This window comes from Crocodylus siamensis, chromosome 2 (assembly GCF_052110815.1).
Source record: "Crocodylus siamensis isolate JL-2025a chromosome 2, ASM5211081v1, whole genome shotgun sequence".
Classification (NCBI taxonomy): domain Eukaryota; kingdom Metazoa; phylum Chordata; order Crocodylia; family Crocodylidae; genus Crocodylus; species Crocodylus siamensis.
This window is the reverse complement of record NC_143396.1, coordinates 292,113,217-293,266,649: the sequence shown is the minus strand read 5'-3', so window position 1 is coordinate 293,266,649 and position 1,153,433 is coordinate 292,113,217. Positions and strand designations below refer to the sequence as shown.

At 46.1% G+C, this 1,153,433-nt stretch overlaps 1 protein-coding gene and 1 long non-coding RNA gene across 3 annotated transcripts; both read left to right on the top strand.

The window, feature by feature from the left end:
• Positions 1–270,920: 270,920 nt before the first annotated feature.
• MDGA2 (MAM domain containing glycosylphosphatidylinositol anchor 2) lies at positions 270,921–966,737 on the top strand. 2 transcript variants are annotated; one of them, XM_090034430.1, is made up of 17 exons: positions 270,921–271,371; positions 500,934–501,073; positions 567,737–567,911; positions 630,532–630,740; positions 638,132–638,264; positions 651,512–651,781; positions 696,606–696,935; positions 719,589–719,882; positions 791,809–792,078; positions 869,642–869,790; positions 917,393–917,570; positions 926,539–926,559; positions 933,598–933,753; positions 934,968–935,126; positions 944,887–945,017; positions 963,874–963,979; positions 965,133–966,737. In XM_090034430.1, the coding sequence occupies exons 1-17, from the start codon at positions 271,263–271,265 to the stop codon at positions 965,219–965,221; spliced, it is 2,919 nt and encodes a 972-aa protein (XP_089890556.1). In that variant the 5' UTR covers positions 270,921–271,262; the 3' UTR covers positions 965,222–966,737. The 2 variants fall into 2 exon arrangements, with proteins under 2 accessions (XP_089890556.1, XP_089890557.1); XM_090034431.1 differs by having other exon boundaries at positions 270,922–271,371; positions 630,532–630,728.
• A 75,928-nt stretch (positions 966,738–1,042,665) lies between these two features.
• Positions 1,042,666–1,044,481, top strand: LOC149872420 (uncharacterized). The gene is made up of 3 exons (XR_016440622.1): positions 1,042,666–1,042,742; positions 1,042,849–1,042,955; positions 1,043,038–1,044,481. It is a non-coding gene; the product is annotated as an uncharacterized LOC149872420 (long non-coding RNA).
• Positions 1,044,482–1,153,433: the final 108,952 nt, after the last annotated feature.

Here is a 1,153,433-nt window from a genome sequence, read left to right as displayed (position 1 = left end):
GGGTGTTTGACCAGGGCGGCCTTTAGGGGTCGAATGCTTCTTGGCACCCCGGCCTCCAGACCACTGGATCAGGGCTGCCCTTCTTGGTCAGCTCGTGTAGGGGAGCCGCCGTCGCTCCGAATCCCGGGACAAACCGTCTGTAATATCCGGGCAGGCCCAGGAAGGCTCTGACTTGCTTCTTGGTTTGTGGAGGCGGCCAGTCCTCAATGGCCTCAATCTTGTCCCACAAGGGAGCAGGGAGGGGCTGTAGGGGAGCCTTTCTCTTGTCCCCACTTTTGCCCGTCCGCTGGCATATCTTGCAACATCTGCAATAGTCTGTCACATTTTGGGCAATTCGGGGCCAATAAAAGTTTGCCCGCAGCTGCTGGCGTGTCCGTTCCCTGCCCATGTGACCCGCACACGGTAAATCATGAGCCATGGAGAGCAATCGTTGTCTGTACTTGTGAGGTACTATGATCTGGCGATGGGGTTCCCAGGTCTAGGTGCAGTTCTTGGGCACCCACAACCGGTAGAGAAATCCCTTATCCCAGACCACCTGCTCCCTCTTCTCTGGGGTAAACTCACTCTCCTGCTCCTGAGCCGTCTGCCGGAGGTCCTCCGGGCTGGGGTCCGCCAGAGCCTCCTGCTTGAACTCCTCTCGCCCGGCTAAGCTGTCAGCAGAGAGTTCGAGGGCTCCTGCAGGGAATGCACCTTCACCCTCAGGGACTTCCCTGGACTCCTCCCTGAGAGTCTCTCCTTCCTCTGCCACTGACGAATGAGACACCTCCCTGGGACTGTCACTTAGCCCATCCTCCGGGTTGCTAGTTCCCTCCAAAACTGGTGTGCGTTCACCCTGCACTGGGGCCGCTCCCAGTGCAGCCAGTGGTGTGGGTGTCTCTTGGGGAGTTTCTAACCCTCCTCCTCTAGCCTTTTTGCTCTGCAGACGAGTCACTGCGTTAATGCGGTAGGGCTCTAGCTCTAGGGCCTGGTCCACCTCCCGGTGCAGGAGTTCTAGCTCTATGATATCCTGTCCCACCAGGATGGGGACCAGAGCCCCTTCCGGCACCCCCACTTCTACGCACATCGCACAGTCTCTCCACTCGATGGGCTGACGGGTTACCTGTACCTCAAATGGTGGAAACCCCACCCCTTGAATGGTAAGGGTCCTCCTTGGGATTATGTCTGCAGGTGAAACTAGGCTGGCATTGATTAATGTCACGCTGGACCCCGTGTCCAGTTCCCCAATAAGGGTTCTCCCATTGACCGTTATCTTGGTCCGGTGGGGGGCCATCACCTCCCCTGGGTTTGTGATCCTGTAGCAATAGGCACGCCCCTCAGAGGGGCTCGGGTCTCCCCCCTCATTGCTTACATCTGTTGCATGTCTGATGGGCTTGGGTTTGTTGCTTAACTTTGGGCATTTGGGCTTGATGTGGCCCAACTCCCCGCAGTTATAGCACCCCCTCTTTTCCAAATTGGGATGTTTGGCCTCCTTACGCTCGGTCTGGGATGGCCTCTTTTCCCCTTTTGGACCTGGCCCTCCCTTCCCCCCTCTTTGGACCCCTTTATGTTCCTTCCCAGAGTAGGGAGGCTTCTTGTCTGACCCTTCACGGTTAAGCAACAGCTGATCCGCAATTTCAGCGGCCTCAGGGCCAGTTTTGTGGCCCCTGTCCTTGACTAGGGTTTTAATCTCCCTTGGACATCGGTAGTAGAATTGGTCCAGCACCATGAGATGGATCAGCTTCTCTCTAGTGTCAGCCTTGGCTCCGTCTGCCCATTTAATGAATGCATCCCACAACAGGGCCATAAAATCAGTCATTGACTTCTCGGGCTGTGGGACGAGATTCTGGAATTTTTTCTGAAAATAGTCCGGTCCTAACTTGAACCTTGAAGCCACAGCCTGTTTAAAGGTCTCATAGTCCTCAGCTGCATCTGAGGGCAGGCTGTTCAGGACGACTGCCAGGTCGCCATCTACCAGAGTGGCTATGTGCAGCATGTACTCCTCCTCGGGCACCTTTAACTGTTGGGCTTGCCTTTTGAAGATGCTGAGGAATACGTTGGAGTCATCTCTGGGACGGTAGCGAGTGAAAGCTGAGGAGTTTGGTTTGGGGCGTTCCCCGGGCGCTCGCAGAGGGCCCGCATCCTCTCCGTTGGGCTGCCGCTAAAGTACCTCTAGTTTGTGCTTGCGCTTGGCCTCTGCCTCTCGGGCCTCCGCCTCGCGCTGTGCTGTCTTCTCCGCCAGCTCCATCTGTTTCAGCTCCAGCTCCAACTGTGCCTTCTCACGCTCATGCTCACACTGGGCCTCCATCTCCATCTTTGCCTTCTCCAGCTGTGCCTTCTCACGCTGGGCCTCCATCTCCATCTTTTTCAACTCCAACTCCAACTCCATCTTTTTCAGCTCCAGCTCATACCTGAGCTTGCCCTGTCACTCCTCCATAGGGGTTGATCTCCCTGAGGATGGCAGACTTGGCGTGCCGGGCTGTGATTCTGGGGAGGACTCAGGAGTTGGCGTGTGTGGAGGCTGCTCTGTGGCTGAGTCATTGTTGCACAGGAGTTTAATCAGTTCCTCCTTCTTTAGTCTTTTCTTCACATGAAGGCCTCTCTCTTTCGCCAGCTCTTTCAGTTCAAGCACGGTCTTTTGGGCGTACTGCTCCGCCATCCTGGCTATCTACACTATTCAGTCGACCTGATGCCAAAGTAGAAATTGTTTGCTCAAGGGATTTCAGTGACTCTATTAGTCTTCCCAAATTATACCTGGGTATTCGTATCCCACCGCTACCACCACGTGTGGCGGGCCAGTAGGGGGCACTCCTGCATTGAGCCACCCACCTCCCTGCGCCCGACCCCCTGCCAGGCTCCGGATGCCTCCCTAGGGGCACCTTATTTCCAGCCCGACCCCTTCCTGGAGCACATACACTAGCCTGGGGGTAACGTCACCGCCACCACCCCAAGAATGGACTCACTCCCAGCCCTGTGTCCTTGGGGTAACGCAGGCCTAATGTCCTACAGGTACTCGACCCAGTACAGGCACTTGGGGCACTTCCCCAAGTCAGGGGGCAATAAGTAAAGTCTCCCTTAGTCCACAGACGTAAGGGGTCTCTTAGGCATAATTTAGACCCACCCCTCAATAAGTCTCCCTCACCAGTCACAAAGGAGGACTATATTGGCTACAGGGGGAGGGTGAAAATAGGGTACAAGATTGAGCAATATCCTAAAAATCCTAAAGAGCAAACAGTCTGGCTGAGGTAGCCTTCTGATCCCGCATCTGGGTTACTGCCAGCTAGATATCTATCAGATCTCGAGTAGCGTACTCACACACTTCATCCAGAGGCTGGTGAGATCCTTTGTAGCGTCCGGCTGTTCCTGGGTCATGAGTGTTTGGGGGAGAGGGCCCTTTCAGATGTTTTTGCTCCTCTGAGTCCCCCCCTCATGGCTCCAGCCTCACCTCATGGCCGAAGAGACCGCCTCCTCGCCCGTCCTAACTTATATAGCCCCCGTGACCTCATTCACCTGGTCCAGTGGAGGCCAGCCCCGGTTGGCTGTCAGCCCACCACTTTGAAATACCTCACCTGTCACCGGGCAGATCCCAGCCCCCCAGGTAGATGCCCCTCACCCGGGTACCAGTCCCGTGGGCAGAGGGAGCAGGTCCCCCCTCCCTCAGGACTGCAGCCAGCTCAGGTTACCTAAAGAGACAGGGCGGGGGTGCGGTCCCCTCTGCTGAGCCCACCCGACTCAAATGGTCACAGCCCAGAGATTTTGTCACACTGTCACAGGGCAGAGATTTTGGGGAGAAACCAAGGTGGCTTTCTGCCACAGGACTGTCCTCCACAAGGGTGACAGTCTCTTTAGGCTGAAGAAAGGTGTTTGTACCCAAAAGCTTGCAAAGAAACAAATTCCCGACTATTTTAGTTGGTCTAATGAAAGATATTGGATTTACCCAAAGAACCTTGTCTACCTATGGTCTTAGACGTGGCTACAACCTAGACCCCAGTCATCGCTCCTAGGTGCTGGGCTGTCTCGGTGTTTAAACCAGTTTCTGATCACTTAAACTGGTTTCTGTGTAACTTCTGTCCCCAGCCCTAGAGTTCTGCAACCTTAAAACTGGATATATGGCTGACAATTTTTATTTACTCATTTATTTATTTTGACAAGTCCTGGTACCACTCACAGCAAGTGAGAATATTACTCGGTCTTAATTCCAAGCACCTGCAATACACGTGTTTTAGGGTTTGGGCTTTATGTTTGGGCCCATCTTTAGCAGTAAGTAATTTCTTTTTTATTGTACTGAGTCGGTATTACTGAATAAACATCCATCACATGCTGAGATGCTCTTGGTTGCTAGTTTTACCATGATAAATGATGGTATTGAACTTCCTAAGAACTTTCCTAGTTAATTATCTGATCTCCAACTGTAATGATTCCAGCAGCTGTCAAAATCAAATATAAAGGGTTTTAAAACTACCTTTTTAAAGACTGAAAAGCATTTTCTAGGATTTAAGAGTCCTTCAAACTCAATTATAGAATCAAAATGCAGTCACAGCCACTCTCTCTTCTCCCTAACATCTCTTTGTGAGGATAAAAACACCCATCTACTACGAATCACTCATCAGTTTGCATAGTAAACCCTTTCCAAATGTACTCTCTGTGATAACATGTACAAAACAAATTGTAACTGAGATGGGAATCTTTGCACCCTTCTTGATTACCAAGCACGTTGCCCCACAGCTGCAAAATAACAGGTCCAGATCCCACAAACCATTTGATCTTGTGCAGTCTTTAGGTCTCCTAACTCAGCTGGCACAACTGGGTGCATACGCATACACTTCAATAAATCAGGAGTCCAAGCCCACAGGTAAGGACTGAAGGATGTAAAAAATGCAAATATAGTTTCAAAACCAATCATCCACCCTACAGGAATGATTTCCCGTTCCTTTTTTCACTGCTTTCTGTTCTCAACACCTCTCACGTGGTGACAGGCAGTGATAACTAAATATTTAGTGACACTGGAACCTTATATACCTCTCGTAATGCCTGTAGCTTCTACAAACTCAGGACTGATCACATACTCCCTGCTGGAGTGGCACTGGGGAGTAGCACTGATCTTCCCACTGTAAAAGCATGGTTTTCAGACATTTTAGCAGAGTTCCTTTGCAGCTGAATATAAATTAACTTATATTCATGTCTTCCTCTAATGTGACGACAACATTTTATCATGTTTGATATAAAATTATTCCATACGTTATTGTAGATAGATAGATAGATAGATGCGATTTCACATTTTTTATAGAATATACAAATTGGTAGTGCCTTTACTGGTATAAACTGGCATAGCCTCACTGAAGTCAATGCCCAGGCACATAGAGATTCATAGATTCATAGATGTTAGGGTCAGAAGGGACCTCGGTAGGTCATTGAGTCCGACCCCCTGCCCTGGGCAGGAGAGAGCACTGGTAGTGGAGAGCACCACTTCCCTTGAAAGCCCATTCCAGATTTTGGCATCCCTGACTGTGAAGAAGTTATTTCTAATGTCCAGTCTAAATCTGCTCTCCATCCATTTGTGGCTGTTGTTCCTAGTTACTACAGGGGGTGCCCTAGTAAACAGAGCATCTCCTATTCCTTTCTGCCCTGCCCTGATGAATTTATAGGCAGCCACAAGATTACCTCTCATCATGGGCAACTGGTGCCTCCTGAGTTGGGGGGGCACCAGATTGCCGACTGGGGGGTGGGTGGTCCCCCAGTGGCCAATTGGCCAATGGCAAAACCAGAAGTGCACTTCTACCAGCGTTTATAGTTTCACATCTGGTGCTTCCAGGGGGTGAATGGCCAATCTCTGGGGGTGCCTGTGCACCCACATGCACCCCTTACGCATCATCAATGCTGCTCAGCCTTCTCTTGTGAATGCTAAAGAGATACACGTCCCTCAGTTTCTCCTCATAGGACCTTGCCTCAGGCCTCTGACCATACAAGTGGCCTCCTCTGAACCCTCTTATGATTCTCTGCATCCGTATTGAAGTGCAGTGTCCAAAACTGGACTTCCAACCTGGCCAGTGCCGCATAGAGGGGAAGCATCACCTCCCTGGACCTGTTCGTCATGCATCTACTAATACATGATGAAGTGTGGTTAGCCTTGTTGATCGCTTCATCACATTGACGTCTCGTGCTCATCTTGAAGTCAACTATGACTCCAAGATCCCTTTCCGCAGCTGTGCTGCTAAGAAGATCATCCCCCAGCCTGGAAGTGTATTTGTTGGTGGTTGTTTTTGCCCAGGTGCAGCACTTTGCACTTGGCTTTGTTGAACTACATCCTATTTCATTCTGCACATTTTTCCAACCCGTCCAGATCTGCCTGGCTCCATTCCCTACCCTCTGGTGTGTTAACTTTGCCCCACAATTTGGTATCATTTGCACACTTGGACAGGGGGCTCTCCATGCCCTCATCCAAGGCACTGATGAAGACAATGAATAACACCAGTACAAGTACCAAGCCTTGTGGGACTCCACTGCCCACATCTTTCCAGGCCGGTATTGACCTACCACCGCTGCTTTCTGGGTGCGACCCCTAAGCCGGTTTGCCACCCCCCTTGACCATGTAATCATCTATATCACAGCCTATCAGTTTATTTATGAGAACAGAGTATACATGCTCTTATACCTTGCTGTAATACAGACACACTCACACAGATAGATAGATAGATAGATAGATAGGATTTCATATTTTATACAGAACATATAAACTGGTACAAACTGTCACAGCTTCATTGAAGTCAATGTCTAGACATATATACACACTCTGATACCTTGCTGTAATACAGACACACACACATATTTCATCACATTACAGCACCAGTTCCCAATCTTTTTGGGTCACACCTCTGCTTCCAGGCAAATGACCCAACCTCTATTTGGTGCATGGCTGCTTGCGGCCTTGCTTCCTGTGGCCCCTGAATTCCTATAGGACCCTGCACCCCCATTCATAAGTGCACCCCTCATTTAGGAGCCACGGCAATAGAATACACATCTATGGACTGGATCCCAATGGGTCTTAGGTGAGCTAGCTCTATTAATATATGGCATCAGATTTATTAACAAATACATTTTGATATCCATTCTTTAGATAACCATCAGTTTCAGGATTGGCAGAAGCAGAAAGAACCCAATATATCAAGGATCTGATATTTCAAGCACTTTCCCCCTAAATTTAATGGAACTTGCAAGGGCCATAAATATCTGAGGCTGCTAGATCATTCCCTAAATTATTAGCTATCTTGATTAATGACTTAATGAGTTGCTTATTGTTATTACTTTACATTGCTCTGCAATCCTGCTCAATCCTCATTTAAATTAAACCCAAATAATAAAGCCATGTCTTATCTTATTTTCCATTTTAATTGCTTATGTTCTCAGTTAATAATTCAAGTTCCCACCTATATGCAGTCAGTACGTCGATTTATTTCATACCCCTTCCTTAACACTGCTTCCATCTCATGTTTTTTCTTGTTCATATTTTCGTGCCTCATTCTTGCAGCTGCAGCTAAGAAACTCACACCATCATTTATATGCCTGGACCACTATTGGTACTAAATTTACACACGCACACAAAAAGCCGTATTAAAAGTACAGCAGCTTACTTTTGCTTACCAAAATAAACTGCTCGAAGATCGATAAGAATTAAGCTCTGCACATAAAAATATTATTAAGAGTTTTATAGGGTTGCTTTAAGGCCACTGTTAATTTATAATGTCAGCCTAGTGCATTTTTGGACACACTATAAAAATGAAAAAAAAGTTTAATAAAATGCTTATTAGTAGAGCAAACAGTATTGGAAGGGACATTTCTCTTGATGTACAAAGTACTTTGGCCTGTACTGTGAAATAGCAGGAGGTTAATTGGGGAGAGAAGAGAAAGTACTAAACCGCCCTTATGCCTGAAAAGGTGAAGGCGGTGAGACCAGTGGAAATCAAAGGAGAACTGAGGGTTTTCGATGCAAGGGCCTAAAAATGCAGAATAGACACAATTATCTGGGTTGTGCCAGCATTTCCATGATCTCCGATATTGGGCTAACGGATGTCGGCCCGAGAGAAGGCGTATGTGGGAATCAGCATCTCTTACTTAGACTTCAGTCTTGTGCTCTGGCCCATACTCTTCCAGCATGCTCACCCCTTTCCAGTGCATTGGAAATTACTGCAGGGTGCCCCAAGGATGTCTGGCCAGGTCTCTAAGCTGGTGTTGGGGGTGCAGGGTGTTAATGGAAATCATACCCTGTCTCCCGTCCCGGTAGGGGAGCTGTGTGCTAAACCAGCAGCCGAAGGTGGCTAAGGTTACTGCAACCTTCCTAGGGGCCTGCCACGTTGAAGGATGTCAGAAATAGCCCTTTTTTCACCTTAAAACTGAACATGGAGTGCTGTTAGATCCAGGAAAGCAGAATTATCCCCAAGCCCCATTTAGCAGATGAGTTTATGCTCAGATCCTTCCCCAGCTGAGCCCCTTCCTGCCCTAGTGTCCTGCCAGAGGTTTAAAGATACAACACAAATATGTTCACAGGGTGTAGGGAAATTTGGGGGCTGCTTCTTGGACTTGCCCTCTGATGCAGCTCTGGAGCAGCCTGGCAGATGCTGAGGGGCTCCCTGGCCTGTCTGGGAGGTGGCCTGAATGAGCTTGACCCAAGTGATGAGTGATTAGTTCATGTTGAGAACCAATGTTTCATATAATCCTAAAAAATGAGCATTGAAGGGACCTCAGGAGGTGACAACTAGTCCAACCCCCTGCTCAAAGCAGGACCACCCCCAATGATCTCATCCCAGCCAGGGATTTGTCTACCCGGATCCTAAAATCCTCCAAGGATGAAGACTCCACCACTTCTCTGGGTGACCTGCTCCGGTGCTTCACCACCCTCCTTAGGAGAAAATTATTCCTAATATCCAGCTTCAACTTCCCTTGCTGCAGCTTGAGCCCATTGCTCCTTGTCCTGTCATCTGCCCCCACACAGTTGCATTGAAGGTCTCCTCTGAAACACCACCAAATACATTTTTAAACTGCAGAAGAATCAATTCATTGAGATTTAGGCAATTTGGCACAGGTAGCTCAGTTCTTTTCACTGAGCGCAGCTGAGACATGGATGATTTGCACTGGGGTAAAGTGAGTGTCAGAGCCTTGCAAACACACCTGCAGATTTCCATCCAGAAAGGATGCTCGCACTGTTGTGCTGCGGGGGCAGAAATTGAAAATTAAATTACTCTTTGCTCTGGGTCACCTCAGAGCTGACAAGGTTTAAAGTTCAGAAGGTCCCAGAACTTCAGAAGAGTTAGTCTGTGCACTGCTCAGAAAGCAATGGGTGGAAGAGAGATCAGTCCAGGCCAAGAATATCCTTAACGCTCGGTGGCAAACTCCTTGCCAAGAAAGGAAAAGCAGAGAGACCTTTTCTGGTGTTAGGATTTGATGGTGGAAAGGGACTGGGTTTCATTTCTTATCTCTGACCGTGGGATGCAGAACATGGTGAGGAAAGCTATTCTCTTTCTCTTGCAACCATTGATCCCCATAGCTAAGAGCACAGGAGGCCATCCTGGGTAGCACTGTCCACTCCATTTTGCAACGCCTTTGGCATCGCCGGATCTCCGTTTCTCTCTCCCTCACTAGTTTTCCTTCTCTTTTTCAGGAGCTCAGATTGAGTTATTTCATGACCAGCAGGAAATATGCCCGCAGAAAGATGTCCTTTCTTTTCAAGCAGATGCCCTCATTCAAAGTTCATTTTTCTCCACACCTTTGCTCTTGTGTTTGCAGAGACCCAGCTGATTTTCAACATCCATCTTAAGCACCAAAATTCAAGCACTCTGATCCATCTCAGTGTCCTTTTTTTTTAGTGTGTTCAGCTTTCATAATCATACAGAAAGCTTGACCATATGTATCTTTCAGTCACTTCAGACATGTGTTTAATTTTAACTTCCTACAGTGCCAAAGCCTTTGGAAGTTGTAGAATGATTTTTTTGCAAGAACTATCCTTTTCCCCCCTTCACCACATCTTCAGCATGTTGCCAGCTCTAAGCTTTCCTGAGTTTACTTCGTTTAGATAGGAATGACCCTTATTTGAGCAGAGTATTGGATTAAAGGACCAAATGAGGCCCCTTCCAGCCCTGCTTTCCTATGACTACTTACTGTCATTTCCTTAATTTTCTTAATGTTCATCTTCAGTCCTTAATCCCTGCTGATACTGTTCAAGGAATGAAACATATTCTGAAGTTTTGCATGAGATGAATTTATTGTGACAGGGACATGATCCAGAAGCAGGTTTAGTATCACAGCATAAGGAAATAGTAGGGAAATCTGGATGCCAAGGCTGTACTTCTGAACCACTGGGTACAACCCTCTAGGTGTCATGCTCCTAGGTGTCAAAGTTTTGCTGGTTTGACAAAACCAAAAGTGAGACTAAGTCCTAATTCTTATGCAAAAGCAGAGTTCCCAACATAGGTAAATTATTTCTTCTTGGAAACGGGAAATAACATCCTTCATTTAACCATAATCACCATTACTGTTCTGCTCTGAATGAATCTTTCCTTTCATTTAGTGGCAGAGAAGCCAGTAACGCCATTAATTCCTTTGTGGTGGTGATGCCTGCATCCGGTTACATGTTTTGACATGTTAGGCTATTCATTGGCATAGAAAAGTAACTTCCAGGATGGTCAAATTCTTGCTCTGGGAACCGCATACATTCATAAAGTTTCGGTCTGCCATTCTCCCTGTACCTGCGCGTTCATTTGTCTGTCACATTCATTTGTCTGTCACATAATGTTATAAGCAGTGCAAGAGGCCTGCCTTTGAACTGCCTTCAAATTGCTGCAAGGCTGATATCAAGGGAATGGCCAGGTTTCAAATACATCTACATTAAACCGGCTAATGCCCTTAAACACAACTGAAGAGAGGCCCACACCATCTCATATAACATGACCCCAGGGCTGGGCTCACAGAGTACACCAACGCAGCGCAGAGGTCCCTGGTCATGCTCTGAACAGGATTCTGGATGTTGTACAGCCACTGTACTACCGGCGTGATGCCCTTAAGCATTTAACAGATTGAAGAAAGGACCATGCTAATGAAGCTCTACTGTCTGGTGCCAGAGATAGCCTCTTCAAAGCTAACTTGGGTACCTTTACGCAGCTCTTCATTGTGACCTGCATTGCGGACTCACCTACCAGCACGCAGGGTGATAGGACATAAAACTGGAAAGGACCCCTGAGCCATCAAGTCCATTCCCCGTTAATATAACCACATTAAGTGATCCTATTCACACACTCAGCAAGCTCCTTTCTTAAAAAGGGTGGGAGAGGATTAAGCCGTGTACTGTGTTCGTTTCCTGACGCTACCTGGTCTATGGCATTATCAGTCCTTTTTCACTTGCTTTTAAATCTGGCTGGTAGCTACTGTCTACTCAAAACAGGGCTTAGTTTTTATTAGATTTATAGGGCAAGGTCCTCAGCAGGGAGAAATTGGCACAGCTACACAGAAGCCAATGGGGTACATGGATTTATACCGCTGGGCATCTGGCTCCGATGCTCTACCTGGCTGTGAGACTTCTGTAAACAGTAGTCTGATAATATTTGACAGCTGATAACGAATGGAAAAGCCATTTTTCATTGCAAATCTCTGAATGAGAACTATCTCCTCATTTTCTATGTAATGAAGCTAGATCGGGGAGTGACTTTTCAATCCGAATCTTAATGAGAAACCCAATACCTTGGCTGAGTTAGAGATAAGTTTAGTATTTTGTTCCAAAAACACACACTGTTGGCGTTTGTTTGGAGCAAACACTAGAAGAGAAATTAGTAGACGGAGGGGGAAAGAGGGAAGGAGTTGAAACACATCCTGCCTTTCATATGATAATAAAGCCTATCTGTGCAAGAATGATGGGTTTGCTTCTGATCTCAGTTGTCCTGGGTTTTTTTTTACCACTTTCAATTCCCAATGTCTATTAGTGTGAATAAAACCAGGATCAAGACCCACATCTGATCTTTTTTCCTCTTTTAAAACCTGTAAATTTAACAAAATTTAAACAATTTTTAATCAATACAACAAGTCAAAGGACTGTTGTATTGATGAAGAAAAATATCAACCTAGCATAGCCTGGAGCAACTGAATATTGACTGAGTGCATCTACATGAGACTTTGACTGTGGGACTGCCTAATTAGTTTACTGAGCCCTGCTAGGGCCGTACATGTAGATGCAGAGCCTTTACGGTGTAGCTAATCAACTCCACTGTAGTTTAGTACTTGTAAATACAAGTACCGTCCTATGGGGGTGTGTTTTAGTGCACAGTAATGCATGTGTAGACGCTGATGGGGCTGGCTGGGGCACAAGGGCTCAGTGTGGGGGCTTTCTGCTGGCTATCTCCATGCTGGAGCACCCTCATGCCCCAGCCAGCCCCTCTGCAGTATGTTGAGTTGGGTTGAAGCAGCCCCAGGCTGAAGAGCTGATGCCACAGACCTCCTGCCAGCTGAGTCTGCTCAGACCCAGCTCAATGTGCTGCAGTCCCAGGAGCAGAATAAACTTGTTACCCTGAAACAACACTGTTTATTGCTTCTCATTAATTGCACATGTAGACATGCCCACTGTGTTGCACCCATCTGTCCAGCCAGGCTTGGAAACATGTTGTGCTAGGGCCTGCACATGCACAGAATCAGACAGCCCCTACCTCTCTAGAGCACCAAGGCATGGGAGGGAAAAGCAACATTTATCCTGAGATAAACCATTATATCCTGACAAGGAACAACTGTGCAGATGTCCATGTCCACTGTCCTGGGATAAATCCTAAAAACATTTCTTGGATAAGAGGTAGTAACAGTTTATCCCCAGATGTCACAAATTACGTTTGTAAATTATCCTGGGATTGTGTCATTGCTTCAGTGGCAGAAAAGCAGCACTTATTCAGCCGCTTATAAAACCCTGATTAGAAGGGAGATGTGTGTACCTGCCGATCCCAGGATATTTTTATTCAGCTATAAATACAGGCATAGTTTAAATGGGGAGAAGTTCTACATCTGGCAAGTGGAGTCACAAGTTTTTTCTGTGTTCCAGCTGTTTGCATCATGAGACTGATGGGCCAGACAAGAGCTTAAGGGAAGGGAAAAGCAAAATGTTGTGGTGTTCAGGAGGGACAGCGGAAGCTGGGATGGGGTATGTGTGTCACATGGAGGGCTTGATGAGTATACCATAGATAAAGCACTCTGACCATGTTACAATGCTCTATTGGAGAGGAGAGGAGGATCCGCACAGTCAACCAAAGACTGCGGCGCTGGTGTCATCGGGAAGGCTTTGGCTTCCATGACCACAGCCCGCTCTTTGGCGAGAGAGGCAGCGAGCTGCTGGGAAGAGATGGCCTCCATCTCTCTCCCCTGGGGAGGAGGCTCTTCTCAGCCAGGCCGGCTGATCTGCTCCACCGGGCTTTAAACTAAGCCCGCTGGGGGACGGGGGGACGACTGCCACTGCTGGCCCGCTGAGCGACCCTTGCAAAGCCAGCGGACCAAGGCACTTAAGGGAGCCCACCCCTGCCCCAGCCCTGGCACAACCTGTGGGCAAGGCAAGAGCCCCCAAAGGCACACTTGCCTGCCTGTACACTAATGCCAGGAGCCTGGGCAACAAGCAGGAGGGGCTCATCCTCCTGCTCAGTGCAAAGAAATATGATGTCATTGGGATAACAGAGACCTGGTGGGACTCCACCCACGACTGGACCACGGGGATAGAGGGCTGTACCCTGTACAGGAGGGATCATGTTGACAAAAGGGGCGGGGGTGTAGCTCTCTATGTGAAGGAAAGCTACATGTCCCTGCAAGCTGATGTTGGCGACCGGCATGGACAGCTAGAGACCCTCTGGGTAAAAATTCATGGGGAATACGGCACAGGGGACACAATGGTGGGAGTCTACTACAGACCTCCCACTCAAAGTCCTGAGCTTGACCAGGAGTTCGCCCGGGAACTGACTGAGGCCGCTTGCTCCAGGACTTTGGTTGTCATGGGTGACTTCAATTACCCGGACATCTCCTGGGAAGATCACTCAGCAAAATCCAAGCTGTCGCAAAGCTTTCTCTCGTGCGTGGATGACCTCTACCTGACTCAAGAAGTCTATGGGCCAACGAGAGGCAAAGCACTGCTCAACCTGGTACTGGCTACGGGGGACGACCTAATCGGCAACCTAGTGATTGATGGGAAGTTGGGTGACAGCAACCATGAGCTGATCACCTTCACCATCTGCCGTAAAGCTGGCAAGTCAGTCAGCAACACAGAAGTCCTTGACTTCAGAAAACCTGACTTTGACAAGCTCAAGAGGCTAGTCCGTCAGGCCCTCGGGGACCGTGACCCCAGGGAGATGGGAGTTCAAGAAGAGTGGTTGCTTCTCAAGGAAGCGATCCTCAGTGCACAAGCTAAATCTATTCCAACATGGAGGAAAGGCAGCAAGAAGGCACAGCAGCCCTTCTGGCTCTCCAGAGACCTAGCGGACCTCCTGTGGCTAAAAAGGAAAGCCTACAAAGGATGGAGGACAGGATTCACCTTGAAGGAGGATTACTCCGTGCTGGTCCGGTCCTGCAGGGAGCAAACCAGGAAAGCCAAAGCTGCAACTGAACTCCAACTAGCTTCAGGCATCAAGGACAACAAAAAGTCCTTTTTCAGATATGTGGGGAGCCGGAGGAAAAGCAAGGGCAACGTTGGACCCCTGCTAAACCAGATGGGGCAAATGACAACTGACACCCAGGAAAAAGCCAACCTATTAAATAGGTACTTTGCGTCAGTCTTTCATCAGTCCCATGGGATGCCCATGCCTGTTATGGGACAGGGAGATCCGGGAGATGGGGATCCCCTACCCTCCATCAATGCTGACCTCGTGAAGGAACATCTTGAGAACCTGGATACCTTCAAGTCAGCCGGCCCTGACAATCTGCACCCCAGGGTACTCAAGGAGCTGGCAAGAGTCATAGCCCAGCCCCTGGCACGGATCTTTGAAAACTCCTGGCGCGCTGGTGTAGTGCCCGAAGACTGGAAGAAGGCCAATGTGGTGCCGATCTTCAAGAAAGGGAGGAGAGTGGATCCGGCTAACTACAGGCCCATTAGCCTGACTTCTATCCTGGGGAAGATCTTAGAAAAGTTTATTAAGGAGGCCATCCTTGAGGGACTGGCCCAGGCTAACATCCTAAGGGATAGCCAGCACGGGTTTGTTGCGGGTAGGTCTTGTTTGACCAATCTCATTTCCTTCTCTGACCAGGTGACCTATCACCTGGACAAGGGAGAAGAGATTGATGTCATATATCTTGACTTCAAAAAAGCTTTTGATCTGGTATCCCATGATCACCTCTTGGCCAAACTGCCCAGTTGTGGCCTTGGCTCCACCACGATCCGCTGGCTGGGAAACTGGCTCCGTGGTCAGACCCAGAGGGTTGTGATTGATGGCAGTCACTCATCGTGGTGCCCTGTGACCAGTGGGGTCCCTCAAGGCTCTGTCCTGGGACCCATCCTGTTCAACATCTTCATTAACGATGTGGACATTGGAGTCAGGAGTGGACTGGCCAAGTTCGCCGATGACACCAAACTTTGGGGCAAAGCATCCACGCCAGAAGATAGATGGATGATCCAGGCTGACCTGGACAGGCTCAGCAAACGGGCAGATGAGAACCTCATGGTGTTTAACACCGAAAAATGCAAGGTTCTCCACCTTGGGAGGAAAAACCTGCAGCACCCTTATAGGCTCGGCAGTGCTACATTGGTTAGCACTACAGAAGAAAGAGACTTGGGGGTCATCATTGACCACAAGATGAACATGAGTCTGCAATGCGATGCTGCGGCTAGTAAAGCGACCAAAATGCTGGCGTGCATCCATAGATGCTTCTCGAGCAAATCCCGGGACGTCATTCTCCCCTTGTACTCGGCCTTGGTGAGGCCGCAGCTGGAGTACTGCGTCCAGTTTTGGGCTCCGCAATTCAAAAAGGATGTGGAGAAGCTTGAGAGAGTGCAGAGGAGAGCCACGCGCATGATCAGAGGTCAGGAAAACAGATCTTACGATGACAGGCTGAGACCCATAGGACTCTTTAGCCTGGAAAAGCGCAGGCTCAGGGGTGATCTGATGGCCACCTATAAGTTTATCAGGGGTGACCGCCAGGATCTGGGGGAACGTCTGTTCACCAGAGAGCCCCAAGGGACGACAAGGTCGAACGGTCACAAACTCCTGCACGACCGTTTCAGGCTGGACACAAGGAAGAATTTCTTTCCTGTCCGAGCCCCCAAGGTCTGGAGCAGTCTGCCAGCGGAGGTGGTTCAAGCACCTACATTGAACACCTTCAAGAGTAAATCGGATGCTTATCTTGCTGGGTTCCTATGACCCCAGCTGACTTCCTGCCCTTTGGGCAGGGGGCTGGACTCGATGATCTCCCGAGGTCCCTTCTAGCCCTAATGTCTATGTAATCTATGAAATATTGTCAGTTTTCTCTTGGGGGTGAGGGATCAGAAAGAGAAATAAGAGCACAACACTAGTGAGGAGGGCAGGAGGTAACTACAATGATAGGTGCAGCATCCACTCCAATCGGAGAAGTGAACTTAAACTCAGAGGACAATAAGATGGATTTCTGGCAGGGCATGAGCAGGAGATGGAGAAGTAAAGGGCACCAAATCCCTTGCCGGTATCATAATTATCCAACCATGTCCCTGCCTTCCCTAAAGAATGCTCCCTCAAGTCACCCTGGCTTGCAAGTTGCCAATGAAAAGCTGTGCTTTCCTAAAGCTGCCTTCATCCAGCTTATACAACAAGGGCACAGCAACGAGGAAGAGAACTTTGCAGACTTTCCAAAAAAAACAACTAAGAACGTGATCCTGTGCTACAGCCCAGGTGCACAGAGGTGTGCAGGACATGAACTCCTCTGGATTTTGGCAGAAAATGGTAGCCTTTAAGAATCTGGGCCTAGGAGCTTGAAAACCTCTCTTCTACCTCTGCAGAAGGCATTGTGCATGGGAGAACAAGTATTCAGGACTGCAGGCAGGTACCATACCCCTGCTATTTCTCGCCCTCCTGCATACATGAGCCGTGAGACTGAAATGGGGGAAAGGGGATCATGATATGCTAATGGGAAAGTCCGGCAGCAAGTTACTGCTCTAAGGAAGTAGGGCTGGAGTTGTATATCAGAGGAGTGTCTTTGAGTGGAGGTACAACTCCTGGCCTAGTAGAGTTTGTGTATGGCCTTTGCTCAGAAAGGCACCTCTACGCACAATCAGGCTCATACCTTTATTCTCATTTATGCTGCAACATGTTCCCTCTTCATATTGCACAGCTGCAGTAAAGTCGGCTCCCAGGCTGCTGCTAAGGCATTTTTAACCTAGCTGCCATGAGCCTTGAGCCTGCGGATCAGCTCTCAGGAGATGCATCCTATTCCCCATGGGGATGCACCCTTTCCTATGGTGGCAAGGGGCATGCTGGGAAATCCCTAGAACAGTAGCAGTGGTAGGTGCGGCGGGTCGTCTGGAGACATGGTCTCAAGCCTGCCGCACAAGATGCAGTCTGAGACCCTCCTGGGAGCTCTCTGTGCATGGGGAGGTGAAGGCAACAACCTTTCTCAGAAACAGCTTGGAGAAAGAGGAGCATCTCTGTATGAAGAATCATGGCATCTGCTTGGTTTGCTGAGATGCCATGTGCACAAGAACGCCAGGCAGACCCTCTTCTCCTTGAGATGGCCCCAGTCATATCCCGACTGCCCTGGCTGTGATGGCTGATGGTTGCCTCCAGACCTAACCCTAGAGCTGTCCAAGGGGCTTGCTTTCTGATGAAAGGAGGGTCTTCCCTCTTGCTGCACTCCCAGCTCTGCGAGAAACATCTCTGGTCCTCCCAGTGTGCACCCAGTGTTGCTATGTGCCTGGGAAAGATGGGCTGGCACTGCCAGTGGACAAATCAGGTACCACTGCAGTGAAAGAACATCTGCAGTGAACCATCAGGTTTTACTGGAATTTGTCCTCTTATGGCTACTAAGCCAGGTCCAGTGCATCAACTGCCTGCAAGCATAAAACAGACCCCAGGAGGCTGTACGGATTAGGGGCAGGCAACATGGGTTCATTAGGGGCAGATCCTGTCAGACCAACCTGGTGGCCTTCTATGACCAGGTCACAAAATCCTTGGAAGTAGGTGTTGTGCTGGACATAATCTTTCTGGACTTCAGGAAGGCCTCCGACACTGTCTCTCACCCTGTTCTAATTAAACAAATAGGCAACTGTGGCACTGATGCTTACACAGTCAGTTGGGTTGCAAATTGGCTGGAGGGCCACACCCAGAGAGCGGTGGTGGACAGGACATTTTCAACCTGGAGGGACGTGGACAGTGGGGTCCCCCAGGGCTCAGTCCTCGGGCCCGCATTGTTCAACATCTTCATCAGTGATTTGGACGAGGGGGTAAAAAGCACCTGTTCAAATTTGCTGATGACACTAAGATGTGGAGGGACGTGGGCACGTTAGAAGGAAGGAATAGGCTACGATCAGACCTAGACAGGTTACAGGGGTGGGCGGACGAGAATAGGATGGGATTCAACACCGACAAGTGTAAGGTGCTGCACATGGAGAGGAGCAACCGGCACCATACCTCCAGACTGGGGAACTCCCCTCTCGTCAGTGCAGAGGCAGAAAAGGATCTTGGAGTCATCACTGACGCCAAGATGAACATGGGCCGGCAGTGTGGGGACGCGGTCAGGAAGGCCAACCACACCTTGTTGTGCATCCACAGATGCATCTCGAGCAGGTCCGGGGTGGTGATCCTCCCCCTCTCTGCGGCACTGGTCAGGCCGCAGCTGGAGGACTGCGTCCAGTTCTGGGCACCGCACTTCAGGAGGGATGTGGACAGCATGGAGAGGGTCCAGAGGAGGCCACTCGCATGGTCAGGGGACAGCAGGGCAAGCCCTACAAGGACAGGCAATGGGACCTGAACCTGTTCAGCCTCATAGAGTCATAGACTCAATGAGTCGGGAGGGACCGAGACAGATCATCTAGTCTGACCCCCTGCCATGGGCAGTTAGCAGCAGTGGGGGTGGCAAGGGTCATAAGACCCCAGCCAGGTGCTTATCCAGTCTCCTCTTGAAGATCTCCAGGGAAGGTGAGAGCACCACCTCTCTGGGAAGCCTGTTCCAGGCTCTGGCCACCCTTACCCTTGAAGTAGTTCTTCCTAATATCCTAACCTAAATGTATCCTCCCTCAGCTTGTGGCCATTGTTCCTGGTGACTCCAAGGGGGGCCCTGGTGAACAGACTTTCCCCGAGTCCCTGCTGCTGGCCCCTGATAAGGTTGTAGGCAGCCACAAGAGAAGGCTGAGGGGGGATCTGGTGGCTGCCTATAAACTTGCCAAGGGGGGACCAGCAGGGAATGGGAGAGTCCCTGTTCCCCCAGGCACTACCGGGAGTAACAAGGAATAATGGCCATAAGTTGACAGGGTAGATTCAGCCTAGACATCAGGAGGTGCTACTTCACAGTCAGGGCGGCTAGGAGCTGGAACCAACTTCCAAGGGAAGTGGTGCTTGCCCCAACCCTGGAGGTCTTCAAAAGGAGGCTAGATAATCACCTTGCCGGGGTCATTTGACCCCAGAGCTCTTTCCTGCCCATAGCAGGGGGTCGGATTTGATGATCTGCTCAGATCCCTTCTGGCCCGACCAACTATGTAACCATAAGAACCAGACAAGTGCAGATCCTGCAAGTCATGGTTGGCTAACCTACAGTATGCATACCGCAAGTCACAGCAGATACAAGAGGGAGCAGGGAGCAAGCACAGCAACAAATAAGGTGGGGAACAGAAAGTAGAACAACAGATAAGGCAGGGAGCACAGATCAGAGAGCAGAAAGCAGAGCAGCAGATCAAAAGGATGAAGGGAATTGGAGTGGCACTCGGAGGTGTTGGGCCTTATCTTGTGGCCCCCCACTGCTGTAAGGATAGAATAGAGTCATTCTCAGTGACTTGGATGACCAAAAGTGGTTTTAAGTACCACTTCCGTGGCTAAATGTCAGAAGAGGACTCAGCTCTTAATGTTTTGCAGTGATTTAACTTTGATTCAGGTGCAATCACTCTCATAAAATAATTCTTTTATTTTATTTCTAGCAGTTCCAATGTTGTAAATGTTATCACTTAATTAGACAGATGTCCATATGTGTACATGTTCCATTTGTGGGGAAAGCAACATATGTCCTCAGTTAGATTCATCCAAATCCAGTGGGTACAGAGATGGCATTGTCTGAGCACTAAAACTGTCATATCAAAACAGAATTTATATTTAACAAGTTAGTTCCCATTCTATAGACTGGGGGTTATCAAACTTCGGGCAGCACAGGAGACTGCCTACTATGCAGCTTTGTCATGGGCTGCACTCCCAGCAACCATTAGATGCTGCAAGGGGAATTGTAACAGGACACTAAGGTGCCTGCTACTTTCAGAGCAGAGGCAGGAACCCAGGTGCTGGTTGCTGGGACAAGTGGTTAAGGAGGGAATTGGCCACACCTGCACCTGGACAGCTGACAGGAAGGGGCAGGGCCTGGCTCTCACATAAATCCCTGGCCTGAGGCCAGTTCCCTGCTGGCAGCCAAGGGGAAAGGGAGCTCTGCCAGAGCAAGCAAAGGGGAGAGGCCTGACTGCACAAGCAGCTCCTGATGCTGTTACGGGATGGAGTATTCCCTGGTAGGGTTTGAATGATGTTTTAGCTGGGCAGATTGGATTTTTGTTATAGCCCAGGGGCTTGTGTTTGTGTTTGCTTTTTTAACCGGCAGTTTGGGTGAGGCTATTAGGGGATGGAGGAGGCCTCATAGGGGACCCACAACAGTGTGGGAACCTCAGCCCCAGAAAGAGGGGGCAGAGAGCGCCAGTGAGGCACAGTGCGAGACAGGGCCACGGAGAGCCCGAGCGCCAGTGAAGGTGCAGTGCCAGGCAGGGCTGCGGAGAACCCGAACGCCAGGAAGGCACAGCATGAGACAGAGCGAGATAGGGCTGTGGAAAGCCCAGGGAGGACAAGGGGAGGGCCAAATTACAACAAGGCCCAGATCAAACCACATCAGTATCATCTGCAAGGCTTGGGCTGCGGTGTAGGGGAGGAAAAGAGCCGCAGATAGTGCCCCCTGGCACTGGGACAATAATGGGCAGCCTCCCGCTAATTAACATCCATTCATTAATTAAGATCAAGGCATGGCAAGAGAGAAGGCAAGCGGTTGGCCCATAACAGGAGGGCGGGGTCACTGATAGACTGACTCCAGAAGAATCACTCCTGCCCCAAGAATATATAAAAAAGGCAAGGACTAGGACCCTGGGGGTGCCTTCTCTGTTGCAGGAGTGGATAAACTGAACAGGCAGATAATAGGACGCAGGAGATGCCTCCTCTTCTGCTGCAGGTGAAGCATGCTGTGGATTTCCTGAGTTGCTGTGGGCCAAATCCAGTCTCTTCTTGGGGCAGATCTGCTGACCCCTGCTCTAGACCTTCCACTTCCTACCTCTTATGCCATGACTTGTGGAGAAGAGAGAGAGATAGAGAGACCTTTGCTAACTCTTAGCAAAATCCAAAGGTCTTATTAATTATCATAATAATTGACATGATTTGTGTGTATTACGGTAGCCCTTGGTCCTCATGGAGGGAGTAGCTGTGCATGAATCCAGTGAAATGATGCCTCTCGATGAAGGATTCCAACTCCAACCCTCCAATGGCACGGGAATTGCATAGATTTAACAGATTTCATAGACATTAGGGATGGAAGGGGCCTCACGAAATCATCGACAGGAAGTCAGCTGGGGTACTAATGGGCAAGAAGTCAGCTGGGGTCAAATATTCCCAGCAAGGTAGGCATCCAACTGTTTCTTGAAAGTGTCCAGAATAAGTGTTTGTACCACTTCTGGGCTCCTATTCCAGGTCCTGGGGACTTGGACAGGAAAGAAGTTTTTTTTCATGTCCTGTCTAAAATGGTCTTGCAGGAGTTTGTGTCGATTAGACCTTGACTTCTCTGGGGGTGCTCTGATGAACAGTCCCTGATACATACCCTGGTGTATTTATAGGCAGCCACCAAGTCACCCTTGAGCCTCCGGTTCTCCAGGCTGAAGAGTCCCATGGCTCTCGGCCTCTCCTCATAAGGACTGTTCCCTTGACCGCTGGTCATGCGCGTGGCTCCTCTGGGCTCTCTCAAGCTTCTCCACATCTTTCCTAAATTGCCTAATTGGATGCAGTACTCCAGCTGCGGCCTCACCAAGGCCGAGTACAGTGGGAGGATGACTTTCTGGGTTTTGCTTGTCATGCACTGGGAGATGCACGCCAGAGTTTGTTTGCTTTGCCAGCTGTGGGATCGCATTGGTGGCTCATGTTCATGTGTGGTCAATCATGACCAAGTCTCTTTCAGAGGTCATGCTACTGAGTGTAGCACTGCCAAGCCTATAAGTATGAAGTTGTTTTTTTCTCTTGAGGTGGAGTACCTTGCATTTCTCTGTGTTGAATGGCATCTGATTTCATCTGCCCACTTTGCAAGCCTATCAAGGTCGGCCTGGATCACCAGCCTATCCTCAAGTCTGACTTCACTTCCCATAGTTTCATGTTGTCAGTGAACTTAGCCAATCCGCTTCTGACACCAGAGTCCGGTCATAAATACATTGAAGAATGGAGCCCTGGGGGGCGCTACAGGTCACCGCGCGCCGTGCTGCTTCGGTTTCATTGACCATCACTCTCTGAGTCCGACCGCGGAGCCAGTTCTCCAGGCATTGGACTATAAGTTTGTTGTGGCTTCAGTTCCCCAATTTTGCCATGAGGACATCATGGGACACCAAGTCAAAGGCTTTTTTGAAGTCCAAATATATGATATTAACCTCTTCTCCTTTGTCCAGGTAATATGTCACCTGGTCATAGAAGGAAATGAGGTTGGTCAGGCAAGACTTAGCCGCGATGAAGCCGTGTTGGCTATCTCTCAGGATGTTGTCTTCTGTTAACCTGTTGTTAATGGTTTCCTTGATGATTTTTTTCCAAGATCTTTCCAGGGATTGAGGTCAATCTGATTGATCTGTAGTTCCCTGGATCTTCTTTTCTCTGTTTCTTGAAGATGGGCACCACACTGACCTTCTTCCAGTGTTCAGATACCTCACCCAAATGCTACAAGTTCTCAAATATCCTCACCAGTGGCCGCGCTATGATGCCAGCCAGTTCCTTTAGCACTCTTGGGTGCATCCATCTGGACCAGCTAATTTGTGGATGCCCAGCCTCTCAAGGTGGTCCCTCACAAGATCTATGCCAATGATGGGCATGTGTTTGCCCTTACCCTGGTTCTTCTGCATCTTGCCAGGCAGGGTTATCCCTTTGAGCTGGTGAAAGACCAACTGTGTAGCTGCATCAAGTGACTATTAGCGAGCCTCCTTGCAAGGACAAGTCAACAGACCCGTCAGCAGAGCAAACCAAGAAAACAGAAGGGTTCCCTGTCTGCTGAAAGTAATAATGTATGATGTAGACTGGAAGTTAATGTTGGCTCTGGATTTAGGACCTCTCCTGTGGCCTGGCTAAAAGTTTTGTTTAACTTTTTTATGTAATTTCTTGGTGCAAGAATTATAGTCTGTATTAATAAGACTGGCTGAAGGACTCCCAAAAGAGCAAAGCCAGCCCGCAAGGCTGCAGGAACACCAGTCCACTTACAAGGATCTATTTGAACAAAACCCACTTTGGGAAAGGACAGTAAAAAGTTAGTTTGCATGCTAATAAGAGTCATATGGATATCTTGTGGTTTAATTAGTGTGATAAATATTACTGTGAACTGTAGGATACTTTAATTTCCATGATCTACAGCCTAGATATTCCCAGATATGACAACTGATGTATTTCTTCATAAAATACTCACTGAACCAACAAGAGGTGATGTTATTTTAGCCTCAGTTTTTGTAAGTACTGAGGACATCATATCAGAGGTGGTCAAAAAATAAAAATAAAAACAACCCATGGATCAATTTATTACAATTTGATGCAGTTTAAATTAAATGGGAAGAGAAATGAAAGCAGATCTGTAATTATAACTCCCAATTTCAGAACAGCAAAATTTCATAACTGAATACTGAATCCAACTGGAGAGAGGAGCTCTGAGATTTGAAAGCAGGAAAGGATGGAAACTTCATTTGATTAAAGGGGAAAAAACTATATGGAATTTACTGTCCAAGTAATGGGGAAAACTGAAAAGAAGAAGCTCCAGAATTACCTTCAAGAATTATCACTTGAAAAGGGACATTAGGAACAGGGGATGGAAAAAGGCCCATTAGCAAAGTGCTGAAGATGAAGAAATGTAGGTATAAAATCAGACTTGCAAGAAGTCAGACTAAGCTAGATCTTGTAGAGGAAATTAAAATCAAAGAGTAAATGATTCTTTAGTGGAAAAAATGAGAGAGGGGAAAATAAAAGAACTTAGGTAAATATGCAGCAAAGATTGGCAGAAGTTAAAGGAGTAGCCCCAAGGCTAAACAAATACTAGGACTGAGGGTATGGAAACAAACACTACCACATCTGGGTGGAAGGACATCTCAAAGAGCTTATTGCACTTGAGTCAGGAGAAGGGAAACAACAACCTTTACTTAAGAATAAAGTAGGAAATGGCACACACAATTGTAGGAACAGTAGAATTTTTAATTAATCTGTCAAGTTGGGAGTGATACCATACGACTGAAAAAATAACAACTGTGCCTATGTCTAGGAAGGGGGGAAAGTGAGTCAGACAACTGTAAGCCTGTTAGTCTGACCCTAACATCATGCAAAGCTTTAGAGCAGTTTTTGGAGGACAGAATAACTAGACGTGGTGATAAATGGAAAGGAACTGAAAGATAATGGGAGTTCAGTCATAAGTATATCATACCCAAATGCCTTGGTATCTCATGTTGGTATAATAACTCAGGACATATCTATAGCATCAATGGGCCATGCTATGGAGCATAGAATCATAGATAATAAGGGTTGAAGGGATCTCAGGAGGTCACATCTAATCCAATCCCCTGCTCACAGCAGGACCAGCCCCAACTACATCATCCCAGTCAAGGCTTTGTCTACCCAGGTCTTAAAAACCTCAAAGGATGAAGGTTCCACCATCTCTGGGTAACCTGGTCTAGCACCTCACTATGCTTCCAGTGTTTTTCCTAATATCCAACCTCAACTTCCCTTGCTGCAGCCTGAGCCCATTGCTCCTTGTCCTGTCATCTGCCCCCACGGAGAACAGTCCAGCCCCATCCTCCTTGCAGCCCCCCTGCAGGCAGGTGAAGGCTGCTATCAAATCCCCCCTCGGTCTTCTCTTCTGCAGACTCAATCAACCCAGTTCCCTCAGCCGCTCCTCACCAGTCCTATCCCCCAACCCCACAACCATGTTCATTACCTTTCACTGGACTCTCTCGAATTTGTCCACATCCTTGCTGTAGTGGGGGCCCAAAATGAGACACAGGACTCTGGATGTGGTCTCACCAGTGCAAAACAGAGGGGAAGAATCACTTCCCTCGATCTTCTGCCAATGCTCCTACTAATGCAGCCCAGGATGCCGGTAGCCTTCTTGGCAGCAAGGGAACACTGCTGGCTCCTATTAAGCTTCTTGCCTATGGCACACTCACTCTGAGTGTGCAAACTACACATGGATGTGATATAGCAGCATGCCCAGGAATGAGCCAGTAAACAGCCTTGAGAGCGTGAGTATACTGGACTGCAGCCAATGCTGCACCAAGATCTCTTATTCTCATATTGGGAGTCGGTAGGTGCAGAACACGTGCAGAATGCTTCACTGCAGTGCACCCTAGCACAGCCCTTTGCTAGTGTGCATATGCCCTAATTTTCTTGGCAAAGAAAGTGAGGTTGCACTCATCCAGCTTATAACAGTTTTAGATACAGTGGCACATGGGAAATCACGAGTTGAGGTGGAGAACATGATGCCTAGCAGAAGAACGCCAGAGTGGGCAAGGAATAGATCCACGGAGAGGCAAAACTAGGTAGTCAAAAAGGAAAGTATCAGGTAGAGGGTGGTTACTAGTGGAGTTCTGCGGGGATCAGTCTTGTTTCCTAATTTCATCCATGATCTCAGCACGATAAGTAGGAGCAGGCTGATGAAATCCAGTGATGATGAACACTTGAATGGCACTGACAACACGGAGGAGAGTCAAGAATTCATAGCAGAAGAATGGGGTGGCTTTGAGAACTGCACCACCAGAACTGGATGCAATTCAAAGTGCCATTCAAAAAGGCAAGGCCATGCACTTAGGGCCAATAACAAGGATTTCTGCTGTACGCTGAAGCTCATCAGTTGGAAATGAATGAGTAACGCTTGAATGGGCTAGTTGAGCAAAGGATGACTGTGTGTAGTGTGTCATTGAGGCTCACTTCTCTGCTCCTCCATGCTTTCTCTTTGCTCCTGGATGGTAGGAGCATCAGTAAAGGCCTATCTGCCCCAGCCTGGCTACTCTGCCAGGACTCTGTCTTCTCCAATCCTGTTGTCCACTCCTCTCTTCATACTGCCCTGGGGAGGGAAGACAACAGAGAATAAGGCACCTCAGTCCCTACACTCTTATGCTTTCCTGAACCGACTCTTTCTAGCCCATTGCTAGAGAGATACCTGTAATATCTGCATGCTCTTTAAGCAGACAGGCCATGATTTTCCAAAGGGGCACATTATTATAGGTGCCTGCATAGCAGAGGGACAGCTTAGGAAGGGCTGATTTTAAGAGTGCGCTCTGTATCCACTATGAAAAATGAAGCCCTTCAAGTGTCCCAAGATGAAAAACCACAATCTTTCCTCACTTTTGAAAATCTTGGCGGTTTGTTAAAGCTGATTTTTTTCTTCCTTCTAAGCACTGTAACTTTTCTATAATTTTCTTGTGGGGGAATCTCTGTTTAGAAAACACACGCTTGATATCATGGCTTGAGCCTAAACAGTTGCTATTTCAAGTCCAAGAACACAGGCACAGCTTCGTGTTCCAGTCGCCAGGCATTTCTCCCTTGCATTGCAGACTTCCTCTTGCTGATATTGCAGTCAGCAATTACTGAACAAGTTTCTTACCAAGTCACAAGGGAAACTGTTCATCTACATGTATTAAACTGAAGGGCAATCTAGAAGCTGGGTAGTCAGATTTCACCCAACAAATCTGTGTAAATATGACTCCAAAGGATTTGCCGACAGGCTGGAAAGTTTCCTCTGGGCCACAGAATATTTTTAATTTGTTGACAGCTTTTTAATTTTCTCATGATGAAGAACCTACAAAGGCAACAGCGCTGAAGAGTAAGGAAGGGTCAAGAGGCAATTAAAAAGGAAAAATCTTGCTATTTTTTTTCCTCTAGGAAAAGGAGCTAATTAGACCGAACTAGAGAGAGAGGCATCAATCTTTAATTTACAAACTGTAAAAAGCTTTCTATGAAACAAATTGATTAGCAGACTAATCATAATCAGGACCCTTGGATTAGTAGTTAATTTGTGGAATCAATTAATAGCAGTATGTGTTGAATCGCAGTTGCCTCTGGAGCACAGAGGATCTGCTGCGGCCTGTTTTCGGAGATAACAGATGCTGGATTAGGGCTATGGAGTGAATCCATGTCAAAGGAAAAGCTCTGCTGTCTACTGCTTTCAGGATTTTTCTTGGTAAAAGTGTTGCTGGACACGTTGCTTTAACTTGTTCTCCGTTGTGTTTGTGCTGTCTAGGCATATTTACAGCTAAGAACAAAGTATTCTCCCATTAACGTATTAATGATTTCTGTCCAGCCTTTTGGTTCACGGGCTGTGTGTAATCACATCCCCTCTCTAGGGTTAACAACCATTTTCTAGACAGAAATAATATATGGAAATTTAAAAGTTTGTGAACTTTTGTTGTATCCCTTTGCTTTACTGCCCTGGGATGATGGGTGGGTGTCAGGCCAGGTGGTGGGGCGGCCAGGTATGCCACCCCATGTGGGATCTGAGGGGCCAGCTGGTGTTAGGAGGAAATCCAAATGCCAGGAGGTCAGCCCAAGAAGCCAAGTCAGAGAGCTGGGGGGTCAGGGAAAGCCTGAAGGTGTAGCAAAACCCCCAGGTCTTTCTTTTTTTTTTTTACTTAGAAATATGAAGAAACTAAAAACTATGAAACTATGACATCCCCTTTTCCCCACCATTTCTGCTTTTTTTTCTCCCTTCTTCTATTCCCTATATAAGTAGTTATTCCCTATATAAGTAGTTATCAGTTAAGTTGAAACCCTGTGTACATAAATCTCTTTTTATAGTAACCATGAGCTATTGTAATAGTGTGTGTGTTGGATTACTGTAATGTTTTACACCCTATGGTTAGTGTCTTAAGTGTCTCTATGTTAATATAGTATGATTTAGGCCTGCTATGTGGGTTGGCATGAGTGATGTCAAGTACCCAGTTTTGTGTGTCAGGTTCCCATCCTGTTCCCATCTTGTCCCCATGCCCTGTTGTGTATGTTGCAATGCTGTAACTTCTCCCATGTAAATGGGTTTTCCTTGAATGCCTGAAGCAAAAGAGTGACTGGATGAGTGAGACACAATGATGGCAGGACCCCCTACTAAATCACCCCACCATCAAAACCAATACCTGGACCAAGGACCCCACCACTGGAGCCATCCTCCGCATTCGAGAAACAAAAGACGAGGCAGCCACCGTGTGCCAAGGCTGCACACGCTCAGTATGAACATCTGGAAACCTCTGGAACAGGGCTGGCCTTGCCTGGACAGGCCCTCCCCATAGGAGATCAGAGGTAGTCTGCCCCATAAACGGGGTAGTGAAGACTGACTCCTGGGGACGCCGTCGTCACCTGGACCAGACCTCTCCATGTCACGCTGCCTATCGACCCAGAGGCCCTGCCGGCGAGCCCCTCTGGACAGCGCCTGCTGGAGAAAGACCCCGACTGGCCATCGAGGACCCCCGCCCAGCCTGGACAGGTAGCTAGCACCCCCCCCCCCCCCCCCCCGCTCTTCAGCCAAGGGCTTGGACTCTGCTTCTCTTTCCCCCCTGGACTCCAGCCCTTCCACTGAGTCTCCTTCCCCGGCTGCCATCGCGTGGGGGTGTGGGAGCGCTTGTGTGAGTGTGCGTGGGATCCAAGCTGTACCGTACAGTGTTCATTTAATAAAACCGTCATGCGGGACCCTGAGTTGGGTTTTGCTTTCCTGCGGTCCCGGCCCTGCTCCAGTCTCTGCTCCTCGCCCCTCTGACTTCTGTCTCATTCCTCCCTCTCCTGCTTCTGGCTCGCCGCCACCTCCTACACCTGTCCCGTGCCCCTCTGGCTCCAGCCGTCCCGAGCGCCTCTCTGCCTGCCAACCCCTGGTTCCTTGCTAGTGCCTCGTCCCCACTGCCTTTCCCCTGATCTCTGCCACTTATTGCCTTATCTCCACTGCCTTTTCTCCTGATCTCTGCCACTGCTATTGCCTTGTCCCCACCGCCTTTTCCCCTGACCTCTGCCACTTGCTCTTTAGTTACCAAGCACCCCAAGCAGGGGTACCACAGGCACCGACACACACACACAGTCACCTGAGTCAGTGTGTAACCTGTGTGTATATGGGTATGTATGTGTGTATTGTGCATGATTTCATGTCATTATCATTACAGTGTGTATATGCTTGAATTGGTAATGGGTGTGCCCATGCCTAGGCTGGTAAACTTGGATGTGCATGTGCCTGAGTTGGTAGTGTGTGTGTACACCTAATTGATTTGTGTCCATGTGCACCACACCCTCCTGTCTAATGGCGCAATATTGAGATCCTGAGCATTGGCCTGACCCCACAGGGCAACAGAGGCAGAGGGCAAGGCTGGTCAGGTAGACCAGCGATATGGCAAAGGGTTAGCAGAGGCATGAGGTTGTTTGTTGTAGCTGTGTTGATCTAAGGACACAGGCAGACCAGGTCCTTTGGGTAGATGCGATATCTTTTATTAGACCACCTAAACAGCTGGAAAAATTGTGCTTTGCAAGGTTTTATGCACAAACACCCTTCTTTGTGCATAGGGAGAGTCATGAGACAATCTGGGTAAGTGTTTACCCCTATGACTTTGCCATCTGCCCTCCAGTCACCAGCTGACCCTTCACTCCTTCTCATATAAACCCCTGACCTGGACGAGAAAGTGGCTAAGCTCAGCTGAAGGATCCAGACTGAGTCATCAGCTGGGGAGGCGGTAGGCTGAGCTGAGAGGCTGATAAGGCCCTGGGTTCAAGACTGGGGCCTCTCTTGTCAGAGGTGGTGGGGAGTGCTACACAACCTGAAGCATAAAGTCTCTCTACTGGCTTTGCTTGTGTGTTTCTGTGTTTTGCCACAGCTGAACCACTCTGGGCCTGATCTTCCCCTCCTTGGTCACTGGACTCACACTGAAGCTTGCCTTTGCAGTATTTTTTAGGATCTAACCCCAAATTTCTATGTCCAAACTCAGACATTAGCAGCAAGCTCAATGTCCCTCTCTATCCCCAATGACACATCACAGCTGTACTTGCTTAGTGAGGACTTCATGGGGAAATGAGTAATCATGGCTCAAAGCCTTCTCTCTTGTACACTGACATGCTATATGGAAAGCAAGGGAGCAGCACCAACTGATTTCCAGGGGATGGATCATGCTACAAATGCCCTTCCTCGAAAGCAGCGGTTCTCAACCTTTTGCACTTTATGTCCCACCAACCATTTTGTCAAAAAACCCTCGTCCCACCATGATAAAGGTAAAACCCCACTTTTTCCAAGAAGTGCATTTTTACATTTACATGCATTTTAGTATTGTATTAATCATGAATGGAAACTTTTAAGGACATTAAAAGTGCCACCTACATGACCTCCAAGTCCCACTGATCTCAAGCATCTTCTTGCCGCGGTTGGAGACAGGATAGTGGGCTATCTGGATCATTGTTCTGACCTCGTATGGCCTTATTACACATTCACTTGCAACAGCTGGAAATCATTGGACTGTAGTGCCCTGTTGAAATGAGTCTGTGTTAGGAGATAACCCTGAAAGGGAACAATTTTTAATGCCAGGAGGGTACTTAACGTGTGCTAAATAGCTTTAAGGTGTGTCTACTTGTGTCTTCCTGGCATTCAGTAAGTGTTAAGTTGAGCATGTGACACCACCCCTAGGTTTCTTCTGGTGAGGTTCTGGCCCAAGTGCCAGACATTAAAAATGTCCATACAGATGAGCAGCATTTGGAAGTGATAACAGAGAGGTAGCAACAGACTGTCCCTTCCCCACCGCCCAAACCTTCTGCAGATGGTCCTGCTTTCTCCTAGTATCAAGCCAGCCATCAAATGGGGGCTTTTCTAAGGAGCTGGAAGGAGCTGGACCTCTGTGCAAGGGAACCTCTCGTTTTTGCACTGCAATTTTGACATTTGCTAGGCTGAATAGTTAATTGGAGGCAGACAGCATGGATGGGGGAGGGAGTCTATCCTTTAACTATCCTTTAACTACGTTTGGGTAGGTACAGAAGCAATACCCCGCTTTAATCGCTTGAGCAAGGAAGTGATGTGGCTAGGGTCACATCCTGTCACCTTTGCCTCAGTGACCAAGCGCTCCTGGATAGCTGGGTGAAACAGGGCTAGAGAGACTCGTACCTCCACCTGTAGTCAATCACTGTCGCTGCCTTCCTGCTACACTTCCTCAGTATAATCTGTATAATTATTTAGAGATAATGTATCTCTGCATCATTTTTGCATCTGCCAGCTCCCCTTACTAACTTTTCCCTACCCCTTCAGTGCACTAAACATGCCTTAAAAGTGTTCATTAACATTGAAGGGGGATGTGGAAGGTGGCTATCTACCTAATGCAAGGGGAAAGCTAGAGCTAGCTGGAAGTTTTGCAATGGGGCAGTTTCCTGCTGGAGAAGGCTGATTTGGTGGGATTGATGGTGGGATTGATTTGGCAGAGCTGGCTGGCTTCTCAGCTCCCACAAGGCCTGAGTTTTATCCCTGCCTCCTATCTTGAAGGCTGACGGGCTTGGCTCCTCCGCTGATGAGCCAGTCAGCAGGAAAGCTGGCCACCCCAGATGTCCAGCTACCTCGTTTTCAGGTGAACCGCTCCATTTCCTGGCTTGCCTGACAATGAGACAACAGCGGCGTAAGCCTGCCTGGTGGGCTACCCAGCCCTGTGGCTGCTCACCTGGCCTGCTGGATATCCAGAAAGCCCACAACTACCATGCGCTCCAGCCTCATCCCGCAGTCGGCAGCAGAAGGGCACTGTGTAGATGCCGCAGCACTTGTTGCCTCTCTGCAGAGGCTGCCCAGCTGCACAGTGGAGGTGTTTTTGTACGGCAAATGCTTGTATAGTTTCTAGGTTATGGCCCAAAAGGTTTCACTGGGGCCACTGGGTGGAGGGATGGGGGTGGGACTTCCAAGCTGGCAGGCAGGATGCATATACCATCTACCTCTCCACCTTACTCTCCTTTGCTGCCTAGGTCAACAAGGAAGTACGGTCCTGAAAGCAGAGCCGGTGTGTCTCATCTCAGTGCTTCGGCATTAAATGTCCCATGCAACCACCATTTCAGCCAATGTAAGCTGTCCTATGGATTTCAGTGGGGCGCTCTGACAGACACGGCCAAAAGAAGGAGCAGTCAGGTCCAGATCTGCAGAGGTATTTATGCACCTAACCGCCATTGATATACATGGGAATTAGGTGGCATCTAAATCTCTCTCCATGTTTCAGTGGCTTGGCAGTCACCTTAGCAATGATTCCACTGACAAGTGTAAAACCCCTTTAAGTTAGTCACGATTGCAGTGGAATTAAGTGCCTAAGGGCTTTATTAGACACTACCTTGCTCATTAAATGAGCATCTCAAAGTTACACCTCTTTGGATGAGGATGCTCTCCAGCAGGTGCTAGGCAGCTCATGTTGCAGTAACATCAGTCTGCATCCTTGGAGGTTTTTAAGACCCAGCTAGACAAAGTATTGGCTGGGATGATGTAGGTGGAGCAGGGAGTTGGACTAGATGTGACCTCCTGAGGTCCCTTCAACCCTCGTTTTCTGTGATGCTGTGACTATCAGAGACCCATGCAGAGCCGGCAGCTGTGGGTGAGGGGAGCTGCCCCTGCGGGAGGTGGGGAAGTAGGTGAGTGGAGACACGAGACAGCTGGAGAGCTGGGCAGCCATGGGCACACTTGGCAGGTCCTAGCCATGTGTCTGCTGACCAGTCCTCTAGCAGCAAGTCGCAATGTGCATGTTAGAGAGAATATTAACCCTTAAATGTGAAACTGCTCACTGCACATACTAAATATAACAGTGCCCAACTTTCCTTAGAGTTAGCACATGCAAATTGTAATGTGTAGCAGCACCCTTAATACCTATGGGGATCTGGGTCTCAGTTCCTTGATAAGGATTAGGTTCTTAATCCTTTTAGGGCCCTTTGAAAATCCCAGCTTTGCTGAATCAGGCCTGAGCGATGAAAGTTTCCATATCCCATAACCAGTCTCATAAGCTATCTGATCCCCCTGAATATTCTTTATGTTCGTTGTCGGAAGCACGGCAAGTAGAAGACAAATTCTTTAAAAGAATTTAAAGACATTTGTGAAAATGACAAACTGCATCTTTCTGTCAAATGGCACGGGAGCTCCAGAAATGTCTGAAAGCAGGTTGCATTTCACTTTGATAACTTACTTTGTGAATTTTCCGTGTGTCAGCGCTTGCAACGTTTCAGTCCTAGGAAAGAGAAAAAAAAGGACTCGTGAAGCAACTAGACAACATTTTATGACATTTCAGACCAAAACAAATGAGAAATAAGTGGGTATTTGTCCAAACCCTGTCTTAGTTCTCTTTCTTTATAGTGCTTTAGTTTAAATTGGTTTTTTTTTTTCCATTCATGGTACAAAAGGAATTTTACTGTGCAAACTGCTCAGCCTCATATAGCTTTTTTTGTTTTTTTTCTTTCTTTAGTAATAAACCATATCTAATGGCACCTCTCTTATATCCTTTGGACAAAAAACAACATAAAATCCCATTGCAGTGTCTTTGTTAAACTAAAGATGATGGTTTATGTAGCATCTGTATAATTATTTAGAGATAATGTATCTCTGCGTCATTTTCGCATCTGCCAGCTCCCCTTACTAACTTTTCCCTACCCCTTCAGTGCACTAAACAAGCCCTAAAAATGTTCATTAACATTGATTTTTCTGTCCAACTTTATAACCAATGAAAATGTATAAATTTCATATATATATCTTTGAATAGCTTGTTTGTTTCTACTAGGACAGAATGCCCATAATAATACTGTCTGCAATCATGTAAAAAGATCGGCAAAAATGGCAAGAGGGAGGATCCAGGTACTACAGTCAGCCTAACCTCAATACTAGAAAGCTCGTGCAAAAGGTCCTCAAGGAATCTATAGTGAAGCACCGAAAGGAGAACAAAGCGATCAGGAGCAGCCGGCATGGGTTCACCAAGAACAAGTCATGCCCAACCAACCCAATTGCCTTAGATGATAAGGTGACCGTCTCTGTGGATGAGACAGCAGCAGTGGATGTGATATACCTTGACTTTAGCATGGCATTCTCATTAACAAGCCAAGGAAATGCAGACTAGATAAAAGTACTATAAGGTGAAGGCATAATTGCTTGGATCATTGTACTCAATGTGTAGTCATCAATCACTCAATGTTTAGGTGGGAGGAGGCATCAAGTAGGGTTCCCCAGGGGTCTGTCCTATGTCTGGTATTGTTTAATATTTTCTTTCATGATAGTTTCATAGTTTCTAGGGTCAGAAGAGACCTTAGCAGATCATCTAGTCCGACCCCCTGCCATGGGAGAAAATAATACTGTGTTCATCTACCCTCCTCTTAAAGCCCCCCAGGGTAGGAGCCAGCACCACTTCTCTTGGAAGTTGGTTCCAGACCCTAGCCGCCCTGACCGTGAAGTCGCGCCTCCTGATGTCTAGCCTAAACCTGCCCTCTGCCAGCTTGTGACCATTATTCCTGGTCACTCCTGGCGGTGCTCGGGGGAACAGGGACTCCCCCAGTGCCTGCTGGTCCCCCCTGACTAGTTTGTAACAGGCCACAAGACCCCCCCTCAGCCTTCTCTTGTGGAGGCTGAACAGGTTCAGGTCCCGTCGCCTCTCCTTGTAGGACCTGCCTGCTGCCCCCTGACCATGCGAGTGGCCTCCTCTGGACCCTCTCCATGCTGCCCACATCCCTCCCAAAGTGCAGCGCCCAGACCTGGACGCAGTACTCCCGCTGCGGCCTGACCAGTGCCGCATAGAGGGGGAGGATCACCTCTTTGGACCTGCTCGAGATGCATCTGTGGATGCAGGACAAGCTGCCATTGGGTTTCTTGACTGCCTCCCCACACTGCCGGCCCATGTTCATCTTGGAGTCAATGATGACCCCCAGATCCCTTTCCGCCTCCGTGCTGACAAGAGGGGAGTTCCCCAACCTGTAGGTATGGTGCTGGTTGTTCCTCCCCAGGTGCATCACCTTGCACTTGTCTGTGTTGAAACCCATCCTATTCTTGTCCCCCCACCCTTGTAACCTGTCTAGGTCTGATTGTAGCCTGTTGCATCCTTCCAGTGTGCCCACATCCCCCCACATCTTAGTGTCATCAGCAAATTTGAACAGGTGCTTTTTATCCCCTCGTCCAAATCACTGATGAAGATGTTGAACAGTGCAGGCCCGAGGACCGAGCCCTGGGGACCCCACTGCCCACATCCTTCCAGGCTGAGAAGGACCCATCCACTACCACCCTCTGGGTGCGGCCCTCCACCCAGTTGGCGACACATCTGACTGTGTGGGTGTCTACGCCACAGCCCCCAGTTTCTTAATGAGAATGGGGTGAGAGACAGTGTCTGAAGTCCAGGAAGACGATGTCCACTGCATCTAATGATCTGGTGATCTGATCGTAAAAGGCCACCAGGTTGGTCTGACAGGACCTGCCACTGATGAACCCGTGTTGGTTGCCCCTAAGCATGACCTCCCCTGCTGGCCCCTCCTGGATGTGTGCCAGCATAATTTTCTCAAACAGCTTGCCTAGGATCGAGGTAAGACTGACCGGCCTATAGTTTCCCGGGTCCTCCTTCCTGCCTTTTTTGAAGATGGGAACCACGTTGGCCCTCTTCCAGTCCTCCGGTACCCCACCAGAGCACCACGAGTGCTCGTAAAGCCGTGCCAGGGACTTGCAATGACCTCGGCCAGTTCCTTTAGTACTCTAGGGTGGAGATCATCCGGGCCGGCTGACTTGAATATGTCCAACCCCTCCAGAAGCTCCCTAACTAAATCCTCACTAACCCATGGCCCAGGTGTGCCTCCCCCGGGGCCCGAGGGGGGCCCAGCAGGGAGGTGGCTGTTCTGGTCCCTACTTAGGAAGACAGAGGCAAAGAAATCGTTAAACATGTTAGCCTTGCCGTCTGGTGTGATGACCAAGTTTCCCATGGCGTCCTGCAAGGGCCCCACATTACCCGGGACCTTCTTTTTACCCCCTATGTATTTAAATAGGACTTCTTGTTGTCCTTAATCTGGGAAGACAGTCCCAGTTCCATCTCAGCCTTGGCCTTCCTAACTGCCCCCTACATCCCCGAGCAACTGCAGAATAACCCTCCCTGGTGATGACCCCTTCTTTCCATTGGGTGTGCGCCTCCTTTTTAGCAAGGAGACATTCCTGGATGCTTTTGGTGAGCCACGGAGGCTTGTGTGCTCTCCTGCTCCCTTTGATCCTCATTGGGATTACCTTCCTTTGGGCTTGGAGGATCATCTCCTTAAGGAGCGACCACTTTCCTTGGACACCCGGCTCCCCTCCCCCCCGGGACCTCAGCGCTTCTCCAACTATCCTCCTTAGCTCGTTGAAGTTTGCCCTCCTAAAATCTAGGGCCGCTGCCTTACTGCATGCCTTTGCCACCTTGCGCTGGATGGTGAATCCCAGCAGGTGATGATCGCTGTTGCCCAGGTGGTCGAGCACCGGCAGCCCCCTCACCAGGTCATCACCCATGGCCAGAACTAGGTCCAACAAGGCGTCTCCCCTGCTGGGGCTGTGCACCTCTGGGTTAGATGGAGGTCCTGCACTCTGGCCAAGAACCAACGTGAGCGGTCAGACCTGGCCGACTGCTCTTCCCAGCAGATGTCCGGGAAGTTCAGGTCCCCCATGACTACCACATCCTTAGCCTTCACCACCTCTGTGAGCTGAGCCAAGAATTCCTGGTCAAGCTCTTCTCCCTGGTTGGGAGGTCTGTAGTAGACTCCCACCATTAAGTCTCATGATGTGGATGATGGGATCAAGTGCACACTTAGCACATTTGCTGATGACACCAAGTCAGGTGGAGTTGCAAACACTCTGCAGATGCTCTCTAGAGGGTACAGTCAATCAGATGACATTCAAGAAGGACAAGTGCAAAGTCCTGCACTTGGGATGGGATAATAGCATGAACAAATACATACTGATTGTCTAGGCTTCAGGACTACAAAAAAGTACCTGGGGGGTTACAGTAGATCATAAACTAACAATGTGCTTTTGTTGCAAACCCCCAAACCCAGCATACTAGACACATCTACATGTTTGTTAATGCCCTCTCGTTACTGCACATTAGATTTAGTATTTGTATAACTAAGTACTAAATTAATGCACAGTAACTGGCGCTACTGTGCAGTAGCACCAGTGCATAGTAGTGCCAGTTATTGCGCATTAATTTAGTACTTGGTTATACAAGTACTAAACCTAATGTGCAGTAACTACAGGGTATTAATAAATGTGTAGATGCATCTAGTATGCTGGCTTTTTAGTGACACTAACTGCACACTAACGTAATACTACTGCACAGTAGCATATTAGCACAGGTTTTGCCCTCCACACTACTGCACAGTATAATTAGGCTACTGCACAGGTAACATCTCATGCAGATGTGCCCAGTGGGTTGTATTAATAGGAATGTCTTTTGAAGGCAAGGGCAGAGATTCTTCTATTCTGTCCCACCCTGGTGAGGTCTTTCCTAAAATATTGTGTCCAGTTTTGGGCCCCACACATAAAGGAGGATGTGGACAGATTGGAAAGAGTACAGTAGAGAAAAAAAATTATTAGAGGCCTGGGAATCAAGGCATGTGAGGCAAGGCTGGGCATGTCTACATGTGCATTTACCTTGGTTTTAAATTACTGCACAGTAAATGAGAATAGGCCTGCATCTACATGTGCAGGCATTAAAGTGCATTAACGCTGTGTGTTTACTGACTTGGGACTAAAGTTAGCCCCACATTGGTCCACACACACAGTTACTGTGCAGCAAGGCATCTACATGTGCATTACTGCACAGTAACTCATCAGTCATACATTTGATACCTGCATCATGCAGGTATCAAATTTACACCCAAGTCAGTATAAGTCACCATATTTACTGCACAGTACAGCCATGCACTTGTAGACACATTCTAATACTGTGCAGTAATCTCAAATCATAGTTTCATAGTTTCATCCTTGGTAGGGTTGGAACGGACCTAAGCAGGTCATCAAGTCCGACCCCCTGCCATGGGCAGGAAAGGATGCCAGGTCAAATGACCCCAGCTAGGTGGCTGTCTAGCCTCCTTTTGAACACCCCCAGGGTAGGAGTAAGCACTACTTCCCTTGGAAATTGTGGAGCAGTAAATGTGCATGTGTAGATGTGCCCACTGAGGAGGGATTTGATCACAGTCTTCAAATACCTGAAGCATGATTATAGAAAGGAAGGAAATAACCATTCTTGACAGTGTTTATAGAGAAGATGGAGATGATCATCCAAAACCTGGGCTTTCTGTGGCCACAGGAAACAGGACTAAGAGCAATAAACTCAAGCTATTTAGGTTGGAGATTTAGAAGAAACTTTATGAGTGTGGTTAAGCATTGGAACAGGCTAGCTTGAGAAGTTGTGGCATCTCCATCTTTGCAAGTTTTCAAGAGCAAGTTAGACACTTGGCTGGGATGGTTTAGTCAGGGGTGATCCTACCTTGAGCAGGTCATGGACTAGAAGATCTTGTGAGGTCCCTTCCAGCCCTACTTTCCTCTGATCCTGTGACACTATAAAGGCAGTGCACTAAAATGAAAAAAGACAGAATGCTTCAGTTTTACTACCCTGAAAATAAGTGCAACAAGACAAAGTTGCAGGAAATTGAAGTGGTAAGGAAACACATGCTTTGAAAAGACCGTTAAGTAAAGTCGAAAAAAATACAGACGATAAGTCAGGATAATGGAATGGCCTTTTGGCCTACAGCTTCAGGTAAATGTACGTAGTAAATATAAGAGGAGGGACAGGGCAGATGTTGTTAAAACTGCACAAGAGTTTCCTTTCAAGCAGCCTGTTTAGAGTCAGACATAATGACCCCCACATTCCATCCCTGAAGATAATTTTATCTTTGTTCAGCCTCCCACACACAATCTCCTTTTGTTAAGCATGCCCCACACTCTTACTGAGCAGTTCGAACTCTGGAAGAGGCTGCAGTGGAAACCTGAAATTTGCCATGAAAATGTGCTCCTGGAGAAACGCCTTTTTGCATCCCACTGAAAATAATACATTCCACAGTCTTCTGGTTAAACATTACAATACCTTCTCGTCCCTCCCCTGCTGGTAAATGCATGTTGAGTAACTCTCAACGTTCATAAATATGGAAGGGTCGAGTATCCTGACCTGATGTCAATGGGACAGCTCCTGTTGATTTCAGCCGGTATTGACTCAGCTTGAGAGCACCAAAATTTTGCCAGATTTACAAGAGTTTAACTTATATCATTTTACAAATTGCCACTGACTTTAGCCCAGACTTTTAATACATCGGGGATTAATTATGCTGACATGCTTTGTGAATCATTTAGACTATTTTTAAATTAATGATTTATTTGACAAGAAGACTGTACAAATCAGTGTTGGATAAGGGATTACAAATCCCATTTCAATTCCACAAAGGCAGCCGTCAGAGGTAGGAGGTCAGCATTAAATTGCTAATTACACATGCCAACACAAAGGTTTATTTATTTAAACTGTGTACAGTACTACACTCTTATCCTAATTAGGTAGCTGCAGTTTCTCTTGAGCTATAGAGCCAGGTTTTGCTTAAAACAGAGACAACAGACCTTTTCGGCATAATACTTTTTTCCTGGGGAAAAAAAATGGCAACCTATTTACTTATTTAGAGTTGGAGAGACTTGTGCCAAGTTTTAGCTCAGATTTCCCTGACCACCACCCATTCATAGATGTCAAAGCCAGATAGAGCTGCTACAATCACCTAGCTTGATCTTCATACCAGACTGCACCCAACATCCATTGGTGAATTGCTCCCACAGATGACGACCCTCTGTAATTAGACTATGCCTCTGTTTCCATTTGATTTTGATCTGGTTTCCATTCCCAGGCACCAGATCTTGTTATTGCCTTTCCGTTTCTAATTTAAAGGATCCTGTAATATTAAAATATATGTGCCCTTAAACTTCTGCTTATAACATTGGATTGAAATGAAAGTGCCCATGATACTCATTAAGTAATTATATTGGCATGTGTGTGTTTTTTGTGGCCTCGCTCCCATGTCCCCTTCCTGTGCTATGGAAGGGAATAAAATAATGCAGCCCCCTCTATATTGAACCCAGGCAGCTAGGCAGGGTATTCAGCATGTCCCCTGTGTCACAGGCTGCCTTTCATTTGTCTAAGACCTGCACAGCAGACCAGCCAGGTGCACAAGCACGTGGTCAAGAGCCACAGGAAGCAGCTTCGAGATCTGCGGGAAGTTAATGCTCTTGTAATCCTCATTAACCTTACTGCAGACCCCGCAGTCAATCCTACCTCCCGAGTGGCTTGTGAGCTCAGGAGCTGTTATACAATCTGTCGTGAACTTCTTTCTGTAGGAACTGAAGCATCCACAGCAGGGACAGTGGCCCTAGGGGTTGGGAGAGGAGGAAGAGAGGAATGGGACCACCCTTCCTAAAAAGCCTAAAACAACTCACTAAAACCTTTATGGCACCTTCCTCCTCCTCACCCCCGCTATGCGGCCTGGGAGGAAGACTTCATAGAGAAGTCAGGCAGAGACACAACCGGTAGGAACAGAAGCCAGGTCTAAGGGCAAGAGGTGAAATGGAAACAAACTCCCATTGTTCCAGGTCCTGGAGGCTACTACCAGTGAACCACAACTTTGTAGGAAGGCATTCTAGGGAAGGCAATGCAATTTAATCCTGTGGTCCCATATCTAGGCAAGGCCTCTCCGTTGGGGTCTATGGTCGGACCTACAGAAAGGAAGAAAGGTCAAATGAACAGATACCAATAGAAGTAGAGCCGCTAATCACTTCCCCTCATTTTCCGTTGCCGTTGTTGAGAGCAGGGTTGAGTTCCTACGCTGGACTGCTCTGCAGCATGAACAGATACACTGTCATGGTCTTGACAATCATGATTTATCAATTTGTGTCATTTTCTAATGCCGGTCAGATTACCAGTCAGATTCAGAGGCAGCTGGATCTGAAACAGTCCATGAGTGCATGCCCATAGTCTTCTTCACATTAATGAAGGAACCTGCCTTGGATATTCAGTAGTTTCTTCTACTTTCTCATCCTTGTATTGATATAGGTGTCAAACTCTCCTAAAAAGTAATGCCCCCTCATAATAAAATAGTTAATGGGGCTCTTAGGTGCTAAGAAAATCATAAGAATAATAATTAGAAGAAAAATCCGCTATGTAAAATAATCAGAAAGTAAGATCAAATTTACATTGCATGACTAGATTGGCCTACTTGATTGATAGTATAATTGCCTTTTGGTGGTATATTATACAGTGGTTCTTTCACTGATACTCCCAGAGGGCTTTTAAAATTTGGTTTGGATAAAAGTCCCTTGGCAATTAATCTTTCCATTTAATATTTATCAACAAGTTCCTGATCTCTCATGCTTAATTTAAGTGTTATTTCAGCAAGGTACTTACATGCCACACTTTAAGCACATGAATAGCTTCCCTGGAAACACTCATACACTTAAATTGAAACATAAGTGCACGGCTGGACTACAGCCTTGGTCTCTTGGCTGTGTGACCATATTGAACTTACTGAGCCTTCCTACTTACACATTACTTCTGAATTGCGCCCCAAGCAAAATTAATTCCTAAATAAGATATTCTTCAAAGTTTCCCATGCAGTGTCAGCAGCTCTTTAAATGCACATATTTTAGATATATGCATTCATTTCTTCATTATGAAAAAGTGTTATTAAAAAGTGTAATAAAATATTTATACAGTATGACTTTTAAGTTAAGAATATTAGATCACAAGAGATTTCTCTAATTGAAATTGTCTTTTTGTGTAGCTGAAGCCCAATTTAAATTCACCCCAGCCAAGTTAAAACTTACAACAATAATATGCAGAAAGTTTAAGACTACCTGTATCACCTTTCAAAAATCAGTGATGGTAATGTAATCAATTATTTGTTGCATTCACATTCACAGTTACTTGAACCATTTCTTTGCAATGTATATTAGTGTTCATGTGACCTGATTATTTGTACATTTAATGCCATTGTTATATCTATATTTCTATACAATCATGTCATATATGTATGTGTGTGTATATTTTATATAAATACATATATATATATGTGCTGTTATATATAAGTGGGTATAAACATACATATATAAATACATCTACATGTATATATAATATTGACATATATAGAAAATATTATATCTGTCTAACTATCTAAATAGATAGCTAGATACTATCTAGATAGATAGATAGATAGTAGGGCTGTGTGAAGCTTTGGGTGGTGTTATGATTCAGAGGAGATTTGGCCCGATTCAGTGGCCAAATCTCCAAATCTGAATTGAATCAGGGGACCATTTAAAAGGTCCAAATTGATTCAAAGCTCTCTGAATATTTGGAAAAGATTCGGAGATCATTGATGATTCGGACAGTACCCAGTGGCTGCAGAAGGGAGCTGGGGCCAGACTGAGAGCTGGAAAGTAGGGGCAATGGGGGGCGGAGGGGACCACAGGGGGACCCCTGTCAAGTCCCATCCCTTGACTGCTTCCCCATCCTCCCTGACCCCCATCCAGTCCCCCAGCGCCCCCCACCCCCATGGCTGCCCTGCCCCAGGTCCCGGTGCTTAAAATAAAAGCTCTACTCACCGGGTGGTGCCGGGCAGGGAGGGGTGATCCCCGATGCCCTACACAGCCCCACACTGCATGGGGGGGCCTCTGCACAAGTCCCCTAACCCCCACCCCTACTCCCTCAGTGTCCCCCCCATGGCTGCCCTGCCCACCTCAGCTGTATGTCTGGAAAATGACTTACAAGAAAAATAAAAAGAGTAAAGTCCTTGGACTCACTGCTCCTGCAGTGGCCTTGGAGCTTTGGGGGCTCATGCACAGCCCCTCATGTGGCACGCAGCAGTGGGGGGCAGCAGGGATCACGCCCCCCCCCACACACACACCCAGCAGGAACGGTGAGTCAGGGCTTTTTCTTCCAAAGTGCCAGGAGCTGGGGCAGGTGGGGCAGCCATTGCCGGGCTGGGCGGGGGGTGGGCAGGGATGGGCCTGGTTGATTCAGAGATTCAGAGATTTGGCAGGAGCCAAATCTCTGAATCAGATTTGGCTGAATTGATTTGGGGCAGTGATTCGAATCACCGTCCCCTGAATCAGTAGAATCCAAAGCGAATACAAGCTGCTTTGCACAGTTCTAATAGATAGACAGATATCTCCCCACACACACAAAGGCCAACTTTGCAGACACAGTCCACTGGCAGCTGGCCCAGAGGGGCAGATGCCTATACTGGCTGTGCAGTCCCCATCTGGGTTTGGCAGGTGCGCAGCAGGTCACAGCCAGGCAGCAGCCCCCACTGCCAGACTGCTGCAGTGGGTAGAGGGTGCAGGAAACTCTCAGGGCTGCTTCAGCAGTCCAGTTGGCACAAGGGTAGTGTCCTCAGGTGCCAATAGTCTGGGACCCAGAAGCTCCTGAAAGTGAGTAGCCCTGAGCTGCTTGACAGGGCAGCTTTTTGTACTGATGGGGCCAGGACAGGGCAGCTTTTTATACTTCTGGGGACAGCATAGGTGCTGGCCCCGGTTTCTAGCTCCCCCTGGCTGCAGATTCAGGAGGAGTCAGGCAGGGTTATTTTGCCCCAAGTGGCACAATTTGCCCCACATCAAAATTCATGTCTGGGCATGTGCACCGAGGCAAAAAGCCCCGGCTCAAATTTGCACTGCTATTATTTCAGCTGCTGCAAGTGCACGTGCTTGCATGTGTGGACACGCCCCTAAGTGCTGTTTTCCTTTTATAGGTCCATGGTAAGCTCCTTTTGTCCAGTATCCTCATGCCATTCAGGTTTTATATGCTGCTGCCCGTAGTATTGTTTCCTGAATAGCCTCCTAGTGCCTAAATTACAGGCCAACAAGCAGAAGACATTCAGCAGCCATGAAGGGTTTCCTTGGGAACATTGCAGGGATTAAGTTACGTTTTCTCCCTATAGGTAGTCACAGCATTATTAGCTAGGGTGAGGAAGAAGAATTTAATCTTGTTCCAGTAGATGTTCCTCCTGCAGGTATTTGGAGGGGCAGGTTGGTAACACAAACATTTGCAAAAACACATGAATAAATAGAGGTACAAAACAAATTCTCTAAGCCAAATGCTTGTCTGAGTGGGGTATTTGTAGCATAGTTTCATAGTTTCATAGTTGGTCGGGTCAGAAGGGACTGAGAAGATCATCAAGTCTGACCCCCTGCCATGGCAGGAAAGAGTACTGGGGATTGTCAAGCCTTGTCTTAAAGACCCCCAAAGCAGGAGCCAGCACTACTTCACTTGGAAGTTGGTTCCAGATCCTAGCCACCCTGACTGTGAAGTCGTGCCTCCTGATGTCTAGTCTGCTTTTTACCCCCTTGTCCAAGTTGCTGATGAAGATGTTGAACAGGGTGGGCCCAAGGACCGAGCCCTGGGGGACCCCACGGCCCACAACCCTCCAGGTCGAAAATGACCCATCCCCCACCACTTTCTGGGTGCGACTCTCCAGCCAGTTAGCGACACATTTGACTGTGTGGGTGTTGACACCACAGCCCCCAGTTTCTTAATGAGAGCGGGGTGAGAGACGGTGTCAAAGGCCTTCTGAAAGTTCAGGAAAACTATGTCCACTGCTACCCCTGCATCTAAGGATTTGGTGACCTGATCATAGAAGGCCACCAGGTTGGTCTGACAGGACCTGCCTCGAATGAACCCCTGCTGGTTGCCCCTAAGCATAATCTCCCCGGCTGGCCCCTCATGGACATGTGCCAGGATAATTCTCTCAAAAAGCTTACCCAGGATCGAGGTAAGACTAACTGGCCTGAGGACTCCCTGAGTCCTCCTTCCTCCGTTTTTTGGAGATGGGAACTACATTGGCCTCTTCCAGTCCTCTGGCACTGGAAGTCCATAGTCTATGGAGCTATGCCAATTGTCATCACCTGGAGCTCTGCACCCTGTGCATTTGCTGTTGAAATCATCTCCTACTCTAGAGATACTGTTAGCTCAAACTGAAGTGCAGACTAATTTTACACAACACAATGTGACCCACATGTCCCAGATCAAAAACACTTTAACTTTCAGTTGGTTTAGTCATTAATGGTTATACTTATGTTAGAAGTTGAGCACCAGATCTGGTATCTGAATTAAAGGCACCGTGTAGAGACAGGGTCTGCTGGCTTAAAGTGAGCTGTAAGTCTGAAAAATGCTCCAGACTTTATTTATTTTGCTATTTTTAGTTGATAGGTGGATGGGGTAAGTGTTAGCAGCATCTCTATCTCTGGGAAATGCCTAACAAGAAGCAATCAAATCTGACGTAGCAAACCTTATTCCCACAGTCTGCTTTGCACTGCTTCCAGTTCAGGTCTCAGGTCTCAGCTATGATTTCTCAAAAGTACAGAGATGATGATTCATCTTTTGGATGCATGGAAAGGCTGACTTATAGAAACCAGTAAGAAATGCAGATGTGGTTGGCTGCTGAAGTGACCAAAACCAATGCTTGTCTGGAACACCTGGAAGCAGAGGGTGGAGCAAGAGTCTGGGAGAAACCTAGAAAGTCTGGGAAAAACCCCTCATGTACAGACTTCAGCCTTATTTGCATATTGTGCATATCGCCTCCAAGTGGCAGGAAAACCTTAAAAACTCCAGGGTCATATCTATCTAATAGTAATAACATATTCCACACTACTGATGTAGCTGCACCAAGACCTGCCAAAAATTTCAAGATCTTCACCTGGTTTTTCAACACAAAGAAGCTGACAAGATAAGATGGCGCTGACTAGAACAGACTGCCTATGTTCCCTGTCCGTGCTCCCCATTTCAGCCATTTCATCTGTCTCCAGAAGTATGTTATTCCCAGAACACACTCCCTGAACCCAGGCCAGTGCTGCATCAGACATGCATGTATTAGTTGGTGCTTCAGAGGGGGTTGTTTGGGAGGCAGAGGCATTGGTGTTAGGGATGAAGGTTCATGCTCCACATATGCAGTTGTGCCATGAATATGTCATTCTTCTCTCAACACATTCCCCAGCTCTGCAAGGAAGAAAGAACAGGGTGAATTTAACTAGTAGCCTTGAGGATATGAGCTCCTAGCCCTAAGACTTTCCAAGCATGATGAGCCAGCCCTGGTTTGGAATAGCCACGTGGAACCTGTATAGGAACAACTTCCATTCTGCACATATACCCAGGCCCAGCAAACAATTCCTATTCACAGAACAAAATACTGAGGCAAGGGAAGAACCAGCCTGTCACTGGAGTTAAACCAGCCAATCCAGGTTCTTGAGATAATTTATGGCCCAAGCCTCAAGGAAAACATCTCATATCTGCAACACAGGTGTGTGGACACCAGCACAGCATGTGTCCTTACTTTAACTTAACCATAGTTAAGCTATGAGGTGATTTCAGTTCCTCATGAGGAACTCCATAATAGCTGCCTGGAAGTAGACTTCAGCCTTATTTGCATATTGTGCATATCCCCTCCAAGTGGCAGGAAAATCTTAAAAATCCAAAATGTGTGCTAATCGAAAATGTTGGTATGCTGCCAGACTTTCATCCAGTGACCCCACCCCAGGCTTGAGTATCTCATTGATGACCATGGTCCAGATGAGACCAACAGGACCTACAGGCCAGGTGAGGAGTTCCTATTTATTTTCTGTACTACAAGAGTGCCAGAGTGTCAAAGCAAGAGCCATGTCTGCTGGTATCAGGAGCTGTGCAAATACATGCATGGAGACAGGATAGAGCTCACAAGCTGAACAGAGATGCCTAAAGAAGGGCAGGAACCAGAAGACTGGATTATCCCCATTTGCAAAGAGGAAAACAAGGCACAGATCTACAGAGTACCTCTACATTAATATTTAAGTTTGACCAACAAGTAGCCCTCAACCAGCCCACACCATATGACGGTCCCTTCCCTGTCCCTATCCCTGCTTATAGGAAAGCCCATGTTCTCTTCCTTCAGCATGATACAAAGATGTATCCTGGGTGCATGTGGAGCATGCTGCTAGTCATCAGCCTACAGACTACTGCCTCTTTCTTGGGGTTTGTCTCTGCTAATGGGCAGTAGAGAAAAGGAGCAGCCCATAGAAGAGCTGGCACCCAGGAACAGGGAATTGTGGGATTGCCATTGAAGGTCATACAGAACTAAGGCTGGAAGGGACCTCCGTAGGTCATTTAGCGCAGGGGTTCTCAATCCCTGGGCCATGGTTTGGTGCCAGTCCACACCATGGTTGGCTGACAGACCACAAGTGGCTGCGGACTGGCAAAGCGTGGCCCCCCAGAGCCAGGCGGAGAGACCGTGGGTCCTTCTGCAGGACCCGCAGCAGCACAGGGTTTGGTCCACCCCCCCACCCAGGGGGTAGGTTTATCTTTAGCTGTCTGCTGGTTGTGACTCCTGGGCTGCAGTTTGCCAGGCTGTGGCACAAAAACTTTGGGAACCCCTGATCTAGTGCAACCTCCCACCAGGGGCAGGGTCATCCCTATCCAAAGCATCCTATCCAAATCCATTGTCTAACCCAGCAGTAGGCAAAGTCTGGCCCAGTGGCTGGATCGGGCCCACAGCAGACTGCATTTCCCAGCGGCCCCTGCCTGCATTGCTGCAGCTGATTTCCATGGCAGGTGACAAGGTGGGGCTAGGGTTTCCATGGAGACCAGCCCCAGCAGCACTGGCAGGGCACATGGCTGCGCCAGGGCTGGTACCTGCATTGGTGGCGTGGTCCGGAGCCAGGGGAGCGCAGGCAGCAGATCGCGGCTCTGACCCAGCTCTAGACCATGCTGTCACCACTGCAAGATCCCAGCCCTGGCCCTGGAGTAGCTCCCCGCTCAGCCGCGCACCCTGCCAGCACTGCTTGAGTCAGTCTCCACACAAACCCTGGCCTGGCGCTGTTATGGCACTGCTGTCCTTGGGGTCTTTATGAAAATCAGCCACAACAATGCAGACAGAGGCTGCTGGGAAGTGGAATCCAGCCCATGGCTGGATCTGCCATTTTCCCCACCCCTGGTCTAACCTGTTAGTAAAATTACACAATCAACCCTGACACAACCACAAGACATAGCATCCTAACCTGTCACTGGTAAAGCAGGTGGTAGTAGTGCAAAGGTTGTTAAAATACGCTTGAGAGATCCCATGTAGAGGGTCATGATCCTGGCTACAGAGAAAAGCAAAAACCCCACCGTCTCCCACAGGGTAAAATGTCTTCATGACCCTAATATGGTGCCTGAGTTGTGGGCCAAGACCCACTAGTCAGAAACCTCTGGGTTTAAGTCCCAGCAATAGCACTGGCACCGACCAGTCAAAATGCAGCTAACACCTAAAGCTTTGGGGGAAGATGAAGAAAAGATGTCCAGAGTTCAAGGTCTACATGCCCAGATAACTGTTAAGGCAGTGCAGAAATAGGTGATCTAGGGGAGCAAAATGGAGCAGGGTGGACCTCATATCCAGAACATGAGCGGAAAGGCCAGGCTCCAGCTGGACTTCCAAGGGGGTCGAACATTGGGCTTTCAAGCTACTGAACCCTAAGAGTGTTGTCATAACCTGAGTGACTCCCCCCAAGTCATGCAGGGAATCAAGCCGAGAGCCCCACAACTCCTTATCCATAATATCTTCCTTCCTCTATGGCCAGGATTTGGTCTCCTGTGGTATCCAACAGTCTTTATTACTATATAAGAGCAATGTACCTTTTGGCACTGGCTTAATTTAGCCAGCATAATATGGGATGATTTTGAACCAAGAAAGGGGGCTGACGTAAGAGCACTGACATGTGTCTGAATTTCATGCTGGAATTGAAATTAGGGTTGGATATTTGGTGGGTCAAATACAGTTTGATGAATTAGCCAGACAAATATCAGTAAAAAAATTGTTAAAAAATTGCCAGTAGGTCACATTTTAAGAAATGTGTCAAAAAAGCAATCCAAATGATATTTCCATCAACAAAGTAAAATAAAATGTTAGGGGTTTTTTGTATTCTAGCTTTGTTTGGTTCTAATTTTTGTAAGGGTTTTTGTAAGATTGGTATAATCCTTGACGAGCCAAAAATATGCAGTTGATTGATTAATTGACAGTATTTGACCAGTCAATTGACCAGCTTGCCAACCCTACTCAGAACCCAGGGACTTCAAAATGAAAAGACTCTGCGCTAATGAGCTCTAGTCATTGTTTGGTTAATTAAAAGGGTAGGAACTTGGCACATTTCCTTTGTAATCCCTTTGCTTTTTAGTCTTTGCTTTTGTTTAAGTTCAAGCCTTTGTATATAACCCCTGTAAGGATTTTCATTCAGAGTGGAGCTTTTAACTCAGATTTTATGAGGTTCTTTCTTAAATTGGTAAATAAAATAATTCATTTTTTTTATAGGCTTAAAGAGTGTGGATCAGAGATACGGGCTATGTGCATACCATATTAGTGTTCTGAGGTATTCATATCTTCTCTTATGTTTAAATATTTAGGCATTGTTTGCTCCTGTGTTCGCTGTAGGATATTGAATAATCTATTCCGCATTATCTTTTATGTTGCAATATTCCTGAAGCACAGAAGGCTTTCATCTATCAAATTATATCAATAACTAAGCTTCTTTTCATAAATTATTTTAAATCAAGGCATGCACTGATAGCTTTAATGATTGTGCACAGCTCAGATTAGGTGAGAATTATAGCAAATATGGATCTTTATACTGTCAAATGTAAAAATTCATTCTCCAAAACTAAAGAGCGTCCTAAAAAAAGAGAGAGAGGCGGAGAAACAATGATTGTTGAGGATAAAAAATACTTAGCTGTCTAAGAACAAATTAACCCCCAGTCCTTCAATGGGTTCACATGCATAGACCGGATAGAAGGGCGAGGGCCATTAATGCCTGAAACCTCCCCACAATAATAAAGGTGTGGGAATTGCCATGATTGCCATTGCCCAGGGCTCTGATATCCACTGACCAGCTCCATGTGGGACAGGTACTAAAACAGCCATGGCAGGAAATTGAAAGATCACCTGCCCTTAGGGAGAGCTTCTTCCCAGGCTGCAGCAGGAGGGAGTTGGCTTGGGGCTTGTGATCAGGAGGGTGTACAGCCATGCCCAGAACTGGGCAGGTTTCTAATATTGAATATTTTCTCCCTAGTTGCCTAGACCATTGCAGGGATCCTCCTTCAGGGGAGCACTTGACTGACCGCGACGCACTCGCTGCCTCATCCTGGTCACCTCCTTTTATTCTCCTCCCTCCAGAGCTCACGCTGGTTTGCAGGTGTAGCAAGGTGCAGCTCGCTTGTCCTTATCACACTGCCCAGGCACACATACAGATGTGGACGCAGCTATACAGATAGTTGGAGGAAATGTAACGCTCTTGGGCCAGCCCTGATTTGACTTCGGCTCGCCTCCTGACATCCTTTGGCTACCTCCCTCGTTCGGCATGTGAAGCCTGGTTTGCTGGGGTCATCTCATCCCAGCAGTCTTTTCTGCCCATGTGCACGGGGGCTGGACCCAGCCCTCCAGCCCCTAACAACTAGGAAACTATGACTTCAGCTTGCCCCTGACTATGGATACTGGTAACACCTCTGGCTCTAACCACTAGGCCCAGTGCCTCGGTGACAAGCTCGCCTACAATCTCATTGCTCCAAAGTTTAGAAGTTGACCCTTGTCCAATGTAAATCCTGATTAGCTGCTATATCCCCTTGTGAGATTGCATCCCAGTGGCTAATCACTACCCACCCAAGGTCTTTTCTTCAATGAAAAAAATAGTGCTCCAAAAACTACCAGATTGGATTGGATCATTCCTCCACATGTGTAGTTTTACAGGCCGATCTGATTGTTTCTGTTGCCCGTATCTGCACCTTTCATACCTTTCTGCAGCAGTGCCCCCAGGATGCTCGAGGAAAAAACTTCAGGCCAGGTACACAGCCACTGCTGTATTTGCCTTCGAATCCCTCTCGAGAGAGAGTCAACTCTGCCATGCTCACCACAGAGCTCTGCCTACGGTCAGCAATTAGGAAGGAGGTGAGCCATCGCGGTTTCTTTCTACATCAACATGAATATATCTATTGTATGGCAATAACAATGGTAATAGCAATAATGGTAGCAGTAGTAACTAAATAGGGCCGTTATACAAAAGGAGGAAAACTGCTTCCCTGTGGAGTTTCCTTTTTCTGTTTGAGGTGAATGTTCAATTGATGGTGCAAAAAAAGATTGACAGATATGATCACACTTTTGATAGCAGCCTCTAACTACCTGAAGGGTGTCTCCAAAGAGGATGGAGCTGGACTGTTCTCAGCGGGAGCAGACGACAGGACAAGGAGCAACGGGCTCCAGCTGCAATGCAGCGGCTCAGACTATGCAAGAACTTTCATTGTACATGTGCCCTTGAGCAGCGGGCATTGCAGCGAAGTACAATAAATGAGCACAAGCGTGTGTAACACAATGGTTAAATATGGTGTAGAGAGACAAGAAGAGGAATCACCACAGGACTGTGCAAACTGGGAACTAGCTCTAAAATAAGAGCATGGTTCCCCTGGAAGGGGACACTGGTGGGCATTTCTAAAATGCAGAGGAATTTACTTACTGACATCAACTTCAGAAAGACATAAAATCCTGCATCCGAACACTTCAGCCTTCCTGGACGCACCTTTGCTGAGCTTAGGATTGCTGTGCAGCAATTTAAAAAAACAGTTTGAATGGGAAATTGTGGAACAAGAAATAACCTAAAGGCTGATTATGTGAAGTGTGGTTTAAATAGGGACTATGGATTCTTATCCCATTACTGGGATTAGCTTTTGGACCCCTTTTTGCTACAGGTTCTTTGCTTGTTTGCCTCTCACAGCCCTACCCCTCCTCTATCCCCCTTCCTCTCCCTCCTCTTGTCTCACCTTTTATATTCAGATCACTCACTCCACTTTATACACTTCTCCATGCTGTCATTTCACAGCATCTGATGAAGTGAGCTTGAGTTCTGGGAAAAAGATGACGGTGACCAGTGCACAGGCACACGGGAACATGGGTGTGTTTTTGTAATGGGACTAAGAATGTTACAGCCATAAAAGTTTGTTTTAGACTGTGAAGTGAACCACGGTGGTTACGAGACAGCTTGGTAGAGGTATAGTTATATATGCCAGATATATATTTATTTTGCAAAATAAATATATATATATGAGACATATATAAGCATACCTCTACCAAGCTGTCTTGTGACCGCTATGGTGTGTGTGTGTGTGTGTGTTTGCAAAATAAATAGAAAAGAAAGCTTGTGCTCTCTATGTATCTTATTTAGTTAGTCTACAAGGTGCAAATCTACCTTGCCTTTAGTCCTTACAACAACATTTGATTCAGTCCTTCATCCTGGCTCATTGCCAGGCTCTGGTTATATGGAGAGCATGAATTTAATGGCTGTCCTCGTGCATGGCAGAGACAAGGGGGTTATCCTATTTCACCTTTGTGCACCCTGGCAGTGCTTGTGTGACTGCAGTTCCTGGCCATTCGGCACAGTTCAGGTGATCTACCACCTGCTATGCTCACCTTGTGCTTCTCTGCTGTAGGCTGTACTCCAGCTGTGTAGGTACCTAGGCAGAATAGAGTTACCCATTACAATGTGTCATGCCCAGCAGGTCCCAAAACTATGACTAGTGAGTGAAAGGGAAGCTCCCCACACCTTTTAGATTCATTGCCTGATCCAGGGCATGTCTGAACCTGACTGCCAGGTATGGCTGGGATGAGATATTTGGGGCTGGTCCTGCTCAGAGCAGGGGGTTGGACTGGATGTGACCCCCTGAGCTCCCTTTCAACCCTCATTCTCTATGATGCTATGATTTAATGTTGTCTAATGGTAAGCTATGAGCTCAGCCTTGCTCAGAGTGCTCTCCAGCTCTCCTCTTGACATTGGCCTCATGGGCAACCAGAAGGAAAAGATGTGTCAGCTGGGAAGATGAGTGTAAGCTTTTCCATGAGAGGATGCTGCTTTGGATGCTGTAGGGTCCCTGCCCTCTGCTTTCCATGTGGCAAAATCTATCCTATAGCTCTTTATTCATCCTATTCAATGAAGGGTGAACAGAATCTGGACTAAACTTGCCAAAAAGAGGGTGTGGTCTCCCACCTTGGCAGTTTGCAAGAGGAGACTGCACAAACACCTTGCTGGGATCATCTGATCTCAGCAGTATTCCTGTCCAGAGCGGAGGGGGGGCAGTCTCGATGATCTTTCGAGGGCCCTTCCAGCCCTTCACTTCTATGCTCCTATGAGCATTCAATGCAAGGAGCAGAAAAGCTACCAGGGGCAGAATTCAAGCCCCCTGGCTCTTCGGGGTAGCATCCAGCTCCCCGACCCACCTTCTCTCCAGCTTACTCCTCTCCTCCTGGCCTCACATACCTCCCCTATCCAGTTGCCCAGCATATAGTAGCTGGGCCCTCAGGGTAGTTGTTGTGGACTAGCTTGGAAGCAGCTGAGAGCAGGGCAACCTGCCAGACAACAGGCTCCAATGGTGCTGCCCCTGACCAGCCCTGGAGAGGCAATCAGGTCCCCAGACACCCTGCACCCCACAGCTATGAGAGAAACCTGCCTGCAGCGTGGGCTCTTCAGAACCAGGACATAGCAAAAGGAAGAGTGCAGGGATAGCGACTAGGACTTTTGCCAAAGGGCAATGGGGAAAGCCTTCCTTACTGCTGAGTTATCACTCACCATTTCCGAACGCTCTTTGTTTAAAACTATTTAAACTATTCATGTTTAAAACTATTTGTTTAAAACTATTCATTCACGCTTGCCCTGATCTATAATAAAACTGCTGTAGTTGAACCCTACAGCTCATGGGTGACACTTGGCTGGATGTGGCAGCACTGTGGCGAAGGACTTGGGAGCCTTGATAGACCACAGACTCAATATGTGTGAGTGGCATGATGCAGCTGCTGCAAAAAGTGAATGCACATTTAGGCTGCATCAATACAAGTATTAGGTGCAAGGTATGGGAAGCAGTAGCACCTCTCTACTTAGCACTGGTTAGGCCACATCTGGGTATGGTGTGCACTCTGCAGTTCTGGGCTCCACATTTTAAAAAGGACATGGAGAAGTTAGGGAGGGTTCGGAGGTGGCAACAAAGATAATTGATGGCTTGTAAGGCAAGTCCTATGAGAGGCTGAAGGAGCTGGGCACGTTCAGCTTGCAGAAAGGTGCTTAAGAGGGGATATGATAGAAGCCTTCAAATACCTGAGGGGCTGCCATAACAAAGGAGGAAGGCACTTTCCTCCCTTGCTGCAGAGGGGAGGATACAGACCAAAGGCTTGAAGTGGCAGCACAGTAAGTTTCCATTGGATAGCTGGAAACACTTCTTCACTGCTAGAAAAGTGAGGCAGCGGGATAGACACCTAGGGAGGTGTGGACTCTCCATCACTGGAGGTGTTCAAGGAGAGGTTGGACAGCCACTGGGTGGGGATGATCTAGATGTAGCAATGCCTATGTTCTGCCACGGGTATTGCCCATGCTTCTGGGCTTTGCTGGTTGCCCTCCCCATCTTGCTGCTACATGTGTCATGGTGTTTTTAAGCCTTTCTCAGAGCCAGTTGGTGTTGGCTATAGCCAAGGCTGGGGACTTTGACTGAGCTGTGCCAATGCTCCGGCTGGGACCAAAACCAGAGGTTCCTGGCGAAAAGGTCTTGCCCCTCCACTCAGGGTCAGACCAATGCCGTTTTTGGGGACAAAAAGGAATTTTACTCCACGGTCAGATTGGTGCAGACTCTGGAGGGGGCTGCCTTCCTCCGTAGCAGGGGGCATGGTCTCTATCTGGGATGTCTTAAGTGTATGTTGGCAACACTTAATAGAAGTGGATGTTAGCTGCTTTACCTGTGGCAAGGTTAGGTCTGTGTTGTGTCCAGGTGAACAGTCTTATGTAGAGTTTAGATTCTGGTTATATGGCATGGTTTGGGTAAGGATGATCCCACCTCAGGCAGGGGTTGGACTAGATGAGACCTCTGAAGGCCCCATCTAGCCCAACTCCTCTATGACTAGTTGCCAGGGGGCACTTAGCTCTGCATGGGGTATGTCATCTTTCTAAACCCCGAGAGGCAGAGCCTCACTTTTCCTCCTGTGCTTGTACAGGACCAAGCATAGCACCACCCTGAGTGCTCCTCTTTCCTCAGTGGTCTCTTTACAATATTAGTGCCATGAACAAGCGAGCCAAATGTGCGTGCATGCTTGTAGAGTCCCTGCTCACACCATGATGCTATACGGCTCTTATTCCATTATTATCACCCAGCTTTCAGTCTGAGTGACAGGTCTCGGTCCATGCAAGTTGTCTCTTTAATGCCCATTAGTCCAGAGAGGTAAGGGCTCTTGTCTACTGGGAAACAATGAGCATGAGATTGGAAATCATTAGCATTTAATATCTATCTCTATTCTCTACCAAGCCAGCCTAGATTTGAAAATGGGCTCCACACTTCAACCTGTCACTGGCTTATTATCCATTCACCTTTTGAAACTCTCTCTGTTCTTTCAAGAGCTACTGTTAAACCCAGTCGTAGCAACAATTGCTTTTTCTTTTGATTTTCTTCCCACCTCTTTTCGAGGTAATTTTACAACACAAATGCAACATCATGCAAGGATGAAACAGCTCTATATTTTTCAGACACTCATGCCAAGGAATGAAACCATTCCCATCGTGTTGAAAAGTTTCTTGCTCAAAATCCAAATGAACTCATTTTTATTTATTCAGATATTCAGGCATGCACAACTTAGTACTTAAAGTACAAACACAAAGACTTTTTTTTTTTTAATTTTAATAGCAGTTCTGCAAATTAACATAGTCATGTAGCTTTCAAAATTAAAAACTCAAAAGGATTAAATCCAACTGGCCAACATGGTTTGGAAATCATTTTGTGGCCCAAATCATAAGATACTAAATGCAGATGAAAGAGGCAATTCCAGAAGAAAATTCTGTTCCTTTACGACTAAGGAAGATAAGCTTTAACTATACGTGCATGCAAAAATGTAATATGATTTATTTTCCAGCAGGCAAAACTACTGTATATAGCTCCAGGTCACAGAGCAATGTGACTGAAATATAAATAATTGCTCCAGAGGCTGACACGTTGATGATGTTTGTAATTATTTATTATTTTTTGTGTAAGAGGCCGGACAACAAGTCCATCATGGAACGGACAACGGTGTAATGATGTTGCATTGAATGAAGCTAGAACATTAACCTCATTAGATCTATTTGAGTTTTTCAGACTTGCCAAGGGATAAATGTCATATCTGACGGGGGCGGGGGGGGGGGGGGAATGGAATTAATGCCTTCAACTTTTTGGAGAGAATTTTAATAGAGATGAAACCAAGCTGTTAGAAAACCAAAAAAGCAAGTCCTCTAACCTGAATTCAGCTGTGAAACTCATGCAGCTGAAACACAACCTTCCTTCCTGTTCTGATATTTTTAATATATTGGTATTATCTTGTGTGCATTGCATTCATGTCTAGAGGGCAGGTGCCATTGTGCATGGTGCAGGACAAAAGTGTGCGGGAGATGGTCCCTACCAAAAAAAAATTGTACCATGTATATTTAAGATGAGAGAAGATGAGCTATTCAGTTTAACATGAGCCATTTTTGTCTGAGTCCTCTGCACCTTTTGGCAGGTCCACTGACTTCATAGCGCTCTAACAATTGACTTTCGCTGAGGCATCCGTGTTTTCCCTCTAAACAACTTAGTTACCATATCCACCTTTATGATATTTCATGCTTCATGTCAATAATGTTTGGGTGTGCTGCCATTATTGGTAAGAGCTGAAAAAGACTTTTTAAATTCACTGTTATAGGAAGCATACAATTAATAAGGAAATCCCACCAGCTGCCATGTCTTATGGAGACCAAAGCCTCATCTGTATGTTGTGTAGTATGAACACTTACAAAAAAAACCCAGTGAATAAATGGGGCACTTGGGAATTAGCAAGGGATGCACATAACATTGCACTCCAATGGGGTTCAAATGAAAAATTCTTACTGCCACAAATCATTTTCTCTGGATACTGGCTGGAGTTATCCCAGCTAGTTTCTGAAAGGATGTAACACCACAGGGTATGCAAAGACTTAATAAAAGGCTGGTGTGGTCCGTGGGTCAGTTGTTGGTGTAAGGAAGTAGTTGGACTTTGGCTTCATGTTGGTTAGGGTGTGGGGTTCTGAGAAGCCAGCATTGCTTTATCTTTGGACTTCTTTTCATTTTGAAAGTTGACCTCTGTCCCAAAAAACAAGTTTAAGAGTTGATTTTCAAAATTCACCCACAGAAATGTCTGTGCATGAACAAACTGGGTAATGCCATGTGGGGATTTTCATTTGCACATGGAAGTACCTGCAAGGTTTTTTCTTGGAATCACCCATTTTACTTGCCCAGATCTGAATGTTTTGTGTGTCTACTTATTTTTCATAGAATCCTAGAAAACGAGGGTTGAAGGGACCTCAGGAGGTCACATATAGTCCAACCTCCTGTTCACAGCCCCAACTAGATTATCCCAGCCAAAGCTTTGGTCTTAAAAACCACCAAGGATGGAGAGTCCACCACCTCTCTGGGTAACCTGTTCCAGTGTTTCACTGCCGTACTAGTGAGAACACATTTCAGAATATCCAAATTTTGCAATTTTGTACCCAAGTAAGACAAATAGGTGGTCTGGTTTCCATTGCTGGGGGACTTACAGGTATTCATCACCTCTTAAAAACACATTACTGATCTTTAAAGCCAGTGAATTATCTTTGAACTCCTGGTTTTAGATATCCAATTGGGGTGTAGGGCGATAGCACTGAACCCAACACTAAGGTTCAATTCGTTGCCTTCCTTCCAGCATGACCTTGTGTAAGTCATTGATCTGCCCCGCGTTCCCATCCCTGCCCTCTGAAGGGAGACAAGTTAGTACACAGTTTTGCTCTACATGTGGGGAAAAGAAAGACAAAAAATGATGATTTATATTGTATCATGCTTTCCCTTCATTGCTGGATACTTTCCCTTCCAGCAATAGCACAGGAAGTAGTTAAACAGCAGCCACAAAAATTAGATATTTTAAAATCAGGAGGTCCAGGTAACTTGCACCCAAGAGTTTTAACAGAGCTGGCTGAGGCGCTTCTGGGACGTCAATGCTGGCTTTCAATACAGCTTGGAACAGCAGGGAAATCCCATAGAACAGGAAGAAAACTAATGTTGTACCAATATTTCAAAAGGCCAATTAGCATTGATCCTGGACAAGATAATAGGATATCTGTCCTGTTTAATAAAGAAGTAGAAGATGGTAACATAGTTAACAGAATCAACATGAATTTCTGAAAAATAACTCCAGTCAAACAAACTTTGTAGCATTTTAATGAGATTTGATTTGGTTGATAAAGATAACATGGTAGTACTGATATAATCTATTTAGGCTTCTTTGGGATTTTTTCATAGATTCATAGATGCTAGGGTCGGAAGGGACCTCAATAGATCATCGAGTCCGACCCCCTGCATAAGCAGGAAAGAGTGCTGGGCCTACATTACCCCAGCTAGATACACATCCAACCTTCTCTTGAATACCCCCAGGAGTTGTTATGACACGATGTTGCAACTCAGAGACCAGAACCATGCAAAGTTGACATGGCAGACATTAAATTAATTAAAAACTGGCTAACTGACAAGTCTCAAAATGTAACTGTAAGCAGGCAATCATCAGCCATCACTTCTGTTTCTAACCGGTCCCACAGGAATTAGTTCTTGACTCTGAACTACTTAATATTCTTAGCAATGACCTGAAAGAAAACTTAAAATCATTACTAATAAAATTTACAGATGACAAAAACAAGGGGTTGTGGAGGAAATCATAGTTACTAATGACATTTATATTTGATATGAATCTGGGTAAAAGAGGATGAATGATGAGACAGAGCAGCAACTGTGAGGCAAATAGGATGCTAGCAAAAATCTGAGTTTTAATACAGCCATGAGAACGATTACAGGAAGGGAAAACATGCCCAGTGGTGAGAAATGCCAGGAGCATGACCAAATGAACCTAAAGGGATAGTTTTATCCCTGTATCCCTACACAGGGAACAGAAGATGGGTAATAGAGACTCAATTTCTCCAACAAGCCTTCGTACTCCAGTCGCTGGGACTTGAAACTAGATGATGGCAGGCTAGAAATAAGGTGCAAATGCTTAACAGTGAGGTTACGTATCAATTGCAATAATTTACCCAGGGTTATGGTACATCCTCTGATGCTGGTCATTTTTAAATCAAGATGGGAATGGGTCGCCACCCCACATAAAAGCTATGCTCTAGTTCAGAAACACTTTCACTCGGAGATGCCCTGTGGCTTCTGCAACGCAGGAGGCAGGACTAGATAATCGCAATGCTCCCTGCTGGCTTTATAATTTCAGTCTGTAAAAAGGGAATAATGGCTTCCTGTGCCAGAGGGACCCAGTGAGGTTAGACTTCACTAATGACGGTGAGGCGCTCGATGGGGACCATCCCTGTCTCTAGATGGATTCAATTTTATTTAACCCTTTAGTGGAAGGCACTGAACTGGCTGAATGCTAGTTCTGCAGGGTGAGAGGTGAGAGCCAGCAGGGAGACCTGCAACACGTGCAGCTTTTGCTTTATGGCCAGAAGCAACTGGTCACCCTTAGTTCTGTGAAACAGGTGAAAAGCAGCGATCTAACCCACTCCCACCCCACTGCGCTCCCCTCTGCGGGGAGCTTGGTGCAGCTCAAACACTTGTATACAGCCTTAGGAAAGGGGTTGCCCAAAGCCAGGTTGTGACCATGACTTCTTGGTATAGCAGAGCTACATGGCAGGAAGGAGAAAAAGCTCCTCCCCGATGCTATTTACCCCTCCCTCTGCCAAAAAAAAAAAAAAATAAGGATAGGGGGACCAGGAATGGAGCATCCTTTGGTCCCCTAGTTTCCACATTTGAAAATGGTATGACTGCTGTACCCCTCTTCCCTCAGCCCCCCGGGCTTTGGGCCAGAGACCCGAGCTGGCTGAGAAGCTGCTGAAAGCAGATCTGGCAAATACTGCTGCACTGGTCGGGGGGTGCCCGTCCTGCTCACCTCCCAGGTTGAGAATGAGGTACAGGCAGACCAGGTAAATGTGATATCTTTTATTAGTCCAGCTAAGTAGTTGGGAAAATTGGAACAACTGTTTAGTTAGCATTATAAAAGATATCACGTTTACCCAAAGACTCTGGGCTGCCTGTGTCCCCACACGGCTACAACCAACACCCCTAAAGAATGAGGTCCAGGGCATCGCAGCGCTGGAGCAGCCGGACACGCGGGGTGCCCCTACTCTCCCCAGCCCCGTGGCGCTGGGAAAACAGCTGCAAGCAGAGGCCAGAAAGTGAGTGGCAGAAACAGGAGCTTTTAGCAGGGACCCGGGGCCAGTCACAATGGCAGCAGTGCTTTCACTCCCAGAGCCGTCCTGTTGCTGGAGCTGTCTGGAGAAGGGAGCACAGGGTCCATAACAGACCCCAGCCTCGGGGTCTGGTTTTGCTGCAGCTGACTGTTGTAGCCATTAGCCGTTGTGGGTACAAAAGTCCTGCAACCATAGGAGACTGGACACGACGAGCCAGCGAGTTCCTCTGCGCTGCATTTCTAATGCTCACCTTTCGTGCCTGCAGGACCTGGGGTCATTTCTGCAGGCAGCCCATTTTTTTCCCTTTGAGTTTCTATATTCCCATGATAGTTTGCCATGCTTTGTGGTCTCTGACATCCCGAAATCCTGTAAGGACTGAATGATATTTGCTAGCAGAGATATTTGAAGACTCAGGGGTGTATTTTCAAAGGTTTTGCAACCTAAAAAAGGACTGCTACAACTGCTAACATAGGACAAATGTTTTGTTTTGTGGGGTTTTGTTTTTTTTCAATGTCTGACCATTTCCAAGTGAGGGCTCTGCTCCACAGATAAGTCCCTTTTCCCCTCAAGTACTCCTGAGTCCCTCTGGCACTCCCAAATCCCTTTTCCAAGATGGGTCTAATCACCTCTTTAGATATGTTTTTTCTTGCATGAGTTCCCTCCCAACATCTCAACTCCCCCAACCCTGCAGAGCTGTCTTACTTACCTGGCGTGTTATCTGTTAGCACGGGCAGCGTGTGGACTCTGATCATAAGTATGGACAGAAACATGGCTGAGTGTTTACCAATACCTTCGGCATGCTGATTTGTGCAGAAGTCAAGCCCTGCATCCAAGACACTTCAAGACATGGAGTGGCATGAACTTGGAAAGACAGGAGAAACCAGCACGCTGCAAGGGGATGACGCAGGAACAGGATGGCATTTCTGCCACTTCCCCTGCAGAGCACTGCAAAGCCAGCTGCATTTCCCAAGATCTTAATTAAAGGACAGTGCTGCCACATCAAGCCTAACAACCTTCGCCACCCACATGTTTGATCAGTCATAACCCAAGCTGTATCTTGGGAGAAAGCAGTGCTCTGAGTTAAAGGAGCCCGTGACACCTATTGCTATATGCTCTTAAAACATGAATGTGACAGCTTTCATGCCTCTGACCCGGGCAAGGGTGCTTGCACCCGCTGTGGTCCCTGAATCCGTCCAGGCTGCATGCTGGGTGCCCCTCGGACACCTCTGCGGCCTCCTTATTAGCCATACCTGGTCTTCTGGTATCCAGCCTAAATCCCAATGCAAATACAGGCAGCCGCTTCACAACCAAAACCCTCCCCAGCGCCGAGTCGCTGCCTCACTCCAGACCACAAACCCCGCTTGGCTCTCTCCTGGCAGCGTCACGGAGCAGCTCAGGCGCCTGCCAGAGTGTCTGCTGCAGACCAACTGCAAACTTATTTAAGGAAGGGAATGGCAAAGCAGGTCCCTCAGTCTCTGGCCCTATACCTGTCTCTGTCTCCATCTCTGGCCTGCCAGCTCCCAGGGCCTGGCTTTATGGGCCCCAGGGCTCCATCCCATCTTGTCCATTGGGTCTCCAGCTACTCCCCAGTTTGCTGCTCTGGATACTAATTAGCCTGCCCTGCCTCCTGCACCTTAGCTTAGCTGTCTTTCTTTAATCTCCTGTCCCTAAGCTATTCCCACTCTGTACTCTCCAGGGTCCATAGCAAACCCCAGCCTCGGGGCCTATTTTCTTGCAGCCATTAGCCCCTGCAGGCTGCAAAAGTCCCTCTCCTTCTTTTATCCCAGCTAACAGAGCTGGGGTTCCCTGTTACAATGAACAGCAGACCTCTTGGATCAATTAGCACTAAATCACACTGTGCTTTACGATGCCTGGAAATAATGGGCTAGATCTATGGTAGAGGTCTGCCGGAGGGCTTATGATGATAAAATCAAGATAATTAATTAGTGATTATAGAATGCTTTCCTGACCTCAAAATTGTCCACAGTGCCTTATGCCTTGGATGCAGGCTGATCTGTTTGGTACTTGCTAAATCCAACCCTCCCGCTGTGTTCAGAAGACGCTTGGAGCTGCCTGCCCGGTCACATTTGCTTTCTAGATATGCAGCCCTTCTTGCACAGCTCTATAGTGTCAGCCCATTTCAGGATGCATAACTACAGACAGGATCATCTGCTATGAATGATGTAAAATAATCAGGCCATAGCCATACTGGCCCTATATCTGTTTTAGGAATGAAGCGTTGGCACATACAGGTATTAGACCCTCCCTTCATTCTGTCTCAGCTGGTGGTCATATATTTCTTGAAGCTCATTAAATTATGTATCAAATTGTCCATAAGGTTAATGTCAGTTTTAGTGGTAGATAGTACTGGATTGTGGGGGGAAGCGACTTAACTGAGCCATAGGGAAGTAGGTCCTTCATGGAAGAAGGGCGTCCCCCCTTGCCTGGAGAGGAATGGACAACACATCTGTAACGTAATGAAAATAACAAGCATGGTTTTGATCACAACGGCTTCAGCAATGCTGTGAATCCAGCAGGAAAGCTGGGGCCTTTTCACAGGGCGCCCACCAATCTTGCATGTGCAGAAGATGCGGGTAAGCTGAAGTTCAAACACCCTTAAATACTGAGCAAAATGCATCACTGCAGACAGGTTGTGTGGCCTCCCTGCCCCTGTAGACAAAAATACAAAAAAAATAAAGAGAGAGAGAGAGAGAGAGACCAACTGCAAACTTATGTAAGGAAGTGAATGGCAGAGCAGGTCAGTGAGCCTGGGTCTCTACAGTGACATTGCTTGTGATATATTGGAAGAAAAAAGGGCATTTGAACTATCAGATGGAGATTTCCTTGTGGGTTCGGGGAAGCAAGCAATGGCCAAGGGGATTTGTGCACCTCACTGCTTTAGGAGTCCTTGACAATACCAGCTTCCGGGGCATATTAGGCATGTTGATACCATGGCAGTCACGGTCCTGACCACTTGTGACCCCAACCAAGCCGTGCTCCAGACCTGGCAGCACACAGATGAGGCTGCTCAAGTACACTGAAGACTGACATCTCAGGAGCGGCCACTGAGGGCCATCCCAGACCAGCCCCCTGGTTTATTTCTGGGTCTGAAACGTGCAAGTGGAAGCAGGTAGAGCTCCCACTACCGTGATGTCCACACACCCGCGGTCCGGTGCAGACCTGGAGAACATGTGAAGCCAGGGGTGTAAAAGATATGGCCCATGGGCTAGATCTGGCCCGCTGAACTCTACCATTTGGCTTGCTTCACCTCCTGTGGGACTTTGGACTGGACTCGCATGCGGAGCTGGAAACAGCACCCAGATCCAGCTCACAGCAGCCGCGCTGGACCAGCCCTGCGCACACAATCCGGCACGCAGGGTCGATCCGTTGGCTCAGCTGGCCCTTGCACAGGTCCCATCCCACTCCTCTGGCCCAGTGGCCTTCATGAGCTTGACACCTCGGTGTTCAGCTGAAGGGAAGTTATTGTTCGTAAGTGTGCGGAGACACATACATTATTCACCCTCCTCTACGTCTCTGCAAGGACAGGTCTCCCACCCCTGTACTTACACTAGCATGGCCCCATCTTGTGCCAACTCCTATCCCCCTTTGTCGAGGTGTTCATCTTTACTTGTTTCATTTGCCAGGTTTGCACACCTGTGTTTGTTAGCTCTGTCTCATTAGTAAGTTTTAACTTTTACCTTTGTCCTTCAGTGTTTTACCTGCTGTTTTCATCCCCCCTTTGGTGTCTTTTTGTCTCATTCATATGTTTTTATTATTTTGCTTGCTTCCTGGGTCATCCAGCAGTTAGGAGACCCCTTTCTCTCATGCTGGTTTTCAGGACTATAGCTTAGCATAGCTACAGCCTAGCACAACCAGAATTCATACAGAAGTCAGGCCAAAGCCAGTGATAATCCCCTGGTTACTTCAATTATTGCACATGAAATGGGACACAACATAGCGAGCAGAGCTTTAGATGTGCTGCCCCACACCGCTTTCTGCTTCAAATACCCATGCAACAGATAAAAGCTGCTTGGGCCTGGCTGAGAAGGAGAAGTGCTGAATTAGAGGCACTAGGAACCCATCAGAAATGTACCATTTTGGAAACATGGATCAGTAAAAGGTAAATTGTTAATAAAACAGAAAGCTTCTTTCTAGTATGTCTTTAGGTCTTTCTTTAATGGAAGCTCACACTGTTTTCACTGTCAGTTATACCTGGTTAAGATGCATATTTTCTGTGGCACCAAGGAGTCAATGATTCACACTGAGGATATATGGGACGAGCCTAATTCTTTGCGGCACAAACTGTGTCACGTTTACAGCTTTGGTAAAGAAAGTGGGATCCAACCCTGATATGCACCTTTGGGGATAATAATAATAATACGCTGCTTCACGCAATTTGTTACTCGGCTCTGTCAAAATGTTTCAGGAAAGTGGTTCCACTGAGATTTGGCCCATGCTAGGCCAGCTGGAAGGAGACATAGACAACACCAATTGCAGGGCATGAAGAAAAATGAGGAAAGAGAGGAAGAGGGTCTGGATCTATAAATCACTACACCACAGCAACAGGTGCTTGCCAGAAGGGGAAACTGAGATACAGAGTGGGGATGTGACTGGCCCATGACTACAGAGCAAGCTGGAGGGAGGGCTAGGAACAGAGTAAAACGAGGCTTACATTTCTGACAAATCATTCAACCCTTAAAAAACACTGTTTTGGGGATCCAAAGCTACAGGCAGATTCATGTGGGGGATCAGCAAATGGTTCTGACCAAAGCACAAAATGCCAAGACGGCTGTGCAAGTGTTGACGTGAGTTGTTTTGACGTGCGCTTGCAAAATGAATGCTTGGGGTCCTGCTGCTATATCCACAAGAGGCTTGGGGGGCAGAGAAGTCTCTGTGATCCCCATCTTCCCCCTCCATGCCCAATAACTTAATGCGGGGGGCTCGCCCAGAGTGCGAGGTGCCCTGGTCCACCCTCCACCCCTGCTGAAGCCATTCCCTTTTGTGCAAATAATTCAGTGTGCATCTGCACTGGGACTAGGGCCTCTGCGGTGCAAGTGGCCACAGGGTCGTTCCTACCCTCTCCCCAGCGGGACCGAAAGAAAAGTATCCCAGAGCACCCTGCAGCATCCATCAGGGGAAGGGGTGGAAAGCCTGGTTTGAAATACCTGCTCCAGACCAGGCAAAAAAAGAAGATTTGAAGGCAGGTCTCCCCAAGAGGTCCCTCAGCTCTAGGGTGTAAGGGCAGGAACACCACGCTCTTTGGTGCCAGACAATTAAGTCTCCTTGTAACTCCATTCCTGACTTTCTTTTGCTTTTATGGAAAGAAAAGGGGTTAAAAACATCTGAAAGAAACTTATTTTTCTTCTTATTTACCCCTCCCACGGCTGAGTATCTCAGCTCGGGACAGAATGAATCCTTTTTCCTGCCCTATAACCACCAGAAAACTGGGGTGGGGGGGTCCATTATGCTTATGAATCCCTATCTAACAGCCCGTCTCCTTCTCTGGTGCTTCCCTGAACATAGAGGAAGCATCTTTTCAGAAAATGGGAGCTGGACCCAATGATCTATAAGGTCCCTTCCAGCCCCTAGCAACTATGAACCTATGAAAATGCCTCTTCGCTCGTGCCGGAGGGAGCGGCCAGGGCAGGTAGGTAGGCGTCAGGGAAGGAAGGGGATCGCAGGAGACACTTGTTGCAGGGGGGCTGCAGTGTAATGTGGCAAATGCCCCTGGTGCTTCTCCTCCCCTTGTAATGATGAAGGTAGGTTTGCTCTTGTGCAAGGCGTGGAGAGAGGAGCTCTCTATTTATCGGCTGCCGCTCAGGCTTCCCACTGCACCCAGCACCGCCGGGGGAGACAGGAAAGTAGCTTGTTCTCCGCATCAGGGTCCCTGGCCCCGCAGGGGAGTGGGCTGGTTAGCACACCTGGGTGAGCCCTGGCCTGTTAACTGGCTTTTTACCGTATTCAAACGCAGCGCCTGTCCGTGCTCTTTCCCCCTTGGAAACTCCCTCGGCAATGCTGTCCCTTGCTCCTGAGGGATGAGAAACCCTTTCCCTCTTCTCTTCTTGCCGCAGTATATCATCTCCTTCTCCCTCCGTGTGTGAACAGCTTTTACATCCACCGCTGATTCTGAATGGGAGCTGTGTGAACGGCAGAAATCTCTGGAGAGCTGCAATGTACTTTGTTTCCTAGCTTAATTCCCACCTGCCAAATCAGATGACAGACAGGTAAATACCTACACACAGCAAACTTCTTTTTTGCACGGAAATTTCCCAGGTATTCCTAGCTCAAGAGACGACTATTGTATATAATGTCAACATGCTTGACTTGTTAAGCAGGGCATTAAGGCATTAGTCAAAGGCTCTTAATGCTCAGTTAAATAGCTAAGATGAAGAGTCACCAAAATACAGGATTTCCCAGTAGTTTCCACCAAGCCATCTACTCCACACCTATCAATCTTCCCTCTGTAGTTCTCTCCCTGCCCTCCTGCCATAAAGTAGAGGAAAATATCTTACAGATATGTGACAGAGGACCTCTGTCCTATCATAAACCAGGGCATTCGAGGAGGTAAATATTACCCAGAACTAAAGCAGTCAGCTAAAACTGAAAACCGGCTCCAAATGACTTTGAAGTTAAAAGTGAAATTCATCCTTATGATAAAGGACGAAAACAAGAACCATGCACAAAATACCTTCCAGTCAAGGCCTTGAATCCAGGCCGCACCTGATATTCCTGTTAAATCCAGGGCAGATATCACATAAGCAAACATCTGAGGAGCAGGGCCTTCATATGAGGGGGATTTTTCAGTTTTATGAAGAGTCTCAAGTGTCTGGAGAGTTCCTTAAAGTTTCAGCTGCTGAAATCATGGGATCTCTGCTTTAATTTCTCTAAGAAATAAGCTTCTGAGACTCGTGGCTTCAGAATAAGATGTGAATGAGTGAAATGAGGGCACTCAATGGACTTCAGAACCAAGCAGTAAATAAAAAAGAGTATTTCTTAAAACTCCTGTGATTTTTTGAATGCCAGTTCCCTTGTTTTTGAACACTTGGTGTTGGCAATCCTGGGGATGATGATTACAAACACGGTTCCTACTCTGAGCAGGGGGGCTGCAGCCCCTGGCTATGACTTCAGGGGCCCATTTGTGATCATTCCTTTCATAGTTTCATAGTCAGTGGGGTCGGAGCAGATCATCGAGTCCGACCCCCTGCCATGGCAGGAAAGAGTACCGGGGTCAAATGACCCCAGCAAGGTGCTCATCCAGCCTCCTCTTAAACACCCCCGGGGTAGGGGCCTGCACCACTTCTCTTGGAAGCTGGTTCCCGACCCTAGCCGCCCTGACCGGGAAGTCGCGCCTCCTGATATCTAACCTAAACCTCCCCTCTGCCAGCTTGTGACCGTTATTCCTGGCCACTCCTGGCCGTGCTCAGGGGAACAGTGACTCCCCCAGTGCCTGCTGGTCCCCCCTGACTAGTTTGTAACAGGCCACAAGACCCCCCCTCAGCCTTTTCTTGTGATGGCTGAACAGGTTCAGGTCCCGTCGCCTCTCCTCGTAGGGCCTGCCCTGCTGCCCCGGATCATACAGTGGCCTCCTCTGGACCCTCTCCATGCTGTCCACTTCCCTCCTGAAGTGCGGCACCCAGACCTGGACGCAGTACTCCCGCTGCGGCCTGACCGGTGCCACATAGAGGGGGAGGATCACCTCCCTGGCCCTGCTCGAGATGCATCTGTGGATGCAGGACAAGGTGCGGTTGACCTTCCTGACCGCGTCCCCACACTGCCGGCCCATGTTCATCTTGGAGTCAATAATGACTCCAAGATCCTTTTCTGCCTCTGCCCTGATGAGAGGGGAGTTCCCCAGCCTGTAGGTATGGTGCCGGTTTTTCCTCCCCAGGTGCAGCACCTGGCACTTGTCATTGTTGAATCCCATCCTGTTCTCATCCGCCCACCCCTGTAACCTGTCTAGGTCTGATTGCAGCCTATTCCTCCCTTCTAGCGTGCCCACATCCCCCCACATCTTAGTGTCATCAGCAAATTTGAACAGGTGCTTTTTACCCCCTCATCCAAGTCGCTGATGAAGACGTTGAACAGTGCGGGCCTGAGGACCAAGCCCTGGGGGACCCCACTGCCCACATCCCTCCAGGTCGGACATGACCCATCCACCACCACCCTCTGGGTGCGGCCCTCCAGCCAGTTGGCGACACGTCTGACCGTGTGGGTGTCGACACCACAGCCCCCAGTTTCTTAATGAGAACGGGGTGAGAGACAGTATCGAAGGCCTTCTGAAAGTCCAGAAAGACTATTTCCACTGCTACCCCTGCATCTAAGGATTTGGTGACCTGGTCGGAGAAGGCCACCAGGTTGGCCTGACAGAACCTGCCTCTAATGAGCCCATGTTGGTTGCCCCTAAGCATTTCTCCCCTGCTGGGCCCTCATGGACATGTGCCAGGATAATTCTCTCAAAATCTTACCCAGGATCAAGGTAAGACTAACTGGCCTATAGTTCCCCAGGTCCTGCTTCCTCCCTTTTTTGGAGATGGGAACCATGTTGGCTCTCTTCCAGTCCTCTGGCACCACACCAGAGCATCACGAGTGCTTGTACAGCCATGCCAGGGGTCCCACAATGATCTCAGTTAATTCCCTCAGCACTCGGGGGTGGAGATCGTCCAGACCAGCTGATTTAAATATATCCAGTCCCTCCAGATGTTTCCTAACTAGACCCCACTAACCCTTGCCTAGGTGCGCCTCCCCTGGGGCTTGAGGGGGCCTGGTGGGGGTGCTGACCTGATCTCTGCTCAGGAAAATATGGACCTAAAGCCCATGATAGTGAAAAAAGCCACCACTTAAGGGTGGCAAGAAACAGAAGGGCCACAGTTGAGTGCAGGGGACTACAAAGGATAAAAAGGGAACTTGCAAGTGGGTCAAAGGGTCAAAACTAGTGCACCCTCAGGGGACACCAAGCAGAGCACCCCAGACAGTGCCCACTGACTCTCAAAGGCTGCCAGAGAGCCAACATCTACTGCCCAGTGGTGCTCTGTCCAGAGATGGGACCAGAGAAAACCCAGAAAGATGGCCCCACAGTCCGCAGGGACCCTCCCAGCCTGAGCCTCCTTCATGATGACATAGATATCTAGCTTGGCCAAGGTTGACCAGGAGGTCCTGGGCTGTGGTGTGTCCATGGACGGGATGTGAAAAAATAAACGAGTGTGGAGAAAAGCGCATCCAGGACCTCAATAAGATGTGCTGGTGGAGGAGGTGCCAGGGCTGCAAGCTGGCACACTCAAGAAACATGTGCACCAGGGTTTCCCTCTGCCACAGAATCGGTACATGTTGGGGACTGGCATAAACCATACCAGATAGGGCTGTGTGAAACAGCACTTTCGTTTCAACATTCGTTTCACCATTTCAACAGGACAGTGTTACATTTTGAGTTTCATTTTGTTTAGAAACCGCTGTTCTGCTTTGTTTTGTCGAAACCGTTTCACTGTTTGAACGTTGTTTCGATGTTTTGCCCATGAACTATAATGGAGAACCACAAAACTGCCTGTAACTTCGTACATTCTTGCCTGATTCACAGGGACTTGCAGAGATGGTAGCCTCTTCTGAGGCCATGAAGTCTGCCAAGTTTCAAGGACGTAGATGCAGGGGTTTCTGGGAAACTGCACCTCAAGCTGCTGACAAGCAAAACTCATGTCACGTGTGTATGGGAAGGCACAGCAAGGTGAAAACTGTAGGGGTGGTAGCCCCTGCTGAGGCCATAAAGCCTGCCAGGTTTCAAGGAGGTAGGTGCAGGGCTTCTGGGAAACTGCACCTCAGGCTGCTGACAATCAAAACTCGTGACATTGGTGACAGAAAGCAGGCCAGTTCAAACAATGCTGCCGTTTATGCTGTTTTTCCATCCCTCCCCCAGAGCACTGGGATTGGCAGGGACCTCAGAGAAGAGTCATGGTCACTGCCCAGCTACACAGTCAATATGAGAACAGTCCTTCCCTCCCCTTCCCCCATGTTCCTCCTCCCTCTCCTTACTTTCAGTTTCCCTGCAGGCAACCCCAGCTTGAGTTTCAAAACTCAAAATGTTTCAAAACTTTCAAAACATTTCAACTGCCCTTGTTTTGTTTCGAGGCTGTTTTGAAGCTCTTGGTTTCATTTTGATTTCGCTGTTTCGAGCTCAAAATGAGTCAAAACAGTGTTGAAACAGAGCTACCGGAAAAATTTTGTACAGCCCTAATGCCAGATACACATCCATCACGATGGCTCCATGGAGGAGCCACCAGCCTAGGTTCCCATTGGTGCATGGCCTACAACTTCAGAGGTGTGAGTGTGAGCCTTCCTTGATGCAGCTGTTAATAGACATGTGGTATCAAACTGGGACTCAAAGACAGTAACCAGTGTGTCATAACCATGTGCTGCTCAGCTTGAATGGACTTTTGACTCCTAATAGCTTGCAAAGCCGCTCACCCTATCCCATAAAGCAAACCATGTGCTGTCAGTTTGCAGCTGTGAGTGGGGGGGACCAGGCATGCTGGAGGAGCTGGATATGGAAGCCTACTAGGCCGAATATGGGGAGAGAAGACAGCTGGTGCTGGGCTTCTCACTGAGGAGGTAACTGCAGACCCGCGGCCCAGGCTGGGAATGGAAGTAAGAACAAAAAGGGATTTCAGAGGAGATGCCATAGTGGATAGTGTAGGGCCTGGGGCTAGAGCTCAGGGTAGAGGGAAGGACCCTAAACCCTTACACCTTCACTGTGTGACTAGAAACCCTTCTGGACAATGGGGTGAATAGAAAAGATGGAGAATGGAAACCCTTCTGCACAAGGGGTGACCAGACTCTTTAGCATCAGTATCACTAGGGCTGGGGAAAGGTCTGCTTTTGCTGACTTGAGTTTGCTTTGCTCGTCTCGACACAAAAGGAACTCCTGCTTTTGTCGGGCAGACTCAAAGCACCAGAGTAACTCTGTGGCCTAGGGAAGATTTTTATGGTGAAACTAAAGCAATTATCATGGGACAGCGATGGATCCCTGCACACAGCCACGCTGAACCCACAGATACCATTCTCCTGGCCTGCTTTTCTAGCTGTACAGAACAAGAGCCAAGTCCTACTGAAGGTCCTAGGAAGTTTTCCCACCATGCAATTTGTCCTGTCATGTTTCCTGAGGAAGATTTAAGCCAATTGTCAATTGTCTTCACATGCTCCCCATAATTTAAAGGGGTAAGTATATAAAATGTATGCTGCACATGGCATGAGGAAAAATGAATAAGCATCACCATGCATTTGCAAGGGCCATCCTGGTAAATGCTTGCTCTGAGTGGTTCTGCATTCCTGAGCATCTTTATCAATGAACAGTTATTTCACCTATATGTGTAAAGGGGTATCTGCTCACAGGTCTGGGGGAGGGATTTTATTCTGGGAGACTGAATACCAAAAGTCTTCGCCTGTCCCATACATGCGTAGGGAGGGGGGTAAAGCAGAAATAAAAGTACTAGACACAGGCTGGGTGCAAATCATCCCCAAATGTATGCCAGCCACAGAAACTGGACAGGTGCTGCTGGAAAGCCTGAGTGAGTGAGCATGAGCGAGCTTGCTTGTGCTCCCTTCTCTCTGCCAGGTATGAGAACCAAGAAGCAGCTAATTGATAATGATGAAGAAAAATATTAAGCAGATAAAAATGCTATGTGGGGGCTCACAATGCTTAAATAAATGAGCATATAAAATATTCCATTATCTGTGGTGATATGAATAATTTATCATTCAGTGCTCTTCCCTTTTTTATTGCAATATCTTCCCTTCTGAGGGCCAGAGTCTCTCCCGAAAGGTGAACAGTGCCTTCACCTCCCTGGGTGGGTCTCTGGGGGTCTCAGACAGGGTTGTGAAATCCTGGGTGGAGTGCCCAGGCCCTGAGCAAGGTGAAGGTCACTCTTGTCCTGGAGTAACCCCCTTGGCTTTCTGTCTTAGGGATGTTTAAAAGTCTGTTTTGCTACTTTCCCAAATCTATTGCCGTTCCCTTTTAATGATCTATAAATTGTGGTAGACATTAATGAATGCTTCAGTGTTAATTGTATCCGTAGTATGACTAAGGTGAGCCCTGTCTGCTATTTAATGCTGCTCTGGGCTAGTTACAAGCTAGTTTCTTCATGGCAGCTTTTCAGGAAGTGTTCTTGGTTCCTGCAGATCATGCACCATTTCCTGAATTGTGTTGACCTCGGTGACATTTTTCAGAGCAATATCTGCATACTGCTCACAAGGTGACCACAAATACTCAGTCGTCTTCTCTTTCTTTTTACCTATGAAATGAGCTGCGCAATTTGGGGCTCCTTTCTCAAATGTGACAATTTTCAAACCAAGGGCTGCACTTAGAACATGGCAATGTGTCATTGCTTTGATGTGTGTGAGGTTTCAGAATGGCTTGGAAAACAGTTGTGTGGTGGTTCAAGGTGTTATTGCGAGTCTCAGACAGAAGAGCAGCTCCCCGTTGTAACTTATGGTGCTTTCCAGGAAGCGCCACGAGTAACAACAATCCCCTGAATCCAACAGACATTTGCTGTTGGGTCCCAGGGGCTGGGGAATCCAGCTGCTGTTTAGAGAAGCTGCAATCCTTCAGCTACTCTCCCCTAGCAATTCCCCTACCCCATCCCAGCCCTCTTCTGTTTTCAGAATGGGAGGGGGGAGGGAGCAGGGGGAGCTCATTTTGGGAGTTCCCCAGATGGTGTTAGAGGGTGGGGCTGAAAAAACTTTCCAACAAGGACTGAAGAAAACCCAGACTAAACTCCCTTCACTCCCCTTTCTCCCTCCCATTCTGAAAACAACACCTGGGCTAGAAGGTGGCACAGACAGAAGTTACTGAAGGCCCTCCATTTTGGAGCATCTTCATCTGAACCTGCAAAGCGGGTTCAGATTTTCATGGGATCAGGACCTTTTAAAGCATTTTGTAGCCATACACTTCCGTTTGGTCGTGTCTGTAGAGCACTTTGAGGGGCCAGATTTGGTGACAATTATCACTTCTGTCTGTGCCTATAATAGTACATTTGTACTTGTTGAATTGGGTCCTTTATGTTAATCAACCCTGAGTAAATCCTGCGGTTGATCTATTTGGGGCATACAGTCTCCTTGATCTCCTGTTTGCACTTACTGAAAGAGCTATTTGGTCTTACCTAGTAATGATACTATATAATTCCCTCTTACAGGCTCCTTGCCGGGCAGCACTTAGAAGAAGTATGGGAAATGTATAGTCATGTAAAAATGCAGCCTCTGGAGCAAAGAAACTATTAGCAAATCTGTGCCAAATTCTGGGTGAAAACCATTAGTTTGAAAGAAATTGAACCCTGTGGACATTGTTCTTGTTCCTGTTGAACATGTTCCTGCTGTCATTTTCTAAACAAAAACTCTTTGAGTGATTTTATTTTCCATTTTGAGGATATTTCATTAAAAATTTACTAAGAATTACTCAATAATTGGGGGAAAATACATGAAGTATGTCATTAAGCAAAAAAAACCCAAAACCTTATATTCTTTTCATTTTGGCTGGCGAAGTGAAAATTAATGACTCCCTGTAATCCTCATCTCTCTCCGCTCTTCAAGAGCAGCAATCCAGAAGCAGTCTCTATGCTTTTGGGGGCTGGTCTTGCTTTGTCCTGGCTCAGTTGTGCGGAAGTAAAGGGAGGTGGACTCTCTCCTCTGTACCTTTTATTCTGTATAGGTGTCAAAGCTGGGCAGTTTAATCTTATGGACTTGAAAAAAACCCAGAACAATAATAATTTTGGGCTCAATCCAAAATTTGTTCTGTTTTTTTTTCCAAGTCCATAAAACCAAACTGCCCGTTTGTAATGGGAAAATCATGGTGCCAAGTGGCCGGACGAAGCCGAAGTGTCATCACACCAGTGGATTGGGGGCAGAAGAATTAAAAAACACCCTAAAAAAAGGAAAAAAAAGCTCCAAAGCTCAAGCTATTTTCAAAGCAGGCTTCCACTTACTGCCTGTGGAGTTCAAATAATCCATGAGCCAATGCAGTTTCAACCGTAAAATTGCTAATTGAATAACTGTTTGCTCTTGCATGTTGATATTGCCAACACGGAAAGGTTTAATATACATTTTATCATCATGCAATTTGCATGCGTGGGAAATAACAAAGCTCTGCTCTTATCCAGTACATTTTAATCAGTAGGTCTCAAAACACTTCACAGGGGAGACCTGTGTCATTATCCCTGTATTACAGGCACAAAACTGAGGCACAGTGGTAAGCTACTTTCCAAAGGTCGTCCCCTGAGCCAGTGGCAAGAGCCCAGGCTAGAATGTGGATCAGGGAGGCAGCCATGCTACCCCACGGAATAGCTTTGCACTGAATACATAGATGTCTTCTGTTTGTGTGCACCGCATTTGGGATGTTTTGTGGGATTCAATCCTGGCTTTTACATTTATCCACCCTAAGTGTTTTAAAATGTCACTTGTACCTGTGAACTGTGGTTTTTCACTCAGTGCCTGAGGAGTTCCTGAAGGCAATGGCAAAAGGGTAGACTGTTTTGTACTGGGTGTAAATGTTGTGTGTGCGTGTATGAGGATCATAGAAAATGAAGGTGTGAGGGGACCTCAGGAGGTCACATTTAGTCCAACCCCCTGCTCAAAGCAGGACCAGCCCCAACTACATCATCCGAGCCAAAAGTTTGTCTAGTTGGGTTTTGAAAACCTTCAGATGGCTCTGATTTGGGGGGGGGGGGGGCGTTGAAAATCACCATCACAGAGAACACGGGTGTCCTGGAGACTGGCTCGGGAAGAGTTAAACTGGTCATCTGGCTTAGAGCTACACAGTGAATTATGAAGAGGGATCTGATTGGCCAGAACCTAGGAGAGGAGGGGCTAGGACACTATAAAGCTAGCTGCGTGCCTCAGGCACTTGGTTCTAGCTTGAGGATGGTGGGATGTGGCTTGGCTTGTCTTGGCTTGGCTTATGCAGTTTTCTTCAGTGATTTGGGGATGTTGGTTGTAGCTGTGTTGGTCTAAGGACATAGGCAGGCAACGTTTTTTGGGTAAATGTGATATCTTTTATTGAACCAACAAAACAGATGGAAAAATTGTTCTTTGCAAGCTTTCAGTTGCATCCATGTTTGCACCTGAAAGCTTGCAAAGAGGAATTTTTCCAACTATTTAGTTGATTTAATAAAAGTTATCACATTTACCCAAAGAACCTTGTCTTCCTTCAGTGATGGCTTCAGCCTAGGTTTGAGGACAGCACCAGCAGGTTAGCCTGGGAGCTCAGACTAGCAGCCGTGCAGTTGTTTGGTAGCCCCTGAGCCCTGTTTGAAGAGTTATGGGCTGCTGGTGGGATGTTTTTTACAGGGGTGGGGAAGGATTAGCTTCTCCCTGGCCTCATATTTTCTCTCTGAGAGCTCCAAGCTCAAGTCTTGGGTCACAGCTGCCTTGAGGTGAATCTCCCACCCGCACAAACCTGGGTAATAAGTCCTGCTGGGTAGCTCTGCAAGCCCAGCTGAGGCTTGGGCACCTGGTGCTCTTCCTTCTGCTGGCCTGTGACCAGGCAGCTGTCTTGAATCAGTGCGTGCTCCTAAATAGATAGAGCAAACCACGCAGGGAAGTATGGGGCTGGCAAAAGGATGTTCAAGCATAAAATAACTGGCAGATATGCTACCTCACTGAAAAGCTGGGTGTCCTCTTATGGTGTGCAAGGCAGGCCTGGCTTCTTCAGATATCTCCAACTTCTAGTGTTTTAATTTGCTTGTCATAAGTCAGAGTTTTCTTTTCTCTTCTCAGAAAAGCTGTTTCCCAGAGCCTAACCTTTCATATTAGTCTGGCCTGAGGGGCCACTATGATATAAGTCATAATATACTAAGCCTCTCATTCATTACAGTGGGCCTCAATTCTCTTATCCCATGAGAGTCCCAATTAATTAATCCCCTCATTTCCCAGGAATATGTGCAGGGTGAAGGATGAGAAATTAGGATGACAAGATATGTCAAAATAAGTTGCATTTGAATGGAGAAAGGCAGCTGCCCAGCATTTTTATTTCATAGTTTATGCATGCCCTAATGTCAAATAAAATAGGCAAATGCAATTATATAGACAAATACATTCCCTCAAAATGGGGAAGATACTATTAATTTCCTAATCAGAGACTTGTGATAAATCTGACTAATATTTCAGTGAGTTTAATTTTATCCACTGATTGAAAGGGAAAGGAAGATCAGAATTGCAATAAAATCCCAAATCACTTTTGCTAATGTGTCTTAATTACAGATGGAAGGGTCTAGAGCATTGATATGAATCTATATTAATTAGTTAATTAAATTATTACATATAAAATAAAATGGAAGAAATGAGACCATGGAGAAACCTAAGGGCAGTGCACTAATTCCAAGCAACACATGAAGCCAGCAGAGAAGTCATGCAGATGGGAACTAGTGCGTGTCTTAGATGTACTGAGATGGAGGCAGGGAAAGGTAAATGTGAATAGAAAGTAATTCATTCTACAAGCTTTAGACATGTCATTTTAAACCTCTTTCACTAAATAGCATCTTACTTTGGAAAACTTGGGAAATCAAATTCATGATGAACTCTTTAACTTACAGGATCATTATTTCAAAAGAAGAAAAAAAATCACTGAAACTACTGAAGAGGCCCTTGTAGCTGAACTATGCAGATACCAATTATACTGTCTTACTTTTGTCTTCTCTCCTAAGAACTTGTTCCTACTGATGTCAATACAGAGAAAAACTGAGAAGACTGTTTGAGGTAGTGATGAACATTAACCTTAAAACAGAAGAGTCAGAATGGGTATGGCATCCAGATGGAAACCTCTGCATTTTGCCATGCTGTTCCTATGGATGAATATACCTTGGTTTGCTACATGAAAAAGCCCCAGTACATACGCCCTGGTAATTTCCTCCTTTAGAGAGTCTAATGTGACTCACGGATACCCAGTTTGGGGAAATAAGGGCTCTTCCATCACATGCTTCAATTTTACTTCCTGTTGCCACAGCGAATTCCATGGGGCAACTGGCAACGTAAAGGACTATCCAGCCTGAGCCAGGAGCAGAGCTTTCATGACACATGGCGCTTTTTGCCTTTGGGCCCAGCAGTTACAGTAATTAGTGCAGGCTCATACAGAGACTAGCCAGGCACTATGAACTGCTGCTCAGTGGGTGCCCCTACACATGCAGATATCTTCAGAAGGTAATAAAGGTAATAAAGAAGGTTTATTTACTGCAACTGAATAAACCTTGGCACAGTTTGCACTGTAATTTATTGCCCCTGGGTACTGCATTTGCACATGTGCCCAGGGCTGTAGCAAGTTGAGTCAGATCAGAGCAGCCCCAGCTGGCAGGGGGGCTGGGGGTCAGCTTGTCAGCACAGGGCTGCTTCAACCTGGCTCAACGTGCTGCGGAGGGGCTGACCGGGGCACGAGGGTGCTCCAGTGTGGGACTAGTTGGCAGGCAGCCCCAAACTTAAGTGCCCTCACGCCCCAGCCAGCATCAATATGTGCACTGTGGTGGAGTAAATAACTCCACTGTAAGATAGTACTTGTGTCTGGCAGTACTATCCTACGGTGGAACGAATAAGTTTAGTCCAGCCTAATAGCACTGCATGTATACATGGTGACATTTTACTGCAGAACAAATTAGTCTACTCCACAGTAAACATCTCATGTAAACATGTCCAGTGTGAATGAGTGAGCCATCATACCTTGGAGAGCACTGCCAAAAGAATGGAAATAGCAGATTTGTACAGAAGGACACTTTCAATGACAGCACTTTTATCATGGAAACAATAGTCTGTCCTGCCAGGGAAGTAGGCATGGACTCATCTACAGGGGAATGTCTGGATTCACATATGAATCTGAGTTTTGGTATAACTGCAGGACTAATTACCTTTTGGAGCCAAAGGTCTCTGTTTGGATTCTGGAATCTTTCAAACAGATTTTCACAGCCGTTAAAATTCCCCTTTGCTAACTGGCAGGCAGCACTTCCATATTAAAATTTCATTTGCTGTATTGCAGTACAAAGGTTCTTACTAACACAGCCAAGGATCGTTGAGTTAATTGCTACCTACTCATAATCCAAACAGTGGAGGGGGCCAGCTAGAAATAATTAAATAATTTCCTAATGCAGCACACCTGGAGTCCCCCGCCTATGAGTTTGTCTAGTAATGTGTCATGATGTTATTTATATTGTCACCTCTTTAATTGAGTTTGTGATGTCTGCAGAAGAGACAAGAGAGAAGTTTTACTACCTTGCCTGACAGCTTGTACCCCTCAGACTAGACCCAGAGATGGAAAATGACACTGATCCATGTATCTCAGGTAACTTTCAGCCAAGAGCTTGGATGGAATCTTGGACTTTGACTGGTCTCTTCCCATCTGGCTTTTGATTCTTTGGCTGCAAGCGTGGCTTATTTTGCTTATTTATTATCCCTGCAGTTCATAAATATAGACAGTTGCTACAGCTCAAGCCATTGCAGTCTCACTTCTGAAGTACTATAACTGTATGAGTAAGTTTGTTTTCAGCACATCTGCTGCTGCTTCTTTGTAGCTGGTGCAGAGTTCAACCCTCTCCATTCTGTACTGAGCTTGCACATTACTTTCCAGGGAGTGGCATTCATTGTCTTCTAGGCTTTGCACTCATTCTAAGAGGTTGGTTGTCTTGTTCCACAGTGGTGGACACGTAGCATTTCCATTTTTCCTTACAGCATCCACTCTAGGCCTTTGGGAGTAGCAAGGACTGAGGTCTCTCAGCTGGAGGAAAGGTTCAGCTCTGGTATTCTCCAGAGAATCATGCTCTAGATCAGCAGCTCTGAACCAGGGGTACATGTACCCCTAGGGGGTATGTGAAGCCTCATCAGGGGGTATGTGAGATATATTTAATACATTGTCTAACATAGGTTGAAGGGCCTAAAAAAATTAATTTCCCATTGAAAGTGGGTATGTGAAGTCTCACTCTGAGACCAAGGGGTAAGTCAACTACAAAAGGTTCAGAACCGCTGCTCTAGATGGCTCCTCTTTTAGCTGATGGAAGTTTTCATGTGATAGTTGCCCTGTCACAACTGGTTACAAGACCCTTTTCCCACCAGCAGCATGCCTCAGTGTGAAGGGAGCAGAGTGCTGGGGACATGTCAGGGGCAGCAAACACTGACAGAATATTGGCACCCGTGGGAATTTCTGCTGGAAAATCTACAGACTTGCTGGGGGACAATAGCCTTTGAAGTAGCTATCCTTTAGCTACATAGCGAATGAAGAGAGGCAGGGCCTTCATGAAAGTTTTAAACTAAAAGGCTTCTAAGAAGGAGGAAAGAACAGATAGGAAGTTCCCACTTGCTTTTTCTCTACAGGCATATCTACACATGCGCATTTACTGCACAGTAACCAACATTACAGCATAGTATGGGCACACATCTCCACATGCACACCCATACCGCACTGTATATACAGTGACTTATGCCGACTTGAACATAAAATTGATACCTGCATCATGCAGGTATGAAATTTCCACCCGATTAGTTACTGCACAGTAATGCATGTGCAAATGCCTTACTGCACAGTAACACTAAGTGTGGGGACTGACTCAGGACCAACTTTAGTTCTGAGTCAGTCCACACACAGCACTAATGTACTTTAACACCTGCACATGTAGATGCCAGTCTATTCCCATTTACTGCACAGTAATTTACTGCTCAGTAAATTTAAGCTGGAGTAAATGTATGTGTAGACATGCCCTCTCAGTTTCAGTTCAGTAAACAGAATGCTGTCTCTGGCTTCCTGTACTACAGCTATCACTAATCACACACATCCCTCCCCACCTCAGAAATGGCATCCCTGATTCCATTCTGTATTTCATCCTATTCCTAATACTGCTTATTGTCCCTTTCATTCTAGGTGAGGAGCTCTGAGTGAATGCTAATAACTGCTCTGGTTGCTAGTAGTGACACGAGTACTCACTTTATTTTATTTTTTTAATGTTGTGCTACACTGTGCACAGCTTGATCTGTGCACAGGGAGCAAGAAGAAGGATTGTTACAGTGCTCCTATGGGTTGCGGGGGACAGCGTTGCAACTGGAATGTGAACCAATGACAGAAATAGCAAGCTTGGGCACCATTTCTACTGAAATATCCCCAAACAAGACTTGCATAGAGTTTGCAAAAAGAAATCAAGTGCAGGCAGAAAACTCCAATTTACAGCAGTTTACCAAGAATGTCAGATGGTGACAACTATCGTTTTTCAAAAACCTTTTAATTTGCGAAATCTCCATTCTTGAGGGTTTTTAAGACATGGCTAAACAAAGCCTTGGCTGGGATGATTTAGTTGGGGCTGGTTCTGCTTTGAGCAGGGGGTTGGATTAGATGTGACCTCCTGAGCTGCCTTCCAGCTCTTATTTTCTGTGATTCTGTGATTTATAATTTGAAGGAAAACAGTACTCAAAATGTTAAACACAGAAGCAAGGTCCTAATGTGTTTGACTTCTATAGTGAAACAGTAGCCTTATCTTTGGGAATACATTCTCCAGAACCATTATAGCTTCTGGAGTCTGAAAACTAGGTTGTAGTCCCAAATAATGCATTAAAATATAGGCTGTTTACATAAACAGGTACTTTAATTGTTTTATGCAGTATGGATTTTGTAAGAATGAGAGAAGTTGAGTTTAATTCATCTCAAGGACACTTAAAAACAACTAGTAACCATCCTGCTCTATCATTTTAGGAAATAAAAGTATTTAGAAATATCAAGTAGTGAAAAAGTTAAATTGCAGGAGATTCTGTCAGTGTGAGATTAATTTTGGATTTTGTGCAACAAAATGTCATGGAACTTCAGAAATAGGACTGTAGTGAAGCATAGTATAGGCCTTCAGCTGTGGCAACTGAACATCCTACAGGCAGGTAGAGTACCAAGAAAGGAAGTGACACTGATCCCAGAAAGGTAGATGTCAGCAACCTGAAAAGGCCTTAAAAGTAAAGTAGGTAAGTAAATTCCTTAGAATGGATGGACGCTACTTATAGAAACAATAATCATCTCAGGAGACATGCATCCTTCTGAAAAAAATGGAACCAACTATGGCAGTACTTAACCAGTATGGTTAACCAGCAAAATTTGAGAAGTTATTTTACCCTAACAGAAATTCTTCAAGTTTGAAGAATATGAGCATAGCAGAGTCAGTGCACTGAAGTATAAATTGCAAAGGTGATAAGTGAGAAAGAAATGAAAATGATGAAAACAAGTTTCAAAAATCAAATATCCAAAATGTTGACGACAACCAACCTGAGCTATTTATTTTCTAATTTGATTTATATGCTGCCATTCCCAACAGAGGCTCAGAGTGGCTTACAGCAGGAAAATAGAACAACTTTTAAACCAGGAAGTACACTGAGAAGCAGGGATCTTTGGAAAGGGCCAGGAGTTTTTTGGGATCCATGTGTGGTTGAGTGGAGCAACTGTGGAAGACAGACACCTATCAGCAAATGTTCCTGTCTTCACACTTGTGGATGTTGGGTAGGCTTGTCCCCTGTGCCTGTTTTTTTATAGAACCAAAAATGAGGTACTTTCAGAGACAGAGAGTACAAAGTCACAAGACCAGAAGATCCATCCAAGAAACTGGAAGGAGCTCAAACATGAATTAGCTAAGCTGGCAACCAAAGTTTGTCATGAAAACCAGCCCTGGTTTCAGAGCATTGTAGGGTAGCAAATGTTTTACCCAAATTTAAAAAGAAGACTGCAAAGGTGATTTGGGGAAGTCATAAAGGAGCAAGAGTTTTGAATCTGCGCCTGAGAAACTATTTGATATAGAAATGAAAACCAAACTAAGAAAACACCTCAAAGATGCAATAGGGTCTAAGCAGCACAGATTCATCCAAGGAAAATTGTGGCTCATAAATCTCCATGAATTCTCTGAACAAGCCACTAAAGTGGCAGATAAAGGAGAGAGCAAGTGACAGTGTTTACTAAGACTTCCAAAAGGCCTGTGCCAAGCACCTGTCTATGTGGCTACTGAAGAAGCCCAGCTGCTTTGAGGGAGGAGTTAAATAATTGCAGGTCTAGTTAACAGCAGGTCTTCCAAGTTCTGTATTAGTCATGTGCTATCAACTGTTGAGGTAGCTACTGAGTCGAAATATTGGGTGTGAGCTAGAAAAGGTTGGAGGTTCCTATGGATATCAAGAGTATCCAGAGTGGTTGTAGCTAATAGGGCTGTTCGAAGCTTCAGTCACTGATTTGATTCAGAGGACATTTGGCCAGTTCAGTGGCTGAATCTCCGAATCTAAATCGAATCAGGAGATACATTAATTTCTCCGAATCGGTCCAGAACTCTCCGATTCGATTCAGAAAGATTTCACGATTCAGACATAGACACAGCTTTATATGTTTTTTCTACATACCTTAAGGTACCAGGCGGCTCGTGAATGCTGAGTTGGTGAGAGGGATGAAGCATCCTATGGGAGCATGATGGGGGGGTGCCCAGCACACTCGGTAGTGGACCCAGAAGTGGACCAGAAGCAGAAGCGGAAGTGGTCCACTTCTGGGCCTACCATGGAATATGTGGGCCCCCCCCGCCCTGGCTTGGTAACTGGTGCCTCCTGAGTCGGGGGGGATGCACCAATGCAATGCACAGAGGAACACAGCCCCCCCGCAGCCAATCACTGACCTGGGGTGGGCATGGGGAACCCCCCGCATACTTGCCAGCAGACACTGAAGTGGACTGGAAGTATGTTCAGTCCACTCCTGAGTTTGCCGCTGAACACACTCCTGTGGGATGATCCATCCTCCCCACCATCTCAGTGTTCACGAGCTGCACCTGTTTCCTCAAGGTATGTAGAAAAAATGTATAAAGCTGTGTCTATGGCTGAATCACTGATTCTCCAAATCAGAATCGAATATTCAGATTTGGCCAAATCGAATCGGGACTGTGATCCAAATCAGTGAATAGAATCACTGCCCCCCAAATTGGGCCAAATCCAAATCAGAATTGAATACGGCCTGCTTCGCACAACCCTAATATCTAATGATAAGAAAGAGATATGCCATGGAAGCGGTATTAAATCTGTCCCTTGAGACTCAAGCCACTGTTCACCTATGAGACCCATTAATGGAAGACAGTTGTCCCCACATCAATCTGCTGCAGCACGTCTGCTGAGGTAGCTAGTGCTGGGCCCTCCTGGAGATGGTGTCCTGGACAAGATGGGCCTGGGATCTCTTCTTTTTAGTACTTCCTCTCTTATTAAATGTAAATGATGTAAAGTCTCAAGAGGAGAAAAAGCCAACTGAGTCTCTGTTTGCCCAGTATCCGCTAATCACAGAGACCTTTTTTCTTTATAAGTTACAAACATGAGGCCTGACTTGACTTCACCAATACTTTTTTTATACTTTTTTGTTCATTTCTGAGAAATGCAATGGTTTGGGGGTATAACGGAAGCCTGGAGCAACATAGAGGACCCCCCCACAGCTAGACCCCTTCCCCCATAAATGCGGCATTTATAATATGAGCTATGGATCAGATTCTAAACTGGCCCCTCCTTCCTTCCCATGTCCTTGTAAAAAGTATCTAGAAGAATTAGCAGATTAATTGGGATGTGATAGGGCTATCCCAAGAATGCTTTTGCTATGCCTTCGACTTGTAACCTCTGGGGTGTCAACCATGTGCATCAGAGTCTGCACCACCCCAGCCCCCATTCTAAACTGGTGAAGCGCAGCTGCACGCTAGTGGAGCTGACTTACAAAAGCTGGCTTTCTTTGTGCCTGTTTCAGAGCTTTCCAGGACTGGGCACTTGACATCTTCCTTCTCCCATATAGCTAGAGTTTTACTATATGATGCATTTCCTGCTTCATATGTGTATGCATGAGAAAGAGGATGCCTATATGAAATTTCCTTCTAGGTGTGAAACTCCAGCTTCCTCATTCAAGTTCTCCAGCACTGTTTCAAACATTTCCAGCATCTTGCTAATTGTTTTCCTTCAATTCCTGCTCCCAATTAACCTTGCATAATTCCTTTAATCCAGTAAACTGCACTTTCCACCATTTACATTTTTTATCTTACTAATTGCATTTTTTCATCTCCATCTTTTGATTTCAAATCTAATTATATTGTTATCACTGGCACCTAAATGGTGTAAAATAACCAGGTTATTGATAAATTCTGTTCATTACTAAATTAAAATGTGCCTTATCATTGTTCATTGCTTAACATCCTGATATGGAAAGCAGCCGTTAGTTGTCTATGTAACAGTTCAGAGTTGCCAAAAGCTTGGTTTACTAAATGTCCCATATGAAGACATTCTTTCCAGCCTTCTTTAATTTCTTTAAATGTAAATCAGCCTTAGTCTTGCCCACCGTTTTTTTCAAAGCACATGCGCTGGAAGAAGAGCACAGACAGACATAAAATTCACTTCCATGATGTCAGTGCTTCAAGTGTTCCAGAATAAAATTGCACACGTGGAGGGTGCCTGGAAAACACTTCGGTAAGCATGATCAAGAGCTTGAAGTCAGATATGCTAGCTGAACTGGAGCAAATGCTGGAAATGGCAAAAACAGTTAGTTATTTGATGCACAATTTAGTTTTTTCCTGTAACAGTAAACACTATGGTCTCCCAAACTCTGAATGATAATGCACAGCCTCCCCGCCACCCTTTTGTGCTCTGTGACAGATGAATGAACTGGGTACTAACTTCAATCTGTGTTGGTAGCAGGAGTGACTCAATGGAAGGTCATGCTATGGACTGAGTTTCTGAGATAATGGTAACATAATAGTTTAAAATGACCTTTACTGGCAAAGCCTATTTTTGTGCCAGGGCCTTTTACGCTAGGGAAAAAACACATTATAAGAACCAGAGGTTAGAACCTGAAGCCTGAAACAGTCAAAGCTGAAGAAAGGGACAACTTTCTACCAGCAAGATGTTGGCACTGGATTTGTGACCCAGATACTTTGTTCTGGGTGGACCCAACTCCTCAGACTGACCACAGCTTTTCCATTTGACAGTAGGTGAATTTTATTGATACCCAGTGACAGTAGATAAGAATAATGCAGTCAAAGCAAATGGATTCTATAACCATCAGTCCTAGAGCTGTCACAGAGAGGAGGTATGTCTGGCCAGCATGTGAGATTCACCCTGAGGGTTTTTTTTAAATGTCCGATGTCATCAGCCTGGAAGTCAAAGGCCAAAGCCCACCCCCACAATGGGGTGGGTGAGATGGGCGGGTGGTGTGTCGGGGTGTGCAGAGCAGGTCGTATTCAATTTAGATATGGCCTGAATTGGGACAGTGATTTGGTTCATTGATTTGGACCACTGTCCTCGATTTGATTCAGGCAAATCCAAATCTGAAGATTCAATGCTGATTCGGAGAATCAGTGATTCAACCATAAACACAACTTTAAATGTTTTTTTCTACATACCTTAAAGTACCAGGCATGGTTTTGAATGCTGTGATGTTGGGGAGGATGGAGCATCCCACAGGAACACAGGGGGCCCCCTGCATGCTTGGTGGTGAATCCAGAAGTGAACCAGAAGTACTACTGGTCCAGTTCCAGGTCTGCCAGGAAGCGTGCTGGGGAACCCCCCGTACCATCCCCCAGCTCAGCGATGGGCTGCAGGGGGACACTGGGTGGCCCTCCAGACCCAAGAGGCACCAGGTGCTGAGCCGGGAGGGTATGGGGAGGCCCCCCAGGACATCCCCCAGCAGACCCAGAAGTGCTTCTGTTCCCCTTCCGGGTTTGCTGCCAAACTCTCTGGGGAACCCCCCTGTGCTGCTGTGGGACAATCCATCCGCTCCACCATCACAGCATTCATGAGCCACCTGCTAGCTTAAGGTATGTAGAAAAACCATTTAAAGCTGTGTCTATGTCCAAATCACTGAATCTTTCTGAATCTCTCCAGATTGATTCGGAGGGTTCTGATTTGATTTAGAGAGATTAAAGGGTCTTCTGATTCAATTCAGATTTGGAGATTCGGCCACTGAATCAGGCCAAATCTCCACCAAATCGAATTAGGGACCAAAGCTTCACACTGCCCTAGTGCCCTCTGTCCATGGTGGCTTTGGGGACCCTTTACTGATCTAAAATCCTTCCTTTTGTATCTTTTTTCTCCTCTGATGACTCTTCATTCCTGGGTACCACGGATTGGTTTCCCTGTGGTCATCATACCATCCACGTTTGGTCCTGTCAGCATTTTTCTGTTTCCCAAACCCATCACATACATACTTCTTAATTTGGTTATTTACCAGTCTCCAAATTTGGTCCATCTACCAAAACCAGAAATCCAAAGGCCTCTGTAGTTGAGCACAGTGACTGGGTGCCAAATCTGCAGGCCCTTATCCCTGTTTGGGTACACTGTTCATGTTATGGAGCAGTGTGGTACATGTCTTCAATTTCCCAGCTTGTGTGTTTGCTGGCTTCAGAGGCAGTGGGCCTTGAAGGAAAATTTGTCATAAAGAGGCTTTTATAATCCAATTAAACCTTGCTGTTGCCCTGACATTTCTTATAGAACATAAGACAGGACACTTCTTACAGAGCATAAGAACAAAACAGGAACCATTGTTCTAATGCATATCTATTTTACCAGCAGCCAATTTCCAAAAGCAAATCTCTAAATACCATTTTCCATCTACCAGGTGATTAGACTGCCAAAGGAAGTGCAGGGTTCTGTATCTCTTGATGGCTTTGAATCAAAACTGGAGGCCTTTTGGGAAGCTATGCATTAGCCACACACAAGTACTGGACTCAGTAGCAAAGTATAGTAAAATCTTTGTTATCCGGCATGAATGAGGTAAGGGGGGTGCTGGTTATATAATAATTCCAGTTACCTGAGGGCAGGGGTGTTTTGGCAGGATGCGGAGTTGTATGAAAGAACAACCTTATGCCTGCTGTCAAATCTAGTATTAGTCACTGCATTTTTTGTTCCAAGTTGTGTATCAGGCCACAGCCAGCACTTGGGCTGAACTCTAGACCGGCTACTAACCCTTGAACCACTATAGTTCTCTGACATTGCAACAGTGTCCAACTTCTGTTGTGGATTGGAATGAATCAGAGTGCAAGCTGATTTCTAGCTACAGCAAGGAACAAAACAAGGTTTTTTTAGACCCAGCTAGACGAGGCCTTGGCTGGGAAGATGTAGTTGGAGCCGGACTTGTTCTTAGCAGGGAGTTGGATTAGACATGACCTCCTGAGGTCCCTTCCAGCTCTCATTGTCTATGATTCTATCCTTCTTTGACTACTTCCTCTCTTTCCCTATGTGCAGTTGGATAGGTGCATGATCAGTGTTTCATATTTTCATAGTAGCTAGGGTCAGGAGGGACCTGAACAGATCATCTAGCCTTGTAGCAAAACCCCTTGTTTTTCTTTTTTTAATTTTAAAATGCATTCCCGCCCCTTCCCCAACTATTTCTAACTTTTTTCTCTCCCTCTCTATTCCCTATAGATAAGTATAAGTGAACTCAGACTTAGCATAAGCTTTAAGATTTTTATTTTGGTAGCAAGTTTTCGGTTTTGGATATCCACTGTTCTATATTGTATAATTATTAGGTTTGTATTGATTTTCACTGTTGTATATTGTTTTATTATCATTTTTGTATTGATTTGTATTGTTTCAAATGGATATTGTATGGTTTAGGCCTGTGTTTGTCAGTGAACCAAAGTCATGTCAAGTTTCCATTTTATATATCAAGCCTCCATCTTCTGTCTCCTGTCTGGGCATCCAATGTTACAACTGTAGGAGTCATGTACCCCTCCCATGTAAATTGGTTTCCTGATGAATGGGAATGATTGGGAACGATTGAAATACAATGGTAGCAGGCCTCTATTGAATGGCCTATAACATCTGGGCCATTACCTCGCATTCAATCCAGGAACCACGGACCTCACCCACGAAAGAGACAAGACCAGCATTTGAAAGACAAAAGACTCTGCAGAACCAGCAACTCTCAGCATTACAGACACCCGAAACAGCACATCCTTGCATGCAGCATACTTGCTCAGTACGCCAGGGGCTGACCCTTGCCTGGGTATGCCTCCTGTCACTAGGGTCATACAAGGTCTGGCCCTATAAAAAGTGGCAGTGAAGACAGACCCAGTGGGATGCTCTCTCCATCTGGACCAGCACCATGCCATATCACCTATCCACCCAGAGACCCTGCCGGCGACCCCCTCTGGACAACATGTACTGGACAAGGACCCCTTTCCAGCCTGATTAGGTAGATATTACCTGCACACCTCCTCCTACAATCTGGACTCTCTTTCTCTGCCTCACTCTCTCCCCATGGACTTCAGTGGACTTCAGCCCCTGCACCAAGTCTCTCTAACCCCTGCTGCCATTGTGTGTGTATGTGTGTGTGTGTGGGTGGGTGGGTGCAAGGGAACCAATAAGACATTGTGTCACCATCTCCCCTGTTCAATAAAACCACTGTCATTTGCAACCCTGAGTTGGGTCATGTTTTAATAAATCCCAGTCCCTTCCTCATCTTAAATTCCAGCCTCATTCTCTCTCTCTCTGTGTCCTAGACTGGTTATTTTGAACATGTGTATATCCGAGTTGCTAGTGTGTGTGTGTGTGTGTGTGTATTTGTACTCCAACTGTGGCCTGACCAATGTCACATAAAGGGGGAGTATCACTTCTCTGGACCGGCTTGAGATGCTCCTTTGGATGCATGACAAGGTCTGGCTTTGGTGGCTCATGTTCACCTTGGAGTCAATAATGACTCCAAGATCCCATTCTGCCTGTGTTTTCAAGAGGGGAGCTCCCTAGCCTGTATGGATGCTGTGGATTCCTTCTCCCCAGGTGCAGCACCCTACATTTGTCTACGTTGAACCCCATCCTGTTCTCATCTGCCCACTTTTGTAGTCTGTCTAAATCTGTTTGCAGCCTCTCTCCCCCTTCAAGTGTGTCCACCTCACCCCACATCTTAGTGTCATCAGCAAACTTGGCTTTCTACCCCCTCATCCAAGTCACTGATGAAGATGTTAAACAGTGTGGGCCTGAGGACTGAGCCCTGGGGTACCCCACTGCTCACATCTTGCCAGGTTGAGTACAACCTGTCCACCACTACTCTCTGGGTGCGCCCCATCAGCCAATTTTTTACCCATCCAACTGTGTAGGCATCAATGCCACAGTTGCTTAATTTATTGTGAGGATGGGGTGAGACACAGTGTCAAAGGCCTTCTTAAAGTCTAGAAAGACTATGTCCATGGCAACACCATCATCCAAGGATTTAGTGACCTGGTCATAAAAGGCAATCAGGTTGGTCAGGCAGGACCTGCCTTTGATGAACCCATGCTGGTTGCTCCTGAGCATGGTCTCCTCTGCTGGCCCCACACAGATGTGCTCCTTGATGATTTTCTCCAAGATCCTCCCGAGGACCAAGGTGAGACTTACGGGCCTATAGTTACTTGGGTCCTCCTTCCTCCCTTTCTTAAAAATGGGGACCACATTAACAGTTTCCAACTCTCTGGCACCTGACCAGATGGCCACGAATGCTCATACAGCCAGGCCAAGGGCTCCATGATGACCCCTGCCAGCTCCCTCAACACCCTTGGGTGGAGGGTATCTGGACCTGCAGATTTAAAAATGTCCAGCCCTAACTACATCTGTCCTGTTGTGGGGAACATCATCAAGTTCCCTAACTACATCTGCGCTGACCCAAGGACTGACAGAGCTATCTTCGAGATTGTCCCTACCTCTGGCAGGAGGGATGTCCCGGTCCCTGTTCAAGAAAACAGGCAAAGAAACTGTTGGCTTTCTCATCTGGCATAGCCACAAGGTTACTCTTTGAGTCTTACAGGGGCCCTACATTGCCTGGTGCCCTCTTCTTGCTCCCAATGTACTTGAAAAAGGACTTTTTGTTGTCATTAATCCTGGACGCTAGCCTGAGTTTCATCTCTGCCTTGGCCTTCCTAATAGCCCTCCTACACTCATGGGCTGAGGAGTACTCCTCCTTGGTGATAGCCTATCCCTTCCACTGGTTGTACGCCACCCTTTTAGTCCTCAGGCATTGCTGAATGCCCTTGCTGAGCCAATGGGGTTTCTGAGCACTCTTACCCTCCTTGCTTCTCTCAGGGACTGTTACCCTTTGGGCCTGGAGGATTGCCTGCTTAAGTTACGACCATCCCTCATGGACTCCCATCTGTACCTTCTGGGACCTCAGTGCCTCTCCCACTAGTCTCCAAAGCTCATTGAAGTTGGCCTTTCTGAAGTCAAGGGCTTTAGTCTTGCTATAAGCCCATGACACGCTGCACTCACTGTGTCCATTCCTTTGAAGTGTACTTCCTGGGCCATTACTAGAATAATAGAAAATGACAGCTGGAAGGGACCTCAGGAGGTAACATCTAGTCCAACCCCCTCTTCAAAGCAGGACTAGTTCCAATTATATCATCCCAACCAAGTCTTTGTCTACCCAGGTCTTAAAAACCTCCACGGAGGAAGATTCCCGAACTCTCTGAGTAACCTGCTCCAGTGCTATACTCCTTATGCAAGAGTTTTTCCTACCCCATGCTCTGGATTTGATAGAGTTTTTCAGCTACTGATACAACTTTGCTCCTCTATGATCTTTCATGCAACCTAGTGACCTTCCAAGATGCATATCTCATAACCACCTCATGCCTGAAAATACTAGGAAGACAACTGAAAAAAAGATCAGAAGTCTCCAAGCTACATACTGAGTGTTGAGTTAAAAACTCCTTTGCAACTCCAGCTCAGACATATTCAAGTAAGGTTAATATTGCATAGACTATACAAGCTGATTTAACGAGCCTCACAAATCATTTAAATCCAATTCCAAGTCGCAAAGTTATTCACAATTGCATGCATAAAGCTTTTGACACAAGAGACAAGGCCCTTAGTTTTGAATAAGTGAAAGTTACAGTTAAAAAGTGTCCCAGTTGACTCTGATGGGGTCACCTCAGGTTTACAGTACAGTAAAGAAGAGCTTTAGAAAATGTGGAGACATTTGATTCACTTACGCATAGTAGTAAGACAGTGGGAGTGCGAGGAGAGCTCTTGATGGCAAAATGAGTGGAATGAGAAACAGAGTTACATATCATCTGCATAAGAACGAAATTGAACTGGACACTCATGTTACAGAACAAAACTGACTAATTCAATGAAGAAAAGAGAGGGCAGCTGCCTGGAAAATACATTCAGTGATTGCTATATTAGACAAGACAGGAACATACTCATGATACAGGGACAGAGTCGGGGTTTTGCCAATCTTCAAAGTAAAAATGTTTAGAAGACAAGAAGAGCCAATGTCAATGCGAGCGCCATTCTGTTGAAGTGACTTAAGTTATGCAGGTGATGAATTTAGTCCCGGGAGCCCAAAGCCATCCAGAGTTTAAAATCCTGGCTGAGGCAGAAATGAAGGAAGACAATGCAAACTCTGCAACAACACCGGTCTCTGCCAGTTGAATGGTAACTGATCTCAAGTTTGCAAACAAGACTTCTGAGATAAATCTGGGATGTCTCCAAATGTCATTCCTCTTATGAGATCACACAGTAGGAATAAAGCACATTTCCATGTATCACAGACTTTATGTCATTACCTCCAGTAGAAACCCACTTCACATCATTGTGTGGATTGACTGAACGAAACCCAGGATGCTGAATTGCCTATTCTGGTGGTTTCCAGGCAGATCATGTATTTCAATTACCAGCCATTTCTTTTTTCTTTCTTAATCCTTGCAACAAAAGACCCCTGTCTGATTTTCATATGGCAGGCTTCCGATTTCCTTTCTTTTTCCTTGTGATAGCTGCTTCTCTATTGTGATATATCAAAAGAAAGAGAGCAGAAGCAGCCATGCTTTCTAATGTGACCTTTAGTATGGCACAAAGAGCAGTTCTTTCTTTCTTTTTTTCTTTCTTTTCCTTTCCCCTATCTGTCTAAGACTGGAGCAGAAAGGTTATAGTCCAGATGAACTGAAGTGCCTTTTTTCAGGGCGTAAGGACTTCAGCACTCACTTTGTGGATCCATTGGTTTGAGAGAAATAAGTGAAACGTTATAGAATTAAATATATAGCACAATACAGAGTAGAAATCATGCTGCAGGAATGAAGGGGGAAAAAGGGCTTGGTCTGTCTCTGAGGCAAAAGTCCATGATTATCCTGCTTTCATTGGATGACATCAAATTGCACCCGCTACTTAATAAGGCCTGTTAGGCCACCAAGTTCATTTTAGTCACAGTACAAACTTATATCTGTTAGAGAGATGCCAAGATAATTTAAAAGGTCCTGGACTACATGATTCTCTAATGCAGTGTCATTAAATGCAAAGAAAAAAATCTTAGCAGCAAACGAGCTTAATCTTGACCGAGCAGGGCATCTGAAATCGTTTCACGGCACTGACTCAGCCCGCGTGTGCACAAGTAATGCTATCTGCATCCGAGTTAACACAGACCGTGGAGGGCAGAGAGCATGGCCGCAACATGGCTGAGCCGCGCCAACACTGCAGTAGGAACCATTCACTAGGCCCTTGGCTGGGGTGTCTCCGGCTGACTTCAGCATCGCTACACCACTTTACACCATCTGGCCCTTCAACTTCTAGAATGTCCTGACTTGCAGACAAATGCCAAGGGTTTTTTTTTTCCCTCTCTTTAAAACAGATGAAGGATCCTTTACTTTTTAAATCAGAATATATGATTCTCTGTAGCTGTCCTTAGACTGTCCTGAGAGCCCTAAACTCCCGCAAATCTGGGTGGATTAAGCATGGTTCACAGAGCCTGAAACAATTGCAATAATTCAGCACTACCCAGGCAGCTACCCAGAAGCAGAGTTATGGTATCCATGCCTATTAACCAAAGCTTTGTAGTTTTAAATACAAATGGTGGGATTTTTTTTTCTAGTATTTCCTCTCTGGGTGGTCATTCAGTAGGGCTGGTCAAAGCTTTGATTGCTGATTCAATTCGGTGGAAATTCGGCCCAATTTGGCAGCCAAATCTACAAATTCGAATTGAATCAAAAAACCCTTTAATCTCTCCAAATCAAATCGGAAGCCTCTGAATCAATTTGGAGAGATTCAGAGAGATTTGATGATTTTGGACATAGACACAACTTTAAATGTTTTTTCTACGTACCTCAAGGTACTAGGCGGCTCACGAACACTGAGATGTCGGGGCGGATGGAGCACCCCCCCAGTGCGCTTTAATTGCAAGCTTTCGGGTGCACACTCCCTTCATCAGGCATCTGAGAAAAGATTGTAAAAGTTCTCCCGGGTAGAAATGAAAGTTCATATTTCATAGGAGAGTTGAACTTATGGTAAAATCTCCTGGTTGGAGAAGTTCATTTTATATGCAGATTAGAATTTTTACAATCTTTTCTCAGATGCCTGATGAAGAGTGTTAGTGCCCAAAAGCTTGCAATTAAAGAATATTTTATTTTTTGCAAAAAATCTAGTTGGACTAATAAAAGATACCACCTCTACCACAAGTCCCTATAGCATATACAGGCACAAGACATACCATTATAAGCCTTACACTCTTCACTGTATTCTACAAATCACTGGAAGAGGCTACCCAGAGAGGTGGTGGACTCTCCATCCTTTCAGGTTTTTAATACCCAGGTAGACAAAGCCTTGGCTGGGATGATGTAGCTGGGGATGGTCCTGCTTGGAGCAGGGGGTTGGACTCAATGTGACCTCCCGAAGTCCCTTGTCTATGATCCTATGTTTGTTGTGTCAGCTACTTCCCGTGCCTATTTGGTCTCAGTCCTTTCATCCTAGTGTGAGGCAATCTGGCTCTGTGTTGACATCTGGGAGGGGCTGGGAGGAAGGTTCCTCCTCTACCTTTCTACAGCCACAGTTGCTGCCTGTTTATGGTTGCCTGCCCAGGGAACTGTGGGCCTACCACAGTAATCCTTCACTTGCTTTAAAAAAGAGTCCTTCGAATTTGGTGCACCAGAAATTGTGGGACTGGTAGCATTAACCACCATGCAAGCATGGGAAGCTTCACAATACCATCCTCTTTTCGCCTGGCCAGACATAGCCCTGTATGGCACCAGGGGACTCTCAGTCCTTCCCAGATACTTCAGACTTGGGGCTGGCTTCATGATGGAGACACTCTCTACCCTTAACTAAAATAATCACCCTTGTTTTCACTGGAGCAACCCTTGCACATCCCCACTGAGGCAAGGAGCCAGCAGCAATGAGCCCTGTAGAAATACACCTTCAGAAATGGCCCTGTCTCAAAGAGCTGGCAGTACAACCAGCCTAAGCATCGAAGGAAAGAAGTACCACCATCACTGCCATGCCACCGAGAAAGTCAGCCACAGCAAAAGACACAAGCATGCTGCTTGTGCAGGAGCAGTCCTGTTGACTTCAGGCTACTCACACAAACCAGGTACTTTGCTAAACAAGACGCGACGGGACTTGCTAAAGGCCACACACAGTCTATGGTAAAGACAAGACTTGGCCCAGGTCTTCTGAGACCACATCCTGTATTTAGACAGCTTTTTACTCAAGCTTCATTCCAGTTTGAACTTTACTTTCCCAGAGCTAAAGGAGAAGTGACATAATGTTCTGGGCCATCCTCCTTATCTGCACAATACGAGATGAACAGACTTGCTTCTAACCTCTTGTTGAAGGGGCTTTTCAGTACACCTTTTGCTCCCCATGGAGTATGGCTTACAGTGTGCTTCCAATAAGAGTGGAAAAATGCATTTGCTTTTTATGGCCACTGTATAAAACTTAAAATTTACAATGCTATTGTGAATGGAAATCAGAGTTGGTGACAAAAAGGCATTATGATTCTGTGGAAACTATTACTCTGTTTAGTTAGCTGGGGCATTACCAGGCTGAAAAGGACATTTACAGAAACAGACAAATGGTTTTCCATTGCACCCGCCTGGCACTATTTATGACATACACTTTGCTCGGTCTGGCAGGGCGCCACTTGGGGTGTGTTAAGTTTAGCAGCAAGGACACTAAAGAGCATTCAGATGGTGCTAATATATAGTCTCTCAGGGTCCTTTGTTACTTTTATTTTTCTTTTCACAGTCCTACCCAGCTGTGCCAATGTTCTGCACTGCCCACTTCTTGGTCTTGTCTAGTCTTGTGCTTTCCCCATGTTCCCTCCTTTGCAGACCCCTGAACCCACCAGTAAGACCATGACCCTCTTCACTTTCAACTTGATCTTCAAACCCCACTTCTCCAATACTGCATACAGCAATTTTGCTGCTTATCACACCTATTTCCTTTCCTTTGCCTCAGTTGTTAGACTGTGAGCCCCTCAGAACAAGGACTGTCCCTTCTTTTCCATATGAAATGAGTCGAGCACATTGTGGGTACTACCACACACAAGCAGGGATGGTGGGGAGATGTAAATAATATCTCCCTTCATAAAATGGTTTAATTCTTTAGTTGTTACCTGCTAACAATGATAATTGATCTAATGCATCATAAGCACCAAGAAAACGACAATGATGCCATTACCTAGCCAGAATGCATCTAGTGTCCAAATAAATCTGGTTTTGTTTTCCCTCTGGGGATCCCTTAACCTATGATGTTGCATTGCATTTTTGGGGGTAGAGTGTCTAGCAGTGAATCATAGCAATGGTTGGAAATGGCATGGTCTGGACATTCACAAGATGTTTTGTGACAAAACTACCTTTCTGCCAACTTCTATTTTTTAATGTAGCAGCCTTCAGAACCATTCATTTTAAGAATAGCAGAGCAGGATCAAAGTTTTGAGCATAATGACAATGTCAGTGTAGCTTATGAAACCATAACAATGTAAGAAATGGCATCTGGTAAGGCCATCATGCATGTAATGTATGGTTAGCTTCAATGATTCCTCCAAGTTTTGCTCTCTTTGTAATGTATGGGTGGCAGTATGCCACTCAAAGCAAGTAGAAGCATTCAGCTGCCTTGAATATAAAGTGGAGAATATACCATGCTTCACTGGGCAGACCAGTGGCACGTGAATTTTGATGCAGATGCCCAGAGGAAATCCTACTGATAAACAATGTCAGGTGAACAACCTAAGGAATCCATAAAGCAGGGATTATTCCTGCAGAATATATTTGCATTTATACCAGCAAATCCAAGCAGCTACCCAGAAGCAGACCTACGCTATCCACACCTACTATCCAATAACTTTTTAGTTTTAAATACAAATAGAGTCTTTAAAAAAAAAATCCCCCCTGGGTGATCATTCAGCGTCATATCCAAGGTGGCTGATCGCAGTCTCATATCATCTGACTTCCTCTGGTCCTTTACCTAACGGGACAGCTAATGGAGGAAATACAAAAGGAAGAAATAGAGCATTAGGGTAGAGAGGTCATCATCCAACCTGCTGACTCAAAGAGATGTTTTAAAGGAAGCAAGGTTTATCACACTTGATGTCCTTTTACATGCCCTGCTTGTAAATGCCATTTGGGAGCTGGAAGTCTAACATGTAGACACAAGCCCACTAAACATCACCTCCTTTCTTCTCCCTCCCCCAGAAAGTCCCTCTATGGTTCTGGCTGGGAAACCAGCAGAGCAAGGAACTGAACTGAGGTACTTGGATACCAGACTGATATGACAACTCCTGGACTATCTATTTGCTCTAAATGGTTCAAAAGCTACTTTCCTGTAGCTTTGCCATGTGATGGTTTGGCTGAGTTAGCCAATAAGTGTTCGTGTCAGCCATGTATATATTATTTCTTTAAATATAGCTTCACCATAATATTGTCCTTGCCCCCTTTTGAAGATGACACTTAGGCGTATAAACAGGGTGGGTGAAGAACATGATGTGCTTGGGTGACAGGAAATGTCTCTCTCTACTCTGACACTACTCTCTTCCACTGGAAGAGCGCTGACCTTGGAAAGGCAGGTATAAGGCAATGGGGAACAGAATGATATGACTTCCTGACAGCTATTTTGAATCAGCGGTGCAATCTGGGAGACTGGGGCTGCAGAGATTCCACTGAGGGGTTCATGGTTGGAGGAGAACATACAGGTGTCTTACACGTGCAGTACACCACTTTCAAATTTGGTCCTTAATATGGCAGTCAGAACATGATATATTCCATTCTGTAGGCCTGTAAGATGTCTTGATGTAACCAATGCCATTTTTTTAACAGACACCACAAACTGCCAGCGAAACAAGCACATAGGCAACCAAAGACAACTGTTGTAGGCAAAATGAAATCTAGATAGCTGTAAAATGTGGGAAAACAAGATAGTATAGAGAAGCAAAACAAGCCCAAAGATGGCTCAGTAGGTGAGAAGTAAGTTAAAAAGAAACAGGCTGAGAGTGACGGATTGATGAGGAAATAACTGCTGTGAGAGGTAATTGGTGAGGATCTATAGTGTGGCTATATAGGGAAGGTACAGAAAAGGACTGTAAAAGGGTATAAAAGCTTAAGGAAAAAACTTATTTTGGGGGAGCTGTTACCAAGCAAGAAATGACCATGTCAGACAAAACTGCTATCCCCAGCGTTATGACAATGCCTCGTCAGCTGAGTCATCATGCATCATTTGGAAGGTCTGCATAAGAATAGCTTTGCACAGGTTTGGGGTTTTGCTTGAGTAGTGATATTGCTTAAGTGTTCAACGAATTAGGATCTGAGACTGGAATAATATCACTGATCATTTCATCCCATTCAGCCCACCCCTTAACCAAAATTAAGTGCAAGGCTCCTCCTATGATTCTAGTTCCCACTACCAAACTGGACAGGCCCAGTAAATTCTCTGTGTGCTGCAATCCTCAAACATTTAGCATATGCCCACAGCACATGGTTATAGAGAAGCATTGATCTCTCATTGGGACCTGTAGATATTTGCATAACACAAATAAGTAAATAATAAATGTCACTTTCCCTGCTTTTACTTGAATTTGGGGGGGGGGTTAGTTCACAGTGCCCAAATGTCATGGAAAGAGTACAAAAATGAAGAATATCAAACAATTGTAAAGCCCTTTAAAGTATTCCCATGCCTGATTTTTTATTTATTTTTAATATCTGATGACAGAAAATCTTCCTATACTAAAGCATGATTAGCAAAACACAGCCTAGCTCTCCAAGCAGGGTCTTATTGGTGGGGAAAACTCATTAATGTCATTCAAATAAATTGGTGTGAAATACAATGATCCCAAGCAGCACAATTATTTACAGTTGCAAATCAGAAATAATACAGTGAAGATATATGAGGCGACAATTAGGGAATATGTCTGCAGGTATACGAGGAGATATCTTTCAGCTTTTGCTGCACAAAAAGAATATTTTATTGCTGGTGTATGTGCCTAATTGAATAATGAGAATTGTAACGCTCTTTTACAGGTGCAGCAGCAATGGAGTTTTCAGCTAAATATAGAAGTAATTCCCCAGAAGTAGAGCTGATATAATGAGAGGTTTTGTTTTTGCAAAGTACAGGAGATTCTTTAGTTTGATTGCAAATCTGTGGTGGTGCCCTGTGGATTACACTGATGGTTATCCAATTTTGTTAAGGAGCTTAGTCTTGCATGGCTCAACATGCAAAGAGCCAGCCTTAAAATTGCCAAGTGAAAAAGTGAAGCACAAAATGGGGTGCAGAAGAGCCTGATTCTGTATCAACCTATGCTCTGTGTGGCAGGGTTCTGAGTGATTAATGACTTTTCTCCCTGGGGACTCGCCTGCCATGTCTTGATTTAATGTAATAAAGAAAAAGTAAATTCCCCAGCGAGATGTAGGTTAGTCAATCACTCCACTCAGAAAGTAAAGGTTTTTTGGGTTTTTTTGTGGTGTTCCCTGTAAATCTCTAGCAGCAGCTAGATAACCGACTGGCCGACATCCGTGCTCCCTCCCCATTCCCTTAGGCTCTCTGCCTGCAGGTCAGCTCCCAAATAGCTTTCTTTTCTCCACCGATTGTCCCAAAGTCCTTTCTCCAGGGGTCATCCCAACTGTTGGCCTCTACGAAGGTAAGTACCTCTTTTTTCCTCATCTCTTTCTGAGTGGGTCTCACCATGGCTTTATCCTTATCCACTGAGTCTGACACTGGTGTTTCTCCGTTTGGCAGTTTCCCCACTGTCTCTTTCTTTGCACTGGCTTCCCTCGCCGTTCCTTTCTGTCTCTCATGGTGCCCCAGGGGGCAAGGAACTGCTCCCCTCCTAGTCCTTTTATTTGTCACCAACTGCCAGGTCGATCATGCAGTTCTAATGTTTTCCTGGTGTGCTACAACCTAAGCCAAACCTTGTAAGAAATTTTCCTTGCTCCATCTTTGACCTGTGTTCCCTTTACTGCTTGTCCGCCAAGCCCCTTCAACCTCCCCTTAGGAACAGAGTTAATCTCTGTCACAATCTTCTCTGCCTCACTGCCAGGGTAAATTTAATGGGAGGAGATTAAGGTGACGGTCACAATGGCAGTGATTGAGTTTAACCCCATGTCCTGTAATAGGCATGCATTGTCTACTTAGGGTGACATTGTATTCCTTTCTGGACACCTACATCTTTTTCACTTTGTGCCCTTCAGAATAAGGGCATGGGAGCACAAAGGAGTCGGGGCATATTCCCACCTGGTGCAGATCTCTCCTCCTAGTGCCTGCCCTTCCTTGCTTACATCCACTCATAAATTTCATGCTGAAACAAAGTACTTTGAGCTGTTTGCCAGACACTCTTTCTCCAGCTCAGGATAGGGAAGTCTTTCCACTAACTTCAAAGTTGCAAAATAGGCAGAATCAAGACCATCATTCTGAGTTCTTTGGATAATTCGTCTGGTCTGAAGTGAGTGAGAAAACTGCCTCCTCCTCCTGCTTCAATTCCTTTTCTGCTACCCCTCTCCATGTTTTCTATATAACTCTGCTTCACTGAATCTCGCACCCTCTCCCCTTAGTAAACCTTAAAGGTTTTGCTTTTGCAGAGGTTTTACTTTCCAACACAATAGAATTTAAACTGAGGGATTGGAAGTCCTTCACTCTGGGTGGATGGCAGGGTGAGTTAGAATAGGCTGTCCATTTGAGATTTTCTTTTCCTTGTCAACCATGGATCCCAGAAAAAGGCTAGACAGGACCTTAGGAGATTGCCTAGTCCAAGGCCCTACCTCAAGGTAGGGTCAACTTACCTAAATAATTTCTAATTAGATTTTTGTCTATCCTGCTCTTCAAAACCTTCAGCCATGGAGATGCCACAATCTCACAAAATAATATAGGCCCATGATCTGTTATCCTTACTGTTGGAAAGCATTCCCTAATACCTAGGCTAAATGTCCCTCATTGCAGTTTGTCTGTTACTTCTTGTCCTATCCCTACGGGACATGGAGGGCTGTTTATAACCATTTTTGTAGACATTTTAGAATCCTTAAAACCTTTAGACCTTAAATTAAAATTTGACATGCTCAAGAGACTGAACCAAAAGCTTGCATCATTCTTAAGGAAAATGACCAGCAACAGAGTTTTGATGAATTTGTCATAATGTGATGGGAATAAAACATTTGGCTTTAACAGGGATCTGTACTTGCTTCAAAACTAAACAGCTTTGCTCTGGGTTTACCTATTAGTGTTATAAACTCTTACTGAAGGACAAAATCTTCTATTAATGCTATTGCTTAATTATACCATAAAGCCCCCTGGCAGTACTTTGAACATCAATACCCACTAGTACAGTTTCTGTGAAAGCTAGTTTCATTGAACAACATAGTGTAAGTCTATAGTTACTGTTACATGACAACATTTAGTGCATTTATAGCTAGCATAGTCCAATAAATTGTTCCATCAAATTGTTGGAATCAACCAAGGCTCCATGATCATGAGTACATCTAGGGGGAAAAAAAAACAACTATATCAGGAGGTAATGATTAGTACACATGCCATTGTCATATCAGTCATTTTACAGTCACAATCTAATAAACTGCTGCAAAATTTGTCATTTTAAAGTCAGATGAATTCAGATTGTTGTTGTAATGTTATCATATCTCATAGCTTAGTCATAATGTTCAGGCTTTATCCCTGAAATGAAATACAGTTTTGGATTTGTTTGTTTTCTGACGGGTGGGTTAGCCAAATAGGCTTTCATACCCATCCTGGATATAGGTATCTTTATATGATTTTTAAAAGGCAGTAAGAGAAAGAGCAAGAAAAAAAGTTTCCTTATCTGAATAAAGTAATAGACACTGGATTCATGACATAATTGGTTTTGGAACCTATGGATTTGTAATCCAGCTAATTCCAAAAACTCATTACAAATCAAAGAACGTAATGCATCTGTATATCCTTGTTTGTACACGTAAATACCGAATATGTTAGGAAGTCAACATATGTTAGAGGGCACAGCAATCTGTTACAGCAGTAATTTCACTGCTTGCTGCACTACAGAGGGTTGTGCTACAATATAGCTCATTATGATGGATGTGCTTTATTTTGTTCAAGCAGTCATGGTAAAATATTTGGCTAATGTTTTCATTGCATGCCATCTGTGTGGGCAGCAAGGTTGTCCAACAACACTTGAAATGTCACCATTTCAAATAAGCATTTAATTGAAATTTAATTAGACAGATCTTCCTATTAATTAAATACCAGCTGATTAATTAAGCATATTCTGATCTATAATAGCAATGGTGCAGATTCTGACACGCTTATCCATGATGAATAGCAACCTTGCGCTTGGAGCATTCCCACTGAAAGGGACATGGCTAGGTAGGTTTAGCATGGAGAGAAGGTGGTTAAGGAGAAATATGGTAGCAGGTTTCCAGTATTTAAACAGCTGTCATAAAGAAGATGGAGAAAAAATGTTCTTCCCTGCCACAGGAGAGGACATGAGGCAATGGGTCTGTACTAGAGCAAAGCAGATTTAGCCGAAACTTCAGCTAAATGAAGAACTTCTCCACTCCTAAGACCAGTTTCTATACCAACTGCTTAGGGGAACTGTAGAATCTCCTTCACTGGAGGTTTTCAAGAAGAGGCTGGATGAGCATCCATCTGGGTTGGTTTCAATACAGTGCCTTATGCACCTAGGCAAGGCGCTGGCATAGGTGACTACATAGGTCCCTTCCAAGCTTATGCTATGAATCTATGCCTGAATAAAAAGGCAATGTGCGCCCCTACTCTCCCAAGGCATGAGAAAGATTGAAAAGTTAAAAACTCAAAAGTAAAGAAATGCACTAGCAAGCTTAATTCAGTCCTTTTCTGTGTACATATGATGAAGGTCTTTAACTATCTGCTTACAGACCAGGGTCTCCACAGGACCGTTGCATCATTTACTGTGTGACTCCAAGCACTGTTTAAAGCACGCCATACAAACCTTGCACCGACTGTGCAATTTTTAAGATCCGAAAGGTTTTTCTTTGCTCCCCTTAACTACAATATCGGAGTGTTTCTGGAATGGCAATCTAAAATCTTCTTTGTGTCTCTTTAAAATGAGGAGCTATTAGTGTTCCCATTTTATAGTTAGAAGAACGAAGTGCAGAGAGAGAGAGAGACCAGAATTGTCAGAAATATCCACTAATTTTGGGGTACCCAGTCTGGGTCATCTGAGACTTGATTTTTCAAAATTTATAACATTTGTATGGCACTTTTATAGTGGGGTTAAGGGTCTAGTTAATGCTAGTTAAAGTTAGTTTATTTTAACCTCTGAAAACATCTCAAATATCCATGTGTTTACTTGGGCTGTCTTGGAAAATGTCTCTTTTAGGTATATTTACAATTTATTTTTAAACTCATGCAGCACCCGTACACCAAGCATTCAAGACCTGCCCTTGGTAAGCTTCACGGACCGTGCACTGGGGGTATGACTTGCTCTTTGCTTGCTGTCTCCAGAGGCGCCTGCTAGAAGTTTTGCCCTGAGAGCAAAGCTTCTGATTTAAGAGCCAATATTGGAAAGAGCTCTAAAACCCACATGAAGCCTCAGATTTTACTTTAGAAGTTTTGTCAAGGAAAATAGCATTAATTAAATAGAAGGAAGATGAAAGACTCTAATAAACAGCAGCATTAGGGCACTGCTATCCTGCCGCATGCTCCTTGCCCATTTCCTGAAGAATGAGTGAGTAGGAGAAAAAAAAATAAAGCAAATCACTGCAGTTCTCATCAGTGGCATCAAGATCAAAAGAATTGCTGAGATTCAGGAAATGCCTCCAAGCCAGAGGACCGAGCCAAGCTTGACATTGGTCAAAGTGGCACGAGGACACCACCATCAGAAAAAACAAACAAATAATAACTCATGTTTATTGTGAGGCGTGAAACAGAAAATCAGTGCCCTATTTCTCCAAGTTACCCACTCTGCACAAACAAAGGGAGCACGCTTCCCAGTTAATGCTCTTCCAGTGAGTTTTTGTGGAACTCAAGTGATGTTTTTCACCCGAACTGCTATAGAAAAAAAATTAAGCTGTGTGCAAACTGTAACAGTCTTCTAAGAATGATACTTTAACACACGAATCCCCTGGAAAAATGGAAGTCCAGGTACTTTTGCCCACCCTGGTTAATACTGTGACAAACTAGGGCCCAGACCCACGTTTTGTGGGTCACATTGGAATATTTTGGTCTAGAAGTCCCCCAGGCATAGCCTGCCGCTACGGCATTGATTCCAATGATCAAAATGCCTTAAATCCAGATGGTTTTGGAAGCTGGCATGGCTAAAGTTTAGCGGCATGGCTAAAGTTCCTGGCATTAATTTGGATTCCTTTGATCCTTGGGTTCCTATATTATGGTCCATCACAGTATGAGACCATGTTACTGGCCATAATACTTGGTGTTGTTCCTGGCTATAGAAGCTGATGTGCCTTCATCCCTCTGGACTAAAAGGCTATTAAGCTCAGGCAGACCTTCGACACTGACAATATTAATATTCAACATGCTCTAAAATCCCCATGTAAAATGGACATAAGTAGGGCACAGCAGGTCAGGGTATCCTTCTCTAGTACCTGGGCATCAATTTGTAGTCAAATGGTCCCTACATAACGTCCATGTTTAATTCAATTACTTATACATTTTTATATCATGCTCATCAGGATGGAGTCAGAGCATCTGCCAGTATGGTGGTAAGCAACTTGCCAGTGTTTCTTCTGCCATTCTCTCCCCTCATCTCCTAGTCCCATGACTCAGGGGGGAGTACAACATGAAGATTTTGAAGTATCATACTATCATAGTACTTAGGGTTGGAAGGGACCTAAACAGATCATCAGGTCTGACCCCCTGCTCCGGGGCAGGAATGGGTGCAGGAATCATATCACCCCAGCCAAATATCTGTCCAGCCTCCTCTTGAAGACTCCCAAGGTCTCCCTTGGAGGCCAGTCCAGAGCCTGGTAGCTCTAACCATGAAGTAATGTCTCCTGATGTCCAGCCTGAGCTTTCTCTCTAACAATTTGTTGCCGTTATTCCTAGTAACCCTGGGTGGTGCCCAGGGGAACAGAACCTCCCCCAATTCCCACTTGTCTCCCCTGGTAAGTTTGTAAACGGCCACCATATCCCCCCTCAGCCTTCTCTTGTGGAGGCTGAACAGGTTCAGGTCCCATCGCCTCTCCTCGTAGGGCCTGCCCTGCTGTCCCCTGATCCTGTGAGTGGTCTCCTCTAGACCTTCTCCAAGTTGTCCACATCCCTCCTGAAGTGCGGCACCCAGACCTGGACACAGAACTCCCGCTGCGGCCTGACCAGTGCCTCATGGAGGGGGAGGATCACCTCCTTGGGCCTGCTGGTGATGCATGACAAGGTGTGGTTAGCTTTACTGACTGGTTCCTTGCATTGGTGGTTCATGTTCATCCTGGAGTCAACAATGACTCCAAGATCCCTTTCTGCTACCATGTTGACAAGAAGGGAGTTCCCCAGCCTAAGTGTGTTGCTGGTTCCTTCTCCCAAGATGCAGCACCTTGCACTTGTCTGTGTTGAATTTCATCCTATTCTCATCCACCCACCTCTGTAACCTGTCTAGCTTTAGCTGGATTCTGTCCCTCCCTTCCAGGATGCCCATCTCGCCCCACAACTTGGTGTCATCAGCAAATTTGGACAGCATGCTTTCCATGCCCACCTCCAGATTGCTGTTAAAGATGTTGAACAGTACAGGCCCCAGGGCCGAGCCCTGGGGGACTCCACTGCCCACATCCCTCCAGGTCAAAAATGACCCATCCACCACCACTCTCTGACTGTGACCATCTAGCCAATCTGCCACGCATCTGACTGAGTAGGCATCAATGCCTCAGTCACCAAGTTTTTTTAAGATAATGTGGTAGGAAACCATGTCAAAGGCCTTCTTGAAGTCCAGGAAGATGACATCCACCCCGAAACCCTCATCCAGGGATTTTGTGACCTGATCATAGAAAGAAATCAGGTTAGTCAGGCAGGACCTGCCCTCAATGAACCCATGTTGGTTGCCCCTGAGCATTACCTCCCATGCTGGGCCCTTGCTGTGCTCCTTGATAAATGCTTACATTGTACCATGAAGAGAGGCATGGCAGCATTTTAGGTGCTTAGATGAAAAGTGCAGGCTCAGGGGTGATCTGATGACCACCTATAAGTTTATCGGGGTGACCACCAGGATCTGGGGGAAAGTTTGTTTACCAGAGCGCCCCAAGGGACGACGAGGTCAAACGGTCATAAACTCCTGCAAGACCGTTTCAGGCTGGACATAAGGAAGAATTTCTTTACTGTCCGAGCCCCCAAGGTCTGGAACAGTCTGCCAGCAGAGGTGGTTCAAGCACCTACATTGAACACCTTCAAGAGTAAATTGGATGCTTGTCTTGCTGGGATCCTATGACCCCAGCTGACTTCCTGCCCTTTGGGCAGGGGGCTGGACTCGATGATCTCCTGAGGTCCCTTCCAGCCCTGATGTCTATGAAATCTATGAAATCTATTAAATCTTCCTGCCTCTGGGGCAGGGGGCTGGACTCAATGATTTTCTGAGGTCCCTTCCAGCCCGAATGTCTATGAAAACTATGAAATCCTTCTGGCCAGCCAAACTGATCATCAGATCTGAGCACAGGGGATGCTTATTAGTCTCTGCAGCCCTTCCACCCGCCTGCCTCAGGGTTGAAATCCCTTCTGAGTTCAGCCCCTTCTTGGTGCAGGGCTACAGGTGACTGCAGGGACCTGGTCTCTTCGGGTTATGCCTGGTCATCAGAAGCCCAGGTCCTTCTGGGAAGTCATGTGCCACTATACTTCAACCCTCTGAAAATGAAGAACTAAAGAAGGCAACAGCCTCACTCGCACCTGACTCCTTCCCTAATCAGAGGCAGCTGGCCCATAGCACCAGTAGTGCCATCATGCTAATAATAGAAATAAAGTCAGGCGTCTACCATTTTAAACCAGCTGCACATGTATGTTATGGTATCCTGTAGGGCTCTTTTGCAGACATTTAAAAGAAGTGATAAGAAAGAGAGAGAGTTTCCTTTAAGAAACCTTTCAAGGAGATTCATTCTGTAGGGGTTTCATTTCCCATTCAGGGTGCCTGTGTTCAGGAGCATGATTGAAGAGGACAAAAATATGTAAATTATGGCCCCAAACCCCTTGAAAACAAAGAAAAGGAGATTTTGCAAGTAATTAAAATGTGCACTTCTGACTCTCACAACAAACAGTTCTTAATTGCCCTGATTGTGCTGACTAGGCTTCGTGAGCAAGGGCTTGGCTGGTCAGTACCCAATTAGCACTCAAATAAATCACCGAGCTGTCTAAGTAATGGGAATGAACCGTCCACCCTCACAATCCAGGCCCAGTGAGTCCCAGCCCGGCCCTAGGGACTCTATTCCTTTGCCATCTTTCTCCATTTTGCTGAGGTGTTTGCCAGCAATTCAATAACATTTGACCATGGGGCTCTCATCAACCTTCGCTTTCCGTCACTTTAATGCTTGCCGAGGTCATTAAAGATGAAGTCAGCAAGGCCGAGGGAAACTGAGCCTGAGTTTGTCAGCAGTTAATTAGCACACGCTCTACACAAGGCTACTTGTTAAGCTGGGGAGCTCACTCAAGAGTCTCCTATGCCGTCACTGGCTCTTGTTGCATAGGCTTTGCCCGGATGTACCGTGCACACTAAAATATCTTCGCCGCTGACTTGGCATTTATATTTAGGGGAATATTAGTCTCTTAAACCAGGGGCAAATGTCTGGCAAACTTTAACAAGACCACATATTAAAATAGATCGGAGATAATGTGTGCTGTGCTATTAACTAGAGGATGCTATTATTATATGGCTTCTGGAAGGATTTAGAAGCCCCCAGATAACTGCAGCAGTCGTTGTGCTAGGTGCTGTACAGGCACAGAATGTAATTCTCCCTGGCCTGAAGAGCTTTCAATCTAAACAGCCGTGATGGGCACAAGGCAGGAAGCATCATTAGCTTTCTCGTACAGCTAAGCAGCACCGACAAGTTACTTTGCCAAAATCAGCAGGGAGGTTTGGCGCAGATGGAATTGCACTGGAAGTGCTGAACTTCAGGTCGGATGTTAGCGGCACTGTCCCTTATCCACTGGACAGTGTTTGATCACCTGTCCTTTAATCCAAGGTCTGCTCCTTCCCACCATATACCTTGGGTTTAGCTGCTTTTCCACTCCACCTAATCCTCTAAAGAAGTACCACTAGTTTCAGTAAAAGGCAAACCAAAATAACAAGGGAACAGTAAAGGCACTTGCTTTAAGAATATTGCTCCCCAATCTGGCATAGCTGATACTGGAGATGCTGGGAAAAAAAGTACAATTTTGCAAGGTGCTTTTAGTGAAAGGAAGCAAGAATGACAGAGAGGAAAACAAGCCCCCAAACCATTGTGTGTCCTTTTGAACTGGAGTGGCTATTTCTGAGGCTTTTGGTTTAAACTCTTTAAGAGGAACCAGGAGAGGTACAAATGTCATGCTCCCTTTTATTGCTGATAAAGTGTATGAAGGCTGAACTCTTGAAAGCTCCTCAAAGGCATGAGCTTCAAAGAATGAAAGTAGCAGAAGATATGAGTTGTATGATAGCAGAGTGCTTTTCTATTTAATATAGACATTTATACCACACTCATCACCATAATAGATCGATGCCGCCTAACAGTGCATTAAGGTTCATGGCTACAGGCTGTCCCTATATAGATACTGACGTCTCTGTATACCTTGATTTTTTATTTTTTTTTTAGGGCTGAAAGACGTGGAAGAGAAAATATGGGGCCTTGTTGGCAGCTTTCTTTGAAGAGACGGGAACATGTTTGCTGCTCAGGGTAGGTAGGCTATTTCTGCATAATAACGCCTCCTGTGGGTAAACTTGATGGCTAAAATCCTCCCCTAGTGTAAATGGGGGTAAATCCAGAGAAGAAAATGGAGCCACATCCACTGGTATCTCTGAAGAGCCTGCTGCACATGTCCCTTTAGATTGGTAGTAATTAGTAATTCTCTGTGTTATGCAGCATCACCTTATTTAATTTCCCCTAATGAATTGCCCATCTATTTATGAGCCATTTAAAAAATGAATTCACGTTTATCATTTGACCAGCTGTAAGGCTAGTTAAAAAATAAATGGATAAATAATGCCCCCCTTACTCCCCCCCCAAAAGGTATACTGATGTTTTTCAGTGTGTTCTGAAATATGCAGACTGGCTAATGATACTGTGGTAATGCATTTAAAGTCTGGGACAATTTTGCATGTTGTGACATTCAGGCTTTAGAAAATGAAACAAAAATGAAATTCAGGGTGGGGCAGGGGGTGATCTTGCCTCCTTCCTTCCTTCCTTCCTTCCTTCCTCCCATCTGTCTTTCTCTCTCTCTGTCTTTCCAACAAATGCAACTTGTGCAGAAGAAAAAAGTAAGTGGATGTGACACCACTGGAAATGTCTGCGCCATTAATGAAATACTGGATCTGGCTTCTGCTGCCCATGTGAGTGAATCTTATCCATCAAACAGTGACTGTCACCACTCTATAAAAGCACTACCCTTCAGAAAGCTGTCGGAGATGCTTCTGTCTCTGAGTAATCTAGGTTTCATCCTGTGATAGCGTAATTCACAAATGTTATAGTTTCAGGCAATTCCTATCTTGTTGAATTCCCCACACATCACTCTGAAACAGGATGCTGTATACCATAGGGAAATAACTAAAGATTAAAGATAAGATAAAGCCACAAAGTTCAGAGACAGATTAAGACCCAAATCTTTGATTGCTCAGTCGTGGAGGTATGTGAGTTCTGGTTCAGCTCTTTATTTGGAAAGCTCCTAGCCACAAGGCTGCAGTTGGGCTCAGAAAGGCCCCATATTTCATAGGGAAAGATTCAGATCCAGTATGCTATTTTGGCCTTTGCAGTAGAGTTGGGCTTACAATTTATAATGCATTCCCTTTGCAGTATACTTACTTTGTGGTCATGAATTTTGATTCCTGTAACTACCACTAACATACCTAATGGGAAGGATAGAATAGATTGCAGAGATTTCATAGATTTCATAGACGTTAGGGCTGGAAGGGACCTCGGAAGATCTTTGAGTCCAGCCCCCTCCCCAGGGGCAGGAAGTCAGCTGGGGTCACAGGGTCCCAGCAAAATAAACATGCAAATGTGTCTTGAAGGTGTTCAGAGAACCACCTCCAGTGGCAGTGTACTCTAAACCTTGGGAGCTTGGACAATGAAGTTCTTCCTTATGTCCAGCCTGAAACGGTCATGGAGGAATTTGTGACTGTTCAGCCTCATCATCCCTTGGGGCGCTCTGGTGAACAGACGTTCCCCCAGATCCTGGTGGTCACCCCAATAAACTTATAGGTGGCCATCAGATCACCCCTGAGCCTGCGCTTTTCCAGGCTAAAGAGTCCCATGGCTCTCAGCCTGTCGTCGTAAGGTCTGTTTTCCTGACCTCTGATCATGCGCGTGGCTCTCCTCTGGACTCTCTCAAGCTTCTCCACATCCTTTTTGAATTGTGGAGCCCAAAACTGGACGCAGTACTCCAGCTGCGGCCTCACCAAGGCCGAGTACAAGGGGAGAATGACGTCCCGGGATTTGCTTGAGAACCATCTATGGATGCAAGCCAGCGTTTTGCTCACTTTACTAGCCGCAGCATCGCATTGCAGGCTCATGTTCATCTTGTGGTCAATCATGAACCCCAAGTCCTTTTCGTCCGTAGTGCTAGCCAGTGTAGCACTGCCGAGCCTATAAGCATGGTGTGTGTTTTTCTTCCCATGGTGGAGAACCTTTCATTTTTCAGTGTTAAACACCATCAGGTTCTCATCCACCCATTTCCTGCACCGGTCCAGGTCAGCCTGGATCACTCGCCTGTCCTCAGGTGTGGATGCTTTACCCCAAAGTTTGGTGTCGACAACGAACTTGGCCAGTCCGCTTCTGAGGCCAATGTCCACATCATTAATGAAGAAGTTGAATAGTCTAGGCCCAAGGACAGAGTCTTGGGGGACCCCGCTGGTCACAGGGCACCATGACAATTGACTTCCATCGACCACCACTGTCTGGGTCCAACCATGGAGCTAAATCCCCAGCCAGTGTATCATGATGAGACCACAGTTGGCCATTTTGCTAAGAGGTGATCATGGGATACCAGATCAAGGCTTTTTTAAAGTCAAGATATATGACATCAATCTCTTCTCCCTAGTCCAGGTGATAGGTCACCTGGTTGTAAAAGGAAATATGATTGGTCAAGCAAGACCTACCTGCAACAAACCCGTGCAGGCTATCCCTCAAGATCCTGCCATTGGCCAGTCTGTTGAGAATGGTCTCTTTTATAATCTTTTTGAGGATCTTCCGCAGGATAGAAGTCAGGCTGATGGGCCTGTAGTTTGTCGGATCCACTTTCCTCCCTTTCTTGAAGACTGACACCACATTGGCCTTCTTCTAATCTTCGGGCATTTCACCAGAGCTTCAGGTACTCTCGAAGATCTGTGCCAGAGGCTGGGCTATGATGCTCACCAACTCCTTGAATACTCTTGGGTTCAAGCTGTCGGGGTCAGCTGACATGAAGGTATCCAGCCTCTCAAGATGTTCCTTCACGAGGTCAGCATTGGTGGAGGGTAAGGAATCTCCCTCACCTCAGCCTTCCCCTCCCGTAATGGGCAGGGGCATCCTTTGCAACTGGTGAAAGACCAATGCAAAATACCCATTTGGTTTTTTCCTGAGCATTAGTTGTCAACTGTCCCATCTGGTTCAGCAGGGGTCCAATGTTGCCCTTGCTTTTCCTCTGGCTCCCCACATATTTAAAAAAGGACTTTTTATTGTCTTTGATACTTGTAGCCAGTTGGAGTTCAGTCACAGCCTTGGCTTTCCTGGTTCACTCTCTGCAGGTTCAGACCAGCACAAAATATTCCTCCTTGGAGGTGAATCCAATCCTCCCTCCTTTGTAGGCCTTTCTTTTCAGACACAGGGGGTCCGCTAATTCTCTGCAGAGCCCAGGGAGCTGCTGTGCCTTTTTGCTGCCTTTCCTCCAAGACGGGATAGACTTTGCTTGTGCATCCAGGATCACTCCCTTGAGGAGCGACCGCTCTTCCTGAACTCCCCTCCCCTTTGGGTCGTGGTCCCTTAGGGCCTCACTGACAAGCTTCCTGAGCTTGTCAAAGTCAGCTGTCCTGAAGTCAAAGATTTCTGTATTGCTGACTGACTTGCCAGCTCTATAGCAGATGGTGAAGGTGATCAGCTTGTGGTCACTGTCACCTAGCTTCCCTTTGATTGTTAGGTTCCCTGATAAGGTCGTCCCCAGTTGCCAGTACCAAGTCAAGCAGTGCTTTGCCTCTCATCAGCCCGTAGACTTCTTGCATCAGATAGCGCCCATAGCAGAATGAATGGTCCTGTTTATTTTTATCCGTAATAAATCCAATGTTAATCAGCAGTGAAAAACATTTTGCTACAGATGCCTACTGCAAAGCTAGAAGCAGAAAGCGAATTCTGTAGGTTATATTTCCCAATTACACAGGACTTGCTATGTAATTACAATCAGTGTATTATTAAAAGTAAACAGATCAAATGCATGTGCAAACAAGTCAGCAAATTCAGAACTCTGGATTTTTTCCTAAATAAGGGAGTTAGCCAAATAGTTTTATTAGACAGATTTTTGCCTCTTAGGGACACCTCTAATCTACTTAATGTCTGAAGTCATTCATTAACCAGGATAATTTCTTTAGGAGTCTTTAGCTTGTTGATTGCACAGGAGGATTGCTCAGCAGGTCTTTAATATATGAACCTCAAGCTATGCTGCTGAGGGGCAACTGGACTCATAAATCATGGAAAACCCTGCATTTTCAAGTTCAACATTCAATTCCTGCAAATATTTTTCAATATCCATTTTTACAATTGCCATTCCTCTGAATATGACTGATACTTTTTGTTAGCACATGCACAATGGTCATATTTAAGTGATTATTAGACATTCAACATTCAGATAACATACACTAAGTTTTGAAGAGAGTGCTAGCAGATTTCCGCTGCCACTAACGTATTTTGGGTTATGTGATTTCAAGTGAAAATAGATTGTAGCAGGTTTGGGGTTATTGCTTAGCTTTCACTCCTTAAACACAATACAGTTCTTTGCTCTCAAGGCATGCCTGTCACACAGGCACCTTTCCACATGTCGGTCCTCCAACACCAGCATAAACACAGTCCATAAAGCCTTGACTTACAGGCATGAGAAGATGCCTCCAGCTTGCTGCTGCTTCTTCCTGGCTGCTGTCTTTCCTCTCAGGCTGTCTGGGACTCAGGTCCCTGCCATGGTGCTGTTTCCAATCTCACAGCACCTGGGTCACTTCCCAGACCTGGCAAGTCCCTGTTCTGTGTTAGACCCCAACTCCATGCAGCCCCCAGTGACTAGGGAGAAGACGATCCAATTGCTCACGGATCTAGTTGCTCAGTTGTCAGAGCAAGCAGGGAGCAAACACCAGCACACATTGCTCACAACAGCTTTATGCAGAACAAAGACAGCTTTGGACTAGTTCCCAAAAAACCAACAAAGTGGGGAGCCACCACAAACATTAGTTCTTCCCACATTTATAAACCTTGGTTCATACTCATTAACATTTACTCCACCTCGGTCCTTCCTTTGTTCCACCCATATCTCCTCCTATCTTAAGCTCCGCCTCTGTTTACTGTTTACTTCATTAGCGTGGGATTGCCTATGCACGTAATTCATTTACATGTCTTTTTGCTATGAGAGCGTGCATAAGACCATGAACCTGGCTTCCTCCAGTCATTTGCCATTTCTTGCTGATTCCTTCTTCATCTCCAAGGTCTTGTTTCTGCTTTATCTCCTAACGATAGCTGGTGGGCTGCATCTTGTTCTTCCTACACAATGGGCTCTGTACTTCTTCTGCAAACTAAATCAGCCAGTTCCCCCAGCCCCACAAACATTTTCATTGCTGGCTGCTGGACTCCCTCCAATTTGTTCAAATCCTCTCTGTACTGGGGGTCCTGAAACTGGACACAGGACTCCAGATGTGGCCTCGCCAGTGCTGAATAGAGGGGAGAAATCACTGCCCTTGATCTGCCGGCAGCGCTCCTACCGATGCAGCCCAGGATGCTGTTAGCCTTCTTGGCAATGAGGGCACACTGCTGGCTCCTACCCAGCTTCTTGTCCACTGACAACTTTTGTGCAGAGCTGCTGCCCAGCAGTCAAGAGGGAATAATCCCCTGCACCAGTACAGGCTGGAAGCTAAGTGCAGGACTTTGTACTTTTCCTTGTTGGACTCCTGAGATTTCTTTTGGTCCAGTCCGCCAGTTTGCTTAGGTCACACATCTTCCTTGTAAAGGAGTTGCATCAAAGCCACTGAAGTCAAAAAACTTTTATTGCAAGGGTGGATACAATGCACATTTTTTATTCGTTACTAGTGCAGGGTGTCGAATCCTACACCAATTAAAAAAAAAAAAACTTGCAGCAAAAAGATAAGAGGAAAAATTATGTGCTTTTATTCCTTCCAGCTTTAAATTACCCATAAATTCAGTGTAACAGTCTTGGCACTGATTCAAAGATCAGTTCAGGGATACAGCCATTTGAATCAATGACAACTATTATAAGCATATCCAGCAAAAGGGATTTGCCAAATGGAAATGTACAGGGCACAAAATATTTCTTAATTCCCCTGTATAATATTTTGTTGCTCTTACAGCACTGTCCATCGTGCATAGTAGCCTCTTAAATCATACATAAACTGATTAATATACTGTAGCTCAAAGCCACCCCGAAGCGACAGATGTATCGCACACATTTCACCAATCTGTCATGCGTCAGTCTCCAGACACTGCCTAGTATTAAAACTGTTATACTCTTAATTCGTAAGTTAAGAAATCCAAGGGGGCCCTAAAATGCCTTTTGAAAATCCGATTGACCAAAAATAAGTTTGAGCTTATGATGAGATGAAATTGCTTATATGGACAGGAAATGAAGCATGGCAGCAGATAGGCCTTCCTCTCTTGGCTAGAGTCAAGGAAAAACTGATTGTAGACCCTGAGCAGTTTTGACTGTGTGACAAAAATGGCAAGAGATCAAGTAGCCATAAGAATGAGGTTTGCAGTGTAGGTCTGAAGAAACCATAAGCCAACCCTAAGTACGGACATTATTTAACTGTGCCCCTTAGGAAAAAAGGCTGCATTGATTTTATGCAGTCCTTTATTTTAGTCTGACCGAGATTCCCTTTTATGCACAGCCATGTTTACCTCTCCTCATTATGACATGGTCTGGCATATTGGTCTTCTGGCAAAAATATCAGGAATTCTGCCACTTTGGGCCACTCGTCTAGTCAAATTTTCACTACATGGTCAATGCTTTAAAGTCCACCTGGTTCTTGGAGACATCAAACCAATGGCCTCCCTCGGGGGTCAATACTGGTGCTTCTCCTTTTCAACCTGTACATTAATGACTTACCTGTGACCAGCTCACAAAAATGTGTTTAATCTGATGACAGTGCCTTTGCCACCCAAGCTTGTGATTTTTCAAGTGTGGAAGTCATACTTGATGGAGACATGCGGCTGACGTCAGTGTACTGCCTAAATGGTGCCTCACACCAAATATCTCAAAGACTTTCTCAAGTTTTTTTTTTCCATCTAGATAATGCCATGGCTATTTGTGGACTCACAATCCCTTTAAAAAGTCAACCTCTCATGTTCGAAACCCACCCAGTTTATCTTGGAGTCACACTTGAACAGACTTTGACTTATAAATCACATCACTAGAAAACTGCTTTAAAAATCAAAACAAGGAATAACCTACCTGCCAAACTAGCAGGCTGCACTTGGGGTGCCAGTGCCTCTGTGCTACACTTATCTGCTCTTGCACTGTGCTTTTTGGTTGCAGATACTGTGCCCCTGTATGGGCGCATTTGTTGCACACCAAATCAGTGGGCAACCAAAATGCTTCTTGTGTCAGGCACATTGCACCCCACTTCACTCCCATGGTTATCAGTGCTCAGTAACATTACTCCTCTTCATCTCCAATGCACAAATGCTGATGTAAACTTACTAGCCAGACTCCATGATAATCCTATGCTGCCAGTGCACTGGGACTTATTCCACCCACCAATAGCTCAGCTCCTCTCAACACTTCCGATATGGTCCATCCTTTCAAATTTCTCTGATTTCTCCTGACTTACTCAATGGCACAAAGAATGGTCAGTACAAACACCAGTCAATCACCACACCATCTCTGACCCTACAGTCAATCAACCAGGATTTAAGTGGCAATGCTGTTATTGGATACTTCTCAACAGTGTTCAAACGGGACAGGATCACTGTGCCAGAAACCTATACCAATGGGGCTTTCTCAGTGGCAACAAATGCCCTTACAGACAAGTTCAAACCATGTTCCACATCTTTGGCTCGTGTTCATTTACAGTGCTACCTGGTGCCCTTCAGGGTCTTCACAGTGGTGATGATATCACCTTAAGATGGCTGAAACAATATGCCCAAACTGGATATGCTAAACAAATAAGCAGAATCATAGAACATGAAGGTTGAAGGGAGCTCAGGAGGTCACATCTAGCCCAGCCCCCTGCTCCAAGCAGGACCAGCCCCAACTACATCATCCCAGCCGGGGCTTTGTCAAGCCAGGCCTTAAAAACCTCCGAGGATGGAAAATTGATGAAAGTGATGTAAAGGTGATGGAGTCTGCACACTAGACGGGCAGCACTGGGAGGGACTAGAGATGGGCAAGTGTTGTTATAGTTCAAAAGTTTTTTGTCATGATCCAAGAAATTACAAGCGAGTAGGGAACATGTCTGTACCTGACAAGCTGTTTGAAATGAAAAGCAAATGCTGAACCACCTGAAATCATGTGATATGCTCACGATCTAATCAGTGCAGCTGTATGCAAATCATGCCTTAGCAATTTAATGTCAATAAAAAAGAACCAGTTGACTTTGTTCATTCTGAATCCCAAGGGGCCTTTTCTGGGTTCGGCACAAGGGAGATGCACAAGGACCTTAGCACCCATGAGACAAGAGGCAAAGCATTTGGCATAGATGAAAAGTCACATGTGGCAGTGTAGATGATAGTAAGCCTTAAGCTGTTAAATGTTAAGATAGTACAGTACAGAACTATGTGTATTTGCTTGACTGCAGTTTGGCTAAGAGAAGAACAAACAAAGGAAATGATCTGGTGGGAAAATGTCACAAGGTGAAAACCATTTGAGAAAACTTAAGAAAGAGACATTGGAAACAATAAGGTTGCCTCGAGTACGTCTATTTGTCTGGTGGTAGACAAGGTGAATTTTAGACGAGATATAGCTTATATAAGAAATACGAATAGGCATATAAATATTAATTAGAGTAGCCCCTATTAGAATTTTTTAGTTAGTAAGTCTTTTGATGCTTTAGCCAAGCAAGGGAATATAAAACTGGGCCCACTCTGGGATTTTTGCTTTTCTGTCTTGAACTATGGTTCTTGCTGATTTGCCCACTTGCAAGTATACCTGCTTAGCTTGTCTCCTGCACACATAGGCAATACCCACATAGAAATCACAGAAAATGAGGGCTGGAAGGGAGCTCAGGAGGTCACGTCCAGTCCAACCCCCTGCTCAAAGCAGGACCAGCCCCAACTGGATCATCCCAGCCAAGGCTTTGTCTACCTGGGTCTTAACCACCTACAAGGATGGAGATCCCATCACCTCTCTGGGTAACCTGTTTTAGTGCTTCACCATCCTCCTAATGAGAAAGTTTCCTCTAATATCCAACTTAAACTCCCTTTGCTGCAACTGGAGCCCATTGCTCCTTGTCCTGTCATCTGCCCCCACTGAGAACAGTCCAACTCCATCCTCTTTGCAGACAATGCCGCATCTTCACAGGTCATCTGCCCTGGGAAACAGAGACCCCCTACACAGCAAGGGAGGCTTGCTGTGATTTTTCATTTTGAGATCACAGCAATCACTGCAATACCAGGGAAGTACTGGTCCCTTTTTGCCTGTTTTACAGTGATGGAGTTGCTAGAATACATTTCTGATTTTAATAGCGATCTGGCTTTAAGGAAGAGAGTAGCAGCCGAGAAATATAAAGGGGACATTTTATGAAGAGCACAAGGGAGGGAACAGTGCTATAAAATGGCTCTAGCATGGGAGAAAATTAAATGCACTATGCAGCTTTTGGCTTGTGCTCAGTTCAAAAAGAGCCTGGCTATGCCAGGAGAGGAAGGTGCTGGCATCTGAGTCCTCCCCGAGGAACGCTGCCAACAACTGCCCCTAGGAAGAACGAGATGTGCAAGACGGGGTATGCAGGATTTTACAGATAACAGGATACCTCCATCATTCGCTGCCAGCCACCTCTGCTGGCCAAAGCATTGGGAAGGTGGAGCCAGGACTCTGTCTCTTCTCCAGCTATTCCCCAACTATTTGATCTTGGATAGAAGAACTTGATCTCTACCCCCTGGGACCAAGGTAGGCCCCATAGGTGACCTTTGTCTTCCTTACCTCAACTCCCAGCTGCTTTGAACTAAGGCACCCTCTTGCTTACACCAAGTGTCCCCAAGCTATATGTCCGCAGGCAAAGCTGTTGGCCATGCGAGTTTCTGACTCTGGGGAGTTAATCACTCTGATTCTTTCTAGCTCCCACCAGATAGGCAACCAGTGTCAAATTAGGACAGATATCAACTTCCATAAAGCCAGGCTGGCTTGTGACAAGCAGGCATCTAACCCACTGGCTTAAAAAAACATTGCATTGATTTACACCAGCTGGGAATTTAGCCCATCAACTTCACTCCAAACCTGCTGATTGACACCAGCCGAGATCTGGGCCTGGGTGCTCCCAGTTCATCATTTATTTCGACACCCAAATCGATGGCGACACTTGATACAAACAGCAGGCATATTCCCCTTTCCCTGATGTCACGGCATATTACTCCACTTGTTTTACAGGGCAGAGGAGATCTTCTCAGGCTGCACTAGAGAGGCCCTTTTATGCTGAGCAGGGAAAATTAAACCAGAAAGACGAAGAGATGAAGGGAAAGTCATTTTTGAGGTCACATTTCCAATAAGATAATAAAACAAAGTCTCTTCTGTTCTGTTCTGATCTCAGCAGTGAGGAGACGCCTGTGCTGAAAGCCAGCAGAGAGAAGCAGTTCGGCGCCTCCTTAAATAGACAAGTTCTGCTGTGTGGCTAGAGAGTCAAAAGTGCCTTGTAAAATGGAGATTGTAGGCGGGAGGTGAGATTATCATCAGCCAGAAGGAGGTTGCGAATTGACCGATCTGGAGGTCACGGGGCTAGCCCGAAGGCTGACTGTCCACCCCGCACAGTGCTGCATGCGAAGACTGTGCATTATATACTGGGCACCATGGTGGAAATCCTCTCTCCATGCAGGCCAATGGGATTTTGACCCTTGCCATAAATGGGACCAAATTTTCACCTCTTAAGCCAGGATGCTGGTATGTCATAGCAATTCCGGTGCTATAAACCAGGTCCTCGGATGATGCATTTTGCTAGCACCCTCTTAGTGTCACGGGATAGCTCTCATAGGTCTCTTCCAGCCCTAACATCTATGAATCTATGAATCTATAAATATTTTCCCATGCTCAGACTCACTTGAGAGTCAAAACTCTTCCTTCCAGCAGGAAGGCCCTGATTTAGGTCTTGTGTTATAAGGGCCAGAGCTGTAAACTTTAGACCCCTTGGACACCACCTCTGCTTGGAGCTGTATCAAGCATCAGATCACTTTACAGTGTGATCCACCAGCGTGACAGGGAACAAGGAAAGAAGCTATTTTTTTTGCAAAGTCCTACTGTGTTTCATGAAAGCTCCCCTCCTCCTCAGCTTTTATTTGCAGTCTGCAAGGAGTGGGGAAGAAAGGGAAGGTTGGCTGGGGACTGCTAGGAGAACAAGACACACATGCACACACGAAGCTCATTACTCTTGTTCTTTTACTCTGTCAGCACCTGTCTAGAAATAACCAACCCCACTAGGGAGTTAATAACACGTGAAAAAAGTAGGGCAGCTTCCAGAATTAGCCTCACCCCGAGGATCCATTTAGCAGGAGCTGAAATGGCCCAAGTCAAACGTCTGCTGTGAAATTAGTGGCCAATTGCGTATCCGGGTCCCGCTGTCAGGAATTTGCATGTCACCAACACCGCCACGATGATTCTTCTCACCCGCCTCTGCTGGGAGTCCACGTGGGATGCCAAGGCTGGAATTACCCCAACATCGTACTCTTGGGAAAAGGCTTGTGGATAAAGCTAGAGGTGATGGTCCAAGGAGTCCTAGAAGATGCAGGAGGTTCAGCCTCACTTGCAAAAATGTCGAGGGCTCTCAGGATCTGAAAGTCAAGAGACACCATGAATCTCCAGGCTGCAGCTTTGATTTGCTAAAAGCTCAAGTCACCTTTGCATATCACCTTTCTGAGTCACTTCATCCTTTTTCTGCCCCTTGTCGAAGGTGCTGTTTCCAGTGACTGACAGAATTCTTTACCAAATATTGAGTTTTTGTAACAAACTCATTATAATAAGTTGTTTCTCTTCTTAACTAGGTCTATGCTGAGCAAGCTCGTGCTTGACTTCTCTGGCCTGTGCCCACCGCGCTGCAGCATCCATTGCTTTGCAAGGGTTAAAGAATGATTTGCAAAGAGCTAGAAGGCTCTTCACTCTTCTTTTAACTGCTAAGAGCATTTTCCTGCAAAAGACCTCTGTTTCTCCTCCTCCTCCCTCCATCATCTTCTCTTTGCCAATCGGCAGTGGAAAAGAGCTGCCAAAACTGTCACTTTTTCTGTAACGCTGAACAGGGGTGTTATGTCCAGTGGTGCTATTACAGGTCTCTTTACCAGGTGTGGAGAATAAGACACAGGTGTTCTTAGCTATAAGCAAATTTATTAAACCCCAGCAGCGCAATTCTAAACCAAAAAGCCAAAATAACCTTCGCAGTTACAAATCTATTGCTATAGTTAGTAAAAAGCGATACAATGTGCTCACCACCCCAATTAACGTACACGACATCACTGATTGATCTGGTCACGAGGTCTGGCCATGGTTCCTGGCTTCCATGTCTTGAATCTGTGTTGGGACATTTCAGGAGTCTGTTACAAAGGGTATGCTCTCTCACCTCTCTTTTTATACTAGAAAGCTTGCCTTTTCTAATACATCAAATTAGCTTAAGCCTTCCTCCTAATGCACATTAATAATCTTGCTTTTGTTTGCCAAATATGGCCACCCTTACCTGGAATTTTCTATTCTGAGGCAATCTTTTCATTCTTAGCTAGAGATAGGTTTTCCTCTGACTGGGTGCATCTACACGAGACGTTATGGTGACGTATCAATGCGCTACGGCAACACAACTCATCACTACAGTGATGTTGTGCTGACATGCATAAACAGTGACACCGACACTACGTTGTCACAGTGACAAGCTACATCACCGTAGCTCATCGCTGCAGTGACGTAGCACCTAAGAATAACCATGCACAGTCATTTGGTACTTGCTTTATTTCGAGACGTTACGTCCAGCAACATGGCATTGATGTCACGGTTTGTCCCGCTGATGCTACATCGCCGTAGTGACAAGCTATGTTGCAGTAGCTCATGTCTACAAATTTTAGTCTTGTGTAGAGTGACTGTGCAGTACCAAATGCATGGTCAGGGGCATGGATCAACCTACCCGCTGTTCCTCTTTTGCCCAGACTATATTTATTTCATTTAGTTAGCCAACTGCCTGATTCCTTTTACATCAGGGACAGTATTTTTCCATCTGTTCCTTTTACCAGGTGTATGTCTAGACCACAGCTCAAGTTAAGCACGCGCCTTAAGCCAAGCACAAAGGTCAGACCCAGGCCTGAAGGCCTCTGGGTCCCAGTGAGGGACTTGATTTGAAGGAGAAAGACAGGGTTATCACTAGGGTGATTCTTTCTTCTGTCTGGTGCTGCCACCAAACCGTAGCCCTGTCTACTTGTTTTTCTTCCCTTGGCACCTGTCGATCCTCTGGATCATGGTGTATGCACAAGAGGTCTATTCCCCCATCACACCAGGACCATCAGCGTGTACACCTAGGCAAGTGTATAGAGGAGTAAAGGATGCCTTAGATTTACCATCCCCCCCTTTAGACCATCAAGACTGTGTCTTTGGTCAGACTGAGTCCAGGCGGAGGTTGTAGCTTCTGCCAGAAAGCACCAGCATAGACTACTATGTGTTTAAGAAATAGTACACGTGGCCTCGCAATTTCCACTGCAACTAAATGTCATATCATGAATATAAAATAGCAAGTACCCTGAGGCAAGAAAGGAGTAGTCATCACCAATAAATGCTCAAGCAACAAATACGAGGTTGGATTTGGATCTCACACCACCAGTCCAAGAACAGTGTAATGGTTTGTTTCAATGGAGTTTCTCCTAGTTTATCGTGATGCGAGATTTGAATCAAGTCCATTGTTCTGACATAAATTTACTGAATCATCAAACGGTGGGCAGATAAAAACCCATAACATGGTTGAGCAGCTGATTTTTCCTCTAAGAAATGTTTTTTCAAAGTTTTCATCTGATGTATCGTCTGCTCTTAAATATCACTTTGTGGGAAAACTTCTATGATGCTTTTCTGGATCAGACCAGTCTGGCGTGCTGAACATATGTCCTTTCTAGCAGTCCCTATTGGCAGAAACTCTTTTTTTGATTTGTGCACCTTCCTTGCTTAGCAAAAATCCCTTATCCTTCAAACTACTTAGGAATGCCATGGGTCGTCTTCTTCTATTGACTTTCAGTTCCTTTAAGATTCAAGCTCTTCTGTTGCTGGAGCAGCCTGTTTTTTGTTTATTTGTTTTTTACTAACATCCTAATAAAAGTCAGGCCATGAAGGAGCGGAAGGAAATTTGGAAGCTGCTTGCTGGATGAGTGTTTTGTGGAAGCTTAAGTGCTGGTGGACAATGACCCTGTAAGCTTTAGGATTACTTCAATCACAAAATATGTGCTTAATGCAGGCATTACTGAGAGAGTTTCCCTGGGATCTTTATGCAGGTCAGAGTAGAGGATGGAGGAAGCTAGGACCTTTTGGATGTAAAATCCATGAAAGAATTTGTGCGGGAGTTTGATCCCGCTATCCGGATTAATTATTCTCATGAAAGAAAATATGCTTTTGCTGTGAACTGGCATGGGAAAGTAGGAGGCGAATGATGGAGACTCTAAGCCTCCCGCATACTGTCCGTGGTGGAGTCCTGTCCCAGCCTCCTCCTCTGCCTGGGGGTAGTCTGCCCCTCTCCCCCTCTCGTGTGCCTATCACTCTGGTTGCTAAGCAACCAACTCTGCCTACCTGAGGGATTTCAGGTAAGAGGATGTGGTTTTAACCTCTCTATTGTTCTAAGCACTGACCTCAGGGCAAGGGGGCAGGAGCGTAAGCCATGTCACTCCTTGAGGTGACCAGTGGTGCTTTTCAAATTGATTGGTCAGCATCAAACAACACTGGCCTTGATTGGACCTGGAAGGTGAGGTCAGAAAGGTTATTTAAGGGCCTCTTCTTCCTGGAAGGAGGGGAGGCATATTGGGGAACATGGAGTAAGCACACAGCCTCTGGAGCTCTTCTAGGCTCCTGATGAACGTGTGAGTAACTTACCTGAAACTTATCTAGAAATATAGCTTACTGTAACATAGAAGCATGTCAAAAGGTGAATAAGTTGGTACTGTTTGCTCTGGGCTAGTCTGTGATACTTCTGTAACCTGTACTCTTCTCCAAGCCTACCCTCTTTAACCAATAAAGTTCTCCACTATAAGAAGCTTAGTGAACTGGCTGGGAGAGGGACTGGGGCATGCCTTATGCTCCCTATGTTTGGCTGACTAAGGGAGGATACTTTTTGTGCTTCAGGCTAAAAGAAGCACCTCAAGTTCTCGCTGTGGGTCAAGCGCCCTCAAGGTATGCAAGACCTGTGTACCCTGGGGGGGCATAGGGCCCGAATACAGACCAGACCCCTGGGTGGTGGCAGTGATTACCCCAGGCTTGCAGGTCTGCTCCAGGGGGTGGTCAGCCAAAAGGGAGGTGCCCCAGGGGAGGCATGCGGAGCTTGGTAGGTGGATAGGTGCAGTGAGGTGGGTGGCTCAGTGCAGGAGCACCCCCTACTGGCCTGCCACACTGTCAAAATGCTGCTTTCTTTTCTTCTTCTAGAAAACAAAGATGTTGTCTTTGAAAGGAGTGTGAGGTTTCTTTGAAAAGAGTTATTACCCAAAGATAATAACTGTTGCAATAAAGCCTACCACCTTGAGAAATGGAAACAAGGATTGCCCTAGAGAATTTGTAGAGATTCCACAGTCTTCTGTGGATGGCAATACAGAGGCATACCAAGGGTCTGGCCTACAGGACAATTGCACTGATTATTTTTGTAGATGCCGTCCTGAAAACCCTTGCACATGAGTTTAATGTGGGTCATACAATAAACTCTGCTGATTTCAATGGGACTGCTTACATCATTCACATTAAGACCATTAAATTTCTTGCAGGGTTAGGCCCCTGATCCTCACATTGCAAAGATGCTAGACCCGCTCTCTTCCCATTGTCACCACTGAAATTGATGGAGTTACAACCGTGCAAAACTGGCGTAAGGGAGGGAGGAAATGTTGACTGGTCTCTTTAAGGAGAAGCAGATTAAATGAGTGACTTTTCAAGGATGCAGGATTCATTCATTTCCCCATGCAGCTGAAAATGCTCAGTGATACCACCAAGGACGCCGGTGTCCCAGGGAGGAATTTATAGGAAATTGTGCTATTGCTTCTCTGGTCTATTGTGTTAAATTGAGGGTTCAGATTTGTAGGGAAAAATGCAGGTTCTGATTCTGACAGCTCACAAAAACAGTTGGATGCAAACTCTGCAAGGCAAATGCCTTCTGAGATTGAAAGACACTACTACAGCTTGACGCTCGTGAGCATCAAGGTGTAGCGAATGCTGTGCAACTCCTCCAATGTACAGGTCAATATAATTCTTTTATTCCCGTTTTCTTGCCTCTTACTGCAAGAGCCCCAAAGCCTTTTAGTTAGCTTTTTTTTTTTAATTTACTTTTAAACTTTTTACTTTGCAAATCACTGTCATATGTATTTATCCTCCAGGCTGAAGTGCTACCCAAACACCTGGTCAACCTTTCGGTTAGTTAGCCCTTTTTTCAACTGCTGTTTCCTTTCTAGACTTGAAAACCAGGAAGATACTTATTGCTTTGAATCCTACCTCCTCTCTAGACTGCAGGCATATAAACATGCCAGTTCAAGGAGGGAAAGCGGGCCATGACACAGGACTTATAAGGGAAATTGTTTTCTCTGCATTTCTCTCTGGAGACCAAATTCAGCAACATTGTCATCATGTCTTGTGCACCTCCTGTTGATCCTGAGAAGAGGGGCACTTAGCAGAGACTGGATTACATGCTCATTGTGGGGAACATACCAGCCATAGTGCTAGGGGCTGTACAAAGCCAGAACCCTGATATGGCCTGAAGAGCTCATTTCCTCCCAGATTCTCCATTGGCACAGAGCTTTTCTTTATATGCTTTTTATTTTTAAGTTTTGCAGAGGTAGTTTTAATTCATTCTCTCATTGTTCAGTTACTTTTCATCCCAAAAAGCATGTGCTTGGGAAACAAAAGCCTTTTGAATTCATATATTTTGCCACAATGCTGTCACTGTTTCGTGAGAAGACACCCAGTTGTGGAGGGTGCTCTGATTTAGAGAGGCTTTCAATCACAATGAAACCACTGTATACAAGTGGCCAAATGGAGGGACCTTAAACCACATGCAAGTGCTGACCACAGCATGATAAAGCATCCATGAAGAAAATGAGAATCAGGTCCTTTCTACTTTAACATTACAGGTTTGGATTTCATTGTAATGTAAAATTATATGAGATGTGTTTAAAGCTGCCACTAGGCAACCTGTTGGCCTCCTGTTCCGTCTAACAGCATTCACAGCACTAATAGAGCCATTTCAATTCTCACCTGATGTGAGATAGCTCTGGGTCTGTAGGTCTTTCAAGGCCCAGGTGAGAAAAGTGTTTGCTAAAAATAAAGTACAAGCAGCACCAATCGACACTCAGAAATGTGTGTGTCTGCAAAATTATATTAGGGAGAAGCAGGGCTCCGTCTCCCAGTCAGATCATGGTCACGAGACCTCTGCCACAGCACAGACCGTTTCCTTTCACTGCTGTGTGCTAGCGAAGAGAAAGTTGAGCTCATTTTAGCCTCTTCCTTCCTTCTTTACTGTGCTTCTCCACAGGCCAGTGAAATGCTGACCCCCTCCCCCACATACACACATATTCCAGATCAGAGGAATGGGGTCTTAATCTCACTTTGCCTCTTAGAAGCAGGACTTGTGGTGTTTTAATGGTGAATGCAGTAAAGGTTCTGGACTTGGGTTCTGCGTGAGACCCTTGTACCCCCACCAACGAGGCCTGAGAAGTGAGGTCCTCACCTTTAAGAAAATGCATGTAATCTCTGGTGCTTTTTTGCATCTCCCTCCATTCTGGCCAATGTGGCAGTTTATGAAATACTTACAGTGTAAATTATGTGCCAGAAAACCAGGTCACCCAGACAGCCTCCCATTCCCATGTGCACACCAAGGGCACCTGCATGTTAATAGGTGTTAACGCCAGAAGGGGCTGTGACGATCACCTGTCCTGACCTCTGGCCCATCACAGGCGGGAGAAGCAACCCAGTGTTCCCTTTATGAAGCTCAGGTGATTGCTGTTGACCTGATGCCGTTCTTGTGTAAAGACATCGCATCCTCCTCTGCAGAACCCAGGGGGTGGGGGATTTCCTGCCTCCTCTCATGGGCAGTCCTGTGTGTCTGGTAGGCAGGGTTGGGCATGCACTCTGGACACTCAGGAGCTCTCCAGAGCCATCTCTTCTGCCTAGTTCATGGGCTTGGGAATATGGGGGTGTATGGGTAGGTTTCATCTCGTGATGGCTCTCCTGGGCTCTGTCTGGTGGTTGTAAAGACATAATCTTAAATAGTTTTAAGGTTTGTCTACACCAGTGGACACCAGCCTTTCTGGCAGGGATGCTGTGACGTAAGCCCCAAACACCCCCAAGGGCAACTCCAATCCCTTTCCTCTCCCCGATTTGCTGCTCTGCTTTCTGCTCCATGCCCTGCACTCCATGCCTTATCAACTGTTTTGTTTTCTGCTCCTTGTGCTGTGCTCCCTGCCTGATCAGCTGCTTGGCTATCTGCTCCCTGCCCTATCTGCCATTGTTTTCCCTGCTCCCTTTGTCACGTGTTGGATATAGAGTGAATTGTGGCACATGTCAACCACCCCTCCGCAGCACCATGAGGATAGTGTGTCCTGGCAGGGGTAGTCCCAACTGTACTCTACCCACCCATCCCCCGTCCTATACTCCAGACCCATAAGTACTCCAGGCAGGTTGCTCCGGGGTCTTCCCCAGTGACAGCTTTCAAGGTGGTCAGAGACCAAGGTCTTGAGAGTGACTCTTGGGCGATGCCCCGCCTATGTTTTCAGCATCCTTTCAAAGTATGGAAACTGGACGTGGATGCCATATTCCAATCTTGGCTTCATTCTTGCCATATACACACACAGCCATTAGGGCTGTGCAAAGCTTCGGATCATGATTTGGATTCAGATATGATTCAGATGATTCAGAGGCTGAATCTACAAATCCAAATCAAATCACTGGAAGTTTTAGGCTTTCCAAATCGATTTGGAGCTTCTGAAATGCTTCAGAAAAGATCTGTAGCCAATTCGCCAATTTGGCCATAGAGTGTAATGGGGAATCAATGAAATACCTAGAACTTTGTTGTCATTTGGCTGATTTGGCTGGTAGCCCCTGCAGAGGCCACAAAGCCAGCCAAGTTTCAAAGAGATAGGTGCAGGGGTTTGGGGAAAACTGCACCTCATGCTGCAGACAAGCAAACTCGTGACATGGGTGACACTGTCTGTGTTAAGGTGCAGCAGGGTGAAAGCTGCAGGGTTGGTAGCCTCTGCTGGGGCCACAAAGTCTGCCAGCTTTCAAAGCGGTAGACGCAGGGCTTCTGAGGCCCTTAGCTGCTGACAGGCAAAATTCGTGACATGAGTGCTCGTGTCTGTCTTGGCATGTGGGGTGGGGAGGACTAGTGCAGGCCTGGCTGCTAAGCTACTCTGTTACCAGTTACCAAACAATCTTGATTCAGTCAGGGACCAGCTCAATACACAGTAGCTAGCTAATATAATGAGTTAACGAGCAAATTTTAACACCTACAAAACCACAGACTAAGGAGAGGAAATAATCAATACAGACAATCAACTGACCCAAGACAGACACACTCAGTTGCACAAGCACCCATGGCACGAGTTGCCTGTCAGCAGCTAGGGGTGCAGGGCCCCAGAACCCCCCTGCACCGATCTCCTTAACAGCTGGCAGGCTTTGTGGCCTCAGCAGGGGCTACTACTCCTGCAGTTTTCACCCTGCTGCACCTTAACACACACAGGGGCATCTATGTCACAAGTTTTGCCTGTTACCAACCAGAGGTGCAGGGCCCCAGAAGCCAGATTCCCCCCACACCTATCTCCTTGAAATTTGGCAGACTTTGTGGCCTCAGCAGGGGTGACCATCCCTGCAGTTTTCACCCCACTGTGGCATAACACATACACAACATGAGTTTTGCTTTCAAGAGTTTGGGGTGCAATGTCCCCCAAACCCCTGCACCTATCTCCTTGAAGCTGGGCAGACTTCATGCTCTCAGCAGAGGCTACCGTCTCTGCAAGTTTCATCCAAATCAGACACAAAACAACAAAGTTATAGACATTTCATTGATTCCCCATTATACCCTATGGCCGGATCTCCAAGCAGCTCCGAAGCTTCAGAGCCAATTCAACCGAATCAAAGTGGGAAACTCATCCAGAGCTCCAAACTGGATCACTGGCATCTGAATTGGCTGGATCTGAACCCGAATTAAACAGCTGCCTGCTTGCACAGGCCTTATAACCATGTCAGCACCTCATTGCTGCTCCCTGTTCCTTCTTCATACATCCTTGTGGGACCCACAGTAAGGTCTCGATAATGATCCTGAGTCCTTTCAGGGAACAATGCCTTCACAGATGTAGCCCCATATCTATTCAGCATGATCCACATTTTATTTTCTTCAGTACGAGTCCTTTGGATTGGACTGAGTTAAAACATTGTTAATTTGTGTTCACTGTTACCAAGAGATCCCGATTGCTCTCTTTCAGTGACCTGTCCTGATAATTTTATGGTCAGCCTGTTAGCTGCATTCCCTGGGATGAAGTTTCTGGGAATCCCAATAACCTGTGAAGGCAGAGGACTGGATTCAATGACCTAGGGAACACCTTCCAGTCCTATATTCCAGTGATTCCTTGTTCCTCACCACCAAAATAAGGGCAAATCCTGGCAATTTTCCTGAAGACTTGAATCTGATGAATATGTTTGCTCAGATCTGTAGTACTTCCAGAAATATATTAGATTAGTAATTGCTTAATTTTTTAAACAATTATTATCTCCACTTATCTATTTCCCATGCAACAGATTGAAAAGCACAGATTCAAAGTATGGCTCCTGCTGTCTTTCCACATATTTATTGCTTTTGCCCCTTTCAACATCTCACCATAAAAGTGAATGATGGGAATTGGAAGTGGGGAGATGATAGCTTAATTTCTCAAAATTTAAGTGATCACTCAAGTTTATGTAAATTGAAATGTCCAAAAGTGATGGGGAATAAAAAATGTAAACTTCAAGGGATGATAAGGAGCCTGTTATTTTAATAAATTAGGGGCTGATGCCTTCAGTATTGATCGCCAAGGTGCTTTTTGGGGAAATCATTTTACCTGTTGTGTGCAGCTGAGTGGGTGTGTAGGCCTGTAAGAGTGGGACCATACCTAATCTAACAGAATGGTAAGACTCTAGGAAACATTATTATTATTATCATCACAATAGCACTGAAAGGTTTTTGTTCGTAACAGTCTCCCTTGCTGTGGGCAGTGTTCACTTAAATATTCTCAGGTTCAGTCACTGGCTGCTCTATTTAGCTTAGAGTATCAAGAGACACAATAGGCAGAGAACAAGAGGCAGAGGGCACATCTACACGTGCATTAATGCACTGTAGTTGCTGCACATTAAGTTTAGTACCTGCCATAATAGGTACTAACTAAATGTGCAGTAACCGGTGCTACTGTGCAGTAGCACTAGCACACACCTTTTAAGTGCTGCTAATGCGCATTAGACTAATTCTGCTGCACATTAGCACAACAGCACGGCTTGTGCTGTGACACGTGAATGTGCAGCAGAATTAATCTACTGCACATCCAGTGTCTCAGATAGGCGTGCCCAGGGACTACTAGCAATTCTTGGGGAGAATTCCAGAAATGCAGCTGCCCTGGGATTATCTCCAGTGGCCCATCTTGGGTATGCCAGAAACCTGAAAGCAGGATGTCTGGAGTAGTTTTGCAGGCACAATTCCAGGTTTGAGACATGTGAGCAGGAGTCTGCAGGTGAGAGGTCCTCAGGGGCATCTCTCCTAGGACATGTTGCCTTGTGTCAGCCTGCTGAAGGACTTGCCAAGATTACATGGGGTGTCAGTGGTAGAGCTGAGAACTAGGCCTTTTGGCACGAGTTATAGGATAAGGCCCTAAAACAAAATACCTACTAGCCAGATGTTTGGGGTAACCTCAGGAACCTCAATGACTATCAGCTGAGCTGAGTGGATTAACACCACTCACATATCTGGTCCATTATGGACTGTGTTCATTTCCCTTCCCCTTTTCTGAATCCATGAAACAAAAGCAGTCTGTGATGGATGAGATTCACGTGCCTTATGCTTGCTGCATACTAAGGATCAGAGCTTTTTAAAAAAAGTAAAGATGACTTGGCCAAGGAAGGGTGTTGCATTGTCACAGGGATGCTCTCTCCGGTAAAATTCCCACTCTAATGCCAAACGAGAAATCTCATATTAGATGGAAACATAGGAGCAGCTCACGGCAACCTCTTTGTCATCCTTGTCAGAAGCTGAGAGTTGAACTCCGGGTTTTCAGAGCTCAAGCCGATTTGAAATTTGCAGCTCCTCTCTTCACTGAGTCATTCAATATTCAGAACTCTGTTTGACAAGAATGTGCCAAGAAATATTAGGTTGAGGTGTTTTCAAGGGAAAAAAATATAGATCCAAATGGCAAAGCAGTTCGTTAGGTTGCTGGGTAATAAAATACTGCATAGTTAAGAAAATAGCACGAGTTACCTCCCCCGTGCTCTGTCTGGTCTTAGCTTAGCAACCAATGCCTCTTCAGGAAAGCGCTTAAGTGCGTGCCTAAAATCAAGTACAAGTGTAAGTGCTTGGCTGTATAAGGATGGACTCACATGTTGCTGAGATTTTTCTTTCCTTTTTTTTTTTAAATCCTCCACTGACAGTTTTTAACATGTGTCTTTAGGAACAGACATCTGGAAAACTGAATCACATCTTAGCATAGAACCTGATAAAAATTTGAAATGAATGCAGGCAAATGACTCCTTTCTTTGACTGGATCCCAAAAAGAAAGAGACCCATGAACAAACTAAACCCTCCCCCCCATGTGAATGGACTAGATAAAGGAGTTTATTCTCTTGCAAAGTGCACAGAGATTGCAGGGATGACTATGATCCAAGCCCCAAGACAAAGAGGCAGCTCTGTTACTATTGTTTCCTGGGCCCAATTCACAGTGCCAGCATGGGGATTCTGCCACTTATTCCATGTCTCCCTTTCCTTGTGTGACCGGTGGGAAATGCCCAGCACAATTGTTGTATCCTCATGCATAAAACAAAAAAGTGAAAACCTGGCTGGCCAGTGTAAGCCTGATCACTACAGTCATTATCTATCCTGCACTCATGTGGACTGAAACCCTTGGAGGGGAACAGGAAATGGCAAGTTTAAGGCCAATAGCACTGTTGTTGGAAAGGGAAGCCACCTGACTTCCCTATAGCTCTACCTTGCAGCAAAAGAAGAGACAAAATTGCTTCCCTCTTATCCACTCGCCTGTCTTCAGTCTTCTGTGTGCTTCTCTTGTCCTCACTTCCTCCATGTGAGAATAGTTGAGTGGTAGCTCCAGTGTCATGTTCCCTACCATTTTAGCAAAGAATTAGAGTCACTGTGGGTGCATCAACATGTGCGCTTCACTGAATGTTAGACTAATTTATTGTGCACTGAAGCATCACCGTCTACACATGCACTACAATTAGTGCTCAGTAGATTAATTTACTGTGGCATAGGATAGTCCTGTCAGACACAGATACTGTCCTACGTGGCAGTAAGCAGTGTTCCCTCTAAGCTGGGTGGCATTCGGGGCCATGCAGGTGCGCCTTGCAGTGCAGCATGAGCATGCCTGCATGACTGTGCACACCATGCAGCTTAGAGGGAACGCTGGAGGTAAATGATTGTGCTTAAATGCACGAATAGACAGGGATGTTGGGATTAGTTTACACTGGCTCAAATTGAGCCAGAGTATATTCAGTCATATTAATTGCACGTGTAGACTTGCCCATTGATGATGTCAAGTGGATGCCACTCGCCAGGCTCAAGGAATAGGCCAGTGTTTACAATGGCCTGGCCACAAGCCTGGAGATATTAGCATTTGTACTGTAAAGAATTAATCCTGCTTAACATTACTTCTTTTTTTTTGGTTTTTGTTGTTGTTTTTTACTCGCATGCACTCCCATTTCCCCTCCAAAAAGCCAGAAACAAACCAATAAAAGAGAAGGACTTAAGGAACTTTGATGGCTCAGTAAGGTAATGGGAAATCGGATTTTGCCTATTAGTTTAAATCCATGTAGGGTTAGAAGTTAACATTACCTAATGGCTCCTGTGAAATCAAATGGTTACTTCAGCTGTTGGATTACTGCTTCCGTGGCAATGAGCATCTTGTTGAATGTCTCAGAACAGATGTAGAGGATAACAGTTACAAATATCTTTAATTTAAACAAATACCCATTTATTCTTGTACATAAGCAGGTACTTAACTTTAAACGCTTGGAGTGCATCTACAACTTCAGACACCTGAGGCAAGCCTCATTACACTGCACAGTACTGTGCTGGACAAAAACCATGCTAATATGCTACTGTGCAGTAGTATTAGGCTACTACACTGTAAGCATCACTAAAAACTCATGCGCCGGTCCTACTGCTCAGTACCACAAGTTATTGCACAGTGATTTAATATTTGGTCAACCAAGCATTAAACTTAAAGCACACTAACTACAGCACATGACTGAATGTGTAGACACACCCTTGTTGACTTAAATGCACGCTTGGCTTAAGTACTTGTTTAAATAATTTTTAAGGCAGCCTTTGTTATTATTATTAGCCTTGTTTTTTAACGGTATGGCACTGCCATCTAGACTCCACTGAGTTAGCTGCTATATGGGTTTAAGCATATGCTTAAAGTTCAGCACATTTCCTTAAAAGCATTTTGCAAGAGGAACCTTATCTATAGAGATGAGCCTTGTTCTTTGCCCAAGTTAGCTCTGGCAATTCTTCCACTTCTCTAAAAGAAAATGAAAAAAAATCAAGGTATCTGGCTCTAATGTCAAGCTACACATCCTGTTGGGGTAAATGCTGAGTGTGAGGTGAGACAAGATTCTTTGGGTAAATCTGATATCTTTTATAAGACCATCTCAAATAGTTGGAAAAATTCTTCTTTGCAAGCTTTTGGGAGTGTGAGGTGAGGAGTGAAAGGGACTCTGTCTCCTCTTGTGCCTATGCATCTGGCTGGCCCATAGCAGGGACTGAGACAGCTAACAAAAGAAGGTAAAGTAGATGTTTCCTCTTCCAGAACAGGAGGGGAATCATGTCTCAGAGCCACCCCCGCTTCTCTGTCCTGTCTCTGGGACCCTGCGGCCATACGCCGTCTGTTCCTCCAGGCAGATGGTGCGGTTACAATCTAGCCCTTTGCAAGCAAAAAGGAACAGATTGGTGGTCCTCTGAATTGTGCATAAGGGAACTCAGAGCAAGAAGTCTTATTAGCATCTGAACCTGTCCCAACATGCACTTCATTGCCAATTAAAGGCATGTCCAGCACCATTTTATCCTGGTATTATGTTCACGGTATAAAGCTACTCTTCCATGTACTTCAGCTATGTTCTTGATTTGATAGGCTATATATCTATACTTGATAGGCTATATATTCTAGAATATCTGAATTAGTCTTGGCAGGTTGTTTACAATTGGCCCCTGCCCAAAGCATGGCATAGTCTACCGCAACGTTCCAGACAGCTCAGTTCAGTCAGCCTTTACAGGGAAAGAAATTAAAAACAGCCTTAAAGACTCCAAAGAAATACTCTTTTTAAGGCAGCATGTAATGAGTCTGTGGAATTCACTACAGCAAGATACGGCTGCATAAAAAATGGATAGATTTATAAACACGTTAAAACAGATAGTCATGGGAGGTACAAAGCTTGTAGTCATGCTCACTAGGATACACTAAAATCCTCATGCCTAAACCCCTCACTGGGTTGGACAATGCCCTGCAAGGCTGTGGAGCCAGCTTCACGATGAGGTTTTTGTACCTCTTTCGTACATTTCTGATGCATCAGCTTGGGCCACTGCAGGTGGACGACCAAACTAGATGGACCATTGCCTAGAGTTCCAGCGGGAGCTGAAATGCTAAATAAATCAAATGTGTGTTAGCTAGGAGCTCCTCCCGAGTAAGAATTAAGCTGATATTCAATATGCTTAACTGCCCATAATAAAAAGCAGGGCAGAAGAGCACCTCCCCAGCCAGAGACCCTGGAGATGCAAGGACTCAGCTGGGCAAATCGTTTGCAGAAACCCAAGTGCCAGTCCTCGAGCAACGTGAAGGGCGTTCCCCTTGCCACTGCTAATATCACTGCATATTCCATATCTTGGCATAGAGGGGGGGGGATAAAGGGTAGAGAAAGCAAGGAAGTGGGTGCCTCTGACTACCAGACTACCTGACTACTACTTCTACCTACTATGACAGCAGAGTTATATCAATTAAGTGCTTTCTCTCTTCCAGAGAGGTGAAAACCTGTGGGCAGGGTTAAAATGAACTGAGGAAACAGAATTGCTCCAGGCATTTCCTATGCCAGGCTCACGCAAAAGGATGGGGAAGGATTTCTCAGACCAACCCCATGAGCAACTGAGTTGATTTTCTGCAGCTGTTTTGACCAATGTGTCCACTGACTGACTGAGCAGAAGGATTGGTGATCCCTGGAGGGATTTTCTGTACACCATGAAGGAGCCCAGGGGTGGGTCGTGTGGGATCATGTGATCAAGGAACGGGGGTTCAGGAGAGTGAAAAAGTTGTATAGTAGGGCCTCTGGGTTTTGGTGCCTGGTCTTGGGGTCCCTATTAGGAAGCTCTGTGGCAGCAGCTGCAAGAAGGCAGAATCGCATGGTAATGGCGTATAGTCCTCACATTACCTTGACCCCTGCATCTGGGTTTTTTAGATGAAAAGTCCTGGATAGCCCATAGCTGATGTTCTCTCCCTGGAGCTGGATGCCTTTTAGGTGACCATGCTGCATCTTTTATCTCTGCCTGTTGATTTTGATGCCAGTGGCCAGGAGGTTTTGATGACACTTGTGCTTCCTAGCCAGGACAGATGTTAGCTGCCTGACGGTGACCTTTCTGCTTTTTCCCTAAGTGATCCCATCGGGGCATCCAAGGGGATGTGATGAGCAACAGCAGCTTTCTAATACGCTGAGCACATTTCCATGTCATTGGATGCTTTTCCTACTGGAGAAACCCTTGTAGTACTTAATCCAAAGAAAGGCAAACCTCTGGCACAGGGTGAAAGCATCAGGCTTTAGCATCTGTGTGGACAGTCCTGCTGTCAGGCTACCTTCAGGCAGAAAACCTTGACCATCAGAAAGTAAATGGCAAGTGATGAATAAGCACAGGGGAGGACTGCAATAGGCCTTCGTAAGTGAAAATGGAGATTTCAAAACACAGTGCGAAGGTGAGGAAATGCACCCACAAAGGAGGGAGCGCACAACACTGGTTAGGATTCCTCCAGACCCTAACGTTGTATCCCGAAGCGCTGCTATGATAGTATAGGAGTGTGCGCAGTATGCTGTGCAATCACGGCAAAGCGCTCATTTTCCGTAAAGACAGAAACGCAGTCAGCATCGTGAGAAACAACTGCTCGTCTGAAAGCCTGGCTATTTTGCTATAGCAGGAAAGTTGGTGGTTGCAATAAGGCAGTGACTCTCAACCAGGGTACCAAGCACCCTTGGGCACCTGGAGATGCTTTCCAGGGTGCCTTAGGGTGTCAAACCATATTAGCACGGTTAGGTCTGCAAACCTGATTCATAAAAGATTTTAAATAGGAATACAGAGTGTTACAACCTCTCTGGGGTTTTCTGAGCTCTTTGACTACAGTAAGATATATAGCCATTCCTCTGCGGCAGACTGAAAGCTGACATTTTCTGAGGGACTCAAGGCACCCTTAGTCTAAGTCTAAAAAGGTCGAGAACCACTGGATGAAACTGTAGGATGATAATGGTGCCTTCTTTGTTCCTATACCCGTGTCCCCTGGTGAGCTTTTCTCATCTAACCTACAGAGAACTAGTGATAACAGATCCCCCAAAGGGAACACACAGATATTTGGGGTTGTTAGAGGGAGTTTAGATCAAGTTAAAAATGGCCACCGGATCTAAGGCAAGTTGGGATAGGGGGACTAATGTGAGGACTTAGGTGAGTGCTTGGGGGAATGGAGGGGAGTATGGCTCCCTGGAGGGGCTGGGAGGATTGAGGGGCTAAGCAGGGTCTGTGGGAGGGGGTCCAGGAGGATTTGGCAGGATCAGGAGGCTAGCAGAGTCCAGGGGAGAAGGGTGCTTTGGAGGCTGGAGGGGCTGAATCCCCTCCCCAGACCAAGGATTATTTTTAACACCTTGACCTCCCCCCCCACCAGACAAACAGCCCCCTCTGGTAAACCGGCACCCCAATCCTACCCCCTTTCCCCCACCCTGACTTACTTCCTTGGTTTCTGGCACTGGTAAAACTGGCAGCAGGGGTAGCTTGAAAGATGGGGGTCTAGTGGCTCAGGGGTGGTAGGGCTGGCTGAACCATGGGGCAAAAGAGGGGTATGTGGAGGGCCTGGGGAGCTAAAAATAGCCTGATGCCAGGGGAGGTGGGGTATGGAAGGGCTGGGGCCAGTGGCTGGGCTTTCCCAGCCCTGGGGCTGCCCTGGAAACTGTACAGAAGTTCAGTTGGATTGGTCACACCAGACCTGGTCTAAATTAGACTACCTCAGAGGTACAGTTAAAAAAGACCAGCAATTTTTAGACTGATCCAACCCTCCTGAACTTGTGTATAGTTTGCACTTGGATCCACCTAACTAGGGAACTAAGTGTAAGGTCTGCACCAGAGTGAACTAAGTTAGTTCAGGTGGCCATTTTTAACGCAGTCTAACCTCCCTCTAACTTTCCCAAATGTCTGTATGTAGCCAGTGTCTAGTGCCTTTGCTCAGATTTTGCTCAGAGGCAGAAAATAATTCATGATAGGACTTTATTCATGTCTGAGGCAGGTTATGTATGAAGTTGGAAAGAACCAGAGCACTTTTCCTTTGTCACTAAAGAATGACAAAGGTCCCACATGAGGCACCCAAAAAACCCAAAAGGTTCTTCTGATGACACAAGAGAAATCCATGGCTTGACTAAATCCTTTATCCTTCTGCAATGAATTCCAGTCTGCTCACCTGGCTTCAACCTGCCATGCCATCAGTAGCTTTGCTGAATAGGTTCTGGAGAGGGCAACCTCCACTGTGCATGGCCAACCTCTACCATTGAGGTCTTCCTGACAACCCAGACAGTAGTTGTGGCTAAAAATACACTATGTCACATTGTTAATGACTGCCCGCTGACTAAGTTCAGCAGTGGACTACAGGAACTGTACACGGCCACTGAGGACACTATCGCATGGCTCGGCAGCTATGCACACGCTGCCTGACTGACTGAATGCCATGTGAATGTAGGGATTTGATACTCCCCCACCCTTTCACAGATGGCCCCATGAAGAGGAAACAACCTTGTTCATTGGACTTTCTTTTCTTTAAGACTATGAACTGAAAAAGGAATGTCAAACCGTAGGGTGGTTCTGTCTTGTATGTACAGCTACCATCACCCTTACAAAGACACCAGAGCCCCTTTGAAGTGCATTTCATCCAACGGTAGCTGAGGTTTCCTTTGAGCCCCTGAAAACTTGCACACAGCTTCAGCAAAGTTGGGAATATTGCCTCCTGCTCGCTTTCTCTCTGTTTTATTCTCCTCTTCCCAGCTGTTTACCAGTCTCCATCTGACCTTGAATTCATAAGCAGATTATCATTGGTGACTAGCATAGGGTGGATAAGAAGAGCCTACTGGAATTATGTTCAATTCTATATCCTTACATTGAGGCTGAAGCTAAAGCTACCTTAAATGATTTGTTCTGAAATAGAGAGTTCATGTCCTGAAGTCAGAGGTATCTTTGGCAGTAGGAGGAGCAGGGAGAGAGTGCATTGTTACTGTTTGGAAAGAGTGTGTCTAAATAGGACTGAGTGGAAAAGTTTTGTTCTGTCCTCTGCTGACTTCCATCATTTCAAAAGGTTTCCTTTTCTGCCTTGGGACGAACTCAGGCCTTAGGAGGTTTTCACAAAAAAAAAAAGAGAGAGAGAGACCTGCCCCATCCCTGAAATAGCCAGTAGCTTGCTGATGATGTCCCTTGCCTGGGATGTAGGAGATGTAGAGTTAACTCAAAGGTGTACCTAGGCCTACAAACCCATTTGGCTAGCATGTTTAAGATTACTCCAGAGTCTATAGCCAACAGCGGACTAGGGCATGAAGCAGCTAATACCATATCTGTAACCTTTGTTTTACCATCCAGGAGGGCAAGGGATCTATTAACAGCCAAGCTGACTGAAGACCACCTTTGGAGTGAGTTCATGGCAGGACAGAGCACAAAGTTGTTTCGTCCACATGCCAGGGGAGTACAGGCATACCTCGGAGATATTGCGGGTTCGGTTCCAGACCATCGCAATAAAGCGAGTCACATGAATTTTTTTGTTTCCCAGTGCATATAAAAGTTATGTTTACACTACACTGTAGTCTATTAAGTGTGCAATAGCATTATGTCTAAAAAAAAAATGTACATACCTTAATTGTGAAGTGAGCAAATGCTGTTGAAAAAATGGCGCCGATAGACTTGCTCGACGCAGGGTTGCCACGAACCTTCAATTTGTAAAAAACGCAATATCTGTGAAGCACAATTAAGTGAAGCGCAATAAAACGAGGTATGCCTGTATTCTCACCACTAGGCTGGTAGCTATACTGCTGTCTCTCTTGGACTGGAGAAATGTCTCCAGATTTCCTTTTCTTGTAAAACTGATAAATTCCTGAGAAAATCTTTGTTTTTCGAGAAACGTGTTTCCCACTGAAAAAGCACTTCCTTTGAAAGTGCCAGGCCAGGTCTGCTTGGAAGGTCAGCATCAGACTTCAGCTCCACAAGATACCTATTGACTTAAATGCTGTGAAAATACACAGAAGGTGGATACTGCTGTTTTACAGTAAAGATGGGGTATATATAACTGCTCGACTGGAACACCAGGCAGGTTTTCAAGGAGACGTTTCTGTATGGGTTCAGCTTGGACAGGACTTGGCCAAAATGAGTTCTTGGGACAGGTGTGATGCCACCACTGAGAACGGACAACACCCAACATGACAGTTTCTCGGTGAATAGCAAAAGTTATTGCATACAATGAGTTCAGCAAGGACCTTACTACCCTTGGGGGTACCCCATGGCAATGTTTCAGTCAAGTCCATCCTGGTCAGACACCATTGTTGGCTCTGTTATATCAGTACCGTCTATGTAATCACTCAGAAGCATGCACATCTTTTGTCAGGCTCATCCTGGTGTTCTGCCAAGCAACGTTAAGGCTATCAACCTTTCAAGAATATACAGTAACTACTTAAAAGTAGCCTGAGCAGTAACTAGAGAGCTAGCTAATGGAAAATGACCACCAATGTGGGATTGCCTGTCTGAGGGCACCTCATTCAGATGCTATAAGACTCTATTGTATAAGACCTATTTGGAGCCCTTCAGCCTTGTAAAAGTTCACACTTGTTGCATAACTTCCTAGGAAGGGACCTCATGAGGTCACATCAGGGGCAGCCCCGTGTTCAAGGCAGGACCATCCCTAACTAAACCATCCCAGACAAATATCTGTCTAACTTGCTCTTGAAAATTTCCAGGGATAGAGATTTCACAATCTCTCTAGGCAGCCTGTCCCAATGCTTGAACACCCTCATAGTCAGAAAATTCCTTCCAGCCTATATTTTCTCTGCTGCAGCTTGAGGTCATTGTGAAAGTCAAGGTGTACCACATCTACTACTCCCCCCACCCCCATCCACAGAGCCTGTCACTTTATCATAGAAGGAAATCAGGTTTGTCAGGTAAGATGTGCTCTTGGTGAACCCATGCTGGCTGTTCCTAACCACCTGGTTCTCCTCTAGGTGCTTGAAAATGGATTCCTTGAGGGCCTCCTCCATGATCTTTGCAAGTATCAAGGCCAGAATGACTGAACTGTAATTCCCCAGGCCCTCCTTTTCCCTATCTTAAAGATGGACACTATATTTGCCCTTTTCTAATTATTTGGGACTCACCCAACCTCCACAAGTTCTCAAAGAAGATAACTAATAGCTCTGAAATTACCTCAGCCCATTTCTTCAGTACCCTTGTGTGTATCCTGTCCAGGACCAGACACAGGCATGGGCAAACTGAGTGGCCACCCAGGACCCAGACAGAAAGGGGGCCCGAAAATGGTTAGTATTATTATTATTAACATTATGTCTGGCAAAGGGGAGCCCTGTACTAAAAGTTCACCCAGGGCCACCAGGAGTCTCAGTATGGTGCGGATCCCATTTGGCCCTGATGACTTAAAAGCATCTAGCTTCTCTAATATTCCCTAACCTGTCCTGCCATTACTCTAGGCTGCTTGTCTCCTTCCTTTCCTTTGTTGCCAACAGTACATGTCATCTCGTGCTGGGTGTGTGCAACCTCCTGCACTGGAAGAAGGGCTGTGACTTTAGTACACGAAAGGCTATGTTTCAACAGGTTCTGTCTATTGACTGTTACAGACATACCCTTCCTCGTACAATATGACTTTTCTCCAGATCAGCCTTTATCAGATTCAAGAAAGCGGGGAGTCTCCTCATGTAGGAAATATCACTAGATTCTAATTATTTTTCAATCCTTTGGAGATACAAACATCCTCACAACATGCTTGTACAGCACCCAGTGCAAAGGATACCAACTTTTTAGGCATCAGTGTGATTTTATCATATCGTATCATCATCATTATCATTGCAAGCTGAGCACGCTTTCTCATATGGTCAAATTGTGAGCTGCTGTCCATTGTTTATTGGCCTCAAGCTTGGGTTTTCTGGTGCGGGGTTGGTTTTGGTTTGTGACAAAGAGCATAGGTCCATGCTAAAAGGCCCCAGTGGCCATGCTGCTGTATAAGCCACCACATTTTGCAGTGAAACCAGCTTTCCCAGACCTTACAGTGCAGAAGGCTGCACCTGTCTCAGAAATGATGCAGGCCCCTTTTTTCAGTCTTTGGAAAAGCAAACATGGTGAGCATCTAATTATTATACTTAGAGCAGCAGCGCGTAGGAACCTAGGTGTCCCCTGCTAGGAGCAAAGGCACTCAGCTGGGACCGGAGACTCCTGGGTTGTGGTCCCTGAAGTCCAGATTATTTCTGCTTTAACCCAATGATTATCTAATATAAAACACATTGACAGTCCATGAAGCAGGGGCCAGAACACAGACTTCTTCCCATGCAGCTGAGTGCCTGTAACCATTAAGCTCCAGAAACAGGATCCCTCTTGCTAGTTGTCTCTCCCACCCCAAAACTGTTGTATCTTGACTGCGTGTGGGGTATGCAGCTCCTCCCTCCCCCCAGCCAAGGCTAGGGCCTTGCGTTATGGCTCTCCCCTGGGAGATGAGTGATATGGGTTTGAATCCCATCAGGCTGCTCAGAGCCTGCAACTGTGGCAAGCATCGTCTCACTAGGATTTTATGGAGAAGGTAGCAGCAATATTGTTTGTGCACTGAAGCCGATGTTGTCAGCATGAGCTTGGCATGCTCACAGCACACATCCAGGATGGGGCCCCTCGGGGCCCTTGGGCACCTTTCTTCTGAAAATGGGAGCTCAGTTGTTGGGATGCTTGGATCAGAGTATATCCCGGGTACACACAGGGGTGTGCCCTGCCCGCAAGTGGAAGGCACGGGGTGGTCAGGCAAGTGCTGTGAGAAGGGCCTGGCACCGGGGAGCAGTTCCCTCTTTTTGCTGTAGTGCCAGGCCAGGACAAAGCACTTAATTATATACAAATGTATTGCTATACAAAAATAAATACGAATAAGGGACATTAAATAGTTACAGTAGAATTGGTATGTGACGCCATATACAATAACCTACAATCAACACATTGTACTGCTTTGAGGGACTGCTAAACATAGAATAGGTAACTGGGAACTCAGTACAGGCGATCTGCAGTGCAGGCAATAATTAACCCCCACCCCCACGCACAGATGAACATTAACACCCTGGAACAGGTCAGTCAAGGCATCAACACACTGAACCCATACAAGCATCACTCAGAAAAACCCAGGCAAGCTGAGGTAGCAATGCAATAGACATACCCAGGCAACAATACAGGTAAGTTCTGATAATGGGCAGTAAACAGATATAGGTAATATAAACAGGTAAACCCCTTAAGGACTACCCATAACTATATTAACATCAACAGTAGGAAGCAAACATCAATCACAAAATTGGAGGTGCACTCAGCACCCCCCGGGATGTTCCCTGGAGCCCCTCCCCTTTAGGGCCCCGGGATGCGGACGCGTCCCCCCACAATGGAGGAGGGTGGATGCTGCAGACCCTCCTCTCCCAAACCCGCCTCCCCCGTGGGACCCGCTTCCCCAGCAGCTCTCGCTCCTGCTCTGAAGCAGACAAGGCTCGTCCCATGGAGACCAGTCATGCCTTTCTCCAGTGGCGCCTCTGGCTCCTCCTGATGGCCTTGTGCCCCACGTTGGGCACCCAGGAGCTCCTACAGGAGCCGAGCCCAACTGGCTCCAGTTCGCTGGGGGTCTTTCCCCTTCCCAGGCCCTGCTCTGAGCACTGGGGCTCTTTTAGTTTAATGCTGAGCCACACTGTGGGGCTCCCGTTACCCGGCCGAGAGCTGGGGCTAACTTGAGCGATCTCGAGCTGCTCTCAATATCGACTCTGCGTGCACCGTCCTGCACACCGTGTGGAACCCAGCTGCTCCCAGGGCCGGCTCTCTGTGCGCCGATCCATGCACCGCCCCACCCAGACGCTTGCCACCTCGAGCGCCGAGCGCCAGTCCACACACCGTTGGGACTCAGGTGGGGTCCTGATCACAGTCTTCTCTGGAGCTCCTCTCTCCTCACCGGCCCTCCCCGCATCTGCCCGCCGTGCTGAGCACGTTGGGCTTTTTATTACACTGGAGGCCCCGCCCCAAAGTCTGCCAGACCTGCAAGGCGTAGTCTTCAATCAGGTCCAGGGGCTCCTCAACCCCGCCCCCTCTGAGCAAAGGAGGGCAAGCCCCTGCCAGCTGTTACCTGATTGGTGGAAGTGTTCCACCAATACAAAATGTCCTTTTCCAAGCCTGGCTGGCCAGGCAAAAGCAGCGAGCCTGCCACAAGAGGAGTGGGTCTGAGTAGAGAGCCGAACTTTCTAGACAAAATGGAAAGTATCTGGTAGGGTTAGGGGCCCCTGGGGATAGGTGATGGCTACTGAGGTTTTCTGAACAACAGCTTTGGATTTAGGTGTTCACATTCTGCCTAAGTCCTGGCTGGAGGTGCCCAAAGATTTTATTATTTTTATTTCGGATCTCACTTGCTGCCCCTCTGCTAACACACTCATTTACGTGGACATCAGGTGGAAGGGGAAGCAGAAGCCCAAAGGGGGGAAAAATGACCCACCTGAGGCCTTACAGTGGGCCAGTGGCAGAGTGAGGCACAGACACCACTCTCCTGATTCCTAGGCTAGCCCCCAGGAAGGTGAGACTTATCCCCAACGTCATGCCATGGCATGTAGCTGTCATACCCAGCCACGTATTTCATTCAGCCGCTCAGAGGAAAGCTTTGGCCTGCTGAGAACAGCTGGAGGAGCGAATCTGATCAAAGCCAGCCCCTGTAGCATCAGCATGGAGCAAACTGAGCTGGAGAAGCAGGGCAGATGAAAAGGAAATGGGAGGGGGGGAGGAAAAAAAAATTAAGCCTCATTTGCTTCAAGTTTCAGTGTTAATTAGAACTCGTAATTTTGCCAGTAAAATGCATGTCATGAAACTGAGGCTTTGACTGCTCAGAAGGGTGAGAGGCTTGAATCCCAGGAGTCAGGGCTTCCTGCTGTGAACACAACCCTGAACTTGGATACTTTTAATTATGAATTGCTAACGAGTGCCATTTGAAGGCTAATACTGAACTGGCAAGTACTTGAGTGCGCTTTTTCCCCTTCTATCCCCTCCCCCCCATAAGCCCGGTCCAAGGAAGAAGAAAAAGCTAAAGGGAAAAGAAAATCATTGGTATGTTAGATGCTTAGTTTCTGCCTGGTGTCACACTGGTTATCTTGTTCCATTTCTACTTGGGAAAAAAATGTCCTGCAGTGAGAGGCATGTTGCTTTATAGCCAGATATAAACAGTGTACTGGCGAGAATCACCGGCTCTGGAAGGAGGAAATTTTCTGAGGCTACTTTGCACTGCACAACTCAGGGATGACATGCTGAACTTCTCTTTCAAAAGGAAAGAAATCAATGCCACCAGGTAAAACTCAGAGAGAAAACACTCCAGGAAAAAAAAGGGGTGAAAAAAAAATAAAAACCATGAGTAAGATTCATGAGGGACTTTCTCAGCTCATTTATTACAGGAAGGCCCAGATACACAGCAATGATTAGCATAGGTCCCTGATTTTAAAAAAAAATAAATGAAAGAAGGCAAAAGAAACTCAACTGTTCTGTACTGTATTGAACTGACATCCACATTAAACATGGGCAATGCAAAAAAAAGGCCCCTGTAGAGGACTTCTCAGGGCAGAGGGAAGGGCAGCAAGTAGTCCACGGTTCGACTCCCGGAAGAGAAGGTCCTCTTGGGTACTGCTGCACTGGGAATAGGAAAAGAGCAAGTTACCCAGAGAGTCAGGGTAATCTCCCTCCTTGGAGATGTTTAAGACCCGGGTAGACACAGCCTTGGCTGGGATGATGTAGTTGGGTCTGGTCCTGCTTGGAACAGGGGGTTGGACAAGATGTGACCTCCTCAGCTCCCTTCACCCCTCATTGTCTATGACTCTAAGATTTGGTGATAATCCAACTCCTCCACAAATGTCATGGGTTTCATGCAAGTCACGTGGAAGTGCCTTTTCAGATGCAAGGCCCCTGTGATTGGAACTAGATTTTAAATGAAGTGTCTCCTATTCAGGGCTGCCAATAAGCCGGGCTCTTTAGAAAGAGTGGCCACTTACTTTGGTGGCTATGTGGAAGCTTACCCTAAACCCTGGGTGATGAACAACTTTGAGTTCCCGGCCCTAAAAATGTCTCCTCCTCTGCTCCATGTCATGGAGAGTGAGGTATGGAGATACCACAAGGAGAGGAATTAGGTAAAGGCCTATGGGATAGCTTCAGGGGTGTTGGCTGTAGCTGTGCCGGCCTAAGGACATAGGCTGACAAGTGTTGCTCCCTCTGCCTGAAGAAGGGTGTTCATACCCAAGAGCTTGCAAAGAAGAGTTTTTTCCAACTATTTGAGTTGGTCTAATAAAATATATCAGATTTACCCAAAGAACCTTGTGTGCCTATGGGATAGCTTGACATATTAAAGGCCTGCTTTCCTGAGACCTCCATACAGATAGCCTCTCTGCAGTGGAGAGCGTCCCAGCAGCTCATATTTGACTACTCTATATCTCCTCCCCAATGAGACACAGCTCCCTTTACCTCCCTGTGAAACAGGGAGCTCCTGAAGACTGTACATCACTGCACGGTCACTGTGGGTCAGCGATACTTTGCGGTTATACAACACCTTTCATCCCAGAGTCCCAGCGCACTTTACAAAGCAGGACCCTCCCCCTGCACCTGTTGAACGGAAGCAACGTGATCTACAAGAGCCTTGGAGAGGTTATCTCACCCCACCGCTGCCTCTAGGTTGGGTCAGCTATCCCTACAGAGCCACTAAGCGAGCAGCAGCTACAGCGAGCGGCAAACCTGACCCCCACCAGCACAGCTGGAATTGCAGGACCCTCCCTGCTTCCTTTTAATGGAATATCTTTGTTTTTGACGACCTCTGCTATGAGCACTAGGGTCCTACTGGTAACGAACGGGAAAATACTTTCAGTAGGAGGCAGTTATGTAAGTGGTTGCGTGAACCAAGTAGGCAAAGGAGCTGCTTGCATGTAGGGTGTTGTCTGCAATGCATCCCAGCCCGGTCCTCCACGTGGACGTGTCAGTGACCTCGATAGCCAGCCGACGGCTCCGCGTGGGAGGCAAGAGCCCTCAGGAGGAGTAGGCTGGAGATATTCAGCTTTCTCTTCTTTCCTCTTTGAATAACAATTCAATTATTTTTCACTGTGTTGTGCAGAAAAGAAGGCTGCTAATCCTGTTTAACCCTCTTTGGCTTTTTGAAACAGTTGCCTAAGCTTTTAGTATAATGAAAAGGCGTGACCGTAGCCAGGCACTGTTTCTTTCCGTGCTGCTCTGTGCTTTACTTGACTCCAGCCAGCCTTGCTGTTTGCTAGAATCGGTGCTTGGAGACACAGCTATGAGTCTGGATCCCGCTGTGCTAGGAGCTGTACAAATATAACAAGGAGAAACCCTTCTCCCATGAAATCCAGACTAATTCCTTGCACATGTTATTTCCCATCCTTTGTTATTTTAAGTCAAAACCCAATGAAACCAGAATGTCTGTTGAATTCGCCGGGGCTTGAATCTTCACTGTGCTGAATCCCTGGGGTCCAACGCTCCCAATGGTTTTCCTATGCTCTGTAGGACTATATTAGGTCCTGAGAGGCTTGCTAAGGTGCATTTTGTCTTGAGGGGATTGCTATATGGTTGCAAAGGGCCAGGCCTCCTGTTCCCTCTCTCCCTCACGCATGCAAGGAGCGTCCCTGCTCAGCTCGATGAGCTAGTGCATGCATGATCCAGCGCACTGCAGGTCCCGGGTTCGGTGGGCACTTGGAGTTGCGGGAGGGCTGCCTTGTCAATCAGCTCCCTGTTTCAAGCTGAACTCCAGTGATTTCCTTTTCATTTGCTTGCAGAATAATTGGCTAATAATTGGGCTTTCCCATTCTGCTGCTTTCTTTATTCTCCCCTCATCCCAAGGCTGCCTGCTCTCATTCCATCAAGCAGCATGATGCACTCCCCCCCCTCCCCGAAAGAAAATGTAAAACCAATTTAAATCCAATTTGATGTTGTTTGTTTGAGCACTGGCTGTCTGGTGTGACTGAGTAAATAATGCGCATTGTCAGCAGGAGACATCATTGTATTCCTAATCGATATGCTTGACATGAACTAGCATCCTTTCTTATTAGATGGTTTCCACCTGCTAAATTTTAATCACAGCTCTCTTTTACAAACATAAATCATATACATAGATACTGTCAATACTTCAGCTAGTTGTTGATTGTGTAGCTTGGGTGGGACTGAGGGAGTTAGATATTATTCCCTGTAGAGTGGGACAGACTTTGAATGCCATTATTTTCACATAGCAGTAGCAATTTTTTTTTCTACAAATAGTCCATTGATTCAGTGGGGCTTTTGTGGTGCAAGCTGTTATTCAGGCCAATTGCAAGCGTCATCATTTGGCAACCACCGTGCTGAGATGTACAGACGCGGGCTCCCTACAAGTAGCTCTGGTCAACTAGTGAATGGAAAGACACTTGTGGTATTAAGAATACAAATGGTCATCCAGCTGTTATGGGTAAAACCCCAGGAAAGGGGAAGGTCCTCAGGACTGATATTTCCAGTGCTGCAGACGGTCTGCCTGCGTGCGCGAAAGGGTGGAGACAGTAAACGCACAGACTCTGCTCTGTGGGAAAATCAGAAATTCTCTGAAAATATCTGGTCCAGTCCTGAATGAAATCTGGACATTTCCTGTGGGGAAAATCTAGGGGGTGGGAGAGGACAAGAGAATTTTTTTGGAACAGTCTCAACCATAAGTGTGGTTGCAAAGAGGCTGGAGCTGGACTGGTCTCAGTGGGGGCAGACGACAGGACAAGGAGCAATGGGCTCAAGCTGCAGCAAGAGAAGCTGAGATTGGATATTAGGAACAATTTTCTCACCAGGAGGGTGGTGAAGCCCTGAAACGGGTCACCCAGAGAGACAGTGCAGTCTCCATCCTTGGAGATTTAAGGCCTGGCTAGACAAAGCCTTGGGTGGGATGATGCAGTTGGGACTGGTCCTGGTTTGAGCAGGGGTTGGACTAGATGTGACCTCCTGTCACAACCATTGGTGATGCATAGGCGGTGCACATGGGTGCTCCAGGGAGCCTCAGATCTTGGGAGCAAAGGGTCCCACCTCCACAGCAGGAAGCCTTGAAGTCCAGACAACCCTTTTCCCAGAACAGTCCTTGTGCCAGGATCCCTTGTCAGGAACCTTGCCCGTGTTTTTCCAGAAATATGTAGCTGTCAAATCATTCTGATTGTCAACAAAAGCCTGTTTCATTGGAGAGCTCCCACACAGGGCCAGTGAAGGCCTCAAAATAATATTAATATGACAGGTGGCATATTTCATTCGAAGAAGCTTTTCTTTTAATGGGGATGGACAAATCCATTGATTATCCATAAATCAAAGAGCCCTAGACAGTGGCACACAAGTTCAATTCATTCAGCTATGTCTTTACTGACGTTTGGAAACATGGGAGTCCAAGGCACTCTCTCTCAAGTATTTTATCTTGGGCAGGGCAGCAGAATTTGCTTTGAAATGTCAAGGTTTGTCCTCGCAGCTTCCCCTCTCCTTCTACCTCTCACACGTGTTCAAAAAATGCTGAGGGTGAGATTTCAGCGTCTGGGGGAAACAGGGTCCCAGCACACAGCATTCAATGTTTGTAAAGAAGGATGTTGGCAAAAGGGCATTTGCCCCATAGCAGTTAACTCTGCATGATGGAATAGTTGGTGCTTTTCTATTATGTGCGTGGATGGGGAACAACTGAGAACACGTATTCCTCTTATTGCATTCGAAGCCAGAGGTCTAAGTAACATGCAAGCCATTAAAAGGGAAGACAAAAAAAACCCTAAACTAGATAGAGAGTGCAAACACCAATCTAAATGACACTGCTTACAGAAAACCATATAACTTATATCCATTCGCCTCAGGCTTTTTGAACATCCATACCTAGCCCTAACTTTCAATCTGATACCAACGTAACTCAGGATACTCCAGGGTAAAGTGACCCCTCAGAAAGTGAGGAATAGCTATCTATGAGTGTAAATGGCACTTTCCACTCTCCTTGGTGGTTTTGTCTCAGGGTAGCTGCTTGCTTAAAGCAAACTGAGACCTTCTAGCGAGGCACTGCAATAGCAGCAACTGCAGCAGCTGCCCTGGAAGACCTGATCCTGGGTCTGCTCATTACTACACAGTAAAGTTAATACACTATAAAATGTGGGGTAAACCATAATCATGTCATGTGTTCACATCCAAAACTGGACGCAGAACTCCAGATGTGGCCTCCCCAGTGCTGAATAGAGGGGAAGAATATCTGCCCTCAATCTCCTGGCAATGCTCCTACCGATGCAGCCCAGGGTGCCGGGAGCCCTCTTGGCACCAAGGGCACACTGCTGGCTCCTGCTCAGCTTCTCGTCCCCCGTCCCCCCGGGTCCTTTTCTGCAGAGCTGATGCCCAACCAGTCCCCCACAGCCTGCACCGGTGCATGGGATTGCTCCATCCTCAGTGCAGGACTTTGCACTTGTCCTTCCCGAACCTCATGAGATTTCTTTTGGCCCCATCCTCCAATATGTCAAGGTCTCTCTGAATCCCAGTGCTACCCTCCAGCATATCTACTACTCCCTGCCAGCTTGGTGTCACCCATAAACTTGCTGAGGATGCACTGCATCCCCTCTTCCAGGTCGTCAATGAAGACATTGAACAAAACTGGCCCCAGGACTGACCCTTGTGGCACTCCACTTGATACTGGCTGCCAGCTGGACATTGAGCCATTAACTACTCCCCACTGGGCAGGTCTACACAAGATGCTACATCTCCATAGCGATGAGCTGTGGCAGCGTAGCTCATTGCTATGGCAACATAGCATCAGCGAGCACTAACCTTGGCACTGCCACTACTGCACAGTAGCAATGAGCTACTGTGCAATAGCTCATTGCTACTGCATAGTAGGGTCAGAAATGGGACTGCACAGCATCATAGTTTCATAGTTTCTAGGGTCTGAAGGGACTTGAACAGATCATCAAGTCCAACCCCTGCCCTGGGCAGGAATGAGTGCTGGTTTCCTAAGTGCTAAGGTCAAGGTAGATCACATCCACCGGTCTCCCCACATCCACAGAGCCAGTCGCCTTGTCATAGAAGTCAATCAGGTTAGTCAGCAATGACTTATCAAGTTGGTTAGGTTGGTTATTGTCGCTTACTGTTACCAGTATGACTATTACTGAAATTAGTAATAATGATAATACTTATTACTCTAGTTGCTGCTGCTACCACCCTCACAATATCAACTGAGCATCAGCCTTCCAGCGTACTGGATGCTGTTCAGAGAAACATCCCACAGCATAGTGGAAAACAGAAATGGCATCAATTTAAAGACAGACAAGTCTCTTTGGGTAAATTCAATATCTTTTGATCTAAGGAGAAAAAAAGCCCCATATTATCATAGAAACTCCCTATTGCTGAGCTTAAGGAAGGGTGACCTGCTAATTTGCAGCACATATAATCATTTATGTAGGAGCTGATAAAATAAAACATACAATGATTTTTTTGTTAGAAATGCAATTTAAAAAAAAATACACAACATGAAAGTGTTTTGTTATTTGCATGAATTGAGACCACCTGGCATTTCTGGTTTTGAGTAATTTGTTTTTTCCAAAGAAAAATGGAAAATTGAAAATGGACAAATTTCTCCAAGAAAAGAAGGTGTGGTCGGCTTTTGAGATCTAAATTGTTACCAAAATAATAATAACAACAAAAACTAATGGAAACATTGTGCTTTCATCAAAATGGCATTTTATTTGCTGTGGGGAGGGAGGATCCAATCTGATCTATTTTAATAAAAATTCTCCTCAAGTGTCCACTGCTGAATTCAGGCTTTTGCCTGCTTCTGTGTTTATCTTTATCAATGTTTAGCATCTAATAGAAATATTTTCCACTGTTCTCAGAGCTCATCCCCTTTTAATGGGAATTATCCATAATCTCTCAGCCCAAGTATTAAAATTAGTCTCCTCTTTTATCAAGCGTATCTTTCATGCACTACAAACTGATCAGCGAAATCATCACTATTTTCTAATCTAAACATGTACAATAAGCCTATTTAAAACAAATACTGGTAATCATTAGGAAACGTGTCTTTCAGAAGCTGACTCTATTTAATAGGTAACTGGATTACATTTCCCAACAGCATCTGATCTTGGATCAAAGTTACAGCAATATCACGTATTATGTGGCCCAGTTTCTGTCCCTTCCGACAATGAATTTTAGATGACAGAAAAGGACACTGGAGGTCAAGATAGTGCCCTGGTTGCACTCACCGGGATGCACAGTCCTTTCAAAACTCGATGAAGGACCACATCAGTTCTCCACGTCTATGTAACACGATTTGCAATAGACCAAAGCTGTCTCATCACTAGAAACACAATATTATTAAAAACAAAAACCAGTAGACTTAAGCTTCAACAAGAATAGTGTAGGTACTATCACAGCAGAGTGCCCTTTTCTGGCTTCCCCCATTTCTGTAGTGTGACTACACAGAAAGAAATCTGATTTGATTCACACTGGCGACATCTTGTATCCTCCTGGAACGTCTATATTTGGAGAGAGATCCATTTTTTAAGAATTGCTTTGAACACTGAACTCCAGCCTATTTTGAACTGCGACCAGATCGTGTTTTTCCCCGATGTAGGTAAGCAAACAAATATATTCTTCTGTTGTTAAATATTAATACTGTACCAGGAACAAAACGGATGATTAATGACTTGGAAGCTTCCAGCTGGCAAACCAAATTACTGAGAATATTGGACAGTACAAACTTCGTAGTAAATTGATTTTTTCAACCTTGCTTAAAAGTAGAACGGGGGAAGGCAGGGGGGGAAGTTGGAGGCCTGCGAATGGTCCATTCATGCACGGACTCAGACCTTGCAAGTTGCACTATATTATTTTTATTGACCTGCTTGTCAAACTTGGCTTATTTTGTTACCATCAAATAGCTGAGGCAGAAAAGATGGTAATATAGGACCTGGCCCAGATTCAGATTGGTGACATAGATAGTAGCCACATGGGCAAGACTTCTTGGTGAAGCACCCATTTAGTGAAATGGGGCAAAGATTGCACGCGGCATGTTTAATGTGAAGTACACGATTACCTTAGCTTGTGCAAAGCAGCTGCTAAGAAGGCATAAAGCCACCTCCAATGAATGCTGCTGTTCGAGGTGCCCCGTTGCAGAAGTCCTTGGAAGGCAACGCCTGCTATTCTCCATCGTGACTATGGGTGACTGAGGGTCTGTCGCTGCCCTCTACCCCTCTGCACTAATGCCAGACCCACCGGTGCATGACTAGTTTCTCTGCAGATGCATTACCCCCTCGTCTCTTAGGGCCTCTGGCTAGTTCCTTACCTCGTCTCTCTCCACGCACCTACCTTGCCAGCTGGTGCCACTCCAGCACTTCGATGCACGATGATGATTGTTCTGAAGCCTGATTGGAAAAGTATTCTGCCAGAAATGTCTGATGCCCCTTTAACGTGGCCAAGACGGAGCAAAGGAGAGCTTGAACTCCACGCACCCAACCAGCTAAGAGCATCAACGGGAACAAAAAAAGTCTCCGCTTTTTCTTAGCTCCTTTGGTGTGGCTGTTTCTTAGCTCCTAAGTACCCTCCATCCTTGTGAACATTTGGTTGTTGTTGAGGTTTTGTTTTTTTGTCCACTTATTCTCCATTTGGGGGGTTTTGCTAAAGGATGGTTTAAAAAGCTTTTGAATGGACCGGGAATAAAAACAGCTTTAACTAAATCAATAACAGATTTTCTTCCTTCCTTCTTGCCAGACCTAAACTTTCTCCACTGCTTCCCTAGGGTGCAGGAGATTATAAGGTTCTGATTTGGAAGAGTGACTGCAAAGGGAGATAACAGAGTCAGGGCCTTTTAGTCAGATAAAACAGGGTCACATTTAAAAAAAAAAAGAATGAAGGCCATTTGTACCCATGAGACGCATGTGTGCATAATGGTACCCTCAAATACCATTTGCACTTCAAAGCAGGCTTTGCAGGTGCAAACAAAGCCTGCGTATGCATACATGCAAATGTGACGACTACAGGGCAATTATTTAGCTTTCAAAACTTTGCCCTTTAATGTCTCCTACATTAGTGGCTGATACATGAAAACCTTGCCATCACTGTGCAAAACAAATTGTATTCTATTAATAGAGCGTCACGGGTACTCGTCCCCATCTGAAAGGAAACCTAGCCTAGAAACAATAATAGCCACAGAGAAGTGGTAAATATTGACAGCTATTTTTTTTTAATGACTGAGCCCATTTGTGGCATCTCACAATTAAGTATTCCATGCTAGCATCTGATCTACCCTGCTAGAGTTATTCCAGCAGCAAAAGATATAAGACAAAGGACAAAAAGATGCACCCCAGCTGTTAAGAGATCAAAGGAAAGCATGTAAATGGTCTTTTAAAGAGCAGACTAATATATAGAAAGAGAAGAATCCCCTGGAGAAGGCTTAAAGAGCTTTTTTTTTCCTTATGCAACTTGAAGGTTCAATTGTATTTATTGCTCTCTGCGGTCAGCCCTACAGCACTTTGTGCTATTAAAAAAACAAACTGGCATGTGCCTCCAGCACAGAAGTTTAGCAATCTCTGTTCCCTCCGAGCTACCAATGATTTTTGCCTTTGTAAATATTTATTTCCGTGAACCAAATGAAAATGGCACAGGATTAATGATTAACTGTTCATTTCTGCACAATTCATGAGGGATATCTAGGCTATAACTCGCTGCCAGGCAGACTGTGGTAGGGGGTGAGGTTGAAAAATAAATGAAATTGGTGTAGGGCTTGTGAAACTATTTTCCCCCATGTTGCCTTGGGCTGCTCTGTGCTCAAGCTTTCCCTGCTAAGCTCCTAACTAGAGTAAGTTTTTGCCCCTTTGGGACCTGAAATGGCATTTCATACTTACTCTACACGGTGTCTTGCTTTCTGGCCTCACAAAAGACTTTCTCAGCCTAGGAAATGAAGTTTCAATTCAGCTGCACATCAAATGAGCATGTTGCCTGGCTCTGTTGCAGTTGAACTCCACAGACAGGCAAAATAGCAAGGGGAACATTAAAGAAGTAGGCAAGAACTAAACTGTAAAGTAGGTACGCTCGAGGGTAGGGCTAGGATTCAGCTTGGCCCAAAAGAAAGCTCATGAGGTTCAACAAGGACAAGTGCAACATCCTGCACTTAGGACAGAGCAAGCCCCTGCACCGGTGCAGGCTGGGGGTGACAGGCTGGGCAGCAGCTCTGCAGACAAGGACCTGGGGGGACAGGGGACAAGAAGCTGAGCAGGATCCAGCAGTGTGCCCTCGGTGCCAAGAAAGGTAACGGCATCCTGGGCTGCATTGGTATGAGCATTGCCAGTAGATCGAGGGAAGTGATCCTTCCCCGCTATTCTGCACTTGGTGAGGCCACATCTGGAGTCCTGTGTCCAGCTGTGGACCCCCACTGCAGAAAGGATGTGGACAAGTTGGAGAGAGTCCAGCGGAGGACAACGAAAATGCTTGTGGGGCTGCTGGACAGGACTGGTGAGGAGGGGCCGAGGGAACTGGGCTTATTTAGTCTGCAGAAGGGAAGACCGAGGGGGATTGAAGAGCAGCCTTCACCTCCCTGCAGGGGGGCTGCACAGAGGATGGAGCTGGGCTGGTCTCGGTGGGGGCAGATGGCAGGACAAGGAGCAATGGGCTCCAGCTGCAGCAAGAGAAGTTGAGGTCGGATATTAGGATAAACTTTCTCACCAGAAGGGTAGTAAAACACTGGAACAGCTCCCCAGAGAGGTGGTGGAGTCTCCATCCTGGGAGGTCTTTAAGGTAATGTTAGACAAACCTTGTTGGGGCTGGTCCTTCAGTGAGGAGGCGGTTGAACTAAATGACCTCCTGAGGTCCAGCCCTTATTTTCTATGATTATATGATTTGATGTGAAAACTGGCTGTGAGGGTAATAGAGGTTATGTATTATCACCATTAAATACATCACCCAATATTTTATCATGCCTATAGTCAGGGGCAGGCAGCAAGCAGGGCTTGGGACACACACAAGATGCAGAAGGAGGCAGAGAAAGGCTTCATACCACCTCGTCCTTCAGTGGTGAGAGGGCACAGCCTTTGTCGATGGTCGGGGATGCCCCTGCACACCTGATGTTGGAAATAATCAGTTCTGCTCTGTAGACTCGGAAGTTACCGCTATGCCAAAGGTGCAGGCCACCGCCTCATTCAGTGACCCACGGGCCAATTCTCATGGAAGTGACTGGTTAGACTCTGATTTCCATGGGCCTTGGATCAAGCCCTGAAGTGGAGAAAAGGAAAGCAGCAAGAAAAAGTCAAGCCCCTGCAGCAGCTGCAGCCCCACACGTGAATCCAGAAGAGTACAAAGCAGGTGCTCGAAGCAAACCACTTCGAGGGAACAGCACGGGGGTCACCTGCCCTAATGAGAGGTCCAGATCTGTCAGGAAAAGGTGTTTTCTGCCCCAGATGTATAAAGACCTTAAAGATCCCCCTGTTGGCAAATGACTGTTTCCATGAAAAGCCAGTTAAGTGACATGTCAGATGCAAGGATACAGGCAGAGCTACGGCAAGCGGCGCTCCGCTGAACTGCGACCTCGTCGGCAGCTGAGCCGGACAGAAAGAGGCTGTTTCAGGCTGTGCTCCGAGGCCAGCTGCAAAAGCATCGTCGTTCTCCTGCCTCCCCGACACTGCTCTGCAGTTTTCCAGGGGACGGCAGCAAGCTGGGAGCTCCCATCCCACCACAGAGCCCCAAGCTGACTGTGTTTTCAGACGTCCTACAGAGAGGTGGCTTCTGCTGAGCTGGGAGGGCTGGGGGGCAAGCCCAGGGGAGGGCAGGCTGCAACTGCCCTGCAGAAGGGCCCTCTCAAGCAAGTCTTTCGATGAGCGCTAGAATGGAGCAGTTTTTCAGGAGTGGTAATATAGCACCACCCAAACGGGGTGGCTCAGCAGAGAAAACATGACAGTCTGGTGGTACATATTATTTCTATACCTATTTCTTTGTGTGCCGCCCTTCTACAAAATGAAGGCATGAGGTGGCTTGCAAGAAAAGACAGGATAACACATAGGAAAACAAACAGATACACTATTGAAATTAGAGTTTGCGCAATGTGTGTATATGTGTGTATGCGTGTATGTGTGCGTATCTCAAGGGTGCGTGTGTGTATTGCAAATATGTATTTATATCTATATCTGTATAGCAAGCATATATAGATATGGATATGTATATGTATATCTGTATATATGCTTGCTTTAATTTATATAGATAGATATATATACACATTGTATATATACACACACACATATATAGAGAGAGAGAGAGCCTTGCTTACTATATGTATGTATGTATATATGTATGTATGTATCTATCTATCTAGTTGAGGAGATTGGTAGGAGAGGCACTGGGGTCCTGGAGAGCTGGGGAACTGGGTGTCCAAGACGAGTGGTCGTTCCTTAAGCAAACAATCCTCTGAGCCCAAGGGGTGACAGTCCCAACAAGAATCAAAGGGGGCAAGAGTGGTCTAAAGCCCCCCTCACCAAAGGCATTCAGGAATGCCTAAAAGCCAGAAAGGAGGTGTGCGCCCAGTGGAAGGGAGGAGAGGAGTATACCTCCACCGCTCGGGTCTGTAGGGGGCTGTTAGGAAAGCTAAGGCAGATATGGAACTAGGGCTTGCATCAAGGATCAAGGACAACAAAAGTCCTTTTTTAAATACATAGGGAGTATGAAGAAAGCACCGGGTAACATGGGGCCCCTGCAGGACACACTTGGCAATCTGGTAGTTGCACCAGAGGAAAAGGCAGACCTTTTAAACAATTTCTTTGCCTCCATTTTTCTGAGCAGGGACCAGGACTTCTTCCCCAGCGGGATTCAGGATGGACTCAGGAGAGACTCCTCCAGGCCTAGGATCAGGGAGGACCGAGTTAGGGAACTTCTGGAGGACCTGGACGTGTTTAAATCAGCACGTGATGATCTCCACCCCAGGGTGCTGAGGGGATTGGCAGGGGTTATCACAGGCCCCCTGGCATGGCTTTACAAGCACTCATGTTGCTCTGGCCAGGTGCCAGAGGACTGGAAAAAGGCCAATGTGGTCCCCATTTTCAAAAAAGGGAGGAGGGAGGACCGGGGCAACGATAGGCCCGTTAGTCTTACTTCAGTCCTGGGGAAGCTCTTTGAGAAGATTATCCAGGAGCACATCCATGAGAGAGCAGCAGGGATGATGCTCAGGGGCAACCAACACAGGTTCATTAGAGGCAGGGCCTGTCAGACCAACCTGGGGGCCTTCTACGACCAGGTCACAAAATCCTTGGATGCAGGTGTCATGGTGGATGTAGTCTTTCTGGACTTCAGGAAGGCCTCTAACACTGTCTTTCATCCCTTTCTTATAAAAAAGCTAAGTGACTGTGATGTCGACACCCACACAGTCAGATGGGTCGCAAATTGGCAGGAGGGCCGCACCCACAGAGTGGTGGTGGATGGGTCATTTTTGACCTGGAGGGACGTGGGCAAGGGGGTCCCCCGGGGCTCGGTCCTCGGGCCTGCACTGTTCAACACTTCATCAGTGACTTGGACGAGGGGGTAAAAAGCACCTGTTCAAATTCACTGACAACACCAAGATTTGGGGTGTGATGGGCATGCTAGAAGGTAGGGACAGGATACAACTGGACCTAGACAGGTTACAAATGAGAATAGGATGGGATTCAATACTGACAAGTGCAAGGTGCTGCACCTGGGCAGTAGGAACCAGCACCATACCTACAGGCTGGGGAACTCCTTTCTCAAAAGCACAGTAGCAGAAAGAGATTTTGGAGTCATCATTGATGCCGAGATGAACATGGGCCGGCAGTGTGGGGACGCGGTCAGGAAGGCCAACTGCACCTTGTCCTGCATCCACAGATGCATCTCGAGCAGGGCCAGGGAGGTGATCCTCCCCCTCTGTGTGGCACTGGTCAGGCCGCAGCTGGAGTCCTGCGTCCAGGTCTGGGCGCCGCACTTCAGGAGGGATGTGGACAGCATGGAGAGGGGCCAGAGGAGGCCACTCGCATGATTGGGGACAGCAGGGCAGGCCCTACGAGGACAGGCTGCGGGACCTGAACCTGTTCAGCTGCTGTAAGAGAAGGCTGAGGGGGGACCTGGTGGCCATCTATAAACTTACCAGGGGGGACCAGCAGTGAATGGGAGAGACCCTGTTCCCCCGAGCACCTCCCAGAGTAACAAGGAATAACGGTCACAAGCTGGCAGAGGGGAGATTCAGACTAGACGTCAGGAGGCACGACTTCACGGTCAGGGCGGCTAGGGTCTGGAACCAGCTTCCAAGGGAAGTGGTGCTGGCTCCTACCCTGGGGGTGTTTAAAAGAAGACTTGATAATTACCTAGCTGGGGTCATACGAGCCCAGGATTCACTCCTACCCAGGGCAGGGGGTCAGACTAGATCTACTTAGGTCCCTTCCGACCCTACATCTGTGAATCTATGAATCTAGATAGATAGATACATACATACATACATAGATTTATAGCAAGCAAGACTCTCTCTCTCTCTCTCTCTCTATATATATATATATATATACACGTGCGCACACACATACACACACACATATATATATCCTCTGTGTGTGTGTGTATAAATGGCTCATTGCTTTCTATAGACATATAGATATATCATTGCGTGCTATAGATATCTGTATCTATAGATATAGATATAGATGTATATAGATATAGATGTAGATCTATAGATAGATAGATAGATAAACTGCCCAACCAACACCCAGCCTTATCCTTGCTTGCTAAACCCCTGACCAGATAAAAAGGTCTTGTGATTCACTCCCCTCTCAACCTGGAACTTCAAATCTATGTACAGAGGTTCAAAAAACCCAGGGCAGAATTGATTCGATCTTTGCAGGCTTTTCTAAACTGTGTGGACTGAATCGATAATGAATTGAATTAATGTTCAGTGTTTGGGTGGCCCAGACAGGCAAAAGCCTGCACTGGTCCAGGCCAGGACCCTGGGGATGCTCACATGCAGCTCACCTCATGGCAACACTGGAGGGGACAGCCAGCAGTGTCTTCCCAGCCCCAGCCCCTCCCCAGCTCTTGGGGTGGGTGGTGGTAATGAATCCCCACCCTGGCACTGCCTCCCTGCCCCCCCCCCCCCCCGCAGCCAGTCTGTACTGCTGGGAGGGCCAGTGCTGAGCTGTAGGGTGCATTGCCTTCCCCACCACAGCTCTCAGAAGCAGCCAGCTGGACAGGGTACAGGACTGGGGCGATCCCTGCCCAGGTGGCTGGGCTGTGGAGGGACAAACCCCCCCCCCCACTACAGGAGCTTTCCCTCCCCTCATGCTATGCAGACATAGGGGGGTGGGGAGAGCATTCCTTTGCCCCACATCCTGCTGGGCTGACAGGCACAGGCAGGAAGCAGGCTAGGGAGCAGAGGTTTAGTGCTGGGGGTGGAACAGACAGCACAGCTCAGGGCTGCAAAGCATCCTGGGATGCCGAAGGACTGTGCACTAGCTTGAATCTGGAGGAGAACTGGGATAGGAGTTGCATAAACCGGTTTAACTTAAATCAGTTCAATCTGATCCTATATCCATCCAGGTTTATCTTAAACTAGGTTCATCCATTTTGAAATTGGTTTAGGTACACTAAACTTCTGTTGTGTTACAGGTTTAAACCAGTGTCTGATCACTTAAAGCAGTTTATGTGCTACTTCCTCTAGCCTAAAAAAGGGGAGCACAGGCAATCGAGAGATATTACTTGAAGTTGGTCCTCTACTCAGGTATGAATCTCCTCTGGCGGGGAGGGGAGCTGCCTGCAGGAGCCTTGTTGAGATAAAGGGAAAAGCTGGTGTCCTGAACACAGGCTGGATTGCATCAGGCTTCAGCTGGGTGGGCTGAGCTGAGCTCCAGGGCCTTGTGCTGCCATTTTCTAATGGTCTGTGGTCTTCTGTATATCCTGGTGAGCGAAGAGCAGTTGTGTTCATAACCTCTGTGCAAAACATGTCATGTACTTCTGCAGTTAAGCTGCAGACCAGAGTGATTGCGTTATCTCAAATCGTGGGCATGTCTGAAGCCAGCAGACATCCAGGCAACTCGTGTCCAGTTCAGAGCCACCGAGGTCTTGCTTTCTCAGAGATTAATTTACTGGAGGATGAGCTAATTTTCCAGTGTTCTGCTAAAGTCCCTCAAGGATCTGGTGAATTGTCCACCTAACTCCTTAAGACCAAAAGTGAGCATCCTTTAAAGATGGCAAACATTACACAACGTCTCTGAGAGATTATGGTCTATCTTTAAGTATTTAAGTCTTCCCTCCAGAGCTGCATGGGGATTGCTTTTTCAAGTGTAGAGACCGTGTATTGACCATCTAAGGGCTTTTCATCCATTGTGAGCTAAGCTGGCTTTGAACCCACACGATAAGACACCAAGTATTGAAGGTGCTTCTCCCAGGGTGGGAGATACAATAACTGTTCTCAGTCCCCCCATAAGTTGTTTTTCCCTCCATCCAATCTTCTTTGCCTCCTCAAGGGCTCTGTTACGTACATTTTCCACACCCACCGAATGTCAAGCACTTGCATTCCCCCATGTTTTGCTACCTGCACATGTGGTGAACATGGCTCTCCCTCTGAGATCATTTTTCATATAGTGGTTATGCCACATTTTAAAGCTGGCCATTGTTTCTCGTGTATTTTTTTATTGTATCCAGGGGGTTTTAAAATATCACTCAGGCAAATCCTGCACGAATGGGGTGAGAGCAGATGATTTTGTTCCATCAATCAACATCTAATAAAAATGGACACAAACTCTAATTGCTTTCATATGGATTTTTTTCAAAGCTCTAGTGAATAGCATGACAGTAATGTTGATCCTAAAGTAAACCCAGATTATCACTCATGTTTGGCTGTTATAATAAATGACTCATATGCCATTGGATAATTCCAGCAGCTCAGTAAGACTTCTTGTTTTACTGCACATGCAAGGGGAGATGCAACGTTTGTTTGACTAAATGTCCATTTACAGAAAAAACAAACAAACAATTGTTTTTCCTTCCTCATCTGTTTTGGTAAAAAGTAGTTGGAGGAACAACTTCAGAGTGGCTCCTGTTTCTTACACCTTCACACCCAGTTCAATTAATTTGCTCTCATATGGCTACTAGAGTGGAGATAATTCCAAACAGAAAGCACCTTAAAGGCTTTGGAGTCATTCAGTCTCCTACAGCTCTTCTATAAAAACCATGGCAGTTGCCAGGATGCAGCCAACCCATGGTTTGTTAATGAAAGCTTTTCTTTTTTTTTGCAAGCTTACTTAATTCCATTGTACAAACTAGACATAGCATAGGGTGGTGCCAATAAAGAGTTAAAATACAAAATTCAGTCACTCTCTGGTTTAAGGCATTGCTATAACTAGGCAGACAAGGTTCTTTGGGTAAATGGGATATCTTTTATTAGGCCAACTAAATGGTCGGAAAAAATGTTTTTTACAAGCTTTCAGGCACAAACACCCTCCTTCAGGCATAGGGAGAGTCTGCTGGTGTGTGCGTGCTCTCCTGGGTGGAACAGAAGTGTAAGCCAATGTGCAAAATGCAGGTTTGTGAAAATGTAAATGCATAGCAGGGAAGATTAGAGGGGATGGGAGCTTATAGGTACAAGACAGACAGGTGGAGGGTGGAAAAAGGGGAATATTGACCTATGATATGATGTAGCTGGTAAAATGTACCTGGAGTTATCAGATGGCAGGCAAGTTATAAAGTGCCATAAATCCAAAGTCTGTATTTAGTCCATGATTTATTTTGTGGTTGTGTTGATCTATGATTGGATCAAAGCACTGTTCCAATATCTTCTATGCCTGCCAGTCTTTCCCACATTTGTGGATGGAGTCATTTATTTATGAAGGCCCTGGGACAAACATAACACTGCCCTCCGGTTATTTTGGGGCCGGCCTCATGGAGCAGCCGCTACACAGCAAACCCTGCTTTCTTTTGTCCCATGACAAATTGTATGAAGGCAGAGCTTTCCCCAAAGAGTTTAAAATCAAAGTACAAGACAAGAGACAGCCAATGGGTGCAGAGGGAAAGGGGGTTACAGAGATCCATCGAGACAAATATCAGTCACCAGAACGAATAGCTTCAGCACACCTCCGGCTTAATCACTGACAGATTTTTATTGTGAAAAGATGAGGCATAACCTTCTGTCAAACCCAAACCTCTGGAAAGCAATGATCTTTTATAAATGGAGGCTAAATAAACTCAAGGGCTTACGAAAACCTGTTCCTCCTGCTTGCAAACAGATGGCTGTTCCTATTCACAAGCATGGTGGCATTTGTCTGACAATAGAGGCTGGCGGCCTCTGATATGATCAAGATAACATTGTGCTAGGCACTGCAGAAACATAATAGTAGGAAACTAGTCAGGCAGAAGAAGACATCATCCTCTCTTTTTTTGCAGATGAGAGACCTGTAGATTGAAAGAGCTACCCATGGTTGTGGAGGGAGACTCTGGCTGAGCTGAGAATGGAGCTCACGTCTGACTTCCTGTCTAGCATGACAACCACAAGACATCCCTCCCAACAAACTGACAAAGTGCAGGCTCAGTTCTGCCCATGTTCTTTGTAAGCATTGAGCAAACCCATTCCCCCCAAGAATCGTTCATTTGTATAAAAAATAGCCATAAGATGGCACTGCAAAGATAGGTCTTCCAGCAAGGAACAAGGATATTCAGGGTTCTGCCTATGCTTGCTCTTAGATTCATAGAAGTAGGGTCAAAAGGGACCTTGCAGATCTTCTAGTCTGACCCCCTGCCCTGGGCAGGAGAGAAAGCTGGACTCCTTAAAAATCCCCAAGGTAGGAGCCAGCACTACTTCCCTTTGCTCTTGTGATGCAAAGCAGTGGAGGTATTACTCTGCTTACTCCCTGCTGAATACTGGGCACCCAGAGAGTCATGGTCGGTGGGGTAGGGAGTTGAGGGGGGAAATCATGTAGGTAAATTTAATTTGGTAGAGTTTGAACATCATTAGATCTTCTCTGAAGCTTTCCCCCATGCCCTTCCCCATTGCAGATAGAACAGTAGCCTGGTTATTACCACTATAAACTCAAAGTGAGAAAACAGCACTGCTGTGCAGTGTTTGAAGGGAAAAGTAGTTAAGGTAATTATCCTTGTTTTCACAGCAATTCCACAGGTCCACTGTGATCAGGGAAGTTGCTTAACAGTGCACCACTTATGCTGGAGACTTATCACTGGTATCTGACAGCAACAAGAAGTTGTTCCAGCAGCATTCACTGCTGAAAGAAAAATATAAAACATGAAAAACAGCTTGGGTCTGAAGAGCTGCATAGCAGCTTCTGAAACCTGTATGAGCCACTGCATTGCACGGCTGAGCTGAAGGGAGAAGGTTGTGATAGCATTGCTGTCACTGCTTTTCCTCTGCGAGTAGCGATGTATATGGTGGGGCAGATTCTTCCCAGCACGTTCCCTAAGAGGCCTGGGCAGGATTATGCGAGTCTATATGGAGTGGACATATGGCATGCAGAGCTTCTCATGTGGAAACTATTGGAACCTACTCATGGGCAACGGGTGCCTCCTAAAATTGGGGTGGCATCAGTGGTCGATCGCTGACCGGGGGGGGGTCCTCCAGTGGCTGAACACCAACTGGGGGGGTCCCCCTGTGGCTGATTGCTTCTCTTGGGGGGTTGGAGGCACAGCCAATCTCAGGGGGGTGCACCCATGTGCACCCCCTATGCACTGCCAATGAACCTACTGTAGAATTACCCTGGGGAAAAAAAATCAGAGAGAACTTCCCTGGTGCAAGGGCTAAACAGGAGGAGGCATTGCTCATCGGAGTAGTAGGGCTCTATAACAGTGCCTACTTTGCAAAGCCACCCAGGAATGACTGGGCACTGGTCTGCTCATGGCTCTGGGGTGATTTGCATGAGTTTGCATGTTTGGTTGGGATGGTTTAGTGAGGGATGAACCTGCCTTGAGCAGGTAGCTGGACTACGTGTAACCTCATGAGGTCCCTTCCAGTCCTGCTTTATGATCAGGGCACCGAACTCACGTAATGACACCCATGTAACAGAGTCGTGTGTCCATGACCAAATAATGCTGGAGCAAGGATTGATCCAGCATGAGAAGAGAGCAGTCAGGGCTCCACGCAGTATTACTGCAACAAGCTGTATGTTCCTGAGGGTGGGGGAAGAGGGAAAGAGGTGCTTTTCCCACCACACACGGTGAGAGGGGCATCTCAAGAACAGGGTATGTTCACAGTGTTTGTTGCCCCTTTCAGGGATCCCAGCCTTGGTTTTCATCCTTCTGACAGCAAAATAGCTCATTTTTGGATGCTCATATGGATGGAGTGAATTGTAGGCCTGACTGCAAAGCAGGCTGCAGAGGAGGCACCTTGGAAGAAGCCTGCGCTATGGCTGGGAAGGAAGCCCCTAGGGAAGGCAAAAAATGGGAGAGAGAGTCATATAATCCTAGAAAAGGAGGGTTATAAGGGAGCTCAGGAGGTCACATCTAGTTCAACCCCCTGCTCCAAGAAGGACCAGCCCCAACTATATCATCCCAGTCAACACTTTGTCTAGCCAGGTCCTAAAATCCTCCAGGGATGGAAACTCTACCACCTTACTGGGTAACCTGTTCCAATGCTTTTCTGGATAGATAAAGCATTCATGGCCTGCTAGCAAGCTTCTAGGTCAATTACTTTGCACCAAGCCACAGACCTTCTAGTTTAGGTGAAGACCTGGACCACCCACTCAGCACCAGGAAACCGAGGAAGCAGGTAGACACAATGATGGAAAGGCTCCAGCCAGACAATCACGGGTTTGGGCTCCTGACTGCTCCACTGTCTCGCTGTCAGGGTCTACAGCAGTGTTTTGCCAAGTGGTTAGAGCCAGGGGTGTTTCCAGTGTCCAGAGTTAGGAGCAAACCAAAGTTAAACCAGGGCTCCAAAGTTTAGGGACTGGCTACATGGATAGGAAGGTAGGAACAGGCCCCACAAATGAGAGCTACACAGACCGAGGCCAGTTTGTTGCAGAGAAGGGACCAGGAGCTGCACAAGCTCCTTAAGGACAGCCCTGGAAGCAATTAGAAGACTGAGTCTCAGTTGGCCCTGCTCAGGGGATGAGTGTTGCTGCCTTAGTTGCCTGGCTGTGGTACAGAGGCCTTACACTCACTGTCAGAAACCAATCCACGCAACAAGACAGTCGGCCTTAGGGCGAAGAAAGGGATTGACTGAAGCAAAGGTAATTGTACAGACTTTCTGCAAATTATTCTTCCATCAAATCCTGCTTCATAACTGAACCAGAGGCCTTAACAAGCCAGCTCTAGTTGAGTTGACCAAGCTGGATCCTAAGTACACAAGTCTGTTGCCCTCGCTGGCATGTGAGGAGATCTAACGAAGGCAAGGTAGAAAAGATGCAGTTTCAGTCCTTAAATGAGAAATTTGAAAATTTTTGTAGACAGGCTGTGGGACTGCAGGCCTGTAAATCAAAGCAGAATTTAACTCAATATCTGTTGACTTTCTATGAACAATTAGCCAGCACAAAGCACCGGAAGTTCTACCTAAATAAGGGAATAGAGGTGTTGATAAAAAAAGCTTTAAAAAAAGAACTCCTTCTGCATCTTTTAAAGGCAAAAAGCCAAGACTATGGTGACTAAACAAGATGCCAAGATACTCCTATCCACACCTCTGATGATCTTTTTCTGATGCAAGCAAAGCTAGGCTAAGTTTATGAAGGACATGGATTGGAAAGTCAGTATGCTGTTTTTCAGCAACGTAGATTTGCTGTGAACACATCTAGCAAGTAGAGCTGTCTGAAGCTTCAGTCCCTGATTCAATTTGGCAGAGATTCAGCCTGATTCAGTGGCCAAATTGCCAAATCAAAATTGAATTAGACCTTTTAATCTCTTTCAAATCAAATCGGGACCCTCCGAATCAATTTGGAGAGATTTGGAAAGATTCGGAGATTTGGACATAGACACAACTTCAAATATTTTTTCTACATACCTCTAGGTAGCAGGCAGTTCGTGAATGTTGCAATGATGGGGCAGATGGAGAGTCCCACAGAAGCACAGGGAGGCCCCAGTGCACGTGGTAGCAGACCTGGACGTGGACTAGAAGCACTTCCTGTCCACTTCTCGGTCTGCCGGGGAGCACGCAGGGGTGCCCCCCACCCAGGCTTCCCCAGCTCAGTGGCTGGTGCCTTATGGGTCTGGGGGCAGTCACTTGGGGTCCCCCCATGGCTAATCACCAGGGTGTGGGGGCTGAAGGGGTCCCCAGCATGCTCCCCAGCGGATGAAGTCATTCCAGTCCACCTCCAAGTCCACCACCGAGCCCCACCCCTGCACTTCTGTGGGATGGTCCAAGCGCCCCAGCATTGCAGCAATCGCAAGCTGCACTGGTACCTCAAGGTATGTAGAAAAAAACTTTTAAAGGTGGTGTGTGTTCAAATCACTGATTCTCTGAATCAGCATTGAATCTTCAGATTCGGATATGTCCAAATCGAATCAGGGACAGTGAACTGAATCAATGCATTGAATCACTGTTCCTGATTCAGGCCAAATCTTAATCCAAATCAAATAGGGCCCACTTCACACGCCCCTACTAGAAGCACTTGTAGAATGGATCCCACATTTGCACGCCAGCAATGGAATTGGATATCATGCAAATTCAGGATTTGCTTAGTCTTTGTCTTCCACGAACAGGCTCACTGGCCTTGTTGCACAGTAGAGCCCAGGAGCTGCAAGAGCTCCTTAACAGCAGTCCTGGAACCAATTAGCAGGCTGAGACTCATTTGGCTCTGCTTACAGGGTTGTTATCCCCGATGTTTCATATTTATCTTCAGGTGATACAAACTTGATGAGATTGAAAACGTCACCATTTTTCACACTGACTTCACTAGAAGGATGAGGTTCAGTGGACTGAATTCTATTGACCGGCGCCTTACTTCATCTGTGGTCCTCTTGAAGTTGTGACAACTGCTTGTCCAGGTGGCAATAAACATTTACTCTTATCCTCCTTCCTTGGGAATTGTTCACTTTCAGGAAAAGGTTCAACTTTTGCACTTTTTCATAACTGAACTGAATCTATGAGTTGACGTAGACTAGAGATCGATACATGCTTGTACTGAAAACAGTGAGAAATGGCTTGGGAAGGTAATAAGATTAATTAATAAGCTAAATACCATTACACTTTGAATTGTGGCAAATCATTTGTGCAATGGCCTCCTGATTAACCTTATTACTCAAATTACCACAGATCCATATCTGAATGTTCCTGGACTCATGGATTAACTTTCCCTTCTCCTCTTCTGCTAATTCACTAGGACTGTTCCCTGCACTGGACTGTTAATGGCAAGAACTGCCAGGAAGTTCCACATTAATTTCTATTTGTCAGTAGTGCCATGCTGTGTTAAGAGGTAGAATCCAAAGTCTTTTGTTCTGCAGTTTAACGGGGGGCAGTGCCAACACTTTTTCTGGCTGTCAATGGTTCTTGTGATTCCTTACTTCAATTATAAGGATCCTGTCAGTACCTTGACTACCTTCGGTTTCAGACTGCATTGGAACTATGCCCTCTCTGTGCAGATGAAGCAAATATTATTAAAAAAAATATTTAGCTAAGAAAGGGGAGAGCAGCAGGCAAACATAACGCTTATTAAGGTCAGTCAGATGACTCCAACAGATCTCTCTCAGTTCGAGATCAGTCCCTGTTTTTCCATTGTTTCAGCATAACCAGTAATGATTTCAAAAGAACTTAAGTGGTTTAGGTACCTAGTCCATGCTCAAAGCTGAAAAGCAGCCTCAAAAGCCTATTAAGCTTCTATGTGTCTTGGGTTCTTCAGTCCCAAAGCCATTTTGAAAGCAGGATTTAGGCACATTTAAAATGTTACTTACTGGTTGTTTGCTGCAGCGAGTAGTACAGAGCATGGGCCTGTGAATTGTTTGGCCAAGGTTCAAGGTATCACTATGTATCATACGTAGGGGACAATCCAACCTGAGGTGGGATCTGGTCAATTTTGTGGGCCTAACAGCCACTTCCACAGGCTTATTGTGGTCCCCACCCCCATACACACCTCTGATTGGCTGAGGAGCCCTAGTGGTCCCACCCCAGAGCTGATTTGTGGAAAGGGCAGTTCATCATATTGTCCTGACTCTCACCACTAATTGGGAAACAGGGCTGTGCATCATATAGTCCTGCTTCTCACCAATGATTGGCAGAGAGGGCAAGAGCCACATGACAGGCAGCCCTCTCAACCAATCAGAAGCAAGAGGCAGCTAGCTCACCTGCTCATTTTCGAGCCAACAGCCCCAGCCACACTAGGCTGCGCAGCTGGGAAGACAGCTGGCTTCCAATGGGGAGCCAGGATTTTATTTTTAGTAATTTTTTCCCCCACAGATTTTGTGGAGATTGCCTGATTTTGCAATTTCTGCAAAATCCACAAAATCATGATTTGAGTAGGTGCCTCCATGAGTCGGTAGCTTCCATGTGTCAGGTACTCCATTATAAATATCTGTCTACATGTTCTTACCCTGCAACACACGGAAGCTAAACTGTGGCAGCTTATCCCTTTGAAGGTGAACCTACCTGTGCGCTAAGGGAATGTGTTGAATCTGCATATGTGACTCTAAAGTTACTTTCTGTTGAATTTGGAAATGGCAATCCAGGAATAGTTTTACTTTATGTTTCCTATATCTTCTTTGCCTGCCAATCTTTACCACATTTCTGGATGGAGTCATTTATTTATGAAGGCCCTGGTGTTATACAAATTGCCAATTTCTCAAATCATAAATGAGACATTATGAGGGAGGATAAGGCCAAATGTCACATTTATTGATTAAGCACTTAATACACACACACCACATTTCCTGTGCTGGTATACATTACCAGTCTTATCGGATCAACTTAGTAGCCAGCCAAGTTGATCATGAGTAGGAGCTGGGCACTCCTGATGGTCCATCTTGTCAGCTGAATCAGTGCTCCAGGATGACATGCTGAACAAGACCCAAAATCGATATGTCTCACCCCATCTTTTATAACCTTGCCAATTCACCCAGTGCTCTGGGTTTTTGCTGTGCTATCACTGTTCTTTCTTGAAGGTTGATTGCCATTGTTCTCTCGCTGTTCTGGGCCAGAGTCTTCTTGTTTTGGCCTTTTATCTGTCTGCATTCTTCAGCCAGTCGCCAGCTGATGTTTTCCTTTTCCACAAGCACGCTCTCACCCACACAGCATACAAAAGAGTAAAAGGTTAAGCACTTATGTCAAGTTACAGAACAATACAAAATGGAGTTTCTTAAGGCAATGCAAAACTCAAGAAAATACATAAGATTAAAAACAATAGCCAAAATGTTTATTTATATAACACTAGGACCAACATAATACTACTCTCCACTTATTTGGGGGCAGTTATCGTGCAGCTGCTACCCAACAAACCCTGTTTTCTTTTATGCCATGACCAATTGTTAGTGGTCCATGCCCTCTGAACTCCCTTCACCCTACCTCAGATATAAACTTGGATTATCTTTCTCAGCAGTTTCTCTGCCATTTTCTTCCAGATAGCCAGTCCTCCCCACTTCACTGAATATAGCTACATACTGAACACTTTGATTGGTATTACCAGTCCCACTTCAGTTGGGATTGCCCATTCAAATCCAATAGCAATTGGATTGGTATTGCCCAATATTCAATACCCTTTGGATATTGCCCAAATCCACAAGTCAGAAATTGTGGCTCCTGGCTCTTAGTAACAGCTATCACTAATAGCCTTTATCTATGTGCCAAATGGTACACACACCAATGGCTCTAATACCTTACTAAGCCATTCAGATGGTGAATGCATTTGAGAAAATAGGAGACGAAGCATGATTAATAACTAAGCAGCTAAGCTAGTACGCCATCAGTGATCTCCGATTCCTTAGACCCCGAGCTGACTTCTTCATAAATTCTTCCTAGTGCTTCCCTGTTCCTTAAGCTCACTTTTTGTTAAATTATTCATTTATTCTATTAATCCCCTATCCCATCACCTGAATGCTAGACCTTTGTAAAGCTGTTCACATTCACCAGATTTTATCCCAAACCCCAAGGAGCAGAATTTCAAACTGTATTTCCTCATTCTTATAATTAATGCGTCCTCACTGTGACTTGTTGGTCAACCTAGCATGATGCAAATTGCTGTCCTAATGGCAATTGTGCCATTCTGTAACTCCCTATTTCCCCCCAAAATAGAAACAAAAATGCCTTTTTTAATACAATGTCAAAACAATTTTTGGAGTACTTTATAATTTTCTGCAACTCAATATAATACAGTCCTGGGCATTTCTTAAGATGGCTGATAAGACCAAACCGTTTTGTTTCAACTTTATAAAAACAGTGTTTTGATTTTGCAGAAAGGTGGAGCATTTTGTTCGCATTGGTATATTTCCATTAACAGTTTCGTTTTTGTAAAATTGGCATTTCCTCATGGGGAAAGGAGAATCCCATCACTATATTTGCCTCCAATTCTGACCACAATTATCTTTCCTAGCTGGACTATTCCATGTCAGATAAAGAAGATTGATCCTGTTGTCTATTATAACTATCTTTTTAGAACTGATGAAACTGCATCTTCGGTTTACCTATCCTCAAGATAAGTGTCTGCAAAAAACCTGAAGAAAGCCAATAAATCTTAGGTCAGAATCTTGTAACATGGATACCAAAATTTATTTTTGTAACCCAGTGTTTACAGAAGTATCCTGACTCCTCCAATATATGGACCTGTCACAATGTCCACTGATTTCATTCAGTGGAAGCTACAGTTAAAATTAAATTATTTCATTAGATGCCTAAGTACATGTTTAGATAGTTAAACATAGGTCCTTGTGTTAGGCTTTTTTAAGGAGCTGAAGGGAATAAAGTGATGATCTCACAGAGATTTGGTCCCATAGCACCTGAGGTTTGTTCGAAAATCCGAGCACAGGGTGTGAAAATCTCACACTATCCAATTTGCATCTCTCCAAACCGAACCAAAATCTTATTTCTGGTTTCAAGCAGAGATTCACGAGGTCAGTCACAGCTGCCGACAGCCTTGAAAACAGGCTAGCTTCACATGAGTTCGCGTTTCGCAAAGAAAGCTTTGCCTAGATCTAATGAATGCTCCGCTGGGCAGGAAATGTCTGGGGGTTTGTGTGTATGTGTGTGTGTGTTTTTTTCTTTTGAACAAATGCCATTGTTTAAATGAGTGAAGGCATTTTTTCCCTAGAAGATTTGATTTTAGTGCTGCTTAAATAGAGGATCATCCTCACATTTGAACTTGCTTTCCTGCTCACAAAAGACCTTGGATTGAGGGTTAACAGTATTTTTATATCCTTTCCTTTTATACAATGGCTGGATTATCTCTGAAGCTTTGATTCCATTCTTAAAAACCTAGTCCAGTTAAGAACATAAGAGCATCATTTGTACAGCAAGAACACAAGACCTTGGGAACAGAAAAACAAACTCTTTTTGACTAGCTTGACATTATACAGTTACCTTTGATGCTTAAAATCTCAGGTCTACCTTTCTGTTCTTTCATTTCCATGAGAAACAGAGAAAACTGGAAGGGGAACAGTGCCCCCAGAAAAGAAATAGGTATGATCGTGTGGGGCAATCATCATCTTGTATAGATTTTACATATTGATATATAGAGAACAAGACCTGACTGTGCAGGACATTATTCCTATGTCTAACCAAAAGAGAAGACCCCAAACCCTCCGGGGACTCTTGGTAGCATGTGTCAGGACCCCCCATTGTTAACCAGGCTCAAGAGACTGAGCTATCTGAAGTCTGTTCTCCAATGCATCAGTTTGCTGTGTAGCTGTGTAGCCATATTTTCGGTATAAACAAGTTCACCTATATTTGCATGTTCAAATGGAGAGTTGCATGAATAAAAGGGGATTAGCATGAGCAAGCCCACACTTTCTACATACAAGTAAGCACAGTGTGTACGTGTGTGTGTGTGTGCAGGCTTGGGGTTTTCCTAGTGGGTAACATTCAACCTTTATTTTGGGAAAACTAGGCCCGCAGTGTACTATGTTGACTGAGAGCTTTGTTCTCTCATTTGCACCAGCCAATGTGGAGTATACTGGTCAAGGAAGATACACTGAAATGGAACTGGAAAAAACGACACTAGAACAAGATATGGACATATTTCAGGAAGCACCCTGGTTTCCTTATTTTGATGCACTTCCTTTCCTTACTTTTTGATGAAATATTATGCACCTTTTACAAGTCAAAACTGGTAAGTCTGCTATAGCTTTTTTGGTATTCTTTATTGAAGAAGTTGATTTTTCCACTGTATTTCTGTTCCACAGGTGACAGTTTCAGGCTTTTACATTTTTTAAATGTACTGAATAACATTTTCTGCAAAGTTACCCAGCTGGGATTAGAAAAAGCTATTTCACATGCAGCACCATCTAATGAAGGAACAAGTTGTTCCACAATACTTCTGATGAGCAGTGAACATATTTGTCTGCCATGTGAATCCTTTTAGATTCACCACAGTATTTTGGAAAAGAAATAGGCTCATTGGTTTCACTTAGCAAGACCTGAAGTCAAATAAACATACATTGGCCTCTGAACAACACTATCAAACCTGCAGTCTGAAGGTAGATATGTTGGCTGCAAATTCTCCGATAAAGATATACACGGTGGAGCGCCTAGGATTTTTTTGTCTGTGGGTATTGTCTGAACACCATCAATTTCATGTATGATTGATTTTTGGAAATCTGTTGAATAGAAGCCACTTTCAAGGCCCATTTATTCAGGATGAGGTTTGGGTCACAAAATATAAATAATCCATTTTGAATGATAAAGGCTAACTCTGGCAGGACGAAGACACTTGTTATTCTAGGTAGGACAGAATTGAGCAGTAGTAACTCATTGTGGGGTTTTTTTCCTCCAAAGCATTGTCTTATTCAAATGAAATCATCACTTATACTCCTGAAATGCTCACTGGATATATTAAAAATATTTTATTGGTAGAGTAGCAAAATGTTGGCAGGAAGATCACAATGACTTCCTGGACTGGCCACTTACAGCAAAAAAAAGGTATCTTAAGCAACCTTTCTGGCCATATTTAATTCAACAGAAAGATCTCAGATTTGTTGGCAAATGCCAGTGCTCTGGTGCAACTGCAGTTAAAGTAAAGACAATTAAAGCCACGCCAGACTACATGTGCCTGATCTTGGAAATGAAGGAGTCGTTGACACTTGGGTGGGAGAATACTAGACCACAGAAAAAGAATGAATTTGACACTGATGAGCTGATGGATGTTAATAAGAGGAAGAAAGGAAGGGGTTTGAAACAAGGGTACTTCACACTATCAGCAAAGATTTCTATATTCTCACCCTCTCTATAGGGCTCTGCAGTGCAGCAATGCAGATGCAAAAGGCTGGTGACACTGGTTAGTCCTGTCTTCTGATGTTCCTGCCGTTGTGGATCTGTGGGGGACATGTATTACGTCCAGGTGCTGGTGAGCTCTGCAAAGAGACTTTGTAAGAGCGTCAAGTCACACGGTTCCACGTTCACGGTCTAGCCGTGGTTTCTCAGTCGACCCCTAGATCAAGCCTGTTGAGTTCACAGGTAACACCAGTGCTGTAAGTCGGGCTGTGCTCTTTCTGGCTCTTGCACCCCTAAAAAACTCTCTGCAATGGATACGCACACAGTTAACGTTGCGGGGATTGTGCAGGAGTAAGACTGTAGTCCCGTTTACTTCCTCATAGCAATATTGACCCTACAGGATTATCCAAAGCAAAAAACTTATAATGCATGTCTGACCAGATCCCTTTGTGAAACCAGTTTGGAAATCTCTCATCAAGATAGGAAACTTCAGGACTGCTTTTATATTTTTTAAAATATTCAACTCGAAGCAAACTCAGTTAATTAGATGTTTAGGTATCCAGAGTAAAGGGGAGGGTAGTGGAGGGAAAGAAAAGAAAAAGAGCTTTAAAGACCAAAAATACAATTAACCCTCCTCCCAACACAAAGCAGTGTTGAGGATAAAAAATAAATAATAATAATGACACTTTCAGCTAATATATGTAATATTTTATTACCCTTGTAATCATATTTTCAATGAAAAGTATTGACATGGAAATTCACCATATGCATCATCATAACCTTGATTTAGGAACTACAGCATATAGTCATTAAATCAATCACAATGCATAGCTATTGTATATACATTATGAATTATATTTAGTTTGGAATTTTTATTTTGCACCGATCTTCTCCCAGAAAAAAAAGGAAACCAAACCAAATACAAGTCTCGTTGAGCAGAGAAAGCCCAGATATTACAGAAGGCCCTGGATAAATTTGCCAAGACCATGACGATGCTATCTGGACATGGAAGGAGCAAGCAGCAAGCAGAGGGAAGGCAGCCATAGAGCTCAGGTAGGGCCCGGTGGTTTAGGAGTTACTCTTGCCTGATCCTCTACCGTGCACACACCGTGGAGCTCAAACCGTGATGGGATCATTCCTTAATGACACTACACCAACAGGTCATTTGCTGTGCTAAAAGCAACCCATGCGGTCCCTGCTATGCAGGGGATTTCTGATGACCTTTTTGAATCTACTTTCTGAAGCGAGGGTATAACAGGAGAGAAAACCATAAAAAAATACTGGTCCAAGTACCCAGAGTAAGCTTCTATGTATTAAAGGCTAAAAAAAAGTAATGACATGACCCTGTTACCCACATGATTCATATCTATTAATGGTCATTTTAAACATTTCAGCAGACCATATGACAGACCCCACATATGGGCTTGCTGGACTTTTTAACAGTACATTAAGCATATATAAACCTATCTATTCATTATTTATAAGCCTTTTAAAGCCATTTGCAGTGAAACAGTGACAATGCTAGTGTTTTACTCAGAGAAGACTGAGCAGGGATTTGATAACCGTCTTCAAATACCTGAAGTTGGGAATTATGAAGCCCGTCTCTGATGGAGATGTGCTTATCTCTGTGATTGTAGGAGAGAGGACTAGGAGCAAGGGCCTCAAGCTGCAGCACAGGAAATGTAGGTTGCAGTTTAGGAGGATTTTTCTGGTCAGGCAATGGAGCAGGCTGCCGAGAGAAGCTGGGAATCTCTATTCTTGGGAGTTTTCAAGAGCATATTGGATAGACACTTGGCTGGGATAATTTAGTGAGGGATGGTCCTGCCTTGTGCTGAATTAAATGAACTTGTGAGGTTTATTCTAGCCCGACTTCCCTATGGCCCTATCAGCTGTTACTCGCTCCCCTTCATTACCGTGACTGCACATTTCCATCATAATGCTTGGTCTTTGTGATTGTACTTGTTGTCCTTTTTGGTTGAAGAATAATGTGTTTCAACCTCTAGTTCAGATGGGTCCTGAGGTCTGATAAACCCGATCTTCATGAGCAATGTACAACTGCAAACTGAACCGATGACGGTAAATGTGGTGGGCTGGCGGGGCTAATCGTCATGCTGAAGTTTTGCTGAAGATGCACGTGCTCTACAATCCTGGAGCCTGGTTCCCGAGGTTACCGATGTCATCATGATCCACTTCGCACTTTAATGTTTTGTTCTGAGTGTCAGTGCCATATCGATTCAGTGTCGTTTTCTAACCGTCCTTGTCCCTTGTCTGTTGTTCACCATGTAGTCATGTGCCAGGTCACTTTAAAGTAAAGAATTTTCTTGAGCAGTGGTGATAAGGCATCCTAACTATGTAGCGAGACCATCTCAGTTTTGCCTGTAAAGCCATGGCTCCTATACCTGGTGTATTTGATAGCCATAAGAGTTAAGCATTGAATCCCATCATCCCTTTTATTTTCATTAGATTTCTTAGATCACTTAGATGGAAATAGTTCAGCTTCCTGATGAGATAGCTGGAGGATGCCTGTGATCCACAGGCATAGGGTGAAAGAGGTCAAAGCTATCATCTTGTAGACTTTCAATATTATGGGGAAAATTATGTTACTCCTCTCACAGACACTCGCATCATCTTATAAGTCCAGCAGTCCTGTTGGGAACCTCATCACCAGTTTTAAAAAGTAAATCCATGTACCTAGGTACATGGATTTATTTACAGCTTGATGCACCTCCAGTGGTGGAGACCAGAGGTACACAGACGATGGCTGGTATATAACCATTTTAAGACTAACAGTCCAAAATGAAGGCATGCAGCTGCAAAGAGATCCACAAGAAGCTGCGTATCTTCTTGGCAATGAGTGATAAAGGCACAGTCACTGGCAAACAGAAGTTTATGGACCAGTTCCTTGCAACCCACCTGGGATTAAACAGCTTCTCATCAATCCTGAATATAATCTAAATATCTATAGACAGATAACAGAAAGCAACTATCAGTATAGCAAACAAGGCAAGCAAGGGTGTGTGAATGCAGCCGTGTTTTACACCATTAGTTACTTGGAAAAGATTGCAGGTAGTCTTATTTTCCATCATGCTTGCCATCACCCCATCATGAAATTGTCTCACCATTACTATGATTTTGTCAGGACAGCTGGTCTTAGGTAGAAACTTTCATAAACCTTCTCATCTTTTTGTAAGGTCCACAAACATATGGTCAAAGTCAATACTCTGGTGTCTACACTTTTCTTTGCACTCCCTGTGAAGCAAAAATCATTCCTTCTTTCTCTGAAATTATATGGACTAGCACGCAAAAGATTTTGAGCTTTATGTTGGATAAATCTATAGAGTATGATTCTTTCACGCATTTTGCTAGTAACCACTAATAGGGAGATTTTCCAGTAATTGGCATGTACGAAATGATGACTACTCTCCTCTATATGGACAATATCCTTGTGTTTTGATGGGAATCATGTCCTTATGCCACATCAGTTGAAAGAACTCCATGGGCACATCTACATATGCATTAATGCACCATAATTACAGTGTATTACCAGGTATTAAATGCACCATAATCAGCACTACTGCACAGTAGCACTGGTGCGCATCTTTTACATGATGCTAATGCTCAGTCAACTCATTCTACCGCACATTAGCGCATTAGCATGGCTTTTGTGATGCTAAGTAAAATAGTCCTAACAAGTATTTTGATCTCAACTGTAATGACCTCAGAGCCAGGTGCTTTCCCACTTGAAAGCAATGCAGTTCCCTCTCCAGTGGTAGGTTTGGTGGCAAGAATTTCATAGCATGCTCAAGCAAGTGATTGATAGTCTCATCTGATGCTGAATATCTTGTTGAGCAGCTTGTTAAAGGAGTCGGTCCACCTTTCCAGGGCGGGGATCTTTTTGGCCAGGATGGTATTTGTGCTGGAGCTCATAAAAGGGAATAGCTTGTAAAAGCTGCTGCATGGAGCTACAAGTAAGAGCATGCACGAGCGTGGGCTTCTCAGATCTGCTTTCAGAGAGGATTCCTCTCTCTCTGTAATGCATCCATAAAATGGCACATGCATCACTTGGGCTCTTCAGCACCTGGGAGGAAGGAAGGCATCTTGGCCCTTTCCAGACACCCCAGAACTGTGCAGAAAATAGTCAGCGGTCTCTCTTGCCAGCAGCAATATGGCATTGGGGCATAACTGGGGTTGTTTGACCCCAGCAGTCTTTCCTGTCCAGGGCAGAGGGGTTGGACCCGATGATATTGCAATGATCCAGCCCTAAACCTTCTGTGAATATTTGAACTTTGGAAACTAGTCAGCAGTGGGTGGAAAATTGCATTTGTAGTCTGAATCCATAGTGTCCCAGGGACAGGGACTTGGCCCTACATTTATCAGGTACTGAGTCCACAGGTCAGGTTTTTCTCTCCTATATTTTATACAGCCCTGGGCTCTCAGTGCCCTTATTTTCAAGGTAGGCTGGGTCTGGGAAGACTGTCCACAACCAAGGAGCCCTATAAAGCAACAGAAACAGCTGTGAATCTGGCAGCTATACCATATTCATTTTGCGCCTGGGCTTTTCAAGCTGTAGTGGGCAGTCCCTGACTCCCCCTGTATACCGAGACATGCCATCCAGCTAAAATCTCTGTTGTTTTCCAGTTGGTTCCCTTGCTTGTCTGGACTCAGCCAAGTTCAATGTTGCAGTGAAAGCATGTGGGTGTGGGTCACACCTGCCTCGGTGGCATGGAGGATGGAGTGCCCTCCATGGGGTGCTTGCCTGGAACTACTGTGTCCTTGTCGGGTCTCTGAAGGTCTGCTGGTGCCAGTCCAAAATTGGCTTCTAGAGCTAAAGAGAAGCTTGAGCTCCTTCTTGCTATGAGACCCTGGCCATGACTTCCCCTAGTTCCCAATGGCCCTGATTCAAGGAGCTGGTCCACTTCTAAGAGAGGGACCACACCTCCTCTTGGAGAGACCCAGTGCAACCCACAGCTTCAAGAAGCACAGCAAACAGTGTCTTCAGTAAAGGCATTTATTGGGCAAAGGCCACCCAGGTAGGGGTCCTGGTCCCCCCAGAGAGGTTAAGCAGTCCCTTTGTCCCCAGTCCAGCTCACATAGACCTGAGCATCCCCAAAGATGCTCTGCTGTTGCCTTTGCTGTTCACCAGAGCTCCCTGACTCCTCTCAGAGTGAAGTTGCATATTATTTTTAGACCCTACTAAGGGCACTTAAAATGTGAGTGTCCCCACGTTACAGCTTGTAAACTCGTATGAAGTACCTTATGAACATCTCAAGATTACACCACTTCAGGACAAGGTTAACTCTGGGCTGTGCTACCTAGCTCATGTTAGGGTAACTTCAGTTGGCTGCATGGAGATAAAATGAGCAATTTGCAGTCCTCCAGCATCCCAGGATGCACCACCCCCACACCCCCAGCATCCGTCTCCCAGAGTGGGGTTAAAGCCCAGGTCTCCCCTGGCTCCTAGCTACAGCCCCCCTCATCAGCCCTCTAGTAACAAGTCAGAGCTGTATGGGCACAAGCCAGTATTAAGCCTTAATATGCAACTACTCACAGCATGTTCTAACTTTAACACTGATTAACATTTCCCAGATGGAGTGTGATATGGCAATAAGTAACTTTACCCTCCCTCTCCAGACTTTTCTGGCCAGGAGCTGCCAGGCTTCTTGTTTCCAGTCTGCTTGCCCATTATCATCTTTATCTCCTCTGCACACCTCCTTGCTGGGGCATCAGCATCAACAAAACCATTCAAGGTTCCCCATCTTCTCTGTCCTGGTACCTAACTCTTCATTATCTGCTCATAGACTCATGGGCTAAACTAAGTCACGCAAGGTTATAATACCGTTAGCACCAACATATCAAAATAAAACCCATCAGCCCTCATAGCATAGCTGAAGGAAGTAATGGCCATCCTCAAATGCTGTCATCAAGCAGCACTTGATTGCAGCTGGGAGTTGTACCATGTGTTTTGCTTTGAAAATAGAGCTTCACTTCTCCTCAGTAAACCTGTGCCACCCCCTTCCCAAATCCTCCTGGAGAACAGCCAAGGAAAAAGTGAGACACTGGGGTTCTTGGGGGCATCTTCTGTTTGCTACAGCTGTGCAAGGCACTAAAATTAGCTCTCTGATAAACAGCCCTCAACCAGGGATTTGAAATGTCATTTAGCTACTCCTCTAATCCCTATGCATGCCTGAGTTCTCTATCTAGTGGGGAACAAAGTTATTTAAGCAAATTGGCTTTATCCACCTGTGCAGCAATATTTACTTGTAAATGCCATTAAAGTTCTTAGATTATAAAAAAAAAAGCAGGCCTTGAGCAACCTACCAAACCCTTTGCTATATACAACAGAATTATGCCTGCCTCTTAATTTAATGACATGAAGAATTCACTAGTGAACTGCAGCATCCATGAGAGGTTTAGCAAGCATGACCTGTGAGAAGGGCACCAAACTGGGATTATTTAATCTGAAGATGAGAAGGTTGAGAGAGGACTTAGTAACAGTCTTCATATAAAGGGTGGTGAGAAGGAAGATGATGGTTCATTGTTCCCAAAGTGAAATGGGGACAGGAAAAAAATAACAGGTTTAAACTACAATAAGGGAGATGTGGGTTGAATATTATGAACATGGTTTTGCTTTGTAATTGGCTACCAAGTGAGATAGTGCAAATTCCACCACTGGAGGTGTTTAGAGAAGATTAAACATACATTGAGGTGGGTAATACTGCCTTGACCAGGGAGCTTGGTGACCCCAAGGGACCTTGGTGACCTCAAGGTCCCTTCCAGCCCTATTTCTCGGTGGTTCTATGAGATTGTATTATTCTCCTTTCTAGAGAGGCCCTGAAATCTTTGGATAATCAGCTGGGATAATCAGGGAGGTCATTAGCACAACACTCACTGCCTTCTGAATTTGTTCCCCAATTAAAAAAAAAAAAATTCTCCAAGGGCAACTGATTCAGCAGCAAGAAGACAACACATTTAGGGGGCTGGGGTCCATGACATGAAAAAATGCTGAGGGACCTGGGCTGACTGAGTCTGCAGAAGAGAAGACCGAGGGGGATTGAAGAGCAGCCTTCACCTCCCTGCAGGGGGGCTGCACAGAGGATGGAGCTGGGCTGGTCTCAGTGGGGGCAGATGGCAGAAGCAGCAATGGGCACAAGTTGCAGCAAGGGGAAGCTGAGGGTAAATGTTAGGAAGAATTTTCTCATGAGAAGGGTAATAAAGCACTGGAACAGGTTACCCAGATGTGTTGGGGACTCTCCATCCTTGGAGGTTTTTAAGACCCAACTAGACAAAGCCTTGGCTGGGATGATGTGGTTGGGGCTGGTCCTGCTTGGAGCAGGGGGTTGAGCTAGATGTGACCTCCTGAGGTCCCTCCCAACCCTCATTTTCTATGATATATGTGGGATCTAGAAGCATAGCGATGGCTTTTCATAGCTGGCTAGCTCTGGAGGAATTGGTAATCTTTTGAGGGTGGGTTTGTCAAGGGCAGGCAGCATCGGGCAGTTCTTCTCAGAGATGTGGAGGCCTCTCTTGTTTTTTTCCAGCTTGTGGCATGTAAGCCTGGCCAGGGAAACCAGGGAAGAGTCTCCGTAGACTTGGTGGGAAGTGTCTCCAACATCAGCTGAAGTTCAGCTGTGGTCACTGTGGATGCTGCTGAGCAGAAGCACTGCTCATGGGCTTCTCAAAGACAGAGCTCACCATTTTAAGGCCTTTCTTGGCTGCTTTCGAAGTCTCAAAGCAATATTTTTGGCTGATCCCTAGGTGCAACCAGGGTAGGACAACTTTTATCATGCTCTTCCTTTAATTTGCATGGCTTGCTTCCAAAACCCTGACTAACAGCTGATTACCAGAGCAGCCCAGCAATGATTCCTCGCTTTCAAGCCACTCCGGGGAGATAAACGTAGCGTTACTGGCATGAGAGCGGGAGTGCATTGATAGCCTGAGCAAAGACAAAGAGGCCTTTTAGGGGCTTAGGAGATGCATAGATGGCTTTTTATTACGCCTTTGTTTCAAAGTTTCCTCTGGGTTTTTATGGTCTGAAAAAAGTCACCCCTGCATTTTTCCTTTCATTTAGCAAAGGAAAAAATGTAAGCTTCACAGCTCACTTGTTCCAGCGGCAATGGATAAATGCAGGACTCATATCCCCTCCGCCCAGTCGAACAGAAAGAGTTTAAAAGATAGCTCTTGCTATTGTTTTTTTGTTTCCCACCGCGCCTCCCCCAGCCATGGAGGGAGGCATCTTAGTGACCTTCTCAGCAGGGGTTGACAGTATGTCTTTCATTTGATCATCTGCTCTTCTCCTTTATCGGCAAACACCTTTATTTTTGGTTCAAGTTGGAAAGCTCCACAGAATAAGCTTTTAATACACACTCCCCAACTCCTTTATCCTTAAGCCAGCTCGAAGCACACACTGCTGTGTGCAAAGTGAGCGAGTGGGGTTGTCACAGTGCTCCAAACAACAGCAGCTCAGCAACGGGAAGTCATTTCACTAGTGCAGAGATGCAGACCATTTCCGACTGCATCTCACAATGTACCACGCTGCAATCTGTTCCAGGGACACCAAGCAACAACAACAAAAAAGATATAATCCCCTCCTAAGAAAAATCCAGCATTATAATCTCCTTCCTCATCATTTTTTTATCCCTCGATTTAGGAAAACAAAATAAAATGAACTTATTGGGGGAGGGGAGGAACCAGACCCTTGCCTGAGCTCTAAAGTGAAAACTGCAAAGCTTTAACCAGAATGAAAGAAAAATTAAATTCTCAGGGACCCCAAAGGAGAGGAGATTTAAAGTCATCCTCTCTCAGAGGTACAGCTATAGAGCCAGCTCCCTTCACTTTGAGGTATGGAGGGAACATGCTGGGGTCTTGGCAATATGCACAGGCTTTGATTTGGCTTTTCATAATCACATCCTGAATGCCAGTTCAGAAAAACAAATGCTTATGCAGAGAAATAATGCAGCAGTGCGAAGCCAACCTTCAGCTGGTTGTGAAATGATCACCCTCAGGTAGCAGGAAATTTCAGTGGCATAAAAAGAGCTAATCACGCACATCTGTATACCCCAGCAGCCAGCATAAGGTGGCCTGTAAGGGTCTACAGAAGGATCTGGGACTGTGGAACAAATGGGCAACTAAATGGCAGATGAAATTCAATATGGACAAGTGTAAAGTGATTCAAATAGGCAAAAAATAATCTCAACTCTACCTACAGTACGATGGGCTCTACATTAACTGTTACCCGATCTGGGAGTCGGCACTGGGTGCATCTACATAGACGTTTACTGCACATTGGCGTGTCACAGCATAAAACCATGCTAATAGCCCACTGTGCAGTATTATTAGGCAAATGAGCAGTAAGCATCAATAAATAACTGGCACTACTGTGCATTTAGTTAGCACTTTATTAAGGAAGTAGTAAACTAAATGTGCAGTATTTAAGGCGCGTTCATGAACACGTAGATGTGCCCATTGTGGGCAGCTCTCTAAAAACATCAGCTCTGTGCTCAGCAGTCATCAAAGTGTCCACACCTTGGAAATGGTGTCCAGTCCTCAAAAAGGGTATAGAAGAACTAGAGAAGGCGCAGAGATGGGAAGCAGGGAGGACTAGCGGTATGGATGGGCTTCCACATGAGGAACGACTAACGAGGCCAGGCCTATTCAGTTTAGAAAAAGAGATGCTTGGAGGGGGCACGAGAAGAGTTTACAAAATACTAAATGGCAAAGAGAAAGTCAATAGGGATTTTTTATTTACTCTCACTATACAAGAACAACAGGTCACAAAAAGCAAGCAGTAGTGTGTTTAAAACTAACCAACAAAAAGTTCTTTTTCACACACCCTGTCATTAAAGTTGCCACCAGCTGTGGTAGCAGCTGAAAGTTTAGCCAAATTTTGCAAAGTGGAATGGACAAGTTCTCGGAGGAAAGACGCATCACTAGCAATGAGCACGGGATTGAGGGGCACAGCCTCTGCATCAGAGCTTCATAGTCCTTCGATGTTGGAGGCTGGAGGTGAGAGAAATGGTGGAAAAGACCCTGGCCAGCCCCAGTTCACTCTCCCTTTCCGTCACTGTATGACGCAGGACAGCGGACACAATAGATGTACGGTCTGACCGGTAAATGGCAGCTCTCACGTTCCTATAAAGGCAAGGCGTCCCTTGCAGCTGCAGAAATGCCCATAGCATTTTGGCAGCTGACCTTTATCCTGTTCCAGTTCAGTTTACCTGGTGCCTTTCCCAGACCCCTTCTCTGTGCACTTCTGGCATCAGAGGGTGTGAGCTCAGCCTTCCCGCAGCTCAAGGTGCACTCAGCATTGTTTCATGTGTCCTGCAAACTGGAGATAAAGAAATCCCACTCTGGCTGTTGTCTGTTTTTCTCCCTGATGTTAGCCCAAATGCCACTGTGAACCCTTAGGGCAAAAAAAAGCAAGGCATGAGTTTTTATGTCTGCAACTATGCCCTTAATTTGCTGCTGGGATTATGGTGCATGTATGTTAAAATAATCTAAATGCAGGTGTAAATGGCTGAACAGGCACACATAGCTAAGACTTCCCGGTTTGCACATTCAAGGGCACTAGTGATGTCAGTATTTTGCAGGCATCCTTGTACCCTGTCCTGGTCTAACGCCTCCCCTATACAATGCAGAGCACGTAGGCAGAGGATTGGTGATTTGCAGGCAGAAACTCTATGGCCAGATTCTCATAGCCTCAAGATCCCCGTGTGTAGGAGGGAAGGCTGTCTGGGAGCTGGTGGGGGCTCCCTGATTTGCTCTGCCACAATTTAGGCTGCTTTAATTCTTCCCAGTTGGTTCTGGTCCCTGAGGTATCATACATCTGCTGAGAGGTGGCAAGAGTGGCCCCCCCCCCATGTTATATGTAGGCTGCAATTGATGGGGAGGGGGCAACTACAATGGTAGAGGGGCAAACCCCATGTCAGGACGCAGTGTGGGTATGGAGAACAGGACAGCGATATCTCTGACTCCTGGGGGCATTAGGCTATATGTGCATTATTGCACCAGTCTCCTTGTACTTCAGGTCACTGGGGCTGTACGAACAAAGCCGTCGCCGGCCCTCTGGACAAGCTTCAGCCCAGGCAGCCTCCCTTAGTGGGAGGAGATGCAGGCATTGAGGGTTTTAATAACCATTCCAGAGTGAATCGCCTCATTGCATTCACCCCTCAGCCCCAATGAAAGTCTGTGATAAAATAGCTGCTAGAAGAGACTCAGACCCACATTTTCATAGTTTCATAGTTTCATAGTAGCTAGAGTCGGAAGGGACCTAGGTAGATCATCTAGTCCGACCCCCTGCCTTGGCAGGAAAGAGCACCGGGGTCAGATGACCCCGGCAAGGTGCTCATCTAACTTCCTTTTAAAAATCCCCAGGCTAGGAGCCTGCACCACTTCCCCTGGAAGCCGGTTCCAGGCCCTAGCCGCCCTGACTGTGAAGTAGCGCCTCCTAATATCTAATCTAAACTTACCCTCCGCCAGTTTGTGACCGTTATTCCTGGTCACTCCTGGCAGCGCACGGGGGAACAGGGACTCCCCCAATACCTGCTGATCCCCCCTGACCACTCTGTAGCAGGCCACAAGGTCCCCCCTTAACCTTCTCTTGTGGAGGCTAAACAGGTTCAGGTCCCGTAGCCTCTCCTCATAAGGCCTGCCCTGCTGACCCCTGATCATACGAGTGGCCCTCCTCTGAACTCTTTCCATATCGTCCACGTCCCTCTTGAAGTGCGGCGCCCAGAACTGGACGCAGTACTCCAGCTGCGGCCTGACCAGTGCCGCATAGAGGGGGAGGATCACCTCCCTGGACCTGCTCGAGATGCATCTGTGGATGCATGACAGGGTACGGTTGGCCTTCTTGACTGCCTCCCCACACTGCCGGCCCATGTTCATCGTGGAGTCAATGACGACTCCAAGATCCTTTTCCGTCTCCGTGCTGGCAAGAGGGGAGTTCCCCAACCTGTAAGTGTGGTGCCGGTTCTTCCTCCCCATGTGCAACACCTTGCACTTATCAGTGTTAAACCCCATCCTATTCTCATCCGCCCACCGTTGCAACCTGTCAAGGTCAGCTTGTAGCCTATTGCACCCTTCTAGTGCGCCCACATCCCCCCACATCTTAGTGTCATCAGCAAACTTGAACAGGGTGCTTTCTACCCCGTCATCCAAGTCACTGATGAAGATGTTGAACAGTGTGGGCCCGAGGACCGAGCCCTGCGGCACCCCACTGCCCACGTCCTTCCAGGTCGAGAAGAACCCATCCACCACCACCCTCTGGGTGCGGCCCTCCAACCAGTTGGCGACCCATTTGACCGTGTGGGCATCGACACCACAGTCTCCCAGCTTTTTGATGAGGACAGGGTGAGAGACAGTGTCGAAAGCCTTCCGGAAGTCCAGAAAGACTACATCCACAGCAACCCCTGCGTTTAATGATTTGGTGACCTGATCGTAAAAGGCCACCAGGTTGGTCTGACAAGACCTGCCACTGATGAACCCATGTTGGTTGCCCCTGAGCATGCATTCCCCCGCAAGGCCCTCCTGGATGTGTGCCAGGAGAATTTTTTCAAAGAGCTTACCCGGGATTGAGGTAAGACTAACTGGCCTGTAATTTCCCGGGTCCTCTTTTTTTCCCTTTTTGAAGATAGGGACCACATTGGCCCTCTTCCAGTCCTCCGGCACCTCGCCAGAGCACCACGAGTGCTCATAGAGCCGCGCCAGGGGTCCCGCAATGACCTCGGCCAGTTCCTGTAGAACCCTAGGGTGAAGATCGTCCGGACCAGCGGACTTGAACACGTCCAGCCTCTCCAGAAGTACCCTAACTCCTCGCTAACCCCTGGCCCAGGCGTGTCTCTCCCGGGGCCCGAGGGGGGCCCAGCAGGGAGGTGGCTGAACTGGTCCCTACTTAGGAAGACAGAGGCAAAGAAATCGTTAAATATGTTAGCTTTGTCATCTGGCGTGATGACTAAGTTGCCCATCGTGTCCTGCAGGGGCCCCACATTACCCAGGACCCTCTTTTTACCCCCTATGTATTTGAAGAAGGACTTCTTATTGTCCTTAATCCGGGAAGCTAGTCCTATCTCCATCTCTGCCTTGGCCCTCCTGACTGCCCCCCTACATCCTCGGGCGACTGTAACATAGTCCTTCTTGGTGATGACCCCATCCCTCCATTGGGTATATGCCTCCCTTTTAGCAAGGAGACATTCCCGGATGCTCTTAGTGAGCCATGGGGGTTTATGTGCCCTCCTGCTCCCTTTGACCCTTGTTGGGATTACCTCCCTTTGGGCATGGAGGATCGTCTCCTTAAGGAGCAACCACTCACCTTCGACATCTGATTCCCTTCCCCTCTGGGTCCTCAGTGCTTCCCCAACGATCCTCCTTAGCTTGTTGAAGTCAGCCCTCCTAAAGTCTAGGGCTGTTGCCTTGCTGCAGCCCTTTGCCACCCTACGCTGGATGGTGAATTCCAGCAAGCGATGATCACTGTCTCCCAGGTGGCCCAGCACCCGCAGCCCCCTCACCAGGTCATCACCCGTGGCCAGCGCCAGGTCCAACAAGGCGTCTCCTCTGGTGGGACTGTGCACCTCCTGGGTTAGATGGAGGTCCTGCACTCTGGCTAAGAACCGACGTGAGCGATCAGACTTGGCTGACTGCTCCTCCCAGCAGATGTCTGGGAAGTTCAGGTCCCCCATGATGACCACATCCTTAGCCCTCACTGCCTCTGTGAGCTGACCTAAGAATTCCTGGTCGAGCTCTTCTCCCTGGTTGGGAGGTCTGTAGTAGACTCCCACCGTTAAGTCTCTCTCCCCTGGACTGCCTTTTACTCTAACCCAGAGCACCTCAGAGTGCCCCCCCTCTACCCCCTTGCTAATTAACGAGGAAGTATATTCCTCCTTGATGTAGAGTGCTACTCCTCCACCTTTCCTTCCTATCCTGTCCTTCCTGTATAGCCTATAGCCCTTGACACTCACCGCCCAGTCATGCGATGAGTCCCACCACGTTTCTGTGATCCCTACTATGTCAGGGCTGGTGACAGCTAGGAGGAGGGCGAGTTCCTCCTGCTTCTTCCCCATACTTCGAGCATTCGTGTAGAGGCATTTGAGGCCTCCAACGGTTGTGCCCACTGACCCCCTAGTCTCAGCAATGCCCCGTCCCCCATCGCTTACCTGTTTCTCCCTTTTGACCATTGGTCTGGGCTCGCTGGCTGTTGCTGGGCCTGGTAGCTCATCGTCTCCTCCGCCCTCATCTTCCCCCTCCCCCGACGAGCCTAGTTTAAAGCCCGCCGAAGGAGGTTCACCAACCTGGAAGAGAACACACGCTTACCTTTAGGGGAAAGGTGGAGCCCATCCCATCCCAGCATGTCTCTCATCACGATGTGCCGGTCATGGCTGAGGAAGCCAAAGCCCGCCTCGAAGCACCATTCCTGTAGCCTCCAGTTGGTCTCCACTATGCACATCTCGTGGCGTCTGCCTCGACCGCTCACTGGCAGGATGGAAGAAAAGACCGCCTGAGCGCCCATCTCCCTCAGCACGCCTCCCAGAGCATGGTAGTCCTCCATCAGGCGATCAGGGGCTCTCCTGGCCGCATCGGTAGTACCCACATGGACAAGGACCATGGGGTAATAATCGGTGGGCTGGATGATGGACTGGAGCATCCCCTTCACATCCTGAATCTTCGCTCCGGGCAGGCAGTAGACCTCACGTGCTGAGGGATCCTGGCGACAGATGGGGCCCTCCGTACCTCTCAGGATGGAGTCACCAATCACGATGACGCGACGCTTCCTCCTCTTAGGCCTCTTGACTCCCGCCGCCCGCACAGGACATTGTGTGCACAAAGTCTCCTCCCTGGAATCTTCCACTGCTCCCTCCTCCTCCAGGGCTGCCAGGGCCTCATATCTGTTCTCCAGATGGACAGGAGGAACTGGTGCCGCAACATGGTTAATAGCCCTGGCGCGGGAGACCGTCTGCCACTCAGCAGTGGAGGGCTCATCCCGGGCTGCCCTCTCCTCTGTCGTACCACCCTGCAGAGAAAGAAAATACCTATCAATTTCCTCCTCTGCCTCACGGATTCCCCTCAGCCTGCTAACCTCCTCCAGGAGCTCCTGCACCCGCTCCTCCAGGGTCCTAAGGCGGATACCTGCAGGACAGGTGCAGGAGTCCCCAGGTGCACATTTTGTTGTGCAGGCCTGTAATTAGGCCAGAAGAGGATGTGGGAAGTTCTTCCAAGTCTGAACCCAGCCCCCCACCCCTGTAATTATCGAGGGCTCCAGTTCGGGGCAGTTTGACAAGCCATTAAAAATTCAATAAATGCCACCATTGAAAAGCCCTCTCTTGAAGTGGGACTGCCTTTGGGCTCAGGCGCTGCCAGGATCACTGGTTTGCAAAGCCCTCCGCAATTCAGGCTCTAGGTTTGTCAGCCTAAGCTGTTGCTTGCATTGTGATGGGGACTTTGCAAACAAAGGTGGCATCTTCCAGCCCAGTGGGTATTTTAGGGCATAGATAAACTTCCACACAGAGCTTCAGAGGTGGACGTTACTGTGTCTGATAGCTTGAGGGAAGCCATGAATCCAGATCCAGGCTCAAAAATTCATGTTTCTGTGGCCAGTGCAAGATGCCTTAGCTTCTCTGCCTCTGTGCCTAGCAGGGGAAGGAAGAAGGATGATATATGTTCCTAGCTCCTTGCACAGACAAAATAAGGACTAGGCCATCTTAACCTTCTAGAAAGGCCCTAACGAGTACCTGGCACATGGACCTGACCTCAAGGCCCGTGAACAAATATGCTGCTGTCATCACCATATGTATCCCACTCATCCTGCACTTGCAAGGCTCAGCACAAAGGGACGTTGGACCCCCTGCTCAATCATCCAATCAAAGCTCACGGCTCACAAAGGAGTTGAATTAAAAGAGAATTGAATGGATAAGCCGCTAATGAACAAGTCTCAATAAAAAGACAGAGAATTATGAAGGTTGGGCAGAGAGCTGTTTAATAGCCTGGTATCGCTGTGTCTTTTATAATACGATCTATAGCAACGTAATAGTATCATTACACTTCTCATCATCTGGTTTAAACACCCTACTTTATGGAACAATGAGATTAATTAATCCCATCAATTCTGATTTTCTGGAGGACCCTAATTATTATTTTTTTTTGTTCAGGATTTATGTCAGCCTCCTCTGGTACACCAGTAATAGGATTAGGAATGTGGGGCACTTTGTTCACATTTCCTTGCGATATCTCATGTGGGAGACGGTAGTGTCAGGGAGCAGGTTTGCTGGAACATTTGCCAGCACTGATAGGAGCCAAGCGGCCTCTGGGCTCCCCTCTTCTCTCTCAAGTAACTGGGAAAACAGATAAGGAACCTGTCCAAGGTCTTTTGACTATGTTTCATTGACCTCATTATGGCTTTCTTTGCTAGGTGACCTTTGGACAGAGAGTGTCATCTCCCTTCTTCACCTCCTCCTGCTTTCTGCTATGTATTGGTTTGGACATCACACACCGGCCTGCTAATGCCCAATTGGTGTTGGTGGCTTCACTGGCCCAGGGGCTGGGAGGATGTGCTCATTTCAAACAGGATTTCAGCCTTGGTTTGGAAACCCCCAAGCACCTCGGGCTGGTCTCCTACCAGCGCGTCTTTCTTATTCTTGTCGAGGATTTGGTTTCTCTCTCCCCTCTTAGCTTTTGTCACCAGTTTTCTTCTCCCATCTGGCATGTCAGGGGGTTTATCCTATAGAGGAGCTACTGGAAGCAAGGTGTGTCTGCCCTGCACTGATGCCAAGTTTGCCTGGAAAAGGCTGTATGTAATTATAACTGTGTCGGGCCTGGAGGGATGGGTTTGTCGGGAGGAGAGGGACTAGACCTCTTGGAGTTTTCTCTGAAGCTCCAAAAGTTTGGGGGTTGTTTTCTTTTGATTATTAGTTGTTCATGTAGGAGAGGGACAGAGAAAGAGATACTGTTGCCCTGTTCCTTGCACCTATTGGCTTCTACAGAAACACAGGGCTAAAAGGGACTCCCCAGGGTATCAAGACCCATCCTCTATAGCCACCGGCCACCATTTACCCACACGACCCCGTGAAACCCTCACACACACCTACAAGGCACAGTACTTGACAGGAAAGAAGTTGAGTCACATGCTCAAAGGGGCTGTGCTCCACACTACAGAGGGAGGCGCCAAAGGTGGTGGTTGATGTGCCCCGAGTGCAAGAGCAAGATGCTCCAACCAGGAACCCCCGAATTTTCCAAGTGCTGGCAGGAGCCCCAGTGAGCCATAGCCAGAAACTTCCAGTGTTAGCTGTGGCCAACGTCCTGACGCACAAAAGGAAGCTGCATGCCAATCTCTGACCAGAGCTATTTACAAAGTGGGGTGGGATCCTTCCTCGCCCCTGCACCAACCAGAAAAAGTCCCGAACCACAAGATGACTAGACACCCACATACGACGAGAAAGTTAATTTTGGGCCACGGTATGGAGATTGCTGTACGAGATTCCAAAAACTAACACAGATTCATTGAGCCATGGAGCCTTGTCCTATCACACCATCCCATCCATAAACTTCCAGCTCTGTCTTAAAGAGATTTGGGCACACACTTTGTTCAGAAGACCATCCGAAAACTTTGCTCCCCTGGGTAGTCAGGCACCTCCTTCTAGTTTCCATTCTAAACTCACCCAAAGCTGGTTTGTATCCAGAGGAAATTGCACCAGGGGCTGTTTTTCAGCCTAAGATTAATATTATTCACCCCACAAATCTATTTGTAAAAGGTGACCGTATCCCCTCTGAATTTCTGTTGTGGTAAGCTAAGCAAGACATGCTCCCTTCACCTTCTTTCACAAGAAAAGGTTTTTATTCCCTTCCTCACCCTAATAGCTTGTCTTGTTCATTTCTTTTGAATGCTGGGGACTAGAACTGCCCTTAGTATTATAAATGGGGTCTTACAATGCCTTGTACAATGGTGTCCTTGTCTCCCTTGAATATGTCCCGCTTAATAAGCCCTAGGATTGCCTTCCCCTTCCTCACAGTTGTCGCCAGTCTATGCACCTTTGTTTTATAGATGAAGTCCTTGGTGGTGGTACCTAAGTGCATTTCATACTGTCAAACTTCTTTCCATTCCTAATTCCCAGGGTAACAAATAGTGATGACATGATCTCTGCAACGAGTGAAGAAACGAGTGTGTCAGAAGTGAGAGTGCTCCCTTGGATGGGCTGGCATCTTAGCAGCCAGGAAACAATGGGAAAAGGCACAGAAAGTGCAGCCATGTGGTATTGTACTGGACTGGGGCAAAATGGTTACACGGTGAGAATTTGCTTGAGTGCATCAGCGAGCCATTAACATGCAGATTAGACCCAAGGAAACAAGAAGCAAACACAACCCTCAAGTGCGCTGTCTGAGTACCTGTACGTGCCTGCTGTTCTAATCAGCAGCAGTAATCCCTCGCAGTCGAGGACGATTGTCTTCCATGATTGCCTTATCTGTGGGTTTGAAGATGACCAAGGAGGCTGGTCTGGGTTTGACAGGTTCTGCTGCAACTCGGGCACTTGTTTCTGTGTGGGGTGGGTAGCTCTGCTTTCCTGGTGTTTCTACCACTCCTGCTTGTCCATCTCCTGGTGTTGTCATGACGTTTCAAAGTGCTGAGATCCTTGCAGATGAGGTCTTTTTGGGTGAATTCAACGAATTGGTTTATTAAAAGATATTGGATTTACCCAAAAAACATGGTGTGCCTATGTCCTTAGATGAACACAGCTACAACCAACATGCCTGAGATCCTTGCAGCAGATTCTTCCTCCCTTTGGGGTGGTCCTGGGCAATAGATGGCAGATCTGGCGGCAGATGACAGAACGAGGAGCAATGGTTTAAAGTTGCATCAAGGGAAGTTGAGGTTAAATATTAGGAAGAACTTTCTCACCAGGTGGATGGTGAAGCACTGGAACAGGGTCCCCAGAGAGGTGGTCAACTCTCCATCCTTGGAGGTTTTTAAGACCCAACTAGACAAAGCCTTGGCTGGGATGATGTAGTTGGGGCTGGTTCGGCTGTGAGCAGGGGGTTGGACTCGATGTGACCTCCTAAGCTGCCTTCTACCCTCATTTTCTGTGATTATGTAGTCTCCCATGAGTTGATGTTGATGTTGCTGTTCTGTAGTCTCCCATGAGTTGATGTTGCATTTTTGAAAGATGGCCTTGATGCCTGATGATCATTGCCTTGATGCTCGTGGTGTTTTCTTCCAGCTCTAATCTCTCAGAGCTCTGTATGGTGATGGGGATTTCTACCAGGTAGCCTTGTCTTTTGCACATCTTTTAGGGACTTGCCAACCGCAGAGTTTCTCTTAAGTGAGAGCTACTTCATATGAAAGACAGTGCCCGCTGCTCTCTTTAACTGGCATCCTAAGTGCATGAAGTTTCCACCCATAAAATTCAGTCACCACCATCACACGGCTTCCCAGCACGGAGTCGGGCTATCAGCAAGATGCAGCCTTCTTGGAAGCTGAATCCTACCTGCCAGTCACCGCATTGAAGCCAAGTAGGAAAGAAGACCCTTGATGGATGTAATAGGCAGATGAGTAAAGGGGCCAGAGTGAGCCCCGGGCTTCTGGACATTGCTCTGCATCTCTCCCGGGGGGCACAGAGAGTTTCAGATGGATGCATCTTAAACATTTATCCATAGAAACAATCGATCCCCTTGAAAGTACTGCAAGCTCTTGGCAACTGGATCCTGGCACGTCTGACTTCTTTCTGAAGTTTCCAAGTGCTGCAGCAGTGCTGGAGCAGGCTTCATCTAAGTTTTGACACGTTGTGGTGCCAGCTATAGGACAACGGCGTCTTGTGTAAGCATTTCTAAGGAAATCCATGTGCCTACAGCAGATGAAGGAGAAGGAAAACTTGGGGGGTGGGATTAGATGAGACCTCCTGAGATCCTTCCCAACCCTCATTTTCTATAAGTCTACAATTCAGCAGCCATTGGAACAAAACCGGTATTGATATCTGGCTGGCCGGTGATCCTCATAGTAGGAGTCAGGGGGGAGGGACAGGTTTCTCCAGGGGGGTTTCTACCCACTTCAGGGCCTCTAATGTTTTGGAGCATTTTGTAACTGGCCAGTTGGTCCCAGTGGGATTGGTCCCCAAACATTGGAGGGGACAGAGCAGTCCTTCAACTCTGGTTGGCAAGTTACATTGAAGGGAGGAAAGAAAACGCCTTCTCGGAAAGAGCGGGGCCAGATTTGTCTCCTTGTCACTGGCCCTTCCACTTGGAGAGTGTCAAGACCCAGTGGAGTTAACAATAGCGAATTGATCCCTCAAAGGATTAGTTTAATCCCGCTGTGATAATCAATATAATAAGCACTTATTAGCTTTTCTTCCAGGTGATGCCTCTTTTCAGTACGGCGCTGAGATCTTAAACAACAAAGGAGCCTGCTGAGTTTCAACACCCAGCAGCAGCTGCTCTGTGATGGCAGGAGGAGGGGGCTGTGCCTGGAGAGCGGCAGAGCAGAGGAACGGAGCAGACCAGTGGCCTCTCTGGCCACCTGCCCCAGAGGGAGACTCCCGCGCTCATTCACGAGCCCAGACCCCAGCAACAGCACTGCAGCAAAGTCCCAAATACTATTTGTACAAGAGCACGCGCTGGTCTGGACCTTGCTGAGTGTAAATGGGCATTGCTCCATCCCTGACCTGGTAGGAAGGAACCAGCACAGAAGTCACTGTCCTGCCTGCCCCTCCTAGCCTTGCCCTTGCACAGAAAGTTTTCTCGTGCAGCAAAGAGGGCTTGCAAAGAATGCTTTGCAGCAAAGAGGACTGCTCCTTTGGTGTGAGAGGTGGGCCGCATGTTGGAAGAAGTCATCCCAGATGCTCATGGAAATAATGTGATGCTGATAACTGGCCTATCATGGCGAGGCAGATATTTATGTGGTTTAGGGAAATGGTATAGTGTCCCATTCATTCTTATCCAAACACTGAAACATAACTGAATTCCCTCAAAGCCACCTAGCTGTGCCCCTAGCTGTTTGTCAGTGGCACCACATGGTATCATTATCTGTAGCCTCCTTCACCTAATCACCTCCAGTCATAGAAACATAGAAAACAAGGGCTGGAAGGGACCTCAGGAGGTGACATCTAGTCCAACCCCCTGCTCCCAGCAGGGCCAGCCCCAACTGCATCATCCCAGCCAAGGCTTTGTCTACCTGGGTCTTAAACACCTCCAAGGATGGAGAGTCCACCACCTCTCTGGGTGACCTGTGCCAGCTCTTTACTACTGTCCTAGTGAAAAAGTTTTTCCTAATATCCAACCTCAGCTTCCCTTGCTGCATCTTGAGCCCATTGCTCCTTGTTCTGTCATCTGCCACCAATCCTTAGCTACTCCAACCTGCTCCATCTTGTTTTAAAGAAGATGGCAATCCTTTTAGGCTGCCGCTGACCCTTATAACATGTTTGTAGAGCACCAGGCATAATAGGGCCCGAGACATTCCTGCAATGCAAATAATAACCGTTAATAACACCTCATCTGCAGCAACAGAAAGTGCCATCAAGACTCGGGTTTTTCTATGCCATAACTAACCACCATTGCTTTTCTGGTGTGGATCACTTCAAGCGTGAATCTCATTGGTTACAGCCATGCCTATGCCTGTGATGCTCAACCAAGCTGCTTCAGCACCTGGGGGTGCTGCGAGATACTTTTAAGGGTGCAGTGCAATATTAGCACTGCTAGGTGTGCAAACACGTATACGTGATTCACAAGAGAAACCCAGAGATCTCAAATAGTAATCTGGAATATCTATACCATTCATAGTTTCATAGTTTCTAGGGTCAGAAGGGACCTGAGCAGATCACCTAGTCCGACCCCCTGCCATGGCAGGAAAGAGTACTGGGGTCAAATGACCCCAGCAAGATGTTCATCTAACCTCCTCTTAAACACCTCCAGGGTAGGGGCCAGCACCACTTCTCTTGGAAGCTGGTTCCAGACCCTAGCCGCCCTGACCGTGAAGTCGCGCCTCCTGATATCTAACCTAAACCTGCCCTGTTCTACCCTGCTGTGATTTCTTCGGGTACTTTGCAAGTATAGTATTGCTCTAGTATTTTTCCAAGCTGAGAGCTGGCATTTTCCGAAGTGGGGCTCAGGTCTAACAAGGTTCAGACTCACTTTCCTGTTTGACTGACTCCATGGTGCTAGGCACTATGTACACCCAGATCCCAGGGCAGGGAAGGTGAAGAACACCCCGACCTAGTGAACAACCGTGCAGCAGCAAACGGCATGCTAGTCCCGTGCTTGATTACATGTCTGTGTGTGATTAGGTGGTGAGAAAGGGAAGGAAAGAGGGCAATGTATACTCTTTAGTATAAATACAAGGATTGACATTTGCTGTAATTAATTGCAAATCCTGCATTTAAGCCATTATCCAGCCCTCCTGCTGATGGAACGCCCTGTCCGAGCAACGCAATCAACACGGCCGTTGGTGAAATGCGTCAGAAACGAGACATTAGCTTCAGCAGCTTCCATTATCTACTTAATTGGCCTGATTCTGCTCCCATCAATTGCAAAGCCCCCACTGACTTTGCTGTGCAGTGGGCTCTTTTGCCTGGTGTGCACAATGAAGGGGGTTTTGAATGTCACAGTGCCCTGGGAGAGTCCCCTGTTGCCCTTGTCTCACTGAACGTGAGCAGAGAGGGAGCTTGTCTTGCCCAAGAGAGATTTTGCCATGCCATGGGGTGATACAACTGTGGCCTTTCTCTTTAGATGCCTCATTTTGTGTTTTTATGGAAGCTTGCTGTACCCCAGTTTGCTTTTCTGAGAACAACACATATGCAAGTGTTTTTATTTAGCAGCCCTGCACCATGAACTAAGAAGAGCCAGCCGCACAACCTGGAACTGGCTAAGTAAATACAAGAAAGGGTCCCCATCCTGAACCCAGGCCCACATATAACTGTACTTATGTGCTTCATGCCCCTTGAAGTCAGGAGCTTGCAAGAGTCCATCTTGTAACACCTGCTTGTACATTATGGGGAAGGCAACGGGTTTGGCAAGTGCAAAGATTTTGCTGGCATCAAAGAAACTGGGATAACTGGAAGCAGATGCATGTGTGCAGGGAGTAGGCATGTCTTCATGGGCAGAAAAAGGAATTAGACCTGAAAACAAACCTCCACTTTTTGTTTTTTGTCTTAAAAAGCTCAGCCATGGCACCTTGGCACTGCCCAGGCTCCATCCTACAAAGTGCCTAGTGCTCCTGGCAGAGGCTCAGTGCTCTCAGCTTTCACCCAAGCTGCTGGCATTTCTTTACAATGCTAAGCATCTTGCAGTATGAAGCTCTCCGAGATCTCCCCTCTTCCCAGAGGTAGCAACATTTCAGAGGTGGAAAGTGTTTCTCCTGAAGAGTTTGTAAGGAACATTAGGATCCTTTCCAAAGAAGCACTTCATGACTCCGCCATTCCCCATGGAAGGGGTAGCTTCTTTGACCTTTCTTTATTATTTGTACTGGAGCAGAGCTTAAGAGGTAATGGGGTCTGACCTGGCAGGGAGGAGAGGAAATAACACGGTGGAAAGTGCAGGAAAGAAAGAAAGAATTTAAGGGGCGGTGAAATACAGTCATGGAGGAAGTGGTGGAAAAAAATGCATCACTGAGGATACTAAAACCCTGCTAGATGGAAAACCCATGTATTATCAAGGGCACGGATCAAGTGAAGTAATGGGTGTTTTCTGTCTGCAGCTCCTATGATTCTATGACATCTTAATCAATATTGAGAACAAATAAGTATAAAGTGGCCTGGAAAAATTTTAGACTGGAAATGAGATGAAGATTTCTCACCATCTTAGCAGCCTGGTTCTGAAACAGTCTCTAAATCACAGTAGTAAGAGCAACCCCCCACCCCTCCCCACCACACACACACACACACACCCACACACACACACACACTTTTTTGATGGAGCTTGATTGTTCACTTCAAGGGAATAAAAGAGATGAGGTTACCTGCGATGGCACATACTGGACTTGGTGGCCCTTCCAGTCCTAGGCTGCTATATCCATGAGCCAGTTCTGCGTGCAGCTGCTCGCGCACGTCTGTCGTTCGGTCTGTGGGAGCAGTGGATGCATCCCTCCAGGCAGCACCGGGCTCTTCGTGATTCTCAGAGTCTTATTCTCCTATCATTTTTCTCCTCTCCCTGTTCTCCTACCGCTGCCTTGGCCCTTGCCACATGACTTGCTGCTCCACGGAGGTGTCTTCACATGTGGATGTGCCATGCAGGTCCCCATCATGCACCACCCTCACCCCCCACTATGCAGTGGGAAACTCCCATTTTACCGCACCAGTGCAGTTGCCACATGGGTTCCCCAGATCCCTCTGAGTCCTCCAGCCATGGGCTCCCTCAACCCATCAGCTGCACCACTCTGCCCTTCTTCCGGGTGTGGGAACAGGTAGTAGAAGATGGAGGGAGAAGAAGCCTGGCAGCAGCATCAAAAAGCAAAGCAGGGTCAGTGCCTCGTCCAGGAGCCTGGAGTCCACATTTTAACCCCCCAGGGGCTGCATGCGGGCTTCGGGAAGCAGACAGAGCAGAACACATGAGCTCTCAAGTTCATCCGGCTTTGCAGAAAGCTTTACAGCAACGCTGGCCTGTTCGATCCACAACACTGCCCACTTATGCATGAAACAACACCCATTTTAGCCGATTGTCTGGCTCACATCTGGAGCACGCTCCAGTTCCAAAGATACACAGGCTAGGACCCTGTTTTGGAGTCGCTCACATTGCAAGTAAGCAGGCACTGTCAACTGCAGGGATGTGGCTTCTGCCCTCCATAAAACCCTGTGTACAAGAAAAGAAAATGAAACACCAAGCACTTCTGATGTCCACATCCCTCGCTCTCATTGACTTCAGGGGGAGTTTGGTGCCTACCGGCCATTAAAATCTGGGTCTTCCTGACTTTCAGAGGATAAAGGTGATGGTGGGAAGAATAAATACCTTCACATAATCTCTCCAGGTCCCATCACATTGTTTCCACCATCAATGTTGGGTTGGTGACATGGCAGAGCATCCAGCCTTTCTGGTGGAAAGAAAAGACCAGTAGAAGCAATGGTGTTTGGCCCGTGGGCACCTCCTGCACAGGCTTCCTGCAGCGCTAGCTCTATATGTCTTTGCCTTTGCATCCCGTCGCCTATTTGCAGCCATCCTCTGGGTGCATGTTGATCCAGCTGTGGAGTATGGGGAATGTGGCCCATTTCATCACCTCACATGCTGCTCTGGGGTTGGATTGTGGGACCAAAGACCACTGAAGTCAACGGGAGTCTTTCCATCATATTCAGGGGCCATTGGATGTGGCTTATGATGAGAGTTGTTGTCAGGGACTGATTAAGCTCCCTTAACCCTAATCTCAGATCTTTTCTGGAACTCAGCACCAGCTCCCTGACCCCTGGCTCCTGACCTCAGCCATGTCTCAGACTATGCCTCTTGGATCACTCTTCTCTCCCCTCTAACTTGGTCCCAGGCCCTCCCAGACCCTGACCCAATGCTCCAGTAACCTGTGCCCCTCCTCACTCCCTCCCCACCTGATGACCTCCTTGTTGCCTCCCCCCAGTGCCTATCTGCAGGCCTGGCTGCCTACACCCCAACTGATCCCTTATAGCTGCTTTTTCCCAGGATCCTCCCAGCCGTCCAGAGTGCTGTGACTCCGAGTGCCATTGCATTTTTGAAAGCTTAAAGGATTTTCATTGGCTTCCTACTGGGCTGCCAACCCCTCTTTACATCTGATCCTACCTGCAGCAGAAAAGAGCACTTGGGGTTCTTATATGAAAATGCATGGAAGATGCAAAGAAAGAACAAGTCTGCATGAAGTCTTCAGGAAACAAGACATTTTCAGCCTGCAAGTTGAAAGAGCACCAGAAATGTTCTAAATCTGCATCAGGGAGCTAGTTCCAGCAGTTAATTTTTATGTCAAAAAGGGGGGGAAGCAATAACCCCACTTCATGAGTCATTTGAACTACTACTTCCAAGCTGGCTGAGATAACAGAGCAAGAGCGATAGACAGGGAAGATAACAAAGTTCATCCCCAACATTGCAAGGAGTTACATACATGAGTCACTTTTCTCTTGTCTGGGTTTTATTATTCTATTTCTTGTGATGTGGAAAGCAAACTTCACAAGCCTAGGAAAATGCATCAACAGGTGTCTCGATAGCAATGGCATAATTTGGAAAAGTGAGAATGAGACAAGACGTGAACATATCTGATAAAGATAGCAATAAAAACCAGGATGACGAGAACAATTTTCCCAGGATCAATTTGGACACATGAATTCAATTAGCTTCAGGATGTAGAAGGGATTAAACCCTGGCAGTGTGGTGTACACAAGGACAGTTGGAAGATCCTGAATAAGTCTCTGTCGGATTAGGCTCATTTTCTCAAAGTATAAGAAGAAACTTGATTGAAAAACCAATTACAATCTAATTCAGAGATGGGTATTTGCTCAGATCAACTGTATTACACTACAATTGTGTGCAGCAAATGAACTGCATATTGCAATTGATCCAAAATATTTCACAAGCCAATTAATTCAACACCTTGGGCCACTACAAAAATAACCTGTTTGCATTCCAGCAACGTAGACTTCTGCACTCTTTCGTATGTTTGGAGGCATTTAAAAATATCCCTAAAGCCAAATCAGAAAAGATGTAATTATAATTATAGTGTTGTAGAGGGGCCTGTAAGTCAGTTAGCTGATATTCCTGTTATAACATGTTCATATATTTATCTGTACTTACCTGACTCTGTGCTGGGGAGAAGTTCATACACAACTGTAATAACCAGTAACTAGACATGATCTTTAAGTCCTCCCTGGGCCCCTGGGGTCCAATCCTAAGGTACCAAGGCGTTTTTTCTATCAGCATCAGTAGAGTTTTTGATGTAGTCTGGACTGCCCAGGGTCCAGAGACAGTGTGATTTAATGCACAAAGAATTGTAGAAAATGAGAGTTGAAGGGACCCCAGGAGGTCACATCCAGTCTAACCCCCTGCTCAAAGCAGGACCAGCCCCAACTACATCATCCTAGCCACAACTAACCAGATCTTAAACACCTCCAAGCATGGAAATCCCACCACCTGTCGCAGGCTAGCTGGGCACTCACTGTGAGTATATTAAATTAGCCACTAGGCTGTTTGGTTTGGGATCGAGGAGGCAGAATTGGGAGTAAAGCAATAGCTAGTTTATTATAACACACACACACACAACAGTTAACAGAAAGATAAATGCGATAAGCAGATAATGCAGTATTAAAGAGCTAATAGTAAATAATAACAACAGATAATAACAACAGATAGATAGATTAATCTGTCACAGGCCAGCAGGGCACTGTGGCAGTATCAGCCACTGGCTGTTGAAAACAACAAATAGACAGACATGGGTTGGCAACTTATCGATAGTTTCTCAATGCCAGGTACGTGCCAGGTGATTCCAGAGAAGCCAGGTGTCCCCGATCAAAGCTGTCTGAGGGATTACCGGGGAAGGTCTTTTAATCAGGATCTGATCCTCACTCACACTTGGGAGTCCAGAGTCCGGACTTGGGACAGCAATTACTGTTCTGTTCCCTCCTTCCTACTGGTCACCTGATGCACACATTTTTTATAATTAGTTGTATGCTAATCTGTTGGCTTTAGAGCTATTCAAAATTTTGGTCTATAGCTGTTACCTTATGGGATTAAAAGGTGTTAAAAATTATTATAAAAGGGTACTACCCAGACTTGGGTTTATCTAATAAGCAAATTGCAATGCAGCATCTTCAGGTTTGAAATTAACGTTACTCTGCCTAAATTCAACTCTTTTAGAACTCCCTGACTATGCTTTTTTGAGATGTGCTTTCCTGGAATGCGCTGGGTAGGCCAGGCGGTTGAATCCAGTTTTTATCATCATCAAGGCTAAATTCTGAGCAAGAAAGAACCATTAGGTCAGCTAATTTCACAGCTTTGGCTTTGTTTTTGAGGCTTAGTCAGTTCTACAAATAGTTACAAGTTACATTTGCGAGTTAAAAAAATACAAGCTTTATATTAGACAAAAAATCCAAATGACTCTAAGAAGCACATATTTATTGCTTATTAATTTCTTTGGTTTTGGCCATCACAATCTACTCTTTGCTTCTTTGGAGCATTTGGTAAGGCTTACAAATATGATTTTTGCTAGGTGGCGTATACATGGTTGGCAGAAACAACAACATTTACTTTGGCACGGGTATTAGACTTAATTTTATAATGACAACATTTAAAGATTATATTGAATACTATTAATTTTATAATTAAACTTATTAATAAGCAATAAATTAAGGGAAAGGAGTATTTTTAGTAAAGGTATATATTTGCATAGTACAGACTACTTTATACTTACACAGCGGGGGAATATTAGTAGCACATTTAATAATTTGTCCTCCCTCTTGAGCTATGGGGGCAAGTTGTTTTCCTTTTCGCGCATTTTTGAACACACTTTTAATGTGGACCACTACTTTATTTTGTCTTTTTAGCTGGGGCATGTCTACATCCTTAACCCAGGATTTTGGAAGACTTAGGTTAAGGGTGATGCTTTTTAATTGGATTTTAGGCTACAGTAAAATAGCTTTCTGGCCTTGGACATTTAAAATAGCTGATGTTCTTTGAAAATCTTGAGCTTCTGCACAGCAGTTGGTGCAGGAGGTTCAAAACATACTGTTGGGATAGTACAAGCAGCTAAAACTTTTTTAACAAACTTGCTGAGCTAGGATAACATAGGGAGTTGCTGGTAGGGGTGTTACACAAATTATATCAGGGGGACTATTGGGCTACCCCCTTCATAAAGTTTTTAAGCTTATTACAATGCTATTTACAGGATACACTGGAGATTGAGTTAAATATTTGGGGTTTTGGGGGGTTATAATTTTTTTAATGGGACGATGGAAGTCCCAGCCTTACATGCATCCTCCCCCCAGTCTTGTTGTTAAGAGATGGGCAGTGGACTATGTGCTGTTTGCTACCTTATGTACAACAAAAAAGCATTTTGTCTTGCTACACCTCCCGTCATGTGCTCTACGTGTCTTGGTAAACTAACTGTTGGGTTAAAACTGGGGGTAGTCTATGGCATTCTAAGCCAGCAAGCTATTTTTTGTGTTTGAGATCTCTCATCACCTGGGAGAAGTGAAAGTTAAGTGAAAGCTGCACTTGGGCACACGCAGTGCTCTAAGTTTGATTAGCATCGGCTTGAAAAGCTGCATGCATCAAAAGGTAATTTATTTGTGCTGCTTCCTGGCTAATGGTTGCTACTAATGTATTAGTGTATTTTAGGGCTATGTTATCGATTATATTTTCTTTAGTGAGAAAACTTATGGCTTGTCATATATCTATGATTCCTTGAGTGTTTTTTTGAGATGTATCTATGTTTTCAACTCTTATGGCTGTACTAAGCCTGTTCCACACATGGTCTACGGTATTCCCTTTTTTCTGGGTGATTGGAGGCTGGGCTGCGGGTTGGAAAACAGTTGGCTAGGCCCAGCACAGCATATTTTTTGCTAACTGAGTGCTGGCAGAGCAGTTAGGAAATGCTGTTCTGACAAACTATTGCTTGGGGTTAAATGCGATATGGGTATTGAACAAGAAGGCATTAAGGATAACTGGAGCTCATCTGGGACCTCCACCATGGGGTGACATTAGACAAGTGAGGTAGCGGATACACTTGTGATGGCTCTTTTTGAATTAGCAGCATGCAGTTCTGCTTAATGCAAAAAACAGACAGGGGTTCTCCTGTTTGGGTGCTTAACCATTTCTCTTCTTGTTTCTGGGATTGGTAAAACTTCCCAGTGGGGCTGGTTTATTCTCTGGAGTGAATCTCCATCTGCGTACTTGAACACACACTGTCTAGGTATGACTATGGCATGGGTATCTTGCAAAAATGATTCTGGCATGGTGCCCCCCATGGGTTCGGCTAGTTCTTGTGGGTTGACGAGGGCTGTGCCCTGCAGACTTTCCCAGACTGTTTGGCGATATGCGCCTATGGTGTATTCAATTCCATGAGCATGCCCCCCTTTATCTGTATGGCGGAAACGCACAATACCCAGAACATGGGACGTGTTGGCTTTTTGTTTCATGGACTACTACTTGACAGCATAAGAGCTGTTTTTAAACTACTATAGTACTTGGCTGTACTTGGAAGACTGGTGTATTTGGTGAGCTGCACACCATTGAGCTAAAGTATCACTGGGTAGGGGAACTGCCAGAGTGACTGTTTTTCATGGAGGTGGTGTTGGAGGGTTTGGTCACCTCCGTGGGGTCCGGGTGGTTGTAGAATTTCAAGCTGCAGGTGGAGATGCAGCAGTGGTTACGTCGGGACTCGGGGTGGGCAGCGTACTTGCAGGCAGAATATAACAGCACTATTGGAAGAAACTCTAACAATCTCTCCCTGTTTTACACGTGTTTTTCCTGATTTTAGCATATGGGAGGAAACTAAGTAATTACCTTGTCCTACCGTAACATTGACAGATTCCCCCCCTGCTAGTTCACAATCTATCACTGACGACTGAGAGGCCAGTTTCGCACTTCTTTGATTGCAGCTGGGCGCACCCAGTATCCCGGTGAATCTGAGGCGTTGGCAGTGGGTGCGATCTGGGGTGCGGGATCATGGGAATGCCTCATATTAGTCAAACAACAGCAAACGACTAGCAGTCCTGTCATGACGGCATTCTACTCTTCCATTGTTGGATAAGGGTGGCGGCGCTGCTCTGGAGCAGGATGATGACTCCAGAGCAGCCCAAGGCTGCTACAGCTGTGCTCGCGGATGGACCCAATCTGCAGGAACAAGGAAAATTGGAGTCTGGCTCCCGTTAGATGGATCTGACTTTGACACCTACCATGAGTTATGTATGTCTTGTGCTATTAGCACTTTTTCTTATTTTTTTCCCTGTGGATGCCTAACTACTACTGGCTCTCCCACCTGGAGTTTCCCCTAACCACCCCTTAGTTGTTCCACTGCCGGCTCGCGGGGTCCGCCCTGACTGAAGGCTTGCTGCATGGGGTTTCCTCCAGCGCGGGGCTGATTGTTGGCCCAGTTGACTGAGCGATCCAGGTGCAGGTTCCAGTATTTGAGGGCCGAACCAACGGCTATTTGCAGGTTGCACTTTAAGATACTGTTGGCTCGTTCTACTAGTCCGTTAGATTGCAGGTGATAGGGAATGTGATAGGTCTACAGCACATAATGTTTTGGAAACCTTCAAGAGGAGACTGGACAGGCACTTGGCTGGGGTCTTATGACCCCTCCCACCCCCAGTGCTCCTTCCTGCCCCTGGTAGGGGGTCAGACTAGATGATCTGTCCAGGTCCCTTCCGACTCATTGATTCTACGATTCTATGTTGAGAGTTACTTCCTAAACCCTGGATATGTGTTGGGAGCTCAAGGGGGCATGGTGGAGATAAGTTGCATTCCACCTTTTTGCAATGGCTGGAAATTGCAACAAAGCAGGTTTAGATTGGATATTGGATAGTAGGAAAACAATAATAAAAAAAAATTCTTAACTCTTAGAAGAGCAAGGGGATGGAATAGATGCCTAGGCAGCTTCTGGCATATCCTTCATTGGAGGTTTTAAAGAACATGTTGGGTAACCTTTGTTGGTACACACATGTCATGCATGGGATATGGGAAGAGCTCTGCAGCCCAGAGAAGGTGGGAACTGGAGAGGGCCGTGCTCCGCAGCAGGAGAATAAAGCAGAGCTCCAAAAGCAGCTCAGTTATAAAAGACAATTAAAGGAGGGGGTTTATGGAGGGGGCAGGAGCATGGGAAAGGGAGTGCTGGTTCTCCAGGCAGGGTGTGAGATGCATGGAGAAAGGTCTGTGAAAGGTCTTACAATGTCAAATGCATGGCCTCTCTGGGTTCACTTCCCAGAGATTAAAAAAAAAAACACCTCAGTAACACCTAGTGGGGGGATACCTGGCATTCAGTTTTTCTCATTGAATAATATTTAACCAAAAAAAATTTTCAAAATCATCTTTTTACAGCCGTAACAAATGAGCTACAAGCAACACTTGGAAACCTTAGAAAGAAAAACATCACAATAAATATATAATATATTGCTCTTTGGTAGGAAATACTCTGCTGACCAGCTTCACCATCCCTGATACTTGTACTCTGTATCTGGGTAGCACAAATTGAATCCAGTTCCTTTGAAGACTCTGGGTGGATCCAGCATGCTTGTGTCTATTCTTCTTCCCAGCAGGTGCTCAGAGCAAGACATATGCCTCTCTGGCTTTGAGAAAAGTCATCCCAGTTCTCCCCAGGTCCTGGGATGCTGTACAGATTTGTTATTCTGCTGCCAGCAGGAGCCAGAGTCCCAGTTCATCAGTGCTTTGCATAGAACAGGCCATTAAAGTCTAGCCAACCCTGTCTCCATCCAAACACTCCCATCTGGACCCCACTGCTATATGCTCCCAGCTGGTTGCTAGGATGGAGGGATTTTTTTTCTCTCCTTTATCTCAATAATAGACCCAATTTGGCTGCCAAGCACCACAATACTCCTGTTGAGCATGCTCAAGAGGTTCTCCCTGACCTTCTCCAGTTGGAGGCTCTGTGAAAAGTTCCTTTCTACAGGACAAGGGAGTTACACTTGCAAACTTCTTGCCATTCACTGAGGAGGACAAGGATCAATGGCCATAAACTGTTAGAGGATGGTTTCAGGTTGGACATAAAGAACTTCTTTATGGTAAGGGTGACCAGAACCTGGACTACACTTCTCAAGAAGAGGGTGCAGTCCCCAACCTTGGAAGTCTTCAAGAGGAGACTGGACAGACACCTTGCTGGGATCATTTGATCTCCGTAGTATTCCTGCCCGGAGCAGGGTGTGGGGAGTGGACTCAATGATCTTTCAAGGTCCCTTCCAGCCCTTCATTTCCATGATTCCCCAGATGGGTCCCATTATCCCATGCTTCTGGTCTGGGTAGTTGCTACATAGGGCCAAGAAGGATTTTTCCCCCCCTATGGCTGGTATGGAAGTTGGGAGTTTTTTGGCTTCCTCAGAGCACCATCTGGTGTCATGAGCCCAGGGCTATGTACCTGGCTTTTCCAAACTCATAGGCAAAGACCTGGGCTGTTATAAAAACCTTCCTCCTTCCCCTGGGCTTTTGTCCTGACAACAGTGTTTGTAACCCTTGTTATTTGGGACCCACCTGCTTCAGTCCTGTCTCACGTCTGCTTCAAACCCTCCTACCCTGCTCCAGCCTTGTTCCTGCCTTGCTCCAGCCTTTGACCCCTGTGCCCTGTCCCTGCCTCACCTACCGCCTTGGACACTGGTACCTCACTCCTGCTTCCCCTCTCACGTGTCCTGAATCCTTGGCCAGGCTCTGTCATGACCTCAACCATGGACACATCTGGATCCCTAGCTTGACATTTAGCATGGTGACCCTTGATTTTTGCTCTTGACTAAAACACCCAGAGGTTCCTGGCTAGAGGGTCTTGCCCCAGATCACCTCGTTTGGAACAAGGAAAGAAGATTACCCTTTGGTAAGACTGGCATAGATTGTGGGGCCTTTTTCCTTCCTTTGTGGTGGGTCCCTTTCCTTGGATCTAACAAGCATATTTTAATAACTACTTCTTGTCCTTGATGTAGCAGGACAGACAATGCCCCCTTCCCCTGCTTTGCCATGGCAGTGCCTGGTAGTCATGCAAGAGGATCGTTAGCAAGGTTTTTATGAATAGGCTAGACAATCACTTTTCTAGGATGGTTGACACAGGGATGACCCTGCCTTGAGAATGAGATTGGACTAGATTTGACCTCTGGAAGACCTTGACAATCCCATTTTTCTACAATTCTATGACCCTTGTACAACCCAAGGGCTTGCACTTACTCCCATTACAGCAACTGGAAAAATGGCCAAGTATCCAAGAGGTGCAGGATCAAGTCCCCAGTTTCACAGTTTCATAGTTTAATAGTTGGTTGGGTTGGAAGGGACCTGAGCAGATCATCGAGTCCGACCCCCTGCCATAGCAGGAAAGAGTCCTGGGTTCAAACAACCCTGGCAAGGTGATTGTCCAGCCTTGTCTTAAAGCCCCCAGGGTAGGAGCCTGCACCACTTCTCTTGGAAGTTGGTTCCAGCTCCTAGCCACCCTGACCGTGAAGTTGCGCCTCCTGATATCTAGCCTAAATCTCCCCTCTGCAGCGCCCAGAACTGGACGCAGTACTCCAGCTGCGGCCTGACCAGTGCCGCATAGAGGGGGAGGATCACCTCCCTGGACCTGCTCGAGATGCATCTGTGGATGCAGGACAAGGTGCGGTTGGCCTTCCTGACTACGTCCCCACACTGCCGGCCCATGTTCATCCTGGAGTCAATGATGACCCCCAGATCCTTTTCCGCCTCTGCACCGCCAAGAAGGGAGTTCCCCAGCCTGTACGTATGGTGCCGGTTGTTCCTCCCCAGGTGCATCACCTTGCACTTGTCAGTGTTGAATCCCATCCTGTTCTCATCTGCCCACCCCTGTAACCTGTCTAGGTCTGATTGTAGCCTATTCCTCCCTTCTAGCATGCCCACATCCCCCCACATCTTAGTGTTGTCTGCGAATTTAGACAGGGTGCTTTTTACCCCCTCGTCCAAGTGCAGTCTTGGGTATGGCAAGTATTAAAACCTGGGCCTCACAGGAAGGGGCAACCTCTGGCCATAACACTGAGTCCAACGAGCCTCCTGAGATCACTTTTAACCCAACTTTTCATTGACTATGACATATTTAACCTTCATAGGTGGGATTCATAGTAGGTTCATAGGCTCAGAAAGGACTTCAGGAGGTCACATCTAGCCAGCCTACTGCTCAAGGCAGGATTGTCCCTGATTAAACGATCCCAGTCAAGTCTGTTTATCCTGATCCTAAAAACTTCAGTGGATGGGGATCCCACAGCCTATCTAGATAACCCGTTCCATTGCTGAACCTCCCCCGTGGTGAGAAAGGTCTTCTTCATCTCCGTCCTAAATTCTCTTGCTGCAATTTAAATCCATTTCTCCTAGTCCTGTCACCACATGATAATATTCCATGTCCATCACATAACCACCAATAATATTCCATTTCCATCCTCCTTATAACCCCCTTTAGGTTTTTGAAGTTTGTTGTCAAATCCTGCTACCCCCTCAGCTTTCACCTCTCCAGACTAAATAGTTCCTGTTCTTTCTCAGCACTTTCTCATCAGTCATCGGGCCTCTAGTCATTTTTGTCACTCTCCAACCACTGAATAATTTCTAGAAACTGCTTGAGATATACAGAGGTGAAAAATGGTTGGCTAATTTGAACAGCATCCTCATTGGATGACAAGGAAAATTGGGAAATGTAAGATACGAGGCATATAGACATGCAGGATGGCTAGAAGCCAGTTGCTGGAACAACATGGGACCCTCTATGAAGAGGCATAGCCATGGATTACATGATGGCTGATATAGCTTACCTGTGCCCCAGGACTGACTAACTGGTTGGGATCTGTTTTGGCTCCCATGCTAACTGTTGTCAATTTGGAATTAAAGGGGTGAACTGTTGTCCAAAAATGCTACTAAATAAAATTGTTTTCATTCAACAAGCTTGAAATTTGGAAGTGGACCCTGTCTTTCCCTTAGCAATACACCATCTTAATTTAAAAGGTTAAAGCAGAGATTCCACCCTATCCTTAGATATTAGTTGCTCTGAAGTTTGGTGGGCAGGGGGAAGGAGAAAAGCATGTTTGCTTTATTTATAATCTGTATTTGTCTGGCTTCAGCTTCCAGCCATTGGTTCTTGATCTGCCTTTGTCTGAGAGATTAAAGAGCCCTCCCCTATAATTTTCTCTGCTTGGAGGAATATAGGAACCATGATCAAATCAACTCTTAACCTTCCCTTTGTTAAGCTAAATAGACTGGACATCTGCAGCCATTCACAGAAAGGCGGATTGCAATGCCGTATCAGGACATGTTTGCTTTGAGGCTTTCCGTAGCAATGTGCTTCCTTTGGGATTACAATGTGGGCACCGTCAGTACAGACAGTAACTGTGTGGCATCTCTCTACCTTGACCCATAATTCCTGGCACTATCGACTATATTGCATGAAATGCTTATAAAGTGGGCTGCATATGTAGCATCTCGTTTATGCAAAAGAGACATTCACAGAGGCATGATGTGATTGCACTGGCAATAGTAGTTACCATTGTTAATGAGGGTCTAGAGACAAATTACAGCCAAGTACTAGGAAGATAAAAGCGCTGGTATCTGCATCTTGCCATTTCTAAGGCTGCAGCTGGAACCCCCCGTTGATGTACTAAAATTGCTTCTTTAAGCCGAACGCCTGCCCTTTCTGGCTCCAGCCATGCCGCAGCTCTGAAAGCCCGCAACCGCTGCCAGAAGGCTTCCTTTGCAACCCCGTCCAAAGCACGCTGAAGCCCATGGGAAGCTTTCATCAGCTCCAATGCTCTGTAGCCCAGATGACAGGTCCTTGGCTACTGCACACAGATACACCCACCTGTATTTCTAAGACAGAGCGACAGCTGTGCCTTAAGCCCATGAAAGCCATTCACGGTGGTCACAGGGTTTGTCCTTGTGTTGCCCACTTGGTATGAGTGGGCAGATCCACCTTGGGGCTTTGCTGGGGAAAGAAGATGAGGTATTGTCCCAGCTTTTGTCCTAAAACAGAAAAACATCCATCTATTAGTATAGTGAATTGTGTGAGAATAAAAAGTGCTGGATCCTTGCATGCAGTTGATTGGTCTGTGCTGCCAGGATGACCTGGGCTGTGTTGAAACCCTCCTGTCTTTTAAATATCCCGAGTATGCTTTTCCATCCTAAGTACGGGTGAAAGGTGAGATTTTCAGAGGAGCCAGCCTCAGTCCAACTTGCTTTCTGTTGAAGGCACTAGCCTGGAAATCCCACTAGAACAGGGCAAATTTAATTTCTCTCTTTTTTTTTGTCCTGTAAACTTTTTCTTACCTCTTGGACTGTAGAGGCAAAAAAATAAAATAAAACAAAACATAACTCAATTTGCTACTGATTGAATGTGTAATTCATATCTTACCTTACAAGCAGTGCAAGGAGGGGAAAAAAACATGCCTGAAAACAAACTGGACTAATAATTGGTTGGTCTCTCTGAGAACAAACCCTACCAGGTTCAACAAAGAGAAACGAGCTGGGTCGCTCTAGAACTGTATGCGAACAGTCTTTGTGTGGATTTCGTTTTTGAATGAAAAGCTGTAAAAGAGGAAAAACTGATTTCAGAGTTTTCTTTAAACTAGTGCTAAAATACAAATGTGCTTTACCTGGAATATTGCGGGGGGGGGTTCTTGAAGAAAATAATTCCAAGCATCTTCAGTGGTTATTCCATAGGATTTTTTTTTTCTTCTATAAATAGAGGAATCATTAAAAAGAACAGGGGGAAAATAGTCAAGCACTTGGCAGAATTGTATTTCATGCAGGTGTCACATATACAGTTTTTTAGGCATCCAAATCCCCCAGGGACATTCCCCTTTGCCTCAAGGAGCTGTTCGAATGGGCTTCCACAGCAACATTTTCACCCTTTGTGATTAAGTTTGTGCCTGGGGCACGTGCTCAGAATTGATTCAGTTCTGTCCTGGAAGCATCGAAGTCCATGGCAGCCCTCCAGCTTTGCCATGCATGCACAGACTCCCCAAATGGGGGATGACCAAGCCATGCAGCGCTCCGAACACCTTCCCGTTGAAGCTAGGCCCACTGGGCAATTGAGGAGGAAATTGCCATGGAGGCACAGGGAGCCTGGCTGTGGGGCTCAGGGACGTGGATGCTGCTAGAGGGAATTGGGTGGGTAAGTGGGTGTACTGGGGAGGCCGTTCTGGTTTCCACTGCTGTTAATGTATTTTGCATCACTGAAACATCTCCATGAACGCCAACGAAGCCAAAAGCAGGCTCAGACATGTGGTGCCCCACCTGCTTGAAACCTTCTCCCCAGGGCTGGAAGAGATGCTCCAGCAGCACGGCGAGGGATGCCTTGGAGTGGCAGTCCTCGTGCCAATACTTCAGCCAAAGGAGGCCTCTTGCATGGGATGACCAGAACCCCAAATAGGACGCAGCTTGTCTGGAAGGAGGAAAAGTAGGGCTGGTAGATTGACTGTAACTAACTTTAAGGTTGCTGGCAGATAAAGCCCACATGGGTAAAGTCTTCTTCAGTTCACCCTCATTTCCACCCTGGCTAATGGAGTCTCCACTGAGAAATCTGTCCTAACATGGCACTTATCCCGGGACACCTTCCCCCACACCAACTCACGCAGATGGGTGCAGTGGACACAGTAAGTCCCGCTGATCCATTTCTTTTCTGATCGCGCAGTGCACTGGAAGTCCCCTCTTACTTGCCCTGAAGCAGCTCCATGAGGCCAGATCCTAGCCCCTGACACTATAACATGATCAAGCTTCAAGAGGAGGAGATAAAAAGCTTTCCCAGCCATGTCTGCCCCCATAGCCAGGGGCTGGAGTACCCTACTGGAAGTATAGGCTCAACCCCTTGAGGATGAAGAGGCCTCCCATACCCTGAAGAGGTGCAGTAACCAACAGGTAATTAGGGAGGAACAGGGTCTCTGTGTGGTTAATAGCAGACTCATCCATCTGCTCCAGTCAGAGGCCCTGCTATAACATGCACACCTTAACTCCCAGATGACGGTCTTTAAAACTCCCCTTAGCAGGAACAGAGAGCCATGCATGTCCTGGGTAGCTCCTGAGCCATCTCTGGTGGCAGCTATGGGCTGCCTGGTGCAGTGAACGGGGGTGGGGGGTGCGGGGGCTGCGTGAGTCCGCAGGGCAAAGCGGACTCCACCTTCGGGGACACGTGAGATGCATGCGTTTGCCCGTGGGAACTAGATGAGGTCTATGCAATCCACATTGGCAAAGCAGAATGCAAATGAGCCAGCAGCGCGCCCTCGGTGCCAGGAAGGCCAGTGGCATCCTGGGCTGCACTGGGAGGAGCGTCGCTGGCAGATCGAGGGCAGTGATTGCTCCCCTCTATTCAGCACTGGGGAGGCCACATCTGGAGTCCTGTGTCCAGCTGTGGGCTCCTCACTACAGAAAGGATGTGGACACGTTGGAGAGAGTCCAGCGGAGGGGAACGGAAATGGTTGTGGGGCTGGGGGCCAGGACTGGTGAGGAGACGCTGAGGGAACTGGGCTGATTTAGTCTGGAGAAGAGAAGACCAAGGGGGATATAATAGCAGCTTCAACTACCTGAAGAAGGGAGCAAAAAAGGATGGAGCTGGACTGGTCTCAGTGGGGGCAGATAGCAGGACGAGGAGCAATGGGCTCAAGCTGAAGCAAGGCAAGTTGGGGTTGGAAATTAGGAAAACCTTTCTTTCTAGGAGAGTGGTAAATCCCTGGAACAGGCTCCCAAGAGAGGTGGTGCAGTATCCATCCTTGGAGGTTTTTGAGACCTGGCTAGACAAAGCCTTGGCTGGGATGATGTAGTTGGGGCCGGTCCTGCTTGGAGCAGGGGGTAGGACTAGGTGTGACCTCCTGAGGTCCCTTCCAGCCCTCATTTTCTGTGATTCTGTGATTTTCACGCCTCCCTGACTCTTGTCATGTGAACTGGGACTTTCCCGCAGATCTGCATTACACATCTACTGGGTCCCACAGAACTGAGCCCTTCGTCTGTAATTCTTAGGTTGCTCTTTTGGAAGCTGTCAATCAAAGGCCTGCAATTGGAAAAAAAACCAACAACAAACTATTTTAAAGCATCATCTTCAATTAACATTACTTAATCTGAAATCAATAGGCTGCTTAGAATAAAGAGAATTACCAAGTACTTTACAGTTGCATGATCTCATTTCTCAATAACAAACATTGATCTGTTCTTCTTAGAAATTAAGAATAATAACTGCAGAGGTATCTGTTTTCAGTAACACTTCCAGAAACAGCTTTTCTGAAGTGTATTGAAATGATTAGACTAATCCTCCCCCATAGGCAAAATAATGCTCTGCCTGACACCTGCTATGTATGGATGCCAGGACCCAATTCAGTGGATTAGCACTCGTTGTATTCATCACTTTGCAGAGGAAGGTAGGTGCGGCCTGTTGTGAAGAGTTTGCAATCTATATAGCGGCAAGTCACGTAAATATGTGTCAATCGATAAAGTCAACAGAGCCACATTGATTTATACCAGCCAAGGTGCTGTCCTGTAAAGACTCTGTTTAACTACTGTCTGATCTCTATAACATAGGCTAGAAAATGAAACCTGGTTACCGAAGCACTGAGCCTCTGTCGCTTGTGTTTAAAGCATCTTTGCAGAAAGACATCTCATCTGGATTTGAAGAAGATAAGAAAAGGGAAGAGAACCTGTGACTTTCCCCTGGAGAAATCAGTCCAGTAGTGAATCCCTCTCACTGTGAAAACGTTGTGGCTCCTTTCTAATTTGGGTTTGTCGTACTTTACCTTCCAGCCCTTGGCTTTTCTTCTGCTTTTCTCTGCTAGACTAAGGAGCACATTGGTCCCCTGTTAGGAATTGGGAAGCCTCCCCAGAGGCAAAAGGGGGGTAATTAAAGGGAGGAAGGCCAGACTTGGTTTTCATCTTCACCCGGGTAAATCCTGAGTTGCCAAGTTATAGCTGATGGATCTATGGCTCCATAAAACCCGTTTTGTTTGGCCATTCCTGTCAAGCCATGATCATTCATTTCTAGTGCTGCTGCAGGAGTCACTGCAGGTTATGAAGCAGATTTGTAAAAATAAGGCTGAAATCCAGGAAGAGATGAGCATCCGAACACTGACAGCTGATTCATGATGGAGCAGAGTGTGGCTCTCTTAATCTTGGTGAGAGATGTCTTCCTCCCCAGGTGTTCCCAATGACTTTAGTGACCTTATTTGCAGAAAATGGTAGCGCTGTGCATGAGGGAGGCTGGGAAAAGGCAATGCCTGGTGACTCAGCCTTGACTTTACTCCATTGCTTCCCACCAGAAGTTCAGGTGTAGAGGGCTTAGTTCCTGAATTGCTGCTATAATTTGCAGATAATGTGAACAAGGGGAATATCCCAGGAGCTCTTTTATAAGGGAGGTGAGGGCACCTTTGCAGAGAAAGCATTTGACCAGGCCTCACCCCCATTTGCTCAGCACTGCTCGAAGTAGGCAGAGCTCTGTCGGGGGGCTTGAACCACCTGAGATGGTCGGGGCAGCAGGCATTTGGGATGCTTTTAAATCCAGCTCCGCATGTTGGATACTTCATCAGAGAATATTTTAATAGCAAACTTATGCAGAGACTAGTTGGCTGAAGGAAACCATGTGCACTTGGGTTACTAGTTTAAATCCACCTGGAACCCCAAAACGACATACTGCAAGGCTTTTAGAAACTGCCTTGTTTCAGCAACAGGTGAGATCACCGACATGATTTCTCCAAATGTTGGCGACTCCCTTGATGCTAGTTTCCCATAGGAGAAAAAGATGCAATGATTCATCTCCTGTCTGAATGATCCTTAGCCGGTAACATGCCCTCTTTATAATGGTGGGGATGTTTTGAAGAGTAAGCAGCACAAACTCCTGAGAGCCTCAAACCGCATTTGAAAGTGCCATCCTAATGAGGGACAGGGTCTTGAAAAGCCAAAACACTGGAAAGGATTTGGTGGCTGCAGTACCTACCAGCTGGATGGGCAATGCTGAATGCAGCCCTTGCATGAATTAGCAGGGGGAAATCAAGCAGAATAGGGGAGAGGTTATTACCTCTGAATACAGCCTGAATGAGGCTGCCATTGGATGCTATGTACTCTTTTGCTTTCCACACTTCAGGAAGGATGTTGAAAAACTGGAAAGGGCTCAAAGAAAGATCAGCAAGAATATCTGAGGCCTGGAAAAGCCATTCGTAATGAGACTTGAGAAGCTCAATTTATTTAGAGAAGGTTAAGAGGTGATTGGATCATCATTTACAAGTACCTACGTGGGGAAACAATTTCTGATGATAGAGGGCTCTTCAATCGAGCCGAAAGAGGCAGCAGGAAACAGAATATTTGGAGCCCAAAGTCAGACAAACTTGCCCTAGAAAGAAGATGCACATTTTTAGCGGTGAGCAAAATTAACCATCAGAGCAACACATTTTGGGATGTGATGGGATCTGTAGCACATGGAAACTTGAAATGGAGACTGGCTATCTTTCTAAAAGGTCTTCTCTTGCTCAAAACAAAGTCAAGGGCTCAAAGCAGGAATGCCTCTAGACTTTTTCTTTTTATTAATGAACTTGAACCGTAATCCAGTCTTGCTCAAAGTTTACAAGCTGTCACTACATCGATCCGTAACTGGTGCATCTAGCCTACTGTAAACAACCAGGAGAGAGCTTTACACCATCGTCAATAGCTTCTTACTTAATGAACCACAGTCCATCTATAGCAAGTAAACCTAAGGTCTCAGGAGTGCTTGGGACCCACGTTTCAGCTGCAGAGCACCCACACCCTGTTTGAAAGGGGCTTTGCTTCCAGTTAGGCATCAGAAACACTGCTGGGCATGCAGGGGCAGGCTGGATGCAGAGCAAACCTGGGCTACAGTGCATGCATATGTCTCCTGCTATGTGTTATACGCATGCTGAAAGTCGAGGGACTCAGCTTGAAGTCAGCCAACCTGCACAAACATGCATCTGTGGAGGATCTGCCCCTTAATTTCCCCCCCCACCTTGATATCTTTGAGCTCAGCTTAGACTCACATTTTTACACTCACTGATCTATACCAGGCCCATGCCATTAAAAAGTGTCTCCAAGAGAAAAAAAAATATATCCGTCAGTTTAAATAGGTCATGCATACACTTAGCATATGTTACATTAATTCTCTTCCACTCACCCAATCACACAGACTAATTGAAGAGTTCTGTAGTCTAAACGAAAGAAGGTAGTTTCTCTGATGATTAATAAGCAGGGAGTATTGGAGCATGGAGGAGCACCAAACTTAGCAGGGAGGAGGATCAGGAGGGCAGCTGCATCCAGATGTGAGCGGTGCGTGTGCTGCAGTCACCTGAAGAGCAGCAGCCTGCGATGGGTAGGGACAATCTTCCAGTTCTGTTTCACAGCGAGGCACTGGGGCATTACTGGGCTCTCAGATGCTGCAATAATGCACATATCCTCGTTAGCCCATCCACAAGAGGCTGTCCAGAGGGACTGTCCACCACACATCGTATCTGGCCAATCTTCCAAGACAAAGATCACAAGTAGGAGCACGTGGGCAAGACATGCCCCTCCAAGGATGCAGTGTGGATAATGTGCATAACTGATGAGCCCTTCTGAAATCCTGGGCTTCAAACTATGGGCCACAGTCTGCTCCAAGTCTTGACTCATGTACATAAAAGTGAGGCCATTTTGCGACCAATAGCTCTGCAGAAAATCGGCTTTCTTTTCTGGGGGGGAGGGGTCCTTCTGGACTGTTTTTTAATCCCATGTGCCCTGTACAAGAAGTTCCCCTTCCACTCTGTTCAGAACTGGCGAGGGCCCACCTGGAGTGCTGCGTCCACTTCTGGGCACTGCTCTGCAAGAAAGATATGGGCAGATTGGAAAGAGTCCGGCAGGGAGGGACAAAGAGGCCTGGGAAGCACAACTTAATGAGGCCCGGCTGAACGAGCTAGGTTTCATTAGCCTGGAGAAGAGAAGACTGAGGGGGGATTTATGACACCAAACTTTGGGGCATGGCACCAAACTTTGGAGCAAAGCATCCACGCCAGAAGACAGGCGGGTGATCCAGGCTGGCCTGGACAGGCTCAGCAAATGGGCGGACAAGAACCTGATGGTGTTTAACACTGAAAAATGCATTGTTTAAACACCATGGAAGGAAAAACCTGCAGCACCCTTATAGGCTCAGCAGTGCTATGCTGGCTAGCACTACGGAAGAAAGAGACTTGGGGGTCATCATTGACCACAAGATGAACAGGAGCCTCCAATGCGATGCTGCGGCTAGTAAAGCCACCAAAATGCTGGCGTGCATCCATAGATGCTTCTCGAGCAAATCCCAGGACGTCGTTCTCCCCTTGTACTCGGCCTTGGTGAGGCTGCAGCTGGAGTACTGCGTCCAGTTTTGGGCTCCACAATTCAAAAAGGATGTGGAGAAGCTTGAGAGAGTCCAGAGGAGAGCCACGCGCATGATCAGAGGTCAGGAAAACAGATCTTACGATGACAGGCTGAGAGACATGGGACTCTTTAACCTGGAAAAGCGTAGGCTCAGGGGTGATCTGATGGCCACCTATAAGTTTATCAGGGGTGACCACCAGGATCTGGGGGAACGTTTGTTCACCAGAGCGCCCCAAGGGATGACGAGGTCGAACAGTCACAAATTCCTGCAAGACCGTTTCAGGCTGGACACAAGGAAGAATTTCTTTCCTGTCCGAGCCCCCAAGGTCTGGAGCAGTCTGCCAGCGGAGGTGGTTCAAGCACCTACATTGAACACCTTCAAGAGTAAATTGGATGCTTATCTTGCTGGGATCCTATGACCCCAGCTGACTTCCTGCCCTTTGGGCAGGGGGCTGGACTCGATGATCTCCCGAGATCGCTTCCAGCCTGAATGTCTATGGATTGAATAACAGGCTTCAAATACCCGAAGCGTGGTTTTATAGACTATATGGATGGTGTCAGACAATCCATTGTAATCACAGGGGAAAAGAGAAGATGCAGTGGTCCTAAATTGTAACAGGGGAAACTGAGGTTGGAAGAACTTTCTTACTCTGAGGATGGGTCAGCACTGGAACAGGGAGGGCATGGAAACTCCTTCCTGCGGGTCTTTTCTACTAGGGACAAAAGTTACACATAAACTGCTTTAAGTCACTGGTTTAAACATCCAACAGAACAGACGTTCAGTGCACATAAGCCAGTTTCAAAATGGCTGAAACTGGTTTAAGATAAACCTGGTTGAATGTAACATCAGACTGAACTGATTTGGGTCAAACTGGTTTATGAAACTTCTGTCCCAGCCCCCTTCCTGGTTTAAGTTAAAACACAGTCCCCCAGCATGCTTTCCTGCCTTGGGCTGGATTGTCTGTTCCAACAGAGAAGCGTTGGGGGGCAGCGGGGTGAGGCAGGGACTGCCCCCACCCAGGCAAACCCCGGCTGAGGTCAGGGAGGGGGGTTAAACCTCCTTCCCCCAAGTACATAGCTGCCTTGCCCTGCCCTGCTAAACTTACTGAAAGTTACTGCTGGCTTCAGCTGTGGGCTACAAATCCCAGAGGCACCTAGAAGCAGGAAGGTGAAGTGATGAGCAACCCTGCAGAGTCCTGCTTCTGTGATTCTGGACTGCAAATCCCAGAGACCTCAGGGGCAGCACAAAGAGGAAGTGAATACACAGTCCATGCTGGTTGCATACCAGAGAGCCATGATCTAGCACCCCCGGCTTGTGGCCTGAGCCACTGCAGTTATCTGGGTGCATTTCCCAAATCAAAAGTGAATGTGTTTTGCTGGCAGTTTTGTTTTAACGCTGTTTCACTTCATTTCGAGCCCAAAACAGAGAAATTGAAATGAAACAGAGAGCTTCAAAACAGCCTCAAAATGAAACGGCGCCATTTTGCACAGCCCTGATGTGTATCCAGTTGTTTCTTAGTTTAATCTCTACAGTTTAAACTAACCTGTAAATACTGAATCGATTCAGCCTTGGGCTTTTCGATTGTCTGTCCTTATCCTTCAAGAGCAGGTTAGACAGACGCTTGTCTAAGATTTTTTAGTTAAAGCCTGACTTTGCTTTGACTTGGAGAGCAAGGAAGTGGAAGGAAGATGCTGACAAAGTGCAGTGTGGGAGGTACTCCTTGTTTTGCAAGCAGCACGCCAGGGTACAACTTTCTTTCTCTGTAAAGCAAGCAGGACCAGGACCCAAACAGCAGCTGTCTGAGGTACATTTCAGGCCACCCCCCCCCGGGCAGAAATGTGCTGTCTTCATGTAAGGGAGGTTTGGGGGTATTCACAGCAGACACTTTGAATATGAAAATGAGGCCTTCTAATGGAAACTCTTTTGCCGCCTTAATGCTAGCAACTTCTCCCAAGCATCAAACATAAGCCCCTTAAAGTGCTGGGAATGGAACGATGTTGTTGTTTTTTTTTAATTAGCAGAAAGGAAAAATTAGCAAAACTTTGCAAAAAAACCCCAACCACCCCACCCCCCCACTTTCCAGTTTGTCCTGCACGTATGTAAATTCCTGCTTGAATTTCAACCCTGTTCCCTGCTGAGAGGTTTCCTTGAGAACTACCTGGTAATGAGGAGCCATCAATATCCTTCCTAACAATATCCTTACTTCCTAACAATATCCTCCAGCAGTAAATCATTCCAGCACCAGCTCGATGGAGAGGTTTCGATACGCTCTGACGGTTTTCCCTGTAACGAGGACCTGGGCCAGATGACTCAAGTTTATTTCAAGAAGCCTTTACACGCTGCTGCTTTGTATTTCTATTGCTGACATCTCCCTCTAAAGCTGGCTTTGCTTCAGCTGTGACTTTACTCAGATATTAATTCACCCAGTGTCTTCCTAGCTTCTCCCTTCGTTACCTTAGCCAATATATCGTCTGTGGCAAGGTTTTAATTAATGAAGCCAGCATTGCCCCTCGGTATGTTGTCTGCATTTTCTTGAGCTGATCAAGGTAGAGTCTCTCCTGCCTTGTACAACTTGGAGAGCTCCTCTATTAACTTCAGCCAGAGTCTGCTCTTCATTAAGCATTGATGCCCTCTCCTGAAGTGAAAACCCAGGGGGTGGGGGGAATCTTCCTCAAGTCCTCCTTGGAGACCTGGCAGACCAAGTTTGTTAGGTAATCTTTTATTAGACCAACTAAATAGCTGGGAGAAAACATCCATTACAAGCCTTAAGGACAAACGCCTTTCTGCAGGAATAGGAAGAGACTGCTGGTGTGTGTGCGCTCTCCTGGGTGGGACAGAAAACTTGGAGATTAGCCCTTTTTAAGGTCCGCAGTCGTGTGTAATGATTAGAAAGGGGATACAACCAATCTGGTTGAAATCCTCTCCTCAAACCCCAGAATCCTAGCAGCCCAGTGATCACGGCACTCACCCAATGTAAGCAACACCCAAATTCAAATTTCTGGTCTAAATTAGACAGAGCCATCTCTTAAGCCTGGGATTGCCTCACTTTAGGCACTTACTCCAAACTAAGGGTGTCAAACTGAATCGGAGGGTCGTGTTCCCTGCTTTTCCTGGCCCCACTAGGGCTCTGACTACAAAGCCGGGGCCTCTGCCCATGTTGCCACTGACCTCTGGGATCTGACCTGCAGGCTGCATATGTAATACCCCGGCTCACTGCTGGGTTATTGGCTTTTATTGGGCACCACTGTTCTCAGTGCGAGCAGATGACAGAACAAGGAGCAATGGGCTCAAGTTGCAGCAAGAGAAGTTTAGGTTAGATAATAAGAAGGATTTTCTCACTAACAAGGTAGTAAAACACTGGAACAGGTCACCCAGAGAGGTGGTGCAGTCTCCATCCTTGGAGGTTTTTAAAACCTGGTTAGATTAAGCCGTGGCTGGGACGATGTAGTTGGGGCTGGTCCTGATCTGAGCAGGGGGTTGGACGAGGTGTGACCTCCTGAGGTCCCTTCAACCTGAATTTTCTGTGCTTCTATCTCTGCTGTAAAAAAAAAAAAAGGGAAAAAAAAGGCAAAAGCTCTAATACTCCATTCATCACAGAATGGAAACTGGCTTTGAATCCTCTAAGATGTTTGTGAAGCAGAATTGTGGTTATCTGGCCTTTTTAAACCTTCCTGCTACCGGCCATTGATTCATATATTCATAGATGTCAGGGGCCGGAAGGGACCTTGGAAGATCATCGGGTCCAGCCCCCTGCACCCAGCAGGAAAGATAACTGGGGGTCAGGCGACCCCAGGAGGAGACTGTCTAGTCTCCTCTTGGAGATTTCCAAGGTTGGTGATTGCACCTCTGGAGGGAGCTTATTGCACAGTCTGGGCACCCTGACTGTGAAGAAGTTTTTCCTAATGTTGAGCCTGAATCGGTCTTCCAGGAGTTTGTGGCCATTACTGCTGGTTTTCCCCTGGGGTGCCCTGGTGAACAGTCGCTCACCAAGCCCTTGACGCGCTCCCCTCATGCAGCGGTAAGCTGCTACCAGGACCCCTCTCCTTCTTTTCTTGAGGCTGAAGAGTCCCAGATCTACAGCCTTTCCTCCTATGGCTTGCCGTGTATGACTCTGACCATACGGGTGGCTCTTTGGACTCTCTCAAGCTTGTCCACATCCTTGTTAAAGTGCAGCGCCCAGAACAGGACACAGGACTCCAGCGGCGGTCTCACCAGTGCCGAAGAGTGGGAGAATCGCCTCCTTGGTTTTGCTGGAGTTGCATCGATCGATGCACACCAAAGTATTATAATGAATCAGAATATGAAAAAACTTCCCTTATCAAAGACTTATTCCTAAATTAGCCAGAATGAGGTTTGCTGTGGCTGGTAGTGCACACCAGCAAGCAAGCAGAGGCTTGCCAGTGGTCTTGTCTGGGGTATAGGTTTCTATGTAATGACACACACCCTTCAATGAGCCTTAAGAGAGTTTTGCCTCAAACAGCCCATTTCAGTCCCAGACTGGAGGGTGCGCTCACCTACTACCACTTTTACAGTCCCCGCAGGTAGGAGTAATGAGCCATGCCACCCCAACCGAGATGTTAATCCTAGCACGGCGAAGCGTGTTGGCCACTGATCTGGCTTACCCATAGCTTTGTAGTGCCATTAATAAAAACAGTTGTTTCCAAAGACAGCGACCTCCAGCAGGCACAGATTCCTGTTTCTGAAATGAAAATAATCCGACCAAGTTGTTAGTTTCTAGTCGGGGTTGTTCTGATGGCTACATCCAGCATCTGTTAGAGTGGAGAGGAGAATAAAATGAGATAGCTGCAGCACGTAAGTGATCCGTCCCCTGTGTACCGCCTACAGAGGAGACTGCCCAAAAGAGAATAAATAAAACTTCTGGATCGACAGACTCTTAAAGAACAGCAGCCTGCACCACTGCAGCCTGATAAGACTTGTGAAATGCAGTTATTACAAGGGAATAGATCTGAAGTTTTTTCCCCCTGTCAGTGTGTTAAGAAGCTAGAGTTACAGCTTTACTAATAACACTGCTGTTGAGGCAAAAGGAAGGAAGAGGGAAAGACGTGCCAATGTTAGCCTTTCACGTGTTATGGATGCCGTTTCTGTGAGGGTACAACAAACGGGGTGTGAGACAGAGGTGTGCCACCCTAACCTGCCTCGTTGTTTAACGGTCTTCACACTCAGCTAAGCAAGACGGGTGCAATAAGTCCTGTCCAGTGAGCAGACGGCAGCAGTACTGGTATATTTATGCAGCTGCAAGGACCAGCTGCTAAGAAGCTTCATTACAACATTTGCTTCTGACCTGCTCCAACCATATCTGTAGGCAAGGAACAACAGGCCTACTCAGTTAGAAAACGAGTAGCGTAGGAAGGGACGGTCTGTTCTGCAAGAACTCAACGGGCTCTTGTAGATGTGTTGCGAGGCTGCACCGATGTGCTGTAAATCAGACGGGATCGGATTTGATTAATCGAGCCTGCTGGAGCACGGAAAATTACGGCACTCCAGCAGCCTCCAGCATCATGTGTATCAGCGTCCCTGCACTGAAAAATGGCGGCGGGGCACTTTAAACATTTGACGAGCTTTAGTTCAAAGCACCCTGCCACCAGTTTTCAGCTCAGGGTCACTGATACACATGACACTCAGGTGCTTTTACTTAGTGTGGCTTGCTAATTAAAGCACTTCGATAAACACCCACTGTCATTCAATGAATTCACCTTCCCCAAGGATAGGCCACATTGTGGCTAAAAATCTAATCTGTGCCAGATCTTTTTGGACGATTTGCCGTCTATCCCGCCCCTGGGCCTCATTGTACCAGTTCTTTCACTGCCAATGCAAAGCCCTAAGCATCCTGGAAGCACATTGCTGTGGCCTATGTGATATCCTGTTAAAGGAAGCTGCTTGCGTGCATCCCACATAGCACTGAGAGCTGCTAGTGTGGCCTATGGCAAAGAAGTTGAGAACCACAGATCTCAAGGAAAGGATCGACTCCTTCCCTGCCCCCAGCTCTGCTCCCTCCCCAGGCACATCAAGACATGGAAACTCCTCGTTGCACTTGATGAAGAAGTCGTACTTTTAAACAAGGCAAAATCAGGACAATCTGGTCCCCCTGGAGGGACTTGAAAGCACGGAGGGTCTAACCCCAGACACAGCTGGCCCGTGTTAGCACTTATGCATTTCAAGCAGGTCCAGGGAGGTGATCCTCCCCCTCTGTGCGGCACTGGTCAGGCCACAGCTGGAGGACTGCGTCCAGGTCTGGGCGCCGCACTGCAGGAGGGATGTGGACAGCATGGAGAGGGTCCGGAGGAGGCCACTCGCATGGTCAGGGGGCAGCAGGGCAGGCCCTACGAGGAGAGGCGACGGGACCTGAATCTGTTAAGCCTCCACAAGAGAAGGCCGAGGGGGATCTTGTGGCCTGTTACAAACTAGTCAGGGGGGACCAGCAGGCATTGGGGGAGTCCCTGTTCCCCCGAGCACCGCCAGGAGTGACCAGGAATAACGGTCACGAGCTGGCAGAGGGGAGATTTAGGTTAGATATCAGGAGGCGCGACTTCACGGTCAGGGCGGCTAGGGTCTGGGACCAGCTTCCAAGAGAAGTGGTGCAGGCCCCTACCCTGGGGGTGTTTAAGAGGAGGCTGGATGAACACCTTGCCGGGGTCGTTTGACCCCAGTACTCTTTCCTGCCATGGCAGGGGGGTCGGACTCGGTGATCTGCTCAGGTCCCTTCCGACCCTGGAAACTATGAAACTATTATTACTGCCTCTCTCTGCTAATTGGCTGCTGTGCTGAATTCAGCGGAAAAGGCCCGAAGGACAAGTGCTGCTTGCTGGTTGCATGTGTCCTGGCTTCGGTGCTTTCCTGCCCCTGCGGACAGCCTGGAAGGATTACCTGAGTCGGAGGCTGCGCCGCTTAAACTCAGAGCGGTCTGGGCAGTCCCCAGCCTGGTTCTTCGTAGCTGCTTTTTAAACGATTGCCTTTGTGAATCTAGGATGTCTTTTGCTAAGCAAGCTTGTTCCTTTTATGTTTCTTTCTATACGTGCAGTCTCGACACTGTAATATAATAACCACGTTACTTTATGTCTGCAGTGGGTTAGTAAGAAAACCCTTTAGTCTTTGCCCTTTAAGGGGGCATGCTGACAACAGGAGCAGTGCTCACTGTTTTGTATCTCTATGTGAAAGAGCACCAGCAGACCAGAAAATTATTTTAGGATTTCAAAGGCAGCTTAATTTCTAGAAGGAGGTACCTCTGCGCCTTCCCATCCATAACCACTGATAGGGAACGTTTCTGAATAGCAGTAACAATCTGTTGCTGTGTTCGCTTCCAGAGAGATATAATACAGTGAAAGACATCCCGCTGAAAAAAGTGGTTGAAGAATAGCACACGAAATGCATTCAAGGCAACGAGAGAAGAAATGTGAGCCGATATTTCAACCAGGTTCCTAAATCATCGCATGTTGGCAGTGGAGTCGGCAATACAAAACGAAGAGAAAACACCAAGACCTGAGATCAGTAGCAGCTTTCGGTCATTGCGAGTGATTTAAATAGCCTGCTTTCATCAAATCCCACCTATTTATGCAAGTCGGTATTGTTTAACACAGCAGTTGGGAAGTAACGGCTTCTTCTTTAGGGTCTCGCAATCTTTTTCTTCCAAGAGGGAGAGAGGCAAAGCTGAGCATCCCCTGCTAAAGGCTCCCTTATCTCAGAGCAGCAGCATTTGGGAAAAGAAGCACTCCATCTGTATGTGAGCTCAGATCTCCCCCGATGGATGAGCAGCAGGCGATGGACTCCTCACCTCTAGAGAGTAGGGGCAATGAGACAGGGAAAAGCAAACAACGCTCCACAAATAAACCATCCCTCTCAGAGCCTTCGTCCCTCATCTAGAAGGTCCTGAGCAGTCAGCGACAAATCATACCCCCAACGTAACCCCAATTCTTTTCAAGCCGTCAGAGCAAGACGCTTTGCTAGCAGAAGCATGGTTGGTTTAGACCACTAGTGTTTCAAGAATGTGGTGGCTTTGATGCCTGTTTAATTTCATTACAATGAACATCACTTTTATTAGTTAACCTCCTTGCATTCTGCAGATTTAATGTTGCAAAACACAATTCATCAGTTCTGCAGGAGCATAATATGTCTGAACGCCGTTACAAATGGAAGTAAGAAGGGCTCTGTACTGGCACATCCCCTCTAATTTATCTAGGTACTTACATGGCCTTCGTCACCATAGTTACCTGAGTGCTCTCATTAATGAACTCATTATCATTAATGGATTTAATGCTCATGACACCCCTGTGAGGTTGGGAAATATCAACCCCATTTTACTGAGACAGAACCAAGGCGTAGGGTAGTCAAAGAGACGTGCCCAAGGTCACATAGCCAATCTGTATCAGCTGAGTGCCCATCATGTGTTTCAATTATATGGGCATCCGTTCCTTCCCAGTCTGAAGACTGTTGCAGCACGTTGACTTTGTGTGCCCCTTTACTCTGTGGTGAAGGAAGACGATAACCAATCTATATCTTATATAGGCACCAGGAAAGTAAGAAGGAAATCCATTTTCTTTTCAGCCCTCCCCCACAAAAATATTTGTACCTTGAAAATGAGATTAAAATCATTTAAGCTACATCAGTGTAGCAGCTGATACGTGGCACGTGCAAAATCGCACAAGTCTGTTGAATCTCTCGTGCTCAAGGTGACCCCAAAATACAGTGCTGAAAAGAACGGCCCAGTCATTAACTTCTGTGACATTTCACATCAGATCCCTTTTGTGAGTAGGGATGATGTGGTCACTACTAAAAATGTTTTGGGAACAAATCATTGTGGTGCACGGTGAGCAGTGGAGTCCCTCAGGGCTTGGTACTCGGGCCTAACATCTTCGTTAACCATCTCGATTTGGGAGTCAGATGCAAAATGGCAATAGTTCGCGGATGACACCAAATTATGGGGGAAGGCGATCACACTGCAGGACAGGCTGGGGATACAGGCTGACTTGGACATGCTGTCAAGGTGGGCTGACCAAACCCTGATGGCCTTCAATGTAGAGAAGTGCAAAGTGCTGCACCTCGGTAGGAAGAATCCCTACCATACTTTCAGGCTGGCTCACTAGCACCATGACCAAAAGGGACTTGGGGATCTTGACTGACCACAAGATGAATATGAGCCACCATTGTGATGCAGTGGCTGGCAAAGAGAGCCAAATTCTGGCGTGCATCCACAAATGCATCTCATGCAAAACCAAGGAAGTAATCCTTCCGCTGTACTCAGCCCTGGTGAGACCGCAGCTGGAGTACTGCGTCCAGTTTTGGGGCCCCCACTCCAGCGTAGGTGTGGAGAGGCTTGAGAGGGTCCAGAGGAGAGCCACTCATATGATCCAAGGCCAGGAGGGCGGGCCATACGAGGAGAGGCTGAGAGACTTGGGACTCTTCAGTCTGGAGAAGAGAAGGTCGGGGGGACTTGTGCTCAAGACCGTGCATTATAGTTCCTGGAGAAGTAATAACAAGTGATAATTTAGAGATGCTCCCTAATTTAGAAGAGTTAAGAATTGGGGGCTGGTCCCTGACTTATGGAATAGCCAGTTAGTTTGGAAAAGGCAAAGGACCTGCAGAGGTTTGCCTGCTGCTCCACAATAAAGGTTGTTGCTTAGTTCTTCTCATTCATGCCTGTCTGTCTTTATTGAATGCGGTGATTGAGTTCCACAAGTTCCTCTTTTAAGTCATTCTATGATGACGTTTGCTGTCTTCATGTGTTGACAATTTGCATATAGCTAGATAGTGTGAACTCCTCTAGGACCTATAGCACTGGGGTGCTCTACTGTTTTATTACAGACTCTGTGCTGTCTTTATAAAGACTGAACTACAGTCCCCTTGGTTCTTTCTACACTGAAGGTTAGGGTTGCCCTGACCTGATGGTCATTTATACTGTTAATCCCAGAGCGCCAGTGGTTGTCCTGGTCTATCCTGGAAGACCAGTTGAAGTCCCAGGTCAGTCCCATGACAGCTGGTCTCCTAGGTCATCTCTTTCCCCAGTATATTTGGAACTTACCAAACTGGACAGGTCTTAAGGATAGGAGCTCCTCAAAAAACAACCTCCAAATTGTTTTCTTCTGATTTCTGTACTCCACTCCCTCCATCTACAGCCTGTAAGCAGAGGTCAGCCTGGAAAGACACACAAGCCCCCTGCAAGAGACTTTGGCAAGGTACCTCCCAAAAGATTGCTAAAGAAACTAAACCAAATGGCATGAGTGATAAAGTATTGTTGTGGGTCAAAACCTGCCCAGGAGAAGGGCAGGAATGAATGCTCACATTTCTTTTTGGCAAAAGGTCATTTGCTATTTGCTTGTAGGCTCTGTGTTGGGTCCTATGTAACACATGGTATTTATTCAAATAGAAAAAATTGCAGATGGCAGAAATGCTGTTAGGCTGTCGAGGGCCAGAAAGGACCATGAGGAACTTCAGAGAGACCTAAAACCAGCGAGAGGAATTGGCTTCATGCAGCCAAATTAACTTCAGAGTTGATAAATGTGCTTGTGTTGGAGGGAGAAAAAAAAGTGAGTGAGTCATACACCTTACCAGGCGCTAAATTAACTGTATCCTCTTAGGAAAAGGGAACGATGTCCATGCAGAGTGCAGCAGTGACCTCTGCTTATGTGCAGCTGTAGTCCAAGAAGCAAGCAAAACGTTTGGTCGCCTGAGGGAAGGTATGGAGAATAATGTGGAAAACACAGCATGAACCAACGGCACGGCCTCATCTAGAAGAGTAGATGCTAGCACGCGTCTCCAAAAGATTATAGGAAACTTATAAAGGCAACAAAAAATGAATGAGATCCTAGGAAAACTCTTTTATGAAGCCGAATGGAGAGCCTTGGGATTATATTTCTAATGAAAGATACAAATATGTGGGACTCATGGTCAATGGTTAGAGGAATAACAGATGACTTAGAGCAGTGGCTTTCAACATTTTTTTTCATTTGTGGACCCTTAAAAAACTTTGAATGGAGGTCCAGACCCCTTTGAATTGTAAGTGTGGGTATTCGCATACTTTTGATGGATCATAGTCATCTTTTGTGGACCCCTTAGATATAGCCTGTGGACCCTGCCCATCCCCCACCACACGCAGGGACCACCAGTTGAAAACCACTGGCTTAGAGGAAGTAGGTGATCTGCCCTGTAACAAATCCAAGGATGCAGCAAGGGATCCCTTCACTTTGTCTGCGGTCGTAACACACAGTGAGCTGGGGAGAGCTCCCAGAGCTCCCCATGGGCAGTGAGCTCTCGGCTCACCAACTGGTCAGTAGCTCTGGAGCCTAGAGGGTGAGCATTGCTGCAGGTCACCCTTCGTCTTCTTCGCCCTCCCTGCTAAATTCACCAGCAGTAGAAAGGAGGAGACAAGTGATGATGGCACCCTGTGGTCCCCAGACCTATGTAAAAGACCCTGCATCCAGCATTCAGTGCAACATAGCCAATGCAATGATGCTGCTGCCTCCCCTCTGAATCCACTCCTGCTTCTTCCTGTCCTGCGACACAAGAGCAAGGCGACATTCGGGAAAGTGATTAGGCAGCAGGTTCAACTCTGAGACAAAGCAAAAACCCTTGGACTCGGGGTATTATTGACTGCTGGAACTCTAGGCTGTATGAAGGATACTTTTGAGGCTTGAAGCTCAAACATTGAAACCAGAATTAGGCCTTTGTAAAGACATAGCAAATGTTGAATTGTTATAACTAATTTTGGGAGGTATGGTCATTCTCCTGCTCCCTGGTGGAAGTCAGTCTCCAAGTACTAGGGATCAAGAGGAGAATTAATGTAGGAGGCAGGTTATTCTGCTGCAGGTTGTTCTGAGGTTTGCTGCCCCTTCTTCTGTTACTTCCATTAATGGACACTGTTAGGGATGGGGTACTGGAGTTGATGGACCCAGGTCTGATCTAGTCTAGCATGTCTCCTCTGAGGATAAGTCCCCATCAAGGATTCATAGATTGTAAGGCTGGAAGGGACTTTGGAAGATCATCGGGTCCAGCCCCCTGCACCGAGCCGGAAAGATAACTGGGGGTCAGGTGACCCCAGGAGGTGACTGTCTAGTCTCCTCTTGGAGATTTCCAGGGTAGGTGATTGCACCTCTGGAGGGAGCTTATTGCACAGTCTGGACATCCTAACTATGACGTTTTTCCTAATGTTGAGCCTGAATCGGTCTTCCAGGAGTTTGTGGCCATTACTCCTGATTAACCCCTCCGGTGCCCTGGTGAACAGTTGTTCACCAAGCCCTTGATGTACTCCCCTAGTGTAGTGGTAAGCTGCTACTGGGCTCCCTCTCATCCTTCTTTTCCTCAGGCTGAAGTGCCCCAGATGCCTCAGCCTTTCCTCGTACAGCTTGCCGTGTACGACTGTGATCATATGGGTGGCTCTTCTTTGGACTCTCTCAAGCCTGTCCATGTCCTTGTTAAAGTGCGGTGCCCAGACCTGGACACAGTGCTCCAGCTGCGGTCTCACCAGTGCTGAGTAAGTGGAAAAATCATCTCCTTGGTTTTGCTGGAGATGCATCGATTGATGCATGCCAGAGTATTATTTGCCCTACTAGCTACAGCATCACACTTCTGGCTCATATTTGTACTGTAGTCTATTACTACCCCAGGTCCCTTTTATTTGTGGTGCTAGTCTAGCATTAAAGTTGTTTAGATAATGAAGTGTCAGGAAGTTTATTAGGCACACAGAGACTCCTTCCCAGCTTTCCACGGTGAGGATGCAATAATCAAAATATCCAAATCACAGAGTACATGCATTACTAGAGCTGCCTGATACAGTGGGTGTGTCTACACATGCATTAGATCCGGAGCAGTTCACTTGCAACATAGCCCCCACCTGGGCTCCCACCCTGGTAGCAGGCAGCTCAGGAGGGCAAGGAGCAATCTCCTGCCTCCTGCTGCCTGGCTGTCCAGGAGCAAATCTACACAAGCCCTACTGTGCAGTAACTAATCACAAATGAATTTGCTACTTTCATTTTCAGGTAGCAGATTGACTTGCGATTAGAGCAGTTTACTGTGCAGTAAGTACATGTATGTTGTAAAGGGACCCGGGCCAAGCGGGGTGAGGTCCAAGTCCCACATGCTCAATAGGTCTCTTATTCCCTTATTTTCATATCTTGCCCACCACAACTTGGTGTAACTGAAAAAGATATCAGGAGGAAGTACTTGATCGCATGGCGTTTGTTAAGACCAGTGTGAGTCATGATGTCTGAGAGCCTTCTGGGAGGCTCCTCCTCCTCTACACACCACCCCTTTCCACTCAGGTGTTCTGCTGGTGATTGGACCAGGTCCCTGGTCTCATGAAGTAACTGGCTTCATTTGCTAGGCAGAAGGAAGCCAAGCAGCCCAGGGTCAGTGTACATTGGCTGAACTCAGGGGTCTCAGTAAACTTCCAGGTCAATGGTGTCTGGCCCACATAAGAAAATAAATAAAATAATACAACTTAAATAACAGTGGCTGTGACTGCTTCAGGCATCTCTTTGGCCCAGCAGCATACCTTGGCCACCCTTCTCCAGGCAGTCAGGACTCTTCAGGGTTATCCCCCTGCTATGAGCCCAATCCGAGTGGGTTGGCCCGTCCCAGGCCGAGCCCTTTGGCTAACCTGCGGCCATGGGTATTACCACCCCCTGAAGAGTCCCTAAAGATACCTGAGCTCCAGCGGCTGCATGACAGTCAGGGTTTCATAGGGAAAGCTGATGTCTCCCTGATCCTTTATCCCAGGTCCCTGACTCTGGTGGAGGGACATAGCATGGACCAGTGCCTATGCTGGTGTTCCCCTACCTTCTGGGGCTAGTGCTGTCTTATATAGGAAGTTCTAGGTCAGCCTGGGACAACCCAGACCCCTCCCTGCCCCCATGTGTCTCATGGTCAGTGCCAGGTGTTAAGAGCCCCAGAGGCGCTCATCAGCCTATGCACACATGGTGTCCAGGTATCAGTGTCTGTCAGCTGCCTGCCCTCCTTTCGGGCTGGGCCCCATGTCCACATGGACCCCGGGTTCCAGCACCCACTCCAGCCCTGGGGGTGGGCCCATGGCGAGCATGCTTCCTGCCGGGTACCCATCCCACCCCAAGCAGTGGGAGCGTGCTAACATCCTGTGAGCTCACTGCTGTTCCTTGGGGCTGGCTGGGAGTCCACCACCTGCAGAGACTGGGCCAATACCTAAAGTTTGAAGATTTTGCCCCAAACACTCAGGGTGTGATGACTTGGCTTTGGGACTGGTGTCTGGCATCCATGCCTACATTCAGCCCTACCTCACTCAGGGACTGATTCAGAGATCACCAAAACCAAGAGATGTCTTGTGGGTAGCTCCCTTGCAGTGGAAAACACTGCTGACCAGAAGCCCCCATGAGTCTCTCAGGTGTTGTAGGGATGTCTGACGAGCTGCTGCTGGATTAAGCGATAGTGTGACACCTTTGCCTGGCTGCCCTTCACCCAAGTGCCTGAAAGATGTGGAAGGGGAGCTGGAAAGATGCTAGCAGGCCAGGAGCCTGCCTGACAGCTCAAGTCACCAATGGCATGGCCAAGATAGACAGCATGTTGCTACGTGTTCGAGAGAAAGGAGATATCTGGAGGGGGCAGTATCCAGAAGCTGGAAAAACAGGAACTTGGTAATTCAAGAGCCCTCGAGCTTGTTGTGCCACTCATTGAATAGGGGGCATGGAACGAGCAGACTCTCCTAGTTTTGGGAGGTGACATGAAAACATTAGGACCTGGTCCATGGGGTTGCCAATGTCATGTTGGATCATGGCATTTGTCAGTTTGTATTGCTGAAATGTCTGGATGGAGACGGTTCCAGGAGAGTGTCAATATTCAATGAATTTGCAGCATTTAAGAATACACCTTGATGTCTCTGGGTGCTGTAAGGTCAACGTTGAGATTACTTCTCCCTTTCCTCCGCTTTGATAGACACACAGTCTTAGAGCCAAGAATGGCATCACAGGCAGTTGAAATGTAATGAATCTTGAAAACTTTGAGGATCTTTCTCCTTCAAAAATACTAAACTTGATCTTTCCTTGTAGCAAAGATTTATGCCCTGAGGACACAATCCAGATTCCACAAATGCCAATGGAAAAAATCAGCAGTTTTGGATTAGGGTCTGAGACCTCCCCAACTGTGCTATATTGCATGTGCTATTTCTGCCATGTTGCCATAGCTTGCTGCTAGAGAAGAATGATTGAAACTATCAAAGGAGAAAGATGTCTGTTTTGTTCTCAGAAAACAGCACAGTGCTCAAGATCAGTCATTTTGTGTGCTGATGGGATATTTTTTAAAGAAAAAGGAGAGAGAAGGAAAGGGAAGAAAATTGTAGAAGCGTTGGTCCTTGAAGCACACACAGAGCTTGTTCTTTAATTCATGTTGAACTTAGTGAGGAATTACACAAATCTGGTATAAATGACTTTCCTGCTGATGGGGGATGGCAATTTCACTTTAATGATTATTAAATAGCTGTATTGACAAAATGCATCATTAAAATGCATTATTAAACCGTGCTGTGCAGTCTCAAGCACAACCGGCACTGAGAGTTTCTTTCCTTTTGTATTTCTCTCTTGGGCCAGTGCCCATAATGACAGCCACCTGGGCTGGACAAGCTTCTGCTTAACTATTTTTCTCCATGCAATGGCTTAGTGGATGGAGGATTTCTCAGGTGCCATCCGCTTGGCTTCCCGTTGGCCCCAGGGGATCTATATGCTTGGCTCTCACGGTCCAAGAACAGTGATTCCAACATTAAGCGTCTGAAAGGAAATAGCGTGGACTCAAGTACAATTTCAGAAGCAAGCAAGCTCAGCACGCCAGCATACCTGCAGGCTAATCCATAGAGCCTGGCCTTGAAAAAGTGCCTCCAGTGTGCTAGGGGATTTGTGCTAGCATTTAAATATTATCACCGACTAAATCAATGGAAAAGCCCATAAAAATGCATTTAGCATTGCTGGATAAACATCATCTCCATTTAGTACAGCGCCATCTGTGATAATTAGGGGAGTTATATATCTTCCGTAACTATAAAAAGGTCATTGCATATAAATTTCCTATCTGAATTACAATCGGTGCCGTTAGACTGAAATTTACCACATGGAGCTTAACTTTCCTGAGTTGGAGCTGGGCCAAAAAAAAAAAAAAAAAAAGACTAAGAACCAGATCCAGAAAGGGACTTCAGTAACTGGAGTGGCACTGAAGTGAAGATAAGTCCACAAAGTATTTGCAAATCTTTGCCGAGCGCCCCCTTCCCCTGGGGGTTCCTGGGCTGCACAGGCACAGCATTTGGTGATATCAACAATTTCCAGATGCCCAAAATTCCTCTCCTCTGCCTATGTAAAAGTTGCAGCAAGGGAAGTTAAGGTTAGATATTAGGAAAAACTCTCTCACAAGGAAGGCAGTGAAGCACTGGAATGGGCTACCCAAAGAGGTGGTGGATTCTCCATAAAAATCTCTATTAACTCCATACCCCTCCCCCAGTCTTCTCGTCTCCAGACTAAATCAGCCCCGTTTCCTCGGCCTCTTCCCCCAACCATTTTCGTTGCCCTCCACTGGACTCTTTCCCTTTTGTCCACATGCTTTCTATCAAGGGGGGCCCAAAAATGGACACAGGACTCCAGATGTGGCCTCCCCAGTGCTGAATAGAGGGGAAGAACCACTGCCCTCGACCTGCTGCCAACGCTCCTGCCGATGCAGCCCCGTATGCCGGTCGCCTTCTTGGCACCACAGCACACTGCTGGCTCCTGTTCAGCTTCTTGTCCCCTGTCACCCCCAGGTCCGTATTAACCAGCAAGTCCCCGTATACAATTAGGAGCTGGAATACACTTACCTCAGCTAGAGCGGCCCACATCAGTGGTGCCCACAGCATTCATGCCGGAAGCTAATCAAACCCTTGTCTTCATGCTCTCCTGAATCCATCCCATAGAAAAGTCTTGAGTTGGTTCATTGATCCAAGGCCTGATTTTGCCCAGGAGTCTGTGTCATTAGACACCTTTTCCTGCAGAAGATACCATGAAATTCCAGGTTGCTCTGCAGAGGTACAACGTTCCCTGCAAGTGCATCGGAGTCCAGGATCAGGACCTTGGATTCTTCCAGACTTGGGGACTAAGGAGTTAATTTCGAATTGGCATCATGGAGCCAGTGACCTCTTCTCCCAACAGTGCGAGGTGGCTGTTTGACAGTCACTGAAGGCACGACTGCTGGAGGATTTTTTTTAAAGCTGTGAGCGTCTTCTATTCTCCTGTTGTGATAATGCTGCTCTCTGATCTCATCATATTTGTGTAATTAAAGCAAAAAAAAAAAAAATCTGTTCCAATGGGGAATACACAAAGGCGGAGAAAGCATTTCAAAAATAATTATTTTTCAGTCCTAGAATGAGAATAGCCTTTATGAACATCTTGCATTATCCCTTCAATCAAAGGCAAACAAGGCAAGGCAGCTCTAAAGCAAAATCAAGTTGTCTTTCTAGAGCTCTCTGTAGCCTGCTCTACTTGCACATTCATCTTCAGTGAAATAGCCTATCTATTACATTTTTCAAGGTGGGGGGCAATCTTGCTTCTCTGCCTTCTGGAAGACTGTAGTCACATATGGAAACCAATCATGATTATTCTGCTTGGAAAGCTGATGTGTGACAGACTGGAAGCCATCCCTCCCTTCTGCTAGGTTTGTACCACTGGAACAGTCCAGGCCTGCCTCTGACCTCCATTATACAGGCCAAATCACCCTATTTCCTTTTGCCTTCATTAGGTTGGTCCCACAAATTGTGGCACAAGGGTTCAGCCTAGAACCATATGAATGCATTTTACTGCGTTCATTTTGGGCCTTGCTATGATGGTTCTTTCAGGGGTATCATCCAGATATGAACCCAAGACTTCTCTATCCAAAAGCATGGACCTCGGTGACTTGGTTCAAGAACTCTAAAACTCCTATCCTGGTTTCCGTAGATAGTATAAGCACCTAACACAAGGAAACGAAGACCCACGTTGTATTACTGTGGACTACACTGGAACAAACAAAGTAAGAAGCAGCGATGGCCTTGAGAACAGCATTGTTTACCTGACCTGTAAAATGGTGGTCATAGAATCATAGAATCACAGCAGTCGGGTCAGAGGGACGTTGTAGCTCTTCAAGTCCGACCCCTGGCCTGGGCAGGAGAAAAACTGGGCTCAAATGACTCCAGCCTCTTCCTAAAGCCCCCCAGGGTAGGAGCCAGCACCACTTCCCTTGGAAGTTGGTTCCAGATCCTAGCCGCCCTGACCGTGAAGTCGTTCTTGAGGATGTCTAATCTAAACCTCCTCTCCAACAGCTTGTGGCTGTTATTCCTTGTTATGCCAGGGCGGCAAAGGGGAACAAGGTCTCTCCCAAACTCTTCTGGTCCCCTCTAGTGAGTTTATAGATGGTCACCAGGTCCCCCCTCAGTCTTCTCTTGTGGAGGCTGAACAGGTTCAGGTCCCGCAGTCTCTCCTTGTAGGGGCTGTGCTGTAGTCCCCAGATCATGTGGGTGGCCTCCTCTGGACCCTCTCCATGTTGTCCACGTCCCTCCTGAAGTGCGGCGCACAGACCTGGACGCAGTACTCCAGCTGTGGCCTGACCAGTGTCGCATAGAGACGGAGGATCATCTCCTTGGCCCTGCTTGAGATGCACCTGTGGATTCATGACAAGGTCCGGTTAGCCCTGCCAACCGTGACCTCACATTGTCGGCCCATGTTCATCTTGGAGTCAATAATGACTCCAAGATCCCTTTCTGCCTCCATGCTCTCAAGAAGGGAGTTTCCCATCTTATAAGTGTGCTGCTGGTTACTACTGCCCACGTGCAGCACCCTGCACTTGTCAGTGTTGAAACACATCCTGTTTTTCTTACCCCACCCTGTAACCTGTCCAGGTCTTGCTGCAGTCTTTCCCTCCCTATAAGCATGCTCATCTCACCCCAAATTTTGGTATCATCAGTGAATTTAAACAGGTTGCTTTTCACCCCGTCATCCAAATCGCTGATGAAGAAATTGAACAGTGCGTGCCCAAGGACCGACCCCTGGGGGACTCCCCTGCCCACTTCCCCCCAGGTTGAATATGACCCGTCCACCACCACCCTCTGAGTGTGACCCTTCAGCCAATCTGCAATCCATCTGACCATGTAGGCATCAATGCCACAGTTGCCCAATTTTTTAATGAGGATGGGGTGGGAGACGGTGTCAAAGGCCTTGCTGAAGTCCAGAAAGACTGCGTCCATGGCCACACTTACATCCATTGCCTTTGTGACCTGATCATAAAAGGCAATCAGGTTGGTCCGACATGACCTGCCCCTAATGAAACCGTGCTGGTTGCCCTTGAGCATCATGTCTGAGGCCGGCCCATCACAGATGAGCTCCTTGAGGATCTTCTTAAAGAGTTTCCATAGGATTGAGGTAAGACTGACAGGCCTATAGTTGCCTGGTTCCTCCCTCCTCCCTTTTTTAAAGATGGGGACCACATTAGCTATCTTCCAATCATCTGGCACCTGGCCTGAGCATCACGACTGCTCATAAAGCTGTGCCAAGGGCCCTGCAATAACCCCAGCTAGCTCCCTCAACACCCTGGGGTGGAGGGCATCTGGACCCACTGACTTGAACACATCCAGCCCCTCCAGAAGCTCTCTAACCCGGTCCTCCCCAGCCTGAGGTCTGGAGGCGTTCCCCTCGAGTCTGTCTTGCATCACGGTGGGGAAGTCCCAGTCCCTGCCCAAGAAAACGGAGGTGAAGAATTGGTTAAAGAGGTCTGCTTTCTCCTCTGATGCAACCACCAGATTGCCCAGAGGATCTTGCAGGGGCCCCACATTTCCGGGTGCCTTCTTCATCCTCCCTATATATTTGAAAAAGGACTTTTTATTATCTTTGATCTTGGATGCTAGTCCTAGCTCTATGTCCACCTTAGCTTTCCTGACAGCCCCCTCCAGGCCCGAGCAGAGGAGGTCTACTCCTCTTTGGAGATAGCACCCCCCCTTCCACTGGGTGTACGCTGCCTTTTTGGCAATCAGGCATTCCCGGACGCCCTTGGTGAGCCAGGGGGGCTTTCGTGCACTCCTGCCCCCCTTGCTTCTTGTTGGGATGGTCACCCCTTGGGCCCTGAGTATCATCTCCTTAAGGAACGACCACTCATCTTGGGCACTGAGTTCCCCTGCTCTCGAACCCCAGCGCCTCTCCAACTAATTTCCTCAACTCGTTGAAGTTGGCCCTCTTGAAGTCTAGGGCTACTGCCTTGCTGCAGGCTCTCAACACCCTGCGCTGGATGATAAATTCCAGCAAGCGATGATCGCTGTCACCCGGGTGGTCGAGGACCTGGAGGCCCCTGACCAGGTCGTCCCCTGTGGCTAGGACCAGGTCCAACAGGGTATTTCCTCTGGTGGGACTGTGCACACCTGAATTAAGTGGAGGTCCTGTATCTTGGCCAGAAACCTCCTGGAATGGTCCATCCTGGCTGACTGCTCCTCCCAGCAGATGTCCGGGTAATTTAAATCACCCATGACAACTACATCCCTTGCCTTACGTGCCTCTGCAAGCTAGCCCAAAAATTCCCGGTCCAGCTCCTCCCCTTGGTTGGGGGGTCTGTAGTAGACCCCCACTGTTAGATCCCTCTCCCCATGGCCCCCTTGTATCTTGACCCAAAGCACTTCAGCTTGCCCCTCCTCTGACCCCATTCTGCTGGCAGAGGATGTGTAGTGCTCCTTAATATAGAGCGCCACATCCCCACCTTTCCTTCCTTCTCTATCCCACCTGTAAAGCCTATAGCCCCTAATGCTAATTGCCCAGTCATGGTGACGATACGGGTTTGCTTTTGTAAAATGCCCTGAGATTTCAGAGTGAGAGGCTATAGGTAATGCAAAGAGGCTAGCAATGAGTATGTGCAAAGTGGTATCATTACAGAAAGTGTGCATGTACACATTGGCGTATGGTGATGTAGCAATGTGCTACATTACCATATGGTGCACTATGGTGATGTAGTAATCACATGCATCTACACATGATCACTAGCTATGTCACTATAGTGGCACGCTCCCCTGTGGTAGCACACCGCTACAGTGACATAGCTGGGAAGTTTGCCTGTATACAGCATGCACGGTGCAGTGATAGCCCATACTGCACCATGTTTGAGTACTTCCAAAGGGATTTACTAAAACACGGTGCCATAGCAACATCGCCATATGGTGATGTGTAGACATGTTCACCGAATTAGGTATAAAGCTGGATGGTTTGCTGCCTTATTAGCTGAGGGCATAGCCACGTGTAAAATTCGGGGTCATAACAAGTCAGCAGGTTTTTAAACCATACAGTCAGACATTTTTTCTGGTTTCAGCAGAAAGCTCTGACTTAAATCTGAATTGGAGTTGGAGTTGGACCCAAGGACTGATTTAGATGCACACCCATGGCAGGCTTTGAGCCAGTAATTCGCCTGAAATCCAGTGCTAGTGAAGTCCCTGATAGCTTCACCTTGACTTCAAGGGGTGCTAAACCAGCCCCTCCGTGAGCAGAATGCAGGAAATATTGCTCTTGAGGCCATCCACATGGGAACAGATGGTCTCGGGAGGGCCTGTAAGCATAGAGCACCAGCTCATTTCTCATTCACAAGCTGGGTACTGCATGGTCACCTCCATGCCGCTGCTATAAGGGCATGGTACAGCTTCTTTTGCTCATGTAGAATTACAGGAAGGCAGGTCTGGAGGGGACTTGTGGAGATCATCCAGTCTAACTGCCTGCTGGCGGCAGGGTTATCCCTATTCAAACTATCCCAATACAAATGCTTGTCTAAATTGTTCCCAAAACTTCATGCACAACCACAAGGCACGTAGCCCAAGGACATCCTAACCTACCGTAGGCGAAGCCGGAGGACAAGGATACCGTCAATGTCCTGCAACTATAGGGTTGTTAAATGCAGTCAAAATCCAAAGGAAGGGTCCATGTCCTACCCCTCACCCCTGCAGAGGAATGCAGCACTCTAGTCTGTAGCAATCTGACCATGGGGTAAAAGTCCTTCTTGACCCCAAGTATGAGGCTTGGTCTGACCCTGAGTGCTGGGAAAATAACCCCTACCTAGGAACCTCTGGATTTTAGTCTAGTTGAACACCCCAGTCACATTACACCACAAAAAATGGGTGAGACAGATAACCAGAGCCAGGCACTGCTTCCTGGGAGAAACCATGTCCAATCAGGCCCCCCCAGCACTTATTGCCACATCTTATTCCCCATCAGTGTAAAGCAGAAGGGAATCAAGACAGTTTTAAATAAGGCTGAATACAGGTTACCCTTATTTTATTAAACAGCTCTTTTCCTTTGGGAGCTGGTGCATTCCTGAACAAAACCCTGTTGGAGTAGGGGTGGGAGGTTGTCTGTGCTTCTCTGAGACTTGGGGAAGGCCACTTGATCCTTGAAAAGCTTATCCACCACCTCTCCCAACTATACAGTTGGTCAAGTAAAAGATACCACTGAAAATCCTTGCCTCTTAAACTAATCTCTGTCACCCCAGCAACTACTGTGACATCCCTAAAATCTTCAATCAAGGACCCCACAGCCAAAATGATTAAAAAACACTTTTAGAGAGGAGGGTGGAGCCCTCTGAAATTTGATTGACCGAGGAATATTATTAAAAACATTCAGAAGACCTCATAAAGCTGTTATTTGTCTGTCTTCTACTCCAGCCTGTACTTTTCAATGGAAAACACACTCTTTATTTTGCTGTTTTATTAATAATGGAGCAACACATAAATAATGGATGTGTTATTAATAAAACGGGCAAACGTGTATTCCCACCGAAATAAACGGATTGGAATGAAATGTCACGCAGAAATTATTGGATGAATATTTGATATTAATTTAATGTGCCTTCCAAGAGAGACAATGATTCGGGTTTTCCACTAGGCTGCACGTCCCATATGGACTCCCTGCTTCTGGATCTCACGTCTCACCGGCTCATCCCAGTTTAATGCCACTGACTTCTACTGACCTGGTTCTTAGCCCTGTCATCAGCAGGCAGACTGGGCTCCATTTGCATCTCAGAAAAGGACTCTGTTTGCAAAATTGTAAAAAAAAGCCACTTGATATGCACCTGATACTGAGCTTGTGGAAGACCATCACCTGACTTAGAGCAGCAAATATCTCCCAGAGGTCTGCTCTTGCAGCTGAGGGTAGGTGACAGAGACTGACCCAGGAGTTCAGTGGCCCCAGAAGCATCCCTATAATACCAGTGAGCCTGGCATTGCAGTTGCAGGACCGCCACGCATTTACTAGTCACGATTTCCAGCTGGCTTCCAGCCTTCCCCCCAGGCAGGCTCTTAACCACTGATGACCTCCCTCTGCAAGCTGAGCACCACCTGCGCTCTCCAAATCCAGCACTGCAGAAGGAGCAGTTTAGCCACTGCATTTTTGAATTCACCATAAACTCTCAGTATAGAGATGCAAGGCATCCCCAGGTGGCTACTCAGTGGAGGAGACAGCACTATGTATAGAGGTAGCCATACAAGCATGGGAGATATAAGGGCCTAATTCCCCAATCTTTATTCAGGCGTGCCCCTTGCTCAAGCTGGTTGCCCCTTCAGAACAAAAGGGGCCATTGGCACATGTGATGGTTATCAGCTGTAAACAAGAATGGTGTAGGCCGTACTGTCATGCTAAATGAATGGCCACCTTTACCTTGAGCATTGGGGTCGGTTTTGGTCAGGGTGTGCCCCAAAGAGCATAATAAAAATAGAACCAGAGCTAATAAGAGTAAATAAAACATATTGGAGACTGAGGCAGCAAGCAGACGTTGCATTTATCCTGGAATAAACCACTCTACAAAATGCCAGCATGTAGACAGCCACATCCACTATCCCAGAATAAATCCTATATAAGTATCCCAAATAAGAGGTAATAACCATTTATTCCAGAATATTATGAAGTACATCTGTGCAGTTATTTCAGGATTGCATCATTCAAGCAATAGCAGAAAAGTAACATGGTATTTGTTCAAGAAACCCTGATTAGAAGGGTGATGTACGTGCCAGTCCCAGGATATTTCTGTTCCAGGACAAACACAGGCACAACTTAAGCAGGGATAATAACAGCATCTGTTCCCAGTCTGAGGAAACTCCTACGTAGTTTATTTTTGTTAATCTTCCTGTTTAATAGACCTGGCTGAACTGTTTGTCGTGGTGAAAGATAGATATAAAGATGTAAGCATTTGAAATGTTCTGATATTTCAATCAGGTGAAAAAGTAGATTTGAATAGAATTGAAATTTAGATTTAGTTTGGATTTGGGGTTTTTTCCCCATTTCTATCCCAGCACATCCTTTCTTTCCTCACTCCATATTTTCCACTGGAAAGGAAGATAAAAACTATTAAGAAAACCAAACCAAAGCAATCTGATTTCACCCCCTTGTTTGAATTTAAATGATGTTTTAACCTTGAACCACTTGTTTAAAATGTTGGCGAAATGGGCTGAAAATGTCAAATAAGATGAAAACTTTGCATCCTATTTGAACATTTTCCCAGCAAATGAAAATGGTTTTTGGCCTTTCCTACTAATTAGTTTTCCAAGAAGAAGAAGGTGAGTAGAGAGGTGTGGAAAAGGATGACAGTTTTGGGGAGAGACTCTGATTTACCTGTCACAAAGCAGGAAGAAGAGGGCATTCACTTTTAAAACAGATGAAAGGACATGCTTCCTGTATGCAGAAGGAAATTCATCCGTGGAACTCATTGCTCCAAGTTATTAGAGAGGAGCAAAGAGCTATTAAGTATGTGAAAAGGGACAGGGCAGATAAATGAGACACCTGTTACACTGGTTCGGATAAAAATTAAGGGGCAGGGGACAAAAAAAAGAAAGAAAAAAGCCCAAACCCTCAGTTCTTATTTGCTCCATGCTTCATTAAAACCAGAAAAGTTTTTCCTACTGATTTCAATTACATGAAGCCTCTAAATAAGAAGTAATGCTCTTTTTTTTCTTTTGAAAATATGGCCATTTCATTGTAGTACCTACCTCCACCCCCAGCTGAACATTTATAAAGGCTAGCCCTGATGGCCTATCTCTCCATCCTCATGCTACCTTCAGCCATAGGGATCAGGGAGAAGTTTCTCAAGTGTGATACCATTGCCACCTAGATCATAGGAGCATTGGAAAGTAGGCTGGGAGGGACCTCACAAGTTTATTTATTCCCACCAGCCGCTCAAGGCAGGATCTTCCCTGGCTAAGCCGTCCCATCCAAGTGCCTGCCCAACCTCCTCTTGAAGGAGGTCCAAGGATGGAGATCAGATCATTTCTCTGGGCAGCCTGTTTCAGTGCTTGACCACCCTCACAGTCAGAAAATTACCCCTATTCTCCAATGTAAATCTCCCCTGCTTCATCTTGCAGCTGTTGCTCCTAATCCTATCCCCTACAGCCACATAAAAAAGTCCAGCTCTATCCTTACTATAAGTGCCTTCCAAGTATTTGAAGACCATTACCAAATCCTCCCTCAGTCTTCCCTTTTCCAAGTTAAATAACCCTAGTTATTTCAGTCTTTCCTTCATAAAACTTGCTTCCCAGGCCCTTAATCATATTTGTTGCTCTACACTGCACCCTTTCCAATCTGTCCACAGCCTTCTTGAAATGTGGGGCCCAAAACTGGACATAGTAATTGCAGGCGAGGCCTCATCGGTAGTGAATATAGTGAAATAATCATTCCCCTTGATTTGCAGGTGGCATGCTTGCTAATGCAACCCAGGAGGCTGTTAGCTTTCTTGACAATGAGACTACACTGTCGGTGCATTTTCATCTTATGGTCCACTGTAACCCCCAGGTCCTTCCTTGCAGTATGACAGCCCAGCCAGTGATTCTCCAGTCTGCATTTGTGCATGCAATTATTCTGTCCCAAGTGCAGAACTTGGCACTTGTCCTTGTTGGATCTCATCCAATTGATTATGGACCATTTTTCCAGCCTATTCTGGTCATTCTGGATCCTAACCCTGTTCTCCATTGTATCTGCAACTCTACCTACTTGGTGTCATCCACCAATTTGTTAGGCATGCACTCTATCCCATTGTCTAAATTATTAATGCAGATATTAAATAATAATATGTATATTACTTATTAATGCAAATATTAAACAATAATACTGGACCCAGAGCAAACATCTGGAGAGACCCACTTGATACCTCCTCCCCACTAGACGTTGAGCCATTGATGATTTTTTGTTGAGGATGATGATCCAACCATATATGCATCCATGCCACAGGGAACCCAAACCCTGTTACAAGTGCACAATGGAGGGGGAGGCGAGGGGGAGAGATCCTTTTCAGGATCCAGGCTGTGGGGACTCACAGGGGAAAGATTCAAGTGAGAGATTCAAGGCTGGAGGCCTTGGGGACTGATAAAAACCTGGGGAAAGCTGTGGGGAAGGAAAAGCCAAACAGCATGTTAGCTGAGCAGGAACACTTGGGTTCATTTATTGTAGACTAAAAGTATAATGCCACCCCAAACCCATATTGTTGTGTTTTTCAAGCAGCATCTCCCCAAGGCTTTGGGGGAGATGTGTAACTCATTCATGTTTGTGAAGCCTTGTAGGTCTCTACAGAAACGCACCGACTGACTGGTCTTTGCACAGCACCGACACGGCTGCCGCCCACGCCACAAACTTTTTCAGAAACTGCATTAGAGGTCGCAAAGTTTCATCTGCACCATTTTTAATATCCTCCCTGTGAAGCCATACTATTTTTGTTACTAGAGTCCAGCTGTTCAGGCTTCCAAGAGAGAGGAAGATTACAATGACTATTTAGTAAAGACCTCTGCAAAATTACTAAACAAAGTCTGAACAGTCAGGATTGCAAGGCTCTCAACTTTCTAGGACATGGAGCCTAGATTGTAGGGGTCTGTTCTTTTTAGGGCCTGTTTTATTCCATACGATCAGTGTACAGCTCCTTGTGCCGTTAAACGCCTTTGGGTCCTTTTGGGAATCCTCAACTTTTGAAGACTAAACCATATTTTTTAGCTCCTGCTAGCTTACAAGAGACTAGCCTCTTAATTTATCTTTGGGGCTGATTAATGTGTCTCCAAAATGTTAAGGTAGTGAAATTAGGTTTTCTCAAAGGTTTCATATATTAGGAGTCGTTCCATGGATGATGACTTAGTGCACAAGGAAACTGGACTCATGCATCCTTTATCATATGGTTCTACAACTTGTGATATGGACCAGAAACTTGTCACGTGGACATCATCAGTAGAAGTAGGTCTGTGAAAACACCCCACAGGCAGAGTCAGATTTGCCCTGCTCGTTGTAGCCATCTGTACCAATACCAAGAGGATGTCAAATGCTGCTATTTTGGCCAAGAAGTCATTGCCTTTGCAATGAAGCAGGGCAATATAGAATCAGACCCATAATGTGTGTCCATATATAGTATAAGTGATGTAGCCATGAATGCATTATGTGAAAGGCAAGGATTTCTTTGGGTGTTATCTTTTATTGGACCAACTGCAGAGTTGGGATAGAGTTAGATAAGCTTTCATATGCAAGATATTTTTCTGCGGGTCACATTCTCCTGAAGAATGTCTTGCATTTGAAAGCTTGTCTGACTCAACCCCAACTCTGCAATTAGTCCAATATAGAAATCCTTGCCTCCATGAGTACACTGAATCTACATGCGTATGTGTGTAACATGCTTGTTTTTCACAGACTGTAATCCTGAGGAAATACTATAGGCAGTTTTCCAAAATATGCATACACTTTTTCACTCCCAGACCCTTGTACTTGCAAATCCCCCTTTCTGTGCAAAACTTCAGATCTCTAAAATGAGATATTTATGACGACGATCGTATACATGATGAATGCATGTGTCCTATGTGCACACTGGTTTGCCACTCTTCCTCTCCATATTTTAGGCATGATGCAGACTTGGTTACATGTTAATATAGAGACTGAACGAATCAAAAAATAGGCTAAATGCATTGACTTCAGTAGAATTACGCCACCAATAGACTTGGCTCATTATGTGTTCTGAAGCTGCTAGAGCTGAATAAATACAGGTTCATTTTCCTGCCTTTTTAGAACAGTTCCTTCACTTGCAGACTGACATACGTGACACCTGCATTTGTAAAAAAGCAGTTATGAGATACTGCATCAAAGACCCAGGCAAGGCACTCCAGTATTTGACTGTGCAACTCCTACTAATCACCAGCATTACCTCAGTGGACCAGCAATAGACTTTAGATCCATCAGATGCTCTCATAGCATTCTCTAAAATAAAGCAAATCTTTGTTCATGGATGATCCCAGAAGATTTCCCAGGCTAATAAGGTAAAGTTAAGGTTGAGGCTCCATATAAGTAACTTCAGGGTCAAAAAATTTAGAAAATGCCAGTCTTGGGTTTGTTTGTTTGTTTAATTACAAGGAAAAATGCCGGTGTTGTTTGGGTTTTTTTAATTACAAGGCCAGAGCAAAATTAGTGTATAAAATTATTGAAAGTATGGATACTTGCCACTAAAGTCCCCACATGCCCCTGACTGTTCCCATGAACTCACTCATTTTCATTAAAGGGGACATATCAAAACATATGCACCACAGAGCACTGGTTCCCAGTAGGCTGTTGCCCATGCAAGCTCATATCTCTCTGAACCTGTTCATCTCTAGGGTGCTGCCCTTCCCTGCCTTTCTCCTGATTTTAGATTAAAGAGGCAAACAAACTCCGTTTTAAATTGTGTCATGCCCAAGTGTCTCCATGATACTGCACCACTGCAGTGACCTTTGCTGCTTATATTTAAATGCGTTAATATCATTGCTTTAAAACATCTATATCTTTGCAATGCCCACCCCTGTACTACGCTGATTGCTCCACAAGCATGCAGAGAGGGGCTGTACCCTCCGTGAAAGGCTTATGAATGAAAGGTGAGAAGATGGCAAACAAATGGGAGGAATGCAATACATGAGCCAACGATGATGGTGAAGAGTTGCCCCAGCTTTTGGATTGCATTCATTTTCCTTCCCTAGGGCAGGAGGTTGGTGTAATTATCATGGAATAAAATGGAGATAGCTAACTGGCTATGGGATCCCAAAGCCTGAGCATACCCAACACCCAGTGTCCGAACATGGAGTGATTGCCTTCAGCGGACTCTTTGCGTCATTCAGGACTCACAAGGAGGTTTACAAGTGTGTGCCGTGCAGGGTGCATTACAGTAAAAAAGACCAGAGTTCCTGTATCTGCCGCCATGCCAGAAATCCCAGTCTTTGGGGAATGCACCAGAGACCTCCAGAGTGAAAAGCCTGAGGGTCTACAGCTTGGACTTGAGACCCAGACTCCAAAACGTGGGACTGTAATGAAGTCACCGCTACCCTGGCATGGCCATGGTGCAATTAAGAGAAGAGCTTTCTGGTTCTTGCAGTCATTGTTCAGCTTAAATCCTCAGTGGCTATAGTCACCTGAGTCCCCAGCTCTATCAAGGAAGTCTCCCCACCACCTTGGGGAAGACATCATGTGAGCTGGATGCCTGGAGGGCAAAGCTGCATATGGTCAAAGGTTTGGGGTAACCTCCAAATCTGATCTAGCTTCTGGATGTCCCACCTCCTAGTATTGTTGAAGAGACTCTTGTTGCCCCATGTAAATGGGTACATGCTCTCAGTCCTTACTTCAGTTGGTCTCACCTTTCTTTCCTCTAGAAATCACTTGACCTGGGTCAGAGTTATAAAAGGCAAAGTCCTGACTTTCAAAAGTGATTAGTGATTGTTTGGGCCTTGTTTGAGGAGCTCTAAAGGGTCTGGCTTTTCAGCAAGTGCTCAGCACACAGGCTATCATGACGAGACTCACTTTAGGGTTCACAGGGCAGAAATAGAGGCATTTTTCAAAGCCCAGGACTAATATTGGTCTCACCTGACAGGTCTTCTATCCTTTGATACCAGTGGTATCCTATACTGGCTCGTACGGCATAGCAATATTTATGATGCATTTCAGGGGCAACAAATTTCTCTTCACCCTCTTATAAGGTGTGCTTATCTCCAGCGAGCTACAACTGCAACCACCCAACAAGCCTAAGGGAGGATGCAACACAGCTTGTAATGAAGTCTGAGATGGCCTCTTGACCTGCCTTCAGCCTTAACTATGGAGCGAATAATGCCTGATGGAGATGGTACCAAGAGGGGGACTCAGGAAACCCATGCTCTGTTCCTACCTAGCTAACCTCGGGCGAGTTGCTTTTCCTTCCATGACTGGGTTTCCCTATCTATAAAGTGAGGGCCATGACGCTGACCTCCTTTGCAAAGCACTTGGGGATTTAAAGCTGAAAAGTGCGGCCAGAGAACTATTAGAAATAATATTTCACAATAAGCTCCAGCCCAATGGGGAATTAATAACATTTGTCTGTGGTGACTGCGGTCAAAATCACCAACATACTGTGATGGCCAGAAGCAGCAGATGGAAGTTAAAAGAAGATATTAAAATCCTGTTGAAGGCCCATTAGTTGTCATCTGTTCCAGGATAGTTTTTTCCCCCCACTTCGCATCTCGTCTATTGATTAAAAGTGTGTTCAACACAGGCTGTCCAAGAATACACATTAGAGAGTGCTCTCTTTGGCAGAACGTGCACCTCTGACATCCTTACCCATCACGGGCAGGACATATAGTTCCTTTGATTAGTGGGTTTAAATTTTGTACTACAATTTGACCTATCTATGGACATTTGGATGAAGTTGATGGAATTACACTACAAAGGAAGCAGTTTTCCCTTTCCCTAGTCCCACCTACTTGGTTACTCAGAAACGGCCTTATCTGCCTGTTGTATAGAAGAAATGAGACTCAAAGATTGATGAATACAGTCAGTTCTCGTCATCAAACTCTGGTTCATTGTTCCCATGGCCATACTCAGTCACGTCATTTTGGTTTGGAGAATGACATTTGCCCTTAAAATCCTTTCAATCAATCCCACAAAACTTTTACCCAGTTGCTGGTAACAATCTGTTGCTTCTTCACCAATGACAAAAGCTTTAGACCAGGAGTTAAATATGAGTTTACAGGAAATTTGCTGGGCTCTTGTTTTTATTGCAGTAAATTTGAAGTTAATCTACTGAAGACATCTAGGTTCAGCCAGACAAGTCCAGCATAACTGCAAGGTTGAACTTGCTATTTAATGCCAAAATTAGCTTTTCTTTCAAACACGGGCTAGTTCATTTCAAACTTTGTCAGAGGCGCTGGGCATCTAAGTCACTGGATCAGAGACAAGATAAAAGAGTAAAAATAAGAGATGCTTTGCAGCTAGAGGGTGCATCTACACATGCATTAATGAATTTTAGTTAATGTACATTAAATCTAGTACCTCTGGGCACTTTTACACGTGCTCTGGTGTTGGGGGGGGACTGCCCTTTAATTGAAGCGGCTTTGAGAGCTCCTCTAATTAAAGCACCGCCATGTCTCCTGTATCAGTGTCCCCGCACTTAAAAATGGTGGTGGGGGCACTTGAACTGAAGCTCATTTGATGAGCTTTAGTGCAAGCACCCTGTCACCATTTTTAAGCAGGGGGACGCTGATACACGAGACGCAGGAGGTTGCTTTCTCGATTAATCAAGTCTCCTCTGACATGCTCAAATTCCAGCTCATCGAAGCAGCCTCCATGCTTGTGAATAGTCACCCTCCATTGTGATAAACTAGGAAAATGCACAGTAGCCTGTTTTAATGCACATTAACTAAAGAGCATGATTTTTAAGTGACTCTTAATGTGTATTAGCCTATTTTAATGCGCATTAACTAAATAGCAGGTTTTTTAATGTAGCTTTAATGAACATAAAAATAGGCTAATGCACATTAAAACACAAATGAAGACACATCTAGAGTGAGCCAATGGCTCCTCTTCCTAGAAGGGAATTATCTGAGTGTATCAATGTGCAGAAGAAGTTAACACTTCCATGTTGTTCACAGCAGTTACTAGAAGAAGAAAGGACTGAGGAACTGGATATCTTTTCATTGAGATGTTCTTGTGCCGCTACAAGTCACTGAGAATGACAAGACTTACCGGTGTACATAAGAGGAAAACATAATTCCTTCCACTGAAGCCTGGACTAGAGACGAGTCCATTACCTGTGCTTTACAGACGGCCAGACTAGATCGGGGCTTTGCAACCTATGCTCCACACGCTGGATCCAGCCCACTCAGCCGTCTTAGCTGGCCCATATAGCTGGCTGCAATTCAGCAGCAGGGGAAGAAGTGGTGGCCAACAGGCTACAAGCACCGCGGTGGCATTTGGCAATGGGAGAAAACAGTGACAATGAACTATGGTATTCAGTGGTTGGGTAACCAGGAGTGCCCTGCCTTCAGACTGACCTATCTTAATATTGCTAAATGGTTGCCAGCCGCTGGACTAGATGATCACAGTGACCCCTTAAAATCAGCGAAGGAAAACCTTGTAAGCTTTCTGGGGTAGGAACCATCTTCTTTCTTTGTGTCTCTACAGCACCTGGTGCAGTAGTATCTTGGCCCAGGACCAGGGCGTCTGGGTGTTATAGCAATACAAATAGGAAAAAGTAATAATAATACCTCTTCGTTTCCTCTCGCCAGCTTCCCCACGCACAGTGGCAAAGATGCTCTTCAGAGTTACCAGCATATAGAGGACCCCATCTGTTACTGACAGCTTCACCTTTCGTCATCTCGACATACTGACTTCCACCTGGGCTCCAACCCTCTGCAAACTTCAAAACCTAACTCAGCTTAAAAATCAGCAAACCTCAACAAAAGCGTCTTAGAGAGAAACCTGTGTTTACTTCCAGGCCAGGAAGAGCAGTTTGTTTCTCAGACAACAGAGCACCTCAGGCCATATTTTTCCCCATCATTTTTTTCTTTGTTACATGTCACAAATTAATCAGACACCGGGACACAATTGGAGAGAGAAAACATTGTGTATAGGGGTTGAGGGGTAAAAACAAAGACAAAAAGACAGAAGGGCAAGATGTGACAGATCATCAGGGACCCTGGAAACACAGGCCGAAGCAACACTATTTAGCTTTAAAAAAAAATCAGTGTAATCCTTGAAAAGGAGGTCTGGACCTGATTGCTCTTCTTCTTTATGAATAGCAGTTACCAAGCTTGAGATGTGCAGACTGCCTCCCCTGTTACTGCTTGGTGTGCTGCGGACTGGTGGGAGCTATCATGTGAAAGAAGGTAATATTTGGCTGGACGTCCACACTTCAGGGTTTGTTTTTTTTTCATCCCCTAGGATGCAGAGTGACTTAAAACTTTGGGGAAAAAAACTCTGCTGTATCATACTGCAGGGATGCCTTTATTCCAAAGGGTTTGTGCAGGGGTGCAACCGGACCTTGCACTTCATGCAGCCTCTGCGCTATTCTGGTGCCACTGCAGATGCACCAACAGGCACTACCCTTGCACGGGACAGCAGCAATTGTATCTGGGATCTTTGCACACCACAGCACAGACCTTGGCCCTTGGCCTTCAAAGGCATGATTTTATTAGCCTCTAGCAGAAGTCAGCTCTTATCCCCTAGTGAACAAGATATTTGATCAGCAGCTCCTTGAGCTGGGCCCTATAAACACATGCAGTTACTGGAGTTTGCTGTCTGAAATGCCTGAGATCTGAATACACAAGGCAGGAAAAAGGTGAGGGAATAGATAAGGCAGGTTGGGTGGAGAAACAGAAGATAAGTGGCTTGCAAAAGGCCATGCAGCTGGAGATTGACAGGCCTGGGAATAGGACCTGTGTCCTCTGAGACCCAGTCCAGGGTCTTCTCCAGCGGCCTGCATTGTGCCTCCGTACCAGTTACTTCAGTACATGGCCAGGAAACACAAGGCTGGGGACTCTGACTTGGTTGTGCCAATGCTCCTACTAGGACTAATGCCAGAAGTTCCCAGCTAGAGGGTCTTGTTCTTCTGGGCAGGGTCAAACTGATGCCCTATTTAGGGTCAGAAAGGAAGTTTACCCCATGGTCAGATTGGTATGGCCGTGAAGGTTGGGTTGCCTTCCTCTGTAGCAGGGGCATGGCCTCTCCCTGGGATCTCTTGAGCATATATTACCCAACATTTCAGAGAAGCAGGATGCTGGGGCTCCCCTGCTTTCCCAGTGGCAGGGTAGGTGTGATGTCTTGCGTTAGGTCAGGGTGGAGGATTTAGATTGTGGTTGTATGGCAGGGTTTGCACAGGGCTGATCGTGCTTCAGGCAGCGGGATGGACTAGATGTGACTTCCAGCCTCACTTCTTTATGCCTCTGTATGTCACCGAGGTGTCCCATGACCTCCCAGACCAAACAGAAACAGGCTGAGCTGCTTTAAGTGGGCTGGAGCATCTTTAGCACTGTGTAGACAGGTCCCAGGACTAGACAGAGCAGCTAGAAGTTGGGATGCTTGAAAAGGCAAGCCCTGACCCCAGTCTTCTTCAGGCTGAAATGTAGGATGGGCAGCAATTTCACGCCCACTAGCCTGGTCCGAATTATGTTACCTTTTTTAGAGAGACCAGGCCTATCTGGGCACATTTGCCTACTGCTTTAATATGCCAGTTGACTATAGGAGAAGATCATGGGCTAGCTGTTGTAAACCTATGTAGCTCTAAGGCAATGGTTCTCCACCTTTTTAGACTCAAGACAGCCCTCATTAGACTCATAGCACCTGTCATAAAATGCCAGTGCTTGACTTTCACTTGTGGGGGTTTTTTTGACTATGGAAAAATAACGAAGCAATTCTTCTGTTGCAAAGAACTACAAAAGCTCAGAATGGTTTTTGACACTAGATTCCTAGTTGCAATTTCTGGGTTTCTCTTGTGAATTGTGGGCAGGTGTCTGTACACCGGAACCACACTAATAGTTTGCAGTACCCCTAAAGGACCTCACAGCCCCCCAGGATGCCGGGACACCCTGGGTGGGAAGCACTGCGCTCAGGCAATGGAGCTACACCAGATAAGGACCTGACTTCACGTGACTTAATCTTCTTAAATGTATGTATATTTGTATTTGCACTTGTGCATGTGCGTTTGCCCTGCAGTCATGTTATTAACACTTTGCCGTGTACTAGCAAGACGCTGGCCTGTGGTTATGAATCGATGCTTCTGTGACACTTGCCTCAAAACAGCCCAGCAAACAAACACTGGGTTTGCACAAACCCCCCCCACCACTGGATTTGTTCATCTCCAAGGGGCAGGGAAACATAAGGATTTCTTTGTCAAGTTGTTTGTACAGTCACAATATGATACCTCTCTGTGGATTTCTGTCCCGGAGCAGGGGTTAGATAGAGGAATATGACTAGGCTTGAGCTCGAAGTCCCACCCCTTGGCCATGGTCCCACCTCATTAGTTTAACTAAGTGGGGGCTACCAAGGCATCAGCCCCAGGCATTAATTTAGGGGCAGAAACAAAAATAGCAGCCGCAGTGCTGATGGGCTAGTACTTTCTAGAGTGCAAAACTACCCCTTTATACGGCCTTACTGCTCCAGGTACGATTGCAGAATCAGATCCTAAGCCTAGCAAGCAGCCAGAAGAAAAGTAGGTGATCACTAAAAGCAACCACACCAGTAATGCTTGATGCACCAGAAAATGGGAGAGAGGTGTTTGAATCTTAGTGTTTCTTTTAACAACAGCAAATTAAAAAAAAAAAAAAAAAAAGTAATTCAGCCACAAATGCAATTTGGAGGCAGGGTGGGATCTGTTTCTCTTTCAAGCAGTGAAAAGGGATGGATGGGACCAATGCAAGAAATCACAGCCAGCAAGTAATTTGTTTTTTGAAATGTTGATCCAGGAAAGGAAAGTGATAGCCGAACCCAGCCGGTGTTTTATCACTCAACCCCCTTGGCCAGCAGAGTGCACTCAAACACATCCAAGCAGCTTTTGCAGACAGCGAGCACAGATCTTTCTCTCTAATAAAACAGATCCTGCGTTTAATATGTAGCAGCGGTAGCGCGGAGCTACTGAAACTTAATTGTTTCTCCCTGCATTATGAAGAAGAATAGAGATGTTCCAAAGGGATTTCATTTTATTTGGGGAAATAAACTCGGTCTGATTGTGTTACTTTAAATAATTCCCAGGGCTTATTTCCATAGTGCAACAGGGGCAACTTTACCAGCGAGAGCATTGTACATTAATATTTCTGGATAACTTAACAAGGGATTCACTTTTTTTCCTGCTGATCATGCAGAAGATACTCATTAGGTTTTGAATGTCAGCCGTATTTGAGTTACAGCTGTCCGCTGGTTTGTTTGCAAAATAGCAAAGCAAAAACCAAAGCTGAATTTTTTTTTAATTTTTATTATTGACAGAAGAGAAGCCTTCTCTTGCCTGCGTGTTAAGGCTTGTGGCCGTGTATTAGCCAATATGCTGGTGCATCTTTGTGGAGCAAACCTATTTGTCGCTGTTTAATTAAATGCGATCTGTTTCTTTCATGCCACCCTTCCCTTCCACTCCAAGAAATCGTGGCTCACATGCCGTAGTCAGCGTAGACCTATTAAACCGGCAGTACCAGATACTCTTTTGATTACCTGACACAACGGAGATTCATTCTGGCGCCAAATGTGTCCATATAAATATTTTTAATGCAAGAACATGGGCACCGAATAGGAAGTAGGACAGCGGCAGCAGGGCAGTGGGCTGTGTCTGAACATATGTGATTAAATTGAATTCAGCCAGTGTGGAAATACAAATAGATGAGGAGGGGGATGGGGGGTGACTTTTTAACCTGGCCAAGAGGTAGAAGGGAACTGGACCATTTTCCTCTCCTGCCCAATAAGGGAAGGATCACATGGAGTAGCTGGAGTTGAACCTTTCTGTTCACAAGGCATTTGTGCACTGGAGGCTGAACCCTATTTCCCCTTAACACATCTCTGTGGGGCGTAGGTAGCTGCAGTTTGGGGCACTGAAGTTTGGATTCTTATTGACTTTGCGCTTCCCTCTGGAGCGTGCGAGTAGGATGCCGGGGTTGGTGTCGAATCACATAATAATGCAAATCCCAAACTTCTGGTTATAGAAAATCCACGACAGAATCACAGACAACGGGGGCTGGAAGGATGCTCAGGGGGTCTCATCTAGTCCAACCTGTGCTTCAAGCAGGACCAGCCCCAACTACGTCATCCCAGCCAAGGTTTTATCTAGCCGGGTCTTCAAAACCTCCAAGGATGGAGAGTCCACCACCTCTCTGGGTAACCCATTCCAGTGCTTCACCACCCTCCTCATAAAAGTTTTTCCTAATATCCAACCTCAACTCCCCTTGCTGCAGCTGGAGCCCATTGCTCCTTGTCCTGTCATCTGCCCCCACTGAGACCAGCCCAGCTCCATCCTCTTTGCAGCCCCCCTGCAGGGAGGTGAAGGCTGCTATTCAATCCCCCTCGGTCTTCCTTTCTGCAGACTAAATAAGCCCATTTCCCTCAGCCTGTCCTCACCAGTCCTGTCCCCCAGGTGCAGGGGGGGCAGGAGGAGGGCTGAAGATGCTCTGGGTGCGGTCTGCTCATTAAGAGCAGGATGTCTTTCTGGTTAGCACAAGAACCAGGTTCAAATGTCTTTGAACCTGCGTGTTCAAATGTCTTTGAAGGTGCACATCTTGACTGTAAGCACGAGGTGCAGGTTCACATCCCCTGATGGTGAGAGAGGACCAGGGCCTGGGTCTCTGCCTCCCTGGAGAAGCGCCCCAGCTGTGCGGCTAAAAGCCGAGCGGGCTTCCTTCTCCACTTTACTTCTGGCAATACGTGACCCTATCCCCCCATGTGGGGAACAGAGTCCCCATGGGTCCTTATGAAAAAGTGGATCTATATGGCAAAGTGGCTCTTTCCCTCACGAAAACGTGGCTGGAAAGTGTTTTTTTCGTGCAACAAGCCCTTGCTTCCTAGGAGAGAGATCCTGAGAAACTTCTGCCGCATCACCATGGATCTGGCTGCCCTTGTTGGCTTGACAAGACCTCTCCGAAACAAAATGTCTCGTGGGCCAGGGTTGCTGGAGGCAGGGGGACCAACCCGAGCAGGGAGATCCTGCCAGATCCACAAATCCCCAGGAAGAACCAAATCCACCCTTGCTCCTTGGGGTTCAACAGCACCCAGCACCCGATCACCGAGGGCTCAGGTTGTCCTCTGTACTTGCCTGGGTTGTAAATGTTGAAATCTGCTTTCATCTGAGCCTGACACTCCTCTAGAGCCATGATTCCTGACCCTTTTCGATTTGAGGCACCCCACGTCAGTCTAGGCACCCCCCGGAAAATGCTGGCTCTTCACTTTCGCTCCCTTTATGACTATGACAAAATAATACAGCCGTTTTTCTGTTGCAAAGAACCCAGACAGACCACGAGAAAATGTGTTCGACTCTCTGGATTCTGATTTGAAATCTCTGGGTTTATATTAGGGACGGTGTATAGGTGGCTGCACACCTAATAGTGCTTATACTGTGGGGCGCCCTTAAAGGGATGTCACAGCACCCTACTAGAGAGGCTTTCAAGGCAGGGAGTGTTTCAGGATGTCGTCTCTCTACAAATATCCTCATCATGTAAGTAGACCACAACCTATTCCTGTGAGATCTCTGAAGTCTGGCTTCCAGAGAATCACCTATGTGGTCTTCAAGGAGACACGCTTAGCTCTAACTGCAGTAGGAGTACACCCCGTCACTCCAAAATGCAGACGTGTGAACCAGCAACCTGATCGCATCTGTTTAGAGTTTTACTCTTTGCACAACTAAAACATGAAGAATTCACACGGGTGCTATTGTGCCCCATATAGCCGTATAAATTAAACATGCATAAAGCAATATGTTGCTGCTCTAACTTCATTCCCGGTGATTTCTAAAGCGACGCGAGCACCACTAGAGGGCTCACAAACTATTTAAAGGGTTTCTACCCTGTTCTCATCAACTAGGACAGCACACTGCACAATAATAAGGGTAGGAGAAATTTTGATTAAGGACAATCCTTCTTGTCTGACAGGTACCGATGGATTTTCATGCGTTGTCCAGAACAGATGGTGCTCATTTTTAAAGTACTTCTGAGAGATGAAAACACAGGGCACTGGGGGCTACTTGCTTCGGAAAGATAAAAGGCTGACTAGACATCGCCTGAATTTGTGCTGGTTGTTCCAGGATTTTACACCCAAAGTCAGACTGATCCAGCACCTTCATTCATGGGGGCATTAAATAAACAGTAGCAGTGTTTTGCATGCATGAGACACGCAGGTGTCTGGCACATTTATCTATTGGAGGTTGTCTAGATTTCTCTGATAGACAGTACCACTGCAAGATAACAAACCAGATGGTAACACTGGCTTTTACCCTCATACCCCATCTTGTATCAGACCATGCTGTTGGGAGAGAAGAATAGTTTTTCTTTGAGTGTAAAACACTTTATATTTTATGATTGAATTAACCGCGCTGCCCAGGGCAGAGATGAATTTTGCTACCAAGGCTTTTGTTTCCCAGAAGCTGTGAAACTTTCATCTGACCATAATTATGAGTCTATTGACCCAAAATGATGACTTGTTTATTAATGCATTTTCTTTCCTTCCACTAAAGTGCCGTTTCATACTTGTCATCACTTAAAATAATGGTTCTGCATAAGGATAGGAGAGGAAGATTTATTTTTCTGTCCTTTTTTTATGTCTCTGAGCTCCTACCTATGGTGGGAAGATGCAGTGCTCTCATTACAAAGATCTTTGCATCAAAAGTCTTGTGGGATTCCAGTTTGATGGGATCTCATGCCAACCCTGAGCCCCCGTATACTCTGTTGATGGCTACTCTTCAGGGCTAACTAATTGGGTGATGTGAGATGATTGCAATTTTTGTGTATACTTGCTAATTTATAAAGCACGTGTAATAACAGGAGCATATCTTGGTGTACACAAGAGGTGCCAGCTTAGGAGGGGCACCATTGCGGCACCTCCACCCCTTGCAGAAGCAGGACATTGTGTTGCTACTACAGGAGCAATAACAGAGATGTGGAGACCATGCTGTGGCAGCAGCAGCCGGGGGCTGTTTTTGAGTCCCTGGAGTAGGTAAGACCTTTGCCCTCCTTCCCTGGCACTCATTGGCACCTTCTCCTCCTCCTGTCCACACACACTCTCCCGGAGGGTTAATCCCTGCTTGTTATGCTTCTGTGTAATAATAAAGGCCTTTGAAATGTTAGTGGCCCTGTGTAGTTTGCATGTTCGAGGGCTGGGGATTTAAAAATAGCAGATACACAAAACATTTGTAAACACAATTCTTTTTCATATCCCAAATCACAGCGTAGCATTTTTTAATAATGCTTATTGACCTTTCAGACTTACTGAGTTATTTATTTATGCTTTAACATCAGATCGGTTTTATTTGTAACACAGTTTAAAGAAACCCTGGCATTAATACTTGAAAAGGGATTAAGCCTCTCCAGGAATAGAGAACAGTCTTTCTCAGCGGATGCCATGGCCTTGGCTGGCATGAGGTTCATCTACAGATGCCAGCCTCCTTGGATTGACTTTCCAAGGCCTTCCTGAAATCTTTCTCTGACCAGGCTGTCTGGCTAGTGTCTAAAGAGAGGAAGGGTACATGCCAGTGAGATGAGCAGGAGTGTACAAGGCTTTTCTCGATTTAAGCAACTGCAAGCAGATTCTCAGTTTGAGGATCAGGCCGTAGATCTGCCACTATTGGCACGACAGGAGCAGATGCTTCCCTTTGCACCACCGGCTGCCCTGGGTATAGACCTGCCCTGCCACTCCTCCGAGATTTGACTCTCATCTTGCACCCTAAGTAGCTGGTAACTACATTTAGGGCACCATCCGAGAGTTATAGGATCGTAGGAAAGCAGGGCTGGAAGGGACCTCAGGGAGTCATCTGCTCCAACCTCCTGCTGGAGGCAAGATCATACCTAACTAAACCACCCAAGACAAATTTGCTCTAGAGCAACAAAAGATCCACAACCAAACTAGAATTTGCTGCCTGTCCCATACTCTGTTCATTGCTTACAAAAGACTCCCTCAGACAGCAGTGTGCTTGTTGAATGGATGAAGCATTGCAAGGCCGCATCTTTTGTGACTGCTCCTATTGTTGAATTAGTGTCTTCCGCGCCATGTTCCTCCTGATTCCAGAGCTGTATGATATACCGGGTAATTAATTAAGATGTAGATTATACTGGGTCATAGAATCAAAGAGATAACAAAACCCAGAATTGGCCAAAAATAGTCCTCTACTTAGGGAGAGGAAGCCTAATACACAATACCGTTTATTTAGCATTTGATTGCACTTCCTTCTTATCAAATGACTTCATCCATTTTAATAAATGGATGTCAATGGAGTCATCTTGAATTTATTCTGGTTGTGGGGTACACAATCTAGTCCTAAATTGGGTGGCTAACCAAGCGGCACCTATGGAGAAAATAGGTGTGCCTACAGAGTCTCTCATGCTTAGTTATTTATCTAACAATCCCATCCCTTACAGGTTTGGACCTCAACATTGTCAAATGAACCTGTTTAAATTCTCAGAAGAAGCTATGTCATATCAGCAGGTGCAGAATGAGATGCTAGGATCAAGAAGCAAATATCTGAGGGAAGAGATATCTGAAAACCAGGCCTCATGCTCCCATTTGGGAGAGCTTGGAAGAAAAAAAGAGCATTTAGGCTTCTTCCGCTTCTGGTAGAGGAAGGAAAAATTCAGTTTATTTATTTATGTAGCGTATGCGGTTTTGGTCTATTGTCTGAGCCATCTCAAGGTGATGTCAGCACCAGTGTGAAGAGCCTGAAGGCCACCAGGTTGTACAGTAGATGGACACAAGTCAACAATATGGGTTTGAACTTGTCCATAGACCTTCACAATGGCAACAAATGCCCTTATGGACACGTTCAAACCATGTCCAACATTGTTGACTCGTGTCCACAAGGGCATTTGTTGCCATTGCAAAGGCCCCATTGGTATAGTTTTGTGGCACAGTGGCCCTGTCCAGTTCAAAACTGGTTGAGAAGTGCCCAATAATGGCATGGACAGTTAAATCCTGGTTGACTGACTGCAGGGTCAGAGATGACATTTTGATTGATTGAGCTTGCGCTGGCCATTCTTTGTGCCATTGAGCAAGTAAGGAAAAGGCAACGGATTTTGAAAGCATGGACCATATTGGGTGTCCTGCGGGGAGCTGAGCTATTGGTGGGTGGGATATGTCCCAGTGCACTGGCAGCATAGGATTATCAGGGTCTGGCTAGTAAGTTTACTTCAGCATTTTTGCAGCAGAGACGAGGCACGTTGGCATTTTGCAGCATTTTTGCAAACGTACTGAGGACTGAAAACCATGGGAGTGAAGGAACATTTCGAGTACACAGTCCAGCTTTTTCCCCCGGAGCCATGAGGGCTATGCGACGATGTTGCACGTGCGCATGCATCTGTGTGTGTGTGCACAGTTTTGTTTTAACTGAAACCAGAAGATCTTCCATCATTGCTGCGATTCCAGGAACCGGAGCTTCAAAAAGCACCAAGAGCAGGCAACACAGGTGCCACCTTGGGAAGGCAACTGGATCAAAACAAGAAACAGAATAATTCAAGGGGGGCCTGGCAGGATATCTAGCTGCTATATATACCATGTGAGGTTGAAATCGCATCCTCCCCTTCCAGATCAGGGCTGGCTTAGGCTGGGCTGTGGTGGTGCAGCCCCACAGCTACTCTCTGTCTCCTCTTGCCACTCCACACATACAGTGTCTATCTAGTTTCTCAAGCTTGCAATGTGTCAGGCTTGGTCTGCTCCATTGCTTGACTGAGTGGGTTCAGGGACTGAATTATCCCACATCCACCTGAAGTCTTCCTTGTTGGGGCAAACTGGAAGTTCCTGCCGGGGACATCTCCATGTACCAGGGCATCTCTCTAGAGAACAGCTTTGAAAAACGTTTTTCCAGACCGAGATATATTTTGCATCGCCTCTGACTTCCCACCCGGCCTAAAAATGTGCGACCTGTTAGGCTACATTGCAACGGTTGCTACCATGACTTCAGGGCAGCAGAGACTGTCGATGTACCTAGCTTTAACCAGTCACACACATTGTGCCTTCCTTCCCATTGCAATTTGGGACACCCTACCTGTAATCTTTGCATTGAATTGTTGCTGATCATATACAGCCTGTCCATGCATCATTAATGCTAAAAAAGGCACGAGCAAGAAGACATCCGTCTGAAATACCCCGGCCTAATGGCGACAAATTACATTCCATTGGGCTGGATATGCTTTGTTGGAGGCGAAATCTCGATCCACAGCGGAGAGAAAAAGAGTGGATGCTCAGCGTATTGATGCCGCAGAATATTATTTAATGGAGGTGCTGGTAGAAGAGGTTAATCATATTTAATTGTGGACTTACTCAGAAGAAAGGGAAAGACATGAGTTTCCTTTCATATCTTTCGTGGACGAGATGAAAATGCCATTAGGAGAAGGGCTGATATATTTCTTGCTCAGGAACAAATGACGGTTGGTGGGTAGGAAGCACTGGATTTCCGAAGCTTTTGCCGTTATCACAATTAGATTAATTCATTTTGAAATCTTCTTTATTTCCATCTCTCCTTCCTACATCAGAGTGAGCTGTAACATTCATGCGGCACTACAGAAAACTGTACAAGTCTCTTGATATTGAGAAATGCAAATCAGTGCACAGAGATGAAGTTCCCTGACGGCTCCTTATTTCTGGGGCTACAGAAGTAGAGCGACAATTTGGTTTGAAAGAGGTTACATGGCATCAGCCACTACAGTAATTGTCTCTATAGGGTGTCTTTCTATTGTGCAAGGATGTATGAGATGAATATAAAACCTTTTTTTGTTTATTGCACTGAAAGACAGCTTTCCAAAAATAACTTTACTACTTCCCGTAGCACAATATTGTAATTATTTTGGCGTTCTGTTAGATGGGATGCTCTTTCTTTTGTTCTTTTTTTCCCTCAATATTCTGCTACAAGAAAATTGTTGCTTTGCTCCCCAAGCCAATCTCCGATAAGCATTTCAGCATCTCACTGTATGATTTCTTCTTGTGAAGGCGATGACTGAAAAACTATGAAGTGATTGGTTAAAAATGCCCTTTTCAGGAAAAACCTGCTCCAAGAGAAGCTTTCCCACAGCAAGGTTTGCTTCAGGGGGGGGAAAAAAAAAAAAAGTGCTGTGCCTTTTCTTTAGCAATTAAAACAAATGGTTTTAGGGCTTCATACAAACACTAAGAACACAATTTTTGCAGAGAGCTGGCATTAATTAAATGTTCACCCTCTGACCAGAAGTCCCCCTGAGGCCAAGAGGGGTTTAGAGGCACAGGGAAGGCAGGGCTGGATCTCCAGAGTTAATAAGAGTGGTGTGCAAGCTTTCTGGAGAGCCCTGGGAGACACTGTCCTGCAGAGAAATCTCCCAGACACCGATGCCCTTTTTGCACTATTGGGGATGCATAATGGCCTGAAGCCACAGCACCTCCTGTACCCACCTTGAGCAGTCCTAAAGTGGAGACGGGACTTGTTCTCAAGCAGGTGCATGGGACGAGGAAGGCCTTTTCACCACCCTCCTGCATGGCTACGGGTAGGGCTAGTCACACTCGAGCCCTCCACCAGTTTCTCTTTCTCACTCCCTGGCATTAATAAAGCTCTCCTCACCTTATTAGCTGAGCAATGCACACAAATGCCTGCTGCTCTTGACCTCGGCATCTTATCATTGCAGATTCCCGGAGTGAAATGAAGAGAAAACTGCAGGGAGGGGGAAGAGATTCTTGTGAGGAAGATGGAGGGACTGGAGTGGATAATGTGCGATAAGGGGCCCAGTTAAAAGCATCAAAAATGGTCTTGTACCAGAAGTGCGAGTCTTTGCCTAGACACAATGGCTAAAGAAGAGCAGATCCTATCAGGGTAGCTTTCTGAATAGGAGGCCGGTTTCTTCTTGGCTAGTATAAGGTCACATCACTCGGTGGGAATCAGAGGACCTCTGCCATTATACACCTGTCCTGTGGATCTGGTGATGAGAGGCATTGGATGTTGGTCTCCATCTCTGCGGGGATGCTGTTGCCACAGTGAAAGTCCCATGCTACCTACCTCCTGTCTAGCCCACAAGAGCATGTGCCCTGCTGAATGGCCTCTTCCGGCAACCCCCAGAAACCCCCTTTTAGGGGTTGGTGGGCTCGCTGCAATCCACTTGTTCTCCATCTCTTTGGACAAGGAAGCCACGCGGGGCGGGGGGATGTTTCTAATTACGGAGGACAGAAATGCCGTGCAAGTAGAGCCGCTGGATCCGGCTTGGCAAGGACCGACGGGTCTTCTGACACTTGTCAAGAAACGTTAAGAAAACCTGTACGGCTCTGCAGGCCGAGGGGAGAGGCTGAGAGTGGACCCCAGGGTCCTTATTAATGACAGGACTTTCCTTTACAAAGAAAGCAGGAAGTGCGGGGATGCTGCTTGAGGGGAATTATTTAAATCCTGTCAATTAGCGATGGAGTAGGGGACGGTTGAAAACTGTTCTCGTCCTTGAGACTTTCTGAATGAAACGGAAAAGGTTCACTTCAGGATTTTCCACACAAAAAACAAAAAAACCCCTCAAAAAACATCACTTATTTGTTACAGAAGAGTCCAAATCAAGCAGGAATCTGTCTGATGGGGACAGTGCCCTCATTCCTATCCAGAGGGAATCAGCTCCTCACAACCTCCATTCCCTCTTTTCACCTGTAAGGAAGGAGCGAAACTTTAATTATGATTCAATCTGAATAGAAATTTTCACTCCTCGTCATGAAATTGAAAGAGACATTGTCAAGCAGCCTAAGAACAGGTTCTCCATGAATCCCGGTGTTTGAGAAGTCGTCATTCATCAAACCATCCATCCAACCCTAACTCCCAAGGCCATGAGAAATGTCTTCTACGAAACACCAAGGCTCATTCCAGACCACGTGAGGCTTTTTGTTGGCCTAGGGTTGCTGTATCACATCAGCACTGTGCCTGTCCCATCCAAAACCCACCAGCCGGGCAGAAGATAATGGCCTACTACTGCCACCGGCTCATGGGGTTAGCTGTTCAGCTCACGTCTATGACGTAGGGTTGACGGTCCCAAATCCAAACCCAGGTCTGACGGTTTGGTTACTTTCCCTGTTACTGGCGCGTGTGACCCGCCACCTGCCGATCGCGGAGGGCTGCATTTGGAGGTAGCACACGCTTGCCTTTCAGTTTTGCGGCTGATGATACTCCTCATACCTCGAAGGCATGGAAGAGCAAGACCGAAGCAAGAAATGCAAGCAACAAGGTGTAAGGCCTTGCAGTGAGCTATTTTGGCTAGAGCTGGGCCCCTCAGAGTGCATGAGACCCTTCACATGACAGTGGCATGTAGGTTAGAGCACCACTTGCCACCCCCAAAGGCCATCCTCCTTTCTGGCTTGACTGTGTTGGAGACAGATAATCTGCTCCTCCCTTTCTTGCACGGAGAGGCCCCAGGAGGTGAGCTGTGCATGGTCAGACCCAGGACTGGATGGAAATGAATGTTTTTGGGGGTGTCTGTTTACATCTCCTCCAGAGGCATTGGGTGTTGGCTGAAGCCAGGCCTGGGGATTTTAACTGGACTGTGCCAATGCTGCTGCTGGGACTGAAGCTGGAGGTTCCTGGCTAGAGGGTCTTACCCTTTTGCATCGTCCCAGCCAAGGCTTTGTCCAGTCCAGTCTTAAAAACCACCAAGGGTGGAGACTCCACCACTTCTCTGGGTAACCTGCTCCAGTGCTTCTATGCAGGCAGGGTGGTCTCTTGCACCAGGTTCGCCTAGGAGCATTGGCAAGGTCTCTAACTTGCTAACGTGGAGGTCTCCAATACTAGGGCAGATCATATAGAGCAGCCATGCATTGCTTCTGGAAGGAGATCCTCAGTGTAGGGGACTCTGATGATGCAGAGGCACTGCCTTAGTTCAAGATGATACAGGACAGAGGGGATGAGCACGATCCCACCCCCAACATCTCTTCATCGCTAGACGGCAAGTCCGCCTTGAAGGATGCCACTGCCCCATACCCAGCCACAGAAACAGTTCAGACCCCCACATCCTGCATGTCATACCATTATAAGGTTGGAAGGGACCTCCAGTGCCATCTGGTTCAATCCTCCGCATGCTACTCCTACAATATCCCTATCAAATGTGTATCCATCCTCCTCCTGAAAACCTCCAGGGAAGGAGATCCCACAACTCCCCTGGGCAGTCTATTCCCCTACCATGACGTCCTAACAGCAAGGAAAGTCTTCCTGAGAACTAATGTAGATCTGCTTTGCTTTAGTTTGAAGTCATTGCTTTGCATGTCTCTCCTTAGACTGTCCCTTTAGGCACTCAACTCAGCCATACACAGCTCGGTCCTCGAGGATCTGGTGATAAAACCTCCCTTGCCCCGATCTGAAGCAGTGCGTGAATGAGGGAGGAGTTTCTCGAAGAGGAAGAACCAAGACTTGAGCAAGGACAGAGTCGCATCAAATCGGGGGAAGGAGGAAAAATAGGCAATGGGATAGGAAAGCTATGAGACGGCCGCTCTGGGGAGGGAGAGGTGCAGGAGATAGTGGGATAGCGGCTGGAGCCACCTTCTTGCCACTTCTATCCTCAGGGAAGCTCTCAGAGCAGAAATCTGAGACCTGCTTATTGAGGGCTGAGCTAAACCTTCATGCAGTCGCTGGGAATCTTTGCATCGGAGGCACTGGATTTTGGATGGAGTCCTTAACGACTGCTCAGAAACACTGGGATTATAATCATGGGCTTAATGAAAACAGAAGTGCTGAGGAGGACTTGGAGAGAAGCCGGTGAGGATTAGCTAGACACGCGGCTTGAATTCACTGCCCACTGTGGTCTGCCTCACACCTCACGTTGCATGGCCACCGACCCTGTTTTTTGTTGAGAACGTGTCCACAGGTCTTTCTTACGGTTTTAGACGGTGATGCAGGGAATTCAGAGAACTTGGACGGCCTTCATGTCTGACCTGGCTGATTCTCTCTATTTTAAATTCCTCCTTCCCAGCCTTTTTTCTCCCTCTCTGAGAAAGAGCAAGCTATTGAGAGGACCCCTGAAGTTGTTCAGGTGTGCTTATTCTTTTCCAGCTTTGTTTCTGCAATTGAGCAAAGTTGCACTTGAATGCAAGAAAACACAGCGGCTCGCAGAAATCAGCATTAGATCATCACTTAACAAGTGAGCTTAGCATTTTGCACAAGAGGAAAAACACTGAGTGGCTGATCCTGCCCAAATGGAGAGGGCTGTTTACCTTCCCACGGGCCTCAGTGAGATTGCTCCTGGGCGTGAAGCCATGCAGGTGTCTCAGTCTGGCAGCACTGGGGTCCTAAATCACAGATGGGCCTACATGGACTCACAGGCAAAACGTCGTGTCCCATTATGCTGGTTGCTTCACTACAGAGTAATAGCTGCTGGCTCCTTCAGCTCAAATTGGGGAGGTCTGCACTGCAGGAAGGAGGTAAGCTTGCATTTAACCCCTGCTGATATAACCTCAGAGACACGAGTTCAAGGCAGGTGTCTGATATGCTTAGAGCTCCTCACATGCTGAGAGATGCACCCAGCTGGAAACACTCACTAGGCCATGAGAGCCAAAGGTGGCCAATGTGCACCTGGCACGTAACTCCCAGTCAAGGCACAGAGGGCTGGGCTGGAGGCTTGGGCCCACCTTGGACGCTGCCCTTCCTTGAAGTGGGTGTTTGCTCACTTGTGGCTCACAAGGAACATGCAATAGCAGCCCAGAAGCCTGGTTCCTACTGAAGAGGTCCAGGGAGCAATGGGGATAGGTTAGGCTGGGCTTCATGCTCCTACAGAGCTCGGCGGACTTTGCAGCGGAAGAAGAGTGGCTTTCCCCTTTAAGAAGCCCAAGACTACCTGGTTACCATATTTCATGGTGTATAAGTTGAGTTTTGAAGTCCAATTTTTAACTTTTTAAATTCAACCTTGACTTATACACCATTATCATCGTCCCCGGCTTGGTACTCGGCTGGCACGGCCCATGCCATGCTGCTCGCAGCGGACGGGGCCGTGCCAGCCAAGCACTGAGTCTGGCCCCGTCCCCTGTGAGCGGTGCCAAGGCCCATATCCACCCCCAGGTGCCTAGCCCGCAGCGAGGGCATGCAGGGGCCAGTATCAGTTGGCCTCATATTTCTGATCCAAAAAGTTAGGTTGACTTGTATGCCTGACCTACGCAATGCCTAACTTTTTGGATCAGAAAAACAGGGTCGACTGATCAATACACTGCACTGAGCTATACACCAATACACTGGTGTATCGCTGGGATCAATACACGGCATTGAGCTATATACGTGAAGTATGGTAATTTGCTCTGCCCCCTGCACCTGGTGGAGGCTGGAGCAGGAAAGCAGGGCAGCTCAAGTCTGGCTGGGCTGGAGGGGCAAGTTGCTTCAGAGGAGCAGGTCCCTGTTGCACTGATCATTGCTCCGGGCCTGAAGCATGCAAGGATATGCCTCTCATCAGGAGCATGGAGGAGGAGTTCAGGAGGCCGAGGACGAGCAACCTGGGAGACGGTAGAGAGGAGGCACCATTGGAAAGAGACATGGCAGGGAAGAGCCTGGGAAAGCCCCAGGGACCAGCCAGGCGGCGGGCTGTGCCTGTTGTGCCCAGGGTTTGTGGATGGGCCTCCAGTCACCCCAGCTTCAGGGTTAAGAAAGGCGAGAGCAGGGAACCTCTTGGGCGCTTTCGTGAGAGGGAGAAAATATTGGCAGCCCTGTTTACCTGGGGAACGGCGACGAGGTGCAGAAGGGGAAACTGAGGCTAGTTCACTGCAGACCTTCTGCAAACCAGGGGGGCAGTGGTGGGATCTGAGAGCCCTGTTGGGGTGGGCTGTGAGCCTAATGAAGCTGAAGGTTATCTGTGGGGTGGGGCACTGTTTATTTGGCCTCAGAGAGGGCCCAAGGGGAGGAGGAGAGGTGCAAAGCAAGACACTGGCCCTGCCCAATGGTCGATGAACGGGAGTGTCCGCAGCTCAAGGGTCACGTCCCCACGCTGGAGAAAAGGGAGCCCTCCCCGTCTGGGTGGACGAAGAGCGGAGCCAAAAATATAGCTGCTGTTTCCTAGTCAGCCCTGGAAGTCCTAAGCGTGTCCGTGGCCATTTACTGCCCTCTTCCCACCCTCCTGGTACCACGCAGGACACGAGCAAGCCCTGCCAAATCGAGCCCGCGTACAACATGTGTCCACTGTTGCCTGCCAGCTTACATCCGAGGTTGAGCCTCGCTATGCTCCAGCGCAGCCCGGACACGCCGCGAAGGCGATGCAGCACTCCCCCTGCTCTAGCTCGGTTTAGACCGGTTTGCTTTCAAAAGGCAGTCGTCTGGCAGCCCGAGCATAGCAGCCCTGGGAAACGCACCTGTTTGGGCCCGTGAAGCTGGGATCCAACAGCGAGCAGCCATTTGGGAACAGGCAGCAGCCTGCAGGATACCTGACGCTGCTCCAGCTCTGCTGGGCTGCTGATCAAGGAGCAGCAAGAAGGGTTTTGTTGCATGAATGCCTCAGCGTGCCATGCTGTGCTGTTCTTCACGGACCTCTCGAGCTATTCGGCTTGTGTAGACAGTGGAAAAAAACAGAAGGCTGAATCCCCGAGGCAGCTGAGCTCCTGGTCGTGCAGGACAGGGGAGAGAGGGATGTGGCTGTATATTTTGCACGTGCCGGGGCTCATAGCCTCAGGCTGGGGGGTCCTTTCACTGGGGTTTCTTGGTCAGCCTTACCTGCCAGCGGGCAGCGGTGACACACGGCCGCCTGTGGAAAGGCACGTATTGCAGTCACTGGGATATGCATGCACGGCAGTAACAGAGAGGACCCACTGGGCGCTGGTAGTACGCGGTTCCTGGCACCAGTGGCTTGGCCAACATTAAAGAGCAAGACGGCGAGGAGTCCACGCCTTGTTAACACGGTCAACCTCCTTCCTACCAGCAGTGTCGGTCGGAGATTTTGACAGGCCTGCGGCCTCTTCCAGCATGTGTCACTCCCTGTTGGCCTTGGGCGCTAATCCTTAAATGATAGGTAAAGGAGAGTCAAGCTTAGCTCTGTGTTTATGCATATCTATGCTCTGCTTTGCAATCCGGGATTCTGGCACCACTGATGCTGCTGAATTCACCCCTGGGGAATCACCAGATCATAGACAATGAGGGCTGGAAGGGACCTCGGGAGGTCACATCTAGTCCAACCCCCTGCTCCAAGCAGGACCACTCCCAACTACAACATCCCAGCCAGGGCCTGGTCTAGTTGGGTCTTAAAAACCTCCAAGGATGGAGAGTCCACCACCTCTCTGGGTAACCCATGCCTTACTACCTTCCTAGTGAAAAAGCTTCTCCTAATATCCAACCTCAGCTTCCCTTGCTGCAGCTTGAGCCCATTGCTCCTTGTCCTGTCATCTGCCCCCACTGAGAACGGCCCAGCTCCATCCTCCTTGCAACCACCCTGCGGGGAGATGAAGGCTGCTATTAAATCCCCCTCGGTCTCCCCTTCTGCACTCTAAATCAGCCCATTTCCCTCAGCCGCTCCTCGCCAGTCCTGCCCCCCAGCCCCACAACCATTTTCATTGCCCTCCGCTGTACTCTCTCCAATGTGTCCACATCCTTTCTGCAGTGGGGGCCCACAGCTGGACACAGGACTCCAGATGTGGCCTTCCCAACAGAGGGGAGGAATCGCTGCCCTCAATCTGCCGGCATCGCTCCTACCGATGCAGCCCAGGAGACTGGTGACTACCAAGGGCACACTGCTGGCTCATAATAAAATGGCGCTATTTAAAGTGGAAGGGCCGGACTGTGAAGTTACTAGCACAGGCCCACTCTGGGCAGCTCCAGAAGCCCTGGGGCTGGTGCCACCCTGCCCCGGGGGCGTTGTGTGAGGATGGGAATCGCTCGCTTGGCAGCGGGTCCTTCATTTGTGGAGGAAAATAAAGGCACATCCATCCCTCCCTACTCACGAAGGGAGCCGGACTCTCAAATGTCAAGGCCACATATGTGAGCCGACTGCCTTGCAGGAGCAGCGGTGGGCCTGCGATGTGCCTCTTTGTACTACTGTAGATAATCCCGGGAGAAGAAATAGGATATTCGAAGTTTCTTCCTAAAACAATAATACTCCCATTTTCACTTCCTGCAGGGCAGTTTGCAAACCGCATCGCATCTGGTGATGTGCACCCACTTCAGCTAATAGATTATGTACCCAATGTGGGCACTTGCCGTGTTAATGCGCAGTGACCTGGTCTAGTTTTCACACACCGCTTTAATGTGCAGTAGAGCAGGCTAGTTTTTCACGTGCTGCTTTAATGCGTAGTAGATTAAGCTAGTTTTACATGTGACTCTTTAAAACCTGGTCTAGCTTTTTACTTGCTGCTTTAATATGCAGTCACCTGGTCTCGTTTTTCACGCACTGGTTTAATGCACACTAGATTAGGATATATTTTTATGCACGGCTTGAATGTGCAGTAAACCGGTCTAGATTTTCACACACTGCTTTAATGCGCCGTAGACTCACCTATGCCTAGTTTTATATGTGCCTCTTTAAGGCGCAGCCACCTAGTCTACCTCTTTACTCGCTGCTTTAACGAGCAACAGCCTAGTCTAGTGTTCATGCCCTGCCTTACGGCGCAGTAGACGAGGCTAGTTTTCCGCGCCCGTCTTTAATGCGCAGTCGCCTCGCCTAGCTTTCTACTTGCTGCTTTAATACACTAGCCCAGTTTTCACGTCCCGCACTCACACGCAGTCCCCTGTGCGCCCGCGTCCACGCGCAGCACACCCGTTTTGTTTCCATGCCCCGTTTCCACCTGCGCAGTCCCCTGCGCGCCCGCGTCCACGCGCAGCACACCCGCTTCGTTTCCACCTGCGCAGCCCCCTGCGCGCCCGCGCGCAGCACACCCGCTTCGTTTCCACCTGCGCAGCCCCCTGCGCGCCCGCGTCCACGCGCAGCACACCCGCTTCGTTTCCACCTGCGCAGCCCCCTGCGCGCCCGCGCGCAGCACACCCGCTTCGTTTCCACCTGCGCAGCCCCCTGCGCGCCCGCGTCCACGCGCAGCACACCCGCTTCGTTTCCACCTGCGCAGCCCCCTGCGCGCCCGCGTCCACGCGCAGCACACCCGCTTCGTTTCCACCTGCGCAGCCCCCTGCGCGCCCGCGTCCACGCGCAGCACCCGCGTCCACGCGCAGCACACCCGCTTCGTTTCCACCTGCGCAGCCCCCTGCGCGCCCGCGTCCACGCGCAGCACACCCGTTTCGTTTCCACCTGCGCAACCCCCTGCGCGCCCGCGTCCACGTGCAGCACACGCCGCTTCGTTTCCACGTGCGCAGCCCCCTGCGCGCCCGCGTCCACGCGCAGCACACCCGCTTCGTTTCCACGTGCGCAGCCCCCTGCGCGCCCGCGTCCACGCGCAGCACACCCGCTTCGTTTCCACGTGCGCAGTTTCCACCTGTGCAGCCCCCTGCGCGCCCGCGTCCACGTCCACGCGCAGCACACCCGCTTCGTTTCCACCTGCGCAGCCCCCTGCGCGCCCGCGTCCACGCGCAGCACACCCGCTTCGTTTCCACCTGCGCAGCCCCCTGCGCGCGCGCGCAGCACGCCAGCCCGCCAGCCCGGCCCCCACACACGTGCGGCGCCCGAGCGCAGCCCCCGCCCCGCCTTAGTGCGCATTCCGGCGCACGTGTGGCCGCTCGCGGGGCGTTCCGCGCATGTCCCGCCCCGCCCCCCGCCGCCTGCGCGCGCTGGGACGGGCCCGCTCCCGGCAGGGGGCGGCGGCGGCGGCTGAGGAGAAGGAGGAGGAAGGCGGCGGCGGCGGCGGCAGAGACACGCAGGCTTTGACGTCGCCGGGCTGCGGCTGCCGGGCTCCGGCTCGCCTCACGTAGAGCACAACGTGACCGCCCAGCCCGCCGAGCCGCCGCCTCCGCCTCAGCCTCCGCCTCCCTCCGGCTCCGCTCCGGCCCCCGCACCTGCCGGCCCCGCGCCGCGCCGCTCCGCTCCCGCCGCGCCGCGCCGCGCCGAGGAGCGCGGGGCCATGGGGCTGCGCCGAGCCCGAGCCCGAGCCCGAGCCCGAGCCTGAGCGGGGCGGGCGGCGGGCGCGGGGTCCATGTCCCGCCCTGGATATGTGGATGCCCACGCGAGGATGGATGTCGCGTGCGGGCTGCTCTGGCTGCTCAGCGCGCTGCTGGAGGGCGGCTGCGGACAGGGGGTCTACGGTGAGTGCGGCCCGCCGCCACGCCGTTGCCATGAGCACCGGCCCCGGAGGGGCGTGGGAAGCCCTGGGGAAGGGCAGGCGCGGGAGGGGGGGGGTGTCGGTGCCCCCCACCCCCACCCCGGCAGGGCGCCTGGGGTGCAGGAGCCAGGCTGGGACCCTGGAGCGAGCCTGGGATGTAGGGATCCGCTTGGGGTGTAGGGACCAGCCTGGCACGAATCAGCCTGGGGTGTACCAGCCTGGCACGCAGGGTCAGTTTGGGATGTAGAGAGCCTGGCGTGTAGGGACCAGCCTGAGATGTAAAAAGCCTGAAATGTAGACGCCAGCCTGGGATGCAGGGGTCATCCTGGGCTGCAAAAAGCCTGGGATGCGGGGGTCAGCCTGGGATGTAGGGACCAGCCTGGGATATAGAAAGCCTGGGGTGTGGGAATCAGCTTGGGATGTAGCCCAGGCTATTTATTTTATTTTTAAATGCTACTCCAAAAAAAAGAAAGAGCAAAAAAAAAAAAAAGCCCTTCTGGTAAGGCTCGGGAGCATGTAATGTGCTGGAGGACGGAGCGCGTTCGCATGAGGAGGACGTGGTACACAGAGGATGCAGCCATCATACACAATCAGGCTGTCGCACAGTGAAAGGCAGAGAGCTCGAGGACCGGAGGGATAGCTCAGGGTGTGTTCGGTCCCGGGTGATGAATGAGTGCCTGACCTCAGACCTGTTTCCGCGCGCTGCTCGTTCGCCCCTTTGCTCCACGACGGTGCCAGCGGCGGGTAAGTGACAGCAGCGTTCCCCTTGGGGCCGCGTTCGCGGCACGTCTAAGTTGGCACAGCCCGGTTGACTTCCCCGAGTTGTACCTGCGCGTGGTGCCGGGGCTTGCGCGCTGCATTATGTAAGCGTTCCTCCGGTGGTGTGACATTGCTATCGTGCCTCCCATTTCTGCGGGAGCGGGGAGTCGAGGTGAAGGAATCGGTCGGTTTATTCAGCAAATGCATCTGTTGACACGTTTGAGCCGTGCGGTGATTGTGGTGAGCTGTAATGTTTGCTGCCCGCCGGTGAGCAAACTTGTAGGTAGCCATTGCTTGAAGCCTGATGTAATTCAACACGTTACGAGCCATCGGCTGCATGCCTCAGTGCTGGGATTGCTGACTTGGAGCATTGGACTCTGCGTGTCACCGCTGCGTGCTCGGAGGGCCTCCTCGCCTCTCGAGTGCAGGGGCGCAGGCAGCCGGCGATCTCTGCTGCTGCAGCGTGTGGAGAGAGGGTTTAGGTTTACGATGCCATGCGTGGCACGCGCGGAAAAGGCATCCCGGCTTACGGGAGAGGAGGTTAGACACGCTGACGAAACTTGCAGTGTGCAAGCCGGAGTCAGGCATTGATTTTCCCCACGAGTAAAGTACGGTGCGTTTCGACTCGAATGCACGCGAGACCTGGTCTGCGTTACGGATGAGGGGCTTGCAGATGTCGGTGATGGGGGAAGGAGGGAGCTTGCTTGTTGGTAGGGGAGCGTGCAGTACTCTCAACCTGGATACTCCTCTTTGCTTCTGCTTTTGAAATGGGCTACCTCTCCCGTCCGCCGCGGCTTGCACAAAAGAGGGCTCGTTTTCGCAGTCTGGAGCTGCTCCTGTCCGATTGCACCTCTGTATTAAACTGTTGATTGTAGTGGGAGGGACGAGCCCCTTTCCGAGCCCCTTTCCAAGCCCCACGCAGCAGTGCCAAGGGAGGGGAAAGTTTTCCAAAATCACCCGAGTCTGTTTGCTTCGAGAGACTTGGCTGCAGTTTGGGGCAGAAACCCCTGTCACTTTAGGACTCTGTGAGCCTACCTCTGTGTAAAAAAAAAATGGGACTGGTCAGGTTGTGAACGTGCGCTCAGTCTGTCTTCAGCTGAAGAGCTAGAGAAAAAGATGCACAGGCAGCGTAGGGCCCGGGGTCCAGCCTCAGCTTCAGCTCAGCACCTCCCCTTCCCAAGCCCGCTCTTTCCATCCTTGACCACGGCCCAGCATCACTGATTCCCTGTACCCTGGGCACCCTCTGCAGCTCAGATCGCCCTCAGTCCTCACACCTCTAGTCTCCCAACACGTTCTGCTTTAACACGTCTGCAACCTGGCCTTTGCTATCCACATACGCAGTTCAGCTTCTCCTCCTGTTTCTCATCCTGCACAGATATTGCATCCTCCTTCTCCACGGCCTTCCCTCATTCATGCTCCCCCTCATTCGCTGCTGCAAAGATTATTTTCGAGCCTGTTGCTTTTCAGCCTCCTCTTTGCAGCCCTTCCCTGGCTCCCCCCTTCTCCCATCAAATGCAACCTCTGTGCATTCGCAGCCCGTGCCTTGCTTTACTTAACATCTCTTCCCTGGTACTGAGATGGAGGAGTCCCTGACCTCAGGCCCCATTGTCCCAGTGCATTTTCAGACTAGTGCCTTCATGTCACCGTTTAGGGGTGAGAGGACCTGCCCTTGCTCTCCTTTGCTGTGTGGCCTAGAAGTCCCTTGACCACAGGGAGGCTGAGACCATCGCCTCACTTACTGACCAGTCTCATCTCTGTGCACTCTCCTGTTTGCCTGCTGGGTCTGTCCGCTTTCTCTCATTGTACTGGAAGGCCTTTAAAGAGGGTGAAGCTTTTTTTGTTGTTTTATGGTTAATCTAATGGGAAACTGGCCTAAGAATCGGGCTTTCTGCATGCTGTAGGAATACACATAATACATAATAATATTGAAGTTAGTGGAAATGTCTTCTGATAACTTCATGCACCGTTGTCGTATTGTTGGGCTGGGACTCCCTTTGCATCTCATAAAGGCCCGTGTGTGCACCATCCACTTAAAATGCGAAATGTCATGCAAACTCATCATGCACAATACATGATGCAAGCATGCTTTCCTGTGATCCTATGCACCTGTGTTACTCTTGTCTTTCTTCAGTCTTTAAATAATTTGTTTTCCTTAGAGGTCCTCAGCTGCTCTAAATCAGCATTAACTCTTTGGATTACAGTGGAGCTACAGTGATTTATGTCAGTGGTGGTGGTGGGGGGGTCTAGCCCTTCATATATTATAATGTGAATAGAGCCCAGCAGCATGCAGTTTTACTTGGCTAAGACAGAGCTGGCTGAACCATGTTGTTTGTTCATAAATGTATTTTTAATGCAAACTCATATTGCTTCTTTACAGTAAAGTTGAAATGCAGTCTTGAATGTTCCTATAGGGGTTGGTCGACAGGGGAAAATGAAGTGGGAAGTACAGAAATGAGCTGGATGAGGTCAAACAGTAGGGAAGGGGCAGGGACACATCTCCGGTCTTCCTGCCTGCCTGCTCCATCATGTCCCTCACTGAATGACATTGCTCCTTGATGAGATGAGTGGTTGTGACTGACAGTAAAATGCAGAGATTCCTGTTAGGCCCTGAAGGGTTAGAAAAAAAGGACTTTTCTCTTCCTGCAGCTGCTTAAGTTTAGTCAACTTATTTTCTGCAAATATGCCTAAGGAAATAAAAAAGCAAGTGCTACACAGGCTCCCACCCTGTTTTAAGTAGTGTTTGACACTCAGCAGAAAAGTAAGTACTCAGAACATTTCTGTTCAGTGTTTTTTATTCTGCATTTGGGTTGCAACATCATGGCTCAACGAGACGGTTTAATGTAGACATGTCGTTTGGTATGTGTATCATACAAGACAAGGGAGGGCATAACGGAGATTTGGAGAAGTGAACTCTTAGGTCATTTTTACCAGCCAGCAAGGCTGAGGGCTATCTCATTCGAGCGGGTATAAATGGTCTATATTGTTCCAGACATTCCTAATGCATTGTGTCTTAGGGTCATACCCTCCCCTTGTCTTGTTTGCTGCACAGTGAAGGAAAAGCGTAGCAAATTACTAACAAATCCACCCTGAAAAGTCCAGCTGCTAACCTCAGCCTTCTGCATGGCATCGTGCAAACTGGACTATAATAGGGAAGTGGCAGAATTGGCATGATGGGCCCATACGGAAACATCAGATGCGGGGGAATGGCCTGTGGAAGAATAGGAGGAGTTGCCGAAAATGACTGCCTGTTGCATGGGGGTGGGGAGGGCAAAAGTTTCTGACTCTGGGTTGAATTTTGCAAAACGTGGAAGTCGGCAGAGTGGCTCGAGAGCCGCAGCAGCATGCTTCTTGCTGAGATGAGCTTGTATAACCTACCTGCAGCCTTGGCTTTCTGGTGCCGGAGTAGCTCCGGGTCGGGGGGGGCTTTGTAGCATCTTCCAAGAGGCTCAGCATCCCTTGCAATCACAGATTACAGACATGCCGTACGGATGCTGCAATACATCTTTTTCACACTGTTGCTGGCATACCATCCCCGTCTCCTGTCGATCTTTTCACTTCTCTCTGTTACTTCCATGCTCTCCCTCCAGCCCTGAATGGGAAACACACAGCCCTTAATGATCTGAGGTCAAAATACTGCCAAAGGTTTTTTTGTTTTTTTTTTTCCGTGTGCATGAAAATCAGCTCTCTGGACAGGAAAAGAAGCACGTGCATAGTATTTATCCATCTCTGCAGATGCAGGCGCACACTGTCTTTTATAACAACTTCTGTAATTAAGAGAGAGAAATATCCTACCTGCAGACATGGGTAACAGGAGGCTCGGTATTCAGAAAGCTTATAAGCGACACTTGAACGGGAGCATAACTAGGGGTGCAAAAGCACCAGTTTAGAGGGGAGGAAAGCCTGGGTATGACAAAAGGCTGGTTGCACCTCTGCACCTGAAGGAAAGAGGTCCCAAATGAAAAGACGCGCCATGCTGCTTGAAGGCTGTGAGAAGAGACTAGATGAGATGGCCACATCAAATTAGTACCGCGTGCTGCTGCCGAATACACAAAGGGAAGCCTTCAAAGAGGCGAACCTGTAAGCGAACCATCGTCCCTGTTCATTACTCACACAACCAGTGAGGAAGAACAGGCACGTATTCTCCTAAACATCGGAAAGTTTGTCCCCTGTTTCCGGGCCGGGAAGGTGCATTACCCAATAGGCTTTCATTTTCCATCGTGTTTATGTTTTGCAAAGAGGCATGTTTTAAACCATTCGGTGAAGCTAAAAATAAAGACCTGAATGTTGCATCCCATATGGCGACTGGATTTGGGACCTGATTAAGTATTCTGCGCAGACGACACAGCAGGCCGTTCAAATAGACGGGTGGACATATCTTGTCAGGCAAGAACGTCTCTCTCCTACCTTGCCCCTCTTATCTTTCCTAGCCGCGTGCTAACAGCTAACCAAAGGAAGAGATTAAGGATTGTTGTCTTTGGCGATGCTGTGTCAGAGCTGACCCTGACTTTGCCTAATACTTCCTCTGGCTTGTGAAACAAATGTGGCTGGAAAGTGAGGGGGGAAAACAAAAGAAAAAAACTTCAAGGAGCGGGGGAAAATGCATTTTTCCTGCTAGGAAAAAAAAGCTAATTTAGGCTCCGAAAGAGAGATGGCCAATTGCTTTGCTGTTCACAGGGCAGGCTTTTAATCACCCAACCCCCTAATCTTATGGTTAAGTTTAGGGCTTTTTTGGGTGGGGGGAAGGAAGCTGTGGTCCCCATCGTGGATGTTTTTGAATGCCGTTATTGTATCATATGGTTTAACCCTGTACAATTCTGGATATTGTGTGATAGAAACCAAAGCAGTCTCACCAGAGAACAGGAAAGGTATTATGTTGTGCTGCAGTGCTGTGCATTCCTAAGCAGCTGATGTTCTCTGCAACCACCAACTCCGTGAGCCTTCACAGACACCAACTGAGGCTTCAAAACTTTAACTCTTAACTGAACCCACGTAGCAAAGACGTCCCCCTGTCTCACTGTACTGTCCCGCTAAGACAGCCTTAGTGCTGTGACATGTATTGGCCTTGTTGCAAGGCATTGAACTGTGTCGAGAACAGCGAGACAGAGAGCTAAATGCAGGCCCTCAGCTAGCCCAGCGGCTAATGAACATTTAAAGCAAATATGAAATATGAATTTTCATTTCTACCTAGGAGCAAGCTTTACAGTCCTTGCAATCTCCTAGGCCTGCTGAAAGGTGTTTGTGCCCAAAAGCTTGCAAATAAAAAAGTGTTTTTGCAAATATCGAGTTGGTCTAATTCGAGTTATCACGAGTTTTTTGATTCCATTTAAAGCAGTGGCTTGCAAAGCCTCGTCTTTTCTCAGCGTTACCAGAAGCTACTGTTACATGTCATAGGTAATATGCAAGGCATAGGTAATGCACGGCAGCATGTAACATGTATGAGAAAAGTGCATCTTTTTTTTTTAGATGTGGGATGAGGAAGGTGTCTGCTTGCTTTTCCTACTCAGCTGCATGGATCCTTGTGTGAGCATAGAAGGGACAGCGCTGGGAGCATACAGTGGGTGGACCCAAAGCATTACAATCATCCACAAATGCATAAGCAAGATTTAACCTGAATTCAAGGCATTTTCAGCTTGATTCCAAGTCCATTAGAGAGCCCAAATTCTTGTTGCACGTTGAAGGAAGACGGAAAGATTGTTTCCTAAAAATAGGACATCGACCTTGGCTGATGTGAGTGGTCCCACTGCACGTCTCTGTGCCAGGGCTCGGGATTTGCTCCTGAGTACCTATCCTGTTGTAGTCCGCTCCGTGTCTTGCAAGAAAGGCAAAGATATTGGGAGTGGTGGGGACGTTTGGCAAGCCTGCCAGGGCAGTGGGCATGCAGCGCTTGGCGTTTCTGTAAAGCCTTTGATAAAGTTGGCAATTGAAAGCAGGCTCATGTCTGAGAAGTATTAACGGAGGTGATGGAGCCGAACAAAAAAGCAGGCCGGCCCCTCTGCCTGTGTTGCTTTATGCAGACCTCCAGCGGTTCCTGCAACCGGAGGAGCCAGCCCACTGCCTGCTGCTGGCTCCGCACGAGGAGGTGACCACTCCAAAACGAGCATCCTGACCTTTCAAAAGTTTCCTGGCTACGGTACCGTGCGGCTTATTAGCACATCATTTGCATCTCCATAGAAGGAAACAGTCGATGCTCTTCATACGCCGGGTCAACGTGCTTCCTTTGAATCAGAGCTGGGGGAATTGAGAGGAGGGCTGATGGCGAGGCGAAATAAATGAAGCTCTCTCAGCTCGCAAGACCTAAATCCAGTTTAATTAGAGGCAGTATTGGGAGGGGTGGAAATAGCTGTCTCCAGCGTCTCGCATCTTCCCGTTCTGCGGCAGCTTGTCTGCTGCGAGATGGGGCCTCCAGCTCAGCCCCCCGCCACGCGATGCTCCCATGGGAAGTGTAGGGGGGCGAGAACGGTCCTTGTAAGCAGGTTGGGAGGACTTGGCTTGCTTGGATTTGACTCCCTCGTGAGCTCTTCATCGTAGTTTTCAGCTGAAACGGCCTGTAGGCTGCTGTCATCTGTTGCAACTGTTATCCTCCATACCTATATGTTTCTCTCCAATGCAGCCCCTTAACGTTTTGCCCATCCTCCGCGGCTTAACGGGGCAGGACGGTGAGCCGAGCAACACTTCTGAAGTTTTTCTGGCAGGAAATGCCGGGCTATGATTAATAGAGGTTGTCATAGATGGGGGAAATGGGCTGTTTTCAGGTGCCTTTGTAGATTGGCAACAGGGACCAGTTCCTCAGGGAAGATGCAAAGAGTGGGTGGGTGCAAGGAAACCGATGTACAGGTCTGAACACTGACTTGCTAGCAAGAGCGTGAACAGCTGAGGGACCTACCAGTGCACAGCTCTGGCTGTGTATTTTGGCCGTGCCCTTTTCCATGAGAAGTGGCAGGACTCTGGCCATCGAGTCACAGCCATTGTGAACACCACTTTGGCATTATGGAGAGATCCTACCCGCTTTGCTCCTGGTTTCTGAAAGACCCTCCGCAAGCCCCAGAAACAACGGGAACTCGGCCTGGCATGAAATTCCCGCCCTGCTTAGTGCCTGTCCCTTGGGCACCAACTGCACGAATCCTCGGGCCTCTGCTTCATTTCTGGTCACTTGTGGCACAGTTGCGGTGCATGGGATTTCCTCTTGGTGCATATGTCTCTGGGAATGGGGGGGCTTGGATGCCTCCGCAGGACCAGAGATGGGCTCGAAACGATGCCGTCTCTATTCCTGCACGCACCCTAGGCCCCGTCAGGTGCAGGGAAGGGATGAAGTGCAGAAGAAGCATTTGAATCCTTTTTTCTTTTCAAGGAAGAGGAACCCCTAATGAGGTCCCCTTGTTCCCCTGGGTCTCCAGGCCATTAGCTGTGCCCCTATAAATGTCTTCTCCGCATGGGAAATCTTCAAAAGCACTAATGACAGTAGGTGCCTATTGGCTCCCAGGGACTTCCAGTGGGAGACAGGCACACAAGCGACACTCCTGCTTTTGAAGATTTCCCCCATTGCTGCCCAACGTGGAAAATGCACAAACTGGAACTGCTCTCCTCTGTCTTTTTCAGCTCTCCTTACTCTCTGGCAGTAAAAGTAGCAATTGCAGGTATGTTTTTTTTTTTTTTTCTCAGGGTGTCAATTAAGCTGACGATGTCCTTTTAAAGCCTTATTGTGTTGTAAATGTTGTAATGCCCAGCACTTCCCAGGCCTCGGCGGGGAATATGCAGTAAATGGTCATTAGCGTGCACATTCTCAACGGCCTCGGTGGTTCGCTGGGCACACAGGACTACGTGAACTTTCTCGCCGCGATCTGTATTATTATTGTGACAGGTACAGATTTGAGCATGCCAAGTAACAATTTCCTCTGCCTATCGCCTTTCACGAAGGGCCAGCAGGTGTCTATTTAAAAAATAAAATAAAATGAGGACTTGGAGTGATCGGGAGGTGTTGATGCTGCGAATGAGGCAGCCTTCCCTTCATGCAAAACACCAGCGAGTGCCTTTGTGCTCCCGCTTTAGTCCTCAGCATCCAGGTGCCCACAACCTCACCTCTTTTTTGGTCCTTACCAGTCATACCAAGTGTAGCTAGGGCTCTCCCACCAGCAGAAATCAGTCCCAGGGCTTTGGGGGGCTTCGAATGGGCAGTTTTGGGGAGGTGGTTTGCATTTTCTATTAGTCACAAATGCTTTTTGCGCACACTTATGTTAATGCTTGTGTCCCGCAATAGGTTTCTCTCTCTCCTGCTTCCCATTCAGAGCTGCAGCTACAAAGAGCCGGGCTCCTCCATTCAGTTACTGCAAGGAAGTTTCAGGACCCCTGGCAGGCAGGGGGCCTGCAGGAAGCATTGGTGGGTGGCATTGCCGGACGCTGACCGCCAGTCGCACCTTTTCACTTTGGTCCCCCCTCAGGTGTACTCTTACCGATCTCCTTTTCAAAGATCGCAGGAAGAAGCCTGCATTATTTTGTGCCCTCTCCATAAGCACTATGAATACTAACATGGTCGCAATCGGAGGGAACGGCGAGCATGTGCTGTTTTCAGACTGCGTCGATTTTGATTTTATTTTGGCACTGGGTTTGTACAGCCTTTCGTTGCCCATTCACAGCCTTGGAGGGCCACTTCGGGTGTTGAATCCTGGCAAATGCCTACACGTTTCACGTGGATCTGCATGCAGCAATGAAAAATGCAGCTGCAGCCTAGCATCCAAGTGTCCTATCCCAGTGCCTCTTGCACCACGTGGACAAGGGCGTGCAGGCGAGCCCTGGCATTATATTTTCAAACCAGTGCAAAGCATACACCTTTATTTCTGCAGCTCGCTGTTAACGCAGGCTAACCCAAAGCCTGTGCTAATCAGTGATGAGTAGTGGGCCGTGATGCAGGGCACTGCTCAGTGAACTGAGTGAAGTTGATTTGGCTACAAAAATGATTTGTGGTTTGGAAAATATGCCTTGCAGACAGAGACTGAAGGAGCTCCATCTGTTTAGTTTATCCAAGAGAAGGAAAAATGCTGATAGTATAACTACCTACAGGGGAGTGAAATTTCTGGTCGGATGGGGCTCTTTAGCCTTGCAGTCAGAGGCGCCCGGAGACCCAAGATATGGAATTTGGTCTGTAGAGTTCAAACTGGACATGGGATGGGTCTATGTATAGGTGTATAACTACATATAATATGTGTGTATATATATGTGTGTACACATGTGTGTATATATATGTGTGTACATACGCGTATATGTATCTGTGTGTAGGTATATATGTGTGTGTGTATATATATATATGTGTGCTTATGTGTATATATGTATATGTCCATATATATAACTATACATATAACTGGAACCATGATGGATAGGTAGATGGATGGATGGATGGATAGATATATTTGTTGGGGGTGGTCCTGCTCTGAGCAGGGGGTTGGACTAGATGTGACCTGAGGTCCCTTTCAGCCCTCGTTTTCTGTGATTCTCTGATATACTTAATGGTCCAAGTAATTGGCCATTGGAAGAGCATAGCAAGGGACGTGCCGGGTTCCCCGACACTCTCAGGAAGAACAATTCCACTTTACGTTAGAAGACGCCCGGGCTCACCTGTGAATTGTTAAGCTCACAACAGGCAGGGGTCACTGGGGGAAATCTTTGGCAAGATCCCAGTCACTTCTAGCCATAGAAATAGATTTGCTGCTTCCTGGAGTTGAGTGTTGCTTTAACAAAAGGATCAGAGTAATGTTAGTCACTTAGCAAGTACTCTGGACTTGTTCAGCTGTAACCAGTGTTTTATTCTTAAAACCCTATATGTGAATAGAGAATACAACATTGAATGTGCCTATAGAGAACAATCTCTTTAAGAAAGCACGGATATAATGAGGCTGCCTGTGATAGCAGAGCGCTGGACTCGTACCTAGTGGGTCCTTTTTGGTCCTGTGCTTTGTGTACTGCAGGGGTTTATCCATTCGCTACCTAACACTGTCACTGTGTGGGCAAAATTTCAGGTTTCCTTGAATGCCGAAAGGTTTTTGGGTTGAGGGGACAGTTGGTTTCAGTGTCTTGTTCGGCATATTGTGAATGTTGTAAACCTGTGGCTGCAACCCTAGGAGATGGAAACCAACCAGGAGCAAATGTGTGATCCAAACAGCTGAATTCAGATGCTCCTGTTTTGGCATCGGATCCAGTGTCAGGTTGGTCTATGCAAGCTGGCCAGCCTTTCAAAAGAAATTTTGGGGCCAACTTTTGGGGTGACTCATTGGGGTGAAACGGTCACAGGGAGATGCATGGGTGCCACTCCTGCTGCGTCTTACATCTGGTGCTCCTGGAGTAGTAGAGGTAGTGAAGGCTTGTAAAAGGTTTGCAGTTGTCTGGTTTCCACTGATTTCAACGGGGTCAAGTGCCTAAATATCTTTTGAGGATCCGAGATTGCTGCAGTTATTAGGATGTTTCCATCTGCTCTGAAAGAAAATAATAAAAGGTTGTTAGGGGCTGCAGTTTCATTTTTCTTCTTATTCTCCAGCCTGTTCATCACACACACCTTCGTTCTCTTGGGCCACATATCAGTGGCAAACACAAAGTAAATTGTGTCCTGGACAAGCTTCTTGTAATTATATATAAACCTATTTTCATTGACAAAAGGAAATGCTGGGCTATCTCCTGCCTCTGATGAGATGTTCTCTTGGCGTCTCTCTCTTGCAAAGGCAAATTTGAAAGGAGGAGATGGGGGGCAGGGGAAAAGGTATTGAAGTGGAGGCCTGGCTCAGCCTTAGAAAAAATCCCAAATATTGAAATATGAAGTTGTAGCAGTAGATTCAATTTAAAAGCCAGAGGCAGATTGGAATAAAAATCTGAACAAACACCTAGTGATGGTCAGCCAGAAGGTCCTAGAGATGCACTGTAGGTCCCTGTCAGGATGGGGTCTTAGTTGGAAAACTAAGAGTATGGATGATAGCACGTTCAGTCTTTTGCATGTCTTGCAACCTTGAGGGTTTGTCTGCACGGGAGGCTTGAATCCTCTTGACTGCTCTTAAACCAGACGTTTATGCACGAGCCCCAGACTTCTGCCTCCTTTTTCCCCCTAGGATGTAGATTAGAGAACAACTTTCTTACTCCGATGGGCTCTGACCCATCCACTTAAAGGTAACATGTAGCTAAACCCCAGGTTAGTGTGTTTGGCCTTTGATACTTCCCGGGCATGTCTACATGTCCACATTTACTGCACGTTAATTTAGGTTACTGCGCAGTAACTGGAAATTACTGCTCAATATGGGTGCACATCTACACGCCCAGTATGGGCATGCACAGTAACTATGGCAGCTTATGCCAACTTGGGTGTAAATTTTATACTTGCATTATGCAGGTATCAAATTTATGTGTGATGCTGACTGTGCAGTAGACATTATACTGTGCCTTACTTGACACTGTATCGACTTAGAGTTAGTCCCAGATCAGTCCACACACAGCGTTACAGCACTTTAGTAGCTGCACATGTAGACACCGGCCTAAAAACCATAGTAACTTACTGTGAAGTAAATGAATGTATAGACATGCCTCCCCCCAGTTCCCCAGGTGCACGTATCCCTGCCTGTCTCTTTGCTTTTTAATAGCCTATAGCTATGCTTCACCAGTAACTCACTAGCTGGCAATTTAACTTGCTCCAAAGAAAGGAGGGCGTAGATGCTCAAAGCTGGGATTAGAGGTGTAGCGAACCTCAATGTGCATTTCTCAGCCTAGGCTGCTCTCTCTGGGATGCTGCCACGCCAGCAGACTTCAACTCATGATAACGCTGCAGCATTGCCCTGGACAGCCAGAATGATAAATGACAATCGGAGAGTCCCTTGGGGCCTGCAGCACATCTTCCTGGTAGCACGCTCTCCGGTTGGGCATCCGGGGAGGTTTATTCTGCTCCGGGCAAGCCTCTCTGTCCTAGTTGGCATCCAGTTCACGTTTACCCCAATTCTACCCACTCAGGAGAGGCAGTGTGTTGAGAAGCTTTCATTGGGTAATTATTCATCCTGGTTGCTGGGATTGCTAAGCCAGACCCACGTCCAGCAGCTGTCTCTACCTTGCAAGTCCTCTCCACTTATTAACAGGTTGTTCTGTCTTTGCGTGAGTGGTTGGATGGATACATAAAATCCCACCCTTCACCTGGAAAAGTCCCTGCCTTTTCCTATCAAGGATCCCCAGCAGATTTACTTCTTCTAAAGCTTCCCCTGTATAAAACAGACCCATGACCTGATTGATCTCACACCTTTCCCCCAAGTTTTTTAAATTTATTTTTTTAAACATGCAATACACTTTCTTACCCTTACCTATGTGGCTGGCAAAACAGCCAGGTGCAACTTCTAGGATGGCCTGTGTGTGGAGATAACAGCAGAGTAAGGTGATAAAAGCTTTGCCCTGACATGGAAAAGAAAGTGTGTAGGGAGAGATACTGCCTTTCTCTGTACAGATAGGAAATAACACGTCCTTTCATCTCCTGATGGGGCTGCCCATCTCTGCAGCACCAAAGCATCCACTCCCACCTCTTGGGGACAGGACCTGGGGGAAGAAAAGGCTTAGAGACAAGGACTTGCTATATGAAATGCATGGTGGCTTTGGGCACAGGCCTGGTGGGACTGTTGGAGTGGCTGCTCTTCGGTGGCCCCCAGCTACTGCCCAGGGACTCTCCTTCATGCAGCTGCGTATTGCACCCAGTGTGCACCCTGTAGACAAATCTGGGCTTGGGATGAGTATGAAACCACTTGGATCTGGAAGGGACAGCTGTTTGCAATTCACTCTGTGGCTATGAAAGCTCCTACACCTCCTTTCAGGGCACAAGCAGAATGAGTGAATCTCTCACTGCCATTGCCATAAACAATTCACCATTTTCATTGACAGATTTTGCTTTTTTTGGCCCTTGTTCACTTTGTAACCGCTACTTTTTTTTTTTTTTTTTTTTTTTTTTAAAGTGGCAAGCTGTTCTTAAAACCTTGGCAAATAATTGGATTGGCTGTGCATTATAATGCTGCATGAGTGCTTGGGAGAAAAGGCAGATGCCCAGAGTCTTGTATGTTGAAGAGTCCAACCCTCTTCCCGCACAAGCAGTGGCAGATGAGTATTGTATGCTGCCGCACTGCATACCAATGCATTCCCCTTTGGCCTGTCTCTTTTCAGGGCCAGGCCTGGGTGCACAAAGCATCTTTCGTTTCCTTGGCTCACCTGGGCCCAGCTTGCTGGCACATCGTGCTCAGGTGTTTGTGACCCTGCCTGTGACCAAGGCCAAGACAACAGCAGCATGAGATCTGCTGTGGGCAGTGTTATTCTGCTCCTCATGGCAGGTGAGGCCTGGGCGCACGAGCCATCAGAAGAGCAATTTCAGGAAGCCCATTCTCTGAAAGCCAGCAATGATTGGTCTAGTGGTAAAGGCCTCACAAACCTCCATCTATCACTGCAGGCTTTCCAGCATGCATCTAGTTAGCTGGGGTCCTATCCCAGTGGAAGGCAGCCGGCTTTCCAATGGCAGTAGCCCACTTCTGGATGCCTTATCATGGACATGCCGTAGCAATGGATGTTTGGACTAAGTGCTGCAAAAGTCTACTTTCTCATGCCAAATTTTGGGGGGCACTGCTGGTCCTCCTTGGGCTGCTTGATGGTACTCCTACCCCACCGTGTGAGGTGCTGGAAGAGGTGGGGAGTCTGCAGTGATGGGCAGCTAGAGGTGCCTCTGCCTTGCTAGATCCCCACCAAGCAGTCGGTCCCTTCAGGATGCACTTTGGGACAAGAAGTACTGCTCCAGCATCTGGGTCTTCTTCATGTGTACTGCTGCAGTAATAGCAGAGCTGCAAAAGCAGAAACAACTTCCCCTCTTCCCAGGGCTGAGTGGAGGGCTTCTTGCTGGCTCGATGAGAGCATGCCGATCTGCTGTGCCCCGTGCAGTGTGTTGGCAGGCGAAGAACCCTTTCTGTGTCCCAAGTAAAACCAGACATGCATTTCCTCGGTGCTCCCCAAGAGCCAGGTTTGAAAGCAGGTATGATAATAAGGTACTAGGAACCCTATGATACAACTGCAGAAATCCTAGCATCATGCCTGGGGAGCTGAAACATGAGTGTGGGCAGAGAAATGAGTCATTTGCAAGTCTGCACTGGGGATGCTGGCAGGTGGGGTTGAGAAGCCCAGGAGCCCTGGTCCGGGTGCAGGTGATGGGGTAGGCACACCTTTGCTGGTTGGGTGCATACGTGGAGGCTGGTCGCACTGCTAAGTTCAAATGGGGTACGACAGACCGTGCAGTCCCGTGCTGGCGTACCTTGATGACCCCTGCTTCTCTTGAGCTGGACTCCCTGGAGCCCCCGAGATGGGAAGATGATTCAGTGGAGGTCCATGAAAGGTGGGCGGCTCTAGCCTATTCGTATTTGAGGTTGACTGAGGCCCCACCATTTTGTCCTGACCCAGAAATCACAGTGCTTTTCAGTCCTGATATGGATGGGCTCAGGGTTGACCCCACAGCTGGCGCATCTGAAGATCCTGATGATGTGCTTCTCAGACCGGACGATTCTGTGCGTCTGTGCGCGCACGAGAGGCGGGGAGTGGGGAGGGATGCTCGCAGGCAGATGTGAGACGGCACGTCTGCAGCGCTATGTCATTTGTCCCTGCTTTGAACATTCACGTGGCTCTCGCTCAGCCCTCTGCACGAAGCCTCGATCGTTAGACAGGCCTGTTCGCCTGTGGTCCGGTGCGGAAGAGAGTCATGTGTTCAAAGCCTGTCAGCCTTTGACAGCAACCAGTAATGACAAGGCTTAAAAGTCACTAAGTGAATCAGAATTGTCATCTCATCTCTTCAGACTATTGTGGCCTGGTGTTTGGGTCTCTTTTTGTCCCTAGGCTAAGCCGTGTACTGTACAGGCGCTAGTGCTGTTTGTGGGTTAATACAACAAAGGCCAGATGTGTACGTGTGTGTGTGTGTGTGTGTGTGTATGCGTGTGTGTGTATACATACATACACAGATATGCGTGTGTGTATGTGTGTGTGTATGTATATATATACACACACATATATCTGTGTGTGTGTGTGTGTGTGTGTATACACACACATATATCTGTGTGTGTGTGTGTATACACACACACATATATCTCTGTGTGTGTGTGTATACACACACGTGTGTGTGTGTGTATACACACACGTGTGTGTGTGTGTGTGTGTGTGTGTATGCAGCATATGTATTGCTTATTGAATTTTCAAGGCTACTTTAACTACTGAAAGCTTTTTTTAAATCCTAGACTTTTATTTCTGTCTGCCTAAAGGGAAGGGATGATCAGGGTGGCAGAAACCTTAAGCCAGCTGCTTTGATATGCGGTACCAGCGTCAAGGATGAGGGGTGGAGTTGTAATTTGGCAAGGGTAGAATTGACTCCCCTCCTCGGGAATAATGACACGCAAAAATAGGTGCCCTAAGTCTGCAAGAGGCTTTAAGGGCAGCACCACAAGCGCATGCATGATATCGCTGGGGCTTTTTATTTGTCGTGTGGCTTCACTGACTAATGCTGGCTTGTGGCCAGTGGATTTATGAGATCTGGATCAAAGAGGCAAGGAGATAAAAGTCATCTACTGATTCTATAGACTAATAGTCCTAGAACCATTTTAGGGGTGTGTGCTATGGTGGTTAATTCAAACTTAAAAATCAATAAAACCTGTGTCTACTTCATCTGCATTCAAGGCAGGAAATATTTTACCGCAGAGTGGTTTGCTACATGCTCTTTGCAGATACGCACAGTAACAGTTGCTGTTAATACCTTGTTTCACATGCTAGGTCCTTATCTCATTTCTTAAACTCAAGTTAAACCTTTTGGTCCATGGCAATCCCTCCCTCTCAAGCAGCCAAGGAGGAAGCTTGTAAAATATGTTGATTTAGGGATGTCTTGAAAATTGACTCCTACTTGTCTCTGCCAGCCGTGGGTCAACCCCTTAGCTGGGATCAATTCGTACAGCTCCACGGAGGTCAGTGGAGCTACAAGGAATGGCACCTGCTGGCACTTTGGCCCCATATTTTCATATTAAGCCTTTTTTTTTTTTTTTTTTTTTTTTTTTACTCTGTTCATTTTGGCTATTTAAAATAAAATCTTTTGGAGCAGCGGAGGACTGACAGGCTTCCCGGTTACTTCTGCCATCTGTCAAGTCTCTGCGCTCTGGTACTTGGCTTGTGTTTCCCAGTGGGGATTTGTGCCTGAGCTATTTCCCCCTCTCTTTTTGCATTCATCTTTGCTTACTCTAGATTCGTACCTCTACCTTGGCACACTTATACAATAACCCAGTTCTGGTGAGTCATTAAGCATACATGGCTCTGCAGATCCCTTCAGTACTGCGTGGCCACGGCCACTGCCACCGGCACGGCTCTCCGGGCACGTTTGTGATGGTTTTCGATACCGGGAATCGTTGTCGTTGACTGGTTAAGTGTTTCCATGCGAGTTGTCCTCAAATCTGGCTCTTGCCAGTGACCGGCTGGCTGTGAAGCATCATTAGCATTCAACGGGAATGTGAGGCGCTCGGCCATCTAGAGGAATGCATGGGGAACGTGCATTAATATGCTACAGTGCAATGCGGGGTGGTTCAGTACGCTCGGTCTCTGCCCCGTGGGAAGATGAGGCCCTTTTTCTACCCTCCGATACATGTAGCTGGCGTCAGGTAACACAATTTGGAATAAAAGGGAAGCTCTTTGTGATTTTTTTTTTTTTTTTTTTGCTCCATCCTTGCACCACCCTATTTTGGTGTCTTACTGCCCGCCCCCCGCGAGTGTGGTACAGGTGAGATGAGGACTCGGGCGGCGAAGGAAATTGGCACTTCTCAGAGCAGTCCTTGGGATTGCTTGCATGAATAAGTGCTTACCTGCGTGAATAAGGGAGGCCTGGTGTTGGCTGGGCTGCCGATTCCCTGAAGGCTAGAAAATGAACTTGGCAGGGTCTCTTTTCTGTGGACTGTGGGGCTCCACAAGCAACTGCAGTTCAATTAGGCTGCTTGTGAATGCACTTCAGTATTACGGCTGCCGAAACGAATGCCAGCTATTGAAGTACGGTTGATAGGAGTAAAAGAACGAAGAGAAATGGAATGACTGGCTATCTGTAATTAGATTAACCCCACGGTTTGGGGAAAGATGCGCCGATCGGCTGAACCGATTAAATAAAAAGTCATTTGAGAGGACGTTTATAGCGACAATACATACACATTATGCAACCTCTGCAGCCTTAAAGGTCCCTTATCTTGTAAATCTGACGCCCTTTATTAGCACTTCTGGAGGAAAAATAACCCTCACTGTCAACAATGCTATCTATCTTTAATGAAAATAGGGACTATAGAGCTAATAACTCAAGAATCTCATGTTCGACGGTGGTGACTTCTCGTGCCATTTTCGCCTGGGCTGTTGGGCATTCGTAACAAGGCGCACAACTAAAATGTCCCAGTTTTTTCCCTTATCTAAAACCTTGAAGGTCAATGAAGTTTAGGACCCAAGGGCCCAGATGATGAATTAGAAAGGAAATGAAGTTTTCCCTGTGAAAGAAGCTGAACAAAAAAAAATAGGACTATATTAGAATGAATGCTGAGCTGCCTACTTAATTAATAGCTGTTTATCTGGGGGCGGAGTCGCTGCACTGCCCTTGCTCTTTTTGATGAGACATTGATGAAGTATAATGTGAGCCAGGCAGGGTTGGAAGCGCCATGTCTACCTGGGGTCAAACCTACTGAGAGGGGCAAGTTTTTGCCTGGACTAAAGTTGCGGTCTCGCAATTGTTTGAGCCGTTCTCCGGGCTCTGTGAGCGTTGCGATTCACTCCCACAAGAAGAAAGTGATAAAAGGCAGCGGAAGGGAAATGCCCTGCTCTCACAGGGGCTGCATCCCTGCAGCTGGAGTCCAAAGAGACACTGATTTCAATTGCAACCCAGAGCCGCTCGCCTCCTCCTTTCCCCAATCAGTGGTAAATAGTGCAGAAGAGAACTGGCAAGCCAGTCGCATGCCAGCCACCAGCTTCCCCCAAATCTAGCACAGCCTCATTTGTTCCCTCCCCCACCAACAACACATGACACCTTGGGAAAGAGCCTGCTAATACATCAGTCAATTGTGGAAGCCTTTTGCAAGGAGCACGTTCGCAGGCTGGGCGCCGTAATTTATTCTGAGCCTTACTTAAAGCACAAGCAAGAGCACAGTTCTTCTGCCTTCCCACAGTGGCTGCGAATAGCACAGGGATGAATTGGCAGATCTGGCTCGTTCTAGCTCCAGTCCTCCTGATGAAGCAGTTCCTCTCCTTTCTCCTTTGCAATTACCCATTGAATAGAGAGAGGGATGTAGTTGAAGGGGGAGCAAAAAGCGGGGGACAAGTACTTTATTAAGCAGACAATGCCTGTGAATTAAAACGGAGGATAGGGAAGGGTGCTACCGGAGGGCCCCGCATCCTTCACTTGTTCTGCGAGCTTTTGACAAAGCTCCATCGAGCTGCCAGGTAATAGGCCCATAGGGACGTCGCTAGACTTGTGACCACCGACCTGATTCATCGTGCTGTTACGCCAGTTTTCTGATTGCACTGCTGTGTTGAAATCCAGGGAGAGAAGGAAAAGGAACTGCTACTTTAAGGACAATACAGGGAACAGGTGTGATTTGAAATCGGAGGACTTGGCCCTCATGCTGGGCAAAGTGTGGATGTTATAGTTTACCGGCCATTTCAAAAAGCCGAGAAAGTCATTTTCAGAATGGTTTGACCAAATAAAATGGGTTATTTTTGGACCAATTAAAAAAAAATTAAAGATTTCTTCTCCCCCAAGTCTTTAATTGAAACGTTTCATTTAGAACATGCTGAAGTATTTCCATATTGGGGGCAGTTATTGTTAAACAAAGAATTTGGCTAAGTTGGCACCAATCCAAATCCAAAGTTTTGAAATTGGTGAATCTACCTTTTTTTGTTGCAAAAACCCCACCGAATTACAGTGATTAAACTGATGCAACAGAGCTCAGGGATCACGTCCAGATGAGCGTGGACATTTGATATGCGGCGCCGTAGACCCGTCTGCAGCACCGCACACGCCACACATGCAGGCGTTTCCCACGCTGCTAATTTGCAGCGCGGGAGGTTTTATAAAGCTTGCGTAAGAAGCTTTATGGTGCATCCTGGGAGAGATCCTGGGGTTAAAAACCCCCATGGCTTAAAAAAGTGAGGCAGTGCACGTGGCAGCAGTGTGTGCACCGTAAATTGGAGCCTGGACAGCTGGAGCCACGCTCTGTTTGCCAGCCATGCTCTGTGCTGCCAGACAGCCGTGGTTACAGCCCCCGGAGGCCCTCAGGACCCAAGGTAAGGCTGCCGGGGCTAGTCCAGATGCTGGCCTCAGCCTCCCATACCCCACCCAGGGCAACATGCCACGTGCCAGAACATATGCACGTGGGCAGGTCCCGGGGACAAACAGCAGTGGCACATATTGTGCCGCTGCTCTTTTTCTGTGGGGAAACGCACGCTCCTGCTCATGGGGAGGCCCGGGGGCGCCTCTAATGTGGCTGCTCCAATGTGGTGTAATGTGGTGTCAGGGTGGGCTCAATTAATCGAGTCTGCTGGAACATGGTAATTACCGTGCTCTAGCAGACTCCAGGGTCTTCTTTCATAGATTCATAGTTTCATAGTCGCTGGGGTCAGGAGGGACCTGAACAGATCATCTCGCCGGACCCCCCGCCACAGGCAGGAATGAATGCTGGGTTCACAAGACCCCAGACAGGTGACCATCCAACCTCCTCTTGAATTTGCCCAAGGTAGGGGCGAGGACCACTTCCCTGGGAAGTTGGTTCTAGATTTTGGCCACCTTAACTGTACAATATTGCCTTCTGATCCCTAACCTAAACTTATTCTTCATCAGCTTATTACCACTGTTCCTCATCACCCCGGGTGGTGCTGGGGAGAAAGGCTCGACCTATTTGCTGTTGATCTCCCCTGATGAGTTTGTAGGCAGCCACCAGGTCCCCCCTCTGTCTTCTCTTGCCGAGGCTGAACAGGTTCAGGTCCCTCAGTCTTTCCTCATAGGGCCTGCCCTGATCATGCGAGTGGCCTCCTCTGGACCCTCTCCATGCTGTCCACATCCCTCCTGAAGTGCGGCGCCCAGAATTGGACGCAGTCCTCCAGCTGCGGCCTGACCAGTGCCGCATAGAGGGGGGGATCACCTCCCTGGCCCTGCTCGAGATGCATCTGTGGGTGCACGACAAGGTGTGGTTGGCCTTGCTGGCTCCGGTCTGGCATTGGCAGCTCATATAATGACTCCAAGATCCCTTTCCGCCTCTGTGCTTTCAAGAGGGGAGCTCCCCAGCCTGTATATATGCTGTGGATCCCTTCTCCCAAGGTGCAGCACCCTGCATTTATCTACGTTGATCCCCATCCTGTTCTCATCTGCCCACTTTTGTGGTCTGTCTAAATCTGTTTGCAGCCTCTCTCTCCCTTCAAGTGTGTCCACCTCACCCCACATCTTAGTGTCATCAGCAAACTTGGACAGCGTGCTTTCCACCCCCTCGTCCAAGTTGGTGATGACCAAGGACCGAGCCCTGGGGGACCCCACTGCTCACATCTCGCCAGGTTGAGTACAACCCGTCCACCTTTACTCTCTGGGTGCGCCCCATCAGCCAATTTTTTACCCATTCAACCGTGCAGGCATTAATGCCACAGCCACTTAATTTATTGATGAGGATGGGGTGAGAGACGGTGTCAAAAGCCTTCTTAAAGTCTACAAAGACTATGTCCACGGCAACACCATCATCCAAGGATTTAGTCACCTGGTCATAAAAGGCAACCAGGTTGGTCAGGCAGGACCTGCCTTTGATTAACCTATGCTGATTGTGCATCAGTGCCATGGCACTTAAAAATGGCGGCGGGGATGCTTTAACTAAAGTTTGTCAAACAAGCTTCAGTTAAAGTGCCCCTGCTCCATTTTTAAGTGTGGGGACACTGATACACAAGATGCTCCGGGAGCTTTAATTAGAGTAGCTTATGAAGCCACTCTGATTAAAGCGTCTCCCCACTCCCCGCCTCACCCTTGAGCACAGATTCACAGAAGTTTAGGGCTGGAAGGGACCTTGTGCAATCATCGGGTCCAGCCCCCCTGTTCTGGGCTCAAATTACTTTTTCTTTTTTTAAATCCACTCTATACCCACCCTACAGTTCAACATAGGATGAAATACTCATTTCCAACTTGACAAAACCCTATCCTAACTGGAGACACTCACTCAGAAAATTAGCTCAAAACTTGGAACCCAGGATCTAAAATACAGTAATTAAGTAAAACTTGCACCATAAAATGTTGTGGTTTTTTACTGATACAAGGTGCCAGGTGCCGGCCAATGGGTGCCAATGTAACTTTCTACATGAAATCACTATGAGTGATTCAGCTGTATTGACTCTCAGTTCTCTCTGCCCATTGGTGATAGAAACTGGTGCCAATATGTTGTTTTCCTCCAAGAGCTTGAAGAATACACATGGGCTAAGTACAGACAGGCAAAAAGCCTGAGGATGAATCAATTCAGTTTTTGCAGGTTAGTCTAAACTGCAGAGATTAAACTGAGAAACAACTGGACGCGCATTCACTTTTGATTCAGGAAATGGCACCACGTGTACGCATGGCCAGGACGTCTTTCCCAAATCTGTTTGACAAACGTCCGGAGCACATTGCTAAATCCAATCGGTGCAATAACATAAAAGAACATTAGACTTGCATTTTTCACTGGCAGCTTTTGAGACTGTATTGATGCATGCTTTATGCTTTATGCTTCTTTAAGCGTCAGTGATCTGAAATATATAATTTTGAACAAATTAAATAATCTTCCCTGATTCTCCAGTTCTGTCCCACCAACACCCACTGAAGCCAAAAGGGCCTTATCTGGTTTCTGATTGTACTGTAACAATGTTAATTGATTACCAGTTAATCTGCTAATGTAGATTTTGGATGGAAAAAAAATGAAATGTTTAAGATTATAGTATTCATGAGCTGCAATGGCTGTTCCCCCACCCAGAAACAGGATACGATCAAAAGGGTTACAACATATATAAATGATCCTTTTCCTTATTATAGGTCTGCTTCAAATTAAGCCAGTGGGAAAACTTCTACTGACTGCAGTAAGTGAATTGAAGGGGCCTACATTTTGAACAGCTACTTATTTACATGCAAATCAACTCACGAGTTTATGATCTCTTGTTCATCAGATCAGAGAGGTTTTTTATTTCCCCCCCCGACATAAGCTCAAAACACAGAGATGTCCCTTCAGCTGCTCACATCTAATTAATGTAATTAATGACTTGTATTTTCACTTATAAAAAATGTGCCTATTTTAACCCTGGGCACCTGTACATAAATGACAAATTACAGTTGAGCATAAATGATTTCATAAAAAATACTGTGATGCCTCCAGTCACTCCATGTTAACACAGATCGCCCCATGCGCTTGACAGATCTATCAAAGGTATTAAAACTAATTCCCCACGACGAAGGACGCTGGATGAAATACTAGACCATCTGAAGTCCCAGGGGAGTTCTGCCACTGGTTTTCAATAGGGAATGAATTTTTTTTCCATGCGTCCTTGGAAAAGCTGCTCTCTGGTGAAGCTTTACAAGATGGATTAAAAAAAGAAAAAACTAACGCATTTCTCATGCAAGCTTTAAAAAGGGAAACGGTGTAGAACTGGGGTGGCCAACCTGTGATGCATGCAGAAAGGATCAGGGAGGGGACAGAAAGTACAGCAGCAGATATGCTAGGAGCAGAAAGCAGAGCATCAGATCAGGTTGGGAGCATGGGGCGGGGAGCAGAAAGCCGAGCAGCAGATCGGGCAAGTGACTTGGATCAGAGCGGTGAAAGAGTCTAGAGGAGAGGAATAAAAATGATCAACGGTCTAGAGAGCTTGAAGAAAAATTGGAAGAAGTGGGATTATTTAGTCTCTAAAAGAGAAGACTCGGTGCAGATCGGGTAACAGTCAAATCAAATCTGAAAAGGGTGATTTATCGTGAGGATGGCAGCCAGTTCTGTGTCTACTGGGGACAGACGAGAAGTAATGGACTTGCATGGCAAGAAGTGAGATTAGGTTGGATGCTGGAAGGAACGTTTTCAATACGAGGGTGGAACTGCGCACTGAGAGAGGAATCTCCATCTCTGGAAATCTAAATGCAAATTAGACAGGTTTGGCTGCAGTTTTTGGACAGGGCTGATCCTGCCTTGAGCAGGGGGCTGGACTAGAAGTGACCTCCTGAGGGCCCTTTCAGCCCTGCTTTTGTATGATTTCTATGAGCTCATTTAAACCAGAGAGAGCTAGAGGCAGTGCTTGGCTTCAGGAGTGGAAGCAGAGACCTGTGAAAACGATACTGGGCAGGGACCCAAGACCTAGATTTTAGTTGTAGCTCTGCCATGTCACCTTAGCCAGCTGACTGCCCTTGTGCGAGCTGTTGTGTTGTATACATTGCAGACAAATCCGTTCCTAATTATGGCTTGTGATCTTTTTACTCCTGTGGATTAAAAAATGAACATACCTGCACGTGCTCTTATGGTGTGAAGCTATGCAGGTCCGGCGTGCTGGAGGAAGTATATTGCTTCTGGCCAGGCCGGTGCATTCGGCATTGCTGCCCCCTCCTAACTCCCATCAGCCTTCAGGACAATGGAGACAGGGCATCTCTTTCAAGAGAGCATCCTTTCTCTCTTCCTATGTGGTATCCAGCTAGTGGTATTACTAAAGCAGTTCCTATTTCCGTCGAACAATTGTCTGTCTAGTTCGGAGGTGGGTCATTGAGACCTGTTTTGCTGCGTTGTCTATTGGCCATACGATGAAGTTCCCTATATAGAGGGGCATCATGGTCCTGTGGAGTGAGCACTGGGGGTCTGGGCTTTGTGACTTCCTGCAAGCACCTTGCAATTCTTCCTCTGAGTATTTTGCAGTGTGGTTCAGGAGTCGAGCTTGTCCCCATTGAAACCAATGGCAAAACTCTCCTTGATCGGTTTAAATGGGGCAAGGGGTCCACCCCTGGGTGTGGCTGGGGTCTTTAAGTATTGCTGTAATGCTTAAAAGACATATTAAGACTCCCGCAGGGTTACTCCATGAGGGCCGTAAATGAGATCTCAGTGTTGACTCTAATAAGAGGATGATTAACTGTGTTTTAAAGCGATGAGGCCAAAGACCCCCAGAGGTACGGGACTGCAATAACCTTTCTGAACTGATTCACCTCCCGTGCGATCCTGGACCTTCAGTACTGGCTGGAGTTTGACTCACAGCCCTGACTTCACAGGAGCTGTTTGCCATTAAAACCATCGTGAATGCAGAAATACGGATAACTGCATTTTGGAAATGTGTTCTGCCAATCCCTGAAGCTACCCAGCGTTAATATAAACCGAGGCTTGCCCTCTTATCTTTTATTCCACTTGCTTGATGAAAAGTTGAGAGGTCTGGCTGGAGCTGCGAGCCCGCAGGAAAGCGGTGCCTGCGTCTGCTGGGGTCCTCAAGCTTCTGGTGGCTGGTGTATTTTTAGATAGCGTCTCCTCCTCTTCATAACAGAGTCCCAATATTTCTTTTTACTACAGGTGTGAAGCATGACAGCATTTGGGGCTGCAAATTAATGGTATGACAGCTTAAATGCAGGTGTCAGTGCCACCTAGGAGCACAAGTGAAAGCCAGCGAGTGTTATGAATAGGAGGTGGGTGGTTGGCACGTACCAAATTCATACGCCTTCAACTCGGGCCTTAGCTACCGTGTACCTCCTTTGCTGCTGATATGCTGTCCTGCCCTGCATGCCACGACTGCCTTCACACATGTTTACTGAGTCGACCTTTGCTCTGCTGTTTTATTCATTTATTTTTTTTCCTTGTGATTTCGCGCCGTCCAGAAGCCTCCGACTCCCGCGCTGGCCGCGCGCAGCTGACGTAACCGCGCTTGACCATGCGCTGCATTCGGGCCGAGCAGCCAGCTTTCTCTGACCTCTCGTCCGTCCCTTTTCATTTCTGACACTGGGAGTGGAGATGGAGGCAGATGAAAATAAAGCAGATGGGAGTGCACTGTAATGAGGACAGCGGAAGATTAATCCGTGGGTCAATAGCATGCCACCATTGAGAGTCGTGCAGCCAGAGTTAACGCAGGAATAAATTAAATTTGCAACAGCAGTTCGGGGGAGCGGGGAAAACCCGCTCCAGGAATCGGCTGTGCAGTGAAATGTGTCTGGCCGAGTTCCTGTCTAGGACGGGAGGATACAGTCGCCCCTGTTTGAGACCTAATTTGTCCTTTGTGTTGTACGTTAAACACGGGTAAATGCCTGGTGTTACTTTAGTCCCTGTCAACTGCGCTGCTCAGGCTGAGCCAATACAAGGGAAACCCACCAACAAAATGCTCCCACCCATGTTAAATCTGCTGTGGGCCACAAGGCCGGCGTGCCAAATCTGACTCTACTGTTAATTTTTAGCAAAGCCCATCGAAAAGCAAGTCTTATTGTGACAGCTCCTATGGTTTTTCGCTCTGATTCAGGAGAGCCGAGGTCAGAGGCAGCGGAAGCTATTGAGTAAATCCCCCCCCGGTGTAGATGACCTCTCTTGAGACCCTCATCTAGTTCAACTAAATAACTCCTACTTTAGGGACCCCTTTGCAATACACTCCTACTTTAGGGAAAACGAATGCATTGGGATAGCCACAAGCTCTCTGCTTGAACATGGCTGTACCCACCGTGATGCGCTTTGTACCGGAAGAGCAAGCACGCACTTTACGACCTTAGCAAGCTGTGCCAGTAAGAGTCTTTTCGCTGCAAGCTGCCAGGGACACTGGAGCCCCTCGGAGATCACACCTCTTCACGCCCCTCGTCGCATCCCAATGCTAGCAGACATCTAGTGTAGACACAGCTGCCTTTGACTTGAGCAGCAACAGATGTGGCTGATCAAAGCCTTGGCTTAGCTAGAAGACGTAGGAGATGCGAAGGCCGCCTCGAGCTCTGTGGGAACGTGCTCAGGCCATTCAGCGCTCGGTTCGGGCATTGAGAGAGCAGTGCTGAGTTGGGGTTGGAGAAGCACCCCAGGTGTTGCGTCTCCAAGGGAGGTGTTGTATTTCCAAGGGCTTCTTATCTCTACATTGACCCTTCTCCAGCTTATGGCATAGAGGCCAAGTGGGAATGTTTTTGGGCATCGGAGAGGGCGTGACCTGAAGCCCACTGTGCTATTTGTGCCCGGGCCAGAGCTGCAAACATGCATCCCACCTGCCCTGTGCCTGGCTGAAGGGTTTTTGGTTGTAGCCGTACTGGTTGAAGGACATCGGCAGGCGCGGTCCTTTGGGTAGCAAAGAAGTGATTGGGTAGTGAGGTTCTTGGGATGCCCATGAGCATCTTTTATTAGGTGGGCTAAAAGAGCAGTATCTGAAGGGATCACTCTAATTTACACTTGCATGCGGGAAAGCAGGGCTTGGTCCTGTTGGCTTGCTGCGATTAAAAATTCCCCATCATTTCCCTCCTGTCATTGCTTTTGCTTTGTTGCCTCCAAAGGGAAGGGCTGGAAATGCCATTAATGTTCCTATTGACCAGGCAGGCTAAACTCATGAAAGAGCTCGCTTTGACTATCACTAAACGCTGCCTTCCCCCCGGCTGGAGTCACCCAAATGTTTTGGTGATAGCCGCATGGCGTTGTGCCACGTTTGAGTGACGACTGCAGCTTGAGGACTGAGATGCTGCTGCACGTCTACCTCAAGGACCCCAAGGAAGAGGGTGCTCGATGCAAGCCAGCACTGCTCGTGCAATAGCGACTGCCTCGGCCAACGCATTGGGGGCTGAGCCCAAGATCCCCAGAGCAAAGGCATAAATCTCTACAGCACCCAGGCTTTTGAATGCAGGCTAGAAGAGTCTCACATTGTCTACAGCTCTGACTTAGGCTGGGGCAGGGAGCATGTCATGTGCAAAAGAGTGATTAGAAGAGTTGCGTTTGCACGGCCACTACGGTGCAGGGACCTATCACCTGCTCTGCTTCGGGTCCTGGGCCAGGCCCACTCACTTCACTAGCACTTGATCCAGCCTTTTAAATCCAGTGAATTGGGTCCCCACCTCCCAAGTGTGCCCGTGAGCATCTCTCCCACTGCACCAGTGGCAAGCACCTCTCTCTGCCATCATGGAGCATCTTTGGGGTCTTCCCCGGGAATCCAGTTCACATGCATGGCTGACCCATGACCGTTGTGATTTTGTCAAATTGCAGATAATGTTGATATATTGCTGAGACGGCGTGGCTGCAGCGCATAGGTGGTAGGCTAGGTGAAAATAAAGAGTAGTGGGATAACTCGCATGCACTTGGGAATGAGGGAGTTCATTAGGTCTACTGATCTATAACAGAAAACAACACTAGGAGGGTAGAGGACTCGGTTTACAGCGAGGCTCAGTGAACAATGCGCTGCCGTAAAACATCATGCGTTGCCCTCCTTGCCCGGTGGGTTGTGTCGTGCCAGTGATTGGTGGCTTTGCTCTCGCCATAACGCTCCTCCTTGCTCTGAGACGCCAGGCAGGGCGCTCAGCTGTTTGCGCTGCAATTATTCATTTTATCAAGCAGCATAAAGCGTTGTATATTAAATAAAGCAAGTGCTTTTCTCCGAATGCTGATTGACACTAAACTTTATGAATAGCCCTCGGGAGGGAAGGGAGCGACGCCATGAACTCTGCCGTCCTTCCTGTTGCCGTGTGCAGCCCTTGCCGCCTTCAGCGAGGGTAATGAAGTTTTGAGCCACACCACAGGAGGGAGAACCATCGCTTTATTTAATAAACACGGCGTAGCGCAACTCCGAGGTTAGAAAAGCAACATCTCACCCCGTTTTATGCCACAAAGCATTTAATGCTCCCAAATCAAACGCCGCTGTTAGCAGCGAGGCTTGGACGGCAGCGTAACATCACAGAGAAATGCCCCTTGCCTCTGCAAAGCCAGCGCTGCACCCCCACCTCCCTTACCTGAAAACATCAGGGGCTCATTCAAAACTTGCTCTCACCTGTTTAACACCAGTGCAAGAGCAGTGGCTCCTGGGGAGGCATTTCGCTCTGTGTACCTACGAACCCATCCAGATACCCCAGGTGGATGGACAGTTGCTGTATTTGCCGATGAAAAATAAGCACGTGCCAATGCAAGCCAGGTAGAATTGGTTTTTACATTTATAGTCATATTTTGGCCCTTTGTTTTTTTGGGGAAAATTTGATTTTGTTGGAAAGGTTCTGGGTCTTTGGTTAATTTTTAAAATGCAGGCTAATGTTTCTGGCATTCGAAAGCAAAATGGATCATTTATTACAGAAATCCTTACTTTTTTTTGGCAAGTATTTTCCAACCTGCTTCTTGAGGTGATGGACTAAGCCAGTTTCCCACGGCGCTCTGAAAAGGCTTCTGTCTTCCACTTTAAGGCGTGTCACACGGATATAACAGGGTGGGATACTGGCTTTGTGCTTCTCTGCATGGGCTTACTGTGTTTCCTTACAGTTTGCGATGTGCCAGGAGCGTGTAACCCCAGCGTGCATGATGGCTAATGAACTGCTTTGAGGTGGAGAAGTCTGTGCCCTGTTACAGGGTCTGGGTCTTACGTGCTGTCATGGCCTTGAGTCGTTCCTTGCTCTTCCTTCCCGGTTGCTGGCTGTCATTTCTCTCTTACCTGTTCAGATTGCAGGCTCTCTGGGGGGAAGGCTGTGTCTTACCAGGGTAATATCTGCAACCTGCATTGCCTAGTGCAGATCCACTGGAGCTAGCTTGAAACGGGTTGGTTCCATCCTTACTCCAGTTCATTACCTTGAGCATTTATTCAGCTCATTGGTGTCTTGCAGGCTGCTGATTTCCAATGCCTGCATTAGCTAATTTAAAGCTACCTCTGCTTTGACCACTTCACACTGCAGTCACAGCAGTGGTCGCAAAGTAGGTACACCTGACCTCTATGCACAACACCAAGAAAAATAGGTCTTGCACTTCACTGAGCCCCTAGGAGCTAGCAGTAATAATAATGAGTAATAATAATGAGAAAATAATAAAACATTGAGACTCTTCTCTCTTAACCTGTATATCAGAAGTCGGTGGACTTCCAGCAACTGAAAGTCACTGTGGAAGAAGAGGAAAATTGGGTCTACTGCCAGCGTTCAAAGCGTATTACTTAAATGGAAGTGGCTTGTGTAGCTGGCCATACACTGCCTTGGACTTTGAACTCGCACTGCCTATGGAGTTTGCTGTTTGCATGACCACAAAAGGAAGCATTAATAAAACCCTAAACTTATAAAAGTTACATCCAGGTCGCAGAGCAACGAAATGCCCTGCCTGGCTGAAAGATGCTCATTACAAGCCGCGAGGGCTACGCTTTGGTCTGAAGTTTCTGGCTGAGGTTGAAAGGAGTGTCTAAATCTATTTTATGAAATCACTGCTTAGTAGGAATAAAAGATAATGTGATGAATTAAGAACCCTTTGTGTGTGTGTGTATGTGTGTGTGTGTGTGTGTTTTTTCTCTTCCAATAAAATTTAAGTTTACTGCTGCTCAGTTAGAGCAGGGCGGGTGTTTTACTTCAGAATTTCAAGCTGCAGTGACTCGTTACCCATTAAAACATTAATAAAGCTTACCCAGAGCCTTCGATTTTAGAGGAAAGATCTCAAAGAGTTTCACTAAAAGAGTGCTTGGCTGTTGGCTGTCAGGTAAAGTCTAGACTGGTGTGGAGAGGCCAAGGGAAATGGGCTGATTGAGTCTGCAGAAGAGAAGACCGAGGGGGATTGAATAGCAGCCTTCACCTCCCTGCAGGGGGGCTGCAAAGAAGATGGAGCTGGGCTGGTCTCAGTGGGGGCAGACAAGGAGCAATGGGCTCAGGATGCAGCAGGGGAAGTTGAAATTGGAAATTAGGAAAAGCTTTCTTGCTAGGAGGGTGGTGAAGCACTGGAACAGGTTACACAGGTGGGGCAGTCTCCATCCTTGGAGGTTGTTAAGACCCGGCTACACAAAGCCTTGGCTGGGATGTTGTAGTTGGGGCTGGTCCTGTTTGGAGCAGGAGGTTGGACTGGATGTGACCTCCTCAGGTCCCTTCAACCCTCATTTTCTCTGATCCTGTGATCCTTTTTGCCTGTCTAGAGTGCTCGTGCCTCCTTTCTATGTTCTCCTTATAGCTGAGGAGGCTTTAGGAAGTACATCTTTTTTTCTTCTGTCCCTGCTTGTGTGGATTTATCTCCTCCCGGTGCATTGTACCTCATGGCACAGATATGCTTTGTTGTAGAATAATATAAGGGCCCATGAAGTATTTTTACATTAAGGGCTTGTCTGCGATGCATCAAGTGCTTCTCTTTCTTTTTAAATCCAACCTTGTACTGAGGGGTCTGACCATGACGGCTGTAGCGGGTGGGCACTGAGTTGTGCTCCTTTAAAGAATTTGGGAGCTGTGCATGGGCCTCCTGGTCTTTGCACCTAAAGCTTACCCTCATTGGGGTAGATCTGCAGGCAGGATCAAAGTGAGTCGGGCCAGAGATGTACCTGAGATACTCACCTGAGATATAAGGTGAGTCAGGGCAGCTATTTGAACCCTGATGCACCTTACTCTGTGGCAAGGCCATGGGGCTGTTTTGGAAATCTGGAGGGACTTCAGCAATGTATATAGTCTTGTGCTTGCCTTCTGTAGAGAAGGCATTTTGTCCTCTGTGGGTTGCGGAGGAGGGTGGTTAGGGGACGAATAATTGCACAGCAGTGCAGCTTAAATGAGATTCCCTTGTTCTCAGGATGAAATACTTGATGTGAAACACCTGCACAGCGGTAGTCTGCTACCACCATTCGGGGCTATTAGCAGATTACCCCCATATCCCTTCCCGCCAAGTTGAGACAGATCCTGCTCCAGGGTACTGGCATTAGGTCTGACCTGGTTTGAGACTGGATGGCTTGGACTGCCCAGAGCTGCGCTGTGTTTCGGGGGTCCTCATCCTAGCAGGCGATAGCTGCAGGGAAGGGGAGGGAGAGCGCTGGGCAGCATGAGGAAGAGAAGGAAGCTGCTCAGAAGCGATCCTCTAAAGAGCTTAATTCAGTGATTCCTGGGGTGGGGTTATGGATTGGGGTCAGGAAGAAACACCACTGGAAGCCTCGAGTGAAAACACAAGCCAAGGGTGAGTGTGAAAAGTGGGCATTTGGGTTGATGAAGAACTAAGCGTTCTTGGATGGGAGGCTCTGGACAGTCCTTTAGTCTTATATTTGTACAGCCCCCAGCACAAAGGTGTTTGGCTCTGGGGTTGTTGCTCCTAAACTGTGCTGCAGACTAAATAATAATAGCATTTTCCTTGGGGAATCTACATCTGGCAGCCTTGCTTCTAACCCGCAGCGTGGCCTCCTCTAGCCCCAAAACAGGCCCCTGAAAAACCCTTTAGGTCATCCTTGGAAGAAGGAATGCTAGGACAGGGACAAATGGGCCCCAAGAACTCATAATTAGTGTTTTTTATGACAGAGTTTGACATCTGGGCTTTCAGTGCCACAACACGAACCAGTGCTGCTTGAACTTCAGGAGCTCCATTAGCAGTAGCAGTCATGAACTTGTCCATGAGTGGAGCAGCCATGGGAAAAGGACGTAGCACATTTTTTCCACCGAGTCGGAGAAACTCCAGCGAGTTGCTAGTTCACAAGGCTTCAGACTCCCAGGCATGTCTATCAATCTCTGTTTAAATAAAAACGTAAGACTCAGGTTTGCAGAGAGGAGCACTCGGGCTAGCTGGGAGTGGGTGAGTGTTTTCCCAGGGCCCCTTCATACCATCCAAAATGCAGCTGTAGCTTGAATCAAGCACATACTTCCAATATTTTAAGGGAGTGGGATGAGAGGAAGGAGAGAAAATAGGCCTGTTCCCCGATTCAGCCCCTTGGGTGGTTAATGATGAAAGTCTGTCATAATCAGATTATTGCAGAATATGTCCCCTTCTGCTGTTCCAAAGGGTAATCTGCCCTAGGCATGCTTTCATCACATAATTATATGGAAACTTCCTACAACACCTCTGCCCGTCGTTGCAATGTATCTCATCTGAGCAACTCCCATGACACATTGCCTGAATCCGGGAGCAAGCGGGTGCTCGGGTTGCGCATTAGCTCAATAAATCATTGCAGTGAGGTCCAATGGCAGCACCATCCCTGCCTAGGTTATGGTCCGGGGAGGCAGGATCAATTAAATACACAGAGGCGTTAGAATAGCACGAAGGGTCCGAATTCAAACTGGTGAAGCCCAAATCGTCTTAAAGGAGAGCTGCTCCTTGCATTTCACAAGGTATTACTATGTGATCTGTGCACTTAATACATTAAACCGTGGTCTTGAAGCCAGGAGTTCAGTGGATCGAGCTGGAAGCCCTGTTTGGAAACAGCTCCTCTCGTTTCATAGATTTCATAGACATCAGGGCTGGAAGGGACCTCGGGAGATCATCGAGTCCAGCCCCCTGCCCAAAGGGCAGGAAGTCAGCTGGGGTCATAGGATCCCAGCAAGATAAGCATCCAATTTACTCTTGAGCATCCAATTTACTCTTGAAAATGATGTTTGAAGATGATGTTCATGATCCTTTTCTCTCCTTGCTCCACCGATGCATCTCCTGGTTTTGCTGCCACAGAGGCAGGGCACAGGCGTTAGCGTTGTTAGTTGTATGGCATGGGTTGCTTGAACGTTGTACCTTGGCACAGAGATGCAAGTCCCTGGCTCGTGATGGTTTAAAGCAGAAGCCATTCAATTTTAGTTGTTATGGCCCGGTGGATGAAGCGCAGTCGCAGCTCGGCCAATGTTTTGTGATGGAGAATCATGATGATCTTTCCTGTTTTCTGCGGTGCTTATATTTATTAGAAAGAATTTAAATAGCAAATAGTGAATCCTCTGAGAGGGAAGAAGGAGAGCTTTGCTGGGCCATGGAGACGATACGACGGGTGAGGAGCTGCGAGTAGAACAGCTGGATGCACAACAGATTTGAAAAATGGACAAACACGCCAAGTGACTACCGCGGAGCGTGTATGAAATGCAGGAGGATGCTTCCCTCCAGCATCCAGAACAGAAAAAGTACAGCCTTTTCTTCTATGATACAGTACATTTATTCCCTCCACACCCACCTCCACACACATAGAGCAGAGCATTGCGTTTTGGCCTGAATGAGTTTTATTTTAGTTTAAAAGAGTCAAGAAGGAAGGATCATGCAAGGTGGCCCTACACAGGATAGTATAAAGTATATGGTGTAATATAAAGTGTCTGTAAGAGAGCACAGGGTGAAACGCTCGCTCTGAACCTGCTGCGCTAAAGGACAATATATTTACTCCTATAAATCTAAAGGTGCTGGGTGTAGAGTACAGCTGGGCAATTAAGCACTGCCGCGCACCACACCTTGAAATAGATGCATTGTTGCGTTGCCATGGAACAGAATTGCTTGTCAGACTCAGGCCTGTTTTATTTATGGGTGCAGTTTCTAAACTGTTTGATAGATTTTTCAATTATAAAGATATTTCTGTAGTACAAGTGCCCCAGTTTCCAGTTGTGACACACAATAAGCAGACAGATGACAGAGGTTTGTTTTGTGGTGTTTCTACTCGAGAGTCGGAGAGAGAAAGCGGCTCCGTATCTCCCAGCGGAGTTCCACAGCTATTTACTAACCACCCCCCGCTCAAAGAGAGACAGCCTGGGTCTACATGTGCATTTCAGCCTGCCTAAATTTAATGCGCATTAAGCAGCTTTAGACAGGCATCTACATGTACAGGCATTAAAGTGCATTAATGCTGCGTGTCTGGACTGACTTGGGACTAATGTTAGTCCCAAGTCAGTCCAGACACGCAGCATTAATGCACTTTAACATGTCTACATGTGTGTTAATGTGCCTTAACGATTTACGTCTACATTTCATACCTGCATTTGCAGGTATCAAATTTAGGAGCAATTAGCCCCAAGTTGCTATTTCGAAAGTGCATTAAGGGTGCGCACTTGTAGATGCATGCCCTAATGTGCCTCACATTTAGGCTAATGCTCTTTAAAGCATCTCATGTAGATGTGCCCACCGAGCAGCTGGACGTAGACCCCAAAATGGTGACTTGGATGCCTCCATCTCAAGCCAGACTGGTTGGACAACCTTTGGAAACACAGGGCTAGTAAATTTAGACCCAAACAAAGAAAGTTATTATTTTTAGACTAGCATGACTGAGGGAACCAAAAGAATGGTTTCCTGAATGGAAATCCCCTATGGTTAATGTTTGAAAGATGGATGCACATACTGTTTGGCATGGGCTTTGGCTCACAAGGGTAAGTATCTCCTCAAGCAGCTTCCCAAAGGATATAGTAGATTGTACACTAGTGGGAGGCATTAATTAGGGGTTGGCTCCTTTTCCAAAGAGCATGTTGCAACTTGGGCACATGTTATGGACTTGATGATGACGTAATGAGGCGCAATTCTATGTAGTCTGCAAGGCCAGAGGGCCTAGTTAGCAGCTCAAAACCTGGACTTATGGATGAGGAATGATTCATGTAATGAGATTTACAAAAGCATCAAAGTACCTTGGGAGCAAAGTCCTGGTCTGGTTTGCTGGGAGTAATGCTTCTTAATCACTTAGGCAACTTGCAAATATGCACCTTGAGCCTCTAAACAGGAGATACCCTTACTGAGAGCATTGGGGATCATCACATGTCAGTCATGGCATTAATATGAACCCGATAACTTCCTAGGAAAACAGAGAACTGAGACACTAAGGGAAGCATTTGAAACGGCAGGACATTGTGTCCGTGGCAGTTCTGGCTCATTCCTCAGCCAGGCAAAGTGGATGGGAATGAAAATGAGAGGAGAATCCAATCCTGAGTTTCTGTCTCTCAGCCCAGAGGCAATGCTTTTATAGGGTGATATCTTTTATTTGACATACTATGCATTTGGGATAGAGTTAGACAAGCTTTCCAATGCAGGACATTGTTCCTCAGGTCTCTGATAACAGGGAGCCAGGCACAGCATAGGGAAAACCAGCAGAGGTGAGTTGCCGAGAGAAGTCTCTGAGGTGCGGGACACACAATTAGCAGAAGAAAAGTGGCTAATTAGTGGGAGATCAAGGCCTCTCAGAAGGGGAGCTGGCTCATGCTCACCTATCTTGTGTGGCAAGAATTCAGGAGCAGGGCAAAATACAATGTGCCTTAAAACCAATTATCAGTGTTTAGTCCAGGGCTTCCCAGCCTTTTTCTCAGCATGACCCCATTTAAACATTGGAAATTTTTTGCAACCCCAAAATTATGCTGGCAACAACAAGAAGTCATAAGTATGGCATTACAATATTTATGGTCTTTATGTTTTTAATTTAAAACATTTAAAATAATTTAAACTTCTTTTTAAATTAAAAAAATACATTGAATACAAAATCTAAAAAAGCTACTAAATGCATTTATTTGACATTTATTTCAAGGATTCGTCAAGTTTCCGCTTCCGTGTCTTGCACTCCTTTCGTTTCTCGTTCTCATCCTTGTCATTAGTTTTACTGCAAGGGCTTGAAGCAGAAACTTTGTGGAGAAAAGCATCCCTGTTAGGTTTCTCCGTCGTGTAAAACATATTTCAGCCACCCAGTATCAACATACTGGTTTTACAGCAGCTTCCTGTACCCCGCTTGACATCTGTGGAGCGGTGGAGAGTTTGCTTCTGAGATGAGTTGGGCAGTTTGGGGGCTGTTTGACAGCAGGAATAGAGGGGCTAGGGATATGCCTCTCAATGTCTGATCCTTATCAGGTATAGGCTGTAGTTCGGTGATGCTTCTGATCGTTTCCAGTGTGTTGATCTGGTTCATTTAAAGCCTGTCCATCACCTTCTCTTATGTTCATTACGTTTCTCAATGCGTTATGAAAACACTTTGGGGAAAGCACCATGCATTGGTAAAACTTCAAGGCAAAAAGGTTGTATACTTGTTTCTTTCAAAAATCCCGTTGCACTTTGCTGGAGTGGGGATGTTAGCGTTGGTATCCAAATTAAATTCCAGTTATTCTCCCTTCTTCAATCTCCCTCCTCTTCCATTTGGGAGAGTCACTAAAGTGACTTTCATGTGCATGCTTCAGTCGTCCTGTCCAGTGTGGTGAGGAGTTCGTAATTGTGGGTGGCTTTCTTTCATCCCATCAGCTTCAGTTGTTATAATAATGAATTATTATTATTATTATCAGTCCAGTTATCAGAAAGGCTTGTGTCTAAACCAATGATATTTGATAACCAATGATATTTAAAAAAAACAAACATAGATTGCTATTTAGTCGTTCTGAGAAATATAGTTCACAGTTGTTGTGAGAGAGGTCAATAAATGCCTTTTCAGCTTACAATAGCTGTAACCATCATTTCAGTTCTATCTAATGTCACTAATAGATGTGTACATCATGCTGAAACAGAATCATGGTTTTTTTAAAACTACATCCCAATACATACAAAATGATGGGCAACGCATTTGTATCTGCCTGCTATATATTTTGGGAGTTGGGTTATGCTTTTGGTGACAGTTACTACATTGTGCTCTAGAAACCCAGAAATGCCGCTGAGTAAAAAGGGGAGTATTTATAGACTGCAGTTTAACAAAAAAAAAAATAATAAAAACACCCTGCGTTTGCTAGCAGTTCTCATGTGTTGGTGCCTGCGCTCCAGCACCTTTTTCTGGTACGACGGGTATGTCCCTGCTACAGTTAGGGGTATGACTCCAGCTCCTGTGAACATGCCAGAGCTCACTTTGACCCCCCTCGGATATTTGGGAATCTGAACTCAGTGTGGGCCAGCTGCCCATGTTTTTACTTGCCATCCAAGGCAGGTTTTGCCGTCTATACTGAACTCAGCGGTGCTGTGACTGCATTGCATTGCATTGCATTGCATTGCATTGCATTGCATTGCATTGCATTGCTGCTGGTTTCCAGGTTAGCACAAGTATGACTTCAATGGAGTCAAACTCTTAGATGAAGAAGGAGTAATAGTTCCTCTGTAGCATCTCCTGGCGAAGGTGGATCATTGAGGGACAACATACAAGAGACCAGCACCTTTCTACCGTGTAAGAGTTTGGTACAAGGTGGCAATGAACTGAGGTGTGCTGAGCAAAGCAGAGCAGTTACCAAGCCCTGTAGAAAGTTTTGTTTTCTAAAGGTGCCAATTTTCCCATCCTTTTTTGGCATGGCTATCCTCTGAGGAGTCAATGGGACTATTTATGGCCCTGACTCAGGAAGACACTTAAGCACATACATAATATTAAACATCCTGGAGATGAAGATAATGATGCTGACCTCCTTTTTAAAGTGGCCGTGCAGCTTCCAGGTTTTACTTCTGTGACAGTAGCTGCTTGTATCAGTTACTTTTGTTCCTAGTTTTTCTCCCGAAAACATGAGACAGACATTGGTTTCAAAGGCCAGGTCCACATCCACATGCTTTCTCTTGGCATGCTGGTATTCGTGAAGGAAAGCCAAAGACTTTGAAACTCCAACTTAATGTTAGGAATACCCCTGGTCTCTTCTCTAGTACGTTTTCTCAGTGGAGCAGTAGATTTTCAAAAAGGGTAAGAGTCATTATCCCCATTTCACAGATGGAAAAACTGAGGAACAAAGAGGTAAAATAATTGCTGTAGATTACCAAACGTTCCAGTGCAACCAGCATCCTGTCCACTGGACGGTACTGCCTTGTTTCGGGTGATGGAGGTCTCTCGTGAAATTATCTTTGGGAAATGAATGGCTCTTTGGTCTAATGAAGTCAACTACATGAGCAACCAGTGAATGTACTGTGAGGACAGGAGCTGCACAAATACTTTGAGCTGTGTGCTGTCTCCCACATTTTGTAATGAACTATTCTTTTTAAATGGACTGGACTTATTGCCTCTAACTCTACCTCAGGGTTAGCTATTTTTTTACTGACAATCTCGAACAGCGGTTCCCAAAGCAGTGCCCACAGGTGCCATGGGAGGTCATGAGCAACTTAAAAGGGGTTTTCAAATTCTCTTCCCTCCCTAGAAACAGTGGCATGGGAGACGGGGCCACCCTTGATCTAGAACTTTTTACTAACGACCCAACTTTTTTACTGACACATGTGTTTATAGCTCTACCCACATCTGTTGGCAGTAGGCTCTGTCCCAGGCCTGTTCTGGTGCAACCTTCCTCCCTGCCCCATCTGGTGCCTTGGACTTTCTGGGGCCACATGGCCTTGCCTGCTTTTGAGGTGAGCAGCCATTGCAGGCAAGCAATGGCCAATGAGACACATTAGCAGTATGTGGCTGGGTGGGGACGGGAAGGGGCTACAGAGGCTCTCATGAGCCACAAAGCCCTGATTGAGAGCTGCTGGCTAACCACTGAGCTGTGCTCCTTCTCAGACACAAGGTTGTGCTGGTCTGCTCTATCTCTCCATCAACACCTGCATCCGTCCTCAAGCTGACAACGGAGCTTCAGTTAAGCTCGTGGTTCCTTAGCATTGTACAGACAGCTCATTTTCTAAATAAACTTCACCGATAAGCATTTTTAGCTTTTATTTTATGGACTTTCTGTACATTTATGGGCAGTTGGCAACTCTGGTTCACGTGCAGGTTCTGAAGAAGCAGCGCTTAGTCCTGTACTCATGGATACACTGAGCATAGCCAGGATTTGTGATAGTCAGAAAGGGGCAGGTTTTCCCATGGTACTTGAGCTTCCCTCCATTTGGGTGACTGGGAGTTCACACCACTGTGGAGAACAGTGACCCTACCCCAAATCATTGTGGACAAGGAGATGGTCCCTTAGTTGCTGCCTGAACCTGGGAAGCAGCAAAGAAAACAAAGTGGTGCCACTTCCCTTTTCCTTGTGCTCAAAGGCATAAAGATCCATCAGTTGGGACTCAATTTTAAGACTCTCGTTACAATGCTTAGCTGTAAGAACCACTTATAAAATAGGGGTCCGTGGAAAAAAAATTCGTAAACTTGGGGAGTGTTTTTTTTTTTTCATCTTGTTTTTGATCTATGCAACAGATGCAATTTCAGGCCACGTTTAATCCATGGTCAAGATGAGAGATTAAAATAAGGAGCAGGTGGTGGCTCGGCATGACAGTCAGATTTGTGGCCTGCACTTTTTCTACCCCCTCCTTAGCAAAAGCTTGGACAGGTATTCTTTGCATCAAGGACTCGCACTGATGTGAGTCTCTCCAGGACACAGGTGCTGGCTTTACCCGATAGGTTTCTTTCACTGTTTTCTTTCACTCTCTTCGTGCATTGTGTGTTTAACCTTCTTTCTCTCATCATGTGTTTCTAGTGCACATCCTCTGGCGCAGGGTTAATCTTTAATAATCATTATTACCCATGTATGTGCAGTTCCTAATATGATGGATCTCCAAATGCTGCTGCAACCCAAACACAATCATCACGAGTAATAAAGAGCAGATTGGGTTATATCTACCAAACTAGGGAGTTCCACATTTTTGGTAGGAAGCCCCTCTGCACAAAGTCACTTGCATTCACATTCTGCTGCTTGTTCACACTGTTGTTTTAAGGGGACGTGTCCCAGCCTATGCAAAGCAATTGCAGTTACAGATCACTAAGTAAGAGAGGCTGCTGTCCTTCATTGTTGTGACAGTGGTGAGTTGAGGGAGCTAGCTGGGGTTATTGCAGGGCCCTTGTCATGGCTTTACGAGTGCTTGTGGTGCTCGGGCCAGGTGCCAGATGACTGGAAGATAGCTAAAGTGGTCCCCATCTTTAAAAAAGGGAGGAGGGAGGACCTGGGCAACTATAGGCCCGTCAGTGTTGCCTCAATCCTAGGGAAACTCTTTGAGAGGATCATCATGGAGCACATCTGCGATGGGCTGGCTTCAAGGATGATGCTCAAGGGCCACCGGCACGGTTTCATTACGGGCAGGTCATGTCAGACCAACCTGATTGCCTTCTACGATCTGGTCACAAAAGCACTGGATGCAGGTGTCGCTGTGAATGTAGTCTTTCTGGACTTCAGCAAGGTCTTTGACACCGTCTCCCACCCCATCCTCATTAAGAAATTGGGCAACTGTGACATTGATGCTTACACAGCCAGATGGATTGCAGATTGGCTGAAGGGTCATACTCAGAGGGTGGTGGTGGATGGGTCATATTCAGCCTGGGGGAAGTGGGCAGCGGAGTCCCCCAGGGCTTGGTCCTTGGGCCTTGAGCCTGCGCTGTTCAATCTCTTTATCAGCGATTTGGACGATGGGGTGAAAAGCAACCTGTTTAAATTCACTGATGATACCAAAATTTGGGGTGAGGTGAGCACGCTAGTAGGGAGGGAAAGACTGCAGCAAGACTTGGATAGGTTACAGGGGTGAGCTAGCATAAACAGGATGTGTTTCAATATTGACAAGTGCAGGGTGCTGCACGTGGGCAGTAGTAACCAGCAGGACACTTATAAGATGTGAAACTCCCTTCTTGAGAGCACAGAGGCAGAAAGGGACCTTGGAGTTATTATTGACTCCAAGATGAACATGGGCCGACAATGCGAGGTTACAGTTGGCAGGGCTAACTGGACGTTGTCGTGCATCCACGGATGCATCTCGAGCAGGGCCAGGGAGGTGACCCTCCCCCTCTGTGCAGCACTGGTCAGGCCGCAGCGGGAGGACTGCGTCCAGGTCTGTGCGCCGCACTTCAGGAGGGATGTGGACAGCATGGAGAGGGGCCAGAGGAGGCCACTCGCATGATCTGGGGACAACAGGGCAGGCCCTACGAGGAGAGACTGTGGGACCTGAACCTGTTCAGCCTTCACAAGAGACGGCTGAGGGGGGACCTGGTGACCGTCTATAAACTCAGGGGGGACCAGAAGAGTTTGGGAGAGACCTTGTTTCCCTTTGCCGCCCTGGAATAACAAGGAATAACAGCCACAAGTTGTTGGAGAGGAGGTTTAGATTAGACATCTGTAGGAACAGCTTCACAGTCAGGGCAGCTAGGATCTGGAACCAACCTCCAAGGGAAGTGGTGCTGGCTCCTGCCCTGGGGGCCTTTAAGAGGAGGCCTGATGCCTATCTGGCTGAAGTCATTTGAGCCCAGTTTTTGTCCTGCCCAGGCCGGGGCTCAGACTTGAAGATCTACAAGGTCCCTCCGACTCGACTTTATGATTCTGTGATTCTATGACAGGAGTCCTTAAAGACAGGAATATTATAAAACGTGCTCTCGCATGGGGTCCTTTTCTGTGCTGCCCTCTTATTTGCTAATGGGGCTTAGATGCAGGACTTTGGTCTCACCAACCAGAGATGTCACCCGCAGGTAAAGCAGCATCTGGCAACTTGCAGTAGATTCAGTGAAGTGGTAAGCAGGCGGAGGCTTGATGTGCAGTGTTGTCTGGCTTGTCAATGCATGGCATTGCAGAGATCTCGTGTAGCCCTGCAGCACAGACCAGTTTCCCCTTGACAGGTTTCACTTCATCCAACGGCACTGGAAAGCATCCCCCTCCCTGACAGCTGCACTCATTAGGGTGGTAAACAGCAGAGAAGAAAGAGAGCCCTTGATGCGCCTCTTCCAGTGTGCGACCTGCAGAGAGCACTGCCCTTTGGGGACCCGGGACTTGTTGCCGTGTGCAGGCATCAGGTGCGGTAGTGCAGAGGGTATATTTCATCTAGGATTGCAAACCACTGGCTTAGAAGATCAGCTGCTGGTTCTGATTTAAAGGATCAGGACAAAGAAAGAAAGCTGCATTTGCTTTGAAAGAAAAAGCAAGTTGGAGACGGAGCCTGGGCCTTCCTCTAGGATGCCCTTTGCTGCTGTGCACCTTAGTGCTTCCTCCTTTTCAGCCTTGAGTTGGGTCAACAGACACTTGATCTAAGACCTCCTTGCCTGCATAGAGAAGGGTTTCCGGCACTGTGCTGGAGCAAGCTGGGGCTACTGGACCTGTGGCTCATGGTGTCTGGTTCTCTGGTAATGATGGCATTATTTATGTCATTTGTCAGCCGAGAATAGCTTGTCGGTCAAATGCAACTCGTTCTTCTTTCCTGTCATCCCCCGCGTGTGCGTGAATGAATACACAGCACCAAGGGTGCACCTAGACCTGGGGTCAACATGGAAGCAGTGTTCCTAGGAAACTTCCCTTTTCCCCCAGAAATTTGCTGAATCTGCAGAGACTATAGCAGAGTCAGAATTGTGCATGTAATTTCCCTCCCCCCCACCGCTCAGGTGTTTCCACTTCTCTGGGAGAAATTAAAAGCTGTCTTGACTTCTTAGCTCTCTTGTGCACATCCTTTCCTCCACTTCTACCTAGTTCACCCCCATACCCTAGAACCCAACATGTTCTGGAGCTGTTCCTTGGCTTCATCGTGCTCCCAGGAAGAGCCACTTAATTTCACAAGCCACGGGCCCCTGTGGCACAGTTGCTCGTAGACTTGGCATGAACTAACCCAGATACACTAGGTGCCATTAAGGCAAATGGGATGTAATCCCTCCTTCTTGCTGATGTGCCTCGGATGAATTCTGGATGTCCCTTGGAACATCTGGGCTGGATAGAACAGCTGCACTGATGTGTGTATTTCTGGGATAAAATTCATATGAGCAGGAAATGGGGGGAAGGAGTGCTGTCATTATGTGAAGAGGCATAATTACTGGGAGATTTGGGGTGATTTTTTTTCAGGGGGCAGATGTGTCAGATCCTGGGACTGGGTTGCCATGCTAACGGCATATTCTGTGAAGGAACCTTGTGTGCGACTGCAGTCACAATAAGTGCAGATGAGAGTACGATGCAGCCTAAGAAACAAGAAAAACCATTCTGGGGTTATGATGCCAAGAGTTTATTCCTCCCCCTTCTGCATTCGACATACAAGGACAAGAGGAGAATTTCCTTTTAGGCAGGGATTTTCAAAGGGGTGCAAGCAATGGATGGTGGTAACAAAACCCTTCTTCCCCAGTCTGAGACACTACTTCCTACTCTTACGCCTGTAATAACTACAGGAACTAATCATCTTGCAAGAAGCCAGGCAGTAAGATGTAAGGGGGACTCTAATTTGCACTGAATTAACACCAGTGGAAGCAAGTTGAGGGCACTAGTATCTTCAGAGTGCATTGTCCCAGAGAGGTTTTCTCTGTGCTCGGAGGATGAATTCCTTCTGCACGAAGAACCTGTGCCGTGTTTACATCTCATTAAGTGCTATGTGGGAGGGCTTAGGGGTCCTTCTCTTCCTCAGGAAGGCCTGTTAGTTCAGGGAAAGGATTTGGAAGACTGTGGAGAGATCTAGCATCATTGCGACTCTAATTCACCTTCCTCAGCTGGTGACTGACCAAAATAAACATAACTAAGGACAGCTGCTTTGGGGAGGGGGACCACCACATGGCTTTCAGCAAGGGAGTGAGATGCCCTAACCATTCAACCACTGAGCCCTTCTACCACTGGCCAATAACCCCAGATGGAGTCAGTCCTTCCAAATCCAGAAAGGAGGCCAAGAAGGATGTCCCAGGGACTACTGGAAGCTGATGGAAAAGAGAAGCCGATGTAAATGCAGGAGGGGGAAGTCCATTACCATCCTGTAAGAAAAGACAGGTTGTTGGAGAGAGGGTTGCCTGAGGATTTGGGGGAAGCTGCTAAGATGCATCAAGGTGCCAGATTTGTCTGGGCAAACTAGACGGGAAGGAAGGCATGTCTGATGGTGACTGCATTTGATCTATGAACTGTAGAGCATGGATATTTCGAAGGAAACTCATCCTCCAGCTGGTAGGCCAAGGTTGCTGTTTTAAGCTTCTTGCAAACCTGCTTGTTAACCACAGGAGTCTCAAGGGGAGTGGGGGCAGTGGCAGGAACCAGCCCACCCCCGCCCTGCCGAGGCTGGCAGTCCAATGTCCTCTCTCTTCAAGGCCATCCTCTTCCTCCAGACTCCTGCCTGGCCCCGTGGCACCGCTCCTTGGAGTGTGCTGTTTGCAGGAACGTGGAAGATGCTGATTCAGGTTTCCATGATTTCAGGTTGCTTAGGATGGCAGTTTGTTGCCCTTTCAAACTCAGCACTAACTGGACCGTGTCAACACCGTATTGCTGGCGGCCAGTTCCAGAGCTAACCACGGCTGAAGTGGGGAGTCCCGGGCGTGCATAGTTGGTGGATGCCTCAAGCAAGCGCATGTGTAGTCACAGCCTACTTCGTAGCACAAAGCCATCATTGTACCTACAGCCTCAGTAGCATAAACCCCAATGCTCACACTGCCTTGCCCTCTGCTCTGTGCCTTCGCTTTCAGGCTTCATGGGCAGTCCATCCCCACATTTGCTGCTGTTTTATCTCATCCCACACCCTCTTTATGCTCTTACACACCCACCTGTGGCCAAAGCCCAGCTCCACTGAAGTCAGTGGCATCAGCGTGGTGTGGATTTCCTTTGTGGCCCCACACCTTGTGCATGTGGCAGCTGATCTATGTGCAAACTGCGTCTTCTCCTGTTGCTGTCGTAGAGGCCTGTACCACATGTTGGGATCGGGTGAACTTGCTGAGGCGTGGGACCTTGTCTACGAGGAATTTTGAATGCTTAAGTGGCATTTGGACTGTTCTGGGAATAATCCGTCATGATTAGTGTAAACGTTTAAAAGTATTGGGGTGGTTTGTGCAGACTGAAGAGCTTTGGGCTGGGTGCCCAGCTGGTGGCATTGGCTTCAGGGGACCTGTGCCACTTTGCCCTAGCCAAGGCCCCATGATCTAATTTATCCCCAAACCTCTATGTTTGCCTTGATTGCGATGGCCACGCCACCTTAAAGGGAAAATGGAGAGAGGAGATGAAAGAACAGCGGAAGATCATAGGTGGGGTCTACCTAACTTGATTTCATGGGGAGATCACAGGGCTGGCCACTGTTCTCACAGGCTGATCGTGGCATGCTCCCCCTCCTGCCATGCCTCTTTGGGTGGCCCCAAACCTCGATGCTGATTGGTTTTGAGGGCTGTCTCCTCACCACTGATTGATTATGAAGGTTGTCCATGATGAACTGATTGGCGTGATTGGGGGATAGGCGTGGGGCCACATGACAGGCAGCCCTCTCAGCCAATCAGCGGTGAGGGGTAGGGGTGGCATCCATCTTGGGCTGTCCTTCCTTTAGGCATGCCCTTTTTCCCACTGGTGGGCTGTGCAGTTGGGCTATGGCACCATGAAGACCTTTTTGGTAAGTTTTCTTTTTTTTTCCTTGATGGATTTTGCAGACATTGCCGGCTTTCACGATTTCTACAAAATCGTGATCTCAGTAGGATCCGAATCATAGGTGCTGTTGGACTCCGCCCGCCCCATCATCCATCTCATCCTGTCTCTGGGCTCCGCGGTAGCTGGTTGTGCCTTAGAGGATAGTTAAAAAAAACCCAAAAGAAACCCAGGTAATTTATGGTACACACTGCCCGTAGGGAAGTTTCTTCCCAACCCTCTCCGTTTGAGGTTGGCATTTGCTATGACACTGCTAAAAAATATTCCTCTTAAGCTCTTTGCTTTCTTCACTATTTGTTTTGAGCAGAGCCTGCACATTTACATGCCACAGCATTTATTAAAACTGACCTTCTCAAAAGAGAGGGGCGGTACAATGTAAGAGGGTGGCTGCAATGCTGGCTGTTATAGACTGGAAGGAAGCAGATTACTGTCTCAAGTATGTTGCTGTTTGCTTTGAATTCCCCTGAGAACAATTCTGACCAGCAAGTCTGAAGGCTTTATAAGTTAACAGTGCACTGACATTAACCCTCTTTTAGTTGGGCATTGGAGGATGCCAAAGAATGGTCGTTTGAAAGGCTGACGGAGGCTCAGACCGCAGAAGGAACCAAAGGTTGAATATTACAATTTGTTTTTCTTCCAGCAGACACCAAAAGAGAGAAAAATAAAATAGAAAGCCCCGATCAGTGTTTCTGAATTCTCAAAACAAGCAGGTTCTTTTTAGGACTTAATAACTGTTAGACCTAGTGCTGGCCACGGGTGACGACCTGGTGAGGGGGCTGCGGGTGCTCGACCACCTGGGCGACAGCAATCATCGCCTGCTGGGATTCACCATCCAGCGCAAGGTGGCAAAGGCCTGCAGCAAGGCAGCGGCCCTAGGTTTTAGGAGGGTAAACTTTAACGAGCTAAGGAGGATAGTTGGAGAAGCGCTGAGGTCCGGAGGGGAGGGGAGCCAGGTGTCCAAGGAGGGTGGTCGCTCCTTAAGGAGACGATCCTCCAAGCCCAAAGGAAGCTAATCCCAACGAGGATCAAAGGGAGCAGGAGAGTACACAAGCCTCCGTGGCTCACCAAAAGCATCCGGGAATGTCTCCTTGCTAAAAAGGAGGCTTACACCCAATGGAAAGAAGGGGTCATCACCGGGGGGACTATTCTGTAGTTGCTCGGGGATGTAGGGGGGCAGTTAGGAAGGCCAAGGCGGAGATGGAACTGGGACTGGCTTCCCAGATTAAGGACAACAAGAAGTCCCTTTTTAAATACGTAGGGGGTAAAAAGAAGGTCCCGGGTAATGTGGGGCCCTTGCAGGATGACATGGGTAACTTGGTCGTCACACCAGACGGCAAAGCTAACATGTTTAACGATTTCTTTGCCTCTGTCTTCCTAAGTAGGGACCAGAACGGCCACCTCCCTGCTGGGCCCCCCTCGGGCCCCGGGGGAGGCACACCTGGGCCACGGGTTAGCGAGGATTTAGTTAGGGAGCTTCTGGAGGGGTTGGACGTATTCAAGTCAGCCGGCCCGGATGATATCCACCCTAGAGTACTAAAGGAACTGGCCGAGGTCATTGCAAGTCCCCTGGCACGGCTTTACGAGCACTCGTGGTGCTCTGGTGAGGTACTGGAGGACTGGAAGAGAGCCAAGGTGGTCCCCATCTTCAAAAAAGGCAGGAAGGAAGACCCGGGAAACTATAGGCCGGTTAGTCTCACCTCGATCCCAGGCAAGCTGTTTGAGAAAATTATGCTGGCACACATCCAGGAGGGGCCAGCAGGGGACTGCATGCTTATGGGCATCCAACACGGGTTCATCAGCGGCAGGTCCTGTCAGACCAACCTGGTGGCCTTTTACGATCAGATCACCAGATCATTAGACGCAGGGGTAGCAGTGGACATCGTCTTCCTGGACTTCCGGAAGGCTTTTGATACTCCCTCTCACCCTGTTCTCATTAAGAAACTGGGGGCTGTGGTGTAGACACCCACACAGTCAGATGGGTCGCCAACTGGCTGGAGCGCCGCACCCAGAGGGGGGTGGTGGACGGGTCCTTCTCAACCTGGAAGGACGTGGGCAGTGGGGTCCCCCAGGGCTCGGTCCTCGGGCCTGCGCTGTTCAACATCTTCATCAGTGACTTGGATGAGGGGGTAAAAAGCACCTGTTCAAATTTGCTGATAATACTAAGATGTGGGGGGACGTGGGCACACTGGAGGGATGCAACAGGCTACAATCGGACCTAGACAGGCTACAAGGGTGGGCGGAGGAGAATAGGATGGGTTTCAACACAGACAAGTGCAAGGTGATGCACCTCGGGAGGAACAACCGGCACGATACCTACAGGTTGGGGAACTCCCCTTTTGTCAGCACGGAGGCGGAAAGGGATCTGGGGGTCATCATTGACTCCAAGATGAGCAAGCCAGCAATGTGGGGACGCGGTCAGGAAGGCCAACCGCACCTTGTCGTGCATCCACAGATGCATCTCGAGCAGGTCCAGGGAGGTGATCCTCCCCCTCTATGCGGCACTGGTCAGGCCGCGGCTGGAGTAGTGCGTCCAGGTCTGGGCGCCGCACTTCAGGAGGGATGTGGACAGCATGGAGAGGGTCCAGAGGAGGCCACTCGCATGGTCGGGGGCAGCAGGGCAGGCCCTATGAGGAGAGGCGACGGGACCTGAACCTGATCAGCCTCCAGAAGAGAAGGCCGAGGGGGATCTCGTGGCCTGTTACAAACTAGTCAGGGGGGATCAGCAGGCACTGGGGGGGGGGTCCCTGTTCCCCCGAGCACCGCCAGGGGTGACCAGGAATAATGGTCACAAGCTGGCAGAGGGTAGGTTTAGGCTAGATATCTGGAGGCGCGACTTCACGGTCAGGGCGGCTAGGGTCTGGAACCAACTTCCAAGAGAAGTGGTGCAGGCTCCTACCCTGGGGGTGTTTAAGAGGAGGTTAGATGAACACCTTGCCGGGATCGTTTGACCGCAGTACTATTTCCTGCCACGGCAGGCGGTCGGACTAGATGATCTGCTCAGGTCCCTTCCGACCCTAGAAACTATGAAACTATGAAACCTTGCAAGGAAAAAAAATAAAAATTCACTCCAATGGCGAGCTCCACGTATGTGTATGGCATGGCAGCCTGTGAGTTAGGCCACAACAGCCTGACGCCTGCAAAAAAAAAAAAGGAAGTCTTTTTTTCTTTTGCCTGGGCTGCCTGAATTGTTTAGGCTATTTTTGTGGGATGCCAGGTTGCATTTTCCTTTCATATACGTCATAGTGAGAGGAGTCGGAAGGAGTTGTGCTAATCTGCAAGGACTTTTCCTTCACAACCTGGAGGGCTCCTTTCACCGGGCAGTTACGTAAGTGCATTCGCCAGTAATTCCACGACCTAAACGGCTTATGAAGATGTTTCCCCGAGATGGAGCTCAGTCCTGTATAAAGCTAGCTATGGAGAGGGCAGAAGGCAGGGCATTGAGCGCCTGGCCCACCGCCGCATTTCAGCTTCAGTCCTGAAACATGAAGCTACTTTCCAGTGTTTTAAAAGGTTTTACATAACGCCAAATAATGGGATGGTGGGTTGACCTGGGTGTCTCCCGCAGATGCCTCTCTGAAAAGTGATTTCCAATCAGACAGTCGTATAGAAATAGGCTTTTATTTTAAGACGGGCTTGGCTTCTCTGGTATTCTAGTAGCAGTTTCATCATCATCGCACTTAACGTGACTCAGGCATTTGGTAGGTCTCCCCGGTTTGCCTGTTTCCCAGATTGGCCTCTCTCTTTCCAGCTGGGATCAACAGCTCCCATAAAAGGCCTTGCACTTTCCATTGTGACAGTTCCCTTTATTGCAGCCGAAATATCTTCCATTTCATGTGAATCGAATAAAAAAAAAAAATGTGCAGCATGACATCATGCTTCTTAAGCAAGTGGCACCAGTGAAAGTTGAAACAGTTCAGTGCCTTGGCTTTTTATAGCACATGAATGAAAATGCTCAGCAGAGCAGCTGTGGGTTGAGGAGTTCTTTAACTATACAAATTTCAGGTAAATCGGTTCTGAAAAGTCCTTTTTTTTTAATCTCCGGGGAGAGAGACAGAGAACAAGGAAAAAGAAGTCAAATTGGGGATTATTTTAAGGCATATTGTTCCTTCGTACCGACTGGAGTGCATGACGGCAAAGCTCAGGAGATTTAATGTTAAAATAACTATTCCATTACATAAGCTCTAAATAAAGACTATAATCAAGACTGTGCGGGATAATAGTTTGGACCGCGGAGCCGCAGCTGAGAAAGTTATGCTGAGTTTGGGCAACCAGCTTGGGGGTCTAGCGACACCAGAGGGGTACAGGGCAGCCTGGCTTTCTTTAGGGAGAGCTTTCTCCTCTCCCCTCCTCTCCTCTGGACTCAAGAGAGTGAGACGGGGACAGGTGACATCTCCCTTGGTCATAGCTGCTCTTAAGTGTTGTGCAGATCATTTCAGCCCAGCTGTACTGTTCTTCCGTGTAGGAGACCCAGGTGCTCTTTGAGTTAGGTGTACTCCATTCAGCAAGTTATATGACCCTGCTCTATTTGCTTGTAGGCAGGCTGAAGCTGGGAGGTCCTCAGCTAAGAGCCATAGGCCTATCTGTGTTGACCTACCATGACTTCTACCTTTTAAGGCAACTTCTGGATGCTTGTGCTCCTGCTTCGTTCAATCCCTTGCTAAAAAGCACGATGGCAATGGTTGTACCTGAACTGTCTTCTTATTCTTTGCAAGAATCAAGAGGATGGGGTAGCCAAACCAACTAGGGAGCAAGGTTGGCTGGCAATGGCCATCTTTGCCATCAGTGAAAGGGCACAGGGATGAGACCTGAAGAAGCAGAAAGCATTGGAGAGTGACCATCGGTCTTGTGAATCCCCTCCTATGATCAGACTTTGTATAGCCGTGAGTGGCACCGCGTATGTGGAAGTGAGACTGGATGGCATGCAAACATGTATGTGCTTTAAGGGGACTATGTTTTAGGTTAGGCTAGACCACCCCTCCTGTATAATGGTATGAACACATGGATTCATAGACTTCAAGGCCTGTTGAGATTTCTTGGATTATTTAGTCTGACCTCCTTTATAACACAGGTCATGTCAGTACAAACAGTGGCTGCGATGCAAACACATCGTTATTGAGATTGCACCAGCAAAATACCCTTTTGGGTGAAACAACACCTTGCCTGTACGGTGTGTTTTCTACTACCAATTTCCATTCCATTTTTAAACAAGTCAAGCGATAGACATGCAGCGTTTCCCTTCAGTGGTGATGCAGCCGCCCCAGCTAGATGACGGGGGTGTGGAGATGGGCTCCAAATATGTTATGGTTTTCATACACACTGTGACATGGTTGGCCTTTGCGGTAGCACCTGGGTATGGAGTAAAGCTTCAAATTGTGCTTCTTCCTTCTCTCCCTCCCCAAAGCTCAAGAATCCAACCTTGGATTTACTTGTAAAAGACTCATGAAGTTTAAGCCAAACTCTTGAGTCTGGTTTGCAATCTGGGCTGGCATGCAGTGTGGATATGACCGCTAGGAAGCAGAATGACCTGTGTTTTTTGTTCTTCAACCTACTGCAACCTGCTTCACCTGCAGCTATGAATACTGTACACCACCAGATGGAAGAGCAATAGGGTCTCTTGTATCAGCAGGGATCACTGAATTGGGATTACCGCTTGGGACCGTGCCGTCGGCATGTGCAAATTGGCAGAGCTCTGTTAACCCCCGTGGGATGCGCACTGATTCACTGCAGCCAGCGATCTGTATGTGGCTCTTGTGATCAAGCTTATTGTTCCCAAAGATGTGCTTTGTCATACTTTTGCTAAGCACTTCTTTCCATCCAGTGCTGAGAGCGAGCACCAGGCCTATTCATTACAGCAGTGTGAACAATTGATTTTTATTATTTTTTTTTGCATGGTGACTGGACTGGAAAAAAAATGTTTAAAAAATGAAATACGGTTTTTTTTCTATCCATGGATTATTCTTAACCCCTTTTATTAATTTATTTTTCTGTTCTAAACAAATAAGTCAGTTTTGAAAATATTAGAAATGTGCTTAACTGGCACAATGCCTTGTTTTGGCTTTTCCAGCTGTTTTAGTACTTGGGTCCAAACTATTCTCCAAGTTCAACTTGGGTTTGTAAATAATTTCATGCTGTCCAACCGTATTTCACTCTCCCCACCAAAATGCCCCCCAGTTTTACTCTTCACCATCTTAGTCACATAAGTGGTGTTATTCTCGTTGTCCAGAGTGAATTTCACCCATCAACTTCCCCGCCCCGTCCCCAGCACATAGTTTGCTCCCAGCTAATGCATTTACTTTGCCCTTAACTAGGAAAAAGAGGACTGAACAACATATTCAAACAACCTGGGAGCCAAATAGCAAAACCTGGATCACAGGCTACAGAAAGTAATCTTGCTTGGATCCATTACACAGACCATGTTACTCCTGAGCCTAGTATGGGTGAGTGTTCATGCTTCCCTTCCCACCAGCCAGAGCAAAGGAGGGAGCTATGCTCTGGAGCAGAAAGAAAGGCCAGCTGTTGATCATTCCTGCAAATTAAAAGGATTTCCAAAAGGACCCCAGGAAGTAGAAACTAATGGGGAACTATATGGAGCATAAGTGGCAGCAAAGGCAAACCAGCCAGAGAGGCAATAGTTGCAGAGCATGAGCCACGAATCTCAGCATAAATGCCAGTGAAAAAAAGAGCGGAGAAGCCTTCTGTAGCAGAACTGCAAAAATCATGCAAGGCTCAGAGAGCGGCCCAGAGAGCCGTGATCTTCTCCATTCCCTTGGGAGCTTGCATGACCCCTTAAAGCACCAGAAAACAGGCTTGCACCTCGGGACATGACAGCACACGGGAGAGCTGAGAAAGGGGGCACGATCTCACTGCTGAGCAAACAGCTGGCTCCAGAGCCCTGGGAGCTAGCGCCAAAGCTGTCACGAGGGAAGGAGCACACCTAATCCTGGGGATGGGTGACAGAGCTAGTGTAGGTGTTGCAGACAAAGGAGCTGAGCCACTCCTGTGGGGTAAGGCCCTTCAGGTGACTCCACGCACAGCAGTGAATCAAACCATGCAAGTTGAATGGGGCAGGAATAGCCAGACCCTCCTTGCAGGAGAATGAAAGCCCCAGGACAAGGAAGCTTGTGTAGCCCAAAAGAAGCCTGTATGTACCCGCTCTTTGCTGTCCCTCCCTGGTCTTCAGCCCCTTCAGTCCAACAGTTCCTTGGAGCTGCTGTGTGAGACATCAAGGAAGGGGATGCAGCATCCTTGGTAGGTAAGGACCGTGTGTCCCAGCAGATGGTGGAGGGAGGATTCCCCTCTCCCTGGCAGATCCTGGTGACTTTGCTTTTGAGGGCTGTGTTTCCCTAGCATAGTTTGGCCAATATGTAAAGGGGACGGCTCCACTGGCGTATTGACTGAGTACCTCTCATCAGTCTTAACGTGACGTGGGGAAGTGACGTGGCTGTGACTGAGCTCAGGGCAGCCCATAGGATCATAGGGAATGAGGGTTGAGAGGGAGCTCAGGAGGTCACATCTAGTCTGATCCTCTGCTCGCAACAGGACCAGCCCCAACTACATCATCCCAGTCAAGGCTTTGTGTAGTTGGGTCTTAAACACCTTCAAGGCTGGAGACTGCACCACCTCTCTTGGGAGCCTGGTCCAGTGCTTCACCACCCTCCTAGTGAGAGAGTTTTTCCTACTATCCAACTTAAACTTCCCTTGCTGCAACTTGAGCCCATTGCTCCTTGTCCTGCCATCTGCCCCCACTGAGACCAGCCCAGCTCCATCCTCTTTGCAGCCCCCCCGGCAGGGAGGTGAAGGCTGCTATTCAATCCCCCTCGGTCTTCTCGTCTGCAGACTCAGTGAGCTCAGTTCCCTCGGCCTCTCCTTACCAGGCATGTGCTCCAGCTCCCTCACCATTTTCACTCCAATTCTCTGCATCTTTTCTGTAGTGGGGAGCCCAAAACTGGATCTATTGCTGGGATGAACCCCATGCCTCTACCGCTAACCTAGTGTCTGAAGAGCTGAGCACCTACGCCTGCCTGCCGGCTAGCACAGGGGGTTCCTGACCCAGTGGGGAATCAGCTGCCGCCACCACAGTTTAACTAGACGTGGGGGGAAAAAGCATGCATTGCTGGTGAGGGCCTTATCCCAGCCTCCAAACATGGGCAATCTCCTTCGCCAAATGCAAAGGGGATAAGATGCTCCTTGCTCCCATGGACCAGCAAGACTGTGACTCACGGCAGCTGCTAAGGATGCTCTTTTGGTCAGCCAGGCAGACAGCAACCTCCTAGGGTGTCTGCCCACATGACCCCTCTCTCAGCTGGGTTGTGACCCATCCTTTGTGCCATGACTCAGGATCAGGTCAGCAACTGGGTGCACTGGGGCAGCCAGAGGAGGGCCCTGGCCGGGTGCACTGACGGAGAGCTGAGCGTCATTGGTGGCGTGGTGGAAAGGCAACTCGCACTGTCTTGAAGCATGAAGGAACCAGGTTCAGCTTTCTGCAGCACTTCAGCACCTCTAACTTCACTTCAGATCCCAAATCCAGTCTCAAAGGCTCTTTTAGCTCTGTCAACCGTCACCTGATCCCTTGCAGGTGGCTGAAAGTCTGATATGGGGGAAGTTGCCTTATCATACAAAGTGTTGTCACAAGCTGCCTCTTGTGAATCTAATGTTTTATGGAGCTAAGGCACAGGGAAACTAGCAATAAAGGGACATGTGCAGCTGTCCTTTGTGTATTTACACGCAAGCCCACGAGGCAGGGCAGTTCTGTCGATCCGCTTTTGCAACATATGGAAACTAAGGGATTTGCAAGAGGTCTCGCGGGGAATCGGTGGCAGCAGAGGGAATTGCATACCTCTTCTCCTATGTTTAGGGGAGGGTCTTTACCCACAGGAACTTCTGTTTCTCCAGATGTGTGAATATAAGTCAACATTAACCATCGCCACCCCAGTTTCTAGTGGGTAGGTCTTAGTGCCTGCGTTTCATGGAAATTATACCATCGTGCACCAGTGCAGTGCCTTACAATTAACCCAGCTTTCATTATTAGTCCAGCACATTTTGGCTGGTTTTGGGAAGATGAAAGAAATGCACCATGGGGCCACGATTACAAAATCTGCTGTGGAGCTTGGACACCCTGGCTGAGTTTGGGCCACCGATGCCAAGTGCTTTTCAGGGGCATTTCCTGCCTCTTAGAGTCTTACAATTAAAATGTGCTGGAGGATATCATTCCCCATTTTTACAGACAGGGAACTGAGGCGCAGACTGAGGCAGGGTTTGCTCACTCGAGGTCACAAGGGGAGCTGGGAATTCAGCCCTCCAGGGTTGTGGTTCCATATGGAAACCTCCGATCCTTTCTTACGTCAGCCTCTTCAGAAAATCAAATGATGTGGAAAAAAACTGCAACATAACAGGTTTACTAAAGATTATTGGGCGATGCACCTTTTCCTTTTCTCTGTGCTAACACATGGAAGGAGCTAAGCGCATTCAGCTTGCAGAAAAGGCACTTGGGAGGGGACATGATAGCAGTCCTCAAATACTTGAAGGACTGCATTGAAGAAGAAGGAAAGCACCTTTTCTCTCCTGCTGCAGAGAGGAGGACATGGACCAATGGCTTGACATTGCAGCAAAGTAAATGTAGACTGGGTGCCTGCGGAAAACCCCCCAACAAAAAACAAAAGAAACCCTTCTTCACTGTGAGAAGTGTGAGGCACTGGAATAGACGCCCAGGGAAGGTGTGGACGCTCCATCACTGGAGGTGATCAAGGAGAGGTTGGACAGCCTCTGTTTGGGGATGGTCTAGGCATAGCCATGTTCTGCCAGGGCTATTTCCCCGGGTTCGGGGCTTTGCTGATTGCTTCCACCACCACCTTTTTTCTGCTGCTCGTGTCAAGATGTTTTTAAGTCTCTCCAGAGACATTGGGTGTTGGCTGTAGCTAAGGCTGGGGACTTTGACTGAGCTGTGCCAATGCTCCTACTGGGAACAAAGCCAGAGGTTACTGTTGGAGGGTCTTGCCTTTCTGCTCAGGGTTAAACTCATCACAATATTTGGGGTCAGCAAGGAATTTTACCCCGTGGTCATATTGGTACAGACTGGGGGGTTTTGCCTTCCTCTGTAGTGGGGGGCATGGCCTCTACCTGGGACCTCTTGAATATATTTTATAGAAGTGGGACATTGGCTGCTGTGGTTCCCCTGCTTTACCTGGGACAGCTTCGGGTCTTAGGTCTGTGTTGTTTCAGGGTTGAATTTTAGGTAGAGTTTAGATTATGGTGGTATGGGATGGTTTGGAGAGGGCTGATCCTGCCTCAAGTAGGGGATTGGAGTAGATGTGACCTGTGGAGGTCCCTTCCAGCCCTGCTTCTCTATCACTCTGTGCCCCCTCACTCACCAGTAACAACAGTAGCACACCCTCCATTTAGCATAGTCCCATTGTGATTAACTGTGGTTCACTGCTGAAATGACACCAAGGGTACTAATTATGACATTAAACCACAAGTGACAGAACATAAGCTTTTCCTCCACAAATTCAAATGTCTTTCCAAAGCCACTGCTCTTTCTTGCATCATGCAATGTAAAAGGAGCTTTGGTGTTGTTGTGAAATGCTGGTTTTGACCTCCCTTTTTCATTTTTGAATCATTCCTGTAACTTTCAGGAGGGCGTTCCCTTGGCTATCTGGCGTATGGGATAAATGGAGACATTTTGATAATCACAGGGGGAAAAAAAAACACACCTATTTTCTTGAAATAGGAGTGTTGACACCTTCTTCAGAAAATAAAAAATTGTTCAGCCAAACTCATTAAATGCCCCTTGAGTGCCATGGCAAAATTATAATTGCACATCTCGACTGGCATCCCGGGTTTGCATGCAAAGATCGCTAATTGTTCTGCAATCTTCCCCTCCTAGATGAGTGCCAGGATAATGAATATTTATAAAAAGGCTTCTTGAGTTTTGTTTCTGAAAGACATGTTCAGGACAGTGGCGTGCATCTCGTTTGTAATGCATCATGGGCTGTGAGTTTTGGCTGTGGCACCATCGTGGAGGTTGTGAGCGTTGTACTGCTGGATATGGCTGGTATCAACAGCACGGTCTAGTCTAGCCTGAAGGGAGTTTTTCTTGGTCTTGTTGATCTAGATCATAAAAATCACAGAGAAGTGGGGCTGAAAGGGACCTCGCACCTAGTCCAGCCCTCTGAGTGAGGCAGGATCATCTCTATCCAAACCATCCTACACAATCCATTGTCTAACCGATTAGAAAAACGATACTGTCAACCCCGACATGTCACCAGGCATCACCCCCTCACCTGCCACAGATAAGTAGGGGGACCAGAGAAGTCAACATCCTGCTGCTGTAAAAGTTGTTGATATACTCCAGAGATCCCAGAAAGACCCCCACCATGGAGGAAGGCAACCCCCCAGTCCATACCAGTTTGACCATGGGGTGAAATTCCTTCCTGACCCCAAATTTGCCATCAGTTTGACCCTGAATAGAAGGGCAGGACCCTCTAGCTAGGAACCTCTGAGTTTAAATCCCAGCAGGAGCCTTAGCACAGACCAGTCAACATCCCCAGCATGGGGTGCAGTCAACAACCAAAGCCTCTAAGGAAGGCTTAAGGAAACCTTGATGTGCGTGGGGGAGGGTGGGGAGGTGGGAAATCCTCTTGCGAGAGTAACCCGAAGTAAAAGATCATCTTTGCTTTAGCAAGTGTTTAGTCTAAGGAGGGGATAAATGCAGGAAAAAACACTGTTATTCTCATTTTGCAAATAGAAAGTGAGAAATAGAGGGAGGCTACATTTTTTTTCACAAAAAAATGTTTATTTGCCAAAAATCAATAAGCAAGCTGTAAACAAACAGATTCAGCTGAGAATTTTGTATTTTTTCCTGAAAATAATGGGGAGAAAATTGGAAAGGTTTCATTTAACAGTTTCCTAAAAGATGTATTTGGATCGTTTTTTATTATTATTTTGGAGCGACAGGTTTACGTGAAATTGCCAGAATTATCATTACTACTTTTAGTAGTAGTAACGATAGTAGTAGTAAACACCTGAAAATGAATACCAATGTTTTCTGTTAAACAAAATGTTTCAATCTGATCCAAAATGATATTATTTTCCCCTGAAAAACTGGAAAAAAAAATGCATTTCTGGTTGGCCAGCCATGGATTTTTTTTGCTATTTCAGTTTGGCTGGTGAACCAAGAACTCAGTTATCTGCACAGCTCTCGCACTAAGGCACTGGGAGGTGAAGTGGTTTCCTATCGTCATACATCATCAGGCACAAGGTTAGGAACTGAGTTCAGATCTCCTGAGTCCAGTCGAATGCAAGATCATCCCTCCGCTCATGAATAAGGCAGCCATCAATTTTTGTGTGTATGTACTCATCCCTTAAAATGACTTGGCTTTTAGTTGTCTTCTTTGCAGGTACATTTACCAACGCTTTACAAAAAGCTAGAGACGTGGGGCTGGACTGTGAACTCTGGTCTCATAGATTCATCGATGTTTGGATCGGAAGAGACCTGAGCAGATCATCGAATCTGACCCCTGCCGTGGCAGGAAAGAGCGCTGGGGTCAGATGACCCTACCCAGATGCCTGTCCAGTCTTCTCTTAAAGCCCCCCAAGGTAGGGGAGAGCACCACCTCCCTTGGAAGCCCGTTCCAGATTTTGGTCACCCTTACCGTAAAGAAGTTCTTCCTGATGTCTAACCTGAACCTGCTCTCCATCACTTTGTGGCCTTTGCTCCTAGTTACTGCAGTGGGTGCCTTGGTGAACAGAGCATCTCCTATTCCTTTTTGCCCCTGCCCCCATGAATTTGTAGGCAGCCACAAGATCACCTCTCAGCTTTCTCTTGTGAAGGCTGAAGAGATCAAGGTCCCTCAATCTCTCCTCATGGGGTTTTGCCTCCAAGATCCCTTTCCACTGCCATGCTGCTGAGAAGGTCGTCTCCCTGCCTGGAAGCGTGCTGGTGATTCCTTCTCCCCAGGTGCAGCACTTTGCACTTGTCCTTATTGAACTGCATCCTATTCTGTTCAGCCCACATTTCCAACCTGCCCAGATCTGCCTGGTTTCATCCTCTGGTGTGTTAACTTTACTCCATAATTTGGTATCATCTGCAAATTTGGACTGAGTGCTTTCCAGGCCTTCATCCAAGTCATTGATGAAGACATTGAATATCACTGGGCCAAGGACTGAGCCCTGTGGGACTCCACTGCCCACACCCTTCCAGGTCCATACCGACCCATCCACCACCACTCTCTGGGTGCAACCCCTAAGCCAATTTGCAAATCCACCAACCGTATAATCATCTATGTCACAGTTGCTCAGTCCTTATCTATGAAAATATGAGATGCTGTATTGAAGGGCTTCTTAAAATCCAAGTAGATGACATCCACCTCAACTCCTGCATCTGAGTATTTTGTGATCTGGTCGTAAAAAGAAACAAGGTTAGTCAGGCAGGATCTACCTGCAATGAACCCGTGCTGGTTGCCCTTTAGCAATGCTTTCCCTGCTGGACTCCTACAAATGTGATTATTAATAATTTTTTCAAAGTTTTTCCTGAGAATAGAGGTGAGACTAACTGTTTTATAGTTACCTGGATCCTCCTTCCTCCCCTTCTTTGAAAATTAGGGACCATACTGGCCCTTTTCAAGTCCTCTGGGACCTCACCTGGGCACTGTCAGTGCTTGAACAGCCATGCCAGTGGCTCTGCTATGACACTGGCCAATTTTTTCAGCACTCTTGGATGAAGATCACTCAGGCCTGCTGACTTAAACACATCCAGTCCTTCCAAGTGTCTTTTCACTAAGCTGGTGCTAACAGTTGGTGGGGTGGTTCCCCTTTTATGCCTCTCTGTGATCCAATTGGGAGATTTGTCTTGATCTGAGTTCAGGAATACAGAGGCAAAAAACTCAATGAAGAGCTTTGTCCCCCCCTATGTGTCACTAGTTGCCCTTCCATCTCAATAGATGGTAACTGAAGTGGGCAGTCATGTTACAAACAATGAGAAAACTCAGAAGAGCAAGGGATTCAGTCTCTATCTGAATTTCATTAGCTAAAACTGGCATAAGGCAGGGGTATTTCAAAAAATAATAATAATGCACCCGCAATCTAATCTTTCCATACATGTTTTGGATTAAGTGAAACAATGTTGATATATTAATTTTAAGATGTCATGACTCACTGTAGTAAATTCGAGTCCACCAAGTTATTTGGTGCGAGTGTGCATGTGCAAAGTGTGCGGGCACGTGCGCTCCTTGGAAGTGTGCCGCCCTCGATGTCTCAATTTCATTCTTCCATGAAGTCAGATCATTAATAGACTTGCATCTATTTAAGGAAGAAGCCTTTGTTTTGGTGAATTGCACCTGGCATCCGCATCTGGAAGTGCGGTTACGTGTACAGTAGCTGTATTTTATATCAAGCAGGAGGTGGTAATTAAAAGCAGTTTCTTTATATTTAGGTACAGAACGGGATAAAGGTTCTTCCAAGTTTCAGAGTTAATATAACCGTCAATTTGCTGAAAGCTTTTGTTGTTTCTTTGAAACAAGATGTAGATACAGATGAGGGTTTTCTGAAGAAATAGGGATATGCTCATGGGGCTCCTCTGTTACTTCTCTGTTTAAGGAGATAAAGGTTATTATTTTCTTTCAGAAATAATAACTTGTCGTGTTTTGTTGGGCATTTTGTATAGGTTTTTTCCGTTGAAACACCAGAGATAGGTTAAGTCGATGAAGACAACAAAACCTTTCATAGTCAACCTGCAGCAATATGTTCATAAATTCATCGATTTGAGTCCAGGAATGACTTGGATATTAATATTTTTCCCTGGAATATCCTCCAAATGTGGACAACATGCTTGGACCATGACTATGGCAGCCAGCTTGCATGTTGTGCATTTAAGAATTTCACCTGGTTTTCTGACGTTGAGCCCAACGACCTGTGTTTGAACTGCAGCATGTGCTGATTGTAATGGTGAATTCAGCACGTCTCTTGAAAAGCAGCTTAATCACCGAAACCACTAGCAAGGGTTGAAAATCATTGGCAAGGCTCATATGTTCTCTGCTGAGCTTCTGCTGACCTTCCTTCCAGGGAGAGGCTGAGCAGAATGGAGAAGGAGGTAAAAACTGATTTATTTCCCAGGGAAAGTATCCCATGCAAAGGGTTGTCTGGGGAGACTCACAGCCATGATACCAGCAGGGGATGATGTGAATTCCCATTTAAATGGCAAAAACCCCTTCTACCTCCATCGTCCCTTATTGATCAGCACCCTCTTTATGGTATGAGATTGTCCAGCGCTGTACATTGCAGGGGAAAAAACGAAACAAAACAAAACATTTCTGCAACCTATAGCCTAAAGGCTGGGGCCTAAGGGATTTTTTTTTTTTTGTGGATGTAATACAGGGAGTCTCAAAATATATTTATTGCTCTGTTTGTGACTCTGATGAGTGCCTGGGTATCAGTGGGGTGCAATCAAAACACACACAGTAGTGTACGCTGTGCAGTATGCTTTTGGCTTCCTAAAGAAACAAGAAGCAGCATTGTCGATCAATATGTTTCTGTATTCCTGAGGACCAAAAGGTGTCTATATTTTTGAGACATCCTGTATTGTGGTCACAGCTGGCAGAGATGCCTACACTGAAGCCTGCCTAATTCTTTTCTCTGTCTCATACTCTGTTTTCCAATGCCTGTAACTTTTGTCAACTGTTCAGACTAAAATTTTCCATGCTGGGTGTCTGCCTCAGACGGAGTATTTTTAGAAAGCTTCAGCAGAAACTGGTACAGCTCTTTTTGTGAATGAGGTTGAGAGGAAAGATGCTCTTTTAATCCTGTTGAAAAAGATTCTCACCATCATTTTATTTAGGAAGTCTAGCACATCTATGACTTATACTTGGGATCTGAAATGGGGCCCCAGGGCCAGAGTGGTGTCTTCTGGTATTTCCTCTGAAAATACACCCTCATTTGGCTGAATTCCCAGGTTCTGGAGAGTTGCATTTTTCACATGCTCGGTAGGGGTGTGTCAGAAGCTGGCGTCATTAATCTTTGAAGATGCTTTCTGCATTGAACATGCCCCTGGCCCGCACAGCTCGTACATAACCATCACGGGGCACGTTCCCACCCAAGGCGTAGAGCTGAACAGGCCGGGCTCAGAATGAATGCTGCGAGCTGCTGTGATGAAGGTGACTGTTGCCCCTGTATGCTCAATGCTCCACTTGCTGCCTTTCATGAAGGAAATGGCCTGATTCAGACACAGAGAGGTGAGGAGCGGATGGGGCAGAAAGGAGGAGCTGCCTAGCAGCCAGGTTTCTATCTTCTGCTCCATCAGAGAACAGCTGTGAAAGCTACTGCCAAATATCGTGTGCCCCCTGCCCTGCTACAAGCTGGCAAGCACACCTTCATAGAGGTTAATGCTAGGATGGAACATTATCTTCCTGCTGACCAGGTTCTTGCCTAACCCGAGGCACAAAATCTCCCCACTCAGCCACGGGTGACTGGTGCCTCCTGAGTCTGGGGTGGGGGCAAAATTTGTGGGTGGGATCAGGGGTGGGCCAAAAGCCTCATACCCGCTCCTATACTTCTGGGTTGCGGCTTAGTGCCCTTTGCTGAACGCATTGTCGCCCCGCGTGGCAAAAAACTGCTCTGTCCTGAGCGGTGCCGAGTCAGGGACCAATCTCGGGGGGACATGTGCCCCCCCATGCTCTTCCTACCAGTTGCCTGTGCACTCAGCAATATATGTAACTTCTGTGTGTGAACGTGCCTTTACAAGGCCTTCCAGGCTTGGTATGAGGGGCCATTTGTTCATGCCACAAAATTGGCCTTAATGCCCTTTTATATCACTTTAATGGTGCAGCTGTTTGGATGTGTCGGTGGCATAATGCGCGTTAAATAATGCACAAAATAAAACATCTCCGAGGTGGTTTAGTTTGTCATGGAAGGAAGCACCGGGTCCCATGCATCTTGGGGGCTGTGCAAGCAGCCCAGCGGCAGCCTGTGCAGGCAGGCTTCGCTGAAGGAAAAAAAAGCAATGAGCCTGATCTTTTTTTCTTTTCTCCCCAGAGCCTGCCTGCCTGTGCTATGCAGGGACCCAGTGCCTCCCTCTGCAGCTGTGGTGCCCTCTGGGACTGCTCGGTCTGGGTGGCTGCCTGGGGGTGCTGCCACTGCCACAGAGGGAAGCACCAGCCCCCATCGCAGCTCAGGGACTGCTCGGCTTGCCACCAGCTCATCCTCCTCTCTCTGGCACCAGACAGGCATGTAAGGGCCGGGCCCAACTGTTACATACACGCCATGGGGTTTAGTTTGCCCTAAATTGAAGCAGTGTTTTTAAAGATCCATTGCTTTAATTTAGGGAGAATTAAACCAAAGTAAACGTCTGTGGCGTGTACAAATGCCCAGGATTTCCTATAAGGGTGAATCCACCACATCTGGAATTGTGCCTAGATGTTGATTTAGATGTTGATTTTCCTCATTACTAAGCAAGTGTGCCCAATTTCTCATTTGAAGTTGTCTAGATCTGTGATTCTCAACGTTTTTCAGATTTAAGGCCCACCTTACAAGACTCAAGGCCCCCCTTGAAAAATGCTAGTTCTTAGCTTACACTCATTTTTTGACTATGGAAAAATACTAGAGCAATTTTTTTTCTGTTGCAAAGAGATTAGAAAGATCACAGCAGGTCAGAATGGTTTTGATAATCTGGATTCTTGTGAACCGGGTGTAGGTGATGGTGCACCGAATAGCGCTAATATTGTGTGGCATCCTGCATCACCCTTAAACGCATCTCATGGCACCCCAGGATGGTACAGTGCCCTGCTTGAGAAGCGCTGGTCTAGATTCACCTCCCAGCCTTGGGTTCTCACTAATCCTTTTTCTGCTGGACTGAAGAGCTATCTATTGTCAAAAAATCAATTTCCTGTATAGGAACATGTTGCTCCACAACGTTTTCTTTATTAAGATAAATAGACTGAGTTCTCGAGTCTTCACTGTATGTCATGTTTCCCAGATCTTGGATGAATCTTGTAGCTCTTTTCTGAACATTTCTGGTTTTGCGGCATCCTCTTTGAAGGCTGGGCCCCAGAATAGGACACAGTCTCCAACAATGGTCATGACAATGCCAAATCCCCTACTTCTACTCAATAGTCCCCTTATACATGTAGGCATCACTGTTGCTATCTAAGTGGTGGTTTCATACTGGTCTTTCATGCTTAGGTGGTATTGTCCATGACATCTAAGTCCTTTGCACAAGTGAGGAAAACTGTAATTGTGATTAACATTCTTTGTTCCTCCATGTACAACTTTCTGTTTTAAAAGTACTAAAAACTTTCCGTGTGAAAACATTCATACTGCTGCTATTTGTAGCCGTTTTGTACACGGATATCAATTACACTGCAAAACTCAATGAATGGGTGAATAGTTATTGCCTCCCAATGATGTGATAAGGGCACTCAAGAGTTTGCAAATGCCAAAATTCAGGATCCCCATATAACCGTAATTTGACCCCTTACAGTTTGGCATTATGATACTGTTTTTCATTACAGGATCCCATACAATTTTGTACCATCAAAGCACTTAGTAGCTCCATTTTTTTTCTTCAACTTTTCATTCAGTGTATAGCCACTTTGTAGATTTATAACAATTAAAACATGCCCATCCAGGCTGTCAATGCAGGCACTTATGTATATAGTTCCTCACTTTATTGTCTTTAAATAGTACAAAGGGAAAAAAAATCCCAGAACTATTCAAATGATCATCTCAAGAGGAACTCAACTCAACAGACATCTGCAGGTGTTGCCCACCATTCAGATGCACAACCCAAAAACTGTTCTGGGATGAGAATTAAAAAATTGCTTCTAGGCTTTTGCATGAAGCTTCTTACTGGGCATGTCTACATGTGCATTAATGTGTATTAAGTTTAACAACTGTAATAACAGGTGCTAGCTGAATGTACAGTAACTGGCACTACTGTGTAATATTACCGGTTCATGCCTTTTTAGTGATGCTAATGTACAGTAGAGTCATTCTACCGCTCATTAGCACAAAAGCAGAGCTTTTGCCATGATATGCTAATGCTCAGTAGAATTAGTCTTCTGCGCATTTTGCATCTCATATAGACGTGCCCACTGTGACTCAGTAATACATGTGTTTTCATATTGTCCCTTCAGGGGCAACTGCAGATTTGGGCTTTCCTAAGTTCTGAGTGCTTGACTTACTAACCTCATGGCTCTTTTAATAATTCCCCACCCCCTCCTACTGAATATATCATGTATCTGGCATTTTTCTGCTGATAGATCCATAAAGTCAATGTGCCAAGAAAGATAAAGGTTGAAGAGAACCAGAACTTCAATCCACAGAATAACAAATAAATAAAAATTAATATCAGGCAAAGTAATTGCTAACTTCAAATGCATGAACATTCATCAACAATTCATAAGCATCTGGTACAATCTAATTTTGTTCTTACTTTTTTATAATAATTATTTTATAAATCCTCTTAAAAGGATTTCTGGGAAAATGACGAGCAGTTCGGAAAGAGCCTAGAGAGAGCCTGCGATACAGTGGCCTCAAGAACATTGGAACAGGAGAGGCCACATGGTGTGCTTCCACATCACCCTGTAGATAACCAGGCAGTGGAGGAGTGGAGCAGGTGCAGGTCAGGACTCGGGAAACTTTGGCGCTGTTTTCTGTGCCCCGCTGCTGGGAGCAGAGTGTGGCGGCCCCAGCAGAGCGGGAGAGCTCCCGGCACATGGTGCAGCTTGTCTTTTCTCTGTGGTGCTGCCAGCATTGCCCCTGCAACAGTGGGTATGTCTACATGTTCATTAATACGCTTTAGGTAATGTGCATTAAATCTAGAACCCCCCACCTTGTCTACAAATGCATTTTAATACACATTAGCGTATTTTAATGTGTATTAAAGCATTACAAAAAGTGCTCTTTAGCTAATGTGCATTAAAATAGGCTAATGCCCATTTTTCTAGTACCTCACAATGGAGGTACTAGATTTAATGCACATTACCTAAAGCGTATTAATGAACATGTAGACATACCCACTGTTGCAGGGGCAATTGAACATGTAGATGCACCCTTCTATGAAGTACTAGAAACATGCTCATTAGCCTATTTCAGTGTGCAGTAGCTAAAGAGCATGGGTTGGTTTTTTTTGTGAGACAACACAGATTAAAATAGGCCAATGAGCATTAAAGCACATGTATAGATGTACCCAGTAATAAGTAATATACCTACATGGTATAGGAGCTGTAGAATCAAATGCTATAGTTCGGAGCCGTGTGGTTGAATGCTAGTGTGAGTGTGGTTTGTAAGTCTGTTTTGCTACAAATCCTGCTCTCACTGGGCTGAAATCAAGATTTTGAAGCCCATGATATCTCTTCTGACTTCCATGGGCTTGGGATCAGCTCTGTCTTGTTCAGTTCTTGTGTAGATAGTTTTATCCTGCTTAACTCTCTCACAGGCATCTCTTGCAAGGGCATGTTTGTTTTCACTGAATGCCTGGTTGGAAGCCGGATTCCTCCCTTCACAGCATCCTGGGGGATTTGACGGCGGAAGTTTAACCACGATGAGAGAGGCTAAATGTCATTGATTGACTCCACGTGTTCAGAAGGTTAAGGCCTTGAAGGTGGTTAGTCGTCCTTGTGCATAGCTCTGTCTGTTTCCGCCAAGATTTTGTGATCCTTCCTGGAGGTGTTGTGAGGACACAGACCTTATTTTCTCAGTGACTGAGGCCTGCTCACAAAATAGGCCCTTTTGCTCCCTGGCTTTGCAAATGGATGCTGGTTTTCACATCTGAATGAATAAATGGTCCTGACTAGTTTCACATTATCCCCCCACGCACATGCCCTGCAATCTATTCTGATCTATAAATACAGAGGATGAGCAATTGGACTGCACCATTACAAAGTTGAGACACTTTTTCTCCTTTAAGTAATAATGGATTTTGTTGAGTTTGGGGGCTTGCAGTTGCATACTGGCTTTAGCAAGATGTCTTAAAACTTAGCAATCGGCTTTGGGTGCTCTCTTCCCTGAGCTTTTATGTGCAGGCATTAAAAGCAACCAGTGGTGACTTAAATGTTTTTTGATGTAAAACGTGCCCATCTAGGATTCACAGAGCAGGGTGACGCCAAGTTCTCTTGATAGATGCTGCAGCTGTCCCTCAGTTGCACAGAGCTCTCCCAGTTCTGGGTAGTGGATGCGGTGGAACGATCATTGCAGATGATATGAAACATCTGGAAATAGCTCTAGTGCCCATTAGGAGCTCCCTAGTTTCTTTGGATTAATTGCATGGCCTGAATTGCAAGGCTTGCATTGGTAGGGGTGTTGCCAGCACATCGAGGGCAGTGATTCTTCCCCTGTATTTGGCACTGGGGAGGCCACATCTGGAGTCCTGGGTCCAGTTTTGGGCCCCCCACTATAGAAAGGATGTGGACAAATTGGAGAGAATCCATTGGAGAGCAGTGGAAGTGGTTTGGTTATTGGAGGACATGACTTGCAAGGAGAGGCTGAGGGAAGTGAGCTTATTTAGTCTAGAGAAGAGGAGACTGATGGGGATTTAATAGCAGCATTGAACTTCATGCAGGGGGTTTCGAAGGAGGATGGAGCTGGACTGGTCTCAGTGGGGACAGATGGCAGAACAAGGAGCAATGGGCTCAAGCTGCAGCAAGGGAAGTTGAGGTTGGATATCAGGAAGAATTTTCTCACTAGGAGGGCAGTAAAACGCTGGAGCAGGTTACCCAGAGAGGTGGTGGACTCTCCATCCATGCTGGTTTTCAAGGCCCGGGTAGACAAAACCTTGGCTGGGATGATGTAGTTGGGGATGGTCCTGCTTTGAGCAGGGGGTTGGACTAGATGTGACCTCCTGAGCTCCCTTCAACCCTCATTTTCTGTGATTTCTAGAAGGCAGAGAGTAGCTGGGATGCCAGGTAAAATGATGCCTTCAGACCTGTGTGGCCCTGTTACCTGTGCTGTTTCACCTAATGAGCTGGGTTTAGTTCAAATGCAGAGACAGTGACTGCTTTTGCCCACAGGCACTTCTGAAGAACATCCTGGGGCTTCACGGTTTCGAACCTCTATGCCAACCTTGGTTAACATCTTGATTTCCATCAGGGAGGTGTAAATTGGAGTAATGCCATCCGAATTGGTGGGGTTCCCTTCTTTTGATGCCAGTGTTGCTCTGGTTGCAATGTATCCCCTAAGCTTTTATACTGCTAGGGCCAGAGAGTCTTGGTTGTATCTTGGCCTGATGTTCCTGTGGTGCTCAAGAGCTAGGTTAGCTCAGGGGCAGCTCTGGGGCAGGCAGTGACTCCTAGTGCAAACAGATGTAACACTTACACCTGTCAGACAGTGTGTTGTGGGCTCAGCTTATCCACCGGCTGTAACAGGAGTTACAGCTGGCTGTTCTGTTGTAACTGCTTGGTGTGTCTGCTCAAGTAGAAAGTCATGAGCAGTGACTTATTGGTGGCTTAGAAGGTGTTTCACTCCCATGTCAGCTTCCCTGGATTAACTTCTCTTCTCGCCAGATAGGAACGGGGACACAGCACAGTTGTAATGCGTCAGCTCATGAGCCAAATTTCTGGGGTCCTGCTTCATGTGCCTGCTGCTTCTAGGGTGCACAGCACCTCTGCACAGGTCCCCAGGGGTTATCTCCATGCTTCATCAATATACAGGGCCTTGCACAACAGGGAGCCACCTGGTTGGTCCTCTAGGCGGTACTTTCACCTGAACCGTGAGTCCTAGAGCTGTAATTATCCAGCTCTTTCCTTGGCGTGTCTGGGACTTTTGGTCCCCAAACTGATTTTAAAGGAAACAGGAATCTATACTGAGATCGAACCTGGCACGTCTACACTGCACAGTGTAGGGAGGGCAGAGAATCCCACATTGGCTCTGGGCCTGGGAGCAGTCTAGCCAGGGTGGATAGCATGGTAATGTAGCCTCTGTGATACCATAGCTCACCTATTCCTAATGCATGAGCTACATGCACTCGAGCTGGTTTCAGCATGTCCCAAATGAACATACCTCTTCATAGGCTGATTCTTCCTCCTGTCCAAGGATCATCAACCATCAAGCTGGGACGGGCCTTGGGCAGGACAGCAATCTATCTCACACCCCTCGGGCCCCTGAGATCATGTGCCTGTATCTGTATCCTTGGCAACTCTCAGGAAGGCAAGGCTAGTGAAATACCATCAGATCCCCTTCACAGCCATACCTCACCTTTCCCCCAACTCCTTTCCTATAATTGCTTCTCTTCAGGGCTGCCCAGGTATGAAATGAAACACTCCACATGACTTGTAAGGGTTACCCTTGGCATCATCCCCACTTGGTTCTGAGTTACAGTTTCAGCCATGGTTGATGATGACTGTATTGGTGACGAGCTGGATTGTGGCCAGAGTTCCTGGAAAGCTGAAGGAACATCAACCAGTTCAGCTGTAATCAACCTCTAGCATACCACAACTGCAAGAACACTAATCAGAGGTGCTGGCTGGGGGTTATTAGCTGGGGAAGAGTGTGCTGGAAGTGTCGTGCTTCTATCATAAATGTAGGTGCCTGTTTAATTTTAATAAGGAGATTAAAAATGATATTAATTATTGACGTGGGGAAGGGATGGTGAATCATTTGTGGAGCCCTGATGGCTGCAGGCTGTCATTGCTTGATGGGGAGAGTATTTCTCTGGTGAGATGGAGTGACTTGAAGCACAAGGGCACAAAGCATACAAGGTTACAGAGCGTGCCAGGTTTGAGCTCTAGCATGGCAGCACATGGCTGGCTAACATCGGTCTGCTTCTGGCATCATACTCCCATTACTGCACCCCATAAGAAGCCCAGGCAATTGCACAGTTAGAAACAGCCTGTCCCAAGAACACAGCCCAGCCAAACCAAGCAAAGCTACAAATAAAGCTTGGGATATCAAAACCATTGGATAGGGCATTTTTCTCTAATATGATGCTAATGAATAACATACTGGAAGCTGTATGGGAGAGGAGTAGGGGACAGATCAGTCGGGACAGGCCATGCACATGGGTACCCATCATTTTCCACTGTAAGAAACAAGATAGGGAGGGACCTATGGTCTGATCCAGAATAGCATCCCTTATACTTTTATCTGTTTTATTTTAGAGCAAGATATATCCTATCCACGTGTATGGCTGTGCACAGCATGTGATTGTGATCTTCATGGTTAGGGACAGAAATGTAACAGAAACTGATATAAGTGATCGGAAACTGGTTCAAAGCTGTAACACAACAGAAGTTCAGTGCATATAAACTGCTTTCAAACTGGCCAAAACCAGTTTCAGATCAACCTGGATGGTTGTAGTATCAGACTGAACTGATTTAGGTTAAATCGGTTTATTGAATTTCTGTCCCAGATTCCCACCAGATTCAAGTTAGTTCACAGTCCCCCAGCATCCCAGGATGCTTTGCACCTCCCCTACAACCCCCTCCTGCCCCTTGCAGCATGGGTGAGCTAGCCTTGGCCCAAGCTGTCTGCTCCAGCTCAGGAGGGAGGCATGCTGTAGCGCCCCGCAACTTCTGGCTTGGGCCACTGCAGGCCTGTGGCTGCATTTCCAGAATCAGAAGTGATTTTCTGTTCACTTGCTTATTGGTTCAATCTACACAGCTTAGACTAACATGCAGAGATTGAATCGATTCGGCTTTGGGCTTTTTGACTGTCTGTACTTATCTGATATTATTATGCCCATCTTCCATGAGTCTTTCACCTGCCTTCTGCCTGCTTCCTCATCTTTGCTTGATCTATCCATAACATACCAGCTTTCTGTGCAGCTCCAGAGAGCAACATCTTTTAAAGTGAAAGAACCTGCCAGGGCAATCATCACTCCTTTTTCACTATAAATGTTGCAGTTTCTCTGCAAAAATTACTTTTGCTCAAAGCCCACAAGAGCTCATATTTATTTTTGGAATAATGACAAGCTTGAGATAAAATATCATGAAACCCCTAAGGGCTGGAAATGGGTAGTTTTAAACTGTAAGGAGTCTAGGATTGTGCTCCAGCCAAGAGGGTAAAGGCTAATCCATGCATCTTCACTAGTTGCAGAGAAAGTCTCAACACTGTTTATAAATATTCCTAAACTGGATTCACCGCACTAATACCATGCACAGAGAACTAGGACATTGTATTGCAAAACCCACTCTGCACCAACATTGTTCATTAAACCATTAAAAAAAAGCTGTAAAAATATAGCCCCAATTCTTTAGGTCAGTTGAGTGCTCGTTCATGGCTTAGATGTGATATCCTCACCAAAATTCAGGTTTCTGACGTCTAGTACGTGACACTACTAGAGCTGTCCAAAAATGGTGGAAAGTTTTCTATAAAGAGAAAAGTACATATTTTTTCACAGAAAAAAATCCCCAAACATTTCAGTTCAACCATTTTAGTTCTGGACTTAGTATAAATTTGTCATAGAATCGTAGAAAATGAGGGTGGGAAGGGACCTCAGGAGCTCATATCTGGTTAAACCCCCTGCTCCAAGTAGGACCAGCCCCAACTACATCATCCCAGCCAAGGCTTTGTCTACCCAGGTCTTAAAAACCTTGAAGGATGGAGATTCCACAACTCCATCCACAACTCATCATATTTCTGTCAGAATTGTAAAAAGAGAGGGGAGAGTAAGGAAGAGGAAAAAAAAAAGACAAAAAAATTGCATAAGCCACAACAACAAAAAAAGACCCCTTAGAATGGAAACCGTAGGGTAACCCTATCCATAGGTATTGCTTGCCATGCTGATGTTTACAGTATAGATGTTAATAGAGATACTAAATATGTATCTATAGTCATATTAGATGATATAGCCATCATTCATCTGTATTCATTCTGTAAATTATATAATAGTATTCATGTTTTAAAAGTAATAGACTTTTAAAAATTATAGACTTAAACTCTTTTTATATATGCAAAAATGATACTTTTTTTTACACACGTGAGAACAAGAAAGTCTTCAGTGAGACAGAATGGTAAAATAGTGGCGAGATCAGTCGTTCTAATAAAAACTCCAGCATTACATACAAACTCCCTATGTACTTTTTAATATATTTGCATATATTTTAAAATATGCTATCAAGGCTTCAGGATGTGCTATCAAAGCTTCAGTAACCCTTGTTTATGTCTTGCCTCTTTTAAATAATAAGGATTTGCATAGTTTAATGCTGTCATTTAAATTGCAAATGGCAGTGGCAGAAGCAAAGAGTTAGTTCTGTAATAATCTGCAAAGTATATTTTCAAAAGAATCGGCTTAATGGTATTCTTGCCCTGTCACATTAAACTCCATGGTTGCCCAAGCCATCTTTGTCTGCCAGACCTAGATATCCTTCTCTGTGTTGCCCTTTCCAGTCCTGCTTCTCAGCCTTACATTCACGTGCTCCCATCCACTGTTCCTGCACATGGAAAAGATGCTGAAAACCTAAGGTTATTTCCTCTCGAGACCGATTGTCTCCAGAAATTTATGAAGTAGCACAGCTGAATTAGACACGAGCCATAACTCTCTGGCACCAGACGAATGGATCGGTTCCAGTGTAAACTAAGGCTAGTTTAGTCAAATCAGCCATCTGTCCATGATGAATTTATACACTAATGTGGCACGTTGCCATGCAGTGGCTGTACTCGTCTTGACTCAGAGGTGTCTGTCTGGAGGACGTGCTGTTCAGCTTCAGATTTTCTCCATATCTCGGTTCATTAGCCCTGGGGTTGCATCTCTTCCCCCAGTGCTAGCAACCCTCCTGGAGTGGCGCAACTGTGGTTTCATCATAAGTGTTTATTATTTTTTTATGGTCTCATCTAAAACGCATGAGGATGCCTTGTTCCTAGTCACAGCAATGCAAAGAAGGGATGGTCTCTGCCCCAAGGAGCCTAGAATCTAAACACACAACAGAGACAAAAGCTAGCTGAGAAGGGTCAATGGTGCAAGCATATAAGCTTGTTCAGGCCTGGATTGTTCTGTGCGCCGCGTGTTTCCATCCACTGTCTGCGTTTGTATTGGGAGGTGTGCTGCTCCTCAATGAACTGGGGACTTCCCCTGCCCCCAGTCTCCAAAGATGTTAACAAAAGGCTCCCTGGGAGCTAGTGCTGTCTTGGAGGACACCTGCCTTCAAGAAGGTTCAAGGACTTCAGCCCTCTGCCTTGGGACTGGTTGCTCCAGTGGGCGGATATATGCAGGACAGTCTCTTGCCCTTCGTCCACTCTCACTTTGCCATCAGTTGGGCTGCTGGCAGTATTCACGCAGTCGTACCAAATCAATCCACATCTTAATGTCTTCCTAAGGACGTAACCGCACTGCTCCAGATTGACTGGCGGTGAATTTCTAATCACTGCTGGCAGAGGGCTACCACCCTAGGCACAGATAGCATTAGTTAAAATACCCTTCCGTTTATCATGACGAGCAGGACGACGTTGATGATTCAGTTGAGATTATGAAAAAACCACCCTGTCCTTTCTTCCTCTACATAACTTGGCTCCCAGCTAAAAGTCTTGAGGCTCCTGAAGAGGAAAACGTTTCCTGAAAGGAGCAGGGCAGTGCTTCTGAAGCAGGAAGATGATGGGCAAAATCCTGCGTTGACTCAGAATTATAGCAGTGGGCCTCGTAATCAATCATAATGGCTGAGAAGGCAAAGGCTGTTGTTTGATACATAATCATGCTCCTTCAGCCTTGTAGCTATCCTCTGTTCGTTGCAGGCTGTCAGCAGCAAATTACATTGAACGCTAGCTACCCAGCAACAACCCCTGATGTAGAAGAGGCTGGAGAGAAGCGCGGTTCAGCTCAGGAAGGTCAATTTTACACATTTCCTTGGATCTTCATCATTTGTTTCCACGTCTGAGTTTATTGCATATCGTGTTTTGGGATCGTTTTGCCCCCTCATTGTATAGGCCTCCTCAGCATAGTGCGCAGGGCTCAGAGAGACCCCAGCAAATTGTTCCAGGTAGTGCAATGCACTGCAGACACTGAATGGAGACTCACAGTGATAATTGTTCTCCAGTGCCCTTCTGAGATGCACCAGTTATTTGTTCCATGTGGTTTCCATTTCTTCTTGTGGAACGCCATTTCAGATCAATCTTATCCATGTCCAGATTGGGTCAGGCCTCCTCATCTGAATGAGCATAATTACATCTGTATACTCTTGCAAAGAGGCTGACATCAGTGGCAGAGCTGCTGAGAGCTGGAAACAATGTGCAGTTTGTGATGGGAGGAACTGAAGGGCAAATCATGGCATGTCATTGTGAGTGTGCGCATAGAAATAGGAATAGAGAGGATGTGACATTCATGTTTGGGATGCACCACTCATCCAGAAGTGCTCATCAGTGACAGGGAAGATGAAGGGTTTTTTTTTTCTACTTTCTTCTATGAAAGGCATGTGCAACCATTACAGGAGTCATAAAACCAAGTCAAAGTATGTGATCAAAGGCAGTTTAGGGTAGCAGGAAAAACTTTCTTATTGCCAAAGCAGTGCAGCACTTTCCAGGGGAGTTGTGGGATCTCCTTCACCAGATTAGGATGGCTGGGGAATAGCATCCCTGCATTTGTGAAGGGGGTTGGGACAAATAATGCTTGAATTCCCTTCCAGCTCTGGACACATCTACACATACACTTTAATGCGCAGTAGCCTATAAAGCATCACATTTAAAAAAATGTGATTATGCTAATACACAGTAAAACAGGCTACTGTGCATTAAGCATTACTTACAAACCATGAACATTCATTACTGTGCATTAGGGCAGCCTAACGTGCATTTCTTTAGTACCTTACATTGGAGGTACTAAATTTAATGTGCGTTTAGAAAAAGCACCTTAGTGCATGTGTAGACGTGCCCTATGATTCCAAAAGCCACAGAGAGGTGAAAGTCCCACTTGTACGGCACAGCACCTGCTACTTTTATGCTCTCTTGATAGGACCTCTGTGAGAATAAAGTGGTCTCTCATTTTGTAGTGATTCCTTGAAGGAAGGAGGGGGGTGGGAGATTTTCCCTCCACAAGGATTGGAGGCCTACCCAGAGGGTGGGATATAATGGCAGTAATGTCAAAAAACTACCAAATGTTATCATTGACCTCCTTTTGTATAGGAGACTTAGCTCTACTGTGGTCTCCATCGTCACTTCCATAGTCGCCTCTGGATAATTTAATGGGAACCAGTCTGTGGTTGAGGTATTTGTGAATAATGGGCTTTTTTATTTGGATGTGTGGATAACTCAAGAAATAAAAATATATATTAGCGGAGGCATCCACAAAAGATGAAGACCAAAGTCAAGTAGATCAGTTGGTGGATTTGGCTAGGAATGTGTAGAATAAATGGACAGAGGATGTGTATATATGTGGATTTGTGGTTCACTCTGAAGTCTACCACACCCAGCATTTCAATGAAGTGCCCGGTACAGGGCTACGAAATACTCAGGACCAGCTTGATTGATCTGCATGGATGCCTCCACCCTACCTCTGCTTAATGCATTGGCATTACACTGAATCAAGGTCTGGCTTTTCAAACATGGCCATGGCTAGTGCCCCTGGATGTACACGTGTGTACTGATTGCCCATCAGGAAGCGGACACACGCACACTCAGCTGCCTGAGCTGCTGTAGAAATGCAAACATGTTTTTGCAAGTGCATGTCTTTTTTGTGGGTACTTCAGTTGTACCCAGTCTTAAAAAATGTGACCCTGTGTTCACAGATCCAGCTTCTGGCGATGCGCAGACTCCTGGGATTCTGGATATTAACTATTTTATGTACTTTCTGCTCCACCAAGCTTATGTTATGTAATTATTTTGCCATAAAAATGTTTTCTACAGAGCGTAGGGCTTGTAAACCTTTGATCACATCTTATAATAACCCGGGCTTGGAGTTCTGCATTTGCTCTAGCTTGAAATGATAATAACACGTTTCTTCCTGAACATACTTTGTATACCAGAGATTTTGCAAAGTAGATATTTTACATTTAAAAGTGCTGTTTTTTTCCTGGAGGGGGGAAAAATAATCAAAATACCACCTACTCCACATCTTTTTTTTTTTTTAATCTGTCCTTGATTTGCCCTCAAGTGTTACTGAAAAATATTGCCGGTTCCACTGTATGAAGATTGTTTTCAGGAAAATAAATGTTTCAATTGTGGCATTATGTTCCCATTTGATACACCTTTCACTTTGTAAGCTGCTGAAGGAAGGAAGAAGGACTTTTCATTTTTTGTTTCAGTTCCAAACCAAAGCAAAAGCTTGCTTTTAATATGATGGATAGCCGTACAAAACTGGAGATGTCTCTTTGTGCTGATTGTGTGCTAAAGTCCTGATAAAATCTTCTGGATGGATGAGCTATAGGTGAGCACAAAGGCAAGCTCCACGGTGCTTAGTTCAGTGAACACTTGCATAAAACCTTCAGACCGGAACCTGCAGCCTGAGAAAAGTCAACCATTTATGTGTTATCATTGTTGATGCTGTGCTTATTGTTTCTCTTGGCTCCAGTAACCCAGAGCTCCCTTGACATTAAGTTCATTGACAAAAGGGACAGGGGGAATCCAGTTGCACTTGGAGAAGTCAAAGGGGTGCCACCTTACTAAGCCGTTCTGCTCTGTATGTGTTCAATCAGACCTATTGGTACTGCAGATGTGAATCATAAGTTTTCATTGCTTTTAACGGCTGTCAGCCGGGCAGACCCCACACCATCGAGCTGCACTCTCTTATGTGCATCCCTGAGAGACGTTTGCTATGCCCTGGTCACAGCATTGCTGCTTTACGGATGGGCACGGGGTCAGAGCGTCGATGTTTCATGCTGAAAAGAAGGAACCCAGCTTGACTGGCCTCTGAACTCAGTTTGAGTTTGCAAGAGTGGTAGTTAAGAGGAAACACGTTATTACTGGCCGAGCGAGTGTATTCAATATGGCAATCAGTAACCTGATGATACATGAGATGTTATTAAAGCCACGTTTCCCACTTTTTCGTCACGCAGTGGAACAACTCCCATTGAATTCAGTGGGTTTTGCATCACGTTCTTAATTTATCATTTCCATTGTCTGTTGGATATAAAAAGCGCCGAAGAGTATGGTTTAAAATGAAATATGCCCTCAGTGGTCTAGATATTGAGTTTAAGTGGCCATTTATAAATGTGAGAGTAATCCTAATATCTTGGCTAAATTCCAGCCTGGGGAGTCGCTTTCTGCCCACTTAGGTCCTTACTTTTGCTTTGGTTAGTTGTAGAGACCAAAACCTTCGAAGGAGACTCTTCGCTTCATGTTGCTCAGATCAGTGGGAGAGACACTGAGACTCTTCCAAGGTCTGATTTTCCACATGGAGATGTAGCTTTGCTAAGGCATCTCAAGCCTTGGCCCTTCTTAAAATGCTTGGCCTGAGTTGCCATGTAATCAGAGAATCATAGAAAATGAGGGTTGAAGGGACCTCGGAAGGTCACATTTAGTCCAACCTCCGGCTCCAAGCAGGACCAGCCTCAACTACATCATCCCAGCCACAGCTTTGTCTACCTGGGTCTTAAACACCTCCAAGGATGGAGACTCCTCTACCTCTCTGGGGAGCCTGTTCCAGTGCTTCACCACCCTCCTAGTGAGAAAGTATTTCCTTATATCCAACCTAAACCTTCCTTACTCAACTGGAGCCCATTGCTCCTTATCCTGCCATCTGCCCCCACTGAGAACAGCCCAGCTTCATCTTCTTTGCAGCCCCCCTGCAGGGAGTTGAATCTGCTGCTATTCAATCCCCCTCGGTCTTCTCTTCTGCAGACTAAATAACCCCAAGCCCATTAAAGCATTATAGTTTTAATGTGCTGTTGTATTTGTACTGCATTGTACCCAGGGTATGACTTTGTCTCTGTAATGGTATGAAATGGATGAGATGGTGAAACTGTGGCCCTCAGTTGACTTCAGTGGGGCACCCGCGGTGTTTTGTAATCCTGGCAGGCATGAGATTTCAAAATGATAAGCACAAGGAAGAGACCTTTTTCTTAAAACACATTAATCAACCCCCGTAGTGTTATTTGTATTCAAATGCTGTTTGTGTTGTGGGGTTTAATTTCTCCCGTCCCTCTCAGCCTCATCCAAAGGTCTGTACATGACAGACACACTGATTAAAGTGTGAAAAGCAGGCTGGTGTTTGCGGCTGTTCAGTAGGAGCAGAAATGAGCACAGCAATACTGATCAACCAAATAAAGTGCTTATCTACAGAGCTGTTGCTTTGCAGCTTTGAAAAGTCCCATTGTGCTTTGATGAAATAATAACACAATGTAATGCATAGTTTGATTTTCCTTAATTAGCACCATATCAATTCAATATCCTGATTTTTTTTATTTTTTTTTTTAGGCCTATGATGCTAATCAATTACAACTCACAGCAGATGCAAACACAACCAAACCTTGCTTCCACGGTCTGAAATAATGATAATAATAACAACAATAGTAGTAGTTGTAATAGTGGTATTTGGTGGTTCAATAATTAATTGATTAATGCTTAAAGAATAACATAATAAATAATTAATAAATACAGAACAAGTCTTTCCTGAAAATGGCATGTGATAATGCATCTGATAATGCATTCAGCTTTTGCCCAGAAGAGTTACAAAGCATGTAATAATGTACCTTGATACCATTCCAAACTGAAGTCAAGTTTCATAATCCAAAGGGTATTTTTAATCAACATGCGAGGCCATGAGCACTTGTAAGGTGGTTAACATCCATTTGATTGCATCCCGGTAGTGTTCTGCTGATGTAGTAGCAAATGCCATTGCATCTCTGCTGCTGACAACGAAAACAAAGTGGTTGGCAATGTTATTCCCATTAGCCCATTGCTACCTAAGCTTATTTATAGGACTGGAATGAACTTCCTCATGGTTTACTGTGGAGGGTTTTTTTGGTGGGTTTTCCCCCCGCTTTTTTAGACTGCATGTGAAGGGGAAAGTTATAATGGATGGAAACACATACTGTGCTGAAAGAACAAAGCCAGATATGCCAGACTCTATCAGTCCCATGCACCTATCTGCCTGTCCTCACCATAGTATCTCAGCTCCTCACTGTTAATAAAAGATTTTACCTTCAAAATGCAACGAGCAAGGCAAAATCCCTGTTTCACTGAAGTGGGCAGAACTAAAGTGCACGCATTGACTGTGGTCTTGAACTAGGGCTCCAACTCCGGTCTCCTGAATCAAAGCCGGCATCTTCCCCTCCTCCCCTGGCTTCTCAGCGGTATGATGGGAAGAAGGAGCTGTGGGCTGCTGATGCTTTCTAGCATCTCTGAAATGAGGCCGAGTCATCAGGATTTCCTTCTCTTGCAGAGGGGTTCTCTCTCTCTCTCTGCAAGCTGCCCTGGGAGAGCTGGTTTGCATCTGGCGCTCATCAATACACCTCTGCAAGGCAAATGGTTTCCCTTGGAAACAGGGCAGTTCCCAAATTGCAGGTATTTTCTAAGGCAGGGGACTCCTGGCTCGCTCCTCACACTGCTGAAAGCACTCTGTAGTTTCCAGGAGCAAAGTACAACCCTTTCCAGAAGGGTGCACTGAGCTTGCCTGTTTGCCAAGTGGCAGGGCACCCATCTGTGAGCGTTTTGTACCAAGAAGTGGATTAATTTGTGTTTCCTCCCTCCAAGCACTGGTCCATCGAGCTTATAGCATCGAGCTCCTCATTGTAATGGGGGAAGCATATCAGTCCATTTTTCTCCAACTGTCTGAGGGCAACTGTTACCCATTTGTTTTGGAAAAGGAGGGGATGACTGGCAGGGAGACCTGAGGGGAGTCTAGCGCCTGTGCTCATGCAGCAAAACACATCCGCTGCAAGCTGGCTTGATGTTCCCTTTCATGATATAGGGTCTCTAATGCACAACAGGTGAAAACGTGGCCCCAGCAAAGCCCGTAGAGGTTTTGGCACAGACTTCAGTGGGTCTAGGGTTTCAACCATCAGTTCTACAATTTCAGTGGACCACACAAGTGCTCATATTCCCTCTGGTCAGATATCTCTGATGGCTCGCACTCTTAACCCTGCTGCAACAAGGCAGTTGCTCAACCACAGCAGGACCTTTTCTTTTCTCTTCTCTTCTTTTCTTGCCAGTTTTACTAACTTTCCATTGGCTTAGAGCTCAGGAGTCGTTTTTTAAAAAGCTTCATCTGAGGCTAGAAAATACCCGTGCTCCCTGCTGCGTTGGCTGGCTCCCAGGCTGCCCCACTTCCTCCTCAAACCCAACTGAGTTCTTAAATTAAAATGTTTCTGTTGGTACTCATTTGTTTGCTTGGACACGCTCCCATTTATTTTAATGGAGCTGTTAATAAAATGTCAACTCTCTCATATACTCTGTTCCATTTCTAGTTGACTGCACAGCTATCCTTAGGCCTGCCTGGGAAGGAGAAGGGAGGTTTCTTCGGAGTTAATACTATTGGATCCCTTTGTATATAACATCTGTTTTATCTTTGCAAAGTCCCCCTAAACGTAAATAGTGTGCATTTGTACTGACCCTTGCAGTATCTTCTCTTAGGATGTCCAGCCTAGGAGCCACCACTTATTGTCATGGCACTTGTGTGAGAGAGACGGAAAGAGACCCATCCAACTATAGCCAGTGTCTCAGAGATGCGTTGCGTTCTCTGTTTCCTGCTGGAGCTGGTTTAGCTTATACATGTATAAGCTAAACCAGCTTTCCAGTGAATATATAGATAGATATATATACACGCACACACGCCTATATATCTATATCTATAAAAGCGATCTCTCATGGGATATATGGTATATAATATACCAATGAATACACACACACACACACACACACACACACACACACACACACAGAGCGAGAGAGAGAGAGAGAGAACTATATCTAGATCTATCTATCTATCTATATAGATGGATAGATAGATATTCATTGCTGTGTGTGTATATCTATATATATTCTTTGGTATATTATATACCATATATCCCATGAGAGATCGCTTTTATAGCCAGGTGGATAGAATGGTTACATGGGATGTGGGAACCCCAAGTTCTGAAACGAAGAAATGATTATGAAACAGAAGTGTTGTTCTCCAGTGAGGAAGATGGACCCAAACTTGAGTTAAGCCCACAAAAACTTCAATCAGTTAATCATGAGTAGAATTTATCCTGATACACCATAAAGGCAACTTTCACTTTCAGGTCAAAAGTTGTTAGGGCAAGTTATGGATTTATAGTAGTTCTGCTATTTTCTCATGACGGCGTGCAGAATATCTTTAAAAAAAGAATGCTGAAGGAATTGCCGTGAAATCCCGGCTTGGAGAGAATTTCTTGATTAAGTCAATCAATAATTTTATAAAAGAGGATTTCTGCTTGTGGGCCTTCCTGTTCATCGCCTCCATCAGAAGGTTGACAACAAAACCTTCCCAGCAAAGATCTTTCACACCTCCAGATGTCTTTTTGTCATTCTGAAGGACATCATCTCTGTTCTTAACCACTCTGATTTTGCAAAACCAGAGCTCGTTCAGTGCTGGGACTTTCTATCGTGACCTGTAGCCTATGGATCAGACTATGTTGACTCTCCAGAATGCTTGGTTACCCTTCCCTGGCCATAACACCCCAAAGTAGATCTTGAGGTTAGCAAATGAGACACAGAACCTGTATAAGCAAAGACCACGTGCCATCAACAGCACCTGAAGCTACGGGCCCCCTCTCTTTCCTATAGCATCCAGGGAAAGAAGAAATGAAAGCCCTGAGTCACCAGCAAGGCCGGCCTGACCAGACAGCACCACTGCAAGAACATCTAAATGTGTTACAAGCTCTGACAAAACCTCTGCGGCCTGCTTCCCTGTGAGCTATAGATCCCAAGAAATGAAGCAAGAGAGTTTTGAACACTTTTTAACTTTGATTTTAATGAACGAGCACCTTTCTCTCTCTTTCTCTCTTTTATTAGTATGTGTATGTGTGAATGTGTGTGTGTATGTGTGTAGGAATAGCATCTTTAATAGTTTCCTAAAAATAAACCCCAATCTGTCATGGAATTAGTCAGCTGGTTCTTCTGGGTTAGAAAGCAGTTGCTATTTTGCCTGATTTAGCTGTCACTGCTGCGTTGAGAAGGGGACAGGGCTGTTGGGAACAGCCCCCAGCAACTTGCAATGATAGTACATGTTAAGGAGGTAATGGAAAGCCAACATAGCGATTGGCAGGGCATTGGTCCCCCTACTCTTTGCTTGTGGTATGCTCTCGGGTTTGTGGTTGTTTTTCCCATGGGGCATTTGGTGCTTGTGGTGTGGGGTCAGTGTGGATGAATGTATTGGTTCTTTGGACAAATGTTGCTTGTGACTTTAGGAGACTGGACTTGATGGCATGGGGGGCCACTCTAATCCAGCCCTGGGCTCCTGAAGTTGACTCATTGCAAATACTTACATAAGGGGTTGGCAACATTTTTGGGTAGAGTGACAAAAACGCCAGCAATCTTGACTTGTAAGATGTTGGTGTGCCGGGGTGTATTGTGGGAGAGCCATGAGGGGCCCAATCCTTGTGGCAGCACGGCCTGGGCCTCTTCTTCGCCATTTGCCCCAAGGCACATGTGTCAAGCAGAAAGCCTTCACGTGCCATGCTTTGGCATGCATGCCGGGAGTTGCGTACCCCCAACTTACATAATTGTCCTTCCTCAAGAAAGCCAAATGAACTCTGCCACCTGCAGCAAGTGACTTTTATTGGCATGGGCACATCAGTCCTGGAAGCCACTGCATCCTACAGATACATGTGTCCTTCACCTGCAGTCAACACTACTGGGTAGGACCCTACCAGGGCTCTCAGACTGAAAGGTATCTGTCGCCTATTTAAATTGTCTCAAGATAAAATAAGCATAGACATTCCTAGTCATATTAACCTCATGATTCATTTGATTACTTGGCATATTAATTTGGTGATTTGATCATTTGGATCTATTGATTTATTGCTTCAATCTCAGTTTGATCATTGCACTGCTCCATATTTAATTAGCTTAGCAGTATGGTAGCTGAAGTATGTGTCTACTTGTTCATCCTTTTCCATAAAACCCATCGAAGTAAACACCATGGCTCATTCTTTCATATTGCAACATGCTCACTAACTGGAGGGCACAGTTAGCCACAGGGGAGACGTATGGAACCAATGTGTTCTGTGTGTGAATCATGCCTAATGTTTCTCACCTGAGGCTACTAGGAACCTTCCTCCTATTTACAATGGAGAATTTCTTCTTCAGAAAAAGAGTGCCTGGACTGCTAGTCAGCAATATGGAGCTGAGATTCACCTTTGAGCTTTTTCTGAGCTAGAATATCACATGGAAGGTTGGATGAGACATGTAGAGGAGGAAGGCCAAAATCTGATGGCTAGTTCCAGCCCGATGAAGTAGAAGAGTTTGCATTATGTACTTAAGAACATAAGAACTGCCGTTTACTGGGTCCCAATCCCTTTTTGAGTCTGGGCAAACTCTCAGCTTCCAGCACATCTGGTGGCAATGAGTTCCACACTTTAATTCTGCACTGTGTGTTTGTGTGTGTGTTGGGGGTGGTGGGGGGGAAGACTCCTTTTGTTAGTTTTCAACTGACTACTGACTGGTTTCATTTTGTGATTCCTAGCTCTTGGATTGTGAAAGACAGAAATAATAAATCCCTACTGACTTTGTCTTCACCTTGCAACATTTGTTGTAAAACCTTATCATGCCCCGCCTCAGACATCTCTTTTTTAAACTGAACAGCCTGCTTCTTCTCTCTGTCCTCATATGGAAGCCCCTCCATACCACTAATCAGCCTTGCTGCCCTTCTCTGGACCTTCTCTAGTTCTCCCAAATTATCTTTCAGGTGTGAGGACCAGAACTGGGCACAGTGTCAAGGTGTGCATGCACCATGCATTTATGGAGAGGAATCATGATACAGGAAACTCTTGCTATTCATGGGTTTGCCATTCACGGTTTTCAATATTTGTGGTGCGTCGCGCCAACCCTTGCTCTCTCCCCGTGCAGTGTGATGATACTTTGTTACTGTGCTCTGGTGATACTTTTACATTCAGTACATTGAAGTATCAGCTAAGGGTTTTATTAGAGCAGAGCATAAAATGCTAGTTAGCATTTTATTGGATTTACTGCCTCCAGCCTGTTTATCCTAGCCTGTTATTGGTACAGTACAGTATTCATGGATTTCCCCGTTCGCGGGGATCTCTAGAACGTATCCCCCGTGAATGGCAAGGGTCTCCTGTACTTTCAGTTGTGTTAACAATTTCCTTCCTAACTTTTGGGTTGCCTTTTTGATGCCTGCTGAGCACTGAGCTGATGTTTTTAGCAAACTATCCACAGTGACTCCTATATCTCTTTCCTGTGTGGTAACAGCTCACGTAGAGTCCATGAGAGTGTAGAGATAGTTCGGGGGATGTTTGCCAACGTGCATCACTTTATAGTCATCTGTGTTGAATTTCGTCTCCCATTTAGTTGTCCATTTGCTCAGTAGTGCCACATCCTTCTGTAGTTCCTCACAGTCCATTTTGCCCTTTACCACTTGGAATAATTTTGTGTTACTGGCAGATTTGGCCATCTTGCTACTCGCCCCCTTTTCCAGGTCATCTATGAATAAGTTAAACAGCACTTCATTTATATTAGGGTCTTCTTTAGGCCCAATCCAAGCATTGTGGGATTTAAGCAGTACAGACATGGGGAAAGGTGGGAATTTTGTGCCAAAGCAAAGGATGACCTGAGAATGGGAAATGCTCATGGGGATCACAGTATTCCCTCCTATGCAGTGGCCTTTCACAGTGATGTCTGGTCTGAGCCCTATATTGATGTGCATGTACTACTGTGCAGTAAAGTAATCTCAAGTAAATTTGCTGCTCTCATTTGCAGGTAGCAAACTTACTTACAATTAGAGCCAGTTACTGCGCAGTAAGCAGCTGCATGTGGAGATGCGGATGCTTACTGCGCAGTAATTAGCTCTACTCTTCAGTAAAGAGTCTTGTGTAGACGTGCCCAGTGCCTTGTTTAAGGGTCACTTGGCATACCACCATATCCAGTCCAGTGTTACTTGCTAATGACCATGTTCATTTATTTTTTTTCTTTTAATGGAAAAAAAATGGGCATTTCATTAGCATGTGCACTCAAAGATCCTCTTTATCCAAGTGTTTTATTAATAAATAGCATCATTGGAGGGATAAAATGTAGAAGGTAGAGGGTTAGTGGTGTACAGACCGTGAACCTCAGTGTTGTCTAAAACTAGAAAAATAACTTCTCCTCTTTGGGGGTTTCCTGTTTGCTGTCATAAAGAGGGATTTTGTGCATCTCCCATGTGACTGCACAAAATAGCTAAACCTCTCCATTGTTGCCCCCGAGAACATCACCCATCTTCTTCCTCTGAAAGTTGTGCGTCTGCACCATAATTTTCTTACATATCTGCTGGATGATTTTGACTTCACTTCTCTTGATTTTAATCACTGTTAGACTCCCACACTGCAGTCATATTCTGTTATCTGTAAAACTCAACTGCAGGCATGTTTTCAGCAGGCATGCTTTATTTTTTCCCCCTTTTTATAAATCTATATTATAAAAATATATATTATATGTGTGTGTGTGTGTGTGTATGGATATGAATATATCTATATGTAAATAAATCTATCTATCTATCTATCTATCTATCTGTATAAATATAAACTCTTTCCAGACTTTTTGAATATGCACGCCACATCCTGATCCAAACAAATCGAAATCCTCCTTTGATGTTTCCTCAATCTGCCAGGCAGACAGCTGGCTTGCACTAGGAAAATGTTTGTTGATGTTTGAAGATTATTTGTTGCTATCTGAACTTTGTTGAGGGATCTGCCAGCGTCTCAATTTTGAATTCGCTGTGCTCTCGGTCCTCGTGTTGATTTGTTTCCCTTATGGCGGATGACATTAGCTTTCTTTTTTTTGGCAAAAGGAGAATAAAAATATATTGTCAGTTTGAGAGGGTGAGCAGGAGGAAATTTTCAGAGCTAGTTCTCTGGTTTATATCAGATCGAGTGTACCACGGGGTACAGAGAAACCAAAATGTTCAGACTTTGGTATCTTAAGTTGGCTTCCAGAATCCCTGTTTCGGGACCTAAGTGGAAGTGGCCTCAGGTGAAGAGCTAATGTCTTGCTCAGCTTAACTTTCCCTTTAGGCTATATATTGGTTTAGCCATAATGCATGTCTAGACTACACCAGTGGGAATCTGGCCCAATCTATACATGTGGTACAAGCATTAAACACCATGACGGCTATGGTATAAATCACTCATCAGGGTCGGAGGGGAGCCTTCATTTGTCAGGTTTAAAAACATGGGTAAGAGGAGTGAATCTCTGGGTAATGAGAACGGTAAGTGCCAGACCCTCTCAGCTAGTCACAAGGGGATGAATGGAGGGATGTACTCTGTCGTTCAGCCTCCCTTCCTAGCCCAGGCATAGCATTATAGCTTATCGCCAACAGTATCCAGAATGCAGGGAAGGCTACGGCCTTGACAGTCACATTTAGCCATCTGCCACTGACTGCAGCATTACTGCCCTCTTCTCTTATATTTACAAGCAGGTTGGGATATTTTCAATTTGTGACTTCTGTCTGCCTTTGAAATGGATGGCTACCAGCAGTATGTGCATGTAAGGGAGTGCACGGGGCTCCCTTCCTTAGCATTTCTCGGGTGTACATCCTAGAGGAGCCCGTGTCTTCTGATCTCAAATACCCCTTTATGCCAACAGGCCCTTGGGCTCCATCCTACCCTCTAAATGTTTTTGGTGCCTGCTAGCAGATCCTCTGCTGCAGTTTCTCTGTCTTCAAAACAAAGAAAATGATGTTCATTGTGATAGCATTCAGCCATGATGGGTGCATCCCCATGAGCGGGAACGTGTGTTTCCTTGGGGACAAGGAGCACCAGCACACCTTGCACCACAGCTGCTTGTCCCTGGGAAACACCTGTGCCATGTGCTCTCTGGCATGTGGCATATTGCCCCGCTTGGGGCAAGAGAGGCTGCGGCCAGCAACTGTGCTCATCCTGGCATCCTTACTTGGGGTCCTTCCAGAGCTGCAGCTGTGGTGCTCCTCCAAGCAAGGAGCCTGGCTGGCCAGGCTCCGGTTTCAGGTGGCATGCACTGCAGCCACGTGCACTGCCCCACTTTTTTTAGACATGGGTTTTTCTGACCCCAGGATCTCCCAGGGTTAACCTCCCTCCCCTGCCACACTGCAGAGTAGCAGCATGGGGAACATCTGCACGTGTAGCATGTGCGGTATGTGGCACCGCAGGTGGGTTTGTAGTGCTGCATTGCCACGCTTGTCTGGATGTGCCTGATGCCTCTTTGAGATGGACAGGACTCCCACCAGGGTGCTGTCTGTGGTCAACAAAGGAGGCAAAGGTGGAACTTGAGCTGTGTAGAAATACCGTGTGTCTAATTATAGCTGCATTTTTTTACTGTTTGAGATTGTGGCTCTGTTTATTCATGATTACATAGTCAAAGCTACCTTTGAAACAATACTGCTGTGGTCAGCCTAGGTGTAATTTCTGATAAGCATCTTTCAGCAGCATTTTTATAAAAGACTAATGCAGCTCAAGATTTGGCTTAGAAACATGTGTCCATGAGCAACTGGAATAAAAATCAAAGAGCATGTCAAAAGGAGTGTGAAAAAATGTATCGCACTTCTAGATTTCTTTGCATGATTCAAAGATGGCTGTTTCCTTCACATTTAGAGGAAATGGTGCATTATGCAACCCTGTAGGAAATCTACTGTACAAGAGAGACTGACACCAATGATTTCAGCATTGCTCTGTCATTTCTTAAGGAAACCACTGAACTGTTGAGTTATATTAGCATTTGCAGTTGAAATATTGTTAAATGTAGACCTTGATATGGACAAAGATAGATTTATTATGTCTACGGCACAAGGCAGCTCTTCATAAGTCATTCATATCATTGTAACTTGAAAGATACATAAAGAAAGCAGTTAATGCCATTCGTTTTTCTAGATCTTTTTTTCTCTCTTAATTTTAGATTTCTTTGTGCATATCTGCAAGTGGCATGTACTGGTTGTGGTTGTTAGGAGAATGCAGTGCCAATTAAGGTCATCACCCAAATCCTGTTCAAATCAATGGAAGAACTCCAGATCTTTTTCTCTCTCTTAATTTTAGATTTCTAGATCTTTTTTTCTCTGTTAATTTTAGATTTCTTTGTGCATACCTGCAAGTGGCATGTGCTAGTTGTGGTTGTTAGGAGAATGCAGTGCCAGTTAAGGTCATCACCCAAATCCTAGTCAAATCAATGGAAGGACTCCCATTGCCTTTGGTGGGCTCTGGATTGGTCCTCCAGTGACTGAACATTCACCTGGTCTTTATGTGGCTGTATCCCTGAGCTGTTTGCTATCATAATTACAAAACCTTATCTTGGCTTTATACAAGATGCTTTGGGGCAACTGACACGGGTTCATTAGCAGCAGGTCCTGTCAGACCAACCTGGTGGCCTCTACGACCAGGTCACCAAATCCTTAGACGCAGGGGTGGCAGCGGACTTTGACTTCCTGGACTTCCGGAAGGCCTTTGACACTGTCTCTCACCCCGTTCTCATTAAGAAACTGGGGGCTGCGGTGTCGACACCCACACAGTCAGATGTGTCGCCAGCTGGCTGGAGGGCCGCACCCAGAGGGTGGTGGTGGACAGGTCATGTTCAACCTGGAAGGACGTGGGCAGTGGGGTCCCGCAGGGCTCGGTCCTCGGGTCCGCACTGTTCAACATCTTTATCAGTGACTTGGACGAGGGGGTAAAAAGCACCTGTTCAAATTTTCTGATGACACTAAGATGTGGGGGGATGTGGGCACGCTAGAAGGGAGGAATAGGCTGCAATTGGACCTAGACAGGTTACAGGGGTGGGTGGACGAGAATAGGATGGGATTCAACACCAACAAGTGTGAGGTGCTGCACCTGGGGAGGAAGAGCCTGCACCATACCTACAGGCTGGGGAACTCCCTTCTTGTCAGGGCAGAGGCAGAAAAGGATCTTGGAGTCATCATTGATGCCAAGATGAACACGGGCTGGCAGTGTGGGGACGCGGTCAGGAAGGTCAACCGCACCTTGACGTGCATCCACAGATGCATCTCGAGCAGGTCCAGGGAGGTGATCCTCCCCCTCTATGCAGCACTGGTCAGGCCACAGCTGGAGGACTGCGTCCAGTTCTGGGCGCCGCACTGCAGGAGGGATGTGGACAGCATGGAGAGGGTCCAGAGGAGGCCACTCGCATGGTCAGGGGGCAGCAGGGCAGGCCCTACGAGGAGAGGCTACGGGACCCGAACCTGTTCAGCCTCCACAAGAGACGGCTGAGGGGGATCTAGCGGCCTGTTACAAACTAGTCAGAGGGGACCAGCAGGCTTTGGGGGAGTCCCTGTTCCCCCGAGCACTGCCAGGAGTGACCAGGAATAACGGTCACAAGTTGGCAGAGGGGAGATTCAGACTCGACAACAGGAGGCGCGACTTCACGGTCAGGGCGGCTAGGGTCTGGGACCAACTTCCAAGAGAAGTGGTGCTGGCCCCTACCCTGGGGAGCTTGAAGAGGAGGTTAAATGTACAGCTTGCTGGGGTCGTTTGACCCCAGTACTCTTTCCTGCATGGCAGGGGGTCGGACTCGATGATCTGCTCTGGTCTCTTCCAAACCTAGAAACTATGAAACTATAAGATATGCTCAGTTGCTTAGTCAAAGCCAGTGGATGAGATGCCAACCAAGTCTTGGCCAGAAAAAAAACCAAAACCAAAGCCCTTCCTTGTGAAGAACCATGCCCATTTACCAAGAAGTTGAAATATGTAACTACTGAAAACCACAGGTGCGTGCGGGACCCCTCTGTGGACTGATTGCACTGTGAACTCGCGCTGGGGAAATTGCTGTTTCTTTGGCAATATCAGTCGGACAGTTTATTCACCTTCATAGCTTTCAGAGTATTAGTAGAGTCTCCCTGGAGCTGCACAGCATGACAGCGACGGAGGAGGAGGATACCGGGTTACAAATGAGAATGGCAGGTGTCCTTTGATCTGGCTGAATGCAATCATCCCTCTTTTTTCACATATGGATGGTAATGGATCCCCCGGCCACTTCACATCAGAAGTACTTCCTTCAGGGGTTTAATTGAGAAGATAAGGCCAATTATGGGATTTATTTTTTTTTTGGGGGTGGGGGTGGTGAGAGGTGGGGGAATATCATTTGCTTTCTAGCATGTGACTTTCTGATACCATCTACTGGCGCCTCATTTCCTATAGGATCAAGCTTAAATTTTGGTCCAAATTTTCTCTGCTTCTTGGCTGTTATCAAAGTGCACCCCCCTCCATCAAAAATGCCGACTTAAGGCCTTGCTTTCTCTTCAGCTTTTCTTGCTCGGAGGACGCCCATCCTGAATCAGAGTCTGAATCCCCTCTGCCATCAAATGATTCCTGAAGACTCGATTTTCTTTCTTCTGTCTACAAGAAATCAGCCAATCCAACTGGGCATTTAAGCGTTTAACTTTTAAGCATAGGAGCTGAGGGGAAATGATTTGTTTATGTAGTTACCCTTGGCAAAAAGTGCAGTACTGGAATGGCCAGAGTGGTGAATGAATTTGGCAGATGGCATCATCAGGGGGTAAAAAAGGAACAGCAATAAAAAAACAATTAAAACCTTGCATTTTGGCTTTTTTTTTTAAATGACGCATTTCAACTTCTTTATTTTTATTGGACTAAAATGGTTAAAATGGAAACACTTCGATCAACAGCAGATGGATCGGTTTTCACTTCTTCCGTTGGCCAAGAAAGCCAAAAACAATTTCCAGCAGAGTCAACTGGAAATGATCATTTTTTCCTATTTATTTATTTTTTTTCCAGTTCAGCCAGTGAACTGATAAATAATTATTTGGAGGGGTCTAATAATGCCTCCACTGAAATCAGTGCATATATTATATGTGTGCTTGAGTGCTTTGTGGGATTGGGACCGGTGCATTCAGCACCTTGTGGGAGAGCTTTTCTCTGAAGGCTTTGCAGAGCAGCTACCCTTGCTTTTGCAGCCTTGGAAAAAACGCTGCCCTCCCTGCCCCTGCGCACACAGACAGCGTTTAGGGGATGACAGTGACAGCCACAATTGGGTCAGTGTTATCCTGCTGACAACAAGTGCCACTGAATGCTAGAAAAGAGGGAGAATGCTTTTGTGCATCTCACTCCTTTCTCTCTGCTTTTCCTACAGCTGCCCAGACAAAAATCCCTGTCTCTCATGCTTTTCATCCTCCTTTTTATTTATTTATTTTTCCCTCGCATGGGAAAAAAAAAACCTAGAGCGTCCCACGGATAAGACAGGAAAAGAAAAGCAGGGTTAGGAAGACAAGAAGGTCAAGGGATAAATTGGATGAACAGGATGGTAATGGAGAATGCAGGGAAAGGGCAAGTAGGAGGGTTGGGGTGGGTGTTGCTGGTGAGGACACTGTTGCATATGTGCCAGCAAACCAGAAGTGTTGCTTGCATTTGCAGAACAGGAATGCTATGAAATCAGGAAAAAAGAAAACAGTTTAGAGGGAAGCTTCAAAAGAAGCTGCATGAATGGTGAGACCACCCGGGCGGTCTGGGCTTTGGATCTGAGACCATACAACTTCCCAGAGTGGCTTGATTTCCAAATCTCTCTCTCCAGGACACACAAATGCAAACGCAGAGAGTGAGTGAGTGAGCAAGAGAGACAGGGAAACTGGAAGCTGCCACCATGGGATTGTCCCACTTGAAGCATCAAGAAGGAAAGGAAAAAAACAGTGTGTGACACTGAGGAGGAGAAGCAGGATCCAGGAATGATCAAATGGGCATGAAAACAATGTTGGAGGTTTAACTACAGCAGGCAAAAAGCAAAGCAACCCTGAGTTAAGTCTCCACTCTGCTCAGCCATTGCACTGCCTCTGGGAACTGTAGCAGATGAACTCAGGTGCTGGCTATAATATGCTGCCTGCAGAGCTCAGGTGGATCAGGGGACATAAGGAGAGAGTAGCATCGCTGAAGCAGAATGGCTTTGCTTTGGTCAAATCCTCAATGCGAGTTTGAACAGAGTTTTGTCTTAAATTTCCTTTCTTTGTTGGTAATATATCTGCCTGCCTGTGCGTCTATCTTAATGCATAGCAAGACCCCTTCTGTTGGTCCTGGCATGAGCAGCAATGAGAAGAAATGGCGATGGAAGGGCTATTATAATTGTCAGAAGAGCTCATTTTTATGCAGCTGTATGCATATGAATAATATCGCATTTCTAGTTGTGTCTACCTGCGGCCCCTCACACCGCAGGAGGACAGATGCAGTTCTGATGCACCCAGGCTTGCTCTCATCATCCATGGTATCACATTCATATTTCCTACCAGAACCTTTATAGCACCTCCCTTGATTTGGCTGTTGGAAAGCAAGCAGTCCACCCTTTTTGTTGGTCCTGATAGCTCTGGTGCAGAGTCCTCTCTTGGGCAGGTTACAGCCATTCTCAAATGCACAGACCCAGAAAACTGCCTTACAGACAACAGGACAGTTGCTGTTGCAGGTGGGAGGGAGGATGGCCCAGGGTTGAAAATGCCTGCCTGGCACCTGGGATTCAGTTCCCCACCCCATTGCTGATTCCCTGTGCAGGCTTGAATAGGTCATTTTGTCTTCTTCCATGTCCCTGGAAGAAGTGAACTTGTGGCTGTGGGGTGTTCCAGTTTCCTCGCAGTCGCAATGTCCACGTGGCATTGGCACAGCGGGCATGAAGTGGATGTCGAAAATATAATGGGTCCGTCCGTGTCTGCTGCAGGGAGCTTTTTGGCTGCTGTGTGCAGAAGAGGTTGGGACTGCCACTTTGACATTTTTGGACAAATGTTTATACGATCGGGTTGCCCTGTGGCCACCAGAAACTGGATTTAGTGACTTGAGAAGTCCCTTCCCATCCAATGAAAGCTGCCTGGAAGGAACAGTGCTGCTTTCCACTCATACCTGCCACTATGCCGTTGATCTTACAGCCTTCCTGAGCCAAATGCCAATTATAGAAACAAAGCAGGGTGGTTACATAGGCTCCCCAACTGAGATGCTGCCACCATAGTTTTGCAGTACTGCACAAGGGAGCCTCCCCGAGCTGTCTTCCCATGCTCTCTGGACGGCTAATTGCCCAGCGTCCATGTTGGGTGGGGCCCTTCTATACTTAGCGGCATCAGTGCCGGAGATGAAGAAGGCAGGTGTACGTCTCTGGGAAGACGGCAGAACGCGTGCCTGGCCTTTGGAAATTCCAGGAAAGGCTCCTGCAGTTACTGTGTTGGATCAAGGAAGAGACAGGGGTATAGTTGCTGGTTTCTTCTGTGCCATAAATTGTACCCAGATATACAATCATGAGCTACTCAGAGATTGCCCAAATCTATATAAGAGAAAAAAAAATCCCCTGTCTAGGATATGTGCACAGGGTAAGTAATGAGGAGAGAGGGATTGCATCTGACTCTTAACAAATTCCTTTGAGCTCATCAGGCCACCGAGGCTTGATGTTGTAGGGCTGAGGAGAACCAAGTTTTATTTGCAAATCAGGAGACTCTGCTGCATGTCATTTGATCAGATTTATACTGCCCAAGAAGTTAAGGAAATGTCACAGTTTTTGTTGTTTGACCTTGCAGTTAACATGCAGGACTTCAAATTGTAAGTGCCACCAGCATGTTGTTGTGGAGCTGTCTAAATCAGTAGTTTTCAACCTTTTTCATTTTGCGGACCCTTCGGAAATTTCAAAGGGAGGTGCGGAATAGGGTTGCACAAAGCTTTGGTCCCTGATTCGATTCGGTGGAGATTCGCCTCGATTTGGTGGCTGAATCTCCGAATCTGAATCGAATCAGGAGACCCTTTAATCTCTTCGAATCAAATCGGAACCCTCTGAATTGGTTCGGAAAAATTCGGAAAGATTCGGCGATTCAGATATAGGAAAAGCTTTAAATGTGTTTTCTACATACATACATCAAGTAAGCGAATCACTGTCCCCGATTTGGGCCAAATCTGAATTGAATAGGGCCCCAGATCCCTTTGAATTGTAAATATGGGTATTCGTGCATTTTTGATTGATCATAGTCATCTTTCATGGACGTCTTAGACATAGTCTGCAGACCCCCAGAAACCGATGGACTGCAAGTTAAAAAACACTCATCTAGATCTTATGCCAGAAAGTATTTGAATTTTTTGAAGTGTGCAGTTATTGCATTGGTAGGAGGCATGGAAAAGAAAAGAACATAATCAAGTTAAATCTTCAGGCAGTATGATAGTATCCCCAAGGTGTTAAGCAGGACCTAGATTTTGGTTTCCAATGGGCATATTCCTCAGGAGGAAAAAGAATTGAGGCTAGCACTGATATGTTGTTTAATGGCATGTTTAGCATCCAGTGAATAAGATAGGAAGTAGACTTTTGGTCATGATAATACAGAGGTTCATTTGAACTCTAAGTAAAAAGCAAACATTATGAACCTTTAGTAAGTGACTTTGACACCCAGGTCGGGTATGTGCATGTGCAAGCAGGGGTTTAGAAATCAAAGCTACCATGAAACAGTGCTCCCATAATTTGATCCCACAAGGCTGGATGCCAGGTTACATTGGGGATGAGAAATCTACAGTGCCATGGCCAAATTTGGGAGGAGCAGGTTTGCTTTCACTCATTCCTGCTTTACAGCCATGTGGGCAGTTTTGCTTAAAAGACCACTAAAACACACGCAGTATGTTTATTAACCTCCTGTTCCAATCTGTGCATAACAGCATTTTAAAAGGCTACACAGTCAGTGTATTTTGATTATTCTCTGCCAATTTTTAAGATTGCAAGTAGGCCTGATTGGAGAGAGAATCTAGTTCTAAATAGTGCCTTCAATGGTAATTGCCCTTTAGAAAGGGGTTTTTTTCAGTCGTCTTCTCTTTCTGCCTCCCCCTTTTTTTTTAGAAACGTAGATATAAAGTTCCTGTCGTTAAAATGTACCTTTCCTTTCATCTCAAGGTTAAGATCGTGGGAGGGATTTCCATGCAATTGCTTTGATGAAAATGGATGCCAAGCCACTGAGCAAGCAGATTGTCTAGTTTTGCTAGCGTAAACTGACCCTGATTGAAAAAGAAGATCTATTTGCAAATTCTGGAGTGCAGAATATCTGTTGCTATGGATTGCCCCTTCTCCAGTGATACAACTGCACTCTTCCCGATGTAGTACATATGAAATTTCATCAAAACCTAAAAATCTGGGTACTACTCCTATTTTCCCTTCCATTGTTCTCATTATCTTCTTCTTTATGTCATTCGTGGTCCTAGTATCCCCAGCTATACAATAGCATTCAGACAATGGTGGACTATGGAAACATGCTGTTCTGCATATGATAACCAAGGATCCTGGTTTTCTCTGATCCAGGTTTTCTCTGATACTTTTTTAATCTACTTTTTGGATTAAAAAACTAACCCCAAATCCACATTCTTCCATGATTAAAATGAAACAATATTATCATATAGATGCATATATAGCGGCATTTCATTTTAATCATAGACAAATGTGGATCTGGGCTTTTTTTTTTTTTATCTTAAAATTGGGATTTTTTTTTTTATCAGAGAAAACCAGGATCCTTGATTATAACAGGCTTTCATTGGTTTGGAGTTTCTCAGCCTACTTCTTGCTACTGTCCTGATAGCTAATAAATGCATTCTGCAACAGATTGAGATGATTTATAATGCATCCTTCCCTTGCTGTGTCTGTTGGGAGTTGGAAAAAACCAAACCAGTGAAAAAGAGTGTGATGGAGATACATATTATGTTGTTCTAATGACCAAGAAAGAAGAGGTTGCTAGATAGCACCAACTTCCTGCCTGGTTAGGAAATGCATTTTGTTTTTTATATTTTTACTAAATGAAGATGCCAATTTTTTGTGCCTAGAATTACCATTAGGATGGTTATAGCCAAGAGATGAGCTAGTAAAAGCACTTATTAGCATATATGGAGATTTAGTAATAGGAAAAAAAAAACTTAGTAGTGAATAAATATTTTAAGATTCTGAGAACATTTACGTTAGGGCTGTGCGAAGCTTCAGGTGCTGATTGGATTTGGAGGAGATTTGGCGACCTTATCTCTGAATCTGAATCAAATCAGGAGACCAATAAAAAGGTCTGAATCAATCTGAAGCTCTCCAAATCGATTTGGAAAAGTTTTGCAGGTTAGAGTTTTGGGCAGTGAATCACTGTCCCCCAAATCGGACGAATCTGAATACAAAGCGAATACTAGCTGCTTCGCACAGGCTTAATGTATGTCACAAATTCTCTAAGCATTCTGGTAAATGCTCATCAGCAATATCCTTCCTCTGAAACCACTTCTGGGAGTTTAATATTTTAAACATAACTTTTTAAAGTTTTTCCCTGCAAATTGCTGTACACAGCTGATCGGAATTTAGCTTTATGTGTGTACCGATGCCTCATCCACCCTTTCTCCTTGAGTTATAAAGCAGTTCACCAAGGATTAAAAGTGTGATTGGAGCCAAGGCATGGATGGACTGAAGAGGAAGAAGCAACACACATGCCTTTGGGAGATTTTAAAATATTAAATTTGTGGACCTTGACATTTACTGTAGCACTTCTGAAGGTTGTAGAAGGCTTGATCCCCAATCTTTCTGCACTGGCACATGGGCTCAATATAACTACATTATGTACCATAGTAAAATCTTTTTTTAAACAAGGAAGGAAAAAAAGGTGCCGTCTTTCTCACTTTTCAAATATTTTAATAAGAATAATAAGTGTCTTAAAATTCAGCATCCAAAAAAGCTCTCTTTCGAATAAGTAATGGCATCAAGCAGAACATGTACATTAATCTTTATCCTTAGTTTGATGCCAAAAGCGTATTTTCCTGAGTCTTATTTTTGGAAGATTAAAATAATGTCGTTAGTTCTTTATGCAATGCTAGCAGCTCCTAAATTACCTGAAAGTGATGGAAACTAGGTGAGAGGAACCACTTTATTTATGAGTGTTTTATGAATCTGGTGCCAACCCATCAAAACAATTCTTTCAAAATTAATGTTTTGAAAATAAACACAAGTCAAATGGAGTGCCCCAGGGGGTCATTTTGGGGGGCTGGTTTTGCTCGAGATCTTCATCAAGGACCCGGAAGATGGGCAGAGTGCATCCTCAGCAAGTTTGCCGATGACACCGAGCTGTGGGGAGTAGTAGGTGTGCTGGAGAGCAGGGCTAGGATCCAGAGAGACCTCAACACGTTGGGGGACTGAGCCAAAAGAAATCTCATGAGGTTCAACAAGGACAAGTACAAAGTCCTGCACTTAGGACAGGGCAAGCCCCTGCACTGGGGCAGGCTGGGGCTGACAGGCTGGGCAGCAGCTCTGCAGAAAAGGACCTGGGGGTGACAGGGGACAAGAAGCTGAACAGGACCCAGCAGCGTGCCCCTGGTGCCAAGAAGGGTAACAGCATGCTGGGCTGCATTGGTAGGGGCATTGCCAGCAGGGAAACCAAATACAGGATGTGCATGAATTTGCTGTATGGATTATGCATTAAAAAAACAAGCTAGGCAGAAATAATCAAAAGATGTTGTTTCTGTAGGCATTCAAATTAAACGTACATCTCCTGTTCAGAGTCATAAAACAGAAATCTTTCCTGCTTGAGCGTCTTACACGTGCATCCAGTGGAAAGTTATTTCCATATTTAAGTTAAGGTTTTTTACCAGTGTTGAAAAGAGTCTGGAGTGAAAAAGGACCTACATGACCAGGAACAGCTAACAGAGAGCAGAAATGCAGAAGAAGGAACAGCTTGATTTGTGAAACATCCATATCATTGCAAAGAAGAGGGGGTTGTTAACACCTGTCAAATGAAGAGTTTAGAAGGAATGAATAGATGGGAACCAGGGATCCAAGAGGGGTGCAACTGCACCACTGAGCCCCCACCACCGTGGATCCTCCCCTGGATTTGGGGTCCCTTATATACCCAGAGGGAAAACTGCACAAAGTAGATCACAGACCAGGCTTATAACCTCTTAGTATTTCTATGCCCAGTTGGATACCCTAAATGTTTGGTAATGCAAGGTGACTCCTTCCCCGATCTCTGGCCACTGTAGAGCCGTGTTCATATGCACTTGAATCAAACTAATTTCTGGAAGTGTAGCACTCCCTGCTCTTCCTGATGTGTGGAAAGGTCTTACTGTAAGAAAGCTCAGGCATGCCCAATAAAGTTCCAGTGACTTCCATGGGATTAAATGACCTGTTTTCCATTCATCACTGGTGCAAGTGCCTGTCTGACTTGGCACGGTGCTGAATGCACAGAGCTGGCACAACCCACTTCTCTGGCCTGTCTCTTATCTCCTTCCTTTCCTAGCAGCTCCAATGCATAGGGAGAGGCAGGTCCTGGTCCCATCCTCTTAAAAAAAACCTTTATATCATTGATTCATCCCAAGATTTCCTTATCCGGTGACATCCTTGTTTGTTTTGTGTGCCTCCTTCTTTAATGATGTTCTGTGAAAAAAGGGAGCGTGGGGAAGGGAAGAAAACCTAGAACTAGGGGTCTAAATGGAAAGCAGGCAACGACTTCTGCAGCATGGCATGTACTGGGGAATAACACGTAGGCAAGCCAACCTCAGTGTCATTGCAATGCTGGCTGGTTGCTTATCTCGCCGTAGCAGTATTTCTGAATGTCTTGGTCAATTTTTATTTTGCTTGCAGGTGTAGGTAAAATAACTTGGAGGTAAAGCTCTATTAACCTAAAGGAGTTTTTAGATGTACATCTTGCAGGGCAGATTTCAGTCCTGTCTGATATGCTGTATATCTCGAAACAAGCAGAGAATGGTGTCAATCTACTGTGATGCCTGGGAACGTTTGGAGTTCTTGAGACCTAATACAAAATGCTAGGGGAAACTGCTCTGTTACTAATCTGATTTATTTAGACAATGCACTGGAATTTTAGACTTGGCTTCACTTTCCTCCCTCTACAGCTTTTAATTAAGGGTTTCTAAGAATGGGCTTTGAAGGAAAGAGATCTTCTGGTTGCCAAATATTGCAGAAAGTATATTGTATGTACCCAAAACACAGTTGGCATAATTCTGGCTTACAGGCAAAACTAACCGCATATGAGGATATGGGGAGTCAAGACAATTGGGCTTAAGGCACTTGATGAAAAGTCATGAATGTCGGGCAGGCAATTCTTTGCCTTCTGCTATGCTCACATTGTAGCATGGGGATAGAGAGGGGCAGAGATAGTGCTCCCACATTTGCTTTAACTTCCTAGCATGCTGGGAGGCGAGATGTGGGTTCGATGTATTGTTGATGGGTTGCGGCCAGACCCCTAGCACATACGCTCTGTTGTGCAATGTGCAATGAGGTGGATGCACAGGGAGGGTTTCTTACAGCAGCAGCAAAGTGCACTGCGTTGACAGACCACCTCTCAGGTATTTGCACTGGCCAGTCCTGCTTGTATCCCCGGTGCACAGGCAGAGCATCCTGTCTGTGACATGCTCCAGTGCAAAGTGGTTTTTCATTGGTGCTCCACTGACTCATATAATATAGGTAATGCAGTGCTTCCCCCCACCCCTTGGTACAGTTGGAAAAGCTCGTGCAACTATAAATGATACTTCTCTTTTCACCCTCTCGTCTTAAGGCTAAGATGACACTGGGTACATCTATATGATAATTAATGTACTGTAGTTACTGCGTATTTAGTTTAGTACTAGGATACGAAGTACTAAATCAATGCACAGTAACTGGTACCACTGCACAGCGCCAGTGCACAGGTTTTTACAGATGCTAACTGCACAGTGGCCTAATACTACTGCACTGTGGCATATTAGCACAGGATTTGCTCAGAACCCAACTGCACAGTTATTAAGCTACTGTGCACTACGCATCTTATGTAGACACACCCAGTGTGTTACAAAATGAAATGCGTTCAGTATTTTAGGGACCTGAGCAGGGTGGGAAAGGATTGCACTGAGGAATCTAAGAGGTAGAATAAGATCTGGCCTGAAGAAACCAGCAATTCCCTAGTGATGTGTCATAACTCCTGGGACAACTGGGATACCTGCGTACTGGGAAACCGTATGCACATCTTGGGCTAGGCTTACGATGGCCTGATATCAGTTGTCATCCTTTACAGAATACCAGTGCAAAACAGGTACCGATGTGTACCAGGGCTGAGATTCTTCCATTGGTGCTGGGCAAACAAATCCTAATTGTGTCGTATTGCAATGGTGAACAAGGACAGTGTTTCATGATGTGCATGTGTGTGGATGTGGGCGGGGGTGGGGGATGCACTTGCATGCATGCGCGTGTGATGGAAACTCTTTTCCTGCTTTGCAGAGAGGGTGTTTCAGGGTTTTACCCAGAGAGGCTGCAGAGTCACCATCACTGTGGGTTTTTAAGTGCAGGTTAGGCAAGCATGTATTTGGGATGATTTAGGCAAGGATGTTGCCTTAAATTGGGGGGGAGGGGGTAGGTGGGATCTCCTGGGCTCCTTTCCACTCGTTTTTTTTCTGTCATTCTGTAATTTGAACCATACCTAACATCCAGACTCAACTGAATATTAACTATGTGCCTGAGAGGCTGGGGGAACTGGGCTTATATAGTTTGCAGAAGAGAAGACGGAGGGGGATTGGATAGCAGCCTTCACCTCCCTGCAGGGGGGCTGCGAAGAGGATGGAGCTGGGCTGGTCTCAGTGGGGGCAGATGGCAGGACAAGAGGCAATGGGCTCCAGTTGCAGCAAGGGGGGTTTAGGTTGGAAAAAATGTCTCACAAGGAGGGTAGTAAAGTACTGGAACAGGCTATCCAGAGAGTGGTGGACTCCATCCTTGGAGGTTTTTAAGACCCAGCTAGACAAAGCCTTGTCTGGGATGATGTAGTTGGAGCTGGTCCTGCTTGGAGCAGGGGGTTGGACTAGATGTGGCCTCCTGAGGTCCCTTCAAACCTCATTTTCTATGAGTCTATGATTCAAAATGCAATGAAATATTGAATAAGGATGGACTTTAGTCGATAGCTACTTGCTTCCCTGAATAGGCCCTCAGTAATTTTCTGAATTCCTGTTACAGAAGAAGAAGACATTTTATCTAGCAATAATAATAATAAAAAAGCTGTGAAAGGTCTGAAAAGAGCAGAAAACCATGGCTTGAGAAGCAGGTAGAAGGGCATCATCTGATTTAATCAGATGTGAAAATGGCAATTGCAAGAAAAAAGAATGGAGATATAAAGGGAATTCAGCTCGACTAAGTAGCCTAAAATTTATAAATAAACCCAAGATCTCTCCAGGATGCCAGGACAACATAAAAAACAGATCGTGCCAGAATAGTTGCATCAAATAAGCACTGCATGGTGCTAGGCTGGGTGATGAATCACAGAGCCACTCTGTTGTTTCTAAATGATGCGGGGGTCAGACGCTGCACTTGGGACCTGACACCGGTCATCCATTTGCTGTACATTTCTGCAGAACGAAATGGAAACGCAGGCTAATTCCTGCGAGTGAATTCCCCCTGCCTATTGTAAATGAGCTTTCAGAGCCACTGTCAGGTCCAGCGAGAGATGAGACTTGCGAAAAGGTTAGCAGGATGGGGGTTAGCAATCACCTCACCCGCCTTCGCGCAGCACGGAGCCCCTGAAGGAATACAGCTGCATGCTCTGTTTGCAGAGGTATCGGCTAAATTTAGGTGCAGGAGCTATCAAGTGAGATCACAGCACTGTGTCATGAAACGGGGGACTGAAGCATTGCTCTGCCTCTTTCTTCTTTCCGTTGTCGCTGTGATTGGGAAGTAATGGAGCTCTGCAAAAAAGAGAGTTCAAAGAAGGACTCTTAAAGGCCAGGCCCAAAAGGAAAGTAGTAAATGTGGCAGTGGACACTTGAACATGGCCAGAGCAAAGCCTTGTGTCTTGGGGATAGAGGTCCTGTCGTTCCCCTCTCATGAGGACGGGTGTTTCAGAAACAGATGGCAGAGCCACTTTATACCGACAAATGCTCAGATGATGCATGGGTGCAGGCATCTGCCCTGTAAGCCAGCAGTGGGTCTGCTCCCTTCTGGTGGGCTCCCCTGCAGGCTTGATGCAGATTTTAGGTCCAGTGGGTTTGAAGAGCCATTATGTCCATGCACTGGCTGCAGGGAAAGGGCTGAAGAGGAGCCTCCTGGAGCCCCCGGGGTCCCCCCAGGAGGCTCTTAGCTCCCTGTTAGCTCACAGCAAAGTGCCTTCACTGTTGGATCCACTTGCAAAGGGTCTGCTGTCCTTCCAACACAATCTAAACATTTCATCAGAAAACACGGACAGTACAACGGAGATGTATCGGAGTCTGTGCTTTAGATAACCTGGATAACAGATACTGTTAGTCATGAGTATAAGCATTTACTTGCATATTTTGTGAAAGAGTTGCAAGAGTAGTAACGCTGGCCTTACTCTCAGATAAAAGCATTTTGAAGACTTTCGTTAGCAAAAGTTTGATGTCACAGTCCAGCTACAAGACACGGGTTTGTGTGGTGGCCATTAATGGGACTCCCTAATTGTTGAGCACGTGGCTGTTTGGTTTTTTCCAAGACATGTGCAGAGGTGCTGAATATGTGGGGGCCCCAGGGCCCTGCCCCCCTTCGGGAAGAGGGTTGTCTCCTGAAGTGCGTAAAACTTTGCACATGTCCATCATCTTTCACGATTTATGTGACCGGACGCTGGAACAGACTCCCAGCGGGGTGGTGCAGGCACCTGCCCTGGAGATCTTCCAAAGGAGACTGGATGCAAACCTTGCTGGGGTTATTTGACCCCAAATCTTTCCTGTCCAGAGCAGGGGGACTGGGCCTTCGGCAGCACGTAGGGGGTGCACACGGGTGCATGTGCACCCCCTGAGATTGACCATGCACCCCCTGGAAGGGCCAGCTGCGAAACCAGAAGTGCACTTCCAGTTTCAGTGCTGGTTCAGTGATCAGCTGCTGTGAGACTCCCCCCCCCCGGTCGGTGATCTGGTGACCCCCCCACACTCGGGAGGCTCCAGTCGCCCATGGACTGGACCCAGTGATCTCATGAGGTCTCTTCCAGCCCTAAACTTATGTGAACCTTAGCCCCACTCCACAGCAAAAATAAAAGTCGGTGCCTATCGATGTGCACATCTGCATGCATACTTCTGACAACTAGCTTGTGACACAGTGTCTGCAGGAAACTAAAGGAAGAAAAATTATGGAAGGAAACAGAGAAAGTAAAGACTTGACCCTTCTTCATCCTATGTATTAGAATAGGAACAAAACAGCACCTAGAAGATGTGTTTAGAGATAACCCCTGACGATGGAGCCTAGAGCCTCGTCTCACTTTTTGGAGAGGTTGGTTGGGAAACGGCAGCTTCTCCCTTGGTTGTTACCACAGTACGTTTGAAACTTCCCTGTGGTTTAGTGCAGGCGGTGATTGGCAGAAGTAGTTGGTGGTAGGGGTAAGTAGTAGAACGTGCAAGCTCTGCTTGTGAAGACACGAGAGAAAGGGAGCGAGAGGCCATGCGGGGCGTACCTTGGAAAGGAGAAGACAGAATCTGGGGAAAGAAAAAAGAGGACAAATAAAGAGAAGGAGGTAGAGAAAGCATCAGAAGGAAAACAAAGGAAATCTGGGGAGCTGGGGGAAACCACCATGATATTTAACAGGAAGCAAAGCAAGGGTCAAGATACCAGATAAGAAAAAAAAAGGTTCTGCATGAAAGCCGGGAAAAAAAGTAGGATGTGGGGATAGTTGGCTAGTGCAGTTAGGAGAGAGGAAGCCTGTTTTTCTGATTAAGACACCACCCCTGGGCTCAAGAAACGTGTTCTCCTGCAGAGTCTCCAGTTGACTAGTGATGTACTTTGAACATCTGCTTTCTGTCCCACCCTTCATCTGTCCAGCAAAATCCCAGAGGCAGGGAATGACTCTCTTTGTCTGATACAACAGCAGCATGCTGTCAGCTTGGCCCCCTAGGCATCTCTTTAATATTGCGATGACTAATAATAACGCTCCATGCAAATAGATTATGTAACGGATTTCACCACATATTCCTGGTGGCATGTGACCAGCTCTGCAGTTGGCCAAATACTATCTGGCATATACATTAAAAGAGTAACGCGAGAGGGATTCATTGAATAAAATAGTCAACTGTGTTTGTTTTCTTGTTACCCAGCTAACATTAGTAATAGGCTAAACACGGTAAAACGTATAGGACCATAAGCTGTAACCATATCCCTTTAACGTAGAGTCCCTGCTGTCTGTCTCCTGTGCGTGCTGCATATCTGGTAACCATAATGTCATGGGATTGTCCTTGGGAGAGGGACACTGCCCTCTGCTCTACAGCCCTCATGAGCACCTTTAAGGATGAAAATGGCTTTGCAATGCACTGGTGAAGGTGTAAGGTTAGCTGTGCCTTTCTTTGGACAGAATAACAGACCAGCTTGGGAATGTGGACCTCCTGGTGTTGGGGAGCTGGCCTGCAAAAGATAAAGGCACAATGCCTCGGTATTATTATAGTTATGGGATATCGCAAATGTGAAGAGCTTGTGTTTCAGGGGCTGGAAGTCAGAGGTTCGGTCCCAGCTGATACGGGTCACATCTCAGCAGGTGGAAGGGGAGTCAAAACTGGGGATGAAGTTGCCCACCCTGTTTTAAATGAAAGCTTCAGTAAAACAGAGCTGTTGTCCATCGTATGGCTGAAAAGCAGTGGAGGAATGTAGTGTTCATGTGGCAACTGATCACTGGGGTTTGGGCACCAAGGCAATCCGAAGGATTTTAGACCTGAGGAAATGTGGGGAACAGTTTCTGCCTCATCCTGGCATGTCAAAGACTCCATGGAAAGGCTCTGCTAAAAGGTAGTTAACAGCGCCCCATGCATGTCCCCTTTGCTTTAGCTGGCATGGTGTTTTGTAAGATAAGCAGTGAGTATCCACATACCGCTTTGCATCTCAGCAATTGCCTTTGCATGCAAGTCCCATGTCATGGGAACCGATGCGTGTACCACAAGCGTTCTCACCTAGCATCCTGGCCAGTGAAGGAGGCTGCTGCCAACATAGAGGTTTCCCTTGTTAAAATCAGATACGTAACACAGTCGCACAAGTCGTAGCACAGGCTTGTGTTTTTTGTAGGAGTCAAAAATTCTGTCTCCTCTTCCACCTGCCATTGCTTCAAGCCTCGTCTGCTTGCAGATTTTGCAGTGATCTAACTATCCCAATACTCCAATTCTGGTACAGTCTCTGATTTGGAAGCAGTTATAGTCTATTTATCTTAGCCTAAAAGTGTCTTGTGTCAGAATGCCAGGAATGTTTCTTCCTCTTCCGACAGGAATAAACCATACCACTATGATTAGGGACAGAAATGACACATAAACCAGTATAACTGGTTCAAAGTTGCAGCACAACAGAAGTACAGTGCACATAAACTGCTTTCAAAATGGCCCAAACCAGTTTAAGATCAGCCTGGGTGGGTGTAGTATCAGACTGAACTGATTTAAGTTAAATCTGTTTCTTGAACTTCTGTCCCAGATCCCCTCCAGATTCAAGTTAACACACAGTGCCCCAGCATCCCAGGATGCTCTGTATCTCCCTTGCAAACCTCTCCCTGCACGGTGGGCAGGCTGCCTTGGCTCAAGCTGTCCGCTTCATCTGAGCAGGGAGGCATGCTCTAACACCCCCCAACTTCTGGCCTGAGCCACTGAAGGTAAGTGGCCGCATTTCCAGAATCAAACGTGAATGTCTGTTCACTTGCTTAGTGGTTCAATCTACACAGCTTAGACTAACCTGGGAAAATTGAATCGATTCAGGCTCAGGCTTTTGGACTGTCTGTACTTAGCCTTCAAGTACTTTTATACCAGTAACACTGTGTCCAGACAAGGAGATTATACGGCTTTAATGATACAAGGTTACCCCAGGTCTCAGTGCATGGTATGTGGCAAGTCATTTCTATGCACCTCAGTTCACCCCTCTGTAAAATGGGTATAGCAGTTCAACCAGCTTTCCATGGCATCATGAGGCTTAAATAATCATCTGGTAAGGAAGGCAGGGTGCTAGTCACACAAAAGGTACTGCAAAGATCTTTATTGGTTTTACTTCGTTAGTTTTCAGTGGTACGCTGCATGGTGACTACCGTCATCAGACAGAGCTAATTAGAAATACCTATGCATTCCTCCGGGGTGTAAACCATTTAATCATCCTGGAACTTATAACAGTTTCCACAGTTAGTGTCCTCGTTACTGCTGCTTTCAGAAGTCACATTAATGGCAATCTGGATTTCCCAAGCTCTGTCCTCATCTGTAACATCACTCAATCAGTTGTATGTGGCTAACAGAAACCACTACAGGCACCAAGGGGGTAATTCTGGTAGATTAAGTTTCTTCAGTTTTGTTTTGTCAACTGCAGTTGTTAAATTAACTGCAAATTCATCACATTTTAAGCTATAACTACAGAATGAGACTTATTTTTTTTCTCCTACAGTCTGAACAGCGTAATAACCATCTGAAATCTGTGCTTGCAATAAATGTAGATTAGTTCATTATTTTTAGCCCACTGGGAGTTTTAAAGTTAAGCTGTGGTTGACACAATTTGTATTTTAATGCAATTATGAAATGAAGGAACCTGATAGTTATGGGTTAAAGGAGTTACATGGGTGGGTTAATAGTTAATAACAAATATTAATAACCAAGCAGCCAATCTCTGATTAATTAGAATGAATATTAATTATTTTTGGATTGCTGTTGTTTGACCTTTAGGGTCCAATTTATGGAAATATGATTAGTTTAGAAAGCAATATATTATATGTACAATAATTTATATCACAAAGTGTGGAACCTGCTGTTTCTTCAGAAATTACTTCTTTCCCAGAGCAATTAGTATTTTACAACCCCTTAATTTATCATAGTGGTCTAGTATTTAACCACAAAAGATTAGTTACCTTAGCAACTGCCATGTCTCGAAATATTTAGCTATATGAGCTACATTGCTCTTGCTTTAAGGGAAACATGCAGTGCATAAATAGATCATGGTGCAACTTGAAACACTAGGGTTGGGTATTTGAAGGATCAAATAAAGTTCAGTCAATTGTCCAGTCAAATATCAGCCATAAACTGTAAATAAAACAAACAAAAAAAATTTGTCCAAATAAGACACAGAAAAGCAGAAATGTTCCATTAAGAAGTGCGACAAAAAATAATTAAAAACCATATTTCTGTTAAGAAGACTACAAAAAAATTGGGTTTGGTCGGTCAAAAATCCGCAGTCACTGGACTGGTCCGTTGACAATATTTGACTGGTCAATTGATTGGCTTGTCAACCCTATGAAAAACCTTCTGAAGTTAACCCTATAATTTACCCATTGTACAGATATGGCCAGCACCTAGGATAGGCAGCCAAGCATGGGCTGTGAAAGGACATATAGATGGTTTCTGCCCAGAGGCGATTACAGTTTTAGTAGGATAGACAAAAGTACTATCACCATTTTAGAGCCTGAGATGAAATGGCTCAGCCATGCAGGGAAACTGTGGCAGAAGGTACATTGCATCCAAATCCCTGCAGTGCCTCGGTCCTAAGACCGTCCTTCCTAGTGCATGACTGGTCTTCCTGGCCGAAGAGGGCAGTGTGCTTGGCTTCTCTTGGAGAACTGCGCCATAATAGATAGCTACTACTTAAGTCGCGGTTGTAATTACCAATTTTTACAGGTTGGTCACGACGTAAAGAGCAAATTCCACAGACATTTCACAGATGTGCTCTGGTGGCCCTGCCCCTTGGTGCTGATTGGTGGAGAGGCACTGGGGAGGAGGAGGGACAAAAGGGTGGCTGCCATCTTGACTCCTGATTGCCCCTTGTGCAGCCCTGCCCCCCCAGTGCTGATTGGTGGAGAGGCCCTTGGGTTGGAGGAGGGACGAGGTGGCAGCAGCCATCTTGTCTGTTGTCCTTCATGCCGCTCCGCCAGCTGGTGCCTTCCCATCCTGGGCAGGCTGCGATGCCAGGCCAAAGCAGCAAGGACCGCTGGCTCCCACTGGGGAGACAGCATTTTATTTTTATTGTTTTTTTGTTCTGGTTGATTTCACCGACAATCCCGGATTTTGTCGTTTCCATGAAATCTGCAAAACCATGATTTAAGTAGACCCCGAATAATAGAGCCCCATGGGTTCCCCCCACCAGCGCATATTGCACACTATGGCTCGCTTGCCCTAAATGACAGACCACGTCCTTGGGACCCCTGGGACGCATGCTTTCCTGAGACCAGGCTTATAGTCCTGCCGTGCTGCTTGGTGTAAAGCAGGAGTGGTTTCCTACCTTTTGCCCCCAAGCACACTGAGCCATTGCAGAGCAGGCCTGGGCAGAGAGCAGGCATACTGCGTTGCTTCTCCTGTTTGTTTGGAGTAGTTAGCACATTACTTCCCAATTGCAGGTTGCTTTTAATTCTCTCTGCTTGCTAATGAGCATAATTGACACGTCTACCTGGGCTTGTTATCATCAGGAATGCTTCAAATCAGGTTAGCGTGCAGCAGAACGCAGCAAGCCAAGGCTGTCTTACATTCACCTAGGGCTGTGGGGGGGAACAGGGAAGACCTGCCAAATCTGCTCAGTTCCTCAAGGATCCCTGGGCGAGAAAGCCTGGAAATAAGCAGAAATGTTCAAAGGATTGAGGATGTCGAGAGCTCTCCTGGGTACTTCAAAGGCGGTGTCCTCCCCTCTTCAATGCAGTGGAGCCTTTGTTAATTGGGAAAACTTTCTCCACCGAATCCCCACCTGGCCCCATGCATTTGTTTGCTGCATCCTCTATTAGGGCCGCCTCATTTTGATGATACAGTGCAGAGAGATGCTTTCTTCTTGGGCATATGCCAGTGATGTGTGTGGGCCAGATCCTGAGGTTGTATCCGCTGTTGTATTAGCTGCATCCAAGTCCAAGGAAGCTACTCTTTGAATTGGACCCTCATGCCCGTAGGCTAGTGTTTGGGAAGGCGCAGCACAGGGGGGTTTCAGACAGAGCATCCTTCGCTGTGTGAAGGACTACATACAGGATCACGAAAGGGCTGGGGTGGTGGAAATCAGTGAGAGTGGGGCCAGAGGAGGATTTCAGCATTAAAAAAAGGTATAATTAATTTAGCATGCGGAGAACAAGGTACTTGCTGAGTGAACAGTCAGCAACATCCTTTGAAACCTGTGTATTGCCATTGCTTCCTTGAGAAAAGCTATTTCTAGTAGAGACTAGCTTGAGGCAATATAAAAATACCACAAAAGCTAATCCGGCCTGCACTCTACCCAGAGCACGTGTGTTTCAAGCACTGATTTAAACAATCCTTGCATTTCCTGGTGGGTTTCCCTCATTTAAAGTAGACTACAGATTAGGGCTGGCCTCCCAAACGCTGGGAGGAAATGCACGTCACTGTTGATTTCGATCGAGTCATCAAGGGGCAGGACTAGAAACAGAATTGGGCCCTTTGGCTGCCGTAATGTCTTTTTTTAGGGAATCGATGGGTTAACCGCCACAATCTGAGTAAGTTCTAGGGGAGTCAGATAGGAATTAGGGAGAGAGGGCGTTCATTAATTAAGATGGAATTAAGAAAGGAGATAATCAAGCAAAGAGACTGTTTTCATGTACTGAGTCAGAGAGCAAGGCTCAGAGTGTTGTGTTTCAAAGAAAGAAAATACGTTTTTGTAATACAATGAATCACGGGCATTTTTCACAAGGTCATTTCTGGCACCAATCCTTTTTGTACTTTTTAATTAGAATTGGAGTTTTTCCTTCTGTACCCAGGGCTTGTAGGCAGCACCACTGAATTGTTATTCTTTAGACCAGACTTCAAATAAAATTACTATTTTTATGCAAGTGGGATGAGAACAGGTCTCCAAGTTTGAATGTCAAGTTGCAGAGCTTTTTTTTAATTTTTTGTAATCGAGTTGCAACTCACTAGCCTCTGAAAACAGCATTTTAAAAGAGAAGGCTACCAGATCTCAGATAGAGGAATGGATGCAATATGTAGTACATTTCTTTGTGCCGAAATGCAGCCGCCTTATAAAATCCTCAGTCCTCACCAAGAGATTGATCTTCTCCATAACACAGCTTTGTGCTGCCAGGTAATAAAAGGCAAGAGCCCAGTCCAGAGCCCACGGTGATTGTACTTAGCTTTGAAATGAATGACCCAGATCCCTTTTTGACTTGGATCGCCCTCATTTGACTGTCTGGGGTGGAAGGATGTGTGCTTGCAGCAGCTTGGAGTCTGGAGCACAGCTGGAACTGCAACAGCTGGAATGCAGCAATGGACTTCAGCCTGCCTCAGGGTCACTCAGACCCAGGACCTATATTTTTCCAGGCCCTGAACCTCTAGTGATAAATTTTACTTTGCATTACAGCTAAAGCAAATCTGGATGGATACTCTGTGTAGTTGCCGCTGTTGCTGAGAAGGTGCTGAACAGTGCCATCGGTGTTAGCAGTAAAATCTGTGCCTGGATCACAGGCATCCTATACAGCAATCCTCCTGTTTCAGAACTGTCCCGTTCTTGACTTAACGAGACAAAAAGCGGTAATTGCTGGTGATATCAAAGGGAGCTTTTTAGAAAGTACTTTGACTTAGGTTGGATTCCTAATGTTCCTTTGGCTCTGTGGGTAAAGTGCAAGGCACCCCTGAAGCAATTCAATTTAAGAGGTCAGAAATGAAAATTCTCCTGAACATGTCTGAGGACCTGAGACTGCATTTTTAGCTGATTTATTAAGTATCATTTAGGATTGGATTAATTTTGGCCTAACCTGCCATCCTTCATCAACATCAGAGCTGCTACACGACTCATAAATCTTTTTCCTGAAGAGGACTCAGAAAGAAAAACTACTTATTCCACTCAGCCCTGATTAAGAGCTTTCCAACACACAGGGACAAATAATTGCTGTCAGGCGGCTTGACTTGGATTCCAAGATGAAGGGCAAAGAAACCAACAAGAGAGCCCATCTGCTGTGAAGCCTCCATAATCACATTCGCTCCTAATTCCCATAATGGTATAAATTATTTCATCTTTATTCTGTTCATTCTTGTTGCCTTCTCCTTCGGCAGTTTTCGTTGATGAGCTTTGTTTAAAATGAATAAAATCCCTTTGCCATTAAACCCTCCTGAAGGCGACGGTTCCCAAAAACCAACTACTGCTCTGTAAACTTCCAGACTTAACAGTTCCCTTGCCTGGTGGAGAGAGACACCCTGCCACTTTGTCAAGGGCCTCCGGAAGATGAAAGATGAGATCCTGTTGCTTCGATGTTGCAGCGATGATCCTGCAGTGATGTTGTAGCGATGATACAGTGGGGACTCAACCTAGGTTGACCATGGCTTGCAATACTAAGGAAGTAATGAGCTGCAAGTAACATCAGGCTTTGGTTTTACCTGGCAACCCTGGTTTTTAATTTCCAGGGATGCAAGGAAGAGTCAGGCAGCCAGTGCCTCATATATGCTACTGCCGCACCATGCCATTGGGAGCCAGTGGATATGTCTACACGTGTAATTAATGCTATTTGGCTTTATTTCACAGTAAATTTGCTGTGCAGTAAATTTACTACCTGCATATGCAAGTAATAAACTTACTGCACAATAGACTAGTTACTGCACAGTAAGAGTCTGCATGTGTAGATGGTGATGCTTTACTGTGCAGTAGACTGTATCATTGCTTAATGCTGGCCATGTCTACATGAGATGCTTTACTGTGCGGTAGCCTAATCTACTGCATAGTAAAGCATCTCATGTAGACATGGCCAGTATCAAGCAATGATTTTGATTCCAGTAGAAGAATCCTGTTTATTCACTGATCTTTTGGTCCCGGTGGGACTGTCAGGGTTGGGGCACGAGGGCAGGGTTCTGCAGGATGTCAGCTGCCCCTTTGCACAGCTCTGGGGGATCTCTCCAGATCTTGGCTCCATGCACTTCCAGAAGGGAGGGATGGGCCCAGCCTTTTGCAAACAAGTCCCATGGGACTGTGCTCAAACACCTCCTCCCTGGCATAGGAGGTGAGACAGTGGATTGAGGATGCCGGCATCCAGCATGTATCACAAGCCAAATGTGCGCTTTCTGATATCTCTTGCCAACAGATGGAGGGAAGTAATTATTCCCCTCTATTCAGCACTGGTGAGGCTACTTCTGGAGTCCCGTGACCAGTTTTGAGCCCCCACTACAGAAAGGATGTGGACAACTTGGAGAGAGTCCAGTGAAGAGCACCCAAAATGGCTGAGGGCTGGGGACATGATTCATGAGGAGAGGCGGAGGGAAATGGGCTTATTCAGTATGCAGAAGAGAAGACTGAGGGGGATTGAATAGCAGCCGTCACCTCCCTGCAGGGCGGCTGCAAAGAGGATGGAGCTGGACTGGTCTCAGTGGGGGCAGATGGCAGGAGAAGGAGCAATGGGCTGAAGATGCAGCAAGGAAGGTTTAGATTGGATATTAGGAAAACTGTCTCATGAGGAGGGTTGTAAAGCACTGGAACAGGTTAACCAGAGCGGTGGTGCAGTCTCTATCCTTGGAGGTTTTTAAGGCCTGGCTTGACAAAGCCTTGGCTGGGACGATGTAGTTGGGGATGGTCTGATTTGAGCGGGGGGTTGAACCAGATGTGGCCTCCTCATCTTTCAACTCTCATGTTCTGTGGGTCCGTGATTCTTAAAGAGAAGTTGTGCAGCAAGGCTTCCAGCATCATCTGTGAGCACAGTGCCTCGAAGCCATGTGCTTTTGTCAGGGACCCTACTTCTGACCCTGCTCTACTGTGGCAAGCTGCCTGGTGCTCTCTGGCTTTCCTGGTTGCAGGCCCTGGTTTCACTTCTGTCCCTGGACTCCAGCTTTGCGTTTCCCCATGGATCAGTTCCCTGGTTCCTGACGCTGCTCAGATCTGTTCTTGGACTTTGACCCATGCAGCATCTCTTGGACTTGGCAACTCAGCATCTGATTCCCTGGCCCTGACCCTGGGCTCTGTTATGGACTCTGCTCCTGTATTTCCCTCCGGATCTGGTCATTTGACTCCTGAACACTGACCCATCCCCAGCCCCTCTCACCCCTCAGTGCTCTAACCATTAGACCCTACTGCCTAACACCCAGACCCTTACACACTTCCACCCAGATTGCAGCCTATGCCAAGGCTACAAGTATACCCCTTGGTATGTTAACCTTTGGGACACCCAACCACCTTGTAGTATCAAGCTTTGCTGATCAGATCTACGATTTAAGGCCTGGATCCAGTCCAGCCTTGAGTCATATGCACATCTTTCTGCTTATGACTCATCCCATTGGAGACAAAGGAATTGCAAGACCCCTACGTGCCAGGCTGAACTTAAATCTCTGATATATTTATCAATTAGAAGCCCAGAGGCTTCTAAGTGAAGCTGGGAGCTTTTAGGATGAATGTCAGGAAAATAACATTGTTGTTATTATCACTGCTATTATTTTTACCGCAGCTGGAGGCAGGATACTGGGCCAACTGGACTCTTGGTTTGACCCCATATGGCACTTCTTGTCTTATGTGAAGGTAATGCCCTGGTTGGTGCATGCTATGTGTCTCCATTTTTGCTTGTTCAGCAGGGAGTCTGGACTTGCTCCAGCTCTGGCTTCATAACCTAGCGCTTCAGCTCAGCCTGCAGAAACGCAGGCATTCAGCTTTGGAGGTCCTTAGCAGAGCAGCCAATGTGATGGCCATTCATCCTTGCATGACCTTCCTAAGAGCTATTTAGATAACCTTCCTGCAGAGCAGTGTGGGGCTCCTATCCAGTTATTATCCCTTTTTTGCCCCTTGGAGCAACTGGCCAAAAAGATGATGGGGTAAGCAGAGAGAAGGCAGAACGTGTCCACTTCCTTGGCTAGGACGGATATTCGGGTCCCTTGGAAAGCAGAGTGGCAGGGAGAACTGGTGTGCGTTGGGGAGAACACTTTGCCTCTGATGCAGGATGCTATAATGGGAAGTCTTCTCAAGCCTGGCCAATGGTTTGTGCATCGTGCCTGCAAAGTAGCTTGTGTGCCTTGCAGCTGTCCTGTGCATTTGTCACCATAATGGAAGACAGCACAATAAGGAATGAAAGTCATCGTCCTGCTTTTCAGTGAACCTCTCTGCCTCTTGCTTGTGCTAAGGAAAGACCAGCCAGTTCCCTGCTTGCCTTGGTTTTCTCTGCTTTTGGATCAGCATGAGCCACCCCTAATCGATGCAGGATGCTGATAAACACGTGGAGAGTACAGGGACACCCTTTTCTCCCCATCCAGGAGCTTGGCTTTTCCTTTGCACTGACCTGCTCTGGTGTATAGTAATATTAGCAAATTATTACATTGGACTTGTGGTTGGGTTAGGTGTATAGGCCAGTGAATTGGGTAGAGCAAACAAGTGCCTCTCTACTTTCCATCCACCTTCTTGGGAGGGTGGGGTGGAGTTGAAGGTAGTGGGTATGCAGCTCAGTTTGTGCAGGATCTGGGTACTGGACTCCATGGGTTGAAGTGGACCTCATTTTCCCATTTTCCTTTAATAGCTCTCATTCAGGTTTCTGTCTTGTCTGTTTACTGTCATTAGTGACAGGTGAGTGGGTGCATGGCTGTAACGCACCTGCCGGGGCGACATGAGGCCATGCCAATAACTTAAAATTAGTGTAAATCACGTGACATTTTGGCGGAGATGTACATTCAGAGATGTTGAGGAAAGGAGAATTTATGGATCTCTTGGCCAACATAACTCACTCTCCTTGTGCATTAGCAGCCCGGAGCTGATTCTGCCACGCTGACTCCCATCAGGTTTATCCAACGCTGCAAGTTGTCCTACTGCAATAAAGGGAATGACTTATGGAAGAAAGGAGGTGCTATGCAATGCAAAGAAGGATGGCTCTGCCAGCGCTTTTGCCTTTTCTTTGTACAGATTGTTACGGTTATGGATAAAGCTCAGTGGGACCAGCTAACAGTTGCTCTGGGATCCGTGGTTTCCAAATTTTATGGCTTTCACAAATTTCACTCTCCCAGTGATAACAGTCATTTACCAGGAGGCATTTTGGGTGTATTTGTGGTTTTATCAGAAGAAAAACCAAGGAGAGAGGAGAATCACTTCAGTGATTAGGATCATAGGGAAAGTAGGGCTGGAAGGGACCTGACAAGGCCATCTGGTCTAGCCCCCTCGCTCAAGGCAGGATCAGCCCTGACTAATCATCCCAGCCATGCGTCTATCTAACCTGATCTTGAAAACTGCCCAGGTTGGAGATTCACAATGACCACCTTCATAGTTAGAAAGTTCCTCTTAATTCCCGACTTAAACCAGCCTTGCCTTCCAGGACCCTAATCATTTTTGTTGTTCTGTGCTGGACTCATTCAAAGCTGTTCACATCCTTCTTGAAGTAAGGGACCCCCAAATTGGACACAGTACTGTAGGTGAGGCCTTTGCTTGATTTGCAAGTGACAGTCCTGCTAATGCAACTCAGTATGTTAGTGGCTCTTTTTTTTTTCTCCCCAACAAGAGCACACTGTGGGCACATATTCAACTTACAGTCTACTGTAACCCCAGGTCCTTTTCTGAAGTACTGCTGCCTAGACTGTCATTTCCCAATGTGTATTTATGCATGCACTTATTCCATCCCAAGTACAGGACTTTGCACATGTCCTTGCTGAATTTAATCTTATTCATTACGGATCATGTATCCAGCCTATTCAGGTCAATCTGGATCTTAGTCCCCCTCTTCAGAGTATTCACAACTCCATCCAAGTTTGTAACATTCAAAAATTTGCTAAGCATGCACTCAATCCCATCATCCAAATTATTAACAAAGATGATGTTAAATTATCTTGTTTCTACATGCTCGTTGCAAAAAAAAAAAAAAAATTGGAGTGAGTGGCATTCCAAGTATATTGATAAACCAATGCAAGCCCCAAGAAGGCAGTGGCTAGATGCATTTTCGCCACAATGAACTGCAGACACTGAAAGCAGCTCCAGCCTTAGGTTTTTGCATTGAGTATTTAGATAAATCAAATGAAGAAAATTCACCTGTGCTGTAAAAGGTAGTTAAATTGTCCAGGGTATGTAACTTGGACACAGAAGCGGTATAAATACATGCATGGAATAAAGTGAATCTCTCTTTTCCACCATCTCGACTCATTTTGCAGAGCCGCTGAATGACAATGAGTGCCATTTCTAGTTCTTTGCCCTGCATATCTATTTTGTGATCATTATGTTTTTGATGTGTCTTACATCAGCAGTTGTATCGCTACAGAATATTCCCATAGGTTTATCTGGGAATTGTCCTGGCTTATTCCAAGTTGCCTTGATGTGAATTTCCATATATCTACCTACCACAGAATCACAGAGAAGCAGGGGTGGACTGAACTTCTGGAGGAAAAGCCCAAACCTCTGCTTGAAACAAGATCATCCCTGAACCTGCCACAAGTAAAGCAGGGGGACAAGGATTGTCAGTGTCTTACCACTGCCAAGGGTGTTAACTTGCACTCGAGAGAGCCAAGGAAGAGGCCCAAGGCTATTCTATAGGTTTTGTAGAGGGGTCACATTGCAGTCATGGTGAGTCTGTGTTCTTCAAATACTCCTAGATCCCTCTCTGGAGAGCTGCTATCCTGACAATTGTCACCAATTTTATGTTTGTGTTTTCGATTATTCTTCCTCAGGTATAGCACCTTCCGTTTGTGGGCATTGAGCTCCATCTTCTTGACTTACGTGGAGCTTTTCTATCTATCGAGGTTCTTCTGAATTTTGCTTCTCTCTTCCAGAGAATCCTTCTCCGTTTCATGTCACCTGATTTTTTTTTTCCCTGCATACAAATCATTAATAAACACGTTGAAGAGCAGCAAGTCCAGGGCAGAGCCCTGTGGGCCCCCACTTGAAATGTCCTGGCATTTTGACATAGATCTATATAATTGTCCTTTGACTGTAGCTATTGAGCCAGTTGTCTATCCACCTTGTAGTGGGCAAGGCAGAGATGCACCTTAACTGAATCAGAGATGTTTAAGCTTTTGTGAACAATAGCTAACTTCATCAGATGCTCTCATCTCTTGCTGTTACTCACAAAAGCCTATGCATCTGCCTCTCTGATTCAGTCTCTAAGGTCCCGCTTTTCCCTACCTTCTGCCTGCCCTCAGACTAGCACAGCTAACTCCCTTTCTCTGCACCTTGTAGTAGTTGCATGCCCACCTTGCTCCAGTTCATCAATGTGCCACTGAGCAGAAATAGCACAGTTGTCCTTTTTAACTTAATGTACTGAAGTTTCTAAACCCAGGATCTAAAGTTCTGCTCACTTCATGTTGTCACCATACATTTGGGTAACTCCATTAACTTCAGCTGAGTTCTTCCTATAGACGCCAGTGTCCAGCTCACAGCCCATTTCCAAGTGTAAGAATGTAATCAAGATTCTGAACTCTCATATGCTGGTGTGAAACAGCTGTAACTCTAATGAAGTCAACTGAGTTATGCTGATGTAGAAATAGCAAGCAGGCCCACAGTGATGGGTGAATACAAAATCTTAGGAACTACTATTTTTTTGATTGCAGAGGAAATAAAAATTCAGTATGTTGCTATGGCTGCTCCTTTGCTTTAGGCTAGGTACAGACATTCAAAACCCAAGGTGGAATCAATCTCAGTTATGTGGTTTTCTGGAAGCGGTGTAGTTAGATCGGTAGCAAACAGAACACGTTTGCCCTTTGTTGGGGCGGAAAGGGGGGGATCATAGGCTGGGTCCTGCTGTTTTTAAACTAATCTGTGTGTGTGTGTGTGGCAGGTCCACACCACCGGGCCTGCTGTGATGCCCTCTGGTGCCTACATGGCCCCTGCCTGGCTTGTCTGGTAAATCTCCCTTCATCACTCTCCTGCCATGCCTTGTTTTAATTTAAAGTTTAAATAATAAAGGAGGCTGCCCATGGACCTTAGAGTGAGCCAGTGTTAATACAAATCACCTCTGGGTCCCACTTGGACCCCACTTGTCTCAACTCAGCCCTCAGGCCCAATAGGTGTTCTTGGCCTGCCCGTGCCTCTGTAGAACTATAGCCTTAAGAAATAGTTGTGTGATTCTGCTCCACCCCTACATCATGCCCCGAGTCTCCCAGATGTTATCGTCCCATGGTGTCATGTGATGTGCTTTCTACTTAGGTCCTTTCCAGGCTTCTCACTACTTTCAGCCCTGCTCTTGGACACCCGGTCATCTGCACATCCCACCTCTGGGCTCCAGTGCGCTCAGGTCACACATGCAGCTGCTTCCTGGGCTCTCAGGTTCTCTGTCTTATGCTCGGTCCCCTCTCAGGGCCCTCAGAGCCCCTGGTCCCACACGAAGTCCTTCTCTGGGTTCTCGCACTCTGGTCCCACACTCAGACCCCTCTCTCTGGGCTTGGGGACCCTCTTGTCTGACTCCTACCCCTTCTCTGGGCTCTTGGGCTCTATGGTCTGACTTGTGGACCCTCTGGTCCAACCCTTCTCTGAGCTTATGGATCCACTGGTCCAAGTCTTAGGCCTTCACTGTTCCTGTGGGCCTCCTGCTATGCTACACTTCCTGCTGAGCCTGAGTCTCAGCTCCTCCTGGACTACCAGTTCTCAGCCCTAGCAGGACTCCAGGCTAAACCTCAGATGCACTTAGTAAAAGTATTTCAACACTCTAGTGAACACCCCGACACTCTGAGTTTGGTAACAACCAAAAAAGGTCTCCTTGCTTGTAAAAGCTCAGTGTTTCACTGCCCAGGCAAGCTTCCCCTGCTCCCAGGAGTGCAGAGTGGTTTACCCTGTTCACTGCAACTTCAGGAAACTGCTGCTCTGCTGCCAGGCGCTCCTCACTGCATGGCTCCCAGGGATGACCTGCCTGGCCAGATGAGCCATTGGGCTTATATAGCTCCAGCTGGCCCTCTACTGGCCAGGTGACTCTCCAATCAACCCCCTCTGCATGCAAGCCACCTGTCTGGCTGCGTGTACACTTAAAGGGACAGGCATGCCCCAGTGCTTTGCCACAGCGTGCTCAACATCTGTTCTGTTGTGGGTATAGACCTGTTCTGTGTGCCCAACTTCTGCCCCTCTCTGGTCTCTCGGACCCCTGGTCTCCTCTGCAGCCCACCTCAGCTCTGGGATCCTCAGGTCACATACACAGCCACTTCCTGGGCTGTTGGGCTCTCTGCTATGAATACAACTTCTGTTCTATTATGGGTATAGATTGGTTTCTGATCACTTATACCAGTAAATGTGTCATGTCTGTACCTGGCCTTAATGATGTTTTATTGTTGGGGAAACTATATTCTTCACCTCCGTAACAAACACAAGCTAAGTGTGTTCCAACAAAATTGCTGTCTTTGAAAGCCATTAATGCCATTTAGACCACATGAAAAGCAGCTTGCTGTAGTTCAGACATTGTTCACATTTTTATTTTGAAAGTTTCTGCCGTCACTGTGTTTTCATGACTTATTGTGGTAAAATCTGCACTTCGCAGTCATCTCAGGTGTTCTCAGAACCTGAATGTTTTTGCGTCACGGAGCACAAAGTCTGCTAAAGAGAGAATGATCACAGCTGGAGACCACTTTCCTGAGAACTAAGTGAAAATGTAAATTGCTCCAATTCTTCCTAATGCTATTCTGGTTAGGGGATTTATTTACGCTTTTGTATTTTATTTCTAGGTTTAAATTCTCTCTTTTAAAGAAACTTTGAAGGCTGTGTTGTTTTTAGTTTTGTTTTGAGCTATTTTTTTACCTAGGAGCCTAACCAAATGTCCACATCAGTGTAGCTGGTATATCCCGCTCGGGTTAGCCCTTCCATCTTGTGGTTCCCAGTGTATTTATTAGTTAAAGTGCTCTCTGCTATCTGAGTAGATTAATTGTTTCCTCTTCCCTGTGGCTGGGTTATGAGCTCAGTAGTGGTTTTTCCCACCTATCTTGTGCTCTCCTCTCTATGCTGGTTCTCACATACCTTGATGGGAAAGAGGCTGCAGAGCCAGCTTTACTCTGGAACCAGAGTGGTGTAGGAACAGCTGTATGACTATGTGCCACAAAAGTGCCTGCCTGCATCTTACTTTAGCTGCAGCCATCACTTCTGTGCAAACTGTGGCATCTACAGCTTTTCTCCTGTGATGTTCAAATGAACATAATGAATGTTTGGATGCCCCTGAGTAATCCGAATCCAAACTCTCCGGCCAAAAACAAAACCACATGCTTTCTTGTGGTCTTTGCATTTCTCCTTGCTGAGCTACTGTGCCCCTTTTGTGAGCTTGGAGTAATCCCAAAGTGATCAGGAATGGATCAGGACTCCGCAGCCAGCCTTTTGTGCCAAGGACAATCAACACATTCACAAGGTAGGACCGGTTGGTCTCTAAGAGGCACTGCTGTCTGTGCGCCAGGCCCAGATTGAAAAACCTTCTCCTGCAGGGAAGTGCTCCTGGGTGTGTGATGAGGAGACCTGATAGAGAGGGTCTGTTAGGAGAGCATTTCCACATCCCCCCTTACCTAGAACCTGTTCCCCTCCACATTATTCGATGTAAAATCTCCCCGCCTCCCCTTTTTCGTTCTCTCCAGACTTTCCTCCTTTGTCTTCCCTTTCACAGAATATTCTAAAGGCTTGGAGTAATTACAGGTGGCATAGCCTGATCTTTGCTTTGTCTTCCTCTATCAGCAACAGCACCGCTGGAATAGAAAACCTGTTCCCTTCACTATGCTAATATTTGTTATAGTATACAGCCTCCTTATTGTATAGGGCATCTTCCAGATGTGCAAACTGGGGAGAGCAAATTCCTGCAGTAAACACCTCACAGATTACACTCCAGATATAGGATGAAACACTGTAAAAACAATGGGATTCATTTACAGGTTCTCGAAGAAGGAAAACCTGCACACGGAAAGGGAAATATTGAGTACAGGTAGCTGAAATGTGTTACCAAGTGCTCGTACACACAGCAGCTTTCAAACATCAGTTGTTTCCTGCACAAAGAGATCAGACCTTGTTTTTTCAAATGTATCCCTGCAAATCAGTAAATCCCCCCTACCCACTCCCCTGAAAGTCAACTGAGAAGCACCTGTGTAAATCCTGAGCGGTTCCTTTGAGCTCAGTGGAGTTGCAGCAGGATACAAGGGGTGTAAAACAGCTCAGAAGCCAGCTCGTTATTTTTGCAAATATCTGTGCATTAAAGGGTCTTTTTTAAGGGACTCAAATGTGTGGGATGTCTTATTGCTGGTTCACATCTGGAATTCCAATCTGGAGTACTGGAAAAAGTATACAAAGCAATGAACCTCCTACAAAGGGGGCACATTTATACGAGACATTTATTGGGGAGCTGCCTAATTGTCTTAGTAGCCTACATGCATGGTCCTGTTAGGTCTCAGTAAATGAATAAACCCTGCCGTAGGTTAATACTTGTAAATGCAAGTATGATCCTGCAGCGGCATTATTTATTGAGCAGCAGTGCACATGTAGATGGTGACACAGCTGGTTGGGGTATAGGGGTGCTTCAGTGTGTCAGTGCAGGGGCTGCCTACCAGCTAGCCCCACACTGGAGCCCCCTCGTGCCCCAGCCAGCCCCTCCGCACCACGTTAGACTGGGTTGGAGCCACCCTGGGCTGTCAGGCTGACCCCTTCAGACCTCCAGCCAGCTGGGGCTGCTTCAACGTGGTTCAACGTGCTGTGGTCCCAGATGCGTGTGTGAACGTGGCGCCTGGGAGCAATAAACTGCAGCATTATATGTGCCGGAGTTTATGGCGTCACATTAATTATGCATGTAGATGCACCCAGGGAGGTAAAACGCAGTGGCATGTTTGCAACACAACTTTGCCCCCAAACAACACAGCAATTCATATAGAGGGTGACCATACATCCTGTTTTCTCTAGGACAGACTCCTGCTCTGCTTCCAACCCCCTTCCTACTCTTTTCTGGTACATTCAACTAAGACAAGGGTTTGGAGACAGCTGAGAGCACATAGGGGTGAGGGATGGTTGTCTCATTTTGAGACTCGGGAAATATGGTCACCCTATTTCTGTGCAGCGGAAAGAGCAAGTGCAAAGCGACAATTAAGAATGGCCGAGTCTCAAGTTTCTTTGACTATGGAGCAAATTATCAGGTCTAATTTAGTCATCAGGAGCAAGTCTCCTTGAGCCTCCCAAAGGCAACAGTATCTGTGTGTTAGGTAAACTTTTAAAATGCAAGGAAGAGAGGCATTACCTGCTATGCATGAGGAAACCCAGAGACTTGCAGCTAATCTTATTAGTGTCAGATTCAGTGATTTCCAACCGAATCAGGCACAGAACACCTGCACCGAGTGCTAGCCAGTGTCCCTACCAGATTTGCACAGACCCAGGCCTCTGCTCTCTGTAGACGGTGGAAACAGCTGCCACAAAAGCTGCTTTAACCCAATGTCGCTGAAAAAGTCAGTGATGCACATTCTCAGGGCTTGTGTTTCATTTGTTCGTGCCAAGGGATGCTATTTAAAGAGTGTAATCTTTGTTTAACCCAAGGGCCCCCGTAAGTCGTACCTGGAATGGAGAAGGGCGTACGGCTGCAAGATCAATGTGTTACCACCGAGGATGAAGGAGGGGCAGAGAATAACTTTGTGATCAAGTGTTACAGGGAGGGGAAGAAGGATGGAGGTCTGGAGGACAGAGGAGAAGGTTAAATGGACATCTGTTTTTATCCATTGTCTCTATGCTTGGGAAGTTTTTAAGAGCAGGTGAGACAAACACTTGGATGAGATGGTTTAGACAGGGATGATCCCGTCTGGATGACTTCTTGCAGTCCTTTCCAGACCCGATTCTGTGATTCTATTCCTGTATTTCCGGGACAATAGTAGAGGTCAAGACAATCTGGTTTATAACTCCGGATAACTTCTCTGACTCCTCTTCTACGTTAGCGTATGATTTCACAGCCACTAATGATGACCCCATCTGGCATGTGGCTTAAAACTTAACCCCCCTCGCAGCCATCCTCTGCATCTGGGAGTGGGAAGGGCCAAGTTTATTCCAATAAGCTGCTGGGCCTGTTTTAATGTCCTGAGCTTGAGGTAACTAGCTGCATTTCAGGTCCCTTTGAAAGTCACGTTGAACAACTTGATTGTTTATTTGTGTGCCTTGAACAGCACATGCAAAGAAACCCCTCTCCCTTGCCGCTGCTCTGATGTGGTGCTGATGCATATGGTATAAGAAGGCAGATAACTAGGAGCAAAGCCTGGGAAAGAGAAGCATCAGTCGGGAGCCCTGAGGAGAGAGACGGCAGCTTTGTAGGGGTAGGAAGGCTGGTAGCATTGCCGGGTGCAGAAAGTGGAAAGGGTCCCAATGGCAGAGAAGAGGCAGCGTACACCACGGGTGTGGAATAACATCCCGTTTTGCCACCAAGGTGTGGGCTGGATTGCATTCACATTGATAGAGTCCTTCAGCAGGGTCGTTCATCGTACCAGAGCACAACAGAAGTTCATGGAGCAGGGTTCCTGCCCTAAGGCAAGACAAGGGCATACGGTTGCAGTGTTATATCTTCAGCATCCGCTCTCTCTGCTGCCGATCAGTGTCATTCCTGAGCAGAGTGAGTCTCTGGAGAAAACGATCACAATCTGCCATGTCTGTGCCTCAGTCTGAAGTGCTTTGTACTGCCACCTAGCACTGAACTATCCAAGCCCTTTCTACAGAAAGGGACTGGCTGTAATGAGCTCCCTAGTGCAGACTCGGACTCCTCGTCTTTATTAGGTTGTAGGGAACTGTGCCAGCGGCAGCCTTTGGAGCGGGTGGCGTAGCAGTGGAAGAAGGTAGGAGTGAGTCATGATGTAAATGTTGTTCCTCCTATGATGGGGAAGTTTTCTCACAGATGATTTCCTAAGCATGTTCAGCTTGCAGTCATCTAATCTTCTAGGAAGTTTATTCCACACAGTTTTCTCCAGCGAAATCTATTTTGTCCTTTTGTTTGGTCTTAATCATTCACGTTGTCCAGAGGAGAGTGATACTTGGAAGGAACGTGTGGCATATTACTTACTGCTTTTGATTTGTGGAAGGTAAAAAAAAAGAAAAAAAAAAAAAAAGATAAGCAGTCAGTTAGGAAAGCGTCCCTGGAAAATAACTTGATATTATTGCCACGTACTTAAAAATAGCTGTGCCAAAAATGCCTGCGATGCCTTTGGTTACACTTGAAACTCTCTGCCTGAAAAGTGCTTTTGCTCCGAGCATTTGAAAATGCCAAGAATATTGTTACAGGACTTTGAACATGTCCTAAAAAAAGGGGAAGGGGATACCTTTGCTCAAAGATAGACTGCTGTTTGGAAGTGAACTTCCCTGAAGGTTGAAAAGATGTGAGCTGCTTAGAGCTGAAGTAAAGAGTGCAGAAAAAGAGCCATTTGCAATGTATAACAAGAAGTTTCCTTGGGCCAACAAAAGCCAGGAACTACACCACATATTCCTGAGATCTGTCTATGGGCTCCTTTTCTATCAGCTAACCGGATGGATAGATAGATACAGAGCCTTCCTTTAACAATAGCCTTCTGAGTAGTCATCTGAACATTTAACATTATCGGATACATCTGTACATCAAAGGAAAGATGTGTATAACCCGTGGGGACTGAGAGGCAGCTAAAAGAATAAAGGAAACATGTAGCTATGGACAAATGACTTCCTTTTTGTAGAGATGAATGGAGTGCTGCATGATGGGAGGCAGAGGAGATTCATATCCTTAAAAGAAGATTAAAAAACAGCATCAGTGCCAACACTTTTGTTTTGTGCTCAGCGAAGCTGAGGGTGATGAATAAAAAGAAATATACTTAATAGATGAGTTTGTGAGGGTTTCAAGGGAGGTGCATGAATCGCACAACGAGAACCCGGAACATCATCCCAAGTGATGGACGGAAACTGTGCAGGGAACCGGTGTTTCTCTTTGAATCAGTGGGTGTGTCTACACAAGATGCTTACTGCGCAGTAGCTTGTTCCTACTGCGCAGCGGCATTGCCAGTGATGAAACTGGACCCAACACTGCTGAGCACTAGTAATGAGCTACTACTCAGTAAGCATCTCTGGGCAACCGTGTGGGGACACGAGTGCATAGTAACACTGGCTACTGCACCGATATTTAGTACTTGGTTATGGAAGTACTAAATGACTGTTCAGTAGCAACTCCCCGATGGACAGCTCGAGTAGATGCACCCATTATGTCGGATTGTTGCTCCTCCTTTTCTTTAATATAGATATGAGATTGGGAAATGCAGGCTGATATGCAAAGGGACCTAGAATTTTTGTAAGGATTCAGAATGGATTAAACAAATGGAGAAGGATGAGGCCTTCAGATGATGGCCTGCTCTTATCCCTTCGTAGCATGCCCATAGTTCTGGAAGGAAGTTGGATATCCCCAGTGTGGTAAGTCCCTGGGTGGCATTGAATTACAGCCCTTCTTACCAGGGGCATACAGTGGCTGCTGTCTGGGGTGAGTGGGCATGGCCAGACCATTCAGTCTGCAGTCTGTGCCACCTCTTCTGTCCTTTTTCCCCCCTCCTTTTCCTTGCAATAATCATATCCGTTTGTTCTCCTGAGTGCAGATTTCCCTCCCACAGGCCAGATCCCTTGTTCCTATGGCATGCAAAATTCCCCCTAATGGTGGCGGGAGTTAAATTTCTGTTCAGGACTAAAGGGAAAAGCTGTTGCAATAATTTTCAGTTATGAAGAATGCATTACTCAGTTTGACTAGGCACTGACTCAGGAATTTAGATAATGCTTTTGGATATTTAAGAACTTAATAAGCAGACGATCGGTTGGTACTTGATTTATTGATGTGTTATGTTGAACTATGTTAATTGGACAAGAAACACTTGTTCGTGTCAAAACTGCTATACAAATATTGGGTTAGATTCATCTATCCTACGAGTCCAGGAAATTAAATGGAATTAATTGCACCAGCAAGGAATTGCACAAGGGTCAAGAGTTTGAAAGAAATAAGGTAGTAACAGGAAGCATTTTGCCCTTAAGCTGGTGCAAAACCAACTCATCTGCTTTGCACTAAGCAAAAAACCCCCCAAACCAAAAAAAAACCCCACAGTGTCCATTTTTTAAAGGCATCTCCTATGGGATATGGACATGCAACCTCCAATCCCATATCTATATTAAAGAAAAGGAGGAGCAACAATTCGACATAATGGGTGCATCTACTCAAGCTGTCCATTGGGGAGTTGCTACTGCACAGTCATTTAGTACTTTCATAACCAAGCTGATGTTGGCGACCAGCATGGACAGCTAGAGACCCTCTGGGTAAAAACTCGTGGGGAATACGGCACAGGGGACACAATGGTGGGAGTCTACTACAGACCTCCCACTCAAAGTCCCGAGCTTGACCAGGGGTTCGCCCGGGAACTGACTGAGGCCGCTTGCTCCAGGACCTTGGTTGTCATGGGTGACTTCAATTATCCGGACATCTCGTGGGAAGATCACTCAGCAAAATCTGAGCGGTCGCAAAGCTTTCTCTTGTGCATGGATGACCTCTACCTGACTCAAGAAGTCTATGGGCCAACGACAGGCAAAGCGCTGCTCGACCTGGTACTGGCTATGGGGGGCGACCTAATCGGCGACCTAGTGATCGATGGGACGCTGGGTGACAGCGACCATGAGCTGATCACCTTCACCATCCACCGTAAAGCTGGCAAGTCAGTCAGCAACACAGAAGTCCTTGACTTCAGAAAAGCCGACTTTGACAAGCTCAAGAGGCTTGTCGGTCAGACCCTCAGGGACCATGACCCCAGGGAGAGGGGAGTTCAAGAAGAGTGGTTGCTTCTCAAGGAAGCAATCCTCAATGCACAAGCTAAGTCTATTCCAACACGGAGGAAAGGCAGCAAGAAGGCACAGCAGCCCTCCTGGCTCTCCAGGGACCTAGTGGACCTCCTACGGCTAAAAAGGAAAGCCTACAAAGGATGGAGGACGGGATTCACCTCCAAGGAGGATTATTCTGCGCTGGTCCGGTCCTGCAGGGAGCAAACCAGGAAAGCCAAGGCTGCAACTGAACTCCAACTAGCTTCAGTCATCAAGGACAACAAAAAGTCCTTTTTCAGATATGTGGGGAGCCGGAGGAAAAGCAAGGGCAATGTTGGACCCCTGCTAAACCAGATGGGGCAACTGACAACTGACGCCCAGGAAAAAGCCAACCTATTAAATAGGTACTTTGCGTCAGTCTTTCGTCATTCCCATGGGACGCCCATGCCTGCTATGGGACAGTGAGATCCGGGTGATGGGGATCCCCTACCCTCCATAAATGCTGACCTCGTGAAGGAACACCTTGAGAAGCTGGATACCTTCAAGTCAGCCAGCCCTGACAATCTGCACCCCAGGGTACTCAAGGAGCTGGCGAGCGTCATAGCCCAGCCCCTGGCACGGATCTTTGAAAACTCCTGGCGCTCTGGTGTAGTGCCCGAAGACTGGAAGAAGGCCAATGTGGTGCCGATCTTCAAGAAAGGGAGGAGAGTGGATCCGGCTAACTGCAGGCCCATTAGCCTGACTTCTATCCTGGGGAAGGTCTTGGAAAAGTTTATTAAGGAGGCCATCCTTGATGGACTGGCCCAGGCTAACATCCTAAGGGATAGCCAGCACGGGTTTGTTGCGGGTAGATTTTGTTTGACCAATCTCATTTCCTTCTCTGACCAGGTGACCTCTCACCTGGACGAAGGAGAAGAGATTGATGTCATATATCTTGACTTCAAAAAAGCTTTTGATCTGGTATCCCACGATCACCTCTTGGCCAAACTGGCCGGTTGTGGCCTTGGCTCCACCACGATCCGCTGGCTGGGAAATTGTCTCCATGGTTGGACCCAGAGGGTTGTAATTGATGGCAGTCACTCATCGCGGTGCCCTTTGACCAGTGGGGTCCCTCAAGGCTCTGTCCTTGGACCCATACTGTTCAACATCTTCATTAATGATGTGGACATTGGAGTCAGGAGTGGACTGGCCAAGTTCGCCGATGACACCAAACTTTGGGGCAAAGCATCCACGCCAGAAGATAGGCGGGTGATCCAGGCTGACCTGGACAAGCTCAGCAAATGGGCAGACGAGAACCTGATGTTCTGTAACACCGAAAAATGCAAGGTTCTCCACCTTGGGAGGAAAAACCTGCAGCACCCTTATAGGTTCGGCAGTGCTACGTTGGATAGCACTACAGAAGAAAGAGACTTGGGGGTCATCATTGACCACAAGATGAACATGAGCCTGCAATGCGATGCTGCGGCTAATAAAGCGACCAAAACGTTGGCTTGCATCCATAGATGCTTCTCGAGCAAATCCCGGACGTCATTCTCCCCTTGTACTCGGCCTTGGTGGGGCTGCAGCTGGAGTACTGCATCCAGTTTTGGGCTCTACAATTCAAAAAGGATGTGGAGAAACTTGAGAGAGTCCAGAGGAGAGCCACGCGCATGATCAGAGGTCAGGAAAACAGATCTTACGATGACAGGCTGAGAGCCATGGGACTCTTTAGCCTGGAAAAGCGTAGGCTCAGGGGTGATCTGATGGCCACCTATAAGTTTATCAAGGGTGACCACCAGGATCTGGGGGAACGTCTGTTCACCAGAGCGCCCCGAGGGATGACGAGGTCAAACGGTCACAAACTCCTGCAAGACCGTTTCAGGCTGGACATAAGGAAGAATTTCTTTACTGTCCAAGCCCCCAAGGTGTGGAACAGTCTGCCAACGGAGGTGGTTCAAGCACCTACATTGAACACCTTCAGGAGTAAATTGGATGCTTATCTTGCTGGGATCCTATGACCCCAGCTGACTTCCTGCCCTTTGGGCAGGGGGCTGGACTCGATGATCTCCCGAGGTCCCTTCCAGCCCTAATGTCTATGAAATCTATGATGTCTATGATATATAGTCTTGTTTTGCTCATAAGAAAGCTGTTGTGTTGTTTCATAATGATGCTGTGCTGCTATCTGAATCTGCCACTCAAGCTCATGTTCACTGAGAAACTAGCTGGGCTAAGTGCAAACAGTCAAAAAGCCAGAGGCTGAAATGATTCAATCTTTGCAGGTTAGTCCAAGCTGCATAGATTGAACCAATAAGCAAGTGAATAGACATTCACTTTTGATTCCAGAAATGCAGCCAGCTGCAGGCCTGCAACGGCCAAGGCGAGAAGCTGGAGGGCACTGGAGAACACCTCCCTGCTCAGCTGGAGCAAACAGCTTGGACCAACCCTAACTCGCCCACCCAGTGAGGGCGGGGGGTGGAGTTTGCAGGGGAGGTACAAAGCATCCTGGGATGCTGGGGGACTGTGAGTTATCAGTTAAGTCTGATACTATATCCATCCAAGTTTATCTTAAACCAGTTCCAGGTATTTTGAAAGTGTCTTATGTGCACTGAACTTCTGTAGTGTTACAGATCTGAACTGGATTCTGATCACTTTATATCTGTGTATGTGCACCTTCTGCCCCTAGCCCCAAAGACAGGACAATACACAGGCAACGTGCTCAAGGCCTAATCCTGGGAGGTGCTAAACCCTAGCAGATCCTGCTCACTGTTTTGGGATTATTTTTGTATATATCATATGTAACCCAGAGGATTGTGGGTAATAGTCTGAGCAGTACTGCTTGGTCATGATGTGTCTAGTAATGGGGTAGATCCCTGCTGACTCCTTTGGTAATTCTTACAGCAGTATTGCAAACACAACATAACATCTGCTAAAAAAAAAACAGCAAAAAAACTGAGAACTAACTTGGCCAGGTAATAAAACACATGTGGGTGGAGATGGAGACCCCAAGCAGCCTGCCAGATATGTGGTTTATTCTGTCTTGCAAGACTTCCATCTGTGCTGGTGACTGTGGAGTGCCTCTTGCCGTCAGAGCTTTTCTTTCTGTAGAGACCCCTTTGTTCACTGAGATAGATGCTGTATATCCGTGGTGTCTTCCCTTGCCAGCCACTGGCACCGTCAGTAGCGTTCTGGATGTCCTCAAAAGATAAACAACCCGTGCCTTCCTTGATTATGCCTAGACAACTGTTTGCTCTGTACTGCTGGTGCCCAGGGGTGCTTATCATAGATGACCTTGGGGATGAGACTACAAAAGTTACTATGGTAGAATCACGGTCAGCTTCTATTTGGAGAACAGAAATCTTGGAAGCTGAAACTGCTTTTTCCCTCCTCCTGAAATAAGACTGGAGTAATTCTACTGAAATCAGCAGACTGACAGGTGTGTAAAACTAATTTCTGACAGGGAACAGGCAAAGATGCTTTTTTTATTTTTTCCAAAATGTCACATTCTCAGGATCTTTCCTTCCCTGTGTTCAGTTGAGCATTGCTGTAGATTCGATTTAGATAGTCTGAGTGTCTGGATTTGTGAAAGGCATGTGCATTGTTTGTATGTCTCCATAATGGTCAGTATAATGCAGTTTGGCATCATTAGAAAGCTTGGATCAGTTCCTCTGATAAATGGACAGTAGGGTGGATAGGAAACAGGCTGGATTGTCAGGTTCAGTGCATAGTAATCAATGGATCAATGTCTAGTTGGCAGCTGGTCTCAAGTGGAGTGCCCCAGGCATTGGTCTTGAGGCTGGTTTTGTTCAGTATCTTCATCAGTGACCTGGAAGATGGGATGAGTGCACCTGCAGCAAGGTTATAGATGCCACGAACCTGTGGGGAGTAACAGAGATGCTGGAGGCAGGGCTAGGATTCAGCGTGACCTAGACAAATTGGAGGGTTGGAGCAAAAGAAATCTCATAACGTTCAACAAGGACAAGTGCAAAGTCCTGCACTGAGGAGGGAGCAGTCCCCTGCACCGGTGCAGGCTGGGGGGGATGGGCTGGGCAGCAGCTCTGTACAAAGGACCTGGAGGGACAGGGGACAAGGAGCTAAACAGGAGCCAGCAGTGTGCCCTTGTTATCAAGAAGGCTGCCGGCATCCTGGGCTGCATCGGTAGGAGCGTGGCAGCAGATCAAGGGCAGTGATTCTTTCCCTTTATTCAGCACTGGGGAGGCCACATCTGGAGTCCCGTGTCCAGCTGTGGGCCCCCACTACAGAAGGGTTGTGGACACATTGGAGAGTCCAGCGGACGGCAAGGGAAATGGTTGTGGGGCTGGGGTGCAGGACTGGAGAGGAGAGGCTGAGGAAAATGGGCTGATTTAGTTTGCAGAAGAGAAGACCGAGGGGGACTGAATAGCAGCCGTCACCTCCCTGCAGGGGGGCTGCAAAGAGGATGGAGCTGGACTGGTTTCGGCGGGGGCAGACGACAGGACAAGGAGCAATGGGCTCAAGTTGCAGCAAGGGAGGTTGAGTTTAGATATTAGAAAAACTGTCTCATGAGGAGGGTAATAAGGCACTGGAACAGGTTACCCAGAGAGGTGGTGCAGTCTCCATCCTTGGAGGTGTTTAAGACCCAGGTAGACAAAGCCTTGGCTGGGATGATGCAGTTGGGACTGGTTCTGGTTGGAGCAGGAGGTTGGACTGGATGTGACTCCTGAGCTCCCTTCAACCCTCTTTTTGTATGATTTATGATTCTATGATAGTGCAAACTGGCAGAAGGTTGTTGGTTTTAATGAAACCATGAAGATGGGAAGCCTATATGTCAGGCTTTATATGTGTTAGGCTATAGCAGAGATCCTGTAAGCACACAGGACTGCACTGCGTGTCTGCCTACTCTTTCTTGCAATGTCACATTTCCAAAAGTCTCAGCCATGCTGTGTTTAAATAATTGATATCTCATCTAGTCGGAAGGGACCTTCCACAGGCTGGGATTTGTAAGCATCCAGTGTGAGAGTGGCTTAGGGCAAGATTTGTAAAGGTTTCTAGGCAGCCATTGGGAGGCAGGTGCCTAACTGCCTTTAACAGCCTCGCTGCAGATGATTCAACAGGCTGAGGATACAATATCTATGCATTCCTCGCTGGAAAAGCATTGTGGAAAAAAATAAAAAGGCTTTTCCAGCCCTTGAGGAGTGCTGATAATATATTATATCCTGTTTCATTGCGTTTCCTTTTCTATTCTATTTGTCATGTACCTTCCAGTCGCAGCATCAAGAAATTGAATTTCATTTGTGACTCATTTCTTTGCTGTTCCTATTTGTGTTTGTCAATGGACTGGACACCTACAAGAAACCACTACGGTCTTGAAATCATTCCCTCACCCTCCCCGCTCCCCATCTCCTCCTCTCTCGGGTACATGATGATGAAGCAGCAGGATTATTCATTAACACAAACTAAAGACTGATTATGATTAAGTGCAAGGGAGGTTTAAAATGTCATCGAGGGGAACGAAAGAGACAAAGATGTTTCGAGTTCAAGTGCCTTGTACCGAGGGAGAGTAGCCTGTTGGCTCCGTTCGTTAAGCTGCCAAAGTCGATGCCCGGCTGTTATTATTTATTATTTGCGGAGCATCCGAGCTGTGTGCGCCGCTTTAGAGACCAGCGAAGAGTTGCAGGTTAAGCTGAGGCGAGGCAGACCTAGAGGATATGGGCAGATGAGAGCAAACAGGGAGAAGATGCTGTTTCCCAAGAACAAGAGGGAATGGGTTATTTTTTCCCTCTCCTAAACTGGCACTTCCCAGTAGCTCATGAGACAGAGGAAGGGTAGACTTGATGAGTTTTGAGGAAAAAGGGACAGTTCTGAATGACTGGATGTGATCGTTTGGCACATCATGAATGCATTGCTTTCCTTTGGCTCTGCATGGACCAGCCCCCACTGAACTAGTATGATGTAAAAGTTACATAAAGTATATATTGATCATTATTTTACTAATGTTGCTCCTACTATCACTGTGCCTACCCTGCCTGAGATCGGAAACAATATCAGCATGGATGTACCTTAGACGGGCGTATCAATGAGATTAGACCGTTGCTACTGCTCTCGGTATTTTAGAGGTGCTCATCTCTCTTGCTGTCTGAAGGATACATGGTCTTATAAATGAGCTAATTTTTAACTTTTGCCACAAAGCTGTTTCACCCCTATTTGGTGACCCTGCTTCACCCCAAGCAATGAGTGTTATGCCTCATTATGCCTATGCCACCAGTGTCCTGGCCCCCGACCAAATGGACAACTAAAATCTTCACTATTGATTAAGCTCCCTCTCTCATCCTTCTTTTTTACAGTCATCATACCTGACTTTGTACTATGGACCTTCATGAACAGTAACGACCAAACAGTCCATAGTTGGGGCTGGTCCTGCTTTGAGCAGGGGTTGGACTAGATGTGACCTCCTGAGCTCCCTTCACCCCTCATTTTCTATTATTCTATGACTCTGTCAGTCCACACTTGCAGGAAACCTGGTACACGGTGGTCATGTCTGCACGAGAGCCTGTTGCTACTGCACAGTCATTTAATACTTATATATAGAGAGTTACTGTGCAGTAGTGTTGCCGAATGGCTTTTGGGGATGCTGGCTGCACAGTAGCTCGTTACTACTGCGCAGTAGTGTCACGTCACACTTCGTGCCATGCAACACTACAGTGCGGTCATAACGAGCTGCTGTGCAGTCAGCACCTTGTGGAGATATGGCCAGTACTGCCAAATTTGTCATGCTAGACTTGACAGTCATCTCCAGCTAACTCCGTGTGTCCCTGGCCCCAGTCACCCCTCTCACATTCTGGACTTGCATTTTTTTACCGTCTACCTTTGCTTTATCATACTTTATACAAATCGCCTGTTCCTTGGAGGCTGTAATTAAACTCCAACTTTCTTTTCAATCCTCCTTTGACACCTCATTTATAATTTGCCACCTTCTTTTTATAATTTTTTTTCTATAAAGCCATCTTCATTTAGTCCTTTTATCCATCCGTTTGTGCCTATATGCCTCTTGCTTTCACCCATCTAATGACTTGATCTCAGTAAGAATATATTCCTCATTTAGTTTTTGATTGTTATTCAAGGTCCAGTCAGTCCATTCCTGATTTCTTGCAGTCTGCTGTTATTACATGATCTTGTTCTTCAACTAAACTCAGCCATTTTCCTCCATTCTTCCTCTCCGCGCATATGGTCCCTGGTCATTACCCTGCACAGCAAAAAACTTCCACTGAGTCCTCCTGTCTGAGTCCCTTAGATCAATCTTGCTCAGTTTACTAATGCAGCTAAATAGGCTAGAACTGGAATGGCATGCGTGCTTATTGCATTAATAATGTTATGAGCACTGGACTTTGTTTTTGAGTTTTACTAAAACTCCCAAAATTCAATTCAATATTCAATGTTTGCCTTATTTCTTCATCACAAGCCATTTCCTTGTGAAGACCTCCCAAATCCTTATAACAACCCATTAAATCATTTTAGCAACCAAAACTACTCATGTCCCATGCTCTATTTCTGTCCTCTGCAATGCTGAGGCCATTCCTTTCAGTATCTTTAAATTGCATGTGTTAAAAAGAGTTGGTGTGAAAGCCATGGTAAAACACAGAGCTCTTGTTTTTCTTACTGCAGTGATGCTACATGGATCCAAGGGAGATTGGGGCTGTATAAATACAGTGAGTACATAAGGACACAGTCCCTGCCTCAGGTTGCTGACAGTCAAAGGAGGCATATCAGACACATAGTGGGAGAAAGGAAGGGTTATTCTTCTCATTTTACGCAAAGGGTGCACCTACATGAGACACTTACTGCACAGTAGCCTAATAATACTGCACAGTATCTTGCCAGGCAAAACCCATTTTAATACACTATTGCACAGTGTTATTAGGCAGTAAGCATCACTGAAAAACTGTGCACTGGAGCAGTAGTGCAAGTTACTGTGCTTTGAATTAGTACTTGGTTAACCAAGCACTCAACTTCCTGTGCAGTAACTAGCGTGCATTAATGACTGCGTAGGCACATCCAGAGAGACTGGTCTCTCTGTAGTGCTGTCTTTTCTGGCATCCCTTGAGTCTCCAGCATCCCCTGCCCTCCTGTGTGTGCCTTATATGTGCTGGCCCTGGAAATAAGGTTGTGAAACCACCCTGTGACTACACTCACAATATTTGTGTCCAGAGTGCTCTGGAGGGGTAGCAGGAGGCACCTCCAGACCAGCTTCAATGCCTTGTTCCCAAGCAGGGAAACGCTCGGGCACCGCACTTTTGGGAGCCCCATGAAAGTGCTGTCGACATTCCCCAGGGAGACTAAAGCCTGAGGAGATACACCTGCATAAATACCTGCGGGAGAAGGAGCTTGAGCGTTGCACCCCCAATCACACAGGGAGCATGTGTCAGAGGTAGGAAGAGGGCCAGCGTTTCCTGAGTCGCAGCTCAGCGCTGTCTCTGCCAAGAGCACTTGGCATGAAGCAGGCGGTGGTCCGGATGGGCCGCTCCATTCCTTTTTGGCTAGGCAGCGAGGGAGGCAATGCTTTCCTCCCCTGTTAGCCTCCAGCATGGTTTGAGCCACTGCTGTGCCCCCTGATCTCTTTTGCTATTTTTACCCCCATCCTACCGGATCCTTGTGAAGTTCCACGAGCAACTCCCCTCGTCTTTGAAACAACTTTTATCCCTCCTTTATTAATCAGAAAAGGCTGTTACAGTTCTTGACAGCACTCCAGAGCCAAACAAAAGGGCCTAATTCACTAATAGGGCCTAACGCATAGTTAAATTCTGCAGTGAGTCAGCCTATTTATCAAGACAGCTCGAAAATTAGTCATGTCGAAAGATGGTTGTTGGCGTGTGTGGAGTGGGCAAATCTTCCCCTAAAAAGGGACGTGCACCATGCTGGTTCTTGCTGGAGCAGATCCTGGCTATGTACTTCTTAGGCATACAGCTTTTCTTTACCAGGCCACTACCTGGTAGCAGAGGACCAGAGGGTGCAGAGTATTTCATGGTATGGGGTGGGGGGTTACAAGGCATTAATCATTAATGAATAATTAATGACTGCCAAGGAACAAGGCATTAATACCGCCCGTGCAGTTTATTCCCTGTTTATGCCCTTGATATGGATGATGCTCATCCGTTGCCTTCTGTTAGTCAGACTGCTGGCACTGCGTGGTTAGGATGCTACCCTCATCCGACCCTGACGTGGTTGCTAAGAAACAAGGATTCAGGCTGTATGTTACCTTTAGGCATCTACATGTCCCCTTCTTCCCTGCTCAAATCCCTGAAAAATCATTAGGACCAAAAGTGGGTGATGCACCCTGTCTCTGCTCTTTGTGACTTAGTCTTACAGGCTGCAAAAAGGTGGAAGAGGATCTCATCAAGATGCCTTCGTGCCACTAAGGGTGCATCTACACCACCTGTCTTAGGAAGCAGGAAGCCCCCCAGGCCTGCTGTAGGTCTCACACATCAAACCAGTGTGGTGGTGTGGAGGCTCTGGGGTCGTTCCCAGAGATCGCTCTCACCTGCACTGGTGGCCGAGGTCTTGATAGCAGCAGTGCTATAGGAAACCAGTCCCTTGAGCAGCTTCACTAGCACACACCTGGGTTTGGTGTGTGTAAGTAGGAGTGTGTGTGTTGGGGTGGGGGAGGCACTTGGACCCTGTTTTCCAGGTGATGTTAGGGATGGAGTGTAGCCTTAGGCACCTAATAGGTGGGCCCAGCCTTTGGGGCCAGTGTAGTCTTCTTGCATCCTGCTCAAGTCCATGCAAGACCATTAAATGCACCTAGCTAGGTCACACGATTCCATCTCAGCCTTCAGAGTGATAGGAAGAAGGGAGGGGGACACACACTTTTTGTGTTAACAGTGTTTCAGGGAATCAAGTTGACAAGCATTTAATCATGAATAAACCCTTCAGTGCCCAACAGGTGAAACAGAAACTAACCCAAAGTGCTTGAAATCAGGAAATTGGCCTCAGAGCTGAGAATGGGAGTATGTGGTATTTCCGTATCACAGAATCATAGAAAAAGAGGGTTGGAAGGGATCTCCAGAGGTCACATCTAGTCCAACCCCTGCTCAAAGCAGACCAGGACCAGCTACATCATCCCAGCCAAGGCTTTGTCTGCCCGGGTCTTCAAAACCTCTAAGGATGGAGACTGCATCACTTCTCAGGGTAACCTGCTCCAGTGCTTCACCACCGACCTAGTGAGAAAGTTTTTCCTAATATCCAACCTAAATTTCTCTTGCTGTGTCCTGATCCCATTGCTCCTTCTCCTGTCATCTGCCCCCACTGAGAACATCCAGCTCCATCCTCTTTGCAGCCCCCCTGCAGGGAGGTGAAGGCTGCTATTAAATCCCCTCAGTCTTCTCTTCTGCAGACCCAGTCAGCCCATTGCCCTCAGCCTCTCCTCACCAGTCATGTCCCCCAGCCCCACAACCATTTTCATTGCCCTCCGCTGTACTCTCTCCAATGTGTCCACCTCCTTTCTGCAGTGGGGGGCCCACAGCAGGACACAGGACTCCAGTTGTGGCCTCCCCAGTGCTGAATAGAGGGGAAGAATCACTGCCCTCGATCTGCTGGCACCGCTCCTACCGATGCAGTTCAGTATGTCGTTACCCTTCTTGGCAACAAGGGCACACTGCTGGCTCATATTCAGCATATTGTCCACTGTCCCCACAGGTCCTTTCCTGCAGAGCAGCTGCCCAGTCAGTCACTCCAAGCCTGCACCTGTGCACGGGATTGCTCCGTCCTAAGTGCAGGACTTTGTACTTGAACTTATTGAACCTCATGACAGTCCCTTTGGCCCAGTCCTTCAATTTGTCCAGGTCTCTGAATCCTAGCCGTACCCTCCAGCATATCTACTACTCCCCCCACTTGATGTTGTCTGCAGACTTGCTGAGGATGCAATCCATCCCACCTTGTAACTTGGCAAAGTGTAAAAAATGTAGTTCACCCAGAGTGATCCAAGTAAGCAGAACATTCATTTTGGGTGTTAATAGGTTGCATTATGAAACCCAAGGTTCTCATTATTATAGCACCCAGTAACCCCCAAAATGGACCAGGGCTGGACTGCCATCGTGCTAGACTGTGCAGAGAGGTAGTGCGAAGACAAAACCCACACAGCTTTTGCTGTATATTGTGGGTGACTGTAATGAGGTTTCTTAAAGCATTATCTGGAGATCCAGGTGTCTTCTAGAAAGAAGCACTGGACTGCCATCTTTAAGCATAATGGATTGTGACAGCTCACGTGATGAGATCAGCATTAAAGTGTGCAGATAGCCCTCCATTTCATCTTCATCTAAATCTACAAAATTCTCCTTGTGCAGTAGATTTTAATGAGATTATACATGTGGGGAGGGCTGGGGATTGAAAGAGCAAGATTTACACACATTGTTCTCCAGCTTGGAGTGCTATTTTTGACTACAGACCAGCTGCCCAGCTGGTGCCAGCCCATGTAGTGCCATGAAAACTGGTCACTGGCACGTTTTGGGCTCGTCAGCCTCAGACAGGATGCCCGACGGCACAGGTCGTAGTGCCACAGGCCTGACATTTCCTGTGATACGACTCAAAACGTTTGGGTCTGAAATGTTCTCCTCCCTGAGGCTGATTTTATCTTCTTTTTTTTAAAACAATGTTTCAGCTAAAATGGGTTTTCAGTTTCTGAGAATGATATTAGGAGAAACGCAATGTCCTGCCCCTTTTAAAAAAATACTCTTGATGGCCATTTTGGTCGGCGTCTCCGATCTTTGAAGTAGAAATTTGGCACGATTGGCACCCAGGATGTATCTTTTGGTGTCTTCATGGGAATGGGATTAACTCCACCTCAATGTGGTCAAATAGGGATGTCTGAAAAATCTCTTTGCAGGTACTTGGCAGAGATAATTGTAGTCGGGCACTGAACTCAGGGGGAGCATCCTCCTGTCCCATCCCCTACACCTTCCCCTGGGAAATGGGCTGGACTGGGCTTTCCTTACGCTGTGCCTGAGACTTTCAGACCTGAGCAGGACTTCCCCTGAAATTATTGTTCCTGGCTTCTTTGGTGCTCTTCATTACCAGTTGTCCAGGTCTGGGCACCCTGAAGGGAAAGAAAGAAGCAGCCAAGAGAGAGGGGAAGGGTGGTAGTAGTGGGGAGGTGGTATATCCATGGCTATGAAGTCATGCTTCCTTTTACCCCCTGTTTCAGTGAACCCTCAACTCTTGTGTCATGCACAGACTGCTCCCATGACATGGGACATATGAGTCTGAATCCCCTCGGGCAAACTGGGGGTATCAACCCAGGTCTCCCTAATCCCGGGGCCGTGCCCTGACCATGGAGGTATCTGATAATGAGGGCACTACCTCCTCATCTGGATGTGCTGCAAAAGTCACGATACATCTTGTAAAAGGAAGGACATGGACCCAAGCCTTCAGCACAGAGCTCAGGGCTCGGGTTGCTAGTAGAGAGGGGGGCACCTCAGATTGTAGAGTTGAGCCAGGTGCGTTTCAGGGAGAGGCAACCTTTGGCAAATCCCCTGTTCATGGATTCATAGATGCGTGAGGCCAGAAGGGAGCTCGGAAGATCATCAGGTCCAGCCCCCTGCACCCAGCAGGAAAGATAACTGGGGGTCAGGTGACCCCAGCAAGTGTCTGCCTAGTCTCCTTTTGAAGACGTGATCCCAGCACGACAGCAGTGCCTAATACACAGCCCTGAGTCAGATGAACAAGAGCAGGGGTTCCTGTGCCAGGCATTCCCTGCATTTGTTGCTGGACAGCTGTAGTGAGTTGGCTTGGATGTCTATTAGGAGGTGTCTGTCTGTCTTCTCTGATTGAGGCACCAAGCCCTGCCAAGTTAGAAAAATGGAAACATAGAGGGGACCTCATGAGGCCAATCTAGTCCACCCCCTGCTAGGGTACCATCTCTGTACCACCCCTGGGTCCACCCCCTTCCAGGATACCATCTCGTTCACCCCCTGCTAGGGTACCATGTAGTCCACCCCCTGCTTAGGGTGCCATCCCTGGGTCCACCCCCTGCTAGGGTACCATCCCTGTACCATCCCTGGGTCTACCCCCTGCTAGGATACCATCTAGTTCACCCCCTGCTAGGGTACCATCCCTGGGTCTACCCCCTGCTAGGATACCATCTAGTTCACCCCCTGCTAGGGTACCATCCCTGGGTCTACCCCCTGCTAGGATACCATCTAGTTCACCCCCTGCTAGGGTACCATGTAGTCCACCCCTTGCTTAGGGTACCATCCCTGTTTAGGGTAGCACCATCCCTGTCTCTACCATCCCAGGCAAGTGTCCACCTAACCTGCTCTTAAAAAACTTCTGAGGATGGAGATTCTATCTGTTCCAATGCTGAACTACCCTCATAGTGAACAAATATATATATATTCCTAATATCCAACTTGAATTTCCCTTGCTGCAGTTTAAGATACCATTGCTCCTTGCCCTGTCACCTATGGACACAAAGGACAGTGTATTTCTGTCCTCTTTCTAGAAGCCCTCCATGCATTTGAAGACTGGTATCTAATCCCCCTGCCAGTTTTCCCATCCCTAGACTAAATAACCCCAGGTCTTCCCATATGTGTTACACCCTGGGGGGCAAGGCCTACATTTGGGCACTGTGACAACAAAGTGATGAGTATCTCCCCTTAGGTGTTTCCATACTGAAACACCTCCAAAACTCAGTCCTTATGATACTATCATGAGTTTACCATGGGAACAAGGATGAAAAACATAAGGAAATAGATATTTCTTTATGTGGGAGAGTTGGAAATTAAAGCAGTGAGTAAACAGTGTTTGGAGCACAGACTGAGTGAGGAGAACAGAAAGAAAAATTGAATAACTCCTCATGCACTGGATGAGGCAGGGCTCCCATGGCAAAAGAACCTGTGATCATATAATTAAAGACTACTCCATAGACATGGGCCAACAAGGAGGGCAATGTGAGATTGTGCAAATCACCTTTATTTTGGCATCTCCTAACTTCAGCACTTGGCTTTGCAAACTGAGTCACTTGCAAAGGATATTCTATACTTTATTGGATGTACTATGCTTTGTTGCAAAGGATATAAAGAAGGAAACAAAAATAACACCATATATATTGTTTGAGCACAGTATGTTTTTGAGTTAGCGTATACAGTATATCCCCCAACCAAAGGGTATATATACTTTGGTACTGGAGAGCAAGGGACTGGCGCCTGCCTCACTCAACCCTAGTTCCACTATTTGGCGATGGATATGGGTAGTCGATAGCTATACAGTCCATGCCACAACCAGGCTGGTTCATCTACTCAGAAGCATGGTCTGCATTGCCATTGCCTGCACTAGATTCATGCCAAAAGAAGGAAACAAAAATAACACCATATAACTTCTAAGTGTATATATAATTTGGTTGGGGGGCTATACTATATATCTTAACACAAAAGCATTCTGTGCTCAAAGAAGTTATATGGTGTTATTTTTGTTTCCTTTTGGCATGAATCTAGTGCAGGCAATGCTGACCATGCTGCTGAGTGGGTGAACCAGCCGGGTTGTGGCATGGACTGCATAGCCATCAACTGCCCATATCCATCGCCAAATAGTGGAACTAGGGGTGAGTGAGGCAGGCACCAGTCCCTTGCTCTCCAGTACCTAGGACCCTGTGCCCAGGGTGCAAAACTTGTCATTTATGCCTTTAGACATTTCCACAGATACCTAGGGTGGAGCTCAGTGGCTTGCAATGAAGTCACGGTAAATGAACTATTGACGGCAGTCCAGGCTGCTTCCAGTAGCTGGCACGATATGAGCAATAATATACATGATGCTGTGCAAAATGACTGGCCTTTGTGACTGCCACAGCCCACACCAGGCTTGTCTCTCCCTTGTATAACGATGTTCCTATAAACACCGACCTTTCTGTTATCAATTGACATCCCAGCAGTGGCCGCAAACTCCAGTCTAGGACCGGGGATCCGATGCATTAGATGCTGCACAGACATGCTTTCCCAGAGACCTCTGACACTGCATATTAGCCAGAAAAAACCCAGGTCGACAAAACAAATAGGAGGGGGGTGGATATGTGGCACAAGATTGCAATGAAGCAGAGGTTAGCAGAACAGCCGAGATCCCTGTTTGTCAATGGCAACACCTTGCCCTCCTCTAATTTGTCTAATTACACATTCCAGGTTCTTTTCAATTTTTAAAAAATTATTACTGTTTCTACCAAGCCTCCAAGTAGTTAGGCCCAAACAGTAATTATACAGCAGCCCATTTAGTAAACACTCCAGCATTATCATCCAAGCACTTGTATCATTAGGAAAACTACAATATAGCTGTCTCTTACCTGCAAGAACATTAATACATTAATTAACATCCCTAAAAGACCATTTCACGTCTTCCTCCCCCCAACCCGCCCCACCTTTTGGGTGGTTATTGTTCTCTTTTTTCCCTTTTAGCTCAGTACGGTCTTTTGAAATGAAAAGTGATGCTCTGGGTAATATTTTGGCTGGGATGATGCAGTTGGGGCTGGTCCTGCTTGGAGCAGGGGTTGGACTAGATGTGAGGTCCCTTCCAACCCTCATTTTCTATGAATCTGTGATGTGATTTTGATAAACTTCCAGCCAGGATGGATGGATGTGAGTCTGCCATTAAGCACAGAGGCGGCTTAAAGAAGCCTTTATTCTCCAGTCTCTTCTTCTAGAGCCAAAGCGTTACACTTCCTAGCATCGCCTCATGCAGGTTTTTGCCTAAGGCTAATAATGACAGAACAAACCTGAGAAAAACCTGCTTCTGGTGATTTTTTTTCTTTCTGAGAATGTCAGTGTCTCTATCCATATCTCTGTCCTTCCATATTTTCATGTTGCCCATCACTGACACATCTTGAAGAACGGCATGCTATTTTGCTCCGACATCCTGAAAGGTTTTTTTTAGCTTCGTATCTACGCAGTCATAAAGCCTGATTCATGGGGAATATAATGGTGAACTTCCAGAATGGGTTTTACACTTGGCAGGCCATTTCCCAGGCTTTCATAGGAGTTTTATTTTTATTCTTCATGCCTGTAAATTTTGTGAACCACAAAGTCCATAAGAACCTGGATTCCCTTCCATTATAACTCCTGGTACCCTGTGCATATTTTATACCTTTCTGGCCATAGTTTTTCATGCTGAGTCAATCCACATTAAAAGGACCCTCACTCACAGGAGCGTGCCCTTCCATACAGGAATAAACACCAGGTTGTCTTCTTGCCTGAATAAGGGTTGCAAGAATACTCCGATTCTTTATCTGGAACCATTTTCTATCATGGATTGATGCAAGCTAAAGATTCATGGCTGCAAAATGGAGACTACTGTTGTTCGCTGTTAACTTCGATCAGAGATATAGGCATTCAGGCACATCACAAGGTAAGGGCCTAGTGAGCTCTGTCAAGTAAAACTTAGCTTGGGGGAGAATTTTTAAAATAAAATGAAAACTATTTCAAGCATACATGTTACCCTGGAAATGGGAAGTACTGGAGACTTCATGAAATTGGCTAGAGATCTTTCTTTAGCTGTTGGTCTTACAGAGAGGACACACAGGTATTGGTGTGATGGGCGGCAGTACACAAAACATGTAGATCCATAGTTCGCAACAGGGTGCTGGAGCACCCTTGGGTGCTGTGAGACCCTTTGAAGGGTGCCACAAAGTGTGAGGAGATAAGCAGAGAAGCTCAGGCTCATCCCTACCTGGCCATTTTCTCACCCCCTCACCCTCTCTTCCTGGCCTCTCTTCAAGGAGGTAAGCACTGCAAAAAATATTATGGGGGTGGGGGTGCCTTGAGTTTAAGGAGGAGTGCCTTGAATCTAAAAAGATTAAGAACCACTTGTTCCTAAGAAAGCATCTTGAACATCCAGTTTCTGTTGTTACTCATTAAGAAAAATCTTAATTTAATAAAAAAAGAGTGGGTGAGAAAGGAAGAAGTGGTCTGACCGGTAATCTTTCATTTAAAAGTAAGATTGTGCATGGAAAACATGTCCACAAGATGTTCATTATATATCTAGATATTAAATTTATGAAGTAGGGGAAAAAATAGATGCCATTAAGTATCTGTAAGGTGTGAAAATTCACGACTGCCTCAGTTGGGTTCCTTATGAATCAGTTTGTTCGAACAATTGACAAAATCTCTATGGCAATTTTTATAAATAGAACCATGCATTCATGCTTTTAAAAGAAACACTCATTGCAAATCAATGAGATTGACCTTTTTTCAATTTTAATTAAGCCATTAAGGATCTTCTTTCATGGCGGCATATCAAGACCTCCTACTGCTTGAATTAGTTGCAAAGATGTAGGCTAAAATGCCCACTTTGCCTACTGGAGAACTGATTAAGAATTTTATCCATTGTAGTCTTGCTAGATTGGTGTCAGAAAGGTCCATGTTGCACCATTCCAGAAGGTTTATTTAACATATGCTTTGGAATAAAGTTTAAAGTATTAAGCTTTGTGCCAAAGTTTATAAACTGAGTTAAGCTATTTGACTGGACTCTGAAGGGACTGAGTGAAAGCAAATGCACTTCCACAGGATGTAGGGGAGCAAGCTGGGATGGATACATCCTCGTATGCCATTTGCCCTTGGTACAATGAGCGAGTCTGCTTCCAGGTAAAAGCAAAGTACTACAGGCAAAGTCATCATTATTTAAACTCTGTATATTGAGGCATTGCTTAGGGCCTTCACCATATTGCGTTTCCACTATAGTTCCACTGTGCAAGGTGTAAAAATACATGGTAAATGGCAGCTTCTGTTACCTAGCTGACGTTATTTGAGCTTAAACTTAGTAGGGGCCGTAAGAGCTCTGTATTCATTCCTGCCCAGGGCAGGGGATCAGACTACACGATCTGCACAGGTCCCCTCCGACCCTATTTCTATGAAACTACGAATAGATTCAAATCCCAGTGATGTCAAAAGAGGCCATCCCACTTGTTTCTTTTGGATCAGATCTTTCACTGAAAGGTGTAAGATGAGAAAAGATTTAAAAAGGGTGGAATGGAGAATAGGATATTACTGCTGAGATCATAACGTGGACACTACTAAATAGTTTCATAGTTTCATAGTTTGTAGGGTGAGAAGGGACCTGAGCAGATCATCAAGTCCGACCACCTGCCATGGCAGGAAAGAGTAGTGGGGTCAAATGACCCCAGCAAGATGTTCATCCAGCCTCCTCTTAAGGACCCCCAGGGTAGGACCCTGCACCACTTCTCTTGGAAGTTGGTTCCAAATCCTAGCCGCCCTGACCATGAAGTAGCACCTCCTGACGTCTAATCTGAATCTCCCCTCTGCCAGCTTGTGACCGTTATTCCTGGTCACTCCTGGTAGTGCTCAGGGGAATAGGGACTCCCCCAATGCCTGCTGGTCCCCTATGACTAGTTTGTAACAGGCCACTAGATCCCCCTCGCCTTCTCTTGAGGAGGCTGAACAGGTTCAGATCCCATCGCCTCTCCTCGTAGGGCCTGCCCTGCTGCCCCCTGACCATGCAAGTGGCCTCCTCTGGACCCTCTCCATGCTGTCCACATCCCTCCTGAAGTGCAGTGCCCAGAACTGGATACAGTACTCCAGCTGTGGCCTGACCAGTGTCGCGTAGAGGGGGAGGATCACCTCCTTGAACCTGCTCAAGATGCATCTGTGGATGCAGGACGAGGTGCGGTTGGCCTTCCTGACCACATCCCCACACTGCCGGTCCATGTTCATCTTGGCATCAATGATGAGTCCAAGATCCTTTTCTGCCTCTGCATTGCCGAGAAGGGAGTTCCCCAGCCTGTAGGTATGGTGTAGGCTCTTCCTCCCCAGGTGCATCACTTTGCACTTGTCGGTGTTGAATCCCATCCTATTCTCATCTGCCCACCCCGGTAAGCTGTCTAGGTCCAATTGCAGCCTATTCCTTCCGGTTAGCGTGCCCACATCCCCCCACATCATAGTGTCATCAGCAAATTAGACACGTGCTTTTTACCCCCTCATCCAAGTCACTGAGGGGGCAATCTGCCGCCCCGACCCCTTAGCCTGGGAAGTCTGCTGCTTCCCTGGGGCCTGCATCCGAGACATTGCGGAGAGGATCCCGCAGCTCCTCCGGCCCACAGACCACTACCCCATGCTCTTTATTCACGTGGGCACCAATGACATGGCTCGGAGCACCCCCAGCCAGGTCATGAGGCGCTAGAGGGAGTTGGGAGCGGGGGTTAGGGGTCTGGGAGCTCAGGTGGTGTTTTCGTCGATCCTCCCAGTCTCGGGGTATGGGCTGAGGAGGGAGAGGAGGACCCACGAAGTGAACCAAAGACTGCGGAGCTGGTGTCATCGGGAAGGCTTTGGCTTCCATGACCACAGCCCGCTCTTTGGCGAGAGAGGCAGCGAGCTGCTGGGAAGAGATGGCCTCTACCTCTCTCCCCTGGGGAGGAGGCTCTTCTCAGCCAGGCTGGCTGACCTGCTCCACCGGGCATTAAACTAAGCCCGCTGGGGGATGGGAGGACTACTGCCACTGCTGGCCTGCAGAGCGACCCTTGCAAAGCCAGCAGACCAAGGCACTTAAGGGAGCCCACCCTTGCCCCAGCCCGGGCACAATTGCCTGCCTGTACACTAATGCCAGGAGCCTGGGTAACAAGCAGGAGGAGCTTGTCCTCCTGCTCAGTGCAAAGAATTGACGTCACTGGGATAACGGAGACCTGGTGGGACTCCACCCATGACTGGACCACGGGTATAGAGGGCTATACCCTGTACAGGAGGGATCGTGTTGACAAAAGGGGCGGGGGTGTAGCTCTCTATGTCAAGGAAAGCTACATGTCCCTGCAAGCTGATGTTGGCGACCGGCATGGACAGCTAGAGACCCTCTGGGTAAAAACTCGTGGGAAAAACGGCACAGGGGACACAACGGTGGGAGTCTACTACAGACCTCCCACTCAAAGTCCTGAGCTTGACCAGGAGTTTGCCCGGGAACTGACTGAGGCCGCTTGCTCCAGCACCTTGGTTGTCATGGGTGACTTCAATTACCCGGCCATCTCGTGGGAAGATCACTCAGCAAAATCCGAGTGGTCGCAAAGCTTTCTCTCGTGCGTGGATGACCTCTACCTGACTCAAGAAGTCTATGGGCCAACGAGAGGCAAAGCGCTGCTCGACCTGGTACTGGCTATGGGGGACGACCTAATTGGCAACCTAGTGATTGATGGGAAGCTGGGTGACAGCGACCACAAGCTGATCACCTTCACCATCCGCCGTAAAGCTGGCAAGTCAGTCAGCAACACAGAAGTCCTTGACTTCAGAAAAGCCGACTTTGACAAGCTCAAGGGGCTTGTCGGTCAGGCCCTTAGGGACCATGACCCCAGGGAGATGGGAGTTCAAGAAGAGTGGTTGCTTCTCAAGGGAGCGATCCTCAATGCACAAGCTAAATCTATTCCAACACGGAGGAAAGGCAGCAAGAAGGCACAGCAGCCCCCCTGGCTCTCCAGGGACCTAGCGGACCTCCTGCGGTTAAAAAGGAAAGCCTACAAAGGATGGAGGATGGGATTCACCTCCAAGGAGGATTATTCTGCGCTGGTCCGGTCCTGCAGGTAGCAAACCAGGAAAGCCAAGGCTGCAACTGAACTCCAACTAGCTTCAGGCATCAAGGACAACAAAAAGTCCTTTTTCAGATATGTGGGGAGCCGGAGGAAAAGCAAGGGCAATGTTGGACCCCTGCTAAACCAGATGGGGCAACTGACAACTGACGCCCAGGAAAAAGCCAACCTATTAAATAGGTACTTTGCGTCAGTCTTTCGTCATTCCCATGGGACGCCCATGCCTGCTATGGGACAGGGAGGTCTGGGTGATGGGGATCCCCTACCCTCCATCAATGCTGACCTCGTGAAGGAACATCTTGAGAAGCTGGATACCTTCAAGTCAGCCGGCCCTGACAGTCTGCACCCCAGGGTACTCAAGGAGCTGGCAAGCGTCATAGCCCAGCCCCTGGCATGGATCTTCGAAAACTCCTGGCGCTCTGGTGTAGTGCCCGAAGACTGGAAGAAGGCCAATGTGGTGCCGATCTTCAAGAAAGGGAGGAGAGTGGATCCGGCTAACTACAGGCCCATTAGCCTGACTTCTATCCTGGGGAAGATCTTAGAAAAGTTTATTAAGGAGGCCATCCTTGATGGACTGGCCCAGGCTAACATCCTAAGGGATAGCCAGCACGGGTTTGTTGCGGGTAGGTCTTGTTTGACCAATCTCGTTTCCTTCTCTGACCAGGTGAGCTATCACCTGGACAAGGGAGAAGAGATTGATGTCATATATCTTGACTTCAAAAAAGCTTTTGATCTGGTATCCCATGATCACCTCTTGGCCAAACTGGCCGGTTGTGGCCTTGGCTCCACCACGATCCGCTGGCTGGGAAATTGTCTCCATGGTTGGACCCAGAGGGTTGTAATTGATGGCAGTCACTCATCGTGGTGCCCTGTGACCAGTGGGGTCCCTCAAGGCTGTGTCCTGGGACCCATCCTGTTCAACATCTTCATTAACGATGTGGACATTGGAGTCAGGAGTGGACTGGCCAAGTTCGCCGATGACACCAAACTTTGGGGCAAAGCATCCACGCCAGAAGATAGGCGGGTGATCCAGGCTGACCTGGACAAGCTTAGCAAATGGGCAGACGAGAACCTCATGGTGTTTAACACGGAAAAATGCAAGGTTCTCCACCTTGGGAGGAAAAACCTGCAGCATCCTTATAGGCTCAGCAGTGCTACGTTGGATAGCACTACAGAAGAAAGAGACTTGGGGGTCATCATTGACCACAAGATGAACATGAGCCTCCAATGCGATGCTGCGGCTAGTAAAGCAACCAAAACGCTGGCTTGCATCCATAGATGCTTCTCGAGCAAATCCCGGGACGTCATTCTCCCCTTGTACTCGGCCTTGGTGAGGTCACAGCTGGAGTACTGCGTCCAGTTTTGGGCTCCACAATTCAAAAAGCATGTGGAGAACGTTGAGAGAGTCCAGAGGAGAGCCACGCGCATGATCAGAGGTCAGGAAAACAGATCTTACGATGACAGGCTGAGAGCCACGGGACTCTTTAGCCTGGAAAAGCGCAGGCTCAGGGGTGATCTGATGGCCACCTATAAGTTTATCGGGGTGACCACCAGGATCTGGGGGAACGTTTGTGCACCAGAGCGCCCCAAGGGATGACGAGGTCAAACGGTCACAAACTCCTGCGAGACCGTTTCAGGCTGGACATAAGGGAGAATTTCTTTACTGGCTGAGCCCCCAAGGTCTGGAACAGTCTGCCAGTGGAGGTGGGGGGTTCAAGCACCTACATTGAACACCTTCAAGAGTAAATTGGATGCTTATCTTGCTGGGATCCTATGACCCCAGCTGACTTCCTGCCCTTTTGACAGGGGGCTGGACTCGATCTCCCAAGGTCCCTTCCAGTCCTAATGTCTATGAAAATCTATGAAATCTATGTTAAACAGTGCGGGCCCGAGGACCGAGCCCTGGGGTACCCCACTGGCCACATGCCTTCAGGTTGACAATGACCCGTCCACCACCACTCTATGGGTGTGGCCCACCAGCCAGTTGGTGACAAAGCTGACTGTATGGGTGTCGACACCACAGTCCCCCAGTTTCTTAATGAGAATGGGGTGTGAGGAAGTGTCAAAAGCCTTCCGAAAGTCCAGGAAGACGATGTCCACTGCTACCCCTGCATCTAATGATTTGGTGATCTGATCATAGAAGGCCACCAGGTTGGTCTGACAGGACCTGCTACGGATGAGCCCGTGTTGGTTGCCGCTAAGCATAATCTCCCCCACTGGCCCCTCGTGGACAAGTGCCAGAATAATTCTCTCAAAAAGCTTCCCTAGGATGGAGGTAAGACTAACTGGCCTATAGTTTCCTGGGTCCTCCTTCCTCTCCTTTTGAAGATGGGGACCACATTGGCCCTCTTCTAGTCTTCTGGCACCACACCAGAGCCCCACGAGTGCTCTTACAGCCGTGCCAGGGGTCCCGCAGTGACCTCAGCGAATTCCCTCCAGCACTCCAGGGTGGAGCTCGTCCAGACCAGCTGACTTGAATACATCCAATCCCTCCAGAAATTCCCCGACCAGCTCCTCACTAACCCTTGGCCTAGGTGCACCTCCACTGGGGCCTGAGGGAGGCCCAGAGGGGGTGTGGCTGTTCCAGACCCTGCTCAGGAAAATGGAGGCAAAGAAATTGTTAAATATGTTAGCTTTGTTGTTTGGTGTGATGACAAAATTTCAGAGCATGTCCTGCAGGGGCCCCACATTACCCGAACCTTCTTTTTGCCCCCTATGTGTTTAAAAAAGAACTTCTTGTTCTTAATCCAGAAATATATGCTACTAAAGTAAACCGTAGCCAATTAATCAAAAAAATATAGAAAATGAGGGCTGGGAGGGACATGAGACGGTCACATCTAGTCCAATTCCCTTGGAACAGGACCAGCCCCAGCTACATCCTCCCAGCCAAGCTTTGTCGAGCTGGGCCTTAAAAACTTCAGAGGATGGAGATCCTACCACCTCTCTGGGCAACCTGTTCCCGTGGCTCACCATGCTTCTAGTGAGAGAGTTTTTTTCTAATAACCAACCTCAACTTTCTGTGCTGCAACTTGAGCTCATTGCTCCTTGCCCTGTCATCTGCTGCCACCGAGACGAGTGAAATCCCTGTAGATTTCTTTGTGGTTGCATGTTGAAAATTCTGAGTGATTTTTAACCGATGCAGTGAATCAGGTTAGCAACACCAAGATACTTTTATTCTTCATAACGGAGGCCTGCTTTTGTTATTTATGGACTTCAAGAGTGAGAGTCGCTATTTGGATGTCGGTAGTGTAAGAATGATGCTATAGCCAAGATGGTCCAGAAATTATGCGGGAGGAGATTAGAGGAGACTAGACGGCCACCTTGCTGGGGTCACCTGACCCCGGTTGTCTTTCCTGCTTGGTGCAGGGGGCTGGACCTGATGATTTTCCGGGGTCCCTTCCAGCCCCTGACGATCTATGAATCTATGACAGCCTAAGGATTTCTTGGGGTGATACCTTTGATTAGCCCAGTTATGTTGTTGGGATAAAGCTAGACAGGCTTTTGAATGCAAGGCATTCTTCATCAGGTATGTGGTTTTAGGCATTCAAATGCCTCCTCAGGTATCAAAGACCAACTTCTGGACACTGGTGGCTTTCAAAACAGTCCCACTGAATTGTTTCCTTCAATGAATTGTTGTCTTCAGGCTTATCTATGCCACATCAGTGGTGGCTCTGGGGCTGGACAGGACTGAGCACAATTCCTATTAAGTTCGCTGGCATGTGCCAGAACAGGACGTCACTTCAAGGCTGCAGCAGACTCACTCCCAGGGCCCACTCTAGAGGTCTGCTTCTCTGGCCAGTCTGACATGAAGTGCTGGAGGCAATCCAGGTGCAGCCTTCTGGGCAGATTTCTGGCTCTGGAGCATGTTTGTAGACATGGGTGAGTTGGACATCGTACCAGACTGGTGCTCTAAAACAGAGTCTTCATTTAGATTTCCCTTGTGCATATTATGTCTTTATTTTTTTTTTTAGTTTTTACGTGGGTCTGGAAACAGTAAAAACTGAAGCATCCTTCGTGTGTGTGTGTGTGCGTGCGTGTGCGTGTGTGTGTGTGTGTCTGAGCACAATCAATCAGACTCCTCCCAGTTTAAAATAAAACACAGGTTTAAGCTTGTTGTTGGGTTGAGGCCTTCAGGGTAAACTCTTTGGGAAAAGGGTTGAATCTTTTCTTACTGTGTGGCATGGAGCACACTGCTGGCACGTCACAAATGTCAAATACGTCATCAAAATATGGGTACTTATTCAGGAATGTGGCATTTTGACTGTAAGCCAGCTAGAGCAAGAATAAGGAGATAATCTCCTATCAAGGAAAGCGATTACTAATATTAATGGGGTATAGAATATTTTGTAAGAAACTAATATTCAACTAAATGGAGTTAAAGTTAAATTGATAGAGTTAAAATGCTGCATATTGTTTTTATAGTTGAGGCAAAGTCAGTAGCTGAGGTCATCCTTAAGCTGTGTCATTGCGATGCGTAAGTAACTCAACCAACCATCAGCCCGCCTTTCCAATTAATTTGCATATTACAATTATGATATTTGAAACGAGTCAGTGGAGTTAAGGGAACAGAATGCATGATAGCACATATTGTGGGTGAATTCTTTCATCTTCTGTACTCACACAGAAGGAGACTACAGAGAGCTTTATTGCCTCTGATTGTACGGGAGTGCCTTGTGATTTCTGCATTGCTTTAGTATGTGTGTACTGGTCCATCTTGTCTTAAATGGCACGTAGAAATCTTAAGTGCAATAATGGCATCTTGTTATTTAGTATGTCATGCAGCAAATTATACACACAGTAATAGGAAACATTCATGTAAATCTGTCTGCCTCTTCTATGGTCTATTTTCCACCTAAGTATGATAGCTTCAATTTAGGCCGGCAGGGAAACTAGTTATTGACATGGCAGGTGGCTCTTTTATATTTATGTCTGTTTTGAACAGCCAAAATAGGTTTTTTTGGGTGAAAAAAGATGAAATCCTCAAGGTAATACATTCAATTTGAAAAAGCCATTGAAATAGTTCAATTTTTGGATTTAGCGACTTGGCAGTGCCTTTAAAAATAGGAACCATTGGGTGCATCCACATGCTCATTAATGTGCAGTAGTTATTGGGCATTTAGTTTAGTACTTGCTTAATGAAGTACTAATTAAATGCACAGTAATTATCACTACTACGTAGTAGCGCCGGCGCACAGTTTTTTGTAACACTGTGCAGTAGCCTACTAACACTGTGCAGTAGTGTATTAGCACGGGTTTTGACCAGCACACTCCTGTGCAGTGTTATTAGGATACTGTGCAGTAAGCGTCTCATGTAGACGTGTCCGTCATGTAGCCAAGGACATTCTGTCTTCCAAGAAGATTTTACCTACGTCCTGGTATACTGCAATTCCCAAATACCATACTGAATGAGTGGCCTTAAGAAGCTTGTAGCATCCCTTGCCTCAAAGCTGCTGTGTCAGGAACCCCGGATGCTATGTATATTCATACATGCAGAGTCTCACTGAAGCCAATGAAGTCAAGAGGGATCCTGGCTACAGGGTACAAAAGCAAAACCATGACCTTGGCTGGGAATTTGGTTTGGTGGAGTTGTCTGTCATCCCTCCGCTGTTGAGTTGCAGCATCTTTGCACCTTCAGAGATTATGGTGGATGACCTGGGTGATGGAAAGGGGTTGAAAGGCATTAGCCCATGAATGGAAAGGGTAGGGAGAAGGTCCCAGGGTGAATTTCAGGAAACCATATGCTTACCATAACTAGTCGTATCAGGAAACCAAGTCAGCTCAGGTCTCTGGAAGATCAGGTCAGGTAAGAAACTTATTTCTTCCTGTTGGGAAGGTATCTGTCTATGACTTTGTCCACACTAAGCTTCCAGAAATCATAGCCTACCTCCAAAGACAAGAGAGAAGTCATATATTGCTTTCTCTGTCCTTTAAGGGCCATACTGCTTAAAGAAGCAGTAGAAAGTGAAGGGGGAAAGTAACCTCTAGTTCCCCGTGGAGAAAGGGATTAATTGTGACTACTTGGAGGGTACTTTTTTAGCTCTTCTGTACATCATTCCCAGGCCAGTTGGAACTGAACTCTTGCTTAATTAGAAATAAGTGTCGAAATGTGTGGGGAACAGACAGAACTTGCAACCACGTGTCTGCCATTGTTTTGGGAGGTCTGGCTGTAAACTGGGAATTGCAGCCGGCTGATTTATACAGCAAATATTATCTTTGCAACCAATTTCTAAATGAAAGTTTATATTCTGCATCCCTGAGCACAGCGCAAGTGCCTAGACAGACTTGATACCCATAAAATCGCTGGATTTAGTTTGCCCTGAGTAGAAACAGAGGTGCCCTTTCCGTGCTTCTTCCTAAATTAGATATTACTCCAGAGAAAACAACAGACTAATGTAGCATATCAATAATACTCTCTTTGAACTCTCATCCGTACAGATCACTTAAGGGAGAAGAGAGGGTATTTCTTTATTAGAAATAAAAATCTCAGGCTTGCAATGTCATTTCTCAAGAAAGCATACTTTTGCCTTTTGGAAATAGCTGTTTAATGCCATTACAATGGAGGATTGGAAGTTAGAACTACCTGGGAAGCTAAAGCCAAGGGACAGATTTGGCATTCAGGACTCAGATCTGTTGAGGATTGGAGGTGACACCATCATTTATATTCCTGTTCCATGAAAAACAAATAAGGCCGCAGTCTTGCATCGCAAACATACCGGGGGGTGGGGGAATGAAACCCTCTATTTGTTATTCATATAAGCTTTCTCTGCTTATTTAAGTCTCTTTTCTTTCTGTGCAGCAACCTAATGCATGTACTAATGTAGACCTTTGTTGAAGCTCCAAGCAGCATGAAAAGGGATGCTCTCAACAAAAAGCTTACCAGTTGTTATTAAAGTTTGCCAATAAGGGAGACAACATGATCATCATAGGTATTTCTAGTTATCATATGCCTACCTGCTGGCAGCCCCCCACAAGTCCGTGAGCCATTTGTCAGGTTGATTCAAATGTGGCAGGTCTGGTTCTTCCCTGCTTTGCAACCTGCAGTTATATCTTCATCAGGACAAAGTTAGTGTAAAATGTTGCCTTTGTGATTCGATGGTATTTTATTATCTGGTTTGTGCCAGAAAAAGCTGTTGTTCACAGTGCAAGTGAAGAGGGAACTGGGCCTGATAGATATATAGATATAGATATATAGATATATTTTATCCTAACCCAAATTTATGACAGGCTTCTGAAATGGAGTAGAAAATAAACTGGACATGTCAAAGGGGGGACCACCTTGACAGGATGTGTTCTGCTGAATTTTTTTATCCTTATTCTGGTTACCTCAATACAGTTGACAAATGAGGCTATAGTTATGCCTTCCAGTTGCACAGGCCAAGTTGAAAATATCCAATGAAACTGAAATGTGGGCCACATATCTCATGGTAAATGGCTAACTACCCCAAAATGAAAACAGCTTGTTATTTCAACCGATACCCCATGCTCTCTGAATGTGGATGGTTTCTGTTTTCATCTGCCTTTTCCCTTGACTGAGCTTAGGAAACATAGTGTAGGGCCCTGAAGTATGATTATGTGCATTTCTGAATCACGAGGAGTTTCCTAGAGGATATCTATGACCTGCCAGTTTGTAGGCACTGTGAAGATTGCAAAATGCAGTTCTAGGAAGCATTAGCCACAGTATTTCCAGTAGACATGGAAGTGTCGATACCTTTGTACAAGGCACGGGTATGACATCATGTGGGATATCGGTTACGTATCTGGTTACTTGTAGCCAAGGAAGAGTATTGTAGTGGGTAGGGGGAAGGTTTGGGATGGGAACAGAGAGCCTACGTAATGAGCGGGGAACCCGGTTTTCTCTGATTTAAAAAAAAAAAAAATCCCCAATTTTCAAATTTAAAAAAGTAACCCAAAACCCACATTTTTCCATGATTAAAATGAAACACCACTAAATCACACCACACCTTTTCATTAAAATGAAATCACACCACTATACAGTGAAAAATCATGGGAAAATGTGGATTTTGGGTTCCTTTTTTTAATCTGAAAATAGGGGATTTTTTTTTTTTATCAGAGAAAACCAGAATCCCTGGTAATGAGGGAAATGAAAAGAGCTTTCCTTGTTTGAAGTGCCTTGCAAAAAGAAGACTGAATCAAGACATGATTCCTCTGTAAGTGTATCGTGGGGTTAAATATCAGCAAGGGAAAAGAACTATTTGAACTAAAGGACAATGTGGATACAGGGACAAATGACTCTAAACATCTTTGAATACATTTAGATTAGAAATTTAGAGGTTTCTAACTATCAGAGCAGCAAATTTCCAAAACAGCCTTCCAGTAGGAGTAGTGTGGGGGAAATAATTTTTAGTTTTCTGGGGGGAGATTGCTGGGTTCATGGTGTGTGTGTGGTAGTGATAGCAGAAGACTTGACTTGAAGGCCAGGAGGTGCCTCGATCCTGTCTTCTGTGTTTCTGTCTCCATAGTATCTGGTCACTGTTACATGCATTTTTATAATACATGCAATGCCTCCTGGTGGGAATGCTCTTCTCTCCTGGACATCTTCCCACTGGATGTGTCAGATATCAAGCAAAATTGGCAGGAGTGAATAAATCGAAGTAAAATATAGGTATTAATTATTAATGACAGGTAGGCTATCCATATCATTATTGTTGTTGTTATTAGGAAGAAGAAAGACTCAGAGCAGCTATGATACATAGGGTACACCTTCCTTGCTCCCATAGCAGTTAGCTACTAGTCATGCCCCTGTCTCTAATAGACTGTGCAAGCTTCCCTTTCAGTAGGGGCAAAAACATGTCTAGGGTCTATGTTGTAGCCGTGTTGGTCTAAGGACATAGATGGACAAGGTTCTTTGGGTAAATGCTATATCTTTTATTAGACCAACTCTAATTTGAGTTGGTCTAATAAACCAATTTGAGTTGGTCTAATAAGAGATACCAAGTTTACCCAAAGAACCTTGTCTGTCTAGGGTCTAATTCACCATTGCATTGCTCCAGTTTTACACTGCTGTATTTCCCTTTAAATCAGTTGTATTACTCTGATGTTAAACTAAAAATGATGCAGTTGTGAGAGAGGACTGCATTGTTTTTAAAACCTGGTATAATCTCTGGGTGAAAAAAAAAGGGGGTTATATTACAAGAAAAAAATGAATTCAAACTAATTTTGCAGAATCCCTGAAAGTAAAATATGTACTGAAGTTTGCACAGCGTTGGACTCACTAAGGCTCATCTGTACCTCCTAGTTACCCACTGTCATTGTACCGGTTAGAGTCTATTAGGCTCCAGCTAGTACCTTCTGGTAGATTAGCTTTAATCTCAAGTCTATGGTAGATTTACTTATGTTTGTACTTTTCACAATCTGCTCTAGCTCTGACTGCTTCCATACTTGAATTAGCTCTAAAATTTATCTCATTGCTCTTTCTCTGAGAACAGGATATTAAAGTCAGGAGAAGAGGGGCTGAGGAGATTTAGAGAAAATTGAGATATTGTGGCCTTTTGTGCTATGCGGTATCCTGAAGAACAGGCTTCTGGTCCCCAGTCCTAATTTGGTGCCACTAGATGAGAGCAGTGTATCCAGATGTTTTACAAAACTTCTTTTGACCTCAGAGAAGATTAGGTGCGTGGAAAGGTGGCAGATTAGATATGGCAGACTATGCAATATTGATCCGCAGAGGTGTTCAGAAGAAGGAGGAAGTTTTGGGGAATCTGTCCCCCCAAAATCAAGTACGTGAGAGAATAAGTTTCAATGCATTTTAATACTGAGGTTCATTTTGACATGTGAATGGTCAATGAATGATAACACAACATAGGTAAAGTATTTCAAACCAAATAATACAATGTTTGCTGTATGGAGGATTTTTAATATTTAAACCATAAGAACTGCCATTTACCAGGTCAGGCCATAGGTCTGTCTTGCCCCGTCTTCTGGGTCACACGGTGCCAGAGAAGGGATGCTGAAAGGGAGAGTGAACTTGGTATGACCAGGGATTTTACTCCTTAGAATCATACAATCATAGAAAACGAGGGTGTGAAGGGAGCTCAGGAGGTCGCATCTAGTCCAGCCCCCTGGTCCAAGCAGGATCAGCCCCAACTACGTCATCCCAGCCAAGGCTTTGTCAAGCCAGGTCTTACAAACCTTCACTTGCTGCACTGAAGGTCCAGGAAGGTCTGATTCAGAGGCGGTGCCGCTCACTCCCAAGCAACGAGATCCACACTCTAATTCCAAACTGGGTGAAAAAGTACTTCCTTTGGCTAGTTTTAAACTTACTGCCTCTTAGTTTCATTTTATGACCCCTAGTTCTAGTTTGAATTAGAAAAAGATGAATTTTAAAATATACTGAGTCTTAAAAGCCTGTGAAAGGTGGCCCGGCTGTTAGAGAAAATGGACTTCTTCCCTCGGATGGCGGGGTGATTGTGTTCTAGCCTGCATTTCTTGTGGGGAACTCCCTGATTGTGGGAAACCCATGACTTCTGGGTATTTCAAGGTATTGGGTGAGTGTTGACCCAGATTAATACTAGAGTTTTGTTTCACGTGTGGCTGACCAGGTTGAAGAGAATGGATGAGGCTTTGCCTGCACCCCCACCCCACCTCCCTCGAGGAAGGACCTTTCCCTGCTTCCTAAAAGCTGACCAAGAAGAAAGGGCCCTCAGGGTTGGAGATGCCATGCATCACCAAGGATACCTGGGGCTCGGAAGAGCCAGGTCTCAAAGCCAGAGGCTTGCCCCATGTGAAGCCATGCTAGAGCTGGTTGCAGGCGGGTCCTCTGAGTAGTGGGAGATAGAGTACAGCTGCTTCTTGGGGAGTCCCAAGGCAGAGCTTCCCCTTGAAAACAGCATCAGTCCTGAGACACCTAGGATTAAAACTGAAGTGGCGGAGAAGCACTTTGTCTTGGCTTATCGTAGATGAGCTGTTCAGCGAGAACTGTGGTTCGGGGCTGAAGAGGAACGATTCTGAGGGGAACCCAAATTTGGCTTAACTTCAAAAGCTTCCTAAATAAGGCTAGAAAATGCAAAAATGTACCCAATTGCTTATATCCTGATTAATATTAACAGGCCTATTCTTGTCTCCTATAGAAGTTATGCTGTGTCTTGAACCAGATCTCACTGGTGCAAAGCCGCTAAAAGAACTCTGGCCAAACTTTAGCTAACTTTTTCTGACCCGGCTTTCTTGCATCTTCTCAAATGTTCTTGCTTCTAACATACCTGCTCACTTCCTTTGTCACTTCTTCTTGTGCTCCATCTCTGGTCAAGCAGATTCAAGCAAATGATATACTACATCACTATGAGGCAGCTTAGGGCTTACTACAGTCTATAGTAGGTGTGCCTACGTATGCACTTTAATGCAAATTAGTCTATTTTAATGCACATTAAATCATCACCAAAAAAATGCTCTTTTACTAAATGTGCATTAAAATAGGCTCGTGTATTCTTCTAGTACTTCACAACGGAGGGTGCCTGTACATGAGCGTGGAGGCTGCTCTAATGTGTGTCAGAGCAAAATCGATTAATTGAGTCTGCTGGAGCGTGGCCATTATTGCACTCTAGAAACTTCCTGTGTCTTGTGTATCAGCAGTCACACACTGAAAAATGGTGCCAGGGTACTTGAACTAAAGCTTGAACTCATTTGATGAGCTTTAGTTCAAGCGCCCTGCCACCATTTTTCAGCGTGGACAAGCTGATACCCAAGACACAGCAGTGCTTTGATTAGAGTGGCTCTCAGAGCCTCTCTAATTAAAGCGCTGCCCCCCTCGTCCCCAGAGCACGTGTAAAAGTGCCTAGAGGTACTAGATTTAATGTGCATTACCTAAAGCGCATTAAAGAATGTGTAGACTTGCCCAGTAGCTAACTGGGATTTTTATGTACATCGCAGTTGTATCAATGGATATTTCATGTCAAAGAATGATTATACACCCCTAACAGTTTAAGTATTGATTAGCCAGTTAGGAAGCATCCCTGATATTTTCCTGAAAAAAACACACAGTGCTCCTCCCCTTTGCTGTCCTTTTGCTGTCAGCAATTCTTTGGTTTCTCTTGTTTGGCATCTCCATTTCAGGAGTCGTCTTTTGTTACAAGTTTTGCTGTGCAATAGAGGTCATTTTTTTTAACTCAAATCCCCCTGAAGATTGTGGGACCACACCAATGAGGCCTCTTGAGAGGTGGTCTTATTTTACATAGTGCCCTGCTCCAGTAGAGCCCTGCGTCAAAGATAAAATATATCTGGCTGTCTCACGGAGATGAAAGGAACATAAAGGTCAGCATCGACATTCACATTCCCACTATTGCCTGGTGAGATTCTGCTCACACACACACGCAAAAAAAAAGGCTATAATTTATTGCATTCAGAAAATGCTGAGAACGCTTTGCTGAGGACAAGGCACAGAATATGTAAGTTTAAAGATAAAAATCCCCCCCACAAATTGCTGGCCTAGCAATTTAGCGAGGAAAGGACAGAGGGAAGGTTCCCTGTGTCAGATCCAGTCAGAGGCACCCCGCGTGTTCCTCACAAAGTTCGTCACGATGCTCGGCAGCTTTCAGGAGGGTCAGATGTCTTTTATATTCTGAGTCCAAGGAGCTGCTGAGTCAGAGCATAAAACCACTTTGCCTGAGTCATTTGGAAAAGGTGATGGACCCAGGGACCGAAGGGGGAGAGGAAATCATGTAACAGCCCTGGGTCGAAGGTTCTGGGTGGGCCGGCACGACTCATCTTATAGTCCTCACGGAGACGAAAAGGAAGAGCACTAATTGAAGTCAGTGGGAATTGCAAGTACTCAGCATCTCTGAAACCCAGGCCTTTGTGTAGTGCATGGCTAGGACAGCCAACACCTCATTCTTCTGCTCCCTTATGCATTTATAAGTTGAGAGCTAACCTCCCAGCTATTTCCAGCGTTGGCTTTATGGTGGGAACAAACCGCGAACTGAGTGGCATCCTTTTTTTCTGAAGACCACTGGGGAGGAAGTTCCTCCATTTTTTCTCTGTTGAACAAAACCCTTAGGGTCTGCACAGATCCCAAGCAAATGGGCCGGTACAGACAGTCCCACACTTCGAGGGAGATGGAGTCCACTCCCATGGCTTCTTGGTGCTGTGTCTGCCAAGAGATGGCTGCCAAGTAGATCCCCACCAGCCCCATCACCTCGCTCCTGCCTCACCTCCAGGAGGATAAATCCTCCATGCACTGGGGTTGTGCAGTGGACAGCTAATGTCCTGCCACTCTCTGTGCAGTGGGCTCTCCTCAGGAGGTGGGGCTGCAGGAGGGAGGTGGCTCCTGGACAGGCGAAGGCACTTCCAGCAAGTGAAAGTATGGAAGCAAATGCAAACACAGGAGCTCCCAGAAGGGGAATACCAAGAGGCCATCATCGTTGTGTCTGCAGTCCAGCCTTTCTATATAGTCACCTCCTGCTGTTCTGCACAGGCTACTGCTGGGTTTCAGATGCGAGTACTTGCAGTTTCCACTGACTTCAGTTGGAGCTCTTCCTTTTTGTCTTCTTGAGGTCCATAAGAGGAATCGTGCAAATACTCGGCACCTCCGAAACCCAGGCCACTGCTTCTGGTGTTGATATTGCCAAATCTTGGGCGGGGGGCGCATTATGGTTCTGCAGGTTGATGATCCATGGTTTGCTTCTCCTGATAAACACATGGGTTGGTTGAGGAGAGGCCGCATGCTTTTATGACAAAGTTGCATCTGCAAACTCCAACCAAATTTTTAGAGCCATGTCTGCTGAGAGGTGAGTGAATAGCCAGAGCATAGCAATCCTGCAGTCATGCCCCTCCCTCCTTGTCATGCCCCTATATAGCCCCTATTGCTGGGGCTGTGAGATTTACCATCACAGAGGGCTTATGCCAGAGATATTCCCCCATGGGTGTCTTCACCTGCTTTCCACCTTCTTTTTGGCAGCTGAAGAAGTAGATGGGCCTATATCATGACACAGGCATCATACCCCTGCCTGTGCTTGGAGTTTGCTTTGGGAACTCTTGCCTGGCAGAAAAGAGGAGAAAGAGGAATAGCGCTAGCAACTCTCAGCATCGCACCGGTGACATTTCATTGCAAGTGCAGAGGTGGCGGGACTTGAGTTACACGCTGCAGTTTTTGCTTTGGTGACATAAATGGGTTCAGTGAGTTTTAAGGAAAGAATATGAGAAATAATTTCTGTTTGTGTGTGTGTGTGCCCTCAGTGAAATCTGTTGGAGAAGCTCAAGTCAAGTCAGTCCCAAACCCACACCACCCTTGGGGCATCTTTGATGTTTGCAATCCTTGTACAACCAGTCAATTTTAATCCCATCCTGTCTTTGATGTTGGTAGTCCAACTTGTCCTAGGTCTTCCTCTTCTTTGTGTATCCACAGTACCGGGCAGCATAGTGTTGGTAAGGGTTCTGGGCCTTCTTGTTACGTTTCCAAACCACTGCATTTTTCTTCTTCTAATTTTGAGTAAGGGTTTGTATTTGTTGACTTCTTGTCTGATTTGATCTTTCACACACTCATTTGTTCTACGTGCAGTGTCGGGTGGGCGTAGAAGTCTTCTAAAGTACCGCATTTCAGAGGTCTCAATTTTCGTTTCTATTGCCCTAGTCCATGTCTCGCAGCTGTAGAGAGTTGTTGAAATAACAACAGCATATAGTAGGTGGAGTTTCATTTTTATTCTGATGTTGCCACTAGTCCAGATTTTCTTTAGCTTTGCTAGTTGTCCAATAGCGATGGCTATTCTTGCTTTTACTTCTTTTTTTGATGTAGCATCTTCTGTGATGGTTGCTCCAAGGTACTTAAAGTGTGTTACTTTTTCTAGCTTCTCATTACCAGTGGAGAAGATACTGGTGTGAAAACACAGAGCGTTTCTCCATGCAGGTGTGCTGACCATATTGTATGAGTACAAGAAAAAAAAAAGAATGGTTAAAAAAAACCCCAAACCTGGAAGTTAATGCAAATTAAATTAGGAGATAGGAATATGTAATTAATATAGATAAAAGGACATATACTGCATGCGGACAGCATGTGAGCAAAAATAATACATGAGGAAGGAATCCTGAATGATTTCAAGCCCTTTGGAAAGTGTGAAATCATTACACTTTGCATAATTGATCTTTTGATTTGCCTTGTAAGGCAACAGATTATGAATGGTTGAGCTGGGATATCCTTATTTGCCATGATCCTTAAAAGATGCATATTAGGACAATAGGTTTGACTGGATCCCTGCAGAGCTAGGATGACATTACCATTGCCCAAAAGGGGAAAGGGAGCTGCAACACTGATGTTGAATGGATTGGAATTTAAATGCACCATGTCTCTTCAACCATCCAAAATATTCCAAGCCTGGCCAAACCAACCCGACATGACATATTTTCTGTATATTTTCCCCAGGCAAAAATTGATTTTGTTTGTTTGTTTTGGTTTGGTTTGGTTTGGTTTTTTGGAAAATCTGTTTTGTGTCAACTGTATTTTCTGGCAAGAAATTATTTCAGTGGAAAATTCCCAGCTAGCTGCACTGAGGAATGGCACTAATAAAGCACACACATGCTACACCACTTAAAGGTGTATGTCCATGCAAATGGGAACACTCATTTGTTATAGTCTCCATAGTCCTGATTTGCAATGGTCATGGGAAAAATCTCCTAGGGTCTACATTGAATATAATTTTTAGGCTTTTCCTACAGATCTAGGCATGGCTCCCCTTAAAATTAGCTCTGAGATAAAATCAATTCCTGGGTTTTTGCATGGGCATAATTATTCACTGGGTACTTTGCTCACCGGAGATCAGAAGATTATCTTAATGCCGAATATTGGAAACAGGACGAGCCATCCTATATCAACAAGTAGCCTTGATCAAAGGAGAGAGAGAATATTTCAACACCCAGAGTCAAATTGGCTTTTTACCAAGAACCCACAGGCTGCAGTACATTTACATATATATTTGCATAAATGAACACAAATTTGGTATCAATCTATATTCTCCCATGACAGAATAAATAAAACATGTGTGAATAAATAAAATATATAGTTTATTACCTTTAAAGCTGTGTCATCTGTTGCTTCAGCTCTCTCTTTCTCCACTCTTTTTTTTCCTATCCCTGCACCAGCCACCCTCTTCCATCTTTTTTCAACTCCAACATATTAGGATGTCCTCTCGTGCTATTTCCTTTGGCACCTCACTGTCCCGATTTTTCTTTCTTTCCCTTCTCAAGCCCTTTCACTTTCTTCATCCCTGTCTCCTGTTTTGTGTATTGTGAGGGTTTCTCTGTCCCAATAAGATCAGACAGGGAATGAAATGGCAGCCAGCTTTATTGTACAAACCAACGGGAAAGAAATGCAACATGCAGTAGCTCCTTCAACCAACCAGGGCACATGCAATGAACACACGCGTGCACCTGCATCATGTCCAGTGGAGGGCAATGAAAATTGTTTGGCATCTGGGGCACGTGGCTGATGGGGAGAGGCTGAGGGAATTGGGCTGATTTAAACTGCAAAGGGGAGGCTGAGAGGGGATTGAAAAGCAGCTTTCAATTCCCTGCAGGGGGGTTGCAAAGAGGATGGAGTTGGACTGTTCTCCGTGGGGGCAGATGACAGGACAAGGAGCAATGGGCTCAGGCTGCAGCAAGAGAAGTTGAGGTTAGATAGTAGGAAAAAAATCCTCACTAGGATGCTAGGAAAACACTAGAATGGGTTACCTACATAAGTGGTGAAATCTCCATCCTTGGAGGTTTTAAAGACCCAGCTAGACAAAGCCTTGGCTGGGATGATGTAGTTGGGAGTGGTCCTGCTTGGAGCAGGGGGTTGGACTAGATGTGACCTCCGGAGGTCCCTTCCAACCCTCATTGTCTATGAGTCTATGATCTTCTATAGGTGCTGACCATATGCTGCAAACCCACGTGTAGAAGCTATATTCTTCGCCCCAAGGGTTTATAAATGACAGTCTCAGTCTCTCGGCGGTGTATCCACATACTCAACTGCAGGCACGTGAATAGCCTCATTGATATGGAACACATGTATCGCTCTATCTGTGCATGCATTACAGCAAGGTAGGCCTCATAAATAATAGATCATGTGGGAATAGCCCAGCTCTATGCTTACGGGCATGAATGACGCCTGAAAATTTCCTTAGACTGAATGTCGTTTCTTACCCTTATCTAGGTTACCATCACCTGTAAACCAATGACAATGAGTATCCCACTCCTCTTGGAAGAGCTGCCTTAAAACTTCAAGGCTTAGTTGAGTATTGGCATTCAAAAAACTTGAATCAGGGCCTAAAATATCTGGCATTCTAAAAATTATTATTTCAGTGTGCCTTCTGATACTTCAGCTGTAAGGCTTCATAGTTTAAATTTTTTTCTCCAAAATTAAAAAGGCTAGAAACCTTATCCTTTTTTTTTTTTTTGTAATAAAAGCTGAGATGATCCCTAGGGCATTGGTTCACTAGGTCCCGTGCTCAGTATTGGAAACACATGTGCCCAGGTGTGGAATCAGAGTGAACAACACACCTTGAAGGACCCCTGTTACTAGAACAAGGTACCTAACTGCTCCTTTCACAGGAGAGAGAGGTGAATTGCTCAGAAAAATTTAAAACCAACAGGATCTGCCAGTACATAGAATTGTCTTATAGCCATGATGGATTTTTATTTGTCTTTTTATGTGCAGCGTAATTAAGAGAATTTTTTTTGAAAAATGCCGATAAGAGCATTATGTAAGTTTTTAATGATGCTCTCTCCCTCACTCACCTTTGGCTTTTCTCGACATCTGGTTTATTGCATCTGGGATCCTGCTGGGTTTTTAATGTGTCCATATGAATTTATATCAGGACAGAACTTCATAAAACTTAATAATGGCCAAATGTTTAAAGGTACATGTGTGAATGCATGATTAAGAGAAGCAATTAAAAATAATTCCTGGACAGTAGAGCAGCTTTCAGCAGCACAGTTATTCTGTGAGCAGCATTTAATCTCATCTCCCACTTCCTGATTTCATTTGCTTTCTTAATTATGCCTCGTCTCACTTCATCTCTGTCCTGCCTGTCAGCACGTTCCTTTTCATTTTCAAATGCGGCTGGAGATTTGGGGCCTCTTTCCACCTGAAAGTCTGACTTCCCCAGGCTCTTAGGTGCTTTTAGGTGCTCTACATTGGGCTCCTAACAGTGGCGAGACTGGGTCTGACTTGCCACTTCTTACACTGTGCTGAACCTTACAGCATTTTTGCAGGAATCATCCATGGAGAGATTAAAATGCCCTTGACCATAGGGATGGCAGTAAGGAAGAGTGGCCCAGTGATGGCTGTCCTCAGCCTGGGAAACATGAGCCCCTCCTGTTCCCGGGGCTGTAGATACAGACCTGACGGAGGGGAAGGATGCAGAACTGCAGATCCATGGCAGAAAAGTCATGGTGGCATCTTTGCACCTCTCTGATAGCTGCGCTCTTCTCAGTGAGGCTCCTAGGTTAAAGGGACGACACTAAAAGTGTAAAGCTTGCATGTTGGTGCACGTGCATGAGCCTTCTTGCTAACTCATAGACGGTCTGAACTGTTAAAGCCTCTGCTCTTTAGCTGAAGCACTATCAATTTGTGCTTTCAGTTATGGAGGCTCGTGGTTCTCTGGCCTATAGCTAGGCCATGTGGGACTGATTTAATTAATTAGTCTATAGCATGTGTCTCTACCCTGCCTTCATCACTATACAGGCATTCCTAGGTTGGCCTTTGCCTTCACTCTAATATTCAAAATCTTCTGACAAAGGTTGGGAGGCTCGTATGTTGTCTAAGGGTCAAATGTCTGATGTGGCATTGAGCCTCCGTCCTCCAACTGTTGGGACAGGACAGTCCCTAAGGGTCTTTCTTCTGAAGGCCAGTGCATGCAATGCTAAATATAGTGAATGGGTGGAAAAATCTCTCTGAGAAGAGTTGGGAAAGCGTACTAGAAATATGGAATTTGGCCCATTACAATGAGCTAAAGAATGGCTACTGCATTATAGCCTTGACCTCAGGGAATGAGGAAAGGAGAAATCACCGGCCAGCCCCATTTCAAAGGGCGTAGAACTCACACGGCGAACCATGCACCCACCTTTTTATCCCATTATCATCTAAGTTTATAGCTTTTGTTTAGACCCAGCAATGATCTCCAGGGAGGCCGTGCATAATCCGATCGCGTGCAATTATTTCTATGGGCATGGTGATAGTTAGAGCAGAGTGGCCCAATTTAGTCGAGCGAGTGCTGCCTTGTGAACGCTGGTTGGACTCCATCAGCGGTCCCTTGGCAGGGACTGGCAGAGATCCTGGCTTGGAAACCAACATACGTTTTTCGCTTTCTTCCAGGAGTGACCTGAGCCAGATGCAGATTTGACATCAAGCCATTAGTAGAGAGAGCTGCTTTCAATGTACCCTGAGCAGAGCTGGAGTGACAGGCTATTTCGAGGCATAAGCATTAGGAACACATTTGGTGGCGTTCCATGCTGAGAAAATTAAATTGTCATAAAATCATCCGGGAGGCCAAATGGAGGTCCGAATAGAAACTCAAAGAAAGGACTGTGGCATTCGGTGACTTATATTAATTAGCGATGCGGACGAGGTCTGTTTTTGAGATGTCTGAACCTGAAAGAATAACTCAGAAGGCCACTTCCTCTGGCTCTTATGTGTCATCGCTAGGACCGTACTATGTGACCATTGCTAGGACTAGGATCTGTCAGTTCAAACATTACCTCGGAGGGAAGATGGACCTGTTTTTCATATGCACTTCTTCCCGTGTAAGGTATTTGAAGGGAAACAAGTTTGAGATAAGTGCCCCGTGGGCTCCCTGGCGTGTCACAGCACATAAGCCTTTCTGGAGACCATTATTTTACCTACAGAGGATCACTAAAAATAGAGAAAGCGGTGTGTTGGCTTTCATTACTTTTCCACGAGATGAACATAGCAAAATAGGCAGTGACTTTTTCTCAGAATCATGTGCTATTTACATAGGCCTAAGCAGTTTTATTCCAGTTTATCACCAAAATAAAAAAAATGGGGATAGGATTTGTCAGCGGAAGGGTGTCGTTTCTAGAGCTATATATAGATGCAGTAGGAGATGGAAACATGAAACAACACTCTGGAGTATTACTGATGTATATCATCTTAAAGACCTTGTATTTTATATTGGGAGGAGGCAGCTGCAGCTACCGGGGACCATGCTTGGGCTTCAGAAAGAGAAGCTACAACTCCAGGTAGAGTTGCACCTCGCTGACCTTGTATTTTGTGGGGGCAGAGAGAGAATAAATGAGAGTCACACTGCACTTCACTGAGGAGCTGGAGAATGCCTTTCTATACAGACATGTATTCCTCATTTGCAATGCCCCCGCCCCTTGCAGTACACCTTGGGATTCAAAGGACTGACAGCTCTTATTCTAGAGAATACTATTGAACTAGTCCCTTTAGGGAAGTTAAAGAAGCAGTTCATGTACCTCTCTAAGGGGGCACATATGGAGCTCAATATTGTGTCACTTGCTTGGTGCCAGAAAGAAAAAGGCTGTTTTCATTAAAATATGCACAGCCAAAGGAAGGCTGCTACATGCATTCATAACGCAAATGGACCGAAGTCTTAATTTCATATCCAGAAAGGGATAAGAAACCCCAGTTGCAAAACACAAAGTGCAGGCGGGGGTCTGGCTGGCTTGGGGTTCTCATCAGGTATGTACTGCTGATCTCTATGGCCTGAATCCTTCATCTAGAGATGAGTTATTTTACATGGTGCCCACCACAGCCCTGGGGAAACCTACAGAACTCAGTGGGTCTACATGTGCATTCATGCTGGCTTAAATTTACTGTGCACTAAGCAGTCATAGGCCTGTGTCTACATGTGCGTTAATGCTGTGTGTGGACTGACTTGGGACTAAGGTTAGTCCCAATTCAGTCCATCCACACAGTGTTAATGCACAGTAAGGTGTCTACATGTGTGCTACTGCACAGTAACTAATTAGGCATAAATTTCAGACCTGCATGATGCTGGTATCAAATTTATGCTTAGGTTGGTATGAGTCGCCATATTTGCTGTGCGGTGTGCACATGTAGACATGCCTAGTGAGACTCTGTAAAGGCTTGTAGGACCTGATATAAAAACAGTGCCTGAAGATGCAGAGCCAGGCAATAAACAATAGTGTAAATAAGGCTCCATTGGCTTGAGGAGTAGCAAAGCCCACTGTGGTTTGCGCATCCAGTTAATTCCTTAACCACGCCCAACCCCACCCCTCTTTTACCTCCCCAAACACCATAGCTGATTTAGCACATTTTATAGCTTTTTATTCTTTTTGTTTGTGGGGGAGGGGAGGTGGGCTTTCTGTATCTTTCCAACTTACCAGGGATGAGTGCCTCCAGCTCCAGCTCCAGCTCGGCTTTTCTCCAGCACCTATCACCTGGGTTTCCGTGTAGAGAGGTACCCTTTTGAATGGTTTGGCTGGCCAGATGGAGCCTCTCCTGCCTCTCGTCCAGTGCCCCTACGCTTAAAAATGGCTCGAGACTTGGCAGAACCCCCGGAATACGTGTCACACCAAGGAAGTCTCGTATGTACGCCCCAACCCCTCCCTTGGCTGTCTCCTTTGGCGAGTCAGCCACGTGAACTGGAATCTGTTCAGTCCCCATTTCCTGGAATCCATAGCTGCACTAGATTTCCAGCATTATGAGAAGTCCTACTTAGAAGAAGACACACGAAAACTTGCCCTGAGTGCAAGAGATGCGCCACGTCAGGCAGCGTTTGCGCAGAGCCTAGCACAGCAGGTCTGAGGGAGGCTGCTACGTCTCTGGATTCTGCCTGTGATGGGATAGAAAGGGTGAAGAGAAGCTCATCCTGCCTACTCAGGCCCCTTCACCTTGGCTTCAAGGGTCAGTAATGAAGAGGGAGACCTGCTACCACCCTGGTCCATCCCACCAGTGGTAAAGGTGCCAGGAAGAAGTAGTATAGACATGGCCTTAGGCTCCACTGATCAGACGGGTTCCCCAGTTCCCCTGATCTGCTTGTAGTCCTTCTCTGTGATCTGTTCTGGTTTCATTTCATCCTTGAGACCATGGGGGTCTAGGGCTGGATACAGGATTCCTCGCCAAAGGGCAGCGATGCTCTGCAGCTGGCACTGGGAAGACCTCACCTGTTGCTTCTTAAAACGATGTTGACCTTTGTCATTGTCTCCCTTTCCTCTTCAGTCATTTCCAAATGGTGAGCTCCCACTTTCTGTTGAGATTCTTGTCGTCTGTCTTGGCCGAAGTGCTCAGCTCGAGATCCACATGCCAGCTGGGAAGTGTGGAGCTAGGTCCTGTCGTTTAGCCTTGCAGTCAGGCATAAAGACATTCGGCATCCTTGGTCAGAGAGGGAGTTTTACCAAGGCTGGGCTTGCTCTCAGGGCAATTTGGAGGAGATCATTTGCCGGGAGGAAGAAGGAAATCCTTGCCTGCTTCTTTAAATTAAACATTTCAATGGTCTGAAGATGCTAGGGCTTTGGAAAGATAAAAAAACGAAATAAAAATGTGGTCGTGACAGATACTGGAGTGGAGGACAGCTGAAATGGTCAGAGGTCTCTGCTGATGAATTCCTGAAGGACACGATAAATGTTAGCATCGCATGATTCAGTCGTGAATTGTGCACTTTGAGACTGTGTACATCATAACACCAATCTGCGATGACCTGCATGACCCAAATACACAAGTAGTGCATCCATCCCAGATTTGTCCATGAAAGCTTTATAAGACCCAACACCATGATGTATGGTCTCTCTCTCTCCTCCCTTCCCCGTCAGCCACTTATGTAGGAGTACTAAACTGGATTTCTAGAAGCTGCCAACAAGCTGTGATATAAATGATTTTCCTTCTCCAAACCAGGACTCTAGGATCACGCAAAATAGCAGGCTGATAATTTTCTACAATTACTAATCTACTGAGAGGAAGTATTAATGCTTCAAATCCCCAAATGTTTTGTTTACCCTTTGCTTGCTTACAAATGCTGATTGGAAAAAGATGTTTTCACTTCAGATTTTTTTCTTTTTTTTTTAGAGGACATCATTTGCCTCTGCTGATAATTTAATCCTCGGATTAAATTTGACCCACTTCTCTCAATGTCCTTTTTTTCCATCTCAGGTATTTATAATCGAAAAGTCTCTTCTCTATTGTACTTAGCCTTCAAATGCTTGGAGGATTGTGCATAATTATGTGACAGGCACTTGGGAGGGTGAAATCTAAAGACAGATTTTTTATCTATCAAGGGGTTTTTCACTCTCTCAATGAAGCATTGATGAAAGCCCTCGGATAAGCAGACCCCATACTGCTGAAAGTACACTGGCCATATGGGTGGAGGAAAGCACTGCGGTTTTATTGGGGTGTTACCTGCCATCAGCTCCAAGCATTGGGGCATGTGCTGTTCCTCCCTCTTCAACACTATTCTGCATTGAGCATACGTGCAGAACAAAACATAGTAAATTCTTGAAGTAAGAGATGTGAAAAAATAGCCAAAATTTCTTCCCTAAATTTCATGAAATATCCAGAGCCGGTGCAATATTAGATTTCTTAGGCAAAACATCATTTTAATCAAAATGTATGGGAAACTAATTAATGGAAAGCAAGAAAAGATGAAAATCTGCCTTGTGTTCTGCTTAGTAAGTATTTGCGATCAGATGCAGTACTGAGCAAATTACTATAATTACCTTCCTGGTATGTTAAAATTTCCCCCAAATAGCAAAATATTGGAAAGAGAATGGCTCAGGAAAAGAAACAGAGAGATTCTATCAAATGATTTTGTGAAAATATTTTTCTTTGGCAAATTAATGAACTTTTAGCCTAGAAGGGAACATATGAGATTTTTTTTTTTTAAATATGCATGCTATTAAATCTTTCATTCCACAAAAAAATATGGTTACAAAACTAATAAATCCCTGGCCATTTTGGACAACATACCCCGGATTTAGGGGATTCTGCCAAGAATTTTTTTTTTTTTTTTATATTTATAATTACAGGAAATATTGTTGTAAAGTTTTAGTACTTAGAATATGACTTGAAGGGAGCCACAAGTCGATATAGTTTAGTTTGCTGGGTCTGCATGCAGGTGCGGTCTCTTGGAACGTGTGGTTACATACGCACCTATCCGTTTAAAATAAAACAGAGGGATTATATCTGTGTGGGCATACAAAAAATAAATCTGGTTTCGAACCTTTATTTGCAGTAGCTCTGCTTTTACAGGAGCGTGCAGATAAGATTTTGAAGAGCAGTCTGAGCAGTCTGCTAAAGGGAATGCCTCCAAGCTACTAAAAAAGCAATACCAACTTTTCAAAATGCTGGCAAAGGAGATAGCGCAGGCGTTTGTACTCAGGGATGAGCCTGGCCTGTTGGATGTGTTGGGATATTAGCATGTCTTTGAATTTCTGCTGGTGTCACCATGGGAAAAACATTTGGAGAGAGATGGAAATCCATTGCATGTTGATCACTCAACCACCTGGTGAACCTTTTCACTGTGCATGTACTTTTGTTCTACTGCACTCTCCTGTAACTTCCCAGCGGTGTTGCCTTTTTAACCATATATCCATGAGCTTGCTTTATTGAATATATTTCTGTTCACGCATCCCTTGTACCCATCAGCCTCTACTATTTTTTTCAGGCATCTGTCATAGTATGCCTCTGTTTATCTAGTTTTAACTGGAATATTGTTCTTGTTTGGTGGACTTCATTCTCTGTTTTCTTATACATTAGGGTCCAACATAGGCAAGCGGTAGGGGGTGCACAAGGGTGCATGGGATGGGGCTGGTGCCTCCCCTGATGGCTGACACTGATGCTGTCGGTAGGGCTGGTGCCCCTCCCGACAGGGTCAGTGGCTTCTGTGGGTGCCCTCCCCACCAGATGTGGGAAGCACCAGTCACTCATGGGGTCCAAATTTTCACAAGTGTGCTCACCTTTCCCTAACTATTGATTTGGGCCTGGCTAAAACCCAGGGCATGCCTTTCGTTAGCTTAGCCGTGAAACTTGTAGGCAAAGTATTTTGGTTGCTGCATAGAGAAAAGCAGTCTACTGCTGTTATCAGCTGAAGGGATTTCTCTTTTAGCTTCTTCAGTCTGTACTCTGGCAGCAAAGATTTTAGCTTCGCCACCTGCTGACAGCCTCTCAAAGGGATAATGAGATCCAGTGGCTGGAAGTGGAAGCTGGCTACATCCAGACTAGAAATTAGACACAATTTTTTATCAGCAAGGGTAATTAAATATTGGAACAACTTAACCTGGGTGGAGGTGGTTCTTCAACACAGCAACATTTTAAATCAAGTCTGAATGCTTTGCTAAAGGCTGTTCTCTGGTACAACAGAAGCATGGGCCATGAAGCAGGAATTAATTCAGTGATTTCTTATGGTCTATGTGAGGCAGCAGATCAGACTAGAGCATCACAGTGATCATTCACGATGTATGGCCATATGAACCCCAAGAGGTGCGGCTGTGTGGGGCACTTCGCTAGCTGCCATACACACGAGGTTTTGCATGCGTACAGAAGCACACAGACATTTTGCCTGCGCACTTTTGAAAACAGGCCTAAATATCTATCATAAACCCACTGTAAAACACCATGCGTTTGCTGTGTGATTGGATGACATCCATCCTATCTGTTGCTTTTCACTTACATTGGACTAAACATTTTCTTCATATGCTTTTCAGCACAGCCAGGTTCACAGGGATGTAGCATAAGGGGAAGTTATTCGTGTTTGTTCTTAATTGGAAGAACCCTCCACTTAGTTATTTTTTCCTTACATGGTCAGCATTTATTTTTTAACTTTGTGATTAAAGATGTGTCAGAATTCTTGCTGGAAGGGGCTAGGTGGGAATTTCCCAGAATTTTTTGTCATCAGAAAATACCAATTTGGTGAATCCAGAAGCTTCCCTGTGCTGAATTGGACAAAGGGGTGTGGAGGGGAGAGCACAAATGCAAGAGCCTCACTCATCCCCAAATAACCTGTAGGTGCTCTCCTGGCATACCAGAGGCTGAGTTTTAAGTTTTTACTCCACCTCAGTCAACCAGGGAATCTCCCACATCCCAAGTGAGAACCCAAACCACTAGGCTAGTGATTTTTCTAGGGGTAGGGCAATGGTGTCTCTCTGGTTTATCTACTTTGAAAGATCCCAGTTTATCATGATGAAGAATAGGAACATGTTCAAAATTGCAAAAACCTTGCAGGTTTGGAAAACCATCTTCCACTCAGCTAGTCACCGATTTGTGAAGCAAGTTTTCTGCTACTGAATTTTAGAGGGAAAATCAGAGGATTTTTATTATATTGGGCTCAATGGCTGCTAATTCATATGCTCGTAGGTGGGGGGCACATGTTAATTGAACGGTTCCCAGACAGGCACTCTATAATTCAATCTGCTCATTGTCACATGTATTAAGCTCCCTGTGTTTCAAAATGGCCACAGGCGCACTTTAATTAAAGCTCATTTGATGAGCTTTAGTTAAAGCACCCCTGTGGCCTTTTTGAAATACAGGGATCTTAATACACATGATGCTGAGGCGATGCTGAAGCATTCTAATTAGAATGTAGATCAGACTCAATTAATTGATTGATTAGAATGCTAATAAGCTAATTAGAATGCTAATGAGCACATCCATAGGCACCCAGTATTTTTTTCTGTGGTGTCCCTGCATCATGGCTGCAGTCCTTTCCTCGCCTGCCCTGGCTGGCAGGATGTTGCTAAGTCAGCATCTCATAAGGATAAACAATCTAAAATCACAGGCCCAGGTAACTTGTAGCCTGAAGTCCTAAAATTGTGGTGTGAGAAAATCTCTTGTCCATAACATCTATGTTTTTAATAAATCAGAGATTGCTAGTGAAATACCGGGAGACAGGATGGGCATGCTAATATTTAAAAAGAAATGCTACTATTTAAAAAGAAAATAGGTGAATTGACTAAATCTAGTTCTGGTTAACCAGACAGTTGTCCCAGGCAAAATATGGATAATACTGATGAGAGTCACATGGGGAAGATTTGAAGTATAGGAATATAATTAATGTCAGTAAATTTCAGCTTTAAGGGAAAGTAGGTCATATCCCATAAATATGATCTCATTCTGTAATGAGATTACAAGTTTAGTTGAGAAGAGTAATTGTGGGGAGATAATTAACTTGAACTTTTTTCTGAGGTGTTTCCTGCATTTCATTCTGATTATAAAACTAAGACTACAGAAATACTGATACGGCACTCGATAAATGGATTAAAGACTAGCTTACTGACAGATCTCAAAAAGGTAGTGGCCACTAGGGAAATCAGCGTTCAAATTTGCAACACAATGGAAGTTCAGTGCACATCAGCCACTTTCAAAATGGCCCAAACTGGTTTAAGATGGACCTGGATGGATGTAGTATTAGACTGAACTGATTTAGGTTAAATCAGTTCATTGAACTTCGGTTTTAGATTCAAGTTAATTTTTAGTCCCCCCAGCATCTCAGGATGCTTTGCAGCTCCCCACAAACCAAACCCACCTTGCAGGGTGGGTGGCCTAGCCTTGGCCCAAGCTGTCTGCATCAGCTGAACAGGGAGGAGCGCTGTAGCATCCCCCAGCTTCTGGCCTGGGCAACTGCAGGCAGGTGGCTGCATTTCTGGAATCAGAAGTGAATGTCTGTTCACTTGCTTATTGGTTCAATCTAGGCAATTTAGATTAACCTGTGAAGATTGAATTGATTTAGCCTCGGGCTTGTTGACTGTCCGTACTTAGACCTAGGAGCAATTTTCATAGACTCAGGGACTGTTCTCTGGAGAGCAGTGACTCTGAAAAGGATTTAGGTGTCATCAGTCAGAAGAAAACTGGTGTGAGGTTGTGGGAGCGCCATCCTTGGAGGTTTTGAAGACCCTGCTAGACAAAGCTGTGGCTGGGATCGTCTAGTTGGGGCTGGTATGGCTTTGAGAAGGGCGTTGGACTAGATATGACCTCTGAAGGTCCCCTCCAACCCACATTTTCTATGACTATGTGACTTTCTATGATTGTCAGCCAAGGTGCTGTAGCACATTGGGGTGCCAGGAAATCCTTTTAAGCGTGCTACAGGGTTCCACGTAATACTAGCAGTGTGAAATGTGCAGACACCTACACTCAACTCCCAAGGTACACCCAGAGATTTCTGTTGGGGATTCATGGTATTGAAAATGTTCTGACCTGCCATGATCTCTTCTCAGTTCTTTGCAGTCAAAAAAACCCAAGTGAAAGCAAAGAGCTGACATTTTCTGAAGGAGTGCTTGAGTCTGAAAAGGCTGAGAACCACTCGATTAATACACTGAAGCAGAGATGTGATTTTACTTCTCTGGTGGGAGAACCAGTACTGGGATGCTGCCCACTTTTTGTACTTAGCGGAGGAGTGTCATTTGCTCAACTCAGATTTATGTTCTTGTCCCATCCCCTGCCCCACCCCCCGCCAAACTGTGTTGTTTTTTTTTATGAGAAGGATTTTGCAAGACCTTTTAGCAGAAAAGGTCGAGTGGGCCTCTAATGAGTGTTGTCGGTAGAGTCAACGTGGGTAGGAAGGACGGCGTTTTGGACTGGAAGAGGCCAGTTAGAGTTAAACCATTTGTGCTTTTCATTTAGTGGGCTATACCCAACAAATGGCTAAAGTCCAGAGTTGTAATTCTGCCTTCTGTGACCCCGTCTTGGTGCACAGAGCCATGGAAAACAGTCTGCGGGGTGCACCAGTTTTCAATCAAAAGTTGGATGATAAAGGAGTGCATCGATCCCAGAAAGGGTTGACAACAAAGTGTGGGACTCAAAAGTCTGGTTTAGATAACTATGAGGAAGGGAATGACCTGGCCTTACGGCCCTAGCTCCAAATGTCAGGTAGAGGAAGTGGGCACTTGCATTTCCCTGAGATTTCCGGGAGATCAGGTTAGGGTTTTCTCTGCCTTTAAAGGCTGTGAGAACGATGGAGATGTTCTGATGACTGTCGCCCATCTACCAGCTCTGGGGCTTTGGCTGGCCTCATATGCAGGCTCTTAGGTCTGATTTCCTTCAGCCTCAGCTGCTCAGCACCTCCACCCTTCTGCGCTGTCTTCCATTCAAACAGCATTCGGGGTCGGTGCCTCCTTGGCTTTCCTCAAGCTAGCATAGCTGGCTCCTCTGCCTAGTAGCGACCAAGGAGACCGCAACAGCAACTGCCTTTGATAAAGGAAGACAAGGATAAGAAAAAAATGAAAAGAAGTAAGAATGAAACCGAAGAGGCATAATTTAGCATTTTTAAACTTTATTAATAAATGGAACCTATTACAATTTAACATTTAAATACATATCCTTTCCCCTAAGTTATATATGCAGGGACAAATATTTGTCTTCCCTCAACACTGCTCTCTTAGCCAAGTCACTGTCCACAGAGGAAAGTCGTGTGGTCTTTTCTTCCCTTTCATCTCTGAGAGATCTTTTTCACAGCATTGCCGTCTCCTGCGGTATTCAAAGACGTTTCTCAAACTTCAGGATTCAGAGTCAAGAAAAGATAGTTGTTTCAGCGTATTGCAAAAGCTTCCACAGTATTTCCAAACAACGACTCCCCCTCCCCCACTACTGTAGCACACTGAGTTGAGAGGACACCTTTTCCATTTTATTGTTTTTTCCTCCCTTGTTTCTTTTGTTGTAGTTTGATTTTTAATTTGCATTTTTTCTTTTCTTTTCTTTTTTTCTTTTTCGGATCATCTGCTTGCAGTGCTACATGTCTGCCACAGGATAGTGCTGCATGAGGCTGTAAAAGCCCCAGCCAGGTCTCTTAGCTCAGGTAGTCTGCTTCCAAAATGGTGCTTTGTGGTGGGGAGTGTTTCTGTCTCCTCTTGTATTTGGTTCAGACAGGAGTGCCAAGGTGTTCCCATAATTGGGAAATTGCCCAAGTCTCTTGGTCTGCAGTGTTGTGAGTAGAAGACCAGAGACCACCTCTTTTGTGGGGGCTGTCTTGTAGCATAACTTTTTTTCAGTTAGATTTCAAATAAGATGCTTAGTGTTAAGAGTCATTGTGGGTCCATTGCTCTTTGTACCCCGGCAGTATGTTCTTCTGCTAGGGGTAGGAGGACTGATTTCCAGTACTCGTTTCAGGGATCAGTGCAGTGGGGCTTTGTACTCTGGGCGGTCGGGTTTTGCAGACGCCGACCACTGAGACCTGGGCAGCGAGCTGCAATGCAAAAATCTGAGCTGTTGGGGACTGAACATTTCCAAAGCCTCAACATACAGTCTTTGGATTCCTTTATCTGGCAGGTATTGTTTTAGGTAACCCTTATGTGTCACAAGCCCAGCTTTACGATTCAGTAAGATTTCTGTGAAATATGTCAAGGAACAAAAAATGTGTGAAACACTATCGTGACCCAGGTGTGTCCAGTTTTGGGGGGTGGGGGTGCTTTCCTCTCTGCCTGCATGTATCTCTCTTATTTCCTTGCAATGGTATTTATAAGCCTCATGCCAGCGGAAAGGATTTTATAGAGTTCATGGGAAACCAGGGCTCTGGCAAGTCGAGCTGGCCAGGTAAGGGGGGTCATTTTCATCCTCCAAAAGCTGATGAAAAGAAGGTCTGGGCAGTTGGAGAAGAGGTGTTGGCTGGATGACCTGTGGGATGGGGGAGAGAGAGGAACTGGTTACTGCATATTGCAGCCAACAGCTGAAAGAGTGCAAGGCAAGGTCAAGAAATGGATTGGGATACCAAGCCTGGAGTTGGGGAGGTTGGAAGTAGCCCAAGCAGCGCTGGACTGACTCTGCTATAAGCTCAGCCTCAACCCTGTGGGCTGGGGCTTGGGGGAGAGAAACAGCCTGAGTGCCCCTGTTTCAAGCCCCTTTCTCACAGGAGATTTACTCCTACACAGCAGATGAGTTTCTTATTGCTTTGAGCTGGTAAGCAATGGCTGGGTGCTAGATCTAGGACTTCCCCGCTCCTTGAACCCTGGTAGAAGGGCTGTTACCTCTCAGGACTGTTAGCAAGGGGGAGAAGACAGGCGGACTGAAGGGGCAAGACTCCCATAAGCCCCTCTAGGTAATATAACAAAGCAGGACCAGCCACAACTACATCATCCCAGCCAAGGCTTTGTCTAGGTAGTAAAACAACACATCCAAAGGCAGGGCTGCAGGTAAACACACGCACCTCACCTTGGATACACTTGTGACATATTATATGAACAATAATTTGAGTCTAAAGGAGGAACAAAATACCCATTGCTGCAAGTAACTTTGCAGTTTGTTATAGCAGCAAGTTAAAAATGACATATGCTTCCATATTTTTGCCAGATTATTTGTGAGAAGGCAGCTAAAGATCTGCTGAACAACCAATAGTGGAGGCAGTTCTAGATACAGTGATTGTAGGGGCGCCTACATGCAAGCAGAAAAGACGGCAGTGCTGACCCTCCGCCGGTATATCCCAGCTTGCACTCTCCCTGGGGTGCGATGATTTCCCTTCGTTGTGGTTTTTAGTATGTCCGTGTACATAATCAGGGCTTGCTTTGCATCTCATAATGAGCCGTGCCATCTCCCAGGAACTCATCCGCCTTGTAATTGTTGCTCTCTTATTGCTGTACTCCGTTCACACTTTAAAAAAAAGAGTTGTAGCGACCATTTTATTAAACAACCATCGTGCTGTTCATTGCCATTGGGTAAACCACTCATTATCGATCTCTTTCATGATTTTCCTCTGCTTATTTTCCATCAGCAAACTCAGTTCCTATCTGCCAAGAATATTCCTGGTGTGGCATTCTTAGGGCCAAATCCTATTCCAGCTCCAAGGGCACTCTTCGCAGCTTTTAAGCAACTAAATGATGAACAGTGGTCCTCATCTACCCTTCTTAACAGCCACAAGCCGTCGGGCTGCCTAGCTTGCTCAGCTGTCTCTGTTTCATCTCCCCAGGCATGCTCAGAAGTGGTGTCCACCCCCATTCAAACCCTGTTGCAATCATAAACCAGGTAAGGCCTCAAGTCCTTAGCTGATGGAAACCCATGGATAGGAGATGTGCCAGGCGGAAGAGGGACCCCATTTTAGTGCTACAGCTAATGGACGTTTCCTGAGAAGGATGGGGGACAAGCTCCAGGTGCTGCCCTGGGAAAGGGGAAGTCCTGGCCCCTATTTCTAATGCTGTGTATTCATGTTATATCCAATGGTTATTTATCCTGCTCTGTAGATACCTCCCGCAGAGTGATGTGCATACCTATAGGATGTAGGCACGGCGGCCTTGCTCACTGAAACATAGGGGAGACCCGTGTACTCCTGGGGTGGATTAGGACGTAGGTGAGGGCACGCCATGCTGTCTGCAGAGAGGACTGCTGAGCGATGCATCTCCCTGGGTGGGGTGGGATTGCACTTCTGAGGTGAGGCATGCACGGGTTGGGCTCGCTGTGGGGACAGGGGAACCCACTGACAGCCGGGTTAGCAGTGAATGACCTTTTGCAAGAGTCCAGAGCAGGACATAGAAACTCCCCTTTGGAGGTGACGGGAGGCATCATAGCTGCTCTGTCACCCTACCCCTTAATGCAAAAATAAAGGGGTATAAATTTGTCCCAGGAATAAAACATCAGGGGTTGGTTTCTCTTAAAGATTTGCCCACGCCTGAACTCAAAAAGCCCACATCTTGCATCGTTTCGCCTAGTAGCGACAAGAATAAATTCTGGTCTTGCTGACACTTACCTTTCAGATTTAGCACAGCACGTATGCGGTCCTGCTGATGACAGGTAGCATGTGTGTATGTCAGTAGGACTCAAAGAAATAGGTATTTTTCCCCCTAAGCAAAACAGGATGAATTCTGATCTGGAGCGTTGTGCGCAAGTTGCTGGGATCGTGGGCGTATTTTCTTCTTTGTTCTCTCACTCTTATCTGCACTAGGCAAGAAGAAGTAACATTAATTTTTAATGTTAATATTTGTGCAAAGAGATTATAATCTTGCCCCCACCTTATTCCAATCGGAGCAGAGAGAACCCTTTAAATGCTCACAAAAGAAAAGAGGTGGCATCGTAGAGCTAGCCAAGGGCCTGGAGTTGTGCGCTGTTTTTAAAGCAAATCCTTAAGCAAAAAGCATATCGAGTATAATGGAAATGAGTCAGAGGGGCGTTAGAGAAATGTAAACCATATTTTGTCAAATACGTGCAGTTCGACAATAGGTTGTTCTGTGGGGGGTTTAGTCATTCTGTAGCATTATACCGGAAAGATTTCACATGTTAAATATCATCATATACTTGAGAAAGTCCTTAAATCTGCAGATGGTTATGCTTCCATTTATCTTTACTCCCGTCCCCTGACATCGCCCTGGAGCACTCTTCCACCTTTGGAAACTTCTGTGGGATTTAAAAAAAACACAAAACCCCAAAAAACCCTTCTCCAGTTCCCTTCAAGCATGCTGCATGTTTTGTCTTCTGTAGTTTTCAGTTCAGGTATCGGTTCCCTCACGTCCTGAAATGTTGCATATGGCAGACAGATAAACAATTGGGGGGGAAAAAAAATGTGTGAGAACTGTAAGCAGATAACAAACACACAGCAACACAAGACGCTAATTGTTGTTTTAGTTTATGGGTGTTGGAAAAAATCCACTTGTCTGGCATGCTCTGGCTCACTTGCGTTCAGGATCGCTCTACGCTCTCCTGATAATATCGCTGCTAGCGCTGGCTGCCGTCGGGGGCAGGAAGTCGTGCCGCACCCAGCGGGAAGCTTTGCCGTGGGCTCAGCGTGGGCACCGGGGTTAAATGCCAAGAACCACGGGGTGACAAGAATGTCTTGGCAAGGGACAGACATGGCATGTCTGGCTCTGGCAGCCGCTTCGTTCCCAGGACTGTTAATGAACTCTGCGGAAAACGGTGGAGACAATTCAAATCTGTGCTTTCAGCCACCTGCCCCTTTTTTCCTGGGCCCTGCAGATCACCTGCGCCAGAGTGTTTTGCAACAGACTCTTGCTTTGTGAAAGGGATTGCTGCCACCAGCTCTCTTCCTTGAGCAGGGCCTTCCAGTCCCCGTGCTAACTCCCTGCTCGTGATGGCAGTGGTGTAAAAGAAGGTGGCAAGTTTGAAAACACTGCCTTAAAGGATGAGCCAGCGATGAGGTTTGTTTGCAGGTGCCTAGGTGGTTTGAGTATTGCATCCTGCAAAGGAAATCTGTTGTCTGATGAAGTGTTCACAAGCCGATCTAATATGACCACCACACAGCCAGAGCCTGATCCAAGTCAAAAGAGAGACTCCTATGGCTGTTAATAGGTTTTGGAGGAGACCCTAAATACTTACCAAACACGCATTTGATTTTTGAGTCATTGTAAAATAGGAAAATAGAAACCAGGCGGGCTTTTTAGTGGGTGTGTCGGTGAAGTGGTGGATTTTTAAGGGTGCTTAAACCCCTGTACCATGCACACACCCTGCACTTACTTGCCTCTCTGGTAGCAGGGAGGGAAAGGAAAGCTGCTGGCAGGCAGAGCGGTCCCTGGCCTGCAGGAGGGGATGTGCGGGGGCGGGGGTGCTTCCCTCTATGGCAGTGGTGGCACCCATCCACAGGCACCCAGCTCGGGCGGTCCTGGGGGGCACTGCAGCCGCAGGGGGAAGCACCAGCTCCCTGGCAGCTCAGACAGGGTCCCGGGGTGGAGGGGGTGGAAATCAGGCTTGCCGCTTTTCTTGGGTGGAGTCTACTTTCCAAATTTCCTACAGCAGTTGGAATTACTGCGCAATACCCTGCCAAGGCATGCAAACGCCGACACCTTTAAAGCAGTGCAAAAGCATTTAGCTGGCTTTAAAGTGTGCACATATGCCCCTTGTTTTGTCTACACACAGTGTTAGATTTTTAGTACTGAGGCAAACAGTTTGCAACTTTTGTAGACTCAAGGCTTCCCTCAAGAAAATGCAGGCTTTCCATTTTCAATTCCTCTGTTTCAAAGGACTCTGGAAGACCACAGTCAGTCGGAACAATTTTGGATTCCTATTTGAAACCTCTTGTGGATCATGTTTGCACACTCAGCAGTGCTAACAGTTGCAGCAGCCCGGTTGAGAATCACTGACCTAGGGTTATGTTTGGGGAGTTGTGCCAGGACAAGACAAATGAGCAGCTTCTCCTCAACTCCATATCATTTGAATGCATGTAGGTTTAAAGATCTTCCTCACTAGTTGGCAGTTCGAAATGTTGAGAGGCTTTGGTTCCATTATGTGTAATTGCTTGGACCAGGTGCACCGTGTTGAGCCTCTCTGGTTCTGTCAGAAAAGGTGTGCGCTGAGACTGCTTGCTACTACGGTGGAAACAGCATCTCAGCATCTTTTTCAGTTCAATTATCGATAGTTACCTTGACTCAGCACCTGGGTGGCATGTTTGACTTCAACTCCAGGTATTTCACCTTGTTCTCTTGGGCTGGGGCAGAAGTTATGCATAAACCATTCTCAGCGACCGGAAACTGGTTTAACTTGTAACATAACAGAATTTTGGTGCACATAAATTGCTTTCTAAATGGCCAAAACTGGTTTAAGATAAACCTGGTTGGATGTAGTATCAGACTTAACTGATTTGGGTCAAACAAGTTTATGGGACTTCTGTCCCAAATCACTTCCTGGTTCAAGATAACTCACAGTCCCCCAGTATCCCAGGATACTCTGCAGCCCTGGGCTATGCTGTCTGATCCAGTACAGCAGGGACTGCCTTGCCCCTCTGCTCCCTATCGTGCTTCCTTCCTGCGTCCATGAGCCCATAGGGATGGGGAGAACAAGGGGACAGACTCCCAGACTGTCCTTAGCCAGGGTATACACAGCATGTGGGGGAGGGGAAGCCCCTGTGGTGGGAGCTTTTTGCCCTTGGGCAGCCCACAGGAGGGAGGGAGAAGTTGTCCTCACGGCTGGGTGCCTGCCCATGCCGCGCAGCATGGGGGCACTGTGGAGTGGGCTTCCCCACGCACCAGCCTGTGGTCCCCCCAGCTCCAGGCAGCCCCAGGGAGCTCAGGGGAATTCTCCCCCTCCTGATCCCTAGAGCTGCTTGCCTTACCCCCTTGTCACTTTTAGGCAGCTTCAGGGGGTGGAGGGAAATCCTCCCACTCCTCTGCAGTTGGTTTTGCCTCAGCCACCATGAGTCTGAGATGAAACTTGTTGCAGGGGAGTGGAACAATTTCCCTCCGGTCCCTGAGCCTGCCTGGGGCTATCCCTGAAACTGGCAGCAACCAAGGCAAGCAGCTCTGGGGTTTGGGAGAGGAAGAATTCCCTTGAGCTCCTTGGGGCTGGGGGACCCTGAGTGGGGTGGGGGGAGCCCCCAAGGCAGGGCTCCCCCGTGCCTCCATGCTGGGGGGCACGGGCAGGCACCCAGCCCAGAGGACTCCTTCTCCCTCCTTCCTGGGGCAGCAGCTGGAGCAATCAGCAGCTGGTAAGGGGGAAGGTGGGCTGGGGCCCCCAGGCTAGGGGAAACCCCCTGAAAGGATGGCTCCCCCAAGGTGGGCTGGCACCTGGACAGGGGCTCCTGAATGCCCTGTGGGGGGATGCTTGGCTGGGCTGGCAATGGCCAGCAGGCTGGGAGACATGGCCTTCCCCTGCCTTTCCCAATTGAACCACACCTGAAAGTGTATGGGCAGCTAAGATGACTGGCGAAGAAACTTCCACCCCTCCCTCTGAGATGAATGCATAGCCCCTCATGCTGATCCGTGCATTTGTCATCTCACTGAATATGGAGCAGAAGGGGAAACAAGTGCAAAATTAGCCCCTAGGAGGACGTTGCTTTTATGTTCAATGCCCCCCCTCCACCCCTCCCGGTTGGCTCCTGCCATTTGGTCAGTGACTTGATGCTAATCTTAAAGGCATTAATAGCCAGGGCCCAGTTATGTTTGAGATTGCATCTCTCTCTCTCTCTCTCTTAATTACCGAGTCTGTTGCTTTCCTCTGGGATAACGTAGATCAAAAAGTTCACTAGATGCATAATAGTCTCAGTCTAAGAGAGACTAGAGATCTCTTTGATAATGGTTTTATGCTGCAATCAGAAGATGCTTATAAGAAATGCCTCCATCTGCCCCTGCTCCAAGCTGGGATCCTCCATAAGCAAAGCTGACCACCCATCCCTAACTTGGCAGGGCATTCCCAGAATAGGAACCTCAAGTACTGGGCCCAGGCTGCATGGCTCAGGGACAGCATTTGTCCCAGATTCACAGCGTCATGCAGGGATCAGGAAATGGTGGTTTTCCCTTGTGGGCTGGCAGTGTTCCAGCCTGCAAGGGGCTGCCAGGAGCAGGGCACAGGGGTACCATGCGCATATGCCCACCCATGCACATGAATGTGGCCAGGAATACAGTCAGTCAGTCTGGAGATCAGCTCCCTACAGGTAAGTCTATAGGGGGGAGGGAGAGTAGGGGTGCAAGGAGGCAGATTGAGGCCCTCATAGTGAGAGAGGGAATGGGGTAGGGGCTGCGGGCATTAGAGTGGGATGGAGCTGTGGGTGGCTCATGCAGGGGTTGAGGGGATTGTCCCCCCAGATTTGTGCATGGTGGGGGGCAAACGCAGGCTGCCTGCTGTGGGCTTAGGGCTCCCCGACCTTCTGCCCAGCCCCCAGGAACCCTGCGCTGGTTGCACCACTGTGGCGACATGCCTCCTGCCCACTGGGCAGCAGTGGGGGCAGCGACAGCATGGAGTTGTGTCCCTTGCTGCTGCCAGGTGGGCAGGGGGTGCACGGTTGGTGGTGCGCTCTCAGGAGGAAAGGCAGCAGGGCTGGGAGCCCCAAGCCAGCAGCGGCAGCCCACATGCAACCCTCCTCCGCTCAGCTCTCATCTGGCCCCGCTTTCGAAAAGGTGGTCACCCTACCATATACATGAAAACATCTGAAGAGGCTCCAATAAAGTCTCCTTGGGGGCTTTGCTTTGCTAACCTAATGTATATGAAAGGTGCCCACAGTGCCTTTCAGTACAAAACCCCAGAACGCCTGTCCACACAAGAATAAAAGGTGTTAATTTGCTCTTAAAAAATGTGCTTGTTACCCTGTTTTTATTAATTTATCTTTTAAACCCTGAAGTAGAAAGGGCAATCATTCTTTCAGTTTGTGTTGGTTGCTTAAAGTGAGTTCAAGGGTATTGAAGCCTAGCTAGTACTTGTTCAAAAAATATGGCTAGGTTGGAAAACAATCAAAATATATGACAAGAAACCAGCAGAGCTCTGTCGGTGTTACAAATTTTGGAAACTCTTCAGTGGTCTGTCTTCGCTCTATTTTTTAGAAAGCCCCCCTCCCCCCCCCCCCCACACACACATTGCAGAAACAAGTTTTGAATGATTTGTATGAGAAGCTATTACAATAATATGTTTTACAAATGTTAACATTTTCTTGTACTTTCCTTCAGGCGAAAAAACCCACAGTGCACTTCATTTTCCATCTCATTTTATTTCATTTTATTTATTTATTTTCTGTTGAATGCATGCCCATCGCTATAGTAACTCCGGGACTTTGAAAGGCTGGTTCTATCATTGTACTCTTAAATCCAAGCTGTGAATGGGGGGAAATAGCTATAAACAATAACGTGTTGTATTTGCTAGTCCCTTTCTTTCATATTAAATAGAAGACAGCTCCTTGGGATGATAGAAATCCGTCCATCTTCCCCTTTCCCAGGTCCTTTATTGGACACGGTTAGTTTGACTCTGACTCTTTCTGGTTTGCTGTGCTATAGAGACGCACCAATATAGAGGAACATGTGCAAAGCACTCGCCATTTCAGGAAACTTGAAGATCTCTGTCTTTCTTCTAGTGTTTCCTTGGTCTGCTGAACGTGCGCTGTGGAAATGGCATGTGGCATCACCAATGCAGTCTTTTACTGATGGCAAACATGGCTCTTGCCTGTCACCTGACGTAACTCAGTTGTGGCAAATTTGCAATTTCAAGTTGCAGCAAGGGAGGCTTAGGTTGGATATTAGGAAAAACTTTCTCACTAGGTGGGTGATGAAGCCCTGGAACAGGCTCCCCAGAGAGGTGGTGGACTCTCCATCCTTAGAGGTTTTATGACCCAGGTAGACAGAGCCTTGGCTGGGACGATGTAGTTGGGGTGGCCCTCATCTGAGCAGGGGGTTGGATGAGGTGTGACCTCCTGAGGTCCCTTCCAACCCCCATTTTCTATGATTTGTCTGTGTACAGACCCCCACATACCTTGCACTGAAATCCATCCCTGTGCAGGGAACCACTGCCAGGGTGTGAATTGTGCTCCCTTTGCTTGTTTGGATGAGTTGTCCCTTCAAGGGATAAAGTGAAGTATTACAGAGAAGGGTGAAGTATACCACTAATATAAATAACTGATACAGCAGTGACTGCATCTGTCTTCTGTCTTCTCAAAGCATTTTACGGAGGAGGACAGGACAACCCATAGTAGAGATAGACCATGAGGCAGAAAGCTTAAGTGACTTGCTCTTGGTCATTCAATGGATCAGTGGCAGAACCAGGATTAAAAACCTTAATCCCCTTCCTTTATCTCATCTGTCTAATCATATGCAAAAAAACCCCCAACTTGGAGCAGGGGTTTGAAATTCAGACATAGGTCCAGTTCAGAGTGTGCAAGCGACGGCTGTCTTTTAGAGAGGGTGCTACACTAAAAACCTGAATCCAAACCTCCTTGAGCCCTGAGGGGCTTGAAATGTGGATCCCTTAATTTTGGGCTATTTACATGGGTTTACAATACCTAGTCATGACAAATACCCCTAAATTAATTTTTATGGTTGTTGCTACCTTTGCATACATTATGCAAAATAAAGGAGAAAGCATGGGGTTGTGCTTGTCTGCAATGATTTTTGCTAATCTTTTTCAGAGAGAAGCTTCGAAAATAACTGCAGATAATTTTCTGAATTAAAAAACGTAATGACTTTTTATGAATGAGAGTGTTTTCCATTCTGGGGTAAATCACTATCAGAAGTTTTCAATTTATGAATAAAATAGTTGTAAATAGCACATTAAAACAAGTAAACGCAACCAGTAGATGCCACAAACAGAAATATTCCTCATTTAGTGTTCTCTAAAAAAGATACAATTGCATTTAAGTACTAAATGCAGCCTACTAAATCTACTCTGTTTTAGCAGAATGAATCTAAGTCAATTGAGTTATTCCAAATCCATACAACTGGCTTAGTGAGTGTTTAAAATAAATGAATATACATCACATTTTTTAGTATATAAAGAAGTGTTCTCGTGCTTAATGAATTCAAGGCTTTAGTAGTATATTGTCCAAAGGCCTAGGCATTGGCCCATCTTTATCTTGGTTTAAATAAAAACAGCAAGGGCAGTAAATGCAAAGATAATGCATAGCACAGTTGCTCCACTGAATTTAATGGAACAGGAATCAACTCTTTGGGTTTATATGGGGTATGGGAGGACTCGATCCATAACTAGGGACTGAGGAACCGTAGCAATGCAAATCAATGGTGATTATGGTGCAGGTTGATGGTGGTATTCGCGAGGCAAGCCCGTTCAGTTTATAACAGGCAAAATCAGAATTGTTTTTGTTTTCTTTTCCTTCCCACCCTTTGAATGTGTGTTGCCCATTTGAGATTCCCCTGTCCCCCCTTTTATTTCATTGCCACTTCTCAAGGATGTAAATTATGTCTGTGAACAAGAATTTCCCTTGGAAAGAGCACAGAATACATTTCAGCCTGCCATGATGGATATAAGACCGTTCATGTAAACAGCAGAGAATCTGATTGAGTGCAAGTCGCAGCCAAGTTTGGGGAGTTTCCGGAGCGGCGTCAGCCAAGGGGGTGGGAAAAATAAATCTACGCCAGGAGAGGAAAACTGAATTCCCTGCAGACTGGCTGCCTAGGGCAGAGCCCTGCAGACATCCTTCGGGCGAGGGAATAGCCTGCTTTGGATATCCCACATGCCGTCCGCTGGTCCCTTGGAGTCACTGGTGCTGCTCTTGGCAATGCAGGCCTGGAAGGGACTTGCTGCTTTCTTGAGTCTCATGCCCGCTGTTGCAGGCGTCCGTGTCATAGTCCCCTGCCAATAACCCTCCCTAAGCCTGAAACTTGCCTTTTGCCAATGTCTTGCAATTCATGCATGAATCAAGCTTTCTCCTAAAACTTTCCCACGGGGCCCTATATCAGATGCTTTGCTGAAGTCCCAAGGAGATCAACTCATTTTTCTTTCCTACCAAAGGGGAAATGAAGAAACTAGGAAGAAAAATAAATACTCATGTGCATGAACTTAAGCGCCTGCTCAGGTAGTTGCAGGGTCCTTGCATTGATTGGATGGCTGGAATGATTTGATGTGAAGTTGGCACAGCACTATAAAATATGCCGCTTGCTTAAAAGAGCACTCTAGATACGTTAAGCATTCGTTATATTATTATTTGTGAGCAAGATAGCACCTTTTCAATTCATGTTTATGCAGATGAATCAGTAGCAAGGGGGAAAAAAAAACAGTATTATATTTTGTCATTGTTTTTCTTTCATTTTATTGTAGGCAGAAAAAATTATTTTCATTTTTTTTAATCAAGAATAAGTCTTTTTTCAGTACTATGGGATTCCAATTTATTTTATCGCTACAGGGCAGGGTCACGGCTATGATCATGTTGGCCTCTGGCAAACATTGTGGGTTTACTAAGATTGTGTTTTGTACAAACAATGAACAGGCATGGTTGTGGGTTGTTAAACATTTTTTAAAGGAAGCTGAAACTGCTCTGCAATTGGATTATAATGCCTCTATCCATCAATATTTCATGGCATTTTTGTTAGCTTTAGGTTTATTGAAACCAGGCAACCAAACCTAAAGTAAATTGAGTCAAAAGTAGAATGTGGTTCAGCAAATATGCTGGATTGGGAACTAGATAATGTTGAGCAAGGTATTACTGATTTCAAAAGAAAAAAACATGTTATATTCCTTTTAAACACTCTAAAAGTGTGCTAAAAAAAAAACAAGACCAGAAAAGCTTCTCCTCTTAGAGAAGATGCACAGATTTTTCCCCTCATATGCTAAGTATCAGGTAATTACATTTGCAAGTGGGCATTTCAATGTGCAAATAAACAGAGGGACATTTTGAAGTATTTAGCACCTTTAGCAGTACTGAAGCAACTACAGACTATCACAAAGGGACTCTTGTTGGCAATCATTTGATTCCCTGCCTTGGCCCCACCAATAAAATATAAAATAAAATCCTGTGGAGGGACATCAGCTGTTTTACACATCCTAGCCACAAGTTTAGATGAGAAATGAAGCATTTTAATGTCTGCTTGCAACTATTCAGACGAGCTGGGCCCCCAGAAGAGAGATACCTGGCTATATAGTTGCTAACACAGCAAGCTCATCTCATTCTCTGGAAAGGGATAGGGGTCTTCCATAGAAAAAAACATCAGAAACTGTGTTTAACAGAGGTAGCTCAGCCAGGCAAACTCCCTCTCCACAGCAGGATGTATACTTTTGACCACATAGTCAATGTTTTTATGTTTTGTGAGACTATTCCTATTTGTATCAAATGAGCAAACAATGGATACAGAGTACCAACAGGCAAAAACATATCCAGTTTGTTGAGAGAGGAAATTGCGTGTGTGTGTGTGTGTGAGTATGTACATACGTACATATGTGTGTATGTGTATATACATATCAAACTGGACATGTTTTGACTATTGCTACTCTATATCTAATTTTATATCTAATTAGAGATATATATATATATATATATATATATATATATATATATATGAGAGAGAGAGTTCAACAGGTAAAAAACATGTCCAGTTTGTTAAGAGAGAATATGTATGTGTGTGTGTATACATGTGTATACACACACACACACACACACACACACACACACACACATGCATATTCTCTCACTCTCTATAATCTCTCGTAACAAACTGGACACATTTTTACTTGTTGGTACACCCCCCCATTTATATATAGATATTTATATCTATATATCTATATTTTCCCACTCTTTCAACAAACAACATGTTTTTGCCTGTTTGTACTTCATTGAAAAACGAGAAAACTTTAAGCAAATTAAAAAAACAAAATACCAAGGAAATAAAAACCTACTTAGTTGTGACACCGTTTTTCACTGGGAGAGGGCGAAATTTGGCCGGAGGAATTTTGGCTGGGTCGACTGGGCGCTGGCTTGAAGGGAGAGTGACACCTAGTGGATCATCTGTTCCGGGCTCTCGTCCCTCGTCTGCTGTTGCATGCATCGGTATCAGATTTTGTGAGCAGCTGCGCGGCTCCATTTTCCCCGATACTGAGCCCATGATGTTTTAGTTGTCTTATGATGAAATAAAGTAAGGTTCAGAGAGCTCAGTTACATTTGTATTCTTTAGCTGCATTTTCACGGTAATTGGCTAATAAACTCCAACCGTTTTCTCATTCGCAAATGTCATTCTTTGTCTCAATGGCAGGTGATTTGATGATGGAACACATTTTATTTGTGACAGCTTTAACAGAAAAGATTAAAGGCTCTATTCATTAATCTTATACTCATATAAACTTGATTGCTTTTTTTTTTTTATTCCCATTGAATTACCCGAAGTCAGTAGATGAAAAGCACAGTAGATATAATACACGTCTGGATTTTTACTAAGGCAATTGATACAGTGTCTCATGAAATCTTACCGGGGAAGTTAAGTGTAAATTAGCTTGGTTATAAGTACTGCCTCATAGCTTCAAAACTCTCTGAAGGATCAAAGCAGAGAATAATAATGAATAGCAATCTGTTTAGTGGTGCTGAAGGAAACGGGTCTCACAGTGTTCTTGGAAACTGTGTTTAGCCCCACTCTCGCTCTCACATTTCTAACAATGTGTACGGCTGGGTGCCTAAAAAACATGAGTAGATGTGAGCGAATAATTCTTTCAATTAACTTTGTAAGAATTAACAAATTCAGGCTGGGCCTGATCCAGGGCCTGCTAGCAGTTCCAGTGTCATTCGTAGACTCTCAGGCAGGTCCACAGGGCCCAGGAAACTGCTTTTCTTTCTCCTTGCTAATTGTGGGTGAACAACAGTTGGTTACCTGGAATCTGTTTGGAATTACTTGCAGAGTGGTTCTGGTAAGTCAGTCCTGGAGACGCTCGAACAGTTTGTTACGAGCATTACATTTCCAAAACCGACTGGTTTTACCTGGCCACGGTTTTGGCTGGGGTCACGTGGTGCGTTTCTGGTTCCCAACGCGAGGATTGGAAACCTTAGGCTCAGGGCTGTAGTACGAGCCCTCATCTTTATGAATTCCACGTGCACATACTGCAAGTATTCGTCGGCTTTGGCTTATTTCATTGTTAGTCATGAATATTCCTTAGAAAATAGCAGAGCGCTTTTATGATGAAGAATGAATTACTGCTTTCAATGTGTAGCAACAGTCGCTGCATAGCATACCATGCTATGCCAGCGTTGTGTCATCTGAGTACAGAGCAGGCAGTCTTGTTTCGGGCTTTTTTTCAATTATTCAAGTAGTGAAGTCTTTATTGATATACTCTTCTGCATAATTTAAACGTTATTTTGATATCAAACCATATTTTGTGGCTTTCTCTCTGATGCTCAGAGACGTGTAGTTGAGCATGCAGTGCTGGGGACTTGGCTTTACTCTATGCTAGTAAATATTTTGTGGACAGCCGTCATTTGCAGACTTTCCACATTCCAGTATTTATGTTCGATTACATGTGTGAAAGCAAATGCAAACAGATGGAGCAGAGGGGAAGGTCCCCGGAGCACAGGTAAGATCTGGCCAGTTTTTGATGTTGGCATCATCCGAGGTTTTACTGTTGACTTTAACTCAAAAAATTGCAATATATGTTACAAAGTGTGTGTGTGTGTATGCACACATACGTATGCACACCCCTTCTCTAGCAGCTGACACACCAGGCGTCTAGAAGACATTTTTTTCCCCTTCTGAACAGGTTGACTTCTCACTCCTCAAAGAGAACAGTCATCTAAAACTTTATTACACAACACAGTAAAAATGTGCATCTTGTGGTACTGGCAAATCTTCAAGCAAACCATTGCAGATCTGCTTTTGGTTCAACTAAGCCGTTGAGAGAGTTTATAGTTTAATGTTAAGCCTTCATTCAAAAGGTGTGCTCACTACTGTCCCTAAGCACTGGGACTTCTGAGCCTATCAGTTACCAACAATATGGGCAATAGATCTCAAGTGAAAAATAGCATTTATTCAGGCTCTGGGGAGAAGAAAAGTGCACCTGTCAGTGTCCACAGATGCCACTGTCGAGCTAATAGCAAAACAGCAACCGCAGAGGAGCAACTACTATTTGCAGTACAATAGGAAACTGCAGTGGCTTGTTATGGTGGCCAAGCTATTTCCCAGAAGCAGATAGCGCAGAACCCAGTAGCAAACATGGGGAGAGATCTCAAAGAGTAAGGTAAAGGTGACAGGAGTTTCAGAGCAGGGTGGCAGCTAAGTAAGTGCCTTATAACATGGGACTCTTCATATGTGTTACACCTGTATTAAAGTTAGACCATGTTCAGAGCGGTCCCACGGTAATGTTTAGTGCCATCAGCTGATGGTCAGTCCCAGCCCGGCCCTAGTCCACGACTCCAATCAGCAAGCTGCACTTGTAGTATCTCTGTGGAGTGGTCTGAACGCGCGTTATTTCATACGGCCCCGGCAATATTCCTCCCATGAAACATCATAGCTTTGCGATGATGCATATGTAGCATGTGGTTTCCTGCCTGAATGTGTGTTTGTTTGCATTTAAGTGCAGTGAACACATCCTAAATATATCATGCGGCACGGGCTAAAGTGACACGGCAGCTTTTCTTTTCCAGAGTGAGAGATGAGTAGCTCGAGGACGTCGTCACGAAAGAGTATTAAAAAAGGGAACGTAAATCTGTATTTTTTTTTCATTAAGAGAAAAAGGAAAAAAAAAATAGGATTGCTTATTGTTTTTTTTTCTGTGAGCATATGGTATGAAGTTTAGCTGCACCTGCTTATTAGCAGGTTTCCATTGAAGCACTTAATTCTTTTGGCTCTGATCCTGCGAGGACTCGGAGTCTGCATGGTAGGACAGGCAGGGTGGCTACAATTGCGTGGCTTTGTGAACGGGCTGTGTAGTCTGTCCACACTGCAGTGTGAACCCGGTTGCGTGGCTTCTGGGTGAGAAGGCAGACTGTGTGGAGACCGCTGCTGTTTGAGACGGGAAGGTCGAGTATAGGCTCACTGCAGCGTCTTGCCTGGGTTTTGCATTGGCCCTTCGAAGGAGCGGCGAGATGGCAAAGTGTTTTATTCTATGAAGGTGGAGGTTGGCTGCTGTTGAAAGTCTTACGGCTTTACCTTGGTTTTTTCCTCCCAAATTGTTCTCTGAACTAAGGGCCTAGAGCAGTGATTCTCAGCCGGGGTCTCACAAGATCCTTTAAGGGTGCCGCAGGGTCAGCACTGTTAGATTTGCAAACAAGATAAACCCAGAGGTTTCAAATAGAGATCCCTAGTTCTGGTATTTCTGAGTTCTTTGCAACAGTATTTTTCTGTAGTCAAAAAAGAGTGAAAACTAAAAAACGGCTTTTTCCGAGGGCTGTCTTAAGTCTACCCAAGGGTGTCGCAGATCTTCTGAAGGGCTCTGCAAGTCAAAAAAGGCGGACAACTACTGGCCTAGAGGGAACATTAAGCAGTATGCTCGTCACTATGCACTCACTATTGCAGGTCTTTTGTGCTCGGTGAGAGGACAGTAGTGTCCCCCTTGCACTTCCCCACCCTGCCGTATGCAGAATGGGGCAGCGAACATCTAGACATGAGGAGTGGAGCACAGGCTACATCCTCCTGCCCCACACCTTTGTGTTTTGTGCTGCTGTGTAAGGCTGGTGACAATCTAGCTGTGCAGAGGGTTAACAAAATACAAGGCCAAGTGAGGAAAATCAACAGGCAGGCTTAATAATAGCTGGCTTTTTCAGTCAGGCTGTGTCCTGCTCCATTCAAGTCCACGGCAGACTGACTCTGTTTAGGCGCCACAGTAATTAGCTCAGTGTGTACACGCTCAGATAGCTTTGGCATCAATTTAAACAGGGGTTCAGCCAGACCCCAAATGCTGTCAAATTTCCCTTTTCCACTGCCAGGAACTCTTCCTCCTCTCCTGATGAGCCTGTTGTGTTTGCACATGAAATGTGGGTGAGCTGATTGAGCAGTGGGCAGGAAGACTCCTCGAGAAATAGCCCGATGGGGCAAGGATGAGCCCCTGGAGTTCAATAGATGATGACATCTTCCATAATGACTTCCCAAAGAGCACCTGGATTGGGAATTCAAGGGAAGGTATGCAGGCAAACACATATCGGGATCAAATGTTTTCATCATGTTAAACCGCTCGGCGTTGCCCAGAAAAATCAATACCGCTTTTTAATATAAAAAGCTCCGGTCGAGATGCTTGAGGTGAAAGTCCATCGGCAGAATATTCCTTTAGAGACATTGCTGCTGTACGAATCAATTGTTGTTTGTCTTAATCTCTTTGGCCGAGAAGAGGAATTCGTTTTTAAACAGGCAGTGGTTAGAGTTGTGTGTTAAAGGCTTTCCCGGCAGCAGAGGTGCCTTATGTTGCTCTGGTTTTGCCTCGCAACGTAGGTGGTCCAGAGCTGAATCATTGGGACCAGGGGTGGATCCAGGATGAAAGTAGTGGTGTGGTTGCACCCCAGTTTGTTTCCTGCTGCACCCAAACATTAAAGCCAACTGCATGGCAGTGGCAGTGGCATTTCTATTCAGGCAGTGCCGAGGAAATCAGTCGAGGTGATAGCTCGTTATCATCTCTCTGATTCTTGGCAATCTGTCTCCATTTCATAGGTTGTAATGGTCCTGTCTCCTCTTTTATGTTCTTGATGTTCTGCAGTTCAGTCCTTTCTGTTGCAATGTTGCTGTCTGTTGGCCATTCTTGGTGTTCTTGTAGTTCGCAGACTGTTTTTAGCATCAGCTATAAATCTCAACTTAGGTACAGTAATGACTGACTGTGAAGTATTGGAGGAACTGTTAAGATGCTCAAGGCTAGATTTTGTTTTGTGGATCTGAGTATGAGACATGAATTTAGCTATCATGTCTACAGGACTAATGAGACGCTACCTTTTGACTGTTTTGACTTTTTTCCCCCATGTTTGGTAGGTTGTTGGGGTTTTTTTAACTTTATAGGTAATCTAGCCAATTAGCGCATGTTCCAATGGTTGTGTTTGTTTTTGCTTTGAGTTTAAGCTGAATGATGTAATGTTGCTCCCCTAGCGTATTAGTAAAGCTAGTTAGTTTCTCTTTTACTGGAGAAAAATATGTGTTGTGCTGTGTGGGATGACGTGTTGCGCTCTCTACACCCCCTTCTGAAAAGTCTAGATCTGCCCATGATTGGTACCCAAGCTGCTGGTACACAGAGGTGCCTCTCCCCACACCTGGGACTGAGGGAATGGGGTCTGTGAGTGCTTCAGCCTCTGATATTTGGATAGTTTGGATGTTGATATGGGTCTGGACTTCTCAGGTTGAGCTTTTTTGTACCTGACATATCCCTTTGGGAGAATTTTGCTATGTGCCAGGGTCTTTTTTCCTGCATGAAAAGGTTCCACCTGTTTCATCTTCACCTGTTTGGCTGGCACAGGGCAAACCTTCGTGTGGATACTTTCTTCACCCTAGAAATTAATTCTTTTGGTTTAGCTTGAATTGCTATCTGATTCTGAGGCAGAGGCTGAAAGCTGTAGATATCCAGCACTCAGACCAGTGCATGGTGATGGGGACACAGGTTCTGCAGCACATGGGTGCAACCAAGCGTCCTGTTTCAGCTAGGGATGACTGGCTGAGTTAAGTAACCCAATGTGATGTGACTGATGAGCAGGGCTCCTTGTTCTCTCTGTTTAAAAACTGCAAATTCTCTCATACAAAATCCCCAATTCTATGATGAAAATGCCAAAATCCACGTCTCCATGATTAAAACGAAACACCACAGCATGTGCATGTGCATGTGCATCAGTTGAACACAAAGTTTCACTGATATATTTACAATTTTAAAGCAATTTGGAAGCCTACGAGTGCCTCAATCAATACTTACATATTTTGATGTCTGATTTGGGGTTTTTTATCATAGAAAATAAGAGCTCCTCCTGCGTTCTTTGTTCACTGGGATGAAGGTCCAACTGTGGCTGTGGTTCCCCTCCCGCCGCCCCATCTGCATTTTTCTACTGAAAAAGAGAAAATCCTCATTTTTGCCTTTAAAGGAGAAAAGCCACTTCTTTTTCTGCAGTGAACGGAAAATCAGGGTCCTTGCTCATTGGAAGTGGGGCTTTCTATAAGAATATTCTTGGCTGGTCTACGTGGGAGATGCCGGCCAAGAGGGAGAAGAGCTCTGAGGGGCTCTGCTTGCCAACCCGGTGAAAAGCCTGAATTAAGGTACCTACCACGCAGGACAGAGAAGGGGGTTTTGGAGAGGCTGTGCAGCATAGCTCACTCTTCTCTTGGGCCTCTCACAGAGCATATGCTGGAAGGAGTGAAACCCTTTAGCGCAGAAGAATGGTGCATTTAGGAAGCCTATTTTAATCATGTAGACCACTCATCTTGCTCCCTTTTCTTTCTTACTGGTTTATTTCCATTTTAGGATCCATTAGTGAGGAACCATCTGTGGAGTAGTTAATATTCAGAGCCACTCTGTCAATACGGGGGTCTGGTTTTGCCAAGTCCCAATGCAGCAGCAGTGGGTGGGGGTGTTTGGGGAGGAATTTCCTTCTTTTCCTTTTTCTCTCCATTTACTTTCATCTCAACTAGGGGAACCCAGATTTGCATTGTGGGAAATATTGTGATCAGGAAATATTATATTTGATAGGCCACGCATTTTCTCACTGGTCTGGGAGGTGTGTGCGAGGTAAGCGTGTGCGTGTGTGTGCGCATGAAGCACTTGTGCATAATCAATGCCATTTCGGCAGCTTGGAGAACTTTGCATCTAAATAATCTTTCTCTTGTACAATACCACATTTAAAAATGTACCACACTTCAAGTATAGTAATTGAGGTTTTTATCATCTCTGACGAGAGCCTTTTTGACATTCAGCGGATGACATGAGAATCTGAGCATTTTTTTAAAGGGGGTTGCAGATTGTGGAGACAATGCTTACAATTAATAATTGTAAAACAGGAAAAGGTGCCAGGTTCGCTTGGCGAAAACACTTCAGAGGTTCTTCTGGGAGGTTATTCCTCATTTCTGTAACTTTCTGCCCCTTGAAACCTGCCAGAGCCCCAGGTTGGATATCTTCCAGAAACATTGCAAGATCTTTCTATTTGGGCAGGTGTTTAGCAAGCAGTGCTAAGATGAGGTATTATTTAGGGGGTTTCTGGTTTGTATTTCATTTTAATATTTTGCTTGCCTTTATAGGTTGGTTTGTTCCCCTTGTTTTGTTCTCTTGCTTGCTCTCCTTTTTTAAGAAGTCATTTTGTTTGCTTCCTATCCGCTGCCATGAGCCTTTGTTGGGGAGGGCAGTCTATTAATCAAATAATTAAACAACCAGATGAACAAACATCACAATTCAGCAGGCAAAAAATAGGAAGGATGCAAAAGTTGTATTTCTGAATAAAAATGTTACTGTTCTTTAAGTTTGCGTCACGGCTTTTGAATGCTTGGGATTGGCAATACTGCTCTGTACAGGCACTTCCCAGCTTCCTGTGGTCTGATCCGCCCATGATTGGTACCCAATTGCTGCCCATGATTGGTCTGAAATACAGTGCATAGAAAGATATGAGATACTCTAGCATTTGGTATCTATAGAAGACTCTTCACCTCCACTTTCTCAGATGCGGGAGGTTGACAGGACAAAGGAGGTCTCCTAAGGTCTTGGTACCATGTGGTTAATGCATTACTTTGTCTGTGATCATAGTCCCATCTGAGACCGGGGCTATCTTCTCAAGCACGTTTTGTGGCTTGATGCCAGCACTTGGATAACATGAGGCTGGCTTTGATTTTACTATAAGATAAAATGTGCATTGGCAAGGTGGGTGACCAGTGCAGTCCCAGTGCAGGATCTAGCATCTCATTGCACTTCAGTATTTTCACGAATGCTAGTTCATCTGCACCTCGTTAGGAGGTCTAGACCCTGTTATGGATGGGACATCCCAGATGGATGTTCCTTGCCACATGTCCCCACAGACTCGGAAACACCTGCTGGCTTTGACAGTGACTCATTTCCAGAAGGGACCCCACCCTCTCGGTGCCAAGTCGCCTCTTCATGGAGGGTTCAGGTGAGAAAGGCATGCCACCAGAAACACCCAAGCCCCAACAGCAAACCTCTAAGCTATTGCTCCTGCTTTTCCCCACAAGTGTCTCTGGGGTCCACAGGGCTTATCCCTGAGTCCCTGAAGTGGCAAATAACAAATTTAAGCACTTTTCTTCCATGTACACACCATAGGATCATAGAAAATGAAGGTTGGATGGGACCTCAGGAGGTCACATCAAATCCAACCCCCTGCTCCAAGCAGGACCAGTCCCAACTCCATCATCCCAGACAAGGCTTTGTCTAGTCAAGTCTTAAAACCCTCCAAGGAGGGTCCACCACCTCCCTGTATAGAATGAAACTTTCACACATTGAAGTTTATGCCATGAACTTTGTTCCCTGTGCCGTGGTTGTCTATATGGAGGTTGGGAGGGGGTTCAATCAGCCTGGAAGTTGATGCAGATGTTGCAGGTTCCTTTGTATGCCAGCCCATTGAGGTTATCGGTTGTTAACCTCACCCCACAGACCGGAATCATGCCACTTCGGGGGCATACCTGATGATCTGTTTAGGTCCCTTCTGGCCCTAGGTACTATGATACTATGGTACATTTGAGTGAAGCTTAGTTGCTCGTGTCTGAACCCATCATGGTCATACAGAATAAAGCTGCTCTTTCTTTTGTATATATTTGCTGAGTGGTTTTGGTGGTCATATTTATGTGGGGTGGAATAGTGAACCTTTTAGGTCTTATGTTAGAACCTAAAGGTCTTATTTTAGAACTTTTTAGGTCTTATTTCTATAAAGTCATAGAAAATGAGGGTTGGAAGGGACCTCAGGAGTTCTAACCCAACCCCCTAATGTTTTGAACATTAAAAGCTGTTTACGTAATAAACTGGAGTCTAGGGTGCAACATATCAAATACTTCTACAAACTGTGAGGAGTACAGGTGCCTGGAAGATATTTAGGATGTGTGATTTAAATGCTTCTCCAGGCTTTATTTTTTCCCTTTATACCCCCGTTATTTTTTATAATAATCACTTTAGAGCATATGGGTAGGTAACTGCCTGGGATGCTTTAGGAACAATGGATTCTGTATCTTGGCAGGGGGTTGGACTAGCTGACCCTGGAGGTCCCTTCTAGCTCTGTGATTGTATGTGGATATTCTGATTCTTGAGGACTGTCTTCAGCTGTTTCAATTAATTTAAAATGCAGGGAGCCTAAATTATTTGACAGTGCTTGGCTGCATGGAGAAAAGGCATTAGGCAAAGCTTGTGGTACAATAGTTATTAGTACATTTGAAGAGCCAGTCATCTCCTAATAGGAAATACTGAAAAATATTTTGTTTGGAAGCCATGTGCATATCTATTCCTTATTTTTTATTTTTCATCTCTTCCTCTTAGGGTTTTGTGACTGAGACCATTGCAAGGCAATAAGGGCAAGAGCTCAGATGCTGTAAATCAGAGTGCCTCCAGTGACTTGAGAGGAGCTTTATTGACTAAGCAGTGGTGGAACTGGTGCAAAAAAAATAATGCCTGTGTTGATATTTTTCAGGTGGACAGATATGGTATAAAAGGGACTATCAGTGTGTAACAGAGAGTCTGGGGTGGTGGACCTGCAAGCTAGGCAGAGCAGAGCAGCTGCAGATTGCTGTGGCAGCTGTGCAGTTAGGCTAATTAGCAGGCAGCCCAAGCAGGCAGCTGATCAGAAGTAGGCAGGGCCCTGGAAGGATATAAGCCTGAGCTAGCCTCTCCCTGGCAGTCATAAGGTGAATAGCTCCTGGCAGCAGGGCTCCAAAAGGACCTGTGGTTTTGTACATGGATTCCCCAGTGAGGCCTGGGCTGCTCCCTGGGATATAGCCCAGGGCTGGGGGACTGTCCTAGCTGAGAGGCCAGGGAAAATTTTCCCTTTTAAAGGGGACAGATAGCTGCTTTCCCTTTGGGTATGTATGATATAGCCCAGGGGCATATGGATTATGTTGAAGTTACATTGGAAGTTTGGGTTGGGACTATAAAGGGGTAATATATGGGCTAGAGACAGACATTACACAAAAAACAGTTTAAGTGATAAGAAACTGGTTGAACCTTGTAACAGAACACTTGTTCAGTGCACATAAACCAGTTTGCAAATGGCTGAAACTGGTTTCAGGTAAACCTTTTTGAACGTAGTATCAGACTTAACTGATTTGGGTCAAACCAGTTTGTGCAATGTCTGCCCCTAGCCTCTTGCTTAAGATAAACTAGATACTCCTAGTATCCTGACGTGCTCGCTGGGCTGGCCTGGCCCCTCCCCTCCATTTCCTGGCTGCAGCTTTGGTGGAGACTGCAGACATAGCACAATCTGCCTGGCTTCCCCCTGCCTTACTCTCCCACCACCTGCTTAAGGAAGAATCCCCCTGCCTCCCATCTCCCACAGCACAGACCCCAGCCGCATGAACCCTAGGAATGTGGTATGCCTGCTAATGCTGAGAGGTGTCTCTGTGTGTGCCTCTCTCCAATTTCCCTGGGACAGGCAGACAGAACAGTGGCCCCTTAGGGCTATTTGGAGCTAATCAACAAGTCAGCTGGTAAGCTGTTTTAGAAGCCTTTGAAGTAATAGGGAAAGCCTATTGTTTTGCTAATGAGGTGATAATCACCATTATCAGCCCCCTGCTGGCTTGCTTGCCTGTCAGTTTGCTGCAGACAGTAAAAAGAAGCAGGGAGAGGGAAATTGAAAAGCTCTGTATCATCAACAGATGCATGCACTGCAGCACCCCCCCTTGCCTCGCAGTGCTAGCGGGAGGGGGCCATGGGCAGCTTTTATATTAATCTTATTATTCCATCAAAACGTGGTGGCAGGTGAGAAGCCAAGGCACCTTAGGGGCAGAGCAGGGCACAGTTGTGGTGCCACCAGGGGGCATCACAGCTGCCCCTAGGACCCCAGCATGCTATACAGTGGACTACTGATTCTATGGGGCCAGGGCATAATACCTATTCAAACTGATCAAATCGGGAGGGCAGAGCTGGAGGACAGGTCAGTGCGCTGCAGTGTTGATTGAATTAGTAACATGGGGGATAAGAAAAAGGCTGCTCCTTTTTGCAGTCTTGACCACTTATTGATCCTCACTTGGACTACAGCTGGCAGCATGTTCTGTGCTTGTTAACTTCCCTGGCTGTTATTATCTCCTCTGAAGCTAGGAGACATACCAGCTAGGGTTTCTTCTCTGCTTTATGTAGCCTCCCAAAACCTGGGGTGACAGAAGACGTGCATTTTAGTTCTTCCTTATGCATTTCTGCATGTAAACTTCATTTTAAGTTGTGAGGCTGAAACAGAACTGGAAGCATTGCTAGAAGTGTGTAGCAGAATTTCATGCCATTAAGTCATCCCAAACCAAGGGGGCATCGATCAGATTTTCAGTTTTACTCTCTTCAGTGTTTGCCATGGCTCAGGCTGCAGATCTCAACAGGCAGTGTCACCAGTGGAAAACTCAGTGTGGAAGGAGAAAAAAAACAACTACAACTAATGTATTAAAGTGGGTCCTGGGGTGCAAAGGTGATTTTTTTCTTGGAGTTACCATAATACTGACTCTCTTTTGGACATTCAGTATAATGGTGCAGATACTGGGTCATATAACAGTTCACTTTTAATGGGAGCTTTATATGGTTTTGGGTATAACCGTAAACTGTATCTAACTGGAGGGCCTAATGGCAATGCAATGGGGCTACTGATGGTGGGGTAGCTCCTATAAAGTACCACAATATTGCAACCTCCAGGTGAGTATAAGGTGCCACAAAACCCTACCTCACTGCCTTATGGGTACTCCGTGGCTGGAGAAAGGCTAAGGGACATCGCCCTGACAGAAATGTGCCTTGCTGAGGCATTAGGAAGCTAACAGCAACTCTTCTGTGTTTCTCTGGTAGAAACTACAACCATCGAGACACTGAATATCCGGACTGGCCGTTTGATTGTGTCTCAGTGGTGTAATGGGGGAATGGTGGGTCTTGGGCAGCCTCCCCTCCTCCATACTCTTGCCCAGGCTTACACATTGAAGAGCTTGGTGTGATGGTCATAGACCTCTTATGCACATACCATGATCCAGAGGATCCTGGTGTGCACGTAAGAGGTCTTTGACCATCACACCAAGACCTTTGACATGTACACATAGACAAAGTTATGAAGTTGCATATTTTTCTGACTTAAAAATCTCATGGAAGTGGCAAAGAAACCCAAAACAGAACACAATCTCTGATTTCCTCAGAAATATTCCCAGTCATTTCATGAAAATTGAAGCAAAAATGAGTTACAATCTCACTTGACCGATTTGGGTGTTATTGGGGGGGGTTGTGGGTTTTTTTTTTCTTTTGGATTATCTCACTTTCCTTAGTTGTCCTTTTGTAAGCAATCTAAACCAGCCTGTGGACTGTCTTTGAGACAAATTGTTGCTCCTCGTTTCCTGGTCCCTAGCGTATCAGTTGAAAGTGTTTGTACTTCCGGTATTAGTGAGCGTATGCCGTTTTATCAGTAAAGCGACAGCACTTTTGACTCTCTCTCACATTCCAGGCACTTACGTTATTTTGCCTTACTGCTGCTGAGGTCGCTTTAAGGTGTTAATCTTGCGCTCTAGTGCAAACCCTGATGAACTTGTGTTCGAGAAGGAAATGAAGCCTGACTGGAGTGCTGCTGGTGTGTTGCAGGCGATACAAAACCAAAGGGAAAGCATAAATAACTTATTTCCCTTTGTTTGCTGTTTTCGGTAGATGGGATGTATCCTGATGCTGCAGTTATCACTAAACACAGTCCTTGTTGCTTGCTGAATAACGAACGAAACTCTTTTTCTTGTTTACTATTTTGTGCCATTCATCTGTCCGTAGATCAGCACTCTGCTTGGTGGTAGTTCTGGTCTGTGCGCTCTGCGTGACTGAAGGCCTCTTGAGATTGGGGAGAACTGTTCTGTTGACTAAACCAATAGGCTGGTTTAGATACCATTGGTTGACTAAACCGATAGGCTGGTTTATATCAAACGCACAGTGCTTCCTGCCTCTCTCTTTCTCTGTGTTGCTGAACTGGAGTATTGTATAACATCCTGAAAACTTCACATTAGTGATTAATATTGGTTAGAAGGTGCATCCCTCCCCCCTTTACGCTCTTAATAGACTTACTCAACTCTTTTTCATGATGCAAGCGGCTTCATAATGAAAGTTAATGGGTAATTGCATTCTGTTAATTAAATAGAAAATGTCATAAGCCAATAAAAGGGGATTGGTAAATCATATAGACAATAATAGTAGATCTTAATATTGTATGAACACCAAGTTGGGGGAAGTTATAATTTCCCCCATTTAACTTTATTGATTTGTTGATTGCTCATTGGTGCCTACTACAATAAATCACAGAATCCTGATAGCTAAATTAACTCTGTTTTTTGTTTGGTTTGGGTTTTTTTTTTTAGTTAAAAGCAGGTACTGCTATAGTAGTTATACATCTGAGTTAAGGACCATCTTGTTTTAAAGTAATGTTGATGTATAGAAGGAGAACATCATATAATGATTCATCATCTTCAGTCACATGTGGGAGGTTTGCATACAAGTGTTATCAATGTAAAACAGGATTTGTGTCTTGTATTTAAATCATTCTCATAGAGGAGGCTTCTAAGTTAATAGCTTTTCCTGAGGGTTCAGTGAAGAAAGCAACATGACAAATACGTTCTGATCTATTTTTAAGGCTAAAAGTATGTTTTGACTGGAATTGGCATTCTTGTGGGTTCATGCTATATATTTAGTTGGTATTTTCCTGTATCTTCACTCTGAGGATGGGAGGGGTAGGGGGGAATAACAGCTGCAGGGCGGTTGCAAGTAGATCCATTTCCCAAAAACGGATGAAGGGGACTTGGAACAGTCAAAAAAATAAAAAAAAATCAAACAACAAACTTGTCTATCTGACCTACTGCCTTTAGGTAAAATATGTATTTTCTGGGGAGTCAATGGAGTTTGCTGGTATCAAAATGACTTAAAAGGGTATTGCCAACTTTAATCAGACATTGGCATTTGATTTGTGTAAATCAGTGATTGTCAGTCAGGGTGCCATGAGATCCTTTCGGGGGTGCGACACAACATTAGCACTGTGAGGTGTGCAGACATGATTCACGAGATAAAACCAGAGGGCGCCTATACACGAGCAGCACTGCTGTTCCAGCGCACTGTAATTACAGTGCATCAGAGCAGGCTCGATTCATCTGGGGGTCTCTCAGAGGAGGCTGGATGAACACTTTACCGGGGTCATCTGACCCCAGTGCTCTTTCCTGCCATGGCAGGGGTTGGACTAGATGATCTGCTCAGGTCCCTTCCGACCCTACAAACTGAAACTATGAGTCTGCTGGAGCTTGGTAATTGCCGTGCACCAGCAGCCTCCTCCATCTCGTGCATTAGCATCCCCGCACTTAAAAATGACACGGAGACTCTGACACAGGAGGCGCTCCAGGCACTTTAATTAGAGCGGCTTTCAGAGCTGTTCTAATTAGGGAGCCCCCACTCCCAGAGCACGTGTGTAAATGCCCAGAGATTTCAAACAGGAAACCAGAGTGTCCAAAATTTTCTCACTGGTTGTGGTTTTCTTGAGATCTTTGCAACAGAATTGCTCTATTATTTCCTATAATCAAAAAGCAATGTAAACTAAAAGCTGGGATTTTCTGACGTGTACCCTAAGTCTACAAGGGATGAGAGCCATTGACATAAATGTTAGGTTTTCATTGTATACTGATTAAAATAAAATAAATAAATTGGAAGGGAGAGCAACTTTCAATGAAAAATTGTTATCTATTTTTTTTTCTGATGAAACAGAAACTTTGATTAAAAGTGTGTTTTGTATCACCTGAAAGGAATGGGGACTTTGGGTCTTTTGATTATTTGTTTTTAAACATTTCTAGCAAAATATCACTTCCAAAGAGGGGAAAAAGCAAAACTGTTTAGAAATGGTCAGAACAAAAATATGCCTGCTCTTTCAGCCTTCATGGCCTAGTAAAACAATTCGAATTCAACACAAACGGGAAAGAGCTGTGTTTTGTTTCCAGCCTCCCTGAAAGTTTCCTCTCAAATTTGTCAGCCATAAACCAGGAGTTTTGCCTCCTGGACCCTCACCGGGGTGCATGTTGAGCTGCACCACGCTAGCTTCTTGAGTCTTCACCAGCTCCTGCTCTCTGGATACTGGACATGTCCGGCCAAATCATTTTTAGCTTTAAAAGAAAAGTGCAAACCTAGACAAACCATAACAAAAAAAAAGTCTCATCACCCCTGACTCTTTTCTCCATTTAGCTTTCTTTCCACTCTCTTCTCCCAATGTCTTGGGCTATTTTGTAGGGTTCAAGTGTTGTAGCCATGTTGATACAGGAAACATGTGAGAAGCAAGGCCTTTTATTTATTTATTTTTGGTGATATCTGCTCATGTATCTCTTCAAGGACGTAGCTGGTCCACTAAGAGAGAGCGCCAATCCCAGCCCCCTCCAACAAATTGCTTCCCTTTGCAATTTCGACAGAATAATCTAGGTCCTCCTCCAGCACAAATCCCCACCGAAGCGTTCGTTTTCTCTTTCTAGCCAGCTGCTGCTTTCTTACGCTGCCCCTGGATTATGAAAAGAAAAAGAAAAGATGTGCCCCAGCTATGAAAACTTTCTCTGGATCAAACTTCCTATGTTGCTTTGAGTCTGGGGAAATCCCGTTCCTTTAAATTCCAGCTGTCTTTTCTTCACAGCTTTGCAAGGGTGGGGTGGGGGGGACAGGCTTGCTTTAGGACGAGGCTAGTTTCTGCTCTTTCCAGGGAAATCTCACCCATCACTTGCAGCCTTTTAGCAATTAACTGATTTGCGGATAAGACATCCCAGTATGAGCCCTGCTTCTCCTTAGGGAAAGAGCAGGAGACAAAGCACAGTAAAACCCAGCCATAAGACCTAAAGGTACAGGCAATTCATAAAATCTGGAAAGTATACATGGGCAAATCCTCTGTTGCTCATCAGTCTTAAATGACCTTTATTTTTATTTTACTATATTACACTTGCATTAGTAGAAAAATGTGCTGGGTGGGGAACAACAGAGCTTTGTTTATGCACTTTGGTTCCTCTTTGACTTCAGGAATGAAAATCAGTATAATTGATCCCGTTTTCCAGGGAGGGCTGGAGTTTCAGACGCTATAGGAGCAGGCGCGTACAATAATGATTTTCTTTTCTTTATGCAAAAGCAGGCAGGGTTCCCCGGTCTGTTTGTGTGCAAGGGCGCTCTCTCCGTGTCTGCCGGATGTTAAATTTTAATTGGCATTGTCCTTGCTGGCCATCTGCATTTAAAATGGACTTGTTAAAAGCAGTTGAAAGCTTAATAGAGCCAGTTGTGTTCGCTGTAATCGTCCTGAAGGTGTTTTGCCGCCGTGGTACTCGGGGATGATGGAACAGAATTGAGTCTGAGCTAAGCTCCTGCCATATAATGTGCTCATGAAGCAAGGGGGGGCTTTTCTTGACCGCCGCAGTACAAGATAATGTCTGTGCTCTGATAACATCTTTCATTTTGATAGTGTGTTTTTGCCGGAGCAGCTGGCTTCCCTCTTGAGTGCAGGGGGCTCCAGGTCCTTTTAGAAGAATATATTGATTACACTGAAGCACAAGAACTTTGCAACCTGCAGCAAAGTAAATTGAAGACTTAGTATTTAAGTCAGGCAGCCGGTTTATACAATTCATTTTTCGTAAAATACCCCATGCGGCTCTGGGTTTTTTTTCTTATTGCTTTGTGGGACTGATTTGATGGTTACAAGCTGTAAGAGGCTGTTTGGTTTATCTCGCCTATTGGATAAAGCCCTGGAGGAACGCAAGTTCTAGTTTGCAGTTTAGCTCTGCGTGCGTCTCTCCACTTACTTTTCATTTCGAGAGAGGAGGCGGTTGCGTGTCGTGAGAGATGCTGCCTGGTCCGTAGAGGAGCCTGGGATCCAGAGGCATCGAAACAACATCTCTCAGGAGCCACCACAACAGCATTTCAATGTGAGCAGTTTGAAGTCTTTGGCTGGCGGTTTTCTGCTCTGGGAACTTGCGTGGAGAAGTCAAAATGTCTATGGAAAGCTTAGATGCAGAATGATTGGAAATTTCCAGGGGAATCTCCCATTTCATCTCTCCTCCTGCTCTCTTTTACCAGGGGTAAGAGGGGATTTTTCTGCCAGAGGCCTAGCATGGGTGTCAAATCCTGATATGATAGTCTGCTCCTGCAAGATGGGTCTAGACCAGCAGTTCTCAACCTTTTTAGCCTCAAAGGACGTCTTGTTCAACTTACAGCACCCCCTTGTTAGACCAGAGGCACCTCTCCATAAGTTGTGTGAATTGAGCAGCACCCCATTTAAAAAATGCATTTATATATCACACTGCTTGCCTCCCCACGGGGAAATGAGGCAGCGAGGTCAGGGCAGTGGCTTGGCACGGATGTGCCTTGCCTGAGCCTGCCCTGACCTCCTCAGACCTAGTGGCACCCTTCAGAAGATCTTGTGGCACCGTGGTTGAGAAACTCTCTCGTAGAGTTTGGGAATGTGGAGAAAGCTTTGAATAGCTAGGCTGTAGGAGACTGGAAAGGAGAGGGGAGAATAAAGATGCCAAATGCATTTCGTTTTAAAATCGGCAGATGTTTGTGGGTCCTGGTTCATGACAGAATCATAGAAAATGAGGGTTGGGAGGGAGCTCAGGAGTCACATCAAGTCCAACCTCCTGCCCCAGGCAGGACCAGCCCCAACTACATCATCCCAGCCAGGGTTTTGGGTTTTTTTTTTCTTTTTTGTCTTAAAAACCTCCAAGGATGGAGACTTCACAGTTTCTCTGGGTAACCTGTTCCAGTGTTTTACTACCTCCCTCCCCATGGGAAAATTCTTCCTAATCTCCAACCTCAACTTCCCTTGCTGCAGATTGAGCCCATTGCTCCTTGTCCTGTCATCTGCCCCCACTGAGACCAGCCCAGCTCCATCCTCTTTGCAGCCCCCCTGCAGGGAGGTGACGGCTGCTATTCGGTCCCCCTCGGTCTTCTCTTCTGCAGACTCAATCAGCCCATTTTCCTCAGTCTCTCCTCGCCAGTCCTGTCCCCCAGCCCCACAACCATTTTCACTGCCCTCCACTGGATTCTCTCCAATGTGTCCACATCATTTCTGTAGTGGGGAGCCAAAACTGGACATGGGACTCCAGATGTGGCCTCCCCTCCCCAGTGCCGAATAGAGGGAGGAATCGCTGCCCTCGATCTGCTAGCAATGCTCCTACCGATGCAGCCCACGATGCCGGCAGCCTTCTTGGCATTGAGGGCGCACTGCTGGCTCCTGTTCAGATTACTGTCCACTGTCACCCCCAGGCCCTTTTCTGCAGAGCTGCTGCCCAGCCAGTCGGCCCCCAGCTTGCACCGATGTAGTCCTCAGTCTTGTTTGCTTGCATATTTGGGGTAGGCAATATTTAAGGTATTTATTAGATGGGGCCTCACAGATTAAGTAATCGGGGGCGGGGGGAGATGCACTAGAGCATGAGTGACTTCCTTGCTTCTTGTGTTGTGTTGCAGCTTACTCAGGCTGCAAGAAAGGATATAAATCAGCCTAGTGCTTACAATACAAAAATCTGGTTTAATAGCTTTCTTACGGCTTGCAATGGAACGTTTTCCAGTCACCCAGCGGTTTCTCCTGCTCTGAGTTGCAAGACAAAGATAGGAAAGCTAAATGGGGTAAATTAAAGAACAGCAAACACCATTTTAATTCAAGAAAGCCTATTCTCCCCTCTGAAAGGAGGTTTGCATTCTTGCTAGTCACTACGCGCGGATAGCAGATCCGTGTTTATCTCCCAAGGAATGCAGATTGTACTTTTTTAAGAAGGTGTTTATTCTTGCTTAACATTTTAAAGCAAGCCTCTTTGTTTCCCCCCCTCCTCTGGATTTATGTAGGCTTGTGTGTTATTCAAATCCCCTTTTAAATATGATGCTTTTATTTTCCTGTCAGCTAAAATGAACACCTTTGTGAGGCCCATCCTGTATTTCCCAAACCTTTCATCTGAAAGCACGTACTGAGATATGTAAGAGCAGGTTTTATTTAGAAGAAATGTGCTCCGTGACATTGCAGGTGCTGCGGGAGACGGCACCCCGCGCTTGGCACCTGCAGGACTTCGTTCCTGACTCAGGAAGCTCCTGTTTCAAAGCAGTGTTTTGCAGGGCTTTTTCAGTACCTTTAGGCTGGCTGAAAGCATGGTGCCTGGCCATTTAAAGCTCTGGGTCTCACAGGCATGAGCTATTTAGTGTGCAGCTCTGTGACCGCACCATGAGTGGTCATGGTTTCTGCGTGTCTTTAATATCTCTGCACCGTCATGTACCTGTCTAGAGATTGCAGCTGGCGTGGTTTTTCTGTCTGCTCTTCATTCAGGATCGGTGTGCAGAATTTCTCTTATCCAGCCTGAACCATGTAAGCTGCTTTTCCCCATCTACCTCTCCCCATGTGACCCAGAGAAAAACCGTCTGTGTTGTGCTGCTTGTTCTTTAGGCAGAGCCCTTCGAGGAGTCAGCCTGCCGATCCGATGGGCCTGACTTGGCCCCACCACCTCGGTGCCTCAGTGTGCTTCTTCTGCTTGAAAAGCTATTAATACTAAGAAAAGATGAGAGTGCTGGCGTGTTGCAAACATCGCTGCGTTCGTGTTGAGCAGGGTAGAATAGGATCACATTTAGATGTGAATAGGGTCTGTCTTTGTGCCTGGCTCTAATTATGGACGGTAGAGATGGGAAGTATTTTGCAGAAGCTCTGGAAGTCAAGAGCTGCATCTTGTAGGTTTACTGCTCCCTGGATTCAAAGCCTGTGGACAAGTTTCCTACCATCAAGGGAGAGTGGGACTGGGGGACGAAGGCTGGCGGGCTCGAGGTCTGACCCCGCAGTTCAGCAGAGCTTCCAGATTTGGGTTGGTTGGTCACAGGAGGTTGAATTTAGTATTCGGTTTTAGTGCAGACGCTGTGATGAAGGAGCCCGAACACAAATCCAGATTTGCTAGTGTCAGAAGTCTTACTATTACTGTTGTGTAGGTACCAGAGGGAGCAGGCCGATGAAATATGGGAGATACTTTTTTGGGGGGGTTTCAATTGTATTTTGGGCTGTTGCAAATTCTAGCTTTGTGTCTGCATCTGGACAGAGGAGGGGCATGTTGCGTTGGATGAGAGCCAAAACCGCACGCCTGTTCATCTCTGTTTGCTCTCTGTTAACAAATCCTCCATCCTAAGCGTTGCACCGTGTGATGACTTTAGGCACAGCCTTCAGCAGATGGGGTCTGAATGTGATGCCACCACCCAGACAGATCCAGAGGTTTTTCCGACTCCTCCTAAGCATAGAAGTGAAGCCAGGTGGGTTGGGTCTATAGTATTAGTCTCTGACCATAGTATATTCAGACTGAACAACGCATGCTGAAGGGGCTCGGAGCCAGCCCACTTCAAACTTGCCTATTCCTCTTGCTCCTTAGTGGAGCCAGAGCTGGGTACCCGGCACAAAACTACAGTGCTTCCATATGTGGCTATAAAAATAATAGAAAATGAAGGATGGGAGGGCCCTCGGGAGGTCACATCTAGCCCAAGCCCCTGCTCAAAGGACTGTCCCCAACTAGATCACTTGTCCAAGTTACAACCCATGCCACGTAGTTCTGTAAACATAGGTGTAACCTTTCTGCCAGGTACTGGACGGCAGTAACAAGGGCCAGGCTCAATTAGGGGTTTTACACCAACTTCTCAAATTGATCTTGAGCCCCCACCCAGAGACCTGGGAAAATAAAATTTACCTGGGTGTTCAGCCATGAACAAACTTCCCCACTCATCAGCAAATCGTAGGCAACGAGGGGTGCAAGAGACCTCAGGAGGTCGCATCCAGTCCAACCCCCTGCTCAAAGCAGCCCCAGCCCCAGCCCCAGCTACATCATCCCAGCCAAGGCTTTGTTTACCTGGTCTTAAGCACCTCCAGGGATGGAGACTGCACCACCTCTCTGGGTAGCCTGTTGTAGTGCTTCACCATCCTGCTAGTGAGAGAGTTTTTCCTAATATCCAACCTCAACTTCCCTTGCTGCAGCTTGAACCCATTGCTCCTTGTCCAGTCATCTGCCACCACTGAGGACAGTCCAGCTCCAAATACACAAATGCTGAACTGAAACAGGGTTTATTACACAGAAATGCGCAAGCAAGCCTACACCATAAAGAACAACTTTTAACTGTTAGCCCTTAACTACAGCTCAATCCAGATCTGTCACTAGCAAACCATCCCTGCAAGCTACCAGCTAGCCCAGTCAGTTTGGAAGGGCATTTTACCCAGGGCTGCCGTCTAGGGGCCCCAACACTTGTGTCAACCAAAATGTTGGGTAGCAAGGGGTTGCCGCGCTGCTTCGGAGACTTTACCACCCTCAACAGCCTAGACCCTGCCCTATATCAATGATAGGCTCAGGGATTTTTTCAATTATTTCTATTATAATGAATCATGAAGACCCCCACTAGAGTCCTATGCTCAGAAGCAACTTCATTTTCAAGAGGACCCCTATCTAAGATGTTTCCCTTCTTCCCAAACATGTCCTTTGCTCGAAACTGGGCCACCCCACTGCAAACTTCTGCAATGTTAATATGACGATGGACTTTTGAGCAACCTTTCTATAACGTGGCCTTGACAGCATGAATGTGCCTATACACCTCACAATTTAGAAGGGAGAGCCACTGGACAGAAAATCTGATCTACCTGCCTTTTGCAGCTGGACACTTGAACCTCAAACAGCATAAGCCGTGCCTATATACAGTGAAAACAGGTACGAGCGAGTAGCCCTTCAAACCCCCGTACCAATGAGGCTGCCAAGAGGAGAGATGCACGAAGCTACCATTTGAGAACAGAAGATGCAACACGTAAGCAGGGTTACATAGACAACTCCCTTTGCTGTGATAATATAATAGTGTTTTCCATAAAGGCTTTCTTCAGCGCTGTGTACATATATACTCACCCTTTCTGAACAGTTGCTTGCTTTTTTCTTGAATTACCAAACCCAGCATTTTCATGGAATAACATATTGTCGCAACTGGTATCATTCCACTAATGGGAATGACACTTACACAGCCTGAATTTATTGTTAGCATGAGATACTTAAATCCGCTAAGACTATTTTTGATTCCTGTATATTTATACAGTTTTGGGTGGAGGAAAGTCAGCATATTGGCTGCACTGAGTATACAGTAATAAGAAAGACATATTTACCGCTAGACTATAATACTGTTGAAACAGGTCTGGCAACATCGTCTGTTTTATGATGCCAGGAACAACAAAGTGTTCCCTCAATTAAGCCTGTCACTTGTAGACTGTCTTTTCACTTATTTCAGAAGTTTCATTTTACCCACTGCTTGAAATTGGGGGTTGAAAGCGGTGATCACAAAATACATGAAGAGTCATTTGGGAAGGGAAACGCTTATGCCTGTCATGTCTTTGTGATCTCCTGAGCATCAGTGTGTTGTTTTGGACAGGTGCCGCATGCACAGGATATATTTACTTGGCATGTTGCTGTGTAGCAACAGGCTCTTTCCCAAGTTTGTTTGGTGTATGTGCAAATCCAGAAGGCAAAGACCAGATGAAAGCTGGGAGGGATGAGAGGCATCTGTCTCCTTCAGTGCAGTTGGGAAGGGATGATGGTGGTGACCCTCTGATGGCTGGCACTAGAGAGATTTCAAAGCAGAAGTTTTACAGGTTCAGCTGACTTCCTTTGCAACCGCCACTGGGGGACCGCTCGAGTGAGGTTCCCCTCCCTAAAATTTCAGCTTTATGGAAGTGTCTGTTGTAGTTTGGATGGGTGTCGGTTGTCGCCGTGTTGGTCTAATTGCACAGACAGACACGATTCTTTGGGTAAAAGTGATAACTTTTATTAGACCAACTCAGTAGTTGGAAAAAATTGTCCTTTGCAAGCTTTCGGGTGCAAACACCCTTCCTAAAAACCCCACTGTGGTTTGCTGTACTCCTGATGCCAGCAGCCTGACCCTGATTGAAAGGAGTCTGCCCATGCATGCCCATGTCGAATCCTGGCAGTGATGAAATGTCCCTGGTTCTCTTTAGACTTTGGAGAGAAAGGGATCTTGGCTTCTAACACTGCATTAGCTTGTTCATGTCACAGCAGTAGCAACATACCCTGGAAAAGAGCAGTACATCTCTTCAGACTGAAGTACCAGTAAAAGGTCATTTGATGGGCAGTAAAAATAAATAAAAACAACCCAGAAAAGATCAACAGATGCATCAGGTGGTAATTTCGAAGGAAAGCAGAGAGGCAATTACTTTTAATTCTCCACTGTTGCTGAAGCATGTGATCCTGGCCCTCTGGGATCAATGTTATCACTAGCTCTTTGCTCTGGTGGCAGTGGCACAAGACAGGTATTTAGAAGAATAGCAGCAGCTTTGGGGGGAAACGCGTCTCTTATGTTTGTGATGGTAGGGATGCCTGGCATCTCTTCCGATGGCTGTCCAAGAGGAGCAGAGCTTGCAAAGCTCACCCGGGCGGCGTCTACACGAGACGCCGGCCGCGCAGTGGCTCGTTAGTACCGCACCGTAGTGTCACGTGGCACAAAGCGTGATGCAACGCTACTGCGCAGTACTAACGAGCTAGTCAGCACCCCCGAAAAGCCATTCGGAGGCACTGCTGCACGGTCGTTTAGTACTTGTGTATGAGAGTCGTTACTGTGCAGTCGGCATCTCATGTAGACGCAGCCCCGGAGAAACTGTCCATGGGTCAGTTGTTCCAACGGTGGGTTATAGATGCTGGTTTTCCTTTTTGGGTACCAGGAGACAGACGGACAGTGGACAGGACCTCTTTTCCTAATGCTCTCTCCATGTCGGCGGCTGAACTTTCTTTGCCAGCAGCCGCACTCAACTTGTGGGAGAGGAAGCTAAGATGAGAGCAGTGGAGAGAGCAAAAGGTCTACTGTTTTTTCTCAGTGCTTTTCCTTGAAGACTGTCCTTGCTCTCTACCGAGGGATTGTTTACACCACTGCTTTATGCTTCTGAGCTGCAACAAAAAGATGCCTGCAGAAGGAGTCTGTGGCAAGTACCTGAAGGTTTTGAGCTGAATAGAGATGAGCAGATTCTCTGCCTTTTCAACCGTCTGCGTGGTATGAATGCTATCGACAGCTTTGCCACGTGCTTCTTAAAGAGATGGTGGGAAGGCACCGGATAAAAACCCTAAGGTAATATCAAGTTACTGGTTCAATGTGGAACAGCATTGAAAACAGGCTGAGTTTATGGAGAACCATTGTTTTTTTCTGGAATAAGAAAAGAAATATCGTTTTATTCCTTGCATGTTTTTGAATATTAAGTGCAGGGGCTGGTTAGGACCAAAAACATCAAGATGCAAGCATTTTGTTGTCTGCAGGTCGCACCAAGCTCCTAAGGGACTGGGTGTTCCTTGTTTTTAAGACCGTGGGTACAATGAGTCCTTTCTGTCCAGATATATTTCTTGATATCATTATCAGGGGCCGGTATGGATATATTTCGAGCTATTCTATGGCTCCCTGTGGCATCACGGATGTTATAGGACTTATGAACTGGCCAAATAATAGAAAATTAGGGTTGGATGGGATTCAGGAGGTGACATCTAGTCCAACTCCCTGCTCAAAGCAGGACCAGCCCCAACTACATCATCCCAGGGCTTTGTCTAGCCAAGTCTTGAAACCCCACCAAGCATGGAGAGTCTACCGCCTCTGTAGGTCACCTGTTCCAAATGTCACTCATCCTTTCTGTAAGCAGGTATTTCAGCCAGACGGAAGAGTAAGGGGATAAAAAATGGTGTGGAAAATGTTGAATTGACAATATTTCATGTAAACCAGGCGTGTCTTGCATCCCGAGGGATGTGTTGTCACTGACTTGGTGTGGTTTAGGACGGCGAGATAAAAACCTGATCCCAGAAGGCTGTGTGAAACTCAAATGAATGTGCCATATGAAGAGTCAGAGAGAGATTTGCCCCAAGGATGTCTCTGTGCTGGTTGGAGGAGGTCAAGTTTTTATAATGAAGTGTGGTGGTTGGGTAGCCTGTTATTTGTTTCTAACCACAGCAGTGTATGCCTCGCTTTCATGTTTCAACTGTGAAATGGTTGTGTAGTAGTATGTTCAGCGAGGTCATTTTCCTCTTAACTCCAGGCTGAATCTGAATCGGAGTGTGACTTTTGCAAAGAAACATCCGTGGTAGCAAGGTGAATTGGCAGAGCGGCTCAGACATCTTGCTACCAGTCCAGAGGTGAAGAGTTGGAGCCGCGCTCTGGATGACTTCCCGTAAAAGCTGCTCCTACTTGACCAAGCTGTAAATGAAGACCAGGTCATTGACATTTGAGTCAAGGCACCAGATGTAGTACTAGTTACGTTGCACCCGTATGTACCATTAACTGCAGAAACCGGCATGACTTGACCATGCTAGACTCCACGCTTGCAGATCCAGCTTTCCTGATCGCACGCACATGTTGTACTGTTGCTTGTTGAGCCGTCTGCCTTGACATTGTGGTTAAGCAGAGGGATATCCCAAACACTAGCTATTTTGGCTGAGGTTATCTTTGGTCACAGTTAATTGCTGGCAAAAAAAAATCCCTAACAAAAGCAGCGCCTGGGTTGAACCCCTACTGAGAAGCAGGCCCTCAGCTAAACAGGAACAGTAATGTCTAAGTTTTAAAAACTCTGAAAGACATTAAAACTCAGATCCTTTATTAACCAGCCTTTTAATTATTTCTCTTCATTTAAGCAATGATAAAATCTTCATGGTTTGCTAACCTTGCAGGACTATTTAAAATGCAATTAACGGAAATAATACATGTGAAATAGACTCCTTGTGATTCTGTTCCAAAATATAGAATATATTTGGCACCGTTAATGTGCTTCACAACCTGCAGGCAAATGTTTTGCAACATACAGCCCCAGTCATGCAGTCAGCTCCATAAAAGTAGATACTTACTTTTACATGGAGCTGAAAGTCTCTGAAGCAACCCAAAATCTCCAAAGCAACAAATGCCTGGGCATCAAAATATATTCCCAACATTTGCCTATGTGGTCCTTTCACCCAAGAACATAATGGGTTTGATCTCAATGGTTTCTGTAGCTACAGTCTAATTGTATCTGGTTTATGCTGGCATCCATCACTCTAGTATTTGAACACCTTAATGTAAAACCAGTTAGCAGAAACGAAGCCCCCAAAGGGCTCTCTTAAGTTCTGCAGTGCATAAAAAATAATTGGAGAATAGACTGATTCAGAATGAGAATATTGAAGCCATTGCAGATGTCCCTGCAACTATCAGAATTAAGTTTTGTTATGCACCTATCAATACTTAAGTCAGCTCTTGGCAAATGAAATGAGCTGGAGCCTTTCCAGTTGTATTGAGAGGTATGCTGTCTTATGGCAAGCAGTTCTCATAAATACAGACTTGAGGGCATTTCATTGCAGGTAATCTGTGGGAATTGTAAAGGCCCTTTCCTGCCAAAGATTAGACAAGTACAATAGTCAGTACACAAATACGTTTTTATTATTGGATCAGCTTGTTCTGTTGTTGGGAAGTGTAATCATTTTTATTGGGTTTACATATGCAGGTATGATTAAATAAAATATCCAAGCTATTGATTAAATTCTTCATTGGGGGTTCTGGCTGATGGGAATGCTAAGTGTATATATTGGCAATCCCTTACAGTGGATGATGATTGTTTTGCACGATTGCTTTATCTGTGGGTCAAAGGATGGCTGATGCAGCTGATCTGGGATCAGCAGACTCCGTTGCAACTCATGCATGTATTTCCATGTGGGTTGGGTGGTTCTGGATTCCTGATTCAGTCTGCGGCATGGTATTTCTATCACTCCTGCTTTTTCATCTCTTGCTGCCATCACAGGGTTTCAGAGTACTGAGATCCTTGCAGCAGACTCTTCCTCCATTTGGGGCACTTCTGGGTAGTAGTCTCCCAGGAGTTGATGCTTGATGTTAAATGTTTTCAAGTTGGCCTTGAGGGCATCTATAAAAAGCATTCTCGGCCTTCCTCTTGAGCATATGCCTTGACTGAGCTGGGAGAGTAAAACTTGCTTTGGGCATCTGGAGTTGGACATTCAGATGGCGTGGTCAGTCCAGCCAAGTTGATGTTGGATGGTCATTGCCTGGATGTATATGAAGTTTCCTTGTGAGTTGTGAAAGTACGCTAATGTTGGTTCATCTGTCTTCCCACTGGATTCAAAGGATCTTCTGTAGGTAGGATTGATGTTACTTCTCCTGCGACTTGTGCTGTCTGCTTACATTGTCCATGTCTCAGCTTTATACAGTAAGGTGGGGATCACAAGTGCTTGATAAATCACAAGCTTGGCTTCAGATCTGATGTTATGATCTCTGAACAGCCGTTTCTTCCGGTGTCCGAAGGCTGCAATGACACCAACAAGCTTCTAGTAGGAGTGGAGTTAGGATACTGAATGGATGGTAAGCTGTTTAATCTCGGCCAACTCTGAGCCAAAACCCAAGACCACCCTGACCTCAGTCATCTGACTCAAGTACACTGATGATGCTGTAGTCTGTGCTCATTCAGAAGCAGAGCTTCAGGCAATTGCTGACATCTTTATTGAGGCATATAAGTAAATGGGACTGACACTTGACATGCAGAAGACTATGGTCATCCATCAAGAAGCTCTTAATGAACAATCCCGAGGTCCAGTAATTCAGATTCACAGTGAGCCTCTGGAGAATAGTCAGTATTTCCCGTGCCTTGGAAGCCTTTTCTCGCAAAAGTCCAACATTAGCAAACAAATCCAACATTACCTTAAAAGTGCAAGTATGAATGCCAAGTCCCTATCATCTGAAGTGTGGTATTGGGTTTTTTGGGGGTTTTTTTTGGTTTGTTTTTGTTTTTTATATATTTTCTTAATACAATGCCTGTCTATCCAAGCTGTTTGGACTGTGCAGTGCTATAAGAAAAATAAGTTGTGGTGTTCCCGGTCTGTTAAGTAGCGGGCAAGAGGGTATCACATGCATCATTGTTTCTACCATTGAAGCTGTGGACTGAGCAAACACTGGGTATAGCTACTGTCTGGGATTGACTCTAGGATTTGCTCTCAATCAGTCTAAACCACCCTGAGCCATCTATTATCCCTTGCCACCCACACCACAGAGTAAGAGCTTCTTGTTCCTCAACAATTAGTGGTCTTCTTTCTGTGTGCGTCTAATTGCTGCCTGTAGAACAAGATGTAGAAGACAAAGAACAGAAAGCTGAAGAGTTGCAGCAGGTGGGCTTTCCAGGGTTGGGGCCTACAGCGTAGGTGGGAACGGGCTTGGAAAGGGCCTGGCTTGCACTCTGATGTTGAATACGTCTCTGGAAGTGAGGCTGGGTTGCACCCACAGGGTCAAAATCTCCGAATTGTTTTCAGTACAGATGGCCAGTGGGTTTGTCTTTGAGGACAGCAGTGAGGCTGGCACTCGCTAGCAGTGTAGATGCATTCACAGAATTTCTTGTCATTTGTGATGATGAACTGAGCAGAGTTGAACCATGTTGAAAAGGTGTTGGCAGGAAACAGAATAAACTGTTTGGTGAATAAACAAAGAAACGTATGCCTCAGGCCTATTTCCTCAATACATTCCCAAATATTGAGACTGGATTTTCAGAAGTGGCTGTCCATTTTAAGAGACCTAACTTGAAACATGTTACAGGATCCTCATTTTCAAACCCCCCAAATTTCATGGTGTGTCTACACATGCACTTTAATGTGCATTAGCCTATTTTAATGTGCATTAAGGCATCACTAAAAAGCATACTATTTAGATAATGGCCGTTAAAATAAGCTAAGGTGCACTAAGCATCACTAAAAAAAAAAAGTGCTCTTTAGTTAATGTGCATTAAGACTGGCCAATGCACATTTGCTTAGTACCTCCCAATGGATGTACTAGACTTAATGTGCATTAACTAAAGCATGTTAATTGCACATGTAGATGCGCCCTTAAGTTCTTTAGAAAGAAAACCAAAAAAACCTCTTTCCTTAAAAACATTTACAGCTCTAGAATATTTTTGAGGCACATTGGTCTTTCTTTAGCTGGGCTTAAAATAACGTTGTAGTGACTACAGTTTGCCAACAAATGTTTTGGTAGAAAACGGAGGTGGTGCTGACAGCTCAACTGAAAGGAGAGAGCTTCAGCTTGATGAATAGATCCTCAGATATTTTCACTTATTAGAAATGCCAGGATCTGTTGTGTCAACACTGGTGAGCTCACCCAGAGATGACCTTACAGCAGGGCTTATGAGAGGAGCAGGAAGGCTCCTTTCCCTGTTGACTGGACAGATTTTGCTATGCCGCTTGATGTTTACCCATATTTCTGTGACTTGTGCTGTATTTCCAGAGCTCTGGAAGCTTTCTTGATTGATAGCACTAACATAAAAAAACACAGAGCTAATTAAATCACAGAACTGTTTCCCACCACTACCGTGTGAGGCTGACCTAATTTTGACACCGCACAGCTTATCCGCAGAATATCTATTAAGCTAAAGGAAATGTCGTTCTGTTTCTAGAAACGGTTAGAATTTTTTCCCCTTACAACTCATTACACTGCTGTTTATTGTTCCCCCTGCTGGGTAAGTATTAAAAACTTATGATCTATGACATATGGTTGGTGTCTGTCAGTATCTGGCTCTCGAACAGTGGGAATGCTCCAGTTTGGTAGAGGAATTGCGGGGGGTGTTATTTCTTCAGTCAGAAAAATTCTACTTCTTGAATTGTCATGTTTTAAAGATTTTCTTTCCTTCTCCAGTGATTTGAAATAATAAAAATAATGTCCTCGTTTCAGATCGTGAACAAGCATTGGAGTACGCTGCACTGCTAATTGAAGTGATGCACTTCTGAATATATGACAAATATTCAGTATTAGAGTATTCTAAAGATTTCATAGGATGTCTGTCTTAGTGATAGTACGATGCATTCTGATTAGTTTCATTTGACGCCCTATCATCTGGATACCTGGATAAATTGATATATTGTGGAAAGGGGTACGTGCGTCTGGCTAGCTAAGTTTTTGTTTGTTTGTTTTTTAGAGGTAAAAATTGTTGTCGTTCAACTTGTTGGCCAATGTCAAGGAAACAAGATGGTGCAGGAATCTTCTTGAGTTTATACTAGTTTTATCTCACAGTGAAATGTTATTAACTAAAAAGTATGAAGGGAAAATTTAATGCAAAGAAGCACACCTGTGATCCTCCAGAATATTTTCTGCCTGGGATGATGTAGTTGGGGCTGGTCCTGCTTTGAGCTGCAGGTTGAACTAGAGATGAGCTCCTGAGGTCCCTTCCACCCCTCGTTTTCTATGATTTTGCTGTGTTATTAGAGGTCAGACTGTGAATGACAGTCAGATATGATGCATGCAAGTCAATTGTCATGTAATGGCTTCTTATTAAAAAGGTGCAGTATGACTTCAGTGACCAGATGACTTCATTGGTTGCAACACTCCTGAAATTGGTGGTTGTGAGCAGATACTGTAAGTGAGGACATGGGGATGTCCTTTCTAGGTTCAATGGGTAGAAATGAAAACCTACCATTTTAATATTTTGAATCTGGTTCTGTTGGCACTGAAGACAAAGGGCAGACTTCACTGACAGTGAGGTGATGCCTGATGTGTGCGAGACACAAGTTAGTAGCTTGGTTTAGTTTTGTATCCATTAATGTAAAGACAGGTGGAGAGGATTGTGTCCATTTGGTTTTCCACATCTTTCTGATTTTCATAAGGACTGTTTCTTCAGCCTTTCTCTCGCTTGGTTTCAAGAGGACTATCCCCCATCAAAACTTTAAGTGATCTTTCTGAAAATGTCAGTTCTTTAATTGTCTATCAAAAATTCTGGTTGACCTTGTTGGTGGGTTTTTTATTATTATTATTCAGTGCTAATAAGGCCCTAAAAAAACTGAGATTGGATAAAAAAATCATGATGTTAAAAAAATGGATTCTATTCATTCATCTTTTGATTTAAACCATCAGTTACATGAGTGGGGAGGGGCAAGTGAGATGTTACATTTTTCTTCGTAACTGAAATATGAAAAACAAAACCCATGGATGAAGCATAAAGGTTCCAGCTTTCAGACCTTACACTTTTTTTTTTTTTTTGACCTGCCATATTTGCTGTATGACAGCAGAATATGTGCATGATCAGATACTTCTTTCACTGGTAAATAGAGACTATCTTGGTGCCATTTTGGTTGGTAACAAAAGTCTGGGGGGGAGATATATATATATTTTTTAATTTTCATTTCTGATCTCATCCTTGGTTCTGTTGCACTAGGTATATCTTCTGCCAAGACAAGAAGCATGAAGGGTTTTTTCATGCAATATTTACTATGTATAATCACAAGACAAATTCCTCTAAATGCCACCAAACAAAATAAATGCCAAGTAGTGTATGACTCTAATGTCTCGTCTGGTATTTAATCCTTGGAGGCATGTTTTAGAGGGAGCTGTAATGAATATGCTTAGAGTTGAAAGGGAGGTGACATTTCATAATTATGTAATAATTCTGAACCATAAAAAAAGTTTTTAACGAGAAATTTTTGACATATTCATTTGCTTTTTATTTAAGGCACTGTACACTCCTTCCATGCTTGGATTCAGCAGTTGATTTTTTTTTTTGCTTGCATCTATTGCTTCCCCAGGTCTAATGGATATTAAACAGATATAGTCACAGTAACAGCTGCACGCTAAGCACCATTTAGATGCTTCAGTGTTTGTGTGTGATCCTACTTCACCCTGCTCAAGCCCCTGAAAGATCAGTAATACGAAGCTGGGTGGGCTGTCCTCCTCCTAGTTGCTCTTTGCCCCTTCCTTTCAAGGTTAAGGTGATGGCATGGCACAAAAGTGGGCATGCTAATGTTTTCACAGATTTGAACAGGGTGGAACGGGATCACATTTAAACCAAACCCAAGTGCTACTTAAGCTTAAGAAGTTGAAGAGGATCCAGCTGTAAACTGTAAGACACTTAAAATGTATATGAATTTAAAAGGCTGCAGCAGCGTGTTACCAGCTTTTCTGGATTTACTGGAGTCCTCCTTCCCTTGATGCATTATGACCCCAGTCTAGGAAGATATTTTATTTGTGTTGTGATACTGCTGCAATTATGGATCCTTGTTTCAAACAAAATGGCAACTAACATAATACCCTTTCATCAAGCCATGGTGCATCCACACCTTGAATACGGTATCCCGTTCTCGTTCCCACATCTCAAAAGGGATATAGAAGGACTAGAGAAGGTGAAGAGACGGGCAGCAAGGATGATTAGTGGGATGGATGGTCTTCCATATGAAGAGACTAAAGAGGTTAGGCCTGTTGAGTTTAGAAAAGAGAGGGGACATGAAAAGAGTTTACAAAATACCAGATGATGAGAGAGTCAATAAGGAGTTACTCTTTATTGTCTCTTATCAAACAAGGAGTATCGGCATAATATGAAACTAGGATGTAGTTAGTTTAAAGCTAACAAAAGAAAGGCATTTTTCACACAGTGTGCAAATAAAGTGTGTAACTTGTTGCTACAAAAGTTTGTGCAGGCTGGCAGTGTAACCAGGTTCAAAAAGGGGTTGAGCAAATTCTTGGTGGAAAGGTAAATCAGTAGCTATTGAGCATGGGACATAGGGATGACACTTCAAATCTTCTTAAACCTTAAATACTGGAGACTTCAAGTGGGTGAGGAACAGTGGAAAAAACTCTGGTCACACTCTGTTCACTCTCCCTTTCAGCATCAAGTCTCTGTTACTGTGACATGGACGCTAGGCAGCTACAGTATGACCCAGGAAATGACAGTTCTTATGTCCTTATGTATATCATAGGATCACAGACAAGGAGGGCTGGAAGGGAGCTCAGGAGGTCACATTTAGTCCAACCCCCTGTTCCAAGCAGGACCAGCCCCAACTACATCATCCCGGCCAAGGCTCTGTCAAGCTGGACTTTCAAAACCCCCAAGGATGGAGACTCCACCACCTCTCTGGGTGACCTGTTCCAGTGCTTTACTACCCTTTTTGTGAGTCTTTCTAATATCCAACCTCAACTTCCCTTGCTGCGACTTGAGCCCATTGCTCCTTGTCCTGTCACCTGCCCCCACTGAGGACAGACCAGCTCCATCCTCTTTGCAGCCCCCCTGCAGGGAGTTGAAGGCTGCTATCAAATTCCCCTTGGTCTTTTCTTCTGCAAACAAAATCAGTCCAGTTCCCTCAGCCTCTCCTCACCAGTCATGTGCCCCAGCCACTGAATCATTTCCATTACTGTCTACTGGACTACCTCCAATTTATCCACATCCTTTCTGTAGTGGGGGCCTCAAAACTGGACACAGGACTCCAGATGTGGCTTCACCAGTGCTTAATAGAGGGGAAGAATCACTGCCCTTGATCTGCTGGGACCGCTCCTACTGACGTAGCCCACAATGCCATTAGCCTTCTTGCCAATGAGGGCACACTGCTGCCTTCTGTTCACATTATGGTCCACTGTCACCCCAGGGCCCTGTTCTGCAGAGCTGCTGCCTAGGCAGTCACTCCCAGCCTGCACTGCTTCATGCAGATCGTTCTATCCTAAGTGCAGGACTTTGCAATTGTCCATATTGAAACATCACAAGACTTTTTTTGCCTGATCCTCCTGTTTGTCTAGGTCTCTCTGAATCCTAGCCCTACTCTTCAGCATATCTACTACTCCTCCCAGCTTGGTGTCATCCGCAGACTTGCTGAGGGTGCACTCCATGGCATCTTCCAGGTCATTGATGAAGATATTAGAAAAAAATATGGCCTCAGGACCTACCTCTGGGGCACTTGTCTTGATTCTGCCTGCCAACTATGCATCAACCCATTGATTACTACCCTCTGAGCCTAGTTTTCTTTCCACCCTACAGCCCCATTCATCCAACCTGTACTTCCTTAGCTTGCTTGCAAGAGTGTGGTGGAAGATGGTATCAAAAGCCTCGCTAAAGTCAACGTATATCATGTCCGCTGCTCTCCCTGCATCCACTGAGCCAGTCAACTCATCATAGGAGGTAATCAGGTTGGTCAGGCATGTCTTGCTTGCCCTTGGTGAATTCATGTTCATTGTTCCCAATCGCTTTCTTCTCCTCCAAGTGCTTAGAAATAGATTCCTTGAGGACCTGACCCATGCTTTTTCCATGGACTGAGGTGAGGCTGTCTGGTCTGTAATTCCCTGGGACCCTCCTTTTTCCCCCTTTCTTAAAGATGGGCACTGTTTTTGGCCTTTTCCAATCATCTGGGACCTCTCCCAACTGCCATGAGTTTTTTCGGAGACGATGGCCATTGGCTCTGCAATCATGTCAGCCAACTCCCTCACTGCCCTTTGGTGCATCCCATCCAGCCCCGTGGGCTTGTACACATCCACTTTTTCTAAATAGTCCCTAACCTGTTTTTTCACTACTTGTGGATGCTCATCTCCTCCCCACACTGTGCTGCCCGGTGCGGTAGTCTGGGAGCTGACCTTGCCTGTGAAGACTGAGGTGAAGAAGACCTTGAGTACTTCAGCTTTTTCTGCGTCTTCTATCGCAAGGTTGCTTCCCCCATTCAGTACGGGACCCACACTTTCCCTAATTGTTCTCATGTTCCCGGCACACTTGTAGTAACTACTCTATGCATCCCTTGCTAGCTGCAACTCCAGTTGTGCTGTGTGCTTCTGGATTTCATCCCTGCATGCCTGAGAAATACTCTTATACTTCTCCCTAGTTTTCCGTCCAAGTTTTCACTCCTTATAAGCATCTTTTTTATGATTTAGCTTACTGAGTTGCCTGCTAAACCAAGCTGGTCTTCTGCCACACTTGCTAGTCTTTCTGCACATCGGGATGGTTCGTTCCTGTATTCTCAGTAAGGTTTCTTTGAAATACAACCAGCTCTCCTAGACTCTTTTTCCCCCTCAGACTGGCCTCCCAGAGGATCCTGCCCATCGGGAGCTAGTTGAAGTCTGATTTTCTGAAGTCCGAGGTCCTTATATGAGCTAAGTTTTGTACAAATCGGAACAAAAAGATGGTCCCTGCCTTGGGGGTGGGTGTCTGCAGATGAGTTATAAGATGTACCTAACTTTGAGTCTAGGACTTGTCCTGTGGGATTGAGACTGCTGACATGCTTAAAGTGCAATACCTGCTTAAGTATTGTGCTGTGCTGATTTAACTAGTCAGTTTTTATGACATGCCTTCCACTGTGACGGCAGTGAGTATTTTATATGCTCAAAGGTGGTAATTCTGCACGTGCAGGTGCACTGTATGTAAAGGTCGCTCTGTTGTGAAAATGCAGCAGAAGCTAAGCTAAGAAGAAGTCTGATGTTAAAGGCACAACTCCCAGATACCATGTTCGTGCACATGTATAGCCGTGTGTATAACTGAAGTGCTCTCAAATAATGGTGCTCATTTGACTTCGAAAACTGAAACCAGAAATCTGGAGAGTAAAACACCCCAGAGCAATACCACACCGTGAAATATTTAACATTTGTATTTTAATTTTGCTTTTGAAAAAATGGTGTGTGTGGGGGGGATTTGGGAACCTACCAAAACTGTGACAGATGACAAGGGTAAGCTGCTGGTTTTAAATTAAACTTTATCAAAAGGCTGGGGAAATGGCAGCTTTTAAAAGTAAGGTTTACTTCAAAAACACCCAGCCCGTTTGCTCTGGAATCAAAGCCTCCATCTTCAAAGGTAGCCAGCAGTTTCCACTCCTGGTTTGGTTTCAAAGGCTCCACAGACAGATGTAGAGATCATTTTGGAGTGAGCTGTCACGGCCTTCCTGAGAGCAGCCACACAGTTTAGCATCTAAACACTTCCCAAGGCCTGCCAGACCTTACAATTAAAATCAGAGTGCTGCAAATACTTAATGAATGTATAAATGCTGCATTCGAGCAAAGAAAAACTGGAGGTTCTTTTTTTTCCCGCGTGTCTTTTCCACTGCTCATCGTTCAGCAGTGGTTGGAGGTGTGAGAGAAAGATGTCATTAAATGTGTTTCAAGCCAGGTGGGTCTGCCAGGGTGCAAGTACGTGTGGAAAACTCGGGTAGCAGCAGATGCTCCAGTTCCCAGCCCTGCTGTGCCGGAGGTTGAGAGCCATCATAATCTGATGGCACCCTCTGCTGGCTCAGTGGCACCGTTTTAACTCAGATTGGACCTCTCGTCTCTCTTGCTAGATGTCTGGTGGGTTTTTATTCAGCAGTTCAGAAAATACAGGCTTGCAGATTTGGGTCTTGATTGGAAAACATGGGGCAGAGCTGACTATTGCCAAAGTTTGGGTCCTCCCAGATGTTTGCAATCTGATTTTTTTTTTTTTTTTTTGCTTCACTTGTTTATCAGTCAGGACGAGAAGTTGGCCTTGAGCTCTGGATCCCGAATGAAAACCTTCGAAAATCGAAAGTGGAGTATTTGGTTTGTGCTGTGTGTTCAAGACCACCGCTACTAAAGACCTATGCCTACAGAGATGTATTGTGTTCATGCTGGGGTTTGGGGGATCAATTCCCTTATTTTTTTTTTTATAATGATATTTGCATTTTATTTACTTATCCCATGTGGGTTGTCCTTTTTGTTGCCAGTCATGGATTCATAGGATTTGGTGTTTGGGTGTGTTAAGCGCTATCGTGCATGGGTCGCTCTTTCCCGTCAGCTCTTATGGTTCTGCATCTCTTCGCCTTAGACTCTAAGCATGATGGCTTCACCGCTCAAAACCCACTGCCTTCCTGGGCTTTGTATGGTTGGCGGGGTTGATGTTGTAGGAAGAAACCAAGAAGCATGCTAGATAAAATGCAAGACCTATGGCTTTGCTGTTTCAGCACAGCGGCATAGCGGAGGAGAGCACTGAGGAGTACTGGGGGTTTTTCGTTCTCAGGGTTTGGAGCATGTCCTGAAGGGCTGCTCCTGCCTTTGACAGCACCTTTGCAAAGGTGCAGCTTATTTCCTAGCTGGAGGTGCAGCTTTGGCCCTATTTCCCCCGAATCCTTTGAGGTGCAGAGCAAACGGTGCAGTAGCTCTGGTCCATAGGCAGTGGAGGGACGTGTCCTCTCGCAAGCTGTACAGAAGGGAAGAGCTGCCGTGACACCTTGACAGTCTTCACAGCGCAGGATTGTACAGTCTGGAGGACACCGAGGAAACATTCTTGCATTGCATTTCTGCTTGAGCAAACAGCCTTGTAAGGCTTAATTCAAATGGCAGTGAGATAAAGCTGCTAATTTAGGCTGTAAAATGCACCCACCGGTTAGTGAATGACTAATAGCAAATATTACAAGTCCACATCCTTTCTACTGGGAAAGTTGTACCGTAAATTAATTTTTTTAGTACTTTGTTATCAATAGTTTAGTGATGCTCAGCGTGGGGACAGGGGTGTTTAAGGGTCAGATTGTGGTACTTGGTCACACTGAGCTGTTCCTTGCATTGAAACCCCTGATGTGGAGCTCAGGTGCTTCTGGTGTGAGCATGGGCACGGGGTCCGGTCCTACGTGTATAAGATGCCATGAGTACCTTGCTTGCTTGAGAGAGAAACTAAATGTCATCTTGGTTCTCGGAGGGATCAGTTCAACTTGAATAAACTGAAGGCTCATATTGGGCACAACACTTTTCACGGAGTAACAACAGAGCGGGCGATGCAGAGAGAGACCCTGGTATTCTGCCTGAATACAAAGAGGTGGGCAGGCATGTAGTTTGCGATCTGATCTTTGGAGTGTGCTGGGTATAGTGTGCATATGCAGCCACACTTAAAGGACATGGAAAATGATTCATTTTCCTGGTTGCTACTTCTCTGTAAGCCGGAGCTGCTTCCACCCCCAATAATGGCAAAAGAAAATGCTGGGTGTAATTCACCTCGGAGGGTGTGAGCTAACAGCGTCTGAAGAGCTTTGCTTGCTTTAGGTGTCAAAGCTGGAATCTTGTTGCTACTCCAGTTCAAAGCCTTCAGAATTAGTCTTCGCTGTCTACTGTTTGTATTGTGAGAACCTGATTAAGCCCAGGATCCAGTCCATTGCAAAGAAAGTGTACCCGCCAGGCTGTGCTCTTGGGATCAGTGAGGAATGAGGACAGATTTCGTATATGATTACAGAAAAGGCTGACGTAGGCCAAGCGAACTGAACATTATTTAAATACCCAAGACGGGGATTGTCAGAGGCAGTTCCAGCTGGTGAAGAGCAAGGGAATGAGCCAGGCTGGCCAGATCTAATTATTCTGTTTTTCTTCATTCAGTCCACTGTTGCTCTGCTATCCTGGGTGTCTTTGTTTGACACTCATTCTCATTATCATGGTGTGCCAGGTCTCCCAGGGTCAGATATTTAAAATACAGCTATGAACCGTGCATTTGTAAATGCCCTAATGGCAGGTGCAAATTGGGCGCTTGTATGCAAAGCGCAGGCTCCAGAGCATGGGGCAGACTTGTAATCTGCAATGGTCCCTGCTTAATGCTTTGTCTGTACATGCTGCATGTCACGGTGAGCATGCGTGTGTCTTTGCAGAGTCCTAGGGCTCAGTGTCTTGGAGCTGCTTTGGGCCCAGATTGGGCCACAGGATATCCTTTTGCTGTGCTATCACTTTGCGCAAGTGCTCCTGATTGTAGAGCCTCTCTCTGCCTGGTTAAAAAGCCCATATTCAGTCCTTGCCCAATAAGAGCATGTCTCTTAAGAGCATTGAATAGCACGAAAGAGTATTAAGTTGGACGCTTTTCTTTTCCCCTACATCCGATCTACTCTTTACCGTTTGTGCTGTTTATTTCCTTGTTCCGTTTCATTCAGCAAGGGTATTGAAACTCGGATTCGACCTTGTCTTGCTATTGATCCACTCTCTTGGAATTTTAATGTGCAGGAATTATATGCTTCAGAAATACTGAATGTCTCATAGAAACATAGATATGCTCTATTGAACTATTAAAATATGCCTGTAATTTGTGCATCCAATATTACAACCGAAGTGTCTGCATATGCAAAACATGCTGTGCCTGTAGTGCAGATAAAAGCATTTGACTTTTCCTTAGTACAGGTTAAGTATACAAGGAAATAAAAGAAAATGGGCTCGTTTTAAATCCAAGCTCTGGTTCCAAAACATTTCGGTCCAGTCCAACCCATTGAATGATTTGAATATGCTTTTTACACCGGAGTTGGATTGGTCCCACTGTGCCTATTCCCTAATTTTAATGTTTTAATTAAAGCATCTCATATGCATAATGAATGTGGCAATCCATTTAGGAAGATACGTAATAAAAAGAACAATAATGGGAAATTCATTTGGAAATTAAAGCAAACAAAAAAACCCCAAAACAACAAAACCACAAATGAAACCAGTGCAGAAGAGTCTGGAAAGGGCTTCCTCAGGGGATAGGTAGGTATTGGTTAAATAGCCTGGCAGCCTTTTGTGGTATTGAATGGTAACTAGATACTACACTTGTTGCCAGCTAATGGAGTTAGTCCTTTAGCTCATGCCTGGGGTGGGGAGCAGGCTGTTCTGTAATGCTAAGGGTCAGATGTACCTGGAAGACCCTGAACAAAGCCATGGTATAGTATAGTACTAACTTGCCATTCTTACTGCAATTTAATTTCTCTCACTTTGCACTGTTTTGCCTACAGTACCTGAGATAAGAAAATGGCATCGTCCAGCTCATCCTTTACTCCTACTGACACATGCCCTTAGGTCCAGGAGGGTTGACCCATGACGTTCAAATGTACTGTCTCCTCTTACACAGTCTGTTTCCTTAGCAGACTACACGAATCCTACAGCGTCTATATGCATGGGGATGTCCCTGGTTTCTATGTTCAAAGCAGAGTGAAGTGTTGTTTCTTCAGAGAGCCTTGTTTGAGCCTCATAGGAGCTCAGGAGGTTATATGGGGCCTCTGGGTCTATGGTGAATGCTGTTGACGGAGGGCGGGGGGCAAGGCACTGCATGCACAAATGCTTTACTGATCAGGGTTTTCTCTACTGGTTTGACAGCCCCACCCACGGTGAGGATTGTTCACTCAGGCCTGGCGTGTAACATCGAGGAGGAGCGGTACTCGGAGCGAGTGTACACCATCCGTGAGGGGGAGACTCTGGAGCTGACCTGCTTGGTCACGGGCCATCCTCGGCCACAGGTGAGTCCCGAACCGTGACTGAGCGTCGTGTTGTTGCTGGATGCCCCACGACCATCCTGCTGTTTACCTTCCCAGTCTGTTCAGGTCATCTGCTTTTTTGCGGGGGGGGGGGGGCATTTTGCAGAGGTTTGCTCAGTTGTGTGCCAGGCTCTTCTGAGTGACCAGAAACCATCGAGCCTAGTGATTCTCATCCAGGGAGCCATGAGATCCTTTTAAGAGTACGACACATAATTTTAGCACCGTTGGATGTGCAAACACCTACACGTAATTCACAAGATAAATCCAGAGATTTTGAATAGAAATCCAGCATGATTCAAACCATTCTGACTTGCTGTTGTCATTCTGAGTTCTTTGCAATTGAAGAATTGCTCATGTATTTTTCTGTAGTCAAGAAACAAGTGCAAGCTAAGTGCGGGCATTTTTTGAGGACTGCTTTGACATGGTGACATAGTGCTTAGAGTCGGAAAGGACCTAAACAGATCATGAGGTCCAACCCCCACGCCCCACCCTGGGCAGGAACGGGTGCCGGGGTCATATCACCCCAGCCAAATATATGTCCAGCCTCTTCTTGAAGACCCCCAAGGTAAGGGGGTCTAACAAGAGATGAGTTGAGTCTGAAGAGTTGAAAAGCACCGAGCTAGCCTGGTTGGTGATAGAGAATGTGGTTTCTCTAAAGCATGGTTTCCAAACTTAGGGGAAGCAGGGCACGTTCACAGGGATGTAAGCATCCTTTTGCTTTATGCCTAGAGGGGACCCGGTTCCTAGAACAAATGAGGGAAATCCAGTGACTTGTTTCACCCCCTCTATCTTCACACCAGTTGGAAACGTCTTTCATAGTTGTTAGAGTCTGAAAGGGACCTTACAGATCGTGGGGTCCAGTCCCCCCTGGTCTGGAGAACGACTCGTCTTAACTCTGCTTTCCGGCAGATGTTATGAGCTTAAAAGCAACACAACACATACAGGGCCAGTGGAACAGTAAGCACATAAAATAAAACACCGGAGAAAGCCACTGGTGCAGAAGCCTGCATAAGGTAGAGGGAACTGCTTGTTTCTGGAGCTGGAAGGTGGATCAAAACTACAGATGTGCAGAGAGGTATAGAAGTGAAACTCATGATCCTATTCTTCATTGCACAGATCAGATTTTAAGCAACAGGCCCGGCTGCGTTTTAGTATGGCCGTACCCATTCTTCCATCCCTCCATGGTGTGTCATTTGTGGAATTAAACTTGGGCCTCTCAAACGGCGTGTGTGTCACTTAACTCGTGTGTGTGCGTTTTCTGGGTTTGCTTTCCTTTTGTTGACCCCTGTATTTCTTTATGAACCTGTTTCTGGTCTCCCTTGCCCCCCATTTTGGCAAGGTCTCTTTCTTCTCTATTGACAAGCGTGTTTGTGCAGGAGAGAGTCGGTGGTCCCGGAGGGGAGGGGAGCCAGGTGTCCAAGGAGAGTGGTCGCTCCTTAAGGAGACGATCCTCCAAGCCCAAAGGAAGGTAATCCCAACGAGGATCAAAGGGAGCAGGAGAGCACACAAGCCTCCGTGGCTCACCAAAAGCATCCGGGAATGTCTCCTTGCTAAAAAGGAGGCTTACACCCAGTGGAAAGAAGGGGTCATCACCAGGGAGGACTATTTTGCAGTTGCTCGGGGATGTAGGGGGGCAGTTAGGAAGGCCAAGGCAGAGATGGGACTGGGGCTAGCTTCCCAGATTAAGGACAATAAGAAGTCCTTTTTTAAATATGTAGGGGTAAAAAGAAGGTCCTGGGTAATGTGGGGCCCTTGCAGGACGCGATGGGAAACTTGGTCATCACACCGAATGGCAAAGCTAACATGTTTAATGATTTCTTTGCCTCCGTCTTCCTAAGTAGGGACCAGGACAGCCACCTCCCTGCTGGGCCCCCCTCGGGCCCTGGGGGAGGCACACCTGGGCCATGGGTTAGCGAGGATTTAGTTAGGGAGCTTCTGGAGGGGTTGGAGGTATTCAAGTTGTCGCGAGGAACCCGGCAGAGCTGGCAAGCCAAGCTCGGGGTCGCGGTCACGGTGGATTGGCCGGGTGGTGGCTATTGGCACGGACAGGTGGGATTAGCGGCTTTGGAGTCTGAGAAGTACCCAGGCGTAGTGATTTAACAAAGATGGTTTATTTTACTCACGCTTTGAAGCGGAGGCACACAGTTGCTTTCTCCGGTTACAGTGATAACGTACAGACAACAAAGGGGTCTGTTGGCCCACGAGGTTCAGTCCAAAGACCTAGTCCCAGGGCTGGTCAACAGCTCATAAATGGGTATAACATAAAACAAACTGTAACGCGTAGGTAACGAGTCGCGTGACGCCAGTCCACAGCAATGGACAAATCGGGTGGTCGAATACGAAAAGCCGGGGTCGGTAGCCAGGTGGTGATGCAGCGAAGACGTCAGTTGGAGGGATAAGCAGAGTCGTAGTTAGTGAAGGAAGCCAAGGTCGATGATCCAGAGCCGGGTTAAACAAAATCCAAAGGGTGATCCGAAATCGTAAGCCGTTAGTCAGTTCAAAAGGTAAATCAGGAGCCAGATAAACGTAGTCAAAAACCGCAATGGTAACGAGTGATACGAAATACTAAGTGAAGGAGGCAAAGGAGGAGATCAATAGGCCCTAAAGCCTGACTCAGAGATCAGTCCCTGCAGCAGCAGCCTCTGTCTCTAGTCCACGCGATCTCCACACACACCACCCACGAGGGAGGGGCTCACAGAACTTTTATATCAATTTGGTAGCCAATCAGCGTGCTCTCCGCAGAGAAATTTCTAGTCCGATTACCTCATGTCAGGTTCTGACTGAGCATGCTCCCAGTCAGGAGCTGACACAGTCTGAGCATGCGTCTGTGGGGAAAGTAGGTCAACAATGATTGACAGCTCCGCAGGTCACCCAGGGGGCAAGGACTGGGTGAGCCTTGGAAATTTCCACTCACAGCTTCAAACCGCGCATGTCAGTTTAACCTCTTCTGTACTGGCAGCACATACTCAAAAAATTTCCATGACACAAGTCAGCCGGCCCGGATGATCTCCACCCTAGAGTACTAAAGGAACTGGCCAAGGTCATTGCAAGTCCCTGGCACGGCTTTATGAGCACTCGTGGTGCTCTGGTGAGGTACCGGAGGACTGGAAGAGGGCCAGCGTGGTTCTCATCTTCAAAAAAGGGAGGAAGGAGGACCCGGGAAACTATAGGCCGGTTAGTCTTACCTCGATCCTAGGCAAGCTGTTTGAGAAAATTATGCTGGCACACACCCAGGAGGGGCCAGAAGGGGACTGCATGTTTAGGGGCAACCAACATGGGTTCATCAGTGGCAGGTCCTGTCAGACCAACCTGGTGGCCTTCTATGACCAGGTCACCAGATCCTTAGATGCAGGGGGAGCAGTGGACATCGTCTTCCTGGACTTCCGGAAGACTTTCAACACTGTCTCTCACCCCGTTCTCATTAAGAAACTGGGTGGCTGTGGTGTCGACACCCACACAGTCAAATGGGTCGCCAACTGGCTGGAGGGCCGCGCCCAGAGGGTGGTAGTGGATGGGTCCTTCTCAGCCTGGAAGGACGTGGGTAGTGGGGTCCCACAGGGCTCGGTCCTCGGGCCCGCACTGTTCAACATCTTCATCAGTGATTTGAACGAGGGGGTAAAAAGCACCTGTTCAAATTTGCTGATGACACTAAGATATGGGGGGACGTGGGCACACTGGAAGGATGCAACAGGCTACAATCAGACCTAGACAGGTTACAAGGGTGGATGGACAAGAATAGGATGGATTTCAAGTGCAAAGTGATGCACCTGGGGAGGAACAACCAGCACCATTCCTACAGGTTAGGGAACTCCCCTCTTGTCAGCACGGAGGCGGAAAGGGATCTGGGGGTCATCACTGACTCCAAGATGAACATGGGCTGGCAGTGTGGGGACGCGGTCAGGAAGGCCGACCGCACCTTGTCGTGCATCCACAGATGGATCTCAAGCAGGTCCAAGGAGGTGATCCTCCCCCTCTATGCGGCACTGGTCAGGCCGCAGCTGGAGGACTGCGTCCAGGTCTGGGCGCCGCACTGCAGGAGGGATGTGGACAGCATGGAGAGGGTCCAGAGGAGGCCACTCGCATGATCCGGGGCAGCAGGGCAGGCCCTACGAGGAGAGGCGACGGGACCTGAACCTGTTCAGCCTCCACAAGAGAAGGCTGAGGGGGGATTTTGTGGCCTGTTACAAACCAGTCAGAGGGGACCAGCAGGCACTGGGGGAGTCACTGTTTCCCCGAGCACTGCCAGGAGTGACCAGGAATAACGGTCACAAGCTGGCAGAGGGTAGGTTTAGGTTAGATATCAGGAGGCGACTTCACGGTCAGGGCGGCTAGGGTCTGGAACCAGCTTCCAAGAGAAGTGGTGCTGGCCCCTACCCTGGGGGTGTTTAAGAGGAGGTTAGATGAACATCTTGCTGGGGTCATTTGACCCCAGTGCTCTTTCCGGCCATGGCAGGGGGTCGGACTAGATGATCTGCTCAGGTCGCTTCAGACCCTAGAAACTATGAAGCGAGGGCCAGGTCTCAAAGAGCCTTGGGAGGTTTTCTCTGGAGTCGATTCGCATCGTGTGCTGAGCTGGGTTCCAGTGTCGCTGCTAATGAGGGGCTTCAGCTGCTGCCAGAAGCAGTTGAACAGTTTACTCTGCCTTTTGCTCAGTTTTGTTGTCCGCTCCGCTGGCCACCTCAGGTCTTGCATGTCGCAGTGCTTCTCTAGCCCTTTCTTTTGTGCAAACTCACTTTGTCACGGTGTTATTCTGGACAGCTAGCAATGGACCCTGTTTGAGACATGTGTAACCTTCCCTTCTAGCTGCTGCTCCCATGTCGCAGAGCTGGTAACCCTCTGTGCCGCACTATGGTAGGCCAAGAAATCTCCCTGTAGATGTGTATGTTATTGGTCACATGCAGGCTTGCATAGTACAAGGCACTTCTGGTTGTAGGAAAGGAAAAAAAAAAGTCTTGCTCCTAAGAACTCAGTCCTTCTTGGGGCTTCTTTCCCCTTCTAGTTTCAATAAATAGAGGATCCCAAAGTGATCCTGAAACATGCCCTCATCTTTCTCAGGGTCACACTATCCTGGCAGAAGTGGAGCATGGTGGTCAACAGAGGTGCATTATACAGAGCTCTCAGGTCAGGTATAAACGTGACGTTTTTACCGGCATAAATGATGGGAAACCGGTCTATACCTGTAACAGAAGAGATGTTTGGCACACTTCTGGTTTAAAAACGGTGGAACCTGGTCTGAGATTTACCACCCCACCCCACCAAAGGGCAGATGTCTGTACTGTTTGCTACTGAACTAAATGACACCGCTTGCAGAAAACTTGGATTGATTCTGCCTTGGGCATTTTGAAGTCTGTACCTAGCTGTAGTGACTTTTACTGGGTTTGCCCGGTGTGCCAGTTCCATGCGTAACACGTGTTTGCGGGGAGTCATTTCTTTACTGGCTCTTCGGAGGTCTTTGGAGACTACAAAGAGAGGGAAGGAAGCCCACTAAAAGTCATTCTGTCCCATTTAAAATTTACCTGGAAGCCTATTTTAATCATAATGGCACAACTATTACAGGACCAAACCTGTTTCTGTTCCTTTTGCTCATTCAGAGCTCGTGTTGGTATAGACTAAGTGAGTTTTCTGTTCCCAACCCCTGATTGAGAGTGCACAGCTTGCATGAAAGCTCAGCAGCCTCCTGACTATGCATTAAGGAGTTGAACATTTCTTCTTTATTATGAAAATGAAGTTGTTCTGGTGGGTAATTTTGGCAGCCTGATATGGTTAATTTGCCGTTATTACAAAAAAAGAGAGAGAGAGAGAGCCACATTCTGTGTTGGGAAGACTTTGCATAGAATTGTGAACACAATCTGTATTTGAATTTAATAAAATATTGCAAAAGAGCTTTATGCAGTGATGGTGAATTAAATTTACCTCTTTCACTCTGGGAGCCCAATTTTGCAATCCTGCATGGAGCACACGTTGAAGTCAGCGGGAATTATGTGAAGTGCGTCCAGCTGAGCTAGCAATTGGGGAAACTGCAATCACTAGGGATCTTGAGTCTAAAAACCAGTGTTCTTCTCTTTAAAAAGACTTTTGAACTGTGTTGATGCTTTCGAGGCTTTTTCTCTCTCCCTGTTTAAAATGGGACATTTAAAAAATTGTTTAGTATTAGCTCTAAAAGGCTCTCATTGAAATGTAAGGCCAACATACTGTACCTTTTTTATTATATGGATAAAACTGCCCTACGCATGGTCAAGTAGGGCAAACTGTTAGCTGCAATCAGCAGTCCAAACCCAGGCGCTACGTGCAAAACACCATCTCTTCTAAATTGGAAGCGGCTCGGTACAGCTTGTGCAAGGTGGGAGAGAATGGACGGGGGGGGGCGGCTAGAACAGCTTAACTGTTTTAATTGATTTCCAAGTTCCTCTCTAAGAAAAGATAGGCTTGCAAGCCAGTTCCATTATTATATGCAACATTTTATTCCTCCTGTGCTTGCTGCACCTCCAAAAGGCATGCAGTTAACATTTACTTCTCTGCTGGTTTTATTTTCTTTGGTAATTGTTTCTCTCCCTACTTTCTTTATTGTGGTACCCAAACCCTCAGTTCCTTTTTTTTTTTTTAAACATAAATGGCATCAATGCCATAAATATTGGCATTGGATCTGGGAGAAGGAAAGACTTCAGTGCTTGGTGGCCCCTCTGTTCTCTGATTGTTCATTAACTCTCATTCCCTGGATCCATGAAAACACTAGCTGTGCTTTTCATCTGGAATAACGCTTTTTATATATCAACTTTTGTGTGAAATGCTCAGCACGTGAGGAGAATGGAGTACTATTTAGGGGAGGGAAACAAGCACAGGGCCGTGCTCTGATGCTTTACTTTTGAGGAGGAGAATGTGCCACTTGGGGTGGGACTCACTGACTTGAATGGGGCTAAGACACCGTTCAGTGGAAGTGCCAGAATTTGGCCCATACCAAATAACTTCAATTATTCGACCACCTGTTCTCTGAAGCAGATTCATCTCCCTTAGTGCCTGTTAATTATACTGAATACTCCCTCATTTCTCAGAATTTCAGTATCTCTGTGGCCTCCAGATAATCAGCCTTGAACTGGATATTGCAGTTTACATAAGTATGCATACACTCTCCTCCCTCCCAGACTGCATCAGCTGCTGTGCATAAAAGGTTACAGGAAACTGATGTTAATATATACATTTCCATTTCAAGCAGTCTCCACTCTGTACTTTCCAAAAAGGAAACAGAAAAATATCCAAAAAACACCAAAAGAGGGAGCTAGACATGGGTGGATCTAGGAATTTTTTTTAAAAAAGCAGTGCAGCAGTTGTGGTGCGTCACCCCATATAACATGGCACACATGTTTCTCAAGGTAAAAAGAAACTAGTGCTTTACTCGTATGCTAAGGGCTCAGAGCTAGATTATTCAGTTCAGGAATGAAACAAAACCAAATATCACTATATTGAAATGTGCATGCATTTGCTATATCACGTATTATGGATAAAACACATAAAAAAATGAGCAAAAAAAATCAAGCTATGTTGTGTCATTAGCTCTGTTGCCATTAGAATTAAATGTTCGGGTTTTTAAGACCAGGGTAGACAAAGCCTTGGTTGGGAGGATGTAGTTGGGGCTGGTCCTGCTTGGAGCAGGCCGTTGGACTGGATGTGACTTCCTGAGGTCCCCTCCATTTTCTGTGATTATATGATGCATCTCTTTCTGATCCACAAAGCAAAATATAGCTTTTTTCATCATCTTGACCGTGCAGCCAATGCTTCACTTTTCACACCTGAACTCATGTGTTTAAAAACAGGCTGCAAGTCTGGGAGCTACATTAAGAGGGGCAGCCAGCAGAATTGCAGAAGAAAGGATAGCTGAATTGGTGAAAACTCAAAAACAAAAAAACCCAAAAAAACAAAAAAAAGGGCGGCGGGTGTTAACACCTGTGGAGTGAAGTGTATAGAAGAGATATGGTAGATAATAATGGATGGGTCTACACATGTGCTTTAATGTGCATTAGCCTATTTTGATGTGCATTAAAGTGTCACCAAAAAGCAGGGCTGTTGAAGGAGATTTGCTTTGACGTGCTAATTAGCATGTGTCAGAGCAGATTCCATTAATCGAGTCTACTATGAGTCTGCTGGAGTGTGCTAATTAGCACACACCAGCAGCCTCTGTGTTCCAAGTATTTGGTGTTCCCACATTGCAAAATGGCAGTGGGGGCGCTTTAACTAAAGCTCATTGATCAAGTTTTAGTTAAAGTGCCCCCACCGTCATTATGAAGCATGGGACACTGAATACACATGATGCTGTGAACACTTTAGTTAAAGCGCCTATCAGAGCCACTGTAATTAAAACACCGTCTCTCCACCCAGGAGCACATGTATAGAAACCCACAGTGCTCTTTAGCTAATGCTCATTAAAATATGCTAAAGCACATGTTTCTAATACTTCACAATGGAGGTACTGGATTTAATGCACATTACATAAAGCACATTAAGTGACTGTGTAGATGTTCCCAATGAGCCATGAAGTCAAGTGATCTTATCACTGCTGTCTGAATACAAATACTTCTGCTACTGCCAGGTATTTAGTTTTAAATCTTGGGGTAGAACAGGAACCAAGAGGGTGAGGTGGGAGAGGCCAACCGCACCTTGGCATGCATCCACAGATGGATCTCGAGCAGGTCCAAGGAGGTGATCCTCCCCCTCTATGCGGCACTGGTCAGGCCGCAGGTTGAGTACTGCGTCCAGGTCTGGGTGCCGCACTTCAGGAGGGATGTGGACAACATGGAGAGGGTCCAGAGGAGGCCACTCGTATGATCAGGGGACAGCAGGGCAGGCCCTATGAGGACAGGCTGCGGGACCTGAACCTGTTCAGCCTCCAAAAGAGAAGGCTGAGGGGGGATCTTGTGGCCTGTTATAAACTAGTCAGGGGGGATCAGCAGGCACTGGGGAAGTCACTGTTTCCCCGAGCACCGCCAGGAGTGACCAGGAATAACGGTCACAAGCTGGCAGAGGGGAGATCCAGACTAGCCAACAGGAGGCGCGACTTCACGGTCAGGGCGGCTAGGGTCTGGAACCAACTTCCAAGAGAAGTGGTGCAGGCTCCTACCCTGGGGGTGTTTAAGAGGAGGTTAGATGAACATCTTGCTGGGGTCATTTGACCCCAGTATTCCTTCCTGCCATGGCAGGGGGTTGGACTAGATGATCTGCTCAGGTCCCTTCCTACCCTACAAACTATGAAACTATGAAACTGCACAAGCCCTGGATCCACTTCTGAAGCTAAGGCAATTTATTGCACCCTGTGATGCACTGACTTCTGCATGCTGGGTTGATGAGTCTAGTCCTGCACTGGTGGATTTCATAGATTTCATAGACATTAGGGCTGGAAGGAACCTCGGGAGATCATCGAGTCCAGCCCCCTGCCCAAAGGGCAGGAAGTCAGCTGGGGTCATAGGATCCCATCAAGATAAGCATCCAATTTACTCTTGAAGGTGTTCAATGTAGGTGCTTGAACCACCTCCAATGGCAGACTGTTCCAGACCTTGGGGGCTCGGACAGTAAAGAAATTCTTCCTTATGTCCAGCCTGAAACAGTCTTGCAGGAGTTTGTGACCGTTTGACCTCGTCATCCCTTGGGGCGCTCTGGTGAACAGACGTTCCCCCAGATCCTGGTGGTCACCCCTGATTAACTTATAGGTGGCCATCAGATCACCCCTCAGCCTACGCTTTTCCAGGCTAAAGAGTCCCATGGCTCTCAGCCTGTCATCGTAAGGTCTGCTTTCCTGACCTCTGATCATGCGCGTGGCTCTCCTCTGGACTCTCCCAAGCTTCTCCACATCCTTTTTGAATTGTGGAGCCCAAAACTGGACACAGTACTCCAGCTGCGGCCTCACCAAGGCCGAGTACAAGGGGAGAATGACGTCCCGGGATTTGCTCGAGAAGCATCTATGGATGCAAGCCAGCCTTTTTGGTCACTTTACTAGCTTCAGCATCACATTGCAGGCTCATGTTCATCTTGTGGTCAATGATGACCCCCAAGTCTCTTTCTTCTGTAGTGCTAACCAACGTAGCACTGCCGAGCCTATAAGGGTGCTGCAGGTTTTTCCTCCCAAGGTGGAGAACCTTGCATTTTTTGGTGTTAAACACCATCAGGTTCTCGTCTGCCCATTTGCTGAGCTTGTCCAGGTCAGCCTGGATCACCCGCCTGTCTTCTGGCGTGGTTGCTTTGCCCCAAAGTTTGGTGTAATCAGCGAACTTGACCAGTCCGCTTCTGACTCCAATGTCCACGTCATTAGTGAAGATGTTGAACAGGATGGGTCCCAGGACAGAGCCTTGAGAGACCTCACTGGTCACAGGGCACCACGATGAGTGACTGCCATCGATTACAACCCTTTGTGTCCGACCACAGAGCCAGTTTCCCAGCCAACGGATCGTGGTGGAGCCAAGGCCACAACCGGCCAGTTTGGCCAAGAGGTGATCGTGGGATACCAGATCAAAGGCTTTTTTGAAGTCAAGATATATGACATCAATCTCTTCTCCTTTGTCCAGGTGATAGGTCACCGGGTCATAGAAGGAAATGAGATTGGTCAAACAAGACCTACCTGCAACAAACCCGTGCTGGCTATCCCTTAGGATGTTAGCCTGGGCCAGTCCCTCAAGGATGGCCTCCTTAATAAACTTTTCTAAGATCTTCCCCAGGATAGAAGTCAGGCTAATGGGCCTGTAGTTAGCCGGATCCACTTTCCTCCCTTTCTTGAAGATCGGCACCACATTGGCCTTCTTCCAGTCTTCGGGCACTACACCAGAGCGCCAGGAGTTTTCAAAGACCCGTGCCAGGGGCTGGGCTATGACGCTCGCCAGCTCCTTGAGTACCCTGGGGTGCAGATTGTCAGGGCCGGCTGACTTGAAGGTATGCAGCTTCTCAAGGTGTTCCTTCACGAGGTCAGCATTGATGGAGGGTAGGGGATCTCCCTCACCCAGATTTCCCTGTCCCATAGCAGGCATGGGCAGCCCGTGTGACTGATGAAAGACTGACGCAAAGTACCTATTTAATAGGTTGGCTTTTTCCTGGGCGTCAGTTGTCAGTTGCCCCATCTGGTTTAGCAGGGGTCCAACATTGCCCTTGCTTTTCCTCCGGCTCCCCACATATCTGAAAAGGACTTTTTGTTGTCCTTGATGCCTGAAGCTAGTTGGAGTTCAGTTGCAGCCTTGGCTTTCCTGGTTTGCTCCCTGCAGGACCGGACCAGCGCAGAATAATCCTCCTTGGAGGTGAATCCCGTCCTCCATCCTTTGTAGGCTTTCCTTTTTAGCCACAGGAGGTCCGCTAGGTCTCTGGAGTGCCAGGGGGGCTGCTGTGCCTTCTTGCTGCCTTTCCTCCGTGTTGGAATAGATTTAGCTTGTGCAGTGAGGATCGCTTCCTTGAGAAGCAACCACTCTTCTTGAACTCCCAACTCCCGGGGGTCACGGTCCCTGAGGGCCTGACCGACTAGCCTCTTGAGCTTGTCAAAGTCGGCTTTTCTGAAGTCAAGGACTTCTGTGTTGCTGACTGACTTGCCAGCTTTACGGTGGGTGGTGAAGGTGATCAGCTCATGGTCGCTGTCACCCAGCTTCCCATCGATCACTAGGTCACCGATTAGGTTGTCCCCCATAGCCAGTACCAGGTCGAGCAGCGCTTTGCCTCTCGTTGGCCCATAGACTTCTTGAGTCAGGTAGAGGTCATCCACACATGAGAGAAAGCTTTGCAACCGCTCGGATTTTGCTGAGTGATCTTCCCAGGAGATATCCAGGTAATTGAAGTCACCCATGACAACCAAGGTCCTGGAGCAAGAGGCCTCAGTCAGTTCCTGGGCGAACTCCTGGTCAAGCTCGGGACTTTGAGTGGGAGGTCTGTAGTAGACTCCCACCGTTGTGTCTCCTGTGCCGTATTCCCCACAAATTTTTACCGAGAGGGTCTCTAGCCGTCCATGCCGGTCGCCAACATCAGCTTGCAGGGACATGTAGCTTTCCTTGACATAGAGAGCTACACCCCCGCCCCTTTTGTCAACACGATCCCTCCTGTACAGGGTATAGCCCTCTATACCCGTGGTCCATTCATGGGTGGAGTCCCACCAGGTCTCCGTTATCCCAATGACGTCATAATTCTTTGCACTGAGCAGGAGGACGAGCTCGTCTTGCTTGTTACCCAGGCTCCTGGCATTAGTGTACAGGCAGGCAAGTGTGCCCTTGGGGGCTCTTGCCTTGCCCACAGATTGTGCCAGGGCTGGGGCAGGGGTGGGCTCCCTTAAGTGCCTTGGTCTGCTGGCTTTGCAAGGGTTTAAAGCCTGGTGGAGCAGGTCAGCGAGCCTGGCTGAGAAGAGCCTCCTCCCCAGGGGAGAGAGGTGGAGGCCATCTCTTCCCAGCAGCTCGCTGCCTCTCTCTCGAAAGAGCGGGCTGTGGTCATGGAAGCCAAAGCCTTCCCGGTGACACCAGTGCCGCAGTCTTTGGTTCACCGCGTGGATCCTCCTCTCCCTCTTCAGCCCATAGCCCGAGACTGGGAGGATCGACGAAAACACCACCTGAGCTCCCAGACCCCTAAGCCGTGCTCCCAACTCCCTCTAGCGCCTCATGACCTGGCTGGGGGTGCTCCGAGCCGTGTCATTGGTGCCCACATGAATCAGGAGCATGGGGTAGTGGTCTGTGGGCCGGAGTAGCTGCGGGATCCTCTCCGCAATGTCTCGGTTGCGGGCCCCCGGGAAGCAGCAGACTTCCTGGGCTAAGGGGTGGGGGGCGGCAGATTGCCCCCTCAGCGCCTCGCAGGATGGAGTCTCCCACAAAAAACACCTTTCGCTTTGTCCTGGGGAGAGCGGGGCCAGTAGCTGCGGTCGAGCCTGGGCTGCCTGCGGGAGCCGGCAACTGCGGGGGCTCTGCCAGGGCTGCAAGAGGTGCAAACCTGTTGCTAAGCTCCGGTGAGGGAGAGGCCTTGGTGCGGCGGGCCTTGGGGCCCTTGACCACCTCGGTCCATGCCCCTGACTGGGCAGAGCGGGAGGTCCCGGAGTCCTCCTTAGTCGCGGAGGGAGACGGAGCTCTCCCCTGCGGCTCCCGGGGAGAAGGGCCTGGCAGTAGGAGTCGATCTCCTGCTCGCAGTCCCTGATGGCACGCAGTCTCTGGACTGTGGCCTGGAGCTCCTCCAGCTGGCGCGCCAGAGACCCCAGGAGGGAGCAGACCCCGCACGGGGAGGGGGCATGCTCCCGGGCCCCAGAGCCTGAAAAAGGGACAGGCAGCCCCCGCAGCCAAGAGCCAGGGGCTCCATCCGCGTGGAGCCTGGGACCACGGGCTCCGTCTGGGCGGCTGTCTCTGAGATACCTGATTGGGGGGCCGCAGAGCCCGAGGGGACCCTCGGGGTGCGGCGCGTGTCCATGTGTGTCATGCCTCTGGTAGGCTGGCTGTAGCTGTGGCCGACTACTCTGCGGGGTCGCAGGCAGGGTCTCGTGCCCTCCTTCGCCCTCTCCTTCGCGAACTCCGCGCTAACTCGAGCGCCTGATTACGCAGCCTGTTCGGCGGCTCCGGTCGTGCGGCTCCCTGGGGGGCGGGGCCAAGTGGGGTCCTGGGCGGGGGCTTGACCTGGCCCGGCACCAGGCAGTGGCCTCCTCCCAGCAAGCGAGGAGTTAACCCCTTCCCACCACGAGCCCGCTCACCTCCGGCTGTGCTGGGGGTCGGCAGGGGGCTCGGCGGCTGCTGAGGGGGTGTGTGGGGGGTTTCGGGGGAGCGGGGGCGCAGCGGGCTTCACCCGCGCGTCTCTCACCGCTCCGGATGTGAACGGCCGAACTGTCATTACTTTCATTGGTGCAGATTTGGCTGTAAACCAGGGTGTGGGACTCTGGTAAGAAAGTCCTCACCTACCTGCTGCATTCAGTCTGTAAAGAGACTCTTTGCAAGGAAATACTTGTTACCCAAGGAGCATTGCTGAACACTTTATGGCCACTGTCAACTATAGGAGTCCAGACAGCCTGGGACTCCTGGGAGAGCTTCCAAAATGCACTGCTAAAGTTTGAGAGACCTTGGAAAGGCTGCTTAGCAGTGGGTGTTTACGACCAGCTGTATTCAGAGCCCAGGAATGTTCTTGCCAAAGTTTTTGAGACTTAGATCAGTTTTCAGAGCTCAGACCTGCGTAACATGAGGCCCCCAACAGCTTAAAAGATGGCAGGGCTGTTTATCTGTCACAAATTACTTCAAATGGGCTGTAAAAAGGTACTTCCTTAAGCAGCTAAAAAGTTTATGATGCTGCTGTATCAAAAAGAGCCATTCAGCCAAAATACCTTATCGAGACGGCAACCACGTGCCTGCTTTTTTTCCCCATAAAAATCTCTATTTTCTCATCTTGGATCCAGGACAGAAAATTGATTTCAGTTCATTGCACCTGTGTATGGATTTTTCTCTGTCATCTCACACCTCTAATATCTGTCTCACAGTCCCTCTTTCTCCTGTTACAAGCCACAGCAAAGTAAGAGGTGCATAATATTTTCTGCAGATGAATTGCAAGGACTCGGTGGGGTGGGGCTTGATGGTATCTGACCGATAGCTCTGCTGCAGAATGGAGTTTGAATGTTAGCCCTTTATCACCTTCCTAATCAATTACCACAGAGTTTTAGTGTCCAACAGAGTGGGTGAGGGATGAGAGTCTGGCGCTGGGTAGAATATGACCAGGCAACGGCTAAGATTTTGCATGTATGTCTGCCTGCCGGCGCAGATTCCACCCTACAAAGTGCCACTGGTACATCTACGCGTTCATTTAATGCACTTTAGGTACTGTGAATTAAATCTAGTATGTGCATCTACACATTCAATTAATGCGCTTTTAAGTAATGCACGTTAAATCTATTACCCCTGGGCACCTCTACACGAGCAGTGAGGCTGCTCCAACGTGCTCCAGTTACAGCACGTCGGAGCAGACTTGATTAATCAAGGCTGCTGGACTGTGGTAATTCCTGTACTCCAACAGATGTGTCTCATGCATCAGTGCCCCTGTGCTTAAAAACAGTGGTGGGGTGCTCTCTCTAAAGCCTGTTTCAATTCCGGATAGTGCCCTTACTGCCGTGTTTAAGCATGGGGATCCTGATGCACGATTATGCTGTAATTAAAGTGCCCCCTCCCCCCGATCATGTGTATAAATGCTCTCCATTGTGAGGTACTGAAGTAGGCTCATTGGGCATTTATACACATACCTTTTGGTCCCACGACGTGCCGGAGACGTGGCAGGTTGGAGCAAACTTGATGAATCAAGTCTGCTCCGCATGTGAGCTGCCATGGACTGCACTGAGTCGTGTGCAGTTGTATAAGCGGCGGAATGCATGTCAGTGCACAGAAAATGACGGTGGTGCACTTTTGAACTAACACACCTTCGAGGTGTGTTAGTTCAAAAGTGCACCACGGCCATTTTCTCAGCACCGATGCACATTTTGCCACGTATACACCTCTATGCAATGTAGCACTGGGAGCTTTTAGAAATGCCTGGCCCTGTGGCACAAGCAGGTGTGCAAATGCCAGTTAGCTTAATTTAATTTGCATTAGCTAAAAAGCAGTCTTTTTTTGTGACACTTTAATGTTAATTAAAATAGGTTAATGTGCATTAAACTGCATGTCTAGATGCACCCTAGGGCTTCCTAGGCCTCTGGATGCTGAAAGTTGTAGGGGGACAATTCTGGATAAGCCTTCCTTAAAGACTCTTTCCCCTTAGCATTTATGCTCCCCCACTGTGAGAAACAGGCTATCTGGCTAGCTGGACTAGTGGTCTACCCCGCCATAGCATTTCTTATGCTATTATAGTTCTTGCCCCTGTCTTGAGCCAGAGACTTGGAACAAACCCTGTGTAGCCTCCTGAAATTTGGCCCAGAGAAGAAAAGGCCGAGTTAAGTTAGGCAGATTTCTGTCGGAGGTAAAAGATGAGATGGAGAGTTATTCATGGTAGCTTTGCCCAAGTGTTTTCATGTAACACGCTGAGAGTAGCGTGAGTGGGCAGTGATTACTCTCAAGTGTGTTTTTAAATACATTTCCAAGCGATACAGTGCTCCCCTATAAAAAGAAAGAGGGGTGGGTGGACATAAATGCAATGATGCGCTTGAGGTTTGAAATGTGCAGAAATCTGGTAATTCAGAAGATTGGCTTTTATTTCATCTCTGCCTTGATCATCTTGGATGTGTGTCATAGTTTGTATTAGTGTAGTCAGCTTTTAGCTTTGGCTTTATCCCAGGATCTGTGCTATTCGTCCTCCTCCTGAGTCTGTTGAACTAGCAGGCGGAAGTCCCTAGGGAGTGAAAGCTGCCTTTGTGTGCTTTTAAAAAAAAAATAAAAGGCCTTGCAGTGTCCTGTGTTAATGTTTACGTGTTAATGGGAGCAGTGCTTCAGGACTGGGCTAGCATGCTGGCTCTATTTTATTTATTGATTGATCTGCTTGGTAAGCCACCCTTCCCACAAAGGGCTCAACACAACTTACAGCAAGAGAAAAGAATAAATGATGAAGCAAGATAATGAAGAAATGAACAAAATAACATAAAAGGCAACTTGAATATAATCCCCACCCCCAAAAAAAAAAATAAATAAAATAAAAAATTGAGAACCTCCTATTCACAAGAGATTTCACACAGGAATCCACAGAGATAATATTAGTCAGTAACAATAATGGTAGTGATACCAATAGCAGTATTAATAATTCTGTTGATAGTGATAATAACGATAGATATAATTAGTACTACTATGACTACCATCAATATTGCTGTTATTATTCACAGTAATTAATAGTATTCATACATTAATAATAATTAACCGTATCAGTAATGGGGATGCTAATCATCATCATCATCATAAAGTGGTCAAGTTATAGTGGCTTGTTGGGGGCAGGGTACTAAGGGGGGAAATCTCTATTTTAAAACTCTTCATTTAGTATTCTTCATTTAATGTTAATGTAATAATTTACATAATACTCTTGACAGGATACATTGATAGCACTCTCACTTTCCAAGATCCATAGAATATTTATGTTACATATTTACATAGATCACTTAGATTTACATAAATTAATCTGGATTCATCAAGCAGGAAGCAGATTTGTAGTCTAGCCGAAAGCCGTCTAGCCTAAAGCTGGAGCTGGTTCTTCAAGAGAAAAATAGAGGATATAGAGGACATTTCTAAGCCTTTTCCCCTTGCCTTGGGTGCTCAGCTCCTCAGTTACTCAGGATAAGATGATGCTTTCCCAAATCCTCCGTAGAAGAATGGGTGGGCAGTCACGTCTCCTCAGTAGTCGAATCCACACACCAGTCGCTCTGCAGGAACGATAACCCACGGCGTACTCCCATCAGTGTAGAACAGACACCTCCACGCAAATCGCGCTCTCACTCAGACGCACGATCTCACTCGAAGTCTCCTCACTCTTGAAGTTGTCATGAAATCACCGCCTGAAGACGCACGGTACCTGTTGCTCAGGTAGGCTGGCCATCATAGAGGACAGTCTGGTTGTCCTCTGTCCTCTATTGATGTAAAAACAGGCACCCTTATGTCCTCTATTTTTCTCTTCTATCTTCTGAATGAGATGTGTGCACAGCATGGCGATTGGTGTATGGTTTTGAGTGACAGTGAATGACAGGGAAGTGGTATAAAGTGGACCTGAGCATAGGGTAGCCATCATGGAGGATTTTTCGGGTTTTTGCTACTCTGTCCTCTGTTGATACAAAAACAGATGCCTACATGTCCTCTATTTTTCTCTTCTAGACAAAACCAGAAAAAGTCTTCTAGAGAAAAACAGAGGACATAAAGGTGTCCAGTTTTGTATCAATAGAGGACAGAGTAGCAAAAAGCCAGAATGTCCTCCATGATGGCCACCCTATGCTCAGGTCCACTTTACACCACACCCCTGTCAGTCGCTGCCACTCGAAACCATACACCAATCACAAGGCTGTGCACACATCTTATCCACCCCTGCACTCATCACTCTCACCCTGCACACGGCACTTCATCCATCTCTGAGCGCTTTACCTCGGGCGGTTTTCCTACCCAGAATTATATGCACTGCACAGGTAGGTCAGTGACAGCATCGAGGTGGACATTTCAGATGCTCAGGAGCCCTCACACCTCTCGTCAGAGTGTGCACAGTCAGGAGGGAGTTATGGCCAGGAATCCATCTCTAGCATGTGTCGTACCATGGGTATGTCCCATGATTAATTGAGTCTGCTTCACACGCGAGCAACACGCACTGTGCCACACTGCATGCAGTTGTGTAAGTGGTGAAATGCGCATCCACGTGGAGAAAATGGCATTGGTGCACTTCTGAACTAAAGCATCTCTGAGATGTTGTAGTTCAGAAGTGCACTGATGCCCTTTTTTCAGTGCTGATGTGCATTTTGCTGCTTTTACAATGGCAAGCGCTGCAGCCAGTGCTGGGCACTTTTCAAAGTGCTCGGTGCTGTGGCGCTAGCATGCATAAAAATGCTGGCTGGTTGGTTGTAGCCAAGGTTAGGGTTTTTGACTGGGGTGTGCCAGTGCTCCAGCTGGGACTTAAACATGGAGGTTCCTGGCTAGAAGGTCTTGCCCCTCCACTCAGTGGACCAGTCACAGTATTGGGAGTCAGGAAGGCATTTTACCCCGTGGTCAGATTGGTGTGAATGTGTGGGGCTTCTCTGCCTTCTGTAGCCGGGGTCACATCCCTCATCCTTGGATCTCTTGAATGGGTTTTGACAGCCGTTGGCCACCACAGTCCCCCTGCTTTACTTGTGGCAGATTTGGATGCCATGTCTTGTGTTTGCATCAGGGTTGACTGTTGTTTTGCGAAGAGGGTGGACAATGGGTCAGTATAGGATGGCTGGACTAGATGACCTCTGGAGGTCCCTCCCAGTCCAACTTTTTGATGATTTGATGGTGTCTGATGGTGGCTAGCACCAGCTGCTTCAGGGGAAGATGCAAGAAACCATTTCTCAGGCAGGTAGAAGTGGCTAGCCACGTTAGTCTCCAGTCATGCAGAAAGTCGAGGTAGAGTTGCACCTGACTGATTAACTAAATCAGGAGATGCTTACGAAAGCTTGTGCCTCTCTGATTTAGTCAGTCTACAAGGGGCAACTCTACTCAACCTTAACAGGTGAGTATAAAAATAACAATTTCAGTAACAAGAGAGAATATTATATTAAAGATGGTTGCATATCATATTTTAAAATTTCCCATTATGTTCCATGGAATTCTGCCTGAGTTAGGGCTTCAGGGTCAGAGCATGGATGTATATCAAACCTTTCTTTTTTTCCTTCATTGTCAACCCCGAAGACTGACAATGCATATGATGATTTTACTTCAGTGATTTTAAGATTCATGGCCACACTGGTTTCCAGAATATAATTTAAAGAAGCCTTCTTTAAATGTTAGAACTGTTGAGCTCTATTTGCACATCTCTCGTTGTAGTTAATTATGTCTGCCTGTTTCTCTGTACTGTGTACCAAAGTAAAAGGGCTTCCATTTGCCGATTCACATTTATTCTTCAAGTGTCATTAGGGTGATATTTGACGACTTTCGTTTTTTTACATGTGCTGCTAATAAAGACTTAATGCGATTATGATGTAGAGACTCCAAGGAAATTGTTGAAAATGTGGTTTATATAAAATAGTAAGTTGGTCTTGGATTGAGAATTGTGTTCCGAGAGGCTATCTTTTATTCCTGAAAGTATGTAAAGCAGGCCTGGATATCGTTCTGCACCTGGAGAAATAGATTTATCATAAGCAATTACCTAGTGATGTAAGCTAAGTTAAAGGCATTATACTAACTGGGATGCATAGAATACTCAAAATTGCCTAACTGCATGCGGGTTGGATTTTTTTTTTTTGTTTTTTGATGGAGGTTTTCAGAGAAAAATCTGGTTAATGAATGAGTTGTTTTCCTCATTCGCCATCTTATTTAATTTTGTTTCAGTTTATGCTTTTCCAGGCTGCAATCATTCCTGTTGGTAATCAGAGAGAAAAATAATAAACAACACTTACTTCATTCTTTTAGGGAATGTCTCTCTTTATAAATGGATAACAGCTATTTTTTTTTTTTTAAAGCAAAAAACAAAAAAGAAAAAACATGAATGTGATGAGCCAAGCAGCTGCAGCATGTGAGATCGAGAGAATCCCAAATAGCAGAAAGGTGGTGGCGTAACAATTATTCATTCACAAGTAGGTTTGCATTTGCTCGTTGGGGTACCTTGGAGTAAAGACTCAAAGAACCTCCCCAGCTGTGTGTGATCAGTCTGACTGCAAAAGGTGAGGGGCATATTTTAGAGAGTCCCAGGAAGAATGACAGGCAGCTCTAGCATGTTGTACTTGGCTGCTTGATCCACAAGATGTGTTAAGAGAATAACCAAAGAGTTTGGTTAGATGTACCCAGGGGCACCAAGCACACAGGGGCCCGAGGGCCCTGTCGCCTGAAATGCGTAAAACTTTCCACGTGTCCATCATCTTGCCCCCTGGCCACCCCCCGCAAAAAAAAAGTTGGGGCATATGTTTAACTCACCTGTGCCAGTGGTTCACGTAGAAAGGACTGCAGTGTCCTGAGATGCAGGTCCCAGGGATGCATTGGGCCGCTGAATTCTCTTTGACATAGTTGAGAATAATGGAATATACTTCCTCGTCAATTAGCAAGGGGGTGGGGGGGGGCACTCTGAGGTGCTCTGGGTTAGAGTAAAAGGCAGTCCAGGGGATAGAGACTTAACGGTGGGAGTCTACTATAGACCTCCCAACCAGGGAGAAGAGCTCGACCAGGAATTCTTAGGTCAGCTCACAGAGGCAGTGAGGGCTAAGGATGTGGTGGTCATGGGGGACCTGAACTTCCATCCAGAGGAGGGCCACTCGTATGATCAGGGGTCAGCAGGGCAAGCCTTATGAGGAGAGGCTACGGGACCTGAACCTGTTTAGCCTCCACAAGAGAAGGTTAAGGGGGGACCTTGTGGCCTGCTACAGAGTGGTCAGGGGGGATCAGCAGGTATTGGGGGAGTCCCTGTTCCCCCGTGCGCTGCCAGGAGTGACCAGGAATAACGGTCACAAGCTGGCGGAGGGTAGGTTTAGATTAGATATTAGGAGGCGCTACTTCACAGTCAGGGCGGCTAGGGCCTGGAACCAGCTTCCAGGGGAAGTGGTGCAGGCTCCTAGCCTGGGGATTTTTAAAAGGAAGTTAGATGAGCACCTTGCCGGGGCTACTATGCTACTATGAAACTATGGAAGGTGCCTTTTTCCCCCCGCTCTTTACAATCAGCCTCACAGCAGACTAGCTTTCCAGTAATCCCAGGGGTGATGTCTTCTTCCCCACCTTCACCTCCCTCTGTCTCTTCACTGCATGCCCCGATTGGCCAGTTGTGGCCCGGCAGAAGGAATAATTTCACAATTTGGGAACTGAAGTCCTACTCCAAAGTGCTCTGAAGCAGTCCTTTGTTGGCTGTATCAAGGCCTGGATCTGCTTTTGAATACTGAGAGCCACGGTGGCAGTTGTTAAGTATTGGACCGGGCATGCCAGCATGCCAGCCAATATATCCCAGCTTTTTATCATCTCCTGACTTGTGCAGCTTGGTCAAATGTGTTGCACCACCTCTCTAGGTAAGAAGACACAGGGCAGTCTCCATTCTTGGAGGTGTTTAAGCCCCAGCTAGACAAAGCCCTGTTTGGGATTTCATAGATTTCATAGACGTCAGGGCTGGAAGGGACCTCGGGAGATCATCGAGTCCAGCCCCCCGCCCAAAGGGCAGGAAGTCAGCTGGGGTCATAGGATCCCAGCAAGATAAGCATCCAATTTACTCTTGAAGGTGTTCAATGTAGGTGCTTGAACCACCTCCAATGCCAGGCTGCTCCAGACCTTGGGGGCTCGGACAGTAAAGAAATTCTTCCTTATGTCCAGCCTGAAACGGTCTTGCAGGAGTTTGTGACCGTTCGACCTCGTCATGCCTTGGGTCGCTCTGGTGAACAGACATTCCCCCAGATCCTGGTGGTCACCCCTGAGAAACTTGTAGGTGGCCACCAGATCACCCCTGACGTAGTTGGGGCTGGTCCTGCTTGGAGCAGGGGGTTGGACTAGATGTGGCCTCCTGAGCTCCCTTCCAACCCAAATTTTCTGTGTTTTCTGTCGGCTGCTGCTTTGCAAGCACTTTCTTAAAGGGTGGGATTCAGAAGCCATTTTTTTTTCTGTTCAGCGTCCATTGCAGACACTGAAAGGACATTTGCATCCACAATGCGAGCTCTTTCTCAGCACAATTAAGTTTGCTAGTTGGCCTAAGAGAAAGGTAGTGCTGACTTGGTAATTCTGTTTGTTCTTTCCATACTATTTATCTGATGAGACCTTCACAGGATGCATTCGATGAAGCAGTTCAAAAATAGGTTAAAAAAAAAAAAGGCATGTTACACATAAATAGCCACATTTATGTGTAATATGCCTTTTTTTGCAACCTATTTTTGAACTGCTGAATAGAACGCATCGTGTGAAGGTCTCAGCAGGTCCTTTGATTATTTTGGGTGAAAGAGTGAAGTTTTTCTTTATCACAACTATGATGGCAGTGCCTAAAGGCTTACCTGGAAACAAAGCCCTGTCAAGTGCACTAAGGGAAGGTGAAATTTAATTATGCACCAACTAAATGGGCAGTATAAAGGATTTTGTGAGGGAAGAGCTATTATTCCCACTTTACAGAATTGAGGAATACGGAGGTGAAAGGATTAGGTTGCAGTTAGATGTGTGTTCAACATGGATCTTATGGTTCTGATCTATAACCATGAAATGATCCTTGTATTGGAAAAGCAAATTGTGGAACCAGCGGCCAACAAAGTGGTTCACTGTGAGAGCGAGCTGATGAAGTCAGAGCATTTTCTCCCATTATCAGAGAGAATCTCAATACATTCAGAAGCGCAAATATTTCTCTGTGGCACATCTGTTGAATGGTACCAAGTGAAGCAAAATAACAATGTACTTGAAGGCGCTGTTTCAGGAGGCTGTCAAGTAACGGTTGCAGCCGGCATTTACGTACTTCAGTGTTTAGCCCAATGGAAACCCTCCCGTCTGCTGAGCGGCTTGTGGAAGTTCACGTTCTCTTAATGGAGATGGCTCCAAGCTGTGTTTTCACTTTTCCTGCTGTGGCAGTAATAGCTCGTAATCAAGTCATACTGCAGTAATCGCTGCAGGGTAATACCAGCCGATGTGATGTATAGTGCATTGTTTTATTTCTCCTCCCCTCCACCCCAGAATACATTTTCCCTTGCCTCCATACTTGCTGGGGGAGCTGGTGGAAGGCAGCTACCCGCTATTCACATACACTCATCCTGCATTTTTCCCATCCATCTTGATATCGGATGTATACAGTGCCAGCCCTGCCTAGCTTTTTCATTGTAAAGAAAGGGGAGACTTGAGCTACCCAATCATCCTTGCAGTGTTCACAATAAAAATAAGGATTGGACCAAAAAAATAAAAGAAAAAATCCCACACCAGGGAGAAGAGGGGGTGGGGGAGGAAAATGCCAGAATGTCTTGGCTTGCAAAGTTAATTAAAATTAATGGGAAATGTTAAGGAGAAGATGAGAGCATTAATTAAAGAACTGCAAAAATTAAAAACAAAGGCTGATTTTGTAGGAGGTGGAAGAAAGTGAATATTCTGTCCCAGAGATTGGCCTGAAGAGCTGTCTGAGTGCCCTCATGTGGGCTCCTGTTGCAGTTATTGAGGACAGACTGACGGACTGCATTCATTGCAGCTAGAATCTCTCCGTATAACACACATCTCGAAGACTTGAGTCTTTGCTCTCTGCTAGGAACTGATCCATATGAAAAGTTAGTAGCTCAAATATAAGATATTCCTGTTTTGAAGTATTAGAGTTCCCAGTTTCAAATGCTCGAACGAAGCTGGTTTTAAATGCATTTCACTGAAGACAGAAAAGATTGTGAAGTCTAATTTAAGTATTTGTTGAATCCTGGGGGGAGGATGAAGGGTCTAGGTTCAAGAAAACTTCTAAATCACCTTTGTAGGTCTCTTCCAACCCTACTTTTCTGTGACTCTGTGAACACTGCATGATGTTTAGCAACTGCATATGTTGTCGTGCTGCTGGCACATGGCTTTCCTGATAACATAATGTTTACAATGACTAAATTTGTCCAAAATGGTAGTGGTAGAGTGATGTTAATAGCCATGATGAGCCAGGAAGTAGGCAAGAAGGAAAGATTTCTTAGGGTTATATCTTTTTTATTGGACCAACTGCATAGTTGAGATAGTTCGACAAGCTTTCAAATGCAAGATATTCCTCAGACCTGAAGAAGACTAATTTCTAGTGCAGCATAGTAAAAAAAACAACAAAAAACAAAAAAAAAAACAGCAGGGAGAAAAATTCCCAGCGGTAGCAGACAAACAATCAGCAAAACAGAAGTTGATCAATGGGGAATTGAGGCTTGTCAGAAGGGAGGATGGCCATAGGAAATTTGGGTTGAAAAGGACCTTGGGAGGTCACATCTAATCCAACCTCCTGCTCCAAGCAGGGCCAGCCCCAACTGCATCATCCCAGCCAAGGCTTTGTCTACCTGGGTCTAAAAAACCTCCAAGAATGGAGACTCCACCACCGCCTAGTGAGAAAGTTTTTCCTAATATCCAACCTAAACCTCCCTTGCTGCAACTTGAAGCAAAATGTAGGAGTAAAGCCTTCTGGAAGTGAACCTTGAGTCCGTGGCCTTTGCCTTGGCAGACCTAATGCTTTACCACAGCCCCTGGATTTGGGTGAATTTTCAGGAAGCCCAGAGTAAGATCCGTGTCCAAATTTTGTGACTTGGGGTGAAAATATAGGAAGCTTAAACTAACATCCAGCCATCCATGAAGTGGAAAGTAATCACTCATCTCTGCCTGGTCATTTTAGTGAAGCAAGAAGAATAACAAGGGAAAGTTAATAGGAGCATTTTGCAAAGAGCAGAAATTGAGAGGTCATGAACTGGTGTCTGACCACAGTAAACAGCAGTAAAATATATTACAGTAAATCCCAGTAAACAGCAGTAAAATATATTACAGCACTATCTTAGTAGGACCAGAATGACAGAGCAAAGGCAAAACCAGTGGATTTAAGGGGATAAGCTGAAGCTCTGGGAGAGGAAAAAGGGCAGACTTTGCAGGAAAATTTAGGGCCTATGAAAAGTGTTGAGAATTTCTTGTCTCTGGTCTGGCATCTAGAGCACATCTAGACCAATATGGGGAAAGCCAGAGTGCTGTTACTAATTCATTGGCACCCAGGAAAAGGCCAGGGACTTGTGGGCTTGCTTACCACAGCACAGCCCTGGTACTTTTGGGGGTGCATCAAGGATGTGCTCTGTTTTGCTGAGGGGTGATGAGATAAGGAGATGAATGCATGGAAATGCTCCAGTGGCCGTCAGCATTTGCGGCCCTGGAAGTGAGCTAGAAAGCAATGAATAGGCTGGAGACAGATGGGATGAGGCAGGAAGACAAGGCAAGGGACACAACCACATCCAAAGCAAATGATAGCACTCAGGGCAGAGGGTACACACTCTCGTGGCTGCCTGGGCTCCTTTACCTTGTGGCTGGCACAGACCCAGTACCTTCACAGGGCTGGAGTCAGTGCAGAATTGTGCCCGCAGCATTTGGGTTAGTTTGTCACATTAATCCCATTCCTCTCTGTTTGCTTGTGCTTCTCTGGCATTCAGATACCCCCATGGACTTCCACAGTCACCTGCCTAAAAAAAAGAATAAATCTATATCGTGCCATGATGTGGTCTTTCCTGTGATGTACCAGTTCTTTCAAGCTTAGCTTCTCCTTTGGTGCCTCCTCCCTGCACCCACTGCTGCCCACCTTTTCTTTTTATCTGAATGAACAGGATGGTATACGTCCAGGAGAGGAGATACTCTGCCAGAACTGCAGCAACGTAGGCAGAAGGTGTCCAGTCCCCTTTGGAAGATCTCCAAGGTAGATCTCCTCTCAAATCATGTGCCCCAGCCCCCAAAACTTCATCATGAACAGCCGTGTCAGGCGTAATTTCGTTCAGTCTGTGTCCCTGAGTATCAGGCAAGCCTAAACCCAAGCTGCCACCCATATTTGCATCCTATTGTCTCTGATCTCTGCTAAGTAATAGTACTTGTGCTATCGTGGGAGGCATGGGTGTGAAACAAGCCAAGGCTGCCAAGACGTGTGCACATGGTCCCCTAAGGCCTAGCTGTTCATTTGCAGTTCTGAGCATAGGATCATAGAAAATGAAGGTGGGAAGGGACCTCAGGAAGTTGCATCTAGTCCAACCCCGTGTTCAAAGCAGGAACCTCTGCCTCCCTGTTTGGCGCTGCCCTAGACTCTGAAGCAGCAGGGAAACCTAAAAAGATATCTTGGAGCCTGAGCTGCCACTGATAGGGTTAAATGCTATTGGGGTCCTTTGGGCCAATTATTATTATTTTTTTAAGTGTCTGTTTTAGATCTTTGGTTTGGGAACAACGTTTAATCGTGGGCACACGATGCTGTAATCAATGTGCCCACCTTCCTGCTTTGCAGACCTTGTGTGATAATTAAGTATCTAAATACTGGCTTTTGGCCTGCAGTTAATGACACCTGCAAAATTAGAGACTCGTCGGAGAAAAAAACAACCCTTCACTTTGCTTAATGCAGCTTTTTTCCTGCTGTTGGGGCTAATTAGCTATGTTCACCTGCATCTCCCATTCTGAACCACAGTTGTGTGGTGAAACCACTGCAAAGGCAGACAGTAGGACAGGAATATAAACTGGGCAATCTCTGTGTAAAGGGAATCTCCAAGTAGCTTCCTGAATGGGGATGGTCTTAAGGTTTCCACTGGGTGTTGGGTGTCAGCACTTGTGATGGAGTGGTGTTTTCTGTGGGTGTTGGCACTGTGCAAACTGGGGAGGCTACCTCTTCAGAGCATCCAAAAAATAAATGGAGGAAAACCAGCTGCAGTTCTCATCCAGGCTCTGGACCAGGCACAGGGCAATAGAGACCTTTCTCCATTATTGTTGACACTCAGTCGACAGCCCAGTCCTGATAGCTTGTTCCAGGTGGACCAAAATGCTTGGACTGACCACAGTTTCTTCCATTCAATAATAAGGGAATTTTATTGATACATAGTGATAGCAGACGAGAGTAATGCAGGATAGGCAAACAAAATGCACCTCCACTCTTCTGTTTATTTACCAATTTCAGCCTTCTTGCAGAGGAAGGTACATCTGGCCAGTATGCCAGCACCACCCTGCAGTTCTTTCTTGAATGTCAGACATCAGCAGCCTTGGAGGTTGAGGGCTGAGGCCCACCCCCTGCAATGGGGTGGGTGAGATAGGCCACTGGTCTGTCCTTTGTCCATGGTGGCCTCAGGATCCCCCTTCTGCTCAGAAATCCTCTCTTTTTTATTCTTTCTTCTCTGATGACTGTTCATTTCTGGGTACCATTGGTTGGTTTACCTGGAGCCGTCATGCTGCCTATGTTCTGTTCTTTCAGCATATTCCTTTGTTTCTCAAACATATCACATACATGCATCTTAATTTGGTCGTTTACCAGTGTCTTAATGTGGGTATACCCAGATTCTTAATTTCTTCTGCCCACCAAAACCAGAAATCTCAGGGGCTCTGCAGCTGGGCACTGTGACCCAGTGCCAATGCTGCAGAGTCCCTTATCTTTGTTATAGAACAATGTTTGCATGTTTTTAACTTCCCAGGATGTATATGCCTGCTTGCCTGTTAGCTTCAGACGGTGGGCCTTGACGGCCGAGAATGTGAAACTGTCACGAGCAGGTATTAGAAACCAATTACCCCTTGCTGTTGCGCTGGACCATTCTTTCAGTGCAATATCTACTTTACCTACAAGGTAGTTCCTAAAAGCAAATCTCTAAATATAATTTTCCAGCCATCAAGTAACAGCCATTCCTTTCATGTTTAGTATCATGGGATGGGTGAAGCTTTCCACAGGGCCGGCCCTGGAACCAGTGCTGGATAAGTGAGGTTAGGTTTGACAAAATCTGGGTAAAACTTTGACTGCCCAAGGCCAGGACATTGTCTCTCATTGCAGAGCTAGGTTTTTCCGCCAGTCCAAAGAAGGAGATCACTGACAAGTGCAGTCGTTTAGCAGGGAAGCCAGTGCATTGGGCCAACAGCATGCCCTTGATGCCAAGAAGGCTAATGGTATCATGGGCTGCACTAATAGGACTGTTGCCAGCAGATCAAGGGAAGTGATTATTCCTCTCTATTCAGCACCGATGAGGCCACATCTGGAGTCCGGTGTTCAGTTTTGGGCCCCCCCACTACAGAAAGGATGTGGACAAATGGGGGAAAAATCAGTGGAGGGCAATAAAAAATGTTTTGGGGGCTGGGGCACATGATTTGGGAGGAGATCTCCTACCTTGGAGATCTGCCAAAGGAGACTGGACACACACCTTGCTGGCGCTATTTGACCCCAGTGGTCTTTCCTGCCCGGAGCAGGGGGGCCAGACTCAAAGATCTCACGAGGTCCCTTCCAGCCCTGAACTTCTGTGAATTTGAGTGAGAGGCTGGGGGAACAGGGCATATTTAGTCTGGAGAAGACAGACAGGGGATTTGATAGCAGCCTCAACTCCCTGCAGGGGGGTTGCAAAGAGGATGGAGCTGGGTTGTTCTCAGTGGTGGAAGATGACAAGGAGCAATGGGCTCACAAGACAGCAAAGGAGGTTTAGGTTGAGGTTTAGGGAAAACTTTCCATTAGGAGGGTGGTGAATCCCTGGAACAGGTTCCCTAGAGAGGTAGTGGAGTCTCCATCCTTGGAGATGTGTAAAATCCCTCTCTGCTGCCTCTGAGACGAACAGGGACGGGAAGGGGAGAGAAAGTGAACAAACTACGTGTCAGTCCCCGTATCCTTAGTATCAAGAGCATGGGGAGCTGCTACCTCCTCATCTGTTGTGCCCATAGGAGGCTTCACAGAGCTGCCAGGTTGCGAAATTGCCTGCTGGCTTGTCCTTTCCCCTTCACCAGGGCTATGCTTACGACAGGCTGGTTTTCCTAAGTGGGGTGGCACTCCTCTTTGTTCCCCCTTTGGAAGAATGATTTCCTGGTTCCCAGCTCAGTGCCCTGCCATGCATTTGCATTCTTTTTTTATCTCACCTTTAAAGCTACTTTGACCAGGGTGAGGTCAATTAGCCATGGGGATCTTTGCTCGGTGGGGGAGAGAGACTATGGGTCCAACTTCAGGCGCAGCACTGGGTGCTTGGAAGTTGCCTTGGATGTGTCCAGTGAGAGGAGCAAGCCGGCGATGAGCATTGCTGGCTAGAAAAGATAAGTTGGCCAATGCTTTGCACCTGCTGTGGTCACTTAGGCGCGTGCAAAGTCCAAATTGCTGCTGTTCTGCTTCAGTAGCATTTTACATTTGCTTTATACAGCTGCGAAGGGCTGCACGAGGCAGGAGGTAGCAGAAAATCAGGTGCTTTATCTCACAGGAAACTCGGGGAGGACCAGTATTTTTCTTTCCTCCTGATCTCGAAGTGGGAAAGAAGACACGTAGTTTATAGGTCTCTCCCTCCTCAGAACAATACATGGGGCTTGACATCCTGTTTAAAAGAGAAAAGAAGAGCCGTGCTCGTGCTAGAGTGAATCTGGATATACCCTGTGTGCTGGTATGATGCAGAGCTGCCTTCGGCAGATCTCCTCCTTGATGTCGCTTCTTCTGTCTGCATTACCAAAGTGCCCATTTAAGCCCTTTTCTTTCTTTCTGGCATTGCTTGTAACTTTTCATCTGATTGACGTGGTCCTGAAAGGCACTGGCAAATGGTGGAGGCATCTCATCTGCTTCTGCTCAGAGTTAGGAAGTGACACAGGTCTGCACAGCCTTTGCTTTTGAAAACGCATCCTCCTGATTTAATTTTGCCAGGAACAAAATTATTCCTGTATTTAATTGCAAAACGGCAAATATTACCATTGAGACATCAGAAGTGTGGGCTGGACTTTCAAAAAGGGAACCAGATCCTTGCATGTGTCAAAAAGCAAAGAAAAAGAAGCCATGTCTAAGAGGATCCAGGAAAAAAAAAAGAATAAAAAGCTTATGTTAATTATCCCAAAAGAAAATTAATGCAACCAACTTGTTTTCTAGTTTATCATTCCCTTAACACAGCCTGGCTATTCACTCCATGGAAGGGTTCATACCTCTGAATATTTATATATATTTTTAAAATCTCTGCTGTGTTTCTGTGCACTTCAGTTAATTACTTTTAACTCATATTTTGTACCACTTTCATAAGCAGCACTGGCTCCATGGGCTCTACTAATAACTTAATCCATTAAAAAGCCCATTAGTTGCCATAGAAACTAATTTTTCTTGATTTAGTTTTGAACATATTATTGGTATTCATATTAGAGAGTGCCAGTAGTGACCGGTACAGTGGAGTTGCAAAAGACTTCCCTATTATAGGACCCTGTTTTCAGTGCACTTATAAATTATTGATGCATGGTGATTATTTTATATGAAGTTCATGCAAAAAATGTCGTGTCCCTGAGAGTTACAGGGGTGGAAGACGTCCGCTTTGGTGTGTAGTTATCACTGTAAATGCAGTAGGTATGCACACAGCTAGCCTGGTGCAGAAGTCTTTCCCATGAAGTACTTGCAAAGCTGGCTTTCCATATCTGGAAGATGAGTATCTCCTTGTTTTTTGTTTTTGGTTCTGTTTTTCTTTTTTCTTGTTGTTTTCCCCTTTCCTTGGGGTTCCCCACTCCCCTTTTTTTGTTAAATCATAGTCCAGAACTGAAATGCTGCATTGTCACTGCATAATCAAAACTATAAAAAGACAATGCAAATTAAGGATCTCTGTGCTGCATTGTACACACAGACACTTGCCGTTGTTTGTACTGAAGCTTTGTCCACAGTAGAAAGGGTTTGCTGGGATAGTGATGCTGGTACATTTATACTACCAGACCCTCCTAGTGGAAATGGAGCTTTACAGTGTCCAGAATACTTTGTCTGAGGTGGCTGATCTGTCTTCCCCCACAAAAATAAGCTATATCAGTAAGAGGACTTATAAGCTAGTACCTCTGCATCTACTCTTAAGACTTTTCCAGCAGAGCTGTATTAGTTAAGAGGGGTGACTTCTTTGGGGTCACTGACATAGCTTTGCTGGTAAAACTAGTATAGTGTGCTATTGTGTTATACAGACCTAAAATGCACCTCGTGTGCTGTGGCAGCTGGTGGTGCTGATGAAACCTTGGTTAGCACACTCCTTGAATCGTGTGATTTTTAACAAGGGTTGGACTGTACCATAGACAGGCACTGTAATGGGCCCTATTTAAAGGCTTTCATAATACAAATCACAGAAAATTAGAATAATAGAAAATGAGGGTGTGAAGGGGCCTCGGGAGGTTACATCTAGTCCAAGCTCCTGCTCAAAGCAGGACCAGCCCCAACTACAACATCCCAGCCAGGGCTTTGTCTACCTAGGTCTTCAAAATGTCCAAGGATGGAAACTGCACCACGTTTCTGGGTGACTTGTTCCAGTGTTTCTCTACCTTCCTAGTGATAGTTTTTTTTCCTAATACCTTATCTCAAATTTCCTTGCTGCAACTGGAGCCCATTGCTCCTTGTCCTGCCATCTGCCCCCACTGGGAACAGCCCAGCTCCATCCTCTTTGCAGCCCCCTGCAGGGAGGTGAAGGCTGCTATTCAATCCCCCTCGGTCTTCTCTTCTGCAGACTCAATCAGCCCATTTCCCTTGGCCTCTTCTCAGAGATCATGTCCCCCAGCCCCTCAACTGTTTTCATTGCCCTCTGCTGGACTCTCTCCAATATGTCCACATCCTTTCTGTAGCAGAGGGCCCACAGCTGGACACAGGACTCCAGATGTGGCCTCCCCAGTGCAGATCAGAGGAGAAGAATCACTTCCCTTTGACCTATTGGCAATGGTCCTGCCAATGTAGCCAAGGATGCCGTTCATCTTCTTGGCAAGAAGGGCACACTGTTAACTCATAAAGCTGGATTGAGTCTCAGATAGGTTGAAAATCAGTGGTTGCCTCACTTGCCTATAAATATTTCAACCTGTTCTGATATTTAGGCAGCTGTCAGGAGTGGGTCTGCAATGCAGATACTTGCGGGGGGGGGAATCTTAAATTGACCAACAGTTGGACTTTAAAACCATGAGGTCTGTGCAAGCATAAAGCAGGCATGAAGTTTCTCAGAGAAGAGGTCCTGCAGCAGGGGTTGGACCACAGTGATGGCCCTGTGATGCTTCACTTTTGCTTGTCTGTGTGTTGGAGAAACTTGTATTGCTGACTTTGTGCATCTGTGGACTGACTCATCTAGTTGCCAAATGGGTTCAAAATGGTTTTAAAAAGTCTTATTAAAAAAAAAAATCTAACCCTGAAATTTCATTTTTCTTTCTGCACAAAGCACAGTATCTTTATGCCAACCAGCTGCAACCCAAGATCATTGTCCAAGGAGACAAATGGGAAAGATATGGAGTTGGATACATCCCCCTGCAAGAATAAGGGAGAGCAAGGATCCAGTTTTAAACCCTCACTTTGGCTGTCTGGACCTCTGGGCGTGCAGATGAGAGAGAGGGCCATGTGCCTGCTTTCTGTGTCCCTGGAGCAGGGTGGCAAAGAGTGGGGAGAGTTGAGGTCCATCCCCAAGGTGCCAGTCGGCACAGCTGAGCAGCTGTGACAAGTTAACAAATCCCTGGTGGAATAAGCTGGCAGGAAACATCCATCTCGCCATTCCCAGCCTTCTTGCCTGGAGCAAGCGGGGTATTGTTAGGGTGGAGCCATGCCATCCCCTCTGCAAATACATGCTCAGGCAATCATGCCTTAGTTATTAAGCTTGTTGCAGCCTAAGTCTGTGCTGTGTTGAATGGAGTGAGGGAAGGCTGCTGCAAAAATACCCATCCTGCCACATTTGTGCCGAACGGTGGGTAAATGCCACGTTCAAATAGTGCCCGGCACTGCTCCGTCTCCAGCGCGCTTGTGAGAGACTCCAGAGGATGTTTTTGGCAGAAGTGAGTGCGTTAGGAGCTGTATGCCCAACAGGATGATGCCCACGCTCTCCAGCCACCCTGATGTGTTATGTCGAGGATGTGATGGCATGCCTTGTGTCAGGGTTGATGGTAGTTTTATGAAGAGTTTACATGATGGATTTGTGTGGGCTGGTTTGGAGAGGGCTGATCCTGCCTCAGGCAGGGGGTGGATTAGATGTGAGCTCTTGAGGTCCTTTCCAGCCCCACTTCTTTAGGTTTATCCCTTGTATTTGTAAGTCTGCCTTCTGCGCTCTCCCGGAGCTCTGACCAACTTCGTCCAGCATCCCCGCTGTGCCAGGACTGGAAAATCAACCTTCAAACCTCAAGCAGATGAGCAGCCTCAGGATTCATAGTGACTTGCAGAGAGTTTAGGGTGGGTGGCCATTAGGATAAACTCTCTCACTAGGAGGGTAGCAAAGCACTGGAACAGGTTACCCAGAGAGGTGCTGGAGTCTTCATCCGTGGAGGTTTTTAAGGCCTGGCTCAACGAAGTCTTAGCTGGGATGATCTAGCTGGAAATGGTCCTGCTTTGAGCATAGGGTTGGACTAGATGTGGCCTCCTGAGGCCCCTTCCAACCCCCATTTTCTGTGATTCTGTGAAGGAGCACATCTGCTTTGCCTTCTCCCAGTTGTGTAGCCCAGATGTGGTTCCTGCTCCGGCTGATTCCTGTTTATACTGGGTGTTGGATGAAGAGCGTAGCTCACCCCAGTGGGCACCGGTCCTCCCTTTTGTGCATCTCCTGCTTTGCTGAATATCAGTCACCTTGGACTCAACAGGCTGCCCCACACTATTGCTTGCAGCAGGGAGAGGAGCCGAGCTGGCCCACCCCAGGGAAGTGAAGTCTTCCTCATCCCTGGCCCCTCTTTGCTTCAGCATCTCTCATCTCTGCATGAATGCAATAGGCTTGCTGCTGACAGCCGGTGCTGCCTACAGCAAGATGACACCCGTTCCCTGAACCCAATGCCCACTGCTTTTCCGTGTTCCCTTTTGGCTGCCCCAGTCCAGGAGCAACCTTACAGATGGGGACTATCCTTGGAAAAAGGAGCGGCTCCACCCGGGCTTTCTGGCGCTTGATGTGGGTAACTCCCAACCGTGATGTGCCTGTCGGATGGCTATATGTGTCTGCGAGCCTGAAGAGTCTGCATTGCTGGCTGTGAACGTGACGTGTTATTCTTAACTGCTGCACTAAATATAGCCCGTCTTTTTCAGCTGCTTGCAAGCAGCAAGGAGGCTTAGTCAGCTCACGTTGTGTGCCAGCTCCTTCTCCACAGTCGCAAAGCCCTGAGCACACAGGTTTGTCATAGAGAAGCAGATGAAGCTCCGCAGTGGCCAGTAGAGACTGTTCCCAGAGCATGTTTCGAATGCAGAGATAAGTGTCCAGCAAAGGAGGGCGCAGCATTGCTGTCCATGTCAATAGGAGCTTATAATGAGGGCTGGTTTTGCAGCTGCAGCCACTGGGATCCTGACTACCGGTAGCCTGATAAGGGGTTTTAAATGGCAGGGAAAAGAGGGAGCTGTGTTTGCATTTGATCAGAGACTGCACAGCTTGATGTGGCGGAGACTGTGACTGAGCGGGGTGGGAGCAGGAATCCCGGCGATTAGCAGTGCCATCATTGACCACACTGCCAAATTTTTGGGAAGCACCCCGAGCTAATTGTGGTCACTCCTGCTGTACATTGTAAAATTGCCCTGATTGTCACCAATGAGTCCTTAGAGCATCAGGGATTTATTATCGACCCTCTCCTATAATACAAGGACATGGGGATATTACATGAAACTAGTAGGTAGTAAGTTTAAAATGAACACAAGGAAGTTTTTTTTTGTTTTTTTGTTTTTTTGTTGTTTTTTTTTTTTTACACACGGTGCAGAATTAACATGTGCAACATGAAGGGTTAGCCAGATTCAAAAAGGGATAGTGGCAGACGGTGGCTGCAGCAATGGAGAATAAACTGGGTCTGACTGGGGCTTTTTCCCACTGTTGCTCTCTCATTTGCAGCCTCCAGCATTTAAGGTCTAGGATGTTCTGCTTCAGAGACTCAACAGCTACGAATGCACCTTCTTTCCAAGAACACGTCCAATCCCTTTTTGAATCTGGCTAAACTTCCATGTTGCACACTTTAATTCTGCACTGTGTGTAAAAAAAACAAAAGAAAAGAAAACCCCCCAAAATTCCACACAACAAAAACAAGCAAAACTTCCTTTTGTTCATTTAAACTTTCTACCTACTCGTTTCATGTAATGTCCCCTAGTCGTTGTACTGTTAAGAGAGGGTTGATAATAAATCCCTATTTCCATTCTCTTCACCATTTAGTATCTTGTAAACCTTTATCATGTCCCATCTCAAACCTCCCTTCAGAATCTCTTTTCCCCTTGTTCCCGGGTTCCCAGTGGACCTTGCTGGTCAGCGACACTTTTGTAAGCAAGTCATTTTCGATCGAGGTGCATCATGCGTGCAGCTTTGTACACACTGGGACATGCGAGTGCCCCTTCCCAAATGCAGCACGTGATTCCCAGCAGCTTTTGCTTGGGTTTTTTATTGCTCTGAGACTGCCCCCTCTCAGCAGAGAGGGTGTTTCTTTGCTCTCAGTGTTGTGGGTTTTGTTGGGTTTTTTTTTTTCTTTTCCACCCATGCGTCACTCATTTCTCTTACTAGATGGATCAAAGGAAGTTTGTCACGAGCCATGAATGTACTTAAAGTGTTTCAACCAGTCCTGAATTGGGCTGCTATGGTTTAGGGAGAATACATGCAGTGCACTGTCTATAGCAACAGCAACAAAAACACAGTGTGTAGGTTTTAATCACATATTCCTTTTATTGCTGAAGAACAATGGAGAAACAATGTATTTCATACATAAATGCCAGCTTTATCTAGTAAAACATTTATGAAGTTTTTTTTTTTTCCCCCAGCATATAATTCAGGCTTACTAATTTAGTCATGAGTCAAGTTGCATTTTGTCAGGTGTTCAGTGAACATTTGTAAAGTCTTTCAGGGAGCTGAGTAGTGTCACACTAAATCATCATCAATTTCCTTAACAAGAGTACAATTATATAGTAATAATTATATGCAGAATGTAATAAGGAAGCAGCTGTTTCAGACTAAGCAATCCCTTCCCCCCCAAAAAATTGTTTTCTTCGGCAGTTTTACGGGATAAGAAGAATCCCTTTCAATTAAAACTCAAACTCTAGTATCCACTTGTATCAAAAAAGTCTTTTATGTTTCACTTAAAAGTTCATCAAAGGAAAATGAATGATTTTTTTTTTCTTTCCTTTGGGCAAATGTTGCTTTTTAAGTAGCATTCTTCGATGGAGGGAATAACGGAAAATGTTGCTTATTTATTTATTTATTTTTTTTGCAAACCCAGAGATGAAGGTAGCAACCTGTACTGAAATGTGCTAGAGCAGGTTGCAATCGTCTCTGCATAGAGTAAATGAGACGACACAGGTAAATTAAACGAAGGTGCCTCAGTAATATGCAGAAGTTTTTACTTCTAGAGAATGCCTAATCTGACAGGTAGTCTTGCTGCCTGTCTTGCAGAAGGTTGATTTGTGTGTCATTGCTTGTTGATCGATTTGTTTGCTGAAGTTAATGTTGGAGGTACAATAAGGAGCTAGTCAGTGATTGCATTGTGTGTTGGTATCAGCTGCTGATATAATTAACCATTTGGGGGATTTATTATTGTGATAGTCTACATACCGTGAGTCAGATTGTGTAAATTTGTGTTCAGAAGTATCATCTGCTAGTTTCTAGCTCTTATTTTCTTGTCTATTTTTTCTTTGTATCATCTGAACTTGAAGGTTTCTTTCTGTTTCCCATCTGAGGTTTATTAATAAATTGTCGGGGGGGCGGGTAGGAGGGGGAAGGAGATCTATATGGGCTAAAGGCAAATGGGTGAACATAACATGATTTTTGGACCCATTGAGAAAATGTTGTTTCCAGTGACTACAACAAGTGATAGAGGTGCTTGGTCCTTCTGAAAATGAGCCTCAAGGGAATGCAATTAACACTAATGAGATGCCAGGATATTTTTATTTGCTGCTTTTATTATTTGCTTTCCCTAAGACTATTTATTTACTTTTTCACTTATCAGGTTATGAATTTCTTGTGCTGTAATACAGTTGCAAATCAGAAATGTTGTTGTTAGTGACAAATCATGCCCCATAATTTGCTGACTGATAGGGACCAAGTGGGTAGTTTGCAAATGGATAAAGAAGTTACCTTATCAGGTTGACTGAACTCCTCCACCTGGACAGTTCTCTTGTTTGCAGGAGATTCCCCGCACATGTCAAGAAGTGCTTCTCTGTGATTTTACAAAAGGGGCTTGGAAATGATGGGGGAGAAAAGTCGAGTTAAATAGGAACTGCAACAAAGTCTTTGGTGTCTCAGCTCAGCTTATGGAGCCCAGACTTGCTGAAGTATCAGCAATCACTGAAATGAGGCCAGCCAAGAATCATGCTGGGTGAGGAAATATATAGGGGAGGAATTTGCTGGGCTCACTTAGGGCCTTGCCAGACCTTATGCTGTGAGCTGAACAAATGTTAATCACCTTAGTGTTGTTTGGCTTAGTGGAGCAGGCTTGCAGTAAAGCGAAAAACCTGCTCTGACTGTCCTTCTCCCGCATAGCCGATAAAGGGTGGGTGAGCAAGGCCCACTCGCTGTTCCCATTGGGCAGAGAGCAGGCCCACCACCGTCTCAGTTTCAGCAAGACCAGGATCCCTGGGTGTCTCTGGGCACGCGGAAACCGAGGCAGTGGCTTTGCTCTTGGTGCAGAGCCGCTGCCAGTTTCAGTGAGACCAGATTGCTCCAGGCAGCAGGAGCAGACTGTGGCCACCATGTGCTCCAAGGAGGGGAGTGGCGGGTGGACTTGGGTACCTCAGAGCATTCTGGGATACTGGAGGACTTGGCTGGAGTAGCTGTGGGAAGCGGCCACATGGTAATGGAACAGGAACAAAACTAGGCTGATTAGAGGTAATCCTGATCTGGAGCGGCGCAACTCTAAGCTGAATAATTAGTGCTTTAAGCCACTTAACAGGTGTTTAGCCTGCAGCCAATCCAAGGGTTAAAAGCTCCAGAAGCCATGTGAATTTACTGTTTAACAAGGCCCTGAATCACAAAAGTTGGTGATGTTTGGGTGCTGCAAAGTGATCTCCTGTAGCAAGTATTTGGTGGGGACATAAAGCACAAATCTGCCTTCATCAGAAGGAATCCTTGTAGCTAATGAGGTTGGGACATAAGCATGTCCTCTTTCGGCTGGCTTGCTGTCCTCAGCTCCGCTTTTTCTCCAGATCTTCAGTTCATGCTATATAGATCACTCTTGTATGATAGCCCCAATCTATTGCCCAGTGCCTATCCACACTATAGCCTCCCAATGTCCTTCATTCTCACAGTTAACACTGAGGGAATGAAAATGGAAAAATGGGAATGCTCTGAAGTTTCCTGCATCTGAGAAGGCAGAGGCAGGAGGATAAAATGGATCTAGTGCATGCATAAACAGACAATGCATCAGTCAGGTAATGAGGGGTATATAGTCAGGTAGATGTAATGGTAGATATGTGCCTTATAGACTAATGAAATTAGGGTTGGGTCTTCGACTGGTGAAATGAATGTTGGTCAACTGACCGGTCAAATATCAGTCAAAAATTGTTTAAAAAATTGCCTATGGGTCCAAACAATACACAAAACCCCCACAACTTTTCCAGTAAGAAATGTGTGAAACAAACAAATAAACAAACAAACCAAAAAACAATAAAAAAGTATAAATATGTCAAGAAAATTACCAAAAAAGTAGAGGGGGGTGGTTGTTTGGCTTTTTGTTTGTTTGTTTTTGTAAAATTGCTATAATCTTTGACTTAGTAAAAATAAATAAATAAATAAAAATGCAGTCAATTGACAATATTTGACAAGTCAATTGACCAGCTTACCAACCCTAAATTAAATAAGATACAGAGAGAAAGCATAAGTCCTCATGAACTCAGACTCACTTCATCAGAGTCTGTGCAAGTTAATGTTATACTCAACACAGCTGGAAACTACTTGAGCATAGAAGTTAAAGAATGTTTTTGTGATAACTCAAGGGCAGGGGGAATCAGATCTGTGAGAGTGCTGCTCCTTGAGATGCAGCACTAATCAAGGTATTTCTGCTGAAGAGAGCACTGTGGACTCAGTGCTTCCATCACTGGAGTGACTCATCTGCAGGAGAGAGGGCCACACTGGTGCATTTGGGAATAATATCACAGTGTTGTGAGTGCCTAGCGTGGGTTTCCATGACAGCAAGTGATGCCCATGGATGGAGGAAGCATGCATCTTTAAGCCTCTTGTTGATTGCCACATTTTGCTTTAATATTAGAAGAGAAAACTCATATCAGAACTCCAGGCCCAGACACTTCAGCCTTGGGGAGCCGGGCTCCGACTCCAGACTTTGAAGTGAGGCTCCTTTATATCCAGTATTGGATTCTAAAGTGAAACTGGTTCTGTTGTGGCTTATGTTACATTGAAGGTTGTTGCATTCCCTAGGGCACGAGTATTGGACAGCCATGCACGTGGCCATGTTGGCTTAGAGGTACTTGCCTTGACTGATATGCTCAAGGGAGTCTCATTGCCCTTTCCCAAATGGAAAAGTAGCATTTTCATGAGTCACTAGCAGTCTCTGACAACCCTGGAGCCCTTCTCCTGGGAGGACCATTTCTATCAGATGCCCCTCTATTGTGGAGTTGATTTCTCCATCACAGTCAATCAATGCCTAACCCAATGATGTCTCTTTTTGCCTCTACCTAGGAGGGGAAATTGCCTTCAAGTATACATAACTCATTCCCTTCGATGTTGCATGTTCAAAATTATAATGGTATGCACAGACAGTCTGACATGGCATAATTAGGAGCCTATCGACATCATGATGCCGTGGATTTCACAGAAATCACAAAATCCAGCATTGTCTCAGAAATCAGGCAATGTCTGCAAAATCTGAGGGGGAGGGGAACGTACTGAAAATAAAATGAGAGTGCACCCGCCGGGCCTTGATTACTCGGTCCCTTGCTGCCTTGCCCAGGGGCCTGGTGGTAACCTTCCGCTCTGTCTCTTAAGGGAATAGTCCTCGATCTTCTGGTTCAGGCGGTCTTCCCCTCCTTATCCCGCCTGCCACGACTTCGATGGTATTTCAGTGGTGGAGGGGTCTGATTGCCTGACGCTGGCTACCTCCCCAAGGCCGAAGCGAGGCTCCACCCCCCCTGCACCTCATCCTAGTCCCCGCCTCAGCAGTGTGCTATAGGCGTTGCCGCCGGCTGGCCCTCCGCTGGATGTGGGGTCCCTCTGGGTTCCAGCTAGGCTCACGCCGGGGCCCAGGAAGCCCTGGTTCCTTCTCGGCCAGTCTAACCTGTAGAGGCCTTGGCTCCCTCTAACTCAATAGCCCTGAACAGTAACAATACAGAGAACAATGCCAGCAAAACAAGCCACACTGGTCGTGAAAAGAAAATGCTAGATTAACCACAAGGCTGGAGGGATCACCTCCCACAAAAATAAGCTAAGCTCCCTATCGAGGGAATATTCTGCCCACGAATTTTGGTTGAGGTCCTGTATCCCTGACGTAGGGTCTCAGTCCCTCTTTCTTTTGAGGATCCCCTCTTAACTCCTATGTCCGTTGTCCTCCACCTGCGTTGACGACGCCTTTAGCTTCGGCTCTCCTCGTGCCCCAGGGTTGCATACAGTCGAGACACCTGGGTCTTGTCAGGACTGACGGCAGCGTCTTGCCCTGGGCAGAACTCGGATTCCTCCTGTGAGGCTGCAGCAGCGTTCTCCGGCTCCTCCGCCCTCCTGCTGCGCGCTGGAGCTCTTCTCCCCCCGCTCTCTTGCCGCCTCTGCCCACTCACTCTCCCTTCTTATCCTCCCGCGCTGGTTCTCCTCCCCCGCTTCCCCAGCTGTTTCCCCTTTAAACAAACCGCGGCTAATGAGCCGCGCGGTTCCCGCCACCGCTTTCTGCTCCGCTGCGATTCCTGCCACTGCTTCCAGCCCCGCCGCGATTCCTGCCACCGGTAAGTTGTTTTTGTTTATTCTCTCTTCCCCTTTCCTTTCCCCGTGGTGTGCTGCTCCCCAGGGTCCCCCTTGCACCCTTCGGGGTTCGTGCCTTCGCCACGCCCCGGGACAGAGAGAATCAGCAGTTCTCATGGAGCTACGGTCCAGCTGCACAACTCGACAGGGGGGAGAGGAGACTGGCTGCACAAAGGGGAGCCTAAGGTAGCTGCTATGCCCCCCTCAATACTGATTGGCTGAAGCATGGTCCAACCCTGCCTTACCAATCAGCCGTGAGGGGTGGGGCTGTATGACGGATAAGTCTTGCAACTAATTAGTGGCGAGGGGTGGGGCCACGGTGGCCCCTGAGCCATTCAGAGTCATGGGGGGCTCCCACTGTGATCAGCTCATGAAAATAGTGGCCGGCCCTGAGATCTTCTGACAAAATTGGGCAGCTTCCTTTTTGAGTTGTGTAGACCCCTAGGCGTAATCTACAGAGAGATAAAAGCAACCTAAATGGATACAGCATAACATGGGCTTTCCCATGAGACCACGTATGCCATTCCAGAAACACAAGAAAACTTTCATGACATGGTTTTGTGATGATGTTACTCTACTTTTGGGCACGCCACGCTTTCATGAGCTTAGAGGCAGTACTGTGATGACTGTTGCTGAAAATCTGTCACAGTCCAACATCTCCTATCTACTAGCCTGGATCTCTCAGATGCATTAATGTCTGCTAACGAGGTCGTGGTTGTCTAGAAATCTCAGTGCAGTAGAATAGTCAAAGGTTTCTAAGAAAGTTTTCTCTCAGATGCCACTTGCTGGCTATGGGATAGACTCATAGACAATTAGGGTTAGAACGACCTCAGGAGGTCACATATAGTCCAACCTCCTGCTCAAAGCAGGACCAACCCCTAATAGATCATCCCAGCCAAGGCTTTGTCTAGCTGGGTCTTAAAAACCACCAAGGATGGAGACCCCCCACCTCTCTGGGTAACCTGTTCTGGTACTTCACTACCCTCCTAGTGAGAGAGTTTGCCCTGGTATCCAACCTCAACTTCCCTTGCTGCAACTTGAGCCCATTGCTCTGTGGTCCGTCAGTGTGGTGGTTTGGATTACCCTTTGTTCCCTTGTGTGAATGTCTCTTCAGACTTTTACTGTGTTACTCCAATTCTCTGAATTCACAGAAGGTCTTTTCCGGTGCTAAAATTACTGCATAGACAGAGCTGTACCTCATCTCTGGAAGCAGCCACTTTTAGAAGCACCTGGATTATTTTAAGTGCCGCTCACCCTGTCTATTTGTACCAAGACGTTCTGAAGAGATAGTGGGAGTAAGCTAATGTATTTATGTGGGTCACAGGGAAGATGTGCCTTGTGTTGAAGGGTGCTTTAAAATTGAGCCTTGTTCCCAAGTGCTGTTCAAGAGCTCTTGCTTTGCCAGGCTTTGTTTCTTTTCTTTTTCGCAGTTGGCACAGGTTTTTGCAAACGGCTCTGTTGGTTAGTAGCAGAAGGAAATCTGATCCAGGGGAAAAACGCTAAACTTTAAATAAGCTTAACTAATCTGCGTGCAAATATTTGCCTTTCTAGCAAAAGCAATTTAAGGGAAAAAAAAAAGTCAACTGTCTTTTGCCCTAATTCGTTTTGTATGCACCAGGTATTTGTTCTTGTACTGGAATACAGGATATACACAATGGAACATGGCAGTTATCAGCGTAACAAAGAAAGGAAGTATGAAAAGTGTTGCACTGTTCAGACAGGTACTGCTGGACTGTTTCTCTTAAGAGTGAACCCTGCAAGGACTGGAAAAGAAAGACTTGAATTAGCTTGCTGTTGTGTGGGATATGCAAACTAGTGTGGAACAGAGGCTCTGTGGGTCATTGCATCTCTCGAAGGGGAGGAAATGATGTAGTAAGTAGAGGGAGAAGTGCAACAGCGTTGTGCAAGGCAGTGATGAATATTTGCCCCTTACTGCATTCGTATGCCCAGCGAGGATGTCCGTCCCTCTTTGAGTGCATCTCACCAGGAATACACCTGAGCTCCATTTTGGCCAGGCCAAGAGACGGCGTGAGGTGCATTTTATTTTCATCTGGGCTTTTCTATAATGGCTTGCGCTGCATTTCCCTGCATTTTATTTTTCTCCTCCAGTCCCCTTGCCCTTCCCTCCTAACACTGCTTCCCTTTCCACTCCTTCACCACAGTCATTTCTTCTTTCAGTCTGATTGCAGTTGCTAAATTCTGTGAATGTATTCCCTTGCCTGATGGGAAGAGTTTGGCAAAAGGGAGATTTTGGAGAAGCAATCCCCAGGGCTCATCTTCCTGGCACAGAGCTTGAGATCGCAGCCCCCGAGCCCGCTCCTATTTGAAGTCTCTGTGTACGTCTCATCTTCTCGGGGTTCCCTTAGAGACTTCACATTGAACCGCTGTGCTGTCACTTTGTGCTTTCATTCCTAGTCTTTTTGGTCCTGGGCTGAATGCATCTTCTCATCCTCTCTGTCTTCTCTTCCCATCCGCTTCCATAATGCCTCCCCCCAAATTTCCCAGGAACCTACCAGCTCTTAAGTCAAATCCCTTCTTTAAGGTGTAACCATTTCACACAGCCAGTGAAATGCTGGTGCCGACAGACTTCTTTTTTCTTTGAAAGGGAATACGTTTTAAGATGACACGGTCCCCTGGGAAACGTGGAGCTGCCTGTGTGTTTTGCTACGTGTAATCATCATGCAACAGGGCTGTCATGTTTTCTATAGGATGGATGCAATCCCAAATATGCAGTGAGCAATTGCTTGTTGTTATCTTCTGGGAGATGCTTATTATCTACTCTCTCTTCTACAAGACTCCGTCGTAGCATTTGTTCATCCTTTCCCTGTAGTTTTGATCCTTTCCAGCTTAGGGGCATGTGTCTTGAGTACAGAATCCATAGGGCCTTTAAAGAATTGTAATAGCCGTGTGTCATGTGTTCTTATCCTTGCAAGTCCTGGGATCCAGAAGATAAAAATAACAGAGACGAGAACCCCACCCCCTCCCCACATCAATCAATCAAAATGATAAGGATATTTATGACTTGCACGTTTTAATGGTGTAATTAGGTATAATTACATGTTCAAATGATTACACATATGAACACTAATTACATAATTGAAGACAATTATGCTAACTAGGTAAATACATAATTAACTGAAAATCGCTTCTAAAATCAAGGAAATTCATGCCCCATCCAAAGAAAGTTAGAAATGGCAAAAGAAGCCTGCCAATAATGCAGCTTCCCTTCCCAGCATCCTGTTTTGTCCCCTTGGCCCTTTAGAGACTTCTTTCAGAGGCTTCACATGGTTTGTCTTCAAGAGGAAGGAGGGAGTTGTGGAGAGAATGGGCAACCTAGTGTACACGCATGCATATTTACATACGTTTAGTGGCAGATTCAGTGGCAAATTCCCTTGATTTCTTCTCTGCCCACAGTTTAAAATCAGCTGCCTGGGAAGGGTTGGGGCATTTCTATTCAGGCAGTGTTGAGGGTCAGTTGACTTCGTGGCTCGTTCTCATCTCCCTCATTCTTGTTAATCTCGATGCCACGGGTGTTAATCGCCTTCTCTCGTATATAATGGTGTTGATGTTCCACTATTCAAATAGTCCTTTCTTCTGCAATGCCTCCTTTCTGTTTCACAGCTCTACAGACTCTTTTTAGCTCCAGTACAGTAAGGTTAACTCAGGTGCAGAAATGACTGCCGGTGAGGTATTGGAGGCACTGTCAAAACACTCGAGAAGGCTGGAATTTGTTTTATGAATCTGAATAAAAGAGGCATATTTAGCTATTATGACTACAGGAGTATTGCTACAGTATGTTTTGACTATTTTTGCCTAGTTTGTTGTGCTTTTTTTTTTATACTTTATGTGCAAATTAGTGCACATTCCAATACTTATATTTGTTTTTGCTTTGATCTTAAGCTAAATAATATAGTGCTACTCCGCTAGCATAATAGTAAGGCATCTAGTTTCTCTTTAACTGCAGAAAAATGTGTTGTGTTATACATGAGGATGTATCACACCATCTGTAGCCCTCTTTTCAAAATCCTAGATCTGCTGATGCATACATATGTATTTATACATGTAAGTAAGTGATGCGTCTATATACTACACCCCCCCCACCCCCCCACCGCCGTTGTCTTCAGCTGCTCTGACTTTCTGGCAACAACTGCTAGGGCTATCTGGGATATTGTGTCTTTATACATCTGATGTATTAATAAAAAAGGAAGGAAAGCTCAAAGTCAATTAGTTGGTTTCCATTTTAATGCAGACAATGCAGCTTTAATAACATGGCAATGCACTCTTAATGACATTGGAGCCCTACTGAGGCTGCTAGATGGGGGCTGATTAAAACATTTATCACCAGACCTGGTGATAGGTTCTTTCCCCAGATGTGCTCAGTTCTCCTTGCCCTGCTCATTGTGGAATTAATGGAAATCAGGGCTTGTCTGTGCTTGAAAAAACTTAATGCAATTTCTAGAATAGCTGCTTTCAAGTGTAGACAAGTCCCTTGTGTTGCTGCATTAGCTTATTCTGGATGTCCCTCCAGCAATTTATTGCCTCTAATGCCTTTTCCCTTGTTTTATCAACTTTAAAAGACTCTGATTTGAAGCTGATGCCCTCTTCTTTGGGGAGCTTCCACAGCTTATTTAGGTTCACAGTGGTAAGATGTTCCCCTACTGTTAAAAAAAAAAAAAAAAAAAAAGTCTGTCTTAATTTCATTCATTCATGTCTAGTTTCCTCCTACATCCATGTGTTTGCTGCCTGATTTTGCAATTTATGTATTGTTTCAACATCCCTTCTTTGTGCTCACTAGAAACCATTGACATCTGTGCTAAGGGATTGCAATTTTGATAAAGATACAAGCATTACTGGTGCTTTTGATCCACTTTACTGAACCATTGCCTAAGTGAATGGAAAGTACTGAAGTCCCAGAGTCAGTGGGATTTAAACACATGCCTTTAAGTGCTTTCCAGAATAGAGACCTTGGTGTAGTTTCAAATGACTGCACAAAATTCAACAAAATGAAAAACCAGTCCTTTTACATATTTGTCCAGCAAACTTCTTTAGAGGCTCTTTTCATCCTCTCAGCAGGGGATGTTCCACAATTTCACATTGCGGAGCAAAGGAAGAATCCCTGCATTTCAATTAAAAAAACCCAAAAACCCAAAAAGCTCTCTAATGCAAAACGAGCTCTGTTCCTGTTGAGTGCTTCATGGCTGTGCCTTCCATACACCCCTGAGAAGGTGATCCACAAATGTTACCTACTACAGATTTAGGGGGTAGTTAATGATGACTCTGACTTTCTGCTGTGTGTGCTCCCTGGATGTGTACGTTTAGATATATTACTCTTGGAGCTGCTGGATAGTGGCTTTGCAGGGCTCTCCTGCTTCTGTTTAGGGATTGCTCGTTCATGTTCAGTTATTTTAAAAGCTGGTTGTAACCATCTAACGGTGTTTAACTGTGAAGATAATTAGCCAGGGAAACAATTTACTAGGGATACAGTGGGGTTGCCATTGTGCAAAGTCTTTAAATCAAGACTGAGTATATTTGTAACATCTAAGCTCGAGCTTGGACAGAAGTGATGCATCTGGGACAGTTATATGGCCTGTGTTAAGCAGCAGGCCAGACAAGATGATTTTTTTCTGCCCTTAAAAAAATGTATGAAAAGTCCTTCAGACTGGGATGTCATTTCTACAGCAGTGTTATCATGCCTTTCTTCCTAAAATAAGTTTCACTTGTTCCTTTCTGTTTTCCATCCTTCCATAGGATTGCTGCTTAAATGAACTGTTATCATAGACTCTTTGTCTGTCATGCTGTAACCCACACAACACTGACATTTCTGGCTCGAGGGATTTCTAGGGGTTTGTCAGAAGTAGCAGCCTCACATTGGTTCCTACAATGTAAAAATTAAAATAAATATAACCATTACAGTTTAGTTTAATTATTGGAAAGAAAGCAGATGCTGATCCTTAATCCACTTCATAGTTATATAGTGCTGCAGAGGATGCAAAAAAAGGCCAAACCAAACCAACAAATATCTTCATTGAATGTATCCATGCATTCATATGTACACATAACAAAACAAACAAAAAAACCTCACCAATGAATGCTTGGATACGTGTAAATATAGAGTATTGCAATGTACAGTGTCTATCAGCTTTCTTTTCAATTCTAATATTTAAGACTTCCCTTCCTCGTCAGATGCCCGGGAAGTCCATGTTTTCGGTGTCCTAAAGAACAGAATTTCTTGTCAAAGAAGCATTTGACAAAGTTTTAAAATGGGAACCATTTAAGCAAATAGAGGTGATTTTACACTGCAGGAAATACACCCTCAGTGCTATTGATGGAAGACAAAATAGCGAAAGAGCCATTTAAACCAAGTACTTCATGATGTTCAGTTAACTGGATTGAATGTGAATGTTTAGGATTGCAGAGGGAGGAAGAACACATCTGTTTTCTTGCTAGGACTGCACAAAGGGCGGCCCCACACCTTTTACCTCTGAGGACTTGAGTTCAAATCGTGCCAGGTCAACAAGAAACTCATTTAATGATTTTTGTTGGGCTTGAATGCTTCTTGGATTTCTGTTGGGAAATGGGTGTTATGGGCTCAGGATGTTTTATCCTGAACAGCTACTAACTAAAAGGTCTAATAACGTCCTACTAACCTGTAGTAAAACGACAGAACATTAGTAACTTGTTAGTAGACCTGAACTAAAATCTAAGTGGTCTGGTACCGTGGTATTGCGTAGCTGCTTATGCTGCAGCATGGAAATAAATGTGGCGTCTTTCACTGCTGCTAAGTCTTCGCTTAAAAAAAAAAAAAAAGATTGTCTTTGCTTCACAGCCTTGAACATCTGCGTCTAAATATCTGCCCCAGCCTTTGGGATCTTGCCTCTCCTCCTGTGCAGCTTTACTGGTACTGAAGGGAGTTTTGCATCTGTATGAATAAACAAATACATCCATTGGTGACATCCACTGTCAACTTAGAAATCACACTTCCCTCTGAAAGTGCGTGCGCCTAATTTATTGTTACAGGAAACACCCCGCATTAGTATCACTGAAAGATTAGAGACACAATGCATTTTCTTCAGGCTTATCTGTTTGTTTGTTGTATGCCTTTGATGGCATTTCAGGTCTACTCAGAGTCACTATTTCCCTTACACAGGCGGTTTCTCCTGAGATCTATCAAGGGAGCAAGAAATGAAAAGAGGCAGGAGAAGAGAAGCCTGAATAATACTTAAGATGACTTTTCTTTTCTTTTCTTTTCTTTTCTTTTCTTCTTTCCAACTGGCTGGATTTCAAGATGGCTTTGTAACTTTGCAATGTTGCTCTCTTGGGCAAAGGGTAGAGATCGCCTTCCAGACTAACTGAATCAGGGATGCAAAAGCGTTGTGAGCCCGAGCTCACTTGGGATGCTTCGAAAAGACATGTAGAGCTTGCATAGCATCTGATGGAGTGAGTGCTTGCTCACAAAGGCTTGAGCATCTCTGGTTCAGTTGGTTGAGAAAGTGCATCTCTACCCTACCTTCATTCATGCCAATAAGATGTAAGGAAAGCCCGGCTTGAGTTTCTGATCCTGGGGTAGAGTTTCCCGGATTATCCGAAGAATGCCAAAGCAAAGATTTACTTTATACACCAAACAGTTGTGGCCTGGAGACAATGCAACAATAAATGGAAATATTTTTATGTCCCTTTTCAGGGGACGTCCTGCCATCCTGTAACACCATTTAGCTCCTTTGATTCATGGAAAGGATCATGTAGCTTGATCTTCTAAGTGATGCAGACCATAGGACTTTTCCATGTTCATATTTGTTTTATTAGCTGTGCTTGGACTGGGACCACGTCCTTGAGGGCAGGTTAAAAAAAAAAAAAAGGCAAATGTCAATTTTAAAATGTGTAGTGATAACAAGTCCACCATACCCCTTCATAGGCTATTCCAGTGGATATTTCCACTCTCCTTTTTTTTTAAAAAAAAAAGATGCTCTATTTCTAGTTTCAAATGGCCTGGCTTCAGCTTCTATCCTTTAGTTATGTCTTTGGCATGTCTGAAAATCAGGGTTTTTGTGCTGCAGGACACGGATGGCTTTTCAACATGTCCTGTGGACCAGCAATCATGAGGAAGTTCCCTTTTGGGCGTTCCAGAACAACACGAGCTTCCTGGACTGTGCAGCCACTTGGTGGGTATTTAGCAGATTTCCTCCACAGCCAGGGGTCGAAGTCCGACCAGCTGGATTGTCTCCGGCTGGGAATCCTTTTTTTCCAGGCTCTTCCTGGATTGATATTTCAGGGCATTTCCTGAACTCCAGGGGCTTAGGTTTTTTAAGTTCTCTATGTCCTGGGCAGACTTCCTAGGGGTTGAAAACCTGTGTTTCCAAGATCCTTGACCTCTGCGGTATAGGGCATCATGCCAGCAATCCTAACAGGGTGCTGTGGGATTGCTGCCTTGGTTGAAGTGAATATTGGCCAAGCCCAAGGGGTTTAGCAAGGATGTCCTCAGGTTCACCAAAGCAAAGTTTTTCAGTGGAAACATTTTTTAGTCAAGGAAGAATCCCAGACATCTCTCTTTTCTCATTGTACCTTTCACTGTAGCACTGATGTGCCAGTTGTTACCACATGCCTGTTTCCTGCATAGGTCCTGTAGGCTGACTGCCACCCCTTGACCTTCTCTTTGCTAAGCAAAGCAGGTGGAGCTCTCAAGTCTTTGAGGACAGGGCATGATTCCCCTCCTTCGGTCGTTCTTTGAGCTTTTCTTGGAGCCTGCCCTATTTCTCAGCATCCTGCTTGCAGTGTCAGTGCTGGGATGGGGCTCATTTTCCCAGTAGCGCTTGCATCAGTACCAAGTGCTATGGACCTCCTTGTCCTATCTGCCTCGTTTCTACATCCAAGCGTTAGATTCGTTACTTCAGCCATAGCAGTCAATGGTCAACTCATTGCCCATTGTGATCTCCAGTTCTTTTTTGGCATCACTGCTCCCAGAAGAGAATAACCCATGCTTTCAGTATAAATCTAGAAGTATGGAACTCAGGCCATGATTTTGCCTTTGGCTATATTAAAAAAATGTGTGTTTGCTTCTACCTGGGACACAAAAATGCCCCAGATTTCTCCGTATGTAACCTGGTCTCTGTTATTCGTTACTGTCTGGAGCCATGAATCCCTGCCCTGTTTTTGTCATCTGCAAACTCTTTCTGTAAAAGATTTCTACTTCCTTCCAGATCATTGTGGGGAAAAAAAAAAAAAATCAGTTACCGTAGTGCCAAGGACCCATCCCTACAAGACCCTAGTAGAAACTGCATCTCATTAACGAAGATAATTTTACTGTTTCCCATTACAGTGGTGGCCCATCATTTAAATATTTTAATCCCTTCATTACCTTTATTTGATTTTATTTAATTAAAGTATTGTGCAGCAGCAAGTCAAATCTCTTACTGATGTCTGATTACATAACTCTACTGCAAGTATCAGCCAAATTTGTAATCCCACAAATATCAAATTATTTTGGCAAGACCTATTTGCACAAGCTCGTGTTGGTTCTTATTAACATTATCCTCTTTCAGCTCTTTATTTAGTAAAGTCCCGGATCAGCCATTCCATTGCTTTGCCTGGGATCGCTGAAAAGCTGACAGTGTTGTTATTACCCCGGTTGTCCTATTTGCTTTTATTTATTTTTAATTGGAACAGGGTGTGCGTTCTTGCATTTTTTCTGGAACGACCCTTGTGTTTCAAGACATTTTAACAATCGATATCAAAGTTTCAGAGTTCCTCAGCTAATTCATACGAAGTCCCATACTGAGCCAGACCGATGGTCCATCTAGCCCTGTACCCTCTTTCCTCCAGTGGCAGGAGTAAATGCTTTAGAGTGAGGGCATTGAACTGGGTGAATCGAGAATTATCTATTCCATCATATTCTCTCTGTTTTCCACCTTCATTGGTTTAGAGGTGCCCGAGGATACATACCTGAGTGTTTGTTTAATAACTACAGTGTTGGATTTAGCATCCATGAATTTATCTAGTCACTTTTTGGCTATCCTGTTTCCCCCTACCATGTCCTGTGGCTCTGAGTTCCACAAATTAGCTATGTTCTTAGTCTAAAAAGTTACTTTCTTTTGGCAGCTTTAAGTCTTTTAAAATTTCTGGATGAAAGAGTCCGGGCATGTTTACTTTAAATAACTGTAATAGCACCTGCTTTAACAGAAACCTTAGTTACTATTGATGTGGAAAAGTTCTCCGTCAGCTTGTGATACAAATACATCATTAGGCTTTCCCCTGTGAAATGTAAAACAGAAATATTTATCGAACAGCTCTGTATTTTCTGCCTTATTGACAAGTTTGTCATGTCCAACTAGTAATGGACCCATATTGTTTTGGATACTTTTTCTTCTTGATAAACAAAACTCTATTTAATTATCTTTTATTTTGCTGACCTGAGTTTTTTGTGGCATTTTCAGTCCCTTATGGATTTTCCACACATCCTGGCATCCACCGTCCATTCATTGATATACATTTTTGAACTTTTCCCATTTCTGTGTATATACTTAGAACTGTTCTTTTACTTTAAGCCAAATGGTTAGCATAACTGGGAGAGTTGTCTTTCTCAATTATGGTATTGCAGCATTTTGGTCTTCTAGTGAAATGTTCTCAAACAATTTCCAATTATTATTCACATTTTTCTGTTTTAATTTCTTATTTGTTTGTTTTTATTAAACTCCATAATTGCTTTCAGTTTTCTGAAATTGGCCCCTCCTAAAGCACCAAGTGACACCTATTACTGATTTGGACTTCATTTGCACAGAACAAATGCCATTAACTCGTCACTTGAGCATACACAACCACTAATGCATATTTCTGGGTCGGTTCCTATTTCTCTTTCAAGATGAGGCATAATACAGAGTGCTACAGAGTTAGCTGCGGCACTTTTTGAAATGTTATGAAGTTGTCATCAGTAATTCCAAGGATGTTTTAACATTGGCAGCCTGGAACGGCTCAGATTGAAGTCCTCTGTGACTATAGTTGTTCCCCCCATTTAAAAAAAATAAACAGGCACTTATGCAGTTGTCCTGTTCTTCATTCCTATTTGATTGTCTGCAGTAGGCCCAAGCTATTACCACAGCCAGAGCTTTTTATCAGTTAGAACAATGACCCCTGAGAATTCAAGATCATTACTTCTGAGCTGTCAGTGACTCGGAAATAGATGGTGCCACATTTCATAGAGTCCCTTTCTCACTTATTCCTTCCTTACATAGGTGATGACTAGCAGGTTCACTGTTTTCTATGTGAATTCTGTGATTAGGTTTCACTTGTATGAATTCAGTCAAATTCTTACTACTAAACGAGGAATTTCAGTTTCTCTTGTTTTTCACCAAAACTTTTACCATGAGCTTATATCCAGTTAAAGAGTCTCTCTTCCATGTAAGGAGGGTTTTAAACGAGGAATGGAGACATTAGTGCAGAGGTAAGAAAAGAGTCAGGGGGCTTGGGTGAAAAACTCATTAAGGAGTGGTAGGCTGACCTTAATAATTTGAGGGAAATCTGGGATGTAGAGGTGCCAGGGGGTGCTTGCACTTCCACCCCTCCCCAACCTTGCAGCTCCCAAGGGTGGGGCCAGGCAGGACAGGGCAGCATGCGTGCACACCCCCTATCTCTCCCCCCAATACACAACCCTGTGGCTCTACCGTGCAAGCGCCTCTGCTCCCACCCCAGCAGAGTGTGGACTAGGGAGGAGAAGTCCATTGGCCGGGCTGCTTGGAAAAAAATTAAGCAAAAGTCTCAGATTGGCATGAACTTGTACCCATCTTGGGAGCCAGGCACATGTGGGTGGGTTCTTACCAATCTGGACTTTTTGCTTTAATTTACTCCAAGGGCTGGGACACTGAGAATGGCCTCCAAAATCTGGGATTATCTCAGGCAATCCAGAATATATGGTCATCCTAAAGGGGAGACAATAGCAGAGGCCTTATATGTGTTCGCTGGGAAAAAATAGGACAGGAAGTTAAATATCTAAAATGTTTATATGCCAATGTGAGAATTATAAGGAATAAACAGTGAAAAAAAAAAGATTAAACAGCGAAAAAAAAAGAGCTCTTACTACAGTTGAGGAATTTTGATGTGATATGGAGACATGGTGGGATAGCTCACATGGGTTTCAACACCGACAAGTGCAGGGTGCTGCACCTGAGGAGGAAGAACCAGCACCATACCTACAGGCTGGGGAACTCCCCTCTCATCAGGGCAGAGGCAGGGAAGGATCTTGGAGTCATCACTGATGCCAAGATGAACGTGGGCCGGCAGTGTGGGGAGGCAGTAAGGAAGGCCAACCGCACCTTGACGTGCATCCACAGATGCATCTCGAGCAGGTCCAGGGAGGTGATCCTCCCCCTCTATGTGGCACTGGTCAGGCCGCAGCTGGAGGACTGCGTCCAGTTCTGGGCACCGCACTGCAGGAGGGATGTGGACAGCATGGAGAGGGCCCAGAGGAGGCCACTCGCATGGTCAGGGGCGGCAGGGCAGGCCCTACGAGGAGAGGCGACGGGACCTGAACCTGTTCAGCCTCCACAAGAGAAGGCTGAGGGGGATCTAGTGGCCTGTTACAAACTAGTCAGGGGGGACACCACAAATTGCACCTTGGCCTTCTTATAAAGCCCATGCAATACTTTTAAACTCTTCCCCAGTACTATAACCAAGTTTCCACTTGTTGTAGGATTATTTTTGGAATTACAACTCCTTGAATGTATGGGGTTGGAACATCATTGTCCATGAGTAGTCCTCAATGGCTCAATGTCTAGTTAGGGGGAAGTAACAAGTCAGGGTCCCCAGAGGCCTGTTCTGGGTCTGGTTTTATTTAATATGAATGATTTTCATGATGGGATTGAGTGCACGCATAGCAAATTCACAAATGAAACAAGTTGGGTGAAGTTGTAAACACTCTGAAGGGGGTAGGGTTAGGAACAGGAATGACCTGGACAGACTGGAGAAATAGCCTGAAACTAGTCAGATGAGATTCAGCAAAGACAAATACAAAGTCATGCACTTGGGACTGAATAAATGCAAACTGGGGCAAGACCATCTAGTTCTGAAGAGGAGAAGTTGAGGGCTACACTGGATCATGAGCTGAATGAGCCAACAGTGTGCTCTTGTTCGCCAGAAAAGCTAACAGCAGCCTGGGTTGTACTGCGTGCGAATCGAGGGGAGTGATTCTTCTGCTCTTACCAGAATGGGGGAGGCCTTGCCTAGAGTCCTGCATCCAGTTTTGAAACCTGCACTTCAAGAAGGATGTGGATGGTTTGGAGAGAGTCCAGCAGAGAACAGTAAAATTGACTACAGGCCAGGGAAGCATGATATATGAGGAAAGGCTTTAAAAGATGAATTTAGTTTGGAGAAGGGAAGACTGTTATCAAATGTAATAGCCTTCAGGTACTTGAAGGACAATTACAGAAAGGACAAAGATGGGCTTTTCTGTGTGACTGTCAGTGCCAGGGATAGGAGCAATGGCCTCAAGCTGCAGCAGAAGAAATATAGGTTGGAGATGAGAAGAAACTTCTTGGCTGTGAAGATGGTCAAATATTGGAACAGGGTGCCTGGGCAAGTTGTGGACTCTCTGTCCCAGAAAATGTTCAGGAGCATGTTGGACAAACACTTGACTGGGGTGGTCTAGTTGGGGATGATCCTGCCTTGAGCCGGGGGCTGGATTAGATGACTTTGTGAGGTCCCTTCTAGCCCTGCTTTCCTACAATTCTGCTCTTCTAAGTTCTTTAGTGATTTTAATTTTATTTGTGGTGATTAGAGCAGGTGTAGCCCAGCTGTGGCATGGGAGCTACCAATGGCACAGGCAGTCTCTTTGTGGGGCACAGCGGATTGAAGAGGGAACAGGGAACACAGGGCCGGGAATTACAAAGCAGAGCAGCCGATTAAACAGGATGCAAAAAAAAAAAAAAAAGAACAACAGATTGGGCACCGGTTGAGGATTAGAGTGGCACTCGGGGAGGGTGCGGGGCTTACCTGGTGGCCCATCTGCCAAAACAGTTAGCCCCTGTTGACCTAGGTTCTGTGCTTAAAAATGCTCATCTTTATTCCATCTTGCTTTCCCCTTTATTACTTAATACCTTCCAGAGCAGGATGAGTATTGCATCCACTAGAACAGGACTATTCAGCTGGAGGCCCATGGGCATTAACATGGGTTAACATGCGGCCCCTGGGCTGTCACCTGGCCACCACTGCTCCCATTGCTCCGGCTGCTGCAGACAGGGTCTCTGGAGCAGGACAGCCGAAGCCGAAGCTTGCTGCCTATGTGACAGACCTGATGGGGGGCCAAAATGTGGGGCCGGGGCTTGGATGGGGGGCTCACCCGGCCCACACATAAATAGTAAGGGCTTGAAGCATCTCCCACGTGGTGGAGGTGGTGCTGGGGCTCGTACAGCGGAAGAGGAGGGTGGAGTCTTGCATCGGTTGCAAAGTAGCCTGGTTTGGGGGGACTCGCCTGCACCGTGGTGGCAGCGGGGGGGCTTGTGCTGGTGGACTGCACACAGTAGGGGCTCTGGGCAGTGGCATACAGCCTGTGTTTTGTGCCTCGGGGCCCATGACCTGTGCAGCATTCAGCCCCCGGCTGCTTTGTGGTTGGGCAGGCCTCCAGGTGGGGAGCCACCTGCACTGACACCCAGTGCTCCGCCAAAGCCCTCTCTTGGACATCTCTTCCCTCACCAGAAGTTCACTTCTAGACCGGTCATGTAACTGTCTGGAATATGAAAGAATAAAGCTTAAATTTTTTGGAGCAGGGAGAATCAAAGGCCATTTATCATACAGGTACTGCAATGATCTGAATCATAATTCTGGCACCAACAAGAATGCCTCACAGTCTAGATTTAAGTCAAAATTGGCTCCCAAAGTAAAAAGGTGGTAAGAGGTGAATTTCCTTCTGAGTCATTAAATCATTGCTCTAAGGTGATGTCATTAGTACTGACTTCAGTTCCTGCACTGATCATAATATCCAAAAGTTACAAAATGTCTTGGGTTTATGTTGACCTGTTCAGAAAGACGGCCAGTGAATGCTCATGCTTCTGAATTCACTGCATTTTATTCGTGACCCTGGACGTTGGGCATATTGCCTTGGAAGTTCGTGGCAGAAGAACAGAAGGGGGGAGAAAAAAAAAAAAGGATTACATTTTCAAAACATTGCTCTGCCTGCATTGTACTGACATTAGATTATATCCATTTTTATGGACGTAAAACAAAGCATTTTATTTTAAACAAGGTTGAAGTTGATGAATACTGGAGTGTGTGAATAATAAAAATGTATTATTCACAGATGTTTGAACCTTTTCATGAAATTCATTGAATAATTTAGTTGATGGAGAGTGAATAATTTCCCATTAAGGCGGCTCTGATCATGTGAGGCCTGAGTAATTCCTGCAAGCTATAGAGTGCCTTAGATACCTGTTGACCTCACTTGGAGATGAGATCCTGTGAACTTCACTGCATTAAATTTTGATTAGCTCCTTCTGGAAAAGGGTATTTTGCTGCAATGCAAAGAGGGCGGGGTGGGGGAGGGAATCGAGCTGTATGTGTGATATTTATAGTAAAACCAATATTGATTATTCAGTATAATAGTGCTAAATTTGAAGCGGTGAAACCTTCTAAAGTCAGGAGAGGAATGTTCTAGTGAACTCGCAATACGATGCATTTAATCACTTGGTAGGTTACTCAGATGTTTTTTGCAATGTTCATCTAAGTGTCATTGTGACACTTGTCTTTTCATCGTGACAACATTAGATGATTCATTTAGGAGACCTGTTGTAGAAATGGTCTTAAATTAGCATTGCTTTATTCATTTACATTTCTAACATGTGGGATGGTATATTTTACACAGGATTCACAGATTAATTTGCCCCTAAACCTCTAAGTTATTGGATTTTCAACTTTTCATTTGAGGGTACCTAAAAAAAAAATCAAATGGAGGTGCGGACCCCTTTGGATGGGAAGTGTGGGTATTCACATACCTCTGCTTGATCATAGATATCTTTTGCATACCCCTTAGACATAGTCTGTGGACCCCGGGGGTCCATGGACCAGAGGTAGAAAACAGCTGCTTTAAGCTATTGCTTGCAATTTGTGTACTTTTTATCTGTTTGGTATCCAGATCCTTTTTATCTGTTTGGTATTCAGATGGTATGTATGCACCTAAATGTTGAAGTACAGTCCTATCTGACAGTGGTAGACTCCCTGTCAAATCATGAAAGCAAAGAGGAAGTTGTCATCTTCTTTTTCCTTGACCCTTTTTTAATTGGTTTTAAGCTAAGATGAAGAGTTATTACAAAGCAGAAAAGCTAATATTTTCTTTATAGAGCCATAAAGGGTGGATTAGGATCATACTTGGGTGCTTAAGTGCTATTGTGATGCATAATAGCTGGAACCAAAACTGGTCCCATAGTTTTCAGTATTGCAGTCTTTGAATCCATGAAATGGACCTTTAAAAGCCAGAACAAGTTCCTAATTCCCAACATGCAAATATATTAATATTCGAGTCTCTCTTGTGCCAAGCTTTAAATAATCCTGATGACAATGTGTGCATGGAGGAGTGAAAAACAATTGCGCATCGCCTAATCGATACAGCAGAACAGTTGTTTTTGCTGTGCTGCCATCTTAGATGAGTGTTTATCTAACCTGTTCCTAAACACTTCGTGAAAAACCTGTGCACATGACTAGGCACGTGTCCTGGAGCACCAAAAACGCCCCAAACTTGCCCCAGGTAAAGCAGAAGGATGAGGGCACGGTCTATGTCCTGTCATATTGACTCTTTATTTTTTTTGCCTGTGGGAAGTTGAGCACATGACGGTGATTTAGAGGCCTCCTGGGGCAGCGAGGAGCAGGAGATCAAGAGCCTTTTAGAGGAATTCCATGTGCTGGTGTCCAGCTTCTCAGCACTGAGTTATGCATCCCCAAAGATGAGCTTTAGACAGCCTGGGCTTGGATATGAACTAGATGTTTTCGCAAAGGAAAGGGGGTCCGTTCTGTGGATCCCTAGAGGCGAGGCAACAATCGGTTCAAACACGTTTCCTCGTCGCTGCGCTGTCAAGAGCCGTATTTCTTCTTGTCAATTCCTTGGCTTGTAAGTCGGCGTCACCTTTTGAGAAAAATGAGCCTCGTGTGTAATTCATCAATAGACTCCAGCTAGTTCCTCTTTGTGACAACGCAGCGATGTGCTGATCTGAACTTTGAACACAGTTAAAGTTTTTTTTTTCTCATAACAATCGACTGCCTGTAGCTTTGCTGTCCTGACGCTGACCTCCTGTGTCTTCCTGTGTAGCTTGGTATCAATTACCAGGGTTGCTCGTGTAGTAAAAACATCCCAAAAAAGGGCACTCCCTACTAATAGTGTGATAAACTGGCAAGGGCAGAGTTTTCCCTCCTGCTGCATTCTGGATCAAGTCAGAACATGACTTGCATCCCTTATATTTCCAGTAACAGAGGGGCATCTTATCTAGATGCACAAGGGCTTCAGCTCTGGCGTCTTGCATGTACCTAACTTCAAGGCCACAAGCTGTCTACTGACATTTAAGAGAATATTTCTGGATCAAACCATGGGAGAGGGGAGGGCAAGAGAGAAGCAATTCTAGCTCTGTTGTTTCGCTTAAGTTCGGAGTACCTGTGGCATGTAAGACGAGGACAGCCATGACATCCCTGGGTGAATGCAGACTGACTGCCATAAACTTAAAGGAATCACATTTATGCAAGGAGCCTTGTCTGCCTATGTCCTTAGACCAACACAGATACAATTCTCTCTCTTTCGCGTGACATTTTAGGATTTCAGCATTTGTAGATTAGTGTCTAAATTTGATAGCCATTTGACTACTTCAGGGGTAGCTGCGTGGATTGATTTTTAGATCACCATTAAATAATCGAATTCGGCAATTGTTTGCAATGTGTTGCACTGTCTGTAAAAATCACGGCACAATTGCAACCTGGGCTCTCTTCGATTCTCCATTTATGGAGTAGGTTTTTTCATGAAGTGTCTGGGTGCGATTCAGGGAGGACCAAACCTTTCTCGGTAGGTCAAATCCTGGCTGGGGGATTGTAGGGTTGCTAACAATGTATTTCTGTGGCAGGCTGGTATTTGACTAGGCTTAAAGAAATGCATTTGTAAATCAAAGTCTGTCTCCAGTTTAGCAGCCCAGTTCTTGCTACCGAAGAACCAGGATTAACATTGTTTGTTTTGGGGTTTTTTCATTGTTGTTGGGTTTTTTTAACTTTAAATGGGACTTGCCTTTAATTGGGTTGTTTCATCACTCTTACTCTCCATGAAGCAAGTCTTGAGCACTCATCATTACTTTCTGAACTGAACTGAAGCCAGTTTTAAGCCAGAACAGTTCAGAAACATTACCATGTGAAAAATAAAGGAACACATTTCCATGCCTGACTTGCATATATCCATAGCCTAGACCAGTGTCTTTATCAAATGAAGAAAACCATTCTGTACTCCTAGCTTCTTCAGCCCCCTGCTTTTTGTAACACTTGGTTTGGGAAAAAAGTTTCAAAACTTAAACAGTGTCTTTTGGGTGGGTTTTTTGTTGGTTTTTTGTTTTTTGGGTTTTTTTTTTTTACACATAGGGGGCATTCCTAATCCTGAACTTTTCCCTGGTGGGATAGGAATGGGTTACCCAGCTTTATGTGCGTTTTCCCCATTCACATATGCTAGCTCGAGTGACCTTGTGGGAGACTGGAGGCAACTCTGGATCATTTAAAAAAATTACACGGTAGCAATAAAAATGGAAGGCTGTTGTGCTTTTGGCTCCCATCACCTGAAGCTATCTTGCGAGCGCTGACCAGATACAGCGCACGTAGAGCTACTGCTGTGTTCATTGATCTGGAACCCGGAAAAGACTGGAGCAGGGGAAAAAACAGAATCTATTGCTAATTTTTTTGGAAATACTAAGTGGTTGCCTAAAACCAATGTATGGATGCTGACCAAATAGTCTTTGAATGAAACAAAGACATTAAAACTATCTTTGGGAAGTACGTTTTTTAATAGAGATGTGTGCAGGGTCCTATGGTCTTTTAAACCTCTGTGTTTCTTAGGGTTCTTTATCAGACTATATACAAAAAAATAATTTTCTTGATTTCTTATTTTTCCTTTGAGTCTGTATACATGTCCATAATGCATACTGTGTGCGTATGGTCTTTGATGTTGAACATGGAGGGGAGGGTCTTTTTTCCATTCTGTTTACTGTGACTCGTCCTTTGTTGCGTTGAAATAATTGTCTGCAATCAGTTGTGTTCCCCTTTCAGTTTCTGAGGCAAGCATAAAGAAATCACTCACAATTATCTTTTTGTATAAATGAAACCCTTGTAGAAAGACCTCAAGGTACTAAGGTGATGTGTAGGTGTATCAGGTTAGCTAAATTATGCTGATTCCGTCCATATTAAATAAGGTGAAAATGTATATATTTGAAGGCATCCTAATTAGAACTGTATGATTAATAAACTTTTTAGCTGCTGGCAACTTCGGAGAATAGGTGTGGGGGAGGGGAGTTGGTTTTCCACATTCTTGGTCATTCCATAATATGATAAACATTTTCTTGGTGAAAATTAAAAAGTTTAAAAAATTAAAAAAAAAAAAATATATCTGACTCCCAATTAAATGTTTTATTTCAGACTAAAATATTTGTCCGTGCTTTAAAATGAAATGCAAGGAAATTTCTTTTTTTTTAAATAAAATTATTTGAAATACTTTGTTTTGATATTTTCTAGATTAAACATTTGCTACTTTTTCATTTAAAATCCGCATTCTTGAGATCAAATAATCCAGTCACTTCTCACCATAATCCAGGTTACAGGGCAGATTACTGAGACGGCTGAAATAACACACAGGAAATCATCTGAACTACCGGCAACATCTGCTTAACTCCGTCAAATCTAGCAAAGTCATGACCAAATAGATGGGTGCCCGTAGGTGTGGGGGGAACCTTTCATTAGAATCCATATTCATCATGCACTCAGAGTCCTTTCCTCGGTGAGCCAGTCATTCATACACCTGCCCTGATTTCTGCAGCTGTCTTACTTATTAATAAATGTTCACACAATGGGTTTTTATTGTGAGGTTTTGCTTGCAAATAAAGAGCAGAATAAAACATGTATGGATAAGATCTTCTTGAAGTGTGCAGTTGTGAGCACTCGAGACATTTCCAGTCACAGGCCAGGATTAAGGTTCTAGGGCAGCTGGTTCCCAAAGTTTCCCCCCCAAGAAGGCCGTTTCAAAGGGACAGTCCTAGGTGGGGGGACATCAAAGGGCCTGCATTTGTTCTGAGAGCCACGCTTTGTGAACCCTTGTTCTGGGTGAGCATCTGTGCACAAGCACACATTAATAGTCTGACTTGTGCCAACCAGGATGTGTGGGTGTGATTTGAATAGAGAGTCAGATCATAAAAGACTAATTTGGGTTTATTGCTTGTTCGTGAGGTAAGTTTATTTTTGAGTGCCGTTGGTCATACTAAGTGATTGAGCACAGAGATCACAGAGCATTACTTCTGCACTAGAGGGCAGAGAAATCTGGAAGAGAAGCATAACGAGACCAGGATAACGAATGTACCTCAGGTACTTCTGGATGAAGACATCATTTGAACTAAAAATGGCAACAGTCCTGTGATTACTTCGATGAACATCTTCTTAAAAATATATATTATTTTATATAAAAATAATTATGTACATAAATATTTTATTCTTGTCCTCATCCTCATCTTTCTCCTTGCCTTTGTCCTCCTCATCATTGGTATCTAAAATGCAAAAACTGTTCAAACCTTTTTGCTTAAGAGGTATTTGTGCTAGCCCTGGGGTACCGGTGCACCCAGCTCAGCACCCTGCTCTCTCCCTTGCACTTCCGCGTGGTACCTGGGACAGCTCCCTGGGTTTAGCGAAACCTTCTTCCCTGCCTGAGAAGAGGGATAATGGTCCTCCTTCACTTCACGAGGATGCTGGAAGAATAAAGCCACTAAAAAATAATTGTGAGGACCCAGGTAGTAGGTTAGCAAGGGTGCCTTATGCAGAGTGCTAGAATGGTTGCAGGGCATGGCTTTCTCGCATACCAGGTTGACCCATCCAGTGTCTGTTGGAAGCCAGAGGAAGGTCTTGTATTTAATTTTAAAGGGAAGTGCATGAAACCCCTAATTGCTTCCTGAATGTACTGATTACACCAGGCCAGTCCAAGTGACTATCATGGACGTTTTACCTGGATAAGGCCTCCAAGGCTCAGATGTCTGGTTTCACTGTATTAATTTGCTTTGATTACCACATTAGGATGGTTCCTTGAGTGGTCATATTTTGTGCATTCTTGGTGTTCAGTAAATAACAATGCACTATTGATTGGAATCAGCTCATTTTAGTGTTTGCATTGAATTAAAGCCAAGGTGAATGATGAACTGAGGTTAAATCAGCACTCCAGTTCTCTCTGCTGCACAACATCTCCAAGGGAAGCCAATGCATTTGGCCCATGGGATGTTATTCTCTGAACACAGCACAGCTTCAGAATACATATATCTTGTTAACAGTAACCTCCCAAAAGAGAGACAATTTATTGTCAAGCTAAAATCCAGTTTTATTTTTGTCCCTAAAAGTCAAGCCAGGCTTAAGCAATCCTTGAGCCTGCAGGAGGGGATGGATGGATGGATGAGTCTCTGGTTTGATAATCCATTGTGTAATTCTGTCCATAGCCAAAAAAAAATAGTCTGTATTATTTCAAAAATGAGGTTATAAAAGCAGTGATTTTATTCACACATTTAAAATGAATACTCATGAATATATCACCCTGCTGTGCAACAAGTTCCCACTTTTTAAAGTGTTCAAGGAAAAAAAAAAATTCCCAATGTTCAATTTTTGTCTTTTAAAAAAAAACACAGCAGAATTGTAATAGGACATGACTTGACAATTATGTCCTTGTTTCAATTATGGTTGAACAAGGGGGACTGGGAAGAGATCATGTAAAAGATTCAGTGATTACCTTAAAGCTAAAACAATATTTGTTTTAAAATAAGAGAGATGAGGAAATTGAAATTTTACAAAAAGCTAGAGCTGCCTTCATGTACCAAAATTATGCTGCAGCACATTTTTATGGATGGTTTGAAATGCCCCGAAGCTAGGGGATTATAACAGAAATATAGACAGATTGAGACTGGTAAATATAGCTCAGCTAATGGCCTCACTCTCGCACACAGTATGCTAGATAAGAATTAAGCAAATATGCTAAACTCTTTAAGTGGAGAAACCACACGTGAATTGTGTTGGTCAGCTAGAAAAGGTGCTGTGTGAACCCACACCCTGCACCGTCATGCATTATGAATAACCCATGGACCCTACAGGGGAGAGAGCATTTTGAAAGCTTCTTGACAGTTTTAACAATGTTCTTCCCCTGGCTGTAACTCCAGCATCCCGAGTGTAAACCTGCTGTTTGTCAAGGGACAGGAACCAGCTGATATCAGGCTCCAGCTGGTCAGGACTTTTGTGACTCAGTATTTCCTTCTCACCCAACTCAAGAACAAACTTTCTTGCACCTCCTTGGGCTGAATGTCATTGGGGAAGGCTTCTCTGAACTTTCCCTGGGGAAGGATGCTCAGGTCCAGAACAAAATTTCTGGTTGGAAAGAGATGTCTTCCAGAATAACCAAATGCCTGGCCACTTGCCTGGAGCCAGGGACTTTGAATCAAGTCCCTGGCCTGAATAATGCATGCAGAAAACAGCTTTGAACCTCAGTCTCTTGTGTATTGGTGCCTGTCCCACTCTCAGAAATTTTGGAATAGGTCACCCTTATTTATGAAAACAGCTGCAACGTTTCTCAGGTTCATCTCGATGAGGAGTAGGAACAAATTTGAAACCCCAGGATCACGGAAGGGGAAAACTCTTCTCACCCAATCCAGTGCACAACTGCCCTTTTTGGTCCTGATGTACTGGGAAAATACATGAGTTTATATGCGTATAAATATAATGAATGAGTTTCATACCTGTCCAGCAGTGGATGTCCTTGCCCAGAGCTGGGGATCAGTATCATTTGGAGCGTGACTTTTCAGGAAAGTTCCTTTTTCTTTAAAAGAGAAAAACCTTTCTTGGAAGGAATTCACATATGGCCTCTATCAAACCCACGGGTGCACCCACAACCTAACGTGCTCTGCGCTCTTTCTCATGTCTTTCTCCCACTTTGTCTCAAACCCACACGCTTACAACACTTTCTCCGTGTGTCCGTCCGTCTGCAGAGCACTTTTTTCTGGTCTCAGTCCGGCTCCATCCTCTTTTGAATCCCCCTTCAGGTAGTTGGAGGCTGCTATTCAATCCCCCTCAGTCTCCTCTTCTCTAGACTAAATCCACCCAGTTCCCTCAGCCTCTCCTCACAAGTCCCCCAGCCCCCCAACCATTTTCCTTGCCCTACACTGGACTCTCTCCTATTTGTCCACATCCTTTCTGTTATTAGGGGGCCGACAACTGGACACAGGACTCCAGATGTGGCCTTTCAGTGCCAAACAGAGGGGAATAATCATTCCCTCCATCTGCTGGCACTGCTCCTACCAAGGAGCCCAGGATGCCATTTGCCTTCTTAGCAATAAGGGCACACTGCTGGCTCCTGTCCACTTTATTGTCCCCTGTCCCCCCCCAGGTCCTTTTCTGCAAAGCTGCTGCCCAGCCAGTCCCCCCCAGCCTGCACCGGTGCAGGGGATTGCTCCGTCCTAAGTGCAGGACTTTGCACTTGTCCTTGTTGAACCTCATGAGATTTCTTTTGGCCCAATCCTCCAATTTGTCTAGGTCACGCTGAATCCTAGCCCTACCCTGCAGTGTATCTACTACCCCCCCTTGCTTTTAACATTGACTATAGGTTCATGCTCATCTTTCTCTGTATAGTTTATAAAATCCACACGCCAAGGGCCTGCTAAATCTCCAGTCTTGGTTGACTCTCTGGGCAATAATGTAACACGAATAACAGCAGCAATGTTCTGCTCATACTCAGGATCCTTCAGGGTGCAGACGGGGGCCTTCAGTTTTATGCGGTCAGTACAAGCTGGCCACCATTCCCAGTTTTACCAGCAAACAAACTGTAATCGTATTAGCATTGCTCCCAGCAGGATGTTGTTCTTAGCTGTTTGCAGTGTCTTCATTACCATTGTAAATGCATAAGGATAGTAGGAAAGTAGGTCCCTCTGGAGGTCATCTAGATTCTAGTTAAACCTTGTGCTGAAAATAAAATCATCCCTGTCAAAATCATCCTAGACAGGTGTTTGCCTAACCTATTCTTCAAATCTTTGGGAGCAAACCTTCACATGCAAGTACCAGGCATAATGCCAGAAACATCAAAAACACCCTCTGACTTGCCACAGGTAAAGCATGAGGACAAGGACACTATTGCAAGGACAGTACTTTATTTTTTTTCAGTTTAAGGTTAGTTGAAAAAGGATTCCCTTTAACAGCCACAGACAGGTAACTGGAGACTCAGTGAGGGAGAAAACTATTTGAGGCCTTTTATTTTTCCCCGAAGGGGTTTTTGTTTGAGGTCTGTGTTTAGCAAAAAGCTGCATGTTTCTGTTGGCAATTCCAGCATAGACTTTGCATCTCTGTTGAACATGAGGTGGGAAAGTTATGAACAAGTGTCTGGGGCAGTTCTCAACAGTCCTAGGAGTGAAATATTTCTGTGAAGTTAGTGGAGTCAGGTGGTGACAAACCTGAGTGATGGCATGGGACATGTTTCCAACACTATGTACATTTTTTTCCCTCTAAAGTTTAGCTCTTTCAAGTCGCTTTGATATTTTTCAACACAGCTTTCATCCAATTATATCAATTTTTAACTGAATCATACCATAGTGGCTGCTTATTTCACTACCAGAGCTGCTTCTTTTTTGCACAGCTGTTTCAGAGAATGCCAGTGTTTGTGAGAGAGAGCGTTTTAGACACCCGACTGTATTGTCACTTTTTTTGCTAGAAATGTTCACTCTGGAAAGTTTGCACATTTTTGGAAAACATTTATTGGAGTAAAGGAATTTATAATTATTGTAAAAGAAAAAAAGTGTTAAACCATTAAAGAAAAAAGTACAAAGCTGTTTGAAATTGCAAGAAGCTATGTGGATTATATATAAAAAGAAAGACATGTGCACACACAACTGGTATTAATTTTAAGATGTTTCCTAATAGAAATTTGTGCCATGGCATAATTCTGACTTCAGTATAGGCCATTACATGCTACCACTGTTGGCTCATTGAGATGATTTTGTGTGTAAACCTAGGTAAAACTTTAAAAATAGATTGCTGCCATTTTAAAAGGGAGAGCAAAGAGTGAATCCTGATGTGCTCTGTGTATTTTTGCTCAGAGAGGATTTTTCTTCAGCTATTTAAACTGATGCGTTAGTGATGGTCGGTTGAGTCACTACAGACATACATCCTCACTGCAGACATTTATATGCTTGAGAATTATTTCCATCTCAGGTAATTGGTTACTGCAAATATAGTGTTGCTAAAGGAACATGGTTGCAGTGTACTACGGTTTAGTGTCTGATTATGTGTGGGTACACTTAATTTGATTTAGAAGGAAGTCCCATATCAGTAGTACAACATGTTCTCTCAGGACATGGGCTGGTAGAAGGACTCCCCCTGTATTTAGTTATACTGTGTTCCTCTTTTACAACCAACCGAACTAAAGTAACAACTCTTTTTTGATGCTTGCTCAGATCAGGTGGACGAAAACAGCAGGAAGTGCCTCTGACAGATTTCAAGACTCAAGTGTCTTCAACGAAACTCTGAGGATTACCAATATCCAGCGCCATCAAGGAGGCCGCTACTACTGTAAGGCGGAAAATGGCTTGGGTTCGCCAGCTATAAAGTCAATAAGAGTGGATGTCTACTGTAAGTAATGGCTCTGAAAGCTCTGAGCAGACTTTATTTGCCTCCTCTGCTATGTGGCATGATATGAATGTGGTTAACTAAGAGTTGGGAAGTTGCCAGTCCCGTGCAAATTACAAACACGCGCATTCATGTACAAACTTGCACATTCATGAAAGTTTAGAAGAAAGACACTGAGCCCTTTTTGGCATCATTTAGCTATGCAAGTAATCCCTGCGACTCATCACCCTGAAGGTGACCCAAGGAGCCATTGCAAAATTGGGCAAAGAAATCAAGGGCATTTTGTCACCAGAGATTCGTTAAATTAGGGCCTGCTCCATCTGCCTTTGAGATCAGTGGAAGTTTTGCCATTGACTTTGCTGAGGTTCTTATCTTTCCTTAGCACAGTTTTTAATCCCCCACAAATACTAAATCTCCTGATTTCTTGATACTTTTGACCTATTACAGTGATTACTGCTAAAATGTCAGCATTTGCTAACAAGCACGCTATTCCGGACTCCACCGTGTGGTAATTGCCAGTAAAATTGCCTTTTTAATGACAATCATATTCCCATGTTGAATATGTAACTTTAACAACAGCGATGAAATTTGGGGATTCATCTTTCTCAGATTTTTTTTTTTTGATAAACTCTACTGCATAATGCTGTGCCATGAACTTTTGAGTTTTTCCTTTTTAAAAGCAAAAATGCAATGTACACAGTTTAATATGTCCCCAAACGAGCTAGATCAATGAAGTTAAATACTTGACAGACAAGTGAGCACAGATTAAGAAATCACCACCCCCACCTCCACAAATACAGGGCATCGCAAGCCTCTTTCTACATGAAAGAAGCCAAGAAGGGATCAGAAGAAATGGCCTAGGAGAATGCATTTGTTTGGGGAAGTGCATGGGGTAAGAGTGGGGGATATATGCAGCTTGAGATGCTTGTTTGGGCTTTTGAAATTCTCACCTCTAGCAATCGATCTAGGTTTTACAAGCGAGTAATTTATATTGCATCTCCTGTACTGCCAGTGCTCATAGAAAACTATTGCAAATTAGCATTTGCTTGAGAAGCAGCACCCTTAATGTTGCCAGACAGAGCAACAGAGGACAAGGTTTTCCAAAGCCCCTTGCTGGAACAGTGTAAGGAGGGCAATGAGATGAGAGAGTCCCCCCTTCATCACTAAATGAGAAGTGGTTTCACTAGAAATCTACTGGTCTTTCCCCTGCCTTCAGATAAGTAAGCATGGCCATACCTATTTTGACCAGATGCCAGAGGGTAGAAAAGCAGGACAGCCCATTTTTAAACCACTGCAGAAAAAAGGTGGTATTCTTGCATGTGTTTGGATGATTTTCTGATGCAAGCGGTGCTACGTAAAAGACCAGGAAGCAAGACAGCGGGGTTCCAATGTATCGCTTTTCTTCCCCAAGCCCTTCTCGATTTGACTGTCTCAATAACATTTCTAAGAAGAATGACTCTGCCATAGATTTTATCAGCACTAAATGGTGATAAAAGATTTTTTATCAGTACCGCTATCCTTGTTTGATGAAGGTTAAGATAATGAGCTACATTAGAAGCCCAGACTTCTATTAAATTATATATATTTTAGCTGATTTCCCTCTCCCACACACTTCCAGGACATTTCTTGTTTTGTTTGCTTAGCTTACTGATGAGCCTTATGTAGTGTAGCCACTTAATCATGCTCTGTAGATTAACGGTGAATTTTAAAATAATGTATAAAGAGTTAATAGATGGCTTTAACAAATGATTATTACATTTTTCAATGTCCAAGAGACCAAGAGATTATATTATGCTCAGCTCTAGGAGGTACCTTCAGTTGGCATACATATCATCCAAAGCACATGTGAGCTTACACATTCTGCTGTGATTCTTGTTCTTTCCAAATTGCCTACACATATAGGCCCTGAACAGATATCTCCACCAAGTCAGCTGTACGCTGCTAGCTGTTTCGACCCACAGGCAGTCCCTTGAGTTGCATAATGCTACAGCTACCTATAGTTTCTTATCTCAGTATCAATGTATTGGAATATCATTAATTTCTCAGTTGTAGCATTTTAATGACAGTAACTTTGAAATCAGGGATGATATGAAATGCATAGCTAGTGCTCTGAGAGTGGTTTTTTTGGAAATGGTTGACCAGGTTTGTTGGGCAAATGTGATATCTTTTATTAGATGAACAAAATAGTTGGAAACATTGTTCTTTGCAAGGTTTCAGATACGACATTTCGGAAATGGTTGTAACTGTTTAATGTCTGAATCCTTTCCTGCTAAGATAGATGCTGATTTTTGGAAGAGGTTCTTCATCCTCTTTATATATACCATGTTATATACCACGCTACTTTCTTAGTTTTATACTTGATGTATATTATCTTTATGCAACTTATACCTATTTGTATTATGCTTGAAATGGAGAGCTGCTTCTTGAATATGGAATAATCTTCAGGTTCCAGCTGTGCTTTCCCACTAATTTTCTTTCAAATATTTACACTCAAATGTGTCTAAGCAGCCAGTCATGGTGATGGCCTCAAGATACCCACTGCAGATTGAATCTAGCCAATATAAAACAGGAGGACAAGAAAAGATTCATGGGAAAAGCCCATTTCCTTCAAAAGTGGAGGCTCATTCCAAACACCTAAAAACTAAATATTTGTAATTTTTTAGCAAAAATTAGAAAAAAAAATGTTTCTCCATAAAACCCTAAAACATTGCTGAATGGAATTTTTGCTGTTTAAAAAAAGAAAATTACAATGGGGGAAATGAATTTCCCAAGCACCTACATTTCACTTTGTAGTCTGTCCTTTGAAAGGAGACTGTGTCAACCTGGGTGACATTAATATTGGATCAAGGACTTTATCTAAGGGATAAAGAGAATCTTCAGCTTCAGATTTAAATTTTGAAAAGCCATTGCATTTTTACAGCTTGCAGGTGGATTATTCAAAAAGTGAACCACAGAACATTTTGTTTCCATCTCTCAACTATGGGCTTGCTGGCAACAATACAACTTGTTGGCAAAATGTAATGATGAATTGTGCATGAAAAACTTTTTCCACTGGCTCTCTCCTCTTCCCACCCATGCGTAGGCACACACATTTTACCAGTTCTGGTGTTCATTTACTCTAGGAGCACTGTTTTGAATAATGATGACCAAGTGATAGATAAAAACGGAGGGCTTTATTTATTTATTTATGTTGAAACCTGTTGTTTTGTGACTTTTAAATGAATGGTTTCATTTTGGAAATACCAAGAGTGTTTGACACTAAATGAAAAGAAGCCAAACAAAAATCCTTCCTTGTGTTGCTCCAAAATGGCACTTCCTTGTTGGAAAAAAAATATTTGAACTAAAGGCGAAAATGGAATACATAACATGAAACCACAGCAGCATAGTTTATTTGGGGTAAAGTAAACCCTTTTTTTTTTTTTTTTTGGATTGATTGGAAATAAAATTTGGAGGAGGGGGAGTGGTTAAGTTTAACTGAAACCCCGCCCCCCATACTCAGTTTCAATTCAGCCTTGACCATTCATTCCCTCCCCTCCTCCCCTCCCCTTCTTTTTGTCTTTCGTTTCTTTTTTACTTAGGCATCAACCCGAAGTACCTGTCATTTGTTTTGCTCTAACTATAGCTTTGTATGTTGGGCAGGTCCCCCGATGAGATTAAAGTGACTGCAAGGCAGGGGGCCTTCACGTGCCTTGTAGAGTCCACCCTGTGGGTGAAAGACCTCCTTTGCTGTGCCTCTTGCAGCCTGAAGCGACTCTCTTGCATTCATTGTTCCATTTTCTACTACCTCGATGGCTCCTTCTATCATCCCTTATGCTCCTACTTCATTTCCATTGCACCTCATGCCCTCCTCCTCTCCTGGCCACTCCTCATGCATCCCAACCCTTCCACTGCCCTCTCCCCTGGAAAGACAAAGGAGAGAGATTTCCTTCATTTGACTAGAAGACTCCCATGTTCTTCTCCTCCCTTTGCCAAATGCCAAGCATCTTGCCCAGGAAAACAGGATCATTTGACTGTGGAGGATGCCCCCTTGCAAATGCAATGCCATTTATCAAGGGCACTTGTGTTTTGCAGTAACCCCTCCTTCCTTTTCTCACTGCCAAGCTTTCCTAGTGACTGGGTGGCTTTAGGAAGCAGCTCCAGGCTCAGGGCTGGGTTTTCAGAGCAGTGGGAGCTCCTGAGTGTTGAGCCCCTCCAATAAATTGTCCCCATTGCTGAGGACCTCAATCCTACAACTGGATCTTCCAGATTGGCCTCCAGTCTGCATCAAGTGTCTGTTAAACTGTGGCTTTCCTTAGAGGCTTCAGTTCTGGGCACTTTAATAGAAGCTAGGATCTTATCACAATTTGGCTATTGCTTTCTAGTGAAAGGTCTCCAGATACCATTTAATGCCTTATTTTAAGCCTGTCTGAACCAATGAACCACCCTGATGTTACCACTTAACCTTTAAATAACTTCCATAATTACTTTGAATTCCCATATTTTTGGCCCTGTGCACTGGATCTGTGAGAGAAGGCCACAGAGCTTAAGGGCATATCTACACAGAGATATGGAAAATAAAGGCATGATGATAATACCTGCTAGCAAACATGTGGTCTCTCAGTCTGGCTGTTAGCAAGCCACAAACACAGTGGAGCAGCAGCCTCACAAGGGCTAGCAACCAGGTTATGTACTGTGAGTCCCTATAGTTTGTAATCTGGGGCTAGTATGCACTGCCGATCCTGTATGCTAACTAGCCCTTCATGCCAGTGTGTGTTAGGATCACATCTTCATTTTGCTGCATAGGCAGTCCTGTTGCTTTACAAATCTCTCTTTTTCTTTTGCTTGCTACAAAATTAGGAACACAAGATAATGATTCTTCTGTGTTTTGACCAATACTTTCTGTTAGGACTCATGATTTCATGAGCATCCATCTCCAGTTGCCTTCAAACATGGGATAAAATGTTATGGTCTTAGACTTCTCCTACCAATGCTGGGGGTGTTATTTTTATGCTTGTGTATTTCAGAAGGCCAAAATAAGGATGGTCCTATAAACTTAGTTGCAATCTTAATGAAGAGAGGCTGTTGCTGCTGCATAGTCGCATAGTCCAGTAGTAAAAGGGGAAGAACTCAGGTGCCTGAAATTGTGAAGGACATTTCAGTTTTAGGTTGTTGTTCCTTAATTTTTGTCTTGAGTTTCCTGGCACCAAGGTGTTAATAATCTAATGTAGGACATTACCTATTGCACATAAAATGTTTTAAATATTGCTGCCTTGTAAACTTAACCTCTGGGTAGACCAACCACCCAAATCTCCATGGAACCTCTCTGAAATTTTGGGCCCAAGGGTCCGGTCAAACATCAGGCCCTAAAGATGGTATGCATTTTATGTTTGGCAATAGGTAAAAATAAGGGTAAAAAAACATATGTATTATTCCTGCAACTGCACAAGAAGTCAGAGAAGTCGTTCCCGCCCCCCAACCCAGACTAATGACCACTCTAATTAAATGAAAGTACAGATGCTACTTTCCCCCTGTTTTCCTAGAGGATAAACATTTTTGATGCTTCTAATGCCTTTGCACGACTACAGTAAAAACATCTGGACATCCCCATTAAAAACTGTTTTGCATTCATGTCTTGCAAGTTAAGAAATGCAAAACTACTCCTCAAGTGGCATGTCTACATGAGACCTTTACAGCAGAGTTGCCTAATTAGTAAACACAAATACTGTCCTGTTGCGATGTTTTTTTTCATGCACAGCAATGCATGTCTAGATGCTGATGCGGCTGGCTGGTACATGAGAGTGCTTCAGTGCAGGGGCTGCTTGATGGCTAGTCCCACACTGGGGTACCCTCATGCCCCAGCCATCCCCTCCACAGCACATTGAGCTAGGTTGGAGAAGCCCTGGGCTGGTAGGCCGACCCTCCAGGCCCCCTTCCAGCTGAGGATGTTCTGACTCAGCTCAGTGTGCTACAGTCTGTTGGCACTGGATTTATGACCCAGATCCCTTGGTCTGGGCAGACCCAACCCCTCAGACTGACGATGATCTCTCCATTCAATAATAGGAGAATTTTATTGATACACAGTGATAGCAGATAAGAATAATACAAACAATTTTATATTTACCAGTCCCAGGCCTGTCATGAAAGACAAGCTATGTCTGACCAGTACATGAGCTTCACTCTGGGGTTCTCTCTTAAGTGTCAGATGTCAACAGCCTGGACGTCGAAGGCTGAGGCCCACCCCCACTCCCCAGTGGGGTGGGTGAGATGGGCTGGTGGTATGCCCTCTATCTAAGGTAGCCTTGGGTTCACTGCTTGTGGACACTTTGCAACTCTGAAATCCCTCCTTTTATATTCTTTCTCCCCTTCTGATGACTCTTCATCTCTCGGCACCACTGATTGATCTCCCAGTGGTCGTCATACTGTCCACATTCAGTCCTGTCAGCATATTCCTTTGTTTCACAAACCCATCACATGCATACATCCTAATTTGGGCTTTTCTGGTCTTCTCCTAATTTGGTCTTTTCCCCAAAGCTGGAAAACTCAAGGGCCCTGCATCTGGGCACTATGGCAGAGTCCCTTATCTCTGTTATGGGACAGTGTGGTGCACGTCTTCAGTATCCTAGCCTATGTGTCTGCTTGCTGCTTGCCTGCGTCAGGCACAGTGGGCCTTGAAGGCACAAACAGGCTTTAAAAAAAACAATTAACCCTTGCTGCTGGCCTGAACCATTATTCTAATACATATCTACTTTACCTACAAGAGAATTCCCAAAAAGCAAACCTCTAAATAGAATTTTGTAGCCATTACAGTCCTCACTGCACCCTCAAAAAGTGGACCCAGGAGCAATAAACTCTGCACTGGAGTTTATTGCTTGAAATGGATTGCATATGTAAACACATGCAGTGTAAAGAAACAAGAGGTGAACCTGTGCTGATATCTCTGGGAAGCCAGAAGCTTCTTTCCAAAATCCAGTGTATGCCAATGAGACACCTACCTCACCTCACTCACACTTGTGAGTGGTATGGACTTATTCCTTTGCAGCTATCTGCATGTTCCCTATTCTTGGTGTCTAGCATCTATTGCCTTTAAAGGTGTCTCAAGAGTTTTAGATCAAAGAGCACTCAAGTTGTTTGTCTTCTAGATCTTGGCACCTGCTTCAAATGCTCTCACTGAACCCAGCACTTGAGTTTATAAAAACCCTAACAATAGTAATTGCAGTGTCAAGCCATGGAGATGCACAGAAGCATAAAGAAAGGTGGGCGTGCTTGTGAGAGTGTGCATGTGCATACGTGTGTGTGTGTGTGTGAACTTTACTCCACTGGTATTGGTGCATCTCAGCTACCCTTGGGTGCATCTTACCTAAACTGCATTGAGCTGTGGCAGTTCCCATTCTGGTCCCTTCGGGAACAAGTGTGAACACCTTGATGTCCTTCCAGGACAGATCCATTTGGGGTAGGGTGGGGGGTGATGCTACTCAGACCTTTCATCTTCCTCAGTGCTGGTAGATCTGGGTTAATCTTTCCAAACACTCAGCAGATTCTTTAGTGAAGCAGTTTTTATTTGAATAGTAAGGCACAGGGGGAATAACAGATTAAGGAAAATTAAACACGAGTCTTCCTGTATCTAAATTTCAGCTTTGGTTTCAATTATGAGTACAGGCTGTTAACTCTTAACCTACAAAAAAGAAAAAAAGAAAAAAAAAGGATAATGTATCTGCTATGTTCTTGTGTGTCCTTAGAAAGAAAATGTTTGTCTCTTCCTCTGGTCAGGCAGAGAATTTCCAAGGATTCCCCTGCTGCATCCTTTTCAAAAGAGTTCTTATTTCCAGCTTAGCATAGGTCTCAACTAATTAGCAAACTGATTATGTGATAAAGAGACATTTTCAAGAGAGACAACCTTCTCTCCAAACCTAATTCTCCTAAGATCCAGTTTGTAAAGGCATCCAGAGTCCATCCTGATCTTCTTCCTCTGATGTTCAGTAGAAGCATATTAATTCATTCCCTGTCTGCAGGGTGTCTTTTTGGTAGGGGATCACCTCAATTCCCACTCCCTTTCTCTGCCCTTCTCAACTCCAACTTGCCAATTAGGAACAGAAACCATCTTTTGTCATGCGGGACTTCCATCTAACTGAGGAGGTGCACAGCCCCACTGGGGAGACGCCTTGTTGGACCTAGTGCTGGCCACGGGTGATGACCTGGTGAGGGGGCCGTGGGTGCTCGACCACCTGGGCGACAGCGATCATCGCCTGCTGGGATTCACTACCCAGCGCAAGGTGGCAAAGGCTTGCAGCAAGGCAGTGGCCCTACGTTTTAGGAGGGCAGACTTCAACGAGCTAAGGAGGATAGTTGGAGAAGCGCTGAGGTCCCGGAGGGGAGGGGAGCCAGGTGTCCAAGGAGAGTGGTCGCTCCTTAAGGAGACGATCCTCCAAGCCCAAAGGAAGGTAATCCCAACGAGGATCAAAGGGAGCAGGAGAGCACACAAGCCTCCGTGGCTCACCAAAAGCATCCGGGAATGTCTCCTTGCTAAAAAGGAGGCTTACACCCAATGGAAAGAAGGGGGTCATCACCAGGGAGGACTATTCTGTAGTTGCTCGGGGATGTAGGGGGGTAGTTAGGAAGGCCAAGGCAGAGATGGGACTGGGGCTAGCTTCCCAGATTAAGGACAATAAGAAGTCCTTTTTTAAATACATAGGGGGTAAAAAGAAGGTCCCGGGTAATGTGGGGCCCTTGCAGGACGCAATGGGAAACTTGTTCATCACACCAGATGGCAAAGCTAACATGTTTAACGATTTCTTTGCCTCTGTCTTCCTAAGTAGGGACCAGAACAGCCACCTCCCTGCTGGGCCCCCCTCGGGCCCTGGGGGAGGCACACCTGGGCCACGGGTTAGCGAGGATTTAGTTAGGGAGCTTCTGGAGGGGTTGGAAGTATTCAAGTCAGCTGGCCCGGATGATCTCCACCCTAGAGTTCTAAAGGAACTGGCCGAGGTCATTGCAAGTCCCCTGGCACGGCTTTATGAGCACTCGTGGTGCTCTGGTGAGGTACCGGAGGACTGGAAGAGGGCCAACATGGTCCCCATCTTCAAAAAAGGGAGGAAGGAGGACCCGGGAAACTATAGGCCGGTTAGTCTTACCTCGATTCTAGGCAAGCTGTTTGAGAAAATTATACTGGCACACATCCAGGAGGGGCCAGCAGGGGAGGTCATGCTTAGGGGCAACCAACACAGGTTCGTCAGTGGCAGGTCCTGTCAGACCAACCTGGTGGCCTTTTAGGATCAGATCATCTGGTTATTAGATGCAGGGGTAGCAGTGGATATAGTCTTCCTGGACTTCTGGAAGGTGATGCACCTCGGGAAGAACAACCGGCACCATACCTACAGGTTAGGGAACTCCCCTCTTGTCAGCACGGAGGCGGAAAACGATCTGGGGGTCATCATTAACTCCAAGATGAACATGGGCCGGCAGTGTGGGGACGCGGTCAGGAAGGCCAACCGCACCTTGTCCTGCATCCACAGATGTATCTCGAGCAGGTCCAGGGAGATGATCCTCCCCCTCTATGCGGCGCTGGTCAGGCCACAGCTGGAGGACTGCGTCCAGTTCTGGGCACCGCACTTCAAAAGGGACGTGAACAGCATGGAGAGGGTCCAGAAGAGGCCACTCGTATAATCAGGGGACAACAGGGCAGGCCCTATGAGGAGAGGCGACGGGACCTGAACCTGTTCAGCCTCCACAAGAGAAGGCTGAGGGGGATCTGGTGGCCTGTTATAAACTAGTCAGGGGGGGACCAGCAGGCACTGGGGGAGTCACTGTTCCCCCGAGCATGGCCAGGAGTGACCAGGAATAACGGTCACAAGCTGGCAGAGGGCACGTTTAGGTTAGATATGAGGAGGCGCAACTTCACGGTCAGGGCAGCTAGGGTCTGGAACCAACTTCCAAGAGAAGTGGTGCAGGCTCCCACCCTGGGGGTGTTTAAGAGGAGGTTAGTTGAACATCTTGCTGGGGTTGTTTGACCCCAGTCCTCTTTCCTGCCATGGCAGGGGGTCGGACTAGATGATCTGCTCAGGTCCCTTCCGACCCTAGAAACTATGACTATGACTATGACCTCTATTCCCTTAAGATGCCTTGTTCCTTGCATCTCTTGTTCCCTTCTACTGGAAGAAGCTGTTATACTTTCTCCTGAGAAACTCTGACCAGGTTACAGAGGAGGATCTCCCCTTTGAGAAGGAAAGAAGCTTATGTTTCCAAACAAGGCTTGCAGTTTAAGGAAGCAAAGCTAATCAAAGTTTTACCTTTTGTTCCAGGACAACTCACCCTATTCTGCTCCAAGCCATATGAACTGTTTGATTGAGAGCATATTTATTTAATCCTCTTACTTTGCTGATCTCTATGCACACAAGGCCAGGAGGCATCCTCTGAATAATAGAAGGTAGAATTACAGGTTAGACTCTTGACCAGAAGAGGTTTTTAATTCATTTGGAAATTAGAATGGAAAAACAAATGGGTTTGAGGCCTGTATATATACACACTACTGTGCTTCATGTGAGATGAAATATTTGTGCAAGAACTCTGCTTGTTTGAAAAATCTCTTTTGGACCAGGATTAAATGTCTGATTCTAGCAATACCTCTTTTGTGGGGAAATCTCTGCTTGTGGGTCTCTTTCTGGAACAGTCCCTTTGGGGTATGGAGTTAAGCATGAGGCGGGGCAGTAGGTTTTTGGTAGGGGTGTGCAAAGCGGGCCCTATTCGATTTAGATTTGGCCCGAACTGGGGACAGTGATTCGATTAGTTGATTTGGATCACTGTCCCTGATTCAATTCAGCCAAATCCAAATCGGAAGATTCGATGCTGATTCAGAGAATCAGCGATTTGGGCATGGACACAGCTTTACATGCTTTTTCTACATACCTCAGGGTAGCAGGCATGGCTCATGATCACTGCGATGGAGCATCCCACAGGAGTGCCGGCGTTGTGGGGGAGAGTGCATGCACTGAACAAATGTGGAAGTGTCCACTTCTGCATCTGCTGGGGAGTGCGCGCCACCCCCCGCCCCCATCTCGGGGACCCCCCAGTCCCAGGAGGCACCAGTTTCTGAGCTGGTGGGGGGGCGCACTGTGCTCCCTGGCAGACCCAGGAGCAGACAGGCGGTGCTTCTTGTCCACATCTGGGGGTGCTGCGACGTGCGCTGGGGACCCTCTGCACTTCTGTGGCTCCATCTGCCCCAGCACTGACAAGCCGCCTGCTACCTTTGGTATGTAGAAAAAACCTTTAAAGCGGTGTTTGTGTCCGACTTGCCAAATCTTTCTGAATCTCTCTGAGTCGATTCGGAGGGCTCTGATTAGATTGGGAGAGATTAAAGGGTCCTCTGCTTTGATTTGGATTCAGAGATTTGTTCAGCAAATCGGGGCAAATCTCTGCCAAATCGAATCGGGGACTGAAGCTTCGCACAGCCCTAGTTTCCAGCGTGTGGTGCGTTTCCATTAAACAGGCTCAGTTTAATCAGCGCAGTGTTCACTATTTGCCCCTGTACTGGGTTGTAGCAACTGCTACTTTTGTTCTTTGGGCTCTCTTAACTCGAGAGCCAGGGAGAGGCAAGGGCAGCATGTTGCCAGTTTTATTCATAGCACACCATTTACCCTTTACTGTGGAGATGTACTCTGTGCCGCTCAGTTAAAAATGATAGCTGATGTGTTTTTTGCCCCCACACCTTTCCTTTGAATACATCAACTAATCTTGTGGATCTCTGGGAGAGGTCAGGCATGACAAACAAGCATTTTGGTAGGAAGCCTAAGCCTTAGCTAGATGTTTCCACAACCAGGGCTTTGGGTACAAAAAGAAAAAAACCCGGGCAGATCTTGTGCTGCCATTACTTTCTGGTTGTTGCAGAGTGGGGTGGCCACAGGCAATGTACACGGCTGCTGCTGGTTGCATTTTCCAGGACACGTGTGAATAGATTTCAGGTCCTGAGTCCTGGCTCTGCCTCTGATTTCTTGTCTGACTTTGGCCAACCAACATGCAACCTCTGTGCCTCAGTTTCTGCTTCTGGAAAGTGAAGCTGATGGCATTGATCAGTCTTTGCTGCTGGGAGATTGTGGGTAGAGCTGCATGAACGGGGGCTGGCAAATTGTGTCGTCACCAGAGCGTAGCAGTTTGGGGGCAGCCAAACAGTTTGTTTGGAGCAAAGGACTTTTGCAGGAAAGCTTTTGTACTCGGTTGTAGAAACAGTGCTTCCCCTCCCTCTCCTCTTGATGTACTGTATTTTCTTGTATAGAATATGTGCCTTTTCTCAATATTAGTGCCCCCTGCAAAAAAAAAAATAAAAAGGTTCATATTTTAAAAAGAGGAACTGTTTGTTTTTTTTCCGGTTGTTTGTTGTTTTGGGGGGCACTGGAAAACAAGCAAGTTTGGAAACACTCGGTGGACTGTATAGCTGCCAAGATGGGATACTGTCTGTCTGGCTCAGCAAGCTGGAGGGACAGAGTCCTGTGTTAACCCTCTCACGGCCGTAGCTAGTGGCTGAGCACAGTAGCTTATGCTTGAAGCAGCAAGTGAGCTGTTGGTGGTATCTTGATGAGGCTTGTGATGTAGAAACAGCACTCTATTTACAGGAACTTATATAAAGAGCCAATTAAAGTAAAGAACTGGCAGGCCTGTTACTTAGGGTGACCACGTTTTCAAAATGGAAAGGTGGAGCATATGCCCACCTCCCCACTCTCCCGTCCCCGCTCCCCTTTGCCGGCAGCATGGCTGGGATAGAGCAGAGCGGGGCTGGACGTGGGCTGCGGCTCGGGGCCCCTTGCCTTGCTGCCTTTCCCTGGGGAGCCCTGCACCAGCCCCGCACCCCCTGCCCACCCAGCAGCAGTGGGGACAGCAATGGTCTGGTGTTATGGCCCCCCACTGCTTCTGCACCCCGAGGGGTGCATTGCGATGGTGGCACAGGGCTCCCTAGGGAAAGGCAGCAGGGCAGGGAGCCCCGAGCCCACAGTGGACAGGACGTTCCTGCTGCCTGCTGTCTCGCCCAGACTGTCTTTAGGATGCTACACTTCCTGGGCACCCTCTGCTCTCAGGAGAACTTACTTTATGTTGCACACTAACCACGGCCCTGTAAAAATCCTCCCCCACCTTCCAAAAACAAGGTGAGTGTTATATTTGTGGTTGCGTTGTATGCAAGAAAATATGGTATTCCACATCCATAACCTAGCAAGGGAGATTCATCCCCCAGGCCTAAGTCTGGGTGACATAGCCCGGGCTGTGAGATGAACAAGCCAGGATTTGTGAAAGCAGAGTCAGAAGGCTTCCAGGGGTTGGTTTTAGCACACAGCCCTAGACTTGCGTGGCAGAAACTAGCTTGAATTGTGGCAGATTGGTTGACTTCTAGGGCATGCCCTTTAATTGCACGTGCAATCACTGGTCTGCAAGAGAAGCCTTATAAAGAGGGAGCACTGAGTCTTTAATGTGGAGATCGTAACACTGAGTTTCCTTCTCCGCCTGGAAAAAAAAAAAAAAAAACATGTTGCGGGGGAAATGTTGAGCGCTGCACACTGGGATTTAACTTTGTCTCTTTCTCTCATTAATGTTAATGGGAGTCATATTGCTAAGTCCCCACATGGAGCAGTTTAGATTTACCCCTAATTTTCCACCCGCTGCACAAATCCTAATGTGAGAATGCAGAATCAAATTTGATGTCAATAATTAATTAAATCCCAGGACTGGTTTCACTGGGCGGCTGCAGAATTACTTTGTTAACCTTCCACAGAAATGTAGCCATGTAGCGTTTAAATGCCCAGGCACGTCAGCTTTACCTTAACCTTGTTTTTTTTTAATATATGGCTTGTTTAGATACGCTGCAGTAGTTGTAATTTGCTCATATATCATGTGTGGCATCACAGAGACGTCAGATCTTCACGGGATTGAAATGGAGGAAAAATGGTTTCTCACAGAAAGTCAGAAAAGAATGTAAAAATGTTAAGAAAATGAACAGATTATGTTCAGCTTGTTGTTTAATACACTAGGTTTCCCACCCCCTCTACCCCCTCCAGTATATAACTATTATATAAAGCCAGTGGAAACTTGATTTGAATTTGATAAGGTGGAGAGGAAATGATGTTCTTCTCTCCCTGAATGCTATTTTTGGTTTGGATGAAGATAATGATGTACTCTGCTAGAATGATAAGAAGGCTGGCTCCTGATTTACTTTTACCAGTGTTGGTATGCGACCAAGTCCACCTGGCATGGAGGGGAGTAAAGAATATAGAGGATTTTTTGCGTGGAAAAAAAGATTCATGTTTTAACTGGTTTGTGTTAACTTTATTGCAGTAATTAGTGCAGTGAGTTTACAGTTGGGGATTTATAACAAAGTCCTGTACCTGATATATGCATGCACAATTTGAGATAAAAGCTGTTCTTGACGATGAGGCTTTCAGTGTTTCTAGTCCAGTAAATCTGAAGGTACCTTTTTACATAATCTGACATGTCTTGGTCTTTCAACATCCTGTGTTTTTCAGGTCCCTTTGTCAGGGTATGTTAAAGAATTCCCTTTTAAATTGCATGAGCCGCTTACATTGATATATTCATAATATGCTTACAGAGTTTAAATGATAGACTCTAGCATTCTTTTAAAGAAGTGTGTTATCAGTAATGCTGTGGAGGGGTGAGAGAGGCATGGAGGTGGGATATGTGTCTGTTCATTTTTCAGAGGTTCCCTGGAGCCCTTAAACCATTGTTTTTTCCCCCTTGCATTTTGCAAATAGCAGTGTGACTGCCAGAACTTGAATATTGGTATCCCTGGGTGTATCTACACATGCATTAGATCCAGAAGTAGTTTACTCGTGAGTAAACTACTCATAAGTAAAGGTGCCCAGGTGGGCGTCCACACAGATAGGGGAAGCGAGAGCGGATTTGCCACTAATGGCAGCAAAGTACTCCCGCTTCCTAGGGCCCTGCAATGGGCCCCTGCTGCTCCCCCTCAGTGCTAGCCTGTGGGCTGCCAGGGAGCACTGGGCCATGAGAATGCTATTGCCTGGCCATGGATGGGACTTTGCTCCCTGCACCTGGGGGTGCTGCCTGCTGCTGGGGCAGGGCCACCATCCCCTGGCTCCAGCAGCAGGGAGTTCCTGGCCCTGGCTCACTGATCGGAGGCAGAGAAAGCTGCAGGGGACAGAGGCAGGTCTCAGCCCCCTGCCCAATCCGCCAGTGAGACAGCTGTTGGCTAGCTTGCTGCTAGCTGCCCCACCAGTGGATCAGAGCAAGGGACTGGGATATCCCCTGTGGCAGAAAGCCACCTTGGTTTCTCCCCAAAATCTCTGCCCTGTGACAACGTGATAAAATCTCTGGGCTGTGACCATTTGAGTTGGGTGGGCTCAGCAGAGGGGACCGCACCCTTGCCCTGTCTCTTTAGGTAACTTGAGCTGGCTGCAGTCCTGAGGGAGGGGGAAACCTGCTCCCTCTGCCCACGGGACTGGTACCTGGGTGAGGGGCATCTACCTGGTGGGCTGGGATCTGCCCCGTGACAGGTGAGGGATTTCAAATTGATTGGCTGACAGCCAACCAGAGCTGACCTCCACTGGACCAGGTGAATGAGGTCACAGGGGCTATACAAGTTAGGACGGGTGAGGAGGCGGGCTCTTCTGGCATGAGGTGAGGCTGGAGCCATGAGGGGGGGACTCAGAGGAGCATAAACATCTGAAAGGGCCCTCTCCCCCAAAAACTCATGACCCAGGAACAGCCAGACGCTACAAAGGATCTCACCAGCCTCTGGATGAAGTGTGTGAGTACGCTACTCGAGATCTGATAGATATTTAGCTGGCAGTAACCCAGATGTGAGATCAAAAGGCTACCTCAGCCAGACTGTTTGCTCTTTAGGATTTTTAGGATATTGCTCAATCTTGTACCCTATTTTCACCCTACCCCTGTAACCAATAAAGTCTTCCTTTGTGACTGGTGAGGGATACTTATTGAGGGGTGGGTCTAAATTATGCCTAAGAGACCCCTTAGGTCTGCGGACTAAGGGAGACTGTACTTTTTGCCCCCGGACTTGGGGAAGTGCCCCAAGTGCCTGTACTGGGTTGAGTATCCATAGGACATTAGGCCTGTGTTTCCCCGAGGACACAGGGCTGGGACTGAGTCCATTCTCGGGGTGGTAGCGGTGACGTTACCCCCAGACTAGCAAGTGTGCTCCAGGAAGGGGTCGGGCCGGGCGTGAGATGCCCCTAGGGAGGCCTTCGGAGCCTGGCAGGGGGTCGGGCGCAGGGACGTGGGCAGCTCAATGCAGGAGCCCCCCTACTGGCCCGCCACATCCCCCACCCCTGCAGCTCTTCCCAAGCGCTTTGAACCCCCACTTAAGGCACAGGGTTGGACCTGCCCCTGACAAGGACAGTTCCCAGCCCCCACTTCGCAATCATGGGATGGGGGCTGGAGAGCCTGTTCCCTGCTCAGTTCCTTGATCCTTAGCTCCCAGCACTGCCCCCATAACTGTGGAGCTGGTGCTGGGAGCTCCCTGCTGGTGGGGGCTGGGGAGTCTGTTCTCTCTCCAGCTTTGTGATCACACAGCTCATTAGGGAACAGACTGGGGAGCTTGTTCACCACCCAGTTCTGCAATCACAGAGTGTGGGAACATGCTCTCTAGTCTCCATCCCATGATTGTGATCTTGGAGCAGGGGGGCTTGGAGCTTCCTGCTGCTTGGGCAGGGGGACATAGTCCCTGCCTGGGCTCTGGTGACAAAGCCCAGCTCAGTAGCAGGCAGCTCCCAGGGGCGTGGAGCAACCTCCCACCCCCTGGTGACCAGCTGACTGGGAGCAGATTTGCTCCTGGTTAGGCATCTACATGAGCGCTACTGTGCAGTAAGTAATCAAAAGTAAATTTGCTACTGCATTTGCAGGTAGCAAATTTACTCACAATCAATGAGTTTTACTGCACAGTAAGCATGTGTACTTGTAGACGCACATGCTTACTGCATAGTAAACTATGCCACCTCTCCGTAATGTGTCTTGCTTAGATGCACCCACCGATTACAATCATACCTGGACAATAGTGGCGCTTTCTTTCCCTTTAAGTTTGATAAATAGAAACTATAATATGATCTGTATGTCCCGGTACTGTATCAGCTAGCCCAGGAGAATCTTTCAATGCTTATCTGTGCAGGGTCATGATACATTGTGAAGCAGCATGATTGTGTAAATAAGGGTGGTGGGGAAACAAGGCCAGAAACCAGGAGCAGATGCCTAAAAGGTACATGAAGTTGAAGACAGAAAAAATAATTCCTTACTTTTATGGAGAGGAGTATGTTGAAAATATCATGTGGAAAACTGAGACTGGTCCTAAAGGCCTGGGTTCCTGTAGTTATATGCTGCAGCCTGCCTGATTTTTTTTGGAGCAGACGATCCATCTGGCACACATCCACGATCAATGTCTCCATGGAAAAGAATGCCTCAACAGTGCCCTGCCAAGCTCTGATTATTGGCTCAAAATCATGGCATTTGCAGGTGTTTCTTATATTACACTACTGTACACATCACTGGCAAAGTCCTGTTGGGCATCTTGTGTACAGTTTGGGGCATAGAAGTGCATAGGCTGGATGGAGCTTCCTGGGCAATTGAGTTCAGTCCTTAGTTGTTCTGACCCCCTGTATTAAATGCAGATGAATTTAAAAGGGAACAAGTAGAGGGAAAAGGGTTGCTTGGATGACTATGTGTAATGAGGACCTTGGCTTATATAAGCTTGGCTTGTATAGTTTCCAAAACCAAGTTTGCGGAGAAGACACAATTATGCTTCATAAATGCATTTAATGGGTGAACACTGGAGAAGGACAAGAACTGCATGAGTTAAGAGGCAGTATTGATACAAGATCAAAGGAGTGCAGCCTGGCCATGGACAACTCAAATTGGAAATGAGAAGGTCTCTAAACATGGAGGAAAGAGGACCCAGGAAACTATAGGCTCATTAGTCTTACCTCAGTCCTGGGGAAGCTCTTTAAGAAAATTATCCAGGTGCACATCTGTGAGGGGCCAGCAGGGGAGTGTATGCTCAGGGGCAATCAACACGGGTTCAGTAGGGGCAGGTCCTGTCAGACCAACCTGGTGGCCTTCTACAACCAGGTCACAAAAGCCTTGGACGGAGGTGTCGTGGTGGATGCAGTCTTCCTGGACTTTAGGAAGGTCTTGGACACTGTCTCCCACCCCATCCTCATTAAAAAATCAGGCATCTGTGGTGTGGACACCCACACAGTCAGATGTGTCGCCAACTGGCTGGAGGGCTGCACCCAGAGAGCGGTGGTGGATGGGTCATTTTTGACCTGGAGGGATGTGGGCAGTGGGGTACCCCAGGGCTCGGTCCTCAGGCCCGCACTGTTCAACATCTTCATTGGTGACTTGGATGAGGGGGTAAAAAGCACCCTGTTCAAATTTGCAGATGACACTACACTGTGGGGAGAAGTGGGCACGCTAGAAGAGAGGGACAGGCTACAACTAGACCTCGCCAGGTTACAGGAGTGGGCGGACAAGAATAGGATGGGTTTCAATATAGACAAGTGCAAAGTGCTGCACCTGCGGAAGAAGAACCAGCACCATACCTAAAGGTTGGGGAACTCCCTTCTCATCAGTGCAGAGGCGGAAAAGGATCTTGGAGTCATCATTGATGCCAAGATGAACATGGGCCGGCAGTGTGGGGAGGCTGTCAGGAAGGCCAACCGCACCTTGTCCTGCATCCACAGACGCATCTCGAGCAGGTCCAGGGAGGTGATCCTCCCCCTCTATGTGGCTCTGGTCAGGCCGCAGCTGGAGTTTTGTATCCAGGTCTGGGCGCCGCACTTCAGGAGGGACGTGGACGGCATGGAGAGGGTCCAGAGGAGGCTGCTCGCATTGTCAGGGGACAACAGGGCAGGCCCTATGAGGAGAGGTGATGGGACCTGAACCTGTTCAGCCTCCACAAGAGAAGGCTGAGGGGGGATCTTGTGGCCTGTTACAAACTAGTCAGAGGGGACCAGCAGGCACTGGGGGAGTCCCTGTTCCCCCGAGCGTGACCAGGGGTAATAAGAAACAACAGCCACAAGTTGACAGAGAGTAGATTCAGACTAGACATCAGGAGGCACTTCTTCAGTCAGGGCGGCTAGGATCTGGAACCAACTTCCAAGGGAAGTGGTGCTTGCCCCGACCCTGGGGGTCTTTAAAAGGAGGCTAGACAGTCATTTGACCCCAGCATCCTTTCCTGCCCACGGCAGGGGTTAGGAATAGATGATCTGCTGAGGTCCCTTCTGACCTAACCAACTATGAAACTATGTAGAGGAATGAAGCTCTGGAATACAGGAAGGACCATGAATTCATTTTTAAGATGGAGCTTGTATGTTTAAAGAAAGCATGTGGAAGACAGGAAAGGCGTGGTTTTTGGAGCAGTTACCAGAACAGGAAGCATGTGAGGGTTGGAAGGAAACTTGATTCCTGTAGGTTGCTTGCATGGATGGGAGGAAACTGGTAATCTCATGCTTCAGGGTTTCTGTTGGTCACCTTCTAGGGTCAGGAAGAAATGCCCCTTTCCCCCTTCCACTCTAGTTCATTCTTCTGGACTCTTTTTTCCGACAAACTATTGGATGTTTGCTGCAGCTGGGGCTTGGGAGACAGACTTGGGTGAGCCCATGCTCCTCCATGGTACTAAGAAACCTGTCAGGTACCTGGTGGGATGGGTTTGCTTATGTGCTTAGTTAAATCAGTCCTCAGATTTATGATTAGAAAGGGATTTTTTTCCCAGTGACCTGCTATATGGAGAGAACTTAGAGTTCAGGGCGTCGGGAAGACTTTTATTTCCTTCAGGTTGAACCTGGGAATGACCTTGGATTCTGTAGGGAGAGAAAGGTGATGAATGGCAATCTATTTAGCGACCTAGCTTAGGTGCCAATTTGATGTCCTCTTCTAGGAAACAAATCTGTAGTGAATCCAAAAATCCCAAATGTTGTTTTAGTATGGTACATCAAGCATTTGGTGAGCAACTGTTCACCAGGGCACCCAAGGGGAAAACCAGGAGCAATGGCCACAAACTCCTAGAAGCTTTATTCAAGTTCAATATTAGGAAAAACTTCTTCACAGTCAGGGTGTCCAGACTGTGGAATAAGCTCCCTCCAGAGGTGCAATCACCAACCTTGGAAATCTCCAAGAGGAGACTAGACAGTCACCTCCTGGGGTCGCCTGACCCCCAGTTATCTTTCCTGCTAGGTGCAGGGGGCTGGACCCGATGATCTTCCAAGGTCCCTTCTGGTCTTACAATCTATGAATCAATGAATCTAGTCTCTGGTTTGTGTCAGCTGAGTCCCACACTTTTTTGTGGCATAATGCAAAGCATATTGTCCACCCACTTCCTTGCACATGTTGGTGTCAGTCTTCTGGCCACAGTAACTGAGACATAATTCAGGGACTGAAAATACAGTTCAGCAGCTTCATTATTTTCTGTGCTGCCTCTTTGACTTGCGTTTGCTTGGCTTTGTCTACAGCAAATCTTGCATGCCAATTGCACTGGCATTTTTAATTTCCATCCAAAATACCTGGCAATATTCGACGAGCCGTTATTTGATCATCATTTTTTTTGACCTTTCATTTATTAGAACCCCCATTGGTGTGATTAAATTTTGATGTGTATTTTTTGGACTGAAGGCCGAAGTAATGAATGTGAATAAAGAAATTAATATAAGGCAACGGTGCAAGTGTTAGCATAGAAGGAAACAAAATGTATTCCTTCTTTATCACTTTCCCTTGCATGGTATAATAAAATGAGTCTTCAGAATATGCTTTAAAATTAATGAGATATTATGGGAATGGAAAGCATTTAAAGACCTTCCCATATTGATAATTTTATTCTCTCAATATGATGGAAATAGACATGCAACTAGGTCTTGTGATTATCTCATGCTTGAGGTCGGCTCTTGTCCCCCTACTCTATCTGTGGCAGGTTTGGGTACTTTTGCAGTCTTTGGGCAATATGGCTCTGAACTGAGGGTTGATTGTGCAGATTATGTTGCATTGATTGTGTAGTTCTAGGAATAGGTTAGACAGGTACTTGAATTAGATGGTTTGGGATGCTCCTGTCTATAGCCGGGGGTGGACATGATGACCCGGGCAATCCTGTGACGACTCTTGCTGTGGCTGCTTCTGGGAGCGAGCGCTGTCCGATGACTGCAGCCAATCCCAAAAGCGGCCACAGCCACGGCCACTCCTGGAAGTGGCTGCAGGGATCACAGTGATTGGCTGGTACTAGCAGGTGGGGCACCTGCGCTCCCACCTGCCCATTGCCCAAGAGGCAAGTGTGGCTGGTTAGGGGATGCACATGCACCCCCTACGCGTCCACTACCTTCCCCCCTCCCACACATGCTTCCTCCCCTCCCCTAATTCTCTTCCTAATTTGCAGATATTTCCTTTTAAACAGACAGCCTCTTTTCAACCTTGAATTACTAGGACTGTAGAGTCGCCCTGATTCACCTTTGGCTCCCCCCACCACTGCTATTTACCCCCTCCCTTCCCTGTTTTACCTTTTGTTTTCCTAATTTCTACCTTTTTACGTTCTCACTGACATCCTGCCACAATTTTAGCTTCTCTCACTTCTTGGCGTCTCAGACCAGCAGCAACTGCCTAAGCCTGACGAAGGGTGACTGCGCCCAAATGCTTGCTAAGATCTTTTTTCCAACTACTCACTCGGTCTGATAATAGATATCACAAAGTCCCTCCTAATCTTCAGCACTAATTACCTCTGCTACATCTTAGGGCCACTGCTCCTAGTCCTGCCCCCTGTGGTCAGGGAGTAAAGCCCATCTCCATCCTCTCTGTTACTGTCCTTCAGGTATTTGAAGACTTATCAAATCCTCCCCTTAGTCTTCTTTTCCCTAGACTAAATTACTCTAGTTCCTACAGCTTTCCATCATTAAGTTTTTCTTCTGAGGCCCCTAGTAATTTCTGTTGCTCTGCCCTGGGCTCTTTCCAAGCTGTCCACATCTGTCTTGAAGTGAGGGGCAGAAAAACACACGCACCTGTGTTAAACAAGGGAATTAATTTTTAAATTCTGGTGTGCATGCAGGAAGCATGCTTTCACCGTGTGGTGTCTGATGTGTGCGTGATGTGGTGGTGGATGACGTGCATGATGTTGAGCATAGAATCATAGAAAGTTAGAGTGTGAAGGGACCTCAGGAGGTCACATCTAATCCAACCCCCTGCTCAAAGCAGCACCAGCCCCAGCTACATCATCCCAGCCAAGGTGTCACGGAGTCACATAGGTGCCCCGTGAGTGTGAGGGTGATTGGCAGAGCTGTCAATCACCCAGGCAGTTCAAGTGCCTGGTTGCCAGGGCAACCAAGTGGGTCACATGGCCGGAAGGGGGCAGGGCCAGGCCTTTATAAGCAGCTTAGGTCGGAGCCTGACACACAGTTCCCTTCTGGCTGCCGCAGGAGCAGGAGCTCTGCGGCTCGAGCTGAGTGGCCTGAGTTGGTGGTCGCAGTCTTACCACACTAACCGGCTGCGATGATGCAGGGAACAAGATCACCCTGACGGGAGGTAGGACTGAGAGCCCTGGCGGGGCTTGGAGTTATTGTTAGGCGTGTGGAGCCTCTGTTTATGTTGCAGCCAGAGGGCTGGAGTTTAAGTTACAGTTTATTCCGGAGGACCGGGTGAGGCTGTAGGGGAGCGAGGAGGCCTCACAGGAGCTCCCCAACAGCTTGGGGGTTCCCAGTGCCCAGTTGGGGCACAGTGCCAGGGGCATTATTGTCGGTGCTGCCGGGCACCATATTGCGCCAGGGAGGCGCGGTGTGCGGGGTTACAGACCCCGGCCCATCAGGGCGGTGGTTGGCCTAGCGAGGCAACCAGACCCAGAGAAGGGTCAAGGGGACAGGCACGGCGGCGAGTGCCTGTGCCCCTAGCGCAAGGCGCGGTGTCAGCCCTAGAGAGGGCAAGGCCCCAGAGCGGGGCAGAGGCAGGGCGCGAGGCGCACGGTGTCAGCCCAAGAGAGGGCAAGGCCCAGAGTGGGGCAGAGACAGGGCGCGAGGCGCGGTGTCAGCCCTAGAGAGGGCAGGGCCCCAGAGTGGGGCAGAGACACGGTGCGAGGCGCGCGGTGTCAGCCCAGCGCGGGCAAGGCCCCAGAGGGGCAAAGCACAGAGGGTGCAGTACAGGCCCCAAAAGGGGGCGAGGCCCCAGAGAGGGGCAGAATAGCCAGTGATAGTGAGCCGGCCCAAGGGCGCCGAGACTAGGGCGGCGAGAGCGAGCCGGCCCAAGGGCGCCGAGACTAGGGCGGCGATAGAGCCGAGATCAGGGCGGAGGTAGCATGCCGGCCCAAGGGCGCCGAGACTAGGGCGGCGAAAGCGCTCCAGACCCAAGGCGGAGCCGGCGATTAGTCAGGCGCCGGCTAGAACCCGGCCCAGGGGGCGCAGGTATCAAGCGGCGCTAGCGAGCCGGACCCAGGAGGCGCCAGCGAGTAGCTGGGTGCCAGTGTGACAGGCCCAGGGCGCGGGGAACGGGCTAGCGACTGGGGCCCCGACCCAAGGAGGCGCCAGGTGGGCGAGGAGACCCGGGGCCCGAGAGAGAGGAGAAGGGCACCCGAGGGGCGAGGGACCATACAAACGTCCCCCAGAACAGCTGCGAGGCTTGGGGCGTGCTGAAGGGGAGGTTTGGAGGCACGCATTGCCCTTAAGGCGGGACGCATATTGAAACCCCATTCTGGACTAGGGACAGGACACCAATACCGTCCACTAGGGAACTGGCAGCCTCCACATTATATATATATATGTCATCAAAGTCGTGGCAGGCGAGATTCTGAGGCTGCTACGTCACCCTAACGTGACGGTAGGGGGCGCTAGGGGGCTCACGGCCGCCCCTAGCCGCCGCTCCCTCACACCGGGCTTTGTCTAGCTGGGCCATAAAAACCTCCAAGGGTGGTAATTCCAAAACCTGTCTGGGTAATGTGTTCCAGTGCTTTACTCTTTGTGAGAGTTTTTCCTAATATCCAACCTAAACCTCCCTTGCTGCAACTGGAGCCCATTGCCTCTTGTCCTGCCATCTGCCCCCACTGAGACCAGCCCAGCTCCATCCTCTTTGCAGCCCCCCTGCAGGGAGGTGAAGGCTGCTATCAAATCCCCCTCGGTCTTCTCTTCTGCAGGCTAAATAAGCCCAGCTCCCTCAGCCTCTCCTCACAATTCACGTGCCTGAACCATTTCCTTTGCCCTCTGTTAGACTCTCTCCAATTTTTCCACATCCTTTCTCTAGTGGGGGGCCCAAAACTGGGCACAGGACTCCAGATGTGGCCTCATCGGTGCTGAATAGAGGGGAAGAATCACTGCCCTGGATCTGCTGGCAACAAACCTACCGATGCAGCCCAGGATGCCGGTAGCCTTCTTGGCGTCAAGGGCACACTGCTGGCTCCTGTTCAGCTTCTTGTCCCCTGTCATCCCCAGGTCCTTTCCTGCAGAGCTGCTGCCCAGCCAGCCACCCCCAGCCTGCACCGGTGCAGGGGATTGTTCTGTCTTAAGGGCAGGACTTTGTACTTGTCCTTGTTGAACCTCATGGGATTTCTTTTGGCTCAGTCCTCCAATTTGTCTAGGTCTACAATCCTAACCCTACCCTCCAGCATATCTACTACTCCCCCCAGCTTGGTGTCATCTGCAAATCCCATCTTCCAGGCTGTTGATGAAGACATGAACAAAACGCACCCCCCCCCCTTGCTGCTCTCCTTCCTTCCTTTCCTCCAGATCCTGAGCTCAATCACCTCATGCTCCCTGCTGTCCAAGTTGTATCCATTGTGCATGTGGTGCCTGATGTTGTTCATGATGTATGGTGTGCTGTTGTGGAGCCTTTTAAATGTGGCGGTTCTGCTCTCACTATTTGGGATATGGCGATGTCGTGGTGGTGATGCTGTGGCCTCCCTGCATTGATCCACATTTGGCCTGGAGACTTGAGGTCTTACACAGTTTCTCTTGGGAAATTTAAAAGTGGGATCAACCAGGGTTGACTAAAGCCATTCCTTGTGCTTACGCTGTTCTATGCGCGTAATTATAGGCTGTGAGAAATTGGGGGAAAACTATAGCTGATGGAGAAACACACTTGTTCAGTTTCCATGACACCAAAATTAAGTATTTTTTCTTCAGTCCCAGGATGTCGTCCTCATTCCAGTACTGGGTGACTGGTTTCCCAGTATGCTGTTGGTTTACATGTCAGAGCAGTGGGTTTGTTTTTCAGGGCTATGGGGTTAGGTGAAACATGCTCTTTGCCCCTGGGCAGTCTTGTGTTTGGGTACCAGAAAACATGTTCACATCTGCTGGCATGGGGGTGGTGGTTGGGAAAGGGTGGGTTTGGGTGCGTACTTGTATTTGCACCTCTGCAGGCAGTCTGTAGCCGAATCGTCTACTGCTGTCCCATGACGGAGCTTGTTGAGGATGGCTAAGGGGACCCCAGGGTGATAGACATTGGTGTTCGCCAGGAAGGTCCACCAAGCCTTGTGGAGGAGAGCACGAGCACGTCGCAATGTATTCTGGAAGGGGCAACGAGCCCAGCCTGCCTCAAAACACTTCCAGTTGCTGAAATCTCACTCTCCTATCCCTAACAGGTGTGCGCACAGCTCTCAAGGACAAAAGTGGAGTTACTAGTGTCTTGCTTTCTGCATGCCTTTTCATGTGCCAAAATAAAATGTTTGTAAAGCGGGGGGGGAAACCATGAAATAGTTTTGTGCTACATGTAGGGTGGCCACTTACACTTACATTCCCAGCATACAGAACGTCCCTTGGGGAGGGGCTTCTCCCTTTGCCCAGTCAGCACTCAGGAGTGGGGCCACGGAGCCCCTTGATCAATCAGCAGCCATACCTGGGGCCACCATAAAAGGCCACCCCACTCCCACGCTGGAAACCCTGCTTCTTCGGGCCGTGCACCACGCTACCTCTAGGCACAGCCAACTGAATTGCAGAACCAAATGGTTGGCATATATTTCCACCAAAGAACTGAAAAACAGGACTTGTTGCAGTCCATTTGTCATGCAGGGATGGACAGGGGACAAAGTTTTAAAAACAAGATGGTCCGGTAGAAAACAGGACCACCACCCTAGCTGTATGTAGGGCTTGAGGAAGAAGTGTACAAAATACCTGCTCTGCTCTGCTGGGGGTAGATGCCCAGGGTGGGCTTCCTTCCTAGTTTGCATGGAGCATGGTTGTGTGTGTAAGGGCGTGTAGCTAAGACGGACACCAGCTCTCCTCCTCCCCAGTTTAAGGGCATTTAGGGGAAACGATCACCAGTTGTTTAACATAGCGTGTCCTGCTGATTTCGCCTAATAAAGGCAAATGTAACGAGTCAACAGGTACGCAACTACCAGCTGTAGTCATCTCCACGGGGCTGGCAGGCTAAGGAAGAACCCAGGCACTCCGAGATGAAAGGCTGCAGGTGGAGGCACATTTAATGATCTTCTTGGGGACTCTGTGGTTGTTTGTATGCCCTGGCTTTCAGGTGGATCTTTGTGTTTGGAGTCCAGGTTGATCCCAGAGTCTCTGCCATCATTAGCTACTCCAAAGATGACCACCTCAAGCAGGGAAAACATCCCATAACAAAAGCAGGTCCATTTTCTCCTGACGTGGATACACAGTTTGACTATTGTCAGGGGCCCAGATATCTTTCCTGTTCTATTAGAGGATCCTAGATGCTTGCTTTTGATCCAGCTTTGCAAAACATGCTAGCTGTGACCTGGCCTTTTTTCCTTTTCCTTTTTAGTGATGGTTTCAAACTTCCTTCCTATTTCTTCTCTCCTGGCAAGTTTTGAATGACAAAAGATTTTTATAGTAATTTCAGCCAGAGGCTGTGAGAAGAGTCCTGAAACATCTGGATTTGTCAAGATCTACTGTCACTGACCGCTGGCTATACTGCTACAAGCACGGTTATGGAAATGCCATGCTATCACTTGCACTCAATGTGTAGCTCAGTCCATTATTTGACTCTGCCAGGGGTGAGCCTTGGGTGAGATACAGTATGCGTGTCCCCCATGCTTTAGCACAGACCAGGTTTATCAGCACAATGGTGAGAAAATTAATATCAAAAGGTGCTTCACAACATTTTTTGAGACAGGAAAGTAATACAACCTAGGAGTACGAGGGTAGGAGTCTTATCTCCCATAAGCCACCTAGTCTAAATACGAGGAATTAACTAGTCCTCTATTTGCAAATGATTTGTATCTTATTCTTATACCTGCAGGCCGTGGCTATATGAGGCTGACTGCTCAGTTGTTACCGCACAGTCATTTAGTACTTGCGTATCCAAGTACTAAATAACTGCGCAGTAGTGTCTCTGCGCAGCTTCGTGGTGACACTGACTGCGGTAACTCATCGGTACAGTGCAGTAGTTCATTAGGACTGTGCAGTAGCATTGCATCATGGTTCATGCCCTGCGATGCTACTGCAGAGTGGTAATGAGCTACTGCGCAGTAAGCGTCTCATGTAGATGTGGCCAATGACTCCTAAGAGACCAGGAGCTGTGGCAGCAGCTTGAAGTTAGGTGCATCGCTACGGCACGGTATTATGTGCAAAGTAAAGAAGAACAGACTTACTTTGGGGCTCGTGTATTGGACCTATTAAGAGCGCTACTTGGGCTTGCCATGTTGGACCCTTCTGTGCCGAAGGGTCATCGCTCTCTTTTTCTTGAGCACCAGGAAAACCCACCTCAGACTGATGGAGTAAAGTGGAGTTTGCAGAGACTGCTCATTCTTCCAGCATGGTCCTGGCTGAACCTGCGTAGCACCAGGTTTACATTTACCATGATCTGCTTAGTTGGTAAATTCAAGAGCTAGAAGAATGAGAATCTCTTTGAGATGCTGGTGGTGGTCTGGATCTAAAAAGGGAGATAAATGAGGAGAAGGATGAGAACTGGCTGGCGTTGGGAAGCAATCTAAGGAACGACATTTTAGCAGACTGTTGGATCATGGCCTCATTATTTCCTTTTATTGCTGCACTGAGGTGCACTTCGGCAGTTAATTGCAGCTGCCTCAGTCAGGAAGACCACCAAAAGTTTTTTTTAGAAATATAAGTCTGCCTCCCTAAGTGACAGGATGACTGACAGCTTCATTTAAGCTCATCCTCTCGTTCCAAATGCGGTGTTTTATCTGCACTGAGTTTCTCATGTCTGATGTTTAAAAATAATTTCAAATGCAGTCACTATTTTTAAGCCTTGGCAAACCTGATGATGGGCTGATCTGAAATGATGCTGGTTTGCCTAATAGCTCGAGGGAGGAGGGGGGCGGGGAGGTGATGCGCTCCGCATTGGAATTGCAGAATCTCTCCCAGAATATGTTACACAGTTGTGATGCTGTATTAAATAGCCTTCCAGCACTACCTTTCTATACTCTTTGTTTCTCCAGGAAAACAGAAGCATAAGTATGTGTTTTGAGTTACGGTTTTGCTGTGTAAATATGCTGTAACCCAGTAACATCCTTGGGTTGGACTCATTGGTGGATGGCTAGCAAGTTCTTTACAAAAAGTCACGGGGGAAGAAGTAAAAACACAGACATATTGTACACTGCATCAGCACATCATGAAGTCTGTTACAGACTATGGAAATGCTGCAGACTCGCTTATGATATTACTGGGCTATAGCGTATGGAAGATTTTTATTATTCTGTGAACTTTTGGCAGAATATTTCCCCGTGGTCTACTTCGGGTCATTTACCATCCTTAAACTATGTTGATTATCCAATATGTACAGACAATTTGCAAAATTCAATTACAAGATAAGGCAGTGTTTCCATCATTTTGTAGAAAGGTCTGGTTCTTAGAGGCTAACAAAACTAAATTGGCAGTACATTTTTCTACACTCGCCTCTTCCTACTCGGCCTCGCTGTGAATTGTGTGTGCTGAATTCCTGATGCTAGCAACCCCTGTCTTCAAATAGTCGGTAAGGATGTTCCCAATTCCTGATGTCAAAACTTAATTTGTTCCTTTCTGTTTTGTGGTGTCATTTCCACTGTCAGCTACTCATATGCATCTTTCTACATCTCTGCTAATTTTTATCTTTGAGTCCCAGTAATCCTCCGCACTGCACACTGAGAGTACTTTCTAGACATTGCAGATTTTCTAATTGTAGGGCTGCTGTCATTCAAGATCTGTTGGGATTTGCATTGTTTGTTTCCATGCCATAGCACCTACCCAACATACTTAGTCACTTCTCAAAAAAGTAAATTAGCGGTATTGAGCGCAGAATTTAGAAATTAGGAAGACAGGATTTTAAAAGCCTATAATCTCAAATGCTTTCCAGTCACAGGCAGCAAAAACATGGCACATGTGAACAGCTGAGCCACTGGTTTATTTAAGATAAAATTGCTACAAGTTATTTTCCATTCTCCGTAAGCTCCTTTTCCTATCCAAATATATTGTTTCCAGGTAAAATATGTCCAAAAGAAACTCTTTTTGCATAAGCCCTATATTGCTGATGGGCTAGCGGAGCTTATGTACGATTGTATGAGCCCGCGTACACCTCGAATGTAGATAAGAAAATGTCTAAAATCAGAATTGAGGCATCTTGGATGTAATTACCCATAAAGGGAAAACTGACATTTATGGTAACGGGCTTATGCTACATAACTGGGGCAATAGAAACTTTAATGGCTACAAATAATTGGGAACTTGGAGTTGTGCCACCTGGTTTATGTGTCTCTTCTAAAAGATTACTAACAGCTTAGTATATCATAGAGTCATAGACAATTCGAGTTTAAATCGCATCCAGTCCAACCCTCTGCTCAAATCAGGGCCAGCCCCAACTACACCAGCCCAGCCAAGGCTTTGTCTAGTTGGGTCTTAAACACTTCCAAGGATTGAGATTCCCCAACCTCTCTGGGTAACTTGTCCCAGTGCTTTACTACCCTCCTAGTGAGAGAGTTTTTCCTAATATCTAACCTCAACTTCCCTGAATATCTTCAGTCTTGACTCGTACAGCAGAGTGCCATCGGCTGGACCAGGTTCTGTATCTGTCAGAGGGGCCCGTGCCAGTACGTAGGCACGTAGTTCGGCTTCTCATGTGAGATCTGCAAGCCCAAGAGGTTGGTATGGTTGTAGAGTAGGAAATTGTAAAAGCTTGAGTTGAAAGAGCCGGAGTTATGATGTTTAAATGTTTTGCTAATTAAAGATTTGAGTTTTAATTCTTTACAAAACAGATAGGCATCCAATGCTAGGCTGACATCCAATGCTAGGCATGCATATTAATGACTTTTTGAAAATGCAGTTCCTGATTAAAAGAAAAGGAAGAGTTACACCACAGGCTGCTGCAATTAGTTCAGCACAAATATTAATTAGTTCCTTTCCAGAGTAGAAAATTCAAGCTAAATCTGTAGCTCTTTGTTTACCTTACCTTTATATACACCCATGAGCTGTGTTGGACGTGACAGATTTGGGCTGGCGTCTCCATGCTCTTTATACCACGTGCTCCCCCACGTACATCCATTAATTTAAAATGCAGTGACATAATTAAGAGCAGCATTACACTCATTGTGCTTAGGAAATAGCACAACCTAATACCACTTTGACAACCTGCAAAATACTGAATGGCATGGACTGATTTTAAATTAAGTAGATGAACATGAAATGTGTTAAAATATCCCAACAGAGGGCTTATTTGCCAGCTGTTTGATTGTTTTACTCTGGCATTATCTACAAAGCAATTACGCATGAATAAAAAACTTTTTGAGTGGCTTTCAAGGAAATATTGACCACTAACATTTTAATTAAGGCCCATTGAAGAAGAAGCGTTTAAATCAACAAGATGAACAATGGCAAAGCAGGTTGGGTTTCAGAAAAGGAGGCTTGTTTACCGTTCTCCAAATAATATCACCAGTCTGTGCTCTTGACTGAAGTATAAACCATCCCTGCACATTGATTTTCTCCTTTGTTTCCAAAGAAAATTAATTGACGAAGAGACAAACCCTTAAAATAAGCTTAAAGCAACCGATTCATCCACAAATAAAAACATATTGCCTTCCAGGGGTGGATGCAGTTAGCAGCGACGTAGGGAGCCATGGTGCGGTTTAGGATGGTAGTTTACATGCCTCATTGCCATGTGAACCAGTTAATTTTGCAGGCCCGGTCTGGAGAATTTTTGATATTGCTTATTGCATCGTGTTTTTTTACACTGGTTTTTGTTTAAACGGGACAGGAGAGGTCTGCTGACAGGAGTATAGGCTTGCCCTCACAACTGCTACCATCGGCAGATGGAGGAAATAGAGCATCTGGTTGCTGTATTGCTTATGAGCAGCACATCTCTCTCCCACTCTGTGTCTACGCACACGTGCACCTTTCCCCCCCCGGAGATATGGGGAGCCTTCTTCTCCGACTTCTCTCTGGAGATGCTGTAGGGGGTAGGCAAAGGTGGTCTTTTCTCTTTATCTCTCAGCCCTGGTTATCTTTCACTATATCCTGCCCTTCCAAATAGCCTCTTACCTTTGGGCAACAGCTGTTGCGAACTCATCTTGTTGTAACCAACCTGGTGAAAATGGAACGGATACTTGTAAGAAACAGGGGGAATATTCACCTGAATTATTTTCTAGACTCGTCAAACTTCGTCGTTGGGTCACTAGAGCCTTCTCTCTGAAAAGTGAGGCTGCTTGATTGCTGCAGCTGGCAATGGCAACCAGGTCATAAATCTGAGGACAGTGGTCAGGTCATGCCTGCACTTTCTCTTTGATGAGCTAAAAGGCTGGAGCAGCCTGGCATCAGCCATAATGAGGCGTCCTGGAGCCTACCACATTTTCCAACTCTTCAACATCCTCATTAGCTTTTCCTGGAGCCCTCCCATCTCTGAAAGGGTGATGATGATCCTCAACTCCGTGGCTATCAAGATTTACCATTGGCAAGCAGCTCACCCAATGCAATGCTTACACAGGGGGCTTTGTTCATAACGTGCGGCGATATCGAGTCTGCCACTTAGCACCTTTCTGAGCCACCACCTCATTCACAATCTTGGCCCTGGTAGAGCAGGAGAGATTTGGAGGGGCTTTTTTCTTGGCAGTGCTGAGATCCACCTCTGGATTCGGCCTCCAGGGCCTCTCCCTACAGATGCTACAACTGATGTATTGGTACGGCCAGTGCATGGGTGATATTATCATCCCACCCATGTTATATAAAACTCTTTCAGGGTAAATAGCAGCTTATGATTCAGCGGATGGCATTTCTCTATGCTTTTAGTAAGTCTACAGTAACAACACTCCTCATAAACAATTAGACACCTGGCTCTAGCAGGAGGATTAATTTATGGTGCTTATACTTTTATGAGCATTTAGAAGTAAAACAGCTGTTTATTGTCCATTTTACATTGCAACCTTTGTGTGTGACACATGCATTTGAATAGTTTCAGCCAAGTGAGAATCGCTCCAGTGCCCGCTCCACATTTTGGAGATTACGTTGGTTCTTTCTGGCATGAGCAAGTTAAGACCTTGCCCAGTTACTGCTCATTAAGTGAGAGTGGATTTGTGTAGCTCATGACCTGTGCAGATGGATGCAGTACCTGGTGAGAGTGCTCCTCTGTAAGATGGGATATTGGTTGTAGCCGTGTTGGTCGAAGGACACAGGCAGACAAGGTTCTTTGGGTAAATCTGTTATCTTTCATTAGACCTACTAAAATAGTTGAAAAAAATCTTCTTTATATGCTTTTGGGTACAAACGCCCTGCTTCAGGTTGAGGGAGGTGACTGTAAGATAGGTACTCTGCTTTGCAGGTGGAAAAAGCTACCTCATTTTTCATGCTTGCTAAGATGATCCCAACAAGGAGTGGGCATGGAAGAGGTAGAGCAGTATAAATCTGCACGCTAGTTTACTGCACAGTAACTTCATCCTAAGGTTATATTTGAGGTGGAGGAGAAAATGTAGTTTAGTCTCGTCTCTGCTGGAGTTCTAGCTTTCTTTCAGACCCAGCTGAAACCAGTGCACTAGGACTTGCACCAATCGCGTTTTCACCAGTGTACTTGCACTAGTATTTTACCAAGGTTCACACTGATGCAGCTGAACATGCAGAAGTTGGGAATTTGCAAAGGAGTGAAATTAAACAGGACGTAGAAATTGAACCCCCTTTTGTTGCCTTCTTTCAACATCCCATCAACTGTAGATCAGCCCAGATATTTAAGGGCCTTCATTTATTTTCTTTTCCATCCTCCCTTACTGCTGCACCACCCCTCTAAATGGGGAACTGGGGTTGCATCTCAAATAGTTTGGCAGGTGCCACTGAGAACTCAGCTTTGCTGCCCCAGGAGCTGTTGTGTGAAGTATCTTCCTCCAGTACATCTCTTATTTGTGGTATGCCAAACACTGAGCTTTAACGGCCCGCTCTAGTCTCTCTTTTGTGCTGGGATCAGAATGGGCTTGGCTTCCAATCAAAAGCTTTCAGCCATGCCTAATTCTCATCTGTTTAAAATACGGATGATGAAGTGGTGACCTGATTTATATCATCGTTTCCTGGGATGGATCAGCACTGGACTTAGTTTTCTAAATTAGCCATCAGTCACTGGAGATGCGCAGCCTACCCTAATCTACAGAGGAGTATGATGCCAAGCACCATATGGTTAAACATGACAACTAGGTATCACCCCAGATCTGGAGACAACCATCATCTTTTGCCTGTAGTCACACCTGTATGGCTGAACCATAGGCAGCATATGTGATCCATGTTAGGAAAGTTCATCTTTGTGGAAAGCTACTGAAAAATAGTTCATACCTTAGCCTCCGTTTATTGCAAAGTGAGGCCTCACCTCCCTGCACAGCTGATAGATCTGACATTCTGCTAAAAGCCACAAAAAATGTATTTTGTTAAAATGTCAGTGTCTTTCATGAAGCGTATTGTGTCGGGGGCATGTATTGGTATTTATTTCATTTAGAAACTTAATTAGGAAGGTATTCACTGCAAGTGAATGTCATCTTAATAACACTGATCAGTAATTGTCAATGGAAACATCCTGTTCTATTCTTAGATATCACCAGAGAAAATGAGGGTTGAAGGGAGCTCAGGAGGTCACATCTAGTCCAACCCTCTGCTCAGAGCAGGACCAGCCCCACCTACATCATCCCAGCCAAGGAGAATGAATAAAAGAAGAATAAATGCAAAAGCAACTTGCATGATGAAATCGCTGATTTAGGGAATGTATCAGGTGAAGCATCAAAAGTATATATGTTCCTTTCAAAAGATCATTTCGAATTTGCAATACCCATAATCCCACAGTTGCAGATAAAATTAAATTACAGTACTTTCAGATAACATGCTGGAATAAGTTGCAAATGCAGGAAATGCTAATCAGCTTGGGGTAGGGTGGGGAGTCTAAAATGATCCAACAGGAGGTTTCTTTGTGCGTCCTTTCTATGTTTGCACTGGCATGTCTGGTTCCCCAGTGTGTCAAGAGGATCGGATAGAGCTGAATTGGAGAGTTGAAATTTTCAGTGTCTGACCCAGATTAGGGAAAGCAGGGAAAAAAAAAAAAAAGCACTGCTACTTTCCCAAAGTCAGCTCAGCCTACAAATGATCCCCAAAATGGCACTCAAAATAGACCAAGTCAGTTGATGAATGTAATTGCCCCTTTCTCTTTCTTATGTACTTTGTGTAGAGTGGCATCAGCTGATCATATCCTCAGGAGTCCACTTTCCTGCTTGAGACAGATGTCTTCACATGATATGCAAACAGCATCGTAGAGAATGAGTCGTGGTAATTTGGAAGGCTGGAGTGACTGATGTATTTTTATTCATAGTGAGGAATCCTTTCTTGTATTTGGCTGTGGAAATAAGAACTGCTGGCACTTTGACTTTCTTTCCTCTTACGTACAGGTAAATGCAATGTCTCTACAGTATATGGAGCCTCTATATCCTTCTAGAGCTCACTGAAAAAGAAGGGGAAAAAAGAATGGCTCAACCCTAACAAACACGTAATAGATGTAATAGTAATAGTTATTAACAAACTTGTAATAGTTATTAAACTTTTGATTGACATGTCAAAATTATTATAATCATCATTATTATTTCTATTAATATTATTACTAGTACATAGTAGTAGTAGACCCATCCTCCTCATCTGGATTCAAATTTCCATGTGGAACATAAATAGTTTTGATTTTTTACCTTATTTTTATCATATAACTGCTCCAAATGAATTAGGCCTTTTTCAGACCCTTGTATTTTATTCAGCTCGTCAGGTTTGAAGTTACAGTGTGACATATACTACTATCTACTTGAATCTAAACCAAGACATTTATCTGTAATCATGGGGTGGGCGGTGGCAGGGAAAGCCCCATGTCTTAAATTTGTATATAAAGCAGGGGTGGGGGGAGGGGCTCAGGTGGCTTCTGAGGCTCTGATTTTTGCCCTGAGCCTGGGTTAAGGCCAGAGTCAGACCCACAGTAGCCTCATGCCCCTGTTTCATTTGCCCTCTCCAGATTCTGCCCCCCACCCCTCAACTCCCTTCCCCATGCCACCCTCATTGGTGCAGTTGGCTCTGGCTCAGGTTGGATTCCCTCCAAGGCAATTGGAAACTCCCTCCCCTGCCTGGCCAACCAGCAGCACTGACACTGCTGCATGACCTGGCAAGGGCTGCGCTCACACACACACACACACACACACACACACACACACACACACACACGCATATATATATATATATACACACACACACACACACACACACACAGATGCATGTATATACATGCATACATGTATGTGTGTGTGTGTGTGTATGCATATATTCACCCATAGCTCCTAGAACTTCCTGGAGACAGTGTCTAAATAAAGCTCTACATCTTTACATTTTTCAGTGATAAAGCAATGGGAAATTTCCCTTCCCTTTCCTTTTGAGAAGGTGGTTGAAACCCTAGTCTGACTGAAGTGAATAATAGAATTCCCTTTGACCTTAGTGACATCAGGGCTTCACCTACTGTGACTGCAAAACAAAATATATGGGGTAAATGCAGAATTCATTTGCTGGAATGATCCTCTTTAGCTAATTACTATTGATTTTATATCCGTGCGGTAATGAGTTACAGTATCTTGTACTGGTAATATCTCCATAGGGGTGAATTGAACATAGTTTTCCCCTCTGCCTCCCCCTGCACACACATACTTTGTCTTGATGTGGAAAAATAAGGTGCTAGTGTATTCTCTAAGGATGCTGTTCTTGCAAAATTGTTTGGCAAAAGGAGAGAGAAAGTAAAATCTGCTTTCTCATCTCGACAATAGGCCAGCTGAGAGTATTGCAGACTAAAATCATTCTTGTTTTTCAGTCCAACCACAAACTGATGGTAGTGTTTTCTCTTTTTGCTTAACAATTTACTTCTTTAGCACCTGACTTGGTTTGCTCAACAACTAAGCTTTTCAGCTGTGCTGCAGGTAGCTGCTAGCTAATTCCATAATAATTGTTTCCTAGCTAAGGTCTTACTAAATCCATCATTCTCTTGCAAATCCCAGATGCTTCAGAATAATTTGGAAGAGTTCTTCGGGCAAATCCTAGGTGCTTCAGAATAACTTGGGTGAGTTTTTAGAGGACCACTATCACAGGCAACTGCTGGGGGGGCAAGTCCCCCCCTGAGATTGGCCCCTAAAAGTAGGACAGGTGTTTTTGCTGCACAGGCTGGCCCCCTGTTGTGGGGAGAGGTGGGGGGCACTAATCCGTGGCACAGAAGTATAGGAGTGGATATGGGGCTTTTTGCCCATCCCTAGGCCTGCCCACAAATTGTGCACTCCCTAGAGTCAAGAGGCACCAGTGAGCCCTGACCACTATGGGGAAACCTAGAACAAGTTTCTTTCCAGCCCTGAGTTTGGCTCGTGACCTGAAAAAAGCTTTGCTATGTCATAGTATTCGTGTACCGAAACCCTGTCTTCTGTCTTAGTTACATTATCGATATTCCCCCTCTCCCCCATCACCCCAGTTGCTGTTTTCTATTCGGGGTCTGTATTTTTGATGTAGATGCATGGATGTCCTGGTAGGGTTCCCTCCTACCATCCATGTTAGGATAACCCATTTTACAACTTCTAAGTGACTGAACATTGTCAACAGTATCTCAGTGCTTTCTGAAGAATAATAGACTCTGGTCTCACAGAAGCATTTCCCTGATGCGGGCTATTCATCCTCTACCCTAGAAAGCCTGGTACATCTGCACCATGTCACCTCCCATTACGTGCCAAAAACTCCTGGCCAGTAACAAATTAACTTAGATGCAAAGTGCACTGTCCCACCATGACACAATTCTCCATTCTCCACGGCTGATTATAACTCGGCCGTCTCTCAGGAAAGGAGCAGCGAGGTTGCAGTCTTCTTCATTAGGCTAATCCATCATAACATGACCGTGAAGCATCTTGCCTCTCATGGCTTTCTGAAATGTGTGGGCCGGGTTCCTGGAAGATCAAAAGCCCCTGTTCTGCCCCCCCCCATATCAGCATTGCAGTAGTTTCCAGGCTTTCCCGTACTGCATTAAGTGATGTGACTAGCATCTGTCATGTTGAGGTTTGCCTGCTGATTTACTTATCCCGAATAACTCCTATATAACGCACGGCTGCTCCACCACTCTTCCTTTGGCAATCGCTCCATTAACGATAAGGCTCTGATTTGACTTGACTATTGATCTTGACAATAAATATATGCTGCACTTTTAAAATCCTGGAATCGCTCTCCTGAAAAATCACCCTGGCACCGTGTACTCATTATCTGGGATTATAAGAGGCTGCTTTTGTGTTTGCTTGTTTGCTACAAAGTGATGAATATCGGGCAAGCACAGAAGGCACAAATGGGGAGGCAGAGAGAACAGGCATTCAAACTGTTAGGTAATTTTATTAAAATTGCAGCAATTTTAATAAAAAACAAGTCAAGCATAAAGCTGATACAAGTTTTCAGCCTTTGGCACTACAATAGATCTTTCAGGAGCTCTAGTATTTGCATTTTTCATTACAGTGCAATGAAATCTCAGTTCTTTTAGACTGTCTTTCACAATGATTACAAATTGATCATGGGCGATTTATTTACAGTTTGAGAAATGATGGCCTTTCCTTGGCATCTGAATGCCTTGTAGTCTTTAAAACAAACCTCACAAAGCATCCTCAGAGTCTGCTACAACGGCACTCCTGTCAGATGAGAGAATCTGACCCACCAGATAAATCTTGCTTTGTTTCCAGAAGCTCATATAAGCCTGGCATTGATGAATTCCCATGAGGTATTAAGTCCCAGAGGCCACCAAATCAGGAGAGTTCAGTCTTAGGACAATCAGCAAGAATAAATCACTAGGTTGTGAGAACTACAATGGGGCATAGGGAGAAAAGCTTTAGATAGACCAGCCCAGGGTTTGGGTAGTATTTTTATAGAGTATAATCTATACCTTGAGTTTTATCAGGGATTAGCAGACAAGGTTCTTTTGGGTAAATACGAGATCTTTTATTAGATGCATTAAATAGTTGGAGAAATTGTTCTTTGCAAGCTTTTGGGCACAAACACCCTTCTTCGGGCATAGGGAGAGTCTGCTGGTGTGTGTGTGCTACCCTGGGTGGAATAGAGATGTGAGCTAATATGCAAAATTCAAATTGTGAAAATGCACATGCATGGCTGGGAAGACCATAGGAGAGGGAGATAAGAGGTTTGTGAGAGCTGGGGATGGCTGGGGGAGCAATGTATAACCAACACCCCCAAAATCAGGAATTAGGGTACTTGTACCCATAGGGGTCTGTAATGTTCTGGTGAACAGAACTGAGATATTCACTTTCCCTAAAGCTTCTGGCTGCTTTTCCTGAAGATAACACCAGGAAAAGTGTACTGTAGTTACTTAGCTTTCCTCTTGCTAAACTCTCAGGACCAATACGGTAAAGCCTATGCATGAGAGAGCTAACTACACCCTCCAGATCAACTTTAAATAAGTGGAAAACATCCTTTTCTATGTCACCAGCCCAGTGTAGGAATCGAAGGTCAGTGATGAATCCCATGAGATAGAAAATCGTGTGGGCAGAGCTTCAAAAGATACCTGCAGAAGGACTCTCAGCGAGGCCCCCAGCCAGTCCCTCTAGAGGTTTTCGGTACTAATTAGCTTTAAACCATGTCATTCATCCACAAGGTGGGACTAATGCAAAGTATCCTCTTATGTTTTGCGCTTGAATGCTGAATTTCACAACGGCGCGTAACACCATGCTAACAGCTGTCATGCAAACTGACGGGCAGAGAGCACGTAGAGGTTATGCAAGCACCTCTTTATTATAGTATGTGTTCAGCATGCTGGAAGTGCACTGTGTAGTATTCTCATCAGAAAAACCATAAAGTCCCTATTTTGGCAATTTGTGTATCAGGGAAGCAGACACTGGGTGTATCTACATGTGCGCTTTACTGTAGAGTGGATTAATTAGCTCTGCAGTACAGTGTCACTGTCTAAACACAAGTGCGCTGGTATTAGGGCACAGTAAACTAATTAACTCCACCATAACACGGTGCTGTCTTATGGTGGTGTCAATGTGTGTTATTAAACACACATGTAGGTGGTGACTGCTGGCATAAATAGAGCCTGGTCAGCCCAGCCAGTTGGGGCCAGGCCCCTGCTGGACCATCGTGCCCCATCCAGCCCTCATCGCTGCCCAGAGCCCAGGGTCTAGCCCCCTGTATCCTCTGCCAGCCCGGGACTGTTCCTCCCCAGCTCAAATGGCTGCTGTCCTGGGCGCACATATAGACAACACACCTGGGAGCAGCTGACTTCAGTTCAAAGTGCCCCAGAGTTTATCATGTCACCTTAAATGCATGTGTAGATGCACCCAAGTGTACCTAGCAAAGTCCACAAGTGCCCCAAATACATATATATATTTATTCCAAAGGGATTAGTGCCATAAACTCCACAAATCTTCATTGCAGAATCCCTCCTGCCCTTCAACAGGGATGTGCAAGGCTCACCACAAACATATGAAATGTTTTTGTTTTGTTTTTTTATGGCAAACAGGTTGGGGTTTTGCCCCGTGGCACGTGCAGTGAGGTTAGTGGATACTGTGATGGCACAGACCCATTTTAGGTACCTGAAAACAGTTGCTTCACAGAGGACCCCAAACTGCAAGGTCCTGAGTTACTGCTGTTGCTTTTAATTTATTCTGATGAGACTTTATTTGGATCAACTCCATGAAGCAGATTAAAACATCTGGAACAGAACAGCGCTGCAACCCAATGGAGGTTTTCTCCTTCATGCAAGTCCATTTCCATAGCTTACTAGGAATAACTTTGAGAGGCAAAGGTGGACCCACTTAAGGAAAGGAAGAAGAAAACAGGAGAAGAAGGATCAAATAGGTTGGTTCCTCTGTATGGCCCCCGAGGACCTGCAGTAGCCCATTTGTTCCTTATTCTCTCAGGTGTTCATACAGGATGTAACTGTCCCCAGTGTTCACACACTAGCAGTCCACTGGCACCTGGCCTTCCCACAGCGTTGCTCTCAGACAGTTGCCAGTCCTTGGTCTACAGCTCAAAATGAATTTCTGGAGTACTAATGCACGGTAGATGTAATGAAGTGCAGGTGGAACGTGGCAGCTAAGATGTTTCCATGCCTATAATGCCATGGCACTGCGGGGGAGACTTTCAAGGACACAGATGGAAGTTGGTGCCCAGTTTTTGCTGTTTTCTTTCTTTGTGAGGCAAAAAACTGCTGTTCTTAATTAAGGGGAAAGAAGTGAGGAGAGAAGGTGGAGGAAGGAAGGGTGGGAAATGGGGTTAGAAAAGGGATGGAAAGAAGTGATGTGCTATTTAAGGTGAGGCGGGATTCCTTAGGGTGGTATTTTTTATTGGACCAACTACATAGTTGGGATAGAGTTAGACAAGCTTTCAAATGCAAGACATTTCTTGATCAGGTCTGTTCAGTACAAAAGCAAAACAGCATAGTCAAGCTAGTTATACGAGCCAAGAGGAAGAAAGAGCAGGGACAGCAGACAAATAATTAGCAGGAGGAAAAAAAAGAAGCTGAGTGCTAGGAGATCAAGGCCTATCAAAAGGGAAGAGGGTCATTCTCACCTTTCATGTGTAGAAAGAATTCAGGAATCAAGTAGATTGTAGCTTGCCATGAAACCAATATCAGTGTTAAGCCCTTGGTGATGTTTTGGGACATAATAACTAATTGAAGATTGGCCAACAGCTTCATCCACTGTCCATTGAAGATAATGGCAATCTTTCCATCAGCTCCTAATTGCTCATACTATTTAAGCATCATCACAGACATTTCTTTTCATGCAGCAAGATTAATAGTGTTGTTCAGGATCACAAGAAGGCAGCTTTAGCAGTCATCTGGATTTCAGTATGTTAGCCTTGAACTGTAACCACAGATCAGTTCACAGATCTTTTCTTAGCAATCTCCCACTCTTTACTCAGCATATATTTAACACAGTTGATGTAGCTGTCGTTGTAACAGGCCCAGACCTCTTGGAGGAGACTCCCATGTGCTGAATACAGGAGTGGGATGATTTTTGGGTCAAGGAAGTGCATCTTGCTTCCAGCTCAGGTTTTTGTTCATATATGAGAAATGGGAAACCACCTTTTAAGAGCCATCATCCATTTCTGATTACTTGATTCTTGCCATGGGCCCTGATTTTTTGTCATGACTTCTAGGTGCAATCCAGTAGGGCGAGTCAATCCTTGGTGGCTTTGCCTCCCCATCCTAAGGCGGAATAGTGGCCATAGCCACAATCCATCTGTTGATGTTGTTAGACTGGTCTTTTCATAGTGGTTCAATTGCTGATTAATTTAGGAGCCTTCAGTATTCAAAAGAAGGGTAGATTTTGGTTTAAGGCTTGTTGGCTTTTGGAGTTTTTTAAAAGACTTTAAAATATTTTTGAAAGGTAAAAAAAAATCCTGTGTGTGCCTGCATGTAAATGTGTAGTTGTGTCAAGTTCAGGTTCATGATAAATAATAACATGAATGTCCATGCAGTATAAATACAGAGGCCAGGTATTTCTCGTGTTAGCCCAAAATGATGATGATTAAATGCTGAGACCTAATTTTCAGAATATACTGAAGAGACATCTCCAGAAAAAGCAGGCCCCTTCAAAATATCTTGGGGTGAACAACCACAGATTAAGGCATCCGGAATTACTAGTCATCTTTGAAAGTTTTGGCAAGAGGGATTGCAATTACTTGCTTTCCTGTTAAAGTTGCATCCCATGAAGTTTAGGGGTAAAACAAGAATTGTCAGAAGTTGAACTGCAGTAGACTTCTTTGCAAATAGAAAAAGGTTATTCTGCCACCAATAATGATTAAAAATGAAAAGAACAAGAAAAGGTGGGAGAGGGATGCTGTGCAGTAATGTGGGGAGAAGAAAAAAGACAATCAAAGTATAGTCCAAGGAACAAATGAAAACTACTTCAGTTTTCAATAAAGGAGATGAGGTTGAGCTTGGGGGCAAAGGCTGGATAGCTAATGGAAATGGGAGTATTAAAATAGAAATTAATATAACCAAGGTGGAAGCAAATCTCTGAGCTTAATAAACACAGACCAAAGAGCCTCCATCCAAGAATTCTGAAAATTAACATAGGAAGTTACCGATGATTGGAGAATAGCGCCATAATATCTATATTTAAGAAAGGGGGAATGATGATAGTAGCTACAGCTTTTCTTTGCTACATGCAAAAGGCTTTGCAACAAGGTTTGATGGGGAAAAAAAAACATAATAAAAGACAGAGAAATGGAAAAGAGGAGGATAAAATGCACTGGGGGTTAGCCAAAGATAGTGTGCGTCAGACTAACCTGATCTCTTGCTTCAGTTTTCTGGAGAGACGCAATCTATGACATCTTATTTAGACTTGTTTGATGTAGCGCCATATGGGAACTTATTTGTTCAGCTTTATGAATTTGGGGATTAGTACAAGAAGCGTGCGGTGGGTCAGGAACTGGTCAGAGGAAAAATAGTATTGGAGAGTGCTGAAATATAAGGGACTGGGCTTGCAGGATGTTATTCATGTAGTTTCTTTAAAATTGAATTTGGAACCAATCTTGTTTAATATTTTTCTTAGTAAACATCGGTGCTCCTGCACACTTAAGTCAGAACGGGCTAGCTAGATTTGCTGACGTCAGCAAGTTCAGGGGCTCTTTCAATTTGCAGGAAGGTAAGCATACAATAGAGGCCTATTTGTTATACAGAGACAGTGATCTACGCCCGTCAGGAGCTACAAGTCCCCCTTAGCTGCAAGAGGGAGGCCACTAGGTGCACAAGTGATGTCTTGTGAGAGCAAATGATAACACAGGAATAAGGGTGAAGCTTGCAGGTTAATAATTGAGGTGCCGAAGGAGGACACTGAGTGGGAAGCTCTGTCTGGTACCCATCCGCTACTTGCCATAAACATCTAAAAAGCCACGGGCACAGCTCACAGATGTGTACAGATGTGGGGAAGGAAGAGAGCCCTGCAGTCACCCCGGTCCCCTCTAGCCACCACCTCCTTCCTGGCATGGTGAATGGACAGCTTGGCCAAAGCCAGGAGATTAGTCAGATGTCCTGGGATTTTGTGAGGCTGTGGATGGGGGTGTGCATAAATTAAACGGTGCAGGGAAAAGTTGAAGTGCACCTCAAGAAGAGGGTCTAGAAGAGGCAGAAGATAGGGCACGCGTGTGCCAGCATCCCCCTTCCGTTGCAGAAGGCAGTGTCAAGGGACGCACAAACCGTGCCACACACACTCCTATGTTGAGAGCTCTGTGTAGGACTCACCTGCCTATATCTCCAGTGGGCTGGGAGACTGAAATGGAGTTCAGGCTGGTCCACTGGGGATGTTCGCTGTCAATGAAGGTGACCCACCCCTTGGTATCTGATTGGGATATGAGAATGAGGGTGCGAATGTTGTGGAGCATGAGCATGTATAAGTGCTGGCGGGAAGCTGTTTGGAAGTGGTCATGGTTGATGGCCCCTGACCTGTTCAGATGGTGTGGCAGGGAGATGACAAGGCAGTGGTTGGAAGACGAGCTCCAGAGGGCTGGGCGATATGACCAGGCAGGGACTGCACTCTTGTAGGTCCCGTTGCAAATGGGACGATGCATAACGGTACGGCTTGCAAGGTCATGCGCTGAGGAACTAAAAGCAAATATTTCTCCTAGAAACTTGGAGTGTATCACTCTGAAATGACTGAGAAGGAGAAAGAACTGGATGCATTAGTCAATCATAGGATGACACTAGCTGGTAGAAACTACCAGGCTCAAATCCATAGAGGGGTCCTGGCTTCGTCCAGCTGATCTGGACCCCCCCCCCCCCCCCCCCACAAAGGTCCACCTGTCAAACTGCTCTGTCAGCCCTGTGACCGTAGTCCCATGGCTTGATATGTTATTGCGGTAGGTTTGTTGGTGGAGTTGAATGTCAGGTCTTGGATCTCCTAACAACAAAGTGCCCCAGGGGTAAATAAGCTTCCATTGTAATAGTCTATGTTATTGCTGTCAGTACATCGTAGTTATGTGCATTGCTAGTTCAAACCTCAACTCCATTTACTGATGCATCAGCAAACCAGCTTCCTGCCAAAATGGGCACGTCCCCTTGGAGGAAACCGTAAGATTGTGCAGCTTACAGCAGGGGAGTGAGGGAGAAAGGAGAGGGGAGAGACGGAAAAAGAAGCTGCTTCGGCTCCTGCTTGAGCTTCCATGGGTCTGTCTGACTCCCCAGGTGCAGCTGGGTAAGTCTGGCCTCATTGCACAGGCAGCTTAGGATAGGATTGGGGTAAATCTTACATTTTTCTCTAAAACCATTTAATAAAAACTGGAGATGTTCTTGATTCACTCGAGCCCTTCTCCATACCTTGTCCCCCTTTTTGCCACACTGCAAACTCCTCTTAAAGGTGAGAATGACTGAACCGCCAATGTGATGAGGCTATAAAAAAAATGATAAACATGACCCCAGAATGAATCTGGCGAGGTTTGTCCAGTAGAGATAGGGAAGCATTAATGCCATCATCCAAGGGCCTGCTGAGACCTCGCTAGGAATACTATTGTATCTCTGATCGCTCATGTTCAAGATGGATGAATTCAATCTGGGACAGGTGCAGAGCATGACTGCCAAGAAGGACAATGGATGGAGAATCTCTCTTACTCAAGGATTCCTTAAAGAGTATCCTTTTCCAGTCAATAAGGGCTAAGAGGGCGATATGACTGCTTTTATTTAACTACACTGGGAGTCCAGGGAAGGATAAGAACAAGCTAAGCTAACAGAGTACTGGAAGCTTTAAAAAAGGATAAAATCTAGGTCCTAATAATAATTGAGCTGAAACTTGGCGGGTGCCTGGCCCACAGAGAAGCAGGATCCAGAGCAGCAGTGAGGTCAAAGAAACGTCTTAATAGTTTCAGGAGAGAATGGGATCATTTTATAAAAGATGCAGTGTGATATGGTTGCCTGTAACAGCAGAAGAGTGAACTTAATACAGAAGGTCCCTTGCAGTCCACATTTCCTGTCATGCGAAGTTTCAGCTCCCTGGGTAAAATCCTGTCTCAGTCCACTGACTTGAGTAAAGCCAAATTTTCTCCCTTCACCTTCTGCACTTATGTAATCCATGTGAAAGTACACATCAGCTTCACTGGAAGCAGACCTGTTTTACTCATTTTACCATAATCTTCTGATTTGTAACCTTCATTTGCTGTCAGAAATGCCCTCTTTCCCCCCATGATAAACTCAGTACTATTTCATTGTAGCTCATGCCTTTTCTTCCCTTGTCACTTAAAATGTCTGTTCTACGCTGTCCAAATGGGGATCAGGTTAGCCTTATGACTGGTCAAAAGATAATTAGTTAATAGATCAGTCAAATAATGTCAAATCATGTGAGGAAAAATGGTTAAGTATTTCAAAGCATTAATTTATGTAACAACAGTAATAAAAAGAGATTTTTTTTGTTATCACTTCCAACAGGGCAGATACTTAAGTGTAATTATGTATATATCTATAAAAAAATTAATGGTTATTTTTAATGCAAGATGTGAAACAATGAAATGAAAGTCTAAAAAAGGATACCAATTATGATAACCTTTTTTAACAGTTAGGTTAGTATTTAAATGTCAAACTACTGAAAACTGAACAGTTATAAACAAAAAAACCCCTAAAATAAATAGAAATAAAACAAACACATGAGTACTAAAAAAGGAAAAGCCATTTAAAAGAATTACACCAGGTAAGCGATAGGCTAATTCTTCAAGCATTTGTAACTTCTTTTTCTTTTTTAGCCTCAATTGCTTTATTTAGATCTCTGCCATCATCCTCAACTTCATCAGGGTCTCCTTCCCTCCACTTCAGCTGTATTCAGTCAATGCTTCACCTGCCATTTTTTTCTCTAATCTTAGACTGTGGTACACAGACATCCCCTTCCAAGCAGTAGAGATTTTACAGTGGATTTCTGATTTCTGTCTTGGCAGTTTCCTGAACCAACCAGTTTCTTTCCACACGTGCAGCAGTACATGGAAATGCTACAAACAATGTTTACCATCTCAGCCAGAGGACAAAGAAGATGTGATCCATTCCACCAGGATGCAGAAAACTCCTTTTATCCAAGTCTTGGGTTTTCACTCCACATAGTTTTACAACTGGGAAGGCTCCTACTTGCTTTATAATTTGCTGCCTCTGTTGGAATTGCTTGTTTTCTTTTATATGCATGTGTGTACACATGCACACACATTTCTTGAAATGGGTAGCAACTTTTATAAGGTCACAAGCACAATCGGAGTAAAGCCCCTGATGATTTAAGACATGATTAAGAGGTTACTTTCACCTTAAATAGTAACCGGGCCACACACTGAAGTCAAGTTAAGGTGTGATAATACAGCAAATGAACCCCCAAATTAATCCACATATAATGTGTAACACTTTTGTGGCTTGTTCATTCATATCACATGTTAAATTAAATGTGTGGCTGGTTGAGGCTCATGCATTATGACACCCGGCTACATCCCCCCGTGGACCAGCCAGCCTCCCCCCCCTTCCCCCCCCCCCCGCTCTAGGTGCCACTGGATTTATCAGCATTCACTGCAAGTAAGCAAGTAAGACCTGCTGGGGGAAGGGGTAGGAGGAAAGGGGGGAGGCTAAAAATAGCCCCTGGTCCCCCTAAACTCTCCCTCATAAACCCTGCAAGTGCCCCCCCCAATCCCACCAAACCCTCCCAGACCCCAGCAATCCCCCACAGACCCTACCTGGTCCCCCCAATCCCCTCACAGATTCTTCCTGCCCTCCATCCCTCCCATCTACACCCCGTGGTATATCCCTGTCCCCCAGTCACTCCCATAGATTATGCTTGCCCCCCACGGATCATGACTTCCCTCCCTATCATTCATGCAGATCATACCTACCCCCAGTGTTGCCCCCACAGATCCTACTTGCCCCCCACCCCCTGCATATTGCACCTGCTTCTCACTGGTTCTGCAGATCACTCCTGCCTCTGGCCTTTCCCATTCCCCACAAATTGTGTCTGCCCCTGCTAGCCTGATTGCCTCCCCAATTCCGCAAACCTGCTGTTAGTCCTCACCATCCTGACTTACCTTAGGTCATGTAGCCATGTGTAGTCCTATCTAACGTTCCACTAACATCCCCAAATGTCTGTACTTAGCCATGGTTTTTACTCATCCCAGGGCATGGAGACCCCAAGATCAGGCTGCCACAGCACAATCCCAAGGTCCTTATGACAGGACCTGTAAAAACTGCATGCCATTCCCAGTTGGGATTTTGGCACTCAGCTGACTTTCTGCTGGTGCTGGGGACTAGACTGGGGCCAGTTCCAGATCCTGGTTTGGTTCCTGGCCCCAGCTGATCATCAGCTGATTGTTGGCACCTGGGTTTCGACTTGGTTGCCCAGGGGAGCTCGGGATCATGAGTCAAGGTGCTCCCCGCTGTACTGGCAAGCAAGGTGTGTGATTGGGATCTAATCCCATGTTCCTAAATCATGTTTTCTGTCATGCATGTGTGGCATGGCAAGAGGCGCAGTTGTTGGGATTGAGGATTAGATCCCATCACACCTTAAAATGAACCTAGAGCCCATCACAGCTAGATCCTGTCACACCTAGTAGTCAGAAAGGTCTTGGCCCTGTAGCTGGGGATCAGAGATGTTAGGTGGCCTTTCATTGTAGAAGCAATCACCAGATTTCTGCCATTATATTATTCTGCATATTATCCTTTTCTCTTTAGATTACGTAAGTAGAATATGTTCATCATTTTCACAAATACCTTGCTAAATGTTCAGGACCTCATTCTTGGTATTCGAGATGGAATTAGTATCTTCCATTTTCTAAATGGAGTTACCTAAGGTTCAAGCAATGACAAATTTTGATTTTGGTTTTAGCTTGTTTCTGGAAAACTCTTCTGGGTCTCAGAAGATAAGAACACACTAGCTTATATCCACACAGGTAGCCCTTCAACTAATGTCTGAAATCAGTGCCACAACAGAGATTTAAATGTTGAGAGCTGTCTCGTGAAGAGTCTTCCAGAAATTATTAATGGGAGGGTTGAGTATAAACTAGAACAGTTTTTAAGCACATTTGCTATCCTTATTTGATTGAGTGGAGTTGCATCAGTCAACACAAAGTTGGGATGTATATGCCTTCCTCCTCCTTGAACGTATGAGCACAGGTATTCATTAGTTTTTCTTAAATCATCCCTTCTTAAAAAATCTAACGACTTGAGCCCTGTCTTGCCTGCTGGTGAACACTGGGCTGATGTGTGCAGTGGAGTATATGCAATAGCTTTACGATGTAGAACCCATCATTGCTTTAATAACTTTAAGATGTAGCTTTAAGATGTAGAGCCCATCATTGTGTATGTACATCTCAGGCTACTCTTTCACATGCATTTCACTTTTTCATTTGAATTGCATCTGCTATTTTATTGCCCATTGGGTGCATCTACACATCACTTTGCTTTAGTACTTCCTTTGTGCAGTAATTGCTCCTACTGCGCCACGTGTGCAGCGTGCAGTTAGATTTTGCTGTTACGTTGCCAGAGTGGCACACTATACCAGGGGAGCATGCCACTACAGCTGTGTCTCAGCTCATCACATGTAGACCCACGTGGTTGCTATGTCACCATAATGTGCCGTAGGGCGCTTCATTTTACAAGATCCTTCTGCACTTCTTTGCCATCAGCCTTGTTTTCTTCTTTTTTTGGGGGGGGGGGTTGTTTGCTTCTTTTTATGTTTTTTACTGTGCTGACTAACTGGTGTCATTCACAAACTTGGCCACCTCACTATTCATCCCCCTGTCGAAATCACTTATAAACAGCAGAGGCTTCAGCACAGACCCTAAGGATATCCCATGTCTTATCTTCCACCTCAGTGATTTTATCCAGAAGGACATCCAGTTTGGGCACGAAGATGTCAAATTCACCACTTCCATCAACAGTTTATTCCATTTAACCACCTTTACTGAGAAAAGTTTGTGCCTTTTTCTAATTTAACTTTGGCTTCAGCTTCCAGCCATTCGTTCTTGTTAAATATTTCTCTGCTAGATTACAGAGGTCTTTAGTACCCAGTATTTTCTCACCGTGTGGTAATTATGTGCTATAATCAAGTCACCTCTCTGTGTTCTTTCGGATAAACGGAACAGATTGAGTTCTTCAAGTTTCTCACTGCAAGACATTTTCTTCAGCACTCAAATCATTATTGTGGCTCTCGTCTGTACCTCTTTCAATGTGGAAAATTTTCCATGATGCCATGTTGACTTGCATTAGTTTGATTTAAGTTCCGTTTTTGTGTGTGTGGGTTTGTGTTTTTTTTCATCAGTTAGATCCCATAGCAGCTTTTCCATTGCTTTACCTAGGATTCATGATGGGCTAACTGGCTTATGGCTATATGATTTATCTCCCTTGCTCTTTTTGTTTAGGTCGGGGTGCTCAAACCCTTGGCCCGTGGCCTGTGGAACTGTTATCCAAACTGCCAGGATCCCTGCTGGTCCAAAAATTAGTGACAATGGAGCAGTGCCAATGTTAATTGCTACTGCTCTTTGTTCAAATGTTCAGAGCCGTGGGTAGCCCAGTGGGATGGATAGCATGGCTTGATCGGGCACATGGGCCTAAGGCAGTGCGAGGCCCTATCTGGGCATGCAGGACTTGGGCTAAGGCATGCAGGGTCTCATCCGAGGTGGCAGTCAGGATTTGGTCTGCAGATTGGTTCAGCACCAGTCATCCTACCCATGGGGCTGAAAGGTTGTCTACCGCTGGTCTACCGTGAACTAGCCATCTTCTGTACCTTTCCTAGTATCACGGAATTTTTTTGGGGTATTAATATTGACAGGCTAAAAGTCTACATGGATGTCTTTCAGTTTTCAGTGCCATTCCCCCCCCGCCTCCCCCCCCCAGGACTGCCTATTTTAAATGGTTGATCCAATTAATCCTCTCCAGAGAACGTCTATACTGCACAGTGCAGCGGGGTGTATATGTATCCTCCAAGGGAACTTCAAATGCTAGTTTGTCAGTAGGGCAAAGAGCTGGCATGGAGCCTCGCAGCCATACTGCTTCTAACACCTGAACTAGCTCATTCAAAATAAAATACCTCTATGCTACACTGTATATGCATGCCTCTTGTTACTAATGGGCTGCAGAGTATTTTAGCAACCTCTTGTAATACAAGGACATCCCACTGCTACTTTCCAGATGCTCAGCAGAAATATTTGACTGTTTCTGCCATTTCTTCGTCACTTCTGGGGCACATGGCTTATGGGGAGAGGCTGAGGGAACTGAGCTGATTTAGTCTGCAGAAGAGAAGACCGAGGGGGATTGAATAGTGGCTTTCAACTCCCTGCAGGCTGGTACCAAAGAGGATGGAGCTGGGCTGTTCTCAGTGGGAGCAGATGACAGGACAAGGAGCAATGGGCTCCAGTGGCAGCAAGGGAGATTTAAGTTAAATATGAAGAAAACTTCCTCACTAGGAAGATGGTGAAACCCTGGAACAAAGTACCTAGTACCCCGAGAGGTGGTGGACTCTCCATCCTTGGAGGTGTTTAAGACCCAGGTAGACAAAGCCATGGCTGGGATGATGTAGATGGGGCTGGTCCTGCTCTGAGCAGAGGGTTGGACTAGATGTGACCCCCTGAGGTCCCTTCAACCCTCATTGTCTGTGATTCTATGATTTATACATTACTGTTTTTATATCATAAGCAGCCTATATTATTGATAGTTTAAAAAAAAAATCTAGTATATTTAAGTGGAAAGATTTTTTGTTTTGTCTTGAGCACTGGCTTTCCCCCTCTTTCCCTACCCTGATGCCTTTAGTTTCCCTTCAGATTGTTTTACATTTTTTTAACTTGTTGTATAATGATTAGAAAAATGTAGGGCTAGGACTTCAAGAACTCATGCAGTTCATTCCCCTCTGCTGAGGCAGGATCAAGTATGGCATGCTAGTGTTTTCTGTTTTACATTTTGCTGTATATAACTGCTTGCCACTTACCAGTGAGTCATGTTTGTTGTTGTTGTTGTGTTTTTGTTATTTTTTAAACTAAAGTTGTCCTAAAAATTGATGGTGGAACTGTAGCTTTTGGTCCACTCAAACTCTTCTTAAAATGTAATGTTTACAAAACTTGCATTCAATAGGGAATTTTTTATTTTAATTAAAAAGCATATAGCTCTTCATTTGGAATTAAAACAATGCCTTAATTTGCCATAAAATATCTTGGATCATTCAGACGATGTGTTTCCGTAGCTGAACCTTTTGTCTGCTCTTAGTGATGTTGATATTTTTATGTCATTTATTCCTAAATAATTAATATAACCTGCTCTGACACATTTTGGACATGGCTAGATAGAAATCTAATAAATAAATGGCTAATAGAAGAGAATGATGTAACGCTGATAATACAATTATTTTTTCGTATGACCAAAGCGGTGTCCATATCTTTATCTTTGTGTGCTTTGGCATTTTTGACAATTTGAGAGCTCTTGGCCATAAGAGATGTTACCAGGGATCACTATGTGGAAGTACCTCTCGCCAGTCCCGCTAATAGGAATGATATCCTGAAAAATGGCTAGAAGGGATCTAGAGGACTGAAAAGTAAAATCCTTCCCCCCCTGCCATTCAGGCTCTCCCTCTGCTCCTGCCCTTCTTGGTTCCCCTGATTTCCCTCCCCCCCCCCCCCCCAACCTCCTGCTTACTTGTGGCTGTCTGCGCTCTCTGTTCTGGGGAAGCAGGCAGGGAAGGGTTAACCTGCCTGCCCAGTCCCTATTGCCCCCACTATGGAGGCTCTGCTCTTCTCCTGGCTGAGCCCAGCCCAGAGAGCAGCAGCAGTGACAGTAATGCCTTAGTAGGGAGGTTAACCCTTCACTACCTCCTGCCCCTGGATAGGCTGAGCAGTGTTTACCTAACGGGTAGCCAAGAGTGTCTACATCTTAGCGTGATATGACCTGGGTGCCATGGATCACAGATAATGCTGCTCTGAAGTGGCTTAACTTTGAGTCATCTAATGAGTGCTTAAAACTAGTTTCAGTGAAGTCATTAAGAAATGCAGGAGTTGCCCAGCATTACCAAGTAACAAGGCCCAAAGTGTAAATCAAAGTGTCACTGCTCTCTCGTACAGAAGACATCCCTATGAAGCAGTCTTCTACATAACGGGGATGTCTACATGTGAAATTAATTTGATTCAATACAGCCTGGTGCAGGTCATGCTGGAGTCTGTTGTTTCTTGGCTCAGCTTTTACATGTGCACCTAGGACCGTAGCACATTGAGCCAGGTTGGAGTAGCCCCAGCTGGGAGACATAGGGTGTCAGCCTGCCAGCCCGGGGCTCCTTTGACCCATCTCAACGTGCTGCAGCAGGGCTGGCTGGGGCATGAGTATGCTGCAGTGCAGATCTTGCCAGCAGGCAGCCCCACATTGTAGCACCCTCATGCCCCAACCAACCCCAGTCACCATCTCCCTGTGGTGGATTAAATAGCTCCGCTGTAGGACAGCATTTGTGTTGGGCAGTACTATCCTATGGCACAGTTAATTAATTTACTCAGACCTAATAGCACTGCTTGTGTATGTGATGACGCTTTACTGCGGAGCTAATCGGGCAGCTCTACAAAAAGCATCTAGTCTAGATACTCCCAAGATGGTCCCTTTTATGATGGGTGAAGTATAACTGGGGCAAGTGATTCTGCATTGGTTGGATCCATATTTCTGTTACATCCCCTAAATTATGCAGCAGTGTATTATGATGTGTGCATTTCACCAGGCATTTCTAAATGGAGGGCATTATTAATATACATCAGATTTCCCTGTAGATTCCCGAAACCAAAGCTCTCGCATTGTCCTGCAGGCCACAGCAGGTTTATTTTGTTTTAAACAGTTTATGTTTGGATTTCTGTCTGTGTGAGCGTTTCCAGATTTCTGAAGGGAATTACTTCCAATATAGTACTTAGCATGTCTTTGCCATCTGGGTTTTCACTTTTATTTGGTTCAATCCAAAGATTAAAGACTGACAAATTGGACCTAATGGTGGTATAAATCCCTGTGGAAAACACACTTCCATGATTCTTTTTTATTATTAATATATTTTTTCAGCTTAATAAACTGATAAACTTGTACAACACTTGGGGACTAGTAACAATACCCTCTTAATCATAGATTCGTAGATTCATAGATGTTAGGCCCTGAAGGGACCTCAATAAATCGAGTCTGCCCCCCTGCATAGGCAGGAAAGTGCTGGGTTCAGATGACCCCAGCCGGATGGCCATCCATCCTCCTCTTGAAGACCCCCAGGCTAGGGGAGAGCACCACCTCCTTTGGGAGCCCATTCCAGACCTTGGACGCCCTAACTGTGAAGAAGTTCCTCCTCATGTCCAGTCTAAATTTGCTCTCTGCTAGTTTATGGCCATTATTTCTTGTGACACCCCCCCCCCCCGGGACACCTTGGAGAGCAGAACCCCACCAATTCCTTTCTGCGCCCCCATGGTGAATTTATCGGCAGCCACAAAGTCGCCTCTCACCCTTCTCTTGCGGAGACTGAAGAGGTCCAGTTGCCCTCGTCTCTCCTCGTAGGGCTTGGCCTGCAAGCCCTTAACCATGTGAGTGGCCTCCTCTGGACCCTCTCCATGTTGTCCACATCCCTCCTGAAGTGCGGTGCCCAAAACTGGACGCAGTACTCCCGCTGTGGCCTGACCGGCGCCTGATAGAGGGGAAGTATCACCTCCTTGGCTCTGTTTGCCATGCCTCTGCTGATGCACGATAAAGTGCCGTTAGCTTTGCTGATGAGTTTGTCACACTGACGACTCGTGTTCATCTTGGAGTCCACTAGGAGTCCGAGATCCCTTTCCGCTTCCGTGCCACCCAGCAGGTCATTTCCTAGGCAGTAGGTGTGCTGGGCAGTTTTCCTCCCTAGGTGCAACACTTTGCATTTCTCCTTGTTAAATTGCATCCTATTGTTTTCTGCCCATTTGTCCAACCTGTCCAGGTCTGCCTGTACTTGTTCCCTGCTCTCCAGTGTGTCAACTTCTCCCCACAGTTTTGTATCATCCGCAAACTTGGACAGAGTATACTTCACTCCCTCGTCCAAGTCGCTGATGAAGACATTGAAGAGTATCGGCCTCAGGACTGAGCCCTGCGGGACCCCACTGCCCACTCCCTTCCAAGTTGATACCGACCCATCCACCACCACTCTCTGGGTACGACCCTCCAGCCAATTCTCCACCCACCAGACTGTGTAATCATCCAAGTCACAGCCTCTTAACTTGTTCACCAGTATGGGGTGGGATACCATATCGAAGGCCTTCCTGAAGTCTAAGTAAATGATATCTACCCCTACTCCTGCGCCCAGGTATTTTGTAACCTGGTCATAAAAAGAAACTAGATTAGTCAGGCATGATCTACTTTGCTATGAACCCGTGCTGGTTTCCCCTCAGCATAATTTTCCCTCCTGGGCTCTCACATATATGAGCCTTAATAATCTTTTCAAAGACTTTGCCAAGGATGGAGGTGAGACTGACTAGCCTATAGTTGCCTGGATCCTCCCTCCTCCCCTTCTTGAAAATAGGGACCACGCTGGCCCTTTTCCAGTCCTCTGGAACTTGTCCCGTGCGCCACGAGTGCTCAGATATTCTTGCCAGTGGCTGTGCGACGATATCGGCCAGTGCCTTCAGTACCCTCGGATGCAGCTCGTCCGGGCCTGCCGACTTAAACGCATCCAGTTTTCCAAGCGACTCTGCACCATCTCAGGGTCAACACCTGGTAGTCTGGTGCCCAGCTGCTGCCTCTCTACGAACCCATTGTGAGACTTGTCTTGCCCCTCGTTTAGGAACACTGAGGCAAAGACCTCATTGAGGAGTTCAGTCTTGTCCCCCCTGTCTGTCCCCCCTTTTGCCCATTCAGTAGTGGTCCTATTCCACCCTGGGCTTTCCTTTTACTCCCTATGTATCTGAAAAACAATTTTTTGTTATGTTTGTCATGTTTAAAAAAAATCAAACTTTTGACTTTCTCTTGCACTGCAGGTGAAGGGAAATGCACCTTGTAGATAGACAAAAGCCAGATCTGTCTTCGTTGCCCTGTGATGATAATTCCTTCTTCCTTGTCCTCTTCATTTTTAATTGCCCTGTGAGATCTAAAGTCAATAGCTTCACATCCAGACTGCTGAACTGTTTGCTTCTTTGAGTGCTGGTGGAAGAAGTGCATATAACAGTTTTAAACAATTAAAAATATCTGTTGGGGTTTTGGAATATAAATGTCTGGCTATTCAGCTATACGTTGAACTCATGATGCCAAGAAAGTCTGGGCGACATGGCATTCATGTCTTTTTTTTGTTTTTTGTTTTAATCAGCTGGCTTTTAAAATGGCCTCCTTGAGTGTAATGAATGTGACAAGTTGCCATTTCTGGGTTGTAATAACCTGTAGCAAGTACCTGGTAGCTTTATGAGAACACATTTTGTATTCTAGTGGCAGCTTTTGTGTTGCCTAACCAAAATGCCTTATGTAATAATCCAGCGAAACATTTCTCTAACCCAGCACAATAATAGAAACACACTCTCGAACGCTCAGTGAAATCTCATAACAATGATAAGCATTATTTTGTCTTATATTAGTACCACGTCTGCTGCTTTAATGCAGCTGGAGAGAATTTCCACCATTTCTGGCTCAAAAGAATCAGTCATTTTCTGCTGCGAAAATTTCCCGTTACTGGAACTGTAGAAATGGCTTGGCAGAGATGTTACCTCTGTGCAGTCCTGCACTAAGTTGGATTTGATAGTCAATAGTTGTACCAATGAGCTCAAACACAGCATAGATGCGCAGTAAAAAATAAATAAAAAACAGCATTGGCCTCCAAGACTTTGATTCAAATAGGAAAGGCAAAATAAGGAAGTACTGTCACCATGCCCATTTTTGCCATTTAATAGAAGACATAAAGCAAAAGGAGATTAGAAATTAGATGCAAAAAAGGGCTTAATCCCACTGTAGTTCAGTGCCACAGCACCTAATATTGAGCGTCTGGTCCATGGCGTGAAATCCAGACTTCTGTTAGACACTCCAACTCCTTATGCAGTAGTTGGAGAGAGGTGTGTCCACAATCCTGCATCTCTATCAAGCTTAGACGTATGACTCAGGACTTAAGAGAGGTGCTCTGGTGCCTTTATACATTTATTTAATGGTTGCAGCCCTTGCCCCCTCAACACGCCCCCCCTCCAAAAAGAAACACAAAACCTCTGCCTAGGCACATGCATTGGAGGTCTGGGTGACCTCTCGTGTATACACCATGATCCAGAAGGATCAACAGTTGCCAAACAGCTCTTGTCCTTGGCAAGAAATGCAAGGACCCATGTTTCATCTTCTTTTTAGCCCAAGGTGGTTTAAACCTACATCTTGTGTATCCTAGGAGGGTGCCCTAACCACCAATGTAGAGATGTATAAATGGCTCCGATAGGACATCTATGCCTATGGACAGACGTGAATTTGGGTCTTGTGAAGCCAGGAAGAGAGGACAATAGTGAGCACGGCTGTGTATAGTGGGCAGTGTACTCTCTCAGGGTAGAGGGTGTTTGATAGACTCTTAAGTGATGTGCCCAAGGTCATACTGTAAGTCTAGGCCAGAGCTCTGAATTGAACTCCGATCTCTCCAGTGCAGCAGGGCATTTTGGGGGACATTGTTTCCACACACCTGAATATACCCTCTCTCTCCACATTGGGCTAACTACTGTCATGTTTTGCCGGTATCATCTGATGATAATAAGTAGTATTCATCTGTATTATTCACACGTTTGTAGGTAACGTGGTATTCGGTGTAAGACGTGTTTTTTTTATGTTTAGCAATCTAGCCAGAGGTAGAAATTTATTGTGTTGCTTATAGTCAGCTTTGGGGACAAAGCTCTTCCCATTTGATAGGGGCTGAGCTAATATCATTAGACTAGTAGGAAATCAAATTTTGGGAATGCTTACCTAGAATAAAATGAGTATCAAACGGTGGCCTGGTGCATAGAAAAGATAACATTATTAACGCATGCATCAGAGAGATGTCAAACTTTGGAAGAAAAGCATCTGCCTGGACCAGTGGAGGCCGAGTTATAAATGACCTGGGCAGCCCGTGTGTGGCACATGACAGCTCAGGGAGTGGGCAGGGAGCAAAACAGCAGATAGATCAGGAAGTGGAGAGGAAGGCAACGGATTGGACAGGAAGCACAGGGAAGGAAGCAGAAAGCAGAGCAGTGGATCAGGCAGAGAGCAGAAAGCAAATTGGGAAGAGGAAGGTAACTGGAGTGTAGGAAGGCGCAGCTAATTTGGGGAATGCCTGCCAAAAGGCTGGTCCCCACTGGGCTAGACAAACGTGGCCTGTTGGAAATGGAAAGAGAAGAGTCGGGGTGAGACAGGGTAGTTCTTCAGCACAGGGCCAGCCTTATTCTGACAGATTCGAGCACAAGTTCTTTGATTTAGCATGTTTGAAAACCCTGTAAGTAATTGTCATGATTTATTCTTGAACTGGCAGTCTAAGCGAACCAGTGCTCCGTACACCCGCAGTGCGTGAAACACTCGGTGGTTCATGGGGGGTATAGGAGGATCCCGATGTTTTGGCCTTGAAGTCTAAGCAAGTTAATTTCTGTCTTTTATTCTCAATTTGGATGAATGGGAGGACATAAAATTTCAGCTGTCTCACCTCTTTTCAAATATTACTGTAATATAAAATAACCTTTACAACAAAAATGAAATCTCATTATAAAATGTCATCCTAATTCAAACCAACTGTTTCATAATTTGTTTCTGTAATATTAGATTAAATGTTTTTTTCGGAGTAAAACTAGAGTAACATTTATTTAAAACGTGTGCAACATTACCAAGAATTACTTTGTAGATGTGTAGACATTGTTTTGTTTTTCTGGGGGGGTCTTTAAAAAAAAAAAAAAAAAAGCTTCCTCCAGTATAAGCACAGCCAGTGTTGTTATTACTCAAGTCAAACTGTGATTCTTTAAAGAAGAATTTATATAAAGTAGCTATTTTTTACCATGGGCATTTGAAGCATGTTAGTCTATGTAGGTTTGGTAATCAGAGTTGGCTATGAATGGGCTCACTTCAAATTTCTCTTTTGGGTATTTGCTTATACCTCTGACGATCCCTGTCTTTTTTTGGCACCTATAGACCCCAGTTATGCAAAATGTACATTCGAATAACTATATTTTCCTACACTGGAATAAGCACCATCCTGGAAATATGCCTAACTTGAATCATGTGAATTCATCCATTAACATTAATGTGATTACTAACATGCTAAAATTTACTGAGACAAGTTTCAGTACCTTGCTGCATCAAGGTCCCAGGTCTTTCCTATGAGTTCAGTGTGATTGCTCCCATGTGCAAAGTTATGTATACAGTCCTTTGGGATTGTTGTTTATAGATAAGTAATTCATTTTAGAATTATTCAAAAAAATATCGTAGGATTACATCAAAAAGATATTTATGGATTTCTACAACATTTTAACAAGAAGTGTGCCAGATTTATGCCCGTAATTAGTGTGGGCAGGGAAGTCAAGTGGTGATAGCTGTATATAGATAATTGAGCACTGCAAGTATGCGGAGACTGTTCGAATGCACAGCTAGAAAAACAGTCCAGGCAGATTTGGGGCGTGTTTTGATGTCTTGAAGGCCAAATTTGGAGAGGCAGCCTCCCACTGGTTCTTAGATGCTGCATTAATACAACTTTTACCCGTTGCCAACTGTGACTAGAAAATTGTCAGCAAATTAGTTGTGGGTGGAAAAAAAGTGCAATATAAGTTAGCAAAAATGATTATTTTTGTTGTTACTAAAGCCAGCTTCTCAACATACAGTGAAAGAAGCCCGCAGATAAAGGAAGCCTCTCCTCCCTTGGCAGGTTATAGAGGGGAACACCAGGCTGGAAGAAACCCTTAGAGCATTTAATCCAGCCCCTGTGTTCATAGGCATTTATCTCAGGAATTTGGGTATGAAGGGACCTCAGGAGGTCACATCTAGTCCAACCCCCTGCTCAAAGCAGGAGCAGCCCCAACTACATCATCCCAGACACAGCTTTGTCTAGTCAGGTATTAAATGCCTCCAAGGATGGAGATCCCACCACCCCTCTGGGTAACCAGTGATTTACTACTTTCCTAGTTAAAAAGCTTTTCCTGATATCCAACCTCAACTTCCCTTGCTGCAGCTTGAGCCCATTGCTCCTTGTCCTGCCATCTGCCCCCACTGAGCACAGCCCAGCTCCATCCTCTTTGCAGCCCCCCACAGGGAGGTGAAGGCTGCTATTAAATCCCCCCTTGGTCTTCTCTTCTGCAGACTAAATAAGTCCAGTGCCCTCAGCCTCTCACAACACAGGAAGGCAAAACCCCACAGTTGATGCCAGTCTGATGGTGAAGGTATAATTCCCTCCTGACCACAAATATGTGATCAGTGTGATGCTGAGTGGCAGAGCAAGACCCTCTCTTCAGGATGCTTCTCTGAGTTTAACAAACTCAGCACAATTATCAGTATGTTCCAGTCAAAAGCTTCCAGCTCTATCTGTAGCCAACATCTCAATGCTTCAGAAGAAGGGGAAGAAAAAAAAAAGATTAAGATTAAAAAAAAAAAATGTTTTAAAAAATAAGAGATTTAAAAAAGCACCTTTCCAAACCCATCATAATGCTTTCCTGGCCCTAACTGGTGTTTTGGGGGCAGGCGTTGCCAGAAACCTCCCATGGTACAGGAGATGTACCTATAAGTTTCAACCTGGGGACTAACAGCACAACTCCAACAATGTTTTAGAGCCAAAACTCCATCTTATCTCACCATCTCTGCCATTAACTTATCCAGCTGCATCTTAAACTGGTTCAGCATCTCTCTCCCCATTACCTAGCAAAGGGAAACCATCTCAAAACGTTGGTTGTTTAGGCGTTTTCTTTGAGTTTGCAATCTAATTGTATCTGCAGTCCGTGGTACACCTACACAAGATGTTTACTGTGACGCTGCCTAATTAACTCCACAGCCAGATCTCAGCGTCCACACGTGGAGCCCAGTTAGGTTGCAGGAAATGAATTAACTCCGCCGCAGGTTAGTACTTGTAAACACAAATCCAGTCCTGAAGTGGAGTTATTTAGTGCACAGCAGTGCACATGTAGACACTGGCTGGGGCACAAGGGGGCTTCAGTGCGGGGGCTGCCTGCTGGCTAGCCCTGCACTGGAGCACCCTCATGCCCCAGCCGGCCTCTCTGCAGCACATTAGGCTGGGCTGGAGCAGCCCCGGCAGGCTGACCCCCCAGACCACCTGCCAGCCAGGGCTGCTCCACATATAAACGCCACACCCAGGAGCAATAAACTCCAGCTTGATAAGCCCCAGAGTTTATTGCTCTGTGCAAATTGCTCATGTAGATGCACTCAGTGTGTAGCCATTTGATCTTGTGTTTTGTTTTTTCCCCAGCCTAAAAAGCTCCTTCTCTTCCTTCATATTTGCTTCATGAATATGCCCGTTAAGAGGGGATGTACACCCCCCTCAAGCTCTGTTTTGCTAACCTACACAAGCTAAGCCCCTTTAATTTTCTCTGATAAGAAAAAGTCCCCATTCTCTTCTGTTGGGCCTATTTTGACCTCCTCCCAGTGACCAGAACCACCATACAGTATTGCAAACAGGGTCTCGCCAGTATGTTGTGCCATGACACTAGTACTTCCTTGCCTCTACTGCAAATACCCCATCTACTACTTGCTAAGATTGTGTTTGCTTTTTTTGTTTTGTTTTGCTTTGTTTTTTGTTTTTGTTTTTTACAGCTATGTTGCATTAATGGCTCATGGTCATCCTGTGATGAACTACCAGCCCCCACATGCCTCTTCTTCTCAAAACGTCTCTAGTCTATGCAGTGCCATTTATAGCTCAAGCCCTTGTTACTGGTCCCTGGCTTTGCACTTCATCCTATTAAACTTCATTTCAGTTCATTCCTCAGTACTCATCTAGTCTTTTTCTATATTGGAAGCACCCCTCAGCTTAGCATCATCTACACATTTCATGAAGATGCATCTGGCTCCAGTGCCAGGGTTGCTGATGAACTCGTTAAGCAGGATGGGAACGCGTTAGGTAGCATCTCTCCACTCAGATAACTCACCCTCCAAAATAACCTGCCTTTGAACTGGCTCTTTTTCCACCTCGTAATTATGACCTTGATCCCTGTCCTTTCCAGATGGGCCAGTAATGGTCTACTAGGCAAAATATCAAAAGCAGTAGCCTTAACCAAGAAGCTCATTCCTTGTCACAGGAAGATTAGTGTGACACGATCCTCCTCTGATAAGCCCCCTGTTGTGTTTTGTCCCATTTTCCATTTCTTTCCAAATCTTTAACTGTTTCCTTTGGTATCTGTTATACAACTTTCCCTCTATTGAAAGCAAGCTAAAAATCATAGTCATTATCTGTTAACTTTTTATTCTTTGCTTTTTTTTGGTATACTCCAGGGGCATCCTCCCCCCCCCCCAACCCCAAACTCCTTTTTCAAACATGAAAGCCCTGCTTTTCTTTTGGGGTGGGAGTTCATTTCAATTGCTGCTGAAGAAGCAATTATAAGAAATGTATCTTGTATAGGAGTTAGCAGTACCCAGAGCCTCCTTTTCAATTTAATAGCTAGAAATAGAAGGAAAATCTTCCTTAAAACACTCTGCTTTATTACTTTAAAGCAGTGGCTATTTGCTGTTGTGGGCCGCACTTGAAGCTCTCAGTGTGTTACCTGCACCGCATATGCACAACTTACTCCCCATGTATCCATTTAACAGGATGTCACATGAGCCACAGCAGTGTGTTGATTGGGCTGGTGCCATGGGTTGAGAACCCCTGCTTTAAAGAAACATGGATGCATTTGCGTGAGCCATCGAGGAATGAGTAAGGGTTCAGCTTTCCACAAAATAACAGGAAACCACTGGCATGATGTGTATTTAAAACAGCTGGACTATTCCTGATACTTGACAAATGTTATTTTATCTGAGTAAGATTTTAAAAAAGGACAAGGAAATCTGGAAAAAAAAATGAAAACGTGAAAATGAAAGTGTTGAATGAAATACCAACTAGATAACAATAATGTTTTTTAATGTTATTGTCATACGCTATTATATTATTATAACACCTAGGAATATCACCACGCACCAAAACCTCCTTGGGCTCAGGGCTGTACAAGGATAGACCGACACAAAACAATTGTCCCTAAAAATCTTCCAGTCCATTTTCAAAGATTGGGCGAATGACACCTGTGTTGTGAGACTTGCCTGCTGTTTTCCAAGAAGATCTGAACTTTCACCTGCCTGCAAATTGCATGTCAATACTTTAGCCACTCTATAATCCGTGACTACATCTGGGTTGTTTCTCTGTTTCCAGATCTGGATGATCCAATAGTGACAGTTCATCAGAGCATAGGGGAAGCAAAAGAGCAGTTCTACTATGAGAGAACAGTGTTTCTCAGGTGTGTTGCCAACTCCAATCCGCCCGTTCGGTACAGCTGGCGGCGTGGTCAAGAGGTATTGCTGCAGGGGTCCGACAAAGGAGTCGAAATTTATGAGCCCTTCTTTACCCAGGTAGGAATCGAGGTACAGTATTTCTTTTTTTTTTTCCCCCCTTTACACAGTGCTTTCAACTTCACTTCCATCTTAAACATGAACCCACTAGGAAAGAAATTCCCTCCTTCCATTTCAAACTGTGTGTGTGTTGCTGTACCCTGCCCACAGTTCTTCTCAACATGTCTGTTATATATGGCAGAGGTTTTCATCAGGTTGTTTCGTTTTACGCGTAAGAGCTGGAGGGAATGAGAAGCCAGATGCCATGTAATACAGTGAGAGCTTGGGATCTAATCCCTTGAAACTCCCCTCCTGCCAGTGAAGATCATAGGGAAGTAGGGCTGGAAGGGACCTCACAAGGTCATTTAGTCCAGCCCGCTGTGCAGGGCAGTATCGTCTCTGGCTGGATCATCCCAGCCAAGTCTGTCCAACCAACTCTTGACCATTTCCAAGGATGTAGATTCCAGATGTTTTCTAGGCAGCCTGCTCCAGTGCTTGACTACCCTCGTCCTCCCCCTTGCCATCCTAAATTTTCTCTGCTACAGTCTGAGGTCATTGTTCCTAGTCCTCTCCCCTGTGGTCACAGAGAAAAGCCCATCTCCACCCTCTCTCTAATGGCCCTTCAGTTATTTAAAGACTGGTATCAAATCCCCTCTCAGTCTTTCCTTCTCCAGGCTAAATAACCCTAGTTCTTGCAGCCTTTCCCAATACATCTGATTCCCTGGCCCCTAATCATTTTCTGTTGCTCTGTGCTAGCCTTTTTACAATCTCTTGTTGGGGTTGGACTCCATGATCTTCTGAGGTCCCTTCTAGCCCTAATGTCTATGAAATCTGTCCACATCCTTCTTGAGGTGTGGGACCCAAAACTGGACACGGTACTGCAGGTGAAACCCCTTCAGTGCTTAATAGAGCAGAAGAAACAATTCCCTTGATTTACAAGTGACATTCCTGTTGGTACAACCCAGGATGCTGTTGGTTTTTTTGCAACAAGAACACCCAGTTGGTGCAAGCTGAGCTTATTGCAACCCCCAAGTCATCCTCTACAGTACCACAGTCTAGCCAGTCATTCTCAAGTTTGTGTATGCATTCTTCCATCCAAAGTGCAGAACTTTGCACAATTTCCCCCAAAGTACTTGCTATTAATGGAGACAAGGTTATCTGAGTAATGTGATTTCAGAGCTGAGTGATTTAAGAGCAGAAGCCCCTTGAAAAGTCCATAATATTTGTGCTCTGTAGTCACTGCGGTTCTTTGTTATCCACCCCAGAGACTAATACTATGGAAGAGGCTCTTTAGCTGGTCAGATACAGTTTGTTTTATTTTTCAGATAATGAAACAGCTGCACAAAAATGGACATTAATTTTCTACCCTGAGATCCTTAACAGGCCCTGTCTGGGTTTTTGTGGTATAGAAGCCAGATGCATTTGAGGACTCTAGTCAAAGGTGTTTTAGACCAGTGGTTTTCAACCTTCTTTGGTTTGTGGACGCCCCAAAAAATTTGAATGGAGGTGTGGACCTCCTTGGAAATTTTAAATGCAGGTGAAGACCCTTTGGATTGTAAGTGTGGGTATTCATATCATTTTGAATGATCACAGACATCTTTCATGGGCCCCTTAGATATAATCTGCAGACCCCCAGGTCTCCATGGACCACAGGTACAAAAATAAGCTTTTAAGCTAAATTCACCCCTCTCTGAATTTTATCCCTTGAGAGCTAAATACCCCGAATGAAAGGGAGTGCCTTTCCTGGGCTGTATGCCAGGTTGGTAATATACCCTACAGGACAGGAGCGTGGATGCTTTTGAGTCTGCGGGAGAGTTGTGCATGCCTATGGGAAATACAGCTATGACCAGTGCCATCAGCATGAAAGTGGCATTAAAAAAAAAAAAGCAGCAGACAGGCAACCCCTAAATTAGGGTAATCTTCCCGAGTCAAATGGATGATTTGTCCTGGAAGGATAAGGGGAAAACTCTACTGGTGTAGGATACACTGGGTTTGGTGTTAGCTCTGTCCATCCTGGGGGAGTCATTTGCCGAAGGCAAGCAGCCTTTTACTTGCTACTTTACTGCCTAGCAGGATGTCACAGTAATGGCTCTTACTGCATGCAATATCTCAGGATTTTGCCCATCTGTCTATTCCTGATTCAAATGCAATTTACGTTGGTATAGAAAACCGATACGGGTTACGCTGGAGTATGTAACCATCTGTCCAGACCCTGAGCGTATATATTTGTATAGTAGTGTTGCAGTGTTGTTACTGTGATGGTCCAGGAAATGTCTCAGAGGCAAGGATTTTTTGTGATGTATTTTATTGAATCAACTGTATATGTGGCAGAGTGGTTGGATAAGCTTTTGAGTATCAAAGGTCCTTCTTCAGGTCTGAGAGAAGCAGATGCATGCTGAGATAAATAGAATCACAGAAAATTTGGGTTGGGAGGGAGCTCAGGGGGTCACATCTAGTCCAACCCCCTGCTCCAAGCAGGACCAGCCCCAACTACAGCATCCCAGGCAAGGCTTTGTCTAGCTGGGTCTTAACAACCTCCAAGGACGGAGACTGGGAAGCCTGCACCAGTGTTTTATTGCCCTCCTAGTGAGAGAACTATCTTCTTAGTGTGAAAATACTAAGAGAAAGCACTTCTATCATATTCTGGAAATATTTTTTATAAGCATGTTCAGAGTAAGTTTTCTATTTTCAAATTATTGTACTACTCCCTAAACACTGATGGCAAGATCAGCAGCAGATATCAGCAGGGGTAACTCCTTTGAAGTCACTGCTGTACAAACATAAGGATCCGACCCTGATGCCATAGCTGTTTTCCAAATGTCCCCAACCTAGCTAGTGTGAAGTGACAGTGCATAGGAAGTGAAATGCTAAAAAAAACTTTGGAAGAAGCTAACGTCTATTGCAATCCTCTTCTCTGATTGTAACTTTTCACCCCTTTTGAATTTTAAGTTTTGTTCCACATTCATCCTTTCCATTAAAGCAGGGGCTGGGAAAATGGAGAAAGGTGGTTTGCTCCAGAGTGTTTCTACTGATGTACGGGTTGTGAGAACCCAAGCTTGTTGGCCATCAAAATGCTCCAATCCAGTTTTTGAATGCATTTTTATTTTTTGAAGACAGTAGAGCAATCCTTGTCCAAAAGGGAGCAGATCCTGTTTCTTTCAGCCAAACCTGAGTGACAGCAGTTCCAAAAAATAAAAATAAAAAGGTGGCAGGGTGTATTTTCAAAATTCAAAACAACAGTGAGCAAAGCTATAAATGAAAAGCTGCTCAGGAAATCAGTCTCAGAGCAGAGAGCAACCTGCAACTTTCATAAACAATTCTGAGCTAATGATTTGAGAGCACCATCATTTTTGCTTTTTATTATACCTGACAGCTTTATATTGCTAAAATAGCTTGATATTCTACAGAGAGATGGGCAGGCTGAAACCTAGCTGAGATGAGAATTAGATTGGGGTAGTAGAGTTATTGGGCTTCTGAAAGCAATGAGATTATTTTTAATTCACCATGTATGGACTGGGTTAGGGAATCTGTGGTTTGTTTTCTGGGGAAGTGAGCACAGATGTGTAGCTCGGAGTCTTTTGACTGTTTAATTAAAAGTGGGAGGCCCCCTCTGAGGTGGGAATTCTTGACTAATAATGTGGAAATGTTTATTATCATCTCCTTTATGAGATAAGTTCTTAGTGGATGATAAAATATGTCATGTTAAATTACATCCCGCATTTTTCTTAAATATGGTTTCTAAGTCGCAAGGACTGTCCTCCGTACAATTTTTGCCTGTGTTGAAGTAATGAATAAATCAGATTGTCATGTTAATAGTCAGGAGCTTATCCATAACCTTTCTACATTTATTGGAGGTCAGGTTGAATTACTGTATCTTGCTCTGTGTGCACATGAGATGCGATACATGTTTAGAAGAGAACAAAATGTAATTAAAGGTTCAAGCATCATAAATGCCTCACGCATATTCTTGCATAATTGGTTCTCCTGATGGCATGGTAGGAAACGGCAAGGGTCCGTGTGCAGTGGGATATGAGATATTTGGATTTAAAGTGTCTTGAGATATGCCTTTGACAGCCCTTTTCCTGTTGATATGTTTGAGGCTGGATTGTCAGCCTGCTGCAAGGAAAACAAATGCATGCAATGTTTTAACTTTTCTCTGCTATGACAGCCGAAGAAAGAGAGGGAAGAGGGCAGAAAAAGCAATATATCGTATTCACATTTCCACTGTTTGCCCTGTTTCTTTTGACCTTCCTATTTCATTAAGTAATAGAAATCGAAGCATAAGCCACTTGAGTTTAAACATCCCATTATTAAGATGTAACACAGCGATGGCCTGGCATTTTAGGGACCCTGTAACTCAAAAAATAGCTTTCAACTTTGAAAGCATTTCTTTTAGCAATTCAGTCCACATCAAGGATTACTTAACTCAGCTGCTGTGTGAGAAACCTGCATGTGCTCATGGAAAAAACAGCTGAATTACTGGACTTTTTTTTCTTTTTAAACCATAAACTTGCTGCACATTTTTTTTCCTCAGGATTTTCATCCTTGTCATTACATATTGTAATTGCACAGTTCAATTACAGGATTACATTTGCTGTATTTACACTAATTATGTAATTAGGCATAATTAGACTAATTACACAAATCAACTAAAATTATTTTTAACAAATCATGGCAATTCACACAACATAATCCACAATGAAGTTGTGGGATCTGTCCACAATTTCAGCAAGGAATTTCCAGCTCATGCTTAAACATGCAAAACTCGCCATGGACCTGATCTCCATCCGGTTCAGTAAGTTTGTTTCCTTTGCCTAATCTGAAGCCCGCTTGGGTTGGCCTGAATTATCCTATGCTTAAAATAAGTTTTTTTGGCCTGTGTATTTTATTGTTGTGTGCCTCTGGAGGGTCTAATGTGAAGACCGGATACTGCAGATGCTTAAACAGTTTGTCCTTAATTTCAACCTAGCAGCTCGGGTGGGACTAATTGTATGGTATAGTGAAGCCTGGTAGTGCATGTTTGGTACTAGACTCTGAGATTGCTTTTAGGCAAGCACTTCCCTGTCCTAGCCCCATGCACTTTTCTTTTATTTCCTTCACATTTTGCTGATTAAGACATGTACAGGGGTTTTGAGTGTTGCCAGCCCAGTTGGCCATCCCTCCCCTTCTCATTTAACCCTATGCAAGTGATGTGTATGCCTCCCTTTGGTTTAATTAAAACATTACACCAGGTGATATTTTCTACAGTCTAGTGGAAATCTTATAATAAGAGCTGTCTAATGTTTTCTCTCTCTTTCCATGTGTGGTCCCATTCTTACTTAATTTACTCAGAGCTTTTATTCGCGTTAGTGGGACAGGTGAATAATTATGGCGCTTTAACAATATAGGGCTTAGAGCTCATGTGCTTTCATTTGTCTTCTCTGGCCCCTTGCTGAGTGGAAGTTACAGTTCTGTCTCCATCAGGTTTAAAAGCTGCAATAGTCTAGTCCTAAGGCAGCATTGGAGTGGACAGGCTAAATGACTTCACGAGTTCAGCCCCTGAAGAGCAAATCCCTTCCTAGCCCACCTTTGGCAAAGGGTTAATGTTGCGTTTGTGCATGCCCTGGGCATGCTACATGGCAGAGCCTTTCCTTAGTGTAAGGCTAGTAGGGGGGATAGGGCTTTATCCCACTTCAGCTTCTCCCTGGTAGCTGATCCTCTGTGCGCTCTTCCCCCAGAGCAAGTGGAAGCTAAACATCTGTAACTTTGCCGTCTCTTGCACGGAGGGCTCGGGCCATCAGGATTTGTCTTGTCCTTCTGGTTGGCTGGTGTCAGCTCAGATATGCTGGAACTGGGTAGTCTGAAGAGCAGATGCAAAGCTTAAAATATGTTTTTATTTCTGTGCTTAAAATTAATTGCGTATGCATGTTTCAATACAGCTTTATTTTATTTGGTGTATCCGTGGCACACTGTTGTGCTAACTGAAAGAAAATTACCATAAATATGTTATAGTGCTCAAACTGCCATGGGTTTTTATTTTATTTTTTTCCCCCGTCTGCCTTGCTTCACGTTGAAATGTTTTTGTTGTTGTTGCTGCTCCATGATGTCTTTGTTTTTCTTCTCGATTTAAAAGCAAGTCTTTGTGTTTAACAGTTTTTCGGATTTTTTTTTGATCGCATCTGATATCGCTTTGTCAAGGAAACAAACACCTGGATCTTAACTAACAATAGTCTAAGATTTTGCCTACTTTTTTCATTAAAGTTTTTTTTTTCCTTTCCTCCAAATGTTTCTGGTCTTGTTATGCCCAATTCTTATAGCATTTTATATGAAATTCTCCTGCTTAGATACTATAATTTTCTTCAGTTTCTCTTGAAAAGAACTCCTTTATTAAATACTCTGTTTCAGATCATTGCACCATAATTTACATAAATACTGTCTAAAAATAAAATCATTGGGGAAGATGATTTAAAAAGGAAAACAACAGGGTTTTTTAATTTTATGATTTAATTTTTTTTACAGCAGCTTCTGGTTTTTGATTAAGTTGGGGGTAGGGGGGTTCTCAGTGGGGTTACTTTTACCTGATGTGAGGTGCAGTAAACATGATGGCTTCCGAGTTGCTTCTAAAACAAAGGCTTCTTTCCTCTTTCTTCCTTTTTCTTTTTTCTTTTTAAACAGTAAATGGGGACCAAAAAAATCCCACACCGTTGTTTATATGAGACTCTGTGGGCACGTCCACACGTGATGCTAATGGTGCAGTAGACTAGCTCTACTGCTCATTAGTGCAGCACGAAAAAAACTGCTAATGCACTGTAGAATTAGTCTACTGTGCACTGGTGTCATTTAAAAAGCATGTGCCTGCACTAAGGCGCAGTAGGACCAATTACGGAGCATTAGGTTAGTACCGGTGGGCATTTATACACATGCATTTTTGTGCAGGGATGTGCCAGCAGTCCAGCGGGTTGGAGCAGACTTGATCAATCGAGCCTGCTCCGTACATGAGCAGACACGCATTACACTGCAGCACGTGCAGTTTTATAATGACACAAAATGCACATCAATGCACAGAAAACAGTGGTGGTGTGCTTTTGAACTCTAAAGCACCTACGATGCGTTTTAGCTCAACAGTGTCCCACCACCATTTTCTCAGCGCTGATACATATTTTGCTGCTCATACGATGCCGTGAGCTTCAGCGCCTGCCACTGCACCGTGTGCATGTGTAGAAATGCCCTGCAATTACAGGTGCTAAGCTTAATGCATTGTAATTGTGGCGCATTAATGAGCGTGTAGGCGTGCCCTGTATGTGGAAATGGGTTAGTTAAAATCAGCCTTGCGGTCTAGCACCTGCATCTACTTAGCCATCACAGTGCAATGCATGTATCACCTGGAAGTCTGCCTTTTCCTTTGACTTAATCTCTTCCTTACCTGCCCTTTCTAATGTGCACAGGGGGAAACAAAGATTCTGAAACTAAAGAATCTTCGACCTCAGGACTACGCTAATTACAGCTGCATCGCTTCGGTGAGGAATGTGTGCAACATCCCCGACAAGATGGTGTCGTTTAGACTCTCCAATAAAACAGGTATTCTACGTAATAATCCACTCTCCCACTTGAGCCCGCCCTCTACACTGTCTTCCTAAGAAGCAGACTACACAGGATTGTGCTCTCGTTTACAATCTGTATCACTGCAGGCAGCTGCACCGTTGTGCATCTCCACGTGCATTAACACAAATTAGTTAATGAGCATTAAACCTAGTACTTTCATTGTGAGGTACTAGGAAAATGTGCATTAGCTTATCTAAATGCACATTAACTAAAGAGCATGGTTTTTAGCAATTCTTTAATGCACATCAGCAAAAGTGCACGGTTTGTTTGTTTTTAGTGACACTTTAATGCTCATTAAAATAGACTAATGTGCCTTAAAGCACATGTGTAGATGCTCCCAGTATCAGGCTGTGTCTGGAAGAGGTGGGAAGAAGTAGCAAATGGAGATGGAGTGCACCTAGATTACGGATTTTGGCTCAGCCCTTGAGACATGTGGGGCCAGCTATGGATTTTTTACTGGGGTTTGACATTGAGGGAAAATTCAAAAGTTCCCTGATTATTCTTCAGGGCTGTTTTAAAGTCAGTTTATGAAATCAAGTAAGGTTCAACCCGAATAAGGGTATTACAACATAGTGTGGACTCTGGGTAACATGTTTTGGGATCCTTAGAGAGCTGGTCAGGATTTTTCCTTCACAATGTTTTATTACAGCTAGGGAAAAAGTGAAACTTTTCACAGGAGGTTTTGCATTTACCAAACTGTTTTGATTTTATGTTGGGAAAACTGAAGCGATATATTCTGTTTGGGATCTGGTCAACCCTGATGGAAACATTTCAGTGCGCCACATCAACACGGGTTGTACCAAGCCAGCTAGAGGCTCATCCGCATCTCCTCAAGCTCCTTCATTGGGAAATGTAGTTTGTGTTCCCCAGAACTCCATTTTGTACCATCGGGGGCTGCACTGCATATCGTACGATGCATCTCTGTCCTCTACCTGATGGAGAACCATGGTGCATGATGGGATTCCCACAACAGTGGTGAATCATGGGAGAGGAGAGCTGGTCTACCAACAGTTCAACACATCCCCGTTTGATTGTGCAGCTATGCCAAAATGTTTGGACATCTGCACATTGTCAGGGTCTCCTTTAGTAAAGCACGCTGCTACAAATTGAGAGCTGTGAGACACGAACAAAGCTGCCAGTTGAACCTGGATGGAGGTCACCAGGAAGAGCTTAGGTGAAGTGTACTTTTGCATTTAGATTTGCACGTCTTGCATTATTTCTGCTCTCCGGGCTTGGCTTCAGAGTGTTACCCTCAACTCCTTTTGGTATTTCTAATGGAAAAATGGAAGTGACATATGTAGTGTTGTAGCCTAAGGGCGCCGTTCTGTTCAGTAGTCATTGTGTAAAGCACGAAAGGATTCACTGAAATCTGCATGAGCATCCAACCGGGAGGCTGCAGTCACCTTCAGCGTCATGATTAAATAACTACTGCAATGCTTAATTAAGAACTAATGTACTTTTTAATTGACAAGACAGTAAAGTCCTCATTTGCTCTTGTATAACCACATAGAAGTTAAGTAGCATTAGTCTAGATTTATGTAGAAGATCAGACTTTGGTTATATGGGTCCTTACAAATCAGTTTTTGCCTGCATATTTGTTGTCTTTTTAGGTGTGTTCACACATGTGCGTTGTAGAGAGATGTTGACAGGAGACACAAAATCTGAAAAAGGAACAGGGTGGCTATAAAGTGACAGATAAATTGGCCATTTGTATAGGCTCCTGCTATATTTAATTAATGCAAGTGGTTGCAGGTGAATTTCAGGTCAGTCCTTTATTATGCAGTGAAAATGCGTCTTTGGCATTGCCGATGATTGGACTGTTTTTCACGTATCTATTTTCAGGACTAAAAGTGGCAGAAGAGATTTTGTCAAAGGTTATAACAACATTAGAGTTATGATGGATGATAGCACATGACTGCTAATGTTGGTACAAGCCACGGGCTTCCATTATTTTCCTACAATGAATTGGGTTGGTGGGTCCAGAAATGTGTGAGATGTGTAGTGTTTCATGATTTTTCAAGTTTTCTTTGACTGACGGACTCGCTGGCAGAGCTCCCTATTGCAGGGCGTGCTCAGATCAAGGATGCTCAGTCTCGCTGGCTGGCCTGGCACCCAGAGGATGTTCCAGAGTGGTGTAGGGTATGTTATAATGTATGGTGCACCCCTCTTGATCGACCCAACTGATTCATGGACTTTACTGGGCACTGGTGAAGCCTCACTTAGAGTACTGTGCCCAGTTTTGGGCACCTCACTTCAAGAAGGATGTGGACAGATTGGAAAGAGTCCAAGGCAGAAAAACAAAACTATTAGAGGCCTGGGAAGCAGGACTTCTAGGAAAAGGCTGAAACAGCTAACAAGTGGTATCTAATCTGGGAAAGAAGGAGTGCGCATTTGTGGTGCGGGGGAGGAAGGATTTGACAAGTCTTCAAATGCCTGCAAGTTGATTATAAAGAGGGTGGAGTTGGGCTTTTCTCTGTGGTCACAGGAGACAGGACTGGAGCAATGGCCTCAAGCTGCAAAAAGGAAAATTTGGGTGGAAATGAGGAATTTCTGGATTATGAAGGGGTAGTCAAGTATATGACTGGGACTGTTAGGGGCAGTCAGTAATTTCAGTGAAGCAGGCCTGTCATTGAGAAAGTGCAGGTTTATCTTTTGCTGCTGCTTCTGCTGTCATGGGCTCTTTCATCCATCTAAATTCCTGTGCAGACATCTGAGTCGAGAGGCTAATTTGGAGACCATCAGGCACTTCTTTGGGTGAGTATGTAGCCTAGTCTCCTATTAAACACAACCTGCCAGATTAGATCTATGAGCTTTTTGTTTTCCATGTTTAATGCGTCCCATCGCTTATTTGATTGTCTGCCGTGGCATCACCAGAATAACGATCCATTACTGTGTTAGAACCAATAGGAAGTATTGTATGACTGAAACTTTCTGCCTGGTTCTCCTTTAATAATTAGAAAAAATAATTAAGCAGATGCCATCAAACAAACATGCATTCATTAGTATACATCAGACATCATTCAGGTTTAAAGCATTACACATAGGTGCAATTAGGTACATTCACACCCACTTGATCAACACCAATGGCTTAATTGGATCTGTTTTGCATGACTCTGTGTAGTCCTAGACACAACATCATATGCCTGTATGCACAACAGGAGTGGAAGTAAAGTTGGCATTGTCATGCTCTTAATCCAGTTAATGATTTCCTTCCAGCACAGCTCAGCTCTAAAACAGAAATAGAGAGAGGAGCTATAATCAGCTTGCAGGTATACAACTGCTCACAGGCACCCATTATACAGGGGCATTTAGCGATTAGGTTCTTTATTGTCCTATTTGTTTATTAGGTCATTTGTTGTACAATTGTACCTCAAGGCAGGAAACGAGCCCAGAGCCCTTTGTGCTAGGCCCTGTGTGAGCAGACAAAAGCCTGTTCCTTCTGGGTTGAGTTCGCAGTCTCCATAGAGAAGGTGGACAGGGGAAACAAGGTGGAGGGAAAGGAGGCGACTTGCCTGAGACCACACGGTGGGGCAGGGGCAGGGGCAGGAGGAGAATCCAATCTGCTTGACTCCGTACTCTACATGTAGACGGCGCTGCCTCTTCGCAGAACAAAATGTGTAATGTCAGGGCCTTGTTACACAGTAAGTTTAGGCAGCTGCTTGAGCTCTTAACCCTTGAATTGGCCGCGTAGTAACACCTTTAAGTGACTTAAAGCACTTGTTATTTGGTTAAAAGTTGCACCCCTCCACAGATTTATATCTAATGTCCATAACCTTTCTCCTTAAGCAAGATTAAATTGTGGCCACTCTCTAGACCTATTCTATTGAAGTTGAACTCCTCTAGCATCCCATGATTCGGTGGCCTCTCGTGAGTCAGGGCAAGCAGGGACACCAGGATGCAGAGGGGCTAGGCATGCCCAAGTGCCTCACTCCCTGGGGGCGTTGGGCAAAGCGGATGCTGCAGTCCTGGACCCCACGGCCACTGAGACTGGTTTGCTGATTATGCTGGCAGGAGGGGGAGTCAGCGGGGAAGATCGGGCTCCTCAGTGCTCAGGCAGTGCCTGGCCAGCAGCAGTATAGGGGATGAGCTCAGAGGAAAAAAGGATCGACTCCCTTTTTACATAGGCTCCTAATCCTGCCCCTGATCACCAAGTCTCTAGTGGCAAGTCACAATTGTGCAGGTGAATGACAGCCAGAAATGTTTTTTTTGTTTTAAGGTGTGACTGCTTTACTAAGCTGAACAACTCTAAGTGGATTAATATTCATGCAGCTTAAGGCATAAGGTGTAACAAGGCCCTGGGAGCTGTCTCCCCAAAGCATCCCAGCATGGACCCATGTTGCCTGAGGGGCTTAAATGCAGAGATGCACTAAAGCAATAGAAAAGGGCAGACTGTATGTTGTCACAGAGCAGCCGGCACCACCAGAGACTGCCCCCAAGGTGCCTATGCCTCATCCCTTGTTTCTGCCCCCAACCCAGGTCATCATAGCCTACTCATTTATGCATTTTGCCCACTTCCAAGCACTTGTCTCCTAATATCCTGGTCCACCCTAGACTAGGGCTAGATAAATAAATTATTTGCACCCGAAGGATACCGTACAGGGATCATGTACACAGTCTTCATTCTGCTCTATCTCAAGCATGAATTATTGACAGGTAATATTAAAATGCATCTGTTAACAGCCTACGTGTGACTCACTGTTTAATCTTGAGAGCTAGAGAAAGGTGGCTTACTGCTGCTAACTCTGAATGCTCAGATGCACTGGTATGCATGGAGACAAATATGGGAGCCTTTAAACATGGCATTGTTCATTTGAAGGGATTAGGGAGGAACAGCATATATACCCATGGGCGCACTGGGTTTCTGGTTTGACATGCATGAAGTGTCTGCAAAGTGCTGATAGGGTTAAATGGGAAACGAGTATTTCACATACTGAAAGTCTGCATCTCACATCATTTTTGGCTCTAACACGATTAAAAATCAAATGGAAGTTTTGATCTTAATCTACAAAGCTTTCTCAGTGGCAGGACTTCATTTGAAATTATTTATTAGTGTGGCTTAGCCAAATCAGCCTGGTTAGATTGCAGATGTCATGACTAAAATAGAATATGATGGTTGGATTCAGACTACCTCCAGAAAGAAGTCTGCCAAGGGGACGGTTGGGGTAGGGGGTGGCGGGAAAGACCAGGAACACTTCCAGTCTGTGTCTTGTAGCTGCATAGCATCATTCAGCAGAATCACAGCTTAAACTGGCATTTTGGTAGGAATCAAACTGAAAAAAGCTTTTATCTCCTTCTAATTTCTCTCCCCCAAAAATGCCATTCTCTTTTGCTTAACTCATTGTGTCCTAGTTTATTCACAAAAACACAGCACTAGAGAATGATCTAATTTGGAACATAAATATTCATCTGCACATTGCATTGCACTCTCCAGGAATCTGACGCCAGTGCATGAGCACGCTCTGCAAAGGCCTGAAGTCATGAGATAAGAAATATAGCCGTTGTAATAGTCAGAGCTGAATCCTGACAGTGGGTGGAATTAGTTGGATAGTAGAGAAATCTAGTAACTAATTATAGGTACTTATGCTGAGTCAAAATGACATGCTAGACGTGCTTACTGAAAGCGGTGTGTTTTAGATATTGTCACTGTTTCCCGTACATGCTGCATTTTGTAGGGAAATAGCAATGCCCTTCTTTCTACACTGAAGTCTGGGCTACACACTGCTCTTTCAGGGATGTTCTGTTTTAAACAAAATGCCTCCAGTTCATTCCTGCCTTACTCACAAGGACACTGTTGCAGGTGGGAATGAATTGTAATCCTGGGCTTTCTTAGGGTGAAGCTACGCCGTACTAAATCTGTGGATGTTAAGTGCTGTTAAATCACAGTGTCCTGTAAGTAGTTGAACGTTAAGGGTTAATAGCATTTCTTGCCTGCATGGCTCTGACTTGTCACTAGATGACTTGTGAGCAGGGTGTGGCTAGGACCCAGGACACCCCTGCTCTGGGTAGGAGGAGTGCTGGGATCCTGGAGGACTGAACATTGCTACTTTTATCTCTGTGGAGCAGAAGTGAAGTTACCCTAACATGAGCTGGGTAGCACAGCCCAGAGTTAACCCTCACCTGAAGTGACATAACTTTAAGATGCTCAGATGGCACTTACCTTATTACATCTGTAGAGTGCGGACACATTTTAACTGCCCTTAGTGTGGTTTCAGTGTAAAGTGTAACTTCACACTCATTTGTTTTCCATGCTCTCGAATTCAAAGCCGGTTTTGATGTAACCTGATAATTTACTGTGAGAGGAAGAAATCTGCTAGGACTTTCAGGCTTAAGCAGAGTTCATAGGGTGCACTTTTAGCAAACATCATGCAAGCAGGCCCATGTACCTTAATGCAATACAAGTGGAAGTAAAGGGAGCTCTGCATGAATGAGGGAGTGAGGTCTCATAGGTCACCTTACAGAGCTGGGTCTAAACTAGAACAATGCGTGTTGTGTATCAGGAATCATGCTCTCAAATCTATGGGGGTTCACTTGTACTTCTGCCCAGACTTGGCTACATTCCTCAACCCACCCTATAGGACTGCGCTTCTTCAGGTGTGTGCACAGTGAGGGTTGCTTCCCACAAAAGGGCATCACAGAGTACACACAAGCTTAAGGACCCCCCTGCTTGAAAATCTGGCCCGTTGCTGGATCTTGTTTTAGTAGGCAAAGACTTGTTAATACTCACTGACACAGTGGGCAGCCTATGTTCATAGGAGGCTCATATTGGGAAGAAAAGGGTGATTTTTGGGCTGCTTTTTTGTTAAAGAGGTAGTGAAAGGAAGGACCTTGTATGTGATACGTCAGTGAGGAAGGTTAATGAATAGTAATGATGATCTCACTTGCTCTTATCCACTGTTCTTCACTGTTTACTAGCAAAGGCCAAAGACAGCTTACAGACACATTAGCTCTGCTCCTACAAAGACTTCTTTTTCATGCCCTTGCTTGTTCCATTGACTTTAAGAGGACTATTTACAGTGCCTAGACTTAAATATACATGTACCTTTTTGAAAGGTAGGGCCTTTCTTATCACTAAATCTTATTGGAAAATGAAAAGTGCAGGGTTTTGTTTTTTTCTTTCCTTTTCTTTCTTTCCCTCTTACTTACATTACCCAGCTTAATCCGGTATAAATCTCCTACACGACCCTGACTAGGCTGGAATAAACAAGGTCTGTTCGCTTGTTAGTGCAGCCCATCCATCACGGAGCTGTTGGGGCCGTGCCATTCTGGCTCGCCTTTGATATAGCTATTAAAGTTTTATGTCCTGTTTTCATTTGATACCTAGTAACCCATAAATCCAGCTGTGGATTTTTTTTTCTCTGTTCTAGAGGCCGAGTCTAAGTATTTTGGGCTCATTTCAATTTGCCCATGCTTCTGCGTCAGATGTCATTGATCTAGCAGCTGCTGTTCCAGGGAGAGAGACACCTCTGCCCTTCCAGCGCAATATCTATCTGAGGCAATCATCACAGGCATCAGGAGAGACCTAAATCTGCTCTTAGGTTCAGAGAACATCAGCACGGGGTCACAGATTAGAATGTGCTTCTCTTCTAGCTCTGCACAGTCCCCTGGCAACTCAGTTTGAATTGCAAACAATTTGGGGGAGGGACAGTATGTGCAAGTGTAAAAAGCACTGAGATGATTGAGAGTGCTACGCATGTATCTTTGATGTGAATCACAGATGTGTGACTTGTTGCTGACTGCTGTCAGACTTGAGAAAGAATTGCCAAAGTGGTTAGTCGGATTCAGTGCACAATGCACACCTTTTTTATTATTAGGTGTGGACAGATCTATGTCTAGAGCCAGACTTTAATTAATCTCCATCTGTACATCAACCGTGGACAAGTTGCCTCACTCATGAGAAACTATGAAACTATGTACTCTTGCATCGTTTTGAAACTTCCATTTTGTTCTCACCACTCCCCAAAGTGCTTTAGTCAACCTGGATTTGGTGTCGTCTTTAATGTATTTCCAACTGCTGTTCCCCACAACCTTACTGCTGGCTTTCAAAGCGAGCTTCTCTAATCCTATGGAATATTTCAGGAGGAAAGGAGAACTTTGCAAGCACGCCACACTGATGGCTACTACATCTGTTTTTTAGGCACCATAAAAAGGGGTTTGACACTCAGGAGTTCTGGGCTCCCACAAAACACAGGCTTAATGGAGGCTACCTATCCTCATTTCTTCTTCAGTGTAGTTAGTGGTTCCTGAATCGTGGTCCTCAGTGTACTGGTGTCCTATGAGGCCATCCTAAATGGTCTACATCTCATCTGTGAATTGCCCTGGGCCCCACATGTCTATTCATTTATGTGCTGGGTAAGAAATCATGGTGGTCTTTGAGAAATGGTGGATTCTGATTGTCATCTTGTGGTGCAACCAGGCCGTCCACCATACAGTCGTAGAAAAATAAGGAAGGGACCTTAGGCAGTTATGACATCCAGCTGCCTGCCCACGCCAGGATCATCCCTGATTGCACGATCCCAACCCAGTGCCAGTCTAAACTGCTCTTATACATCTAAGGATGGAAATTTCACAACCTCCTGGAGTAGCCTGTGGCAATGGCTCACCACCCTCATAAGTGAGAAAGTTTGTCCTTATTTCTGAGGCCCCCGGTGATTTTTGTTGCATGCCGCTGGACTCTCCGATTTGTCTCCACCAGGACTGTCCATGGGCAGCACGCAAAGCTGTGGGCTTCTGCCCAGCTCTTACTGTGCACATTGCTGTTGCGGTGGCAGCCGCCAGGGTCGCTGGGCTTCCCCGCGCTCCTCCAGATGCTGCTCCCTGCCCCTGTTCCTGGGGGCAGGAGGGGGCCAAGCTGCCTCATCCAGATGCTACTAACAGCTCATTTGATGCTTTGGAGACAAGATATAGTGCTCAGCCAATAGCTACAGCCATGAGAGGGTTAACACAAGACCCCCAGCAAGAGGGTGGTGTGTGTGGGGGGGATGTCTCCATCAGTGTGTGTGTATACGCATATTCACTCCTGCACATACATTTGGGGTCAGATTCTCTTTTGGGTGATGAGTATTGCAACCCCCTAGACATCAGAGGAGACAGTGGGGGGGGAACGGGCAGAGAAGAACATGCCTAGCAGAAGCAGGGCGCGTGGCATCAGGATATAAAATGCTGAATGACAGAGGATGAAGGTAGGCCAGGTACAGAGATGTGAAAAGAAATCCGATACCTTTATTTGGCATTGCCGACAATCGTTCCCTTCGGGCGCTGAGTGAAGACTAGCGAGGCAGGGAGATTTTACTGTGTGCTGATCCCTAATCTATGGTACTTTAGCATCAGCGTTTATAAATGAAACTCCAAGATGGGCATTAACCTATAACGGTAATTGTAGCAGCATAATGAACAGCAATTTACCTCTTAAACCTTTTTTCTACATTTGATTTCTGTGGGTGTCTTTGAAGTATGAAATTTCCACCGGGCTTTCTCACATCTTTAAATAATTATCGTGAAGGAGAGAGTAGCTGGTCCTTGGATGAAAGTGCAAACTTAGCTGGCAGATATAACTTTGGGGTAGTGTGCCTTGCCTTTTAATAGTTGTGAAGGCCTGCTGTGTTCTCTGGGCCTTAAAGCACTTAGATGCCTAAATTGCCTTTCCGGTAGAAAGCCCTGTGTAAACACGGAGGCTGTCCAAATGGCATGCAACCGGGAAATATTTTTCAGTAACTTAAATAATACAAATCTGTATTGGAGGCATAATGCTGTCAGTGGGATATGCCGCTTTTCAAATAGTGGTCTCAGATGGGACCTGTGGAAGTTGTCTCTTGTAAGGAATAAGGAATGCGTAATTCCTGCAAGCCTAGAAACATCTTGTGTGTGCACGCCGGGGGGGGGCGGGTACATCTAATATTTGAATACTGATGCTTCAGTTTGCTTCAGACCAGTAATGGGAAAGTGTTTATTATTTCAAATGTGAACTATAATAAAAGACCTCGAAGAAAAGCCTCCAGCTTTTGTGGACACATGCTGAAGATCTTTAGCCTGTTTTCTGTCCCGGAGCACATGTTGCGATTGGGAGTGCAGCTGTATCTCGCGGCCTCAGGCTCAGTGGGGACCCGTAGTGCTAGATGCTGTACAAACACACGGCGTGTAGGAACACGTGCACTGATCTGGATCAGTTTGGAGGTGTGTTTGTGACAGTGCCGATACCAGGCTCGTCAGTGGAAAGCAAAGGGTCCTTCAGTGGGCAGGCAAGTGATAATGCATTCCTTTGCACAGTCTTGTCCCTTGTGCAGTATGATGACCATCACTAATTTTAGATGCCTAGAAATATAGGACTGAAAGGGGCCAACAAGCCACTCCGACCTTTTTTGGAGAGGGAGGGATATAAATGTTAAGAAGATTAATAAACAGATAAATAGGTTTGGCCAGCTGCCTCCTGCTTGGGGCAAGACCACCCCTGTCTGAACCATCTCATCCAAGCGTTTAACTTAAGTTGCCCTTGGAAACTTCCAAAAGTGAAGATATCCCAGTCTCGCTAAGCAGCCTGGTCCAGTGTTTAATCAAACTCACAGTGAGAAGGTGCTTCCTAACATCCAATCTGCATCTCCCTTGTTGCAATTTCAACCCATTCCTTTTGCCCTGCCTCTGTAGATTCAGAGAGAGAATTACCTTCCAGTAATCCAGTACCCTTTTTGGTATTTGGAGACTTGTTAAATCCCCCTCAGTCTTTTCTTCCCTAGACTAAATAATCCCATGTCTTCCTTCCTGTCTTTATATAGTTCTCTGATAATTTTTGGTGCTTTCCTCTAGACACTCATTTGTCTGTGTCATTCATCAGATGTGGTGTGTAAGACTGGACATAGGAGGTTTCAAATAGCGGTCTTGATTGGGACCTGTTGAAGTGGTCTCTTGTAAGGAATGTGTAATTCCCACAATCTTAGAAATATCTTGCAGGGACAGGGGAAAAGCCCATCACCCCATCGTAGAAAGAAATCAGTTTGTTTGTGCACAGGCTGCTCTTGACAAGTACGTGTTGGTGGCTACTTATCCCCATGTTACATGTGCAGCAGCTGCTCTTATGAGCTTCCCCTCCTATGCAATAAGGGACCTGCACCACCCTTGGTTTTCGTTTTACTTCATTCATTATCAGAAGGGGCTGGGGGTGGTTGTCTCTTGCTGGCTGCATCTCAGTCTGTGCCTTGACCTCCCTGATTTTGCTCCTCCTTGTTCATATGATACTCGTCCTAATGATGATATCTATCTACATAGATTCCTGTCATCTCTATAAATGTCCAACCTGTTTTTAATCTTGTCTGGTTCGTGGCCTCAGTAACTCCTGAAGGCAGTTTGCTCCAAAGCCTAATTACGTGTGATGTTTGTTAGATATGTGCGTCTAGCTCAATGGAGAGGAAACTTTGCCTTCAGATGCCTTCCCCTGTACCTGCTCGTGCTGGAAGAGGGGTTCAGCCTTCACCCTTTGGGGAAGCATCAGAGACAATGAAAAGGCTGGGTACAGTGTGTGGCTCTTGGGGTAAAAGAAAGCCAGAGCATTGGGCTTCTGCTGGGGAAGGGAAATGTTGGGTTGCTCTGGGCATGGGGAGCCCCTGTGACTGGGAAGCCTCTAATGTTTCCTTTCCAGTTTATGGACAGGGATAAGTATAGCAGGTAGGGTCTCTGCACCTAGCAAAGTTTATCCCCTGGTTGAGAACAGTCAGAGATGGTCCTTTCATTGACAAGGGGAGACAGTGGGGTTGTTCCTGAACTTCAGATGGAGCAACCCCATGCACCAGTGTGGGCTGGGGGTGACTGGCTGGGCAGCAGCTCTGCAGAAGAGGAGGTGGGGGAACAATGGGCAAAAGGCTGAGCATGAGCCAGCAGTGTGCCCTTGTTGTCGAGAAGGGTAATAGTATCCTGGGCTGCATTGGTAGGAGCATTGCTGAATACAGGGGAGGTGATTCTTCCCTCTATTCAGCACTGGGGAGATCACATCTGGAGTCCTGTGTTCAGTTTTGGGCCCCCCACTGCAGAAAGGATGCGGACAAGCTGGAGAGAGTCCAGTGGAGGGCAGTGGAAATGGTATGAGGGCTGGGGAGCAGGACTGGTGAGGAGAGGCTGAGGGAACTTGGCTGATTTAGTCTGCAAAAGAGAAGACCGAGGGGGGATTTGATAGCAGCCCTGCCGGGGGGCTGCAAAAAGGATGGAGCTGGGCTGTTCCCAGTGGGGGCAGATGACAGGACAAGGAGCAATGGGCTCAGGCTGCAGCAAGGGAAGTTGAGGTTAGATATTAGGAAAAATCTTCTCTCAAGGAGGGTAGTAAAGCACTGGAACAGGTTACCCAGAGAGGTTTTCTAATGACCACCCTTGGAGGCTTTTAAGGCCCGGCTTGACAAAGCCTTGTCTGGGATGATGTAGTTGGGGCTGGTCTTGCTTGGAGCAGGGGGTGGGCTAGCTGTGACCTCCCGAGGCCCCTTCAACCCTCATTTTCTAGGATTCTCTGAGTTAGGGGAGAAGCCAGAAGCCCCAGATTATGTCTCAGGTGTACTGTGAGTTGTTGCAGCTCTGTCTCTGAATGGCATTAGAGAACAAGAGAAGTGAAATCACAGTGGCCAGATTCAAGCTCTGACTTACTGAAAAAGCTCTCTGTTTGAGCTGAAGTGCTGTTTTCTACCTATCTAGTCTAGCAACTGCAGGTATTTCTTTGAAGTCCAGACTTACTGTGGCTGTTGCTGAGGTTGTCCAGCATATAGGACTTTTCCCCTGTGTGGACCTGCCATTCCTTGGCCCAGTATCAGTAACTCATGCCATTCTCTGCAAGGATTGCTTTTGACAGACGTGTCTAGAGTGAACAGCAAGACACAGATCCAGCCTCGTTTTAACTCATGGGCTCTCACCTTGGTTGATTAGCAGCTTTTTCCCATGGCTGGTCACACGGGGAAGGTTAACAAGGAGTATGCCTTGCCTTGGAGACCCAGATTGCACCAATGGCATGGGAGGGGAGTTTTGGAAGGTGGGGAAACCTTTTCAAATTGTCCATCGCAGCCACTCCTCTGAGAATCAACCATAAAAATACAAACTCAACATGAGTATTAGTCAGCCCTCAGTTTGGCAGTGCCAAGCTACTGAAAGCAGGCTGTAATCATGGAAAACGCCTGGCAGCCTGAATTTTAGGCACTCGTGGAGTGAGCAATGCCATCTCCCCTCATGTGCAACCTGTTTCTTGTCCACCTGTTTTCCAGCCTCTCCATCGATCAAGCTCCTGGTGGATGACCCTATTGTGGTGAACCCTGGGGAGGCCATTACGTTAGTCTGCGTGACGACGGGAGGAGAACCGGCTCCCAGCCTCACGTGGGTGAGATCCATCGGGGTCTTGCCTGAGAAAATCGTCCTGAACGGTGGGACCTTAACGATACCCGCCATCGCTTCAGAAGACGCTGGCACCTATAGCTGCATCGCCAATAATAACGTGGGCAACCCCGCAAAAAAGTCCACCAACATCATTGTAAGAGGTAAGCCTGGCGTGAAAGCGCTCCGTTTTCTCCTTCGAGGGTTAACTCACTTGGGACCTGCTGAGGCAGGGCAGCTGCCTTGCTACCTGTGCCCTGCAAGGCCACATAGGTTGCTGGGCAGTTATCATAAGATAATGGTTTTATCAGTATGGGATTGAAGCAGTGGTGACATGGAACCGGCTCTCGCTCCTACCTGGCATGGAAACAACTTTAAGGACCTTGTCTCGGGTCTAGAAGTAGTCCCTGTGGATTCTCCTTTTTCTGCCAACCTCTAGAAGGAGAAATAGCAATGGGGGAACCACTGCTACCTCTGGGTGGGCTAGACTTGCTCAGCATTTCTCAGACACACAGTCCTCTTCTGTGGTGTCTGTGGCAGTGCTCTCTGAAGCAGAGACATATGGCATACTTCTCTTGCTCCTCTGAACACTTGATGTGGGGTCTTTGCAGGCATTTAGGGTCTCTGCTGACAAGACAACATCACTGCTTCTAAGCTTGTCTTTGTGGCCCTGAGGACTGGAAATGCATCATACTCTTTCTTAAATCCAGGACCCAGATGTAATCACACGAGTGAAGATCCTGGGGCCTCTGGCATTTTAGCATTGATAATTTAATCCAGACCTGGATTAAACATCATTCTCCAATAAGGATCTAGGAGAGATTATATACAGAATAACTGCTGCTAGGTGAAGACAAAATCTGCCCAGTTGTTTGTGGCTTTTGGTAAGGGCCTCGAATCACTAGAGAGAGAGTCGGAAAGGAGAGCTCCACCGGCTGGTAAGCACCAGCAGTGTGAATTAATCTACCTGAACTGAATAGTTCATCTGAAACTAAATTTTCTGTAATCTAATCTGCCACTGGTACTGAAACATAAACTCCCACACAGTGGGCACTCTTAATAACTTGTGATTAATCCTACTCGGGAGAATCTGCTGTATAAGGAGTAGTGGTGTGATTATTTTATGAGAGCCATAACCTCTGTGCACTCCTTATTGCCCAACATATTATACTTTTCAGTAGGAGGATGAATTAGTGTCTATTTCTGGGAGGACGGTCAGTGAGACAGCATAGCATCACGCCAAGTTTGTAGGAATTTCTTGGCCTCTTGCAACAGCTTTACTTATAATATTATCTTTCTATTTGAAGTTCTCAACATTTGGCTGAAAGGGTTTATTATCGAGGTGCAATGCCACTGTGTCATTTCGAGAATGCAGCATCAATGTTAATTCACAGTGATTTAAAACAGCAATAAGATTGGGTGAAGGAGGGTGGGTGTGAAATGCAGATTTGCTATAAATAAGGAGAAAAGAAAGACTTCCCATACAAACAAAAGTTGTTATTTTAACTGACCCAACAGAAGGCACCATTAAGCCCAGAAGGAGAAAATGAGTTCATGGCCCCCCTCAGAAAAAAATTTCATGAGTCATGGCATCATCATATTAGTATGCTTATGTATTTTTTTTTTAAATTTCTAGAAGCCCATGACTTTGAGGTTCTGGATGCCTATCAAATTATTTTAAACCTATCTGAGCTTTCTTTAAAAAAAATGTGATGGCTCAAGTAATTCTTCACACAGTGAGGTGAGGAAAGAGAGCACCACAGCAAACCGCAGAGAAGACACAGCTGACTTCCAAGCTTGGTACATTGCTAACTCCGTGTGATGAAAGCAGGGTGTGTGCATGTGCACAGATGTGCATGGGTGTGTGTGTTAAAAGGAAAGAGCTAGCTTAGAAAAAAATATCACCTGTCTATCAGCATTTGAGTTTCCTTTGCTACATGTTACATCTGAGATTTATGCTGTTGAAATAGTAGTGGGCAATATTTCTGAGGTTTTTTGCTTTGTTTTTGTGGGCATTGCATAGTCCTTTGCATATTATCAGTCTCATGGCTTCTCCTGTGCATTCGTTCTTTCTTTTTGTTTGCTGGGTGTCATGGAGTGGGTGCAGGGGCGGCCGTGATCCCGCTAGCGCCCCCTGCTGTGTCACCGTAGCTGATCCAGCACCCTCATATCCTCGCCCGCCACGTCTTTGATGGTAATTGGTTCAATTAGGGAGGCTTCCTTTATCTCTTAAGACACAGCGCAAGTTGAACTGCCCCTGCTCTGTATGGGGTACCTCAGTGCACCCCCGCCTTTAAGGGCTAATGCGTGCCTCCAAACCTCCCCTTTAGCACACCCCAAGCCTCGCAGCTCTACCGGACGTTCTCCCGGCATATATTCGCCCCACCTGGGCCTCTGTTCCCCTCTCGCCCTCCATCGGGCCTACTCGCCCCACCTGGGCCTCTGTTCCCCTCTCGCCCTTCACCGGGCCTACTCGCCCCACCTGGGCCTCTGTACAGCTCTGCCGAGCTCTGTTCTGCTCGGCCCTCGCTGGGGCCTGTGCCGCGCTGCTCGCGCTTCCCTCACCCTCTCTGGGGCCTGTGCCGCGCTTCCCGCGGTCGGGGCTCAGGTGGCCGTAGCCGTGCCTGGCCCCCTAATCCTCCTTTGGGGTCTCACACCTTACTCGGGCTTTACTCCCGATACTGCCCCGCTGGGCTGGGGTCGGGATACCCCGCTAGCTCCAGGGCTCTTCGCTGCCCCCTTTTTTGCTCTAGGGCTCGGCCAACATGCCCCCAAACAAAGCTGAGCCCTCACCCTCGCCCCCTCTGGGGCCTGTGCCGTGCCTCTCGCGCTCGTTGCCCCCCTCTGGGGTCTTCCTCGCACTCGTTGCCCCCCTCTGGGGCTCAGATGGCCACAGCCGTGCCTGGCCCCTTGACCCTTTCCTGGGTCGCTTGCCCCGCTGGGCAAAATACCACCCTCACGGGCTGGGGTCCGAAACCCCGCACACCGCGCCTCTCCGGCGCAAACAGCTGTGCCCCACTGGCACCACTCCCTGTGCCACTACTGGGCACCCGGGGCCCCAGATTACTGGGGAGCTCCCGTGAGGCCTCCTCACACCCCTACAGCCTCACCCGGTCCTCTGGTACAACCATAACTAAACCAAGAGCCCAACGCCTATAACGCAAACACAAGAAGCGTTGAGTGTGGCTTATAACCCAACACTCACTCGGCTCCTTAGTCACGGCCTCTTATAGGGTTCACTTGCCTGCATCATTGCCACCGGTCAGGGCAACCATCGACTCGGCCTGCTCGGCTACCTCGCAGAGGTCCTGCTCCTGCGGCAGCCAGAAGGGAACTGCTAGCTAGGCTCCGGCCTGGGCTGTTTATAAAGGCCCGGCCCTGCCCTCTTCTAGCCAACTGACCAACATTAGTTGCCCTGGCAACCCTCATCTGTGCTGCCCTATCGATTGGCAGCTGTCCTTATTACTGTTGCTAGTAGCGAGCACCCTAGTGCTCTGCTACGCTGGGATTTTCCATGCAACAGCTGAATACACTAGGCATTTACAGAAAACATGAAAATCTGAAAGTTAAACCACAGGGACTCAGGGGCAGGTGTTGGACCTCAAACTCATTTCAAAACTAACCAGATTTTTATCTGGTTACCTAGATCCCATGTCCTTACTGTCTGTTTCTGGTGATGGTACTGTATTTACACAAATACATGATGAGGTCTCTCCCTCCCCCTGCTTGGCAGAGAGAAAAAAAGCCCTCATCTTATTACCACATACAAGGGAGTCTCACTAACTACAGTGTCTATCATCAAACTGCTGGCAAAAGCAGCATGTGTTCAGCAACAGAAACCAATTACGAAGTTGATTGAATGGAGTCAGGACTGAACATGACTGCAAAGCACATCCTGAATCACACAAAAATGCTAATAGAGACTTATCACAAGGACAGATTAATTCATAGTTTCATTGTTTCTAGGGTCAGAAGGGACCTGAGCAGATCATCAAGTCCGACCCCCTGCCACGGCAGGAAAAACGACCCCGGCAAGATGTTCATCTAACTTCCTCTTAAACACCCCCAGGGCAGGAGCCTGCACCACTTCGCTTGGAAGTTGGTTCCAGACCCTAGCCACCCTGACCGTGAAGTTGCGCCTCCTCATATCTAACCTAAACCTGCCCTCTGCCAGCTTGTGACCGTTATTCCTGGTCACTCCTGGCGGTGCTCGGGGGAACAGAGACTCCCCCAGTGCCTGCTGGTCCCCCCTGACTAGTTTATAACAGACCACAAGATCCCCCTCGGCCTTCTCTTTTGGAGGCTGAACAGGTTCAGGTCCCGCAGCCTCTCCTCGTAGGGCCTGCCCTCTTGTCCCCTGATCAAACAAGCGGCGTCCTCTGGACCCTCTCCATGCTGTCAACGTCCCTCTTGAAGTGCTGCGCTCAGAACTGGACACAGTACTCCAGCTGCGGCCTGACCAGTGCCGCATAGAGGGGGAGGATCACCTCCCTGGACCTGCTCGAGATGCATCTGTGGATGCACGACAAGGTGCAGTCAGCCTTCCTTACTGCCTCCCCACACTGCCAGCCCGTGTTCATCTTGGAGTCAATGATGACCCCCAGATCCCTTTCCGCCTCCATGCTGACAAGAGGGGAGTTCCCCAACCTGTAGGTATGGTGCCGGTTGTTCCTCCCCAGGTGCAGCACCTTGCACTTGTCTGTGTTGAAACCCATCCTATTCTCATCTGCCCACCCTTGTAACCTGTCTGGGTCTGATTGTAGCCTGTTGCATCCTTCCAGTGTGCCCACGTCCCCCCACATCTTAGTGTCATCAGCAAATTTGAACAGGGTGCTTTTTACACCCTCATCCAAATCACTGATGAAGATGTTGAACAGTGTGGGCCCGAGGACCGAGCCCTGCGGACCCCCACTGCCCACGTCCTTCCAGGTTGAGAAGGACCCATCCACTACCACCCTCTGGGTGCGGCCCTCCAGCCAGTTGGCGACCCATTTGACTGTGTGGGTGTCTACACCACAGCCCCCCAGTTTCTTAATGAGAACCAGGAAGATTATATCCACTGCTACCCCTGCATCTAATGATCTGGTGATCTGATCGTAAAAGGCCACAGGGTTGATCTGACAGGACCTGCCACTGATGAACCCGTGTTGGTTGCCCCTAAGCATGACCTCCCCTGCTGGCCCCTCCTGGATGTGTGCCAGCATAATTTTCTCAAACAGCTTGCCTAGGATCGAGGTAAGACTAACTGGCCTATAGTTTCCCGGGTCCTCCTTCCTGCCTTTTTTGAAGATGGGAACCACGTTGGCCCTCTTCCAGTCCTCCGGTACTTCACCAGAGCACCATGAATGCTCGTAAAGCCATGCCAGGGGACTTGCAATGACCTCGGCCAGTTCCTTTAGAACTCTAGGGTGGAGATCGTCTGGACCGGCTGACTTAAATGTGTCCAACACCTCCAGAAGCTCCCTAACTAAATCCTCACTAACCCGTGGCCTAGGTGTGCCTTCCCCAGGGCCCGAGGGGGGCCCAGCAGGGAGGTGGGTGTTCTGGTCCCTTCTTAGGAAGACAGAGGCGAAGAAATCGTTAAACATGTTAGCCTTGCTGTCTGGTGTGACGACCAAATTTCCCATCGCGTCCCACAAGGGCCCCACATTACCCGGGACCTTCTTTTTACCCCCTATGTATTTAAAAAAGGATTTCTTATTGTCCTTAATCTGGGAAGCTAGTCCCAGTTCCATCTCTGCCTTGGCCTTCCTAACTACCCCCCTACATCCCTGAGCAACTACAGAATAGTCGTCCCTGGTGATGACCCCTTCTTTCCATTGGGTGTAAGCCTCCTTTTTAGCAAGGAGACATTCCCGGATGCTTTTGGTGAGCCACAGAGGCTTGTGTGCTCTCCTGCTCCCTTTGATCCTCGTTGGGATTACCTTCCTTTGGGGTTGGAGGATCGTCTCCTTAAGGAGCAACCACTCTCCTTGGACACCTGGCTCCCCTCCCCTTTTAATTAATTAATGCAACACATCTAAATAAGACATAGGGTAGTGCCCATTAAGTGCAGTCTTCCTCACTGCCAACTCTTTTTCCCAGGTCAAGGTGAGCCACAACATTGCATTAATTTTGACATCTTCATTCCCACAGCTGAGCTGAGTCTTTCTTTCCCATTCCCAATCATTCCTGTTTCTTAACAGTAACCTTTAATGCCTGGCAAACATCACAAAATAGGGCCCTAAACAGTTCACCCAGAATCCCTTTGTTGCCCTTCTCTCTCAGCCTGGTGCATATGATTATTGTGGCCCTGCCCTCCATGAGGTGGAGCTGGGCCAGGTTGCCTTGTGTCTTATCTGCATATAAAATTTTCGAGAATCCCAGGACTTGACAAGAACACCCAGCTCCAGTCCTGAGTCGGGGGCTAACTAGGACTTGTACCTTTGTGAAGAGTATCTGGAAACACATACTGAGCAGTGATGAGCTATGGGGTAACCATGGCTTGACATACTGTCGACTCTGGTGGGGCTCAGCCCAATGAACTGTGTGGTAAATCATAAGCCTTTGGCTTTGAACTAATATCTTGCATGGTTTATACTCTATATAAGTAGGTACAGACATGCTGCTTAAAGGTGCAGATAGAAGTGTAGCTCCCAGCTGTAAATCAGAACGATTTTTACAAAGCATTCTGAGTTACAGCGTTAGCCCAAAGCAACCAGAAGTTCCCTGCTTTTTCCAGGGGGAAGGGGAATCTAGTAGCAGACTTAAGACCAGCAGCCAAGTCCCATAGAAAGGGCCAGGGCTCTCTGCCAGCGCTTGCTGCTTTCAGAATGGGAGCGGGGAAAGGCAGCCAAGGAAGCTCTTTCTTGGGGCTCCCCAGCTGATGATGAAGGTTGGGGTGTGTGAATTGGATCCCCCTCCCACCTTGCAGGGGCTACATTACACCTGCCCTACCCTCCTGGGGGAGCTGAAACCCCCCCAGACAGAACTCCCTCTGCTCCCTTTTGCCCCTCCGAGTCTGAAAACAGTGAGAAGCTGGGAGCTCTTCAGACACAAATTACAAAAAATGCTACATTTTGTAACATCTTCCTCTGATACCTCATGCAATGAGTGGTTAGATTTTCACCCAGTCAGCCATTTGGAAGCTGTTTGCAGCTGTGCACTTGTGTTTGGTGACAGCTATGAGCTGCTTTCTGTGGCCAGATCAGGCAAAAATGGCCACTTCTTTCTGCCTCTTAAAATGTATTTATGGAGTCACCTGGGCTAAAACCTACAACCGTTTCAAAATCAGGCACCGTGCATCAATTCCGGATGCACTAAGTGCATGGGTACTATATATAAAATGCTACAGCCATGTTTAACGTCAAGGTTTTTGTTTTCTAATGTGCTCCTCACTTCCATATACTCAGGGAGCACAGGGTCTGATAATATGGAGAGGGGAAATGGGCTCCTAAAGGAAAATGTTGGGGGTTAACAGAGAACCAAGGGGCTACCTAACTTCCCCTCTCCCCCCCCCCCACCATCCCCATACATTTATTTTCCCTACTGTAGCAGTGAGAGGGGGACAAATTCAAGGCAAACCTCCAATAATTAGAAGCTGTACCTGGAAAACTGTAACAAATTTATAAATTTTCTACATATAGAATCCAATTATTGGGGCGTTGCCTTATATTTGCATAAAAACAGTAATTGAACCTTCATTTGTAGTACTTCCCTTGTCTTGGTTTTCAACATTTTCTTCTCATCTAATAGGGTTGGGTCAGTGTTGCAGCTTCAATCCAAGAAATGTGAGAAACAAGGCTTTTCCTGTCGTTATCTTTCATTGAGCCAACTCTATAGCTGAGAGAGTTGTTCAGCAAGCTTTTTGCTCTCGCACTGTGCCCTTCCTCATCTAATGGCATTTAACAGCCACCTTTATGGTTTTATTCTTGTCCTTCTAGACCTATCGAGACTTTAGAAGCCACTGTTGCAAATGTCACCTGCACCCCTCTTGAAAAGTTGATTTAAGAACAGAATCATAGAAAATGAGGGCTGAAGGGACCTCAGGAGGTCACATCTAGTCCAACCCCCTGCTCAAGGCAAGACCAGCCCCAACTATGTCATCCCAGTGAAGGCTTTGTCTAGTCAGGCCTTAAAAACCCGCAAGGATGGAAAGTGACCCGCCTCTCTGGGCTCTCTGGGTAACCTGTTTCAGAGCTTCACTGCCTTCCTACTGAGAAATATTTTTTTCTTAAGATCTAACCTAAACTTCCCTTGCTGCAACTTGAAATATGATGCCTTTCAACTAGTAGGGTGTAGGTCTCTCGTAAAAATGACCCATTTTGTCCTAGTCCCACATCACTGAGCATCTAGGCAGGCAGATTTCAGAGTAGGTAAACAAGGGAGGTAAAGTCAAGGCAAGGGAGCATAGTCCTGAGATTAGGATGGTGGTTGGGGACGTAGTAGAAGTAAGCCCATTGTCATCTTCTGCTATGGACTTTGTGTATGAAGTTGGCCAAGCCTGTATCTCAGTAAGTTACTGAGGCCCTGTGCTCCTGGGGACCAGAGAAGTGCTCATGAGACAAGTGATGCATATGAATGCATTTAGGCAGGTGCCAGGTAATTTCCCCTATTTTCTGTCCGTTGAATCGAGATAGCTTAAACTGCTGTGACTCCCAGCTCAATGAATGTGTGAGTAGAAAGAGTCTCTAAGCAGTTCTTCCCCTTCGTTACTTCACAGATTTTGGCTTGCGGGTTTTCTTGTGCCTCTGTAACAAGGAAATGTGTTTCCCAGTTTTCCCTTTGTTGGCAGTTCCCCTCGCTTTTTTTTCCACATGCGCCTACTGTGGAACGATGTACGTGCACTGAGAACACTGAGTCTGGTGGTTCAGTCACGGCTTTGATCCCCTTGACACATTTTTTCCTCTCCTGAGAACCCTAAAAATCATCCTGAAGCCTTGGTCCCTGAAATTACGAGTATTTGTAATAGCTGCGCAAGAAAAACAATGCATTTGTTCCTCCCTGTGGGTGTGTATACCCACCTCGAGAATCGATGGATATTGTAACGAGTTTAATGAGAAGACAGATCCTCACATAGAGCATCAGCCTCGAGTTTAAAAGACTCCTGTTAAGATAAGGTACCGTTCTTCGACTATGTTGAGATTTTTCTTTTAGCCGAGTTGTAAGCCAACCGAGTCAGCTTTCTTTGTTTTTCTACTGCCAAGCTTTCCTGCTAGTGCCATTCCCTTAAAGCAGTCAGATAATGCTAATGAAATTTTTGCTGAGATGATAAAGAGACGTTATACTGAGTACTGCAATGTCATTCCTTAAGAGGCACAGATATAAGCAATATCTTTCACTCTCCCCTTTTGTTCTGAACAAGAGCTCACTAGAGGCAAATAAATGACTTGTTGAATCACAGTTTTACTGTCGGAGCAGCTGCCCCCGTGACAACTCCATGTGCTGTTTACCTGGCAATCACCACTTATTGACGAATGCAGTGAAATGCAGACGTTCTTAAGAATGCCATTAATGGCTTGTTCCAATCCGCCTGCCGTTACTGCAGAATATTTAATTCCTTCAAGATAATATTATGCTAATAGGCGGTTTGGGTCAAAAAGGAAAATCTAATTTCAGCAGAATTGGCCATTAACCAACTCTAATGGTGAGCATTTTCTGTCCAAGTGCCTTCTGTAGGTTGAGGTCTTTAAGTTGTCCGTGTGTGTTTGCAGCAGCAGCATCCTCCACTTCCTTCTCCCTTGACCCTTATAATTGAGTTCATGTAATGACCACTGAAATAGCTTCATGTAAGGACTTCTAATAAAAAAGTATGTGGGGATTTAGGCTTGTTTCCTCCATGGTCAGTCAGGAAACTCCAAGAAACTTTCATGAATACACTGTCCCTCAGGTATCAAGCCTTGTTCAGGTAACTCTCCAGGAAAACTGATCCCAAATCCCCTGTGACTATTCACCATACAGGGGCTGGCCAGGAACATGAGAAATTTCCTGGGCAAAGTTTTGGAGTGAGACGATTTTGGGTATACAGTAGAAACTGAGCTCCAGCTGAGACATCTTTCCTTCATAGGAGTGGAGGAGCCTTCCTTGCTTTGGGCGTAAACAGAAGTGCAGCTCCCTGCTGTCACTGAGAAGGCTTTACAGGTTTTGAGTTGCAACGATCCCCCAGACCACATGAAGTTTGCTTTGGTTCCAGCGGGGAGGGGGATCTAGCTGCCGGGTGCAAGCCTGCAGCTGGTTTCCCCTAGTAATGGCGCTTCCTCTCTCCCAGCCTGTCCCTGTTGCAGAATGGGGGGAGGAAAGGGAGCAGAAGGAGCTAGGGCTTCCCCAGCCAGCTGTGGAGGGTGGGGTGGGTGCACTGGAGCCCCGCCCCACACCTTGGGGGGGCTCCACTACATCTGCCCCACCCCCCGCCGGGGCTGAACCCCCCCACCAGATTGAACTCCCTTTGCTCCCTTCCCCCCTCCCATTCTGAAAACAGCTCGAGGCTAGCAGGCAGCACAGACAGAAGTTACAGAAGATGTTCTGTTTTGAAACATCTTCATTTGACCTCTTATGCTATGAGAGCTCAGATTTTCACCTGATCGGCCATTTTTTTAAGCTATCCGCAGCTGTGCGCTTGTGTTTGTTCACAGCTATAAATTGCTTTCTGTTTGGGTGAAAATCGTTACTTCTTTCTTCACTCTTTAACACTGTTTTGGTAGTTCATGACCTTCTAATGAATAAAGGGAATAATTTAACAAATGGAAAAAAGATACCTTTTCTTAAGGGAGAGCAAAAGATTCTCCCTTAAGAAAAGGTAACGATTGTCTATTTCCCTGTTATGTTTGGGTATTCAACATTTCTTGAATGAAATTGGTGCCGCACTTCAGGAGGGATGTGGACAACATGGAGAAGGGCTGGAGGAGGCCACTCGCATGGTCAGGGGCAGCAGGGCAGGCCCTACGAGGAGAGGCGACGGGACCTGAACCTGTTCCGCCTCCACAAGAGAAGGCCGAGGGGGATCTCGTGGCCTGTTTCAAACTAGTCCGAGGGGACCATCAGGCACTGGGGGAGTCCCTGTTCCCCCGAGCACCGCCAGGAGTGACCAGGAATAGCGGTCACAAGCTGGCAGAGGGCAGGTTTAGGTTAGATATCAGGAGGCGCGACTCTTTCCGGTCAGGGTGGCTAGGATCTGGAGCCAACTTCCAAGGGAAGTGGTGCAGGCTCCTACCTTGGGGGGCATTAAGAGGAGGTTAGATGAACATCTTGCTGGGGTTGTTTGACCCCAGTGCTCTTTCCTGCCGTGGCAGGGGGTCGGACTCGATGATCTGCTCAGGTCCCTTCTGACCCAACCAACTATGAAACTATGAAAAAAGAAAAAAAGGTGCACCTGCCTTGTCTCCTGTAACCCTGGATCTGTGTAGAAATTGTGTGCAAGTGTCTTTTATCCCTTAAATCTTCAGATGACCATGCTTCTTCCAGGCTAACAGAAAATAGGCAGAAGGTGGACTCTATTACCAAATAGCTTTAACTGAACATAGGGCTGCTTCAAACTGGGCAAAAAAGCTGAGGTCAGAAGCTCACTAAGTTTGGGTCCACTTAATTTATTACTTAGATCCTGGGATATAACCAGAACATAAGGATTATAACCAGGAATCCCCGCCCCCTTCACAGATACAGCTGGAGGGTGGAGATGCATTCTAGCTCTGTGGTGGGCTTTGTGCCATATCTGAGGATCACAGCCATGAAACACACCTCCCATTTGGGATAAATGCCACCAAGGGACTAGACAGTTCATTTTGACTGTCACCGAGAAATCACAAACAAGCCCGTTGGACATGGAGAGCTTCTGGACACTAATTCTAGGTGCCACAAATGCACCTATGTTGTCCAAGGGTTTGTGCATGCAGATTGGAAGTAGGCAGGTGAAGGTTGCCAGGTGCAGCACTGAAGCAATGCAGAAAATCCCACAAAGACCTTTTTGGAAGGAATCCATTCTCAGTCTTTCCTGTCGACATCACTAAAAGCTGCCAGGCTCTTCTGGAAATACGATCTTATGTGAGTCATGCAAGGTCACAGAACAAGTCTGTAACTTAGCTGGAAATGAGGCCCACGTCTTCCCATTCACCTTTAGAGCCTGCGGTACAAGACCATCCTCTCATGACATGAGTTGTTGAAGTGGAAGATACGGGGCATGGATTTAATACCATTATCCTTGTAGGAAATAAGAGGAAGATGATGTTGCTTCCAGGCTGTTTACATGTTCATTTATCAAGAGAATTAGATGTTTGATTCTCCATGCTCCGCTGTGGACATAGGATGACTGTCTCTACCCCTTCCATGTTCTAGCTCCATGAGAGAGTCACCAAATCCATCCTGCCTTTGCTTCCTGGACACAATAATAGGGTTGAAAGAGGCCTCAAGGGTGGTCTAGCCCAACCCCCTGTACAAATGCAAGGTTGCAATTTAAACCATCCCAGACAAATGTCTGTACAAGTTCTTGAAAGATCCAAAGAAGGAGGGAGACTCCACAACTTCCTCAGGCAGCTTGTTCTCTCTTCTGCTCTTGAAGTCAAGCAGTTTTTCTTGATATTGTTTCTGGTTTTTATTTCCTGATGTTTACCTCCATTGCTGTAAGCCCTGACTTCTATAGCAGGAGAGAACAATTGAAAACCATGCAATTATAGAACGAAAATAGGGAATTCATCTGTGAGATGGAAGTGCATAGGCTGGAGACACCTGAGAAAAAGAGGGATTTCGGCATATTATATTGATTGTTTGGGGAACGTGCATGAGTTGCCAGTACAATGTAGTTGTGATAAAAAAACTAACTCCATTTTAGGGAGCATTAGGTGAGGTATGTGCACTAGGGGTCTTGTACAAGACCTGGGTAAGATACTTTAAAGTCATTTAAAATATTGTGTGCAGTTCTGATCACTAGTGTTCAAAAAGGATCAACTTAAACTGACATGTGTTCACAGTAGGGTCCCTAGGATGGTGACAGGAATGGAGACCTTTCCTTACACAAGAAGGTTTAAAGAAGCATGACTTGCTTAGTTGAGCAAAATAGAGATTAAAGGCAAATATGTGCAATTTATACAAGTACACATACGGGGTGAATATTAGGGAAAGCAAAGAGCTTCGTAGGCTAAAAGCTATCCTGGCACAATATCAAATAGCAAACACAACTGGATACAGATACGTTTGGTTTAGAAACAAGAAGGTTTGTCTCAGGGAAGTGAAGTTTGCAGTGACCGTCCAAGCAAAGTGCTAAAGGCAAGAAACACGCATCTAGCAAAGAGTGAACAGAATACGTTTCTGGGAAGGATGGTACGGCAGGACAAAGGAGTTTGAGCACATTGGGTAGCATGTGTGATGTTGAGTCAGGTGGTCTTGGTCCTTGCATTCACAGCATCATAGAAATGGGGTTGGAAGGGAGCTCAGGAGGTCACATCCAGTCCAACCCCCTGCTCCAAGCAGCACCAGCCCCAGCTACATCACCCCAGCCATTGTGGAATAAGCATCTCTCTCTGGCAGTGTGATGAGTGTCAGGCAATGTTATGCTTCAGGGCTTTGCTAGTTGTCATCTAGGGCCAGGAAGGAGTTTTTCCTTTTATAAAAGCTACTAGTTTCGTTTTTGGCTTCCTTTAAGGCATTGGCTAAGTCTAGGGATTTTGACTGATGTTCATTGATACTCCTGGTTCTAAAAACCCAGAGGTTCTGAACTAAGAGGTCCTTGTTCTTCTGCTCAGGCTTCCCAGATTTGATGGGAGGAAGGATTTTTCCCCCTAGGTTAAATTGGCTTGGACTGTGAAGGGTTTTTGCCTTCCGCTGTGTTGTGAGGCAGGGCCCTTTTCCTAGCATTGTCTGAGCATGTATTAACTAACATATGAATTAACTGTCCTGTCATCACAGTGGCAGGGTACTGGAAGTGGCTTTGTTATTCCTGCCTGCAAGGGGGTATTCTTGGCTTTTCTGGATATTGTTTTTTATAGTTATGCTGGAGAATTTGAAGCAGTAATTTTTGGGAATGTTTCAGTTAATGATGCAGGGGATCGGACCTGCTGGCCCAGGCCGCCCTTCCAGTCTGATGTTCCTGCAGTTCTCCACCCTCCTTCATAGCAGCATTTCAGCTATTTGCAAGCTGCCATTATGCTCCTCCCCACCAGCAACACTTAATCTTTTTTTTCCTCCAGACTAAAAACCCAGTTCCGTAAGCATCTCTCCACAGTGCCAATTTCCAGCCCTTTAATTTCCCAACCCTTTTTATTTTACTTGTCTGCATTTGTATGCTAATACAGTGCCCAAAACTGGCCACCGTGCTCCAGCTGAGGCCTCCCCAGCACCGAGTGCCTTGCAGATGACGCTTCTGTTAGCACCGCCCAATATTGCAGCTGCGGCACATGGGCGATGCATCGCTCCGCGCACATTTTCAGCAATGCCACTGCCTGCCCAATTATCTTTCACTCTGTCTTGGTGAAGTTGCTTTACTTCTCCCTTCCTCTCCTGCTGCATCTCTGCAGTAAGACGCATCAAAGCAACTTGCTGCAAGGTCTGGTGGAGTCCTGACCAAAGCATGAGCCAGGGAGGAGGACATGGCTTCCTTCTCGTTGGCAGGGCCATTCAAGACTATCTTCACCCTTAAGCCCTAATCTGCTCCACCTGAGAATTCAGTAGCATCTCATTCTTCCAGCCCAGCTCTGCCTCCTCATAGCTTAGAGACTGCTGACGAGGTTTTGATGAACAAAGCCCCCCCTTACTAGCCAGTACCCTGGCAGGCTGGTAGTATGTGACATTCTGCAATTAGCCTTTATCCGGTTGAGCCAACCCCACCGCTGTTGTTTCTGAAGGGCTAGGCTTAGCTGAGAGTTGATAAATGCCTACACCGCTCTGCTGTCAGGGCCAGCACCCTTGTGTATGAGGCTGGGCATGGATGCTAGAGTGTGTGTACATTATACAGAGGTATATTAAATAGGACCCAATTGAACCCCATGGTGCTACTGTTCTTCTTTCCCTTCCCTTCCCTTTCCCTCCCCTCGTTTCCTCCCCTCCCCTCCCCTCCCCTCCCCTCTTCCTTGCCTTGCCTTCTCCTCCCCAGACCTGTGCACATCTTCACCAGTCCCATGGCACTTGCAGGAGGGCCACCGGAAACCAAGCCTCTCTTCCCCCCTCGCCCCCTGCACTCTCCCCTAAACACTTCCATTTGGCATGGGTCAGTTGGGGAATGAGGCCACAAAGCTACCTAGAGGACATGCTGTCCTTCCTCCTGTTGCTTCTGAGCATGCCAGTGCCTGAAGATCTTGAGAGCAGCAGCAGGGTGGGGAGCTCCCTCGGGACATCTTCATGGCTTCGTTTTCGTTTTCAGAATCCATGCAGCGAAGCTCGGGGAGAAAGGGGAGGGGGGCTTGTTTTCTGATGGCCTGTTTTCCTTCTTGTCTGTGACGCCTCAAACGCAGCAGCATCCTGCAGCTGGAAGACCCGGAACAGCGCAGAGTTGAGTAGGGGAATGAGACACGTAGTGAAACCTGGTTGGCCTGTGGTAGACGAAGCTTTCTGACATTGCACGTTCATTCTTCAAGACCCTTAGCAGCTCCTGATCCCTGCCTTTTTCCTTCCCCTCTTGGCGTGCATCCCCATGGGCTCATAACTACAACAGAGGCAGAAATGGTTTTCTTTGCCATGCAAAAAATTCCAAGATCCCCCTAAGTTGTCCCTTTTTATGTTCCAGAGTACTTAAGACTGTTCTCTGCCAGGTTCAGGGTGCGGATTTGAACCTCAGTCAAGCACATGCCTGGGGAGAGCCCCCACCAGCAGGGTAGCTTGGGGTTGTTGATGTGATTCCACTTCATGTAACCTGCTAGGTGTTTCACTGGACAAAGAGAAAGCCAGCCACTCTGTAGCCCACTGGTTAGGGCATCCAGGTAGATGGAGGGCATTGATGGATGTGAAACCTAAACTGAAACATGCAGATTTTCAGAGGGAAGGTGGTCCAGGGGTGAACATGTTCAGCTGGCACTTGGTGGACAGAGATGTGCCAGGGCAGCCACTGGCTTCCTGCATCGTCCTGGGCAGGTCGCAGAATCACTCTGTGCGAGATGCCCCCTTCCTTAATTGAAGTGAGTGGCCCTGCCTCACTGCACGGAGGTGTTGTGAGGGTAAGCGCGCTGAAGGTGTTCAGGTACTAAAGCAGTGGTTCTCACCATTTTCCGACTCAAGTCACCCCTTGTTAGACTTAAAAATTCCCTCGGAAAAATACCAGTGCATCGTTTTCACTTTTTTTTTTTGACTACAGAAAAATAGAAGGGCACTTCTGTTGCAAAAAAATTCAGCTCACAAGTGTTCAGAGTGCTCTTAACACTGTGGATTTCTGTTTGAAATCCTCGGGTTTATCATGTGTGCACACTTAACAGTGGTGACATTGTGTGTCACCTTGCAGCACCCTTGATGGCATCTCTAGGGTGCTGTGGCACCCTGCTTAAGTATCACTGTATCAGTGGGCACGTGAGTACTTAAGATACTGGCCAAAGATTTAACTTGCAGCTGGATTTGATGCGCAAAATGTCTTGCTGTGTTATGCGTCTCCCTATCTACGTGCCCATGCAGGGATGCCTGAAGGGGACTCTGTTCTGAGAGTGCAGGTGCTTGTTGCTTTCTGAAAACCAGGTCTTGTTTAAGGTGTCTCAGACTGGATATCCCAAATTACTAGTGACTTCTGGAAATCTGGAGGTATAAGAAGCAAAGAACAGTTCCCTGCCTCTTCACTGCTGGTGTGTCTGTTTTGGGTTTTGGTGAAGGGCAAAAGCTAGTGACTGCCTTCAACGCAAGGGCAGAAGTGCTAGGTAATGTTCCTGGAGGGCATCCAAGGATGAGAGAAGGCAGAGGAAAGGATAGCCAAAGCAATCCTTTACAGGGCTGGCATGAACATACACATTACTAATATGGAGAGTGTGTGTGTGTGTCATTCACACCAGGCAAGAGAATCACTGCATCCCCAGCAAATGCTAAAATGACCCTGCCAACATTTATCTAATATCATTGTTCCCCTTTTTAAAGCAAAGATTAATGGCAACTTGCATGTGCATGGGCGACCTCGAGGCTTCCCCACATGAATCTGCGCAACATCATCTGAAATCTGTTTCTCTAAGGTGGACTTCCCGATCAGCTGTGTTTAATGGGGAGGGGAGAGGGAAAAAAAGCTACATTTGTGCAGAAACTTTTGCCAAGCGTTCCACCTCGTATCTGAAGAGCTGAAGGTTAAACAGAGGAGCAGAACAAACTGTGCTGACTGTCAGAAAGATGCTCAAGGAGACAGAGGCAGAGAGTCAGGATTACTGGCATCCACCTTTCCAGTTACTAAGGGGGGCAAGGATGATTTGATGAGATTTGCTGCTGCAGTTTACCTAGAACAAATACCGGTCGCTTCTAAAAAGAGGTGAAGAAACAAGGAAGTCCAACTGAAAGGAATAATTGTTGCTGTATGTGTTGCTTCTACAGTTGGCTTAAAAATGAAGAAATACTGACAGTGAGAGAAGGGAGAGGTGCTTATTTTATCAAGACAGACCCTCCCCCCCTTACTATCCACTGACCTTTAAAAAAAAAAAAAATCCCACTGCTGGCAGCAGAAGCCGAGAGCTGGCTTAGAAGGCTTTAGATGCCACAGTGGTTAAAATACCAGCAGCCGGTGGTAATTTTGATATCACAGGTAGGAAACTATAAGGGGGGTGGAATCTAGTGTAGAAAAATGTTAGCAGGGATAAAGAAAGCACACACTAGGACTCCCCCGTATGCCAGAGCCAGGTGATTACTCCACAGTTCAATGCAAAGATGAGATCTGGATTTGAAGAGCCTGGGTGCCATTTGTCCCTCTGCATTATCATCTTCCTGGCAGCTCGCTGTTGTCCTTGCAGGGGGGGTTACGTGCTGCCTATCTGGAAAGCAGTGAGGCAACATGGCATCCATTTCCATGATTCTTCCTTTCCATGTTAAAGATGCACAGAGCAACAGGACAAGGAGCAATTCATAGGCGTTAGGGCTGGAAGGTGACCTCGGATATCATCAAGGCCTGACCCCTGCCCCAGGGGCAGGAAGTCAGCTAGGGTCAAAGGACCCCTGCAAGATCAGCATCCAGGTGTTTCTTAAATGAGTCCAGAGTAGGTGCCTGCACCACTTCTGGAGGGAGTCTAGTCCAGGCCTCGGGGGCTTGGACAGTAAAGATTTTTTGTTTGTTATGTCCAGCCTAAAATAGTCTTGGAGGAGTTTCTAACTGTTGGTCCTTGTTTTTCCTTGGGGTGCCCTGGTGAACAGACGTTCCCCCATTCCTGATGCACACCCCTGATGTACTTATATGCAGCCACCAGGTCCCCCCTGAGCCTGCGCTTTTCCAGGCTGAAGAGTCCCATGGCTCTCAACCTCTCTTCATAAGTCCTGTTCTCCTGCCCTCTGATCATGCACGTGGCTCCTCTGGACTCTCTCCATCTTCTCCACGTCCTTCTTGAATTGTGGAGCCCAGAACTGGACGCAGTACTCCAGCTGCGGCCTCACCAAGGCCGAGTACTGTGGTAGGATGATGTCCTGGGATTTACTTGAGAAGCATCTATGGGTGCAAGGCAGCGTTTTGCTCATGCTATTAGCCACAGCATTACATTGAACGCTCATGTTCATCTTGTGGTCAGTCATGACCCCCAAGTGTCTTTCAGCAGTGGTGCTAGCACGCGTAGCATTGCCGAGCCTGTAAGAATGCCACAGGTTTGTTGTTTTTTTTCCCCTGAGCTGGAGTACCATTTATCAGTATTAAACATCATCAGGTTTGTGTCTGCCCATTTACTAAGCCTATCCGAGTCAGCCTGGATCACTAGCCTGTCCTCAGGTGTGGACGCTACGCCCAAAGTTTAGTGTCATCGGCGAACTTGGCCAGTGCGCTTCTGTCACCAGTGTCCGCATTGCTAATGAAGATGTTGATGAGACCTGGTCCAAGGACAGAGCCCCGGGGGACGCCGCTGGTCACAGACCAGTGCCATAATGACTCGCTGCCATCAACCACTACTCTCTAGGTCCAACCTCGGTGCCAATTTCACAACCATCGGACTGTGGTGTAGCCGAGGCCACATTTAGTCTCAAATTACAGAAAGGGAAATTGAGGTTGGATATTAGGAAAAACTTTCTTGCAAGGAGAGTAGTAAAACACTGGAACAGATTACCCAGAGAGGTGGTGGAGTCTCCATCCTTGGAGGTTTTTAAGACCCATGTAGACAAAGCCTTGGCTGGGATGATGTAGTTGGGGCTGGTCCTGCTTTGGACTGGATGTGAACTCTGATGTCCCTCCCAACCCTCATTTTCTACAGTTCTGTGACACTACCTATATATTCTCCTCTCACAGGCTTAGTTTTATTTTTGTTTTGGAATTTTTTTTGCAAGTGGGAAAGGGATCTTTTCCTTTCTGCCATCCCTGGGGGTTGCAGCTCCAGAGACTCTTTGTTTGTACCACTTTCATGCCTGCTGGAAGTTGGGACCCTTGGCAAATACGCGCACTCCTAACTGACATTGCTACAGAACACATTTCTGGACACATGTAGACGTGTCCCACTACACAAGATGCTTACTGCGCATTAGCCTAATAACACTGCTCTGTAGTGTGTCACAGCACAGACCTTGCTAGTGGCCACTGCACAGTGTTACTAGGCTAATGCACAGTAAGCATCAGTAAATAACCATAAGCCAGGGGTACTGTGCATTGAGTTAGTACTTTATAAAGGAAGTGCTAACCTGAATGCACAGTATCAAAGGTGCATTAATGAATGTGTAGATGTGTCCACTATGTATGCACAGACTTACATTCTGCATCCACACGGTGCTAACACCTGTGATACCTCCTGGTTGCAGTGGGGCTTAGGAGTACTCTGCATTGGGCAGGAATTAGCTCTTCTTGCTTTGCTTTGAATTTTTTTTTTTTAATGTATCCACATGCACATGTTTTTCAGCATCCAGTGAATGCAGAGTCCAGGCATTCTCCTTTGGGTGGGCTAAAAAGCAAGAAATAACTTTTTTCAAAAACAAATTCAAGGTCCCATATGTTGTATTTTGTATCATAGGAGTAGTAGCCATTGAGCCATAGCTGTTGGAGGCAACCATATCAGAACTCAATCATAAACCAGTCAGGTTTGCTGCAAGCTACTTAGGGTTTTTTTTTACTCCCAAACACTCCTATTGGAAGACTGTTCCAAGGATCTCCCTGCTGTGATGGGTAGAGGTCTTCTCTTTACTGTCGTCATGATTTATTTGCAGGCAGCTTACATCCGGTTGTGCTTTCATTTAAATGGTTCTTCTGTCCCCTCCGTGATTACTTCTCTGATACGTTCAGAGGGAACAACCACCATCACTCTCAATCTCTGTCCTTTTTGGCTAAAAGGAGCAGGCTTTATTACTGCAACATATAGTGAAACTGAGATCAGGAGCAACTGGTGCTTCCTGAATCTGGGGGGGCACCTGCAGAAGCTGCCAACGGCAGTGGCCTTGCCGGGGGGGCACCAGCCCTACCAACAGCATCAGTGTTGGCTATCGGGGGGGGCGGCGCCAGCCCCATGAATGAGATTGTTTTAAGTGGGAAAAACCCTAAGAGAGAAATCGTACCAACAGCTGGAGGCCCCACTCTTGGAATGGATGCAGAAGACCCAGATCCATGATCGAGCTATGAGTGTTTCAGTGGCGGGACTGAAAACATTGGCTTCCTTCATCCTATAATGACTGACCAACTTGTATGGAGCTCTCAACAATTCTGCCCCGCAGCTAAATTGGGATAAGTTTCCATTAATAACATGAATTTCTACCAACTGGCATTTTCCAACAGTTTCATCAACACAGTTCTCTTTCAAGATGCATGTAGAGAGGTTAGATCGTGGTCAGATGGGGTGGTTGGCATAGGGGTGATCCTATGCAAGGCGGTTGGGCTAGATGACCCCTGGCGGTCTCTTTCCAGCCCGGCTTCTCTACGACCGTGATGCAACTCAGCTGCACAAAGCCTATTCTTATGTGCATTGCCAATGTGAAGTGCCCATGGGTTGCTGCAGAAATAAGTCATTGGTGTTTTCTCCTAAAAGTTTACAACCCTAAGAATGAAATTGTAAAGAAACAAATAAATATATAATTGGGCTTTGGAGTTTAATAAGTCCATTTATTTCTATTACCAGAAATTGCAACCCTAGACATGTGTTTTCTTTCTTTATCAGGCTTTGGCCCATTGCAGATAAATTCAGAAATGTTCCCACAAAAATGTAGATGTTTTATTGATTCTGCAACCCATTTCATTACAACTTCCTACAGCCTCTGTTTACAGAAGTCTTAGTTTCTAATGATAGTTGGCTGCTGTCCTTCATTCTGTTGTGCCTGCCCTGTACCTTCTTTTCTGTGTTTCGGGGACAAAAGTTCCTCTAGTGTCTTTCCCCTCCCTTCCCAAAGCAAAAGGAAAAGAATAGTGATTTTAGTGTGTGTTGGCTAGCAAGTGATAAAACCCAGTGTAGCCATGGCAGTTAAAATCATAATGCTTGTTAGCAGAGGTTGGCCTGCTAACACCTGTTGAGACTATGACTGTCTTACCCACAATAGGATTTCCAACTCTTGCTTCATTCTGAATTGGGACAGAAATGAGAGAACCTTTCTTATGAAGTTAAAATGTTCCAGTATATTTCCTCTTGACATTATTGAAGCATTTCAATTTGGTAAGTTTGAAACGTGTTTCAATATAATCGTTTTGTTCCGTGTCAAGAAATTGCACAATAGGCTCAAAGATTTTGGGTTTGGCCCAGCATGACAAGCCTTTTTGCAACATTTTACAAGAATCCAATTCATTTTTGTTGTTTGAACCATTGAATAAAAGCTATTAGCTATGGAAGGCGTTATTCAATGTAACCGTTGTCAGGGCAAGACAAATAGTCTCTAGTAAAATCCTTGGGTAGACTAGAAATCCCCATCCACTTCGAGTTATATTTTAATTTCTGGTGTATTAAGAAATAGACATCCCAGGATAGACATTTTAGTGTCTTGTCTTGTTTCTTTGTTTAAAATTATACTTTTTTTTTTTTTTTTAAATAATTGTACTTGAAGTTCTATTTGTTTCATGGGGTAGAGAGAAAATGAACATTTGCAATTTGCTTCCTTTTGGCTTCTTGGGTAGCTGTGTAAGGATATTTTTTGACTGATTTGGCAGCAGGCTTTGGCACTACCAATAGACTTTATAAAGGCATTGGCCCTGATCAACAGCCAGCTGTAATGTTCAGAGGATTTATAATTTGTTTGGCAAGTATAAAACCTATTGGGGCTTATGTCAACTTCTCTGTAATGTTTAATTTATATTCCAATTCGTGTCTAGGTTTTGTGTGTGGGTGTGAGACTTGGGAAGTTGTAGTTTTTGGAAGAAAGGCAGTGCACCAAGTGTATTATTCCAGAATTCACATACCTGGATTGTTCTAATCATGCACACATCTTGTGAACTGGCGATTGGAAGTAATATAATAATAATACTAATATATTTTATATCATAAAATACAATATTATGCACATAAGTCTATTGTACACAGGGGGGCTGTCTACATTAGATGCCATGGTACAGTAGCAATGAGCTACTGTGCCATAGCTCGTTGCTGGAGCGCAGTAACATGGGGGGAGGAGGGGAAAGCGTGGTGACGGTACTGCACAGTAATGCTTCTGCAAGTGCTAAATGTGTAGACACGGCCACTAGTATACAACATAAACCGTGTGTGTGTGTATATGTGTGGAGGTATATACAGTATAAATACATATTTTAATTTGTATGTTGCCATTTGTACGTATGATTCTCCCATTCTGTAGATACATATAGAATTTCTATAACAGAAAAATAACTGTGCGTGTGTGTGTATTTTACTTTCCCTGTCTACTCCCCCCTCAAAGAAGCCTGAAGTCTGTACTGCATCCGTGGTCGCCTGTCACTCCTGCTTACCATGCCATGCATGTTCATTGCACTATTACTTCCCACCCAATAATGTCACTGCACCGTTCATTGCACTGTTCACTGCACTGTTATTTCCCCGCAATAATGTCACTGTGATGAGTTTGATTTGTTCATCTCCTACCTCTTGAAATCTTTGAGGCAAAGATGGCCTTTTCATTTCACGTTGCACAGCACCAAATAGATGGGGCTTCAACCCTACCCTGTTAGATTGCTTTATGCTGTGTTATCTGGGCACCTTCCCATAATTGTGTAAGTGATCTGGTTAACGTGATCCCACCTGGGTCCTATCAGTGCTGCGGTAATGTGTATGGTTGGTATAAAACTAATGATAGGAACTAGGATCAAAACCAGACTCACAGATCCTAAAGCAGAACAAATCCATGTTGTATGGGTTGCTCTCATCTCTTCCTTAGCATTCATCAGCTATTCTGTTTTGTGAGGTTACATAATTTAACATCTTTTTTCAAAGTCCTTCTTATGATCCCCTGACTGTGTCTACCTGTCATTTTTTTTTTTTTCAGATTAAATTGTAATCAATGTAGGTTTCTTCTTCTGTTTTATGCTTGTGTAATGCCTGGCAGGCTGGGCTCCTGGTCTGTGACTGGGGCTCTTCTGGGCACTATAGTGATGAAAATAAATTACTAATAGTAGTAGCAGCAATAGCAGTAGTAATAATAATAGTAATGGTACTTCTTTCTTAATGGTGGTGTTATACTCATGTAGCTCCACTGGGATTATTCTTATATTTTGCAAGCATGAGATGGAAATCAGGTCCATTATGTTTAAGCTCTTCTGATGACAGTTATATCTCCTGAATATTTACTTTTAAAGCAATTAAGGGAGAATTCATGCTGTGCTTCACATACTTTGATCTTAGCTTTATCCATTTAACAGTGCATGTACTGAGTATCTTGTATAATGAACTCTACTCCAGCACATTGTAGAAGTTCATACCACCTCTTCCTTTCTCCCCCCACCACCCCAAAAAAGCAATAAAAAATAGAAGCTAATTAATTTGATTGCAGGTAAAAAAAAGGCATCTGCCACAAAACACCTCCAAAATAACAAATCCTTTTGTCTTAAAAAATGTAAAAGCACTTATAAAAATAGAGACAAGACCTGTGTGAATCTCCCCACGTTATTTGCATTTAAATTGAAAATGTGAATGCATCTGGTCTCATAAGTACCAAATAATTACTTGATATTAAAAAAGTTTTGGATATGCCCTAGTAGAAAATGCTTGACAACTTAATTGTTCTGACAGTTATTGAAAGTTAGGGATTTGGGTGGGGGGAGAACAACAACCTTTAAAGAAGGCCATGTTGACAGCAAAGAAATGAGCTGTTGGTAATTAAAGCACTAGTTATTCTATCCTGGCCTAGGTTTTGCTCTACATTCGCAGTCCTTGAATGCTAGCTCCTAAATGCTCTCTAGGAATTGAGGGCATTTGTGGGAGGAGAGAATAAACTCTTGAGTATGAATATAGTTGGCTGGGATGATGCAGTTGGGGCTGGCCCTGCTTTGAGCAGGGGGTTGGACTAGATGTGACCTCCTGAGCTCCCTTCAACCCTCATTTTCTATGATTCAATGAATGCCATGCCTCGGTTTTTATGATAGAGCTGGGCGGATGGGGGCAGGGGGCATACTGCTCTCACTATTTGCTCAGCAGGGAAGGTTTCTACTGGAGCTTTGGGAGTGAGTTCTGTAGGGCTGTGCAAAGCTTTGGTCCCTGATTCGATCCAGTGGAGATGCGGCCCGATTCGGTGGCCAAATCTCCAAAATCAAAAATCAGAGGGGGTCCCCAGTGCCCTCGTCAGCAGACCCAGAAGTGGACTAAAAGCACTTCCAGTTCGCTTCTGGGTTTGCTGGCATGCGCACAGGGGTCCGTCTAGATTGGTGACTGGTGTCTCGTGGGTTTGGTGGTGGGGACCCCCTGCGGTCCATCACTGAGCCGGAGAGGTGTGTTGGGGGGGCCTTCAGTGTGCTCCCCAGCAGACCCAGAAGTGGACTAGAAGTACTTCCAGTCCACTTTCCGGTTTGCTGCCAAGCACATGGAGGGCCGCCCCCACACACACTCCTGTGGGATGCTCCATGTGCCCCAGCATCGCAGTGATCACAAGCTGTCCCTACTGTCTCAAGGTATGTAGAAAAAACTTTTAACGCTGTTCCTGTGTCTGAATTGCTGATTCTCTGACTCAGCATCGAATCTTCAGATTCAGATTCAGCCAAATCAAACCAGGGACAGTGATCCCTGATTTGGGCCGAATCTGAATCCAAATTGAATAGGGCCCACTTTGCACACCCCTAGTGTTCTGCCTTTATTGGATGCCTGATTTTGAGACCACCAGCAGGCAACCCCTCTCCCAATAGTGGAGAAGGCAATTCTGGGAAGCACTTGTTGAGAAAGAATGACTTCATCAGGCGGTGTGTTCATTCGAATTCTGAACCACAGTCACTGACCAAATTGCACTTGAAACTTTGAATGAGCCAAATTCAACTCAGAATGAGAAAGGAGAGCCATCTGGACCTCAGCAGCGGGCCAACATGATCAGATGTTGCTGTATCATATCATGATATTGGGAGAACTTTTCCCTCTAGAAAAATAATATCCCAGACACCTAGTTACCCTGATGACTGCAAGCTAGCTGAAAATGAACTTGGGCTTTGGGACCCACCCAGTAGTTGCTGTTGATGTGGAGGTATGATCCTGGTATTATGAGGATGTCTGAATCTTTTGAGAAATCTTAGCCAGAAGCCATGTGATAATATCCCATGGCAGATTTTGTTGGTTAATCAATCACGGGTTAATAGAAAAAGCATCCTGCACATTGTTGAAATAGATCTTTGTGGCTCCTTCTCCGAGGCTTTTGGCAACGTGCCTAGGCTAGTTGGGTATTTGAGCCTTTGTTTCAAGACTGAAAGCAAGATGGAAGCATCTGTTGCCCAGGCATCACATTTCAATATCTAATGTATTGATTATATCTCACTATGTTATACTTAATATCACGATATTCATGGAAATGCAAGGATTTGTCTCAGCCTTTGCATATTTACAGCAAAGACGTTACGCCTAAGACCATCCTGCTATCACCGTGCTGCCATTTAGTCATTCAACCATCTGAAGGGTGGTTCCAAAGAAGAGGAAGCTGGACTGTTTTCAGTGGATGTGTCTACACATTTGATCTGGGATTGGTTTACTTGCAAGTAAACAATCCTGGGCAGGCATCTACACATGCAGGGAAGCGGGAGAAAATTTGCTGCTAAGGGCAGAATATGCTCCCACTTCCTGGGGCCCTCCAGTCGGCCCCTGCCACCACCAGGGGGAGCTCTAGGCTCCCCTGCATGTTAGCCCAGGGCTTGAGAGGAGGCACCAGCCCTGGAGATAGCTGCCTTCTGGCTGGAGCTGGCACATTGCACCCTGACCCCGGGGGGCTGCCTGTTGCCGGCTGGGGACAATGTCCCCCTGCCCCAGCAGCAGGGTGCTCCTGGCCCCAGCTTCCCAACTGGTGGCAGGGGACTTGCAAAGAGCTTCAGGGGAGAGGCAAGTCTCAGCCACCTGCCCCATCTGCCAGTGGGGCATCTAGCAGCTAGCTTGCTACTAGAGGCCTCGCTAGTGGATTGGGGCAAGGGGCTGGGATCTAACCTATCCCTGCAGCTGTTTTGAAGCTCTGTGCCTCAATCACCTGATCGGGGCATGGGGCTATGATCTGCACTTGACTGGGACAGTTCCCAGACCCCACTCTGCAATCATGGGGGGCAGGGGAGGACTGGAGACCCTTTTTCCTGCTCAGCTCTGCAAGCATGGAGCTGGGCAGGGAACAGGCTGGGGAGCTTGTTCAGCTTGTTACCTGCTCAGCTCTGGGAGCACAGAGCTGGGCAGGGAATAGGGTCCCGAGCTCCTACCAGCAGGGAGCTGACCAGCACCAGCTCCACACAGCAGAGCCGGTACTGGGAGACCCGTGTGTCCCAGAGCCAACTGCAGTCATGGGCCTGGGCGATAAAGGCCTCTCTGCACTGGCCCTGTGGTCGTGGAGCTGCCACTGGGACATAAGGATCCCCAGTCGTGATCTCAGAGTGATGGGCTTGGAGCTCCCTGCTGCCAGGCTGGGGGACATTGTCTTGGGCTCCAGTGGCAGAGTCCGCCCCGGCAGCAGGGGGCTCCTGGGGGTGGGGAGCAATCACCTGTCCCCTGGTGGACAGCTGACCTGAAGCAGATTTGCTTCTGGTCAGACATCTGCTACTGTGCCATTACTAATCAAAAGTAAATTTGCTACTTGCATTTACAGGAAGCAGATTTATTCATGATTAGTGAGGTTTACTGCATAGTAAGAATGTGCAAACGTAGATGCACAGTAAACTATGGTGCTGTGCAGTTAAGTGGGACTCTGTCACTAGGAGTGTGGTAAAACACTGGGACAGGTTACCCACAGAGGTGGTGGACTCTCCATCCTTTGAGATTTTGAAGTTCAGTCTAGACAAAGCCTTGGCTGGGATGATGTAGTTGGGGCTGGTCCTGCTCTGAGCAGGGGGGTGGACTAGATGTGACCTCCTGAGGTCCCTTCCAAGCCTCATTTTCTATGATTCTCTTTGCACACGCTTTTTGAGCAGTCAAAGAGTTCCAGATGGACATGTGAACTAACTGGTATCTTTTTATTATCATCATTAGTCACTTACAGCTAAATTGAGGACAGCATCCCCTGCATATTATAACAACAGTTAATTGTATTTAATGTTTGTGATGTGTACAATAAGGGGCTTTGTCGATGAATGCAGTAATTATGAATGGTTGCTGTGTTGGGGAGTGGGTTTATGTGCTTTTGAATTGGTGGCATATGCTGTGTAAGGGTACTTCCGGCGTGTAACGCATTAAACCAAATGAGTGGTCCATTATTAGGTGGGTACACAAGTATATAAAATTATAGGGTGGATGAGTCCTGTTGTGTATTTAGAAAAAAAGTTACAGGGTGTTTTCTTATCATGAGGAGCAGGAGGAAGTTTCCACTGAAGAGTAACGCAGGAGGGTATTAAAGAGCTTCTATTAAAGCCAGACCTATGCAAATCAGTAGATCTAGATAACTGCATCCAAGAGTTGTAAAAGGTTTAATTGGTTAGTTTTAGATGTTCCTAGTATTGACTTTCAGTAAGTGTAGGAACACTGGAAACAATCCAGAGGAATGGAAGAAAACTAAAATGCCAATATTTAAAAGTTACGTATGGGATGACCCACATAATTTTAAGGCTATCAGCCCAACATTGATCCTGGGAAAATAACAGAATGGCTAATATGAGACTCAATTAATTAAAGATGAAGGCAGAGTAATACAATTAATGCCAGTCAATATGGCTTTATGGAAAATAGATCTTGTCAAATTAACTTGATATTTTTTTCATTAGATTATGAAGTGTGATTGATAATGGTAATAATATTCATATAGTATCCTTAGATTTAATGATGCATTTTCCTAGATGCTGCATGTACTTTGATTAAGAAGCTAAAGCAATATACCATCAATTTGGCACAAATTAAATGGATGTAAACATGTGTGAAATGTTAGGTATCAGCAGCAGCTCAAAACCAGGGATCTTCATGGAGCAATTATTTCCAGTGGGCTCCTCCAGGCAGTGGCTCCTGACTCCATATCACTTAATACCACCTTTGCCAGCATACAACATTTACTGTTCCCTAATTGAGGTGCATGTCTTAATTGGGAAAGATAGATTTTTTTTTGCCCTAGAAAACACTGTTCTTTGAATCCTCCTCTATCTGAAGTTTAACACCCCCCCCCCAGCAGCAATGACATTTCTATTCTGGTAGCTTAATGGCTTATTATGCTTTACTCCATAGGCGTTAATGACCGTTTCTCCTTTTCAATGGTCTTGATGTTCCATTAATTGTGCTGACTATTTTTATCAGCAATTGTGTTATCTTCTTAGCTCCTCCTTGCCTCTCTTCTATTTCATAGACCTCTTTCTCAAATCATAGATCCACAAATGGAGACCAGACTTTAGCAGCAGCTACAAGTTTCAGCTTTTGGCTAAGCAGAAAAGGGTAGGTGAGTGAACTGAAGATTAGGCTTTATCCATCCCCTGTGTAGGCATAACTCTGGTTTTGTTTTTTGTTTTTTTCATACTGCTTTCCCAAAAACAATATTGGGGGGAGCGGGGGGGCAGGGATGTTATGTGAGAAAATACAGTATTTATCAATGACATGGAAAACCCTGGAATCAACACTGATAATATTTTCAGATGACAAATATTAGGGGAATAGTAGATAACAGACAGACCATTAACTGGATGCAAAACATTTGCAATGCTTTTTTAATGAAGGTACAAACAAACAATATCCTTTTTAATATGGCCCAGTGTAAGTGAATACTTGTAGGAGCAAAGAATATAGTCTATGCCTACCAAGTAGGGACTCAATCTTGGAAGCAGGACCCTGGGAAATAAAAACTGGAGGTAATGGCTGGATAATCAACTGAACATGAGTCACCAGCTATAACACTAGCCAGAAGTGTGAATATGATCTTGGGATATATATACAAGGTAATTTCAAGAACCAGCTTATGTTAGCTCTGCATTTAATACTGGACTTCTGTCAAGTTCTGAAATCCATAATTCAAGAAGAATGTTGATGCATTGGAAAGGCTCCAAAGAAGAGCCATAAGAATGATTAAAGGACTAGAAAGCATGCTGTACAATAAAAGCCTGAAGGACTTCATTGCAGTCTCTGAGTACCTCCCTGGGAAATGAACCTGATGAATGCTACAAGGCAGGGTAGCATCTGCTGGGATGGTTAGGAGTAGTCCATCCTGCATCCTGTGATGACCCTTAAGGGTCCCTTCCAATGCCATGATCCTATGAGAGGGCTGTTCAGTCTTCCATGTAAAGTGCAAAATCCGCAATAGCTAGAAGCTGAAAACAGAAACATTCCAGCTAGAGAAATTAAAGTGTGAAATTTCAAAAGTGATATGTAGGCTCCTGGGGTACATCCAGACAAGCGTGCATGTGCCTCTTGCCTCAAACCCCTTTGAGGCAGGGCAAGAGCCACGTGCGGGAATGAAAAAATTAGACCCCTGGATATCTAGGGGTCTAAAAAAAAATCAAAGTTTAAAAAAGTGAGGCAGGGCACAGCCCCGGACCATGCCCTGAGGCAACCAGAGGCTGGGTCCGCCAAGGAGATGCTGTGGCTGCTAGAATGTCTCTGTGCTTGGCCCCTCACCCTGGTTTTGAAACATGCAGCCGGCCAGGCTCCGTGTTCAGCACCAGGGCTCCGGTGCTAGGGAGTAAGGGCGAGGAGAGGGGAGGGGATCATGGTGGGGACCCCCACCAGCCCCGCCCACTCCCCCAGCCCCCCGGGCCCTGCCCTGCCTGGCCACAGCGCCCCTGAGGCCCCCAATCACTTCCGGTCCTGGTCTCTCCCCCTGCCAGCCCCCCAACCCCCCCCCAAACCCTGTTCTGGCCAGCCCATCCCCCCAGCTCCACAAACCCTGCCAATCTCTGCCCCTGCACCCCGTAGTTTAAAAAAAACAAATAAACAAATCCCAGCACTTACTGGCATTTCCCACTTCGGGATTTTTTTATCAGGTATTTTTCAGTTTTCCAATAGGGAACACCAGAATTCCTGCTAGGGAGGCCAGTGGCAGGACCCTGCCTGCTCAGAGCTAGCACCCTGGACCCATCTGGCTGTGGCTGACCTCCTGGACAAATGGGGCCAGGACGACATGCTTTGACAGTTCAAAGCAGACCATTACACCTGGAACATCTTCCAGGCAATAGCTGCCCAGATGGCCGGGCAGGGAGCACATGTGGCAGTAGCGCTGCACAGAGGTCAGCCCTGCAACCACAGTCCACTGGCAGGTGGCCTAGAGAGGCAGATGCCTATACTAGCTGTGCAGTCCCCATCTGGGTTTGGCAGGTGCGCAGCAGGTCACAGCCAGGCAGCAGCCCCCACTGCCAGACTGCTGCAGTGTGTAGAGGGTGCAGGAAACTCTCAGGGCTGCTTCAGCAGTCCAGCTGGCACAAGGGACAGCAATACCAATTGGCTGGGCCCCGGAAGCTCCTGAGAGCTAGTAGCCATGAGCCACTTGACAGGGCAGCTTTTTATACTGCTGGGGCCAGGACAGGGCAGCCTTTTATACAGCTGGGGATAGCACAGGTGCTGGCCCCAGGTTCTAGCTCCCCCTAGCTGCAGAGCTGGGAGGAACCATCCAGGGTTATTTTGCCCCAAGTGGCACAATTTGCTCCACAACAAAGTGCATGTCCGAGCACTTGCACTGAGGCAAAAAGCCCCAGCTCAAATTTGCATTGCTTCTATTTGAGCTGCTGCAAGTGCACGTGCTTGCATGTGTGGACATGCCCCTGGAATGCAAGATCTGATATCATTAAGATCATCTAGTCCAGCCTTCTGTGCATTACAGGCCAAGAAATCCTGCCCGGTTACCCAGATGTCAATGTCAGTGTCTTGGGCTTGACTAATGGGTATTTTACAAAGAGGTATCCAGTCTTCTTTAAAGATAAATAAAGATAAATAATCCCCTACCTCCCTTGGTACTTTGTTTCAACCGTTAATTCCTCTCAGTATTATAGGTATAGATATATATGACTTAATTTTGGTTTGAGTTTGACTGGATTTGCTTCCAGCCATGGTTTCTTGTTTTCCCTTTCTCTGCTAAGTTAAAGAGACCTTAAATACCTGATGTGTTTTGTCTAGGGAAGGAGCTGTTTTATTGTAATGAATTCACTACTCCATCTGCTTTTTGAGAAGCTAAGCAAACCAAGATCTTCAAATCTTTCCCACTATCCCATTTTCCTTAACTATCAGATGACTGCTATGGCTCTTTTTGTATCATCTCTGCTTTATCAGTAGCTGTAAGATTTCAAAACTACGAATGGCATTTTCTTGTATTGGTATTATTGATGCTATATGCAGAAGTGCAGTCACCTTCCTCCTACCCATTATTCTGTTATTTTTACATCTCAGGATCTTATTAGCATTTTTTTCCCAGCGCTATCTCACTGGCAGTTCATACTGACTTTGCTTCACTTAGAAACAATACACTCTTTTCAGAGTTGTTGCTTTTTCATTGTACAGGTTCAGTCCTCATTCCTTGCTTCAGAGAGCCCAACCTTGTATTTCACCCGAGTTAAAGTAATGTGACAGTGACGTCATAACCATGATGGTCCAGAAATTGAGAGGCAAGGATTTCTTAGTATGATATCTTTAATGTCTTGGATTTGAAATCTTGTCTGACTCTTTCCCAATTATACAGTTGGACAATAAAAGGTATCACCCTAACCAAATACCCGTCTCTCACCTATGTTAAAGGATGCTTTGTTTGAATGGGCCCAGAAGACCAACTGTTCCACCTTGTTCTCTAATGCTCTTGATTCCTTCCCTAGCCTCATCCTTATTTACTGTTTCACTATTTTTTGTATCCTCTGCAGATTTTAATAGACTATCTTAAAGTACCAAGTCAAACACTTTTCAGAAGTTACCCGTCATAAAAAAAAACTTGTAATCTCATTAAAAAAATGAAATCATAAAGCCATGTTGCTGAATTCTTTATTAAATCATGAACATATCAGGTTTTTTTCCATTGTGTCCCCCCCCCCCCGGGATTAATATTAGGTAATTGGCTTGGAGTTACCTCAGTCACCTTGCTTTCCCATTTTGAATTTTTTGCCCCTTTTTCATTCTGGAATTGCTTTTTTGCAGGCCAACTAATAAATACTTCTTTAAAATTTTATTTCCATTCATTTACATTTATTTAGATCTGTGATTTTTTTCCCTCTTGGTTGGTTTTTCTCCTAATGTTCCTCAGCTTCAGGAAATTAGCTTTCTTGAAGCACTACTGCATGCAATGTGTTTATGTAGGTCTTGTCAAACTCATCTCATGTCGTTCTGATTAGTTTAGAAGTGTGGATGATAAAGATGCAATGCACTTAGACATTGAATAGCATTCTCTGTTCTCAACACATCCCATGTTAAGTAGATTGTTGCTGGTTGGCTTTACACTCTGCATGCACCTCATTCATGTAACCAGGTGCTGTTATTTGGTCCCCAAGCAGCCATCATTTTCTAAGCCAGCAATAAATCCATGTCTGTCCTTCAGAGTGAATATGAAATAGTGTTATCAGGAGTTTCAGTGCTCTGGTTTTTAGTGATACAAAATTATTCTTTCCAATTGTTAGACACTGGGCACATCTACACATAAATTAATGCGCTTTTTCAAATTTGTATTAAATTCAGTAGCTCCAATGTGAGGTAACAAATCAATGCACATTAGTCTGCAATAATGCGCAGTAGGGCATTTGAACATTTTTTTTAGTGGTGTTTAATGTGCAGTAGACTATTTTACTATGCGTTACTGTAACATCACAGCTTTTTAATGCGATGTTTTAATGCACAGTAAAATAGTCTACTGTGCATTAAAGCGCATGTATAAACATGCCCTCCACTGCTTATTAGAGATGGACAGCCCACGGCTGCTAGCCTGCAGCTCCCGAAATGGACTCCCCACAACAACACGGTTTTTCCTTTAGTGATTGAGCACATCACCCTGGTCTGCTCGTGTCCTAGGAGAGTAAGGAACTTCTGGAACAGCAGAGTGAGGGCCGTGGTGGAACTCCTGGAAGAGTGTTCCAGAAGGCAAGGTTTTATTTCCCCTAAAAGATATACTGTAGTTCAGGCTCATATTAACTTTGGGCAGTCCTTTGACATCTATCATTCTGGAGGTCAGATTGTAGATGATTGCAAGAGTATCTTCTGGCCTGAGAATCTATTCAGCTTTGAGCAAGTTTCCCGTTATCTAATTTGTCAGTTACTTGATGTATGTTGTGATGCCAGTGCTGATGAATGACGGAGATGGTCAAAATGAATACAAGAGATTATGTAAAGCAGGCTGCAGCTCCAACTGAAACATCAGCTGGGCTTGGTAGAGTAGGCGTCCATTCCTGCACTTGCAGGACTGAGTTGCTGACTGTACTCTTGTACAGCAAACGAGATCTGCTCATCGAAGACTGGTAGTCAGCATACGTTCTTACAGTGTCTTTGTAGATATACTCTATGTGTGTGTGATACACACATTTGCTGGTTTTGTATGTGTATACATGCACACACATTATTTTGAGAGAGAGAGAGAGAATATGTGTGTTCACATGTGAGAGATACACATGTGTATATAGACACATATACACACATACTCTGTGTATGTGTGCATGAATGCGTTTATGTATGTGTGTATATTATATATACTCTCCGTGTGTGTGAATATACACTGTATGTATGACACAGAACAAACAAATGCATGCGTGTGCACACAAATGTATGTGTATACACAGAAATATGTGTGTGTATAATGTGTGTATATACATATGTGCATCTATTTATTTTGTTATGCATGCATACACACTATGTATGTATATGTATACACACAGAGACACACACACTGAGAGTATATGCAAACACACAGAGTGTGTGTGAGTGTGTGTACACATATATACACTCACACTTTATATAACTTCCTTTTGGTGTCAAGTCTATTTGAATTTATTTTTTTCTTTATACCCCCCAATATTTTTTTTTTTTAAAGTGTATTATAATGTTTAAATGAGCAACATTGTAGCAGGATCCTTGGTGCTCTTGCTACTTTAAGAGGTGGAACAGTCTGTGGGTGCTGCCAGAGGCAATCAGCAGTCACGTGACCTAAAACGAGGCTGGACTTGCAGGATGTAAGTGCAGAGCCTGACCTGGAGCAAGAGTCTGATCCTGGTAGCCCCTTGCAGGGGGCTGGACTCGATGATCTCTCGAGGTCCCTTCCAGCCCTAATGTCTATGAAATCTATGAAATATGTGAAGAACCGTTGACAAGCGGGGCCGCAGTCAGGAATTCGCCAGACACCTAAGCTGGGGTAAGCAAGTGAGCAGTCATGAGAGCAAGAAGGGTCAAAACCCCATAGCCCACAAGCGATGAGAGGCAGAATCGGAGCCTTGGGGCACTTTTGCACGTGCTCCGGTGGTGGGGAGAGTGGCACTTTTTAATTACAGCAGCTCCAAGAGTCATTCTAATTAAAGCACCTCTGTGTCTCTTGTATCAGCATGCCCGCACTTGAAAATGGTGGTGGGGGTACTTGAACTAAAGCTCATTCAACAAGCTTTAGTTCAAGCACCCCTGCTGCCATTTTTAAGTGTGGGTACACTGAAACATAAGATGCAGGAAGCTGCTGGAGTGCGGTAATTGCCATGCTCCAGCAGACTCAATTAATCAAGTCTAATCCACGGGACTGGATTTCAAGTGTGTTGAAGCAGCCTCCAAACTTGTGTATAGGTGCCCTTGGAGTCTAGGAGAGGCAAGTAGGGCCAGGGAACCTGAAGGTCTCGACTGGCCTAGGAACAGGGCCAGGAGAAGCCAAAGGTCAAGGATGGGCCATAGCTGAAAACCAACAGGGTCAGGGATCTGCAGCCCAGAGGAGGGTGGAGTCGGGACCAGGGGACCAGCGCCTTCAGAGGAGGTGGGATCAGGGCTGTGGACCAGGGCTGCACTTGGAAGTGGCCAAAATGGGAAAAGTGTGTGGCGGAGATGGACAGATGGCTCGAAAGCAAAAAGTGACACCTACGAGGCATGGGCATGGTGTAAGGCATGGTAGGAGCCATTTAATAGCCTGTGAGGCCACAAATACCTTACAATAAACACTTTGTGTTGTTCGTAATTGAAAACCCTTTTTATATATAGAGCTAGATCCTGTTATTTAGTAGGTGTGTTCTTTTTCTTTCTCGTGGCAATTCATATGTATAACTAAGCCATATTTCAGATGCTAAAGGCTAATCATTAGGTTGTATCCGTGTATAGAGTAGCGGCTGACCTGTTGGTCACTGGAGACATGGTGTTTCTTGGAGATCAAGGACATCAGTGTCATGCATCTTCAGCATTTCCGCAGGATACTCTCACTTCGCCTGGGAAAGTCCCTCAGTGTTGAGTTGAAGGATCTTTTTTTTCAGAATCGGTCTGTCATGTTACTGGCCCCAGAAAGAGCCACTAAGTTGCTGCTTTGAAAGACAGGGAGAGGGTTGATCAATGTTTGGTTGCTAAGGTAATGGCATTAATCACGATTTCTCACTTCACGGAGTGGGCCGCATGCAGACTGCCATCTTCCGCTCCGGTAACTTCATTTAACGCAATGTAGTGTGCAACTGTCAGCTTCAACATCCATACTGACTGTGCAAAAATCTACATTCACTTAGCCACGCGAACAAGTGCTGCTGAAATGCAAGTTGTGAAGATACGTCATAGTCAATTTGTGCATGAAGAAAACTCCTGGTGAAACTAATAGATTTTTTTTTTTCATATTGTGTTTTATTTGCACATTTCATTTTGGTTTCAAAGTTTCAAAATAATACCTGGATACTAGGTTGTAAAACACCCCATCTGACTTAACAAGGTGACGTCCATTGGAACCTAAATCTGGCATCTTTTGGCAACTTGTTACAAACCATATGATAGTTTTTATTCATCAAGGCTCAAGGCATCAAACGTATAGTTCAGTACTGTGGCTTTACTCAAAATGTTTGATTTGTTTGCCCACTTGAGTTTTAGTACATCTAATTTTAGGGAAGCTTAAACTGTTTAAAAGGATTTAAGTAAAACCCTGCTCTTTCTCTCTCTCTCCCACCCACCCCTTTCCATTTCTGTCTTGCGTATCGGTCCACTTTTGCCGGCTATTGAGAACCATAGTGAAGCTCATGCATTTTAGGGTTCAAAAACTGCTTCTGGTTTCTTCTTTCCTCCTCAGTTGAATTCCCTTGACTCTACAAAGTATGATAGCATCTATTAGGTTCCCTCAAGCACTGGGATTTCCCAGCACAGAACCCGCTGTGCCCTGAAGCCGGTTTCCCCTGATTTCCATCTAACTCTGGAAGAGCTAAAGGGTTTAGGTTTCATGGACCAGTCTCAGAGCATCTCTGAACCTGCACTCCAAGTCTCTGAAAGATTTCACCTCTTGCAGAAGCCTCTGTCCCTCAAGGAGCCCCGGTGAGCGAGACTCTGGGGTTACGGGGGACCTGGTACAGTTAGAAGGAAGGAGTGGTATTGGGGATGGCTTTCAAGGGTGCTACTTTTTCTTTGTTCAGTGTTTTGACCGAGGGCTGGATTGGGGTCAGTGTTAAGCTGTACCAGCATAGTAACCCCAGGAGGCAGAAAATGGAAGGGACCTCAGGAGGTCACATCTAGTCCAGCTCCTTGCTCAAAGCAGGACCAGTCCCAACCAGAGGCATTGCACACAAGTATAAAAGGTTTTTTCTCTCTCTCTCTCTCTCTGTTGCTTGCCTTGCAAGAATATCTGCCTCCTTGGGTATAGCATCAGGGGCCATTACTCAAGTATTTGCTTCTAAATCATTGAGCATTCAGGCCTGTAGCATCCAAATGGCTGCAGTCATCTGGCTAATATGGCAAGAAAACAGCACTGGAGATGTGCTCCATCACTTTCATTATAAACCCATGAAAATAGACCTTGACTATTTAAAAAAGCGTGCAGGAAGGAGTACGTTATTCCCCCGGTTAGAGATGGCAGTATTTTATCCATAACACAGGTAAATACCATGAGCCCCCTGAATATTCATCTTCTAAGAAATCCTCTTCACCAGTGCCTGCCTCTCTCCAGAATCACTGTGACAATTTGGAGAGCTGGTTGCTTTTCTCTTAAAGCTCACAGGTGCTATCCAGTCTGTACGGCAGTTCCTTGGAATGATCCAGGTTCTGCCCCTTTCCTTGGTGTCAAACGAGGTCCCTCCATGGTGATCCATGTCTCTCCAGATAAAGCACAGCATCTCTTCAGCCTTGACCAAAAATATGGGACCTGATGAGATTCAAGGCAAAACAAGCAACACCGCTGTTGATTTGTGAGCAGCAGTTTGGCTGATGTGGATTCTGACTCTTTGTTAGGGCAAAGCTTTAATTCACCCTGATTTGGTGGCTGAATCTCAAAATCCAAATTGAATCAGAGGAGCCTTTAATCTCTCTGAATTGAACTGGGACCCTCTGAATCAGTTTGGAGAGATTCAGAAAGATTCGGCGATTCAGACGTAGAGACGGCTTTAAATGTTTTTTTCTATATACCTCTAGATAGCAGCAGCTCGTGAACGTTGCAATGTTGGGGTGAATGGGGGGCTCCCCAGCATGCTCAGCAGCAGACCCAAAAGTGGACCAGAAGCACTTCCAGTCCACTTCCAGGTCTGCAGGGAAGTGTGCTGCTCCCCCGCCAAACCCCCTCCTTGGCTTCTGGGTCTGGGGGGTGGGGGAAGGGCACCTAGGGGTCCCCTTGCAGCACATCACCAAGCTGGGGGGGGGGGGGGCGGCCCTGTATGCTCCCTGGCAGACCCAGAAGTGGACTGGAAATACTTCTGATCCACTTCTGGGTTCGCCGCCAAGCACGTGGAAGCCCCCACCCTGCTCCTGGAGTGGATGGGATGCTCCATCCACTCCAGCATTGCAGCGATCACGAGCCGCAATCACGAGCCATGATGCTCCAAATCGGCATTGACTCTTCAGATTCAGATTTGGCCAAATCGAATCAGGGACAGTAATCTGAATTATCTAATCGAATCACTGTCCCTGTTTTGGGCCAAATCTGAATTGCACCCTCTACTCTGTGTTCTCGGTGAAAATCAGTATTTTGCACAATTATTCTTGTTAATATTGCTGTTGCAAACAGCTCCACATAGCCACAAAAAATAAAGCCAAGCATTCCCTGGTCCCTGTATCAGCTTAGGAAGCAGCCAGTGGCCAAAAACTATTATGTCAAAACCTGCAAATTGTGTAGTTACTAATGTATTCAATTACTGTGTTTAATACTATTCATATATCACAAAATGTGCATTTGCAAGATATGAACATGTTGATGGATTAAAGGAGTATTTGGTGTTGATAGGGGGTGGGACGATATAACTTCACCTGATGAATGCAAATGGGCTTTCTTTGAGACACTGTAAATGTGTTTTATAACTTTGAAATGTAATTAGCTAAGGGGAGGTGAAAGGGTGAAAATACTTCTGGGGCAGTGTTAGGAAGAAAACAGTTTCTTCTGTCTTTATTTGATCACAGCCTGGTTTTGTGGCCTCCTTTGAGATGTTTGCTCAGGATTTCCTGCACCAGTCTGACGTGCAGACTGCAATTACAAACGCTGTGTACATGCGTGATGGATTTTTCTCACCCTGCGCATGTGTCTCCTACTCTTTCTGTGACTCATTGTAGACTTTCCTTTTCAGTTAAGTCTGATACTACATCCATCGTGGTTGTTTAATCTGGTTTCAGCCATTCTGAAAGCAGTTTAAGTGCACTGAACTTCTATCATGGTACCAATTTGAACCAGTTTCCGATTGCTTATATCGATTTACATGTCATTTCTGTCCCTAGCCTTTGTGTACCAAAGATCTGAGGTTTGGTAGGAGGGAATTTCATGGCTGTCGGTTTCAGGAAGCCCTGGAATGGACGTTAGCGTAGGCAAACGTTTTCTACATGTAACGGCAGAGAACTGAACTCAGTATTGGAAACTCGTCCAGTCCCATTTTCCAAACTCCCTACCAAGGTAGAGGTACGGTAAGTGTCCGACCACAGTCCTAGTTCTCGAAGTATTGGATGGCCTCTGAATCTGAGTTTCCTATTAAAAAGTTGTTTCTAATCCCCATGTTTGTGAACAAAACCTAGACTATACATCCAAGTTTCTCCAGCGCAGAGTTAAAATGATCGGTGCTCTCCTGGAAAAAAAACTTGGAGGGCAGTAGTACGTATCCATATATCTGCTGTTCTATGAGAGGGTAATTGGAAAGGATTCAAATCTGCCCCTACTCTAAAAGCAAATCTGCTAGGAATGGACAAATGGTTCTTATACCAAGGATAGTTTCATAAGGAAACTCTGAGACCTTTGCAAAAACAGAGGTGAAAAATAACAATCCTGCGGCAAGTGGGAGGTTCAAACTCGCATCTCCCCCAGAGAGCACCAAGAGGACCAGGCCACAGGGAGCTGTAGGTCATGGGGCACTCTCCACCCTTCCTACTTGTGCCGGGTCACTTTGCTGGAAGGAAGGCAAGATTCACGGGGCCCTGCAGTAAGGGCAAAGATGTCCTAGCCTAGTGCTTAGGACACTCACCTGGGAGAATCCTGGGTTCCCATCACTGCTCCCAGGATACTGCCTGTAGTTTGTCTTAGGCCCCTGGCAGACATTACACTTACAGCGTGATTCACCAGTTAATTATATGTTAAAGTGCAACTTGTCCACACATTTGGGCAATTAGCGGTGCAGTAACACAAGAAATAAGCCACAAAATTATTGCACAGAAAATGTATAATCATTTTGTAGCTGTTTTCTACCTTGCCCTAAATTGAACATGTGACTTGGTGGACTGGTCAACGATTAGCTCGCTGTCTGCTGCCCCCAGGACCTCATGGGGTCTTGAATTATTCCCTGTGTGATCCCAGCCAGATGACGATCAGCTGATTGTTGGCTGGCTCCAGGGACCCACTGGCACCCATGTTCCCAGGCTGCCCCTGCACCAGCAAGCAGGGTGTGATTTTAAAGTGATTTAAAATAGACATAAAAGTGTGCGTCCTGCCACGCACGTGCAGCACAATGCAATAATTGGGATCACGCCTTTCCTTGAACACCTGGAGTGCCTCAGCTTCAGGCAAGCCCCACTTCAGATGCCAGAGTCCTTTACTGGCTCTATCTTTGAGTGTGTCGGTGCTGTTCTCTGCTTCCACCACCTATAGCTGCCTCTCATGACTGTTGTAAGAGCTGTGCAATCTTAGGAAACCTGCCTGCAGCTGATAAGCCTTGGGGGTGCATTTATTTGTAGGCATGGAGGAGGTTTCTGCACATGTTAATGCGTGATAATCAGTGTCAGCTTGCCAGGAGAGGGAGCAGACAGCGCATCCCTTAGCTTTCCCCCATGATGATCTATGCATTGTTCTTTAACCCAGTGGTGAGTAGGAGGCTGGAAGGGAAGCAGGGGAGGTGGTGGGCAGAAGCTGTGCACCAGAGCTCAGGCAGAAATAAAATAAGGAGAATGCTGATTGCCTTGCTCCATGCAAGAAGAAAGAGACTTTTTCTATGATTATTGTTTCTACAGGCAACAGCTGTAGCAGGATGAATTTTTGGGAACCTGACCCGGTCTCTGTAGTCTACAGATATATTTGTATTCTGGTGGTTGAAAGGGTTTTAGTTAATACCAGGATGGCCAGAGATTGTGATAGTTGTTGGAACATGCTCAAAGGAACAGAAATGAAGGTGTAAAACACGGTGGGATTTATGGAGCAAGGAATAAAATAATAAAAAGGGAAGAAGGGTAAAGGTTAACAATACCGAAGTGAACAAGTAACAGCAATGCACAGAATACGTTACCAAACACTGTCTCTTTACCTGGCAGGAGAGATGCCATGACGATGGTTTCGACCCAGGCGGTTCTGCTGACCTGGCCGGGGCGATCCCCTTCTTCTTGGCCTTGGATGACTTGGTGTAGTCGAGGGTGCATTGCAGGCAGCCCCCTTGTGAGAGTCTACTATAGCCTCCCAATGCGAGGATCTCAGCTACACAATTTATGGTGGAGGTTTCCCTCTAGCTTGCTCCTTTGGTCTTTTGGCTAAGAGCAAGTGAGAGTAGGGGGCATCCAGACCCCAGGTCCTCTGGGCTTGCATGTAGGATGCCTGCCTTGGGTTTGGGAGTATCTGAAGCCCCGGGCTGAAGAGTCTTGGAGGTAAGATACTTGTTGGTGGTAGCATTATGCAGACTCGAAGGACTGAAGTTCAGGTGATAGAATTCAGAACCTTTGGGGCTAATTTGGCATGAGATTAAAAATAAAACATAAAAATACCAAGAGCTTTGAGTATCACGGTGGTGTTTAAAGGTGCAACCAGAACTGTCCCATGTAACCAGCCTAACGCATGTGGAGGTTGAATAGATATCTGGCTGGGGTATTGTGATCCCAGCACTCGTTCCTGCCATGGCAGGGGGTCAGACTTGAGGATCTGTTCAGGTCCCTTCCGACCCTGGAAACTATGAAAGAAACTTAATCAACGAGGTAAATGGCTAAATTTCCAGATGGGCTGGGGGGGGGCTGTGCATGCCAGATGGTGGAACTGAACGGTGTTCGTTCTGCTGTTGAGTGCAGTTCTGGAGCTGTGGGTGTGTATCGATTTACAATGGTATTTAACAATTAAGAGATGCTACTGTCAAACCAAGCATATCCCTATAGAGTTAGCAACAGAAGTGTCCACAGGGATAGTCAGTTGGTGTCGACAAGGCTCTTGCGGAAAGACGAGAGCGAGTGATTTGTTCTTCCTCTCCAGGTTGTGATTAAATGGAGGAGTTCAGGGCAACGCAGCTTGTTAGCAATAGGTGCAGTTCCTGCTTGGACGAGCAGCTTTGGATGTGCGGGTGTGGGGTAGGGTCCAGGCAGAAAGGAGTGGAGCAGTAGCAGGACACAGGGCTGTGGTTCCTCTAGTTCTGTAAATGCAGGTGTTTCCTAGCTAGAAATCCTTTTACCATGCTGCAGCTCTGATGCTTCTTCATCTTGGGTATCTGGAAAAACAGAGAAAAGGCCAGGTAACCTGTGTGCTGGATTGCTAGTCTATGAGACCTTCCAGACAGAAAATATCGACCGTCCTTTCAGTGGCTTCAGAAACACCGTGTTGGCCATGCTAGATGCTGGGGAGTCAGGACTGGTGCTTTATCCAAAGTAAAATAGACAAAAACAGCAGTTCACTTACTGGTAGTCAATTTTGCAGTTTAGTACTTGGGCAGTTAGGGAGGTCTGTCCTGACCAAGTAGACAATTAGCTTATGGCCAGAAGCCTGAGATCCTCTTTTCCTTATCTTAGCTTGCAGATGCTATTGTGGCAGCAGCCAAAATGGGGAAGGGATGAGGTTTAAAATGACTTTCTATTAAACTTGACTATCCATTAGCTTGGAAGGAGAAAGTGCTGTAACACTCTCTATGTGTACCGGGGGAGGAAACATCCAAATGAAAACCGACTCATTGAGGTTCCTGACAAATAGAGCGGGTTGAATTATTCCTTCAGATACCTTGTATCAGAGAATTCAACTTCCTTTTCTTCAATTGGAAAATTATTGCTGTTTAATACATTTGTCATCCCTGCGTATTTGTGGGATGCAGCATGTGAACAAATTGCAGCTCAGGTGGTGGTTACAAATTATTCATTAGGGCAACTGTTGATTTATTTATTGTGTGGGATTGGCCAGCGAAGTCCAACAGTGTGGTTTCTGCTTTCTGAATAGCTGACGGCAGCTTTTTAAGTGGAAAGAAAAATGATGACAAATGACCAATGTACCCAGGGACAAATTTCTGCCTGCTACATTTCATGAAACTTTAAAAACCCGTGACCATTCAGATAATAAAACAGTCAATTACATGAGTTTCCAAGTAACAGCAAACCAAACAGAACATGTCTTGTGTTGTCTGTTCAGCTGTGTGAACAAAATAATTCTTTTGTTCCCTAATTAAAATCGTTATACTTCTTTAGGAATAGTTGTTTGCTCTCTACAGTACGGGGGATGCCCACGGGGACCTGGCCAGAATGCAAAACATGTTATATTTATGTGTGTAGAGTCTAGGGAAGGAGGAGGGAAAATTAAAAAATAATAATAATAAAAAAGGCACACAACAGCTATCATCAATGAAGTGTCAGCTCTTTTATATGTCTACAAAGTTATGAAAATGCTAATTCAGAATGGCTTTTGTTAGTTCAAAAGCAGTTGTTTTTGTTCAAGGAGTTCCTGAGCTAACAAAATTGAGCCTGAATTAGCATTTTCACAAGTTGTAGAGATATAAAGAGGTGACACTAGATGCTCTCGTAGCTTGCTTTGTACTTCATTTCCATTTCAAATTGTTATGCTTCCTGTTTATGTGCAAACTGCTTATTACCCAAAGTAGGTATCCAGACAAGGAAATTTTCACTCGGTAACCTTTACCATTTGTAACAATGTCACACTTCATTGGCTGTGAGCATATAAATACACGAGACGAGATAGGAGGATGCTGTAGCGTGTCCTGATTTCACTCCAGGATGCGCCCAGCCTGAGACGCTCTACAATCAGTTGCAAGAGTAGAGGAAGAGAAGGGTACTCGGAGTACTTTCTGCTGTGGGAAGGAATGGAGGGCAACACAGCAGAAATGTCATATCTGAACACTGTCTTCCACTGTGCATGTGTTCAGCATGAATATTTGCTTATAACATTTCCAACCGGTCTTGTCCTTGTGAGGCTTCCCAGTTGGAAACAAAATATATATAATTTGAGATTACGTAAGGAGCATTCGTATTGAGTGCTTCAGAAGTTATACATATGAAAAGAGCTTCATGGCTGACTTTTAAATGGGTATGATGCTTGTCTTCCAAGAGAGAAGCACCGTACCATGATGCTTGTGTGAATAGCCTTTGCCTCTTGGGCACTGATAGCAATGGAGGGCAGAGACCAAGTTATTGAGAGGAGAGAACATAGTGTGTGAATCTAAGGGCAGACTTCAGGCATGCCTTGCCTTTTCCCCATATAGCACGCTTCCCCAGAGTTGCTCTGCAAGGCTATTTCCATCTTCTGCCAGATGTGAGATGAGGCCTGTGATTACTTTTACTGATATTAGATCAATAGCTGCATTTCTGTATCTTCAGGCACTGTGGTATGACAGTTGAGACAGGGAACATACTTAGACAGAGAGAGAGGTAGCAAGCACTGAGGAGCATTGAAGTGGTATATGTACCTGTCTGTCCCCCTGTCTGATTTATAGATGGCATCTATTCCTTGCTCACCTGGCAAGAGTGATGGAGACTTGAGCAGCAGATGTTGCAGTAATGATGCTGATTAACTCTTCAAGCATTTCAACCATGTCCTTAACCACATGGATTTGAGTAGTCACAACAACTTCATTGGGGCTGGTTGTAGATGTAGAATTGAGTGTGCACAAAACGTGTTTTTCCAGGCTGTGGTTAAAACTGGTCAGAGCTATGTTTTATTAGACTGACTTTGGACTTCTCTCTGTGTTTCTAGCCTTAAAAAAAGGTCGGTTTTGGATCACGCCAGACCCATATCACAAAGACGACAACATCCAGATTGGGCGGGAGGTGAAAATCTCTTGCCAGGTGGAAGCTGTTCCTTCAGAAGAACTCACGTTTAGTTGGTTTAAAAATGGACGCCCTTTGCGAAGCTCAGAGAGGATGGTCATTACCCAGACAGATCCAGACGTGTCCCCTGGCACCACCAACCTGGATATCATCGACTTGAAATTCACGGACTTTGGGACCTACACTTGTGTGGCATCCTTGAAAGGAGGCGGCATATCTGATATCAGCATTGATGTGAATATCTCCAGCAGTACAGGTAAGGTGGTTTCCTTCACCATTAACTTGACTAGTTAAAGGCTGAATTGCGGGGGGAAGGGCGTGATTGCCAAGATCTACCCCATAAATTAGGCAACTGCTTCAGTCCCAGACAGAGTGCTGAGCTCCTTGCGCATGAAAGGTAGATGCAATTCTGGATAGATGGCAGGTGATACGGCCCTCCACTGCTCGAATCCAGAGTCATCAAGTGTGGGGAAGCAGCACTTTCTAATGGGTATGTTGTGAATGGTCACGGTCATGCTGTTCCTGGGAAGCAATGCCTTAAGTGTGAATTTTGGCCAGTATATATTTACATATTCATGTCTGCAAGGAAGTGCATATCTTTGTTGATGGAGGTAAAGTTTTCCTGCTCTCTTGGCTGAGAATGCATCCTTCGGGTGGTGTGTGCAAAAAATGGCAGTATAAATGACCAGTGTTTGCTTACCTCTTTGGTGGGCAGTTTCTCATTGATTTGAGCCTGCATGCACAAATGTAGCATTGTCTTGCAGTTGCTGCTTATTTTCCCTTGGGGCTGTCATTAGTGGTGTGATCCCAACGGCTGTTGTACTCGCAGAGCAACTGTAGGCCCTAGGTTACTGCACAGCGGTTCTTGTAGGGGCAGTGACTTTGTGTTTGGGCAGTTTATAAATCAGAATGTTCTGTTTGTATTTTTTTTTTTTGGTTTATTTTCCCAATTGTGGCAAATCAAGTATTAATTTCACAGAACTGGCAATCTTATTTCTGCCGTGGGTCTGAGACTACAGGGGATTCTCAGCGTCCCTTCAGCCAGGCTCAGCTGGGCACCACTATTTATTTTTATAAGCCAGAAAATGTGTTTTGCAAAAAAAAAAAAGACTTCTTTGTGCCAGGATAAATTAGACGTGGGGGTTGTGGGGGGAGGGGGTGAAGGAGTCAGGGTGGATAGGCTTGCTTGTCACTTTTCATAACAAAGGCACGTTTCATTTCCAGAACAAAAAAATCCTGTTGAAGCGCAGAAGCAAAGAATTCCAATATTAGGCTCGTTATAGTTTCTGCCTTTGGTATGATGCCTGGCATGACACATTTCCTTAGACTGTGCTAGCCAGCTATTCACTGATCTACAGTGTGCAGTGCTTGTCAGTGGAAGTACAACAGCAAAGAACACACAGGCTGGACCAATTTTTCTAGCCGAGCAAGTAAGTGTTGCTGAATAAATGCTTTCTGACCCCTTTCCCTGCAAGCACATGCTCATACATGCGGCCCAGCTTTTATAAGCAGCGTTTAAATCATCAGTTCATCTTCAAGAAGAAGGTCCCCATTTCCTGAGTCTCCTATTTTCCTATTCAATAGCACTGTGCACTTAAATATCACCTTCTGTTCAACATGATGTGAAAACTCTCTCACGCCAACTATTTTCCCAGTTGCCTGACTCCTCCTCCATACTTTGAGCTACAAACCTTCCCCTTGTCCTCAGTAGCACTCCATGGGTACCAATAGGGAGTTGCCTGTTGTGTGTATAATTGGTAATAAAAGAGACACAGAAAGGGACTAAGCAGGTTTTCCAGAAGGAAATAGGTATTTCAGGGCTGGTGCAAGCATGCGGCTGCAGAATCTAGTGTTGTGTATTGGTCCCTCTGGCATCTGGCAGCATGTACAGACATTCACTCTCCCAGGAGAAACTCTCTTGGGAGTGATTTGACCCTGATTGCTCCCAGGTTATTTTTCTCTTGGAGCAGCCATTTTTATTCTGGGAGAAAAATTCTGAACATCTGTCCACTCATACTTTCTCTTGGGACAGTAGTGTCTCCCCCAGGAGAACTGAATGTCTGTACAAAGTCAGAAGGACTGGAAGGGCCTGTGGCTGTAGAGAAGTAGCCTCGTGGATCTGGAAGTAGCCTCGTGAGTCTGAGGCCTTCCAGAGTCTAGTTCTAGCTAATGTCACTGCTCCTCACTGAGGAAGTGGATCTGGAAAGTGGAGAGGAGGTCACTGGTCTAGTCTCCATAACCGTATGCATTGCCAACACACACTTTTCTGACATCATACGCTGTTGTTTTAGGCAAAATATTGTAGCCACCTATAAGTGCAGGTGGAAGTCATGGCACCCCAACATTTAATTCAGCATGTGCACACAGACAAGCCCATTTGATCTCTAAATAATGTGATTTGTGTCTGCACCATAGCAGGAGTTCCCTTTCAGAGTGTGAACCTGATAAATCAGCTTTGCATGGCCGGAGAAGCCTGGTTAGTTCCCAAATCATGTCTGGGGGCTAAATTACTTCAGAAATGTTAGTGGTGGCCTGGCCCATTGAAAGATCAAGTGTATGGTGAGTAACAGGAGGGATGGACCAGTGGTGTGCGGGTGAGAGCTGGGAACCCTGACTTCATAGATGGATGTGGTTGGAATGGACCTCAAGGCTCAGCTATTCCCTCCCATGCCCAAAGACAGGATGCACTAATCCTGAACCATCCCAGAGAGATTCCTATCTGGCCTCTTCTTGAAAACCTTCAGGGTAGAGATGCCATGTCTTCCCTGGGCGTCTTGGTCCATTGCCCTGCGCTTTTCCAGATAGGAAGTTTCTTCTTCAGATTTCATCTAAATCTGCTTTGCTCCAATATAAAGCTATTGCCTCATGTCCTGCCCTATATAGAAAAGGAAAGCAGTGTTTCTCCTTCAGAGCAGTGTTTCAAATATCGAAAACTGCTCTCCAGTCCCTCCTCAGCCTCCAGAGTGAATGCCCCTCCTGGGTTCAGCGGTCCCTTGTACGGCTTGTTTTCAACCCCCTGTGTCATCTGCAGTGTGCTCCTGCCCTCCTCTGCCAGCAGCTTCATTTATGACCATGGGCACGCAAGCTGTGTTGACATCCATCTGTAAAATAGGAATAATAATGCGTCTCTGCCCCAAGTCAGTTGCTGTGGATAACTGCATCACCAAGTGTGAGGTGGACTCATAGTCTGGCAGCTGCAGAAGTACCTGAAAGTGTAGCCTTGTCCTGGATCTGGCACGGACATGGGAGAAGCATCTCTCCATCCCATAGTAAATTCCTCCCATTCCTCCACTTCCTCCATGTTCTTTTTTCTTTAAAAATAAAACAGGTGTTTTTTTGTGGACTCTGTTGAGGATGCAGTGCCAATCCTGAACTAAGATCCACATGATCAAGAGAGCTTAGGTAAGTGGATCTGATTGCAAATCCAGAGTCTACCCAGAGACATGAATGCACAGCTAGCGCTCAGACAGTTGCCCTTCATTATATATCACACCCTACAAAAAACAGTGCCTGAGCACGCAAGCCTGACGCAGCTTCAGGAACATGATCAGCCATTGTGGAAATCCTGTTTTTGTTTCCACCAAGATCCCTTCTTAGCTCCAGTCTCATGGCAAGGTTAAACCTGCAGAGATTTGATTTCATTTGATTTTAATTGTTGGAAGGCCCACGCTACATGCATTCATGGTGTAAAGCTTTCCAGACTCCTAGTCATGGCATGACTAACATGCTGGAACAATGTAATAAGGGTAAAGAGAGGATTTTTGGAGGGCATGCTCTAATGAAGACACTGACTCATCGTTTGTTTGTCTGGCAGATAGGGCTACATAGTTTTTTTTTAATTAAGAAAAACCCTTCTCTGCCAGAGGCCAAGAAGTCCTGGTGCCTTGGTCTGTCCTTGCCAGATCCATCGCTTTTCTTATTCTGAAATGCTGTGTCCATCAGAAAAATCTTCATTTCCTCAGACAGGCAAGCAGGCATGTACAGCACGTCCCCAGTGAAGGCCTCACTTATCTGTGCTACTGGTGTTGGGAGAGTTTCCCCCTAAGGAACACGTCTTCTCCTTTCTAGATGGCACTGGGCTGACGCCTCGTCCAGCTGCTGCCGAGGTCTCGCTATATGCTATTAGAGTCATTGCTGGAAAGTACGTGGTCTGTTATTTGGGCCACCCAGTGTATTGCTTCTTAGCCAACCTGAAGGGGAAATGCAGGTTCAAATTAAGATACTGCTGCGGATATCTCAGAGCAGTGCTTCCCACCCTTTTCCTTAGGATGACCCCATTTCTGACCCTGTTTCCCAGCATGACTCCCTACCATCAGCCCCACACAGGTGCCCATCTGTCAGACCCCCAGTCCTACTGGTGTCCCTCACTCATGACCAGCAGCCACTTGCCCCCCCGCTAGTCCTACCAGAGGGGGGGCCCCAGCTGCCAGGGCTACAGGATCAGGGCCAGGCCGCCTGCGGCAGCACCCGAGCCCCGGATACCACCCATGGGAGGTGGAAGTTGCTGTGGCCAGAGTGCAACATGGAGCCTTGCTCCCCTCCCCATCCCCCCCTCTTCCCACGGGTGGCATGGCCGGAGCAGAGCCCATGGGGGATGACAGTGGATGCGGGTTGCCTTGTGTGGGCTCAGGGCTCCCAGCTCTGCTGCACTCCCCCAAGGTGCCTCTCCGGCTCAGCGGGCAGGACACGGAGCAGGAGGGTGGAGGGGCTCAGTGTTGTTGCTTAGAGCCTTACGCCAGCTATGCTGCCATGGTGAGGTGCCCTCTGCCCACCCGGCAGCAGCAGCAGTGTGGAGTTGTACCCATTGCTGCTGGTGGCACCTCGTCTTGGGGGTGCAGCCAGCATCGGGCTCCTGGCAGTGACGCCGAGCCTCCCTGCTTCACTCTGCCGTGTAGGCGAGGGCAGCAGGGGGAGCCCTGATCCTGCAGTGGGCAGCCCACATTCTCCACCACCCGTGGGCTCCGTGACTCCATTTCTTATTGTTGCGACCCCAAATGAAGTTGCGACCCCAAAGTTGGGAACCACTTTCTTAGAGCAATAGGGTGGGTCACTCGTGTGTCATTTTGTTCTATGTTATGGCCCAGCAGTTACAAAATGGACTGTGGGTTAACCCCATCCTGCCCATGTCTACTAAGGCTTTGCTTAACTCCTCAGAGATGATATTAAGCAAGCTCGAATGGCAACTGGAAACAATCTGCTGTTCAGTCTTGTGTTTCAGAGGCTTTAAAGAAAAGCCTTCTCTTGGTAGAGCAACCCAGTTGTTGTCTCTGCAGTTGATGATAGCCAGACTCTGGATGCTCATAGAGTGCCCTGCTACAAAATGAAGTTGGTGTGAACTGGTCCTGGCATATGTCCCTGATTTGCACCATCATAAATCCCATGGGGGAAAAAATGTGCTGAAATGCATAATCTTTGCTGGTCCAGTTTGTAAAGATGCAAACTCAGCCAGTCAAGGGATTTGCCATCCTGTGGCTTCTAGGAGTGAGTCCAAGTGCTCTAAACTAGATCAGGGAGGTAAAGATAGAAAATGTGATGCCTGACTAAAGTTTTGGGAAGTTTTGCAGGAAGAGGTGGTGGAAGAAAGAGTGGGTGGAGGGCAGGGGACCGCAGCTCCTAAATAATGGGATCATAGTGAAAAAACAAACTGAACAGTGCAGACAGAGGCTATAAGACAACAGTTCTCCCAGATCTACTTTGAATGATGCTGGACCTACTGCAAAGGCAGCAAGAGTCCAAGTGAGTCTGGTGCACCTACTGTTTCGCTTTGCCCTTTGCTGACTTCAAGAAAGTAAGAGAGGAGATGGCCTTTCAACTCTCCTATGAAATATGAACTTTCATTTCTACCCAGGAGAACTTTTATGATTTTTTCTCCTGTGCTTGAAGAAGGGTGTTTGTGCCTGGAAGTTTTCAATTAAAGATTTTTTTTTTTTTTTTTGCAAAAATCTATTTAGCCTAATAAAAGATATCACCTCTACCATGAGTCCTGATTCCTTTTTGCCTCTAGACTTATACGGCTATAACCTGACAGTAATTAAGGTACATTAATGAACATGTAGACATGCCCAGTGATTAGTTTTCTCAAGTATGAATAGGTGAAGGCCCTTAAATTAATTATTGCCCTATGAACCAGTCCTGACCAACATGTGAAACATAATAATGTGTTCCTATCAAATGCCACGATTCATACAAACTTAAGATCGATAAGGCTTAGCATAAACTTGACATGATCTATCCGCAGAGATGGCACGTCCCATATCACTAAAACAAATGCAAGGAGCGTGTGTGATTTTCCACAAACACTTCACAATATTGTGGGCTTGGGACCACCTATGATACAAGCTGAGAAAGCTCATTTCCATGACCCCTGGTGGGTAGCACTTCACAATAGGAGAGAGGAAAAAATCCCTGAATACTCCGAGTTGGAGAAATCTACTCGCGTATTTAGGCTGGGTGATTATCACGTTTCTCAGTAAACCGTTTATCTCTATTACTTCCCAACCTGATCCAAATCCTGCTAGAAACAGGCTCCAGGCCTGAGGGACTTGATCAAAGAATTAATGAAATGCTGAAAGTTTCAAAGGGGCTTCCGCTAAACAAATAGTTGCCCTCCGGTAAAAGGAGTCGCTAAGACTGACTGTGATGTGTTGCCTGGAGTGTGAGAGAGATTCAGGCAAATCTGTGCAGCATTTGTTGCAATGGGTTTCCAGATATGAGTTTAGTAATAATATTGATAATGATAATAACAATAGCAATAACCATAATAATAGCGGTAGCAGCGTAGAGCTGTGATACAGTGACTTCCACAGTAGCTCTCAGGTACTTTGCAAAGGGATTCTGTATCATTAGCCTCATTTTGCAGAAGAGGGGATTGAGTCACAGGCAGGAAAAGTAACTTGTGCAGCAGGGTTGTCACCCAGCAAGTCAGTGGCAGAAGCAGAAATCAACTGCACAAAAAGTGCCAAGTGCTGCACTTAGGATGAAGCAGTCCAATGCACTGGTTCAGGCTGGGACTGACTGGCTGGGCAGCAGCTCTGCAGAAAAGGATCTTGGGCTGACAGGAGACAAGAAGCTGGGTGGGAGCCAGCAGCGCGCCCTTGGTGCCAAAAAGGCTACCAGCATCCTGGACTGCATCGGTAGGAGCCGTGCCAGCAGATGGAGGGAAGTGATTCTTCCCCTCTATTCAGCACCGGTGAGGCCACATCTGGAGTCCTGTGTCCAGCTGTGGGCCCCCACTACAGAAAGGATGTGGACACACTGGAGAGTCCAGCAGACAGCAAGGAAAATGGTTGCGGGGCTGTGGGACAGGACTGGTGGGGAGAGGCTGAGGGAAATGGGCTGATTTAGTTTGGAGAAGAGAAGACCGAGGGGGATTTGACAGCAGCCTTCACCTCCCCGCAGGGGGGCTGCAAAGAGGATGGAGCTGGGCTGTTCTCAGTGAGGGCAGACGACAGGACAAGGAGCAATGGGCTCAAGTTGCAGCAAGGGAAGTTGAGGTTGGGTATTAGGAAAAACTTTCTCATTAGGAGGGTGGTGAAGCGCTGAAGCAGGTTACCTAGAGGAGTGGTGGGATCCCCACCCTTGGAGGTTTTTAAGACCCAGGTAGACAAAGCCTTGTCTGGGATGATGTAGTTGGGGCTGGTCCTGCTGTGAGCAGGGGTTTGGCCTGGATGTGACCTCCTGAGGTCCCTTCCAGCCCTCATTTTCTATGAGTCTATCTCCTGAGTGCCAGGCCAATGCTCTTTGCACCAGGCCACAGGCAGGCAATGCACTCAGTAGCCCGTAGACCTGGAGCTCTTGCCTACACATGTAGTAGCATCAGCCTAACTTTGAGGTTTTTGTTTCGTGCATCATGGCACTTCATGCTTGTCAGTGCTCATTGTACTAACAGGGAAGGAAGCAAGAGTAGCAAAAACAAGCAGATTATTAAATGGTGAATGCAGTGTTTGGGCATGATGGATGGAGGCTCGATGGAAACTTTGTGTTATCATCCTGCCAGGGTGAAATGGAGAAAGGCATTTGGTGCACTCATGCATTACCTGTCTAGCAGAAAGTAACCACTGCATTATCTGTACTTGTGTGGGATCATTTGCAAGAGTGATAGGATATATCGGAAGCATCCATCAGCCGGCCAAACCTGTAAGCTTTTCATAATTTCTGCAGGCAATGATGAATTATGTCAGCTCTTGGATTCACTGTCCCGGAACACACAAGAAAAACAGAAAGAGGCGGGGGCAGGGGGGGGATAACATCCAGGCCCAGTCTGCCTTAATGCCTTAAAAGAAATTTCTGTCTATCTGTATGACTTCATCATCCAATTTGGAGAAGCTGAAAGTGTTTTGGTCGGAATTTGAAGGTCATTAGTGATTCATCAAGATTCATCACTGCTGTGATAGCTGTGAACATAAGGCCCATGCACAAACACATTTTCCAAATGCCAGAGCTTGAATTGTTACCCCAGGCATCTTGCTGTTTGTCTGATATCTGACTTTGGGGATGCTCCTCTATGCCTGATGCCTGCAGAGTTTCCTCTGGAGTCAAAACAGGCTGAAAGAAAGGCTTGTGTGGCTTTGGCAGGCACGAAAGTGCTTGGACGGTCTCCCACTGAGCGACCACAGGGGCAGGGGGGTGCAGTCACACCCCACTTTGATTTCTCCTCCCAGTGGAGTAACTAAAGGTGGACAATGGGGGTCTGAGCCCTGGGCAGTCAGTAAAGGAGGGACTGGAATCGAGGCTGTGTGCATGTGTCAGGGGTGTGTGTGTATGTGTGTGTGTAAACCCTTCCTCAAAGGCACTGGCTGCTGGTTGCAGCCTAGACCAAGGATTTTGACTGGTCTGTGCCGGTGCTCCTGCTGGGACTTAATGCTGGAGGTTCCTGGCTAGGCGGTCTTGCCCCTTCGCTCAGGCTGAGACCTATGCCAATACTGGGGGTCAAGAAGAAATGCCCCACCCCTGGTATGGACTGGGGGCACAGGGAGGGGTGGGGAGGTTACCTTCCACTGTACCAGAGGGCATGTCTCTCTTTCTGGGATCTCTTGAGTGCATCTTAACAACCTTTAACAGCAGCAGGACATTGGTGGCTGTGGTCCCCTTGCTTCCTCTGTGTCACAGTCAGGTGTGATACCTGGTGTTGTGTCGGGGTTGATGGTAGTTTTACTAAGAGGTCAGATGATGGATGGTATAGGGTGGCTTGGACAGGGATGATTCTGCCTCGGGCAAGGGGTTGGATTAGACATGACTTCGGGAGATCCCTGCCAGCCCCACTTTTCTCTATGATTTCAATAGCAGAGGTCGACAACCTTTTACTCATGCCAGACCAAATTAACACAGCTCCGTCAGAAGGCGGGCTGGAGTATGTCAGTAATTATGGGGTTGATCTTTGACAGCAATGTGACAGCGAGCGGCTCTTTCACACAGGACATGTACAACAAGACGTGAACTCGCCCCACATCCTTGCAGTTTCTCAAGAGCAACCTCTGACGCCTGCAAATCCTAGGGTGAGAGGGACTCCCCAGCGCTGCATGCCCAAGGGACAGGGCATGGGAGCAGAGACCGGGGCAGAGGTGCCAGCATGCCTCTGACCAGAAGAAAAAAAAGTCTCCGGCCAGCCCAGCACACAGTTGTGGTTCCCCCATGCGTCCCCAAACCATTTTGCACCCTGTTCTGTACTGATTGGGGATTGGGGACGTGCTGGCATCTCTGTCCCAGTCCCAGCTGCTGCCTGTTGCATGGTGCAGAACGAATGGCAGCACTGCCACAGCATGGGATGCTCCTTGAAGTCGCAGGGTCCTGGAACCTCGTGCGATGGATCTAGCCTGTAGGCTGTATATTGCCAACCCCTGCTCTAAAATAACACTTAAAGGGCCCAACTCAGTTCCCTTGCAGGCCCCAGCCTCCAAAATCCAAGGCTGATTTGAATTTAACCTTTGATGCCCCCCTTCAAGCATGCACCCCACATTTCTGCCCAGGTATAGATGTTGCCCTTTTACCTGTATAAATGTCAGGAAACCAGTCTATACCCATAACAGAACAAAAGCTGGGTGCACATAGACTGGTTTAAGAATGGCGGGACACAGTCTAAGATTTGCCCCCCCACCAAAGGGCGAACGTGCCTTCTGTTCACTGCTGATCTAAACTACGCCACTTACAGAAAACCATGCAACTTAGATCGATTCCACCTCAAGCTTTTTGAATGTCTGTACATATCCTCATAGGATCTTAGGAAAGCAGGGCTGGAAGGGAATTCAGGAGATTGCATCTAGTCCAGCCCCCTGCTCAAGGCAGGATCATCCCTTACTAAACCATCCTATACAAATGTTTGTCTAATCAGGTCTTAAAAATCCAAAAACAGCCCCACTTGAGATAAGAACCCAGCAGACCCTGTATGCTCACAGAGTTGAAGGAGAGACTGATTTTTCCAGCTTGGGCCTGTCTGGGAAAGCCCAGTGACCAATGGCAAGCTGGGGTGGGCACAAACAAGCAGGACAAAATGGGATCGGGCCTATCTGGTTAATGAGACTGAAACGAATGGCATCTCCATTGTGTGGAAGGAAGAAGGCAGGGGCAGCAAGAAAGCAAAGCCAGCACCTGCTTATTCCTAACTGGTGAAAGGGATTTTGGAATTTCAGTTTTGCAAGTTTCTTCATTTACAAAGGAGCCCAAGCTCCAGCTGAGGGCTTCCTATTATAGGTCCCTCCTCTGCCTTCCCAGCCATAATACTTGAATTAAGGGGAGTGACTAATATCTGTCATGCGTGGCTCTGTCTCTTCCTCACCCTCTCCCCAGCGGGAGGTTATATAGCAATCTGCTTTGGTAGAGGTTTCTTCCCAGCAGAGCTGGTAAGGTTTGTTCCCAAGGCAGTGTGTTTCTCACGCTTGAGACCCACCCTGCCAGTCTTTTGCACAGGCAAGGTTTATCTTATTGTAGGTTTATCGTATGGCAATGTATGTCTTCCTTTGCACCTGGGAAATGAAGCTGTTGACTGTGTTCTTCATCTCAGAGCATTAGCTTCACTTACTGATGTGCCTGGCATAGACCCAGAGCACCGGGAAGGTAAGGGTCCATGCTGAAGCATCTTCTATATTAGCACATTAGTGCAGTCTGAAAGGGTAACTTCCGCACCGCAATGCCTAGCTAATCCTCAGTTCTCCCTATGACATGAGGAAAGGTCTTCCCCTTTAAATTGCCCATTTATCTAATAAAGAATTTGCTAACAAAATATCATTTGCTCGTTAGAGTGCGGGGCCCTGCTCTGCTGATGAAGCATTGTCTTTGTCAGTTGTCTCCTCCTGCCTCTAACCACACATGAAAGAGCCAACCTTCATTTTTGTTCAAACTGCTTATTAAAATCACAATAGCATCTATTTCCATGATGAGAAAGTGCATTCTGTGATATAATTAGTGGTGTAATTAAGATATTTGCAAGCCATGAGCATTACCCGCTATGATCAAGGTAGTCTTGCAAGAAAACAAATGACCATTGTATTGCTGGAATATACAGGTATAGGTATAGATAATATTCTAGTAATAATAATATGTATTCTAGTAATTCAGTGGTCATTTGTTTTAACTGTATTATTAGAATATATATAGACATATATTCTATATTTTAGAATGTACATAGTCTAGTAATACATATAATAATATATATTTTAGTAATTCAATGTTCATTTGTTTTCACTGTATTACTAGAATATTTATCTATACACCCATACATTCATACATACATATACACACGTTTTCTATCATTCTAGATCTAGTAAATATTAGAATTTACTAATACTAATACTAGTATTTACTAGTAAATACTAAAATCTAGTAAAATATTCTAGATATATTCTATATTATAATATGTATTCTAGATATATGTATTCTAGTAATACAATGGTGATTTGTATATCATTTTGAGGCATCATATATTAGACATTTTATCACTGCAAGCAATAGATGCACAGAAAAGAAACAAGCTACGAGCTGCCTTAAACCTTTATAATTCATGTTTTGATGCTCACTGTTTACAGGTTTTCATCTGTTATACATAGGCTCAGCTCCCATTTATCACATTGCAAGTTGCGTCTCTGCATTGCATGATGTCTCCCTGCCCTTGTGCTGCAGAACAAGGTGACGGGGGGTCTCTGACATGGCAGGATGATGCCTATGCCCGTTTCAGCTCTCATCCCTTTCTCGGCCTTTCATATCCTTGCAACGCGGTTTGGTCACAATGCAACTTCCCAGGAGCAGATGCCTCCATCCCGCACCGTCTCGTCTGTGCCTCTCCTTAGAGAACAGTGCAGTTCTCCCCTCCTTGGGCACCTGCATACTATTACTTAGACTACAGTGGTATTAATAAAACATGGAAGAAGAAATGAAATGAAAACAGCAGCAGCAGTTTGTGCACCTTTCTCTCAACTTTCCCTTCCCTCAAACCATCTAGGTCAACCAACTAGTCATGGTAGGAGGGAAGAAGGTTAAGTGAATAATTCATAGCTTGTGAAAGCAGTTTCTTCCCCTAGCCCTTTGGCCTGACTGGCACTTGCTCTTGCTCTCTAGACAGACACTCTGACTCAGGTCACTTCCTCCTTCCCCAAATGGTTGCCTGAAGTCTAACACAAAACAGAGGATGGTATAAAGACCATTTCATTCTTCACCATCACACGCTCATCCCCCATCATGATTAATAGCTGCCTTTCAAATGTGTATTGACCTGGCTCAGATATCTCTTTATCATAGCCCATCTTTGCCGGCTGCTGCTTTATCATCTTTTCCAAAGGAGTTGCCCCCTCTTTGGATATAAACTATGCGTTATGTACAGGGTCCCTCTGTAACGGGCAGGGATGATGCATGTTGGAGTTTCAAAACTTCACAGAAATTGGAGAATGAAACAAATCTTAAATAACATGGTGTCTCTCCTTCCTGCCTATGCAACAGGCTTCCTTTCAATGGTCTTTGTAAAGGATAGTGTTCTGTCTTCTGTTGTGTCAGAGTTGATGGTAGTTTTACAAAGAGTTTAGATGATGAATTTGTATAGGATTATTTGGACAGGGATGATCCTACCTCAGGCCAGGGGTTGGACTAGATGACCCAGGGTAGTCCCTTTCAGACTGACTTCTATACAACTTTATGATGCTCCAAGTACCTTGTTTCCTCTTGATGCCAGTCAAATACAGTCATAGATTTCATTCTCTCTCTCTCGCTCACTGAAGTAGATGGTAATGTCATTGCTGATGATAATATCTTCCTACATGTCATTATGCATGCCAATAGGCATTTGTGACTCCCTAAAAGATGGTAACCCTTCCCTACCTCCTTGTCTGGGCTGACTCAAATGGCTCCCTCTCTTTCCTTGGCAGAGTGCAGAGTCCCATCCTTTCTCCATTGTGACCAGTAGAGCCCTTGTCCAAGCTTGGTGATCTCTTCCTAGACCACTGCGGGCTCATCAGCCAAAGTCTCCTTGCCTGTCCTATCATGACCTCCTACAGTCCATTCAAAGTGCTGCTGCTCACATCATGGCATTGAAAACTGTATGCCTAGCTGTTGCCCGATGCAAGCATGCATGGTATTTGGGATATAGGTCAAGTAGAAGTAATTTTTGCACTGTTCTAACTCCATTCGTGCCCTTTCCAAAATCTCTTTTTCAGCTTCTCTGCTCAGATGTAAAGAACATTACTGTGTGAGGAGCTCTGGCCTGCCAGCTGCTAGCCTGCTTTCGGTACACATGCTAGCTCACTTTAAAACAGGCCAGATACATCAGCATTGATGACCCGTGTGCCAGGAGAATGCATCCTTGCAAACAGAAGGCTATTCTGCATATTTAGGGCTCTTTCCCTGGCATCATACCTGAAGATGAGGGATGTCTTATAGTTCAAACCCAAGACTAAAGTTGTGATCTAGATCTAGCTCATGCCTCTGCTTTGAACTCTGTACGTGATCAAGGCATTAGTCAAACTCTCTCCCTCTTCAACTTGGGGCTAATAATACCACCCCACATGCATGGGTATTCTCACTATGGCTTACGAGCCCCCCCCCCGTAGCAACGTGAGTAGCAGCACTGGTTTCAATGGATGCAGTATTGGATGCAACAGTGCTGATTACAGTGGATGCAATACTGGATGCAACAGTGCTGCTGACAGTGGATGCAATATTGTTTGGCACTGCCCTAATTACTGGTACAACTCTCCCCTTGCACAGATACAGTCAGGTGGCTATAAAGATGGCTATGCGGTTACAGAGCAGCCCTAACCTTGGTATAGCAGCTGGCTCTTCTTGCAGGGCAATAGGCTGTAAGATGGTTTGCACACGTGTGCTCGTCTATCTGCGTACCGCTTTCATTGCAGCATCGTAACCGTTTGCTGGGGCAAAGCGGCGCTGCTGTTGTGTCTAGATAAGGCCTTTAGCAGTGCTCTGAGATCCGCCTGGTCCTCAAAGGACAGATCGGTGCTTTGGGATGCAGAGCTCGGCACCGAGGCTCGTCCCCCGGCCGTGCTCCTGTCGCCGAGCGAGTGAGGCAATGCATTTCCTTGGGAGGCAGGTTATGGCTGATGGGGGGTGTTCAGGATGAGCATGAGCATCCTCAGCCTCTGTCATTGTGAGCAGCGTCGCCTGTGATACGGGAGACGTGCTGCTATCGCTCTGAGCCTGGCTGGATCCCTCCAGACTCTCCTTATGCCATAGCAACACCTGCTGGGAGTGGGAGGCTGGAGCAATCGCAGCTCTGCTCGGCCGACGCGTGGCAGAGCTTATCCCCTGCCCTCAGCCGGCTCGCTCCCGGGGCCCCCGCCCCGATGTACATGGGGCTTCAGGAGGAAGCGATGTCGGTGCTTCCCTGCTTCCTGTAGAGGCCCTGAAATCCTGCACATCTATTCTAACTAAGCCGTGCCAGTGCGTCGTCCCCCCTGCCAGCACACAAGGGTGTTAATAAGTTGTCAGTTATCCTGGAAATCATAGCTTCTGATTTATAATGTGAGGTCTACCCGTGGCATTGAAGCATGTCACTGTGGGAGAGGAAGTAGCTTATTAGATTCCGCCCCCCCCCCTTAAAGCTTTTCTCTCTCTCCGTCTTGATGCTAACACAGTCCCTGCCATCTTAGTACCTGAGCCTCGTGCACTTATTTTCACAGCATCTCACTAGGTAGGGTAGTACCGCTCCTCCTGTTTCCCCGGCAGGAAACTGAGGCACCGAGGAGAGACTTACGGGGCTTACGCCAGATCAGAAGGGAAGTCTGGGAATCGGGTCCTAGGCAGGGTGCACTGACCGCTTGCACTGTCCAGCCAGGATGGGCTGCTGTCGCACGCCGGCATGGTGCAGGCGCCAGGCTGTGCGAAGTGCATCCCACCCGGGTCTATTCCTGGTCACTGGTTACAGCCTCTGCATTTCCCAGCCATGGCCCTGGGTGCAGAATTAGAGTCTGAGCCCCTTCTTGACCAGCAGAAACCCAGCTCTCCTGCCCTTTCCTATTCGGGGTGCATAGCATCGTACACGTACCCAAATACAGCGTTCTGCCACTCTCCCCATCCCGGGACTGAGGTCCGTGGCACCACAGTGCACAAAACCCTTTATCGCAGGTGAGCTCTTGGGATGCAAACATCCTCGGTACTGGCCTCCGCGCTCGGGGACACATCTCGACAGCATAGCAACTAGGCAAGCTAATACGTTTTGTTCCCCTTGTGCTGGATTTCCCCATATGTGGGAACTGACAGTTTAACCAGATTCACAGAGGGACTGGACAAATTCTTGGAGGAAAGAATTTGTAATTATGGAGCCTGGGAGTGAGGGATACGGCCTTTGAATCAGACCTTCCTAGGCCTTAAATGCTGGAGGCTGCAGGTGGGAGAGGAACAGGTCAAAAAAAAACCCTGGTTAGACCCGGGTCACTCTCCCTTGCAGCCTCCAGCCTCTGCCCCATGTGACAGGCCTATTTGTTGCTTAAGGGACCGGGGTCAGTGCTCACTAAGAAATGTTGTAAGTCTCCCTTCGAAGGGAGCTCGCTGGGTAAGCGACAGATAATTCCCTGGAACAAATCAAAATAAAACAGGGATGGGGGTGAGGACGTCGGCTTAAAACGAGTGGCCCATGCTGGACAGTGAACGAGTCCAAAGAGCCAGGGGACACTGCCCGGTAATAGGCTGCCCAGAGACAGGCTTGGACCAGGGGCAGGAAAGCAGCCCCACAGTCCCTGGGGGTCCTCCTAGGCAGAGCCGCCTTGCCGGTGAGATGGATGGATAGCTTAGCCAGGGCCAGGAGCAGGTGGACCGGGAGGTCCCGGACTTGGTAGGGCTGCGGATGTGGAGTGCCTCTATAAACAGAGAAGTGAAGCCAGGATTTCAGCAAGTTGTGCTGGCGGAGCGGGGAAAGGGCGCACTCCAGGTAGGCATGTGCCAGGGTCTCTCTGCTCATAGACGGGGCGGTGTTGGCGGTGTCCGTAAACCACACCGGATACATGCCTATAGTGAAGCCTTCATGGAGGAGCCACCAGCCAGGGTCCCCGGTGGCACGCAGAATTGAGATGAAGTACAGACGTGTCCAAGAAGGACCAATAAATGGCGGTTCTTGTGTTCTTACGTTGGAGGAACGGCATCGAAATAAATCACCTTGGAGTACTTGCCGTGCTGCTGGATCCTTCTGTTAGATCAGCCTCACTGCTATGATAATGCCGGGTGTGTTAATTAGAGGCTCATTTCACACCCAACCTTTCAGCCCCTTGGGAGCCACGTGCCACTCTGGGCCCTATCGTCTTCTCGCCGTGCCCTTCAGCTGGCGTGGCCTGCCATCACGCGCGCGCGTCTGCGCCGTGCCGTGCGTGGCAAGAGCTCCATGCAGACTCTTCTAAGGAGCACCAAACTTTCTGAGCGGCAGCCTGCGATGCCAGGCCTCCACGCGAGTCTCAGAGGCGAGCCAAGTCATTCGCAGGGTCATCGCAACACGGTGTGCAATTTCACACATCCATGCCTCCTCTGACAGTAAGCAACAGTCTTTTGTTTCTACAACGTGCGTGCGATCGCACATGGAGCTGCCTTGCTCGTGTGTCTCATCTGTCCCCTGCTCACCCTGGGTCTCGCTGTGCGGGAGGTTGAAAGGGCCAGCGAAACGCCGCAGAAACGGGCATTACTTCAGCTTAATTTCCTCCCGTCCTTTTAGGAAAGCGTCCCCTTCCTTCCTTCCTTCCTGGCCCTTGCCAGGCTGTTTTATTTTCCCTTTGCGTGGATAGTTGAAGGCATTGTTATGTGTACTACTGGGCAGAGCAGGGCACGAACGCTGCGTGTCCCCGGAGCGGGCTGGGGGTGGCGAGCGGCGACCGCCAGCAGTGTCGGCAGGACCTTTTCACAGGGGGTGCACGTGCATCCGCGTGCACCCCCTGCATATTGCCAATGGAGCAGGGTAGGAATCATTTATTCATAGAGGGCTTTGGTCAGTACGACCGCGTGGCCAGGTGTCCCGACTGCATGACGGCATGTTGTGTAATACTGCAAAGGTGTCTGTCACGGTGTGATGTTATGACGTAATGCTTTTCATTTGATGGTGATTTGCCTGCCTTTGCTTTGCCTATTGGACCTGAACCCCGGAGGGGCCAGCTTTTTGTACCGCAATCTCCTGAATAAAGTAGCTAAAAAGTCAAAGTCCTTCCTTCCTTTCGAGTTATGAAACATAGCCACTATTGTTAGAAATTACCCACGGCTTAGTTTCTCAAGGTAAAAGTAGTACAGTGATCAGAATTGCTCAAGTCAAGGGAAGTACCAGAGACAACTTCACCCCATCAGAAGGTTTTTTGCAGAAACAGGCTGGTTTTCATGAAATGGTCGCTGGGAAAGTTTCTCAGGGCTGAGCGGAATTGCTGCTGGGAGCAAAGACCCACTGCAGAGAAAGGGAAAAACCAGTATAGAGGTTAGGATATAGGTAAGACTCCAGCTGAAGTTCAGGCAAGATAGAGGGGCCCGTCCCTGAGTCTCCCCCACCCTTGATCAAGAGTCTCAGCACTGAGCTCAGTGCTATGGTCTTTCATCTGGCAGGGGAGGTAGCAGGATCACCACCACGGTGGAGGTAGTATCAGTCCAGATAGTTTTGCTGTACCTGGAAAAGGAGATTCCCTTCTCCCTCACCTCGAATGTCTTTGCGCAGCTGCGGTTGGAGACTTGTCCGCTGCACTGGGGGCAGGCAGCCCTACGAGAGTCTACTATAGCTTTCCAATGGGAGGATCTAAGCTACATGCTTTATTTTATGGAGATGGGGGGTTTCTCCCTAGCTTCCTGCTTTGGCCTTTTGGCTAAGAGCAAGCGAGGCTCAGCAGCATCTGAGCCCCCAGACTTCCAGGCTTGGGGCTTGCACGTGGGATACCTGCCGTGGATTTAGGAGCATTGGAGCCCCAGGCTGATGAGTCTGGGAGATAATATGGTTGCTGTTGGTAATACCACATGGGCCTGAATGACTGAGCGCTGCCCAGGGGATGGAATTTGGGACTGATTTGACTAATTTGGCCTGAGACACAAAATTAAAATAATAATAATAATAATAATAATAATAATGCTGTGGTCTTTCACTGTTTCATTTGTCATGAAAAAACTAAATATGAAAAGTCTTGGTTCCATTCTTCACATCGGTGGAAACAGATGCTGACATGGGTGGATCTAGGATTTTTAAAGGGGTGTGGGGGTGGGGGGACCACATGATGTGGCCTATCATCCCATAAAACAGCATCTTTTTCTCCAGTAACATTGAAACTAGAAGCTGCACTAATATGCTAGGGGGCTAGTGCTATATATTTAGTTTAAGATCAAAGCAAAAAGCAAATATAGCTATTGGGATGTGAGCTAATCTGCTGGAGTTATATATGCAATTAAAAAACCATACAGACTAGGCAAAATAGAGTCAAAGGATATTGTATCATTAGCCCTGTAGTCATCATATTAAATGTGCATCTCTTATTCACTTTCACAAAACAAAATCTGGCCTGCTTGATTGTCTTGACAGTGTCTGCAGTTCTTTACTGTCAGTCATTTCTACATCAGAGTTAATATGACCACACCTGAGCTAAGGTTTTTAGCTAGAGCTAAAAACTGTCTGCAGGGCTGGGAAATACAAGAGAGGCATTACCAGGAAGCCCTAACAGACAGCAACACCGCAGAGGAAAGGATAGTTTGAAAGTGAAACCTCAAGAGCATAAAAAAGAAGAAAAGGTCATTGATACCCATGAAGTGGAGAGAATAACAGGGATCAGGGAGATGAAAATGCATCATGAAGTCGATTGAGTCCCTCAGTGCTGACTGACTAGAAATGCCTTTTCCCCTCCCAGACAGATGGTTTTAAACCTTGGGAGGTGCAGGAGTCAAAGGAGGGGAGGGGGGCCATTGCACCCTGTACCCCCACCCCTGGATCCGCCCTTGGATGCTGAATTTTGTGTTTCTTTGGAAATGGGATTCTTGCTTTCTGCTCAGCTCCAACCAGTAACATAAAGAAGGGGATCCGGCCTCTCGCCCTGCAAGTAGCCAACCACATGAGAAAGCACGGGTTGTTTAGAGGATGTTCTGGTATAAGGAGCCGGGATCCATTCCCTCTTGAGCACAGTTTTTACTCCCTTTTCACAGCTGGATGCTTAGGAGCTACAATATGAAAGCAATTAAGCTACTTGGAAATGTGATCATATCAGTGCCGCGTCCTCTCACCTGCACCCATGTGCCATGTCCACCTGCTGCATGGCCACCCATCGTTAGCCAAGATGGGGAGCTCTTTAGGTAAGGGACTGTGTCTCTGCCCCGTGCACGGCTTAGCTCTGAACCACTCTAGGTTCTCAATATTTGAATAATAATATCTTATTTTCTTACAGATTTGGGGGAGGGGGAAGAGACAAAACGCCTGTTTCTCTGGATGGCAAATGCATCCACATGGCTAATATTTTTTTTGCAGAAGGCAAGAGCACTATAGAGTCCCTGGTGCTCCGGTGGTCCCTGATGGCAAGTCACAAGCATCGCACGAGAGGTGATTCTTTGTAGCCATTGTGATTCCAGAAGTGAAATGTAATGCAGAAATAACACGTGCATGGGTCATGCAATGTGCATTTGGGACAGCCTCAAAGGTACAAGGCAGGGCAGGGTGGCCCCTTACAGACCCATTGAGAGAATCAGGCTGCAGCCTCCCCCATCAGACGCTATGCCCCCAGCTGACTTCCTGCCCGGGGCAGGGGGCTGCACTCAACGATCTTCCGAGGTCCCTTCCAGCCCTGACATCCATGAAATCTGTGATTCAAGGTGCTTGGTTAATGCTCAGTAAGAAGACCTCTCACTGGTTTTATCTCCCTGCTCTTCCCTTCTCTACCCATGCTGCTTCTGCCTTTCTGGCAGGATGCTGGGACACCACCAGGCCTTTAGCAGCAGAGGGTTACGTCTATGCAGGAGGGGAAGGAAGGAAAGCCAGATGCGATCTAGGAAAAATGGCTGTGAAAAAAAATAGGTAGGTGATAGCATTAGGTCCATGGGGAGCACTGAAGCATCAGCCCCAGTTTTTTTAGTGAACTGTCTGGGGAAAGATTTGGTTGGGTCCGAGGGTTTTGTGAACGCATCTGATTTCTGATGATGAATTCGTTACGTCTGGGGTGGGAGGCACTAGAAATGAGGAGCCCGCTGTGCTGATAAGGATTGCATCTGGTGAAGATTAGCTCCTTGATGACTGATGTCTGCTGAGTTACCACTGCCGTTTGCATTTCCGTCTTCCCCTCTTTTCCGGGAGACAGCTGGGCCGTAGCGATTCCCTGGAGGAAGGATGCTTTATCACCCGCCCTGTCTCTCCAGTGAGCGTTCGGGCAGGGAAAACCTGCCTCATGTTTGGGTTGCGTTATCCTGTTCCTCTTGCTCACTGTTCTTTGGTCTCACCCCCAACTTTGGTATATTTGGCAAAAAGGGAGAGATATCAATATATGATCTCGAGCCAGCGTGTATCTGGGACGGTGCTTATGGAGTGAGAAATGTCTTTTTCTCATGTCAACTTGCTCTTGCGAGTTCATTGCGTATGCGGAGGTGCTTGTGCGCACACTCATGTTACCTGTAGACACGTGCACAAGTGCAAGCCAACCTGATCGTGTAGAGCAGGAGAGTGGTAGAGCTGGGTGAAAAGACAGGACGCGTGCAATGAGGTTTGCTCCAAGGCGCTCAACTCTGCATCACCTGGTGTTCCCAAAAAATGGATCATGAGGCCCTAGAATTGCTTAATAATATCGGCTCCCTTTTCTGAGCTTTTTTTTGTCCTGCTGTAAAACCAAATGCTGCTGGGCAGGGTTCAAAGAGAACCTCTAAACTACTCTCAGACAGGATTTTGATGCCTGAAAATGTTCCTGTTCATAAGTCTGAAGCCCTTCTGGGCCCAACAGCGAGGTCCCATTCACGTGGGTAAGCTAAGACTCTCCCTTGCCGTCGGGTGCAAGCTCCCACCTCCTGCCTGGGGATGTGGGATAGGACTGGGCAGAAGAGATGATGCAGAAATTAATCTTGCTTGTCCTGGTTTTTGAGTGGCGGAAAGCCCGGGTTGCTTTTAAAAGGAAACAGCTGCTGCTTGGAGTATGAAGTCCCAAACAGGCAAACAGAGATGTGTGATAAATGTATTTACCACATGGTTCTTCACTTCATCTTGTGGTTATAACTTATCCCCTCCATGCAGTGCATGGGCCTGTGTTTAGATTTGACTTCCCTGGAGGCTCTCATCTACAGGTTATCTCCCTGCAAGCAAAGCAAACATTATAGGGTGCCAAATGCTGCTCTTTGCTTCTAGAAATCAGGCACGACGACAGGCACGATGTTTTGATCTGCATTAAGCCTGTGGCTAAGAGAGAAGTAAAAGCCAGGGTATAATACTAATCTAGGCATGATGAGATCGCTGCAATAATTGAACATGGCAAAAACGTTCTCGTCAGGCCTCCGGTGCTCGCAGTGCTTTGTACTTATCAAAAGTAGCTACCTGGAGTACAGAGGAAGAAGTGCCACCTCTAATGGGACTGACTGCAGAAAGCTGAGTTGAATGCTAATCCCTTTGCGGTCCAGACATTGAACTGGTGGGGATATGTTTTTTGCAGAGAGTCTCAAAACGTGTTTCTTCTGGCTGGACAGTTTCTGTCACATTATCTTTCAAGTGGGCAGACAGACTACCTGCCTAGGAAAGACTGGATACCTCTCCCGTGCAGGCTCAATCGGTGGCATCCGCATTACTATACAAAGTGGCCATGCTCCTATCAAAGGCTTACGTGACACGGGCTGGAAACAATGATTTAATCATCTCTTTACCACAGCTGTCGTGTTTTATAAATGTATTTGGTGATAATAAAAAAATAATAAGCTTTCAGCTAAGGTATTAGCAGCCTGTCTTCTTTTTTTCTCTCTCTGTCTTCAATTTATGAAGTTTCCATTGCGTTCTGAAACTTTTGTAATGATGGTCTTTAACGTACAGCACGTACACACTTGATAACACTTACAGACAATTTGGTTGTAACATGAATTTGTGATGGCAGGCTTGCTTTAAAAATTAATAACAATAAACTTGCCAAGCAATAAAGGTAGGTATAGAGATTTATCTCATGAAAATATTAGCGGCAGCACTGTTCAGTTCAGTTTACTGTTCAGTTATATGTGTGCGTGTGCATGTGTGAGTGTGTGTGCGCACGCGCATGTGTGTGTGCATGCATATATAAACAAGAGTCATTGGGTAAATGTGATGTCTTCCATGACACCAACTAAATAGTGGGAAAAAAATGTTCTTTGCAAGCTTTTGTGGGCAAACAATCTTCTTCAGGCGTAGGGAGAGTCTGCTGGTGTTTTGTGCTCCCCTGGGTGGGACAGAGTAAATACGCACACAGATACACATGTCCTGCAAATGCTAATGGTAACCCCCTCTCTTTTTTGTTTTCTTCTTTTTAATTATTGCTTCCCTTGCCATCGGAAGTCCCACCCAATTTGACTGTCCCACAAGAAAAATCACCCTTGGTCACGCGGGAAGGAGATACTATTGAACTGCAGTGCCAAGTGACCGGAAAGCCCAAACCGATCATTCTTTGGTCCAGAGCAGACAAGGAGACGGCGATGCCAGATGGATCGATGCAGATGGAGAGCTACGATGGGATACTGAGGATAGTGAACGTGTCTCGGGAGATGACAGGAACGTACAGATGTCAGACCAGTCAGTACAATGGATTCAACGTGAAGCCGAGAGAGGCCCTGGTACAGCTCATCGTGCAGTGTAAGTAAACACTTATTTCCTTCCTGTGTGTTTTCTGTGGATGAAGAGTCGATACAGTTTCCCAGTAGGCATATCGCAGCCCGAGTCTGCCCTTGATTGCATGCTTTGCCCTACTGTTATGGTTTTGCGCTTCCCCAGATTTGGGGTTTACAGTGTGAAGACATTATATCATTAAAAGGGAGAGGGCCGTCTCGTTTCTATTAGAAGGTCAGCGGCGGTGTAGCTGTCCATGTGTGTTAACGCTGATGTTGTCCAGAGGTTTCACACTCAACTTTTAGGCACAGGGGAAAACACGTGAGGGCACAGGAGCATATTTCTAAAAATACTGGCTCAGTACAGATTTTGCTTTTAGACATTATCAAGGAGGAGCGAAAGCAGAGGATACCCAGCAGGGAGTCTGGGTCTAAAATGAGCTCTCCCTCCTGCTTTGCACAAGGCATTGTTCTGATTCTGAATCTGTGAAAGCTATGTTTTTTGTTTTTTTCCCTCAAAGCATCAATCAGCCTCATTTAAGAGAAAATAAGGGAGCAACAATTTACTTTGCATGTACTAAGTTCTAGTCCGTGAGAACTGGGAGGTCTGATCTTGTTGGAGTTTGCAGAGATGCTGATCCGTTGCTGGTTAGTGACAGATGAGCTGTTTGCTAGATGTTATTTTCCATTCTGGCTCTGAAGCAATGTGGTTCTTTACTTCCACTTTTTTGTAAAGTGGCTGAGTTGCACAGCCCTCGGTAACTCCCGACTCGGGCAAAGTGGTCAGCTCTTTGCACCCGGGACCCTCCCTTACAACGTGCACGTGCAGTTCTTCGCTTGCCAGCTGGGGCCTCCAGGTACCACGGATACAAAAACTTTAGGCTTTCTTATTTTTCAAGGTCCGTTGCAAGGTTTGTTGCATATTCGCTTCTGCTTGCAATGGCATTTTGGGGTATTTTAGAGTGCACTCATGACTGATAGAGCTCGTTGCCTGTATTTCACACTTAGCTCAGCTATGTACAAGTGCACGGGTTCCTCTTTGGCAAGCCAGGTTCTTTGGGTAGATCCAATATCTCTTATTAGACCAACTGAGTAGTTGGAAAAAAGTTCTTTGCAAGAATGAACCTGCACCGGAAACAGTGATTTCCTCCTTCATTCAGACACTGGAGGGCTATCGTCTGCTGATACTTCGCCAAGTCTTTGGGCACTTCCACCCCACCGAGAGGCTACTTGTTCAGTCAAAGGAAGTGTTTTATGTTACAATGGGACCCCATCCTTGGTTATCATAACAGCATTATTATTATTCTCCAGACTGAGGCCATCTGATGCCTTAAATATGTGAGCGTGGTGCTCTTTCTCTATCTGTGGATGGAGTTGTATGTATGATGGTTAATTCTGAAGTGTGGAGTGGAGTGAAGCATCTCACTCATTCAAAAAAATGTGGCTCTTATGGACAGCAAGGGAAGCTCTCTGCGCGAACAAGCACTCGTGGCGTGGCTACTTACCAGCGTGGTCTGTACATCCCGTGGCCTTGAGGTGGTGGCGATGATTATGCAACAGCGGCAACGTTGAGCACTCTTTGCCAACAGCAAGGTCGGCCATGTCACGAGGAGTGCGTACTCAGGGAAGGTAGCGTGTTGGAGCCCCACGCTGAGATGGTACACAGGAGAGTGTTAACTGATTGAATAATGGTTGTAGCGATGGGCAGGTAAAGAAACCTGACTCCTGTTCCCTCCTCTTCCACTGACCCCCCAGCAAGCTGGTTTTTTTCTAGTTGCCTTTGCACCTTTCTACAAGTCTTGTATGCAAGACAGGCTAGGCCGTGCTGTCATCTGCAGGTTTCGGCAGCGTGCACAGTCATGGTTTCCGACTCCTGATAGGTGCGTTCGGCATTACAGCAATGCGAAATATAATGACGATCATAGCAGGAAGGCTGCCAGACAGGTCCCTCTGGCAGCTTGGATAACATCAATGTTTACCCGAGGAAGATGTCTGAGGCGAAGAGAGAGTTTGGAGATAGTCAGTTGGAAATCATTATCCAGATTGTTGGACTTTCTAGGGGAAAGGCAAACTGCACTCCAGTCTCCTTCACTATTCCCCCTTTTCTAGTAGTAAATTGAGGATCCTTGTATCTTATTTATTTCTCTGGAGCTTCCTATAGAAATGGGACCCCGATGAACCCAGGTAAAAGCAACGGACATGATGTGAAGCCTTATAGAGGGCCTATTATTATATCTGGAAGCCACAGAGATTAGGTTTATTGGGTGACAGAGGCATTTGGAAGCTCTCATGGCCCGGCGTGAGCTGCATTATCCCTGCTCTGGATGATAAGCAGTTTATCACTTTTTCTGCATCCCTTCATGTAGGTCATGTTGACCCAGAATCCTGCACAGTAAGCACACCTCAAGGGGCATTCACCACATACTTGGCTTTATACGGGTGAATCGCTGAATCTGGGCTTGGGTCAATGTTGCGCCCAATTCTGTAGACCACTCAGAAATACTGTTTTTCTCAGGCTCCACTTCCCACCCTGTTGAACAAGATGCAATAACTCCTATTAAGGTCAGTGGACATCATTAGTTTAAGGGCTCAAATAGTCGGGGATAATCTGAAAATCCAAATGACTATAATTTAGAGGAAAAAGCTCTGGTTTTCACAGGTAGTTAATGCGTTATAGAGGAGGTCAGAAAAGTGAAAGGAAAGTGGGTATCAGGTGAATATGAAAGGTACTTGCAGGGGGCTTTTCTTAATCTCCATTTGGTTAGCTTTCAAGTGACTTTATTCAGACACCAGCAAACGAGAACATCAGTGAAAATGGAGGAAGCAGGTATTATGCATGGCCGTTGATTTTTCTTCCGGTGGAGGATGGTATTCGTGTGCGTATTAATTTATAGGATTTAATTTAGCTAATCTAGGAATATTCTGTAAGATTTATTATTAGATGATTCTATAAGTAATAAATAGAAGGGGCTATTTTGTGAAACTGTTTGAATTACAGAATGATTTAATAATTTTACTCGTTACCTTGTATGTGGGGGCGTGTGTGGGGAGGCATTGGTAAGCAGCCTGGAGCTAGTTGTATATAATCCAGTACCGCAGAGCATAAAAATGATTTTTCTATTTGTGGGAAGTAGAAAACTTGGACCCTTGTGCATCTGTCTCTTTCTGTCTCCTGTTCTCTTGTCTCCTTGCCCATGCCATGTGGCTTTATTCCCATGTTACACGTTATCCAAATTTTATGTTGCAAGCTCCCTAGGCCAGAGACGTTTTGGGGATACAGGTGTATGCAGTGGGACTCTACATCAGCTTTGTGCAATTTGTGAACTTGCTCAGCAAGCTCTCCATTCCCACATCCAGGTGAGTCATAAATATTAAGCAGCACTGACCCCAAAACAGACCCTTGTGGAGTCCCACTTTAAACCTCCTGCCATTCCAAAATGCATCCATTTACAGTTATTCCTGGGTATTCAGCCCCTTCTGTATCCACCTAACAGCCATCCTGCCTAACCTGTATTTCTCTGTCTGACGTGTGACATTCATGTAGAGCTACAGCAAGTTTTCCTTCAGTCCAGATGTATTGTGCCCACCTCATTCCCTTCATCCATCAAACGACTTTCCGCCTCGGTTGGGCACGATTTATTCTTCGGAAATCCAGATGTGCTTCCTGCTACCATCTCCTCATCCTCCAGGTGTTTACAAATTGTCTGTTTTGCAGCGTGCTTCCAGGTCTCGAAGTCAGGCTGACCAGTCAGTCTGTAATTCCTCAAGTCCCTCGTTTCAAAGATGGGCACCGTGTCACCTTTGCCTGCCGCCCTAGACCTTGCAAATCCTATTGCCATCAGCTCCAAGATTTCTCCAGCCAGTTTCTTCTGCCCCTCTGGGTTGAATTGTCAGGCGTTGACTACTTAAATTCTTTTTTTTTTTCAAATGCTTTCCGGCATCCTCTTTACTTATGATCCACAGCTCCTCCCTTTCTTGGTCTGTATTCATTTAATGGGGACAATGGACACAGGGGACACAGTTTGATTATAGAAAGCTCCTCCGCTTCACAGTTCCCTACGGAGTCGGGGGTCTCTGCTGCATTGCAGTCTCATCATAGCAACAGGCCCATCTGTCTGCAAGGCGGTCTGTGTTGGGGCAGTTCTGAGTGAAGATTTTACCTGAATAAGGCTCTCCTGGTGTTCAGACTCACATGTGCCCACAAATGCAAAGGCTCTGTGCAGCTGGGGAAGCTGTTGAGAGGGTGCGTTAAGTCCTTTTTTGTGCAGGTTTTATAATACTAGTGTATTTGCATTGCATTAATGCATCCAGATCTTAACCAGCAACTGCCTGCTCTATTTCTCTCCTTCCCTTGGGAGTTTAAATATAATCACTTGGGCAGGGCAGGTCACCTTCTCTGTTTTTATTATTCAGTGTATGAGTGCAGGGTTGGGATTTTTTGGGTTTTTTGTTTTGTTTTGTTTTGTTTGTTTGGTGGGGGCGGGGGGGTTGGTTTGGGTTTTTTAAAGTGTTTTGCTCTCATTGTTTAAGTTGGATTTCCTGGGAGGATTTTGGAGAGAGACCCAGAGGTGGCTCTCTGAGCCCCTTTAGAGCAGGCAGAGATGCTGAGTCTTGTAAAATGTGTCCTCACCATCCTGGAGAGGTCATAAATGTCTCCACTGAACACAGCTCCCCTGTTGCTGGCCTAAGGACTAGTGCACGGATGTTAAGAGACTTCTTTTTTCCTTTCTTTTTTTTGTTTTTGTTTTTTTTTGTTTTACGGTGGGTAGGAGTCTCCTAGAAGGAGTCATTGCATTTAACATATATGTTAGGTTGCTTTTCTCAGCTTGGTGTGTGCTCAAAGGTTGCCTAATGCCAGCTGGAAATGGGAAAAGTATATACAGTGTAATGCATTTATTTACAGTTCTGTCCACTTGCTGTCCCCCTCTGCATCCCCACATCCAAATTCAGGTTAATAACAATTTTGGAAAATACACAGATGGAATCTTGTTGGCAGAAAAAAAAAAGGAGTTGAGAAATAATCTGAATGATCCATTTTTACTACTGGAATAGAGCAATCAACCAATAAAAATGCCAAGAGATACAATATCATAAAATGCCTGCATCATGCACCTTATCAAGTGATGATGCCAACAAGGACAGTATAGTTTTTCATGATAAGATATTGCTGTATCCGGTGCCCACGTTTTATATGTTGTAATTTTATTTTGGTGCTACATAAAATATTCTTCAGCACATAAACTGTTTTTTCAAATGTATCGGCCTCCAAGTGCTTGTAAAGCTCCCTAAAACACCAAATATATTTCATAGTAAGTTGGTTTGCAAAACAATCGACCAAAGCATGATGCATTGAATTTCCTTTTCAGTTCAGCTGCGATTTTATGTATCCTGTGCCTGCTGTCTTATAAATTACAAACAAATAATCAAATCATGCTGTTTTAGAACACTCTTTGGGATCATATCTGAAGTATAACAGAGTTCATTAGTGAGAAATATTGGGACAGATTATCATCCCCAGTGCATCACTTTAAGTATGAAGTGATTCAGTGGAATTTGAAATAGTTTCTATGCATTTACATCAGTGTGACGGGGCTCAGAAATCAGGTCAGCTTTGCCCCGATTCCATGAGACCTACATTATGAAAATAGAAAAGATCTATGCTCTGGCGGGGCTCTTTGCCAGCTCACGATGGATATATCTTCTCAGCAATTCTCCAAATGCACCTCATGAAATATTTAGTGTTAATATATTTTCATAAATCTAAAAAAAAAAAGAAAAGCAATGTTTGCTGGACTGTATCCACGTTGCCTGTTGAAAAACAGCAGACTAGACAGACAGAGACTGAACGGTCTGTCCATAATAGACTTGGTAAATCCTTCATGCTACTGCCTGACCCTCCTCATGTGAAGTCCAAGGGGGTGGAGATAGCTGTAAGTGACTTCTGGGATGTAAGGACCAGGGTAATCAGGGAGAGCAATAAAATCTACTTCTGAGACTGGAGTAATTTGCTTTGCCTGGATAGTCCACGTTAAAAGCACATTGAGATGTTTCTGCTGGTCTAATAAAAGGTGCGATACAGGTGTGCGACACACACACACTTTAAATCTATTACCGTGTTGTCCAAATATGTGAATGTTTATGTAAGTATGAGCTCCAACTGGAGTTGATACAAAGGTGAGCTACAAGGCTGATCAGGTGGAAGGAAAGCCTGTCTCACAAGAAATCTTAAAAGAACTTTGTTCATCCAAGGAAAAAATAGGCTGAAAGCAGAAGAATGATTTTAGCCACATCACAGCTTGGGCTCAAGAACAAATGGGAACCAATGGGTTTTGAATAACTTTAAGTTGGGAATTAGATGAATATTTCTAACCCCCCCCCAAAAAAAATAAAAATAAAAAAGGGCTAGTAAGAGCAAAACAAACTGAATTGGTTTAAGAAGCAGCTGTATAACTTTGTGACTAGCGGGTCCCATTCTGTCTTGGTTGTGACAAGAAGAAGCCATTCTGATAGCCCCAAAGATTGTTCCCAGTCGCCTGTTTATCAAACAAGAATGAAATAGCAGGCCTGCAGGCATGAGAATTTCAGTCTAGAACAGTGCTGGGTATCAACATCACTAAACCAAACTCTATGGCTAGGGACAGACTTTACACATAAACCGGTTTAAGTGATCAAAAATTGGTTTAAACCAGTAACAGAACAGAAGCTCAGTGCACATAAACCAGTTTCAAAATGGCTGAAACTGGTTTAAGATAAACCTGGTTGAATGTAGTATCAGACTTAACTGATTTGGGTCGAACCAATTTATGAAACTTCTGTCCCAGACTCGTTCCTGGTTTAAATTAAATCGCAGTCCCCCAGCATGCTTTCCAGCCCTGAGCTGGGCTGTCTGCTCCAGCAGAGGGTTGGTGGTGGCGGGAGAGGGAGGGGGAGGGAGAGGAGGAGGCAGGGACTGCCCACTCCCTGGCAAAACCCAGCTGGAGTCTGGGGTCAGAGGTCAGAGAGAGAGGGATTAAACCCCTCCCAGCTGCCCTGCTGCTAAACTTTCTGAAAGTTACTGCTGGCTGTCACTTTGGACTACAAATCCCAGAGGCACCTGGAAGCAGGAAGAGGAAGTGATAAGCAACCCTGCAGAGTCCTGCTGCTGTGATTCTGCACCGAAAATCCCAGAGACCTCAGGAGCAGTAGGAAGAGGAAGCGAACACATGGCTGGAGAGCCACAGGGGCATGTGGCTGCATTTTCTGAATCAAAAGTAAACGTGTGTCCAGTTGTTTCTCAGCGTAATCTCTGCAGCTTAGACAGAACCTGCAAAGACTAAGTTGATTCATCCTTGAGGTTTTTTGACAGTCTGTACTTAGCCTTTATGGCTTGACTCTCATGGTTTTGAGGAAGTTGCACGTGGCAGAGAATTGGGTCTTTTGTTCTTTTAAACAGCAAAAAGGGTCATCGTTTTGTCAGCAGTCAGCACTAAACTTCTTCATTTCACTGGCTGACACAGCCAGAGGAGTTAGTGGCATAGTTACATTAACCTTAATCCAGATCACAAGCCAAAACTCCCAGCAGTAGGCACCATCAGCACTGCTTTCATGTAAAGCTAATATTGATAAAGCAGTAACTATTGATTAACATCAGCAGCAGGGAGACCTTTGCTCTACTTATGCAACAGCGGCACACTGAACCTAAAGGTATTTGCAAGTCTTTACATAATGTTTTAATTAACTCTCCTGACACCAGCCATGTCTTTCAAGTTGATGGGTGGGAGGGGATTTCAGGATGGATCTGAGCTGAAGCATTTATTCCTGACTTTGACAATATATTTCTTAAATTGTATTTTATATTTAGAATATATTCTTAATTTCTAAAGAGGAATCTAATGGTACTGGATGAGAACCTGTAGGACAGGATAATTTCAAAGGACCATCTGAGTGTATTTTAAACAAAGAAACCAAAAAGAAAACTGGTATTTGTCCATATGGCCATATTATGTAGACTAAATCCTGAAGGTTGACACTACCGAAGCCTTAGCATTTTTTCTTCTTATGTTTGTGGTAGAGAGTTTAGTCAGCAGAGCCATGAAGCCACAATCGTTTTGCACAATACTAATTAACATTCAGGGTGGAGGTTATAGAATCAAATACGTTCGCCAGGCTGTTTGGCTCAGTACTTTCTGAATTAATTCCTGTATTGGTTATTAGCTATGAGCTATTTTATTTATTTAAGACTTTCCCCTTCCCTCTCTCGTAAGTATTTCTCTAATAGTTTGCACCTTTTTTGAAGCTTGGAACTTAAGTGAGTTTCCAGAGGCAATAAAAATGGCATGCAGACTTGTATCTTTTGAATAAATGAAATGTTCCAGGTTTCCATTATTTTTGCTTGGGTTCTACCAGTGGGCCACAAAATGCCAGTTAGATACACCCCAACATATTTTTTTTTAAATATACTGGGGTCCGTGAGATTTCAACACGCCTTTGGGCTGCCGGAGAGCCAGGCTTCCAGGTAGGTGGCTTCAGATGATGTTTTCCCAAATCGCAGCATCCAGAGCGATAGGGTCCCTGGGCTTCCCAAACTCCGGTACCTGGAGAGCCGGCTGATATGAGCGTCTAGCTGTCCTGGGGTTCATGGCTCCAAGACAAGCCGATATGGCAAGACTGCCCCACGGCCGTTAACCACCCAGCTAGTTGTATCAATTGTTCAGTGAAACTGGCTTCATCGTTGTCAGTTTTATTCAGCAGATGCCTGGATCCCAAAGAGGGTATTTTGTCATGGAAATGTCATGTATTGGCCACGCCATGTGTGCGCGGGGACAGGGAGTTGCATGGGTAAAATTCCACAACAGCTTTTAAAATGTTGAAATTTGTGGAATTGGAATTTTGTTTAATGCATTTAAAGCAATGCATCTTTGCCTTACCATTCTGAAAATAGCGACTTAACAGTTTTGTAGAAATGTTCAATAAGGATAATGACCATGATGGTAAATAAGAATGAGAACAGCAGCAACAGTAATCCAGCTAAGGTACACGTATTGCATGAGAAATTCAGTCCAAATAGTTTAGATTTGGCAGATGTAAACAGCTGATAATAGGGTTTTATAACATAACAGGTGAAGCAGCCTTCCATAAAAGCAAAGCAAAATTTGCCAACTATTTATCTAAACTGAAATGAATAGTTAGTAGTCGCTGCTGCTTAGATTGGAATGACATTTTACAATTAAATAAGGAAGATGAACAGCATTTGTTTACAAAAATTCCTTGAATCTCAACAAGTGTCTAATTTTTCCCTTTTAAAGTCTGGTTTAGCTGTGAATTTCAGTTCATAATTTTCTGGGTGAATAAATAATCCATTATAATAAACTACATGGCTTGCCTAAGCAAAAAATATTTATAAACTGTGTTCTGAAAATCTCCAATACATTTAAAACAAATCTTTTAGGAGGGAGTGGATTTTTACTTGAGAAGAACATGTAAATTAAAGCCTATGACTGGTATTTAGGAGAACTGAGTTCAACTCACAACCATACAACAGACTTGCTGTTTGAATTTGAGCATGTGCTCAACTCTTTGTGCCTCACTTTCCCCATTTCTAATATTAAGGTAAATTTTCTGTGTGTATATGTTGAAATACCCATACTACATCCTTGGGGCTTTTGGATCATGCTTTTATATGTAAATAACCATTCAACCCAATAATGCAGCTTTTTAATGATGCAGGCAAGGTTTATAGTTTCATAGTTGGTAGGGTCGGAAGGGACCTGAGGAGACCATCAAGTCCGACACCCTGCCATGGCAGGAAAGAGTACTGGGGTGAAACAACCCTGGCAAGGTGTTCATCCAGCCTCCTTTTAAAGCCCCCCAGGGTAGGAGCCTGCACCACTTCTCTTGGAAGCTGGTTCCAGACCCTAGCCGCCCTGACCGTGAAGTCACACCTCCTGCTGTCTAGTCTGAATCTCCCCTCTGCCAGCTTGCAACCGTTATTCCTGGTCACTCCTGACGGTGCTCGGGGGAACAGGGACTCCCCCAATACCTGCTGATCCCCCCCGACTGGTTTGTAACAGGCCACAAGATCCCCCCTCAGCCTTCTCTTGTGGAGGCTGAACAGGTTCAGATCCCGTCGCCTCTCCTCGTAGGGGCTGCCCTGGTGCCCCCGACCATGCAAGTGGCCTCTTCTGGACCCTCTCCATGCTGTCCACATCCCTCCTGCAGTGCGGCGCCCAGACCTGGACGCAGTCCTCCAGCTGCGGCCTGACCAGTGCCGCATAGAGGGGGAGGATCACCTCCCTGGCCCTGCTTGAGATGCATCTGTGGATGCACGACAAGGTGCGGTTGGCTTTCCAGGTTCTTTGGGTAAATGTGAGATCTTTTATGACTACCAACTGACCAACTGAGTAGTTGGAAAAAAGTTCTTAGCAAGCTTTTGGGTGCAGTCACCCTTCGTCAGTCATAGGGAATCTCTGTTGGTCTGAGACTCCAAGGAAATCATGCACTGTGTAGGTGATGGTCTCTGGTCTGAGACTGCAAGGAAATCATGCAGGTATCAAATCTATGCTCAAGTCAATGTCAGCTGCCATATTTATTTTGCAGTGCGGGCATGAACATGTATATATGTGCCCATACTGTGGAGTAATTTTGGTTACTGTTCAGTAAACGTTCACATCCAGATCCGCCCTCTGGATTGCATCAAACTACCAGTTTGCTTTGCTTATTGGTGTTAAAGAAAACCTCGAATTGACATGGTTGGGACCAGAAAGACTTCTGACTAATGTTCTCAAGCACCCCTGGCTATATGTTGTACCATTCAAGCAGTCTAGTATTGGTGCTGCCATTGTTTATGGTGTTGGGTGCAAAACCCCAGTTCTTGGGGTTGTGAGATGTCCTGTCTGCATTCCTTTTAGGTTTAAAATGAAATCTACCCCCTTGTTGTTATGGTTGTGGAACAATGGTGGGAAAGTTGTCCTCAGTGCACCCAACAGGCTCAGAAACTGCAAGGCAATGAACCTGCTCCATATTTTAAAACATCTGTACTGCTGCCACTTCCACTGGCCCCTGATTTTTCTTGAGATAACTCTACACTAGACTCTATTTAGTTACAACTGAAGGAACTGAGGGTTGCTGCCATGAAGCCACATGGCAGAGACCCTCGAAACAATGCACCTGAAGGTTGGTCAGGGTTGGGGCTGTGTGCAATGAATGTCCCAGGGGCAGGTGACCATTAGAGGAGGCTCCTGGTGAGGAGAGGTGGATGGAGGTCCCCTGCAGACTGTGACTGAGGGGAGGGTGATCCTAGATTTCCGCAGGGATTTTTATGAGGGCTTGGTGGTCATCTGAACGTAGGGCAAGAATTTGGTTAGTTTTGTTTTACCATGAACTTTTGTCAAAGCAGTTGGATGCTGATGCAGGAGATGCAGCGGCATTTTAATTAGAGCGGCTCTTAAAGCCACTCTAACTAAAGCGCCACATGAGAAAGTGCCCTTTATGACAATTTATTGCACATTAAAATAGGCCAATGCACATCCAAGCACATGTGTCGATGTGCCCAGTGGCCAGCATTTTGACTCCGCTTCCCTCGCTTTCACGGCTGGGCATGACTTCAGTACAGTATAAGAGTACAGAAGGGAAGGAATTGCTTTTTCTTTTTCTTTTCCCTTTCCTGAGTCATGCTTCTTTCCTGGGGCTGTTCTCACGTGGCAGTTAGATGCCATAATTTCTCAGTCTCAAGCCTTAAACCTTCATGGTTATTCATATATTCTAGATGCTGGCACACTCTTTCCTTCTGTGTAAGCTGCAAATGGTGTTCCCAGCGCATTGGCTTGTAGGCCTGGTGTTTGTCTGAATTCTATCCCACAGTAAATGAAAATAAAAATATTAATAATCCCACAAAGCAGAAGACTGTTGCGAACAATTTTAGCATGGTAAATAAACAATTATGACTATGTATGTAATTCATCTGAGCATAGCAAGGAAGGGAAATGCTGAAAAATATATGGAAATAAAGGCAAAACTGATGGCTTGATCAGTAAAGCAAAATAATAGGAGCGTTCTGACATTCACCAAGGTCAAAAGCAACGTGTGTCTAGTGACCTATAGAGATGATGAATATGCAAACGTTGAAAAAGGGGAAAATTATAAATGGGAATAAGGTCATTTGAATATTTCTTATTTAGTATCAAAGCTGTGGTCACTGAGAGAATCCCCGGAGATGCCTCTATGTATTGTTTTTGAAAGCTCCAAGGAATGGCAGGCAGGCTACAACCTGGAGCAGATACACTTCGACTAGTAGAGAAAAAGGTACAATGTTTATGAAGAATTTAAAAAATTTACCACATTGAAAATGCTTTTAGAAGAGGCAGGCTTATGCCAGTTGCTGAGGAAGAGAAGACAGTAACAGTTGTTTTTTTCAAATGTTAGACCATGGGTCCTGAACTAGGAATGCGCCGAGAAATAAAAACACGCTGAATGGCGGAAGCTACTGCATCGATAGGCACAGCAACTGGCATTGTGTTACAATCTGATCAACATAACTAATAAATTAGGTGAATGACATATGTTAATGGAAGTGTTAGATCGATGTTGTAGCTGTGATGGTCCAGACAGGGTTCAAATTACAAATTGACTTGAGGGGGTCTTCAAAAAAAAAATGGCCGGGGTCAGGGCTGTGCACATGGATCCCTCCCAGTACTCTGGGGCTGGAGCCAGTGGAGGTGGCAGCCAGAAGAAGCCGCCACCACTGCCTGGGCTGCGTAGAAAGATGCAGGGCCAGCCACTGGCTGTGTAGTGGCACATGGGCTCTGGGCTGTTGTGGGGTGTGGGTGTGGGGGGAGGAAGGGGTGCTGACCAGCCCACAAAGGGGTTCTCCTCTCTTATGGGGGGGCTCTCCTACAGAGGGGCTCAGCCCCCCCCCCCCAACCTCCCCTGGAATTATGTGAGACACGAGGATGAAGAACGCCTTGCATTTAAACGCTTGCTTAACTCTATCCCAACTATGCTGTTTGTCTAACAAATAATGTCACCCAAATAAATCCTGGTCTCTCTCAAATTTTAATGGACCAATGCATGCTGTTTTTTGGCCTCAGAACCCTCTTGTAGTAATTGTTATTCCTGTTGTTGGCTTTATCTGTCATCCTTCATATTACCACTGCCCAGCTGGTCACTACTTTGTTTTGTGGTCATGTTTCTATGATCTGTGATCGACCAAACAACATTAGAGAGGAAAAAATAAGAGTAGTCAGAATGAAGGCTAACCCCTGATGCTGGTTTGCATTACTGTAAAGAGATCATAGGCCCCTGGCCCATGGGGACCTCAGGTCCTACAGCTATTGCACAGGGTGAAAGGGCCGTTTAGTTGTTCTTCTGGGTCACCAGAGTCAGATCCCAATGGTGATATTAAAGGGAGCTTATGTACATGAACCGTATGGCCATTAGGTAAACGCCATCTGCTCCTTCCCCCCTTACAGATGCTGCAGGTATTTTTGCACATCCAAAGCTCCAGCAGTTCAAATAGCAGATAATTCACTGTGAACTCCACCAAATAAAGGGGAGAGGGAGATGTATAGGCATTTGGTGATCTCTAGGTAGCCTGTCCCAATGCTTGCCCACCTCTGAGTCAAGATATTTCTTCTACTCTCCAACCTCAGCTTCCTCTGCTACAGCTTGAGGCCATTTCTCCTAGTCCTGTCCCCTGTGGCCATAGAGAAAAGCCTATTTTCATTCTCTTTATAAATGCCCTTCAAGTATTTGAAGAATGTTATTGAATTACCCCTCAGTCTTCTTTTCTCCATATTAAATAACCCTTATATTTTCTGGTTCTCCTCATAAGTCATGTTTCCCAGACCTCTAATCATTTTTGTCATGCTATGCTGGAGACTTTCCAATCTGTCTATATTTTTTGCTCAAAGCATGAGGCCCAAAACTGGACACACAACTCCAGGTGAGGCCTCATCCGTAGAAAATAGAGTGAAAGAAACACTTCTGATTTGCAAACAACGCTTCTGTCAATACAGCCCAGTATGTGGTTGCCTTTTTTACAACAAGGACACACTGTTGGTCCATATTCAACATATGGTCCACTGTGACCACCAATGCTTCTCTGCAGTACCACAGCCTAGCCGTTCATTCATAGATTTCATAGATTTCATAGACATTAGGGCTGGAAGGGACCTCGGGAGATCATCGAGTCCAGCCCCCTGCCCAAAGGGCAGGAAGTCAGCTGGGGTCATAGGATCCCAGCAAGATAAGCATCCGATTTACTCTTGAAGGTGTTCAATGTAGGTGCTTGAACCACCTCCAATGGCAGACTGCTCCAGACCTTGGGGGCTCGGACAGTAAAGAAATTCTTCCTTATGTCCAGCCTGAAGCGGTCTTGCAGGAGTTTGTGACTGTTCGACCTAGTCATCCCTTGGGGCGCTCTGGTGAACAAACGTTCCCCCAGATCCTGGTGGTCACCCCTGATAAACTTATAGGTGGCCATCAGATCACCCCTGAGCCTATGCTTTTCCAGGCTAAAGAGTCCCATGTCTCTCAGCCTGTCATCGTAAGGTCTGTTTTCCTGACCTCTGATCATGCGCGTGGCTCTCCTCTGGACTCTCTCAAGCTTCTCCACATCCTTTTTGAATTGTGGAGCCCAAAACTGGACGCAGTACTCCAGCTGCGGCCTCACCAAGGCTGAGTACAAGGGGAGAATGACGTCCCGGGATTTGCTCGAGAAGCATCTATGGATGCAAGCCAGCGTTTTGGTCGCTTTACTAGCCGCAGCATCGCATTGCAGGCTCATGTTCATCTTGTGGTCAATGATGACCCCCAAGTCTCTTTCTTCTGTAGTGCTAGCTAGCGTAGCGCTGCCGAGCCTATAAGGATGCTGCAGGTTTTTCCTCCCAAGGTGGAGAACCTTGCATTTTTCGGTGTTAAACACCATGAGGTTCTCGTCTGCCCATTTGCTGAGCTTGTCCAGGTCAGCCTGGATCACCCGCCTATCTTCTGGCGTGGATGCTTTGCCCCAAAGTTTGGTGTCATCGGCGAACTTGGCCAGTCCACTCCTGACTCCAATGTCCACATCGTTAATGAAGATGTTGAACAGGATGGGTCCCAGGACAGAGCCTTGAGGGACCCCACTGGTCACAGGGCACCACGATGAGTGACTGCCATCAATCACAACCCTCTGGGTCCGACCACGAAGCCAATTTCCCAGCCAGCGGATCGTGGTGGAGCCAAGGCCACAACTGGGCAGTTTGGCCAAGAGGTGATCATGGGACACCAGATCAAGGCTTTTTTGAAGTCAAGATATATGACATCAATCTCTTCTCCCTCGTCCAGGTGATAGGTCACCTGGTCATAGAAGGAAATGAGATTGGTCAAACAAGACCTACCCGCAAGAAACCCGTGCTGGCTGTCCCTCAGGATGTTAGCCTGGGCCAGTCCCTCAAGGATGGCCTCCTTAATAAACTTTTCTAGGATCTTCCCCAGGATAGAAATCAGGCTAATGGGCCTGTAGTTAGCCGGATCCACTCTCCTCCCTTTCTTGAAGATCGGCACCACATTGGCCTTTATTCCCCAACCTGTATTTGTGCATACAAATATTCTCTCCTAAATTCATGACTTCGCACTTGTCCTTGTGGAATTTGTTTCAGACTGATTGGTTTCAGACCATTTCTCAGTTAATTCAGATCATTCTGGAACCTAGCCCTATCTTCCATAAGGTCAGCAACTCCACCCAACTTGATGTTATCCACAAATTTGATAAGTCGGCACTCAATCCCATCATCAAAATCATTAATAAGATGTGAAACTGTACTGGGCCCAGGACAGACCCTGCCTGATGCTTCCTCCCAACTAGATGGGGAGAAACTGATGACTGCCCCTTGACAACCATAACCAGTTGTGTATTGCCCTTACGGTACTGTGTCATCTAGTCTGTATTTTCTTAGCTTATTAGTGAGAATATAGTGGGAGAGTGTCAAAAGCCTTACTAAAGTCAAGGTATATCATATCCATTGCTCTCCTCCCATTCACAGGCATATCACCTTTTCATAGAAGGATATCAGATTGGACAGGAATCACTTGCCATTGGTGAATCCTTGCTAGATGTTGCTAACCGCCTTGTTCTGCTCTGCCTTTCATAATAGGTTCTCTGAGGACCTGCTCCATGAGCTTTCCAGGTATCAAGATCAGGCTGACTAGTCTGTAATTCCCCAGATCCTCCTCCTTCCCTTTCTTAAAGTTGGACACTGTATTTGCCCTTTTTCCAACCATCTGGGACCTCACCTGACCTTTGTGTGTTTTCAGATGATAGCCAATAGAACAGAATTTAGGGCAAACAAATCCTTTCGTGCCCTGGGGTATATCTTAGCTTCTCTAAGTAATCCCTAACCTGTTCTTCCATTGCTCTATAAAGTATTTGTCTCTATCCCTATCTTTCCTGCCAGCTGCGCTTATTATCTGGTGCCTGACAATTCATGATGACTGAAAAGTATTACATACTTCAGCCTCTTCATATCATAGGATTATAGGAAATTAGAGTTGGAAAATTAGTTAAATCTAAGGAGGTCACATCTAGTCCAACCCCCTGCTCAAAGCAGGTCCTTCCCTACCTACATCATCCCAGCCAAGGCTTTGTCTAGCTGAGTCTTAAAAACCTCCAAGCATGGACCTTCTACCACCTCTCTCAGTGACCTGTTCCAGTGGGTTACTACCCTCCTAGTGAGAATTCTGTTTTACTAATATCCAACCTAAACTTCCCTTGCTGCAACTTGAGCCCTTTGATCCTTGTCCTGTCATCTGCCCCCAGTGAGAACAGTCCAGCTTCATCCCCTTTGGACCCACCCTGCAGGGAGGTGAAGGCTGCTATTACATCCCCTCTCAGTCTTCTCTTCTTTAGAACAAATAAGCCCGGTTCCCTCAGTCTTTACTCACAAGTCCTGTCCTCCAGCCCCCCAACCATTTTTGTTTGTACTTCACTGAATTCTTCCCAATGTGTCCACAGCCTTTCTGTAGTGGGGGGACCCAAAACTGAACATAGGACTCCAGATGTGGCGTCATCAGTGCTGAATAGAGGAAAGAATCACTGTCCTCGATCTGCTGGCAACGCTCCCACCAATGCAGCCCAGGATGTGGTTACCCTTCTTGGCACCAAGGGCACACTGCTGGCTCTTGTTCAGCTTCTTGTTCCCTGTCACCCCCAGATCCTTTTCTGCAGAGCTGCTGCCCAGCCAGGCAGTGCATGGGATTGCTCCATCCTAAGTGCAGGAATTTGCACTTGTCTTTGTTGAACCTCATGAGATTTCTTTTGTCCCCATCTTCCAGTTTGTCAAGGTCACTGAATTCTAGCCCAGCCCTCCAGTGAATCTACTGCTCCCACAGCTTGGTGTCATCTGCAGACTTGGTGAGGGTGCACCCCATCCCATCTTCCAGGCCGTTGATGACATTGAACAAAACCAGCCCCATGGGCAACCCTTGGGGTACTCCATTTTAGATCAACTGCCAACTAGACATCGGGCCATTGATTACTACTACTCTCTCTGTCTGTCTCTGTCTGTCTCTGTCTCTATGTATCTATCTATTTATCTAACTATCAATATCTCTATAGATATCTCCTGAGCCCTAACTAATTTTTCTTTCTTTCTTTCTATCTATCTATCTATCTATCTATAGATATCTCAATATCTACCCAGTGATCGATTGATAGATATCAAGAGAGAGGGATATCTGTCTATCGATCGATCCATCGATCGATAGATAGATTACCTTCTGCAATCAATGAATGACCTACACTTTCTCTCGTCTTCCTCTTACTTTTGACATACATGTAGAATCCCTTGTTATTGTCTTCTACATCCTCTGCTAATTGTATCTCATATCATACTTTGGCCTTCCTGATATTTTCCCTGCGTGCCCATGGAGTAATTTTACATTCTTCCCTAGTAATATGACCAAGTTTCCAGTTTTTGGAGGATTCCTTTTGGAGTGTCAATACCTTTGCTGTCTGGCCAAGCTGGTTGCACGTCACAGTCCTTTGTCACATCAGGATAACTTGCTCCTGCATTCTTAATACAGCTTCCTTAAAGTACAGCAAGCTCTCCTGGACTCCTTTTCTCCTCAGACTTGCTTCCCAGGGGATCCTGCACACTACTTCACTGAATTTGTTCACTTCTGCTTTCTTGAATTCCAGGGTCTTGATTCAACTTCTCAGCTTCTCTCCTTCCTTTAGGATCTTCAGCACTATCATTTTGTGATCACTGTAAGCCACTTTATCTTCCAAACAATTCCTCCTTGGCATGAGCAGCAAATCGAGAAGAGCTTCCTTCCAGATTGGCCTCTTACCAGCTGTACCAAGAAGTCGTCCCCAGCATGCTCCAAGAATTTGCTTCACTGCCTGTGCACTACTGTGTTTCTCTCCCAGGAGATGTCCAGTAAATGAAGTCCCCCAGGACAACCAGGTCCTTTGATTTGAAAACTTCTGTCAGTTGTTGAAAGAAGGCCTTGTCTACCTCTTCCTCCTGGTTTGGTGGCATACAGGGAATGGCCACCTTGACATCCTCCCTGCTGTTCTCTTTAACCTTTACCCAGCATTTTCAGCAGGCCTACCCTTCATTTTGTCCTGCAACTCAGATCACATGTACATGCCCTTTATATAATGAGCAACACCTCTTCTTTTGTTTCCCCCTGCCCATCTCTCCAGAACAAGTTGTACTCATCTGTGACAATACCCCCTCACATCTCTGTAATCCAAATAACGTCAGAATTCATCAGTTAATGGATGGACCTCCAGTTCTTCCTGTTTGTTTCTCAAGCTTCTTCCATTATAAACCTTTTAGGTATATAACTGAATTTTCTATCTTTTTCTTCAAAACATGACTAAGATTTTCTCTATTCATCCCTTAATAGGTTTGTATCTAGGTCCTCTGGCTCTTGACATACCTCTGAGCTTTTAACTCCTATGATATGATGTTAGGTTTTGCATTGGACCACTTCCCATGTAAACTCTCAGAGGCTCCATGCTATCTGCCATTTGAACAGTGCTATTTTTTTTAACAAAGTTGAAAGGGAAGCATAGTAATGGAAAAGCAAAGTTAATTAACGCAATTAAATCTTGAGACTGCAAGAGGCAAAGCTTTGCTTTTATTAATTTTAACCTGCCAAGAGGATGGCTATGGGTTAATTTATTTAGTTACATTTTCCCCCTTTTTTCCTTGCTTTGATACCTGGAAAACTCATTACATTTCAGAAATTATAATATTAAGGTTAAAATGTTAGGGCTGTCAGAATGAAGGCTGTTGATGCAGCTTTAATTTAGACTCTCAATGGCTTTGCCACAGTCTTTAATCAAACACTGATTTTCTTTTTCCCTCTCTCGCAAGACCTTGTCTAACATTTCCTAACTTCTGTGTTCCTGACTGAAACTCTAACGCTCTCTTAAGGTGGATTTTTTTTTTTCTGTTATAACATACCAAGTAAAGAAAAGATGCCGACCTGCTGTGCACTCCTGCCATAGGGTTGTTATTTGGGCGGGCAGTTTGTCCACTGCTGCTGATTAGAAGTTTTGCAAGCCATTTTGCCTGTGGTAGAGAACTGCTACCAACCCACCTCACTTTTTCCACTCAACAGCAGGAATGAAATTAGTTCTCGATTAGACTTCTGCTGGAGCTAACGGAAAGGCTGCTTCATGCTTTAACTTCTAGGTGAATATGAATACAAAGAGGATCCTTGCTTATGGGAGCAGCTGTTTTCCTCTGGAGAGCCCATCTGGCTGCCTTATTCCCAGCGAGTTGTCAGAAGTCCATGTCGATGCCTGCCGGCTGCCAAATTGATGCAGATCTGCTTCTCGAGGGGGGTAGGTCTTGTGCCTCCCCAGCACAGCACAGCGTACAGCTCAGGCGCAGCAGCTGGGCAGGGATCTTTGCCAGTGCCTGCAGCGAAGCCAGTATTTCATTCCCGAAGTCTCTTCCAGCCAACGTAATGTCTACGGTGTCCATGCTGGCGAGGCTCCGACGCCTCGGTGAGAGCGTGGTTTGCGCTCTTGCAGACCCCGCGCACGTCTTGGCTCCCAGCCCAACTCCTCTGGGGATGTTGTAGCTTGGGGAGTTTGAGGGAGTCATGCTCCTCGCAGCCTGTTGCTATCGGCTGTCTCAGCCTGGGCTCAGTCTGATTTGTCTCCTGCGCACTAGTTTCCACGCAGGATGGTGAAAGCCTTGTGATGAGCTGGTACAGGGGCAGAGCAAGGCTCCTTTCCTGATAAAATACCAGGAATAGGGTGTTCTCAATAATAATAAGATTTCTTACAGTCTGTTCCTTATCTTGGGAAGCCATTCAAATAATAATAATTAAAAATAGTGCAAATGCAAGGGTATTTAATTTAGTCACTTCTTTGAGTAGGTCGGTCCAGTCTCTGGAGGGTAGGCAGGGATACCACGCATTGCTCAGAGACGCTGTCATTTCCATGCAGGCGAGGTCCTTGAAATGAGGTAAGTATCACTGATCCAAGTTAATTGTTGTGTGACTACCAGGAGCCCCTGATGAAATGATCAGGAATCAAAAAAGTCATATTTACCCTGCATGTGCTTTATTTTAAACAGTTATCTCCATAGAGCTGGACGAGTGTATTCACCTTTCTTGTATCCCCAGTAAATATTCTTTGCATCGCTTCTTCCTTTCTCTTTGTTCCTAAGGACCAGTAAAATGCAGCACCCACCTCTGCACTCATGTTTTTCCCCCAGAAGGGTTAAATCTAAGCCTACAAAGAGCAGGGGAGGCTGTTTTGAGTCAGGCTGACATGATGGAGGACTAACCTGCTCTTGAACTGGAGATGTTCACTGTTCCTCCCCGAGTCCTAGTTAGCACTAGAAAGGGCAACAGATGCCGTTCCTTCAGCAAATTGTTTTGTGATGGTAATTATGATACGATCAGACTTACAAGTAGAGCCAAGCCAACCACTTTCATCTGTCAAGGAGCCCATTGCTTATTAGATGATCTAATTAGACATGTGTTCTATGCATTACCTTTGGTTTTCTCAACACATACCATTGCCCTTAGGGGACTGCGGTAGAGTACGGCATGCATCTTACATTTCTCAGATACTTTAAAGTGCTTCCAGGTAGCAGGGAAAGTGAGGCCTTCAGTTTTCATCTCATTTTTCAAGGTGAACTTCAAGATGGTGAATACAGAAAGACAGGCATCTCTGCTGGCTGAAGGGGGGGGATTGCCATCTTTGCCATGTATATGTGTTTGGGCGGGGTGTGCTCTGATCATACTCTGTATCTCACATTGTTCATGTACTCTGGCTCCTAAATTCCAGTAAGACAAACCTACCTTTTTAATAAGCTACAATGACATTAATTGTAGGACGAGCAGCAGGAAAATAAGCAGCAAAAACAAGTGTGGATTACTCGCTGAATAAATGGCTTGCAGCCTATGCACTGCCCCCATTGGGTTTACCCAAGTCGCTCTGAATTAGGCTGCATTTTAACTCCAGACCTTCAATGGGCAATAACCTCATGCAGTCATCGCCGTCTTTAAAGCTATCCACACCTCAAATGATTTCCGTGCGATGGCTATTTTCTCTCCCTGCACATCAGTTTTAGAATGGCTTTCGATCTAATCAGGCTTACAGAGCAGAGGTCTCTCAAACCACGTTATCTTTAAATAAAAATAAAAATAACCCCCAAACCAGCCGGCCTTGGATGTCAATGCCAATTCAGCCTCCAAGTCATCTCTGGCTTATTTATCATCTCTGTTTCAGTTTGATTTGAGACAATCCCAGGCAGCTCTCTGAAATCAGATGCAAATTAAGATTGGCTCGGTTTCTTCAGAATAGAGCTAGTTAAAGCATGGAAGGCCCTAAATCTGGTGGTTAGAGACAAATCTTCAGTACTTGATTTTCAGTTCCTAGAGCAGCTAATCAGAGATGTGCTTTTGCATGATTTATATTTCCTTGGTCTCATTTTTCATTCTGAGGCTTTTTACTTTTTCTTTCCCAAAAGATCCTTCCTTCTTTTTACAACTTGAGCCAGGGCTTCGGTGCGTGATCTGGAGCCGGGGATTTTCTAAGGAAAGTTCCCAATTAAAGTTTACAAACCCACATAACAATTAACATACAGTTAATTTTCTCTCTTAATCATCATTACAAACTCCTTAAAGAAAAGCTGCTGTTTTTAATATACCATCTCTGAAGTGTTTTTGCTGTCCCCTGTGCCGAAGGCAGAACTAGCATCAATGTTTTACTTTATTTCAATGTATTTTGTTTTATTTTATGTATTTGTACCTGATGACAAGGAAACAAGCTTTTGCCTTCTCTGGAATGGGTCCAAAGGGGAAAATGTAGGCACTTTGCAGCAGGCTCTGAGAGCCAGGCACAGGTTTTCCATTTGCTACATCTGAATACATGTCCGTATAATTTTGCCCCAGCATTTTTGTCATTCCCATGGTTTAGGCCACTTAGAGTGCAGGCACACACAATTGCAGGTATAAAATTGCATCCGCTATTTCTTTGTGTGAGCATATTTATCTGTCAAAAGCAGAAACACAATTGAATGCAGGCTGGAAATCCTGTCCTCGTATTTAACCTCATGTAGTCAGTTTGGTTTATTTTAAAATGCCTGCTGCTGTATTGGTGCATTCCTTTTAAATGCATCCTGCTCTCCTCTGGTGTAAATAGCCACAGAGCCATTGACTACAGTGGAGTTGTGCCCATTTCCACTAGCAGGGAATGTGGCCCCCCAGGACAGTGGTTGACTGTTTCCATTAATGGATTTGCTTTTCTGCATAGTTAGCCTTTTGTCTTGGACAGCAGTTAATTAAAATCCAGGAATGTTGTGGTTCTGCTTGAAAACCATGGAGATAGTGTCTTGGTTGTAGCTGGATAATTTACCTATGATCACAGAATCAGAAAATTAGGGTTGGGAGGGAGCTCAGGAGGTCACTTCTAATCCAACCCCCTGCTCAAACCAGGACCAGCCCCAACTACAGCATCCCAGCCAAGGCTTTGTCTAGCCAAATCTTAAATGCCTCCAAGGATGGAGAGTCCACCTCCTCTCTGGGTAACCTGCTTCAGTGTTTTACTACCCTCCTCGTGGGATTTTTTTTTTTTCCTAATATCTAACTTCAACTTCCCTTGCTGCAACTTAAGACCATTGCTCCTTGTTTCAAACCTGTCTTAAAGAGTTTGACCACAGACTGGATGTGTCCGTGTTGCATGCTTTCACACCCAGTCTCACGCTCTCCTCTCCTTGGGCAGCTCCGTTTGTAGGAAGAACATTACCTTTTAAAGATCGGTTTCTCCTCTGTGTACATTTGCCAGACTCTGTACATTTATACGGGAAACCGCTGCATCCTGTGACAATGACGTAAGAGCTGTTATGTTTCAGGCGGGTCCTCTCTTTCAAAGTTTGCATCCTGTAGTTACTGTGGTTGATCATTGTTTGCACCGTGCCTCTTCACAGCATTCTCCGAGACTGTTTCTCCAGCCTTAAGAAGTCTCACTCGCATTGGCTCCTAGATGTATCTCCCAGTGACTATAATGTAGTGAATTTCCCTGAAAGATGGGTTCAAAGAAACCCTGCATTAAGTCACTGAGAGAGGCATCTTCTGTGGGCAACGCCGTTCAAGCTATGCTGGACACAGTCACACAGAACAAATCTCTAATTTTCCAGCTGCCTTCCACTAATCCCTCTTTCATGCCTTTTCCTACAAGCTCACGCCGCTTTGTTTTTAAAAATCGGTAATTAAAGGCTTATCCCCTCTTAGAGAAATTATATAGGATGATGGCTACAGAAGATCCCTCAACTTTGTGGCTCTAGGGAATCAACTTAATCCGGGACCAGTCCTTCATACAGCCTTTTTCAGAACCAACTTCAACATGTGGTTTCATTAAAGCAGGTAATTAGCAGCTTATGGCTACTCCAAGGGCCTTCTTGATTTTCTTTTCAAATCGGGGAAGCTTGCTCATAAGAAAATTACCCGTGCCTAATATGTAATCAGTCCCCATCAAATGGATGTTCGATGATGTGTGGGTGCTACGCATTTCAGGCTAAAAATACGCTTGTAGAGAATCACGTCACACAATTTAGGAGCTCTCTGCCTGTGAACGTGCGCACGTGCGTTACATAGGTATTCATGAGCGTGTGAGTATTCTTCACCCTCCAAGTGCATGTGTGTGCATTCACCCACGCTTGTAAATATGACGCATATAATGTGAGGCATATGTTGGCATTGGATAATGTATACAATGTCTGGACACCAAGTGCTCACAGTTGAATATGAATGCATTTGAAGACTTCTGCAGCATCCTGTAACCGTTTGCTGCTTTTCGCTATGTATGTCATCCGTGGTTCTGGGTGACCCCCTCCCTTCGGCGCACAGCTGTAGACGCGCTCTGACTTGTTTTGTCTGTACAGATGTTCTGTACTTTGCTGAAGTCTCTCCAAATCATAAATCACCTACCCTTCAACAAGGACTAAAACTGCGGGTGCAATTTTATGAGTATAAATGGGAAAGGGAAGAAAAAAAGGGTGATTTCAACTTCTTTTAGTATTGAAGAATGGGTCCCGTGCTTGGCACTTCAGTTTAGGCTGCTGTACTTTGAATTGATACTGTAGGGCACCGCATCAGATTGAGGTCAGATTCTCGACTGGGGCAGATTGGCAGAGCTCCATGGATTTCAATGGAGCTGTGCTAATTTACGCCAGCTGACAGTCTAGCCCTGCGTTCCCGTCATACCATCCCTCACATTGGAAAGCAGTACACTTGTAAACTTCTCTGTTTTAGTTATTCCAGCTCTTCACAGTGGCTGTCTGCCAATCCAGTAGTGCAACTGGAAGTGCAGTTCATTATGTGCAGCAGCTGCTTTAGGAAATTAACACAGCTCCTCTTTACACCTAGTTATAAGGCTTGTTAAACACTCCACATACGGCAGGTCGTTGCAGGAAATCAGAAAGCACTACCCACTGACAGCGCAGGCTGAAACACCAATGGGATCCAGGCACTCTTCGACAGTACAGATCCAAAACACAAGGAGTCTTTACTCTCCTTGCCTCGCTGCTGGTGGAAGTCATGGTCTATCTGTGGAAAGAAGAGATGCAAAACCATGCGACCACAGGTATGGAAGAGACCTCAAACCCATGCAACCACAGGCATGCAAGAGACCTCAAACCCATGCAGCCACAGGCATGCAAGAGACCTCAAACCCATGCAGCCACAGGTATGCAAGAGACCTCAAACCCATGTAGCCACAGGCATGCAAGAGACCTCAAACCCATGCAGCCACAGGTATGACATGATATGAAAGGATAACACTTTCTGCCAGGTAGTGGGGAATCAGGAGCTACAGTTTGACACAATGGGGCTTGGGTTGCCCATGTTAGGTTTGTATTATTTAAATAAAATTAAGGATCGTGTGTACTGGGGTGAGAACCCCACCTCTGTCCTATAATCAAGGTGAGTGACACTTGTCCAGAGGAGACTAGAAGCTGATTGTGAGGCACACTTGACAGCTGGACAAGTAAATACTTTGATGCTATTGAAGTATTGTCCCAAATCGGGGAGCACCAGGTGTTTAAGAAGTTGGCCGCATGTGACAGTATGAGTTGAGCTGAACATAAGTGGGGAGCAAAAATATGTGATGGGGGGAGGGAGGGAAGGATTGCTTCTTGCAGTTGCAATTCAAGGCAGAGTGTTTCTACATACTGCATGTTTTATTAGACCTGATTGATTGATTGATTGATTGATGGATTGAACTTTTTGATTTCTGTGCTGCAGTGGAAAAGAGGGGCAAGATTATTTGGTGGTTCGAACGGCGGGGAGGAAAGGGCTAAGTGTTCTCAAAGAGTCACTGGAGCAGTCTATAGCTGCGAGGAAGACTTAACCCTAGTAAGTCCAGCAGCTTTGCAGAGCTCCAAAACATGTACACGACAGGTGGTGGTAGGTTTCAAAAAGGAAATGAAAATGGGGAAAAAAAACATCTTTCTTCAATAACCTTGAAAATTCAATTTTGGAGATAAAACAAAGCTTGATAAAAATGGATGAGAGGGTAGATGAAGTAGAACACAGTAGGAGAAAGAGAGACTGAAACAGCTGGAAGAAAGAAGAGCAATACATAGATTTACTGAAAACAAAAAGGCAATTATGTGTAAAGCATTGAGGAAACAGGCTTGGGAGAAATAACATTAAATTTTATGGAATCCCAGGGGAGGTGGAAAACAATTAAAGGAGGGAATTTATTCCCCTCTGCATACAATTGCTGGACACAGAAGATAAACCTGCCTGCCTGACTTGGAGCCTCACAGACCGACTCTAACCATATTCCCCCACTAATATCTGGACCCAAATTCAGGCCCAGCTTTCACAATTACAGCCTACCTCTATTAGAAAGGCAATATCCCAAGTGTATTATCAAGCAGGTCTCCCTATTGAGAGTAAATTATTCACAGTGAAAGGCACTGAAAATTCAAATGAACCTTTCAAGAAGGCACTCGAGCTATTACATTATTGTAAATATTCATACAGCACGTTGTTTGCAAAGCAACAGTCAGTATTAATACTGGCCATTAACTGTGGCGTCATCTACTTTCAACCACACTAACACCCTTGAATTTCATATGCATGTTTCTTCAGGGAAAATAATCACTCCTTCCTTCTGAACATCCCCGCCCCACTAGTCAATTGAAAAAGCACTTGCTTTGCCTTTGAGTACGTAGGGTTTTGCATCAATCATTTGCTCAACACTGCATGCAGTAATCTCCCAGTAGCAAATCTGCATAGCATGAGCCACCCTTCTGCCTACTATAGCCTAAACCTAGCCTTTGAACAGAACTCAGCCTTTGGGAAAACAACATCTGTACGACTGTAGCCCTTGCAGGTCCTTGGTGTTTGTTGGTGCTGCAACAAGTTGGCTGGAAGCAGAGGACTTCCTCTTCTAAGTACGAATAACTGGGTGCATCTATACATGAAATTAATTTGACACAATAAACTCCCGTACGGTCTAGAATGCTCCGGTCAGTGTCTACACATGTGTTGCAGTGGACTAAATAACTCTGCCTTAGAATAGTACTTTTGTTGGGCAGAACTAATGAGTTTATCCCAGCCAAGCCTTTGTCTACCCAGGTCTTAAAAATCTCCAAGGATGCAGAGTTCAATACCAATCTGGGTGACCTGTTCCAGTGATTTACTACCTTCCTCATGAGAGAGTTTTTCCTTCTATCCAGCCTCAACTCCCCTTGCTGCAGCTTGAGCCCATTGCTCCTTGTCCTGCATCTGCCCCCACTGAGACCAGCCCAGCTCCATCCTCTTTGCAGCCCCGCTCCAGGGAGGTGAAGCTGCTATTCAGTCCCCCTCGGTCTTCTCTTCTCCAGGCTAAGCCCTGATCCCTCAGCCTCTCCTCACAAGTCACATCCCCCAGCTCTACAGCCATTTTTGTTCTCCTCCTCTGGACTCTCTCCAGTTTGTCCACATCCTTTCTGTAGATACCAACTAGGAAACCATACTGTCAAAAACATTCCGACCTGCTGAGGTCTTATTGAGCTCCTTGTAAAGTAGTATCGGTCTTTTTTTTTTCCTAGTCAAGAGATAAGTGAAAACTGGAAAGTTTTTGAGAAGTGCCTTGAGTCTGAAAAGTTTGAGAACCACTGCCCTAGTCTATGGGGACAAAATAATACCCCCTAAATAGTTGGTAAACCTTGGTGTTTCCTTTATTTGGGAAGCAATTTTAACCTTCTTGGTGCTGTGATAGGAGTACATATTTTATGCCTTGTCAATAATTATGCTATGCATAGTTACTTGGACCTCACTGTACTAGTACAGTGCCTTCATACTAGGTTTGTGGGGTAGAGAAGGAAAGAGACTGCATTGACCAGAGAAGTTTAACTCTGAGTGTTACTGAGGCAGGACTGTAGATAAATTATTACCTTCCTGGGATTTTTTCATTGTGGTGCTTTTTTTCTTTTTCCTGGCAGAAAACGCTCTTTTTCGCAAATCAAAATCAGACTTTGCAGAGAGGCTAGGTCTAAGAGTTTTAAAAAAGTACGTTCATAGAGATCAAAGGTCAGCATTTTACTACTAAACCTTTGATTTTTGAGACCTAAATAAGGGCCTTGTTACACACTGTAATGAAATGGGAGGTGGAAAGGAAATGGGGGTTGGGGAAGGGTGGGAAAATAAAGGTAGTCAGCGACTGAAAGAGCAAAAACAAAGGAGTAAAGAAACAAAATTAAAAGAAATTAAGAGGAAGTATATTAAAGGAGGTCTCAGGTTTTAATTAACTTGGATTTAGGGGTGGGGGTGGGGTGGGGGATGCTGGTTGTGCTTCCTGGGTTGGCTGGGAGCGGTGAGGAAAGGTACTTTTGGGGCATGATTCTTGCCCTGGGAAGGAAGGCGCAGCTCATAGGGACCTGATTCAGCCCCCTACCTGCTTCCCCCCAGCACCACTCTTGACCCCTGACCATGCCCTGAGACCTGGGTAGCTGCCATGTGCTCTGCCGGCTGATTGCACACGGTTGCACTCCTGGGGGTGCCAGGGGGAGTTGGTACCAAAACTGCCCCGAGCAGTAGAGTTCAGATGATGGTTGTGTAATGATTCAGGGCGTTTGTGGTGCTTAATTCTGGCAATTTCATGTTCCTAATTTCTCAGCAGTGTCTTACCACAGCCTATTGTTTGTTGCACTATTACTCACATTTAAATTGCTTTCTGCCTTCAGATATCTCTGTTTTGAACTTTTATTTTCCTTCAAAGGCATCACAGATGCACGTGCTAGACCTCTGCTCCGACGCGGGGCTAATTAGCCTGTGTCAGAGCAGACTCAATTAACTAATTACTGCGCTCCAGCGTCTGCGTCATGTGTATTCAGCATCCCTGCATTACAAAATGGTGGTGGGGGCACTTTAAAGCTTATTGAACAAGCTTTAGTTAAAGCACCCCCATTTCCATTTGGATGCACAAGATGCTGAATACACATGACGCAGACATAAAGGCTGTGGGCACTTTAATTAGAGCAGATTACAGAGAGACGGTCTAATTAAAGAGCCTCCCTCCCCAACCCCCCCGTTTCCTTCCCCCAACCCAGAGCACGTATATAGATGTCCAGGGATTCCCAAGAAGAGATCACTTGTTGCAAGCAGAAGTCCCTTTGGTGAATCTTGCAGAAGTTTCTCTTTATTTTGTGTGCGCCTACCCACTGGCTTGCAGCTTTCTTTAATGCAGCATATGTCTGCAGTGTCAATGAGACCGTGAGCCTGAATTCTACAGAAAGCCCCTCCCTTGGTACCTATGTAATTCAGGCTTCACTTAATTTCCTCTTCTAAGTACCAATAACTGGGTGCATCTATACATGAAATTAATTTGACACAATAAACTCCCTTACGGTCTAGAATGCTCTGGTCAGTGTCTACACATGTGTTGCAGTGGACTAAATAACTCTGCCTTAGAATAGTACTTTTGTTGGAGAGAACTAATGAGTTTATTCCAGCCTAATAGCACTACTTGGGTCTATGGTAATGCTTTCCTGGGAAGCTATTTAGGCAGATCCACAGTAAGCATTTCGGGTAGATGCACCCACTAAGTGCTACCTCAGTTTTAGTAGGAATAACCAATGTCTACTTTATGATTGCTTGCGCCAAATGGGGGGCATGGGGAGGGAGAAGGAAACATTCACTTTCCCTTAAGGACCTTCTGTGTCCTTAGAAAGGACGGCAGCTATATTTTCTTTACCAGATATTTTTTGTTTGAATTATGATCTGTTTAGACCAAAAAGTGGAAGTGCCATAACCCCTGGCTTATTAGGTGATCTGATCTGGTACGTTTTCATAAAGCAATCTTGTTTAAGAAAAGGCTGGGAGAGGATTAGGATGTCATACCACATCAAAGATTGATGCTTCTGTTTCCCCCCCTGTCTACTGCAGTCTATTACTTCATTTCCTGGACTCCCTATGGCCTGGTACCTAGGACACTCACCCAGGATATGGATGTCTTATGGTAAAGTCCCTTTTTGTCTGATTTAAGTACCCCATGCCCCAGATGAGTTTCCTCACCAGAAGGATATCCAGTCCCCACTGCCTGGTCACCTCCCAAATACTCTCATTTTATAAGAGCCTAAGTTTGTCTGTCTGTCTGTCCATAACACTTTATTCACGCTCTGAATGGCTGGCTTCGCCCTTCCCCTCCTCCCCCCTTCCCCCCCCCCCCCCACTCCCTGGAGGCAGGGGCAACAGATCGGACAGACCAAGGAACGAGTCGAGGAGTCCCCGCAGGGGGCAAGGATGGAGCGAAGCAGGGGGGTGAGGCCACTGAAATTGGCCTCCCCCTGCTTTACTCCTTGCAGGTGACAGTGGTGGTGGCATGGGGGGCAGCTGGGTTGGGATTCCATGCGGGGGGCAAGCCATGGCTCTGGCCTCTGCCCGCCCCTCCCCTCTTCCGTTGTTGCCACCTGGAGGGCCTGACGTGGGACTATGGGTGGTGGTAGGGGTAGGAGCGGGCCCAATGTGGGTTGGGGGAATAGCAGGAGTACCTCAGCAGCGGTGGTGGTGGTGTGGAGAGGGGAGGAGTGGAGTGGGCCCAGGCCCCATACAGGGGGCAGGAGGACCAAGCCCAAGCTTGGGGAGAAGATGGCCCGCCATGGCAGGGGTAGCAGCAGGCCCTGGCCAACCTGGTAGTGGTGGGGGAATGGGAGGAGTGGGCTCAGAGTCGTCGAGGGGAGGAGTTGGCCCAGGACCAAGGTGGAGAAGAGGCTCACTCCTCCCCTCCCCCAGCTGCTGCCTCATCAGACCAGACCCACCGCTCCCCCACACCACCGTGGCGGACCGGCTTCTCTCCAAGCTTGGGTCAGACCTCCTCCCCGCCTTGGGTCCAGGCCCACTCCTCCCCCACCTCCCTTCTCCCCCCTGTCAGCTCTGAGCCTGTTCCTCCCGTTCCCCCACCACTCCTGGGTCAGCCCAGGCCCGCTGCTTCACCCGCTGTGGTGGGCTGTCTTCTCCCTGCCCTCAAACCCGGTCCTCCCCCACATCAGGCCCGGGGCCACTCCCCCTCTCCCCCCACCACTGCGGCAGGGAGGGGGGAGAGGGCCTGGACTCCAAGCAGCAGGAGGTAAAGGAGCAGCGGGCCTGGACGGAAGGGGAGCACAAGGCTCCATCCCCCCATGTTTCCCCCCGTCATTCCTGACGGGCATTTGGCTAGTCTAATTATTAGTACATAATAGAACAGCTCTGGCTGGAAAGGGTTACCTGAAACAGGCAGTTGGTAGACATAAACCTGCATCCTCCATCCAATACAGTGTTGTAGAATGAGTTGCTCTCGTGTGCTTACATGACATGAAAAAACCCAGAAATCTAAAGGTCTCGTTTCTGTTTTTCTTGTTTGGAGAAAAAACAAAATTTTAAAACCTTGCTTTTCCCACCCCTTCTGTGCAATGAAGCTCTTGTTTTCCAGCAGGCTCTGTGCAGAACATTTGAAAGCTTTTGACACCTATTTATGGCACAGCTTGCTGAATGGGCTCACAAAGTTCTCTTTGGCCAACAGAAAATGAAATGACACCAAGAGATTGGTTTCAGGGGCTAAACAGCGCTGATCTCTCCTGAGGTTCTTCCCTTACAAGTAAATGCCACAGCGCTAAAAATTAATTAGCAAGGACATTTCAAGACACATAGAGATAATTTAACTATCAAAGGAAAATAAAATCTAACCTTAACAGGGAAGCAGGCATGGGATATACTCTGATTTTAGATCACAATAAATTACTTAGTTTCTTTTCTTCTGCTTGTCCCGGAGCGGGGATGAGCCAGGCCCCGGCGTCACTGTTGGTCGGGGTGGCAGATTGGATACAATACAGGCGGGATTACTGGCGTGGAGATCTGCGGCACAGAAGCGTATGGTTTCAAAACACAAACTGGATTTATTTAACTTACGCTTTTGAGGTGTAGGTGTTGCTCTTCAGTCACAGTGGGTGGAACGATAACAATGAACAGCAGAGGGGTCCGCTGGCCCACGGGGTTCCGGAGCGAGCCCTTGCGCTCTACCCCGCGAGGGATGGGGCGGCTGCCCGCTCCTTAAGTCCCAGGGCTGGTCGACAGCTCATTAAAAGGGAAACGAACAAACGACAACTGTAACGCGTCGTGACGCCAGTCCGGTGATGGACAGCGGGTGGTCGGTAACAAAGCCGAGGTTGAGAGCCAGGATGTGATGCAGCGGAGATACAATCGAGGTGAGTAGGGAGGAGCCGAGCCGTAGTCAGTGAACGAAGCTGAGGTCGTCAGTTGAAAGCCAGGTAAGTAGAAACCGGAATTAAAGTTTATACGCAAAAATCGAAGTCGAATTCAAAGCCAAATAACATTCGATAACCGAGGAATCAATATGAGAGAAACGAAATCGATGAGGTTAATCGCTGTGTGAAGCTATGAGGAGAACCGGGGGTTTGAATCCCAAACTCTCTCTGCCTCCCAGTCCCTGCTGAAAGCAGCCTCTGTTAGCAGATTGAGCGGCGCTCTCTCACCACACTCACACCAGCGACGCCCAAACAACCCACACCTCCAACGCCCACCCCGAGGTTGGGGGCCCACTAGCTTTTAAAGCAACCCCTTGGCCAATCAGGGTGCTTGGCGATCAGAATTTTCTGGTACAATTACGTCATGCTCTTGTTAACTCAGCATGCGTTTGATCAAGCTCTGTGCGAAAACCAGGCCTGCGCAGGGCTGAAAAGTAGGTCACCAGTGACTGGCAGCTCCTGGGGTCACCCAGGGGCACATGCTGGGCACACGGTGGGATTTTCCATGAGCCTGGGTTCTCTGCGCACGATCACAACTTAACTCATGTTGTCAGCACCTTTCAAAATTTTTACTTGGACACTGGTTAATCATCAGTTTTGGTCTGGGTAACGTGAATACCCTTCTGGCTGGCATTTCTCTGTCCTTCTTTCTGTAAGATGGAAGCATTTTGGCATAGGTGGGAAAAAAGTTGGTGACTAAATTAGCAGGAACGCAGTAGGCTGAGTAGGACAGAGGCTGGAGGATCTGTACAGTAACTTTCCATGTGATCCAGGCAGGGGCGGCCAGGCGGCAGATCACAGCTCTGCTCCAGCTCTGGATCGTGCAGTCACCGCTGCAAGATCCCAGGCCCGCCCAGCCCTGCACCCTGCCAGCACTGCTGGGGCTGGTCTCCATGGAAACCCTGACCCCGTGCTGTCATGGCTACCCCATTCCGGGGTCTCCATGGAAACTGGCAGCAGCGACATAGGCAGAGGCTGCTGGGAAATGGAGTCTGGCTGCCAGTTGGATCCACCACTTTGCCCACCCTGATCTAGCTCGATTACACTGAGTTGGCAGGATTATATGCTATGCTACAGGTTCAAGCGTCGTGGCCTTTCTCTGCCCCTCCCATCACCTGCCAGCTCTGCCCACGCCACAAGGAAGTTTTGTGACTTGCCAGTAGTTGTCACGCCATTGAATGGGTGCGTCTGGTCGGTCCTTGAGTGCCAACCTGGTTTATAAAAAATTCCCGTTCTGATCCTGTGAAAAGAATCAAAGGGAGCACGGGTTATTTGTCGTCTTTAGGAGAGTTACTTAGAAGCTAAAGCAGTTGAGGGCTGAGCTAGAAAAAGCTGTTTCTTCTGTGCGACCTGAAAGGAGATCCTTTCTCACTCACCCCAGTGTCTGTTTCTAACAAGCTGCTTTGCACACACTGATCCAAGCTGAGCAACACTGTCAGTGAGTTTGTGTCTTAGGATCAGGTGAAAGCGAGCTTGAGAGTGGGCTTAATGCCCTGTGTGGTTTTCAGCAGCTCTGACATTCAGTAGCAATGCAATATATGTGTGCAACTCTAGAAGAGAATGGAAAGGCTTCGATAGCAAGAAGGAACGCAGAAAGGAGGGCATATGATAGAGGCAGCATCTGCGTGGGGTCAGCTCTGACTACCCATTTATCGCCGGTTCTCTTTATTTTTGTAAAGATCATCAATGTCCTCAGCCTTTTGTAGGTAATTTTTGAGCTGCACTGATAGGCAGCCGAACCAGTAGGAAAGGGAACTGGCATGCAAACTCGCCGGATTGAAAAGGATCCCGTGTGGGGTAGAGATGCATCAATCCAGGAAAATGCTCTTAGAAATGACCATCCTCACTGCTGTTATACTTGCTACTGGTTTCTCCTCCTGTTGCTCTTCCCTCCTGTCCTCAAGATACTTCTGGCTCCATCTTCACCCAGTAGCGTCCCAAGCCCTTTTTTTTTTTTTTTGGACACTGTTCCTCCCTTGAGATCCCACATCCTGTACCTTGGTTTCCTCAATGCCTACCACCACTGGTTAGCAGGGGCCTCTCACAAGGTTTGAAAAAATAAATTGTGACATTGGGACTGAGATGGCACAGCTGAGAGATGATAAACCACAGCCTTCTGAAGCATTGCGCGAGGCATTTGCAGGTCCCTCTGGACTGCCATGTGGATCTGATTGTAGGTCTTAAAAGGGTGGACAGGACAGAAGCATGACTGGGAGAGATGTGTGAGTGAATAGTCATTCTCTTAAAAATATGGTTTACAATGTCCAAACACAAGCTCTGGTGCAATCCACTAATATGCTCAATAGGAAAAGGAATTTCATGGCTAGATTGACAAATCTGCTGGAGGAAAAAGTAACATCATCCCCCTTCTGTCAAATGACCCCGGCATTAGGGTGCTCATCACTAATGAGGGAGAGCTGGGTGCAGCTCACACTTCCACCAAGCGAAATTGCACCCATATTTCCCACCTGCCAGGAGAGCACCCCAGCTACAAAGCTGGGGGGCATGCTCACTGAATATAAGGACGCATCCTCTCGACCCAAGGACTGAAAACAGGTATTTCTTCTCTTCAATAAGTGACTTACTGGCAAGGCAAGACAGCCATTCTCACTCTTACTCTATCTTAGCGATTAAAGAACTTGTGCAATGTGAGACAGTCCCAGGCAGAAGAACTGAAATCATCCAATACGTCTGAAAATCTTCTGTAGGTTGGGGTTTAGGTTGGTGTTTCTGGAAGTGGGATGTGCGGGTCTGATTTCTCTTGTCTGGTGGAGGAGATCAACTGGATCTCATACAGCTGTGGCACGAGCTACTGGACAGGGGAAGTGCTTCCTCCTCCTGCATTTTGGTGAACGTAGTTCTTCATTTATGTTGCTTTTATTCCCAGTGTCTGGAAATGAAATATTTCATGTTGTAGAGTGGAACATTTCAATGAGTCATAGAGAAGCAGGGCTGCAAGGGACCTCCAGAGGCCATCTAGTCAAACTCCCTGCCACGGGCAGGGTCATCCCTATCGAAACCATCTCTATAAGACCGCAATATAACCTCCACATAAGACTGCTATCAACCCTGATGCAACATAGCCTGAACTAACACCCTAACCTGCCACAAGTAAAGCAGGGGAACCACAGCAGCCAACCCCCTGCTTCTATAAAATGTTGACAATATTTGCTCAAGAGGTCCCAGGTAGAGGCCATGCTCCCAGCTACAGAGGAAAAGCAAACCCCCCACAGTCCATACTAGTCAGACCATAAAGTAAAATTTCTTCCTGACCACAAATATCAGTCTGACTCTGGGTGGGGAACAAGACCCTCAAGCCAGAAACCTCCAGCTTTGCTCCCGGGAGGAGCATTGGCACACCGCAGTCAAAGCCCCCAGCCTTGGCTGCAGCCAACACCCAATGCCTCTTGGGAGGATTAAAAACCCTGACACATATAGCAGAAAGGGTGGGTGGGAAAGTGGGGAGCCAGCAAAGCCCAGAAGCGTGGAAAATAACCGTGGCAGAACTGAAGCATCCCTATGCCTGGATTATCTCCAACCAAAGGCTTTCCAGCCTCTTCTTGAACACCTCCAGTGATGGAGAGTCCACACTTCCCTGAGCATCTTTTCCACTGCCTTGCTATTCTAATAGTGAGGACAGGGTTTTTTTTGGTCGTATGGAGTCTGGGGTCAACCAAGACTCCCAGGCCCTTTTCCACAGTGCTGCCATGCAGCCAGGGGTCCCACATGGTATATCTGTGTTTTTGATTATTCCTCCCGAGGTGCAGCACCTTGCATTTTTCCACATTGAATTTCATGCTGTTAGCTCTAGCTCAGCTTTCCAATCTGTTGAGATCTTTCTCACATCCTCCGATGGGTTCACAGTCCTTCTCAGTTTTGTGTCGTCTGCTAACTTGTGCAAGAAGCTTTCTGTGCCAGCATCTGAATTGTTAATGAATTGTTAATGACTCCACTCAAAACCTCCTACCAATCTGATGTGGACCCATTAAAAATTATAGTTTGCTTATGGCTCCTAGGCCAGGTATCTATCCGTCTTACAGTAGTTTTATCTAACCCACGTTTCTCCAATTTCTTCGTGAGAAGGCTGTGTTTGCTGAATGCTGTTCTTCATTTCCATCGCTTTTTCCCCCAGTACCTGGAAAGAAAATGTTCAATTTTGAGTGAAATGGAACATTTCACTTGACACGAGATGAACTTTTTCCTTTTGTGCCTATTGTATAAGAACAACATTGAAAATGAAATATGGCTTTTTCTGAGCCTCTTTTTTTCTTCAATGTCAGTTGCCAAACTGAAAAATGAATTATTTGCTTGGCCTTCAATAGTAGGAGGATGGTAACAAGTTGGAAAGGCAAGGAGACCATCTTACTGGTCTAGGGGCTATTTCTGCAAAACATATTCTCTCTGAGCAGTTCTTATTCACGCGAGTAGTTCCTTTGACATTGATGCTAATATTCACATGAGTATTTTCTGCTTAATGTTGAATAAGGGTTACAGAATTTGGCTGTCTCATTTTTACTGAGGATAATGTTTATGAAAATGCCCCCACAACAAAATTTGCTCTGGGACCTTTTGTTCTCCCCATTTGCTGTGACCCCTCCACTTTAATTGTGTTTCAGCACAAAATAGCAGAGAAGTCAGTTGAACAATATTGCTTTCTGCTTTTGGCAAAATGTCTCTGGTACTCAAGAGTTTCCAGCGTTTCTCTGCAAATCCATTTTGTTTCCACTTCTCTCGCGTACGAGGTCACATCTAGTCCAACCACCTGCTCCAAGCAGGACCAGCCCCAACTCCATCATCCCTGCCAAGGCTTTGTCTACCTGGGTCTTAAACACGTCTAAGGATGGAGACTCCGCCACCTCTCTGGGTAACCTGTTCCAGTGATTCACCGTCCTACCGGTGAGAGAGGTTTTTTTTCCTAATATCCAATCTAAACTGCCCTTGCTGCAACTGGAGCCCATTGCTCCTTGTCCTGTCATCTGCCCACACTCCAAACAGCCCAGCTCCATCCTCTTTGCAGCCCCGCTGCAGGGAGGTGAAGGCTGCTGTTCAATCCCCCTCGGTCTTCTCTTCTGCAGGCTGAATCAGCCCAGTTCCCTCAGCTTCTCCTTAAAGCCACGTGCCCCAGGCCCAGATTGAGTTCATTCAGTACACTGCAGAGCCACTGCTATTTATTCGGCAAAGCTTTCCCCAGCGAGTGACCAGCCTCGTTGCAGCAGATCTATTCAGGAAGATCTTTGATCTTTCCAGAAACTCCAGACTGCAGCAGGCACCCTCATAGCAGGCTGCGCTCATTGGCATGCTTCCTCAATCTCGTGTATCCGCGTCTTCGAGAGCTAAATCCTCTGGTCCCATTGCATTCCCCTCGTGCCTCATGCAAAATGCCATTTTTTCCCCAACTGGGGAGTGCCCTCACAGGATGCAGAACTTCTATAGCCAATTCTTAAACCAGCTCTACCGTGCCCCAAGGGCAGTATGTGCATGGGCAAGGGACGTGGTCTTTCCAGCAGTCCCAAACTGCTTCACGGCCCTTTGAGTACAAGAGTCAGGAGTGCTCTCTTGTAAGTCAGGGCCCAAACCCCAGAGAATCAGGTGCCCCTTTCCTATCTCGCCTATGTGATTTACAGGCTTTGACCTGTGGTCCTTAATTGTCAGGTTTGACTCCACTGCTTTTTGTCCCCTTGGGTGAGAAAATGACACTTCACGTCAGCCAAAGGGGATGCTGAAGCCCTGCGACTGCCTTCGAATGATTTCATTGCCTCTGATAAGTTCCAGTTATCGGGAATGATATTTTTCCTCAAAAAACTCATAGTAAGTATGAGTGCTGTCTGTGCAGTGGTATTTGAGAGTGGGTCGTGTTTACTCGGTTCTTGTGAAACTCCCTTTGGAAGTCTGTGGGGATTTTGCGGGCGTAAGCAGCAGCCCGCTTTGGCCTTCAGAAGCTTAATTTTTTGTTAAGTAGATGCACGTAATGAAATGCCAGCGCCACATGTCCCTAAGCTCTGGATGATATTTCTGTTTGTGCGGGTCTTGGGCCCTGCTGTGTAAATCAAACCAATTGTGCAAACATTTGACTGAACTTGCAAAAAATCCAGACCCTACAATGGGTCTGCTGCAGGTACACAGCATGGGAAAATCATCAGGGGTCCCTTTCCTTCCCAGCCCTGTGCAGCAGGCAGCCCAACAGCTCTCTTTCCACCTGTGGAAGTGCCAGGAGCAGCATCCACCTGCACTGTTTCTAAGACATATTTTCACGAGTCAAGGATCTCCTATGCTGAAAATAGTGCAGCGATTCCTGCAGTGAAGCTGAAAACTCTCTGTCACATACAACGCATTTCAGCGCCTTTACACTTTAACTGCGGCACTAGCAGAAATTACTTCCACGCACCGTCTTGTTTTTGTGTACATATTTAAGAGACAAGTGATAGGGCTGTCGGGGGAAAGTGAAATGAAATACATAACGCTGCCTCCACCGAGAATAAGCCAGGCTCGCTCCTGCTGTGAAGAAGAAACCGATGTGGTGTATTTTTATGCGAGATACCAAACACTTCGCCTCTCACCTGGTAATCACTGTAACATAGGCACTCTCAACCCCTGGCCCACAGGCCAGATCCAGTCCCCGTGGTACCATGTTATCTAGCCTGCAGGTCCATAAATTTGGCAGTTCACGAGCTGCTACCTGTTGTGAGCTCAGGACCCTTTGCACTGGATGCGGCATCTGATCCCAGCAAGCAGGCCTGGGTGGGGGTGGGCCTGATCCACATCCGGAGGAAGTGGCACCAGCCCACAGGGCCCAATCTCAGTACACACAGGCAGGAGTGGGCAGCACCAGGGCCCAATCCTGGTGCACGGGGTGGGAAGGGGCAGTGCTGAAGCCCCCAGGGCCCAATCCTGGTGGGATGGTGCAGTGCCAGGTGCCCAAGCCCAAGCCCAGGATGCAGGGGTGGGCAGGGGAAGTCCTGGGGCCCAGTACCAGAAAGTCTGAGGCCAAATTGACCATTTTTAGTTGCATGTTCTTAAGACTGGTTGTTAAGTTTCATCTTGCTCTCCTGTATTTAGTCCTATAACTTAGCTTTGGGAGCTAAGGCACCTAAACATAAAGACATGGAGAATGCACCAACTCCTCTTTAGGGTTGTCGGTGGTAGCCGTATTGGTCTAAGGGCATAAGCAGACAAGGCTCTTTGGGTAGATGTGGTATCTTGTATTAGACCAACAAAATAGTTAGAAAAATTGTTCTATGCAAGCTTTCAGGCACAAACACCCTTCTTTAGGCTCTCTCTGTGCCTCAATGAATCCAGGCAGATGTGAACAGGTTGGGAAAGTGGGCAGAACAGAATAGGATACAGTTCAATAAGGACAAGTGCAAAGTGCTGCACCTGGGGAGAGGGAATCACCAGCACGCTTCCAGGCAGGGGGACGACCTTCTCAGCAGCACGGCAGTGGAAAGGGATCTCGAAGTCACTGTTGACACCAAGGTGAACATTAGTCGTCAATGTGACGAAGCAATCAATAACAACACTTCATCATGCATTAGCATTAGCATCAGCAGATGCTTGATGAGCAGGTCCAGGGAGGTGATATTTCCCCTCTATGCGGCACTGGTCAGGCCACAGCTGGAGTACTGCGTCCAGTTCTGGGTGTCGCATTTCAGGAAGGACACGGACAACATGGAGAGGGGCCAGAGGAGGCCACCCGTATGGTTAGGGACCTGCAGGCAAAGCCTTACAGGGAGAAACTGAGGACCCTGGATCTCCTCAACCTCTGCAAGAGAAGGCTGAGAGGTGATCTTGTGGCTGCCTACAATTTCATCAGGGGAGAGCAGCAAGGAATAGGAGATGCTCTGTTTACTAGCGCACCCCCCAAAGTAAATAGGCACAACGGCCACAAATTCACAGAGAGGAGATTCAGGTTAGACATCAGGAAGAACTACTTCATGGTGAGGGTGGCCAAAATCTGGAACGGACTTCCAAGGGAGAAGGTGCTGTCCCCCACCTTGGGGGGCTTTAAAAGGAGGCTGGACATGCCCCTGGCTGGGGTCATCTGGCCCCTGGCTGGGGTCATCTGACCCCTGTGCTCTTTCCTGCCCAGGGCAGGGGGTCGGACTCGATGATCTGCTAAGGTGCCTTCTGACCCAGCTATGAATCTCTATCACCATTGACCCAATGAACCTCGTCTGCCGAGCTCCTCTTGTCATTTGTTCAAATAGTTAATAGTCCTAATTGTTACAAAATCATGCCTTATTTCTAAATTGAATTTGTCTGGCTTCAGCTTCCAGCTAGTGATTCTTGTCTGCATAAGATCAGAAGTACTCAAAGATCTTGTTATTTTCTCCCCGTCGAAGTACGTATACGCATTGTAATCGAGTTAACTGGCAGTCTTCTTTCTGAGAGGCTGAACAGATTGGGCTCTTCCAAAATCTCTCATTGTAAGGCATTCTCAATGGCCCTCAAATAATTTTTCTTCAATTTTTCAACATCCTTTTTTTAAAACTCCAGAGTTCGATGCAGTAGTCCAGTACCAGTGTTATTCGCCGTACCTACAGGCGTGTCTGGAAGCTGCTTAGAAATCAGCCCTGCTACTCATTACTCTCATGTTTCTACAACATCATACTGAGAGCTCTTGTGGAGTTGCTTGTCTATCCATTGCGATAGCTTTTCAGAGTCACTGCTTTCCAGGATACAGTCCATCTTTTTTTGTATGTATGGCCCGCATTCCTCCTTGATGCATAACTTGCATTTGGGCATATTACAATGCGTACTATTTGATTGAGCCCACCTAACTGTGTGAGTGCCCTGTCTTCCTTTCGGGGAGAGAGGGGTGGTCTTCAGATTTTATTGACAATGACTCCCTGATCACCGGTGAAAATGCTGAATGGTGTTAGGCCTAACAGTGACACCTATGAAACCTCACTAGAAAACACTCTTATTCACTAAAAAATCCCCATTTGACAACTTCTTTCTGGGATCTCTCAGTGGCCCGGTACTCGCTCCATTTTAACATGGGCTGTACGAATTTTGTACACTGCCATCTTTGTATTCAGGTGGTTGTGTAGTGCTAAGCCCAACATCTTGCAAAAGCCTAAGTGTATTATATTCAAGGTGTGGAAAACCTGATTTGGAGTGAGCAACTCAAGAACTTTGATCTGTTTAGCTTATACAAAAGTAGGTTAAAAGGTGACTTGTTCACAGCCTGGCTAGACGCACAAAGGTAACAGTTTTCTGATAAGAGATTATTTTAGAAGATAGCAGAAGGAGGCATAAGGAAAATCAAAACCAACATTAGATAATTTCATGCTGGAGAGAGAGAATAAAAATGTAACAGTGAATATAATGGACCATTGGAACAACATGTGTTGGATCATGGTGAGCTGTCCATCATTGGAAGTCTTTAAAAGAAGATGGAGTGAAATCCGTTGCTTAAACAATAATTCTGGCTTGAGGCAAGAATTACTGTGTGAAGTTAGTGATCATAGTGCCCTTACCCTAAACCTGTTCACCTTGTGGATGCTTGTGCAGCACATTACACACTGAGGTTGCAATGTTTAGCACATTTCACACTGAGGTTGCAAACTGGCTGGTGTTCCTGGATGTTATGGCACCACTCTGACAGCAAATACACCAAAGGTTTTGCTGACTAAAAGGGTAGGTAAAATACATAAAGAGTTGTAAGTCATAAATGGTTCAACCAGCTGGCCTGTTAACCAACCAGATGGCTAAGCAGGCACACAACATTGTCGCCTACTGTGCTACTCCTGGCAAAATGTTTAAAATCCATGCCATAGTTGTGCCTCTAGATGAACACACATCCAAGCCGTTCATTCCCCTTTGTCAATATTAACTGATATGTAAAAGATTAAGTTCAGCCAAGTCATATCGTGTTGTCATTAATCAACTTTGTGTCTGTCACACAACTCATTAGAAGCAATCCATTGCAGCGATTTTTATATCCCATTTAATTTTCATGAAACCATTGTGTTATAATTCATGCAACATATCTTTGCAAATGATACGATTTTCCTATCTCCATTCACTAAGAAGGGCCTATTAGCAAAAGCATTTAAAGGGCCCTGTGGTTGCTGTTCAGATTACTGAAGGAATCTGATTTCAAGTCCATTGCGGTAATAAATGTACAAATGACCATGTATTTTACTTCTGCATACATGTCTGGCATTTAAAGGAATTGCTTTTCAGGTAAAAATTACTACCCTGGACAATTCTAATTTGTCAGAAATTAAACATAAGTGGTTGATTCTAGCTACTACATTACATAAATTACTAGGAAATTGCTCTGTAAGATTTCATTATAAAGTACATGCTGTTGTGAATGATTTGTCACTGCAATTTTGAACTTTATTTGTGTGCCAATATCTGAAGGACAACACTTGAACCTATACTTTTGTTTAAAATTACAGGAAAAAAAACATATAAAACTGGTGGTACCCAAGCTTTGTCTTTGTGATGTCTTTTCTATTGAATGTTAAAATTATGTTTCATTTCCTTTTATTCAAAACCAAGCACCAGAAACATTTCAAGTGTTATGTATTAGTTGTGATATGTAAATCTTGTGTTAATGCCGTATAGGATTTGGAATAAAGACAAAATGGGATTGCAGAGTTTATGGATCCATCATTCAGCTTGGGTAAATTCATGTGGCTTCATTTACTTTAGTGGAACAAAACCAGAATTTTCAGCACCTGAAGAATCTATTTTTCTAGTTTAATACAGGAAAAAATGACAGACAAGGGAAGAGTTTATGGGTATAGATTTTTAAGGCCTGAAGAGATCCTTATGATCATCTAGCCATCTGTTCTCTCCATCAGTCCTACACCAAATCCAGCTCTACAGTCAAATAGATTAAGAGGTGGTGGATGACATTAAAACTGGATCATGGTTCATGCAATAATAAGAGCTGGCCTTTGGTGGTACGACATCCAGGCTGGTGGGAGCTGAGTGTAAGATATACTATGCAGCTTCCATAGGCTTGTTTTAAACACATTTTGGGAACCAATTCTGGTCCTTGTTGGGCCAGCCATGGTATTGATTGGGCCATTGGGTAGACGAGGGAAGGAGAGAGAGAGGCTCACCAGATCAGCAGTAAGAATGGTGGCCTGGGCTAGAGATAGACATTACACATAAGATGGTTTAAATGATCAGAAACTGGTTTAAACCTGTAACAGAGCAGAAGTTCAGTGTACATAAACTGGTCTGAAAATGGGTGAAACTAGTTTGAGATAACTGGTTAAATAAAATAAAAGTCAATCTGTTCAGACTTAACTGATCCTACAAACTGGTTTATGCAATATCTATCCCAGACCCCATCCTGGTTTAAGTTAAGCCAGACTCCACCAGCATCCCGGCACACTCTCTGGGCTGGGCAGGGCTCTCTGCTCCACAACAGAGCTGGCCCGTCCCCTCTGCTCCCTGGTGGTAGCTCTGGCAAAGGCTGCAGCATCTGCCTGGCTTCCTCCTGCTCTTCCCCCACTCCTCTCACCATTCCCTGCTAAGCAGGGATCTTCCTTCCCCTCTGCCTTACACAGATGCCTCCCAGCATTAGCAAGCAGACCACATGCTGGCTAATGTCTGTGCTGTGGCAGACAAGACGAAGGTAGACAGGACTGTGCTGTTTACAGCTCATTGGAGCTAATCAACAGGTAGTTGGTAATGTCCCTCTATTCTTTCTTTGGAACAAGTTGTTTAAGAAGAGCTTGAACTAATGACTTTTCTTTTGCTGAATGGCTGATAAATGCTCCCTGCTGTGTAGCTAAATGCTGTGTAAACCCCTGCTAGCACCCTTGCTGATCAGCAAGCGGAGGGGTGGGGGGGAACCCCTCCCTAATCAGAGAATCCTTCTGGGACCTGGCCATGCCCCCTTCAGCTCAGTCCTGTGGAAGCGAAAGGAGGGCTGCTTTAGCACCCCTGACTTCTAGCCTGAGCCACTGCAGGTCTATGCCAACATTTTTTCAGTCCAGAGGAGATGTCTTTATGGTTACAAACTGATTCAGTCTAGCAGGTTAAACTAACCTGTGAAGATTGAATCAATTCAGGCTCAGGCTTGTTGAATGTCTGTCCCTAGCCCTAGTGGGAGTGGTGCTCAGATGCAAGATACAGAGTGGATATGATCTGGCATATTCCCAGCTAGCACCAAATGTTTGCAAGTTCTTATGCTTTGGAATCAAGTAGTTCTGATTTTGGGGAGGAAGGAGTACCTTGTCCATAAGGCACAGGAGTAACTCAAGAGATTTTTCTTCAATTCCCATGTCTGTATTTGATATGATCAGCTATCGTATCAACAGTTCTTGCCCTAAAACGTAATGTCACTGTTGAGGAGCAGAGTTCACAGCCTGTGCTTCTGGTGGGAAACATGGTGTTGGGGAGGGTGTGAGCATGTGTCAGTGTAAATAATTGCTGTAAATAGTTTCACAAATTGGACACCTACATGCCCACTTCACCTCAGTCTGAGCCTAGCAGCAGGGCCCAAAGGCTGCTTTCTATACTCCACAATTAGTTCCCAGTGATATCGGGTGCATCTACACCTGCAACTAAGTTGAAGCAATAAACTCTGGTACAGTTTGCACCAGAGTCCAATGCTCCCAGACACAGTGTCTGCACATGCACCCAAGACTGCAGCAGTTGGAGCCAGGGTAGAGCAGCCCCAGGCTGGCAGGTGGGAGGGAGGGGGGGTGTCAGTGAGCACCCTTGTGTCCTAGTCAGCCCTGGTTGTCATCTATACATGTTACAGTAGAATGAATTACTCTGCCATAGCATAGTAATGTTCCCAACAGTACTATACTATGGCAGAGTTTATTAATTTGATGTGCCCTAATACCAGCACATGTGTAAACTGTTACACTTTACTGTGGAGCTAATTAATCAGCTTTGTAGTCAAGCACATGTCTGGATGCACCCACTGTGTTCTATTTTGTTGGGTTAGTTTTAGTCTCCAGGGATAATGCTAAAGTTTTGTAATGCGCTTTTTTTTTTGCAAAGGCAGCTCTCTGAACTGGGGTGAGAAAGGGCAAGTCCTAGGGAGGACAGAACGCCCCAGGGAGGTCACAGAGAGAGAAAGGAATAGTCCCAGGAAGGACACAGTGGAGTCTGTGGAAGGACAGAGGGAATGGCAATGGCACAACAAAGAGTCTGCTGTGATGTTTGGGATGTTGGCACACTCACTTTTCCCTGCCCTGAAGAAGGAGAACACCCCCCACCCCTTTCCCAGGATCTGACCAAAAACAAGGAGCAATCTCAGGCGGGCATGCAGTGGATCAGTGGGGAAATCAGGGACCAAGAAGAGCCAGGGTCTCAAGCCAGAGGTGTGCCCCTCGAGAAGCCATGCCTCTCAAGAAACCATACAGATCTGCTTCTTGGGGAGTCCCGAGGCAGAGCTGCCCTGCGAGGACTGTGATCCATGACACAGCGAAGATGCGCAAAGGTGTTGCACTAAATCAAGTGATGCGCAGAAATCACAAGCTGATGCTGTGCAAATGCAATCAGGGCCAGGTATCTGGAGCTCAGCCATGAGCAGGGAAGTACGGGCACTTGATCCTAGAACAAGTCAGCAAAACTTAGCATTGAACTGAAATGCTGTCAAATCTCTCCCCTTCCCCCCCCCCATGATGTTATTTTCCTTTTTTTTTTTTTTCATTACAAACACTTTGTCCTACCTTCAAAATCCTTCTACCACTGCTGGCATCATTTAGGACCATTCTATCCAGTATTTTTTTTTAGTGGAAAAGGCATATGCAGGGACTAAAACCCAGGGAAGGTCCTCAGCCCCAAACCGTAGACCTCCTTTCTTTCCTCCACCTCTAGAGCAAGGTGCTTAAGTTGCAGGCACAAGGTTGCTCAGCTGCACCACTCCTAAATGTGTCTTTTCTTCACTGTTTAAAGAGCCAACATGTGGACACAGAGAAGTACGTGAAAACAAGGTGTTCATAGTCAGCGTGGTAGGTAGCGGCTTCCATCCATTAGCAGCTTGTCTAGTTTATCGTAGCCATCAGACCGCACACGTGCAAAGTTTCTTAGCATTTTACAAAGACTCTTTAACTCTTCTCTTTGCAAAAAGGTCCAGTGAAAACTGCTTGGAAAGCTAGATTCGTATAGAACCGCTGACTTGATTACCTCTATGAGATGTTAATTCTTTGTGACTTAGACTGGAATTGAATATATCCCTTTTTCAGAGGGGGCATGCTTGCTTAGGCATTTTTCTGGTAGCGGCACTGATACCACACTGACCAGCCATCAGTAATAGCTTGAAAAAACCTGAATATGATGTCAGGAAAGCTTGTTTCCAAAGACTCCCAGACTTGATGGGTGACTATAGTGTTGCTAGAAGAGCTACAAGATCTTTACTTTTCATGAAGGATTTAAATAATCCTCAGGAGATGACCTTTCCGACAAAGTGTAATTTAAAAGAGGATGACTTCCTTCTTATTATACAGTACCATGAGGTTTCTATTGAAGCATGTGACATTTTCAAGGAACCTTAAATAGAAATATGGAAGTGTGGAGCAGGAAGTACTTTAATAATCAAAAAATGTGTGCGATTCCGTGACCTAGATAAGGCAAGTTAAATATATTGACATTGCTTCCTTTGCCAGATGGTGACCAGAAAAATAATTTAGTGAAAAGATTGATTCAGTGCAAGTATTGATGGAGGCAGTTTCAAAGCCTTTCTTTGGTTACACAGTATTTGGAATTGATTTTTTTTCTTCACGGGGCCCAGCCTACGGGAAATGAAAACCGATCCAAGGAGCTTTGACCAGCATGGCATAGCTGCTTGATGACAATACATTAATTCTTGTGTTGTGCGTATCTGCGAAGTTTGTTTCTTAAAGCTCACGTTTCAGAATGGGGTGTTCTGGGAAGGACTCTCCTTCAGAGCTAGCCTTGCATTTGGTGATGGGCCCAACGCTACAGCTGCTTCAGTAATTGTGTAGCTTAATTCATGTGTAGTCCAGAAATTTCCTCATATGCTAAGTGTGCTCAGGATCCATATTTTAGTTACTTTAAGAATTTACCTTAAAATAAGTGTATGAAAGGCTGGATGTGGAGTGCACGTCAAGAAAGAAGACCGTGCCACACTGCCATGGGCTTCTCTTCCACAGCTGTATTAGCAGGATTTATGCCAGTTTATCATCACTTTGGACCACAATCTCTGCAGAGTTAGATGTTAAGTTTTCTAAGCGGGATAAAAGCATGGAGATGGAGATATCGATATAGATATCAGTATCAATACAATGGATGCAGGATCCTCTGCTGAATTTTCTGTAAGGTCTGTACCTAATTCACACGCTGAAAATGTCATCATGGGCTGCGAAGGAAGATCAGGAAGCTTTTTGATGCTGACAAAATGAGAAAATTGATTTTGTACTTCTTTTCATAGTTGATAGCTGTATCGCTGGACTAGAAGGCCAATACACTGAGACTGCACCTGAGCAAATATGTTCCTTAGTACCTCATTTTAGATTCAAAATGCAGGAACCTGGTGTGTTGACTAGCAGTATAATATTATAATGGACTAGTCCCCTCCCGTTTGCAATACCCTCCAGAAACGCCAAGACCTGCATATTATATTCATTAACATTAAAGGCATGTCTGAGCCAGTAGTATCGTGGCCATGAAACTAAATAAGTGGCTCATGAGATACGCAGCTCAGCTCACAGAAATATGAACTGCCGCCCATCCTCCTGTGCACTCTCCTTAAGTGCCTTCCAGCCCACTGAGTTCTCCCATTTACTGTTCTCTGAAACCACTGTATACAATAAAAAAAAAAAATTGTTAAATCAAATATCTTGGCCTTTGTGATCCCGTATTGTTGGCTAAATTTGCATGCAAAATAAGTAGGGTTTTTTTTTTTTTTACGTTTGCTTTTATACTTGCTAGCTTTCAGTTTCACTCAAGTGCTCCATTGCTCTTGTATTTTATGAGATAGGGAATTTAATAGCCTCCAATTTACCTCCTCTAGACTGTATTGGAAGGCTTTCCAAGCCCCTAAACATTTCAGCACTCACAGAATCAGAAAAATAGGGCTTGAAAGGATCTCAGGGGCTCAGTCATCTGTTCCAATCTCCTGCCACAGCAGGACCATTCGTGTCTAAACCATCATAGGCAAATGTTTATCTAACCTGGGCTGGAAAACTTCCAACGACGGGCTTGTTATATAACGTCTTCTAGTACGTCATCGCTTCCACTGTGAGAAAGTTCTTCCTAATATCCAACCTAAATTTCCCTTGTTGCAGTTTAAGCTCTTTAATTCTTCCCCTGTGGACACAGAAAGCACTTAGTCACCATCCTCTTCTCTTTCCCCAAATCCCAGGTCTTCCCTTTCTTCAGAAACCCTGGTTTCTAATACTCTAGTCATTTGTTGCTCTTCTTTGGTTTGCTTCCATTTTGCCCGTTTCATTCGTGAAGCGCAGTGCCCAAAACAGGATGCAGTACTCCAAACGAGTCCTCACTAATGATGAGTATGGTGGAAGAATCATTTCTGGTGACTGGCATGGGATTCTGCTTTAAAACATCCCTTTGTGCTATGACCCTTATTATTATTATTATTACTATTATTATCATTATTATTTATTTGCAAGAAGAGCACACTGTTGACTCATTCAGGGTGCAGTTCACCGTACCTCCCTGATTCTCTTGTGTTATCCTGGACTATCTCTAGTTCAGGATAGCCAGGCATCCCCTCCCCCCCCAACCCCATTTGTATTTGGGCATGTGATCATTCCTTCTTGAATGCAGTACTTTTCATACCAAATGTCATCCTAGTTGAGACCCAGTTTACTAAGATCATTTTAATACTTATTCTGTCCTCAAAACTGTCTGCTACCTACATGGCTTGAGGGCACTTGCCAGTTTACTAAATATGTACCTTACCACTTCCTCCAAGTCATGAATGAAGATATTAAACAGTACTAGATGCAAGCAGACTGTCTGCAACCTTACTTGACACCACCAGTTTGACACTGAGCTATTGCTGACTGTACTTTGAGCACTGTTAGCCAACCGGATGTGCACCTGCCTTATAACAACTTCATTCAGATAACATTTCCTTAGTTTACTTCATGGGAGACACTGTCAAACATCTTGCTGAGGCCTAAAGTACATCGCACCTTCCCCCATTCACAAAATCCATCACCTTGTCATAGAGAAACCAGGTTGGTTAAGCATGACTTGCTCTTGACAAATCCATGTTGGCTGTTCCTGATCACCTTGCTGTCTTCTAGATGCTTCTGAATCAATGGTTTGTATCTTTGCACATCCTCTGTTTTCATTGCATCATCATCGTGGGTATTATTTTCCATTCAGTTATGGAGCCTACCAGTCCGTCTGCATCTTTTCACCATTGCTACCCACCAGTTTTGGGGTACATCTGATCAGGATGTCCATATAATGTAACTGTTCCATCCACCATTCATATAAATAGACTATGCTTGTAGGTGCTTGTATGGCATGTGACTTCGATGAAGGTTGCATGTGTTCATTCAAGGACAAACTATGGCCTCTTGCACGTGCTGCTGTTATGTCCATTCATGGAAGTAGCAAATTAATACTTGATGTGCATGCCTAAGACCTTTGCACATGTAAAAGACCTGCGCTTCAGTAACTGAGCATTTTCTGCAGTCCTTGGCATGAGTAGCTCTTAGAGGACATATCTCAGGGATACCCTGAGGTTCAATATAGGCTGCTTTTAGTCCCTCTGATACACACATTATTTAACTTATTAAGGATGTGCCTTTAGAGATCTAGGAACAGAATGACTGTTAAGCACTGACATAGCATATCACATAGATTAGTGAAGATTAGACGAAAGACTATTATTTGTATTCCCCACCTAACGAGGTGTATTATGCTGCCATTTTAAGATACAGTATTTAAAGACAGGCTGAATCATAAGTTTAAAGCAAGGGGATTGAATTTGATGTGATTAAAGATGCAAGAAGTCTGTGAAGGGATTTGGGGAGGGGAAGTGATTTGGTTTGAGCAGCAGGGAGGAGGAGGAGGATTTTAGCAGCAGCAATTTGGGTAGAGCTGGATACCAAAACGTTGGATGAAAGAAGTCCACTATGAAAAAGCTATGGAAGGTCATCTCTGGCCAGAGCTGTTTTTAGGTTTTATTTTGAGGGGGTTTGAGAGGAGAATAGGCTTGTGGCAGTGGCTGGAAGTCCGTTACAGAGAGAACAAAGGAAAGAGATGCAAGGGGGAATATTTCTACCGCACTGGAGCTTGCAGCAAGCTTCCTGGCACTTTCTGTCCCTTGGGTGGCTGTTTTATTATTTTCCTTTTTGTAACCTGCTCATGAACTTTTAAAACCAACAGGCAGCTTTATGAACCTCAGTCACTGGCGGGTAGCAGTTTGGCAAGCAATAAGCTGGTGCAACTTGCAGACCTACACAGCATAATGTTATTATATGATTACAAGATGCGTCAGGGTAGCATTTCCCCTTTGTATTATTGCATTCCCTCGCAACGCCGTGTCTTTTATGAATCCATAAAACATTTTGAGACCTGGCACAGGGCTGGCAAATGCTAAATGTAACTTGGAATGAGATCTCTGTTGAAGGTGGGCAATGTGTGTGTATGTGTGTGTGTGTATTAACCTGCCAGCTTACAATTGCTTCAGTAGATGCAGATGCAGACTGTTATTCTTCAAAAAGTACGAAAGTTGCAGTGCCTTGTCTATCTGAATGTAGGCTTAGCCAAAAGTGTTTCAAGGTCCTATCAAGGGGAAAAAAAACTATACTGTTTCAGTGCTTTATCGTGCAAGAGGCATATGACCTGTTTGTGCAGCAAAAGGGAAGAGGGAAAGGCCTTGCCAGCGTCCTAAAGGCAGGATGAAGCAGTTTTTGAAAATAAGCGTTTAAAGACAAATTGACATGAGAGAATCTATGTAGCAGCTCTGGTTACGGTGCATTGATTTGAATATGCAAATTACCTCTAATAAATTCAGCATAGCATCCTCAGTGGCTCCTTGGCACCAGGCTCCTGACTACAAGAAAAAACAAAACAAACCCCCAATCAAATCTGTCCCAATACCTTGCAGTCTAAGCCAGAGTCAAGAGGACAGATGGGCAAGAGATCATAGAAATCATAGAAAATTAGGGATGGAAGGGACCTCAGGTCGCATCCAGTTCAGCCCTCTGCTCAAAGCAGGACCTGTCCCAACTAGATCATCCCAGCCAAGGATTTGTCTAGCCGAGTCGTCAAAACCTCCAAGGGCGGAGAGTTCACCACCTCTCTGGGGAGCCTGTTGCAGTGCTTCCCCACCCTCCTCATAAAAGTTTTTCCTAATATCCAACATCAACTCCCCTTGCAGGAACTTGAGCCCATTGCTCCTTGTCCTGTCACCTGCCCCCACTGAGCACAGCCCAGCTCCATCCCCTTTGCAGACCCCCTGCAGGGAGTTGGAGGCTGCTATTCAATCCCCACCTCAGATATACCAGGAGACAATGAGGCAGCATTGGCCAGTGTGCTAGGCAGCAACCTGAGCACTCAGGGTGTTTTGGCTTTGCTTTCCTTTACTAGCCATGTTGCTGTGCACTTATTATTTAGGGAGGGAAGTACCTTGCACTTGGGAAGAAGGCTGTGGAGGAGAGGAAAGGAGGGGGCTGCTTAACCATGGGCCTTGTTCCTATGGGAGTTTACGGTTTAGACTCATCTTGCAGAGGCGTTATCCTTGTGGAGTATGCTGTTGTGCCATTCGAGGTCCTTTATGGGCTCTTTCCACCTGGCCTGTTATCTCCTATCCACTGTGGAGATGCCGCTCCATCTCCCGTCTGGTCCACATAGACATCCTCCACCGCCTGGTTGTCCTCAACAGCCATCCTCAACCACATATCCCAACAGGCCCCTGCCTGCTTTCTGTCATTCTGCCCTAGTGCTTGGGGTGGCAACACCTCTAAACCCCCCCTCTCATGACTGCCCTGCTATGATGGTTGCAACCCACTTGACGGTGGTTAGGATGCTGGTGTTTCCTACCCTCACCTGTCCAACTGCTCTGTATGGACTCGCTGTTTCCTTATTATGCCCCTCTGCTTTCTCTCGTCATAAAGCTCTTGGCACAATGGAGCAGTTCAGTGCTGTGGCAATAATAATAATCATAATCATAACAGCCAGCAATCAGGAAAAGAATGGCACTGTTCAGAAGCACTGTGAGTTAAGCTTGATACCCAGTTAATTTGTCTTAGTTTTCATGCATTTCATGACACAGACACATAGGTAAGAAACTGTGGGCTTAAATCTCCGTAGTTCCACCCTGATGCAGCTATTTCCTTTAGGAAGAACTGTGCAGAGATTTCCTCCATATCAGAATAATTACATTCGACATCCCTTAGCAATCATACTGCAGATCTATAAATAATAGCATAAAGACCACGCAAGCTAAAGTAGCATACCACCAACTTTTTCATTCCTTAGTTGCATCTGGAGGGAAATAGTTTAGAATGAAATGGTTTGTTGGTGTATTCTGCAGTGCTTTCTTGCTATGCAAATGCTGTATTTTTTCAAAGCATAGCTTGCAGAACCATAACTCATAAACCACTGGTAGCAGAGTAAATTATTCTGAAAGAACATAAATTATGCAGCTTTCATAGATCTTTAAAACAGTCAGTCATTATCTAAAATCATATTCTAGCTAGAGCTAGTTAAATAAAACAAACAGTGGTTTGTGGACATATTGGCAAATAAATGTATTAATTTTTCTCCTACGTTATTTGTTGCTTGTGTATTCATTAGTGTGCTCATGAATTACGGAAGTTTCACATATTTTATGGCAAAGAATTAATCTTGCAAAATTGTAGATGTGCACTGCGATGCTTTCTGCTTGTCCAATGTTTTTTGCAAAGTTTATCATACTGTCATGGATTACGAAACAGGATAGTGCAACCCACAGGGTACCACAGTGCCTCAAACTCTGACATGTGTACCCACAAATTCTTTAGCAAGTTCTTAAGATTTGTGACTGTGTTCTGTGGATTAGAACCAGACTGTAAGTGGTTCCCAAACAGGAAAAGAGTTGTAATTATTATAACAAATATTCACAGTGATCAACTCAGAGCATCATCAGGTTGGAAGGACCTTGGGGGTCATCTAGCCCAACCCCTTGCATTAGGTGCAGGATTTACTATTCCGAAACCATCCTAGGCAGAGGCCTACTCAACCAGCTTGAACTAGCTGTATTCATCCTGCTTGTGGATCTAGTCTGAAGCTGAAGTCCAAGGTCTGCCTGACTTGAGCAACACCTCATGCTAAGCATGGTTAAGGCATAGTTTGTACAACATGAGCTGCACAAATATTGATCAGCTCAGTGCTAGCTTGCAGTCACACCTTCAATTTGAGCAACACATCAGTGTGGAGGGGTTGCATTTTAATGGAAAAGGAGCTGGGTTATATGGATCAGAGATAATCCTACCCTGGAGTGACGTAACTTTGAGCCACATAGTGAGTGGTTTAAGCCACTTAAAGGTCTTAATGTAAAGCCAATCCAGAGGTTAAGAGCTTCAGGATCTGCCCGAAAATTAAAGTGTAACAAGGCCTTAGAGTCTATCATACATAGGGAATTGACTCTCACTAATGACTTCTCACTTCTTTCATGAAGCAATGATATAACATAGCAGTTTTCTCCTCCCACAAACCACAGATGCAACCTAGGCTTCTTACTTTTGATCCCTAATACAATGCAATGAGCAGTTTCATGTTCCCTTACCTGCCTGGTTTTTTTTTTCATCACATCCCACTGGAGTTTGGAATGTCTTTTTTTTTTCAAATGCCTTCTGCATTAAATGTACATACATTGCCTCCTTGCCCGTCCGGTAGCTTTGAGTGTGAAGCCCAATTCTAAGCATGAGGTTTTAGGCAGGTCAGTTCCCTTGCACAGTGGGGTCCTGTTCCATCACTGGGACTTCTGGCACATGTTACATTTTAGATGCAATTTAACTAGTTAATTGCATTTTTAATAGTAAGCCAGCCACACATTCAGGCAATTCATAGTGCAATAAAATGGGAAATAAGCCAGGAAATGATCCCACAAAATATGTGTAATAATTTTGTAGTTGCTTCCCATTACACCTTCTCTTGAATGTATGGCAGGTCCCTGTCATGCAGCCTGACATCAGCTATATGGCGGGGTCATGAGACCAACCCTGAGCGCAGTTTGGATACTGGGACCCATTGTTAACAATTTGCAAATTGGATAGAAAGGGTGAAAATAATTTAAAACAGACCCATGGGTCATTTCAATCTTTGTGAGAAGTGTATTGATCAATTGACAATGCTGAATTGCTGCAAAACGAGTGCTGAGGATAAGCATAATCTTATGGGACAGGTCTCGACTGCTGCAAAGCCAAGCTGGCCAGTCTCAGCCTCCACAGTAGGGGGTTCGTCCAGACAGTCCTGCAGGCAGGCGGATGGTCATCATCTTAATATTCGAATAAATTCTAGTAAACATGATCTCAATAGTCTAATAATCAATTATGCATTAGAATTGACTAGTTTAATTTATATTGATTTACACTGATCTGATTTGATTTACATTGATCCTCAATTGGCTTTATTTAAACGTGTTTCACTGAAACTTCCAGACCCAGATTAAACTTCATTTCTTATAGGCCAGGAAAGTGCCAGTTAGTTAAAACTAGTATCTTTGAGTAAGGAACAGGGCAATAGAAAGGGCTTCTTAGTTCTTTTCTTCCCATGGTAGATTGCTGTTCTTGCCCTGGCTCTGCCTCATTCTTACTGATTGGGTTCAATTAGACAGATGGAGCATTTTCTCCGTTCTGCTGACCAGGCCAGCCACAGCATTTGCAAATGCTCGCATTGTGGTACATCGTTCAAGGACATACTTAGCCATAGGCCCTTTGAAAATGGCCAAGTCTGGCAGCAAAATACCTGTGGCTCTGTCACATAGACCTATGTACAGCCTACACCACAATCAGCTGATTGCCAGTCTCAGCCCTGGGAGTATACCCAAGTGACTTGAACCGGCTCCAGTGAGGTCCTGGCATTGAGACCAACAATCAACTGATTGTGGTGTAGGCCATACATAGACCTGGGTGACGTGAACTGGTCCCAAGCCCCACACTGGTTGACCGGGCACTTGGCTTTCTACTTGCAGGGAAAGGGAAGCCCCAGATCACAATGCATGTGTGTTGTGGCAGGAGGTGTGACTGTTCAGATCAGGAAATGGATGCCATCATGCCATTAAGTAAATGTGTGCCAGGGGCCTGAGTCCCTTACAGTATAGTAATAATATAGTAATAACCAGGCTATCTGACTGTGTGGGGCAAAGGGGTAAGAGTGCCAGGCAGCAGAGACTACAGAACAGTGGCGATCATAGCAGACCTGTTGCAAAATGCACTGCATTCGGCTATTCCCCGTGCACCCGGCAGGCTTCAAACATCCGGTCCCGTGCTGCTTGGCTTCAGAAGTGTGGGCTTGTCTGTCGCCTCATCCCGGAAGTTGTCTATCCCGGATATGTCCTTGGGGTAGTCCCCGCCCCTATCTCGCCTGCCACAACTTTGCTCGTAATTTTCAGTGGTCCCAGGGTTCCCCTTTTGCCCTTTGGGGTCTGTACCATGCCATTACCCTGCGACACCCCACAAAAGTGCAGGATGCAATGCTGGGGCCTTAAAGGCACAACCTATTGTACCCTAGGTGAAAATTCACCCCATCTCACATAAAACCTGGTTGATCTGCCTTTCTTTAGGAGGCAGATCAGCCTCGAGGAAGACACCCCAAGACAGTATGAGACAGTAATTCCAACACACAGTCTGCTCTTGTTCTCGTTGTTATGGCAGGGTCCTTCTCCTTGCTGCCTTTTTGTGACTTAGTTTTAAGGCTAAGGGGACAGTATGTTGCAGAAGTATATATGTTAACAATTGTCCAGGGTGCAGCAATAGGATTGTACTTCGGCATTTAAATCCACTTAGGTCCCCCAGAGTTCAACTGGGATCTGTCCCTAAGCATTTTCCCCAAGTAAAGATGAGTCAAGAATTGAGAGAGAAGGTTTATTGCTTGATCTGAATAAATACGCTAGTGATAGATGCATGCTGGCTTGTTCTACAGAAAGCCTTTTGCTGGGATGAAGAACTTTCCCAATAAATGGCTATCTTCTTTCACTTATGTGCTGTAGTAATTGGCACCCTGTAACTGCCTAAGACAGACTCACTGATCACCTTTAAATGAATGGCAAACTTGACAGAATAGCATACATCTGATCCATTTTACAGCAGTAAAATGAACTCCCTACTCTTCCGGGATGACTTGAACAATTTGCTTTGCTTCCATAAGTACAGGAAGGTTTTTTTGTTAAAAGGCTTAGGCTAGTTAAGATGTCAGTTAAAGTATTGTCTGCATCTGAGTAAATTTGCTGTTTGACCGCGATAAAAGTTAAATTTAGCAAGAGTCTGTCTTCATTAGGAGAAAAAGCTAAAATTTTAAAATCACGTTATACTGTTATGCTCTGTACTACGTGAGCTGTGGTGACTGGGATTAAAACAGCCTCTCTCTTTAGTCCTCTCCAGCATTTTAAAGGATCTCATTAGTGAGAAAAGTTCTCATCCATGGGATTTCCAGTGAAACAGCATTTCAAGCTGGATCCTGAGACTGGATTACTGCTCTCTGAGCTCTGCCCCTGCCCATCTCTCAGTAGAGCTGTGCATGCAGTTCAGGGGGAGATATTATTGGACTGGGCTGCAGAGGTTGGTGCTTTACATTGCTTTCCAGAGAACTAGCAAACCAAGAACTCATTGCACTGTGTATAAACTTCTGTATTCATTTAGTAAAGAAATGCAGCAGCTTGAATACTGAGGCAGTAGGCATTTTTTCCCCTTAAGCAACATCAATGTTCATGCCAGTTCGGTCAGTGCAAAGACTTAAAGGAAATTATTATTGTTGGGCAGAAGGCAGGGTGGAGATGCACCTGACAGACTAACTGAATTGGAGATGCATAAGCTTTCATGAGCCAGAGTTCATTTCATCAGATGCTGTGAAAGGACATGCACAGAACAGGCTATCAAATAAAAGAAGTGATCTGATAGTGGGGCATCGTCTGCATTGGATGGATGGCTTTTCTCGAGCAACAGGCTACCTAACTCCTATTCTCACCACAGCACTAGGCCTTGCAGTGGACCGCAGTGCAGCATCTCCACCTCCTCACCTCCAAGGATGTGAAATGCATCATCTCAAGAGCCTGGAGAGGCATCACCAGCGATGCCTGTGGAAAATCCTCCATGTCAAATGGGAAGATCGTCGCACAAATGCCAGCATCCTTGCTGAAGCCACTGTTACCAACATTGAGTCAGTGATCCTCAAGCACCAAGTTTCAATGCTGGATGGGGCACTGTGTGCAAATGCCTGGCTCTTGACTCCCAAAACAAGTGGTCTGCTCTCATCTTAGCAATGGCCTGAGATCTCATGGTGGCCAGAGTTAATGCTACAAGGATTCATTGAAGGCAGACCTCAAGAAAAGAGATGCCAACATAAAGACTTGGGAAGAGCTTGCCAACAAGCTCCAATGGTGATACAACCTCAATCAAGCAGCAGCTTGTTTCAAGGTAAAACATCTTGCCCTTGCAGCAGAAACAAGGAAGGAAAAAGAGTGCTCCCATCTAATCAAGGGGAGTGATTCTTTCTCTGTATTCAGCACTGATGAGGACATATCTGGAGTCCTGTGTCCAGTTTTGGGACCCTCGCTACAGAAAGGATGTGGACACATTGGAGAGAGACTAGGAGCAGGCAACAAAAATGGTTCAGAGGCTGAGGGACATGACTTACGAGAGAAGACTGAGGGAACTGGGCTTATTTAGTCTATAGAGAAGGAGACTGAGAGGAAACTTAATACCCAACAGGAGCGGGGGTAGGTACAAAGAGGATGGAGCTGGGCTGTTCTCAGTGGGGGCAGATGACAGGACAAGGAGCAATGACTCCAGTTGCAGCAAGGGAGGTTGAGGTTGAATATTAGGAAAAACTTTCTCACTAGGAAGGTAATAAAATACTGGAGTAGGTTACCCAGGGAGGTGGTAGAGTCTCCATCCTTGGGGGTTTTCAAAGCCCGCCTAGACAAAGGCTCGCCTGGGATGATGTAGTTGGGGCTGGTCCTGCTTTAAGCAGAGGGTTGGACTAGATGTGACCTCCGGAGGTCCCTTGCGACCTTCATTGTCTGTAAGTGTATGAATTCTGTCTCTAGTCACCCCTGGGTGCTGCAGTTGCCCTGTTTGAGAATCACTTGTCTATAAAATGCACCTCTACCCTGTCTCCTGCCAGACTTCAGGCTAAGTGCAGGCTCTCTCTCATTATTGTTGATGTCGGAGTTGTTGTAGCTGGTGACCACAAGTGCCTGATGCTAGGTACTGTATAAACACAACATAATGATGGCCCCTGCCTCAAGGGCCTCGTCTTCCCAGACCAGGACGAGAGAGAGCAGGTGAAAGCAGACAGAAAAATCTGGGGAGCACATAGACAAATGAGGCATGAATTCATTGGAAATATAAGTAGGGAAATATTAATAGACCACCCTTCCAAGTTTAATGGCAAGTAGTTCTCTGAATTGCACATAAATTGCATTAGCAATCTAATAAATTGTTGACAGGAGTTGAGATAATTATTTTGAAATATCAATATGGTTCTGTTGTTATATGAAAAAATATTTCGTTTTTGATCATTTCATAGAATAATATATCTTTTTGGAGTTTTTTCCACAAATGATGTTGTTCTGCAAAAAGCAAACAACCCTCCCCCCCCCTTTAAATCAGCTCAAAACAGGGCAAGAACAAGATGGCTTGAAGTTGTATCTCAGGGACTAGGTGGGGTAAAAAATCAGAGTGCCTTTGGGGTCATGCACAGGCATAAATGGGTTTTTCTCCATTGAAGTTAATGAAATGTGCCAGGTTAAGCTAACTTTGGATGTAGCCCAGTGTGTTAAAAAGCTTCCTACTTAAAAAGTAATCTGTCAGCGTTTAGAGATTTATACAAACTGTTGGGAATATTTAATCCATAGTAGTAGGCTTGTTTATTTTTATTTCCCACTAGTGTGTTTTTCAGATGCAAGTGATGTAATTTGTAATATATGATTAATACTGCAAATGCAGGTTTTCAGGTTCAGTGGTATAGAAAAAATCCTGCCAGCCCTAATTATCTCTGGTTATCAAAGACGTGATTCAGAAAGACATTTAATTCAGCGCCATTTTAAAAAGGTAAAATACCTTGTCTAAAACATCTTCAGTCAGCAACCATTTTTATAGTTGGAGGTTTTTGAGAGACTCTCTCTTTGCCAAAGGTGAAAACAGTAAATTGTTTTGGATTGAAAGTGGGGGAAATGTGCTCAAAAAGCTCCTCCAGCGTCACAAACCCAGAGTAAATTTCCATTCAGAGAGTCACCACAGGCCATTATTTACCATTTAGAAATGTAAAGCTTCAGCCCAGTTTTTTATATTATTTGTTTCTAAAATACATGTGTGCCTCACGTACCTTCATGTTACAGAGGTGCATACATGTGTTGTATAGGCATATGATTTTTTTTAACAGAAAGGAAATTATAAGTGAGCTTGAGATGATGCCCAGCTATTTGGCTTCTGCTGAAAAGTTATTGGCACTGTTTTGACCATGAACATGAATTCATAGACTCTGAAGTTAGAAAGTGCCACTACATCATCTAGTTTGACCTTCTTTATATCATTGGCCACTACACAGCATCCAGCTGCTGCTGCGTTGAGCCCGATAACTTGTGTATCACTAAAGAACAGCTCCCAGAAGAATATCAAGCCTTGACTTTGTTGTAATCAGATTACCTTCCAAGTCTCTCATCATAACGCATTTGCTCCACGCTTTTCATTATTATTGTGGCTCTTTTCCACACACTCGCCAATAGTCCAGCATCTTTTTGAGTGCCACATTTATTGTCTCGTATTCCCATGAGCTTCCTTAAGTCAAAATACAAGAAGGAGGTCTAGTCCTGGGATTGGAAGGCACCTCAACAGTCGTCGTCACTTTATTGTGTCTTTATGCCACATTTGACCATTTTGTTACACATGCTTGTGCTCTTATATTGTACTTTGTGGGGACTTTCATGTGGCTTTGAGCAGTGTGCATTGCAGCAGGTGTTGGGTAGCCTGAGGCTCTGTGCTGCAGTCAGAGGTGGTTATAGACCCAATGCAATAGCCCCACTTCTTCATTAGTTCCTTGGAGCGTCTGACTCCAGTACATAGGAGATGGAGACGTGGCCACCTTTGCCATCACTTGTCAGCCCCTGGTGGTAAGGACTCGGCTGCAGGGATGTCCATTTTCCCACTTGCAGGTATTTTCTTTAGCCTCTCGTTCCACATCTGTAGTTGCATCTCTTTGGGTGTGGCATTGAGGGGTTGGGAGCTAGTGAGGACGCTCCTGTGTGACTTCAGATGTTTGTGTGCTGCAGGATGGTCGTACAGCGGGTGTCTCACACCTTCACTTTGTCTCGATCGTTCTATCCTGCTACAAAAACAGTCATTTATTTCAAATGCAGGATGCTTTGTTCCCATCCCAGACATATGCTTTTCCCAGTTTCTGGAAAACCCAGTTTCACAGCTTTCCTCAGCAATATTAAATAGTACAGAAATAAATAGGATCCTGGCCCTTTCTTCTGCACTCATCTTGGGGGTGGTTCCCACCAGATACCTCTCTTTGCCTCTCCCTAGTTGAGACCAATTTCTGTCTCTATGGCTGGACACATGGGGACCAGGGCATGAAGTCAAATCACCCAGCTGAAGCAATGGGAAGTGTTGTTCATAAGGGAGTGCATCACTTCCTACAGCTCAGGGGAAATACAGACCTTGCATGCACTTTCCCTAAGGAGTTGTGGCGTTTCCTGCTTCAGCCACAGTAGATGTGCCTCATGCACCTCCTGAAACCACATAGACATTTCCCTGAGTATGTACGTAGCTGAAAGAAGATAAAGGCAGCCATTCTCTATGCATCCAGCCAGGCCTGGATCAATCCAGCCCTTTTTTTTTGTTTTGTTTTTCTCAGGGGCTCAGTCTTTGGGGAAGCACAGCTGAGGCTGGCTGGCAGGAAGGGATGTGATGGCAGACATGCCATCTGTTCCCAGCCACTTTCTTCAGCGCTTCCCTTGCCATGAGGGTATTTTATCTGTGCAGTTTACTTTAGCAGAGCTGCATTGAGAGCTGTTCCCCACTCTCTCCTTGGCATTTATAGCAATGCCTAAAAGGCAGGGATGGCCCTGATGAAGGCAGGGGGGCACTTTCAACTCCCTTCTCCCAGGCCAGCTGCTCCTTCTTGTAGGCAGCTGGGTTGCAGCATTGGCTGCTTTGCTTGTGAGGCTAAATGAGAAGCGAGGAAACTTCAGTGCAGTTTTATGTCAATTTGTTGTTATAAATATAAGTTGTCGTTTATAAAAATAAAAACAAGTCCAGAGCAGCCCAGAGACCCTATGGAAAACTGTTGAAGGCTAAGGAGGGGTAGGGCCAACCAGTAGTGAGGGCTGAAAGAGTCAAGCAAGTATTTCCTTCCTCTGAAGTCGATGAAGAGCTGCACCATGATCACTAGCTTAGGTAGCAGCATTCTGTGTGGCAGTGCAGGGCTCAGTGGGACAGCACATGCCTGAGGAATTGTTGTAGCAGGTTATTGTAAAATTTGGTATGGCAGGATTTTTGGTGACCTGTGTCCAGCAGGATGTTTAGAGCAGCATATCATTATGGTCCTCACTTGCTTTAGTACTGTGGAATCTGTGCTCTGATTTGTGGGCTCATACAAGTGCCCAAGGCAAAACCCAGTAGCCGGTGCTGCTTACACAAGCATTTTAATCATTTTTCATGACATGATTTTGGTACACAGCTATAAACTAGCCAAAGTCTCTCACCTACTAACCACCTCAATTTACATTTTAACTGACTGGCTTTCTTGCATATGTACGGGCCTCTGGTTGCTCTACCACCCCATCCAGGAAGAGCATAAATCATCTGCACCTGATGAAGGGTGCTTGTGCCTACAAGCTGGCTAACAAGATTTTTTCCAACTATTTGAGTTGGTCTTGTGGTGGGCCAGCAGGGGGCACTCCTGAGCCCGCCTCACTACATGCATCCACCTACCAAGCTCCGAGTGCTTCCCTGGGGGCACCTCTCTTCTGGCTGACCCCCTTCCTAGAGCACACCCACAAGCCTGGGGTGACTACTGCCACCACCCAGGGGTCTGGACTGTCTGTGGCCCTGTGCCCCCTGGGCTACACAGGCCTTGTAGTCCTAGGGGGTGCTTGACCCACTGCAAGAACTTGGGGTGCTTCCTTTAGCCTGAAGCACAAAAAAAACAGCCTCCCTTAGTCAGCCAAACCAAGGGGGCACAAAGGCATGCCCTAACCCTTGCCCAGCAAGTCCACCACACTTGGTACAGTGGAGAACTTTATTGGTACATAGGGTTGACTTGGGGAACGGTACAAAATAGAGCTGTATCAAAGAATAACCTTAGAGCAAACAGTGTGGCTGGTTAGCCTTTGATCAGACATCTGCATTACTGCAAGCTATGTATCTAGATAGGTTTCAAACAGTTTACTCACAGGTATCATCCAGAGGCTAATTGAGCTTTCCTCTGGAAGCCCACAATTCATGGTGTGTCCATGATTTCAAAGAAAGAGAGATCACCTTCTCTCTGCCTTCTCAGTTGCTCACATGTTTCTCAAAATGGCTCTCCTCCAGTTCATTTGGAGCCTAGAAGAGCCTCAGAGGTTATGTGCTTAATTAATTCTTTGGAAGATGGCTCTCTTCCCCCATCCTGGGCAGTCTTAGTTTATACAGGCCTTTTGACATCACCTTTCCAGGTCCTTTCAGGGCAGATGTTGTTTAAGGCTAACCAACTCATTTAAAAAACATCACATCAACTCAGAGATTGACATCTCTTGAGCTGCTACTGCTCTGCCATGGGGTCACTGCTAACACAATAGAGAGGTGGAGGTCCCCCCCCGGCTACCTGTAGGGTCTCACGTCCACAGTAGCAGGTTTCCCCTTCCTCAGGAAAGTTTCCAGCTTGGATCACAACTCAGGGTTACATGAAACAGGTGGGAGGAGGGCTGCCTGCAATGACCATGGCAACCAAATTGACACACAGGTGATTTTAAAAATGACAAGGAAAAACCTGATAGCAGAGTTTGGGAAGAGACTAAGATGGCACTTTGCTGCAGGTCTAATAAAGTATATTGAATGTACCCAAAGAACCTTGTCTGCCTATGTCCTTAGACCAACACGACTAACCTACAACCCTGGACAGGGCCGTCCCTGTGGGGGTGGTGAATTGGGGCTACTGCCCCGGGCTTTGAGGGGCCCCACAGAGCCAGGTGGAGAGACCGCAGCTGTAGTTTAAGCTACCCACCCAGCGGGTTGGACAGCTCCTTCCTCGTTCTGGCTGCCTCCCTCCCCATCGCATCTGGTGTGCCGGGGCTTTCAGTCCCCAGAGTAAGTGTGCCGTGGACTGGGGATGGGAGCCCCAGGCCCCGCACCCTGCTGGGATTGTCTCTCCCCGGAACCAAAGTTTGCTTAACATTTTCAGGTGAATGCCATAGACCTAGAGGTGTAAACCCCTGCTCTCGTTTTGATAAATGTGTTCTGACTTTGTAACTACAAAACTATGTACAGCTGAGTTTCTGTAATGTGGACTTTCGCTGTAAATGTTTTGATCAGCTGTGGCATTTTAATAATGTTACCTGGGAAAGGAAGTCTTCATGCTTCCCCTACACTCTGACTTGTGAGCAACTTTGCCAAGGAAGGTAGCAGAGCAGCAAAATTACCCAAAATTATGTGAGCTTTAATGCAAGAGCCAGTAATGGAGAAAAACCCTGAAATATTATAAGTGATATTATTTATCTTATGGGTAATATATATTTAATGCTGCTATATACATTATTAATTGTATTTACATCTCAATATATGCTCCCATAAATGTGTAATTTTCATAACAGATGTGCATGTCTCTCGTCTCATATTCATTACGCACATGTGTTTGAATCATTCCATGATGTAAATTAACAGAGGCAGGCAAAACCAAAGACAGTGTTATGAACGTAACATGAAATGGCCTAAAGGAAAGCACGCAAAGTTTTGTTTCTGAGAAAGTCTGATGAAAGTTAAACAAACACTACAGAAGTTCCCAAAAATATTCTTCGGGGATAATACATCAAAGGCCCAAATGGAGACACAAAAATAAAAGAAACTGACTGCTTATCCCTGGCCTTCATTGCTAAGCAGCATACAAATTCTGCCACCTAACTTGACCTCACAGGCGAAGATTACATCAGGAACACGGGTGGGGAAAAGGAAAAAAGAGCTTCCTTTTTAAGCTAAAATGACTCTGACTTTTCCACTGCATATCCCTTAGGCAGTGAACTAACTTACAGTATGTTTGAACCACACCTTGGAAACAGTACCCCCTTAAATGCCACCATTTTAAAAATACTATAGGACAGCACTGGCAACCAATATAAAACAATAATGCATCTGTACATAAATTTAAGAATATAGATAGATGTATTTTTTCCACCCTAGACCATGCAACTAGTTATCCTTTACAGCAAGGGTGTAGCCATGGGGAGACCTGGGTGAGCCATGACCTGCTACACTAGCACTCAAGCCCACATATACATGAACCCATTTTTGACCTTTCACATAGGCTAGAGATAGACATTTCACATAAACCTGTATAAGTGATCAGAAACCAGTTTAAATCTGTAACACAACAGAAGTTTAGTGCACATAAATTGCTTTCAAAGTGGCCAAAACCATTTTAAGATAAACCTGGATGGATGTAGTATTGGACTTAGCTGATTTAAGTTAAACCAGTTTATTGAACTTCTGTCCCAGACCCTTCCAGATTCAAGTTAACTCACAGTCCCCCAGCATCCAAGGTTGGTTTGCACCTCCCTTGCAACCTCCCACCCCCCTTGCAGGGTGGGTAGGTTAGCCTTGGCCCAAGCTGTCTGCTTCATCTGAGCAGGGAAGGGTGCTCTAGCGCCCCCCGCCTTCTGGCCTGGGCCACTGCAGACATGTGGCTGCATTTCTGGAATCAAAAGTGAATGTCTGTTCACTTGCTTATTGGTTCAATCTACACAGGTTAGACTAACCTGCAAAGATTGAATAGAGTCAGCCTTTGGCTTCTTGACTGTCATTCTGTGGGCTTTTTGACTATATTGGCCTTTTTCACTGTTTGTACTTAGCCATGGTAATCACTTTGGTGTAGCATCGGGCTTTTCACGATTGCCTGTCTCCCATATGCTGAAGTCCACCCAAAATAGGCCACTGCTTTGTGGCAAAGGTGAAAATGCAATACTGATCATCCCCATGAGGAACACAAATAGTATATATTTGCAACTCATTTTACACTTGCAAAGATTCTGATTCTAATCCTTGGAACTGGAGTTGATATTCCCTTGATTCAGTAGGAGATGTGTTAAGACCTAAAGAATAAGACTCACTTTCTGCTGTGAATGGTGGTCAGGGAAAGACAGCAATTCAGGTAATGGATGCTATCTGCACTATTCTTAAGGAGACCGGAGAAGACTGATCCTTGAAAATAATAGATGGTAAGAAGTACTCTCCGTCTCAAGACAGAATCCTGATTGCTGTACATTTTGGGCTGGAAGCAGTTCCTCACCCTCACCTTGATCAAAATATGTCCTTTTTGCTGAGGCCTGAATAAATAGGTTCAGGCACTGTCAGTGTAGATGTAATAGGAGCATATACTGTAACAAGCAGAAAAAACATAAGATTAGCAAGTCCATCTGTCACAGCCAGATACTTCTAGTTGAGCACTAAGAAGCCTGGAGCTTTTGTTTTGTCTCTGGCTAACAGACGGCATTTTTGGGCAGGATCATGAAGGTGCACATTAGTAAAGGCTGTGGGATATGTGACAAGACTGTTAATCCAATAGTCAGAGAATCTAGAGGCGCTTCCAGCAATGCCTTAATGCTGCCCAAGGCTTCTGCTTAGGTCCTATTCTGCTTTAGAAGGTAGTTGTTGGAACATTTTACATTTTGCAGGTGACATCAAGCTGGGTGGAGTAATAGATATACTGGCGGATAGGGCTAGGATTCAGAGTGACCTAGACAAATTGGAATATTGGACCAAAAGAAATCTCATGAGGTTCAACAAGGACAAGTGCAAAGTCTTGCACTTAGGAGGGTGCAATCCCCTGCACCGGTGCAGGCTGGGGGGGACAGGCTGGGCAGCAGCTCTGCAGACAAGGACCTGGAGGTGGCAGTGAACAATAATTTGGATAGGAGCCAGCAGCGTGCCCTTGGTGCCAAGAAGGCTAATGGCATCCTGGGCTGCACTGGTAGGAGCGGTGCCTGCAGATGGAGGGAAGTGATTCTTCCCCTCTATCCAGCACTGGGGAGGCCACATCTGGAGTTGTGTGTTCAGTTTTGGTCCCCCCACTACAGAAAGGATGTGGACACATTGGAGAGGGTCCAATGGAAAGTACCAAAAATGGTGAGGGAGCTGGGGGGCATGACTTATGAGGAAAGACTGAGGGTACTGGGCTTATTTAGTTTAGAGGAGGCTGAGAGGGGAAGTTCAACACACCAGATTAACACTCACGGTTCCCACTGCAATAAACTAGTTGAATGGCATATTCACTCACTAGAAAACCCTGCTGAAGACAGTGACTGGTTTGTTCTGTTGGCTACAATGAAGAATAGGTAGCTTGCAAAAAGTAAAAAAAAAATTCAAGAAAAGCCTTGGGTGATGCAGCTTGCTAACCAAAAAGCCTTAATCTTCCTTGTTATACTGTCTCACAAAAGGATATTTAGATTCACAGACACATTAAACGTTAATATGCCGCCTTTCTTAACACTAGGACCTTTGTATCCCAAAGATAATTGTTTAAAAGAATGAATCGCATTTCCTTCCCAGTTTCTCCCTAAATGTTTTTTCAGAGACTAATGCCAAAATTATGAAAGGTGGGAACAAGTTCAGCAAAGTAAATTAAATCAAGTTACTGAAGCCTTCGGGTAGAGCTAATGCAAATGAATCAGATGTGTATACATTGTGCAAAGCTAGAGAATAAGTTTCCTCCCAGACATTATTACCTCCAGCAGAAATTTAGTACTATACCATCTTATTTTGAAACACCTGAGCAGACAGGTCTTCTACTGATCACTAGCTGGATTTTCTATGTTACTGTGTTTGTCTTTTCCTTTTGTTGTCCAGTATAACCTTCATTATTTGGAAAGATATAATAAATAATTAGTGAACTGGGTTATATCAAACTGCTCCCAGTCAGTAGCTGTGTTTGTTTTGTACTGAGGCAGGGACTCTATATTTACAGAGTACTTCTCTTCCTCTTTCACTCCCCCACCCATCCAAAAAAGGTAGGCAACCATATTAAAAAAGAATCATCTTCCAAGGGCAAATATCCCCCAGATGTCCCAATATAGGTATTAACTTGGGGGAAGAATGGAGAGCGCTCAATAATAACCTGTGATCTCCTTTCTTCATTCTCTTGGAAAAATGGAGGAAATTCACCTTCTACCCTGAGGTGGGGCAGGAGGTGAATGGCCACCCATTCCTCTCCTCCCTTGGCCACCCATGCTACTCTTGGGAGGATTCTCCAAAGCCAATGCAGACTTCAGTTACATTTTCCGTCCCTTCGGTTTGCTGCTTTCCACGAACAGCATCGTTTTGGAGCCAGCCTGGAGTATCAAGTGCTACTTTTCTTGGAGGGGAGGTTTCAACCCATACAGCAAATTGTAGGCTGTGGCGGGGAGTGGAGGGTTGTTATCGTCTAGTGGCGATCCAGCCATCCCTTCTTCCCTGCTGAGCATTTCGGCATGCCCATGGAGGGGCTTGCATAGGGTTGGGGTGAAGTAGAGCGTGGCTGGGGCTGGCACTCCTTGTTCCAGTGCCCAGACATGGGCCATGTGAGGATGAGCTCCCAGCCTTTCAGACTTGATTGAACAGGTCCTGGACTTATTTTTCAGTAACGCAGATGCTCTTGGAAGCCTACAAGAGGCGTCTTTCTTTTCTCCACCCGTGTATGGAGATAGATCTTTTAAGTGTAGCATCAGAGACGGTGGTAAACCCTTGTACCAAGCATGACCTTGCGAGGCAAAGGTTGTAGCTTTACCTTCTGCTCTGTATCTATAGTTACTCCTTCAATCTATTGCTTACTCCTTTAGTCCTTATTAGTGCATTATATTAGGAAAAAAGTATAGCAGGTACAAGGCGGAAACTAGATCAGATTTAGGGCTCTTCCTGCTTGTTGCAGTAGGCCACATCCTTAGCTTGTTTCAATCTGCCTAGCTCCAGGGAAGTCAGGTGAACCAGGTGAGTCAGGTAACCTTTGGTTTGTCAGTGAAAGGCTAACTCCATCCCCAACTCCTCCAGATGTCTCAAAGGCTGTAGGGAATGAAGAACCACAAGAGACAGTGGTGGACAGGTCACACAGGCAGCAGGAGCAGAAAACCGTGGGACCGTGATGTTCAATCTCTGAATTAACATCTGTGAACAGCATCTTTCTGCATGTAATGGCCATCTCTGCCCTTGTGTTTTCCTTCATGGCAAGCGGTCCTTTCCCCGGCCTTCCTTATGACGTTTGAGACATTTAAAGGCGTGGAAGAACGTTAACTTTGCTGCTCCTTATGACAGAACAAAATCCATAGCTAAGCGTCACCAACAGAAACGACTGCCTAAAAATGCTCGTCTCCCAGGTTCAGTTTCATTAAAATTTACAATGTTTGGCTAAGTGTCCTCATTAACCAGGAGATGATTGGCAGCCGTACTGGGGTCAGGTCCAGTTCCTATTATAGAGAAGGGAAGGGAATGCATTTGCGGTTTACAGCACAGCGTGCCAACAGCCTGAAGACAGCAGTATTTGTGATCTCTAAATAACTTGTAATCAGTGAGGAATCTAAGAGCAAGATGTTTTTGGACAGTCAGTGTTGAGAGGGAGTTACATTTTTAACAAGGATAACACAGACTCAGGAAAGGCTCTTTTTTGGCAGAGCTGGCTGGGGATTTTCTGTCCAAATGATTTTTTTTTCATTGGAAAAGGCAGTTTCTGCAGAAATAAAGTTGTCTGTAGAATAGCAAACATTTTTTTTATTTGTGCATTTGCTGCTTTGTCTCAAGTCAATTCAGCCACAGCTGACACTGTACAGTTTGGATCTCAGTGTCTAGTTTTAAGTCAGTTCAGCCTAGAACCGCCTGTGTCTGACTTGTTCCCATTGTTTAGGTCCCTCATGTCCTCATCGTTGGGGCAAAAGCCAAAGCTAAGATATGAGGACAGAAATTCTGGTTTCCGCTCTCCAGAAAACCACTATAATTATCATGACACCATCTTTGCTTATTAAGATCAAATGATCTGCACAAATAAATTCTACCTGGAGGAGTTTCAAGCAGTCCTAGAGTCCTTAGAAGCATTCAGAGTCTTGTGTTTACAAGCCATTCCTTCTCCGATACTGTTTTACAACCCATTCATCTGTTCGCCTGCTTGTTTGCTTTTAGAGGACTTGCATTTTATTCCGTCATTTTAAGTGCACCTGATTTTACAGAGGATGCAATTTGCTCAAGGAATGCAAGCCGCTTCCTGCATGCCATAGCTTTTCTGCTCGTTCAAAACTTCCCCACTATTCTGTTTCAAATATAAAGATGAAGGCCTTCACTTTTCACAAGCATTTTCTGTAATCAAAGTGCACCCCCATTAATACCCATCACACTGAAGGAAGGCTTCTCATAAGGGCAAATTCTCCATGGGGAGAGGTGGCAAGTGCAGAATGAGTAAGCTCCGTTTCCTCCGATAAGTAATCCTTGTGCCCTAGGAATGACTCCCAACATGAGACCTTTTAGGCAGCCCTTTTTATAGGGATGTGTAGACTTCTCATTGGTTTCTGGAAGAAGAAACTTTCTAGTTCTAAAGGGAGCATATGTTTGAGTTAGGGCTGACAAATGATTTAAAAAGTTAATTCATTGCGGGATTAAAAAAAAATATTGCAATTAATCAGTTTTGATTGCACCATTAACCAGTAGTCAGCACCCCTCCACCCAACAGCCCAAAGCCTTTGCACCCTGCAGCTTCTCCCTGGCCACTGCCAACAGTGCACATCCCCAGCCCTGACCGCGGCCTGCCCCATGCCCACTCTGGTCTTGCACCGATCGGCCAGATCCCGGGCAAACACCTCCAGCCCCAGCTCACCCCATGCCTGCTCCAAACTGAGCACCTGCCCATGCTGAGCAGCAATGGCAGAAAGTGGGCAGAAGCTTGCTTAGCACAGGGGAAAAGCGGCCCCTCTCCTTCACTGCTGCCAGGCACAGGGCTGGGGCCACCGGCAGCACGATTTGTGCCATTTAATGCTCATTAAAAAAATGAATGCGTCAATCTGTTTTTGCATTAACCGCGTACGTTAACTGCAATTAACTGGCAGCCCTAGTTCAAGTCTAAGGGGATGCCTTCCCTTCTCACTCCTGTTTCTCTGAACAGTGTGTCCTAGCCCTGCTTACCAAGCTCTAGACTTCACTTTCTGCTTTTCAGTTAGTAACATGGTAAAAGCTGGTGACAGATGACAGGACAAGGAGCAATGGGCTCAAGTTGCAGCAAGGGAAGTTTAGGTTGGATATTGGGACAAAACTTTATCACTGGCAGGAAGAGGTCGTGGACCCTCCATCCCTGGGGGGGTTTAAGACCTGGCTCAACAAAGCCATGGCTGAGTTCATCTAGTTGGGGCTGGTCCTGTTTTGAGCAGGGGGCTGGACTGGATGTGACCTCCTGAAGTCCCTTCCAACCCTCTTTTTCTATGTTTCTGTGAAAAGGCAGGTGGAAAACTGAAGTGCCTCAGCTTTTACACTTCATGAGCTTGGTTTGCTTTAGTTTTATTCCATTAGGATCTAAAGCCTGGCAAAATACTAATTTTGCAAATCTCAGCAGTTTAAAATCACATTTCTGATCAGGATATGGAAAGCTCCCAGGTGCCCTTTGACTGGAGTACTAAACTACCCAAACAGGGATGGGCAAGATGTGGGTAAGGTTGCCCATTCAGTTGTCTGGAGGCAGCCCCCAAGGAGAAACCTTACCCCTATTGTCTCACTTTCCCCACAACAGCTGTACCCCACCTGGAGAATCGTGTCTATAGACCAATTTCAGGCAGGGTAACAGCCACTTCATGCAGTCCAGCTCCATCCAGATGCACCTTTTTTCTCTCTCTCCTCTCTTTTCTAGGGTCTCCTACCTGTTGTTGCTCTCTCTTACTCTATAAGACACTGATTCCCCATTGCATCCGGTGGATAGTTTTGTAATTCTTCTCTCATACCATGGGCCCCCAAAACAACCCACGCACTGCCAGGTGCCAACAAAATTAAACTTTGCATATCCAGTTGACACACTATAAAACAGGGGTGGGCAAAATGCGGCCTGTGAGCTGGATGTGGCCCTCCAGGCTATTGTATCTGGCCTGCGGGGCCTCTAAAAAATTTAGAAAATTAATAATTATCTGTCCTTGGCTGCCTGTCATGCAGCCCTCAATAGCGTCTCAAAACTCAGTAAGCGGCCCTGCGCCCGAAATAGTTGCCTGCTCCTGCTATATATCATCACAATGCAGCACTCAAGATGTGTTCTTGTTGTGTTAATGAAGGTCCGCCGTTACCGTAGTTATCCACCTTTATGCTGGTGGACACTGGTACTTTAACTGTGCTCAGACCTTTTAGAGATGCACTATCCCTGATCGCCAAGCTTATTCCATTTAGCTGGATACCTCATTTTTGCCTTTTCTGTCTTCTGCAGATCCTCCTGCGGTGGAACCAACCTTCTTGGAGATTAGGCAAGGCCAGGGTCGAAGCATCACCATGAGTTGCCGGGTGCTGAGAGCGTACCCAACTCGGGTGCTGACATTCGAGTGGCGACTGGGCAATAAGTTGCTGCGGACTGGTCAGTTTGATGCTCAAGACTCTACCGAATACACCGTAAGCAGTCTGTCCAGGGACAGCTATGGGATTTACAATTGCAACATCATAAATGAAGCTGGAGCAGGGCGATGCAGCTTTCTCGTTACAGGTAGGCTTCCCCGGCTGTTACCATGGAATTTTCCTCTGGTGCAATGTTTTATGCATGGCAGAATGAGAAAAGAGAGCATTTTGCAGATTTATGTGTCCACCTAAAATGATCCTGCTGCTCCAGCTGGCTTATTTTTAACCTGAGAGTGATATCTCCAGTGATATACATATGATTTCATGCCTGATTCTTGAATTATGGTTGGTTGCTCAGGTTTGCTTCAGCCATGCCAGGATAAAGACTGTCGCTGAAGACTGAAATGCAGATGCCCTTCATTTTCAGCTGAGGTTTTAATACAAGGCATTCCCTGGTGGAACAGAGAGATTGCAAACTTTCCAATGAAACCTGACTTTCCCTTTGGCTTTTAATAGATTCAATTAAAGTACAAGAAGAAGCAGGTCCTTAACCAAATCTCAAGGTTCAGACAGTCTCATACAATGAGGGGTTGAAATCTGGATCTCTCAATATAAGACAAAGAAAGATCATGCTTCTGATATGCAGGCTATTGAAGTCAGCTGTCCCAGCTTTAGACTCGGCAAGTCGCGTAATTAATGTACTAGTCTTAAACTGAGTTGATCGTATGTATTTAATCTCCAACCTCATCTGTGGGTTGCGGCTGTAAAGCACTTATCAGCTGTTACTTTCCATGGTCCTTTTATGGGTTGGAAATGGGCTGACACGATTTGGAGAAACTCTTGCTTATTGGGAATGGGATCCTGTGCATTCTTCGGAGCTCATGACATACATCCATAGCAAGCACTGCACCCTGTACAGTGGTAAAGCCATAGGTGTATGCTGTAGCTACACAACCCTGCCTCAGAAATGTTAAACATCAAGATGCCACTCAAAAGACTTCCTGTCATTCATCAACTAAAATTGATGAAAAGGGAGTATGTGGGATGGGAGCCGTCCAAAAGCATGTCAGGGAGACATGGCCAAAAAGAAGGGTTTCTGCTGCACTGTAAATGTCTTTTCTCCTACCCCCTTGCAATTTTAGTTCAGTCCAAATCAGATTAAAACTGACATTTCTAGGAAACTAGAAGCCACCTGGACCCTGCAGCTCTTGGGTGAATTTGATGCTCTTTCCAGTTTCACTGATAAGAGCAGCAAGAGTGTCGACTTCACTGACCAACTCCGAGTCCCAGCCAGGTGCGTCTGCTTGAGGGCCAGGCACACCACCGCTTCCAGCATTGCCAGCCCTGGGCCAGGTTGACCAGGACTATAGACGGGGGTTTGTTGCCTGTGGTGTTTTGAATGAAACATTTTGGGCTCAGTGAACTGCCATTTTTCAAGGAATCTTAGTTATGCCATATGATTGTTTGTGACCCTTTCATATATTCCTGAGACCTACTGTTGGGTCGTGACCCACGGGTTGACCAACTATATAGCATGCATAAGGGTGCGCTTTTATTTTGTTTTTACATGGTGCTGCTTGGCATCTTTTCTTGCAACCCTCAGAGACCTCAGCATGCCCGAGCAAAGTGAAAAGAGTTGGTTCCAATGAATTCACCAGTAGATAATACCCACGGTCCTATTAAACAGATATCTATTGCCCCATCCAATTGATCCTAACACCTAGTATTTTTGGAAGACACCTAAAACTTGCAGGGTTCGCAGGCACCCGTGTTTTAATCCACGTGGTGACTTAGAAAGAAACAAAAGAAACAGTCCATTCCCTCAAATGAGTAAATGCAGTTCAATTTACTCTTCATCATTCTTTGGATCCAAGGCTGTAGAAAGCGATTGCAAGGCAATTTTTTTTTTTTTTTGCTGAGATTGGGGCAGTCTTAGTGGTTTGCTGTGATTTATCACCATGCCACAGCCAGGCACCTCACTGAAATTAGTAGTAAAATAGTTTTATGATTTACTCCAACCCTCATTCTTTTGCTTGCCATGCTCATTTTTGTGCGTCTGTGCTATTATACAAATGTAGATCTTGCAGTACTATTAAAAATAGGGACATAAACTCCTTTAATGCGACTCCTATGCTTACGGGACTTTTTCAGTATAAAGCCTCAGTGTTCGTTGTTGGTAAATACGGCTTTTGGCACGGATGGTCAAAACCCTGCTCTCATGTCAGGAGGCAGGTTTTAGCCAAAAGGATACAGTCTGTTTGTGGATCTCAACAAGGCTAATGAAGTTAACAAGACTGGGAAATGGGTTGAAGAAACAGCAGAAATGAGTTGCATGTTTTTTACTTGTAGGTGAATACAAAGAAATTAGGTCACATCTTACATCACAAATCCATTGTTGGGGGGGTGTTAAGCGCTATAGCAATCTGACAGCAGTAGGTGTGTTTCTTTTAGCTTGAACAATGAAAAGCAGACAAGTCCCTTTCTAGTCAAGTTCGTGTTCAGATTTTTACATGGTGATGCAATGCTACACGGTACCACAATGCCTGAGCTGCAAAGACTACAGAGGAAGAACTGTGCACTAAAGGGTGTGTCTGCGCATCGTCCTATGGTGACACAACAATGCACTACATCGCCGCACGGTGCACTACCCTCAGCCATCACATGGGTCTATAGGTGATCACTGGCTACATCTCTATAGCGGCATGCTGCCTGGCTATAGCACTCCACTAAGGCAACATAGCCGGTGAATCTAACTGTGCGCCACGCATGTGCTGCAGTACAGGCAGCTATTGCGCCGTGTTTTAGTACTTCCCCTAAGCAAGTACTATAACACGGAGCAGTACTGACATCACTGTACGGTGATGTGTAGACAACCCAAAACCTTTTAACATTGTCATCACAAATATTATGCTGGGAAAGACTTTTTTAGTTCACAGAACTTGTAACACTGGATTTTATTAAACTTAACATTTTGACCCAAATTTGAGCATAAATCGAACCAAGTCACAGAAAATATTAAACACAGAAACTGCTTATTAATTAAACGAGGCTGCACAATCTGAGCCACATTTGATCTGACAGCATCTTTAAAAATAGAGGAGCAAACTCAGGTGCAAAACCAAGATCAATTATGCTGTTCGCATATTGTAATGTTAAAGAGGTTTGTCCCAAAGGGGACGTCATGCATAACAGCAGATCAAGGGAAAGCACATTTCAGGCAGTATATAGAGTACCTAAGATCCTGCCAAGACTAAAAGAAAATTGACTAATGCTTGAATGGAGGGAATGTCATGAATATTGCTGACTCTATGTGAGCCCTTGTGCATCTGAAAGAAGTGTTGGAGTGCCAGATTTTGAGTGTAATCAGCAGAAAAGAGTTATTGTATGTGCCGTTGTGGAACATGGAAAGGGTGTGTGTGGGAGGAGATAAATAGCATGCTGCTTGATTTGAGGACACAGTGTATTTTATGCAGCTCTCTCTGATTTCAATTGGAGGCATTTGTTTTTGTGTGCAAGATCTCCTCAACCAAGACCAGCACCTGGCCCAGGCAGCTAAGCTGTGCATTAGACCAGTGGTTCTCAAACTTTTTGGCACCAGGACCCACTTGTAAACATCGATGGCCAATCCCAACCCAGTAAATAGTTTAAGTAGATAACACACAAGTATTTTAGTCCCAAAATACTTATTGCACACTACAAGTTAAAGCAGCTCAACAATCTTAATTTTCAAGACAGAAATCAACAACAACAGGAAAACATTAACAGTAATATCAGCAAGTGGCCCTCCATAACTCCCAAGTGATATTCATCATTGTGCAGTTTGCACAGTGCAAATTGCTGGTGCCCCTCGCTCCTTACTTGCAAGGCCCCCTGGCCTTGCCAGTGCCTATCGCTCCTGACTCACAGACCATCAGTCCCAACCTCAGCCTCCTACCTCCCCAAGAACAACCCCAGAACACCCTCTTGTGCACTATATGAAGCTGGAGTTATCTGGGGAAAACAGCATAGACCAGAAATTAAAGGCTATATCCTAATGAACATGCATACAAGGGGGCAAATTCATACTGTGTGGACAGCCTTAATTCTGGCATATTGCATAATATGTGAGTGGATAACTTGCCAGCCTTCTTTGTGTATTTTCTGGGGGTGGGAGTTGTTTGGTTTTTTTGTATGCATAATGTTATGGCATCAGACCCAGGTAAGATTCACACTTCAGTATCCCATATGCTATAGTTTCACAGTATATTCCTTTTTAATGTTGATGAGCCGCCTGCTACCTTGAGGTATGTAGAAAAAACATTTAAAGCTGTGTCTATGTCCGAATCTCCGAATCTTTCCGAATCTCTCCAAATTGAATCGTAGGGTTCTGATTTGATTCAGAAAGATTAAAGGGTCTCCTGATTCGATTCAGATTCGGCGATTCGGCCACCAAACCAGGCCGATTTTCTACCAAATCGAATCAGTGACCGAAGCTTCGCACAGCCCTACTGCTTACATGGCACATATTTGCTTCCCTTTACTCCTATATGATGTTTCCCCTTTCATACATCCACGAATTGCATTAGCAGTCAGAACAATGGCATCACACTGGGAGCTCATGCTTGGCACATTTCCAGCAAGATCCCCGGTCCTTTCTACAATCATTGCTTTCCTGGATATATTCCACTATCTTGTATATTTGGCCTTTTCATTCTAGATACGTGACCTTGCTATAAAACACACAGGGTGTGTCTCCACATCACCCTACGGCAATGTAGCAATGTGCTACAGCACCATATGGAGCACTATGGCAACATGGCAATCATCTGGGTCTACACGTGATCAGCAGCTAGGTCATTGCCGGGGCGCACTCCCCCATTATAGTTAACCATGTGCACTGCATGTGGCACAGTATAGGCGTTTATTACACCATGCTTTAGTACTTCTAAAACATAACCAGTTTGTGGTATTGATTTTGTATAATCCTAATATTTTTAAGCATGTAGTATATTGAATCAGATGCCTTACAGAGTTCTGAGCATATTATGACAACACAGTCACCTTCATCTACAAAATTGTAATTACATCACTGTCCAAATTCAGCTTCATTTGACAAGACCTATTTTCCATTAAACAGTATGAATTTTTCATTGATTATGTTATTCGTCCCTAATATATAACTGATTTTCTCCCATTTTAGGTTGTCTCTGACTCTGGTGTGAGGCTAACCTCTGTAAAGTCCCAGAGCTCTTGCCTTTCATCCTTTTGGGATGAACAGGAGCTTTCACTTAATGTTGAATTCTGAGATTTGTTGAAGAATCTAAGGACATTTCTTAGCCGGGTCTTCTGAAACATCAGCATCATGTTACTTGGTCTTGCAGGTATAAAAATGCAGTTTCTGGGCACATCTACACATGCATTTACTCCTGCCTAGATTTACTGTGCAGTAAGAGTTTTTGGGTCGGTGTCTACACATGCGAGGATTAGGAAGCAGATTTGCTTCCAGGTCCCTGAAGCCCTGCAACAGGCCCCTGTGACCACCAGGGGGAACTCCAGGCTCCTCCTGGCTGCTAGCCCAGGGGCTGGCAGGGAGCACTGGGCTAGGAGACAGCTGTCCTGGCCCTGATCAATGACCCCCTGCTATGGCAGCAAGGAGCTCCTGGCCCTGGCTGTGTGATCACTTGGTGCTAGCTGCCCCACCTGCAGCTCTTTCCAAGCCCCTTGTCTCAATCACCCAACTGGGGCATGGGGCTGGTGCCTGCCCCTGACTGAGACAGTTCGCAGCCAGCCCCGTACCATATAGGGAAGTCTCAAAGTGCAGCCCTCAGCTGGCTGGGCACTGCCCAAATCCCCAGCCACCTCCAGGCTGCACGACTTCCCCATTTTTCCTGGCGTCTACATGAGTGCTGTGGTGCCATTACTGATGCCAAGTAAATTCGCTAGTTGCATTTGCAGGTAGCAAATTTACTCAGCATTAAAGAAGTTTACTGTGAAGTAACCATGTGCACATGTAGTACATGCTTACTTTGCAGAAAACTATACTAATGTGATGTTAAACATCTCATGTAGACATGCCCTCAGGGTCAGACTGAGTTGTGTCCTTCTTGTACTGCATCCTTAAAAGCTGTGCAGTTTTTACTACTTATTTTCAGAGTATGTTTTCTATAACTCTGTTGTTGTTGAAAGACTTGCACAGGCACAACTGATTGAGATACAGTACAAAGTTCTGTATAAGGAGGAATTAAAATAAGAGCTGCTTCCTTGTTGATATGCTGGTCCTGCATGTTAGGCAGGTGTAAACAGGAGCAAAAACTTACTGCCACCATTTAACTGAAGCGATAGGACTGAACCGGCTTGGGGAGCAGAGCCGGCAAATCAGAAGGGAAAATTATCTACCCAGTTACTTTTCAGATTAGGGTTTCACTTTAGGCATTGGGTGTGTCCCTTCAATCTTTAATGGAAATCCTTTGCCTGCCTTTAGGATCATAGGAAAGTAGGGCTTGAAAAAGTAACCTAACATAGCCCCCTGCCCAAGGCAGGATTTCATAGATTTCATAGACATTAGAACTGGAAGGGACCTCGGGAGATCATCGAGTCCAGCCCCCCGCCCAAAGGGCAGGAAGTCAGCTGGGGTCATAGGATCCCAGCAAGATAAGCATCCAATTTACTCTTGAAGGTGTTCAATGTAGGTACTTGAACCACCTCCGCTGGCAGACTGTTCCAGACCTTGGGGGCTCGGACAGTAAAGAAATTCTTCCTTATGTCCAGCCTGAAACGGTCTCGCAGGAGTTTGTGACCGTTCGACCTCGTCATCCCTTGGGGCGCTCTGGTGAACAAATGTTCCCCCAGATCCTGGTGGTCACCCCTGATAAACTTATAGGTGGCCATCAGATCACCCCTGAGCCTACGCTTTTCCAGGCTAAAGAGTCCCGTGGCTCTCAGCCTGTCATCGTAAGATCGGTTTTCCTGACCTCTGATCATGCGCGTGGCTCTCCTCTGGACCCTCTCAAGCTTCTCCACATCCTTTTTGAATTGTGGAGCCCAAAACTGGATGCAGTACTCCAGCTGCGGCCTCACCAAGGATCATCCCTGATTAAACCACCCCAGCCATGGATATGTCCAGTCTGCTTTTGGTAGTTTTCAGGTATGGAGATTCATCATCTAGGTAGCCTGTTGCAATGCTTGACCACCTTCTTCACCAGAAAGCTCCTCCTAATCTCCCCCCTGAATTTCCTCTGCTGCAACTTGAGTCCATAGTTCCTAATCACATCCACTGGGGCCAGCAAGAAAGGTCCGTCTCCATCCTCTCCATAACCACCCTTCAGCTATTTGCAGACTGTTATCAGATCCCCCCTCAGTCATCTCTTCTCCAAATTAAGTAGCCCTAGGTCTTTCAGCCTTTCCTCTCAAGTTCCCAGGCCTCTTATCATTTTCACCACTCTCAGCTGGACTCTTTCCAATCTGTGCACATCGTTCTTGATGCCTGGAGCCCAAAACCAGGCACAGTGCTCCTCTTGCCTCTTTTCAAAGAAAGCAGGGTACTAAAAGATCTGGAAATAGATTGTTATCCTTCCTGATGTGACATGCACTTTTTACCATCGTCCTCAGGTGAGGTGGTCAAGTACAGTTAGGGGTCCAAGGTGCTCCCAGGACTACTCACTGCATTGCACCCTGGCTTTTATCTATATGGCACTATATTCACAGTGCAGGATGGAGTTTTATTGACAAAAAGCCAGAAGATTTTCAGTCCTGTGATACCACCTCAAAATACAGCGTATGAGGCTGGAACTGTAGGTTTTTCATTGAATTATGAGTCGAGCAAAACACAGCTCCGTCATATTTTTTTTTATAGCTAATTGTGGTATGTCAATGGGTGGAATATATTTAGATCCTTGCAAGAGAAACCTGAAATGTTTTGTTTGTAACAAAGGCTGAACAGTCACTCCATGTGATTTTTGTTAGAAATTCTCCGATGATCCCATGAAGCGACAAGTCCTAGATTTGTGAGACGCTTGTTTGACAGCAGTAGGGCTGGCTCGGTTCAGGAGTGCGCGGGGGCCCACAAGCCCTAACTGAAGTCACGCAGCATTTATCTTCCTGGGGCAGCACGGTACGTTCTGCCGGCAGGGATCACCAGGGACGTAGCTCATTTGTCTTGCACATAATTCAGCTAAACACTGCTTGAATGACACATCTGCTGCTCAGAATGGCAATGGTTACCAATGGTGCTAGTGTATAACATCTTGGAGAGGACTTGCTCAGGGGTGTAAGGCTAAAAGATGGAAAAGTGTGAATGAAACCGGATTGGCTCGGAGAGAGAGAGGAAATTGAGGGGGAGACAAGGGGATGCTGACTACAGTGTTATATGAGGGCTGAAAGGCCCAATAGGGGAAGATAAATCACTAAGGCAGAAGTCATCAAACTATGGCCCACCGGTCAGATCTGGCAGCCAGGGGCTTTGCCTGTGCCCCTCTGTGGCTGGTCTGTATAGACAAGTGGCAGTGGTCACTACTAGTGCTGGCCCATTTTCTACCTGAGCCGGATCATTCTGGACAATCATGGGAAAAAGTTTCTAACCCTTGACTTAAGGCAAATTATTTATATATGTATGGATGTTTATGTATGCGAGTATGTAAGGAGACAAGGTTCTTTGGGTAGATGTGATATAAGAGTTGGAAAAAAATGTTCTTTTCAAGCTTTTGGACACAAACACGCTTCTTCAGGCATAGGGAGAGTCTGCTGGTGTTTTGTGTGCTCTCTGGGGTAGAACAGAAACCAATATGCAAAATGAAGGTCTGTGAAAATGCAAATGCATGGCAGTGAGGATCAGAGGCGATGGCAGACAATAGGTATGAGACAGGTAGGTGGGGGAGAAGGAGCAATGCTGTGTTAATATATACATTTTAATTAACTGTATTCATATATATATATATATAAAATATATATATATAGGCTGCTGTGGGGACTATAGCTGAAATGTGCTGAAGTGAAATGGTGTCTCATGAATGGCAAAAATTAGGGGCCAATAAGTTTAAGATGCACCAACTTCGTGTGTGTGTGAATATTTTAAGATATCTATCTATCTATATATCTATCTATCCAGATAAATAGATATAGAGGGATATATATATATATATATGGATATATATAAATCCAAATATTCACACACACATATGAAATTGGTGTGTCTTAAAATATTGTCTCTTATTTTTGCCATTCGTGGGACACCATTTCATTTCAGCACATCCAGCATATAGTCCCTACAGCAGCCGGATGAGAGGGAGAACTAGATATACTGTAGTGTCCTTGGTGGTGTGTGGCTTCAGAAAGAAAAAACAATGTCTGCATTGTTGGAGGATTATGTGGAGTTGCTGTAGAGTTATATTTGTCGCTTTAAGGAGTTTTTAGGGTACCTGTTTTCTTTTTTCTGCCACATTTTAGGACTGGTGCCACCAACATACAGGTGGACTATTTTGCATGAGCCTTTGAAGAGCTGGGTACAACTCAGAGACCGCATCTCCGCATGTGCTTTAGTGCAGAGTAGACTAATTAGCTGCGGAATAAAGTGTCACTGCCTACACACATGACAGTATTAGGCCACAGTAAACTAATTTACACCACAGTAAAATAGTACTATTAGGGACAGTACTATCTTAGGCTGGGGTAATTTACTGTGATTAAACAAACTCACAGGTAGATGCTAACCATGGGTGTAAATTGTGCCCAGCCAGCTTGGGTCCAGACTCCTGCCTAATACCTAGCCACATAGCTCCGCATTTTCATACTTCAGCCAGCCACTCTGCTGCCCATGACTACCTCCCAGAGCCCGAGGCTGAGCAGCCCTGGTATAAACAGCTCTACTCCAGCTAAAATCTTGTTATCCTGGGTGCACATTTAGATGCTGTGCTCAGGAGCTGTTTGCTGCAGCTCAAATTGCTCTGGAGTTTATTGCTCCAAATTAATTGCATGTGTAGACACACCCTTGGGGCACCTCCTGCTGCGCTTGTCCAGCTAGAAATAGAATTTGTAGAAGTGGATGGATTAAGAGGAAACACAGGTGATAGATAATGAGGGCCAAAATCTTCATTAGCTACCGGGACGAGGGGGTGGAGAGCACCCTGTTCAAGTTCTCTGATGACACCAAGCTGTGGGGTAAAGTGAATACACCGGCAGGCAGGGACCGCATCCAGGCAGACTTGGACAGGCTGGAGAAGTGGGTGGATCTGAACAGGATGCGGTTCAACAAGGACAAGTGCAGGGTGCTGCACCTGGGGAGAGGGAACCAGCATTATGGTTATAGGTTCGGGGCTGCCCCTCTCTGCAGCACAGGGGCAGAGAGGGATCTTGGAGTCAGGATTGACTCCAAGATGAACACGAATCGCCAATGCGACGAAGCAACAGACGGAGCTGACCGTACCCTGCCCTGCATCAACAGGGGCATCACTAACAGGTCCAGAGAGGTCTGGCTCCCCCTCTATGCGGAGCTGGTCAGGCCGCAGCTGGAGTCCTGTGTCCAGTTCTGCGCACCACGCTTCAAGAGGGACGTGGAGAACCTGGAGAGGGTCCAGAGGAGGCCACTTGTATGGTTGAGGGCCTCCGCGGCCAGCCCTATGAGAAGAGGCTGAGGGACCTGAATCTCTTCCATCTCCGCAAGAGGAGACTGAGGGGGGATCTTGTGGCTGCTACAACCTTATCAGGGGCGACCAGCAGGGACTCGGGGAACGTCTGTTCACCAGGGCCCCCTTGGAGTCACCAGGAACAGTGGCCACAAGCTGAGGGAGGAGAGGTTTAGGTTGGATATGAGGAAGAACTACTTCACGGTAAGGGTGGCCAGAGCCTGGAACAGGCTCCCCAGAGAGGTGGTGCTCTCACCTTCCCTGGAGATCTTCAAGAGGAGACTGGACAGGCACCTGGCTGGGGTCTTATGACCCCTGCCACCCCCAGTGCTCCTTCCTGCCCATGGCGGGGGGTCGAACTCGATGATCTGTCTAGGTCCCTTCCAACTCAGTGATCCTATGAGACTTGATTTTGAAAGTTTCTTGAGGAGATGTGAACAGGGCCAGATTAACACATAGGCAAACTAGGCGCATGCCTATGGCCCTACTTATTACAATCTGGCCCTCATTATCTCTCACACGTGTTTCCTCTTAATCCATCCACTTCTAGAAATTCTCTTCAGGTACTGTAGTTGCCTCTGCAGGGCATTTTTGCCTGTTGATAATGAAGTTAGAAAGGCTTAAAAGGAGAAAGGATCAGCCTATTTATAGCATTTTGTTAGTTGTGTTAACTCTGAAATACCCAAAAAGAATCTGATGAGATGACATGTGTGTGGAACAACTTACCAGCCCCCACCCCCATTGTAATGTGCAAATATCTGATTTTGGGAAAGTTGCAATATTTCAAAAAGTTTAAGTCCACAGGGGACCATTAGATCATCTTATTGGACCTCCTGAATAGCACAGACCATTGAATTTCACCCAGATGTGCAACAGCTTCAGATAGACTCAAGCAGGTCTGTCCTACTGTGACAGGTCCAGGTCCCAAGGGTGGCTGTGACATCCTCTGGTGGCCACATAATTTCTGCCCTGGATCTAATTCTAGGGGCCTCACCTCCTTTACTGGCCTGCCACACCTTTGATGTTATCGTTTGCAAAGGATCAGGAACGAGCGCTGGGGTCAGACGAGCCCAGCCAGGTGCTTGTCTAGTCTCCTTTTAAAGACCCCCAAGGTAAGGGAGAGCACCACCTCCCTTGGAAGCCCATTCAAGTCCAACCCAAATCATGGGTCTATAAGCATGGCTAGGCCTCAGCTTCTTCTCATGCTGTCCCCAAGCCTAGCCCACTCCCAATCCGCTCCTCAGCCACAGGCACTCCCCGTTCAGCGTCCACAACCAGACTGCCCAACCCATCTCTAGGACTGCCTTATATCTCTCTGTCCCTGCCCTCTTCCAGTCAGATGACCCTCCTGGCTTGTCAGCAGGTGCCTCCTAATTAATCTCATTATCTAGTTCTCATGGCAACCCAAATGCAGCTGTGCTCTGCCTTCCCTGCAGGGCTGTGCCTGGGCTCCTGCTCCCTTCGAGTGACAGAAAGCCCCAGGCTCACCTCGCTGTTACACCTGCAGACACCAGACTGGTATGGGGATCGGCGCAGAATGTGCCGCCCACGTCTGAGACCCTCGCAGTCACCGCAAGGAGCGTAGTCAGGTGATCATTCTAGCAGCAATCCACAATCAGGCTGCAGAGGACATTAAATAAAAAAACCCAACAACAACAAGCCCCTGCTTCCCACAAAAAAAAAAAAGAAAAAGAAAAACATGTCTCTGATCGTCTGACTTGGAGGGAAATTCCTTAATCTCAAGTCCAGTGATCACTTTGACCCTGAACATGTGAGCCGTGCCAGCTTCAGCATCTCTAAAGAGATTTTTCCTGATGTGCTCAGAGCCCTGATCCATGCCAGCCTGTTCCCTGCCTCCAGCTACAACCAAACAACGGGGGGAAAAAAGTCATCTGGACAGGTGTGCATCAGGGAAATCCCTTCCTCCAAGATGCCTGCAGATGATGAGCTCAAAGCCAGGAACGTGATACCGAATTACAAATCCAGTCTCTAATCAGAGCTGTATGTTTGGTATGTGTATGAGGCCAACATGGAGCTTCTGTATTGTCCCAAAGGGGGACATTATGGGGCTGAATGAGAAGGACCCATGTTGCCCCACTTCCTTAGTGGCTGGGGTGCTTGTCCAGCTAGCAATAGACTTGGTTTTGAAAGCTTCTTGAGGAGATGTGAACAGGGCCAGATTAACACATAAGCAAACAAGGCACACGCCTATGGCCCTAAGTAAAGAATGGGCCCGGACTGGCCCACCCCACTGCCTGGAGCATCATCCCACTCTTCCCCACTGAAAGCTCTCCACATTTATTCACCTTACCAGTGATGACAAAGCAGCCATACACATTATTAGTGATGCATTTGTTTTTAGGTCACCTCACACACTGTGTGCCAGCATCCCCTCTCTCATGCATTGATAAAACTCCTGCAGATCATTTCCTGCCCCCTGTTCCTAAGGGTAAATCCAAAACCATGTTATTACTTAGGACATGACTCCATATTTACATCGGCATTGATGAGGCAACTTGCATTAAATAGCTATTGGATACAGCTGTTGGCTCCCTGTTGTGAACTCTGTGCCTTCAGGATGCAACAGGGTTCACCTGTGGAGATGCATAAAGTTTGAGTACTGAAAGGATGGGAGAGGTCTGAACTTCCACAGGTGGAACTGGGTGCTCGCCCGAGCTCGAGCCCGACTGTATTAGCTTGGGACCAGCAGCAGGCAGAGATGGCTTGGGGAGACAATAGGATTTGGGCCTTAGATACCTGAAAGTCCCTAAAGTGTCATTTAATTGGCAGAGTAGGATTTGGCTGCAGATTCAAAGGCGAGGAGAAACCACTATGGTCATGCATCCCTAATGTGCACACACATGCACAGAATCTGGACTGAATTATGTCCTTCAGAAGTCCCCCCTTAGTTTTGGAGCAATAACAAATCCTCCATTTGCTCTATCAGTGTTGAGCTCTAGTGAGGTCCCAGAAGACTGAAGAAGGTCAGATATAGTGCTTATCTTTAAGAAAGGGAAGAAGGAGCATGTGGGGAACTGTAGACCAGCCACCCTGACCTCTACACCTGGGAAGATCATGGAGTAGGTCCTCAAGTAATCCATCGTGAAGCACCTAGAGGAGGACAAGGTGATCAGGAACAGCCAGCATGGCTTCACCAAGAGCAAGTTGTGCCTCACCGACCTGATTTCCTGTTATGATAAGGTGAAAGGCTCGATGCATATGACTTATGTTGACTTTAGCAAGGCTACAGTCTCCCATGACATTTTCATTAATAAGCTAAGGAAGAGATGACAGCCCTATTAAGGGAGCAACAGGTGGGGAGGCATAACTGGGGCAGCAGGCCTGGGTATGACCTTTCGGGGGGTGAGCAGGGGCGTCCAAAAGATTCATGTAACTTCCCTTATCAGTCATCTGTATTTTTTTAACTTGTAACTTTCAGTCTTTGTTGTTTAGTATCCCTATTTTTTATTCATTATATATACAGTTAATCTTAGCTGCTTCCTTGTAGCCAGGTATGGGTTTGGTCTAGCATAACACTGAAATGCTGGCTTTCTGGTCAGCCATCAGGATGACCTGGAACAAGTCTCCATTTTCATCAACACTATCTACTTTTAAGTTTGTAATCCGCATGATCTATGCGAACAATTGCTTTAAATTTATGACAATCGGCCCTTTTCATGTTCTAACGCTACATGTTAGTATTCGGTCTCACATCATTTTTGCACAAGCTAATTGTAACTAGGATCATGATCATTGGTGTCTAGACAACCACTGTCTTTTAGGTCAGTGAATAGCTCCTCTGTCTGCCAGAATGAGGTCCGATATTGAGCTACCCTGTGTTGAGTGGCTGGCTTAATGCGGTAAGAAAGTACTATCTACTATTTTTAAAGCTTCCAAGTAGGTTTTGTTACTAACCGCAGGAGATATCCAGCAAATGTCCCACAGGCTGAAAGCATCCCTGAAACCATTTTTCTTCCTACATAGGGCAGATGACGTGTAGTTTTCTCCAATAAAAGACAAGGTATCCTGTAACAGAGGTCACTGACACTCCATCTTTGGTTTTAATGGGTAGTGCTGTAGTCCACAGGAATTCAGTGCTATGGCTCTGTGTTGTCTGTAACAGGCCACATACGTAACGTAAAGTGGCATGTCCCTTCCCATTCTGTCCTTTTGAGTACTGATTTTAATGGGCCAGTCATTGATGCTAGCTATATTGTCTTTCGTTGCATACACAATTGCTTCCATCTCCTTGTATTTATCATTCAGACTCCTCAAATGCGTGTATAGACCATTAAGAATGTATTCCTTACACACCCCTTTGTGCTTGGGTGTGTCAGATGTCTTGAAACTGGTTTACATGACTGGATGTCTGTGCATGACTTCACAATCACCCTCACTGTCAGTTTATAACCCACCTGATAGTCCTAGGCAGCAGGAAGGGCAGGGTGGCACCGCTAACACTGACCAGTTGAGAGAGGCGTGATATTTTGTCAGCAGACAACCAACTTCAGACTATCGCTGCTGACCACATCTCTGATTATCCTGGCTAATCTATTACACTGAAATTATGCTTCTGTGCGTGGATTTCAAGGCTGACTCAGAACCTGGGAAAATTAGAATTGGGAGGGACCTCACATCTAGTCCAGCCCCCTGCTCCAAGCCCCAACTACATCATCCCAGCCAAGGCTTTGTCAATCTGGGCTTTCAAAACCTCCTAGGATGGAGACTGCACCACCTCTCTGGGGAGCCTGATCCAGTGCTTCCCCGCCCTCCTTATGAGAGTTTTTTCCTAACATCCAACCTCAATTTCCCTTGCTGCAGCTTGAGCCCATTGCTCCTTCTGTCATCTGCCCCCACTGAAAACAGTCCAGCTCCATCCTCTTTGCTACCCCCGGCAGGTCCCAGCCCACTCTCTCATGTCTTCCTGAATATAAAGCATTCCACAGATGTCTGATCATAAGAGAAAAAGGATACCATCAACTTGAAATGTATTCAACAACGGATTTAAGAAAAGTGTCAAGTACCCACACCTATCCCTCCCCCCCACCATTCCCCCATTATTTAAAATGATTTTACAATTTCCTTTCCCTATTTTTAAAACCATTATTTCTTTTTCCTCCTGATGTGTTAAAATGTTCACAAGCAATTTTGGGACTTGACTAAGCTTTGATTATAGGGGGGATATGATGAAGTTAAGCACTAAGTGCAGAGGTTTTTGTTTTTTTTTAAAGGCCCTTCCCACACTCGCATCTCTTTCACTTCTTCTACTTTTAAGTATTACTTGTAACAGCAGTAGGTAAAGCAATTTTGTGAAAAGTATGCGCTTTTTAAACTGATAGCATTCCTTTAACCTGGAAAAAAAAACCCATTAAGATGCCACAATAGGTGTGTTCCTTTTTTTGGTAGGTAAAATGACTCTAATTATTGACTATCTTTTATCATGGCAGTATGGGAAAAGTACTTTTGATGAATAGTAAGAGTTCCTTATAATGCTGGGTTTCTTGCTTTGTGAAGATTTATTACACAAATCTCCTATAGTAGCAGATTTCTGGGTGGATGTTCTGACCTGTTGTAAGGTGTATAGCGCTGTTTATGGGCAGGGTTTGTAGGCTGAAATCCTGTCTCCTCTGGTAAGGGCCAGTCCTGCTTGGATGAAGACGTGCCATTCCAGGTGTCCTCATTGTCCACTGTAGTACAATGGTGGAGTTGCTGGTTTCTGTTCTCTCCTTTGTTTCCATGTTGCTGGTTTTTTGGAGGGTCTTTACCTTTCAAATGTTGGGTTTTGTCTCTGGTTCTGGGAGTAGGTCTGTTGTTTCAGGGAGAGTCAATGCAAGGGGGTGATAGGGTCGTTAAGCTGATGGTCCGGTCATTCAGTAGGAGCTGTTTTTAGGCCTACTACCATTATGTCTCAACCACTCTCATTCTCCCTCATTCATCCAGGCAACCAATTTACACAAGAGGGGTAGGTATGAGTCACAGTTACAACATGACTACAATAGTGTCTGCCTAGGCATGAGACACAAGATGGAAACTTGGCAATACAAGATGGAGACTTGGCACTACTTTAGCTAACTTACAAAAACTGGCCTGAATCATATAATATCAATATAAGCGGATAAAAATCAATAGTAATAATAGTAATAGCACAATGTAAAACAGAAAAATCAATACCAAAATAACAGAACAATATTTACAATGATACATGGACAATATAAAAGGGGCTTGTTACAATAGTGGAATACAAGAGCTTATCCTATGTCTTATCTTCACTAGGTCTTATCATAAGTACCTATAAGGAATACAGAGGCAAAGAGAAAGTCAGAAATGGTTGAGGAAGGGAGGGGAATGTATTTCTTTGTACAAAAAAACAAGAAAAAGTGGGGGTTTTGCTGCATCAGCCAAACACATGTGCAAGGGAGATCCAGTTGATGTAACAGAATTGGACTTTACAAAAGTATTCCACAAGATCCCTCACCAAAGACGTAAAAAAACAACCCTTCATTCCCATGGGATTTCAGGGAAGGTTCTTTTGTAGATTGAGAGCTCGTTAAAAGATAGAAAGCAAAGGGTAGGGGTAGATGGTCATTTTTTTAGGATGGCAGAAAGTCAAAAGTGGGGTCCTGCAAGGATCTGTTCTGGGCCCTATTTTGTTTGAAATTCTCATCTGTGACCTAGAAATGGGGGTGCACAGTGAAATATGTACGTGCAGAGGACACCAAATGATTTGTGTAGTCAGGTTCCCAGGTGATTGGAAAGCAACTGAAGATATCACCAAACTAATTGAGTGGGCAAAAAATGGCAGATGAACTTCAGTGTTGATACGAACAAGGTAATGCACCGGGCGGGGGGGAAGCCCCTCAACTATACATACAAAATGCTGGGCTCTGAACTAGCTGTTACAACTCAGGAAAGAGACTTTGGAGTCACTGTATATACTTTAAAAATGTCAGCTGAATGTGCAGTGACCGAAGCAGCCAATAAAATATTGGGTAACATAAAGAATGGAATTGGAAACAAGACGGAGAACATCATTATGCCATTATACAAATCCATGTGCCCACATCTTGAATACTGTGTGCAGTCCTGGTCCCCACATCTCAAAAGGGATGTCAAAGAATTCAGAGAGGTACAGAGAGGGGCAACCAAACTGATCAGGGGCCTGGGGCAGTTGCCATACCAGAAAAGTTAGTATTGTGTATGTATTGTCTCATGACTGCGTTGTTATGGGTCACATGTCATCAGCTACTGGCATTGGATTGTAGGGAAGGCATCTACTTATTGCTTTCAGATAGTTCATCTACTTTACGATTAGCCATGACATTTTTCTGAACTCTTTAGATACTTCATGTAGTTTGGCCCCTGGATCACTCACTGCTTGCACTCTTATCTGTCAGGATGTGCTCAGATAGTTTGCTTTAATGGACAATTCTTCGGTAGTTATCCTTTTGAAATCTGCCTCTCTCCAAGGCTGAGTCTAAGGTCTGGTTCCTTTTGCTCTTTATCATCTTCTCTTGAGTAGTGTTATTGAGAGCCTTAGATTGAATTTTCATCTCCCTGCTGCTGATTCACAGATTTCCAGCTCAAACAAAGATGGTATCTCAGTGATTTCTTTCTTTAAAAATTGTTTCCCAGCCATGCAAAAGTAGTAGAGTGTGTTTCTCCCTACAGTTCAGTGCCACTAAGACCAGACAACTGATTTTCAAAGTTACCCAGCAATTAAAGAAGACCTGTACAATCTATGAATACTCCATGTTTCTGAAAAAAAGCAACCAGCATTGTGTGGTTGGGATATCAGTCACCATGCCCGTGGGTTGGTGATGAATTGCAACCCAGGGAAATTGCTATTTAACGTGGTTTCAAGATGCAGTTGTGTTGTTTTTGTGTTCTCATCAGCAGAATCGCTTCAATGGCTGGGTGTTATCACACTGGTTCATGGTGCACGGCATGTCATTGCCCAACCATACCTAGCTTTCAGTTAAGTGCTGTGTTGTTTGCTGGACACTGTATTCACACCGGGGGCTGTCCAACAGGTTCTTATGAAGTATTGGTTTGAAGTGTCCATATCCAGATCTTAGTCTGTTCAGCTTGACCCACACTGGTCTATCGAAGTCACACAGCATTTGGTGTTACTACAAAGTGCTGTAGGAATAGATTTGACCTTTCCCAGTGGTCAGCCCACTCCGTTGCCGCTCATAGGTTTGGTTCAGTATCCCCAGTCTTGGAGTTAGCAGGCTTCACGTACAAATTGTTTATGACTTTTGAGCCTCTTAAGCCTCCATCTGTTTGGGTCTTCAGTTAACAGTTTTTCATAGAAGTTAAGGGCTGGAAGGGACCTCATGAGTTCATCAAGTCCAGCCCCCTTCCTCTTAGGCAGGAAAGAAAAGGCTGCTAGGGTCAGATGACCCCAGCAAGGTGTACATCCAGTTGTCTTTTGAAGATCTCCAGGGTAGGTGACTGTACCGCCTCAGTGTTTTGAATCACTGTCCTGTTTTGTTTTGGCCAAATCTGTTTCAGAGATTTGGCTTGCTGAATCTCCTATGAATCTGTTTCAAATGGGCTGCAAACTTTGCATGGCTCTACTGCCCGGCCGGGAGCTGCGGGGCCCCAGTGGGGAGCAAGACAAGGCAATGGGTGGCTCGACCAGGGGAGGAGGAGAGCCGCTGACCTCTATGCAGGTGAAGAGACCCCTGCATGGATCTCTTATACCTGTCACGCTAGGTCAGAGAGCAAGGAAGCAGGGCAGAGCAGTGAGCAAGCCTGCTGCTCCCTGCCGCACAACTCGGCTCTGCAGGGAGCAGAGATGCGCACTGGTGGTGTTCTCACCACCGCTGCCTACCTCACGCTGTCCTGGTGATGTGGGGCTGTGCAGGGCAGGCAGGAGACCCCAGCACGGCTCTCTGCTCCCCGTGGAGCCAAGTCACATGTCAGGGCAGCAGCATATAGCTGTTTCCCTTCAAGCCCAGCTCAGAAACTCTGAAATTTTCCAAAACGTTTTGGATGCCTCATTTCATTTCGGAGATGTTTCGAAGCCTTCCATTTTGATTTGTTGCTTCAGATGCCAAAATAGCCCAAAACAGCTCCAAAATTAAACGGCTGCCAAAATTTCATGCAGCCCTGAAAAGCAGCCCAGCCAGGGAGCGCTGCGGGGCAGGCAAAGCGCAGCAGCATCCAGTTGCCAGGGCAACAGGGCAAATGAGACCGTTAGCAGACACCTGCAAGCGGTCAGCTGACTGGATGGGGGCTGTGGGTGGCTCGTGGGGCCCTGAGAGCATGTAAGCCCGAGGCTGGGGCTGGCAGAGGACTCTTTCCCTGAAAGCTGCCAGGGGAAGGAGCTCCTGCCCAAGAGAGACACCCAGGGATGCTTGACTGTCTGGTTGCTGCCTACAGAAGTAGTGAGGCCCTGGGAGCTGACAAGGTACCCTGGCAGGGAGGTATCCTGGTGGACAGAGGCCAGGGAGAGTGACGATGATTAGAGTGAAGCTAGTGCCTCAAAGCCAGGCCCGGTATAGTGGGTCTAGGCGAACCAGCACAGTGAGATCAAACGGGGTGGAGGTTGGGGAAGCCAAGGCCCCAGCAGAAAGAACAGTGGTATTGTAACACTACAAGGCTTGGGGCATGGTGTCAGGGAGGAAAAGGAGACACACAGTTTGCCCCTAAGGTTACAGGGGCCTAATCAAGCCAGGAGTGACCCATTAGGGCGGAGGACTGGGATGAGTCCCGGGGGGAAAATTAGTAGGATTGAGGTTCACTCGAGGCCTCTTGGTAGCCTCCCCTAAGCACTCTTTAATAATAAGCTGAAGGCATGGCAGGCGAATGAACTAGAGGGACCGGCCATAGAGTTCGAGCCAGACAGGAGTCGCAGTTTCACTGGGAGGTGTCACGACTGCCCCAGGGGTTGCAACCTGTTACAGTGACTCTAGGTTTGGACGTGTTCATGGGGAAGGATGTAGTGGCCTACTCTGATATTCAGCATGCTCTTGGCTTGACGATTGTCCAGGTGGAAGAGTCCTGATACTGATTTATTGATGCTCAACTGTAAACGCCAATTGGAACTCATTGCTGACTATCTCCACGTGTCACTACTCAGTGTCTTCTCCAGTTCTCTCATGTCTATGCCTTGGATACTATGGCGACATTGTCAGCAGTCATGTGTTGTTTAGATGTTATATGTAGGAAGTCCAAGGTATATATATTGAAAAATATTGATGCTAGCACTGACCACTGGGGGACTCCACTCTTCACAGCTAGTACTCTGCTTTTCTTCTCTTCGGCTGATAGTGAGTTTGAATGATCTGGAGATCACTTTCATGATGAAAATGCATACCACACTGTTTATATTTGAGGCCTTGATGCCATACTGTGTGTTTAACTTGCTGCTAATTGCGGAACCAGACCTAGACTCCTGGCAGCCACAGGCAAACTTGGATTTCATAGGGCTGGAAGAGACCTCATGAGCTTATCAGGGCCACTCCCCCTGCACCTGGGACAGGAACCCCGCTGTGGTCAGATCAGATCACCTCAGCAAGGTGAGCATCCAAGCGTTTCTTAAAGGTATCCAGAGTAGGTGCTTGCACCACTTCTGGGGGGAGTCTATTCCATATTCTGGGGACTCAGAAGTTAAAGAAGTTTTTTTTCCATATTGGGCCCCCCTTCGCCAGAGAGAATGATAAAAAAAATAATAATTAAAAAATTACCATTTTTAGGCCACCTGGTTCACCCATGCCTGTGTCTGGCCCTGGCTTATTGTAGCCTAATTACAGCAAAAAGGGCTCATCATTCCAGCTTCTTTATAGCAAGTGGGAGCTCTCCATAAAGCTCAGCTGTGTTACTCTAGATGGCATCTGTGCTGAAGGTGGGGAAGCTGTAATTACAGGACATGTAAGTCCATCCAAACCTGCTTTAATGCAGCTGGCTCAGCTAATAATCACAGGGAAGATGCAATGTCCTGAATCCCAGCATGGCCCAGCTGTCCAGTAACTGCCTGGGGCAAGCCTGTGAAATTGCACCTTCACTGGGATTAAGGCAATGTGGATTTGTCCACACACACTTCCGGATTTCAGTGAAAACCAGGAGAGGGGAGGATAGTCGTGATCAGGTGCACATCCCAGGGCTGCTGGGAAACTAAATGCATGACGCCTCTTCTGCACTGCTTTTAGAGGAGGGTCATGACTTCTCCTTGGGGATCCTGTACTGAGTCAGTATCACGACAGAAAAGTGTACATTTATTTTGTTGCTAGACATGAGCGAGGCCCTGTATCCCAAACCTCCCTCTGGTGATTTTCTTCCATAGGTTCATTTCCCCACCAAAGAGAACATGTTCTCTTTGCTGGGGATTTTCAGTGCTCTTTCCAGAAGCAAACAGTGATCCTGGGTCTGCTAATGAAAACCTGACATCGCAATGATCCCATCCTGTTGCAAAAGGGGACTGTTGAGAAAGCATAGTATGTGAAGCATGCAAGAGTCTAGCTTTGGAAACTTTTTTTCCTGTTTTAAAGACTTTTGAGGGTGGATTTCCAAGTGCTCACAGAAAAATATGGGACAGATTTACAAACCTGGTCAATACCCAGCATTAGGGGTGTGCGAAGCAGGCCCTATTCAGTCAGATTCAGCCTGAATCTGGGACAGTGATTCAATTGGTCGATTCAGATCGCTGCCCCAATTCAATTCAGCCAAATCCAACTCTGAAAATTCGATGCTGACTTGGACATAGACACAGCTTTAAATGTTTTTTTTCTACATACCTGGAGGTACCAGGTGAGGCTCACGAGGGCTGCGGTGCTGGGGCACATGAAGCGTCCCACAGGAATGCGGGGGGGCCCCCACATGCTCAGCAATGAACCTGGAAGTGGCAGTTGGCCACAGGGGGCCCCAGGTGCCCCCCCCAACCCAGGAGGCACCAATCACCAAGCCGGGGGGGCTGCTGTCCCGGCAGACTCAGAAGTGGACCAGAAGTGCTTCTACTCCACTTCCGGGTCTACTGCCGAGAGTGCTGGGGAGCCCCCCGTGCTCCTGTGGGACTCCCCACGTGCCCCAGCATCGCAGCACGCACAAACCGCCTGCTACCTCGAAGTATGTAGAAAAAAGACTTAAAGCCATGTCTATGTCCAAATCGCCGAATCTTTCCGAATCCCTCCAAATTGATTCAGAGGGTTCCAATTCGATTCGGAGAAATTAAAGGGCCCTCTGATTTGGAGATTCAGCCACCGAATCGGGCCAAATCTCCACTGAATCGAGTGTGTGCACCGAAGCTTTGCACAGCCCTGCCCAGCGTGGCTTTTCGTGACTGTTCTGGCTAGGTATTGAAAAAAGCACATCTCTCATTTAAAAGAATTGGACCCTAAGTTTTCTTGAAAATCTGCCCCTAACTGTGGGTGTTGATAGCTTTTAAAAATACACCCCAAAGTTAAAATAACTCCTTGGAGAAGAGGGGTGGAGAAATCTGAACTGATTTTCAGGAGGAAATTGTTTTAGTGTATCTGCAAAATCCAGCTATTGTCTGGGGAGCAGATAAGTGCAAGACTACTAATTTTCTCCTCATAAGAATTTGGTTGTTGCACTAGAGATTTTCCATGAGAGTCTGCAAATGTGACCCAGGGAGAAATGTTGTAATTTCTCCTGTCAGAAAGAACTGCCAGCTTTGATCACCCAGCAGTTCATGCTGTGAGCAACACATTTTTGTTGTTTCATTCTCGTCTGTTTTTTGGATAGTAGCGATGGCCCCTGCCTTGAAGAACTCAGGCTGTAAGTCAGAAAGCTGGAGACATTTTTTTTTGAGCGGGATTAAAAATGGATGCGGCGTGGGCCTTTGGGGGTAAGTTCAGGAAGATCAAACTGTGCAAAATGATACGTGTTTTTTGTGGGTTTTTTTAAGCCTGTTTTATAGGAAATCTCACCTGATTCACATCAAAACAGCTGCTTAATGGCAGTAAAATTGCAAGGATTTGGTCTGTGTCAAATTCACTCTCTTTTAGGAAGATGGAGGGAGTGAACCCAGGCAGCGGGGTCCAGGAGATCTTGAAAACACAGCAATTTCCCCCCCACCACCACCTTTTCTTTTTTGATCAATGAAAATGCTGTATCCTAGGAATAGCCACCTGGATATTTCCCAAACGTGTTGGAAAATGTGATGGCACACCGTTTACGTGAAGGGAGTGTGAACACACTGATAAAATCTTTCCAGTGTGGCCGTGGGTGATCACCGTGGAGGCATGAGGTCTGTGACCTGGCTGCTGAGCTGATGGATCAAGAGGGGCTTCCCTCTCCTCTGTCTACAGACTCTGGCTTTCCTTTCCTTTTGCTTTTCTTACCATGTTTCGTCTCAGCTAAAATGTTTTGTTGAACACTAAATAAATGGCTGAGATGAAACATGGTAAGAAAAGCTGATGCTCTGTGTAATCAAGGGCACTTTCACATCACCCCCTACCCAGGACTGTAGCTAAAAGAAGCAGCAGCAAAGCAGCATGTACTCTACCGCAGCTAGAAGATGCCACTGCGAGGTTAGATGGTGAGAACAAAAAGTTAATACACAGGGCATCTATTGCTAGCACATAACTCCTGCCTTTAGAGTGGTGAAATGGTAGCTTTCAAGGAAAGTGCAAGCCAATGTCCTTCACACTCAAACTTCAATTTGAAAGTGGCTTCTAATGATCAAGGGTGTTGTTTGTAGCCGTGTTGGTCCAAGGACCTAGGCAGACAAGGTTCTTTGGGTAAATGTGATGTATTTTATTAAACCAACTAAATAGTTGGAAAAACTGGTCTTTGCAAGCTTTCAAGCACAAACACCCTTCTTCAAGCCTAGGGAGAGTTGGATGGTGTTTTGTGTTCTCCGGGATGCAAATGAAGCCAACATGCAAAATGCAGGTCGGTGAAAATGCAAATGCATGGCAGTGAGGATGAGGCCATGCGAGATCAAGGTATTTTGATCCTAATGATCCAGGTGTTTTGGGTTGAATGGATACTAAGCATTCTGCAAAGAGGTGGAGTGCCTGTCCCCACACCCCTGCTGCTTCTTCCTTCCTAGGCACTGGCCAAAAGGTGAGAGAGAAAAGCGTGTTTGATTTTCAGTTGCAATAACTTCGCGTTTAACAACTAGACATTTTACAACTGCAGCTCTGGGGATACAGCAACTGAGACAGCAGTTCAGTCCCTACTCAGATTCACTCCAGGGGTGTGTTGCAAACAGGGCCACAAGACCAGCTAAAGGGCTTGGACACCACAGCTGAAGGATCTGTGGCCACAGGTCAGCTGGAGTGAGGTGAGAGGACCCTTGAGTTCCCTCCCAACCCTGTAATTATGTGATACGATCCAGGTCGTTGTCAGAGCATCCTAAGAGGCATTTTTGAACTGAGCTGCCTTTGTCCCTAATGATGAAGAAGCCTGCAACAGAGCTAGCGCTCGTAGTCTATTAACTGTGTTTAATGACATCTTCTGGGGTTTTAAAATGCTCTTCTTCCATCAGAACAGCTGCTGTGGTCACTAGCTAGCTAGCCACAGCCTGCAGAGGAGGTGTAGTGTGCTTAGTACTGTCATATATGTGGAAAATTCGACAGAATAGCATAACACAAAGCTGTATTTCACCCTGTCCACCCAAATGTCTTGTCCTTCACTAAGGTTTGGTTTTGGTTTTAGTTGTATTCAGAAGGCTGAAGTTAGTGCAGGTCTCTGAAGGGAGGTTCAGAGACTCTTCAGAGAATCATTCACGAGCATTTAGATAGATCAGTGTGTCCAAATCCTTTTGGTTTTGTGAAACAGGTTAAACATCGTCTTAACTTCCTCGCTTCCTGCTATTATAGTTGCTTCCTGCTAACGGCTGAGGAAACAGGGAAAACGACCTTGCTATATTTCTGGCTGTGGTCCCAGTCCAAATCCATAATTACAGAAGCATCCAAAAGTATAAAATAATACCCAGAAAAGCATGCACAAAAAATTCTCCACATACCCAGAAAGCCACCAGAAGGACGTGGGATATGTGCTTTGCGAATACCTTCTTTAAAAAAAAAAAATCAAATCAACTTTCTATTCATAATTTCAAGGCTGCTCCTGCATCCATTGATAACTTGACTACGAATCTAAAACTTTGTCAACTATAGAAAACCTTCAACCATGAAAGGGTGGGAGGTATGTCAGCAATACAGTTAAGCAGCACAACTTCTCCCAGGCTTGCTAGTGCGACAGCAACCAGTGCTGCTCACAGCCTCCTTCACTGCAGAGCTTTTTCAGTCTCTTCTTTAACGTTGTCTTTACAACCAGAACCAGAGGCCTGCTCTGTCTTTTAAATGAAATAGTTTCATAGTTTCTAGGGTCAGAAGGGACCTGAGCAGATCATCTAGTCCGACCCTCTGCCATGGCAGGAAAGAGTACTGGGGTCAAACGACCCCGGCAAGATGTTCATCTAACCTCCTCTTAAACACCCCCAGGGTAGGAGCCTGCACCACTTCTCTTGGAAGTTGGTTCCAGACCCTAGCCGCCCTGACCGGGCAGTCGCGCCTCCTGATGTCTAACCTAAACCTACCCTCTGCCAGCTTGTGACCATTATTCCTGGTCACTCCTGGTGGTGCTCAGGGGAACAGGGACTCCCCCAATGCCTGCTGGTCCCCCCTGACTAGTTTGTAGATGGTCACTAGATCCCCCTCAGCCTTCTCTTGTGGAGACTGAACGGGTTCAGGTATTGTCGCCTCTCCTCGTAGGGCCTGCCCTGCTGCCCCCGATCATGCGAGTGGCCTCCTCTGGACCCTCTCCATGCTGCCCACATCCCTCCCGAAGTGCAGCGCCCAGAACTGGATGCAGTGCTCCAGCTGCGGCCTGACCAGTGCCGCACAGAGGGGGAGGATCACCTCCCTGGACCTGCTCGAGATGCATCTGTGGATGCACGCCAAGGTGCGGGTGGCCTTCCTGACCGCGTCCCCACACTGCTGGCCCATGCTCATCTTGGAGTTAGTGATGACCCCCAGATCCCTTTCCGCCTCCGTGCTGACAAGAGGGGAGTTCCCCAACCTGTAGGTATGGTGCCGGTTGTTCCTCCCCAGGTGCATCACTTTGCACTTGTCTGTGTTGAAACCCATCCTATTCTCGTCCGCCCACCCTTGTAACCTGTCTGGGTCTGATTGTAGCCTGTTGCATCCTTCCAATGTGCCCACGTCCCCCCACACCTTAGTGTCACCAGCAAATTTGAACAGGGTGCTTTTTACCCCCTCGTCCAAATCACTGATGAAGATGTTGAACAGCACGGGCCCGAGGACCGAGCCCTGCGGACCCCCATTGCCCACTTTCTTCCAGGCTGAGAAGGACCCATCCACCACCACCTCTGGGTGCGGCCCTCCAGCCAGTTGGCGACCCATCTGACTGTGTGGGTGTCTACACCACAGCCCCCCAGTTTCTTAATGACAACGGGGTGAGAGACAGTCTTCCGGAAGTCCAGGAAGATTATATCCACTGCTACCCCTGCATCTAATGATCTGGTGATCTGATCGTAAAAGGCCACCAGGTTGGTCTGACAGGACCTGCCACTGATGAACCCGTGTTGGTTGCCCCTAAGCATGACCTCCCCTGCTGGCCCCTCCTGGATGTGTGCCAGCATAATTTTCTCGAACAGCTTGCCTAGGATCGAGGTAAGACTAACCGGCCTATAGTTTCCCGGGTCCTCCTTCCTGCCTTTTTTGAAGATGGGAACCACGTTGTCCCTCTTCCAGTCCTCCGGTACCTCACCAGAGCACCACGAGTGCTCATAAAGCCGTGCCAGGGACTTGCAATGACCTCAGCCAGTTCCTTTAGGACTCTAGGGTGGAGATCATCCGGGCTGGCTGACTTGAATACATCCAACCCCTCCAGAAGCCCCCTAACTAAATCCTCGCTAACCCGTGGCCCAGGTGTGCCTCCCCCGGGGCCCGAGGGGGGCCCAGCAGGGAGGTGGCTGTTCTGCTCCCTACTTAGGAAAACGGAGGTGAAGAAATCGTTGAACATGTTAGCTCTGCCGTCTGGTGTGACGACCAAGTTTCCCATCGCATCCTGCAAGGGCCCCACATTACCCGGGACCTTCTTTTTACCCCCTACGTATTTAAAAAAGGACTTCTTGTTGTCCTTAATCCGGGAAGCTAGTCCTATCTCCATCTCTGCCTTGGCCCTCCTGACTGCCCCCTACATCCGCAAGCAACTACAGAATAGCCCTCCCTGGTGATGACCCCTTCTTTCCATTGGGTGTAGGCCTCCTTTTTAGCAAGGAGACATTCCCGGATGCTTTTGGTGAGCCACAGAGGCTTGTGTGCCCTCCTGCTCCCTTTGATCCTCATTGGGATTACCTTCCTTTGGGCTTGGAGGATCGTCTCCTTAAGGAGCGACCAGTCTCCTTGGACACCTGGCTCCCCTCCCCCCCGGGACCTCAGCACTTCTCCAACTATCCTCCTTAGCTCATTGAAGTCTGCCCTCCTAAAATCTAGGGTCGCTGCCTTACTGCATGCCTGTGCCACCTTGCGCTGGATGGTGAATCCCAGCAGGCGATGATCACTGTCGTCCAGGTGGTCGAGCACCCGCAGCCCCCGCACCAGGTCATCACCCATGGCCAGCACTAGGTCCAACAAGGCGTCTCCCCTGGTGGGGCTGTGCACCTCCTGGGTTCGATGGAGGTCCTGCACTCTGGCCAAGAACCGACGTGAGCGGTCAGACCTGGCTGACTGCTCTTCCCAGCAGATGTCTGGGAAGTTCAGGTCCCCCATGACTACCACATCCCTAGCCTTCACTACCTCCGTGAGCTGACCCAAGAATTCCTGGTCAAGCTCTTTCCCCGGTTGGGAGGTCTGTAGTTGACCCCCACTGTTAAGTCCCTTTCCCTTCGACTGCCTTGTACTCTAACCCAAAGCACTTCAGAGTGCCCCTCCCCTGGCTCCTTGCTAATTAACGAGGATGTGTATTCCTCCTTAATATAGAGCGCCACGCCCCCACCTCTCTTTCCTATCCTGTCCAGCCTATAGCCCTTGACATTCACCGCCCAATCATGCGTTGCCTCCCACCACGTTTCTGTAATCCCCACTATGTCCGGGCTGGTGTCAGCCAGCAGCAGGGTGAGCTCCTCCTGCTCGTTGCCCACACTACGAGCGTTTGTGTAGAGGCATTTGAGGCCTCCTGTGGGTGTGTGTACTGACCCCCTAGTCCCAGCGTTACCCTGGCCCCTAACTCTTACCTGTTTATTTGCTTCGCTTGTCGGTCTGGGCTGGGCTGTAGTTGTGGGTGCTGTTTGGTCTGGCAGTCTGATATTTCCTCCGCCCTCATCTTCCCCTTCCCCCAATGAGCCTAGTTTAAAGCCCGCCGGAGGAGGTCCGCCAACCTAGAAGAGAACACACGCTTACCTTTAGGGGAAAGGTGGAGCCCGTCCCATCCCAGCATGTCTCTCGTCGTGATGTGCCAGTCGTGGCTGAGGAAGCCAAAGCCCTCCTCGAAGCACCATTCTTGCAGCCGCCAGTTGGTCTGAAATGTTGGCTTGAAGGGGCTCGCTGCGCTCATTCAGCATCTGTACTCACCCTGGCTGACTGAGACTTTGCCAGGGTGCTTTCGGGACTGTCCTACCCCTTGATAAAGGCCAGTTGTTTCTTATTATACCTTTGTCTGGGGTGTGTGTGATTAGATTTTATGCCTGCTCTTCTTTAATGGTGATTGGGCTTTGATAGTAACACACACGTACTTACATAGCTACATACTTAGGACTACAGTATTTACACACCCAGTTGCATTGCAGCTGCCAGTTTGGATCAGGTTAATCTACTCCAGTATCGTGTCTCCAGCAATGGCCAATTTGGGCTGTATCAGACAGGGAATGTGCACTGCTACCTGTCTCTTCTGTGTCTTGTTTCATCCACCTGTCCCAAGGTACTGTACGAGGTGATGCATATGTTCATTAGCTTCATTGCGCAAAGGAGGAAACTGAAGCTCACAGAAGAAAGTGACTTACCCAAGGTCACACCACGGGACAGTGGCAGAGCTGGGATCACACTCCAGTGCACAGATCGCTTGACCATCCTGCTTTTAGCAGCAATCATGGGTTAATCTGCCATAGGAAAGGCTCTACCTAAACTCCATCAGGAAGTCGGTAGCTCAGGCCCTGGGGAAGAAGGTTTTATGACTTTATATACGCAAGGGGAGTTTTCATTATATCGTTTACTGGAATATTTTGCCCAAAAACCTCTTCCACCTTTTTTGAGCCATAATGGATACTACACTCCAGCCCTACTAGCATTGTATATATGTAATATGTATAAATGTCTGCCCAGATGTTAGAAGATGCTATTTTTAAATGCGCACTGTCAAAAGCATAGTAATGACTTTCAGAAAAGAGAAATTCTGCAGGTGCTTTTCACACCGCTCGTAGAAACAAGCCTGTTGACCGGGGGGATTGCGGGGGGAGGAAGGGTGATAGAAAGAGACTGCTATAAAACATGCGGTGATCCCTAGCCTAAAATCCAGCATGAACCTCTCTGCAGTGTATAGTCATGGAAAAGTCATTTGACTTCTTACCTATGACACCATCAAACAGTCGCTGCTACCCTGAAATGTACATGTTGCAGGTGAGTAACAGGCTGTCTTCCTCAAATCAAATCCCTCACAGAGGCCTTGTCCCCAAGAGATGCTCTATGTTTCATTGCTGTAATATAGTTTGAGACCAACAGCAGCTTGCAGTCACATTCATTTGTTTGTTGTATTAATTGTAGGAGCCGACAACTTGTGGTTATTCTTTGGCTGCTCCTGTGCACATGCTCTGGAAGAAGGAACAAACATTTCCCCTTCTCCAATTCCTCATGTTTGACAATTAAGATAACCCGTGTATGTTATCAAGCAAGCCTAAGCATTTAAAAAAAAATCAAAGATTGATGACATCTTTCATTGACATACTTCTACCTTGTAGGCCATGTTTTAAGTAATTACATGGGAAAATGGCTTCCTGGTAACTATATTTAGAAGACCAGAACCCCACCATCAATCACTGAGTATTGCTGGACCCAAAGGGAGAAACACAGATAGGACCAAATGTTCTTTAAGTTTAAATTATCCCAGAGCATCACAATTTAAACTAGCACTTTTTAATGTTTTTAAAGCACTTTTTAAAATCTTCCATTTCTGATTGATGCCATTGGGTTACTTCTGTCCTGGCTAAACTGCCCCTTCAAGACCTGCTTCTAGTTGCTTGACTGCATTAACATGACACATGGCAGAGAAAAACGAACCAAAAAAAAGTGTATTTCCAATTCATAGAATCATAGAAGTCGGGTCGGAGGGACCTCGTAGATCTTCAAGTCTGACCCCCCGCCTGGGCGGGAGAAAAACTGGGCTCAAATGAGTCCAGCCAGGTAGGCATCTAGCCTCTTCTTAAAGATCCCCAGGCTAGGAGCCTGCACCACTTGCCTTGGAAGTTGGTTCCAGACCCTAGCCGCCCTGACCGTGAAGTAGCGCCTCCTGATATCTAGTCTGAAAATACCCTCTGCCAGCTTGTGACTGTTATTCCTTGTTATGTTGTGGGGGGGGGGGCATGAGGGGAAACAAGGTCTCCCCCAAACCCTTCTGGCCCCCCCTAGTGAGTTTATAGATGGTCACCAGATCCCCCCTCAGCCTTCTCTTGTGGAGGCTGAACAGGTTCAGGTCCCGTCACCTCTCCTCGTAGGGCCTGCCTTCCTGCCCCCGATCATGCAAGTGGCCTCCTGGCCCCTCTCCATGTTGTCCACATCCCTCCTGAAGTGCTTTGCCCAGAACTGAACGCAGTACTCCAGCCATGGCCTGACCAGCGCCGCACAGAGGGGGAGGATCACCTCCTTGGCCCTACTTGAGATGCATCTGTGGATGCACGATAAGGTCTGGTTAGCCCTGCCAACCGTGACCTCGCATTGTCAGCCCATGTTCATCTTCACCCTTTCTGCCTCCGTGCTCTCAAGAAGGGAGTTTCCCATCTTATAAGTGTGCTGCTGGTTACTACTGCCCATGTGCAGCACCCTGCACTTGTCAGTGTTGAGACGCATCCTGTTTTTGTTAGCCCACCCCTGTAACCTATCCAGGTCCTGCTGCAGTCTTTCCCTCCCTACTAGCGTGCTCAGCTCACCCCAAATTTTGGTATCATCAGCAAATTTAAACAGGTTGCTTTTCACCCCATCATCCAAATTGCTGATAAAGAAATTGAACAGCACAGGCCCAAGGACCGAGCCCTGGGGGACTCTGCTGCCCACTTCCCCCCAGGTCGAATATGACCTATCCACCACCACCCTCTCAGTGCGACCCATCAGCCACTCTGCAATCCATCTGACGGGTAGGCGTCAATGCCACAGTCGCCTAGTTTTTTAATGAGGATGGGGTGGGAGACGGTGTCAAAGGCCTTGCTGAAGTCCAGAAAGTCTATGGCCACGGTGGCACCTGCAGCCAATGCTTTTGTGACCTGATCATAAGAGGCAATCAAGTTGGTCTGACATGACCTGCCCCTAATGAAACCGCGCTGGTTGCCCTTGAGCATCATCCCTGAAGCTGGCCCATCGCAGATGTGCACCTTGATGATCTTCTCAAAGCGTTTGCCTAGGAAACTCTTTGAGAAGATCATCAAGGAGCATATCTGCAAAAATATTATTTTTGTGGCTTCTAGACTTTGCTTGCCTGATCGTCAACAATGATAGCCAACAGATCTGTGGTTCTGATGCTTGCAAGCAACGGTGTTTTGTAGCTTATATAGAGGCCCATATGTAGCAAAGTAGGGTGCCTACAGATGTTAAGGGGAGGCTATCTAACTCATGGCGTTTTACACAAAGCACCATGAGTTAGAGTGCCCAGTGAAACCAGTGGACATTCACCTGCTGGGTTTAGGGGCTCGATCCTGCCTGAACCATCCCAGGCTAGCAGCCTCTCTCCCCACCCTTAGCCCCAGCCTCTTGACAGTGGCAGCTTGAGCTGCCAGCTGGGCTTTGCAAAAAATTAACCCTGAAGAGAACCTAGAAGTTCCCTAAAGCACTCTGCCCTAGAGTCCCTTCAGCAAATAACTGATTTATCGAGGGTTAATTTTCCATGTGATCAGCCATTTTAAAAGTGCTTTGCAGCTGTGAGCATCTGTTAATGTCCCAACTGTAGAGCACTTTCAAGGGCTGGTTCATGCAAAAAAATGTAACTAATTTAAGCACCTATGGTATCTCCAAAGCATGATATATTTATTTTTGCTGAGAGAGAGAGACAGCACACAGAAAAGTAGAATTAAAAGAAGAAAGACCATTCTGCATAGTCTCTTACCTCTTCTTAGCAGTGTCTTCTAACCCATGAGTAGATGTAGTTAAGCTTTGATATCTCCCATTCATAGATTTCATAGACATTAGGGCTGGAAGGGACTTTGCAAGATCATCAGCCCCCTGCCTAAGGGCAGGAAGTCAGCTGGGGTCAGATGACCCAGCAAGGTGAGCGTCCAGGCATTTCTTGAATGTATCCAGAGTAGGTGCTTGCACCACTTCTGGGGGGAGTCTATTTCAGCCTGGAGATTCAAAAGGTAAAGTTTTTCCTTATGTCCAGTCTAAAATGGTCTTCCAGCAGTTTGTGACCGTTAGACCCCATCTTCCCTTGGGGTGCCCTGGTAAACAGATATTCTCCCAGTTCCTGATGCACACCCCAATGTACATATAGGCAGCCACCAGGTCCCCCCAAGCCTTCTCTTCTCCAAGCTAAAGAGTCCCATGCCTCTCAGCCTCTCCCCATAAGGCTTGTTCTCTTGACCTTTGATCATGCACGTGGCTCTCCTCGGGACTGTCTCGAGCTTCTCCACATCCTTTCTAAAGAGCCAGGAATTGGATGCAGTACTCCAGCTGCAGCTTCACCAAGGCCAAGTAAAGCCAGGGGATGACTTTTGGGTCTTCTTTGAGATGCATCAGTAGGTGCAAGCCAGAGTTTATTTGCTTTGCTGGCTGTGGCATCACATTAGTGGCTCATGTTCATCCTGTGATCAATCATAACCTCCTAGTCTCTTCTGGTCATGGTGCTAGTGAGTGTAGCACTACCAAGCCTGTAAGTATGATGTGGGTTCTTTCTCCCAAGGTGGAGCACCTTGCACTTCTCTGTGCTGAATGTCATCAGGTTTTGATCCGCCCAGCTTACAAGCCTGTCTAGGTCAGCCTAAATCTACAGCCTATCCTCTAGCATGACTGCACTTCCCCAGAATTTGGTGTCATTAAGGAATTTACCCAGTCTGCTTCTGACACCCAAATCCAGATAATTTATGAATATTTTAAAAAGTACTGGTCTGAGTAGTGAGCCCTGGTCACCAGGCACCATGCTGACTTGGTTCCATCAGCTATCTTGGAGAGGAGCCTATTTTACAGCCTTCCTGCAGACTCCCATCTCTGTCAGCCTGCAGCAGCTGACATCTCTCCCCTCTCCTTTTCTGTAAAGCGGACTTTTTAATAAATCAGTATCTTCTGAGCCAGACCTGGGTTCAAGGGATGTGCAGTATGGCTACAAACTCAATTATTTTGTTTCAGTGTTTTGCAGGATGTTTTGTTTGTTAGCCATCATTTTGTGTCCCCTGCTTGGTTTCTACACTAATACTTGTTGCGATCAAACACACACACCAAAGCATGCATAATATTCATACAACAAGATTTTGGAATTTCCCAGTTGTCCACAGCTCCCTTCATGTTGCATCCAGCAAAGGGAGGAACAATTTAGAGCATATGTGTATTTATGCCAGTAATTCTGTTTAGTGCACCCCCTGCATATTTTAGTATTTATTTGCATAATGACTTGCCTTTTAGTATCCTGTTGTCTGGGTACAAGGAGAACTCTTGATGTTTTGTTCGATTTTTTTGTATTATTGCAAATCATAGATTTTTAGGACTGTTACGATCAGCTAGGCTAAACTCCAGCATAACACAGGCCATCAAACATCACTCAGAAGTTGTCGCCTCAGTTATCAATGCAAATTTATGATGCATCAGGAAGTAAATTATCTCCAGAGAGATGTTAAAGCATGGTAATTGAGTCCACTTCATTTTAAGCTACATGAATTGTCTGTCTGTTTTTCCTCACTCTGTTCTTAACCACATAAAGGTACATTTGGGTTCCAGCAGTCCAGTGCCATTCACATCAGTATCACGTTGCTTGATGAATATATCCTCTTTGGACCACGTTCTGATCCTCTGACTGGCAATAAGTGTTCTTTACTTTACAAATTCAATTTATTGTGTGAGGAGACTGAAGTTTTTAGGGTAGGGGAAAAGGTTAGAGTTTATGAAGGATGAGTAACTTTTTCTGTAGAGCAATAGGGCTAAGTACAGACAGTCAAAAAGCCTGAGGCTGAATCAATTCAATCTTTGCAGATTATCTAAACTGCCTAGATTGAACTGATAAGCAAGTGAACAGACATTCAGTTTTGATTCTGGAAATGCAGCCATATGTCTGCAGTGGTGCAGGCCAGAAGCCGGGGGGCGCTAAAGCACACCTCCCTGCTGAGCTGGAGCAGACAGCTTGGGCCACGGCTAGCGCACCCATGCTGCAGGGGTGGGGGAAAGGTTGCAGGGGAGGTGCAAAGCATCCTGGGATGCTGGGGGACTGTGAGTTAACTTGAACCTGGAGGGAATCTGGGGCAGAAATTAACCTAAATCAGTTACGTCTGATACTACATCCATCTAGGTTCACCTTAAATCATTTTGAAAGTGGTTTATGCGCACTGAACCTTTGTTGTGTTACACATTTTAGCCCATTCCCTACCACTGATACCAGTGTATGAGCCATTTCTGTCCTTAGCCTAGGTAACAAGAATCATTTGGCTATTTTGATGCAAAGTTGTCAGATAATGTTGCCCCCTTCTTAAATATTCAGGATATATGGTGTATAATACTTCATTTTTTCTTGTTCTGGTTTTATGATTTCTGAAGGATGTGATGCATTATAACCCCATCTCTGCTAGAACCTATTCTTCACTCTTTTTTAAACCTGCTGAAACAAAAATAAATAAAATTTGTAAAAAAAAAAAATTGCTGACATTGAATAATGTCAGAAATAATGGACCAGCTCAAGTTCTTCTCATTGAAAGAATTATATGAATGCCCAGTGTGAATAAACAGTGTTTTTAATAACTGCTAGATAGATTTTGTACATGGTTGCTTGAACTACATGTACTTTGGAAATGCAAGATGATTTTGTGAGCTATCGTGCTTTTTTCCAAGCTGCATTCGCTTTTTCCCTTCCACCTTGACAAGACGACAGTGCATTCGTCAGATCTCATTCATACGCAGTGAAATAATCTTATGCTAATTGGATATCAAGAGGGCCTTACAATTATTCCAAACAATTTAATCAATCCTGTCTTATTTCTGTCTCCTGGGAGCAGATCCAAAAATAAAGCTGGTTTGAAGTAGCTACTCTGCACCCACTGAATTGCATTGTAAATTCATAGCAGCCAGAATTTCGTCAGCATTCCAGCCATCGTTTCAAAGCTAATTCGTTTAAGAGCAAAGTGGGATTTGCTATCTAATTAACAAACAGTTCAATCCACTCTACAACATCGGTGCTGTTGCTACGGGGAGTTCTCTTAAATCCTTATCATGCACCTTGCCTTTTCAGTCCCGAAGCCAGAAGAAGGAGCATTGTCAATGCAGTATTCAGAGCCATAAAGCCACTCCTTTATCTCCTATAAATCCTGCCTTAAGACTCACCTCAGTTGTGATACCTACTAAAGCTCCCTAGCAGACCACTACTGGGCCATCAGGCAGCTGTGGCTGCTGCTTATCGAGTGATCAGTATTACATCGTCTCCCTGTTTTTCTACAATTCATCTCTTTCACCTGCTACTTTTTGCCTAAGAAGATCAGGGCAAGAGCTATTTTTTTAAATTTTGTTCTGGGCACAGCAGGGTTCTGGTCCGTGATCGGGACTTGTACCATCACGCCAGCAAGGAGCTTTTCTTAAATTCCTTGAAATGGCTTTGAGGTCCCTGAAACTCTTAACCCAGGTTCGGCTCCATTTGCTCAGCTCTAACAGCATCTTTTGCCTCTCCCTCTGCAGCCTGCACGAGCTCAAGGCTTTGCAGTAAGCAAGGGTCTGAATGGGCGGCACAATGGCCCATCAATTGTGCTGTGTGGCCTAGCATTGAAGTCCATTACTCATGACTCCAAAACCTGGTGTCGTGCCCTGAGATCAGTGTGGCCATCTCTACCAGCACAGAGGAAATCTGTTTCTACAACATGAGCAGTGAAGATCTATAGTATATGTGGCCATGACTTTAACATCATACTGTCTGAATTTGAGCACGTGTTTTCATGCAAACAACAGCACCCTGCAGCCCTGAAAGACACCGGGATCTCTGGTGACCTGGTCATACAATAGAGGTTACTAGGCATTGCAAGACCTGGAAACTTACTGGAGCACTAGAAAAGCAAGCTGAGACCTTTGAAGTGCGGAGCTTTAGAAAACTGCTATGCAAACCCTATGCTATGCACAGTACAAATCAATCTGTGAAAGATCAAATCAGACAAGAAGTCAGCAAATATGAACCCTTACTTGAAATCGTAAGAAGAACGATGCTGTGGTTTGGATGTAACAAAAAGGTCTGGCACCTTTATCAACACCACCCTGCAGGGCGCTGTGGATGGACGAAAGAGAGGAGGAAGACCTTTTCTTCTTTCAAGTTTCAACTTTCAAGTTGCAGCAAGGGAAGTTGAGGTTGGATTTTAGGAAAAACTTTCTCACCAGGAGAGTAGTAAAACACTGGAACAGGCTACACAGAGAGTTGGTGGACTCCCCATCCCTGGAAGTTTTTAAGGCTGAGCTTGACAAAGCTGTGCCTGGGATGATGTAGGTGGGGCTGGTCCTCCTTTGAGCAGGGGTTGGACTAGATGTGACCTCCTGAGCTCCCTTCCAGCCCTCATTGTCTATCATTCTGTGCCTCTGTAACCTAGGACAAGATGGATCACCAACATCAAAAATGTAGGCTGCTCGGGGCAGAGTCTGGAGATGTTTGGTCAAGCTAATTGAGCTGACCAGTTTTACTTTTGTTGCTGGCTTTGGCCAAGGACCTACTGTCCAGAGTCCTAGCCTCTGATCCAGCCAGGCTAGTAGATGATACCCAGAGGCCACCCAGACTTGTTAGCTATGCAACACAAACAAAAGAAGACTAGCATTTAGCTGTCTTCCAGTGGTTCCTCCAGGCTTCACCTTCTAGTTGCCTCTTATCTTTCAGAGGCTTTGCAGAGCCTGCAGGCTTGTGCAACAAAGCAAATGATCAAGCAAACCAAAAAGCAAAGAAGAGCCCTGCTCCAGGCTCTCCCAGTGGCTGCTTAACCCCTGGTAACTCCAGACAGCCTGCTCTCTGTCAGGTGCAGGCTGCTTTCAGTGTCTCTTATCCTTCCCACTCCGGGCTCACACGGCTAAAACCCTCTCTCACTGCCCACACCTGTGTCAGCTCCCTTCCTGAAGAACTCGCTACGTCCCATGACCTGGTTCCCCAGCCTCCGGTGAGTGCTCCCAGGTGTACAGGTGCTTCTGGGGTGTGGGGCTTTTCAGACTCCCCTGAACAAAAGACTAGATGAGATTAAAACTAACATTATACGAGGACTACCAAAGACCTGGAGAATGGAAGAAATTGCCATATCAGAGGTGCCCCCAGTGATCGGTGCAGCCTTGGAGCGGACTTGACTTGCGCAGACATTGGCAACCGGTGGTAAAACAGATGTTGGCAACCTATGGCCGGTGGGCTGGATTCACCTCTCAGAGTCTTTGGATCTAGCTTGTAGACCCTTGGCCTGGGTGGCAGGAGGCTTTACCCATCATGCACCATGCCACAGCTAAGGGCAAGGGGCTTTGGTAGCAGGGAGGTCTTCCATTGACGCAACATAATCGGGCAGCCTGGAGAAGTGGCAGAGGTGGTCGGGTCCTAGTGCCCTCCCCACCTAAAACCTGAGCTGGGTTTTTCCACCCTCCTGCTGGAAAACCTTGCTGACCCCTGATCTATCGGGATGCTAGGTCATTATCAGCCAGTTGCATCACTTTGATGCTCTATATATTGAGGCCAAAAGCACGGGTCTTTGGCCCTGTGACCTAGAGTAGTTGTTTCTGACCTGTGGTCCATGATCCCTGGGGTTCTGCAGACTGTGTCTAGGAGGTCCCCAAAAGATGACTATGTTCACTCAAACGCATGTGAATACCCACACTTACAATTCAGAGGAGTCTGCACTTCCATTCTAAATTTTTTAGGGGTCCTCAAATGAAAAAAGTTGAAAACCACTGAAGTAGAGGGCCGATAATGGACTATATGATAATATGAGTCTCTGATTCTATGCCATTTTTAGCTGAAGACATTGAAAACCAGTACCTTGAGAGGTGGATCCATAGAGAGATGTTCATAATTCACTTTGTTGTATTGCTGGTTATTCTCAAATTCAGATGCTTTGTCTTTTACTAAAGTAAATGCTTGTCCATGGAGGAATCTGTTATTGAAGCATAGCTCTCTGTAGCTTAGATGAGTGGTTTGTGGGCCAAGTGGTGCTCACAAGACTGATGCTTGCTGTCACAGGACACGGTACCTTCCACAGATACTTGTTTCTTCAGCTTGACAGCCCAAGCAGAGTGTGATGTTGCTGGCAGCACATTACTTGCTCAATATTGCTGCCCATGGGCTGGCAAAGGCTGGGACTGCTGGTCAAGCTGAATGAACAAGCAGCGTGCGGTGATTTATTTGGAATTTTTCCTCAAATCCTAGCAGTGTTATCAATAGACAAAATAGCACTCTTCTCTCTCTGCACAGCTTGGAAAGTGGACCCCAACTCTTTACTGTCCCGTTGCTTGACCCATGGATTTGCTAAAGTCACATCTATTGTGTGCCTTTTGTATTGGATTCATTTTTAGTCTGCAGAGATGCACTAGTCCTCCATGACTCCTGCACTTATATTGATGTGTTGTGTGTGGCACTACAACCCAGGAGTGAAATGATGGAAAGCCATACCCTATGGGCCTCCAATGAACAGTCCCACTGAAAGCTTTCCAGTTAGCATGTCTGCAAGATAATACTCAAAGACCAAGGGATCCGAGTCTGACCTTTCCTCTAGCCATGCTTCATTTCTTTTACTTCCCTTCAGATGGTTCCTGAAGTGTAACTCCCAGTTCTGGCTCAAAGCATCGTGGGCTGGTTAAGTTGCACTCCTTAGAGCAAGTTTTATTGTCACCGACTTTTGAAAAGCCCGAGGAGCTGCATGGCTGTGTCTGACACATCAGCTCATCACATTTTCACTACAGCGCTTCCTTCATTCCAGCCTGAGAAATGTTGGTGAGGAAATGTCAAGTGTTTAACATTCCTAATGCTACACATAATATGTTCAGTCTGTTAAATTTCCTTCCCCTGTCAGGACAAATATTATATGTCGGGAATAATCACTCTCCCCAGGTCAGCTTTAGAATAGTTAATATGTCTGGAATAGTTAATATTAGGGACTGGAATTATTGTAGCTATGAGCAAAAGCTTTATACTAATTCACTGGATGCCAGTAAAACACATGAAGATGAAGGTTAATTCTAAATCAAGGCCCATGTACCCTACAGCCTAGTTTATAAAAGGTCTGAACGCTTTGCAGGCAAGCCGGACTCTGGGGGAGCCGCTGCGGGTCTGTATGGAGCTAGGGTCCATTAGGCATTGTGAGAATATTAAATATAAAGTACAGCGTGAGATTGTGGAGTGGGTGATTTGAATTATCATTGAAATTAATTTATTTCCTTATGAAGACATGCATACAAACTACCTGTAAATCTTTGCTGCCTGTACCAGAGTTTCCCTAAAGATGATTTGATTATGAGCTTGACTATAAGTTATTAGCTTTCATGTAAGCCTAAATGAATGTTGCAGGCTATAAACTGACGATATAAGTTACAAGCTCTCATGTAAGTTTTAATGAGTCTTGCCGTAATGTTTATACCTTTCCCAAGGACAAGGGAAAAATTTCTTACTGTGTCATCAACTGTGACAGCCTCACGTCCCACCTACATGTTTGAAAATAAGACAGCGGCATCTTTTTACACTTGATGTCTTCACTTTGATGCTGAAAAGCTTGAAAATTATTCTGTGTCCTGTTACCCATGTTGTCTTTTCGCTTCCGTGCAGAAGTGCAGCACTGGCTTTTACTCCGGCGGAGCCCGTGCCGTCGTTCCAGGGTCTCGGCCCAGCGGTGGAGAAGAAGAGACTCGTAGTCTTAGGGGTACTGCACATCCTCCTACCCTGTCCCTTCTGCTTCTCAACCTTTCTAAGCTCAATATCCCCTTGTTAGACTCAAGGCACCACTCAGCTCTTTGCTTTTACTTGTTATTTAACTCCAGAAATATATTAGAGTACTTCTTGTGTTGCGAGGAATTCAGAAAGACCACCACAAGCCCAAGTCTTATGAACACTATCAGTCTGAAATCTCTGGGTTCATTTTAATTGTAGTTGCATACCTAGCAGTGCCAGCACTACCTGTTACCCCTTTAATGGATGTGCAGCACCCTGGTTGGGAATCACTACAGACTCCACGCAGGAGACCTACAGGACCCAAATGCATGACCTCTCCTATTTTACATCTTATTCCTCAGGATTATTTCCTCTGAGCTCATCTATATGAGATACTAAATGCACAGTAGACTAATTCTACTGTGAATTAGTACAGCATGGCAAAAGCCATGCTATTGCACTAACGTGCAGTAGAATAGTCTACTGAACATCAGTATCACTAAAAAGATGTGTGCTGATGCTAATGCAGAGTAGTATCACTTACTGCGCATTTAGTTAGTGCCTGTTACTACAGGTGCTAAATTTAATGTGTAGTAATTATGGTACATTAAAGCACATGTAGACTTGCCCGCTGAGGGTTAAAGAGAAGTCCCTCATTGGACCTGCATTGCCTGAAAGCTGGTGTAGGAGGTACGGAGAGCAGTAACATAACTGAGCCGGGAGGATGACGATGATCAGGGCACCAGCCCCTGTTATTGAGTCAGGAGGGTGCCAGAAGGGAGCTACATCATGTTGGGGGAGCTTGCTCGCTTCCCCCCCTCTCCCCGTGCGCTCCAGGTACACCCCCGAGTGCAGAGGGAACTGGCAGAGGTCATTGCAGGACCCCTGGCATGGCTTTATGAGCACTCATGGTGCTCTGGTGAGGTGCCAGAGGACTGGAAAAGGGCAAATGTGGTCCCCATTTTCAAAAAAGGGAGGAAAGAGGACCCAGGAAACTGTAAGTCCATTAGTCTTACCTCGGTCCTGGGAAAGCTCTTTGAGAAAATTATCCAGGAGCACATCTGCAAGGCACCTGCATGGGAGGTTATGCTTCGGGGCAATCAACACGGGTTCATTCGAGGCAGGTTCTGTCAGACCAACCTGGGGGCCTTCTACGACCAGGTCACAAAAGCTCTGAGCTCAGGTGTCACAGTGGATGTAGTCTTTCTGGAATTTAGGAAGGCCTTCAACACTGTCTCTCACCCCAACCTCATTAAAAAATTAGGCAACTGTGGTGTTGATGCCTACACTGTCATATGGGTCGCCAACTGGCTGGAGGGCCGCACCCAGAGAGCGGTGGTGGACGGGTCATTTTCGACCTGGAGAGATGTGGGCAGTGGGGTCCCCCGGGGCTCGGTCCTCGGGCCTGCGCTGTTCAACATGTTCATTGGCGATTTGGACAAGAGGGTGAAAACCACCCTGTTCAAGTTTGCAGATGACACTAAGATGTGGGGAGAAGTTAGCATGCTAGAAGAGAGGGACAGGCTACAACTAGATCTGGACAAGTTACAGGGGTGGGCAGATGTGAATAGGATGGGATTCAACACTGACAAGTGCAAGGTGCTGCACCTGGGGAGGAAGAACCAGCACCATACCTACAGGCTGGGGAACTCCCCTCTCATCAGTGCAGAGGCAGAAAAGGATCTTGGCGTCATTACTGATGCCAAGATGAACATGGGCCGGCAGTGTGGGGAGGCAGTGAGGAAGGCCAACCGCACCTTGTCCTGCATCCACAGATGCATCTCGAGCAGGTCCGGGGTGGTGATCCTCCCCTTCTACGCGGCATTGGTCAGGCCGCAGCTGGAGTACTGCGTCCAGGTCTGGGCGCCGCACTTCAGGAGGGATGTGGACAACATGGAGAGGGTCCAGAGGAGGCCATGGTCAGGGGACAACAAGGCAGGCCCTATGAGGAGAGGCGACGGGACCTGAACCTGTTCAGCCTCCACAAGAGAAGGCTGAGGGGGGATCTGGTGACCGTCTATAAACTGGCCAATGGGAACCAGAAGGCAATGGGAGAGTTCCCCCGAACACTACCAGGAGTAACAAGGAACAATGGCCACAAGTTGATGGAGAGTAGGTTCAGGCTAGATGTCAGGAGGCGCTACTTCACAGTCAGGTTGGCTAGGATCTGGAACCAACTTCCAAGGGAAGTGGTGCTCGCCCCTACCCTGACGGTCTTCAGAAGGAGGCTAGAGAGCCACCTAGCTGGGGTTGTTTGACCCCGGCATCCTTTCCTGCCATGGCAGGGGGTCGGACTTGCTGATCTGTTCCGGTCCCTTCTAACCCTACCGACTATGAAACTATGCCAAAGTGTCAAGTTCTGCCTTTGGCTGAGAGCAGACCTAGGCTGGAGACCCAAAGCTGCCAGCAGATCCTCTGGGACCCGCCTGGCATTTCCCATCCAGCACCCTTCCCATGCAGTGCTGCAGAGGTCAGGATCCAGCTGAATCCCCAGCTTGCCTCTTTGCCTTGGGAAGCTGAGGGTCGGCTGCTATTCCTTCTAACCTTCATTGTCTGCTCCATTTTCTTAGAAGGTTTCCCATCACAGGGTTTGCTCCTGGGAGGTGCTGAGGACTCTGGACTCACCCCAGCCAAACAAGCATGCTTATGTTGAACTGTAACAGGCCAGATCAAGCAGGCGCACTGAACAGACCATCTCTGCCGTGCGCACCATCTTCTCGCCATCCAGATGTGCATCCAGACTCCTCGCCCACACGAGTCTGAGCATGTCGGGCTTAGAGCTACTATTTTAAAGCACAGGCTCACAGTGAGGCTTGGATTTCAAACCTGCCCTTTAAGGTTCATGGAGCTTCATTCAAGACTTTTTTTTTTTTTTTTTAAGTGAACCTCTTCAGAGAGGCTCTGTAAACAAAGGCATTTGTGCTCCCAGATGCCGTCCCTTCAGAAAGAGGCCTGAGACCAGACAGGGCAAGAGAAGAGAGGCTGTTGTGAGCTCTGAAATTTGAGGGGGATTAGTGCAGGCCTAGCTGGCTGTTCCTCAATTTTAAGGGGGCTGAGACTGAGGTTTAAATTAGAAATGCTCCTTTTGAAGGCCTGGAGATGAATTTTTTTGAGGTGGAGATGAGTTTTTAGCACCACTGAAGCCAGCAGAGCTGCCTCTCCTAGGGCTAAATTTAGTTCTGTTTTTAATACATAGGAAGTTTTGGAACAATGAGACGTAAGGATTTTGGCCCAGGTCCTACAATGCACTTAAAGCACGTGAATAGATCCATTGATGTCAGGGCCCCTCTATTCCTCACACTAGTTTTAAATATATTTTTTTCCACTGATTTCTCCGACACTGAGATACTGGAGTCCATTTTGTGGAGCATCAGGAGGTATAAAACATCCATACATCTCCATTATAAATACCTGCTAAGCCTTAAAATTGCTGCTAAATTAGCACTCCTGTTTTTAAAGTTAACTTGCATTTGTCTGCTAGTCACAGCTGGTGCTTGATTTTAATTAAATGACACCGTGACCAGAGATGTTATAATAGAACACTACTGAGACCAGGGTCTTTCTCCAAAATGCAAGAGGAGAGGACTGTAATAGAGAGCATTTCCTGTCATGCAAACTATTGGTTTAGCCTGGTTTCCCAGGGGTCTCACCCCTCACTGTGCCGTGGGGGGGGTGGAAATGATTTAAGAATCGTTCTCCGAGTCAGGCCACTGGAGCACTTCTGAAGCTTGACCCCAGCTTCTTACCATCTAAAAACTTTGTCCTGATATAACAGGTGCAGAGCTGCTCGAGGTCAATGGAAAGAGTCCTATTGATTTCAAACCTTTGCAATCAAGGCCAGAGTGACTGACAGATGATTTCCATCGCATCTGCTGAGTTTGCTTGTGAAATATGGTCTATTCATTTCCAGTGGGCTGCTGAGTATAGAAGAAATGCCAGGCATAACCTTTGTATCAAAGGTCACAAGTCATTTTTATTGGATTGCAACCATTCATTTCTTCTTGTATATTCCTTCCTATTAAGCGTGGCGTTTGGTGATGCTACTACCAAAATGACAAGTAGACACCGCGTGTCAACTTCCTACTCTTGAATATCAACCCTGTTCAACATCTATGGTTCTTTTTTGTTGTCTGCACAAAAGAAGGAGGTCTTTTATAAGTAATAATAATTATTATGGTTCTTGTTTTTACAGTCTTGTTGTTATTGTTACTGTTATTAATTATCTCCATGTTGGGGATGAGGTCTATAGTTTGGGTGGGAGGATGGTTATGCAATACGAGCAAGGTTTGTGTTGTGTGTTTAATCCCATTGTAGCTAAGAGAATTTCTGTATTGTCAAAAAGCGTGTATTCAGTATGACAGGGGACAAGGTAAGATATGACTTGTCTGAGTATAGTACTGTTCCAGTGTAGGATGTGGTGGCTGGTGCACTTATACTGGAAAACTAAAGTAAAAATGCAGGGGGCCAGGTAATGGTACCCCCCATTTTACTGTGTGAGAGGCCTTTTATCTTCCCCCTGTGTGAGAGATGACAAGGATAACGTCTTCCCTCATGTGGCTTTCTAATTTCCCCACCTCTTTCAGCATTTTGCAGCGTATTGAAATAGCTTCCTTCCATTTTTACTGTATATCAGGGGAGGAAAAAAGTGCATTTGCATTGTTATTAGAAGCGTCTGGAAATCTGCATATTTATGAATATGAGATTGATGATTAAGATGAAAGCATCCTTTTTATTGACCACAGGCTGCTCTGCGCAATTAGAATAATAACAGTAAATAATGGTGTAAGTTTTGCAAAGACAAAACTTGCTGGAAATGAATAAGTAAAGTTCGGGAGTTGACTCCAACAGCCATATCCGTTTAAAGGGCAGTTTTTTTGTCAGCCACTACTAGATGATTTGCAAACTATTACTGTACGTGATACCTACAAGACTTCACCATTACACATCATTTCAGGACTGTCTTTCTGTATAGGGAGTGTTGGCTATGGGCAGAAGAAAGAAGAAAAATCCATAGTTTGAACGCAAGGTTTATTGGGGTCTCTGATTATGCTCTGTTATTCACAGACCTGAAAGATTTATTTTCAAGGAGCATGAATGGGTAAAAATTATAAACACTCTCTTTCTTTGCTGATTAAAAGGAGGGGGGAAAAACCCTGTCTTCTCTGGTTTCTAAAAATATTCTCAGAAGGGTTTTAATCCAATAGAGCATGAAGAATTTACGCTAAAGAGCATTTACTGTAGAGCCCAAGAGCATTGCCAGTGGAGTACTGGATATAGCCATGCTAAGGGCTAAGTAAAACCTTTCATTTAAATATTGATGGTGGGAAAGAGCAAGGGGTTTTGTGCTACTTGGTGCTGAAGTTTTTGTTTTTCTTCCTCCACATGTTTTGTTTGCAGGTTTGAGATGGGTTTATTACCTTCAGGTGGTTGTGATATTCATGAAAAAAACCATGAAGCTGGGATATTGGATGGAAACAAAAGGGTACTAATAATTCTACGAGAGCGGGGTGGGGAGGAGTGTGTTTCTTCCTGGGAGAAAATCCTGTTGGAAGTAAGAAGTGTCTGAGGGCCCTGGAAAATAAGCAGCAGGTTTTAGCAATTGCATTTACTAACGTGAACTCTCTTTGTTGGCTGGCTGGATTTGGCGGCATAAGAGGAACCAGAATGAGGTTCAGCCTGGCGAGGGGAAGGTGATAACAGGCAAACAGTGCGGGAACGAGAGCCTTGCCAGAGAGGTGAGCAGTGGTCTCCAGCTGCAGCAAGGGAGGTTGAGGTTAGATAGAAGGGAAAACTTTCTCATGAGAAAGGTACTGGAACAAGTTGCCTAGAGAGGTGGTGGACTCTCCATCCGTGGAGGTTTTTAAGTCCCAGGTAGACAAAACCCTGTCTGGGATGATGTAGTTGGGGCTGGCCCTGCTGTGAGCAGGGGGTTGGACTAGATGTGACCTCCTGAGATCCCTTCAATCCTCATTGTCTGTGATTCTAAGTTTGGGTCACTGAGTTTTCATCCCTAGGAGACCAAACGTTCATTGAGGATAGGTCAGATAACCAGGAATACATTTATTTTGAGTAGCCTACTGTACCGTGCTGATCATCTGTTAAGCTGTTGCATCATGATCCCAGAAGAGCGTTGTCCCACATGGACTGGAAGCAATGCTAGCCACGTGGTAAGATCATTTGGAAACAACGGAGTGGCCACGTGATGGAAGAGCTTCACCCTCCCCTCCCTGTGAAGTGCCAGAGCTCTCCGTTTTAGCACTTCGTCCCGAAGGGCTGCACTGTGTTGACCGCCAGTAAACACTTGCAAATGTTTCTTGGGCGGCTCAGTATTAAATTCTCATCACAAGATGCTTCTTTCCAGCTTGTCAAAGGCTTCCATTTGCATCTCCTCGTAGGCACTTGCATTTTCCTTCATCTGCATGTGCTGACAAGATACCGTTTAAGCATCTCTTGATAGCATTCAGTTCTGCTCAGTGTATGACATCTACTTCATTCTTAAACTGATCGTTGGCTTATTAGATCTTTAGCACTCGTTGGCAGGCAACATTTGTTTCCCTAAATGTGTGCGTTTAAATCTCGTTGGATTTCATTAATGAATGCAGCTCAACTGCAAATAACCTATTACTTCCGTTTCTTTATTTCCCCCCTCGCTGGTTTTTGAAACATGCCAGTAACTAGCAAACAGCCAGGTATATTTGCATACCTGTATACGCGTGCACACACTCATATAAATATAGCATATAAATAGGAAGTATATATACATTTTAATGATATATGCATAAAATAATGGCCCTTATATATATCAGAAAGCTCTAAGATAAGAAGAATGAACTTCAGTGAATACAATGCAAACCAGATGGAAATGTATTTACCCTCCTGACTACCTTAAGCCGTCATTCATATCACATATTATGTTGGCCGGTTTGAAAAAAAATTAAAAAAGAAAATGTACAGAGATTTCCCATCTCCCATAAGTAACTATGAATTATCTTGAAGCCTTTGTCAACAACCAAATAGCTTCTTAGAGCCATCAAGCTTAATTTTAAAGTTTGTTGCAGCGGAGGATGGTTGTCTCGCATCCTCAGCATTGCCTATTTTAGGAGTAAATAAAGAGAAATGTTTTTTTTTACAGCAATACTACAGGGAGGGGAAGTAAACGCCGGGAAGGCAAAATCATGTGAGCTCTTCCAGTCTTCAGCCAGTAGATGTCACACTTGGGTGTCGCTGGCAGTGCATTTCACAACGGCAGCGCAGGCAGCTGCTCCCCGCCCCGCTCTCGACTCACTTGTAAGGAGCAAAGGGAAGGGATAGAAATAACAGCAGGGAAGGCAGAGGAGGAGGCGATTCCCCTGGATGGACTGCGGGGCAGCTTTTTAGGAGTGCTCACTCCTGTACCAAAGTGTTGCCTGAGACGCCATCATATTCATTTAGAAGAAAAGCTTCCTATATTTGGAACAGGTCAGTGTTAGCCCAACTGAACAGCCCCCCAAAATACCTTTATGGCATTGTACCTGTGCTGCACTGGAGTCTGAGCTGCTAAGAGATGATGGGCATCTTCCCCACAAAATAAATAATATTACTGAACATCTGCCTGTGTACATCTGCCCCTATGGGCATCTTCCCCACATAATAACTAATAATGATTTAATCCATTATTTGCATTCCAGGGACACCCAAGCACCCTGTTGTGACAGCAGTAGATCAGCTGAGGGGTCCTGCTGTGGGCTCCAAAGGTTTGCATGTGAGCGCTGCTACAAAATCAGGGCAAAGAGCTTTTAAGTTGAAACAGATGTTAATGAACCCAGGGTCCTGCAAGCTAGGGAGTGGTTGATGGTGACTGGATTGGATATTAGTTGTCTTCCTCCCTACTGTATAATTGGTTATAGAAATTAGCAGGCATTCAACATGCCCCATTGGCTCCTCTGTCGGTAAGGACCTCAGAGTCCCAGTCCTGGGGCAGGGCCTTATTGTGCCAGCCGCTGTACAGGCCCAAGACACAAATGGCAGTTCTACTTTCATAGGACTTACCGACTTTCTGCAAGACAAGATCAGGTGGATGCAGGCAGAGGGTACAGGCACCAGGACACACAATGAGAAAGTATAGGTCAGCACAGAGGCTGTTCTAATGGGGGTGATTTTTTTTTCTTTAGTTTTCTTTTCTTTTTATCTGAGCCATCAGGGCCAAAAAAAAGTTCTAAGAGTTTGGAGGCGCCATCGCTGGGCATAACTTCATCACCCACCAAGGCCTTGAAGACCCACTACCTTCAGCTCCTTCTCCTGCTCTTGTTCTCAGTGGGGGCAGATGACAAAACAAGGAGCAAAGGGCTCAAGTTGCAATAAGGGAAGTTTAGCTTGGATATTAGGGGGAAAAAAACAACTTCTTACCAGGAGGGCGGTGAAGCACTGGAGCAGGTTACTCAGAGAGGTGGTGCACTCTCCATCCTTGGAGGTTTTTAAGACCCAACCAGACAAAGCCTTGGCTGGGATGATGCAGTTGGGGGTGGTCCTGCTTGGAGCAGGGGGTTGGACTAGATGCGACCTCCTGAGGTCCCTTCAATCCTCATTTTCTGCAGTTCTGTGACTTCCTGCAATAACTTACTCAACATCAGATCACCCTCCTTTTTTTCCCGCAGAGAACCAGCCTTGTTCTTCTAGAGTATCCATATTTTTACCAAGTCCCAAAGGTTTCTTAGCTTTCCCAAGTCCAACCTTTCTTCTGTGAGCTGATTCAGACAAGTGTCATCATCTTGGGAGGCATCTCATGTGTGAGGCAAGTGAAGGCAGTGTCTGGTGGAGAAGCTGAAGGCAGAGAAGGTGTTTTCGGTGTGAAAAGTGTCTTTCTGGTGCTAAGGGGAAGGTAGACTGCCGGCGTGGATTGTGTTGGGGTGGTGGACTGGCAATGTCCTCGGGCATCTTTGCAAAACACATTTTAGTTCAGATTCTGTCATTTTGTGTGTGCAAGGCTGGTGTGTAGCTAGCCCTGTATACACTGCATTTCTTTTCCTTGTTCATCCTCTTTCCACTAGGGCTTCAAACTGGCTTCTGAAACTTAGATTATATCATATTCACCCCTTGCTTCTGAGCTGCTGTGGGTCACTGGCAGGAGCCAGGACTCTTTCTTTTCTTGCTCCATTGAATACCTGACTTGGCTTCTGAAGGATTTTATTCTGCCTTCCTCTGAAGTACTGGATACATCCCACGCATCAAAGTGGGAGACTGGCCAGGGTCTGCTGGGGATCCTGGGGAAGCTGAGGAATCTCTCGGGATCCTGGCTGGTGGGTCTTGCCCACAAGATCGCTGTTAAACCAGTCACCGGATTTGGATAGAGGAAGGAGTTTTCTCCCTAAGGCAGCCTGGCAAAAACCACTGGGTTTGAGGTTTTTTGCCTTCTGTAACAGTCCATAGGATCAGCAGGACATCTTCCACCTGCCACTTCAACGGTCCACAGTGCTGATGGTGTCCTGTGCATCTCCTGCTCTTGTTTTGTGAAACACCCTAGTTTACAAGGCTCTGGGCTTCCTATACTAAAGATCCCAAATGTGTCCTCAAGTATTAAAGGTGCTCTGTGGCCACGATGTGTGAGAGGTGGTGGAGCAGATGCTCTTATAAACCCATTGCACAAGGGTTTAGTATGTGGTTGCCTGAGATAGCAGCGGGCTGGCTGACCCACGCTGTCCCTTCCAGTTCTGTGTTCCTCAGAGCAGCGTCTCAGGATCCTCATCCGAGATGACTTTCCTTGAAGTCAGAGGCACTGTGGGCCTCCTCCTGGGATGGCTGACTGCACTGGGCCAGCTGGCCCCTCTCCCAGTCCGTCTTCCCCGTGCATAGCAGGCCCCAGTCCCTCTCCTGCTAGCATCCTGTTAGGAGGGAGAGGATGGGAAATAGTTCGCTCTCCTTGCCAGGACTTGTTCGGAGCATTGTTCCACCTTACACACACAGACATCCATCGTTCCCCTTTCTAAGTAAGGCGTGCTATCCCAGAGACCACTTCCCCTAACCCTAACCTTCTCTTGTTCCCTGCATCCTTGAGTGCTCTGGGCTCCTAAAAATTTGAAGTACCATGTAACAAAAAATGGAGGTGGCTGACCATTAGCCCCTGTCCTCCTTAAGGGGGCTGACCACCCAGTTCTTAAGGGGACTTCCAGGAGAAAAAGTCGGGGGACTTTGTGGATGCTTCTGGATAAGCTCTGCTCAAGCGAGAAGGGGAGAACAAGACACTGCTCAAATATGCTTGTAGCATCAAGGGGGACCTCTTGAGGGGGGACTTCAGGGATCATCGAGTCCAACCCCTTGCACAAATCCAGGATGCACAGCACCTAAACCATCCCAGACAACTCCAGACTTCCTTGGGCAGCTTGTCCTATCCCTCCGTGCAACTGTTCTTACTGCTAGGAAGCTCTCCACCAGATCTAATCGAAATCTGCTTCATGCAGTGTAAGTTCATTGTCTCTTGTCCTGACATCTTTGGTCAGGAGAATCAGTTTTTCTCCTTCTTTTTTAGGGCATTGTTTCATATAGTTGAAAAACTTGTTCTCCTGGTCTCCAAACCAAACATATGTGGCTCTCTCTCTTTCCCAGAGGGTTTGCATCCCAATGCTTCTATCCTCTCCACTTGCTTTTGGGTCCCCTTCCATTTCTCTTCAGCTTTCTTAAAATGCGGTGCCTCAAACTGGGCTCAGTATTTCAGTAGAGAGCTAGCCACTGCTTAGCAGACTGATGCTATCCTCCCTTAGGTCTTGCATTCATCACTCCTGTTAGTGTAACCCAAAATACAACTGCTTTTCTCATGACTGCATCACCGCACTGCTGCTTCACGTGGAGTTTGTGATCCACCATAATGTCCTTAGGTCCTCCGACCAGTGCTACTGCCAGCCAAGTTATCTTTCACTCGGTATATGCACATTTGTGTAGATTCTTATTTTTTTTGGTGTGTGTGTGTTTTAGATGTCACTGTATCCCTCTAACCAGGTCTCCACTTCATTAAGATCCGTTTGAATTTTAATTCTAGATTCATAGATTTCATAGACATTAGGGCTGGAAGGGACCTCGGAAGATCATCGAATTCAGCCCCCCCGCCCCAAGTCAGCTGTGTCACAGGTGGAGGGAAAGGATGGGGCTTTGGCTAAGAGGAGGTCGTTAGAGACTGGTTTCAGGGGCATGCGACCGAGGGTGCATTCCTGGGTATGGAAGAGATTCAGACGTTTCTGTGGTACAAGAGGAGAGGGAGAGGTTAAGAGGAAGGGTAAGAGAGTGACTGCAGGAGATGCAATGTGATGGGGTTAGATTTGCAGCAGGGAGGAGAAGCAGGTAAGTAGAGAGAGTCACACAGGAGTGAGAAGCAGAGCACGGAGGAAGGTCAGAGGAGGGAAGAGTTTGAGGACATCCTCCGAGGTGGTCAAAAGCTTGACAGGCTGGCACAGGAGTCCTTTGCGGGGGAGAAGCAGAGCTGGTAGCTAGGACGAGATCAGCACTGGCCGCGGAGGACACAATCTGTAGGGCAGGAATCAGCCCAGTCAGCAATGCTTCCCAGGACCAGAGCAGGAGCAAAGGACATAGATGTTGCGAGGGTAGCAGGATGGACTTGACCATGGGAAAGAAAAGCCAAAGGGCCTGGGGCAGAGCAGAGGAAAGCTTGAAAGATGGAGCTTTGGCTAAGAGGAAGTCAATAGAAAGCTTGGTTAGGGACAAGTTAGAAGGAGGTTTCAGACTAGATATAAGGAAAAACTTCTTTACGGTTCATTTGATCAGACTCTGGAGTAGACTCCCAGCGGGGTGGTGCAGGCACCTACTCTGGAGATCTTCCAGAGACGGGGCTGGGTTATTTGCCCCCAGCCGTCTTTCCTGCCCAGAGCAGGGAGGCTGGACCCAATGATCTCAGAAGGTCCTTCCCAGCCCTAAACTGTGAATCTGTGAAAGTGGGATCCTGGGTGGATTATTCCATCTGGAATAGGTTAAAGCTTGCCTTCAGCATGAGAGCCAGAGGTTAACAAGAAGTTTCAGTTGAAGAGAATGGTTGAGAAGGGAGACCAGGAGATGCAGCCAGATCAATGGGAGCCAAGATCAGTGGAAGAGGGCCAAGAGTTGAGAAGTAGTCATTTAATGTAAGCTAGGGAGAGGCTCAGGGACAGATGGCATGTCTGCACGGTGCTGATAGCATGCCCTGGCCGGGGTGTCCCTCAGCATGCCCTGCCCACCCGCCATCCTCTTTCCAAAGGGAGAGTAGTCCTGGTGGTGGTGAAGATGCTCCAGGGCATTTCTCCATTGTCCTGCGGGGTCTGAAGCATAAAATACAAGTCGTGTCAGTCAGAGCATGCTATTGCTGTTATCATAGACCTATCCAGAGGTCACGGTGGTGGATGGGCAGCTTAGAAGAGGAGTCAGGTGACGATCAGAGAGTTGGGGGACTCGATTCTGCACCGAGTAGAGAGAGGAAACAGTGCTTGGTGAGGCTGGCATCAAGTGCAGGATCCTTTGATGAGTGAGAGGGTCACTCAGGTCAGGGTGCAGGATGAAGGACACAGGGATAACTGTCCAAGGAGCTGTGGGGCAGCAGAGAGGGCGATGTTACTGTGAGGAGAGGAAGAGAAGAGTCAGCAGCTGAAAGCAGAGAGGACATGGGATGGGGTGAAGTCGGTGGATATTTGATGATGGCAGTGTGGAAGGAGAGGTGAGAAGATGGGCGCAAGCCTGCTGGAAGAAGAGATAAGGAGGGCTTGGAAATGATAGGAGTGGAAAAAGAAGAGTGCAGACCCCAACCAGGCTGCAGAGTCAGGAAGGAGAAGAGATGGCAGCTGCAAAGCCAGTGTCATCGAGAGGAACCCAGGTCTGGGAGCTGGAGGGGGCAAGATGGGGAGAGACAGTGGCTGTGATCTCTCTGCAAGGAGAGGTGGGCATTTTGCAGAAAGCAGCAGGAAGGAAGGATGGAGGGTAGGATGGAGGGTGTAAAGAGAGGAACAATGGCATGAGAAGGGCAAATGTGGTGGAATGGATGGAAGGTGTATGCAAGGGGGAAGAGCAAGTTGTGGGGCAGGTGTCCCCAGAGGGGAGGAGGATGTGGGCCTGGATATGTGATGGTGGGAGGACTAGAAAAGTGTGAGGATCCTATATATTTCCTTTCACATATGCAGCTACAGAATGGTGCAAACTTTTTTTTTTCTTTTTTATCACCAGTAAATTATGCGTCGTGCAATAAAACACAACTCGGTAATGGCTAGCATCTTCTGTGCACGCTGTAGTTCCTAATATTTTTACAGTTAAAATATATTGTTTTGTTTAGGATTTATACTCCTTGTGCTTTGTAAAGATGGAAAGGTCTGGAGTTGGATTTGCCGAGGGGAAGTGTTTGTAAATCTCTTTCCCGCTCCCTCCCCTAAATCTTTATCGCTTCTTTTATAAAGTGCAAAACATCCCGATCATCTCTTGTACTGAGTTCCCTGTCATGTCAAGTTAAAGCTGTGCGTATGAGATGGAGCAGATAGTAAAGATGCCGCATTCTCCAGCTATCTAATTCCAAGCAAATTACCAGAAATAGATATAAAACTGGTGGGGGGAATATAAATAGACAAAGCAGTGAAACGACTCCTTCGGTGCTCTGTCTGCCTGTCTTCCAGGACCATCACTGTCATCGGTACCTTGCCTGCGATGCTTCCACTGTTTGTCTCCACATGACAAGCTAGCATAAACACTACACCAGGACTTTGCAACTCCGTCTGTGGTGTGCAGTCAGCTAGTATAATTAGGAGATAATACAACTGAGATCATTTCCACAGCTTGAACTGAAAGGGGTGTTTGCACCCATGGTAATGTTAGTCTGCAGTGCATGCTGCGGGGTAAGGTGAGTGTGCCACACAACTCAGTTCTTCGTTATTTTGAAACTATTATGAGCAACAGAGGCAAATGATAGTTCTTTGCTAAGATTATTTTATTTTCTGAAGCTGAAAGGGGAAGTGTCAGTGGTGTCTGTCACCTAAGCAGACAACCAAAAGCATTGGACAATTTGCTAAATATCTAAGTATGGACTTTGGGCCATTCCTTTTCAGGATAGCATGTAGACATGAGTGAAGTCCTACTGACTGAAGTGGGACTCAGGCATGACCACATACAGGAGTTAAAGCAATGCCTATAAGTATAGATTCACAGCATCACAAACAATGAGGGCTGGAAGGGACCTCAGGAGGTCACATCTAGTCCAACCCCTGCTCCAAGCAGGACCAGCCCCAGCTACATCATCCCAGCCAAGGCTTTGTCTAGTTGGGTCATAAAAACCAACAAGGATGGAGAGTCCACCACCTCTCTAGGTAGCCCATTCCAATGCTTCACCATCCTCCTAGGGAGAAAGCTTTTCCTAATATCTAGCCTCAGCTCGCCTTGCTGCAACTTGAGCCCATTGCTCCTTGTCCTATCATCTGCCTCCCACTGAGATCAGCCCAGCTCCAGTAGCCCAAGAGGTGTTAATGATTTTGGAAAGCTGCACTGAATGAGCAAGGACTGTTACTACCAGAGACGAGCGCACCCTGGGCAGTTGTTCAGCAGCATTTAGGATGTGGAAGCTATACTGGTGTTGAAGGAAGTGGACTGGGGGCCCTGGAGATTAGGTAAGGGTGAAATGAGTCTATCTCTATGGAACAGCTGACCTGGACAGAAGGTTAAAAGGAAGAAATGAAGCAATGTTCCCAGCTTTCAGCTACACTGGGTGCCTTCTGGCCTCTGGGAAATCTCAGTTTCTTCATTGTAGGAATTGTTTCTTCACCGTTTGGGATCCCGTGAGCTCTCCAATGGGATTCTGTGGGAATACAGTTTGGCATGAACTGTGGGTTTTGAGGTCTTAGCTTTTTCAGTAGTCAGCTGACAGTGATCATTAGGAATCAAGCTCAGATGGAAAATAATACATGCAGATGGGAGATGGAGGGTGGGGGAACACTGCCCCGAAAACACAATGGCGGAGAAGAAAATAGCCCTATTATAATTTATTTCCATTTTCATTATCAGTTCTTTGCTGTATGGGTTTTTTCTCTTCTCTACCATGGCATGAATTATTTCTTGGTCGCGTAAGAAATTGTACAATTAACTCCCCTGCTCCCAAAAGACTCTTCCTGCCTGAAAATGTGCCATGTAAAATCAAGGAGCTGTTCAAGGATGGCCGAGGTGTACATTCGGTCCTGGGTGCTCGGGGTGGATAGGAAAGCCGGGTGGAGCCAGTATGACAACTCTTGTTGTGAACGGGGGGTGATCTGAGGCGGGGGCAAGGAAAGACGAGAGGTCTCTGTCAGAGAGGGACAACCCCAAGGTCTTCCAGCGTGATTGGCAGCCCTTCCAGTCTCAACACTGTCTCCTAAAGGGGACTGAGCATCAGGAAATGTTTGTGCCACCGTCCTGTGAAATTCAGCTGCCATCTAAGTTATCTCAAGTTGGCCCCCACACACCAAGGCACCCCAAAATGCTAGTCTCTTTTCAAAACCTTGGCCTTGGTGGCCTTTGACAAGCCTGGCGTTCACACTTAGCTAGAATAAGGAAGAATTTCTTTCCTGTCTGAGCCCCCGAGGTCTGGAACAGTCTGCCAGCGGAGGTGGTTCAAGCGCCTACATTGAACACCTTCAGGAGTAAATTGGATGCTTATCTTGCTGGGATCCTATGACCCCAGCTGACTTCCTGCCCTTTGGGCGGGGGCTGGGCTCGATGATCTCCCGAGGTCCCTTCCAGCCCTAATGTCTATGAAATCTATGAAATCTATGAAATAAAAACACCGCTATGAATTATGCAGTTGTAAGTGCACAACCCCTCTGGATTTGCTCTGTGTGTGCATGTGTGTTTGTGTGTTTCACCCTTACCTAATCTCCAGGGCCCCCAATCCACTTCCTTCACCACCAGTATAGCTTCCACTTCCTAAATGCTGCTGAACAACTGCCCAGGCTGCACTCTTCTCTGGTAGTAACAGTCCTTGCTCATTCAGTGCAGTTTCCAAAATCATTAGCACCTCTTGGGCTACTGGAGCTGGGCTGATCTCAGTGGGGGCAGATGACAAAACAAGAAGCAATGGGCTCAGGCTGCAGCAAGGAAAGTTGAGGTTGGATATTGCAGGGAAAAAACTTGCTCACTAGGAGGATCTTAAGTTAAGGCACTGGAACAGGTTACCTAGAGAGGTTGGGAAGTCTCCATCCTTGGTGGTTTTTAAGGCCTGGCTAGACAAAGCCTTGGCTGGGATGATGTAGCTGGGGCTGGTCCTGCTCTGAGCAAGGGGTTGGACTAGATGTGACTCCTGAGGTCTCTTCCAACCCTCATTTTCTAGAATTCTGTGATTCTGTACTTGAAGACATCACTTACACACACACACAATGTGTGTGCATATGTATGTATATGTGTATTTGTATATGTATATACATAGCCACGTAATATATATATGCACACTATATACTATATATGATTTTGAACCTTTTAAGATTCATTACTAGTCACTCAGGCAAATTTAATGCAAAGTACCTCAAACTAGCTGTGTGTGTGTGTCTGTACACACATTGTATACTATATATACCCTATATATAGGGTGTATATGTATATACTAGGGCTATGTGAAACAGCACCATTTTGTTTCGACTTCCATTTTGATGTTTCGAAAGAACAGTGTTTTGTTCCGAGTTTCATTTCATTTCGAAACACCGTTCCATTTTGTTTCATCAAAACTGTTTCACTGTTTCAATGCTGTTTTAATGTTTCACTCATAGGCTATCATGGGGATGCACAAAACTGCCTATATTTTGTCGTTTCCTGGCAGATTTGAATGAAAACTGCAGGGATGTTTGCCCCTTTGGAGGGCATGAAGTCTACCAAGTTTCAAGGAGATAGGATGCCGGGATTTCTGGGAAACTGCACCTCAGATTCCTAAATGCAAAACTCATGTCACTTGTAAGTGTGAAGGCACAGCGGGGGTCAAAACTGCAGGCATGCTGGCTCCTGCTCAGGCCGCAAAGCCTGCCAAGTTTCAAGGAGAGAGGTGCAGGGGTTTCTGGGAAACTGCACCTCAAGGTGTTAATAAACAAAACTCACGACGTGTGTGATTGTGTGTGTGCGTTAAGGCACAACTGTGTTTCCGTCCCTCCCCCAGAGCACTGGGATTGGCAGGGACCTCAGGGAAGGATTGCGGTCACTGGCCACCTACACAGTCAATATGAGAGCAGTCCTTCCCTCCTCCTCCCCCTCCCCCTCCCTCTCCTTACTTTCTGCTTCCTTACAAGCAAGCCCCGTTTCACAACTTAAAACATTTCAAAAGTTTCGACTGCCCTTGTTTTGTTCTGAGGCTGTTTCGAAGCTTTTTGTTTTGGTTTGGTTTCACTGTTTTTAGCTCGAAACGAGTCGAAACAGTGTCAAAACGAAACACCCAGTGAAATTTCGCACAGCCCATGTGGGTGTATGTGTGTATATGTGTGTGTCTGTATTAGTGTGTGTATATAGTGTTTGTATGTGTATATACACACGCACACAGCTAGTTTGAGTTGCTTTTTATTAAATTTCCCTTATTAAAATTGACTAATAATGCATTTTAAAAGTCCAAAATCATCCTTTTACTACAACAACAAACGGCTAACAAACAATACATGAAAACCCTACAAAGAAAATGTTAAGCATCACAGTAGATATACATTGCATTGCTCCTCAGTGGTGAATAAACTACAAACCAGCTTCACCATCCCTGAGAAATCCTTGTTTTCTGAGTCTGTAAAAGGGAAACAACAAGAGCAAAAGAAACCAGGTGCTCCCGGACACTTCCAGTTGGTTTCAGGTCTTAATGCTCAATCCTTGGCATTCACACCTGAAATCCGGGCTTATATCACCCTCTCTGGGTCTACTCAGACCTCTGAGCGGTGCTTTCAGTTAGCACAGATTGAATCCACCTCCCCTGGAGCCTCTCTGGATCCAACGCGCTTGTGGGTTTGGCTTTTTTCCCAGCAGGTGCACAGAGCAGGATGCACGCCTCTGGCTGAGAGAAGAGTTATTAGCATCGTCCTCGACCGCTTTCTGTCCCTGGGGAGCAGGACAGGTGTGTTGCCCTTGCAACAGAGGAGGCAGAGCTCTCGCAGCCCTGCTCAGTCGGTGTTTTCAGTACAACAGTCTGTTTCAGTCGGCCCGAGTCCTCACAGGACGCTCCCCTCTGGGCCCCGCTGCTACATGCTCCCTAACCCAGTTGCTGGTTTGGGGACGCTCCCCTTGCCTTCAATGGTACACCCAACACGGCCACCCAATGGTACACCCAACACGGCCACCGCTATTTCCCTCCCAAGTATGCTCAAAAGGGTCTCACTGCCCTTCCTGAGATGGATGCATTTTGGAAAGATCCCTTCTAGAGGACAAGGGGGTTACACACCCTCTTGGGGTGCATGGAGAATTTCCCTTATTACAAAGGGAACTGAGAAATCCACGCGTCCTGAAACCACGGTCCCCGTGTTCCTTTAAATCCCCACTCTCGCTCTGCTGGGAGATGGATATGTAGCAGATTCAGACTGTAAGCATCCTGCATTGCGAGGGAGAGAGTGGGCACGTTCTTTAAACCTCTTCCAGCATCAATACTTATTTCCCCGGGGAGAGATTCTGTTTTTTTCTATAGAAGCCATTACACCTGCTGCTGAACTGGTTGGTAACAACCAGAGTTGCAGAAAATATATCAGAAGGACCCTGTGGAAAAAAGCATTTGACTTGAAATTCAGGACATGGAATGGGCAAAAGACTTTATTCACCAATTGCAATCTCCAGCTGCTTACACAGGGCCAGCTCTTGCACTGGGAGACACATGCTGGCTAATCAGTGGAGAGAGATTAGCCAGCACATCAAAAGGTGCAGTTGTTTTGATCATGTCAGCTGTCGAAAAGTGCTTTAACAATATATATTTATTTATTTTATTTTTGGCTGGGTTGCTGGGGGGGGGGCGGGCTTGGCAAACCAAATGCTATGCCCTTCCTGTCCATCTGCCTGTCACTGTATGCTGCTTATGTCAGAGGAGCACAGTCTAATTCTAGATACGTCCCCATCCTGGATTTTGCCTGTCTGGGAGGAGAAGCATTTTAGAAATGCTGTGTGGAGGTAAAACAAAATATTTGGCAATTTTTGTGTCTTATGCACGATGAAGCCCCAGGTGTCAGTGCTAATAAGAACACAACGATACAAGGCAGAGGGGAAGAGAAGAATTAAATCCTTTAAAAGCACCTCTAAAGTCGACTTAAAACTCACTTTAATAGACACCAAAATACTATGGCATTAAAATACACTCCCTCAGGATCTACTAGAAGTAGCTTCTCCTAGGGGAGCGTGGGATCTGCCATTTTCATTGCTAATAAGTTCTCATTTTTTTTCTTTGGGGATGCAGTAATCAACAGAAAGAGACTGAACACACATGATCACACACACACACACAGCACACACACACACGCGCACACACACACACACACACACACACACACACACACACACACACACACATATATATATATATATATATATATATATATATATATATATACTGGAAATTCTGTGAGAAAGCCCAGCTAAATTCAAGCCCTGTCTAAGGGAAGCCGGAGGAAGTTAGGAGGGTGGTGAAGCACTGGAGCATGTTATGCAGAGAGGTGGTAGAGTCTCCATCCTTGGAGGTTTTTAAGACCCAGGTAGACAAAGCCTTGGCTGGGATGATGTAGTTGGGGCTGGTCCTGTTTGCATTAGGGGGCTGGACTAGTAGTGACCTCCTGCGGTCCCGTCTAACCCTCGTTTTCTATGAGCCTGTGATTTTAGAAGCCATCTCAGCTTGTCCTCCTTGTTTTACTGGTCACAGCCTGGGTCCAGTCAGCACAGGAGGATCGCATCCACTGGGAGGGCAGATCTCACACCCAGAGTTGTAAGTATGGAGGTTGTCCTTGAACCTCAAAGCACATATAAGAGTATGTCTGGGAGAGGGGCGTCTGTGCTGGGCGATGGAAGAAGAAATGAATCGGCTCCCCAGTCACCTCCCCACTCAGTTTAATCAAATCACAGACAACGAGGGTTGAAGGGAGCTCAGGAGGTCGCATCTAGTCCAACCCCCTGCTCCAAGCCGGAGCAGCCCCAACTACATCATGCCAGCCAAGGCTTTGTCTAGCTGGGCCTTTAAAACCTCCAAGGGTGGTCATTCAAAAACCTCTGGGTAACCTGTTCTAGTGCTTTACTACCCTCCTTGAGAGAAGATTTTTCCTAATATCTAACCTCAACCGCAGACATGCTGAGGGTGCACTGTATGCCAGCTTCCAGGTTGTTAATGAAGACACTGAACAAAACCATCGCCTGTCATCGCCTGTGGCCAGGACCAGGCCCAACAGGGCATTTCTCTGGTGGGGCTGTGCACCTCCTGGATTAAGTGGAGGTCCTGTATCTCGGCCAGGAACCTCCTGGAACGGTCCATCCTGGCTGACTGTTCTTCCCAGCAGATGTCCGGGTAATTAAAATCACCCATGACAACTACATCCCTTGCCCTAAGTGCCTCTGCAAGTTGGCCTGAAAATTCCCGGTCCAGCTCCTCCCCTTGGTTGGGGGGTCTGTAGTAGACCCCCACCGTCAAATCACTCTCCCCACGGCCCCCTTGAATCTTGACCCAGAGCACTTCAGCCTGCCCCTCCTCTGACCCCGTTCTGCTGGCAGAGGATGTGTAGTGTTCCTGGACATAGAGCACCACACCACCGCCTTTCCTTCCTCCTCTATCCTGCCTGTAAAGCTGATAGCCCCTAATGCTAACTGCCCAGTCGTGGGATGAATCCCGCCACGTTTCTGTTAGCCCTATGATGTCTGGGTTTAAACTAGCTATTCTGAGGGCGAGTTCCTCTTGTTTATTCCCCATACTGCAAGCATTGGTATATAGGCATTTAAGGCCTTGCAAGACCGTGTGTGCCACCCCCCATTTACGGAGACTGTCTGGACCCCCGTTCCTTACCTTAGCACTCCTTGCCTTTGTCACCTGTCTTGCTCGGATGGCGTCTCCTCGTCTTCCTGTGGCCCCCTCCTGTGGCGAGGCTAGTTTAAAGCTCGCCATACAATATCAGCCAACCTGGAAGAGAAGACACGCTTGCCTTTAGGAGAGAGATGAAGCCCATCCCGCCCCAGCAAGTCCCCCGCCCGAAAGCATGGGTCATTATCAAGGAACCCAAAGCCAGCCTGGTGGGACCAGCTGTGTAAGCGCCGGTTGACCACGCCAATGCAGGCCTCGTATTGCCGTCCCCGCCTACTCACCGGAAGAAGAGAGAAAAATACCACCTGCGCCCCCGTCTCCTTCAGCTTGTTTCCCAGAGCCTTGAAATCCCTCATAATGCGGTCAAGGTTGCCCCCGGCCGCGTCGTTCGTACCCACATGGACGACAACCATGGGGTACTGGTCTGCAGGTCGGATGTAGGTCAAGCCCACAGGGACAGGCAAGGAGACCTCCAGGCCCCACCTCACCCCCAGGACCCCACCGAGCCCCCTCCACAGACTGGGGGGCAAGGGGCGCTCTATATTAAGAAGGAATACACATCCTCGTTAATTAGCAAGGAGCCAGGGGAGGGGCACTCTGAAGTGCTTTGGGTTAGAGTACAAGGCAGTCGAGGGGAAAGGGACTTAATGGTGGGAATCTACTACAGAACTCCCAACCAGGGGGAAGAGCTTGACCAGGAATTCTTGGGTCAGCTCACGGAGGTAGTGAAGGCTAAAGATGTGGTTGTCATGGGGGACCTGAATTTCATAGATTTCATAGACATCGGGGCTGGAAGGGACCTCGGGAGATCATCGAGTCCAGCCCCCGCCCAAAGGGCAGGAAGTCAGCTGGGGTCATAGGATCCCAGCAAGATAAGCATCCAGTTTGCTCTTGAAGGTGTTCAATGTAGGTGCTTGAACCACCTCTGCTGGCAGACTGTTCCAGACCTTGGGGGCTCGGACAGTAAAGAAATTCTTCCTTATGTCCAGCCTGAAATGGTCTTGCAGGATTTTGTGACCGTTCGACCTCGTCATCCCTTGGGGCGCTCTGGTGAACAAACGTTCCCCCAGATCCTGGTGGACATCTTCCTGGACATCTACTGGGAAGAGCAGTCGGCCAGGTCTGACCGCTCACGTAGGTTCTTGGCCAGAGTGCAGGACCTCCATCTAACCCAGGAGGTGCACAGCCCCACCAGGGGAGACGCCTTGTTGGACCTAGTGCTGGCCACGGGTGATGACCTGGTGCGGGGGCTGCGGGGGCTCGACCACCTGGGCAACAGTGATCATCGCCTGCTGGAATTCACCATCCAGCACAAGGTGGCACAGGCATGCAGTAAGGCAGCGGCCCTAGATTTTAGGAGGGCAGACTTCAATGAGCTAAGGAGGATAGTTGGAGAAGCGCTGAGGTCCCAGGGGGGAGGGGAGCCAGGTGTCCAAGGAGACTGGTCGCTCCTTAAGGAGATGATCCTCCAAACCCAAAGGAAGGTAATCCCAATGAGGATCAAAGGGAGCAGGAGAGCACACAAGCCTCTGTGGCTCACCAAAAGCATCCGGGAATGTCTCCTTGCTAAAAAGGAGGCTTATACCCAGTGGAAAGAAGGGGTCATCACCAGGGAGGACTATTCTGTAGCTGCTCGGGGATGTAGGGGGCAGTTAGGAAGGCCAAGGCAGAGATGGAACTGGGACTAGCTTCCCAGATTAAGGACAACAAGAAGTCCCTTTTTTAAATACATAGGGGGTAAAAAGAAGGTCCCGGGTAATGTGGGGCTCTTGCAGGATGACATGGGTAACTTGGTCGTCACACCAGACGGCAAAGCTAACATGTTTAACGATTTCTTTGCCTCAGTCTTCCTAAGTAGAGACCAGAACAGCCACCTCCCTGCTGGGCCCCCCTCGGGCCCCGGGGGAGGCACACCTGGGCCACGGGTTAGCGAGGATTTAGTTAGGGAGCTTCTGGAGGGGTTGGACGTATTCAAGTCAGCTGGCCCGGATGATCTCCACCCTAGAGTACTAAAGGAACTGGCCGAGGTCATTGCAAGTCCCCTGGCACGGCTTTACGAGCACTCGTGGTGCTCTGGTGAGGTACCGGAGGACTGGAAGAGGGCAACATGGTTCCCATCTTCAAAAAAGGCAGGAAGGAGGACCCGGGAAACTATAAGCCGGTTAGTCTCACCTCGATCCTAGGCAAGCTGTTCGAGAAAATTATGCTGGCACATATCCAGGAGGGGCCAGTAGGGGATTGCATGCTTAGGGGCATCCAACACGGGTTCATCAGTGGCAGGTCCTGTCAGACCAACCTGGTGGCCTTTTACGATCAGATCACCAGATCGTTAGATGCAGGGGTAGCAGTGGACATCGTCTTCCTGGACTTCCGGAAGGCTTTTGATACTCTCTCTCACCCCGTTGTCATTAAGAAACTGGGGGCTGTGGTGTAGACACCCACACAGTCAAATGAGTCGCCAACTGGCTGGAGGGCCGCACCCAGAGGGTGGTAGTGGATGGGTCCTTCTCAACCTGGAAGGACGTGGGCAGTGGGGTCCCCCAGGGCTCGGTCCTCGGGCCCGCACTGTTCAACATCTTCATCAGCGATTTGTACGACGGGGTAAAAAGCACCTGTTCAAATTTGCTGATGACACTAAGATGTGGGGGGACGTGGGAACATTGGAAGGATGCAACAGGCTACAATCAGACCTAGACAGGCTACAAGGGTGGGCGGATGAGAATAGGATGGGTTTCAACACAGACGAGTGCAAGGTGCTGCACCTGGGGAGGAACAACCGGCACCATACCTACAGGTTGGGGAACTCCCCTCTTGTCAGCACGGAGGCGGAAAGGGATCTTGGGATCATCATTGACTCCAAGATGAACATGGGCCGGCAGTGTGGGGACGCGGTCAGGAAGGCCAACCGCACCTTGTCCTGCATCCACAGATGGATCTCGAGCAGGTCCAGGGAGGTGATCCTCCCCCTCTATGCGGCACTGGTCAGGCCGCAGCTGGAGGACTGCGTCCAGTTCTGGGCGCCGCACTTCACGAGAGATGTCGACGGCATGGAGGGTCCAGAGGAGGCCACTGCTATGATCAGGGGGGCAGCAGGGCAGGCCCCATGAGGAGAGGCTGCGGGACCTGAACCTGTTCAGCCTCCACAAGAGAAGGCTGAGGGGGGATCTAGTGGCCTGTTACAAACTAGTCAGGGGGGACCAGCAGGCACTGGGGGAGTCCCTGTTCCCCCAAGCACCGCCAGGAGTGACCAAGGAATAACGGTCACAAGCTGGCAGAGGGCAGGTTTAGGTTAGATATCATGAGGTGACTTCACGGTCAGGGCGGCTAGGGTCTGGAACCAGCTTCCAAGAGAAGTGGTGCAGGCTCCTGCCCTGGGGGTGTTTGAGAGGAGGTTAGATGCACATCTTGCTGGGGTCATTTGACTCCAGTGCTCTTTCCTGCCATGGCAGAGGGTCGGACTAGATGATCTGCTCGGGTCCCTTCCGACCCTACAAACTATGAAACTATGACCCCACCATGACCCCACCTGTCTGGGTGGAGGCCTCAGAAGAGCCCACGGTAGGCAGCAGCACCAGGGCGGGGCCCCTGACAGCTGTGCTCCACATCTGCACCATGTCTGCAGAGGTGTTTCCGCTGCTTTGCTCCCTGGAGGTGCTGCTCTGTGCAGCTACCTCATGCCTGCCTTACGCGAACGCTGGCACGCCCTTACAGAGCACGCCTGTTTGCGCGCGCTGCCTGCGCCTATGAAAACCTGAAGGAAAAAAGGCCTTGAGCACTTCAGCCTTTTCTGCATCATCTGTCACAAGGTGGCCTCCCCCATTCAGGAAGGGACCCACATGTTTCCTGATCATCCTCTTGCTACCAACATATTTGTAGAAACCCTTCTTGTTACCTTTCGCATCCCTTGCTTGCCGCAACTCCAACTGCACGTTGGTCTTCCTGACTTCATCCCTGCATGCTCGAGCAATGCTTTTACATTCTTCCCTAGTTATTTGTCCAAGTTTCCACTTCTTATAAGCTTCCTTTATGTGATGTAGTTTACTGAAGAGTTCCCTGCTAAGCCAAGCTTGTCTTCTGCCATACATGTACTCTCAATAAGACTTCTTTAAAGTGCAGCCAGCTCTCCTGGACTCCTCTCCCCCTCAGTCTGGCTTCCCAGGGGATCCTGCCTATGAGTTCCCTGAGAGAGTTGGAGTCTGCTTTTCTGAAGTTCAGGGTCCTTACTCTGCTTCTCTCCATCCTTCCTTTCCTCAGGATCCTCAGCTCAATCATCTCATGGTCACTGCTGCCCAAGTTCCCAGCCACTACAACATGCCACACCAGTTCTTCCCTGTTTGTGAGCAGCAGGTCAAGAAGAGCACTGGACTGCACTAGACCCAAGTCCAGGCTCCACTCCTGAGTGCAGTTGCCTTTCTTCCCAACCCCTCTTTAAGGGATGGAGAAGACCAAGCAGGACCTCCATTGGCCACTCCAGCAGTTGCACCTGGCAGTTGTCCCCAACACCCTCCAAAAACTCCCTGGATTGCCTCCGCACTGCTGTATTGCCCTCCCAGCAGATATCAGGGGGACTGAAGTCCCCCATGAGAACCAGTGCCTGTGATCAGGAAACTTCTGCTAGTTGTCTGAAGAAAGCCTCATTCACCACTTTTCTGGTGGTCTACAGCAGACCCCCACCACAGCATCACCCCTGTTTCTTTCCCCTCTGACCCTAACCCAGAGGCTCTCAGCAGACCTATCTCCAGTCCCATACTGGAGCTCTGAGCAATCACATGGCTCAGTTTCCCAAAGGCCATCGTGCCGTTATCCCTCCTTTGCCTTCTCCTTCTCCCTGTAGTTGAGGCTCGCTGAGCTGTTTCCAAGATGCGGTGGGTCTGCCCAATAGCCCTTTTAGAGGATCAAATAGAATTTCTTTTCCTCATTGACCCAAGTTGGTAAAGGTGCAGAGGGCTTTTGCTTTCCTCACAACATTTACATGCAAGGCCAGCTTAGATTAAAAAGTAGTAATCATATGCCTTCTAATGAGAGGGGCAATACAGGAATGATTGGCTTGTACAATTCGTAGCCAACCAACACTAAAGTGGCCTGTTTTAAGAGGTAAATGAGGCCTGAGGTATGGCTTGGGGGGAGCTTTTTCCTGTAAGAAGTGGGGGAGAATGGATATGTTCCCATAATCTGGAAACATTAGAGTAGTTTTTGCAGTCTGGATGAAGTCTATTGTTGTGCCAGCATTTGGAAGGTGAAAAGGAGATGTCACAGGGAATTAAGAGATCTGTCTGTCTGAAATTAATCCTGCACAGATCTATGATTCATCTAGGACTTGATTAGTTAAAAAATTAAAGAATAAGAAAATTAATATGACTTGACTGATTTGGGGGAAATGGAGCTTGACAAACCAACCTGGTGTATTTTTGATGATGTGACAAGTTTGGTTGACAGTAGTCGTAGTTTTGATGTAGTAGATTTCTGTAAGGGATCTGACTTGGTATTGCAGAATACTTTGACAAGGAAACCAGAAAAAGTCAACATGATGTATCAAGGGAATTAAAAACTAGCTAATTTATCGGTCTCAAAACGTCTTTATAAACAGGGAATCATCATCAAGTGGATGCGTTTCCCTGGGATTGGTTCTTAGTTCTAAGCCAGATAATGTTTTTTATTAATAGGCTGGGGGGAAAAACACCAAATAATTACTGGTGAAGATTGCAGGGAATAGGCATTATTGATCAAGAAAGGTCACCCTGTAATGTGGACAATTCTTGAATGTGTGTACAGGGGGATATTGGGAAGGAGTAGAGAGGTTCTGTTGCCTTTGTGCAATTGTGCATTTGTGTAAGCAACACTGGAATAGTGTGTGCAGGCCTGGTGTCCACAATTCAAGAAGATGCTGAAAACTTGGAAAAGGTTCAGAGAAACACCTTGGAAGGGACTGAAGGATTGCGAAAGCACTGCAAAGACAAAGACAGAAGAAGGTGAATCTAGTTTATAGAAGAAAGTGAATGAGTGACAGGACTCCCACCTATAAGTACTTGCACAGGGAACCAAAACTTAGGAGATTCCTCCATCTAAGCAGCAGAGGCATAACAAGCCCCAATGGCTAGAAGATGAAACTAGACAATTAAAAATGGAAATATGGCTCAAATTTCACACTAAGGATAATTAATTACTGGAGCAAACTAATGAGTGTCATGGCTGGCTGTGCATTACTGGAAAGTTTTAAATAAGATTGAATGTTGGGGGGGGTTCTAAAAGATATGCTCTAGTTGACACAGGAGTTAATTCAGGGAAGTCCCACTATATTTAACCGGAGATTAGACTAGATAATTACATGATCACAGACGTTCCTTCTGGCTTTATAATCTATGGAGTCCTTGAACTGGAGCTCCTGCTTGATATTATCCATCCCTTACAGAGGGGTTGGGAAGAAGGGCAACTGTAATCAGGAGTAGAGCCTGGCCTGGGGCTGGAGAGAGTCTAGTGCAATCCTGTGGCCAAAAGCGAGCCAAGCAATCCTACAGTGAACTCTATTAAATGTGAGTAGAAGACATCCCACCCCGCTGGGGAAGGTAAATCCATTCCCCTGTCCTGTCACTTAAATCCATTTCTGTCTGTCCTTCACTCAGCTGCATGCCCATATCATTAGAAAGGAGGCCTCAAATAACATTTCCACACTATCCTCCCAAAATAAATAGGGAACATGAGACCAGTTGAATTCATTAACTTTAAACCTCTCCAGAGTAAGAATATATCTTGCTTTCCTATTGTTATCGATGAGCATATAAACTATGCTGTTGATCTTGGGGTAGGTAGCATCACCAACAACAGCAACAACAAATACAGGTAAAGTTAAGGTCTAGCTTGTATAGCAGCAGCATTACTGTTGACAGTAGTTCTCAACCTTTTCAGATTGAAGGCAACCCTCATTAGACACAAGGCACCCTTCAGGGAATGCAGTATCTTAGCTTTCACTCATTTACTGACTATAGAAAAGAAATAATAGAGCAATTCTTCCGAGGCATAGACCTCAAAAAGAGAGCACAACAGGTCATATCCTGTGGATTCCTGTTTGAAATCTCTGGTTTTACCTTGTGGATCATGTGTAGATGTTTGCACACTAAACATATTGAATGGCACCCAGCAGCACCCTTTAGGGACTCGCAGCACCTCCATGTGGTGTGCCAACCTAGTAGGAAAGAGTTGATTTATGTGTAAGGACTTTATAAGATCCCCATGTTCCAGCTCTTCATGACACAGTGGGACTTCTCTGTGAAGCACCAGGCCCCTACATGTTTTCAGTGCCATGGTTAGCCGGCTGCTAGGTAGATGGAGGGGTGGAAATGTAAGCAATCAGCTAGACCTTTCACCCTAGATTTTTTTTTTTCTCTATTATTCTGAAAGTGGCCCAGAGATGCATGCTTCCATGTCGAGCACTGGAGCAGGCCACCCCAAGAAGCTGTGGAGTCTCCATCCTTGGAAACTTTCAAAAACAAGTCGGACAGAAACTTGGCTGCAGTGATTTAGTCAGAGGTGGCCCTGCCTTGATCCTGGGTTGGACTAGATGACCTTGTGAGGTCCCTTCCAGCCCTGCTGTCCTGTGATCCTCCCACATATGGGAAAGGGAAACATTCATTTCAGGTTTCTGTGCATGTCACGGAATTGTATAAATTGTAAAGCAGGGAGGGGCCTCAAAGAAATCATCCAACCCAGGCTGTTGTTGGGGCAAACTCATCCCCAACAGATGTTTGTCACATCCATTCTTCTTGAAACACTGTTTAATTGTGGTCCAGTCTCAGAAATGACAGCAGCTATGCTGAAGTGCGCTGACAGCAGGTTTATGCAAATACGGCCTCGCTCCTGTTGTTAGGAAGCTAGTCTCAACTGTGCATGCATTGCACATGGGTGAGGTCCCTGGCTGAGCACTTGCAATCAATCTGCTCAAGAAATGTTATGGAGCCAGATCTCAAACATCAAAATGGTACGGTAGGTTTAGGCCACCTGAGATTGTTAGGGGACAGGCAGGGGAGGGTTTAAGTTAAACCAGAATGATCACCAAACATCACCCCTGGATAAAATTTCCCTCCCCTCCCCCCCATCCAACCTGAGCCTCCCCAAAACAATCACCATATGCAACTTCCCCTTCTCTGCCCAAGTCACTTATGCCACCCAAACCCTTTATCCACTCTCTTCTTAGAGTGAGAAGTCATTCCCAAGAAGCTGCACCAGCCCTGCAGTCCCACTCACATATTTATACTGCAGGGGGATTGCTGTGTTTGCGCTGAGCAATGAATTATTTAGCCACATTATGATTTGTTATTTAAGATCAGTAATTCTGTGCTGGGCACAACTTTCCCTCACCCTCTGAAACATAAAACGTGTGTTCAGAGGTATCTCCTGTTTGAAAGAAATCCAGGAAGGCAACATTGTGGGGTTTAGCAAGCTGGAGGAGAACCTAAACCTCATTAGTCCTATTGTTACTCTTCATCTGTGTTACCACAGCTTTGAGAATCCCTCATGAAGAGCCAATATTACGCTGTACATAGGTGGAGACTGTCCATCCTACAGAGCATTCATGCCTTTTGTCTACACCACTGCACTGGCAAGGCTGGGGCCAAGTAAGCCGCATCCAACCAAATCTACTTATGCTGGTTCGCTAGTGAGGTTGCTCTGTGCTTGTCCCCAACAGATGGTCTCAGGCCTGCCAAAGATCACTGCCTGGGTTTTGCCTATGGAGTCATGTGTGGACGGTTAGCTCAGTCCTGTCCTGCAACAGTGAGCCACAGCAAGTCGTACAGATAGCACCTAATTGTAAGACTACTGCCAAAACATAATCACAAAGACAGGTGACATCGCTGATCCCACCCCAACCAAACAAACAGCTAAGCGATAAACTCTTAGGCCAAATAGATTCATGATATTTGGGCATAACTAGGGGGAAAGTTGCACTAGAGTTTAAAGCATGCAGTACTGATGTTTATCCCTAGATAATCTTTGGGTACCATCATAGCAGTAAAGAGGCTCTATAGTCAGGTACCGTAACTCACGTTCAGCCTTTCTGTGTTGTCAAAAAGTCTGGCATTAAAATGCATCCCTGCTGTTGGGGTCCAGTGGGCGATTTTTCTTTATGGATGCCCAGATAATTTTTAAAGGTTTGGATGACAATGTGTGGCCTTCACACCAGGTCAGATCCTCAGCAGCAGGATACTGGTATAGCAGGCTTACCTTTATGGAGCTTGGGTTGAGTCCTACGATTGAGGGTCTGCTGTTTGATTGGTGGAGCCCACCCACAAGGGAAGCGATGCCCCACCTTTTTCTCAAGGGAGTGGGCAAGGAGCAGCTGGACCTGAATTGGAACTGCACCAGCCAGGTCCAGAGAACTTCGGGGGTGGAGCCCTTGAAGAGTATAAAAGGGAAGCATGCTCAGCAGGCTGGAGAGATGGCGAGGAGAGAGGAGCTCGGGACCCTGCTTAAGTTTCAGCGGTGCACAAATTGGTGCATGGGAATCAGGCTCTAGGAACTGCTCAAGATGGCTTGAGCCTGCAAACCCAGCAAGCGGCTGGGCAGTCAGTGTGCAGATCAGCACATGGAGAGCTGGCCCTGGGAGCAGCTCATGGCTGCTCGGGCCCTGCATGGTGTCCAGCTCAGCACATGGAGAGCTGGCCCTGGGAGCAGCTTGTGGCTGCTTGGGTCTTACCCAGTGCACAGGTCGACGCACGGAGAACCACCTTAAAAGCAGCTCGTGGCTGCTCACGTTAGCCCAGGCCCTAGGCCAAGTGACTGGAGCCCCATTTTAACTAAAAGAGCCCCAGTGCCCGGAGCAGGGCCTGGGAAAGGGCAGAATCTGTGGTGTGAGACCGGGGAGTCGGAGCCTGCAAGGGCTTGGCTCCCACGAGAGAGCGAGCCCTGGCTGCCCAGTGCAGGGGGCCAGGCCAACGAGGAGAGCTGAAGGCACCGTTGGAGAGAGGTTCTTGCAGGATCGGTCACCATGGGAATGAGCCTTGACTTCTTCAGAGAGGAAGCATGAGTTGCTGGGGAAGCGGGCCCCATGGGGAAGGTTGACCCGAGTGATGTGGGTCTGCCGCCTCCACCCTCCATTGCAGGAGAGGTCCACATCCCACGTCCCTAAAGGGGAGGGGCTTCAGGGAACCCCCATGGGGTGGTGCTGAGTGCACTCCCTATTTTGAGGTTGTTATGTTAAGGGCTGCAATAGCTAAGGGTTTTCTTTAAGCGGGGTGATAGGGTTTATGTGTTTTAATATCTCAGTGTGTATATTGGTATTGTTGTTTGTGAAGGTTTAAATAAATATTATGGTTAAGTTACTTGGATGATATCGGTTAATATCCCTATGTGTTAATTGTTTTGTATAGGCTGTATTTGATTCATATTTGGTATTATATGTGACTTGCAGAATATTATACATAGTATTATATGTTAAGCCGTGTAAATATTCTGTGTTTTATATTAAGCATCTGTATTTATTCTTGCAATAAATTGTACATAGTTAAGTATTTGGTTTTGGCCTAGCTCTGTAGAGGGGGGAGGAAGCCGTTTTAGTAGCTGACCCCTTCCACAGCACCCTGCCTGACCCCACCACTGTCATTGGAGGACAGGGCACACCCCCCAGGTGTACCTGGGCTACACTGGAGTAGCAGATCCAGACCAATGCAACTCAGCTGAGGAGTGTACAGCTCACTTGAACTGATCCAAATCCTAATGCAGACTCCCAGAGCAGTCTACGGGACACGGATCTGGCTGGTTGTGTCAGGTCCGTGTGGTTATCCACACATCCCTGGAGAGCTTGAGACACTCACAGGTCTTGCATCAGGGCACAAATTCCATGTGACCTGTAGCTATGCAACCCAGGGGCGGATTAACCCTTTAGTGGTCCCTTGGCAAGCAAACTCAGGGGCCCTCAGCTGAAGATGACATTTTTATATCACTTTTTTTCCCACTCAATAATTATATGTAAAATAAGCACAACTGGGCCCCGTCTTCATGTAGGGTCCTAGGCATGTGTCTAGTTTACCTATGCATCAATCCAGCCCTGATGCAGCCCTGGATAGTAGTGCAGTAAATAGTGAGCGCAATGAAATAGCTTTGGAATAAAGCAGAAGTGAAATTACTTGAAAGGCAAAGAGGCTGGCAAAGGAAGAGTGCTAATTGCCAGGAGGCAAATATAGAGTTGGGACTGGTTCATCCCAGAAGTCCTCAAGTGAGCCTTGCTTATTAGCAGAGAGTCATCTTGGCTACATGGCCCGTGTATGTATAGAATGGGCAAGAGAGTGGCTGCTTTTGAGGGTTTATAACCACTCCAGATCAGTCAGTGACCTGAACATTAATAACGTGTGCTATTTGTCTTCTCTCTAATGGATGCCTCCTGGTCTTTATTCCTTATCCTGACAAAGCCCACAACTTTCACCAGGAAATCGCGTATTGTCACTCTATCTTTATAGGACAGGGGGAGAGCCCTTACTGAATAGCATCTCCTGCTGGAAGCAGCACAATTGCACTGTTGCAGATAGGCACTCGGTGCATCGGCCTTGGATCAAAATCAATGCTTTTAATGAGATCAGCAAGGCTTAATGATCTCTCTGTGTGCTCAGTAGCTTTTGTTCTTTCAAAGGAGACTTCCATTTTTGGGTAACTCCAAAACGGTGTCAAGCTTTTCGAGTACTTCTGAATTCTGTGAGTCAAGAGTTTAATGTTGCGTTAAATTTTCAACATCCTGTTAACAACCAAAGGCTCATGCGTTAGGATGGAGCTAGAATAATTCAGCTCGTCATGAGTCCTCATTATACCACAAAAGGGGACTATGTTCCAAAAGTGCCCATATTGTGACTAGACTCTAATTACATAGCCATTTTATGTGCCCCCAGAGATGCCATTATGGTCATCTTTAGTAGAGCGGAAAAGATTATTGTTTGTGTTCAGCATGCTACTCCCTGCATTATCTTCCACTGCACATAAATGCAAAGGGGAAAAATATATAATTTATTTTCATTTTAAATTTTAAAATAGTCCCCACCCTCAGTCCCCTTTTTTTGCTCCAACTGCAAAATAGCTACCCTAATTTGGTTTAAGTAAATTTGCACCCTAATTTTCCAAACTAGCAAAATTGCATTCAGTAAAAGTACACATGTGGAAAGAGCTTATACTCTCATGTGATTTTTTCACTCATATATATAAGCATCCCAAGAAAGTAAATAAAGGGGCAGGGTAAAACAGAAATATAAGCTTAGCCATTAACTATAAAGTAAAGTTGAGCTTCTGGTTTGGTGCAAGTAGGGATGACCAAAGCCAGGTATTTTTCATTCCTGTGAAACATCATTGTTTAGAGCTTGGGATCCCTTAAAAAAAAAGTATAAAATTCCATCGGTCTTCTCTCCAAACCTCAAATTTCAATGCAAGAAGCTGAATGAATGGAGAAACATATATATCATCCATGGACAGAGGATTTTCTTTTGTACATAACCTGAGTCAACGGAGTCGATGGAACCGAGACAGGCTCCTAAGATGGGCGGATAAAACCTGATGACGTTCAACATGGAGAAACGCAAGGTGCTCAACCTCAGGAGAAAGGACCCACATCATACTTAGAGGCACGTCAGTGCTACACTCACTAGCACCACGACCAAAAGAGGCTCGGGGTCACGACTGATCACAGGATGAACATGAGCCACCTATGCAATGCCGCAGCCAGCAAAGGAAATAAAACTCTGGCTTGCATCCACCGATCCATCTTAAGCAAGACCCAAGAAGTCATCCTCCTGTTGTACTTGGCTTTGGCGAGATCACAGCTGGAGTCCTGCATCCACTTCTGGGTTGCACACTTTAGAAAGGATGTGGAGAAGCTTGTGAGAGTCCAGAGTAGAGCCACGCGCATGATCAGAGGACAAGAGAGCAGGCCTTATGAGGAGAGGCTGAGAGCAGCGGCGATGCATGGGGTGCACACAGGTGCATGTGCACACCCTGAGATCGGCTGTGCACCCCCTGGAAGTGCCGGCTGTGAAACCAGAAGTGCACTTTTGGTTTTGCTGCTGGCTCGGTGATCGGCCCCTGGGGACCTCCCCCCACAGTTGGCAGTGATTGGCTGCTGGGGGACCCCTCCCCCCGCTCAGTGGTATGGTGCCCCTCTGAATCCAGAGGCACCAGTCACCCATGGCTGAGAGCCATGGGACTCTTCAGCCTCGAGAAGCAAAGGCTGAGGGGTGACTTGGTGGCACCAGGGCCCCCCAAGGGAAGACGAGCTATGAGAGTAGTGCAAGTGCTGAAATACTGGTGTTGGTTGGCTGCTTATTTTATAAAGCCCCCAGCCAAGGTTGCCATTCTAGGTAAATTCCAGTTGTGAGGAATTTAAACAAAAGGTCCTGGTTTTGATCCAATGAAACGTTCTGCTCCTTGACATACGAGTAGTCAAGCATATAGTTAAATTAAGAGGTCATTTGACCTGCAATACTACTAGTATTACCCCAACACTAATAGTTTCCCTCTCCATGAAAAAATATGGAAATGACAATATGGGGCATGAGATATTTTCCTACATTTAGCTCTTAGCTTTTCCTTAGGCGCTGCCTTGACAGTGATGATAATCGCAGACTAGGACATTGCGCTGGGAATCAATGACTGATTGAAGTTAATGGCTCTCAGCCTATGAGGTCATTAATCTTCAGGAAGAGCCTTGAGCTTTAGTCATTCTTGTTGAAATAAACTTCAGGAAATGCGTTCTGACTAGCGTGGTTCCAGTTTTCCTTTTTCTCATATTTTCTGTCTTTTCCGTTTCTCCCCATTCCCCTGCTTTACCAGCTGTTAAAATGCTTCAAGCTGTTTCAGTGCAAACCTAAAGGAAGTCATATCTTAAAATAGACTTTCCCCCACTTTCAAATACCTGCTAACTAACTTTACCGCTCTCATGTCCGCTGATCAACACACGCGTGGCACTGAAACGGACCTTGTTAAAACATAAGTGCAGACTCTTCCAAGACATTTCCAACCAGCCTGGGTCGACACCTCACAACGAAACCATCAGAAGACGGGTTCTACATCTGCCTCTCCAACATGTGGCACATCTCCTTCAAAGCACAGAAAATTATGTAGATGAAACCTCCGTTCTGAAACGTATGGTACAGAATGAATTCGCAGAGAAAAATAATAAAGGAAGGAGGATCTTTTTGTTTTGTTTTGTTGTAGGGGTTTTTTGGTGAACTGTTACTCCAGCCGTAACCTCACAGTCCTCCTCAAAGGAAGCCTGCACAAAGCCTTCAGAATACAATCCTGAGACTGGAAATTCCCAAAATCGTGACCGTGAAAAAAGATCGTGCTTTTGTGACTCATCATAATTTAGCTCTCACCCTTTCCTGTCTGCTAACCCCTTTTCACGCTACAAACCATGATGCCGGCTTCCCTTTCAAGCAAGCCAAATAATTAACAGCATTATATTAAAATGAGAGGCCGTGTTTTCAGTTTGGACTATGACTTTCTTGGTTGTTTTTTTTTTTTTCTCACGGACCCCAAAAGCTTGTCTCTCGCTCCTCCCAAATATGCAAGTTGGTCTGATAAAACATATGACCTCTCCTCAAGGAACTTCACTTCAGTCATATCTCTGGACCATCATTTGGACAAGAACATTGCTTAATATATCTTGCCTTTCCAGTGTTTATTCTGATAATACCAGGTTTGTAAGTGTAACTCCAGTACACCCACACTTGGTCTGATGGTAATGCTGCTGCCATTGGAGGGGAGCACAGGATGGGAGCTGGGTCTCACCAAGGGGCTTGAGCTTTAGACATCTGGCTGTGTTCCATATTGACATGACAGCTGAACATTTCCAAATTGTGAGGGAACAATATTTCCAAGATAAATTTAGTTTCTGGTTTTTCAAAAGTGGTGTTTTGACCAAAAATGAAGTTTTTTTCCCCTTATTTTGACACTCTGTGGTGCAATGCATAATAATTGAACCAAAATGCCATTTCAAAGTTATAAATCAAAATCTTGTATTATGAAAATTTTGAAATATTCTTTTCAGCACAGTTGAAATGTCTATCTGGTTTTCCTCGGGAATGAAATTTGCACAAAGGATTTTGATGGATAATTCTGAGTTCTAATAAAATATAGCTCCTTCAGTGTTTCCTTGGCCAGTTTTCATTTTAGACAAAGTGTCTGCTTTATCCAGGGCACGGATGTAGTAGATGCTCTCTTTCGCTTTTGATATTCTCCATAAATCACTTAGGATGTGAAATCCTAGTGTCAGAAGACATAATTTGTATGTAGTAGTGTCAGTGGCATTTATGCATGAGAGTCAAGAAATATCCCAAGGCAACTGCTCTCATTCAAAGAGCTCAAGTATCATTTAATCATATGTTCAGGAAACCACGTTGGGCTTTTCCTAATTTTAAGGAACAAAACATCATACACTAGGGTGAAATCTTTGTATACCCTAATGCATTTCAAAAAGCCAACTCTCTGCACGTCACGCAGTGTGCATATCTGACAAAGGTATATTTGGATGCAGAATTGTATACATTTAAATTGTTTGGAAAGGAGTTTTGGTTTGAATGCGGGCCCGGAGGCAGATGTGGGGAAGGAAACAGCTGAAATACCTGATGTAATTTATGTCACAGTGAATTTTCAGTGTTAGAGACCACAGCTCTGACAAAATCCATTTCAGATGCCCAGGAATCAGGGGGTCTAGCAATGTGAATAGCCGCATTTTAGTCACTGGAGCCCTCAAAAAGTATTTCAGAGGAAGGCTCAGTCACGCGTGGATGACTATTTGGCTTTGCTAATCTGAGTGAATATATTGATTGGAGTGGGCAGAGGTGAGAAATTTAAAGCAAGATCCTAAATGCTCTCGTGAAGGCAGGTTGTAAACGGGACCCTTCGCAGAAGGGGCCCCAGCAGGTGGAGATAGCTGCAATTGAAAAGTTGCCATTTCCTTTCAAAAAGTGTTGCTTTATCATCCCTGGTTCTTCTATTTGTGTTTTCTCCAGGCAAAGCGTACGCGCCGGAGTTTTACTACGACACCTACAACCCCCTGTGGCAGAACCGGCCCCGGGTTTACTCCTACAGCCTGCAGTGGACTCAGATGAACCCTGACGCTGTGGACCGCATCCTTGCGTACCGCCTAGGGATTAAGCAGGTGAGGCAATCCATGCTACACCTAGTGCTTTTTCACGGTCTGCCCTCTGTGAGGACTGTGCTGCCGGTTGTTTTCTTCCCATCTCCTGAGTCTCTCAGCATTTGTGCTGCTCCGCTTGTGAAGATTTGCTGCGAAAGGCAGTCCTGTCCTGCTTACAAATCCTTGAAACTAATTTGCACAGTTCCAGTGCAACAGCCCAGAGATTAAAATATATTCCTCGGAGGGTTTATGGGCGGCTTCTGCTCAAAATGTACCGGAAAGATTACATGAAAGAAACTTGCAATGAAATTAAACTTTTTATATCTCCCCATATATCTAGATAGCTCCTAGTATATCTCCTTGTACAGCTAGAGAAATATAGAGATAGATATATCTGTCATAGGTGGGCATGTTGTGTGATCTTTGAGATCTTGACAGTCGTAAACTTTTTTTATTTTTTTTTGCATATAGTCCCTGTGTCTTTCTAGGATTCATTTTGATAAAACAGGTACACTTAAAGATGAGGGGCACAGACCCATTTCCAGAAAGACTAGTAAATTAATATTCTATTGTTTGTCAGTCAGTCTTAATGCATCGTTTAATATATTGTTTAAAGGGATATAAATATCTTCTAATCTGGTGGTGGCTCTGCAGCATGAACTGTTTATTCAGCAGCAGAATAGTATGGACCATAAACTGGAACGGATAACTCCTCCCATTACTGCCATCAAGATCACATAGCAAAGCAGAGAAACATTTTTCTATTTCTAAATTTCTGTCCACAAGGGTGACCCCCAAACCTGCAAGTGTATTCTAAATCTGAAGATGTTCACAATATAGTAACCATGTTTTGGGGTTTGTTTGTTGGGAGGTTTGGGGGTGGGTTTTTTTTTTGGGGGGGGGGTGTTAATGGTTCTCTCTGGGCTCTGTGTGTGTGCTAAACCCTACAGATATATAGTAGATTCATCGTTACGGAAGTTGGTTGAGGGTATTTTGCTTTTCAGTATTTCCATAGATTGAAAAGGGAAAAATGAATGACCCAAAATAAGTCTCTTTGATATGATGTCTTCCTCAGCTATAGCCTTCCTGGGTGTGTTCTGACAAGTGAGCGTGTGTGTGCCTGTGGCGGCACCTCAAAGCAGTTTGCGAGTCCTCCAGAGGCACACTGGGAACAAAAAAAATGTTCCCCATGCTGCATAGTTGCAGCATGGGCTCTAAGCCAAGAAACCTCCACATCAAAAAAAACCCCATGTTGGAAAAAAGCAGCTCAGAGCATACTCCTGGAGCATTCCCAGAGGCAACCAGAGGCTGGGTCCTCCAAGGAGATGCTCTGGCACCCAGCTAGTGTCTCTATTGTTGCCCCATGCCCCTGCTGCCCCAGTACGCTGGGGTAAACAGGAGCAGGGCAAGACTGCAGCAGCAGCTCAGACCCAGGCTCTGTCCCAAGTCAGAAGGGATGCGGGGGTGGCAGATGTGTGGGAGGGGAGGGGTGGGGGACTGCTCTGGAGGTCCCCCACCTGCCCACCCACCCCCGCCTCGCATGGAGCACAGCCCGCCCGGCAGCATCAGCTGTTGGGGCGCTCATGATGCAGGGGCAACTGCCATGCTACAGCCCTGCCCCGTGCCCACACCGGTGCTGGGACAGGCAGCCTCAGCCGGGGGGGGCGCCTCTGGTCCCAGGAACCACTTTGGGGGGTGTGATGGGATGCGGGGAGGGATGGAGGTGGCAGCTGGGGTGTGCTTGTGAGCCAGGGGTGGAGGATCACTCCAGGGAGGAGAGCCCACCACAACTGGACTTAGAGCCCCCTTGCTCCTCTAAAGCAACCTGTGCAGGGGGAGGCTGGCCTGGAAGGGAAAGGGCTTGCCCAGCCCAGTGCCTGATTCCCAGGCCAGGGCTTCCCAGGAACAGTGTGGGGCTCTCTGGGGCTGGGTACAGGCGCACGGAGCAGAACAGCAAGAACTGACACTGCTCAGAGCCACAGAGCAGCAGGCAGGGCAGCTGCAGCTGGACTTGCATCCTGGTGCTTCGATGGAGCTGTGTGCAGGAGGGAGTTAATTGGGAGCAGGTAGATGCTGCGGGTCAGGAGTGAGGGGCACTGGCAGGGCTGTGGGTTTGCAGTGAGGGGCAAAAAACCAAATTAATAGTGCTGCTCAGTGCCCCACATCCTGGTGAGCGAAGGGGACAAGGGCAGCTCTGATTTTTCTATGACAAAAAACCCTGGAACAAACTCCAAAGTGTATAGATATTTATTACTTATTTTATTATGATAGAGGCAGTGGTAGTCTTCCCAATGGCTTTAAAATTGTAAATATATCAATAAAACATTGCCCAAATGGTCTCTTTATAGATTGTGGCATTTTGTTTCATTTGCAGAAGAACACGGGTTTGGGGTATTTTAATGAGAGAATTTGAATTTAGGTTTTTTATCAGAGAGTTTGCGGTTTTTAAACAGAGAACACCAGGATCCCTGCTGGTGAGGGAAGTGGCAGGACCTGGGCAGAGGAGCCTGCCTAGGGCCAGCACCGGGGTCCCAGCTGGAGGGCAGACGAGGTGGCTGACCTCCTACACATTTGGGGTCATGGGGAAATGTATGGACAGTTCGAAGTGGGCCACTTCAAGAAGCACATTTTCTGGGCAATAGCTGCCCAGATGGCAGAGCAGGGACACCCGAAGACATGACAGCAGTGCTGCCCAAAGGCCAACTGTGCAGCCATGGCCTACTGGCAGCTGGCCCAGAGGTGCAGGCTTCTCTGCTGCGGTGCCCATGCCGCAGCCCGGGAGGCTGTGCAGTCCCCATCTGAGTCTAGCAGGCACATAGCCATGGGACTGCAGGTCCAAGGGGGCAGATGCTGTTGCAGGAGGCAACAGGTCAAAGTCAGGCAGCAGCCCCTACTGCCAGACTGCTGCAGTGAGTAGCGGGTTTAGGGGCCACTGTAGGTCAGGGTTGCTTCAGCAATCCAGCGGGCACAAAGTAATTTCCCCAGATATCAACTGGCCAGTCCTCAGAAGCTCTTGAGAGCAAGTAGTCCTCAGCTGCTTGCCAGGGCAGCTTTTTATACTGCTGGAGCCAGCACAGGTGTTGGCCCCAGCCCCTAGCTGCCCCAACTGAAGATCCGGGAGGAGCTGGGCAGGGTCAGTTTGCCCCAAGTGGCATCATTTTCAAAGTGCACGTTGAGGCACGTGTGCTAAAGCACAAATCTCCAGCACAAATTTGTGCCACTGCTGTTTGAGCTGCTGCAAGCGCAAGTGCCTGCGTGTGTGGATGCGTTCCTTGAGTCATATTTTCTCAGTCGTGTTTTAGCTCGCTTGTGGCTGAGAAAAGATGAGACGGGATAAGGCAGATTTGCCATATCTTTCTGGCAGAATTGATAGTATTGCAGTGTGTGTAGACCTTACCATCTTTGGCGCCCAAGTGCATTCTGGGAGAAGACTGCGCAATCCAAAGGAATGCATAATTAAAGGGGAGCTCCAGAAGGGATTTTGTTCCTTAAGACACTCAATTCTTCTGGAGCATCTTCAGAGTGATGTGGGTCTGTCCTTCTTCCAGCAGGACTAGTGACTTAGGGCCATGCTCTCACTTACAGGGAATAAGCTACCCACAGATATAGGGAGGGTCACAGTGCACAAAAAATGACAGTGAGCTAAGAAAAGATTCAAGGAAATGGGTAGTGGCAAGAAAAACCTGCTTTTCAGAGTCTCTTTTTTGCCTCTGCTACTAATAAAACATTTAGAAGCGATGTGCCTTTTACAAGTGGGACCTCTTTTAGGGTCTCCCGCACAAAACAGACTTACTTTTTCCCCCCCTATATTTTCTTTTTATTCTTAGACAATGGGAGAGGCTGGTCCTTTTTACCTGTGTTTCTAGTTTGTTTTCTAGTTGGTGTCTGTGCTGCTTCACATTGTAGCCTTCGCTACTGAAACCGATTTCCAAATGTATACAGTATAGGCACCTTCATATACAGAGGTGCACCTGGTCGGGTTTGCTAGAGGGCCCCAAGCCAGTTAGACATCCGTATCCTATTGAAAATTAGTTAAGTGTCCAACTCATTAAGCATTTTTGCAAACCCAAGCAGGCATCTGCATCATTAGGCAACTAAATACATTCATAAATTGGTCCTGCTGTCCCAAGGACTCAGATAAATCAATCAACTTCAGAAATGCGTTTTTCCGGATTACAAAAACATATAGTGAATGTGTTTCTGTCTATATGAGGACTTTTGGCTTTCCATTCCCAACTTGGTTTTTATTTTATTGCTATTGCCTGGGTTGGGAGGGGGAGGTGTTAAAACAGTAGATCCTTTAATTTCATTGACAACAGTTTCTATCAAGATAAGCAAAAAATTTTCCTTTCATCTGACTGGGGCTACATTTAAGTCTTGTATGTATTTTAAATCTACTGAGCCATCCAGGCATGTTCTTTCATTATTGCTGATTTCCCCTGGACCCCGGGTGATAATTAAAGTTCTGGTTCCCTTTAACACCTGCTGGTGTTTGTTAAAAGCAGTTTGCCCTCTGAAATGTTTGTGCCTAGATATTTTCTTCTACTTTGCAATATTTTGGGAGGAGTTTTTTTTGAAGTCTAATTGAGGAGGAAAGATGTGAAAGCAGCTTTCAGATTCTAGTTGGAAACACATGCTATCATTCTAATACCAGCAAAGCGTTCTTTCTCCGTAGGGAATGAATTTTGTGTGGTGCCTGTAGATTGATCAAATTCATGCTTATAAATAATACAAAAAAAATTGCACACATGGGTTTTTTTCCCCATTTTCTACAGAAATGCTTGCTTTGTGTGCAAGTAAACAGCACCTTCCTCCTGGCCGTCACCAGCTTGGCCTTTAAGGGATTGAAAATGTGTAAATTCCTCTGGGCTGTTTCTTGCATCCTGCCAGTTGTTTCATACCTTATCCCTTCAAGTGAGATGACTAGATTCATGGAGATAGTCCAGGTATGACAATGATGAGGCTTCATGAGCATCATCAGAAGGGGAATTTAGTGTTTTATGGGCCTAGAGCACCTGACTCTCACCACTCCAAGCCTAGGGTATACTATATCTGTGGTGCAGAGGATGCTGTCACAGACAGGGGTGGGGAAATGCCATGAAGAAGCACCGAGGGCATCATAATGGAGCCCATGCTGCTCACCTTGGATCAAAGCTCCAAGTTAGCTGTTTCCATGAGTAGGATGAACTGAAGCTCACCTCTGAAGTGGTGAAGAATCAGGCAGGTATCCCATGCTTCCAGCCCCACTCGGCTTCTCAGACCTGGTGACAGCCTGGATTTCTGAAGCAAGGTAGGCTGAGGCACAGAGGAGGAGAAGAGAGAGTAAGAAGTCCTGCCTCTTCCCCACCTACAGAGAGTCATCTAAGGAAAGCAGTGCCTCTGGTCTTTTCTGGAAAGCACAGAGCTGGGGAACTTGTCTGCTGTTGCTTCCAGGCTAGGGACAGACATTACACGTAAACCAGTGGAAGCAATTAGAAACTGGTTTAAACCTGTAAGAGAATGGATCTTCGGTAGGGCTGTACAAAGCTTTGGTCCCTGATTCAATTAGGCAGAGATTCAGCCTGATTCAGTGGCCAAATCTCCAAATCCGAATCGAATCAGGAGACCCTTTCAGTCTCTCCGAGTCAAATTGGAACCCTCCAAATGGACTCAGAGAGACTCGGAAAGATTCGGCGATTCGGACATAGACACAGCTTTAAATATTTTTTCTACATACCTCCAGGTAGCAAGCGGCATGTGAACGCTGTGATGGTGGGGCAGATGGAGCGTCCCATAGGAGTGCAAGGGGCTCGCCAGTAGGGCTGTGGAAAATTTCACCGGGTGTTTTGTTGCAAAGCTGTTTTGATGCATTTTGAGCTCAAAACAGCCAAATCGAAATAAAACAAAAGCCTTCAAAACAGCTTTCAAGTGAAACAAGGGCATTCAAAATGTTTTGAAAGTTTTGAAACATTCTGAGTTTTGAAGCTTACTCGGCTTTAGCGCTGGTCCCAGCCACCAGTAGCAGCCTCCTGTCATCTGGCTCGCAGATCCGGGGCCCATGCCCCCCCAGGAGGATTCTGGCACAGCCTCCAGACCTCCCAAGGGTGTGGGTGGGCCCCTGGATCTACGCACCACTTGATAAGATGCTGCTAGCTGGGGCCAGCGGCAGCACTAATCTTCCCGGTGCTTGGCATGGGCTGCGACCAGCACCAGTCGCAGGCAGGAGCAGCAGCCTCCTGTCATCTAGCAGGCAGATCAGGGGACCCCCTGCACCTCCGGGAGGGCTGTGAGGGTTGTGCCAGCCTCCTTCTGGGGGTGTGGGTCCCCAATCTGCCGGGTGGATCACAGGAGGTTGCTGCTGCCTGAGACCAGCGCTGGGCTCAGCATGCACCCAGTGCTGGGAAGATTGGTGCAGCCGCTGGCACAGATGGCAGAACCAGCCTCCTGTCATCTGGCAGGCAGATTGGGGGCCTGCATCCCTGGGAGGAGTCCAGCACAATACCGCAGCCCTCCCCGGGGTGCGGGCCCCCAGATCTGCGGGCCAGATGACAGGAGGCTGAAGTGACAGGAATTTTGCTTGTCAACACCTTGAGGTGCGGTTTCCCAGAAACCCCTGCACCTGTCTCCTTGAAACATGGCAGGCTTCATGCCTTCAGGAGGGGCTACCATCCCTGCAAGTTTCATCTGAATCAGGCAAGAAATGACAAAGTTTTAGGCATTTTTCATGTTTCTTCATCATAGCCTATAGGCAAGCAGTAGTTGCAGTACTAGAAAATGTTCCAGTTTGCCTCAAGCAGCATGGGAAGTTCATCACAGACAGGAAGAAAACTCAGCTGCCCTGAGTTGCAGTACATGACCAGAATACTACTTAGTAGGCGCACCTACATGAAACATTTACTGCCCAGTTGACTAATTAGCTGCACAGTAAATGCCTCAGTGTTTACATGCGCGTCTCTATTAGGGCACACCAAACGAATAAACTCTGCAGCAGGGTAGTACTTATAAATTGCTGCTGTAGAGCTTTTTCATGCACAGTAGTGCACGTGTAGACGCCAGTCTAGCCAGCTGGCATACAGGGGTGCTTCCTGCCTGGTAGGAAGTGGGGCTTCCTGCTAGATAGTCCCACCCTAAAGCATCCTCGTGCCCCAGCCAGCTCCTCCACAGCACATTGAGCCCAGTCACTGTATCCACCCCCGGGCTGGCAGGCTGCCCCCTGGGCTCCCTGCCAGCCGGGGCTGCTGTGTCCTGGGTCAGTGTGCTGTGGTCCAAGCACACATGTAAACAGCATGCCCAGGAGCAATAAGCTGCAGAGCAATAAGCTCCACAGTTTATTGCTGCTAATGTAATGGCACATGTAGACATGCCCAGTCTGTATTTCATGTATTGCTTTAAAATTAAAACATAAAACAGGACACGAGAAAAAAAAAAAAGCCTTCTGTGTGTTTGTATTTAGTGGCAAGGGTTTTCTTTAGCTTCCTAAAGCAGTGCAAAGCATCAAGGATAGATTATCTTGTAGTTAAGTAGGTTAGAGTCTGTGATGGAGAGCACTGTGTTCATTTAATTAGTAAACTCCTTATTACATTAGCATTGGTTTAAAACAAGGGGGGAGGTATGCAGATTTTTTTCTGCTTTTCTTTAGAAGACCTGTTCAGTGCTGTTTTATTCAAGGACACATCCAGGTACCGTTTTGTGAATATTGCATGTTTGGGCCTGCTGAGTTTTCCATTTAATTTTAGAGCATGTAGCGACAGGAAATATGATCTTGATGTTTTAATGCAGTGTTTTTATAAGGTGTTTCTCATCATCATTCCATGCCCCTGGCAAACAGTTGTGGAAGGCTGTACAAAATATATATTTAATAAGTGAACTGTTGCATCTAGAGGAAATGTGGTGATAAAAGCTTCCAGATGAGCTTTTTCTTCATTAAAAAGGAATTGGCCAGCTATAAAACTACTCTTCAATCATACGGCTTCATAATGAAATTGAATTGACTCAGCCAGATAACGGTATAGTAGTGCTGGGAAGGCCTGTATACGTGCAGCCTTCTCTTCTTTATGCAAACCTGGGGGTGATTAGCTCAGGATTCAGGTCTTTGTAAAAATGTGCTGGTAAGAAAGTCACTCGTTCATCTTCTCAAGAAGTTGATGACTCTGAACTTCAAATGACTGCATGCAGGGGGGAATGAGCTGCTGACTCAAAGGGAGTCAAGTCCAAGTGCGCCGTGGGGGATTGTGTAATGTGAAACAAAAGGGATGTGATGTGCAAAGCCTTTGCTGGGAGCATCACGTCATAACTCCGATCAGAGAGAGGAGAAATGAGGTTTCTTCAAGCTCTCCTGGTCCCTGTATCCTTTGGCCTCACGCTAACAACCCTGAGGGCCTGTTTAAATTATAGCAGCATTCGTAAGCCATCAGAAATCTTTGGTTGAGTTGTTGGGGGTTTTTTTTTAATTTCCCTAATTCAACAGTTAAAGCTTTTTTTTTCCCCTCATTACAATCCTGGTAATTTCCAGGTGTTTCTTTCTAATGGCGCAGGAACAGGGCAAATCAGTCTCTCAGCCTTTGGGCAGAGTTTTTGGTGCCAGGAGACAGCAGCCTTGTTAGCAGGAAGTGCCTCCAGGTGATTTTTGAGAGTCAAGTGCATTGAAGTGCAGCATGTCACTTTTAATGAAGAAGAACTCGGAAAGCTCGGTTCCCACGGACCTGAGACAGCACGGACTTCGGAGACGCTGCAGAAGGATTGCTTCAGACCCACCCAGCTGCTCCCATTTTCCAGCTGTGAGTAGTACCCACAAATAAAATGGCGCTCCTAGAAGCATGAGGCTAAGGGACCGGGCCATATATTTGCTTCCATAAATCCAGTCCAATGATTTGCCACCTTTGAAAATGGCAACCAGTGGCTGTGGGGTCAGCATATGCGATCCTGAGGGGAAAGTCTGCATGCTACATCCACCGCTCGATCTCTGGGCAGGCTTGGGGGAATAGGGTGCAACATGCAAAGCAAAGGCAAACTTGCATTTTAAAAGATTCAGTGCATTTAAGAAGGGAATGGGAAATCTATACAATCAGGCACATAAAAAAGACATATCTCCTTGTCTTTCATCAAGGGCGACAGCTTTATAGATAGCTTTTTTTTTTCCTTTTCAAGCTGCAAGCCTTCAGTGTCAAAAATGGATCATTAGCAGAAGTCTCTCCAGGACAGCTTGTCCTGATTTAGGCCCCGGTGTGAGCAGGATGTTTCTTTCTCAGAGACTTAGGGAAGGGTCAGAGTTACTAAGCACTCTTCATTTTTGTCTGAGTGTACGTGGTTCATTTGTTTGCTGTGAGCACTTGAGTATCTCGCTGTGTGAATTTAACATTCATTTTTAACAGGCAGTGAATCTCCCAGCTTTCCTGGTTACATTGAGGACACTGAAGAATAACTGCAGTTGTGAATGGAGTTGATTTTTAAATGGCATGCAAGGCTATAAGCGGTGGTATTAGAGAAATCATGCTGTAAAATCCTCGGCAGCTTGTATTATTTTACTATTGTTTAAATTAAAAAAAAGAAAACCCTCTGAAGTCTTTTTATGAGATCATCTTAAGATTCAGAGCGTCTCTCTTCTTGCTGTGATAGCACCTCCTGTCCTTGAACAAGTCTGGATCCTCCAGGCACACCGTACAGTGAAGGACAGCTCTGATCCCACAGGGATGGTGCTCTGAAAAGGTCCATGGGGACTTGGTGTTGTCCTCAAATAAAAATTGCATTTGCCATAGGAAGTAATTCCTTTCACTGGTGAGGACTACAGACCATGAATCATGTGGTCTGAGTCTTACTCATGCTCACATAACCCCAAGCTCAGGAAAACCGGGTGCAGGGAGCTGGGGTTACATCCCTCCGATAAGAGGCCTGGACATGGTTGGGACTGTTTTCCTGGAAACGCTGCCAATTTAGGGAATACAGGGTTCGTATCAGTTCTGTATGACTGCCTTGTTCCCAATCCCTGGCTCAGAGATGGCTGGATCCTATTACATTATGCGTGACCTTTGCCTTTCCCCAAGGTCATAGGAAACGAAGCTTAATTTAGAACATCTCAGGGGCTGTCCTGATTTACATCAAGGGTGAGGAAGACTCTCATTTCTTTTTGAAGCATAGAGATGTTTTCAAGCCACTTCAGCATCACATGCATGTATAGACACACACCCATCCTTCCTCCAGAAAATCATTGAGGATCACCTGTTGCGCCTCTTTGGTGATAATTGGCACACATTTAATAGCTATTTGAACAGGAAGCTAATGAGAGAGTTTCATGGAGTCTAGTGAGGGTGAGAAGATGACCGGATACATTTAAGACAAGCTAGTGTGATGTGGCAAGTTCAGACTTGGGAACAATGGAGGTAAAACAGGAGTAGAAGATGACGGTAGCATACACTTGTCAGCAAGGTCTGAGACGGTAATATCAGTCGGGGAAGCATTTAGCTCTTGGAAACATGGAAAGCAAAGGGAAGCTCACTCGAATCAAACTTTGAGAGTTCTCACAAAGTCAGTCAACTCGGGGAAAGGCTGGAAGGTGGCAGAGTCAAAATGTCCCTAGTAATTATTAGGAAGAACTTGGGTAGCCCAGGCTTGAAACTGGTTATGTTAGAGATGGGAGTTAACACAAGGTAAAGGAAAATGCTTTAATCCTTGTGTATTTGAGGATCATCTGCAAATAAATTCAACATGCTTCACACTGGCAATGCGGTAGCCTGGGGAGGTTGCATGAAAAGATGGAAGGATTTGAGGGTCTTTTCCCACTACCAACATCCAGCGATAGCCATGTCACCCACACATGGCAAAGCGATGTTCCAAATTCTCCCCTTTTACCAGAAACGTGCCTATAGCTGTAACATAAAGTAAAGCGGAGCATCGATCTAAGTTATGGTTTTTGACCGTTTTATGTAACTTTAAGGTTCTTCCAGCAGATCCCTCCATGTCCATCCCTGTGTCCGTCTTTTTAAGTGATGTTACAAACCTTTTAATACTTCTGAGCTAGTGACAACTAATTTATCGAGGTGGCTTGCTGGAAAGAGCTGCCTATCTATCTGCCAAGACTGGCATATTAAACACTCAGCCACCGGGGTAAAATCCCGAAGTTTTCCAGACACACGAAGACAAAGACAAATGTAAGGTGTTTCCACACCAAGAACAACCCAGCGTGCACAGAGGCGATGGGCTGCAGCAACACTTTGAAGGAAGAGAGGACTATAGTGGCTCACAAACTCACTGTGCATCAGCAAAGCGATGCTTTCACAAAGAAGGCAAATGCAATTTTTCCATTGCATTTGCAAAAGTATTTTATGCACGTCCTAGAGGTGATAGTACCGCACTGTTTGTCGCTGCAGCTGGAGTACCCTGTCCAGTTTTGGGCCTGACATTTTAAAAAAGAAGCTGATGAAGGTCCAGGAAAATAATCCAGGTGAGGGATGGTTGAGAGACTGAAGTGTGTTTCCTTTGGAGAAATGAGATGGGGATGTGGTAGCAATGTGGTTTCCAAATATTTAAATGCCCATCACAAACAAGAGGAAAAACATAAATTTCCCTTACCACAGAGAGTAGGGCATGTGGCAGCAGCTTTAAACAATAGCAAATCCATTTAGATATGGGGGTGGGGGAGAAATCCTGAATGAAAAAACTGTAGGACAATGGACCAAGCTTCTTAGGAGTGATTGTGACAACCCCTTTGTTGGAGGCTTTCAAAAGAGAGTGGACAGGCAGTGTTTGGGACAGGTCAGAAGCAAAGAGTCCTGGTGGTGTGCAAGAGGTTCAATGAGACGATCCTCGAGGTCCCTTCCAACCCCTATACTCTATGATTCAGGAGAGACAGGATCCCCAGTCTTGTCAAGGGTTAGTCAAGGAGCAGTCAGGTAAGGAAGGTGCCTTAAACCCTGCAAACATCAATTACTAAGAAAAAGGCTGGATTTGGTTTTTGTATGTACCAGTGAAAGCAAGAGAGCACAAAGCGGGGGGGGGGAGGAGGTAAAGGAATAGTGATAGAAAGGTGTGCTGCTCTTCTGCGTGCAAAACAGAAGTAGAGATTTAGCAGCATCCTGTACCTTAAATCAGTGGTTCCCAACATTTATAGACCATGGACCAGCAAACCACAGACCGGAAGTAGCTGTGGACCAACAGACAACCTTTTTTTATATTCGGCTGCCAGTCCACAGCATGCTGGTCGTTTCTGGACTTCCGGTCCGGCAGGCAACCCTTCGTAGCTCAGTATGGGGCCGCGGCCCAGGTATTGGGAAACTCTGCCTTAAATAATTTATGTGAGATTTGTTCCTGTCAACATAGAATCGCAGAAAATGAGGGTTGAAGGGAGCTCAAGAGGTCACATCTAGTCCAACCCCCTGCTCCAAGCAGGACCAGCCCCAATTACATCATCCCAGCCAGGGCTTTGTCTAGCCAGGCCTTAAAAACCTCCAAAGATGGAGTTTCTGCCACTTCTCTGAGTAACCTGTTCCAGCGCTTTACCATCCTCCTAATGAGAAAATTCTTCCTAATATCTAATTTCAACGTCCCTTGCTGCGGCTTGAGCCCATTGCTCCTTGTCCTGCCATCTGCCCCCACTGACACCAGCCCAGCTCCATCCTCTTTGCAGCCCCCCGGCAGGGAGGTGAAGGCTGCTATTCAATCCCCCTAGGTCTTCTCTTCTCCACACTAAATAAACCCAGTTTCCTCAACCTCTTCTCACTAGTCATGTGCCCCAGCCCCTAAATGATTTTTGTTGCTCTCTGCTGGACTCTGTCTTCTGGACTGTCTCCGCTCATCTAAAGCACTCCAAACTTGCACCAAGCTCAGGTGGATAGATATTAGATAGCTGTTTTGGTCGGGCTGTATGAACAAGGGCCATCATGGTGTCTCCACACTACTCAAGCTAATGCAGAGAAAATGTCCGTTAAAAGCCAGATCTTCTCATTTGCTCTGCCACAAAGAACATGTGATAGCTACAGCTCAAAACTGAAAACATTGCTTTTTCACAGCCACTCAGAAGCAAGCACTCATGCCAGTAGCAGAAAAAGAGAAGGCATGGAGGAGACTAATTACAATATATGTTGAATGTCTTCGGTAGTGTTGCTTTTGTGAAAAATTTCAAAGACCCTTCAGGAGAGGGAAACATGCCATCATAAAAGTTTCTTTGTGGCCTGCACTGGCTTTTTAGACGTGAGATAAGGCTTCCTTTATTATCTTGTTGCATCTGTCATTGTGGAATAACAGAGACGTATCGTTTGGCAAATAAAGTGAATACAGCATGCAAAGGCACGCTTCTTATTGATTTTGCGGGTTTTGGTAAATTGAGTTGGAGGAGCAATGGTGCTGTTTTACAGTTTTCATTTTGTAATATTGATAACCGTTAGGCCCATGCCTCTTGAGACGGGGGCTTGCATTTCAAGCATGGTAAGTTGAGTCCTGTCATTTCAGATGCTGTTTACAAAGGCTGCTTTGATTATGAATGATACTTTCTTTTTATTTTTTAATTGTGCACACTCGAATCCTCCAGGCACGTTAGGTAGAAGACTGTGTTTGCGGAAAGTATGTTTAAGTGACAGCCTCTTGTATCTGGCGTAGAGAAAAGTGCTGTGCAGTTACTCACTCGGCGGTCAAGACATGCCAAAGTTAAGGGTTGTATGCACACCCTTAACTTGCTACTCCGGTCGGTTGATAACTTACTGCACCAGTTTCTCCCTTTCACTGTGAGATAACTTCTGAAGGAAGAGATGTGCTAGCTGTTGGCACACTCAATAATCTGTCCACATGGACAGTTCACTCAATGTAAAGACAGCGGGCTAAATTCCTATTTGGTGGCAATGGGCAAAACTCATTTAAAGTCCATTTACATCAGCAGGGATTGTAGGCCATTGACCTCTATTCAGTCCCTTTAGAAAAACTTGACGTTGTCACTATGAGGAACTACTGCCTGTTTGGCGCGCTTTAGTTTTACACCATGCAACAGAGACGTGCAAGACAAGATGCCAGGCATAGTGCTGCAGAGCGTCTAGTACTCTATTGATGCTTCTAGCATCTAGCTTAATGGTTTATCTTCAAGGACGGCTAGAAAGACGCTGGCTGCATGCAGCGGGGTATGGGCAGGTACCAAATTTGTGTCATCTACTGCAACGGGACTAGTTGGACTAGATGTGACCTCCTGAGGTCCCTTCCAGCCCTAATTTTCTGTGATTCTCACTGAATGCATCTGGGGTGTAGGCCGTAGCCGTGTTGGTCTAAGGACAAAGGCAGACAAGGTCTTGGAGTAAATCTGATATAGGCCAACTCAAAAGCATGAATCAGCTCAATGCATGACTTGAAATAGGGCCTTTTGTTACTGTGCTGTACTCCTAAGTTACTCTGTCGTAGGGAGTTTAGAGCTGACGTACGCCAACTGTGTGGTGGCACAACAGCCAATCTGTGACACACCGTGACATCCCTCGGGATGCAGTACATGAATAACTCCAATTCCCTGTGCTCCCACAAAAGCAGAAGCTGTTTGGCAATAGCATTTTAAAGCAAGCGTTTTCAGCGTGCGTGGGGAAATGATCCTGTGAGAAATAAGGACTGCTGCTTCCTGTTACTATTCGTCGCTTGCTCGTTTGCTTTCAATTTCATGGAGCCTCGTTTGAAAGGAACGTGGGCTTAGAACGGTTGCAGGCTTACCGTCAAGGGGGCATGGTTTTTTAAAGAGTTCAGCTGTCATTTCAGGTCTTAGACAAGTGCTCCTATTTTCAGGTGCACGTTCAATGCTTTTGGAAAATCAGGCTCAAATTTGGAAATTCTGACCTTGAGATTTTTTTGGAAACCGCGTTCGTTTGCTGTTGCCCCAGGGGATTCTCATCAGGGGAACAGCGAATCCAGCTGCTGATGCTCTCAGGTATTTTCTTTCCATTTCTTTGCATTATATTCAAGACTTCATAACAGTTAAGTCTCTCTTCTGCCCGGTGTCACTTGGATATCCCCTGTTGAGGGGCAGGAGTGCTATCACAGCCTCCTGCTCAGAACGGTGACAACAACATAACCTTGCTCACAGTGAAGAGTATGAAATTGCACGTGCTTTAGAGTTTACGCTCTCAACTGTCGTTACCAAAACTAATTCCCACATAAAAAATTCAGCCTCTGCATAGCCTGATGACTTAATTTTCAATTCTTCCTCCCCAGCAGCAAACTCCATGCCATGAACTGATTACTTCTGATAAATGTCGTGTATCAGTCAAACTTTTTAGAGAAGGCAGCAGTGGAAAACGGAGCGAACTGAAGAGCAATTTGGGAAGGAGAGCACAAAAGCCAGAGATTGTGTGTCTGAAACAACAGGTGTTTGTACCTGGTTTCATCCTGATATGTTTTTGAGGTTTTCAGGCTCTGTGGCAAAGAGGCATAAGTTGCGATACCCATTTTTGTTCTGGGCTGCAGGATGTAAGCCCTTATAACTGGACAGCCAAATCCTTTAGTGAGAAATATGAATATCAAAGGTACACGAATTCTGGTCATGTCAGGACATCCTTCTTTGGCTCGCTGGGCCACGTGCAGGAGTTTGTCCAGAACAGCTCAGATGCAAAGGGGATATGTAAACCTATTAGAGACCAAGTAACCCAGCATGTCTGTACACGTGACTCTTCCTCGCCACTGCTCTGCAGTTCTCCATAAATGCATGCTACAAGCCTGTAGGCATTTTAGGGCCAGGTATAAGCTGTTTGATGTCATAGAATCATAGAAAATGAGGGTGGGAGGCACCTCAGGAGGTCACATCTAGTCCAACCCTTGCTTCAAGCAGGACCAGCCCCAACTACATCATCCCAGCCAAGGCTTTGTCTAGTTGGGTCTTGAAAACCTCCAAGGGTGGAAATTGCACCACCTCTCTGGGTAACCTTTTCCAGTGCTTCACCACCCTACTAGTGAGAAAATTCTTCCTAATTTCTAATTTCAACTTCCTTTGCTGCAGCTTGAGCCCATTGCTCCTTGTCCTGTTGTCTGCCCCCACTGAGACCAGCCCAGCTCCATCCTCTTTGCAGCCCCCCTGCAGGGAGGTGACGGCTGCTGTTCAACCCCCCTCGGTCTTCTCTTCTGCAGACTAAATAAGCCCAGTTCTTTCAGCCTCCCCTCACAAGTCATGCCCCCCAGCCCCCAAGTCATTTTTGTTGCCCTACGCTGGACGCTCTCCAACTGGTCCACATCCTTTCTGTAGTGGGGCCCCAAAACTGAACACAGGACTCCAGATGTGGTTTCACCAGTGCAGAATAGGGGAGGAATCACTTCCCTTGACCTACTGGCAATGTACCTACCAATGCAGCCCAGGATGCCGGTAGCCTTCTTGGCAACAAGGGCACACTGGTGGCTCCTGTTCAGCTTCTTGTCCACTGTAACCCCTCTGTCACTGTCTAAGAGCTTTTTTCAGTTCTATGCATCAACTTTGGATATAATTTCATATAATCCAGAATTTACACATTTTCTCTGTGGGTAACAACAGTTTATTCTTACCATTGATTTCATACAATTGCACTGATTTCATGCAACTTTTCACAAAATGCCCCTGAACATTCATAAGTGGATACTGACAGAGAAATAGATCAATGGATCTGTTAAAATTCAAGATACGCATAAAAGATGTGGCTGTAGCTTCCAATATATTTTATGACAGAAACGCATGAAAAACAAGTGTTGTGTGTCTAGCAGGCAGCATGCTCTGCAACTTAATAAATGTTGGCGGGGGCAGAGAAATAAACTGCGGCTATGAATCAAGAAAAGGAAAAGACTGGCAAACCTTCACTGAGAGAGCATCCTTTTCGTGGGGACAGCATTTATAAAGATGCCTGTAACGAATGCAAAGCAGGACTGGTGCCTAAAAAATATAAAATATGATGTTAGGCATGATTCCATAAAATACATTAATAAACACATGCACACACACATAAAAATATTCATCAAAAATAAAATAAAATGAATATAAAAACACACGCAGGGTTGTTAAAGGAACCTTATTAAAGCTGTAAAGTCAGGCACTCAAAAGATGGTTGTGTAGCTATAATTCAGTCCCTTGTTTCCTGTGCATTATGGAAGAATTTTTAGTTACAAGTCTACAATATTTCCCCCAAAAACTCCTGATTGAATGCACAGAAAGGTTGATGTTTAGGGAATGAGCTGTTTTCAGTCCAAATGTCAGCTAAGCAATGAAACTCCATCGGATTGAGAAACAACTGAAAAAGTCTCAGGCAACCTTAATAATAGGGGTTCCCACCAATTCCAAATCCAGACTGGAATGATGTAGACTCAAGCCACATGGACATGCATGGTAGACCAGCTGCAATCCACAGCAGAAAACTCCAGATGAACATGGAAGAGGCGGAAAGGAAAGGAGGCATGTAGTTGGCACTCTTCCCAAGGGTGCCAGTATTGGAGGATTACCAGTTTCTCCCAAAATGTGAGACTCAACGCCTGGTCCATCTCTCTAATGGCTCGTGATGGTGAGGAGAAGTGGGACTAAGCAAAGGGATAGAGAAGAGTATTGAGAGATGTGGAAAAAAAATAGTGCCACCATTCAGACCTCATCTAGAATATGCCGTACAATTCAGTCACCCACGTTCAAGAACGATGAGCTGGTACTAGAAGAGAGAAGGGGCACAGAATGGAAAATCTCATTTTAATAAAGAAGAAACTGAACAAACTTGGCCTAGTTTGCCTAGCAGAACAAAGGCTGAGAGGGATAGGGTCCCTTCTGATAAAAATACAAAAATAACAATAATTTAGCAATATAGGCCCTAGAGGTCCTTAGCTTCTTCCACTATCTTTATCCACTCCTGTTCTTTGAGTGCCTTCATCCTACAGTTATCCACCTTAATTTCTGTGTGTCTGATACTGCATCATCCAGCCATCTTTGTCTTGGTTTGTCCAGGCAGCCTTCTCCTTTCCAGTAACCCAAGAAGCGCTTCTTTTGGGGTCCAGATCACTTCATCCCAGAAAAAATAGCTCCTTACAAAATGTATACCTACAAAAATACACTGGAGGGAAATTAAAACAACAATAATATGCCAAGGGACAATATTGGCACTTGATCCAATAGACATAAAACTGGCCACAACCCAGGACAGGTAGAAGCTAGAACTAGAACATCAGAGAAGTGGGCAGTGGCGAGGGCAAACAGCGGTGGTAGCGAATGTGTGTAAGGAAAATAAAAGCTTGGCTTGGAAATAAGTAGGCTCAACAAAGTCCTGGTTGGTATGATCTTGTTGGGGCCAGTCCTACTTTGAGCAGGGGATTGGACTAGATGCGACTTCCTGAGGTCCCTTCCGACCCCCATTCTCTATGACGCTATGACTTAAATATATGGGTCAAGTGAAAGAAGTGAGTCAAAAATGACACAGAAGCCAGAGCTCTGAGTGAATGTGAGGATGACACAGAAGGCTGTGAAAAGGGGATAGAGAGGGCAAGAATTAGAAGGAAAGATCCAGAGCTCGGTTTGGACTGTGGTGAGTGAATATGATGTCTGGACATCCACAAAAATATTCCAGAAAGCCAGGCTGAGGCAGCAGATACAATGAAAGGAGACAGCTCACCAGTAGATTAGCAAGTCATGAGATTTTGAATGTAGTTTAGATTGACTTCTTGGTCTGTGCTTGTTTCCTGTGCTATTTTAGTGTGCAGAAAGCGATGTCCCCTAATGTGCTTTCAGACTAGATGGGGCTATTCCAAAGTCCGTTGAAAGGAATTGAAAGATTCCTATAGACTTCTGTGACTTTTGCGTCTGCTCTCATATTGGTGCAATCCAAACAGGCAATTCTGTGGCAATCAATCTAACCCTATGAAACTGTCAACATAATGCATTATTTCAAGTTCTACATGTGGTTTTAAATCAAAACAATTATACAGATCAATGATGTTATACTTATCTCTGCAGTTATTCAGAAATAATGAGAGGAGCAGTAACGACATCTCAAATGCAGATGATTTTTTTTTTTGATTTTTTTAATGTTTTTGTGATTATTTGTGCACTGGAAATATTCTGCGAGGAAACTTGGATTTTGCAGCACTGCGGTGACTTAAATATAAAACAAACTGAAAAGAGCATATCCAGGCATTTTTCTGAAGTAGGAATGACAGCGACTTGAGACAGAACGGGCACATGCAGAGAGGCAGAGAGGAGAATACTTCTGTCCTATTTGTACCCTGCCATCTCCAGATATGGTCCTTTGACAGCTCAATCTTTTCACCTTGCCAGGATCTTGCTGAGCAACGCTGCTCTCAGGCAGTGTAAGAGGAGGCTGCCTGTCGGAAGTTAAAGACAGCTTTTCACTTTCCAAAAATTGCTACCCATCAAAAAATGTTTGACGGGTGCATCGCACTTGTGCTCTTCCCCACCACTGCAACAGCGGCATAGGAGAAAATTAACAACGGAGGCTGGGCAAGAATCCCACGTGAGCTTGAAACAATTCATCTCCAGTTAAATCTAGTACAATCTGACTCCCACCCAGGTACTGGAGAGCACTTGTCTCCGGAGTAAGGGAACTTCTGCATTAGTCACAGCTCAGAGATGCTTTGTTAACCTCAAGGCCATGTTCTCCAGCTGCCAGTAAAATTGCTCAGTCTTCCATAAACCAACAAGGTTCTTTAGGTAAATGCGGTATCTTTTATTAGACCAACTAAATAGTTGGAAAAATTGTTCTTTGCCAGCTTTTGGGCACAAATACCCTTATTCAGGTGTAGGGAGAGTCTGCTGGTGTGTTGCGTCCTCTCCTGGGTGGAACAGAAGCCAATGTGCAAAATGAAGGCCTTTGAAAATGCAGATGTGCAGCAGGGAAGATCAGAAGGGATGGGAGTTAACAGATGTGAGATATGTAGGTGGAGGGGATGTTGACCTGGTGACAGCATCTCCCTGGTCTGTGGCTTTCATGACACCTGATCACAAGGAACCGTGTCCCTAAATGTGCGGAGAGGTGCAAAGGGGTTTTACTTGTTTCTTCTTGTCCTGATATGTAGGTGTTTGCTGCAGCTTTTCAACAGCAGTTTGCATATTAATTCTTAGTCCGATGAAGAGGGAGGCTTAATTTGAGTTAAACCTGGGGGATTCATCAAGGCAGTGATCCCCAACCTTTTTAGACCAGCAAACTGTGGACCAGCGTACCGCAGTCCAGAAGTGACCGGCATGCTGCAAACCGGCAGCCGACCTTTCTTTTATACTCAGTATTAAAAAGGATTGCCGGTCCACAGTATGCCAGTCACTTCCAGATCTCCGGTCCAGCAGCCAACACTTTTGCAGATCAGCCGCCAGCCCTTCGCCGCCCAGTGCCGGGCCGTGGCCCAGGGGTTGGGAACCTCTGCATTAAGGTGCAGTGCAGTGATGGGCAAAGAATTGAGACAAAATCAAAGCCAGTGAAACATGTGTGACCCCCTCAAACAGATTGTGGCCTTTCGTTGGTGGTGGAAACAATGTGGTTAACATTTTGTTCTTTACCAGGCTTGGAATAGTCTTTGCATTTACTAGTTTCACCCAAAATGGAAATACTTACAGGATCATGGGAAAGGTGTTGGTTTTGGGGGTCTCCACCTTACTCGATGTCTCCACATCTGTTAAGAACTAGGAAGTTCTGATGATCTCTGAAGTGAGCCTCCTCTCATAGGGCACCTCACCTGGATTGTCAGCCCAGGTGTTTGGGTAAAAAAGAAAGAAGAACTTGGCAGCAAACAACAATTATGTTCCCACTGATCAATACTGTTCGTAACAAGCTTGAAGCTTCCATAAACCTTCTGCCATGTATGACATCTTCCACCTAAATGGCCCCAGTGACTTCCCAAAGGGAGGTTTCTGTGAAATGGTAAGCAGCAATTGTAAGCTTTTCACATCCTGGTGGACTCTTCCTTAATGTGTGTTTGCAGGTCCCCTTGCACAACAGACCCCCAGTCTCTGCTGGGGTCTCTAGTCACTACTCACAGAAATGGTCATATTTAGTTGTAACTTTGAATGGGGGTTAAGTAATAGAGTGCTTTTTCCTTTCTTCAAATGCAAGTTTTCTGATTCAGTAGCAAGAGAAGACAAAGACCTTCTGAAGCAAAGAGGGACCCTCAAGTGGTCCCAAAATAAGCGATGCCCCTCTGCTTAGAAGGCTCCCCCCGGGTACTGGAAAGGAAAATGTAACTCTGCGTTCTGCCTGATCTCATCCAGGGACTTGAGCCGTTGTCTTCTACTGTCTAGGCTAGTCTGTGTTCTGGATTGGGTTGGAGTTGTTCCACGTTATTTAAATATTCCTTGGAGTAGTGATGTCGAACTGGGTCTCCATTGTCCCAGGTGAATGTCTGAACTATTGGCCAGTCTGAGGGGGGATAAGAGCCCCCTCTTTCTCATCCCCTCCACCCTCACAATTTCCAGACTTGTGGAAACTGGTACAGACATTCCCATAAAAGGCTTTACTTATCATTAAAAAAAAAGTTGGAATATTTCTGACTAGTTCCAGGAACGATAAAACCCCCTAAATCATTGTACAACAAGCTACTATTTATATTCAGGCAGCTGTGTTTGTTGTAACGGCGGCTTACAATATTTTCGAAAGGTCCACATAACTTTTCAGTTGTGGCACAAAAATTCAGATGGTCAGCGCGATTGGAGGGGCCTTTTAAAGCTTAATTGTACCCATGTTCCTTTAATTGTGCGTGTTCCTAGTATTCTAGGTGTGACTACTCTGTAGCAATTATTACAGTTCATTAACTAGTGTAAATGGATACACACTTATCTCAAATAATGCATTATTATAATGATCAGATGCTGGTTTGACAGTGAATTTCCCCGTAATGAACAGCATAGCTTCTTTGCCATGGACTGGAGAATTTTATCGGTTTCTTTGTTTCATTCAGAAAGCACTTCAACCTCTGATTTAAATGTATCTGTGTTTTAAATGAATAAAAATCATATTCTCAGTCATTGGTAAACAAACCAGTAATGTAATGCAGCTGTGTTTCTGGACTGATTGAAAATAAAACATTTACACTTTGAGAAATTCATTAAAAATCTTGTGGCTGTTTCTTCTGTGCAGTAATTTTGTGCAATATTTAAGCAATGTCATAGGGAAAATATTAATATTTGAGAGCTGACCTATTTAAAAACGATGTGTTGTCTTACTTGCATGAAAATACACATCAACATCATCCAATTGCCTTACTGCATTATTAGTCCCTGATAGATTTATGCAAGAGACTCATGAAGTTTGCTTATAATGCAGTCTTGTTTTTCCAGTTCATTTACTAAGGCAACCTTAGTTGTTTACAGTATTGACTGAGTATTGAAGCTTGCATCTGCTATACTTAAAAGGACTTTATTTTGTCTTTTTGATTCCCACTATGTTTGTTAATTTGTTACCATGTAAATTATTCAGTGTGGTAGAGCAGTTGTTCATAAACAGCTTTAAGAAATCATAAAAAATCAATTTAATAGTGACGAGAACGTACTACCTGCCATTCTACAGATTAATTCAGAGAAAATGGTGCCATGCCAGGCTACTTGATAAAATCACCTTCACCGGATTGTAGTGTTGAAAGCTTGAAATGGGTCCTGAATTGTGGAAAAGTTGCTGCTGATTTTTAGATACAAACGGATTTTCTTTTAGACATAGTAAAGTGAATTTCAGTGCCGTTTTTACTTACCCAGTACTTTCAGTTCTATTGCTCATTGAAGCTCATTCTACTATTTTAGCGAGTTGTGGATCTTTATGATGGACTTTTACTGTCAGATAATATTGTTAGTCATTTTACTTTGATGCACACAAAGCTAACAAAAATAAGTTTTTTTTCGCATAGCATGTAATTCAAGTGTGGAACTCATTGCCACAAGAAGTGGGAGCTGACAGTTTAACTAGATTCAAAAAAAGGGATTAGACACATTCTTGGAGGAAAGGGGCATCAGTAGCTATTGAGTCGATGAGTTAGGGGCACGGCCTCTGAATCAGAACTTCGTGGACCTTAAATGTTGGAGGTTGCAATTGAGGGAGGAGCAGCGGCATGAGTGACTGGTGCCTTCTGAGCCTGGGGGAGCACCCGCAGAAGCCGCTGACCCTGTCACAGGGGGCACCAGCCCTACCAACAGCATCAGTGTCAGCTGTCGGGGGGGGGGAACCAGGCCTGTTGGGGGGGCACGTGCACCCCCTACCAGTCACCTATGAACAGTGGAGAAAAAAACTGGTCATACCCTGTTCATTCTCCCTTGCAGCATCCACTCTCTGCCACTGCGTGACACAGGATACTGGGGAAGATGGACCTATGGTTTGACCCAGTAATCTTTGTTAGGGTGACAGTATTTGAATCTTGGGGAGCATTGGATTTGCAGCTGAATAAAAGGCTATAACCTGTGGCCTAGCAAAGCTTCTAACCAGAAGGCAAAATGGTATGTTCAAAGTAACATTGCAAGATGCTTAGACAAGCATTTTCCTAACAGTATAGTTTTGCTGTAAGATATATAGCTCGTTGTGTAAGGAAGACAGGATGCAGACCACCAGCTATCATTAGGAGATAAAGCAGAAGTAAGAGCTTGGAGATGGTGAGGAAATCATCAAGAAACCGCAAGAGAAGCCGAGGTCAGGGTCTTAGGCATGCGCTCATAGCAAAAACATGCGTAAATAAGTGCAATGCATAGGTAATTCCGTGCTAATGAAATAAACAGTAAACAGAGGCGAAGCTTAAGATGGGAAGGAATAAGGGTGGAACAAAGGAGGGACAAAGGTGGGGTAAATTTTAATAAGCATAAACCAAGGTGTATAAATATGCAAGGAACTAATGTTCGTGGCATGTCCCCTGTTTGTTGGAGCTGGCCTAAAGCTGTCTCCGTTTTGAATAAAGTGGTTGAAGAGCAATATGTGTATCGATTCATGGTCTCCCCAATCATTAAGCGTTGCATAGAGCTGGGGCCTGACATCCTGAAGGGCTTAAACAGGAATCTCAGAATAATTTCTCTATTATACAAATGTCAGTTTTTGTGTTGCAGTCAGCAGAGAGATGACTTTCTCTAAAAAAATAAAAAATCCTTCATAAGTTAAAAATTACAGAATTATCCTCTGGAGGTGTGGCAATAGCAAAAGAACAATATCAACTCCCCTTGGGACTATGGATAGTTAATGGTCTTTTTATCCTTTAAATTTGAATAAACTGATTTGGGAAAGAGCCAAGTTTGCAGTCTTGAAATGGATTCTCAAACTTCGCAAAGATTGCAGCATAATTTTGGTGTCATTTCAAAAACAAAGAGAAAAATCACTTAATTGCAGTGTCACCCTATGAAAGCTGCGACAGTGACGGGTGTGTGCATCTCCAATTCCACCGCACCAGCTGTGCTCACTGCAAAATAATATGGCTGAGGTTCAGTCTGCTTGGGTTTCCACGGTGGTACTGCCCCTTTATTTGAAGGATTTACAACAATGCAGCACTTTCTCACTGGAAGAGACAGGGAGTAGTTTATTGACTATGGTACCAAGGTGGTTTGTTTCATCCACCATCAGAAGAAAGATAGGCAGATGCATTCAGTACCACGCTGCAAGATGTAAAGAACTTTTTACATCATTTGGATTACTTCGTGGAAGCAGAATGTGTTTGCTTAACTTTTGAATCTGGTCAGGACAGCAGGGTTAAGACTCACTAGGTGCATCTCAATGTTCATTAATGTGCCTTAGTTACTGCACAGTTAGCTTAGTACCTCTAATAACAGGTGCTAACTGAATGCACAGTAACTAGAGTTACTATGCAGTAGCACCAGTGCACACTGCATATTAGGCTATTGGCACAGTTAATAACTGCTACACTAATGTGCAGTGTTATTAGACTAATGCACAGTAAGCATCTTGTGTAGTTGTGCCCATTACATTGTAAAAGGGGCTCTGATATTCGCTGAGCTATAGTGGTCCTGGTCTTGTCCTTACTTTTCATCCAAAAGATTTTACCTTTAGCAGCACTGCCTGCTCTGCACCTTGCTGGGATATGGTTCCCAAACTGACTCAGAGCAAAGAGCTTCTCCTGCTGAGCATGATCTGAAGAGTCTGGATTTTCCCATCCAACTGCTTGTGGCATCAGGCTTCCTTGATTATGCAGGTCCTGACAAAACAGCTCTGACTGCAGATGTTAAAGGGACATCCTACTGGGTACGGTGAGGAAATGTTCAATTTCCCTGACTCTGTTCCACCAGTTATTGGAGGGTGAAGGGAACAGTGTCTTATGTACTGTTTGGTTTGGAGATCAAGTCCTGCAACTGTCATCAATGCATGGGTTAAACCAATTATCCAGTCTAAGCAGAAATGGAAAACGAAATGATTAATGTAATACCCAGTCAGGACTATCACCATAGGCTGATTGTTCTGTGTTTGTAAAGAACTAAATATGTAGGGGTCCTGGGCCTGACTCGGGGTTCCTAAGTGCACTGTGAAATACAAATACCGTATCCTTGTTGTTGTGCTGGGTTTTCTACAAGCATGGGGAGATCTGTTCATGCCCCTAAACAGCTAACGAGACAGACAAGCTGTGCCATTATGTATATGTTATCTAATTTCCTGGTTTCTTTGTGGCCTTTCTCTGCAGAAGTATAATTGCTTTTTCTGTCCAGCTGTAAGAAGCTGAACTCCAAGGGTGTGCACAGAAGTGACACTTTCCATCCAATCTGGCCACAGAAAGCAGTTTATAGCTGTGACCAAACACAAGTGCACAGCTGCAAACAGCTTCAAAAATGGCCAATCAAGTGAAAATCTGACCCCTCATTTCATAGTTTCATAGTTGTTCGGGTCGGAAGGGACCTGAGCAAATCATCAAGTCCGACCCCCTGCCATGGCAGGAAAGGATGCTGGGGTCAAATGACCCTGGCCAGGTGTTCATCTAGCCTTCTTTTAAAGACCCCCAGGGTAGGAGCCTGCACCACTTCCCTTAGAAGTTGGTTCCAGATCCTAGCCACCCTGACCGTGAAGTAGCACCTCCTGATGTCTAGTCAGAATCTACCCTCCACTAGCTTGTGTCCATTGTTTCTAGTCACTCCTGGTAGTGGCCGGGGGAACAGGGACTCCCCCAATGCCTGCTGGTCCCCCCTGACTAGTTTGTAAACTGCCACTAGATCCTCCTCAGCCTTCTCTTGTGGAGGCTGAATAGGTTCAGGTCCCATCACCTCTCCTCATAGGCCCTGCTCTGCTGCCCCTGATCGTGTGAGCGGCCTCCTCTGGACCTTCTCCATGTTGTCCACATCCCTCCTGAAGTAAGTGCAGTGCCCAGAACTGGACACAGGACTCCAGCTGTGGCCTGACCAGTGCCGCATAGAGGGGGAGGATCATCTCCTTGGACCTGCTAGGGATGCATCTGTGGGTGCAGGACAAGGTGCGGTTGGCCTTCCTGACCGCGTCCCCACGCTCCCAGCCTATGTTCATTGTAACATCAATGATGACTCCAAGATCCCTTTCTGCCTCTGCACTGATGAGAAGGGAGTTTCCCAGCCTGTAGGTCTGCTGCTGGTTCTTCCTCCCCAGGTGCAGCACCTTGCACTTGTCAGTGTTGAATCCCGTCCTGTTCCCATCAGCCCACCCCTGTAACCTGTCTAGATCCAATTGCAGCCTATTCCTTCCTTCTATCATGTCCACTTCTACCCACATCTTAGCATCATCTGCAAATTTGAACAGGGTGCTTTTTACCCCCTTGTCCAAATCACTGATGAAGATGTTGAACAGTGTGGGCCCGAGGACCAAGCCCTGTTGGACCCCACTGCTCACATCCCTCCAGGTCAAATAAGACCCATCTACCACCACTCTCTGGGTGCGGCCCAACAGTCAGTTAGTAACCCATTTGACGGTGTAGGCATCAACACCACAATCTCTTAGTTTTTTTTTATGAGAATGGGGTGAAAGACCATGTTGAAGGCCTTCGTAAAGTCCAGAAAGACTATATCCACTGCAACACCTACATCTAAGGATTTGGTGACCTGGTCATAAAAGGTCACCAGGTTGGTCTGACAAGACCTGCCCCTAATCAACCCATGTTGGTTGCCCCTGAGCATAGTCTCCCTTGCTGACCCTTCCTGGACATGCGCCAGGATAATTTTCTCAAAAAGCTTTCCCAGGACTGAGGTAAGACTCACAGGACTATAGTTACCTGGGTCCTCTTTCCTCCTTTTTTTTGAAGATGAGGACCATATTGGCCCTTTTCCAGTCATCCGGCACATCGCCCGAGCACCAGGAGTGCTCGTAAAGCCGTGCCAGAGGTCCTGCAATAACCTCTGCTAGTTCCCTCAGCACGCAGGGGTAAAGATCGTTAGGGCCTGCTGATTTAAATATGCCCAGTCCCTCCAGAAGTTTCCTGACTAGGTCTTCGCTGACCCTAAGCTTGGGTGTGCCGCTCACAGAGGCTGCAGTGGGGGAGATGACCAGGTGCCTCCTCAGAAATATGGAGGCAAAAAAATTGTTAAATAAGTCAGCTTTGCTGTCCGGCGCGATGACCAGATTTCCTAGCATGTCCTGCAGAGTCCCCACATTATCTGGTACCTTCTTTTTACCCCTATGTATTTAAAAAAGGACTTCCTGTTGTCCTTGATCTGGGTTGCTAATCCCAGTTCCATCTCTGCCTTGGCCTTCCTGACTGCCCACCTACAATCCCAAACAACAGAGGTATAGTCCTCTTTGATGATGGCCCCTCCCTTCCATTGGGTCTATGCCTCCTTTTTAACTTGGAGACTTTCCCAGATGCTTTTGGTGAGCTATGGGGGCCTTTGCACCCTCTTCGCCCCTTTGATCCATGTAGGGATTACTTCCCTTTGGGTTTAGAGGATCATCTCCTTAAGGAACGACCACTCTTCCTGGACACCCAACTGCCCCCTGCTTGGGGACCTCAGTGCCTCCCCCACTAGTCTCCTCACCTTATTGAAGTCGGCCCTCCTGAAGTCCAGGGCTGCTGCCTTACTGCAGGCCTTTGCCATCTTGTATTGCATGAGGTGTCAGGTAAAGGCGTTTCAGAATGGAGCATCTTCTGTAGCTTATGTCTGCGGAGCTCCCGGCCCGTCACTGTTTTCAGAATGGGAGGGGGGAAAGACAGTGGAGGGAGTTCAGTCTGGGGCTTTTTCAGCCACTTTTTCTCCTCCCCCGCCCCAAGGGTGGGGCAGGTGTATTGGTACCCCACCCCCAAAGGTGGGGGGGCTTCAATTCACTTACCCTTCCCTTCAGCACTGGTTGGGGATCCCCAAGAATGAGCTCTGTCCACTGCCTTTCTCCCCTCCCATGCTGAAAACAGTGAGCACTGGCAGAGAACTGTGGCCATTGCTATGGAAACCTGCAACCTGAACCAGGATTCCCCTCCCCTCCCCTTCCCTGCCCTCCACCCCAGAACCAGCGGTGAACTTCTGTTTGGTCTGGGTTAACATTGTAACGTGGAACACTTTGCAGAAATCGTTCTGAGTTATAGCTGGGAGCTGCATTTTGTTCAGCGCCCTAAGTGCCTGAAACAGTGCCTAGTACAGACTTTACACTTTTACCCAGTAGAAGTGATCAAAAACTGGTCTATACCTATAATAGAACAGAAGTTTGGCACACATAGTCTGGTTTAAAAATGGTGGAGCCTGGTGTAAATTTTACTCCCACCTCCACTAAAGGACAAATGTATGTTCTTTTTGCTACTGATCTAAACTGTACCACTTACAGCAAACCATACAACTTAGATTGATTCCTCGGGCTTTTTGAATGTCTGTACCTAGCCTAAATGTTCATCTTTAGGTTAGAGGTGCAAATAATGTCACCCTATTCTATAAACACAGACTCAAATATATTAAATTGGTTGTTTGACTCTGTGCAGCATTAGTCTAACAGCCCTATATGGGGCTGGGTTAAACCAGAAGGTATGAAATGGCTACACTGGTCATAAAGGTAAACAATGCTGTAGTCCTTGAAGAGGGGAACCAGTGCCAGATGGTTCTGTTGCATCAGCACAGAATTATCCCCATCTGGATGTCAGCCCCATGACCTCTGAGTCTGAATGCTGGAAAAATAATCATCAGTGGATTTTGATTTTCCAGGGGAACTGCATAATAAGCAAGGAGGTTGCAGAAAATCCTCTAGCATTTGTCTAATGAGGCAAATAATACAAAACAATGCAACTTTACTGGCTATGCCTTACATAATACATTGCATAAACTCTCAATTAAATTTTGCTTAATGCGCAGATTAGAAGGACCAGGATGGCAGAATGGAGATTATGTGCTTTTGTGTTTGTGGTCTTTATCTCATTTCGGGTTGCAGCTCAGCTTTAGTTTGTCACCAAGCTTGATAGGATTGTTCCTGTAAACAGCCATTAAAATATTTAGGACTGCATGGAAATATATAGAGGACAAAAGACTGTAAGAACCACTTTTTCCACCTCCCTGGGACTTAGACATTCAAGAAGACATGTCTATCATTGTTTTGGTATTTGCACAGCTCTGTAGCTCTTAGTTATAGCAACGTTGTTACCTTCATTTTACCGACAAGGAGCTGAATAGCAGAGGAGTGTTGGGCCACTGTGTAGTCATTGCACATCTCCATGGACTTCCAGAGAATTAGACCTGTATATACTGAATTTGACTGCTTGGTTTGTGTTGACTTGGCACCTAGTAACTGAGCAGGTATTCTTTGTAGGCACTGGATTTATGACCTAGATACCTTGTTCTAGGCGGATGCAAACCCTCAGACTGACCACAACTTCTTCCATTCGGTAATAGGTAAATTTTATTGATGCACAGTGATAGCAGATAAGAGTAATGCAAGGAAAGCAAAAAAAAATACTGCCCCCTGCCCCAATTTCTATTTATCTACCAGTTCCAGGGCTCGCAGAGGAAAGGTATGCCTGGCCAGTATGCGAGCTTCACTCTGTGGTTCTTTCTTGCACATCAGCAGTCTCGGAGGTCGAGGACCAAGGACCACCTCCCCCCGATGGGGTAGGTGAGATAGGCCGGTGGTGCACCCTCTGTCCATGGTGGCTTCAGGTTCCTCCCCCCTCGGAGATGCCTTCTGTATTCTTTCTCTTCTGATGACTTTTCATTGCCAGGCACCACTGATTGTTTTCCCTGTGGTTGTCATATTGTCCATGTTCTGTTCTGTCAGCATATTTCTTTGTTTTAAAAAGCCATCACATTCACCCATCTTAATCTGGTCATCTACCAGTGTCTTAATCTGGATAAGCCTGGCCTCCTAATTTGGTCCATCTACCAAAACTGGAACTCCCAGGGGCTCTGCAGCTGGGCACTGTGACCTGGCACCAGCGCTGCAGAGTCCCTTATCTTTGCTATGGATTTTCAGGGAACACTATGAAAATTTCCCAACCTATTTGTCCCTTGGCCCTCAGACACAGTGTCTGCCTTGAATGCTGTCAAACTTTGTCACAAACAGGCTTTTAGTAATCAGTTAACCTAGAAGCCAATCCCTGAAAGCAAATTTCTAAATACCATTTTCTAGCCATCATTCCTGTGAAAACCAACACGGATCAAGAAGTAAATTTAGTATCCATACCGTATCCGAGGTGATAACAGTTCCAGGGTTTGGATGTGAAAACAGTTCATAACAGAAAAACGCTGCAAAGAGTGATATTAGGTGATACATACTGAAAAACCAAACAAATCAAAATCATGGAGTAGCTTGAACTAAAGTTCCAGTTTTGTTCTGTTCCTCTGAATAACTGGAACTTCCCAGATAGGAACATTTCACTACATATGAGGAATATCCTAGCTCTGTAACCTGGCCAGCTTTGTTTAAAGTAAAGCAGCTGTAATTACAACACAGAGCAAAGATATAAATGAAATGTAACAGCTGCTTCATAAAAAAAAAAAAAGATGATTAAACTTAAACAGTATGAAGGAACTTTGTCTTGAGCATGCATTCAAATCAGAAATATTTTTCAAAAAACATCACTTAATTTTTTATGAAGAAATCAAAATGGAATGGACAAGTTTCGATTTTATTACTATTATTATACCTTCTAAGTTAATGGATTTAAAGAATGTCAAAGACACTGTCATTGTGAAACAATACATTCATTTGCATTTTAACTCAGTTGTCATTAACTGAAGATATGCTTGCCTGCCTCTTTGACTTGATGCAGAAATTTGTGGTTGCAATCAGTGGACCAAGTATAATGAATTAAGGAGTCGTTTATTCTTCATACACATAACTGCATATAAAACAATCAATATTTCATTGCTTCATTGAATTGGTTTCTCAAAAAATCTATATGCTGAAACATTTTACAGGATCCAGTTTATTTCTCAACAGTCAGACTATAAGCTGGTAATACCCTTTCATCGGCAGCAGTGAAAAGGTATTTTTATCACATGGCAGAACATTTCAGCACATGCCAGTTTTTTTTCACAGTGCCTTTTCACTCATGCCAGGAAGCTGCTATGCCCTTTCTATTTTACACCAGTGAACTGAGATAGCTAAACTTTAAACATTAACATGACTAAAATGTCAATCTAATGCCTTCCCTAATTTGGAACATTAACGCTTTAGTATGTTGTATAAAGTTAATTGTAGGTTAGATACCAGGTAACAATAATAAATGCCCAGAGAACGAATGAATTTCTTCTCAAAGCTCTACAGTTTACGTGATACTAGAGTGTCTCACCTTGCCATCCAGGGTGAAACAGAGTTCTGTAAATGCATATCACCTTTCTCCAGGCTGGGAAGACAGCCTTGGGTGAACTAAAACAACTCCCCCTAAAACTGTTTGAAAATACAGGTCCCAACTTTCTATGAGTTATAAAAATGTGGAGCTAATCCCCTTCTTCAGGCCTCTAGGCTTTCCAGGCATGGAGATCCACATGGGTAGCTCCCTATACCCATTGTGGGACCTCAGTGGCAAAAGCCTAAATGTATCATAGAAGGGCTACACATGATGCTTAGCCTCAGTGCTTTAAAAATGAGCTGTCCTACCTGTCTGGGGAGGCATGTCAGTAGGTGGTTATGGGTAAAGTGCTCAGAAGCACCTGAATCAGTTACAGGCCCTGTCCCACAGAAAGTCAAGCTCTTCAAAGGAAGATAAGGAAGAATGTTCAAAAGGGCCTGGGGCCCAGGTCCAGAAAGGAGCTGATGTGGTGATCTTTGCAACATCTGTGGTCTTAGGTACCTGCCCCAGCGTGGAACTGAGAACCTCAGGGGAAACTTTCCTGTGTCCTCAAAGCATAATCCAGAATATCGGAATGATGAGCGGGGAGTCCCCTAAAGCCCGACACCAGAGAAGCATTGAGACCACGGATCTTAAATCCCATCCCGGACCATGGTCAACAGAGAGAGAGGAAGGGAGCACACCAATCCTTCAGTGATCCTGACGGTCAATTCCAAAGCTTATGGAGATGTGTAGGGGGGACACATGCCCCCTCCCCCACCCCCAAGATTACCCCTCGCCAGCCAGGAGGGGGGAGCGCTAGTGGCACTTCCAGTTCTGCTGCCCGTGCTTCCAGGGTCGGAGATTGGCCACTGGGGGACTCCCCTCCCCCTCCTGGTCAGTGATCAACTGCTGGTGCCCCCCCAGAGTCAGGTGGCACCCAGAGTCACCCATGCTTGACCCAGACTGATTTAGGAACCTATATCTTATATCTGATATCCCCTTAAGCACCTTGATCCCTCTGAAGATTGGGCCTAGGCTCCTCAACCACTTATAGGAGGTTAACATATTGTCCTATAAAATCACTGCCTATCCATCCAGCTGTGTTAGATGGTTATCTCTCTTTTGGAGTTCACAGGCATTCATAGTTTCATAGTTTCTAGGGTCGGAAGGGACCTGAGCAGATCATCTAGTCTGACCCTCTGCCATGGCAGGAAAGAGTACTGGGGTCAAATGACCCCAGCAAGATGTTCATCTAACCTCCTCTTAAACACCCCCAGGGTAGGATCTGCACCACTTCTCCTGGAAGTTGGTTCCAGACCCTAGCCGCCCTGACCGTGAAGTCGCGCCTCCTGATATCTAGCCTAAACCTGCCCTCTGCTAGCTTGTGACCATTATTCCTGGTCACTCCTGGCGGTGCTTGGTGAAACAGTGACTTCCCCAATGCCTGCTGGTCCCCCCTGGCTAGTTTATAACAGGCCACAAGATCCCCCCCTCAGCCTTCTCTTTTGGAGGCTGAACAGGTTCAGGTCCCGCAGCCTGTCCTCATAGGGCCCGGGCCTGCCCTGTTGTCCCCTGGTCATACGAGTGGTCCTCCTCTGGAACCTCTCTATGCCGTCGGCATCTCTCTTGAAGTGCAGCACCCAGAACTGGATGCAGTGCTCCAGCTGCGGCCTGACCAGTGCCGCATAGAGGGGAAGGATCACCTCCTTGGACCTGCTCGAGATGCATCTGTGGATGCATGCCAAGGTGCGGCTGGCCTTCCTTACTGCCTCTCCACACTGCCGGCCCATGTTCATCTTGGAGTCAATGATGACCCCCAGATCCCTTTCCGCCTCCATGCTGACAAGAGGGGAGTTCCCCAACCTGTAGGTATGGTGCCGGTTGTTCCTCCCGAGGTGCATCACCTTGCACTTGTCTGTGTTGAAACCCATCCTGTTCTCGTCCGCCCACCCCTGTAACCTGTCTAGGTCCAATTGCAGCCTGTTCCATCCTTCCAATGTTCCCACATCCCCCCACATCTTAGTGTCATCAGCAAATTCGAACAGGGTGCTTTTTACCCCCTCGTCCAAATCGCTGATGAAGATGTTGAACAGTGCGGGCCCGAGGACCGAGCCCTACGGAACCCCACTGCCCATGTCCTTCCAGGCTGAGAAGGACCCATCCACCACCACCCTCTGGCGACCCATCTGACTGTGTGGGTGTCTACACCACAGCCCCCCAGTTTCTTAAGGAGAACAGGGTGAGAGACAGTGTCGAAAGCCTTCCGGAAGTCCAGGAAGATTATATCCACTGCTACCCCTGCATCTAATGATCTGGTGATCTGATCGTAAAAGGCCACCAGGTTGGTCTGACAGGACCTGCCACTGATGAACCCTTGTTGGTTGCCCCTAAGCATGCAATCCCCTGCTGGCCCCTCCTGGATGTGTGCCAGCTTAATTTTCTCGAACAGCTTGCCTAGGATCGAGGTGAGACTAACCGGCCTATAGTTTCCCGGGTCCTCCTTCCTGCCTTTTTTGAAGATGGGGACCATGTTGGCCCTCTTCCAGTCCTCCGGTACCTCACCAGAGCACCACGAGTGCTCATAAAGTTGTGCCAGGGGACTTGCAATGACCTCAGCCAGTTCCTTTAGTACTCTAGGGTGGAGATCATCCGGGCTGGCTGACTTGAATACGTCCAACCCCTCCAGAAGCTCCCTAACTAAATCCTCGCTAACCGATGGCCCAGGTGTGCCTCCCCCGGGGCCCGAGGGGGGCCCAGCAGGGAGGTGGCTGTTCTGGTCCCTACTTAGGAAGACAGAGGCAAAGAAATCATTAAACATGTTAGCTTTGCTGTCTGGTGTGACGACCAAGTTACCCACGTCATCCTGCAAGGGCCCCACATTACCCGGGACCTTCTTTTTACCCCCTACGTATTTAAAAAAGGACTTCTTATTTTCCTTAATCCGGGAAGCTAGTCCCAGTCCCATCTCTGCCTTGGCCTTCCTAACTACCCCCTACATCCGCAAGCAACTACAGAATAGTCCTCCCTGGTGATGACCCCTTCTTTCCACTGGGTATAAGCCTCCTTTTTAGCAAGGAGACATTCCCAGGTGCTCTTGGTGAGCCACGGAGGCTTGTGTGCTCTCCTGCTCCCTTTGATCCTAGTTGGGATTACCTTCCTTTGGGTTTGGAGGATCGTCTCCTTAAGGAGCGACCACTCTGCTTGGACACCTGGCTCCCCTCCCCCCCGGGACCTCAGCGCTTCTCCAACTATCCTCCTTAGCTCATTGAAGTCTGCCCTCCTAAAATCTAGGGCCGCTGCCTTACTGCATGCCTTTGCCACCTTGTGCTGGATGGTGAATCCCAGCAGGCGATGATCGCTGTCGCCCAGGTGGTCGAGCCCCCGCAGCCCCCGCACCAGGTCATCACCCGTGGCCAGCACTAGGTCCAACAAGGCGTCTCCCCTGGTGGGGCTGTGCACCTCCTGGGTTAGATGGAGGTCCTGCACTCTGGCCAAGAACCTGCGTGAGCGGTCAGACCTGGCCGACTGCTCTTCCCAGCAGATGTCTGGGAAGTTCAGGTCCCCCATGGCTACCACGTCCTGAGCCTTCACCACCTCTGTGAGCTGACCCAAGAATTCCTGGTCGAGCTCTTCTCCCTGCTTGGGAGGTCTGTAGTAGACCCCCGCCGTTAAGTCCCTTTCCCCTCGACTGCCTTGTACTCTAACCCAAAGCACTTCAGAGTGCCCCTCCCCTGGCTCCTTGCTAATTAACGAGGATGTGTATTCCTCCTTAATATAGAGTGCCACGCCCCCACCTCTCTTTCCTATCCTGTCCCTCCTGTACAGCCTATAGCCCTTGACATTGACCACCCAATCATGCAATGCGTCCCACCATGTTTCAGTGATCCCCACTATGTCCGGGCTGGTGTCAGCCAGCAGGAGGGTGAGTTCCTCCTGCTTGTTGCCCATACTACGAGCATTTGTGTAGAGGCATTAGAGGCCTCCTGTGGGTGTGTGTGCTGACCCCCTAGTCCCAGTGTTACCTTGGCCCCTCTCTCTTACCTGTTTGTTTGCTTCGCTCGTCAGTCTGGGCTGGGCTGTAGTTGTGGGTGCTATTTGGTCTGGCAGTCTGATATTGAATGCTTTTGGTTTTGTTTAGGCTTTGTGATGCTCTGTTCTCAATCATACTTTCCAGCATTAAAAGAAATTTGCACATAATGTAATTTAATGTATTCATCAGTGTATTTCATCTGCAGGTAGATGAGCTTTATCATGCATTGCAGGGGACAACAGAACAGGGTATATGGGACTAAACTGTCTTGCAAAGCACATAGTAGACACACTTTATAATTCTATAATATTCTAAAAGCTACAACCATTGAGGCACTGAATGTCTGGATTCTGTCTCCAGGGCTGTCCCAAGTTGGGGGGTGGTGAACTGGGGTGACCAAGCTGGGGCCTGCACTTTGGGGGCCCCATGGACATGGGCAGAGCAGCTGCGGTGATTCTGCACTGCCACTGGCTTCACGTCTGGCCGCTCAGCACCCTTCCTCCCCTCCACCCCAGCTGCTGAATCCACCACTGGCTTCTTCACATCCAGGGCAGGGCCCTGCACAGGTTGATTTGCCCTGGGCCCTGCACCTTGCTTGGGTTGCCTTTCTCCGTCTCACTGGTCTAAAGTGGGGGTGGAAGATCTTCTTTAGCCTCTATTCCTCCATACTCTTGCCTGGGTGTATGTATCAAAGGTCTTGGTGACTAGACTTCTTACTCATACACCATGATTCACAGGAATGATGGTTGCCTACTGCTAAAATTTGCCATGAGAGTTTGCCATTGGTTTTCATTCTGGATTTGCTGTTTGCCCTCCTTGAGTGAACATGACAGTACAAATGAGTAGCCTGGATAATAAACTATTCATGTCAAGGCTTGTACTGTTAATTAATAGGCCTGTTTATACTGTTGACACTGAGAATTTCCCAGGCAGCTCAGTGACTACAGTCAATCTCACAACATATGTCTGTGTATAATGCCTTCATGCAGTCATGTCTGTGCTATTCATTGCATTTAAGCTTATATGTGGCTTACAAGCTTTTGAAACATTTACCCCAAATGATGAGGTGTATCAAGTAAGTACAGCAGTGCAAACAGTTGTTTTCTTTTCTTGTTTCAGTGGCTCTAGGGAAAATTGTGGTCAAAAATTGTTTTGAATTAACCAGAAATATTTTTGTTTGTTTTTTCAGTGCAGCAGAAAACTAAGACCTCCCAAAATCATTTTGGGTAAAGTAAGACATTTCATTGAACTAAATGTTAAACAGGTTAAGCACTTCCCAAATGCTATGCCAGTCTGAAGCAGAACACTTTCAGAACATGTCAAAATGAAACTTGTTTTTTATTTTATTTTTGGCTGATGCGTTTGCCAGTTTTGGCATAAATTCCTGAACAGGTTTGGCCAACCTCAACCTCTATTTTTAGGTGAATATTCATCAGGGAAAAAAATGTGCTTTCTGTGAGTATTGTTTCCATTCCAAAGGTCAGCACAAAAAATAAACTCTGTTCTAGAAAACTGTAAAACTTCTGGAATATTTCTAAGGAATAGAAATACTTGTAGGTAGTAGCCACATTTACAAGTTGGAAACCCAGAAAGCATTGTGTTTCATATACAGGAACATATGATTGAAGTAGGCCTGAACTGAGCCAAAACTCCTGCATTCATGGGTCATTGTTCTGGTTTGCCCAGAACAAGCCCCAAGATTGTGCACTTGGAGCTGTCACACCCATCCTGGCTGTACAAAATCTAGAGGTGAAGAGGAAGGGGAGGCAATTGCAAGGAGTATGTTAAGTTAATATATGCTCAGATTATCCTGGGAAGAGGAGCGTGGCCTGTGCTTCAGAAAAAGGAAAAAATAGCCTCCTATCACCACCCCTGCACAGTCCTGGCCAGCATTACCCAGAATGATAAATCCTTCCTGACCTCCAAATCTCACAATTGGTTTGACCTGAAGCAGGATTCACCAGCCAGGTGCCTTAGGAAGAAGGTATACGTAGACCATACTAAGGGCACTTAAAATATGAGTGTCCACATGTTAAAGCTCATTACCTCATGCTAAGTGCCCCCTGAGTATCTCAAAGTCATGCCACTTCAGGCATGGGTTAACTCTGGGCTGTGCTACCTAGTTCATATTAGGGTAACTTCAGTCTGCTTCATGGTGATAATATGACTGATTTTTATTCCTCCAGCATCCCAGGGTGCTCTGCTCCCAACAACTCACCCAGAACAGAGATATAGCCCATATGTTCAGGCTCCTAGCCACTCCCCTGCTTGCCAGCCCTCTAGTGCCAGGGTGGGCCAAATGGCGGATCCAGCTGGCAGCCAGGTTCCATTTCCCAGCAGCTTTTGCCTATGTTACTATGGCTAGTTTCCACAGAAACCCTAGCAGTGGCAGTAGTGTGACAGTGCAGGGCCAGGGTTTCCATGGAGACGGTCCCAGCAGCACTGGCAGGGTGAGCAGTTGTGCAGGGAGCTGCTCCAGGGCCGGGACTGGGGTCTTGCAGCAGTGCCAGCATGGTCTGGAGGCCAGGCAGGGCCGTGATCTACTTGCACACCTGTGCCTGAGGTGTGCAGGTAGTGCATCGCGGCTCTGCTCCAGCTTCAGACCACACTATCACCGCTGCAAGATCCCAGCCTTGGAGCAGCGACTCGCCCACCTGTATACCCTGCCAGTGCTGCTGGGACTGATCTCCATGGAAACCCTGGTCCCACACTATCATGGCCCTGCTGCTTCTGGGGTCTCCATGGATACCAGCTGCAGTGATGTGGGCAGGGGCTTCTGGGAAATGAAGTATGCCATGAGCCCAATCAGGCCCACAGGCTGGACTTGGCCTGCACCTGCTTCAGTAGCAGGTCGGAGTTTTGCAGGCAGGAAATAGTATTAACCCTTAAGATGAGATTGCTCAAAGCATGTTCTAACTTTACCACCACTTACCTTTCCACTGATCTAGTGTGGTCTGTGTGTAATGTATAACTTCACCCTAGAGGTTTCTGAGTAGTAGGAGCATCAGTGGCCCATAGTACAACTCTCTCTTCTGGTTGTGGCCAAATAAAGCATTCATAAACAGCAAACATCTTCCTGATCCCTACAGGTACCCAGCAGAAACCATGGGATTACCAGGCTCCTTCCCACACAAAGGTCCTCCTGTTTCCTTTGAACCCCATCATGGAGATATCAGATACTTGGATCCACATACTCTGTGTGCTGATTATTTCTCTAAAAAAAACCCTCTCCTAGCATACTACCCCTTGTGTTGATATAGCTGTACTCCAAGTTTTTACACACAACAAGCACATTTATGAAATGTGGGTAGAGATACCCATGTCAAATCCCAGTATAAATGCCTGACATGAATGAGTTTTTGTTCTAAATTATCAAACATTCACCGATCCACAAACCAGCATCTTAATCATGGCTTTAGCAAACTGCCAAATTCAGAATTGAAAGACGTTAAATGACCTTCAGTCGAAAGTGGATCGTTTTGGCGGGATAAGCAGATGTATTAATCTTCTTATATTTGTAATGTTTGTCTCTGTGTTAATTTGATGCAAGTCAAAAAGGTTTTGCCGGGACAGAGAGAAAAACAAATCGTTGCCATGGAAATAAAGGCATAGGGTTGCCTCTTCTATTTGTGATATTTGTGACTGGGTGCATCTACACATGCAGTTTACTGCAGAGTTCACTAATTAACTCTGCAGTAAAGCATCACCATCTACATGTGTGCCAGCATTAGGGCAGAGTAAATTAATTAAACTCCACTGTAAGATAGTACTGTTACTCTCCATTGGTACACTTACAGAGGAGTCATTTACTGTTCAGAAAGCATGTGTGGATGGTGACTGGGACCACGGGACTTTGAGCCATGTGGAGCAGCCCCAGGCTGGCAGCAGACTCGGGGGATCAGCCGTACAGTTCTGCATGCTGGGCACTCTCCTGCCCCAGCCAGCCCTTCTGCTGCTTGACATCACCACCCCGACCGTGTCCACATGAGCGCACGCAAATGTTTGTTTCCCTGGGGACAAGAAGCAGACACCTTGTGCTGCTGCTCCTTGTCCCTGGGGAATGCCCATGCCACGCATCCTCTGGTGCATGGCGGGTTACCCCCGCTAGTGTAGGACAGGGTGGAGCCAGCAACTGCGCTGGCCCAGCATCCTAACCTGGGATCCTGGGGGCCAGGGAAGTTGCAGCCACAGCGCTTCTGGAGCTGGGAGCCTGGCTGGCTGCCAAAGTGTGGCTCCAGCAGCTGGCCAGGCTCCAGTTTGGGGTGGCATGTGTTGCTGCCACGTGTATCACCCTGCTTTTTTCTGTGCAGGTTTTTTTGACCCCAGCATCTCCCAGGGTCAAGCCCCGCCCACGCACACACACACTTTGCAAGGTGGCAGTATGGGGAATGTCTGAATGTGCAGTGTGTGGTGCCACAGATTGGTCTGCAGTGCCACATCCCACACAGCTACGCTCATCTGGATGTGGCCCCAGAGTGCAGGGCTGACCCACTGAGCCTGCTGTCAGCCCAGGGCTGCTCTACCCCAGCTCAAACTGCTGCAGTCCCAGGAGCACGTAAAGGCATTGCTCCCAGGAACAGCTGACCCCGGCGCGAACTATGTCAGAGTTTATTGAGGCACACTAGTTGCATGTGTATATGCACCCACTGGGTCTCAACTGCTGCTTCCATTAAAAAACATTGCCACTGCTTTACTTAACTTTATAAGATCACAGTGCAGGCCAAATGCAATGAATCTGGGTCTTAGATCTGGACTTGTAAATAATCATGAGTCCGCAGGAAAATCGGTTTTGTGCCCTATGTCTTTCTGAACTGCATCAGCTCTGCTGCCTTGTCTCTTTCAATTTAAAGTCATTACAATATACTCATTTGATGATGATCTGCATTCTGTGGGGCACGTGGCCTCCATGCTAGCAATATTGACTGTTATGTGTTTGGGAAGAATCTGAAGTAATTAAAAACCGTAATGAAGTTTTGTCAGTTGGAGCCCTGTGTTCTCCATGGTGAATATTGTATGTTGTGTAGTGAGTGAGGCACGTTAGGTTGACAGGTGCCTGTTTTTATGTTTGATGGTTTTATAAAACTGTTTTTCGTTGCGGCACAAACAGGAGACCCTCTCAGCTAGGAAGATAAGATTAGATGTTTTTATCAGAAGTAATTAGCACCTGCCATTCACAATGTAAAAAAATAAAATAAAAATAGCAGTGACAATATTTTAACTGCTTTGTCAGATGTCTGACATGTCAGCAGTAGTAGAGAATAGCTATGGGGATATCATAACTTAATTTTAACTGATAATGAAAAAAGAAAATAAGTTTCAACATCAGATTTCAAAATGAAATTTTGAAAGCAAAAATTTCCCAAGCCAGTTTTTTTAACCAAGAAAATTCTGTTTAAAGAAGATAATTATTTTCTTTCTAAATTGGCATATATTTCCAAATGTCAACATCACTTCTGAAACAGAGATTTTGAGTTGTAGGTGGCACAACAGACTATTTCTATGTACGATTTCTAGGTTGCAGAGACTAGCACATAGTAAGAGATTCTATTCATTTCTCTTTACACTAAGAAGAAGAATGGGGGATGATGTTTAATTATACTTTTGGAGCAGTATGTAATTATATAACCACAAACTGTATCATACTTAATGCTTGCTTTATCAAAGAAACTGGCAACCCTGAAGCAAAACCACAGAACGTTTCAACCCTGTTGAATATGTCAACCAAAAGATTTCCCCCCGTTCAAGTTAACGCACCATTTTGTACATGGATGCAGCCTATAGTTTACACTGACCTAAACTCTAAGCCAAGTGTAAAAGCATCTATCCGTCTATTCAGTTTCAGGAGTAAGATGCATATGGATAAATTCACCGTGCACTATTTTGCAAATATAATCCTGAATCTTGGAATAACCCTTAACATGATATCTCCACCATGTGTTGCTTAGCTCTCAAGGACACCACAGGCTACTTGAGATGAGGTCCATTCATAACTAAGTAAAGTTCCCTGACAACTCTGATGGTAGTATGCATTATTCAGTTAATATTAAAGGTCCTCATGTCCTTTGCATTTGTTTCTACCGTTTTCCCACCCTACTGAATCATCTATGCTGTATTTCAACTAGCCCAGAATTTACCACGGCTTTAATTGGTGTTGAAAACTGGATTGGTATGTTGTCTTTTCTTAGTGTCATGGTGCTTAGGGTTGGAAGGGACCTAAACAGATCATCAGGTCCGACCCCCTGCCCCAGGCAGGAACAGGGTCATATCGCCCTGCCAAATATCTGTCCAGCCTCCTCTTGAAGACCCCCAGGGTAGGAGAGAGCACCACCTCCCTTGGGAGTCCATTTCAGAGCCTGGCAGCCCTAACTGTACAGTACTGTCTCCTGATGTCTTGTCCTCCCCGCCTACAAACCCATACCAAGCAGCTTGTTCCCTGTGCAGCTTGGACTTCAGCCTGAAACTTCACTACATGGAGACTTGGAAGTGTGCAGGGCGGAGGGGTACTTTGAGATAGAAGTTTGTCTGAGGCATGGGTAGGAGAAGCACGTGTGAGCTATCAGGCTTATTAATCTTTGATGCAAACAGCAGAGACAACAATTCTCCGAATGGGAGAAACTAATGCAGGGACAGGCAAAATGCGGCCCGTGGGCCGGATGCAGCCTGCCAAGCCATCCTATCTGGCTCACAGGACTCCTAAAAAATTTAGAAAATTCATATTTATTTGCCCCAGTCTGCCTGTCATATGGCCCTTGATGGCTTGCCAATACTCTACCCAAAATAATTGCCCGCCCCTGCATATGCAGCTATTTCCTTGGTTAGGCATATGATGTTAAAATAATACTGGCAGGCTTTGTGGAATTGAAGATGATATCTGTGCTGTATTTATATTCATGCCTGCCTGCACTAGGGAAAGAGATACTCATCTGAGTGTCTATTTGACACCCAGTGCCTTGGTTTTCATAGCTTTTTTCATTGGTTCTCAGTAGCCGTGCAGCATCTAAGAGTTGGCGTTTACCAGGTACTTTCCAGTTTGAAAATTTCCCTCCTAGCTGTTCATGTGATCAAGTTAACATGGATTGTATTTGCATGATGAAGGGCTAGACATTTAATTAGCATTACATTTGATTAGCATTACATCTTCTCATTTTGGTAGTTTCTGCGTTCCTGAAAGCAAAGGGCTGATGTCCCCTGCTTGCTTCTGACATAGGGCTTGGGCCTGAAAACTGCTAAGCGCTCAAACATGGGGCTGTTCAGAAGCTTCATATTAATCTATGCAGGATCAGACCCCAAATGCTCAGACCCCAGCAGGATAGCACCCCTCTATGGTAATGTGTAGTAATATGTCATTATTCCCCACCCAGTGATGTCCGGTGGTCCTGCCACTCCAGTTCGCAGGCCAAGTTGGGCCGTGCCAGATGGTGGCTGGGGATGCTGAGAAATGTCTGCCAGGGACAAGGTGTTTGCCTCCAGAATCTCTTACCTTGTAACCTCAGCTTCCTCTTCTGCTTTATTTTAACTGGAATGGTTGCTGACTTGCTCAGCTCCATCTGCACCGCTTTCTGACCAGCGTGCGTGAGGCTATAGGAACTCTAAGGTCCAATTCGCTCCCGTATGCTTTGGTGCAAATCCTTTGCCCCTCAAAATGAGCCGTGAGCTCAAGGTACCGTGTAGCCGCTCCGCCCTGCACACATCCAAGTCTCCAGCCTCTAACATGGACGTCTGGCCACAGATCTCTCCCCGACACTTGTTTAAAGAAGGTCTCCAGTTTGCATGGCAGTACGGTGTTTCTCCGGTGTGCTGAGCCAGGTGCAGAGGGAACACCCGTGCAGTCTGCTGGGACATGGCATCCCGTCACCCCACCGGTCGGACATTTCTTGTAGCCCTGCATAGTTTAGAAGCAAGATGCTGCAGTGAGTGAACTAGCCATTCTCTCCTGTAGAAGGAGGTTTCAAGAGGCATCCCAGGAAGGAAATATTAGCTGCAGCATGCATACCCGAATGCTTTTATAGTAAGCTTTAAACCCACAACATAAACCTTTAGGGGTTGCTACATTTTTAGGACCGTCTGACTTGATGAACTGCAGTATGCACTTGGCCCAGCTATAATGTCCTTGCCACTCCTTTTTGCACCGTTCTGATGCCTCGAAGTTGAGAGTGCGATGGGTGGGGTGGGGTGTGGTAATGTTTCTCATACAGTCTCAAAAAATTGCAGGGATTTATTCCGACCTATCGCCAGCAGTTCAAAACAGCTCTGTCCACTTTGGAAAACTCTTTGTTGCGGTGTTAATCTGGTGGCAGGATACTGAAGCTAATTGCAAACACATAGCAGTGACACCACGTTTCATTGAAATACACTTATGCAGGAGGAGCAAGACAGGCAGAGAGAGACGTTTCCTCATGATAGCTAATTTCAGTTTGCCTCTGCTAGACTATCCAATACATTAAAGGGTATTTCGCATTCAGAAATAACATTGGATCCAGGGACAGCAAGGGAATAATTAGGCTAAGTCTCTTCATGGCCTCACTTTGTAGCCGGCATCTCTTCTATAGCTATTTGTAAAAAACTGCTACAAAAATCACTGTTTTCGCTGCTGCACTGCACTTCAATTTCTTGTTTCTTCTGATAGACCCGGGGAATGAAGAGATTGTATATTAATGGACTTCTAGGTACTGCCATGCCATAAATAATCTTTCTCTGCAGCAGTCTTGTGCACGTTTCATTTTATAGATACCTTTTCAGTAGCGGGTTGTCAGTTGTAACTGTGCTGGTCTAAGGACAGAGGCAGACAAGGTTCTTTGGGCAGATGTGATATCTCTCTTTATGGATATTATCAGTAGTAGTCATAGTAGCATTAGTATTATTATTATTAGGTGAAATCTTTCATTACTGGTCTAATAAAAGATATCACATCTATCCAAAAAACCTTGTCAGTAGTAGTCATAGTAGCATTAGTATTATTATTATTAGGTGAGATCTTTCATTTTTGTTCTAATACAAGATATCACCTCTACCCAAAAAACCTTGTCTGCCTCTTGTCAGTAGAGAGCTTTTCAGTGTGAGGACCAGTTTGGAAGAGCCGAGCTCCGTGCCCCATACATTAACTCTTTGCAATAAGCAACAACACTCCTGCCTCTTCTGGTGTGTCAGGAGGCAATACAGCTTGTTGCTCCCACGACTTCTATTTTAGAAGATCTAATACCTCTTTCCACCGCAGGTCTTTCTTAACTGAACGCCAGCAACCTAATTTTGTTTCCCAGCCTTTCACCTATGTGTAACATAAATCACAAGCATCGGTCCCCTGAAGGAATTGGGCTGTTCACATAAGTATTGTGATGCATACAATAAGCATCTACAGAATCAAAACCTTAGGACTGTTCCCCCTCCCCCTGCAAAAAAAAAAAATTAAAAAAAACCTTATATCTTTCCCATCAAAACTTACGCTGAAAAACCCATTGATTTCAGTGACAGCAAAAGAGGCTGGGAACTAGAATTTTTTTTTAAAAAGATCCCTCTTGTTTTGGATTGATCTTTATGGTTTTCCATTTCTTTCTTCACCTTATTTTGATCTGAGGAGCATGTATATGTAACTGTGTGTGTGTGTGTGTGTGTGTGTGTGTGTGTGTGTAATAGGTTCATTAACACAACAGCCCTCATTTCTTTGCCATTCATGCAAATTCAGACTTCCCAGCAATCACTTTCAATATTGGTATGCAGCTCCTTCCCTGGGGTTAAAGGTGACTCGTTTAGCAGGTAATTTCCCCAAATAACTAAGTGTTTACATCTAGCGCAGCTTCAAATTAAAGATCCAGTGAAACAGAGAGGTTTTTTTTGTTCCTGCTTTTTAATAGACATGAAGCTCTGTATTAAGGAGATTGTAATAAATAATGTCATCAGTGCAGCAGGCCTGTATAATCAGTTGTGGAGAACATCGCATTTTAACACCTACTGAGTTCCCTTGGGATGTGTGGTAAATATTTAATGAGTTTGCTTCCTTTGTGTCCTGGACAACGTGCCAGTAATAAGCCAATGTATCTTCAGGTACGGTTGAAACGTTCAGTAACTGTGCTGCCCAAAGTGCCTACGTTTTGAGTATCCCTGGCCATTCATAAACCATTTGAAGTGTGGAGGAGACAATGTACCTCTCACTTCGTGTGACACTTTCTTTCTAATTAGATTTTTTTTGTTTCTTGGTCAAGTGCCGGAATAAAACAAAGTTTATTGATTTAGCTGTTGAAAATACTGCACAGCCTCCAAGACGTAAAAATACCTTTATACCCTATTTTTTTAATAAAACAGGCTCCTTGTTTGCTTCGTATTGACTTTTCATTGTTCTTTTCAAGCCATCCATCTTTGAGGCTACTTGAGCTGTTAATAATTGTGCACCGGGGCTGTTAATGACTGGTTATTTCCTTCTCACTCATCAACAAAAGTGGTAAAAGCCTGGGAGCCAAAGCGCCTTCTCTGTTACTCCTGTACATTCTCATTATCTTCAAATTATGCCCCAAGTGACATATGTGCAACCTCATTGCCTTTAATAGGGATGAAGAAGTGTAGCTGATTGGAGCTGAGTGAACAGTTCTGTTGACAAGGAGGAAAAGAGCCCAAGCTCGCTCTGCCGCAGCAATGTTCGCTTTGAAAGCACTTAATTTTGCCATCGCACCCAGCCACATGATACGGCTCTAACAGGGTTGCCAACTATGACTGAAGCTATTCTGGGAAATTTATTTTTTTTCCCCAACATAACGTAATGTCATTAATTACTGTTCAACCCATTCACAATATCAATCTCCCGGATTGTTTTCAGTAGTCACCGGGAGATAGATGCCGATTCTGGTAGACTCCTGGCCAGTCCGGGAGGGTTAGTAACTCTAGGCTCTAAATTCACGGAACAAGTTGGGCAACTTGGCAGAAGGGCATCTTTTTACATGGCCATGGAAAAGGTCTGTGTGTGCACAACAGCCACACTTGGAAGGGCCATTACAAGCCAATGGGCCCTACAGATATAGGACCTCTGTGTAGATCAGCTGAGTGGCCAGGCTCTAAAAGAAGCTGCCTTTAATACATTCATCAACCTAACTGAGATGCTGGGTATGACTGCATCCAACTGGAGGGCCTGGTGGCAACATGTGGGGCTGCTCGTGGTGGGGTAGTCGTATAAAACACCACAACGTTGCAACCTCCAAAGTAAAGGGAGTATAGGTTGCCTCAAAACCCTAGCCCCCATTGCCTTGTGGGTACCCAAAGGCCAAGGGCCATCACCCTAGCAGAAACGTGCCCTCGCTGGGGTGTTGGGCATTTGCCAGCAGTTCTAATCTGCTGCTCCAGCAGAAGCTACAGCCATCGAGGCCCTGAACGTCTGGACTCGGTCTGGCCTTTGGATTGTGTTTCAGTGGTCTGAAGTGGAGAAGGTAGGTCTAGGGCAGCCTCCACTCCTCCATACTCTTGCCTAGGTGTATGCATTGAAGGTCTTGATGCGATGGTCGCGGGACTCCATACAAGCATATTCATCAGGCACCTGACTAGACCTCTTATGTCTACACCATGATCCAGAGGACTGACAGTTGTCTACCAAACTAATTCATTCTCTCAGCTAGATTTAAAACCTATGACCAGATTTTCAGAAGCACTAAACATGGACCCTGAGAGGTGCCTAGAGAGGTTGTCTAATGTTCTTAGGTACATATGTGAAACTTGAGGTGCCTAAATGCCTTTTAAAATCGAGCCTGGGCTACTTAATGTAGGTGTCTTCCCAATGCATGTTAAAACTTTCAACCCCAAATTACAGACAGTAGGAACCATTGGTTCTTAGGATTTGCAGCACGGTATACATTCATTGTATAAATTGCTTTCATGTATACATTCATGGAAGCTGCATAGGAAGGACTGTGGGTTCCTATCTGATCAAGGAAATGGCACTGCCCATGCTAAGCTGTATGTTAAAGAAGTCTAGTCCCACCACAGCACTTCTGCCTACCATTGCAGTGTTGATCCAAGATCAAAGGGTGGAGCCTGGGCAAAAAGTTTTAATCCTTGCATTGTTCCTTTTGATTTCAGGCTGGGCAGCAGCGTTGGTGGGAGCAGGAGATTACAGTGAATGGGAACATTCAGAAAGGAGAATTAATTACATACAACCTGACGGAGCTCATCAAGCCAGAAGCCTATGAAGTCCGACTGACTCCTATCACCAGATTTGGGGAGGGAGATTCGACCATTCGTGTCATCAAGTATAGCGGTAAGGAGATTTTGCTGTTGAAAGAGTCCTGCTAGTTAGAATATAAACTACACAGTTAAATGCAACAATTACCATGCAGTTAAGAGCAGACCTGCAGAGCCTGTAACTTGTTTTATTTCCTTATCCTTTAATGATATCTCCACAAGCAGAACTTTTGTACCTAGGCAGAGCCTGGTGTTTTTGGGAGAACTGTACAGTCCTGGCGTTTTCTATTTCCTGTGATATCCATATTTTCCTTTTTTCTCCCATCCTGATATGGAACAAAATAAAAAAAACAGGAAATTACCCATGAAGCACATATCTAGAAAACAAGAAATTCATTTTGGTTGATCAGGTGTTTTATTTTGATGACATTTGATTCGGATTTTTGTTTTATGTTTTCCTATTTTGATTTTTTCCGTTGAGTCTTTGCTTTGTTTCATTTGTTTCCCTTTTGCATTTATCTTCTGCAAATACCGTAATGAATGAGCCATGCTTCCAAATGGGTTTTCTGGCTGAAGGGGGATTTAATAGCATCCTTCAAGTCCTTCCAGGGGGTTGCAAAGAGGATGGAGCTGGACTGTTCTCAGTAGGGGAAGATGGCAAGACAACGAGCAATGGGCTCTGGCTGCAGCAAGGGGAGTTGAGGTTGGATATTAGGAAAAACTTTCTCACTAGGAGGGTGATTCAGCACTGGAACAGGTTACCCAGAGAGATGGTGCAGTCTCCATCCTTGGAGGTTTTTAAGACCCAGCTAGACAAAGCGCTGACTGGGATGTTATAGTTGGGGCTGGTCCTGCTTTGAGCAGGAGGTTGGACTAGATGTGACCTCCTAAGGTCCCTTCAACCCTCATTTTCCTATAAGTCAGTATTAGGTCAGTTCTTACTTTGGAACTGGACCAATGCTTGGTAAAACAGTTAGAAGAAAAGGGAAATTCAAATGCATGTTAGAGGCTATCAATAGAAATGCAACTATAGATGTTGTAAATGGAGGCATTTATATGGGAAGCCTGATTCCTTGTTATCCTTGCCCACACAGAAGTCATGTACCATGCTGGTCAAATCGCAAGTTACCAGGATAGTTCATAGCTACTGAAACACCTAGCTACTAGAGTGATTAGTGTTATATAAAACTCTAGGGGAGCGTGTATTTGGACATCAGTTATGGCATACACTTCATAGGAAGTCTGTGAACCAAAGATTACTCATCGAGAGTAATTGTCAAATACTTTTAAACAACGAACAAATCTGAGAAAATTATAAGCGGATTATGCATAAATTGAGGCCAAAAAGAGACTTTTATGAAATTAATTATTCATGCTCAATTATTAGCTCAGCCCTGCTCAATCCCAACATAAATAATTTATTTTATTGTATTCATATCAAGAAAAAATGACATGAGATAACAGTCAATATTGATCCTCCAAGCACATATTGGTTACTTTCCACTTGAGGACAGCATAAAGTGAGCTGAATGGCAGGGTTTTATATTTCCCAGGGTGCAAGTATTGGCATCCCAAAGCACGCACTAATCAAAGTAGGTTGAAAGAAGAAATGGTTGATTAAGAAGTCATGGGAAATTGCTTGTTCCCCTACTCCTCGCCTGACTCCAAAAATCCAAGGAGAAGCATCATTTTACAAAAGGGAAAATATCTATAGTCAATACTGAGGAAGTGTAACCCTCCTACTTGGACAGACCCATCTCTCCTGGCATTGTAGCACCCTGGTAGACCGCAACTATCTTCTGTAGCAGGAAATTACTACCGAGAGTTTGATGTCTCAGCAGGAGCTAGGTGCCTAAATACTCGACCCTGATTACTCAATATCTCAGGCAGAAATGAAGTCAGATGCCCCAAATCCTGGTTTCGCACCCTTCCCATTCTCATTCTTTCCATCGGGAGGACATGCAAGAAGCAGCCTCCAGTTTGTGCCATACTTAGCCATGCTCCTCTTTGGCTTGTGTGGTGGTGCTCGTTCATCAGAGACCACGAGACAGCGGCTCAGCTGGCAGCAATGGCCGTGTGTTACACTGAGTACCCACTAGCTCACTCGCTGACATTGGGGTTTTGGTGACTTGTTATATCACCTGAAACTTCGAGCCCTTGGCTAGCAGAAGACCTTCCTATGGTGTGAAAAAGTGCATTTCTGCCATAGTGAATTTTGGTCTGAGATCTGTCACCTGGACAGATTTTAAAGAACTGCATATATGTCTCAAGTGTGTTGATGGAGGACCTTCTACCGAATCAAACCATCCAGGAGACAATAAGGGCGCTGAATTACATGTCAAAACGAGGGACGCTTTTTCAGTGAGATTTGACGATACCCAGTGCTGAGAGCAGCAACACGGTAGCTTTACAGATCCTGATCCAGAAGTCAATATGTAGGAAAACTTTCAGGCCACTTTAAGGAAGGATTTTAGATATTTTAGTTTTCTGCTCTACAAATATGGGTTGTATCTTAGCACCATTTCAATGATCGTGTCAGTGCACCCATTATGAAGCCTTATTTTCAGGGCATTATTGCTCTAGCCATAAAATGAGATCACAGACATTACTCTAAAGGGGAATTATATATTTATAATGCTGAAGTGCTGGATTCCTAGAAATGTGGCTAATAGGCTGGCGGGATACATTTCATGCCAGCAAGCCCACATAAATATGGGTGGTAATTATAAATATTTATCCAGGAAAGAAAATAAAATCAGAGTGAATAGTGCTAGATGGGAAAACTAGGATAAGTATTTGCAAACGATTCTTCAGCTCAAGGGTTTGGTTTTTTGGGCTCCAGGCCAGCTCCTGACACATTCTCAGTGAATATCTAGAGGGTTATATTATTATTATTATTATTTTTACATCAAATTAATGTTGACTTGTACTCAGTCTCCAAGATAAACATATCCCCAGATCCAGCAATGCTACATTTCTTGTGCTACATCTATGGATATTTCTTAATGGAATATGGTGCGGATTTAGTCCTGGCACTAATGTATTACTGGCAGTTTTGTACTGTAAAATCTCATGTCGGGCATGCCAATGCCTTAGTTTCTGATAAAGGCATTTGGCTAATTGCATTTCTACTCAGTTATTTTTAACCCAGAATCTGATATGGATTAAACACATTCAAATTAGAGAGGCTAGGAACACATGCAGCATCTTTCTTTTTAACTGAGCCCGGTGCAACAGGTGACGTTCATTTGTGAACCAATGAGGAGTAGAAGGGTTGAGCACCATTTATCGTCTTGCTTGAGGACATACATTTGCCTTACTTAGCGCATCAGCCACATATGGGCTGTGCACAGGAATGAATTTCACCTTAAAAGGATCATTGAAATATTTTCTAGGATCAGTAAGAAATTTCCATCACATCTTTGGATCTTTTGTGGCTATCATTAGTCAGGAGAGCTGATTTCTTCTGCAAAGCTCATAGACCAACTGACAACACTTTCCCAAATTTTCCATTCCTCATCCAGGGTCCTAAAGAATATAAGCATAAGCCTGTTTTTGAGCTATTTAATCTCTTAAAACCATTTAAGAGTTTTCTGTATTTCATTATGAAATAATCCTGGTAACTCTTCTGGTAAGGCATGAATTAAAACCCCTTATTTTCAGCTCCCTTCTACATTTTTTTTGAAGCACAAAATTTGGCTATCTATTGGCATACTTGAACGTTTATAATAAGTTGGGGGAGTTTAAGAGGTTTGGAGAAATTTAGGATCCAGGGGCCAAAACTCCCGCTGTTTGAAATATTAAACTAATTTTAAATATAGGGGCAAAAATGCACATTTCGTAGGCAACTATGCAAGATGAGTCACAGTTTCTCTTGGATATAGTGAATGCATTGGGATCTGACCATATTCCTCTAACTTTTATAGCTTGTGCCAGTTACACTGAATTGCTTCAATGCAGGAGTGTTGCAGTGTGCGCTGTGCTGAAAATAAGACATAACAGCTGAAGACTAACATTTAAATTGCTGAAATGCGAAGCATATGTCATTCAGTGAGCTCATCCATAGGAAGCTGTTCTAATAATTGTCCAAAATCAGATGATCAAAACATCCAAATAGGGTGTTTTGTAGGAAACGATGAAACTAGGCAAATCTCAGTAATGAGCTCTTTAAAACCATATCCTGCCTTACCAAATTAAAGAGTTATAGAAACTAAAATACACTCATGTCTTGGTTTCCCTAATTAAAGAGATGCAAGCAGTGTGAACATCCTGTAACAAAGACTGTAGCTTTCCAGAAAGATCATCCTCTCTATTACAGGGACTTAAAGTGTGGAGAAAAGAAAAATCAGCACAGGAGATATGACATCATAATTACAACCAAGCGCTGCTTGACAAATCGCTCAGTTGATGCATATGTTCTTCTGCTAGGGACCACTCCATCTGCCAAGTAAACACAATCAGATCAATCTGAGTAGCGCTAATGGCTATTTTGTAAGCCAGCGCAGCACCCGTATGTCATGTCATAACAATTTAAAAAATAATCAGCATCATTTCACATAAATCCACCTAGGCCTGTTTGAAACAAGGTGACTGTTAAACCTCTGAACCTTCAGCTCCTCCAATTAGAACCTGAAAATGTACTTTTTTCTATTAAAAAGTAATTAAGCAGCCATTATTTTCAAACTTAAGCTGCTTCTCACTAATCCAAAACTATCAGGGAAAGTTATTTAGAGTATTTAGAATGGACTCCTGGTACACCTGTCTAGAACAGGTAGGGTGCACCATAAAAACCCAAGCGCTCACCATATACTACACCTCGCATTCAGGAAATGCTGAAGGTTTTCCAAAAAAGCTCTGGTTTCAACAAAGTAGTACAGAATGTAACTATTAAGGGGTAGTTTTTGGAGTCAAAGCAGACCGTACGTGATTGCACAGCTGCAAAGATCAAGTAACAAGATCAGGCTCTTGGAAAGTAAGACTGGAGGGCGGGTATGGGGCTGTACAAGTTAAAGGCCATTTTTCTTTTTGGCTAAAGAGACATTTCCTGGATATGGGGGTGAGTTACTGGCAAGTGTTAAAGTAGGTTTCAACAGCTAAGCGGAGCTTAATCCGCTTCATTGTTCCTTTCTTCCCTTCTTTCTTTGTCTTTCATAGTTTCATAGTTGTTGGGGGCTGGAAGGGACCTGACAGATCATCGGGTCCAGCCCCCCCTCCTGGGCGGAGTTCGAGTTTGCTGCACCCCAAGTTGTTTAAGGGGCGTTTCCTACAGCGGCTGGAATTATTGAGCAATATGCCACCGAGGTGTGCAAACACTGGCACCATTAAAGCAGTGCAAAAGCGTTTAGCCCGCTTTAAAATGTCATGCGCACACGCCTCTCGTTCTGTCTTCACATGGCCTAGATGACCAAGTGCAGTGGATGTAGGAGAATCCAGTAACGTTATCCTTCTGCTTTCTGTTCTGAGAGTGCATTTCAAATTGAGCAGTCATATCAGGGAGAATGGACTCGAATGGTGATAACTCTCAGCTTCAGAGATTTTCTAGATCGTTTGCACGCAACCTTGGGAATTTATCCCTTCAATCATCCATTCGTTTCCCTTCACGGCTAATTTTACTTGCTACCTCTGGCCCATACAGCAACTTCCCCTTTCGGGAATGAGAATCTGAGAATCATGTGGCCCTGTTTTATACCTGCTTGTTGCATTGTCTCGGCAAGTGGTTTTTTTTTTTGGCAGTTCATGATGCGTACGTAAGTTTAGCCTAACCATGGTTTCATTCGTTACTCTGCTTTTGTCAGTCAATGCAAAATGAAATTTACTTGGCACCCAGCCTTTCTTTTTTTCTTTTTTTTGGCTGTACTGTGAACAATCTGAAAAGCATGGCTCAAGGTTACCCATTAATGATAGTTTCTATAAAAGCCTCTCTGTGAGGTTACAAAGCAAGCGTCAGTAAATGCAGTTTCCAGCAATTTCAGCTAATTCCAAGTTCAGCCACTCAAGAAGTACACAAAATGAATGTTTCTTGGAGAATGAAAGGTAATTTGTTAGTGAATGCTATGAGGTATCTAATATAATGTAATGACTGAGTTTCTTTGGAAAATTACACTGGGGCAAATTGCTGATCATTCTTCTGGATAAAGTCAGATACAGCAGCAGAACTGTTAAATGAGAGATCTTTTTAAAACTTCAGACCAAAGCAGAGTTTGTGAATGAAGGTCACATGTGAGGTGTTTGAGCCCATAAATAAAACAGTGCATCTGGGCAACCAAACATGGAACAAAGCCTGTTTTGAACAATGGGGTTACAGTACAGATGTCTGCCTTTCTCCAGCTGCACTACAGCAGCTATCCTGGTTTTAGGTGGGGAAACAATTAGACCGCCAGTATTTCACTGATTCATGGATTTCTAGGGTCAAAAGGGACCTGGCAGATCATCGGGTCCGACCCCCTCCTCCAGGAAGGAAAGAGTGCTGAGGTTAAGTAACCCCAGCCAGATGCCTATCTAAGCTCCTCTTGAAGACCCCCAAGGTAGGGGAGAGCACCACCTCCCTTGGGAGCCCGTTCCAGATTTTAGCAACCCTCTGTAAAGAAGTTCTTCCTTATGACCAATCTAAATCTGTTCTCCTTCAGTTTGTGGCCATTATTTCTGGTAACCCCGAGTGGCGCCCTGTTAAACAGAGTGTCCCCTATACCCTGATGAGTTTGTAGGCAGCTACAAGATCGCTGCTCAGCCTTCTCTTGCGGAGGCTGAAGAGATTCAGGTCCCTCAGGCTGTCTTCATAGGGTCTTACCTGCAGGCCCTCCACCATGCGAGTAGCCCTCCTCTGAGCCCTCTCAAGGTTGTCCACATCCCTCTTGAAGTGCGGCGCCCAAAACTGGATGCGGTACTACATCTGCAGCTTCACCAGTGCCACATAGAGGGGAATTATCACTCCCCTAGACCTGCTCGCAATGCTCCTGCTGATGCAAGACAGAGTGCGGTTAGTCCTGCTTATTGGCGGCTCATGTTCATTTTTGCATCAGCCAGGACTCTGAGATCTCTTTCCATGGTCGTGGTGCTCAGTCTGGTACCCACGAGTCTATAGGTGTGTTGGAGAGTCTTTCTCCCCAGGTGCAGCACCTTGTTAAATTGCATCCTATTCTGATCTGCCCACTTGCCCAGTCTGTCCAAATCTGCCTGAATTCACTCCCTGCCCTCCAGTGTGTTTACTATACCCCATGGTTTAGTATCATCTGCGAATTTGGACAGGGTGCTTTCAACACCTTCATCCAAATCTCTGATGAAGATATTAAGCAGCACTGGTCCAAGGACAGAGCCTTGGGGGACCCCACTGCCCACATCCCTCCAGGGAGAAACCTCCCCATCCACCACCAGTCTCTGAGTGCGTCCCATAAGCCAGTTTTTCCCCCACCTTACTGTGAAAAAATCCACATTGCAGCAGATCAGTTTGCTTGTAAGAATTGGATGTGACACTGTGTCAAAAGCCTTTTTAAAATCCAGGTAAATAATGTCTACTTCCACTCCTGCGTCTAAGCACTTTGTGACCTGGTCATAACAAAAGACCAAGTTAGTCAGGCAGGATCTGGAAGGTAATTGCACCTTTCTGAATGTAGCCTTGTTCCTACAGTCCCCCAGGAGCAGCACTCACCTGAGTAAGGGCTATGGGCACAGCGTTTCAGCTCACAAGCCACTTGCACCTCATTTTGACAGTCTTAATGGATGCATAGTACTGGCCCCAGCTTTCTGTACAGCGGAAAACTTCTTCATTCCAAGTAAAATGCCACAATTTAGTCATAAACGTGTCAGCTTTCTGTCTTGCTTGATTAACTTCACAAATAAAATTGCTTGAATTAAGAACTAAATCATGACAACAAATAGTTTTGCAGATTAGCGAAGTCAGGGAGGGAAGGGAATTCAAAGCAGGTCGGCCAAAAATCTGTCAAATGAAAAACATGCTTTATCTGACGTTCTCAGAGACTCGAAATCATTGGGTCTTCCTGTCCTACAATGTGTATAGATGAGTAGAATAATTACTGTAAATGTTTTATAAAATAACTCTTTTACCCTTCCAGACTGATAATCCTTCTGTGATACGCATAGTAGTCTCCTAGATGAGATTTCAATCGTGCATTTCAGAAATGTGTTTAATTTATTTCTTGGCCAGTGGTTGTAAACCCTTCAGCCTTGCGATGACAGATATATAGCATAACTACTGAAAAATAATGTACATGCCAGTATTGCATGCATAATTTTAGAACAGAATGCCTCATTTACATCACAGTCTTTTACTTTTAAAAAAATCTACATATTCCTTCTTTTGTTTGACAATTATATTGGCATTTTTGGAAAGACACAAATTCTCATTATTTCCTGAGACTCTCATTTGCTGTGCTGTACCAACAAACAGCGCTTTTGTTATTTCAGCCATAATATCATCTCTCAAAGAGCCTGCAACAAAATAGCATTTGGTCGCTTGATTTAGGATGAAGTAATAGGTCTTGACATTTTACATACATTCATTTTTGAATCCGGGAGAAGGTATTTATTACAGACAAAATCCTCTGCCCTAAAGAGAGCTGATGTACTGCTAGAAGCAGATGCTAAGTGAGGAACAAAACCTATGTAGGGACTGATTTGGTGAGACATACTGTTGCCCTGTGATGTGCTGGCTTCATCTTCAAGAGACTTTGCACCAAGACGGTGGCGTGCATTTCGCTGGACAGCTCCTTCCTGCTCTAGAGTATAGTGATGGCTGTATCTAGGTGTGATGCCTGAAACTGCCATTGTGCTTCGCCATCTGTGAAGGGAGCGTGCTCACCATGGGAAGGAAAGGAATATCTCCTACCACCCAGCACTGATACTTTTGGCAGGTGAGAAGCAAAGCCCTTTTGATCCAGAAGAAAGCTACCTGTGCTGCTCACCCTCACAGTGTGCAATGATCTGGGCTCTGAGATGGATGCAGTTAACCCCATAAGATAGTGAGGGGACTTGGTCATACAAATGCTTTCAAATGACACTAATTTGGGTCTCTCCTTTTTGTCTTCCAGCTCCAGTCAATCCCCACTTACGTAAGTATCTTTATCTGCTGTTGCTTCTGTTCATTTGAAGAATTAGCTTTGCGTTAATTATTGTTTTGCAAGCGCACAACGAGAGGGCGGTATGTTGTTTCCACCTGTGGTCCCTGGATTCCATGAGACCTGTATTAGTTTTGTAACGTATAGTTTCCAGGGTTTCTAGGGTTGGAAAGGACCTGAACAGATCATCAGGTCCAATCCCCTGCCCTGGGCAGGGACGAGTGCTGGGATCATAATGCCCCAGCCAGATATCTATCCAACCTCCTCTTGAAGACCCCCAAGGTAAGGGATAGCAACGCCTCCCTTGGGAGCCCATTCCAGAGCCTGGCAGGCCTCACCGTAAAGTAATGCCTCCTGATGTCCAGCCTGAACCTGCTCTCAATCAATTTGTGGCTGATATAAATGCGCTCGGTTGCGTTAAAGCTTAGTCAAATAATGCTATTCTATGTTGTCTCCGAAGTTGTTAAGTCAGCACAAGTTGGATTGAGAGCAAATTTTGGCTGCAGGAAACATCTCTTCCCCAGCATCCCAAACAGCTGACTAATCCCCAAGACAAAGCTGCTTGTGCTGTCCAAGAACCTCTGGTTTGCGGGCAAAGGGTCATTGATAAATAATGTAGGGGGAAAAGGAATATAAATGAGTGGGGGAAGGCTCTGAAGTCAGCAGTGTTATTTGGGTAAATGTTTGGTCATTTAATCAGCACCAGCCCTGAATCTCACAGGCCTGCAAAATTAGATTAATAAACTTGCAAGAAAGGGTGGTTTCATGTGATAGTTGACTCCTTCATCCTGCTTTGTGTTTGACCAAAGCCACTCTTCTTTTTACCGTGTTATTTTGACATTTCCAGTCCTGGTCAGAGCCTCATCTAGATGTGGTATTTTTTTAAAAACAGAAGCAATTTTTCCATGACATGGTGAACACATGTTTTTTTTCAGCAGGAATGTCTTTCTACTGTAGGAAAGGACAAGTTGATTGAAATAAAACTTGAACCAACCAGACCTTCCACTCCAGGGTCAGTCTGAACTGTTGTCGAATCTCCATAAACTCTTCTTGGCCAACTTCTTCTTCCTCTTCGTTGTCATGTCCCTCCCCCTTTGCACATCTAGGTTTCGAAAGCGCAATGAAAATCCCCCTTTGCCCATCTAGGTCTTGAAGCGCAATGGGAAAAAAAAGGTTGTTTTCAATGTGATAGGGGATGCAGAATAGATGGCATAGAAGTGATAATCATTTGTTTAGATGGGATGTGCAAAGAGAGGAGAGAAAGGGTTTCATACTGCTTCTTTCTAGACTGGATAATAAAAGCGCGGACCTTATTAAACAGGAGTCCAAATCTATTTAGTCGTGGTTGCAATAACTGACAAAATATCCAGGTAGTGATAACTCTCAGTAAGCATCTTGGCTGTGTACTCAGCTGTAGGTGCTCCCATGGCAAACTAAATCATAAAGATGGAAACTGCACCTAGCAATAAGAAACATACTTTTTATTGCCCACACCTCATGTTCAATTACACGTGCAAAGATAGAGCTGCAAAGGGAACAAATCTCTGCTATGGACTGCCCACCAGTATTACTGCTATTTTTCATCCACAAGGAGGAGGAAAATCAGCCCTAGGGTACCATGAGCAGTCTCGGTGCTTCTTTGTTTCAAATATAGATCACTGAACCCTGGCAAAAATTGTAAACTTGTTTGCTGAAAATCAGGTGAGGTGCGTTAATAATAAATCAAGGTCCAAGTCCAAGCCTGTGGCAGCCAAGAAAAGGAATCCCATTGACGTGAACAAGTGTCAGATTGGACCTTCATGTTTTATGTATTTATCTACGGTATAGGAAACGTGATTGATAGCACACCTGCCCAGGCCCATCTGTTGCATTGCTCCCTGATTCTGAAGATCTTAAGCTGCTTTCTTTTTGTCAGCCTACCTTTCCCTATCAATGCATTGCTCAATAAAAGAGCTGGGTTAATGGTTCTGGAAATTAGGCTTCTCTCGACAGGGTAGTTACAACATGTGGAGCACCGGTGCTGCTTCAATGACAGGGATTGTTTTCAGCCACGGGAGAGGGTAGCTCCATTGATCTGTCCAGGCACCAGTTGTTCTGTCTGTGGTATTGCCTCTGAATATGCCAGGGAGGGTGGAGAAGTATTTCCATCCAGAGCTGGAGTGAGCCCACAAAATCGTTTTGTCCAGACACCTGAGCAGCCATCGGAGGGTAAAAATTTCAGGTCAATAAACATCTATGATGAAACCCTGCCCCTGTTGAAATCAGTGGCAAAATTCTCATTGAGTTGCATAGCCTCAGGACTTCATCCACCAAAATAGAGATGAAAAGTCTGTATTATATTCTCCCTCAGACCTCATCGTGATGCTTTCTGGATCCTCATTTTATTTAATAAGTGTAGAAAAAAAGACTATATAAAATTATATAGCAACATCACCGGAGTCTGTGTTTGAAGAAGTTTAGAAATGATTCAAAAGCAGGAAAATTCTGCCCTTTTCTTAGCATGGCGGGGGGGGATTGTAATCACCCAGGTGCTGTTGCGAATTAGCAGTACTCACCAGCTAACGCATGTGAATGGGAGACTGAAATAAGGTCCTTCCTATATAAATTCTGCTGCAGGAGACTGCATGCATTATTCGTTGATAGTAGATGTCTCTAATAACTAAGCTGGCATTATCTAGTGAGTAAAAAACCTGAGATATGGCCTTAAAAGTCCTTTTTTGTGGCTCTAATAAGGACCATTAAGGAATCTATTTCTATGATGCATGCGTATAAGTTCCATTCATAGGAAGAGAAGTTGCATCTGAATAAGGGAAAAGATTAGCTTTTAGATATGCCTATTCAAATGTGGATTTAATGGGGGGAGGGAGAGATGAAAGAGATTAATAAAGCATGCAGCACCTTGAGAACACGGTTTCAAATCTGGCCCTGATCAGCAGTGAAATTATTAATGGCTTCAGCCTACTTCCTAAATTGGCATGTGCCTGGAAAATAAAAATCAGCACCTTTATTGGAGCTAATTAGCAGCTCTGCTGGCATTTTTAGACCTGAATGGATGCCAAAATGAATCTCAACTCCGGGATGCTGTGGCCAGATAGAGTTGCATAGGGAAGCCCAGACTTGCAACCCCTTTGATGTGCCTGTTTCATGAGTAAATAAAGGACAATGCTGATCTGTTAAAGACACTGAGCTCTTGTGCAGGAAAGGCACTTATCTGAGCCTAAAGAATTAGTTTAATTCCTATATTTTGTCAATTTGTTTTTGTGTCTTCAGTGCCAAGAATACTTGGCACTGCTCTTTTAAAATATTTTGCAAATGGCTGACTCCCCTTTGAAGTCAGTGGGTTTTTTTTGCTTTGCTTTGTTTTGTTTTGTTTTAGTTTTTTGGTTAATAAATGACAAACTTTTACTTACTTTTCTCTTCTGGCCTGGAAAAAAAAAAAGAAAATTGCTCACTCAGAGAAACAGGCTTTTAATCTGCTGATGTGGAATTTCTAAATGAACCTTCCCCAGCCTGCTTCAAAGTACCAATGTAGCCTTTAAACTGCTGGAGGAGCAGAGTTAGAAATTGCAGTGTATGATGGTGCTGACTTTGGGTTTAACTCAGCTTGTTGCAGGCGCTGGACCAGATTTTACTAATTTTCCACTCTGGTTGGCTGTCGCCTAATCAATATTTTATCCTTTAATTGTATTTGCTGTGCACAGGAATGACACATCCAGGGTGCTGATAGCTTGGAGCTTCTGCCTGCAGTGCTTTGTATGGGGCCAGGAGAGATGGGGGTGGTTGCCTTCCAGTCACAGCAGGTGCAGACAGAAGCAACAATTTTACCCCAAGTGGCCCCTGAAAGTGCCCTATAACTGTGACTAAACACAAGTGCATTGCTGCAGAGTGCTTTAAAATGGACTGATCCCACAAAAATCTGAACCCTCATTGCATAAGGTTATAGATTACAGTGCTCCAAAGCAGACCACCCTCAATAACTTTTATCTGCATGCATCAGGAGCAGGGCTGGGCTGCCCCCCAGCACTGTCTTCAAAATGGGAAGGGGGGAAGGGAGAAGATGGAGTTTGGTCCAGAGCTTTTTCAGCCAGTGCTGGAGGGAGGGGTGGTTGGATTGGCGCCCCCGTTACATCAGGGGGGCTCCAATCCACCCATCCCACCTTCTATCCCTGGCTTGGCAACCTCCAGAATGAGCTCCCTTTGCTTCCTTTCCCCATTCCTGTTCTGCAAATGGACTGGAAGGGGAAAGGGAGGTTGCTAAGAGAGAGTGGCTGCAGCCTCTGTAAACAGCCGCTTGATCCCCCACCCCCGGGACCTAACAGCGAATGTCTGTTGGATCCAGGGCAGCGTTATAACTAATGGTGCTTCTTGTGAAGTGCCATGAGTTACAGTGACTTGCTGCTCTTCCGTGTGTGCCTAGAGTGGCCAATGAGTTTGGGGCATGCCACTTGTGGGGTGGGCATTTAGGTGATCACTTAGTGCTCTCCAGGCTAACATGATTCCTGTTGCTGTGGTGCGCAGCTGCCACTTGACTCTCAATTTGAGGGGTGCTGTGGGAGGAACTTGAATAAAGGCGTGTATATTCGGTCAGCATTGCTGTATTTTGGCCTGCCCTGCCAGTTGGGGAGGGGAGGCTGTAGTGGGAGCATAGCCCATAGGGAACTTGCTACCAGCACCCTCTCCCTTCTGCCCGGTGTAAGCAAGGAGCAGCAAACCAGCACCAGGGCATCGTACAGGAGCAGCCAGAGGCTCACTGTGTTAGGGAGCCATCACCTCCTTGTAATTAATTCATGGGGGGTTGTTTTGGCTGTTCAACACATGTGTCAGCAACAGAAAGAGGAGGCGACATCCCCCCTATATAACAGCAGCTCTCTGGCTGCTGCCTCAGCCCCAGGGCACAGCACTGAGCAGTTCTGACTTGAAATCTCCATCCTTGGAGGTTTTTAAGACCTGAACAGAGAAAACTCTGCGTGAGATGATCTAGCTGGGGCTGGTCCTGCTGTGAGCAGGGGGTTGGACTAGATGTGACCTCCTGAGGTCCCGTCCAGCACTCGTTGTCTAGGATTCTGTGATTTCCTCTGAAAGTTTTGTCAGTGGCCATGTCTGCTCTTTATGCATTTGGGAGTAAAGCAGGAGATTCTTATCTCTGTCCATTCACATGTCACTTTTTAGGTTGTTGAATACCTGGGGAGAGGGGGGTATTGCTGCTGGTTGTGTTTAGTTCAGTTCGTTTGGGAAGAAGAAGTGTAGGTCTTCTCCATGGTGTTCTGATGGTGCAGTGGTGCTCATGGTTGCACATATTACCAGTTTTCCACCAAGCCACAAACCACACTGGCCTAGGTTTCAAGATCAAATCAGTAGATGAGGTTGGAAAGTTGACTTCCCATCATGCAGAGAATTCACCATTCTTTGTGGGCAGCTTAGGACCTGTGCTTTATTTAAACTGATTCGTTTAGTCAGCTTTTGATGAATCTAGTAAAATCAGTGGATTTGTTTGAGAAAACAAATGAAACAATCTAGTAAAATCAGTGGGTTTATTTGGGAAAACTAGTGAGTGCTTCTTATATTGAGGGAGTAGCTGTCAGTGTGTTGTGTCTTGGTTGCAGCCTTGTTTTGTAAGGTAATGTTTGGCCTGACCCTTGTGGATAGACATTGTTCTCATGGTTTCTCAAGCTTCACCAAAAGCAAGCTGAGAAAGCACCAGAAATATCTGCTCTAGACCTTTTGGCTACGTAAGACATTACAATTACACTTTTACTGGTATCAGTGATCAGAAACTGGTCTATACCTGTAACAGAACAGAAGTTTGGCACACATATACTGGATTAAAAATGGCAGAACCCAGTCTAAGATTGACCCCACCAAAGGGTGAATGTGTGTTATGTTTGCTACTGATCTAAACAACGACACTCACAGAAAACCATCTAACTTAGATCAATTCTGCCTCAGGCTTTCTGAATGTCTGTACCTAGCCTTTATGGCTTAGGTTGAAATGTCAAGTCTGAGTTCTCTGACATAGGTATTAAGTGACTTCATATCAGCTGCAGCTTGGTATCCATACTTTAGTTCCCTCCCCAAAGCAAATTCTGTCTCTAGCGACCTGGTTCTGACTTCACATGATGAAATACCAGTCACTGACATGAAATCCTCCTCTATCAAACCCCAAAGCTACAAATACTTGCACACCTGCCCAACTTAACATGCCAGTAGTGCCATGAGGCCTGATCACTAGCTGCTCCATAGTGCCAAGGTTAAAATTGCCCTTTTAAACAAGGCTGTGACTGACACACCAGATACAGGCAGCTGTACCCTCTAAAGAAAAGGGACATGCTAGTTTTCTTAAATCCACTGACTTTCTCAGAGCAGTGAAATCAGTGGGACTGTTGATGGGCATAAGGTTAAGCATGTGTCCAGCTTGCAAGATGCAGACCATGCTCTGCTGGGACAAGGATAATACATCAGGTCCCAAAGTCCTGAATGATTTTGGTTCTTGGCTGCTGTGAAAGTAAAAACTCTCTCATCACAGTTGAGATCAGCTGACAGCCCCTTGCTTTCCAGAGGAGGAGGCTGCGGGACAATCCCTCACCACTTCATCCAAAATTCCTCTCATTCCTTAGACTGAAGCTCGCACCTCTTGACCTTGAAGCTGAAAAGCATATTTTTTTCTCCGAGGGTTTTTGGAAGAATGGGTGGGTAGTTAGGAGGGGCGATTGATTGTTCTCGAAGAGCGTGGTTTTCTGTAATAAAGGATGGCACAGGGAGCCACTGAAAAAGATTCATATGTGTTTCTGTTTTACATAACCACCTGGAGTGGTGGCCAGGTACATGTCTTGGCAATCCAAATAAATAAAAAAAATAGTCCTTTGCAAGGAAACCGGCCCTGTGACCTTCGCTATTGCTTTAAAATATGTTCTAGGTTCTGAATGCTAATAATGGCCATTGTTCTTTAAAATGGTTTTATACCTTAGTACTTATGAAGGCTAATCATAAAGTGGTTGCAATCACTGAATGCATGTTCATTTCCTGTGTTGGCAGGGGAGTTTCACTGTGGGTTTGAGGACAATAACATCTGTCTATTCACCCAAGATGATACGGACAATTTTGACTGGACGAAACAAAGCACTCTCACCAGACACCCAAAATACACTCCAAACACTGGGCCCATTGCAGACCGAACCGGGTCCAAAGAAGGTAAAACCCAGCTTAGGTTTCTGCTGTGGTAGGGAGCCAGGTCCTCAGGTTGGGGGGGGAACTGAATAGCTCCATTCAGGATTTATCCAACCTCAAAAGTCCCGCTCATCTCTGCCTGTCCTTACATGGCACTCAGCAGTATTTAAGATGAGCCTAGCCTATTGAAGTATAATTTAGAAAGGAAACTCTGGCATTCAGTAGGGAGGATCTGTGAAGTAAAAAACAGCATCTGAAAGTCCCTAAACTCTGCAAGAGTTCAGATCCATATCCAAGGCTAAATGCTGTAGATCCTGCCATTTGTAGCATCATTTTAAAGGCGATCGCTCCTCTACAGCAGACCCTGTGGCTTTTTATATCCAACATGCTATCCCTTTAAATAATTTGAATTCTCACTAACTAGTCACTAATAGCTGAAATGTTTACCCCGTTTGTAGTCTGGACCTTGCTGAGATGCATAATAAATCTGACTGGCTCTCCAGCTAGCTAATCTGCTGAACTCTGATATCTGTGGGCGCTGGACCACTGCGAATCGGACCTGGAGCACTGGGTTTAGCGAGGACTCGGTCACTCCCACTGCTTTATTCCACGCGCCTAGCTTGCACTAGGAAACAAAAGCAAGTTGCATTGTCTCTGCTTGGTTACAATGATTGAGCAAATGAGATTAAAGAAATGGTATCTATAATGCTGACATAGCCCAGTGTCAGAATGAATAAGAACTGTGTTCTTTCACTGTGGGTGAGCATGGGAACGATGATGGATAAGGCTGCTGGAATGGTTTCTTAGAAAGGATGCCATCAAGATATCTTCTCTCACTATTTATATAAACACAGTGCAGCCTTGAGACTGAAGCCTGGCAAATCATTTTTTTTCTCCCTTTGCTTGTGCATACCTCCTAGTTTCTCTCTCTAAATAGGCCCATGAGCACAAAATGCTAACGCAGCTTTTACTCTTGATGCACAAAACCTCTTTGAAGCATTCACATGGGGACGCACTGGGACTTTGTGTAGTTCAACTCTCAACAAAAGCATCTCTCCAACCTTTTGACTGTCGTAGCAATGCCTAACATTATTCATGGCTCTTAGTAGCCCTGATGTATTGCTCATATATCGGGAAGGGAGGAGGGAGGTGTCCCTTGTTGGGTTGGTTTTTTTTAGGGAGGGGGTATTTATTTTTTCAAAACCGCATTTAACAGTGTCCTTTGGGGCTTCTTCCAGGTTTCTACATGTACATTGAAACGTCGCGCCCCAGGCTGGAAGGAGAAAAAGCCAGACTTGTTAGTCCTGTTTTCAGTGTGGTGCCTCAAAATCCTTACGGAGCTACCAACACGGCGTACTGTTTTAGCTTCTACTATCACATGTACGGACAGCACATAGGTGAGAGAGGAGTCGTTTTCCATTTGAGAGTAGTAACGGGAGAAATGTAGGTGCATGAAAGGAAAATGGATGCGTGCGGCCACACAAGAGCTTGCCAAAACAACCAAGAGGCCGGTCATGGCAAAAGGCTGTAGGGCCAGGACCTACCAGCCCCGCACTCACCATCATGAGCTTGTTCTGCACTGAAAGCAGTAGACAGCCCCTCCATGCAATGAAGTGGACAGCCTAAGAGGAGTGCATGGTGTTCAAAGGAATGTGTGGCTTTTGAATATGGTTTTGAGAAAAGACCATTTTAAGTGTGGAGAAGGGAGACTGCCTCACGGACTTTCTGGTACTATCCTGTTGTTTTGCATTCCCTGCCTTTTGGGGTTTTTGGCGGGGGCCAGGGCAAGCTAGTGCAACTCGCACTAAAGTTAGGGTCTCTTTCCCTTCTGATGGTTGCAGTAACATCACAGTTGGTTGCTGCAGGTTGGCCCCTTGTAGAAATATGAACGATACGTTTCAAGGCAGTTTATAACACGTAGTGCCAGGGTATATTGAAAAGCCCTTGTCATATCATGGCCATTTCTCAATATATGTTTTGTACTGTTGCAAAAAAAACCCCCAAAAAAATAATATTGGCTGAGAATATAGCAGGCAGTCATCGATCCTTCTGGATTATGGTGTCTGCATGAGAGGTCACCAGGCCCTTTAATGCATATGGTTATATAGGAGTATGGAGGACCACAGACTGCCCAGACCTTCCATCCCCCTTTTAGACTATTGTATGGCTTAGTCTGGACATTTGGTGCATCGACTGCTGTAGTTATATGTACATCTGGGAATCAAACCCCGTCTCCCATGGGGTAGATAAGGAGTTCAGCACTGAACCGTGGCAGCAGGTAGGCTGAGAATATAAATGTATAAATAACAGGTGAGGGCTTTCTCTCAGTCCCTCTCCTGGGAGCGAATAGGAAATGTGGGCAAGTTTGACTAGATTTCCCACACCTAGCTGATTTCAGTTTGTAGCCAAAATGACACATTTAGGGGTAACCCCAGCCCTCTGGAACATGCTTGGGGTCACTTTTGAACCCACTTCTCCATACAATGCAACCCTTCAACAAGGCAAGTGAATTCAACTGGTCATGTTTGTTGTCAATGCATGGCATATAATGGCCCTTTTTTTGGTGACCCTGGAGGCCACTTGGCTAGACGGGCTCGGAGGCCATGCCAAGTTATAGTGAGAGTCATTCAAAGTAATGTAAATCCCTGGCAAGCTGCTTGTGGTATGTGGTGCTGAAGGATAAAGTGGGGAACTATGAGCAACACCGCCGGAGCAAAGAGAGTAGGGGCAGGTAAGATTGCACTCCCTCTCCCTCTGCCCCCACTGATCTCCAGTAGTCACCATGCTTCCCCTCTTGCAACACACCCCAGCCTCAGTCCTGGGTGCTCAAACATAGTGTTCCCCAATATTGGTGCTCTGGTTGAAAGTAGTCATTTTGTATGATGGCACAATAATATGTAAAGTCCTTGTTTTTTGTGTTCCTGCTGCTGAAAGTCAATTGGCAAAGGCTAAAAATATTGTTTCACCCTAGCAGCACTCACTGTCCTCCTGGTAATCTCGATCACTGCTAAACAAGTCAGTTTAAGAGTGAATATTAACGTCTTAACATCTTTTTTTTTTTTAAACAGCTTTGAAATCACTTTATCACATGCTCACTTTTAGATCCCTGACAACATTTCTCTTTTTCTTTTCTTTTACTTTTTATAAACTGTGTGGAGCCAAAAAGATTTTTAAAAATGCTAGAAAAGAAATTAAATTCAGAGCTAAATGTTTCTCTCCTCTCCCTGAAATCCCTTCTTATCCCCAATTCTCATGGTATGATAGACCAAAATTGCCACATGTTCAGCTTACTGTAAATGATGATCCCATATGTTGGGGGCTAGCAGCTCTGTTTGACTGATCATTGCTTTCAATCCTAATGGGATTTTATGGGAAATTGAGTCTTCAAACTGCAACTGTAATGGACTCTGCAAGACATACAGGTAAAGGCATGAATGGGATCTGATGCATAATCCATGCAAGCATGCCATAGCACAGATCTGGCCTCAGATCCCATCACTCCTTATTGCCTCGGATCATGATCCAGGGCTTCCTCCACACCGGCAAGTACTGGGCTCCTGCAGCTGGGAGCCCCCTCAGCTGAAAGGACTTCCAGCCTAGTGGGCATAGCTAGCCACACATTCAGTTCATGGTATGGTAGAAAATAACCACATTTTTCCTGGACGAACTTTGTGGCTTATTCCTTGTTTTGTGATGCCATTAATTGCTTTAACGTGTGATCAGGTTACAAAGTAGAACAGGATTAACTAGTTAGTCATGTCTTAAGTGTAATGTGTAGCCGGGGCCAAAATCTGATTGTTAACCCAGATTAACTCTTACCATTCATGCATTTAATTGCCAGAACCCTTCACCTGATACTGTAGCCTTATTTTACATGTAGAATTTACCCCCTTTTGAGCAAACGTGCCTCACTGTGGAGCAGGATAACGGATGAGAGACAAAGGGAAAGAGCTACAACCCGACATCATCAGTATCCACTTCCTCCTTGCTAAACTATTTATCGTGTCTGTAGCTGAATATTTGGATCTTGGATTGGCCTCTGCAGTCATCTCCAAACTCACCAATGAGTTCTCTCTTTATTGGAAGACTGTCATCCTCATATCAAGGGACAGCTGCTGACAGTGTTTTTTTGGAAACCAGCAGTGCCACTCAGGGATCAGATGCCATCCCTGACATGTACTCCAAGCTCCTTGCAGCATTTTTTCCCTTCACAAATGCTACATTACAGCTGTCAACCTCATCCTTCCAGGACCTAACACTAGGTCCTGCCAGGACCTCAGTGCTGAAAGCCATCTCTTTAAAAGAGCGCAGAAGCTGCCTGGTATAGGGTCCAAGTACATTGCAAAATGGAAGTTCCTTGGAAGAAAATTGGTTTACTAGAATTTCAGCATAGTCAGACTTAGAAACCAAGGGTTAGTAGGTTCAGAGAAGATACAAGGTCCTTCACATTCATTCCTCTTCTATCATTGGCTACCATTAACCATCAGCTTGTAGGGCTGTGCATCTAGAAGCCCTTCTATATTTGTTTATTTTGTCTGGTCTTCTTGGGCAAAATTTTCAGAATGGAGTTAGGAGCCTAAGGCCCCTGCTACACATTACATATAGTATACAATTAACTGGTTAATTGTGCAATAAATGTAGATCTGCCACATATGCAAAGTAATTCACGCACAATAAAATGACTATCCAGCTATAAAAAGAGCCAATCAGCTTCGAAGCCAGGGCTTGAAAATGTGTAACAGCTCTCCAGCTGTTTTCTCATTTGAACACCTAGCATGGCCCTAAATATAATTGAAGAAGTCACTTAAGTCTCCTGAGGTTATTCAGATATTTTGGAAATATTAGCCCTCGTGTCTTAGGAAATACTAGCCCTTGTGTCTTAAATGGGCCCAGTAAAATGGAAGAGGTTTCCCAGGACAACACATTGGCTGTTCTTGTAGGGTTTTGTTTCTTTCTTTCCCCTACCCATTCCATTTTAAAAATCTGAGTAAGTTTAATGGACATCAGGATGCAAGTCTCATAGCTGCACTGTGTTGAGAAAGATCTGCACCAAACATCTCCAACCTGACCACCTCCAGCTCTTACTATTCTGTTCCCGAGTGTCTCAGGAGTGAAAATTAAAGCAACACAAAGATTTTGTTGTGGAGGGTGGTGAAATGAAGAGCGTCTCTGTGATGCCCAGATTCATTCTAATGTTAAGTCAAAAGACAACTCCCTAGAGAAAGGTACCACTCGACATGCCAAGTAATTCCCAGTCCTACTGCATTTTGATTTGGGGATGGCATATGCGCTGCTTTTCTTCAATGGAAAATATGTTGCTTCTAATAGCAAATTATATGAAACATTTTTTGTCAAATCGTGCAAAGTAACCCAAGGACTGTTGGCATCTTGCAGTCTGCCAGTTAGACGTGAATGCATTTTCTCTGCATTTCCTTGTTCTTCAAAGAGTCAACGTGGAACATCGAATCATAGAAATGAAGGGCTGGAAGGGACCTCAAAAGATCATCGAGTCCGACACCCCTGCCCAGGGCAGGAATACTGCTGAGATCAAATGGTCCCACCAAGGTGTCTGTGCAGTCTCCTCTTGAAGACTTCCAAGGTTGGGGAGTACCCCACCTCTTTGGGAAGTCTAGTCTAGATTCCAGTCACCCTTAGATAAATAAGTCTTTCTTGCATCCAACCTGAAACCATCCCTTATGGCCATTGCTTCTTGTCCTTCCTTGTCGAACAGCTTTTCTCCCAGCTCCCGATATTCACCCTTTACATACTTATAGATGGCCACCAAATCCCCTCTCAGCCTTCTCTTCCCCAGGCTGAACAGCCCCAGATCCCTCGGTCTTTCTTCATAAGGTTTGTCTTCCAGGCCTTTAATAATCCTTGTGGCCCTTCTCTGCACCCTTTCAAGATTTTCAACATCTTTTTTGAAGTGCAGCACCCAGAACTGGGCACGGTACTCCAGCTGGGTTCTCACCAACTTCCCTGAGAAGTACATAGGAGACAGAAGACTCTTCAAGGGCTGTGTTGGCTCTACATATGTTAGCTAGACTAGATTTTATACTTTTTGGTGCTGAGCCCCTGTAACTCCAATTCCTGACAAAGCCCGTAGCAGCTGAGGGTGATCATCACTTTTCAAGGTGAGCTGCTATAAAATTTTCATGCCTTTATGCCTGGAGTAACAGAGTGGCACAAACCATCCAACCAAGGAGTGCTAGCGGGGGTAAACCCCAAGAGGCTTTCTCAAGGCTCAGTGTAGTTCCCTTATTTCTAGTCTGCTAGATTCACTGTGGTGTCTCGGTACAGTGCAGAGTCACTGGGGGACCAAGTGGCTAAGCATCTCTGTGCTCAGTGAACCTTTTCCAAGAGATCAGAAGAGGCTGCAGTCTCTTTAGTATGGACGTTGTTTCTTTTGCTATCAATCTGCATTTCTCTTCCTGCCGTCCAAGAAGCAGAATTTCTAATTGCCACTTTAGGAAGACTAATTGTGCTTATCATTAGAGAATCATCTGCTGGAAAAAAAAAAGAAAAGGCTCCAGATGAAAGAAGGCCCCATGAAAACCGTTATTTCAGGAAAAGAGAGAGCAATGGTCCAAACGCAACCAGAAGGCTGCTGCAGTAATTAACAGATCCACTCAGAAGGAGGTTGGCTGTTGTGAAGCCATACAAAAAAATAACCTGATTTACTTGTGTGTCCAAATTTGCTACCTCCCCCATTGTAATTCTTTTTATCTGCTAGCAGTTCCCTTAATTGCTTATTTTACTGTTGATCAGAATTGCCCCCAATTTACAGGACATGTATACTTTTATGAAAGGCCAGAATTTCCTGTGTAAAAGAAATATACACTGTGTGTTGGCATTATTCCTCCTCTCCGCCCCATCCCAAATGAGTTTGCAGCTGGCCACAGGTCCTGCCTGGCTATGATGAATAGCACATTATTAATTTCAATAGTAGGTGTTTGTTGCAGGTTGATTCTGTCAAATTTGCATATACATTTGAGACTAGAGCAGGCATGCATGCATAAGTAGACTCAAGAGGCTGCCAGATAGATTGATCGAGAATGCCTGTGAGTATGTGCTAAAGTAATGCTTATTTATTATTTTGAGTACAAATGCTCCCCATGTGTAGGCATCTTGCCATTAATCTAAGCACAGCGACATGATGGAAAAAAGTAGGTTCTGCTGTGAATGATCTTTACCTTTGGCATAAGAGCTGCCATTTACTGGGTTAGACCATAGGTCCAACTTGTCCAATCTCCTGCATCACATGGTGGCAGAGAGCGAATGCTGAAATGGAGAATGAATTGGGTCTGACCAGGGGTGTACTTGGTAGCTGTGCTGGTCTGAAACAAAAACACATACAAAAAACCAACTCTCGGTTCCAAAATGATACCTTTTTTAGACCAACTGGAGAAAAGGACAATTTTCTTGCTATTTTCCAGTTGGTCTAATAAAAGGTTATCATTTTGGAAATGAGTTATAGTTTCTTGTATGCCTTCTGGGTCTGACCAGGGTTTCTCCCCTTTTCCTCTCCCAGTTGCAGCCTTGGGCATTTAAGGCCTAGGAAATTCTGATTCAGAGGATGTACCTACCCCTCACTCCCATGCTCCATAGCTACTGACGCACCTTTCCTCCAAGAATGGCCACGTCTACATGTCCACTTTAATGTGCATTAGTCTATTTTAATGCGCATTAAAGCATCACAGAAAAGTGCTCTTTAGCTAAACAGCTCATTTTATTTTATTAAATTATGCTATTGTGCCTTTTTCTAGTACCTTGCAATGGAGGTACTAGATTTAATGCACATTACCTAAAGCACATTAATGAATGTGTAGGCATGCCCAGTGTGTCCAGTCCCTTTTTTCATTCTGGCTAAACTGTCACCTTCCACCACATCCTGTGGCAAAGAGATCCACACTTCCATTCCGTGCTATATGAAAGGAACTTCCTTTTGTTAGTTTTAAACTTCCTACCTAGTAGTTTCATGTTATGACTCCTAATCTTGGAGTGTGAGAGATAGTAAATAGTGATTCCCTTTTCACTTTTTCTTCATCGTTTAGTATTTTGTAAACCCTTATTACACCCCCTCTTCAAGCATCTGTTTTCTAAACAGAATAGACCTGGCCTCATCAGCCTCTCCTCATATGAATGCCCCTCCATAACACACATCACCCTTGTTGACCATTTCTGTACCTTCTTTAGGTCTTCTATACTGGTTTTGAGTGTGGGTCAAGAACTGGACATGGTAATCATGGTGTGGACACACCATGGATTTTTAAAGGGGAATCATGACACTTTCTATTTTGTTCATAATTTCTTTCTTAATAATTCCTAACATTTTGCTTGACTTTGGATGGGTGCTGAACACTGAGCTGATATTTTTAGCAGACTGTCCACGATGACTCCCAGGTCTCTTCCCTGTGTCCTCAAGACATGATGTCATCACATACCTTTCTTACAGGGATTACTATTTAGTCATCCTGTGGTGCCCAGTCAGAGGCCCCAAATAATACATGTAACCAGAATGTTCATTAATTTTTTGCCATTTGATATGTTCTTAGCTCTTTACCAAGCTATACGTAATAGCTCTCTTTAAATGCATAATAAATTAAGCCCAAACCGTGGTTAGACAGAGGTTGGCAAACTTAATCCTATTTTATCTCCAGTAGTTTGGAAGGACTCTGCAGTGTGTCTGTTTATCCTGAGTCCACACAGTATCTTCCTCTCTTCCTTCAGTTCTGCTTAGCATGGGGATAGGAATCCATTTCTCCTTTCTTGTCCGCTCCCATGTTCCAGTCCCTGCTTATTATCCCACCCGTCTGTCTCCCGCAACCTCACACCATTTTCCTGCCCTCAAGAAACTGTCTTTTAGACCATCCATCTCCTCTGGCTGTCCCTTGACTTTCCCCTTCCCCTTCACCTCCAGTCTTCTGGATTATGCTACCTACTACCTCCCTCTCTTCTTGGTCAGTTGACGCATCACCTTTGTTCTTCCTTCTGTCTCTCCCTAAGTCTGTTCTTCAGGGGTCTGCCATGGACCCAGCTTTATTACCACTACACTCATCCAAAGACCTTTGGTACAATTTGACAACTCAGTTGAGCCTGGTTCTCTTCCTTATAGGCTTAGAAAGGACCTCTGAGGATCATCTAGTCCCTGCTATTTGTGCATCCAGGACTAGTGCAGAAGAGGAGATATGGAGAGAAATAAAGCAAAACCAAAAGGAAGAAAGTAAATAGGACAGGAGAATGATTTTAGTTAGACTTCAGAGATTGAGGGTGGTGAAGCACTGGAACAGGTTATCCAGAGAGGTGGTGGACTCTCCATCCTTGGAGGTATTTAAGGCCCGGCTCAACAAAGGTTTGGCTGGGATGATCTAGTTGGGGCTGGTCCTTTTTTGAGCAGGGGGTTGTACTAGATGTGACCTCCTGAGCTCGCTTCCCACCCTCATTTTGTATGACTTATGATCTTCCATATGTTTCCTCTCTGCTTGGGTAGGGGCTCAAGATTTAAAATAATGAGCCCATCAGGAGAAAGGTTTTCTGTAGGGCTTCCCAGAGACCATGCTCTTGCTGTCCATAGTGATGACCTGTCTTTGAGAGCTTTGAACTTGTTCAAATTAAGGTAAACATGAAGACTTACATCATCGTCATCATCATCATCATCATAAAGAGAGTTGTCTGCAAAGGACATCTCCAGCCTACAGGGATTGTGGCAAAACCATGCATGGAACAAAAAGCAACCGTGAACAGAGCTTCTAAACTCTGTGAACTTTCACATCTTGCCAGATGAAGCTGGTGATTTTTTTTTTCTCACTTGGTGCTGCAAGCAATAAGTGCTTCACATGCATCTCCTAAGGTGGAGCTGGCAAAACAGACACCACCAGGGAGTGGTGCGGTAGAGGGGTTTGAAGGTGCAAGGGCAGGCTGTAACTGGTTGCAGAGAATGTCTGCCTTGGAAATAGCATTCAGCTGAGGAGAAAGACCTTGTATTGCTTCTCAGCACAAGGGAAAGGGCTTTTCCATGCTTCATTAGGCAGAACTTCCTGACCTCACAGGATTAGTTTGACCTTCAAAAACTCTGATTGTTCCCAGGACCTAAGGAAACCAGATTTGCCCCAAGCCCTTTTCACTCGAGGCATGCCCTGGTGTGAGGGAAATGCAGATCAACCCGTGCAGGTGTCAGAGGTCATAATTTTGACATTGAAGTCACAGCAGAGCTGTGCTTACCCAAACCCCTTTCTTTGTATCTTCCTGCTTCCCTGAGCAATGTTAACTCAGCCATCAGGTAGGGACAGGAGCTGTTATATTCCTGACTTTTCCTTCTGAAAAGTGCCTCTTCTGCCCTTGATTTTGGACCTTAGTCCACAAAGCAATGTACTGCTCACAAAGCCCTACCTCACAGGAGAAAGAGCATCCCATACACCCAAGAAATAGGGGAGATCCAGATTACCAGGGACTGGGATCACCCTGTTGAAGAATGAACAGGACAGGCTCTGCCATTGAGGCCTAAGGACTGGTTAGCACTGCCTATCACTGACTGGATGATGGGATCAGAGCTGCCTTGCCTGCACTCAGATGAGAGGGCCCTGCTGAAATCCCTGGCTTCCTTTCTTTGGGGAAGCCTGCCCTGTTGCAGACCCTGCTGTGGCAATGCCTACCCTGGCATCCCCTGCTTGTGCCCTGTGAACAGTGCATCCTGGAGCAGTTAGTTCATTTTCAATCAGAATTCATGGTAAAGGTGACATCTTTTATTAAATAGTTGCAAAAAAAAAGTCTTTATTCTTAAGCTTTTGGGCACACACTCTCTCAGGCATAGGAGAGTGCAAAGATTGTAAAACTTATCCCAGGTACTCTCTGGCAGCTGCAGTGGTCTTTGATTCGGGCAGGTTGAAAGAGTCCAAACCTTTTGAAGAGGTGGTAAGCAGCTGGCCTCAGGTGGCTGGAGCCAGGGGCCCACCAGGCCAAATGGTGAGTGATCAGAGCTACATGCTAACCTATTACCCGGGAAAGCGATGTGTGCTTTGTCATAGCGTACAAGGGACTGGGTGGGGAAAGAGCCCTCATTTCACCCAGTTCTGGTTGTTCAGCCATTATTAATGTAACTGCACGAAAGAACCAAGCCAATTAATGCCATTCCTTTTTTGTCTTGTTTTATTTTTTAAGGAAGCTTGAATGTTTACCTGCGGCTAAAGGGTCAGACAACGATAGAAAACCCATTATGGTCCTTAAGTGGGAATAAGGGGCAGCACTGGAATCAGGCCCGTCTTAACATACACCCAACCACTTCATTTCAGGTAAGAAGCCATTGGCTGCTGCATCTGATGGGTTTCCACAAAGGACCATTTGCAATTGTCCACGCACCCACCTGAAACAGAGCACCCTATTGGCCCCGATGGGGAAATCTAGCAAGCAGCCTACTTGCACTTGCTCTTCCTGTTTTGACATAGGTGTTTGCAGCTTTTTTCAGCTCTAAAAGCTGCTTTACTGGAAGATAATGGCTTTCCCTTTTGCAAATAGGTATGCATCACCTAGTTTAACAATACCTGTTTTAAGGACAAAATGCTAGCCATTTGCAGAAAAATCAACCTGCTTTCAGCTGGGGAAATGCTGTCAGTTTATGTAAAAGGTCGTTTGGTTGCTTTTTTTTCAATTGAAGGACTTGAATAGAGGTTTTTCTTTATGTGGAATTTATCTGGGGACCAAGGATTAATATACACAGTCAAAGATCTCACAAAAATATGCTTTCTCCACACACACAAAAAAAGAAAATATATATCTCTGAATTTTTGCTGGCAATTAGGTGATTAAAAACCAGTATTCCCTGTATAAAATTCCTGACTTTGCAAAGCTGCATACTGTATTCATTAGGATGACACAACCTGCTGCAGTTTTTCACAAAGTTTGCAGTCGATTGGATCTTGAGACTTCTGGAAGCCTATAGTTTTACAGGCCTAACTCTGGGATCCTGATTCCTGCAGCGAGATGTTAGCAACCAATGAACTAAAGAGAGCTGCTACTTTGTAGCTTTAAAGTTGACAATATCCAAGGCAGGCAACATACAGGGTAGAATTGAACCTTGTAGACTAATTCTGAGAGCTAATGATAGATAGATAGATAGATAGATAGATAGATAGATAGATAGATAGATAGATAGATATCTTAGATTTGTGTGTATGTGTGTGTATCCATGTATATAGATAGACAGATAGAGATGGATGGATCAATCTATCTATCTATTCGTCTATGTCGGGCCTGGGAGATGAATATATAAAAATAGCACCCCATCATATCTATGGGGAATGAGCTTGGGCTCACAAAAGCTTATATTATATAAATACTATGAGGTGTACTGAAGATGAATGATCTGGATCAGCTGTCATATCCATACTTTCAGGGGATCCTGAAAATGACCCTATTATGTATATGTCTAAACTTTATGAGCCCAAGCTCACTTGCCATAGATGTGATGGGGTGCTATTTTATATATTCATTCCCCAGACATGACATTTATAACAGCAGGCTTCCATTAAAACATTTTCCTGCCAGGCACAATACCCTTGGCAAGCAGGAGCATTTTAAGGGTCCCCTGAAAGTATGAAAATGACAGTAGATCTAGACCATTCGTCTTCCTTCTCATGAGTGAAGGCAGTGAGGGAAGGAAAAATGTTTGGTGCGCATTGCTCCAAGTCTGACAGGACAGCATGGAAGCAGAAGCAAAGGAATCAACTGGAGAAATATAGGGAAGATGTAGCAAGCCAGGAGCCTAGGGCAGAGCAAAGAATGAGAGAGGTCAGGGAAGGGAGAGGAGTGTTGTGATACACAGAGCACAAGGTGTATTGCAGGGTGTAACCCACAGTTCAGTGCCGGGGTGAAATCCAGCCCTAATGGGAGTCTTACCCTTGAGTCCAGTAGAACCAGATTAATCCCCAGGAGTTTGAACTTGGTAAAAAAGAGAGAGAGAGTCAAGAAAGAAGTAGAAAGATTAATAGGATGAGCAGAAGAAGAGAAACTTGAGCCGGCATCTGAATTTTAGAAGCAAGTGTTGAGGGTAACAAGGAGGGATTCATTTTGGGACCAGTCATGAGTGTCTGCTGAGGCACACAGCACAGTTTAAGAAGTAGGAAAGAAAGGAATGAGGGGCCAGTGATGATAGAGAAAGGACTGAAAGTGTTTGGTTGCAGTGTGAATATAGGAGGAATCAAAGCAGATTCAAACATGAAAGAGTTTGGCCTAGGCAGTGGGTGGAAAGGTGGAGTACAGGGTTCAGGATGAAAGGCAAATTGGGTTTTCTCCAGTTCATTGGAGTCAGGAGTGGACTGGCCAAGTTCGCCGATGACACCAAACTTTGGGGCAAAGTATCCACGCCAGAAGATAGGCGGGTGATCCAGGCTGACCTGGACAAGCTCAGCAAATGGGCAGACGAGAACATCATGGTGTTTAACACCGAAAAATGCAAGGTTCTCCACCTTGGGAGGAAAAACCTGCAGCACCCTTATAGGCTCGGCAGTGCTACGTTGGTTAGCACTACAGAAGAAAGAGACTTGGGGGTCATCATTGACCACAAGATGAACATGAGCCTCCAATGCGATGCTGCAGCTAGTAAAGCGACCAAAATGCTGGCGTGCATCCATAGGTGCTTCTCGAGCAAATCCCAGGACGTCGTTCTCCCCTTGTACTCGGCCTTGGTGAGGCTGCAGCTGGAGTACTGCGTCCAGTTTTTGGCTCCACAATTCAAAAAGGATGTGGAGAAGCTTGAGAGAGTCCAGAGGAGAGCCACGCGCATGATCAGAGGTCAGGAAAACAGATCTTACGATGACAGGCTGAGAGCCATGGGACTCTTTAGCCTGGAAAAGTGCAGGCTCAGGGGTGATCTGATGGCCACCTATAAGTTTATCAGGGGTGACCACCAGGATCTGGGGGAACGTCTGTTCACCAGAGCGCCCCAAGGGATGACGAGGTCGAACGGTCACAAACTCCTGCAAGACCGTTTCAGGCTGGACATAAGGAAGAATTTCTTTCCTGTCCGAACCCCCAAGTTCTGGAGCAGTCTGCCAGCGGAGGTGGTTCAAGTACCTATATTGAATACCTTCAAGAGTAAATTGGATGCTTCTCTTGCTGGGATCCTATGACCCCAGCTGACTTCCTGCCCTTTGGGCAGGGGGCTGGACTCGATGATCTCCCAAGGTCCCTTCCAGCCCTGATGTCTATGAAATCTATGAAATTTGCATTCATGATGGGCAGGTTGAGGTATCAATGGAGCGGGCAGAGAAGGAAAGGCTGAAGCAGAGATAAGGCAGAGAAATGGCACTTGAAGCTCTGAGAGGAGCCCAAGTCACTCAGTGGTCGGGCAGAGAGGAGTGTGTCCATAGATAGAGAACTAAGCGGTAGATCGATGGACAGGTTGGAGACTCAGAAGCCAGGAGAGTATGATGGGAATGCTTATGAGGAGGTGTCATCAAACCTCCAGTCCAAGGATCATGCCAGACAACTGAAGAATGAGGCATGTGGCAGCAAACAAAAGAAAGACTGGAGTGGTTTCAAGGCTTACAAGGTTTTTTTATAACAGGGTAGTGAGAGCCTACCCCTGGAAGAGGGGATGCAGCCAAGCAGGAGGTAGGCCAAGTGCTTTACTTGGGTGTAACCCTGAAGCCAGTATATACCAGGCCTGTGCAAAGCAGCTAGTATTCACTTTGGCTTTGGCCGATTTGGGAGACAGTGATTCAATTTGTTGATTCAAATCACTGTCCCAAATCAATTTGGCCTAATCAGCTGAAGCTGTGAATCAAACACTCCCCTTCCCCCACCCACTTCCCAGACACATCAATGGCTGCCCTGCCCAGCCATAGTGTCCCGGCTCTTTAAAAAAAAAAAAAAAGAAAAAAAAAGAGAAAGAAAGGGGAAAAAAAGCCCTGCACTCACCAGATGCTGCCAGGTGTGGGACCGTGGGACCAATCCCCACTGCCCCCCACACTGCCCTGTGCTGTGCGGGGGGATCTGCCACAAGCCCCCAGAAGCCCCAATGGCTGCTGCAGCAGTCGGTGATTGTGGGACTTTTTTTTAAAAGAGTGAGGATGCTGGGGCTGGGTGGGGCAGCCATTGACAGAGCTGGGAGAATGGGCAGGCGTCTCATGTCAAAGCTCCCCATGCAGCACGGGGTAGTGAGGTGCAATGGGGATAGCCCCCCTGCCTGGCAGCAGCCGGTGAGTGTGGGGCTTATTTTCTTAAGAGCCGGGATCCTGGGGTCAGGCGTGTAGCCATTGACAGGACTGGGAGAGCGGGTGGGGGTTTGGGGGTGCTCAGGGAGGCTGGGAGAGCAGGCAGAGCCTGGCGCCTGGCAGGGGTTCCCCCGTGGTTCCCTTCTCCCTCCCCTCCCCCCTACTTACCTGCATGGAGCCCAGGTCCAGCTCCCTGCAGCGGCAAGCGGGACTGCTCGAATCTCTCCTTAGCTCTCTGAATCAGTTCAGAGACTTCAAATCAATTCAGACCTTTTTAATGCTCTCCCGATTCAATTCAAATTTGGAGATTCGGTCACTGAATCGGGCCAAATCTCCTCCAAATCAAATCAGCACCCAAAGCTTCACACAGCCCTAGTATATACCTATTCCCCAGGGTCATGACAGTCATTTTGGGGATGTTTATAGAAAGCAACTCTGAGCTTTCTTTCTGAGTCCATTTGAGATTTAATATTTTTTAATTGGAATTTGAGAGTCTCATCTACTCCCATGACTCCGGGGGCTGGAGCATTCCAACTACCAGTGAGACTTGCCACGTTGTTTTCTCCTTTTCAAATGATCTGCCTGTCTCCGTTTGCAGAAAGTCAGCCCTCAGTGCAGTGTCTGAGCATTCACGATAAGAAAGTCCAGGGACTGCATCTCCAGAAAGTCAAGAACTGGAGCCAGTCCTGGTATCAATGCATGTCATGCTTCATATATTTCTTTTTAAAAGAATATAAAATATATGTTTCTGTGTATTTATCAATGCCACAGATGGGTAGACAAAATGAAGCTCCTCTTTTTACAGTGTTATGCCAAAATATGAACAAAGTGCCATCCACAGAAATATTGGCTCCCAACTTCAGCAAGTTCTGAGGCTGCTCAATCACTCCACAAGTTTGATGTTGTTGTTTCTAAAGGTTTGACCATAAAACAAATGCAAAGCCAGGAAGCTCTGAATAACTAAAACACAGGAGCACAGTAGGGACTTTAAATTACATTTAGCATCTCCTGCTCCAACAAAACTTTATTTCCCATTTAAGAGTCTAAATGGTAAGGCATATAAACCTCCTAGTTAAATTTAAGGGGAGTGAACTGAAGTGAATCTTTGTCTGCAGTAAAACTGCACCCTCTGACTTGGAAATTAAAACTTTTTATAGGCTAATTCATATGTATAAGTGCTTCCTAGATTTGCTTTATACTTTTTCCAATCTACATATCATATAACAAAACCTTTCAGTTGAAGAGAAGCAAGGATTGGGAAAGCTTTAGATGAGTTTTAGGTAGTGCTACTTTCCCTTTTAAATCATCTAATTGTTTATAGATTTGCTTAAATAATAATAAACTAAAAAATGACAAGGAAATGATACCCCACATGTTACCTCTGCAGCAGCAGGTCTCTGTTCGAATTTTGCAATGGACATTAAAACTAACTGTAATTGCAGCTGTATCTTGCAGAGATTTGTGAACACAAAGAGATGTCTCCACATGGCTCCTTCCTTTTAAAGCTGGAGGATGTATCAGTGGGCAGTAGGATGGAGAGTTTTCCAGCTCCGTAGCCAAATCCAAATTGGCGTCACTGGATGCTGGTTCAGTGGGTGAAGATACCAGTGCAGTCAGTGGAGCTATGCCGAATTCCTCTAGCTGATGTTCTGCCCATCAAGTTTAGTGTCTAGTGTTGCTGAGTAGGTGTTGTTCAGGCTGCAAGGAGCAGCATTGCCTCCCTTCCTGTACCTCTGAATGTGGGTTTTAGATTGGATTATTGTGGTTGATTTAGTCGATCCTTAGACTAAATTTTCCTTGTCACGGCCAGTGTTTTCAAACCCAGCTACCTACAAATATCTAACCTCTAGCTTGAGCATGTATATTAGGTGCTTGATTTTCAGAGGTGCTGAGCATCCCTGAATTCTAATGCTGTCACTGAGTCTACATGTGCAAATAAGCGCAACTAATTTTAATGCGCATTAAGTAATTTTGGGCAGTGTAACAGGGCACCATTCCCAGGGTGGTCAAAACCCCTGGAGGTACCCCAGAGTCCCCATTGTTCCAATAGTTGTTCTGGGAACAGTCTCCTCTTTGCTCACTTGCCACGTCTTGATGTCTCTTCCAGTTCTCAAAATGAATGCTGCCCCAGGGCTTCCCAGGTTGAGTCTTTGCTCCACAAAACACCCAGAGGTGAGGAGCTCCTGCCTTAAGGGATAATTGCATGGCTCGATACCACTCTTACACCATGCTCCATGCTTTGCAGAATTTACACAAAAGTTGGGGCCTCGACCTATTTGGCTAGTGCCCCTTTGATCTGGCCAGTCTTTCTAGCTTTGGCCCAGTGCGTCAGATCTGGCTTTGAGGTACCAGTTCTGCTTACTCTCTTTTGGTCACTGGAGCCAAGATGGCAAAGGCAGTTTAGTGGCATGGGAAGCACTGGCTGGATCACTGGCCATTGTCACTGCTGAATGGCTGGGGCACCACTAAGCTGGTGACAGTTAAGCAGTGGAAGTTAGCAGTGGAAGTTATTTTGGGTGCTACCTCTAAAAGGTTGCTGACCTCTGCATTAAGAGATTGATCTGTCTGTATGTAAATAAAATAGCACACCCATGTACAAAACTCAGTGAATTCTGGTGCCTGGGAAAGACTGACAGTTTGTGAAGAGCTGTCTCCAGCTCTGGGAAGTGAAGTGAAGTCCCACAGAACAGGTGCAGCTCAGATATTGAAAATGAAAACTTCTCTAGACTTGTTCCTTAGCCTGAAGTAGGTAAGTCTTCTCTACAGGTATGCATTTAAGTCCATTTCCATTCCTATCTGTCCTTGTCTTCTCTGTTGAGACCACCAAGACAAATCCTGTCTCTACAAGTACTTTGTTATCACTTTGATTTCATAGATTTCATAGACATTTGGTCTAGAAGGGACCCTGGAGGATCATCCAGTCCAGCCTCCTGCCCAGGGGCAGGAAGTCAGCTGGGGTCATAGGATCCCAGCAGATAAACATCCAAAAGCGTCCTGAAGGTGTTCAATGTAGGTGCTTGAACCACCTCCGCTGGCAGGCTGTTCCAGACCTTGGGGGCTCAGACAGTAAAGAAATTCTTCCTTATGTCCAGCCTGAAACAGTCTTGCAGGAGTTTGTGACTGTTCAACCTCGTCATCCCTTGGGGCGCTCTGGTGAACAAACGTTCCCCCAGATCCTGGTGGTCACCCCTGAGAAACTTATAGGTGGCCACCAGATCACCCCTGAGCCTGCGCTTTTCCAGGCCGAAGAGCCCCAAGGCTCTGTTTTAAGGTCTGTTTTCCTGACCTCTGATCATGCGCATGGCTCTCCTCTGGACTCTCTCAAACTTCTCCACATCCTTTTTGAATTGTGGAGCCCAAAACTGGACGCAGTACTCCAGCTGCAGCCTCACCAAGGCCAAGTACAAGGGGAGAATGACATCCCGGGATTTGCTTGAGAAGCTTCTATAGATGCACGCCAGCGTTTTGCTCACTTTACTACCTGCAGCATCGCATTACAGGCTCATGTTCATCTTGTGGTCAATGATGACCCCCAAGTCCCTTTCGTCCGTAGTGCTAGCCAGCGTAGCACTGCCGAGCCTATAAGGGTGCTGCAGGTTTTTCTTCCCAAGGTGGAAACCTTGCATTTTTCGGTGTTAAACACCATCAGGTTCTCGTCCGCCCATTTGCTGAGCCTGTCAAGTTCTGCTCAGATCGCCGTTGTGTCCTCAGGTGTGGATGCTTTACCCCAGAGTTTGGTGTTGTTAACTAACTTGGCCAGCCGCTTCTGACACCAACGTCCACATCATTGATGAAGATATTAAAAAGTAAAGGCCCTAAGACAGAGTCTTGGGGGACCCCACTGGTCACAGCGCACCACGACAATTGACTTCCGTCAGTCACCACAACCATGGAGCCAATTCCCCAGCCAGCGGATCGTAGCGAGGCCAAGGCCACAGTTAGCCAGTTTTGCTAAGAGGTGATCATGGGATACCAGATCAAAGGCTTTTTTTGAAGTCAAGATATATGACATCAATCTCTTCTCCCTTGTCCAGGTGATGGGTCACCTGGTTGTAAAAGGAAATGAGATTGGTCAAGCAAGACCTACCCACAACAAACCCGTGCTGGCTGTCCCTTAGGATATTGATGTCAGCTAGCCAGATTTGTGGCTACAAGAAACAGGCTGAGACCCTCTTCATTTTAGACCTGAGGAACATGTCAGCAGCTGTTCCTACAGCTTAGTATGGTGGTTATTTGAGGCTCAAAAACAACTTGGAAAGAAAGGTGGGGTGAACTGCATCATTGCTTCCTACTTGGGATTGTTTGAGAATCAACACTGAGATCTGCATTCAGATCTTCCCACAATTTGGATCTGTTTGGATTTGTGGGGTTTAATTGGGATCATTTCTACATCTAACCAGAAGGCACTCCAGGAAGATAGGCCCGGCATGATACTTAGTTGAAAAGCATGTTGAAAAGACATGCTACGCTTCCTTAGAGACTCTCTGGATAGGAATAATTTCCATTGTACTTGTTTCGAGAGTACAATAGCTGTTGGTAGATTTGTAAGTGCTCCTATTATTTAGACAAATGTGGTGTTTTTAAGAACAGCTGTATAAAATCACAGGGGCACAAATAATAGCTTTTGCTAGAGACTGATAGGAGATTGTGATTATCTGGTGCATCGTGCAGATAACTGTAAACTGCATGCTACACTGTGCTTCGTCCATTGCCAGTACTCATCTGCTATGATTTGTTTTGAGCTTGCAGCTAACCTGGCTAATAGCAAATTGTCTTTGAAACCTAGGCAGTTTACTGCCAAAAGCAGATTTTAATTAAACGGTACCCATTGTATTTCTATAGCGTACTTTGTGTCTGGAAGTTGTGTTTTTCATTAGTAGGAGAGTTTTGACTTTAAACTCAGTTGATCTTTTATGTGCAGTTTGCCAAGGGGTGGGAGGGCAAGCTGTACTTTGGGAAAGAGCAGAAGATACTTTGCTTTTAAGATGAATACTTTCCATCATCAGAGGTGGAGTGGAAAAATGTAATGAGAGAGTAATTACTGGGAACATTGTTTTCAGACAATGGACTGAAATGTGGAAAACCTCACTGTTTTCCCAATTACTGTTCCCCGTTGCACTAATATCTACCTTGTTGCAGTAATTAACCTACAGCATCGCACCATAACGATCAAATCATCCACTACAAAATGTGCTGCTTTCAAGTTCTTTTAGCAATATAAGTATGGAATTTGCCGAGTGACTTTAAGGCAGCACAGTCAGGTTTTAAATATATTCTGAAACCCTGCCAGCTTACTGTATAGTGTCAAAATCTTAGAGAAGGGGCGCTCAACCCCCAGCCTGCAACCCAGATCCAGCCCCAGCACCACGTCATGAGAAAGGTCATGAGAACACAGTCAAGTGTGAAGAAGACAGTAGTATCTTCTGTACAGAATAATGTCTTGTCCCTTGTGAGTGCTGACCAGCTGTAACCTTTGAATACATGTCATGCAGTTTGACCCAAGCAAATTTGAGTTTGAGCACTGATCATAGATTTCATAGATTTCATAGACATCAGGGCTGGAAGGGACCTCGGGAGATCATCGAGTCCAGCCCCCTGCCCAAAGGGCAGGAAGTCAGCTGGGGTCATAGGATCCCAGCAAGATAAGCATCCAATTTACTCTTGAAGGTGTTCAATGTAGGTGCTTGAACCACCTCCGCTGGCAGACTGCTCCAGGCCTTGGGGGCTCGGACAGGAAAGAAATTCTTCCTTATGTCCAGCCTGAAACGATCTTGCAGGAGTTTGTGACCGTTCGACCTCGTCATCCCTTGGGGCGCTCTGGTGAACAAACGTTCCCCCAGATCCTGGTGGTCACCCCTGATAAACTTATAGGTGGCCATCAGATCACCCCTGAGCCTGCGCTTTTCCAGGCTAAAGAGTCCCGTGGCTCTCAGCCTGTCATCATAAGATCTGTTTTCCTGACCTCTGATCATGCGCGTGGCTCTCCTCTGGACTCTCTCAAGCTTCTCCACATCCTTTTTGAATTGTGGAGCCCAAAACTGGACGCAGTACTCCAGCTGCGGCCTCGCGAAGGCCGAGTACAAGGGGAGAATGACGTCCCGGGATTTGCTTGAGAAGCATCTATGGATGCACGCCAGCGTTTTGGTCGCTTTACTAGCTGCAGCATCGCATTGCAGGCTCATGTTCATCTTGTGGTCAGTGATGACCTCCAAGTCTCTTTCTTCTGTAGTGCTATCCAACGTAGCACTGCCGAGCCTATAAGGGTGCTGCAGGTTTTTCCTCCCAAGGTGGAGAACCTTGCATTTTTCAGTGTTAAACACCATGAGGTTCTCGTCTGCCCATTTGCTGAGCTTGTCCAGGTCAGCCTGGATCACCCGCCTGTCCTCTGGCGTGGATGCTTTGCCCCAAAGTTTGGTGTCATCGGCGAATTTCAAAAAAAAAAAAAAAAAACCACACTCAGGTAGGCTCTGGAGCGGTGAGAGACGCACGGGTGAAGCCCGCTGCGCCCCCACTCCCCCGAAGCCCCCCAGACACCCCCTCAGCAGCCGCCGAGCCCCCTGCCAACCCCCAGCACAGCCAGAGGTGAGCGGGCTCGTGGTGGGAAGGGGTTAACTCCTCGCTTGCTGGGAGGAGGCCTGGTGCTGGCCCCTACTTGGCCCCACGAACAGGCTGCATAAACAGGCACTCGAGTTAGCATGGAGTTCGCACAGGGGAGGGCATGGGAGGGCACGAGACCCTGCCTGCAACCCCCCCCACTCCTGACTCCAATGTCCACATCATTAATGAAGATGTTGAACAGGATGGGTCCCAGGACAGAGCCTTGAGGGACCCCACTGGTCACAGGGCACCACGATGAGTGACTGCCATCAATCACAACCCTCTGGGTCCGACCACGAAGCCAATTTCCCAGCCAGCGGATCGTGGTGGAGTCAAGCACAACTGGGCAGTTTGGCCAAGAGGTGATCATGGGATACCAGATCAAAAGCTTTTTTGAAGTCAAGATATATGACATCAATCTCTTCTCCCTCATCCAGGTGATAGGTCACCTGGTCATAGAAGGAAATGAGATTGGTCAAACAAGACCTACCTTCAACAAACCCGTGCTGGCTGTCCCTTAGGATGTTAGCCTGGGCCAGTCCCTCAAGGATGGCCTCCTTAATAAACTTTTCTAAGATCTTCCCCAGGATAGAAGTCAGGCTAATGAGCCTGTAGTTAGCCGGATCCACTCTCCTCCCTTTCTTGAAGATCGGCACCACATTGGCCTTCTTCCAGTCTTCGGGCACTACACCAGAGCGCCAGGAGTTTTCAAAGACCCGTGCCAGGGGCTGGGCTATGACGCTTGCCAGCTCCTTGAGTACCCTGGGGTGCAGATTGTCAGGGCCGGCTGACTTGAAGGTATGCAGCTTCTCAAGGTGTTCCTTCACGAGGTCAGCATTGATGGAGGGTAGGGGATTCCCCATCACCCAGATTTCCCTGTCCCATAGCAGGCATGGGCAGCCCGTGTGACTGATGAAAGACTGACGCAAAGTATCTATTTAATAGGTTGGCTTTTTCCTGGGCGTCAGTTGTCAGTTGCCCCATCTGGTTTAGCAGGGGTCCAACGTTGTCCTTGCTTTTCCTCCGGCTCCCCACATATCTGAAAAAGGACTTTTTGTTGTCCTTGATGCTTGAAGCTAGTTGGAGTTCAGTTGCAGCCTTGGCTTTCCTGGTTTCCTCCCTGCAGGACCAGTCCAGTGCAGAATAATTCTTCTTGGAGGTGAATCCCATCCTCCATCCTTTGTAGGCTTTCCTTTTTATCCGCAGGAGGTCTGCTAGGTCCCTGGAGAGCCAGGAGGGCTCCTGTGCCTTCTTGCTGCCTTTCCTCCATGTTGGAATAGATTTAGCTTGTGCATTGAGGATCACTTCCTTGAAAAGCAACCACTCTTCTTGAACTCCCATCTCCCTGGGGTCATGGTCCCTAAGGGCCTGACCGACAAGCCTCTTGAGCTTGTCAAAGTCGGCTTTTCTGAAGTCAAGGACTTCTGTGTTGCTGACTGACTTGCCAGCTTTACAGTGGATGGTGAAGGTGATCAGCTCATGGTTGCTGTCACCCAGCTTCCCATCGATCACTAGGTCGCCGATTAGGTTGTCCCCCATAGCCAGTACCAGGTCGAGCAGCGCTTTGCCTCTCGTTGGCCCATAGACTTCTTGAGTCAGGTTGAGGTCATCCACGCACAAGAGAAAGCTTTGCGACCACTCAGATTTTGCTGAGTGATCTTCCCACGAGATGTCCGGGTAATTGAAGTCACCCATGACAACCAAAGTCCTGGAGTAAGCGGCCTCAGTCAGTTCCCGGGCGAACTCCTGGTCAAGCTCGGGACTTTGAGTGGGAGGTCTGTAGTAGACTCCCACCGTTGTGTCCCCTGTGCCGTATTCCCCACAAGTTTTTACCCAGAGGGTCTCTAGCTGTCCGTGCCGGTCGCCAACATCAGCTTGCAGGGACATGTAGCTTTCCTTCACATAGAGAGCTACACCCCCACCCCTTTTGTCAACACGATCCCTCCTGTACAGGGTATAGCCCTCTATACCCGTGGTCCAGTCGTGGGTGGAGTCCCACCAGGTCTCCGTTATCCCAAAGACGTCATAATTCTTTGCACTGAGCAGGAGGACGAGCTCCTCCTGCTTGTTGCCCAGGCTTCTGGCATTAGTGTACAAGCAGGCAAGTGTCCCCTTGGGGGCTCTTGCCTTGCCCACAGATTGTACCAGGGCTGGGGCAGGGGTGGGCTCCCTTAAGTGCCTTGATCTGCTGGCTTTGCAAGGGTCGCTCAGCGGACCAGCAGTGGCAGTCATCCCCCCATCCCCCAGTGGGCTTAGTTTAAAGCCCGGTGGATCAGGTCAGCCAGCCTGGCTGAGAAGAGCCTCCTACCCAGCGGGGAGAGAGGTGGAGGCCATCTCTTCCCAGCAGCTCGCTGCCTCTCTCGCCAAAGAGCGGGCTGTGGTCATGGAAGCCAAAGCCTTCCCGATGACACCAGCTCTGCAGTCTTTGTTCACTGCGTGGATCCTCCTCTCCCTCCTCAGCCCATAGCCTGAGACTGGGAGGATTGACGAAAACACCACCTGAGCTCACAGACCCCTAAGCCCCGCTCCCAAATCCCTGTAGCACCTCATGACCTGGCTGGGGGTGCTCCGAGCCATGTCATTGGTGCCCACGTGAATAAGGAGCATGGGGTAGTGGTCTGTGGGCTGGAGGAGCTGTGGGATCCTCTGTGCAATGTCTCGGATGCAGGCCACCGGGAAGCAGCAGACTTCCCAGGCTAAGGGGTCGGGCCGGCAGATTGCCCCCTCAGTGCATCAGAAGATGCACCAAAAATTTCCACCGTGAGATGAGGGCTTGCTGGTCTTTTATCATGCATTTTACTCAGTTGAGCTGAGTGAACTGTATCAATGAGCAAAACATTAAATAATAAATAAAATTGGATATCCAGATTGCAGCCATATTGGTCTAGAGGCAAAAGGAATCAAACCTTGTGGAAGAAATGATATCTTTTATTAAACCAAGTAGATATCTGCAAACAAATTATTTTATTTATTTGCAAGCTTTCAGGTGCGCTCACCCTTCATCAGGCATAGGAGAGAGCCGAGATTGTAAAATTTCACCTAAGTAGAAATGAAAACACATATATCTTTTATTTCTTTTATTTATATTTTAAACAAGTTGGAAGCTACCAGAAGGATTTAAATAGGCTTGAACGTGCATCCAAACAAAATCACTGGCAGCAGGATGTGATGGCATATTTTTGACCCATCTCTAATATAGTTAGACCATTATGACATGTATTTCAGGTATATTACTCTAAAAAAAATTCAACTTTTTTTCTGATTGACTCTAGTCCTAAGAGTTAACTTCTCTCTTAATAACAGAGCATGCTCATTTAAAGTTAATTGAATTTCATGCATATATTGTAGCAGATTAAAGTGAAAACTTGTCACCTCAGTTAACCAAAAGCATTCCAATGGAACAAAAAAGAAAAGTATAACCATTTGAATGATACTGCTCACAAAATATATTCATTGCATAATTCTGTTCATCTCTATAGAAAGGCTTTGAAGTTTGCTATTGAATACATTTTCTGCAACACTGGCTAGGTCCACTGTTCTGCAAACCTAATTAAACCAACAGTACAGCAGTTCTGGAATCACAGCATTGTTGGGAAGGGAACAAACATAGCTTTGTTTCCACAGTAGAATAGTAATCCATCACTAATAACAGGCATTATGGCAAATAATATTGTTGACCTTTCTCCAGGCCAGACATCCCCAAACAGGGATAATTTTCCACTTCAGCTGAAGCAGCTACAAACCACACAAAGCTGCTCTCTTCTTTCCTGTCCCTTCACCTTCCTGGTATACAGACCTAGAGTCCAAGAGGGCTAGAGCATGAAACTGTTGCGCTGCTCCACAGCTGGTGAGGAGGCATCCTAGCATCTCTTTTGACCAGAGTTGCCAGAGGCTTGCAAGGAGACCTGAGTGTAAACTGCAGTGCCTTTTGCACATTTGAATCTTAGACTTCTAGTTGTGTGTCCTGTGACATTGCAGGAGGAATGGGCAATTTTACATCCACTGTACACTCAAGTGAAGCGGAGAAGGTATGCATGTCATCTGTCAGCCTTTGATCAAGCCATGTAGAGAGTCCTCACCTCCCTGGCCATGCTTTCTACCCTCTAACATACCATAGCTAGTAGGTGAAGCATGGCAGCTCAAAGCACAATGACCCTGGCACTGGAAAATTACTTCTTCAAGATGTCTTCTGTGAGTCTGAGAACAATGTGCTTGAGGAGGAAGGAATAAAGGACCATGCAGAAGATCACCTTCTCTCTGCAGTGTCCACTCCTAGGCCTACGAGACAAGCAGCAACTGGTGGGAGCAGATATTCCTGACAACCTGGGATGACCAGCAGCAGCAATGAGTAGGGCAACCTTCCTTGAGATCTGCATCATCTAGGCCCCATCACTCCAGGGCTCAGCCAGCAACATGAGGGTCATAATTGCCAATTGGAACCTGGAAATTCCCAATGGTCTCTGGCCTGTTGCCAGCTGTTTCAGTGCAAGAGTCCACAGCTGGATTGACCATCCATAAAGGGCTTCAACATGGCCTCTCCACCTCTCCAAATCCGAGTGGGCCATTGCCAGTCTTGTCCATATGGACTTTCCAGCCTGCACTGTAGCCATCAGTGAGATACACATTTCCATCCTGTGCTCAGTGGTGGCTCTTCTTAAAAGCACCATGTCTTGAAGTACATAAGCTTCAAGAGCTGCTTCTCCAGAGAGATACAGGGCATCCCAAAGCACTGGGGACATAGAATCATAGATTCACAGCAGTCGGGTCGGAAGGGACCTTATAGATATTCAAGTCCAACCCCCTGCCAGGGCAGGAGAAAAAACTGGACTCAAATGATCCCAGCTAGGTAGGCATCCAGCCTCCTCTTATCGACCTCCAGCGTAGGAGCCAGCACCACTTCTCTTGGAAGTTGGTTCCAGCTCCTAGCTGCCCTGACCATGAAGTCGTTCTTGGAGATGTCTAGTCTAAACCTCCTCTCAAACAACTTGTGGACATTATTCCTTGTTATATGGGGGCGGGGCGCTAGGGGAAACAAGGTCTCTCCCAAACCCGTCTGGTCCCCCCTAGTGAGTTTATAGATGGCCACCAGGTCCCCCCTCAGCCTTCTCTTGTGGAGGCTGAACAGGTTCAGGTCCCGCAGTCTCTCATTGTAGGGTCTGCCCTGTTGTCCCCGGATCATGCGGGTGGCCTCCTCTGGACCCTCTCAGTGTTGTCCACATCTCTCCTGAAATGGGGTGCACAGACCTGGACTCAGTACTCCAGCTGTGGCCTGACCAGTGTCGCATAGGGGGGAGGATCACCTCCCTGGACCTGCTAGAAATGCACCTATGGATGTACAACAAGCCCTTCCAACCATTACGTCGCATTGTCGGCCCATGTTCATCTTGGAGTCAATAATTACTCCAAGATCCCTTTCTGCCTCTGTGCTCTCAAGAAGGGAGTTTCCCATCTTATAATTGTGCTGCTGGTTACTACTGCCCACGTGCAGCACCCTGCACTTGTCAGTATTGAAGCACATCCTGTTTTTACTAGCCCACCCCTGTAACCTATCCAAGTCTTGCTGCAGTCTTTCCCTCCCTACTAGCATGCTCACCTCACCCCAAATTTTGGTATCATCAGCAAATTTAAACAGGGTGCTTTTCACCCCGTCCTCCAAATTGCTGATGAAGAGATTGAACAGCCCAAGGACTGAGCCCTGGTGGACTCCAGTGCCCACTTCTCCCCAGGTCGAATATGACCTGTCCACCACCACCCTCTGAGTGCAACCCTTCAGCCAATCTGCAATCCATCTGACTGTGTAGGCATCAATGCCACAGTCACCCAATTTTTTAATGAGGATGGGGTGGGAGACGGTGTCAAAGGCCTTGCTGAAATCCAGAAAGACTACGTCCACGGCAACACCTGCATCCAAGGCTCTTGTGACCTGATCATAAAAGGCAATCAGGTTGGTCTGACATGACCTGCCCCTAATGAAACCGTGCCAGTTGCCCTTGAGCATCATCCCTGAAGCCGGCTCATCACAGATGTGCTCCTTGAGGATCTTCTCAAAGAGTTTCCATAGGATTGAGGTAAGACTATAGTCTTGATGGGCCTATAGTTACCCGGGTCCTCCCTTTTTTAAAGATGGGGACCACGTTGGCTACCTTCCAATCGTCCGGCACCTGGCCCGAGCACCACAAGCACTCATAAAGCCATGCCAAGGGCCCTGCAATAACCCCTACTAGCACCCTCAACACCCTGGGGTGGAGAGCATCTGGACCCACTGATTTGAACACATTCAGCCCCTCTGGAAGCTCTCTAACCCAGTCCTCCCCACCCTGAGGTCTGGAGGCGTTCCCCTCGAGTCTGTCTTGCATCATGTTGGGGAAGTCCTGGTCCCTGCCCAAGAAAACAGAGGTGAAGAATTGGTTAATTGGAACTGGACAGATCACACACACATCTCCTAGGGGTTCAGGCAAGGTCTAGGGTCTTCAGAAACTCCACAGTGCTGCCCTTGCTGACACAGGGAGTATATGGCTTTACCACCTTTGCACATGTGATGCCTATGGCTTTACCACCATTGAGCTAGAAGGGGAAACTACCTCCCTTGCTACTCAGGAATCCAACTGCTATATTCACTGCTTCTATGGCTTGTGAAGCCCTGTACCTACATGCCAGGGAGGAGCTCTTTAACTGGTTACTGAGCAGTTGCTGAATGACTGTGGAGTATGTCTCTGGGCACCCAAAGGCATGGTGGTGGGCATCTGGGGTATGCTTGGAAGCTAGAGACAAGGCCAGGGACAAAACCTTCCCAGAGGCCTGGGAAACAATGTCCCTGAGACTTGTCAGTGATTGACCTTCTGGCCTCCACAACCCATCAGGACATTCTCATGAGGGAGACATCGATGAACTACATCCCACACTGCCAGGCCACGGGGTAGTGAAAAGGCCCAATGTGCAAATCTTGTCTAATGGAGTATGGGCAAATGAATTGCACAATTTGTCCAACATCCAGTTCTTCTTTCAGCTCTGTTCTCCCTGCCCTCCTAGCTATTTTGCTGAGTTGATTAGAGTTTATGATAGCAAACATGTTTAGACCCTTTCTTCATCAGGCTAAGGTGAGTTACCTCAAGACTTCCTACTGAGGGCACGCTTATGTTTAACCTTGTCGTATAGTGAATTCAATCTTTCCTTCCATCATGCCATACTTATTCCCCAACATGTCCTTGCTATATGGAGCCAGACTACAGTAAACAGCCTATTTCTACAGCACCTGTCATGCAGGCCCACAGGGCCTTTGTACAAAGTCAAAAAGATATAATTGCAGGTGTCACCAGGTGCTGCTGGCAACATAGAGTTCCAATTTTTTTTAAGTATGCAGGAAAGTGTCTGATGTACTGTGGTACTTGTAGCTTTGTTATGCAACATTCATTTTAGGAGGAGCTGTGCCAAAAGCAGGAGAATTGTCTTTCATGGTCTGTAATTGGTGTCAGTTCTTCGGTTGTAGAGTTACTCCTTGGGAACCAGTCATTGGCATGAGGCTGGAGATCATGAAAGAAGAAAATGGACTGTATTTTTTTGACCACCTCTGTTTCAGGATTTATGTAGTTGTGTGTATAAAACAAAGCAGTTATCACATACCCTCTTTATTAATTCATTCTTCATAACCAAAAAGCCAGCCTGAAGGCGCTAGGCATTTGCTGTCTGGCAGAGCAAAATACCGTATTTTTACACTACTACCAAGTCATTATCAGGCTGGAAATGAATGTCCACACCCTGGTTCATTCATTCAGCACGGGCCATATCTCCAGTGCACAGTGTGACCGGAAAGAATTCCTGTCCCACCCAAGGCTAGAGATAGAAATTACACATAAGTTGGTATAAGTGATCAGAAACTAGTTCCAGTCTGTAACACAACAGAAGTTCAGTGCCTATAAACTGCTTTCAAAATGGCTGAAACCAGTTTAAGATAAATCTGGATGGATGTAGTATCAGACTGAACTGATTTAGGTTAAATAGGTTTATTGCACTTCTGTCCCAGTTCCAATACACAGCTAGAGACATTTGGAAAATGGTCTGAAGAGGGAAGTAATTAGTACCTCAAAGCTACAAAGCAGCAGCTTTGTTGCTCTATGACTGATTTTTGCAATTTAGAAGCCTCAGTTGTTTGTACATCTCCTGTGTCCAGGTGAAACGTGAGCCCATCTCAAGTACATGGTAGACATTTGGATATGCAGTGGTATGTCTCTGCCTCAGAGCAGATGTATGCATGGTAGCGTAGGCACATGGGCACAGGAAATGCTTCAGTTGTCATGAATTTCCTACTGTGTGAAATATATTTTCTTTGGATTTTTTGCAGGTCATTTTTGAAGGAATCCGAGGCCCTGGCATAGAAGGTGACATTGCTATTGACGACGTATCAATTGTGGAAGGAGAGTGTATGAAAACATACCAGCCGCCCATCAGTAAGTGGGTCCTCCTTCAGTGCAAAGAGCTGTCTTGCATGCTCACGCTGCTCCCTAGTACTGTAAACCTTAACCGTGTTATAATCCAGACCTGGAGGTGCAGAGACCAGAGCAAAATGACCTGCTGGCTGGGGAGGTGGTATGGGGGAGAACCTTAAAGCTTGCATTGGGGCCCACCTTTCGAGCTAAAGTGTGTCTATCTAGATATGTAAATGAAGTAAGCTTTAAAACAGTAGAGCAGAAGAGAAAGGAAACCAAGTCCAAGACAGACAGGTCAGGAGCAGGGAACTACACTTAGAGGTAGAGGTATGGAAAGTAGACCTATCTACATGTCTACTGTCCAAGGACCAGGCTCTGACGCGCTTGTTCCAGTATGGCTGTGGACACACAGGACTTGTACCATGGGAAGTTTCAGGGATTTGTATGCTAATGCAATACCAGCTACATTTTGAAGGCCTCTCTCCCACAGAGTAGCCCTTGAGTGGTAACCTCGCTGAAATCCCCGGACCTTCTCAGACCAACATGGGTCCAAATACATCCCTTGAATTTCCCATGGTTTAAGTTACAACTGTACTGAAATAAACCCGTCAGAACCTGGCCCTCAGACAGCAGACACACAGGACTTTATTTTGAACATTTAAAAAGTTGATTAAGGCAGAGATCTGAGATCCATTCGCTGCACACAAACGGACATTTAAAGCACATTAGGGGGTCTCAGCCCTCAGGAGTTAGGAAATGGCTGTAGCAAGGTGCCCAGCAACACTTTGATTTCCTCCATCGTGCATGTGCATTTTGATGCTTCTCCAATTACATGATTACACATGATTTTTTTCCATAGGTCTCTGCCTCCTTCAGTGCATAAGTCAGGATCCTTGTTCCCTTATTTATCACCAATAATAATAACCCCTTGCTCTCATATACAGCTTTCCATCAGTAGATCTCAAAGGTCTTTAAAAACGAAACCATTACCACGATCCTCACTGTATAGAGGGAGGAATTACATTGCTTTTCTTCCAGCTTCTCTTTCTCCACGTGGGATCTTTCTCTCTCTATGACGTCGATGCACCAAGTCAGGTCATCCACAGCTCATTAAACGGCTGTTGATTTTCTCATTGGGACACCTGCTAATTCTGCTCTTTTCCCCCTTTTGTAGATTCGCGATCAGGTGCTTTTGGGACATTAGCACATATATGGCTTTTCCCAGTTCTCCTCCTCCTGTCTGTCTTAAGTCATCAGAGGTGACCTTGTTCTGGCAGAGGCTACAAAAGATTCACCAGGCACTGGCATGAAGAAAGAGTCTTTGTAAAATGGACATTTAAAACAAACTACCAAAGATTCCTCCACTGACTGACTCAAACGTTTAAAAAAAAAATAAAAGTTTAAAAAAAAAAATAAAAAGCACTGGGGATAAAAGGCATCCTGGGAGCATAACTCGCTACGAACCACGCGTGAAAAAAAAGTGATCTGGCCCGAGTAAAGAGGAGAGCTGCAGGTGCTTTTGTGGTCAGTAAGAATACAGCATCATCTGGTTGAACTCTGAAAAAAGAGCTATAGAAATCCTTGTCAAAGCACAAAGTCATGGCTGGTTTTGTTTCAAATGAATAGTTTGCTTGTTACCATGGAAACCTAATGGCCTGCCAAAAAAAAAAAAGAGAGAGAAAGAGAGAGCGAGAAAGAGAGAAACACCTTACTGTAAACAGGGTACGTGAAGAGCTGGCGTATATTTTCCCTTCGAGAAGGTTTTTAGTATAGAGTTCAATAAACGTAGGCCCTTTTGCCTTTGGCTGTCACCTCCCCTAGAGAATAGCCCTAAATCAAAGCTGTTTAAGATGTTTATGTTTCATTTTCTCATGGCTATGCTAGATAACTGTATGCCGTCTCCTTTTGCATGCATTACTAGCCAGGATGTGCCACCTGGGCTTACATATTACACAGGCTTATCGGAGTTTGCTTGCGGCCACTTAACCCCCCCCTCCCCCCCAACTAAGTCATCTGTTCTAATGAAGTGAAGAAACCAAACCACCATCTTTTATAAATTGCCATGGAAACCAAGTGCCTTCAATGAAACAAGCCTGATTATAAAACAAAATAACGCTAATAATTTCAACACAGAAGCTTGCACTGCTAAAATGTGGTTTGTCCAAACTATTTTCTAAAACAAACTACCGAGCCTAAGAGTGCAAGCTGCAGGCAAGAAAGCAAAGCCGCTTCTGGAGAAGGATGGACCTCAGTTGCTGCGTAAGCCCTTTTGGATGAGATGTTTGTTGTTTAACCTTCCAGACAGCCATGGCCTTTCAGCTTATTATCCATTAGAAAATAGCTTCTATTGGTCCAGAGAATGGGAGCAACACTTTTTCCCCCCCACCAGGTTATCAAGTGGGTCAACCAGAGCAAAAGGTTGTTCAGATATACTTAGCGCAGAAGGTGGTAAAACACAAAAGTGATTTTCTTCGTCTAACCTCCATTTGAAATGAAATTGGCCCTAGCTTTAGACAGAAGAGAAGGTGTGTGTGTGTGACTGCAGTGCATATATATAAAAAAAAAAATCAAAAAGAAGAAAACAAAACCAACAAAAAAAAACAAACAAAAACCACTCTACAGCAAAAGAGGGCCGGCAAAATCTGGCTTTATTCCAAACACCAAGGGTACAATGCCTCTGCCCTTTAGTCAGACTCTGTGCAGATTGTGAAATATTATTTTATTATTTTAGCAAAATTAAAAAAAAAGAAAAGGAAAACACTTTTACAAAAAAATAAAACCTGTAAAAATGATTTTGAGCTACCTGAGTACATGCCATACCTTTAACCAGCCAGTTTTCCAATGCATTGTAAATTTCCCTTACACACTTGGTTATGAGAATTTGAAAACCTTTTTCCTTAAATTATGTCATCTTTTAACTTCATTTTAAAAAGAAAAAAAAAAGACTTTTGTCTAAAGAAGAGTATTATTATTATTATTATAATTATTATTATTATATGTTCTTTCAACACCCTAGGATTAAAAACTGATACGCAAGTAATTGGGATATAAATATTAAAACAAAAAGTATAACATTTGCAAATATTAATATAAAAAGCACAACAAGATGCAGTAAAACGATTACAAGGCTTGATTTTTTTTATTCTGTAGAAAAATGTTTGTGCAAATTCAGTACTTCAACTGAAGAGATAATTTTACAGCTATGTTCAATAAAGCCTCTTTCCAGGTAAGGTATGCTAAGTAGTATGCGTGTTTGTTGAGCAATGTGCACTTACTCACCAGAAGAGCGTGACCGAGATGTTTGCTTTCTCTCCGATAAACTGGCGTTGTCTGGAGACGTAATGCTTCATACTCCTGACATTCAGGGGCTGGAATTTGCAAAGGACATTGTCAAATATCTAGTTCATAGGTGATTTCACTTGTTTGTAATACCCTGATAATACCTATGATTGCGTCGCAGTGAGAGAGTCCACGTGGAAGACAAGCGGAAGTGCTGAGTGTGGATTGACTGTAGGGTTTGGAAGCTGATGTGCTTTTAAATAAAAGACATTTCACTCTAACAAGCATCAGATTTTAATTAAAAAGTCGGGAGAGCAGGATCAGGTGCAATAAGAACTTGATCCAAACTTGCACTCTTATTTTTTGAGGTTCAGAGTATCTCATAATTCGAAGAATAAAAAAATGTTCATATGTGCGTTCCCTTTCTGGTTTGATCAGGATGCCGTGGGATTGCTATGTGCTTGGCGAGGCTGTTGCTCCTGGTATTTTGGGTATATCTATGCAGGGGCCTGCCGTGCAAGACTTTTAACTTAACTTGAACTTTATTTCCAGACTAAATAGGTAATGGCATGTAACTTTCCCCCTGTTGCTAATGTGCGTGGACTGTGTAACACATGCTATTGGGAAAGCAGCGTGATTCCACTTGGTCATTTGCTCCTTTGAGCAACTGCTTCAATGATGCCATCGTCAGAGATCCCCACAGGTCTGGGAAGAGCGTCTGCAAGTCAAACCTGCTGGCAGAGGACTCGCCGCGTGGGCCGAGAGTCTCAGCTGGTGCAGGCGGAGGCATGCCAGTCACACCAGCTGAGGATGCGCCCCATCATTTTTGGTTCATCACACTCGGTCAATGGCTACCCCTTTGCTGTGTTGTTTTATAAGGGCCAGGTTGACAGCCCTTATCAAACTAAATCAGCATGTGAAACTTGGCCCTCAGTAGATTGACTGTGTTCCTTTTAAAGTAAAATGAAAGCCATTCCTTTCTCCTCCGTTGATTTTTTTTTTTTCCTGGTTATTTGCCTCTAATCTATCAGTGCTAAAAATAGGCTCAAATTAAACTGAAATCTGGAAGCTTGTGGCTCAGCCCAGATAAGCAGAAGCCTCCCAAAAGCTGCTACAAGGATTCCTATCCTGAACTGTCACAGTCTTGTGTTAACAGCCGTAAGCAGCAGCCTTGGCTGTCATATCTGGTGAGAGCAACGTGAAGAGATAATTTGGAAAGTCTGTTGAGAGGCCCACTCGCATTCAAATGGTTTTGATAAAGATGGTGTGCAAAAAGGAATGAGTTCTCTGGAAGACTGTAAACTAAAAATACAAGCTGAGGTGTGTGTCCCACTTCCATTGTCTGACTTTTTTATATTCTGCCAGCTTTAACTTGGATTGAATGCACCTCAGAGGCCCTGTACTGGCAGCAGGGAACCCTCCCTCTCAGCCCAGCACCAGTGCAGGAGGAGCAGAGTGTGACCCAAAGAGTCCAACTCTCGAAGGATGAGAGTAGTTCATTTCCCATGCCTCCCGTTGAGGTTGACTTTGTTTTTCAGTGTTGACTCAATCCATGCCTGTGTTTCCAGCAAGTTACTCACAAGCCAGTGAACTTGGGCATCGGCATAGTGTGGCATACAGTTGAACTGGGGACATCCCAGCATAAGGTCCTGCATCCCCTCGCCCAGTCCCCTGACCCATCTGTTCCCATTTGGTTGTGTTTTGAAATGAGCCTTGAAATGTAACAATAGAAATGAGCTTGTTTGTGGCTGGGCTGGTGGAGCTGAGTCTTCCCAGAGACCCAGGTACATGAGCTCTGTATGAAACTTGCAGAATCCCGTCCTCGGAGGTTTTGAAGCCCTGGCTAGACAAAGCCTTGTCTGGGATGACGTAGTTGGGGCTGGTCCTGCTTGGAGCAGGGGGTTGGGCTGGATGTGGCCTCCTGAGGTGCCTTCAACCCTCATTTTCTGTGATTGCTTTGTTTTATGTCCGATGCATCAGCAGGCTGTTTGGAAGCTGGGGCAACACACGGGCATTCGTGACATGCTCTGTTCTTTTATACATAGCAGTGGCACTATAAACCACTTATATTCTTAAAAAAACCATAGTTTGAACATAAAATCCATCGTAAAATCCCTAGTTCTCTGGTCTGCCAACCCAGTGTTTCCCCCACAGACAGGCTTGTCTGGGGATATTTCCTTTTTGTGCACGGAAACACAATGCTACATTGCAGCAAATAACTACAACATAACTTAAAAGTAGTCTGCCTCACACCATCAGCACCTCTGACACAATTAATTAGACTCTGAAGGCTTGGAACTGCTCCCCATTCGAGCCCATCTGAGAAGCTGTGCTTTGTGGGATAAAAATAGCAAATTAATCCACTTTCCTGTTAGAAGACAGGATCTCTACAGCCAACCCGCTTCATATCATCTGAGCCTCTTGCAGAGCACTACTCCAGTGTACATACATCTCCTACCCACAGGTATACTCAGCAGATACAGGAGCCGTCCTCCTAAGAGCACAGACTTTGGAAGAGGAGCTGATCTTCAGTTGGATGGATGCTATGGCTGAAAGACTTTGAATTGTGAAGAGCCCCATGCACCTACAAGCTTCGGGGTGACCTTGATTTTTCTTCTTGGCTTTCCCAGCCCGAAATCACTTTACTAGTTGCCCTCCTCTGTAACTTCGTTTGATCTGGAGCAGAGTTAGAAGTCTGGCATCACCACATTGTTCATTACTCGCCTCTCTTGGACTGTTCCTGAATCTTAATAAGAACCCTTTTTGTAGCGATAGACCTGGCCAGGCACAGCGAACAGTTCTTCCAATGCTCAATGCTGAAAGTCAATTTTATCTTTCATTTTGGAGGGTTTCCTCTTCTGATCTAGAATTTAAAAGGACTGTTGTGCACCCAGCCCATCTTTGAGGAAAGCACGCACTTGCATTTGTCAGCAACACCTTGGAGGAATAACAAAGATTCAGGACCTTCTGATGCCTTCTCTCAGGAAAGGAGCCCATCAAGTGTGTCCAATAACCCCGGTGGACTTCACCACTATACAAGAAATATTACTTTCAGGACTATGAAAGGAACGGGAGTTATCACTGACCTCCACATTGTAAACTTGCAGCATTGCCAACCCTTGTTGTAGAACCTACCTTCCAAATTCCCAAGTAGTCCTGAAGGACATTAGTACAGCCTTGGCAGGTCAGCTTAAAGAGGGCCTTCCCTTCTCTCCTAGGCTTACATCTAAAGCCGATTCCATGTACCGTATGCTTTGGCTTTGCCCCAGCTGGTCTGAGCTCACTAAGGCTCCAGGGAATTTAACCTGTAAGTCATTTCCTTTCAGCTCTAGCTTCTTTGTAGTCTTTTCATCAAGAAAGTGTTATTTTTTTAGGCAAGAACATAGACAAAATACATTCATCCAGCTTTGCTGGTAGCCAAGTACACTGCTAGAAAAAATGGAAAGAAAGCAAGCATCTGCCTTGTTCAATTGTTATGGCTGCTTTCTTTGGGCACAGATCTTCTCCATACCTACAGTCTCCTTGTTTGGAGGGACTGGTTTCCCAGCTAGCTCCCACAAAGGGCAAATAAGGAAATGGAGGCAAATGCAACTATAAAGTCTATTGACTTGTGTTCTTCAACTAGAACAACAAAGAAAAATAAAGACATTCATATTACCTTCGGTAAGAGTTTGTAGCCTCAGCACAGCACCACCTCAGAACAGATGTGCATCAAAGGCACATTACCTATAGCAAAGGGAATATAGGCGTATGTGTGTATATGTGTGTATATATATATAATGATTGTTACAGTTTAACCTATTCTATTTTTGTATATATGCTGCAGTTGATCTCTTATTTTATTAGTGCATGTGCTATAGGTATCTTTTTGTCAGTGTTAATGTATCTGGTTAAATTGCAAATTGGTCTCATTTCTCTCTCCAGAATATAAGTTCTTCCTGTACATAGATCATTTGGTAAAGAAAAAGAAGTTCTAGTTTTTGTTACCTACTCATTTACCAGTAATACTCCCTTTTTTTTGCCAGCATCATGTGTCTTCTTGTCCATCCCAAAATCCAATAAAAAGAATATGTGGATGGGGAGATGATTTGAGGAGTTGATGTGGTTGATAGGGAGATGCTATTGGATAATTTGATCTCTTCCTTACTGCTTTATCTCTTTGCCCCAATAAAGAAGGATCATCTTCCTCCAGGTATTCTGTTCCTCCATACCAGGTGCATCTACACAAAATGCTTACTGCACATTAGCCTAATAATAGTGTGCAGTAGCACATCACAGGACAAACCATGCTAATAGCCCCCTGCGCAGTGTTATTAGGCTAATGCACAGTAAGCGTCACTCCATAACTCCAGGTACTATGCATTTAGTTAGTATTTTATTAAGCAAGGACTAAACTAAACGTAGTATCTAAGGTGCATTAATGAATGTGTAAACACACCCACTGAGTGCTTTTTGCTACATCGGGATGTAACTTATTTTGGAAGTGCTGGAAATACTTGGGTTTTTTCCATTGAGGAAAAGAGGAGAAGACAAGGGGGTGTCACAGGCTGTTTCAGTCTCCTCTTTTTAAAAAGCACCCTATTACCAAGGATTTTACCACAGCTGTCAAACAACCAAAGGCCGGTTTCCATTTTTTGAGCTTCCGTTGGGCTTTTCAATAAACTGTAAGAAAAAAACCAAGACAGAAATCTGTCAGGGAAGTGCCAGACTGATTTCTGAACCAAGCCATTGTCTGGGCATTTCTCTCTGTACATGGGAAGAGTGAGTGAGTGGGAGTGATTGACAGATACAAAATCCCGAAAGCCACTCCATATATCAGTGGATTACTGCCTTTGCCTTTCCTGGCTGTATAGTTTAGCACAGGCAGCACAGAGTATAATTACACTAAGAGTTGGGAGGTTTGCAGCTCTGCTGAGGCAATCCAGTCTAGAGGATTGGGATGGCACTGAGCACCCCTGGTTGCTATTCCCTTCCTCTGACATTGAGGTATTACATAACCTTAGGCAAACCATTTTCCCTCTATTTCTTCTGAGTTGTCTATTTGAATTGTAAACCATTCCTAGATGGGGACTGCCTTTTCACTGGGGCTTCTCATCACTGCTGTAATAGTAGTCATAACAAATAATAGCTTTGTCTTAAAAGTATAGTGCTATCATACAGTACAGTGGGCGCGTCTGCACGAGGTGCTTAATGCCCATTGGACTAATTCTACCGTGCATTAGCGCAGCTGGCAAGGACTGTGCAGTAGGCTTAGTCCAATGAACCTTCAGCATCACAAAAAAACCTTTGCTTGTGCTAATGCCCAGTACCACTGATTACGGTGCATTAAGTTAGTACTTGTTATTACAGGCACTAAAGTAAACGTGCCATAATTATGGCATAGTAATGAAAGTGTAGATCTGCCTGGTATGTCCTATAGTATAGTACTGTCATTGTTTAATCCACAGAGACCCAGATATTCCCTGGCTGGCCAAGAAATGAATATTTTTAAGAAGTATCTAGTGGACCTTGAAGCCTTGGGGATTCCACCTTGCTTGAGCTTGGAATAAGGCACAATTGCTTGGGTTTTGTGTTTCATTTTGTGTGAAGTATTATCTTCAGCTATATTACAATCTTATCCTGCACTGCTTTGCCTATTGTGTATGCTGATACTTGACTCGTTAATCTTTTTAAGCCTACTTCGCATCCTTGGAAACCACAACGGGAGAAGAGAGTGAAGAATGAATCTGGCATCTTGGGCTGTAAATTGCACCTTGTAGTGTGCATTGATGCTGTTACAAGTGCAATCTTGCGTGTGGGGGCGGAGTTTTTAGTCCCTTAAATTTGCAATTGTACTTGATTGTAAGGTGAAAGAGTATATGATCTACAGGGATACATGCACATTTGATTTCGTTGCTATGTTCTGAGAATGATGGATTTCACTTGGTTTGGCCTTTGTGGTGGTTGTGATTCTTCTATTAATTTCAGAGTCTTCTGGTTATAACAATGAGTATCATCTTATTAGGACCCTCTTCAAATCAAGTAAAAGTGAAAAGGTTTACTTTGCCTTTGCATATGGGTCTTGTACTCCAGCAGCTACTGGATCAAGGAGTGTTGGACAATTAGTAGCACTAACTGCAAAGACATCAGGGTGGTGGTTTCTAATTCAAGTTCAGCTCTGAGTATGTTTCGAAGTGCAAAGCAATAATCATACCAATCTGACGCTGAGCGAACCCTACCAACCACCTTGGAAGGATTTCCTTTTTTTTTTTTTTCCAGGTACCAGTCCAGGGGGTGGGGAGATCATTTGGTTACTGATTCTGTCTATTTGATATGTGAGGTGACTATGGGTACAGTTGAGTAGATTTTTTTAAGGCGAGAAGGGACCTGAATGCTCCTTTAGTCCAGTGATTCAAAAGCTTCTTAGGCTCAATGCACCCCTCAGCTAGGCTCAAGGCACCCTTCAGAAAATGCCAGCTCTTAAGTTTTCACTCATTTCTTGACTACAGAAAAATGCTATACCTATTTTTCTGTTGCAAAGAATTCAGAAAGACCACAAGAGGCCAGAATGTTTTTAATGCTGTGGGCTCCTATTTGAAATGTCTGGGTTTATCCTGTGAACCTTTTTGTTCTCTTAACAATGCTAACATAGCACCCTGGTTGAGAATCACGGCTCTAATCTGGCCTCCTGCATAACAGAATACATAGAACTTCCCTGAGCTATTTTTGCCCCAATGTCATATCTTTTGAATGAAGCTAGACCATTTGTTTCAGAGTTATCCCATCTTGATGTTAAGACTTCAAGCGAAAGCAAATGTATTACCTGCTCTGGGAAACTGGTCAACGATTAATGATCCTCATTGTTAAAAATGTGTCTGATTTCCAGGTTGAATTTTGCCAAACTCTACTTCTAGTCACTGGCTTGCATTATGTCCTTGGATTCCTCAATCTAGAAAAGAGTCAGAAATTTCTTCATGTGATCAAGTCTCCTGCAAACCATCTCTTATGTCAGCTAAGGAGACTGGTTGCCTAGACCCGGAATAATTCTTATGGGCCTTTTACCCCATTCTCCTTGTTTTTCTGTATACTTTTAAAAGTTTAGACATAAGGATTGGGCTCAAATTGACCCTGATAGAATTATTTCAGAGCAAAAGGAAAGTGGAAATGGATAAGATATTTATCTTCCAAAACCACCACATTTCCAATGATCCATGGGCGACCAGTAACTTCACACAGCCTGAAGACCTTTCCCCTGAGCAGCGTATCTTCTTCAGAAGCAATCCTAGCACTGTTTCTATCTGTCAGGCCATGGCGAATCTCCACTAGCTGAAGCAAGAGGCATGACAAGTAAGCACTTGTTTAAGGCCACTTCTAGCACCCTTAACATCCAATCACTTGTCTGACCACATGATTGCAGGCTCAGTAAGGTGATCTTGCAGTACAGAGTGTTTCCACATCTATAGCCCCACCTGTGTCTGACCCATAGCCTTGAAGATAGGTGGAGACTCAGAATTTCAATGCTCTTGTGACGGTATTTCCACAGGACTTCTGACCACACTGTGGAGTCCCAATCACCTTCAACCTGGGATTATAATCTTGCTGTCTTCACTTCCATCCAGGTTAAAGTATATTGGAAGCCATGCCATGGCTCTAGGCCCATGAAGTGATGCTGGAACTGCTGTGATCAAAAGAGCAGGGCTTCTGCATGCTAACTCCATTGGTGTTGGTTAGGCCAAAAATGACTTTGGATCCAACGGGGTTGTCCAGGACTGACCTTCAGACCATGGAGGAGCAGCACAGTGGCCTGTGAGTTGTCGTAGGACTCTGCCAGGTGGTGCTTCCCAGCAAGAGAGCCAGCATGGGCTCTGTGACTGAAATCACCCTAAGTGCACAGTGACAACATGCCAAGTAGATTAATCCCTTCATCATGAATGCAGAGTGCTCTTCTAGACAGATTCTCCTAGAACTTCAGTCCGTGCTGGGATTTCAAACAGGGATCCAGTTAGAATGTGGAAGAAATTAGATGGACTTAATCTACCTACAGATGGAGGGAGAAAAAATGCTTTCCCTTCTAGCCTCCAAGTTTCCCCATATATTAGTGAGGCAGCAACAATTCAGTGTCATGCCAGGCCATGGGCGGCCAGGTCTGGGTGGTCACCCCAGTGTCAGGAGAAGCTCAGAAGTCAGAATTCAAGAGATCTATCTGGGAAACCAACTCAGTGATCCAGAAAAACAGACCAAGCGTGAGGTCAGAGGGCTAGCTGGGTCAGGTGTCTGGGAGATCAGGTCAGAGCTGGGTCATGGGTCCAGAGGGTCAGGCAGAGAACAAAGTCAGGATGCTATCTGGGTCAGATATCCAGGAGGCCATGCCAGAGCTAAGTGGAGTATCCAGAGGTCAGGCAGAGAGGGAGGTCAGGAGGCTAGCCAGGTCAGGTATCCAAGGAATCCATCACACAGTAGCAACACAAGCCAAGGCTGCAGCAGCCTAGGTACAGAGTTGAAACTTTTTGCCTGGATGCTTCCCCTTCCATGTCACAGGTTTATATGGGAAGGGGTGAGAAGTCAGCTGACCTTGGCTGGCCACTTGGGTGACAGGGAGTGGGCATGCACCTAATCCCAGGTGGAGGCTCTGGCCATCTGCATTTGCTCCCATGTTCTGCAGAGTATGCGGCAGACTAGATTTAGGGTGAACCATTCTGCTGGGCAGGCCAAGGTCCCAAGTTCAAGACTATGGTCTGACCATGGTGCTTGGCATAGCCCCAGTTACGTGGCCACTGCAGCAGTATTTCTGCTCCATGTCTACCCCCACATCAGCACTGGTCACCCTGCCGTAGTTACGCTATGGCAAAGAATGCTGGAATTAGGATACGGGGTGCAAAAAAAGTGCTGGTATTTAGAAATGTTTACTGATCTATATAAACAGTAGAAGGGCACTGTAGTAGCAAGGCTGACGTGCGAGAGTGTTTCAGAAGGGAAGTTTGCAGGTGTGTATGTTCTGATACAGAGAATAAGTACACACCTACCTACACCCTTTTTTTAAACTATGCTCCTGAATTTAAAGATTTACCATGCTTTCAGTGCTGTGTACAAGGGCCAGTCTAGGCAGATCTGCCTGTAGGCTATGGAGTCTGACTCCGTTTTTGCATGTGAATAGGTTAGACTAGGGATGCTCAAACCCTGGCCTGCCAGCCAAATCTGGTCTGCAGATACTTGACATCTGGCCTATGGGGCTCCCCACTGGCTGGGATATTTGGCAGTGGGGGAGCAGTGCCCCCCTCTGCCAAATTTCTAAGCCCTGGGACGCCAGATTGGGTCCAGGGTCTTGCTGCATGGGCTTAGCCATTGCCATATGGCTGGATCATGCCCCGATTGAGTCGCCACCAACAGATGTTTTTAAGCACAAGTGCTAGAAAGGTTTGCTTTGGATGTTTTAGAATGACAAGGGTGGAAAAGATCTCTATGGTCACCATATCCAATCTCTTGTACAGCTTCAGGGTGTGCTGTTCCTACAGCAGCCCTGGTTCCCAACCTCCTCTTAAAAACCTTCAACGATGGAGATTCTGCAGCTTCTCTGGGCAGTCAATCCCAATGCCTCACTGCTCCAGCAGCAAGGACATCCTTCCTGAGATCTAATGTCTTCCTGCAATGTAAAGCTGTTGTTTTGTACCCTGCCCTCCGGAGCAGAAAGAGCAGATGGTTTTTTCCCCACCATCTTGATGGCAGTCTATCAGCAGACTGCTATCGTGTCCCCCTTAAATCTCTTTTTCTGCAAGTTAAATATCCCTTGTTCTCTCAACTTTTCCTTGCATGGCTCACCTTGCCATCCATTTTCCAGGTTTGATGCTCACCTCTGGACTCTCTCCAACTTATCCACATCTTCCTTATCACATGAAGCACAGAGCTGCACACAGTATTGTATGTGAGGCCTAACCAGCACTGAGTACTATCATCTCCTGGGTCTGCCACTTGCTTTTCTAGCAGCTGCATCACGTTGCTGACTCGTGTTGAGTCTCTGATCCACCAAAACCCTAGATTCTTCTCAGCAATGCCACCACCCAGTTGTGTCACTTCCCATTCTGTACTGGTGTTTTGATCATTCATCCCTAGGTATAGCACCCACTTTTGGTTGTACTGCCCTTCACTCTGTTGTCTCTATCCTTGTTTTCCAATGTTTAAATACAGGTGCCCTGAGCAGAGGGTTGGACTGATGTCCTCCTGAGGTCTTTCTAGGCCTACTTTTCTCTGATTTAATGCAATGGTTGTTTTGCAAAATTCCATACTAGTAATATAGAAGCAGAGGCCATGAACGTATTGTTGTTCTCAGGCATGGGGAGTGTTTTCTCAAGTGGTATCTGGTCACTGTTTCTTTTGATATCCAGGCTGCTGGGGTCTGTGTGTCCTGGAAGACCTCCACTAGCAAGCCACCTTCCAGATCCCCAAGGGAACTCAGAAAATACAACCTGGAGACATGTATGATGGTGAGAGCTCAGAAAGATTTACTGTCATTGGACAGCACAGCAGTTGATCTGGTTAACAGTCAGTCCAACTTAGGAAGCTTTTTCCTGCCCAGTAGAGACACTGTACATTATTCACACCCACATAGGTCTCTAAAATGGACAGATCTCCCAACCCCTGTATCTATATTGACGTGCCTCCCATCTTGTGCCAATTCTTGTCTTTGTCTGTCAAGGTGCTCATCTGTACTTGTTTCATTTGCCAAGTTTATGCACCTGCATTTGCGTTTTTTTGATCCCTTTTTCATTGGTGAGTTCTTACTTTTTTACATTTGTCCTTGAGTTTTTCAGGTGCTGTTTTCATACTCCCTTCATTATCTTTTGGCTTATTGATGTGTCCTTAATTTTTTTTCTTTCTTATCGGGTCAGGGCACGATGGGCAACTTAGTCATCACGCCAGATGACAAAGCTAACATATTTAACGATTTCTTTGCCTCTGTCTTCCTAAGTAGGGACCAGTTCAGCCACCTCCCTGCTGGGCCCCCCTCGGGCCCCGAGAGAGACACGCCTGGGCCAGGGGTTAGCGAGGAGTTAGTTAGGGTACTTCTGGAGAGGCTGGACGTGTTCAAGTCCGCTGGTCCGGACGATCTTCACCCTAGGGTTCTACAGGAACTGGCCGAGGTCATTGCGGGACCCCTGGCGCGGCTCTGTGAGCACTCGTGGTGCTCTGGCGAGGTGCCGGAGGACTGGAAGAGGGCCAATGTGGTCCCTATCTTCAAAAAGGGGAAAAAAAGAGGACCCGGGAAATTACAGGCCAGTTAGTCTTACCTCAATCCCGGGTAAGCTCTTTGAAAAAATTCTCCTGGCACACATCCAGGAGGGCCTTGCGGGGGAATGCATGCTCAGGGGCAACCAACATGGGTTCATCAGTGGCAGGTCTTGTCAGACCAACCTGGTGGCCTTTTACGATCAGGTCACCAAATCATTAGACGCAGGGGTTGCTGTGGATGTAGTCTTTCTGGACTTCCGGAAGGCTTTCGACATTGTCTCTCACCCTGTCCTCATCAAAAAGCTGGGAGACTGTGGTGTCGATGCCCACACGGTCAAATGGGTCGCCAACTGGTTGGAGGGCCGCACCCAGAGGGTGGTAGTGGATGGGTTCTTCTCGACCTGGAAGGACGTGGGCAGTGGGGTTCCACAGGGCTCGGTCCTCGGGCCTGCACTGTTCAACATCTTCATCAGTGACTTGGATGAGGCGGTAGAAAGCACCCTGTTCAAGTTTGCTGATGACACTAAGATGTGGGGGGATGTGGGTGCACTAGAAGGGTGCAATAGGCTACAAGCTGACCTTGACAGGTTGCAACGGTGGGCGGATGAGAATAGGATGGGGTTTAACACTGATAAGTGCAAGGTGTTGCACATGGGGAGGAAGAACCGGCACCACACTTACAGGTTGGGGAACTCCCCTCTTGCCAGCACGGAGACGGAAAAGGATCTTGGAGTCGTCATTGACTCCACGATGAACATGGGCCGGCAGTGTGGGGAGGCAGTCAAGAAGGCCAACCGTACCCTGTCATGCATCCACAGATGCATCTCGAGCAGGTCCAGGGAGGTGATCCTCCCCCTCTATGCGGCACTGGTCAGGCCGCAGCTGGAGTACTGCGTCCAGTTCTGGGCACCACACTTCAAGAGGGACGTGGACGATATGGAAAGAGTTCAGAGGAGGGCCACTCGTATGATCAGGGGTCAGCAGGGCAGGCCTTATGAGGAGAGGCTACGGGACCTGAACCTGTTTAGCCTCCACAAGAGAAGGTTAAGGGGGGACCTTGTGGCCTGCTACAAACTGGTCAGGGGGGATCAGCAGGTATTGGGGGAGTCCCTGTTCCCCCGTGCGCTGCCAGGAGTGACCAGGAATAACGGTCACAAGCTGGCAGAGGGTAAGTTTAGATTAGATATTAGGAGGCGCTACTTCACAGTCAGGGTGGCTAGGGCCTGGAACCGGCTTCCAGGGGAAGTGGTGCAGGCTCCTAGCCTGGGGATTTTTAAAAGGAAGTTAGATGAGCACCTTGCCGGGGTCATCTGACCCCGGTGCTCTTTTCTGCCAAGGCAGGGGGTCGGACTAGATGATCTACCTAGGTCCCTTCCGACTCTAGCTACTATGAAACTATGAATCCAGCAGTCATGAGGGCCCCTTCTCCCCATACAGCTTTTTGGCACTGTAGCTTACTACAGCTTAGCATAACTACAGACCACCGCCAACAAGAACTGTGATATAACTGCAGTTATAAAACAAGCTTTGTTTCTCATCAAGTTCTGTTTTTTCTACTTCTGTGCCAGGGAGAACAAATTGCCCTTTGCAGAGCTTTGCCAGCTGAAAAATCCCATTAGGCAGTGTCATACATTTATATATTCGACCTATACCACTGTGTTGCAAATCTGTTCTCTCTCCTTTCTTGGGATCAAGCCCTATCCAACTTCATGATTCAGAAAAAACCCAGTCATGTGACTGGGACTGGTGACAAAGGGGAGGTAAGAAGAGTTAGGTTTTAGAGAATGATAAAATGCCATATATGCTTCCTAGTATTTCCATAATAAGTATGAAAATGCATGTAAAATAGGAACATCCAAGATCTTGTAGGATATGGAGCTGTTTATTAAACAATAATACATAAAGCTAGGTTGACTCATAATGTTGCTGAGAAGTAAATAAGGATGATGATGATGATATATCATCTCAAATGCCAGCAACACCAAGATGTAGGAGCTGTAGAAGTTTCTTGAAAATCCTGCCATGCTAAGTCCAATTCATTGCAAAAGGGTTGTCTGTGCTGCATAACCACAGGACCTGCTTTTCTGGATGGGTGCCATCTATCCATGGAGACTGGGGTTCTTTAAACAAATGCTCTGGATTGGCCTTCTTTCTCCTTGTTCCTCCGTGGTTGGTGGGATGACTTGTTGCATTCTGTTTGGGCATCAAAACAAATGTTGCTTCATGTATAAAATTTTCTGTTTCTACAGAGATACACGAGGTAAGTGAAAAGATGCAGGTTCAGTGTATCAAAGAAAATGGGATGTGTGCATGAGGCAGAGTCAGGCAATCAACAAGCCAAAGAATCCCACATCTAGACCCATTACATCTTCAGTCTGCCTGGATCAGAACCATGGATCAGACTGCACCTTCTACCACATGCTACAGTCTCTGACACACACCTAGTGCTCCTGTGGAAACCACTGATTTTGATTAAATCCTTTTCCAATGGTAAAATGTAGTCTTCAGAATTGCTTGCCCAATGGTACGGTGAGCAAGGATGATCATAGAATAATAGAAAATGAAAGTTGTGACATCCTGAGGTCCTGCCCATTTAGTCCAACCCCTTGCTGCCAGCAGGATCAGCCCCAACTAGATCATCCCAGTGTCACGGAGGCACTGGGGTGCTCCGTGCCTGAGAAGGAGATAAGGTGAGCTGTCAGTCACCAGGGCAGCTCAGGTGCTGATTGTCAGAGGTGCCAATCAACAGGGCAGTGCAGCTGCGGGTTGCTAGGGCAACCAGCCGGTCAGGTGGCCAGAAGGGGGCAGGGCCGGGCCTTTATAAATAGCCCAGGCCGGAGCCTGACTAGCAGTTCCCTTCTGGCAGCCGCAGGAGCTTGGCGGCTGAGCTGAGCGGCCTGAATTGGTAGTGGCAGCATTGTACTGCTAACTGGCTGCGATGATGCCAGGGATGAGAGCACCTTGACGAGAGGTATGGTTGGAGGCCCGGGGGGGCGCGCTGTTTATGTTATGAGCAGGAGGCTCTGGGTTTTATGTTGAGGCCAGGTGGCTGGCGTTTTGGTTATAGTTACACTGGAGGACCAGGTGAGGCTGTAGGGGAGTGAGGAGGCCTCACGGGAGCTCCCCAGCAGCTTGGGGGTTCCCGGTGCCTGGTAGGGGCACGGTGCCAGTGGGGCACCACAGTTTGTGCCGGAGAGGCAAGGTGTTTGCCCACTGGGGCAAAAGACCCAGAGAAGGGTCAAGGGGGCCAGGCATGGCTGCGGCCACCTGAGCCCCAAGCGCGAGGAGCACGGTATAGGCCCAGTAGCAGGGCAACCGCCGCAGGGAGTGCGGCGTGGGCCCTAGAAAGGGCAAGGCTCCAGGGGGGACAGAGAGCGCGGTGCTGGCTCAGAGGGAGGACAACGGCCACGGAGAGAGCGGCATGGGTCCTAGAAAGGGGAAGGCCCCAGAGGGGGCAGAGAGCACGGTGCGGGGGCAGAGAGCACGGTGCAGGCCCAGAGGCAGGGCAACGGCCGCGGAGAGTGCGGCGTGGGCTCAGAAGGGGGGCAATGGCCGCGAATAGGGTGGCAGAGACCCGAGAGGTGCCGGAGGCATGGTAGAGGCCCTGAGAAGGCCGCAAAAGCCCAGAGGTGGGCCTGGCTCTCCGTCCGCCGCCCCGCTCTGGGGCCTAAATTGCCCAAGGGGCGCCGGCGACGGGGTGGTGGGTGGAGAGCCAGGCCCAGGGACACCTGGCGGGTGATGAGCCCAGGGTGCTAGAGAGAGCACCAGAGGGCAAGGGACCGCACAACGTCCCATGCATACCCCATAAGGGAGGGGTGCAGAGAGGTACCCCATTTTGGAGTAGGGGCAGGGCCATACGTACCATTCACCAGGGAGATAAAGGCAGCCTCCCATTTAAAACTCATTTAAGATCAAAGTCATGGTGGGCGAGAATCCGAGGGTGCTGAGTCCAGCCTTGAGTGACGGTAGGGGGCGCTAGGGAGTTCACGGCTGCTCCTAGGCCCCACTCCCTCACACCCAGCCAAGGCTTTGTCTACTTAGATTTTTAAAACCACTAAGGATGAAGAGTCCACAACCTCTCTCAGTAACCTATCCCAGCACTTGACTACCCTCCTTATGAGAGAGTTTTCTTAATATCCAGCCTAAACTTCTCTTGCTGCAGCTGGAGCCCATTGCTCCTTGTCCTGTCATCTGCCCCCACTGAGACCAGTCCAGCTCCAGCCTCTTTGCAACCCCCCTGCAGGGAATTGAAGGCTGCTATCAACACACACACATGCCCCCCCACCGACAGTCTTCTCTTCTGCACACTAAATGAGCCCATTTCCCTCAGCCTCTCCTCACCAGTCATGTCCCCCAGCTCCCAACCATTTTCGTTGCCCTCTGCTGAACGCTTTCCAATGTGTCCACATCCTTTCTGTAGTGGGGGGCCCAAAACTGGACACAGGACTCCAGATGTGGCCTCCCCAGTGCTGAAGAGAGGAGAAGAATCACTTCCCTTGATTTGCTGGCAGCGCTCCTACCGATGCAGCCCAGGATACTGTTAGCCTTCTTGGCAACAAGGGCACACTGCTGGCTCCTATTCAGCTTCTTGTCCCCTGCCATCTCCTGGTCCTGTGTGGGATTCTTCCATTGTAAGTGCAGGACTTTGCATTTTTCCTTATTGAACCTCATGGGATTTCTTTTGATCCAATCCTCCAGTTTGTCTAGGAATCCTAGCCCTATCTCCAGCATCTCTACAACTCCCCCAAGCTTTGTGTCAGCTGCAGATTTGCTGCAGGTGCACTCCATCCCATCTTCCAGGTCATTGATGAAGATACTGAACAAAAACCAGCCCCTGGACTGACACCTGACTGACTCCACTTTATACCAGCTACAAACTAGACAACTACCCTCTGAGCCTGATCATTCAGCAAGTTTTCTATCCACTTTACATGGTTAATTGATAATCAGGTTTAATTGTGTTGTGACCCTTCTTCCCCACAAAATCTAACATTTCCTTGCAGATCTTTTTCAATGAGTCACTTCCTTTCTCATTCATAGCAAGAACACCACCTTATGGTACAATGGAGAAGAAACAGGGCATGATTGGATGAGTTAGTGCAAGTCCAAAGACTATAGATGTTTTAAAAGAGGGTCACAATGATCATACACTTACGTTTTGTCTTACGTTTGACACCATGAATCAGCAATCTACTGGTAGTTTTATTTGTGCAATTCTATTGCAGTAGTATTTAATAGGGGTGTGTGAAACAGGCCCTATTCAATTCCAATTCAGATTCAGCCTGAATCGGGGACAATGATTCAATTAATTGATTTGGATCACTGTTCCCGATTCGATTCAGCCAAATCCAAATCTGAAGATTCAATGCTAATTCAGAGAATCAGTGATTCGGACATAGACACAGCTTTTAAATGTTTTTTCTACATGCCTCAAGGTACCAGACACAGCCCGTGATTGCTGTGAAGCTGGAGTAGATGGAGCGTCCCACAGGAGCATGGGGGAAGGGGGAGCCCACATGCTTGGCGGTGAACCTGGAAGTGGACCAGAAGTACTTCTGGTTCACTTCCGGTCTCCCAGGGAGCATGCAGCCCCTCCCCTCCGGCTTAGCGATCAGGCACTGGGGGACCCCGGGTGTCCCCCCAGACCCAGGAGGCACCAATCAACAAGCTGGGGGGACATGAGTGGACCCAGAAGTGAACCAGAAGTGCTTCTGATCCACTTCCAGGTCTGCTGCATTGGGGACCTGGTTCTGATTCAATTTGAAGAGATTAAAGGGTCCTCTGACTCAATTCAGATTCAGAGATTTGGCCACCAAATCTCTGCCGAATTGAATCAGGGACCAAAGCTTTGCACAACCCTAGTATTTAAGACCTGGAATAGGAGTTGTGCCTATGCAGTTTGGTTTTTGTATCTCTTCTTATGTGAACTGTCTATAGAATATGTAATACTGCACATAACATAGGTTTATGTATGAGCCTTGTGAGATCGTGACCCTTGTAAGCAATGTCTCTGATGATCAACAGACACCACTGCAGATAACAGAGTTTATACAGCATCAGCTTAGGGATATGCACATCCCTGTATTAGAGTATTTAATTAAGCCCCATCAACTTCCAGACACTGAGCATCCTACACTCCTATGAAGACAGTGGCAGCTATAAGTGATCAACACCAATGGAACCAGGTCCAAAAACAGATGGTTTTAGTTTGTTACCATTAGCTTTAGGAAGTTCTAGGAAGAACTCAATATAGAAGAGATTTTCCATCCCAAGGTAAGCTTTCAGAGTTTAACACATTCCTGGGCTACTTTCAGCTTAGCCCAAGACATCTGAAGTGGGAAAATGTGGAGGGGGAAGAAAGAGCGGGGCAGAGAGCTCCGCTGGTTCCAGAATATCCAGGATCTCCGGATGTGAGGGCACGTCCTCAGCTGGGACATGGAGTCCAGTGTTCAAGTTCCTTCCTGCCTGCTTCTGATCAAAGACCTTTCTCTCCTGCATCCCAGGTGAGTGCCCCAGCTACCTGGGTTGTATTGGAGTCAGTGAACATCTCTGCCTCTTGATTAGTTGACCCTAAATGCCACGCTTGTCCCAACTGGTCTGTATAGTTCTGCAACACATGTTGGTTCTGATGAGCTGACATTTCATAACCAAACCCATTGAAAATTGCATTAGAAAATTCCCAAGTAACTCCAATTCTGTGTTTGTGAAAGGTTTGTATCTGAATTTGACAGGTTTGGCTGAATTCTGTCAAGGGCAGCATGGACCAAACTGCAGGATCAAAGCCCCAAGTGCATGAGTCAATACTTATCACTTGTCAACTACTTTTTTCTTTTTGTTTTCTTCTTTTTTTTTTTTTCCTTGCAGGTACCACTTTACATCACTGACTATTGACTACTGAAACTAACTGGCAAAAGAACTAGATCTGACCCCGGTGTGCGTGGTGGGTGTGGGTGGGCTTATTCAGTATGTGCTGTTTTTTAATGACTAAATGACAGGAGTGTATTCATGGAGATTAAGTGCTAAAGTGGCTCTGGGCCTGGCAGTGTTCCTATTGCATGCCTTAATCCCCTAGAAACATATGCTCTCCCTCTTGCTCTTTAATTAACAAGTGAAAATTAATGAGAAGTGGAGTGTCTGCAAACACATGCAGAATCCCGTGAATGGATTATACATCCCATTGTACTCCAGGTGCTGAGTGAATTGAAAGTTCTCCTGCATTCAGTCATACATGACCAAAAAAGAGCATTTTCCGGAGCCCCATCCCACAAAAGGATTGACATGCGTAAGAGTTAAATTAAGAGGTAGGAGATAAGAGGGTATTTTCTTCCTTCACTGAAACGCAGAGGGGAGTCACCTCCTCTTGTTCCCGTCTTGGTATTTCCAACCCTTTGGCTTTTCAGTGAGGGATCCTTTCAATTCCAAATTATTTTAACCACTGTACCTGAGATAGGCAGGTTTGGGCCAAGAAAGTCACAGCCAGAATTCATGCCTTAGGGCTACATCCCTGAAAGCCCACTAATAGGAAATGGCTACCATTGGTGCCTAAGTTGAAAATGGTGGATCCTCAAAACCCCTACTCCAGTGGCACTGACATTTCCCAGACATCAGTGTTTCTACCAGTAAAATCCTCCATTTCTCCTGTTTCCTGCTATCTGGTATGTATACAAGCACCCAGGTCCAGACAGTGCTGAGCCACTTGGTGCCCACGTCGCAGTGGGATCCGTGTGCCAGGCACGCGTATGTCAACTGTCTGCCTTGACAGGTATAAGAAATCATAGAAAAGGAGAGTTGGGAAGGACCTCACTATTCCAGGCTGACCCTGTTTCTTTTCCATTTCTTATTGTCCTTCCATCTCTATGAAGAGAGAAACAATTCCAGTTTCCTCTAAAGTCCTCCCCTTGATTTCTTGTTGAGTCCAACGTAACGATGTCTAGTATGAGACTTACACTAGCAAAGCACCCATCTAGTCCATTCCCCTGCTCAAAGCAGGATCATCCCCAAGTACACCATCCAAGCCTGGGCTTGATTCTCAGAACAGGCCTGTTGGATTAGGCTTTGCAGAAAACACAGGGAGGTCGTGGTGGGCGTGCAGATGTCAGCACCTGATTCCCACCCCCAACTTTTCAGTGTTGCTGCCTGGCCTGGTGACTACTGGCTCAGTATCACGGCTTGTAATGCTCTCCATGATAGGTGCTTGCCCTGTATTGTGCAGGGGAAGTCCACTGCAGGGCAGGGCTGCTAAGATGTAGGCACTGCTACATGGAAGTCTTTCTGTGAAACCAGCCTGTTGTTTTGCAAGTGAAGCTGCAGGCAAGACTTGGCAGATTGGGAAAGACAGCCTTTCTTGCCTCTGTGACTAGAAAGGCTGAAACAAGTCTGCAACACACCTCATTTAACATGCAGTGGCTCCTGCTGATCATCACAGTCATAGTATGATCATGTCCTGCCATAGTGACACACAAAATTAAGTAAAGGCTAAGTTAAGGAAGGCTAAGAATAAGGAAAATTTTGCTGAAAAGTGATATATTTTTTTTCACTATTTCATTTTCCCAATCTACCAAGACTGTATTCCAGGCTCACCCTGTTTTCTTTCCATTTCTTATTGTCCTTCCACCTCTACGTAGAGACAAGCAATTTCAGTTTCCTCTAAAGTCCTCCCTTTAATTTCTTGTTGAGTCCAGCATAAGGATGACTAGTACCAGACTCATACTAGCAAAGCACCGATTTACCTTCACTGATTATATTTCCCCAGCTCTATTTCTAGACTGGACTTCAAACCATCTGCAAATGACTCATTTCCTTATCCACATAGACAAATGGTAAAGGCAGGCCCAGTGTGTGCTGCTGATCTTCATGAACTGTCCCCTGAAATTCATCTCAGTCTTTGTAAAGTGGAAATAGATAATGTCCCATTCCAATGCAGGTGTGCAAGATGGCTCAGAGGGTCCCAAAATGCATTGAATTCCTTTGGTGTTGAACAGCTCTTGCTGTGACAAGTTATATGCTGTGCTGATAATCAATATTGTTTCCAAGCCACGTCATCTCTCCCCATGACAGAGTCCAAGGGAGAAGTCGCACAAACTGAGTCCCTTACAAAGAACCAGGACTAAGGGCTGTGCACAGAGAGCAATGTCCATCTTTTCACACTTCAGCTACATTCAAGTGTGGCTCCCCAGTAGCATGCCAGTTCATCCCTATCAGTCTGCTGTTGCTGGACTGCAGTATGATAAAAGCCGCACTGTGGACTAAAGTTATAATACTGGAATCATAGACAACGAGGATTGGAAAGGGCCTCAGGAGGTGACATCTAGTCCAACCCCCTGCTCAGAGCAGAACCAGCCCCAACTACATCATCCCAGCCAAGGCTTTGTCTACCTGCATTTTTAAAACCTGTGGCAACTTTTCTGGGTAACCTGTTCCAATGCTTCACTAACTTCTTTGCAAGGAAGTTTTTTTCTAATGTTTAACCTCAACTTCCCTTGCTGCACCGTGAGCCCATTACTCCTTGTTCTGTCATCTGCCCCCACTGAGAACAGTCCAGCTCCATCTTCATTCGAACCCCGCTTCATATAGTTGATGGCTGCTATTAAATCTCCCCTCAGTCTTCTCTTTTCCATACTAAATAAGCCCAGTTCCCTCAGCCGTTCCTCGCAAGTCATGTCCACAGCTCCTGAACTATTTTTGTTGCCCTCCTTGTACTCTAATTTGACCAAATACTGTCTTGAGTGGGGGGCCCAAAACTGAACACAGGGCTCTAGATATGGTCTCACCAGTGCTGTACAGAGGGGAATAATCACTTCCGTCAACCTGCTGGCAGCCCTCCTACCGATGCACCCCAGGATGCCATTAGCCTTCTTGGCAACAAGGGCACACTGCCGGCTCCTGTTCAGCTTCTTGTCCCCTGCCACCCCCAGGTCCTTTTCTGCAGACCTGCTGCCCAGCCAGTCACCCCCAGCCTGCACCGGTGCATGGGGTTGTTCCCTCCTAAGTGCAGGACTTTGCACTTGTCCTTGTTGAACCTCATGAGATTTCTTTTGGCCCAATCCTCCAATTTGTCTAGGTTACTCTGAATCCTAGCCCTCCCCTCCGTGCCAGCTTGGTGTCATCTGCAACCTTGCTGAGGGTGTGCTCTATGCCAGCTTCCAGATCATAGATGAAGATATGGAACAAAACAAGCTTTGGGGCACTCCACTTGATTTCATAGATTTCATAGACATCAGGGCTGGAAGGGACCTTGGGAGATCATCGAGTCCAGCCCCCTGCCCAAAGGACAGGAAGTCAGCTGGGGTCATAGGATCCCAGCAAGATAAGCATCCGATTTACTCTTGAAGGTGTTCAATGTAGGCGCTTGAACCACCTCCGCTGGCAGACTGTTCCAGACCTTGGGGGCTCGCACAGTAAAGAAATTCTTCCTGATGTCCAGCCTGAAACGGTCATGCAGGAGTTTGTGACCGTTCGACCTCGTCATCCCTTGGGGCGCTCTGGTGAACAGATGTTCCCCCAGATCCTGGTGGTCACCCCTGATAAACTTATAGGTGGCCATCAGATCACCCCTGAGCCTGTGCTTTTCCAGGCTAAAGAGTCCCGTGGCTCTCAGCCTGTCATCATAAGATCTGTTTTCCTGACCTCTGATCATGCGCGTGGCTCTCCTCTGGACTCTCTCAAACTTTTCCACATCCTTTTTGAATTGTGGAGCCCAAAACTGGACGCAGGACTCCAGCTGCGGCCTCACCAAGGCCGAGTACAAGGGGAGAATGACGTCCCGGGATTTGCTCGAGAAGCATCTATGGATGCAAGCCAGCATTTTGGTTGCTTTATTAGCCGCAGCATCGCATTGCAGGCTCATGTTCATCTTGTGGTCAATGATGACCCCCAAGTCTCTTTCTTCTGCAGTGCCATCCAACGGAGCACTGCCGAGCCTATAAGGGTGCTGCAGGTTTTTCCTCCCAAGGTGGAGAACCTTGCATTTTTCGGTGTTAAACACCATGAGGTTCTCGTCCGCCCATTTGCTGAGCTTGTCCAGGTCAGCCTGGATCACCCGCCTATCTTCTGGCGTGGATGCTTTGCCCCAAAGTTTGGTGTCATCGGCAAACTTGGCCAGTCCACTCCTGACTCCAATGTCCACATGGTTAATGAAGATGTTGAACAGGATGGGTCCAAGGACAGAGCCTTGAGGGACCCCACTGGTCACAGGACACCATGATGAGTGACTGCCATCAATCACAACCCTCTGGGTCCGACCACGAAGGCAATTTCCCAGCCAGCGGATCGTGGTGGAGCCAAGGCCACAACTGGGCAGTTTGGCCAAGAGGTGATCATGGGATACCAGATCAAAGGCTTTTTTGAAGTCAAGATATATGACATCAATCTCTTCTCCCTTGTCCAGGTGATAGGTCACCTGGTCATAGAAGGAAATGAGATTGGTCAAACAAGACCTACCCGCAACAAACCCGTGCTGGCTGTCCCTTAGGATGTTAGCCTGGGCCAGTCCCTCAAGGATGGCCTCCTTAATAAACTTTTCTAAGATCTTCCCCAGGATAGAAGTCAGGCTAATGGGCCTGTAGTTAGCCAGATCCACTCTCCTCCCTTTCTTGAAGATTGGCACCACATTGGCCTTTTTCCAGTCTTCAGGCACTACACCAGAGCGCCAGGAGTTTTCAAAGATCCGTGCCAGGGGCTGGGCTATGACGCTCACCAGCTCCTTGAGTACCCTGGGGTGCAGGTTTTCAGGGCCGGCTGACTTGAAGGTCTCCAGCTTCTCAAGGTGTACCTTCACGAGGTCAGCATTGATGGAGGGTAGGGGATCCCCATCACCCAGATCTCCCTGTCCCATAGCAGGCATGGGCGTCCCGTGGGACTGATGAAAGACTGACGCAAAGTACCTATTTAATAGGTTGGCTTTTTCCTGGGCGTCAGTTGTCAATTGCCCCATCTGGTTTAGCACGGGTCCAACCTTGCCCTTGCTTTTCCTCCGGCTCCCCACATATCTGAAAAAGGACTTTTTGTTGTCCTTGATGCTTGAAGCTAGTTGGAGTTCAGTTGCAGCCTTGGCTTTCCTGGTCTCCTCCCTGCAGGACTGGACCAGCGCGGAGTAATCCTCCTTGGAGGTGAATCCCGTCCTCCATCCTTTGTAGGCTTTCCTTTTTAGCCACAGGAGGTCCGCTAGGTCCCTGGAGAGCCAGGGGGGCTACTGTGCCTTCTTGCTGCCTTTCCTCCGTGTTGGAATAGATTTAGCTTGTGCATTGAGGATTGCTTCCTTGAGAAGCAACCACTCTTCTTGAACTCCCATCTCCCTGGGGTCACGGTCCCCGAGGGCCTGACCGACTAGCCTCTTGAGCTTGTCAAAGTCGGCTTTTCTGAAGTCAAGGACTTCTGTGTTGCTGACTGACTTGCTAGCTTTACGGCGGATGGTGAAGGTGATCAGCTTGTGGTCGCTGTCACCCAGCTTCCCATCGATCACTAGGTCGCCGATTAGGTCATCCCCCATAGCCAGTACCAGGTCGAGCAGTGCTTTGCCTCTCATTGGCCCATAGACTTCTTGAGTCAGGTAGAGGTCATCCACGCACGAGAGAAAGCTTTGCGCCCGCTCAGATTTTGCTGAGTGATCTTCCCATGAGATGTCCGGGTAATTGAAGTCACCCATGACAACCAAGTTCCTGGAGCAAGCGGCTTCAGTCAGTTCCCGGGCAAACGCCTGGTGAAGCTCAGGACTTTGAGTGGGAGGTCTGTAGTAGACTCCCACCATTGTTTCTGCTGTGCCGTATTCCCCACGAATTTTTACCCAGAGGGTCTCTAGCTGTCCATGCCAGTCACCAACATCAGCTTGCAGGGACATGTAGCTTTCCTTCACATAGAGAGCTACACCCCCACCCCTTTTGTCAACACGATCCCTCCTGTACAGCGTATAGCCCTCTATACCCGTGGTCCAGTCATGGGTGGAGTCCCACCAGGTCTCCGTTATCCCAATGACGTCATAATTCTTTGCACTGAGCAGGAGGACAAGTTCCTCTTGCTTGTTACCCAGGCTCCTGGCATTAGTGTACAGGCAGGAAAGTGTGCTCTTAGGGGCTCTTGCCTTGCCCACAGATTGTGCCAGGGCTGGGGCAGGGGTGGGCTCCCTTAAGTGCCTTGTTCTCCTGGCTTTGCAAGGGTTGTTCAGCGGGCCAGCAGTGGCAGTAGTCCCCCCATCCCCCAGCGGGCTTAGTTTAAAGCCCGGTGGAGCAGGTCAGCCAGCCTGGCTGAGAAGAGCCTCCTCCCCAGGGGAGAGAGGTGGAGGCCATCTCTTCCCAGCAGCTCGCTGCCTCTCTCGCCAAAGAGCGGGCTGTGGTCATGGAAGCCAAAGCCTTCCCGATGACACCAGCTCTGCAGTCTTTGGTTCACTGCGTGGATCCTCCTCTCCCTCCTCAGCCCATAGGCCAAGACTGGGAGGATCGAGAAAAACACCACCTGAGCTCCCAGACCCCTAAGCCGTGCTCCCAACTCCCTGTAGCGCCTCATGACCTGGCTGGGGGTGCTCCGAGCCGTGTCATTGGTGCCCACATGAATCAGGAGCATGGGGTAGTGGTCTGTGGGCCGGAGGAGCTGCGGGATCCTCTCCGCTATGTCTCGGATGCGGGCCCCCGGGAAGCAGCAGACTTCCCGGGCTAAGAGGTCGGGGCAGCAGATTGCCCCTTCAGTGCCCCGCAGGATGGAGTCTCCCACGACAAACACCTTTCGCTTTGTCTTGGGGAGAGCGGGGCCAGTAGCTGCGGTCGAGCCTGGGTTGCCTGCGGGAGCCGGCAACTGAGCAGGCTCTGCTGGGGCTGCAAGAGGTGCGAACCTGTTGCTAAGCTCCGGTGAGGGAGGGGCCTTTGTGCGGCGGGCCTTGGGGCCCTTGACCACCTTGGTCCATGGCCCTGACTGGGCAGAGCAGGACGTCCCAGAGTCCTCCTTAGTTGCGGATTGAGACGGTGCTCTCCCCTGCGGCTCCCGGGGGAGAAGGGCCTGGCAGTAGGAGTCTGTCTCCTTCTCACAGTCCCTGATGGTGCGCAGTCTCTGGACTGTGGCCTGGAGCTCCTCCAGCTGGCGCGCCAGAGACCCCAGTAGGGAGCAGACCCCGCAAGGGGAGGGGGCCATGGTCCCGGGCTCCAGAGCCTGAAAAAGGGACAGGCAGCCCCCACAGCCAAGAGCCAGGGGCTCCGTCTGTGTGGAGCTCCGTCTGTGTTAGGCTCCGTCTGGGCGGCCGTCTCTGAAGTGCCCAATGGGGGGGCTGCAGAGCCCGAGGGGACCCTCAGTGTGCAGCACATGCCCATCCATGTCATGCCTCTGGTAGGCTGGCTACAGCTGGGGCTGACTATTCTGGGGGGTCGCAGGCAGAGTCCCGTGCCCTCCCACGCCCTCTCCCACCCTCTCCCACGCGAACTCCACGCTAGCTCGAGCTCCTGTTTATGCAGCCTGTTCGCGCGGTTCCAGTCGCAGGGCTCCCTGGGGGTCTGGGCCAAGTAGGGGCCTGGGCGGGGGCTTGACCCAGCCGGGCACCAGGCAGTGGCCTCCTCCCAGGGAGCGAGGAGTTAACCCCTTCCCACCACGAGCCCGCTTACCTCTGGCTGTGCTGGGGGTTGGCAGGGGGCTCGGCGGCTGCTGATGGGGTGTCTGGGGGGCTTTAGGGGAGCGGGGGTGCAGCGGGCTTCACCCACACGTCTCTCACCGCTCCGGAGCCTAACTGAGCCTTTTTTTTTTTTCTCTCCCTGTTTGGCGGGCCCTTTTAAACTGCGTGCATGTGCAGTGGGCCTACCGTTGGGGAACACTGGTTTCTGGTGATACCGGCTGCCAACTAGATATTGAGTCATTACTGCTACCCTCTGAGTCTAACAATCCAGCCAGTTTTCTATCCATGTTACAGGCCATTCATCCAGCCTGTACTTCCTTAGTTTGGCTTTGACAATGCTGTGGGAAACCATATCCAAAGCCTTGCTAAATTCAATGTACATCACATCCACTGGGCTCCACACATCCACAGTCAGTCACCTTGTCATAAAAGGTGATCAGGTTGGTCAGGCATGACTTGCCCTTGATTAGGAACAGTCAGCATGGATTCACCAACTCTTTGCCTCCAAGTGCTTCAAGATGGTTTCCTTGAGGAGGGCCACCCGCTTGGTGTGAGGGAAGCAGGACAGGCCCTACGAGAAGAGGCTATGAGACCTGAACCTGTTCAGCCTTGAGAAGAGGAGGCTGAGAGGGGATCTGGTGGCTGCCTACAAACTCATAAGGGAAGATCAACAGCAAATAGGTTGAGCCCTTTTCTCGCCAGCACCACCTGGCGTGACGAGGAGCAATGGTAATAAGCTGATGGAGAATAGGTTTAGGTTAGAGATCAGGAGGCAATATTTTACAGTTAGGGTGGCCAAAATCTGGAACCAGCTTCCCAGGGAAGTGGTCCTCACCCCTACCTTGGCAAATTCAAGAGGAGGTTGGACAATCACGTGTCTGGGGTCTTGTGAACCCAGCATTAATTTCTGCCTGTGGCCAGGGGTCAGGCTAGATGATCTGTTCAGGTCCCTCCTGAAATAGTTTGTACCCATCCATGACCGTCCTGTGGTCATGCAAGCTATCCCATCAAGCCCTACATGTCGGATTGTATTTTAGAAAACCAACTGCTTTAAAACTTACTAATAACTCTTCTTCACTGGTCACAAGAGGTAATCACAGCCTGCATGTGGGAATTGAGAGAGACTGAAAGAGGTTTAAATGACCTTAAAACCTCACTCTAATTGCCATTATAGGCCTGGCCACTCACTAAGGATCTTTCCATTGTCAATCTAATTTCCTGCAGAGTGTGAATGCTGTTGAATACTAATATATGGCTAATGGGACCAAAACTGACCACTTGAAAGGAAAAAGGGTATTTGATTTGATTTAGAAATATCAAGAGCTTGTCTGTGAGTGCAAGACTTTGATGTAAAAGAGTACCTGGCTGAGGCTGCTGTCTGTTTTTTTTTCCTTCTGATTCTTCCCAATGTACCTTGGGAACAATTTCCTGTATATAGAAGGGGGCTGCCTCCCTGGGTGTTTGTAGCATGTCTGACATGATGGAAGCCTAGATTAGATTGCAGCCATTGGATGTTGATGTTAATGCCATGCATAGCATAATTATCCTGGTGGAGAAGAAGGGGGACAGGAAGGAAAAGCAATATACTTGACTCTCATTACATAGTTTGAATTAAGTCTGGAGTGAAAAGACTTGACCTTATAAAAAGGATAGAGCCAGGGGGATCTATTGTTTCTAGCACGATAGTGTGTGAGGGTTGTTCTCAATATTTTAAAGAACAAAGTTCAACAAATGTTTATCTAGGATGGTTTAAACAGGGATAATCCTGCTTTGCCCATGGGGCTGAACTAGCTGTGACCTCCTGGATTCTTTCCCAGCCCTACTTTTCCATAATTCTATATCTACAGAGCATGAATGACTGGTGCCTCCCAAGTCGGGGGGGTACCAAATCACCGACTGGGGGGGGGGATCCCCCGGCTACCTATCACAGACCGGGGGGGTGGGGTCTGGCACTTCCAGTTTAGTGGCTGGTGCTTCCAGGGGGTGCAAAGCCAATCTCAGGGGTGCACGTGTACCCACTACATGTTGCCAATGTTACAGAGAGATCTTTAGGGCAGGAACTGGGATCCTATGACCCCAGCTGACTTCCTGCCCTTTGGGCAGGGGGCTGGACTCAATGATCTCCCGAGGTCCCTTCCAGCCCTAATGTCTATGAAATCTATGAAACTGTCTACAACACATACTGAGGTGTGATTGCAGGTCATACAGGCATACCAAAGTTAGCATCAAACTGACTAGATTGGGTACTTCTAGCAAGTTAGATGTGGTAGTGCCAGCTGCAGCTCTGAGTACTTACTAAGGGTCTCCCATGAGCTTGTGCTTGCTGGGCTGAAGCGTATGCTACCATGCTACCAGAACATGAGCTAAGATAGTTAAAAGCTAGTTTTGAATTTCCACACTAGCTATGCTCATACCTCCAAAATGTAATAGAGACCTAACCTATTATATGTAGCACTGCATATATATATATATATATTCATAAATGTAGATATAGACATATGCATTCACATATGTAAAATATGCTTGTAGTATCTATCCAAAAGGGGATATGACCTGATCACCTACATCATTTAACTTATAACTTGTACTCATTAGTATTGACAGTCTCTTTCTTTTCATTGCATCCTTTAACTCTTGGTTTGGGGTTTTTTTTATGTTTTATCAATATTCCCCATCTCCTTTTAACCAAGATGGTTTCTGGTGTAGTGCAACTTTTCTTCATGTTGGTACAATTGTGGCTTTTTGGGTAACCGCTGGGATGTCTTTGAACAATTCCCAGTTTTTGTTAGAGCTGCCCAATTTGAATTTATGTCCCCAGTCAGCTATTGTGATTATTGCTGTACAGTTTTGCAAACTGACCCTTTTGAGATTCTGTATGTAGTGAATGATGCCATATTCCATTTGCACAGAGGAAATATAACATGATCATAAACCTCTTCCAGTCTCATGAGTGATCACTTGCTTATATTTAGCTTGGTGATAAAGTCTTACCTGCCAGATACTCAACAGTAGATCCTTTGCTTTTCCTCGTTAGAATGTCATTATGACACAAGCATTTGAAAGCCTGTGATTCAGGATTCTAACTTGTGAAAGATAACTCTGTCTTTGAGATAAAGTACTCCCCCCCACACACACACACCTTTTTCTATTCTATCCTCATGGAAGAAGTTATAAATATAGGTTTTAACATGTTCATTGAATGGCCCACCTCAACAGGTTTCAGACAAACCAACTGTAGTTTCATAGTTTCTAGGGTCAGAAGGGACCTGAACAGGTCATCAGGTCCAACCCCCTGCCCTGGGCAGGAATGAGTGCTGGGATCATAATACACCAGCCAGATATCTATCCAACCTCCTCTTGAAGACACCCAAGGTAAGGGAGAGCACCACCTCCCTTGAGAGCCCATTCCAGAGCCTGGCAGCCCTAATGGTAAAGTAATGCCTCCTGATATCAAGCCTGAACCCATTCTCAATCAATTTGTGGCCATTATTCCTTGTTATCCCAGGTGGCACCTGGAGGAACAGAACCTCACCTATTTTCCGCTGGTCCCCCCTGGTGAGTCTATAGGTGGCCACCAGATCCCTTTAGTCTGTCTTTGTAGGGCCTGCCCTGCTGCTCCCTGGTGAGAAATAGTGTCAAAGGCTTTCTTGAAGTCCAGGTAGACATCCACCCCAACGCCTGCAGCCAAGTACTTTATGACCAGGTTGTAAAAGGAAACCGGGTTAGTCAGGCAGCATCTAGCCACAATGAACCCATGGAGGTTGCCTCCGAGCATTACCTCCCCTGCTGGGCCCCCGCAGATATGTTCCTTGATAATTTTCTCAAAGGTCTTCCCAAGGACTGAGGTGAGACAAACTGGCCTATAGTTACCCGGGTCCTCCTTTTTCCCCTTCTTGAAAATGGGGACCACATTGGCCTTTTTCCATTCCTCTGGGACCTGGCCAGAGCACCACGAGCACTCATATAGCCATGCCAGGGGCCCTGCTATGACCTCCGCCAATTCCTTCAGAACCCTCGGATGCAGAGCATCTGGTCCTGCTGATTTATGCATGTCCAGCCCCTCCAAGATTTCCCTAACTAGATTTCCCCTAACCCTGGGCATAGCGTTGTGTCCCCTGATCCTGTCCGTAATCCTAGTGGGACAGTTGTCCCGGTCTCTGCTCAGAAATATGGAGGCAAAGAATTCGCTGAAGAGATCAACTTTTTCCTTTGCTGCAATCACCAGATTGGCAAGCCTGTCCTGTAGGGACGACACGTTACCTGGTGCCTTCTTTTTACTCCCTATGTATTTGAAAATGGACTTTTTGTTATCCTTAATTCTGGTCACCAGCCCTAGCTCCATCTCTGCCTTGGCCTTCCTAACCACCTCCCTACAATCACGAGCAATGGTGGTGCAATCCTCCTTGGTGACTGCCCCTTGCTTCATTGATTGCATGCCACCTTTTTTGCCCTCAGGCCCTCCTGCATGCCTTTACTGAGATAAGGTGGCTTTTTAGCACTCTTACCCACTTTGGTTTGCACTGGGACTGACTCCCTCTGAGCTCGGAGGATTGTGTCCTTAAGGAACAACCACCAGTCCTGGACTCCCATCTTACTGAAGCTTCGAATCCCCAGTGTCTCTCTTACTAATCTCCTTAGCTCATTGAAGTTGGCCCTCCTGAAGTCAAGGAGATTTGCCTTACTGCTTGTTTTCACCACCCTGTGATAGATAGTAAATTCCAGCACATGATGGTTACTAGCACCTAGGTAGTCAAGCACGCACCAGTCCTCTCACCAGGTCATCGCCTGTGGCAAGGACCAAGTCCAGAAAGGCATTTCCTCTGGTGGGATTATGTACTTCCTGGGTTAGGCAGAGGTCCTGTATGCAGGCTAAAAACCTTGAAAATTCCAGGTCCAGCTCATCCCCCTGGTGAAGCCGTCTGTAGTAGATGCCCACTATCAAGTCCCTTTTCCCACAACCCCCTTGCATTCTAACCCAGAGTGCCTCAGTTTTCCCCTGTTCTGAACCATAGCACCAAGTGTCCTAGAAACATCCAGGAAATTCATGTTAAAAGCTGCTACATGCACTGAGGAGAGTGATCATGCTGTCTTGCTTAGCAGGGACAAATTCTGCTCAGAAATTCACATCTGTAGTTTCTTGATAGCTGGAGAAATGGTTTCATAACATCATGCAGGTCTGATGGTGATTTTGCTCAGCCCTTTTGGATTCCTGAGTCTGGAGCACGTTATACTGCTTGGTACATTAGAAGCAGTGAAGATGCATCTACATGGTGTTTGGAGCAGGCTAACTATGAATGCTCAGTGGCAATGCCGAATAGCTCACCTGCACTGCTTTCCATGTAAGATGCAGTCCAGGGTGCTTCAGGTATAGCTACGGATAGCAGTGCGTTTATTGCATAGGTATAGTGTAAGGTAAATAATTCTTCTTGTCTGGTTAATCAACAGATCATGCAGGAGTAGAAGAAAGTTGCTTTATGTTGCAACTGTGACTTTCTATTATTAGGTTATGCCATCTTGCAGCCCTGATGGAGGTTCACAATAATTCTGCATCAGGAATGACCCCTGCTTCCTTAAACACCTGGGCCATAGCCCTAATTTTGTTTGAGAAGGACCAATCCCTTTTTGAAGACAGAAGGCAAGCTGACCGCTTCTTCTAAATCACCCCTCTTCCAACCTCCTCCCTTTCCATGGGCACGTCTATGTATTGCCCTATGGCGATGTAGCCATGTCACTGTACAGGATGCTACAGCAATGTAGCAATCACATGATTGGTCTACACATGATTGTCACCGTAGCATCATGCTCCCTGGATATAGCACACCACTAAGGCAATATAGCTGGGAAATCTAAGCTTGCACTGCCTGTATGGCAGAGTCATCACCTGTACTCAACCATGCTTTAGTACTTCCAAAAGGCCTAAAGGAACCATGCTAAAGGAAGTACTAAAGCACAGCGCTGTAGCAATATCATTGTATGGTGATGTGTAGACGTTCCCCATGTGTAACAAGGGGCAGCCACAAGGCCAATTCCAAGGTCAGACCACCCACCTGTCTAGGGCAGTCTGCCCTGATTCACCTGCCACATCTTGATATTTAAATGTCAAATACAAGAGTCTGCCCATTCAGTGTCCCAATGCCTAGGGCATTACACACAGCTCTGACCTTCCCTATACTGTGTCCCATGCCTTGCAGATGGCATCCAAAGTAAAAACTATGCCTCAGGCCTTCTCATACATGCCTCGTGCCTCCGCCCTCAGGCGAGGGCCTTCACTCATGCACTTTCGTTAGTGCCTCCATCATTGAACTGTTGGAACTGGCCTCTGTGCAGTCCTTTGGGTCACACAGCCCCTACTCTATGCATCCCTGTGCAATCACTCAAGCATGCCCATGTGAACCCTACTCTGCACACTAATGCACAGCCCTTCAAACTGCCTCTGCAAACTCTACACTATGTGGCCTGTTACCCACTCTATGCCCCCTCACTGGGGGCCAACACTTTGCCCTCTCACTGGGGCCACTCTTCTGCCCCCTTGTTGGGGCTACAACTCAGTCCTTCAGCACTGGGGCCTTGGGGTCTTGCACCACATGGGGCTTAGTGTCCACAAACATGCCTGGCCCTCTTCCTGTCCATACTGCTGGATTACCCACCAGGTTGTTGGGGATGAGGCTATAAAGCACCCCATACTCACCTTTCACTAGGATGTGGCATTTTCTGGGGACCACCCTGCCATGAGCAGCCCTGCCACACCATCCATCCCTGGCAGGGTGCAGTTTTAGGTCATGCCCCAGGACCAGGAACCTCCTCTATCTCCATAGTACCTCCAAGATGTTATGTGAACAGCAGCTCCAGCCAGGCAATGCTCCCCCTCCAGCTGCTTGCAGCAAACTGCTGGCCCTACTGCTCAGGGCCTGCTCTTATATCAGGCAGCCAGTCCCAGTTTCCAACCAGGCAGCCTCCTGCTGGCCATGTGACTCCTGATTGGGAATGCACTCACTAGCAGGCTGCTCTGCTGTCTGTTCTAGACCTTAAAGTGGCAGACACCAAAGGTGCCCTGCCACACCATGTCAACGATGTTAACCCATGTCCTTTCCCTGAGAATTTTCATTTGCATTTTCTTCCATTTCCCTTTTTTCCCCTTGCTTTTCTGTGCTCCAAGTTGTACTTTAATAATGGAATAAAAATCTGTGGCGACAGAAGAAAGTGAGGCCTTTAGTTGGAAAACACACCAGATCATACTAAGACACCTCTTTATAGCTACCTCTGCCCTGGCCTGGCAGTCTGCATAGCTCCCACTTCATTTGTACTGGGGAGCAAAGCCATATTGTACTTCTATATGGAAAAGAGGCTTTGGGTGCTGCTGCATTCCACACCAATGAACTGACATTGAGTTTTAGAAACTGTTCATTATCTGGACATATGTAAGTTTGATTACAGTGAAAATTAGGGTCTAAAAATATAATTCATGCCCATCAGTGTAGTTTAATGGCAGGTAGGTCTTGTCAAACAAATCTGCTGTCTCTTTTTGACAGGATTATAGGCCTAGTTCATAAAGATGAGTGTGTTGATATAGTACACTCACACTCCTCTGAGGCATTTGACTTAGTACCACATGACAGTTTGATTAAAAACCTCACGTTACACTTGCTTAGGTCACACATTAGATGGATTAAAAATTGACAGATCTCAAAATGGAGATGTTAATGGAGAGGATGAGGCTTCTAGAGGGGACCCTCCAGCGTGCATTCCTGTTCCAACACTGTTTAATATTTTTATGAGCTATCCAGACAATGATATAAAATCGTCTTTGATCAATGAGACAAAACTTGCTGGGTTGAGAAATTCTGGGAGGGATGGGGTCCATTTGCAGAATGATGTGGATTGCCTGCTTGAGTGGTCACAATCCAAGAAATTGTGTTTCAGTGCAGCCAAAGGGAAGGTGATGTATCTGGGAACAAAGACCATAAATTAGACCCAGGGGCAAAGAGCATCTGTCTTGGAAAGCAGTGACAGGGAAGAACTTAGGGCTTCTCTTTGTAGATAATCACCTCTGGCAAATGGGCTACTGCACTCCTTAGAGGTATAAAATGTATAATATCAAGCGAAAGTAGAAAGGATAATTTTTCCTCTGAATACAGCATTAGTAAGACTATAGTAATTATTCCCCTCTATTCTGCACTGGTAAGGCCACATCTAGAGTATTATGTCCAGATTCGGGTGCCCCACTACAGAAAGGATGTGGACACATTGGAGAGACTCCAGCAGAGGGCAACAAGAATGGTTTGGGAGCTGGGGGACAGGACTGGTGAGGAGAGGCTGAAGTCATAGTCATAGATATCCCAGTGAAAGGACACCAGTCAAGCTGTCCTTTGTTATGCAATTCTGCCATCTATTAGCTGCTCCTGGCAATGAACCTCCTACTTCACAGCCCTCCTCCCCACGGCTGTTTTTAACTCATTTGAATTAAGTTATATTAGTTTAGGTTAGATATTAGAAAGAACTTTCTCACTAGGAAGGTAGTAAAATACTGGAACAGGTTACCAGAGAAGTTGTGGACTTTTCATCCTTGGAGGATTTTTAGACCTGGGTAGAAAAAGCCTCGGCTGGGCTGATCTAGTTGGGGATAGTCCTGCTTGGAGCAGGAGGTTGGACTAGATGTGACCTCCTGAGGTCCCTTCAACCCTCATTTTCTGTGATTCTGCAATTCTATGATTCTAAGTTATATTTGCTTTTGCTTCAGTCTTAAAGTGAATAGTAACACCTTGGGCCTCGGCAGGTTAGTAAAGCTTTAGTTTATTTTGGAGAAAAATATGGGTTGTTTTATATGGGATGATGCACCTCACCATCTGAACCTCTCTGTTCAAAATTCTAGATGTATCCTTGCGGGTCTTTTATGTGGACATGCAGGGGGTGGCACTTGAAGGTGCCCCTTTTGGCTGGTATGCTTAATAATCACTGCCACCAAAATCATGGAAACAGAGAGACAGGCATTTGGGTCACTGAATGGGCAGGCAGGTGAGGGCTGGCTGTGAGGGAGCAGTTGTCACCCTGGGGCACCCAGTACTTGATACAGACCCGTATGCTGATTCTTTGCTCTCCACAACCATGTAGTACACTCCTTTGTACAGAGCTTATAGAAAAATCATTTTTCTTCACTGGGCTGCAGGATATCCTGAAATGCTGGGAGCATTACCTGTATCAGTGCTTGCTGCTCCTAGAAGGTACCTGACTTGAGAGTTTTCACAAATGATGTTTTAACCATAAGGCCTTGACTGCTTGCCTGAAGCAGGGAGAGAGGATGTGGATGTGAGCTGTGAAAGCAGCTGAAGGGCTGCAGCAGTACTTCATCACTCTGTTTCTTCTAACATGCAAACCTCATGCCATACTTGGCACACATGGTGAGTCTGCTTGATCACGGACTAAATGTGTCACCGGTTAGGTGGGCCAGAGCTAGTTCTAGCATTTGCACCATGTGAATTGGTCCTAAGCCCCCCTTTCACAGTGCCAGTGTTTTGTTTGTGCATATTACTCAGATTCTTGCAGAACAGGCTGAGAGGCGAAAGGCTTGTTATGTACCAGAAAAGAAGCCTGGGAGTAAGAGGCTTTTTCATCTTGCAGAATAAAGCTTAGCAGGAGCCTGTGGCTGAAAGCGGAAGGTAGTCAAATTCAGCCTTGAAATACAACACAGTCTCCCAGCAGTGAAGGTACTTCAACACTGGAACAGTTTGGTGGAAGAGATGAGGGCTCCATCATGACTTGGAGTCTTTAAAATGAATTTAGACAGGTTTCTAAAAGAAATCCTTCCCAGAGAAATGCTGCCGCCTCTGTGTGTTTGTCTTAGAATCTGTGAATCTCCTAATCCTCCCACTCTCCCCATTTCTGTATGGGCAAGGAAGAAAACAGGAAGTCTGGGCTGCCCTTGCCAGGGTGACAACGTTTGCTGCTCTGCATTGTGATGATGATTATAAATAAAGCAAATCCTTCAGGGCTTCAGCTGATCTCCTGCTGGGACCTTTTATCATGAGTCAGACAAAGGTTGGCAGGCTCTGGGTACAGGCGCCTGACTGAAATGGGGTAGACTATGGTATTCAAGGGGGCCAAAGAAGGTGAGATAACTGTTTCTTCTTGCTTTAAACTAAATAAAACTCCTCTCAGAACTGATAGTGACCTTGCTAGGGAAGTGTATATTTTTAGTATGGTATAGATGGGCATGGTTTTCTATGTATTGGGTTAAAACCAAGACTAACAGGTAGGGGATTCTGGTTTTCTTCCCAGTTCTGCTGTAGACCTGCTCTGAGACCTTGGATATATGACATCCAGCCATGTATACAGTGGGTGTATCTACATGTGCATTTACGCCAGCTTAAATGCACTGCTCAGTAAATTACTGGGCAGTATGTGGGAATGGGCTGGTGTCTACATGAGCGGGCGTTAAAGCGCGTTAATGCTGTGTACGGACTGACTTGGGACTAATACTAGTCGGACACTTCCTGGGTGACGCAGAACCCTGGATCTGTGTGCAGGATGATGACAGGTTGCTGCCGCTGCCGGCTGGGCCCAGCGCCAGCGCTGTGTTTTCCCGGTGCTCGGTGTAGGCTGCGTCGGGCAGACTCGTGCTGGCGCTGACTCCAGCTGGCAGTGGCAGCATGCTTTTATCCCACGCGCAGATCTGGGGGTCTGCACCCCCTAGGAAGCATCCAGCACAGCTCTGCAGCCCTCATGGGGGGCAAGGGCCTCCGGATCTGCATGCAGGATGACAGCACGCTGCAGTAAGTGATAAGAGTTTTGATTTGAACAGTGTGAGACCCCTACACCTATCTCCTTGAAGACTGGCAGGCTTTATGCCCTCAGAAAGAGCTACTGTCCCTGCAATTTGCATCTGAATCAGGCAAGAAATGGCAAAGTTATAGGCATTTTCACGATTCCCCATTATAGCCTATGGGTGAAATGTTGAAACAGTGAAACAGTTTTGACGAAACGAAACGGAGCAGTGCTTCAAAACAGCGAAACAAAACATTGTCCCTTCAAAATGGCGCAACAGAAGTTGAAGTGAAGCAGTGCTGTTTCACACGGCCCTAGTAGGCATCTCCCTTTTTTGAGCTGAACTTGCCCGAACAGCCCGAGTTCTGCCCCTGCACTTGTCCAGAGCTGCTCCAGTCCGAACGGTTTGATGCATCTCTCTTCTCCTTGCCTCCCAGTTTCCTCTTGCTGGGCCTTTGATTAGCATATGCACTGCTAAGATAAAATATTTGTTGATGTTATAGGCCACACTTCCCAACTTAAGTCTCAGACGCAACATTCCCAGGCCCTCTTGAAGGGACGGAAGATGAATTGAATAAATCTGTCCGAGTCTTACAAGGGAATGTGCAGGCCAGTGAGCAGACAGGGAAGGGGCATGCATGTAGGGATGGGCAGAGCAAGTTGGCTATCTTCGCTTCCTCCAGACCGGTTTTTAATTTTGTTTTCATTTTGTCTGGGATAGATAGTGACTCGTGTCTCAGCAGGGAGGAGTAGGGAACGGGTCCTCACCGCTCTCTGCCCCCTCAATATGTGCTAACAGCAAGCATTGAACAATAAGGGGCTTGCTCTGAAGCCTCTCAGAGAAAAGGGATGTCCTCCCACTGCCTGAGTGAAGTGTTGGGTCAGGCCCAACTGGGAGCATGACTGTGTGATCTACTTCCACGTTTTCCTTGGGACAAAGGTCATCATTTAAAAGCACCTGAAGAAGGTGGATCACAGTGAAATCGCCTGTCCTTTCATTACCGGAAACAACTCCTTCCTCTGCTCATATGCAGGAAGCCATCTTTTTCTAGCATTGTCATTTCTAATGAAAATCTCCTCACATCTGAGACATATATTCTAGACCCAACTGGCATGTAAAATGCATTTTCTCTATAATATAGTGATTTTTTTTTCCCGTTACTTAAAATGGAAAATTAATTGAACAACTAATCTTCTTGCTTCAGCTGTTGTTGTATGTGGAGAAATTTAATTTCATTACTAAAAGTACACGTTCCATTCCACTCTTTAAATGGTGTGTTTATTTTTCTAATAAACTTTGATTTTAGTCCTTTAAGGAACATGATCATATTGAGACTAAGGCTAAATTCTGCCTTTCACTTTGAACAGTGGACATGAGCCAGAATGTATTAGATCTTTAGGTCTTTTGGTTAACCTAAAGGGAGACACAGCTTTATAAATAACCTTCTCTGGGAAGATCCCTTCCATGTGGAATGGCCCTTTTACAGGCAGACGGACCGGCTCTGTTTTCTTTGTTCTGCATGTGTTGCTTTTAATTGTCTTGATCTTGCTTCCACTGAAGACAACGGGAAACCTTATTTGGGTTCAAATGACTGCAGCAATAGGAAACTCCTTATCTCAAATCTGAGAATGCAGCTCACGATCTTGAATTCTGAATATACTGTATGTTGGCTGCCGTGGTCCTCCTGCTTTACCTGTCACAGGTTTGGGTGTTATGTCTTGTGTTGTGTCAGGGTTTGCGGTAGTTTTATGAAGGGTTTAGATTATGGTTTGTATGGGATGATTCTGCCTCAGGCAGCGGGTTGGACTTGATGACCTCTGGAGGACCCTTTAAACCCATTGCATCATGTCTTCCCTTGCAGAGAAACAAAATAATTGTTTTATCTCTTCTTTCTGGCAGTCTTTCATGTGTTTGGAAATTGCTAGCATGCCCCTCTGTAGTCACCTTTGTCTCCAGACTAAGCATGTCCAGTTCTGACAATGTTTTCTTGTACAGCTTTCATTCTGCCCCCGTTATCATTCTTCATGGCTCACCTTTGGCTCCTCTGCTGTTAATCTGCAGCCTTCCCCTCCTGTGTCTTGCATGCAATACTTCTGCAAATGCGGGCCAAAGTTATATTTGTTCTTTTCTTGCAATAACATCATGTTGCTGACTCATGTAGAATTTGTGACTCTTCCTACATCGGCCCCCTCCCTTCTTGGCAGTACTACTACCAAATCGATTATTCCCCCATTCTCTATGTTGGCATTTGGCATTTCTTCCCTCACGTTCATTTTTGTTTGATTTCTGCTTATCCGAAGACCTCTGTAGATAATCCACCCTGGGCGATTGAATCTTTCCAGTGGGGGAAAGCCAACCTACATGTGCACACTCCTACTCTGAGTGGACCAGAGTGGCCTCTGAAATGCATATTGGTCACTAGTGGGCTCAAAAACTGCTTAAAGGGATACTACGTCATCTGTATGCATTTCAGCTTCCTTGGAGGGAAGATGCAAACAAAGCATTTTGAACCACCAATAACCCTAGGAAGTTGGCTTGCTAGTCCTCAGCTTGGAGCACTGTGTTCTTTTCTGGGAATGGAAGATGTACAGAAACTGGAGAGGATCCCAATGTAAGTGTCAAGGACGAGAAAGGTTTTGGAATGTGTATGTAGAAAGTTCAAAGTACTAAGTGTGTTCAGTCAGGAGAAAAAGAGATTGAGGAGGAGCATAATAACAATTGTTGGATATTGCAAAGGCAGCCATGAAGAAGAAGTTGCACAATAGCTCTACCTTGTCGCAGAGAGCAGGACACAAGGCAGTAGGTTTTAACCATAACATTTGGATTTGAACTAAATTTGAATGGGCATGTCTACATATGCACTTTAATGCACATTAGCCTATTTTAATGAACATTGAAACATCACTAAAAAACCTTTGGGCACTCTTACACATGCTCTGGGGCTGAGGGAAGGGGGGACGGTGTTTTAATTAGAACAGCTCCAAGTATTGCTCTAATCAAAGTGCCACTGCATCTTGTGTTTCGATGTCCCCACACTTAAAAATGGTGGCGGAGGCACTTGAACTAAAGCTCATTTGAAGAGTTTTAGATCAAGCACCCCTGCTACCGTTTTTAAGTGCAGGAATGCTAATGCAAGAGAGGCAAGAGGATTCTGGAGTGAGGCCATTGCCATGCTCCAGCAGACTTGGTTACCCGAGTCTTTGCTATTTAGTTAATATGCATTAAGATAGGCTAATTAGTTGTTCAATGAACAAGTGACCTTTGCTATTTAGTTCATACACATTAACTTAGGCTAATACTCTTTAAGTGTCACTAAAAAACCATGGGGCATTTATACACATACTTTTTAGTCCTGCGATGGGCCAGAGATCCACCGCTTCAAAGCAGACTCGATTAATCGAGAGTGCTCTGCATGCAAGCTGAGGTGAACTGCGCTGCACTGTGTGCACTTGTATAAATGGCAAACTGCATGTCAGCATGCAGAAAATGGGGCGGTGCGCTTTTGAACTAAAGCATCTCCAATCTGGTTTAATTCAAAAGCACACCACCACCATTTTCTCAGCACTGATGTGCATTTCGCTGCTTATACAACTGCAGGCTTCACAGTGCTGGGCACTATCCAAAGCTCCTGGTGCTGTGGTGCTTTCATGTGTAAAAATGCCTGTGTCAGAAAAAACCCCCCATGCTTTTAGGTTAATGCACATTAAGACAGGCTAATGCACATTTTCCTAGTATCTCACAATGGAGATACTAGATTTAATGTGCATTAACTGAAGTGTGTTAATGCACATGTAGATGCGCCCATGGAGAACTTTTACTGTCTGAGCATGAGGACAATGGAGCAAGCTGCTGAGGGAGGTGGTTGCATTTCCCTTGTGCCTGGCCTGATTTAGGAAGAGCAAAGTCTGCATCTATGCAGGGAGATGAACTAGGTGACCTATGAGGTCCCTGCAAGGCCTATAATTCTGCTGCTCCATGAAAAACATGGCCCACCTCAAAAGTAGCGTGGCACTATGAGATTGTACTTTGCTGCTTGCATCTGAACTGACGGAGCTGGCTTGGATTTGGACAATGAGCCTGGAGAGGGCAAGAGTCTGTTTCTGACCTGGATGACTGAGAATATTCAGAGGAAGCCAGGTTTCATCAGCAAATGCTGCTTCATTGAAACTGAAATGTTCTGCCCACGTGGACCAACCTTGCAGTGGAAGGCAGGAACCTTGATTGCTTCCCTGCCAACTCATCTAATGAGTTTCTGGGGGAACTTGGACCAACCATTCTTCTTTGGTTGCCCAGCCTGTCCAGTGCCCTGGTGTCAGAACCCCTCGAATTCATAGGATCACAGAAAATGAGAGTTGAAGGGACCTCAGGAGGTCACATCTAGTCCAACCCCCTGCTCTAAGCAGGACCAGCCCCAACTACATCATCTCAGCCAGCTACATGTCCTCAGCTCTGGGGCAGGGGCCTCAGAGATTTTAAGTGACCCATCACAGAGCTAATATCCCCAGTTCTCAGCCTCTAAATTTTGGAGTCCAGGTCAGACTTGTAGACACCCCAAGTTCCTGGTTCCCTGTGCATCCAATAAGGCTGAGGAGGAGTTGAAAGCTCAGAAGTCCTGGAAATCTGGAGTCAGTTGTGAACAGCTTCAGAGCTTGAGCTTCTACGAGTAACTTTGGTACATGTTCCTTTAAATGAAAGGTATCAATTACTTCAAAATTAGTTTGGAAAGATTTTGAAAAATGAGTTTGGAAAGGTTTTGAAAGATTTTCCTGTCATGGGAAATTGCAACTCTTTTGCTCTCTGAAACAGATGGATTTTTTTTTTTCTGAAATTTTCTTCGAAACGGAAATGTCTGACTTTTGTCCAGCACTGGCGATTAGCACATTGATGCGCCACAAATAAATGGGAATCATGCTTTGCTCAGAAAGGGTTAATTTGCTAATTTAACTAATAACCACAATTTTCTTTTAAACCAGATTGGACACTGTGGCAAAATCTCTTGCAGCTGCGAAGTGCGGGAAGAGCAGCTTAACTACTTCTGTTGGCTTCTTGGTGACAAATACCTCTGTAATGAGACAACCACTGCAAAAGTGCACTTATTGCAAGGAAAGAAATCATGGGAAATAAAACTTCCCCGCAAATGCTTATTTTCTACAAGAACTGCTTGTCTACTTTTTTTTTCTTTTAGAAAAAGTTTAAACATTTTTATGATTTCTTCTCCCTCCAAACACCTTTCCTGCCCTTTTTTATCTGCATTACCTTGGTTTCTGATATAGGTTTTGCTATAAATCTTCATTTATTTTGTGTCTAAAAGTTTTCAGGGCAAAATTCAACGGACATAGTCCCAAGAATATATACAGCCTGCAAATGGAGGAAGTTTATGTTTTTCTGAGTTACCATCAGTTATCATCTCTCTTAAGAAAAATTCCCCCTTCATTCAAAGACCAACATGGGAAGTTTTCAAGTCCTGCCAGGCACTTTTATGAGAGGTAGGCATAGTATTTAATAAGGTATGTTCAAAATATTGCTGAATTTATGATATGCAAGTTAACAGAACTGTATTGGTTTATGTGATCCAATAATCTGGCCTTGTTTATTACTGCACTCAGTAGCTTGGTCTCTCTTCCTGAGAGGTATCATGCTTGTGATGACCTTGTGGTTGACTTCCCCAGACCCATGCTTTGAAGAAGATCAGAGCCAGGTCTGAATGTTGTGCCTTTGACCCATTTCTCATGTATGGTTTCCTTCAATTGGATATTAGGTCACAATTTCCATATGACCAAGGAGCATATATGGGTTCAAAACTTGATCTAGAATCTGATCAGTCTTAATTTTGAAGTGGCAAATGGGAAAAAAAAAAAGACGACTAACTTTCACACCTTATATATTGCAAAGTCTTATCCCACCCCTTCTGGTATAGTGTTCTAATAAAATCTATGGATGCTTACATTTAACATTACACTCTTCAATTACAGATTACATAAGGAGATTCATAGAGCTTGACGGTAGAGGACAATCAATCAGCTACTCTGCCCCCATAAGACAACCGGGATTCCAAAACAGCTTATTCTAATTAAATCCCGTCCTAATATTGACTATAAAATCTATCAAATTAGAAAATATAATTTGTTAGATTTCAAGTTTAAAATATAGCTGGAACTTTAGTGGCCACTTCATAAACTGATCCCTTTTCATGCATTTGCAAAACAACCAGCATCCACCCAAAACACCCACATCGAAGGACATCAATCTGTTCAACATCCTGATTCTTGGTGTTTTTAATGCATCTTGAAATAAATTAATTGTCTTCCCCCTTAAAAAGGTCCGAGTAGCTTGTTAGTTGCAGATTAGACCAAAGCTGCATCAATCAACTCCCTTCTCCAGGCTTGTTGCTTCACTAATGCTTTTAGGAAATTACCCCACTAAACAAAGAATGGGGCAGTGGTAGGCAGTGATCGATATATAAGTTATACATATGAAGAGTGTATATTTTTCCCCCTGCTCCAAGCAGGACCAGCCCCAACTACATCATCCCAGCCAAGGCTTTGTCTAGCCAGGTCTTAAATACTTCCAAGGATGGAGACTGCACCACCTCTCTGGGTGACCTGTTCCAGTGCTTCACCACCCTCCTGGTGAGAAAATTCATCCTAATATCCAACCTCAACTTCCCCTGCTGCAGCTTGAGCCCATTGCTCCTTGTCCTGTCATCTGCCCCCACTGAGAACCGTCCAGCTCCATCCTCTTTGGAACTCCCCTTGTCTGCTTTTTCTATTTCCATGCTCTGTTCCTATACGTATGTGCCACAACTCGATCCTGGCCAGATCCTTGATGAGGGTAGATCCTGACTGGCACAGTTGAATGCTATCACATATGCTGCTGATAAAAGCTGCATTGCAGTGAGTCTATGGGAAGCAAAGCCCCTGCATCAGCCAGGTGACTGCCATGGTTTTCACAGCCCTAAGCAATGGGTTCTGGCCGTCTGGTGCTCAGCAGCAATTCCTCCAGTGAAGTCAAAGCAAGGTGCACAAACGCTGATGTCTTGAGTGTGACGGTGGTGCTTTTTTAGTGCTGTCTTTAGTGCTGTCTCCTAGTGTCAGTTCTCTCTCTTGCTCACCCGCTCTTTGCATCTCATTTTGGCACAGTGACCGAGAATTTCACAAGCACCTGCTGTTTTCCTGAAAACCACCTGTCTTTTCATTCTGTACCATACTGTCAGATGTGAAACATCCTTTCAGAGAGCTAGTTACGTATTTTTCTGTATAGTACTTCAGAGGTCCGCGGAAACCAGCATTTTTTTTACACTTTCCTCCTCTTCTGCCAGAAAATGATGTTATTTTTAAGTGCTCTTATCCAGTGAGGGGAGCAGACACAGCAATGTGCGCACATGTGTCTGTGTGTATAGCTATTTGCAGGTGACATGTTCAAGTGTGAGCTGTATTTCTGTGGACGAATGGTGGCAGCCAAGGGCTCGCCATGGCTGGCTGGCTAGTGTACATCTCTCTGATATATTAAGAAGCTTTGATTATTAAGTGGCTGACTGGTTGGTTCCTACTGAATAACACAAGGCAGGACGTACCACATCACTCGCATTGTCACGTGGTGAATAATAGATGGGTAATTTAGGTTTACAGGTCCCCTTTTTCTATGCAAGTTGAGCAGAGCCAGACGAGGTGCATCAGACACTTGATGTGGCGTAGGCTAAGCCAACTGCATTTTTAAAGGTTTGCTCTGAGAAGGTGTTTTGCCATCAGTTTCACCTGCCACTGAAACCACTTGTACCTCCTTTTCCTCACACAGATGTTTCCCTACTTTGACACGTGTCTGGAGTTGGAAGAGAAGCATTTGGTTGGGACTCTCTGGGTACATCTATACATGCTCAATTACTGTGCAGTAATTTAGGTTACTGCATAGTAACCAAAAATTACTGCACAGTATGGGTGCACATCTACACATGCATAACTGTACTATGCAGTAACTATGGTGACTTATGCCCACTTGGGTATAAATTTGATACCTGCATCATGCAGGTATCAACTTTACCCCCAATTAGTTACTGCGCAGTAACACCCATGTAGGTGCCTTACTGTGCAGTAACACTGTGCATGTGGACTGACTTAGGACAAACTTTAGTCCTGAGTCAGTCCACACACAGCATCAATGTTCTTTAATGCCTGCACATGTAAAAGCTGGCCTAAAAACCACTTACCATGAATGCTACATGCCCCTGGAGGCTGGGAAGGGAGGGGGGGCACAGCAACTGCCTGTAGGCAGCGCCGGCAGTGGTGGTGGTGGTGCTGGGAGTGAGTGGAGAGCTCCTGCGGGTGGTCACGGCAGTGTCAGCAGTGCAGGGGTGAGCGGCGAGCACTGACTGACCACAGGCACCACTGGCAGTGGTGGCAGCACTTCTTTCAGGAAGTGTACCTCAGGGGGCGCACGTGCAATAAGTCACTGTGCAGCAAATGCATGTGTAGATGTGCCCAGTATTAAGTGGTATTACCCTCCCCTATTTCTGGATTGGAAAGGAAATCCAATGAGCACTATAGAGCTCTACGAAAGAAAGGAGCCCCCTTTTGCATAATTCTGGGATAGGGAACTGTCACAGGGCACTTAGGTGCCTGCTCCTAAAAGACCAGAAATTGCCTGGGAAGAAGCCAAAGAGCTAGATAGGAGCCCAGGTGCAGGTTGCCATGGCAACTAGCTAATGAGGAAATTGGCCTGCACTTGGTCAGCTGCCTGGAAGGGGCAGGGCCCTGGGCCCATCTACCCCACAGGAAGGGGACTAGGAGGCAGTTCGCTGCTGGTGGCCAAGGGAGAAGGAGCCCTCCTGAAGCATGTGAAGGGAAGAGGCCTGATTAAATTCTGGTCTGAGTAATGTAGAGGGGCCGAGCACACCCTGTGTAGCTTGTGATATGTTATAGCCCAGGGGCTCATGTTTTGTTCGCTGTTTTATAAGACCAGTGGTTTGGGTGAAGCTATTTGGGGATGGAGGAGGCCTCACTGGGGGCCCACTGCAGCATGAGGGCCCTGGTGCCAGAGAGGGCATGGCATTTGGGGCACAGACCCCAGCGCCAAGACAGGGCTGTGGAGAGCCCAGTGAGGCTGGAATTATAATGAGACCCAGGCAAGACAACACCAGTACCATCTGCGAGGCCTGGGGCATGGTAAAGAGGCGATTGCAACCATGCATCTAGCCCATAAGCTAGGGTGCCCTGAAACACCCATTGTAAAATGGGACCCACAAGGGGTCCAGCAAGACACGGGGTTCAGAGAGTCCATTAAACCGTGTCCAAGAGGACTTAAAGGCAGCCTCCCTATCTTTATATTTTCCATCAAAGACGTGGCGGGCGTCATAATGGCACAGTCGAGGAGCCTCAGGAGATCATGGCCATCCTTGAGGACCCCATCCCATGACATGAACCCTGCTGAGGGAGAGGAAATCCAGATAAACATTTAGGAAACTAAAGTAAAACGGAATACATTTTTAATAAAAAAAAATCTGTGTTTTATTATTTCTATTTCTTTATTTATTTGGAAATTTTCCATGGGAAACATCACATCAGTCACTGAGAGGGTCACTTATGGGATGATCTTGGGCATACTTTATTCATGCTGTTTGTCTTTTGCAGCTGGGTTTCACACTGCTGTTTACAGTTGCCCGGGATGGCCTTGCAGATGGATGATTTTAATTAACTTTCAATTTTGAACATCCCTGATTTAAAAAAAAAAAAAAATCAATTAAATAACTTGGAAACAGAACAATTGGCCTGCTTGGCAAACTACAAAGAGGAAGCATTCCTTCAAAATTTCTGAAATTTCAAGGAACCCTTCTCAGCCTTTTTGACCAACCACAATTAAAAAGCCACATCGTTTGACACCTGATTTGAGGATTTGGTTAAACCTAGCTCTTGAGGTAGAAGCAAGGGACTTATCAAATATCTATTTCTAGTCTAATTAAAGATCGTATGAGGTAGCATTTTCAGAAGGGCCCGATATTGGCTTAACTCTCCTGCCACTGAAACAAAAAGTGATACTTACTTACTTCAGAAAGGGTTTGTTGGCATAATGACACCAGCACATCCTCTGAGTGCACATGCAAGGTATAGCTGTCTTGCTGATAAAGCTTCAATCCGTCCCCAAAACAAAATAAGCTATATTAAGAAATGGCCTTTTTACCAGTAGAACTGGTCTACACTAGGGCTTTGCTGGTATAACAGTGCGGGGAGTGTTTTGGTTTTTTTCTTTTTTCCCTTCTAACTGTCAAAACATTGCCAGAAAACTTTTATTATAGACAAGTCACCAAAATAATGTGGAGAACTATTAAATCCCACCCCGTGTCCAAGTTGCTGTTTTAGGTTCCCATTCAGGAAAGCACTTAGTTACTTAACATTGACTTCATTTTTCAAGTACTTTTGCACGTTTGCTGAGTCCTACTTCAGCACATAATGGCTAATGTTGTACGTAAAATGAGTCTTCACAGGGATCCCACATTTGCAACCTTGGTTCTCCTGGGGACCAGTTTGTGCTTTTGCTACTGACCGTTCATTGTCTTTGTTTGAAACCCCTTGAGGTTCTTGCTGTGCCCTCTTCAGTTGTTTTTAATTTTGCCTCATCTTTTCACCTGCACGTAGCCGAGCTGCGTTCTTTGGCATATTCTAGGTATTTTTCACTATTCTTCCTTGAACCTTTGCGTTTTGCACTTATTTTCTTCAGTTGTCTCTTCCACTACAGTGTTTTGTCTTGGACATTACAGTTACAAATGTACACAGTGTGCTTGCTCTCTGATTTGGAGGAGCTGGTTACAGTAGCTAAGCAATTGATTGAGCACAGATAGAGCTGCCACCTCTTAACCTCTGATACTCTATGGTTTAAAGAAGATTTTTAAAGAAAATACTGATTTGAACTTCCTTCCTTTCTTTTGTTGGTATTTATAAGTATTTGGAAAAAACAGTTAAGTGGCTTGAATTCAAGTCAGGGATTCCTCAGCATTTAATTTGTGTCAGGATTGAATTTCTATGAATTTGTATTCGTACAAAAAAACTGGCAGAAATGTGTATTGCATACCCCTCCTGTAGCCAGTTCACTCAGGCGCTCCCAAACTATGATACACATACCCCTGGGGGTATGTAAGACATCTCTGGGGTTATGCAGGAAAAATGGTGTAATGGTGGGTTTCATTTTCATTATAATAATAATTACATTTAAGGGATTAAAATATAAAACTCAGGAGTACATGGGCAACTGGTAAATCTGGAAGTAGGCATGCAATTAGAAAAAGTTTGGGAACCTCTGCACTAGAGGATAATAGCTTACTACTGCTTCTGGATGACAAAGTGATATCTGTAGCTCAAAAGATAGGAGTGAGTGCTAGGGATGTGCAAAGTTTCGGTCCCTGATTTGATCTGGCGGACGTTCAGCCTGATTCAATGGCAGAATCTCTAAATCTGTATTGAATCAGGAGGCCCTTTAATCTCTCTGAATTGAATTGGACCCCCCTGAATCAATTCAGAGAGATTCAGCAATTTGGACTTGGACACAACTTTAAACATTCTTTCCACATACCTCTAGGTAGCAGGCAGCTCGTGAATGCTGAGATGGTTGCGTGGATGGAGGATCCCACAGGAGCACGGGGGGCTCCCCAGTGCGCTCAGCAGCAGACCCAGAAGTCAACCAAAAGCACTTCTGGTCCAGGTCTGCTGGGGAGTGCACAACACCCCCTGCATCCCTGTGCTCCCTCAGTTCAGTGACTGGTGCCTCCTGGGTCTGGGGGGGGTGGCACCCAGGGTCCCCCCATGGCAGATCACTGAGCCGGGTGGATGTGGGGGGAGGGTACATGCTCCCCTGTGGGCCGGAAGTACTTCCAGTCCACTTCTGGATTCACCACTGAGCACATGGAGCGCCCCCCCTCCCCCCGCATCCCTGTGGGATGGTCCATCTACCCCAGCATCGCACTGTTTGTGAGCCACACCTGGTACCTCAAGGTGTGTAGAAAAAACATTTAAAATTGTGTCTATGGCCAAATCGCTGATTCTTCCAGTCTGCACTGAATCTTCAGGTTTGGATTCGGCTGAATCGAATCGGGGACAGTGATCCAAATCAACAAATCGAATCACTGTCCCTGATTTGGGCCAAATCCGAATCATATATGGCCCGTTTTGCACATCCCTAGTGAGTACTGTGTTTCTAAATAACCTGATACAGGTTCATAGTTGTCTCCTTCTCCACTTCTAATTGCGGCATGTCCTTAAATTTCCTTGGTGCTTTCTGCTTTGCACAATAGTAACTGCACTTTTATTTTCAAATGCATTCAAATATATTTAAAGCCGCTTTATTTGTTATCATTTGTCTTGCACTAGATGTTCAAAACAGAGCTACTGTGCAGAGTGTAGTGCTTTTGCATCTATATTCTGAAAAATACCTGGGAGTGATTGACTTTCCAGACTGCCTTCTTTCCTTAACCTAATACCTCAATATTTTAATGTACTCTTTTCCTTCGCATTTCTGCTGCAGTAAATTCTGTTTTTAAGCTGTGTGGAAGGAAGCATACTGCTACATCCATGGAATAACAGTTTAGTCTCTATCCATGAATTAGGTACACTTAAGCTTAAAAATCTGCCTTCATGCTGAGACTTTATGTAATATCCTGTCACATCAAAACTGTAGGCTTGGTTCTGCTCTCAATTACACTAGTATAAATCTGGGGTAATCCCATGTCAGTCAGTGGAGCTATATCACCATGCTGCCAGAGTGAATGAGATCAAAACTGGGCCATCCATCTCATTCTTTAGTTTTTATTCTATTTCTTAGCTATTGCAAAGCTTCTAGCAGCACTGATATTGTAGCAGGTAGGTGTCAGATGCATTCCCTCATAATATTTATGATGATAGCTAAGAACCTGGGGGGAAAAGCAGTCAGTTGTTACAGCTGTAACACCACTTGTGGGCATTAAATAACCTCCCACTATTACTAAGTTACCCATTTCAATGACATCTGGTAGGGTCCAGGCATCCTACCCTCCCATTATAAAGGCCACTGCTCTTCGCTGGGAGATCCTTTACAATTGTTTTATTTATGTAGACAGATTGCTCTTACCAGTGGGTTGAAGTATCTAACCTGCCTAACAATGTAAACAGAATTTGGTTTGATGCTGGTATTTCCCCTCTTTGAACATGACTTGGTCTATTGCTCACAAAGTAGTGGCTACAGCTGAGGTTATGCTGATCTCCTTTGCAATGTGGTTTCACACCTCATGCTCTGTTACACTGATCCCCATCTGTTCAACACGTATGCCATTCATCCACGGAGGTGATGGAAGTGTGTTTCGTGGGCACTGGTTTGAAAAAGAAGTGGGTATTGACTATTAGAATATATTTTTGGACAACTTCTGAAATAAATAAGACCCAATCCTTTGCTTAGATGTTAATTATTTTCCAGAACATAGCTTGCGTTTGTGCAAAGCATAGGGTCTGATCGCAGCTTCAGGCACTGAACTGGTCAGAAGTCATTTAATTAAGCTGCTTTTCATACTACTATCTCTTCATATGCATCCTATCCCTTCAAATCTGCATTATTGCTTATCTGGGCCATTCTCATTGCATCATTGCTTACCTGGACATACAGCTAAGCAGGTATCCTGAGTATGCTTTATTCAGCCTTACACTGACTGGGATAGCTCATTAAAAATAGGGAGTTTATTTTGTGAGTGTTCTGAGGAAATAATGGGTGAATCTATACATGCTGACTTAAGGTGCATTAAGGGTGTGGGTCTACACACGTATGCCCTTAATACACCTTAAAAATGGCAATTTAAACTATGCAAGCCTAAATTCAATACCTGCAAAAGCATTAGTTATTAAGCTTAGTTATTATATGTTAGCTTTAGCAAAAGCTTTTGCACGTATCAAATTTAGGCATGAATAACTAAAGCACCTTAATGCACATGTAGACACGCCAAGGCACATTAACTCTGTGTGTGTCAAGTGATTTGGGACTAACTTTAGTCCCAAGTCAGTCCACACACCATATTAATTCACCTTAGCGAGTGTAGATGCATGCCTAAATCACCTTAACATGCATTAGGCAAATGCGCATTAAATTTAGGCGTGCATGTGCACATGCATCCAATGAGTATTTTTCCCATGAAGAAGCACTGAAGCATTTGCCTAAATTCCATTACTATCAATAGGCCTTACCACATCTTTAAAATGAAGCATGTCTTTCCTGCCCAAGTGCAGGGGAGCTAAACCCAAAGCTCTTGTAAGGTCCCTTCCAGCCCCTAATATCTATGGGTTTAAGCTCACTGTTATAGTTAGGGCCCGGCTTTGGAGATATCTGTATCCTCCCTCAGGAAGAAAAGTTGTGGCAGTCTCTGAGACTGTACCCACCAGCTGAACTCCACAAGCTAGTGACACCACTATTATCATCTCTCTCCTTTCGCATGTTTTGATCGGCGGTAAAACAATGGAAAAAGGGGACGTATTAATTGTCATAATTAGCCTTCCGAGTCAATCTCAGTGAGATTAATGAGCTAATATGCATCTCTCAGAGCTGATGTTTCGAGGCTTCTCCCCTTCCCACTGTGAGGGCTGGTTTGTCAGAGAGACTATTGCAGGAATGGGAAATGACTTTCTCTTACACTGATGCCAAAACTTTCCGCCAATTAAGCAATTCAATTAGCTGAACATCTTTAGCCGTTTCGGAATCTCTGTAAATAGCGTGGACTTTATAAAGGGCTCAAAATCCCCCCCCCCCCCGCACACGCACGATGGAGGTATTACTTTTTTTTGCTTCCATTTTTCGGCCTGAATGGTGATTTTTTTTTTTCAAACAAAACAAAAGAAAAACCCCAAACAACAAAACCATCCTGGACTCATCCAATCCATGGAAAAATGAAAACAGTTGCTAGTATTTCACGTGTTTTCCTGAATCAAGAGCTTTCACTTCATTCTGCATTCAAATTTTTTGCAGCCTCTGTTCTACAGAGAGCTTCATCCACATTTCCTTACCTGTAAATAATAATTTAAGATTAATAACAACAAGAATAAAAATAAAAATAGTAATTCCATTTTAACCTCAGGACCTAACATACAGTCTATTGAAGCACAGAATAAAAACCCAATTTATCTCTGGTAATGTAGAGATGTCTAGGTCATTTTTCCTTGCCTTTTTTCTTCTTCATACATAGTTTATTTGTTATCAAAGTGGTTTTAGTCATCATGAAGCTCTTTGGGGTTTGGATGATATTGAGGGTCCCCCTTCATCTGGAAAGGCAACCGGCGGGGCTAACTTCACAAAAATAGTGCAGGAGATTGTTCCCCCACTGGTTTCAGTGCTTGGGGTCCTTCTCCTCAGCCATGGAAGAGGCACACGTACATCCCTTCTTTGCCTGAGGGGATCTGACTTCCATTACAGGGCCTTGATCTACAAAGCCTCTCCAGTGTGCCCAAAGGAATATTTATCTCTTCCATGCAAAGTAACAGCATCAACAAGAAGAGAAGGCACGTTGCCCTGAAGCACAACGGTGGAAGCTGGTCTCCCACATCTTTGGTGAATTGTCTAACAACTTGTCTACTGCATCAAAGCGAAGCTGACGCTGGGACTCTCACCCTTCCTTTATCTTATTTTATTAACTATCCCTCAGAATGGGAACTTTCGTTTTGGTGAGAAAAAGAAAACAGCTATTTTTCATGACAAGCTGATTGAAACCTGTTCTGTTTTGTCTTTCTCTAAATGTTTTAAAATTTAGATCCTGAACTAAACAACGTAATTATTCCCCCTGCTCTGGTCCCACTGGTGTTGGTAGCTTTGGATTAGGCTCTTGGTCTTGCTAGTCACCGGAGAATGGCAAATGTCGTTTTTGTCGTTCCTATAAAAATGATGCATAGGTTTAATTAAAATAAAGATTAGCAGAATTAAAAGAACTATTAATATCATAATGTCCCATTGCATCCCTTTAAAATGTCTTTATAATTGACTGGAGACAGCAGAAAATCCCATTGTGTTATCAATTAAAATAATGCCAAGTATTGATTTCAGCTACCGTTGCTTCTAGACTGCTTCAGTAGCAATAACGGATTCTGGGGAATAAGGACGGGTTTGTAATGTGCTTCCAATTTGATATTCATAGGTGACACAGGTGACGACTTGCAGGCAATCTTCAGTTCAATCTCAGCTTGCGGTGTGACATATCAAATGCCTTGCTGCGTTTTATGCAATGCACACTTAAAATGTATGTTCAGCATTATTTCATGGATGTCTTCCTGGCTCTTGCTGTACTTACCCGCTCAGTCTTAGATCTTTAAACACATTTTCCAATTTGCACAGTGACAGATTTACTGATGCACTGAGGAGTTGGATGTAAAATAAAAAGGGTTTTAATCAAGCAATGTATTCATGCTTTCTTCCACACTCCCAGCCCCAATTCCTACATGGGTTAGTACCTGAACATTTCAATCGGGGTCATATTTGCTGTCAAGTTCAGATTTGTGTCACAGTAGCCCAGATGCCTTAAAATCCATATAACTTGGGGATGCAGGGAAGAATAAGAGACTTACTCAAGTTGAACATCTGTTGGGTAGTAGGTGGAACACCAGTGCTTATGTTTAATAACCATACATTGAATCAAAGCTACTTCATATACCAGATAGATATGCACCTAGGAGAGGGGAAAGGTGCTTAAGCTAAAGGACAATGCTGTCTCAAAAATAACTGGGTATAAACTGGCCAGAAAAACATTTTTGTCTGGAAACTGGAAAAAGGTTTCTAACTGCCGGAGCTGTGAGGTCCTGGAATGCCTCTGAATAGAAGTAGAACGGGGTAAAATAATAATAAGATACAGCTTGATCTCTTGAGGAAAAGCATTATATGACATGCTGGCTGTTCTAGCAGAACTGCCTGGTGCCCCAAGTTTTCCCTTCTGGTTCTGGGTGCCTAAAAATATTAATTTGATTTACAGTTCATTGTTTATACCACTCCTCTTCCCTTATTTCTACTTCTCATAGCTAGGGCAATGAAAACAGAAGGTGGGGAAAGGGTCTGGTGCTGCATTTTCATTTCCAGTGTTGTGTTTGCATTTCACACCCTGCAACAAATTTTGTTTTTCTCAAAGAAGTGTTAGGGAGGGGAATGGACACGGGTAGGTGCACCTCAATTTCTGGCCTGTGGAGTGTGGGTGATGATGTTAACTCCTTTATAGAGTCCTGTAGTGCTGATGGGGGATGTAGACAGGGTGCACCCTAGGGCTGCTCAAATCCCACCCTGACAGCACCACCAAGACTGAAGACAGTCCTCCTAGGGAATTTGTGGGGTTTGATTATGTAAATAGATGTTGAAGGACATTGATGTAGCTGATTTAGTATACTAAGGGTGGGGGGCGGTGGAAGTGTGGGAAGGGAGTTGCCCAGTTGGGTTGAGGGACTGGAAAGGTATGAAATCATGCAGGACTTACCTCGAGGGGAAGGGTGCACTTATACCAACATCCCAATATTATATCGGTAAAGTCCCATCCTGGTGATACAGTTTACAGCAGCAGAAGGAGTTCTTTTCCAGGTAGAGTTAAAGAACATCCCCAAATAACAGGAGCTCCACTACCAAAAGGACTCTTTATGCCAGCAATGCACCCAAGGGTGCTGAGGGATTTGGGTGATGTGATTGTAGAGCTGCTGGCTATCATCTTTGAAAACTTGTGGCAACCCAGGAAGGTCCCAGATGATGGGGAAAGGGCAAATATAGTGCCCATATTTAAGAAAGGGAAGAAGGAGGATCCAGGAAGCTACAGACAAGTCAGCCTCATCTCAGTCCCCAGAAAAATCAGGGAGCAGGTCCTCAAGGAATACATTTCTAAGGACTAGGAGGAGAGGAAAGTGATTAGGAACAGTCAGCATGGATTCACCAAGGTCAAGTCATGCCTGACCAACCTGATTGCTTTCTATAATGAGACAACTGGCTCTGTGAGTGCAGGGAAACAATGGATGTGATATACCTTGACTTTAGCAATACTTTTGATACAGTTTCCCGCAGCATTCTTGCGAGCAAGCGAAGGAAGTACAGGCTGGATGAATGGACTGTAAGGTAGACAGAAAGCTGGCTGGATCATTGGGATCAATATATAGTGATCAAAGGTTCAATGTCTAGTTGGCAGCTGGTATCTGTGGAGTATCCAAGGGTTCGGTCCTGGGGCTGGTTTTTTCAATATTTTCATTAATGACCTGGAAGCTGGGATGGGGTGCATCCGTGGATGGATGGTCCTGTCTTGAGCAGGGGGTTGGACTAGACTACCTCCTGAGGTCCCTTCCAACCCCCATTTTCTGTGATTCTGTGAAGTCTCTGCTGTAGGCCTAGCCTCAGGTACAAATCTTCCTGGACCAGGCTCTGTGGAAAGGAGGTTACCGGCGACGGTGGGATTGGAACTGTGGGCATTACGGTATGATAATGCCCACAAATTCTCATGATGTGAACCATTATGTTCCAGGCCCACCATTTTTGGTCTGGTATAAACTACCTGAACCCTTGTGCACTTAGGCTTTCTTCCCATGGATCTGCAAATCCACCTGTACAAAAAGGAAGACTTGTGTGCACCCGAGGTGAGTAATCTGAATGGCCCTGGGCTTGTGCAGGCATCTAAGGATCTTTTCAGCTCAATACAGAGGCACCTCAGGAATCTAGGCACCTACGTGGTTCAGCAGCTTTTGGAGGATTGATCCAGATTACTTGATGTGACATGGATGCCGCATGGATGCCTGTGTCCTGTTTTGTTGCTTATGTGGACAATTTAAATCTGGCTTTTGAGAGACAGGGTCTCTTTTGTATCTAACCCCACTTACTTCAGCATGATCCTTAAACTCCTAAGTGCCTAAGGCATTTTCCTGTTTAGAAAGGTATTTAGGACCTAAAAATGCTGAAGAGCTCTCCATGAGAGTTAGGTGGCTCACCTACTGAGGCATTTCCACTAGGACCCAGATACTTAGAGGTATTTAGGCTGAGGCACTGATCTGTATCTATAAGGGCTAAGGAGCCCATGCCCCCTTAGCCCTTATAGATTCCTAAATCATTTTGAATGAGCCTAAAGATGACTTATTGCAAGGTCAAACACCAGTCAGACATTAACTCCCCTTTATAGTCAATGGGAGTTATGTTCCAAATAGGTATTTATGGCTTTGAAAATAAACCCTTTGGTCACTTAAGTCCTCTTGAAGATGTGACCCCTGTGCTCAATTATGTGTGGAGCAGGATAGTTGTGCATTGCTTTGTTAGGTTTAAGCCAATCAGTCGTACCAACAGGGCATGTGTGCATTGAGGGTATAATCCTGGAAGGGCTCCCCTTGCATGGTATGGAGTTTTTTTTTCTTCCAGGATGAAACGCCTTTCTAAACGTGATTTCTATTTAAAGGACATCATGTTCTTACACGTGGCCTTTGAAGACTGCAGGGTGTGCATACCAAAGTGGCAGGATTTGACCTCTCTTCCTGGGTGGCAGTCGGTTACAGGCATATTTATTAAAAACCGTGAGCTGTTGCAGCAACAAGCACTTTATATAAATGTGTGCATTAATAAATAAACCACCTTCTCCATAAAGTTGCTTTTAGGAGTGGAAGATTTATGTCTCTGAGTGGGATGCTTGTTACAAAGAAGGATTTTAATGTACTTCAGCCGAGCAGAGGAGCAGAATGCTAACAGAAGTCTTGCATCAAGGACACCCTTAAAACAAGGAGCTGCTAAGCAATTGTATGCTATTTATGAAGTAATGTGAGTGGCATGCCAATATTATTGTGTAGCCATATGATTAACGGTGTTTTTTAGTGAGTTTGGTGAGAACAGGAAAATTTCTGTTGACTGCTGCAGCCCATAAGCAAGAAATGAAGATTGCAAAAGAAGAGTTGGAGACATGGTTCTGAACCTAGTGGTAAGAACTCAGCATGACTCCTTAACATCCATCGCCTTCTGGCAAGAAGAAGAATTATTCCTTGTCCAGGGACATATGTAGCATAAATCTTGGCATCTCTGTTATGTTGTGTTCAGCACCCAGGTGCCCATGATCCATGAGAATTCAGGAACAGCCAGAGTGCACTGGCACAGTGGTCTGTCTTGTCAAGTGTTCAGACTGCGGCAATGGCCAACATCAGCTGACTCAAGAGGAGGTGCAAAAATCCTTCATGGGCACGGACTGGACAATCCAGAGCTGCAGTGAGGTGACTTCATGTATTTTGGGGGAATTCTTTTGAAAACCTATGGGCTAGGGACAGAAATGTGCCCCTGTGGTATAAATAAAAACTACGGTGTAAGTGATAGGAAACTGTAACACAAATCTGTAACACAACAGAAGTTCAATGCCTATAAACCACTTTCAAAATGGCCAGCCTGGATGGGTGGAGTATCAGACTGAACTGATTTTGGTTAAATCAGTTTATTGAACTTCTGTCCCAGATCCCCTCCAGATTCAAGTTAATTCACTGTCCCCCAGCATCCCAAGATGCTTTGCACCTCCCCTACAAATTCCCCCTCACAGCTTGGGCAGGCTAGCCTTGGCCCAAGCTGTCTGCTCCAGCCAAGCAGGGAAGGGTGCTCTAGCACCCCCTGGCGTCTGCCCTTGGCTACTGCAGACATATGGCTGTATTTCCGGAATCAAAAGTGAATGTCTGTTCACTTGCTTATCGGTTCAGTCTATGCAGATCAGACTTAAAGATTGAATCTATTTAGCTTTGGGCTTTTCACAGTCTGTACTTAACCAAAAGAATAACTTGACACAGTTTTTTTTTAATTTTCCCACCATCGAGGGTTATAACCCTCCCAAGATTTTTTACGTGATACTGCTACTCAGATATTAACCCTGCTTCCTCTAAATTGAAACATTCTTATTAATCAAATTAATCCTGTTTTTGAATGCCCTGAATTGTATATTCAAAAAAAAAAAAATTAAAAAAGGGGGGGGGTGCCTTGTGGTGAGGAGTTCCACATGTTTCTCTTTGGATTGCACTGAAATACGCCATTTTACTTGTTTTAACGTGTTATCTTTCACTATAATTGAACCTCTCATCTTTTCATTATGGAAAAGTGACCACAGTGAAAATCTGTGACTCCCTGCATATTGTCCAAACCTCCATCACTCATTCTGTGCCATTTTAAGCAATGAGTCAGATTCATCACTGAGTCTGCCATATATTTAGATATATGGATTTTCATTAACTCACTTCCCTCACTGTGATGTTTCCCAAACAGAACAGTAATTCCAAATTAAAAAAAAAATCCATAACTTATAGTGACGAATCGGAATGTAAATATGATCTTTCCCTATTCTTTAAATTCATTCAACGTATCTACTTTCTTTTGAATTGATTCATAAGAGGGCTTAGTGGGCTTATATATAATTCATAAACAATTTCTATTTTTTTATATTCTTTAAGCTGGTTTGATTACTTCTTTCTTATCTTTGATTCTTTCCTCACTTTCTCTAATGAAAGTGCTATGGTTGCTATGGTTACTTCTTTCCTCCTAGTTTTGCTCTCCCCCCACCTCCTCCCTCCCCCAAAAAAGAGAGAGAAAATGGAATGGTTTGTATGTTTACAAACTCCCCTCTGCTATTCCTCCTCATGGGCATAACTTTCTGCCGCAGGCACCGCCACCCTGATATTCGTATTCAGAACATATCCCCAAGCACAGACTACAAATCCTAGAGGGTCACCTCTGATGCTTCCTGTTCAGTGAAGTGAAAAGGTGTTGTTGAAGCAAGAGTAGCATCCCAAGAGCCTTTGGCTGTGGGTGCATTCTGGGAAATGACTCGATTAAGGACGTTACCCAGGCATGGCACATCTACCATGTAGACATGCTTGGAGCAGAATAGGAAGTGATCCTATTCATGGTGAACACCAATAGAGAAGTGCTACAGGGACTCTCTTCACTGTGGGTCCTTACTTGTTCCAATCAGACAGCTTTTATTCACACTAACCTCCTATTCTGGCAGAGCAGGGAGGATGGGAAAGCATGGGGATGATAACTAGGTCAAAGCAATGCTGACTTATTTTCTTTGATGCATGGTTGCTTGACATGGGTCCTGTCCTGTGGTGTTTGGTGCCCTTGCTCTTGGAGGTCATGAGACCATTGTAACACAGGACCACAGTTGTGATTACATGGGGCAGGGCAGTCCCCCAGGCCACTTGAGCTGCTTTCTTGGGAATGAGGGTTAAGCTGACAGGGTCCTATAAAAGGCCTGAGCTGATGCGGGAGCTACACGGTGGGTTCCCAGAACTCCTGCATTCAGCATGACATGGGGCCTTTGCAAATCAGGTTTTTATATTTTCCATTCTAGTATGGCAATCAAATCAGGAGGTCACAGTCATGCAAATCACTGTTCCCATCTGCCTGGGGCTTGGACACTGCCTTGGCACACGGCAGCTGGCAGCTCTGAGAATCATGTTCTGAGTACCTGCAGTGTCGTGCCACATGCGATCCTTGTGCTACTTTACACTACTCCTGCATGTGTAGGGCAGATGCAATTTAATTTGGCAGCAGGTGGGAGACATTGATTCGAGCTGGAATAGTGGATTTCTGCAGGATGCAGGACTAGGCAATGCAGTGAGAAGGACCCCAAAACATCTAGAAGTGTGTGTAGGGTGGGGAGCAATTATTGTGGGCATTCTCAGTCACTGTTTCTGAAGCTTTGCAGAAAGTTTCCTGTGAGGGCAATGTTTCTTGTGGGTCACTCAGCTGTCCCCTGAGAATTTAGCCAAACAGCACATAGGTTGCAGGAAGAAAGGCAAGTCATATGAAGAGAAGCTGTAGGAGTTTGGCATGTTCAACTGGCAGAAAAGGAGCTTATGAGGGAACACGACAGCAGTCTTCAAATATCTGAAGCGTTGCCATGAAGAAGAGGGAAAGTACCTTTTTTTCTCTTGCTGGAGAGATCAGGATGTGGACTAATGGCTTGAAGTTGTAGCAAAGTAGGTTTGGATTGGATATCAGGAGAAACTTCTTTACTGTTAGACCAGTGAGGCAGTGGAATAGACACGCAAGAAAGTGTCTGCATTACTAGAGAGGTTCAAAAAGAGGTTGGATAACCATTAGGGATGATCTAAGAGCAGTGATGCCTGTGTTCTTTTATGGGTATTTCTCATATTTCTGAGCTTTGCTGGCTGTCACATGGGGCTGGGAGGGATTTCCCCCCCCCTTGCTGCTATTTGCATTAGAAATTTGTTTTGCTTGTTTTTTGCCTTCATCAGAGGCAGTGGGTTTTGGTTTCAACCAAGGCTGGGGATTGTGACTGGCCTCCTGCTGGGAGTTAAATCCAGTGGTTCCTGGTTAGATGGCCTTGCCCTTCTGATCAGGGTCAAAACAATCACCAAATTTGGGGCCAAAATAATTTTACCCCACGGTCAACTGGTACATATTAGGAAGGGCGGGTTACCATTCTCAGTAGTGGGGGGCATGGCCGTCTTCTTGGGATCTCTAAAGCATATTTTAATACCTTTGGCCGCAGCAGGATTTTGGCTGCCATTTTCCCCCCTGCTTTACCTGTGGCGGCTCAGGGTATTTTGTCAGGGTTGACTAATAGGTTTTACTACTAGGTTTTTCAACCTGGGATACTCAGCTCCGGCTCCAACTGTTATGAAGTGAGATTTGAGATTGGCATGGGGAATGTAAGACATGGTGGTGTTCACCAGGGGCACAGAAAGGCTTGAACAAAGACTGGGGCAGGACTGTGCTAGTCTCTGTTTCACGGCCTCCATGCTAGCCAGAATGTGCTTTTATTGGAGGGACCTAAAATGGAGCATGTGTGAGGTACTGCATGAGGCACAACCCTGCATAGTCAACGGGGTTGAGTTGGTGGAGGAAGCCATGTGTAAAGAAACATTTTTGGGTCTTCATTTCAGACATGAGGGCACCAGTAAAGTGTGTGTGTGTGGGGGGGGGGGGGTTGTAAAATTTGTTCTTGACTTGTGTTCATAGAAAAATCCAATCAAGAGAAATTCTCTGTCCATAAAATAATAATAAAACCCAGCAGCCCCAACAAAACATGTGTTGCCAATTTTAATTCTTGCATGAGCTTTCCCACGAAGCTCCAATGGCAACCCGTGAAGGAGGAGGAGAGGAGGCACTTTGGGAAATCTCCAGGCGGGAATGCAATACAAAATAATCACATTCCACATATGTGTGTGCCCAGAATCTCGAGACATTTCAATCTTCATTACCAGCCCCCCGAATTAGCATATAAAACCATTCACTCTGAAATAGATAATCTGCAGCACGACCTTGCTATTTCCCGCTTTAAATGAACCGGCGGAGGGCCAAGTTCTTTTGTATCATGTGCTGTTCTTTAACGTACATAAATAATACATATTCAGAAGGAAAAGCAAAGCTATTAGCAAACATTCAGGCAGCGCAGGGCCCCCACAGTATGCACATAATTTATTCCTCCTAATTCCCTCCAGCCCAAAAAAAAATAGAAGAGGGGAAAAAAATTGAATTTGTTCCAGTGTTTAGTTAATTACCTCAAGCAAACCACAAACATGGGCTTTACAAATATTTGTGCAACACTAATTTGATAGATCTAATTAAATACTATTTATTAAATTACTGTTGCAGTCTCTCATGACACAACAATCTGAGACAAGTCAAATGGGGAAAGCTTAAGCATCTGCCCCCCCCCACCCCCAGCTGGGTTCATTTGTTTATTTTTTTAATTGCTAGAGCTGGGCCCTTTGGCACCGCTCTCATAGCTAAGGAAGTGTCAGTAAGATGGTTTGCATTGCTGGGGCCTCTAGAGGCCCTGTTATATTAGGTGCCGAAGATCCCTGCAGTCAGGCACTGTTGCACTAAAGCGTTTGTACTCCAGAGAGATGAGCGGCACAAGGTAGAAGAGGACAGAGACAAAAGCTTGCTTCTTGAAGCCCTGGTCAGAGCTCTCTGTGGACCATGCTTATCACTGCAAAGCTTTATCTTCCTAGTGCAAAGTTCTCCTCCATATTCAGAACTTGGCATGCACGGCCCCGGACCCAGGGGGTCTTTTGCTAAAGAACATATCCAAAGGTATTTTCCAGCACAATGCAGCTGCCCGAACAGCATGTGTCCCCCCCACCCCCCTGGATTGCCATTTTTAATACATTAGATTTGTTATATGGATTTTGGCAGTTAAACATTTTGTTTCAAGGGCTTCTGTTATATAAGGAACGTGATCAGCCAGCCTCTTTTTGTCAACAGAAAGCATTTTCCATAAAAGTTTTGTAACTGTGGTGTGCTATAACACTTTTGTATATGCATTTTCTAGTTACAGAATGATAGAGGTAGGTGCACTGGTATTTCAGGACTATATCATATGCTCCATTATGGGTTTTTCTATTTGTATCGGGAAGTGTTTTGTGCCAAAGCATGTTTCTTTTATTTATGATTTCTTTGCTCTTGGCTCTAATTCAAACACTTCCCATTGTTTTCTAGGAGCCCATACTTCCCATTCATCAGCCAGCCCAGTCGCAAAAGCACTTGCTATCGGTGACCAATAAGAAAAACTGACTCAGCATAGAAATGTGCTTTGCTCCTCTTGGATCCTCCACTTGACTGCCAGACCTAAACGTTTATGCATCTTGATTCCTCTCTACGTGACCCAAAAACATGTTGAGGCCTTTTAGCTCGGACAACTACATAACTGTGAAATTATTTCTAATTTTTTGGGTTAGTGTTTTTATTTGTCAGCCTTAATTTCAGACATCATATTGGTTCAATCACTGATGCCTTTCAATGGTGCAAGTGTCTTGGTGCTTGGGAAATAAGTATCTTCATAATTCCCTAAGTGAATATAATGGAGCACCGTAGATTTTTAGATTTGTTTTAAAGAGTGTGTGATTCCTGCACAGTGCTCTGTGCAATAAGTTTAGATGGTGTGAACTTGGATTTTTTAAGTGCACTGGATTCAGTGCTGCTGCTGGTGGCCACGTGGTGCCCTGTGCACTCAGAGCTGGTGCACAATTCCCCAAGCACATGAAGCTTCCTGGACCCTTCCTGGTGTCACCCTCCAAATCATTCCTCCTACCGGGAACCTGCAGCTCATTACAGCGTAGGTGTATTTGACTTGCGTGTTTATGTATGAATATTCTAAAAGTGATTCTTTTTTACATTAAGAAAGTCACAGGCTGAGAAAGAAGGCATTGAAAATCTAATGGCCTATCATCATATTTTGGGGTGAGAATTGAAGCAGTATATCTTAGGGACCCCTTGAGGGTGGGGGAGGAATGGCAACATTGGCTAAGTCATACTTTAAGAGGTTATTCTTCATACCCCAAATCAGGCATGCTTGTAATAGCTGATGAATCACATAAAACCCTGGGTGAGATTTTCAGAATAAAGTTTTTCCCAATGGCATCTACGGTCACAAACTCCTGCAAGACCGTTTCAGGCTGGACATAAGGAAGAATTTCTTTACTGTCCGAGCCCCCAAGGTCTGGAGCAGTCTGCCAGCGGAGGTGGTTCAAGCACCTACATTGAACACCTTCAAGAGTAAATTGGATGCTTATCTTGCTGGGATCCTCTGACCCCAGCTGACTTCCTGCCCTTTGGGCAGGGGGCTGGACTCGATGATCTCCCGAGGTCCCTTCCAGCCCTGATGTCTATGAAATCTATGAAATCTATGATCTATGGGAGTCTTCACTCTGTGGTCCCATGAGAACAGAGCTGGGCCACCACTTAGCAATTACCCCTTCCTTTGCAGTTTTACCTTACTTTGTTTTCTAAATCTGGGGAGTTTCTTTCTGGAGGAGTAGAGGTGAAAACAGTTCCATGCAAAAAACCTTCAGACTGAACATTATTTCTCTTCCCTTCATTTAGTTTCATACTTTCAACCTCTGGTGCTGAGAAATTAGCATTTATAGCTGCACACAGAACTCAAAATCTTTCCTCCCCGTTACAGGCTCTACCTGGGGACCAGTAGGTAGGCAGACATGCCTCATTTCTTCCCAACTAATGGAAAACAAATGAAAAGCGGCATAGTAGGAATAAGCAGGATTCTGTTCCTCGTAAAACATGTCCATCACAATGTGACAGAGCATATGGAGATGCACAGTGCTCCAGAGGTAGCTGGCAACAGCACAACTTCCTCAAGCATCCCAAAACTCAGTGCCACCTGCAATTACAAAGATTTCAATATGCAGGTGGAGAGAGGAGTCCTGAGCATTAGAACTGCAGCAAAGGCTGGCAGAAAAGGGAGAGGGGGACACATTGGAAATGCTTAGCGGTAGGATCAGAAACTGGTTAGGGGCCAAGCAAGGCATGCCATTTTCATGGAGCAGGGTTGGTTTTATTTCAGATCTGTACAGAGGTTTAGACAGGCAAAGGGGAGAACAGAGCCCACGGGCTCTTATCACACATGGGCAATATCACCTTGATGGAGATCAGCAATGGCAAGTGTGTTTGGGTTGTTATTTTCACTGCGGGGCGTGAACGAATTCCCTAGCAGGCTCCCATAAAGGAATGCATCCAAGGAGAGATGAGGTAGGAAGTTCTTTCAACAGCTGGTGATCATTTTAAGGCGGAGCGACTATTGGGTGCTATCCTTTTGGAAGTGGCCCTCTGACCAACTTCTGCACCACAAGGCCTGGCTTAGCTAAGCTCAGGAGACACAGGAGAGAAGAACTTTCACCAGGTTTAAACAGCATGTTCTTGCAGAGCAATGGGGAGGCTGAAGCAGAAGACTGAAAAGCAATGCCAGCTAAGTAACAGATAGTCCTTGAACCTCTGCATACAGAATACACACTTGCCCTTTGGTGGGTGGATGGGTGGGGGGAATCTTAGACAGAATCCCACCATTTTTAAAGCAGTCTATGGGCGCGTCTACACATCGCTGTACGGTGCCATTGCTATGGTGCTGTGCTTTACTATTTCTTTTTGGAAGTACTAAAGCACAGCACGGTATGGGCTGTTACTGCGCCGTGCACACCATGCACAGGTACGTTTCCCAGCTAATTTGCTGTAACAGCCTGCTAGACTGGGCGAGCGAGCCACTATGTCAACATGGCTAGTGATCACATGTAGACCTGCATGATCATTGCGTCACCGTACCATGCCATACAGCAACATAGCATGTTGCTGTAAGGTAACATGTAGACATGCCCTATGCTTGCCAAACTTCTGTTCTGTTATGAGTATAAACCAGTTTTGTCTGACAAAGAGACCTTGTTTCCCCGAGCGCACCCTGGCATGACAAGAAATAACAGCCACAAGTTGTTGGAGAGGAGGTTTAGATTAGACATCTGCAAGAACGACTTCACGGTCGGGGCAGCTAGGGTCTGGAACCAACTTCCAAGGGAAGTGGTGCTGTTCCTACCCTGGGGGGCTTTAAAAGGCTTGATGCCTACCTGGCTGGACTCATTTGAGCCCAGTTTTTCTCCTGCCCAGGCGGGGGGTCAGACTTGAAGATCTACAAGATCCCTTCGACCCGACTTCTATGATAATTAGGTTGATCCACTTCAACTGACCTTGAAGCTATGTTGGAGCTTGGAGCTATATTGCCAGCTTCTCTATATTATGTGTAGGGGTCAATCTAATATAAGAAGGTAGCCAAATGATTTCACAGGGAGCTTTTGGGGCTGGATGCCATTTTCATGGGCTGATCGCAGTGAGCCCCGCCCCGCACACCTCTGGCCAAGGGGCCCCAGTGGCCTCACTCCTCACTGCTATTTAGATGTAAGGGCTGTCCATCATACAGCCCCAGCCCTTGCCACTGATTGGTTGCAAGGGCTGTGTATCATGTGAACCCCACCCTTCACTGCTAATTGGTGGAGAGTTGCAGGGCTGCATGACAGGCAGCCCTTTCAGCCAATCAGTATGTGTGGGGGGGAGGGGCTCAGCCATCTTGAGCTGACCTTTGTACTGGCAGCCCATCCCCACTTTCACCTGATGGCTTCGTGCCTGGACCACAGTGTCATGACAACTGCTGGCTTTCTCTGGGGAGCCAGCATTTTGTTTTAATTAAGGGGTTTTTTTTCCCCATGGATTTCACAAGGATTGCTTGATTTCACAGGCAATGCTGGATTTTGCAATTCCTGCAAATCCGCAACATCATGATTTTGGCAGGTCCCTGATTAGGTAGGGGTTTTTTTCCATTTACCTAATGCACTTAAACAGAAGTCCTGGTTTTACATGGTACTTAGCTTTGTCTGCATCTGCTTCTTTCTGAGACCTGAGGAAGGCCACATTTTGCCTTGTCTTAACACTTTTACAGACTATGAAGGTAATCTACTAAATGACATAACCAAATAAAACTTGCTTCTCTCTTTTTACTTAATGAAGAAAATTTGTGTATCCTGCAATGATCATTAAAAGTCCTATTGCACTAGCACCTACACGTCACTGCATTTTTCAATCGTTCTACAGTTCTGATTTGTCCACACAGGTGTTTTGGTTAATGGTCCCCATCTGTTTCCATGTAGCAGGGGCAGAGGCCATGCTCTGCTCACTTTTATGGCCATGTGTTAAAAGACAAGGCTAATTATAAGCAGGGGGAATGATAGCCTTGTATTTGGAGCACAAGATCTGTTCTGAGAAGATCTGGGGTCTTTACCAGCATTTGCCAGATGTCTTTTGTCATCTTGGGTCATTTATTTGTCTATCCTTCAGTACCCAACCTGAAGAACAGCACATCCTTTCTTGCAAGCTCTCCAAGAGAGGGATTTCTCTTACCAGGTGCTCGTAAACACCTGGCACAAAAGACCACGGATCTTGTCTGGAGGCTCTAGCATGTTACAAGTCATAATATGGTGACTGAATTTGTACATGAAAAATCTCTCCAAACATAATGGACTATTGAGCATTGCAGCAAAAGTTTTGCTTGAGGAGTGGTAAATTTTTCACACACATTTATCTCATCTCACCTGCATGTGCATATTCTCTGGGTAAAATGTATGTATCTGTTTCTGTGCTGTATATAGCCTAGTGATCAGAGACCTTGAACTCCCAATCCCTTCACTAAACTCAAAAGAAGCAGAGGGATTCAGAATCTCTGAAAATCAAGCTACTGATTTAGACGTTCCAGGTATAAATATCTTTGCTCAGGTCTTTGGTGAGTTGCAATAGGCACCAATCCTGCAAAGGTTTGTTTTCATGAATATGCTTTAAGCCTAAACCTCATGGAGGCTTTGTAATCACTTAGGCTCTATGGCCGTATCCAGATTAGTGTGGACATTTGTTTTCCCAGGGACAAGTAGGAGTGGCACACCCTGCGCCACTGCTACTATACCACCCATGCCATGCCAGCTCTGGCACGCAGAAGGTTACCCTGGGTGGGGTAGGGGAGTTTGGGGCCAGCAACTGAACTGGACCCAGCAGCCTTATCTGGGGTCCCCAGGGAACTGTAGGCTCTGGTTTTGTGCAGCGCACTCTACTGCCATGTGTGCCACCCCCCTTTTTTGGCATGGGTTTTTGACCCTGGGAGATCCTGGGGTCAACCTTCCTGCCCCGCATGCTGCAAGGCAGCACCATAGGAATGCTTGCATGTGTGGCACCACAGACCTAATAGGAAAACAATATGTGGCCTCTGAAAAACATGAAAAATTCAGTCTTGATGCCTACAAAAAGTTTAGAAAGAAGTGCAAAGGTTTGATCGTCTCCATTTTGTGTGTGTGTGTAAGATAGTTCAGAAGTGTGGTATCTCTCATTATAGCTGATAAGAAAAACAAAATACTCACTTATTGTGATATGTCATGAAGGAACTCAGCATTTCACACGATTGGACCCAATAGCAAATCACATGTTCCCAGCATTCATCCTGAATTGTTCATTCTTTTATAGTGCATTTCACCATTTTGGAACTGGCATGAACAGCTTGAAACTCTTAGCAGAGAAAGGAGCTTTTCATCATCTGTAATTATAAGATAGCAGATTTGATGCTGAATGAATCAATAATTCTATTTCATGTGAATGCTCAAATTTGTAGTCTTTTATTCCAAGAAATATGACATATATTCAAAAAAGGCATCATTAAATAAAAGAAGTGGTAATTGCCTGCCTCTTAAAAAAAATAATTGACCCCGCATATAAATTTTCCCTCAAGGAATCCATTAGTCTTTTTATATTAGTTAGTGTAGTTAGTAATAATGATTCAGAGAATAAATGCACTAATAGTTTTTTTGCGTGATCTTGGGTTGATGGACCTGAAAGGCCTGGAAAGAGTTCAAATAATAATGGGTATGTTTTGTTTCCAGCCAAATCCTATTGCTATTCTTTTATATATTTTCTTTGGTCCTGGGCACACGTTTCCGTTAGCTCTTAATCATAGAAGAGCCTATGGTGAGAAGAAACATGTACTATATATTAACTGTGGTGATGAATGCAACCAACTGGCTGCGTGGGAATTGCCCCTAACAGAGGAGCTGCCGGTATCCATCTTCTTGCCTCTATCCGTAATACAGACATGATCTCACTTGTCTGCATTACAGATGCTGGGAGACTATATTTCATTCTTGCAAATTAAATGCGATGTTACTGAGCTTTAACTGGTATCTTATGCTATGCCATAGCTTTGAGCTTTTAACTGGTATCTTATGCTATGCCATAGCTTTGAGCTTTAAGACCTTACCTACATAATACGATTGCAATAGTATGTGTGCACGGTACAATGATGTTAGCTGCCGAAGTGCAGTTTCTTCCTTTCCAGGTGCCTAGTTTCCAAACTGTGACCCCTGTCTGATGGAGGATATTGCAATACAGATGGAGGATTTTTTTTTTCAGCTAATGTATCATCATAATTGTCCATTTCATCTGATGAATAGGAAACAGAATGTCAATAAAATATGGCAAAACCGTTTTGCTTCTTAGATTATCTACATTCCCTTCATTTTGAAGCTACTTCTAAGGACCTCACTTCCTGATTTTTCCTGACTTCTACCTACCTACTAAGCCATTCAGCTCCAGCAGCTCACCTGAGCTACCTTTGTGGACCCTGACACTTCCTTAATTGTCTCCACACTTTCAGAATCCAGTCTGCTAGACCAGAAATTGTAAGAGTTGGTAGGACATTGCCCAGAAAATGTTGTTTCCATGGAGTTTGGATTACAAGACTTGATAGAGTTTCTTTTTATATTGTCATTTAACATGAATGTTTCAAGGATGGAATCATGTTCTAAAATGCCATGGGATTTGCTGTTCTCTGCAGGAGCCAATAGATCAATGATTGACTTTGATCTTAAAATGAGACTGTAGCAGGTGCCTGCTACTGATGTTAGGAATATGGGCTGCTGAAGCTCCCTAAGGCAGCACAGGTGTTGGTTGCTGGAGCAACCAGGCTGGTCACATGACCGGAAAGGGGGCAGGGCCGGGCCTTTATAAACAGCCCAGGCCAAAGCCTAGGGCAGTTCCCTTCTGGCAGCCTGAGGTGCAGGAGCTCTGCAGAAGAGCCCAGCAGAGCAGAGACGAGCGGTGCAGCCTGAGCACCTAAGGGGCTGCAGCATGGTGAGGGCAGAGAGAATCCTGATGGAGATGCCTTTGCAAGAGGGCCAGTTTGGGCCTGGACCCTTATGTTATAGCTGGTAGACTTATTTTGAGTTAGAGCCGGTTGGCTAGTAGTTTGCTTTGCGGTAGGGCTGTTTGTGTGAATACCGGAGGACTGGGTGAGGCTGTAGGGGTGTGAGGAGGCCTCACGGGGGCTCCCCAGTAGGTCGGGGGTTCCTGGTGCCCAGCGGTGCCAGGGTGGCACAGCGATTGGTGCCATAGCTGGCACAGTGGGTGAGCACCGGAGAGGCACCGGAGAGGTGTGTGGGGTGTTGAGACCCCAGCCCGTGAGGGCGGTATTTTGCCCAGTAGGGCGTACGACCCAGGAAAGGGGTCTGGGGCCAGGTAAGGCTAAGGCCACCTGAGCCCCAACCTTGGGAAGCCTGAGTGCGGGCAAGGAGTGCGGGCAGCGCGGCACAGGCCCCAGAGAGGGCACGAGGGGTGCGGGCAGCATGGCACAGGCCCCAGAGAGTGCACGAGGGGCGCAGGCAGTGTGGTATAGGCCCCAGAGAGGGCGAGGGGTGCAGGCAGCGCGGTATAGGCCCCAGAGAGGGCAAGGGGCGCGAGAAGCGCCACATAGGCCCAGAGAGGACGAGGGGCGCGAGAAGCGCTGCATAGGCCCCAGAAAGGGTGCGAGGGGCGCGAGAAGCGCGGTATAGGCCCCAGAGAAGGTGAGAAGCATGGGCAGCGCGGTATAGGCCCCAGAGAGGGCGAGGGGTGCGAGAAGCGCCGCATAGGCCCAGAGAGGGCGAGGGTCATGAGAAGCGCCGCATAGGCCCCAGAGAGGGCAGACACACAGGAACAGGACGCCAGGTGAGTGTGTGGTAAGAGCCCTGGAGAGGGGCTGGGACGCTCGGACAAGCCCAGAGGGCAGACTAAAATAAGAGGCTCCAGGGCAACCGATTAGCACCCTACTGACACTAAGTCCCGGGGAAGGGCGAGCACACAGTAGAAGTCCCGGAGAGGGGTAGGCGCACGAGAGTAAGCCTGGAGAGGGGCAGATGTGCGGATAGAGGCCTGACTGATAGGAGCTTGACAGAGAGGGAGTGTGCATATCGAGAGACCCCAGGTAGGGGCGAGCATATGACATGAGAATGTCCGGTATAGCAGCGAGGCTTGGGGCATGCTAAAGGGGAGGTAGGAGGCACGCATAGCCCTTAACGCTGGGGTATATCGGGTCACCCCATACGGAACAGGGGATAGTTCAGCAAATACTGTGGATTAGGAGATAAAAGGCAGCCTCCCTAATTGAGCCATTTACCAGCAAAGACATGGCAGGCAAGGATAGAGGGTGCTGGATTGCCTAACTGACACGGTAGGGGGGCGCTAGAGGGATCATGGCCGCTCCTAGACCCCACGCCGTGACAGAGACAATACTGCCTTATGCCTTAGCCCTGTATGATGCCCAGACTGGCACATGTGCCTTGTCCAAACTATATGCAGATATCATTTGGAAAAGTCTTAATGCTCTTCACCGGATGCCAGGATATCTTTTATCCGACTGTGTATATTTTAAAAGGCAGTAGCAGATTACAACATTTTGCTGGGTAACAGTCAGTCAACTACCTCAAAAAGGTAGCACATGGCATGAGGCAAGGATAAAAATCTGGGGCGGCTTCTGTCTGATACATCAAACCTGTCAAATTAGCAAAATTCTTTGTATGGTTATATACTCAAAACACGTACTGCATCCACAAGGATGAGCCTAAATCACAGTTCTTGTAATCCATCCACACTCTGTGCCTTGTCATTTCATTATCACAATTTAGCTAAACCAAGAGCTTGTGAGAAATCCCCTTGACCTCAGCAAGAGTCTTTCCAGTGACTTCAGCAGGTTTGGATTACGCCAAAAGAGGGCACAGTGGGTGCATCTGCATTGTTGGTTCTGGATTTATGACCTAGATACCTTGTTCTGCTCAGACCCAAACCCTCACACCAACCATGACCTTTTTATTCAGTAATAGGCAAATTTTATTGCTACACACTGATAGCAGATAAGGAAAATGTAAACAATTCTATATCCACCAGCGCTAGAGCTGTCATCAGAGTCAAGGTAAGTCTGACCAGTATGCAAGCTTCGCTCTGAGACTCTCTTGAATGTCTGATGTCAGCAACCCGGGGATCAGAGGCCAGGCTGGTCGGCTGCTCTCCGTCCATGGTGGCCTTGGGTTCCCCTCTGGGGCACACTTTGCTGCTCTGAAATCCCTTCTTTTGTCGTCTTTTCCCCTTCTGATGCTTCTTCATCCATGGGCATCACAGAGTGGACCTATGGTCATCATACTGTCCACGGTCTGTCCTGTTCTTTTGTTTCACAAGCCCACATGCACACTTTCTAGTTTGAGCTTTACTGGTCTTATCCTAATTTAGCCTGCTCCCCCAAAACCCAAAAGCCCAAGATCTCTGCAGTTGGGCACTGTGACCTGGTGCCACCTTATCTCATGTTATAGAGCAGTGTAGTATGTGGCTTCAGTTTCCCAGCCTGTGTGTCTGCTTGCTGTTTCTCTGTAGCAGACACAGAGGTAACTTTGTCACAGACCAGCTCATTAGAAATTAATTAACCCTTGCTTTTCCCCTGGACTATAATTCTAATGCATATCTACTTTACCTATAAGCCAATTCCCGAAACCAAACCTCTAAATACCATTTTCCAGCCATCATACATGTGCAATTAATGCATATGAATAAGTTTTACAGCTTCTTGACCCAACGTTTTTTGCTCTTAGGCATGCTGTTTAATCCCAGGGGTCAGCCTGCCAGCCCAGAGCTGCTCCAATGGAGCTCTGCATGTTGTGGGGTAGCTGGCTGGGACCCAATGGTGCTTCAGAATGGGGGTGGGGGCTGTCTGCTGGCTAGTCCCATGCTGAAGCACCCTTGTACCCCAACCAGCCCTATCACCATCTGCACATGCATTCAGCACAGTAATTTACCATGACATCACATAGTACTTGTGTCTGCAGGACTATCTGATGGTGCAGTAAGTTAGTCTACACCAGCTGAATTGCTGCACATGTGTAGATAGTTTCATAGTTTCTAGGGTCAGAAGGGACCTGAAAAGATCATCAAGCCTGACCCCCTGCCCTGGGCACGAATGAGTGCTGGGATCATAATACCCCAGCCAGATCCAACCTCCTCTTGAAGACCCCCAAGATAGGGGAGAGCACTGCCTCCCTTGGGAGCCCATTCCAGAGCCTGGCAGCCCTAACCATAAAGTAATGCCTCCTGATGTCAAGCCTGAACCTGCTCTAAATCAATTTGTGGCCATTATTCCTTGTTATCCCAGGTGGTGCCTGGGGGAAAGAGCCTCATCTATTTTCTGCTGGTCCCCCCGGTGAGCCTATAGATGGCCACCAGATCCCCTCTCAGTCTTCTCTTGTGGAGGCTGAATATATTCATGCCCTTTATTTTGTCTTCATAGGGCCTGGCCTGCTTCCCCGATCATGCAAGTGGCCGTCCTCTGGACCCTCTCAATACTAGCCACATCCCTCTTGAAGTGCGACATCCAACACTGGACGCAGTACTCCAGCTGCGGCCTGACCAGTGACACATAAAGGGGGAGGATCACCTCCCTGGACCTGCTAGGGATGCATCTGTGGATGCACGACAAGGTGCGGTTGGCCTTACTGACTACTTCCTCACATCGGTGGCTCATGTTCATCCTGGAGTCAACAATGACTCCAAGATCCCTTTCAGCCACCTTGTTGTTGAGAAGGGAGTTCCCCAGCCTGTTAGGTGTGTTGCAGGTTCCTTTTCCCTAGATGCAGCACCTTGCACCTGCATTGAACTCCATCCTATTCTCATCTGCCCACCTCTGTAACCTGTCCAGATCAAGTTGGATTCTGTCCCTCCCTTCCAGTGTCCCCACTTTTCCCCACATCTTTGTGTCATCAGTGAATTTGGATAGCGTGCTTTCTACACCCACCTCCAAGTCACTGATAAAGATGTTGAATAGCACAGGCCTGAGGACTGAGCCCTGGGGGACTCCGCTGCCCACATCCCTCCAGGTCAAAAATGACCCATCCACCACCGCTCTCTGGATGTGACCATTGAGGCAATTTGCCACCCATATGACTGTGTAGGCATCAATGCCACAGTCATGTAGGGTTTTTTTTTATGAGAAAGGGGTGAGAAACAGTGTCAGAGGCCTTCTTGAAGTCCAGGTGCACAACATCCACCTCAATGCCTGCATTCAAGGACTTTGTGACCTGGTCGTAAAAGGAAACCAGGTTAGTCAGGCAGGATCTGCCCAGAGTGAACCTGTGTTGGTTGCCCCTAAGCATTTCCTCCCATGATGAGTTTGAAGATGTGTTTCTTGATAATTTTCTCCAAGGTCTTCCCAAGGACCGAGGTGAGACTAACTGGCCTATAATTATGTGGGTCCTCCTTTCTCCCCTTCTTGTGAATGGGGACCACGTTGGCCCTTTTCCAGTCCTCTGGGACCTGGCCAGAGCACCACGAGCACTCATACAGCTATGCTAGGGGCCCTGCTATGACCTCTGCCAATTCCCTCAGTACCCTCGGATGCAGAGCATCTGGTCCTGCTGATTTATACATGTCCAACCCCTCCAAGATTTCCCTAAGTAGATTGTCCCTGACCCTAGGCATGGCATCAACTCCCCTGAGCCTGTCCATAATCCTAGTGGGGAAGATGTCCTGGTCCCTGCTCAGAAATATGGAGGTAAAGAACTCATTGAAGAGGTCAGCTTTTTCCTTTGCTGCAATCACCAGATTACCAAGCCTGTCCTGTAGGGACCCCACGTTACCTGGTGCCTTCTTTTTACTCCCTATGTATTTGAAAAAGGACTTTTTGTTATCCTCAGTTCTGGTCACGAGCCCTAGCTCCATCTCTGCCTTGGCCTTCCTAACCACCTCCTTACAAGCATGAGCAATGGTGGTGCAATCCTCCTTGGTGACTGCCCCTTGCTTCCTTTATTGCATGCCACCTTTTTTGCCCTCAGGCCCTCCTGCATGCCTTTACTGAGATAAGGTGGCTTTTTAGCACTCTTGCTTCCTTTGGTTCTCGTTGGGACCGACTTCCTCTGAGCTTGAAGGATCACCTCCTTAAGGAACAACCACCCGTCCAGGACTTGCATCTCATTGAACCTCCGAGTCCCCAGTGTCTCTCTTACTAATTTCCTTAGCTCATTGAAGTTGGCCCTCCTGAAGTCAAGGAGATTTGCCTTACTGCTTGCTTTTACCACTCTGTGATGGATAGTAAATTCCAGCACATGATGGTCACTAATGCCTAGGTAGTCAAGCACCCGCAGATCCCTCACCAGGTCATTGCCTGTGGCAAGGACCAAGTCCAGCAAGGCATTTCCTCTGGTGGGATTCCAGGTCCAGCTCATATCCCTGGTGAGGTGGTCTGTGATGCTTTACTGCTCAGTAAGTGCAGTAAGCCACGCATGTAGCTGCATCCATTAAGTGTTAAGCTAAGCTAAACTAGCCAGAATAACAAGCCAGCAGTCCTAGTTCAATATGAAGAGCCATTCTATTATTTCTACATTTCTACAGAAGGTTTCAAAGGATAGGTGAGCCATTTCTCAGAAAGAAAACACCAATGCATAGGAGCAGAGGGAAAAAATGCTCTCTTTAAATTTAAGCATATATTAATCAACTGCTTCCCTGTCTCTTCACTGGACAAGCATTAGCAGTGCCCTTGCTTCATCTGGTTATACCTGTAGTGTGTGATAGGGTATTCCTGATGTTTTGGATACAGTGGGTGAGAGTTTGAATTGGTGATTATAGGGATTCCTTGGCTTAACATTTCCCTGAAAATGCAGGAGACTGAACTCAATGGCTCCTTCCAAGGCTACGTTCCTAATTTATTTTCCTGCATTTCTTTCTTTTATTTTCTTCTTCTCCTTCTCTGGCAACTGTAATTCCTCTGTTCCCAAGCCATATGCAGCCTTTTCTTTCCAGAGTGTGTTTTTTCTCTCAGCTTTCATATTTCCCTTTCCTCCTCATCCTGGCTCACTGTGTCCTTTGTGTCCCTTTTCCCACCCCCTCTCTGCATCTCCTTTTCTCTCCTGAAGGTTTTGTATGGTCTCCTGTGGAACAATTGAAAACATGATCAACTCCAAGCAGAACCAAGCACTGACTACACTGTTGCAATGAGTGATTTAACTCTGTTCACCCTGCTCACAACATTAGGGCAACACTTTTCAAAGGTGGTTGAAAGGCGTACACCACAGAGCCACATCTGAGGAAAAGCAGATTTTCTACTGCAGAGTAATATGGATACATCTATTCAGATACCAGCTTGGCATGCTTCCTATAGCACAGCATCAGCATTGCATTTGAGTAATATATTCTGTAAGTCAACAAATACAAAGACTTCTTTGATGTATTTAAACCACTGTAGTTGATTAGTTTAAATAGTCTTTCCATGGTAAACAACCTCTTAAATCTTTTCCTTGGTTACCGCAGATACCAATTTTCTGTTGGGATGAGAGATGTGATTAATATGAGGAATTTTCCATGCAGAAGTAGACCTCTTCAACTTGGTGAGCAGAGACAGAGTTTTAACATAAATTTGGAATCACATTTCACTGATTTGTTATTCTCAAAGTTGATTTTTAGTACACTTCTTTTTCATTATTCCTGTTTCAGCTGCCCTAAGGTCTCAACTCTGGAAGGTGGCTTTGTGGGCATGGCCATGGACTGGGTCTCTGGGTTTCATTCTGGACTCTGCTACAGACTTGCTCTGTGATTTTGAGGTAAGTCACTTGATTTAATTCTGCTTGAATTCCCCATCTTTTCAGTGGTGATAATAATCCTTTATTTGTCTTGTTGATATAGATTACAGGTTCCTTGGTAAAAGAGCTGTCTACCAGGTTATGTCCAATCAACTTCCTGTACACTGAGGTCCTGATCTGATGTGAGCATCTATAAAATAATAGATGCTTTCAAGACTGATGTGTTCACTCAAGTTCTTTAGTAGTTCAGTGTGTGGCATGGACATATGAAATACTGCAAAGAGAAAGAGATTTTATTTTAGCATACATGCATCTTGCAGCATAAAATTGAGGAACAGCATAAAGCTCTCTAGATAGCTTTCTTTGACATGATGAAAACCTTCAACTCTGTCAACCGAGAAGCACTGTGGAGGATGCCCACCAAAATTCATAACGATTCTTCACTTGTTGCATAACCATATGTGACTGGTGGTTCTCAGTAATGGATCTATCACAGATCCTTTTGAGGTTAAGACAGGAGTTAAGCAAGGCTGTGTCATTGCTTCAACACTGTACTTAATATTCCTTGCCAAGGTGCTACATCTGCTACCAACAAGCTTCCAGTCAGAGCACAGCTAAACTACCAAGTGGAAGGTAAGTTGTAATGCTTGACAATCAGAAGAATAAAATCCTCCATCAACAGTCTCTTAATGAGCCGTCCGCAGATCTGGTCATTCAAATTTATGGTGAGACTCTTGAGAACGTTGAGTGTTTCCTGTACCTCGGAAGCCGTCGCTCGCAGAAAGCTGATATCAAAGAAATCCAACGTTGCCTCAGATGTGCAAGTGCAGCCTCCAGGTGTTTGAGGACACAGATGTTCGAAGATCATGACATCAGATTTGAAACCAAGCTCATGGTTTATCAAGCAGTTGTGATCCCTACCGTACTGTATGGAGCTGAGATGTGGACAATGTATAAGAGACGCCTCAGGTTGCTGGAGAAGTAGAATCAACACAGCCTGCAGAAGATCTTTGAATCTAGTGGGAAGACGGGCATTAGTATCCTCTCACAAGCAAACACCTCAATCATGGAGGTGATGATCATCCAACATCAACTTCACTGGGCCAGCCACATTATCTGGATGTCTGACTCCAGACTCCTGAAGCAAGTTTTATTCTCCCAGCTCTGTCATGACATACACTTGAGAGGAGGGCAGAGAGAGCACTTCAAAGACGTCCTCAAGGCCAACTTGAAAGAATGCAACATCAGCTCCTGGGTGATTATCTCCCAGGACCGCCCCAAATAGAAGAAGAGTCTGCTGCAAGGATCTTAGTACTTTGAAACCTCATGACGACAACAGAGGATGGAAAAGCGGGAGCATCAGAAACAGCATGTCATGGACCGGACCAAGAATCTACAGTCACCCACCCCACACAGGAACACATGCCCAAGTTGCTGTAGAACGTGTCGATCCTGGATTGGCCCTGTTAGCCATCTTCAGACCCACAGATAAGGTAATCATCCTTGACTGCAAGGGGTTGCTGCTGCTGATAATGATAATCCTAACTATATATTGCTTTATTCATAATTCAAGCTATTGGGTAGAAATTAACCTCAGTTTGGCTTATATATTATCACCTACCCCAACTATTCAAAAACCACAAGCCTAAACTAAAAAAACCAGGAAGAATATCTTAAAACCAATAAGACATTTCAAACTAAATAAAGATTCGCTTAATATTCTATCTGGTTTATGAGCCTTTAGAAATCATGTTTTCGGTGCTTTTTAACTTCATTTTTGTACATGAAATCTGATTCTTAGATTATAGCACAGTCATAAGAGATAGATCTGGAAGACAAAACACCAAACAAGAATGAGTTGGGATTGTGGGTCATGTATGAGCACTGGTTTGACCCAGCCTTTTGTCTAAAACCCTTTTGATATCTTGGTCCCTTCTCCAGCATTTAACATCCTTCAGTTTTCTGAATTCTTTAGGCTCAGAAGTACTGCTGAGCATGCCTATTTTACATCTGGACTGTGCTAGGACTTTCCACGCTAAAACATAGGATAGCATTGTGTGTGCTAAACCCCAAAACTGAGGCAATGTGCTTACCACAGCTCTGGGCTCATTCCATTAGCATGCCCAAGACAGAATTTGGTACCAACATTTGGTGCTCAGTGGGCGCAGCTGCATGAGATGCTTGCTGCACATGAGTTTAATAACACTGTGCAATAGCGCATCACAGCACAAACCATGCTAATAGCTTGCTGCACAGTGTTATTAAGCTAATGCACAGTAAGCATCACTAAATAACTATGTGCCGGCACTACTGTACTGTAACACTAAGTACTCACATTTAGTTACTACTTTATTAAGCCAGTACTAAACTAAATTCTCAGTATTTAAGGGATGTACTTGGTAGCCATATTGGTCTGAGATGAAAAGAAATGCAAAAATCTAGGACTCTTGGCTCAGAATGATACCTTTTATTAGACCAACTAGAAAATTGCAAAAAAATATTAAAAAAAAAAAATTCTGCAAGCTTTTGGGCTCAAACACCCTTCATCAGGCTCTGGGAAAATTAAATATGGTAAAAAGTCATTATAGGTAGGTGTGAAAGGAGTATCACTACTGGAGCCTTTCTATTGGAGACTCCACCCTCCTGTTATGGGCCAACCGCCTGTTTACTCACCTGCCATGCCTTGATCTTAATTGATTAATTGATTGATGTAATTAGCTTTAGGCACCCCAGTGCTAGGGGGCACTATCTGCGGCTCCTTTTCCTCCCCTACACCGCATCCCAAGCCTCGCAGATGGTACTGACATGGTTTTGACCTGGGCCCTCTTGTAACTTGGCCCTCTCCTTTACCTCCTAGGGGGTTGTTGCTGTCCCCCCCTTGCTCTGGAGCTGGGGTCAATGCACCCCAAATACTGCACCCTCTCTAGTGCCAGGATCCCCATGCTATTGTGGAGCCCCTGTGAGGCCTCCTCCAACCCCTAATAGCCTCACCAGGTCCTCTGGTCAAAACAGCGAACACAAAGCCCCCAGGCTATAACATAAAAAGCTAAACTGTCCGGCCAAACAACATTCAATCCCTACCGGGAAATACTCCAGCCCCCAGCAGTGACCAGGGGCTGCTCACGCAGTCAGGGTTCTCCCCTCTGTCCGCGCTGGCCGAGCTCCTCCTCCCTTGGCCACCAGAGGGGAAGTGCCCTCCTGGCCTCACGCTTGGGCTTATATGGGCCAGGCCCTGCCCCTTCCTGTCAGCTGGCTCCCCAGTGGTTGTCCTGGCAACCAGCACCTGTTACTCTGGCTGCCCTGGTAACTGGCAGCTGGGCCTCCTCCTTCTTGCCACTAGGGGTCTCTCCTGAGCTGTTTTCTGCTCTCAGGGCAGGGCACCTGAGTGCTCTGCAGCAGTAAGAAATAAATTTCATTTTTGCATAGAGGGAGCTGGAGATGGAAATCTGTCCCTCTGGGTCCATGAGAGTGTTTTTGTGAGTCCTTCTGAGTTGCTCTTTGTTGTGTACATCAGGTAGGATTCCTTCCCTGGAGGTGTCAGATGGCAAGCAGGGAGGCTAGAAATCCTTCTTGTTGGGACATATTTCCATCTCCAGCTCCCTCTGTGCAAAAATGAAGTTTATTTCCTACCTATGGGGACTCGTTAGCATCATTAATTTTCCCAGAGCCTGATGGAAGGATGTTTGAGCCTGAAAGCATGCAGAAAAAGATTTTTATTTATTTAATTACTTTGCAAATTCCTAGTTGGTCTACAAGAGCATTTCTGAACCAACAGTTCTAGATTTTTGCCTTTCAGTGTCTAAGGTGCCTTAATGCGCATGTAGAAGCACCCAGTTTATACACTAGTGAGCAATGAAGAAATATTATTTTAAACATGTGCAGAATCTCCTGCAATGGGACTCCTGGAGGGTCTTTAAGTGTTTTAGTAGTACAGGTAATTAAAAAACAAAGGAAGTCATTCACAGGAATCAAATCAGTCCTCCATTTCCAGAGCAAAAGGCGGGGAAGCTGCCTAATAGATTCAAGAATATGAAAGTACAAAATTGTAAGACAGAGTAGTCTCCATTCAAAATTACACGGTATGAAATACATCACATGGTGGGGCAAATCCATGAATACATTAATTAACACCCTGGTAAGTCAGGTACTTTTCGTTAGAACATCAGCAGTAACTGGAGGGCTCTCTTTTTTTGAATCTGGAGAACGGGGGTTTGATTTTAAACAGTTTTGTGCTAACAGAATCCTCACAAATGTATCTATTACTCTCCCCCACACTCCTCCTGCTTCCCTCACCTTCCAAAAATCTAAAAAAATGAGAGAAATCTAAGATTAGCTGGATAAAAAAAGCACCAAGTTTAACAGCCTTTGTTCCAGTGACTCAGTCTCACATCCCTTGTCTTGAGTAATCAAAGACACATCCAGAAACACGTAAATACTGTGAAGCTGATTCTTTTTTTACTTACTCTGGTTTCACATGGGTAACTCCTTAGACTTTACTGGAGTGCTTTGACTAACAGCAGTGTCATTCCCTGAGCATTTTTTTTCCAGGAAAAAAAACTGTTTTCTTCTGTCAAGTCTGAAAGAAAATGCTGTCCCTATCTCCCACATGGAACAAAAGGTCACAGTCGGAGTTCAGCTGTGATCAGGAAAAGATATTCCAACATTTTTATTATCACTAATTATGCCTCCAGGGCCAGAAGTCAAAACAAAAGGACCCAAAGCCTTTTCAACTTGTAAATGAGGCATGCATTTAATATCCAGCTTTTTCCCTCTGATTAGCTACCCAGAAAGAGTACTTGTACACACCAGACTGCAACTTAGACCCATCATTTGCAGATATCTAGCTCTAGAAATCTGTTGAAAAGTTTTGAACTCCCAATGTAATTAAGTGTTCTCCCAAAAGTGGCATAAAGTGCCTAGCAATTTTTTTGTGGAAGCTCCATGACCTCAGAATATAGTTTTGAAGATAATTTTGAAGTAAAGCTTCACTCTCCTCTAAATTGGCTGTCCTCAGGGAAGAAAAAAAGCGCAATCCTTCTTCAAGTTGCTGCCCATAGCCACCTTTTAAGTTCAATAAGCATGTACTCAAATACACAATTAAGGTTTATGATGCCAGTGGCATGATTAACTGAATTCTAGATATTCATTTCCACCGTGGCAGGGCCCCATGGTCCCTCTTCTGTGTAGTATGTGGTTCATCCTATGCACCTGGTACTCTGCAAAAAGCTTCAGTGCTAGCTGCCTTGCATCAAAAACCACTGGGATTACCCCAAAAGAGACAACACTTTCATGGGTGACCATGACCAATTTTGATGTCTCAGTTCCGGGGGGGCGCACTTGATGATCTGCTCAGATCCCTTCTGACTCTACCAACTATGATACCAACTATAAAGTTACGCCAGTCAGTCTCAGAATCATATCACAGAATCATAGAAGTTGGGTCGAAGGGACCTTGTAGATCTTCAAGTCCGACCCCCCACCTGGGCGGGAGAAAAGACTGGACTCAAACGAGTCTGGCCAGGTAGTCATCAAGCCTCTTCTTAAAGATCCCCAGGGTAGGAGCCAGCACCACTTCCCTTAGAAGTTGGTTCCAGATCCTAGCCGCCCTGACCGTGAAGTAGTTCTTGCGGATGTCTAATCTAAATCTACTCTCTAATAACTTGTGTCCATTGTTCCTTGTCATGCTGGGGGGCGCTCGGGGAAACAGTGTCTCCCCTAAACCCTTCTGGTCCCCTCTAGTGAGTTTATAGACAGTCACCAGGTCCCCCCTCAGCCTTCTTTTGTGAAGGCTGAACAGGTTCAGGTCCCGCAGTCTTTCAATGTAGGGTCTGCCCTGTAGTCCCCAGATCATGCGCGTGGCCTCCTCTGGACCCTTTCAATGTTGTCCACATCCCTCCTGAAGTGCAGCGCACAGAACTGGACGCAGTCCTCCAGCTGTGGCCTGGCCAGCATCGCATAGAGGGGGAGGATCACCTCCCTGGCTCTACTTGAGATGCACCTTTGGATGCACGACAAGGTCCAGTTAGCCCTGCCAACCGTGACCTCGCATTATTGGCCCAGGGTAAGACTGTCCAGGGTTTTGAACCAAGTTCGATTAAACTAAAATGAATTACACCTTTTGGGAACTGCCAGATATATTTCAGACACTCATCATATCCCCCGTCACCACAGCACAGAAGCGTCTGCCTCTCCGCACACCACCACTGCTTAGGGAATGTCAACAGCTTTGCTGAGAAACATATCTATTTTATGCACCTATAAAGTGGCTGCCTATAGCTCTATATGGACAATCAGAGGAAAGAGACTAAGCAATGACTTACCCACATAGGAAGTGGTGCTCTTTAAGTCATGTTACTCACATGCACCTGCTACGTCCCACTCTCCACAATTTCTTCTTCTGAGTCCTGGACATCTGGAATCCCATGGCTGAGAGGAGATTTGGATTTGGTGGAGTTGGTACATCCTTCCCTTTATGGCCTCCATGTGAAGCACAAGGACAGCATCTATACCATATGGATAGTGTTGGCCAAAATGTTTCAAGCTCAGTCACAGGAACCACATCCGCACAATCAGTGGGCAACATTTCATGAAGTACCTGATGTACTGCCAGATCACTTATTTTATTGTCCAATTTAAAATTCCAATTTTATGAAGAAAGATTAATAATAGACTGCCCTTCTGCACTGGAAGCAACTCCACAAAGCCAAGATAAAAAGGGGGGACATTCAAATGTTCTAAAAATCCAAGCCAATCTTAATGTAAATCCTAGTTTACCTCACGTTCTAGCAATTTTAACATGTCCTTCCAATCGCTGAGGTGTTGGCTACCATAGAGATTTAATTTAACATCTTTTTTAATGCTATAATAGACATGTCAGAAGCATTATTATTCCTAGCAGAAAAGCATAGGGGGAAAGTCTTGGCTCTGCTGAACTCGATGGGAAGTTTGCCATTGACTTCAATAGGATCACGATTTCTTCCCAAATAATGCCAGTGAGATACATTGGGTGCATCTACATGTGCACTGAGCTGCACAGTTGTTACTGCACAATCATTTAGTAATTACTACAAGAACTGGTACTGCACAGTCCCAGTGCCACATGGATCATTGCCGACCCTAGTGCACAGTAGCAGTGGCATCACGGTTCATGCCTGCTGATGCTACGTTGCCATAACGACAAGCTATGTCACCATAGCTCATCACTACAGCTATGTATTGTCTTCTGTAGACATGCCCACAGTGTTTAAAAGGATTTACATGTAAAGGGAAGAAAAACAGAGAAGAATGCAAGGTATTTTATACTTTGGGAAATAATTCAAAATGTTACTATTCATCAAAGGGAAGAGGGCTGGAAATTAAGATGATGAAAAAAATAGTGATAGCATATTGGATAAAAATTGGCAAAGGACTACAGTAAACCACTTTGGGCTGCAGGGACAGAGGCACCGATTTTGCCAAGGACCAATGAAAGGATAACATAAGGTCACATCTAGAATATTCTGCAGAATTCAGGGCACTATAGCATTGGTACAATTGATAGATTGGATACTGAGAAAGCAGGAAAAGAGCAGCAAAAATAAATATAGAGATGGGTTGTCTATGTAACAGCTGGGGAAATATGTCAACCGCCTTCCTATATTTAAAGAGTGTAGGAACCACCAGAGAAGAATTGATTTAGGGTACTTTCAAAACAGCAGTGAAACAAACATGTAAAGTTGACTCTTGACTTTGTTGGAAAAAGTGTTAAAAATGAAGTCTGTTAAACAGTGGCATCAAAACTATTGCATAAAAAATGGGCATATTTTCAGTATTGATTTTCCTTCTGAATAGGCAAGTAAAAGAGGAAATAATATGGAGACAAAAAAGCCTGTAATAAATCATCATATAATTGGATTTACAGGAGCTAAAAAGTTGACTGAAGAACAAATACATCCTGAAATCACACTTGAGGACTTTGATTATTAGCTGGAGGGACGCTTAGATTTCTATTCAGTAGAAGACATATTCAGTTGTAACTGGTTTTAGTGGTGGTCAATTTTCCCATTCTTGTGCTCTGTCATGTGTTGGTCTTTCTGTACAATGCTGAAAACAACCATAAAGATTGTGGATAGATTGTCATAAAATTAGGTATAGCAGACAGGATTTTTGCCTGAGAGTAGGAGCTATGTGGTAGGTCGCCAGACATGAAGCAGGTATCCACAGATAGACCAAAAACACACAGTGACAGTTCCTATGGAAATATCTCTTACAGAACAACCTAATACTTCAGTAGCAAGAGTTCTTCAGCTCAGCAGTCAAAAGTATCTCTCCTCAGGTCATGTGATTCTTCTCCGCTATTACGAATGTGGAATCACAGAATCATAAAAAATCAGGTTGGCAGGGGCCTCAGGAGGTCACATCTAGTCCAATCCCCTGCTCCAAGCAGGACCAGCCCCAACTACATCATCCCAACCAAGGCTTTGTCGAGCCAGGTCTTAAACGTCTCCGGGGATGGAGAGCCCACAACCTCTCGGGACAGCCTGTTCCAGTGCCTTACAATCCTTCTAGTGAGCACCTTTTTTCCAAATATCTAACCTCAGCTTCCCTTGCTACAGTCCATTGCTCCTTGTCCTGTCATCTGCCCCCACTGAGACCAGTCCAGCTCCATCCTTTGCAACCCCCCTGCAGGGAGCTGAAGGCTGCTATTAAGTCCCCCTGTCTTCTCTTTTCCAGACTAAATATGCCCAATTCCTTCAATTTCTGTGTCCCCGAACCATTTGCACTGCCCTCCGTTGGGCTCTCTCCAATTTGTCTGCACCTTTTCTCTAGTAGGAGGCCCAAACTGGACACAAGACTCCACATGTGGCCTCACCAGTGCTGAATAGAGGGGAAGAATCGCAGCCCTCAATCTGCTGGCAGCACTTCTCCCAATGCAGCCCAGGATGCCATTCGCCTTCTTGGCACCAAGGGCACACTGCTGGTTCCTGTTCAGATTACTGTCCACTGTCACCCCCAGGTCCTTTTCTGTAGAGCTGCTGCCCAGCCAGTGAGTCCCCAGCCTATACCGGTACATGGGATTTTTCTGCCCTAAGTGCAGGAATTTGCACCTGCCCTTGTTGAACCTCTTGGCCATGTCCAGACGAGTGCAGTAGTATGTGGCCATGCAGTATGTGGTGCCCCAGTCCACACATTCAGTTGTTCTCCGTGCTGCATATGTGGTATCCCAGGGTCAAAAAAACCTGTGGGGGAAAAATAAAAAGCAGAGAAGCACATGCACGGGCAGCGTGTGCCGCTCAAAAGCAGAGCTGGGTCACCCAGAGCCACGCACTGTCTCTCCACACAGCAGAATTGCCGCATCTGCAGCTCCCAGAGTCCTCCAGGATTCCAGGTAAGGCTACTGGGGCCAGCTCAGTGCTGGCCTCAGCCTCTCCTACCACCCTGGCCTAACTTGCATGCCAAAGCGTGCATGGCATGGGCATTCCCTGGGGATAAATAGTGGCAGCATAAGGTGTGCTGCTGCTAGTTGTCCCTGGGAAAGCAAATGCCCACACCATGTGCAGATGCAGCCCATGAGATTTCTTTTGGTCCAATCCTTCAATTTGTTGAGATCTCTCTGAATCCTAGCCCTACTCTCCAGCGTATCTCTACTACTCCTCAGCTTGGTGCCATCTGCAAACTTGTTGAGGGTGCACTCCATCCCATCTTCCAGGTTGTTGATGAAGATATGAACAAAACCGGCCCCAGGACCTACCCCTGGGGCACTCCACTTTATACCAGCTGCCAACTAGACATCAAGCTATTGATTACTTCCCTTTGAGCCCAATGATCCAGCCAGTTTTGCATCTACCTTACAGTCCATTCAGTCAACCCGTACTTGCTTAGCTTGCTTGCAAGAATGCTATGAGAGACCTTATCAAAAACCTTGCTAAAGTCATGGTATGTCATGTCCACCAAGGGTGAGTCTACACATTCATTAATGCACCTTAGATACTGTGAATTTAGTTTACTATTTTCTTAATAAAGTACTAACTAAATGCCAGTACCTGAAGTTACTGTTCAGTAGCACCAGTGCATTATTTAGTGATGCTTAATGTGCATTAGCCTAATAACACTGCACAGTAGGCTATTAGCATGATTTTTGCTGTGCAGTGGTTTTTGGCTAATGCACATTAAGAGCCCTGCATTCCCCATGTCCACAGAGGCAGTCATTTTATCACAGAAGGCAATCAGGTTGATCAGCCATGACTTGCCCTTGGTGAACCCATGCTGACTGTTCCTGATCATCTTCTCTTCCAGTTGATTAGAAATGGATTCCTTGAACACCTGCTGCATGATTTTTCAGGGACTGAGGTGAGGCTGACTGGTCTGTAGTTCCCTAGATCCTCCTTTTCCCATCCCTTAAAGATGGGCACTATTTTTGCCCTTTTCCAGTCACCTGGGACTTCTCCCAGTCACCTCAACTTTTTAAAAGATAATGGCCAGGCCTGCAGTTCGTAATAACATCATCCAACTCTCTCGGTATCCTTGGGTGCATCACATCCAGCCCCATGGACTCATACACATCCAGATTTTCTAAATAGTCCCTAACTTGTTCATTCACCACTGTTGGCTGCTCACTTCCTCTCAAAACTGTGCTGCCAGGTGCAGTAGTCTGGGTGATGGCCTTGCTGTGAAGAATGATTTTAAAAAGCATTGAATACTTCAGCCTTTTCTGAATTATCTGTCACTAGGTTGCCTCTCTTTGTTTCTATTATGTTTCTAAAACCTGGAGCTATGGCGCTAACAAACTATGGAAACTTCACTGAATACTGAAAATGCAGTATTGGCTTATTATAAGTGGCCAGCAGTACAGATGAATGATTCCTCTTGCATTATAGCGGCAGTATTGAAACAGGTCATCATCTCCATCCCCCAAATGCCATTCCTGGATTTTGGAGGAGGTAGCTTCCCTGAAGAGTCAAGATGGTGGGAGCAGCCACCTGGGGAGGGCTTAAAAAGGACCAGGAGATTTCTGTGCGGTATTCATGCACCCTTCACCTCAAAGAAGACTTCAGGTATAAAACGATGGAAACCTGGGAGTGCACAGGGAAGTAATTAAAAGACCTCAGATGGTTCCCTGCTCATTGCCTAAATCAAAGCAAACTTGCAGGGTTAGACCAGTCAACCATGGTGATCCAAACAAGTGGTCCTCTGCTCAGGGCTTTCCATTTGTCTTCATTTCTACACCTTGGGGGAAAGGAGTATGAATTACACCAATGTTCTGACTCCCTGTTCTTCTTTCCTGAAGTTTCTCGCCATGGATGCTTAGAAATATTGGTGTGGCTGTGAGTGTCAGGTACAAGAGCTGAAGCCAGCCATCTGCCATGTTGGATCAAGCAAATGCATCGGGTTCTTGATGAAACAATGAAGAAAAAGTGACCACTTTGCTGCACCAGTGGAAGGCTATCTCCCCCACAGGAAAAATCTATTTAAAAATATTATTGCTCTTCTAGTGCACCACTTTTAAAAAAAGAGATGAAAAGTCTATTTCTGCCCAAGGGCCACACTTGTTTTGAAGGAAGATAAAAGAGATGAAAGATGAAAGAGTCACTGGGTAGACATGTTGATGAAAAAAAAGTGTAATAGGCATTTCTCACTTCTTTCTGTTGTGACATGGCTACCTCCTCTGTGAAGTAGAGATGAAATTATTTTTTAGATTCTTTCCCCATGTTCCCTGGTCTACCATTTAGAGAGAGAGATTATATTTCCTGGGGTTTATAGTCATGACTGTGTAGGCTTTTGTCTCCCACAAAGGATACATCTTCCTAGAGTTCAACAGCTCTTTATAACCTGCCACGATTCTGATATACTGTACACTTGACATCGTTATAGTTTATTTGATAATGACCAAAACAGTCTTGAAATTTTCTGAACTTTTTGGTCTCAATCAGAACTTTCTTTTATTGTCATGGTTTCCTTCCAAAGAGAAATCTAATGCCTGGCTCTGTTTTGGAAGCATAGATGTTGTAATCATTAGAAAAAAAGTGATAACAAGATTTTTTAGTCTTTAATCTATTTTACCTTGATCACATCTTGATAAATTACTTGTTATTTATATTGATGTAGCACTTATCAGGATCAATCACAGGCTAGGCCCCATTTTTCTAGGCACTGTACCAATACAGGACAAAAGGATGGCCCCAAACAGCTTACAATCTGAGACAGAAAACATATAGAAAAATATAAAAGGCAGGGAAGTACAATGAAACAACATGAAAATGTTAATTAATCTTCTTGCTACTAGTCCATGCATAGCAGTCATCTAGCTGTTATGAAGAGTTTTGTTGGTATGACAACAGGAGAAAGTCTTAGAGAGGTATTCATAGGAGAAGTATGAAGCATCTTTGTAGGAGTTTAAGGGAAACTTTCTGTACATGTGGGGCAGCATAAAAAAAGGCTTAAAGAGGATTATTTGAAAATCTAACAGGTGGGTGAAGGAGACTGGTATCACGGACTCATAGGAAGCAGGAGTCAGCATCTTCTTTCCTGTGGCAAAAATGGGGTCTGTATCTTTATCTTTGTGACCTTTGGCATTTTTTTTTCGATTGGGAAGCTCTTGGCTGTCAGAGACATTACCAGGGATCACTACGTGGAAGTGGCTCTCATTGATCCCCGTCAGCGTCTCAACATGGACTGAAAGATGATGGGAGGGTGGGAATAGTGCGTGAATGAAGCTGAAAGTGAAGGCAAATACTTTAAGTTTGAAGTGATAGAGAAGAGGGAGCTAGCAGAGAGATGTGGTGATAAGGGCTGACATGGTCCAAACAATGAATTAGGAAAATAATCTTTGCAGCAGCATCCTGAATGGATGCCACAGGGACAATACGGTGCTGATCACGACCGCTGGGAGAATTGAAAAAGGAAATGATTAGTGCCTTAGTTATGCAGATGGTTAGGAAGTGAATGTCTTAGGAGTGTTGCACAGGAAACACAGCCCCAAATAAGTTAAAGTCAACCAGTGGGTCACATTGCTGAATGATAAGCGAGACGGTTGTGTTGTCTGTGGTGATTGAAAGGAATTAGCAGGGAGGGGTTTGGAGGTGAGGTTACACACTGCAGGTTAGCTATGTCGAGTTTGAGTTGCTGGCTTGACATTCACAAAGAGGAGTTGGAGAGAAACTAAGATTTCAATTTGGACAAAAGGAGAAAAATCTGGAGACAGGCCTATCTGGGAGTTGTCAGCAGAGCTGGTACTTGCATTTGTATCTGTGGATGCAGTATCCAAAGGTATGGGGAGAGGGGATGAGAAGGAGCCCAAAGAGACAGCCTTGGGGAACCCCCAAGGAGCTGCAATGTGGACAAGTAGGATCCTCTGAAAAATTATTTGAAGGAACAATTGAACCACAGGAGAAAAACCAGAAGAAAAGAGTGTAATGGAAGTCAAGAGAGGATATGAATCAATGCACTGCTGGTGGCCCTATACATCCTAATGACTTCTTTTTTACTTTTTGTTTTGTTTTGTTTTTTGCATTAACAAACCTAAGTTTTTAATGAGGTGCTTTGTGACTGGGATGCTTAACTGTGAGGATTTTGCCAACTCTTTTACCCAATTTTTATTACGTCATTGCCCACGATGACAAGGGACTAGACTTGATGACCCAAGGAATACTTGCCAGCATTACATTTCTATTACACTGACGGCAGCTCATAGTTTAGCACTCGTAAAGCCCTGAATATTTTTTTCTTTTAATCAGACCCCTTTTATAAAATCATGTCATTTTTTCAAAGTGTCTGTCTTCATTATCTCTAAGGGTCTTGTTCCATAGGTAAATTTTAGGAGTTTCTGGAGCTCTTAACCCCAGGATTGGCTGCACAGTAACACCTTCAAGTGGCTAAAAGCAATGGCAATGCATAGGGGGTGCACAGGGGTGCATGTGCACCCCTGAGAACATTGGTGTGCCCCCTGACTGGCCACACTTACCGCTTAGGAGATGGGCAGGGGGGACAGGTGGGGGTGCTGGTGCCACTCTTGAAAGCACCAGCTGATTGCTGCAGCCACTCCCAGGAGCGGCTGCAGCGATTGGCCACAGTGATTGACTGTCCTGAGATCGGCTACCTTATTGGCAGGATCGGCCCTGGGGGACCCCCCTCCCCGGTCGGTGGGATTGGCTGTGGGGGGGGGAGGGGGGACACATGCCCCCCTTACTAAGGTGGCACCAGTCACCCATGGCTGAAAGTGCTTGTTATTTGGCTTAGAGTTATGCCACTCCAGGACAGGATTATCTATAATCCACCTAATTTTCCATCTGTTCCATTAAATTGTGGCCACTCCCCAGGGTTATTCCATCTAATCTGAAGTCTTCCAGCATCCCAGGTTGCAGTGGCCCCTCCTGAATCAGGGCAAGTGTGGATGCTGGGGCACAGCAGGGCTGGGCATGGCTCTTCTCCCTCCCCCCGGGACATGAGCTAGAGCAAGCACCACAGCCCCAGAGTGCCTGACAGCCATGGTGCCTCCTGCCAGCACACAGACTGACTCGCTGCTCCCACCGGCAGTGGCATGGGAGGGCAGGCTCTGAGAAAAAAGAAGGATCAGGCCCTTCAGAGCTCAAGCCAAGAACCTGTCCAGGCAGCAGTGGGAGAGATCCTGGCCACCGGGCCTCCGGGGCTGTGGCACTTGCTCTGCTCAGCGGGAGCAGTGAGCCAACTCGCTAATTGAGCTCCAAGGGGCTCAATCCCCTTTTTCTCCAGAGCTAGCCCCGCCCCTTGCTCCTAGTCCTGCCCCTGCTCACGAAGCCTCTGGTGGCAAGTCACAGCTGTGCAGGAGGTTTTTTTGCTTTAAGGTGTGCCTGCTCCACTGAGCTGGACAGCACGAAGTTGATTAAGATTTGTGTCTTACAGTATAAGGTATAACGAGGCCCTGAGCTCCATGCAAAACGTGTTCTTGTTCCATATTGTCTGAGAGGAGAGTTTTGCCTGAGTGAGATGTCAGGTGTCAGCTCTTGACGCTGTTTTGAGGTCAGGAGTGTCTTTATGGCATTCTGGGTACCCCACATCATTTCTGGTCAGCCCATAAGGAGCATTTTCTGGGTTTTAGTTCTTTGCGTATGCTAGCCCTGTTCTCGCTTCTGTTCATGTGAGCACTTTGGGCATTTTTACACATGCAAGCACTGCAGCGATAGGCACTTTGAAAGCACTCAGTGCTGCAACACTTACAGTTGTACAAGTGACAAAATGCACATCAGCGCTGAGCAAATGGTGGTGGTGCAGTTTTGAACTAAAACACATTGGAGGTGCTTTAGTTCAATAGCATGCTGCTGCCATTTTCTGTGCGCTGATGTGCATTTTTCCATATATACAACTGCACATGGCGCAGCACAGTTCACATCAACTCACATGAGGACCAAACTCGATTAATCAAGTCTGCTCCAAAACGGTGGATCTCTGGCACATTGCGGAACAAAAAAGGAGGTGTATAAATGCCCTTTGTCCTTAACCATGGCTATTTTGCCCTGCATCCCTAAATAGTTTACTGTCATCCACAGTTCCACCCTTCTGCCCTGTCTTTCCAAGCTATTCTATAATTCTGTATTATTATCTGTAATACAGCTTCATTTTGTGTCTTCAGCCTCTATCTGAACTCACTGTCAAGTGTCTCCATTAGTTTTATTAGCAAATAGTCTCTCTTCTGTCAGTGTGTGTCTTTTCTTCTACTGAGCCATCTATGATATTATGTCTATTTTTGGTAAGGACCTCACAGTGTGCAAATAAATACTTTTCCAGTGGTAACAGTATTTTCTCAACTCCAGAAGATGCTTTTCCTAATGGTTTATTAAGCATAGGCTGTAATGGTTTGTGATCTGTCTGTACAGGTTGTAGTCTGCCAAATATACAGATGCTATTTTCATGTAGTATAATGTACTACCAATCGTCCCTTTTCTATTTCGCCTAATTCTACCTAGCAGGATGCAGAGAGATGCTACTCAGTAACTTGACTGCTCCATTAGATATCTTCCCTCCTCATTGTTGTGCATGGGTTAAATCCTGAATGAGTATTGATTTTAAATATTTTCATGCCTTATCTTTGAGTGAGAGGCGGGATATCTTTTACTGGATCAACTGTGCATCTGGGATAGACTTAGACAAACTACTGAATGCAGGACATATCACCATAAGAAATCCTTGTCTGTCTCACAATTTCTGGACCATTACAGCTACATTACCCTATCCTATCTTTCAGTGACCCTCCAAAATGATCTCCCATACATGCCCAGAAGTGCAAGTGTCAAATACCTTTATTCCCAGCAGGTACTTACAAACCTTCCTTCATCAACAAGGGAAGGATGAGGTCTGGCTTTTTATTTGATTTCGTCTCAGATACATGAACTTGCCACAGGTAACAGAGTTATTATCATGCTACTGGCCACAACATGAAGTCAGGGATGAAGTTTCCAATTTAGGGATATGAGGCACCTTGGCTGAGTCAGTCCAATATGCATCCATAACTTCCCGTGACAGCCAGATCAATGCCCAATCTGAGGGTGAAGTCAAATGCAGAGTAAACTTGTGGTGCCTTAACATCAGGTTGGGCAGAGATTGAAACACTAAAGCATCAGGAGAAGCTTCTCCCCCAAGACATTAAAGAAAATTCAAATCTTCATCAATCATAAGTCATAGAATCATAAACAATTAGGAGTGGAAGGGAAATCAGGAGGTCACATCTAGTGCAAGCCCCTGTCTGCAGCAGGACCAGCTCCAACTAGACTTTGTCTAGCCTGGTTTTAAAAACCTCTAACCCCTCTCTGGATAACCTGTCCCAGTGCTTTGCTACCCTCCTAATGAGACAGGTATTTTTTCTCCTAATATCTAACCTAAACTTCCCTTGCTGCAGCTTGAGCCCATTGCTCCTTGCCCTGCCATCTGCCCCCACTGAGACCAGCCCAGCTCCATCCTCTTTGCAGCCCCCCTGTAGGGAGTTGAATGTTGCTTTCAAATCCCCCCCAGTCTTCTCTTCTCCAGACTAACTCAGCCCAGTTCCCTTTGCCTATCCTCATTATTCATGTGCCCCAGGCCTCTCACCATTTCCATTGCCCTCCACTGGACCCTCACCAATTTGTCTACATCCTTTGTGCAGTGGGGGGAGGGGGCACAACTGGACACAGGACTCCAGATGTGGCCTCCCCAGTGCCAAATAGAGGGGAAGAATCACTGCCCTCGATCTGCTGGCTGCGCTCCTACCGATGCAGCCCAGGATGCTGTTATCCTTCTTGGCACCAAGGGTGCACTGCTGGCTTCTGTTCAGCTTCTCGTCCCCTGTCACCCCCCGGTCCTTTATGCAGAGCTGTGCCTAGCCGGTCAGCCCCCGCCCTGTCCTGGTGCATGGGATTTCTCCATCCTAAGTGCAGGACTTTCCCTTGTCCTTGTTGAACCTCATGGTATTTCTTTTGGTCCAGTCCTCCAATGCACCTAGGTCTCTTTGAATCTTAGCCCTACCCTCCACCCTCCAGCCTATCTACTACTCCCCCCAGCATGGTCTCTTCCACAAAACCTTGCAGGTTCTGCAGTCCCACCAGCTGACCTAACACTAAAAGTCAGTCTTCAGAACCAATGTGCGTCTTTAATAGGATGTAACAGGGGGCCAGCCTCTGTTACTGCGAGTGGGGCAGACAGCGGATTGCATAATGGCTGCAGGACAGAGCAAAGCAAGGTCTACAGGGACAGATGGCAGACCGCTCAGGCAAACACGGGAAGGGCATAATACCAAACCCCTGTGCCTAGTGCTAGGAGGCAGAACTGCAAGGGGAAACGTAGGTTACAGAGGAGGAAGCCTGATGAGAGATGGTGAGGGGAGCCTGAGCCCCGTTGCAAGGGAAGCAGTGGTCAGAAGAGGAGTCAGGAGCGACGTGAGCTCCCCAGAGCCAGGGAGTCAGTTTGGCTCAGATCCCCCTGAGTGTAGGATCTGGAGGGAGCTGTGTACAAGGACATACGCTATATGCTCTGCTTCTGTTTGGGGTTTGTTCTTGCCACAGTGCTTAAGATAGTTTGCAGAGGAGGAGGAGGCCATGGTGGGGTGCCCTGGGGTCTGAAGCCCAGACAGAGCCCTGCAAGGGCTGTGAGTGCTAAAGCTTGGGGAACCACAGAGAGGTGAGGTCCAGCTGAGGGTGAGACAGGGCCCAGGGGCCCAGGATGGAAAGACAGAGACCAAGTGAGCCTGGAGAGATTAGGGTGCAAGGACTGGGCAGACCAGCAGGCTCATGCTGAGTAGGGTGGAACGAGGCCCCGAAGGCAGCCTCCTAAGATATATCTTAACTCAAAGCATGGCAAGTGAGAGGGCAAGGCCAAACTGGGGAGTCCAGGTAGGAGGATGGGTGAGGTGTGGCCACCAGGGGCTGTCCCGGCCACCCCGGAAGTGCACCGTGTTACACAGGAGCGAGGCACCGGTTTTCATCCAGCTCCATGGCCCGTACTCTCAAATCTGTAGCCACTGTTCATTTTTTACACAAGTGAATTCAAGGAAAAGGGACAGTTGCATTTTCTGCTACATCTCCTTTGGAGGTCAGGCTCAGTCTCCAGTAACATTTGTACTAAGCACCGGTTATTCCCTCTGCTGTGAGAGCTGTTACAGTGTACGAGCCATAAGAAGGAAATTGCTTTATTTCTGGTGTCCCTTATTGCAGATGCCTTTACTATCCTTTGGGCTCAGGCTGTTCTTCCATGAAAGCACCCAGGAAGCATAGTCCCTTTTCCACTTCATAGGGTAGCATCGCATTTGCCTCTGGTTCTGTGCCCTGTTCACACCCCTTTCCTTGGTTATGTGTGCTCCAGCACATTTGGGTTTTATCTGTATCCCAGCACAACGAACAGCTCGCTGACATCCATTCCTTCTGTCTCTGGCTGCTTTTATAGTGATTGCTCTCCATCTGCACTTGTCAGTGGGGGCTGAACCTGGGACTTTCTGCCAAGCCTCTCACTTGAACTCAAAGAACAAAAAGCATTAGCTGTAACAGGGGCAGGCTCATCTCCTTTGATCTGAACCAGTGCGTGATTTGTGCTTTCCATTGGAAGCAACAGCGTAACGCCTCCTGCAATCTGCCTGGACAATAAATTGTCTCACAACACGTGAACATGAGATAGCCCTTTGCACTATGTAGTTCACTTAGTGCTTTTCAGGTGTGCGTGTGCATGCGTGCATCAGGCCCCAGTTTGCTGCTGCTTCGGCTCCCCAGGTTGTCCTCGACTCTACCTGCGGCCTTGCTGCCCAGTCTGCTGCCCGGTGCTTCGTCTGCCACCAACACAGATCTGCTCCCTTGAGCAGCCTTTTCATGTTTTCCATTAGTACTAAATATGGTCATTCTGAAGCAAACTGATCCCTTACTGGCTAATAAGAGTTGATTAAATTATGTATCCGAACACTTGGGGGCTGGAGAAAAAGTGCTAGTATTTAAAACTATGCAATCCCCTTTTTTTTCCCACCAGAAAGCCTCTTGCTAGAGATGAAACAGGCATAAACTGGCCTTGTGGCTTTTATGATAGCAAATTGTAACAATAAAAAAATCATTAAAAAATTATTGGTTATGTCTAGGGCCACTGGTGGGCGATTGCTTGTCTTATTAACCACATTAATATCCTTTATGTAACAAATTTCAATTTCAGCAACGGACAAGTGCATGAAGCATACCAAAAAATGATTAAGCAATGAAAGAAGAGCAGCGGTGCGGGCACTGAGAAGCAAGCAGTCCGCTGAGTTTCCTACCAAGTCAGAACGGTGACTTCTGTAGCACACAGCCACGGATCTGCAATGATGAATTCACAAGGTTCCCAGACTTGAAGACCCCTTCTCACCAAAAAAGGATCCTCTAAAATATTAAAAGCCAGTAAGTATCACAGCCTCCGTTCTTCCACCCTAAACAAGCAGCAGTTCTGCAGCGATTGAGCTCTGCTGCACTGCAAAGAAGTTTGAGTCGCTGAGAGATTGCCTGGGTGTGGAAAGAGAGTTGAAAGAAATGTAAATATAATTTTGTCTGCTTAAATTTTTTAAAGAGTGAGAGTAGAATAGGAATAATTTAAAATAACATCCCATTAATTTCTCCTCCTTTGACCTTTTTGTTCTATTATTTATCTAGCGTTAATGTTTCTTGCTTCTGTTTGCTGGGTTGTTTCATATGTCTACCTCATCTTGCTCAGTGAATTCAACATTTTGGTTTGGGTCATTAATCTCTGCTTTTCCTTCAAAAGATAATACATGTTTAATGGCTGGGTAATGTAATAGGCAGCAAGGCAGAAGTATTTGACACAGTTCTGACAGACGTTAGAATAATGTGCTTCCAAATTTATCTAGATCTGTATGTCTCATTTGTAAGACACTCAATGGGCTTTAAATGATCAGTCTAATGTACTTGTAAGATTCATGATTATTTTTGGAAGGAAAATAAACTCACCTTCTTTAGGAAATAAGTCAACAGCTTGCAGATAAAAGAAAGGAAGAAACTTTTTTTTTCCTCCGTGCATATTTTTCACATAACTTCCTACAGCAGCCTTTCATGTAGCTGCTTCTGAAGAGAGAGGACATTATTTATTATCTATCTTCCACTTATGCCTTGAGACCCTGGCTGAGCTCAGGACCCCACTGTAGCAGGGGCTGTATGTACACATGGCAGAAGACATTCTGTGGCCCAGAGATGGACTGTGCAGAGGGACCAAGGAAGTGGTGGTCTTATTTACAGATTATGATCTGGGGCAAAGAGAGATTAAGGTCTAAATTCACACTGGGTGCATCTACAGTAAACCAAATTACTGCTTAGTAAGTGTCCGCATCTACACATGTAGATGCTTACTGTGTAGTAAATCTCTCTAATCACAAGTAAAATTTCTACTTGCAAATGCAAGTAACAAATTTACTCGCAATTAGTTACTATGAAGTAGTGCACATGTAGATGCTGACTGGGAGTAAATTTTCTCCCAGTCAGCCCCAGGGCCCCATGGCTGGGAGGCTCTCTTGCCCCAGGGCTGGGCCGGCTCTGTCTCCCCCAGCCTCAGGTCGTTAACAGCCTACAGGGATGCTGGGGCCCAGGGGCATTTCCTGGCAGCCTGTGGCCACTGTGTCCCCCAGCACAGACCCCAGGGCAGCTGCAGCAGCCTGCCTGCACCCTGCAGCCACTCCCTGGCACCACATCACCATCCAGCTACACCAGGTGCTGCAGACACTTGCCAGGCCTGGCATCTCCTGGGCCTACCTCCAGCCAGCTTGTGGTCACTAGCTGGCTCCAGGCAACCCACAGCAGCCTGCCTGGACTGTGAAGCTAGTGCTTGGCACCACAGTCCCATGTGTCTTCCTGTCCCATGCTGTGCCCTTGTGCTGGGAACTGCAGGCAGCTGCCCAGGCCTGCCAGCACTGGGGACTGCTGCAGGGACGCACAGCACGCCAGCGAGGGAGCCATGTTGGCCTCCTCCCTAATTCCACACACTGTCTCCTGGGGCCCCAATTGGTCCCAAGAGGAGACCATGGACTTTGTGCTGTGGGGTGAGGCTGAGGTCCTCAGTCAGTTTGTGTGGGGCAGGCACTCCAACACTCACTTTTACAAGGGGCTGTGAGGCTGCAAGTGGGAGTGCAGTCACTACAGGTTGGCGCACCAGTGACACATAAAAGTCAAGGCCTTGTGGATACAGTGGGTCACTGCTGCTGACCACAACCACTAATCAGGGGCTGCCCACAAGTCCGTGGCTTATGTGGCAACTGGATAACATCCTTGTGCCCCAGGAACCTGGTTGTAGTCGTGCCATCTATTTGAACATGGGCAGCCTGCCGGACCCTCCGCTGCAGCCTGGCACCTGTGGTGATGCATCACCGGGGGAGGACCACTCAAGCCGCCACGAGCCCATTCTGTCAAGCTTCCCACCCCCAGCATTGTCAAGCAGCTTCAGGGCCTTGGGCCAGTTCCTGGTCTGCCAGCTCTGTGGCCTCAAGCCCTATCCATTAGGTCAGGCCAGCAATAACACCAGTGGCTGCCAACAGCAACATCTCTTCCCCAGAGGGACAGCTTGACACCATGATCCTGTGCCCTAGGACACCACCAGGAGCCACATGCCCTCACTGCCAGAGGCCACTGACCTGGGCCACTGGGCATGGCAGCCCCACCCATATGGAAGGCCCTGCACTGGGGGAGGACCCTCCTTACCCCAGCCCCTGACCCTAACCCTGCTCCCTTCCCCACCTGGCCCAACTGCACTCCCCAGGTTTCCTCTCCACAGCATGCAGGAACCCCCCTTCAGGTACTGGAAGGCTGCTATTAAATCCCCCCTCAGTCTTCTCTTCTCCAGATTAAATAAGCCTGGTTCCCTCTCCTCACAAGTCGTGTGCCCCAGCCCACAAACCATTCTTGTTTCCCTCTGCTGGACTCTCTCCAGTTTGTCCATGTCATTCCTGTAGTGGGGGCCCCAAAATGGAAACAGGACTCCAGATGAGGCCTCCCCAGTGCTGAACAGAGGGGAAGTATCACTTCCCTTGATCTGCTGGCAACGCTCCTACCAATGCAGCCCAGGATGCCATTAGCCTTCCTGGCAACAAGGGTGCACTGCTGGCTCATATTCAGTGTATTGTCCACTGTCACCCCCAGGTCCTTTTCTGCAGAGCTCCTGCTTAGCCAGTCGGTCCCGAGCCTGGACCCGTGCATGGGATTGTTCCGTCCTAAGTGCAAGACTTTTGTGTGACCTTACTGAACCTCATGAGATTTCTTTTGATCCAATCCTCCAATTTGTCCAGGTCACTCTGAATTCTACCCCTGTGCTCCAGCATATCCACTATGCCCCCCAACTTGGCATCATCTGCAAACTTGCTGAGGGTTCACTCCATCCTCTCTTCCAGGTCATTGATGAAGATATTGAACAAAACCAGCTCCAGGACCAACTCTCGGGCCATTCCACTTGATACCAGCTGCCTACTAGGCACTGAGCTGTTGACTATTACCCTCTGAGCCCAATGATCCAGCCAGTTGTGTATTAACCTTACAGTGCATTCATCCAACCTGCACTTCCTTAGCTTGCTTTGCAAGAGTGTTACAGGAGACTGTATCAAAAGTCTTGCTAAAGTCAAGGTATATCACATTCACTGATCTCCCCGCATCCACAGAACCAGTCACCTCTTCATAGGAGATAATCAGGTTGATCAGGCATGACTTGCCCTTGGTGAATCCATGCTGACTTTTCCTAATCATCTGCTTCTCCTCCAAGTGATTAGAAATGGATTCCTTGAAGACCTCCCGCATGATTTTTCCACGGACTGAGATGAGGCTGACTGGTCTGTAGTTCCCTCAATTCTCCTTCTTCCCTTTCTTAAAGATGGGCACTATATTGTCCCTTTTCAAAAAGTTCTTATATTCAGGAAGTTTTCTTTCAGTTTCAGCACCTGTATAGCACAGCTACAACATTTCCTTTTCTCAGGTCAGTTGGGGTTTTCTGGGGATGTCTCATTTATTTGTCTTAGACTCCTAAGAATGGGAAACATGAAAGCCCACATGCTGAGTGGGAAGCTGTGTAAGCCAGTGGGGAACACTGATCAGAGGGATGGGATTGAAGCCCTGTGTGGAAGATCCAGGATAATATTAGTTTTTTTCTACTGGAGTTGGAGCTGTGATTTAAAACCAGGATGCTTTTGAGAACAGCATTCCCAGTCCTTCCTGTTGAAGCTGTTCCACTTTATATAAATAATTAAATATCCTGTGGGCTGGAAAGAGAAAGACCTCCTATAGCTCAATGGCCAGGACAGTCATCTGTGAGCCTGGAGGCCTGGCCTTGCTTCAGGGAGGGTTCATCTATACATTAATTAATTTGCCTCAGATACTGCATGTTTAGTTTAGTAATTCCTTAGTAAAGTACTAAGTGCACAGTACCTAGAGTTACTGTGCAGTACTGCATGGTTTGTGCTATGATGCACTACTGCACAGTGTTAGTAGGCTTGTGTGCAGTAAGTGTCTTGTGTAGACATACCCAGAAGGCATAAGTCAGTCAACCAATGTGGAGCAGGTCTAGAAGGGGACAGACTTGCCTTGGACTTCTTTGCAGCTCAGCAGAGTACTCAGTGAGCAGGTGAGAGTCCTGGTCTCAGATTCCTGAATCACTCCAAACTGAGAAGAAGGGATTTTGAACTAGGGTCTCACATTTCCCAGGGGAGAGACCTATTGACTGGACTTGTGGGTGTAATGGGGAGGCACCAACTCCTCCCCCCACTCTTTATTGAAGGTTGGACACATTCTGAAAATACCTCTTGGCCCAAGTCCCACAGCCACAAAACCTGAGTCTGAGAAACTTGCTTGGGCTCTGATATGAGTTGAGGCTCTGAGCTTCTCAGCAGGGTCAGGTTGAGGTGACTGTGTGCATGCCCCTCCCAGTTTAGGCACCTAGCATTCTTTTCCATCAAGATTGATGCTCCAAAACCTTTAGTTCTAGGGTGCAGATAATCATGGATCTGGAGGATCTCAGTGGGCATGTGTACACATTGCCTTATGGCAACATTTTTACTGTGCCATGGTTTAGTATTTCCTTTTGGAAGTATTAAAACACAGCACAGTAACTGCCTATATTGTGCTGTACTGGTGGCACACGGGAAGATTTCCCTGGTACATCACCATAGCGGCATGCTATCGGTGGGGAGTGCACCCCTACAGTGATGTAGCCAGCAATCGCATGTAGTTACATGATCACTATGTCACTGTATCCTGCTGTATGGCAACATAGCGCGTCACTATGTGACCATAGGGTGACATGTAGATGTGCCCAGTGTTGCCTAAATGTTGGACTCAACTGCCACTCTAGACACCTCAGGGCTTAAGTCCTTTTGTGGAATTAGTTCTAGGGGACAGATCTGCAAAAGAAAAGTGTCTGCATCCTCACAAAGTAGCCCACCACTCTTTGGATGCGGCCCTCCAGCCAATTTGTGACCCATCCAGTTGCTTAATTTTTTAATGAGATTTGGGTGAGAGAGAAAGTGTTGAAGGCCTTCCTAAAGTCCAGAAAGACTATGTCCATCGTGACACCTGTGTCGAAGGTGTTGGTGACCTGGTCATAGAAGGCAACCAGGTTGGTCTGACTGGACCTGCCTCTAATGAACCCATGTTGGTTGCCTGTAAACATAATCTCCCTTGCTGGTCCCTTGCAGGTGTGCTCCTGGATAATTTTCTCAAAGAGCTTCCCCAGGACTGAGGTAAGACTAACGGGCCTATAGTTTCCTGGGGCCTCTTTCCTCCCTTTTTTGAAAATGGGGACCACATTGGCCCTTTTCCAGTCCTCTGGCAACAATAATCAAATAAACAATGAATAAATTGCCCAATATATATCCCAAGGAGTGAACTTGACCTAAAACACATTTACCATAGATACTTTCAGTCACAAACAAGGCAGGGGATAAAGAGGCAGTGGTAGGAACCAGTTGGGGCACTTACTGAAAATGCAGAAAACCTGAGTGTTTCCCCCAGCCTGAGGGGTAAAAGCTACATCTTTTACCTTCAATGAGAGGTCACTTTCCCCCACTTTACCAGCTGTTCTGGATGGGAAACACTCCCCTCCATTTCTGCCATTTTTCAGGAAAAAATTCTGCATCTCTTGGGCCAAAGTTTAAGACCTTAATTTTTGCAGTCCAGGGATTAGGGCAACTCACCTGGAATTATGGCTGCATGTGTTTCAACCCCTATTTCCATTGCTGTTTACTATAATGTTGTAGACAGATCAGTTGCCTCTGAATAAAGGAACCAAGCTTCAATCTGGACTAGAAAGCTCATAGTTATTGTTTAATGTGTATATTATGCAACTAGGTGATACTCTCCATCTCACTAAGGAACCCCAGGAGTTAGAGAGGACATAAAATTGCAGAATGTTAATTTAAGTGGAGCAGATAAACCCTTATACCCTGAAGTGAGAACTGACCCTCCCTTGACCAATAACAAGTAATGTAGCTTGCAGTATCCACCCTAGAAAAGGTCTTTCAGCTCTGAACACTGACCTTGACATCAGGGGGAATAAACAACAGTGTCATGACATCAAGTGCACAAAACTCAGGGCAGCTGGGTAATTATAAATATAAAATTCCAATGTGCTATAAGTGTTTGGGCATCTTAAAGGAAAATATTACAATGACTGCATCTCCTGAGAAAAGCAGCTGTAAATGGATGATGGTTTATACCTGCAGTTTCTCAATAGTGCTTTGGAAAAAGCTTGTAGTTAGAAAGCCTCGTATCTGTTGCTGTTTTATAAATGAAAAGTCTAGTCTCTACAACTTGTTTAAAATTGATCCAGGGCCAATTCAGACCCAAAGCTTTGGGTCACCTGGCCACTGGGGAGATTTAAAATTCTTGTTTCTGTTTTTTCCAGTTCTCAGCTCCATAGTATCATTGCTCTGACTTCAGGATTCCCATGGCAAAGCACCCAGCACTTTTTATATCTCATGGTCCCACCTTTCCTTTTTCAGGTCTTTGTGACGAGGTATTTAGCAGAATTCACAAAAGCATTGAAATATGACAGGGCAATGCCATAAGTGCTTCTGCTATGGCCTTGAAGTTGCAACTTCTGAGCTTGGCACACTCCTGATGCTCCTGCCTATTGAATCAAATGTATCTAGGACTTTAGGGAACTTGCACATGTGATGCCATTACCATGTGCACATGACAGAAATTTCACTTTGTGCAGCTTTATGGCATCACACTGTACATGTGCAAGAGTTTTGGGTGTTTTAGATGAGTTTGCATCATTGCAAACTAAGCTACATCCTGATATCATTCTGTTTTGCAATGTTGCAAATTGCAATGATGCAGCTCACGCCCGCACTCCCCATCCCCCGCTCCCTCCCACACACCCCTGTCCTGAGAGGTGGGCAGGTTCCACTGGAAAAAATAAAAAGGATCAGGCAACTCTCTGTAATGTGATAGAAAAATGAAAACGATTTCATCTTCAGGGTTTTATTCTATGCCTCACCTTTTCAATTTAGGGGGCATAGAATAAAACCCTAAGGACTAAACCCCCATCATGTGTACAAGCGCCAATAAGATGTGAGGAGCTGGAAGGGTCCTCAAGTGTTCTCTCCCCTGTCTTTATGCTGCAGGAGCTTTATGGAATGACTAGACCTCAGAAGAAGTTTATTCCCGGCTTGTCCACTCATGCATGGAAGTGAGATTTCCATCTTGTTATTTCATAAGGGACAGTGACCCCAGGTGTTAGCAGGAAATTGATAATACTCCAAATCAGGAACAGGAGATTCTTAGTGTGTAGTAGTCTAATAACACTGTGCAGTAGCATGCCAGGCAAAAACCATTTTTTTTAAAAAGCATTTCTGGTTGAGAAATGTTCCTGAGAAAATTTCCATTGAGATGAAAGCTTTTTTGTGTGTGTTTTTATGAAAAGGAATGAAATATTTCAGGTGAATAATGTTAAAATATTGTCCAGTTCTAATAATGATAATGATATAATTAACGATAATAATATTAATATTCTACTATTACTATTACTACTACTAATGATAGATGTTCAGAATTTGAACTGACAAATGCTCTACTCACCCTTTTAAAGATGTGTAGCATTCATATTATATTATGGCTAGGAAAAGAGATACAGTGAAAGCATTTCCCATGGGTGAGACCGTGGAGACAGTATTGCTACGAAAACATGCCCATTTCTGATCTGCATATCCAGAATGCCAAAAAATGTCACATAGCCACTTTTTAGCATGGGCCCAGGATGTACCCAGCACTGCTCTGATGGAAGCTATAAGGTACTTTCTTCCATTTGGCCATCCCAGAGTAGAAACAACATAGTGTGGATGTGGCCTGTGAGGCAGCAATAGTGTGCTTGTACCTGTACTGGGGGTTAATCATTAGAATTGCATTCTATGACCCCTAATTTGAAATGGTGGGCTTTTAATTGAAATGGTAGGGTTTTATTTTTTCATCAATGTTACGATGAGGGGCCTAATCTTTTTTTTCTTTTTTTTTTTCCCGGTGAGGGGCCCAATTTTTCTTTTCATTTTCTGATTTTCAGTGAGGGGATCAGTCCTTTTTTTTGTTTTGTTTTTTGTTTTGTTTTTTGTTTTTTGTAGAGCCTGCCCACCTCTCCCACAGCCAGGGGGCAAGCTCTTGGTGGGCTGAATAGTAGGGCTGTGAGAAATTTCACCCAGTGTTTCATTTCAAAGTATTTCATTTCAAAGCTGTTTTGGTGCACTTTGAGCTTGGAACAGCAAAATTGAAATGAAACAAAAGCCTTTGAAATAGCTTTGAAATGAAACAAGGGCACTCAAAATGTTTGGAAAGTTTCAAACCATTTTGAGTTTCAAAGTCAGGTTTACTTGGCTTCAGTGCTGGTCCCAGCCAGCAGCACCAGCCTCCTGGCATCCAGCAGGCAGATCAGGGGCTTGCCTGAACCTCTGGGAGGGCTGCAGGGGCTGTGGTGTACTGGTCCTGGGGGTGTGGGCCCCTGATCTGTCTGTCAGATCACAGGAGGCTGGTGCTGCCAAGTGTGAGCAGTGGCAGGTGGGCCTGGGACAGATCAGCTAGTACAGGGACCCACTGCCACCTGAGCTGATTTGCCTTGTGGCCTGCACCTTCCTTGGGTCAGCTCTGGTGCGAGGTCTGGGTAAAATCAGTTCATGCTAGGACTCGGTCTGCCGTGATCCTGGGGCAGGTCACCACATGAGCTGATTTGCTCTGGGCCCCGCACCAGAGCCGACCTAAGCAGGTGGATGTAGTTCAGTTTGCAATGATGCAAACTCATTAAAAAAACCCAAACCTCTTGCATGTGTACAGTGTAATGCCATTAAGCCACACAGGGTGACATTTTTGTCACATGTACATGGTAATAGTGTCACATGGACAAACACCCATAGAGGTAGACTTGAGATACTGGAGTTCCTTTCTCTTTTCTCTGCTCTCTGGCCACATGATGCCATTGTCCCTGTAATATACTCTGTTTATTCACAGGCTTGCTGTTGTGTGGTGGTATGTTTATTTTTAATGAAAAAGATTTATTCAGCTATATATTCATTAGGAGTGCATTAAGCATTGGCTGTTCCTGGAGAATGTAGCCGTCACTGACTGAATAAATCTTGACTATCTTGAAAAACATTTTTTTTTTTGCATTTATTTTCAAAATATTGAAAGGTCACGAGTCTTACTCAAGTAAATGCCACTTATCACATCTATAAAGTTTTCTGTTGTGTGTGCAAGGGATAGATAGATAGATAGCCATCATCATATCGTCTATCTATAGATAGATATAGATATATAATCATTATCATTATATTATCTAACTATCTTGCTAGCTAGCTATATTTTAGGAGGGCAGACTTCAACGAGCTAAGGAGGATAGTTGGACAAATGCTGAGGTCCCGGGGCGGAGGGGAGCCAGGTGTCCAAGGAGACTGGTTGCTCCTTAAGGAGACGATCCTCCAAGCCCAAAGGAGGGTAATCCCAACGAGGATCAAAGAGAGCAGGAGAGTACACAAGCCTCTGTGGCTCACCAAAAGAATCCGGGAATGTCTCCTTGCTAAAAAGGAGGCTTATACCCAGTGGAAAGAAGGGGTCATCACCAGGGAGGGCTATTCTGCAGTTGCTCGGGGATGTAGGGGGGCAGTTAGGAAGGTCAAGGCAGAGATGGGACTGGGACTATCTTCCCAGATTAAGGACAATAAGAAGTCTTTTTTTAAATACATAGGGGGTAAAAAGAAGGTCCCGGGTAATGTGGGGCCCTTGCAGGACGACATGGGTAACTTGGTCGTCACACCAGACGGCAAAGCTAACATGTTTAACGATTTCTTTGCCTCTGTCTTCCTAAGTAGGGACCAGAAAAGCGACCTCCCTGCTGGGCCCCCCTCGGGCCCCGGGGGAGGCACACCTGGGCCACGGGTTAGCAAGTATTTAGTTAGGGGGCTTCTGGAGGGGTTGGGCATATTCAAGTCAGCCGGCCCGGATGATCTCCACCCTAGAGTTCTAAAGGAACTGGCCGGGGTCATTGCAAGTCCCCTGGCACAGCTTTACGAGCACTTGTGGTGCTCTGGTGAGGTACCAGAGGACTGGAAGAGGGCCAACGTGGTCCCCATCTTCAAAAAAGGCAGGAAGGAGGACCCAGGAAACTATAGGCCGGTTAGTCTCACCTCGATCCTAGGCAAGCTGTTCGAGAAAATTATGCTGGCACACATCCAGGAGGGGCCAGCAGGAGACTGCATGCTTAGGGGCAACCAACATGGGTTCATCAGTGGCAGGTCCTGTCAGACCAACCTGGTGGCCTTTTACGATCAGATCACCAGATCATTAGACGCAGGGGTAGCAGTGGATATAATCTTCCTGGACTTCTGGAAGGCTTTTGACACTGTCTCTCACCCCGTTCTCATTAAGGAACTGGACGGCTGTGTTGTCGACACCCGCACAGTCAAATGGGTCGCCAACTGGCTGGAGGGCCACACCCAGAGGGTGGTAGTGGATGGGTCCTTCTCAGCCTGGAAGGACGTGGGCAGTGGGGTCCCCCAGGGCTCGGTCCTCGGGCCCGCGCTGTTCAACATCTTCATCAGCGATTTGGATGAGGGGGTAAAAAGCACCCTGTTCAAATTTGCTGTTGACACTAAGGTGTGGGGGGACGTGGGCACACTGGAAGGATGCAACAGGCTGCAATCAGACCTAGACAGGTTACGAGGGTGGGCGGACGAGAATAGGATGGGTTTCAACACAGACAAGTGCAAGGTGATGCACCTGGGGAGGAACAACTGGCACCATACCTACAGTTTAGGGAACTCCCCTCTTGTCAGCATGGAGGTGGAAGGGGATCTGGGGGTCATCATTGACTCCAAGATGAACATGGGCCGGCAGTGTGGGGACGCGGTCAGGAAGGCCAACCGCACCTTGTCGTGCATCCACAGATGCATCTCGAGCAGGTCCAGGGAGGTGATCCTCCCCCTCTATGCGGCACTGGTCAGGCCGCAGCTGGAGTACTGCATCCAGTTCTGGGCACCGCACTTCAGGAGGGATGTGGGCAGCATGGAGAGGGTCCAGAGGAGGCCACTCGCATGGTCAGGGGGCAGCAGGGCAGGCCCTACGAGGACAGGCTGCGGGGCCTGAACCTGTTCAGCCTCCAAAAGAGAAGGCTGAGGGGGATCTTGTGGCCTGTTATAAACTAGTCAGAGGGGATCAGCAGGTATTGGGGAAGTCACTGTTTCCCCGAGCACTGCCAGGAGTGACCAGGAATAACGGTCACAAGCTGGCAGAGGGTAGATTTAGGTTAGATATCAGGAGGCACGACTTCACGGTCAGGGCGGCTAGGGTCTGGAACCAGCTTCCAAGAGAGGTGGTTCAGGCTCCTACCCTGGGGGTGTTTAAGAGGAGGTTAGATGAACATCTTGCTGGGGTCATTTGACCCCAGTACTCTTTCCTGCCATGGCAGGGGGTCAGACTAGATGATCTGCTCAGGTCCCTTCCGACCCTAGAAACTATGAAACTATATTCTTTGCCCATACAACACAAAACTTTATAGATGTGATTTTATTTGTATGTGTGTGTGTGTCCGTATGTATTATGTATGTGTGTGTGTATGCATGTGTAGAGATGAATATTTGTGAAGAGTGCCTCTGCAACTGGCGGGCTTCAAACCTTTGGTCTCGTGCTGCTCGGCCTCTGGTGTGTGGGCTTGTCTGTCGCCTCGTCCCTGGAATTGTCTATTCCAGATAGGTCTTAGGAGTAGTCCTCGCCCCTATCTCGCCTGCCACGACTTTGCTCGTAAAATTCCAGTGGAGGGGCCGACTACTTAACTTTATGCGGAGCCAGGACTCTTGGGGTGATGGTCTTCTGTGAGGCTCCACCCTCCCCTACACCTCGCCCTAATACCCAGCCACACCAAGTTGTTGATGATTCCCGAGCCCAACCCTCGCCTTGCGATGCCAAGGTGTACTTGGTCATGAATCTGTAGGCTTATCCTGACCCTAGACCCATCTGGTTAGGGAATCCTTCTGAGGCTTTCTCCCTGCCCCTCCAAAAGTGGGCAACTTAGCACAGAACACAAAAGAAAACACTACCTGTAAGTCTCCTGGGCTACAAACTAAAGTTTGGCCTCTCTGGCCCGGAGAAAATACTTTCCCTGCTTGACCCTATCTACAGCACCCCTCTGGCTGGTTGCTGTATTTTTCTAAGTGCCACTCAGGGCTGTTCCCAGCCACTCTCGTTCCTTCTTCACTCAATCCCTCGCCAAGTGATTCTGCCTGGCAGAATCCCATTACCTGCAGCCCCTCTCGCTGCGTGTACTTTTGGCTCCCTGCCGGGATGGACTCTGGGGTTCTCCCCAAACCCGTGCCGATCCCACCTGGATTGCCGGGTCCTCTTCCATTCCCCTCTCTTTGGGGTGGCTTCTATCGCTGGACTCTGTCCCCAGATCCTTACACCCGGCTCTGCCATTGTGAGCCCAGGCATCCGCCGTGTCTCTCTGGGCATTTTTCTCACAGCTGAGGGATGTCTTCCTGCCTCGTGGCTGGCCATTGTCCCCTTCTTTGCCTCCGAGAGGGGCCCCAGGAGTGCCTCCACTCGTGGCTCTACTCCAGCTCTCTCCCTCCCCTTTCCTCTTCTCTTGGGGCGCTCTTTATGCCCCCACACTGGCTCCGATCGTTATTGATCGCAGCTGGCTGCAGTTTTAAAAAGACGTGGCTAATCAGCCATGTGGGACCCGCTGCTTCTTCCGGTCCTTCCATGTCATTGGCTGCAGGTACGGAGATCGTTGTTTTTTTTCTTCTCCCCTCATCTCCCCGGCCTTGTTTTGGGTCCTGGGGTTCCCCTTTTACCCTTCGGGGCTATACCGTGCCATTACCCCATGACAGTCTCATCTAGTTGACAAGCCCAAGATCACATGAACAGAGTTCCATGCCAGTGTTTGATTTAGAAGACAGAGATCAAGAAGCAAAGAGACTGCCAGGTCTCTAAAAAATAAATAATTCATGGTTTATGATTGGAAATTTGGAATGTTTATCTTAAAGGGACACTGAGGAGAAGTAACTTAAGCTATGTTATCTAGTTTCTCCGTGTGTCAGTTAAGGTCTATGAAATACAGCCTGCATGCATTTTCATGGGTCTGATCCTGAAGATGTTGTGTACAGACCGTTCCCAAAGCCCTTGGGCAAGTCAATGATTTCAGTGAATCTTTGCCTTGGTGTAATGGTTCTTTTCAAAGATCCCATTGCAGACTTCCTAGCTGTGCATGGGATAGTACTTCAACCTCTAAGCCATTTCACGATTCATATATCATTACTAACAACTTTACCTGTAAAGTTGGTGGCAGCCAGAGGATACCATGAAATTAATAGATATGAGTATCAAGTAGGCTGTGACAGTTGGCAAATTTGCTTTTAGTCAGTGCTTCAGAAGGCACCGGGTGTGTGCCTGACCAGTAAATGGTGGATATATACATCTCTACTCAGAGGGTCAGATACTATTTTCACCAGATACACAGACTGTCTCCAGTCCCACATCACCTGTCTTGTCTGGATTGATCCTGAGCTAGTTAACTTTTGCCTAGGTTGCAGTCTCACCCAGACGCGACTAACTTCTTTTGCTGCTTTGGCTGAGTCAAACAGTCTGATGCATAAAGCTAAGCATCTTTAGCTTGTTGAACACACCGAATCCTACCTGTGTTAATTATGAAAACTATGCATCATTAATGAGCTATTAAGGACCGGGATCTAGTAATTAGGGATAGGGAGCATTTTAGTATATCACCTGACCACCTGCATTTTGACTCAGGAGCAGAAACAGGCACGCATAGTTGGATGATTGGCTCTATTAGCATAATTCTATTGTCATGCAAACAGGGTGCAATTCTGCATGTGCAGTGATGTGACAGCTAACATTCTGCTGTTGCACTTCTTGTCTCAAATTGTCATGTATAACGTATGCGTAATCACTGCTTTTTTCATGCGAGGGCCCCTTGAAATTAAAAAGAAGTTCCAGTAATCGTGCCTCTTGCAAAGCTGCTTGATAGAACCACTTAGTGGATTCTAATATATATCTGCTACCATTTGACTTTTGAGCTGGAGACAAGTCTGACAAATGCTGAGTGAGAGATATGGCACAGCAGGGCCTCAGACAGATTACAGAGTGTGAAGATAACACCGATGTCATGCGAGAGGATTCTAACAGCGAGTTCCAGCTTCCAGCCTCTACACAGGCCTTTGCAGTGCATCATGGTTTAGTTTCTGCTAGGCAAAGGAAGGTGCATAAATATTTATAATGCCTGAGGGTTCTGCATATATTCAAACGGAGGATTTTTGTTTGGTCTCCCTACCCCCCACTGGTCTGATTGAAGGGAAAAATAATGGACAATGTGAGGATTATGTTGTTCTAATCAGGAACAAGGGAAAATGTCCTCTGAATTTGAAAATGGGTGAGCCAGATTTTATAGCTCTTACCCAGAAAGCAGTCACTGGTCAAAAGAATAGCAGTACTAAGACTGAAAGGGCTACCTAAGTGAGTAGCAACTGCAGCATCAGACTGGAGACTAATCAGGGGGTGAAGTTAAGATCCCAGTCTAGGATTCAAATGATCTGAGCCCCATCTCTGGCTCTCGCACATTGCAAAAGGCTTCTTGTGTGGCCTAGAACGAGACGTATGGACTTGGGTGTGCTGCTTCTCCTGCCAGTGTAGATCTGGAACTGAATCAGGGGATTCACACCACAGTAGAACTGCTATAATTGAGAAGTGAATGAATTTGTTCTCTGCATGTCTGCTCTCCATCTGTACAAAAGGGATAATAATCCTTCCTTTGTCCCTGGACTCTGTAAGCACTTTGCAATGGGTGAGCGGCAGTCTCTTACCAAGGGTTTGTGCAGCACCTGGAATGGCGATGCTTCAATCTGTTCTTGGGGCCTCTATGCACTACTGCTAGATAAGTAGTCAATAAGCATCCTGCTGCTGCTCACTGGAGGTGAGAGCGTGCTTGAGGGTGTGAAGGAAGGGGTGTAGCACTGTCTGGCAGGGTGTAATGGGGTGTACATGGTTATGGGAGAGGCAAGTGTATATGTGGACAAGTAATAGGGTGTCTGAGAGAGAGCCATGTGTCCCTATGGAAGGGCCAGGTTGGGTGCAATAAAAACAGCCCTTGGTAGAAGACTCCTTGCTTTCCAAAGGGCATCGGGTGTGAATGATGCATGGATAAGGCAGCAAAGTGAACCATGTTGAATGGACTTCTGTGTCCTGGCACCAAATATGAGACATGTGAAATGGCCATACAGCAGCCCTACAAAGCCATGCAAGGCCTTGTATGTGCCTATATAGTCATAGCCCAATGGCTGCAGTTTGCACCCACAATCTTTCCATGTATAAAGTATTGTGATGCAGTGTAACAAGGGGGCTTTCTCGGGGCAAGTCTGCCATAGGCCCACCCACCTATTTCTGGGCCAACCACCCACCTCCTCTTCTGCCACACCTTGTTGTCTCTCAATTGGTTCTAACTTAGGTGGGAAACTACCCATTCTTGCCCCAATGCCATGGGGCATTATCTGCAGCTCTGTTCCTCTGCTACACCACAGCCCAAGCCTCGCAGATAGCATCCAGGTGACATAATACTCCCAGCTCCCAGCTGGACCAAGATTAGCCCTCATTGTCAGGCCTCAGACACATGCATTCATACTGCTCTCCTTTTGCTAGGGCCTCTCACACTTCATCCCCTCTCACAGGGTCTCTTAGGCATCATCAACTTATACCACCTTGCTCCCTCTTGGAGCGGGCCCCTTCAGTGATAGACGTTATCTAGTACACACCTTGGGTGGTAGACATACTGTCTTTTGGGCCTCACTGGGGCAGTGGCCAGCCAATTATTCAACCAGAGCCAAGCTTGCCCTGGCCCCTCCCAGAGCAACTCTCTACAAACTCATACACACACACCCCAGGCTCCCAGCCCTCTGGTTTCCCCCTCACTGGGGCTCCACAGCTCTGCCCCTGCTTCACTGGGGCTCCACATCCTCTAACCCCTCGCTGAGGCTATGGGGCTTCCTTCCCCAGTGGGGGCTCAGGTGGCCATAACTGTGCCTGGACCCAACTGCTACCCACAGTAAGTGGGGGCTAGGGGTTATTGAGGCACTCTGACCCACCTTCCGCTGCGGTGATAACTGGTTTGGTACTTTCCTGGAGGCTCCTGCACCACTGGGACCCCCACCAGGCCTCCCACTACCAGCAGGGTGCAGTTTTAGGTCATGCCCAAGACCAGGAGCCTCCAAACCATCCCCCTAAGATCCTGCTCTTTCCTCCAGGGTTTTCATACAGCCTTTAAGCCAGAAGATGTTTCTGCCTGGGCTGCCAGCAGCGAACTGCTCTGTTTATATAGGCGGCCAGACAGCTAAAATGGCTACTGCAATCAAGCACCTGCTGGCTGCTTGGCTCAGCCCTTCAAGTGGCAGGCATCAACAGTGCCCTGCTATGTGCAGGAAGGAGTGTCAGAGAGTTCTTGACACCCAGTGGTGCATCTAGGGTGGGGTGAATAGGGTCTTGTGTCAAGGACCCTAGCAAGGACCTAGCCTGTGATAATTGCCTTGGCAGCCACACCTGCCAAGGCATCTCTGTCTGACAATCTCCTGATGGGCAGCTAGGATTTTAGTCTCCTCATTTAGCTTCAGCTATGGCAGCATCTGGGAGGTCAGCCAACGGTTCTGACCTCACTGTACTACAACATGCCTCCTGGTGCCTTCTGGCTTTCCTGTTTTTGGTAGGATTTTATCACTGGTTAAATGTTTAGCCTAAAAATAAACCTTTGATTCCTTGTGGATGTTTGAGAGACAACCGCAGATTTACCTGGTGAGACATGTCAGGGGAGTGGAAATGCACTGCAATTCAATTAAGTTGTTGATGATAGTGCAATAAGGGGATTACTTATGCCAATACTGCTACTTATATGCATGGGTGAGATGCTGTTAGCTCATTTGAAAACTAAAATATGGGACCCATAATTATTTCTGCCAAACACCATGGTTTACATTTGTCCCCCCCCCCACACACAAAAAAGTGTGGAAGGAGTGTTTATTCTGTTGACTTCAAACCTGTTACTCATTCCTTGTAGATCAGTTTAGAAATATTTCCATTGATGGAAGTCTGACAGTTTACACTAGGATATAGCTTTCTTGATTTAATAAGTAGTCCATTCTAAACTCAATAATCAATTACCCAAAATGGATGGAATATTGTTTATTTTAAACTGTTTCTTAAAAAAGAAGACCTATTCAGCAGCACTTGGGAACTACCCACAATGTGAAAATAATTTCAAGCATGAAAACTGCATCTAGTCGTAATATGTGGATGTTGGGTATCAGTCCAAAGACATTTGGAATGGTTTAAATTGCCATATTTACCTGAATCCAAGATGACTTTGAATTTAAGATGAAACCCCAAGAATTAGATTCTGTACATGGAAAATTATACATTTATTATAATTTTCCATGTATAGAATCTAATTACTTGGGGGATGTCTTAAATTCAGTCTACCAAAACAGCAGTGGGGGGTCAAGGGGCCAGATCTCTGCCCCTTGCTTCCCTTACCTTCTCCCCTTCCTCTTGCCCCCCCCAATCCCTATGCCTGCCACCAACACCTATTCCTGCTGTTGCCTCCACCCCCCACCCCACATTGCTTATCTTCTGGGCAGGTCTGGCTCTGGTTCCAGCTCAGAGGCAGTCAGCAGTGAACCTATCCTTAACCCCAGCCTGGCCCAACCAGGCAGATGCCACAGTGGCAGCTCTGGGCCCAGTCACATTGGTGCTGGAGGCAGAGATGGAGCTGGAACTATAGAGAAGCAGCAGTGGGATGCAGAGCAAGTGTCTGTAGGGGATGGGGGCAGGCTGCACAGTCTCCCTCATGCATCCGCTATCCCCTACCATGGGGTCTCCCCCTGCCCTGAGCCTCTCCCCTGCTACATGAGCAGCCCAGGCCTGAGTCAGGTAGCTTTTCAGTTCTGGCTTCAGCCCCAAGCCAAGGATGGTACTCAAACAAGGCTTCTTTTCTGTCATGGTGACTGGGGGGGAAATACTCATCTTGGATTTCAGTAAATACAGTGACCTTTAAGTATCAGTACTGCAAAGGGAACTACCAACCATAACTCTAGTGACACTCTTTAGCATTGTTTTGGGAGCTTTTCAGACCTAAATTATTCTTGAGTCAGTTTTGGGCACAATGCAGGATGACAGGTAATGTTTGGTATTTCTCAGATACTCATCTTCTGTACTGGCTGTGCTTAATCTCACCAAAGAAGGGCTTTGTATCTGGAAGCTGGGATAAACCAGGAGAGAATATCCTCTCTCCAGAAAACAAAATAAAAATTACCATGTATTCAGTATTCTGAGATTTCTTGTGAACAATAAGCCCCCAAGATCTGTGTAAATGAGCTGTATGGATCTTCATTTCTAAAGAGATCAGGCACTAAATATTATATATTATAATTATCAGTCCAAAGACATTTGGAATGGTTTAAACTGACATATTTACCGAATCCAAGATGACTTTGAATTTAAGATGGAGCCCCAAGAATTAGATTCTGTACATGGAAAAATGTATATTTATTATAATTTTCCATGTATAGAATCTAATTATTTGGGGGATGTCTTAAATTCAGTCTGCCAAAACAGCAGTGGGGGGGTCAAGGGGCCAGATTTCTGCCCCTTGCTTCCCTTACCTTCTCCCCTTCCTCTTGCCCCCCCAATCCCTGTGCCTGCCACCAACACCTATTCCTGATGTTGCCTACACCCCCCACCCCTGTTGCTTACTAAATATATATAATATTTAATATATAATATTTAATATTTAGTACCTGGTGATCTGGGGAGATAGGTTTGTTTTAAAGATGGGGTGGATCTTCTAAGCTAAGTTTTATTTAATGTAATTGCTTTAATAAATGTGACTGCCAGACTGGAAATAGAGCATATTCTTCTACATCTTCTGTTTGAATCTCCTAGGTGCCCTTAGAAGTGACATTTTTCATCATACAGTGCTTGGCTTGGCAGAAACGCTAAAATAAATAAATGTGTTATGCCATACAGTGTCATTAAATGTCATAAATCATCAAGATTGCTGGTTGAGAACTAAGAGAAGTAGGTAATATTCTATAACTCTAATTTATAAAAGGCGATAAATCCTATTAGTCTCTTGTAAATGACTTTATTGACACAAAAGATTTTGAGTATAAAATAAATAAAATAAGAATAATAGATGGTAGAGCAAGCCCCAAAGAGTCATAAAATGGCAAAGGAGTTCACATACAGGTTAAACATCACAAGTCAGAGAAATATAACTGGATTAAATACATTTTCTCAGTTATATGCTTTATCCAGTATTAAACAAAGTAATTCTCCCTGACAATATGAATATTTAATACAAACATAGTATTTCTACTATAGTCATATTGGTACCACATATGCTGCCCTCTGCCCTGAAGAGCTTGCCATCCAAATAGACAAGATAAGCAGACAAGAGGCATTACTGTTCATATTTAATGGACGGAGAACTAAGGCCGAGAGAGATTAGAAGATTTTCCCAAGCTCACAGAGGGAGACTGTAGCTGAGCTCAGCTCTGGACCAGATGTTCTATGCCACAAATACAAATCTATCATTCTTCAGACTCCTTCCACATACTTAAAAAATACTGTAAGAGCTGCTGTCTTATAAACTGAAATGTCACCAGGTTTAACAGCACCTACAAATTGAGTTCAGGCTGGGTTTAATTTGGATGGCATATCTGATGGGGTGCATAAATATTAGGGCTGTGTGAAATGGCATTGTTCTGTTCTGACTTCAGTTTTGAGGTCTGTATGGAACAGTGTTTTGTATCAAATATAATTTTGAATCAAAACAGCTTTGCTTTGTTGAAACAGTGAAGCTGTTTTGACCCTGTTTCAACTGTTTTGCCAGACTATGGGGCTGGGAAAAGCAACTCAGCCCAGCTGGGCTGACTCCACAGATTGCGCTGGAGGTGGAGAAGCAGCCCATGTGGGCTTCCTCTCGATCCCCACACTGGGCTGCTTCTCCCCACCCCCCCACGTGACCTGGCGCCAGGGATGGTGAGGTAGCCCATCTGGGCTGACGCCCCCCCCACCATGCGATCTAGAGTGGGGGACGGTGAGGCAGCCCAGCTGGGCAATTTTGCTTTTTCAACCTCAAAATGAGGTGAAACAGTGTTGAGGTGAAACAGCCATCAAAATTTCACAGGGCCCTAATAAATATCCCTTGCTATGGTAGATGTGATCTCATCTGGTCACTGATCTGGTCCAAGTGATCTCACAGCTGATACTAGCTTCAAATACTAAAATGGGAGCAACCAAATGTAGGAAAGAGTAAAAAAAATCAGAGATCAGTGAAAGGTGGAGGAAGGTAAAGAAGTCAAAGGAAAAAGGACCAGAAGCTGAAGGGCTGTTCAGGCCTGACAGCCACTGGGCACACTGCAAAGAGCTACAAGAGATACAGGGCAAGGCCAACTGTATCAAGGAAAGAGAGACCACTGTAACTTGGGAGACGTCTGCTTCCACTCAGCTGCGGTCTATGAAGTTACTGTAGGATTGACAGTGTGAAAACAGTTAAAAAGTTTACTGTGAGTCAAATAGTTTTCTTTCTTACCCAGGACTAATTTGTTGGGAATAAAAGCCTGTAACTGAACAGTAAGAACTCCAATAGTGCAGCCAGGAAAAGACAAACAGCTAGAAATGAGGAGCTACGCTGGCTAAGCATAATTCCATTCTAATTCTATATTCTCTATTCTACCTTTGCAGTAAATTAGATATCATCTTAATGCTATCAGGGAAGAAGCACTGGTACATTGTTTGTGAAAAATGCTAACCGGCTCTTTCAGCATGGTAACAGTGCTCCTCATTAGAAGAATCTGAAATATTTCTCCCGGTAGACTTCTTATAACATGAAAAAGAAAGTTCCTCTGTGTCTTACACAATGCAACCAAGAAAACTAAATATTGCCAGGGGCATTTGGAGCCAAATGGATACACTTCTGAGTTCATAGATCACGTGAAAGATTTTTTGACATCATTCGTAAGTTATGCTCCTGTTGTAGTGGCTAGGCTTAGCAGACTTTTGTAAATTTTATAAGGTTGTAATAATTATGACCTAGAAGATGGATGTCAGCAGTGCATTCAGATGTGAGAAAGTAAGTGAAGGCTTCTGAACCACCTCTAGCAATAAATGTTGACAGGAGAGGTGCAAACAGCTCAAGCAAAGAGGCCTACAGATACATCTGGAAGATGGTTGAGATCATATCTGATAAATGAGAAGTGTGGGCCTGGGAATGAGCGGACCAAAACTGCTGTGTCAGAAGGCAGGCCTAATTGCTGAATGAAATAGTGAGAGGTTGGACTGTTGTGCCTGTTACTCCTTTCTGAGGTCCTTAAAAATAAGACTTTCTGGGGAAGTGTTACACATTAATTTTGGGTAGCTCCTGGAGCTCTTCACCCATGGTTTATCCACATGGTAACACCTTAAAGTAGCTTAAAGTACTCATTATGTGTAGGGACCTACTAAAATTGAGGAGGCAGGTGGGCAATTTCATGGGCCAATCATGGTGCCTGCCATTTTCATGGTTTTTTGCAGTGAGGGCCCCCCCATGCTGCTAATTGCCTGAGGGGCCCCAGTGGTGGTCCTACCCCTCTCTGATTATTGTCTGAAAAGGCTGCCCTTCTGGTAGCTCCACCCTCACCACTGATTGGCTGAGAGGGCTGCCATTCATGTTGTTACACATGTTACCACTGACTGGCAGAAAGGTGCAGGGCTGCACAATGGGCAGTCCTCTTAGCCAATCAGTGGCAGAGGGAGGAGGGGATGACCACCATCTTGGGTCTTTTTCTGTGTGCTGGTGGCCATGAGAACTGCTTGCTCCCACTGGGGAGCCAGCATTTTATTTCAGTACTTCTGTTTTCCCCTAGTGATTCTACCAAAAACATGCGGGTCCTGCTTTTCATGGAAACTGCCACAAATCATGGTTTCCCCAAAAAACCTGAAATCACAATTTGAGTATGTCCCTAATTATGCAGCTCAAAGTTATGCCATTCCAGGGCAGGATTATCTTTGATCTGCATAACCCACCTCCTTTTCCATTAAGATGTGGCCACTCCTTATAGACGTGCCACTCACGTTGTATGTGTGACTACAAGTTAGCACTAAGTTGATCAACATTTGTGCATTTCATGGTATAACATGGAACAAGGCCCTGAGAATTCCCCAGGGAAGAACAAAAGGAAGGCTCTAAAGGCTCCATGTCACTTCAAGGACTCTGCCCTTCAATCCTGCATCTCCTGCATCACAGAATCATCATTTTGCCCCTAGCTTAGCCCATCATTTTTCCCCTAGCTTAGTTTAGCCCTGTGTGCAACCCCTGAGCATCAGGGAAGTTCTTTTGCACACAGTGTGTAATTAAAATGTGCAACTAATTGCCACAATCTGTTGTGGAAGCTGATAGTTTAGCCAGATTCATGAAGGTAATGGACACATTCTTGAAGGAAAGGTATATCAGTAGCTATTGAGCATGGGAGTTAGCGATACAGCCTCTGTATCGAAGCTTCTTGTACCCTAAATGCTCAAAGCTACAAGTGGGAGAGAAACAGTGGAAAATACTCTGATCATTCACTCTCCCTTTCAGCATCTGCCCTCTGCCCCTGAGACACAGGATCCTGGGTAAAATAAGATTTTACATTCTTATGTCACCATCTCATATACGACAGGAAGTTGCAACTAGCAAGCTACTGGAGAAGATCTATGCCAATCCAAGCCTGCTACTGTATGACAATCTCCTAAAACCACCTGCTGCATGTCTATCATCATTGTGGTCCAAACTGCCACACTAGGACTGCACGGCAGAGACCTTCTGATGTGAGGAATGGAGGCAACATCACCACCAATCCTTATCACAGATCCTGCAGTCTGCCCACCTGGCTTCAACTTGCCACACCATCAGTGGGCCTGAATAGGTCCCGGACAGGCCAAGTTCTGTGTGTGGCCAATCTCCACCACTGGGGTCTTCATGACAACCCAGACTGTAGCGGTGGCAAAACAGACACCCTGTTGCATATTGTTGATGGCTGCTCACTGGCTAATTTCAGCTTTGTACTACAGGAACTGCACATGGCCACTGAGGATGCTATCACATGGCTCAGCAATTATGCACATGCGAACTGACTGACCACCTAGATGGCATCCCTGGATAAGGAGGGAGCCAGAGCTCACAGTAGCTACTGCCATGGCCAACCTGCCATCCCATAGCAATGTCTGTGCCTGACTAGCTCCTTTGTATTCTGAGAATATCAACAAAAAGCCTGTATCCCCCAAAGCTTTACCCTTTCATGTCTGCCTGTGTCTGTTTGTTTTATCAGAGTCAAACAAAGTGACCGTCAGCCACAGCTCCAGACTAAGCAACAGCACTTTTTCCTGCTTGCCAAGATACAGAACTTTAACCGATGCTCTCTCTGAACAAGGGGCTCTGATGAGTTGTGCTGCTTCGTTCTGCATAGCCACTTGATTTCAGTTTCAAAATACTCTGTTTTCACCTGATGCTTTTTTTTTTCCTTTTGTGTATCTTAGTCAATAAATTTCCACACTTTGACATGAGTTTTCTGTGGTGTTTGCCATGGTAACCAAGCAGCCTGAGCGTTCTGTCCTCAAAACTGTGAACCCTATTTAATGTTTTCCGATGATGGGGTCAAGTTAATGGTGCCAATTCTTTCAGCCCATTAAGACACCATTCTTCTAGGAGAAGAATAATCCTGAACCCAAAGAAAATATAACAACACATGAGCCAAAATCTTTCTCATTGCATTAGTAAGTTAACTAAAATATGAGACTTAGTCATGACACCAGAGAAAAGTGGTTATTGAAGGTACCTTAAAAAGTCATTTAGCCTATTCCTCTGCAAGATCCACTAAACCTAAGTGATCAGAAGTTCGCCTAACCTTAAAAGCAGTCAGTCATTGAGGTGCCACAGCCTTCTTTGTGGCTTATTCTAGCGCTCCATTATCCTCCTGGTTAAAAGTTGTTGTTTTTTTCTAAATATCCAGCTTAGACCCATCTCATTGCAAACTAAACCTATTGCTCCTTGTTCTATGCTCTGTGCACTACAAGGTACACATATCTTTCTTAAAGTGTAGTACTTAAAGCTGAGACCATGCCCATGCTGAGCCAAACTGATGCTTCTGCTCTGAGTATTGCTGTCTCCTGAGTTGAGATCTTCTAGTTGGCCACATGGCCACCAATGCTGGTGTTCATCAAATTGTACCAGTGATCATACAGACTTAACTCATGCCATTTCTTTTCTTCTGGCATTCTCCACCTTTTACTTTCTAAGGAATGATACAGAAGGATATATATATTTCTATATAATACCCTTCTTCTGGATTTTTTTGGTTGCCATTTAAAGGAACTGGGGCATGGCCTAGAGGCACACGGCTATGAAAATCCTATTGTAATTTGGACTTCTGCATGAAGAAAATTGTAAAATTTCCTCTTTCATTAAGACTGACTGCCATTTTGATAGATCACCTAGAATAAAGGACATTGATTTCTAAAGGCTTGGCTTTGCTGTCATGAGACAGGTCTATAGAATACATGATGAGTAGTTTAGGCAAAGAGATTTGAATTATCTTGCCTATGGAAACTGTTGCAACTGAAAGGTGTTTCAGGATGCATGGTATTCCCCCATTGCCAAGTCTGATTCTATCCTGAACTGCAAATAAGGTGACATGACTATGCTGATGGCCCCATGGATCTTATGACTCCAAGGAAAACTTTCTTGGTAAGCATAGATACGTTCTCTTTGTAGTTAAGATTAAGCTGGATTTATGCTTGATTACATTTTGGACCTGTGGCAAGTTCACTTTTGTGTATCTAATGCTAAATGCACATAGCAATAACCACAGCTGGTAAATGATGATGACAACTCTGTGCCATTTTTCCAGGGTGGGTATTATTGTAATGTTAGAGCAACAACAGCTAGTGTAGATGTAACCATAATTTCAGTTCATTTCAAAGGGGGAAATAGTATAGAAATTATTACCTCCTTTTCTCTGGCCATTCTTGAAAATTATCCTTAGATGTGTAACGGGGCAAAGCTGTCTCTACAGTAGTAATAGATTATTTGAAACAAACCTTTTGATGAACATAACAGTCCCACATAGTTTTTGGAAGGAATTAGCACAGACTCTAGCTGCAACATTAAAAACAACAAGCAGAAAGCAAGGTGCACAAAACTATCCTGTGACTTCATACTGTTATAGAAATAAAAAGGAACTCTGCTAATTAATCAAGTACTTTAAACATGCACTTTCATTATTTTCCTAATATTCTTTTTTGCAATTAACACATTCTTAAAAAAATCCCAAATATTTATTCATTATCAATTTAAAAAATAGTGCAGTTAGGCATTTCTTGTAAAAAGCTACAGTCTGCAAAAGCAAGCAGAAGTCATTTGGTTCTGAATTTGAATTCAGTTGTTGACAGCATATATTTTTAGCAAGGATTTTTCACAGTGGACGTGTCTACATGTGCTCATTTACTGTGCACTAACCAAAATTACTGCACAGTACAGGCATGCGTCTACACATGCATGGCTGTACTGTGCAGTAATATGGTGACTTATGTTGACTTGAGCATAAATTTGATACCTGCATCATGCAGGTATCAAATTTATGTCTGATTAGTTACTTCACAGTAAGGCATGTGTAAATGCCTTACTGCGCAGTAACACAGTGTGTGTGGACTGACTTGGGGACTAACTTTAGTTCCAAGTCAGTCCACACACAGTGTTAATGTGCTTTAATGCCTGCATGCCTAGATGCTGGCTTATTCCCATTTACTGCACAGTAATTTACTGTGCAGTAAATTTAAACCAGCATAAATGTATGTGTAGACACAGCCAGTCTGTATTAGCTTCCAGCAGCTTTCTAGGAGCAATTCAAGGTGACTTTGACCTATTACTCCTAAACAGTCTACGCTTTACAAACCTTAACAATTGCCTTCTACCTTTATGCATATATTATACTCCCTAAGGTCAGCCAAGAGCAACTTCTCTCCTGCAAGTTCCATCTATATGCTAAGTTCATTTGGCAAGAGTATATAAGAGGTTCATAGATTCATAGACATTAGGGCTGGAAGGGACCTCGGAAGATCGAGTCCAGCCCCCTGCCCAAAGGGCAGGAAGTCAGCTGGGCTCATAGGATCCCAGCAAGAGAAGCATCCAATTTACTCTTGAAGGTGTTCAATGTAGGTGCTTGAACCACCTCCGCTGGCAGACTGTTCCAGACCTTGGGGGCTCGGACAGTAAAGAAATTCTTCCTTATGTCCAGCCTGAAATGGTCTTGCAGGAGTTTGTGACCGTTCGACCTCGTCATCCCTTGGGGCGCTCTGGTGAACCGACGTTCCCCCAGATCCTGGTGGTCACCCCTGATAAACTTATAGGTGGCCATCAGATCACCCCTGAGCCTGCACTTTTCCAGGCTAAAGAGTCCCATGGCTCTCAGCCTGTCATCGTAAGATCTGTTTTCCTGACCTCTGATCATGCGCGTGGCTCTCCTCTGGACTCTCTCAAGCTTCTCCACATCCTTTTTGAATTGTGGAGCCCAAAACTGGACGCAGGACTCCAGCTGCGGCCTCACCAAGGCCGAGTACAAGGGGAGAATGACGTCCCGGGATTTGCTCGAGAAGCATCTATGGATGCAAGCCAGCATTTTGGTCGCTTTACTAGCCACAGCATTGCATTGGAGGCTCATGTTCATCTTGTGGTCAATGATGACCCCCAAGTCTCTTTCTTCTGTAGTGCTAGCCAGCGTAGCACTGCCGAGCCTATAAGGGTGCTGCAGGTTTTTCCTCCCAAGGTGGAAAACCTTGCATTTTTCGGTGTTAAACACCATGATGTTCTCGTCTGCCCATTTGCTGAGCTTGTCCAGGTCAGCCTGGATCACCCGCCTATCTTCTGGCGTGGATGCTTTGCCCCAAAGTTTGGTGTCATCGGCGAACTTGGCCAGTCCACTCCTGACTTCAATGTCCATATCATTAATGAAGATGTTGAACAGGCTGGGTCCCAGGACAGAGCCTTGAGGGACCCCACTGGTCACAGGGCACCACGATGAGTGACTGCCATCAATCACAACCCTCTGGGTCTGACCACAGAGCCAATTTCCCAGCCAGAGGATCGTGGTGGAGCCAAGGCCACAACTGAGCAGTTTGGCCAAGAGGGGATCATGGGATACCAGATCAAAAGCTTTTTTGAAGTCAAGATATATGACATCAATCTCTTCTCCCTTGTCCAGGTGATAGGTCACCTGGTCATAGAAGGAAATGAGATTGGTCAAACAAGACCTACCCGCAACAAACCCATGCTGGCTGTCTCTTAGGATGTTAGCCTGGGCCAGTCCCTCAAGGATGGCCTCCTTAATAAACTTTTCTAAGATCTTCCCCAGGATAGAAGTCAGGCTAATGGGCCTGTAGTTAGCCGGATCCACTCTCCTCCCTTTCTTGAAGATCGGCACCACACTGGCCTTCTTCCAGTCTTCGGGCACTACACCAGTACCTATTTAATAGGTTGTTGCAAAAACTTTTCATTTGGGTAGACCTTCAACAGGTACAGTTTGGAGAAATCACCTGGGGAGTCATTTTCTATCCCATATAATTTTCTTCTAATATTTTATCTGTTTTAATAATGTATCTGGTTATTGTAAGCTGTCTGTTTTGGGGAGGGCAGCATCTAAACCAAATAAATAAATAAAAACAAGTCTTAACATCATTTAAAACTGAACGTTAGCAGCCAAGATATGTTTCAAAGCTTGCCATAACAAAAAAAATGATGCCAAAAATCTAAGTCCAATATTTACCTTGATTTAGTCATAGGGTAAGGTGAATGGGTCATTTAGTAGACTTGAATGGGACCCAAAGAAAACAAATGATAAAAACCTACCTTAAAATAATGGTAAAGCTGAGACCACAACTCCATAAAAAGGAATTACTGCATTATATCACACTATGCTTATATAATATTGCCATATAACTAACAATCCAACCCTGTTTTATGCTAACTCAGTCCTGATGATTTTATTCTAAAGCGACTATAATTGTCTATTCCTTCCCATGATGTCCTTTATCTATGGGTACATTGATTGTTAGGCAATAAAGAAGCAGATGCTAGCCCAGACTACACAAAAATGTGAACTGTTTTATGTTCCAAATATATCGTCTAATGGAAGAATATGTGAAAATGCAATCTATAAAGGGTTATTAAAGAATATGCATGATTAATTAAAATTCTTGCTTAGTACATTGTTCTATATTCTTTTCACCCTTAGGATGTTTTCATCTCCTGTACTGTAATTTGGTATGGTGATGGGGAATGAAACAAGTGAAGTTGCAGGTCCTTTCGTTTAGTCGTTTAGATCTCCTAAATGAAAAATAATTGCATCCAACCAGAAAGGGACATCACTAACTACTCATAAAAAATGCTTTTACTGATTATTATCATTCCAGCCACCTTTCCATTAATTTGTTTCACTGGCTACAGGTACAGAAAGTGATGTCTGATTTTCTCCAAACTCATCAAAGTACTCTTGGAGTAATCATTTTCCGTTTATAGTCTTGAGTGCTTCATTCAGCCAGAGCATTTGTCATGACTGACACCAGGCTATGAAACCTTACAGCTTTCCATAAGGAGTTTAAAAGGAAAGAGGACTCCTATTCAGTGGGAATCACTCACTGCACCACAAGTCCATAAAACTGCCTTAACTTTTGCATTATCACACTGAGATATACAGCATAAAGGGCAACAGTGTTTTATTGCTTAGGTGCCTGATTGTTTCATCTTGATGCCTAGGGATCATTTAACAAAATGGCATAAGAGGAGCCTGGCACCAGCCAGCCATGTGTGTATTTGGAATTGGAAAAGGCCAGTCTTGTAAATCTTAAAGAATTCTTGGTATGATGGAGTGGGAACTTTAAATTAATGTGGGGGAGTGTTAAAGACATTTGGGGAGTGTTTAAGTCCAGCCTAAAAAGCAATGGTTCCATAGAAAAATTGCATTAAGGTACAAGCCACCCTTGCTGAAAGGAGATGTGGACGTGGTAACACATCTCCCAAAAAATTCTACGTCGGCTATTAAAAAGGGAAGTAAAAGGGAATTTATATTAGTTGCATGTAAAAATATGAATATCACTAAGAAGGGAATGGTCTAATTGAATGAGGGAAGTCAACAGAATTGGTAAAATAGCAGTGGGCAGTATACTGAGAGATCATTTACAGGCCTTTTTAAGTATATCAGGAGTAAGCGAACTACCACATGGGGCACAGGTCCACTGCTAAATGCAGATGGTGAAATGGCCAACAGTGGAGTAGAAAAGGCAGAAATGCACTTTCCTTTTGCAGATAGCATAGAAACTTTACCATCTGTAGCGAAGGCCTATGTGAGGCAGCATCTGCTAAAATTAATGCTTTCAAATCAAGAGGCTCAAATAAATTACACCCAAGGGTCTCAGAGGAAGTAATGGAGAAAGTCTTTGAATCACTAATGTTAATATTTGTTCTTTCAAAAAGTTGGTTGAATTCCAAGGGACCAGAGGATTGTCACTGCAGTTCTAATATAGAAGAGTAAGAGGGCTGACCTAGACAACTATAGACCAATTAGTTGAGCATTGATCCTAGGTAATGTAATAGAAGGATTAATCTGGGAGTCTATCAACAAAGAATTAGAGACTACACATGTACTTAATTCATGGTCTAATGGAAGGCAGGACTTCTCAAATAAACCTGGTCTTTTATTTTGACAGCAGTTTCCTCTGGTTGGTGAAGACAACTATGTTGATACAACCTATATTTATATTTCTCTAGGTTGTCACCATGCAGTGTTGTGTTTAAAAAACTTGATTTATATCAAACTGATGGGGCACACATGCGATGAATTGAAAACTGCCTTGCTGACACACCTCAAAATGTAGTTGTCAGTGGGGAATGGGTTTCCTGCAGTAATCAGTTCTTGGTCCAGTGCTGCTACTTTTACTATTACTCTCCTCATGAATGTAGAAAATGATATAATGGAAATATTCTAATGAATGAAAATTAGCTTCTTTGCTGGTCAAGTTTGCAGGTGACAGGGATTCGCAGGGCAGTAGACAGTGAGGAAGGCAGGCTACGGTTAGTGAGCTAAATCATCACTTGGTTACATGGTCACAGCCCAGCAAAATGTGTTGTGCTTATAATACAGCCAAATGCATCTCAGAACAAAGAATGCAGGCTGTACTACAGAGAGGACAGGTCTGTCTTGGGTAGCAGTCACTGGGTTTAGCTGAGTATCTCAACGTGAACTCCCAGTGCAAAACTACGGTGAGAAGAGCTAATGTGATCCTTGGACGTACAAAGGGGAGTGTCTGGTGGGAGAAAAGTAACCTTGCCTGGTACCCAACTTCAAGGTGAGCAGCTTGAGAAATAACCTGATTCCCATGTGCAGGCAGGTACTTGCATTTGGTGGTAAAGTTTACATTGGGCTGTTGGCATACTCCCCTCCTAGAAATGAACTGAAACCTGGAAGAAGAGTTTTCCTGCTAGCATTGTTACTGATGCACGCCTCTTTTGTCAGCATGACTGTATCCACACTGGGCAACTTGCTGGCATATCTACACCAGTGAGAGGATGTGGTCTTTCCACACGTCTAGCTCAGATAACTCTGCCAGCTAAAATGTGTTGTCTTAGACCTGAGAAAAACTGAAATGGGTAGATCCAGTGTCTGGAATCTGGATTAATTCCCCTTGCCTTGTCCAGAACTTGTGCCCCTCATAATTGGTAAATCATAAATATATGTGTAACTGTTTTATTTATTTATTTTTTTCCTGTATAACTGCTGCGCGGCATTCTCACATTTATGTAACCTTGAAGTCTTGACTGTTAATCAAAATGAACGCTTTGTACTTTTCTCCGCTGGCATTAAACTACACATGCGCATTCTGTAAATTTAATTTCTTATCTAGAAGTGTCATTTTTGCAGAAACGAAACTAATGTAGAAAATCTGCCTAGCAATTACTGTGTAAAAGAAACTATCCTATCCCTGTATGCTTAGCTTATATCATAGTTAGTGTCACAGAGGCAGTCCAACCAACATCTATAAGAGAGGCAAAGAGGCAGGAAGTAGCAGAGATGACAACTGGACGATCCTGTAGGCCTGATCACCCTGCAGCCAGTTCTCAGCCTTCCCGCCTGGGCGTATCCCAGCGAAAACCAAGGCCTCGAAAATCTGACAATCGACAACGATTCATCGTGTTACAGTTTTGTATTCACCATCCCATTTATAAGCTGTTGACCAGTTCTGGGATGTAAGGAGCAGGCAGCTGCACCTAGCATTGGACTGGTTCCAGTGGTGGAAAGCAAGGGCTGGCTCCGGATCCCCGTGATCCAACAGACCCCCTTTGTATCTGGCATACTGTAACTGAAGAACCATCAGAGACTCCACTCCTCGACTGCCTCTCTTCGTAGCTTAGACAGCATATCTACGCTCTCTATACTTATATTTACTGCAACTTCGTTCCAACCAGCCTCCCCTCTTATTCATAAGAGGGTGAGGCCAGCTGAGAGAATAAAACAAATTTTTACTTCATCTTATATCTGCTCTGTAATAACTTCTGCTACTAACATCCCATCTCAATGAGCGGTTGACCAGTCCTGGGACTTAAGGAGCCGGCAGCCGCACCTAGCTTTGGACTGGTTGCAGTGTTGGAAAGCAAGGGCTAGCTCCGGAACCCCATGAACCAACGGACATCCTATAGACTTATTACAAAGAAAACTAACAACTTACTCTAAGTCGTCTACTTGCGCCAGCTCAGCGAACCTCGAGGGCGGTTATAAAGCTACCTCCAATCCCGCCCCACAAGCCGCGCGCTCGCCCGCTCCGCAAAGCCCGCAGCTCCCCAAGCGGTGCCGGAATCGCAAGCCTGGCATTCCACCACAATATGATGTTGGATCTCTTGATCATGAGAACCTTTTCGAGAAACAGGCTGCCATGGTTCCCCTGCTTTACCTCTGGTAGGTTAGGGTGTTATGTCTAGTGTTGTGTCAGGGTTGATGGTAGTTTAGATGATGGATTTATATAGGATGGGTTGGATAGAGATGATTCTACCTCAGGCAGGGGGTTAAATTAGATGTGACCTCTGGAGTCTCTTCCAGGCCTACTTCTCTATGATGCTATGATACTTTATGAAGCTGCTATTGGTAGCGGGATGGTTGCCTGAGCTGGTTAGTTTACCCATAGGCGCTCCAAGAATAACCTTGGTTCTTTTCTGTTCCAGGGACTGTTGCACTGTTATTTACTATTTATGAAACTTAGCACCCTTTGGAAAAAGAGGCTTTAAAGGTACAAGAGAACTTGTAGCCTTGAGGCAGCACCAAGTCTTTAACATGTGCACTCTTATTGCGCCGATGCACCCTTGCAGTCCAGTACTCTGAAGGGTGGTGCTGGAGGACGTAGTAGCATTAAGCAGAGGAGATTGCGTCCAATGTGTACTGAAGACCTGAAGTTTATTACTCTGATCCTGGCAGAGAACTCCAAAGGCTTATGGAGTGAAGGCCATACAACATCATAACTGGATTTTAAATTGGCTTGTTCAAGGTTTCAGCCTTGGGGGTCAGTACAATTAATAATGAACACTTTGGATTTTATTTTCCCCACCTTAAAAAATGCTGTTTTATCTAACCTTTCATTGAGGACTTCCAGAGCTTTCTCTGTGGGTGTGGCATTACATGGCAATGTGCCACAACAGTGGACGTCCAAAGCAGAAGTATTTGGTACGATATATCAGATATGAAAATGGACCTTCCTTTGAAACTACAGCTATGAAGACCAATATCAGGGTGGACATTAGATTTTAAGTTTAAGGGTGGAAAAGTAGATGGGATGCCACAGACCCCAATTTGTTTTCTTTTATCAAATTCACAGATCGATATTTAATAAAAAGGATTCAACTGAAAGCAAATGCCATCAAAAGTGTTTCTGGAAGTCAGGGATTCTTTGCCAAGTCTCAGTACCTGACATATTCCAGGTATCCATTTCTAATTTCATTATGAAATCTCTGATAGTAGAAGCTATTGGTTAGGCATCACCTGCTGATATTCAGTAAAGCTGTTTAGACTGACATGCCTCTGCTTAGAGGTTACAGAAAATAGGGTCTAGGTTGTTGAAGCTGTATATACAGCAACTAGCAACAGTTGCCTGGTGCTGTTCCACAAAAGATTGTAGCCTTTTTATAAATTCAACTATTTCTCTGACTCCAAATGCAATAAAATCAGGGTAGGACTAATAAGAAAAGCCCCTAGAGACTGCAGCCAGGAGGTGGCAATTTAACCCTGGAGATTTCCCTTCAATAGGGATATCTTAAATAAATCCAGTTCTATGCCTGAAGGACAACCTAACCTTTCCCATCTAGACGCTCGGGCCTGTGGTCCGGTAAGCAAATGGGAAGCTCTTCTCTGTATAATGGCCTGACTGAAGTCTGGCTGGCTTTTCCTTGTGGCAATAGCCCAAACACAGCACTTAGCCATGGAGTACCCTTTCAGGACCATCAGAAGGCAGCTATAGGTGGGTAAAAGAGAAGAGGATAAACAAAGCAGGGAAAAAAAAGAAAATGTAAAGGTATGGGGCTAGTGATTCTCTCTTTGTTTTTCAATCCCACCTGTTGCCAACAAGTAGTCCATAGGCAAACAGAAGGAAATGAGAATTCCAGCTGTACTGGGCACATCTACATGCGCATTAATGTGCTTTAGTTAATGCCCATTCAATTTAGTACCTCTGGGCACTTTTACAGGTGGTCCGGGGGTGGTACATCTTTGTGTATCAGTGTCCCCATACTTAAGCTTGCTGGCAGGAATGATTGAACTGAAGTTCATCAAGTGAGCTTTTGTTCAAGTTCCTCTGCTAACATTTTAAAGTGTGGGGACACTAATACATGAGATGTGGTGCTGCTCTAATTAAAGCACCACCACATCTCTTGCATTAGTGATTCACAAGACACAGGAGGCTGCTGGAGTGCAGCATGCTCGAGCTGACTCGAGTCTCCTCCAAAATGCTAGATTTCCATCATGTTGGAGCAGCTTCAGTGCTCATGTATAGGCACCCTACCCTCTATTGTGAGGTATTAGGAAACTGCATATTAACCTGTATTCATGCATATTAAGTAAAGAGCACATTTTTAAAGAAATGCTTAATACTTGTTAACTTATTTTAATGGACATTAACTAAATAGCACTATTTTTTGGTGACATTTTAATGCCCATTAAAATAGGCTAACTCACATTAAAGTTCATGTGTAGACATGCTCACTAACCTCTAACATGACATATTTCCTCTCCAAGAAAATTAAACATGTTTACAGTTCTCAGGAATTGTTCAGGTAGCATTTGTTAGGCTCCAGCTCCATGCGGCACCCAACAACTAGGGAGATGATGATCCGATTGCTCAGAAAGCAAACAGCAGCACACACTGCTAGCAACAGCTTTATTCAAAGTGGAAACAACTTCAGACTAGTTCCCAAAGAACCTGGGGAGCCGCTGTAAACATTATTTTTCCCCCCATATTTATACACCTGGGTTTATAGTCATTAACATTTACTCCACGCTTGTGCCTCCTTTGTTCCACCCTTAGTTCTTCTAATTTTAAGATCCTCCTCAGTTTACTGTTTGTTTCATTACCATGGAATTACCGATGCATTTTACTCAATTACATGCCTTTTTGCTATGAGCGAGCACATGTTTAAGACCTTGACTCCACTTCTTTGGTCACTGGGCAAACTTTGACCAAAACTTGGAAGCTTCTGGAGGCCTCTTCACCAGTCACCATTCACCTTTTGGCATATGTTTATTTCTGATTCTGTTACCAGTTATGTGTTGTCTTTCACATTCCAGCCTGTTTTTCAGTCCTAGGTTGTACCATCTCCACATTCCTAAGCCTTCACTTCATTCACAGAAAATGGTTGACAGTTAGGATGACTGCTTAACATAACCAAATGGCTGGCTTAACATAAGCAAAATCTGCTTTACCTCCTAACGATACATAATGAGTGATATATCTTACAACACTACTATATTGTTAAGAAAATGCTTGCCTAAGCATCTTGCAATATTACTTTTAACAGCATTGTGCCTTGTGGTTAGCAGCTCTGCTAGGCCACAGGTCACAGACTTTTATTCAGCTTCAAATCCAATGCTCTCCAAGATCTAAACACTGTTACCCTAACAGTATTCAGTGATTTTGGAAGTTTTAGAGTAGATAGGACCAGACATTCTCAAGTTATAAGCAAACATACATACATACATAGACTTCAATTGATATGTATGTATGTATACACATACACACATACATATACAGGATAAACGCCATCTCCTGTATTCCTTCACATCCAGCCAGTAGAACTAAAAACAGGTATGAGTTGTGCTATCAGAAAGATATTCAGTTCTTTTTATCCCCCCACCAGTGTCATTTCTGAGGCGGTGATAATGTATCATAGTGAAGCGATTACAAAGATGATAAAAATAAGCCCAAGAAATCTTTGTGTCATTCAAACTTGTGCAGCCTTATCGATTTCCATAAAAATACGATCTTAATTCGGGCTGAACTAAGTAAATGCTTGCAATATTCTCAGTTTGTGTTTTAAATACCTTAAGCAATCAGAAATCAACCTTGCTGATTGATCTGTATAGTTGATTACGTACAAAATATACCTGGGATTTTTTTTTCCCCCCAAATACATTTAAGTCTGCAATTTGAGACCTCTTTGACTTAGCAGCTGCCTGAGCTTAGTTTCCCTCAAAGGCAAAATTCAAACCTTTTCCTGTTATTTAAAGTGACATTTTCAACCATAACATTTACAAAAATAAAATACGAATAAACCCACCATACTGCTTAAAGATTTTGCATCATTTCCACAGAAATGTATGCAAAAAACATTTCAACTTCAGACAGGTTTTACACTGTTTATTAAACTTGTATTCACTCCCTGAATATTGCCGGTAAAATCTCTTGGGCAGATTTTCTGCATCATACCAGAGCTTCAAGTTGACAATTAGTCTCAAGAAGGCTGTGATCACATAGCAAGGGGTGGAAGAACTGGTGCCTGACATCACTCTGGAGGGTAAATCTCCTGTTGTCATCAACAGCTTTTGCTACTTGGGATCTACAATCAGCAGAAATCTTCAGACTGAGCTGACTAACAGAATTGGAAAAGCAGCTAAAATTTTGGGCTATTACAGAAAAATGCATGAAATAACAAATTATCAATTAAGGTGAAGAGGTGAATCCAAGAGACTTGTAGGCTGACATCCCTGCTTTATGGTTCAGAAATATGGACTACATGCTTGATGCATCAGGAGACCGGACATTTTCCCATGAGATGGCTACATAAGAGCCTGAAAATAAAGGGGGAAGACAAAATGCCAAACACAGAGGTGCTGGAATGCACAGGACTGACACACTTAGAAGCCACTATCAAGAAAAGGAGGTTGCAATGGTTCGATCATATCAGGAGAATAGGAGGAGACCGTAACACCAAGAAAATTTTGTATAGTGAGATTCGAAAGCAGGAAAGTAAGGTCACCCTCCATAGCAGTACCAGCATGTGCAAAAATGATATGAATTGTTCAACATTGTGACAGGCTCCTATCCTATGTGCTGTGGTGCTGACATCCATGTGGCTGGGCTACGGGCAAGACAGCCTGCACCACATGGCTGAAAAGAGCTCCACCAGTTGGTCCAGGGCTCAGAGGCCATGGTGTTAAAGCCAGCATGGAGACAGAAATTAGGGGAGCATGCGCTGAAGCACCAGAAGTGGAGCTGGATGCTCTCCCTACAGCTGCACAAGACCTGGTGCTTCCTCCCAGGGCTAGCATGCCTGAAGGCACCATTCTACCACCAAAGCATCCGGGGAAATCCCAGACACACTTTTCATGACCAGTTAGAAGCCAGTTACTCTCCCCAGGGCTGAGTTCCCTGGGCAAATCCAGGAAGTTGCAGCCACTGATGGGGCACCAGGGACTCACCCAAGCACCAGCAGAATTGAGGCAGTGGGTGGGCCATGCAGCCCAGACCTAACACCACTCTCCAGCACCTGTGGTGACACATGCAGGAATACCCAGGTCAGGTGGGACTGGGAGAGGGCAATCCAGTGGGCACTGTAGGCACCTGCCAGAGGGAAAACCTGGCACAGAGACCCCTTGGCACTGCACACCCTGGTAGAACGTCTGTAACCCAAAGTGCCCTGATGAGGGTTTGGCAGTACCACAAGCTTTGTGTGGGCACAGCAAGGCATGCTGCACAGCATTACCATACCAGGCAAGGTGGTCAGAAGATCAGAACCCAGATTCAGAAAATGGCCTACCAGGAGGTACTGCAAATATAGAGGTGGATAAGCGAAGGTTGCCTTGGGCACCAAGAAACTCATGCACATAAGGAAAGCGCTTGGTGCAAGAGCATCATTGCCATGACCACTGCACCACCCAGGATATTTTAGTAGATTTTCATTTATGTTGTAATTCTCAATTCTCAGGGCAGAAGCAAGACACCCTGCAGTCATCATCCTTACTAGGCCCCAGAGCAGGAGGAGAAGGCCCCATTACCACATCTGAGCTTCATGTAGGCTGATCATAAACATCTGAGTGGAAAGGAGTGGGGTGTAGAGGAGAAGGAGACCCACAGAAAGTGCACCAATAGAGTCATCCTGGGCCCTACAGGATCCACTGAACACCATCTCCAGCAATAAAACCCATTAAACAGTGAGTCATGGCAGGTGAATAGACCTAGGTGTGATGTGGTCCAAAGGGGCAGTGCATACCCATCTTGGTGATGAGTGATCATGAGTCTGTCACAAATATCAATTAAGAAAGCTGAGAGAGGTGTGCAGAATTGCAGCTGGTCTGGAGGGAATATCTGGCACTGATTGGAGCTCAATGTGAAGTAGATATAACCCGAAGGACAGAAGCAAAGCAAGAGAGAAGAAAGCAGCGAGCTGTAAATTTGTACTCCAACTCAGACAACACCTGGAACTTGTACAAACTGTATTACTCTTGAACTGGGCTTGTCAGCTAAAAAATGGATTCATCAGGCATTTGACTAGAGCTCTTATGCCAGGAGTAGGCAAAATCTAGCCCATAGGCTGGATCAGACCCACGGAGGACTCTGTTTCCCAGCACTCCCTGTGGTTGTGGCTCCTTCTGGCTACCACCACCAGAACTAACACCACTGTCCAGGCACCCTGGCCCACCCTCCCGGCACCCACTTCTGGGGATGGGACCCACACAGGCAGGGTGCATGCCTATGTGGCTGGGTTGGGGCTGCAGCCAGGAGCAAGAGAGTTGGTTAGGCCAGGAAGACCATGGGACCTTGGGGCTGTGACAGCATGTGGCTGGGGACAGGGCACAGCTGCGATCCGCTACCCAGATGCTCCCGCAATGAGCGTGGGTTTCATGGGCAGGGGTATGTAGGGAACAGATTGCACCTCTACCCCAGTCTTGGCCTCAGCTCCATGATGTCATGGCCCCAAGATCCCAGCCCTGGCCCTGGAGCAGCTCCCTGCCCAACCATGCACCTTGCCCCCTGGCTCTCGGCCAGTCTCCATGGAGGCCCCAGGATCGCTGGGCCAAGATAGTGTGGGGCTGGGACCAGGGCCAGGCCCCAATTCTGTGGCTCCATGCTGTCATGCACCATGATCCCAGGGTTTCCATGGAGACTGGCTGGGAGCTGGGCAGGCCTGGGCTGCTGGGAAAAGGAGTTTGGCAATGGGATCCACCATCTTGCCCACCCCGTCTTACACATACAGCGTGATTCAAAGGATTGATGGTTGCCTATGATTCACTCCTTAAATTATCTAGGAATAAAGAAAGTTTTTTTTCCCCTCTGGGTTCTATGGTTCTCTGATGCACAATGGAATTGAGCGGACATAATAATGACCCAATGCACACAGCACCAAAAGCAGGTATGGCTGGGCTGTTTGAAAGAGTTGCCCCTTATGCTTTAACATAGAGCTACTATAATTGGTCCAAGAACAGCTGTGATATCTACAGACTGGCTTAGAATTGCTAGTTCAGCAACGGTGCTAGTTACACAGATCTTACCATTACCTTCTAGTCTATGTCTTTCTGTGGTATCCACCCGCGGTCTCCTTTCCTACTCATAAGATTTTGAAGGATAAGAACCTCTTTCTCTTTATAAATGTGTGTACATTGCCAAGCACGGTGCATGTCAGATTGCTGAGTGGAGCTCCTTGGTGCTCTCATAACACAAAAAATAAAATATATTCATAAACTCGGCTTTAATGCCTACAGTAACCTCAAGGAGTCAGAACCTAGACATATAATTTCTATCATTGGGAATAATGGACCCAGGGAACCCTCAGATCCAAGTTACTCCACAGCGGGATCCACACCTTCAGGGAACCCCATGCCAGGAGATTCCCCCGCTACAAGGAGGCAGTCTGAGCAGGCGTTCCCAGGTTGCACAGGATTGGGCCCTGGCAGCCCTCAAAATGACAACCCAGGGAGAATGGAAAGCATGGGCAGCTCCATGCTGCCCACACTCTCCCACCTTAAAGAAAACAGACATCAGCCATGAGAAAAAATAACTGAAATGCCTGCCTCCTATGTCACAGTCACATAATGTGGTGTGACAAGGAGTATGGTTGTCTATTTGCTTTGCTTTTAAGGTGACAAAGGCAGCACAAATGCAATGAAAGGAAATGCTTGTTTCTACTCAGTTCCATGGCTTTCTCTATAAGTATACCTCACAAAGCACTGTGTTAGCAGGGAGTCTAGCAGGCTCAGAGGCTTATCCAAAATGTAATGAGATTTCCAATACTGTAACTCTTTCCCACCAGGTAATGGCAGGTAGGTGGTGTAGTGATACATGATGTGTATGCCTAAGATTTGATAGATGATAGCTAGAAGGGAAAAGGATGATGATGTCTTCCTCCCTCTATGAAAACGTTAATGGAAAATTTAGGAGCACCCCAACCAAGAGAGGTATGTATTTTTCTGTATTCCCTGATTCTGATCACAACTGAAGTAAAAAAAGTCATTGAACAATGCCATAAATGTTCTTGGGTCATGTCTAGTCCTGTTTGCCAGCTCAGAATATTGGACTAGATCAGAAAGATAGTCCAATCCAAACATCCCACGTCTCTGAGAAATTCCTGCAACAAATCCCTTGCTTCTCAATCACAAATCTGGTACAATGTGTGAAAGGAGGAAAGCCATAGGTCAGTTCTTCACTGGAAGAGAAACATCTCATCTATCTTATCTATTGCAGATCCAAGCTATAAAATTATCACAAATTAACCCTGTCCTTGTTGTTGTTTTTAACAGAAAAGGAAATAAGCTATACATGCTGATCAAAGCGGCAGCTCAGGCTTTATTCTGGGGGTCTAAGGGTTGCTTGGCAATATCTCTTGCTACTGAAAATACTAAAGTATTTGTCTCTCCTTATCAACATTAACAGGATGTTACAGAAAACAGGAGACGGTGAATTGTGGCTATTAATTCATGTCTTAAGCAAACGACAGAAAGCCGATAGTAGAGTATCCGAATTTCACTGCACCAGGATGTGAGAAGATGTCTGAATTAAGCAGCAGCTACCTCAAAACTTTGGTTTTCCTATAAGATTCAAAAGCATGTTTGTAGCTTTTACTCTGTTTCTGTCTTATAACTTTGTTGTTGCCTTTCTTGTGGGTGTTTCAACATCCCAATTGCCAGAGGAAGGCAAACCCCCCCACAGTTCATACCAACCTAACCATGGGATAAAATTCCTTCCTGAGCCCCAGATATGGTGTCAGTCTGACCTTGAACAGAAGTGAAAGATCCTCTAGCCAGGAGTCTCTGGTTTTCATCCTAGCAGCAACACAACTCTGTGCTCTGAACCTCTGGCTTGGATCCTCCTGCCTGTCTCTGCTTGCTCCTGTTTCTGTCTTAGGTCTCTCAGCCTGGATCATATTTACAGGCTCAGCAGTGCTACGCATATGAGAACCACAACTGAAAAAGACCTCATCCTACAATGAGCATGAGCCACCAATGCAATGCTGTAGCTGGCAAAGCAAATAAAGCACTGGCATGCATCGACGGTGCATCACAAACAAGACTAAAGATGTCATCTTCCCACTTTACTTGGCTTTGGTGAGGCTGCAGCTGAAGTACTGCATCCAGTTCTGGGTGCCGCCCTGGAGGAAAGTTGTGGAGAAGCTTGAGAGCCCCGAGGAGGATTATGCATCGAGTTAGAGGTAAGAGGTATGAAGAGCAGGCTATATGATGAGAGGCTGAGAGACATGGGTCTGTTCAGTCTGGAGAAGAGAAGACTTAGAGGGATCTTGGTGGCAGCCTATAAATATATAAGAGGGGCACATCAGGGACTGGGAGAACATCTGTTCACTAGGCATCCTCAGGGGAAGACTCGGACTAACAGTCAAAAATTGCTAAAAGATCGCTTTAGATTAGGCATAAGGAAAAACTTCTTTACAACTCAAGTGTCCAGGGTCTGGAAGAGACTCCCCACAGAAGTGGTACAATCACCTACTTTCAAAATCTTCAAAAAATGTCTGCACACTCACCTTCCTGTGGTCATTTGACTCTAGCAGGCTTTCCTAACCAAGCACAGGGGGCTGGATCTGATGTTCTCAAGAGGTCCCTTCCAGTCCCTGATATCTGTGAATCAATGAATCAACTGCTTGCTTTAACTATGACCACATCTCAACTTGGCTTGGACTGATACCTGGCTTGATCTCAGTTTTCACGCCAGTAGGCCTCTCACCTAGTGCAATCCACTTAGATTGACCACCTATGATCCAGTCAACCCATGATCTTTGTGGTCTGTGGATTGCTCACTGCTCCTTCATGGGTCCCATCAAATATGGCTGAAATTTTGAGCAAAACAAACTTATTTGATAAGAATTCCAGCACGACCAATATCAAACTGGTGGATCAGCATATGTAAGGCCATTTCTGTATCAGTCCTTGTCCTTCAATTAACATTGGAATGACCATTTTGAAGAGTATGACCTACATTTTGAGGTCATAAGATGACCTGTAACTGCAGGTGTCAAGTACAGAACAAGACAATTTACTGTAATAACTAATGGTCCATTCAAGGGATTAACAGTAGGTCATTAAGGACTATTGTATTCTCAACCCAAGGGATCCACTCTAGGATAGCAGTGTTCCCTCCAAAGAGTGGCTAGGAAAAGAAGACTGGTTTTCTCCATAGATTCAGAAGTAAAAAGGGTGCAGATCATGCTAGACCCATCAGGGGATTTTTTATAAACTTGAATGTATCAAAGTAAATGGAGCTTAATTGAATTCACCTCACGATGCTGAGGGTACTCACTCCATGGAGAAATCTTGGAGCCCTTGGCAATAATATTTGCAAACTCTTGGATGAAAGGAGAAGCCCCAGAGGCCCATCTTTAGAAAGGGAAAGAAAAGGACCCCAGGAATTATAGATCAATGAATCCAACTTTGATACCTAGGAGGTTACTACTGCAAATTATAAAAGCAGTCAGTTTGTCAACATCAGAAGGACGAGGCTGTGATTGATAGCAGCCTACATGGATTTTTAAAGAACAAACCAAGCCAAACCAACTTGATTTCCATTTGTGACAGGGTAATTGATATGGTGGATAAAAAGAACAAAGCCTAGTGCTGTCTTCCATTTTTATTAATGACTTCATCAGTATTGTACAGGATAGCAAACTAGGAGGGGTCCAAATACTTTGGAGGACAGAACTAACGTTCAGTGGAGCTGGATAATTTGGACAACTGACTATAACAAGGAAATTTCACAAACACACATGTTAGCTGCTATGTCCAGAAGAAAACCCAAAGGCATATGCATGAGAGAGAACTGGTTTGACTGTTGCACCGATGGGGAAGAGCTGGGTGTTAGGGAGGATTCAAGCTCCATGCAAGTCAGCCAGTGAAACAGTGCAACAGGTTACCCAGAGAGGTGGTGGATCTCCATCCTTGGACGTATTTAACACTTGGCTAAACAAAGTTTTGGCGTGGATGACCTAGTTGGGGCTGGTTCTGCTTGGAGCGGGGAGTTGGATTACATCAGCTTTTGTCAACCTGTGGGTCACGATCCACAGGTGGATCAAAGAATATATGAAAGGGTCATGAACAAACTTAAAAAATGGACCAGTAACCTTTAAAAATCGATTCTCCTTTAAAGGAGAAAAACATGGGAAACCCCAAGTTTTCCCTTGCAGGCTGGCAGAGATCCAACCTGCAAGGGGCTACTTGGGGCTGGGTGGAGCAGGAGGAAGGCGATCAGGCAGGAGGTGCCATATGGATGTCCATGAATACATGTGCATGTGGTAGCCGGGTAGTGTGGAAAGCAGCTCCCACAACTCCCTGCAGGTAAGTCTATGGGGCGGGGGAAAGGGGACATATGTGATGTGTCAGGGGGCCAGAGGGGGACAGGAAACATTGCCCACCACTGCCCCTTCCCTCTGGGGTAGAGCCATGACCTGAGGAGAGTGGCAGCAGTGGCTGGGCCATGGCAACAGGGTAGAGCCATTGTCCGGCACATGAGTGGCTGCAGTGGGAGAAGGTGAGGGCAGCTTGCCCTCCACCCCCATCTATTAGTCCTTACACTGCTGGTGGCTTGGCTGGCACGATGGCAGTGGCAGCAATGAGTCTCACCACCCCGCTCTGCCCTCCTATCCCAAGTCCCACTCGATGGGCCATAAAGCCCCCACCCTCCCACCGCCATACCGGTCCAGCCAGGTTGCAGTCCTGAAGTCCCCTGCCTGCTGTGGGTGAACACATGCTCCCCCCATGCCCCACCCCTGTCTCGCTCCACACACTGGGGGCCTGGGGCCCGGGAGTGAGGGACAGTGGGTTGGGAGTGAGGGGCACAGGCAGGGTCAGGACGGCTGTTTTCTACTTAAACTATTTACTGGGTTGGGACTGGTCACTGATGTTTACAAATGGGTCCTGATACAAAAAAGGTTGAGAACTGTTGTACTTGATGACGTACCTTCCAACCCTCCCTTCCTTGGGGTCCCTTCCAACCCTCATTTTCTGTGATTCTGACAAAAAACAGGCTCTCAAGTGGTAATCCAAGCATCCACAATCCAGTCCCAGCCTCAATCCCAGCCCTTGCTCCCATCCCGTTGTTTGACAACTCAGTGCCAGAAGAGGCACACTGGCTGCATCTCCTTCCTCTTCTTTTTAAATGCAGATTTGCCCTTGACCTTCTGGCAAGAGGCATTCAGGCTCCTGTTTACCCACTTTATCTCCATCCCTCTGCTTGCTTTCTTAACATGACAATATTTGTACTTTTTCATTGTTACCCCACGATGCAGGGAAGTGACTGAATACCCATGACCTCCAGCCTTTCTGAACTGCCTCAGCCCAATGAAAACAGTTACTTTAAACAAATCAAATCCAGCATCCTGCTGTGATGAGACAAGAGGACACAAGGTTCATTTATCCTCTTCATCATGTTCGTGACATACAGGTAGAACTCCTTTATTTTCCTGGCAATGCCACAGAAATTGAATACAAAGCAAAAAGCAGAGCTCTCCACTGTGCATAGTATTATCTTATAAATCACACTGAAAAACTCTGCCTTGGTACCTGTTCTAGCTTTATGGTGCTGAGAATAAAGTCATAGGAATGGTTTTTAACATCTGCTTCCCATTTTGTACCCACCAAGAATAGTGTCCACAGTTTTGACATGTGTGGCTAGTTCCAGGCACATAGAATGGCCCAAGTACTTTATATCAGGCCTATTTCAAACTTTGTCCAAGTTAGTGGGAGTTTTCCTGTCTATGGGTACAGAAGAAATCATTTGTCCACCACTGCAAAGGGCTCTGAGATTAAAATAAGAAATGTTATTAGCCTTGCAAAGTTTTGTGATTTGAAAGAAATTCTAAAACAGTTTGAAACAAATCAGTCAAATTCTTCCACTAGATTTGTACTATTCTAATATAATAAAGGCTGTACTACTTCCGTCTGTGTGTCATTCTGTCCGTAATACACCAGACCAACTGCGCATGTGCTACCCACAGGGCCGGCAATGATTGGCCTGAAGTGTTAGACACAGACAGACACACAGACAGGAGGAGAGGGAGGCAGGGTGAGGGGCGGGGAGCATGGCCACAGAGGATGTGGCCACAGGGGGGCAGGTTGTGAGGCCGTGGGGTACGCAGCCATGCCCCACCTCCTGAGGCTGCACCGCCTACCCCCCACAGCCACAACCCCAGCTCCCAATGGCCGCAGCCCCCTGCCTGCGGCCAAGGGGTGTGAGGCATGTGGTTTCAGGGAGCAGGACAGGGCTGTGGGGGGTGGGGCATGGGGGGCATGGGCAGAGGGGCATGTTGTGGGAGCCTGGCATGGGGGTCTGGTGTGTGGCCCAGGGTGATGCACCGGGAGCTCCTGCCTGCAGCTGCAGGGTGGGATGCACTCCTCCCATGCCCGCTCCCCACATGGGAACATACAGCTGCCCACCACTCCCCAACCCATGCACCCTCCCCCACACCCCAGGGCCAAGCCACGCAGCTGCAGCCATCACGCACTCCCTTTACCATGGCCATTACTCGTTCCATGCCCCGCAGGATCACTGCAAGTTTTGGCTGGGCCCTGTATATGCACTACCTCTGGCAGTACAGGGCCCAGGACTAGACCCAGCTGCTGGACTGCCTGATCACAGTAGCTGAGGAGCGGCTTGCAGACTTCAAAGTCTGGCACCCAGAGGACGTGGTATGTGAGTGGGAGAAGGATGCCTGCAAGGTGGTGAAAGACTGGGTGGGCCAGGAGTTCAGAAACAGGCTCATGGCCCTCAAGGAGAGGCACCTGGAGGTCCAGGAGTGGCAGACTTCCCTGGTGACCAGTGCAGCGAAAGCCATAGAGAAAGACTGCTGGATGCTGGACACCATCCTGGCCCTGGAACTCACTTTCATGCTGCCCTGCCTCTGGCCACAGCCCCACCTGCTCTCTGCAACCAACTGCCACCCAGAAGCAAGTTCCCCAATGGGCCTGGGCTGAGATGCATGAGCAACTTCACTGGCCAGGTGCCTCTGCCCCGGCTCCTGCCCCAGTGCCCCTGCCAGCCAGCTTCCCCAATTAGGCCCTGCCCTGCCATTCAACCCAGCTCCATGCAGCCCTGGAACAGGAGCTGCCTTCAGTGGAACAAGGATCATGTGTGAACCCTGCTGGCCTGGCCTACTGGCTGCAGGAGGGGGACCTGACTCTGCCAGCAGAACAGTAATTGCCATTGCCCCAAATGAGCACTCTGCCTTCCAGCCTTGCTGCGGCATGGGCACCTGTGGGGGTGTGGCCAGAGGCAGGGGTGCTGGGTGCTTATCCTCGGGTTCTGTGCCCTAGGTGCCCCTACGCTATGCACCCCCTGCCAGGAGGGCATACACAGCATGCACTGGACAAGGTCTGCACAGGGAAGAGGGTACTTTATTGGTGTTTGTTGGGGTGGGTGGAGGAGGGGCTCTGTGGGGAAGGTGGGAGGGGCTCTTTACTTCAGAAGGGAAGGGGGATGGGGGCCTGTGTGGTTGGCAATAAAGGACTTTTCTGAAAACTGTCCACAGTGATCATGGTGTTGGGGGTGCATGGTGGGGCTGAGACCTGTAGGCAGCCATCCAGGAGGCCTACAGTGGGGAGTGCAGGAGTAGGTGGTCAGCCAGTGCTACTTTCACCCAGTATCCTTGGCCCTACTAGAGGGTGAGCAGCTCACCCAGGCCTTCACTGTGGTTGGGGCATTGCTGTCGCTGTCACTGCCACTGTCACTGCAGCTGACACTTCTGGTGCCAGGCATCCTCCTGCTGCACCTCCTCTACGCAGGCCTCATGGAATAGCTTCCCCCAGGCCTCACAGATGTTATGCAGGTTGCAGGCTGTGATGATGAGCATGGGGATGTTCTTCTTGGCAACCGCAAGGCAAGCAGTGAGGTTGTACTAGTGTTCCTTCAGGTAGCTGAAGGTGCACCCTACCAGCATGCGAGTCTGGCCCAGGTGCCTGTTTAAGTGTGCCTGGCCGGGGTCCACCTGGCCAGTGTACAGCCACATGAACCAGGGGAGGAACAGCTATGGAGAGGTTCCCCAATGAGGATGGGTGGGACTGCCACCACATCCAGCTGGAGATCCAGCACCTATGGTGCAAAGCCAGCACTCACACTGGTGAAGGTGCCATGATGGTTGATGATGGCTGGCAGCACAATTGAATGGAAGTCCAGCTGACTGTAGTAGGGGTGGTCACTGATGGGTGGGCAAGTGATGGGGTGTGGGCCCTGTCAGTGCCCCAATGCATTGGGGGAAGCTCAGGGAACAGAACCCTTCCACCATGTCCAGGGCGTTGTGTACCCAGAGCACGGTGTGCCCCAGCACATCTTGGAGGGTACCATATACCTCTTGGATGGCCTCCTAGGCAGCCACCTTGCCCACACTGAAGCTGGTGTCTAGGGTGCTAGACCACTGAAGCTGGTGTCTATGGTGTCTAGGGTAAAAAGCACCCTGTTCAAATTTGCTGATGACACTAAGATGTGGGGGGATGTGGGCACATTGGAAGGATGCAACAGGCTACAATCACACCTAGCCAGGTTACAAGGGAGGGCGGATGAGAACAGGATGGGTTTCAACACAGACAAGTGCAAGGTTATGCACCTTGGGAGGAACAACTGGCACCATACCTACAGGTTGGGGAACTCCCCTCTTGTCAGCATGGAGGCAGAAAGGGATCTGGGGGTCATCATTGACTCCAAGATGAACATGGGCTGGCAGCGTGGAGAGGTAGTAAGGAAGACCAACTGCACCTTGGCATGCATCCACAGATGCATCTCGAGCAGGTCCAAGGAGGTGATCCTCCCCCCCTGTGCAGCACTGGTCAGGCCGCAGCTGGAGTACTGTGTCCAGTTCTGGGCACCACACTTCAAGAGGGATGTGGACAGCATGGAGAGGGTCCAGAGGAGGCCACTCGCATGATCAGGGGGCAGCAGGGCAGGCCCTATGAGGAGAGACTGCAGGACCTGAACCTGTTCAGCCTCCACAAGAGAAGGCTGAGTGGGGATCTTGTGGCCTGTTACAAACTAGTCAGGGGGGATCAGCAGGCATTGGGGGAGTCACTGTTTCCCCGAGCACCCCCAGTAGTGACCAGGAATAACGGTCACAAGCTGGCAAAGGGCAGGTTTAGGTTAGATATCAGGATGCGCTACTTCACAGTCAGGGCGGCTAGGGTCTGGAACCAACTTCCAAGAGAAGTCCTGCAGACTCCTACCCTGGGGGTGTTTAAGAGGAGGTTAGATGCACATCTTGCCGGGGTCGTCTGACCCCAGTACTTTTTCCTGCCATGGCAGGGGGTCGGACTAGATGATCTGCTCAGGTCCCTTCCGACCCTACAAACTATGAAACTATGAAACTATGAGATGGGTAGCCGCATAGTAGTGGCCTGCCACTCCAGGCATGGAATCTGCTGCTCAAGGAACTCCTGGATAGTGGCCCAGGTCATCTGAAAAGTTTCCAGTAATGGCTGGCCATCTCAGGTGTATTGAACAACATGAAGCCACCAGTCCTGGTTGGCTGAGCAGGCCCACAGGTGGTAGGGCTGGAGCCCCAGGGGTGTGTGGACATCACCAGTGGTGCACATTGTCAGTGTCCCTGCTGGGTCCAGGCAGCAGAACGGGGTCCAGGAGGCAGCAGTGTGGTTCCAGGGATCCTGGAACATGGTGGTGAGCCTGAGCAGACAGCCATGCCACATGGAGGCTGTCAGGACTGAGACTGACAGGGGCCAGGTGGCGGTCACTGCAGTGGCACAGCACAGTGAGCAGTATAGCCAGCAGGAGCCCAAGGCACTGGACATCACTCCTGAGGTCTGAGAGTGGAGCAGCTATCCTGCAGTGAGCAGAGGCTCTGGTGTCAGAGCCGCAGAGTGCTGGCACAGAGTTCTGCAGGCTGCTCCAGGCCAGAAAGGCAGGTGGCCAGGGAGCAGGGATGGCCTTTAAAGATGGCTGCCAGCTACAAGTCCATTTAGCCAGAGACTCCAGCTCCCCCTGGCTGTTGCAGGGCCAGAGGGGCAGGAGCAGACTGCTGCCAGGAATAGCAAATGTGCTCCCAAATACATGCACATGTAGATGCCTGCCCAGGGTGGGTATATCTGGAATAAATTACTCCAGAGTAAACCCATCCCACAGCATTTGCAAATGTTGATGCACCCATGGGGAAGGAAAAAGGACTAGTATGAGGAATGGAGAAACACCTATGTAATTAAAAAATTAAAAGGACTAAATGCCTGATTTTTTTTAACTATACTTCATTTATTATCTTCTTTATAGCTGAACAAGCTCACTTCAGTCTGGAATTAAGAGAAACAATAAGATGACAGGTTACTGTGCCCAGGCCTGTAATAACTGGACACTCTAGGATCTTAGCTGCGCTAGTCAAATTTAATTTGTTTCTGTCATTTTAACTATGAAATCTAATAGCATAACCAAGGAAAACTATCTTCTGTTGAATACTAAAGAACCCTTACCCGCACCCTTGGAATGAAAGCTTTCAAAGGCTTAGTTTTGTGACAAAAATGTAATCCCAAAATTGACAGATGGAGAATTTTACAAATACATCAGTGTACAGAAAGCCATCGGGAAAATGACAAAATGATGAAAGAGGAAGTTGCACGAGAATATTAGCAAAGATTGAAACTACTGCTAAGAACTGATCGGACTGCTGAGAACATCATCAGAGCTATTAACCAGCCCATATGCAATGCCAGGCCTATATGCATAGAATGACTGATGCAAAAGCACCTGAAATGCAGTTAATATGGCTGGCCAAAAGAAGAAAACTAATATTAACTTGTCACCGATTGTATGACTTGTAGACAGACTTGCACACTTAATTGGCTTTTTGGTGTTCAGAAAAAAACGTAGTTTTAAGATGACCCAAAAAGACAATATTTGTGTTTTCTCATTGAGGAAAAAAAGGAAGTAGGGAAAACAGCGAGAGAGTCAAAGACAGACAAAGAGAGAGCATGTTGTTAATGTTCAGGGTTTTCTGGTTTGCCATTTAAATACAGCTAAATTTCAAAACAATGCATTGATTCCAAAATTTTCCTTTAAAACATGTTATACTTTTTTCAATCAAGTGATTTGCTGGATTTAACCCACACTCACAAATAGCTTCTTTTGAACTGAAACCGCAGTTCTGGGCAATAACTTATCTACAGGCTCTCACACACACACACACACACACACACACACACACACACACACACACACGAAATCCCAATTCTACTTCGAGCAACAGGCAAACTTAAAAAGCATTTTTGAAGATGAAAGCAGAGTGAAAGTCTTTAGAAAAAGCACAGTCATGGAAAGCAGGATCCTTTGTGAGCTTCACAGGATTTTGTGGGGAAGAAACACTGAAGTTGTAACACACGATCAACGTGTACATCACATCCCTTTCTACTGGTGGGTCCATAGAAGGGTAACAGTTTACTAATTATTTATGCCACAGTCAGGTTGGCATGAATTCTGAGGGGCTTTGTCTTCCTCTTTAGTAGCAGTTATGGCTCTCTTTTGATTCTCTTGAGCATATTTTAGCACTTTCCTGTCCTTATAGTGGCATGATACTGCCCATGCCCTCATCCCCTCCTTAACTTAAAGGAATCTTGATATTGGAGTCATTATACCTGGTTGTTGTACATGAGGATTGTTACCAATGTTTTTAAAGAATAAGTTAGACAAATACTTGCCTAAGGTGGTTTAGACATGGGTGACCTTGTCTTCAGCAGAGGGTTGGACTAGATGATTTCCTAAGATCCATTCCAGCCCTACTTTTCTATTAGTTTATATTCTAACATGAACAGCTAACAGAATTACTCATTTACTTTCAATAGCAGGAATTTGTGCAATGGAGTTTATAATTCTGCATTCAAACCATGCTCAGAGCCCTTGCTAGGGGTAATTACAAAGACTTTTAAGTGTATAGAAGCATGTCCTTTTTCTAGAGACTGTGTTCAGTTACATTATTGCATCATTGAAGTGCAGACAGTAATGATGTCACTACAAGTCATTCTAGTGCAACAAGGCAATCTCACCGGTGTAAGGGGAAAATTGGAACTGGGTTGCTTCAATAGAGAATGAGATTGAGAGAAGCCAGGTGTTAAGAAAGATGACAGTAAGCATGTCTACATGTATAGTTATGCACACCTAAACTTAATGGGCATTTATACACATACCTTTTTGTCCCATGACATACCGGAGATCCACCATTTCAGAGCAGACTCAATTAATCACTGTTGCAAAGTCCCTGTGGGATTCTCTCAAGCAACTGAGGGAGGTACTAAAACTCTGCTAATATGTGAAGTATCTCTGGGGAGTTAACAACACAGTAAAAATGTAAATTGAGGTGATTGGTAGGTGAGAGACAGGAGTGTGTGCATGGGGGAAGGGGGGTGAATGTAGCTGTAGTCAAAGGATGAGATGAGAAGGTAGGTGGGGGAAGGGAATGAAAATAGCTGGTAAAAAGTGGAGGGCTCACCTGGGGAGTCAGATGTTAGGCAGGTTGTAATGTGTCATAAATCCAATGTCTATATTTAGTCCACATTTTTTTTGTATTCAGTAGATTGATGAAGTGAAGTTCATAAGTTCATCTGTGAAAGGTAAATTCCCCTTGAGGATTAGAACTGAGAGATTGGAGAGAAAGTGGTTTTCTTGTGAGAAATGTGCCCCCACAGGTCATTGGGTGTTCTTGTCTTTGATAGATTTCTGGTGTTCGCTTATTCTGGTGCACAGTTGTTGTTTGGTTTCTCCTACATATTTTACATCAAGGCATTTGGTGCATTGAATAAGATATATAACATTTCTGGAGGTGCAGGTGTAAGATACAGGAATGGTGATGGTTCTGTTGAGGGATGTAGTAATTGTGGGGGTGGGGGCGGAGATGTGTTGGCAGGTTTTACATTTGTTGTCCCAGCATGGTCTGGATCCATTCACTGTGTTTTGGGCTGTAGGAAGTTCACTTCTGGTGATGAGTTTGGTGAGGTTCGGTGCTTGTTTAAAGGACAGGATGAGTGGTTCTGGGAAGATCTCTTAGAGAACTGGGTTTCCTTCTAGTATGGGTTGCAATTATATGAGGATTTTTCATTGTGTTTTCATTTAACTCATAGGAAGGCTGCTCAAGAAACCAAATCTTTTAGTACTTAGACACCTCCTCCTAATTTCCAGCTAACATTTATAAAGATTACTTTATACTCGTTTGCTCTTGTGTCACCATTGCTCTTTTATGAGTGGGGAAAGAGAAGTACTTGGTTCCTTTGATGTTTGAGAAATTTCCAAATCAGCTGCTGTTTATGGAGCCACTCACCTTTCAGCCCCATGAAGACTATATATGCAATATTAGGACAACGTTTTTCCTGGCCATTCAAAAATCCACTTATTTTAAAGCCAGGACTACTGTGATTATTAATTCTGATCTGTATGACATGAGTCAGTGATTATGGCCTGCTAATTTCTACAAGGCTATAACTTCTTTTTGAACTATAAATCATCTTTCAAGAAAGGCAGTACTGTATAAATGACTTAAAGTGATGGAGAATTCACTATATACCTTGAGAAGCTGTTCCAGTGTTTATTTTCCTGCACTTTTTTTTTGAAAAAAGCACTTTATTTTTCAGTCTAATTTTTTTCTGGCTTCCACTTCCTTCCATCAGATCTTGTTATAGCTTTTCAGTAAGGGAAAGTATCTTTTATCAAAACCTCAGCTCCATACATGTATCCTGCAATTAATTAAAGGTGAAGCTACAGGTAAGACAGCAAATGTAACTGGTGAATATATAACCAGTAAGAGTACAGAGGAAGTCCCTAGAATGTTTTGAGATTTGGAGCCACCTGCATAATAGCGAGAGATTAAAAAAAACTCAATCAATTTATTTTTATCATAAAGGTTAAGAGGGCTTGGTCCCCAAAGACCAAACAGACTTCTGGCAGTAGAAATTCTTTAAAAAAACACGGAAAGACATAATGAGTTCCAACTGTTGGAAGGAAAACCCTGACACATTCAGACTACGAATAAGGTGCTAATTGTTAATGGTCAGGGTGATAAACCATAGGAACACCCTCTCTAGGGACATGATAGATTTGAAGCCGATGAATCAAAATTGTATGTTGCTATGGTTAAAGAGCTGAGGGTCACGTCTTTCTCCTTTTGGTCACTTCAGGTCCTAGACCTCAGTACCCTGGCTGGTTCAGGACATGTTTCATTTGGGGAATTGCATCTGCGTGCTGCTTATGATTTTTGTTTCAGTTTATAACCTCTCTGTAGACATCTGTAGACGTGATGCGTTTTCTCCTTGTTGTCTGAAATGCCCTCACTGGCTCCCTACTGGGAGATGATCAAACATATTCTTACTGAAACTACTATGCCAGTGGCAGGCCAACAGACACTATTGAGTATTATTAAAGGATGTGGCCTGGGGCTGGTGCTGGAATTACCGTGTTATCCGTGAGGTCAGACTGGGTAATCAGAAAGTTCTTTACTCGCCTTAAACGCTATGAAAACATCATTAGCAGCCTAAGTAGGGAGGTGTTATATCACTACAAGGTCATGAAAGCAGGGGAAATAACTACCCTCTCTGTGCAGGAGACAAGGAATTGCCAGGGACATCAATGCAGACACAGGTAGGACATTATGGGCATAGGTGCACACACAATTTACCATGCGGCAGTGACTGGCCGCTCCCTTGGCTCTTACCTCAGGATAAATGTGAGGCAGATAACTCCTCAGGAAAGTGGCCCAAGGTCCCTTGCACTGGCCACAGGGTATGAGTATTCACACGGGCAGTTTCAATGCATCGAGTGGCTGAGGCACTGGACCTTCATACCCCAGCTCACTCGTGGTACCTTGTTTGTGAGTCCATGCCCTCAGTGTGGTGAAGGCACCCAAGAACAGAGTAAGCGGATCCCCAGGCTGGTAAAAAAAAAAAAAGGCTTGCCTTTGATAAGACCTAAACCATGGTTCCTTCCGGTTTCAAGCAGGCAGGAAAGACCCTCAGCAACAAATGCTTCCCTCCGCCATGTAACAACACTTGTGTCAGGGCAGAGATAAACTGGCATACAATATCAGGAATGATTCAGTCCTTATGGGGACTCATATATAACTCCCTCACTAAGTGCCCAACACTTACTTCTACAGTTAATTTTCTCTCGATGCATTGAGAATCCCTATAGCTCCCCTTGGCCCCATTCCCTAGCTCTGAAGCAGGGCGCAATGCCCCTGAAGCTGGTCCCTGGGATCAGAGTCCAGGATCCTGCCCTCCCCCTCCACTGTGTTCTCTGGACTCTGTTTCCATGATGACTTTGCTAGACAAGGCTCCTTTGCTGAGCCTAGTTTGTAGCCATCAGCCCAATGTGTTCCTTGAACCCATCCTGTAACCCTGGATCTGAGCTGTGTTTGGGCCCGTTCCTTCCAGTGGCAGCCAATGGCAGCATTTGCTCTGGCCGGAGCCTATGTGTTCTCCATTCATCCTACACATAAAGCACAAAGCATAGGTGCTCACATAGCCCATGTGCTCACAGAAACCAAACCAACCAGTAATGCCATAGTCATCTTCAAGTTTGAAGGATGAACAACAATGTACAGGTCAGACTATTGGCCCAGGACCCATCAGCCATCCTCCAGCTAATTCCCACCTCCAAGGTGGCATTCCTTCCCTCCAGTGGGGAGCTAAGCTGGAAGTGTTAAGCCCAGAGTTTCAGTTCTACCCTGTTCCCCAGGACCATGTCTACTTCTTGTCCACCCCCTGATGCCTCAGGGTTTTTGAGGGAAGATCCGACCTTTCCACATGCAACCGTGGTCCAGAGTTCACCTTAAACAAATGAACCAAGATATTGCTCTCTACCACCTATAGTCTAATCTTGGTATCTTCATGTTTAATAAAAGGCAGAGGGCTCTTGCACCCTGGCAGACAAAGGCATGAGAAGGGCAATGACAGACCCTCCATCAATGACGTTTTTAAGTCAAAACACAATACTTTTCCCATGTGAACATACATCCTGGTCCAAACCAGAATGGATTAAAAAATTTCCCAGGTGTGCAGTAGGTCAGATTAGATCAGGGCTGGCAAAGACTGACCTGCAGACTATATTGGGTCCACAGCAGACTCTATTTCCCAGCAGCCCCTGCCCACATTACTGCAGCCAGCTTTCTTGGAGACCCCAGCAGTGGTGACACCATGACAGCATGGGGCCAGGGTTTCCATGGCAAATGGCCAAAGCACCGCTGGCAGGGTGAGGAGCTGGGCAAGGAACTGCTCCAGGACTGGATCTTGTGGTGGCAACAGCATGGTCCAGAGCCAGGACAGAGCTGTGATCTTCTGCTTGCATGCCTGGGGCAGGGGCATGCCGGCAGTGCATCGTGGTTCTGCCCCAGCTCCAGACCATGCTGTCACTACTGCAAGATCCCAGCCTCAGAGTAGCTCCCTGCCCAGCTATGCACCCTGCCAGTGCTGCTGGGGCCCCATCTCCATGGAAACCCCCATGCTGTCATGGCACTACCACTCCTGGGGTCTCAATGGAAACCAGACACAGCAACATGGGCAAGAGCTGCTGGGAAATGAAGTCCGGCCACCAGCTGGATCCGCCATTTTGCCCACCCCTGGATTAAATGATTTCATAGATTTCATAGATGTTAGGGCTGGAAGGGACCTCGGAAGAGCTTCAAGTCCAGCCCCCTACCCAAGGGGCAGTAAGTCAGCAGGGGTCATAGGATCCCAGCAAGATAAACATCCAAATGTCTCTTGAAGGCATTCAAAGTAGGTGCTTGAACCACCTCTGGTGCAGCACGGGCATGCAACGTTTGGGCAGGAAGTCATGGCAACCACTTATGATGGTGTCCCTGAGCTTGTGACAGCCCGTTTTCTGTTGCGGTAGAATCAGAGGGCAGCTGTGCTGCTGCATTTTTCAGCAACCTGTGAATTTATAATTCACTCTAAAGCTCTTTAAACTTAAGAACAAGTGGGAGAGATGTTTGCACATGAGAAATACAGATTTGCATGAAGGCAGGTGAAAAGGTAGGCAAGATTAAGCAAACCCTTCCTATTAATTAGCCGGCTTGTTTCCTACCTTGTTCTAAATTCATGAGAGTGCTCAGTCTCTGGGCCACTAAATTAAGCTTAAAGGAATGCAAGTCACACCACAGTTTTGTTGGATTCAGTCTTAAATTATTTTGAATCTTAATTAGGCCTCCAGCTTTTCTAAACATGCAAACAGAGTAGTAGAGCAATTTAACACACTAGGGGGCTGGCAGATTAATCCTCCCGTGTTCAGAAGACAATGCCATGATTCATGTTGCCACTGCTCCAGTGAGGAGCCACTTCCATTGTAATTAGCAGTGAATTTGTGAATCTGGATGTGCTGGACCGAGAAATCACTGTTAAATGCTGCTGTCTGTAGTGATGGCAGAATATCAGCGCTGAGTGCTGGGTCTGTGCTCTGTGACTGGCTCTGGGACCAGAACTGACATAACAATATGCCAAGCTAGCTTGCAGCGAGAAAGATGTTAACTGTAAAATCTGTGCAGCACACCCAGAAGTGATAGCTGCAGGACATCCAGCAGCTACTGGTCACTGCCAGTTTCTCATGAAAATTACAGGAGAAACCAGATAAAAATTGGGATGCAGAACAATGCCCATTCTGCTTTCCTGTACCTAAGGCCACACTGTGCTTTAGGCAGTGGGATGATGTGACCCCATATGCCCATATAATATGGCATCACCTGGAGCCAGATGACAAGGCATCTTATGCCATATGATGTCAGCTCTGTCTCAATTTCCCAGTCCTCCTATCTTTTATGGAATATTTCAGGATTGGGGCTGTCACATGAGATTAATTCACAGCCTCATATTGCCTTTTGTTAGGCAGCCAGCAAACGTTAGAAGCCTCATGACCAAACATGTGAATTTGTTCATTCAAATACTCCCTGAGTTTGGGTGTGTTTGGGCCAGAAGCTGAGGTTTAAGGCTGTGACTTAAAGGAACCAAATACATACACCCCAATGATACTTTCTGGCTGTTGTTCACTGAGACTTACCAATCCCACGGCCTGTCAGTGTTAAGTCCCCCATGACACTAATAAACTCTATTGGCTGCTGACACATGAAAAGGCAGGGATTTTCAGGCTCTGAAAAACCTTTATACCACCTGCCCCCTGTCTCTCTTAGATGGGCTCCAGGTGTTAATGATCATATTAGGTCCAGTGGCTTTATATAATCCTAACACAGCAGAGGTCTGTCTGCCTCCTAATTCCTGCACTGGCCTTCGTGAAGCCGGGCTGTAGTTATAAAGTAGGGGATTGCTCTGCAGGAAGAATATGGAGAAGGCTGATTTACCTGACGGGCATCTCTATATTCTGGTGTTAATTTCTTGAAAGATATGGGAAGTGTGCCCTGGTTGTGAAGAAGGCAAATGACATCCTGGGCTGCATTAGTAGAAGAGTTGCCAGTAGATCGAGGGCAGCGATTCTTCCCCTCTATTCTGCACTGAGGAGGCCACATCTGGAGTCCTGTGTCCAGTTGTGGGCCCCCCATGACAGAAAGGATGTGGACACGTTGGAGAGAGTCCAGTGGAGGGCAACAAAAATGGTTGTGGGGCTGGGGGACAGGACAGGTGAGGAGAGGCTGAGGGAACTGGGCTGATTTAGTTTGCAGAAGAGAAGATGGAGGGGGATTGGATAGCAGCCTTCACCTCCCTGCAGGGGGGCTGCAAAGAGGATGGAGCTGGGCTGTTCTCAGTGGGGGCAGGTGGCAGGACAAGGAGCAATGGGCTCAAGGTTTCAGCAGGGGTAGCTGATTTTGGATATTAAAGAAAAACTTTTTCACCAGGAGGGTGGTGAAGCACTTGGGCTACCCAGAGGTTGTAGCATCTCCATCCTTGGAGGTTTTTAAGATGCAGGAGACAAAGGAGCCTTGGCTGGGATGATCTAGTTGGGGCTGGTCCTGCTTTGAGCAGTGGGTTGGACTAGATGTGACCTCCTGACATCCCTTCCAACCCTCATTTTCTATGATTCACAGTAGGAAGAATATCATGGAAGTTTGCCAGCTCCATTCTATTTGGAGCGCCCTGTCAGTTGACGCGAATTGACTCCAGCCAGTAGAAAGGGTCGTGTACGTGTAGGCCATTCCAACACCACCCCTGTGTCAATAAGAGCCTGACTTGAGGCAATCCCATCAAAGAGGAGGTAAGAAAGGAGAAGAAATAACAATATTATATAATTGCAGTATTCCAAGCAGGGAGCTGGCTATATTTTTTGGTAGCAGGGTGATATTTTTAATGACCATAAAAAATGACCTTTTTGCAGAAATGAAAGATTTGGGGATTTACCTCCCTACTTAGCTTTTTTTTACTATTTCAAAAATCCTGAAAATGAAATTGTTTCTGGCTTTCTTTTTCCCTCTTTGCCAGTTTCTGAATTATTTTTTCTCTTTTTTTTCCATTGAAGAAAAAGGGGGAAAAAAAGATGTTAGGAGGCACAGGGAAAAAAAAGGAGAGAGTAAAAAAATTTAAAAGAATGAAGTCTGAATAAGGGAAATATGTAAATTCCCCCGAAAAATGAATGGAAATGATCATCGCTTTGTGAAACTGTATCAGCTCCCATTACTTTTTAGCACTGGTGGGCAAAATCGTGGATCAGGCCAGCAGCCGGACTCCATTTCCCAGTAGCACCTGCCCACATCTCTGTAGCCAATTTCTATGGAGACCCCAGGAGCAGCAGTGCCATGATAGCCCGGGGCCAGGGTTTCCATGGAGACTGGCCCCAGTAGTGTGGCAGGGCTTGGCAGCTAGCTGCTCCAGGGCTGGCGCTGGGATCGGTCAGTGGTGACAGTGTGGTCCAGAGCCAGAGGAAAGCTGCAATCCACTGCCTGCCCGAGGTGTGTGGGCAGCAAATCACAGCTCTGCCCCAGCTCCAGACCACACTGTCACCATGGCAAAATCCGAGCCCCGGAGCAGCTCCTCACCCTGCCGCACAACCTGCCAGCACTGCTGGGGCTGGTCTCCATGGAAACCATGACCCCTCACTGTCATGCCCTGCCACTCCTGGGGTCTCCATGGAAACCAGCTGCAGTGACATGGGTAGGGGCTGCTGGGAAATGGAGTCCGCCGCAGGCCCAATCTGGCCTGTAGGCTGGACTTTGTCTACCCCTGCTTTACCGGGTACTGCGCTGTGCTTCTACCAAGAACCTACTAGTGACACAGGGTGCATCAACACATGTGTTTTAATGTGCATTACCCTATTTTAATGCGCATTAAAGCATCACTAAAAAAATGCTATGTAGTTAATGTGCGTTAAAATAGGCTAATACATCACTTAGGGCTCCTAAGATGTGTAGGGAGGCTGTTCCAACATGCTGGAAATCCAGCACATTAGAACTGACTTGATTAATAGAGCCTATCAGAGCACGAAAATTGAGGTGCTCTGGCAGCCTCCCACATTACATATTTCAGCATCACTGCACGTCTCCATGGTGAAAAAATGGTGGCAGGTGCTCTGAAATAAAACTCACTGAATGAGCTTTAGTTCAAAGTGCCCCACCGCCATTTTTTCAATGGGGAAGATGCACAACGACACTGATACCTGTGGCACATGGGCACTTTCAAGTAGCACAGCTCACTAATTAAAGCACCTGGCACCACATCCCACAACACATGTAAAAATGCTCAGGGGTACTTGATTTAATGCACATTAACTAAAGCACATTAATGCACATATCGATGCACCAAAAGATTTTGGACAGAGCCTTTTCAGCAATTTCATAGATAAATTGCATTGTTATCTCTGTACCAAACTACAGGGCCTTTTCTATGAATGGATTCCTGCCCCATAGTGCTTACAATCTGAGATGAGAGGTGAATACAGAAGGCAAACAGGGGCCGGGGAGAATGACAGTAAAATAAGAATGTCTGGTTCAGGTACGGCCCCAGTAAGGGACGATTCTAACCGAATTTGTCATTTAAGGTTTTGGGTGTTGCATACAGCATTGAAAAAAAAGTGATTTTCATTCACTATATTTAAGTGCACATTTGAATTTTAACCAAAAAAAAAGGGCTCACAAAAGCACGTACTGCAGCATTTGAAAGCACAGAGTTAGCACAAGTCCATTGCAGCCCCTTCTTGTGTGTGCTGTTTCTTCAAAAGAACAATGCAAAGATGCATAAAATCTCCATCAGACCCATATGATTCTAATATAGTGCAAGCACCTACATCCCATAAGAATACATCTGGGTCTTCTGAGAGATAAGAGAGATTATTTAGAGTAATAACTCTATTGTATGTGCTGGCTAGAGTATTGGATACAGACCATGCCTACCCCCTGATTGCTTGTGACCTTTCAGTGATGGGGGGAAAAAAAGATTTCACTGCTGTTTCTCCAGTCAAACACAAAGCACGGCAGAGAAAACATCTATTTTGGTAATATCAAACACATTTGAAAGAAGATAATATGAGGAAGGGAACAGCTATAAAGATAACATGTGTAAAGTTTATGTATTACAGCAAGTACAAAGGTTGAAGATCACACTGTGTACTTCCACTGAGGGGCTGTATCTGAAAGGTTGCTAAGCAGCAACACAGTCTTGATCCCCAGTGTATCATATACCACCAAGATCATCTCTACAAATTGTCAGAGATCTTCCTTCCCTCCCCACCCCACCAACTAATTTTCATTCAAGGTGATGGCAGCTACAAACTTTATGACTTCCACCTAAACTGAGCTTTTGAACAAACTGCTCCCCAGGCTATCGCCAATGTGCTGAAGCATCAGGAAAGGTGAGCTGTCATGTGGAGTGATGGATGATGAGTGACTGATGACCTATTCGGGAGTAGAATGCTTCCTCCATTTCATTTATTGTAGCTTGTGCTCATTAAAAAGATAACTTGGGTAACATCAAAAAAGAGGGGAAAAAACCCAATGTTGCAAGCTTTTGTACGAGTAGGTTTAATGTGGAACTGAATTTTCATGAGAGAGGTGTGAATGCCTGCGAGATACTAATGTGCAAGTGATTCTGGAAGGTGAGAAAGGAAGTTCACAATGTAGTTAGAAATCATGTGTTTTGGAGCATACTGGGCACATCTACATGAGGCGCTTTACTGCACAATGGAACAAATTACTGCACAGTAAGCATCACTGTCTGCATGTGCAGATGCTTACTGCACAGTAATCTGGTTTCCTCCGCAGAGTAGTTACTGCACAGTAACATACATGTAGATGCTAAGCGGTAGCAAATTTACTTCTGGTCAGCTCCACCAAGAGGTGCCACCCTCCAGGATAGCCTCAGGGTTATGGGACTTTGAGCTTCTTCAGCCTCAGCCCCTTTTCCTGCCTCAGTCCCAGGCTTTTAACATGCTTCAGGGACTCTGCAGTCCTGGGCCTGCAGCCTGCTGCCAGCCTCTGGCCACTGAGTCATGCACCGCCCCCAGGCAGCTGCATTAGCCTGCCTGATCTTGGTGTTGTCCCCTGGCACAGCCCTGCCACCTTCCTACTTGTCCCATACTGTCTCATGGCACTGGGTACTGTAGGCACATGACTAGGCCTGGCAGCACCCTGGGCCACCTGCAGTCAGTCTCTAGCCAGGTCCCACACCAGTGGCTCCCAGCCAGCCGCAGCAACCTGCCTGGATCCTGGTGTTGTCCCCCAGCACAGCCCCACTACCTGCCTGCCTGTCTCATGCCATGCCCCTGCATTGGGCACCTGCCCAGGCCCAGCAGCACTCAGACTGTTCCGTGGAGGTCTAACAGGCTGTTAGGGAAGCCATGTTGGCATTGTCCCCAATGCCACATGCCACCTTCCAGGGCTGTAACTGGTCCCAGAATGAGACTCCAGGCCTTGTGGCACTATGTGGTGAGGGCAAGGTCCTCAGCCAGTTTGCCTGGAGCAGGTGCCCCAATGCCCATGTCTATGATGGTCTGTCAAACTGCATGCAGAAGGGTGAGTGTGATTGGTCAGTGTCCCAAAGCTGCATAAAGGTCAAGACCTTGTGGGCACAGTGGATCACTATCACTGACCACAACTGCTAGTTGGGGGCTGCCTGCAAGTCCATGCCCTTTATGCATGAGTTGAACAAAATATGCATGCCCCAGGATCCTGGCCAGACCTATGTCTTGTTCTCCAGCATGTGTGGCTCCCCTGATCTTTCATTGCAGCCTGGCAGCCATGACAAGGCATCAGTGGGGGAGGGCCCCTCAGGGCACCAGGAGATTGTCCTGCCATGGTCCCCACCTGGCCTCATCAAGAATCTCCAGAAGCCCAGACCAGCTTCTGCTCTTCCCACACCATGTATGCAGCCTCACCCAGGAGGCGAGCCTGGCCATGGCACCAATGGCCCTCAGCAGCTCCAGCTCCTCCCCAGAGGAGGCCTTTGCCTGAGCAGTCAGGCACATGGCAACCCGCACCCCAGGACACTGCCAGAAGCTGCACATCCTCATGGCCTAGGCTCTTGCTGGCATTACACGATGGGCACAGGTTCTGGCAACAGAGTTACAGAATGCTGTTGCAGCAGAATGCAGTCTGCTCTGGGCCAGGGATGCAGATGGTCATCGGTGGTAGAAGTCCCTCCAAGTCGAGGATGATGTCCGGTAGGTTTGATGGGTGCTTGGGTGACTGAGGAGCTTGATGCTGGATGCACACAGTCTTCAGCAATGGGGGCATGTTATTACAAAGGGGAAGTGGGATTTGTAGCCCCAGGTTGTCTCCTTCTCCTTCCTCCACCACTGCCATTTCAACTCAGTATGGAGTTGTTTGGCCTCAAAGTGGCACGCGCTTTGTTTGACCAGCTGGCACCATGCCGAACTGTCAGCAGCTTGCTCCTTCCAGCCATTGGTGTCCATGTCTCCATGCTTGAGGGCAACCTTGAGTGAGTCTTTGTACCATTTCCTTAGACCTCCCTTTGAGCATTAGTCAACAGAGATCTGGGAGAAGAGAATCTGGTGAGGGTTCTCAGACATCTGGATGCAGTGGCCCATCCATTGCAGTTGATTTCTTAAGAGCAAGGCTTTAATGCTGGAGAAAACAGCTTCCTGGAGGATGCTCACATTGGTACAGCAGTCTTCCCATTTGATCCCCAGGATTCAGTGCAAACACCAATGGTGAAAGCTCTCAAGTGTCTTAATGTGAAATCAGTAGATGGTCCAGGCTTCACTACAGCAGAAGTGGGTGGTCAGCACGACAGCCTTATAAACCAGGACCTTCATTCACCTCCAAAGATCTCTATTTTCAAAGGTACATTGTTGCAGCTTGAAGCAGGGGACCCACAGTTTACCCGGGGCTGGACTTCTTCATCAATGTTAGCCAACTGAGAGAGGTGGCTGCCAAGATAAGGAAAGCGTTCCATGTACTGCAGAGCCTCTCCATCTATGTAGATAGTGCGAGGGACGTTCAGCTGGCCTGGCCAGGGTGGGTGGAGAACCTTCATCTTGGTGACATGCAAGGACAGGCCAAGTCTCTTATCCTGCTGTGGGCCAAGGATGCAGATGGCCAGGGAGCAGTACACAAGGCTGGCTTTTACAGATGGCCCCTAGCCTCGGGGCAGGTGCAAGGCCATAGAAGGCAGGAGCAGACTACTGCCAGGAGCAACAAATCAGCTCCCAAATGCCTGCATGTGTAGATGCCTGCTCAGCGTGGGTTTACTCCACAGTAAATTACTGTGGAGTAAACCCATCCAGCAGTTTTTGCACATGTAGATGTGCCCACTGAAAGGCAAAGGCACTAAATACATTAGATTCAGTTTTCTGGAAATAGGTTTTCCTTGCCTTCATCATGTGCCTTTATCAACTGCAGTTTGGGTGGTTTGGGAAGGAATGTAAAGCATCTCTGCAAAAGCTAAATAATATATTAGCTAGTTCCCTGCACCCTGGCTCTTAGGATGACTTGTGGATGTAGGATCACCAGAACACTCCTTGAAGGATGGTGTAGACATGGCATACAACACGCAACTTTCACCCCTGATAGACAAGCCACCCAATTGTTCTCAAGGTCCCATAGGCCCATTCTATACACCCACCACTTTTTCACAATGCACCTATTACTGGGATATCCCTGCACACTGCATGGACACACTGCCCTAAACAGTTGTATAGTGTTGCAGTATGCAGCTTAGCTTTGCCATTTTTCCCTTATACACTGAAGGGAGACAGCTTGGCCTTTCAGGGATAGGTGATATGGGCTCTCTCATTTGCATACTTATTTGCCTAGAGCCAAAAGGCATGACATAAAACCATATATAAACATGAGAAGATACAGGAGGCCACATGATCCCCAACAGCCAACAACGCAGCAGTCAGAGGACATATCCCTGCTGGCGTGGAGTACTTTGAGGGATCTATGATCTCAACAGGAGCATATCATTTGGATAAGGTATCCTGTGGGTTCCCACTGTACTTCCATTTTCCTTTTTCTCCAAATCCTTCTTTGGATAACACGTGAATCATTGGAGATGGGGGAGAGGCTTGAAGGACTGGAAATGACCAGCAACCCACTGCTTCATTGAAAGGGTGAGTTTTGTTTGGCTTCAAGTTCCTGAAATAGGATATAAGAAAACTGGAAATGTGAAGTGCCTTGTTCTTATGAAAAACACTGAAAACAAGGCTGAAAAGGCTAACAATGCAAAGGACTCTTACTCTGAGAGCTGAGTCATTTTTTTTTAATAATTTTTGTCAAAGAGGCAGAGAAAGTAGCAACCTGGAGTGTTTTGAACTTACAAAGTGCACTGAAAAAATGAGCAGCAAGTCCACAGCTAATCCTGCCCATAGGACCTGCTACCAGATAACAGGTATATTTTATTTGCTAGAACTAAAAGGCCATGGGAGTGGCGCCTCTTTGCAAACCAGCTCTTCACCATCAGGTGCTCTGGCCTACCCTCCCAACCTAGAGCTGAGCTTTCTTGATGCTCAACTGTGCTGAAATAGCAACTCCTGAACTGCTCATTTGCAGAGGAACTTCTTCCAAGAAAGAACATGTCAACATTTGAAACACTGAAAGTCCTGGAGTTGCATGCTGTAGTCTACCTCTCTTTCCTGCAAAAAAACATCATGTTGACATGTTGGGCAAAACATACTAGAAAGAGCTGTATTTGATGTGCTTGTTTTACTTCTTTATTCATGTGGTAACCACATGTTCTTGGTTCTTTTGGCTTAATTTGGAGAAAAGACAGAATTAATACTTGTGCATAATCAATATGTGGTACTGGAACAGTATAATCTACTACCAACCAAACAGGAGATGCAGTAATTCAATCCCTCACTCCCACCCCCCTCCACCAACAATTCTCCCAGACTTTCAAATGTGTGAGACCAAAGATTAATTGGAATTGAATGGAGGAGATTGGAAGTTACTAGTCCCACCACTGAGTTTCTGATCCTACCAAGTTTAACCCGTACAAAAAGAGTGGCTAGATCAGAAGCAACAGTCCAAGGCATGGACCACTTCCAAGTCATCTTGCCCATGTGGCCTGTAACTAGTACTTTATTAAGGCACGTTTTACCAAAAACCGCTCTGTAACAGTGAACCAGGCTGAGGGTTTGCAGAGGGCTTCTAGCAGCCTGCATGTCTTTATGAGATGTGCCCAGCTGGTAAGTGACTGATTGCAAGCTTGGGAGGAGGACTGGGCCAGCTGCAGGGGATAATTAGCTGGTTGTAGGAGGTTAAAGGATTCCAGGGAGAAAGCTAGGGAGGGAAGACTAAGCTGAAAGCTGCAAGGAGAGTTGCTTTCCCATAGGACCAGGAGTGCAGCAGCGTGACTGAGTAAAGCTTTCTGTGAGTTGAGGAAGCAGAGGAACAAGGGCGTGGTGGCAGAACCACGTCTGAGGAGTCTCTTCGGGTCTGAGAAAAGATCCTGTGTGATATAAGCATTTGGTCTATGGACTCAGATGTTTATGTTGATCCTGCAGAAAAGGAGTTTCCTTAAGGAGGGGAAAAGATGATGAGTGAACCTGAAAAGCTGTGTGTTTGAGCTAAGTAAATCTTGGAACCTGCTAGAAGTTCCTTGTAAATCTGTCAACTGCAAAATGTCCTAATAGTCCCAGACTCTGGGTGGACCTTGGCAATGAACAGTGGCGTAAGCCTTATAAATCACTTTTTTACGTATGCAAGAAGCAAGGTATTTTGTGGGTGGTATCATTTTTTTGGACCAATAGCATAGTTTAGACCAGCTTTGGGGCATCACAGTTCCCATTCTTTCATCACTGGGAGCGATGTAGGTGCAGCAGAGATAAATAGCATGTGGGGAAAAAAGTTGGTGTGAAACTTCATCTGTAAATAAAAACAGGATATAAGAAAAATTACCAGGTACAAGGGGAGTGATATGCATGTTTTGCAAAGCTACATAAAAGCTTTCATATGACTCCTTGCTCCAGGCAAGTGGCTCAGATTGTGCCTTCCTTGATCCAGTGGAAGTATATTCCTGCCTGTTGCTAAGCAAACAGATGCCCCTGGCAAGCTTATGCCCAAGCAGAATTATATGAACTTTCCTTTCAAGCTGTCATACAACGATCAGTGGTTTTCAGAAGCCCTTGCTGTACTGGGAAAATAGCATTCATGGTTTTAGAGCAGTGGTTTTCAATCTGTGGTCCACAGACCCCTGGGAGTCCACGGACTATGTCTAAAGTGTCTGCAATATCAGTCTGATCAGTCAAAAGTATGTGACTACCCACCCTTGCCATTCAAAGGGGTCTGAACCTCCATTTGAAAATGTGTAGGGGTCCACAAATGAAAATAGGTGGAAATCCACTGTTTTAAGGCATTATGTTGACTTTTTGCCACTGTTTAAAGGCAATTATGGAAGAAGCATGCCAGGCTTCCCAGTAGATCTGGGGTGTTCACATGTGTAGAATAAAACTTTGCAAGAACACTGAAAGCTTGAGCTATAATGTGCAGGAGCTGCAGGTGAATTTTCCTGGCTGTCTAAGGCAGTGGTCTCCAAACTTTTTTGATCGTGCACCCCTATCATAAAAAACTTTTGAGTATGCATCCCCAATATATGTATAGTTATTGAGGGCACCACTGTCAACCCCTCCCACTCTTCCTTCAGGATACCTCATGTACCCTACGTGATATGTGACCATCTGACATATGGACCAAGTGAGGGTGCCAATGTCAATCCATATATTAAATATTAGTAAAGCTTAATTTCTTTCTTATATTTTATCTAAAAATAAGAACAAATAGAAGTTCTAATATTTTCTTCCTGCACCCCAAAGAATCATTTTGCGCACCCCAATGGATCATCTTGTGCACCCCATTTTGGAGACCACTGGTCTAAGGAATCTGCTGCCCTAGATCTGGGTAAATGGTACAATGCATGGGGAAACACTGTGTAATGTACCCAGGGTTTTACTTGTTTTGCACTGAGGAAGCACACTGACAGCCAAAAGCTTGCCTATGTCTATCCCAACCACACAGTCGGTCCAATAAAAGATATTGCCCACAAAAATTCTTGCCTTTCACAGATCTCCTGATCATCATGGCCACAACACCACTTCAATGCATTGATCATCCAGCGCAAGGTGGCAAAGGCCTACAGCAAGGCAGCAGCCCTTGATTTCAGGACGGCGGACTTCAATGACCTAAGGAGAATAGTCAGGGAAGCACTGAGGTCCTGGAGGGGAGGGGAGCCGGGTGTCCAAGGAGAGTGGTCGCTCCTTAAGGAGACGATCCTCCAAGCCCAAAGGGAGGTAATCCCAACACGGATCAAAGGGAAACTCGGGCCCCAGGGGAGGCGCACCCAGGCCAAGGGTCAGTGAGGAACTAGTTGGGGAACTTCTGGAAGGACTGGATGTATTCAAGCCAGCTGGTCCAGACAATCTCCACCCCCGAGTGCTGAGGGAATTGGCTGAGGTCACTGCAGGACCCCTGACACGGCTGTATGAGCACTCGTGGTGCCCTGGTGTGGTGCCAGAGGACTGGAAGAGGGCTAATGTGGTTCCCATCTTTAAAAAGGGGAGAAAGGAGGACCCGGGAAACTATAGGACAGTTAGTCTTACCTCGATCCTGGGCAAGCTTTTTGAGAAAATTATTCTGGCACATGTCCACGAGGGGCCAGCAGGGGAGATTGTTTAGGGGCAACCAACACTGCCTCATTAGAGGCAGGTCCTGTCAGACCAGCCTGGTGGCCTTCTACGACCAGGTCACCAAATCCTTAGACACAGGGGGAGCAGTGGACATCGTCTTCCTGGACTTTCGGAAGGCCTTTAACACTGTCTCTCACCCCGTTCTCATTAAGAAACTGGGGGCTGTGGTGTAGACACCCACACAGTCAGATGTGTCACCAACTGGCTGGAGGGCCGCATCCAGAGAGCGGTGGTGGATGGGTCCTTCTCAACCTGGAAGGACGTGGGTAGTGGGGTCCCCCAGGGCTCGGTCCTCGGGCCCGCACTGTTCAACTTCTTTATCAGTGATTTGAACGAGGGGGTAAAAAGCACCTGTTCAAATGTGCTGATGACACTAAGATGTGGGGGGATGTGGGCACACTAGAAGGGAGGAATAGGCTACAATCGGACCTAGACAGGTTACAGGGGTGGGCGGATGAGAACAGGATGAGTTTCAACACAGACAAGTGCAAGGTGCTGCACCTGGGGAAGAACAACCGGCGCCATACCTACAGGCTGGGGAACTCCCTTCTGTCAGGGCAGAGGCAGAAAAGGATCTTGGAGTCATCATTGACTCCAAGATGAACATGGGCCGGCAGTGTGGGGACATGGTCAGGAAGGCCAACCGCACCTTGTCATGCATCCACAGATGCATCTCGAGCAGGTCCAAGGAGGTGATCCTCCCCCTCTGTGCGGCACTGGTCAGGCCGCAGCGGGAGTACTGCATCCAGTTCTGGGCGCCGCACTTCAGGAGGGATGTGGACAACATGGAGAGGGTCCAGAAGAGGCCACTCGCATGGTCAGGGGGCAGCAGGGCAGGCCCTACAAGGAGAGGCGATGGGACCTGAACCTGTTCAGCATCCACAAGAGAAGGCCGAGGGGGATCTTGTGGCCTGTTACAAACTAGTCAGGGGGGACCAGCAGGCACTGGGGGAGTCCCTGTTCCCCCGAGCACCGCCAGGAGTGACCAGGAATAACAGTCACAAGCTGGCAGAGGGCAGGTTTAGGCTAGATATCAGGAGGCGCGACTTCACGGTCGGGGCGGCTAGAGTCTGGGACTAACTTCCAAGAGAAGTGGTGCAGGCTCCTGCCCTGGGGGTCTTTAAGAGGAGGTTAGATGAACCCCTTGCTGGGGTCGTTTGACCCCAGTACTCTTTCCTGCCATGGCAGGGGGTCAGACTCGGTGATCTGCTCGGGTCCCTTCTGACCCTAGAAACTATGAAACTATGAATGGCAATATTCTTTGTTAGCCAGCAGGTAAAGTTGCTTGGGGGTATTTTGCCTTGTTCCAGGAAGCAGAGTGCAGCAAAGCTCAAGCGTCCCAAAACCAGGGAAAGAAGGGTTAAGTTAGGGGTGGAGAGGTTGTGCTACTGTGCTAATGGTTGTTGGTAGGGAGGTGACTTGGAGCAAGTGTGCAGAGTTGTATGCGGGCCTTGAAGTGAGCTGGGGCTAACGGGTGCTGAGATGGGTGAAGAAATACCTACTTTGTGGATCCAAATGGGGCTGCAAAACTGGGGTCCTTCATTGCAATTGTATCTTTTAGGTGCCTGGGGAACTTTACTGGCCAAAAGAAGATGCCTATCAGCTTTATGGGCAGCTGGACAGGACTTCTAGGAGAATGAGACTGCATGTGGGGTCCGCATCCTTCTGTGGCTCTAGACCTGAAAATTTAGTGACTCTGGGTCTTCTGTAGCCCACTGTCTCTGCGACAATGTCTTGGGCAACAGACGCTAGACTGGACTCCTATCACCACCCCAAAGGGTGTCTGAAAGGAGGTAGCAGCTGCTGGTGCTTAGTTTGATTTTTAATTTGGCTAATGAGTCAGAATAAGGGGATTCTCTTCTTCATTTGCTGAGACTCTAATACCAGCCTTGCAGGAAGTGAAATTTGTGATGAATAAGGCCTAAATCTTCTGGGCTGTGGAAAAAACAATTGCAAGAAATAACTGAAACCTTTGTGAAGTTACTATATAGAAAGAAATACAAAACTCTAGCACTTGCGGTTCAGAGATGAGACCTTTTATTAGACCAGCTAAGAAATCACAAAAGAAGTATCTAGTTCTGCAGGCTTTTCAGTGCGCACACCCTTTCTCAGGCTCAGGAAAGTTAACGGTGGTAAAAAGTCTGCCTGGGTACAAAATCATCTTCATTTTTTTGCACCGAGGAAGCCGGAGGTGGAAGTCGGTTCCTCTTGGTCCATGAGAGTGTCGTTGTGAGTTGCTCTCTGATGTGCAGATCAGGCAGGAGTCCTTCCCTGGTGGGGTCAGATGGGAGGGAGGTGTAGAAATCTTTCCTGTTGTTCAGCACTGAAATTTAAATCCAAAACCTGCTAAAATTTGGCATCTTCCATGTTTCAGGGATGTACTTGGTAGCCATGTTGGTCCGAGACCATAAGCAATGCAAAAGTCTAGAACTCGTGGTTCAGAGATGAGACCTGATCTGCACATCAAAGAGCAGCTCACAAAGACACGTGCGTGGATCCAGAGGACCGGATTTCCACCTTCAGCTTCCTCTGTGCAAAAACGAAATTTATTTTCTACCCAGGGGGACTTTTGACCATCTCTAATTTTCCCTGAGCCTGAGGAAGGGTTATGTGTGCCTGAAAGCTTGCAGAAATAGATCTTTTTTTTTTGAGTGCTTTCTTAGCTGGCCTAATAAAAGGTATCTCTGAGCCAAGAGATCTAGAGATTTGCATTTTTTTTTGTCTCAGACCAACACGGCTACAAAATACATCCCCGATTTTTATATAAAGTGAATGTACTTTTAACAGCTAACAAGTCCAGGTGAGAGAAGGCAGAAGCACATTTTATCTGAACGCTCAGCTGAAATCCATGCAAGCCTGAAACCCAAGTACTTGTCCGTCAGCCCTCAATTGTGGATTCAATTTGTCTCTCTTGGATGAGGTGTGGGTTCCAGCAAGTTCGAGAGGAGGCACGGGAATGGCATGACCATAAAAACATGCTCTTACTCTGAATGTGCCTTTTGTTCTTAAGAAAAATCTAGGTCAAGATTATTTTAAAAGTAGCTTTCCAAGTGAGAAGTATCAGTCAGACAGAGACCATTTGCCTGAAAATAGCTAATGTAAAATAGGTACAAAACCACCCGATAAGCACAGGGTGCAAAGACATTGTTCTTGCTCTTAGTAATGGCTCAGCAGCTTCCTAGCATATAAAAACTAGCTGTAATCACACATTTTACTTTACTTCTCCCTATCACACTGATGGCCAATTTATCCACAGCAGCATATTTACGAGCCTGTTTACTGAATTGAAATTCTTCACCAGAGCCAATGCTACATTGCCTCAGAGTGCTATAGAATTTAATTGAACCAGCGTGAGAGAGCTGATGAATGGGTTGCTTGCAAGGAAGGGACTAGAGCTGGGCCAGAATTTCAATGGATGATTTGGAGAAGTGCATTCGTTATTCTTCACGGGCAGGAGAGGGAATAGAGGCCAGCCTCTGTGTGCGTGTGCGTGTGTGTGTGCGTGTGCGTGGAGCTCCTGCTATTTATCCTAATCTATTGGCAGAAAACCCATTTCCAATCCCTTGCACGTGGTGTCCGCTTCCATTTGATCTCAGGCTGTCACTGGCCATGGTTTATAAATGCCCATGTATGTATAATAAATGCCAACCTGCCTGTATAGAATATGGCTAGACTGAACAAAATACGGCAAACAGGACTGCCAAAAAATCCCACCAGGGACCATGATATGCCTCGTCTTCTTTACTCTGGGGATGCAGTTGCCTGCCCTCGCTCTGCTCGTCTTGCAGACTGCTTCCTCCTGCAGCATTTGCTCCAGCCAGTTTCTGAAGGGACACAACTAAGGTCCCACTTCCACTGTTCTCAGTGGTGGCAGAGCAGCTAGAAAATAAGGATCGATGGTCTCAAGTTGCAGCAACAGAAGTTTAGGTGAGATATGAGGAAGAAATGTCTCACTAGGAGGGTAGTAAAGCACTGGTGGTGGGATCTCCATCCTTGGAGGTTTTTAAGACCTGGCTAGGCAAAGCCATCCCCAACCAGATCATCCCAGCCTTGAGCAGGGGGTTGGACAAGGTGACCTCCTGAGATCCCTTCCAACCCCTCGCTGTCTATGAATTTTATCTCTTCTCCTACTGATGCTGCTGCTGCATTGCCACTCACTAGAGGAGAACCCCGTGCTGGAGAAGAAGAGGCCATACGCTGCCAATCTCCCCTACCTGGACTTTAACTGAAAGCCCACGGGGTGGGGGAAAAAAGGGATCTTTACTAGTCCTTTAACTCTGTTCACTTTTTTGCCTGGTGCCTGTTTGAGTCCCAGTATACTCCCCCGAGGTGTAACACTAGTCACAACTCAGGTGTCTTTACATGAGGAAGCAAAGAAAGCAGCGAGTCCACAGCAATGCTAGGAGTGTTGGAAAGAAGCAGTGGCGGGAGGCATGAGCCTAGCCCAGATCCGGCACAAGGTGCCTTCCACAGTGTCCAGGCAAAGCCCCTGCATATGTGCTGCCTTAACCACTCTGGGAGCTGAGCTGGACTCGGAGCCACAACCCTGTACCAGAAAACTAGAGAAATGGGTTAGAGGTACTAGTCATTTCATACTGCAAGCAGCCACCGCATGTAAAAAGCTGTTGTCCACTGAACAAGCTCCAGCATAATACCAAGAAGGATTTTGCTCTTCCTACTCCTTGCTCCCTGCTGTGGTGGTTAGCAGCCTCTCATGTTCTGGCAGAAATGCATTCATGATCCATTTATGCCCATTTGTTCCTGTCCCAGTATTGCTCTTTAGCTTCAATAGCTCTTTGGTGCTGACCTCAAGCTGCATTTTTTTTTTGCTAGGCTAAAAAAGCCAAGTTTTTTTCGCCTCCACTTGCAAGGGAGACTCTCACCTTCCCTGATCATCCTGAAAGCCCTTCTCCACATCTGCTCCAGTTAGCATGCATCTATGTTGCACATGCTCTGCCTTTGGTAAGCCAATGCAGCAATTTAGCCCAATTCCCATCCCAGTTTCTGCTCTATCATTGATTGTTCTTTCTAAAGCCCATTGAATTCAGGCCTGTAGTTGCCTGGGTCATCATTTTATTTTTTTTCCCCTCTCAGTCTTAAATGTCCAAATATGTCACCTTTGATTTGATAGATTGATTAAATGTAATTGCTGCCATGCCTGTAATTTCAGGTGCCCGTCCTTTCTCAGTTTGGGGATGCAGATTATCCAGTCTAATTTAGGGGCTTGGGAGTTTTGCTTCTACATCAGCTATATGAATTTTTATTCTGTATCCTCAGTCCTATTTTCCACCCTGCCTTTACCCCTATGTTCAGCATCAACCTCATTGAAAACTGGGACATAGTATTCATTGAATATTGGCACAGGGAACTAAATGCCTCTTCCTTCGTACTACTTAAATGATGTTATCAGGATTCAGAAAAAAAAACAACCCACTTTGAATGTTGGCTCTGCTTGCAGTTCCATAGCCTCACTTCTCTTTATTTCTGAGCATCCAGAGGTGGAAATGTCCTATTTCCAACAGGCAAAAAGTACAGAATGTGCATTGCAGCATCCGTTGAGCCCATGGAGATTCCACCTGCATCCTTTCTTGTTTAGTTTGGTCTGAAATTTTCTGTACATAAATTATAGAAAATGAGGCTGAAAGGGAGCTCAGGAGGTCCCATCTAGTCCAAGCCCCTGCTCAAAACAGGACCAGCCCCAACTACATTGTCCCAGCCAAGGCTTTCTCCACCTGGGTCTTAAGGTCTCCACCACCTCTCTAGGTAGCCTGTTCCAGTGTTTTACTACCCTCTTAGTGAAAGAGTGTGTTTTTTGGTTTTGATTTTTTTTTCCTAATATCTAACCTTAACCTCCCTTGCTGCAGTGTGAGCCCATTGCCCCTTGTCCTACCATCTGCCCCCACTGAGACCAGTCGAGCTCCATCCTCTTTGCAGCCCCCCCTGCAAGGAGGTGAAGGCTGCTATTCAGTCCCCCTCAGTCTTCTCTTCTGCAGACTAAATCAGCCCATTTCCCTCAGCCTCTCCTCACAAGTCCTGTCCCCCAGTCCTCCAACATGTCCACATCCTTTCTGTCATGGGGGGCCCACAGCTGGACCCAGGACTCCAGATGTGCCCTCCCTCATGCAGAATAGAGGGGAAGAATTGCTGCCCTCGATCTGCTGGCACCGCTCCTCCCAGCGCAGCCCATTATCCCATTGCCCTTCTGGGCAACAAGTGCACACTGGTTCATATTCAGCTTGCTGTCCACTGGCCTTCAAGTCCATTTCTGGAGAAATGTATCTCATCTCTTCTCTCTCTTTACTGCCCATCATCACAATAATATTTCCTTTTTGCAAAGAAACAATTGACAACACTGAACATCTAACAACGTTCAAGTCAGACTTTTAAACTCCCAATGTTTTGAAGGGGATCAAAATTTGGTAGGCTGAGTGCACCCAACTCTGTCTTTTTCTCTCTTCAGAGGTGAGTTATGGTGTCAAACGCACGAACCATCTTTATCGGCAGAATGGGCTGTTGCTAAATACCTCATTTAGGAGTGGAAGCTGTATCTCTGACTTGCAGTAGGGCAGGTCCTGGTGTGCAAGTACATTGAACATTTTCACCAAATAGAGCCTTAAATGTAATGTCTACATCAAAAATAAAAAGGTCATGGGCTGAATCTGAATGAGAGCAATTCAAGGAGAATATCTTTATCCCCAGGGCTCTTTGAATACATGGCAGAACTAACCTGTCAGAGTCGGCAATAGCAGCTGTGTTCTGCACTGCAGACCGGGAAGGAATTGAACAGGCTTAAAGAACAAGAGAGAAAATGGCTGCGGTATGATTTCATAGATTTCATAGACACCAGGGCTGGAAGGGACCTCGGGAGATCAAGTCCAGCCCCCCGCCAAAAGGGCAGGAAGTCAGCTGGGGTCATAGGATCCCACCAAGATAAGCATCCAATTTACTCTTGAAGGTGTTCAATGTAGGCGCTTGAACCACCTCCGCTGGCAGACTGCTCCAGACCTTGGGGGCTCGGACAGGAAAGAAATTCTTCCTTGTGTCCAGCCTGAAACGGTCTTGCAGGAGTTTGTGACCGTTCGACCTCGTCATCCCTTGGGGCGCTCTGGTGAACAGACGTTCCCCCAGATCCTGGTGGTCACCCCTGATAAACTTATAGGTGGCCATCAGATCACCCCTGAGCCTGCGCTTTTCCAGGCTAAAGAGTCCCGTGGCTCTCAGCCTGTCATTGTAAGATCTGTTTTCCTGACCTCTGATCATGCGCGTGGCTCTCCTCTGCACTCTCTCAAGCTTCTCCACATCCTTTTTGAATTGTGATCCCCATCACCCGGATCTCCCTGTCCCATAGCAGGCATGGGCGTCCCGTGTGACTGATGAAAGACTGACGCAAAGTACCTATTTAATAGGTTGGCTTTTTCCTGGGCGTCAGTTGCCAGTTGCCCCATCTGGTTTAGCAGGGGTCCAACATTGCCCTTGCTTTTCCTCCGGCTCCCCACATATCTGAAAAAGGCCTTTTTGTTGTCCTTGATGCTTGAAGCTAGTTGGAGTTCAGTTGCAGCCTTGGCTTTCCTGGTTTGCTCCCTGCAGGACCGGACCATTGCGGAGTAATCCTCCTTGGAGGTGAATCCCGTCCTCCATCCTTTGTAGGCTTTCCTTTTTAGCCGCAGGAGGTCCGCTAGGTCCCTGGAGAGCCAGAAGGGCTGCTGTGCCTTCTTGCTGCCTTTCCTCCGTGTTGGAATAGATTTAGCTTGTGCACTGAGGATCGCTTCCTTGAGAAGCAACCACTCTTCTTGAACTCCCATCTCCCTGGGGTCACGGACCCTAAAGGCCTGACCGACAAGCCTCTTGAGCTTGTCAAAGTCGGCTTTTCTGAAGTCAAGGACTTCTGTGTTGCTGACTGACTTGCCAGCTTTACGGCGGATGGTGAAGGTGATCAGCTCGTGGTCGCTGTCACCCAGCTTCCCATCAATCACTAGGTCGCCGATTAGGTCATCCCCCGTAGCCAGTACCAGGTCAAGCAGCGCTTTGCCTCTCATTGGCCCATAGACTTCTTGAGTCAGGTAGAGGTCATCCATGCACGAGAGAAAGCTTTGCAACTGCTCAGATTTTGCTGAGTGATCTTCCCACGAGATGTCCGGGTAATTGAAGTCACCCATGACAACCAAGGTCCTGGAGCAAGCGGCCTCAGTCAGTTCCCGGGCGAACTCCTGGTCAAGCTCGGGACTTTGAGTGGGAGGTCTGTAGTAGACTCCCACCGTTGTGTCCCCTGTGCCGAATTCCCCACGAATTTTTACCCAGAGGGTCTCTAGCTGTCCATGCCGGTCGCCAACATCAGCTTGCAGGGACATGTAGCTTTCCTTCCCATAGATAGCTACACCCCCACCCCTTTTGTCAACACGATCCCTCCTGTACAGGGTATAGCCCTCTATACCCGTGGTCCAGTCATGGGTGGAGTCCCACCAGGTCTCCATTATCCCAATGACATCATATTTCTTTGCACTGAGCAGGAGGACGAGCTCCTCCTGCTTGTTGCCCAGGCTCCTGGCATTAGTGTACAGGCAGGCAATTGTGCCCACAGATTGTGCCAGGGCTGGGGCAGGGGTGGGCTCCCTTAAGTGCCTTGGTCTGCTGGCTTTGCAAGGGTTGCTCAGCGCGCCAGCAGGGGCAGTCGTCCCCCCATCCCCCAGCGGGCTTAGTTTAAAGCCCAGTGGAGCAGGTCAGCCAGCCTGGCTGAGAAGAGCCTCCTCCCCAGGGGAGAGAGGTGGAGGCCATCTCTTCCCAGCAGCTTGCTGCCTCTCTTGCCAGAGAGCCGGCTGTGGTCGTGGAAGCCAAAGCCTTCCCGATGACACCAGCTCCACCGTCTTTGGTTCACTGCGTGGATCCTCCTCTCCCTCCTCAGCCCATAGCCCGAGACTGGGAGGATCAAGGAAAACACCACCTGAGCTCCCAGACCCCTAAGCCCCGCTCCCAACTCCCTGTAGCGCCTCACGACCTGGCTGGGGGTGCTCCGAGCCGTGTCATTGGTGCCCACGTGAATAAGGAGCATGGGGTAGTGGTCTGTGGCCGGAGGAGCTGCGGGATCCTCTCTGCAATGTCTCGGATGCGGGCCCCCGGGAAGCAGCAGACTTCCTGGGCTAAGGGGTCGGGGTGGCAGATTGCCCCCTCAGTGCCCCGCAGGACGGGGTCTCCCACAAAAAACAACTTTCGCTTTGTCCTGGGGAGAGCGGGGCCAGTAGCTGCTGTCGAGCCTGGGCTGCCTGCGGGAGCTGGCAACTGCGTGGGCTCTGCCGGGGCTGCAAGAGGTGCGAACCTGTTGCTAAGCTCCGGCGGGGCAGGGGCCTTGGTGCGGCGGGCCTTGGGGCCCTTGACCACCTCGGTCCATGCCCCTGACTGGGCAGAGCGGGAGGTCCCAGAGTCCTTAGTCGTGAAGGGAGACGGAGCTCTGGCCTGCAGCTCCCGGGGGAGAAGGGCCTGGCAGTAGGAGTCTGTCTCCTGCTCACAGTCCCTGATGGCACGCAGTCTCTGGACTGTGGCCTGGAGCTCCTCCAGCTGGCGCGCCAGAGACCCCAGGAGGGAGAAGACCCCGCAAGGGGAGGGGGCCATGCTCCCGGGCCCAGAGCCTGAGAAAGGGACAGGCAGCCCCCGCAGCCAAGAGCCAGGGGCTCCGTCCGCGTGGAGCCCGGGACCGTGGGCTCCGTCTGGGCGGCCGTCTCTGAGGTGCCCGATGGGGGGGCCGCAGAGCCCGAGGGGACCCTCAGGGTGCAGCGCGTGCCCATCTGTGTCATGCCTCTGGTAGGCTGGCTATGGCTGGGACTGACTACTCTGGGGGGGGTCGCAGGCAGGATCTCGTGCCCTCCCGCACCTTCTCCTGCGCAGACTCCGCGCTAACTCAAGTGCCTGTTTACGTAGCCTGTTCACGCGTCTCCGGTCGCAGGGCTCCCTGGGGGGCGGGGCCAAGTGGGGTCCTGGGCAGGGGCTTGACCCGGCCCGGGTCCACGCAGTGGCCTCCTCCCAGGGACCGAGGAGTTAACCCCTTCCCACCACGAGCCCGCTTACCTCCGGCTGTGCTGGGGGTCGGCAGGGGGCTCGGCGGCTGCTGAGGGGGTGTGTGGGGGGCTTTGGGGGAGCGGGGGCGCAGCGGGCTTCACCCACGCGTCTCTCACCGCTCCGGAGCCTAACTGAACGAAGTCTAGAGCTTTAAACTGATGAGAGATGAGGTGACTGGTATTCTCTGGGACCATGAGAATAGGTCTTTCTGGATTTCTCTTGTCCCTTAATGATCTTCCAGAGAAAGCTTTCATGTAAGTATTCTAAGATGGTCATGGAGACTTTTAACCCCTCTAATATCAAAAGTCCTGTCCACATTTATTAAGTTGGTTTCTCCTGATGTGCTAAATCTTCCCCAATGAATCGTCACTACCTGAAAGGTACACTACCATGCAGTTATGGAAAAGTACCAAAGCTGGAAGTTCAAAAAAAAAAAATTATTTTCAATTTGCTTTCTTCATTTAGAGAGTCACCTTCACATCTTCGTGTGTAGACAGATATTGTAGATTGTTTCTCTGTTCCAGAAATGGTCCCCTGTTAGTACCAGACAGAAGAGACTCTCCCCCTTAAAAAATATAAATGTAAGTAGTATGAGTCTTGTTTTGTTTTCTACTACTGTCAGAGAGTGGAAATTTTTCAAACTTGGTTTCTACAAATTTCAAGTTGGTAGAGCCCACTTTTATATTACAGTCTGAATGAATAAAATTACCTAGTTGGCCTTATATTAGTTAGGTATTTGACCCCAGCAGTCATGTGTAAATGAGATGCTAACTACACAGTTGTTACCGAGCAGTCATTTAGTACGTGCACAACCAAGTACTAAACGATTGCCCAATAATGCTGGTTATTGTGCAGTTGTGTCCCCACATGGCAGTAAGCATCTTACGTGGGTATGGCCAGTATGACTGTAGCACTTCATACTCTGCTAGCCAAACTGCTATGAGAGTATGGATGCCCTTACAATGCAAGTTAGCAATTTGTTTTCCTTGTAAAAGCTACTGTTTAAAATGAAGGGAAAACAGTACCCCCAAAAATGATTGTAAGAGAGAGAGTCAGAAACTGCAGCCCATAACTATTAAATATCTTTTCACTAATAATACATTGCCTGATAGGATTGGCCTCCCTGATTAAACCTGTATCCAAGCACACAGACTATAGTCTCAAAAAATTGTTCCCCTTTTAGTAATAAGAACATTGGACCTGCTATATTGGGTCAGACCAAAGGACCCTCTAGTCCACTTGCCTGTCTCCAGCAGTGATTAAATAGTGGATGTTTTAGAGAAAGATTTTAAAAGCCAGAGGGTGTGTGGGAGTGATGAACTCCCTGGCATACCCTTCCATTAACCTTACCCTTGTATCATCACCAAGCTTTCCTATTGTGTGTGGCCACAAAAGTTGCATTAATATTGGTCTCTAAGCACAGTGCAGAACTGAATTTAATCCATGTTTTAGAACTCACTCCACTGTACTGAATAGTGAATGATAGTATGTACACATACTGCATTGCCTATCTGTAAATGAAAGATGAAGTGGGAATCTCAGTTTAACACTGTTTACATCATTTATCATTCTCTACAGCATGAGTTTGCCTACCATGCTGAAATCAACACCTATCTTTAGATTTTTAAAGGAGCCAACCCCATGGAGGAAGGGGGAACAAATAACCTCCGTTCCCCCCTAAAAGATGTAGTCTCCTTCCTAGTTGTCAACAATCCCTCATGGTCAAGGATGATCACTCCCATGAGTCAAGTAAAGAGCAGTAGATTAGTCCATTGATGGCTGAGAAGGCCGAACCTATAGCCACAGGCTCTGGCCAACACCACAGGTGCTGGTTACTCTTCCCAGTAACGTTTATTTTTAATCTCTTAATGGCTGCAGCATGTGTTTGATGCATTTGAGTTTAATGTTGGCCTTCTATGGGCAGGAGTCGGCATCAATCCCATTGAAAGCCACTCTGGGTCGGGGGCTGAATCTTCTCCTTGAAAGTTTGAGCAAGATTCTCAGCAGGTTCCCTGGAAGTCAACACCATGATTTTACACGGGGTGAGTAACAGACTTGTTGTGGGTCATTCCAAGAAAAACCATAATGAGCAGACCAGTAAGGCAAGGTTATGTGTTTGCTCGTGTTTAAGAAAGGATGTTGTAATTCAGCATTGTGAATTTCAGGGATTTCAGACTTAACCTGTTTGTGTTTCTTTTCAGGGTAAAATTAAAGTATAGAAATAACCAATTAAGGACCCACATACCCTTACTTCTGCCCATGTTACCATCTGATTATGCTTAGGGCATTTTACTGTTTCTGATCCTGGAAGAGTTATAACTCTTCTATTTGTAAAGACACTTGTTCTGTCGGCACACACCATTTCATCTCCCTCTCTTATCTGAACATACTGCTGAGGATGTACCCCTTTCTATTCAGATAAATAGCAATCTCACATCTACAAGCCATTGTGTCTTGCTACGTTATTTATTTTCCCATTGTATAAATCTATAATGCTTTACGTCTGTCTGAAACATTTGTATAGGCATCCAGTGCAATTACTTATTCGCAAACATGCAATAGGAAAAATCTGATATATTTGTCTGTGTGTTATTGCGTACAGTAGGAAAATCATTTTCACAGCTTAGACTTGGGCTCAATTGGTAATTGTATTTATTTCATTTTTCTTCTCAGCAGTTACCAGAAATGTAAAATGACAAAACAATTTATAGTACAATGGAATCATTATTATGCTTCTGATGATAATTTGTGGCACTGGGCTCCTTCCGGCATTCTCCTCTCTGTAGGTATTTCTGTAGCACCAGAAAGCAGAGAATAACCCTCTATTTTGCTGACATTTATATTTGTATATAAATATACTGGTCACATCCGGGAATAGATTCAAAATGACACCCCCCCCAAATCTCTGGTTAATGAAAAGTCAGCATTTTTCATCATCTCCATAAGTGCAAAGGGTATATTTTAAGGTGGGGATAATATAAGTTGTTAGTCCTTTGTGAGTTGTAGCAGGTTCTGTGCCAATAGGGATCACTGGTAGTGTGCACACAGCGAGACATTTTTGTGCTATTCATTACTCAAGCTCCACTAGTGTTCAGAGAGCAGCCCCCTCCATAAAGATTAAAGGAATCCTGCCAGTGATATCCGTGCCCCCAACCGATTGCCATCTAAAGCTCTGATCCGATAAAGACTTAGAATATGTCAATGCAGCACAAGGAAAGCCCATGCAGAAGCACCCTGTGCTAGCTGTGTGTATATGCTGACTCCAGAGCCAGAAGCAATGTACCCGTGTTAGGGTCGTGCTGCACCCACTAATTGCTTCTGCTGCAGTTTAAAAGCAGATTTACCAAAGCAGTGAATCCCTCTAGTGTGAACACAGTCACATGCATGTAAACTTTGACATGGATGGAGGAGTAACCTATACAAATAAAACTGTTTGGCTGCATCTACATGAGATGCTACAGAGTAGCTCATTTCTACTGTGCAGTAGCTTCATGGGGCACAAACCATGATGTGACGCTACTTTTGCGGTAGTAACCAGCTACTGCGTGGTAATAACAAGTTACTGCACGGGCGGCATCACCAGGAATCTGTGCAGGGATGCTACTGTGCAAGGTTGAGTATTGGGGTATGCAAGTACTAAATGACTGTGGTAACAACTGAGCAGTCCGCGTCTCGTGTAGACTTCACCTAGGTAATCTAGACTATGTTCTGCAGGAAATCCTGAATTCCTTGCTGACAAAATGCCTCTGAAATTCCCCACAGAACAGAATCCTGCAAAGCTTCATTTGTTGTGGAGCAAAATAATTTCTTCCCATAAAATGTTGCTTGCTTTAATAACAATGACATGTCTGCTTTGCTTGATTATTTCTATTTTAATTATATAAGCATCAAGTCATTTTGAAATAGAAATGTTCCATTATACAAAGATGGGGAAACTCAGTTCCAATTCTTTCTACACGAGAATTTCATTAAAATCTGCATGTTTTCATGGAACATTTCGTTTTCTATGAATCAATATTTTTGATGGACAGATGAGGAATTCCACTGAATCTCCATAGTGCATCCTGTATCTATGCAAGGGTTTGGACTAGGTGCCCCGTAGGGACCCTTCCAACCCTACAATCCTATGAACACTTTTAAACACATGTGATGCCCATCTAACTGTATTTGCATGGGGAGCTGGTGAACCTTTAACTCTCTACTTCTAAATCAATATAACTAAAGCAAGACCTACTCTGTGGAAAGTGAGTATTACATCAGGGTGTAACTGCATGGATGGTAGTCCTGCACTCAATTTAATGGGACTGTTCTCAAACATAAAGCTTCCCTAGAAGCTCATTTGTCTAGTGCTCCAGCATTGGCACAGGACTCCCAACAGCTTTTTGGGTGCAATTCAAAGTGCTGATTTTGACCCAGAAGGCCCTAAACAAGCTAGCTCCTATATATCTATGGAACCACAGTCTCCCTTATGCTCCGGTGTGATCCCTGAATGAAGTCGGCCAAGAGCAACATCCTGCAGGTGCCATCAGTACATGTCTGCTTGAACACCTAGGAGGTCATTCTTGGCACTAGCTCCTCGGGCTGGGAACTCCCTCCTCCTTGAAGCCCATCAGAAATCAAGCCTGGACACTTTCTGGAAGCTCTGTAGGACCACCTTATACAGGCAGATGTCTAGCAAGCAAAGCTAAGTTGGGGTTTAGGGAGTTTGCCTATATTTCTTACCTTAATATATTTTATCTGCCTTTAAAAGTGATTGTTTTGCCTTTTGATGCAAGCTGCATTGTGTGTTTGTTGGAATTGAATAAATAATTTAATGCATGCCTTGATTTAATGGCAGAGACTCCCTATGCCTGACAAAGGGAGACTGCGCCCAAAAGCTTGCTAAGAACTTTTATTAGACCAACTTGAGTAGTTGGAAAAAAGACATCACATCTACCCAAATAACCTTGTGTACCCTTATTTAAAAGATTTGGGGATCAGGACCTAAGCTAGGACTATTTCTGACCACTGACTGTGACCCATAAACAGAGGGAAAGTAAAGTCTAAAATGCTATTGTAAGGAGGTAATGGATCTCTCACCTTGGGGTGCCTGATAGATCTGTTTTTTTTGGGGGGGGTTGTTTTTTTTAGGGTGGATTTGCAAACTAGCTGTGATTGGTTGGTTAGTGTTTTGTTGGGGTCAAATCAGCTTTGGATTTTGATCAGGTGTTTTCACCCTTGGATTTTCCAAGGGTGAAAGCACTGGACCAAAAGATTCATTCAGCAAGGACATTTCATGCCTGAAGGACCATGTGCAGGAAGGCATGGAAGCAACTGAGACCTCCTCTACCTACCTGCCATATTAATAAAAAACAAAGTTGAGGATGGGTGATTCAATAAATAAATGAGGAGAGGCAGAGTTGGAAAAGGGTTTGAAAATAAGTATATGAAGCAAGTGTTTCATAGTTGTTAGAGGCTGGAAGGGACCTTACGGATCATGATCCAATGACCCCAGCAAGATTGGTGCGGGAGAGCTGAGGAGCTAGTGGAGGAACCAAAGGAGGAGGTGGGATGAGGGAGATAGGCAGGAGGAATGGCAGTAGGTGCATTTTGAATGAACTGAGGCTGGACCATGTGTGAGCTGGGGACGTAGGAAAAGAAAGGGCTGCTAGCAACGAGGCTAGAGGTGCTAGGCATCTAAATGATGGCCGTAATTGCACAGGCAGGAAAAGATTAGATTCTCTGCATGCAGTGGAGGAAGAATCAGGCCCAGATCAGCATGGTCTCTAAATGAGGCCCAGACTGAGGTGCATGTCAGCAGCAGCATCTGAACTGCTGAAAGCCTCAGTGTACCAGCATCAGGTCTTAGTCCAGTTCGTAAAGAAACAGATATCCAGCTTAAACTCTGGATAACACATTCGGTGTCTCTTCTTAGCTGCAAATGTATCTACACTGAGCATGTGGATGGATGACACATCTGCATCGGTATAAAATGGAAAGGACAGACCACATCAACCTCTAGAAAAATTAGTCCAATGAAGTGCAGAAACCCCCCTGAATGAACCAGAGATAAAAGGCCACTGGTATAAGTTCTGTTTGTAGGTGTTGTCTGTCTGCTAGCTGTTTGCTAAAGGCAGTTAAGCTTCCCCCTGTTCCTCTGCTACCTAATAACCGTGCCTATTGCATGCTATTGTCCAGGGATGGCTCCTTGCCTGTCTGTTTTTGAGGCCAGTGTAATTTATATCGGTATTTAAAAAATTATATACATCAAGACTGGGCATGCAACCATCTGTTCATGCCCTGAAATGCAAACAAATAAGCTTTTGTCCTGCTGGCGTGCTTTTATTGTGAACATTAGCCATGTCCTCCACATAAAGCAAAAAGACTCTGGGCATCAAATAGAGGACAGAAAAGATGGAGCCTGCCACTTTGCCTTATAGGCTTCCAAGGGCCACCTGTGCAGGCATTTGATGGAGCAAACGTGGTGCTGAGGCTTCACGGACTAGCCTTCCTGTGGAGGTGGGGGCCAGAAGTTCATCCTGTGCAAAACTAGTCTTAAGAAGGGGGCTTAAGAAGGTGAAACCCTGTCTAAGCCGCTCACAGTAGTTGTTTCAGTGAAATCTACTGGAACAACTGCAAACCGAGGCTTGCCCAGGGATGTATTTAACAACTTAGATGCAGAACCTGAAAACAGCTAAATGAAGAAAACATTTTCAACAAATGTCCAAAGTTTGCTCAGTTTGATGTAATTAATTGGAGCATTGTAGATTCCTGGTGAATGCTTTATACATCTAGCAGTATAGGCATGTTAGTAGGTCTAAAGTGCAACGCTCTTTCCTCTGGTGTACAATTCAGCTGATGCTCTTGGCTTCCATAAAAAAATATATAATAATTTTTAAATTAAAAAGTGTTCTGCCGTTCCAAATTGCTTTCCTGTGTGTTTTCATATTGAGAACAGCAGGTGAATGTGAACAAGCCCAAACCTATTTTTATTTCTTAGTAATTCCCACATGTATGAGGTTTGCAAGCCAGCAGCATCCAACATTTTTTGCTGATGCTGTTATATAGGAGAACTGGTGGGGAAAATTAGACAGACTTCAGCAGAACAGACATAGAGGTTTTTATGAGATTAACAACACGTGATCAGACAGAGATACACATGATAGTTCTTTCTTTTTTAAATAGACTTTTTTAAATGGTCTTTTGTGTTGAATTTAGATCAGCCATTTAGTTGCATAGGAGTCAGACGAAAAAGATGCTTCTTCTAAAAGAAGACTGGGTGGGGGGGATTTAATAGCAGCCTTCAGCTGCCTTAAAGGTAGTTTCAAAGAGGATGGAGCTGGACTGGTCTCAGTGGGGGTAGATGACAGGACAAGGAGCAATGGGCTCACACTGCAGCAAGGAAAGTTCGGGCTGGATATTAGGAAAAATTTCCTCACCAGAATATTAGTAAAGCACTGGAACAGGCTACATGGAAGTGGTGGACTCTCCATCCTCAGAGGTGTATAAGACCTAGGTAGACAAAGCCTTGGCTGGGATGATCCCATGAAGCAACGCTAAGTAGCTCTAGCTGTGATGAACTGTGCAGGGAGACAACCTCGGGGCACCATATGCATTTATAACAAACCATCACAATATAACACCGTAAAACATAATGAAATCAAATGGCACCAAAACTAAGCCTGTTTCCTCTCCCTTGGAGTGACCTTAAAAAAATGGAACAATCCAGCAGTGATGAGAGAGCAGTTATTTCTGCTGCGTAAAGCAGCTGCTGTATGCAAAATGCGAGAGCGTGGACTGCTCAGCAATGATCCGACTGACTGATCACCCCCAAGTGCCTGATCACTGCCTGCATGAGTGACTGGTGCCTCCTGAATCTGGGGGGGCAGAAGCCACTGACCCTGTCGGGAGGGCACCAGCCCTACTGACAACATCAGTGTCGGCCATTGCGGGGGCACTGGCCATGTTGGGGGCGGGAGTGCACCCCCGTGCACCCCCAATCAGTCACTTATGCCTGCCTGCAGGTTCTTCTGCAGGAGAGGAAAGATCCTGTGAACCTGACCCGTCTTTCAGTACGAAGCTGAAGAGATGCTGGTGGTGTCTTGTCAGCCTTGGCTTATGTTCTTAGAGGCTAAAGCCTCATAAACAAGCTGTTGAGTGTGTAGCCAAGGCATGTACAAGGTGTTTTCTATCTGTCCTTCCTGACCCTGTCTCTACCCCTCTTTCATAAAGTTGAATGTGTCTCTTATTGGAAGGTTCATTTTTTTCACAATGTTTCTCAGGCTCCCTAAGTAGGGAGTTCACAGCCTGGGAGGGCTGGAGAAGGGCTCCCCTAAAGGGATGATGGACCTGTGAAAGCTTAAGAAGCCACAGAGAAGGCCACTGAGCTACAATGGCTCTTCCTTGTGCAAGATGCATGGCAGACCAGTGGTCCTATGCTGATCCAGGGACATAGTAGGTCTAGCTTGGGCCTTGTGCCCTGGCCGGCAGTTGGGTTTCATCAAAACTCACTCAGTTCTTTGCCCAAAGCTTATTCATGTGGATCGTGAGTAGTGGGGGATGGGATCAGATTAGATACTTATCACACACAAGTTATTGGACATTCTGGTTAGAAACAAGCCTGATGATCATGTAACCGAGAAACCATCTCGGGTTGACCCTAGAGTTAAAATATAAACAAAGTACAAAGAAATGCTGGAGCCCGGTTCACTCTACCTTGCATTAAGGCAGCAATGTACAGGCATAAATCAGCAAAGTCCCATTTACTTCAGCCATTTAATACTGTTTTACGTTCTTCATCCTGCCAGAGTGGCGCAATGGAGACCTAGATTGAGCATGGAGCTGGCTGGCTGTTGTACTTTCTAGAGAAGCAAGGCATGGAGTCACTTCTGAAGGTTTTTGTTGTAACCAGAAAGTCTAGAAACTGGATAGTGTTGTACAGAAATTTCCAGTCACCCCCAATGTATGGTGCTTGGCCATCCTCACACTGATGCTGAGCGGGACTACATGATGCACCACACCCATGACTCCTTCTGCTGGCCCTGCTACACACATCAGCAAGGGACTGGTGATTTATTTATTTATTTTACTTTTTTAGATCACCTCTAGACTAAAACTGATAACAACACTATTCCTCTCTTCTTGCTTCTCTCTCTCTCCACTCATCTGCCCACTCCCCACCAAACCTCACCATTGCAGCCACTTCTGTGGTAGCAACTTGTCAATCTGGGACTGGGGAAACAACTGAGAAATTGCATCATGACATTATAAATGCTCAAGGGTAAGAGATGCTGCATGAAGTGAAGTCTTTACCTCTTGGTCGATGTCACTGAGAAGTGACTTTACAAGAGAGTTAGAAGCAAGTCGGGGCAGGTGTCATCTTGGGGATCCTGGCAAATTGAGGATTTCTTGCAAACTACTGGACCAGATTTCCTTTATTTAAGAATGGGTGAGAAAAGCAGCTGTGAACATATGCATCTGGAAATGATGACTGAGCTCCCAGACTTGTTAAACAGTATTTTTTCTGCCTCTCTCAGTAGCTGCTATATCACACACACAAGGTAACATTTTTACACAGAAAAAGCATACTATGGGAAAGGAAACTTACCTTCAATTAACTTTCCCCATACAAATAAAGCCCAAATGACCTCTAGGCTTCCTGTACACCATTCACATATTACCTTTGGATTCCTGTGTCTCGTGCTATATCTGCTAATAAATTCAGAAGGATATTCTCAAAATCCAATGTAAATGCATCAAAACAAGGGAGAAGCCCATGTACAGATGTAACACAGACATGATGTCAGAGAATACATCAGTGAAAGAACTTGCAGCTCTCTGATAAAATTCAAATCTAGTTTGAATAATCGACAGAACACAAACATTAGCGCTTCTAAATGCTGCAGACATTTCAGCATTTGCATAGCTACAGCACAGTCTGAATTACGTCTACATTTTAAGACTGAATTTTCCTTGTAATATGATGCATGCATAACCAGATGTAAAATTCTGTTAAAAAAGTCAATTAAATGCGGCTAAGCCATCCAATACATGCCGTTGACTTGGATAGGGAACAGCTGAGGGGGCTAGCAAAGGAAAGACCTTGTGAGGTTATGAAAGATGCCCAAACTCAGACTTCTCCTTAAAACTTGACAGGCAAGATTCTCAAGAAGTGTAACTATGCAGAGGGCCCCAAAAGTCGACAGAAGTCCATGACTTCACATGGGCTGAGACTGTGGCACGGCTTTGGTCAGCACTGCAGTAAGCCTCCAGTTTGACCAGAGGACTCCACGATGCCCTGTTTCGTACAAATATTTCCTCTTTGGGTGAAAGCCTGGCCTCAGTGAAGCAAAAGCCAAAACTCCTGCTGCCTTCAGCGAGGTCCTCAGGTATGAAATGTTAAGCTGCTTTTCTTTGTCCAATTAATGAAAATGACTAAATGAAATGACCTTATGTATATGGGCCTGACTAACCGTCCTCAAGTCAAGTGTCCACTGACTTTGAGAGGCAGGGGATCAGGCCTTATGTTACCTTGCAGCATTTTTGCTTTAAAAAGGAGTCTTTCCTGTTTCCTTCCCTCTCTTTTCTCTGTGCAAACCCGGCACCCTGAAGCCTCAGAAGGGAAAGAACATGCAGCCCGCATCAATCAGGTCAATAAGGGAAAAGCACAGCTACAGTGATTTGCATAAGCTTTTTACCCAGAATTCCCTCAAGGTTGCTCTGAGAGCCACTATAAAAAGACAGTAGACACATCTCCATGAGACACTTAATGCACAGTAGCCTCTGTACAGTAGTGTGTTATAGCACGGACAGTGCCAATATACTACTGAGCAGTATTATTAGGCTACTGCACAGTAGTGTCACTAAAAATGTGTTTAAGCAAGTACTAAATTAAATGTGCAGTAGCTATTGCGCATTAATGAATGTGTGGACACACCCAGTAAGTCACATTCACACGGCTAGAGGAACTGAAACGGAAAAATGAAAGAATGCTTCTTGTGCTACTGTGTGTGCTACCAGGTGTATGGTGGGGCCGATAAGCTACTGTTTTTTGTTTCCTGAGGTCCTACAGTTGTGAGACCATTTTGCCGCAGCATAACGCAAATGAAGAACTTCAGAGGACTGAGGCATTAGATTCAGCTACCCAGGGTGCAGCACAGAAAGGATTCTTTGCAGAAACTACAGAAGCTGGTGATGGAGCTCAAATAAATCAGGTAAGGCCCCACTTACCACCACAAAAGCTAGAATCACCATAGATGGGACTTTCGTGTTTGAGAGGTTCAACTTTCCAGACTCTTCAGCCTTCATGCAGTATAGAGCTTAGTGGCATTCAGAGCCTGCCTTTAAGAAAATGTGACGTTTCAACATTTAAGTCATCCCAAGTGTTTAATTTATATTTATCAATATGGTCTGAAGTGCTTCACTTTGAATCACTTCTGCCTTACACTGCATTTTCCCATGGTGGTGAATTGTCTTGCAAGAACTGTGATTTGCAAACATGTTGAACCCAACTCTGTGCAAAGGGGAATTAATGTGCTGCCTTTGGGAGATGTTCTCTTCCATTGGAGTGGGGCACAGACTAACTACAGCTCTATTGAGGTACCATGAGATGACAGACAAAGGCAGTGTGTAGTTTTTTTTTAATTGTTTCAAATTGAAACTTTGGGGTTCAGTTCAAAACAGCAAAATATTTTTGGTCAGGTCATACTGACCTGAAATGAAATATCTCATTTAGACTTCTGTGAGAGATGATCACAAATCCTACAGAAGACCTCAAACTTTCCGAAGTGGGATTTTCCATTGGAAAAGCGTTCTGATGGGAATGCTCAATTGGCTCGAGTAGCCTGTGCATTGATGGGTGAGCATGTAGTGTTGCCTCTTGACATACTCCTTTCCTTCTATCTGTCCATTTGTCTCACCTTCCCCTGCCCCTGGAGGCTGCAGGTTGGGAGGGGAAAGTGACTTTACCTTTAATACTAAAAGTAGATTTGCTTATGTTATTTTCTCTTTTTCACTTCCCTTTGGGTTTCCTCACAGTATTTATGTGGCATTGACAGAATATGTAAGGAAAGAATTATGTAGCAACAGAAATGATATTGCATGTGTTAGTATTTTATTAGTACAGCCAACATAAAATAAAAAAAATCTGAACCTTGCAGGCTTGCCCTGATGGTAACTCGTATTTATAGGTAATCTCATGGCAGTGATAAGAGGCAGGAAGGAAAGAATGATATAAGACCTCTTCACTGTAGAATGGTCCTTTAAAATTGTCAAAAGGGCAAATGTTGTTTTGGCGTTACTTGTTGCTAGAGGTTATCAAGGAAAGAATATTTTCACTGTCTGAAATCTTTAACTAGTACAAAAGGCAATGATTATAATTAGATTCCCTTTAGGAACCATTGCAATTCTTAAATATCCAAAGGAATTTTTGGTGCAGCATTTGTTTTTTACC

What these genes read in the sequence shown, in the direction of transcription:
- MDGA2 (XM_090034430.1), top strand. Translation starts at nt 271,263, where the DNA reads ATGTCCCGCCCTGGATATGTGGATGCCCACGCGAGGATGGATGTCGCG. An exon ending in CTGCGGACAGGGGGTCTACG is followed by an intron (nt 271,372 to 500,933) that starts GTGAGTGCGGCC and finishes CTGGTTTGACAG; the next exon opens with CCCCACCCACGGTGAGGATT. An exon ending in ACCGCCTAGGGATTAAGCAG is followed by an intron (nt 869,791 to 917,392) that starts GTGAGGCAATCC and finishes TTTTGATTTCAG; the next exon opens with GCTGGGCAGCAGCGTTGGTG.